This window comes from Schistocerca nitens, chromosome 8, assembly GCF_023898315.1.
Source record: "Schistocerca nitens isolate TAMUIC-IGC-003100 chromosome 8, iqSchNite1.1, whole genome shotgun sequence".
NCBI classification, from domain to species: domain Eukaryota; kingdom Metazoa; phylum Arthropoda; class Insecta; order Orthoptera; family Acrididae; genus Schistocerca; species Schistocerca nitens.
This window is the reverse complement of record NC_064621.1, coordinates 29,907,363-31,060,795: the sequence shown is the minus strand read 5'-3', so window position 1 is coordinate 31,060,795 and position 1,153,433 is coordinate 29,907,363. Positions and strand designations below refer to the sequence as shown.

The 1,153,433-nt window shown below is 44.6% G+C and overlaps 1 protein-coding gene, 1 long non-coding RNA gene and 2 pseudogenes across 2 annotated transcripts; all 4 read left to right on the top strand.

Moving 5' to 3' along the window:
• Positions 1-212,238: 212,238 nt before the first annotated feature.
• LOC126199001 (uncharacterized) lies at positions 212,239-1,081,373 on the top strand. The gene is made up of 3 exons (XR_007540115.1): positions 212,239-212,429; positions 526,075-526,182; positions 1,081,261-1,081,373. It is a non-coding gene; the product is annotated as an uncharacterized LOC126199001 (long non-coding RNA).
• On the top strand, positions 469,811-469,928 carry LOC126199872 (5S ribosomal RNA; annotated as a pseudogene).
• LOC126200088 (5S ribosomal RNA) lies at positions 656,623-656,740 on the top strand (annotated as a pseudogene).
• Positions 1,081,374-1,090,708: 9,335 nt separating the features above from the next.
• LOC126199108 (LIM domain only protein 3-like) lies at positions 1,090,709-1,145,136 on the top strand. Its single transcript, XM_049935861.1, has 5 exons — positions 1,090,709-1,090,741; positions 1,091,322-1,091,446; positions 1,114,865-1,114,990; positions 1,118,066-1,118,207; positions 1,144,945-1,145,136. Exons 1-5 carry the CDS (start codon positions 1,090,709-1,090,711, stop codon positions 1,145,134-1,145,136), a joined length of 618 nt encoding a protein of 205 aa, XP_049791818.1.
• The last annotated feature ends 8,297 nt before the right edge of the window (positions 1,145,137-1,153,433 follow it).

Genomic DNA, 1,153,433 nt, shown 5'->3' with positions numbered 1-1,153,433 from the left:
ACGTACATCATCTGCAAAAAGTTCATACTTGCAAATAATATTGCCTAGCAATTCATTAAAATACACTGTTAACAAGAAGGGTTTCTCAACACCCTTACTTCAGCCACGGCTGTAGTTACTGCCCTATATTGTGTCCACCTTACCAAGGAATCGTCCATGCAGTGACGAATTTCATTTGGTGCTCCATGTGATCTTACTTAAACTAATAACCGTTTGTGTTCTACGCAGTGAAATGCTTTTTCAAAGGCTGCATCTGCCTGATGGCCTTGATCCATGTTTTTCATTATGTCATGTGGGACTTGGGTTGTGCATAACCAGTGTTCCAGTAAATCATGCTCACCGGCATGGAGGAGATCGCTCCGTGCGAAATATCGCATTTGCTTTCGAGGTGAGAGTACCTTCTAATATTGCAGAACGGTGGGACGTCAATGATTCGGTGGATCAGTTCTGCTAGCACGTGGAATGTATGCTTTCTTCACACAGTTTCAGGTCAGTGGATAACCCTGTACACATTAGAATTAGATTCTTCTTTCCATTGAACAGATCCTCAGGTCCTTCTACATTTTCACTCAGGATAACAATGTCAAGAGCGGATCTTATAAGTCTTCCAACCTGAAGAGTAATCCCTCTCTTCAACCTTTTCTTTTATTTCTGTTTACGATATACTACAGTGAGAGTGTCTGTATGTAATCTGATAGGGATAACAGGATATGTGTTGCGACAGCTGGGAATAAGTTCTTTGGTACTGTAGGGAGCTGGAGAGGGTAAACATTGTAGCGGAAGATAAATTGGAATAGATCTACTGTTTCGTACCTACTCGTCAGATATGTGGTGCCTAGGAAACCTGCTTTCTCGGATCGCTAGACAACAACAAGCAAATCGTGTTAATGAAGTTTATTAGCAAAGAAAATGAGTGCAATACTTAACTTTGTGGCATACAGATGTGTCGAGAATAAAGGGTGACACACAAACAAGAAGTCCCTTCAGTATATACAATTCGTAATACAAGAGAAGTAGTACAGTTCCTAAATCGCTGCTACTCAAGTGCCTATTTTTGATGCCGCTGTGAAAGTCGTGGAACTGCTAGTCTTCAAGTGGGCTGCGGCCAGGCGGCTCGGCGCTTATGTCCTGTCCGTGTCGACGGCGCTGCCGTCGGGTTGTCGTCCTGGAGAGCGGTCTGTCAGCGTGCAGTTGGCTGACGTCTTCTTGACAGACCTGTCTCTTCAACTTTCTCGACTTCACGCCGAGACTATATCCAACAAATAACTGAGGACGTAGAGAACAAGTGCTGCTCTGCGTTGAAGAGGTTGGCACACAGGGCGGTGCGTGGCGGGACGCGTCAAGCCAGTGAGAAGACTGATGAATAAAAAGCAAGTAACTAGAGGGAAATATTTCACCAGGCCCTCGAGGCTTACTTCAGCGTTTTTAGCTGTACCCTGACGTCACTGACGGGAATTTGACATACCTGTCGATATCAATAACGTGCCGAAACGTGTAACGTTATTATTTTATAACTCTTAGCGCCACTGACTAGGGATTTTGCCGTTTCTTCTTATTCGACTTGGCTTGGTTCCTTTACTACGCAAGAAACGTGACACGCATCGGTGTACACGTCGGAACAGAGGAGAGCGGCTGAGGAGTGTGTGCGGCCGCGCTCCAGGGCCTCCAGTGGCCAGGTCGGCCCCGCGCCCCCCTAATTACCGGCGTCGTGTCGCGGTAATGCCCGCCACCCGCCACCCGCCACTCGCCACTCGCCCGCGGCGGCAGCCGGCAGCCGGCAGCCACCTCCGTCCCACCAGCCGCCGCACTTGCAGTACCTTCGCCGCCGTTCCAGACTCGTCACAGTGTAAGCGGACAGTGTATGCCGCGCTCATTTATACGTGGTGAACCACCTAAAACTCGCACCGCAAACTTTGAGGAAAATAAAGTGCTACTGATGTGCGGTTTTGGCAGAATGGATTGGTAGTCAGGGGCTCGTATTGTTAGCCGGTAAGTAGATTGTTGTAATACTTAGGAAGCGTATTATTGTGCAAACATACTTTTTTTTAAAATGTAACATTGCCTATTGACATTAACGAAGTAAAAGTAGGATAAATTAGAATGTCATTGGTGTTTCTTCGAGGACTCTAGTGCGAGTCGTTTACGATATACCGTATTTTAAAAAGTTTCCACACCGACAATTGGTTCAAATGGCTCTGAGCACTATGGGACTTAACTGCTCAGGTCATCAGTCCCCTAGAACGTAGAACTACTTAAACCTAACTAACCTGAGGACATCACACACATCCATGCCCGAGGCAGGATTCGAACCTGCGACCGTAGTGGTCGCGCGGTTCCAGACTGTAGCGCCTATAACCACTCGGCCACTTCGGCCGGCTACACCGACAATTGTTTGTGCCATTCAATCTGCGTAGTTGCTAGGTACGATGTTGTCAGGCCTGCTTACAGTTTGCTTCTGTGTTTATTGAGTACACTGCGACTTGCTAGTACGTCACAGTCCAAGCAGAAGGTCTTGAGTATACGATGGTATTTACCAATGCAGAAGAAGCCGACATGCTCATGGTGTGTGGATAGTGTAGGAAGAATGCATTTCTTCTTGTGCGGTAATGCGGCAGGATATGCAAATGGACGTCAACCATGTCGGCAGTTACGAGGGTTGGAACTTAAATAGTGGCGACTATTTATTCACAACCGATACAAAAAAGTTTGCACCTGTTACTGTCCTTCAAAGTAGTCACCAGCGTTGTGTAGAACCCGTTGCCAGCGATATCGGAGCCGTAGTATACCGGATAGCAGAGCGTGTTCTGTTGATGGTGCGAATGGAGCGGCCTACTGCCTGTCGAATCTTTGGAACAGTTCCGGACCGAATGCCACGAAGTGGTTCCTCCATCCTCGGAATCAAATCAAAGTGACCAGGACTTAAGTCCGAGGAGTACGGTGGATGGTACAGTACTTCCCAGTCCCATCGACCGAACAGAGCAGCCACAGCTTGCGCTGTGTGCGCCCGCATATTGTCGTGCAAAATGATGGGTGGGTTGCGCACAAAGCGTCGCCGCTTCTCTCGCAAAGCCGGTCGCAGCTGATGCTCCAAAAACGAACAGGAATACTGTGCGTTGACGGTCTGCCGCGGAGGTACGTAACGCGTTAGGATAACACCATCACAGTCGTACACGGCAATCACCATAACTTTAGACCCCTCCATCCGCACCATCAACAGAACAGGCTCTGCTAACGCTATACTACGCCTTCCACATCACTGGCAGCGCTGGTGACTACTTTCAATGACAGTACAAGGTGCGAAAATGTAACTCTTTTGTATCGGGTGTGAATAAATAGTTACCACTATTTAAGTTCCAACCCTCGTATTTATCGGCCTCTTTAACCAGTTACATGAAAGTGGTAGTGTAACACCTAGACAGCGTAAGAGAAGGAAACAAGTGGCGACAGAAGAGGGAAAATTGATGTTCTTGCTGCTTGCAATTGATCCGCACGTTAGCTCCGTCGCAATAGCACCAGGAAATGGCACGAGTCAGGCAAGTGTCCTACGCTTGCTACAGTGACATAGGTTCCATCTCTACCACAACTCTCTCCATCAAGAACTATTATGAGAATCGTATTAACTTCTGTATATGGGCATTGAGACACGATACGCCAGGTGTTTCATCTATCTTGTTTAGTTATGAAGCCACATTTACCAATCAAGGCAAGGTAAACTGCAGAAGCATGCGCTATTGGTCTGTTGATAATCCTCGTTGGCTTTGTCAGGTGGAACGTTAGCGTCCACGGAGTGTAAACGTGTGGTGCGGCATAGTGAACCATCAACTCATAGCTCGTTTCTCATAGACCGGCGCACAAGTATAGCAGCCTCCTGACAGACCGTGTTCCACGGATGCTGGAAGCCGTTCCTCTGCAGACTAGGATCAAGTTGACGTGCCAGCGTGATGTCTGTCCAGCCCACAGTGCACGAAGTACTGAAGCATGTCTTCACGAATTGTCTCCAAGTTGCCGAACTGGACGCAGTGGTCGGCTTCCACGGTTTTGTCACCTGTAGACAATTTTCTATGGGTAAGTCTGAAAGACGCTGCCTACAGGAACATACCAATTACACCCGATGATATGCAACGACGTATCACAGCAGCCTGCTCGGACATATCCAATGAAATGAAAACTCGTGTGCATTGGTTGTTTCGTGCACAAGAAGCGTGTGTTGCAGCTGCCAGTGGTCATTGTGAACACAACTTGTGATGTCAGTCGTCTCGTTACTGGTCAGGAACAACATAACAAGTGCTTGCGATTGTGCTCTTGTTTAGTGTCTGCCACCACACGTATTTTACAAGTGTCCGTGTGGCAACTTTTCAGAATACGATACCACGTAAACGGCTCGCACTAGAACCCTGCAAAGTCTGTTAATGTCAATAGACATTGTTCCTTTTTAAAAAGTGTATATGCTCACAAAGAATACACTTACTAGGTATTACTACAATCTGTTTACTGCTTAACGACACGAGCCCCTCACTACCAATCCGTTCCGTGAAAACCGCACCTCGGTGGCACTTTCCACTTCCGCAATATCTGCGATGCAAGACTTGGGTGATTCATTCTGTATATTTGAAAAACGTCATGTTACCTCCTTTAGCTGCTGGTAAACCACTTTATTTATACAACTAGTTTTAGTAGTTTGACTATCATCAGGTTCCTATACACCAAATAAAATAATACATAACCAACATTACACCTTCCTCTGCTCCACATGTGAATCAAATGGGAACAGTCCTAATACCTGTTAGTATAGGAAATATCCTCTGTCCTGCACAGCCAGTCCAGCAAGATTCATCATTACCGATTTTGACTTTTGAGACGGAACAGTTAACATTTACTGTGTTCTGATGTTATACATGCAAAATATATCAACAACGTTAAATAGGCAGTATACGGATATGGTTCAAATGGCTCTGAGCACTATGGGAATTAACATCTGAGATCATCAGTCCTCGAGAACTTAGAACTACTTAAACCTAACTAACCTAAGGACATCACACACATCCGTGCCCGAGGCAAACGTAGCAGTCGCGCGGTTCCAGACTGAAGCGCCTAGAACCGCTCGGCCACTCCGGCAGCGTACAAATATGATAATGATGTATATACAGCTCAGAGATTATTAGACCTTTGACATGTAATGGACAAAATTTTCTTCGCTCTCAACTTAAAGACGCTTGTACGGCTGAAACAGCAATAGCGAATTTTTCAAATAAATAACTTTAATAGTGAAAATCAACGGCTATGTATTTTGAAAAATGTTCAGAAAGAGACTGCTGTCAAATACGCAGTGATTTATTTATGGACTTCCATCGCTCTGAATTTGAGGAATATAGACCATCCTAGTAGAACTGATGATTTTTTAATTAAAAGACCAATAATTAAACTGAATCTAAATGGAAACAGTGTACTAAGCCAAGGGACACAACTTTCCTACAACTTTCCCACATATGACTGTACATAATCTCTATCCTTCAGACAAACAGATAACGTTTGACTGAACCATATTTGCTACCAATATCGTTGAAATTCAGAATGAACTCTAATTCCGACAACAAAATTTCTTAAGATACTCAGGAATATTTTCTTAGTATTTTGGTGTCACGGACCCTTGGTCTCTGGTCGTTCGTACAGTACTTGCATAAATTGCATTCCAATCCATTGAATCTAAATGGAAACAGTGTACTAAGCCAAGGGCCACAACTTTCCTACAACTTTCCCACATATGACTGTACATAATCTCTATCCTTCAGACAAACAGATAACGTTTGACTCAACCATATTTGCTACCAATATCGTTGAAATTCAGAATGAACTCTAATTCCGTCAACAAAATTTCGTAAGATACTCAGGAATATTTTCTTAGTATTTTGGTGTCACGGACCCGTGGTCTCTGGTGATTCGTACAGTACTTGCATAAATTGCATTCCAATCCATTGTTTTAGTACTGTAAAAGAGATGTGAAAACTGTATAATGAAACCTCTGCACAAGCTCATCTTTCTCTGGCTAAAAAATACCATTAAATGCTGAATACAGTCTTCTACCGTGACACAGGGAGAGTACTGACGCTTTTGGCGCATCTAGCGTTGTACGATATGCACAGTTTCCGTTGAGCCATCGTAGAAGCCAGCAACTTGAAACGATTGTGTGAAGGAATCAGTCAAAGCTGCCTTGGATGGAGGATTATGGAGGCAAGCAGACAGTAGTAAAGGTCATCCCGACATCTGCTGTTGAAAGACCGAGTTCAATACAGTGATGCTTCGATTTACAAACCACCGAATAATCGTGTTAAGAACTGGCTTGTCGTTTGCTTTGTTTGGTTTTAGGGGAAAGATCATAAACCGTCACTTTCAGTTTGGTAAAGGAAGACCAGCTTTGTTTCTTTTCTTCTATAGTGTTTGAAACAGGTAATACTGGTGTTTGTTATAATTTTGCCGGCCGGAGTGGCCGTGCGGTTCTAGGCGCTACAGTCTGGAGCCGAGTGACCACTACGGTCGCAGGTTCGAATCCTGCCTCGGGCATGGATGTGTGTGATGTCCTTAGGTTAGTTCGGTTTAATTAGTTCTAAGTTCTAGGCGACTGATGATCTCAGAAGTTAAGTCGCATAGTGCTCAGAGCCATTTGAACCATTTTGTTATAATTTTAAAAGCGAGTTTGTAACTTTATAGAACTGACACTCCGATATAACCTTTCCCTTGTTCATACCGAGAGTGTTCTTTCTAACAAACAAATCTTTTCTTCTTTTACCAATCCGGAATTAGACTCCATGGCCTCCTCCAGCCTCGGCATCTCATCCTCGGCTTTCCTACACTCCTTCATCCAATAGAGTTGTATTTCATCGCTTGTCGAGGGATTCTCTTAGGTGACATACGCAATACGTGTCCTTTCCAAATCTGCTATCGTGCGACTACTTTTTCAGTTACATCTACATCTACATGACTACTCTGCAATTCACATTCAAGTGCTTGGCAGAGGGTTCATCGAACCAAAATCATACTATCTCTCTACCAATCCACTCCCGAACAGCGCGCGGGAAAAACGAACACCTAAACCTCTCTGTTCGAGCTCTGATTTCTCTTATTTTGTTTTGATGATCATTCCTACCTATGTAGGTTGGACTCAACAAAATATTTTAGCATTCGGAAGAGAAAGTTGGTGACTGAAATTTCGTAAATAGATCTCGCCGCGACGAGAAACGTCTTTGCTGTAATGACTTCCATCCCAATTCGCGTATCATATCTGCTACACTCTCTCCCCTACTACGTGATAATACAAAACGAACTGCCCTTTTTTGCACCCTTTAGATGTCCTCCGTCAATCCCACCTGGTAAGGATCCCACACCGCGCAGCAATATTCTAACAGAGGACGAACGAGTGTAGTGTAAACTGTCTCTTTAGTGGACTTGTTGCATCTTTTAAGTGTCCTGCCAATGAAACGCAACCTTTGGCTCGCCTTCCCCACAATATTATCTATGTGGTCTTTCCAACTGAAGTTGTTCGTAATTTTAACACCGAGGTATTTAGTTGAATTGACAGCCTTGAGAATTGTACTATTTATCGAGTAATCTAATTCCAACGGATTTCTTTTGGAACTCATCTGGATCACCTCACACTTTTCGTTATTTAGCGTCAACTGCCACCTGCCACTCCATACAGCAATGTTTTCTAAATCGCTCTGCAACTGATACTGGTCTTCGGATGACCTTACTAGACGGTAAATTACAGCATCATCTGCGAACAACCTAAGAGAACTGCTCAGATTGTCACCCAGGTCATATATATAGATCAGGAACAGCAGAGGTCCCAGGACGCTTCCCTGGGGAACATCTGATATCACTTCAGTTTTACTCGATGATTTGCCGTCTATTACTACGAACTGCGACCTTCCTGACAGGAAATCACGAATCCAGTCGCACAACTGAGACGATACCCCATAGGCCCGCAGCTTGACTAGAAGTCGCTTGTGAGGAACGGTGTCAAAAGCTTTCCGGAAATCTAGAAATTCGGAATCAACTTGAGATCCCCCGTCGATAGCGGCCATTACTTCGTGCGAATAAAGAGTTGCACAAGAACGATGTTTTCTGAAACCATGCTGATTACGTATCAATAGATCGTTCCCTTCGAGGTGATTCATAACGTTTGAATACAGTATATGCTCCAAAACCCTACTGCAAACCGACGTCAATGATATAGGTCTGTAGTTACATGGATTACTCCTACTACCCTTCTTAAATTCCAATATCTTCTTATGCCTTCATTTCTTATTCTGTTTTCACTTGTGCAGCCTTCCACTGATCAACGGAATTTAATTTCCGATGTTTCGAGTTGTCTTGGGTCTTCTGATCTTAAATCCCAAGTTTCTGCTCCATATAGAACTTCGGGCGTACGAGTTTATAACATTTCATTTGAGATTCTTTTCTCATTTTGTCTTTTAATGTTCTTCTTATCGTGCCACATTCATGTTGATTGGTATTAATTTTCCTATTTATACCTTTCTCTTCTTCAAATGTTAAGACACATCGTAGATAATGGAAACAGGACAGCCGTTCTATTAGACACGTCAAGAAAAGTTTTGCATCACCCCGGTTCCCAGAACTCCTGAAGATAGACTTTGACTGTGGATATTGTGTCACAGACACATTCCCTTTCCCAGTTCAGAGATCATACACAACCCGCCCAAAGATGTAAACAACCATGCATAAACAGTGCCTATTAGACGGTGGGGTCCGACAGCCGATCAGTTCCAGTCATTCCACCAGGAAGGAGGTACACGGCTCGTGTTGTCTGTAGTTCAACCATGCCTAGACGGTCAATACCGCAGTTCGATCGCGTCCGCATTGTTACTTTGTGCTTGGAACGGCTATCAACAAGGGAACTCTCCAGGCGTCTCGGAGTGAACCAAAGAGATGTTGTTCGGGACATGGAGGAGATACAGAGAGACAGGAACTGTCGATGACATGCCTCGCTCAGGCCGCCCAAAGCTACTACTGCAAAGAATGACAGCAAAACCACCATGTTGAATAATGCTTTTCATGCAGCCACAGGACGTCGTGTTAAGACTCAATCTGTACGCAATAGGTTGCATGATGCGCAACTTCACTACCGACGTCCATGGCGAGGTCCATCTTTGCAACCACGACAAGATGCAACGCGGTACAGATGGGCCCAACAACATGCCGAATGGACCGTTCAGGATTGGCATCGCGTTCTCTTCACCGATGAATGTCGCATACGCCTTCAACCAGACAATCGTCGGAGACACACTGTCCAGCGAGTGCAGCAAGGTGGAGGGTCCCTGCTGTTTTGGGGTATCATCATGTGGGGTCGACGTACGCCGCTGGTGGTCGTAGCGCCATAACTGCTGTGTTGTTGTTGTTGTGGTCTTCAGTCCTGAGACTGGTTTAATGCAGCTCTCCATGCTACTCTATCCTGTGCAAGCTTCTTCATCTCCCAGTACCTACTGCAACCTACATCCTTCTGAATCTGCTTAGTGTATTGATCTCTTGGTCTCCCTCTACGATTTTTATCCTCCACGCTGCCCTCCAATGCTAAAGTTGTGATCCCTTGATGCCTCAAAACATGTCCTACCAACCGATCCCTCCTTTTAGTCAAGTTGTGCCACAAACTTCTCTTCTCCCCAATCCTATTCAATACCTCCTCATTAGTTACGTGATCTACCCACCTTATCTTCAGCATTCTTCTGTAGCACCACATTTCGAAAGCTTCTATTCTCTTCTTGTCCAAACTAGTTATCGTCCATGTCTCACTTCCATACATGGCTACACTCCATACAAATACTTTCAGAAACGACTTCCTGACACCTAAATCTATACTCGATGTTAACAAATTTCTCTTCTTGAGAAACGCTTTCCTTGCCATTGCCAGTCTACATTTTATATCCTCTCTACTTCGACCATCATCGGTTATTTTACTCCCTAAATAGCAAAACTCCTTTACTACTTTAAGTGTCTCATTTCCTAATCTAATTCCCTCAGCATCACCCGACTTAATTTGACTACATTCCATTATCCTCGTTTTGCTTTTGTTGATGTTCATCTTATATCCTCCTTTCAAGACATTGTCCATTCCGTTCAACTGCTCTTCCAAGTCCTTTGCTGTCTCTGACAGAATTACAATGTCATCGGCGAACCTCAAAGTTTTTACTTCTTCTCCATGAATTTTAATACCTACTCCGAACTTTTCTTTTGTTTCCTTTACTGCTTGCTCAATATACAGATTGAATAACATCGGGGAGAGGCTACAACCCTGTCTCACTCCTTTCCCAACCACTGCTTCCCTTTCATGCCCCTCGACTCTTATAACTGCCATCTGGTTTCTGTACAAATTGTAAACAGCCTTTCGCTCCCTGTATTTTACCCCTGCCACCTTCAGAATTTGAAAGAGAGTATTCCATTCAACATTGTCAAAAGCTTTCTCTAAGTCTACAAATGCTAGAAACGTAGGTTTGCCTTTTCTTAATCTTTGTTCCAAGATAAGTCGTAAGGTCAGTATTGCCTCACGTGTTCCAACATTTCTACGGAATCCAAACTGATCTTCCCCGAGGTCGGCTTCTACCAGTTTTTCCATTCGTCTGTAAAGAATTCGCGTTAGTATTTTGCAGCTGTGACTTATTAAACTGATAGTTCGGTAATTTTCACATCTGTCAACACCTGCTTTCTTTGGGATTGGAATTATTATATTCTTCTTGAAGTCTGAGGGTATTTCACCTGTCTCATACATCGTGCTCACTAGATGGTAGAGTTTTGTCATGACTGGCTCTCCCGAGGCCATCAGTAGTTCTAGTGGAATGTTGTCTACTCCCGGGGCCTTGTTTCGACTCAGGTCTTTCAGTGCTCTGTCAAACTCTTCACGCAGTATCTTATCTCCCATTTCGTCTTCATCTACATCCTCTTCCATTTCCATAATATTGTCCTCGAGTACATCTCCCTTGTATAAACCCTCTATATACTCCTTCCACCTTTCTGCCTTCCCTTCTTTGCTTAGAACTGGGTTTCCATCTGAGCTCTTGATATTCATACAAGTGGTTCTCTTCTCTCCAAAGGTCTCTTTAATTTTCCTGTAGGCAGTATCTATCTTACCCCTAGTGAGACAAGCCTCTACATCCTTACATTTGTCCTCTAGCCATCCCTGCTTAGCCATGTTGCACTTCCTGTCGATTTCATTTTTGAGACATTTGTATTCCTTTTTGCCTGCTTCATTTACTGCATTTTTATATTTTCTCCTTTCATCAATTAAATTCAATATTTCTTCTGTTACCCAAGGATTTCTATTAGCCCTCGTCTTTTTACCTACTTGATCGTCTGCTGCCTTCACCACTTCATCCCTCAGAGCTACCCATTCTTCTTCTACTGTATTTCTTTCCCCCATTCCTGTCAATTGTCCCCTTATGCTCTCCCTGAAACTCTCTACAACCTCTGGTTCTTTCAGTTTATCCAGGTCCCATCTCCTTAAATTCCCACCTTTTTGCAGTTTCTTCAGTTTCAATCTGCAGTTCATAACCAATAGATTGTGGTCAGAATCCACATCTGCCCCAGGAAATGTCTTACAATTTAAAACCTGGTTCCTAAATCTCTGTCTTACCATTATATAATCTATCTGAAACCTGTCAGTATCTCCTGGCTTCTTCCATGTATACAGCCTCCTTTCATGATTCTTGAACCAAGTGTTAGCTATGATTAAGTTATGCTCTGTGCAAAATTCTACAAGGCGGCTTCCTCTTTCATTCCTTCCCCCCAATCCATATTCACCTACTATGTTTCCTTCTCTCCCTTTTCCTACTGACGAATTCCAGTCACCCATGACTATTAAATTTTCATCTCCCTTCACTACCTGAATAATTTCTTTTATCTCGTCATACATTTCATCTATTTCTTCATCATCTGCAGAGCTAGTTGGCATATAAACTTGTACTACTGTAGTAGGCATGGGCTTTGTGTCTATCTTGGCCACAATAATGCGTTCACTATGCTGTTTGTAGTAGCTAACCCGCACTCCTATTTTTTTATTCATTATTAAACCTACTCCTGCATTACCCCTATTTGATTTTGTATTTATAACCCTGTAATCACCTGACCAAAAGTCTTGTTCCTCCTGCCACCAAACTTCACTAATTCCCACTATATCTAACTTTAACCTATCCATTTCCCTTTTCAAATTTTCTAACCTACCTGCCCGATTAAGTGATCTGACATTCCACGCTCCGATCCGTAGAACGCCAGTTTTCTTTCTCCTGATAACGACGTCCTCTTGAGTAGTCCCCGCCCGGAGAATCGAATGGGGGACTATTTTACCTCCGGAATATTTTACCCAAGAGGACGCCATCATCATTTAATCATACAGTAGAGCTGCATGTCCTCGGGAAAAATTACGGCTGTAGTTTCCCCTTGCTTTCAGCCGTTCGCAGTACCAGCACAGCAAGGCCGTTTTGGTTAATGTTACAAGGCCAGATCAGTCAATCATCCAGACTGTTGCCCCTGCAACTACTGAAAAGGCTGCTGCCCCTCTTCAGGAACCACATGTTTGTCTGGCCTCTCAACAGATACCCCTCCGTTGTGGTTGCACCTACGGTACGGCCATCTGTATCGCTGAGGCACGCAAGCCTCCCCACCAACGGCAAGGTCCATGGTTCATGGGGGGATAACTGCTGTACCATACGTGAATGCTATCCTCCGACCGATAGTGCAATGATATCGGCTGCGTGTTGGCGAGCCATTCTTCATAGACGACAATTCGCGCCCCCATCGTGCATATCTTGTGAATGACTTCCTTCAGAATAACGACATCGCTTGACTGGCATGTTCTCCAGACATGAACCCTATCGAACATGCCTGGGATAGATTGAAAAGGGCTGTTTATAGACGACGTGACCTACCAACCACTCTGAGGGATCTACGCCGAATCGCCATTCAGGAGTGGGACAATTTGGACAACCAGTGCTTTGATGAACTTGTGGATAAGATGTTACGAGGAATGCATCAGTGCAAGAGACGTGCTACTGGGTGTTAGAGGTACCGGTGTGTACAGCAGTCTGGACCACCACCTCTGAAGGTCTCGCTGTATCGCTGTATGGTGGTACAACATGCAATGTGTGGTTTTCATGAGCAATAAAAAGAGCGGAAATGATGTTTATGTTGATCTCTATTCCTATTTTCTGTACAGCTTCCGGAACTCTCGGAACCGAGGTGATGCAAAACTTTTTTTGATGTATGTATTCTTTTATCTTAGTCCTAAAGGGGTCTTTTCCTAAAAAGGCCATGGTTTTTGCTTTTATTGTCTATACCTTCAGATTATAATTTAGGATTAACATGTTTAATCTATGTGAAACGTCCCCTTTCAACAATTATATACGACTGTGCTTAAACTGACACACAATATTTTGTTAGCGCAACGCAATCTGACTTTCAATAATCCCTACAAAAGAATGGGCCCTGACTAACATTAAACTATACCTTTCACAAATCACTTACCTCACAAAAATCTTCGCTACTCAAGCTACTGCAATACAGCAAGCGCCACTACTGCCAGCTAAATAAAAGATTCAAACTATGGAAGGCACTAACTACTGATAGGGATAGTTAGCAAATGAAAGATATTAATAGAGAACAAACACTGTATTTACCTTAATAGTCATAATATATATAGCAGTTCATGACAAATTAAAAAACTCCGCCATCTCTCTCCCCACATCCACCACTGCTGGCGGCTCACCTCCAACTGCGCAACGCTACGCTCTGTTCACATCCAGCTGCCGCTGCCCAACACTACAATGGCAGACAACAATGCAAACTAGCCACAGACTGCACACAGCACAGCCAGTGATTTTCATACAGAGAGCGCTACGTGGCGGCGGCGTTACCAATATAAGAACCTAAACAGCCTACTTACATATGCATAGCTCTTTCTAATTTGTCTTCGCTGTCCTGTAAGGTTACCTGGTCGACGACAAAATGCATCGTACACCACGGATTCTTTTGTGAGGGATAATTATGATATCTTTGCTGGTGTGTTAGTGTCGGTCTAATACTTTACGTAATGTTAATATGGTAGCTAAAGCTTCGCTATCACATAGTAATGATTAAACCACGAGAACCACAGAATGCAGCAGTACTCTCATTAGTGAAACACTAAAACATTCCCGGCTGGTGTGGCCGTGCGGTTCTAGGCGCTTCAGTCTAGAACCGCGTGACCGCTACGGTCGCAGGTTCGAATCCTGCCTCGGACATGGATGTGTGTCATGTCCTTAGGTTAGTTAGGTTTAAGTAGTTCTAAGTTCTAGGGGACTGATGACCTCAGAAGTTAAGTTCCATGGTGCTCAGAGCCATTTGAACCATTTGCTACCAAAGGTCTGTGTGGAAACTCTGAACTGATTCAGTAATTCAAGTAGTACAGAAAAAGTTGACTAAGTTTTCTAACGAGGAAGTACAGTATGTTTCGTAACGTTATGAGCTAGGGCTTACGTCACAATGTGAGTCTTTGGTAAAGCAGCAATGATGTTCAGTAGCAAATATCGATAACGAAATGGTTAGAGCAGAAAGTAAATAATTGTGGTCTTGAGACTGGCTACCGATTTTAACCATAACAGATTTACTGCTGGAATTCCTAATGGTGAGTCAGGCCGTTCAGAAGAGTCTTTCTCCTGTCTGGCTCAGTTTCAAATACTGCCTCCGCAGTTCTCAGAAACACTACACAGGTAAACAATGGAAATATCAATGTTAATGTGCTTTAGATACGGTCAGATAATTGTCTGTTAGGTTCTTAGGCACTCCTTTTGTTTTAAAGTTGCAAACATACATTTTTCAGGCACGGTTAGTTAATTTAAATATATTACTTAAAGACAGTATTAATTGTGAGTTACGCTTTAATCAGAATTTCTGACAGCAGATAATGCAATCACAATACTTGCGAAATATTTGCTGTCTGATGTTAATGATTTAGTTCAACCTATCGTTCCATTCAATACAACGAACTCTAACTGTGAAATTAACTGTAAAATATCATAGGACAGCGACGACATAAAAACACATCGGCATGTGATATCGCACAAGAAATTCACAATTAATACTGTCTTTAAGTAATATATTTAAATTAACTAACCGTGCCTGAAAAATGTATGCAGCAGGGATATTAAAATAATGGAATTGAAATAACCCCTGGGCCATTGTAAACTGAAACGAAGCTCGCCAACCAGCACTAGAACCAATCTCCTTGACCGAGCCTTCCTGTCTGCCGTTTCCAAATACGTGTTGCGAATGAAGGTTACTACTTGCCTAGTAGATACACGCATTCAGGTCGTTAGAATCTACAGTATAAGAAGGGTCACAACAACGATACGCATAATTATACATTTAGTTCATCAGTCTGTGACAGTATTCTGGAACGTATTTTGTACTCGCGTATGATGACTTTTCTGGATATCGAGCAACTACAATTACATAGGAACGAACATGATTTCTACGAGCACAGTTCATTTGGAATCTAGTTTTTTCTGTTTCAATAGGAGATCGAGAGGACCGTACATATCGAAAGTCAGGTTGATGTTCTTGACTTCTAGAAACTTTCGATACGGTTTAGCACCGTCGCCTAATGTGCAGAATATGGGGGCGTGGAATATCCTAAGAGATATGCGATTGGACTGGAAACTCTAGCGAACAGATCTCAGTACAGGTCACACCCGTCTACAAGAAGGTTATGATAGAGAGAACTACCGTCCTATCTCTTAGACGTCCATCGGTTTTACAATTCTAGAATATTCTAACCACGAACATAATCAATTAAAGCCAACCGGGCTGGATTCCGAAAACATCGATCATATGAAATTTAACTTGCACTTTTCCAGGACTAAACAAATTTCAGTGCCTCTTATTAAGAAGTTCATCTTGCCCGGTACCAAAGTCATTACAGATGGATGTAAATCGTACAACACTTTGAAGGAAGGGGAATTTCACCAGGAGTTTGTAAACCATTCTGTCGAATTCGTGTCTTCTGATTATCTGTCGGTACGCACACACAACATTGAGCGATTACAGAAATCCTTGAAATCATCCATCAAAAGGGAAGGACGACCTGGAGACCGAGATGAACTGTATATTTTTCAATACATGTCACAGTTTGCGCTTACGTGGTATAAAACTTACCTGCGAGACATTGCCAATTTCTTTAAGAGATATGACTAGTATGTACCGTGGCTATGGAAAAAAAGGACCTCTACCGGCAGCATACACATAATTAGAAATTAGATTTAATTTCAGTATTGAGCAATTCTGATGTATTGGTTTCGTCGTTTCCAACGCTATAACCGAAGCCCACATCGTTCGTTTTCTATCGCAGTAGTTCCGATAGCTGTAAACAAAACCAATATCTTGCTTCGCGACAGTCGCGTAACCCGTACAGATTTACTTTCTTTTAACGCTCGGAACGTTTAATCTCGTAAAACTCGTCTGTTTTCCTCTTCTGTAGCCCACCTTAAGTCGTTAGACGTTGTTTCTGCTTATTCAAAGTTTACATCTGAGTTACATCCTTCTTGTTGTTTAGTTGTAACTCAAGTTTAGAACAGTAGGCTGGAAATTTGTCACACACTGAACATGCTTGTTGGTTTGGAGGATTGTTCTCTGAATGTAACAGATGTAACTTTCTAATGAGAGGCGTCCGATACCTTCAATCGTATCACTCTTCCTGCGTATTTCAAATGTAACTTTCTGGTAAATAAAATCGTTTGCTGTCTCCAATGCTATGCTGAGATTTGCTGCCTGTCAGTGGCGGTAGATGTTGATGCACTTTAGATACGGTTTCGCCTTTAAGTTTGTCTAGTCTACTGTCAAGTTTTTCTCTGGTCTTCACATGTCTTTTCCCTGCAGTAGCCAATATCTTTTTAAGAGTAATAAGACGTCTGTTGGTATTGGCGTGCATTGCCAACAATGTTGGTTCACTTACCGGAACGTGCTATATTTGTCCATCTCTGGTGATACTTACCTGATCGAAATAGGAAAAATCGTGACATGCAACTTCATCTGGACTTTTCTTTGCTTTTCTTGGCATCACAGGATTTTCACTGATAAAATCAGTCAGGTGAGTTTTATGTATAATAGCTAGCTATTCCATAGAATTTCTTTATTAATCTATTCCTTCCAATAAACTGAACATTCTGAGAACATCTCAATCCTAAGTAGTTACAATCCTTACCTGAAACGTGTCTCATGTCACGTAATCTTCTTGAAGAATGAGATAAACACCCCAACACTTTTCTATTCCTTGTACTTGCATTCTGCACAGGATTGGAATGTTCACCATCTTTCTCCGACATTTCTCATGCCTTCATTTTACTTAAGAAATAATTTTATGCACAATCTCGGTAACATTAGCACATGAGTGTTTTCTGTTCAACTTACCGAGAAAAACTCCTTTTCCACCCTCCCTTGGATGCAGAATGTAGCACAATTCTGTATCAGTCTTTCCTTTATTGTTAAACATTGCAACAGTTCCAGATTCGTTTAGGATGTGTCTCTGGCAAGTATCGTTGGAAAACCAGTGACATGAAGCTACATCGTTGTAAGATGAAACATGAAAGGAGAAGAAAAAAGTTCGAAGCAGGAAATGGGCCTTGATCGTTCCTGCTCAGCACCGAGCGGATCTTGAACGTTTTTCTTAAGAGCATCAAAACTTGAGCACAGAATTTCGAGCATGTTGATCGTCTTTACAAAGGACAAACCTTGCCACATTATGGTACTTCGATTCCCTGTAATATGGCATTACGAACTAAATTTTAAATTTTTATGGACTTTGTTCGCTATTCCCGCGTAATATACACATAATATTTCTTATTATGCACACACATATTTATGATTGTATTTGCAAGTACATTGTAATAATTTTGATCCGCTGTGTGATGGATGAATGAATAAATAAAAGCAGTAGTTGCACGGAATCCTACTATTATTATTGTTTTGTCACACGTGTAGGGTTATATACTCTGAAAATCTCAAAATGAAATTCAAAAGTAAAATCAAGCAGGTTACTCCTGAAAAACTGACAAGAAGAGGTCCTGGCAAGAAATATTTTGGGAAAAGTAGGAAATAGGCTACTGTTAAAAACATACCATAAATTAGTGTGAAAACTAAGTGTGAAACTATATGCAGTTAATTAAATCTGTATTAAAATATATGTGACCACCTGTACATTTTACAGAGGTTGCATACGTATTAAAGCACAGGATCTATTTTGCAGGGTCTAGGATATTGAGACCAAACCCTTATTCACATTGCGATCTTTGGTACTAACTATAGTTTAAATGCTCGTTAATACTATCAGAACGTAAATTGTGAATTCCTGGAACAAGCTTTAAAAATTAATTTAATGTTTTACGCTATTATTGACCACACACATTTCAAAGTTATAAGGTGTGTAAACTACAATGTCACCGACGCACCGACAAGTTAATAAGCAAGAGCCTCATTTTCTGTCTATCACTTTATTGACATCCACATATCACGATAGTATGTCTTGCTGAAACTTCTTTCCTTATTGTACACATTTATGAGCTAACAAAGAAAACATAGGTAAGTTTTTAGCAAAGGTGAGCGTTAAAATGTCTTCTGCATATAATTTGAAAGTTAAAAATGTGGCAAGTAAGAGTCAACACCAGTAAGCAAACAAGCATTGTTTTCGGAGTTCTAATCTCATCTGATATCGACGAAAATACAAAAAAGAGGATTTAAATGGATTATGAAAGCACCCTTTCCACGTAAAGTATTTTTCTTATAGATTTTTTGAAATTTATAAACAAAAACAAAGTTACATTTACGAGGGTACATGTGTCGCGTTACTGGATCAAATAAGCATTTAAGAGTAGAGAAACGTTTAAATTGCCTTTCTGACACTGTTGTTACCGTAAGCATTGTAATATTTACTATGTCAAATCCCCGTTTTGTGCATAAACCTGTAGCGTCATCTCCTTTTATTTTTAACTCTGCGTTTCACCCGCATTGGTTGCCAATCAGTAACTACATTCAAGGGTGTAGGAAAACGTCCCTGGAGTAATTGAGGGTCACAACGATCTCGTAAATCTAGTCGTGGGGAAGGCAGATGATACAACCAGATTTATTAATAGAAAATGGAGGTAGCCCCGAGGGAAGTCCCTCACAAAACACTCGTTCGACCAATTCTAGAGTACTGGTCGTAGATCTAGGACCCTTACTGAGATTAATTAAGTCAAGTGGTGGAAAGGATTCAAAGAAGACAGCGCGATTCGTCACAAGTCTGGTCAGATGGCGTGAGAGTGTCACGAAAACTCTGTCCGGTGTAAACGATAGGCGGACACGATGTAACTGCATTCGCTTGTTTTCTATCGTGTTTCTCTGAGTCTAGGTCTTTCAGCGAATCATAGAAAGATATTCACGTCCTCTCACCTTCGGTATTAGCAATACAGAAAGTTTTTGTTGTTGTTGACATGAGTTGCGCTAGCGATGGTGGTCCGAAAAATGTTATGTAGCTGATAGAAGGTTATAGATATCACATGCGCTTCTGCGATGCAGAACATCCACAGCATAAGTGGCTAAGGAAAAAAAAATTATAGGCAGAAAACTGCTGAAGCACTTGAAGGTCCCTCTGGGGACGCGCGAAAGATGAAAAATTCATTGGATGCTTGCATCAGGTGAGAATGCAGTGAGTAGTAGAAGATTTGTAATACTTTTTATTAGAAAGAAAAAGCACAGTGAATTTCATTGGAAGTAAACGAGTTCGAATATGTATCTATTGGTTCGAATGGCTCTGAGCACTATGGGACTAAACATATGAGGTCATCAGTCCCCTGGAACTTAATACTACTTAAACCTAACTAACCTAAGCACATCACACACGTCCATGTCCGAGGCAGGATTCGAACCTGCGACTGTAGCGGTCGCGCGGTCCCGGACTTGAGCGCCTAGAACCGCTCGGCCACACCGGCCGGCTAGGTATCTATTACGCTGATTAAAATTAAAAATATGTGAATCACATGATCATTGTTGCGCTTACGTTCATGGTATCTGTGATTACATGGCTGATCTATCAGTGTTATGTTAGAGATTTCTGACGATAAATAAATGTGATTTACGAGCGACCACGCTATCTGTCCTCTAACAAGCGTAGCGGAGCTTATCAAGTTACCTATGTGACAGGTCGTATGTGTATTTATCATTTGATTAATCATATTTCATTGACATTATTTTTCTTGTGCGTAGTTGAATAAAATCCTTGAAGTGCCTGACTCTGTCATTGGAGACATCAGAAACTGTGAGAGATATGGCAGCTAACTAAATGTCTTTGGTTGCTACCCTTTCTTCAGGTTATGTTGGCCGTCGGTGCTGCCTTTAAATCTCCTGCTGAATTATAACGAGGAGCCAGCGAAAAGCTTCAACCGACATACGTGGGAAGTTTTGGAGTAATCCTAAGGGACGTTGGAGCTGCAAGAGGATGTTCAGTGCATTACGTTCTAGCGTTCCACATTCAAGCACAAGTTGGTTCTAATGGCGCTGAGCACTATGGGACTTAACATCTGAGGTCATCAGTCCCCTAGAACTACTTAAACCTAACTAACCTAAGGACATCACACACATCCATGCCCGAGGCAGGATTCGAACCTGCGACCGTAGCACAAATTGAGACACCTATAATATTCCTCCTCTAAATCATATTTCTTACTTTATCAAAAACAGTGTGGTAACCATGCAATATAATCCCCTCTAAATATGAAAATTTCGTGTCGTGGTTCTAACAATAGCGCAAAAGAAAGAAAAAAAACTAATCCTTTGCTTATGTTAGCTTCCATTCGCTTCGGTGTAAATGGCTGTTTACTCATAAGCTTCTAAGGGTCCTCATTTCGTACTGATTTGAAAGTTTGAGTACGAATGTGAGAGAATAGTGTGGTGAGATCAGAGCTGCCTGCAATCGGTGTATGAGCTGTAAAGCACGCAGCCACACACAGTAAGGCCGTTTGCCGTTGTGTTGCAGGAGGAAGGCTCCGCCGTGACGGGGTCCCGGCCGCTGCTGGCGCTGCCGCATGCGTCGCCCGCTCTGGGTGAGTACAGCGACACCAACGTGCTGTATGGCTGGTGTAATATTAGTATCTAGCGTATGTCTGGCTGGTGTAACTAAGATATGGCAGCTGGGCGCCTGTCATGGGCGCCGTTTTGTGGCTGTATTACCATGACAGGTGACAAAACATGAAGAAAGACAAAATAAAAGATCAAGACGGAAGTCGAAACAGGAGGGAGGAGGAGGAAGAGGAGCAGAAGAAGAGGAAGAAAAATAAAAGAAGGGGAAGATCTGGATGACATTAAAATGGGAAGAGAGTGGAGATGTACAAAAGGAAATCATGTGGAGATTCAGGCTGGATGGAGTTAAGCAATACTTGGTTAACACCTATTTCCTTGCTATGTATAAGGGGCGGTCAAAAAGTTTTCGTTCAGAAGCCGTCCAGTCCAGATTTGGTATGCTGGAGAGCAATGAGGCAATGTTTACACTCACACGGCAGGTTGAAGCGACCTATTCGGTAAAACACTGTTTCCTGCTGCGTGAAGAAGTCCGTAACTGCCCGCTGCACATTCACGTCCGAATCATCGACCCTTCATTACTTTTTCTTAAGGGGCCGAAGGTGTGATAATCACATGGAGACAGGTCAGCAGTATAGGGCGGGTGCTCGGGTGTCTCCCGCTCCAATTGGCATAACTGCTGCGTTACAGCATTTGCGATATGTGGGGGAGCGGCATCTTATGTCGAATCTCGACCAGAACGGAACTTCGCTCACTATTCCACAGCGATGATATTCGACAGACACGCTGTCCCATACACATTCTTCATTCTCCAATAGATACTTTCCATTGCTTGACCTTCGGCAATCAAGAAAAGAACAACAGCCCGTTGGCCCTGTTAGAAGCATTTGGTAATAACGTCGCTACAGTTCAGCTTTCCGCATCCACAGCACGCGCATCAGTAGAACACGAATGTCACACGAATCCCTTGCCTTTATATCGGTGCTTGTATACCCGTACAAGAGTCGCGCTATGTTGCTTATACGCTGCAGCTATGACCTAAAACAGAAACTTTTGATCGCCCTTAATAGAACATTGTCTCTTCCTTTGGTTGCTTGATGCTAAGGTATGCAATGCAACTAAAGCACAAGGAGAAACATTTTGCGTCTGTTGTTTTTACGGATTTGCATTGTTCGCCTGTGAAACAGTGAAAAACAAATCATTTACAATCATAAGCAATACAACTCTGGATTGTGCATTTTCTACAGTTTGCATCGTATATTTTACATCGTATCACAAAACAAGTTTCCACAGAACATAACTTAATCATCGCCAGCTTCAGCCAGAATGCTCCTCTTAGCATGATATATTGCACTCCAGAGCTTATGGATACTGAAGACGATGCACAGAATACTTTACTTGGTACCTTATGCCAAAATGTTTGGCACAAAGATACGATCGGGGATATACAATCTTTTGTTAAAAGAAACTGACTTATCTGAGTCTATATATCCTGTAAAGCCTATTTTAGCAATGCTGGAAACAGGAACTGGCAAGCTCGTGTTATTACACGTAGTTATAAAGTATTCTAAACGTTGCAAATAAACAAAATGTCTCGAGGAAAAACGAAATAATGAAGAAAAAGTTGATTTGCCTTGTTATCATCTACAGCAAACACGTAAGTATTTTTTTTCTTTTTGTAAATAACAAACACTTTTTACTTGCTCAAAGTATTTTATTTGTTCCACGCGAGTTTCGTCTTTTAGTTTAGGGCCTCTTCAGTGGTATCTGAATGATACAGTATTGCTCTGATACGAGATATTCGTAGATTATAAAACAGTTCACGTCTTATTTTTTATTTAAATAAGTGATTACTACAGTGATTTGCGTTTTAGGCTCTCATCTATTCATATGCTGGAGATGGCGCAATAACTACACTCACGAAATATAAATGCATTTTCGCGCTACGAACTTTTTCTTCACAATTTTCATGTTCTTTGCGCTAACAGTTGTGAGACACTATTATCCTCTTGCTACTAGCTGTAGATATTTCGTCGAAAACTGTGATTTAAATTCGTAAAAACTGTTGTGCACTATGTCTCCTACTATGTGTTTTGTTTACGTACATGTTCTCAATCTGGCGAAGTAAATGCTGAAAGCTAATGTCTCTTCATTTTTGTTCTCTTTATATCTGCGCGTGATTAGTCAGTTCCAAAAAGATGAATGTAAAAGCTGCTAGACAGTGGTTGAAAGTTTTGGTGTTTAGCTGATCTGAGTTTTGCTTTAAATCTTTCGTGGAGGGGTTCTTGTAATAGTGAGGAGAAAGAGTATCATTATTATACTAATCATATGTTGTAGCGTTATACTACGGTTTTATCTATTGATGTAAAGATGAACCTCTTCGCAAAACATTTAAATGAAAACTTAAGTCAGCTGAACACCAAAACTTTCAACCACTCTATGACATCTATTACATTCACACACACACACACACACACACACACACACACACACACACACACACACACACACACACGGAGCGAGCGAAAGAGAGAGAGTTAATGCAGAAGTTCCAACTTTTAATCACAGTTTTGGGTAAAATATCTACAGATTGTGACAGAAGAATAATAGTACACAACAGAAATTAGCGCAAAGAATATGAAAATTGTTAAGAAAAAGTTCGTAATGTGAAACTGTGCTTATGTTTCGTAAATAAAGTTATAGTGTGATTTCTGCATGTGACCAGATGAAAAGCAGATGCCAGCCTAAGACTCTAATAACTGTAACTAATCACTTATTAACGTAAAAATTAAGGCATGAACTGTTTTATAATCTACAAATATTGCATATCAAGACAAAACTAACCTCATCTTGCCGGGCATTTGCCAAGAAAAAATATAATCGTAATCAGTATGTGGTGACATAAATGTAAATGTAACTGGAAATGGCATATCATTAAACAAGTTCATTCTATAAAGGCTTTGACGTTGGAAATGTGGTGGTTACCTTTTGACTTTCTGGTTCGTAAAGTTTCGATATGTACTACATTGGGATGAGGAATGCTGCGGATTCTACGTGGGCCAGCGTATAAAAGTTCAAATTTACTGCATCCACTCTTTCCTCTATTGGATAAATAATGTGTGCGTACCAATATCTTCTGTCCTATCTGAAATTCACGGTGTTTACAAACCTGTTTTTGCTGTCTTTTGCGGCGATGTCCGGTACGCTTGTCTTGTTAAGCGCAATGTCAATTATTTCATGGTGACGTAGTCGACGTGATGTAGGAAAAGATACCAGTTCATTAATTTTATTGGGTGGTTCGACGTTCTTCAAAATAACAGTAGGAGATGACATAGTGGATTCGTTTGGTATAGAATTAATTACATCTTGGCATGAAAAAATGTGTGTGTCCCAATCAATATGTTTCTTATGGCAGTATATGCTACATAATTTACCAATTTCCTTCATCCAACGTTCAGAAGGATTGAAAGAAGCGTGATATTTGGATATATAAATCGGAGAAATGTTTGTAGCTTGTAACATACGTGATCATGTTCCAGATCGAAATTGTGGTCTGCCGGCCGAGGTGGTCTAGCGGTTCTAGGGGACTGATGACCACAGATGTTAAGTCCCATAGTGCTCAGAGCCATTTGAACCATTTTGAAATTGTGGTCTACTGTCGGAAATTACTTTCGGTACATGACCTACATGACGTAGAAAATGTTTTACGAATGCATTTGAAACAGATTTAGCAGTAGCTTTGCGTAGCGGAGTAAAGGTAACAAATTTAGAAGTGAGTTCAACAGCGACAAAGATGTAAAAAAACCTCTATTAGATCTAGGAACGGACCAAAGATGTCTACAGCGGCCATATGCCTTAGTTTAATGGGTACAAAAGGAGAAAACATTTTCTGGCTCCATAGTAGGCGTTGCTTAAATGTATATTGAAGTAGGAATAAAACTTAACGGAATGAAAATAGATATGTTGCGATATGCAGATGATATCGCCATAATTACAGAAAGGAAAGAAGATTTAGAAGCCGCACTCAATGAAATGGAAAACACCTTAAAAGAACAGTATGGAATGAAAATAAATAAGAAAAAGACTAAAGTGATGGTGAGTGGCGCCCTGAACTACAATGAACCCATACGAATAACAATAAAGGGAGAGAAACTAGGGCAGGTTACAGAATTTAACTACTTAGGTAGCAAAATAACAGCAGATGGAAGGAGCAAAAGTGACATTAAAAACAGAATACAACTTGCCAAAATAGCATTCAATGGAAAAAGAAACTTACTGACGAGTAGAAATGTTAGTTTAGACGTAAGAAAGAGAGTCATGAAAACCTATGTGTGGAGTACAGCCCTTTACGGATGTGAAACTTGGACTAGTGGAAAAGAAGAAAAGAGAAGATTAGAGGCATTCGAAATGTGGTGCTACCGGAGAATGGAAAAAATCAGCTGGCGAGACAAGGCTACAAACGAAGATGTCCTCAGAAGAGTGAAAGAAAACAGATCTCTTTGGCGAAATATACAGAAAAGAAGAATAACCTTCATAGGTCACATTTTACGGCATAACAATTTCATTAAGAGAATATTAGAAGGAATCATTGAAGGAAGAACTCGCCGAGGACGACCTAGATTAAGCTACATTCAACAAGTAATAAATGACATCGGGTGCCAGACCTATGCAGATATGAAGAAGAAAGTTGACAAAAGAACGGAATGGCGTGCTGCTGCCAACCAACCTGTGGGTTGATAACCGAAGAAGAGAAGAGAGAAATGAGTGTACCAAATTAATTTGTTAACAAGCTCTTCAGCAATGCAGAGTAACCAATTGTTGCTGTCAAGGAGACAGCGGTGAAAGAGAACGTTCTTGCATAGAGTATAATAGTTTCTAATGGTAACATTATTCCTATCTTGCCAAAAATATTTAATTTATTTCCATACATTATCTTTGCTCTGTTCTTTCACAGCGTCTCGTAATGAGGACGAAATGAAATTTTCAAATGCAACTTGTTGAATACACATGAGGCTGAAATTTGTTTGGCAGAAGTTGGCTACGACGCCTTGTTGATTGTTGCTGAGAGAACGAGATAGTGCGTCTGCTACAATATTTTTCGCACCGGAAACATGAACTATTGTAAAATAAAACTCCTGTATGTAAAGTTTCCATCTACTCAATCTGTCATGTGCAAATTTGGCGGAAAGTAAAAACCGTATAGCTCTATGGGTTGTGTAAACGGTAGCACGTCTTCCGTAAAGAAAATGCCTAAATCTGGTAAATGCGCATACAACACATTATGTTTCATGCTCTGTAACTGAATAATTCCGTTCAGCAGTTGATAGAATGCGACTTGCAAATGCGATGTTTTTCTATTGCCTTACTACCATCTTCTTCGATTTCCTGAAAGATGTGTACGCCTAGAGTGGTGTTAGAACTGTCTGTAGCAATGGAAAAATTTTTGGTGGGATCTGGGTGTAATAGAAGTGGTGCATTCAGCAAGGCATGTTTCAGATTAATAAATTCAGATTGTGCTTGGTTATCCCACGACCAAATAGTGCTTTTCCTGTCAACTGGCATAATCTAGGGGTGTACAAAGCAAAGTAGTGAATAAATTTACGGAAAAAGTTAATTAATCCTAGAAAACTACGGAGTTGTTTCTTAGTCGTTGGAACAGTAATGTCACGTAAAGCTGAAGTTTTTCTGGGTCAGGTGCAATGCCTTCTGCTAAGATTACATGTCCAATAAATTTTATGGAGGTTTTGCCAAAGTGCGATTTGCTAAGGTTAACTGTGAGTGCTTGTGTACGAAAAGTTTGTAACAGTTGTTGAAGAATGAAATTATGTTGAGACCAGTTAGCTCCTGCTATAAGTGAGTTGTGATTCTATCTTTAACTTCTTTCGGAAGTATTGTGTTCATACCAGGAATAAATGCTGCTGAAGAAATTGTTAAGCCAAACGGTAATTTGCAAAATTGATAACTATCACCAAAATAGAGAAAAGCTGTGTACTTTCTGCAGTTCGGATGGAGCTGAATCTTCCGAAACCCAGATATTAAATCTAAGGTGGAATAGATAGCAGTACCATGAAATTTCTGAAGATGTTCTTCTGGTTTCTGTGGGCGATCTGTTTCATTAGTGATATGTCATTAACGTGGCGAGAATCAAGTACAAGGTGAAGTGAGCCGTCTTTTTTCTTGACAATGTGAAGCGGGTTTATATACGGACAAACTGCCGGTTCGATAATGCCTTGGTCTAGCTTGTAGTTCTTTCTTGACTTGTTCTGTGTGGATATAAGGAATTGGATGTTCTCCTTTAAATGTGTCGTGCCGCTTAACTTGAAACTCAAACATAAAACCGGACATAGTACCAGGGATGATGTTCTCGGAAACTGGGGCTTGCTGTAAAAGAGTATCACGTAGCTGACTACGTTTGTCATCTGTATTTGCGTTGCTCTATTTTACTTTCTCAGAAATCGTTCGTATCACGTCGTAATCAAATTCGGCTGGTGTGTCGTAGTTATGTACATGCGTATCTGTGAAAAAGGTGGAATGCCAGTCTATGTTACTGGATGTAGAAATGACTTCTGTTCGATTAATTGCCTGTTCTTCTGCTGATAATGTGTGCTGAAATTTCAATGCAAGCTGTTCTTTTCCATCTTTTAACATCAAATAAGACTTTTTGAAATCGATAATTGCGTCGTGTACCAAAAAATTCGTGCCTAAAATAACGTCTCTTGTCAGTTAAGGAACAACCCAAAAGTTCGTGTGAAACGTATGACCTGCAATAAAAAATGATAAGTGTGTCTGTAGTTTTACATCTACTCATTTACCGGATACTGCACCTCTTACTTTAGTTTTGCCTAGTGGTAACGTAGGATAATTGTTTACGTTGTTTCATTTGGTGAAAGTCTCTTCATTTATTACCGAAACAGGTTATCCAGAATCGATTACTGCTGAAAATGTGAATGACCCAATTTCTACTTCAATAACAGGGTGGGAAATAGTTTTTTGTATAACTGGTTTTTCATGTAAAAGCGTATCTCGGATATCGTCAAAAGTAATGACATTTTCGTGAACAAAATCTTGTGTATCAAAGATGCTGCTCACGTTGCTGGAAGATGCAACCAGTACTGCATCTAGTCAAATTCTTTCTGGCGTGCTGTTATTTGCGGGAGCATGCTGTGGCATTTCAACTATCTGTACTGTCCTGTTACTTCGTCCTGACGTACAAGGTTGAGGATAATATCGCCTGTCTGATTCATTCATGATAATCTGTGGTTGTAGATGATTCTGTTGCTCACAAAATCTACTGTTATTAAATGTGTGTTGAAAACTGTGCTCGTTGCATTTACGTTTGTCATGATAGTTACTATTATGCAGCACGTTGCGATGAGAGCTGAAATAATGCGATTTTCTGTGAGTATTGTTTTCCTTGTTGCTGAGCGTTACTGCTCGGTGGAGCCGAAGCTACACGTGCAGGCGGCGTAGCATCAAAGTTTGGCTGACTTTGGAAATTACATTGTTGGTTAGGTATGCCAACCGGCTGGTTCTGTTGCTGTTGTGGGGAAAAGCCTCGATTGCTGACAAAATGTGTGAGCAGTTGCTGATAATTTTGTGCATATTGCTGATTAAAATTCTGTCTGTTGTTAAAGTCGTGCTGGTAATTCTTGTCAATTCCGGAACATCTATCTCCCTTGCTACTAAAACAGCGTGGCTGGTCGTAGTTGCCATATACCTGTTGGCCTTGGTTATGTTGCGGAAAATTTTAATTTATGAATGAATAATCTGACTGCTGGGCTTCCAAACGCTGTAATAAATCTCTAAATGCCGAAATGTTTTCTTTCTGTTGGCCATTTAAGAGCGATACTCTTAGTGATCGTGGTAATTTCGAAATACATAGTTGTATTAGTGCTGACTCACTGCATGGTTCGCACAAATACTGGTTTTGCTGTACCATGTGTTCAAAGAATTGCGTGGTCGTGGAGAAATTTGAGTTTTCATAATTCGGTAGGTTGATTAACTGATCCTTGATACCGCGCTGTGTCGTTTTCGACCAAACGCTGACAGGAAAGCATTTTGAAATTCTTCTACTGAGTAACATTGTCTTGCGATCGGTCTGATTCGAGTTGCCGGTACGCCTTCTAAAAAGCTGCAAATTCCACCTTGTGCATTACAGGCCAAGTTGATGGAAATGCAAAAGTAAATTGTTGTAGCCAATGCACGGGGTGAATTCGTGTTCTGTCATTCTTAAATGTCTTAAATTTCCTAGCGGATAAAAAGTGCTTGTAGTCAAAATTATCATCTCTAAATGTTTGAGCAAGATCAGGGTGGTATAAGAATGTGTTTGTCTGCGTCTGTTCGGTATCTAAGTCACGTCTTCTCTGTAATCTACCTAGGTTGTGTTGGCTGTGGGAGTGTGACAAATGTTCAGAATGTGGTGTATGCTGTGAGATGTTATAGACTGAAACATTTTTCATTTCTGTCACTTCATGCTGTAAAGATGACATTTTTCGAAGTAGCATATTATTGGATGTATCTAACTCACTGATTGCTGCACATTTTGAAATTCGGATGTCTGATTGAAAGAAACTGGTGACGTATCGTCTGATTTAATGTCATTATTGTCCTCGATAACGTAAACTCTACCGGCTAATGCACAAAAATTTTCAGTTAGAGCTTTTACCTGACTGTCCATGCTGGCGTTAGAAGCATCAATCTGTTTTTTTTTTTTTTTTTGCTTTTTACACTTGGTCTTGTTTAATTTTTTATCGTCTGCTTTAATGGCATCGGGATCTTGTACTAATTTCAGTTGTTCATGTCTGCTAGTAACTATCTGAAACCCTTCCGTGTATTTGTTTTCTAAGGTTTGAATACTAGTTTGTTTTTGTTTTCAGATCGGTAACTTCATTCTGTAATTCTGTGTTCTATTGTTTGATTGTGTTAATTTCATCCGATGCTGTAGCAACATTGGTGTCAATATAAGTTTTTGCTTTCGCGAACAGCTCACACTTATCTTCCTGTCCGTGTATAGTAATTGTTTGCATGACTTGTTTCTTTACTTTGTTCTGTTCCTGTATGAATTTGCGGTAAAGCGTTTCGCTGTTTTGTAGGTGGTAATTAAAACGTTCGTCAATTTGAGTGTTCTGTTGTTCAAATTTCTCGTCACTGATAATGCTTTAATCTTGTCGTGTAACTGTGTTGTGTTTTCTGAACATTGTTTAGCGACTGCGTTGATTTCATCTCTAAGTAATTTTGTTGTAGCTTTGTGTGTGTTGCGTATCCCTTGTGCAACGGATCTGATTTATTCACTACTATTCCTGGCACAGGCCTTGATTTCCTCACGTAATTGTTGTTTAGCTTCGTTGCATTGCATGGCAGTGGCTGTAATCTGTTCAGTAAGCTGTTCAATAGAGGTGTCAAGTTTTTTATTAATCTGTTTGAAATTTTCATTGGTTTATTTGATCGACCTGTCGTGTTTTTCATTCGAATGTTTGAAATTTTCATTAATTTGCAGCAATACTGCCATAACTTGATCAACGTCAAAATTAGTGACTCTGTTTTTTATGCTGTGTCATAGTGTATCCGCATTTGATACTTGTTCTGTAACCATTTGGTCACTCTCCGATTCATGAAAAGGTCTGCTGATTGGTTGTACACTGTTGGTCACTACATTGGAACCAAATAAATCCGACGTATTTTGTGTCAATTGCTCGTTTTCATTAGCTGCTCACTGTGTACATTCTGCACTTCAGATGTGTGAAACTGCGCAGCGTTCCTCGTAGTGGAATGCGCCGCATCCTCAATTATTGTTACATTTACTGTGGACATTTGAAATGTTACTGGTTGTTGGCATGCACTGATTGTCTGAGGTTGAAGAATTAGAACTGTGAGACTGAATATCTCTAGTATTATCAGTTAAACTACTCAAATCGTCGTTTTCATTCATTGAACTTCGCGATATTCTGTTTGCAGTTTACGTGGTATTTTCATAAGTCAAAGGTGGACACAAAATCAAACAAAGCCAAAAGGGACACAAAGTGGAACAAGTACAATGACAACAAAGAGAAATAAATTGCCGATGATCTGTGAAAAAAATATGACAGATTAGCAAATGCGTTGCGCCAAATTCAAACTACACTTAACAACTTGATAAGTAAGAGCAGATATATAGCTGACTACTACCCAGAAAATTCTCAAAATTTCGATCCTGGCCGGATATCGCCAAGTGTATAACCTTCCCATATAAAAATAAAAATATTTTTTTTGTTAATATCTTAACTGATGAAAACTTATAAATTTTGACGTAAGCAGCGCTACGCCATGGCCCTGTGAAATCAATCTGAATGTGTCCATGAGAAATAAACTGAAAAGTTCTTACCTCATGATGCTGTCGCTGGATGACGCTGTCTATATACCTGCTCATAAATGGCACAGCATAGTGCAATGCTGGCCTGTCTACTAACACTGGACAACATTTGTATGAGATCTGAATTATTAGAGAAACTGACAGCTGGTCGTCTGATTACTACAGAAAACATGACCATGATGTTTCTGAAATATTTAAATTTAAATAAATGACTGGATCGGGGCTGGTAAAATTTTCCCTTCCTTTTTTTGTTGATTGGTAAAAATTATATTCTGAAATTCTTTTACATTATTAACAAAGATCTGCAATCCATTATATGAAAAATTGAATATTACAAATCTGGGTCAACTGTTGCTGACGAATCACAAAAAGATTGAAACAAATTCATATTAACGTCTCAGACAAGTGACTTAACTACGCGCATGCCAATAAAAATAACAAGATTTACCTTACAATACATGGCTATGAACTGCGCTGTACCAGCGACAGACTACAACCGCCCTGTAGCAGCGAGCGACTGCAACTACTCTGTAACAGCGAGCGATTGCAAGAACTACCAAGACTGCTCTGACCTGCGACTCTATTGTAGCAAAGATATTTTCTGTTGCAGGCAGCACGTGAGCAATACATCGAAATTACATTTGCTCCAGCAGGGTGGTGAACCCCTTACAATAGACAGGTCAATGCGTTACGTGTCACTGAACTGCTCATTTCACACGCTATTAAATGCCGTTTAAAGAAGTACATCGATCCACTGTAAAAGAAAAAAAAACTGGCTATAGTTACTTCCACATCTCGACAGATAAAAACGTTTAGCGTACTCTCATGCGATGAAGTACGTGACTCTTTGCAAGCTATCATTTGCAAGAAACCACGTTTCGATATGTTAAACCGTTTACGAGTTTTGGAACTGAACGCGACACGCGCGCGGCCTTTCCTCCGACATGTCATTCAGCAATTCGAAAACCGTGATAGCTGTCGTTCTACTCTCAACTTTAAAAACAATTTTAATATGTTGGCTAAATTTCATACGCAGTGATGTATAACCAAAAACGAACTACACGCAAAGTCTACGAAATGCGATTTTACCTCTACACACTCAATGAAATATCGAGTAATGGTTTACTTCAAAGAGATACAGCAAGTGTCGTTGTTGTTGTTGTGGTCTTCAGGCCGAGGACTGGTTTGATGCAGATCCCCATGTTACTCCATCCGGTGCGAGCTTCTTCATATCTGAATAACGACTGCGACCTACATCTTTCTGAATCTGCTTACAGTATTCATACCTTGCTTTCCCTCTACGATTCCCCGCTCCACCCCCCCCCCCCCCAACACGCTTCCCTCCAGTACTTAGTTGGTGATCCCTTGATGTCTCAGAATGTGTCCTATCAACGGGTTCGTTCTTTTGGTCACGTTGTGCCACAGATTTCTTGTCTCAGCAATTCTGTTTAGTACTTCCTCTCTAGTTACGTGATTGATCCATCCAATCTCAAGCATTCTCCTGCAGCACCACATTTCTAAAGCTTCTATTCTCTTTTGGCCTAAGCCGTTTATCGTGCGTGTTTCACCCCATACATGGGTACACTCCATACAAATACCTTTCGGAAAAGACTTCATAAGAGTTAAATCTATCTTCGATGTTAACATGTTTCTCTTCTTAAGAAATGCTTTTCTTGCCATTGTCAGTCTACATTTTATATCTTCTCTACTTCCACCATCAGCAGTTATTTTGCTGCCCAAATAGCAAAACCCATCTACTACTTTAAGTGTCTCGTTTCCTAATATGATTCCCTTAGCATCACCTGATTTAATTCGACTGCATTCCACTATGCTTGTTTTGCTTTTGATGATGTTCATCTTATATCCTCCTTTCAAAATATAGTCAATTCCGATCAATGGCTCTTCAAAGTCTAGTGCTCTCTCTGACAGAATTACAATGTCATCGGCAAACAAAGTTTTTATTTCTTCTCCCTGAACTTTAATTCCTACCTCCAATTCTTCTTCAGTTTCCTCTACTGCTTGTCCAATACTCAAATTGAATAGCATAGGGTATAGCCTACAACCCTATCTCTCTCCCTTCTCAACCACTGCTTCCCTTTCTTGTCCCTTGACTCTTACTGCTGCCGTCTGGTTTCTTTACAAGTTGTAAACAGCCTGTATTTCGCACTTCGTACCTTGAGAATTTCAAAGAAAGTATTCCAGTCAGCATTGTCAAAAGCTTTCTCTAAGGAGACTTTTCCATGGCAACCACGGTGCTGCCGCTACGCTTTGCAGCGCGGCAGCGCTGCTGGAAAGGGAGCCTTACACATTAAGCACCTGTGATGTGATCCGCCGCGATGGTGTGTCACCAGCAACCGAGAGGTAGCCAGCAGTCATTGTGTCAACACTGTAACAGCAAGTGACAGACGCCAACTATCAAATAAATGTAATCGGAATATAGTAGGGAATGAAGAGGAACAATCACATAGGTTCAGTCGTGGGAAAAGCAAGTAACACACATCAGTATATTTGTAGTATACTAGGGAAATGTAATCAGTCTACAACCCTTTCTAGAATATTGCTCAAGGGTGCGGGACTCGTATCATGTAGGACTGGCACGAGAGACTGAACATATTCAGACAAGGGCAGCACGAATGTTAATGGGACATTTCGTCGTCTGGAGAGGGTCACTGAGATTTTGAAAGTACCAACTGGCAGATTCTTGAATATTGACAGAAACTATACCGAAAAAGTTCACTAAAGGCTTTCAAGAAGCGGCTTCAAACGATGACTCTCGGAATATACCACAACCCATATATATCGCTCCTATAGGGATCGTGAAGATAAGATTGCATTATTTACAGCACACACAGAGGTATTTAAAACGCCATTTTTCCCGCGCTCCATACGTGAATGGAACGGGAAAAAGCTTTAAAAGACGACACATTGTGACGTACACTCTACCACGCATTTTACAGTGGTTCTCAGAGTGTAGATGTAGCTGCAGCTGCAGATATATGTAGCTAAATGGAAGTGGCCTGCTTGCAAGCTATGTATATGAACAGGGGAACAGCTCTAAAACAGAACCAATAACACCAACACGTTGATACTATAATAATCATTTATTAAAATAGTATACATTACAAATTAGATACGCAAGTTTTGCTTTGTTATAAGGCGTGACACTCATGTACCTAATCGAACACAACACAGTAGATGGTTAGTAACTAGGAAAAGTTGGGAGAGTTCAAGTTCAGTCTCCCAGTAGGTACGCACTGTGACTGTCAGTTAAACAATGTTTGATATGTTGTTGTTGTTGCTGTTGTGGTCTTCAGTCCTGAGACTGGTTTGATGCAGCTCTCCATACTACTCTATCCTTGCAAGCTTCTTCATCTCCCAGTACCTACTGCAACCTACATCCTTCTGAATCTGCTTGCTGTATTCATCTCTTGGTCTCGCTCTACGATTTTTACCCTCCACACTGCCCTCCAATACTAAGTTGGTGATCCCTTGATGCTTCAGAACATGACCTACCAACCGATCTCTTCTTCTAGTCAAGTTGTGCCGCAAACTTCTCCCAAATCCTATTCAACACCTCCTCATTAGTTATGTGATCTACCCATCTAATCTTCAGCATTCTCCTGTAGCACCACATTTCGAAAGCTACTATTCTCTTCTTGTCTAAACTACTTATCGTCCATGTTTCACTTCCATACATGGCTACACTCCATACAAATACTTTCAGAAAGGACTTCCTGACATTTAAATCCATACTCGATATTAACAAATTTCGCTTCTTCAGAAACCCTTACCTTGTCATTGCCAGACTACATTTTATATCCTCTCTACTTCGACCATTATCAGTTATTTTGCGCCACAAAGAGCAAAACTCCTTTACTACTTTAAGTGTCTCATTTCCCAATCTAATACCCTCATCATCACCCGACTTAATTCGACTACATTCTATTATCCTCGTTTTGCTTTTGTTGATGTTCATCCTATATACTCCTTTTAAGACACTATCCATTCCATTCAACTGCTCTTCCAAGTCCTTTCCTGTCTCTGACAGAATTACAATGTCATCGGCGAACCTCAAAGTTTTTATTTCTTCTCCATGGATTTTCATACCTACTTCGAATTTTACTTTTGTTTCCTTCACTGCTTGCTCAATATACAGATTGAATAATATCGGGGAGAGGCTACAATCCTGTCTCACTCCTTTCCCAACCACTGCTTCCCTTTCATGCCCCTCAACTCTTACAACTGCCATTTGGTTTCTATACAAATTGTAAATAGCCTTTCGCTCCCTGTATTTTACCCTTGCCACCTTTAGAATTTGGAAGAGAGTATTCCAGTCAACATTGTCAAAAGCTTTCTCTAAGTCTACAAATGCTAGAAACGTGGGTTTGCCTTAATCTAGCATCTAAGATACGTCGTAGGGTCAGTATTGCTTCACGTGTTCCAATTTTTCAACGGAATCCAAACTGATCTTCCACTAGGTCGGCTTCTACTAGTTTTTCCATTCGTCTGTATAGAATTCGCGTTAGAATTTTGCAACCGTGACTTATTAAATTGATATTTCGTAATTTTCACATCTGTCAACACCTGCTTTCTTTGGGATTGGTATTATTATATTCTTTTTGAAGTCTGAGGGTATTTCGCCTGTCTCATACATCTTGCTCACCAGATGGTAGAGTTTTGTCAGGACTGGTTCAAATGGTTCAAATGGCTCTGAGTACTATGGGACTCAACTGCTGAGGTCATTAGTCCCCTAGAACTTAGAACTAGTTAAACCTAACTAACCTAAGGACATCACAAACATCCATGCCCGAGGCAGGATTCGAACCTGCGACCGTAGCGGTCTTGCGGTTCCAGACTGCAGCGCCTTTAACCGCACGGCCACTTCGGCCGGCTGTCAGGACTGGCTCTCCCAAGGCCGTCAGTAGTTCTAATGTACTGTTGTCTACTCCCGGGGCCTTGTTTCGACTCAGGTCTTTCAGTGCTCTGTCAAACTCTTCACGCAGTATTATATCTCCCATTTCATCTTCATCTACATCCTCTTCCATTTCTATAATATTGTCCACAAGTACATCGCACTTGTATATACCCTCTATATACTCCTTCCACCTTTCCATTCTTTGCTTAGAACTGGGTTTCCATCAAAGCTCTTGATATTCATGCAAGTGGTTCTCCTTTCTCCAAAGGTCTCTTTAATTTTCCTGTAGGCAGTACCTATCTTACCCCTAGTGAGACAAGCCTCTACATCCTTACATTTGTCCTCTAGCCATCCCTGCTTAGCCATTTTGCACTTCCTGTCGATCTCAGTTTTGAGACGTTTGTATTCCTTTTTGCCTGCTTCATTTACTGCGTTTTTATATTTTCTCATCAATTAAATTCAATGTTTCTTCTGTTACCCAAGGATTTCTACTTGCCGTCGTCTTTTTACCTACTTGATCCTCTGCTGCCTTCACTACTTCATCCCCCAAAGTTACCCATTCTTGTTCTTCTGTATTTCTTTCCCCCATTCCTGCCATTTGTTCCCTTACGCTCTCCCTGAAACTCTGTACAACCTCTGGCTTAATCAGTTTTTCCAGATCCCATCTCCTTAAATTCCCACCTTTTTGCAGTTTCTTCTGTTTTAATCTACAGTTCATAACCAATAGATTGTGGTCAGAGTCCACATCTGCCCATGGAAATGTCTTACAATTTAAAACCTGGTTCCTAAATCTCTGTCTTACATTATATAATCTATCTGATACCTTTTAGTATCTCCAGGGTTCTTCCATGTATAAAACCTTCTTTCATGATTCTTGAACCAAGTGTTAGCTATGATTAAGTTGAGCTCTGTGCAAAATTCTACCAGGCGGCTTCCTCTTTCATTTCTTAGCCCCAATCCATATTCACCTACTACGTTTCCTTCTCTCCCTTTTCATGCTACCGAATTCCAGTCACCCATGACTATTAAATTTTCGTCTCCCTTCACTATCTGAATAATTTCTTTTATTTCGCCATAGATTTCTTCAATTTCTTCGTCATCTGCAGAGCTAGTTGGCATATAAACTTGTACTATTGTAGTAGGCGTGGGCTTTGTGTCTATAATGGTATTATTATATTCTTATTATATGCGTTCACTATGCTGTTTGTAGTGGCTTACCCGCACTGCTATTTTTTATTCATTATTAAACCTACTCCTGCGTTACCCCTATTTGACTTTGTATTTATAACCCTGTATTCACCTGCCCAAAAGTCTTGTTCCTCCTGCCACCGAACTTCACTACTTCCCACTATATCCATCGCCCAACCAAGTTTGATATTCCGGGTGATTCGTCCAACGACTGGATAACCTGCAGGAGACTGCTGAGGACTGCTGCACTGGCTACTGGCGGCTGCTGGGTGATAACTGCGGCCACTGGCCAAGTGTCAGCACGCGATCCCCAAAGTGGTGCGCTCGCTATACGAACGTCTTTGTGTGAACTCTTCAGCAGGTGTATGAAATAGTTCCCGGCTTCTACGCTCTATATGGTGGCAGACGTGTGACTGGCTGACGCAGGGCCTATTGGAGTACCTCGGAGCGGAGCAGTCCTCGGTATGAGCGCCATTTGTAGGCGTCTGGCCGTACTAATGGTGGCACCACACGGAGGCTGCATGTTGCTGTGGCGTTTTATCAGACTAGAACCATGTACTGTGTCTGGAGTCGAATGGTATATACTCCAACAAAGCTGACGATAATTTGCAAAACAGCATTTTGTACATTGGCTTTTAAGAAAAGTGTTCCATATTCTTGCAGAAGACAGTGAGCCGTGTGTGGCGCGTGTTCCCGCCATCATCTGTTTTACACCTCGTTTTTTTAACGCACTTCCACGTTACTACGTTAATTTGAATTACTGCTGCCGCTGAGTTGCTGCTTTGCCTGACCGTGAGCGGCGTTAGCAGCGCGTATCGATATATCCCCTCTCGTAGTAGTCCGCAGCTCGTCGTCGTGCGGCATCGTTCTCGCTTCCCGCGCCCGGGTTCCCGGGTTCGATTCACGGCGGGGTCAGGGATTTTCTCTGCCTCGTGATGACTGGGTGTTGTGTGATGTCGTTATGTTAGTTAGGTTTAAGTAGTTCTAAGTTCTATGGGACTGATGACCTTAGATGTTAAGTCCCATAGTGCTCAGAGCCATTTGAACCATTTGAACCTCTCCTAGTATCTTTGCTTGACTGCTGTTACTTTCCGGTCGTTGTCTGTCGTAAGGAGTTCGGATAACGAGTTCGGCTCAGGCGTTCGTCGCAAGTTCGGGTCTGCCAGTCTGTTGGAAAGCGTCTGGAGCGCAGTCCGGACCTGCCATTCGGCAAGTTGCAATGCGGCACCAGTGTAGTCGGGTTGGAGCAGCAGTGAGGTCTGCATCGACATGGCTCGCCCGACCATTGCCGCCACGCACCACTTGAGCCGGGCCACGGTCTTGGGGGATCGTCGGTCGGTCGCGTTTTGGCTCGCCAACCGTTCATGAGTCGGCTCTCTCTCTCTCTCTCTGTGTGTGTGTGTGTGTGTGTGTGTGTGTGTGCAAGTGTGTGTGTATCCCTGTTTGATGTTCATTGCTTATTTCTTACTGGTTGTATTTGTTTCAGTGCTTAGTCGACAGCCTATGACGCTTTCGTCCGACGTAGCCCTGAGAACTGTCTCCTATGATGTGGCATCACCCCATTTTCTGCGCCCAGTATGACAGTACCTATTCGTTGGTAGGTTTGGGGGAGTGGACCAAACAGTGAGGTCTTCGGTCCCATCGGGTTAGGGACGGATGGGGAAAGAAGTCGGCCGTCCCCTTTCAAACGTGCGATCCCGGCATTTTCCTGAAGCGGTTTACATGAATCACGGGAAACCTAAATGAGGATGGCCAGACGCAGGTTTGAACCGTCGTCCTCCCGAATGCGAGTCCAGTGTGCCACTTTGCTTCGTGACAGTACCTATCATCAGTGTTCAATGAACAATAGATTGGTGGAGGATATCCACAAGCATGGCCTCCGCATTCGCTTGACCTCAGTACCTTACATTCATGGATGTGAATACATTTAAAAGCATTGGTAAATTCCACAGATACGGACAACGTCCGCAAGTTAAAGTGCGTGTCTAGCTTATATGTGGTCAGTCCGAGGGCAGCCAACGGTGTTCGCACTAGTTGGTGACACTGTGAAGGGAGCTGAAGGACGTGAAAGAATCACACTGAACAGCTCCTGCGGCCCCAAGCGCCAGACGGCTACCAAAAGACGAATGGCCCATACCGCAACACGTATTTCAATCCTGACGTGCGGTTATACGTCATTTTTGTAGGTCCTCTGCACGTCCGCCTCCGTAGCCGAGTGCTTAGTGTGGCTGACTGCCGTGCTGAGGGCCCGGGTTCGATTCCCTGTACCACGAGGGTTTTAACGTAGCGGGAGGACTAGTATGGGATGCACTCAGCCTCATGATGCCATCTGAGGGGCCGCTCCACCGATTAGTAGCGGTTGCGAAGTCAAGAAACCGGACAGCGATGGGAGAGCTGCGTGCTGACCACGAACCCATACACACCGCATCCGATGGCGCCATTGCCAGAGGACAGCACTGGGGTTGGTCGGGCTCGAATGGTCCGCCTAGGGCCAGGACGCGGAACCTATCTCCTATAAGAATATGTAGCCACAGCCTCTATGTAGGGATTGACATTGCTACACTTAAACAAATACTGCGTAATTAACAGACAAGTCGAACTGGGCCTCAACTAGACGTCTACAGGCAGTTTTTCCCGTGGCACATTTTCTTCTACAAGAAATTCAAATGGTTCAAACGCCTCTAAGCACTATGGGACTTAACATCTGAGGTCATCAGTCTCCTAGACTTACAATTACGTAAACCTAATTAATCTAACAACATCACACACATCCATACCAGAGGCAGGATTCGAACCTGCGACCGTAGCAGCCGCATGGTTCCGGACTGAAGCTTCTAGAACCGCTCGACCGCAGCGGCCGGCTTTCTACAAGAGGTATGGAAATAATCAGACTAGTAGGCTTCGTGCCTTGCGATACATACGCCATGTATTTTCTGGACTGCAGATGTGGGTGCAGCAATGAATAATGATGTCGGAAGGGTCGGACACTGAGCAGTTATATACACCTTGACACGCCTAGAATTCACACCGAAAGTAGTAGTCAATGTATAGGCACTAAAATTAATTTTGAAATGGGGCAATTCAGGGGTGTCGGATAAAGTGTCTGTCGGCCAGGCGGAAGAAACACCACTCTCCGAGGGCTCCGCTTCAATTCTGTAACGAATCGCCGCAGTAGAGAGCTTAGCAGGCTATCAGAGTGGGGCAACACGCGCGTTGCAAAAAGCTGGCTGTGCATGCTCCAGCGCTGAGAGACCGCCATAATGCGGGAAAGCGTATATAAGACCATTCCACACGGTGGCAAGCCGACTGCGGCCCTGCGATGCGGAACAGTTAGCCGTGGCGAAGTTTGACGTGACGTGACGTGGCAGCGTCCTTTCTTGAAAACCGCTCACCTGTGCCGTCTGCTTCGTTTGCAGCTTCCCGAAACAAGTGCCGCGTTGGAGGCTTAGGAACCCGAGGTTCTCTCTGACATAATAGGCTTTTTTATGTTAAAAATATGGTTCGCATTGTTGGAGGCTTAGGAACCCGAGGTTCTCTCTGACATAATAGGCTTTTTTATGTTAAAAATATGGTTCGCATTGTTGCATTTCCGGTCAATGTTCTCACAAAATATCTGTTATTTTCATGTATTTGAAGCTTAAAACTCATTCAATTTCAAGATCCCGTCAGATGCTCGAAAATGCTCTGTTATTAGCTAATGCTCTGGTTACTCCACAGGCTAGGAGTAAGACGAAGTTATACGTGTGTTATAGCAGAGTTAGCCCAAGATTCAGGGTTTATACGTACTTCTCCGCCCCTCCCCTCCCCCCCCCCCATGAACCATGGACCTTGCCGTTGGTGGGGAGGTGTTTTGGTTGGCAGGAGAGCCAACACCGTGTTACTAGAACGAGGCCGAAAGGCACGCGTTTTAGCTCACGCAGGCTGGCGTGAGGTCTGGAACAGGACAAGGAAATTAGAATTTAGAAAAACGGACGTAGCTGGTTGAATACTTAACTTTAATCCGTTAATGAAGAACGTCGGTCTTGACGGTACATGAATCAATATTAATAGTAACTCATAATGGCGCCTTGATAGGTCGTAGCAAATGACGTAGCTGAAGGCTATGCTAAACTATCGTCTCGGCAAATGACAGCGTATTTTGTCAGTGAACCATCGCTAGCAAAGTCGGCTGTACAACTGGGCGAGTGCTAGGAAGTCTCTCTAGACCTGCCGTGTGGCGGCGCTCGGTCTGCAATCACTGATGGTGGCGACACGCGGGTCCGACGTATACTAACGGACCGCGGCCGATTTAAAAGGCTACCACCTAGCAAGTGTGGTGTCTGGCGGTGACACCACAGGAGACTTGCGTGCCTCAACGATACAGATAGCCACAACGGAGGGGTATCTGTTGAGAGGCCAGACAAACATATGGTTCCTGAAGATGGGCAGCAGCCTTTTCAGTAGTTGCAGGGGCAACAGTCTGGATGATTGACTGATCTGGCCTTGTAACACCAACCAAAATGGCCTTGCTGTTCTGGTACTGCGAAAGGCTGAAAGCAAGGGGAAACTACAGCCGTTGTTTTTCCCGAGGGCATGCAGCTTTACTGTATGATTAAATGATGATGGCGTCCTCTTGGGTAAAATATTCCGGAGGTAAAATAGTCCCCCATTCGGATCTCCAGGCGGGGACTGCTCAAGAGGACGTCCTTATCAGGAGAAAGAAAACTGGCGTTCTACGGATCGGAGCGTGGAATGTCAGATCCCTTAATCGGGCAGGTAGGTTAGAAAATTTAAAAAGGGAAATGGATAGGTTAAAGTTAGATATAGTGGGAATTAGTGAAGTTCGGTGGCAGGAGGAACAAGACTTTTGGTCAGGTGAATACAGGGTTATAAATACAAAATCAAATAGGGGTAATGCTGGAGTAGGTTTAATAATGAATAAAAAATAGGAGTACGGGTAAGCTACTACAAACAGCATAGTGAACGTATTATTGTGGCCAAGATAGACACGAAGCCCACGCCTACTACAATAGTAAAAGTTTATATGCCAACTAGGTCTGCAGATGAGGAAGAAATTGATGAAATGTATGATGAGTTAAAGAAATTATTCAGGTAGTGAAGGGAGACGAAAATTTAATAGTCATGGGTGACTGGAATTCGAGAGTAGGAAAAGGGAGAGAAGGAAACACAGTAGGTGAATATGGATTGGGGGTAAGAAATGAAAGAAGAAGCCGCCTGGTAGTATTTTGCACAGAGCATAACTTAATCATAGCTAACACTTGGTTGAAGAATAATGAAAGAAGGTTGTATACATAGAAGAACCCTGGAGATACTAAAAGGTATCAGATAGATTATATAATGGTAAGACAGAGATTTAGGAACCAGGTTTTAAATTGTAAGACATTTCCAGGGGCAGATGTGGACTCTGACCACAATCTAATGGTTATGAACTGTAGAGTAAACTGAAGAACTGCAAAAAGGTGGGAATTTAAAGAGATGGGTCGTGGAAAAACCGAAAGAACCAGAGGTTGTACAGAGTTTCAGAGAGAGCATAAGATAGCAATTGACAGGAATGGGAGAAAGAAATACCGTAGAAGAATGGGTAGCTTTGAAGGATGAAATAGTGAAGGCAGCAGAAGATCAAGTAGGTAAAAAGACGAGGGCTAGTAGAAACCCTTGGGTAACAGAACGAATATTGAATTTAATTGATGAAAGGAGAAAATATAAAAATGCAGTAAATGAAGCAGGCAAAAAGGAATACAAACGTCTCAAAAATGATATTGATAGGAAGTGCAAAATGGCTAAGCAGGGATGGCTAGACCTCAAATGTAAGCATGTAGAGGCTTATCTCACTAGGGGTAAGAGAGATACTGCCTACAGGAAAATTAAAGAGACCTTTGGAGAAAAGAGAAGCACTTGCATGAATATCAAGAGCTTTGATGGAAACCCAGTTCTAAGCAAAGAAGGGAAAGCAGAAAGGTGGAAGGAGTATATAGAGGGTCTATACACGGGCGGTGTACTTGAGGACAATATTTTGGAAATGGAAGAGGATGTAGATGAAGATGAAATGGGAGATAAGATACTGCGTGAAGAGTTTGATAGAGCACTGAAAGACCTGAGTCGAAACCCTGGAGATACTGAAAGGTATCAGATAGATTATATAATCGTAAGATAGAGATTTATAAACCAGGTTTTAAATTGTAAGACATTTCCAGGGGCAGATGTGGACTCTGACCACAATCTAATGGATATGCTGCTGTAGCGGCGCATCGAAAGCTAAGTGCTAATTAATTGTTTGTGTATAGTGGTTTATTTAGGAACTTTAGTAGTCTTCAACCGGAATTTTTTGTGTTTTCTGGTGAAATAATTGCAGAAGAACCTTTTGGGAACTGTTTTCAGCTTCGTTACTGTGTCATTAGACGTTTGATTCTCTTTCTGTATAAGTCTTTTGTTATATTCACATTTGTTGTTTATTAATACTGTTAATAATAGTAGTTACTTCCCTTTTAGAGTAAGTTTTTGATTATTGTAGTCAGGTTTTTAACATCTTTTTATTGTAGTAGCGGAACTTAGAAAAAGTAAAATTTTACCATGAGTGAGAAGTGTGGGCTTTGCCGTAGGTTCGTGAGTAGTGGACTGCGGTGTGAGACTAGTTCGAAGTATTTTCACTGGGGGGAATGCAGTGGGGAAGCCAGTGGGCATTCTGGTGAGATCCTCTCCTGGAACTGCAGGTTATGTAGCAAGAGTAAGTTGATAGAGGAGCAGGAGCGTAAGATCTGTGCCCTTCAGGTGCAGTTGAAAAATGCACAGGAGAAGCTAGATAGGATGAGGAGGGAGAAGGGGGTTCGGGAATGGGAGCTGGCTGTTGGCAAGAGATCTGCTAGGAGAAGAAGATTTTCAGATAGTTTTACTATTGGTGTTTACAATAGATATGACCAACTGTCAGAGCCTAGTGGAGAGGAAATTCTAGTAGCTGTAGATGTAGGAAGTATGCAGCAGACCTCAGTAGTTACGGTGGCTAGAACAGTTACAAAGTCGAAGAGGAAGAAGAAGGTTCTGCTGTTAGGTAGTTCTCACGGCAGAGGTGTAGGCCAGCAGCTGCAGGAAGTGCTGGGGAGTGAGTACCAGGTCACCAGCATTGTGGAGCCTAATGCAGGATTGGTTCAGGTGACTGTTAATATAGGGGGGTTATGTAGGGATTTTACTAAAGAGGATCAGGTAGTGATTGTGGGTGGTGCTGGTAATAGTATTGATAGGGATGGGGAGTATGACATAGATGGTGACCTGGAAAAGATAGCCACTCAGACTGGCAACACGAATGTGCATTTCGTGGAACTGTTTCAGCGTCACGATCGGCCTCATCTTCATACAGCCGTCAGGCGTAATAACATGAGACTTGGGGGTGCGCTGATGACAGAAAGCATGGGTCACATTTCAGTGGTGTCGGTGGTCTATCAGCAGGACGGGTTTCACTAGACATGGCCTGTACCTCAACAGGTATGGGAAGGGGAGGTTGGCAAAGCTTATAGGTCACAGCATAGGTGGGGTTGGTGGGATCACTCATGGGAAAATTCCTGCAGTAGTGGGTGTTAGAGATGCACCTTTTTTAGATTGAAGTCAGCTGATAGGTATTCCTGCTTAAGGGAAGTCTCTCTAACAAAGGAACCACTTTGACAAAGCTTAGGTATCCGAGTAATGAGGGAATTGGTATATTTCATCAAAATACACAAGGTATTAGAGATAAAGTTAGTGAACTGCTTATAGATGTGGACTCTGAAATTATTGGTATATCAGAACACATCTTAAATAAGGAGATAATTCAGAGGCTTCCTTTACCAGGATACAGGTTGGCTGGCAGCTTTTCGAGGAGCTCTTTGCGGTGTTGGGGAGTAGCCATGTATGTGAAAAACGGCATCCCATTTGAGTCAATTGATGTTTCAAAGTACTGCACTGAAAAGGTTTTTGAATGTTGTGCAGGTGTGGTTAAATTTAACGGAGCTAAACTTCTAACTGTTGTTATTTATAGATCCCCAGACTCCGATTTCACAACATTTTTGCTAAAGCTAGAGGAGGTTCTTGGTTCACTTTATAGGAAATACAGAAAGTTAGTTATATGTGGTGACTTCAATATTAATTGTATAAGTGATTGTGCAAGGAAGATGATGCTGGTAGACCTCCTTAATTCATGTAATCTTATGCAAACCGTATTCTTTCCAACGAGAGTGCAAGGGAACAGTAGAACAACCATAGACAACGTTTTTGTTCATTCCTCATTACTAGAAGGGCATTCTGTTAGCAAAAAGGTGAATGGCCTTTCAGATCCTGATGCACAAATTTTAACTCTAAAAGATTTTTGTGCTGCAACACGTGTTAAATATAGTCATCAGCTGTTTAGGAAAGCTGATCCAGTTGCTGTAGAGACCTTTGTAAACCTTATCAAGGAACAAGAGTGGCAAGATGTTTATAGCGCTGATACAGTAGACGATAAATATAATGCTTTTCTCAAGACTTTTCTATGCTCTTTGAAAGTTGCTTTCCGTTAGAACGTTCAAAACAGGGTACTAGCACAAACATGCAGCCTGGTTGGCTGACTAGAGGGATAAGAATATCATGTAGAACAAAGTGGCAATTATATCAAAACGTTAGAAACAGTCAAAATCTAAATGCAGCAGCCCATTACAAACAGTATTGTAAGGTGCTTAAAAATGTTATTAGGAAGGCAAAAAGTATGTGGTATGCAGATAGAATAGCTAAGTCTCAGGATAAAATTAAAACCATATGGTCAGTCGTAAAGGAAGTGGCTGGTCTGCAGAGACAGGTCGAGGATATAGAATCAGTGCGTAGTGGGAATGTCCGTGTTACTGATAAGTAGCCTATATGTACAGTATTTAATAATCACTTTCTGAATATAGCAGGTGAACTAAATAGAAACCTAGTCCCAACAGGGAATCATATAGCGCTCTTAGAAAAAAGTGTTCCGAGACTGTTACCTGAAATGTTCCTCCATGATACTGACAAGAGGGAGATTGAGTTAATGATTAAATCACTAAAGACCAAGAACTCTCATGGATATGACGGGGTATCTAGCAGAATACTGAAGTATTGTTCTATGTATGTTAGCCCAGTACTTAGCCATATCTGTAACTTTTCCTTTAGGAGTGGTCGGTTGCCTGCCCGATTAAAGTACTCGGCAGTGAAGCCACTTTATAAAAAGGGAGACATTGATAATGTTGACAATTTTAGACCTATTCCTATGCCATCGGTGTTGTATATACAAGGTTACTGGAGCATTTAACTTCACATAATTTGGAGTCAAATGTTCAGTTTGGTTTTAGAAATGGTTTAACAACTGAAAATGCTATACTCTCTTTTCTTTGTGAGGTTTTGGACGGATTAAATAAAAGGTTGCGAACGCTAGGTGTTTTCTTTGATTTATCGAAGGCTTTTGACTGTGTTAACCACAAAATATTACTGAAGAAGTTGGACCATTATGGAGTAAAGGGAGTAGCTTACAATTAGTTCGCCTCTTACTTTAAGAACAGAAAGCAGAAGGTAATTCTCCGCAATATTGAGAGTGGTAGTGATGTTCAATCCCAATGGGGCACTGTTAAATGGGACGTTCCCCAAGGGTCGGTGCTGGGGCCACTGCTGTTTCTTATTTATATAAATGATATGCCTTCTAGTATTACAGGTGATTCAAAAATATTTCTCTTTGCTGATGACACCAGTTTGATAGTCAAGGATCGTGTGTGTAATATTAAGACTCAGTTTTTACAGTTTCTAACTCACAATTCAACAAGAACCGATATTTTGATCAGACAGAATGGGCATATTATAAGCGATACGGAACAGTTCAAGTTCCTAGGCGTTCGGATAGATAGTAGGCTGTTGTGGAAAGCCCATGTCCAAGATATTGTTCAGAAACTAAATGCTGCTTTATTTAGCATTAGAACAGTATCTGAAATAAGTGACACTTCAACACGAAAAGTAGTCTACTTCGCATATTTTCATACGCTTATGTCGTATGGTATTATTTTTTGGGGTAATTCTTCTGATTCAAAAAGGATATTTTTGGCTCAAAAACGGGCTGTTCGTGCTATATGTGGTGTAAGTTCGAGAACCTCTTGTCGACCCCTATTCAAAAATCTGGGAATTCTGACATTGCCCTCACAGTATATATTTTCCTTAATGGCGTTTGTTTTTAGCAATATTAGCCTATTCCCAAGAGTTAGCAGCTTTCAATCAGTTAATACTAGGTAGAAATCCAATCTGCATGTGGAATGCACTTCCTTGACTCTTGTGCAGAAAGGAGTGCAGTATTCTGCTGCATCAATTTTGAATAAGCTACCACAAGAACTCAAAAATCTTAGCAGTAGCCCAAACCCTTTTAAGTCTAAACTGAAGAGTTTCCTCATGGCTCACTCCTTCTATTCTGTCGAGGAGCTCCTGGAAGAGCTAAAAAATTAAACACATTCCAGTGTTACATTGTTGATTTTCTTTATTTAAACTTACGACTTGTCATCTGAATATGTTTTTCTATATTTCATTTTATCTGTTTCTAATATCGTGTTATAATTTCATGCATTGACTCGTTCCATGACCATGGAGACTTCTCCTTAATTTGGTCCCACGGAACAATAAATAAATAAATAAATAAACAAGGCCCCCGGAGTAGACAACATTCCATTAGAACTACTGATGGCCTTAGGAGAGCTGACAAAACTCTATCATCTGGTGAGCATGATGTATGAGACAGGCGAAATACCGTCAGACTTCTAGAAGAATATAATAATTTCAATCCCAAAGAAAGCAGGTGCTGACAGATGTGAAAATTACCGAACTATCAGTTTGATAATTCACAGCTGAAAAATACTAACGCGAATTCTTTACAGATGAATGGAAAAACTGATAGAAGCCGACCTCGGGGAAGATCAGTTTGGATTCCGTAGAAATGTTGGAACACGTGAGGCAATACTGACCCTACGACTTATCTTAGAAAATAGATTAAGGAAAGGCAAACCTACGTTTCTAGCATTGATAGACTTAGAGAAATTTTTTACAATGTTGATTGAAATACTCTCTTTCAAATTCTGAAGGTGGCAGGTGTAAAATACAGGGAGCGAAAGGCTATTTACAATTTGTACAGAAACCAGCTGGCAGTAATAAGAGTCGAAGGGTATGAAAGGGAAGCAGTGGTTGGGAAGCGAGTTGTAGCCTATCCCCGATGTTATTCAATCTGTATATTGAGCAAGCAGTAAAGGAAACAAAAGAAAAATTCGGAGTAGGTATTAAAATCCATGGAGAAGAAATAAAAACTTAGAGGTTTCTCCGATGACATTGTAATTCTGCCAGAGACAGCAAAGGACTTGGAAGAGTAGCTGAACGGAATGGACAGTGTCTTGAAAGGAAGGTATAAGATGAACATCAACAAAAGCAAAACGAGGATAATGGAATGTAGTCGAATTAAGTCTGGTGATGCTGAGGGAATTAGATTAGGAAATGAGACACTTAAAGTAGTAAAGGAGTTTTGCTATTTGGGGAGCAAAATAACTGATAATGGTCGAAGTAGAGAGGATAAAATGTAGACTGGCAATGGCAAGGAAAGCGTTTCTGAAGAAGAAAAGTTTGTTAACATCGAGTATAGATTTAAGTGTCAGGAAGTCGTTTCTGAAAGTATTTGTATGGAGTGTAGCCATGTATGGAAGTGAAACGTGGACGATAAATAGTTTAGACAAGAAGAGAATAGAAGCTTTCGAAATGTGGTGCTACAGAAGAATGCTGAAGATTAGATGGGTAGATCACATGACTGATGAGGAAGTATTGAATAGAATTTGGGAGAAAAGGAGCTTGTGGCACAACTTGACTAGAAGAAGGGATCAGTTGGTAGGACATGTTCTGAGACATCGAGGGATCACCAATTTAGTATTGGAGGGTAAAAATCGGAGAGGGAGACCAAGAGATGAATACACTAAGCAGATTTAGAATGATGTAGGTTGCAGTAGGTACTGGGAGATGAAGAAGCTTGCACAGGATAGAGTAGCATGGAGAGCTGCATCAAACCAGTCTCAGGACTGAAGACCACAACAACAACAACAACGTACTTTTTTATGCAAACAGTATGGGTATTTGGTGTTGGAAAACACAATTACAACTTTTAAGTAATAGCAGATAGGAATTTTGTGAAGTCTGGTAGTGAAAGCGTTTATGCTCCACTCGTTTAGAGCGCCGATATGTGCAGCGACGGACATTCTTAAGCTCTCTCAGAACTAAGAAACTGTTTAACTTTCGCAAATGGGTCCGTATATTGTAACTAGATTGTCGATTATCAGTCATGTGCTGCGACCCAGAGCACAGTAAAATTATTCTTGACAAAACTTAGTGCTGATTTCTATGTAGAAGAGACTCAGCAGAGAACCTATTTCTATCAGGCGTTCAGTGGGGCGACACATAATGCAACCGAGTGCAGGGCTAGAGGTCACTTGTTTGAATTCCGAGGGGATTTACACGAAATGTGAAAATAGAGTTAGCAACAACTGATTGAAGCAGGTGTTTCGAATGTGGGATGTACTATATATACCTTCACATTACTCTTAGTCTGAGAAAGGGAGAACGGAGGATTTACTTAGCGACAAACAATTCACTGGAAAGCATTGCTAATAGTGAAGGTATGAGCACACACCCACAGTACAACGAGGCTTCGGACGACGAGGCTATACGGAGAGATATAAAACGTGTACAACATGCAGGTGACACAAAGATAAGGGTTGTGATGTTTGTGAGTGTAAACTAATGCCAGTGTTTGGAGCAGACTTACTTCATCTTTGTGTAAGATGATGAAACTGCTACACAATACAAAAATAAAAAGATTGTTTTTCATGAAGTAAGAAGTGTGTTGTCACATTAACTATAAAATATCTTTTTGAACGTGACATGTGTCAACAGCGATTGCAAATGGAAGCTCATGTAAATAGCAAGGGAAATACAATGATATTCTGTCTGGTGGTGAAGTTTTGTAATTGTGATACGGTTTTCATATGAGAGTACTTTCGAGTCGTTTTACAAATAAGTTGAACTGTTCTTTCGGGTTAGATTCGAAAGAGCGATCTATGGGCATAAACTCGTTAAATTCGACGTTCTACCGCTCTAACGACAGAGCTACCGAACGTTTGAGGTGCAGTTGAGTAAAACGACAATTTTCACTAGCAGTTGAATGACGCTTTCCTTCGTTGTAACAGTGAGAAAGCATATCCCGGAGGTAAGTTGACGTTAACTTCGAAGTGCAACACATATTTTGTTAAGTTAATGAACTTGTGCGACGACGTGGTGCAGTTTGCAAATAAAGTGCAACCACATTTTAAGCTACTTCTCATTTTCTGGAATACTCAAAAACAACTTTCCAGTAGTTTTTAAAGAAGTGTTTGTACAGTACGGTACTGCACACAATTTGTAGCCCATTTTCTGAAACTTAAGTTCCAAAACAAGACATCACTGTGAATTAGCATTATGACAATAGGGCCAGCGCTCTAACCAGTGATGCAGAGGCATCATATGACGCGAATGGAGCGTTTTAGCGGGCTTTCAAATTATTTGAATTTCATTTCCGTTTTTATATAAGAGTACTGAAATTCAAGAGGAAAATAATCACACTAGGAACACAAAATGACATAATTAATCATTGAAGACGGTTTTCAGAAAACAGTCAAATACCCTATTGTGTGTAGCGCCTGCCTCAACGTACTACTCAAATCATTTATCAACATTCTGATGAGCAGAAATACTTTATAAACTTCTCAAAGAAAAAAAAAAAGACAGGTTGAGCTTGCAGCCGGCTCTAGCGTGTCCACGATCCAGCGCACAAGCGCTCCTCGGCCGTTGCCAAGTGGTGACTGTCGTTTGGTCACGTGTGTAGCCGCGCTACCGCCTGTGACGTCACTGGTGCCCATGCCAGCGCCATGTAAGTCTTAGATCACAGATACACACAGACCGTGCACTTCCCTCCCCATGTACTGTGTCAGAGTTTAAACCAACATCCAAGTCACGTGGCAGGGAAAAAATATTGATTTTCTGACAATACGGCCTGTGGAAAGTGGAACCGACAGTTACACTTTCCTCATTTATGGGTGAAATAAAGCACTGATTTTAACACTTGAACGACGTGTTCTGTTAGTAGTGCAATCAACTCAATTTCGGCCAAACTCCTGTTATTAGTGAAACGATTATCGCTTATACTTTTGGTCACGAGAAACAGTAACAAAAAGTTTGAAACACTGTACTGACAGTTCTTTCTTTTTGCCAGGAAAACAATTACATTTCTTCAGCGAATTCCATTATTTCTTTCTCTGCGATCGTTTACTTCACTACTTCCGCAGGAATATTTTAGACAAATGAGCGTTTATATTTTACGAGTTTTTCTTGATCCAATACAGATACCGAAACAGTATCTAGAAAAGAAACAAAGTATTGTAAAATGTTGATTATTTAGAAAATTCCTGTAGGAAGTTAGGTATTAACTGTTTGTCGCCTGAAAATTTTTGTCATTCATCGCGATTTATATTTATACGAGATATACAGGGTGTAAAAAACTTCATATGAAGAACGAGTTTTTAGAGAAAATAAAAATAAACACTTTTTTATGTGACAAAAATGTCGCAGGTCCACCATTTCTCCGCTAGATGTCGATGAAGGATGTTGAGAGACGGTGTTCAAACTACCGTCTGATGAATACTGTTTTACTGATGTTACTGGGTTCCCGTGGGTCTCTTTTCGTGGAGGGAGATGCAGTGTTTGGTGTAGGAGTCATCGATGGACACTGCAGAAGAGCTGCTTGCTCGTTTGGCTGAAGCTACAGAGGTTATTCGTGAAACACATGATTGCCTTGATCGTGTTAGACAATCATTAGCATGCAGATGCTAGGTTTCGATTAAAGTAAACGGACGACATTTTTCCATACCATTTCTAAAACAATGTTCGTCACACGGCAGTTTGAACACAGTCTCTAAATATGACTAATCTTAAAATCTTCCTCAATCCCTAGCCGGCAAACTCTACACCTGAAACATTTTTGCTACATAAAAACATGTATCTTTTCATTTCCCCTAAATACTCTGATGGGTCGTATAAGTACTTTTTGCAGCCTGTATAATGATTTTTGTAATTAAATTCCTAATGCTTGGAAACAAATATATTCTCTTAAGGAAGAGGTCATCCACGTCCACTTGGTAACAATAGTACTCCTTATCTTCAGCCTGTAAGTTCAATGACTTCCTCTCGAAAAGTGATTCGAAATTTTTCGTGCTTTTAAAAAGACCTGTTGAACTAAATGTTACTTCCTTTCACGCTTTTTTCGTTGCAACTAAATGCTGCGCAATATTTTACCAATGTAGTGAAGAAACCGTTACTGAAAATAGTAAAGATAACTTGAACAGTAATGGCGCTGGACTAGGCACCAGTGACGTCACTGGCGGTAGCAAGGCTTATAAGGACGGCTGCAGCAACTACACGGCAGTCACCACTTGATAACGGGAGAGCTCGTGGATATTTAGTCACCTGTCACAGCAGGGAGCAGGAGAAAATGTTATTAGTATGCTACAAAACCCGTTTGAAGCATCCTGATAAATCCACAAATTTATTCGGTATCCTCTTTCTCAGTACCCGTTCGACTACAGGAAATCGCTTAGTACAGTCACCTGTGTAATACACGTAAACACGCGTTCTCAATGTACTACACACAATGTCATCAAAAGTATCCCGACACCTATTTGTGGACATTAGCTTGGGCTTTTTCCACCCTTTGACTTTATGGCTACTTGAACTGCATATAATATCTCTTTATGACGACTATTCTTACGTCGTGTTACATTTCTGCGATTGATGCATCATTCCTTGTAGACACAGGGACATTCCACGTTCATACATAAAGAAATTGGGCAAGTGGATTCACGGTACGGTCATGGACACATCCAAAGACGATAACTCATTTCTGCCATTCTGTCATGTCTCCACACCGACCCACCGTACTGTGCAGTCGCGTGGTACATACACGAATCTTCACTGGCATCAGTTACGACATCGGTGGAGCGATACGTGGCTGCCTGCTACCACCGTAAACAGTACTGCAAAGCAACCAGTCTGCTCTTTTATGAGTGGGTGTCCAATACGCAGTTATTCGAAAGTACCTCCGGGATTTCAGAAAAACTGCAAGACATACAGCAGCACGGCACGTATCAGTGGATAGAGTATCTCTCCAGGCTTTGGTTCGTAATACGGGCTGTATCACAGCTACAAAGTACACCACTGTGGACAAGGTATGACAGAGCATGCAGGCAAATCATCCACTCCGTATTGTCACGTCGAATTAACTGACGCCGGCATATAAGCGAACAAATCTGCAAAGCAGTTTGATGCAGTTTCTCCTTTCCAAGCCGCGACAACAGTGACATCAATGAACTGGGCGCCCCGCATTGTCGTCTGCCACGTCACAAACTGTAGTCGTACTGAGCACCTGTGATGTGTGTTACGAACTTGGAGAAATTATCTATTCACTGATGTGCGTCTCTTTTCTGTGTGTCGGGTAGTTTCTGAAACCCCCGGGACGTAGTTATGGATGTCCCTGTATTTTGTCTTGTGAGCCGATGTTATCGTCTTCCACCTCTGCGCAGAGTCCCTGCACATGCTGTGGTATGCACGTTCTGACGTCACAGAGAACGTGCAGACTACCTGTGGTTGGTGACAGCGCCCCCTGCAGCCGCGTGCGCCCGCAGACAGTGGGGCCTCGGCTGTCTTGGCAGCTACCAGCTACCGGCTCCACCCCGCGGCCGCTGCCTCATAACGGCCGGCCGCCAGCTATTGGATGCCCGGGACCAATATTAGCACTCGAACGTTACTCATGCGCCGGGATATTGCGTGTAGCTGAGGGCCCGTCCGCGCCCGCCCGCTGCCAAACGACGCTTATTACTGGCCTCACCTTCTTCCGTCAGCCCGACAACCTGCACCGTTGTCTGCGCTCCTCCGGCGATCTGCGTTTCGATAAAATTTCCTCGAGCGCCCCGTCCCATGGCGATAACGCCTTAATGCAATTCAACCGATATGAACCGAAAACAACACGAGCTTTGTGCTGTGCGTACACCTCATCCGAAACATAACGCGAACAAATCTGGTAATTTTTGTGTGCTATCGGAACCTGGTGTGAGGTCACTGGGCAATTTCATCAGTGATTCCACTAAAGGGTGACATTGGTCACTTTGGAGCGGACACTTTGGAGCGGACATCTCACCCTTCACTGCTGGAGCACGTAGTGGCAGTGAGGTAGTGTGTTTTGGCGCCGGCCGGTGTGACCGAGCGGTTCTAGGCGCTTCAGTCTGGAACCGCGTGACCGCTACGGTCGCAGGTTCGACTCCTGCCTCGGGCATGGATGTGTATAATGTCCTTAGGTTAGTAGTTCTAAGTTCTAGGGGACTGATGACCTCAGATGTTAAGTCCCATAGTGCTCAGAGCCATTTGAACAATTTTTTTTTTTTTTTTTTTTTTTTTTTGTGTTTTGGCGCGGTGTCACGTGCGGAAGTGGTAGTGAAGTAGTGTGTTTTGGGGCGGTGTCACGCACGGAAGTGGTAGTGAAGTAGTGTGTTTTGGCGCGGTGTCATGTGCAGAAGTCGGGTGCCCCCTGTAGCTATCCAGGAGCGCTTGAGGTGAACGTAGCCAACATTCCAGGGACGGAACGGCCTTGAAGTCGATAGCAAAGCATCAGCACAACGTACTACATCGTTAACTTCTTCCTCCCGGAGACAGCAACACTTTGTCTACCATATATGTACTACACAAGCCACAATTCGGGATGCGGTGAAGGGTACTTCTGGCACTACTATCTTCCCCGCTCTCCCTCCTCCTGTTCCAATCGTGGGTAAACGTTGAAATCCTTCTACTACTGTGTACTTCAACCAGCGAGTTTCTAGGAGACTATATCCCGGTTTTTATGCCCTGAAACATTATTGCTCTATGTAAAATATGACTCAGGCAGTCTGACTAACTTTATCTTTTTTTAATTATATATTCGCAAAGTGCAACGGCATAATTAACGTGGGGTTTAACTAGAGTCGATCAAAACAAAACTGAAACTGTAATCCTTAAAACACACTTGTACTGCTACTTACCACACTCGTAGATCCATAAGAATTACATCTTCTACATGTAGTTATTCGTACTACGCAGATGTTTTTGCTCTCTGTCTCCTACAACACCTAGGAAATTTAAAAGACCTGAACTAGCGTGGTGCAGAGAGATCTGAATGTCTCTGTCTTTCTTGTCTCGAAATTTAACAGTATCACAAACTTACCGGTATAGTTGAAAAGGTTATTTAAGAAACTGCCATCTCTGCTTAAGGCAGCTTATTTTTTTTTCTTTACTGTGATTTCATTCCCCTGCCTCATATGGGCAGAGGAGGGCTGTCAGCGGCACAATCCGCCGCTCTTCAGCCGAGTGACATGACAACTTAAAATAAGAATAAAATGTTACATACATGAGGCGATAAAGGGAACTTGAAACAGAATAACGGGAGAAAATGGAGGTAAAAAATATAGACTAACATGGAGACGTTCATGGAGGACAGTTTAAAAAAAAAGCCACCAGAAAGTTAAACACAGTTGGCGATTCTTCAAAACTCAGAGAAGACACTGAGTGGACATGCACACGTTAAAAGTCGGCCACAGCAGTGAAAACACTCCGGAACAACACACTTAGAACCCACTTGGGGCACCCACGACGATGAATAAAACTGCCAGGCGGGACCTGCCGAGGGAAAGGGCAGAGAGGATGGAAAAGGAGGGGAGAGCAAGGGGCAGCAGGGGAAGCGGCGGGATGAAGAGAGGAGGAGAAGGCAGCTTATCTCTTCTCGGCTTTAAATCCGACTGATGTGAATGAAGTACGTTTGAGAGCGTATTTCTTAGGGGAACATATCTGGAGGTGTGCAAGATTAACTTCAATTCTGACAATGAAGTATGAAGATAAGCTCGTAAGTATCAGAAATTACGTTCACACTTCATATAATGTTCGGTAATTGAATAAAAGACATCATATTTTACATACAAATCCAATCCAACGGCCAATGTGTCTTTACATTACCATCCGAATACTGTAAACAAAAGAAGAGTCACCACATATTAGCATGAATGCAAGAAATGTTACTTGATGACTGGAAGAGCAATGATCTAAGCAGCTGGAAATCTGGGATGACAGAAATAAAAATGAATATTGATCCCACGTGCCCTAAAAAGCTGTGTGTCCTAACAAATACCTTTCATTTCCCATACTAAACTCGACTACAAAATGTATAGCGAAAACAAATTTATTGCTGTACAATGTGGAAAACATGCAGCTTATAATCAAGTAAATTCAGCACAAATGTGAGAACCAGGAACCATCTCAGCTTAACCCAGAACGATGTTGGTTGAATATGCTCAGTTCAATATCACAAGACAAAGCGTCTGTAACAAGAGGTGGAATCGGCATTTCGACATTGATGCAGCAAGCGGATGGGAAGAGTGTATTTCTGAGCCCGCCACTGGGCCACGCGAACTGATGATACTGCCAAATTTCCCTATTCGTTGGATCCCATCAAAACTACTTGGTAAGACATAATTTACAGTTTCCAACATGAGTAGTGGACGAAGCAACGTCCCTGTGTCTAGCTTCTGTGTTTTTCTCGTCTTGGTCATTGAGCGAGGCGTGTATGGGAGGAAGAAATACGCCCTCTAAATTTCAGCAGTAAACCCCTGCGCGGCGCACAGCGCCTCTTTTGTAACGTCTGCCACTGCAGCTCCTCTTACACGCGCTTCCTAAACGAAACCAGGGTGAAACGCGCGCCCTTCGCTGGATCTTCTCCATCTGTTATATTAAACCAGCCTGGTTAGGATCTCAGACTAATTAGCAACACTCAGCAAGCGGTCTTACAAGTGTTTTGTAAGACACTTCTCTCGTGAATGAATTACATTTCCTTAAAATTCTCCCAATGTCTCCAAACCTGGCGTCCTCAGTATCTGGTCATTCCACTTATCGCTCCGGGTAGCTATCATAGCCCCCATGGACCATGGACCTTGCCGTTGGTGGGGAGACTTGCGTGCCTCAGCGATACAGATGGCCGTACCGTAGGTGCAACCACAACGGAGGGGTATCTGTTGAGAGGCCAGACAAATGTGCGGTTCCTGAAGAGGGGCAGCAGCCTTTTCAGTAGTTGCAGGGGCAACAGTCTGGATGATCGACTGATCTGGCCTTGTAACACTAACCAAAACGGCCTTGCTGTGTTTGTACTGCGAACGGCTGAAAGCAAGGGGAAACCACAGCCGTAATTTTTTCCGAGGGCATGCAGCTTTACTGTATGGTTAAATGATGATGGCGGCCTCTTGGGTAAAATATTCCGGAGGTATTCCCCCATTCGGATCTCTGGGCGGGGACTATTCAGGAGGAAGTCGTTATCAGGAGAAAGAAAACTGGCGTTCTACGGATCGCAGCGTGGAATGTCCCTTAATCGGGCTGGTAGATTAGAAAATTTAAAAAGGGAAATGGATAGGTTAACGTTAGATATAGTGGGAATTAGTGAAGTTCGGTGGCAGGAGGAACAAGACTTTTCGTCAGGTGAATACAGGGTTATAAATACAAAATCAAATAGGGGTAATGCAGGAGTAGGTTTAATAATAAATTAAAAAATAGAAGAGCGGTTAAGCTACTACAAACAGCATAGTGAACGCAATATTGTGGCAAAGATAAACACGAAGCCCACACCTGCTACAGTAGTACAAGTTTATATACCAACTAGATCTGCAATCGATGAAGAAATTGATGAAATGTATGATGAGACAAAAGAAATTATTCAGGTAGTGAAGGGAGACGAAAATTTAAGTCATGGGTGACTGGAATTCGAGAGTAGGAAAAGGGAGAGAAGGAAACATGATAGGTGAATATGGATTGGGGGTAAGAAATGAAAGAGGCAGCCGTCTGGTGGAATTTTGCACAGTTTATAAATTAATCATAGCTAATATTTGGTTGAAGAATCATGAAAGAAGGTTGTATACATGGAAGAACCCTGGAGATACTAAAATGTATCAGATAGATTTATATAATGGTCAGACAGAGATTTAGGAACGAGGTTTTAAATTGTAAGACATTTCCAGGGGCAGATGTGGACTCTGACCATAATCTATTGGTTATGAACTGTAGATCAAAACTGAAGAAACTGCAAAAAGGTTGGAATTTAAGGAGATGTGGCCTGGATAAACTGAAAGAACCAGAGGTTGTACAGAGTTTCAGGGAGAGCATAAGGAAACAATTGACAGGAATGGGGGGAAGAAATACACTAGAAGAAGAATGGGTAGCTTTGAGGGATGAAATAGTGAAGGCAGCAGGGGATCAAATAGGCTAAAAGACGTGGGTAAGTAGAAACCCTTGGGTAACAGAAGAAATATTGTATTTAATTGATGAAAGGAGAAAATATAAAAATGCAGTAAATGAAGCAGGCAAAAAAGAATACAAACGTCTCAAAAATGAGATTGACAGGAAGTGCAAAATGGCTAAGCAGGGATGGCTAGAAGACAAATGTAAGGATGTAGAGGCTTATCACACTAGGGGTAAGATAGATACTGCCTATAGGAAAATTAGAGAGACCTTTGGAGAAAAGAGGACCACTTGTATGAATATCAAGAGCTCAGATGGAAACCCAGTTCTAAGCAAAGAAGGGAAAGCAGAAAGGTGGAAGGAGTATATAGAGGGTTTATACAAGGGCGATGTACTTGGGGACAATATTATGGAAATGGAAGAGGATGTAGATGAAGATGAAATGGGAGATACAATACTGCGTGAAGAGTTTGACAGAGCACTGAAAGACCTGAGTCGAAACAAGGCCCCGGGAGTAGACAACATTGCATTAGAACTACTGACGGCCTTGGGAGAGCCAGTCCTGACAAAACTCTACCATCTGGTGAGCAAGATGTATGAGACGGGCGAAATACCCTCAGACTTCAAGAAGAATATAATAATTCCAATCCCAAAGGAAGCAGGTGTTGACAGATGTGAAAATTACCGAACTATCAGTTTAATAAGTCACAGCTGCAAAATACTAACGCGAATTCTTTACAGACGAATGGAAAAACTGGTAAAAGCCGACTTCGGGGAAGATCAGTTTGGCTTCCGTAGAAATGTTGGAACACGTGAGGCAATACTGACCTTACGACTTATCTTAGAAGCTAGATTAAGGAAAGGCAAACCTACGTTTCTAGCGTTTATAGACTTAGAGAAAGCTTTTGACAATGTTGACTGGAATACTCTCTTTCAAATTCTGAAGGTGGCAGGGGTAAAATATAGCGAGCGAAAGGTTATTTGCAATTTGTATAGAAACCAAATGGCAGTTGTAAGATTTGAGGGGCATGAAAGGGAAGCAGTGGTTGGGGAGGGAGTGAGACAGGATTGTAGCCTCTCCCCGATGTTATTCAATCTGTATATTGAGCAAGCAGTGAAGAAAACAAAAGAAAAATTCGGAGTAGGTATTAAAATCCATGGAGAAGAAATAAAATCGTTGAGGTTCGCCGATGACATTGTAATCCTGTCAGAGACAGCAAAGGACTTGGAAGAGCAGTTGAACGGAATGGACAGTGTCTTGAAAGGAGGATATAAGATGAACATCAACAAAAGCAAAACGAGGATAATGGAATGTAGTCGAATTAAGTCGGGTGATGCTGAGGGAATAAGATTACGAAATAAGACACTTAAAGTAGTAAAGGAGTTTTGCTATTTGGGGAGCAAAATAACTGATGATGGTCGAAGTAGAGCGGATATAAAATGTAGACTGACGATGGCAAGGGAAGCATTTCTGAAGAAGAGAACTACGTTAACATCGAGTATAGATTTAAGTGTCAGGAAGTCGTTTCTGAAAGTATTTGTATGGAGTGTAGCCATGTATGGATGTGAAAAATGGACGATAAATAGTTTGGACAAGAAGAGAATAGAAGCTTTCGAAATGTGGTGCTACAGAAGAATGGTGAAGATCAGATGGGTAGATCACATAACTAATGAGGAGGTATTGAATAGAATAGGGGAGGAGTTTGTGGCACAACTTGACAAGAAGAAGGGACCTGTTTGTAGGACACGTTCTGAGGCATCAAGGGATCATAAATTTAGCATAGGAGGGCAGTGTGGGGTGTAAAAATCGTAGAGGGAGACCAAGAGATGAATACACTAAGCAGATTCAGGAGGATGTAGGTTGCAGTAAGTACTGGGAGATGAAGAAGCTTACACAGGATAGAGTATCATGGAGAGCTGCATGAAGCCAGTCTCAGGACTGAAGACCACAACAACAACAACAACAGCTATGATAGGTATTTGTATAATTCATGACACACAGCTGTTTAATAGTCTTTTATTATAACTACCGTGGTTCAAAATGGTTCAAATGGCTCTGAGCACTATGGGACTCAACTTCTGAGGTCATTAGTCCCCTAGAACTTAGAACTAGTTAAACCTAACTAACCTAAGGACATCACAAACATCCATGCCCGAGGCAGGATTCGAACCTGCGACCGTAGCGGACTTGCGGTTCCAGACTGCAGCGCCTTTAACCGCACGGCCACTTCGGCCGGCAACTACTGGTCTGGACTTACACCTTATATACGTAGTTACACTGTCCAACAAAAAAAAATCATTTTTGAATGTTTCCTACATTTCATGTCAATCTGGAGGGTTTTTACTTAACACTTGTTTTTTAACCTTTAAATCTAAAAGGGGTGGAATGGCTGACCTGAGCCGTGCGTGGCTCGTGTTCGCGCCATCATGTGTTTTACACCCTGTTTTTAACGTACTTCCACCTCACTACCTTAATTTAATTTACTACTGTCACTGAGTTGCCACTTTGCCTGACCGTGGGCTGCGTTAGCAGCGCGCGTCAATACATCTCCTCTCGTCGTATCTTTGCTCGACTGCTATTAGTTTCCGGTCGCTGTCTGTCGTAAGGCAGTTCAGGTCGCGAGTTCGGGTCTCTCAGTCAGTTGGATCGCGTCTGGAGCGCAGTCCGGACCTGCCATTTGTGGAGTTGCAATGCGGCACTAGTGCAGTCGGGTTGGAGCAGCAGTGAGGTCAGCGTCGACATGGCTCGCCCGACCATTGCCGCCACGCATCACTTGAGCCGGGCCACGGTCTTGGTGGATCGTCGGTCGGTAGCTGAATGGTCAGCGTGACGGATTGTCAATCCTATGAGCCCAGGTTCGATTCTCGGTTGGGTCGGGGAATTTTCTCCGCCCAGGGACGGGGTGTTGTGCTGTCCTCATCATCATCCTATCATCCTCATCGACTGGAGGACGCCGAAGTGGCGTCAAATTGAAAGACCTGACGGGAGGCCCTAGCCATATGATTAAATAAATAAATTAAGAGCAAAAGATATATTTGAATTACATATACTAACAACCTTGAAAGCGTATTTGAGTTTTTATGAACGGTAGTTTCATCAAGCCCAGCTTGATATACAGAGATGTGAGAAGAATCACTTTTGGATCCACGAGAGGCTCGGCAACGACATTTTTCTCGGCACGGCTAAGGTTTGTTGTATGGCAGTCTGCTTTAATATAATGCGTTTTTCGGTCTCTACTGTCCCACATACGTAAGAAGCAGCAATGTTCTGGGTAACCCTGTTGCATCTAAGAGTATGGCAATGACTTTTAGATCATTACAGATTTTCCATTTGTGTTCATGACGTTGGATTCTGTCCAATGGGGTTGTCATATCTGCGTATGTCTCCTTCACGTGAACTGCATGACGAACAGGAATAGAAGAAAGACGATTGCCATTGTCAAGTAATACAGCTGTCAAACTAAGCTGGGAGGAGTCTATGAATAGCGTCCATTCAGTTGGACCATGGTTCAAATTCAAAGATTTCATCAAGCCATCAATACCGCAGCAAAAAACGAGATTATTTTTCTTCTCCAAAAAGGGAAGCAGTTTCATGTGACGGTTTCTCTACTTTGATATCACTTTCGAGAAGATTCCATTGCTGTAGTCGAGACCCAAGAATTTCTGCCTTCTCCTTTGACAGGACAAGGTCTCTAATAAGATCACTCAATTCCGCTTGACTCAGTCTGTGCGGTTTGTCATCTTTTCCCTCGAAATCAGGATCGTGGTGGTTCTTCTTCTTCTTTTCCTACACTATCTTCGTTTTCTGCTTCAAGCACAGAATTTTCGGGTGGAGTAGAAACTGGTAAACTCTCTGAATGCGGAATGGGTCAATTAGCAGATTTAAGATTCGGGTACTGAATTGTTCTTCTTCTCTTCATAGACAATCCTACCGTTATAGCTGGAGTCAAGCAGAAATAGCAATCGTCTGTATGGTTTGTAGGCTTCCGACAAACCATTTATTTTTCAACCATTCTCGCAGTGTAACAAAACGTGTTGCAGCATATTTGTGGAACCCAAGGCTTATCCTGGTACCCTACTTCCATACCGAAATAATGCTGATAGGCAGTCATCCTTGGGGAAAATGTTATTTCACTGCTAATGTAACAAAAATTATTCACCTGATTTACTCATTTTCTTGGTGTTTCTACCAATTTTACACTACAAAAGATACCGAAATAATGCTGATAGGCAGTCATCCGTGGGGAAAATGTTATTTCACTACTAGTGTACCAAAAATTATTGACCTGATTTACTCATTGTCTTGGCGTTTCTACCAATTTTACACTACAAAAGCACTCACAAACAAGGAGCAAAAATTATACGAAATTCACAGCAGCAGTGTATAAGTTTATGACTTACAGACAGCTTAAGAGAATTTGTGTTATATTATTGGACAGGTGTGCCAACTCCGAAAACAACATTTCACCCAAACTGAAAATGTTGACTATAAAAGTGAAATGTCACTTTATCTCCAAATCAATAGCTAATCTGTCATTTTATAGTGATTTTGTAATTCACCAGATGGAAATACGTACGATCTAACTATTTTTTAGCCCGAAACATTTTCATTGTTGACCAGTGTTATATGCCGACGCCGTCGTCGTCAGTTTCTTGTAGAATTATGGATCATGTTTTATGCTCATGAATTGTGCCCTTATTATGCCCTTTCTTCCGAACGAAACTCTCATTTGTAAAAATTACATGAATTCTACAAACAGTGATCTTGCGAAACAACTCACTTCATGAGATGTACAGCGCTCTAGACATCGGGGCTTAGGTTGGTGTATCATCGACGTCAGCAAGGCATTCGGCACCGTCCCGCACTGGCTTTTGGAGAAATAAATACTAGCTTACCGAGTATCGGACCAGTTTTGCTACTGGATTCAAGACCTCCTTGCAAATAGAACTCAAGTCGCTCTTAACGGATCAAAATCGGCAGATGTAATGGTAATTTCGGGGGCATCACGAGGAAAATGGAAATGATTGTATGTCGTCAGTGGGCAGGAAGTCCGGCCGCCAAGTGCACGTCTTATTGAGGGCGTCGACAATGGGGATGATCAGGACAGCACAACACCCAGACCCTGAGGGGAAAAAATCTCCCACCCAGTCGGGAAACGAACCCGGGCCCCCGTGTGTGGCATTCCAATGCGCCGATCGTTTTTATTTTATTTTTAAGCTCATTTTGTTCTGTATTGTTCGTTGCATTTGTTCGGGGCGGACGTCCCATGACACCCGTTCATGTTCGGCCTTGATCCGTTCACTCAGTTTCTTATTACAGAGGGTAGCCAACCCTCTGACCGAACACGCTGAGCTACCGTGCCGGCTTACCGTTCAGCTGTTGGGGCGGACTACCTACCCCGAGGAAATGAGATAGGACCGTCAGTGTTTACATTGTATATAAATGATCTCTCAGAATGTGTCGGAAGCTCGTAAAGACTACTCGCAGATGATGCGGTTGTCTGTAAGAAGACAGCAAGATCAGAAGATAGTAACGATTTGCTGAAGGACCTGCAGAGGATTAATGAATGGTGCAGCTACTGGCGGTTGACACTAAACCTAAAGAAATGTGACATATTGCGTATACATAGGAAAAGTAACCTGCTACTGTACAATTATAGTATTGAAGACAAACGGCAGGAAACAGTATCTGCCATAAAGTATCTAGGAGTAGCTATTCAAAGCGACCTTACGTTGGATGACAACATGACACAAATAGTAGAAAAAGCAAATGCTAGACTGGGTTCATAGGAAGAATCTTAGGGAAATGCAGCTCATAAACTGAAGTACTGTCAAATAAGGCGCTAGTTCGATCGATTAATGAGTATTGTTCATCAATTTGCGACCCTTAGGAGGTATGACTCATAGAAGACTGGCGCGTTTCGTCACAGGATAGTTTACTCGACGCGAGAGCGTTACAGAGATGTTGGACAAACTCCTGTAGCAGACACATCACGGGGAGGTTTACTATTTGTATTTCGAGTCGCTACTTTGTGGTAAGAGTTTCCCTACATGTCACTTCCTCCCATGTATGTCTCGCGAATTGACTACATCGAGACAATTCGAGGAAGCAGAGCTAATACAGAGCCTTACGGACAAGTATTATTCCCACGCACCATTCGCGAATTAAATAGGGAAGGGGGGGGGGGATCAGTTAGTGAAACCAGAAGTACCCACGGCCACACACCGCACGTGGCTTGTGGAGTAATGATGTAGATGTAGATTATCACGTATCTATGAACAATAAACACAGCATGAAACAACTAGAAATGCATAGGGTCTGATGAACACCACGTATGTAGAGCTGACTGGATTTTCTTTTGGTGTCGTTACTAGATATTTGTAAACAGTAAACATCTTATCACACTTCCTAGTGGTAATCCTAAAATCACTTTACATTCGTGAGATTTGTTTCCTTATTAACGATGAGTCGAGTTCCATCTGCAAAGAACTAAAGCCAGTCATAAATCTGGTCCGATACCCGCAGGCTCTTGATTTGTTCAACAAACGACAGTCCCTGAAGTCAAGGAACACGATATCATTCTAAGCGCCATTTCCGCAGCCCTGAAGATCTCGCGGAAGAACAAAGAAGGGTTGAGTTTCGCAGTATGTCTGTTTGCAGAGCCCATCTTAATTTTTGTAGGGCGATTTTTGTTCCGCAAAAACGTCATAATGCGTGAGCATAAAATATGTTCCACAATTCTACAACACATCGATAATAGCAATACAGGTTTATAACATTGCGCATTCGTTAGACGACCCTTGTTAAAAATAAGAATGACTTGCGCTATTGTCCATTCACTACGAATCCTCCTTTGCTCCACCGATCTTCGAAAACTACTGTTAGAAACGGAAAAAGTTCTTTCGCATAATCTCTGTAGAATCTTTCACATATCTCATCTGGTCCACGCGCCTTTCCACTGTTGAGCGATTTCAATCGAGTTTGTATTCCTGAGCCACTAACCTCAATGTTGCCCAATTTGGGCATCTATCCATTGATCAAGGAGGGCTCATCACTCCACACTGTCGGTATTCCATCACGGAACGCCTTTGTGCTAGAACAGTGCCAGACGAAGCCTGAGTAAACGCATTCTCCGCCTTACTGCGTCTTTCTGGTGCTGGCAATCAGAGGAACGCACAATTCACAGTTTCATTGTTCCCCAATTATTGGCAAGGTGGTATGATCTACTCTCGTATTTTAAGATTTTGAAGCTATATATATATAATGATATCGAACTCCTCACAGAATTTTATCGCGCAAGGCTTCAAAAAATCGTCTTTATAGCACTTAAAACCGTAGAAATGTAGACATGACGCAATAACCGACATCTGCGAATGTATAATAGAGACTGATGTCAAATAAAGGATTGTAATAAATATGCAAACACCGTTTTTGGATCACAGCTTTTTAATACCGACTGCCGATTTCAATCTGCAACGAATTTTATCTTCAGGCTTAAGTTAGGAAAAACAGAATAAACATTACAAAGGTGTGATATTAAAAACACAACGCCCAAAGGTTGCACAAAAAGTAACAAAACAATTTGAACCGACTCATACCTGTTTTCGCAAAGCACAGTTTGTCAACATTGGTATAAAACTAATGTAAACTAAAAGGATGCCATGGGAAAAAACTTCATGTGGTCGTTTGCATAAGTCATAGACGAGTACACTAAAACACAGCAAACGAGATTACTTCATCATAAAATAAAATAAAAATAATTAATAAAAATTAACAATTCAGAGACACATTACTGTAATAGATTTCAACATTTAAGATGCGTTATATAATAAACGATAAAAAACAAGTATGATAATCCGGCTCCTAGTATGTTGCACATCGTGCATTTTCGTTCTTCTTTATGGAGTTGGAAAACAGTGCAAAATTAATAAACAAATTTAATTTGAGTAGCTTTTAATCTTATCACTGTAGGTTTGTGATGCTGACAAAATTAATTTTTTTCACTTTAATTATTTATGTATACGTATGAAAGCAAATTTATCGTACCCATTTCCTTTTGTAATCTGCTTCAAGATGTCACTTTCCTTCTCTGTCTCATTCTGTGCAACCACAATTGAACCGCAAAAAAACGGAGAATCATTGATTGCTTCATGGGGATGAACGACTGTAGCAAAGAAAATTCTATCTACGGCACCTCACTTGCAATACTGTCAAGAAAACCATAATGCGGATTAGATCAGCATCTACTGGACATGATGGCATCACTATCCAGATGGTAAAACTTATTATTGATCAACTACTGCCCTCTATAACAGACATTTTCAACGATTCATTAATCACAAGTGTTTTCCTTGAGGCCTGGAAACTGGAACAAATCAAGCCACTGCCTAAAAAGGACATCGCCACAGCACCCTCTGACTGCCGCCACATCTGCCTTCTTCCTGCACTATCAAAAGCTTTAGAATATATAGTCCATGACCAGATCACCAACTACCTAACTACTAACAACCTACTAGACGAATACCAATCAGGTTTCCGTAAACATCGAAGCACAACATTCGCACTGATAAAGGTGACAGATGACCTGAATCTTGCCATGGACAGACAGGAAGCGACTATCATTTGCTTCTTAGATTTCAGCAAAGCATTTGATACTATCGACTTCATCTTACTAGCCAAACTCTGCGGTCTAGGCCGGCCAGAGTGGTCGTGCGGTTCTAGGCGCTACAGTCTGGAGCCGAGCGACCGCTACGGTCGCAGGTTCGAATCCTGCCTCGGGCATGGATGTGTGTGTTGTCCTTAGGTCAGTTAGGTTTAATTCGTTCTAAGTTCTAGGCGACTGATGACCTCAGAAGTTAAGTCGCATAGTGCTCAGAGCTATTTGAACCATTTTTTTTTTTTTTAGCGGTCTAAATTTCTCGCCAAGTGCAGTGCAATGGTTTCGCTCATACATGACGTCTCGTCAGCAACGGGTCCTGTCTGGGAATATAAAATCACAATGGCGGCAGGTAGTGTCAGGCGTTCCCCAAGGCTCAGTACTAGGTCCCATACTCTTCTCTCTGTATGTCAATGATGTCTCATCGGTTCTGACTTATTGCAAATATCATATGTATGCTGATGACCTTCAGTCGTATCTAAGTGCGAAACCAAGCGATATTAAGAAAGCTATTGAAAATTTCAATACTGATCTCGATGCACTATCAATATGGGCTCAGGACATAGGACTAAAACTAATCCCATCTAAAACCCAAGCGGTACTTGTTGGTCACTCTAAGCTCATTAGCCCAAAACATCGGGAATCCGTACCATCTCTTATCCTAAATGGAACAAATACTAACTTCTCTCCCTCAGCAAAGAGTTTAGGAGTAATAATAGATGAAAATCGAAATTGGGCAGAGCATGTAACTGCGTGTGTAAAAAAGCATCAGCATCCCTTCATGTCCTACAAAAATATAAAAAACTCTTCCCTTTCGATCTGAAAAAGAAATTAGTACAAACGCTTATACTCCCAATCATTGACTACAGCGATATTATCCTACAAGGCCTCTCTCAGGAAAACTCGCGACGTCTGGAACTGGTCATGAATGCCTGAGTCCGATATATCTGTGACGGTCGACCTTTTGATCACATTTCACCAGCATATGCAAAATTGTCCTGGCTGCGTGCAGACAAACGCAGAGATTTCCATACACTCTGTCTCATGTACTGCCTTATAAATGTACACTGTCCCTCATATCTCTCCTCGTCCTTAACGCTTATGTCGGAACAACATGACAGAAACACACGTTCACATCGTAATAAAATCCTCTCTGTTTCACTGCAACGCTCAGTCACCTTCTCCAAGTCCATTACAGTAGCGGGAACCAGACTCTGGAATAACCTCCCTCGTTAAGTTAGAGAACTTAAAAACATGTCCGGCTTCAAAAAACAGTTAATGACGTATCAACTTAAGCAACAGTAATGCCTTCCTCTGTACATGAATGCACTTCACCTCATTACTTCCCTCTTTCCCCCTCCTTAAATCTCCCTTCCCCAAAACTCGCTATACTAGTAAACATCTACTTACACACCAAGATATTAATGTACATCTGCACAAATCTTCATTACTATTGCCAATTTTTCTGATGTTTATCATTATTATTTGATTTTTTTACTGTTACTATTATTGCTTTTATCATAATTTGTATGTATAGCACCTGTTGTAAAAATACCGCCAGTACTTACTTTATTAGGTCTTAGTCATTACTCTTTATTCATATTGTGACTAGAGTAATCTAATTTTCTTACTTATTGTCATGACGTAACTCTGATGTGTGAAATGCTGTATGTGTGGAACACTGGTCCGATGTAAGAGAGGGCCTGATGGCCCTAATCTGATCAGGTTAAATAAATAAATAAAAAATAAAATTACCCTAAAAACATTGAGTGAAAACAGGCTTTCTTATACCGTTTAGGGTAGCATATTTTCGCATGGGTAATGATGTCGTGATGATGCTGACTTGTGTTAACCTTTAGCTTTTGAAATGGTTAAATCAAGGTACCTGAAGATATCGTCTTTCTTTATTTCTAAAATAAATTTTATTTTAGGATGCTCGGTACATATTTCTGTAGTTAACTACTTAATTACTTTCTCATTCCCACGAAAAAATGTCATCGGCATACCTCTTACAGTAAAGCCGTAGATTTTTCAACGCCGGATGTTTTCTGAAGTAATTAATTTTCAAATCATTGAGAAAAATATCTGCAGTAGTGCCAGCCAGACTCTTACCCACAGCCAGACCCTAAAGTTGCTGCTCTGTCTCACCATTAAACGTGAAAATACTGCTGCATAGTGTCAGCTCCAGAAAATCTACTTGTTTCGTAATTTCACCTAAACTGGTTTATTTACATTTTAATGAGTTAGTTTTAATTACCGCAATGGTTTATTTAATTGGTACACTTGTGTATAAATTGAAGCATACACACGAAAGCAATTGTTCTATAGCTAAGGTAGGGCTGTAGGGCTAAGGTAACTTCGTAATACAAAGCTTCACTCATCCTGCTGCTGTAGACCTCATTTTCAGAAGTGGCCTCTTCATATTAACTTTCATACATGGGGACAGCTTCGTTGGTCGGTTCGCACGTTTGTTTCCGCATCAGATGAGTAAGTTATCAAGAAGACATAAATCCATTCATCACCTTTACTTTTCTGTGGTCGTTGCGGTTCGGATGAAAATTGACTGTTGATGGACTGGAATCTTGACTGCTTTCAACTACATTCAGGTATTTGGGCAACGAATTCCTTTTCCTTCTATTCTGCTACAGTGTAAAATAGTCCCTGATCGCATATTCATTGGCCATCATTACACTGTACGACATTCTCTGAAACTACAGTGTTGTTCTAATTTTGACCACCACCGTTGACTGTTCACCTGCTGTGTATGATTAGAGATTGCTTCTTTCGTTGGGTTGCAGTTAAATCGTACGTGTTTTACGACTTGTATCGCGGTAAATTCAAAAACCAAGGCCTGAATTCCAGCAACATGCTGAAACTCTATCCTCTATGTCACCTGGTAATGCAAATGCCCTGCCCAGTTTTCGCATTTGTGGATGTTCATTGTCTCTCTTGTTCAACACAAACTTTTTGGTAGTGTTGCAGGGAGACCGCTTAGTTTTGATGTTTTAGATGTAGTTATTTTTTCATATTTCGCACGTCCAGCTACGGCCAAGAGATGCAAAGTTTTTGAACTTCTGTATTCTTCTCACTTTTCACTTTATTCGTTTTTGTAGGTTTTATTTCAAACGCTTTTCCCGTTCATCAGTAGCTTTTTTAATTGGCACCATGATGAACCAAATCCTGAAAAGTTCGAAATGAAAAACAAAAAGTTCAAAATACGTTTTAAGTGACCGCGCAGTTAAAAATTCCTATGATGTAAGGGGAAGTAGTTTAGCAACAAAAAGCTACAGGAAATTGGTGATTGGGAAATAGTCTGAAATTCAAATTTGTTTATGCTTATACGTGTGACATTAGCTCCAGTTGTACAACTAAGAAACGTCAACAGTCGTCTAAGTGAGTGACTCACGTAGAGTCCGATTATCACAACACTTCGTAAGATTGCTGTCTTCACATGTTTCAGAAAATGTGTTATATTATGTACATAATACTATAGGTCTCATGGTGGGGCGAATAAAAGTGACCTGAAGAACAGAATTCCAGAGAACAAAAAAGCACACAAGAGGAAAGGAATTACTGTACTAACCAGACTGTGGCAGATGTTGAAAGTGATCACCATTCGTCTCTTGGGACATCTTAAACCTGTTCAGCAAGTTGCTATAAGTGGATCGAAACTGGACAGCTGGAATTGCTGCAGTCTCATCCGAAACGTTCTGCTGCACTTTTTGATGACGTTGAGGGTTGTTGCGATACCCCTTAGCCTAGAGGGCTCCGCACACAACGTGACCGCACACTGACAGGTCACGTAACTTTCCTCAGGAAACACCGGCTGTTCCACTGTTAGTATTAGCGTCCCCTTTGCACTTCTCCACTCACAGCCCGCACTACGTTGTGAACCGGTGTGGATCAAGCGGCGCGCGTACATGTGGTGCGGGCGTCACCAGTTACTTAAATACGCATCCATTCACGTCCAATCCTATCCATTCGAGGGGGCCGCTTTCATTTGCCCCACCCTGTACATATTGCGTATAAGTAAAATATGTATTATTTACTTCTTGCAGATCTAAAATGCATTACAACAAAACAACCTGGTTCCAGCATGAGATACGTCGCACAACGGTACTCGTTTTATCAGTGCTTTGCACGGATCGAGGGAGAGAGCAGCTGTAGCTCAAGTCGAGAAGACACCGTCATGCCATCTGCTGCCAAATATAGGAAACACTAGACTGTACGGGTTCGTCGCTACAAGTTTATGAAAAGATACTGCGGAATTACCTAGCGTTACCCTACTCCTTGCAAGCATCAGTTGATATCAGACAGCGCATGTTGACAGATGATGTGACAGTATTCTCATCACGCAGCCGACGGATTTGGTAATAAAGACGTGCTTATGACCACCTTTGTGGAATAATATAGCGCTGCCTTCGTCCTGGTACTTGGCTGAACAGCACGGTACCTTGTTGTCTGTCACAATACAGACAGCTCTCCAATCTCAAAAGGATATAGAAGTCGCCTGAGATTGCGTGAAATGTCGTTAATATCAACATTCCTATTCTCATCAAGCAAGCTTAAAGACCCGAGTACACACCAATAGTAGAGTATCAAGTTACCATACTTACGCCAGTTTCCACACGACACACACGTAAATACGACACAATAGGATGTGCCAGTACCACACACAACACACTGTTGCTCTTGAAATCATGAAACCTCGTTCCATAGCTCCAGGGACCGCTGTGAAAGTCGACACCAAATGACATGGCTTCATGGCTTTCACACGGCGAAGGCAGCAGTAGTGGTACCAGTCGATCACAGATATAAGTGGATAGGAAATTGCCTTAGCTTTCACCACAGCTGGTGGGGCGTTTGGCTCGGAAGCCTCCTAGTGCCTCGGCGAAGGAAGGTTGCACCTGCACTTGGGTCAATAGCCCAGTCACGCAAAGATTTTACTTACTTTTTTTTTTTAACTGAGGCCATGCTGTCATGTAGCCAACGGTATTGCCGCACTGGTAACACCGGTTCCCGTCAGATCACCGAAATTAAGAGCTGTTCCCGGGTTCGATTCTCTGCGGGGTCAGGGATTTTCTCTGCCTCGTGATGACTGGGTGTTGTGTGACGTCCTTAGGTTAGTTAGGTTTAAGTAGTTCTAAGTTCTAGGGGAATGATGACCATACATGTTAAGTCCCATAGTGCTCAGAGCCATTTGAACCATTTGAATTAAGAGCTGTCGCGCCGGGCTAGCACTTGTATGGGTGACCATCAGGTCTGCCGAGCGCTGTTGGCAAGCGGGGTCCACTCAGCCCTTGTGAGACAAACTGACGAGCTACCTGCAGCGGCTCCGGCCTCGTAAACTTACGGCCGGGAGAGCGGTGTGCTGACCACATGCCCCTCCATGTCCTGTGGGCTATGGATGACATGGCGGCCGTTCGGTACTGTTGGGCCTTTATGGCCTGTTCGGGTAGAGTTTAGTTTTTACAATCTAATTTAGTTCAAAATCACGAGTAGTAAATGAAGGACTACGCTTATAAGCGAAAACGTTGTGAAAACAATCATAATAGCGTGATGTCCCACCTATTGAACGCAGTACGACTCTCCTTGGTATGGATTCAACAAGTCCTTGGTAGGTTTCTGCAGCTGTGTGGTATCAGATGTCTAAGCACTGGTCACGTAATCCTCGCCGCGCGGAGTGGCCGCGCGTTTTGAGGCGCCATGTCACGCCGGAGGCTCGAGTCCTCCCTCGGGCATGGGCGTGTGTGTTGCTCTTAGTTTAAGTAGTGTGTAAGTATAGGGACTGATGACCTCAGCAGTTTGGTCCCTTAGGAATTTACACACATGTGAACATTTGAACGTAATCCCCATAAACTACGGGGTGGTTGTTAGTGGGAGCAGAATTGGAGCCCAATAGCGTCCAAGGTTCAGTTCAGATGAATTTGGTGGTCGAGGCAGCAACGGAAGTTCACTATCGCGCTCCACAAAACACTATAGCACGACTGTGGCGTTGTGACACGGTCAGTTATCTTTCTGGAAGATCCCAACGCTGTCGGGGAATACATCAATCATGAAGGGATCCATGTGGTCCGAATAATGTTCATGTACCCCACAACAGTCATGGTGCCTTCCATTACTATCACAGGTACCACGGAGACACAATTGAATATCCTCTGTAGTACAACACTGTCCCGGTCGGCCTGCGTCCCTGGGCTTGTACAGGTTTGTAGCGCCCATCGTCATGATGACCGCTTTTCTGAATACGATCATCAACTTCGGGTGGCAAGAAAAGTGATTCATCTGATCAGAGGACCCATTTCCTTTGATCCAGGGTCCAGTCTCGACGATTCCGTGCCCACTGCAGTCTTAGTTGGCGGTTTCGTTGGGTTGGCATGCGGCCACGTAGTGGTCGTCTGCTGCGTTCAACGATGTGCGCTGGAACGGCGTGCTTCGAAACTCTTGTGCCTCCACCTGCGTTGTGAGACCCTACCCTGCCGTCTGGTGTGCCACAGGTCGCAGCCGCCTTTGCTGCTTTACAGGGTGCGTCAAACAGCGTCGTCCAAGTTCTGCGGACGTCAGCCGCGTTGTTGCCTCCTCGTCGTTTCACCGGCTTCCATCCACTTCCCGTAGACGCTCATGACAGTAGCTCATGGGCAGCCCGACAACTTCGCCGTTTCCGAGGTGCACGTTGAAGAGGTCCGAGCCATAATAATGTACCCTTTGTCAGATTCGTTTGTATCACATTGTCTCCCCATTTGCAGCCGTATCGTCGCTAGCATGATTCCTCATTCGTGTCTCATCTGCTTGCACACTTTCCTTACCTCCTCTCATGGCCTTTACGCCACTTCGTGGCATTCTGTCTAGCAGTGGAAGTAGTCTTACTGTTTCGGCTGACTGGTGTACAGTTACGGGTTTGAAACATTAATAAAGTGCTGAGAACCATAAGGACATAAAGCACACTGTTGTGGATGTGGAGACTGAAGAGCCAAAGAAACATGTACACCCGCCTAATATCGTGTAGGGCCCTCGCTAGCACGCAGAAGTGCCGCAATAAGACGTGTCGTGGACACGGCTAATGTCTGAACTAGTGCTGGAGCGAATTGACACCATGAAACCTGCAGGGCTGTCCATAAATCCGTAAGAGTACGAGGTGTGGGGATCTCTTCTGAACAGCACGCTACAAGGCATCCCAGATATCCTCAATAATATTCATTTCTGGAGAGTTGGATGCCCAGTGGAAGTATTTAAACTCAGAAGAATATTCGTGGACCCACTCTGTAGCAATTCTGGACGCGTGGGGTGTCGCATTCTCTTGCTGGAATTGCCCAAGTCCGTCGGAATGCACAAGGGACATGAATGGATGCAGGTGATCAAACAGGATGCTTACGTACGTGTCACCTGTCAGAGTCGTATCTAGACGTATCAGGGATCCGATTTCACTCCATCTGCACACGTCCCACACCATTACAGAGCCTCCACTAGCTTGAACAGTCCCCTGCTGACATGCAGCGTCCATGGATTCATGAGGTACACTTTCATCCGCTCGGTACAATTTCAAACGAGACTCGTCCGACCAGGCAACATGTTTCCAGTCATCAACAGTCCAATGTCGGTATTGACGGACCCAGGCGAGGCGTAAAGCTTATTGTCGTGCAGTCATCAAGGGGCTCCGAAAGTCCATATCGATGATGTTTCGTCGACTGGTTTGCACGCTGACGATGGCCCAGCACTGAAATCTGCTGCAATTTGAGGAAGAGATGCACTTCTATCACGTTGAATGATTCTCTTCAGATGTCGTTGGTACCGTTCTTGCAGGACATTTTTTCCGGCCGCAGTGCTGTCCGAGTTTTGATATTTTGTGTATGTGAAATCTTATGGGACTTAACTGATAAGGTCATCAGTACCTAAGCTTACACACTACTTAACCTAAATTATCCTAAGGACAAACACACACACCCATGCCCGATGGAGGACTCGAACCTCCGCCGGGATCAGCCGCGCAGTCCATGACTGCAGCGCCAAAGACCGCTCGGCTAATCCCGCGCGACTTTTGTGTTTTACCGGATTCCTGATAATCATGGTACACTCGTGAAATGGTCGTACGGGAAAATCGCTACTTCATCGCTACCCCGGATATGCTGTGCCCTATCCCTCGTGAGGCGACTATGACACTCACTTAAATCTTGATAACCTGTCATTGTAGCAGCAGTAACCGATCTAACAACTGCGCCAGGCACTTGTTGTCTTAGGCATTGCCGACAGCAGCGTCGTATTCTGCCTGTTTACATATCACTGTATTTGAATACGCATGCCTATATCAGATACTTTGGCGCCTCAGTGTACTACCAATATGTTGATCTTTCGGCGAACCAGCTTTGTGAGTGCTGTACTCCTACACTCTGTACAGGGTGTCCCAAAAAACAGCGACAAGCCTTAGGGGCAGTTCCTTACACAAAAACGAGAAAAATATGTCTGGTAAATATCGGCTCTAAATTGCATACCGTAGGAGTTATGAGAACTTGTTGATCTTCGCTAGTGTGAAGCATTTCTACTGAACGAGTGTTCATAGCTCTTATGTTACGCATTTTAGAGCCCGTGTTTACTGGATATTTTTTCTGCCTTTGATGTAAGGAACCTGTCCTTAAGGTTTCCAGTATTTTTTGGAACACCCTGTGTATGAAAATTTGCGAAAAACTGTCTCACCGATTTCTGCGGTATTCGCTTCCATAGCTTGACTAGGAGAAGGGATCGGTTGGTAGGACATGTTCTGAGGCACCGAGGGATCATAAATTTAGCATAGGAGGGCAGCGTGGGGTGTAAAAATCGTAGAGGGAGACCAAGAGATGAATACACTAAGCAGATTCAGAAGGATGTAGGTTGCAGTAACTACTGGGAGATGAAGAAGCTTGCACAGGATAGGGTAGCATGGAGAGCTGCATCAAACCAGTCTCAGGACTGAAGACCACAATAACAACAACAACAAATCACCAATTTTCATTGCTGTAGGAACGCTCACTGGTTACACTGACGTCCAATGCTTCATAAAAACTGGAAGCTCTTGAAGGAATGCCCCATCATGATCGCACGTTCCATAGTTTCAGCAGTCCAGTTGTAAAATGGACGCTGAAGATTTCAAAACCTGTAAGAGTGTTACCGACGTCACTACCAAACCAAAAGCTTATGTTCGTGCTAACAATGTACATTCGAGAAATTTTACAAAGATGAATTTTTCAACAAGTTGAATAAATTGTTGTTTAAAGTAACATATTCTTCATTGGAGTCCTGCGAGGCCACCATTTTCTTCAGGTCACTTCGAGGGAAACCACAATTTGCTATTTCCCCATAGTTTGTAGATGACTTGCAAAATCTAGTGCCCAAATGCTTAGGTGGAATCCAAATATGACCCTTGAAACACAGACACTTAACTAATCGACTGCATTAGACTTCAAACATATAGAATTAACAAAACCACTAGATTTCATGTCTAAAATGAACAGTCAGTTTTATATAAACCTCAAGCCAGAGAATATGTCTCATGAAAATGAGGGTAACGAGGACCATCAATAGGTCGCAATTGTGTGTGTGGTGCATTTAGTATTTGTTCTTTATGTTCTGATTCTAGTTTTATCTTTAAATACAAACTACACAACAGTCAAAAAGACATTGTTGCCATTAACCTATGTATGAAAATTTTGGGGATTAATATTGATGATAAAATAATAATAATAATCCGCAATGTTAACTGAAATGTCATAATATAAAACAGGTAGACTTTTTATAGTAAGTATAGGATGTTGACATTTGGTTAAAAAAAGTTAAACCTATGAGACTCTCAGTTTGCCTACAAATTAGGTTTTCAGAAGTATATATTTTTCTCAAAACTTTATTTCTATTCTTTGAGCCCTTATGGTTCTCAGTGTCTTATTTGATTTATCCTTTTTATATCGTGTAATGTTTTTGTTAACAAATAAGGAAACGGAATTAAAACTTTTACTGTAACTTTCCAGTTTCTGAAAATGTTGTCAGTTGCCGTGATTATCGTAACCAGCAGGTCCGAGCTGTGACTTTTGAGTAACACTGTTATGACGTCACAGCCTAACACATGTACAAAAACACCGAACTGGTTAATTCAACATAGAATCCTTCCAATTGCAAGCTGGCTTTCAGACTGATTACCAAGCCATGTTTAATTGACCAATTAACGACAGAAAGTAACTGTCAACTAAATAAATAGTGAAGGAGTTGGCTAATGTGTATTTTTACAACGTCGCTCGTTTACCTCCTTTATTTGACGTTTTAAATGAAGCTAACATCGGTTGGCACAGCGGAAAAAGTAGCTACCGAACGGTAATCAAAGTACCGTGGGGTAGAGTCCCTACGCGGAATTTTTTTATTTTCAGCGCTATAGTGCAAATAAATTGAAATAATGCTCAATATATTGTATTTGTTAATATTTTGATAAACAGCGTGAAAAGCAAAGGCAAAGGAAAACTGGGAATTGGAAATAAATTCCCAGGATGGGATTCTAAGACATGCAGGACAAAGTAGATACTCCCATTAATTTTAAAATTGATAATTTACACGTGCTGCCGTGATATTCATCGTATAAATAACAGAAGAAATAATTTTCACGACATCTTGCACACGTTATACACCTTTTACACTACTTTCAATTTTCTATAAAAAAGCAAACTTTGTTTTCATCCATAAAAGCTTTTCTCTCATCGCACAGTTTGGCAGCAAACCACGCGTAACGCATCATTTCGCCAAATATAGGAGAGTATAAGTGGTGATGTACAATGACGCAATCTTCTCTGGATATGATTTCTGTTTCTCGCCCTATCAGATAACAACAATTTTGAATCTTTTTCACCAATTCTTTACCTGACGATGAGAACAGACACTGGATGGCTGTACTAACGAGTGCAGTTGGGACGACTCCGTTTAATATTGCAACATGGCAATCCTTCGTCTTAAAAATGTCATTGTATAACTATGGATTTATTTCTCTTCACCTCGAGGCAACGGAGTGAGAAACCGTTACCACGCTAGTCATGTTCGCAGCTTCTTACAAATTTACATTAAATACCATCATTTAAACTACACTGCTTTTCTTAAGTGTACATATTGAGTTGAGCACCTCCCCACGCCGGTCACTTTCCAACCCTGTATAACATTCTCACATCTAGACTACGCTAAATATGAATAAAACCATGACACAGTGCCATCATACAGAACTGTTAATATAAGAATACACACAAAAATATTTCTATGTAGATAAGTGTGGTGTATGAAATTAGAACGTATATTACTAGTCGCTTCATGGTGTTCTTCGAGTTTTATTTGAGACCTGTTTCAATTAGACTGAATAATGCTTAATGTGGCATAGAAAAAGCCAATACCAAAGGACATTCCAAAAGAATAGAAGATCTCACTTACAAAACCAATATTTAAAAAAGGGGCCAGATTAATAGGCCGAAAATTATAGAGCATGTCAGTATTAAATACAGAGTATAAAATTTATGCTAGAATAATAACCGAAAGACTAAAACCCATAATGGAGTGCCTGCTGTCGGAAGAACAAAATGGATGCAGAAAGGGGAGAAGCTGTACAGACAACATCTTTATGTTACAGCAAATTATAGAAAAACATAAGGAATTCAATAAAGAAACACACATCCTTTCCGTCGATTATGTAAGGGCTATTGATAAAGTAAATAGACAGCTATTGCTGGAAATTTTAATAAGAAGAGGTATACCAATACACATTGCACTGGTAGTTCAAAAGATCTATGCTAATGCAAGGATCCAAATAATTGTGGATAATTAATAAACAACAAAGGTTATTAATTTATGTGTTCGACAAGGTTGCAGCCTCTCTCCACTGCTTTTTAATATATACATTGACGACATTATACGGAAATGGAGAATGAAACTGAAGAAGTATACATATAACTTCAACCAAAAAGATTACATTATGACTTTGTTACTCGCAGATAACCAAGTGTTAATATCGAATAATGAAGATGGACTGCAGGGAGCTGCCTACGAACTATGCCAAACATGCCACATGTATAATATGCCAATATCAATACAAAAAACAAAAGCCATGGCTTTCTGTGGAAAAATCTAGCAACAACAAAAATAATTATAGTCAACAACATTGTAGAGCAAGTACATAGATTCAAATTTCTAGGAACCATGCTGTCGTACAGGGGAGACCTAGACCAAAAACACAAAACTGAGAAATTTAATTACTTAAATGGCTCTATCAGAAGAGCCCTCCAACGTAAAGTAAGAACAGAAACATATCTAAAATTTTATAAAGTTATGGCAGTACCAACAGTACTATATGGAAGTGAATCTTGGGTAACGAAAAAGAAAAGATTACAAGACAATGAAATGAAATTCCTCTGGTAGAAAGCAAGATACACCAAGCTAGACCACAAAAGAAATACAGATATCAGGAAGGAATTAAATATTTTCGATATAAACAGTAAGGTTGACGAATACCGACAAAAATTGATATCCCATCTGTTACGAATGGACAAATCGAGATTATCACTACATTTTTGGCGATATACTCCGCCAGGTAAAAGATGCATTGGAAGACCTACGAAACGATGGAAGGACCAGGTGTAGCTGCAACACGTTGAGGAAAAGCCTAATGCATAACGGAAGAAGAAGAAGAAGAAGAAGAAGAAGCGTACACATCCAAGCATAAATACTTTTAGGAAGAGGGTAATGGTATAGGTCAGCACAAACTGATACCATGACTCTGTAATTGTAGAGTACATTTAGTCCTGGTTAATTTGATAGAGTGCTTTTTAATCCAAGTGTCGGTACGTCTGAATCAGAAATTATGATCTATTTAAGTTACAAAGATTTGTGTCAGTATGTGTTCACTGTATAGTTCAGTGTCAATAGATGTGAACGGATGGCGAATAGCAGCAATGGACAGAATACAGTGGAGGAGGAAACTTGTAGATGCGTGCGGTCCTCTAGGCCTGATTACGTAGTAGTAGTAGTAGTAGTAGTAGTAGTAGTATTATATTTCAGCTGCTGTTTTACATATAGTTTATGATTGAAGCAGTTCTGATCCTCTGGAAGCGATTTTAAAATGTACCTGTAATAACTGATTAATGCAGTATTGTTGTACGCCGTACAAACTCTAGTTTTTAATAAACACGTGACCTCTAGATGCACAATTTGATGCCCTCATTTATTATGTATGTCCACTGAATTCCATTTTCGTACTTTTCAGTGTAATATACGCTAGTAACATTTTGTCACTGGAAAGAGACATCTTTTGTGAGTCGATCAAGAGGTCGGTCAGCAGAACTCTTCCAGGAGGTCCGCAGCCCTTTTACTCGTGTTACACCAGTTTTGTATTCAGCACGATCCTTTGGTAAAACTTGTAATTATAAGGTATGAATACGACCACAGCTACAGTATGTCTGTGCCGATTTATCGAAATGCATCAGTAAATTAATTTACGTCTAAGACTCTCCACAGTACATTTTGTACCAATTCTGAATGGTCGCCAGCTCCGTAGATTAAGGCATTTCTCTATCAGCTGAAGAAATCTAAGTAAATTGCTTCTACTTAAATAAGTGACTACTCCTGAGTATACTACTTTCTCGAATAGTTTGTAAAAATATCTCGGTGAGGAAATTCGAAGGAAATTATTTAAGTCCTTCTTGTCAACTTCTTACAAATGGATTTAAAGGTAGAATATTTAATCAGTCTGGAAAAGTTCCCTTTGCTAGGGAGGCATTATACACGTCACTAAGACTTATTAAGTTGACCAACTTATCAGAATTGTGTTTGAAATTTTGTCAACACAACATGAGCTTTTGTTTTTTCAGTATTTTTTTGTTTTGTTTTTATTAATTTCAGCGAACGATGTCGGTCTAGTAGCTTAAAGTTTTGTGGAATGACGTTTTCAGTATATTCTTTTAGTTTTTCAACTCAACCATTTAATCCTAATTTTGCTGCTGCATTAAGAAACTGATTGTTAAAAATACTCATATTTTCTGATTTAGTTGTCTAAACATTGTCATGTAGTTTAATTGTTATAGTATCTTCTACACTGATTGAGTGTCCTATCTCCCACTTCAAAGTATCCCATTTAATTTTAATCTAATTATTTGCTTTGTTAATTCTTTCAGGACGTGCGTATTTCTGAAAATTGTAGTGGCTTTCCTTAAAACATTACAATAATTTTTGTAGAATGCAATTAAAGCCAGATCATGACTTGTTTGGCCTGTAGCTATATTTCCCTCTTCCACTCACATGAGACATTAGTTCCTTTAGTTACCCAAGACTTACTTTTTTTAATGGATAACTTTTTAGGAAACATACAGTACACTGACAAAAATTTACGATTCAATAAACTGAATATCGCATTAGCATTTCTTTCTGTATATACCTCATCTCATACCACTCCTTGAAGCTTACTGTTAAAACATAGTACTTTGGTCTCATTAATAAGCCTTAGTGTTCCGAATTAACCTGTCTCGGAGCTGTAAGGTGCTATATTGTTTATTTTCACTAACTGAGCACCATGATCAGATAGCCTATTAACAATAGTGTGTACATTAACTGTTGTAGTCGATGCCTTGTGTGTAAAATTTTTATCAGCCAGGATCCTGTTATCTTACTGCACATGAATTCAAAAATTAACTAACGAAATCAGATTGAAAGAGCCAAATAATAATACCTGTCCATTTTCCCGGTCAGAATCTTTTAAGAAGTCTGCACTGAATCAAAAAAGGTTCAAATGTGTGTGAAATCTTATGGGACTTACGGCAGAGTCATGAGTCCCTAAGCTTACACACTACTTAACCTAAATTATCCTAAGGACAAACACGCACACCCAGGCCCGCCGGGACCGGCCGCACAGTCCATGACTGCAGCGCCTGAGACCGCTAGGCTAAACCCGCGCGGCTCTGCACTGAAATCTCCACAAATTATAAGCAGTTTCTTCTAGTCCGAGAAGTAGCTCAATACTGCATCCAGGTTTCTTATAAGTAACTGAAAGTTTACTGGAGGGGAACTGTAGACTGTTACAATTACGAGAGAAGTATTCTGCATTGACAGGTCAGAAGCGCATGTTTCTAGGTTCTGACGTATAGAAAAACTACTTTTTTCACTATTTCCAACTGTGTGTCCAACTTTGTATGCGTTGCAGCTCCTCTTTTCTGCAAGTTAACTATACATGGAAATAATGATAGTCCATAATCCTTGAAATTTAACTTCCCCATCCCTGTGGTTACATGGTGTTCAGAGAAGCACAGAACATTATTACTCCCGAATTGTCCACAACTTCCAGACAGAAGATCCTCGTCTATATTGTTTCTCAGCCCCATAGTGTTTGGATGAACCAAACCAGTTTTAATTTCCTGGAATGTGTTGCATATATTACGGTCTTGTGACTCACCAGCGCACCAATCTGACAGATAGAATCGAAAAAGCTGAACCACGGAACTTCTATTTGCAGCTAGATGGTGCGCTGCCTCACTCGCACAACTCATACGCGACTGGTTAAACAACGGTGTACCCGACGCTGGATTGGTTACAAGGGGCTAGATGACAGAACTTGTTTTGCATGACGTCCACGTTCACACATGATCTGATACCATGCGGTTTGAACTTTTCAGGGTTCATAAGGGATCATGTGTATGTGCCTCCATTGTCAGTTGATCTGCCCGACTTCAGAAACAGCATTGGTGGAACAGTTACTCCAGACATAACGATAAAGATTTACAAAGAACTCGCCTATCGACTCGATATGTGACAAACGGTGCTTCCATTGACCGCTTGTAAGAAAAAACTGTCCAATTGCTTTTTCATTGGACGTATTATTTGTAATTGTAAGCTGAATGTAATAAATGCTACAAAGCCTTGAAACACGTTTATGCATTTTCAAATACACTGTATATTGCAGAGTCATGGTCCTGAAATAAAGAACCACCAGACAGAAAGGGCAGATTTCAATCTGTACAGTGTGTGCCACGGAGTCATCAGTGGTAAGGATGCTCTAATGAGAGGCCGTAGTCATGAACCAATTAGCAGTTAAGACCTTATACAATGAATATAAGTCCACAGTTGACCTCCTTTTAATTAAACTTCCCTAAATGTACTATATTCAGATAAAACATTTTCTTTGAATCTACGGAAATAAAAAAAAGTCTTCTCGCCTTGAAAGCAGACAGTGAAAGACTTAAAAAATGTAAAATTTAAATTATATTTCAGTGATATTATCATATCTGTCTATGCTGTTAATTTAAAGAAAAAGGAAAATCAAGCCTGTTACTGACTTACTCAAGTTAAGTACTCAGCACCTTCTTACTACATCCGCATTATATAATCCTTTGTCCATATAGTGTATATGATGTATTACTTCTTATAGTCCTTCATAGCAGCGAAGGCAACTTCTAAATTCTTTCTCCTTATTTTTATAGCAATTTTCTTAAGACAGATACTGGTATGAAAGAAAATACAGACTATAGGGAATAATAAGAGTGTAGGATTGTTGCACAGCAAGCGAAATATGAAAAAAAATACAATTGCTGATTCGAGATCTTGCAGGCATCAGCTACGAATTTATAAAGAATGTGAACTCCCTGGTGTTACAGTGCAAATTTTCGGTACAAGGTTTACTTAATACTCTCTTTTCCGCAGCGAATCACCATGGGCTCATTTCAAATTGCTGAACCAGGTACTATTACATTTAGTTCGGACAGCTGTATGCTTATTTCATGCAACTGTCCTTCTGACCTTTAAACTCATTGCACAATGGAGATAATTTTTATAATCTTTTGTTTTAGATCTCTCATAAAAAAAATGGTTCAAATGGCTCTAAGCACGATGGGACTTAACATCTATGGTCATCAGTCCCCTAGAACTTAGAACTACTTAAACCTAACTAACCTAAGGGCAACACACAACACCCAGTCATCACGAGGCAGAGAAAATCCCTGACCCCGCCGGGAATCGAACCCGGGAACCCGGGCGTGGGAAGCGAGAACGCTACCGCACGACCACGAGCTGCGGACTTAGATCTCTCAGTTTCGCGTTGTTTTTCTTTTAACAATTCTGTCTCATTTTCTCCTGACTCAATCGTTTCTGTTCTGTCTATAAACGTTCTTTATGTTTTTTGTACAACTTTACTTTATTGATTATTTCTGTAAAGTCATTTCAAGCTTTGTCAATATTGCCACACAGTTGTTTCTTTAAGTCCTTAGTCATTTACCGATATATTTATTTAGTTGCAATTTTAAATCATTTAACTCCTTATGGAGCTTATTTATACATTGTTCCACAACGGTTTATTCTCTCCAGATTCTCGAATGTGACTTTCGAGATTCTTCCATAAGTTCATTATTAGCTTCTGATACTGGCGGAAGTACAGCTGCGACGAGGGGTTGTGAGTCGCGCTTGGTAGCTTAGTTAGTAGAGCACTTGCCCCGAGTTCGAGTCTTACTCAGAAAATCTTCAGTATATTCGGCAACAATATGGACTAACATTTCAGCATTTCCCTTTGTTTCCCTAATATCAGTCGTTAGTTTTTTCTTAGATCTCCTATCATTACTTCGCTATCAGCCTTTAGTTCTTTTATTATCTCGTTACTATATTTTAGAGCCTCCTGTACCATTTCTTTAAACAAGTGTGTTTCTTACAGCTTCTTGTCTCTGATTCAAAAGTTTGAATTTAAACAGCTTCATTTTGTTTCCGCAACAAGCACAGGGTAAAAATTATTAACTACTATTAACTAAATCCATTTTCTTCCATTCTGAGGCTATACAGCACTTTCGCAATCAACACGAGAGCTATTCGGAAAGTAAGGTCCGATAGATCGCGAAAAGGATACGACGGTGAATCCGATGAAACTTCCCACTGATATGGTGGACAGTGTCTCCAGTATGCCTGTCGTTCGCGTCACGTAGGTCTTTTCAGTTTTGATCACACAGTGAGCACGTGGAGATACTAGAACAATAGTGTCTCCTGCCAAGTGTGGGTGCCCGCTACAAGATTTCGCCTGACTTAACGTAACCCCACGTAAAGTACCTGTCATGTACTTCCTTCTTAATTACAATTCTCAGTCGCACACTGTAGCGGCAATGAGGATGCTCCAGCAACGTTTTCGGTAGCAAGTGTGTGATCACTCACCATAAATTCCGCACTTGGCTCCCTCTGACGTAAATCTCTGCTCACATGAACCACTGGCTGTGTTGGCACGAACAACGAACTCCAGACCACCATGGAGGAGTGGCAGAAAGCGTAAGAGGCTGCTTTTTATGACGAGGGTATTGGGAAATTGGTACAACGCAACGACAAATCTCTAAGTTAGAGCGGCGGCTATGTAGAGAAGTGGGCTGAGAGATGTGGCTAATTCTTGCAAATAAAAGTTTTGATTTTCAATGTGATGTCCATTTTGCGACCAATCGTACCTTATTTTCCTGATAGCCTTTTTATATGTACGTAACTACAAAAACAGTACTGTACACGATCCACCGTTTACAAAATCAGTTGAGTATCCCATTGTTTGTATGGTCCCAGGGGCTACCTTTATAATGGCTCAGCCGAAGTCTCGACTCCGCCTGTTTCAACCCAAGCCCCAGCGTCGCTGCAGTTACCCCCCAGACTGCGCAATACGCTGCTGGTGGCTGTAGAATCGCTCGAACGCTGTCCCAGACCCCAACAGCAATCTCCGTCTGCCGAAATTAATCAAATCATCTTCTTCTCGGGTATGGCTTTGTTGTATATGACGTCGTCCACAAAGGTAAGGAGAGGCTGGCTACAGAGTGCTGTGGCAGCTGTCGTCGTAGGAGAGTTGGGCAGGAGCAGAAATGATTAGAAGCATGTTAACACAACAAACATGGAGATTCTTTTTTGAGTCGTCAGTCTTCTAATTCATGCAACCTGCCACGAATTCCTCTCCTGTGCCAGCCTCTTCATCTCAGAATAGCAGCTGCAACCTATGCCCTCAATTATTTGTTGGATTTATTTCAATCTCTGTCTTCCTCTACAGTTTTTCCCCTCTACAGCTCCCTCCAGTACCGTGGAAGTCATTCCCTCATGTCTTAACAGATGTCCTATCATCCTGTCCCTTCTCCTTCTCGGTGTTTTCCGCATGTTACTTTCCTCTCCGATCCTACGGAGAACCATCTCAATCTTTACCTTATCAGTACACCTAATTTTCAACAGTCGCCTGTAGCACCACATCTCAAATGCTTTGATTCTCTTCTGTTCCGATTTTTCCACAGTCCATGTTTCACCACCATACTACGCTGTGCTCTAAACGAACATTCTCAGAAATTTCTTCCTCAAATTAAGGCCTACGTTTGATACCAGTAGACTTCTCTTGGCCATGAGTGCCCTTTTGCCGATGCTAGTCTGCTTCTGTTGTCCTCCTTGCTCGGTCCGTCATTGGTTATTTTACTGCCGAAGAAGAAAAAGTGCTTAACTTCATCTACTTCGTTGACCACCGATCTCGATGTTAAGTTTCTTGCTATTCTCATTTCTCGTACTTCTCATTAGTTTCGTCTTCCTTCGACTTACTCTCAATCCATAATCTCTTCTCATTAGACTGTTCACTCCATACAACAGATACTATAATTCTTCTTCACTTTCATTTAGGATAGCAATGTCATCAGCAAATCGTATCATTGATATCCTTTTACCTAGAATGTTAATTCTACTCCGGAAACATTCTTTTATTTCCAATTATGCTTCTTCGATGTACAGATAGAACAGTAGGGACGAAAGACGACATCAGTGTCTTAGACCCTTTTTAGTCCGAGCTCTTCGTTCTTAGTCTTTCCGCTCTTATTATTCCCTCTTGGCTCTTGTATTTATTGTATATTACCCGTCCCTTCCTATAGCTTACCCCCATGTTTCGTAGAGTCCCGAACATCTTGCACATTTTACATTATCCAACGCTTTTTCCAGAACGACAGATCATATGATTATTCTTTAGTCTTGCTTCCATTATCAACCGCAACGTCAGAGTTGCCTTTCGGGTTCCTTTACCTTTCCTAAAGCCAAACTAATCGTCATATAACATATCCTCAAATTTATTTTCCGTTCTTCTGTACATTATTCTTGTAAGCAACCTGGATTCATGAGCTGTTAAGCTGATTGTGCTGATAATATTCGCACTTGTGAGCTCTTGCAGTCTTCGGAATTCTGTGGATGATATTTTTCCGAAAGTCAGATGGTATTTCGCCAGAGGCATACATTCTACACACCAACGTGAATAGTCGTTTTGTTGACACTTCCCCAAATGATTTTAAAGATTCAAATGGAATGTTGTCTATCCCTGCTGTCTTGTTTGATCTTAAGTCCTTCAAGGTTCTTCTTCTAAACCGAATCCTGTTTCTTCTTCTATCACATCAGAGAAATCTTCCCCTCATAGAGGCCTTCAATATACTCTTTCCACCTCTTCGCTCTCTGCTTTGTATTTAACAGAAGAATTCCCGTTGCACTCTTAATATTGCCAGCCTTGCTTTTAATTTCACCGAAGATTGTTCTGACTTTCCTATATACTGAGTCAGTTCTTCCGACAATCATTTCATTTTCGAGTTCTTCGCATTTTTCATACACCCATTTCGTCTTAGCTTCCCCGCGCTCCCTATTTATTTCATTTCACAGAAACTTGTTTTTCTGTATTCCTGAATTTTTCTGAACATTTTCGTGCTTCCTTCGTTCATCGATCAACTGAAATATTTCTTCGCAGTTACCTTCTTTGTCGCGGTCTAACGCTCTTCTCTCTGAAAGCGGGAAGGCCTGCCGGCAAAAATCCGCCCGGCGCATTTAGTGTCAAGGTCCGGTGTCCCGGCCAGTCTGTGGATGGTTTTTAAGGCGGTTTTCCACCTACCCCTTATTAAGCCTCACTTACACTTTGTCGGTGATTGCTGCGCAAACTCGGCTTCCACATACACGTACGCCATAATTACTGTACCACGCAAAAATTTGGGGATACACTCATCTGGTATGAGATGTTCCCGGGGGGGAGGGGGGGAGGGAGGGGAGTTTCACTGGGGGCCGAACGGCACAATAGCCCTAGGTTCGGTGTGGCGCGGCGGTGGGGTGGGTGGACTGCTGTGGCCTGTTGTGGGGTTGTGAACCACTGAGGGCTACGGCGGGACGAAACCTCTCCGTCGTTTCTAGGTCCCCGGTTCAGTACATACATACATACATACATACATACATACATACATACATACCTTCTTTGTGCGCATGTTTTTCTATCCAACTTCTCTGGCTGCCCTTTTTAGAGACGTCCATTCCTCTTCAATTGCATTTCCTACTGAACTATTCCTTATTGTTCTATCTAAAGCCATAGAGAACTTCAAGCGTATCTCTTCATGTCGTAGTACTTCGGTATCCTACTTCTTTGCATATTGATTCTCCCTGACTAATTTCTTAAACTTCAGCCTATTCTTCATCACTGCTAATTTGTGATATGAGTCTATATCTGCTCCTGGGTACATCTTACAATACAGACTCTGATTTCGGAATCTCCGTCTGACTATGATGTAATCTAACTCAAATCTTCCCTAATCACCCTCACTTTTTCAAGTAAATCTCGTCCTCCTGTGATTCTTGAACAGATTATTCGCTATTACTAGCTGAAATTTATTACAGAACTCAATTAGTCGTTCTCCTGTCTCATTTCTTGTCCCAAGCCCATATTCTCCTGTAACCTTTCTTCTACTCTTTTCCCTACAATCGCTTTCCATTCCCCCATGACTATTAAATTTTCATCTTTCTTTGCTTATTGTATTAGCATTCAATATCGTCATAGACTTTCTCCATCTTCAGCTTGCGATATCAGCATTTATACCTGTATTTTCGCTGTCGGTTTGCCGTCGATTCTGACAGGAATAACCCTATCACTGAACTGTTCACAGTCACACACTCTCTGCTCTGCCTTCCTATCCATAACGAATCCTACTCCCGTTACACCACTTTCTGCTGCTGTTGAAATAACCCTTTACTCATCTGACCAGAAATCCTTTTCTTGTTTCCATTTCATATGACTGACCCCTTCTGTTGGATTGAGCCTCTGAATTTCCCTTTTCAGATTTTTTAGCTTTTCTGCCACATTCAAGCATCTGACATTCCACACCCCGACCCATAGAACGTTATCCTTTCGTTGATTATTCAATATTTTGAATGAAGATTTATTTAACTTCTGTTTCTCCAAATGTATGAAGACTCATTACAAATGATGCAATAAGAAATAGAGTCCAGCTCATATAATAGCAAAAATGGTGAGGCCAAAGCCGCGACCAGGTGGCGTCTGCGTGGCGTCCCATAGCGAGGCGGCGGCAGAGGGCGCTCTTGATACAGAGCGGCTGGAGGCGTGGCTCAGTGGGCGCGCACCATTGGGTCCTCCACAGCTCGTGCGACCATTGTCAGCATCATTCGGAAACTTGCAGTTCCGCTGCTACGATGCTCGAGTGGTAGTATAAATACGAGGGCTATCCACAAAGTACATTACGTTTTGGAATTAAAATATAATAAAGTATTGGAAATTTTTTTTATTATATACAGATGAAAGCCACACTCAAATACTAGTTTTCTACATAGTTGCCATTTAAATTAAGGCACTTACCGTAGCGATGGACGAGCTTGGAAATTCCTTCGTCGTAAAATTCGGCCGCCTGCGCCTTCAACCACGTGGTTAATCAGTAACCCGGTAGAAATACGATCTTTGTGGATTTCCTGGAAAGAGGCACTACAATAAACTCTCAAATGTATTGCCAAACTCTGCACAACCTCAGAAGAGCAATACAAAACAAGCCCAGGGGAAAGTTGGGCTCAAAGATCTTGCTGATTCACGACAACGCCCGGGCCCACACGGCAAATGCCACTCGTGAAGTTCTCTAATCTTTTAAGTGGGAGTTGTTTCCTCATCCGCTGTACAGTCCCGACCTGGCACCGAGCGACTTCCACTTATTCCCAGCAATGAAGAAGTGTTGGGCTATGCAGCATTTTGATGACGACGCACAGCTTCAAGAAGAGGTAACCACGTGGTTGAAGGCGCAGGCGGCCGAATATTACGACGAAGGAATTTCCAAGCTCGTCCATCGCTACGATAAGTGCCTTAATTTAAATGGCAACTATGTATAAAAGTAGTATTGAAGTGTGGCTTCCATCTGTATATAATAAAAAAAATTTCCAATACTTTATTTATTTTTAATTCCAAAACGTAATGTACTTTGTGGATAGCCCTCGTATAAGATACCACAGGCTTCACCATCATCATCTTCTTCTTCTGCTTCTGGGATATGGCATCTTTTTGTCATGGATTAGATTTCATATTTTATTGTTTATTATTTCTTGTCGTCCAGTTCTGGATACTATCCCAGTGATGTCAAAAATGCTGTGAAATGAGTCGTTTTATGTGACTGTGCTGGTGTAATATGAACATCATATTTCTTTTTTATTTATTTTTAGTTAGTTAGCTATGTACAGTGAGTAACGGGTACAAGTGCATATATTTCTGTTGGTGACTGAACAACATTAGATCAGTATTTACGTCGTTTTCAGACTAATAATTACAGCCATTACAAGTTTTATGTTTTTATGTTGCTTAATACCTCCAAGTACACATGACATGGGCAAACCATTAATGGTTATTTTCCCCAGGACAACAGATCAGATGCTGAAGTGTGGACACGTGTATGCAAAACAGTTAGTCTATGCTCACAGGCATTGTACACTTAGTGGTGCAGTACCATGCAAAAACATCAGGTCGTAAAATTTGTGACGCGTTTTTGAGGAGACTGTTTGACGCAAAGAAAAAACAGCCAACACACTGATTTGTGTACATGTTAAGTTGTCAGACATAAGAATACAAGAGGAAGCTAAAAGGCAAAGGGACTTTTGCAGTTTCTCACAGTAAGGCTTGGTAACACTGGTAGTATCCACGGCTGAAGTTTTGCCCTCAGCAACAGTTCTATACAACGTGTCTCACTAAGTTCCGCGTTAGTCATTGTATTATAGCAGACCATCAAACATGGCAGCTCCATAGTCGATCTACACCAAGGAGGAAATGGGGGTAGTGATTAACTTTTTCGATGTGGAACGTGTTAAACCTCCGGAATTATTCCTCGAATACAAGCACATTATGGCGGCAGACAGACGAATCGCAGTGGACGAAATCTCCAACGCTTTACGTGTCAGTCATGGTATAGCGTATTCCATATTAAACGACAGGCTAAATTTTCGGAAATTGTGTTCCAGGTGGGTGCCGGAAGATCTGTCGGCGCAGCATAAGGCGCAAGGATGGACGTCCCTCGTAAACAAGTGGTCCGTTCTCATCGCGAGGAAGATGGGTTTCAGCAGCAAATCGTTACTGTAGACGAAACATTGGTTCATCATCACGAAACGAAAAGTAAGGATGCGAACATGGTTTGGAAACACCCACCATCACCAGAAGTTAAGAAATTTAAACGTCAACCATCACCCGATAATACACTCCTGGAAATGGAAAAAAGAACACATTGACACCGGTGTGTCAGACCCACCATACTTGCTCCGGACACTGCGAGAGGGCTGTACAAGCAATGATCACACGCACGGCACAGCGGACACTCCAGGAACCGCGGTGTTGGCCGTCGAATGGCGCTAGCTGCGCAGCATTTGTGCACCGCCGCCGTCAGTGTCAGCCAGTTTGCCGTGGCATACGGAGCTCCATCGCAGTCTTTAACACTGGTAGCATGCCGCGACAGCGTGGACGTGAACCGTATGTGCAGTTGACGGACTTTGAGCGAGGGCGTATAGTGGGCATGCGGGAGGCCGGGTGGACGTACCGCCGAATTGCTCAACACGTGGGGCGTGAGGTCTCCACAGTACATCGATGTTGTCGCCAGTGGTCGGCGGAAGGTGCACGTGCCCGTCGACCTGGGACCGGACCGCAGCGACGCACGGATGCACGCCAAGACCGTAGGATCCTACGCAGTGCCGTAGGGGACCGCACCGCCACTTCCCAGCAAATTAGGGACACTGTTGCTCCTGGGGTATCGGCGAGGACCATTCGCAACCGTCTCCATGAAGCTGGGCTACGGTCCCGCACACCGTTAGGCCGTCTTCCGCTCACGCCCCAACATCGTGCAGCCCGCCTCCAGTGGTGTCGCGACAGGCGTGAATGGAGGGACGAATGGAGACGTGTCGTCTTCAGCGATGAGAGTCGCTTCTGCCTTGGTGCCAATGATGGTCGTATGCGTGTTTGGCGCCGTGCAGGTGAGCGCCACAATCAGGACTGCATACGACCGAGGCACACAGGGCCAACACCCGGCATCATGGTGTGGGGAGCGATCTCCTACACTGGCCGTACACCACTGGTGATCGTCGAGGGGACACTGAATAGTGCACGGTACATCCAAACCGTCATCGAACCCCTCGTTCTACCATTCCTAGACCGGCAAGGGAACTTGCTGTTCCAACAGGACAATGCACGTCCGCATGTATCCCGTGCCACCCAACGTGCTCTAGAAGGTGTAAGTCAACTACCCTGGCCAGCAAGATCTCCGGATCTGTCCCCCATTGAGCATGTTTGGGACTGGATGAAGCGTCGTCTCACGCGGTCTGCACGTCCAGCACGAACGCTGGTCCAACTGAGGCGCCAGGTGAAAATGGCATGGCAAGCCGTTCCACAGGACTACATCCAGCATCTCTACGATCGTCTCCATGGGAGAATAGCAGCCTGCATTGCTGCGAAAGGTGGATATACACTGTACTAGTGCCGCCATTGTGCATGCTCTGTTGCCTGTGTCTATGTGCCTGTGGTTCTGTCAGTGCGATCATGTGATGTATCTGACCCCAGGAATGTGTCAATAAAGTTTCCCCTTCCTGGGACAATGAATTCACGGTGTTCTTATTTCAATTTCCAGGAGTGTATCATGCTAACACTATTCTGGGACATGGAAGGTGTGTTAGCCATTCATTTCACACCTAGATGCGAAACTGTAAACAGTGAGAACTATTGTGATATGTCGTAATCTAAACTGAAGCTTGCGATCAGATCTAAACGTCGCGGAAAACTGTGAAAAGGTGTCATTCTGCAGCTCGGCCGCATTCTGGCAAACGGACGGCCGTACCAACAAAGGAAATAGGATTAGAATTACTGGAACACCCATCATACAGTCCAGACCTGCCTCCAAGTCAGTATGTTAGAGAAATTGAAGGAAGCGGCGAGGAGGAGATGATTTGCAGCCGATGCAGAAGTCATTCACGCAGTGCACAATGTGTTACAGGTGCTACCAAAAAGCTTTTTTTCCGGAGGAATCAAAAACTTGTGAGACGTTGGACAAAGTTCATCGAAATGCAGGGATATTATATAGAAAAATAATGTGTTTCTCAGTTTCCTATCATTAGAGTAAATTTTCTCAAAAGTCCCTTTACTTTTTGACTTTTCTCGTATATGCACCCATACCCGCTACACTTTGCAGGTTCTTGCTGGGAATATTTGTTATTAGCATCTACATTGTTTTGCACTTTGGACAACGATGTAAGTTAATGAGCTCAATATGTTGTAAATTACTTGTTGCTATAACTGCCCGTCAAACATTTCTTTGTTCTCTTCACGTTCGTTTCTTGCTTGTCAGCCAGAGATGAGAACAGTACAAAGGATAAAATCATATATATTTTTGATATTTTTCTTTTTCGAGCAACAATAATACTGGTTGCCGAGGAATTGAAACAAAAGGGCTGTGTCTTCTCGCTGTCTCCTAGGGAAGCCGCACTGGTCAGGGAGGTGACGGTCCGCTCCCAGCCAAGTACACGCTACCGTGTAGCTCCAGTCTCCGTTCATTGAACATGATACATAAGAATTAACATTTTATAATTGTTTCCTAAAACAATAATGTAAAAAACTGCTTTCGTTATATTTCAAAAGCACAATCTGTATCTTACATCGCTAAGGTGGCAAACACAGCAATGTTATCCAACATTCTCTCACACTACGTTTCTTAATCCTTCTCTCAAATTGTCTCTATGAACTACTTTGACTCATTATCCACCTAAACAGTAAAACGTTCCAGTGACACTATTCCCCCCTTGTCTCCCAGTTTAAGAATAACAAAGACTCATCGAGAACTGCAGAGAACGATTTTGATGAAGTGGGATCTTATTGGCTGATTCCCCTTTCGATTCTCTATTTTTCATTATACGCTTCGAATCATTGGAAGTCTTGGCGTATTTATTCTTCAGTATACGAACATAGTTTTTATGATTGCCTCGTTATTCATAGGCTGTCAGAACTCTTAAGTCCATAAATCCCACACAATTTGGTAGTTCCTACTCATTGCTCTTTTCTGTATTTTCTTACCTGTCTTGCAAATCGTTCATTGTGCTGCAAACCTCTACAATGGAACCGAACCGTTATCCATGGAGGTAACAATTTTGCTATTCGGCCTGGTGGTTATGCTCAAAGACGACGTGAACGCTGAAGTAGAAATAGAAAATTTTGTCCACGCGCGCTGGCCAAGGATTTCAAGAGCAACGAAAGCTCTCTGTGAATGAGCAGGTGAATTGCGGCCCGAGAGAGGATACCAGAGCGTGGGCGGCAGACACAGACGTTGATCCCATGGGGGTGGGAAGCGTCCTGTGACCTTAAAAAATGCTAGAGCCCACGAGAGGCTGAGCCAACCAATCATAGTCTGGCGTTTAAATTGTGTACGTGTTAGTTAAAATAAACTCCAGATGTACAGACACAGAGAAGGGGACTCAAGCTGTGTCGTCTGAAAAGACTTTTTCAGAGCTGCCTCTAATATAGCGTTACGTTGCAGCTGAAGTATCGTGGAGGGAGCTGCCAGCCTCTGCCCGGCAGGCAGAAACATTCGTTGTGTGAGCTGGTCAGGAGACGATGGCACTCGCTAAAGCAGGTCGTCCTGGGCGCTTGAGAGCGGCGGACAAACAAGGCTTCTTCTTCGGCTGCCACGAGGTGCGGACAGGTTTCACTGTGGTATTGGTGAGATGATGTACATAAATTACCTTGCTCTACTGGCGTTGTTTTTCCCTACCCAGAAACAATCCCTGACCTACCTCTTTCAGTGTAAATGATGGTAGTGCAGGATGTAAACAGTGCCCACTGCAAAGTTAACCAAAATGTTCTGTGACCGCAATGTGACAGTTATGCAATTTTCTTCTTAAAATTCATTCACGAAGTTGGCCATACCCACAGCGTACACAGAAAACAAATGAGGAAGCATAAACGCTGTGGTGAGTGCAGAAGACGCAAAAAGTACGGCACTGTTACTCTTGTAAAGTTTAAAAAGTGACGTGAAGGGAAAAACCACAAATGCAACGTAAGAAAAAGAGGATTCATCAAAGGCGAAAAATTAGCAGAAGTGAATGTGCAACCAGTTTTTCTCCGATTTCAGCCTACGCCAACACCTCACCAAAAAAAAAAGGGACAGTACATCAGAAGACGTAACAAGAGACAAAGAGACAAAAGAAGTATTATATTAATTTCGAATTATGAACATGTAGAGATACTTTACATAGTACCAAATTTCCGGAATGACTACAGAAGGTGCATTAAAAATAAAATCGAAACGCTTGTAGTGAAAACTACTCCTTCACCGCAGTAAGGTTAAGACGGAAAAGTCCGTCTCCGTAGCTGCATGTTCAGCGCGGCTGACTGCCTTGCTGGCGACCCAAGTTCGATTACCGGTACTGCCAGGGACTTTTCCTTGCGGAAAGACTGGTACAAGTTGCACGCAATCTCGTGAGGGGAACTGACCGCTTACTAGCGGATCGAAGGACAAGAAGCCCGGCCGCGATCGGGGGAGGAGTGCGCCGATCACATGCCTCACCATCCCATGTAGAATGAGGATGACATGACGGTCGGTCGGGCGCGATTGGCCCATTAGGGTCGGAACGCGGATCTCTACTTTATGATGTCCGAAAAAGCAATAATAATTGATTATAGAAGATGAAATACTTGAGGTGGAATCATTTTGTGAAAATTTCTTGCGCAGTGTAGTGATCCATTCGTCAGCTGTCAGTGGCACAGCGATACGCGTAATAGCTGTTTTTCTATGCATTAACCGGTAAATCTTTCCAGCTACGTGTATAACTGCGCCTACGCACCAACTTGTCATTGCGCTGCTCTTATCTGCACAGAGACACTCTCGCAAGTTTTATTTCTGCCAGACTAATTGTCTCGCAAAACAAGGAAGTATCGCTGTTTGCGATCTGGCGAGCAGAATTTAGATTTCGCGGGCGACACTGCTCGGCGGCGGGTGTTTTCCGAGCGCCGGCGACTTATCCCGGCGGAACGGCCGCCAGTAAATCACGGCGCCTGTCGCCGAGTATCTTGAATGCGGATCCATCAGCGGGCAATCGCGGCAGCCGCCGCTTTAATCAAAACGGCATTGGCTGGGCGCGCCAGGCAATCGCAGGCCAGAGCTAATTCCGTCCCCACCCCGCCCCGCCCCGGCAGTCCGAGATCTCAATTCTGGCGCGCCCACCCGACGCCCCTCGGACAGCGGCCGCACTTTTTTTTTAGTACCGCCGCGGCGACGTCGTATCAGATGGCGCGTCGCGCTGCGCCGGATAAGGCTCGAGCCCGCCAGCCGGGCCGCCCGCAAGGAGAGCAGCGGCTCGCATACGTCAGCGGCGATACGCGCCAATCTGCGCCCGCCGCGCCGCTATCTATGTAATTGGTTTCCCGAGCCACTGTGCGGTCCGGACCGACCGACCGAGCGGCCGCCTGTGAGCCCGCGGGGTCGGCCGCGCTCGCAGAGGTGCCACGCCCCTCGGAGGACCCGCCCAGGTGAAGTCACAGGTGAAATGACCTCTGCCGAGAGGGCTCTTTCATGTAGCGCAAACAACACAGGATGAACTTACAACATCGTGGAAAGTGGATGATTACCGCTGCAAATGTTACACTTACTGATATGTTTTACTGTAAGGTGACCGTAACCTCTGAAACCTCAAGAGTCACCGCACATTTTTACTAAAGCATAGATGATAAAATTTTGCGAAAGTATTAGCTCCAGTCGAGGACAAATATCGCACCTGTATTTGCCCTAAAATGCCCTAAAATGAGAGATAAGATCAGCATAAGACGTCCTATACGTCATGAACAAGTAGAGATAATGAAAGAAGGCAGATTAACGAAGGACCACCATATACAGGGTGTTACAAAAAGATACGGCCAAACTTTCAGCAAACATTCCTCACACACAAAAAGATGTCATGTGGACATGTGTCCGTAAACGCTTAATTTCCATGTTAGATCTCATTTTAGTTTCATCAGTATGTACTGTACTTCCTCGATTCATCGCCAGTTGGCCCAATTGAAGGAATGTAATGCTGACTTCGGTGCTTGTGTTGACATGCGACTCATTGCTCTACAGTACTAGCATCAAGCACATCAGTACGTAGCGTCAACAGGGTAGTGTTCATCACGAACGTGGTTTTGCAGTCAGTGCAATGTTTACAAATGCGGAGTTCGCCGATGCCCATTTGATGTATGGATTAGCACGGGGCAATAGCTGTGGCGCGGTACGTTTTTATCGAGACAGACTTACAGAACGAAGGTGTCCCGACCAGAAGGCGTTCGAAGCAATTGATCGGCGTCTTAGGGAGCACGGAACATTCCAGCCTATGACTCGCGACTGGGGAAGACCTAGAACGACGAGGACACCTGCAATGGACGAGGCAATTCTTCGTGCAGTTGACGATAGCCCTAATGTCAGCGTCAGAGAAGTTGCTGCTGTACAAGGTAACGTTGACCACGTCACTGTATGGAGAGTGCTACGGGAGAACCAGTTGTTTCCGTACCATGTACAGCGTGTGCAGACACTATCAGCAGCTGATTGGCCTCCACGGGTACACTTCTGCGAATGGTTCATCCAACAATGTGTCAGTCCTCATTTCAGTGCACATGTTCTCTTTACGGATGAGACTTCATTCCAACGTGATCATATTGCAAATTTTCAAAATTAACATGTGTGGGCTGACGAGAATCCGCACGCAATTCTGCAATCACGTCATCAACACAGATTTTCTGTGAACGTTTGGGCAGACATTGTTGGTGATGTCTTGATTGGGCCACATGTTCTTCCACCTACGCTCAATGGAGCACGTTATCATGATTTCATACGGGACACTCTACCTGTGCTGCTAGAACATGTGCCTTTACAAGGACGACGCAACATGTGGTTCATGCACGATGGAGCTCCTGCACATTTCAGTCGAAGTGTTCGTACGCTTCTCAACAACAGATTCGGTGGCCGATGGATTGGTAGAGGCGGACCAATTCCATGGCCTCCACTCTCTCATGACCTCAACCCTCTTGATTTCATTTATGGGGGCATTTGAAAGCTCTTGTCTACGCAACCCCGGTACCAAATGTAGAGACTCTTCGTGGTCGTATTGTGGACGGCTGTGATACAATACGCCATTCTCCAGGGCTGCGTCAGCGCATCAGGGATTCCATGCGACGGAGGGTGGATGCATGTATCCTCGCTAACGGAGGACATTTTGAACATTTCCTGTAACAAAGTGTTCGAAGTCACGCTGGTACGTTCTGTTGCTGTGTGTTTCCATTCCATGATTAATGTGATTTGAAGAGAAGTAATAAAATGAGCTCTAACTTGGAAAGTAAGCATTTCCGGACACATGTCCACATAACATATTTTCTTTCTTTGTGTGTGAGGAATGTTTCCTGAAAGTTTGGCCGTACCTTTTTGTAACACCCTGTATTCTTCCAAAACAGGAAATCAGACAAACAAAATGGGTGGGGAGGCAAGACAAAAACGGACTTAGAAGAAATTCAGATTCCACAGGAGACCTTACTCTAGTGAGAAAAATTGAAACTATAGGGTTTTCGAGAAGATAAAAGAAAGAGAATGGTCACATAGAGGAAAAGACCTCAAATGAGTAAATAAGTTTTGGAGAAGGGTGCACGAAAAGAAAAATAAATTATTATGTTGACGTGGTACTTAGTTAGCCTCACACGAAATAAATAAAAAAAAAATATCTGAATTCGCGTATGAACTCAATGCTCATCTAATGTGGTTGTTTAACATAAAAGCATCGCAAAGTAAAGGAATTGTCCAGAAGAGTATTTCACTTCCCAGACAATCCCGTGGAAGACGCATTTTTTTTTTTCTTTCTGTCGTTGCCAACTCGCGCTATCTGTTCACGTGAGATCAAAGCCTGCGAAAGTCAGTGTGAGTGGGACGAGAGTGACGACGGACGATGTGGCAATGCGTACAAAGCATTAGTGAACTTAAAATTACGAATAGAATGCCCAGAGTACAAGAAAGACGAGTATGTTACAATTCAAATAAGGAAACAAGTAGAGAAGTGACATCAGTGTTCGACGAAATAGATAACGTCGTTAGTCAAGCTAGTGCAATCTCTACTAGTTTTGTATATTAACGTCTGGTACCGAAAAATCGATGTAAACAGTAATAGTTTACAACTCAAACCGACTTCTCACAGAGCGTCACCATGAAAGGAGCGAGGCACTTAAACAGGACTCGCTGCCATGTTCCAAATAAAACAGGGCACGTTATTGGCGTCCTCCGAAAACGATCCCTTATACCGTACAAGACGCAGGGGACACACTTTTTAATACAGACTGCCGGGTTCAGTGCTCGACAATAGATATTGCATGACGGAGATACTCTTATTAACGATTTCTTTTGCGCAATATATAAACATAATCACTGTGCAGATAAAAAGTAAGAAAGACACTGCCAGGCCATAACATTAACAGAGAGAACTTAAAGAACAGAGGAAACATTCGAAAGTGATGCAATATGCGAATTACAATAACAATTCCGCATTGTAGAACTGCAGTCGTGGTATGCTGTTGTGCTGCCCTGTGCATTATTGGTTTGATACACCTCTCGACATTAATGTGTCGTGGGGAAGCCTCGCCACGACTGCATCACTAATGCAGTCCACATCCACTTACTGGAACCTACTTCCTGCACTCAAACATTGGTCTCGCTTCACGATTTTTATAGCCCTCGCCCCTTGGCCGCCGCGCTCCCACTTGATTTCGGTACTAAATTTACAATTCGTTGATACCTCCTACGAACAGATCCTTTTTTTTTAGATAAGTTGTGGTGTCGCCGCCAGACACCACACTTGCTAGGTGGTAGCCTTTAAATCGGCCGCGGTCCGTTAGTATACGTCGGACCCGCGTGTCGCCACTGTCAGTGATGGCAGACCGAGCGCCGCCACACGGCAGGTCTAGTCAAGCGAGACACCCTAGCACTCGCCACAGTTGTACAGCCGAATTTGCTAGCGATGGTTCTCTGTCTACACACGTTCTCATTTTCAGAGACGACAGTTTAGCATAGCCTTCAGCTACGTCATTTGCTACGACCTAGCAAGGCGCCATATTCAGTTACTACGAATGTATTCTGAACAGATAATATTGTGAATCATGTACCGTCAAGAGCGACGTTCATGATTAATAGATTAAAGTTAAGTATCAAACTAATTACGTCCGCTTTCTGAATTCTCATTCCTTGTCATTTCCAGACCTCACGTCAGTCTAGTTCTTCCCTCCTCACGCCAGCCTGTGTGAGCTAAAACGCGTGCATTTCGGCCTCCTCTAGTAACACGGTGTTGGCTCTTCTGCCAACACTACACAAGTTGTGCCATAAATTTCTTTTCTTCCTAATTCTCCAGTATCTCTGATCTCTGAGTTAGTCATTCTATCTATGTAATCTTCACTTTTCTCCCGTAGTATCACATACTCAAAGTTTCTCTTTTGTACTTATCGGAACTGGCTTATCGTCAACAATTCAACTCCTTATGCGCTACACTCCATACAAAAATATTCAAGGAAGACTTCTTTATCTGAAATCTATATTCGCTGGTGCAAAAATCGTCGTTTTCAGAAATGACTTTCTTGGTGTTTCCAGTCTGCGTTTTATATTCTCTCCGGTTCACCATCAATCGTTATTTAACGGGACAAAGAGCACAATTCATTTCCTACTTTTAGTGCCTATGTGAACTGTGGAGGAAGCACATAGAAATCGTGCGTACGTGGCACGCCAGCTGAAGACTGTTAATTTTGCTTGCAGATGTCTGTGTAGGCAAGGACGTTGGGTGTAGTGGTTCGCGATGGATGTTGCTGAGATTTGGATACAGCTAAACAGAAAGACAGTGTGAATCCTGTAGCGATGGACTTACTTAAGGTGCCACATTGTGAAGCTAATTAATACTGATTATAAATTCTAAGATAATAACACTACATTATATCAGTCATTTCAGTAATGTAAGAGGTACGGTGCGCCAAATGCACATTATATCCATGAAATGTTCTGTCTTGGACTGTGGCTAGTAATTTGCAGTTATCTTTTACAAGAAAATTACAAAACAGTTAACATTTTTCCATCGCTGTCATTCAAATAAAAAAACCGTAACATACCCATTAAGTTACTGAAAATCAGTTGGGTCGGTTTTGTTAGGTCTTACTTCTTATTTATTTGAGAGGGTGTTAGACTGGTACACTTGATGACGCGTCGTTTAGCAGGCAAGAGGAACCGGGAAGCCGTCGGGAAGCCGTCGCGACGTGACGCCCACTAGCCGGAGGCGTTCTCCAGCACTTCTCTGGAGGCGGCGGGCAATGGGAAGGAAGGAAGGGAGGACGACATCCGGGTCAGTAGAGAGGAGCACAAGCTTGGATTGTGTCAACGATGGACGAAGGAAATCGGCAGTGCTGTTTCAAAGGAACCGTTCCGGCAATTGTCTGGAGCGTTTTAGGGAACTCGCGGAAAACCTAAATCTCGATGACCGGACGCGAATTTGAACCGTCGTCCTCCCGAATGCAAGTCCATTGTGCTAACCGCTGCGTCACCTCGCTCGGTAAAATGCACTTTGGATATACCCTAGGCGCCAATGAAGATTTGATTTGGACCTGGATGTGTGTTCGGACATTCTAACCGTGCATGCTTGGGAAAAGCGGGAAATCTTGAGTCTGAGTTCCCGTCTGCCTCTAATTAACGTAAGTCGCAATATAGTCACTACATTGCAGGTGCTGTGCTTCTAAAAGATTTTTGACTGATATAATTATACTTAATTCATCTTCGTTGATCCACATACGTCACTGCAGTAAATATAATTCAATTCATTTATGAGGTTTACTCATAAAGTTTTAGTTAGTACTTTCAAAACATGAATTTGCGTAAGAGACTTTCTGTTTGTTTTACAGGTACCTTTCTGTAGCGCCGGTACACACTGCTGACTTTCTGCACCACTGTACCATAGGGTGTCACCGGGGAAGCCACAGGCGGATCAGTTCGCTATTGGAGTGTGGTACAGTGCGGTGATGCGTTTTCTCCAAGTGAAGGGGAACAATGCCGCAGCAACGCACCGTAGTACGACGCAGTGTGGTGGTCGGGCTGCGCAGACGAGTCTGAATGACGAAAAGCGAAATGGCAGACCATCTCCCCGCGAAAAACAGAGTGCCGAAAGACAAGTGACGGCTCTAGTGCTCAAAAACCGGAGTATCGCGAACGAGGCGCTTTTGGAAAAGAGAGAATCAGTTTTCAACACCTTGCACGACGTTGTGAACACGACAGATGTCGCCACACGATGAGCCAGACGGCTGCTCACATCCATTCAAATTGGTCGCAGCTAAAATGTTGTATATGTGCCAGACCAATCCAGATGAACTCTTATCGCGATGTACGAGTCTTGTGCGCAACAAAATCAATGCCGGAGGAAAGAACAAGGCAAGCAGTGGAATCCTGTCGATTCGCCGCCGTCGAAAAAGGTGAATGCCCAACCATTACCGGACACGGTGATATGAAGTGCCATAGTGCGCTGCTAACCCTTCACGCTCGTATGAGGCCGACCGTGGCAGGAGCATACCAGTAAAATCTCCTGACAGTGATACCGGAGGCTGTCAGTATGTGATACCGCAGGACGCTGTCCAAGGTCGTGTTTCTGCTCCAAGACAACGCCTCAACTCAATTCACGAAGAACGTAGTCAGACATGCTGCGTGTTTGGGATATCAAAATTTTGTGATTGTAACGTAATCTATTTACACTTCTGCATTTGGCGCATCTTACCTCTTACATTACTGAAATGATTGTTAATTTGTGCTATTGTCTTACAATTAATAATCAGTATTAATTAGCTTCACAATGTGGCACCTTAAGTAAATGACACCTAGACTCTTCTTCCGATGAAGAAACTAATTTGTGCAGGACGTTTCCAGAGCGTCGACGACATGGTGGAGAACGTGGAACGCTTTTGTGAGCTGCCAAAATGTAGATTTGCAATACCGAAGTCTCTGCTCAGTGATCTATCGGGGCCGGTCTAAGTGGCCGAGTGGTTCTAGGCGCTAATTCTGGAACCACGCGACCGCTACGGTCGCAGGTTCGAATCCTGCCTCGGGCATGGATGTGTGTGATGTCCTTAGGTTAGTTAGGTTTAAATAGTTCTAAGTTCTATGGGACTGATGACCTCAGAAGTTAAGTCCCATAGTGCTCAGAGTCATTTGAACCATTTTTGATCTATCGGGAAACAGGTCACACTGAAGGACGTGTATGTACAGAAATATCAATGTCATCTCTCAGTTTCGAGGTCGTAGCCTAATTTTCTTCAAGCGTTAGAACTATGTCTATCTCTCCTATATCCCGTGTGGCAAACTAAGCTGTTCCCACATACCTGACTAGAGAACCTCTAGTTTGATCTGGAGATCACGTTTTGAACTTGAGTTGCTGTGCAAGTTGCACTCAGTAAACGCGCTAACTGACCGCGCGGTTCGAGGCGCCATGTCACGGATTGCGAAGCCCTTCCCGCCGGAGGTTCAAGTTCTCCCTCGGGCATGGGTTTGTGTGTGTCCTTCTTAGCGTTAGTTAGTTTAAATAACGTGTAAGTCTAGGGACCAATGACCCCAGCAGTTTGGTCCCTTAGGAATTCACACATACACATAAATACTCCCCTGAATAATGAAGGTGTACTCAGATATCGCAATGGTTGAGATGACTGTTCACGAAAAGAACTAAGTTTAGGTTCCAATCCCCATCTGGCACAAATTTTCACCTATCACGACGTGATCATTAGTCACGTGAATCGATTTAGTTTCCTTTGTAGTACTGGACCGTTTCTGGACATGTCCTTATCTGAAACAAAATCCCCTCTACAGCCTCGAGACAAGTTAAAAGCAATCGTGGAAGACGTTTATGGCTCATTGCTCGTAATACGTGTTTTTTGGAAACAGACCGAGTGAACGGTACAGCATATTTCCAATGTTCCACATACCCCACCTAATGTCACTGAAGAAAAAGAGCAAAGACAAGCGGTACACTAGAAGAAGCAATCATTGTGGTACCTGTCAGCTCCCTGTCCTTTCCTTCGAACCGCTACGCATAGACCAGTAAGAAGACACTCGGAGAAACGGGCGAGTGCGAACAGCGGGCCCGACGCCCGGCACGTGTCAGGCTGGAGCGGCGACGTTTCGGCCGCCGCCCGCGCCTTCGTCGTCGGGCTCGTCCCGCGCCGCCTCGTTAGCTGAACAGCACGCAGCGGCGCCTGCCGCCTGCCGCCTACCGCCCGCCGCTCTGTTTATAACGGGCCGTGTCATTACTCGGGCCGCTGCCGCGTGCCACCTAACAAGGTGTCTGCGTGCGGGCCGAACTCGTCACGCCACAACCTGCTCGCTGGTCGCGCTGGCTGCGCAAACACGACACTTAGAGAGTGCTCCTTCCCTGAAACCAAAAAACCTCATCCAAAACGTGGAGGCTAATGCCATTTTTTTTACTGAGAAATGCTCTTTGCCTCTTTCTCGAGAGATTACTGAGTCCGTAGCGGTCACGCGGTTCCAAACTGAAGCGCTTAGAACCGCACGGCCACACCGGCTGGCTATTGTATTACTAACCTACTTGTTACCCATATCAGTTTTGCTAAGACGAATGATGGTAATGTTAGCTGCCCTCGCGTGTCTTCGTGTTCCAGTAAGCACAGCTATACTGTAATGTGCACGTCCACCCCACCTCCGCTCCACTGCCCGAATGCGTGACGCAGCAGCACGCACATCGTCGCCGTCGAGCGGTGCGTGCAGAGGGCCCGGGGCAGGAGTACGTATCTTTGCATCGTGCTACTGAAGTAACTCTGCGTCATACGTAGTGAACATTATGCAACGAATGTAATTATGTTCACTGAGACAAACGATGTTGCATCCCGCACTTCATACTCATAAGCGTTTCTAAATTACCTTAGTCAGCATTCATGCAATCTCCATATCAAGTTTTATCTAAATTGGTTCAGCAGTTTACTCGTGAAAACGTGACGGAGTTAATTTCGCATTTAATAATATTAGTATCGATGCGTGTATTAAACATGTTGAGACTGTATAAACATTGTATACATTACACTGAGTTGTATTATACAGAACGTATCAATCAATAAAATCATTGTCCGGCGCGGTGACCGAGCGGTTCTAGGCGCTACAGTCTGGAACCGCGCGACCGCAACGGTCGCAGGTTCGAATCCTGCCTCGGGCATGGATGTGTGTGATGTCCTTAGGTTAGTTAAGTTTAAGTGGTTCTAGGGGACTGATGACCTCATAAGTTAAGCCCCATAGTGCTCAGAGCCATTCGAACCATTTGAATAAAATCATTTTGACAAATATGATACAATCCAAACGTCAAAGATGAAAGACCTTTTTGAAAGTGTAAATACGTTTCCCTATGTCATGGTACATTTTTCAAACGAGCTAAGACTTTCAGTTTCGATGTATTTCCTTCCGTGGTCCGATTTTGGTTAAATAAAGTATATTGCTCCATCATACGCTCAAGGTACCTCTGAAGATTCTAGTAGTAGTTAAAGACTGGCGTGTGCAGACACTATGGCTTTAGATAAAAATTTTATCACAATATCTTTGTTTTCCGTGGTTCGAATTTGATAAAACAAGGCCTGTGTGTTGCCCCAGGTTATTCTGAAACTAACTTTGAAAACCCCATGAAAAGTCGTCAAGTATTTTTGGAGATTAGTGCGTACAGACTGACGGACACCAGGTTTTACAGTCCTATTATTAGTATAGATGGCTAAAACGGCCATTTGATATTAAAAAAATAAAAAAAAAAGAAAAGTCAAAGTATTTTTATTGCATTATTAGGTACAAAATGTAGCATCTCAACTATTAACAAGCCAATAAGAGGCAATTACCTATGTTCTGCACTCCAAACAGGAAAAAACTCAACCACGTGTACTGCTAGGCGCCCATGTTAAGTGAGAAAACCATGCACAACTTCTGAAGCTTCCTGTACAAGTTTTAATGATTTTCAGCAGTTCTCAACAGCGAAGGCACACATTTATCACCACTAATTAGGTACACTTTTGAGACCTTAGTTTCTCCCACCGTATACAGTGTTCAGATAACTTATCGGAATGCAGCCGCGTGACATCGTCGACATCCGCCGATATTTCGACAGGAGCTCACCCTGCCATTTTCAAGACTAAACTGCAGCATATTAGCTCCGTGCAAGGGAATGTAAAACCACGTTTTGCAGAGCAATTCACACACACACACACACGCACACACACACACACACACACACACACGCGTCAACACCGGCGCCACTACACAACCAAAGATGACCGACGCCAGCAGTTACCGAAAGTGAAAATTACTAAACCGAACGGATGAAGTATTCACTAACTCTGTGTCTGGCTTTTGACAAGCAAGAGAGCAAGATTCCGAGCAGAATTTAACCAAAAACCTGCGTCTCTATTTGGAAGGTTATTTGCTAATTAAATCCAAACTGCTTCCTTAATAAGGCTGTCCTGGTAGCTGAAAGTGCATGTCTTTTAATCTCCATGTTGTTGTATTCCATAGGATGACCGGTACCAAGTCAATGTTGTACAACAGCCGATTTGATCAGCTATTTTAAGCGTGTGTGACGCTTCTGCTCAGTACATCGGTTCTCAACGGTCCTGATCTGATAGTCTGAACAATTTGTGACTACCACAACTGCAAAGAATATGATAGACATCCTTCTTACACAAACTGAGATCATCCATAATGGAACTTAAGACTACCCTAATCTTGTATGGTTTGTCAGCTGAGTTAACCCATCTTGAGCTCACCTTCCATCAAAATGGATTCAGTGAAATACAGATCAGATATGAGCTCTCTGCCAGGCACTTAAATGTAATTTGCCGGGTGTCCAGTAGATGCAGATACGTACATTGTGCTATCGACCAACCGTGTACCTCTTGAGTGATGATAAGAGCGAGTTGGCACTTAGATCTGAGGCCTTTCTGCCTTATACAGGGAGCCTCGCCGACAAGATTGGTCGTATTTTGCGGAAACATGACATACAAAATCGTTTCCGACCTACAATTAAGAATAGGGTCCTTTTAGTTCCGTAAAGGATGATTTTGGTTTGCGTAAAGCTTTGTTCCAATAGGCTTAAACTGCGTAAGAAATGAAATAAACCAGTAATATCCATTATATTCGCAAAATAGATTACTTAAATACTGACATGATTTACACAGACTTCAATTATTCCACATTGTCTCTACTCAACAAACACCTCTCTGGCCACAACAAAAATACGAATATTACTCTCAATACATGCATACACAAATCTGAAAAAATCCCTCCCGTGCGCAAGCAATCAACAACTACGTGCAGCAAAAGGGCAAATTATCAAAAGTCCTCAATTACACTACTGGCCATTAAAATTGCTACATCGCGAAGATGACGTGCTACAGACGCGAAATTTAACCGACGGGAAGAAGATGCTGTAATATGCAAATGATTAGCTTTTCAGAGCATTCACATGAGGTTGGCGCCGGTGGCGACACCTACAACGTGCTGACGTGAGGAAAGTTTCCAACCGATTTCTCATACACAAACAGCGGTTGACCGGCATTGCCTGGTGAAATGTTGTTGTGATGCCTCGTGTAAGGAGGAGAAATGCGCACCATCACGTTTCCGACTTTGATAAATGTCGGATTGTAGCCTATCGCGATTGCGGATTATCGTATTGCGACATTGCTGCTCGCGTTGGTCGAGATCCAATAACTTAGCAGAATATGGAATCGGTGGGTTCAGGAGGGTAATACGGAACGCCGTGCTGGATCCCAACGGCCTGGTATCGCTAGCAGTCGAGATGACAGGCATCTTATCCGCATGGCTGTAACGGATCGTGCAGCCACGTCTCGATCCCTGAGTCAACAGATGGGGACGTTTGCAAGACAACAACCATCTGCACGAACAGTTCGACGACGTTTGCAGCAGCATGACTATCAGCTCGGAGACCGTCGCTGCGGTTACCCTTGACGCTGCATCACAGACAGGAGGCCTGCGATGGTGTACTCAACGACGAACCTGGGTGCACGAATGGCAAAACGTCATCTTTTTGGATGAATGCAGGTTCTGTTTACAGCATCACGATGGTCGCATCCGTGTTTGGCGACATTGCGGTGAACGCACATTGGAATCGTGTATTCGTCATCGCCATACTGGCGTATCACCCGGCGTGATGGTATGGGGTGCCATTGGTTACACGTCTCGGTCACCTCTTGTTCGCACTGACGGCACTTTGGACGTTACATTTCAGATGTGTTACGACCCGTGGCTCTACCCTTCATTCGATCGCTGCGAAACACTACATTTCAGCAGGATAGCACAGCACCGCATGTTGCAGGTCCTGTACGGGCCTTTTTGGATACAGAAAATGTTCGACTGCTGCCCTGGCCAGCGCATTCTCCAGATCTCTCAGCAATTGAAAACGTCTGATCAATGGTGGCCGAGCAACTGGCTCCTCACAATACGCCAGTCACTACTCTTGATGAACTGTGGTATCGTGTTGAAGCTGCATGGGCAGCTGTACCTCTAAGCGACATCCAAGCTCTGTTTGACTAAATGCCCAGGCGTATCAAGGCCGTTATTACGGCCAGATGTGGTTGTTCTGGGTAGTGATTTCTCAGGATCTATGCACCCAAATTGTGTGAAAATGTAATCACATGTCAGTTCTAGTATAATATATTTGTCCAGCGAATACCCGTTTATCATCTACATTTGTTCTTGATGTAGCAATTTTAATGGCCAGTAGTGTAATACCAGAGTCTCGTCCGGCGCTAGTGACACGATCGCGGCGGGCTGCGTGCGACCTCTCACGTCGCGCCGGCTTCTCTCCACCGCGGCCTGCGTCCGACCACTTGCGACTCCTCTCAACAACTGTTCGCTCACTACTACTCTCAGTCTCAGAGTCTGTGTACGCACACCAGCATGACTCATTGCTCAACTTTGCAAAGAAGTGTTGACGTCCAACTTTCAAGATGATACGGGCGCTTAGTAATCGATGTACTTTTCGCCACATATTGCGAAAATAGCCAAATAGGTTACTTTCCATTATACGCTTTTGGTAGCGTAATGCCAACAGGCATGATGGTTACTCCAAATAAGTTTATCTATACTTTAATATGGAATGTATACACAGAGAATTTACGTTGGAATTCTTTCTTTAGCACAATACGTTGTTGTGTAAAGTGTAATATTGTCCCATACGATCTGCATTGTCCTTTTTCAGTTGTGTTCTCACTTTGTGCGAACGTGGATCTGCTTCTTGTAATTGTTTCATGGTTCAAATGGCTCTGAGCACTATGGGACTTACCATCTGAGGTCATCAGTCCCCTAGAACTTAGGACTACTTAAACCTAACTAACCTAAAGACATCACATACATCCATACCCGAGGAAGGATTCGAACCTACGACCGTCGCAGTCGCGTGGTTCCAGACTGAAGCGCCTAGAACCGCTCGGCCACCGCGGCCGTCAATTGTTTCATGTTTCTGCACATGTCAGCATAGTATTGGCGGTAGTATTTGTCCTTCATGAGAAAAATACGGTACTTAGTTGTTTTGGTGTTTCTGCATTTCAGTAAGACCTTAAAGCAGTCTAGACAATGTGTCAGCTAAAGTGTTTTATTTTCCTGTTATGTGAATTAAAGATTCTTGTAAAGACAGTGCTCAATGCGCTATGGGTGGGTATAATAGTCTGAATGGTATCGAAAAACTCAAAGCTTGCTGTTCAGGGTATACCTTTGTTTCTTCCAGAAATGGAGGAACTGGAATTTTTTGAATGCCCGTACAGTTGTTAGTGTTTCTAAGTCGGTTGCTGAACAAGAACGTTCGCATTGAGTAAGCGTTCTACTTGCAGAGCTAATCTATTTACTTCAGATTTATACTGTTCTTGATCAATTTGAAACAGATATGAATCCAAACCTGTGTATGAGGCATCTGTGGCGACACAGATACCTTGCTTCGGATCAGAATGACATAAGATATTCGAAGTAACTAATGCTTCTGTTACTGCATTAAAATCATTGCTGCATTCCTGTCGCTAAAGCCATAAAGCGTTTTTCTTAATAAACCTAGTAATGCTGTGCTACTTAATAATTGGTCGGGAACGAAATACTGGAAGAAAGAACAGAGACCGCAAAATGCTTTGAACTGCAACTTCGTGTTTGGATATGAGAAATTATTGATTTAGCCAATTTTGTTACATTCTGGTAGTATTCATTGTGAGAATATTACATGATGTCTCTTGGAAACTTCGAGTTTTGTAAATTTGCCATTACTCCTCTTATGAAAAATTTTGTAGCTTTCTTTGTTTTGAGAGGCACCCACATGCCTTGCTCATACTGCGGCATCAAGCAGTCAGGCCTGCAAGATGAGTGGTCTGCCAAGCGAGTGGACTGATTCTTATTTATCGAGTAATATGAACTCTAGTACTCACAATTAAGTTACAAGTTATTCTCATGTTTGAATATTACGCAACCGGTACGGAAACGCACATCTGACTATTAGTAATTTACACAACTCTGACTGTTCACTACGCACTGGCTATACCACATTTTCTTTCTTATTTAACGGCTTTGATCAACACGTGGCCATCGCACTGAATATGAATGGCGCACACATTATAAATTCTGGGTATCGTGACAACATACTATTCGAAGGAAAAGGCCACCAATCTTTTTCTTTTCACTATCTTATTTATTCCGATAAATTCTATAACCTAAACACACACATTCTATAACCTACAACAATAACACATGAGAAATTCCGCCCAGTGGGCATAGCTTTACATTGGTGATTCTCTATCTTATGGTCTCGTAATTATTTAACGCTACAGTGCACTTTCTGGATAGGATGGTGGATCGTTTTCTATATCTCACACTTCGACTCTCACACCCATCATTACGAAAATTTCCTTCAGACCGAGCGGTACAACAAGGAACATGCATTACCCACTGCCTCTGAAACTATCTTGTTACTGTCCCATGCCAACCACACATACTTAAATTTCATGAAATACATCACACTGGCAACATACAATACAAAGAATAGTCACAACGTTATAATCACATCACTTTCAGCTTTCCCACTTCAATTAGTATTTATCCCAGTTTCACGCGACACAGCCCCACTTCGTAATTTTTCTTTCCTACTATGAACTCTGGAGGATATATGCACGTCTTCCTGTGCAAAGCAAGCCAGGTGGCGTTTGTGAATAGACGGCTGACTCACCTTGCTTCTTTCTCAGAGTATTATAGTTTGAATCAAGCATCACACGGAAACATAACACGCAAAGTAATATTAAGAACATATTCATCACACACGCTAGTCCTCAACTGATACCATGGACGAGTACTTCTCTTTATCCTTTGTCTCATACACAGATTGAGACTGACACAGTACTCACCACGTGGAAGTACTCGTCTCTAATTTCAAGTCCTGCACACGCCATTTCTTAAATATTTCCAACTTATAGTACACACGCTAGTAATTCAGCTTAACTTAAGCACTCAGAAGTATTTCAACTTATTGCTACACGTGGTTTCATTGTGACCGTTGGTCACTTCCGAAGATTACTACTATCCCCTTAATATTACCTGCCTGACATTTAATTCTCCCCACAAAAGTTCCTGAAATAGAGAAATTATTATTCCAAACTACTCTTAAGTATTTCACATGCGTACCATGTCTCCACTCTTTTGTCCTTATGGAGCACGCCTAAGACAGGTCTTACCAACACTAGATCCAGTGGCAGAGTGCTGAAACATGGCCGTTCTTCAGGTCCTCTCGCACCTCTGCCGAAGTGGGGGAGCACCTTGCTACCGTATTGGTCAGCCACATTTCAGGCACTCAAAGCTCTGGTAAATTTCACCTCTTTGGTTCCACCAAAGGTGGCCAAAGGATCGTCTCAAAGATGATCATATATTCACATTCACTATCTGCGGTTAGCAGACGACCGTACATTCATTCATTTCACAGATCTCACCAAACTGGATGCAGGGATTTATTTTGTGGGAGTGCACATGTGATCAATAAAATAAATAAATTGTCATTCTTTCCAACACTGGTATCCGGCTTCGCTGCATTAATTGAAATTGAGTTATTTTTACAAAAAATATGTTGTTCTGACAAGAATAATGAAGTATGTTGTACCTATTTTCAATGTCGGGTGGTACTGTACCCTTTCAGTTTAATGTTAAGGTATTCTTCCTAAGTATTTGTTGCTATAAAAATTTGTCTGCATACAGCGTCGCACTTCAGTTCTGGACGTAGTACTGTGTCTAAAGCAGTGATGAATACTCAAGAACTAACATTACATCTGAAAGTTAGGACACAAAACTGATAACTTCTATGCGTGAAAAATAAACGCCGCGTATTTTCGATATTCTAGTGTTGGTTTTACCTGCCAATATGATTTTTAAAATCGTTTACCGGCCGATATGGTCTTTCTAAAATCAGTACTTGTAAGGAATTTGACACCATGGAATTTTTGTAATTGCTTATCAAGGTTTTCAGGTCTGGTACACACAGATAAAATTATTTTATTTATAGCTCGTGAGTCTAACATGAGTTTAATACTTCCAGTAGATTTGATTACCTCTAACAATTGACTATAGGGTACAGTTGTGTTCCATTCGTGACGATGAACGTAACGTTAGCGACAGCCACAGACGGCGCACAAGTCCCGCCCAATCACACCCCTCCACACCAATCCATATCCTAAGCTCCGCCCATGGTCTGCCGCATGTTCCAACATCAACGTTGTTCGTATCACAGATATGCCAGTCATAACAAGGGAGAAAATCAGTAGTTAGTACGAAATACAGTATTTCCGGTACCATTGTGAAAAGAATTAGAAATATGTTCATTGAATATGCGAGTTGAAAAATCATCAATAAGAAAGAAAAATAAAAATGGTATCCACACTGGTTTTTTATTTCATGAGCTTTCATCTGCACTATATCAAAAAATCTGATATTTGTTAACTGCAGTGAGTGCAAATTTCCGTCACATCGCGTAGTGTAAGAAATTCTGTTGGGAAATATTAATCGGTAGTATCGGCAAGGATGGTGTCCATTATCTCGATTGTCTAAAGTCAATGTTGTGCATAAACAAGGCAAAGTCGATGTCTCGGTTTGTTTCTGATTACCTCATTAAGACTAAAGAATATAAGAGTGGGATAATGTAGAAATGCGTAATGCAAACAGTCAGATATGTATACAGTGACATTCTTCTTTAATATTAGACTGTGAAATGGGTGAATTTTTACTTGTGAACTCTTATGACTGCTTGCTTATAGCAGACACGAGATTACTTCGAGTTCTTCTTCAGTGTTTGAGAGCTTTAGAGCTGCCTATTGTTAAAGATATGTACATAATTTCGTCAGTGTCATTCCAACACATCTTATAGTACTTTAATGTCTGTTAGATATCAGTTTTGACAGCAGTTGGCCACAACAGTCAAGATTAGGTACCTTGTGTATGATAACTTTATTGAGAGTGCATAAATGTGTTTCATTTTGACAGTATTACACAAGCTGCTAAGAAGTACTAACAGCACAACACTGCTAGATGAACCGCGGTAAAACAAAAAACCACGAACAAAAACACGACAGCGACGAGGACTACCAAAGATCATATTGATGCGCTCTTGATTGGTGTGGCGGGGGGTAGGTGTGGAGGGGAGTAAATGGGCGGGGTTGTTCAAACGTCCGGGGCTGTCGATAACGTTTCCTTGACGATGACGACGTTGGGGAGTGGGGGGAGGGGCGGAGGAGGGAGAAAGGCTGGAATGTTGACGTAGACTAGGAGACAGGGACTGTAGCGCAGCCGATGGCAGCTCGCTATCTGCATCCGACTATCCAACTTGCGAGTGAACTGGAACACAGGCTGAAAAAATGGCCACAGGGTGCACACCCGCATCGAGTGGAGCATACGCTATGGTTGGATACATTGCAAGGGGAACTCCAGGGGCGCTGTGACGGCGGGCTGGAGGCATCGCCTCCACAGACATCAGCGCAGGCTGCTGGGCCGTCAGCGATGGCGACGACGCGACGTCGATCTGCATCTGCAGGACTCCTGACGACGCTGACTGCGATGGGCGGAGAGATGGAGATGAGTGATGCTGCGGACCCCAGTGGCATCCTGGGTCTGTGGACAAACATGCTGCAGCAGAATCAAGAGCGCCGCCGCTGATTCTGGTGACGCCAATGTCGTCCAGAGGAACCTTGAACGACGTACAATGAACATCCCACTACATTTACGATGACACCGTCCTCCCAACACTGTTTCTTGCCAAAAACTTTAAAGACAACCTCATCCTCCAGTTGAAACCTCGTTTGATCTGGCGAAACGAAATGTTTCTGCAGCGACCATTGAAGGTGGACGAGTGTACGGTGATGATGAGGAGGAGGACTGTGTAACAATTCTGCCTGCGACTTCCCGTCACGTGACAAGGAGCAGTAGGAGGAAAGAAAATTATTTATGGCTTTCTCCCATATGTGAAAGGAACGGAGTTACTCCATGCGAATCAACTGCCCAGCTTCACAATTAGACAGAGAGTGAATAGGTGTAGTAGTGACATGGTGTATGCTGTTGTCGGCACAAGACTGTTGAAAACTGGCTGGTGTGAAATGTGGTCTGTTGCCTGAGACAAGGAACTCAGGAAGATCTTCGAGCTGAAAGTGGCGCTGGGTGTCGTGGGGACTACAAAATGAAATTTACTGCACGCGTCTACCATCAACAATTATTTTGTGTTCCAGAATGAATCCATGAAGTCAATACAGTTATGGTCCATACGGAGATGGGCACCGATGAAAGTGGTTGGAATGAGCTACTCCAGCAATACACCGAAAATCAAGCGGAAATAGGTACAAACCGGCAACCAAGGCAACAAATCAGTGTTAGAACTCTCTACAGTGGATCTATTCAACTATTCGTATTGATAATAAGACCACAAGGGATCCCAATGTTGAAATTTTTGAGCTGTCTCCGATGGGGCAGGCTAGGAAGAATTGAACAAAGCCATTAAAAGCCAATGATCTGTAATGAAAAAGAAATTTGGGCCACACAGATATTGGTGGAACATGATAACACCGTAGATAGTGGCGAGTGTCTCTTTCTCAAGTTGACTGAAATTGCACCTCATTTTAAGAATTTTCGAGGTAAAAGCAACAGGTCCATCAGACAAACAAATTCTATGCGAGAACACAGCTCCAATAATGTAAGAAGATGCTTCAACAGCTAACACAACCGTCGTAGCAAGGTCAAAATAAATCATACAATGACAACGTAATAGGATGCCCTCTAACTGCTGAAGTGCGTCATGAGATTCTTAAGACCACGCAATAGGGACACCTTTCTGTGCAGCTGCTTAAGCGGATCATCAATTTGTGCAGCGTTTGCAATAAAAGTAATGTAATGTGTGAGCTTTCCCATGACAGGCTCGTGCTCCTTGATGTTAAGGGGCCGCGCGGAATAGCCGCGCGGTTAGAGGCGCCACGTTACTAATCGTGCGGCCCATCTCGCCGGAGGTTCGAGTCCTCCCTCGGGCATGGGTGTAAGACGTCCTTAGCGTTAAGTTAGTTTAAGTTGTGTGTAAGTCTAGGGATCGATGACCTCATGTAGGGAAGCAGCCTACTCACGCTGTAGTAAATTCACATCAGTTTCCATTGTGTGCCAGCCAGTCTGCTGTAACTAGCTCTGACGTCATAAATGTTGCGCAATACTTTAAAAATCAAGCAAATGACCTAAAACTTTTCTAGCATGTCAGAAATAATACTAAATTAATGTGTGTTAAATATCAGTTCGATAACTTAAGTCATTTCCGAAATTTGGACGTTTTTCTGTAAAAATCATTGGCGCAACAGAAAAGAGCTAGAGACTTCAAAATTTATATTTAGATTCATCTTTCATAATAATTTCATAAAAACAGTACTTTGGATTTCACAAATTAAGATTTTAGTGGAAATTCATGATTTTCTGGTTTTCGTCTCAAAACTGAAGGAAGCAAGATAGATTAAGTAGGCTAAGAAATAAGGCTAGGATGTTTAGATTTAAATAGGTTGGAGGTCCGCTATGACTATGAAGATGTGAAAAGTTTCTTTTGAATACCTATAAAATTATAGCGATAGCGGATCTCAAAAGGGACAGTTCAGAGGTCATTTGCTGCGTGCAGTGCAATTAAATTAATTCTCTCGCCCAAAATATTTAAGTTAGCCACGTCAAAATTTTATTATCAATACTTACCTGTGTGCTGAATGCACATGCAAATTAAGAGCTTATTCGGCCATCAGCAAAAGAAGCTATAATTCATTATGTAACTTGAAGTGGTGCGTTACTAGCCCAGCGGCTAGTCGGGAGAGCCGATTTGATCAGGCGTTCCCTTAGCCGTCCGCACCGCGGCTTTATATATAAGAGCGTTGTGCGAAGAAGGAAGGCCCCAGTTCTCTCCAGACGCTGAATCACTCGCCATCTGTGTCGGGAGCCGCGTTGCGTCGGTATCACTGCGACAAACAGCCTCGGATGCCGTATTCAGTTACTCGAGATGCGCGTAACCATGAAATCATTTCAAGTGAAGTGTTAATTCTGGGTTGACTTTCATTATCTAGCTTCAGTTTGAGTATTGTCGTATTTTCACGTGCCGTCGCGGGACAGACATTCTACCAATTATTTAGCGTGGCGTTTGATGAAATATTTTCATCAAATTATGGCGAGCATTCATTTCAACATTTAATTCGGACATTTATAGTTGCATCAGCGCATTAGACTCTGAACTGCTCTGTTAGTTAGGTTGTAGGGATACTTGTGTTTTTTATTTTTTATTTTTTGTGACTTTGAGAATATACTCAACTACTTTGGAAAATCGTTTTTGATTATAAATCCCGGACAATCTCCTAATTCCTCAGAGCTATAAGCTGCAGCTATAATGGGATTCTCAGATGAAGTGGGCACTAGGAACTCTAATTACAGGCTTCACGTTTTGTTAAATCACTTTCTGGGGGCTAAAAAGTAAATAGAGAGCCGGTGTTGAGAACGGCGAAAGACAGCATTAACAACATTCTAAAAGCCAGAAACTGATTCAACACCAAACATTTATACAGCAATTATGTTTCAACAATTAATTCGCCGCCCCACACTCAGCAGTTCGGTCCCATAGGAATTCACACACATTTGAACATTTTGATGTTAAGGGACGCAGGCAGATCTTTAATCACGAGCAAGTGCAAAGAAATAGGATGAATAACCTGCGCATTAGTGACATGTCCGAACACCCAAGCTCTTCTTGGAAGAAGTAGTACTTTCCTGGGTACGCTTTCAGCCAGTCGCAAGAAGTACTTCAAATAAACATCCTAAATTTTCCAAATGTTCAGCAGGCGCATGATTTGTGACAACAGTATAGTCCAGATAGTTTGATTTTTAATTGTTGGAGGAAATGTTGCAATAATGGAAGCAGATGAACCACTTCCGGACAGTGGTCTTTGAGACTGGGACAATCCTAAGTGAGTGTTGATCACAAAATCTTGCTCGGATTGCTCGTCCAGCAGTTACTGTAAGTAGATCCCACGTAACTCAGTCTTAGAAAAGGATCTGCCCTGTCCTAACCTTTCAGTTAATTCCTCCACTCATGGGAGAGGAAATCGATCCATCGATCCACGACAATTTGTGGATTTACTCTTACTTTGAAATCAGCAAAGAGATATAAAGCTCCTGACGCTTTTTGAGAAAACCTAGGGGAATACCTATTGCCTTGCAGAAACGGGTTGTATCATGCAAATATCTCTTCATCGTTGCACTTCCTGAGCATGCTGCTTCGTATTGTGAAATCGTGGTTCCATATTGTCGTTAACAGTAGTGTGTGCTCCTAAATCTTCAGCCCTTTCTAATCCTGGTCCCGAAATTTCACTGTACTTGTTGCACATGCCAGAAAAATTTGTATCAGATAGTAAAACACTGAGTTTATCACACTGTGGAAATCAAACAAGTGCAACTCAGAAAGTCCACACTGTTTGTAGAACATAGCACATGAAATGAAAAGCCGTTTCTAACGTCATGAAAAGTTGAAGGCAAACTACACACGCCTAGCACTAGTATTTTGCGTTCGTTATAAGCAGACAGAAGTATGCTTTCGTGGCATTGGGCTGCTGATGATTTCATTGATATCCTTATTGATGAGGGAAAAAGAGAAGCACCTGTGTTTTAACGAAATTTGTCTTTTGAGGCGCTCTAATAGGTCAAAAAGTTTGTTTTTCTGTCTGCGGACTGCAGAAGATTTCCACAAGTCAAGCCTTTATTGGTGCCAGCAATAATGTTTGTGCTGACACGACATTCACTTCCTGAAAGCCACGCACAAGCTGAGCTGACAAGCAGTGTCTGCCCTGCCGATCTTGTAAACACACTGTTTGGATATCGCCCCGCTTACTACATCAAAACCGAGCGAGGTGGTGCAGTGGTTATCACACTAGATTCGCACTCGGGAGGACAACGGTCCAAACCCGCGTCCGGGCATCCTATTTTAGTTTTTCTGTGTTTTCCCAAAATCGTTTCAGGCAAATATCGGGATGGTTCCTTTCAAAGGGCACGGCCGACTTTCTTCCCCATCCTTTCCTAATCCAACGGCACCGATGACCTCGCTGTTTTGTCCCCTCCCCCAAACCAACCAATCACACCAAAACCACTTTGCATCACGACAAGCAGAAGCTCTTGTATCATGATTTGAAAAACGCTGAAGACGAGACTTTGTCACCTTATCCTGAAGTACACCTCAAGTATCACGTGAGTGAAACGTTTTACCTGTACTTTTACTGTTATTTTGAGCCCTCCATTTTTTTCAGTTTAATGTTAGCACAAACTTTACACTGAGTGCCTTGTGCACTGTGAGAAAGAGCAATAGACGGAGTCTCGAAATCAATTTGTGTCAATTATACTTTGAGACTCTACAACAGACAATACTGTTTTCAGATCCGGATCTGCTAATTTTAAGATAGCAGCACGGACGCGTGCATCTGATACATTTTTTGTGATTGAATCACGTAACATGACGTATCTATAACTTAATCCACAAGAATACTTGAACCTTCGTTGTCTTGTTAGCTCTCTAAGTCAAACAATCCACTGTTTTAATGACCGTTTAGAGTACTTCTTAAGACAAAAATTTAAATTACGCTGCAGCGACATGAATCTGAGATTCAGAATGTTCGTCTAGTTTACGAACGAGTTCCTCATTAGCAATATCTTCTGGAGACGATTTAAGACATAGTCTGTACACGTAGGTTACGATAGTCAACAGAAAAGAGCAAGGCACGCCATACATGTAATGTTGTATGCTGTGAAGTGTGCTTCTAAATGGGCCCGTTGTTCCTACTAGAGTACTCCTCTTTACTGTTTCGCTGGCGAAACTTGGGAGCTCATTGTTGCGGCAGTAAACTTGTGATTGCTGTACCAGTGAGCAGCAGTCCTATCTGCTGAGTCTGAACGCTAAGAGGATGGATGAGGCAGACGAGAGCGGTGTACTCGTGTGCCCGGGAATAGCTTGCACGCATACTCGTCGCCATTGTAGTGGCCTTGCAGCAGTTCGGGGTTTACTCCTGAAGGATGCCGAGCAGACACTACATCACACGCAAAATATTAGGTCACTTTATTAAAAGTTGAACAAGATATCGTACTTAATTAGGAGAGAATCCCGGTCTGCAGGAATGTCACTGTCTATATGTTACTGTCACTGAACGGTAAAACTTCTCATTTGGTTCGACAAAGAATGATAGTCATTTCTCAATGCACCTGGTGATCAAAAAGTCAGTATAAATTTGAAAACTTAATAAACCACGGAATAATGTAGATAGAGAGGTAAAAATTGACACACATGCTTGGAATGACATGGGGTTTTATTAGAACAAAAAAAAACAAAGTTTACAAAATGTCCGACAGATGGCGCTGGACAGCAAAACGTTAGTGGCTGCGCATGTCAATCGTGTATAAAAGGAGCTGTAATGAGAGAGAGAATCAGATGCGCCAGCAGTCGCAGCATGTTGACGTTACCTGAAAATGCGCTTTTAGTGAAGCTGTATTATCAGAATGGGGAATGTGCTAGTTCAGCGTTACGATCCTAACGCCATAGGAACGGGATTCGAACGGGTAAAGGTCCGTTGACAAATGCAGCTGTGGTGAGAATGATTTCGAAGTTCGAAGTCACGGGTTGTTTAGACGATAGACCCCGCAGTGGCCGACCGAGCACGAGGCGTAATGCTGCTGAGACAGTTCAGGAGGAAATGGAGACTGCAGCGGGTTCGTCTATGCACGGGGAAGTCAGCGCTCGTGCAGTCGCACGTCGCACTGGCATTCCATACAGTACTGTTTGTTTGGCACTGAGGCGTACCCTCCGATGTTATCCGTACAAAATCCATCGGCATCATAAACAGTTACCTGGCGATTTAGTGAAGAGGAGGGCATTTGCGGTGTGGGCGTTTCAAAAGATGGCGGAAGATGACGATTAGTTGAGTAACGCGTTGTGGACCGACGAAGCTCATTTCACGCTCCGAGGGTCTGTCAACGCCCACAACTGCAGAATTTGCGCTACCGAAAATCCTAGAACTGTCTTGGAAACTCCATTGCTCGACGAGAAAGTCACGGTATGGGGTGGATTTACCATCTACCGCTATCGGGCCTTTTTTCTTTCTAGGAAATGCGTGATTCTGGTTTTGTAACTCCTACCGTGACGGGTGAGAGGTACGCCGAAATATTACAGAATCGCATCATCCCCAGCCTGGCGGATGAACACCTGCTGGAACATACGATGTTTATGCAGGATGGTGCTCCACCCCATATTGCCAGACTCGTGAAAGATCTCTTGCGCGCGTCATTTGGTGATGATCGTGTGCTCAGCCGCCACTTTCGTCATGCTCGGCCTCCCAGGTCCCCGGACCTCAGTCCGTACGATTATTGGCTTTGGGGTTACCTGAAGTCGCAAGTGTATCGTGATCGACCGACATCTCTAGGGACGCTGAAAGACAACATCCGGCGCCAATGCCTCACCATAACTCCGGACATGCTTTACAGTGCTGTTCACAACATTATTCCTCGACTGCAGCTATTGTTTAGGAATGATGGTGGACATATTGAGCATTTCCTGTAAAGAACATCATCTTTGCTTTGTCTTACTTTGTTATGCTAATTATTGCTATTCTGATCAGATGAAGCGCCATCTGTCGGACATTTTTTGTACTTTTGTATTTTTTTGGTTCTAATAAAACCCCATGTCATTCCAAGCATGTGTGTCAATTTTTACCTCTCTATCTACATTATTCCGTGATTTATTCTCTCAAATTTATACTGACTTTTTGATCACCCGGTATAACTCATAATAAGCCGTGGCAGACAGCCTGGTTTCCAACACAACTCGCACTGCTGGATTCAAAGAAAGATAGTGCTGTCGCGAGTGGTGTTGACAGCCCTGCGCTTTGACGTAAGCAGTCTCCCAGCAATGGTAGCGTACGGGAACACTTGAGTGCGTGTCGACGCCGGCGTCTCTCATTCGTTGTTGCGTCAGGCAGCGACTGTCCTTACTGGCTTTTCCGTCGTGATCCTGTTCTTCTAACGACACAACAGCATCCTTACTCTGCCGTGTCCACGACCAGTCGGAAAGCACGAACAAAAGAGGTACGAGCTGCCGCGGATTTTGACGTGCAGTAACCTTACGGTTCACTCTCAACGACTATGCTAACATGTTCCTGATGCTCGGCGAATGCCAACACGTTGCCAATGAAGCAGTTATGGGTTACGCCGGGAGAGATACTGGCCACATGGTCGTTTAGAAGACGCATTGAGCTGTGCAGTGAGGAAAGTGGGGAATCGTTTGAATATCTCACTGAAATGAACCTCCCTCTATCAGAACATGCATCTGAACGCAGTCAACTACGTACACACACCCTTAAAACTTTGATCGTTTCTAGCTACCTAACTGAAACAGTCTTAAGATGGCATACAAGCTGCAGTTGCACTTAGTACGAAAAACAAATCGCCTTGTCCAGGTGGTATACGTGCAAAGTTTTACTATGCCTTCCAGGCGCAACTGACGCCTAAATTATTACAGATATGTGACGATTTTACGACACCTGACTTCAAAATCGAAAAAGATTTCTCGGAAGGAATGGTTGTGCTTATCCCGATAAACCCACAAAATGTGTCTCTCGGAAACCTGCTTGAGAATGATTACAAAATAATGGTTCGCATCCTTGCACAAAGGCTCAAGAGGATGATACATGAAGTCACATAAGCCAATGAAACTAACATAGGCAAGGACAGACAAATCCTCGACGTCGTGTATGATTATAGATATAGCTACAGTAGACGTTCTACAACTTCTCTTCTCAGAATCGTGAGTGCTACAATGCCGTTGTTACTATGAGGGAGGTAGATCATGCTCTCAGTTCATCCCGACTCTCCACCCCAGGGCCGGATGCTATCCACATTCAGATGTTGGAGCACCTCTGTCTTGCGGGGAAGCACCAGCTGCTTAACTCGTACAGCCGCATCTGAGCAGAGGGAACATATACCCACACCTAAGCCCGGTAAGGACTAACACCTTCCTTGCAACTACTAACCCATTTCTCTAACCAGCTTTGTGTTCATGTTGAGGAAACGTATGACTCAACCCCGGCTCGTATGGTGGCTCGACTCTCGCAATTTACTAATCACTGCACAATGCGGATTTCGAGCGCTCCATTCTGTAGTTGACCATCTTGTCACTTTGTCAACCCATGTGGTGAAAGGTTTTCTGCGGTAATACCAGAGTGTGGCCGTTTTTTGCAATTTGGAGAAAGGCTATGACACCTGCTGGAGGACTAGATTTTGAAAGTAGATTTTGAAAAGATTTTTGACGTGGTCAGCCATTAGAACACAGTAGAGACAATGATCTAAATGGCCTTTGCACAAGAGTTTCTCAACACGATGCCATCGCTATTGAATCCCTGCTCACCACAGCAAAAGCTTGGAGGACTATACGTACACGGACAGAACATTGTCTGGAACGATGTAGATCTTGTGGTAACAAACGAAAACGACATGCAGTTAGCACTGCAAATTACACTCACACACGCACAGGCGTCAGCTGCACACTGAACAAGACTAGATCAAGTATAACGAACGTAGGACGGGGACTACCCACGCAAATCACAGGGGAAATAAATGTGCTCCCCTATACGCAAATATTAGCCATCGAGTATAGGTGTAACCTAAAGCACACCTTAGCTGCCAAATACAAGAAAATCTCAGTGAGCGCGCGTGCTGCAGTCCAAGCACACGGCGCGAGGGAGCTGGACGAGGTGAAGAGCGTAGGACTTGCAAATACACAAACTGAACGACGTGGCTCATGTGTTACCAGCACATAAGGATGTGGCCACGAGAATAATGTCGGCATTGGCTTAATGGATACTGGCAACACAAGTTAGTAGCAGCAGAAGTGAAGGACATCTGGTAAACGATTAGGTAGAAATTAGCTTGAATATCCAGAATAGCACCAAACAGTATCGCACGAACAGACTTTTTGCTCCCGGATGGAGTTACATATCGCAACACGAAAATAAATGCCGTCAGTTGGCTCAAGGGACATGCGAACCATTACACCCTGAAAAGAGAGATCACGCTTTGCCACGCAGCATCGCAACCTAACCGTGACAAAGATGTACAAGGACACATACGCAATTTTTTTTAAAATACACAATTGTGTAACACGCTAACGAAAACTGTTTAATCACTATTAGCGTTGCATTATGAAAGTGTGTTTTTCCGTTATTCATTTGTTTATTTTTCCTCGTTATTTTCCATCATTACAATGTTCACAAAGAACATAAAGTTAATAATATCAGAATAGAGCTAACTTTTAACACAGGATTAAATAGCCAACCGGTTGCACGTAAACGGTAGGTACATTGACCACGGCGGTCGGTCGGTACCTATGGGCCAACCATAATATTTAAGTTTAGTCAAAAGTCATAGGGGAAAGTCTAATTGGTGATTCAATAGTTTCTGCCCATAGGACGAAGACGTATTCAGGGATTTGACAGGAACGATCATTCGAAGCAAAGAAGTCCAGTAAACAGGTCTCTAAAGGGCATATCTTAAGAGCTATCAGCACTTGTTTAATTTCGCTACTGTGAAACACGCCTCTTCTGCTGAAGGAGTCCTCACAGCTCTTAGGTATGCCCTTCAAAGGCGGTGCTTACTGGAAATTTTTTTCTTCTTTGGTCCGTACAACTACTTCTCAAAATATTGAAAGCAAAGAGCTTGCAGTAGAAGAGACGTGTTTCACAGTATCAACGATGTAGTGCTCATAGCTCGTAAGGTATGCTTTTTAGAGCCCCTGTTTACCAGACGTTTTTGATGTCATATTTCTGAATATTGACCATCCCACTTGGAACATCCGGTATACTGGGCGTCCGCCCTAAGAGTCGTCAGGCTAATTTTCTGTGGCGTTTCCTTTGACACCTGCAGTTTCATTTTCGCTATGCGCACCTGTTCATATGCCATCTACTGCCGGTAGAAAGCGTTGGTTTGTTTCCTTTTCAAACAAAATCATTTTCAAATCGGAATTTTACTTTCCCATTCTATAGAGTTGTTCCAAATTAGTCTAGTACGATGTTTGTTTCGCGGATATGCAGTAACAGCGACATTAAAACAAGAGCAAGAGCTGGAACTGGTTGGGCCCGAACGTTGCCAAGGTTGTCTCGGGTACGCTGCAGAAGTTTCGCTGGGAACCCCTTATATTTCGTATTTTAGGAGCACCGAAGAAAGACATTCGTGGCAGCCGACTTCCTTCGGACGAAGGTGTGCACTCCTGGGCACAGTCGTGCTTCCGTCGGCAACCGCAACATTTTTCCATGACGCCAGTGATCGCCTTGTCTCACAGTGCGATAAATATATTAAGTAATATGGCGATCACTTTTGAAGTAATAAATAGTTTACTTACTTTTTTCGATGTGTCTAGCTTTCATTCGACTGTCTCTTATACAAGTAAATAAATTTGGTGCGAAACAGGTCGCAGATTTAATAAAAATCATTGATACAGCTAGTGCAGAATTTTCTTTGGAAAAAGTTTGGCTGTGGTTGCACGCCCTACAAAACAACGTGTTACAAATAAAGTTGTGTTTACGCCCACACACTTTGAACATATCGAAGTTACAGTGATACGGAGGGAGCCGAAAGATTTTACCCCACTGTCTTTCAAAAACCTTTTGTACCACAATTTGGACAATTCAGCCTGCTTCCAGTATTTTGTGAGATTCTCTTCGCAGCCACTGAATAATTTCGTGTTTCCTTGTTGCCAAATTTGTGTATGGTCATCAACAACAGAATGACATGGGGCATGAACACAACACTGATTGATGACCTTGTCGCATTTTTCATAACAGACGTCTCAGACTACTGCTGAAAAACTGCACTATTCATCTCATGATAACCGCCTGCCTTTTCCGAGCTAAAGTTTAAAAATCCATTTCGCACACAACCGTCAGATATACGGTATTTGCATGACAAACAGTAATTCTCCTTCCTTATCAAACAGGCACTGCCATTTTCACATCGGGGCTTCATCACTCCAACCTCTACATGATTAAAGTCTGCCATTAACCCATGATATCCCCCAGAAATTTTCACCGTCGTGCAAACAGCGCCTGTCTTTTCCAATAATTTTTTCCTCATACAATAACTCAGTAGCTGAATCGTACGTCATTTACCATTGTGTGCAATGAGAATTTGCTGCCTCCAAAAAGATCGTCTCTGTGAAGCGACACGAGCAAATCCGATAGTGTGGGACGTGGCTCCCTCTGACAATAGTCATATGTACGAAGAGAAAGAGAGTCCCACTGGAAAGCTACCAGCGCTGTCACTTGCGTCTTCCTCGGCCGCCTTCTTCCGGGTGTCTGCAACCTCGTTGTGTCGCACTTATCTCAATCTACATTTTACTGTTCATTCCTACAACAGTATTTGTGCTTACTTTCAAAACTGGGGTCAGGGATTTTCTCTGCCTCGTGATGGCTGGGTGTTGTGTGATGTCCTTAGTTAGGTTTAAGTAGTTCTAAGTTCTAGGGGACTGATGACCATAGATGTTAAGTCCCATAGTGCTCAGAGCCATTTGAACCATTTTTCAAAACTGATCCAGCCCCATTTACAACCCTAATTACAGGAAATAAGAGCTCTCCATTTGAGTCTTTAGTTCTCGAAGTAGCCCCTCACCGAACACACGAATTCGTGTATGGCTGTATAGCACACTTTGCTTCCTCCGTTGCAGTTTACGAATTGGTCTTGCACCACTCGTCGCACTGGACACGGTTTGAAATGAGTAATAGCGAGTAAACACTGAAAACACCAGAAACTGAGTAAGCTACGAACTACACGTGTAAAGAAAAAAAGCGAAGCGGCAGCACGAGCTACGCTCAAGAAACTCGCTTTTATGTTTCACACAACGCAACAACATAGCTCGTGTTTGCAGTCAGTCATTTTGATGGATTCAGCCTGCCGCTAGACAACGAAACGACGCTACTCGGCTGTCAATTCCGGTGAGCCGCCTCCTGCACCACAGATGTGAGATTCTGTGTTGGAGCACTCGGTCGGCAGCCGCTATCAGCTGTGGGGGCGTATCCAGCCACACACTGGTGCAGCAGCCGCACCACCCACTATCTGCACCCGGCTCCTGTGTCTCTGCGCTTGTGCCGGTCTAATCTGGTCAACATTATGAAGATTCGAGAGTACGCGAGACTACGTGAGGGTAGCTCGGACTCCCACACGTCCGGTTTGTAAATTTATACTCCAACTCTGCTTCTGTACTGTTGGCCATTGAAACTGCAACACTAGGAAGGAAAGCAAGTAACGAAATTTTAGTTATTCTTTCTACGCGTGCAGTATAGCGAGAAGAATAAAGTATTCGATTTCTAGCTGGTTTGTTGGTATACAAGACGTGAAATTTGGTACACAGAACTGCAACCCCAGGAAGCAACAGTGGTTCCAACACAGCTAGGCATTGAGTCACCTTCATGATGTTGCAATTTTAATGGCCACTAGTCCAGAAGTGTACACGTTCCTCCGACACCACCGTTGAGCAACGGTCATCGAACGACTGTACCAAGGCGGAATTTAAATGAATAACCATTTCTACTACTATGTTATTACTGTTTATAGCAAAATTTCATGCATTAAATTATTATCGTGAATGAATTAACGGACAGAAGGTAAAAAGCATACTCACTAGTCGTGGGTAATCTACCTCGTGCCCGGGTTAAGTGAATTCGAATATAGACAAATTTGAGGTGCTCCTTTGGTGGGTCTTCCACGAACGGGGGAGCCGAAGCGTTTGGTTTTTCCGTATCTAAGATTTACACGCATACGGGGAAAGCGGAAAAATGTCATCCGTTATGTCACAGCCCAGACGAAACTGTGTGTTGGGTGATGGTGACAGACGGTCGTTGCAGCCGATTATGACAAAAAAGAGTTAGAGGACGATAGCTGCAAAAGTCAGTGAAGAACTGAATGTCGGACTGGTGAACCCTGTCAACATGGAGGAAGCTCCGTAAGCAGGGAACTCCAGGGCGACCTGGAACTCCAAAACCGCTCTTCAGTGATGCTGACTCCAGCAACAGGATAACGTGGTGCCGAATGCATAAAACCTGAACTGTGGAGCAAAGGATGAAAGTCATTTGGTCGTATGAGTCTTGTTGCACGCTGTTTCCAATTTCTGGCAGAGTTTATGTCCCGAGAGTCAAACATGGGAAGGGTGTGGTAATGATTTGAGCAGCCATGTAGCGGTATTCAATACGTCGCATAGTTCCTTTCCGAGGTCGCGTTATTCCAAAAGATTATGCAACAGGTCCAGCCCGTGGTACAATATTCGTTCCGCAGTGGCGATGCTTTGTTCCAGCGCGGCCGGCCCCGGCTCACGCAGCCCGTATCGTCCGGGACTGGTTTTGTGAGCATGAGGATGAATTTTTGTATCTGCCCTGGCCACCACAGTCAGCAGATCTCAGTACCACCGAGCTTTTGTAATCTGCTTTGGGGATAAGGATGAGTGGTTGCTGTCCATTTCCATCATCGTTACCTAAACTTGCCCCTACATTGCGGGGTGAATTGCATAAGATTCCCTTGGAAACCATATAAGACTCGTATTTATCCATTCCTAGGCGAGATAAAGCTGTTTGAAATATCAACGGTTCTCCTGCACCGTATTAGGCGTGTTGTGTTTGTGGTGTTTCCATACTTTCGTCCACTCACTTGCATACAACTAAATGGCTAAAATGTTCGCACAATCCTATTCATAGGTTGGCTATCACACAGCTTCCAGGGACAACAATTTTCGTCTCCAGTATTTCATAAAATTGTTGACCGAATTCAAAAGCTTTGAAATGCTGCCATTATCTCCTCTTTGGAAGTTACGAGAGTTAGAACGTTAATAGTGGCAACTACAGGGCGTTTCAAAAAGAAAGAGCAGATTTCAAACATTTATTTCTCAAAAACTACAAATGATAGAAACACAATTCAAACGTTTCTTGTCAGAGAAAGGTTCAAAGTTTTTCAATGGTCCGCGCAGAAGTTCCATGCAAATCCGCAGTGGCGCTGGCGTTTGTTTGTAGGAAAATGGCGACGACACCACAGGAACGATCATTTTGTGTGCTGCAATTTGCAAAGTTAGAGTCCATTGTTGGTGTGCAACGTGCATTCCGCCGTCAATTCAACAAACAGCCGCCTCGTCATAAGCAAATTTATGAGTGGCATCACAGATTCGTAGAAGATGGTTGCATCTGCAAGCGAAAAAGCACGGGTCGTCCACGCACATCGGATGAAAATGTCGAGCGTGTCCGTGCAGCTTACGAAAGGAGCCCTAGAAAATCCACGGCACGGGCAAGTCACGAACTAAACATGTCTAAAACAACGGTATGGCGCGTTCTGAGTAACCGTCTGCACATGAAGCCGTACAAACTGCAGTTATTGCAAGCATTGCGTCCTGACGACCACAACAAAAGGTTCGAATTTTCAACTGCAATTCTACAGGACATGGAAGAGGACAATTTTGCCGAACGATTAATTTTTTCAGATGAATCAACGTTTCACATTTCTGGTAAAGTTAATCGGCATAACGTACGAATTTGGGCGAGTGAAACTCCGAGGGACGTTATTCAACATGAAAGAGACTCACCAAAGGTTAACGTCTTTTGTGCAATTTCGGTAAACAAAGTTTATGGACCTTTCTTTTTCATGGAGAAAACTATCACAGGAACCATTTACCTGGACATGTTAGAAAACTGGCTATTTCCTCAACTTCAGGAAGATTCAAATCACTTCATCTTCATGCAAGATGGCGCCCCACCACACTTCTCTGAACCTGTACGACGGTACCTAAATAACACCATTCCAGGACGGTGGATTGGAAGAGCAGGAGCACAAGATCAATGTCATCGTCTGTGGCCTCCCAGGTCACCAGACCTTACTCCCTGCGATTTTTATTTGTGGGGGTACATAAAGGACTGTGTTTATGTCCCACCTATGCCCGCTACTCTTCAAGAGGTACGACATCGAATTGTTGCGGCCGTGAATTCGGTAACTAAAGACCAGTTGCGTCGTGTGTGGCAAGAAATGAGATACCGGTTTGATATTTGTCGTGTAACAAATGGTGCTCATATTGAGGTACAGTTTTGATATTTGTTGTGTAACATTTGGTACTCATATTGAGTGAAGGACCGTTGGAATTGTGTTTCTATCATTTGTAGTTTTTGAGAAATAAATGTTTGAAATCTGCTCTTTCTTTTTGAAACGCCCTGTATTTATTTGCAGCTCGTACAAAATAGATACGTCTTTCAAAGTTTTACTGACCTTCAGAGTAGTCACCAGCGTTGTGTATAACCCTTTTCCAGCGATGTGGAAGTCGTAGGATACTCTTAGCAGCAGTGCCAGTTGTGTAGACAGTTCCAGCGGCGCGGCCTATTGCCCGACGAATTTGTAGCAGTTCTGAAGCGAATGCCGTAAAGTGTTTCCTTCAGTTTAGAAATCGAGTTGAACTCAAGAATTGAGTGCGGTAGGTGGTATAGCAGTTAGCAGCCCCATCAGTCGAAAAAATCAGTAACAGCTTGCATTGTACGTGCTTGAGCATTGTCCTGCAAAATGATGGTCAATTCCTGCAAAAAGTGTCATCACTTCTGTCTCTAAGCTGGTCGTAGGTTGTGTTCCAAGGATGAACACCATAGAGACAGAAGTGATGACAGCTGGTCGTAGGTTGTGTCCCAAAAATGAACACCATAGAGACACAAGTGATGACACTTTCTGCAGGACCTGACCATCATTTTGCAGGAAAATGCTCAAACACGTATAGTGCAAGCTGTGACTGATTTGTTTGACTGATGGGGGTGCTAAGTGCTATACCACCTACTACACTCCCTGAATTAAGACCTCGTACGTTCAACTCGATTTCTAAACCGAAGGAAACACTTCACGGCATTCGCTTCAGAACTGTTAACAAATTCGTCGGGCATTAGACCGCGCCGCTCGAACTGTCAAGACAACTGGCACTGCTAAGAATATCCTACTACTTCCACATCGCTGGCAACGGGTTATACACAACGCTGGTGACTTCTTTGTAGGTCAGTAAAACTCTGAAAGACCTATCTATTTTGTAAGAGCTGTAAATAAATAGTTGCCACTATTAAAGTTCCAACCCTCGTATAATCTTACGTCAAAGATTTAACACGATAAGGCATTTATTAAAGTAAGGAACAGTGTATAGGTCTTGAGGCAGAGTGACCCCTGACACACAGATTACCAAGCCTACATTCATCCAGTGTAGTGTACACAGAAGCATCGTCCGCGAATGTCTGATGATGATGACATTGTAGGGCGCTCAACATCGTGGTCATCACCGTCCGTACAAGTTACCAATGTTAACATTTCCAGTCTCGCCCCTTTGCGAATGACGATGAGATGTTGAGAACAACACAAACACCCAGTCCGCAGGCGGAGAAAATTCCCGATCCGGTCGGGAATCGAACCCGGGACCCTGTGATCCAGAAGCAGCAGCGCTAGCCACCAGACCAAGAGCTGCGGACGCGAACGTCTGACCGGAGGGAGTTGACGCTACGGGCTTCCTGCATTGTGCAACTCTCACATTTACAAGAAGATCATTCTGTCTGGACACTAACTGAATGATCAACGAGTAGGGGATTAAAATTTATCTGTGTCACATCACTTATGGCCCGACATTAACGCTGGGGGCAGACAGGTTAGACTCACTGCTGAGACAGAACGGAGCCCATTCCTTCGCTTTTTCGTATTTGTTCTCCTGCTAAAACTTCACGCCTACCGCGTGCGCTAATTCGCGCTACTTTGCGTTCTTCGACCCGGTGTTAAGTTGCGTACTCGCAGCATTTATTAGGCACTCGCCTCACCAGTGTGTGCGCATCTGCAGGTGGGAACACAACAGTTAGCTCAGAGCGTAAGTCCGCCTGTTGTGGCCCTAAGTAGTCCGCATATGGCCACCACTATCAGGTGTGTCATCTGCTAGAGCAGCCCTCTCCCCACCCCTGTGGCTAAGCAGCAAGATTTTTTATTGTATTTCTTCGGCCTCTAGCTGCCCAGCTATTTACAATTCAGTTGTTACTTCTGCGCCCTCTGTAGCCCCTATGACGTCCCCAGACACAACAAATAAACGAAAATCAAAGATATATAAGAAACTATCACCCTCGATTGCGGTAGTGAAACCAACCTTTACCTAGGTTTCAGTCCAAGTAATTGAGCCTTCTTCAGAAGATAAACCTGATTCTATAATATGTCTATGAGGGCAGGGTCTAGAAATTTCACGTGAGCTCCCGAGGCCCACCGCACGGCGTCCAAGGAGACGAGGCCCTCACCGGAGCCTAAGTCTTGTTGGTGACTTAGTACCTATGTACCACATTTTTTAAATGTGACTACGCCTATACAGGCTGTTTTAGTTTTGTTTCTAGACCATGTCCTCGTAGACATATTATAGAATCAGGTTTATCTTCTGATGAAGGCTCAATTAGTTGGGCTCATTACCGCAATCGAGGCTGATAGTTTCTTATATATTAGATTATCACGATTGCTGGCTGGGCTGCACTGTTGAAAGTACCAGAAGATCAGAGACAGTGAAACAAAACACACTACATAACGCAATTAAAAGATCGCCTTTCCGAAACCCCGTAGTTACCTCCCAGTGAGACGCTAGTTTGAAATTTGCCTCGAGGATCCGCACAGCTATCCCCTGTAATGGCAAAAACACGTCGTGCCCTGCGACGTCACCCTCGGTCACAACGATGCTCTAAACAGAACAGCAAGCACATGCGAAAAAAAATGAACATAAAAAACATGTATTGTGTGGTAACATGTTTCGGTCAGTTTTTGATCATCTTCAGATCTCATATTGAAATATGAACATAGAATGTATTTAGAGGTATGTCTGAGAATAGTAGTAACACACAAAATGTATCATATATAATAAATTTTAAAAGAACAAATTATAATGATGTTGGTAGGCTGTGGCGATGAATGGAGCTGGTGTTATAACTTCACGAACGTCAGCTCTTAAGGAGAACAATGTAGCTGTTCCTTATACAGGGTGTACATAATGTCCGAGAACACTTTCAATTATTTATTGCACAACAACTAAACATTATACACGTGGCATGCATACTGCATTTTGAAGAGAAACTCTGAAAGTTCTCTTTTACATAACAAAGTTCACAGGATGCACGACGCACTGATTTCTTTGGACTCTCGTACGCCCTCCACTTTTACTTCACTCACACTGGGACATCCGCTTCTCTTTGCCGGGCACAAGCAACCCGTCGTAACGAATTTGTTGTGCCAGTGCTAAATGCCTTCCTTGTTGGTGGTTTCTTACCGTACTTGGTTCTAAACATCCGTTGAACAGCTGTAGTACACTTGTTTTTGTCGAACTCCAACTCACAGAAAGCTCGCTCCGCACCTGAACTCGCCATGTTTGCGACTAGCGCTGACTATCGGCAAATCACCAAACTACGCTGTGGCGGTATACAAGAAAGAAAACTTTCGGGGTTTCTCTTCAAAATGACATATGTATGATACCTGTACAATGTTGGGTTCTTGTGCGATCAATAATTGAAAGCGTTCCGGACTTTATGTACACGGTGTATATGCGGTGCTCCGCCCACTGCGTACCGAATTACATCGGCGGTATCCAGTCAGGCATACAAGACATAAAACAGTTATTACGATAAGGTAAACACCAAATGGTTACACAAAATCTAAAAACACATGAAGAAACAGGTACATTACTTTTGTAGTAACTGCTACAAGCAGCATTTCGTCAGTCTGTGTACGGAATATTTATAGAAGATATAACCAATCATAATCGGCTGTGAGAAAACCTACAGCCATCTGTGGGGTTAGTTGCAGACTCGCAGGCTGTATGGCAGCAGAGATGGTGATTAGGCGACGCTAATGGTTTCCATGGAGACGGCGTGATCATATCGATATGTGCCATCCAGCAGAAGAGGATCTCAGAGCTGAGACTGCGGCTGGATGTTAAATACGCACTGGCAAGCAGGTCGATATGCATAAATGCATACCAGAGAAATTACTACTCGAGTGATGCCGTTATTTACCGTCGAAGCGGCCTGGAGGCGTCGATGTGTACTTTTCAGCAGGAGGCGACTTCAGAGTTGCAGCAGCGACTAGTTGCTACAAAATACTGGCGTGCAAGTAAGACGACCGTCGTAATATGATTTAGACCCACAGCTGACCTTGACTAAGTAACCAACAAATTAACGAGTAAAGTAGGGTACATAATACCCAAAGCACGATAACTCTCAAAAATTGCTGTTGGGCTATTGTTTGATAAGTGAGACTGTACATGTTAAAACTTATTTGATTATATACAACACGTCCTTCTTTCACATTTTTTGGAAACAAATACTCATGATGATATCATACGTATTTTGGAGAGGAAGAGCCCTACCCTCCAATGGACTACAGATACAGAACTTGTTCCTTCTCAGATGGCACAAACGCCAATCCATGTACACACTCTGATGCAACCGTTCCTCTCAGATTAAGTAGAGTTCCTTGTAATGTTATAAAAATTATCTTCTGTCAGTTCTAATAGTCAAACACCTGAAGGATTCCAAGCCACAATATTCAGTGGATTGAAGTGTGCTTAGAGAAATAACAACAGAAGCTTCTGTAGTGGACTGACAAGGCAGCCAGTCCACAGTGACGGGTAGCCGAAAGGGCACACGTACACACACGCCGACTGGCGCGAAGTCTGGAACAGGATACGTGATGAATGTGATAAAGAAAAGAACGTAGCTACTAGAACACTTAACTTTTATATCGTCCTTTGGTATACAGCATTCTTGGTGATACAAGTGAGCCTCTTTAGATTCATGAAGTAACTAATGGCGCCTTGCTAGGTCGTAGCCATGGACTTAGCTGAAGGCTATTCTAACTGTCTCTCGGCAAATGAGAGAAAGGCTTCGTCAGTGTAGTCGCTAGCAAAGTCGTCGTACAACTGGGGCGAGTGCTCGTACGTCTCTCGAGACCTGCCTTGTGGTGGCGCTCGGTCTGCGATCCTGACAGTGGCGACACGCGGGTCCGACATGTACTAATGGACCGCGGCCGATTTAAGCTACCACCTAGCAAGTGGGGTGTCTGGCGGTGACACCACAGGTGCATCTGTTTTTCATGAACTTAACTCACAACCAGTTGCGCCTGAGTAGTAGGCAGCTCGGCGTTATTCAAAGTACAGCTGTGTTCCGTATTTTCTGGAGGCGGTGACACCACATTCCTCCCCCGCAAATCGGCGAACGGTCGTGTGATAAGGCTTCCGCCCGCCGTGGGGAGGACCCCATGTTGACGTATGCGATGGGGTGGGGAGCCTAACAACAGGCGAGGCTGTGCCACCCGCACCCTGCCATTCGGTCCGAGGGGAGCTAGGAAACGCCTGAAAACCTAGTCCAGGGTGCACGTCAACATGCGGTGTATGCGCCCGTAATGAGACAGGAGGGGCCGAAGGGTCGACCTCCATTGCGTCGGGGTATCCGACGCGCGATGACGCCATCTGGTCCGGAGCGGGCAAGAGTTCCATGGCGGAGGACAGCTGGGCACGGGAAGCGATCGGCGGCGCGTGACCCAAGGAGGCGCTTGGCGGCTGCAGCGAAGCGTCCGCTGCGGGCGGCGCCGGCGGCGGCTGCGGCGGCGGCGGCTGCGGCGCAACGCCATGGGGCAAAATGGAAGGCATCGTCGGGAACACCTGGGGATGAGGCGAGCCAGTAGATGGGTCCCCAGGGCGCTGACCGGACGGCACCGTCGCTGAAAGCAGACGGGGAGCGGCAGAACCCAGGCGACGACAGAGGCGCAGCTGATTGAGATGCCGACGCACCTCACCAGAGGCCCCCAAAACCAAATACATCGCGCGGCCGAGGCAGCGAAGAATGCGCCCTGCGAGCCAATGCCGTGAACCTCGATAGTGGCGATAATAGACAACGTCGCCAGGAGCAAAAGCAGGAGTCTGCCGCTGCACAGGAACCTGAGGCGGCGGATGCAGCAAAGACATCAAGGTTCGATGAGGACGACCATGGAGCAACTCAGCCGGCGAGCGACCATCGCGGGGCTGAGAGCGATACGAGGACAAAAAGAGCAATAACGCGTCCTCCCGAGAATGCCACTCTTTCAACTTCAACATCTGTGACTTGAAAGTCCGGACTAAACGTTCAGCGGCACCGTTTGACTGAGGCGAAAACGGCGCGGATGTCAGATGTTGAATACCATTGGCCGTGCAGAATGACTGAAATTCGGCGAACATGAATTGTGGGCCATTGTCGGAAACAATAGTCTGCGGAAGACCTTCAACGCAAAAAATAGCGGATAACGCTTGGATTGTGGCAGAAGACGTCGTGGAAGACATCTGGACAACAAATGGAAAATTACTGAAGGAATCGACAACAACCAACCATCGAGCATTCCAGAAGGGACCAGCAAAATCGATATGTAAGCGTTGCCAAGGGGAAGTGGCTTTTGGCCACGCAAAGAATTTCCGCGGTGGTGCGGATTGTTGTTCGGCACACGCCATGCAAGAAGAGCACATAGTCGTAATCGCAGCATCGATTCCGAACCAAGTACAGTGCTGACGAGCAAATTGTTTCGTACGCACGATACCCCAATGTCCTTGGTGGAGAAGCTTTAAGACAGAGGACTGTAACGAACGTGGGACCACGACTCGGGACTGATCATTAGCAGAACGCAACAACAAAACACCACGTCGTACAAAAAGTCTCTCCTTGTGAGCAAAAAATCGGCGAACCAGCGGATCCTCGATCTGCGACTTTGACAAGGGCCATTGCGTAGCAACAAAACGCAAAACGGTAGCAAGGACAGGGTTAGCAGCTGTGGCTGTAGCTACACGACGAAAATCAACTGGAAACGAGTCGACCACATCATCGGTTTCCGAATCAATGAACGTGCAAGCAAGTTCGGAAGAATCGAATGCTTTATCCGCAGCAACAGGCAAACGGGACAACGCATCAGCGTTGCCGTGCTTAGCAGTGGACCGATACAAGATATCAGAGCGGTTGGCGACCTCATAACACAATGCGTGGGGAACATTGCGCTCTCTGAAAAACTTCGGTTGCGAGTTGACTTTCAGTTCCAAATGTGCTTCATAGTTCTTAGCGCAACCAAGGCCCGGTGCAAAAATGTCTGCAAATTCTTCACATAGACTAGAAACACTGGCTGAAGGCACAGTCTGATTCACGGATAGGACCTGATTGACGATAGACAAGTTAAACAATTGAAATAAATCCAAACCAAACAAGTTCACAGCAGTAGAAGAACGAAGAACGTAAAATGACACAAGTTTTGTTTGTTCCTTGTATGTAGCAAGAAGAGTGCACTGTCCTAACACAGGGATAGCTTGTCCAGAATAACTCTTGAGCTGAACATTTGCGGCACGCAACGGACGTGCGCCCAGTTGTTTGTACGTGGCGTGATTGAGCAATGAAACTGCAGCTCCGGTATCGAGCTGGAACGGTATCACTTGTCCGGCAAAGTCCAAATCTACAAAAAGTTTATTGGCCTCCCGACGACAAGAGCGACTGTTTTGTGCAACTTGAACAGACACTGGAACAGAATCACGCGCGACGTGACGGGACTTCCGTCGACGTCGACGCACACTTTTTGTGGGACGAACACAGTCACTGTTAGCGAAAGGAACACTGGGCGGAGTGGCAGTAACGACATGAATGTCCATGGGCGAAGGTTCCCGAGCCCGAGTGTCCTTGGTTCGATTCCGGCGCGAAGCAAAGGGCCTGGCATGGTTGTGATTGTCTGATCTGAGCTTTTTCTGGCAAACACTTTCAACATGTCCTTTCTTATTACAGAAAAAGCAAATAGCCTGGCGTGACGGGCAATTCTCACGCGAATGTCTAGTTGCACACCGTGGGCATGATTTCACTGCATTTGCTTGCTTTCGCGGGACACGTGGCGGTGCAGACGTGCGCGAGGGCAGGTTAGCGTTCCGTGCAGCGGGCCCGGCAGGCCGGTTAATGTGACACACGGCTGGCGAAGTTGCAAATGATTCCTGAGCAAAGTCAAGTGTGTCTTGCCTATCCAATATGTCTATCACTTGTTGAAGGGAGGGATTAACTAGTTTCAAAATCTGTTCCCGTATGCGAACATCAGAAACGTTCTGTGCTATTGCATCACGCACCACAGTATCTGAATAAGGGAGTCCACAGTCACATTCAAAGGCACACTCCCTAGTAATTCCTTGCAAAGTTGCAACCCACTCCCTATTAGTCTGACCGGCCGTACGTTTTGTACGAAAGAACGCATACCTTTTTGCAACGACATTTACTGTTTCCTTGAAATAGGCATCTAAAGCAGACAAAATATCTTCGTATGGCAGAGTTGCTACGTCGTGTCGGGGAAACAATTTCACTATCACACGGTAGGTGGACACACCTACACACGAAAGCAAAAACGGCTGCCGCTCATTACCTTGAATTCTGTAGGCGGCGAGATGAAATCCAAATTGTCGTGACCATTCCGGCCATGTCTCGTTGGCCGCCTCGTAGGGCCGAAATTGAGGTGCAACAGCATGGTGTGGCTGCGGTAGCGATGAAGCGTCGGCAGCCGCATCGTTTTGCAGCGCACGTTGAACCTGGACGAGCTGTCCAAGGGCATCCAATAACGCCTGCGTCTGCTGATTCTGCAAGCGATAAAATTCGGACAGTACATATGGAGAATGTGGCGAAGCCATGACATAAGCAAATTAATACAATACGAACGCTAAAGTCCCTTTTGAGACTCGTCGCCAATGTAGTGGACCGACAAGGCAGCCAGTCCACAGTGACGGGTAGCCGAAAGGGCACACGTACACACACGCCGACTGGCGCGAAGTCTGGAACAGGATACGTGATGGATGTGATAAAGAAAAGAACGTAGCTACTAGAACACTTAACTTTTATATCGTCCTTTGGTATACAGCATTCTTGGTGATACAAGTGAGCCTCTTTAGATTCATGAAGTAACTAATGGCGCCTTGCTAGGTCGTAGCCATGGACTTAGCTGAAGGCTATTCTAACTGTCTCTCGGCAAATGAGAGAAAGGCTTCGTCAGTGTAGTCGCTAGCAAAGTCGTCGTACAACTGGGGCGAGTGCTCGTACGTCTCTCGAGACCTGCCTTGTGGTGGCGCTCGGTCTGCAATCCTGACAGTGGCGACACGCGGGTCCGACATGTACTAATGGACCGCGGCCGATTTAAGCTACCACCTAGCAAGTGTGGTGTCTGGCGGTGACACCACAGCTTCAATCGAGAATATGGTAGGCTATCACGACACCTTCGTATTCCTAAACAATGCAAACCTATTTGGGAACAGGGAGCCTCTAGAATTTTAAATAAGCCACAGTATCGTGCTGTTACGTGTAAGACATTGCTATGCTGTGAGTTTGCAATTCCTAAATTGCGTGGCGCTGATGAAATAGCCGTCATACACTTGTGCAGTAGAATTAACGTCGTATTTTAATGCACCTCGCTCACTGAGTGGCATGACAAGTAAATTTATAAACTTCTGCAAACCACGGTAACAGAGGTCCAGTAAAGAGTGCCCGGTAAAACTCTAAAAGCTGCACTTGGAGGTCTGCACATTTGTCTATGGCCAGTAATGGAGGGACTTCACTTATCAAACTGCCAAGGGATATAGCTTTAAAAAATGCTGTTACTAAAGTTAAAAAATAATGATTAGTTGTGCTTTGCTTGGTCTCTTCTGGCCTGCGAGAATAATTTTAATAAAAATGCATACCAAGCTGAAAAATACGAAATGTACAATGTTTCTACGCATTAGAAACATCATGGACTAGAGTATCCATTGAAATTTCAGGATGTTGGTAATTTAGAGAAGCAAAATCCGCGTATATCTATGCACGTGTATACCCTCTCCACTTCTCCGAATTCGGTGATCTGAGACATAAACATCAGCATTAATGCAGGATAAAGAGCGTGTCGTACTTGCTTCAGCCCAGTGGTCGTGTGCGGCGTATTTTCCGCAGATGCCGGAACGCGTTTCACACAACTGGTACAGGGTGTTTGAAACGGCAATAAAAACTAAACGAGCAGCGATAGAAATACACCGTTTGTTGCAATATGCTTGGGACAACAGTACATTTTCAGGCAGACAAACTTTCGAAATTACAGTAGTTACAATTTTCAACAACAGATGGCGCTGCGGTCTGGGAAACTCCATGGTACGATATTTTCCACATATCCATCATGCGTAGCAATAATATGGCGTAGTCTCTGAATGAAATTACCCGAAACCTTTGACAACGTGTCTGGCGGAATGGCTTCACATGCAGATGAGATGTACTGCTTCAGCTGTTCAATTTTTTCTGGATTCTGGTGGTACACCTGGTCTTTCAAGTGTCCCCACAGAAAGAAGTCACAGGGGTTCATGTCTGGCGAACGGGGAGGCCAATCCACGCCGCCTCCTGTATATTTCGGATAGCCCAAAGCAATCACACGATCATCGAAATATTCATTCAGGAAATTAAAGACGTCGGCCGTGCGATGTGGCCGGGCACCATCTTGCATAAACCACGAGGTGTTCGCAGTGTCGTCTAAGGCAGTTTGTACCGCCACAAATTCACGAAGAATGTCCAGATAGCGTGATGCAGTAATCGTTTCGGATCTGAAAAATGGGCCAATGATTCCTTTGGAAGAAATGGCGGCCCAGACCAGTACTTTTTGAGGATGCAGGGACGATGGGACTGCAACATAGGGCTTTTCGATTCCCCATATGCGCCAGTTCTGTTTATTGACGAAGCCGTCCAGGTAAAAATAAGCTTCGTCAGTAAACCAAATGCTGCCCACATGCATATCGCCGTCATCAATCCTGTGCACTATATCGTTAGCGCATGTCTCTCGTGCAGCAATGGTAGCGGCGCTGAGGGGTTGCCGCGTTTGAATTTTGTATGGATAGAGGTGTAAACTCTGGCGCATGAGACGATACGTGGACGTTGGCGTCATTTGGACCGCAGCTGCAACACGGCGAACGGAAACCCGAGGCCGCTGTTGGATCACCTGCTGCACTAGCTGCGCGTTGCCCTCTGTGGTTGCCGTACGCGGTCGCCCTACCTTTCCAGCACGTTCATCCGTCACGTTCCCAGTCCGTTGAAACTTTTCAAACAGATCCTTTATTGTATCGCTTTTCGGTCCTTTGGTTACATTAAACCTCCGTTGAAAACTTCGTCTTGTTGCAACAACACTGTGTTCTAGGCGGTGGAATTCCAACACCAGAAAAATCCTCTGTTCTAAGGAATAAACCATGTTGTCTACAGCACACTTGCACGTTGTGAACAGCACACGCTTACAGCAGAAAGACGACGTACAGAATGGCGCACCCACAGACTGCGTTGTCTTCTACGTATATCTTTCACATCACTTGCAGCGCCATCTGTTGTTGAAAATTGTAACTACTGTAATTTCGAAAGTTTGTCCGCCTGAAAATGTACTGTTGTCCCAAGCATATTGCAACAAACGGTGTATTTCTATCGCTGCTCGTTTAGTTTTTATTGCCGTTTCAAATATACCGGTCATTTTTGAAACACCCTGTATATTAACAGAGCGTCAGTAAAACTGTTCTACAAAAGCTCCAGCTTGTCTAGATACACCTACTGAGGATAATAAATCCTAAAATTTAAGAATTTTCTGATCTAGGAACGAGTGATATTTGCTATGTAGGCTTTCTTCTCGCGTGTATGAACTTTTATTGTACTTGTACATGTGCTTACTCAAGGAAAATAAACAGTTGTCTTATGTAAGAATTTACATCTTTCACATATACTGTTACAACAATTTTCTGCCACTATACAGAGAGAGTTAAAAGTATTTTAATTTCGGAATCGTACTGCACCTATATACGCTGAACTTTCAGTATCAACAAGAGTATTTCAGATAGATGTCGGTGTATCCAGAGCGATATCACAAACAAAATCTGCTAGGTATAATAGCAGTCTGAGTCACACTGTTCATATCACGTCACTGTTCCAGTTTTATTACCTGAAGAACTGAAATCATAATTTACAGGAGTTGAAGGAAAATAATAACAGATACTTTATGATGAATTTCTATTCTCTAAATATGTATGATCATTACTCTTGCGTCGTCCATTGCCAAACACTGATCTTTATGACTACTGAAACATATCTCCTGTTTTCTGAGTGACGGGCAGTCGCGAGATTGCATGTTAACTATTTTGATAGTATCTGCACCTAATAGAGATGATTTCTCTCATCACTCAGTACCATAATGTAATCTAAACTTCTGCACAACTCCCACAGCGTGATTCTCGCAGTAACTAGTTGCACTACGTCCATCCTCCACTAGTGATATACTGATAACCAGGTGTCTGTCTTTTGCATCTTCTCTGGAAGACTCGATTACTGCATCCTGTGCTATAGTGAGAGAAACCTAAGCCACAAGATGCTTGCCATCTACGGAAATAGCAATGGTTGTCTTAAGACAAAACTATTTACATCGTTTTAAATGCTTGTAGGGCTATAAATGCCATCTTCATTCTAAAAGAATGACGAAGATAACAGTTAATCTTTTAATATAGTTTTTCTCTCTTACCTGAATAGTGTTTGCGGGTCACGTCTTATTCCACATGTTTACCCAGAACAAAACATTCTGTTAACTTAATGCTAACTGTCAGAGCTAACCCTTATATACATTCAAAGACGTGGAATTTGTTGGGAGTTGGAAGATATTTAAACCTTGCGGCGTATGTTGAAACTGCTTTCGAAAGCTTCCCGCACAAATACTATGCAAACGATAACCTTCGGATGTATTTTCACCCTCTTTCCATTCCCAACATCACCATTTTGTGCTGTCACATTCAGTCACGTAGGTAAGGCAAGACATCTTAAGAGCTTGAAGTGCCACAGACTTAGTTGTGGGAGGAGGCAGATGTGCTTATGTCCGCAACGGAATCATACTTTCATATGATCCTGCAAGGTCACGAAGCACCCTCTTCTAGTTGTGGCTAAGTTGTTATGGTTTGGGGTAAGCTGTTAGAGTTTTGAGGAAATTTTTAACAGTTTTGAGGTATCTAATTAAAATTTTCAGTTGAAGATTATATGGAAACTGTTATAAAATGATTACATATCGGGTAATTTATTACATTACGTTACAAGTTGTCACAGTCAGTATCAGATGGACGTTAGTATATGTTATTCAATGTGAAGATACTGTGAAAAATTATAGAAAGAATACAAACAAATGCATTACGCGAAATGAATCATATACTAAAGTATCGAAAGAAGTAATGGCTGGTTCTTCACTGAGAAAGGTCTCTAATAAATGTGGAACAAATTTCACGAAATAACGGCAAGTTCGACGAAAAATAAAAGCTCTCAATAACGATAATCCAGCCATGCTCAGTGGTGGACATGACAACAGCACCCAAATTCGACATTCGTTATATGAAAATGAAGAATCTATCTATGGAATATAATTATTGCAACTATCCTAACGTGATTGTGAATCATTTATGACTACTGATGGATTCAGCAAGTGTTGGGAAATACATATGAGATCATTCCAATAAATTCAGAGCTACAAGACAAACGTATTATTGGGTAGTGTAGCTTACACTGTTTTGCAGTTTCACTAAGGGCGCAAAAGTGTCCAATCCCGGTATTGTCAGGCAACATCGGCAGGAGTTGTGAAATCTCACGAAGATTACACATGCCATGACTCGATTGGTGGAGCGTGTTCAACAGTTGCTCAGTGCTACATTTTGCACGATACTGCACCGTTGTTTCCGTGCAAATTATCGTGACATAATGTACTAATATGAAAAATGTCTCACAGCCATAACACGTGGATGAAATTACGGATCTTGGAATCACGGAGCAGAATGAAAAATGGTTCAAGTGGTCTGAGCACTATGGGACTTAACTGCTGCGGTCATCAGTCCCCTAGAACTTCGAACTACTTAAACCTAACTAACCTAAGGACATCACACACATCCATGCACGACGCAGGATTCGAACCTGTAGCGGCTCCAGACTGTAGCGCCTAGAACCACTCGGCCACTCCGGCCGGCGGAGCAGAATGAAGCTTGGAGCTCTACGCTAGACGAAGTTGTGAAATTTCGATTAAAATACATGCCTGGGGTTTAACTCAAGACCTCAGGGCTCTGAAGCTTAGAGGATGTGGCACAACTGAAGATAGCTTGTAACGCTCCCGCCCTACTCGGACGTACGTTAGCTGTATAAAGCCTGTACTGTAATAAGTTCACGGGCTTCACCTTATAAACAAGGATTTAGTACATAAATTGACCGCGTGTACCTAATAGAAGCAAGATCGGACTTATACTCAGTCAATAACTACAGTGATGTATCAAGCAAATGTAAAGTATAATTGCTCGTTCGCATGGACAAGAAGTATACACAGTAGATGCTACCTATAATTAATAATTCGGTCGCCAGCCTACTTAGGCAATGAGTGAGTTTTTCCTTGTACAAGTGGGTGCATGTACAAGCATAGTAACACGTAGTAATGATGCGTTATATGGCAAAGTTTGGACCCGGAAAAATCCACTGAACTAAAGCTTTCTCTTTTTGTACTAATTTGGACGAGCTAAATTCACACAACACCACACAGCAATGATTATTACGAACTGCATTTCGTATATTGATCAGACTGAAATCGGGCATAGATTTCCCTAGAGTGCACAGTTTTGAAAACACACATACAATGTCCCTATTGAAATTGGGAAAACAACACTAATACACTTAGGTTCAATAAAGGACTTAAATTTACTGGTCAAATATGATCAGCACATTTCAAGGTTTGAAAGAATGAACAAGAGAAGGGGGGGGGGGGCCTGAAACTGTTATGGTCGTTATACTGAAACTGTTAAGTACTAAAAGGCAAATTAACACTCAAATTTATCAATCAATGGATAACTACTCTTTTGTCTTACTTCTGAATAATTTAACTGTCATTAGTTCTGTCTCAAATTAATTAAATAACATCGCTAACTCAATTCAAAAAACTCTCTTCCAATTTAGTCATACTTTTGTTCTTTACCAACATTTGCAATAACACACAGAACTTTTAAACTTCTTTATAGCATAGGTTTGTCTGCTGATAATTCTTATTAACACTAATTTTTAAACTTTCAGTTCAGGATACTCGGATTGCACAATACGAGGTAAGGATCCTGTCTAGGTCAGTGATCAGGATAAGTCATGGCTAAGGCAATTCTGGTAAAAGTCACGTTATTATTGAACAGTTAGAAACATTTTCGACACTGGTCCACACAGATACACTTCTAAAGTTGAAATAAATGTTTGACCTGTGCAAGTCGGTGCGGCGGTTGGCGGGCAGCGAGATAGCGGGCAGCACGGCACGCATACAAGCACGGCTAAGGCTCACGCTACATAGGCACTTTCCTTCTTCTTAGCGTCGTAATCTTTCCAACTTTGTGCCTCAGAATATAGCCATGCCAAGTAGTCGTCGGAATCGGTTCATCCGAGGCTCAATGGAATCCACTTTTCCTGGGTAGCCGCCTCGGTACAGTACGTGTTCCTCTGACCGATTCACAACTCCGACTGTTCTCGCCTCCGACTGATTACTGAGCCCGTTGTGCCGAACCGCGCCAGTGTGCGTCTTCCCGCGCTCGCCTGCCTCCACCTTTTCCCGCTCCCCTACAGGTAGGGTATTCACCACAGGTTTTCTACTACACATATCCTAATGCATTACCTACGTATGGACCAAGTGTATAAATTACAATTTTCACATCTTACAATAGTTTTAACATTAAATACACTTCCCTTTGATTACCACATTATTTGAAATCCAACATAAATAATAATATTCATTTCAAAAGTTACTCACAGTTTCTTTAACATCACGATACGAACCAAAAAAGAAGTTCAAAACATTGCTTACATTAATTTATCTAAATTCATAAAGAAAAAAATTATTATATGTACAGTTGTCGTTACAAGCTTTATACGTGGGCTTCGATTAAATTACTTACAGTACGTGGCCCATTTGAATATAGCTACATACCTAGACTTCGATTAAATTACTACAGTACGTGACACAATTGGATATAGCTTTATACGTAGGCCTCGATTATACGTGGCGAGGGCTGAGCTCTGGGGCTCCAGAGCTCAATCCTCTAACGGTAAGGTTGGGGTTGGATGCGACCCCAGCGAGTCTGTTTTGTTTATAACTCCCCACTGCATTTTCTGAGAGCGCTGTGGTTCCAGCTACCCTTGCAGCCAGTCGTCCCGAGAACGCCGAGGAGGCCACGTCAGTCTGGTGAGTGACGTGCAGCTACCCTGTCTATCTGAAACCTACATTACCCGCGCTCGGGTTGTATCCGACCCCACCTTACTGTTTACCTCACACTTATTAGTTTCTTTTGTGGGGAGGATTCAACCCCATATAGAGGTTTATATTACATCTAAGTTTTGTTTTCTCTTCTAGTATCTTACTGAAATGGCGCATCAACTACTTAGAACTCCTCAGGAGATATACAACGAGTTTCTCTGACAGAAGGCTGAGTCAGAGGATGGCGACAATATCGATGCAGAAAACTGTTCAGAAACCACGTATTACATTATATGTACAAAGACATTTATTATTGCTAACTTTATATTTCGAAACTGCTGACACTATAATTATTTTCTACAAGTAGTAAGAGATGTTTCTCATTTAGTTCCTATCTTTAGAATTTCTATAGCACTCAAGTTCCTAGTTGGTGACTGAATCTATTGATTTTCTACTATGTTTTCTATAATTTTATAGAGAATATTTCTATAAAGGTATTTTTTTTGTAATCAAGTTCCTGTTTTTTTCCAAAGTACTTTATATTCTTACTTATTGACTATAAAAATAAAAAAAAACTTGTTATAACAGATATATGTGTTTCATTGATAATAAAACTTTAAGACATTATTCATTTTTTATTTCACCCCGAAAAATCTATATTTGGAGGGTGGGGTCTGATCCAACCCCACCTTACCGTTTATGTCAGGCAACTTCACCTTACCGTTAGAGGGTTAAGCGTTGTTATGAAACAGACTTAGGTTGTCGTGGGACGACTGAACTGTTGTCAACCGTAGATTGGGAAATATCTTTTATGACCACGGTTGAAAAGCGCGTTAGTGAAGCCTGGAAGTGGGTGTTTATGCAGCTGTCGGTATCAAATGGCTGGTGATGATGATGTTATTGGTTACGAATTTCCAGTGCAGTGTGTAAGTAATTGTTTGGTAAGTTCTTTCGTAACATCGTTCCTGTGCGTGCGCCCCTCGGACACGCGCTAGACAATCTCTCATGCAGACGTTAGGTGGAAGAGTGTGGATAAGTTTCGTCGCCCAGTTTCTGCCCCGCAGCGCGGAGACGCACTACTTGTGATGCTGCCCCGTGACGTGCCCGCAGCGTTCGCGCCGGCGTTTACTTCCGCCGGCCGGCCGATACCGGCCCGGAAGCGCCGGCCCTGATTTACCGTACCACGGAACGCCCCCAAACTAATCTCTCCCTCTCTCCCCGAGTCGCCACGGAACTCCACCCCGCCTCCCCCCCCCTCTTTCCCCGCCCCGCCCTAGACCCCCGGTCTGTCGTAACACCCACTTCCCTTCGCCATCGCCGTATGCATATGCAACAAATGTGAAATAAATTTTCGCTTCGCAATCTACGCGGATGTCCCTCAACACTTGCAAATTTATGCGCATTCTAAATTACCGCTCGAATAATTAGCCCGGCGTGTACTGGGTCGTAAGATAAAACGGCCCGCGCTCTCGAGCAGGTGTCGCTGGGAGGCGCGCCGTCACCGAGCGTCGTTCGCGGCGGGGGGCGTCGAGTCGCCTGCAGAGCTTCTGGCGGGACAGGTGCGGAGCGGCGCGGCGGCGCACCGGCCTCACGCCTTACGTACAGCGGGTAGCGCCGAGTGGCCAGCAGACTCGATCAGTCTGCGGATCTGCATTTGGAACCACGCGTGACACGTATTTGATTTTCTTATTTTTAATTTTATATTCTCTCTTTGGGCAGAAAAGACCACACAGCCAAAGTACTTACAAAAGTGAGGTGTTAACATAATTGCAATTTTTAGAGATTCTGTCGTTGTGGTCTTCACTCCACAGACTGGTTTAATGCAGCTCTCTATGCTACTCTATCCTGCAAAGCCTCTTCATCTCCGAGTAACTACTGCAACCCACATCCTTCTGAATCTGCTTAATCTATTCATCTCTTGGTCTCCCTCTAAAATTTTTACCCTCCACGCTCCCCTCCAATACTAAATTGGTGATCCCTTGAAGCCTCAGAACGGGTCCTACCAACCGATCCCTTCTTTTAGTCAGGTTGCCTCCGCAATTCCATTCAGTACCTCCTCATTAGTGACGTGCTCTACCATATAATCTTCAGCTTATTTTTTTTTTTTTTTGTTGCATCACATTTCGAAAGCTTCTATTCTCTTCCTGTCTAAACTATTTATCGTCCATGATTCACTTCCATACAAATACTTTCAGAAAAGACTTCCTGACACTTAAATCTATACTCGATATTAACAAATTACTCATCTTCAGAAACGCTTTCCTTCCTATTGGCAGTCTACATTTTATGTCCTCTCTACTTCGGCCATCATCAGTTATTTTGCTCCCCAAATAGAAAAACTCCTTTACTACTTTAAGTGTCTCATTTCCTAATCTAATTCCCTCAGCATCACTCGACTTAATTCGACTACATTCCATTATCCTCGTTTTGCTTTTGTTGATGTTCATCTTATATCCTCCCTTCAAGACATTGTCCATTCCATTCAACTGCTCTTCCAAGTCCTTTGCTGTCTCTGACATAATTACAATGTCATCGGCGAACCTCAAAGTTTTTATTTCTTCTCCATGGATTTTAATACCTACTCCGAATTTTTCTTTTGTTTCCTTTTCTGCTTGCTCAATATACAAATTGAATAACATCGGGGACAGGCTACAGCCCTGTCTCACTCCCTCCCCAACCACTGCTTCCCTTTCATGTCCCTCGACTCTTATAACTGCCATCTGGTTTCTGTACAAATTGTAAATAGCCTTTCGCTCCTGTATTTTACCCCTGCCACCTTCAGAATTTGAGATTATTCCAGTCAACATTGTCAAGAGCTTTCTCTAAGTCTACAAATGCTAGAAACGTAGGTTTGCCTTTCCTTACTCTATTTTCTAAGATAAGTCGCAGAGTCAGTATTGCCTCACGTGTTCCAACATTTCTACGGAATCCAAACTGATCTTCCCCGAGGACGGCTTCTACCAGTTTCTCCATTTGTCTGTAAAGAATTCGTGTTAGTATTTTGCAGGCGTGGCTTGTTAAACTCAAAATTCAGTACTTTTCACAGATGTCGAAACCTGCTTTCTTTGGGATTGGAATTATTATATTCTTCTTGAAGTCTGAGGGTATTTCGCCTGTCTCATACATCTTGCTCACCAGATAGTACAGTTTTATCAGCGCTGGCTCTTCCAAGGCTATCAGCAGTTCTAATGGAATGTTGTCTACTCCCGGGGCCTTGTTTCGACTTAGGTCTATCAGTGCTCTGTCAAATTCTACACGCAGCATCGTATCTCCCATTTCATCTTCATGTACGTCCTCTTCCATTTCCGTAATATTGCCCTCAGGTACATAGCCTTTGTATAGACCCTCTATATACTCCTTCCACTTTTCAGCTTTCCCTTCTTTGCTTAGGACTGTTTTTTTCATCTGAGCTCTTGAGGTGTGTTTAATTTTTCTGTAGGCAGTCTCTCTCTTACCCTCAGTAACACATGCTTCTACATCCTTACATTTGTCCTCTAGCCATCCCTACTTAGCCATTTTCCACTTCTCGATCTCATTTTAGAGTTTTTGTTTTCGCCTCCTTCATTTACTGCATTTTTATGTTTTCCCCTTTCTCCAATTAACTCCAATATCTGTTCTGTTACCCCTGGATTTCTACTAGCCCTCGTATTTTTACCTACTTGATCCTCTGCTGGCTTCACTATTTCATCTCTCAGTGCTACCCATTCTTCTTCTACTCTATCTCTTTTCCTGTTCTTGTCAATCGTCCCTTATCCTCTCTCTGAAACTCTCTACAGTCTCTGGTTCTTTCAGTTTATCTAGATTCCATCTCCTTAAATTCCTACCTTTGCGCAGTTTCTTCACTTTTAAACTACAGTTCATAACCAACAAATTGTGGTCCACATGTGCCCCTCGTAATGCCTTACACTCTAAAACCTGGTTCCAAAGTTTCTGTTTTACCATCATATAATCTATCTGAAATGTTCCAGTCACTCGAGGCCTCTTCCACGTATACAACCTTCTTTGATGATTTTAAACGATTGCGTTTGGTCTGTATAAAATTCTACCAGGTGGCTTCTTCTGCCATTCCTTAACTCCATTCCATATAAACCTACTACTTTTCCTTCTCTTCCTTTCCCTACTATCGAATTCGAGTCCCCATGATTATTAAATTTTCGTCTTCCTTACCTATCTGAATACATTATTTTATTGCATCATACATTTCTCCAATCTCTTCGTCATCTGCGGAGCTAGTTGGTATATAAACTTGTACTACTGTGGTAGGCGTGGGCTTCGTGTCTATGTTTGCTACAATAATGCGTTCACTATGCTGTTCGTAGTAGTTTATCCGCGCCCCTACTTCTTTTATTCACTATTAAACCTACTCCTGCATTACCCCTATTTGATTTTGTAGTTGTAACCCAGTACTTACCTGACCAAAAGTCTTGTTCCTCCTGCCACCGAACTTCACTAATTCCCACTATATCTAAATTTAACCTGTCCATTTCCCTTTTTAAATTTTCTAACCTACCTGCCCAATTAAGGGATATGACATTCCACGCTCTGATCCGTAGAACGCCAGTCTTGTTTCTCCTGATAACGACGTCCTCCTGAGTAGTCCCCGCCCGGAGTTCCGAATGGGGGACTATTTTACCTCCGGAATATTTTACCCAAGAGGACGCCATCATCATTTAACCACACATTAGAGCTGCATGCACTAGTGGAAGATTACGGCTGTAGTTCCCCCTTGCTTTCAGCCGTTCGCAGTACCGGCACAGCAAGGCCGTTCCTGTTGATGTTACAAGGTCATATCAGTCAACCATCCAGACTGTTGCCCCTGCAGCTACTGAAAATGTTGCTACCCTCTTCAGGAACCACACGTTTGTCTGGCCTCTCAACAGATACCCCTCCGTTGTGGTTGCACCTGCGGTACGTGTATCTGCATCCCTGAGGCTCACAAGCCTCCCCACCAACGGCAAGGTTCGCGGTTCATTGGTGGTGGTGGTGGTTGTGGGGGTGGCGGGGGGGTGGGGGAGAGTTACTGTAGTAGAATAAAAATGGTTCGACATAAGTTGTTAATGTAAAACAAAGACACTATAAGACGAACACCATACAGCCCATGGTAGTCACAACAGCGCCCAGTTAACATTAGTGCAATTTTCACAGTTGAACATTGATAAGACTATCAAGTACAAAGATAAGATCGTGATACAAATGAAAAACAAAAAATTACGAACCAAGGTCTCGAACTGGTCTTGTTTCACTGCAGAATGGAATCCACAGCAACTTACCGTTGGAAGCTCGACAACGGCGTCACTTTATAATTTGCCTGTCCGTTCTCGTAACTGCCGAGACCAGGCGGAGCCAATGATGAACGTTCTTCAAACATTTTAGAACATGGTACACACATTTCATTTACCACCTGTACTAGCAAGGAGTTAAAACCATCAGTCAGTCTCGGTTGCAGGTTGTCTATATAACGAGTGCTAGAGGTCGCAACATTCTGATTTTCAGTATTTCATACAATTATTGCCCGAATTTAAAAATTTAAAATTCCGTCATTATGTGATCATTAAGAGATATAACCATACGTTAAAGAGTTAACAGAATAAGTTACGTATTAATGTAAGGAACTGTGTATATTCCTTGAGGTAATGTAACAGACACACGCTCACGCATGCACACACACACACACACACACACACACACACACACACACACGGCACAAATTACCCAGATTGTATTTCAGAGGAATAGCTCTTAGCGACTTCCAGCTTAGTTTACACATAATTTCAAACCTTTTCAAAACTTTTCCTCGCTGGCACCCTCCAAAAAATAATGAAAGGAGGAAAGTTCATCACTTTCTACATTTTCGCTTTCCACATAGTAAGACTTCAGCATCAGGAATGACATTTTAATCTGCGAGGGTGAGTCAAATGAAAACCTTAAATATTTTTTTTTAATATTATTTATTGTGCAGAAGTGGTTCAAAGCTGTATCACTTTTCAACATAATCTCCCCCCACGGTCAATGTAAGTCCTCCAGCGCTTACAAAGTGCACAAATTCCTTCATAAAAATATTCTTTTGGCAGTCCTCGCAACCACTCATGCACCGCGTGGCGTACCTCGTCATCAGAACGGAACTTCTTCCCTCCCATTGCGTCTTTGAGTGGTCCAAACGTATGGAAAACACTTGGGGCAAGGTCTGTTGAGTATGGTGTATGAGGAAGACACTCAAAATGCAGGTCTGTGATTGTTGCAACTGTTGTACGGGCAGTGTGAGGCCTTGCCTTGTCATGTTGCAAAACGACACCTGCTGACAGCTATCCACGTCGCTTTGATTTGATTGCAGGCCGCAGATAATGTTTTAGGAGATCTGTGTATGATGCACTGGTGACAGTGGTCCCTCTAGGCATGTAATGCTCCAAAATGACGCCTTTTTCGTCCCAAAAGAGAGTCAACATAACCTTCCCTGCTAATTTTTCTGCTCGAAACGTCTTTGGTTTTGGTGATGAGGAATGGCGCCATTCCTTGTTCCGGTTGGTTTAAGTGAACCGAGGTTTCGTCCCCAGTAACGATTCTTGCAAGGAAGCCATCACCTTCTCTTTCAAAGCGCCGAAGAGGTTCTTCGCAAGCATCAACACGTCGTTCTCTTATTTCAGGAGTCAGCTGCCGTAGCACCCATCTTGCAGACACTTTGTGAAACTGGAGCACATCATGCACAATGTGGCGTGCTGTCCCATGACTAATCTGTAAACATGCCGCAATGCCATTCAGTGTCGCTCGGCGGTTTTCCTTCACTATGGTTTCAACTTCTGCAATGTTTTGTGGAGTCAGAACTCGTTGTGCCTGACCTGGACGAGGAGCATCTTCCACTGAAGTCACAACATTTGCTAACTTCCTACTCCATTCGTAGACTTGCTGCTGTGACAAACATGCTTCACCGTACTGAATCTTCATTCGTCGATGAATTTCAATAGGTTTCACATCTTCACTACACAAAAACCGAATAACAGAACGCTGTTCTTCCCTGGTGCAAGTCGCAAGTGGGGCGGCCATCTTTATACTGATACTGCGACGGTATGTGTGAATCTGCACTATGCTGCCACTTACAGGCCATTCTGCACGCTGTTTGTAGCACGCTTACCAACTTACAGGATAACGGCGCGAAATTTCGATTTGTTATTACAAATTTAAGATTTTCATTTGACTCACCCTCGTATTACTTATTTACTACTCACTCTAAACGCAACACATTTCCCTCATACTGTATCCACATCGACCACTGAATGTACCAGCAAAATTGTATCATTGTGCGACACATAATTAAGGAGATCTAACGTCATTAGCTTGACATGTGTGAAAAGCTTTGTTCTCTTAAAACGGAGGTGAATAATTCCGAGAAAATACTCATATATTCGCACGAAATTATATTTTTCCCTTGCAATTTGAATACATTGCTTTTGTAACTTAGTTTTGCTATGGTTACGCATGCAATAAACGGTTTGATACAAGCTACAATTTGTCAAAAGGCAACGTGGCAATAATTAAGACTTTGCGAATCAAACCATAAAGGTTTGACATGCTTAACGCCGAATATTTAACACTTCAACTCATTTCTAAGGTAATGAGACTTGTAAAGCTCTTTTATTCATTGGAGTTCGATTCTTTAAAGAATAGGGGGTGGGTTTACTGGTATCCTTAAAATAATAATAAGGCTCCAAGTCCTATAGGTCCCACAGGCCAGGAATATTTTTGGAGTGAGCCCAGTGCACCGTACGCGTAGCCAATATCAAAGCGAGACGGCCACCTATCTTGCATAAAACACTACGTGTTCACCTTTTGAGCTGAGACTGTAACATTAAAACTGACTTATTTGCACCGTTTTCACACATTTACTTACGACTAACAGCACGCTGAATAATTGCTTACCTGCTCGTCTAGCGTAGCGCGCAGCACGCCAGTACACCAGACAGACGGGCGAGTCGGACCCAGATCGAATTCTCAGCGCGGATTAACGACCGTGGGCTGTTACACCTGTCAGCCTCAGCGTGGCTCTTAGGCGGTCTCCCGAGCTTGTTAAGACAAGTGCTGGGCCGGTTCACAAATTTCACGCCAGAGAATATGACACACACAGACACACACGAAATACTCGTACGATCACAAAGTTCGCACGAGTCACAAACAGAAGAGGCGCTCTGCTCTCCTCAATTACATTACTGTGGCAACTGAGGCGCCTGGGAGAACATCGGGCCACAATGTTAAACAATGAAATACAGTTTTCCAAATACTGAAAGAGTGATCCCCGCACTAGTTAGTGTTAAACGTAGGGGAAGGGAGCACGGTGAATAATGGTTGCTGCTGCGGATGCAAACGAAACACGTGAAAGCAGGTAAAGTTAATTGTCATAGATAAGTACTCCAGAATTTCCAATTAATGTTATCGTACTAATAAGTGGCGTTTCATGCGTTGAAAAATATCGTGAGCAATAAAGACTTAAATAAGAATTTTGTTACAGTCGCATAATACGGAACATAGCTTATATTACTTGTACAACTGCGACTGCGACAAAGAGATGTAAAAAAAAAATTCTATAAGTGTTTTATGTTATTGTGGCTGTGCCCTGTTGTGATATTTTGCAGCTTCTGGCTGGATGAGGAGATGGTGGAATGATACGTGGGTGGCCGGTTTCAAAAACAAAAAAAAAAACAAAAAAAAACAAAAAAAAAATGGTTCAAATGGCTCTGAGCGCTATGGGACTTAACACCTTAGGTCATCAGTCCCCTAGAACAGAACTACCTAAACCTAACTAACCTAAGGACATCACACACATCCATGCCCGAGGCAGGATTCGAACCTGCGACCGTAGCGGTCGCTCGGTTCCAGACTGAAGCGCCTAGAACCGCTCGGCCACTCCGGCCGGCCTGGCCGGTTTCATCTCACTACAATACAAAATGCACACGGTGTTAAAATACGCCTTATTACAGGAACCAGGTGAGTACTTAACTTCAGTGATGTCCAGTCTGAAGTTCTAACTTGTAGTATTTCTTGAACATTGTCCGTCACCGTATCATTACATACAATCACTAGCGTTTCCTCACAGCTACCTAAGGTCCGAGGCGACGTCTGTCACAGACCAGAGCACAGTGGGACGTACTGAGGTGCAATGCAAACTGAGTTCCGATGCGACGTACTGAGGTACGCAGATTGAGAGAATGAGCAATAGAGACAGCTCGGTCGTCGGCGGCGGCCCATATGCACGCTGCCCAAGGGGCGTTATCGTCCCGTGGCCTGGGGGCGTGTCTTGGTATTTTCTTGCCATAGGCGCTCCTGGTTCAGCGACTGCTATACAGTGGTTCCTAGTGCCGACCGGTGTGCCGGCGAAGGCGTACGCCAGCATATATATGATAGCACGACTATTTGTGAGGCATGTGCTGAATAATATATAAGCTGCTGCCAGTCAATCCGCTGAATCTATACACATTTCGAGCAAATTTCACCTGCAGGTAAGATTCATGTATGACAGTCTGAATCCTTGCCATCAGGTTACACAGATCTCCTGACCAGTGTGCTTACTTTAAAGCAGCCGGAATAGGAAAGTGGTGCTGGTAGCTATGTTATGAAGAATGGCATACAGTGTGTTTCGAAATTCCCGTTACAGACTTTTAGGACTTGTAGAGGGGAGTGAGTAAATGATATTTTGGATAGGATCCCCTGTCCGGAAACGCTATCGTTTTCGTTCTACGACGGTTTCAATTCAGATGTGTAACGCATCCACGTCTGCCGGAGGAAGGAGAAAAGTGTCAGAACTGCTTGTCCTGGTGTGCACTGTGGTAGACAGGATGACGTGTATTACGCCAGATCACATTACGTCACTTACCTTCTGCTGGGCAGCACGCTCGCTCACCGCCTCACTTCTCACGTGCGCTACGGACGCATCTCAACAGACGGTGTAGTGGAAGATAGGCCGAGGTTGTCCAACCGCGTGGCCACCGCGGTCGCTGTGTTTAACTCCTACGGACTAAATCTTGTGGAATCGTACGCAAAGTTTAACTTACGAGACTTCAGAGAGAGAGAGAGAGAGAGAGACCAAGATTTCTGGCCGCTACACTAGAAACCGAAGAGACACCAATGTGGCATGGAGAGTGTGCACAAGGTCAGGCTTCGTAGGTAGCATTTCTGTGACAACGTCGGTGGTCGCCACATCGAGCCGCCGTTGTAATCCATCGGCACTCTTCCGTACGTACAGTGTGCTGGGTACTTTTTTGTTTTGGAATAACCTAAACACGTAAGGTTTAAGAACTAAACAAAACATGTGCTTAAGTAAGAAATGGATGTTTCGTTATGTTTCCTTTCGAATTGTTACCAAATAATTGTACTGCGTCACGCCTAATTCATTTCCTCAAGCGGAAGTGGATGAATTAAAAATCTGAACTGAAACCGTCGGTCATGGTTTCCTGTTCAAAATATTATGTACTCACTCCCCTCTACAAGTCCAACATGTTTGTAACGGGAATTTCCGACACATCCTGTATACAATTTGTAACTTAGTTCCTGAAAAATGAATGAAGATTAAACACTTGGCTCTGGAAAAGAAAACTGGAAGAATTTCACCCCTAAAAATCGTTCATTCTGTGATAAACTGCTAATTTTCTGCAAGTCGTAGCTCCAAATTCGATGTTTTTCTCAGAAGCCAACAGAAAAAAAGTGACACCAGAGATGTGGCACTTGTTGCAAACGTGTGAAATGCCCTCCCGTTGTTCTATTCAAAACTTTAAGCCAAGATCATTCTAGATGTCAAATGGAAATTGTTAAGACGCAAATGAACCATGCGTACAAATTCCACTTTACTTTTGAACGATGTCTGTCCGTACTAGCGATGTAATTACATTCCAAAATTTGCAGCGAGTCTGCGGGCAAACCATTTTCACCCGACAGCTGGCAGCGATGTGCATTAGCAACAAAAATTTCGAACTGTGCATCTGAATACACGCTTCACATCTGTTCCTATTCTATGCTTAGTCCTAATGATGAGATCGTAACGTATTTCTTCTTTTTAAGAAAAAAAGGAAACCTTTAGTTTCTGGAGCACACTTTGTAGAGTATTAATTGCAACCCTGTTGAGGTTGGGGTCTGTAGTAAATCTCTGATTCGGTTATTAATTAATTCAAGGATTTCATTTCTCTTGAGTCTCGCGTCTTTGAAGGTAGAGACGTACCGGGTGGCCAGCTGACTGGAGCTAGTGCATTGGTTCTTCCATACTTCTTCCATATTCCGCGTAGCGTGCTGTGGTCAGAGCGTAGCATGCCGGGGAAGGGGCTCATAACGGTGGGTTTGTGCCGTCACCCGTGACCTTTTACAAAACAACCTTGCGTTAAGTAACAGCTAATTCCAGCACATTTCAAACAAGTGTTGACAGTGAGAACAGAGGATGAGAAAGGATTCTGCTTCTGAGGCTGACTGACTGGAAGGTGCGAATGTTTAGACGTGGAATGGAGTTATCCTAGAATCGACACGGCTGCTAGCCGTCCTGTGTGTAGGAGAGAAGGCAGCAGTCTCTGGGACGAAGACGGTGTTAAAAAAAAATTACCAAATATGCAGCATCCAGTCGCAAAATCATGTTTTATTTATGGTTTAATAAAACATGATTTTGCGACTGGTTGGTGCATATTTGGTAATTTTAAGGTTTACGGTCGCTGCACGACTTGGGAACCACATGGAGCCCACCATTCACAGATGTTAAAAATGTTCTACATAGTTCAGTTTGGGAATTATTCACCAGCAGAGAAGTTAGAACTGTTAGCAGAGGATGAAGTCTGGAAACTTTGTTTGCACCATCACCATTCGTGGTTTTTCGGCTAAAGCAACTCGCTCTTTCCTTTGCTTTATTTAAGTTTTTGTACTTTAGGTCAGTTACATAAAACATCAAAGAATTGTCTTCATAGAAAATTTTAGTGTGGTTTCACCTGTTTTTTATTCGGTATTGTGTTTGTGTTTTCATTTGTTTATATTATGACTCGGGAGTATTGTCAGCCTTGTGAAAGCATTGTCGTACTCACGTGTCTTTCTGGAACCACGTTTTCCGACTTCAACCTCTGCTAGCAACGACGGAAAAACCAGTCTGCTTCGGAACATGAAAGAAAGAGGAATTATCACAGTAAGTAAACTGATAACCAGATTCATAAGAAAAAAACCGTTTTTAAGTTTCTTGTACAAATACTAATTATAATTATTATTATTATTATTATTATCCCCAGACTCAGGGAATGAGCGTAGAGGGATCGGATGCACGAATCCCTAAACGCCGCTCATGACAAAGCCGTATTGGAGGTGAATTGCTGTTGTCTTCCTCTAACCTGTTGTGAAGTCCTAAGAGAGTGTCTGTGTCGTTTGGACGACTGTGGTGACTGCTCGTGTAGTGTAGCGTTAGGTTTGAGTTATATGGATGAAAGGAAGGGAAGGGAGAGGGTGAAACCCCGCACCGACAGACGGCATCCTCCTCTCGAAAAGCACCGAGGGGGCCGTCGATTTTAACGTCCCTATCCAATGGACGACCAACAGTGTCACCCCATCTCACTTCACGAGGCAGTGCGCTGGGGTTTGGAATTCAACCCAGAACGTTGTCGTAAGCATTAGTTCAAATGGCTCTGAGCACTATGCGACTTAACTTCTGAGGTCATCAGTCGCCTAGAACTTAGAACTACTTAAACCTAACTAACCTAAGGATATCACACACATCCATGCCCAAGGCAGGATTCGAACCTGCGACCGTAGCGGTCGCTCGGCTCCAGACTGTAGCGCCTAGAACCGCACGGCCACTCCGGCCGGCCGTAAAGATTAGTGATCAGAAAGTTTACGCCACCAGATCTACTCCCCTTTCCGGCTAAAGATTTCATCCACCACCCGGTTTCGAACTACTTTACCTCCAAGTCGAGCGCCGCTGTACAGGCGTGCATTAACGGCTTCGGCTGTGGAGGTGGATACCTGTACAAATAGGAGAATAAGAAAACGTACTATGTATACTACGTTTACAGAACGACCACATAATCTTTTCAGTACAACGCGTGTGGTGTGAAACATTCTTCCATTCTTCAACTGCAGTCCCTGAAGACAAAAGATATGTGTAACAGCTACTCTGGTAGAGGGCCGCGCAAACAAACGTAGAAGGTGACGTTGAGTTGACGTTCTGTGAGCATACTTCAATTTAAGAGTAACGTAGACGTCCAGTACGAATCGAGATTTAACGTTGAAGCGAGTGACAGCACAGTTCTGAAGTCATATTTAAGCCCACAGGCAGTCAGTCCGATACCAGGACCTTAGAGGCTCCCACGTCTGAGCCTCAATACGAGAAGAAAAGCGGTAGAGGAGACTGGCGCAGTGGGCCGTGTCACGACGCGAGTCAGACTGCCGCCGTTTTAAACCGCCGCGCCGGTGCTGCCCCCCTTCCACCCTGCGCACCTTGCTGGCAGTGTGGTAGTCCCACGTGGCGACGCCGCCCCCGTATGCCTGCGTCTACGCGAGAGTGGTGCGCACATGTGTGTGTGCGCGTGCGAGCGTGGGTGCGTAGGTGTGCGTGCGGGCGTGCGCGCGACTCCACCCTGGTGCAGCCACCGCCGCCCCCTTAATTATCAGCGGCGCTGCGTGGCAGGGGTGGGAGAGGCGGCGGGTGTCGGATTACTACTGGCGTCTTGCTAATTAGCCAGGCAGCGCCGCTGTCTAGTTATCTATCTATCCGGCCGCCAGCCGCCAGCCGCCAGCCGGCGAGCCTAATTGGGAACGCCACCCCCGGGGCCACTGTAACGAGCGCCGCCCCCGGCTCCTCCGCCCCGCCGCCCCCGTCCGCCAGCGACACTTCCTTCCCCGGGAGCTCGCTTTCACCCCAGAATCCTTTCCACTTCACACGGCCTCCTCGTGTCACCCGCTTACTGCCACCAAACCAGACGTAGTGCCTTTCTCTCCTGCCCCAAAACACAGTCGCCCCGTTCTAGCCCAGACCACTGGCGCGTGGCGTGAAATGTGTATTATCTCACAGTGTTTGCTTCACAATCGGTACGTACCGTTGATGCTAGAATCACATGATGGAGTCAACGTATATTCCTTATGTGGTTTCAGTGAGGGCTGTAACTTGTAATGTTATAATAATGTATTAACGAGTGTATTAATGAATATATTAATTTTAGAATCAGGTTACACTCGGTCCGAAAAGGATCCTGCGTCGTGAGGCAAACTGTTTCACAGGAGCTACTTACTAGTGGACCACCGACAAGTTTTGCGAAGCTTGTCGATATCTGTGGGTAGCAGCGTGACTTTTCCTTTTGCATTTTCCCGTTTCTCTAACAGTGTCGGCATTTCTGTACAAGTTTTGGCAGTCTCAGTGGTGGTCGATGGCCCGATACTCTTCCTGACACCGTCACCTCCACCGGGATGGAATTTGTGTATCCGAACTGTCTACAGTAATCTCGTCTTCGAGTGTTAGAGCGTTTCCCGAAATGTTCACGGAGCTTGTATCTAACGTAGGACGTAGTGACCACTCCAGTATTTATCTAGCCGAATGTGGAAAACCATCTAAAATCCACACCCAAGCTGGCCGGTTCACCACGCTTCGTCGTTATTCGCGGGGCGGATTCGATCCGGAGTGGTCTGCCTCCCCATATCCCAAAAGCGCCGCGATAACCTTCTCGGCTATCCGGGAAAGTTGCTGTTTTGCCTCTGGTTGTAGGTCCCATATCCCTGCAACTGCCACACGGATACTGAGATTATACTTCTGTCAATTTATCTGCTCTTATCGTCAATCGATGATCCACGGAAGTACTCCAACATCTGATCGATTGCTTAAGACAATAGATTCCTTCTTTTACAAACTTTAATGTAAATGAAGTTGGTTCTTATTTTGTGACGTTACTGTCACCTATCGCTGTGTGATATTAATTCAGTTTCTGCGGCTGTTTCACAGTTACTTTAGTGAGCACACTGGAGCAGTATCTTTGGAAAGGCATCTTTGTGTTCACCAAGCTCGTGTATTGTGAGCCAGAAACGTCTCTGTGGCCTCTTTTGTCGTCAGAAGGCAGTCGGTGAATGTCATTACGTCAAGAGGTCTTCCTATGGGGATACGGGCAATTTTGCTCAAATGGTTCAAATGGCTCTGACCACTATGGGACTTAACTTCTGTGGTCATCAGTCCCCTAGAACTTAGAACGACATAAACCTAACTAACCTAAGGACATCACACACATCCATGCCCGAGGCAGGATTCGAACCTGCGACCGCAGCGGTCGCGCGGTCCCGGACTGAAGCGCCTAGAACCGCTCGGCCCCAGCGGCCGGCTGAAGTGACGTGCTCTGTGGCTATTGAAAGCTAGACAGCCAACTGCACTGCTTATGGTCAGTGAATACCGTGGCAACGCACAGTCTGCACACACTAAATGAGGATGATATTTATGCCATTCTCCATGTACTTCAAAGAAAAGACACCATGGCACCCCCTGACTGGTGTGGGAGTGTCAGTTGTGTTCCCTCAAAAAATCTCCTTCAGACAATAATATTGCACCGCTCTGAATAGTGTTTTTGTGACAATCATGTGGTAGACAGGATGACGTGTATTACGCCAGGTCACATTACGTCACTTACCTTCTGCTGGGCAGCACGCTCGCGCACCGCCTCACTTCTCACGTGCGCTACGGACGCATTGCCTTGGGCCGGTACCAACTTCGCATTTAAAAATGTACATCTTTTACGCAAAAGAAGGGAATTTACATGTGCTTTCTCCTGCCTTTTCATAAATGGAGTAACAGTTCTCGCCCATCACATGTTCCATACTTTTTCGTACCTATCCACCGTGTTCGCATCATTTTGTAATCTGATTTGAGTTGTATTGAACTTTGCTCTCTGTCAGTTTCATTGTAATTTCTGTCAGTCATTATAGCAAATAAAATATTGTTATTCTCGGTCATGACTTACGATTTGAAGCTCCCTTAAGTTGTACTACAACTTGTCCTGGTTAGGAGACACATTAAAAGCAATAAACCTGTTGCATACCAAATGGGTTCACTTCAGGGTATGGACGCTCTCTTTGCCTACAATGGCCAGCTATAGCGATAATTTAGTCATTATTTTGTGAAAGCAACGAGAACTGCAATCGCATCAGTATGATTTAGTTTTATTTGTTGTCCTGTGACAACAACGAGCTTTACACTCGCCCCTCTTGCACTACTACAAGTTGGTTCCATTAAACAAAACGGGATAGAACTTTCAGTGTAATACAATAGATACTTCCGCACTTCCAGCAACTCAGTATGAATTGTTGTTGTATTGTTTCCCTTCAAACGAAGAAAACAAAACGCAGCGTAATATTCAGGTGAGTAGAGTATTGCGCCAGTTTATCTTCATTCCTCTCGCGGCATGCTGCAGCACTCTGTTACGGGCATTCCACTGTGGACAGGAGGCATGTACAAACAAACAAGTGATCTACAAAACTGTGAGAATTCAGCCGTAACCAAACAATGTCTACTGCTGTGAACCGTTCAGTCATCTTCAGAGCGAGCCGTTATGTGCTCTGTCCATCTTACATGCCGGTAGGGTGAGCCACTTGTGTCTGCGCAAAAGGAAAATCGCAGCGGAAGAAACAGCACAAAGGCAGCAGAGATACAGGCTACCATGACGGTGTCTGTCAACGTGGCACATTTCTTTGTCGGCAGAGTGGTATTTCTTTAACACTGCACATGTGCGCAGTTTGTTGGCTCTACTGGCGTATAAGGTGGGCCAAATTTCTGGTTAGTTTGATGAATGACAGCTAGCTCTAAATGTAGAAAAATGCAAGTTAGGTGAGTAGGAAGAAGGAACCGGTAACGTTCGGACACAGCATTAGTAGTGTCCCGCTCGACACAGTCACGTCTTTTAATACCTGGATATGACGTCGCAAAGCTATATGAAATGGAACGACCACGTGAGGATTGTGGTAGGGAAGGCGAAGGGTCGAATTCGGTTCATTCGCAGATTTTTGGGAAACTGTGATTCACCTTTAAAGGAGACCGCATATAGGAAGCTAGAGCGATCTCTTCTTGAGTACTACTAGAGTGGGCTCCGAACCGAGTCGGAATAAAGGACATCTAAGCAGCTCTGAGGCGGACGACTGGTTTTGTTACCGGTAGGTTCGAAGTATTAGGGAGATCCTTTGGGAACTCAAATGGGGATCTCTGGAGAAAGAGCGAAGTTCTTTTCGGTGAACTCTGTTGACAAGATTTAGAGAACAGGCATCTGGACGATTCTGCTGCCGCCGACATAAATTTCTCTTAAGGACCGAGAAAATAGGATATGAAAAACTTGGACTCATACGGACGCATATTCGCTTTATTTCTCTGTGCCTTCTGCCAGATGAGACGGTCCCATCCTACGGCGAAACCGCCTCCGAACACTGAAAGCAAACGCAACCATCAGCGGACGAGGCAGCCCGGAGAGAAGTACAGTTGGAATTCGACGCCTTCTGTGGGAATGCTATACGACGAGGTAGAGAGCAGACATGTAGGCGGTGCGACTCCAGTGACGTTCGAGGGCGCGGCGCTGATGTCTTGGGCTGCAACACTCGCCACATCAGTGGCCCGCTGACACGAGCCGTTTCCTGTTCGGCGGCGACTACAACAGCTGCGAGGGGACCGGCAGCAACGGCCTTCCATCTAAGGGCTGCTGTAATCGTGGCCGGGGAGGCGAGAAGACGAGCAAGGAAGGCTGGAACGCCGTCGATACCACCGACGACGTTGTCCAGAGCTGCAGTTGGACGCAGGCTCGCGCATAAAACGACACGACGACCTGGTACAGAAGGTCTTCAGCACGTTCCACCCCCGAACACCCAGAGGACTGCACAAGCCGGACATCGTGGCGGTGAAAGATGGCATTGTCCACATGATCGACGCCTAGGCTGTCGGCGACCACTTGCGCCTCCACTGGTGACGCCGTAAGTACGGCGACGAGGACGTTCGTTATGCTGTCCGCGGTCTGCGCCGCGATATTCGAGAAGTAGGAAGGACTTCGGCGATGCTGAATTGGAGAAGGACAAGGGCACCACAATCTGCCAAGAACCTCCTCAGCCTAGGACTTCCCTGAAGAGATCTCAGTGTTCTGCGAACACTTGTTACCTGGTGCAAACTTGACATCCACATTTATCAGATCACGAGTACTAGAAGTACGAAGAACAGGGTCGACGCGGATTCGCGTGTCGGGTCTGTGCGTGGAGCTGAGGCCCGGCGCGTCTACTCAGGCCAAATACCATCGTTATTCTCTGAGCGGAAGAGGAACGGAAATGACTGGAAGGGGTACTCGGGTAACCTCCACTGCGCATCGTACAGTGGCTTGCGACTACGCAGATGTAGATGTGGGAGTGCAACGATTACATAAAAGAAACAGTAGGAAAAGGTGATGCCAGACTGAAATTAATAGGAAGACTCTTGAGGAAATATAACTCATCCACGAAGGAAGTGGCTTATATGGGGCTTGTTCGACCGATTCTTCAGTATTGTTCGTCAGTCAGGGATCCTTACCACACAGGACAGATGGAAGTGTAGAGAAGATACAATGAAGAGCGGAGCGTTTCGTCAAGGGATCGTTTACTAGGCGCGAGAGAGCTACGGAGACGCTACAAGAGAGGCGTTATGCATCACGGAGAGATTTACAACTGAAATTTCGAATCTGCACTTTCCCAGAAGAGTCGGACAAGATATTACTTCCTCCCAATTACATCGCACCAAATGACCACGAGGAGAAAATCTGAGAAATTAGAGCCAATGCAGAGGCTTACCGACACTTTCCACGCCCCATTAGCGAGTGGAACGGGGAAGAGGGTGGGAGGATGAGTTACTGGTACCAAAAGAAGTCTCCGTCGCACACCGCCAGCTGGTTTGTGGAGTACGATGTAGGTGGAAGAGGCTTAGCGCCAGCTTTGACGGCTCTCTCCCAAGATGAGTGAACGATTTACAGCCGATATATTATCGATAGATAACGTTTGGTTGTGGCTAAATTCGCCATCAGAACACGAAGATTAAAAGCAAGGAAGTATTTGCGGTAATTTTACTTTTTCAAGATAATAATTATGATAGGCTTACCCTCGCATATCCACGGGAGTTGTGTATTTGCGAAACAACTAAAGCGAGATCAGATTATACGCCAGAAACTAAAGCTAGGTAGGGCTCAGCACCACCGGTTGAGCATCGCCACACTTGCGGCGCCTGAGGTGGGCCAAAACGCTCAACCGCGAAAGCGATCGGCTGACAAACGGACTGACTGACAGACCGCACCAAGCAGGGCCGCGCCGAGCGCAGCAAGCGGCGAGTTAAGCCCCTTCCAGGGAATCAGAGGACAGTCAGCCGCGGCAGGTCTCGCCGACTGCGAACTGACCAGCGGGGTATCCGCAGCTTTAGCAAGTGACGCAGACTCAAACAAAACACGCTCGTGGCCCCGTGCATACGTACAGAACGTAGCGGTGAGTGGCCGCCCTTCCGCTTTCCACTTCCCCCTGCCCTCGGCCCGCAACCCCTCCACCCCTCCCCATCGCTACCCCCGGCCACCTTCCCCCGCGGCGTGTAATTGCCGGCGTTTGTAACGCGGCAGTTATTAAAGCCGACTTATTCCGCAATATCGCGCCACTCGCTGCCCTCCTGCAATTAAGTCCGGCAAACTTGGGCACAACCCTCCCCTCCGAACACCCGCCCTCCCCCCTTGTTGGTGCACTCCCGTTCCCTAATTCCGGGTCCGTTCCTGGGGAGCAACTTTCATTCTTCCAGTCCCAGAGCAGAGCAGGTAATTATCCGAAAGCAATAATAATTTTGGCGCCGCTTCCGAAGGGAAATCCAGGACGGTCGTTAACCCATTCAACGGTCACGAGAGGTTTCAAGTTTCACGTTCTGTTGCTATCACGGCCGTCAGATGCAGCAGGTGCGAGTGTCTGTTACCCAAGATTTGAAGTATGACTGATTAGTTATTGAATTAAGCAACTAAGCGCAACGGTAAACTCTAAAACGTGAAGCACGCACCAACCCTGAGGCTGCATCTTAGCGTCAGTCCCTTAGAGAACGAAATATTTATGCATTAGATTCATCTGACAAGGTTCAACTCTCTGATTGCCCCTTATACATACATTACAATATTTATTATAATAAATATCCACTGAGAAATTTTCAGAGTTTGTCGAGGGATTTTTTCTGAGAATTTTCGTATAGGTGACCTGTTGTGGTACCTGGTGGTTCGTTACGGATTTATCGCGTTACTTTTCATATCTTTCGCCCGTTTACCTTTGTATTTGCATTGCGCTGAAATAATTTCAACAAAAATTCAAATGTCCATGCTACGCCCTGTATGCATTATCTGCATATAAAGACAAACAAAGAAACAAGTTTGTTTTCTACAAATAAGCATCTCGAGTAACTCCCTGCGAACAATGACCTCCAGTATAGACAGAATGACGAAAAGGCTATTACGAAACAACGGCGAGGCAAAGAGGAAAGACAGGAACCAAATGGGTTGTTAAACTCAGCAAGCATAGGTCGGAATTGGAGATCAAGGTCGAAATTATAAAAATGTCACTGTCATGTACATAACCAGCAAGTAAAGGAGATGTACTGTGCAAAATACAAACATTTCTTTAAAAACCTTTGCAGCGACAGCTAGTGCGGTAGAGATCTGAAATTTTGTATGTGCAAAGGAAAAAAGCTGCATTTTAATGGAAAAGCGTAGTAACAGATCCAGTATTCCTATTTTGTCACAAATATTAATTTTTAAAATCTATCTGCTCTTGTTTTAAACAACCACAACCGAAATTCTTGTCATGCAACAAGTCTGAACACTACTGTAAAGTCGTAAGAGGGATGAACTACAGTCATTAATTTCCGTTTAAAGTTTTATTATTTAAAAATATTTAGAATTTTGCACAATCGGAATTAATTATTTTTTGCTGGCATATATTTCTAAACCTCAGAATGGTACTGAAGCTTTTATGTTTTCTTAGTTCCAATGCGACAGTTGAAACGTCCCCTTAGAACAATTATACAGGACTGTGCTTAACCTGACACACAATATTTTTAGCGCAACGCAATCAGACTTTCAAAAATCACTACAAAAGAATGGCCCTGACTAACATTAACCTATACCTTTCACAAATCACTTACCTCACCAAAAATCTTCGTTACTCGAACTACTGCAAAACAGCGAGCGCCACTACTGCCAGCTAAATAAAAGATTCAAACTACGGAAGGCACTAACTACTGATAGGCATGGTTAGCAAATGAAATATTTTAATAGGGAACAAACAATGTATTTACCTTAATAATGTTGAAAACTCATAATGTGCATAGCAGTTCATGACATACAGTTTTAAAAATTTCACAACTCCGCCATCTCTCTCCCCACATCCACCACTGCTGGCGGCTCACCTCCAACTGCGCAACGCTACGCGCTGTTCACATCCAGCTGCCGCTGCCCAACACTACAATGGCAGACAACAATGCAAACTAGCCACAGACTGCACACAGCACAGCCAGTGATTTTCATACAGAGCGCTACGTAACGTTGCCAATAAGAAAACATAAACAGCCTACTTACATAGCCCCCATGCTCCCCACAAAAAATTTTACAAATTGTTTTGGGCACTGGCCAATAATGATTTGATAAAATTTTTCATAATTACAATAACAAAGAAATCAAATGCACACACTTATTGATACAATGTTGGTCAAAAGCTAAAATTTTCTTAGTCCATAAAGACAGTCCTGATCGTTCATCACAGTAAAATAGCAGTGTTTTTCTCAAAGTCTGAGCAATAGAAGAAAATGCACATGGAAGTAGTGGATTTCCATGCAGTCTTGAAGAAGTAGTGTTGTCCTTCCAACGAAAAGACAGTGCTGACTCTTGACATGCAGACAGGTAATGGGCCACAACAGAGCAAACCCACCGCAGAGTCAGTCAAAGTTTTGAAGACCATTCGTTGGTAGGTCATCACAGAGTGGACCCACTGTAGTCCTTGTAGAGATTACGGTATTGGTGGGCGATCAAAGATGCAATAGTCCTTGTAGAGATAATGGTATTGGTGGGCCATCAAACGTGCAGACCCACTGTAGTCCTTGTAGAAATAATGGTATGGTGGGCCATCAAAGATGCAGACCCACTGTAGTCCATGTAGAGACGGCCAGCAGTCATCTGTTGCAACTGTGCAGGTGCACAATCACCATCGAAGAGTCTTGCGGACAATATAGCAAGCCCATAAACCACCACTGGTGCACTCACAAAGTTTTTGAAATTGTTCTTAGAACCAGCAATGCTGTTATCCAGTACCTTGCTGAATTATTAACACACGTGCAAACACTAACAGTCCCTACTTCTCACATATTGTCCATATACTATGACCAACAGAAACGTGTGCAGTGAAATGGAACTTACAAGTTAATAATATGATGAACTGGTGTCAATTACAATTTTATAACATAAGAATACAATTACAAATGGAAAAAAAATCATTAAATAACAAAACAATACAGATAACATTTGTAGTACAGGCTTTACAAAAGAATCAAAATAACATATACATCAGTGTCACAGGAATTATGACATGAGTACATACATACAAGATCAGAGTAACTTTCGAAACGTCGACTTCACCCATGAGCATTAAAACAGAACAGAATAAATAATGTCTAAACATCTCTTATAGGCTACCCCCTCTTAAGCTAACTTAAATCTACTGAGCTCAGATGCTAAACTAAGGGACGAGGCAATGCAGCAGCACAAAACAATTAACACAAACAGCAATGACAAAAAAATGGAAATTTGCAAAGCAAGCTACAGTAAATCTAAATTACCAAGCAATGCAACATTACAACTAATATGAGCCAATGTGCAGCAACAAGAAAAATAAATCGGTAGTAAAACTAGCTTAACAGAGTAATACAAAGTGAAATTTAGTATCACTATGCCTGGCAAACAGCAGCAGCAAATGCTGTAGCTTATACCTAAACATGACAAAGCTCAAGCAGAAAAAATAGTACACTAAAGACAACAATGCATATAAGGGAAACGTCTATTCACATCTTAATGTCTATGTAATTAAAGTGGAGCACCATAAAAACTTATTCTATGAAATAAATTACCAAGTATTGTAAAGAAAATTATGTATGCAGTTCCTGTGAAGGGAAATGTCTTTTTGTGCTCCCTCATTTTTTTTTGGAAATATATCACAAAACTATTATTTACTGGATCTGTAGACAGAAAATATTTATATTAGTACATCTATAAAATTTTATTTTAACCAATGCTGCAGTGCAGCTAGAAACTAGATATTAAACAAAATAGGCAAAGCAAGGCGTGAAACGTCATTCATTAGCCATATGGCATTTCATAAGTTAGTAGAAATTCTCTCAATTCTCGTAGAAAGACACTTGTCATAATCAGGTGTGCAGATGAACGAATATTTCCCATCAGTTGATAAGCATTTCAGTAAGTAGCATAAAGTACGAGTAATCTTATGTTTTCAAGTAATGATCGTGTCGTATTTGCGATGCTTTCTCTAAAGGAATGTCAATAGCGAGGATAATGGCCTCTTTTTTTTTTTTCTCCACCTAATGGCTTTCTTTTGTCCGACGACTACCTCTCAGCTGGGTGCCGAAAACGCATTACGTCAAGGTCACTTACCTTTCTTCACGAAATATTTACGACAGCAGTTTGCTACAGTGACAGTCTGATATAAAAATTTCACAGGTCGAGAATTTGCGTTACAAATGTGTAGAAACAAAATCTTATGAATATAACAGTGTCCAAAAAAATTTCGCCGGCATTGTGATACATTCACGCATTTACACACATTTCATAACTCTTAAAGTACGATTCTTGGTTTCCAACATCCTTTTTCACAGGTCAGAATCCCTAACCACTACTCATTATTCCTTACCTTATTATACATATACATATTCATCAACACGTCTTCAATATTTCATCATAATAAATACATAGCATAATCAGATTCCTCATATAGCATCATCTCTTTGTTAATAAACATACCTCAACAACATAATACACATTGTCGTCATAATAACGACATCATAAAACCTCAGTCAAATCTCAAAAACGTCGTAGCTTTCTGCAATAATTTCAAAACCTAAAAGAAATTCTCTGCTCATTTAAATAGTGTCATCCACCTCAAACGTACTTTAAATATCATAACCCATACCAAATACATCATTCAAAGCTCTCATAGTATCACCATGATTCTGAAAAAATATGAAGAGTTCACAAAATACAGACGAAATACAATTTCATAAGTGTGAAGTTACCCAACTGTGTAATTGCTTAAACATGTGTCACTGATGTAGTAAAAAAAAAGTTTATCTCTCAGTTAAATGATCAGATAGCTGTGTAATTTGTGTGTTAGAGAAATATGGTACCGATGTGTAAAGTTGTAAAAGCAAATACCATATTAGCTAGGGCTCCTTGTGTTTGCCACACACATGGTACACAAAGTAAGCGTGTACCCCCCTGAGGATTAATGTAATTATACCCTCAGGTGTTACAGATTACAGCAGTGGAATGAAATGTATCACGGAAAACCTTTGTATCATTGTACTTCAAATATCTTTAAAAATAAATGATTTAAGTGCAAAATTAATCACTCAAATACGTGTCCTGTAGTGCTAAACTGTGCGTCTTGTTGCAACATAATCTCTGTGGAAGTGTCGTAGTTATCATCCTCCGAAAGCTAAGTTCTGCAGAAGTCAATGTACTTACCTCATGATAAACAAAAGTGAAATGCTTTGCGTATAGATATCGTAGTTATTATGCTTATTGGCGTGATGAAGAAAGTACTGTACAGTAACGTATTGTTGTGCCACGAAAAAGGCTGTCTCATTGTTGCTATGCCACAAAAGTTACTACTAAAACATGTTTTACTTTCTTGAATAATGCAGAAAAACTGTGCAGATATAAAACAGAAACACCGCAAAAGCAACATTGTAAATTGTCACTCATTAGTAGCGTCGTGATAAAACCGTGTAGTTGTCACATAAACTAACCACTGTGTCGTCTGGTATCTCACAGAAAGTACTTTAAATCCAGAATGTATTTTCAAGTAAACCAAAATGTTGCATTAAAATTTCATTAGCAGTGCCAATATACTGTATGTTCTAAACATGTAAGCCTTATAGTCATTACGTAATCGTGCAACTAACAAGCAAGAATGTACACACACAATAGCACTGTGACATCTGTTCACAATAACAATGCATTCGTAATTTCTGTTTAAAAATGTTCCCTAGGTTCTAGACTGGATATTTAACTTCAAACATTGTTGCATGTTAACAGTTTCTTAAGTCTGACAAAGCATACTATAAATGTGAAGTGAAAAGTTTTATGGCAAAGACAAAGTTGAAAAGCAGATTATCTTTCAATAAACGGTTTTACATGTGAAATGTGGTGTAAACCTTTACTCTTCCTAGTACGCAGACTTTCAACTGAAAAGCAATTGTCATGTTTTATACGTCAGTAAGGAATGCTAAATCTTTTCTCAAGGTTAGCGTCTGTGTTATTTTTCTCTGAGCCAGCCGGCGCAGGTGGCTGCCTGCGGTGCGAGTCATTGTCTGTCTCTTTGTTGGCGCGCGCCGTTATTGGGATTAGGAGACCGAACTTTTACAAATTCACCTCGCCGAGAAGGTCCTGTCCTGTTTGAAGCTCGCCAGTTCTGATGCAATTCAGCTCTGTCGTTACGATCACATCGTCTGACGTCATGTCGGTAGATTCCATAGTTTCTTTCTTGTCGGTCACGTGGTGGAGAATTTCTCCCTGAATCATAACTGCGCGCTGGACCGTTGCATCTGAAGTTATTCTGTCTCCCTTGATAATAATTATTTTGGTTCCCATATTGTCTGTTTCTCTGATTGTCTCTGTGATAGTCATTACCGCAGAGAGGTGATCTTTCCCTGTAATTATTACTACTCTGCCAACGGTTGTCATACGGGTGGTGTCTGTTTCGGTCACGATTTGTGTTGTGAGAATAGCCTTGTCGCGTCCAGTTATTATTTCTTTCATCGCGGAATTGCGACGGATGTGATCTGTAATTGTTGTGCTCCTGCGTTCCGCGATTGTCAGTGTCAATTTCCAGTTCTTGTAACAGTCCCTGAAAAGCTGCAATCTCGTCTTTGCAACGTCCTGCTAAAATAATATGTCGTAAATGTTCAGGTAATTTGATTAAGCAAATGCGGATGAGTTCTGAGGGGCTGTATGGGTTTGTCAGGTACTGATTCTAGTGCAACATGTCTTCAAAATATTCACAAGACTGGAAAATTCAGATTGTTCGAAATGTTTCATCATTATGATGCTATGTTTTACTCGGTCTTGTGTAGCTTGAGACCAATATGCTGAGAGGAAGGCATGATAAAAATCTCCTTCATTGTGGCAATCGTGAATGACCGATCGCATTCTTACAGCTGGTTCATTCTCCAAGTAGCCACACATAAATTCTAACCTGTGCTCCAACGACCAGTTGGGAGGAAAACAATGAGAGAATTGATGGAGCCACGCTTGTGGATGAATGTCGTTGCCAGAATTCTTAAATGTTTTGAATTTACGTGTAGTAATGAACAGCTTATAGTCAAAATCATCGTGTCGGCGAGTAGCATATCGGACATTGTTACGTAGTGTCGGCGGTTCCATCTCAAAATTCGGTGCACCTTGCCAATTTCTTTCATAATTTCCGAAATGCCCTGTGTTATTATTTTGTTGCTTTTCCGTATTTCTAAGTTCCTCTTCCCGTGTTGGAGCGCGAGTGTCCTCTGAAATATGAAATTTTTGTATTACTTGTGCCAACTGATCTTGTACTTCCCGGAATTCTCTTTTGTATTGCGTATTAATTTGATTCTGATTTTGTTTGAATTTCTTAATTTGTTCATACTCTTCTGTGTCAGTGATGGCTACAGGTCTTGTGTCATTCAGATCATCATCTACCTTTGTAGATAAGTTAGTGAACTGATCCGAAATTTCGGCTACTTTCTCCGATAGTGTACTTATTTCCTCAGTGTGTTTTTCTGAACCAAATTTCGGAGTGTCCATTTGTGTTGAAATCGTATCTACTGTGTCCTTTAAGTTTTCTTGAGTTTTTGCAAGTTGCGTAACCAAATCGGTAGATGCAACTGAGTCAATTTTAGCTTGCAAGGTGTCGTGATTTCCACGAACAATAGTTTGCAGTTCTTTTATGGCTGCTTCGTGATTCTGTAATGCATTTTCATGACGCGAAAAAATAGGTTGGAAATGCTCACAAATTTGTGTTTTTACGTCATTACTGACTTTTTGACATTTCGATTCGATGTTATGTAACTCAGTAGTTAAATCTTCACGTGTTTGTTCAAGCGTGGTGTATAACTTTTGAATATTTTGTTCCACTGTGTCTAACTTTTGAATATTTTGTTCCATTATGTCTAACTTTTGAAGCTTTTGTCCCATTTGTTGCATTAATTGTAATAACAATGCACTGGTGTCTGAAACATGTTCCTCTGTGCTATTCGGCAATGCATTTGAACCGGCAAAATTCGCAGTTTGAAAAGCAGAAAATGTGTCTTGACTTATTTGAGAAAACGGTGAGGACGCAAAACCTGAATCTAAAGTATTTGCGAAATTGTGTCCTGTCATTTCGGATTCCTGAGGCGAGCTGTTGCCGACCGATCGATCCATAATGCTTCCCTGTTCACTAATTGTTTCACTGTCTACACCATTGTTTGCAGCCCGCTCCATTTCCCTATGCACAATTACCAAATTTCTACTTTGAACATCAGTTAATTCATTACTCGGTGGCGCTAACACACTGCTTTCGTTTTCACTGTCATTTCTCAGTTTACTTTGGAGCCTAGTATTACGTTTTTCACACGCCATTATTGTCACAATATTTCACACGATAACACAGAAAAGCGCAATTTGAAGAGCAAAATAAGAGAACACATTAACATAACACTGAAAATAATATCTAGTTAATTGCAGCTGCGAAATACACTCCTGGAAATGGAAAAAAGAACACATTGACACCGGTGTGTCAGACCCACCATACTTGCTCCGGACACTGCGAGAGGGCTGTACAAGCAATGATCACACGCACGGCACAGCGGACACACCAGGAACCGCGGTGTTGGCCGTCGAATGGCGCTAGCTGCGCAGCATTTGTGCACCGCCGCCGTCAGTGTCAGCCAGTTTGCCGTGGCATACGGAGCTCCATCGCAGTCTTTCACACTGGTAGCATGCCGTGGACGTGAACCGTATGTGCAGTTGACGGACTTTGAGCGAGGGCGTATAGTGGGCATGCGGGAGGCCGGGTGGACGTACCGCCGAATTGCTCAACACGTGGGGCGTGAGGTCTCCACAGTACATCGATGTTGTCGTCAGTGGTCGGCGGAAGGTGCACGTGCCCGTTGACCTGGGACCGGACCGCAGCGACGCACGGATGCACGCCAAGACCGTAGGATCCTACGCAGTGCCGTAGGGGACCGCACCGCCACTTCCCAGCAAATTAGGGACACTGTTGCTCCTGGGGTATCGGCGAGGACCATTCGCAACCGTCTCCATGAAGCTGGGCTACGGTCCCGCACACCGTTAGGCCGTCTTCCGCTCACGCCCCAACATCGTGCAGCCCGCCTCCAGTGGTGTCGCGACAGGCGTGAATGGAGGGACGAATGGAGACGTGTCGTCTTCAGCGATGAGAGTCGCTTCTGCCTTGGTGCCAATGATGGTCGTATGCGTGTTTGGCGCCGTGCAGGTGAGCGCCACAATCAGGACTGCATACGACCGAGGCACACAGGGCCAACACCCGGCATCATGGTGTGGGGAGCGATCTCCTACACTGGCCGTACACCACTGGTGATCGTCAAGGGGACACTGAATAGTGCACGGTACATCCAAACCGTCATCTAACCCATCGTTCTACCATTCCTAGACCGGCAAGGGAACTTGCTGTTCCAACAGGACAATGCACGTCCGCATGTATCCCGTGCCACCCAACGTGCTCTAGAAGGTGTAAGTCAACTACCCTGGCCAGTAAGATCTCCGGATCTGTCCCCCATTGAGCATGTTTGGGACTGGATGAAGCGTCGCCTCACGCGGTCTGCACGTCCAGCACGAACGCTGGTCCAACTGAGGCGCCAGGTGAAAATGGCATGGCAAGCCGTTCCACAGGACTACATCCAGCATCTCTACGATCGTCTCCATGGGAGAATAGCAGCCTGCATTGCTGCGAAAGGTGGATATACACTGTACTAGTGCCGACATTGTGCATGATCTGTTGCCTGTGTCTATGTGTCTGTGGTTCTGTCAGTGTGATCATGTGATGTATCTGACCCCAGGAATGTGTCAATAAAGTTTCCCCTTCCTGGGACAATGAATTCACGGTGTTCTTATTTCAATTTCCAGGAGTGTACTTGGTGCAAATCTACATGCATGCCACAATTGTTTTATTGTACAACAATGAAAGACTGCAACTACACAGGAGATTTTCTCTACAATTACGCGCTAGCAATAAACAAAAGCTATACTAATTACACAAACTACAAGAAAAAATCAGAAGATTCCAGTGAGGTATCCTCGGCTAAGGGTCGACATACGAAACGTCCCCTTTGAACAATTATACAGGACTGTGCTTAACCTGACACACAATATTTTTAGCGCAACGCAATCTGACTTTCAAAAATCCCTACAAAAGAATGGCCCTGACTAACATTAACCTATACCTTTCACAAATCACTTACCTCACCAAAAATCTTCGTTACTCGAACTACTGCAAAACAGCGAGCGCCACTACTGCCAGCTAAATAAAAGATTCAAACTACGGAAGGCACTAACTACTGATAGGCATAGTTAGCAAATGAAAGATTTTAATAGAGAACAAACAATGTATTTACCTTAATAATGTTGAAAACTCATAATATGCATAGCAGTTCATGACATACAGTTTTAAAAATTTCACAACTCCGCCATCTCTCTCCCCACATCCACCACTGCTGGCGGCTCACCTCCAACTGCGCAACGCTACGCGCTGTTCACATCCAGCTGCCGCTGCCCAACACTACAATGGCAGACAACAATGCAAACTAGCCACAGACTGCACACAGCACAGCCAGTGATTTTCATACAGAGCGCTACGTAACGTTGCCAATAAGAAAACATAAACAGCCTACTTACACAGTAGCATATTTTCTACACGTGCTTAAGATTTCATAGCATTAGTACATACATTTTTCGAGAAAAAGCTTCTAATAATGTGGAAAACTTATAACTGAGAAAAAGCGGTTTAAAAATTTAGCTCACATATTTCAACATGTAATAGGTTCACACCTCCATTTTAAAATCCTCCATACTGACATTCCCCATCCTCCTTGTTTCTCTTTTCTCTCCTTGCAATCAGTCTGGCCTCCATTTTTAGATCAGACAGTGCTCTGTCAGTTTTGTTGAACCTCCTGTGATCGATGGTGAAAATATTTTTACAGTAAACACGCCTGGGTGTACACCAACTCTCTTCAGCACTTTAATCCTGGCATTATTGTCCTCACTGATACATGAAACTACATCATAGACACCTATTTTCGTTACATCTAGTCCACAAAAAGTTGTTTTTGAGCATCTAATCCAAACTAAACTATTTAAGCTTCAATTCACATTTTGTGTTTTCCCATGAAACACTTCCTCAATAAATCAAAGTTTGCACCAAATCTGACTGTGAGCTTAATTGCATTGATAACAAGCTCTGCTAGTGAATGCGTATGTGAGTAGGTTTCATTTATTGTGTTATAGTTGCATCAGTCGTCTTGCGGGCACAGATTATGCGTCGTTCTGAGGGCAATGGATAGCTTGCGAAAGAACATAGCGCACCCCTGCACGCCACATTTCTACTAAATTGTTTGTATCTGTCCTAATAGCTCTCTTTTAATGTAATTGGAAAGAATTCATTTCTCTAACAGTAATTCTATCTTTCCGTCCTAGTTGTTATCCATCCTCAAGCGTTTCCCATTTCTTTTCCTTTTGCAACCAACAGAGCGTACCAAAAAGCATTATACAGATTTGGCCAACACATTTCAACTTTTTTATTGGAGTATTGTATGGTTCATTATCTACTGCAGCTTTGTAGGAAGAAGGGTATCTATCACCATTTGCCAACGGTTAGAGAAGGTCAGAGTGGCTGCGAGTGCAGAGTTTAACATTTTAATATTTTAACTCATTCATAATGCTAATAGAAAGATAAAATTTACGCACAACGTACACTGTAGATTAAGAAGAAATATATTTTTCAAAAATTTATTTTTTGAAGCCAAACCCACAACATTACCCCTTAAGAAACTGAAGTTTCTGTAAAATGTCTTATTGCTATGGAAAAACTAGGAATTGTCAAGTTCCACCGTCGAAAGGTAATTCACCAATGATACGAAGATGTTGATGTCTACTGTTGCCAGGATCGTTTTCTCACTAGAGGGCCCGCTATGACCTACACTCCCAAAATGCAAGAGTAGGGCGTACACACAAGTACTACATCGGTACAGATGCTTTTTATAACGTCTGGGTCTAAATGTGACGTGTGTCACCTTCACAGAGAACCTGTAGTAACACTGGGAGGTAGACATGTGGCCCACTACGTGACCGTTCCCTAGAGGCGGCCGATATTCATTTTCCCTCCGGATTATTAGTGATGCCTTCCACATTGGCACACGATTACGACCGAGTAACTTCGCCAGTCCTGACTCATTTCCATCAAGGGTTAAACATGTCATCCGTTATGTGGAAGAGGAAGGAGGAGCATTTTCCGAACGTTCCACGCCTCGGTTGACCAAACCCCGAGCATTTCGGGAAGTAGTGCCTGATATTCGCCGCTCTGTTTATCCTCTGTCACAACGCCTGCGGTAACAAGTCTCTGCAAGTCCACCACTGTTTTTCAATCCCCTGCCCTCCCCCCTACCCTCCCCCTACTTTCCCAACTCTTACTGTGGCGTTCCATTAATCACATTTTCTCGCACGATGGTCTTTAGCCGCTTCAGTGTTACACACCACATCTAATACTCCGTCACAACTCATCTGCATTTTGAAACATTACTTTTCTTTTTGCTTTAAATTGAATAAATAAAACATCATGACTGCAGCCCACCACCAGACTGAACACCGCCTTGTGGTGTTGGGGACTCATGACGCTGGAAGGAAAGTAGTTTGATTCAGCTTCCCCTGCCGGTGTCTTTCTACCCAACCCCAAGTGTTGTATGCCTTCGAAAACTACGCGCAAGATTTTCATATTCTATCGCTCGTTATACCCAAACTGTTAGTCCTACAGAAAAAAATGAACAGAACCGTTTTGGACGATATTTAATGTAGTTCAATTTTGTATTGAATACGTTTTCGCTGGACGTCACGGTTTTCGCGTCATTCATGAAAAAGTTCACATGTAGCCATCAAACGCTCCCTCACTGCCACAATCAACCCGCACCGGCCGGTATTTCTAGTATGTTGTTCGTGGCTCCTCTTCCTACCGTCCCCATGCTTAGCAGGTGGTAACGTGCTCGCCTCCCATGCAAGCGGGCTAGGGTTCGGTTGCCGGCCGGATTGGACATTTTCTCCGCTCGGGGACTGGGTGTTGTGTTGTCCTCATCATCATCACTTCATCCTTATCACCGACGTGCAAGTCGCCCAGTGTGGTGTCGACTGAAATAAGACTCGCACTTGGCGGCCGAACTTCCCCCGATGGAGCCTCCCAGCCAACGATGCCATACGCTCATTTCATTTTCTTCCTACCACTGTTCAAAAGTTTCCGGCTACACGAACTATTCCCGCTATTCGATCTTTTCCGGTCTCTGTTGATTGGGCTGTTAGGCCACCAGCATAGTCGGCTATTTCGTTAATATTAATAATTTAAACGCGCTCGAGAGGGCAATGAAAGAAAAACGACTTTTGCAAACGTTACACTAAAAGTAATGACGTTGACATTTCGATCCAAAGTTAACCCTTACAACAGAGTGCTTAGGTAGCGAAAAGGCATGGCGAAGAAAACGATGTAATTGTTTATTTTATGTTGTTAAAATTCACAAACCGGTTAGATAAAATTTAGGCAGACTTTAATTTTACAATTTGCATGTGCTCGACCAAGCTGGTGGCATAATAACGCCAATCAATGAAGAGAGAAAAGGTCCGAATGTGGGAAATAATTGGTGCAATCGGCAATTATTTTACTGTGGTAAGATGTAGTGTCACAAGCAACATACTAGAAATCCTGAGCGGTGGGGGTTGATTGTGGTAGTGAGGGTGCGTTTGAAGGTCATTTTTATGGTTTCTCTCGGATAACTCAAAAACTACGGTCTCTAGCGAAAACATATAGCAATAACAAAGATTCAATCGCATTAAATTTCCTACAAAAACGTCGTATTCATTTTTTTCTGTAGGAGTAATAGTTTGCGTGTAGTGAGCGAGGGAAAATGAAAATATATTTGACATGGCCGGTTTCACAAAACGACATCAGTACGGCAGCTGACTCACTCACCCCCTATAAGCGGAGCATAGACGAATAAGGAATCTAATAATTTTTCATACTGTGGGGCCACAGTCATCATATATTCCTTTAAAGTCAGTATCGCCATTACACTGTTTTTTATTTGCAGTGTTACATTTACACGATCATGATTTCGGCTTCAAAGTGCCATTGTCAAGTGTTTTAAGTGTTATGCAGTGCCTAAGATGGCATACTGTCGTATTTAAAATACACTATTAGACACATTGTCTAAGGGTCGGTATTTCTGGTAAAGCCTACTGCTTTGTTTTATCACTGAGTATACTATCTTGACTGAACAACAGCCAACTGCCATTCAGTCAAGTGATAAAACAAAGCAGTAGGCTTTACCAGAAATATCGACCCTTAGACAATCTGTCTAATAGTGTATTTTAAATACGACAGTATGCCATCTTAGGCACTGCATAACACTTAAAACACTTGACAATGGCACTTCGAAGCCGAAATTATGATCGTGTAAATGTAACACTGCAAATAAGAAACAGTGTAATGGCGGTACTGACTTTGAAGGAGTAAGGAATGATTTCAGCGACGGTACGGGCTGTAGATAGCGGAATCCACTAACGTGAGCGACTTTGATAAAGTGCACATTGTCATATGCCGGCATCCGGGAACTAGCAGGTCGGAGACGGCGAAACTGGACGGCTATCCGCGTGCTGTTGGTCGTGATCGTCCACGAAAGTGTTTGAAGGACGGCGAAGCAACGAGCAGGCGACGAGAAGGTGTCGCTGGGCCACGCCTCATCACAGAAAGGACAGGCGGTGGTGTCGTCTCAAGTATTTCGCAGCACACCGCTCGGCGCATTAGTTCAATATCGGGCGTCGCATTAGAGTGGTACACGTGTGTCCACTGTCAGTTACGATTGCAGTGTGTACAGGATTACTGATACTGGTCCGCGGATCAGTGAAGCGTGTCGCCTGGTCGGATGATCCACTTTTCCTGTTCGGATACGCCGTCATCCTGCTCGAAACGTGCACCGCGCTCAGGGACGCAGGCCGGTGGGACGGTGTTATGCCGTGGGTGCCTTCACCCGGGCTTCCGTAGGATCTGTGGCAGCAATCAAAGGCACCGCGGAAGCAGTGGACTACTTAAGGGGCTCCGGAAAGGCTCAAAATCATGAAAAGTTCAATTTTTTACTTTTTTGCGTTTTCTGAATCTGCAGACTATTACCTTTAAATAGATATATAATTTATTCAATTCCGAAGACTACAACTATTTTTAAATTTTTTTTGAAATGGGTTCTACATGGGCGTGACCCACTGTGGCGCTGTTAAACTGCTGTCAAATGGTGTTATTATTAACGTCCGTGTTCATCAGGTACATTTTAGTGATGTGAGATAAAGTATGTGTTGTGGCTAACCTGTGATGGTTCAATATATATCGCTGGTGTGATTGTCGATTGTTTCATGTTTATTTACTCTGTCGTTATCTCGAAAATATTCGTAATTAATTCTGTTTCTTGAGTCTCTGTTTTGTTGAAGTATAATAATGAGTAAAAGTAAAGATATTAGAAATCCTCTGAAGGCTTTTAAGAAAAGGAGAAATGTTGGAAAGCCAAAGGTATTTAGAAATATGGGAATGAAGATAGGTTCTAACATGGTACGAGCGATGCTTGCTTTAGACAAGGAACGCCTTCGGGCTGCAGACAGGGCTGTAAAGAGTCTAGAAATACAAGCAAGAGTAAACAGGAGGAGGAACAAGAGGAAGCTGGAGGAGGAGTTTGCAGAGGATGAAGATAATCCTTCCTATGGAGCTGGAATGCACTAAAAAGTTAATCCAATCTTTGTCGCTCGATTCCCGAAACTTTTATTTTCTCATACTAATTACATGTTTTCTAAGGATCTTCCAAACATATTTGTTTCAAACTTTCAGTAAATGTTACACAGTACCTTCTGCATAATTTAACACAGCCTTTTTCCAGAAAACTGTATATTTTTGAATATATAAATAAAAAATTGCAAAAAAATGTTGTGAATTTTCATTACAATTGAAAAAAATCATCTTTAATAACTGAACTAAAATTTTGTAAAATCCCTGTGTTAAGTTGTAGCCCATATTCCAATAAATAATCTGTAAAAAGTTCAACTTCCTACCTCAAATACTTTGTGAGGAAAGATGTAATTTATAAGCGTTATTTTAACATTGGAAGTATAGGGCGTTCCGGAGCCCCTTAACACGATTGTCGTCCACGTGCACCACTGCACGCTCGATGGCTGCCCCGACGGCCACGGCGTGCCCCAGTAGGATATCTGCCGAGTCACGCGGGATGAGCCGCGCTACAGTGGTTTGGGGATCGTGACAGTGAACGCATGTCGATGTCTTAGCCACCAACGTTGCCTTATCTCAAACCCATGGAATGCTTCTTGGACGCTATCGGGCAACGCTTTGCGCCCACCAAATACCGAGCGGTGATTGACGGAAACTGCGTGTCCTGTGCGCAGACGATCTGATGCTACATACCCCTAAAACCTACCAAGAACTTGCAGAACGTTGAATCGTTGCTGTGTTACGTTCTGAAAGTGGTTCAATACGCTGTTAACCAAACGGTGATAATGTTTCGGTTCACCTGTGTGTCTGTGTTACATCTGTTACAAACACGTCACGAGCTAAATATTCGGACAGCAATTTTAACTTACTACCGACGATGACAACACAGTTACCGACACACCTGCACAAGTGGCCCTGTTCTTGTAAGTCCCACTCAATACAAATTTCCGTTTCTCTACATCTACATCTACATCTATACTCCGCGAGCCACCTTACGGTGTGTGGCGGAGGGTACTTATTGTACCACTATCTGATCCCCCCTTCCCTGTTCCATTCACGAATTGTGCGTGGGAAGAACGACTGCTTGTAAGTCTCCGTATTTGCTCTAATTTCTCGGATCTTTTCGTTGTGATCATTACGCGAGATATATGTGGGCGGTAGTAATATGTTGCCCATCTCTTCCCGGAATGTGCTCTCTCGTAATTTCGATAATAAACCTCTCCGTATTGCGTAACGCCTTTCTTGAAGTGTCCGCCACTGGAGCTTGTTCAGCATCTCCGTAACGCTCTCGCGCTGACTAAATGTCCCCATGACGAATCGCGCTGCTTTTCGCTGGATCATGTCCATCTCTTCTATTAATCCAACCTGGTAAGGGTCCCATACTGATGAGCAATACTCAAGAATCGGACGAACAAGCGTTTTGTAAGCTACTTCTTTCGTCGATGAGTCACATTTTCTTAGAATTCTTCCTATGAATCTCAACCTGGCGCCTGCTTTTCCCACTATTTGTTTTATGTGATCATTCCACTTCAGATAGCTCCGGATAGTAACTCCTAAGTATTTTACGGTCGTTACCGCTTCCAATGATTTACCACCTATGGCATAATCGTACTGGAATGGATTTCTGCCCCTATGTATGCGCATTATATTACATTTATCTACGTTTAGGGAAAGCTGCCAGCTGTCGCACCATTCATTAATCCTCTGCAGGTCTTCCTGGAGTACGTACGAGTCTTCTGATGTTGCTACTTTCTTGTAGACAACCGTGTCATCTGCAAATAGCCTCACGGAGCTACCGATGTTGTCAACTAAGTCATTTATGTATATTGTAAACAATAAAGGTCCTATCACGCTTCCTTGCGGTACTCCCGAAATTACCTCTACATCTGCAGATTTTGAACCGTTAAGAATGACATGTTGTGTTCTTTCTTCTAGGAAATCCTGAATCCAATCACAAACCTGGTCCGATATTCCGTAAGCTCGTATTTTTTTCACTAAACGTAAGTGCGGAACCGTATCAAATGCCTTCCTGAAGTCCAAGAATACGGCATCAATCTGCTCGCCAGTGTCTACGGCACTGTGAATTTCTTGGACAAATAGGGCGAGCTGAGTTTCACATGATCTCTGTTTGCGGAATCCATGTTGGTTATGATGAAGGAGATCTGTATTATCTAAGAACGTCATAATACGAGAACATAAAACATGTTCCATTATTCTACAACAGATTGACGTAAGCGAAATAGGCCTATAATTATTCGCATCTGATTTATGACCCTTCTTGAAAATGGGAACGACCTGCGCTTTCTTCCAGTCGCTAGGTACTTTACGTTCTTCCAGAGATCTACGATAAATTGCTGATAGAAAGGGGGCAAGTTCTTTAGCATAATCACTGTAGAATCTTACGGGTATCTCGTCTGGTCCGGATGCTTTTCCGCTACTAAGTGATAGCAGTTGTTTTTCAATTCCGATATCGTTTATTTCAATATTTTCCATTTTGGCGTCCGTGCGACGGCTGAAGTCAGGGACCGTGTTACGATTTTCCGCAGTGAAACAGTTTCGGAACACTGAATTCAGTATTTCTGCCTTTCTTCGGTCGTCCTCTGTTTCGGTGCCATCGTGGTCAACGAGTGACTGAATAGGGGATTTAGATCCGCTTACCGATTTTACATATGACCAAAACTTTTTAGGGTTCTTTTTTAGATTGTTTGCTAATGTTTTATGTTCGAATTCGTTGAATGCTTCTCTCATTGCTCTCTTTACGCTCTTTTTCGCTTCGTTCAGCTTTTCCTTATCAGCTATGATTCGACTACTCTTAAACCTATGATGAAGCTTTCTTTGTTTCCGTAGTACCTTTCGTACATGATTGTTATACCACGGTGGATCTTTCCCCTCGCTTTGGACCTTAGTCGGTACGAACTTATCTAAGGCGTACTGGACGATGTTTCTGAATTTTTTCCATTTTTGTTCCACATCCTCTTCCTCAGAAATGAACGTTTGATGGTGGTCACTCAGATATTCTGCGATTTGTGCCCTATCACTCTTGTTAAGCAAATATATTTTCCTTCCTTTCTTGGCATTTCTTATTACACTTGTAGTCATTGATGCAACCACTGACTTGTGATCACTGATACCCTCTTCTACATTCACGGAGTCGAAAAGTTCCGGTCTATTTGTTGCTATGAGGTCTAAAACGTTAGCTTCACGAGTTGGTTCTCTAACTATCTGCTCGAAGTAATTCTCGGACAAGGCAGTCAGGATAATGTCACAAGAGTCTCTGTCCCTGGCTCCAGTTCTGATTGTGTGACTATCCCATTCTATACCTGGTAGATTGAAGTCTCCCCCTATTACAATAGTATGATCACGAAACTTCTTCACGACGTTCTGCAGGTTCTCTCTGAGGCGCTCAACTACTACGGTTGCTGATGCAGGTGGTCTATAGAAGCATCCGACCCACCTTTGATACTTAACTTAACCCAGATTATTTCACATTCGCATTCGCTAATAACTTCACTGGATATTATTGAATTCTTTACTGCTATAAATACTCCTCCACCATTGGCGTTTATCCTATCCTTGCGGTATATATTCCATTCTGTGTCTAGGATTTCGTTACTGTTCACTTCCGGTTTTAACCAACTTTCCGTTCCTAATACTATATGCGCACTATTTCCTTCAATAAGCGATACTAATTCAGGAACCTTGCCCTGGATACTCCTGCAGTTTACCAATATTACGTTAACTTTTCCTGTTTTTGGTCTCTGAGGACGGACGTTCTTTATCAACGATGCTGATGTTCTCTCTGGTAAGCCGTCAGGTATTTTATCGTTTCGCCCAAGGGGGGGTCCCTCTAACCTAAAAAACCCCCGTGTGCACGCCACACGTACTCTGCTACCCTAGTAGCTGCTTCCGGTGTGTAGTGCACGCCTGACCTGTCTAGGGGGGCCCTACAGTTCTCCACCCAATAACGGAGGTCGATGAATTTGCAACCATTATAGTCGCAGAGTCGTCTGAGCCTCTGGTTTAGACCCTCCACACGGCTCCAAACCAGAGGACCGCGATCGACTCTGGGCACTATGCTGCAGATATTAAGCTCAACTTGCACTCCGCGTGCGATGCTGGTTGTCTTCACCAAATCAGCCAGCCGCCGGAAGGAACCAAGGATGGCCTCAGAACCCAAGCGGCATGCGTCATTCGTTCCGACATGTGCTACTATCTGCAGCCGGTCACACCCAGTGCGTTCAATAGCTGCCGGAAGGGCCTCCTCCACATTACGGACGAGACCCCCCGGCAAGCACACCGAGTGCACACTGGCATTCTTCCCCGACCTACCCGCTATTTTCCTGAGGGGCTCCATAACCCGCCTAACGTTGGAGCTCCCTATAACTAATAGGCCCGCCCTCTGTGACTGTCGGGACCTTGCCGGAGAATCGGCCACTGGCCCAACAGGCGAGGCATCCTGTGTTGGCTCGGAAACGATGTCATCACCACTAGGAAGCACCCCGTACCTGTTGGAAAGGGGTAAGGCAGCTGCCACGCGGCCAGATCCCACCTTCGCCTTTCGGCCAGGCACGCGCGAGCCCACCACTGTCCGCCATTCACCCTGGAGTGATGGCTGACCGGTAAGATGCTCACTGCCGGAAGACGCAGCGACATCAGGGGTTCCATGTGATTCCAAGGCCACCGAAGTAGGCATAGGTCTCACCACAGTTGCCCCAACGCCACTACGAGCCGACGCCTGCGCCTCGAGCTCGATGAGCCTAACAGACAAAGCCTCCACCTTCCCCCGAAGAGTGGCCAATTCTCCTTGCGTCCGCTCACAACAACCACAGTCCCTACACATGACTATGTTTACCCTACTCTATACGGTGACAAATTCCCAAGGTAATCTTCTGATGAGCTACTCTGATAATCAAGAAACACTCACTGAAATACGAGACGCGAAAACTACGCTCGGTTTTCCCAGAAAAACTAAGCGCAGCAAATAAGTACAAAATAAATTTCTCTCCTAACGATCAAGAACTGTTAGTTTCTATGCAGAGCAGATTTCTCGTGAGATATTTTCTTGCAAGTAGAAAGGGCTTCAATTACAACTGTCTTTTGCTTAGTTGATGTTCTTGTGCAACAGATAGTATACTTAGAAACATGGGGAGCAGCAACTCTCAGCTAGACCGTGGAGTGTAGCCCTTTAACTGTATCTTAAGCAGGGCAGCCACTCAATGTCATGTTACCTGGTGTCTCGTGGAGAACGGTGCCTGAGATTTTGTGCATCACATAAATGTAGAAAAAATGGTTCAAATGGCTCTGAGCACTGTGGGACTTAACTGCTGAGGTCATCAGTCCCCTAGACTTAGAACTACTTAAACCTGCACGAGGCAGGATTCGAACCTGCGACCGTAGCGGTCACGCGGTTCCAGGCTGTAGCGCCTAGAACCGCTCGGCCACTCTGGCCGGCATAAATGTAGACTACATAAATTTATCTAATAAGACAGTAAACGAAATGTTATCTCACTGAGGTACTTAATGTACGAATTGTCGTATTATTGCAGGATGTCTGGATGTCATTATGAAACTGATCAGCGAGACAAATAGTTTGAAGAACGTTTCATAATATCGCCTTCTGCGACACGAGAACAATCTCGAGGTCAATTTTTTATCCACATCAAATTCTTCCAATTATGATGACATCCATCCCGAAACGTTCCTCTGTACATTCGTACCGCTATACGGGCAGTACGTAATGCCGCACAGTTCATTACATGAGTGGAAATATCAAACGTTCCGCGTCCCTTTTTCCCGCGTACCTTTTTTTTTACGTTTTCTCATTGCTTTTGTGTTATCGGTAGCCTGTTGCATTTCTGTAGACTTGATGTAGACTTGATCAAAGCGCCAAATCGTGGAGAAAATATTTAATATTTGAAACATTCGTTAGTAAATGGCACATGGTCCTTACACAAAGCAGTTGTAGTTCGCATCCGTCAGAGTCTTTGTTCCGCAATATTTACACCGGACTGTTGAGTCAGCAAAAGCTATGAATGCATTCCATGTAATTCCAACGCACGCCAGATCAGAGTGTGTGGTACTCTTTCCTCTCTAACAGCTATTAAAAATTCTTGTACTGAAACATGACAATGGAAAATGTCACCGTATTGAAAAGGACTCCCGCCGGAGGTTCGAGTCCTACATCGGGCATGGGTGTCTGTGTTGCTCTTAGCATAAGAAGTTAGTGTAAGAAGTGTGTAAGTGTAGGAACCGATGACCTCAGCAGTTTGGCCCTTTAGGAATTCACAAACATCTGAACATTTTTTGAAAAGGAGGAGCAGGGGTGATTTATGTCGTCCCGTACGTCATCTGAAAGGACACCAACGTTTATTAGTTCCAAAACCGAGAGACCTGTTGACGGTGTTGCCATTTATTCCTCCACAGCACAGCGAGTTCTACAATAAACTTTGCAACATTTTATTCTAAGAATGCTGCGAGATTTTTCCCTGGCATTTCATTTTATTATTCTCGCGCAAAAAATTTAAAAGATATAAAAAATGCTTTTGTTGACTACAGTTCTACGTCTTGAAACATTACTGCTGTATTTCTGTACTTCTCAGCCACAAAAATCTGCACTTGATAATGACCTAAGACCGAAACTGAAATCGTGAAATAAAGAAAGTGTTACAGTCACTGGCGTAAATATGATATCTTTTATAAAGTTCTACATTAATTAGTCTTCAGCGAGTTTCAAGGCGCGATAATGGCCAAGCGTACACACATCCGACATTAATATCCAGCAATAGGTGTCTGGATACTTTTGATCTGATAGTCTACGTATCGAAAGAAGAGTTTGCCGCTGTTTAGACTTTACGACTGTCTGTTAAAAATGACCCGACGTTGGCTGCAGGGTCTTCTAGACAGCCATTTAATGTAAAGCCAAATGTTTTGTGAGAGTTCCGATCCGGCACACAGTTTTAACCCACCAGGAATTCTGAAAACAGCGTAGACTCCAATGCACTGTGGAACATTCGTTTCGAAGACAAAAGTTTCTAAACTCCAATTTTGTGCTTACGGTTCATTCAGAAGTTGTATGAAATATCTACCTGCGACTATTAGTTCCGTGTCTGAGAGTACTCAGCGTAGGCTCCTGTAGGGCCTGGACTGTGTCGCTGGTGGGCCGCAGGGTGGGAGGACGCGGCCCAGAGACGTTTCCCCAGGCTTCCGCGCCGCCAGGTGGTCTCAGCAGCTCCGGCAGAGGGCAGCCGGGCTATCCGGTTACGGGCCGCCTGCCTCCTCATAATCCGCTTAATCACGAGACAACCGGACCCGCCGTGCCGAGGCGAGGCGAGGCGAGCGCGCCGGCTAAACGCCGCCCGGCAATTAACAAAGGGCGCGGGTTTTTTGTCGCGACACGCCAGCCCGCCAAGAAAGAGCAGCCCGGGCAATAACTCAGCGCGCATTGTGATGCAGATGGCGGGCCCGGCGGCCGTCTTATTAATACCAAAGCACGGCCAGTGGCGCGGCCGCTGCCTGCGCCGTCCCGCTGCCCGGCTGACCCTTTTGTGGCGGCGCGGCGTCTCGGTCGCGCGCTCATCCGCTCCCACCGCCCGCCTCCGGATTAAGACCAGCGGCCGAGGCCGAGGCAGAGGCGCGCAGCACATTCGTTACGCGACCCACCCAGGGTCCTGTCCGGGAAGCCGGCCCACCGCTCCGGCGCAGCACAGCCTGGACACAGCGCCAGAGTACGACGCTTCGTCATCTGGCCGAGCCGCGTTCCACTGCACCTCGGACAGGCCCGAGCATCGAGCTGATCTGAGCTTAAATAAGGCCACGTTCAGAGCTCGCGAGGAGCTGGTCGCACTTGAGCAGATTTCTGCCAGAACTGTGGGCCAGTTCCGCGGATGTTTTCCACAGGGTCGAGCTCAAACAGTCGTTTTCCACTAACGTGCACGCCTTGCCCGTCTGTTCTATTCTCACAGATCTGCCTGGACCCCGCGTCCGTGCGCAGGAAGTGCATGGAGTTGTGGGAGGAAGAATGACTGGCGGTGACGGCCAATAAACTGCGGTTGCTGAAGTCAACAACTCGGCCGTGGCGTTCCTCCTGCCGGTTGCTCAGGCGGGAAGAGGTGGCCCCCACACTGTCCTCTCACACACGGCTTTTTATTCCGGCGGGAAGATTCTCCGTTTTGTGATGCTTGCGGTGTGCACATCTCTGTCCAGCACATTTTAACAGACTGCATTTTATACCGTGGTGCAAGGGCAGAAGCACAAGTTGATGGGGATCTGTCCTGTGTTTTAGCTAATGATGAGACGTGTGTGTCTAGGGTTTTTAAGTTTTGTGATGTGTCTGGACTCTGGTTTAACTTTTAGGCTGGAGGTTTTAGTGTATTGCAGAGTGGCTGACTCCTCCCTTTTTTCCTTGCGTTCAGCCAGCCACTTCCATCTGCTACATTGTTTTAGCTCCCTCTATCACTTTCTTCCTGTGTTGTCCACGTTTTACTGCTGACGCCCTGCTTCATTCCACGCTTCGGTGTGGGTAGGTACATATTTTTCAAAGTTTGTTACCTGTGTTTTATGTTCTGTTTTATTTTACTGTTCTGAGTTTTTTTCGTGACACCCGTCTCACTATGTTAGTGACTGGGCGCTGAAGACCTTTCTGTCGTGCGCCCAAAAAACCCTCTACTACTACTACTACTACTACTACCTTCGTGCGTGTCGTAAACTGTCGGATATTCGTCATCTGTCTGCGGACTCAGGACTGCTGTGAATACTCGAAAATCCAGGCTCCACAGGTGAAGTAGCTGCGGCTGCCTCTTGCCCAAACTACATTGTACACTGCTGCGTTTTAAGCATTATTTTATTATAGTACATTTTTGCGTTTTGAAACTCTTTTATAACCTCCAGAGGAAGCTAGTACGAAGGAGAGTTGCAAGAATTATGCAGCAGCTACCAACAATTTATACGTTAAGTATTCGTATATTTTATGAAGGAAACATTGCGCAAGATGGGTCAAAGAAAAGGATTGCCGGAAGGCAACATTCCAGCCACATGGCTCTGGTTCAGAATCGTGAGAAGTCCTCTGGGAATCGTGAAGTTTCGATATGCTAGCATACATCCGTGGCCCGTCGTTTCCACCCCTTCTGTGTGGCAGCTAGTCGCACTGGCTGACGACAGGTGGCATGCCAGTATCTGGGCAGGCCACAACATGATGTTCTCAGCGGCTGAGACCTCTGGATAACGTAATCACCAGCGCAACAATCCAACACCCTCTGTGTCGAGGTGGGTGGGTTGGGACAGCGCGGGCAACATGCGCTCTCGCCTTGCGCTGTTCAAAGGTAATGCCATGGACACCTCACAAACAGGCCTTAAGACATCAAGAATGTAACACCTCCCAGCCGAATTACAACCTTTTTCAAAAGAGAGGTAATCTTCTTGTGTAATGCGTGGCACCCTGTAGCATCACAACAAATGCTCATCCCACATGATAAGATACGTCCATTCTGATGCTTTGCGTAGGTCTGAACAGATGATGTGTTGCCACTCCGATGTACAGTCGCCGACCGCTGCGACCGAGCGGTTCTAGGCGCTTCAGTCCGGAACCGCGCTGCTGCTACGGTTGCAGGTTCGAATCCTTCCTCGGGCATGGATGTGTGTGATGGCCTTAGGTTAGTTAGGTTTGCGTAGTTCTAAACCTAGGGGACTGATGACCTCAGTTATTAAGTACCATAGTGCTTAGAGCCATTTGGAGCAGTTTTCTGATGTAGTCATCCGAGAAATGATGCTGTCACGACGAGTCTCTTTGCTGCTGTTTCAGGGTAGCCGCAATAATGGTCTCTATCTTGACAGTATCTGGTCCTCCACTCGTAGTCACTATCTCTGCGTGTATACTTTCCTTCCTCCAAGTAAGCCCATTTCCTGACTAACTGTGCACGGCTGCTCTACTAACTGGCACCCCTGAGTGTACAGTCTGTCTCTTCTCAGGCCCTACTCACGTGGGGCGCTGAAATCCTACGTGGCATTCAGTATGGCTCTCCAGCACCCAGTCTTTCCAAACTCGCATGACATTCATGGGATCCAGGCCAGCGCGATCAGCTGTGTCGAGCAACGACAAAGCACAGTCTCGATAGTACACAATCCTGCAGATATCCAGTTGTCAGGTCGTCGATGAGTGACTGCAGGAGGGTACAAGATGACTTGACATTATTTCTATTTCGTGTGAAGTACGGCAGCTTGCTCTATTTGCCAAAAAATGTAAGTTAATGCAGATGAGTAGGGAAAACAATATTGCGACATTCCAATTCAGTATTATTAGTATACTGCTTGGCACAGTAACATCGATTAATTATCTGGCCGTAACGTTGCCGAGCGATATGAAATGGGATGGACGAGTAAGGACGGTAGGAGGGAAGGTGAATGTTCAGCTTCGATTAACTGGAAGAACTCTAGGAAAGTGTAGCTAATCCATAAAGGCGACCTCATATAGGTTGCTAGTGCGACCTGTCTCTCAGTACTGCTTGAGTGTGCGATATACCCGCCCCGCCAGGTCGGATTACAGGAAGACATCAAATCAATTCACAGGCAAACTGCTGGATTTGTTACTCGAACGAGAATCTCTGGAGCGAAGGTGACGTTCTTTTCGCAATTCACTATTGAGAAAATGTGCACAACGGTGATTTGAAACTGACTGCATAACGATTATGCTGCCGCCGACGTATAGTTCGCGGAAAGACCAGGAAGATAACAGCAATTAGGGCTCGTACTGAGGCAGGTGTTTTTTCCAGGAAAGGAAATGGCTGGTAGCCGTACAAGGTACCTACCTTCCGCAACGCACCCTGCAGTGGGTTGCGAAGTATGTAGATCGACGTGGATAACTTGGTAGACGTTTATATACATTGATGAGCCAAAACATTATGAGCACCTGCTTAATAGCTTGTTTGTCCGTCTCTGGAACGAAATACATCACTGATTCTGCATATCAGGAAGCCGACAGATGGTTGGTAGGTTTGTGGAGCTTTGTGGCATTAGATGATTACGCACAGATCATGTATTCGCATAAGTAACAGGCCGCTGATTTGCTTACGCGGTGATGTTGCCCGATAGCGGCCCGTATGGGTTCCATAGGATTTACATCACGCGAAATTCGTTTCCGAGATATCAACGTCAGCTCACTACAATGCTCCTCGAAAACTGTAGCGCGGTTCCGGCTCCGAGACACGGACAATTATACTGCTGAAAGACGGCACAGACATCAAGCACGAATGGATGCAGGTGATTCGCAGCTGTCAGCATGTCTTCGATTAATAGAAGCCGTGCAAGCGCAGGAGACTGTCTCCCATAGCATAATATTGCTTCCACCAGCCTGCGTCCGTGGCGCGCTACATGTTTCGAGACGCCGTTCATCTCTATGACGGTGTTTGTGGAGACGACCATCGACCTAGTGAAGCAAAAGTGCCATTCCCCCGAATAGCCGACACGATTCCATTGATCGACTGTCGAATCCCGAGGTCCCGTGCCCACTGCAATAATAATTCACGATGTCGTTGGATCGACATGTGAACACGTAGGGGTGGTCCGCAGCGGAGCTTCACTTTCAGCAATGCACGATGAAGGGTGTGCTCCTAAACACTTGTGCGTGCATCAGCATTGTGTTCTTTCAGCAAGATGCCGCAGATCACCATCTATCCTACTTTACAGAGCAGACACGCTTTTGGACCACGTGTTCTGCAAAGAGTCATGGACCTACAATCATTTTGTGCCTAGCGCTCATTTCACTGTCCTTTCTCCTCTTTCCGTAGATGCTCACGATAGTAGCACGTCTACATTCGACCGACTTCGCCTTTTTAAGGATACTCGTTTACTGGCTGTGCGTAAAAATAATCTGCTCCTTGTCAAAGTCGCTTTTCTCAGTGGATTTCCCCATTTGTAACCCATACCTTCGCTAGGGTGATCCCCCGCCTGGATCTGCTCCACTTACATACTATTGTTACTGCGTCGGGTGCCCGCAACACCACCAGGGGGCATCAAGCGTCGCGGTGGGCAGTGTTCATAATGTATGGCTGCTCGGCGTACTTATAAATACAGTTCTAGTACACTCTGCCAAGAAGAATAAAGTAAAACCTCGCAGAAAAAGATCTGCACACAAATAGGCAACATTAAAATTCGATTTCTGTATGAAAGACCCGCTGCGATATCTTTCGCTGTATGCAGAACGTAGATGGCGTTACCACTGTGTGGTTTTTACGGTTGCACCGAAATTCTCCACATGTCCAGACACGTGGCACTCTTCATGCCAGCTTCACGGTGTTGCATACCATGGGGGTGTTGCAGTTTTAGTGGCCAACATGTCAAAATTTGTTGCAGTAACTATTACGTTATTTTATAATGATGGATGCACAATGCCCCTCATCTTCAGTTGATTTAAAAATTATTTTTTTACATTGTTAGGATTATTCATCCATCTACTTACTGCTGTAAAAAGACGAGTCTTTGTTACCAACTATCTCGAATAGTACTTGATCGACGTACTTCACATTTTTACACGATACTCTAATAAAGAAATACAGTAGAAGAAGAAAGGGTCGCTTTGAGAGATGAAATGGTGAAGCCAGCAGAGGATCAAGTAGGTAAAAAGATGAGGGCTAGTAGAAATCCTTGGGTTACAAAAGAGATATTGAATTTAATTGTAATCCTTGGGTAACAGAAGAGATATTTCATTTAATTGATGAAAGGAGAAAATATAAAAATCCAGAAACGAAGCAGGAAAAGAGGAATACAAACGTCTCAAAAATGAGATCGACAGGAAGTGGAAAATGGACAAGGAATGATGGATAGAGGAGAAATGTAAGGATGTAGAGGCATATACCACTAGGGGTAAGATAGATACTGCCTATAGGAAAATTAGAGAGACCTTTGGAGAAAGGAGAGCCACCTGTATGAATATCAAGAGCTCAGATGGAAAACCAGTCCTAACCGAAGGGAAAGAAGAAAAGTGGAAGGAGTATATAGAGGGTCTATACAAGGGCAATAATACGGAAATGGAAGAGGACGTACATGAAGATATGGGAGATATAATACTGCGTGAAGAATTTGACAGAGCAGTGAAAGACCTAAGTCGAAACAAGGCCCCGGGACAAGACAACATTCCATTAGAACTACTGATAGTCTTGGGAGAGCCAGCCATGATAAAACTCTACCATCTGGTGAGCAAGATGTATGAGACAGGCGAAATACCCTCAGACTTCAATTCCAATCCCACACACTACGAATTGATGCCTCTGGAAAACAGAGAAGAATTTATTAGTGTAAGAGTTTTTTTGTGTGTATTAAAAAAGTAAGTTCCACATATGAGTCCTCGAGCATATTTGCACCGTTAATTCCACTTTTAATACAGATCGCAGCTTTAACTCATTATTTTCCAATTCCTTTACACGTTCAGGAAGTCAGCTGTCCTGGGGCACCGTAAAGGACGAAATGTGAAGCAAGAAAATATCCACTACTCCCACCGTACAAAAGAAGTAACCACTGTTATGTCCATGTTGTTCCAAGTACGGACAAAATATTCCATAAATGCTAAATATTAGTGTCATTAATGTCATTCAGATGAACTGTTATAGTAATGCATCACTGGAAGTCCGAAAAGTGCCTTGGATCCAAATTAGTGAAGTATCAGATTAACATCTAGGTGCGTTGGAGCATTCTTTACACTTAGAGCGAAGGGGCCGCGGATCTTAGGTTGCCGTCACGACTGGCGTTACGAAGTCAACTGGCGGCAAACAGTCCGCTGTCGACTGGAAGCGAACGCACTTCACTTTTTGTACTCGACGCAGTACCGACGTGAGCTGTATTAACAAGTTGTGTTTAGTAGCGCATTAGACGTTTATGTGCACCTTCAGACTGAAGAGCGGACTTGCAGATACGCTGCCGTGTCAAGTCCAGCGACACGCCATCAATCGAGCGTTTTTTTTTTTTTTTTGTTGTGATTTTGGAGCGCAAAACTTCTATGGTCATTAGCGGCCGATCAATCGAGCGTGACAGACACATTGTACGAGGGTTGCCCAGTAAATAATGCCCCATATTTTTTTTCTCCGAAATAAAAAATATTAGAAATGTGAAACTTTAGGTGCGAGTTATTTGAAGTTTCCCGCGTGTGTACGCAAAGTTTCAATTTCCTCCGACAGAGAGCGGTGGTGTAGGAATGTTCTAAAATGGCGTCTGCAAGTGACATCCGTCAGAAACAACGTGCAGTGATTGAATTTCTCGTAGCAGAGGAAGAAACCGTGGGCAATATTCATAAACGCTTGTGCAACGTCTACGGAACATCTGCAGTCGATAGGAGTACTGTTGGTCGCTGGGCACAGAGGGTGAAAGCATCAGATGGCGGTGCTGCGGAGCTCCGAGATTTGCCGCGGTCGGGAAGGCCTCCCACGGCTGTCACGCCTGACATGTTGCAACGGGCTGATGTTCTCATTCGACGGGATCGACGCATTACGACTCGACAATTGGCACTGGAGTTGTCAGTAAGCAAAGGAAGTGTGGATGTGATTATCAATCAGCTTGGATACTCAAAAGTGTGTGCAAGATGGGTTCCTCGGTGTCTTACTGTCGATCACAAATCCCAAAGAAAAGACATTTCTTTCGATTTGTTGCGACGCTTTCACGTTGACGGGGAGGCCTTTTTGTCACGGATTGTGACAGGTGATGAAACTTGGGTGCATCATTTTGAGCCCGAAACAAAAAGACAATCGATGGAATGGCGTCATGCTTATTCTCCACAGAAGAAAAAATTCAAAACAGGTCCTTGAGCCGGAAAAGTCATGATGACTGTGTTTTGGGATTGCGAGGGCGTAATTCTCATTGATGTGATGCCAAAAGGCAGTACCATTAATTCAGAGGCTTATGTCAAAACATTAGACAAACTTAAGCAGCGCTTCCGGCGCCTTGGGCGTCATGTTAACCCACAGGATGTTTTGATTCAGCATGATAACGCTCGTCCTCACACAAGTTTGAGGACTTGTGAACACATCGCGAAACTGGGTTGGATAGTGTTACCCCATCCACCCTACAGCCCCGATTTGGCTCCTTCAGACTTTCACTTGTTTGGGCCAATGAAGAATTTCATTCGTGGAAGACGTTTTGCCGATGACGAAGAAGTGATTCACGAAGTGACAACCTGGCTCCGTAGGCAGAGTAAAGATTTTTACCGGCAGGGAATACACGCTCTTGTGTCTCGCTGGAAAAAGGCCGTCGAACTTGAAGGAGATTATGTGGAAAAATAAAGCAAGTAGACAAAACATCAGTCTTTCACATATGTAAATTTGATTGTTGTGGAATAAATACTTCTGGAGAAAAAAAATATGGGGCATTATTTACTGGGCAACCCTCGTATCATTGAGAAATATCATAAAACGGTTCCTCCTTTCAATCGTAGAACAGACGCCAAAATAATCAGCGCACTATAAAAAGATCAATGCTGCTGAAAGATCAGAGGAAGGGTGAAGGATTTAATGGGATACTAATACGACCCTACACAGAGTAAACGAAACGGTCTATGGTCGGTCGTTTAAAGGAGTGTACCAACAGATCGGAAAAAAACGGGAACATCATTCCCATTTTCAGCTTAATCTATTGCAGAAAGTGGAACACTACGGCGACAAATCCAATACGCTATACAAGCTTGTAGCTGCAGAATGTGACGTCAGTGTCCAGTGCAACATGCACTCCGCGTAATCATTCCCTTCCCTGTGTTACCACAGACAGCATGTAACTGTCCCTATTTGTACTGGAAATGGACAAGTGAGGTGTAGCCGACCGTAGTGGCCGAGCGGTTCTAGGCGCTTCAGTCTGGAAGCGCGCGACCGCTACGGACGCAGGTTCGAATCCTGCCTCCGGCATGGATGTGTGTGATGTCCTTAGGTTAGTTAGTTTTAAGTAGTTCTGAGTTCTAGGGGACTGATGACCTCAGATGTTAAGTCCCAAAGTGCTCAGAGCCATTTGAACCATTTGAACAAGCCAGGTGCCTGTTCGAGCTCTGCCCCATCAAAGCAAAACATTGAGATTCTATAATTGCCCACCCACCTGATGTCTTCTGCAGATGACCTTTTCCCTTTGCACAAATACCACTCACGTCGCGAATGCGTTGTTCTTGATGTGAGGCTGTGAAATTTGCTGGTGAGTTGGCTGAGGTTCACCACACTAATAATTGAGTATCCAAACTTAAGTCGGATGCCAATGCATTTTTGTTTATTTGTAATGCACTGAACGTCAACATCCATACCCTGCTAATAAGATACTTCACAAACGTATGCGTTCAAAGTCGCTCATAACGCAATTCACGTATGTAACACAATTCTCGTACATAAAATGCATTGTAGAAATTACATTCACATATCAGTACAGACATTCTGTACGCCCTTCTTCCCTGAACTGCCGCAGACTCACGTTTATTGAAGATCGTTCTATACGATGCGCAACTCAGACATTAAATGCGCGGCCTCCTCGACTTCCGGAAGGCGTCCGATACCGTTCCACACTCTCGCACTACGAGCAGAATACGAACTCACAGAAAAGAGGACCAGCACTGTGATTCGATTGAAGAGTTCCTAGCAGACAAGGATAATAGGACTTGGGTGTCAAAATACGTAAATGATTTATTAGATAAGATCACGATGCTATTGGAGGATCATAAAGAGATGGACAAAATATCCACTCGGTGTAATGAGTGGTAGCTGTGGTGTCGCGAGCACAGCACGCACCACCATGCAGCACCACGGGCGACGACAGGTCAACAACCGACTCCAGGGAAGGCGCGCAGCCCAGTCACTGCCGCACCGAGAAGTCGCCGCGGTGGCCACACGCCGCCAGAGAAGCGGCCACTTCCGTGCCTTCTACTTGTGTAGTTCGCGCCGCATGGTCTGTTTCCAGCGAGTCCACATCAGCTTGTCTTCAGGGTACATTCTGGTGGGAGAAGCTCTCTTCACTCTCCAGCCTTAGCTCCTGGAGTAGTCCTGAACTTGAGGATCTGCTGCCTGAGCCGATGCGCACAAAGTTGTATATTCGTCAATAAATGTGTGTCCTCCTTGTTCTCCTCTCAGAATGTTACCCTCATCGCACTTGAGTAGTTGAAGGTGGCGACGAGTAAAATTTTCTGTCGTTTTATCAAAAATCTTTCTTTAAATGTGAGTAAGTGTAACACAATGCCTATAATAAGGAGACAGAAGCTGGTAGTGTGTGACTGTGCTGCTAGTGGTGGGTGAACAAGCTGAGCAGGTCATATCGCACAAGTATTTACAGATAACAAATACTGAGAGGGAGCCGCCCTTACACATCACCATATTTATGGTGTATGCAGCGCTTGGCCAGATATAAAAATGACACAAGCGGGAGCGCCAGATGGCCAAACGTTTAGGGAAAATGGCATTTCTGACGCGGGTGGGACGAGTCATGGTCTGTTTGTGTTAGTGCAGTTTCCAGACGGCCAGAGGCGACACAGAACGGTATTCCGGCGGTCGTGGGGACGCAGCTCTATGACGAAACCTTTTTTATTTACAATTTTTACGCTACTTAAACTGCAAATAAACCGAAATATGAACAAAGTAACGGATTCTTATACAATGTTATATTTACGGAAAATTATTGCCAAGAATGTACCGTATATCGACAATTCAGTTACATTCTGGTACACTCAAAAGACTATTTTGAAACCAATCACTATAGTAATATACAATAGTAAAATATATCTTTTCACAACACTGGCCCACGATCATTTCGTGCTATGATAATGTTGTACATGACATCAACCAGCCTAGTCACATGCATGAAAAAAGGCATAGCAACACCCTGCCTGTCACCTAATGTCATATAATCTGGGGGCACATATTTTCATTTTCTGCAAGATTTTGTTACAACACAACCAGTTAACTGCAGCCGCTGTGGCCGAGCGGTTCTAAGCGCTTCAGTATGGAACCGCGCGACCGCTACGGTCGCAGATTCGAATCCTGCCTCGGGCATGGGTGTGTGTCATGTCCTTAGGTTAGTTAGGTTTAAGTAGTTCTAAGTTCTAGGGGACTGATGAATTCAGATGTTAAGTCCCATAGTGCTCAGAGCCATTTGAACCATTTTGAAGAATGTGCCTATGCCTACAAGAGGGTATGTGTTTTTGACTGAGGATCCAAAGGACCGTGGAAGAGTGCGTGGTAAAATATAGCAATGTCGTCACTACTTCGTCAAAATATCGGAAACTTAGAAACAGCCTTACAGAAAAGACTCGTGTGATGAAACTCTACATGCAAAAAAACAAATGTCTTCTGTTAATCGACTCGTAGGAATACAAATAAATTCACAATTATATGCCAAGGTTTTTAAAGATAAAGGATTCCCATCGTGCAGTGGTTCCCCTCAAATACACTCTGCTACTGCAAACCTGTGAATTCCATTTTTACACTCAGATAAACGACTGGATGAGAAAGTCTTAAAAGTACTCTTACCTCATAGAGAGAAAGAAATCACATCCAGAAAATAATGCACCAAAATACATCCCACTGTGCAAAATCTAAAAATAAAAACTCTTTGCGGTGAGCCAACCGCTGCCTGTAACTACGCTAACATAAATGGCTATTTTCTCTAAACGCTTGTCCATTTGGGAATTGCATTTCTGTCACTTTTAATTTCTGGACAGTACGATGAACTTGGACGAAATAGGTGATGACGAGTATCACTTTGTAAGAAGCGATAAGAAATCTGACGATCCTATAATGTCAATATTAGGGATGACGAAAGAAAGATTTGGATTTGTTGCAACGGTGCTGGGAAAGCTGGCGCCCCCACCTTTAGAGTACTAGAACACAGACTGTGCTGTGGCCGTGCGGTTCTAGGCGCTTCAGTCTGGAACCGCGGGACCGCTACGGTCGCACGTTCGAATCCTGCCTCGGGCATGGATGTGTGTGATGTCAAATGGTTCAAATGGCTCTGATCACTATGGGACTCAACTGCTGTGGTCATTAGTCCCCTAGAACTTAGAACTACTTAAACCTAACTAACCTAAGGACATCACACACATCCATGCCCGAGGCAGGATTCGAACCTGCGACCGTAGCAGTCGCACGGTTCCGGACTGCGCGCCTAGAACCGCGAGACCACCACGGCCGGCAGTGTGATGTCCTTAGGTTAGTTAGGTTTAAGTAGTTCTAAGTTCTAGGGGACTGATGACCACAGATGTAAAGTCCATAGTGCTCAGAGCCATTTGAACACAGACTGTGCAGTATTATTTGATAAAACTAAGACACCCTGTACTGGAAACAGACCATGCGAAAATTTTACTGCTACCGACGTGTATCTCACACAGGGATCGTGAGAGTAACATAAGGGATATTAGGACTCACGGGGTTACACAGACAGTCATTTTTCCGTTGCCCGTTACGCTACGGGAACGGAATAGAAAACCGCTAATATTTGTATTAACTACCCTCCGCGTGCAATTTACAGTGGCTTTCGGAGTGTATACGTAAATATGGAGATAAGTGTAACATAAAATGTCGTTCTTAACGGAGACAAATCTTCAGACGTAAAAGCATCCCGCTAAAGGACCATTACTTTTCACAAGATACACGGTTCTGCAGAACCTAAATATAAGTTACATAAAGTGACATAAGATATGATCTACTCAATGGAAATGAATAAAAGTTCGGCAGCATACTGTCAAAGGTCTTCCAGCCGCGCGCAGGAAGTTGGACGTCGTATGTGTGTGAGATCAGCGTGTCTGTAACGCCGAATTGGGCTGGCCCCACTGGACGAGGCGGCTGAAGGACGGGAAACGGAAGCGTGTGTCCAGGCAGCGAGCATTTGCGATACACTGTGATGGAGTTATTCGTTACAACACGGCTCAGAGACGAAATCTGAATGACTTCAAGCGGGGAAGAATTATCGGGAAACTGGAAGGACGACGAATGGTGACGAGTGTACTCCAGGAGTTTGGAATTGCTCGCAGCATCGCTCCACGTGTGTGGGCATTGCACGCAGCCTCACTCTCCACAATGGGGAGGGATGCTTTCCAATATGACCAGTACACTGTGTTCTGTCGACACCCACACATTAAAGGCACCATTTACTGTGGAGGCAAGAACATAGGGACTGTGTGGGAGCAGGTTCAATCTGAGCAGTGTGTCTGGACGTACGCTTGCCTAGGGGCGGGACATGTAATGCACTCAGGAACATTGTTGAACATTATCGTTTTGGAAGTCCAGATGTTACGATGTGGAGAGGCATAATGTTGCATGGGCGTACTGACTTCCAAATCATTCAACACGGTACACTCACTGCTCAACGTTTTCTGGCGCTGTGCTGCTTCTTCATGGGCAGATTTCAGGGGTGCATTCTGCCGTGCCGTCCGAACAAGGCACAGGCGCGAAGATGCGAGCTGGGGACAGTGCCATAGAGATTTGCCACTTGCGCGAGTGTGGATGAAAATATCGACTTTGCCTCGGCCAATTGCCGGCCGAGTACAGTACGCCAATGACCAGATGACAACGGACGGAAGCCTACTAGGAAGATAAAAGAGCAGCTCTCTCGCGTACTTGGTTACAGATCATCGTCCAGGGCTGTTTTAGACAAGCAACGTCGTTTAGTGAACTCTTAGAAGTGAACAAACAGTTGTTGTAAATTGCATTTGCTGTGTACTGTGACGTTTAGCTAGGCTTATTTGCACTTAGCCATTGATGGCCTCTTTTGTGTTATATTACATGCACTGTTGCGGACGTCATTATTCGGCAAATCATAAATAAATCTTTTTAACTCCTTTGTGTGACTTTGTTACTAATTTGTTGGAGTGTTGTAGAACCTTCGTTCTCCTATCCTGTTACCTGCCCTGGGCCACAACTGTGTAATAGTGGCCGGGAGAAGTTGTCTTAGCGGTGTACTGCACCAGAAGCCGTTTCACGAACTCACAAACTCGGCCTACCTTAACAACAGCGGCAACTCGGCCTCCACACCAGTAGCGACGATGCCTTTACAAAACTGTCGACGAGGGTTTACAAAACATTCGCCTGTGACTTCAAATGTTCAAACGTGTGTGAATTCCCAAGGGACCAAACAGCTTAGGTCATCGGTCCCTAGACTTACACACTACTTAAGGGGCTCCGGAACGCCCTATACTTGCAATGTTAAAATAACGCTTATAAATTACATCTTTCCTCACAAAGTATTTGAGGTAGGAAGTTGAACTTTTTACAGATTATTTATTGGAATATGGGCTACAACTTAACACAGGGATTTTACAAAATTTTAGTTCAGTTATTAAAGATGATTTTTTTTCAATTGTAATGAAAATTCACAACATTTTTTTGCAATTTTTTATTTATATATTCAAAAATATACAGTTTTCTGGAAAAAGGCTGTGTTAAATTACGCAGAAGGTACTGTGTAGCATTTACTGAAAGTTTGAAACAAATATGTTTGGAAGATCCTTAGAAAACATGTAATTAGTATGAGAAAATAAAAGTTTTGGGAATCGAGCGACAAAGATTGGATTAATTTTTTAGTGCATTCCAGGTCCATAGGATGGATTATCTTCATCCTCTGCAAACTCCTCCTCCAGCTTCCTCTTGTTCCTCCTCCTGTTTACTCTTGCTTGTATTTCTAGACTCTTTACAGCCCTGTCTGCAGCCCGAAGGCGTTCCTTGTCTAAAGCAAGCATCGCTCGTACCATGTTAGAACCTATCTTCATTCCCATATTTCTAAATACCTTTGGCTTTCCAACATATCTCCTTTTCTTAAAAGCCTTCAGAGGATTTCTAATAACTTTACTTTTACTCATTATTATACTTCAACAAAACAGAGACTCAAGAAACAGAATTATTTACGAATATTTTCGAGATAACGACAGAGTAAATAAACATGAAACAATCGACAATCACACCAGCGATATATATTGAACCATCACAGGTTAGCCACAACACATACTTTATCTCACATCACTAAAATGTACCGGCCGTGCGGTTAAAGGCGCTGCAGTCTGGAACCGCAAGACCGCTACGGTCGCAGGTTCGAATCCTGCCTCGGGCATGGATGTTTGTGATGTCCTTAGGTTAGTTAGGTTTAACTAGTTCTAAGTTCTAGGGGACTAATGACCTCAGCAGTTGAGTCCCATAGTGCTCAGAGCCATTTTTTGAACTAAAATGTACCTGATGATCATGGACGTTAATAACAACACCATTTGACAGCAGTTTAACAGCGCCACAGTGGGTCACGCCAATGTAGAACACATTTCAAAAAAAAATTTAAAAATAGTTGTAGTCTTCGGAATTGAATAAATTATATATCTATTAAAAGGTAATAGTCTGCAGATTCAGAAAACGCAAAAAAGTAAAAATTGAACTTTTCATGATTTTGAGCCTTTCCGGAGCCCCTTAAAGTAACTAACTTATGCTGAGCACGACACACACACCCATGGCCGAGGGGGGATTCGAACCTCCGGCGAAAGGGGCTGCGCAGTCCGTGACATGACGCCTTGAACCACGCGGCCAATAGGCGCGGCTCTGTCACTTCATTTTTATGGATAACAATGCGCGACTGCACCTAACAACGAAGGTGGAGGATCTCACGGTACGAGAGGATATTCAATCAATGGACTGGACTATCCATTGCCCCGACTTAAATGCCATCAGGCACGTGTGCGAAACGTTGCGGAAACGTACCGAAGTACGCGCACATGCACTACCAAACTTCCAACAGTTGCCAAACGCGCTGGTAGAAGAATGGAACTCGTTAGCACTGCAGCTCCTCAGCAGCTCCGTTGCCAGCTGTGGAGCACATTGCCGTCCGCGGTAATCACGCACGCTGTTGAGAACCACGTCCCGCCTTTCGTAATGTTCAAGATACCATCATAAGTTGGTACGACGTCGGTGTAGCTTTATCTTTGAATAAAAGTATCATTTCTGTTCGTCTCTTTGCGTATTTCTTTCAGCTACCTTCTTTAATGTACTCTAACAGACCTTTCTGTGTGTGGTCCATGTTTTACTAAGCTATGCTACTTGTCAGTGAAACATCATGCGAAAGTTACTATCGTACTTAAGTCTTGACACAATTTAAGTAACTATCGTGATGCGAACGTCGGAAGATCCACTAAGATGTTTGCGGGTCATTGTGTTGCATAAACGCTGCTTATAAAAACAGGAAATAGCACTCGTCAGAACTAGAAGAAACGTTCCTACAGTTATACGTCGGGAAACCAATGCCTGTTGTGTGTGGGCAGTTTTATTCGCGGCAAGTAATCCTGTGGCAGTAGACTTTCTTCACCACAACGTCTCAAAAGCAATAGATCGATCGAGACCTGAATCCGTCGGATTTATGGTTGTTGTTGTTGTGGTCTTCAGTCCAGAGACTGGTTTGATGCAGCTCTCCACGCCACTCTATCCTGTGCAAGCTTCTTCATCTCCCAGTACCTACTGCAACCTATATCCTTCTGAATCTTTTTAGTGTATTCATCTCTTGGTCTCTCTCTACGACTTTTATCCACCGCGCTGCCCTCCAATACAAAATCGGTGATCCCTTGATGCACTGAATAACATCGGGGATAGGCATCAACCTTGTCTCACTCCCTTTCCAACGACTGCTTCCCTTTCATGCCCCTCGACTCTTATAACTGCCATCTGGTTTCTGTACAAATTGTAAATAACGTTTCGCTCCCTATATTTTACCCCTGCCACCCTCAGAATTTGAAAGAGAGTATTCGAGTCACCATTGACAAAAGCTTTCTCTAAGTCTACAAATGCTAGAAACGTAGGTTTGCCTTTCAAATGGCTCTGAGCACTATGGGACTCAACTGCTGAGGTCATTAGTCCCCTAGAACTTAGAACTAGTTAAACCTAACTAACCTAAGGACATCACAAACATCCATGCCCGAGGCAGGATTCGAACCTGCGACCGTAGCGGTCTTGCGGTTCCAGACTGCAGCGCCTTTAACCGCACGGCCACTTCGGCCGGCAGGTTTGCCTTTCATTAATCTATTTTCTAAGGAAGTCAGTATTACCTCACGTGTTCCAACATTTCTACGGAATCAAAACTGATCAACCCCGAGGTCGGCTTCTACCAGTTTTTCCATTCGTCTGTAGAGAATTCGTGTTACTATTTTGGAGCCGTATTTCTGGTTATGGGGACATTTAAAGGCGCAGGTGTGTGACCAGTCCATCGAGAACGTGCAAACGTCACAAGAGCCAGTAACCAATCCATGTGACCCAATCCGGATGGAGCCTGGTGCATCTGACACAGTGCTTGATACATTGCGAAGAAGGGCTGAAGGATGTGTCCGCATGCGTGTTGGCGACATGCAGCACGACCTATAGAACCTACTTCGAGGCAAAGTACAGAGCGAGGTGAGAGGGTGAATCGGCCCAAACTCAACAGGGTCTCGGTTTCGGAATTATCATCATACGGACTTTTCTTCTAGTTTTCATCAGTATTCCCGCCTGTAGGAATAAGTTAGTTATTTATAGTGAAATGGAAGAGGATCTGCAGAGGGTAGACGAGTTATGAGCAATTGATACTAGACCCTGAACATCAACAAACGTAAGGTATTGCGTGCCGTTGACTGACTGACTATAAGATCGCTGCATAATCGCTGGGAACGGTCACATACGCTGAATATTTGTGAGCGATTTAAAGTTGAATGACTGTAAAAGTTAATCGTTAGAAACGCCAATTGTCAAACCCAGATTTATTGGAATAACCCTCAGGAAGCGTATTTAACACTGATTTGAGCAATAATTGAGTTTTAATGTCAAGTGTGGGTCCATGAGAGGTGCGGTTGATAGAAGAAATAGGAAACGTCCATAGAAGAAGCACGCGTTTCTTTTAGTAAGCACGGAAGTGTTTGGGAGATGTTCGCCCAGCTCTAGTAACAGACATTACAAGAGAGGCGTTGAGCATCACGGCTTCATTTACTGTTAAAATTACACGAGCTACGTTCCTAGAAGAATCAACTAACACGTTGATTCCGTTTATACATGTCTCAAAAAATACCTCGGCGGTAAAGTGAGAGATATTCGAACTGATACGGACCTTGGCAGCCGTCGTCCTTGTCATGGACCATACGCGAACGGAGCAGGAAACGGGGAAGTGACCGTTGTATACTAAGTACCCTCCACTACACTCCGTACGGTTGATTGCAGAGTACAGATATAACTGTAGAAGTACACGTGAGCTGCCTGTTGCAACTTGGGTCCCGAACACCGTAGATTTGTAACTAACTGAAGGTCTCCAAGAAAGCGTCCCCCACATACATATCTTGTACGACCTCCCTGAGGTTAGTAAAGCACGTTACGAACACGAGCATCGCAGGCTGACAACAGGATATATGCCGAGAGAACGAAAGCGAAGGCCAGTTGTGTGACGGTAGGAGACAGGCTTGAGTGCGCCTCTGGTAAGGGGAGACAGCGAGACGTGCCACAACACAGGGCACAATGGACAACGCGCAGATGGTCCTTAGCTGTGGATAAACTGGTTGCGCAGGGCGTGCCTCCCAGACTACACCGTTAAGGAGTTCTTCAGAAACGGGACAGCGTCTCACTGACATCCCAGTCAAAATTGCGGTAGCAGTCAGTTTCTCTGCGTGTTTACTGAAGGGAACGTCTGAGCTTGCAACCGTCTGCATATGTTTTGTATCCTCATTTCTTATTTCTAACCTACAGTCTGCAGAAAAACTGAAGCAAGCCGACGTTATTCACTAGAGATAACAGTGTTCTTGCGAAATGGCAATCATGAGGCAGAATATGGGAAAAGTTGGGGGATATGGCCTCCTCCTTACGTGGTGAACCTCTCCTAAGCTGTTCGGTACTTATTCTCGTCGGGAAAGTGTAGGTATTCAGCCTTTTTTTCACTTTCTGGACGAGAAAACAGAGCCATCGCCACAACGGCTGCCTTTAGAGTGTAGCGTCTCTTGTAGCTGTGCTTCCGTCTTTGTGTGTCACATGACCAGTTCCACCGAATCTGGTGTTCCACACTAAGCAGAGAAGTGCGTCTTTCTCTCTATGCACTCCTGTGTCTTGTTATTAGGGAAGCTGTCCAGTTTGAAAAAGGGTAAGCGTGGAGCAACTGCGTCTAGAAAAACGATACCATTCTGTCGCTAAACTTGTGCTTACGGACGCTTCACTTGAAATTCATCTTTCTGTACTTAAATAATATTACATCACGTTACACTGCATCAGCAATGATGAGCAGAGTCGGATCCGTGAGATGTAAAAAGAAGACAAGGACGTGCAATTTGTTCAGGTGGAAGAATATGAAATTATTGAATATAGTAAAACATTAATCACAGAACTAAATTTAATTTCCTAAAAAATTAATTTTAAGAGTGTCTGTTTAGATATTCTTCGATTGAATAGGAGTTTACGAACAGAAAATTCTTGTTTCAGTTTTAAATCTCTCCACTTACACCTTCAGAGATTTAATATGGTACGGTAGGTGTACATTGATGTGACATGTTTCTCTACTGAAATTAAGCCCTTGAGGTCTTCACAGAGCTTGATTTTAGTCGTTGCATTATATTCACGCTATCTTTATTTCCTTAAGAAAAGGAAAATATTGGTGACCACAAACGGTGGTAATGCGTATATGAATGTCCAAACAAATGTCAAAATATTAAGTTTTTACAATAGGTCTCTGCAGGATGTTCTAGGCTTAACGCCAAATATAAGTTATATAACACCTTTCTGTATTCTGGAAATACCATCCTCGTATGTTGAAATTCCTCTTCTAAATCATCCCATATTTCATTAGTGAGTCGAAATAGGCAGAATACTTTTATTTTTTTTTACTTTTAAATCATCCCTACCAGCAATCATGCGTACTGCAAACATAGATGGACTAAGGCGCTCCATTAATTTTAGGTTGTCGTTTTCGAATTAGGAATGTGAGCTACTTGTTGTCCGAGTAGGTAACACTTTGCATTTCTAGTGGTTCATAGTTGGAACAGACTGTTTCTGCAGCCCGTGTAGTTCTATGACAAGTACTGAACTGTACCTACCGAGTCCTTGTCACAACTTAATGATACTGTATTTGCCTTGAATCACGCGTTGATGCTTAAAACTACTTCGCTACCTGCTTTTTATGTAAGAGGACGGTCTACTGATACACAAACAGAAGTTTTTGCAGCATTTTTAATGATGGCAGCTTGTTTCGTACAGGCTTCTGTTTGTGTCAAGTTTATATTCACGGTGTCTCTAAGAGTCGAAAGGCGCATTTTCTCTGGATTTTCGACAAATATCTGCAGTGTGCACCTGGAGTCAGCCCAGACAATACCCGCTCATCGCGTCGATCATGTGACGCCATGTGTCAACAGCAAGCTCCGCTTTGTTTACCACTACAAACAAAATTAGTTTTAAATCGGAATTTTACGTGCCCATTCGAGAGAGGGATCCTAAATTAGTCTAGTCCGACATTCGTTTTATCGACGTGTATTAAAAGGGATTAAAAACACGAAGAATAAACATCATCCAGCAGCGACTTACTAGCGCTGCATGTTTGGCGGTTGCAGTCAACGCGTCCAGAGGCAGTGCTGTCCCTCTTGATACATGTCGATAAAACTAATATCACGTTAAAGTAATTGGGACCGTTATGTCGAACGGGCACGTAAAATTCCGCTTTACGAATCATTTTGTTTGTAATGGGAAACAAAGGGACGCTTTCTGTTGACGGATGAACACTATTTGGGCTGACTCCCAACTATAAAACGCAAAAAAGCACTGAGAACATATGCTGAAACAAAAACAAAACATGCACCTAGCGACTCTTAGAACAGGCATCCCAGATACTGCGTACAGGCTGAATCACCTAAAACTTGCACCGCAAGTATTGCGGAAATGGAAAGTGCTATTGACGTGCGACTTTCACACAATGTATTGGTAGTCAGGGCCTCGTATTGTTAGCCAATACACGGATTGTAGCAATACTTAGAAAGCATACTTTTTGTGAAAACTTACACTTTCTGGAATGGAACAATGCCTGTTGACACCAATAAACTAAAAGTAGGATAAATTAGAATCTTAGCTGTGTTTGTTGCGGGATCCTAGTGTTAGTCGTTTACGTTTTGAAAAGTTCTCACACTAACACTTGTTCAGTACGTGTGGTAGCACACACTAAAGAACAACATAGGCGCACACACTAGTTACATGGATTCTGACCAGTAACGAGTCAATTCACCATTACACGTTGAGTTCAAAATGACCACCGGCAGCTGCAATACATGCTTCCAGTCTGGTATAGCACCACTGCTACCCACGTGCTAGCATTTCAGCGGAGATGTCCGAGCAGGTTGAGTAATATGTCGTTGCATATCATCGGGTGTAGTTGTTACGTCATTGTACAAAGCGCCTTTCAGCTTTCCCCGCAGAAGAAAGTCTACAGCGGCCAAATCCAGGAACTGGCCGGCCAATGTACAGGTCCTCTGCATCAAATCCAACTATTTGGAAACAATTCGTGAAGACATGCCTCAGTACTTCGTGCACTATGGCCTGGAGAGCCATCATGTTGATGCCACAGGTTCCTCCCAGTCTGCAGAGAAAAGTCTTCTACCATCTGTGGAAAGTGGTCTGTTAGGACACTGTGATACGCATTCAGTGTTACGTCTATGAAAAACGGTTGTATGAGCTTCTGGTTCAGTATGCCACACCACACGTTTACATTCGATGGACGCTGACGTTCCACCTAACGAAGCGAACGGAGATTGTCAACAGACCGACAGTGCATGTTTCGGCGGCTTAGGTGACCGTGATTGGTAAATGTGGCTTCGCCACTAAACAAGAGACACGATACATCTGGAATATCCTGCTTTACTGCCCATGTATTGAACAGGATTGTCATCTTTTCCATGCAGCTCTTGAGGGATACAGATACGAGAGGGATAGTTCAAATGGTTCAAATGTCTCTAAGCACTATCGTACTTAACATCTGAGGTCATCAGTCCCCTAGACTTAGAACTACTTAAACCTTACTAACCTAAGGACATCACACACATCCATGCCCGAGGCAGGATTCGAACCTGCGACCGTAGCAGTAGCGCGGTTCCACACTGAAGCGCCTAGAACTGCTCCGCCACCGCCGCCGACTGTAATAGGGATGGAACCTATGTCGATAGACAATGTGTAGGATACTTACCTGACTCATGCCACTTCCTCGTGCGATTGTGCGAGAGCTGACGTGCAGATCAAGTGCAACAGCAGCAAGAACATTAATTTCCTCTTGTTCCATCGGCACTTGTTCCCTTCTGTTACATTTCCTAGGACGTTACACTACCACTTTCACGCAACTAGTTAAAGAGGTTGATAGATAATTGCCGAGATGGCTGATCGCTGTTGGGATATCTTGCCGCATATACCGTACAAGAACAAACTGCATGCTTCCTACATCTCCATACGCCCTGAGCATCTCGGCTTGGGAAATCCCATCGTTGGCTCACGACCCACTGCTTCAACTGTCTCACACTAACTATCAAGTCGCAGTGCACTCAAACGAACACACAAGCCGCTGTAAGCCAACACAACAGCCTCGTACCTAGCGACTAGCTGTCTGAATGGCACAAACAAGTGTCGGTGTGGAAATGTTTCAAAATACGATATCTTGTAAATGATTCGCACTAGTGTCCTGCAGGAAACATCACTGAAATTCTAATTTACCACACTATGAGTCTGTAATTGACAATAGGCACTGTTCCATTTCGAAAAGCGTATGTTTGCTCTCAAAAGACAGTTTGTTTATTTTCGAACATTGCGAGCCCTTTACTAGCAATCCATTCTATGAAAACTCACATTCCCGCAGGAATTGCGGTGCAAGTTTTGGGTGATTCACTATAGATGATATGGTATCCCGTGCTTTCACAATTTGCTCGTCGCGCGACAGAGTGGAACGGTGTCAAATACCTTCCTGTTTGACTTGATCTTAAATACTGTGGTGAGGTCGAGCATGTTTAGCGAGTACGTAGCAGCCATTGTAAAATTTTACGCGAAAGTTACTACTGAAAAGTTTTATCTCTCTTTTTTTTAATCACGGTGATATATTGTCCGAGGAATTATTTAATTGCGTTTTCCAGCGCGGCGCACTTCCTCTCTCGCCCACGTCCGCCGCCGCTCTGCATCTGGTGACCCCCCACGTAATAGCCTGACAACACCCCCCCCCCCCCCAACCCGGTGACTGCGAGCTTCCGCGACGCCCCGCCAGAGGTCTCTGCGGCGCGCGCTGCCGGCGCGGTCTGCGTTGACACGCCAGTTGGCCGCCAGCCGCCGGACAGAGCGGACGTGTGGGTGAGTGGCCCGGCGACTACCGCGTGCGAGTGCTGCAGGGACGTGTCGGCGGCATCCGGCCCGTGGTCCACGCGTCGCTGCCAGATTCCTGCCGGCGGGGAAAGAAGAGGAACGCCTCCCGGTGTCCGTGGACGGCGCCGCCGTCGCTGGCCAGTCTCCAGTAGAGAGGTTAGTCTCTGGGCAGTGAAAGTGAGCTGCTGACACTGCCGTGCGAGTTGAGCGTGGGCGACGAAATTCTGAGTGCGGCCTCTTGTCGTATCTATGCGCGCCTGCCGTATTTAGTTTAGAACTTCCGTGCGTCCACGAAATGGAATTAAGGCAGTACTTTTTTCCGTTAGAAATATTTCACCCTTCTTTCGGTTGCACCCTTTAATTGGAACTCGTAGTGTCGGTACAGTACTTTGCCGATTTCCTAACGCATCCGTACCAATACTATTTCCAGTCGACAAAACGTGGTTTTTTTTTCCTTTTTAAATTTTACTTATAAGAAGTGATGCTAGTCTTTCCTCCTTTTCTGCTCTACGTTGATAAGAACGGCGTCGGGGAAACGAGTTACGGCCAAGTGAGCATCTTCAGTTCACCATTACATCAGATTGCAAGCGTATAATTATCTGTTGCAGTATTTGTCTCTTGTACATGCGTCTATTGTATTATACATTTTTCTGTCGGTAAGTGCACAAATTGACCGGCCATTGCAGTGTGAAATGTGCTGCATCACCAAAACAGTACATTGTCATTTGTTTCAAAGATCAGCTTTTGATTTTAATGTGAGTGGACGTCGCAGCCTTGAGAGATCTGGAAAAAGACATCATTCCATTGGGCTGCGTTTTAAAATTTTACTTTGCTGAAGTTCATGCACGGGATATTTTCAAGTGCATCTGTAAGAGATATTACACAGTCTCGTTATACGAATCTAGCTCGCCATGCGAAACTGTGCGTAGCATCGTCGTGAAAGTGCGTGATGTCGTGATTCATATCCACAAAACACATCTATACACAGCTGTTTATGGTACGGTCACATGTGGGCAAGTGCTACCATTTTGTATTCAGCCAGCAAATTTTTTTCTAACGTGCTCTGTCCCGATCCTGGTCGTTGGAGAGACTTTCTCTCTCAAACTGTAACATCCCGTGAGATTTGAAGTAATTTCTTAGTGCCTTTCTGATCGAATGAAAAGTCTTCGGCAGCCTTCTGTCCCAAAAATCAGCTTCTGCACGCGATTGATTCGCGTTACTGTGTCGTCTGTGTCAATACACTTGTGAAACAAGATCCTCATCGTTGAACCACAAGCGAAAAGCCTATCTTGCGTACACGAAGTCGAGTGCGTTTGCTTCGTATTTATTGTCCAGCCATACTAACAAACTTTCCCTAGCGCGCCTGTGCCCTGACGAACAGGATCAGCTCATTAACTGTAGCACTGTGCCGGTAGACAGCTGTCTGCGCCGCACCTCCCCGCCCCCGCCACATCGTCGTTAAGCACTCGCGGCCGCCAGAAGCCGGCGCGGACCGCTCCGCCGACAATGCGTCGCTGGCGCGGGTCCGCGGCGCGCTCGTTTGCGTGCTAACGAGGGCGACATTCGCCCAAAACAATGGCTTCGTTTCCTGTTTACAAGCGGCGGCGGCGGAGGCGCTGCGCGTGCCCGCCAGCCAGCCCGGCAGCCCGCACGCTGCTAACGACCCTCGCGCTAAGTGACGCCGCGCCCGGAGCACGTCTCGATAGCGGCCCGCCAGTCTCTGCAGCGCCACACAGCTCCGCCGCTCAGCGTGCTAGTGCACCTACTCCGTGCTCTCGCGTAATAGCTCCTACTTGCACGACGTAAAAGTTCTTAAAGAAAAACGAAGGATTCAATGGCTATTGAACGGCAGTTTAAATGCGATTGTATTACGGTTTTATGTTTAAACGGCCACCAATCGGTACACGGACATGTAGGGGGTATCAGTGGTATATTATTTAGTGCCGGCAAAATTTTGGATAGGGCTCACAACTTCCGGAGTCTTTATTTTTACATTTTTTATTACTAGGCCGGCGGGGTGGCCGAGCGGTTCTAGGCGCTACAGTCTGGAACCGCGCGACCGCTACGGTCGCAGGTTCGAATCCTGCCTCGGGCATGGATGTGTGTGATGTCCTTAGGTTAGTTAGGTTTAAGTAGTTCTAAGTTCTAGGGGACTGATGACCATAGATGTTAAGTCCCATAGTGCTCAGAGCCATTTGAACCATTTTTGAACCGTCTGGCGGTGAGAACACGTGTTGATCTTAAAATTTAGTCTATACCGCACCTACACGTATGAGTTTCTTAAACTGCAGAGGGACATAGCTATTACTTTTAGTATGATATTGTTTTTCTGCGTAGTTGGCGCATCTTGATAGTAAAAACATTTAGCGCTCCCTGCATTTTGTACTGCTTAAAAATTTTTCGCTTTTGGCAAGGACCTAACAGACTCGGTGATCTGTAACAACCTCTCTGTAACGCAACTTAACCTGTACGCACACATTACGAGCTTTGCAACAGTGAATGGAGCGGTGTTTCGTTCCATGCTAACGAGTGGAGGTACAGTACAACGAATGAGATGAAATACGTAAAAGCGATTTCCTCGATATAACTGCAAAGCCGTAATATATTTGAGAAACTACCTCATGGCACCAACACAAGCTATTTTTTATATTTTTTGACCGACAAGTACAGAGTGGCCTACATCAAACCGGCCCCTGCGCTGAAAGGAATATGAATGAAGAAAATCAACGTACACCACCGCTTTCTTACATTTTTATCGTACAGTTTCATTATTAACTATGTAATTAACAGTTTGAGTAACAGATTTACTTGTGTTCGTTTAATAAGCATATTTTAGAAAGGAATTTAAAGTCAGTGTTCAAAATGTTCTCCGCCAACATCCAAGCAAAGTTGTAAACGTCGAAGCATGTTAAGAGGAACACTTTTCAGTACTCTTTGAGCAATGTTCGAAATTTCTTCGCATATGTTGTTTTTTTTAATGTGCCAAGTGCTCTGGGATTGTTGCGGTAGACTCTAGCCTTTAGAAATCCCCAGTGGTAAAAGTCACGTGGTGGCAAGTCGGGAGAGCGAGGTGGCCACAAGCCCTTACTAATGGTCCTACCTTCTGTAAAATCAGTATGTATACGAGCTAAGGACAAATCCGACGTAAGAGAACTTGCCCCCTTTTGCAGGAAATATGCGCATTTTTCGTTTGGAGTTAACAGAGCCGAAAATTCATTGTAGAGTTGCAAGTAAACATGTGTGTTGACAGTTTCGTCGAAGAAAAATGGCCCGATAATTCTGTTGCCAGATACAGCATACCATACACAAATTTTTAAATCGTGTAACGCCTTTTGCAGTATTCCAAGGGGATTCTCTATAGCCCAGTGTCTTGTGTTTTGTGAATTAACGTAACCCGACAGATGAAACCAAGCTTCATCCGTCGAAAAAATGAGGAACGAATCAAGATGTCCCCCAGCGACACTTTCTAGCAACCAATTACAGCAATGTGTACGATTACCCCTGTCCGCTTCTTTTATTTGCTGAACAACACTCACACGGTAAGGTTTCATTTTTAAGCAATGAACGACGCGTTGACATGAGCTGCGAGATATTCCACATTGCTCTGATAATCGCCGTGTTGACTTGTAGGGACTTCTTTCAGTGTGTGCCGTCACGTTTCCCTCAACTTCAGGTGTACGTACAGTCGGTGCCTTATTTCCTCTATGAATTAACAACACTGCCTGTCGAACGCCACTTTTTCACTACATCCTGAATCGTTGATTTTGCAGGCATATTACTTTCCTGAAACTTTTCATGAAAAGTGTCACGAACAACTTTAATGGATTCGGACCGCACATATTCTTCAACAATGAACACCCGTTCTTCAATGGAGTAAGGCATGACAATGAAGTACACGGTTTATAACGACTACTTTCCGTATGGAAACGGGAATGAGCGTTCGCCGTCTTTGGCCGCAAGGCCCCTTACGGGGCAGGTCCGACCACCGTGGTGCAGGTCTTATTACATTGGGCGACCTGTGCGCCGGATGAGGATGAAATGATAACAACACAACACCCAGTCCGTGAGCGGAGAAAATCCCCGACCCAGCCGGGAATCGAACCCGGGCCCCTTAGGACGGCAGTCCGTGACGCTGACCATTCAGCTATCGGGGCGGACACTTCCCGTATGAACTACTCACACACTACTGCTGTTGGATGGTGGCAAAGAAACTGACAAGCTAGTAATGCTACTCACGCGCGTTCGCATTCCGGTTCGGGCCGGTTTTGTGTGCGCCACTCTGTAGTTTCACCCGAATAAACATGTAATCTACGGTATATGTCTTCAAATAGCCTAGATTACAAGCAATATCACCGTTCCCGTAGCCGGCCGGAGTGGCCGTGCGGTTCTAGGCGGTACAGTCTGAGGCCGAGCGACCGCTACGGTCGCAGGTTCGAATCCTGCCTCGGGCATGGATGTGTGTGATGTCCTTAGGTTACTTAGGTTTAATTAGTTCTAAGTTCTAGGCGACTGATGACCTCAGAAGTTAAGTCGCATAGTGCTCAGAGCCATTTTTGAACCGTTCCCGTGAGGAAGACAAACATCAGCTGCATAAGTTGTCTGTTTCTGATTAGACTCTGACCAGAGTGATGCATCACACTGTGAGAGACTGTCGAGTTATTCACCGTATCTATTTTACCACGTAATGTTCCTGACACATGTTTATGTCGTTTGAGGATGGCCGTTCGACGGATACTATTTCTGTGTGCACAAAAATATTCATTAAACTTTTGTTAGTTCCATAACGCCATTTTTTAAATATTTTAAAGGTGTGCAGTGGACCTACTGTCTACAGAAAATGTAAAAGACATCACGATGACTTACACCGTGTAAGGCGCTACGTATCTGCTTACTACTCCGTTTTCGCAAGTTCCATACCTCCGGTGTTCTGACGTACCTTACACTTGCATAGTTTCCATAGCTCGTGCGAAGCGAAGCATTGTTGCGAAGCTATATATATTTGTGATAGATACCTGATTACAAATCACCGAGTTTCTTAGGTTTCTTTCTGAATGTGAAAATTTACTAAATCAAACACTGCACGAACAGGCCTTGAAGGCCGCCGTGTCATCCTCAACCCTGAGGCGTCACCGTATGCTGATACGGAGGGTCATGTGGTCAGCACACTGCTCTCCCGTCCGTTGTCAGTTTTCGTGACCGGTGACGCTACTTCTCAATCAAGTAGCTCCTCAATTGTCCTCAGAAGGGCCGAGTGCACCCCGCTTGTCAACAGCACTCGCCAGACGCGGACGGTGACCCAGTCAAGAGCTCTACCCAAGCCCTACAGCGCTTAATTTCGGTGATCTGACGGGAACCGGTCTTACCATTGCGACAAGGTCGTTGAGGTGAAACTTTACGAGACAGTACAGAATATAGTAGGTTTTATCATGTCCGTGGTGCATCAGTTGTGTTGGAAGGTCTCATCATACGAAGAATTAAATCTTTCACTCTGCTTATATGCAAATATACGCGAGACACAGGCAGCCCTTAGGATTACCACCTGCTTTCTCCCTGCTGGACGGTAGTTAATTAATTCCACTTACCCACGATTTCCGCTCAGATTACATAAAGTGATGCAAGTTTATTGGTTAAGTATGCACAGTCCCCCCCCCCCCCCCCTCTCTCTCTCTCTCTCTCTCTCTCTCTCTCTCTCTCTCTCTCCCTCCCTACCTCCCTCCCCCCCGCTTGTGACAAGCTCCCTTTTAAGAACAAAAGCCGTACAGAACGCAGGTTACTATACTACAGTCATGTTTGAACTGGCGTTCAGTCACCATTAAATCTAGTCGAAAATATTATTCTCTGATTCTTGTTCTGCATCTGTTTCTGCAGTCAGACGTAAATAGCTAGAAACTAGTTGAGTACTAGAGTAGCATGACACTCTAGTAACGTTACATCCACCAGTTCCCCTCGTCCTGAATCTTTGTCGTAATTCCTGCAGAAGTCGTTAACGCTACAGAAAAATTGCCCTCTTCGGTGATTTTTATCTCCCATCAGTTAGAGCTCCACTGGGGATAGAAATACTCATACCGAAAACATTATGTATTTGCTGCGACTATTAAACATCATTTTCAGAACGTAGACGCCATTAAACCTCGATTAAAGCGCAAAGCGAACTGGATGCACGGATCTGCACAGTGTTATTCTAAAGGACTTCGCTCTCGTTCGTCCGATTTGCTGCCGTAACTTGTTGAATCAAGACGCCATTCCTCATTTTGGAAAACACTACTTCATGTATCGCGTGAACCTTGATGCCAGGCGTATACAGTAACGAACGGAAATTTTGCAAGAGTTGCATTTATTTTGCCACGAAACGTTACAAATACGTGCTATTAAAGTAGAAACAATATAGAACTTAATCAATTGCGACATGCATAACGATAGACAAAAATGTTCTTCGTTTTTCCTCCAACTTAACGGATTTATGCACACATTCTGGCAACTGGTTAATGTGCTCAGTATGGAGTGCGACCACCTCTGGCACCAATACAGGCCTAACAACCACAGGGCAAGCTGTGAATGATGTCATTAATCTCATGTTGGGGCAACAACGCCCATTCTTCCTAAAGCTGCTCACAAGCCTTAGAGAGCGGAAACACCGTGTCTCCCTAGATTATCCCAGACGTGATTCATGGGATTCAAATCGGGAGAGCTAGCAGGCCACGTCATGCATGCAACATGTTCCGTTTCCAAAAAACATCAACCACCCGTGCTCCATCAGTTCAAGCATTATCGTCCATCAATACGAAGTTCAAAAATGGTTCAAATAGCTCTGAGCACTATGGGACGCAACATCGGAGGTCATCAGTCCCCTAGAACTTAGAACTACTTAAACCCAACTAACCTAAGGACATCACACACATCTATGACCGAGGCAGGATTCGAACCTGCTACCGTGCAGTCGCGCGGTTCCGGACTGAAGCGCCTAGAACCGCTCGGCCACCGCGACCGGCCAATACGAAGTCTTTTCCCACAACACCTTGCAACAACCACGCATTAGATCCCAAGATCTTCTCACGGTACCTGACAGCAGTTGAATCTTTCTGATTCAGCCGTACCGTTTCATGAAGAGGTGTTCGAGTGGTCAACATAATCCCTGTCCACACCGTTACGGATTCTCGTCGATATCGGTCTCTTTTCACGATGTTTGGGTTCTGAAATCGTATTCCACACACCCTCTGGATGCGAATACGTCGAGAATCACTCTCCGAACTGCATCGGAACTCATCTGTGAAAAAAACATGTGGCATGTTAACGGCTCCACTCTAGGCATTCCCTTCTGTGAAGACACGCCAGAGGTAAACAGACAGCAGGTTTCCAGCAAGAAAGGTTGACGCCTTCCGTACACCCTTTGCATCGATACAACTCGTCCAGGGGATGCTGCGAGGTCAGATGTCAATTGCAGTTCGGTGCTAAGGCGGCACCGTCGTGCCCTTATAGCCAAATAACGGTGCAGTCTTTCTGATGTCACACGTGGTCCTCCCTGTCCTAGTCTCTGGGACACAGTTTGGTCTCGATAAACTGTCGCCTCATCCGAGAAACAACGTTTCACATTAAGCTATGGGGCCACATCAGTTTGCGACTGTTCTGCTTCCGCCGGCCGCGGTGGTCTAGCGGTTCTAGGCGCTCAGTCCGGAACCGCGCGACCGCTACGGTCGCAGGTTCGAATCCTGCCTCGGGCATGGATGTTTGTGATGTCCTTAGGTTAGTTAGGTTTAAGTAGTTCTAAGTTCTAGGGGACTGATGACCACAGAAGTTAAGTCCCATAGTGCTCAGAGCCATTTTTTTGTTCTGCTTCCATTCCCTCTTTGGCCCTCCACAGCAAAGAGTCTGCAGGCGTCTTCTCTGTGCCAAACTGCACCGTCTGTGACTGTGTACACAGCGATTGTGCGTGTGGGACTAACCTGCATAAAACTTGATAGGCGCCCTGACGTCTTAGCTGTCGTGGTTGCCCGTTGATCGAAATGCCATCTTCCGTTCAGAACACGATGTTAACGGCATCTGTTGACAATTTGTATGATTATATAGTGAATTAGCCACAGGACGGGGAAATACTAGTTTGTTGCTTTAATTTTGGACACCAGTGTGTAGTGTGTATTTTCGTTCACCGTCCTACGTGCCAAGTTCCCAGTTCTTAGCACAAGTGACTAACAACGGCGCGAAATGGAACAGTGAGAGTCTTACCTGCTTATTGGTAAGACATTTCGTTAAGATCTATGTTATGAGTAAGTTGTAAACATTCCACTGTTTACTTTCAGCAGCGGATGTGAACCGCTGTACATAACTGTGACCAGAAGATTGATCTCGCACTTCGTAATGCTTCACGACGGTTCTAGGAATCCAGAGTCTGAAACTTATTGGCCTGAACACTCAGTTACGAACCCAGCCAGGGATGCAGTGCCACGACATAGGTCTAGATGTCGAAAGGATATCGGTTTAAATCCCCGGTAAGCCATCGAGTTTAAGGTTTTCCTTGGTTGCCCAGAAATGCCTAAGGCAAATTCCGGGATGGCTGCTTTGAAGAAACATACAGTCGATTGGCGTCAGCGTCCTTTCCCAATCAGAGTTTATGCTCCGTCTGTGATGTTCGCGTCGCCTATGTAACGTTACGATGTAGGCTTTCTTCCCGTTAACATGATTACATACCTGTACAAAAAATTTGCATGTCAATCGCCCTGCCCCCACTGTCTTATCACGCTTTCGATATAAAACTGTTCCAACAATCGAGCGAAATGAAAGTGAGCCTGAGAAGTACAACTAGGATGATCGATAAGTTAAGTTTTGTTGCTGTTCCAGTCCTCTGTCAGACTGGCGCCGCGCGGTCTAGGGGCGTCTTGTCACGGTCCGCCCCCCTCCCCCTCCCCCCCCCCCTCCCCCGTCGAAGGGAAGTTCGAATCTTCCCTCGGGCATGGGTGTGTTTGTGTCGTCCTTAGCGTATGTTAGTTTAAGTTAGCTGAAACAGTGTGTAAGCTTAGGGACCGACTACCTCAGCAGTTTGGTCCCATAAGACCTTACCACAAATTTCCAATTTTCCAGATTGGCAGTTTATGTGCCACTCACTCATCTGCATCGAACACTTTCTGTAGTCATCAGTCTTCTAACCAGTTTGATGCGGCCCACCACGATTCCCTATCTTCTGTCAACTTCTTCGGTTCAGAGTAACTCTTGCTCCCTACTTTCTCTGTCATGTAATACACTCCTGGAAATGGAAAAAAGAACACATTGACACCGGTGTGTCAGACCCACCATACTTGCTCCGGACACTGCGAGAGGGCTGTACAAGCAATGATCACACGCACAGCACAGCGGACACACCAGGAACCGCGGTGTTGGCCGTCGAATGGCGCTAGCTGCGCAGCATTTGTGCACCGCCGCCGTCAGTGTCAGCCAGTTTGTCGTGGCATACGGAGCTCCATCGCAGTCTTTAACACTGGTAGCATGCCGCGACAGCGTGGACGTGAACCGTATGTGCAGTTGACGGACTTTGAGCGAGGGCGTATAGTGGGCATGCGGGAGGCCGGGTGGACGTACCGCCGAATCGCTCAACACGTGGGGCGTGAGGTCTCCACAGAACATTGATGTTGTCGCCAGTGGTCGGCGGAAGGTGCACGTGCCCGTCGACCTGGGACCGGACCGCAGCGACGCACGGATGCACGCCAAGACCGTAGGATCCTACGCAGTGCCGGAGGGGACCGCACCGCCACTTCCCAGCAAATTAGGGACACTGTTGCTCCTGGGGTATCGGCGAGGACCATTCGCAACCGTCTCCATGAAGCTGGGCTACGGTCCCGCACACCGTTAGGCCGTCTTCTGCTCACGCCCCAACATCGTGCAGCCCGCCTCCAGTGGTGTCGCGACAGGCGTGAATGGAGGGACGAATGGAGACGTGTCGTCTTCAGCGATGAGAGTCGCTTCTGCCTTGGTGCCAATGATGGTCGTATGCGTGTTTGGCGCCGTGCAGGTGAGCGCCACAATCAGGACTGCATACGACCGAGGCACACAGGGCCAACACCCGGCATCATGGTGTGGGGAGCGATCTCCTACACTGGCCGTACACCACTGGTGATCGTCGAGGGGACACTGAATAGTGCACGGTACATCCAAACCGTCATCGAACCCATCGTTCTACCATTCCTAGACCGGCAAGGGAACTTGCTGTTCCAACAGGACAATGCACGTCCGCATGTATCCCGTGCCACCCAACGTGCTCTAGAAGGTGTAAGTCAACTACCCTGGCCAGCAAGATCTCCGGATCTGTCCCCCATTGAGCATGTTTGGGACTGGATGAAGCGTCGTCTCACACGGTCTGCACGTCCAGCACGAACGCTGGTCCAGCTGAGGCGCCAGGTGGAAATGGCATGGCAAGCCGTTCCACGGGACTACATCCAGCATCTCTACGATCGTCTCCATGGGAGAATAGCAGCCTGCATTGCTGCGAAAGGTGGATATACACTGTACTAGTGCCGACATTGTGCATGCTCTGTTGCCTGTGTGTATGTGCCTGTGGTTCTGTCAGTGTGATCATGTGATGTATCTGACCCCAGGAATGTGTCAATAAAGTTTCCCCTTCTTGGGACAATGAATTCACGGTGTTCTTATTTCAATTTCCAGGAGTGTACATATATTCCAGTCTCTTTCTCCTGTGCTTTTTATCCTGTATAATTCATTCTAGGACCACGGAAGTTACTTCCGGATATTAACTGAACTGAACTCCGACCGCACAGGCCTTGTAAGGTCCAACGGCACCGACCGGCCGCCGTGTCATCCTCAGCCCACAGGCGTCAATGGATGGGGACTCAGACGGTCGTGTAGTCAGCACACCGCTCTCCCGGCCGTATGCCAGTTTACGAGAACGCAGCCACTACTTCTCAATCAAGTAGCTCCTCGGTTGGCCTCACAAGGGCTGAGTGCACCCCGCTTGCCAACAGCGCTCGGCGGACCGGATGGTCATCCATTCAGCTCCTAGTCCAGCCCGACAGCGCTTAACTTCGACCTGACGGGAACCGGTTTTACCATTGCGGCGAGGCCGTTGGCAATGTCTTGACACAAATCTTAACAAGCCGTCCCTTCCTTCTCTCCGTAAACTCCACATGTTCCTTTTCTCACCCATTTTGCGGAGAACCTCCTCATTGAAACTTCCTGCAGATTAAAACTGTGTGCCGGACTGAGTTCGAACTGGGAACCTTTGCCTTTCGCGGGCAAGTGCTGTACCGGGCTGTGGCTTAACAGTGTCTCCGCAATATCCTTTCTCCAGGAGTGCTGGTCTTGCGAGTTTCGTAGGAGAGCTTCTCTGAAGTTTGGAAGGTATGAGACGAGGTACTGGTAAAAGTAAATCTGTGAGGATGGTTAGTGAGTCGTGCTTGGGTAGCTCAGTCGGTAGAGCACTTGCCCGCGAAAAGCAGATGGTCCGAGTTCGAGTCTCAGTCCGGCACACGGGTTTAATCTGCCAAGAAGTTTCGCGCACGCTCCGCAGCAGAGTGAAAAATTTCATTCTGAGCACCTCCTCACTCCTTGCCTTTCTAAATCCTTCTGTAGCGCTACATCTGAAAGGATTCGATTATCTTCTTTTGCGGTTTCCCCGGACTACGTGAATCGCTACCACAAAGTTCTATGCTCCAAACCTACATTCTCAGAAATTTCTTCCTCAAATTGAAACCGATGTTTGATAGTAGCAGACATCAGTTGTCCAGGAATGCCGTCTTCGTCTTTCTCTAGGCTACCCTCAGTCCGTACTCTTTAAGCGTTATACTGTTGATTCCACTTATCATGACCTGTAATTCGTGTTCACTTTGTCAGGATAGCAATGTCGTCCGTGAATCTTATCATTGATATATTTTGACCCTGAATCTTGATCATGCTCCTGGACCTTTCCTTTATTTCCATCCTCGCTTCATATATTTTACAGCAGGGACTAAAGACTGTATCGCTGTCTTACACCCTTTTTAATTCGAGCGCTTCGTCCTTGGTCTTCCATTCCTACCGTACTGAAGTACATACTACAATACAAGACAGGTAACCACGCGTACTCTGGCCTCCTGAGGCTAGTGTTTAGCATTGGTGGCTACTGAGACGGGCGGCCAGGTTCGATTCCGGTTAACCAGCTCGAATTCTTTGTCGGGTGCACAGTGTTGGAAATGGCTGTGAGCCATACTGCATTACTGTCTGTACGCAGGCTGACAGAAGGAAAAAAAAGTAACTAAATTGGTCCTCCGTGCGTTAATCTAATGTAGCTTAATGTTCACAGAGCCAGGCGCGTCACAAATGTAATCAGTTGCTACTTGCAAAAACGTTGTCTTTCTAATGAGCCACGGGGACGAACCCGATTGAAAAAGCATTCAGTGGTTTGAATGAAGCCTTTGTAAGCATTGTCTTGTGGACACTTTGCCTCCCTAAATTTTCGAACTTGGAGTGACTCTCTCGCTTTGTTGTAGAGGCGAATTCCTTAGAAGGGAGGGTTGGGCGGCGTCATTCCTTACGTGGCACTGGTGCCATTTCCTAATGACAGTACAGGCGCCATCTGAGACTCAGCTGTTCATGCACTGCGTGTCTCTAAGGTGGAGAATAAGTTTCTTTGCTCAAAGTGACCTCCACAATTTGACTTGGTCGTTCTTCGGCAAATCATGAAATTGCTAAGAACCAGAGACTGACTGACGAATTTAAAGACTCTGTACACAGACCTTGGCTTTATTTTGGAACTATAAATAGTAAAATACTTTCTCGCTACTCTACTCAATTTTAAAACTCATTCTTTAACCACGACACGTTTCAGAGGCGCTGCTCCAACCCGAGGTAACTTCGGCAGTGTTACTCTCTGGAAAGAATCGAGTTGGAATTTGTAAAGACGATTCACATTTGGTTTTGTGATTACAACAGAATTTGAAGTATTAACAAAGTAACACACTGTTTAAAATTGATACGGACTGCTACAGTTCTTTCATATCTGCGTTGCGAATTTTTCTAGAATGCTCACCCAGCGTCCGAAGTTTAGAATACGTACACTGTTCGCAAATGGCAACAAAAATGCCGTTTATGGCTTGGAAGTGAAAATTGTCTTCCACTATTTTTATCAAATATATCATTGTTTTAGAGGCTGGCTCGTTCCTAGCCTTTTTAGAAAATGTACCTTTACCTACAGTTTCAGATACTCTTTACGCTACAGCTTAAATCTGTACACTTCCCAAATAAAAGGAACCAACTTCCTGTGACCTGCGCGTGTCTATGAATTAGTGACCTAAATGCCTGCAGTCTATAATCTGACGTTTCGCACAGTTTTCTTTGCTAACCAAATCGAATCAGCAGAAACTACCCCCCCCCCCCCCCCCCCCTCAAGGTAGTGGTAGGGTCCGCATGTTTTGCGGATACAGTTTCCGCTTTCATGGCAAGCATAATGGCTGCTGCTTACTCGGCGCCGTTTTTACCGTTCACCTGCAGCGGCAGCTCGCTTTGTTTCACGGAACAGACGGCTGATCAGCAAGTCACTCGTACTAATTGAACGTCACGGTCATTTGAAAAGGATAATTAAGTGCGAGACGGAGCAAATGATGCACGGAAGGCAGAAGAAGTCAATCGGCACTCTCTCTTTTTATGGTCTTCATCAGCAGCACGTCAAAACACTGACAGAGGAGACACGTGTAAGTCTGTTGAGAAAAGTACGCTGCTGTTGTCGTTGTAAGCTGAGTGGGGAATTTTACTTCATTAGTCCTCTTCTTATTGCAGACGAATTTCATTGGCCAGTGGTATTTAGACTTGCGCTCGCAGGTAAGCGAATGGTGAGGATAGGGCGAAGTACGTGCATGCAGCTTTCTTCACAGGCGTGTTGCATATATTCAGATATTCCCACGAATGTGTCCGGTGCTTTTCCTCTACGCCGATGTAGTTCTTACGCGAGGAGGTGAGCGTTTCTCTGCGAGATTGAAACTAGTGGCTTTTGTGTACCGAGAGACTGAGGAACGGATGATTTGTGTATTTAACAACATTCGACTGCGTTTAAAAATAAAAATATACTGATATCACTCTTAAACAGCGAATTAAAAAAAATACCCAAATAAAGCGTTGAAATTTGCTAAATGCGAAATCCAAGTTTCTAAACAGTGTGTGCCGTGCTTTGTACTGATTTGACGATGCACCGTTTCATTGAAAAACACCGCAGTTTTCGTCTCTTGGTACATAAAAATGTTTAGATTGTTCAAATTACAGAAAAATATACACTCTTTTACATAATGTCATCGCCGAAAATATTTCAAGGTCTGTTGAGTGGTGTGATGCGGTGTTTAAAACCCTGCACCGTTTTTGTAATATTGCAGAGACGATTGCAGAGACAGTCATATTCCGTATCGTAAGTTTTGTAACATAATCGAAAGTAAAGTCGGCAGAGGTAAGGAGGGTCCTGTAATGTACAAAAACCTGTCAGTCGTCATAAACAAGACACATTGCCTGTTTAGATATTGATTATTGCCGGCCGTTGTGGCCGAGCGGTTCTAGGCGCTTTGTCTGGAAACGCGCGACCGCTACGGTCTCAGGTTCGAATCCTGCCTCAGCCATGGATGTGTGTGATGTCCTTAGGTTAGTTAGGTTTAAGTAGTTCTAAGTTCTAGGGGACTGATGACCTCAGATGTTAAGTCGCATAGTGCTCAGAGCCATTTTTCATTGATTATTCTGCATCTTTGCCAATGTTGATAACTCTTAAGATCATTAGGTAATGTACAACTGCGTCTACGTTTGTCTCTGAAATTAACCGTTTCGCCACACATGTAAGACGCCGGGTTATCAGTTCTGTTGCTCGCTTAATAAGGTGAATGCCAGCGGTTATAACCGTGAGAAACTGCGGGAACCCAAGTCTTTGCTGAATGCCCCGATTGACTGACACAGCAGTAAATAGTTCGCACGAGGTCGCGACGCTTTTGTGTGTCTGGCTTCAATACAAAGCCGGCCGTTAGTTGGTTATCTCTTAGTTACTTAGTTACATAATCGCCGGCAATCCCAAAGCCTATACAGCCAGCACGAGATAGCGTACAACGGTCCGTACAAAGTACTGCTCCCTCTTTTTTTCGTGCCGTTTTTAAACGACTTTACGTAGAAGCTGTTGTTGGTTCAAATGGCTCTGAGCACTATGGGACTCAACTGCTGAGGTCATTAGTCCCCTAGAACTTAGAACTAGTTAAACCTAACTAACCTAAGGACATCACAAACATCCATGCCCGAGGCAGGATTCGAACCTGCGACCGTAGCGGTCTTGCGGTTCCAGACTGCAGCGCCTTTAACCGCACAGCCACTTCGGCCGGCAGAAGCTGTTATTCATTTACCAGAAAATGCACAATTTTGCTTAAGTCCGCCCTTGAATTTACGGTCATTCACACTTTCCAGTAGTAGTACGTAAGTAATTGTTTCAGTGGGATAATTATCACAGCTGCGTTTCTGTATTGTGCCGTCTTCTTTGTTCCACCCGTCATCGCTCATTGTTTCTTGCGGAATACGTAACAAGAATTGTGTGGAACGTAAGATATGCCTTTCACTTCAGTGTTTTACGCTTTTTCAGATGCCATCTTATGAAATTCGGTCACCTTCGTAAAGTAAGCAATAGCTATATCCAGAATCTGAACACATTGTACACCAACTGCAGTATCAGCTCGCGATTAGATCAGCTCACATGAGCGGCGTCTGAGTCACGTTCATTCATTCTGGTTGAAAACATAATTACAAGAAATAGTCTGTAGAGGGAACGTTTTTCGAACTGAAATAATTCCGCTGTGATTAGTGTAAAATTCTTAATCTGGACTTGTTCACTGGTCGTGCCCATACTGCTTTTTTATATTTGTCTCGAAGTAAGGCATAAGAAAATCCGTGCAACGTTTGTGTTGCAAGACCCCAAAAGCCCCATACCTCTCCTGCAGAGCGGAACAGTACTCCAATAATGCCCCCCTTCAGTTCCTGTAGGTATCTTCGATAGCGGTAGATGTGATTTCCCCAAACTTCTTTCAAGCCTACACAATGCTATTGGAACATGACATACTGTGCAATAGTTCGTCACCACGAAGCACCTTATTCTACTGTTCCGCGATGAAGGATGCAACACAGTGAGCACATTAAGATACGCAACTCATAGAGCGGAGTTGAAAACCTCGTCCGGCCATCTTGACTTCACTACTTTAAATCCTTTGCTGAAGTGTGACGTGATTAAGCCAGCGTAACATAGACACGCTTTGTTTTCGTAACACAGCAACGTTTGCACGAGGCCTTGGTATTTTTCGTACTACTGTTCTTTCACAAGTGAGATCAAATATCTGAAAATGAAAGGATATTTAAGTTTTATAGCACCTGTAAGAAGAAAAGGTCTACACTGTAAACAAATAAGAACGCATATTGTATAAATGTTATTTTAATGAAAGCTCTTCAGTGAAAACGTTACATTTATTTGATGGCAAAAATATTTCTCTTTGCTACTCGGCACTTATAAAGAAAACAGGATACAAATGATAAAATGAAAAGACGCTATTTACTGCCTGTTAATATTGTCTGATACACTCGAAAAAATAATTTATATTATTTTGAAATGTTTGGACTACTCTTTTGCTATCCTTTCAGTACATAGTAGTGTCGAGAGGTTACTACCATACGATCTTTGTCATGGACATCCGTTACGATTTTTATTTGGTTATCAATGTAAATGTCGTGTGACTAGAGCCTCCCGTCGGGTAGACCGTTCGCCGGATGCAAGTCTTTCGATTTGACGTCACTTCGGCGAGTTGCGCGTCGATGGGGATGAAATGATGACGATTAGGACAACACAACACCCAGTCCCTGAGCGGAGAAAATCTCCGACCCAACCGGGAATCGAACCCAGGCCGTTAGGATTGACATCCTGTCGCGCTGACCACTCAGCTACAGGGATTAGTAATATTCCGCCGCTACGGACCGTCGACAAGCAACAAAGAATACCGAGTGACAAAACAAATAGCAAGTAAGTGTGTCAGTTTGACGCAACAATTAAATTATCGGAAACAAAACTAGAATATTTTCATTTCAATTACTTTTCAGAGGAAACAACGGACTGTCTAGAACAAAGTAAAAGTATATTGCTGAAATAGCCCCGTAACGATCTTAAAAACAAATCCATTATAACTACAATAGCTCTGGCGCAAATATATATCTGTCAGTCGAAGACGAACGCAAGTAACGACTCACTCAATAGTTTCGTTGTTTTCTTGTCCTGCGATACAGCGGTGGGTCGTGGTTCTCTAGATACTGTATTCCTCCTACCTCCAAGCTCGGTGCCGGTTCGGACATTCATTGCCTGTTGTATGAAACAGATTTTTCCAAAAATCAATAATAAAAGGATTTTCCCCTCCAAGTCGCCCTTCTCCCAATAGTTAGCAACAAGTGTGTAGCTGGATGATCACTGCGGTGCAGTCGAGAGGCGAAGCGCTGGCGCCTGCTATCGCTGGTGACGCCAGTGAGGCGGAAGTGGCGAGAGGCGCCCACGTAACTCCACGGCGTTACAAACAGAGAGGCACACGGACACGATGTCAGTCGTACTTGAGGCTGCGACGAGAGTTAGAGGGAACCATTTCGACTCATCACGTTACTCTCCAGGTCCTTGCACATGTTTCTGGACTTGGACTTTGAACTGTGCTACAAGAAAGAGTTTACCATGAACTGTGCCACGAGAAAGTGTTTCTCTTGAACAGTGCTTAGAGCAATGTTGCCAACGATAGTCTGTTTCAGCACAAGTGTTACACTGGTTCTATCAGTGTATTTAAGTGTACTTACGCTCTGACCAATAGTCACAGCAAATAAGTTGTGTAATGAAAGACAAGTGTTTCACTATAAATATAATTCTTACATTTTACGCGCCCAATTATCATGTCATTTACCATCTGTTCAGAATCTAATTGATTTGTGACAACCCGTCACAACAATTACGCCTGACCTTACCTAGACGAAACCAAACAGTGCAGCATTTTCTGAGTCGATGGAACCTGCTACCGAGCTGCGGGATGACGCAAATGGATCGCTCCGAAAGAACAGACACCACGCATTCACCCAAGTCCAGTGATTTTTCATGTGGCAAAAAAATGGCTCTGAGCATTATGGGACTTAACATCTGAGGTCATCAGTCCCCTAGACTGAGAACTACTTAAACCTAACTAACCTAAGGACGTGACACACATCCATGCCCGAGGCAGGATTCGAACCTGCGACCGTAGCGGACGCGCGGTTCCAGACTGAAGCGCCTAGAACCGCTCGGCCGGCTCATGTGGCAAAAGATGGCTTAGGCGCAAGTAAGTGCGAGATTGCAGTGGAACAGTAGCATCTATCTGCGGATGTAGGCTCCATCTCTTTGTCTGGGCCACCGCTCTCGAATACGAATCGTCTTAGCACAGAGCATTACTTTATACGAGATACATTAATTACCCGATCACACCGTGTTCTACTCAGGTACAAAGTGAAGATCTCTCTGAGAGGTGTAGCTGCTCTTGCCTAGGCCTGAGGACGGCGCGCCGCTGCTGCCGCGGCGGCAGCTCGCAAACAGCGGCGCCGGCGGCGGTGGGGGGTTCCCCGCGACCGCTAACGATGCGCCGCGAAACGAGGAGCAGCCAGCCGCCAGCCGCCAGCCCCCAGTACTGGTGGCTGGCCTGGCCTGGCCTGCCCTGCCCGGCTCGTTACGCGGCTAACAGCCCCTGCTCCAGCTCCAGCTGCTGGTAGCGCCGCCCGGGCCAGGGCCCCCGCCCCCGCCGCCACCGCGGCCGCCTCTGGACAGCGCTAATGAAGCGCGCCGCACCCCGCCAAGACTTGTCGCGGCTTCTGGCTGCTGCTGCTGCCTGCCTCCCTGTCTACCAGCCACCCGCATGCCCGCTATCGTCGCCAGACGCGTGCGGGCTTCATTAGCCGCATTCTGTGCTGCCGAACAAGGCGCGCGTTGTGTGGCTCCAGACCAAGATGGTACAGGGGCCCAACTGATAAACGCTGCAAAAGCTAAGCATGCTCAGGAAGGATCGAAAGCGGAAATAACAGGTTTTTAAATTTTGTCTCTGTTAAGGCGCTACCTTGCGTCAGTCTGTTCGATACTAATTTTGGTTTGTTTTTGAACTAACTCCCCCATAAGCCAGGGCGTTGAGATTTTGAACACAGCTCAGAACTGGATGAGACTACAACATTAATTCGATTTCTTTCATGTAGCTCTCATACGGATGGTGGTGGGCGTCAGAATCTCGGCTGTCAAAAATGGCTCTGAGCACTATGGGACTTAACATCTATGGTCATCAGTCCCCTAGAAATTAGAGCTACTTAAACCTAACTAACCTAAGGACATCACACAACACCCAGTCATCACGAGGCAGAGAAGATCCCCGACCCCGCCGGGAATCGAACCCGGGAATCTCGGCTGTCCTGCAGGACTGACATGTTGTTCAGGTTGCTTCGGAGTGCGTTCTAGGTGACACAGAAACGGACAAGTATCACTGAGCGCAGAGAGAGGGAGGGAATGAGTTCCGTACAAATTTTGCAATTGATTTCGAACTAACTTCGTGGTGAGGTACAGACATAAGACTTTTAACATAGCTCAGAGCTGTCTGGTAATGCAGTACTAACTCGCTGTCTTGTCTGGTGTGTGGCAGAGGGTACATTGTGTACTGCTGTCGTTTCTCTCTTTTTCTGCTGCAGTGGCAAACTGTTTTTGGGAGGAGCGATTGCTGTTAAGCCTCTGCGGGAACTCTTAATCTCTCTCATTTTTGCCTTCGCGGTCGTTTTGCAAGATATACGTAGGAGGAAGCTATATATTTGTTGAGTGAACTGGAGAAAAACTAAAATAAACCTAAAATTTACTACATGTCTCCATTCTAATCTCATAAAAATGTTTGAAATCCTTCGAAAAATTTCACATGCGCACTGGACTAAAAAGCAGAAAATAATTATTTAAATAAAAATGAATTTTTAATGTTCCACGTTTCCACAACTGTCTAAAAAGTGAAAAATGTTTTATCTTAGCCTCTCAGAGACTCCTAACCCCATACACGTAGTCCTGAAAATTTGTGTCTGTCAATAACAATAATGGCCATGAAAATATTTAGAGCGAAGAATGCAGAGCACGTACAATATGGTTCGACTGCGCATCACCTTACTATTACACCACTTACTAATTTGTGAATCGATATTTCACCTCCTCCACTGCATAAGGCCCACTATTCTGGTTTTAAATCCTTCAAAACTATTAAAAACCCAACATCACACATTTTGAGGACTACTTGCCTACGGTTAAGAAGCTGTATGAAGGACAGCAGAATTTATTTTATAATTTTTACACCGATTTAGGAACGCGGCATGTTAAAAATTCATTTGTATTTAAATAATACACTCCTGGAAATTGAAATAAGAACACCGTGAATTCATTGTCCCAGGAAGGGGAAACTTTATTGACACATTCCTGGGGTCAGATACATCACATGATCACACTGACAGAACCACAGGCACATAGACACAGGCAACAGAGCATGCACAATGTCGGCACTAGTACAGTGTATATCCACCTTTCGCAGCAATGCAGGCTGCTATTCTCCCATGGAGACGATCGTAGAGATGCTGGATGTAGTCCTGTGGAACGGCTTGCCATGCCATTTCCACCTGGCGCCTCAGTTGGACCAGCGTTCGTGCTGGACGTGCAGACCGCGTGAGACGACGCTTCATCCAGTCCCAAACATGCTCAATGGGGGACAGATCCGGAGATCTTGCTGGCCAGGGTAGTTGACTTACACCTTCTAGAGCACGTTGGGTGGCACGGGATACATGCGGACGTGCATTGTCCTGTTGGAACAGCAAGTTCCCTTGCCGGTCTAGGAATGGTAGAACGATGGGTTCGATGACGGTTTGGATGTACCGTGCACTATTCAGTGTCCCCTCGACGATCACCAGTGGTGTACGGCCAGTGTAGGAGATCGCTCCCCACACCATGATGCCGGGTGTTGGCCCTGTGTGCCTCGGTCGTATGCAGTCCTGATTGTGGCGCTCACCTGCACGGCGCCAAACACGCATACGACCATCATTGGCACCAAGGCAGAAGCGACTCTCATCGCTGAAGACGACACGTCTCCATTCGTCCCTCCATTCACGCCTGTCGCGACACCACTGGAGGCGGGCTGCACGATGTTGCGTGAGCGGAAGACGGCCTAACGGTGTGCGGGACCGTAGCCCAGCTTCATGGAGACGGTTGCGAATGGTCCTCGCCGATACCCCAGGAGCAACAGTGTCCCTAATTTGCTGGGAAGTGGCGGTGCGGTCCCCTACGGCACTGCGTAGGATCCTACGGTCTTGGCGTGCATCCGTGCGTCGCTGCGGTCCGGTCCCAGGTCGACGGGCACGTGCACCTTCCGCCGACCACTGGCGACAACATCGATGTACTGTGGAGACCTCACGCCCCACGTGTTGAGCAATTCGGCGGTACGTCCACCCGGCCTCCCGCATGCCCACTATACGCCCTCGCTCAAAGTCCGTCAACTGCACATACGGTTCACGTCCACGCTGTCGCGGCATGCTACCAGTGTTAAAGACTGCGATGGAGCTCCGTATGCCACGGCAAACTGGCTGACACTGACGGCGGCGGTGCACAAATGCTGCGCAACTAGCGGCATTCGACGGCCAACACCGCGGTTCCTGGTGTGTCCGCTGTGGCGTGCGTGTGATCATTGCTTGTACAGCCCTCTCGCAGTGTCCGGAGCAAGTATGGTGGGTCTGACACACCGGTGTCAATGTGTTCTTTTTTCCATTTCCAGGAGTGTATTTATTTAGATGTTTTCGCATCCTCAGGTCGCAGAGCGTAAACACTAGACAAGCGACAGGCGCGTTGTGTGCTCTGCGGTCGGCTTCGAGACATCAGTCTCCGCTGAGCTTTGGTCACATAACCAAGGCCGCCTCGATTGAATCTTCTGCCAACTGCGAACTCTGAACCATTCTTTCTTTACTGCAAGCAGAAGGGATTAGTGCATCAGAAATTTAGGCTACAAGAAAAATGTTTGTGCTCGCTGCGTCCCAAAGACGTTGACTGACAACACAAATTGGCGAACGGTTCCGGATTTGACGTTGCGCCATCGTATCGTCGATAAAGAAGGTTTTTTGAAAATAGTTGTGACAGGAAATGAGACCTGGACTGACCCGCCAGGTTAGCCGAGAGCGCTAATGCGCTGCTTCCTGGACTCGGGTAGGCGCGCCGGCCCCGGATCGAATCCGCCTGGCGGATTAACGACGTAGGCCGGTATGTCGGCCAGCCTGGATGTGGTTTTTAGACGGTTTTCCACATCCCGCTAGGTGAATACCGGGCTGGTCCCCACATCCTGCCTCAGTTACTCGACACGCAGACACTTCCGCTCTATTTCAGGGTTTGCACTAGACGCAGACAGCTGGGGTACACTAATTCCTTCATGGGGGGTATGGGGTGGCGGCTGGAAGGGCATCCGGCCACCCCTTTAAATTAACCTTGCCAAATCCGTTGTAACCACGCCGATCCTGCGCACATTGCGAGACAAAGGCGCAAGTGAAAGAAAGAAAGGAAATGAGACGTGGAGTCGGTGTAACTCACCCGAAACAAAGCAACAATCACAACAATTGATGTACGCAAATTCACCAAACCTTCAAAGAACCGAAAGGTCATGACTGCTACCGTGTTTTGGGACCAGAAAGCCAAGTTTCGTGTGGAGTTCATGCAGCCACGGAATACGATTAAAGCAGCTGTTTATTGTGAAATATTGCGACGCTTGCGAAGAATGGGAGGCACGCCTACTTCTGGAGTGGTTCTGATCCACGACAGAACACGTTCTCACGGTGCTGGCGCTCCGTGAACAATTTCAGTGAGACATTTCCTATCGTCCGCCATCCACTCCCGACCTAACGCCGAGTGACTTCCATCTTTTCCAAGAACTGAAAAAGTGGCTTCCTAATTAACGAGGAGCCTCAAGACAAGGCCAGACTCATTTCATTTCACTGTCGGCAACATTTCATGAAGAAGGTGTGGAAACTTGTCCACAGATAGGCAAAAATGCCTCCGTCATTACTCTTATTCTGTCGAAAAGAAACCATGGGCAAACGTAACTTCAAATAATAAAATAGTTTTACATACACTGGTCTTTCATTTATGGCCTATCGAAGGGTGGAGAAAAAGAAAAGCCCTCGTACGTGATCCGTGAAGTGTAAAATCCTGGCCGTTTTCTACTATACCTAGTACGTCAACGGCTCCTCAGCGCCCATGCATCCCAGTATCTAGCATCAGAGACTGAATACCTGTCATCATAATCCAAACACAAAGCCTCACTTATTTAATATCCCAGCTGTGTCCACAACATCATCACTCGCAAACTCTTTGGCTGTTTCTGCGGTGCGTCTCTGTAACAGGCTACCGTGCACCGGGTGAAAAATTCGGTGCCCTATTGTACTTAAGGAAGAGTCGAAAACAATTCCTTCTGTCAGCCTCGTACCACTTCCACAAAAAATAGCGCATACGGCGTTTTCTGTGCCGAAAACGCTAATTCTACTACCCCCCCCCCCTTTTTCGCAGTTACGCTTCTCTCCCTTTTCATTTCTCAGTCGGTTAAGCCACCATCATCAATAAGTGTTAGTTACCCCATGTCTGGATGATAGCCCAGCTGTTGCTTTCTTAATGAAACACCTCCCCGTTTATTTTTTTTTAGCTTTGTCACACGACCGGTTTCATCCTTTATACACACATCAAAAAAAAGATTTCCATCACCTCGATTCCGAGAGTTCCGGAAAATTGGAATAGAGATCAGCATAATCATAAATTTCGAGCTTTTTTTTAGATCATGAAAACCAAACATTGCATGTTGTACCACCAAACAGCGAGACCTTCAGAGGTGTTAGATACCCAGTAGCACGTCCTCTAGCATTGATTCATGCCTGGATTCGTCGTGGCATACTACCCCACAAGTTCATCAAGGCACTGTTGGTCCATATCGTCCCATTCCTCAACGGCGATTCGGCGTAGATCCCTCAGAGTCATTGATGGGTCACGTCGTCCATTAACAGCCCTTTTCAATCTATCCCAGGCATGTTCGATAGGGTTCATGTCTGGAGAACAATCTGGCCACCCTAGTCGAGCGGCGGTGCCGTTGTCCTGAAGGATGTCATTCACAAGATGTGCACGATGGGGTGCGAACTTTTGCCCATGAAGACGATTGCCTCGCCAACATGCTGCTGATATGTCCACCTTCAGGAAATCTAGGAACAGGGGTGATGCAAAACTTTTTTTCTTTATTGGGTTTTAACATTTGTCAGTTTCAGAACACTTCATAATGGCGTAATACACACATCAAAAAAGGTTTTGCGTCACCCTAGTTCCCAGAACTCCTGAAGATAGACGTTGACTGTGGTTATTGTATCACAGACACATTCCCTTTCCCAGTTCAGAGATCTCACAAAACCCGCCCAAAGACCTAAACAACCATGCATGAACAGCGCTTATTAGACGGAGGGGGCCGACAGCCGATCAGTTCCAGCTATTCCACCAGGAATGAGGTACACGGCTCGTGTTGTCTGCAGTTCAACCATGCCTAGACGATCAGTACCGCGGTTCGATCACGTCCACATTGCTACTTCGTGCCAGGAAGGGCTGTCAACAAGGGAAGTGTCCAGGCATCTCGAACCAAATTGATGTTGTTCGGACATGGAGGAGATAGAGAGAGACAGGAACTGTCGTTGACGTGCCTCGCTCGGGCCGCCCAAGGGCTACTGCTGCAGTGGATGACCGCTAAATACTGATTATGGCTCGGAGGAACCCTGACAGCAGTGCCACCATGATGAATAATGCTTTTCGTGCAGCCACAGGACGTCGCGTTACAACTCAAACTGTGCGCAATAGGCTGCATGATGCGCAACTTCACTCCCGACGTCCAGGGCGAGGTCCATCTTTGGAATCACGACACCATGCAGCGCGGTACAGATGGGCCCAACAACATGCCGAATGGACCGCTCAGGATTGGCATCACCTTCTCTTCACGGATGAGTGTCGCAAATGCCTTGATCCAGACAATCGCCGGAGACGTGTTTGGAGGCAACCCAGTCAGGCTGAACGCTTTAGATACAGTGTCCAGCGAGTTCAGCAAGGTGGAGGATCCCTGCTGTTTTGGGGTGGCATTATGTGGGGCCGACGTACGCCGCTGGTGGCCATGGAAGGCGCCGTAACGGCCGTACGACATGTGTATGCCATCCTCCGACCGATAGTGCAACCATATCGGCAGCATATTGGCGAGGCATTCGTCTCCATGGACGGCCCCCAGCGTGCACATCTTCTGAATGACTTTCTTCAGGATAACGACATCGCTCGACTAGAGTGGCCAGCATGTTCTCCGAACATGAATCCTACCGAACATGCCTGGGATATATTGAAAAGGGCTGTTTATGGACGACGTGACCCACCAACCACCCTGAGGGACTACGCCGAATCGTCGTTGAGGAATGGGACGATATGGACCAACAGTGCCTTGATGAACTTGTGGATAGTATGTCACCACGAATACAGGCATGCATCAATGTAAGAGGACGTGCTACCAGGTATTAGAGGTACCGGTGTGTACAGCAGTCTGGACCAGAACGTCTTAAGGTCTCACTGTTTGGTGGTACAACATGCAGTGTTTGGTTTTCATGAGCAATAAAAGGGCAAGAATGATGTTTATGTTCATTTGTATTCCAATTTTCTGTACAGCTTCCGGAGTTCTCGGAACCGAGGTGATGGCTAACTTTCTTTGATGTGTGTATAGTGGGCATATATATATATTTTTGTTTTTATAATACATCAGCCGGCCGGTGTGGCCGATCGGTTCTAGGCGCTTCAGTCTGGCACCGCGCTACCGCTACGGTCGCAGGTTCGATTCCTGCCTCGGGCATGGATGTGTGTGATGTCCTAAGGTTAGTTAGATTTAAGTAGTCCCATAGTGCTCAGAGCCTTTTGAACCATTTTTTTTGTGTTTATAATAAATAAGAGACAATCCTTATAATTGAACATTCCAAGCGCAGGTATGACACACAACTTACATTTTGCTTTTGAGAAGCAACGCCAAATGCTAATACAGGAGTAGTCGAGAGGATTTAAAGAACTTTCACGCCCAATGACGTCATGAGAATATGGGTGTGTCGTAATTATAAAAATGGTGTAATCAGAAAAAATCTGTTGATTTGCTCTAGGTTAAAACAGTTATATTGTCATGTGTTTCACAATTAACATTTCATATGCTTAAAAATAAAAGCTGAAAGTAATTCTTTATAATTAATAAGTATGTAAAATAAATTGAACAACAGACCTAAAGAACCACTTTTTCGAAACCCGTAATAGTCTCCCATTGCAACGCATAATCCACTTTGCAGGTCAGAACTACGACGCCCAGCACTGAAATCACGCAGTTTTCTTATGGGTGGCCGAGGAAGACATTACCCCCTCTTAGAATCGAAACGAAAAGGCCTTGGGGAGTGGCACAAAACCACTTCTTCCATTGTTGATTCCCACATCTTTCGCAGTCGAAAGCGACAGTTGGCAATGCGCACAGCATCAAGACGAAGTCCTTGTCAGTCTTCGATACTGCTGACATCTCCCAGACACTCCATCCATTTTAAGTGACATTGTGGGGCTGCAACGTCACTGAACCTTATCTCACCCCTTTGGAGTGCAGTGTGACTGCAAGTTTTGCTCTCGTTTACTTGGTGGGACCGCTAGTGACCGTACGGAGCTATTCGTCGTAATAACGTGATCTGGAGCAGCAAAAAGTGTTTGATTTTTCAGCCTTTCTGTTTCACCCCACCCCCCCTGTGGTGTGACCATGGAGGATGTGCGACATTGACCATGCACGAATGAAGTGGCAAAGAGTCCCCAGCAACAACCTCAGTGGCAGCTGCCTAGACTTATTGAGAATTTAAAAAATGTGCCTTATAGAGAGAACGTGAAGTAGACCTAGGGACCTGCAGGCAGGCAACTAGAATTGGAATTATTTCAAGTGGTTGCTTTCCTACAGGCACCTGGGGCTACTCCACAGGTTCTCCCTGTAGAGGCACATTTTGAAAGTCCTCAATAAATGTGGGCAGGTGGTTCCGAGATTATTACCGAAATGAGTGTGTTAGAGGCACCATTTGCCATTTTATTCACGCACATGTCAATGTCGGATTCTCCCCCGGCTTTCACGCCGTAGGAAGATGCAAAACAGGAGGGCTGAAGAAGCATACGCACTCTTTGCTGCTTCGGATCAGATGCGGATTTCGTGGATTAGTTTTGAACAGTCCCTAGTGGTTGCACGCACTACACGAGGGCAAAAATTGCGGCCACGCTGCTGCACTCCAAAAGAGTGCGATCACTTTCAGTGGGGACGCAGCCCCACTATGTCCTTAAAGAAGGGATGGAACGTTTGGCCGTATCAGCAGTATCAGAGGTTTCCAAGAATGTCGTCCTGTTGCTCATTGCACTGAGAACTGTCCTTTTCGACCGCGAATTATTTGGGAATCGACGCCCCGAGGGAACGGGTTGTCGCATGAAAGCCTTTTATGCCACACCCTGAGGCAGTTTCTACTCCAGTATGTCTGAAATGTTTTCCTCGGCTACGCATCAGGAAATGCCACGTGTCGCGGTTCTGAACTCCATCACAGAGGCTTCAAAAGAAACGTTGAAATGTGAATAAGACGGACTGTGGCAACCTTCCCGTCGGGTGACACGTTTACGATGGGGTTGTACACAATTGTGATGAAATTTCATGCCAGTGTGACATCAGTAACCCAACTTACAGCTCGTATCCCCCCATGAACCATGGACCTTGCCGTTGGTGGGGAGGCTTCCGTGCCTCAGCGATACAGATGGCCGTACCGTAGGTGCAACCACAACGGAGGGGTATCTGTTGAGAGGCCAGACAGACGTGTGGTTCCTGAAGAGGGGCAGCAGCCGTATCAGTAGTTGCAGGGGCAACAGTTCGGATGATTGACTGGTCTGCCCTTGTAACACTAACCAAAACGGCCTTCCTCTGCTGGTACTGCGAACGGCTGAAAGCAAGGGGAAACTACAGCACTAATTTTTCCCGAGGAGATGCAGCTTTACTGTATGGTTATTAGGTACTGAATAGAATAGGGGAGGAGTATGTGGCACAACTCGACAAGAAGAAGGGACCGGTTGGTAGGACATGTTCTGAGGCATCAAGGGATCACAAATTTAGTATTGGAAGGCAGCGTGGAGGGTAAAAATCGTAGAGGGAGACGAAGAGATGAATACACTAAGCAGAATCCGAAGGATGTCGGTTGCTGTAAGTACTGGAAGATGAAGAATCTTGCACAGAATAGAGTAGCATGGAGAGCTGCATCAAACCAGTCTCAGGACTGAAGACCACGACAACAACAACATCTCGTATGGATTTCTGAGCTCTGGCCTTTTCTTTAAAAAAAAAAAAAATTTTATGGGACTCAACTGCTAAGGTCATCAGTCCCTAAGCTTACACACTGCTTAACCTAAATTATCCTAAGGACAAAGACGCACACCCATGCCCGAGGGAGGACTCGAACCTCCGCCGGGACCAGCCGCACAGTCCATGACTGCAGCGCCCTAGACCGCTCGGCTAATCCCGCGCGGCAGCCTTTTCTTCACGTGCCTCACACCATGTCGTCTGGAGCATAGTAGAGCCCGAGGGTGACGTCTCACCACGATTTGCACCATTATAGATGAAGGTTAGCCAAATATCAAACTTATTTTTCGCGATGGAAAATAATTATGATGTTTAGAAAAAGTGATCCTTCAATTCTGTGGTGCAATGTAATTGCAATGAACGAGATGTCAAAGTACGACCTCTAACGAGTAAAACTAGAACCATTTGGAACTGTTTAGGGCGTTCGCATAATGAGTAAATTGACTGCATTTTAAATTTTTAAATTAGGTTAATAATTCTATGAACTATTGAAAATCAAATTTTTGTTGCTCCTGCAAGCCGCCAGATACGCATCTTTCGACTGAGTGAGGATAAGCTGCGTACTTAAAGCGCTGCACCTGTCGGGTCCCTTCGCCTGCAGACGGCGTCCACACACAGCAGCGATTCTCCAGGATTTCAGAGAGACCGGTGTAGAATCACAGCTGTGTGGTAGCTTGCAGGTGGTTGTGAGCTGGGAGGGGCCGTGATGACACGTCGTCAACAGCTAGAGACTTCCTGCAGGACGCTAGGTCCCGCAGCGCAGGGACTGCTGCTGAGCGCCACCGCCGGCCGGCGTGGCCGAGCGGTTCTAGGCGCTACAGTCTGGGACCACGCGACCGCTACAGTCGCAGGTTCGAATCCTGCCTCGGGCATGGATGTGTGTGATGTCCTTAGTTAGGTTTAAGTAGTTCTAAGTTCTAGGGGACTGATGACCTCAGGAGTCAAGTCCCATAGTGCTCAGAGCCATTTGAACCACTTTTTAGCGCCACCCACGCGTCCCCTACCGCACTGGGGCGCCCGCGAGCAGCATGCTAGTGAGTGGGGGCATAGCCAGACCAGAACTGCCTCCTGCGGACTACGCCAGTCTACGTACAAGCGGAGCACACCAATGTACATACCTGTACCAATGAGAGGGTAACACGGCCACCATGTCGCACTTGGAGGTGCCTATCTAACGTCTTCCAACGGCAGCAAAAATTTGATTTCCAATATTTCAAACAGCTACTGACGTGATGTAAAAACGTGAAATACTGTAGTAATATACTCGCTAAAAGCTATAGTCTTAACTTGGTTTAGCACAACAAATGACGTATTGCAGTTAGAAACTGTATATATGCTTTTCAAGCAGCTTAACTCAGGGCGCGCAAAATATCCAGACTATATTGTTTGAGAACGAGACCACGTACCGACTTTGAAGAACTTTACACATAATTTCAAAAGTTTTTCAAACTCTTTCTCGATGTCATCCCATACAAAATAATGAAAGGAAAAAATTATCGGTTACCCATTTTTCGCCGTACATGAAGAAAAACTTCAGCATCAACCGGACGTTATAATTTATTACTTCTTTACTGTTAATCCTATTAGCAGTATATTTGCAGACAGCAGTATCCACATATACCACAGAATGTAGCTACAAAATTTTATCATTGTATTAACGTAATTTCACGAGATGTGATGTCATAAACACTGAGACGCGTAAAAAACTAGCTCTTCTTAAAACGGAGATTATACTCATACAGTTCCGATTTTGCCTCTGTCTTTGCTCTGTGAGTGAATAATACGAAACTAAGGAAATCAACATAATTAGGCATTTGCGTCCTCAATTATAAAAGTTTTAACGTCAAATATTTAACATATTAACTCATTCATAAAATAATCAGATAACGGAATCTTTTTTAGACACTTCAGTTCGATTTTTTTATGCAGGGTGATCATTAATGAAACCGACAATATGCAGGAACGGATTCCTGACTGAAAATGTGTCCGGAAATGGACGGTGTGCTTGCAGTGACAACAAATTGTCCCGGAACACCTCTCGCGCCCGTCGGCCGTCGTAATTTAATTTACTGTTTACTACAGAAATTTATTGGTAGCGGTGATTGTTGCCGGCTTACGTGGTGGGCCTTAATCAAAATGGTATTTCAATGGTATTTCATTCAATTTTGATTTAGAATTGAATGCTTTTGTGAAGTTTTTTTTACAGTATTGATCTTCAGTGAAAATTATTTCTTACGTTAATGAACGTTAGACTCGCTGAATTTTAAAACCTGAACATATAAGTTGAACAGTGGTATAAACTTTTCATATTAATTTCCTCGGCTAGTCAGTTCACTTTAAAGCAAAAAATCTTCAGTTATTAATTACAATTGCGGCCCACACACGCGCGAGAGTATTTTTTCTTACCTCCGTTAACCATTGCATTGTAGTCGGAGTCCTGGCTCTGGCTCTCGGCTATGGTGCTGAAAATAACAATCTTACAGCTACGTATTTTCTGCAATGTCGGGCGGCTGTGGGGAAAAAAGAATATTATGTTAATAGCGGGCGAGTTTTTCGCTTCCGCTAATTTTTCATGAGTTAATATCGCCACGTAATGGCGTCGTTGGCTGCATCGGCCGCTGCGATTGTTGAACTGTAAATTACTCGAATGCAGGTTAATTCAAACGAGGGCGGACATGAACTCGGGATCACCTCTTACAAATTAAAAGTGAACAATAATACTGAATCAGCATATTATCTACTTAATTAGTACAAATATGCTTACATTTCCCAGCGCTCGCAAGATGCCCGTCTACACGCAACCAAGACAAGAGAAGAAGTGAAGACGACTAAAACAATTAACAAAAGAGCGATTTTGTCGTCTCTTTAGATAATTTTGTTGTATTTCTTTGCCCTCGAAACTTACACAGAGAAATTATTATAATACGAAAATATGAGAAAAATGTATATTATTCAGTTTTTAAATGTCACTTCTTTATAAATACTGTTTTTTAAGTATTTTCTTATTATTTCACTGGGGACGCTATACACTGTACAGAGCTGCATCGCATCCACGTCACAACAGATGTTCGAAGTGGCCTCCATGGGATTGCAGGTGATGGGGATTGTAGCGGTTGTCGTGCAGGATACACACTCTCCTACTTTGGCTTACTCCATGTTGGCGGGCCACTTGTCTGGAGCTTGTGCTATGGTTCGCCTCAACATCCTGTAGACCCTGGTCCTCCAAATCAGGTGTACGCACAGTCCGCCGCCTCCCTTTACGCTCGTCTGTCTGAAAGGACCCACGGTAACACAGACTCCCAAAAATTGCTTGAAACGTCACTGATGTTGTGGGTGTCTTGAGGGTACTTGTTTTGGTATAGCCGTGCTGCCTCTCGACTGTTTCCATCCGCTTGGCCGTACAGAATCACCGTCTCGGCTTGTTCCCGACCACAACACCGGACCATTCAGCTGCTTACAGTACGCTGCGTCTATCACACAGCCTGCCATACAAAAGGAACGCACGGCACCTGGTCAGACGAACCGTGATTCGTCAGCGCTGTCTACCGTGGCAATGATCCATTTCCGGACAGGACGTTTTTCCTCCACTCCCAGCCAAGAACCCGACCCTGCAGTTTGTCCGTTTTGTTAATGTTCACCCTGTATAATGAGAGATGGTGGTAATTGGTTTATATTATCTCCTGGACAATACGAGAGACCTACTATACAAGTAGGTAACGCTTCATATGCGATCGGAAATTTGCCCGTCGAATTTTAACTCAAATTCTTCAAAGGTTTTCTGTCGGCCTGAGTTGTTTCGGCAGTGAGGCGTCATGTCGTCTTCAGAGGGCTGCTTAGGAACAATGGGCTGGTCTACTGCAACTTATTTTTATAATATTATCGCATGCCCCATTCCCAGACAGACGGTCATTGTCGTCATTTTGCTCCCCCCCCCCCTTCCCCTTCCCCCGTCTCCCAGAAAGGGGGCTTCCGTCCCTCGATAAGACTAAATCTGCAGCCTTTCCTTAACAGGTTCCGCTCAAGCCAGATTCCTACCGCTTCTTTAAGCACACAATCGGAGAGAACCTTTCTTTTTTCACAGTCCAGATGTTTAGCAGAGCTCGGTCGGATTTGGCTCCGCTGTTAGGTTGTGGAGTATGCCGTGCTAGTGGCTGGCTGTTGTTGGTGTGAGACACACGCCGTGCCTCGGAGCGGTCAGCAGATCAGCGGGGGCCGGCCGGGGTGGCCGATCGGTTCTAGGCGCTACTGTCTGGAATCGCGCGACCGCTACGGTCGCAGGTTCGAATCCTGCCTCGGGCATGGATGTGTGTGGCGTCCTTAGGTTAGTTAGGTTTAAGCAGTTCTAAGTTCTAGGGGACTGATGACCTCAGAAGTTAAGCCCCATAGTACTCAGATAGAGAGAGAGAGAGAGAGAGAGAGAGAGAGAGAGAGAGAGAGAGATCAGCGGGGCGACGCGCTCTCCGTGTTCCTCCCCTTCCCGTCGCGGTGTTGCGACACGCACGGCCGGCAGCCGCCGTCGCAAGTGGTTGCGCGGTGCGTGAGGTACGCGATGTAATTACACCCCGCTCTGTGAGGAAAACACTAGCTGCCCGTCCCGGATCAATTTGCCGCGCTCCTGTTGCTGTTAAATAGTTTTGCTAAGAGTCACCAGCACCGCTTTGATCTGAGACACAAGGTGAAGCCGTTGCTCCTCTGGCATCACTAATGAGATAGCTGTAGCAATACCACTGCTCTCACGTGGCCTCTTAGTTCTTGTGGAGGATTGGAAAAAATATAGGGCGAAGAGTCCCTAGTTAACCTCCACAAAGTTCTTGCAACGTCCTCGGATTTTCGAAGACGTTAAGTCTCGATGTAAGAGTCAAGCGCTGATATGAAATCAAGCACTGCACAGCATACAATACACTTGAATGAGATTTTCACTCTGCAGCGGAGTGTGCGCTGATATGAAACTTCCTGGCAGATTAAAAATGTGTGCCGGACCGAGAATCGAACTTAGGACCTTTGCCTTTCGCCATGTCTCCGCATTATCCTTCCTTTCAGGAGTGCTAGTTCTGCAGGGTTTGCAGAAGAGCTTCTGTAAAGTTTGGAAGATAGGAGACGAGGTACTGGCAGAAATTAACCTGTGAGGACGGGGCGTGTGTCGTGCTTGGGTAGCTCAATTGGTAGAGCACTTGCCCGCGAAAGGCAAAGGTCCTGAGTTCGAGTCTCGGTCCGGCACACAGTTTTAATTTGCCAGGAAGTTTCAATACACTTGTTTCCTTCCTGCCTCACACATCGTAGCTTTCAGGTTATAAGCCAATTTTTCCAGTTTTACTGTTTCAGAGATGATGTTCAGGTGTTGGGGTGAACTATGGAACAAACAAATTAATTGGCAATTCGAATATAATCGAGATCTAACAATATACCATAACGAAATCAGGTGGTGATATCAATCAATGCTGTCGTAACATCTTATTTAATCGCTGTACGCTGCTGCAGCTCTACAGAGCCTTGTCCAATCCCGAATTGACTATGGGAGTGTGGTTTATGGTTCGGCAGCACCTTCAGCGTTGCATTTACTCGACCCTGTGCACCACTGTGGGGTTGGATTAGCGACAGGAGCTTGTAGGACGAGTCCGGTGACCAGCGTACTGGTGGAGGCTGGTGTCCCTCCACTGCAGATCAGGCGTGCGCAACTGCTCGCCAGTTACGCAGCACACATTTATAGTTACGATGAGCATCCGAATTACCGTCTCCTTTTTCCGCCCGCGGCATTCCATCTCCCGCATAGGCGGCCCAGATCGAGGCTAACGATTGCGGTTCGCGTGCGGTCCCTTCTCTCCGAACTGGAGTCCTTCCCTTTACCACCTCTACTTGCAGTCCGTTCACGTACGCCTCCATGGTGTACGCCTCGGCCGCAGCGTCGTCTGGACCTTTTGCATGGCCCTAAGGACTCTGTTAACTCCGCCGCTCTCCGCTGTCACTTCCTGTCGATTCTTCGCGTGCTCCGGGGCGCAGTGGCTGATGGTCACGTGGGCACATTTTGAGCAGCACTCCTTGCCAGTTGGCTGCAGTGTTTTCACTGCAGAGCTGGCGGCCATATCTCGTGCTCTTGAGTACATCCGCTCATGCCCTGGCGAGTCATTTCTCCTCTGTACTGACTCATTGAGCAGCCTATAATCTATCGACCAGTCCTACCCTCGCCACCCTCTGGTAACGTCCATTCACGAGTCCGTCTATGCCCTGGAACAGTCCGGCCGTTCCGTGGTGCTTGTGGATGTTTGTATGGACTACAGGACACGTCGGAGTCTCCGGCAACGAATTTGCCGACAGGCTGGCCAAACAGACGGAGCGGAAATTGCTTCTTCAGATAGGCATCTCCGAAGCTGACCTGCGTTCTGTCTTACACCGCAGGGTTTTCCGGCTTTGGGAGACGGGATGGCATAACAGCACGCACAACAAACTGTGTGTCATTAAGGAGACTATGAATGTGTGGAAGTCTTCCATGCAGGCCTCTCGCAGGGAATCAGTTGTCCTCTGCCGGCTCCACATTGGCCACACGTGGCTAAGGCATGGTTACCTACTCCGTCGCGAGGACCCACCTGTGTCGCTGTGGCTCCCAAATGACAGTCGTCCAACTCTTGCTGGACTGCCCACTTCTAGCCGCTCTGCGGCAGACTTTTAACTTTCCCAGCACCCTGCCTTCGGTGTTGGGCGACAATGCCTCCACAGCAGCTTTAGTTTTACGTTTTATCCGTGAGAGTGGGTTTTTTATACCTCTATCTAGGGTTTAGCGCACGTCCTTTGTCTGTGTCCTCCACCCTAGTGCTTTTAGGGTGGAGGTTTTAATGTGTTGCAGAGTGGCTGGCTTTCCCTTTTTATTCTCGTGGTTGGCCAGCCACTGTAATCTGCTTTCATGTTTTACTCTCTCCTGTTTCTAGCGTCTCTCTGTTGTTTTCTTGCCATCTTTTGTTCCTTTTAAAGCTCGTTGCCTTCACTTTCAGTTTTGTGCTATCGGAGTCTGGACTTTTCTGTAAGACAATGGGCAGGAATGACCATATTCAGTTGTAAGGACACATCCTATGGCATGAAAGGGTAGTCATTCAGGCAATGGTGAGAACAGTGGGAGGCTCAACACTGTAGAGGGAGGCCACTGCTTGTATAGAGTAAACAGCTGCAGTTTGAGATTGCAGTAGTCATTCAACAGATTAAAGAGCTTTCTCAAACCCGTTCTAAGGACAGAAGACCAAGATGACGACGACGACGACGACGACGACGACGACGACGACGACAACAACAACAACAACAACAACAACATTATTATTATTTAGTAACAGAAGACGCCGTCCGATTAGCCTATATTGTTGAGTGCTTCAGCCATCAGTGGAAATCTTTAGTCTACTAAGAGCGAAAACGCGAACGTTCTCAGATACTGTTGGCTTTTGTTTCAGGATCTTCGGCCGACGTTTGTTTGATGATTTTTCTGGTCCGCCACCATCAATGGAGTGTGACGATGCCAGCCACTCTTGCTGGCGAAACATCATTAAACAAACGGAGGGAGAGGGTTCCGAGACGAAAGCCAACATGAAATAGGTCAACAGGGGCCACGTGGGCCTCCTCGCTTTTGTATTCTTAGAGCTTTTTGGTCGTGAGAGCGCTTGTGATAACAGCCAAGACTGGCAGCAGTGGCAGGTGAAGCATGATGCGAGCAGCTTTTTGCCTCATATGCAGCCACTGTGTGCACCTGGCAACTAGAATAATCTCACGGTTGTGAGGGCGTTCCGGAGAAACCACGCAATAGACACGCATCGTCTCTCCTCCCTATTAGGCAATCCGCCTCGCTCGGAGCGTAGAATTGTTCCAGGTAGGCCTGCGGAAGAGAGCAACACAGCTTTTGTTTCCAGTCGTCGAGTGGAGTGGTCTTCTGGGAAGAAACAGCATGGCAGCTGACCTCTGCAATGTTCGTTTGGGCCTGTATTCTGCTCGCTCCGAGTCTGCGCGGACGTGTCTAATGCGAGATTCAGCGTACTGCATGCTCTTCTTATGTGCAACTATTTCCCTACTACACTGTAAATTACTAGTGGTTGTGTGTGTGTGTGTGTGTGTGTGTGTGTGTGTGTGTGTGTGTGTGTGTGTGTGGAGGGATTTTTGGGAGTCTATGCTTCGTACTTCTCCCTCTGGAATACATTTTTATTCGCGTAAACTAGTGCTATCGGACTTCTAAATGTAAGCTACCCATTATTATGGCAGGCCAACTAACTTTTATTGAATGCTGCACTGCACTTCAACATTGTCTCCAAGTCTCTGTAAATAATGGTCGCACGTCCTACCAGTTCCTCGATGACAGAAATCCGCTCCTTGGTCAAGGAGCCTTTCGAGAACCGCTGTCCCAACGTACTCATCGTCGGAAAATCTGCGACTGCTTGGAATCAGTTCATCGATTGTCCGAACACTGTTGTCTATGGTCGTGTCGGCGGCCTTCCTGCCCGATCAGCACCAGCCACGTCTGTGCGGTCTCGATCAAACTGGTGCACCCATTTCATTGAGGCTGTACACGACATTTCATTTGGTCCATATACTGCCAGAATTTCGCGGTGCACCTGTGAGCAGTTTACACGCCTTACCCACCTACCTTCTGACAATGCACCGCTCGTGTTGCGCAATCGTAACGTCGGACGACGATGTGGAACATACTTTTTGAAAGACTGTCGTATTTTGTAGTGAATGGGACATGGTTACTGCTGTTACTGAGGCATTTGCGTACGAACTCGTCTGCGATTCTCGGTAGAAGGCACGGCAGCGGCAGTCTGCGCATGGCCAGCGACCACGGGGGGTGGGAGGCGCTCTTCTGTTTCCGTCCGTTACACCCGGTCCTCACGAAGCTTCGCTGGAAGCAATCCAAAGTGGTTGAGTCTTCACTCGTGACCAATTAAATTTCAGGCATCTGCTTAATATTGTGGAGCACTTCTTGCGAACGAAGCAGCGCATTGTAGCATGAACTCCAACAGACACTTGAAATCATCCAGGAACTTTACCTGCTGCGCTACCATCCAGCTGCCACTAACTTAGGGAGATGGATAGGATCTGAGTGCAAAACGCCGCCGCTGTGGCCGAGCGGTTCTAGGCGCTTGAGTCCCGAACCGCGCTGCTGCTAAGGTCGCAGGTTCGAATCCTGCCTCGGGCATGGATGTGTTTGATGTCCTTCGGTTAGTTAGGTTTAAGTAGTTCTAAGTTCTAGGGGACTGATGACCTCAGAAGTTAAGTCCCATAGTGCTTGGAGCCATTTGATTTGAGTGCAAAACTCGCTTAGATGACGTCCCAGACGTTCTCGGTGTGACTGCGGTCAGGTGATGTGTGGGGGCCGCAAAAGGGCCCTCGCGTAGGTGTGAAGTCGGCCTCAAACCATTCTGACGTTTCGTGAGCGATAGGGGCGATGCATTGTTGTGCTGAGGGAGCCTGCCGCCTGCGGATGCGCTGTAAACACTCGAGTGGGTGTTCCCGTTCAGTCGATTTCTGTATCGTTCTCTGTGTGGAAATAAACAAATGGGAAATATTAAACGAAGGGTGGTGAGCCTCAACTAAATCAAATGGAAAAATAAGTGAAATCTCTGATTTATCTGTTACCGCATCACGATCTGCAGATAAAAACTAGCTTACCTAAACGTCTTCTGTCTCCTGACCGTGACAGAATGGGAGATCGCACATGCAGCAAGCGTTTCAGCCGTATGGAGTTCTAGAATTATGGACAAGGAGGAGACCACAAACACGTAACAGAAAAGCAGTAAATAAAGTATGTAAATGTACTGACCACTTTTTGCAAGCAGAATGCGTGGTACCCTGTTATAGTATGGAAAGATGGACAATTCACAATTCCAGATCATTCATCGTATAGCCAGTCCTCGATGGAAAGTAGAGGTTACAAGAGAAAATTAATCAAACAAGAAATAAATGTAATATGTAAGGTCCGCCAGTTATGCAAAACACCCACAATTACACTGTGCTTTGGTGAAGTGCAAAGTGCTTTTACGACCTTATTTGTGGAAATACGTGTTATATTTACGTGTGCATCACACCACCTCACAATGATGCTGAGGATAAAAGGGCTCGCCACACGAAAACATGACAAGCTACCTGTAATAAGTAACACGCAAGTGGTCCTGAAAAATCGTGCACACCAAATGTAAAGATTAAATAAAACCGAAGCCCACTGATGATGGCACAGTGGTGCTGAAACATGTTTGGGAACTTGGAAGAAACCGTTTTTTGCATAACTGGAGGACCTAACATCCTACAATTTTAATTGCAGACATGGTAAAGACAATGAGCTGCAAATCCAAATGATGATGAAATAAATGGCAGTCCAGCCCCTAGAGAGCCCTAACTATTTAAACATGACGAACCGTCTTACGCTGGAGTCTGAAGACGTTGACTAGTTTTGTTGCGCGCCTCTCAATGTGATTCTACACGCGGATGACTCCAAAGTACGGCTCAAGTAAAGCTGGTAGCAACTTCGGCACTAATCCTTTATAACGATTTAACAGTGCCTTCGTGAACGTGCACGTGGATGAGCCACGTGGCCACTGTCAGCCGACGCCGGCAGGCGGCGGCGCCTCGTGGCGTAAACAGGGCAGTCTTTCTTTGCACCTGTCATTCTAACTTTCCCGTTTTGGCTCAGTTTATTTTTAAAAAGGGAGAACGGAGAATTTCGTATTTATTGTCTTATTTCTGATTTGATTTTGATTTGAGAGGGTAAATTATAATCCCGACATTCGTCTTGGAAATGAGGGTAACACCTCTGAAACCTCTTCTGTGATTATCTTGCAGACAGTAGATGGACTTCGATTTTCCCAGTTTGTCTTCTTGGCTTCCTGTTAAGAGATGGTTGGTTCAAATGGCTCTGAGCACAATGAGACTTAACATCTGAGGTCATCAGTCCCCTAGAACTTAGAACTACTTAAACCTAACTAACCTAAGAACATCACACACATCCGTGCCCGAAGCAGGATTCGAACCTGCGACCGTAGAAGTCGCGCGGTTCCAGACTGAAGCGCCTAGAATCGCTCGCCCACACGGCCGGCATAGATGGTTGATATTACTGGCTAGACCTGTTTTCAGTTGTATTTCATTCTCTTCGTCGTCTGTTTTTCTTTATGCTGTGGACTGTTGTACGCGTCGGGTAAGTGTACTGAAATTTTGGAAAACTGAGAAAAATGATTTTTTTTTTTTCCTTGAGTATTTCCCTCGTCAGCTTATCGCTACTTTTTTCAGTCTGATTTTAGCAGCAAATTCGATGAGTTGACATTTTAAAATTTTTATATTGGCTATTTCGTATGTGGTGGTGTTCGGCAAGTGTGTGCTAAGGCTTTTAACTGTGCTTAGGATTCTTCTTTCTGTGTTGGGAATTTTTTTTGTTTGGTTTTGATCAGCCATCCAGATTCAAAACAATGGTCTCATGAAGGTGTCGTATGTATAACTTGGGCAGCAGCGGTTTTCCCCAGTTGTCGTCGTCGTCGTCGTAATAGTAGTAGTTGTAGTTGTAGTTGTAGTAGTAGTAGTAGTAGTAGTAGTAGTAACGGCACACATTTGATACAGCGGCATGTAAAAACCCAGTGCCTCGACACCCACAGCTGGCCACCACGAAATTCGTTGAAATCGTGCCTGGCGCTTCGTGTCATAAAAGCGGAAAAATATCCTGGCGATCACTCGTGCTGTGTGAAACAGCGCCGTTATTTATTTATTTTTTTTGTTCCTCCTGCGTTTACTGTTCACAAAATAAATGAAAAGTTAATCATTTCCAGAGGACTAAAGAACTTCAATACCTGGACATATTGTCTTAGACATACACCATGTAGCTAACTCACCATGGAATTCTGTCTTGTATCAACCAGCGATAAGAGGCAAGGGAAAAAGCTCGTTGCATTATACAGTACCAGCAATTGTGTAAGAACTGAACTACACGGTGCCGACGTGACGCAATGTACAGTCTTGTACTACGTGCAGTTTCAGCTATAACGGGAGAGTTGCCAATGCCTCAAGGAAGAATGTTGTTTACAACGCGGGCGTATTGTGCAGTCTGACACTCTTGTCCTACCGTACCATGGGAGCACACAGAAACTTCCTTCCTCATATCACAATTTTTAGGTTTTTCTGAGGAATATCTGATAAGAAAGAAGATACGTTACGCCGTTTTCGAGTTGATTGGTATTGAAGTTAGCCCATCAGGCCGTTGGGCTCACAAATTCAAGCGGCCTGCCAGAGACGGGGTCGCCAAAGGTGTTCTTTGTTTGCTTTCCTAAATCGGGTGGGGGGGGGGGGGGGGGAGAGAGAGAGAGAGAGAGAGAGAGAGAGAGAGAGAGAGAGAGGATGGAAGCGGAGCAAAAAACTAAGCAGTCTCGTGTGCTGCCTTCTTCTCAGCTAACCCTCCAGCACCCTTACAACCTTTGCTGACTGTTGCTGACCAACCTACGAGTATTTATATATAGTGTGTACAAAAAGTGTCACACAGTCATACAGGAGGTACTATTGACCAAAATTAGACGAAAAGGTCCTGTAATTGTACGTCCACAGGTCGGGAAACTAATAGATGTTGAGATAATGGCCATTGTACTTGTGACGAGCAGTGTGTAGTATTTACAGAAAAAGCTGGAGTCATAAGCGGTGGCATAATAAATTACCACGATACGCACGTGTGGGCTGATGGAAATGCTGAAGCAGTCGCGGAGATGAGCCAGCAGGATCGCCTCAGTATCACTGTACAGGCAGGAATCTCCAGCGACAGACTCATAGGGCCGTACACGTTGCCAAAATGGTGCTGCGTGCTAGTTGTTTCTGTGCGATGTGTTACCACTACTATTGAAAAATGTTACCCATGCAGAAAGACGACGCAATTTGGATCTAGTCAGGTGCATCTCAAGATTGCGTCAGTCAGTGCGAAGAAAGGCTGCAATGGTGTGTCAGGATGCGAGCTAACCACATGCAACATTCCCTATAGCTTCTCTGCTGTGTTGGCAGAAGAGCCAACACCGTGTTGCTAGAGGAGGCCGAAATACACGCGTTCAAAGCTCACGCAGACTGGCGTGAGGTCTGGAACAATTAAAGGAGTTGAGTGTAACAAGAAAAGAACGTACTTCTTGGAATACTTAACTTTAATCCATAATTGGTGTACATCGCTCTTGACGGTACAGGTTTTATAATTTCAATATTAACTGGTAATGGCGCCTTGCTAGGTCGTAGCAAATGACGTAGCTGAAGGCTATGCTAACTATCGTCTCGGCAAATGAGAGCGTAATTGTCAGTGAACCATTCCTAGCAACGTCGGCTGTACAACTGGGGCGAGTGCTAGTAAGTCTCTCTAGACCTGCCGTATGGCGGCGCTCGGTCTGCGATCACTGACAGTGGCGTCACGCGGGTCCGACGTATACTACCGGACCGCGGCCGATTTAAAGGCTACCACCTAGCAAGTGTGGTGTCTGGCGGTGACACCACATTCTCCTTCTACATAAGACATATTGGCCCAATCTCAACAGGTAGTAGTGTCAAGTCATTTTAGGATGTTTTCTTCTAGTTTTGACCAATACTACGAGTATCTCGTGTAGGAATATGTGACACTTTGTTTTTAAGCCCCTATATGACATACGAAGAATGACTGCTAATGAGCATGAGCTTGTGGTAAAATCTCCTTAATTTTACGCCCACGGTCCTAAACTGTGAAAACTTTGACAGCAAATCATACGACACCGCCTCTCTTGTACTGTCTGCCACTGACGTTATATGATAATATCCGTGACGCTTTCACACCTACTAAACAAAACGCGCTACTCTCATTCAAAAATGGTTCAAATGGCTCTGAGCACTATGGGACTTAACATCTGTGGTCATCAGTCCCCCTAGAACTTAGAACTACTTAAACCTAACTAACCTAAGGACATCACACACATCCATGCCCAAGGCAGGATTCGAACCTGCGACCGTAGCGATCTGGCGGTTCCAGACTGAAGCGCCTAGAACCGCTCGGCCAAACAGGCCGGTGCTACTCTCATTTAGAAGAAGATATGAGAGTTAAATTGCCTCAAACGAATTAAGTTTTCTGCAATAAAAATGTTCTATTGATATAAGATATTTATACCGAACTGAGACAGTAGTTCTTGAAAGTGTGAATCTGATGGTACTACTGTATAGAAATAAATGTCGATAGCCGGAAATTACAATAAGGAGAGACTGGAAGCAGTTGAACTGTGTTTCTGTGCAAGAATGTTAAAAATGAAATGGACAGTTGAAGTACGAAATGAAGAAGTGCTAAACAGAAGAGCCGAGGAAAGAAGTGTATGGAAGAGCCTTACGAGAAGAGGGTATAGGCGTCTAGGAACAGTCAAATTCGCGCCAGGAGACGCAGGGGGGAAACTTAGCAGCAGGGGCTACATACTAGAGTATCCAAGACGTATTACTGCCCTATGTTGGGTGCAGTAGTTACATCTTGTTCTTCGGCCTTCGTCCCTTATCGGCGCAGGATCGAACGGTTAAATGAGTATCTGGCGCGCTTAATATAAGAGGTAGCCGGGCCGCATGCCCTTCTTGTCGCCACCGCGTTACTCCCAGGTGTGTACCACAACAGTCTACAGGGAGTCTTCTTCACGTGAAGGTGAGCGAAAGCTTTCTCAGTGTTTGCGAGTCGTGCGACTGAGGCGCGACGTGTCTGCCGGCCCGGTGTTCGCCACATCCAGGCCGGCCGGCAGAGCGACAACTCTCGTCGTTTAAACTGCCGGGCAGATTCGATCCCGGGCCGGAGCACCTCCCTCCCCTTCTCGGAGGCGGCCCTTAGACACTCACCATTATACGGGCGTGTTGGGTGTAGGACTTACATAGAGATGAAAAGCATAACACAGAACTGGGGAAGATGGAGTACAGCAACAAAGCAGTCGTAAGCAGCTTGTAACCTCCCCCTCACTTATCGACCTAAATAAGAGTGAAAAATTAAACCGCGTGTACCTAATGGAAATTTGGGAGAAACAATCGTCACCGAAGTTAATCTATCGGTGAAGAGCGCGGAAAGGGTTACATCTAAATTGAAAGGAAAAATGCAAATGAAACTGGTGGAAATTAATTTTGAAAAGGGGTAAAGTTAATAAAGAAAGTAAATCTGCGGTCGTTACGTTAACAGTTAACTGGCGTTAATTAGATATTTGAGATTTGGGGAAAATTACGGTCGCCAGTCCTACGGACAACTACTGTAATAACTGAAAAAGAAAGGTTATTGCACATATAATTAGCACTAAAAGCGTGGCAACTGAAGGTTGACACGTGTTGCGTGAAAACTGAATGTTTGTCAGAAGTAATAAATTTCGCTACACTCTGACTTAATTTAGCAAAAGAATTAATGGAACCGGAAAACTAAAAGTTAATTTAGTGACTGAAATTAATAGTGAACTTTGTTTCTGAAACACTACGAAATTTCAATAAAATAAGGTTAGTCTTGGGCTACCTCAACAATCATTTCAAAAGCTACTTGAATCTACTCAATTTAGAAATAAGAGATTTAACTTTGAACTTGAATTAAATGATTCTGAACAATTAACAATAGTAAAATTTAGTACGTACCAAGCTGAGCTGCAGTCACAGGTAAGCTAAAATATGGTAACAAAATTCGCACTCTTAATTTGCGCTCATGTAAGCTAAATACTGTAGCCAGCTATGAATACTTTAACTGAACTTTGAAATTAAGGCAGTGAAATTGAATTATATTATTTTAATGCTGGCGTTTGAATTCCAACGACACTCTGGTTCATTTCGGAAAAGGAAGGGACCCTGCTTGGCAATGCAATTGGGACAATGAGCAACAAAGGTTAATGCTAAGTTGCTGTAATTTTGTGATGCAACAATTTTAAAAGCTGAGGTCTGCCATACAGTTCTAAAACTTTACGTGCTTCCAGTCTTCCTTGTTGGTTGATTGAAGGTTTGAAGTCGTCGGTCGAGGAGGTGGCGACAGTCGCTCATTGTCGGCCGTCGCTGTTGCAGAAGCTGGATGATGGCGCGCCTACTTCTCGACACGGTCACCAGGCGATACGGGCTCTTGATGTGCGCCAGCTAATGCTTCCCGTCAGAAACTATCATAGCAAGTCGAGCGCAATTACATGCTGCCAAACCCCGAAAGCGCGGCAACCTCCGGGAGCGTCACAAAACACACCTGCTCCTCCGCCCTACTCCAGCCAGACTCTCCCTGCCCGCGCTTCACGCGGCCGAGTTCCGACTACCAAAGATCCTAAACACTTTGGTTCTCCACACGACCTATCGATGTATTCGTTCGATAGCATAGTTTTCCCTAGGCAGGACCCAGCGTAAAAATACAATTAGTATTTACAAAACGAACCAATTATACATCGATTACAATATATAAAGACACAGAAATGTCATATCATCAGGTAACAACATAAGGAAACAAATTTATAGTGCAATAGATGGAAATAGGAGGATATGCATTTCCGGCGTTACAAGCTGTCGCACCCACCAAATGCGCCTGCTGTCAGACATAACAGGGAGACAGGCAGAGGACACGTTGCCACTGAAAATGGTTGCTGTTATCAGCTGACTTGTTTGCACGCAGCAACTCTGCAGCGTCGTCACAGTGCCAGACAGATTTAGTCAACGCTGGGGCAGGAAAAATGGCAACACGAATTAGAGACAATTTTCAATGATTTATCAACAGCAAATTTATAGCACGTAACTGTAGTCTGAAGATAATACGTGGGAAGACATCGATGTTCACTCGCAACGATCTCTCTCCAAATAAATGCAGTGAACGATAACTACAGTCACCTGGAGAGTATCCTGTGGGTCTTTCTGACAGTGACTGTAGACAGACATGCTCCTGACGCTTTCTACAGACAGGCTGTGGATAGTGTCTGACGGCAGCATTATGTCCACTTACATCCGCGTTTAACGGATCGATGTGCACTTGTGCTTCGTTTGAGTGACTTGGGACAAATGCATAAAATATTCTTTGCCTTCTCACTCCCTCTCTGGACATTGACCAAAAGGGGACACACTCATGAAATTGACCGAAATTGTCAATTTTCAGTTTATTTCTTATTTATTAGCAGAACTCACAGACAATAAGTTCCCAAAGTTTCATTGATGGAATCCCACCCGAAGTGCCTGAAAAATAATTAAACGTGTGACGTGACCTACCTGCCACGCCCACTTTTTGAAGTAACACGTAAACATCAGCTCGATGAACGATGTTCAAACAAACTTGCACGGGATACACCTAGAAGGCTGTGATATATGCTCTTTGATTTTATAGATTACCTGTGACTCTGTTCCCTATCTTACTATCAATAACAAGCCAGATGCTTTGTCTATGAAGAGGCAATTCTGTTTTGCCTTGCGCTATTGACGGAGATTCACGAAAGTGTTCGAGTCTTTCATCGTCAACATTGCCAAAACCTACCCAGTGTCACTGACATGAAAGGTGCTTATGGGCTACTACGTATTACCACATGGTGCCAACAGATTCGTCATATGTGCCACATTACCTCCTGTAAATATCTACGGACGCAGAGGGATAACAATCTCTGACAAGCAGAGCCTTCAATATTATATCATGGATGTTTTCAAGCCAACTTACAGGTTTCTCGCCAAAGTTCTAAAAAAGTGTGTTCATGGCAGAATGCAGAATCCAAATTAGTCTCAATTCACTCATTTGGAAACGATGTCATGGAACGATATTTTCATCTGATACGGTTGCCAGACTTCCAACTTATGATGTAATTTTTGTATTTTTGATGATGGCAACTTGTGGAGCAAGGTATTAGGGAGAATGGGCTTTAACACAGGAAATTTCACTCAAGATATCGTGAGCAAAATTGTTTTACAGCACCTCTCAGCGGCTGAAAAGTCAGTTGAAGACCAGATAAAGGAAAGAAATCAGACAACAGGAAACCAGAAGAGAAGCCTGGGGCCTTCTGAAGAGGTGACAGGACGAAATGTTGCGTTGAACTTTAAATTGTATTTCCTGAAAATCAGATTTTTTTAAAGTTTATGTCTGTTTTTCTCACATTCTGTGAAGGCTATAACTATAAAAATTTGTGTATTTCTTTCTATAAACCCAGTAAATGTTATCTCAAGAGCAAATTTTGCAATTCTGAGTGTAAGCTGAGTGATGGGGGAAAGTGCTTGGATTTCGCATGAATTTTTCACAATTAAAAATTATTGAAATACTCCTATTCGATATACTCAGAAAGCTATTGAGGGAAGTTTACTATATGCAAAGAGATTAAACAGTGGAAATTTTGTTGAAATCTCTTGAATAGTTTCTGATAAAAAGTACATTTATTATTTTTGAAAATAAAATGGTTCAAATGGCTCTAAGCACTATAGGTCATCAGTCCCCTAGACCTACAACTACTTAAACCTAACTAACCTAAGGACATCACACACACATCCATGCCCGAGGCAGGACTCGAACCTGCGACCGTAGCAGCCGCGTGGTTCCGGACTGAAGTGCCTAGATGCACTCGGCCACAGCGGACGGCGAAAATAAAATTTTTAAATTCCACAAAAAGGTTAAATGTGTGTAATCCAAAGAACTTAACAGTAAACGTGTTAATTTTACGTGAAGCACGATACTGAATTACGTGCCGTATCTACAAAATTGTAGATTTGGTGTGTAGTGGACTGACAAGGCAGCCAGTCCACAGAGACGGGTAGCCGAAAGGGCACACGTACACACACGCCGACTGGCGCGAAGTCGATACGTGATGAATGTGATAAAGAAAAGAACGTAGCTACTAGAACACTTAACTTTTGCATCGTCCTTTGGTATACAGCATTCTTGATGGTACAAGTGACTCTTTAGATTCATGAAGTAACTAATGGCGCCTTGCTAGGTCGTAGCCATGGACTTAGCTGAAGGCTATTCTAACTGTCTCTCGGCAAATGAGAGAAAGGCTTCGTCAGTGTAGTCGCTAGCAAAGTCGTCGTACAACTGGGGCGAGTGCTAGTACGTCTCTCGAGACCTGCCTTGTGGTGGCGCTCGGTCTGCGATCCTGACAGTGGCGACACGCGGGTCCGACATGTACTAATGGACCGCGGCCGATTTAAGCTACCACCTAGCAAGTGTGGTGTCTGGCGGTGACACCACAGGTGCATGTGTTTTTCATGAACTTAACTCACAACCAGTTGCGCCTGAGTAGTAGGCAGCTCGGCGTTATTCAAAGTACAGCTGTGTTCCGTATTTTCTGGAGGAGACAGCAGCAGCAGTAAACAAATGAAACCAAATCTGATTTAGAAAATTTAGAAATAATCGCTGATACGGGTTCTCGGACTAAGTCCGGAGTAGGGACGGCACCGTCAGTTTGCTGGCAGAGTAGGCAGCCGCTCACAGTAGCTGGGGGGAGGGTGGGGGGCAGCAACGGAGCTGCGCTGACCTTTCGTTCCGTACCCCTCCCGCGCCGAAGCGAGCTCGCCAAAGGCCACGCGTCGTTAAAATTGCAGCCCGGTTTGTCTACCGCTTGACTGACGCCGACCCCATCAATGAGGGATGGGCAGTCTTCCCGTGCCGTGCCACTCCGGACCCATTACGCGCCCGGCCGGTGCCTCATAACTCACCACTTCTTGACAGACGGGGAACGACCTGGAAACGTCTATCAGCACGAAAGTCATCGCCGAGTATCGGCGGCACAGCTGTCGGGTGAAAGATCAGCGGAAGTGCGTCCCTCTGCCTTTACGACTGCCCCCCCCCCTCCCCCACTGCCCCCGTAATTCTCACCATTCCGTTAACCATCCAGACTCACGTCTTTCTGTTCTCACTACTTAAGACAGTGCCGTTTACATTAGTGAGACGTCACTTTTTCTTTGTCACTTTTGTACTTTGTAACAGATCCCAATGAAGTGCTAAATTTCTTGCGGAGCTTAAATCTTCTTACAGGCATTTCAGTATAGGTTCGGGGTCATTTTTATAAGTCACTGTAGTCAGAAATATTCAAGCGACAAAATGAAACATTATTCCGTCCGCAACTGCGATAGTAGTGTATTTCTCTGCTTCTGAAGACGTACATATCGGCATTACGGTTAGCTCTAAAATATCTTCTTTCTTTCAGAAATTAATCTAAGATAAAAATGCACAAATATTTCCTAATGAAGCTCTGTACCACAAGTAGTGCCTTTACAATAAGACACAGAAGAATATTTCTCGTTGTGTCCTCTTTCGAGGCGGCATGTCTGAATAAAATCATCTCGGTTTTCAAGCCGCGTCAGTTCGAATAAAATTCTGGAGCTTTCGGTGGCTATCGACGTCAGGAGTAAAACCACTGCCTGCGGGGGACTGGTACGGTTCTCCGCTTGTGCAGCCACGGTTGCGGCCGAAACGAAGCGTGGCGCAAGGCTAGTTGGGCAGCGCTCGGCAGGCCCGTCCCGCCGGGGGACCGAGTGACGTCAGGTGGCGAGAGGGGGCGGCGCCACGTTTCAAACTGACGCTCCCGCCTCCCTCAGAGCGTCGAGCACTCGCAGTTGCTTCTTTTAGACAGCCAAAGCCGGCCTCCACGCCCTACTAAGTATGCAACCCTGAACTCTGTTAAAATTTCCTTTACTTTACGTCCACGATCACAAATATTCTGTCATCAGACTACCGGTTTCGGTCTATAATGACCATCTTCAGATCTGTTTTATATAAAAACATGTCCTAATGTACTAGAGCCATAGCGGCATCGTCAAATGTTAAACACAAAATCAGCACCAGCATCGTCACACACACACACACACACACACACACACACACACACATATATATATATATATATATATATATATATATATATATATATATATAGTGGCGGTCAAAATAATAGAGCCACCTGGCAAAGGTTTGGAATAAAGTGCACATTTATTACTAGACATGTTTGAACTATGATGGAAACCATTACAACCGAGTCACATTGTACTATAGTCAGTTATATAGATAACACAACACAAAATAATCAGTAATAATCAATAATATTCAAAAGAATACCAGACCACAGGGTCAAAAAAATAGAGCCAATTGAAACAAATATATTGCACTTGATCTCAGTCTTATGAAACGTACAGGAACAGTCTTTTTTGCATAGGACTGCATTAGTACTTCGTGGGGTAACCCTTATTTTTGAGGATTGCCCTGCACCTCTTACCCATAGAGTCTACTAAACGCCTGCATTCGTCACTACTGATCGCATACCAGGCTCTCTGGATTTCTTCCCACAGTTTTTCTGAAGATGTAGCTTTTGAGCGGTCAATTCTCTTGTCTAAGATCTCCCATAAGTTCTCAATGGGTGATGCGTCAGGGGACTGAGGTGGCCACTCTAATACTTCGATATTGTGCTCTTGAACAAACTGCCTTATGATCCTTGCAGTATGCTTTGGATCGTTATCGTGCTGAAATTTCCATTTCAGCGGCATTTCCTCTTCAGCATAAGGCAGCATCACATTTGCCAAGATGTCTTTGTACATTTCTGCGTTCATTATGCCGTTGATACGGTGTATTGGACCAATGCCGTACCACGAAAAACATCCCCATACCATAACACTTCCGCCACCGTATTTCACAGTTTTTAAAGTGTACTTGGGATTAAATTCCTGGTTTGGTGGGCGGCGCACATAGACTTTTCCGTCTGAGGCAAACCTATTAAACTTGGATTCATCGGACCAAAGGATGTTCCTCCACCAAGTATTAGGTTTTTGTTCATTTCTCCGGGCAAAGGCTAACCTTTTCCGAACATTAGCTTGTGAAACATGTGGCTTCTTTCTTGCAATGCGCCCATTCAATTTTGCAGATCTCAGTCGTCTTTGAATCGTTGAGGTTGATGGTTGAACATCATGTTCGTCGCTAAACAAAATGGCTTTCAGTCGTGGTGTTGACAAAAATGGGTCTTTCTTCACTTCCCTAGTGATGAGTCTGTCTACGCGAGGAGTAGTTACACGAGGTCGCCCCCTGTTCTCCACCTGCGGCTTTGTTTGTTTTGACCGTCTCATGGCGTTCTGGACTCGTTTTCGCGAAACGTGGAAGACATTGGCTATTTTATTCATGGACATCCCACTTTTGAACATCCGGAACATTACTATACGCTCATCTTCACTGGTATGCTTTCCTCTGCCCATCTAGACGAATGTAAACAAAACCACACGTCAATTTACATACAAAACAACTGCATAAAAATCAATTTAAAGGCACATGTGTAAAGCGGCTCTATTATTTTGACCCATAAGATTCTTACCTTTATGCCTCTTTTCACACGTCTAGCTCAAACGCTTCCTTTCGGACGACTAAAGATAGCAGCAACGTCTTCCCTGATGTTGTCTACAAGGGACTGACAACACGGCACTCGTGGCGATTTCGCGAACTAATAGATATCCTAGTTCTTAATCTCGTCAATAGAGGTGGCTCTATTATTTCGACCGCCACTATATATATATAATGTTGTTACGAAAAGGTACGGCCAAAAGTTTCAGGAAACATTCCTCACACACAAAGAAAGAAAATATGTTATGTGGATATGTGTCCGGAAACGCTTACTTTCCATGTTAGAGCTCATTTTATTACTTCTCTTCAAATCAAATTAATCACGGAATGGAAACACACAGCAACAGAACGTAACAGCGTGACTTCAAACACTTTGTTACAGGAGATGTTCAAAATGTCCTCCGTTAGCGAGGATACATGCATCCACCCTCCGTCGCATGGAATCCCTGATGCGCTGATGCAGCCCTGGAGAATGGTGTATTGTATCACAGCCGTCCACAATACGAGCACGAAGAGTCTCTACATTTGGTACCGGAGTTGCGTAGACAATAGCTTTCAAAAGCCCCCATACATGAAATCAAGAGGGTTGAGGTCAGGAGAGCGTGGAGGCCATGGAATTGGTCCGCCTCTACCAATCCATCGGTCACCGAATCTGTTGTTGAGGAGCGTACGAACACTTCGACTGAAATGTGCAGGAGCTCCATCCTGCATGAACCACATGTTGTGTCGTAAAGGCACATGTTCTAGCAGCACAGGTAGAGTACCCCGTATGAAATCATGATAACGTGCTCCATTGAGCGTAGGTGGAAGAACATGGGGCCCAATCAAGACATCACCAACAATGCCTGCCCAAAGGTTCACAGAAAATCTGTGTTGATGACGTGATTGCACAATTGCGTGCGGATTCTCGTCAGCCCACACATGTTGATTGTGAAAATTTACAATTTGATCACGTTGGAATGAAGTCTCATCCGTAAAGAGAACATTTGCACTGAAATGAGAATTGACACATTGTTGTCTGAACCATTCGCAGAAGTGTGCCCGTGGAGGCCAATCAGCTGCTGATAGTGCCTACACACGCTGTACATGGTACGGAAACAACTGGTTCTCCCGTAGCACTCTACACACAGTGACGTGGTCAACGTTACCTTGTACAGCAGCAACTTCTCTGACGCTGACATTAGAGTTATCGTCAACTGCACGAAGAATTGCCTCGTCCATTGCAGGTGTACTCGTCTTTCTAGGTCTTCCCCAGTCGCGAGTCATAGGCTGGAATGTTCCGTGCTCCCTAAGACGCCGATCAATTGCTTCGAACGTCTTCCTGTCGGGGCACCTTCGTTCTGGAAATCTGTCTCGATACAAACGTACCGCGCCACGGCTATTGACCCGTGCTAATCCATACATCAAATGGGCATCTGCCAACTCCGCATTTGTAAACATTGCACTGACTGCAAAACCACGTTCGTGATGAACACTAACCTGTTGATGCTAAGTACTGATGTGCTTGATGCTCTTACTGTAGAGCAATGAGTCGCATGTCAACGCAAGCACCGAAGTCAACATTACCTTCCTTCAATTGGGCCAACTGGCGTTGAATCGAGGAAGTACAGTGCATACCGACGAAACTAAAATGAGCTCTAACATGGAAATTAAGCGTTTCCGGATACATGTCCACATAATATCTTTTCTTTATTTGTGTGTGAGGAATGTTTCCTGAAAGTTTGGCCTTACCTTTTTGTAACACCCTGTATATATATATATAACAGCATATGCGTCTGTTAAATTGTTGCAGTTCATTCTAATCACAGTCGCCCCTCTTTCATAACGGAATCCCAGTGTGTTGACGCATGAACCAAGACTCTCGTGTTTTCAAACCTATTTTGTGTCCATTTTCCAGGCAATGATCAGCTGTGGCCGATTTTCAAGCTACCTCACATTAATATGTCGCTTGTGTTCGATAGAATGCTTTGTAACTGTGCAATTGTTTGAGTTCCATTGACGCCACTGCATTCGCAAGGGACTTCGGGCACACGAAGAGCTGTGTCGTGTTTAGCAGGGCGCGGGATGTCTCGTATCTTACGGGCGGGACGGAACCCTGCTCTCAGTCCATGTCCCCTCAGTATGGCGGGAAAGCAGCCGGCTTATCCTCTTCTGCCGATTCACAAGGCGTCCTTCCGTGGCACCTGAAAGCGTTTGCAGTATCTCTCTTGCTATAACCATTCTCGCTGAACACGTGTATCAGGCGCTGTAATTCAGACTGTAGTCGGTCATTGCCAGAAATAGCTTTTGCACTGTTTATTAACGAGATCAGGACAGTTTTCTTGTGTACAGGTGGTAAAAACCAATGACGTTCGAGTATCGATCAATATACCCCTGAATGACGAAGCCTTCCGCTCCACTAAAACATCCAAGAATGGAAGCTTGCCATCTTTCGCCCTCTCGATGGTAAATTTAATGTTGAGGTGGACACCGTTCATGTGATAAACGAAATTCTTCAGTGTGTTTTTCACCATGAGACTATATGAGTGAGCTGTCATCGACGTGCCTTAGGAAGCAAGACGGACGCAACGCCGCCGAGTTCAGAACCTGGTCCTCAAATACCCCCAGCACTCTTCGGCAACTTCGTGCTTGGCTATCATGAGGCCCCATCCTTGGCAGCAACTTTTCCCTTTCCGTGCTGCATGTCTGTCCTATTCTTTCCCCCACCCTGGAGGATATGTCTAGGATATTTTTGGGAATATGTTTTTATTAGTCTGACATCAGAACAGTCTCTCCAGTGTATTTTCTTTCTTTCTTTGTTCTCAATTCCTATCCTTCCTCCGCCCTGGCGTTTGAGATTCCTCTTTGTTTCCTCTTTCTTCCTGTGAGCTCCTGAAGACAGGCCCACGCGTCTGAATCGTAACAGGTTACTGGGTAATGCGTAATTCCCAGGTAGGGAGGAATGATTGTGCCTCAACTGCCACGTTGCCAAATTGCCAACTGGTCCCGCTGTCACGAGTTTGGGAGGTGAGGTGTGCACAATCCCCTAAGACGCGTGAGCCCCCCCTCTGAGGGATGGCCCCGAATTGGAACAACCGCACAATCGGAGGCGCTAACAATCATGGGCGATTTTCTCGCAATGAGCCGCTCACCATCTCAATCTGCGTCTACTAAATATAAACGAAATAAGGCTAAAGATTCCAAGACTCTTCCAGCTGCACCTCGCCTCTTCGGGTTATCAGTCCTTTGTTTACATAGCGGCACTTTGCTTTTGCAGACCAACTGTGATTTTCAACCCCAACAACTGCTTGCAGCTTCGCTCCTCCACGGTTATCCTGTTAGCGTCGAGGCACGCCGAACGCTAAATTCTTCTCTTGGCTGCTCGATAGCTTGCTTACAGAGGAATTGCGTGGGACAAGTTAAAGCGACCCAGTCATTTGCATCTAAATCTCAAGGACATTTGAAGGTGTGTGTGCCTGAAAGTAAATAGTTTACCAGCATAATTTTCTGCACTTCCACACTTCGTACTTGCTTCTCCATTGCGGTTGCTCGGCAAAACAACTACTTTTGCACCTCCGTATAACCCAGAAGTTCCTCAATTTTTTTTGCCACACTTTTAATATGTGACACGAAGTTTAACTTGCAAGCTAAGTTGTGTACTTGGCCTAGCACCATTCTAGAAATGAGCTTCCTTACCGCCTTTCTAGATATCTAGTGGCAAGTGTCTGCAACTTGTTAGAACTATTTTATTGACTTGTTTCAGGCATGACCCATCTCGGAATGTTAGAGGAAAACTCGTTACGGGGAACAGTGTCAAGCGGTAGTGTAGCACTTCAGTTATCGAGGACTTCCCTTGAATAACAGTATCATTTAACGAACAATAATTAAATGGAGGTTGTCACGTAATTTAAGTATGCTAATTAATTTAGGTTCATTAAAACTTTATGGTGGAATTTTATATGTTTACTATGGATTGACCAAGGAGCGCTATCAATAACATCTCCAGGTATAGGAGACACTGCACCCGAACTTTCAGTTGGATGGCATTAGTTGTTAATTGTTTAATTAAAATTCACTAGTTGGCGGCTAATGAGAAACATCCGTTGCACAGTTTGTATGTGGCTACATTGTTAAAAGCTCCCCTGCACCGCGCACACTGGGTGCCAACCGAATGCAGTTCCAGCTGTTACGCCCGGGTCCAGGGGCCGGCTCAAGGTACTAGCGCCAGAGGGTCGGTAACTTGCAGACTTAGGCAGTGTGCTGTTTTTCAGAAACCGAGCGAATAAAACTATGAACGCACCCCGCATCTCTCTCTCTCTCTCTCTCTCTCTCTCTCTCTCTCTCTGTGCCTGCACTCCGTTCCGATGGGAGACAAGTCATTCTGTATAGGACAAAGGAGTTGGACCGCTACCACGACAGCCGTTAGCGTAGGGCGTCCGTCTGTCTGTTTTCCTATGCAGGCAGATGCACATGTTTAGCAAGTGTTTGCGCATTAAGCACCTTTTAAGGAGCATTGGTTTCACTATCCGCGTCGCGATGTTGTTAGTAAGTCATTGCCGCCGTCGCTGCTGCAACGCCAAATACACCTCGCAAGCTAGCCAGGTAAACAGCTCATGTGGGAGTCAGCTTCCATAAGAGTTTCTCATCATTGTTACTCCTCCGTTTCTGTTTCCAACTACTTATCAGTACCTCGGCCTTGGGGATTAGTCTTACAGTGTGTTAAGAGATTTAAGGCAGTAGTCGCCGAGGGTAAGAAAAGACAGTTCACCAACTTCCGAGGTTTAGCAACAGATCGTATTCCTAATTTTTTTATTATAATTTTTGTTACCGATTCTCAGGAAGTATTAAGATCATTTCCTGTTTTATACAGCGTTTTCCCCTCACTGTAAATCTCATTGTTTGTTGACTAATACAGCCATGTTGTGTCCGCACGGCTGGCTTCGTATTATGTTAGTTTGTTTGCTTTTTGTTTTCCGCTGTGCTTTCACTGCTGCCACAGTCATATTCTGCACGAAAAACACCATGTATGTAGGTACGTGATAGATCCGACTGCCAGTTTCTAGCAGTTTTAGCAAATAACCACAGCTGGCAGATGACATAGCATGTATGCAATAAAATCGTTATTCATTCATGCAGTGGCAGTTCAGTTGTAGCTATCGTATCACTGTGCTTAAGACTCTGTATTAAGGTTTTCTCTGATTTATTGGAAATATGCTTTAAAAAGCGTTAATGAAATTTTTTTAACAAGTGATCTATTGTTCTCAGCGATATCAAGGGGGGTAAGGATGTTCTCAGTTATGCGAGACACAGGTGTAAACAAGCTTTACTGTAAGAGTAATGTTTAGATGTTGACACGTCCGCAGCTCGTGGTCGTGAGGTAGCGTTCTCGCTTCCCACGCCAGGGTTCCCGGGTTCGATTCCCGGCGGGGTCAGGGATTTTCTCTGCCTCGTGATGACTGGGTGTTGTGTGCTGTCCTTAGGTTAGTTAGGTTTAAGTAGTTCTAAGTACTAGGGGACTGATGACCATAGATGTTAAGTCCCATAGTGCTCAGAGCCATTTGATGTTGACACCTGAGCGTTACGAGTATCCAAATGTGGGCCATGACGTCATCCGTGTAACGGTTACAGTACCTGTAACGTCCTCACACTGACTACACAACACCGCAACGAATCCCTCAGCTCCTTTTTCGATACTCTCTTCCTACCATTTATTATTGAGATGGGTTAAACCATCTCAAGCAACACGCGCATACCGGTTTTGTAAAATGTGAATGACCGAGTTCAAGCATTACTTTCAATGCGCCTATCTCACTGATAGTCTGTCTTACACCTCCCTTTTCACACTCAGACTAGCCCTGGATGGATGTCTCGAGACATTTGACAGCTTTGATTTATTCCAGTGATTGTTGGCCTGTGATATTAGACAATCTCGTCAGCTGTCAGTGGTTGCAGCGAAGTCTGTCATCCGCAAGGCTTCCAGCATGAGGCAAGAACTGCCACGTATTGCGACCTTCTTCAGTACGGATGTGTCGCCCATGAACAACCTCATAATATGTCATCTACTAGGTTCATTATAATTTACACGTCCTGAGTAATGACGGGTCCATTACGCTGTAGTGAAACACATCAGATGTTACTTTCTCTGACTGGGAACAAATTACAAAGTTCTGTTATCCATGCAGTCTTGATTGGCATTACTTACTTGGTCCTGTGTTCCGTAAGGAAGGGCTTTGTTTGCACTGACACACACATTTCGATTACTGAATCGTTCAGTATGGAGCGAAGTGTGTGCTGTTTCGAAGTTTTCTGGCAGTTTAAAACTGTGTACGAGGCCGACATTCGAACTCGAAACTTGGCGTTTTCCCAGCGAAGCACTTACCGACTGAGCTGTCAGGCCATGACTCAATAACCGCCCTCACCGCTTCACTACTTTTGAAAAAAAAAAAAGTCGATGGTTGAGGGTGATTGACAACTTACATGTTTCTTTTTAAGACAACTTACATGTTTCTTTTTATTTTAGACATCTATCTATCTATATCTATATCCGAATCCCGCTCCAGCTACTGCCGGGTCTGGGTGCTGACGAGTCCTCTCCATTTGGCTCGGTCCTCCCACCACTTTTCTTCCTCCACTTGCTGCCAGGTCACACCTCTCCTTTCAACAGATATTCTCACTCCCATTTTCCACCGTGTTCTTGGGCGTCCTCTAGGTCTTTTCCCATCCATCTTCATTTCTTCCATAATTTTGGGGAGTCTCCGCCCATGCATCCTCTTAACATGCCCATACCATCTTTCTTTAAATTTCTTCTCTCATACTTTCTTGTTTGAGGTCCTTTCTAATCTCTACATTCCTTAATCTGTCCATTCTTGTTTTTCCCTTAACTGCACTGAGAAATTTTATTTCCCCTGCTTGCAGTCTGCTCCAGTCCCTTTCTGTCATTGTCCATGTTTCTCCACCATAGGTGACAATGGGGATGTAATAAGTCTTATACATAAGGAGTTTTGCTCTGTCTGAAACTTCATTTTTCCAAATCAGATGTTTTATTGTTTGGTAGAAATTGCCTCCCTTCTGTAACCTCCTATTAATTTCGTTAGTTATTCTTCCATCCCTAGATATTTCACTCCCTAAATAAGTGAAACTTTCTACCACTTTGAGAGGTTCTCCATTCAAGGTAATATTTCCGTTGATTCCTTTCTCTCTTCCAAATACCATTACTTCACTCTTATCTTTATTTACTCTTAATCCATACCTTTTCATTATTTCCTTCCACGCATCAAGCTGTAACTGTACATCTACCTCTTTATCACCCCATATTAACATATCATCTGCAAAAATCATCTTTTTGTCTTTTTCTTTTACTATATCTTTAACTGCCCTATTCATTCCCTCCATCACAACATTAAAAAGCGCAGGAGATAGAATACTTCCTTGCTTACGTCCTTGTCTAATTTCGAGGTATTCAGAGTTCCCCAATGGTGTTCTAATTCTACAATTGTGGCCTCTGTACATTGTCTTTATAACATTAATGTATCCATCTTCTGTATTTATCTTCTTCAGTTCTTCCCAGAGTCTTTCCCTGTCAACTGAGTCATATGTCTTTTCTATGTCCATAAGAACCATTATCACCCTTTTGTTATAGGAGGAGGAGGATATTAGTGTTTAACGTCCCGTCGACAACGAGGTCATTAGAGACGGAGCGCAAGCTCGGGTGAGGGAAGAATGGGGAAGGAAATCGGCCGTGCCCTTTCAAAGGAACCATCCCGGCATTTGCCTGAAGCGATTTAGGGAAATCACGGAAAACCTAAATCAGGATGGCCGGAGACGGGATTGAACCGTCGTCCTCCCGAATGCGAGTCCACTGGGCTAACCACCTTTTGTTATACTCCCAACTTTTTTCCATCAGTTGACGGATAGAAAATATCAGGTCGATCGTGCTCCTTCCTTTCCTAAACCCATGCTGTTCGTCACTCAGCTCCTTTTCTATCTTTTCATTTATTCGATTTAGTAAAATTCTTTCAAAAATCTTGGCTGTATGACTCATGAGGGTTATTCCTCTGTAGTTTTTAAAAAAATATTTTATTGCCTTTCTTGAAGATGGAAACAATGTCTCCTGTTCTCCAGTCGTCAGGTATTTTACTATTTCTCCACACGCTTCATAGTACTCTATATAGCCACTGCATTCTCACTGGACCTGCTGCTCTTATCATGTCCACTGATACTTCATCAGATCCTGGGGCTTTCCCCCCATTCATCTTCTTCACAGCTTTTTCCATTTCTTCCCGTGTAATTTGTCCTAATTCTGCTTCCCAGCTTCTCAATTTTTCCATTATTTGTTGTTTCCTCATGTACCTGCTCCTCATCTTTTAACAGCTTCTTAAAATGTTCTTTCCAGAGATCTATTATATTGCCTGGATCTTCAATAATGGTACCGTCCTCTGTTTCTATCTTTACTGGTACTTCAGAAGCCTTCCTTTTATTTTTCATCATTTTATAGAACATTTTCTTATTGCTCTTCACATCTTCTTCAAGTTTTTTTGTAAACTCTTCCCATGCCTTTTTCTTTGCTGTTTCCACTATTTCTTTGCACTTCTTCTTTTCCTCTATATATCTTTTATGGTCTTCGTCATTTTTAGTTTTCCACCATTTTCTCCATGCTCCATTTTTTCTTCTAACTGCTTGGATTGTGGTATCATCCCACCAACTTGTCTGTCTTATTTTTTCCTTTCCAGATGTTCTGCCACATACTTTTTGTGCTGCTTCGACTAAAGTGTCTTTGAATAAACTCCATTCTTTTATTTTAGACATAATATTATGATACGCAGAACCACTTTTGCCAGTATGTTGACCAAATTCAAGTCGTAAATGCCATTTAGTGTGACAGTGTTTTGTTGTGAAATATCGCCTATGACTTGCAAAATCTGAAATTACCATTGTATCGTCCGAGCCGGATATGCTCTAAGTCATTATACTGCTATAAGGCCACTTGATCACGCGTTCCCAGTTCCAAGTTTCCTATCCCACTACGTCCAGGAATATCAAATATTTGATTTTTCAGTGTTTCATGTAAGTGCTATCGGTTCCGAGCCACACATTTCTGAGGTTCAGTGTCCCAGCCTCCTTCGCCTCCCTCCCCTTTCTCCCTCCCTCCCTCTCTCTCTCTCTCTCTCCCTCTCTCTCTCTCTCTCTCTCTCTCACTCTCAGCATCTTTTCCACCTCTTTTTGACTACCTCCCCCTCCACCAGCACCACCACCACCACCACCACCACCACCAACCCCTCCTCTCTCTGTCCATCACCTTCCCCCTCTCTCTTTCTATTTCCTTCTTTCCGCTTTCTGTGTTAATTTCCTCCCACCCTTCTGCCCATATCCTCTTGCCCTCTCTCTCTGACCTTGAGCCATGTTCACTGCCATTGCAAATTCAGATTCGGTAATGGTATTCTAATGATAAGCTGGTAAGCGATAAATACAACTATCCTGTTCGATAACAACGTTTCACCTTATATTTTGTCCGAATGTTCATTAGAGTATTGTGTAAAAATATGAACTAAATCAGTCAAGAACGTTTGGACATTTTTGGTAATAACGTTTCCTCTTCATATATAACAAATTTATTTATAAATTACATTTATTAATAATAGGAATACAAAAACAAGCACATATTGGAACTCAACGTTGTGTCGAATTTCCAAAGCAATCGGTGAACTACTTTCGGTACGATTTTTGAACAAACGAACATTTCCATTTTTATTTATATAGATTGACCGAATTTAAAAATTTAAAATGGTATGATAACGTAGTCACTAGGAGATACAATCTTACGTCACAGTTCATCGCAAACATTCAAGAACTTAACTTAGAAACTGTGTACATGTCTGGAAGCATCGTAAATCACAGCTTCAAACAATCCAGACTATATTCGAGGAAAGACATCTTTTCACCGGTCTGTATTTTAACATACTCTATCCTGCACCGCTAGTTTCGGGCATGGTCCATTTTCAAGTGCCTCTATAAAAGTTGTAGATACATCTTCATCGTCTCTTAATTCAAAAATCGCGTGCCGTGCGTATTTGTGCACAGAAAGGTCGTCAGCGTTCCGTTCACAAACATTTTTGAATGACGGCAGGAGGACAGATGTATCCACATCCGTTACAACTTGCAAATAGGGCCATATCCGAGACTATGAATGCGGGATAGAATACGTTAAAACAGAGCCCATTGGAATGACGTCTTTCCTTGAATTTATCGAGGCTGAGGCGTCCGCCGCCAAGAAAATGATTCAACCACTATTTGAGACTGGGAGCACTTTGTCACTTTGAATAAACTTTACACGTAATTTAAAGTCTTTCTGACATGTGCAGTGCTCCGACTTGATACCGAAAGCACGACGTATTCTCTCCGCCCGTGTAGCGAAGGAGCTTACAATTCTTTTGCTGTTTCTGCAGTAAAATTTCAGCATCAGGCACGAGGTTTCAATTAATTATTTTTTTTTTTACTACTGACTCTATTGGCTTCATCCGTCCACATATAGCACTGAATTTACCTGCAAAATTGTATTATTATACGGTATCTAGTTCAGGGGATATGATGTCAGCGCAAAAACACAGGCTTTCCTTAAGGGGCTCCGGAACGCCCTATACTTGCAATGTTAAAATAACGCTTATAAATTACATCTTTCCTCACAAAGTATTTGAGGTAGGAAGTTGAACTTTTTACAGATTATTTGTTGGAATATGGGCTACAACTTAACACAGGGATTTTACAAAATTTTAGTTCAGGTATTAAAGATGATTTTTTCCAATTGTAATGAAAATTCAAAACATTTTTTTGCACTTTTTTATTTATATATTCAAAAATATACAGTTTTTTGGAAAAAGGCAGAAGGTACTGTGTAACATTTACTGAAAGTTTGAAACAAATATGTTTGGAAGATCCTTAGAAAACATGTAATTAGTATGAGAAAATAAAAGTTTTGGGAATCGAGCGACAAAGATTGGATTAACTTTTTAGTGCATTCCAGGTCCATAGGATGGATTATCTTCATCCTCTGCAAACTCCTCCTCCAGCTTCCTCTTGTTACTCCTCCTGTTTACTCTTGCTTGTATTTCTAGACTGTCTGCAGCCCGAAGGCGTTCCTTGTCTAAAGCAAGCATCGCTCGTACCATGTTAGAACCTATCTTCATTCCCATATTTCTAAATACCTTGCACCTTACAATGTTGCCATCATTGAAAGTCGCAACAGCATCATACACACCAAAGTGAAGTGTTTCTATTCCAACAAATACAGTCTTGGGGATTCTCGACCATATAACACTATTTACACTTTCATTGGGGTTTTGAGTTTTTCCGTGAATACACTTTTTCAACAGTTCAGGTGCTGCTAAGTCTCTCAAAATAGGTTTTGTCACCTCCATTATTGCATGAGGCAGACTATGCTTATGAGTGTACACTTCACCAGTTAGCAATCCTTTGTTATATTTACACAAACTGTCTTCTTCTTTGGGACACAAGCTATGTTGGGGATTTTCATCGTCTTTATTGTTTACAGTAATAACACATACCTTTGGCTTTCCAACATTTCTCCTTTTCTTGAAAGCCTTCAGAGGATTTCTAATAACTTTACTTTTACTCATTATTATACTTCAACAAAACAGAGACTCAAGAAACAGAATTAATTACGAATATTTTAGAGATAACGACAGATTAAATAAACATGAAACAATCGACAATCACATCAGCGATATATATTGAGCCATCACAGGTTAGCCACAACACATACTTTATCTCACATCACTAAAATGTACCTGATGAACACGGACGTTAATAATAACACCATTTGACAGCAGTTTAACAGCGCCACAGTGGGTCACGCCCATGTAGAACACATTTCAAAAAAAATTTAAAAATAGTTGTAGTCTTCGGAATTGAATAAATTATATATCTATTAAAAGGTAATAGTCTGCAGATTCAGAAAATGCAAAAGACTAAAAATTGAACTTTTCATGATTTTGAGCCTTTCCGGAGCCCCTTAAAACTGAGCGCAAATTACACACAGTACACTCATTCATTGTTTGATAATGAGAGCCGTGTTGTATGTGGAAGTTCTACTCTTTAAAGAATCCGGGGAGGTGGTTGTGGTTTATTATGTGATCATTTTCTAAAATGAAAAGAAATTACACTTACCGCAGTATCTCATTCTTACTTTACAAGCTTTAGAGAATCTCCCGGGTTGGATGCTTGGAAAGTGGGAAAGAGGCACTTGCGCAAATAGAGCTGTGATGGTCTGGATACGCCAGTCGATAAGGAAAGCAACTCTGCGGGTACGAGTCACGGTTCCACACACAGTTTTAAACTGCAAGGTTCGTGGATGGTGATATGGCGTTTAATTCATTGAGAAACCGTCGCTTCGTGACACTCGTGTCCGGTTATGGTGTGTCGTTAACAGACAGTTACGTGTGTAGAAGTGTGCTACAACTTCCAAACGAGATGAGGCGTCGAAAATCGAAATGGTTCAAATGGTTCTGAGCACTATGGGACTTAACTTCTGAGGTCATCAGTCCCCTAGAACTTAGAACTACTTAAACCTAACTAACCTAAGGACACCACACACATTTATTTTTATTTATTTATTTATTGCCAAATTATAGACCTGTTACCTGATGTTTAAAACAGGTCGTACATCTTACAATTTTCGTTTTTCATCTTTTTACAGTTTTCTTTCCTTTTGTTTTATCTACAACATTTACAAAGAATGATTCAAAATAACAATAATTTGAGGTTGAAATATAAATAAAATTTTGTTGTTTTTAAGAAGAATATAAAAAGAAGATAGGATCTGAAATTGCGACCGTAGCGGTCGCGCGGTTCCGGACTGAAGCGCGTAGAACCGGTCGGCCACACCGGCCGCCTCGGAAATCGACCACTTCGTATCTGCTGCATTGTTGGACCTATGGTGACGGGGTAGCTTGCTAGAGTCGTGTAATAATGTAATCATAGCAGGAATGTTTGATGGAACGTCTTGGAGCGCGTCGCTTTGACAGCCAGTCGAGGATCGGCCCCGCGCGATTGCGGACATGAATACGTAAAAGCGCGTGAAAGCGCGGACGTGTCTGCAGGGCGGACAGGATACGCTGCCGCGAGCAGGTCTCTGCGATTCCGCGCGTCCGCAGAAGCCACGCCGGGGCCTCCGGTTCTCGCCCCGGAGAAGCCCACACGCGCTTGCAGTCGACATCGCTGGAGAAGGCGGGCTTGGGAAATCAGTTAGAGCAGTGGACAGTCTTCGGCGTGGCATGGGTCTTCGAAAGACCTAAAGCTTCGTATAAATGCAAGAGATCGTAATTGCGAAAAGAACGTTGCTATGTTACCCCTCCTACTCCTGACAGATTTCATAAACGAAGAGATTATATTGGTGGTCAGTGCGTTGTTCTGTGAAGAACAAGTCGAAAATACTAAATTTTTTTAAAAAACTAATGTTATTCAAGAAAATCTTAGGGCATGTAGCACACATGCAAAATCAGGACGCGTACATTTATCTCATTAATAAAAATTTTTCACGATTTGCTTTGATGGATTTTATTTATAAATTGGCAACTGAAAAAAAAATATATTTGTGTGTGTACCATAAAATATTATTTCATCATCATGTGTGAAATTACAATCAGAAACTTTTTCATATTTCTATTTCTTATGGAATTGCAAAACGTTGTTCCTTTTTATTGTGACACAGAGATCTCTGTTTCGTACTTTGCACTTTGTGCACAAATGGGAAAGCCTTACGTTGAGGCCTACATCTCAAAGGACTTTCCTGAGATTTCTTCGTTATCTCAAGTATTTGCACGGTGTAGAACTCCTTTGCTGTCGGTGATGAAACAGTCTTTGGTGTTCTCGGGCGGTTTGCATCATCTTTGTCATCACATTCTCTTCCTTCTTCGCTCTCTTCTTCCTCTTGCATCGTCTCTTGTGAATATGAAAGTATAGGCTGTTGTCGAAAGTGGACTCAGTACTAAGAAAAAAGTCGCTGTAGGTGTTGTGATGGAATAAACAGTCACTTATTCGATATTATACGATATATTACCGTATTGTATTGTACTGTATGGAACTGGGGACCTAGAAACGACGGAGAGGCTTCGTCCCGCCGTAGCCCTCAGTGGTTCACAACCCCACAACAGGCCACAGCAGTCCACCCACCCCACCGCCGCCCCACACCGAACCCAGGGTTATTGTGCGGTTAGGCCCCCAGTGGACCCCCGGGAATGTCTCACACCAGACGAGTGTAACCCCAATGTTTGCGTGGTAGAGTAATTATGGCGTACGCGTATGTGGAGAAAGTGTTTGCGCAGAAATCGCCGACAAGGTAAACCAGCCCATATTCGCCGAGGCAGATGGAAAACCGCCTTAAAAACCATCCACAGACTGGCCGGCACATCGGAACTAGACACTTATCGCCGGGGACCGGCACGCCTTCCCGCCCGGAAAGCAGTGCATTAGACCGCACGGCTACCGGGCAGCCTATATAGGATACTCTATACAGATTCTAGTTCAAGATTACTAAAAGCAGTTACTTTTCTTTCTCGAACCAACGGTGACACTACGATAAACAATGTTCTCCAAACAGGTCCTGCTACCTGTAGGAGCGAGCAGAAACGAAAACAAGTGAGCACAAATTGCTAAAATCGAGTACAGCGAGTTTAGTTTATTCCCTAAGCCATAAAAAGATATTACGTAGGGACTAAGGTGGATAATCGCCGTATGTGGTTTTTGAGGAACTAGGAAAATAATTAATTTTTGAAAAATATGGAAATTCTCTGCTCAGATTTTTCCACAAAAGGCGCTGTTTACGCTGACACGAACGTTTCTGACAAATTAAAATAACTGTGACACAGGAGTTCACACACGAAGGAAACCTTTTCCATTTGAATCATGGTGTTGTGTCCCACATAAACTGTTCAAACGTTCGATATTTCACTGCCTTGGAGCTACCAACTCCACGGACAGTTTCACGCGATAATAAGTGGTTGTCATCCTTTGGACAAACCACTCAGCCTGAAACTGATTCTAATCGGTCGCTTTCAGTCATTGCCCCTGTGCCCAACTATACAGCAGTCTTTGACAACAGTGGATCTATGAAATTACAGTGCGCAACACTCTTAGAGGATCACTATTTCGAAACCCCGTAAGTATCTCCTATTGCGACACATAAGTTTGAAAATTCGGCAAAAGGTGCGTACAGTCTTTCTCTGTTGTGGTACAAAAGCGTTGGTCCTGTGGCTTCACCCTCGGGCTGCTTCAAACACGAAGGAATGACAGACACAGAGGAAGGCCACAGCCCAGAAGTCCGTGTGACCTTTAAGGTGAGTTAATGTCGTCGCATTGGGGCCAAATTTCACCGCAATTTTACCCAACGTGAACTTATCAGACGATAGGAAGGTCTCCACATCGCATCTTATCCACATTTCACCTCTCCTTTTGACGTCTCCGTGATTGGAACCGCTACACCGTGTGTTGAAATCTCGCGGTTTTCTTGTGAGTGACCAAAGAAGACATTTCAAATACACCACCGCTCATAATTGACACGAAAAGGCCTTAGGAGGTGGTATAAAGGGTGTGAATTAAACAACCCCTGTCCTTGCGGCGTTGATTACCACACATTTAGCGGTCGACAGCGGCGTTTTTCAGTGAGATGAGCCGGAGGACTACTTTCGTAACAGCGTTCGACATTGCTGGCGTCCCGTGGGCGTTTCAGTACTACTCTATAATGACACTGTGGTGTTAAAACCCCTCTGAACGTGGTCCGACGCTTTTGGAGTGTAGTGAGACTGCGGTATTTGTTCTGATCTACAGGGTGTGACACACTAAAGGACCACTGAAAACCATTTGACGAAATTTGAAAATGATCCTAATCAGCAGAGGGGGTTATATGCTTTTGCCACAGAGAAGCGGAAGGGAGAGGGTATGTGCAACTCTGACACATATTTGAATCTGTTTCGAGTCCTCCTGTGGCGTGATCATTGGGAATGCAACATTATCATGTGCGTGGTTCAGACGGCAAAGGATTCCTCTAAGACTTCCCATTTCGGCCACACCCTCGGTGCCACGAACGCAACTTTGTTGAGCACTTTAAAAATGTACCTGTTGGAAACTAGGACACCAATTTACTCTCGCGGCTGCTCTAACGCGCTTGACACTCGTTAGGCGCCTTCTGCCTAGAGTCAGGCGCTAAAGCAGCCGCCAGGCTCACATTATGTCGCAGGTTCCGACAGGTGTATTTGTGACTTGGTCAACGAAGTTGCGTGGTTGGCCTCGAGTGTGTCGACGAACTGGGAGATCATAGAGGTATCCTTTGTCATTTGCCCTTTTATTCACGCAGTTCATAAAGTAGCACCCCCCCCCCCCCCGGCCGTGATCGCCACATGTCAGCGCGAATTACAAGCGCCGGAAAAGCATAGAAACTCTTTTCCTGCTTCCAATCACGTTCATATTTCGTCGTATTGTTTTCAACGGACGCTTAGCTGGCCCACCCTGAATATCAGAGCAAAAATCGCGGGCGCGCTACACTCCAGAAGGGTCAGATCACTTTCAGTAAGGTTGTAACCCCACAATGTGTTTAGAGTAGGGTCGAAACACCTTTGGGATGGCATCAGTGTCGAATGTTGTCAAGAACGACGTCCTGTCGCTCATCGCACTACAAACTGCCGTTGTCGATCGCGAAATGTGTGCGAATCAATGCCACAAGGTAAGGGGCGGTTTCATACATGCCGTTTATGCCAACCCTGAGATCTTTTCGTGTCGAGTATGGGCGGCGGTCACTCACAAGAAAACCGCATGATTTCTATTGCAGAGACGCCAGTAGAAGGGGTGAAATGTGGATAAGATGAGCTGTGAAGACCTCCCCATCGTGTGATATGTTCACGGCGTTGTTGGGTAGAATTATGGTGAAATCTGGTGGCAATGTGGCATCGTTAACGCACCTTAAAGGTCACATGAACTTACGAGCTGTAGCCTTTCTGGGTTTCTTTTTTCAGATCTGTCAATGCGTTGCTGTTTGAAGCGTCGTTGTGCCCGAGGGTGACGTCACAGGGACCACGCCTTTGCACTATTACAGAAATTTGTAGGCACTTCCGAAGCAAACAACAAACTCCTACGTCGGAATGGGATTTTCTAGCGCAGTGTATGGCTGTCTAGAGCAGTGGGCGGTTATTAATGCAGACACTGCACTAGCAACTACACAGGTGAAAAGAAAAGGAACAGGGAAGGACATTAGGATTAGACATCCCGTCGACGACGAGGTCACTACGGATGGGGTGCATATTCAGACTGGGGACAAATGAGGAGACATATTCTTTCCAGAGATTTGGGAATATATTTATCTTATTACTGCGGAAATGCATACAGCTGTAGTGAACTAGATGTGTTTTTTTGCTTTTTCCAGAAGCTAGAAGCTTCATCGTAGCGAAAAGGATCTGCTCACAGTTTGAAGCTTCTCTCCACACAATACGGATACTCTCTTTAGAAAGATGGAGCCTGACGAGGTTTCTCGTCCATTCCACACAAACATTATAAATGGCAGAGTTCAGGTTTCACGATTAAACGCTGAATCGGTTTCGACGAAGTTTGGTATGGGCAAATCTTGAACCTCGATGAACGCCTATTCCAGAAAGTGTGTAGAACAAGGTATTTACTGATTTGAAGAGTTGTGCCCGTAGTAGGAAAGTGTTTACTCTTTGACTTGCAAACTTCATGATGTCTGTGAAAATGCTTTTCTTAGTTGATATGTTCTATGTAACAGGATTCAACATAGTGAAAATATTGCTTACAGAATCCTCAACGCGTTTAATCCATACGAACATTATTAAATGCGAAAGTAACTCTGTTACGTTTTTACGACTAAATCGCTAAACCGATTTCGATTATATTTGGTGTGGAGATAACTTGAACTCTGAGGAAACACACAGGCTACTTTAGAAAGTGAAAAAAAAGGAAAAGTTGCCTAAAACGCTGAAGCAGGGAGTAGAGCATCTTTTGTACATCAGTAAAAAGTTATTGCATTTGTTGCTAATGTAAATGTTGTATAATGTGTAGCTACTTCAGTAGCACGATGGCTAGATGCGTGCAGCTGCCCACGCCTCTCCGCACGCACTGCTCGGCAGAGATGCTGCGTGCGCCACGTCTTCGTGCGTTGGGGCAGTTACAAAGAAACGGAGATGGCACGTTGCAGGGTGTGCTCACCCAAAAGGGCTGACATGTGGGCGTGGCTGACGTTAATGCATGTACAGTGGCTTAGTTACTCAGCATCACCCACCGTAAAAAAGCTACTGACATGGTAGTGCAGTTGTGGATAACAGCTAGTCTTCAATAATTTTACGACTCGGCGGATCCTAGGTCATTCAGTAAGGATGGGTGGCTGATTTTCTTATTTCTTAGCCCACAGCTGCCTCTCACCGTCTTCTGGCCTCGTCACTTCTACAACAGTCAGGACAAAACCAAATTCCTTCGGCTTTGTTATATCAAGCACCATATCTCCATATCCCAATCCCAAAGAAAGCAGGTGCTGACAGATGTGAAAATTACCGAACTATCAGTTTAATAAGTCACAGCTGCAGAATACTAACGCGAATTCTTTACAGACGAATGGAAAAACTGGTAGAACCCGACCTCGGGGAAGATCAGTTTGGATTCCGTAGAAATGTTGGAACACGTGAGGGCAATACTGACCCTACGACTTATCTTAGAAGGAAGATTAAGGAAAGGCCAACCTACATTTCTAGCATTTGTAGACTTAGAGAAAGCTTTTGACAATGTTGACTGGAATACTCTCTTTCAAATTCTGGAGGTGGCAGGGGTAAAATACAGGGAACGAAAGGCTGTTTACAATTTGTACAGAAACCAGATGGCAGTTATGAGTCGAGGGGCATGAAAGGGAAGCAGCGGTTGGGAAGGGAGTGAGACAGGGTTGTAGCCTGTCCCCGATGTTATTCAATCTGTATATTGAGCAAGCAGTAAAGGAAACAAAAGAAAAATTCGGAGTAGGTATTAAAATCCATGGGGAAGAAATAAAAACGTTGAGGTTCGCCGATGACATTGTAATTCTGTCAGAGACAGCAAAGGACTTGGAAGAGCAGTTGAGCGGAATGGATAGTGTCTTGAACGGAGGATATAAGATGAACATCAACAAAAGCAAAACGAGGATAATGGAATATAGTCGAATTACATCAGGTGAGGCTGAGGGAATCAGATTAGAAAATGAGACACTTAAAGTAGTAAAGGAGTTTTGCTATTTGGGGAGCAAAATAACTGATGATGCTCGAAGTAGAGAGGATATAAAATGTAGACTGGCAATGGCAAGGAAAGCGTTTCTGAAGAAGAGAAATTTAACATCGAGTATTGATTTCAGTGTCAAGAAGTCATTTCTGAAAGTATTTGTATGGAGTGTAGGCATGTATGGAAGTGAAACGTGGACGATAAATAGTTTGGACAAGAAGAGAATAGAAGCTATCGAAATGTGGTTCTACAGAAGAATGCTGAAGATAAGGTGGGTAGATCACGTAACTAATGAGGAGGTACTGAATAGGATTGGGTAGAAGAGACTTTTGTGGCACAACTTGACTAGAAGAAGGGATCGGTTGGTAGGACATGTCCTGAGGCATGAAGCGATCACCAATTTAGTACTGGAGGGCAGCGTGGAGGGTAAAAATCGTAGAGGGAGGCCAAGAGATGAATACACTACGCAGATTCAGAAGGATGTAGGCTGCAGTAGGTACTGGGACATGAAGAAGCTTGCACAGGATAGAGACCTGCATCAAACCAGTCTGAGGACTGAAGACCACAACAACACAACATCTCCATATCTAGCACGACAACTTCAATGAGCCAAAAAAAGGCAGCCAACGATAGGAACAGCGCGGTGCTGTGATTAGTGATAGAGTGGAAGCCGCCACGAAGTTGGGTGGTCGGCCGATAAATCTGTGCCTATGCGAGACAGTAGCCACTCGCGTATAGCGCGTTTTCGCCGCTGGAGGTAGCAGCCGCAGCGCGCTGCGGCGCCTGAAAGACGCGAGCCGGCAGGCAGCTTGTTGGACTGTGTGGTAGGGCGGGCTGCGATGAGTGAGTGGGTGGGGGGAGGGGGGGACGAGTATCGGCGAGCTGGGTGCAGAGCAGCCGGCAGCCAGCAGGCAGCACGCAGACAATTTCCGCGCTGCGGCCGCATTAGAGTACGGAAGCGCCGCCGGCAGCTCATTTCCCGCGCCGCGCCTCCCGCCGTGGAGCGGCTCGCGACCGAGGCGGGACCGCAGCGGGGCGGGACAGGGGCGCTCCACAGGCGCCACGCCCACACGACTGCTCACCCGGCCGCCTCGCGACGGCCCCTGTCCGTGCCCGGACCCGGCTACGGACGAGTGTCGCGAAGGACCGCGGGAACTGGGTAATTCAGCGTGGGACACAGTCTGAGGGGTGGGCCGCGGTTGCCTCGTGCGGTGCGCTGCTCGCCCGAATAAAGGCCGCCATCAAACACTTGGCGCATTGCACAGCTATTGCCCGGAAAGCTGTCTCGTACTACCCTGTCGCTATTTTGTGCATCCGATGGGGCACTCGGTGTACTGGTCAGCACGAAAAGTACAGCAGAGGATCGCTTAAGCGCCTTAATTCGTAACTCGCTGTACACAACCAGACGTAATCTTGCGAGTAGTATCTGACTTAGTTCCTATACGAAGTGAGTTCAATACTATGACAATCTTTTGAGAAGTCGAGTCTTGTCCTTCGTGGCCACGGCGAACTCCCTCGGAACACTCGCCAACAGTGTGTCGTCAAATGTGGTGTGAGGCATCTTGCCGAGAAGAGCACCTTCTTGCGAAGGGACACTTGGGGTAATTTCTGATGATTGACTGAAGTGTCAGACCTCACGCGGTAGTCAGCAGTACCAGAGTTCTCTTTCGGAATCGGTGATTCCCCTTCGGAGACTGCACGCTGATTACCCATAAAACTGTCTGGTATCACCTTATCCTTTAACTAGAAGGCATTCTCGGACAGTGTGAGATGTACGGTAGAGACAGTGTGTAAGCGTCCTTGACTGCTACTCGTCCGCCGGCCGCGGTGGCCGAGCGGTTGTAGGTGCTACAGTCTGGAACCGCGCGACTGCTACGGTCGCTGGTTCGAATCCTGCCTCGGGCATGGATGTGTGTGATGTCCTTAGGTTAGTTAGGTTTAAGTCGTTCTAAGTTCTAGGTGACTGATGACCTTAGATTTTTTTTTTTCCTTCTACTTGTCCGGCATGGTGAGAGGAATCACACCAGCAAGAATAGCAATGCATTTCTGGGAATGAAGGTTAACAACTGGCGGCTAAATTGCAGTGACTCCGACGGGACATGGGCTACCGACAGTGCGTGTGTCGGATCTGCCACCTTCTATAGGCCGCAGGCCGCAGTTCAGTTCGACGTCGTACTCACTGTAGGGATGTCTGAGGTGAATTCCATCGATGCTATCGAGGATTGTGACTTTGCTCAGTGGTTGCCAACACCACACTCCCTCTTTCTCGCTAGTGTCTGCAAGGACAAGCTTCGTGGTCCGCAGAAAATTGCGCTTCTAAAGTGGCGGAGGGGGGGGGGGGGTCCGGCCCCTGCTTGAGGAGCTGTTCTTCCTAGCACGAGTACCAGCTGGCGGTGAGGAACGCAGGTGGTAGCTGACAGGAGGCACCAACGCCCCAAGTCACCGAGGGCGATCGCTATGTTAGGACTAGAAGGTGCAAGTACCGAGTCTGTGTTAAGACTGACACCCACCCACAAGCCCAGCTTTGCTGTACATGCGTCCTTCTCATCTCTGCGTCATTGTGTGATCGGTGCAATAACTACGGCACGGTAGCTGCTGCGCACGACCTGGTGGCCATTTCCATGGCACTCGGATTTGCAACAGCCAAAATAAAAATAGACAGAGGTAAAAGAAAGATAAGAGATATGTATTCTTCGTTTCGAGATGCTTGCCGCCTTTTTTCGGCTAACAGATGGGGCCAGACACGTCACGTGTAATGAGCTAACGAAACGAAACTGGAAAGACAAATGGTTCAAATGGCTCTGAGCACTATGGGACTTAACATCTGAGGTCATCAGGCCCCTAGAACTTAGAACTACTTAAACCTAACCAACCTAAGGACATCACACAACACCCACGCCCGAGGCAGGATTCGAACCTGCGATCGTAGCAGCAGCGCGGACTGAAGCGCCTAGAACCGCTCGTCCACAGTGGCCGGCCAAGCTATTCGAATTTCGTTCGGTGGCTTACTTGACTGAGGAATAGCACAGTAAGTGTGATCATTAACGGAAAGGGATTCAGTTCACTGTGGAGCTGCCAAATGGAAGTGTAAGAAATTTACTGAATAGTTTCTTTAAAAATGTTTCAAGAAGAGTGCAGAGTGACGCGCTGTCGTTAACACACTGCAGAGGGCTGCCAACCGGCCGCACCGTAACGTAACCGGCTGTACTCTTCGCGCTGCTCCAGGCCGCCTCACACATGCATCGAGCACTCGGGTAACTGGCGACGCGCTTCCTTTCTGTTGTGTGCACTGTGACGCGGTGGAGCCAGCCTCTGCTGCAGCTCGCGGGCACAGGGCGACTCGAGGAAGCGGTGCGGCGTGGCGCCAGCAATTAAAACTTTTTAATGGCTCCACAGCGACAGTCAGCACAGGACGCGGGCGTCGAGACCCCAGGCGGCCGTCGCTAGGAGTTCGCTCGCACGCCTCCACCTGACTTCGCGATATTTTTTTAACAATCGTAGATGGGCCACTAGCTCTCCTTGTGGGTGGATACTCCTGTCACGTAATTGCCTATGGCTCTTATGTACAGACTGGCAGCCCTGCTATTCGCTCGAAGCAACCGAGGCCGCGAATTCATTTCGATTCAGCGTCCACTGTGACGACCACCACAGAACTACGCTGGACGTTGGACGAACTACCTCACCCTGTGCACGAGCGAAGGAGCTTTCGAAGTGTCCCAAGCTAGCTTACTTCGTAGGAGGTAGTTATCGACGGTATAGTATGCGGTTAGTAAGACGTCCTACAGGATCGTTTAGACAAAATAACTGATTGCTAACGCAGCACCTACAGTCAGAATAGAAATAATTGTTCGCATTAGTTCGCCGCGGACGTAGGCTAATTAAGTTCGGTTTATAGTGGAATGTACTGTGTTCTTGGAGTGATACAAGCTGACCAGTCTGATCGGCGAATAAACCGACAAGCATTCGCTTGGCTGCGATTGAATCTCTCGATATTGAACAAGCCAGGGTAATCGAATTTGGTGTGGCGCTTCGTTAACTTCGAAGCACTACAATAACTGTGGCTATCAACGAAAGAATATGTGCGTTACTGCATGTAAGATTTCTAATCCACGTTCTTTGGGATCGCCAACTCACAATCCAAATGTCACCTTCCATCCTAGACTGCATTACAGTTGGTGAAAGGAATCCCTGGCTGCTTTAAACTCTAAAGCGGAAACGGCTTTGGAGGCGGAAAGCGAGAGTCGTCCACAGCACTGCGACAACACTCACGCTTTGCCGTAGAGGATCCTACAGAATAGCGTTTCGTGATTGGCTGAGGTAGCCGCACCAAGCAGCCGCGCCACACCCACTGCATTTCCCCAGGATCTTCTTTTGTCGACACTCTTGCACTGAGTTGTTTACTTTCGAGCGACGTCGGAGGCGCTAGACTTCAGTTGACATTTTTAATTTCCTTGATTCGTGCAGGAGACCGGCGCGACTTAATTCGGCCGATTGCTGCCTACGAAATACAATATTCTTTGCGACAGTTACCTGCTGATGGTGACGACAGGGAAAGCCAGCTAAAAATTTAGTTCTCATTTAAGCCTAAAGCGGCAAGAAAAGAGCATTTGATCCAGAGTCCTTGTGATCGGCATAGATGCACGTTATCAGGGATAGAGAAAATGAGGCGTTGTGTGTGGGGTTGCCAGTGCTGAAACTGTGAAAGCCGGACTCGCACTCGTATTTGGCCGGACATTTGTCCTGAAAGTCGGACTGCCTATTTTTAACAGTTTGTCGAATATTTTCAGTCGTTTATTAATAATCTAATACTGTAAGTATTTGCGACAACTACCTTAAACGCGCTTCATTTTTTTAATGTTGAAACACCCTTATACTTTTCACTTATGATGGAACTAAGTTCTCAGTTTTGCTAATTGTTTAGTCTTCTTCCTAAGACAATCTTATGACAAAATAAACCAAAAGGTTTCCATCAAACAAAATAATTATCTGTTCTTCTGGCACAGAAACGAAAAGCTACTCAGAAACTTTGGTCATCTTGTAAATGTTGCAGCTTCCCTCAGTTCTCTTTTAAAAGAACGAATGTGGTGCAAGGGCTGCTAGAAATTAAGGTAGATGTTATAAATTCACTCTGACGAGCACTTATATTGAGTGAGTGTCTCTCTCTATATGTTTCCCACACCACCTTGTGTTTGTCTTTATGTGTATGAGTGACTGTGTGTGCTCTATTGTGTTAAAAACCCACACATTTGGTTTGATACAGGGCCATGTGTGAAACTGCTTTCACACTACACGCTTCCGTAGTTGTAGCGATCTGCTCCAGCTGCTGCAGACGCTGTATTGAAGCTGAAAGTGTTAATCAAAGTTGCGGAGAAATATTCGTCTGGGCTCTGTTGCATAGCTATCAGATTTTCTTACAGTTCTTAGAAATGTCCGACATTGGTGGATTTGAATCATCCACGAAATTACTCCTTTTCCGAAGAAAGCATCAAACTATTTAACTAGAACTGAACGCTCCCGTCGGAAATGTTCTCGAGCTGGTATTCATTAATAGATCATAAATGAAGTATACGTCAATGTGGAACACGCACCTTCTTGAAATGAGCAATCTTTTATTGACTTTTGTGTCAATGAAATTCTTGTCGTAGCATCTATTCACTGGCATATATATATAGATATACATAATACAATGCAATGGCGTCGATTTCTACTTCACAACAATGAAAACTCTTAATAAATTACTTCTTAACAAGAACAAAGGCTTCCTGCACTAAGAATAATTATCTGAGCGCTAACCGCCACAGAGTAATAAAGAATATCTCTCTCTCTCTCTCTCTCTCTCTCTCTCTCTCTCTAGCAGCGAGATTGGGTTCCCTGGAATGACAGCAATCCGGTGTAAAGGGAAGGGCAGTGTCCTTCCTCCACGAAGAAGCCAAAGTGTGGAATATGAAATAACGGCTCGAACAGCCTTTGTGACTGTTCGCCATATAGCAAATTACTACGAACATCTAAGCCAGGGCTCGGAAAATTGCTGCACCCACCACGAGAGAACAGTCCTCTGCTTAGGCAAGTCTATAGTGATATCTGAATCCCGGGGAAAATTAGTTTGATATTCTTCAATTGACGATTAATTTCATCAACTTTCTGAATATTAATCGGGGCGACCTTCGCTATATATCAAATGGCTCATAAATTTGCGTTTAGTCTGAATCTACCGTCAGAAATGTGGAACGTATTTTATTATGACACTCTCCGTTTGTGAGAAAGGCTCGACATGGTGGCACCGTTTCTGCTGCACACCTTGGGGTAGGCTAGAGAAATGCACCTGCTCTACAATTTCAGTTACACTTTTAAAGAAATTGCTGTGATCTGTATTTAAGTATTAATATTTCTCTTTTAATTATACAAAGAAGGCTTTCACGACCGGATGTTTAAGCTGCTGAGAATTTTTCCGGGTTGTATGGCCGTGATCCATGGAACTCTTCAATCGCTAACGTTTCGTCCAAGGCTATTGTATCAAGGCTACTGTATCAAGAACTTTATTGTTCTTTGAAATTACTTCGTGTAATCTTGACAGGATAATTTGAAATTTGAAATCATCGTTTTTTTTTCTTTGTGATTGTGTCGGTTTGCAAATCATTGCATTTATCTATTGGGCTCTTTGAAAGATAACTGCCTTTCGACGTTGGCATTATGGGCCGAATTTCTAAGTAATCTTCTGCCAGTTTCAGTAATTCCAAATAATGTTCTTCATTATGCTGTGTTTTGCAATAATGTGTCCACCTTCATCTGGCTTTTTAAAACCGAAGTCGGTTTTTTTTCAGCTGTTCAATGTACACTCCTGGAAATTGAAATAAGAACACCGTGAATCCATTGTCCCAGGAAGGGGAAACTTTATTGACACATTCCTGGGGTCAGATACATCACATGATCAGACTGACAGAACCACAGGCACATAGACACAGGCAACAGAGCATGCACAATGTCGGCACTAGTACAGTGTATATCCACCTTTCGCAGCAATGCAGGCTGCTATTCTCCCATGGAGACGATCGTAGAGATGCTGGATGTAGTCCTGTGGAACGGCTTGCCATGCCATTTCCACCTGGCGCCTCAGTTGGACCAGCGTTCGTGCTGGACGTGCAGACCGCGTGAGACGACGCTTCATCCAGTCCCAAACATGCTCAATGGGGGACAGATCCGGAGATCGTGCTGGCCAGGGTAGTTGACTTACACCTTCTAGAGCACGTTGGGTGGCACGGGATGCGTGCGGACGTGCATTGTCCTGTTGGAACAGCAAGTTCCCTTGCCGGTCTAGGAATGGTAGAACGATGGGTTCGATGACGGTTTGGATGTACCGTGCACTATTCAGTGTCCCCTCGACGATCACCAGTGGTGTACGGCCAGTGTAGGAGATCGCTCCCCACACCATGATGCGGGGTGTTGGCCCTGTGTGCCTCGGTCGTATGCAGTCCTGATTGTGGCGCTCACCTGCACGGCGCCAAACACGCATACGACCATCATTGGCACCAAGGCAGAAGCGACTCTCATCGCTGAAGACGACACGTCTCCATTCGTCCCTCCATTCACGCCTGTCGCGACACCACTGGAGGCGGGCTGCACGATGTTGGGGCGTGAGCGGAAGACGGCCTAACGGTGTGCGGGACCGTAGCCCAGCTTCATGGAGACTGTTGCGAATGGTCCTCGCCGATACCCCAGGAGCAACAGTGTCCCTAATTTGCTGGGAAGTGGCGGTGCGGTCCCCTACGGCACTGCGTAGGATCCTACGGTCTTGGCGTGCATCCGTGCGTCGCTGCGGTCCGGTCCCAGGTCGACGGGCACGTGCACCTTCCGCCGACCACTGGCGACAACATCGATGTACTGTGGAGACCTCACGCCCCACGTGTTGAGCAATTCGGCGGTACGTCCACCCGGCCTCCCGCATGCCCACTATACGCCCTCGCTCAAAGTCCGTCAACTGCACATACGGTTCACGTCCACGCTGTCGCGGCATGCTACCAGTGTTAAAGACTGCGATGGAGCTCCGTATGCCACGGCAAACTGGCTGACACTGACGGCGGCGGCGCACAAATGCTGCGCAGCTAGCGCCATTCGACGGCCAACACCGCGGTTCCTGGTGTGTCCGCTGTGCCGTGCGTGTGATCATTGCTTGTACAGCCCTCTCGCAGTGTCCGGAGCAAGTATGGTGGGTCTGACACACCGGTGTCAATGTGTTCTTTTTTCCATTTTCAGGAGTGTATTTACTGTCTTCTAACTTCACGTTTCTTCTGTACAAAATATCTATGGTTTCTGCTGCTTGTTCTGAAGTTGAAGCAACAGGTAATGTCACCCACTCAAATGCTTCCAGTGGATGCCATATTCCCACGTCCAGGTTTTTAAGTAGCCTTTTGTAATTACGTAATTATTATTGTTTGCTCTAAATTCTTCTACCTGAATTGATGTACCTCTGATAACCACCTTAAAATTCGTACAAGCTATAACTGGACTAAACTTTTGGTGCAACCTTTTCAGCTGCGTTATCCACGATTTGTTCGCAGCTGCGTGTCTCAGCACGGATGGTTAGGAGCGACGCTCCATCGCAACGGAGAGGGGCTGGTTGGCACCGTCTCATCAGCACTTCCTGCTTCGCCTCGCTCGCTCTGCGCACGTAGCGTCCTTGTTAAGTTGTGTCAATTTGACTAGGCCTGCGGAAAAAAAAAAAAAAACATGGGACACAGAGATAAGAACAGCATTTTTTGGCATATATCCTTAAATCTCCTTAATCTTCCTCATACTTAGCCTTCGCGCTTACATCATTAGTTTGGAACAGATCTTTGTTGTGGGTTCTCTACTTCATTGCTAAAAAGCCTAACAAAGTGCTGGCACGCCGGACTCGTATATATTTTACCGGACACGACGGTAACAAGTCGAATACCGTCAACGATAGTTGTGTGGCCATGCGGCGTAGTTTAAGACACGAGTAGTATTTTGCGCCTGCAGCTTACGGGGCCCGCTCACCGCCGCAGCTGGGTAGGTAGCGAGAGGCGTAGGTACAGCGCGGGGTGAGCACATCTCGCATTTCTCCTGTTCCTCTGGTAGGCTACCGGGGATGAGGGCAAAGTATAACCTTCCTGATTAAGGAGGCTTGCTTCTGTCGGCGGATGTGCTGTTAAACACAGACTGTCCTAGATCATCAAAATAAAGAAAGGGCAGGATGGGTTCCATAGGTCCGATCAGTGACACAGTGACTGTCGGTATACGTCTGTAATCCACGAGCCACCTTGAGGTGTGTGGCGGAGGAAACTTCTGATATCATTAGCTTCTTAACCCCTTCCCTGTTCGCGAATGTCCCGAGAAGTGAATGATTGTAGGTAGAACACCTAAAGAGTTCTAATTTCTACGATTTTTCGTTGCAGTCGTTTCACGAGTTGTGTGTGAGATTTTACTGCGAGATTCTTCGTGGAACGTACGCTCTCGAAATTTCATCGGTAATGGTTTTCGCGATCCACGACGCCTCTGTTGTGGCGACTGGCACTGGAGCTTGCAGAGCATCTTCGTAACGCTCTCGCGCCCACTATATGATCCCAAGACGAAAAGTTCCGATCTTTGAATTTCTACCTCTTTTGTATTTGACCAATCTGGTACCGTTTCCAGACTGATGGGCAATACTGACAAATGTTTTGTTAGCCATTTTTACGTAACTCAAAGGCCCGTCATTGTCACATTGCAGAAAGCTCAATATGGAGCAGCAGTGACCGACTTATATTAAATATTTATCTGTTCTTTTACACTGCGTTTCGCAAGGCTGTGGACACATATTTGTATTTGTTCACGTAAAAAGTTCTATCAAAGATCAAAATCTGGAACTTCATATCAGACTAAAACTGTGTGCCGGACCGAGACTCGAATTCGGGAACTTTACCTTTCGCAGTCGAGTTGGAAGGTAGGAGACGAGGTACTGGTGGAAGTAAAGCTGTTAGGAAGGGTCGTGGGTCGTGTTTGGGTCGGTAGAGCACTTGGCCGCAAAATACAAAGGTCCTGAGTTCGAATCTCGAAACGGCACAGAGTTTCAACCTGCTAGGTGGTTTCATATTAGCGGACTCTCCGCTGCAGAGTGAAAATTTCATTGCAATCAAATTCTGAGTTACTGATATGGATTTCTACTAAGGCCTCTTGCCTGAGTAATGGCCCAATTCGGCAAGGAAGGCAGTCGAAAAGTTTCTTTAGGTATGTCGTATCCACCCGAGGTCAGTCGTTCATTCATGATCAGTTCCCATACAGCTACCAGTCTGTCTCGATGTGGGTTACTACTTCCCACTCGATCGTTCATGTAGTACCGCGCATGTTCTGTCTGATGACAATCACATGATACGGCCGACCAGTCGACGTGCGACAGGGTGCCCGAGTGTTTGTCAAACCAGCAAAATACCTACCGTGAATAGAGAGAAACTCGAGAACTGGCTTTCTTACATCTCTAACAGATGGTAAATTTTTCATTTCTTGTGTAGCTGTTGCTTTATTTATTACTTGTGGTGTGCCACAACTATCTGGTGTCTTTTTACATCTGATTTGAAATGACTTTCTCGAACTTACAGCGGACATAATTTATGTTATATACATAAATAAAAATGTAATATTTAAATGAAATTAATGTCTTTTACTAGTTTTGCTTTTATTATTATTGCATGATTTAATACAGAGATCATCTAATATGAAAATTGCGTTGAATTCCTGTTACCTTCCGCCATGCCTCTCTATTCATTGAATACATCGCGGTGCCCATTATTTCCTTTGTCTTTACAAGAACGTCGTGCTGTGCCGTATTTACGTGCACCAGATGGTCTTAAATAAAAAAAATTCTTTGATCATCAGTGATATGGCGTTATACATTCCCATCACGCATTAACAAGATCGTATTCATCTCGTACTAGAATCGCTTGATCATCAGTGAAAGTTAACGAGAACTCCTGCACATCATTAACAAAAGTTCTCATTGCTATACAAGCTGATTCAGCTGCCGCTACCAATGGGTTTCATGCAACCCACAACGCCTCCAAGTACCACACGCAAATTTTCATATTCTCCCGCCCGCTATGTGCAAATTATTAGTCCTACGGAAAAAAACTAACAAACCCTTTTGTAGAAAATGTAATGTAGTACTGGGAGACGTTTTCGCTAGACGCTCGAGGCCATAGTTTTCGAATTATTCAAGAACAACGTACAAAATTCACTGTGAAACGCGTTTTTCTTGAATATCTCGAATATCGTGGCCTCCAGCCAAAATGTATCTCAGTACACAGTTAAACCACCTTAAATTTCCTACAAAAAGGTCCTATTGGCTCTGAGTACTATGGGACTTAACTTCTGAGGTCATCAGTCCCCTAGAACTTAGAACTACTTAAACCTAACTAACCCAAGGACATCACACACATCCATGCACGAGGCTGGATTCGAACCTGCGACCGTAGCGGTAGCGATGTTCCAGACTGTAGCGCCTAGAACCGCTCGGCCACCTCGGCTGGCAAAAAGGTCCTATTCATTTGTCTGTAGGACCAATAGTTAGAGCGTAGCGATTGAGAGGATATGAAAATCGGGCGCGTTGTTTTTGAAGACGCTATATAAAACACGTTGGCAAGGGAGCAGAATCACCCCAATACTGTATCTGCTCGACTGCTATGATGTCCTCACTGCGGCTGGAGGATAAGGTCCGAACTTCTCGTCTCGTAGGAATACGGGAAACGATGCGAGGAGATCAGGTAAACTGACATGGACGCCACTTCATAGTGCGCGACGAGTTCAGAATTTGGTTTGGCCGGTAAGCGTGCTCGGATAGCCGAAGGGATTGAGACGACCACTAGCTTAAACTGGGAGGTCCGGCATTAAACCATTTCCACGCCCAGCTGCGGCTGACGGTACCTGCCTCGAAAACTTTCCATTCCTCCACAGTTGTTCTTCCATCATCGGAAAGCCACTTCTTGTATAAACTGAACAAGATGAGTGATTTATTGCAACCTTGTCTCAGCCCTTGTGTCAAATTATTAGACTCTTATAGTAATTTCGACCGTCTTATAATATGTACCTTACTACTCCTCTACATTTAAATAATAACTCGTTTGATCAAGTTCCTCATACAGATTATAAAGCCATGTTGATCTTACACAAATAAACAGCCTTAGGAACGATGAGGATCAATAAAATAGGAAGTGGGATACGTACAGGGGCATTCAGTAAATAATGAGATACATTCATTTTCTAAAGCTGGTTGGTGTTATTCGGCATTCTAATACGCCATATTATTCCCCAGTCTTTTGGCTACAATCTCCGTTCACAATGTGATGGCTTTGAGCCACCCTACTGGGAGGGCCCGTATGCCGGCATCGCTGACTGGTCGACGTCGGAACCAGTGTCTTGCTGCATCAATAACCTCCCCAACATCCACCTACGGCTTCCCACAGAGTGCATCCTCCATCGGGCCAAGCTGACGGAAGTCGTAAGGTGCGAAATCCGGTATGTAGGGCGGATGAGGAGGACTCCAGTGAAGTTTCGTGAGATCGTCTCGTGTGTGCAGACTTGTGTGAGGCCTTGCGTTGTTATGCAGGAGGGACGTTCGTTTGCATTTTTGTAGCGACGTACATGCTGAAGTAATTGCTTCAGTTTCCTAAGGGTACGACAATAAACTTCAAAGTTTGTCATTGCATGGTGAGGGAGGACGTCACAGAGAATCACCTTTACAAATTCCAAGAATACCGTTTACCTGACTTTCCCGGCAGATGGCGTGGCTTTGAACTTTTTCTTCGGACGAGAGCTGGTGTGACGCCACTCCATAGATTGCCGTTTTGTTTGAAAGTGGATAACCCTTGTTTCGTTGCATGTTGTGATGTTGGACAAGAATTGTTACGGTCAGCCTCGTAACGCGCAAGCAGTCCCTCACAGATGGTGCTTCGTTGCTCTTAATTGTTCTCTGTCACGTGGCGACGAACCCAACGGGCACAAAAGAACGACTGTTGGATGAGTATGTTAGCACTACGAACATAGACGTCCAGTTGTGCAGCGAAGTGTTTGTTTGTGATTCGTCAATAACCTCGAACGAGAGTGTCCGCACGTTCGAACACTGCAGGAGTCTTAGCTGCGTGCCGCCGGCCGGCACGCAGGAGATCAGACTCGTCTGCGAGACGACGTTGCCGTGATGACAGACGCCTCGCCCAACGACTCACCGCGCTTTTGTTTACTGTCATATCTCCGTAGACATTTTGCAACACGCTTATAAATACTTGGGATGCTTTGGTTACGCGCCAAGAGAAGCTCGATGACAAAGCCACTGCTTGGAACGTACCTCCATTAAAGACGCTGTTCTGAAGGCTACGTATGGCGTCTCCACCTATGGGAACTTCATGAAACTGTAAGAGCTGAAGCGGACATATTCGATGATAACAGACAGTAAATTGTTCATTTTTTCAACCGAAACTGGCCAAGAAAAAATGTATTTAATTAGAAAGTAAAATTAAAGGAATAGCAGCAAGAAAGAAGGCTTTTGACCTAGGTTTCGGCACTGCTATGAGTGCCTTCATCGGAAGAAAAACCCTCAAACTGGGCTATAACGTAACTACAAAATTACAGGAAAAAAATTTTAAGTGTAAGTGCTGACTAGTAGTACAGAAAAGAAACAGTACTTACATGTCACGTATAAAATAAATATCAAGTCATAAAGCTTTAGTGAAAAAATTTGTTAAATAGAATACATAGAAAGCAAGCCATTATGGGCTGCTGGCACATGTCAAGGTACGGTAGCGCCCGCATTAGCAATTGCAAGCAGGTGAATATTACACCACGTGTGCCGCAAATACAAACAGGCTACTTAACATTCAATACATAGACAGACGAATATTATGAAGAACATTATTTAGTACATGAAGTAAAAGGCAATATTATATCTGACAGCGGCAGACATGGTAGCAATATGTCTACATAAGACCTTTGAAGTACAGTTCAAAGGCTGAAAACGCCATTACAGAATTACAAAGGGAGCTGAATAACTGGGTGAGTAGAAAAACGGTATAACATGAAATATAGGTAATGTAGACCATTTAATGAACGAAAAATTATGAGTCGACCTAGATAGAAAAAATATTTCGGTAGCTGCACGAGGGAACACAAAATCAAATATCAAGTAATGGGTTTATACCGTTGAAAAAGCGTTTACTACGTGACTGTAGCTGCTCATTAAGAATGAGGCTATGATTTCGAAAAAGATGTTTAAAAATTTGCAATTCTTTGAGACGTCCAATCTTCGCCCTTTCTCATTTTATTATTTTCTGATTATTGAATTACCTGTTGGACGCCCTTCGCACGTAGGGTAGAAAGGTGTTTCGCAAAGGCAAAGTTTGCCCTGAGCGCCACTCCTAGTAGATACCGCGGCCTTGTACTGAAAACCGAGACGTCGCAGAACCTGTTGCTAGCTGCCCAGACGCGGCTCTCGCTCGCACCACTAGAGGTCAGCTTCCCGGCAGGTGGATTCTCCAGGAGTGCCGCCAGCCAGCCGGGCGACGGGGCCAGAGGCGCTCTGCCGTCGCCAGATAAGGCCGTCTCCACGGGTACAAATGTGCGCTGCGCGTTTAATTTACTGTCGCGTTTAAGTCGCGTCACCGGATCTAGTTTTTGCTGGTGGGCTTAGCCGCGTCGCCTCTGAATCCCTCCCTCCCACCCGCGTCTGACTAGCCCCCTCACCGCCAGTGCGGGCTGCGGGCGTTTACCCGTAAACACGGCGACCCTACCCCGGCGCAGTAACCCCATGCGCCCCCGTCTCTCACCTACCCCCCCCCCCTCCCTCCCACCGCCCACGCCCGGCAGTGGCCGCCGCTGATAAAACGGCGTCGCCGCCAAAGAGGATTAAAACGCGACAGATATTTTAGCCAAACAGGGCGCGAGCCTCAGGCGCTGTCGCTAGGCGACGCCCGCCAAATCGCGCGTTACGCCCGCTGCGCCCGGCCCGCTAAAATATGACGCCCGTCCCAGCCAAATTATGACGGAGCGGAGAGGGCACTGCCTCGCGCCGCGCCGTGTATCTGTTTCATCATTTCATTAATTTTGACAAATCCCGCGCAGCGCGGCTCTCCTCTGTCCCTGCCCGTCAAACCTGGCAGTTCCACCGCCCACCCTCCTCCCCCCCCCCCTCTCTCTCTCTCTCTCTCTCTCTCTCTCTCTCTCTCTCTCTCTCTCTCTCTTTCTCTCGGCACACAGCGCGGGCCTTTTTCCCCCCTTTCTTTATTTATCTGGCTTCGCATTTTGCTTTAATTTTTATAAATTACATCATGCGTTTATCGGATTAGCGAGAGGAAAGAAATGCGCTGTTATTTCATTAATTCTGAGAGGGAAAATTTCACAGCTTGCAGTAAAATAAGCAGGCGCTGTTTTGTGACAGGCGAAAAGAGAAAAAACGCGTCCATTAGTGTGGCGGCGCGAGTAATTACCAGTCGGGCGCAGTCGCGCGGCAGCTGCGCCGCAATTAACCGACGCCGGCAGGAGGTCCCGGGATCCTCCGTACTGGCTGGCCGCGGCGAGGGCCACCCGAGCGCTGTGGACGGGGATGGAGGGAGGGGAAGGGCAAAACTGAGATTCCGGAAGGCGGGGGGGGGGGAGGGGGGTGAAGAGGGGGTGCTCCTGCTGACCAGCCATCATGTTCGCAGAATCAACACTCACAGCAGAATGGTAGGTGGCACTGTATGTACGCAGATGAACCAAGACATCATGACCACCAGAGTAGTAACAGCGCCGTGGTCAATATGTATAACGCAGTACAGCAGGTTTCCGGGCGTTCCCGTAAATTACAGACCGGTGGATCGAAGGCACGGGACTGGTGCCGATAACGTCCTAAATATGTTCCATTAGAATGAGATTCTCACTCTGCAGCGGAGTATGCGCTGATATGAAACTTCCTGGCAGATTAAAACTGTGTGCCCGACCGAGACTCGAACTCGGGACCTTTGCCTTTCGCGGGCAAGTGCTCTACCATCTGAGCTACCGAAGCACGAGTCACGCCCGGTCCCCACAGCTTTACTTCTGCCAGTATCTCGTCTCCTACCTTCCAAACTTTACAGAAGCTCTTCTGCGAAACTTGCAGAACTAGCACTCCTGAAAGAAGTAAAGCTGTGAGTACCGGGCGTGAGTCGTGCTTCGGTAGCTCAGATGGTAGAGCACTTGCCCGCGAAAGGCAAAGGTCCCGAGTTCAAGTCTCGGTCGGGCACAAAGTTTTAATCTGCCAGGAAGTTTCATGTTCCACTAGTTTCATATTAGGCGAATTCGCTGATTTCATTATCATGCTGATTTCATTATCATGCCTGGTGATCCAAGACACGAGCGAAGCAGATCAGTACGGAACACCGAGGTGGAATGACAGCAGGGCCACAAGACACTTTTCTGCTGCATACCATCAACTGATGCCCGAGGCGTTAGCAGAGTGACAGCGTACACAGAGAGGTATGCCAGAATTCTGATGACCGCACAGAGTGGAGCAAGAAGGTGTAAGTCGGATGGAAGAAAATGTAAAACAGCAAAATCTGTCCAGCACCACGGTGACCAGAGAAACTGATCGGACAAGAAATGTAGGCCAAGTCATGCCATTGCCACCTTACAGTGCAACGTATATCGGCCATGCATTGTAGCGCAACGCCCACAAAAATGGTTCAAATGGCTCTCAGCACTATGGGACTTTTCTGAGGTCATCAGTCCCCTAGAACTTAGTACTACTTAAACCTAAGTAACCTAAGGACATCAGACACATCCATGCCCGAGGCAGGATTCGAACCTGCGACCGTAGCGGCCGCGCGGTGCCAGACTGAAGCGCCTAGAACCGCTCGGCCACATCGGCCGGCCTGCAAAGCCCACATCAATCGCCAGTTCGCATTTTCTAATAATTGGTTTGGGCAGTAACGACAAGCAGCAGCATGGATCTGAACAAATTTTCGGCTCATCGCACTATGCTAACAGAGGTGGCTAACAGATGACCAGTGAAAATGCACTGCTTTGCGTTAAGTGCAAATAATTTGTGCACACAGACTTTCGTGCGATATTTGACTCGGGGAACAGTTGGCGTGAAGCCAGCAGCGCGTTAGCCCGAAGGTCGAATTTCACATCCTGCAGCTCCCCGGCAGGTGCTGGCCTCGCAAGGGCGGTCTCCAGCGGCAGGGCTTTGATGCTGCCCAACAAGCACATGGCATTTCCGGCAGAACAGTGTGAGGCAAGGAGAATGTCTCCTCAAAGTGAATAACGCAGCGAGACGCTGTTTCCCCCTCTGCCGTGTTGCCCTGGGCTCGCAAAAGCATCGCGGGCGACATTGCCAGCAAGGAACGTACCTCCGCGAACTCCTCACTCCATATTTTTTGACAGAGGAGCGGAACGTGTCCGTTTAGACGTTGGCGCCGAGGAAGCGTCTGCGATGTTTTTCGGATGAGCGGCGAGTTTCACAAGTGACGTTACGTTAGCAGTGTTTCCCGCGCAGTCAGGCTGGCGGGAGTAGTGCTCGTTGGTTAAAAATTTGTTAAAATGTAGCGATTGGTCAGCCACAGCAGCGGAGCGGCTCGCCGCACAAGATTGTGATAGAAATAGGACACTCGCGTTTCAGCGTCCGTCCGATAACGACACAGTACTGTACCGGGCGATACGGAGTAATAGTGGAGTAGCTGTGTACTTTATCCAGAACTCCGACCGAGCGAGGTGGCGCAGTGGTTAGCACACTGGACTCGCATTCGGGAGGACGACGGTTCAAACCCGTCTCCGGCCATCTTGATTTAGGTTTTCCGTGATTTCCCTAAATAGTTTCACGCAAATGCCGGGATGGTTCCTTTGAAAGGACACGGCCGATTTCCTTCCAAATCCTTCCCTAATCCGAGCTTGCGCTCAGTCTCTAATGACCTCGTTGTCGACGGGACGTTAAATACTAAGTTCCTCCTCCTCCAGAACTCCGGATAAGTTCGCGGAATTTTGTCGTACACGCACGCCGCCGTGGTTCCAACATCACTCACACCTGATCGGCTCGACAGCACTATGAGAATAGCCGGCTGGGGACCATGTCGTGGAGCAGAATAGCTAACGTACGCAGCTCCGGCCTAGCACGATCAGCCTTCCAGTTCACAGAAGTTAAACAGGTGGCCATTGACCCACTGAGTATGGCAGCACATTCTCGCATTATTTTCGTGATACTGATGGAAAGAATATGACCTTGAACCTTGTGCCCTCATTGAGTTAACGGGAAGTCCCAATCTTCATCGCTTTTAAAGTTCCAGACTCTTGTTATATTCCTTTCTCTTTATTAAGATATAAACATGTCCACACTCGAGACTCATCACCTCATTAATTCAGTTTATTACTATATGTAATAGTCAAATGGAATAAATTTGATTATCATTCCCGATATTTCAGACTACTCGTACATCGACACATCATCAATCCTTTCCTAAAACAGTCACAAATTTTGGTGGGATTAAAGTGATGTCAATAATTTACATGCATAAATACTTTCTATGAGGCAAGCGACCTCACCCAATCCGATTCTGCAACAGATCCTAGGACTGGGTAGTCAGACGACATTATGTGCATAAGAATCGCATTGGAGGAATTTATAATAGAATTCCGAGTTCAGCAAATAGTTCATTTCCCTGACGACAGCAAACGAAACTCGGAGTTCGATTCCCAACAGTAGCAACGCACTTGGGTCATTCTCGTATAAATATTACATATTTTCTTGTAGGTGATGTACACAGTTGGTGACCACCCGGCGTGAGGGTTGGACGTATGTCGGTCTGGTCGTCTAACCACCTACAATCTCCGACGGTGCTTCGAGTCCCACCTAGGGTACACACCCGCCGTGAGCCACATCAGCACCATCCTAGTCGACACTGATCGCGGGTTGTGAGCGCAGTCATCCGGTGGGGCTTCCGGTGGGCCTAACCCGTGAGTCCAGAGAGTAGATCCATCATCCTTCATCGTGGGGTCGTGCAGCTGCCGCCATCCGCCTTCTGTTCCTGCGAGCAGAGTTCGATGCTGCCGTCAGTTCTCACGTTCGCTGGCCACAACGTGACCACACGACTACACGCACACCGTGTGCTGCCTATGGTAGAGCCAGGCTTCCGTCTTCGCCCACTTGTAGTACCTGCCAGCAACCTTGGACGCAGCCATTGACGCCGCCTGCACGACGTCCTCACTGGAACCTGTGACGTTGCCGGAAGTTGAGGCCGCGCTTCCGTTGCTGCCGTGGATCGAGCCTGCATGCCGCAAGCTAATGTCGCCACATTCCAGGTGTGGCGCACACCACTCCATCCCCTGAGAATCAAGACAATTGTGTATCTTCGAGCAATAAATGTTTATTGTGTTAATGATGTTTCACTGTTGCCTACGGCCATCCGACAGGCCGCCCCAAACAGACCCACTGCTCACCACGTCCAGGAGCGCTGAACCAGCTAAACCCTAACCTCGACAACCTACCGTCTCCACCTACCATAGCGATCGACGCCTCAGTACGCTACAGTGCCTTCCCCATTACCAAAGCTCCCATGGAAGTCCTAGTGGGAACGTCGCCCGTAGCATCATACCGCCTACACCAGCCTGCATCCATGGCACAGTGTGTGTTCAAAACAGCTGCTCGCATGGACGACAGTGTGTCCAGACACGACCATCGACGTGGTGTGGCGTTATTCATCCGACCAGAAGACACTTTTCCATTGATCCGAGGTCCATTGTCGATGATCCCATGCCGACTACAATCTTAACTGACGCCGTCATTGAGTCTAGATGGGAATACGACGGGGCCATCTGCTGTGCAGCCTCACGGTCAACAATATGCACTGAACGTTGTGCTTCGAAACACTTGTCCCATCACCTGTGTTGTACCCTGTCGTCAGATCTTCCACAGATAGCCACTTTTGTTGATTCACGAAACGTAAAAGTCTTCGACCTCCACATTCTATGACGACGTACGGAGGTCAGACACCTTGTCGCCTAGCCATGAGTACACCGTCCTTCAACGACTTCCCATAAATACTCATAGCAGTAGCAGGCAAACAGTCTAGCAGCTTTCCCGTTTCGAGATGCCCTTTCCCAGCTGGCCGTCATAAATAATCCGCTCTGTGTCAGAAGCTGCTTACGTTATTGCATTTCCCAACATGTCGCCCGTATCGCCGCTAGAATGATTCCCCAGTCGTTTTTGTGGCGATTACACTTTTTATTTACAGTGTCACGTGCCCGTAACGCCACAGTCACTCACTCGATCTCGTGGCGGCTAGTGGACATAATGTTTTGGATCTTAAGTGTCTACGAGCTGTTAACCTTCTAGATGCAGAATGGAACGAGCCAAGGCCGTTTAAAAAAATTGTCGATAAGACAAGACAAGAATTGCCTTAGTATTATTAGAAAAGCAACAGTGGTAGGGCCTATCCTCATATGGCCGAAAACAGTTAAAGTTGCTAATGTGTTATATGAATGGGTCAAAAATAAACTGCATTGGACATGACTTCTCTTTCCAGAAAAACTTTTCTTGTTATTGCCATTCGACATTTTACATCCCCTTTATTTCTCCATCTACAATTATTTTGCTACGTAAATAAATTAAGCCATGTACAACACTTCAGTCTGTCATTTGCATACGTAATTGCTTTAGGATTCCAGTACATTTCATTACCGTTGTCCGATATGCACTGAAGAGTTGAAGAAACTGGTACGCCTCCCTAACATCGTGTAGGGCCTCCACGAGCACGCAGAAGTGCGGCAACACGACGTAGCATGGACTCGGCTATTGTCTGAAGTAGTGCTGGAGGGAATTGACACCATGAATCCTGCAGCGCTGTCCATAGATCGGTAAGAGTACGAGGGGGTGGAGATCTCTTCTCAACAGCACATTGCAAGGCATATCAGATATGCTCAATGTTCATGTCTGGGGAGTTTGGTGGCCAGCGGAAGTGTTCAAACCCAGAAGTGGATTCCTGGAGCCACTTTGTAGCAATTCCGGACTGTGGCGTGTCGCATTATCCTGCTGGAATTGCCAAAGTCCGTCGGAAAGCACAATGGACATGAATGGATGCAGTTGATCAGACAGGATACTTACGTACGTGTTACCTGTCAGAGACGTATCTAGACGTATCAGGGGTCCCACATAATCAAAACTGCACACGCCCCACACCATTAAAGAGCCTCCACCAACTTTAACAGTTCCCTGCTGACGTGCAGGTCCATGGATTCATGAGGCTGCCTCTATACCCGTACACGCCCATCCGTTCTATACAATCTGAAACGAGACTCGTCCGACCAGGCAACATGTTTCCAGTCATCGGCAGTCCATTGTCGCTGTTGACGGGTCCATGCGAGGCGCAAAGCTTTGCGTCGTGCAGTCATCAAGGGTACACGAGTGGGTCTTCGGCTCCGAAGGCCAATACCGACTATGTTTCCTTGGTTAGAACGCTGTCACTTGCTCATGGCCCAGCATTGAAATCTGCAGCAATTTTCGGAAGGGTTGCACTTCTGTCGCGTTAAACGATTCTCTTCAGTCGTCGTTGGTTCGTTCTTGCAGGATCTTTTTTCCTGCCGCGGCGAGTCGCAGATTTGTTGTTTTATCGGATTCCTGATATTCACGGTACACTCGTGAAATGGTCGTACGGGAAAATCCCCACTTCATCGCTGCCTCGGAGATCTGTGTCCCATCGCTCGTGCGCCGAGTATAACACCACGTTCAGACTCACTTAAATCTTGATCATTGTTGCAACAGGAAGCGATTTAAGAACCGCGCCAGACGCTTCTTGCCTTATATTGGCGTTGCCGACCGCAGCGCCGTATTCTGCCACTTTACGTGTTTGAATACGTATTTGAATACACATGCTTATACCAGTTTATTTAGCGCTACAGTGTAGTTGATGATCAGCTTAGGACATTTTCTCAAGGCACGTAAAATGCGTTCAACTGCTCTTCTATACTGTCTCCCACGGGATTATGTCATAGGTAAACGTTAAAACGTCTTATTTATCGCGCTTAACTGTAATTCCTTTGCACATTTATCCTTTGATTCCTTTCCTGCCTGGTAAATATATAGACTTAATAATATGGGTTATAGGCTGAAAGCCTGCCTAACTTCCGTTTAAACGGCTGCTTCCCTTTCAAGAACCTTACCATCTGTATACTTTTTGACTGAAAGGTTTGAAACCTGGAGTACAGGAAGACTGACGCCGTGGACCGTTCCATTTACCTGTTACTTGCAGAGTTTCCCACGTGTAACAGAAAAAGTTAGTGCAGTAAAGGTGAAGCACGGTATCATCTTTCTGCAGGTCTTGTACGCTTTGCTGTGGAGTAAGGGCGGCCAGCACGCGCATCAAGCTCGCCCGCTACTCGCGACCTTGGCGGCCGCTCGGAGGTAGAGTAACGGAGGCATACTCTCGGATTGAGAACCGGAACTCATGAGGGAGGACTCGAGCATACCCTTAGTGGGAAGGAAATAAGCCAAGTGTGACAGTGAATGGCCTGCAATGGAACTTGCACACTTGGTGGTTACAATTTCTGTGGTCATCTTGTTTCGTAATCATAGTACAAGTATCTTGATCATCGGGTTTTCGTGCTCTCTTGTGTAAAAACTTCGTAGTAACACAAAACTGCCATACTTTTCATTCGTTGACCTTAGGCCTAGAAGAAAATACTTTGTCTGCTGTAATCATACTCAGTTCATCAAGTTTTTTTCATGACTCTCCGCTGGAAGAAACAATATTTTTTAAGAAGCGGCTAACGCTACGTAGCTCTCTCTTTGGAACAGAACGTATTCCACAGGACCACAGGAATCTCTTTTAGCCACAATCTGAAAATAAAAATAGCATTAATAAACATTTTTTCTCTCAGGTACACTTCAAATGTGTGTGAAATCTTGTGGGACTTAACTGCTAAGGTCATCAGTCCCTAAGCTTACACACTACTTAACCCAAATTATCCTAAGGACAAACACACACAGCCATGCCCGAGGGAGGACTCGAACCTCCGCCGGGACCAGCCACACAGTCCACGACTGCAGCGCCCTAGACCGCTCGGGTCAGGTACAGTTCTACGAACCATTTTTTTTTTTTTCGAAAGTAAAGCGCAAGGAGAAAGTATAGAGAAAAATATTATGATGGTTCGTCCCATAATGATCTCAAGCTGTAACCTGGTGGACAGTGCGTTCGTTAAGTATGAATTATTTTTTCGATGAAATCAAAGGAAAGCTGTTTCTTTTCCCATTTTCTGCCTGCTTTTTCTAACTGCGCCATCTGGTGATATTCCCGAACCTTCCGCTCGGAACGTTCCGAAGGAACAGGCACCAAATATACAATCAAGGCGAGACTCGCCAACGATCGCTTTAGTGCAGATGCTGACAAGGCTTGAACTCTTACGGGAATCGGCGAAACGCCGCGGGTAACAATGCGCAGGGGCACCACATCAGTAGTGTGTGCATGCGTTGAGAATGTGCATCTTACGGGAGGCGTGCTACGGTAGTCCTTGCTGCTGCGGTGACCACTATGACCGGATGGCTCGGTGGTCAAAACATCTGCCTACCTAGCAGGAGACTCGGGTTCCAATCCCAGCCCAAATTTTCAAGTTCCCCATGGAGTAAATGAATGCCCACTAGCAACTACACGTCGTAATTACTTCGTCATGAGCTTTTTAGCTGTACGTGGAACCGTTATAAGTCAAATAAAATGATTAGTGAAATAAACGCATCATTTTTTATGATTTTAAAACGCCACTGTTTATAAATGATCTTAGGCCCGTACTACACTGCCTTCGATCGTTCTTTGCCGCCAGGGTCTAACACAAGAACGTTTGGTTTTTCGTTTTCGTCGTCGTTCTGCGCTAATCCGAAGATTTACTGTCACTGCCAAGGCAATAGCTCCAAAAACAAGTGGGTCCTCCATATGCAAAATGTAAATTCAGATACACATGCACCTGGGTAACCAAGAGTTGTAATACAAAATAAGTGTCGAGTCTTTACTACAGAACAGTAGTAACCTACATAAGAGAATAACAAGTCACTTAATAAATAATGATAAGAAATTGTTTTTATAAATAGCAACCTTGCGCTCACATAAATATTTTGAACGAATGACGTTGTTCGCAATTGATGCTGTAATTTACCGTCTAGTAAGGTCATCCGAAGACCAGTATCAGTTGCAAAGCGATTTAGAAAAGATTGCTGTATCGTGTGGCAGGTGGCAGTTGACGCTAAATAACGAAAAGTGTGAGGTGATCCACACGTTCCAAAAGAAATCCGTTGGAATTTAATTACTCGATAAATAGTACAATTCTCAAGGCTATCAATTCAACGAAGTACCTGGATGTTAAAATAACGAACAACTTCAGTTGGAAAGACCACATAGATAATATTGTGGCGAAGGCGAGCCAAAGGTTGCGTTTCATTGGCAGGACACTTAGAAGATGCAACAAGTCCACTAAAGAGACAGCTTACACTACACTCGTTCTGCCTCTGTTAGAATATTGCTGCGCGGTGTGGGATCCTTACCAGGTGGGATTGACGGAGGACATCGAAAGGGTGCAAAAAAGGGCAGCTCGTTTTGTATTATCACGTAATAGGGGAGAGAGAGTGGCAGATATGATATGGGAGTTGGGATGGAAGTCATTAAAGCAAAGACGTTTTTCGTCGCGGCGAGATCTATTTACGAAATTTCAGTCACCAACTTTCTCTTCTGAATGCGAAAATATTTTGTTGAGCCCAACCTACATAGGTAGGAATGATCATCAAAAGAAAATAAGAAAAATCACAGCTCGAACAGAAAGGTTTAGGTGTTCGTTTTTCCCGCGCGCTGTTCAGGAGTGGAATGGTAGAGAGATAGTATGATTGTTGTTCGATGAACCCTCTTCCAAGCACTTAAATGTGAATTGCAGAGTAATCATGTAGATGTATGTAACACGGCGCCCCTTGGGTTTCGCGCGGTAGAACGAACGATTTTACAAGAGATCAGACAGTTCTGTTTGCGTTTGGCAAGTTGTAAATGCCTACTGCGCATTTGCGGCAGGTATATCCCGTGTGGATGGTGTAATAGGTCTACGTGAACCAGCTTGTAGTTACAGATACGCATGCTTGGAGCGCTGGTGCATAGGTGTACTGTTTAAGCACACCTTGTAATAGGGGCTTAAGTCACAGTTTGGTCAGTATTGGGTTATGAGTGAACGAAAACATGTGCGAAGTGACTACCCCGTGCTGGACAGGTGCTTCGCGGCCGCCGCCCGCCGGCGCGGACGGCTGATCCCGAGGTGTCAACAGCTCTGGGCTGCAGCGCGATGAAAAACAGTTTGGCCGGCGGTCGCTATTCAGTGCTGCCGGAAGGAAGCGCCATGCGAATGCGGCCAGGTGGCCGGCTGCCCTCGGCCCTGAAAGGCGCCGGCGACGGCGACGGCGACTAATGAGCGTGTTTACCGCCGCTCCTTAATGACGCGCTCTCATTACGGCGGGCTGTTTACACGGCGCGCACATCGCCGGCGCAGCCACAGGTGCCGTTCGCATTCAGTGCGCGCCGCTGAATGGCTGCAGCCCGCCTTAACCCCCAGTCGCCGCGGTTAGGAATCTCATTAGCGCGCCGGCTGCCCGCCTGACATGTGTCGCTGCAGTACACAGCTTTGTTTGCCACAAAAAAAAAAAAAAAAAAATCCCATTTCTTCGACTCATTCCTCTACATTTCACCCTTTTCAATCACAGTCTCCCTCTCCACCTCTTTTTCTTTCTTTAGTACACTTAAGTCAAAACAAGAGCTTCTACTCAAAGGGCGCAATATTAGATCGTGGCAGAGAGCGGCTCCTGTATCTACATTACTGCATAAGGCTCGCCCAGTTCCAGCTACACGTCGCCTATCTAACAAAGCTTGAATTCCGGTGTTTCATCCAATTATTCACAGAATTTAAAACTTTAAAATGCACTTATAATCTACTCATTGCCAAATATAATTTTAGATAAGGTTTAACACAATAATTTCGAGTGGACTTCAGACTGTCAGTCACACGTTATAATGGCTGGCCCAGTAACTTTTAACGAATGCTGTGCTACACTTCAAAGTGACACACTGCATGGCACAATTTTTCAACATTGCAAGTCTCCGGGAAAAAGGGTCGGAACTTTCTACCTATCATTAAATTCCTCAATGTGTGAGGTGATCCACATGAGTTCCGAAAGAAATCCGTTGGAATTCCATTACTCGATAAATAGTACAATTCTCAAGGCTGTCAAACTAAGTATCTGGGTGTTAAAATTACGAACAACTTCAGTTGGAAAGACCACATAGATAATATTGTGGGGAAGGCGAGCCAAAAATGGTTCAAATGGCTCTGAGCACTACGGGACTTAACGTCGATGGTCATCAGTCCCCTAGAACTTAGAACTACTTAAACCTAACTAACCTAAGGACAGCACACAACACCCAGTCATCACGAGGCAGAGAAAATCCCTGACCCCGCCGGGAATCGAACCCGGGAACCCGGGCGTGGGAAGCGAGAACGCTACCACACGACCACGAGCTGCGGACGGCGAGCCAAAGGTTGCGTTTCATTGGCAGGACACTTAGAAGATGCAACAAGTCCACTAAAGAGACAGCTTACCCTACACTCGTTCGTCCTCTGTTAGAATATTGCTGCGCGGTGTGGGATCCTTACCAGGTGGGATTGATGGAGGACATCGAAAGGGTGCAAAAAAGGGCAGCTCGTTTTGTATTATCACGTAATAGGGGAGAGAGTGTAGCAGATATGATACGCGAGTTGGAATGGAAGTCATTAAAACAAAGACGTTTTTCGTCGCGGCGAGATCTATTTACGAAATTTCAGTCACCAACTTTCTCTTCTGAATGCGAAAATATTTTGTTGAGCCCAACCTACATAGGTAGGAATGATCATCAAAAGAAAATAAGAAAAATCAGAGCTCGAACAGAAAGGTTTAGGTGTTCGTTTTTCCCGCGCGCTGTTCGGGAGTAGAATGGTAGAGAGATAATATGATTGTGGTTCGATGAACCCTCTGCCAAGCACTTAAATGTGAATTGCAGAGTAATCATGTCGATGTAAATGTAGATGTAGAATGACAGAAATCCGTCCATTGGTCCCAGAGCCATTCGAGAACCACTGCGTGAGCGTACACGTCGTCGGAAAATCTGCGACTGCTGCGGGTCGGTCCCTAGACTGCCGTGGTATTGTCGTCTGCGGTCGTACAGGTGGCGTTCTCCCACGTGTTCGCGAATCTAGTCAGTTTTTTTGCTACCAATTCACTACGGCTGGACGTGACGTTGCATTTGGTCGATTACCACCAGAATTTCACGGTGAGTCATGTGCAACTGAGACATTTTGCCCAAAAGAATCGTACTGTCCCGCATATTTCCACTTTTGACTACGTATGCAGTCGCCGTACCATTTCACTCGCATTATGCACTGAAGAGCCAATGAAAATGGTACACCTGCCTAATATCGTGTAGGGACCCCGCTAGCACGCAGAAGTACCGCAACGCGATGAGGCATGGACTCGACTAATGTCTAACGTAGTGCTGGGGGGAATTGACACCATGAATCCTGCTGGGCTGTCCATAAGCCCATAAGAGAACGAGGCGGTGGAGATCTCTTCTCAACAGCACGTTGCAAGGCATCCCAGATGTGCTCAATAGTGTTCATGTCTGGAGAGTTTGGTGGCCAGTGCAAGTGTTTAAACTTAGAAGAGTGTTCCTGGAGCCACTCTGCAGAAATTCTGGACGTATGGGGTGTCGCACTGTTCTACTGGAAATGCTCAAGTGCGTCGGAGTGCAAAAAAAAAAAAAAAAAAAAAAAAAAATGTTCAAATGTGTGTGAAATGTTATGGGACTTGCTGCTAACGTCATCAGTCCCTAAGCTTACACACTGCTTAACCTAAACTATCCTAAGGACAAACACCCACACTCAAGCCCGAGGGAGGACTCGAACCTCCGCCGGGACCAACCGCACAGTCCATGACTGCAGCGCCTCAGACCGATCGGCTAACCCCGCGCGGCGTCGGAGTGCACAATGAATGGATGCAGGTGATCATACAGGATGCTTACGTGCGTGTCACCTGTCAGGCGTATCTAGACGTATCAGGGATCCCATATCACTCCAGCTGCACACGCTGTATACCATTACAGAGCCTCCACCAGCTTGAACAGTCCCCTTGGATTCGTGAGTTGTCTCCAAACTCGTACATGTCCATCTTATCGATACAATTTGAAAGGAGACTCATCCGACCAGGCAACATGTTTCATCAACAGTCCAATATCGGCGTTGGCGGGTCCATGGCAGACGTAGGGGTTTGTGTCCTGCAGTCATCAGGCGTATGCGAGTGGACCTTCGGCTCCGAAAGCCCACACCGATGGTGTTTCGTTGAACGGTTCGCGCGATGACTCTTTCTGATGGCCCAACACTGAAATCTGCAATAATTTGCGGGAGAGATGCACTTCTGTCACATTGAACGATTTTCTTCAGTCGTCGTTGGTCCCGTTCTTGCAGGAGCTTTTTTCGGCCGCAGCGATGTCGGAGATTTGATGTTTCATCGGATTCCTGATATTCACAGTACACTCGTGAAATGGTCCTACGGGAAAATCCCCACTTTATCGCTGCCTCGGAGATCTGTGTCCCATCGCTCGTGCGCCGAGTATAACACTACGTTGAAACCCTCTTACATCTTGATAACCTGCCACTGTAGCAGCAGAAACCGATCTAAGAAATGTGCCAGATACTTGTCTTATAGAGGCGTCGCCGACCGCAGCGCGGTATTCTGCCTGTTTACATCTCTCCGTATTTGAATACCCATGCTTATACCAGTTTCTTTGGCCTTCAGTGTATGAGGACCTGTTATCCAACAGCAAAAGACGTGTGTGTGTGTGTGTGTGTGTGTGTGTGTGTGTGTGGGAAACGCAGAATGCACACACTGTTCTGACACTGACCATTCTTGTTGCACAACGGTCTTACCGTTGCACGTATGAAGTTCCCTCTTATTGAAGTTAGGAACTGTATAATGACTCGAAGCATCGTAGCTTTACATATTTATGTTAGACCTATCTGGCGAACAGTGCGTGGTGTCAAACCGTTAACTGCAGGGTTGATAATAGCAAAAGTAAGTTATAAAAGCAGTGCCATGAAATTGCACTTTAACAATATAATTTCTTGCCGATAATCGTACATTTGAACCTGTTTTATACGAGGGAGTTGGACTCTTTGGAGACTCGGAGTTTCGAGACTTGATAGAGTGGGGGGAGGGAGCTGTCGTTCTCGGACACGCTCTTGACCATAGCAGCAGTGAAGCTGCCGAATTTGTTGCTTAGGAACGCAGATTGTCCGGCGTGTGTACAGCGGAAACTGCACCACTCGCAACGACGTGACAGACAAGGTGCACGAAAAGTGGGCGAAAAAAGAGCATAACCGACAGCAACTTCACACAAGTGCCACGTCTTGTCAGTAATAGTTAAATTCAGTTCTGTTCAAACCCGAGAGAAATATCTCCTGTCACTAAATGCAGGTCCATCAGAACCAGTTCCACTGACATTTCTAATAACGTATTACACAGGTTTTAGCTTCACCTTTTCCTTCATTTTTTTCCCTGCATTTCTCTTAGCAAATATTATCGTTAAGACAGTTATTATAGTATAAACTGGTTATATATTACAAGCATTTTGTTTGTCTCATAAAAATAAACACGGCTGCATTGTGTAAAGTATAGTGTCTGACTCTAAGAGAGGGCGTAAAGGACACGGCAATCATGTGGACAGAGCGGCATTAATACAGAGCGTGCGGGCGTACAAAAGCCACTGTTCCGCAACCACGTTCCCTAAACGACAGACGTGACGCGTGCTGCTGCCGGCTGTTGCGACACAGCCCAGCCGTCACAGACACGCCAGTTGGCGCCGGCTTCTGCGCAGCGCCGGAATTCGTCAGGAAGTGAACGCCGCTTTCGCGCGCCGCCTCCCGGAAAAACGAAGGACTCTGCAGCGCGCAAGAAACGGCGCCCTCCGCGGTTTCTGGGAAAACCGGCGGTGTGTTTTGTGAGCGTGCTGCACGTACCGCTCCACCAGCGCGGCTGAATGTTTGTTTCTTTTTTTATATATAAATTGTATTTATTCGTCTACACGAATTGACACCACCTTCAGAAGTCTCGTTGGATATTGCATACTTGTGTTAGCGCTTTTTCCAATCCACGAAATACTGCGGCAAGTTTGTCTATGGGATACATTTTAGCTCTCTCGGCGATTAGTTTTTAATGTCGACTGTGCTTGTAAAACGATGGCTTTATATTGTTTTATTTATTTTTGAGTGCAGCAGAAAAATCACTTAGTGCCATGTCTGGTGAGTATACAGCATGGGACATAATTATAGTTTTGTTTTTGGCAAAAAAACTACGAAAGAGTAACGAAGTGTGAGCAGGTGCATTACCCTGCTGCAGAAGTCGTGTGGATTATCCCGCCCGAAATCTAGCCGTTATTTTCCACATAGCTTCACGAAAACTGGGTTGAATTTGTAAAATTATCTTCCTTCCTGATCGTTCGATCTTTTGGCAAGCACTTGAGCTACTGTGTGTCCTCAAGATTGAAGAACACAGTAGGTCCTTGTCGAGATTTTTTTTCGGTCTCGGCGATCGAGAATGCCTCTACTGGAACGACTGAGGATGTTGCATCATCTCTCATGATATGCGTCAGTAGTTCTGCGTCTTTATTGGCTTCATCTAGCAACTCCTGAGCAGGGTGCATTTGTCTCGAAGCTGCGTTTGTTCCAAATTCCACAATTTTGGAATAAATTCTGCTGCCACACGTTTCATACTTCCAACATCAGGAAAAATTTCGTTGCATTAGCCAACTGACATGCTACTATCATGAGCAATTTCTCTGACTGATTAGACAATCGTTCATAATCAGTTCTTTCGCTTTTGCGGCAATTTCGTCACTTGATGACGCGTTGGGGCGTCCACGGCGCTTGTCACTTTCAACGTCCTCACTGCCTCTTTCGAAACGTCTATACCGCTCGAAAACTTTAGTATTAATCGTATCTGACTCACCAAAAATAATCTTTAACAATTCTAAAGCCGTAATGAACTTTAATCCGTTTTTACATCAAAATTTAATGCAAATTGTGTGATCCATTCTATACATAAATTATACCATATACTATACTACTACTCGTGTTTTGATAGTATATCAAAACACGAGTAATCTTTTTGACAGCTGACAGCAGACTAAATATCCAATGTGGCCGACACTGTTTTACCACCACAACAAAAATAATCGTGTGACCTCTGCTTCCCATATGTTGGGAGGAGGTCGAGTGCCCCAAAATTAAAAAAAAAAAAAAGAAACTATCTAGTACACATAGGCTAAAGTGCATATCTTGTGAGCGTGTGGGGTTGCTATTCTGTCATTCTGCGCAACGGATTAATCTGAGATGTACCTTCTACCCTGTGGCTCCTGCAAGATGCAATTTCCACCTCCACACTACTACAGAAGTCAGACAGACGCTCCTAATATTCTAAAGAGAAATGCCTGAAAAACTTTTAGCAATAAATATCTTCTGAAGTCGTCCGCTGTAAAGAAATGACACAAAAATTCATAAAATTTCTTACGTAACTAGTGGGATACTTGGGTACTGGAGTAGTGCTAGTTAGTGTAAGAAAAACATGAAACTAACGAAAATTATTATTTATTTTGCAAAAATTCTGAGAAATTACAATGGCACTTTTAGTTATGAACTGAACACGTTATTTCCTGGATCTTTTTGGAATGTGAAGTTACCTTCAAGGATATGAATCGCTAATAAAATTTCTATACAAAGTTTAAGATTGTTATTGACTTGGCAGAATGGCTGAGAGCTGTGCCTACTCAACTTGAATAATTATCCGTTAGAATGTTGCTAGGTACGGTAGAGGCTGTCACATGTGAAATGCAGTGAAGTGTACTGTTGTGGAGGAAATATGGGACTCGCAATAGCTGTAGCGCACAATACCGTAAGCTGCGATGACTACTGTCTGCGCCGCTCGCTCCTGACAAATAAGATAACTCCCGTTCTATCTGGATTGACCTTCGCCAATCAAACTCTCCCTATGCCTTGATGAAGTCAAGGACTCCTATTCGCCCCTAGTCTAACTATTGGCATGGGACACCAGTCAGATAACCAGTCCACCACGATGCCACTCAAAATTCATTCGCAGGCATTTAACTATAACTCTGTCCATTCACACTGCACAATAAGTGTGGCGGCCAACACAGTGAACAACGCTTAATAGCAAGGACTCAATATAGAGTCGCACTCCGATTCACTCTCGACAGAGGTGCTCTCCCAGTGAAGTACTGAGGAGAGACTTGTTCCTCGCTCTGAGTACACGTACGAGCGCGCACGCTCTTGTTACGCGTTCTCGCTCCAAGAGCGACAACGGGACGGTCCCTCTTCATGCCAGACGTGAAGGGGTATATCTTTCGGTCTCTTTCATTACTCCTTTAGCTCAAGGCTTCAGGAATATCGTCTGCCAATCAGCATTGCTCTTCCAAAATGGGAGAATGACGTTTCGTTTAATGTGACCAATCCAGAACCCTGTAATATCGGCGTTTGGCGTTTGCTGTCTCCCTGTGAAAATCTCTGAAACTGCGTGCTATGTGTAAAGAATGCGTAGGCTGGCCACTCCCACAAAATGTAGCAGAATTTGCTTTTAAGCCAAACACGTGGTTGTTCTCCCTTTCACTCGGGCAAATGCTGTCTGCTCTACGGGCGGTCACGAGCCGACGTAGATGGGTTGGGACTGGCCCCCTGGCGTGCGGTTGCCTCTCCCGAACTAAAAGCTCCTGTGACCGTCGTGTCTGGAATGTATGTGTGTACGCCAGCCTCGAGTATTTCAACGACGCACTTGCGATTTATTAGTTATTTGCATATCGTTTACATGAAGTCATACAACATTGACTTTATCTTATCGAGTTTGGGTTCGAATGGAGCGTCTTGATGTGTGGAATATGATTGTGAGGGTGGAATATGCAAGCAATGAAGGTCAGGAGACCACGACGTCTTACAACCTTAAGAGCTATGAGAAGCTGTCCAGTAGAAGAGATGTTTCAGAGTAGTAAAGATAAAGAAGTGTTCATATCTCTTAAGATATGGTATGAGCCGGCCGTGGTGGTCTAGTGGTTCTAGGCACTCAGTCCGGAACCGCGCGACTGCTACAGTCGCAGGTTCGAATCCTGCCTCGGGCATGGATGTGTGTGATGTCCTTAGGTTAGTTAGGTTTAAGTATTTCTAAGTTCTAGGGGACTGATGACCACAGATGTTAAGTCCCATAGTGCTCAGAGCCATTTTTTCCCCCCTTAGGGTATGTACTTTATAACCCATGTTAACACGAAAATTTTTTTTCTTGTTTTGGTCCATATTACCGTCTCTCAAAATATTGAAAGCAAAGAGCGTAGAGCTCAAGAGATTTTTTCACGGTATCGAAGATGAAGTAGAGCTAATGGTTCTGAAGGAATGAATTTCAGAGTCCATGTTTACGAGACACCCTTTATATGAAACAAATCTGTTCAAACCCCTGTATAAATACATTATGTTTGTGACACACACACACACACACACACACACACACACACACACACAAAAAAACCACACGCTTGCGGGTGCAGCAATATGTTCGCAGAGTATATTTTTTTTAATCAGAAAGGGAAATACTCCGCAGAACATAAGTCACCACCACTCCGCACCAAGTGCGTCTCATCTGGGCAGAAAATAATGTCGCCACACGTAGAAAAACTTCCTCTCACCTCTATACTCTCAGGAACTTCCAAACATATTTGCACAGGACGTTACTCATCGTACCCAACCTCTATTAGTGGGACACAACCCAACACTGGCTAAGTATTGATAACACCAGATGGTCAGAACTAACCACGAAGGCTTGTGTGCTTTAGATATGCAAACATCCGTTTGTTTGCCCATGTAAGTGCTTCATATGCCCTGTTAGGTTGGTTACAGCCAGTCAAGTTACCTGACTACCACATGTAATACCTACTTCAGAGGCTCCTCGATGTGAGTGCTGCCCAATACGACACATCAGAGATGAAGTGAGAGTTTGATGGGTGCCACTTGATGTCCTAAACCTTAAACAATGATACCTAACGACCTTTGCTGCGACTTGGCTGTCTGCGATACAGTATCAGAAGGCGGAAGCACAGTAGTTTGCAGCTGACAGTGTTCCCTATTGGCTGCTGTCCACACTATTGGCGGGCCTACACAAAGCGCTGAAGCAAGTGGTGCGGAAGCAGTTAGAGGTCCGGATATGCGAGAACCACTTGCAGGCTGCCGCATGCAACTGAGAGGAGTCAGGGAAGTGTCTGCGCCTGTGTCGTGGCATTTGTTGTGTACTTCTTGCTCGTTACGCAACATTTCGCCCACTCATAAAACAAAAACATTAGCAAACTCCCTGTCTGTTGTTGCCATCCGCCACTAGCGCAATCTTTCTTGCACGGTATGTGCAGTTTAATGCCCTGTTGCTTTTAAGACGATGCTGAATCACTTCCTTGGGTCACCCTCACAATATTTCCCCAAAAATTTGTGTATATGGCCAGGTTTTCCCTCTGTCAAAGAGTAAAGTAAATGCTAACATCTTCTCCCTTTCGCACTTCTTTGATTTCTCATCGAGTCACGTCGCCTTCTGTTCCCCTACTCTAACCTCGTTAACAGTACTCTCTCTCTCTCTATATATATCTCTCTCTCTCTCTCTCTCTCTCTCTCTCTCTCTCTCTCCCTCTCCCTCTCCCCCCTCTTCCCGTCTATCATGACCATTGCTGCTAGATTCCGGAGTTTAAATCTACCTTGTCCAATTGGTCTCTGTTGTTGCACTCACAAACGAATGCAGATTATACTTACGTTTTTCCTCTTTCTGCACTATAGTATCTACTAAATGTTTTATAATGCTGTATGCACAGTGTGTAACCGACAACATCCTTACAGCACGTAACGTAGTGCAGAAGGCGTTGATTGGATAGATGCATCTAACAGAGGGCCTGATTTGTCCCCTGTTGCCAGGTTAAACAAATGAAACATTTTTTATCTGTAATAACCAATATAAGCATGAAATCACAACTTCTAAAAATGAAAAAAGTGTCTAAAACATCGCTAGCTCTTCGTCGTTGATAGCTGTGTAAAATCCTTCTGGGCTTCTTCCAAAGACAGTCTTTACCCACAAATATTTCCGCCTTCTAATGGGCTCAGAGTCGTGATTCTGTGGCCAGACGACGAAAGGTGACACCAAACACTTCACAAAGAAACAGAAACACGCCGAAGACATATTCCACATAGTGAAACAGTCATTCTGTCGAAAGCCACTCGTATAAAACACAGCGTTCTTCGTTCTCAACGAATAAGCTGGTGATCAGGCATATTCGGTCGTTACAGATCTCCAGACAGGCCAACGGCCTCGCCGCAGTTCTAACATCGGTTCCAGTCGGCTCACCAAAGCTAAGCGCAGTCGGGCTTGGCTAGCGCTTGAGCGGGTGACCGCTCAGCTCTGCCGAGCGCTATTGGCAAGCAGGCTGCACTCGGCCCTCGTTAGGCCAATTGAGAAGCTATGACTACATGTCCCACTATGCCTCCCATCCAGTGACGCCTATGGCTGAGGATGACAAGGCGGTCGGTCGGTACCATTGGACCTTCAAAGCCTGTTCGGATAGTGTTTGTCTGCATCTCAATAAGGCGCTCTGTGCTGCTCTACATCGTCGACTAATACCCAAGATCTGCGATCATGTGCAAAACACCTCGTTAGATAGGGAACTGTTTTTATGACCGCTTGGCTAGCAGAATCCAGCACGTTCAGATGAGCAGAGGGTGTTAACCAGAAATGGAAGTTCAAATGGCTCTGAGCGCTATGGGATTTAACTTCTGAGGTCATCAGTCCTCTAGAACTTAGAACTACTTAAACTTAACTAACCTAATGACATCACACACATCCATGCCCGAGGCAGGATTCGAACCTGCGACCGTAGCGGTTGCGCGGTTCCAGACTGAAGCCGCAAAAGGCCGGTTGAACCGCCACATCTCCACATTTTTGAGCTTTTGGAGAGGTGTGCGTGAGCGCCGGCCCCTTCATTACCGTCATCTAAACGCACCACTCTCTGGCGGAAAGAACGATACAGGATTCCATTGAAAACCATACAGGATCTGTGTTTTCCATTCCGAGACGACCGGAGGCTGTCTTGAATGCCAACGGGTGTCGTGCACCACATTAGGCATGTTAATGTGTTATGTTTTTCCTGTTTCGCTATTTTTGTCCACCCCTGTATATCTAGCACAGGGATAAGGCAATGACAGATTAGGGCGCGTACCGAGGCAGAGATACTAATTTTCAGTACTATCAGACAACCGATAGTATTGCTACGGAGTGGTTGGCACACTGGACTCGCATTCGGGAGGACGACGGTTCAATCCCGTCTCCGGCCATCCTGATTTAGGTTTCCCGTGATTTCCCTAAATCGTTTCTGGCAAATGCCGGGATGGTTCCTTTGAAAGGGCACGGCCGATTTCCTTCCCCATCCTTCCCTAACCCGAGCTTGCGTTCCGTCTAATGATCTCGTTGTCGACTGGACGTTAAAAAACACTGACCTATTGCTACGGTGAAACCTCCTTCCTAAACTGTGCAGTGCCTTCCGGAATATTTATGTACGTGTAGTTGTGGATATATTCAGGTCTAGAGGCACAGGTAGTTGTTACTTAGCCTACGACAGCAGTGTATTACAGCGGCCGTGTGCTTCCTGTGTGTGTTGCAGGTGAGTATGCTGGAGCATCCGCCGCCGCCGCTTCCCCGTGTCGCCCTGCCAGGTCAGTGGGCCGAGCTGGAGTCTCCAGGCGAGCGCATCTCTTGTCTGTGTTAAATATTTGACGCTGAGCATGTGGAAATTTTTACGATTCAAAATGCAAAGCAACAATTACGCTGGCTTTATTATTTTTGTATTATTCATTCATAGACTCATGAAAAAGTTTAGAAAAGGTTTGAAATTATGTGCTAAGTTATTTTTTAAATCTTTATTAATAACATCTATAATATTTATACAAAATCAACCCACCACCTTAGTGATTAGTGGGTCGTAATATTACTACAGTGTTATATATTTCAGCAGCTATTATTATTGTTATTACAATGATACAATGTTTATTATTATTATGAGGTACAGGCAGCGTATCAGTACAGGTTAATAGGCAGACTACAGTTATTAATCTACACTACTAGCTAATTGTTAGTTTCCTTCCTACTTGTTAATTCCTAACTGCCTTCAGCGTTACAGGAGTGTCAGCGTAGATATAAACCTACTACTCCAGGCGCTGCTCATCGAGCTAATCCCGATGAGCGTGCCCCTGACACTGGGCAGGCCAAGATTGTTTGTCGCTGCAGGTTCCTAACTTTATATCTAAAGGTACAACTACTGTACTAACCTACGTCAATTCCGGTGCTATTTTAGTCTGAAATGAGTGTACCCCGGTCCCCCTAGTCCTGCACGTGGCGGATTGCAACTGAAAAGTCGACGTGTCCACGCACAGGCGGTACAGGATCAGGGTAATAGGACGCGTTCAGCGTTTGTCTCTAGTCATGAAGTCCCTCAAGTATGCTATCAGTACTTTCCGTGATACCTCGTTTGCCAAACTGGTTAGGGTTTCAAAAGTCTCTTCATGTCTTAATAGGTCATATGTATTGTAATGTGGAAGCTGTTGTCTTACTGTCACTGCTACATCATCGAAAAGGGGCACTCGTAAACCACATGGTCGGGAATGCCCTCCGAAGCGCCACAGTCACACTCGGGTGTAGCCTTTTTCCCAAACCGACATAGGTATGTTGGGTAGGGCCCATGGCCAGTTAGAAAGTGTATTAGACCCCGTGTTGGCTCGAAATACCTCATGCCTAACCTTTCTTTAATATTTGGCAGGAACCCAAAGGTTGTTCTGCCAGATTCATCCGTTTGCCAAGATTCCTGCCATAAGTCCTCACCCCTTCTTCGTATTTCTCCCTTGTCCCTCGCCAGAGCTCCCAGGATATTCTCTATTTTCATGTTGTTCCCCTTCATAACCCAATTCCATGCTGCTTGTTCTCGTGTTTCTATATCTAGAGGACAGAGCCCCATTATTATTTATTGGGCACTTCCTGGGGATGTTCTGTACGTCCCTATAGATCTTAACAGCATGTTTCTTTGTGCTCTTCTCACTGCCATGGCAGGCACCACCCTTGCAAGCCTGTGTGCCCAGACTCCAGATCCGTAACCCACTATTGAAGCCAGTATACTGTTGTGATATAGCTCGATTAGGTGTGGTGGAAGGTGAAATCGTTTGTGCCCTATGGAAATGAGGTTGTTGAGTACTTGTAGTGCTTCTTGGGTTACGGACTCAGTGTGCCTTCCGAAGTTCCACCCTTCATCGATGATGACGCCCAAGTAGCGAGTCTCTTGTCGTCTTATAACTGGTGATCCTCCAATTATAACTGTAGGGTTCCTTACTAGCTGTCCCTTCAGCAATAAGTACGTTGATTTTGTTGGTGAAATGTGCTAAGTTTGTTAGAAATCTTCAAGTGCTCTCATTCTCAAACTCTAGATGAATGTTGTGCCCGTAATTTTCATTCCCTGCGTAACAATGTCTCGCGACATACAGGATGAGCCAGGAGGAAAAGCATATGCCTTGAGCGGTGATAGTGTAACGCTACCGCCCTTAAACGGACGTCCGTTAGCTGTATAAAGCCTGTACTGTAATAAGTTCACGGGCTTCACCTTATAATCAAGGATTTTAGTACATAAATTGACCGCGTGTACCTAATAGAAGCAAGATCGGACTTGTAATCAGTCAATAACTACAGTGATGCATCAAGCAAATGTAAAGCATAATTGCTCGTTCGCATGGACAACAAGTATACACAGTAGATGCTACCTATAATTAATGATTCGGTCGCCAGCCTACTTAGGCAATGAGTGAGCTTTTCCTTGTACAAGTGGGTGCATGTACAAGCATAGTAACACGTAGTAATGATGCGTTATATGGCAAAGTTTGGACCAGGAAAAATCCACTGAACTAAAGCTTTCTCTTTTTGTACTAATTTGGACGAGCTAAATTCACACAACACCACACAGCAATGATTATTACGAACTGCATTTCGTATATTGATCAGACTGAAATCGGGCATAGAATTTCCTAGAGTGCATAGTTTTGAAAACACACATACAATGTCACTATTGAAATTGGGAAAACAACACTAATACACTTAGGTTCAATAAAGGACTTAAATTTACAGGTCAAATATGATCAGCACATTTCAAGGTTTGAAAGAATGAACAAGAGAAGGGGGGGGGGGGGACCCTGAAACTGTTATGGTCGTTATACTGAAGCTGTTAAGTACTAAAAGGCAAATTAACACTCAAATTTATCAATCAATGGATAACTACTCTTTTGTCTTACTTCTGAATAATTTAACTGTCATTAGTTCTGTCTCAAGTTAATTAAATAGCATCGCTAACTCAATTCAAAAAACTCTCTTTCAGTTTAGTCATACTTTTGTCTTTTACCAACATTTGCAATAATTCACAGAACTTTTAAATTTCTTTATAGCAAAAGTTTGACTGCTGATAATTCTCATTTACACTAATTATAAACTTTCAGTTCAGGATACTCGGGTTGCACAATACGAGGTAAGGATCCTGTCTAGGTCAGTGATCAGGATAAGTCATGGCTAAGACAATTCTGGTAAAAGTCACGTTATTATTGAACAGTTAGAAACATTTTCGACACTGGTCCACACAAATACACTTCTAAAGATGAAATAAATGTTTGACCTGTGCAAGTCGGTGCGGCGGTTGGCGGGCAGCGAGGTAGCGGGCAGCACAGCACACATACAAGCGCGGCTAAGGCTCACGCTACATAGGCACTTTCCATCTTCTTAGCGTCGTTATCTTTCCAATTTTGTGCCTCAGAATATAGCCATGCCAAGTAGTCGTCGGAGTCGGTTCATCCGAGGCTCAATGGAATCCACTTTTCCTGGGTAGCCTCCTCGGTACAGTACGTGTTCCTCTGACCCATTCACAACTCCGACTCTTACTGATGCTCGCCTCCGACTGACTACTGAGCCCGTTGTGCCGAACCGCGCCCAGTGTGCGTTTTCCCGCGCTCGCCTGCCTCCACCTTTTCCCGCTCCCCTACAGGTAGGGTATTCACCACAGGTTTTCTACTACACATATCCTAATGCATTACCTACGTATGGACCAAGTGTTTAAATTACAATTTCCACATTTTACAATAGTTTTAACATTAAGTACACTTTCTTTTGATTATCACATCATTTGAAATCTAACATAATTAATAATATTCATTTCAAAAGTTACTCACAGTTTCTTTAACATCACGAAAAGAGCAAGAAATTAAATCAACCATTTTTCACACTAATTTAGAGAAATTCATAAAGAAAAAAATTATTATATGTACAGTTGTCGTTACAATAGTACACTGATAAGCTGATACTGGTGGCGTCTCGGGCACGTGACGCGGTAACAAATGTATGTAAGCGGAGCAGGCATGGACGAGGGATCACTCTAGCGAAGATATGGGCTGCAAACGGGAAAATCCATTGAAGTAAGCGACTTTGACAAAAGGCATATTATTATTATTATTATTATTATTATTATTATTTTTACGCAGGATCCATGAACCAGTATCTCTAAAACGACGAGGCTGGTTGAATTTTCACGTTCTACTGTCATGAGCAGGTACGTAAAGAGGTAGAACGACATTGAAACTACCACTAGGCGCTAAATGGTTGGACGTCCACAACTCTTCACAGAACGTAGGAGTTCGAGGACTTGTCTGCTCTGTAGGATAGATGGTGGTATGTGTCATCTCAGCCGAAAGAAGCACAAAGTTGTTGCACGCACAAGTGTTTCGGAGCATACAGTTCATCGTACATTGTTCAACATGGAGCTCGGCAATAAACTACCCCTACGTGTTGACATGTTGACTCAACGTCATCATAAATTAAGACTGCAGTGGGCGCGGTACTATTGGGATTCGACCGTCCATCAATGGAAACGTGTCGGCTCTTCGGGTGAACCACATTGGTGCTACACTAGGTCGATGGTGGTCTCCACACACGCCGTCATCGAAGTGAACGGTGGCTCGAATCGTGCAGCACGACCCAGACGCTGGCTGGTGGGAGCAGTATTATGCATGCTCCTCCGCTTGCATGGGCTCAGTGGTAGTAATCGAAGGCACGCTGACAGTTGCAACCACCTGCATCCTTTCATGCTTGACGTCTTCCCCGACGGCGACGTCACCTTTCAATAGTATAATTCTCCGTGTCTCGGAGGCAGAACCGTGCTACATTGATAGTGAACTCACGCTGATGCCTTGGCGACCAAATTCGCCTGATGTAAATCCCATTGAACCCGTAGGATCGAACGCTATCACCTCCTACGCAAATCAGCGGCCCCGTTATTTACGCGACGTGACCTGTACGTAGACATCTGTCACAAACCTCCATAAACCTACCAACAAACTGTCGGATTGCCAATACGCAGAATCAGTGATGTATTTCGTTCCAGAAACGGAAACACAACCTATTAAGCACGTGATCATAATGTTTTGGCCCATCAGCGTATTAGTATTCTGAACTGCAAACTTCATATGGACTCGATGCCCTAATCCAAATGGTTCCCAAGGTAGAACAAATTTAATGTACTTCGTTGTTTATTTTCTGTGTTATTCAAACATTGTCATTATTTACAAGGTCCCACAGCAGTGTAGAGGAAGTTGAGACTAACAATTTGATACAGGATACTTGTCGTCTATGAAGTCAGGAAACTGCCTCAAATTGGCGTACAAAAACTATCTGCGCTACAAGCGCATGGGCGTCGCTCGAGATTTCCAATATTCCCGCGCTCTCTTCGCGCAGTTAATCCCAGAGAAAAAAATCAACTGGACTTTTTTTGTAGAGAATTTAATGTAGTTTAATTTTTGTTGTTGGGCAGAGTTCCGCGCCCAGTCAGTTGACATAAGTCTTCTGAGTATCGCACAGCGCCGTAATGTAAAAAACTGTACTGGAGACCGACGTTTCGACTACGGTCCCTGTGGCCTCCTCCTGAGTCTAGTGATGTGCTTTAGCTGTGTGAAGTAGCTCATATTTTGCCATTTCTTCTCACTGAGCATGACGTAACCTCGATGTTTTTAAAAACGTCGTTGTTATGATTGGTCACTTGTGGTGTAAAGAGCTGGAACATTATCATAGCAGGTTGCTGCAGTGGAGGATCTGCTGTTTGTTGTCTACTGGTTCTTGCGTTCTTTGTTGTGACTGATGGTCGTCAGCGACAGTGACAATGTATAAGCGACTCCACACAGCTGAAGCACATCAGTAGACCTAGAAGGAGGCCACTGTGATCGTGGCCGAAACGTTGTCCAGTGCTGTTTTTCATACTATGACGCGGTTGGATACTTAGAAAAGTTTTAGTTTAATTTTGCGCTACAACACGTTTTCGCTTGAGGGTGCGGTTTTCGAGTTATTCAAGAAAAACGTTAAAAAGTGAGCCGGCCGGAGTGGCCGAGCGGTTCTATGCGCTACAGTCTGGAACCGCGCGACCGCTACGGTCGCAGGGTCGAACCCTGCCTCGGGCATGGATGTGTGTGATGTCCTTTGGTTGGTTAGGTTTAAGTAGTTCTAAGTTCTAGGGGACTGATGACCTTAGAAGCTAAGTCCCATAGTGCTCAGAGCCATTTGAACCATTTTTCGTTCAAAAGTGATACTAAATGTGTTCTACGTCGCAAACAATTCAGAATGGGGCATATGTCCGTATGAAGGTTTTTGTTCAGAGTTACTAACACTCTCACACACCAAAGCATTTATCTTTCCTCCTGACTCACGCGGCACACACAATTTTTCGCGTTAATTCTTGTTTTATTGTGTAAAATTTTAATCTACGATTATAGCTCTTAATGAACCGATAGTAACAGCTTTTTGAATTCGACCAATAAATTAATAAAATATAAAACTCCACTTTTTGTTGCCCCTGGAAGCCGTCATATACAGCACCTGAAACTGGGTCAGTGTGACTGTTTTAGCTCCTTGCTAATGTAAATTATGAGTTTCTGTTTTTCAAGGTGCTTGGATATAAAACTGGCGGATTTATGAGTGTGAAGGCTGACAGGATGGGATACGAGTGATGTGCTGTAGAGGTCCACCGAAGGAAACTTTGGTTTCGGCGCGTCATGCTGGTTGACAGGAAAAGGCCGAGGGCGCTTACGTGTTCTTGGACGCGTTAGGAGAGCGTGGAACTGGAGACCTGCTACACAGCCAGTTGAAGCCGTTAGCCGCTAGGTGGTCTCAGTGTAGAGGGCATAGTCGTACAGAAAGAGGTGAAGTTTCGTTTTTCTTTCTTTTTCAAGTTTTTATTCAACATCGTATTCTTAAATCCGTATGCTCAGTTCTACGTATTACAGAGTGTAGAAAAATTTTTACGCTAACAGTCGCAATAAAAGATTATTTATTCGTCAGACGACCGATTTCGGCCTTGTGCCCATCCTGAGGTGTTTATACATTCCTGTACATGTTTATATTGCTGGAGATCACTGTATAAACACAAAGAAAAATATTTGCTGGTGACTAAACAGATACAAGTGGAACAAATTAAAACTTCTATGTGTTTAGTCACCAGCAAATAATTTTGTTTGTGTTTATACGGTGATCTACAGCAATATAAACATGTACAGGAATGTATAAACACCTGAGGATGGGCACAAGGCCGAAACCTGTCGTATTAAGAATAAATAATCTTTTATTGTGACTGGTAGCGGAAAAAAATTCTACACCCTATAAAGGAAAAGTCACAGCGTTCAACAACATCCACTATGGATAAAAGTCTCTCTACATGTTATGTTGTCGAAGTAGGAGAAGCCAGTTGCAAGGGGCGGAACAGATGTATCTCTGCGTTCATTGAGTGCAGCGACTAGGCAAAAGTCGAAACAAAAGCGTCATCAGGGACTGCGGAGATACCACGCAGATACGAGCAGGGAAGTCACTCTGTGGGTTCTCTAAGTAAAGGGGTATAAGTTGGGATTTAACGTCCCGTCGATAATGAGGTCTTTAGTGACGGAGCGTATCATCGGATTGGGGAATAAAGGGTGGGAAGGAAACTGGCTGTGCCCCTTCAAAGGCACCTTCCCACCATTTGCTTTAACTCATTTAGCGATAAACATAAATTCGTGTAGGTTTATAAAATAAACGAATTAAGTTTTTGTTGTATTTGTTTATTTTGAACTGTTGCCGGCTTGTTGGAAAATCTTGTGAAAACAATTCACTAGTATCCACTACAGATACCAGTGTGTAGGAAACCAAACATTAGGAAAATACTATAAATGTACTCCGAATTCTTGTTCGTGACATAAGATGATAAATGTCAAGTCAAGCTCTCAGAACCCACGTCATGCAAGAAGCATGTCAAATTACAATGCTAAATCACAATTTACGAGGTAGATAATATAAAATACAATACAGTACATAACGAAAACATACAATATCTAAATATTACAAGCATGAATGTCACAAAAATTCTAAGGAAAATAAAATAGGCGATATACACTGGTGTGGAAAGGTTAAGGACTAAAGTAATTTTTTCTTGATGTGTCAGTGGCAAGTAACATAGCTCGATGCAAGTTGACCAGAAGCAACTGCGGTAGTATAGTACAAATGTAAGTGAAAGAAATACGCAGTGAGACGAACAGGAATGACACTTACTCAGAGACAATAATTACACTGAAGTCACCACGCTGCGTCATGGTCCCATGAACATTACAAAAGGCGAGACGTGCTTCTTAACGGGACATTTACTATCTTTGGCCAGAGAAAAGCATGTTCTTTGAGAATTTTTTTTCTCGGATGTATTACAGATATCAATGTCAAATTTGGTCAAAATGTTTATTGTTATTTCCTCTGAAAACTGGAAGTTTTCGACCGGAAATGTCGAAGAGCAAAGGCGGAAGTGCCGTCGGAACGAAACAAAATTTCGATGTAGACCTCCACGCGCTGTTTGTCACAGGTCAGCCTGCTCGTCTGAAATCAAAACTGAGGTGACTTTAGCGAATTATATAAGATTCTTTAGGAATTTTACCTCGCTTTAGTTATTTGGACCATAGGTCCGGCCACTTGAAATCGGTGATCGTCCGAATGCTTGGCGAACTGCGTCGAATAGAGTCCCAGGGTGACGTCCATCGTTGTCATGGTCTTCAGAATTGCTAAATACTCTTCGTCGAAGCTGCTCACGGCCAGGAAAGTCGCAATCTCCACAGTCTTCGCACCAGAATGCAAATGCTTGGGGGCTGACTTCTAAACACACGCGTTCAAACTTTCATTTGAATTTTGTGTGTGTCCTCCTAAGCAAGGGTACAATAACTCGTCCTCCGAAAGAAGAAAACTTGTGCGTGAAAAAGGTCGATTTCAGGCAGGTCCATTTTTTTTTTTTTTTGTTCAACCACGTATAACAAACATTTACGTTCCGTATTCGGAAAAACCGTTTCAGGGGTGGATTGTAAACACTTTATGGATCCAAAAATGCAATTTAAAAAAAATCGATTTTTTAAACCAAAAGATAGTAAACCTCTCCTTAATAGGGTGTGTGACCATCAATAATGACAATGCCTATTCTGCGACGAGCTCCCATACTGGCCTTAAAGGTTGCTATGGAGTTCTTATGGTGGGGCGTCCAGTTCCTGTACCAGTGCGGCCGACCTGCTCAATGGGATATAATTGGGCGGGGGGGGGGGGGGGGGGGAGGGAGGAGGCCAGTCCATTCGCTGAACATACCCTCTTTCAGAACACCCGCACGTGCGCTGTTCGACTCGATCGTGCATTGCTGTCCGTAAAAATGATGCCAGACCTGAGTGTACCGCTGAAAAGATCCACATGGAGGAGAAGTGCAGTGTGAAGAAAACGTTGACTGGTGAGTGTACCATATTAAAAGATTTTTTGGTCGGCACACCCATGCAACATAATGGCTGCTTACACTATAACACCTGGACCACTAAAATGATCGTGCCAGGCAATGCTTGTCGTGCCTCTCATATAGCGAGACTTGAGAACACGTAATGCGCCCAGAACTGTGGGCACGGTGCACTCGCTGCTACCCACCATATGTGCGTCTTTCCAGGAGTGCACTCGGTCCTGACATCATTTTTCGGAATGACAATGCCCGGCCGCATCGAACAGTGCGGGTGGCGGAGATCTTAAAAAGGGAGGATGTATGGGAAGGCGGAATGGAGCGCCCTACCGCAACCATTCCTTAACAGTGTTGCGGCCATCAGGAAAGCACGTTGCAGAGCATGCTTTGTGCTGCCCTTTGTGAGAAGGCGGGGCGTGGCTCTTAGTAGGGTGTTTGACCACACACCCTATTAAGAACCACGGCCCGCCTTTTGTAATATCCAGGGGGCCGTCATAAATCACGGTGTCTTCAGTGTAATGATTTTCTTTGAATAAGTGTCACTTCTGTTCGCCTCGCTGCGTATTTCTTTCAGTTATATTTTGTAATGTGCTGTAGCTTTTTTCTTAAGTTTTAGACGTTAGCATATATTGTGGTGCAAGTTCCTGGAGGAGAATGTGGTGTTTAGGATTGACGTCGTCTGTGAATGTGTGGCTGGTTGATTGGCTCGTTTGAAGCTCATGACTGTGGATGTGCTCAGCTGTAACTATCCATCTAGACCCATGTGGGGGGGGGGGGGGAGGGGAGGGGGCGGGGAGTTTCCTGCTAAATGTCTATTCATTTGAAGTATTTCGAGTGGGCCACGTTCCGTCCATCTGTTGATTATATGTGACACTCTTGTGTCGGCTGTGTATACATCACCTTCCTTCACCTCGTGTTTAGCAAAAGTAGAGTTGCATAATCTTCAGCAACGTTGATGCTCAGTCAGTCTAGTTGCGGATGGATGGGCATCTCAAGTGCCCTCGCTGCGAACATTTTCTAGGTAAACTATTTATTTTATGGTTGTTACGTGGAAAATATTTTCGTTCACAGCTTGAAATAAACCTAATCGAAAGTGCACAAAGCTTATTATATCTTAAGCCGTTGATAGTTATGCAATCAATATTTGTTTGAAGGTAGATTAAGCTATACCTTAAAAGTAAGCATATTTCATTAGTGTATCCAAAGTACATCTTTTTATTTTCTAACTATGAGTATAGATGTAGGAAACCTCAGAGAACATGCATTAGATTTGCCGGTGAAACCGTCTTTTTAACACCCTAACACTCAACCAAAGTGGTCCTCGTTTCTCTACTTCAGCACGTTATTGTGTAGCCGTGGCAACTGGACTACGGGGCTCACACATAGCTCTGTTGTTTGATGTCGCGATGGGTTGCACCCCGTTTAGCTTTAGGAGCAGATACTTTTCTTGTGCTGCATTTGGGACCACGGCTACAGTAGCAAATAACCGTGTTCTTCAAATTCCACAACAGTCGCTCTAGCGTTTAAAACTGAATTAATCTTCAGCAGCGATTGATAGGTCAAATGCAAACCTAGTGTTGAGTCTAATATGTGCAGAAGGCGTAGAGTCTGCTCTCCTGTGAACTGGGAACCGGTGTCGGACAGGTCTGCTCTCTACTGTGCTGGGTGTTGGACCTGTCCCTTTGTGTAGCTCATTAAGGGCTGCGTAATGAAGCGACAGGTAGTGTACTCTGTAAAGGTTCACATACTAGAAGACTGCAAAACAACATCGAAATCGCCGCCACGACACGAAAAACGGTATAATTTCAAATGGCTCTGAGCACTATGGGACTTAACATCTATGGTCATCAGTCCCCTAGAACTTAGAACTACTTAAACCTAACTAACCTAAGGACAGCACACAACACCCAGCCATCACGAGGCAGAGAAAATCCCTGACCCCGCCGGGAATCGAACCCGGGAACCCGGGCGTGGGAAGCGAGAACGCTACCGGTATAATTTCTCTGTAACAACCTGACAACCAAATCCCAGTGTCTAGTAAAGCCACAGTGTCAGAATGAGATTTTCACGCTGCAGCGGAGTGTGCGCTGATATGAAACTTCCTAGCAGATTAAAACTGTGTGCCGGACGGAGACTCGAACTCGGGACCTTTGCCTTTCGCGGGCAAGTGCTCTATCACTTGCCCGCGAAAGGCAAAGTTCCCGAGTTCGAGTCTCCGTCCGGCACGCAGTTTTAATCTGCCAGGAAGTTTCAACGCCACAGTGTTTCCCCTTCCAGTCGGAAGTACTAAATCTGCGGTTGAGTAGAGTCAAAGGCAATAATTTGTAGAAATACGTGAGAATTGTGAAATTAATAAACGATTTATCACAAATTCGAGGAGTGGGTAAATGCGCCCCCTTGAACCCCCTATCCCGCTTGGGGTCACGTGCGAGTAGAAGGTACGAGAAAGCTCCCTGTAATCCATTTCCTGTAACGCAGTATAGGGAGTAAAATGGCTCTGACTACTATGGGACTTAACATCTGAGGTCATCAGTCCCCTAGAACTTAGAACTACTTAAACCTAGCTAACCTAAGGACATCACACACATCCATGCCCGAGGCAGGAATCGAACCTGCGACCGTAGCGGTCGCGCGGTTCCTGACTGGAGCGCCTAGAACCGCTCGGCCACATCGGCCGGCAGTATAGGCAGTAGCTGTTGTCTACCGGCCCTTATATTACGTGCCACTATTGGCGGCTGCTATGTCGAGCAGGAGGTCGGGACAAAGCCACGTACAGTGACGAGACCACAAAGCAGAGCCAGCCACTGGAGAGGCGCAACGTAGTTACTGTAGAACGAAACAGAAGACGAACATAACGCAGGCCGTGTTATGCTTCCGTCTAACGCCACGTAAGTATACCGAAACGAAAGGATGAACCTAAGTTTCGCTTGACGTATCACGTCCGAGACCCGAAGCTCGCCGAAGCTTGGACCATACACAGAAAGAAACTGAAAGAAACACAATGAGACGAACAGAAACGACACATTCATTCAAGGATAGTTTTGACACTGAAATCGTTGGAATTTATGATGACCCCCTGGATATTACGTAACGCGGCTCTCGGTTCTTAATTAGTGTGAGTGATCACCGTGGGTGCCTCCCTAGCTGGTTGGAAAGTTGGAACGGAGTTCTTATGACAGGGTGTTCCATTCCATACCTGTACCAGCGCGGTTGGCAAGAGCTTGGATGGTCGCCGGCGCATCTGGACCTGCTGCAGTACGTCTCCTCCACGCATCCAATACGAGCTCGGTGGGATTTAAGTTGGACGAACGGGCAGGCCAGTCGCTTCGGCGAATATCCTCTCGCTCCAAGAGCGCCTGAATCTGCGTTGTTCAACGCTGTCACGCATTGTCATCAAGGGAAAGGAAGGCAGGGCTGAATGGAACGTTCAAAAGATGCACGGGGGGAAATAGTGTAGTGTCAGAACAGCGTTGACGGTGAGTGTACCGTGTTCAAAGATCTGGAGGTCAGAACGCCGGTGCAACGTCATGCCTCCCACACTTCCAACACCTGGACCAGCAAAAGGGTCCTGTTAGACAATGTTCCTGGCTCCATTACGTATTCCTACTTCTTGCCACATGAGGGAGCGTCCAGGATCACTTCTTGGGCTGAGTCTTTTCTCATCCGAGAACAGCACGCGGCTCCCCATCCTCTTTCGTCCAGTCCCTATCCACTCGGCACCATCACAAGCATCACCGCCATGCGCGGGTGTAGGGGAAGGTCTCGAAGTTGAGTGATTGTAGGATACAAAATGTGTTACAAAAAATGTTTATTTCGTCAGATGAAAAAAAAAAGTAGAAAACTGTGAAGTTAATGTCGATGAGAAGGTAAATGAAACCTGTAATGTTCGGATGGCCCATTACTAGCGTCCTGCTTGAAACAGTCATATTGTTTAAATACCTGTGCTGTAAAGCGCTATGAAATAGGATAGTCGTGGTACGGAAAGCGGAAGGTCGAATTCAGCTTATTGGAAGAATTTTGGAAAAGCGTGGTTCATCTGTGAAGGGACGCTAGTGCAACCTATTCTCGAGTACTTTTGAATACATTGTAGGAGCCAACAGTGATCAATTTTATTACTAATATTTACTATTAAAAACAGTCTTGATCACAAATTATTTATTCCGGTGACTGGTTTCGACCACAACTGTGGTCATCTTCAGACCAATGTGCATGAACCTCCATCTGGTGATAAATCACTAGTACTGATTGATCACAAACTATTTATTCCCGTGACCGGTTTCGACCACAACTGTGGTACAACTAGTAGTGATTTACCACCAAAAGGAGGTTCTTGCACATTGGTCTGAAGATGACCACAGTTGTGGTCGAAACCGGTCACCAGAATAAATAATTTGTGATAAAGACTGTTTTTGATAGTAAACTATTCTTGAGTACTGTACCAGGTCTGATTAAAGGGAAAGATCGAAGCAAATTCAGAGCGGGCGTTGCTAGGTTTGTTATCGATAGGTCCGAAAAGATGCGAATGTTAGGGATGCTTCGGGATGCTAATGGGAAGCCGTGGAGGGAAGGTGGTGAAAATTTAAAGAACCGGTATTTGAAGCTGACTGCAGAAAGATTGTACTGCCATCAACGTACATTTTGCGTAAGGACCACGAAGATAAGATAGTAGAAATTAGGGCACACAAGGAGGCATTAAGACAGTCGCTTTTTCCTCGCTTCATTTGCGAGTGGAACAGAAGAGGAACTGACTTCTAGTAGCGGAGGGTACTCTCCGCCACGCACAGCTCGGCGGCTTGTGAAGTAGATAAGTAGATGTTGAAAAGAATATAACGTAGTGGTCGTCAGGCAGAGAGACCACCCCCGTGCAGTCGCCGGGTCACTATGGTGCATGAGATTGCTTTCCTTGCAATGCTGCTAAGTGTAGTTGCATTTGCACCCGGTTATTATACACTTCCCTTCACACGTGTTGCACAGTGTAGCGGTCACCTGCTGCTGTAGTTGATCGTGGTACACTTCCTCTCTTCCGGCCAGAAGGGCCTGTGCTTAGGAGGGCTCTCTATGCACGTGAAATGTTTCTGTGACCAATGCTACCCGTGTGAAATCATCCAAATGTTGCTTCTCGGACGTGCTGAAATTAAGATCATCAGCACTGTGCATCGCAACTGCTCGCTGATCGGACAGGCACTGCCTTTCTTTTCCCCGTTCCTTCAGCTGCCTCGAGTTGGGGTTGTCACTTTATCTAATTCGTGATTAGCTTTTGTAGAGTAGTGTTTATTGTGAAAACTAATGGTCCTGAAGATATGCCTTGGGGATGGTCGTACGTCTGAACATTTCTCCGTTAGGGACAACATGTTGTGTTCTATTTATCTATACATTTACATGTATACTCCGAAAGCCACTGTACATTGCACAGCAGAGGGTACTTCGCACCAATATTTCGGTTTTCTGTGCCGTCAGCGTACACACACACACACACACACACACACACACACACACACACACACACACACACACACACACACACAGTCTTCTTACGTTCCTTGAACTGCCTGTTTTGTGGGGCCCACTTGGTGCTATAGTTACGCTGGATCACGTCATGAGACGTCCAAATTTCTGTGCACGACTGAGAGACGTCTGGTAAGACTTTCCTACACTTTCATTCATCCGCTCCGTGCCTAGATAATGTTCGTAAAATTTTGCAGAGCAGTGTAGTTCTTGTGTGGACATCCATCCGCCGAACACTGATATGAGCTGATACACAGTATACTTTCATTTAGTTTTGCAGTATCAACACCGCACATATGATCCCAATTGGACATTCTAATTGTAACACCCCACCCGTCACTTATCTGATTTTGGTGTGTGTTCACCCCAGGTAATTGACTAACAGATCAACATAGAGTGCAAAACTGCCGCAATGTCGGATAACGCAAAGAAAGTAGTGAGGCCCTGTGACTCCTGATTGAACTGCGGTGGCAGTGTTTACATTAATTGATTCAGAATTGATTCCTTTTAATTGAAAAGGGGTGCACATTGATGTTATATTCAGCTATTGAACACCAGATGCAAATGTTGAACATAAAATTAACTAAGAAAGTGACTTGGGATTTCAAGTACTTGATTGAAAACAGATGCAGTCAATTAGCACAGATTTATTTTAACTCGCGATCTTCAATCATCACGTTACATGACTCTCCTAACAGGCAGTGGTAATAAATTGCGTTTGCGTGGAGTAAAGCGCGATAAATCAAAAGTAATTCCTCTCGACTGACCCAGGCGTAATGCGAAGTGCGAGAAGAATTCTACAATACACAGCCCATGAAACCCCCGTGGAAACTTTGCCGGCGTGATCCAACAAATTACTCAGTGGCAGCTGGAGGCCGCGCCCCATTACCGCTTTCTCAGAGCTTGAGCCGCCCTAAGCTGTCTATAGTGGCTTCCCTTCGCCGCTCCCCAGCTGGCCACGGTCAACTCGAATATTTCCCTGGGATAAACTAGCCTCCAGTAAATCGACGCGTTTCCACAAAGTTTTCATGTCGTATGAATTACTTTAAAACCATAACCCGACATTAATTATTCCAATACGTCCATACTATACCCTCTACAAGATGCATTGTGCCTTGTCAGTCATTTTTGTTTAGCCCTACTGTTCGCTCAACGTGAGTTAGGTGATCTTTAATGACTTCATGTAAGGGGCATAGTTCTTGCCATCTTACATAAGTTTTGCAGTATCAACACCGCCGATATGAGCCCAATTGGACATTCTACTAGTTACCATAGTCGTCATTTACTGATTCAGTACACCAGTGATCAAAGTTAGATGAGTGCAAGTGAGCTGCTAACAACATTGCCACGCATCGTCTTCACACTGAACATAATATATATATATATATATTCGTAACAAATAGTTATAAATTCTTGCTGATTTGTATTGCCTGCAGTTTAGTGTGTAAGACGACTGGCAGGAGCAGCTCGCCACTATCGGAGGGAAGTGGCGACCGCGGAAGCTGGCGTGTGCCGGCCCGGAAGTGACGTACAGGACACGTGACAGGCGCAGAGCAGAGCAGAGCAGAACAGGAGGAAGGACGGCTGCGGGCCGGGGAGGATGTGAGAGGCGAGCAGAGCCGAGCCGCCAGCCGCTGCGCGCGGGGCTCGCCCGTCGATGGCCGCTGTAATCCGCCGTAATTGAGAGGAATGGCGGGCCGAAATTGCTTGTATCTGTTAAACCGGGGACCTCCATTAGGAACCATTAATGGATTGAGTGGCAGCGCCGCCACTGCCGGCACGGGCGACGTGTGCGGTGGCCCGGTAGGGGAGGGGCAGGGGAAGGGTGAGGTGGGGCGGGCGACGAGAGGCGACCGAAGGGGTGGGGAGGGGAGTGGGCCATCGATTATAAAAATCGCGTTAGGCCGGCGCTCTCTGTTGCACACGCACACGGCACGACCGAGGGCCCGTATTGCGAGCGCTTCTGTGCAAAGGCGGACTAGACAGGAAGATCACCACACTGCTGCCGACTAAAACTGCGAGACCCGTAAGGCAAAGGAAATATTAAAATTCTTTGCCTCTTATGTCCTTCATACATGCTCTAACATCATTTTTAGTAATTGCTGATCTGCTGACTTCGACACAATTTTCAGGGAAGCTCTAACCTATAAACTTCTACAAATGATACGCTACAGATCGATGGGGCGGCTTGATAACAGCAATGTAAATGATCAAAGTTCCAAGTAACCATTGCAAACAACATAACGACAGGAACCTCAGCAGCCGATTACCTCAAGGACCAATTCTCTTGTCACAGCCGTTCAGTTTCTAGCTATTTGACCTTCCTGACGCTCCGTCCAGAAAATTCTGCCATGCTGACAACCTGTTTCTTGGCATGAAAGTCTCTTCGGGTTTGCTGTCGGATCCTAAAATCAACTTGACTCGATATTTCGGCGATCCAACTGGTCGCCATCTTCAGGAAAATGCTGCTTCTGCTGATGAGTCCCGCTGAGAACTGACGCCAGGTCGCAAATCGACGTCCTATATAGGCCACCGTTCAGTACACGGCGCATGCGCCGCCCATCATGGTTTCTGCCCTTAGTGAAACACTGCTGGCAACGATATATCGCAATCAAGGCCGCACCGAAGAACGTTCAGTTTTGATGCGAGATAATACAGGATTCCACGTCCTCTTAGCAAGACGTGGAATCCTGTATTATGAATCTGTTGACAGCTGTTTCACCCGAGCGCTAAATAAAAAATAATTGAAATTTTACAAAATTGTTAAGGCTTTCGTGGCCACTTGTTGACAAACTGCCTATTGGCTTCTGTCTCGGGTTCTTCGGCCGACGTTCATCTAATGATTTTTCTGACGTTTCGCCAGCACGAGTGGCTGGCATTGTCAAAGCTTCACTCTCCATTGCCGGTGGTGAACTGGAGCCGAGCTTTTTTTTTAGTGTCACAGTGTTGTTGAACAGGCTTATCGGGTTCGCCGATTTTCCGTGTATTGATGTAGTTGTGTTTAGGTAGTGCTGTTGGGGCACCATTTATTCGCTTTGGGGGTCAGGATTGTGATTTTTGAACTTAAAAGTTCACCAATCCGCCGCCCTTGGTGGGGTACTGCGCCTTGCAAGAAGGCTTGGTTGATTCTCCTTCCTCTCCTCTTGGTCCGTGGTGTTTTTGTTGCGGCTGGGATGCCGCTTTCCTCTTTGTCCATGGTGGTCAGCGTCTGCTTGCCGCTTGATTGTGGTCCAGCGTCTGCATGCCGCTAGATTGTGGTTCAGCGTCTGCTTGCCGCTAGATTGTCTCTCGCAATGCGAACTACTTGGTCTGGTTTAAGGTGGTTGGTGAGATTGAATTTGCTTCTAACTGGGTGTTGGGGTGTATTTCCTGATTTAATCTGTGGGGTCCTCTGTGATGGATCGTGGCACTCTCTGTTTGTGCCAGGTTTTAGGTCTTTGGGTGCCTACGTCTGTCAGGTGTCTGCAGCTATTTCTGATGTTGTCTATCTTTTGAAAAGTTTTTGTAGTCAGTTTCCTAATTGTTTGATCAAGTGTGTCCATCTCCAGCTGTTCATGTAGATGGGATATTCTAGTCCAGTAGGGTGCTCCTAGGATCCACCTGAGCACTTTGTTTTGCACTACCTGCAATTCATATTTTCTTGTTTGGCAAGCCACTGCCCATGATGAGCATCCATATGTCATTGTGGGCAGCACCGTTGTCTTATATAGTGTCCGTTTTGTTTAATTTTTTAGGTTCTTGCTCTTGAAGAGAGGGTAGAGTGCCTTGGCTAGTTTTAGTGCTTTTGTCTTCTTCTCTCTGATGTGGTGGTGGTACAGCAGTTTTCTGTCCAGCGTCACGCCAAGGTACTTGACTTCGTCCCTCCAGGGTAACTCCTGGGCGTTGAGCCGCAGATGGTTTTGTAGGATTGGTCGCTTTCGGGTGAAGTAAATGGCGGTTGTTTTTGCGGCGTTTAGCTGAAGCTTGTTTGTTCTACACCAGTTTTCCACGCGATTGAGTTGTCGTTGTAGTCTGCCAATGGATACATGCTGCCGATGTTCACTGGTGTAGAACGCCGTGTCGTCAGCGAATTGGGCGATGTGGACTCCTGCCTCCAAGGGAATGTCATTGGCGTAGATGTTGAATAGAGTCGGCGAGAGGACAGACCCTTGGGGGATGCCCGCCATCAGCTGGCGACGAGTGGAACGTTTGCCATCCACCTCAACCACGAAATGCCTCTCATTTAAGTAACTGTCAAGTAGCTTGGCGTAGACATCTGGGATTGATGTTTGGTGTAGTATCTTCCAGATTAAGTTGTTATGCCACACCTTGTCGAAGGCTTTTTCCCAGTCAAGGAACACGGCTGCGGTAGATTTTTGCAAGTTCATATTTGCAGCTATGTGTTCGGTGACGCGGAGCACTTGGAGTTCTGCTGACACCTTCTTCTGGAAACCGAATTGCTCGGCTCTTAGTGTCTTATTGTCTGTCAGGGATGGTTGGAGACGTTGTAGTAGGATCCTCTCAAACAGCTTCCCCATGGTCTGTAGTAGGCTGATAGGTCTGTTGTTTGAAGGGATTTTTGGGTCTTTGCCGGCTTTCGGTATGGTGATCAGTTTGGCTATTTTCCAGGAGGAGGGAAAGTACGACAGTTGCAAACATTTATTGAATATCTTGGTTAGGAGGACTATTGGCTTACGTGGGAGATTTTTTAGATGCATATGGGTTATTTTGTCGAGTCCAGGTGCAGAACCCCCCTTTCTCTTTCGTATTTCCTTTCTGATCTCAGTTGGGGTGGTTAGCTGCGGTGTTGTGGAGGGTGGCGTAATCCTCAGTGTTTCGATGGTCTGTTTAATTTTGTCTTCTTGGTCTTGGTCGTCGCGTGTCTGTACGTCGTGGGATGGGAGGGTGTTTTGTTCTTCAAAGGTGTCAGCGAGTAACTCGGCCTTCGACAAGGCGTCGTAGATTGTGCCCTGATTGCCTGTCATGGCTCTTTTCGGTGGTTGGGCGGCTCTTATGTTCCTTACAACCTTCCATTCGTCGGTGGTTTGAAGGTTGAAAGAATCCATTTTGTCCGCCCATACTTCCGCACGCCATTCCGTTAACCGTTTCTGTAGCTCGCGCATTAGTTGGTTGGCGGTGGTACGGTCTCTTGGGTCGCGAGTTTGTTGCCAGCGCCTTTTGGCTTTGTTTTTGATGTAACGGAGATCACGGAGGAGGGGTGGGAGTTCGAATTTATTGCTGGGTTGGTTGGTTATGGTTGTTGACTGGCGTGAAATTGTTTGGATTTGAGTGGTGAGTGATTCTATTGCTGAGTCGATCTCGTCCGTTGTGTTGAGCTGGATGTCTGGGCGGATGGTCGCTGTTAGTGAAGTCCGGTATAAGTCCCAGTCGGTTTTGAATGTTTGGTGCTGTGGTGGCGGTGGTGGCATGAGTCTGTGGAATTTTACCAGTACAGGCTTGTGGTCAGAGGACAGGTCGTCCTGCACATCCAAGTGAATGTTGTCTGCTATTCCCTTGGTCACAACGATGTCCAGGACGTCAGGCCTCTGATGTGGCATTAGCGGGACGTGGGTGGGGTCGTCAGGACCCCAGACTGTGATTTGAAGTGCTTCTTCTAGGCTTACTAGTTTGTTGCCCTTCGGGTTTGCCACTCGGGAGTTCCAGAATGGGTGTTTTGCATTTAGGTCACCCCCAAGTAGCACCCTCGGATGGAGGTCAAATATCTGGCGTAGTTCGTTTTCGCGAAGTTCTCTGTTTGGGGCAAGGTATGCAGTCCCAATCAGCAGAACTCCGAGGGTTGTGTTGATATTTAACAAGGTGGCTTCTATTTCTTCTAGTGCAGGGGTTTCTACTATGTCGTGCGTGATATTGTTTTTGATAAAAATCGCTGTGCCACCGCCTCTCTGGTGTTGTCTGTCGGTTCTGTAAGTGGCCATGTTTCTGAGTCGGAAGGTGTCAGGTGGACGTAGGTGGGTTTCAGTTACGAGCATAATATCGATGTCGTTCTCAGTGATAAATGCTTGTACTTCAGTCTTTTTGCCTTTTATGCCATTGGCATTCCAGATGCATAATGTCATGTTCCGTTTGGGTGTTCTGCGACCTGCCATAACTACTCTATGATGGTAAATACTGCCTCCATCAGTATTAGTGCTTTGGTGGCCTTGTCGTTTGTTTCTCGGAGTTTTTGAGCGGTGAGTTTGACTGTGTTCAGCAGTCGCTGCTTGTCGAAGAGCTTGAGGGTACTGAGTATTTCGCCTATATCTGCTCCCAGTTCAGTTTGAAAGGGAGTTTGGCCTGGTTCTGTGTTTTGAGGTGGTGCTAGTTGTTCGCTATTTGGTGGTGGTGCTGGTTGTATAGTTTCTGGAGCAGATGGCTGATTTGGTACTGTTGTGGTTTTCGCCGGGTGGCTTCCTTGTAGGTGTGTAGCTTCCATTTGTGTTGGCTTTGTTGTTGATGGTGGTACTCGCTCGACTTGGGTGGATTTTGAGCTGTGCCCTGGCTTCGGGATTGGTACACGTTCCCTGGGCTCGGGAGTAGGCGGTGGTTTTGAGGGCCCTTGGATTGGCGTCTTGGTATTATCCCTGCTTTCTACCTGGGTGAGCACTGGTGTCAGCTGCTTCGGAGAGACTGCGTTTGCATATGTGCGGGCTGTTGGTTGATCGAGTTGCTGTTGAGAACTACTGCTTCCTGGTTGTGGTGTTTGGGTGATAAGTTGCCTGGCCTCTTGGGTTCCTGTGGTTTCAGGTATTCTTTGGCGCTGTACTGCATTTTGGAGCTGACTAGCCCGCTTGGGTGTGTGTGTGTGTTGTACGGATCGTGGTGTTGTTGGTAGGAAGGGTTTCAGCTTGCTCTGGTAGACTTCGCAGCCTTTGTAATTTGCGGGGTGCGCTCCATTGCAGTTGGCGCACACTGGGCTGTCTGATTGGGAGCCGAGCTCGCGGGCGCAGACTATATGTACCTGGCGCGCCAACGTCCGAGGGCTTCTCCGCGGTCATTTCCGGTGCGGTTCTCCTCTTGCTACCTGCGACGGTCGTTCGCTGCAGTACGGGAAGCCAGGATCCGTTGACCTTAAGGCTTTCCTCTTTCTTGTTCAAACTGTTCGCGTGTTTTTGTATTTCTACAGCTTCTCTGAACAAGCGCGTGTGATAGTGGTTCTCTACAGCCAGAACTTCCGTGTCGGCGAATTTTATTACGTGTTCGGTCTCATTCAGTGCGTGTTCTGCCACGGCCGATTTCTCCACCTGCCCCAACCTGCAATGTCGCTTATGCTCCTTGATCCTGGTGTTAATAGATCGTCCAGTCATCCCGACATAAACTTTTCCGCATGTGCATGGTATGCGGTATATTCCCGACATTGAAAGTGGGTCTCTTTTCTCCTTCGCCGATCTAAGACACTCTTTGATCTTCCTTGTCGGTTTGAAGATCGTCTTTACGCCATGTTTGCGCAATATACGGCCGATTCTGTCCGTCACTCTGGGAATGTATGGTAGAAAGGCCGTACCCGACATTTCTTTTTCTGGTTCCTTACTTCGCCGAGTGTTTGGCTCAGTTACACTTCTAATATAATTTGTGGAGTACCCATTGCTCCTCAGGACTGTTTCCAGGTGTTGCATTTCTCGTTTGAGGTGTTGCGGCTCACATATTCGTCCTGCTCTCGTTACGAGCGTACTAATCATGCCCCTTTTCTGGCTCGGGTGGTGGTTTGACAGTTTGTGCAGGTATCGGTCCGTGTGAGTCGGTTTTCGATACACGCTGTGTCCCAGGTTTTCGCCGTCCCTTGTGACCAGCACATCTAGAAATGGCAGTTTCTTGTCCTTTTCTACTTCCATGGTAAATGTTATGTTGGCATGGAGGCTGTTCATGTGTCTTAGGAAGTCACCGAGCTGTTCTTCACCATGGCTCCACACCACGAAAGTATCATCGACGTACCTGTACCACACCTTAGGTTTGCAAGTGGCCGAGTCCAGTGCCTGTGCTTCGAATTGTTCCATGAAGAAGTTGGCCACCACTGGACTGAGAGGACTACCCATGGCGACGCCTTCCAGCTGTTCGTAGAAGTCGCCATTCCACGTGAAATAGCTCGTGGTGAGACATGCATGGAAGAGCTTTCTGATTTCTAGCGGGAAAATGGAACCGATGTGCTCCAGAGCGTCACTGAGTGGCACTTTCGTAAATAACGAAACAACATCAAAGCTGACCAGGATGTCGTTTGGTGCAAGTTTCAGTTTCTTCAGCTTCTCAATGAAATGTCCTGAGTCCTTAATGTATGTGTCGGTCTTCCCCACGTGTGGTTGGAGCAGAGAGGCCAAGTGTTTTGCCAGCTTATATGTCGGTGATCCAGGAGCGCTAACGATCGGTCTCAGTGGAACGTTGTTCTTATGGATCTTGGGTAATCCATACAGCTGAGGTGGTAGGGCTTCTGTGTTGCTCAGGTTTCTCTGTATGTCCGCCGGCAGAGAAGACGCCTTGATCAATCGATTCGTATTCCGTGTGATACGTTGCGTCGGATCTGCGCTTAGTTTTCGGTACGTCGTCGGATCTAATAGGTCTCGGATCTTTTGCTCATAATCTTCGGTCTTCATTACGACGGTCGCATTCCCCTAATCGGCAGGCAGTACCAATATACTCTTGTCGGCGTTGAGATTCTTAATGGCTTGTACCTCTTCTTTCTTCAGGTTGCAAGCTGGCGGTTTTGCTCGGCGCAGTATCCTGGCTGTTTCCGTGCGTATTTCCTCTGCCCTTTCACAAGGAAGGGCACGAATGGCTGCTTCGGTGTTGGCAATGATGTCCTCCATAGGTATGGTTCTCGGGATGATAGCGAAATTCCCTCCTTTTTGAAGAACAGACACTTCCGCTTCGGTCAATTGTCGTTCAGTGAGGTTGACCACTGTGTGTGACATGTCGGGAGTCGCCTTGTCGGTCTGCTTCCGGCATCTTTCAAACTTTTTCTTCTGTCGCTCGGTGCAGCGCTCGAGTTCGTTCAGGAACTGATCCGTTCTTGCCAAGGAACTTCTGGACATTTTCTATCAACTAAGTAGCAGAATGCATCGAGACGACTGGGACAAGATCGACAGCATCACTCACAGGAGCATGCAGAACGAAGTCGAGCGCTGCACCGAGCGACAGAAGAAAAAGTTTGAAAGATGCCGGAAGCAGACCGACAAGGCGACTCCCGACATGTCACACACAGTGGTCAACCTCACTGAACGACAATTGACCGAAGCGGAAGTGTCTGTTCTTCAAAAAGGAGGGAATTTCGCTATCATCCCGAGAACCATACCTATGGAGGACATCATTGCCAACACCGAAGCAGCCATTCGTGCCCTTCCTTGTGAAAGGGCAGAGGAAATACGCACGGAAACAGCCAGGATACTGCGCCGAGCAAAACCGCCAGCTTGCAACCTGAAGAAAGAAGAGGTACAAGCCATTAAGAATCTCAACGCCGACAAGAGTATATTGGTACTGCCTGCCGATAAGGGGAATGCGACCGTCGTAATGAAGACCGAAGATTATGAGCAAAAGATCCGAGACCTATTAGATCCGACGACGTACCGAAAACTAAGCGCAGATCCGACGCAACGTATCACACGGAATACGAATCGATTGATCAAGGCGTCTTCTCTGCCGGCGGACATACAGAGAAACCTGAGCAACACAGAAGCCCTACCACCTCGGCTGTATGGATTACCCAAGATTCATAAGAACAACGTTCCACTGAGACCGATCGTTAGCGCTCCTGGATCACCGACATATAAGCTGGCAAAACACTTGGCCTCTCTGCTCCAACCACACGTGGGGAAGACCGACACATACATTAAGGACTCAGGACATTTCATTGAGAAGCTGAAGAAACTGAAACTTGCACCAAACGACATCCTGGTCAGCTTTGATGTTGTTTCGTTATTTACGAAAGTGCCACTCAGTGACGCTCTGGAGCACATCGGTTCCATTTTCCCGCTAGAAATCAGAAAGCTCTTCCATGCATGTCTCACCACGAGCTATTTCACGTGGAATGGCGACTTCTACGAACAGCTGGAAGGCGTCGCCATGGGTAGTCCTCTCAGTCCAGTGGTGGCCAACTTCTTCATGGAACAATTCGAAGCACAGGCACTGGACTCGGCCACTTGCAAACCTAAGGTGTGGTACAGGTACGTCGATGATACTTTCGTGGTGTGGAGCCATGGTGAAGAACAGCTCGGTGACTTCCTAAGACACATGAACAGCCTCCATGCCAACATAACATTTACCATGGAAGTAGAAAAGGACAAGAAACTGCCATTTCTAGATGTGCTGGTCACAAGGGACGGCGAAAACCTGGGACACAGCGTGTATCGAAAACCGACTCACACGGACCGATACCTGCACAAACTGTCAAACCACCACCCGAGCCAGAAAAGGGGCATGATTAGTACGCTCGTAACGAGAGCAGGACGAATATGTGAACCGCAACACCTCAAACGAGAAATGCAACACCTGGAAACAGTCCTGAGGAGCAATGGGTACTCCACAAATTATATTAGAAGTGTAACTGAGCCAAACACTCGGCGAAGTAAGGAACCAGAAAAAGAAATGTCGGGTACGGCCTTTCTACCATACATTCCCAGAGTGACGGACAGAATCGGCCGTATATTGCGCAAACATGGCGTAAAGACGATCTTCAAACCGACAAGGAAGATCAAAGAGTGTCGTAGATCGGCGAAGGAGAAAAGAGACCCACTTTCAATGTCGGGAATATACCGCATACCATGCACATGCGGAAAAGTTTATGTCGGGATGACTGGACGATCTATTAACACCAGGATCAAGGAGCATAAGCGACATTGCAGGTTGGGGCAGGTGGAGAAATCGGCCGTGGCAGAACACGCACTGAATGAGACCGACCACGTAATAAAATTCGCCGACACGGAAGTTCTGGCTGTAGAGAACCACTATCACACGCGCTTGTTCAGAGAAGCTGTAGAAATACAAAAACACGCGAACAGTTTGAACAAGAAAGAGGAAAGCCTTAAGGTCAACGGATCCTGGCCTCCCGTACTGCAGCGAACGACCGTTGCAGGTAGCAAGAGGAGAACCGCACCGGAAATGACCGCGGAGAAGCCCTCGGACGTTAGCGCGCCAGGTACATATAGTCTGCGCCCGCGAGCTCGGCTCCAGTTCACCACCGGCAATGGAGAGTGAAGCTTTGACAATGCCAGCCACTCGTGCTGGCGAAACGTCAGAAAAATCATTAGATGAACGTCGGCCGAAGAACCCGAGACAGAAGCCAATAGGCAGTTTGTCAATTGAAATTTTGCTTATTGTACGTATACAGAATGCATTATTAAGTTAGTGGGTCTGGGAGTATACAGGGTACGAAATACACTACAAAGGGCTGCCACGTCTGGTACCAGCAACGGCTGTAACACAGCTGAGCAGAGAGTCGAACTCGGCACAGGTACAGCTTTGTCATTGCTTGCTGTTTCTATGCTGTCTTTCATCGACTGTAGTAGACAGCGAGTGTAGGCGTTCCCGTATCTCGTCAACCCACGGCCAATGGGTGCGACATATGGAGCATGTGCTGACCAAGATAATAGTTGAAGAGACGAGGTAAGTCAGGACAGTCGCGGTCTTCGTTTTGATGGAAGACAAACGTCACGGAGACCTCGACAATAGGACAAACCTACTGGGCTTAACATGTCAGAAATTAAGCTGCTGCCGTACAAGTTACTGCGTATACGAGCCAGAGGAGATCGTGTCGCGTACCCGGTGGCACCCCATGCCATCACGCCACATGCTGGCACTGTACGTCGACAGCTAGTGCAATCAGGCAACGCTCGCTCTCCTCGGCGCCTCCACATTGCGGTCGCGTCCATCGTGGAGCTGTACGCAGAACAGGTACGCGTCTAAAAAGATGACGTAACGTGATGGCACTGGTGAGGCCAGAGTCGTCGTTTCACTCGCCACTGTCTCTGGCGCCGTGTCAAGGGAGTCGCAAGGATGGTCGTCGTGTTTGGTACTCTGCGTTTGGATGCTCCCAACACATTACAGGTTGATGATGCTACAATCTTTCAGGGAGAAGGGCGAATGTATCAAATTGAGGTGAGGGAGCCTGATCCGGGAGCGACCGAGTCGAAAGTTAGAAGCGAAGAACGTTTAATGCATTAGTGTTCATCAGAGACGTACTACCCTCGTTCCTGAAAAATATACCATTTGTTACTCGCCAACGGATGTGGTTTAAACATGATGGGGCCCATCTCACCTGTGACCGAGGCTTCGTGAACGCGTTAATGGGATATTCCCAGGAAAGTGGTTAGGCAGAGGCGGCTCTGTTTCGTGATCAGTACGTTCTCGTGGTCTCACCCCACTTGACATGTGTGGGAATGTGAAAAGTCTTGTGTACGAGACACCTGTCGAGACTGATGAGTATATCCTAGCAAGAATTCTCGCTGGGCCTGCGACACTGTTCAAACGACATCGGAGTATTAGAACGAGTACGACAGAATTCTGCGCAACGATGCCGTTCCTGCAATGACGCTGGGCTGGGGGGAGCCATTTTGAACAAATGATGTAATTTTAACAGCTTGAGTAACTTGAGCAGGTTAATGGAATTCATTATTACTGTAGATTTTCAGTCTCTCCAAGATCAAGTTATATGCGACGTTATTTGTCCATCAGCAGGGTAAATTATCTGAGGGCATTGGTGTTTTCAGCGGGAATTCTGTATGTCATGATCAGGGTTCCGAAGTTTGGGCTCTTGGTTTGAGCGCTTCGCCAGACTAAGGCGAAACTTGAGTGAGTTTTTGCTTGTATGTTTGAACTGGGTGGTTTATGCTCTAGGTTCCCTTACCTAAATAAATGTATGTATGTATTGAAGTGGGGACCTAGGAACGACGGAGACGCTTCGTCCCCGCCGTGGCCCTCAGTGGTACACAACCCAACAGGCTACAGCAGTCCACTCACCCCACCGCCGCCCCACACCGAACCCAGGGTTACTGTGCGGTTCGGCCACCAGTGGACACCCAGGGAACGTCTCATTCCAGATGAGTGTACCACCAATGTTTGCATGGTAGAGTAATTATGGTGTACGCGTACGTGGAGACTGTTTGCCGACATAGTGTAACTGAGGCGGAATGAGGGGAACCAGCCCGCATTCGCCGAGGCAGATGGAAAACCGCCTTAATAACCGTCCACAGGCTGGCCGGCACACCGGACCTCGACACTAATCCAGTGGGCGGATTCGTGGCGGGGACCGGCACGCCTTCCCGCTCGGGAAGCAGTGCGTTAGACCCTGAACATTTGTAACCCCACGACGCAGGCGCCCTGTATGGGCTGTGATTGTAGAATTTTGCACTGGCGAGTGAACAACACGTTTGTTTCTGCGGGATCTAGTCATGTGGGGCCGTTGAGGTCCCGTATGGTGTTATTTCAGTGCTGTACCTATCCATTGCGTATTGGTATGACAGTTGTGGGACTACGTCTAGCAGATGAGAGAAACAGTGCTTCCCGACAAATATCGCCATACTGGGAGACTTGACAGCCTTGCTGCGTCGCGTGTCGTTGTTTCCATTGCGTTGGTATATGCGCAGGAAGTGCATGGTACACACTGATGTGCAACTTATGTCAATAGTTTATTCGTAGTATAAATTGCGTATGAAGCTACTTTAATGCGTTTTTGTCCCCGAACACGTCGCATCCTATTCACTTAAAAACTTGTCAGTGCAGACGTTCTATGTTCTGTTTGTGGCTTACAAAGGGATATGTTGACTTCTTTTTTGTTTCACACGAATGTTTATCTTTGATACTCGTTTTCTTGTCCCTAATTTCTTTGCATCATTAGGGCCAAAGGTGAAAATTCATGTGAAGCGTGCATGCATACATCACATCCTTATTGTAAGTAAGAGGTGGTGCACTCAACCCCCCCCCCCCAATCCCGCCAACCCCCCCCCCCCCCCCCCCCCACCGCTCCCTTTCCTACTGTCTCTCTACTCACGATGTTACAACTGAATAATATTGTGGTGTGCGTACTGTAAGACATTCGGTACACACACCATCAGATTATTTGACTTGTCGCTCTAACGAAGTAGGCGAGTGTCAGCAATATGTCTCGCGGTCTTATCGTGGCGTGTTTATCTTCTGCCGTTAGGTCAGACGATAGAAATGCCACTTGCACGCTTAGAGTAGCAGATTGACGGTGACCAACTTTAAACAGAACTTTATTAATTTTCACACGCATTTATTAAAATAACAAAAATCATAGATATTACTTAACTTGATTCTGGATGCTGTTTACAATTGACATTCTGAAGTTCCTTTGGTCTTGGTATGTTAATCTTATCACATATCTCTGATACTTGACATTTATCTTCATGGCTATGTACAGGAATATGATAATCTTACTAGGCGCAGACTGAAACTTGACTACGGACTGGTACAGACAAATGCAGACTAATGCAGACTGACTAATCGGAGGTCTGTACACTCTTTATAATACCTCGCGCGTTCATGTATCACTGCGCGAGTGTGATCCGCGAGGAGAAAAGGTTCTACATTAGCAGCAATCTCATTGGCCGCGTTATATATTAATACGCGGATCGGCGGAAGCAGAATTTGGTCCGTCTCTGAGACAGCGCCATCTCGTAGTGCGGAGACGGACGAGCGCTGCGCCTCGCTGTTGTGCTTAGCGGGGCGCGCTCTAGTGGGAAAGTTGTGTACGCGCTGACTACGAGGACCTATGTACACAACAAATATGAAACCTGTATCGTGTAGAAAACACGCGTTCAGCAGTTGGAAAAATTTTTGGTAGGGACTATGGGACCAAACTGCTGAAGTCATCGGTCCCTAGGCTTACGCACTACTTAATCTAACTTAAACTAAGTTATGTTAAGGACAAAACACACACACACAAGCCCGAGGGAGGGCTCGACCTTCCGACGGGGGCAGCTGCGCGAACCGTGACAAGACGCTTCAGACCGCAAGGCTAACCCGCGCGGCCTTCAGCAGTTGCAACAACATTACCAGAGTTAATATAACTTTTACAGGAGTTGCTGACTCCACGGCCACATATAGGAAAATTTCCACTATATTGCTAAGGAAGTATCAGTACGTTGAACATGTTTTGAAATGTAGTGTATTTACATTGTTTTCATGTAAACAGGTCAATCACAGAACGTTGCTCCATATGCATTAGGCGTACATAGTAATGCTTTTAGAGTTTACGGAACCTAGACGTGTATTATTTGCTGTCACAGCAGGGAGTAGTTTAGCCTTCTGTTGAGTGTGCCCCTCTCCCCTGCGACATTTGCTTGGAAGGGACCGGAGCAGCGGAAGACGCTGGTACGGCGCGGAGCGGAGGCATCGGCCGCGGAATAGTTTATGGCTTTGAGCTGTCAGCAGCTACAACGTTCGCCCATTAGAAGCCAAGTCGGCGGGCAGATGCCGCGCCAAGCCGGGGGCGGCGTTCTCCATCTTCGGTCTTCATACACCGCGACGGCTGGAAGCTCTGCCGAACTCACGGACCGTCTCTTGGGGACTGGCTGACCCCAAGGTTGCATTGTGCTGCGTGTCGCCACATTTCGCAACAAATACAAAGATATGTTTTTGTTACTAATATTCTTCGTACAAGGTATTGAGTTAGCGTAGACCTGTCAAATCTTTAGTACCTGTTCACTTTCCGTCGCCGCGAGAAAGGTATCGCAGTTTTCCGCTCATGAATTCCGCAAAATCCGTGTTCTTTACAATGGCATTTTAAACCTCTTTCAGATTAAAGGATTCGTCCATGCCGGCCGGAGTGGCCGTGCGGTTCTAGGCGCTACAGTCTGCAACCGCGCGACCGCTACGGTCGCAGGTTCGAATCCTGCCTCGGGCATGGATGTGTGTGATGTCCTTAGGTTAGTTAGGTTTAATTAGTTCTAAGTTCTAGGCGACTGATGACGTCAGATGTTAAGTCCCATAGTGCTCAGAGCCATTTGAACCATTTTTGATTCGTCCATGTTTTGTCATTATTCGACTTATGAACGATGGCGGTTGATTATAGGCTTGTTCTGCGAAAAGCAATCTTCTGAGCGCTCTGCTGTGAATGTCGTGCGCAGTTCGAACATTAAACGTGATCTAAGCGAGTTATATACCGAATTCTAATCGCTGATTGCGGTAGTAAGTGACATATTTTACATAAGCAAGCGAGAAACACCGTTTCCTAGATACACACTTTCGTCGAGCACAAAGCAAATGTGTGTGCATGCCGCAACTGTCGCTTGGAACCGGCAACAACGCAAACCCCGCCAGTGCTTCGACCTTCGCCAACCGCCATCGTTCGTGAATCGGAGTATAGCTGTCTGGAATGCTGCGCAGCTATGCATAACATCCTCCTGATACCCTCATGAGACCAAATTGTTCAGCATATTGAGACTCCTGTTGTTAATCTATAAATAGTTTCTCCAAGTAGTGCACGGTATGTGGTAACTGCATCTAATTTCATCCCTCGGAATGATGCCATTTTGTTTACGAGCACTTTCTTGCCACAAGAAAACACGTCTAACAAAAAATGGTTAAATGGCTCTGAGCGCTATGGGACTTAACTCCTGAGGTCATCAGTCCCCTAGAACTTAAAACTACTTAAACCCAACTAACCTAAGGACATCACACACATCCATGCCCGAGGCAGGATTCGAACCTGCGACCATAGTGGTCGCTCGGCTCCAGACTGTAGCGCCTAGAACCGCACGGCCATTCCGGCCGGCCACGTCTAACATCTGGGTTGACACCTAGTGGTACAGTTCTCTACAAAAACGATTTTACTGCACTTAACGCAACGAGCTGCCTGTGTATAGTAGTGCTAAAAGTCTTTCGGGTTTTCGATGTGCTTTTTCTGTTCTGTTCCTCCTGCCACTGTGCGTCTTACAGGTAGGGATACAGTTCCGGCCAACCCACCTGCGGGTCCGGGGATTAGAATAGGCCCGAGGTATTCCTGCCTGTCGTAAGAGGCGACTAAAAGGAGTCCCTCCCCCTCAAGGGGGTAGTTAGCGCCTGCGTCCGGAGACGGACGGTTCCACGACCTCTATTTGCGGTCATTTTGCTTTTGCACTTCTCGTTTCTTCCTTCCTTTGGTTGGTTCCTTTCTTTGCTCTTCTCCACCTCACTGTCTTCCTTACACTTTCCCCTGCAAAATCTCCTTGCCCTCTCATTGCCTTCTTCTCCTTGCCTTCTCATTGCCTTCTTCTCCTTGCCTTCTCATTGCCTTCTTCTCCTTGCCTTCTCATTGCCTTCTTCTCCTTGCCTTCTCTGGTCTCCGCCTCGGCGTTTGAGACAGTCTGTCCTCTCTCTCCTTTTTCCTCTTCTTCCTTCCTCCCTGTGCGCGCCTGAAGGCCGACCCACGCTTTCGCACGCGTAGCCGGTGACGGGGTAACGCGTAATTCCCCGCCCTGGGTAGACATGTAAGGCACGCGCGTACCCCCTGGTAAAGGCCAGGCCCGGGGAGGGTTGATTGCCTGATACCTTCTGACCATGCCGATTGGTCCCTCCGTCTGTTTCTCGGGAGGTGTGACCTGAGGTGTAAACATTCACCTAAGGCGGGAGTGCCCTCTGAGAGGGTCCCCACAAGGAAGGAGCGCGCCATCGGAGACGCTGGCAATCATGGGGTATTCCTCCGCAATGGATTCCACTCCATCTCTCTCGACTTCTGCCCAAAAACGGAAACGTGACCAGCTACCAGTGACAAAAGTACTACCGCCTGCCCCACAGTTCCTCGTCGTTTCTCGATCTGAGGACGGAAAGGATTTTTCCTCTGTCAACCCTTTCGTTATCCAGAAGGGCGTAGATGCCATAGCCGGATCTGTTAAATCTTGTACCAGGTTGCGTAACGGTACCTTATTACTCGAAACTGAGAGCGCCTTTCAGGCACAAAAACTGCTTCGGGCCACACTCCTGTACACGTTCCCTGTCCGGGTGGAGGCTCACCGAACTTTGAATTCGTCTCGTGGTGTGGTCTATACTAGATCCCTCGACGGCTTGACTGACGAGGAGATTCAATCTTTCCTCGCTGAGCAGGGCGTGACGGCTGTCCATAGGGTCATGAAAAAGGTCAACAATGACCTTGTACCGACCCGGACACTTTTCTTGACCTTCGATAGTGTTAAGCTGCCATCGCGCATCAAGGCGGGCTACGAGGTTATTTCTGTTCGCCCCTATGTCCCGACACCTACGCGCTGCTACCAGTGTCAGCGTTTCAATCACACTCGACAGTCTTGTTCCAATGCGGCTAAATGTGTCACTTGTGGCAGGGATGCCCATGAGGGTGACTGTCCACCTCCATCTCCTCGTTGTGTGAACTGTCAGGGTGACCATGCCGCATCCTCCCGCGACTGTCCTGTCTATAAGGAAGAACGCTGTATCCAAGAAATTCGGGTCAAAGAGAAAGTGTCTACCTCGGCTGCTCGCAAGCTATTGGCTAGTAGGAAGCCCACGCTGCTCCCAGCGGGGAAATACAGTACTGTCCTCGCCTCTCCTCGGACTACCAGGGAGGTGGCAACCCAGACATGCGATCTGACCTTCAGCACCACGGTCGTCCGTTCGGCCAGTGCTAAGATCGCGCGGTCGACGTCTCCTCTTCCTTCCATCACCCCACAGGCACCAGCCCCTTCATCAGCTTCTGCTAAGACGAAGACCCAGAAGTCAGATGCACGGGCCTTCAAGAAGGAACCGTCCCGTGCAGACTTCCTACGTACCTCGACCTCCCAGCCTTCGACCGGACTTCCACCAAACGACCTTCCAAGAAGGCAAATAGGAAGCACAGTTCTCCTTCTCCGCCACGGCGCATTTCTTCTCCTGCGCCACCCAGCGGTTGCTGCCCCAGGCCGTCATCCGTTTCGCCTGGCCGCACCGCTGGTAGCCGAACATCTGGCCGTTCACCGGCGGAGGAAGCTCCCCCTCCCGGCCATCTTTCCAAGATGGCCGATGAACCTATAGACCCAATGGACGATGACTGTCCGCCTACTGATAGCGGCGGCAGTGCTCGCTCGAAGCCAGGCCCTCAGCGGCCTTCGAGGTGACCCCTTCTTTCATCTTCCTTTTTCTTTTCTTACGATGGCACTTATTCACTGGAATATTCGCAGCATTCGCTCCAACCGAGAGGACTTGAAGTTGCTACTCCGCTTGACCCGTCCGCTCGTCGTCGCCCTCCAGGAAACGAAGCTACGCCCTTGCGATCAAATTGCCTTGGCACACTACACCTCTGTGCGTTTTGACCTACCCCCTGTGGTAGGTATCCCAGCTCATGGAGGGGTTATGTTGCTGGTCCGGGATGATATTTACTACGATCCCATCACGTTGCACACCGGCCTGCAGGCAGTTGCCATCCGCATTACTCTCCCCACTTTTACATTTTCCATTTGTACCGTTTACACTCCATCGTCGTCTGCCGTTACCAGGGCAGACATGATGCAACTTCTTGCTCAGCTACCTGCACCATTTTTGTTAACTGGAGACTTCAATGCCCACCATCCCCTTTGGGGCTCTCCAGCATCCTGCCCGAGGGGCTCCCTGTTAGCAGACCTTTTCAACCAGCTCAATCTTGTCTGCCTCAATACTGGCGCCCCTACTTTTCTTTCGGACACATCTCACACCTATTCCCATTTAGACCTCTCTATATGTACTACCCAACTTGCACGCCGGTTTGAGTGGTATGCACTTTCTGATACATATTCGAGCGACCACTTCCCGTGTGTTATCCATCTCCTGCAGCATACCCCCTTTCCGTGCTCATCTAGTTGGACCATCTCCAAAGCAGACTGGGGGCTCTTCTCTTCCAGGGCGACCTTTCAGGATCAAACATTCACAAGCTGCGATAGTCAGGTCGCACACCTCACGGAAGTCATTCTCACTGCTGCTGAATATTCCATCCCTCACCCTACTTCTTCTCCACGTCGCGTACCGGTCCCCTGGTGGACCGCGGCATGTAGAGACGCTTTACGTGCTCGTCGACGTGCTTTACGCACCTTTAAACGCCAGCCTACAGTGGCGAATTGTATCAATTATAAGCAATTACGTGCACAGTGTCGTATTATTAAAGAAAGCAAAAAAGCCAGCTGGGCTGCTTTCACAAGCACCTTCAACAGTTTTACTCCTTCTTCTGTTGTCTGGGGTAGCCTGCGCCGGCTATCTGGCACTAGGTCCACTCACCAGTTTCTGGCTTGACGGTCGCGAATGACGTTCTTGTGGCCCCTGAGGCTGTCTCCAATGCCTTCGGCCGCTTTTTCGCAGAGGTTTCGAGCTCCGCTCATTACCACCCTGCCTTCCTCCCCCGCAAACAGGCAGAGGAGGCTAGGCCACCTAACTTCCGCTCCTCGAATCGTGAAAGTTACAATGCCCCATTCACCATGCGGGAACTCGAAAACGCACTTGGCCGATCACGGTCCTCCGCTCCAGGGCCTGATTCTATTCATATTCAGATGCTGAAGAACCTTTCTCCTGCGGGTAAAGATTTTCTTCTTCGTACTTACAATCGCATCTGGATTGATGGACATGTTCCCGCATGCTGGCGCGAGTCTATTGTTGTCCCGATTCCTAAGCCGGGGAAGGACAAGCACTTGCCTTCCAGTTATCGACCCATCTCGCTTACCAGCTGTGTCTGTAAAGTGATGGAGCGAATGGTTAACTCTCGATTGGTTTGGCTGCTCGAGTCTCGACGCCTACTTACCAATGTACAATGTGGATTTCGTAGGCGCCGCTCTGCTGTTGACCATCTGGTTACCTTGTCGACCTTCATTCTGAATAACTTCTTGCGGAAGCGCCCGACCGCGGCTGTGTTCTTTGATTTGGAGAAGGCTTACGACACCTGTTGGAGGGCGGGCATTCTCCGCACCATGCATACATGGGGCCTTCGCGGTCGCCTCCCTCTTTTTATTCGTTCCGTTTTAATGGATCGACAGTTCAGGGTACGTGTGGGTTCTGTCCTGTCAGACACCTTTCGCCAGGAGAATGGGGTGCCACAGGGCTCAGTTTTGAGCGTCGCTCTCTTCGCCATAGCGATCAATCCAATAATGGATTGCCTCCCAGCTGATGTATCAGGCTCCCTTTTCGTGGACGATTTTATCATCTATTGCAGCGCGCAGCGGTCTCCTGGAGCGCTGTCTTCAGCGTTCTCTTGACCGTCTTTACTCCTGGAGTGTCGCCAATGGCTTCCGTTTTTCTGCCGAGAAGACGGTCTGTATTAACTTCTGGCGCTACCAAGAGTTTCTCCCACCGTCCTTAAGACTCGGTCCCGTTGCTCTCCCATTCGTGGAGACAACAAAATTTTTAGGTCTTACATTTGACAGGAAACTTAGTTGGTCTCCACATGTGTCTTTTTTGGCTGCCCGTTGTACCCGTTCTCTCAATGTCCTCCGTGTTCTCAGTGGTATGTCGTGGGGAGCGGATCGAACCGTCCTCCTTCGCCTATATCGGTCGATCGTCCGCTCCAAGCTGGATTATGGGATCTTCGTATACTCCTCTGCACGGCCATCCATCTTACGCCGCCTCAACTCCATACAACATCGGGGTTTACGACTTGCGATCGGAGCGTTTTATACTAGTCCCGTCGAGAGTCTTCATGCTGACGCTGGTGAGTTGCCACTCACCTACCGGCGCGATATACTGCTTTGTCGGTATGCCTGTCGGCTACTGGCAATGCCCGACCACTCGTCTTCCTTTTGTGATGACTCTCTTGACAGTCAATACGGGTTGTATGTCTCTGCCCTGCTACCCCCTGGAGTTCGCTTTCGTCTCCTCCTTCAACACCTTAATTTTTCACTCCCTGCAACCTTTCGAGTGGGCGAGAGCCACACGCCACCTTGGCTCCAGGCTCAGGTTCGCGTCCACCTTGACCTCTGCTCGCTCCCGAAGGAGGTTACCCCCGGTTCGGTCTACCACTCCCGTTTTGTCGAACTTCGTTCGAAGTTCATTAATATGACCTTCATTTATACAGATGACTCTAAGACCAATGACGGGGTCGGGTGTTTTTTTATTGTCGGGGCACAAAGTTTCAAATACCGGCTCCATGGCCATTGTTCGGTCTTCACAGCTGAGCTCTTTGCCCTCTACCAGGCTGTTCTTTACATCTGCCGCCACCGACATTCTCCTTATGTCATCTGCTCTGATTCCCTGAGCGCTATCCAGAGCCTCAGTGATCCGTACCCGGTTCACCCTTTCGTGCACCGGATCCAACGCTCTCTTCAGCAGCTGGTGGACGTCGGTTCTCCGGTTAGCTTTATGTGGGTTCCTGGCCATGTCGGTATCCCCGGGAACGAAGCTGCAGATAACGCGGCCAAGGCTGCGGTCCTCCAGCCTCGGACAGCTTCTTGTTGTGTCCCTTCGTCAGACTGTAGCAGGGTAATTTATCGTTGTGGCATGCCGATTGGGCTGCACTTACAGACAACAAGCTTCGGGCCTTAAAACCTCTTCCCGTGTCTTGGACGTCCTCCTCACGCCCTTCTCGGCGGGAGGAGGTAGTTTTGGCCCGGTTACGAATTGGACACTGCCGGTTCAGCCATCGCCATCTGCTGACGGCTGCGCCGGCGCCGTTCTGCCCATGTGGGCAATTGCTGACGGTCCGCCACATTTTAACGTCCTGTCCGGATTTTAACACCCTGCGTCTTGGCCTGCCCTGTACTGTAGAAGCCATTTTAGCGGATGACCCACGAGCAGCTGCTCGCGTTCTTCATTTTATCAATTTGACAACCCTCTCAAAAGACATTTGATTATGCTGTTTTCTTTTTTAATCCTATGCCTGTCAGTCTGTCTTTTATCGTGTTTTCCGTTTCGTTGCTGTTTTAAACTTGTGACTCGCGGTGCATTCCTAACGTAGTCTGGGCGCTAATGACCGTTGAAGTTGTGCGCCCTAAAACCACAAAAAAAAAAAGTTCCGGCCAAGAGCTAGAGCTCTTGGACTAGTTTGACCTAATTCACCCTGTATCCAAGCGGTCTGATTCGTTTGAGCCCACATTCATAAGGCTGGTATAGGCCGACACCCTGGAAACTGGTGTTGCACACTTTCCCACAGGAAAACAAGAGTCCCAACGCGGTTGACCTGAGAACCTGGGGATCTACTCCTCACATAGAACCTTTCAGCTTTCTCAAGGTTTGCTTTTGATGTGGAGTATTCCATTCTTACCCTGCAGTGTATTCTGAAAGATCGGGTGCGACCCAAGCAATTTGCGGGCATTTTGGGATAGTGCTGAATTTGTGATACTCTCCACTCCATATTCAGTTTTTTTATAACCTCTTTGTTTCTGAAGTGCAGATACTTGAATCTTTCATGGATTTGGCTTGAGATGGTTCATATCATGATGTTCTCGCAACCTTTCAGCCATGTTGCTGATTTTGACTTCAACTTTCTCAAAGAGGCTACTTCGGGCTGTGTCACTCGCATAGATCATATCTTTGTGCCTGGATCATCTCGCTGAACTTTCGTATAGTTGTTGCACAGAATCATTGACAACGCACTGCCTTGAGGTAATCCGTTCTTCTGATTTCTATAGCGGCCCTTCTTACCTTGCAGCGCTACGTACAATCTTCTGCTTTGGAGCATACCTCTGATTAAGTTTGTCAGCCTGAAAACTCTTGTTATCTCGTATAGCTTGTGGATAAACCTTTTGAGATTCACCGTGTCCCATACAGCTCTGAGGTCTATAAAAGCTGCACCAATGATTTATTTCTTATAATGGTTAACGTTAAGTACCTGGCGCAAGCATTAATTTGTTGGTCTAAAGCCACCACTTTCTTGTCAGTATTGTCTCAAACACTTCATACGGGTGACTTAAAACCGCGATCGAAGGTTCTTTAGGTACTTTCCCCAGCTTGAGAATAGCTATAGATACGTACTTTTCTCCACAACTTAGGCATATGGTCAGATTCAACCCATTCCTTCATTAATTTAATGAACCACCTAATAGGCGCAGGTCCGAATTTCTTCAGGTGCTCTGTTCTTATATCGTCTGGGCGTGCAACAGTGTTACATTTCATACTTTTAACGTGTTAACAAGAACATTATCCAGGGTGTTATGATCTTTAGAAGTTCTTTAGTTACAGGATTATGATGTCTTATCCTGAGTATCCTAGTGACTATTTCGTTGTAAACGGATGCGGTCGATTCAGTACAGACGCGGGTATTGCGTGGTATGTGTCTTGTCGTCACAGAAATCGCTTCGGTTGACTGATGTTACTCTTTCTTAACCCGGTTACCGCTGCTGATGACTCCATGCTTGACCTCTGACAACATGAGGACGTTGTGCGCTGCACAGAAACAGATAGCGAAAATTAGTAAAGCAAACGGTAATGTGTCAATAGTGTACCTGAAAAATGCAATAACTCTTCTAGTTGTCAACCCCCATGTTTCTGATAAATTGTTCAGCGACGAGCCACGAATTTTCTTAAGAGCTCAAGAACCTCGGGACAGTGCGTGTCCTAGCAACCAGGTCCACTACATGACCGACTGGACTCTCGTAGAGACTGGGCTCTTCATGTGACTCCAGAAGCAGTGTCCTGTGTATGACGTCAGGTGCCCTAGCTCCTCATATAACAACTATGAACAGATGAGGCAATGGGAACTTTTTCTTAATAGGCGCGACACACGTTCCGTATTTCACGCTTTCCAATCTCCTCTTTCATTACTTTATTCGGTGGCATTTAGTGTTTATACACTGCATCCGCCCACCCGCTTAATTGCCCGGTAGATCGTAATACAGCAGTGATTCTGCGTGGCAAGGTTTCCACAGTTCCTCGGTAGGTTTCCGGGGGTAGTGTGTGGCACCAGACGTGTACACACATGTTTCGCAGTTCAGGTGAACTACGGGGTGGCGGTTTGTAAGACATCGACCTTACGCTACTACGATGCTCCTCAAACCTCTGCAGCACCATTGTGACCTTGTGACACGGACGCTAATCTCGCCCCAGGATCCCACCGGCGCCAGGAAACCCTTCAAAGCATACAGCCGGTCCTGAGTAATGTTTACGTTGTCCACGGCTGTCATTACTACCGCAATGTCTCCTATAGCATAACATAACGCGCTGCATGTTTGGGTCAGCCGTTCGGCTGGATGACGGAGTATCCAGACGCGGCCGTCGACCTTGCGTAACAAGTCAGGTGATTACTCCGACCAGGCGACACGTTTGTACAGGTCTTCCGTCCAGTGTCGATCATGCTGTGCCCACTGCAATCGTAGTTGACGATCTCGTTGGGGAAACTTAGGAACACGTAGCGCTCGTATGCTGCGGAGCCCATGTACGACATGTGTCCCGAACGATGTTCTACAAAACACTTGTGCCTACACCAGAATTGTACTCCGTCTTCAGATAAGGTGCTTTACAGAGCACACACACCTCTGATCTCCACGTTCTGTGATAAGGTGTGGAAGTCCAACACCTGCTGGCGGATTCACCGTCCTTGAACCATTCTGCATAGACGATAACGACATGAACAACCGACCATCTTCATGACTGAGACAAATTTCTGGTAATATATATAGACCACATAGTAGCTGGTTCAAATGGCTCTGACCACTATGGGACTTAACATCTATGGTCATCAGTCCCCTAGAACTTAGAACTACTTAAACCTAACTAACCTAAGGACATCACACAACACCCAGCCATCACGAGGCAGAGAAAATCCCTGACCCCGCCGGGAATCGAACCCGGGAACCCGGGCGTGGGAAGCGAGAACGCTACCGCACGACCACGAGATGCGGGCCATAGTAGCTGATACAGGATCGTAGTAGCACAATATGGTAACACACCATCCACATTATTGAGCGAAAAACGGAAAAGACTATCAGAAATGCACAAATTTTACTCAGCTGATACTGCGTCATCATCTTTTGCTTATACGATGAAACCCATAACGTAAGATTAAGGAACAGCAAGATGTGTACCGCCTTATGGACTGTCACAAGATAGTGCTAGTGTGCGGAGTACACTCAATGATATCCGCAGGTCACTTTCTCTTAAGAAGTTAATAATGATTTGGTAAGCTGTCGTATTTCGTGATCGTCAGACGAATAGAATATGTGATTTAAATCACCTTCCAGTGCTGAGTCGCGCGAGCTAGTTGGTAGGTCTGTAACATGTCTTCTGGAAGTAACTGGAGAAGTTTCCCTGACAGGCGCGCTCCCTTAACGATGGACGCTAGTTATCGTTTACTGCGTATCCAAGCGGCGAACGACGACCTGCTGACCGAGGGAACAGGTCTCAGATTACAGAGCTGGTGCGATCGCTGCCGTCCAGTTCCTTTGCTTTATTCTTCCCTCGTGTTGTGTCCTCTCTCTATAGCTGTAGGGGTATCATTGGATACGTTGAAATATGCAAGTGCGTTTCATTCTTTGCGAGGACGTCAACGTACTCGCTGTAGAGTGTTCCTAAGGTCCCGCTGTCATGTGAAAAAATCGAAACTTGGAAACAATTAGAGACACTGAATCGTCCTTTTTATAAAACATTTAGCACTTCTCGTAGTTTTTTCCCTTTGTTTGAGATTTGAATTTGACTATCAGAATGGCGACAGAGCAGGATAAGGTGCAATGCACAATGCAAATCGACGCCATTATGAAAGACCACCACCGGCAGAAACGAACATAATGAGGTGGTACAAAACCTTTAAAGCGACAGGCACTGTCAGAGAACTTCATAGACGTGGACGTACCATTCTATCTCAAACGCGTGTTGACACAGTGCAAGTTGAATTTTAACGCAGTCCCCAGGAGTCAACTGACGACATAAACAAGTTTATGATTTCACAGAAAGCAACGTTACACATTTCTGGACGTGTGAATCGCCGCAATATTAGGGTATCTGTCTTCGAAAACCCACATAACGCACGACAATAGAACCGTGACAGTCCGTAGCTTAATGTATGCTACGATGTGATGCAGGATAGGGTGGTAATCCAGTTTCTCTTCGCGGAAAAAACCATGGCGGGAAAACTTTACCTGGACATCCAGAATGAGATTTTCACTCTGCAGCGGAGTGTGCGCTGATATGAACATGCTTGAACAGTTCCTGCTATCATGTGCTCAAAAAACTGCAGCCGTTTTGTCGCCTTCCAACACGATAGTACATGTCCACACTGGAGCTTCAAGGGGCTTCAAGGGATGGACCTCGATAGCCCCATCGCATGGCCCTTGCACTCTCCCGACTTCACGCCATTACATTCCTTTCTGTGGGATTATATCAAGCACCACGTGTACAATGACATTGCTACCCTGTGTGTAAAAATCAGTAAAGCAGTCAAAAATACTGATGCTGCACCGCCGGCCGCGGATAGAACACGAATATTGCGACGAGTGGGGCATACACTGAAAGCGTGCAATAACAGAAAAACAACTTCGAGAGCTGCTAAACGTTTTATAACAAACCACGATCTCTCTCTCTCTCTCTCTCGATCTCTCTCTCTCTCACACACACACACTTTCCTAGTTACAGTGCTTTGAAGCGCTAGTAGTACTTTGACGCCTGCATATTTTATGTTATCCATTTCAATGAGGTGGGGTATCATTTGTTATATAACTGGTAACAACTGCTTCCAGTTATTACTGTTACCCCGTATGTTGGTTGCCTTAATTTGCTGTAATCCAGAGAAATTCCACTAAAGTCCACGCCGGTGTAACTCGATCACCTTCTGTGTTATGTCAGCAAGACGAACACTGTTGTCTCGGCGTGTTGCTGAGTTTGTATAGAGGCATCAGTGAACTTAACGAGTCAGTGGTCGGCGCCTCCCCCGAACCACACTGCTTGGTGAACGAGGGAGTTTGCGTGATAGCTGCTGCCACTGCAACCAACGACGACGTGCTTTCCTGGAGATCTTAAGATATGTTTGAGCATGAGGTAATTCGGATACCTGACTTCTGCACTTCATCAGCATAGTAATGTTACCTGTGTGAGCACTGTAAACCTTTCTTGCAACGACGCTTCGATACAGTAGCCTACGAATCACAGTAGGAACATGGATGAGTATTTTTCATTTTTATGACTAGTTACGCATTAAATTAAGTGAAATGGAATGCCGCTCGCGAATGACGCCTTACGACTGTTCCTGCTAGCCGACTGCTGCAGTAAGATTGTGTGTGATGGTGACGCATGTAACCAGCATGTCGCCAGTCCCTACAGCCTTCATTGCCAGAGGATGAATGCGGACGATGCCGCAGCCTCTGCCTCATTCGAGCGGCTCCTCACCTCACACCGGCTGAGCGGACCCCGTAGCAGACGTCCCTACATCATGAAGTAAATCTGAAGAGGTAGTGGGAATCGAACCCGGACCGTTTGGCACAGAAGGACCCCGCTTTGTCGGCTCGCGTGTCCATAACCTACCGCAGTAATCTAACCGGAGGGAGGCGACCTGCAGTTTTGCAGTTGTTGGCGAATTTACACAACACTGCGAGGTGAAATATTCCGCAGTCCGACCGGGATTCACGCGAGCTTTCGGCTTTCAGGCACGCACTTTGCCACTGGACCGCCAGACCAGATAATTTGTAAATGAAAGTATTTTTCATTTATTCCACTCCCTTGGGAACCATTTCACTTGAGACAGTGAAAAGTAACACTAGCATATCAACGAGTAAATACACTCCTGTTTAATGTAGATTGATTCTTACAAAGAAAAAGACAGCAACCAGCCAATATTAATACTATTTATTAAGTAAATAGCGCCGTGACCGAAGTTCATCATCAGACGGCTGGTCCCAAGATTTACAAGATACACTTTACGTAATAGTCAGTTTCCGATTTTTATTCTCCAACCGTAGCGAAGTACTCTTGGTGTGTTGGAACCCTACGGTAGAAAACAGTGTTAGAAGCGCCCTGTGTGAACATAACTAACCTCCAATCGATGAAATACAGAGTAAACAAATATGTGAGGTTAAGTGGTTATAGTACTTACATCGAAAATTCCGCGAAATTTTGCTGCGAAGTTGCAGGATTGTATTTTTGAAATATGTTCACATAGGGCGCTTCTAACACTGTTTTCTACCCTAGGGTACCAACACACCAAGAATATTTCGTTACGGTTGGAGAATAAAAATCGAAAACTGACGATTATATAAAGTGTATCTTGTAAATCTTGCGAACAGCCGTCTGAGATGAACTTGTCAGTTCGAAACCGGTTATGGCGCTATTCACTTAAATAAATAGCAGTATTAATTGCGGCTGGTTGCTGTCTTCTTCTTTGTAAGAATCAACCTACATTAACTGTACACAGTCACGGTCTCACCATATCAGTTTTAGACAAAATAGCACTGCCTTTTGTTATAGAATCGAACTACCATGTAGCGATATGCTACAAAACAGCTTCAGATATCCGAATACTTTACACATGGAGTTAATGTGTCGTACAGTGATATAATTTTGCAGTTACATTCAGTGGTACATGTGGATATTGCCTGCAAAATGTGTTGCGAATAGTTAGTAAGTAAAGAAGTAATAAATTGAAACATGCTGCCTCATGCTGACGTTTTAGTGCATATACTAAGTGATAAACTCTTTTTATGTTCAATAATTAATGGAGATATCAGCGAGAAAAGGTGTGTGAAGTTTGTTGAAAGTGGCTAAATGCGTTTATTCCGAAACACTGAATGGATATATTCTGGGCAATTTTTCGCGCTATTGGTTAAGCTGTCTCAGATTATATCTCTTAATGAGTGAATTATGACCGCGTTTGAAATATCTAAATTTTTTCAGCAGTCATATGGAATTAAAATTCTTGTTGCCCCCTGGAAATAGATAGGCAGCCTGAAAATGGAATCGCAAGACCAGGAGGTGATCTTAACTGTTGACTAATACTGATGCTTTCGAAATGTTCGCATTACGTATTTATGATACGTTCCACATGTTCCAAGATCTCATTATATGTCTCGGGAACGAAAAATGTGTATAATCTGACCAGAAGTAAATGGGCTTGTCGATTCAGTATTACCGCCAGAAGCGACCATTTTGGTGCCGAATACGTAATCAGCGAGCAAGTAAGAGAGACTCGATGGATTAAGGTGTGGTAGGCAGGGCAGTGCATGGGAGTCGCAATCCACCCGTGGTGGGCTGACGACCTTCTCCCCATTCACAGCCGCTCATTACCATACATTTGGATGAAGCAAAATGTTTGCAACTTCAATCGCATTCTGTCCTATACTGATTAAATGAGGTAAAATGAGTTCATTATGTGGTCACTGTGTGCTGAAAAAACAGGTCTGCTGCACATTGCAATAATGGTTCGGAAATAATATTCCATTTAGAGTCGTTTGCATTCATCGCGCCGTGTCACGGTCAGTGTAATGTATACGCCGGTCCGCTGTAATTCAGCGCCGGTAAATTGATGCAAACGTTCGCCGGCCTGCCGACTGCGTCATCATTTTATTTTATTTTTTGTTTTGTTTTGTTTTCGGTGCACCCCACTCCCCTCCCTCCCTACCTCCCACAGCCCGTATCATTGCTGGCGCATTAAAATTATAAGCTTATTTCGCTGTTTGGCGGCGCCGCCCGATGTTATCTGGGGCGCGCGCGCGGCTGGCTGTTTGCGCAGCGCGCTGCGTTAACCGCTCCTTGCGCCGCTCCTGACGTGTGGGCCCGCTGCAACGCTGCGTAAACAGGTCGGCGCGCGAGTGCGCCAGCTTTTTGGGACGCACAGAAACGGCACGTGTGTCGGGTATTGTCCACTCAGTGGATGTGTTCGGTGACCAGTTTCCTCTACGAGATCGGTCGCTGTACTTCCGCTCTTATGGCATTAAAGCCCATGTCAGCCCACATTTTATTAGATTTCATCACACAATGTCGAAAGGCTAACGCCGCTGTAGGCCTGCAAGCAGTTAAGATCGGTAGCACTCCCCGGCACACACAACGACAGGTTGCAAGCTCCTAACGACTGGTATTTCGATCGTAAATGTCGTTAATTCTCCCTGTCTGTGGCAGGCTGAGAAGGGAGTTTGCTTAATTTTATCAGCAGGGATTACTTTTATTCATTTTTATGTAAGCCTGCTGTGGAGAAGGATCTTATGCACACTTTTTCTCTCTCGGCAGCGTAAATTCCCTCACCATTCTGCCCGCTTTAGAATTGATGTTTAGGCACATCAAAGTTCAGAATACAAACTTATCGATTGAATTTGAAGTCGCAACGGATAACGCAATTGTAATTTTGGGGATGGTCAGAGAAAACTACATCCTGCACGAATCTAGTCTTGTGCCAATAATTTTTGTAAAGGGGCAGTGTGATTGATATGATTCTCTGTTCTTAGGTATGGTTTAAATGAGCAAGACGAGAACGGAAATTACTTCCAAAAACAAAGTTAATTTTATTTTAACCAACATTAGACAAATTCACGAAGTTGCTTCTTAACAATCTTTTGAATACACATTAACTATGGACAAAGATTATTTAACTATGCACATAGATTATTTCTCCTTTGAATTACAAACCGTGTTGCCTTTGATTTGCATCGTCCTGTGGGGGGAAAGAAAATCTTAGAGAGCAAGTGGTCACTACTACTATGCTGATACATGCACATGCACTAAGTTATCACTGAAATGCAAATATCGTAACTATTTCTCTATGTAGATTTTCTATGTACAGTGGCTGGCATCGAGCAGCACTCGTGGCTGGTATCTCCAGCGCGAAGTGCTTGAATACGAAACGATTCATCTTAGAAAAGCTACCTTCGTCACTAAATTTTCAATAAGTTGTTAAACATCGACACACGCTAGCATAAATGTTCAGCAATCGCAAAAACTGGCTACAACTCCCTCTATTAGCTTTCTCGGCGGTTGCAGTTTGAAACTATGCACCACGTGGCCGGTCGTAACGGAAATCTCGAACGGAGAAGATTATTCTTATATCGGATGAATTGAACAAAAATCAATAAATGGTTCTTAATTAATGAATCGCCAAAAAAGCCTCTGATAGATAAATTGTTAACATTAAACATATTTAAACATTCAAATACCTTTGTCCTGATTTCGACGCAGCGTTCTGAAGGAACGTCTGGTCGCTCACCTGTCTTCCAGAAAACTCCCCGTAACCGTTGCGCGGCTCTTCCTCTCGAGCAGCGTGAGGTGGTGGGCGAGGCCCACGACCAACCTCTGCTAAGAAAACTCTTTTTTTAGACTTTCGCACCTCTGGTCGAACCATCCTGTTCCTGCTCTTTGCCTTCCACTGACTGTGTTAAAGTTGGTAGAAGATTCTGAGACCCACTACATCTCTGGTTTGTCTGCTACCACACTCAAAACATTCACACCTGACCACGTACTTTAAGGAGAGGTGAGGAATGTAAATAGGGTCACAGGACCTGCATATTGTAATGAGAATAAAAGACTTTGATCGATAATTGTTTCTACGTGTATGTAATTTGGGGCTGAGATTATTTCACTGTTCATTAATTATGTAAAGTTATTGAATTTATGCTGATAATGTCCATCAGCTGATAGCAACATAACACTGATTTTAACTGTGTAACGAAACCTATTGTGACGTTACAAGGTGTTCACGGAGCGTGAGAACATAGGTGCGCCTGGGTACAGACAATGCGGCGGTATACACTGCGAGGCTCGGCGGCAAACGCATGACTTTGTTTAAAAAATTGCTCTGAGCACTAAGGGACTTAATTTCTGAGGTCATCAGTGCCCTAGAACTTAGAACTACTTATACCTAAATAACATAAGGACATCACACACATCCATGCCCGAGGCAGGATTCGAACCTGCGACCGTAGCGGTCGCGCGGTTCCAGACTGTTGCGCCTAGAACCGCTCGGCCACCCCGGCCGGCGACTTTGTTTACAAATAATCACTATTTAAATGATTATATACGCCTTCAACTGTTCTCTCGACAGCTTTCTAACCGTGATTTTAGTAACTCCAAAATAAAGCTCAAATATTAATCAGAATTTTAGGGCATGTTGCCGGTCATTGGCCGAGTAAACCGACCAGCCACAAACGTGCCATGTGCACTCAGGCAGGAAACGCTGAAGTCTTGAACTAGTATTCGGACAGCCTAGGACTAACTTCCCACCATATGTTTAGTGGAAGTGAATGTTTTCTATTGTTAGGCTCAAGAAGAAGTGTTGTTTGGTCTCATAAAACGTTTACATGCGACCTAGCGTGTGTGCGATCTCGTATGGAAATTACGAACGTCTGGAAATGTTTGTGAACTTGCAATGGTGTAAGTTGAGGGACGGGGGTTCGGGGTGGGGAGGGGGTAGGTAGGACGTCAAATGGGACGACTTGGAACAGGAGAGGCACCACAGGACATTTTAATTTCCACTGTCTATACTTTTACAAATAAATTCATAAAACTTTGTCAGCATGACCAGGAAGAATTCAGGATTCAGACTCCTATCAATGGAAGTTTAAAAATACAACAAAATAATTTTTTTTACATGTGAAATTTCATCATTTTTTCACTTACTACTGCCTGCATTTGTTGCTATAGGTACACTTTTCTTCATAAGTGACAGGGATTGTTCAATGAATTTTGCACAGCATATAAACCGTACTCACAGGTGTATGGAGCTCTAGAATTGTCGCCGGCCGCGTTGGTCTCGCGGTTCTAGGCGCGCAGTCCGGAACCGTGCGACTGCTACGGTCGCAGGTTCGAATCCTGCCTCGGGCATGGATGTTTGTGATGTCCTTAGGTTAGTTAGGTTTAAGTAGTTCTAAGTTCTAGGGGACTAATGACCACAGCAGTTGAGTACCATAGTGCTCAGAGCCATTTGAACCATCTAGAATTTTCAAAATGGCTCTGAGCACTATGGGACTCAACATCTTAGGTCATAAGTCCCCTAGAACTTAGAACTACTTAAACCTAACTAACCTAAGGACATCACACACACCCATGCCCGAGGCAGGATTCGAACCTGCGACCGTAGCAGCCTCGCGGTTCCGGACTGCAGCGCCAGAACCGCACGGCCACCGCGGCCGGCTAGAATTTTCCAAATCTATTAAAAACTGTGGTAAAATTTAAGATCATTATCTGTAAAGTTTTAGTTTTTTCTGAACATGAAGTTTAAAATGTAACAGCTCATTCATTTTTCCATAAATTAAATAAATTCTAGAGTTTCATACACTTGAAAGTATGGTTTGCATGCTGTACAAAATTCATCGAATAATCTCTCTTGTTTACGAAGAAAAGTTTGCCTATAGCAACAAATGCTGCCAACAGTAAATAAAAAAAAAGTCTATATGCGCTGTACACTGCTCATCCCTTAGTGCAGCGGGTCCATGAAACCTGTCACTTTCTCACTCTTGGTGGAGCCAGTGTCATTTTTCTGGGGGTCCCTGGTCATGTCGGTCTGCCAGGAAACGAGGCTGCTGACGCTGCTGCCAAGGCTGCAGTTCTCATACCTCGTCCCGCGAGTAACCTATATCCCATGCGGTGATCTCTGTGTGGCCGTCTGTCAGGAGGTGGTGTCCCTTCCGCATCGCCAGTGGTCCTCCCTTCACGGGAATAAGCTCCGGCTTATTAAGCCCCTCCCAGCGCCTTGGACGACCTCCCCTCGGCCCTCCCACCGGCAGGAGATTGTTTTATCTCGCCTGCTTATTGGGCACTGCCTTTTCAGCCATCGTCGTTTGATCAGTGGCGCTACCGCAACGGTTTGTACGCATTGCGCCCAAATTTTAACTGCCCACCGCTTCCTGCTGGAATGCCCTTTCTTTCATCATTTATGTTCCAGCTTGGATTTGCCGTCTGATTTATCAGCCGTCTTAGCTAACGACGCGCGGGCTGTGGACCGCGTTTTACTTTTTATCCGCCGAAGCAGTATGGCGAAGGCCATTTAATTTTTAGTTTTGGACCTCCATTTCTTTATGGTGTTTTTTTAGCCCTTTTTCCACGTTCCTGTTTTTAGCTGTCTTCTATTCTGTCCACGTATAGTCATTCAACTCCTCTCTGTGTCCGTGTTATATAGTTTTGACTTGGGTGCGTATGACCACACTTTTTTGCGCCCTAAAACAAAACAAAACTGTTCACAAAGATCAACTTGTGCTGTTGGCATGTTCGACGCAGTAATGTGTAACGGCAGGAACATTCCACATCTCATTCTAATAAGTTAATTAGTTAGGAAAGGATAGGAAACAGTAAAATTTGTTTACTGAGAGCTGCACCTTGTAAAAAAAATGTTCAAATGAGTGTGAAATCTTATGGGACTTAACTGCTAAGGTCATCAGTCCCTAAGCTTACACTCTACTTAACCGAAATCATCCTAAGGACAAACACAAACACCCGTACCCGAGGGAGAACTCGAACCTCCGCCGGGACCATGCACCTTGAAACTTCGGGTACTTACGCGATGGGCTGCAGCAGTGTCGGCAAACATTTGTGGGACTGTGTTTCTCTCAGACTATTGGTTTGAAAAAGAAGGGAATGTTGCGGTCTGAGGAGATTCCATTTTAAAAGTGAGGATCAGTCGGCTTCACTTTGACTGTAACTGGATAGCCTAGAATCGTGACCGCTTTACCTGATCAGAATAACAAAGTGATGGATTGTCGCTATGGTAGCCGTCCTGTAAGCAACTAGTTGTCAATCAGAAAACGTTTGCGCGACGATACTCTTGTGTAACATTTTCTCTGACTTCTCACCACGTGGATTCATGGAAAAACCTCGAGTTTTCGACGATCACCACCACCTTCGTTGTCAGGTGCAACTGGTCGGGGCCAGCGAGATCTACGGGCACTGCGATGAACTCGTGACGTCACTCTAGTAGGCTTGTCCACCACACTTTTCAAACGATCGGCACCGTGCAGGGCCCACAGCAAATCAGTACTCAGATACCCCTAAAAGCCTTAACTCTGTCGTGCGCTGTCGAGAACTGGCATGCATTTGAACACGCAGCCAAGAATTATAAAACGTGTCTGGAACAGTTACTCGCTGCCTTTCAGAGGCGGCTGCTCGCACTCATAAACCTGCAGTGTCATTAGTTGTGACTTACACGTCACGGCCTGTCCTGTCCTGTCTTGGCTGCTATTGTGGTGTTCTGTGGACTGCTTCTCATTTGTGGGCAATTACGTCGCGCCGCCACAAGTTGAATCAATGTTTGCTTTGGTGGCCAGAGGAGGATAAAACGCTTAGTTCGGAGTACCACTTGTCGCGGTTACTGTTGGCTTTTTCTATCAGTTTCGTTTAACAGTTATTTATAATTTTAATCTGTTTGTAATACCGCTTTCCGTAGACGAACATTCAGTTAAATTGGAGCATCCATGAAACGCGAGCTGCTAGATTCCCCACCGTTCACATTTTCCCTAACTCAGACTGGATTAATTTCTCTTCAATGTATTCCTTATGGGCAGGCTTAATATTTTGCAGGCTTCTTGAGGCAGGCTGTGTGACATCACAGCCCATTTTGAAACTTTATAGTTACTAAAATTTTTTCAGTTTTTCGTTGTGGCCTTATAATTAAATCTGCTAAACGTGCCTTGACATATTAAACTTTTTTTATTTGGTTTGGTAGTCGTGCAAGTCGATTCTGGCGCACGGTACCACGCTAACAGGGGTAGGTTAACGGCAGCAGGACGTATGGCGGCACGTGGATCACGTGAAGGGCAATAACCATCCAGTTATTTCTAAACACTGTTGAACCCCTAACGAACGGCAGTTATTTTCGTGGAAGTACGAAAATATTTGTTTCACTCCAATATCCATCGTGTCTAGCAAGCCGTAGCAGATGATGATGTTTACAGAGTCCGGGAGACAGATGTCAACTTTTTGGTTCCCTGTAAAGGTAGCCCGTACCTCCCAGAAATACAGAACTGTGAGCGAAAAGTAACTGCTGCTGAAAAATAACTCACATTTCTACTCACCTACTGATGGCTATTTCCATAGTCGTAAGAGTTCCTCGTGGTCACTCTACGTAGTTAGGTAACACGGAATCGGAGTACACGCTTAAACAGTTGGCATGCAGCTACTTCAATCAGCTGTAGACTGCTTCCTAGAAGGTCAGTCACTCTGCTGTGTGGATTAAGACGTGATAAGATCTCAGATAATGCGAAAGCGTAGTACACACTTTGCTAAACGGATGGCACCATTCACTAGTTATTAAGGTAACAGTTATTACAGTAACTAATACTACTCAATAACCGGCTACTTCTATCAGTTACGTTAGTTTTTGCCATTTCTACTGGTGGGACCATCGCTCCTGTAGGAGTGCAAACAGTGCAGAGAATTTGTGTGGTTCTTTTCTGCATCGAGAGCTCACTTCTACACGCCAGTCATGTTATATCCGCTGTGCCACTCAAATTGTTCTCGCACGTTCTTATTTCTGCCGTCTCTCTAATAACAGAATCCCAGGATGCAGAAGCCTGGGACAAAACTTCTGTTTCTTCGAAAACTATTTTACTTTTATTTGTGAGGCTTGGCTGAGAAACTGCAGATCACTCAATTTCCCAGATTTTTATGTGCCGCTAATGTTCTGCACTTCAGTCGGAAACGCTGTGGATGGAGGGACCGATGTAGTTATATCCGAACTCACGGGGGATACGGTGAGTCGCAAGGACACTTAGGCCAAGACTGTCCCCAATCGGTCGCAGAATTTCCTCTGTCACTTCGTCGGAAAGCAGGTGTCATCGTTCGCCTTCCCAGGGCCCCCTCATTTTGTTAGCTGTAGCTCCGCAGAAAGGAAAGAGCACATTCACTGGCTCTTCACGTGAATGTTCCGTGTGTGAAAAGGACCGTTTTGTGAAATATGAGAGTCTGTTTGCTGGATCCAGCGGTCTGAAGCTTCGTTGTTGTGGTACCTTGTAACATCGGCACCTGTACCGTTTGGAGTTTTAACAGTGTCGTCGAAGCAAGAAGAAACGCTACGTTCACAACCCAGAAATTACCAGTTATCCATCACACATCAATCACAACACTCCGTGAGTATCCAGAAGGTGATTCAGACATATGGGCAACCCTGTATCTGATAGATCGCTACCACCATCGATGTTGTCCATTGCCGAAATACTGTAATCGTTTTCGCGGAGGGCAGAGTCAAAACTCGTCATCAACCATAACGTGATCTTCCGTTTCTGGGAATTGCCGAGGCACTTAGCCTTTCCTTACTCTCCGTCCGCATCTGAAGAGTTTCCCAACTCTAATCTCAAGATGCGATCACAGCATCACTTTAGTTTCCTCCACTTGCGTCGTTGTTTCCTGCCTGCCTTCCTTCCTTCCTTCCTTCCTTCCTTCCTTCCTTCCTTCCTTCCTTCCTTCTTTCTGTCTAGGCTTACATCTGTTCACCTGCTTACTACTGGACCTATGCATACATTTACGTCAAACAACTGGAGTGACATTCGGAAGCAGCAAGGATGCAATCCTCGTACGGCCGTCCATATTGAGGTTTTCATGTCTTCCATGAATTACTCCAGTTTTTCCTTGTATTTCGGCAAATGATACGTGTAAATCCCCTATCGATAGCTGTATATAAGCCAGACACAAAGCTTAAAACAGTGCGCTCTGAATAGTTCGACACCGGGTTGTATTGGATTGTATGCTCGCTTGTGTAAATGAATATCTCTTGCTAAATACCTATGTCCTTGAATAGAGCCTTGTGCAGTTGTACTTAGGGGGATTTTGGTCCTGTTTTCATTGCTAAGGACTCCGCTCTGTATGGCAGTGTTTCCATTGCGGATGACTTGGGCATTCTGATCGCTGATATCGGATGTACTATCCAAGAGATACCAGAGAAAGGCCACTCGCTTCTAAACAGGCCTCACGGCACAAAATGTAACACTAGCAAAGTGGCATGTTAGGAGTACTGTTGATTCATCCGTCTCCAGTGACTTGATCTTCGTGAAAACTACAACTGACTATTTCTTCCCTTCTTTGAAATTCATGGAATGTATCAAAATACACCGTGATGTCCTAACCCCATTGCAGCTCAAAACTACCTTCGCTGTATGGTGATTAGCGTCGCTGAGATCTGACGCCGTAGCCTCTTGTGATCATCTCCGGTGAAAGTCAGGAACGGTGTTCACTCAGTTAGTGTAGCCAAATGAGAAGTTCAGGCAGTAGAAAAGTGGAACGAAAGGCGCAGCAGCGGTGACAAGTCGACAAACTTGCGTCAAGTTGGAAGCTACAAGGCATTAATTTATTTCAGCTCAACTAGAAAAAGTAGTCTCACACCCCACCTTCAAACTGCTAGCAGAGCTGCGAAACTGCTCCTCATGTATGTGGTAAAATAGTGATGTGGTACGTTCAAAATGCGAAAATATCGGCATGGTGTAACAGGAATGCATCGTCATCCGTTGATTGTGGAAATAAAACTGCGTCCATGTCTGATATACATTGAAACCAATAACATTAATCAGAAGCAGAAGGCGCAAACAGTAACACTGAGGATAAATTGTATTAATTACAGGTAGTACACCACGCGAAGCGTATATCTTTTCTTACTGACTTACCCGAAGATGTCTGACAGATAGCCAGTTCAGTTAGCATAAATGAAAGTAAAATGATGGTATGGCATCGTTGGTCAGAAGATCACGTCTGGGAATGTTCAGGTGCTCGGTATAAGTGAATCGTGTGTTTCTGAAACAACACTCCTCCATTCGGTCACATTTTCCAGGTATTGAAAGAAAAACTCTGTAATGGATAGTCTAGTTAGGAGAGCCATGGATTTCTTTGGGGGTTATCTGCTATTGAGTGCAAATATTTTTGCTTTGTTAGATAACATGAGACCAATACAAAACCCCACAGAATTTTTTAAAAAGTGATGGAGAAATGCTGTTTCTGAAATAAACGCTAATAGCTTAGAAAACAAATTGCAGTAAATCGTTTTTAATAGTCTGTAATGAAATTAGAAACTTTTCTTCTTACTACTGAAACTTTTTAATTTGATGACAGGTATAGGACTCATTCTACCTATCTGTGCCAGGAATTCTTAGTAACAAAAAAGTTGATTTTGTTTATGATTCACATATTTCGATACACAATATGTTACTTGAAATAAAAAGAAAATGGTTTTACATTACTGTTACAGGACAAAGATTAGTGTTAGGAATTGAATAAAGAACGAGAAGATGATAAATAACATCTCATATCCACGTATGGAGCTTTATCAATATAATTTATCACCAGCTGTCGCGGAGGCTGTAGTCTAGTATTCATTATAAAAGTCAAATTATTCAGTTGCTGTATAAAGCTGTGCCTTCTTTATGTCACTGGATAAGCAGCAGCACTTGACAACAATAGCAGATTGCAGAGAGCTACAATTTAAAATTATGAACATTCGTTCGATAGATGAAATTAATTCTTCTGATGCACCACTCCTCTCCATATTAAAACTTCGTGGATTAACTTACATAGGATGTTATTTTTTCATCTTCCTTCTTTTTCCCACGAACTTGCCTGAGAGCACTGGTTTGTTCAATTATTTTGGCCACCCATTATTAAAATCAAAAATGTCTGCTGTTCGTACCATTGTAACAGTAAATCGGTTGTTCTTGTTCGAAGCTACTATTAGTTCTACATATTCACTCAATAGATTCTGGCTGGTGTGCGAGTCTTCGTCTTTATAACACCAAAATCACCATCACGTGGCATGGAACAATGCCTACGTACGGCAAAATATTGGTGTACATTTTGTAATCTTCCAGTAGTAGCCGGCCGCGGTGGTCTCGCGGTTAAGGCGCTCAGTCCGGAACCGCGCGACTGCTACGATCGCAGGTTCGAATCCTGCCTCGGGCATGGGTGTGTGTGATGTCCTTAGGTTAGTTAGGTTTAAGTAGTTCTAAGTTCTAGGGGACTGATAACCACAGCTGTTGAGTCCCATAGTGCTCAGAGCCATTTGAACCATTTTTTTTTCCAGTAGTAATGAGGGTTTGCAGAAATCTAACAAGATTATTTTTGTTCTGACCCGGACGCCCATCAGAAAATATGTGTAGGTACTTGATAGAATTTGGTAACTCACTAACATTGCCACCTAAAAAAGCAAACTTAATCCGGACCTTCCTTATCTTCTCCCGCGTGATACACATAAAATTTTGCGGTATTGCACCTCATGTCCTGAATATTAACTACATTAATGGTGAGCTGTCTGTGGTAGAACAATTCCTGTACTGATACAGACACATTTAAAACAGAAACAATACTTCTCCAGAAGAAGTTCCTGCACTAAAATGAAATTTTACATTCTGTCCGTAGGTGAAGGCTTTACAATGGTCGTATTCTTTCTACATAAAACAGTAGATATTGCCTCTATAATTACGAAAATATGAATAAAGCATGTAGTGTCAAAAAGTGGAGAAGTGCTGTATCTGCAATAAACGATTCAAGTGTTTCTATTAATCCCACTTCTACTTCCAAGTCGATAAAGATGAAATGATCAGGACAACTCAAATACCCAGTCCAAGAAATTCTCTGTCCCGGCTGGGAATCGAACCCGGTACCCCACTATCCAAAGAGAGCGATGCTAACGACCAGATCACGAGCTGTAGACGAATTGAAACAAGACACCGATTGACTGCAATCAGGGAGCACCACCGACCTTACGGTATCCCGGGAAAACTGGAAGACGCACATGTTCACACTACTTAGTCGCAAAGTGAGGTGCGTCGGTAGTGACTGTTCCCGTTTGAACGTGTAATCTGCTTTTGAAGCTGCAAGACATAGCGACACCTCACGCCACAATTGCTCTACGGACTTTGGCGTCTCGAGGGAACATGTGTAAGCTCTACACTTGTACGCTGCCTCCATATCAGCCTCCTCAGGTCTCGCTCTCCACACTAACTCTGTCACGTTGCACACACCGCAGCACTCGGTCAAACTTGTCTCGTAATATTGTCGTTCCATCGCCTGAGAGTGTCTCCGTACCGAATTCTGCTCCCCATCGCCGCTTCTTTATAAAGATTTAACGTTGTCAACAGCACTTGTGTTGCCCATATGTTATACGCCGCAGCCTATTTGCGGGTAGTTGTAGTACAAGCGGCGAGTGAGCGATAAAAATGATTAAATCGGCAGAGCGCCACTAAAGGCGCTGACGGGCTCCAGGCCGCGCCCTCACAGGTTCGGATGGAAATAGTGCGGCCGGATTGGTTGCTGCTTTATTAACGTGGCAGGGGAGTAACGGCACTCCGGGACGCTGTGGGCTGCCTACGGGTGCCTGCTTTACGTGGACCGCGGGAGGTGTAAAGCGCGCGCGGGGGCGAGGACTGAGCCGCCCCCGGCGGCGGTCCTGGGGCAGGCAGGCAGGCAGCAGCCGCCGAGTTAACGCCTAACAGCCGTCGGTGAATTCGTAAAGCAATCGCCCCGCCTGTCCTTTTACGGCCGCGGCCCGGGATTGAAGTCTGATGCTGGCCGATGCAAGTTGCACACCGGCACCTATGGCCGACGCCACTGCTCCCGAACCACCACTACAACCGCCGATTGGTTAGCTCCTTACCGCGCGTGTACTTGTAGAGGAATCACATCCGAACAACGCGACAGTATTACTTGTGCGATTTAAACGGCCGAGGCTGCGTGTTCGGCGGGGCGAGCTTTATGCGGTGTGATCTCGTGTAACCCCATTTGCCAAGTTATCACCGTATCAGCAATTATTAGGGCTGGTCCCGGCGGAGGTTCGAATCCTCTCTCGGGGTTGTCCTTAGGATGATTTCGGTTAAGTAGTGTGTAAGCTTAGGGACTGATGACCTTAGCAGTTAAGTCCCATAAGATTTAACACACATTTGAACATTTTAATTATTAGGGCTACCTTTTTCTCAACCTCCGATCGGTCGCGAAATTTAAAACACAGTGAAAATCGGGTGAAGCTTTGTGCAGTCCTTCTACTATAACCATCTATTGCGTCGCAGTTCTCTTGTCAATTCTGAGTGCACAGTGAGGCCGTTAAGATGCCTAGATACAGTGTCACCCGTGAAGTGTGTGTCGAGCAGTTTCGCCTGATTTCATGCAGCCCACATAACTTAACTGTCGTGCGTTTCCTTCTTCGTGACAATGGCGGGCTGGATACTGCAGGTACAACGGAGAGCCACCTCCAATGTTTCTGTGGGAGGTGTCTGATTGCCCACCGTACACCCCTGACTTGACTCCCTCTGGTTATACTCTCTTCGCCGTCATGAACCGCTTGCCATGGGGACAGTATTTTGGCACAGACAACGAGCTGCAGACCAATGTAGGCCATTTGCGGAACTCACAGTGAAGTTGGGACCACGTTATGACAGATGACTAAATCGGAGCAGCAACTACGTAGAGAAGTAGCTGGAAGGCGTAGGTAAATATTGCAAGTAAAACAGTATTTTACTTTTGCTGTGGACGATTGGAGATTAAATAGCCCTTGCAGTTGCCATCTATAAAGTTTTGTTGAGAAAACGTGATCTTGTTGACACCTTGTCTGTTTTTCTAGCGTCTTCTACTCTCTAAATATCCTGATTCGAAGCAAACCATTTTACAGTTATACCACACCAATGCAACTGCATGAAATCAGGTTCAAATGGCTCTAAGCACTATGGGACGTAATATCTGAGTTCATCAGTCCCCTAGACTTAGAACTACTTAAACCTAACTAACATAAGGACATCACACGCATCCATGCTCGAGGCAGGATTCGAACCTGCGACCGTAGCTGCAGCTCATGAAATCAGACGAAACTGCTCAACACACCACTGCAGCTAGCAGCTCCTTTTCTTTAAATTTTTCGATTTTTCCCTCAGATCACTTGCATTTTCTTAATTACCTTGCTTACCTTCAAACAAGTGAAACCTTTTAAGCAGAACTAGACGCGCCCATTTGTATCTTTCTCACTCTTCGCTATGCAAATCTGGACAAAAACCCATTGGGTAATTTGTAGGAAGTCTTGGTTTTGCTCCCGTCAAACATTTGACAAATAACACCACGTACTACTTATGGAGACGACCCAGCACTTAACAGAACTAATCAAAATTACATCAAACTGCTGGAACTATGCCAGCTGCACACCGTGATCGTGAGAGCCATAGCCTTTAGAAAGCTATCTCTAAGAAAAGAAAACGAGGATCTCAGCAAACGCACATCTGTATGAATTTCAGCTCAATCACGTGGCAATAAAACAGAAGTTCCACAAAGAAATACAAAATGAGAAAGTCCTCAGAGGAATTAACCTTTGTAAAATACAACTCAAAATTATCCCCAAAAAGAAAAATCGAATCAGCAAAACCAAACGCAGAAAATAAGACCCAGAAAATGTTTCCCCTAGCAAGTGAAGAGATACGAAACGAAAACTGGGATCAAACAAAAGAAAGTCTATATCTAAAGCCGAAGAAATTTCTCGCATAATCAAAACCAAAAAATTCTCTTCTTTGAATTAAGAAGAGAAGCATGGCAAAGTGGCAAACACAGGAAAACGAAAATAACGCATAAAACATAAGCATAAGAAATTGCCAGAACAGAAATGGAAGGGCTGAACAAGAATAAAATTGATTTTTTAATATTGAGACGTCTGTTCTACCACCCATCGAGGTTATTTATCAGTAGAACTCTGCATGTGTCTATAGTCGATGTCAGTAATTTAACGTATCTAATTGCTGCAACAGACATTTACCACCAGAAGATTCACAAGAGTCATAACTGAGGTATTGTGTTTGGTAAAAAGTTAAAACATCTGCTTGAAGCAAGGTATGTTAACACATGCACTACAGTCATATTTTGTAAACTGGAAGTACGTGTGTTCTCATGCACTCTCCCCATATTTGTCATCGAAGAATAACTACGGTATTTCCGTAAATACACAGTTGTTAAAAGCAGAAACAGCTGCATTGTGGGGAGGGTGGAGGGGGGGGGGGGGGGAGACAACATACTAGACTCTAGACAGCATACAAAAGACGTTAAAGGACTTGTACAAATGTAAATTTCGAGCATTACTTCTAACGTGAGAATGGGGAAAGAATCTTGTTAAGGTTAGTAGAGTCAAACGCAGGCTGTTCTGAGGTGCAACTATGAGAAAAGACGTGTAACCTAAGGTGAAAAAAAGAATACCTGGGTTGCAAACTCTCTCCACAAATTATAAGAATCGAAAGTTTAACAGCCGAAAGAAAAGCATAAAGTACGTACTTTACGAACAATCAGGGTGACCCTTGTTCATAGGAGAAATAAAAAAAGGATAATAAGCTTGGAAATAAATCAGCGTACCTCATTCCATAGGCATCGCTCTTCCTAGACGTCTGAGCGGAAAACAGCCGCCGGCCGGAGTGGCCGAGCGGTTCTAGGCGCTACAGTCTGGAATCGAGCGACAGCTACGGTCGCAGGTTAGAATCATGCCTCGGGCATGGATGTGTGTGATGTCCGTAGCTTAGTTAGGTTTAAGTAGTTCTAAGTTCTAGGCGACTGATGACCTCAGAAGTTAAGTCGCATAGTGCTCAGAGCCATTTGAACCATTTTTGGAAAACAGCCAGAGTACCTTAGTTTCGCACGCTACAGCCACTCCATCACTGGCTATAGTTATTTGCCCGTACTGCAGTACCGCTGCTTCTTGGTGACTAGATGCACGCTGCAGGGGACCCAAATTCATTTGAACCCCACTGGAGACCAAAATACATTTGAATATTACTAGAGACCTGAGTCCATTGGTTTAGTGGATATACCATGGGACATACCTAATGGACTCGATTCAGAATAAATGAGGATAGGATCGACTGCAGTTCAGATATATCGATAACTAATTCGGTCTCGGTCCGCTGCTGTCGTTTCCTTTAATGGAAAGTTAAAACAAGCTGACGTATTTCTAGAGATCATCCTATCGTATAGTAGGAGTACCAATAGATGCAGCGCTGTGTCTCTGTTTCCTCGTAAACGAAATTTAGTTATTTACTGGAATTCGTCCTTATGGAGGTAATATCCGCAGGCCAAACATTATCTGATTACTGGACCCATAAACGGGCACTCGTAAATGTTATTTGGACGCTGTGCGCTGTGGGAACGATATCGTTCCATCGGCGCCGAGTGGGATCCTTCATGGCGCGCCCGCAATTGCCTTGCAGACATAAAATGGAAATCGGCCGCAGATAATATCGTGGCAGCCAGTTTACAGCTGTTGCCCTGCGGTTATCTCCCCATTGTCCAACGAGGTGACGGTCGTCATGCTGCCCCTGGTACTCATCATGCGAGTCATTGGCGGAGAAGAAGAGGGGGGGGGGGATGTTTAGATTTTTACGAAAACGGAACCTGATGCGTCGTTTGGCATTAATAGTTTCCCATTCAAGAAGCGAGGCTTTCGTATTAGGTCTAACCGTGATTGTTTAACACGAAACAACAAAATAAATTACGACAATGATCTGGAACAAAAACACTGCCCAATCGTTGAAAGAAACCACAGGTCACACCTGTCTGCAAGAAGGGTAGCAGAAGTAATCCACAAAACTACCATCCAACACCCGCCGTCACAGCCGTCTGTTGTAAAATCTTAGAACATACTCTGAGCTCAAACATAATGAGGTACCTTGAACGAATCTCAGCCTCCATGCCAACCAGCATGGATTCCGAATACATCGACTTTGGTTTGCCCAGATAGGTGCTTTTCTTATCTGACATCGTGAGAGCCACGAATCAATGTAATCACTTGGCTGCAGTACTTCTTGACTTCTGAAAACCACAAACACTCATTACCACACCTACACTTAGTATCGAAAGCACGACCTTAGGTGGCATCAAGCAAAATTTGTGAAAGGATGGAGGATTTCTTGGGAAGGACGGCGCAGCATGTTATCTTGAATAGAGGGACATCGACAGATGAAGTAAATGCAGGTATGTGCTAGATAAGTGTGTTGGGACCCTTGCTGTTCATGTTATATATTAACGATCTTGAATATTAATAATAAACTCACCTTTTTCGAAAATGTTATCTATAATGAAGTACTGACTGACAAATGTTGTACAAATATTCGTTCGGATAGTGATAAGATTTCAGCTTGGTGCAAAGACTGGTAATTTGCTATAACTGTTGAAAGCTGTAAAATTTTGCCCTTCACGAAACGAATAAACGTTCTACCCCTTGTCTACGGTATCACAGAATCATACAGTTGGAATCGGTCAACTCGTACAAATGCCTGAGTGTAGCAGTTTGTACGGATATGAAAGGAACGATCGCATCGACTGTCGTGTGTAAAGCATGGGTATACTAGGAAAACACAACAGTTTTACAAAAGAGGACAATTAAAACACACTTGCGATGCTTGCTACAATATTACTAAAGTTTGCGAAACCCAGACCAAGTAGGACTAACACAGAATACTGAACAAATACAAAGAAGGGGATCGCAAATGATCAGGTTCGTTCGTCCAGTGGGAGAGAGTGACGCTGGAAAAACTTAAATGGCAACTTAAGTGGCTAAGGGTAGAAGACACAAACTGCCTTCTTGCAACGTTTAAAGAGCCACCTTGTGTGGAATATGCGTAGTACGATCTGCCATGCACTTTGCAGTAGTCTCCAGAGTATAGATGTAGACAAAAGCGTATTCTCCGCAAACATTTCTACAGAGTATTTCGGGTTGCGGGTGCCCATCCTCGCGTGCACATGTTTGTTATGTAATGCACCCTGTTGGATAGCAGCACTGGTCTTTTCTTTTACAAGCACAGTTTATCAACGCAAATTCTTCATGCATTTCCCAGAACTGCGAATTTCTTCTTCTTCTTTCTCATTGGAGTCTTCGATGGGCTGAGGCCCTACCATATATTTATTTATTTATTTATTATATTCTCCTACATTATGGGATCTACAATTTGGTAAGGTCAGCCAAAAGCTTTTCCATCCGTCTTGCTCTCAGCCTACATTTCATTCTGGTGGAATATCTTTTCATCATTATGTTTCTGGGCATCCCGTCATCACAATTTCCCCACCTTATGGCCTAAACAGCGTATTTCTTGACGCTTGATAAATTTTTATCTTTATTTTGTATTAGTTTTTTTATTAAATTCATGATTATTCAGGGTGAGCACAAAGTTTTGCCCTGATTATAAAAATTTATAACAGAGCAACTGTTTCACATGATAAGTTACATTTGATGCCGTTACATAGGTCAGTGTTACTAGTTGTTGTGACCAATAGTTGGCGCTAGTGTTCCACAGCACCGAAGCGGTGTGTTAGGTCACGTTAGTTACTGGCGAAAAGGCGTCGAAGCAGGAGGAAGCGCAATGTGTGCTTTGGTTTCACGAAACGAAATCGCCCATCAGTGTTCAGCGTCAATTTCGGGCTTCTTATGGGCGCAGTCCTCCTGACGTTAAATCAATAAGGCGATGGTATGCAAAGTTTAACTAAACAGGCAGCGTTTAAGATCGTCCTCGAAGCGGCAGGCCTCGTGTGAGTGATGCAACTGTTGATCGTGTTCGGCAATGGTTTCAACGGAATCCTTATAAATCAACTCGTCAAGCATCACATGAACTTCAAATACCGCAAACAAGTGTGGTGAACATTCTTCACGGTAGGCCTAGGTTGCATGCTTACAAAGTGCAAATCGTGCAGGCCTTGCAACCGAATGATCTGCTGAGACGTGCTGAATTTGCAACTGAGATTCTCAACAGGATTGATGGCGCTAACGATTACTTAAATGGCATATGCTTTACCGATGAATCCACCTTTCATGTCAGTGGAATGGTAAGTAGGCATAATGTCCATATATGGAGTTCAGAGTCTCCACATGCTACTGTACAGTTACAGCGAGACAGCGAAAAAGTGAATGTTTGGTGCGGCCTCATGCATAACAAGGGTTTTGGACCGTTTTTCTTCGCGGAAAAATCCATTACCGCTAACATTTGCTTAGACGTTTTGCAACATTTCATTGCCCCACGGTTAGAAGAATATCAGTCATGGATAATTTTCCACCAGGATGGAACAGCCCCCCCCCCCCCTCCCCCACTGGGCATTAATAGTGCGTGATTTCCCGGATGAAACATTTCCGGATCGGTGGATTGGAAGGAATGGTCCAACATCCTACCTGCCCCGCTCTCCAGACATTACTCCCCTCTCCATGCATTACGCCCCTTTACTTTTTTTCTGGGGCTATATCAAGGACAGAGTCTTCGTCACACCAGTTGCTGACGTCGACGAACTGAAGGCTAAGATACAAGCTGCTGTGGGTACGATGACAGAACACATATTACGAAACACCTGGCGGGAACTAGAATACCTCCTCGGCATTCTACGAGCTACCAAGGGAGCACACGTTTTGAAGTTTACTAACGTAAGTGGCGATAAAAAGACTAGTAACACTAACCTATGTAACGGCATCAAACGTAAATTATTATGTCAAACGGTTATTCTGTAATGAATTGTTATAATCAGGGCAAGACTTCGTGCTCACCCTGTATTTCCTTCTGCGACACCTTTCCTAACTCTCTAGGCTTCAGATTTTTCCGCATTATTTTCCGTTCAAATGCTACGAAAGATGCTGGGGTTTTAATAACTCGCTTTTAAAAGAAACCTTCACAAACGTTTTTTGTACTGAAATGTAAGTATTGACGAAAGTACAGCAATATGGCAAGCGAAAATAAAATACGTAAATAAACTGAATACAGTGTTTGTCATTCGAAAAAGAGCATTCTACGGAGAAGTCTGTTGGAGAAGCCACAAACTAAAAGAAAAGAGAAACAGAACATGGCGCATCTGCAGCATTTTTTGGTATGTAGAGAGATTTAATTCGCAGGAAAATACCAACTGAGATGAAAACAGAGATATGAGTCATATTAGATGGGACTTTCTAAAATAGAAAGCAAAGAAAAAAAAGAACGTATAAAAATCTAAAAGCCAGCCGCTGTGGCCGAGCGGTTCTAGGCGCTTCTATCCTGAACCGGGTGGCTGCTACGGTCGCAGGTTCGAATCCTTCCTCGGGCATGGATGTGTGTGATGTCCTTAGGTTAGTTAGGTTTAAGTAGTTCTAAGTTCTAGGGGACTGATGACCTCAGATGTAAATCTTAAACTATATGTGAAGTAAAACACGGAATGAACTAGAATAAACGAGTTGAATGCAGTTTCATATCAGCATTTAAGACGCGATGTCATCAGATACTATTGCTGGGCTGACGGGAAGCAAACGAAAATTTAGAAAAACTTCAAAAGTGATTAGTATTTAGTAAAGCGTTCTATACAAATAAAATGAAGGCAGTAGTAATAAAGAGTGGTTGAAACGAGTATAGAAACCAGTTAAAAGTTCACAGCTGTAACGTCCAGTGTCATTAATAACGAAATCTAAAGACCTCTTTTTTTTGTTTTTTTTTCTTTTTTTTAATTTCTATTAATGTACAGAGATTACGAATGAACTTTTATAAGATCTGCTCAATCGAACAAAACCACAGTGGCAGACGTTCCCAGACCCGTTGACTCGTCCCTTGTTGGCTGTCGTTTTAAGGCTGCAGCCCCACGCCACTGAGCGCGGCGCTGTCGGCGTGTGCTCGTCTGGAATACTGTGCCCGATCCGAGGTTCCCCACGCTCCCTTCTCTGACCTCACTATCAGCGTGTTTTTCCCCGTTATCGCTGTCTGGCCTCGCCTGGCGTCAAACTCAAATACTCCTATATTCTCTTGTCCAGCCTACATCGAAAATGACTCCGCGCCAGCCCTTCCCACCGTCAAACGTCCTATTCCCAAGATCGCTCTCTTCCATCGATTTACATAAGCCTCCAATTACCCGAGTTAATTTGGACCCGAGACGGCACGATTATCCAAAATACCCGTGTTTTCAAAGGAAACTGCTACTTGATATATTTAAAAACCATGCCACGTGTCATATTTGAAAGCCAACTGTTTACTTATGATTTATTCGCCGGAAAGTGAGACAACGCATTTGCGCATCACATTTAAAACACACTGTATTTCGTACCACTTGCTTTCAGTTCACTTTCTGGACGTAATAACCCTTTCTTTCCTTTGTTTGCTTTTCATTCACTTCCTTAGTGAAAATGGTTCTCATTTCCCAGAGAATCAAAGAGACTTTTTGATCAAACTAATTTTGTCCTACTTACTCAGGGTCTCGGTGTGCGTGATGAAGGGGACCTCGATCGCTGCGTCAGCGACCACACTGGTATCACTTTATCTGTGTGGTGTGGTTTCAGTCGCCTGAGACTGCGTCTCTCTCTCTCTCTCTCTCTCTCTCTCTCTCTCTGTGTGTGTGTGTGTGTGTGTGTGTGTGTGTGTGTGTGTGTGTGTGTGTCTATTGTTGACGAAGGCCTTAATGGCCGAATGCTTTAATTGTGAGAGTCTTCTTGTTGTGCCTATCTGCGACTCAGCGTCTCCGCTATATGGTGGATAGCAACTTTCCTTCTCATATTATTATCTATGTCACTTCTACATCTACATGTCCGTAGTTCTTGGTCTAGTGGCTAGCGTCGCTGCCTCTGGATTACGGGGTCCCTGGTTCGATTACGGGGTCCCTGGTTCGATTACAGGCCGGGTTGGGGATTATCTCTGTCCGGGGACTGGGTGTCTGTGTTGTCCTCATCATTTCATCACCATCATCATCATCATTCGTGACAGTTTCTAATCGGACTTTGTCAAAATTGAGACTTTGTACGGGCGCTGATGACCGCGCAGTACAGCGCCACACAAACTAAACATCATCATTATCATCTACATCTACATACATATTCCATAAGCCAGCGTATGGTGAATGGCGGAGTGTACCACCAACAGTCTTTTCCTTTCCTTTTCCTGTCTAGGGAAAAGGACTGTTCATATGCCTCCGTATGAGCCCTAAATTCTCGTATCTTCAGGGTCATTATGTGAAAAGTACGTTGATAGTGGTAGAATCGTTCCGCAGACAGCTTCAAACGTCGGTTCTCTAGGTTTTCTTAATAGTGTTTCGCGAAATGGCTCAAATGGCTCTGAGCACTATGGGACTCTACATTTTAGGTCATCAGTCCCCTAGAACTTAGAACTACTTAAACCTAACTAACCTAAGGACATCACACACATCCATGCCCGAGGCAGGACTCGAACCTGCGACCGTAGCTGTCCCGCGGTTCCGGACTCCAGCGCCTAGAACCGCACGGCCACCGCGGCCGGCATTTCGCGAAAAGAATGTCGCCTTTTCCCTAGAATTGTTTCCCATTTGAGTTCATGAATGATCTCCGTAATATTCGCATGTTGATCAGAACTACCAGTAACAGCAGTCCGCGTCTGAAGTGCTTCGATGTCTTCCTTTAATCCGACCTTGTGGGGATCCCAAAAACTCTAGCGGTACTGAGGAAGAGGTCGCACAAGTGTTTTATACGCGGTCTCCTTATGAGCTAACTTTGCTAAATTTCTCCCAATAAACCGAAGTCGACGATTCGCCTTTCTTACTACAGCCCTATTTTACACCGCTTTGCAACGTTACGCCTTGATACTTGATCGTTGTGGCTGCACATTACCAATGCTGTCGTAAAACATTACTGGATTGTTTTCCGTATCCATCCGCGTAAACGTGTGTTTTCCTACCGTTAGAGAAAGCTGCTGTTCATGACACCACTAGAGAAATAGACGTAAGTCCTCTTGCACCCTCCCACTGACACTCATCGAGAACGCCCTGCTGTGCACCACGGCTTCACCAGCAAACAGCCGCAGACGGCTGCCCACCCTATCCGCCAGATCAGTTACGTACATAGAGAATAAGAGCCGTCCTATCACACTTCCCTCATGTACTCCCTGCTGCTGCTCAAATCCCGACATATGTGCATCGCTTATTAACCACTTTCGGAAGAAAATTCCAAGTCGAAATACTAGTTCTAATTATAACCACAGATAATTAGACAAATCGGATGATCCTCACCACAGCCAGACAATCGGGAACTTGCTGTGTACAAATTTTAAAAACATACCTGCTTGTATAGCGTAACGCCCAGTGCGGTAGTTTTCGAGACAGGAAGTGAGACAGACTCTGAGTGTGGTTTCTAGGCTGTTTCCCACACTCGTTTACACGAACGCTGAGCTGGTCCTCAAATTACGACTCAGAAAATGCGACACACCAGAATTAAAGCACGATCACGCACAGTAGAAAGTTGAAACGATTCTCAGACAGGAAGCGCACACGATTTCACTCTGAGGTAAGTGACGGCTGTAGTAAAAGCGAGGGCACGCGGCCGCGAAGTTCAGTGCAATAAATTTACCAAATCCCAAGTACAGCCGGCCGGTGTGGCCGAGCGGTTCTAGGCACTTCAGTCTGGAACCGCGTGACCGCTACGGTCGCAGGCTCGAATCTTGACTCGGGCATGGCTGTGTGTGATGTCCTTAGGTTAGTTAGCTTTAAGTAGTTCTAAGTTCTAGGGGACTGATGACCTCAGCAGTTAAGTCCCGTAGTGCTCAGAGCCATTTGAACCATTTTGAACCTGAGTACAACGCAGTCGTAAGTAGACGGGCCTAACACTAATGAAAACAAGTATCAGTTAAGAATAAATATTACGGACTGTAGTCCAGACACACACGTGTGTAGAAGTACTTCGAAATTATGTGTTTCTTATATATACATTGACAATATCGAGTGGACTACACTCTTACGAATTCTAAGGGGAGCGAAAGATCATCAGCAACTTTTACAGAAAGCAGACTGTAGCCACAGGACTCGGATGACATGAAACGGAGAAGTTGTGGTTGAGAAGCGATTGCAGCAGGGTTTCAGCCTCTGTCCCTTGTTACTCGTCGTGTATTTGAGACAGGGAGACATTTAGAGAAAGACTGGAATCTCAGGAAGAGGAAATAACATCTTTGAAGTTCGCCGGAGGGATTGTAATGCTTCCTTAGACGGCAAAGGTCATGGAAGAGCAGTGGAATGGATTGTCGAATGTCTTAAAAAAGACATTATAAGGTGAATATCAACAAAAGTAAAATAAGGATAATGGTATGTAGTCGAATTAAATCAGGAAATCGTGAATTAATTAAATTAGGAAATGAGACGTAAAACAACTGCCGGTGCTCGAAGTTCAGATGGAAGTGAGGACTGGGTACAGCAAAGGAAACTCTTCTGAAGAAGATAAACTTATCATCCGAAACAGCGTACAGGAATTAAAGTCCCCCGCCGCGTTTTTCTGTCTGTATGTCTATGTGACGGCTAATCTCAGGATCTACGGTAGAGATTTTGATACGGTATTCACTAACAGATGGAATGACTCACGAGGGAGGTTTGTTTAAGTCAGTGCATGTTACGAAATGTCATCCGGCTGTTCTACCTTTGGGAAGCCTTCTGTGAAGGTGTTTGTGTTTGTACGGAAGTGAATGAGAACGATAAACTGTTCAGACGAGGCGAAAGTACATGCTTTTGAAACATAACGCTACGGGATAATGCTGAAGATTAAATGGGTACGGGTAAATCTGACCGAGGACACCGCAACACGACTAAAAGAAAGGATCGGTCAATAGGACACATCGCGAGGCATGGAAGAGCGTTAATTTGATAACGGAAGGAAGCGTGCAAGGTAAAAATTGTAGAGGCAGACCGCAGCTTCAATAGAGAAAGCAGGTTCCAGTGCGTGTAGATTGCAGAAGCTACACAGAGCTAAAGAGGGTTACACATGACAGACTAGCGAGGTGAAACAAGACCAGAAGAACACAGCAGTATTACAAACAACATTGCTTATGTTTTTTTCAGAATGTCTTAATTCACATACTTCCACTGACAGAAGGAATAAAGTCACTGATAACGCCAGCCTTGGTGCGCGGCTACCACAGTGCCAGATGGCAGATGGCAGATGGCAGGTGGCAGCTGGCTGTGGCGCCCTGTGCAGTCTGCGGCCGGGACCCGCCCGCTGGCCGCTCTTCACGCGCCGCCCACCAATGAGAATGCAATTAGCGCCGCGTGCGGCTGTGTGTAGAGCGCGCGCACTGTGGCACAGTGGCTGTGACGTGGCGTGCCGTGACGTGACGTGACCGCGCATAGGGCAGGCCGCTCAGCACACACGCGGGCCGCCGCGATACCGGCCCTGTCGCCTCGCTGATTACCCGACGGCGCAGACAGCACGTCCAGCTACCTACCAGATTAATCTTATTTGCTGCCTCCAATACCCTGGCTGCACTGGCCACACATCGACGTCTAACGGAGCGCTCAGAGTTAATGCTACAGGGGGGCAAAATGAAGCTGGCCCAGAAAATATTTCATGCACCTTAAGGTAGGCAACCCAACTTACGTCATGTACATCTGCGACAGTTGGGTTGCCTATCTTAAGCTGCGTGAAATATTTTGCGGGCCAGCTTTATTTTTCCCAGCCTGTACTTTATTCTAGGTAACCAGCTGTAGTGTCTGCAAGCGCACGAGAATCTCTACTACTACATCGATACTCCGCGATTCATCTTACGGTGCTTGGCGGAGGGTACCCGTAACACTGCTAATTTCCTGTTTTACTCGCACGACGGAAAAACGTCTGTCTATATGCCTCTGTATGAAGAGTAATTTCTAATGTCTTCGTCTTCTTTATGCGCAATGTATGTTGGAGGGTACAGAATTGTTCTCCAGTCAGGCTGAAATGCCGGTTCCCGAAATTTTCTCAGTGGCGTTCCTCGAAAAGAACATCGCTTTCCCTCCAGAGCTTCTGATTTGACTCTTCCGAAGCATTTCCGCAACACTTGCTTGTTCAACAACTCTAGCATCATGTCTCTGATTTGTGAACCACTGCCGGCCGGTGTGGCCGAGCGGTCCTAGGCGCTTCAGTCTGGAACCGCGCGACCGCTACGGTCGCAGGTTCGAATCATGCCTCGATCATGGATGTGTGTGATGGACTTAGGTTGGTTAGGTTTAAGTAGTTCTAAGTTAGAGAGGACTGATGACTTCAGATGTTAAGTCCCATAGTGCTCAGAGCCATTTGAACCATTTTTTGTGAACCACTCTTTTCTAAAATTCTCCCAATAAACCGAAGTCCTAAACTTAATAAACCGAAGTCGATTTCATATCGCTTTGCAACATTACGCCATAATATTTAAACGACGTGACTCTGTCAAACAGGACACTAATGCTGTATCCGAACATTATGGGTTTGTTTTTCTTACTCACCCGCATTGATCTACATTTTTCTACATTTAGAGTTAGCTGCCATCCACCCCTACAGTCCTTACGGTACACCACGGCGTCATCAACAAACAACCGCAGATTGCCGGCCACCGTGGTCGCCATATATAGAGGGTAATAGCGGTCCTATCACACTTCTCTGTGCCACTACTGACGACACCCTTGTCTCCGATGAACACTCGCCGTCGAGGATAACACATTGGCTTCTGTAACTTAAGAATTCTTCGAGCTACTCACATCATATCTGTGAACCTGTTGCATATGTTCATACCTTCTTTATCAGCCTGATATGGGGCACCGTGTCAAATGCTGTCCATAAATACAGAAATACAGAAATACGGAATATGCGTGTTGTGCTTCATCTCTAGGTCGCAGTATATCATATGAGAGGAGGGTAAGCTGAGTTTCGCACGAGCGATGCTTCCTAAAACCATGCTGATTCTTGGACATGAGCTTCTCAGTCTCACGAAAATTTATAATATTCTAACGTTCAAGGATTCTGCAGCAAACCGATGTTAGTGATACTGGTCAGTAATTTTGCCGGTCCGTTCTTTCGCTCTTCTTATAAACAGGAGTCGCGTGCGCTTTTTTCCAGTCGCTTGGGACTTTGCGCTGGGCGAGATATTCACGATAAATGCAGTTAATGGTGCAACCGTTTTAGTTACTTTCTGTTATCACACTTTAAAAGGTGCAGATAATTTCGTTCACCAACGAAATTCTTCAGACTTGTCGAAGATACAAAGGTTGAGAAGTAGGGAAACGTACTGCGGAGGTATAAGCATCATGCAAAAAAAATCTACCTCATTTGAGAACAGGTATGGTGCAAACTTGGCGTTCGATGCCCTACGAACACGAGGTCATCAAACATGGACCGCAATCTCCCGTTCTGATAGTGTGTGTTCCCGTGGAGCTTCTAAATTGCGGCCGTGTCGGTTGTTACTTTTCATCCACTTTGCGAAATAGTCACAGGCATCTTCTGTAGAATTAATATCGGGTAAATTTTCTCATTTTGACAAGATCGAACGAGCGACCTGCATTACTTGCCAAAACGAATTCAGTAGCATAGATCGCATAAATATTTCTTTATTTAAGACAGCCGGGTTCTACAGACTTCGCTCTCATCTTCAGGTCAAGAAAAGTTTTTGTTATGAAATGTGTTCATTTTACGTTGGACCTCTTGCCAGGTTTTCATGTGGATAAAACTCAGAACATCATAAAATGTTTTTCGTAAGTAAAACATTTAAAAACATAATTAGTTATGATAAACCTTTTATGATGATCTAATTTCTATCCACTTGACAACCTGGCGCAAGGTCCGACGTAAAATGAACACGTATCTAAACAAAGATTTTTTTAATACTTGTAGATGACAGCGAAGTTCGTCGAAATCCGTTGCCTTCAATAAATAAATAATTATCCGATTGAGGCTGTTGAATTTTTTTAGCAAGTAACAACGGCCCAGTAGAGTCGCTGTAGGGTGACACAATGGACGTCAAACCAGGAACGTGACTGCGAACACCCACAAAACTTCATCGACGTGTGTCCAGCGTGACGTCGCTCTGCACTGTTTCATTGGGCTGTCGGTGCATTTAACGCCTCGTTTCATTTGAAAGGAGCGGAACTTGCGACGCGCCTGCAGTCCACTGCTATCCAGTTCCTGTGTCTTTCGACACAATGGGGACGTGCAGCTCCACACGGCCTTTTCCACGGGAGCCGACTCCAAACGTACATTTCATGAAGTTCCCTTCTCAATGTTCGCTTGAAAGCTGGTTGAGACGGATCTGAATTCACTGGCAGCTGCAGTTATTGTCACGTTTGCCGGCCGGAGTGTCCGTGCGGTTCTAGGCGCTACGGTCTGGAAACGAGCGACCGCTACGGTCGCAGGTTCGAATCCTGCCTCGGGCATCGATGTGTGTGATGTCCTTAGGTTAGTTAGGTTTCATTAGTTCTAAGTTCTAGGCGACTGATAACCTCAGAAGTTAAGTCGCATAGTGCTCAGAGCCATTTTTTTTTTTTTTTTTTTTTTTTTTTTTTTTTACGTTTGAAGCAGATTCTCGCTGACAAGGCGTCACACTTGTCCGTGGTCCCCGTCAGTTAGTATTCTTTTACGACCACTGTTTTTAAGCCGTTGTACGTGGTTACGAGTGGTACACGATTAATTTGTTTACGCGCTGAAAAGCCTGCTTCGAAGCACGAACAAATCAGACAACTTCGTACACAGTGTGGTTATCGGGAAGTCCCAACATGGTAGCTCCTTTCTATAATTTTGTAATATTTCTACTTCGACTTACCTTATTGTACTGATTCTATAAATCCGATGTATATTTTGTTAAGTCTGCTCAGTTTATTGTCTGTCGCTCTTCGGTGAAGGAGATGATATGTTCCCTAGGAAGTTAAACTTTTCTTTCCGACAAATTATCGACCAAAATCAGACGAAAGGCACGTGAGTGAATGTCTTCATTTCTCTTATCATTCTTAATTTCGTATTTTAAATAATGCAAAGACCATGATTAAGCCGTCCGGGGTGGCCGAGCGGTTCTAGGCGCTACAGTCTGGAACCGCGCGACCGCTACGGCCGCAGGTTCGAATCCTGCCTCGAGCATGGGTGTGTGTGATGTCAGTAGGTTAGTTAAGTTTAAGTAGTTGTAAGTTCTAGGGGACTGAAGACCTCAGAAGTTAAGTCCCATAGTGCTCAGAGCCATTTGAACCAAGACCATGATTAAGTCGTACACAATTATTGGCATGAAAAGTACACATATGAAAAAAAAGTTTTGCATCACCTCGGTTCCGAGACTTCCGGAAGCTGTACAGGAAATTGGAATAGAGGTCAACATAAACATCATTTCCGCCCATTTTATTGCTCATGAAAACTACACATTGCATGTTGCACCACCATACAGCAAAACATTCAGAGATGGTGGTCCAGATTGCTGTACACACCGGTACCTCTAATACCGAGAAGCACGTCCTCTTGCATTGATGCATGCCTGTATTCGTCGTGGCATACTATCCACAAGTTCATCAACGCACTGTAGGTCCAGATTGTCCCACTCCTCAACGGCGATTCGACGTAGATCCCTCATAGTGGTTGGTGGGTCACGTCGTCCGTAAACAGCCCTTTTCAATCTATCCCAGGCATGTCCGATAGGAGAACATGCTGGCCACTCTAGTCGAGCGATGTCGTTATCCTGAAGAAAGTCATTCACAAGATGTGCACAATGGGGGCGCGAGTTGTCGTCCATGAAGAATGCCTCGCCAATATGCTGCCGATATGGTTGCACTATCGGTCGGAGGATGGCATTCACATATCGTACAGCCGTTAAGGGTAACGGTCATCCACTGCAGTAGTAGGCCTTGGACGGGCTGAAAGTCGTCACACGTAACTACGGTACGACGGTAATGCGACAAATTCAGAATCAACATATTGCTACGGTACTGTGAAACTTTCAACCGCCCTTGTATAATATCTCTCTCACTCTCCCCCGTCCCCCTCCCCCTCCCCCCTCCCCCTCCTCCCTCCCCTATCGTGCCAGCATCATATTTCGTATGTATGTGTGTGTGTGTGTGTGTGTGTGTGTGTGTGTGTGTGTGTGTGTGTGTGTCGCTCGCTTCTTTGCACTGCCTGTGTGCGGCCGGATTCGCCCAGTAGACGTAAAACTCCATATCTTGCATTGCGTCTCGTATCGTGTGCTGCTTTCATCCCACCTCCGCTTTTAAAACTTCTGTTGTTCATCCGAATGGCAAGATAGGGGCTCTATCCTACGGAAGTCTGCCCTGCTGAAAGCGTCCATGGCACCATTATCGGTGGCGGGAAAATTGGAAAACGTATCTCAACCGTTCGCCGTCTCTGCGGAACAGAGAAGTTGCTGATGCAGGCCGCTCTGCTCGCACCGCCGTAAGACGTGAACCTACCTCGCCTGTCCTCAGATTCCCTATACGTTTTGTGACTTCGGAGAAATGCCACTTGTAACTCTGGGAAACGTATAAATCTGTTTATTTGAACGGACACGAACTCCGCAACTCAGAAAAAGTTCAGAAAGTGTCCACTTGTAGAGTCTTAGGAATTCCGCAACTTGCCTTTCAGTTACGAGAGCGCGCACATACACTCGTACATCCTGCATAATGCCGAACTGACTATCGGATGTCGCCAGAGTAGAACCAGCCAGAATAAAACGGTACGCGGAGTTCTGCTTTGTCAGTAGAGGAACAGCGACAGCAGAATGGATTTGTCAGGAGAGCGCGAACGTGGACTAGTCATTCGATTTCACTGGAGTAACATCTACATCTACATAATACTCCACAGTCCACTTCATAGTGTGTGGCGGAGGGTACTTTTGCTACAACTGCCCAATCCCTGCAACCCTATTCGACTCGCGAATAGTGCGTGGGAAGAATGATTGTCGGTAAGCATCTAATTTCTCGAATTTCCTCCTTGTGGTGAATAAGCGAGATGTACGTGCGAGGAAGTAATATGTTGGCCGACTCCTGCTGAAAAATGCAGTCCCACAATTTCAATAGTAACTCTCTCCGTGATGCACAACGCCCCTCTTGTAACGTTTGCGAGTCGAGTGCGTTTAGCATCTCCGTAACGCTCTCTCGCCAGCCAAACAATCCCGTGACGAAACGCGCCGCTCTTCGTTGGATCTTCTCTATCTCCTCTATCAGTCCTACCTGATAGAGATCCCAGATAGAATCGGGCGAACAAGCGCCTTATAAGCCACTTCTTTCGTGGATTAGTTACATTTTCTTAAGATTCTTCCGATGTGTCTGGTGTCTGCTTTTCCCACTATCTGTTCTATATGGTCATTCCACCTAAAGTCGCTCTGGACAGTTACGCCTAGATATTTTACGGCAGACGCTGTCTCCAGCTGTTTTTCATGAATAATGTAGCTGTACAGTAGTGGATTTCTTTTCATAAGTGTGCGCAATATGTTTCATTTATTTACGTTCAGGGCCAACTGCCAGAGCCCGCACCAATAATCATTTCTCTGCAGGTTGCTCTGCAAATTTTTACAATCTTCTGGCATTGATACTTTGGTATAGACAACTGCATCATCTGCGATTAGCCTTAAAGAGCATCGGCCGCTTTGTACTAGATGATTTATATATCCACTCCTGGAAATTGAAATTAGAACACCGTGAATTCATTGTCCCAGGAAGGGGAAACTTTATTGACACATTCCTGGGGTCAGATACATCACATGATCACACTGACAGAACCACAGGCACATAGACACAGGCAACAGAGCATGCACAATGTCGGCACTAGTACAGTGTATATCCACCTTTCGCAGCAATGCAGGCTGCTATTCTCCCATGGAGACGATCGTAGAGATGCTGGATGTTGTCCTGTGGAACGGCTTGCCATGCCATTTCCACCTGGCGCCTCAGTTGGACCAGCGTTCGTGCTGGACGTGCAGACCGCGTGAGACGACGCTTCATCCAGTCCCAAACATGCTCAATGGGGGACAGATCCGGACATCTTGCTGGCCAGGGTAGTTGACTTACACCTTCTAGAGCACGTTGGGTGGCACGGGATACATGCGGACGTGCATTGTCCTGTTGGAACAGCAAGTTCCCTTGCCGGTCTAGGAATGGTAGAACGATGGGTTCGATGACGGTTTGGATGTACCGTGCACTATTCAGTGTCCCCTCGAGGATCACCAGTGGTGTACGGCCAGTGTAGGAGATCGCTCCCCACACCATGATGCCGGGTGTTGGCCCTGTGTGCCTCGGTCGTATGCAGTCCTGATTGTGGCGCTCACCTGCACGGCGCCAAACACACATACGACCATCATTGGCACCAAGGCAGAAGCGACTCTCATCGCTGAAGACGACACGTCTCCATTCGTCCCTCCATTCACGCCTGTCGCGACACCACTGGAGGCGGGCTGCACGATGTTGGGGCGTGAGCGGAAGACGGCCTAACGGTGTGCGGGACCGTAGCCCAGCTTCATGGAACGGTTGCGAATGGTCCTCGCCGATACCCCAGGAGCAACAGTGTCCCTAAGTTTGCTGGGAAGTGGCGGTGCGGTCCCCTACGGCACTGCGTAGGATCCTACGGTCTTGGCGTGCATCCGTGCGTCGCTGCGGTCCGGTCCCAGGTCGAAGGGCACGCACACCTTCCGCCGACCACTGGCGACAACATCGATGTACTGTGGAGACCTCACGCCCCACGTGTTGAGCAATTCGGCGGTACGTCCACCCGGCCTCCCGCATGCCCACTATACGCCCTCGCTCAAAGTCCGTCAACTGCACATACGGTTCACGTCCACGCTGTCGCGGCATGCTACCAGTGTTAAAGACTGCGATGGAGCTCCGTATGCCACGGCAAACTGGCTGACACTGACGGCGGCGGTGCACAAATGCTGCGCAGCTAGCGCCATTCGACGGCCAACACCGCGGTTCCTGGTGTGTCCGCTGTGCCGTGCGTGTGATCATTGCTTGTACAGCCCTCTCGCAGTGTCCGGAGCAAGTATGGTGGGTCTGACACACCGGTGTCAATGTGTTCTTTTTTCCATTTCCAGGAGTGTATATTGTAAACATCAACGGTCCTATCACACTTCCCTGCGGTACTCCGGATATTACCTTTACATCCGTCGATTTTGTTCCGTTAAGAGCGACGTGTTGAGTTCTATCTGCAGGAAAGTCTTGAATTGAATCGCAAGTCTGTTTCGATCGCGTAATTTTTTCATTAAACGGTAATGCGGGTCGGTGTCAGATGCCTTACTGAAATCAAGGAACACTGCTTCAAACTGAGCGCCGTTGTCCACTGCCTTGTGGATCTCACGGAGTAACAGAGCGAGCTGAGTTTCGTAGGATCTCTGTCTGCGGAATCCATGTTGATTTTTGTAACACAATAATCTGGTAGCCAAGATCGCAGGAATTCTTTTTATTCCATGTTTACCGGTTTCGGTGCAACTAAAGTCGACATAATCGGATCTTAGGACACATACAGGTTACAACATCAAGGCAAACAATGATGATATTAATAGTTGCCTATAACACGCAGGCCTTACAAAATTGTCTGGGTAGAACATAGGCGTCCAAGAGAGATGCCATATATGTTAAGTGTTTCCATCACATACAAGCGCACGCTGAGTACCTAGAATAAAAGTGGTTGATACTGAAGTTCGTTATTACATGCTTTCTTTCCTTTAACCACTACTTTGTCTCCATTATGTCACTTAGGGTATTTGAGATAAAATTTACGTTTTTGGAAACGTAATAGTTTAACAGTGCTCCATTGTACAATATGGTAAACTAAATGTTGTGAGCATTGCACGACACCCTGTAGGTGCGGAATCTGGATACTGGCGGTAAGGTAAGGGCAGTTTTGGCGCAGTTGTGGAGTCAGAGTGCTGAGTAGATCAAAGCTGCTCATGTGATGTCAGCCGATTTCTCTGGTGAGACATACAGGTTTGTTTGTCCGACAGGGCTGTACACGAGAAGCTCACCCGGTACACGCTAACAATACTTCACTAGACTCAGATAATTCTCCCTGTAGTAGAATTATCGTGCCGTATTATTTCTATGAAAACTAAAGGATGCTGCAACCTTAACAGTATGGTCCACATCTACCGACGAAGAATCAGAATTTAGGTTGCATCCATCAAAACTATGGTACTACTATTTACCATCGCAACTTTTCCTTTCTGTTTCGACAGCTGCTATATTTGAGAAAGAATTGCGTTGTTGTTTCCAGCTATGACGGAAGATGGACGAAGGAGGCGGCAGCTGCATAGCTACAGGTATGTGAAAATTGCCACGGGTCACTCTTCCCTCCTGACCAGTTTAGATGAAATATCTGGATGGTGAGAAAATTGGGAGTTCACCCTAAATAATGAAAAGTGTGATGTCATCAATGTAAGTACTAACAGGAATCCGTTAAATCAAACGATACATCAATCAAATATGAAGGCCATAAATTCAGCCTAGGAATCACTATTACGAACAACTTAAATTGGAAAGAACACACAGAAAATGACGGGGGGAAGATGAACCAAAGACAGCGTTGTATTTGCAGGAAACTTAGAAGAGGCAACAGACCTACTATAGAGAGAGACTGCCTACAGCACCTGTGGCCGTTATCTTTTGGAGTACTGCTGCGCGGTGTGGGATCCTACCCAGTATGCCGAGAAAGTTCAAAGAAGAGCAACACGTTTTGTGCTATCGGGAAACAGGTGAAACGTCCCCTTAGAAAAATTTATGAATGATTGTGCTGATAAACCCCTTACGTTATTTGATTTTCAAACAGCTGAGCAAAACTGAACGTGCACAGACATTTCTCTCTTTATATACTAAGATGATACCGTCGGTGACCATGCAGCTCGTTAGAATTAAACTACAATGAAACAAATACCCTTAGCTGCTTACAGGCGTTGACATACGTCAACGGGGACAGATGAAAATGTGTGCCCCGACCGGGACTCGAACCCGGGATCTTCTGCTTACATGGCAGACGCTCTATCCATCCTTTTTTTTTTTTTTTTTGTTAAATCTCATTTTGTTCGCTTTTGTTCGTTGCATCTGCTCGGGGCGGACTTCGTAAAACATCCGTTTAAGTTCATTGTTGATCGATTAACTCAGCTTTTTTTATTATTATTATTACAGAGGGCAGCTAACCCTCTGACCGAACACGCTCAGCTACCGTGTCGGCATCCATCTGACCCACCGAGGACACAGAGGATAGCGCGACTGCAGGGATTTCTCTCTGGCACGCCTACCGCGAAACCCACATTCTCAACGTATTGTCCCGCACTACATTCGTAGTGCCCCCAGCTCATTATACTCATTACTCGCGGTGCGTTGCCGATTCCCGTAAGAGTTCGGGCACTGTTTGTGCATTCGCACAGAAGAAGAAGATGGTCAAGTGGCCGGTGAGCCTTAATTATGTACATGTGGGTTTCGCGGGAGGCGTGCCAGAGATAAGTCCCTGCAGTCGCACTATCCTCTGTGTTCTCGGTGGCTCAGATGGATTGCCGGCACGGTAGCTCAGCGTATTCGGTCAGAGGGTTAGCACCCCTCTGTAATAAAAAAACTGAGTTAATAGATCAACAACGAACTGAAAGGGGTGTCTTTCCACGTCCGCCCAGAGCAGATACAACGAACGGAAAAAAAAGAAAAAAGAGATGGATAGAGCGTCTGCCATGTAAGCAGGAGATCTCGGGTTCGAGTCCCGGTCGGGGCACACATTTTCATCTGTCCCCATTGACGTATGTCAACGCCTGTAAGAAGCAAAGGGTGTTAATTTCATTGTAATTTCTCTCTTTACTTATTCATATCATCAATAAACTGACACAGAATATTTTTAGCACAACTCAATCTGACTTTCAATAATCCCTACAAAAGAATGGCCCTGACTAACAATAACCTATACCTTTCATGAATCACTTACCTCACAAAAATCTTCGTTACTCGAACTACTGTAATACAGAGAGCGCCAATACTGCCAACTAAATAAAAGATTCTAACTACCAACTACTGAAGGCACTAACTACTGATAGGCATAGTTAGCAAATGAAAGATTTTGATAGAGAACAAACAATGTATTTACCTTGATAGTGTTCAAAAGTCATAATATATATATATCTCAGTTCATGTTATCCAGTCTTACAAATTTATTGTCTCTAATGGACACACGTCCAGATCATCCCCTCTCAAAACTCCGCCATTTCTCTCTCCACATCCACCACTGCTGGCGGCTCACCTCCAACTGCGCAACGCTACACGCTGTTCACATCCAACACAACAATAGCAAATTTTTCCAAGAATGCAAACCAGCCACAGACTTCACACAGCACAGTCAGTAATTTTCATACAGAGCGCTACGTGGCATTACCAACATAAAAACCTAAACAGCCTACTTACACAGGAGAGAGAGAGAGAGAGAGAGAGAGAGAGAGAGAGAGAGAGAGAGAGACAGAGAGAGACAGAGAGTCACGGACATGATACACAATTTGGGTGGACATCATTAAAACAAAGGCGTTTCTCGTTGCGGCGAGATCTTATCATGAAATGTGAGTCACTAACTTTCTCCTCCGAAGGTGAAAATAATTTGTTGACAATGATCTACATAGGGAGAAACGATCGTCGTAATAGTATAAAGAAAACCAGAGCTCGCACGGAAGCATATAGGTGATAGTTTTCTCCGCGCTCTGATGGGTGATCGTTTTCTCCGCGCGCTGTTCGAGATTGGAATAATAGTGAATAACTGTGAAAGTGATCCGAAGAGCCTTCTGCCAGGCACCTAAGTGTGATTTGCAGAGTAGCCATGTATATGTAGATCTATAGTTACAGGAGTGAGATAAAGTCGCGACAGTGTCCTCGTATTGTACCCCAAGGCCGTGTACGAGAGGAACTCTAAATTTGGCTGCTATTGCTCAAGTTCCGCACGCTGTGAGATTTGCGCCGATCGTGGAGCGACTGACGTGCAGTCGCCGCGCTTGGCACGCCCTCACAGTCACGACTTCTGGGCGGCTCTGCTCGCCTCGCGGCTGCATTTAGCGGAGCAGCGTCCCGCTGTTGGAGTTGGCAGCACTGACGCTTTCTTCGAGGCCGGAAGGCGACGGCGGGAAGAAGGAAGGCCCGAGAGGAGAGGAGAGGAGGGGAGGAGAGATACTGTATTGACTACGGGATAAAACTCATTCGCTCTAAAAGCATTTGAGTGCCTTTCTATCCGGCCGGCGCGCGCTCCCTTACTCACATTGGGAATGAATACGGCTGTCTCTGTCGTACTAAAAGCACGGCTTCGCCCCCAGCTGCGGGGGCTGGAGTGCCGCTGCCGCTGCTGGCTTTTATACGGGGAGAGGGCCCGCAGCCCGCCCACAACAGGTGATCACAGCCGACGCGGCGAGACGGCGGCAGCTCGCCACGGCGCAGCCGCAGCCACTTTCTTTCCTACCAATCCCCCATCCCCCTCCCCACCCTCCCTTTCCTCCTCACTTCATTCGCCACCAGCTCAAACGAGCTGCGGACGCAGTCGTGACGTAATGCGGCTAGTCGGACGCAGCAGACATTCGCTCAGACACTGTGTGTTTGCGCGGCTGCCATTCCGAGATTTCACTGAAACTCACAGCTTTTGCACTAGAAATTATTATACACTGCCTGACAAATAAAAGTTAAGAACCCGTGTAACTTCGCACACGTAAACAACATAGGCTGGTATGTAAAGTGTTGTAGTTCATTGTTATAGCTGGAGCAGCCACCAGAATGCATTAGTATTGTTCGTCTTCAGCGTTGTTAGCAGGCGTGGTAGGGTGTGAAAGAAGCGTTAACAGCGTCAGATCGCTGTGAAGGGCACGGGGATGTCACGTACTCGTATGAGACAGCGTTATCAGCACCTGACATTTGAAAGGTTTTTGTATGTCCATCCTTTTGCCTAGAGGTCTGAGGAACTATGGCCTGCTTCAGTGCACCCCCTTCAGGCCTTAGTTGGTGCTGAAGGGGTTATCATGATCCATGTGTACGTTGCATCAGTGGCCGGCAAATCTGGTTTATGGAAGCTGTCTGTAACTGTGATGTCTCACCAAATATCAACTGTCAACAGACAGCATGGACAGATAGTCTGTCTCTGACTGTGATGTCATCTCCCCAACTGTCAACTGACAGTTGGTGGTCGGAGAGACGACATCACAGTTAGAGATAAGTCTCCATAAATCAGTTATGTTGGCCGCTGATGCCTCGTATATATGGATGATCATAACCCCTTCAGCACCAACTAAGGCCTGAAGATAGTGCACTGGAGCACCGAAACTACTAGCTACACAATAAATAACATCAAAAGAACTGCTTTAGATGTTCCATTTTCTTACAAGAATTTGAAAGGTGTTTCAGTGTGGGTTTCTATTTGGCCGACTAGTCGAATCGTGCAATATCCAAATCTGTAGGGCATTCGGATGTGAGAGTGGCACAATGTTGGACTGCATAGGAACGTGACGGCCGGCACCCTCGCTGCTATGGTTCCGCTAGGCCACGTCCGACCACCACATGGGATGATCGCCGATTTGCGCACCAAACACATCGCTACCCCTTAGCATCCACGCCTTCCATCAGAGAACAAGTAATTGGCCACGGGCAAAGTGCTGTGCCATCCTGCACCACTGGTCGCAGACTAGGCTGCTGGACTAGGGAGTTATCATCCCATCCGTAGACTGTCGTTAACACCACCACAAAAAATCCTGGGTCGAGGTGGTGCCGTGTTGGGGAAGTGTGGACTGCTTATGAACGGGTCGCTTTATGTTCAGCGATGAATCACCATTCTGCGCTATCCGGGATGACTACGGTAGCCGAATACAGCGGCCAAATCTCATTCTCCAATGTTCTGGAGAGACAGGGCGGTTTTACGCGCTGCGTCACGGTATGAGAGACCACTGGCGATTATTTCAGTTCACGGCTGGTCGTTACGGAGGGAACTGTAATGGCATGATGATACGTCACGAACTTCCTGCGTGGCCATATTTCCGACATGCGACAGTATTCTAGTGCCATTTTTAAAAAGGTGAATGGTAGTTCACACGTGGCACGCCTCTCCCTGTACTGTCTGCGTAGCGCTGCGCTCCTCTCATGGCCAGCAACATCCCCAGATTTGTCCGCCATAGAAAATATCAGACCACCACGGGCGTCAACTCCGTTCCAGTGACAGTATACGGGATGTGAAACGCCAGGTACAGCAATTGTTAGCCAGCTTGGGACAGGAGAGCGTACAACGGCGCTATGGTGCCCTTCCCAACCGAATTAGTGAATCTATTAGGCCAGAGAAGGTACAGCGTCATACAGATGAAAGAACTGATAATGCCTAGTTATTTGTAAAACTTGAACTGGTTTTGTAATAACTAAAATAACCCCGCATATTCTTTCAACCTTTGAAGTTTAATTTCGTTTCCTCCTATTCTTCTACGTGCATCTTATATGCAGGCACGTATTTATGACAAACATTTGCGTTTGATATAAAAAAAGGTATTATAGGACGTTCAAAATTCTGTTGGAAGGACCTGATTGTGACAGCACGTGGCATATCCGTAAAGTAAGAGTCGTTTCCTGAAGTGTAAACTGGAACAGCTGAGCAAAGTAGGAGCATTGCAGCGCAGCTGGCCGTAGTGGCCGAGCGGTTCTAGGCACTACAGTCTGGAACCGCACGACCGCTACGGTCGCAGGTTCGAATCCTGCCTCGGGCATGGATGTGTGTAATGTCCTTAGGTTAGTTTGGTTTAAGTAGTTCTAAGTTCTAGGGGACTGATGACCTCATAAGTTAAGTCCCATAGTGCTCAGAGCCATTGCAGCGCCATCTGTTGGTTGCATGCGAAGCCGCAGAAGTCATTGCTTGATTCGGTAATGTTTTAACTCTGAGTTCAAGCAAACGGCAATGGCTTTGAAAAGCGTTCTCCTCGCCAGTTGCGAAGTTCGTGGTGTAATTCAGTTTTTGCGTGCACAAGGATCTCCAGCTGGTCAGTTTGATCATGTTTGATGCGTCATTTGTGGGATTACAGTAATGAGAGAGAGAAAGTATAAGACAGAATACACAGTGGAATCGATACTTTGCAAATCGCCGCACAGATAACTGGTTAAGTCACTTCAAGGTGATAGGGAGGGAAGCATATTCCAGTAGCAACATGGCTAGTGCAACTACCGACCAAAGTGCTGCGCATCCTCCTGTTGTGGAGTCTTAGGACATATTCCGCGTTCTAACGTAATGAGATATCGCGAACTGAATGACTTCCTAGGAGCCTACCAACACGTATTCCAACTGCGTCGTTCGTGTAAAACCCGATTCGTGCTTTCGCAGAAGATATTCCAAAAACGATGGATGAAGGCAATTGGGGAGATGAGTTATTTTTTGACTTTTGAAGAGAATGTGATTCAGTACCACCCTCACGCTTATCATTGTAAATAAAATCGTTGAGGTATCGACCACAATTTGTGATTGGATTATGAATTTATTGGTGGGGAGGACGCATCTTGAATGGAGAAGCATAACAGATGTAAAAGTAATATCAGGCGTGCCACTGTTTGGAACAGTGCTGTTCGTGTTGTATGTTAATGACTTTGCAGACAATATTAATAATAGTCCCATACAGCCCCGTAGCTGGCTGCTCCAATATTCAGGCAGGTCTTGATAAGATTTGAGCCGTGTAAAGGTTGCCATTGTACAGAAATGTGCAGTTAGTCTTCACAAAACGGAAGAAACGTAAAACGTAGCATCATGTGACTACAATATCAGTTGGACACACCTGGAATCACATGAGTCAAACAAATACCTAAGTATAACAGTTTGTAGGGTTACGAAATCGAATGATCACACAGCAGGCGAACGCCTTTATTGCATTGGAGTATACCAGAAAAATGCAGTCAGACTGCAAAGGAAATTGCTTATAAAACCCTAGTACGACCCGTCCTAGAATAATATTCAGTTATATGGAATCCATACCAAACAGTACTGGCAGGGGATAGTGAGCGTGCACCAAGAAGTGCACTACAAATGGTCATAGGTTTGTTTGACCCCTGGGAGAGCTTTAGAAAGACCCTGAAATAACTGAGAGTCTTCAATATTAAAGCAAACTAACCCTTGAAACGGTACTGAGAACGTTATGCACAGGTTTTCGGTGTGATTGTCGTCTTTATTTCCCGTTTTCCCCACGCACTTCACTTCACAGACACTTTATTTCATAAACTTCCGCATTCCCTATTCAGTTCTCCCTTGTCAATCTCATGCTTCAGCTTGTGCTCCAATTTTTTGTCTGCCCCAAACGCAATTTTCATCCCTTCTTATGAAATAAAGTGTCACGATTGTGAAATGAAATAGATGTGGTAAATAGGAAGAAACTTTGAGGTTTAAAGAGCATAATAATAAAGGTAATTGCTCATCGCCGGTAGCGAAGAACCTGAAGAATAATTAGCATTCATTGGCTAACATCGCACACAGGATGAGGGTTTTGCACTTTGAGCATAAACGGTGGTTGTTCTGAAATTTGGATGTAGTGGAAGTTTCTTTGCGCTTTAAGAAAGGAGTGCATCAACATGCTACAAGAGAAGACAGAAGTGTCCAAGGGGCATTTATGGGCTCAGTTTACCAAGGTCCTCCTTGGAAACAACCACCAACTTATTCGATTTAGTGGTGTTAAATTTTCTGTTGGACAGTCTATATGCATGCACACATTGCAACATAGGTGTGGTGTTAGTTTTTAAAATGTACTAGGACTTGACACATAATGTCCATAGTTTTATGATACAGTAGTATCATAGGGGTCTGTGTGATACTTGTTGCAGGAAAGTACTATCTTCGGTACGTGAAAGCAGCTTCCGTTAGTTCACAACTGTGCTTTGAGAGTATGAAATGTCAACGTGAGATGCTCTAGGAATATTTTTGTTTGATAGTGCATGTTTGCTGCAGGTCTTTTTACTTTCGATTGTGAGTAATGACATAGAAGTTTTAAGGTAAGTTGTACGACAGGATGATATAAACAGTTTTATATGGTTGTCAGTACGTGTAGTATTGCAATCTGTTAATTCGTTTTCTTCTTTTATAGTACTTGATAATGGGAGAACATAGCCCGAAAACATGTTGTTGTAAAATATGACACGTTTGACAACTGGTGTATAGCATTAGCAGTAACATTAAATAAGACAGTTGCACAATGGCTTCACAACAGGTATTCCATGAAAACCTACTTACGAAGCTTCAGGAACCAGCTTTGAGAGAGGAATCTAAGAATGCACTACAATCTATTACCACGAAGGTAAGACTGGACCAACTGCACCACTCACAGAAACGTTTAAACAATGATTTTTCCTATGCTCCACATGTGGATGGAACACGGAAAAGCTCTAAATAACTGGGGTAGTGGGAGGTACCCTCCGTTATGCACCACACAGCCCAGAACTTCGCTGTGGTGTCGAAGCCGAGCGCAGGCTAGAGGACAGACAGCTGTGCCTTCTGTGGCGAGGCCGCTTTGTTTGCGCTCGCACGTCTTGCTGGGCTGCCAGTGGTGTCGTGTGTTGTGCCTACCTGCAGGCGGCGCGGCGCGCACAACTGGCCGCTCCGCTGGCGGGCAGTGCGGGCCCAGCTCTGCGTGGCGCCACGGCGACACGCGAAGGCTCTCAGCCGGCGGCGGCCCGCGACGCAAAGCGGATCAGCTGCAGCTGCAGCGGCGACACAGCTCCGTAATTAGCGCCTCTTCCGAGCCATTAGGCGCACCTGCTAGCAAAACGCTGTCCAGCCCGCCGACACTCTGCAGCGCGGCTCAAACCGCGGCCGGACACCTCTCATTCCGCGGTGTTCCGAAATCACTCGCAGTAGTGGCACCTCACCAATCTGTTTCTAGCTGCACGCTCGAACCGCTACAGTTTTAAAAATTTGAAGTTCAGCCGCACACAGTCTGAAAGCACCTACATTGATGGGCATAACTGAGCACCTACTTCATATTGGATTGGTGACGGTATAGCAACGATTCTGTGTGGTATGGTTTCCCCAAGTCTTTCGCATGATTTCAGAGATATGTTTGTTAACGTTCAGGTTACTTGAATCGTCGATCGATAATGCACAAAGCGCTAGCTGTCATGCTACCGCCTTTACCTTCAACAAATTTTCGGTTCTCGAACTTCGTTTTAATTGTGGTACTGACTCATACTCAGTTATACAGGGTGTTACAAAAAGGTACGGCCAAACTTTCAGGAAACATTCCTCACACACAAATAAAGAGTGTCCGGAAACGCTTAAGTTCCATATTAGAGCTCATTTTAGTTTCGTCAGTATGTACTGTACTTCCTCGATTCACCGCCATGATTTCATACGGGATACTCTACCTGTGCTGCTACAACATGTGCCTTTACAAGTACGACACAACATGTGGTTCATGCACGATGGAGCTCCTGCACATTTCAGTCGAAGTGTTCGCACGCTTCTCAACAACAGATTCGGTGACCGATGGATTGGTAGAGGCGGACCAATTCCATGGCCTCCACGCTCTCCTGGCCTCAACCCTCTTGACTTTCATTTATGGAGGCATTTCAAAGCTCTTGTCTACGCAACCCCGGTATCAAATGTAGAGACTCTTCGTGCTCGTATTGTGGACGGCTGTGATACAATACGCCATTCTCCAGGGCTGCATCTGAGCATCAGGGATTCCATGCGACGGATGGTGGATGCATGTATCCTCGCTAACGGAGGACATTTTGAACATTTCCTGTAACAAAGTGTTTGAAGTCACGCTGGTACGTTCTGTTGCTGTGTGTTTCCATTCCATGATTAATGTGATTTGAAGAGAAGTAATAAAATGAGCTCTAACATGGAAAGTAAGCGTTTCCGGACACATGTCCACATAACATATTTTCTTTCTTTGTGTGTGAGGAATGTTTCCTGAAAGTTTGGCCGTACCTTTTTGTAACACCCTGTATAACACCTGAATGATCAAAGCAAAACTTAGTACCAAGAGAAATGCGCGTTCTGTGTTCAGCCAGTACTCTGTGTTAGCGATACACTCAAGTCGTAAACGGTATACAAAAAATTCGTCGGTCACAGTTCAGTGTAGTCGGGAGGTTCACTTATTACTTGTGTCTTCATAGCCCCAATTGATATGAGATGTTGCTCTGATATCGTCCCTTCCAAAATTTTTCGGAAGAAGGTTTGCATTTGGGGCAGAGTCAGTAATTTACAATGAATTATGGAGATGATAAATCATTCGTTCAAATGTCTTTTATGAATGACTCGCTTTGCACGGGTAGCACTAAGTATCTACATCCGAACGACTTGCTTAAACTATAAATAGAAGAGCGAGATAATGCATGAGGCTTAGAGTTACATCACGTCTCGCTTTGGGCAGGAGTCTCGGAAGAGCGAGTTAAGGCAAGTCTCTTCTCTCTATCCTCACTGGATACTTGAGCCCGCAAAATTCTCAATTTTTTAGCCATGCTTGTGTATCGAGAATGACTCGACCGTTCTGTAGGCATTTTATTTCTGAAGAAAATGAAATCAAAATCTAATTGATAGAGAACCAAACTGCAAACGAAACTCAACAAAGTTTTTCGTAGAGAAGAAGCCAAATACAAATAAAACTTGTGGAAAGAAGTAAAGCAGTTTCGTTAACTTTTTAATTTACAAAGCGAAATCAGTAAATCCATCTATCATAGCTAAATAAATTCATCACTTGTTTATATTCGTAAAGATAATTCTTTCCCTGATGTAAACTTCCTACAAATTTTTCTGTCACTGATTGCCAGATTAAAAAGCTGACAGCGCCATCTGTTGGTTCTTTGGTGTACTACACATCGGTCATCGTGTCACTGAGATAAACGCCGGAACTACTAAATTGAGCACTGCTCTAAAACTTTAAATTGACATGTTTTTTGTGCTCTGTTCATCACGAATCAATGCCTGTATGTTGCTCCAAGCTACGCTCGTTGCCTGTGAACTCCCACGAAAAATCGTCTACTGCTTTTTGAGGTTAGTGTGTTCAGACAGACAGGGAAGTTTTTCAGAAATAGTCTTACCATGTTCTGTTACACTTCGTACACCACCCACAATGAGTTTTGGCAAATACTTTCAATATACACACCCAACAGATTTACACTTCGATTCTTAGTATTGATTGAGCTGTGCTGCGGCTTGCGTTGGTGCTGTTGTAGGTTTCTGGCCTGTGTTGGACGCCAGACTGTATCGTTTAGTTGACACGGTTGCGGTTGTTCGTATTCTTCTTCTGTTGACTGGCGCCACTCGGTTTCGCAAGCGTTGCCTGTCTGCTAGTGGCAGCAGCGGCGTTATCGATATGTAGTAACTGTGGCCTTATCTTTGGGGTGACATTGTTGTTCCGGGTCGTGTAAGTGAGCAGCTCAGTTGGGAACTCCGGAAGAGCCAAGAGGGCAGTGTGAGAACACGACGGGACCGCTGGCGGCACGCGTGCACTGCCGGATGGAAGGGCTGTGGCCGCAAGGGTACACGAACTAGTCGTCAACCGGATCCAACAAGTTTTAAGTTGAGTGGATTTTAATCCTAGCAGTGAAGCCTCCACCATTGTGAGATCTCGCGATTCTCCAGTGACTTGGGTTCGTGTTGCTGCTCGTAGGGTCGCAGAGACGAAGAGCAGTGAGTGGAGTGCTTAGGGAAGGTGGATCTAATTAGCTTTTCTCGACTTCTTGTTACTAATTGCTGCATTCTGTGTGTTACTATTTGTTAAGTTCAACCAGTGGTATTCTTCCTGCCTGGTGGCCGCTAACGCCCCAGTGACCTGCCCTTGAGGTTAGTGCATGTAACGGCAGTGTACGTTTCCTCGCCTTGCCGCTGCTGTCTGGTAAGGCGTGCAGTTTTGACAGTTTCCTTGATTTGTAGGTCGGTTGGTGTTTCTCCTACTCTGGTAGTAGCGGTTCCTTTCTCCTTTCGGACGCTCTAAACACAACATTCTGAGGACGTAGTGCTGACCGCCGGTTCCGGCCTCGGCGTGGTGTGTTCCATCGTTGCATTGGTTATCGGACGTTAGATAGCTTCAGCAGATTATCATTAGTCATTCGTTAGACTGCCACTAGTCTGAGTTACCATCTTGTGAAGTGAGTGTAAGTCTTGGGTGCCTTTCCCATCGCTCGCGAAAGTGTTTGTGCCTGACGTCCTCAGAGGTCGATTTCTGGAGGACCGTCTGTGAGTAGCCCTTGTGTTTTATTATTGTGTTATTTTATTATTATATTAACAAGTTACCATTATATGTCTCACATATTTGGTGATCAGTTGCTTGTCCTTTTGGATTAACCTTGTTAGCTGCTGTGTTACTATATATATATATATATATATATATATATATATATATATATATATTAACATAATTGCCATTCTTGACGTTACAGCAACTCTAAATGGCTGTGCTACCAAGGATACTATAATTTTGTCTCACCTGTTTGGTGATCAGTTGCCTGTCTTTTAAATTAAGTTTTGCTATTGCCTTGCTGTTTGACAGTATGATTGTTAAATTTTTTTAATAATTGCCATCCTTGGGGTTAAAGGCGTTCAGCCGTGACTGTCGCTACTTGCTTTAAAATTCTAATGTGGCAATTGTATCTTAGCAGTTAACCTTTAAGACCTTGGTGATTTGTTTTCAATATTTTAATAACTGTAGATCGTGAGTTGCAATAAGTTAAACAATTCTTAATGATTGCCATTAAGGCCGTCAGCCGTGTGCGTCGTTACTTGTCTTAAAATTTTAATTCGGCTATTGTATTTTTGCAGCGAGCTTTAGACCTTGGTCACTTGTCTTTTATATTTTAATAACAGTAATTTTAAGTTGTAGCAAGTTTAATCAATTATTTAATTATTGCCGTTATTTCAATTTGTTGGTGATTTTAAATAAATTGTGTGTGATTGAAAGAAAAGCCAAACAATAGTAACTGGTTACGGCCCCGTCCACAATCGTAACCGAATCCTGCCTTCCTTAACTACCAGGTCTCATTGATGTCTTTTCATAAACATTGTGAGGTGTCAGGTCAGAGGGGTGTTCTGGACACAATTTCGACACAAAGCAGCTCAATAGGCGGTGGAGTGGAAGGGGGTAGGCGTGCAATAGAACAGTGCATCACCATTGACTAGACACATTTATTGAACACACAAGACAGGTATTACCCAAAAGGAACAATCGGTACAAATTTCAAAATAATATTCTTTTCCTTTAAGTCACTCAAACATTTAAACAGGCAAATAGCAATCATTTAACTGAAAGCCTTTTAAGGAAGCAAGATCAGAAAATTTGAATGATGAGATAAATTCATATTTAAATAGGCTCTGACCGAGCACATATTTTAAAACGAAATACTTCCTTTAAGGAACCAGCGATCAGAATTACATGATCCTCAACAATCATACTACATCCAAGACATTTAAGATTAAACAGTAATATATAACATCAGAGAGCTGCAATCCCAAGTTTTAAGCCGCACGTTTCAGATGGACTGCACTGCAACAGTACAATACAAGTCCCTCAGAGGATCTCCCCACACAGGAAGTTATTGCCGCAGTCGACAAAATATCATCATTATTCCAGGTACAGACCTAAAACAAACTAAAAGCTCTCTTAAGTTTGGTACAGTTAATTCCCTTTCAACATAACATACATCACAAGTCTAGCCCTAGGACGTCACCGACACCCCGAAATTTAGCACGCGAAAAACTACAGCGATGCACTTATCACGTGTCCTTACACAATCCAAGAACAGAGAGCCGGCTCCCCAATAGCGGAACATTTAACCACGCGCAACGTGCGGGTTTGCGGGATGCTGATCTCGCCCTTAACCTCAACACCAGTTCAAATACTAGTCAGCCTACAATTTTGAACCACCATAGACATTCCTTCAGTTACTGCACAGAAAGCCAACGTGATAGGCAAACACACCAGTATATGATAAAAGCTTAAGAAATTTTCTAACTAGACAACCCTTATGAATAGTAGCCGTAATTATTATTATTTTTTTAAACGTGATCACACCCACAATCAAAAGACAGACAACGCCAATCATAAGGACAGTAACACATAAGCAAGTAGCAATGGTAACTTCTGCTTAGATTGGCTACAAATCAGCGCGTGATTTAACACACCAGAGAACAGTCTTTACAATATAACCATCAATACAATAGCAATTTACTCACACGTGTACTCCCCCACGATTTCGGCCGGCCGAAGTGGCCGTGCGGTTAAAGGCGCTGCAGTCTGGAACCGCAAGACCGCTACGGTCGCAGGTTCGAATCCTGCCTCGGGCATGGATGTTTGTGATGTCCTTAGGTTAGTTAGGTTTAACTAGTTCTAAGTTCTAGGGGACTAATGACCTCAGAAGTTGAGTCCCATAGTGCTCAGAGCCATTTGAACCATTTGAACCATCCCCCACGATTTCGATTCGCAAAGCCATAGACTAAACGTGGAGAACGTATCACTTAGACCAACATAATGGTGCTCCCTCAGTTACCCAAAAAACTGACTCCATTAGTCGCACAGCAAAGAACCAGACCTAATGAAACCACAGTTTTTGCTTCTAAATTGTGACAGTACAAGTGAGAATCACAAATGTTATTTTACATCAGTTCCTTTATAGTCACTACAAGCGCCTGATTTTCACCTGTTTATAACGGCAGGCAGCAACATCGTATGGAAAAGAGCGTAGTCACGAGCTCTTACCAATTCTCTTCTCCGAAAGCAGCCAGCGCAACTCTCGGGAACCACTGGGACATCCAATGCAAAAATCGTTACTCCTTCACACAAATTACAGGACGCCCGCTTCCCGCTGCTTGCTACGGCGCCTTCCGCTCAGAGCCAACTTGTATATCTCCATGCGATAGGTCCGGTCCCACACTCGCTGCGTCAACCCGACAACCGTCTTCCACCACGTCCCGGAGCACACCCACCACAGGACCTCGCCTCGTTACTCCACGCGTAGGCCCCAGAGGGCGCTGCTTACAGCCCTGGCCGTGGCAGGAAAGATAAACCACCGGAGTGGCACTATCGATATGAGCCTCCACGGCTCACATTGTAGCTTATGTAAATGTAATTCTAAACCATCGCTACATCTTTAAGAGCAGTTAATAAAATGTGCGGACTAGGATTTTACCTGAATCAGCCCATACTTCGGAACGAAGACCCCGGAGCGTCAGCGGACCCGCCTCCCACGCTGCACCGCCTAGCGCAGGCGGGCGCCGCCGCCGACACACTGCCGGCCGCCACTGCCCCGCCGCCCCGAACCTCGCCCGTACTCACTGCCGAGCACCTGCGCCTCGCAGCCTCCCGCTGCTCCTGCCGCACAAAACCCATTGTCGTGTCCCTTTCACCACTCGGTTGCCTTCACTAAAAAGTGCTCGCAGTGATCGTCCTTCACCATACTTTACGTTAAGAATTTAGATCCTGCATGCTTCAGTAATTTAGTAATTACTTTCTTTCTGTAAAAAAAAATAATAATCTTATTTGCTAATAAATATAACAGTACAAGAGTTTAAATAACAATGTAAATTTTCACAATGAATTTTTTACTGCAGTGTAAGAGAGCACTGATACGGAGACTCGAACTCAGAACCTTTGCCATTCGCGGGCAATTGCTCCACCATCTGAGCTACCGGAGCACAACTGTGGAAACATCCCGCAGGCACACCATTTCTTCCACGACTGCTGGTCTTGCAAGTTTCCCAGGAGGACTTGTCTCAAGTTTGAAACGTAGGTCGTGAGGTACTGACGGAATGAAAGCTGTGAGGATGGGCCGTGAGTTTGCTTTCGTGGCTCAGCTGGTAAAGCACTTGTGCGCGCGTGGGGAAAAGTCCCGAGTTCGAGTATCGGTCCGGCACACAGTTTTAATCTGCCAGGAAGTTTCACATCAGCGCACACTCGGCTGCAGAGTGAAAATCTCATTATGGGTCACTGGTTTCAGGGCTCCGATATTTCTCCTGGCGGAAGACGACCGGCCGCGGTGGTCTAGCGGTTCTAGGCGCGCAGTCAGGAACCGCGCGACTGCTACGGTCGCAGGTTCGAATCCTGCCTCGGGCATGGATGTGTGTGATGTCCTTAGGTTAGTTAGGTTTAAGTAGCTCTACGTTCTAGGGGACTGATGACCACAGATGTTAAGTCCCATGTGCTCAGAGCCATTTGAACCATTTTTTTGGCGGAAGACGTCATCGCGATCGCGTAAGAGACCGACAGTGAAGGGGTGCGGCTGGTGAGCAGCTGTCACGGTGCCTTTCTTCACTCCCACTCTCCATAGACGCTCACAAGAGCAGCACGCGCAGAGAGGACCAGCTTTGCCGTTCCCGAGATGTTCGTGGCCAGGCGCCGGTTTATAACAGTTTATCCCCTGCTAAACTCGCTTACGTTCTTGGATTTCGATGCGCGAAGTATACAACTTGCACCGACATAACTTGCCGAAAATTCTAAAAAATTCTGGTTCTACATAAAATCAGTAAGCAAGGCGAAGTTTCATATCCATTCGCCAGTCAGTCTGGTGTGGCAACAAAAGACAGCGAAAGGAGCGCTGAAGTTTTAAATTTCGCTTTCACGAAATCATTCACACAGGAGGATCATATAGAAAGAGCGTCGTTTGACCGTCGCACGCACTGCCGAAATGGAGGAGATAGAAATAGGTATCCCCTGGCGTTGAGAAGCAACAGAAGATTTGATAACGCCAGATCCGTACGAAATCCCTGTTCGGTTTTACAGAGAGTCGGCATTGGCTCCTTACTTAGCTTTCATTTATCGCGACTCCTGCATGTAATAAAGGTAAAAGAAGGGACGCGCAAAATTACAGGGCAATATTCTTAACATCGGTTTGCTGCAGAATTCTTGAACATATTCTGTGTTTGAATATATTGAATATCATTGAGACCCAAGAGCCTCTATGCACAAATCAGAACGGATACAGAAAGCATCGGTCGTGTGAAACTCGGTTTGCCCTTTGCTGTAAACTACGGATGGAGGGAAACAGGTAGTTTCGATGTCCTTAGATTTCCAAAAGCGTTTGACACAGTGCTCCACTGCCGACTGTTAACGGAGATAGGTTAGGTAATGTGTAGCTCACCTATGACACCGTGTATAGAACACTAGTGCGACCCATTTTCGAGGACTGCTCGATTGTTTGGGATCCGCACCAGGTAGGATTAAAGGAAGACGTCGAAGCACTTCAGAGGCGGGCTGCTGGATTTGTTGCCGGTACTTTCGACCAACGCGGAGATGCTGTGTGAACTCAAATGGGAATCCCTAATAGGAAGACGACGTTTGTTTTGGTGAAACCTTCGTGACGAAATTTAGAGACCAGGCACTTACAAGTGACTGTAGAACGCCAACTTAAATGTCACCTAAGAACCGCGAAGAGAAGATCGGAGAAATCGCGGCACGTACGGGGACATGTAGACATTCTTTCTCTTGCTCAATTCGTCTGTGGAACAGGAAAGGAAATGACCGTTAATGGTACCGAGTAAGGTCCGCCATGCGCCATACGGTGGCTTGCGGAGTGTACTGTACGTAGATGTAGATCTCCCCGTTTGCGGCCATTATCGTCATTAGAATGCTCCCGTATCCGCAGCTGCTGCACTTGTATACATTCCTGACTACGTCACCTGCCCACAAAGCCAGCAGGCGGCGCTGAATCCTGCGCTGCTCCCCGGTCACAACGTTGTGGCTCGTCACTGAAGCGTGCTCACTATGAGGGAACCCTCGACCTAGGAATTAGTGAACTGCTAGTGACAGGTACTACGGCAGAACGTCATACGGTTAAAGCAGGTGTGGTGCGATTGTTGTAGAAAATAGGGCGCATCCGGGATGTAGGTACTGCCTGCTCGCCTCTTCTTTGCTGGTTTTACAGCACTCGCGGGCGAGCACAGAGGCTAGGCGAAATGTTTGTGGCGCACAGTTTACGGCTTTTAATAACTTCCGCGGCCCTCTGTTTTACGTGTGGCCGAGTATGCGGTCTCGGCTGTTCCCTGCCGCTCGCTTCGGCACCTTCCCCGCCCCCAACGCTGCATTTCCTGCAGTAGTCGCAGCCGCGGCCGACACTGGGGATATCAAACGTTAAGGCCGCTAGCGCCAGGACGCAGAATGAGCAGCTCGGGACGACTCGTGCTTTACGGCAGACGTCCAGTACAAACCGTAATACCGCAGCGGGCGCCTCACCGCTGCACACTTAGCAGTCGCAGTCGCCTCCAAGCAGAAACTGATTCCGGCCCAGGGCTCATCGCGCACGCCGTGGCGCCTCGCGATCTCGTAGTCCTACCTCAGTAGCTGGCTACTGCCGCACACGTCTTCTCGTGTAGAAGTCGGTACCGTCCCGAATGTCGAGCAGGTCCTCAACTTTACCCCGTACACACGTAAACAAATAAATTTTTACCCACACTAGGTATTCAGTTTTTTGTGAGGGACACATTCTCCCAGAGTAAAAGTAAAAATAGTTCCCTTTTATGATCTCGATTCCGGTGAATGTTTTCGAGTGGTTTCCCTTGCTTTATAAAGCAAATGCCGGAACTGGAGATCCCCTCCCAGATGTTTCTCGTTGGGGTCCCCGCTGCCCCACTAGCGGTCTACTGAGATATTTGCCAGAAAAGAACAAAGAGTTCTATAACATCCAGCACTGATAGCACGAGTAGGAAATGCATAGTGTGGACAGAAGCACACTCGTATTTTAATTTTTGGTCCCAGAAATAAATTATTTTTTAAAATAATACATTTCATAGGGAGCACGTTGTGCTCATGTGGGAACGATCTAGACGTAAGCAGCACTTACGACAATTTTGTACGGACTGCTTGTTATAGGCAATTATTAACATCACCATTGATTGCCTTGGTGTAGTAACCTATATGTGTCCTAAGATCCGATGATGGCGGCTTTACTTTCGCCGAAACCGATGATCATGGAATAAAAAGAATTCCTGCGACCTTGGCTACCAGTTTATTGTTTTGATATATTTCAGCCGCAGATCTCAAAAGTGGTGTCATTATCAGTGTAGTCGTATTAACAAGTCGTCATTAGATGTGTTTGAAAAACAAAAATATCTGATTACTGTTGCAGAAGAGATAGATGGACACTAATCCAAATTAAGTAACATCATACTCGTCTTCGGTACGAAAAGGCCTTCTGTCAAGCCAGTTCTACATTGTGAATACTGTTCCTCATGTACTTTTGTCTTATTGACGTGATATTATTACGCAGACAAGTGGCGCTATCAGCCCCAACAAAGAGAGCGCAGACACCTGTATACGGTGCTCCGACAGTGAGTGCCGGGCATCGTTCCGGCGGCCAGGACGGAGTGCCCACCCTTCACCTCTCCCCCTCAAAGTGCAGCGGCGGGTGCAGCGACGGCACACGACCTGCAGTCCAGCCCGTAGTCAGCTCGAGGGCCTGCGCCAAAAGACTTTTACTGAACACCTTTTCTTTCGTTTTAGACACGCCTGGTCCGTCGCCGCACGAACTTTTCAGGTTTCGCTGTGTTAGCAGGCACCTGCTGAAACTGGAAATACCTCTTCTTCACTTCCAGTTTGCTGGGATATTAGACTGCAAAGATATCGTTATCAGATGTAAGAGGCAAATTGTTGCGAATAGCTAATTCATAGGCTACTTCTCGATGTTTATTTTTTGTTAGTGCACATACACTGTCCAGTCACATTGTGTTCGCCTGTCAAAAGTCTCAACAGCCACCCTTCGTAGCACGGGCCGCTGAGAGATGGGCAGGAAGAGAGTCATTCTGGAGGGATCTACAGTGATGTGGAGCCACGCTGGCGGTAGGTTTCTCGGTTGAGTATCCAGGGCACGAAGAGCCCGATGGAGGTGGTCCCACATATTCTGGATTGTGTTTAAATCCGCGGACTATGGTGGACAGGGCAGTACGGTGAAATCGTCCTGGTGCTGTTTCAGCCACGCACGTACACTGCGAGCTGTGTTGTACGTTGCATTGTTCTACTGGTAGATGCCATCGTGCAGAAGAAAAACAAACTGCATGTATGGGGGGGGGGGCATGGTCCCCATTGATGTGTACTTGTCTTGATCCTTTCTGCCTTCAAGAGTGACGAGATCACCCAGGGAATGCCACGAAAACATACCCCCGACCATAACGCTCCCTCCTCCGGCCTGTATCCTTCAGACATTTGTGAAGGCTGTTTGCTCTCGGACACTTCATGCCGTACACGCCAACGGCCATTTGTCCAGTGGAGCATGAAACTTAATTCACCTGAAAAGGCCGCCAGTCGTCACACAGTGGACGTCCAGCTGCGGTACTGGTGTCCCAATAACAGCCTTCGTCGCCAGTGAACAGCAGGCAGCGTGGGTGTATGGACCAGGCACTTGCTGCAATCCCCGTAAGCAGCACCGTTCCGAGAACGTCGTTGAAGTTGAAGAGGCGCTGCTGGTAGCCCCTGGTTCACCTGCTCAGTTAGTTCCTCAACAGTTGCAAGAACACATCTTCGCAGCCGTCGTTCACCCGTCATGGCCCGTGGTACACCGCAGTTGCCTCGCTGTGCACCGTGTATTTTAAACCACTGCAGCTCGCGAACACTTCACAAAATTAGCCGGTTCGGAAATGCTTCCGCCCTTGACCCGAGAACCAATGATCAGGCCCTTTTGGATGTCACATGAATTTTTATTTTCATCAAATACCCGACTACTTTCTGGATCTTTTTACATAGTAAAGTCATAATTTTAACGACCCTTTACTTTTTTAACGTAATTCTTTCTCACGTTTTTCCTCACTTCGCTCTCTGATATGGTTTGAAGAATGTTAAAATGAGTTGCTGCTTTCTGACACTTGCTTCTTCCAGTAATTACGGCTTCTCCAGCCTCTTGCGTGAACATACATGGATATATTTCACGAATTTTGCCTGTTAGTTTTTTCTTTTTTTTCTTAGACTCGACCAATTCGATAAAGAAAATAAAAAAATCAGAAATAATTAACAAGGGGCACAACGGGGCAGTACTCCATTCTGCCTTGTCTGATTGTGACATAACATCACACTCTCAGATTACGTAACATTCAATGACGACCATGAAACATAATTAATAAATAAATAATATCAACTACGTAGCCACGCGGGGCAGCGGTGTAAGGCGCTTTGTCACGGTCCGTGCGGCTCCCCCCGTCGGAGGTTCGAGTTCTCCCTCGGCATAGGTGTGTGTGTGTGTGTGTGTGTGTGTGTGTGTGTGTGTGTGTGTGTGTGTGTGTTGTCCATAGTGTAAGTTAGTTTAGGTTAGATTGGGTAATGTGTTGGTTTACAGACCGATGACCTCACCAGTTTGATCCCAAATTTCCAGTTTCTTCAGCTAGTAACAATGAAGCTGAGGATACAGTCAAGAGAACTATAACGATGTAGTTTAACTGTAAGTAACATCTGCTTACGAGTACTTCCTTGTGAGATGATAACACATAAATAATGCAAAAGAGTGTAGGAGAAACACATCGACGAGAACGAGCAAGAACACTGCAGATAATTCCGGCCATGCACTGCTAGGTACTTCGCCTCGACCTCTGGACCTAGTTGTAACAATATCCGAGACACAACAGCACACACAAGGCAAAAAGCGCCGTTATCCACTCTGCCTCAACACCGCATTCTGCCACAGGTTCACTAACGCTGGCGTTAGAGATCAGAGCAACATATACAAGTCTTCTCGCACGGTGAAATGGCGCTACGATTTCGGAGATGACGTGATTCATAAAGAAGATCTTATGTCAGTAATGATGTAGCGACTGCTGATAGGATACGACTGTGAAGTCGGCTAATGCACAAATGGGCCTGAAAATTTCCGGTGTTACATATGTTTCCTCGACAACGCTTGTTTGCCTACAAACCCAAAACACAAAATCAGCGTTCAGCAGTACTGCAGACAACTATTCTTACTATTTCGGCTACTTTCGTTCCTGTTGTTCAGTGCCTATACACGATGTGGCGATGGAAATCCTCATTGAACTGAGACAGCTGGGACCATGCGTAACACAGAAGGCGAAAGGCATCAGCTGAAGCGTTCGATACTGCATCGTCGGCTAACAAACTCTCACATTTCATCCAGATCTGCCTATACGCTAGAGATTAGTCTGTCACTTTAACCAACTTCCAAAAAATAATATACACGCAAAAGAAATATAGTCAGTATTCTGTTCTCTTCGTGTTTGAGTACTTTACGTTACGGGTCGAAGTCGACGTCCGGTATCGATAGATTCAGTTGACCTACTGTAGCAGCTCATGGCGCCTTGTTTCGTGTGTCATTTAGAGTTTACCTTGCTTGATTTTCCCATAACTATAGAGAATAGTGCGCTGTGTGCCATCCAGTTTCTCGTTTGGTTACCTTGACGCACTTCCGTAACCAAGAAGTGGATTATTGTGCCTCAGAAAACGCCACTGTGCTGTGGCCTCAACTCCCCCTTCCCCCCCCCTCTCTCTCTCCCTGTCTCTCTCTCTCTCTCTCTCTCTCTCTCTCTCTCTCTCTCTCTCTCTCTCTCTCTCATTCACGTGAAAAGCCAGCCGTGTCGCGTGGGACGTACGTACTTTGGAACGACGTCATAATTAGTTAAATGCGGCGGTACTCCGCGCATTTGAAAAGCGGATAGCGACGTCATTTGGGCAATTACTTTGCGTCCGCGGTACACGTGAAATGCTTTAAAGTGTAATTACAAAAAGTCATTAGGGGGAACGCGAAAAAGTGGCCGCATAATGGTTTTATGGATGCGGCCTCTCTTTTTCAAACTACGTACGACTGCCGGAGGAAGTGTGGCTAGGGACGGGGTGGGGGGGATGGGGGGGTAGGTAGGTGGATGGGTACGGGAAGTAGAGAGATGTAGATCCTCGCGTAAATGGAAGTAATGTTTTTTAAATGTCATTTCGGCGCTGGTTCTAAAAGGATTGTGCCTGTCTGCGGCGAGCTACTTGGCGTGCACAAAAATCCGCACAGAGCTCCTGAAAAGCACGCGCCTCTTGCCGGCATGCTAATGTTAATTAGTGTAATTAGTCCCCCTCATCCTCCGGCCATAATCCTTCAAACTGTCTTTTGGGTTAATTTTAATCCGGGCCCCGCGTAAAAGAATTAACGAGACGTTAAGGCAGGCAGGCGGGCGTTCTGGTGGGCGAATGGCGGAGCTGACAGGGCGCGCTCCGAATCCGACAAAAGCGTGAATGCCGCACTTCCGTCAGAATGTGGGAGAGTGTGCGATAATTACCCGCGAACCGGCCTGGTGGCCATCGCCGCAGCGGTGCCCACACTGTCAACTGCTGCAGGGCAAAACATTTCTTTCATGACGGGGCTTCATTGGCAGTAAGAGTTAATATTAAAGTCTGTAGCTTCATCTCGGCACAGTCGCTTTTAGCGGGGGACGATGAGGTCGGAGTTTAACGCCCTGTCGGCGCTAGGGGACTCAGTATTGTTCAGCGGCAAGGATACAGAGCAATGCTAGCGCTCTCGTGTAACTAGTTTGGATTGTCAGTCCACATCTATGTGGTTTCTCTGCTATTGACACTTAATTTTTAGGTAGACTTTCAGATTCTTTTTTGACCATTTCGCTCTCGAATAGTACCTGTAAAAAATGAACATCTAAATATTTCCATGCGAACTCTGATTCCCCTTAATTTATTATGGTGGTCGTTTCTCATTACGCATAATTTTGGCATTTGGAGGAGAAAGTTACTGATTGAAATTTCATCGCAACCTAAGGGGCTTTGTTTTAATGATAGACAACACATCTCACTTACCATACACGTGGTACACTCTGCCTCATTTCGCGATAACACAAAATGAGCTCTTCTCTTTGACTTTCTTTCGTTGTCCTCCGACAATCCAGACTTCTCATACCACGCAGCAGTACAAGGGAAGAGGACGGACACCGTCTTTGCGAAATTTGTTGCATCTTACAAATGATCAGCCAGTAAAACTTAGCCTTTAGTTCGCCTTTCCCACAACGTTTTGTGCGTCATGGTTTCAATTTGTTACTTGTAATTGTAATCCGTAGATGTGTAGTTGTATCTACAACCCCAAAATTTGTTATTTATCGTGTAACCGAAAGTTAAGTTTTTATTATTACTTTAATTTTTTTGTGATAATGTAGAGGACCTCTCATTTTTCATTTTTCAATGTCAATTGCAACTTTTTACACCATGAAGACATCCTATCTAAATCAGTTTGCAATCCGTTAGGATCTTCTGGTGAGTTATTAGTCGGTAAACGACAGCATCATCTGCAAACAATACAAGAAGGCTGCTCGTATTATCTCATAAATCGTTTATATAGATTTAGGAAAACAGGGGGTCTATAACACTTCGTTTTCAGTAGATTGCTCCCCGTCAGTTACTACGAATGGTGAGCATTCTGACAGTAAATTACAAATATAGTAGCATGACGGAGACTATACTCCATAGACACGCAATTTGATTTGAACTCACTAGTGAGGAACGGTGTCAAAAGCCTTCTGCTAGTCTACAAATATGGAACCAACTTGAGATCCCTGTCAAAAGCACCCGCTACTTCGTTCGAATAAAGATCCGGTTGTGTTTCACAAGAATAATGTCCCGCATTATGATTGTGTATCAAGACCATTTCCTACGATGTGTGTCGTAATGTAGGAACAGAGCATATGTTCCAAAATACTACTACAAATTGATGTCAGTGATGAGTATGCATAATTCAACAAATTTACTTCCATTATTATGTATTTTTGTGACCTGTGCAACTTCCCACTCGTTAGGTACGAATCTCGTTAAGCGATCGGCTGTATGTGCTAAAAATCACCATACTCCGAAATGAAATTTACTGGAATACATTCTGCATCGTCAGTCTTGCTGTCATTAAGTGGCTTAAGTTACTTGGCTACATGGAGTGTATCTGCTTCCAGATTACTCGTGTTGGGGATGCTCTTGATTCGAATTCTTGAATATTTACAGTAAATCTATGTAAATTCAGTCCCGTAAATTCGTCATATCAGACACGCTCAGAAAGCGTTTCTGTTGTATAAAGGAATACGACTCGAGCGCGGTCTAAGACAGAATGGGGCAACATGTATTATAATAGGTCACAGACTGTCTTACATAATACAGCCAAATGTGTCTCACTTGAAGAAAGTAAGAGAAACGAAAGTAGCCGAAATAGTAAGAATAGTTGTCTGCAGTACTGCTGAATATTGGGTTTGTGGGCAAACAACAGCCACGCCTTCTTTGAATAATATTAATCCTACATTAAATAAGTGCATCATAAAGTGAGAACCAAGGAAAACAGCAAGAAATGTTGGGTAACGTACAACAAATTAGACCAACCTTTATCGACGCAACTATATTCTTCAAGCGCACAGTGTTGAGCGTGCTTTAATGTCGTTCAGACTGCAGCCGACGCGCTTCGTAAGCACAAGACGGGTCTCCAGTCACCCGAGACGTCGCTAATTGAATATGCGACGAAGTCGACCAGCAGGCACTACTGTCTATCCCCACTTAGAAACTATTGGCTCTCAGTGAATCCAAAACCTTCTCCAGTTTGTCGTAAATAAGCAGCTGCACTAGTCTTCTTAACGAATAATTCTTATGTGCTGCTCAAACTAGACTTGGATAGTCTTTGCATTACGTGTAATCTGTATACAGGCAGCTCAATGCTTACGATATCGTCGTATGTCCTGAACTATGTCTCTGCCGCACAGTGATATAATTCGGTGGTATATGTTGATACTGTCTGCAAAATGTGTTTCAAGTAGAGTTAGTCAGTAAAGAAGTAATAAACTTCATGCTGATACTGCAGTTTTACTGACTGAACATAAAAAATATAATTAGTGATAAACTTTTTTCCTTTCATTATTCTGTGCGGGTGTCAGCTGAGCCACCTATCGGAAATAGTGTTGTACCAGAGAGCGCATATGGCGCCCTTTCCCAGCGGATATGTGAGAGTTGTACGTGCAGTGTGAGTGTGAGTGAGTGTAATGGAGGCGTGTATTATGTTAGTGTTGTATAGAGATGGGAGAATGGACGAGAAGGTGAACTCCGATGCCGGCACACAGCCTGCAGCAAGGGTGCCGCCTTGGTCAACGTCCCAATTCTGACGGACGGACCACGTGACGCTATCGCTGGAGTAATGTTATCAGTTCATAAGGCACTGCGGAGAGGTTTTAAAATTAATCCAGGCCACTGGCGCAGAGACTGAGTATCACGAGCCTTACGCAGTCACCTCCCCACCCGTCCCGTCCCCTTTCCTTGCCGACCAAATACTAACCGTAAGAATTTCATCCATCACCCGGATTCGAAAGGGCGTACCTCCAAGTTGAGAGCCACCGCACAGGCGTCCGTTAGCGACCTCGCTTTGGAGGCGCGTGACAAGCACTACACCCAATGAATCTAGTCCGGATGCATTCCGCGTCGTTAGTTACACTCCCTCAACACCCGTACATAGCTTCTAACTGTAATGCTCGACTTACTGTGTTAAACGTTTAACTTAATATTATAACTGTTGATGTGTAGATTTAGACACCATTGTAAATTTCTAAATTCAATCTGAAGGAATCTTTCTTCCCTTCCCTTCCCTTCCCTTCCCTTCCCTTCCCTTCCCTTCCCTTCCCTTCCCTTCCCTTCCCTTCCCTTCCCTTCCCTTCCCTTCCCTTCATTTGATCTGTTCGTCCATGCTCAGCAGTTTGTCCATGTGACATGGTAGCCTTTACCATCACTCAGTCATAAAACATTTCTGTTTTATACACTCACATGCTTTTAATATTTGATTGTACTGTAAGATTTATTTGTTCAGTGTCTCTCTAGGTATTACATCATGCTTCTGTTTTCTATCGATATAGTCATAAAATGTCACATCTCTCTGTACAGCTATGAATTCTTGCTGAAGTTGTGCGGGGTATCTGTTCAACATTAAGTTATCTTACTATGGCCTAAAAAGCCGAAAGTCGATTCGTAACAAACTGACAAGTATTATCGCGAAATATTAATTGTATTAAACTTGTTAACGTGAAATTTTAGTTTATTTTGCCAACAGTACTTCCGTATATCACTGAACGTACGTGCAAAATTGTATCGTTGTACGGCACATAGTTCACCGAGATATGATGCCATAAGGACTGAGATGCGTGACGGTTTAATTTATTGATTCCTTAGTACGAACTCTATTCGAAATAAATCTCGCATGCAGTATCCACATATTCCACATACGGCGCTAAACGCAACTACAAAGTTGTATCGTGGTAGCAGACATTGTTCAGGAAAAAACGAATTCATAAAGACTGACGGCCGTGGAAAATAGCCGCATTGTCATTGCATTTAAATATATGACTTCTTAGCTACTCTGTGTATTCGCAACTCATTTCGCAGACAGTTTTCGCATATGCTGCTGAATGAACCTAGAAAAATATATCGTCGTACGACAGATAAATGAAATATGACGTGATAAGGAATGAGACCAGTGAAACACTGCCACATAATGCAGGACTTTTTATTACTCCTTTACTACTGACTCTATTCACAACACGCTTCGCAGACAGTAGTCACATATACCGTAGCATGTACCTGCAAAAGTAGATCACTGAATGACACCTAGTTCAGTAGATACGACGTCGTAAACATTAAGCTGCATGAAAGCGATATTGAAAGACGAAATTCACTGGTGATAAAAGGTGACATTTGCTTAAAAATACGTGTGAAATGTGTTAAAAAGCTCATCCTAAATACTTGGACGGATTTCAACCTAATTTGGTACACGCATTAGTTACGATGTGTGAAGGAGTGCTGTGGGGGTAACAACCACCAGCGTCGTGCTGGCTTAAGCGTGATAACGTGAAGAGAGTAAGGAGGGGGGGTGGAGAGGGAGATGGTGAGGGGAAAAGCAGGAGATGGACACAGGTAGGGGAGAGGAAGAAATGGACAGGGTAGGGGTGAAGGATGAGACGGATAGAGAGAGGAGAACGAGTTGGACTAATGGAAGATTGGAATACCCAGGTAACACCGGGCAGTGGGCTAGTGGCCGAACAGAAACGTGTTAAAATGAGAGCACTTGGCCATTTATTTCCTTGAATATCAGAACGACACCTGAACCATCCCCCGGGAGGTCTCGCAGCCAAGGGCAGCACGCAGAGTCGCGCGGCAGCGACGGACCACCGCGGCGGAGGCTGCGCTACAGCAGCAATGACGCGGCCGTCGCTTCCGCGCGCGGCGCCTGTGCCACTGTGGGCAGACGCTCCCACCCGTCACACAGCTAAACGGGCAGTCCGGCGCTGCCTGCGCGGTGCGGCCTATTGAAAGCCCCGGCTGGCGCCATCACTGGCGGAATGTAATTAACTCCGGCGCAAAGTCCACCCGCGCCGCGCCGAGCTAGCGAGCGAGCGAGCATCGTGTATCAACAAAATATCTCGCACTGACGCTTAATTGGATGTATAATTAATACACTAGGCAAACTTTAAAGCACATACCGGAGGAACGGCGCGAATATTAATTAAACGTCTGCGCAAATACGGAGACTGCAGGCGGCGGCGCGGCAAACAGTCTGCAGAACAAATATTTTGCGCGTCTCGCCATTATTGCCCGCAGAAGCGCGCCGCTCGGGGACCGGCGCTGCAGACGTCGGGGGCGCAGCCGAGACGCGGCCCGGAATTTATTGGCCGCCGGCGCACTGTCTCCGCCGCGGGGAATCTCGCACAATTAGTCTACCCGGCAGGCGCACCTGTGGCGACCGTTCGCTGCCGAGAGCTCAGATCCGCTCTTAAAATGACGCCCAAGTATTTGAGCGCAACAATAAGAGGCCCCAGGGTGAGTAATGGGTGACTGCTCCTTCCGTTCGCCCTCGGATCTTCCGCCCCACTCCTGCTGCTCTCCTAGCGCGGTCGCAATCCACGCGCTCTGAAGTCCATCTCGCGCGAAGCGAGATCCATGCTCCGCCGACTGCTTGCGCTGCTTCGCTGCTTCGCTGCAGGGAGCTTCGCATTTTTCCTGCCCAATAACGCCGGTGCTGTCTCCTTCGCAAGCTTTTCTGAACGATACCGAGCATGCATACGGGCCCTCCTAGGAAGATGGCGTTAGGCAGTCGCGTTGGATGCAGATTATGTTGAAAAATGAGGTTTTGTAGTCAAAAGAGTGGGGAATAATATGGTGTATTGGAATCCTTAATAAAGCGAACCCGTTTTTAGAAAAGAAGTGATCCATTACTTATTGAACGCCCTCTTAAAAAATTGTGTGTTCATAAAATTACGCTGAATTTGCAACAGAAGTGGCAATTTATTTTTCACAGCCTTCATACTCCTTTTTCTTCGTGAGAGAAGCTTCACCAGTGGCCAGTTTTGAGTAACAGCTACATCTCTTCTGTTGCCAACTTAAAATTTGCTTCTTTTTCCAAAACACGGCAGATTTTATAAATATTCACATCAGTGACACTCTAATGTAGTTGAAATTGTGACATAATCTAGAAACACTGTACACAAGAACGTGTTTCATTCGGCTCTCATTGATCCGGAGTTACGGTTTATCTGGATCCATTTTTTGCTTTCATCTCCACGTCTTAAAGCGAAAATGTGCGGTATAGAATTTACAAGGTTCGGTATGCTTGTAGTTATTACGTTCGCAACGGAGGTAGCATAGAGGTAGCCAGTGCCACGCCTCCAGGTGGCGTTACTACGGTCGATTCTGCAGTCACGGAGAAAGTAGGGCCTGCTATTTGAGATTCCACAGCTGATGTTTCTGAAGTTATTAGTAACTCTGACTTCTTTGAAACGTTAGCAAATATTAATGGTTGTTCGTATGTGCAGACTTTAGTAACGTAGATGTCTGGTTTAGAATAATAGTGATACTGGTTACAGCATGACGACCGATGACGAAATTTGTATTGCTGTCTGTTGTCCTACAGAGAAGTGCAATTTTGATCTAGTGGACAAGAAAGTCAAGTTTCAGGGGGAGCAGTAATGGTTCAAATGGAGGCAACACCGTACCTAGAAAACTACTGGTTAACCTAAAAAGTCAACCAGAAACAACTGCAGCCGAACTGATGTTACTGAAACTTTTACGCGATCCTGCTGCTCTCAGACGCCACAGAAGTTTGCAACAAAAGAAACTTAAACAGTATTTCAGTGAATAAATGTCAGTAGCCTACGTTAACTATAGACTTTAAGTTTCTTTTTGCTACCAAAATAAAAGATTAGTATATTGCATTACACAGTAGAATTTTCACATTTAGTAAAATATTCCTGGATTATTCGTACTTTCGGTAATCTTGATTACAGCCGGTCCCACCAAGTCCAGATAAACGAGGTTCTTGTTATTATTAAACAAGCAAGACAGGACAATTGAAATCAGTAATATGGGAAAGATCATTCTCGTTATAAAAATAAAGGCGTAACTGTTGAAAACCAACAGCATTTCTCGTTTCACCAGCTATCCGTGGTCCTAAAAAGTTATATCATCCCAATGAAAAAACTGTGTTTTACGTAGTAGATAAAGCAGTTTCACACATTAAACATACCGCGAAATACTTCCTCTCCTTTGCGTGCTATCATTTGCCACAAACGCGTTTCATTATCTCCAGCCGTTTATCAGATATGTATCCTTTACTTGCTACATTATTTACACGTGCATTCCTCGAGATTGGAGGGAGATAAAGATCACATCCCACATGTACAGAAAAATGCAGTATGCTACCTACATTTCGTACACAGAAATGTGGTACCGCGAAATCAGCAGCAGCTTTGGCTGAGGAGTGCAAGTGACTGGGGGTTATGGGGTGGTATACGTTCCTTAGCAGTACACACAGTTTTATTAGCAACACAGATGCCAAAAACAATTCCAAACAATGCACAAAATTTTCTGGTAACGCTGTACTAATTAATCAACGAAAACGTATCAAGTAACTTGAGAATGAGTAGCGAAAAATCGTTAGTGAGAGAAACCCTGCGTCTGTGATTCGAAGAACAAAACTTAATAGCTGGCACAATAAATTCACATAAAAGGAGTTCAAAGATTTCGTAACGAATTAACAATAAATAAAACACGATCCAGGAATGAAACTCATTACATATAATTCACATAACAGTAATTAAAGTTTTCTTAACGAATAGACAATGAGTAGAACAAAACTTGGTGAGAGAAAAGTTAATACTAACTATACCGGAAACACTAGACTTAAATAACACTTGGAAACTAGACCACACAATTCACAAAATAATTGAACTGTAGTCAGCCTTGCTCGAAGCTCAACAGAAACAAAATTAAACAATTAAATGTTATCAGGTTACCTTCCATTCTGAAATTGGGTGCACTTAGCGACTGTTATGTGGCTTATAACTTACAGAGTGCAGCAATCAGTCGTCGTTTTTTAGATTTTATTACGCAAATCCAGATTTCGGCTAGTGGCACATTCAAAGAAATGTGACTGACGCCCGAGTAACAGGGACTTACATGTGTCGAAAATAGAAAATAGTGCACTGAGAATGGCTAGCCACTAGCCGAAATCTGGATTTGCGTCATAAAATGTAAAAAAGGGCGACTGATTGCTGCACTCTATAAGTTATAAAATTAAATGGTAATTTACATGCCTGTTAGATTAATGTACCCAAAAGAAATTTATGTTGCAGGTGGAACTGCATAATTAAATCAGATATATAGAATTTGCTGCAATCAATACTACTGCAAGGAGTGCACGAAATAATGTAAGCCAGTAGGCTCATAACAAGGCATAAACAGTCACACATAGTCAGTCAAAGGCAGTGTAGGAACATGGTCAACTTTGTGCAGGACCCGTACCCGTGCAAGCGACATAGCGTTAGTGGCTTTTCAGTTTCCTGTAAGAACGCTGGTCAGCCGTATAGCGGGCAGTCTTACAAGTAAACTCGCTCTGGTCCTTGGGGAGTCGTGTGGGCAAGACACACAACACGAAATGGCCGTCGTTGTCCACGCGCTCTGTGAATAGACTTCTCGGACAGCAAGCCAACGCCACACTGCCCGTGCTCCTTACGTTAGGGGCTGCTACCTAGCGTTGTCAGCCCCCTTCCATTGCCCCTCGTCTGCGTGTTGTTACGCTGTACCCCGATGTTGTCCGGTCGCTGCAGCGGCTTGCCCGTTGACTACCGTGGCACTGGTGTAGACTGTAGCACCTTCCCGACAAGGTGAGAAAAGCGCCGGCATCACCAGCTGAGTGGGACTGTATTTTCTCTGTATCATGGAATCACAGCATAAACCTGTGACCTAACATACACCAAATGTGGGTTCATATCGACTCGTACTTTTATAATTCCAATCTATTCGAATTTCCTGCATCGTGTTACTTGTTTACTATGTGTGACAATAACTATGATCATTAACAAAATGGTAGGCAGTACATCACCAAGCTGACAAATGAGGCTATGAGACGCGAGAGACTCAAATAGTTTCACTGAATAGGCTTTTAAAAATCATTAAAAAAAAACAGCAAATCAGCGATCATGCACGCGCTGCCAAGTGGCTCTGAGCGCTATGGGACTTAATATCTGAGGTCATCAGTCCCTTAGAACTTAGAACGACTTAATCCTAATTGACCTGAGGACACCATGCCCGAGGCAGGATTCGAACCTGCGACCGTAGCTGTCGCGCGGTTCCAGACTGAAGCGCCTAGAACCGCTCGGCCACAACGGCCGGCGCATGCGCTGCCGTTCACGCAACATAGCGAGTCTTCCATCTGCCGTACTGAATATTACATCGTGTTACTGCTTCGGCATGCGAGCTGGCCATCTGTCCAGTGCACCACCTAGAAAACTTAACGGCGGACTTTACTTCGTGTGAGATGGGCCTTGGTACTGTGCAGCGTACAAGACAAATTGGATTTACTCCGAAACATTTGTTGGAAGATGCAGGTTAATTCTCTGCACTGGTAGACTGTCAAAAGTAGTCTACATCAGTGTCGCCAGCCCAATTTTTACCCGTGAGACAGGGTTAAAATCGTCACTATAGCAATATCACTGAGGCATTGCGTGTAACGATTCAATATGTTTGAGAAGACTCACAAATCAGCCCACTGGACTGGAAAATTGTGATTAAACCGTCTCCAACTGGTACGTAGCAGCTCCGGCCGATGATGCCTCGTTAACCAAAAAGGGAGAACAGTAAAGTAAAAACGGAGGACACAAATAAAAAGAATAAACATGAAGTTTCGACGGGAGCGCACGGAATTCATATTTGTCTATTAGATATCGGCAAGTCTGCGTAATTCACTTGACACCTTACGGTAAGTAGGGGAGGGTGTGAGCGGATGACTGTGGCTGTGGGTGGAGAGGGGAGGGAGGGGGGATACTAGTTGCTGCGCGTTGCAATTATTCCACACAGAACGAGGATTAATGTAATTTGTCCGTTACACAAGCAATCGGGACTACTTTGCCTACTTGCAGCGGAGGTTCGTGTACTGTAATTTATGTAGCGGTGAATTTCGCATGTACTGTGATTTATCCTTGCTCAGTCTTACTGAACACAAAGTGTCATACATATGAGAGAATTTGTTGGTAGTTCAGCGGCGAGAGGGAATTTGAAATTGGTGAGGCAAAACCATGATCTTTATATTTAAGTTAGCATCCAGCTATGGACAAAGGGGGCGGGAAATTACGCGCACACACACACACACACACACACACACACACACACACACACACACACTGAAAGTTTACCGTCAAACCTCCTTCCCTAGGGACGCCAGATCAAAGTTGATGTGGTCAAGCCCTGAATCAAAATTGCGCAACGGATAACTGGGGAGAGGAGCTTGAGAGCGCTACCTAGGGAGCGTGTCCTGTCTGTAGGATACTAGGCAAGGGGCTGGGGGGCTCACACACTGATGTGTGGGTCCCTGCATTCTATAGCTTTTATTTTAAATAAATTCCTTTAGCTTGACTTCTTTGTGATTTTTAAGGTATGTTAATCATTGATGACAGTTGATTTCCTATTTATTTTAAACATTATCACTCGACTTTACAGCGCTAGCAGCAATTGTTTCAGTTTACAGATATTACAATTTTACAACCTATAGCTCGGGTATATTATCTACTGATCTGCACGCACATTTCTACGTTTCTACGGGTAAGACGGAATTGCGTTGGCCAAATGTATACCTCCAAAGTCTCCCAATATTTTACATAGGACATTCACTATGTGAGGAGGATAACGGGCAAACTGGGGACCAGATAATTTAACACAGGGGGTCAAATTTCCGGAATTAAACGAGCACATTCATTACCTTACACAATCCGAAGCTGGAAATAACAGAATTAGTACAAATATTCAAATACCTCTCTTCCATGCGTGAACATTGAGACAGACACACTGAGGGCACGTCTGCTCACTTACCCGTCTTCTGTAACCCTCCAAGAATATGGCGGGCACCCGGAGGCCTTCCTGGGCCCCGGTGGAGGGGCTGGTCGAACCACTTGGCCGTGACCAACCTCTCCACCCCAAATCTTGTGACACTGGAAAGTCTTTGACTTTTACCTGCCTGTGCTGTCTCTCTGATCCCCTACCCAGGTGTAAGGTTGGCACTACTATACTACAGAACTACTTCCCAACAAAGATTTGGCCACGCTTTACGGAAAGGTGTGAGGAGGATTAGGAAAGTTCATGTGCAGATTCACATTCACGTACAAGAAATGCATAATACACGACACATATAAATATGTATTATGAAGCCTGACACATTTCTTTCCACCCGTCCACATGGGTTCTGTTGCACCCGCGGCCGGCCGCGTCGTGTAATAAAATTGGCTGCGGAGCCGCCTCTGTTTCTATTTCCCGGTCCGGTGCGAGCGAGCAGCGAAACCTGCTGCTTATAGAGCGGAAACTACTGCACCGTTTCAACACACACACACACACACACACACACACACACACACACATACACACACACCTGGAAGGAGCATGCTGCTCTTCTGCAACTTGTCAGCGCAAGAAATAACTTATAAACGATCTAACCGGAATTATGACGACGTGGTACGGTGCGAGGAAACGCAGTGACGAGACGACTCGGCCTCATGGGAGAGCTGGTTATACATGTTCGCGCGGCGTTGTCGATCGAAGAGGGTTGATGGCGACTGCGTAACTCGTCTTTCAACAACGAGACGCTGGCGCCTTTACAAATGTGTCTGTTGAGCGGCTCTCGCACCACCTGGTTTGGCACACCTGGCGGGGGTGATCTGAAGGAAGCAGCTTCTGCTCAAGCTGAGCCGCGGCACCCCACCTCCCGCTGTTGGCAGGGCGCGGCCGCCCAGTGCCAGAAGCAGCAGGCGCTCCTCGAGTGCTGCAGGCTGGAACCATGCTATCCCTCCACTTAACAGACAAAGTTGGCGCCCATTTTACTGCACCGAAGCTTTCGAAGGTGCACAGTTTTGCAACATAACTGTTGAATTAAATAAATGTCGCATCTAATGGAGACAAAACTAAAAGTGATAATAACGTCACTAGCTGTGCATTGAAGTGCAGTTATGTTTAACTGCTCGATTAAGGTTTGGTATTCGAGGGTAAGCCATTTTTACTTGACCCTTTCGGACCTCAATTTTTTCTGGCGGATGGAAGATTTTTCTTTATTTGATAATGCTCTTAGGTGATTTTTTAATTATTCTACATGCAAGATTTATACAAAAATATGTACCCTTTTTCAAAACGTACTTTATATACTAGACTTCATTTCATGGACAAAAATAACTTATTATGAAATATTCTCTATTGTAATAAATAGTAAAATGCTCATTCAATAATTAACATGGAGAAAAGCAATAACAGTATTCAGTTATACAATGGAATACAGCGCACCAACCACATCCGTGAATTCTGCTGCTTCCTGCGACATTGACTAGCTGTTACTTTCATAGTGATGTCCACCAGTTGGCAGCGCTTACGCATGATGAAGAGGCTGAATATTCACAAATGTTTACCTCAGGTTTCTGTCTGGAAAAAATACTTCTGTTGCAGTAAATACACAGTAAAAGTTAATGTAGACAACTGTAGCCAGAGGTTCTGAAAATGTGTAATAATTTAACATGAACGGATATATTGTATACCACTCATTCACTCTTCCAATTGCAGTATCCTGTTAATTTGCATATTTGCGTTATGTCTTTTTAAAGAGAAGCGGGTAGCTGCAGTGTCTCGTACCTGTTTTGGAAACGAAGTGCTAAAACCTCCGGCTAGCTGATGGATGCAAGATCCGCTATGCTGCCTCTTCCTACCGAGTTCTTGTACGACAGCTAAACTACAACACTGAAACATCGGCAGACCACCAACCAGGCCGAATACACTCTCACGCATGGCAACGCGCTAGCGAACTCTTTCATATCTGTCGGGGCTAGCAGAACAACTCCGTTTAGCGCGGAGGACCACCTCTGTCGGCCGGCTTCCGATACGAGAGTCCAAAAACCGGGATGACGATTAGCGCTGAGAAACAACCGGTTTTCGGTTTCCCCGTTTCTTTACCTTTCCAGTTTAACCTGACTGTTAGAACCGCTCAAAATAACAGCTTCCTGAAATCTTTCTGATTTTTATTTCTATTACTTCCAGTAATAAACATAGACTTAGAATAAATATTGAGAAGTTCCAATGAAGATGAAGGAGTTGACGATCGATATGCGGTTGAAACTGTGGCAGAAGTCGGTCTCGTTGTCTCCAGCCAAGATTGCGAAGTTGAAGCAGACGGGTGCGGCGAGAGCCGGGGCGGAAGGTCACAGTCTGCTGACTTCCCCGCACCGTCACTTTTGGGTGTAATGAATTTTCAACCTGAAGCAACCACAGAATTAATGGTTCAGTTATTATCCCAGGTTCATAAAACATCAATAAAATTATAGGTACATTAGTGAAATTTACCCTCTCTCCCAAGAAACATTGTGTATGTATTTTCCTTATATGATGATGCAAGCTTGTTGACTCTCTTCCGGGGCTTCGTGAAATACTGTCAAACTAGGGATCGCACCATTGTGCAGTACAACAGATTCTGACGATACCACCACTTGCTAAGTAGGTTAGAAACCAGATTAATAATGTTGCTCAAGCAGCATATGTTCGCTTTATCGGGCAACAACACAGTTATTGACTGTGGACGGTATCGTCAGAATGGAAATAATGAAGTGACTGTAAAAAAGTCATTAATTTTGGCACTTATCTTGAATGGATTCCCACGTAGATTTCTTCGAAGCTGTTATGGCTCACCTTTTTGATTCTAGGGTGATTCCACTTTGAATGCTAGAAGGTCCAGATCTGTATTTTAGCAGTATTTGAAGACTTAAAATATGCGTTTTTCAGGAAATTCGTAATGATTAAACAATCCCAGATCAGAACAATGGTGTGGTAGAAATAATTTTTGACTTCGTGTTCACGATCCACATTTTTATTAAACTTCTTGTAAACTCACATATACTTCTTCTTAATTGTCACATCATCAAGAAAACAGTTTTGTATCAATCTTCATATATTTAATTTCCACTTTAACAAAACACAAGGTTCAAAAATGGTTCAAATGGCTCTGAGCACTATGGGACTTAACTGCTGAGGTCATCAGTCCCCTAGAACTTAGAACTACTTAAACATAACTAAGGACATCACACACATCCATGCCCGAGGCAGGATCCGAACCTGCGACCGTAGCAGTCGCGCGGTCCCAGACTGTAGCGCCTAGAACCGCTCGGCCACTCCGGCCGGCTCAAAACACAAGACTTGACTGTTCTTTTACAAAGCGAAATAACAACTTAACTTCTGCAATGTGAAACAAAGACTGCTCTGTGCGCATTCGCACCAAAACGGTTACAACTAAGTCAAAGATAATGACAGTCTCACAGAAATGAATATACACATGAACCATATCACTGTAATATATCGATAAATCGGAGTACCTATACATTAATAAAACCAAATATGAATATTGTCACAAAAATGTGTGTTACTTCGCAGAAAAGTAGTACGATATTACTGGTATCGAGAACTGGGGTTGGAGTGCCGTAATGGTCACGTAAATAAAGAACCATTACAAGATGTCCGAGGATGACAGCGAGAAAGTACGGTACAGGCCAGCGTTAAGAGGTAAATCATTGTCTCTGCAGTCCAGAACCGATTCTTATGTGTTCGATGATAGTCTCCAACTGCAGGCGTTTTTATTAAAAAGTCCTCCTCGCTATTCTCAGTATCTATAAAAACCCAATATTTCAAAGCAGTGTAAATTTTACGAATACGTGTTCTTAAAAAAGAAGATTTATTTAAAAAGTAAAAATCGTAGCATTATTGATGAGGCGAATTTATATGGCTGTTTTTTAATCCCGTTTTTAGTAATAAAGGGAAAAATCCTGTTAAAACAAAGACCAAATACCGGTTACCGTGACTAAAATACCGGTATAGTTTTTAACCGGTCGGTTTTTCCCTCTCCATGTCAAAATTGCTCCACGAAACTGTTTTAACATTCAGGTCTCAGTGAAACGCCACAGAAGTATGCAGGCGTTATCGTCGGCCATTTACCGCGGCTGCCAACAGCGCTCTTAAGCAAAGAGCTGTTTCCTGTCAGGATTTCTGAAAGCGTATCACCAACCATCTTGTGGAAATCAGTCACCCATCAGATCAGCATAGTCGGGCCAGACTACCGCCCACTTCTAAGGATTAAACAAAGGCCGGCCTATTGTCCACAGCCAGGATAATAGCTTCGTTCCCCTCGATACGCAATAACCACGGGACGAGAACAGACGCGCGATCAGAAAGTGATATGTTATAAAGCTTCTGAAAGTCTCCTTCCAACCTGACAATGTATAATGGTATGATCAAAAATCCTGTTTTACAGACAATTGCTATTTGAAAAACTGCGTGATCGTGTAGACATGCACGATGAGAATGGCATCGAGAAGCTTGCGTGGCGGCGGGAAGCCTAGAAACAAGGTGTCTGTGGCGAATAGATGTCTGGTGGCACAGTTACCGATAGTTGTCGTTCTCGACCTTCGAGGTTAACGTGATCGCCTCGTAACAATTCATCTCGGGAGCTGTTGCTGTTTTCAACATGATGTTGGATTAGCATGACGTTCATCCAACAGTTTCGCTCATTCGTTCAGTGAATTCAGGACGTTTTCAAAGTAATGCCAAAAAATTAGCACCCGATATTCTGTTGAAGGAGCTCCCACAGCCTCCGTTAGTCTATGAGCCTACAGTTCGCTCTCGACACCTCCCGTGGGCTGTACCATGTCCTGCGATACGAATAGACCTCTTTTGTAACCCCAAGGATGCTGATCCTACCCTTCTCCGACATTTGTTTCGTTCGATCCTCCGCGATTATTCTAATTCGGTATGCATCTCTACGGACGGATCGAATATCAACGACAGGGTCGGTTACGCTTCTGCACATGCAGGGGCACACGAGAAGCACAATCTCCTGAGTGCCTGCAGTGTAGACACTGCAAAGTTAGTTGCCACATCTCAGGGTTTGCAGTATGTCAAATCCCAGGCCACGACGAACTTTCTGATCTACAGCGATTCCACGAGTTGTTTAAAAGGCATAACCTTGTCCTATCCCAAATAGGCATTCTAGGAAATTGATCTTGCCGACAGCCTAGCTAAAGACGCGGCCACAGGAGATCAATTTGACGTAGGGATACCTGACACATACGATTAAAACTTAGACGCAATATTTTGAGGCTCTGGGAATTGGGATGGCCAACTACTACGACCCAAAACAAGTTGAGTGCGATTAAAGGGTCCAATAAGATGTGGCAGGCCTCTCGGAACGATGCCCATTGTCCACACGGGACGGACGAATTGCTTCTGCTTCAGGAGGATGCTGCTCACTGGAGCTGTGGTGGACCACTGACGACGGCGCTCGTTCTTGCTGAGCGCGCCCTGCTGGCCGATCTGCGGCACTCTCTCAGCTTGCCTACCTCACTACCTCAGATGTTTGCGGATGACAAGACAACCACTACCAATGTATTGCATTTTCTGAGGGAGAGCGGATTTTAGATTGAACTATAATACTACTCCACTTCCAGTGTTTTTTCCTTTCTTCTGTCCATGTTGTTCCCGATTTCTTATTTCTTCTGCATTGTTAGCCTTTCTGAATTATTATTTTATTTCAAAAAAAAATTCTGTCTGGTATTTCCGGTTCTTTGATGTTGTTCCTTCCTAGATTCTTTCTTGTTTCTGTAATTCTTCCTGTTGTCGATTTCTCCTTGTATAAATGTAAGAATATTTGTTTCATGAGCTGTCACCATTCATTCGGTCCAAAAAAAGATTGGTCTTCTTTTAGCCATTACTTCAGATATTTTTTCTATATTTTTGTAGATGTCTTCATTGCTTCACATTTTGTATAGCACCCGTTACTTTTCTAACCATCCGTCTTTCAAGTACCTCTATTTCTCCAGACTATAGTTAATATGAACATTCCGATAGTACCACAGAGGTATAGTGTTTCAGTTTTTCTAAATATGCATTTCTTATTGTAAGTACTATTTGCAAACAATATGCTCTCTCTCTCTTTTGTCATCTCTTACATAAGTGAAAATTTTTCCGCTCCGTACACTTGAATAGTTTCTTAAAGATATTTGAATTTACTTACTCGCTCTATTTTACCTGTTTCTGTATCTATGAATTTCGGTGCATTTTTATGTTTGTCGTTTTTTCATCCGAAATCTTGACAATAGTTATATTTGCTAGTTCTCCCAGAAGATTTATTTGAATAACTGTTGAGAGGCACCCACATGCCTTGCTCATACTGCGGCATCAAGCAGTCAGGCCTGCAAGATGAGTGGTCTGCCAAGCGAGTGGATTCATTCTTATTTATCGAGTAACATGAACTCTCGTACTCACAATTTAGCTACAAATTATCCTCCTGTATGAATAATACGCAACGGAAACACGCATCTGACTATCAGTAATTTACAGAACTCTGACTGTTCACTACGCACTACCAATACCATATTTTCTTTCCTTTTTATTTAACGGCTTTTATCAACACATGGCCACCGCACTGAATATGAATGGCGCACACATTATAAATTCGGGACATCATGACAACATACAATTCGAAGGAAAAGTCCACCAATCTTTTTCTTTTCAATAACTTATTTATTCCGATAAATTCTATAACCTAAACACACAAATTCTATAACCTACAACAATAACACATGAGAAATTCCGCCCAGTGGGCATGGCTTAACATTGGTGATTCTCTACCTTATGGTCTCGTAATTATTTAACGCTACAGTGCACTTTCTGGATAGGATGGTGGATCTTTTATTATATCTCACACTTCTACTCTCACAATCATCATCACGAAACTTTCCTCCAGACCGAGCAGTACAAAAGGAACATGCATAACCCACTACCTCTGCAACTACGTAGCTACTCTCCCATGCAAACCACACATACCCAAATTACATGAAATACACCACACTACAACAAGGAATACAACCCAATAAATAGTCACAACACTATCACTTTCAGCTTTCCCACTTCAATTAGTATTTATCCCAGTTTCACACGACACTGCCCCACTTCGTAATTCTTATTTCCTACTATGAACTCTAGAGATATATGCACGTCTTCCTGTGCAATGCAAGCCAAGTGGCGTTGCTGGATAGACGGACGACTCACCTTGCTTCTCTCTCAGAGTTTGAATCTAGCGTCACACGGAAACATATCTCGCAAAGTAATATTAAGAACATATTCATCACACACAGGAGTCCTCAACTGATACCATGGACGAGTACTTCTCTTTATCTTTTGTCTCATAGATTGAGCCTCACACAGTACTCACCACGTGGAATTACTCGCCTCTAATTTCAAGTCCTGCACACGCTATTTCTTAAATATTTCAACTTATAGTACATACGCTATTTCTTAAATATTTCAACTTATTGTACACACGCTAGTAATTCAGCTTAACTTAAGCACACGGAAGTATTTCAACTTATTGCTACACGTGGTTTCATTGTGACCGTTGGTCACTTCCGAAGATTACTACGATCCCATTAATATTACCTGCCTGACATTTAATTCTCCCCACAAAAGTTCCTGAAATAGAGAAATTATTATTTCAAACTACTCTTAAATATTCCACATGCATACCATGTCTCCACTCTTTTGTCATTACGGAGCACACCTAAGACAGGTCTTAACAGCACAAGATCCAGCGGCAGAGTGCTGAAACATGGCCGTTCTTCAGGTTCTCTCGCACCTCTGTCGAAGTGGGGGAGCACCTTGCTACCATATTGGTCAGCCACATTTCAGGCGCTCAAAGCTCAGGTAAATTTCATCTCTTTGGTCCCACCAAAGGTGGCCAAAGGATCGTCTCAAAGATGATCATATATTCACATTCACTATCTGCGGTTAGCAGACGACCATACATTCATTCATTTCACAGATCTCACCAAACTGGATGTAGGGATTTATTTTGTGGGAGTGCACATGTGATCAAATAGATAAATGAATTGTCATTCTTTCCCACACTGGTATCCGGCTTCGCTGTATTAATTGAAATTGAGTTATTTTTACCAAAAAACTGTGTTGTTCTGACAAGAATAATGAAGTATGTTGTACCTATTTTCAATGTCGGGCGGTAATGTACCCTTTCACTGTGTCTGTCAAATTTTCTGAAAGTATTGCTAGAATTTTTGGTCCAGTTTTGTTATTCTATATCTCCAAATTCTAGATCCTCAAAATTTTTTCTACGACGGAATTAAACAGTAAAGGTGATAAACCGTCCCCATATGTAAAAGCAGTTTTTATTTAAAATGGCTGATACACTTCTACCGTATATTAGACTTTAAATATCGTGTTTTTGTAAGAGTTTCACGAATTATTTGTGCTAATTTCTCTAATTCTCTAATGATTTTGTCTGGCGTTTCTCTGTTTACTGACTCAAATGCTTGTTTTGAAGTCAATAAATGATACTGTTATAGGTTTGCTGATTAACATTCTGTGGAGAATTATTGATTTTAAGTTAAAATTCTGTTTCTATACATGACCTTCCGGTTCGAAAACCTCCCTCATATGCTCCCAGCTGTTTGTCTAGAGTTCGTACAACTCTATCCAGGAGATTTTTTGATAATATTTCGTATGCCACTGGCAGAAGTGACACTTTTCTGTGACTATTAACATTTTATCTCCCTTTCTATGTCGCACGTGTTTTAATTATTATATTCTTTATAATAAAATATTTATTATTATTATTATTATTATTATTTACAGTTCTTATTTGTGAAGCTATAGTGAATGAAAATTAATCCGTGGACCTGTTTCAGGCGCGGTACTGTGACCACAGGAACAGAGGTACGAAACGGGAGGTGTGTGTGTGTGTTTGTGTGTGTGTGTGAGAGAGAGAGAGAGAGAGAGAGAGAGAGAGAGAGAGAGAGAGAGAGAGAGAGAGAGGGAGACAGACCCATGAGGAGCTGAAGGTTTAATTTCTAGACAAGGAGTGCAGAGTTCGTGGTTCAAACCTAAATTAAGGGTAAAAAATTCCGCAGTTCTTCGGCGGGCGCGTTATTAAAACCGAGATGAAAAATACGCCAGTTCGGGATCGGACAGCGCGGCGACTGCGGCGGCGAGTGTTGCAGGAGTGGCTCAAGACTTTTAATGGCCCAACTGTTTTAAAACTCTGCCCGGCCTCGCGTGGTCCCCACCTAACACACGCGGCCTGCACTTAATGTCCGTGATAAACTAGCGCCATAACTCAGCCCGCGGGCCATATTGCCGCCAATATTTCTCCCGATTTTATTTAATATGCAATAACGGCTATCGCGCCAAGATGGACGCCGCAATAACTCGGCGTCGCCCTGGCGTGTCATCCCGGCGAGCCCTCGGACCCTCGGCGGGAGGCAGTCACGTGGCGAGCAGCCTTGGAGGGCACGCCCCGCCCCATCTCTGTCGGAGTGTCCACTCTCTGACAGCAGTGGAAAAAACAGGGGAACACCGTGAAGGAGGTGTAAGGAGAGAACACATCCGCAAGTACGGTGATCGTGAAATCACTTTCTAAATGTAGCAGCAAAAAGTTCAATTGAAAAAGCAAGAGGATATATGAGAAATGCAACTCGCCAAAACTTTAAGTAACTTGAAGTAGCAGCAATATACTCCACTAAAAGTAACTGAATTCTGAAAATTCTGAAAAGCAGAAGCTCCATGGTGTTGCTGGAATTTCAAATAGAATTCTGCAAGTTGTTCCAACTTAGTAAGTAATGTCCTTAGTGACATATGCAATGCATCACTGGCACAGAGGTTTGTCCATACAGGTTAAAACAAGCATTGTTAAACTACTTCATAAGAAAGAAAACAAGACAGTCAAACAATTATCGTCCAATTTCCTTACTGCCAGCTTATTCGAAAAAATAATGTGCTCATGAACAGTCCTCAAGAACAGAACAAATGGTTCAAATGGCTCTAAGAACTATGGCACTTAACATCTGAGGTCATCAGTCCCCTAGACTTAGAACTAATTAAACCTAACTAACATAAGGACATCACACACATCCATGCCCGAAGCAGGATTCTAACCTGCGACCGTAGTAGCAGCGCGGTTCCGGACTGAAGCGCCTAGAGCAGAACACACAGCTTGAATTCCAGAAGGGTTGCTCAACTGAGAATGCTATTTACACATTCACTCATCAAACAGAACGAGCATTCAATAATAAAATGTCGTCAGTTGGTACTTTTTCTGATCTTTCCAAGGCTTAAAACTTAGGTTTCATGGAGCTGATTCTTTTTACACAGATGGCTTGAATACTATTTACGAAACAGAATACGAAAGTTTGTGGTGAATAAAGCAAACAATTTGTGTCCAGTCCTACTCCTTATATGATCTTGCACTTAATATTCAACAAGCAGAATTGGTAATTTTTGCAGACAATACTGGTGTTAAGATGAATCCAGTTAAAGAGAAGGAAAAAGAATGGGTTCTAAACGATATTTTCCAACGAATTACAAAGTGGTTGTCAGAAAATGGACTTCCAAATTTTGAATAAAAAACACGCTATAATTCAATTCTCTACAACAAATAGTCCTAGTAACAATTGATGTAGCACAAGAGGCGTCAGTAATAGGGTAGAACGCTTCAAATTTTTGGGTGCACAAATTGAAGATAAACTGTGGAAGAAGCCTATTACTGAGCTTCTCAAACAGTTAAGTTCTCAAACCAATGTGGTCAGCTCCGTATAATTGCTGGTCTTGTAAACAGAGAACCAGCGTATTTCCACTCAATAAAGTCTTATGGAATAATTTTCTGAGATAACTCGCCGCTTACAAAGAAACTATTGATTACACAAAAGCGAACAGTAAGGATTATATGTGGTGTTCACCCACGGACGCCATGTAGGTCAATCTTCAAGGAATTAAACTGCACCCTCACAATACCGATATTCGCTAATAAAATCTGTGATAAATAATCCATCACAAGTTGAAAACAACACTGATGACCATACCTACAACACTAGAGGGAAAAATGACCTTTATTACACATTATTAAAACTGTCAGAAGCTCAGGAAGGGGTGTAAAACTTTTTAATGCTGCATATCAATCGTCTTCTCACTAAAAAAATGACGGGCAGATAGAAAAACAAGTTTTAAATTTAACTAAGAATCATTTCTCGTGGTAATTCCTTCTAATCCATTGACGAAGTTCTATTTAAAAACTAGCAGCCAGTGGCAAAAAAAATAAAATAAAATGAAAGTTGTTTTCAATTGTAGTTGAATGAGTAGGTCAAAAAAATATAGTGTGCATTAATGTTTGCAGAAATCACTCGTTCCACATCATTTCGACAAAACAATTCGCGAAATGCTCTATCAAGCATGTAACTAACTAAGGATGCAACGTATTACTAATACTGGTGCCACAGGGCTACAGATGGGTTAATTCTGTGACTTCTGTTACGAGTTGAAAGTAGTCCACCTGGATCGACACTGCATTTCTCGCGGGTCATGCTTTTCCTGTCACTCTGCCTCCACGCAGTATTACCTTTCATTGGCAGTTCGTTCTAGAAGGCAGCGATGAACAGATAACTTCTGAGTGAGGTATTGCCAGTATTCATCTGATCCGCGTCGTTCCGCTATAAACTCAAAATCCACGCACTCGGACGCCAAAGTGCGATTCCTTACATTCTGAAAGTACAAAAACATCTGCTTTCGTCCCGTTCATGTTTTACCTAAAATATTAATGTAGAAGAAAAGCAATTCAGGAACACTGGCCGACAAAAATCTTTGTCCAGTAAATACAACCAAGCTGCTCAATTCTGGGCCTAGGAGTGTTTTTTTTTCTTTTTTTCAATTTTGATCTGTCCAATAACGCTGTGTATCCTACAAATATATTTCTTAAACATAGCAATTATCCGTCGGTTATCAGGTTCAAATAACTGACCTGTCGTAGCACAGAAATACACTCCTGGAAATTGAAATAAGAACACCGTGAATTCATTGTCCCAGGAAGGGGAAACTTTATTGACACATTCCTGGGGTCAGATACATCACATGATCACACTGACAGAACCACAGGCACATAGACACAGGCAACAGAGCATGCACAATGTCGGCACTAGTACAGTGTATATCCACCTTTCGCAGCAATGCAGGCTGCTATTCTCCCATGGAGACGATCGTAGAGATGCTGGATGTAGTCCTGTGGAACGGCTTGCCATGCCATTTCCACCTGGCGCCTCAGTTGGACCAGCGTTCGTGCTGGACGTGCAGACCGCGTGAGACGACGCTTCATCCAGTCCCAAACATGCTCAATGGGGGACAGATCCGGAGATCTTGCTGGCCAGGGTAGTTGACTTACACCTTCTAGAGCACGTTGGGTGGCACGGGATACGTGCGGACGTGCATTGTCCTGTTGGAACAGCAAGTTCCCTTACCTGTCTAGGAAAGGTAGAACGATGGGTTCGATGACGGTTTGGATGTATCGTGCACTATTCAGTGTCCCCTCGACGATCACCAGTGGTGTACGGCCAGTGTAGGAGATCGCTCCCCACACCATGATGCCGGGTGTTGGCCCTGTGTGCCTCGGTCGTATGCAGTCCTGATTGTGGCGCTCACCTGCACGGCGCCAAACACGCATACGACCATCATTGGCACCAAGGCAGAAGCGACTCTCATCGCTGAAGACGACACGTCTCCATTCGTCCCTCCATTCACGCCTGTCGCGACACCACTGGAGGCGGGCTGCACGATGTTGGGGCGTGAGCGGAAGACGGCCTAACGGTGTGCGGGACCGTAGCCCAGCTTCATGGAGACGGTTGCGAATGGTCCTCGCCGATACCCCAGGAGCAACAGTGTCCCTAATTTGCTGGGAAGTGGCGGTGCGGTCCCCTACGGCACTGCGTAGGATCCTACGGTCTTGGCGTGCATCCGTGCGTCGCTGCGGTCCGGTCCCAGGTCGACGGGCACGTGCACCTTCCGCCGACCACTGGCGACAACATCGATGTACTGTGGAGACCTCACGCCCCACGTGTTGAGCAATTCGGCGGTACGTCCACCCGGCCTCCCGCATGCCCACTATACACCCTCGCTCAAAGTCCGTCAACTGCACATACGGTTCACGTCCACGCTGTCGCGGCATGCTACCAGTGTTAAAGACTGCGATGGAGCTCCGTATGCCACGGCAAACTGGCTGACACTGACGGCGGCGGTGCACAAATGCTGCGCAGCTAGCGCCATTCGACGGCCAACACCGCGGTGCCTGGTGTGTCCGCTGTGCCGTGCGTGTGATCATTGCTTGTACAGCCCTCTCGCAGTGTCCGGAGCAAGTATGGTGGGTCTGACACACCGGTGTCAATGTGTTCTTTCTTCCATTTCCAGGAGTGTAATTAAAAAACATACAAATGTGCAAACAGTAAACGGACTAGCACATTCGGTATTTTAAACACACTAGCATTCACACAGAACATACGTGGTCATCAGGGAAGATACTCAAACCAACCTCCGCGCACCTCCAAACATTTGGGACTCGCTAGGCCATGTTTCTCTGCAGCCTTCTAATGAAAACGACTGTACTCTCATTTGTGTGGCAGTGGTAAGTAATTGCTCGTCTTCTGTTTAATACCTGCTGTGACTGTTGTATAACGATTAAGAAGCGCGTACCATATCACAAAATCAAGAAATTAAAATATTACACTTAGACCCCTAATCGATATTGCAAACTCAGAGTAGTCTAAGCAAAACTCTGCCTGCTGCACTAAATGGCCAGCATAGCTGTACAGCACTGAACAAGATACTTGTGATGGGTACAGTGCTGCCAAATTTTCTTTCTTTGACTTCCATATCCACCGAAAATATGCTGGGGACGAAATTTTGTAACCGCCATTTTTTTACTGTTTACGTCTCAGAAGTCGCGCTGTGACTCCTGAATGCGCATATTTTGGTTGCATAATTTTCTTGCTAGAAATCCATGGAAGACTGAAACTCACGGAGGCATTGCTCCTTCTTCTGTAGTGTGTCTATGTTCGTTTTCACTTTATTTGCTTATTAACAACTGTGCAATAAGAAAACTATTGATTCCGTTTCGTGATTTCCATTTGGAAAAGTACATTTTACTACCTCCATTTGATCAGTTTTAACAAAGCGACAGTGCGTACAAGTTCCCTTGAGTTTTTGGTGCAGCAGTCGATTTATCTCTGAATCTTAGTGAATGTAGATACACATCGAGCGCGGACTCTCAGCAATGAATCTTTTTCACACTATTTGTTTTCGATACATAAATACGTAAATATAGCATCTGTTGTCCCATTGCCCAACGGAATATGGATGTACAGAAATTTGTTCTGTAGTCTTCGAGAGAGACACTTACCGAAAACATCCACACGTCATCCTTCTGTTCCACACTGGTGCACATTAAAAACTCTCTTGATTGCTGCGAAAGATTACGAATTATTCTTCGTGAGTTATTGCTTGATGGGCGAGAGCACTAGTATTCATGCTGTCTAGCACGGTAGAGGACAACTGTTGCCTTTGGCGTTACTACTGCTCAAACAATAGGGATATGATTTTGTTGGTCAGTCTCACTATTCTTACTGTATTCGCTCTATGTGCATAGTTTACTTTTGACACTGAGCATACTGTTCAAATGATTCTAAGCACTATGGGACTTAATATCTGAGGTCATCAGTCCCCTAGACGTAGAACTACTTAAACCTAACTAACCTAAGGACATCGCACACATCCATGCGCGAGGCAGGATTCGAACAGGCTGTAACGGAGGATGTCTTGAGAATGTATTGTGCCCCAGTATCCAGTAAACAGCACCCAGAGAAATTTGTGCAAGAAAAGGTCGAGGAAAGATCCATAAATACCGCTGTACAGATTCCGCAGTCTTGCCCGTCGGACAGAAGAGCCAAACCCTTACTTGGTGCTTTACTTGATAATAACTGGAGATGTTGGTACTACTAAATAACAGGACTGAAAATGCTAGCAGTTAAAATCTTTTGCTTGGTAGGAATGCAAAAACCAGCGGATAAATGTTAGTTTCAGTATTTGAATTTCCAAACTAGGGCCTTCTTTCCTGTTCTCCAATTTAAACTATGGTTCTCTCTCCAAAGTTGTGATCAGTTGAAAGAAAACTGCTACCTTAATTCATAGACACTACCCCTACTTAAAGATCAACTTCTCGTCATAATTGTGGCTCTTTCTGATCTCCATGTGATTTTGCCTGATGGTCCTATTCGGTTCCTTGGTGTTCTAAAATTTCAGTAAGAAAATCATACCGTCCATTTTGCAGGTGGTCGACTCTTCGGAATATCCTCCCAGAGGGATTCCCACTCATCTTTTTTACACGACTAGTTCCCGTAGAACCAAATTGAGGAGCAAATCTCCCAAGGCCATGGAACGTGTCAGTACATGAAATTACAACATAAAAGTAATAACATAAAAGTTTATGGACCCAAAAAAAGACAAGACATAAATTTATATAACGCAATCAACAATATAACACAGGAATCAGCTTAATTTTTCAAGGGACTCATCGACAGAATATAAGGAGTGAACCATGAGGAAACTGTTCCGTTTCGATTTGAAAGCGCGTGGATTACCATTAAGATCTTTGAATGCTTGTTTTAGCTCACTAAAAATGGATGCAGCATTGTACTGCACACCTTTCTGCATAAGAGTGAAGGAAATGCGATCCAAATTCAGATTGGATTTCTGCCCACTATTAACTGAGTGAAAGCTGCTAATTCTTGGGAATATGCTGATATTATTAACAAGAAACGACAGTAAAGAATATACATGTTGAAAGGGAAATGCCAGATCCTGAACGTGGACTTTCCACCTCAGTTTACTACTTCACTAATCATATCCCCATTCTGTGAAATTGAAACGCCGGGTTTTGTTGAACTGTGCGTTAGAAACCAAGAAACTGAGTATTACTGTGATTTAGCGTTAGTTTATTTTCTACAAGCCATGAACTTATGTCTTGAACTGCGCTGTCTGAAACATTGCCAACTTTGCCAACAACATCCTTTACTACCAAGGTAGTGTCTTCAGCAAACAAAAATATTTTAGAAACACCTGCAATACTAAAGGGCATATCATTTACAGAAATAAGGAACAGGAGCGGCCCCAACAATGATCCCCTATTTAACAGTACTCCACTCAGACCCCGAATCATAGCCATTCTCAACACTGTGGAGAAGGACCTTCTGTTGTCTGTTATTAAAGTAAGAGGTGAACCAGTTGTGAGTTACTCCCACTTTTCCGTAATGATCCAACTTCTGGAGCAATATTTTATGATCAATACAATCAAACGCCTTAGTTGAATTAAAAAAGATACCTAACGTTAAAAACCTTTTGTTTAATCTACAGAGAAACGAGGATAAAGCATTTTCAGTTCTTAAAACACTTCTAAATCCGAACTGTACATTTGATAGAAAATTCTGTGAAATGAAATGAACAATTATCCTTACATACACAGCTTCTTCCAAAACGTTAGCAAACACTGATGGCATACAAATAGGGCTAAAATTGTCTACATTGTCTCCCTTTCTCCCCTTTTATAAAGCGGCTTTACTACTCAGTACTTTAATCCTTCAGGAAATTGTCGATTCTTAAAGGAAAAACAGTAAATATGGCTAAGTACAGGGCTAACACGTGCAGCACAGTACCTTAATATTCTGCTAAGCACTCCATCATATCCATGTTTTCAGCACTATAAAATCCTGCTACCCTTGTTCCTTAACGGGATTTAAAAGAGTCTGTTTTGCCGTTGGATTAGCTTTTCTACATAGTTTGTAATTATATATAACATGTGTTGGAGTACAAAAACTTCTTTAGTGTTAGCGTTAAAATTTGTGCATCATGGTCTGAAAGGCCATTCACCCTTTTACCAACAGAGACTTTCTGTGCACATCTAGCCATCCAACATCTGGGTCTGCACCTGACAAACGCCAAGGTTATAAGCAGTCAAATAAAGGCAAACGACCTTCCCCTTCTCCACCTCGGCGTTCAACGTTGCAGCCGGCAGGCACCGCGATGACTGTCCCCTTATTTGACCGATCTCCTGTCTACCCTCGGATATATTTATTCTCCAGTGGAACATTCGTGCCATCAGATCCAGTTGGGTTCATTACAGCTCTTCTTGTTGTTATACTGTCCAGTTGTTTTCTGCCTCCACGATCGCTTTCGCCGTCCACGCTTCACTTCGGTCCGTTTTGACCTTCTCCGTGAGGCAGTTTCACCTTCTCTCTTTGCAACGTCTACTCACCCTCGTCTTCTGCTGTTGCAACTTATTGCTCAACTTAAAAAAATGGTTCAAATAGCTCTGAGTACTATGGGACTTAACATCTGAGGTCATCAGTCCCCTAGAACTACTTAAACCTAATAAGCCTAAGGACATCACATACATCCATGCCCGAGGCAGGATTCGAACCTGCGACCGTAGCGGTCGCGCGATGCTCAACTTCCTCCTCCCTTTTCGCTGTATGGCGATTTCAATGCCCACTATCCCCTATGGGGCTCACCATGCCCCGTCCGAGAGCAGATATCTTCAGTCAGCTCAATCTACCGTACACCCACATTTCTTGCCGCTTCCACACACTCCTTTTCCCACTTGGACCTTTCGAACTGTACTGCTCAGCTTGTTCGTCGTCCCGAGTGGTCCATTTTCTTCAACACACACTTGACTAACCACTTTCCCTGTATCTCTCGTTTGCTAACACCTATCCAATCTGCGCGTCCAACCAACTGGCGTCTTTCCAAAGCCGGCTGGCAGCTCACTGGCCACTTGCGATGATTTCCCCTGCGTTGATGACCAGGTAGAATACCTTAAAAACGCTGTTCTTACTGTCGCGGAATGTTCCATACCTCGCACCTACCTCTTCCGTGCCGCGACTTGTCCCCGTCCGCTGGTGGACAGAGGCATGCCGTGAAGCAATTTGCGCGGAGACGAATTCTCCGCGTTTTTAAACGCCACCCCATTGTTGTGAACTGTATCCGTTACAAACAGCTACGTGCGCAGCGTCGCCGCATTTTCAGGGAGAGCAAAAAAGCTAGTTGTCTTTCTTTCCAAAATTCTGTTAATAGTTTTCCTCCCTCTCTTGTTGTTTGTGATAATCTCCGTCGGCTTCAAGGAACCACACACAGTTCATTCCCCAGTTACTAGTCCCACCATAGTGAATAATGTAGTTGTGGACTCTCTTGATACGTCCAACGCCTTGGGCCGACATTTTGCAGACATTTCGAGTTACACCCACTGTATTCCTGACCTCTCCCTCTGAAACGGGCGGTGGAGGCAAGGGCGCTATCTTTCTCCACCCAGAAACGTGAATGATGCAGTACTGCTTTTACCGTGAGGGAGCTTAAACATGCACTCTCTCCAGAACTGGACGACGTTCAATTCTGATGTTACAACATCTATTACTGAGGGTTCATGCTTTCTCATCCATACATGTAACAGCATTTGAACAGTTGCTAGTGTGAGTCCACTGTCATTATCATACGTAAGCCTCGTAAGGCCTTCCAGCTGCGGCGGCGCGGATCCTTTCAGGTATTTTACCAGCACCTACTTGTGAACTCGTCGCAGCAGATCGCCGGTAGGAAAGCCGAGCAAAAACCCACCGTACTGAGACTCACACCAGGCTGCATACAGTGTAACTCTTCCAAAAATCTGGAAAAGGTATTAATTTTGAATGAAATGTGGAAATACTGGCAAAAATTCGGTATATTCTGAAGTCGAGAATTAAAAGTTCACTGTCAAGCCCTTGCTAATCCTAACTCAGTCATGCACAAACTCTTTCATTTCCGTTAGCATGTTTATGGTAACGTAGTTCCCGAAATCTGAAAAGCTACTAAACATGGATTGTTCTTAAATGAAAATGCCCGCCAATATATTAAGTTTATCGGTGTCTAATGCACTCAAGTTTTTTAACACACATCTGGTCAACATGCAACGCGAAATAACTGTCTTTTCTCATACACAAAATTACTTAAAAATGCGTACTTTCTAAAAGACATTCCCGAATAAATATGCCTTCACTTTAAAGCACTTTTGAGATAAATAGCACAACTAAAATGCAAACTATAACTTCCTTCGGATCTCATACTACACACGACAGTACCATTGAAAGACTGGGCTCCGACTACTTTTAGATTGCTGTAAGCATTCTCTATCTCCAAGAGAAAAGACGCGCGAAGAATACTCCGTCGCGATTGGTCAGTTTCCTTTAAGGCCAATAGAAAAATATAAGTCTCCCGCGTTTGTCCGTACTTTTTATGACTAACCAATCAAGAAGTAACACACTTTCGAACAGTACTTTTTCCCTAAACAATTAATTAACATTCTGATATTTTATTTATAGTTTACGTTATTAACTGTTTTCATTTGCACTCGAATTAACTCTCCTTTTTTCATAACCGTACTTAACATATTATGATACAAAATTCCCGGTCGTTTGCGTTCACACTGTCTTAAAAATTTCTTACACTAGTTCGTACAGCAATTGTCAATATAACAATGATCTACATATTCACTTTAGACCACATTCAAGCATCATTCACACTACGAAAAACATATACAAAACTGTACAAACATAAATAAACAAAAAGCCTTCAAGAAATAAACAGAACAATTCACAAAAACATTCTCTTGGTATGTTTCTTGAATGTGTCTGTCCGCTACTGTACTCTGATGGATGAAAATTAGAACTACATTATCGAGTGACCATCTGTCACTGTGCACGCAGAGTCATTCTCCCGATACACAGGCTCCAGACAGGAGCGATATAAAGGCGCCACGCCTGACAGCTACCCCCCCCCCCCCTAATTTCCTTCGCCAGTAGCGCCTGCACGGTGATGGAACGTACAGTTATTGGTCGGCTGGTGCGGTTGCTCGAGTCTTGGAATCTCGTTACTGGCGCCCAATGTGGATTCCATAGGCACCACCCAGCAGTTGATCATCTCGTCATCTTATCAACTCATACTACGAACAATTTTTTGCGGAAGTGTCAAACTGTGGCCGTGTTTTCTGATTTGGACAAAGCATATGACTAGAGGACCGGGAATCCTATATATTATGCACGAGGGGGCTCCCGGGGTCTCATGTCCTTTATAATCAGGGAATTTTTAAAAGACCGCCTTTTTAAGGTACTTGTGGGCTCGGCTCTATTGGACACTTTTCTTCAGGAGAACGGGGTGCCTTAGGATTCTGTATTCAGCGTCGTCTTAATTGCCACAGCCATTAACACTATTGTGGATTGTCTTCCGCCAAGTATCTCAGGCTCTCTTTCCGTTCATGACTTTAACATCTATTGCAGCTCTCAACGAACCCGTCTACGTGAGAGGCGGCTTCAGCGATGTATTGATCATCTTTACTCGAGGGGCATCAACAGTGGCTTCCGCTGACGTTATTGTCTGTATGAACTTCGGGCGGGTCCGGAAATTTCTTCCCCCGCCCCTATGTCTCGGCCCATTCCTTCCTCCGTTCGTCGACTTGGGACCCACATTTGATAGGAAACTCTGTTGGTCTTCTAATCGTCGTGGGGAGCGCATCCGATCATCCTCCTCCGTTTATGCCAGTCCCGTGTTCCTTCGAAAGTGGACTATGGATGTGTCGTATATTCAACATCACGTCCGTTTCAACACCATCCACCACGGCAGGGTACTTTTAGCCATTGGTACCTTCTATACTAGTCCATTTAAGAGTCTTTCCGCTGAAGCTGTTAGCACCATTGTCCTACCGGCGTGATGTTCTCCTCAGTTGTTACGCGAGCCGCCTGTCTTCTGTGCCTGGTCACCCATCCTGTGCTCCCTTTTTCGACGATTCCCTTCGCCGCACCTATGGGCTGCGCCTGCCTTCTCTGTTGCCTTCCAGCGTTCGCTTTCGTTTGCTACTTCGACAGCTTTGCTTCACGCTGCCCGCCACGTTCCCCGTGGCTGCGAGCTCTTCACCGCGCTGGCTTCGCGGAGAGGTACGCGATCATTTCGGACTCCATTCGCTTCCTAAGGGCACTGCTCCTGGCATGGCGTATAGCAGCGAGATTCTCGCATTTGGCGCGTGGCTTGGAGACAGTGTCCTCGTCTACGCCGACGGTTCGAGTACCGACCGTGGTGTCGGATGACCGTTGTTCATGGCGATGATCCTTTTCAATATCGGCTTCTTGACCAGTGCTCGATATCTTACCGCGGAGCTGTACGCCCTTTATCAGGCCACACTGTACAACGAAATGGGCTTCCAAATTCTGTCATGTACTCAGTTCTCTCCGTATTCTTCACAGCTTTCGCGCAGTGTACTCAGTCCATCATTTAGTACAACGGGTCCAAGACTGCTTCCACTCACTCACTGCGGGGGGAGGGGAGCCAGTGTGCTGTTGCTGTGGGTTCTTTGTTGCGTCTGCGTGCAAGGGAACGAGGCTGCAAAGGCTGCAGCTTCTCTCCTTCAGCCTGCTGGCCATCTTGTTCCCTCGGGTGATCTTTGTGTCGCTGTCTGTTGGCATGTAGTATCACTTTGGAGTGCGCAATGGTCTTCTCCGGGACATCAAATCTCTCCTTCCTCTAGGCCCTCACGTCGCGGGGGTGTCATATAGGGCACTGTCGCTCTAGCTACCGCCATTTATTAAGTGGCGACCCCGCCCCACTCTGTGCCTACTGCTGTCAACCGTTGACGGTGCGCCGTTTCACGATCCGGTGCCCATCTTGCAACTGTTTACGTTTACGTCTATGTTTGGCGTCTACTTTGTCTGATGTTTTAGCAGATGACACGCATTCTGTCGTTGGCGTCTTGTCTTTTATTCGCCGCAGCGGCATAGTAGTAGTAGTATGGTGTTCTGCCTTACGGCAGCTCTTTCATGGGTTAAGCCTCTTCCACTTTATCTGTCCACAGCCAGTCTTTTCATTCCTGAATGTCTCTTTTTATATTGTCCAGCATTTGATATCTTCTTTTTACTCTTCCACTTTTTCCCTCCACCATCCCTTCTATTCCTTCCTTCAATAAACAGTTCTTCCTCAAACCAATGACCAGTCCAGTTCCGTTTCCTCTTTCTGATAACTTTCAGCATGTTTCTTTCTTCTCCAACTCTTCTTAATACTTCTTCATTCCTAACTCGGTCTTCCCAATTCAGACATCTCAAAGATGTTTTGAGAAATTTTTCCTAGGGGCGTCCTTGCGCTTAGCTGCCCCTCTTTTATAGTTGATTGTGTTTTTTTCTATTTTCGCCTCAGGTTTTTGTTTAGTATTTCAAATTTCTCACATTATGATACGGTTGCTTATGACCTTATCAGGTTTGCGCTCTACAGCACCAACCAATCACATTTTCGCAGTATCTCTCTTGCTCTCGTGCCCTCGCCTTCATGTGATTCAGAGACTTACGTGCAAAAAGAGAATAGTCCGGAGCTCGACAATGATGCTCGTTTGAACTAAGCACCTTACAGTCTTCGGTCGTAAGCATTCCTCGGCAATGTGTATTGCTTTCTGTTTTCGACACTTCAAAATCACAGTTCGGTCTACACCGGTTCTCTTTACGATAAACGAGTAAAGTTTACAATTACCTTCGCAGATGGTCCTTGACACATCCTTATCGAATCTATAAGCACACCGACACACAAGGAGCACTAACTGAGAACTACGAAAGTGTCGTACTTAGTTCAAGCGGTCACCAATGGCATGGACTAGGACTTCCGGAGTAGGAAGCGTTTCCGGTGGACGAGGAGTAGTGCTCCTCAAGGGGCACGTAGTTTGCAGCAGACAGATTTGACACATTGTTTGCATGGCCACAGATTTCAATGGGTGCAGATTTCAGTATATCCCTCTCAGCCTCTAGAGTGGGACTGAAGACACACCCTGTAGCTACAGAAAAACTAGCTGGAACAGATTCGAACGAACAGTTAGGAGAGCCTTACAATATGCCGGCTGTAGGGGTTATTATAACAGCTGCCAGGCCGAGTTATTGGCGCTTTATTACTTGTCGCCGTCAGGGCAGCGCAGATGAAAAGCTGTGTGCCGACAGACATGACCGGGCTGAACTGCAAGAGAAGGGCCGCTCGTTAAGGCAGCCACTAATTCGATGGAGGCTCGTCGGCGCCTTTAATGCGGCCGGCAATCTGCCGGCCTAATGTCGTTCTGGGAAGGGAAGGCGAGGGAATAATCTGCGAGACAGCGCGCGCCACCAGTCTGCGGCGTCTGCAATTAGCGCGCGGCAGATAGCGCCGGCCGTGTCCGGTGCCAGATAAGTCCGCCGCCTCCGCTGTGGGTCGCGCCGAACTCGCTCACACCAGACGGCGAGGCAGCATTCACCAGGCCGCAAGTTTGAGAATGTTGTTTGGCATAAAAATAGATTAACCGTATACTGGCGATATCTGTCTCTGTTTGATAATATATCTGGGGCATCCCACATTACAGTGTTTACGTATCGTACTCCCCACGCCTTAACGGAAAGTCAGGGGATGGTACTGCGGTAGTGCTTAATTCGTACCACAGGTGCACACCACTGCATAGTTCCGAAGGTAATATTTAATTAGAACACAGCTTCAATCTGGTCGATCGTTGGGGTTAAGCATTTTATCATTCATAGCAGTTGTAATACAGGAGTTTTGAAAATCGCCTTGTCACGTCTTGTTGATTCTGTTGCTATAACAACTCATAGGCATTAATTTCGCGTGGCCTCGGCGCAGTTTACTATTCTGCTACGTCGGTATTCAGTTACGAAAAAGTACGTAATTTATTCACTGTGCATAAACTCAACTAAGTTGAGCCGGCCGCGGTGGTCTCGCGGTTCTAGGCGCGCAGTCCGGAACCGTGCCACTGCTACGGTCGCAGGTTCGAATCCTGCCTCGGGCATGGATGTGTGTGATGTCCTTAGGTTAGTTAGGTTTAAGTAGTTCTAAGTTCTAGGGGACTAATGACCACAGCAGTTGAGTCCCATAGTGCTCAGAGCCATTTGAACCATTTTTGAACTAAGTTGAAGAATCAGTTTCGAGAAATGCTTGGCCTGTAAGAGACACACATCAAAAAAGTTTTGCATCACTTCGGTTCCGAGGGTTCTGGAAACTGTACAGAAAATTGGAATAAACATCATTTCCACCCTTTTTATTGCTCATGAAAACCACACATTGTATGTTGTACCACCATACAGCGAGACCTTCAGAGGTGGTCGTCCAGATTTCTGTACACACAGGTACCTCTAATACCCAGTAGCCTGTATTCATCGTGGCATATTATCCACAAGTTCATCAAGGCACTGTTGGTCCAGATTGTCCCACTCCACAACGGCGATTCGGCGTAGATCCCTCAGAGTGGTTGGTGGGTCACGTCTTCAATAAACAGCCCTTTTCAATCTATCTCAGACATTTTCGATAGGGCTCATGTCTGGAGAACATGCTGGCCACTCTAGTCGAGCTATGTCGTTATCCTGAAGGAAGTCATTCACAAGATGTGCACGATGGGGGGGGGGGGGGGGGGGGAATTGTCATCCATGAAGACAAATGTCTCGCCAATTTGCTGCCGATATGGCTGCGCTATCGGTCGGAGGACGGAATTCACGTATCGTACAGCCGTTACGGCAACTTCCAAGACCACCAGCAGCGTACGTCTACCTCACATAATGCCATCCCAAAACAGCAGCGAACCTGCACCTTGCTGCACTTGCTGGGCTGTGTGTCTAAGGCGTTCAGCCTGACCGGGTTGCCTCCAAGCACGTCACCGATGACTGACTGGTTGAAGGCATATGCGACACTCATCGGTAAAGAGAACCTGATTCCAATCCTGAGCGGTCCATGACGCATTTTGTTGGGCCCATCTGTACCACGCTGCATGGTGCTGTGGTTGCAAAGAGGGACGTCGCCGTGGACGTCAGGAGTGAAGTTGGGCATCATGCAGCCTATTGCGCACAGTTTGAGTCGTAACACGACGTCCTGTGGGTGATTGTTTACATCTTTGTACGGGTTTAGTGACATCTCTGAATAGTCAAAGGGACTGTGTCTGTGTACAATATCGTCAGTCAACGTCTATCTTCAGTAGTTCTGGGAACCGGGGTGATGTAAAACATTTTTTGATGTGTGTATTACTTACCAAAGTTCCTTCGCGAGCTGACATTCCACATTAAAATCGCATTCATCCTAATTTATAACTTCCGGAGATATTAGTACTGTTACTTGCTGAAGTTTCGCTTCAGTCGCAAAGATTGTCCCTGCTCGGTTATTTACGAAGTGTCACTTCGGTGATTAATTTGCTGTTAACTTTATATTTATCCTTTCCAGAATGAATACCAAGTGCGTTTAGCTTTGAAGAAATCTCCTAAATGTCATTTTAGCTGACACTATTGTGAAATAAGGTGAACAAAATCGTAATGGGGTAATGACAACAGACACGTATCTTTCTATCTCGTATCAGTTCTTGCAATAGGTATAGTAAAAGATACCAAAAGCTCCAAAAACATTTCACTGAACTAAAAGAACTTTTTCCAGCTCAACCGTTCACAAAATTATTCTCTGTGTCGAACTGAAAAATCTTTAAAAATATTTCCGTTCGCTTCTGAAAAGTTCAGTGTGGCAGTATAGATAATACAGCAACGTTTCAGACATTAACGGCGTACGTTAACGGATTCCAACTGATCGTGGCCAAATCTGAACAAAACCTGAGTACGTTTTTTAATCTACACTCCTGGAAATGGAAAAAAGAACACATTGACACCAGTGTGTCAGACCCACCATACTTGCTCCGGACACTGCGAGAGGGCTGTACAAGCAATGATCACACGCACGGCACAGCGGACACACCAGGAACCGCGGCGTTGGCCGTTGAATGGCGCTAGCTGCGCAGCATTCGTGCACCGCCGCCGTCAGTGTCAGCCAGTTTGCCGTGGCATACGGAGCTCCATCGCAGTCTTTAACACTGGTAGCATGCCGCGACAGCGTGGACGTGAACCGCATGGGCAGTTGACGGACTTTGAGCGAGGGCGTATAGTGGGCATGCGGGAGGCCGGGTGGACGTACCGCCGAATTGCTCAACACGTGGGGCGTGAGGTCTCCACAGTACATCGATGTTGTCGCCAGTGGTCGGCGGAAGGTGCACGTGCCCGTCGACCCGGGACCGGACCGCAGCGACGCACGGATGCACGCCAAGACCGTAGGATCCTACGCAGTGCCGTAGGGGACCGCACCGCCACTTCCCAGCAAATTAGGGACACTGTTGCTCCTGGGGTATCGGCGAGGACCATTTGCAACCGTCTCCATGAAGCTGGGCTACGGTCCCGCACACCGTTAGGCCGTCTTCCGCTCACGCCCCAACATCGTGCAGCCCGCCTCCAGTGGTGTCGCGACAGGCGTGAATGGAGGGACGAATGGAGACGTGTCGTCTTCAGCGATGAGAGTCGCTTCTGCCTTGGTGCCAATGATGGTCGTATGCGTGTTTGGCGCCGTGCAGGTGAGCGCCACAATCAGGACTGCATACGACCGAGGCACACAGGGCCAACACCCGGCATCATGGTGTGGGGAGCGATCTCCTACACTGGCCGTACACCACTGGTGATCGTCGAGGGGACACTGAATAGTGCACGGTACATCCAAACCGTCATCGAACCCATCGTTCTACCATTCCTAGACCGGCAAGGGAACTTGCTGTTCCAACAGGACAATGCACGTCCGCATGTATCCCGTGCCACCCAACGTGCTCTAGAAGGTGTAAGTCAACTACCCTGGCCAGCAAGATCTCCGGATCTGTCTCCCATTGAGCATGTTTGGGACTGGATGAAGCGTCGTCTCACGCGGTCTGCACGTCCAGCACGAACGCTGGTCCAACTGAGGCGCCAGGTGGAAATGGCATGGCAAGCCGTTCCACAGGACTACATCCAGCATCTCTACGATCGTCTCCATGGGAGAATAGCAGCCTGCATTGCTGCGAAAGGTGGATATACACTGTACTAGTGCCGACATTGTGCATGCTCTGTTGCCTGTGTCTATGTGCCTGTGGTTCTGTCAGTGTGATCATGTGATGTATGTGACCCCAGGAATGTGTCAATAAAGTTTCCCCTTCCTGGGACAATAAATTCACGGTGTTCTTATTTCAATTTCCAGGAGTGTATTACAATTCAAAGGTACAAATTTTCTTTGCTATAATTACCAAAGTAGAGTCGAGCGAGTCGCTTCAAGATGTTTTCTCAAAAAACGGCCGTCGATTCGACGCCGATGTAGCCCACCGATGATATCTGCGTCACGATAAGAAAACTGCTCCTGCCGCTATTGCCACGTCCAACACTCGTACCATGAAACAAAAGAACGAACACAACTTTTTATAGCATAATATCACAATACAAAACATAGCAAAATCTTCTAGTTTTTAATAACGTTATGAAACTTTCAACCACTTACTATGTATCGTGTACCAGAGGATGATAGATGGTAATGTCTAACAATCACTGTATCGCCACAAAGTTATTGTTGTCGTTACTGTTGTCTTCAGGCGGAAGACTTTCTCGACGCAATTCTCCACTTTCCTACCTTGTGTAGCTTTTCTCATGTCTGCATAGTCACTGAACCTTAGTTTGGGGCTACTTACTGTATCCAAGCCTTGGTCTCCCTCTACAAGTTTCACTGCCCCCATTACCAAATTGATAATTCCTTGCTATCTCAGGATGTGTTCTATCAACCATCGTTTCTTTTATTCATGCTGCGCCATAAATAAATTTTTTTACTGGAAAATGTCTATTCGCTCTTCTGTCAAATATCCTTGCGTGACAAAATACCGCCAGATTTTAATCGGTAATAATTAAGAGACAAATAATGCGTAAACAAATACTGAGTCCACAATGTCTAGACCGTATCTGTATGACATCACAGGCTCTAACTTTGTTTCAGGTGAACGCTTGGCATATAGTATGTAGTTGGAAACGGCCGGCTCTTATGGGGAGAGAAAGAAGTGAATCGCTGAAGGACACGGTCGTGTCTCATTCAGCATAAGTTGTTAGGCCTACTGCAATTACTATAAGCGAACATAAGCGCTAATCAGTAACTGTACAAGTATTGCGCGTGCATTTAGCACTTAGGCCGATGTTCGCATTGTCAACAGTTTAGGGCTGATTGGGATTGTAAAATACACTATCTGAACAAATGCATTCGAAGACCCTTATGAAATGCGGAAGTGACCACTAGATGTCACGACAGGCGGACCCACCAGTACAAAATGAGGCGTCAAGTGTTGTGTTGTCAGTGGGGAAGCAGCCACAGCAGACTGAGTCGGTCAGGAGATGTCAGTAACTTGGTATGTGGACTGCCGTAGTCACTAGGTGTCACGTGAGTAACGATCCAACAGTGACATTTCAGACCTTGTGAAGTTGCCTAAGTAGACTGATGGTGATACGCTGCGAAGTGAAAACGCGAAGGAACAATCGCAGCTACAGCGAGACCAGGCAAATCTCACCTGACCAATTGGACCTCCGAGAATTGCAGTGAGTGGTTGTAGGAAATCACATGAAATCAGAGGAAGGGATCACTCGCGAGGTCCAAAGCGCTACCGGCAGTCCAGCTAGGACAACGACCGTGCCTAAGGAGTTAAAAAGAACTGGGGTTCAGTGGTTGGATGCGGCTGGTCCCGGCGGAGGCTCGAGTCCTCCCTCGGGCATGGGTGTGTGTGTTTGTCCTTAGGATAATTTAGGTTAAGTTACGTTTAAGCTTGGGGACTGATGACCTTAGCAGTTAAGTCCCATAAGATTTCACACACATTTGAACATTTTTTCAGCGGTTGGACAGCTCCTCACGAGCCACACATTACTGTACTCAGTGCTGAGTGACGCTTGAGATGGACAGTAGGTGACTGGAAACGAGTGATTTGGTGTGATGAATTCCGCTGTACCGTGTGGCAATCCAAATGGAAGGGTTTAGGGTTGGCTAGCGCCTGGAGAGTGTTACCTTGATGTTGATGGAAATTTTATATGAATCCAATCGGCAAGGTAGGAAGAGGTTTCCAAAGTGAACAACACCGATGTTTCAGTGGTGGTAGAGTCTTGGACGTGGCCTCGAGCCCCGTATAAAGTCAGGTTTCCACAGGCATGAATTTCTAACGCATGCATCCAACCACCGCCATTCCCCTAACTGACGTGTGGAAATACCCTGCTTGCACACTGTAATGCCCGCCTGCCAGCAAGTTACGGATAATGGGCTTAGTGTTCAGCAAAATAAATAAATACTTTGGAAAGTAGGAGTATATTCGTAAACAGTGTGATAGTAATATCATTGTAGGGTTCAGCAACTCCTTATAGTCACTTGTTTGTAATAGAGTAACACACCATCATTTGAATTGGCGAAATTGATTAAGCAGCAGTGTGTGTGTGAACTTACTGGGGATCATTTTACTGCAGAACAGTTGATGTTATACAGGTATTTTTTATTTCAATATAATGACAATAATTTTTGCTTCAGTGTTTGAATATAAATATTGTGTGAAATGGAAATTTATTTCTGACTTTAAAAACTACTCTTGACCCTCATTAGAATCCGGTGTAAATATAAGTGTGTGTATTAGCGCTGTCGTTGAGTAACGACGGTTCTGCACAGTAGTACACAGTTCAGTAAAAAATTAACTACGAAACCGATAAAACGTATAATTACGGCACATGTGCGCTGTCGGACTGTGACTAAATTTGAAAATAAAAAACAAAGCTGAAATGTTCAGACAGATTCTTACTTTCCAATGTACCTTCAGTGTATCGTAGATAACACAAAAATTTAGAAACAGTGTTGTTCGGAATAATACTTGTTCCAGCGTCTCCAGTTGTCATAAATGTAAATATTATTGTAATTTAATGCGAGCTGGTACAGCATCTTCCATATCATCTTCTATACTCAGCCAGAATTGTGTGTCAAAAAACTCTGAAAATTGATTTTACTCACTCGAAAATATTTTGGAACGGGACGTCGTCCTCGTCAGATACCTAACTTATTAGCGCAGTTGATGTTCCCAAACGATTCCTACGACATCCCCATTTCGATATTCAACATCTGTGGGTCCATCCCCCCCCCCCCCTCCCTTCAACGTCACTGTAAGCTCATTGGCTAAGAGGTGCACAACTTCCGTACGAATAATTTCAGTTGACGTCATCTCGAAAGACGCGTAAGTAGCATTTACAGCTCGGGTGAGTGGAAACGCTAACGTGCATGAGAGGGTAGTGGCGGGCGTATGCACGTGTAAAAAAAAAAACTCATGCCTGTAAAACCCGGCTTCTGACAAAGTGATTCAGTTTCGAACAGCTACGATACCTTCAGAACCAAGCGACGTCTCGTCTGCGAGGATCGGTGTGGTAAACAGTCGCGTTGGCACAGCTGCAACAGCTGATAGCACAGTATCAACACGCCGCCGCGTGGCGACGTCACTGGAACACGGCGGGTGAAGTGGAGGCACGGGCGCCGGGGAAGATTTCATTAGAGCGGCCGGGACTCTCCTCGCACAGCTACCGGCGACCAGCGGCCGGTGGCAGCCCTGCGCGGGGGATCCCACGCCTCCCCTCCACCCGCTCCCCCGCCCCCACCACGCCTACCCAGCCACGCCGCGGCGTTAATTAACGACCCCCCACCCTTCCCTGCCAACCTGCGAGGCAGCCACCGCCCGCGCCGCGCCGCGCTGCCCAAATTGCGGCCCCCGCGCAGGGCAGCTCCCGGCCGCCTCCACCGCTGGCCGCGTGGTCCGTGCCGTGCCCGACTAATTAGCCGGACCGCCGCTTTTTAATCGCCACCTCCCTCAGCGTGGCCAGCGCTGGCCAGCCCTGCACTCCGCCGCACACCCTGCCTTGCAGGGCAGCAGGTAGTCCCACCACAGTCCTATGAGCAGGACCCTCACCGTGGTCTACATTATTCTCTCTCCATTATAGGGCACCAGTACACGGCCAGCTATTGTACCAGTCGGAAACATCTTAACCCTTTAAAAATTTAGAGAAAACATTGGTTTTAATACTTCTTTCCTCGAATTAATGGAGCTGACTCAATGTAATAAGAGCCTGAATTACACAGAGGTGACAAAAGTCATGGGATACCTTTTAATACCGTGTCGAACCCCCTTTTTCACGACGTAGCGGAGCAGCTCGACGTGGTACGGACTCAAAAAGTCGTTGGAAGTTATCTGCAGAAATACTCAACCAAGCTGCCTCCAGAGTCGCCCGTAATTGCGAAAGGTTGCCGGTGCAGGATTTTGTGCGCGAACTGACCTCTTGATTATGTCCCATAAATGTTCGATGGGATCCATGTCGGGCGATCTGTGTGGCCAAATCATTCGTTCGAACTGTCCAGAATATTCTTCAACCAGTCGCGAACAATTGCGGCCTGGTGACATGGCGCATTGTCGTCCATAAAAAATTCCACATTGGGAACTTTCAAGTCCACGAAAGGCTGCATCCTCTGTAAGTAGCCAACCATAACCATTTCCAGTCAGTTAGCCACTCCATTTTATGAAAACACAGCCCACATCATTATGAAGCCACCACCAATATTCACAGTGCCCTGTTGACAACTTGTGTCCATGGATTCGTGGAGTCTACGCCACATTCGAACCCTGTCATCAGCTCTTACCAACTGAAATCGTGACTCATCTCTCCAGGCCACGGTTTTCCAGTCGTCTAGAGTCCATCCGATATGATCACGAGCCCAGGAGAGGCGCTGCAGGCGAAGTTGTGCTCTTAGCAAAGGCACTCGCGTCGGTCATCTATTGTCATAGCCCACTGACGCACAATTTCGTCGCACTGGCCTAACGGATACGTACGTGGTACGTCCAACATTGATTTCTGTGGCTATTTCACGAAGTTTTGCTTGTCTCTTAGCACTAACAACGCTACGCAAATGTCGCTGCTCTCGGTCGTTAAGTGAAGGCCACTACGCTGTCCGTGGTGAGAGGTGACAATATGGATCTCGGAATATTGAATTCCCTAACGATTTCAGGAAAGGAACGTCCCATGCGACTATTTCCAATTACCATTCCACGCTCAAAGTCGCCGTAAACCTTTCCAAATGAATCGCCCGAGTTCAAATGACACTGCCCTTTTATGCCTTGCGGGCGCGATACTACAGCCATCTGTATATGTGTATATCGCTATCCCGTGACGTATGTGACGTCAGTGTAAATACTCCTTGTTGATAAAGAGTGGGCCGTAGTTGTACTACTGCAGCATAGCGGACGACGACATCAGATCGAGACCTGGACAGCAGGTATTTTAGGCTTTCAGATCTGAGCGTAACTTCAGACTGCAGTGAAAAGAACGTACCTGTTTAGTGCCCTGAAGATGTCAGCTTTTGTACCTACAAAACAGCTTTCGCGGAAAGCGTCACTCTTCTGATTCCTTCTCAACAAATCTTCTACTAAAAGTCACTATTTGCTGGTGGAAGCGTACGGATCACATGTTCTGATGCAAATAACATGCAGGCATTAGCTTCGACGATTCTAAGTCAATGTTTTTGGGATGCGTGAAAACATGCGTGCCGATCGGTGTGGTGTTTTATTCATAGCGCTCATTAAAAAAGAAATCTCTTTTTCCTTACAGTATTCCGTTCTTAAGTGCTCAACGTATGTTACTACATGGGACTGAGATTTTATACGCTATAGCGAAAAATTACACTATTTTTAAATTTCTAAAATGTTGTCCTTTCGAAACTGAACATTCACGATAGAAAAATTTTGTATTGAAGAGAAATAATCTAGTTTTTTACTTTGGAATGTACAAAAATAAAAAGGAAATTATTGACTATTAGTAAAGTAAGGATGTATATCGAGACATGATGCTGCACCGAAGCATCAACTACTATCAATCCTTTACAGAGTCTCCTTCTACTACTGACCACTTCTGCAAGTCTTCGTAAATTTGTTTTATCCTCCGAAATGGACACATAAATTTTATTCAGGTTCACCATTTTACGTAATTTGCTTGGAACTCTTCCCAATGAGCACGAGTTTTCAAATGTGTGCTGAATGTCTTGAACAGTCTGCGGTACCATTTGCAACTTTGTCTCAATTAATCTATTAATTATTTCATATCCTGTGATGTACCCTTTCATTTCTCTTTCATCGGGACTTTTTGAGTTCATCCCCTTTGTGACACATTTCGATAGTGATTTTCTTATATCTAATGTTGTCAAAGCAAAATACATGCACTGTGAGTTGTGTATTGTAAGAGACCTCCTGCACAGGTGTTCTAGAAAGGGAAACAGCGTGAACACAGAATACAAAGGCGATGAGTTACTCACCGTTTTCATATCTCGTGTTGTTGTAAAAGTTTATACTTCTCGCATGTGAATCATTAATTCGACTGCTGCAGCACGCTTTACTACGTTCTTGCGACCTGGAGATTTTGAGATAGCATTCAGCGTTTCGAGTGTCCAGCAGGTGTGCTAAGATCTCCCAGAGTTTTAACTGAGCTTCTTGTGGTAGTACCTCCAGCAATAACAATTTCGTGTAGCTGAGAGGCCTAGTTCAAGTCCTACAATTGGACGGCTCTTTGGGGACTTGACTGGTTCTGCATACCCCAGTAAACCCACTGGGGAAAGAGGATCTACAGTTCAACGTGGAAGCTCAACAACGTCTCGTTTCTGGCGAATCTTCACGCGCTTGAGAGGTGAATTCCAAGTTAAATGCAGACTGAAACATTCCGTAGTCCGATTGGGAGTCCCTGGCGGTTTTCAAGCACTCCCTTCAGTACTAGGCCAGCAGACCCGACAGTTGCTTAGATCAAGTACTGGAACGTTATGCGATAATAATGCGACACTCTTACAGGGAAGCAATCGACGAGCTGTCGTATTTTCATCTGAACAATATACGATGTGATGTTGGAACTGTTCGCATGATTTTTATTTCTATAGGTGTATTGCCATCTATCTTCAAATCACGCACTTTCCTTGCACTCGTTTAATGCGTACAGCAAAAGCAGAGAGAAATGCAAAAAAAGCTGAAATATATTATGAACTCTCCACTGAGATAGCAGAGCTACTGATAAACAAGTTGGCGCCATAACAGCTACGAGCGCATTGCTAACTTTCTTTCGTGGCTCGCAACAAATCTCTCTCTTGCGCCAGCCTCTTGATCTCACAGCAGCACATTATTCCCTGACGCCTGTTCCTCCTCCTTATCAATGTTTTCCATTTGGTCTCCCTGCGCCGATTCTGCGGAGAACCTCCTCTGTGTCTTCCCGACATGTAAGGCAGATGTTTGATACCACCAGATTTTTCTTGGCCAGGAATGCCCTCTTCGCGTGTTCTGGTCTGCTTTTTAAGTCCATCTTCCTGGGTCTGTCATGTATTGCTTCCAATGCAGGAGCTTTCGTTCAATTCATCAACTTCTTTGTCCCCATATTTTATCTTCAGTTTATTGCTAAACTCATTTCTCCTAGTCTTCATTACTTTCGACACTCTTCGATTTACTTTCAATCCATATTCTGTATTCATTACATCAGTGCTTTATTTGTGACGCTATGAGGCTACCTCTGACAAAAACGCGTAAGAATAGCGTTTTAAGACGTCTAAATTAAAAAAAAAGAAACAGGATGTCCCAGTACCGGAACAATATACTTTTTTTTTTACAAGTAAAGCACTGCGTTAGATTGTTTATTCTGTCCACATTTCCTGTAGTTATTCTTCACTTTAACTGGCAACAGCATTGTCATCAACGAATCTCATCATTGTTATCCTTTAGCCATGAAATTTAATCCTATTTTACAACTTTCATTTTATTTCCGTCATCGCTGCTTCAGTGGAAGGGCGAAAGACCACATCCCCCTCTTACATCCTTTTTGATACGAACTCTTCGTTCTTGGTCTTGAATTCAAATGGCTCTGAGCACTATGGGACTCAACTGTTGTGGTTATCAGTCCCCTAGAACTTAGAACTACTTAAACCTAACTAACCTAAGGACATCACACACATCCATGCCCGAGGCAGGATTCGAACCTGCGACCGTAGCTGTCCCACTTGGTCTTGAATTGATGCCTTTTGGTTCGTGTACATGTTGTAGAGGGTCTTTCATGGAAGCCGCGTGATTTTCGGACAAGATATACTTAGACAGTTTGCTTCAAAGCATTTTTGTTAATGACAGTGAATAGTGTATGTTAGGAATATCATTGTTTCATTTGTATTTTGGAGATCACGTCGCTCGTACGGTAGTATCCCTTCCTCATCGCCACTGTAGCCTCGTACCATAAGGAAGCAAGGGAGAGAATGTTGTTATAGGTGGCTGGTCTCCTCTTTGTACAACACAAATGCACACGTGGGTTAATACCAGTGTGCGATTTGCAGGGGGGTGGGGGGTGGGGGGGATTTCCCCCCCCCCCCCTCTGCATCAGACCATCCCCTCCTCTGGTTTTAGTTTATGCATCCCAACCTGGGATGTTTAGTTCCCACGCACTGTAGTAAAACTTTACATATAATTTAAATTTGTTGAACCGAACACTGAAAGTTTTTAATAAGTCTTACTATTAATACTATTAATATGTTTCAGTTTTCTATCATCAGAATAAGTACAGCTTTTCACAAATGTGCCTCTACTTTTTGAATTCCCCTTGTATACCTATATGTAGATGATTTTGTAAATAAGCTTTATCTATAATGTACTTTTAAAGCTATAACAAGGGATGGCTTTTCTGATAGTGCATACGCGTGAATAGTGAGTTTCGGCATTAACATCTATTTATAAATAGCTGTTTAACCATGCGTAACGCTACAGTCCAAGCTAGTAACATATATAATTCTACTAACCCCCTAAGACATCCCCCCCACTGGTAAAAGCACAAATCGCACTCTGGTTAATACGGTTCTTTATTTATATGAACAGTTGCTTAATTGAATAGAGTCCATGTATTGTGGTACAAGCTCATCATGTAATAACCAACATGCAGACAATATCGTTAATCTTGCTATAGTCACAGACCTGGTCGCTATGTACTGTTGTAGCCTGTGAGGTGAGCTGGGCCCACTCTGCGAGTGAATGATAGATGCCAAACTGGAATGAGTCAGTGAGTCCCTCCAGTCAACGGCGGCGGCCTAAGTGCATGACCCTTTCAGAGGGAGCTGGCGGCGCGTTGCTTGCAGGTGTGTCTCTGGCCTCTCTCGTAACAGGCGCCTACTTGTCGATCTTCACGCTTCATCTATGCCGGCCGGTGTGCTGCCGACAGCTTACGCCAGCATACATACGTTGACCATTTAATTTATGCATGATTGTAGCTGGTGCCGAAAAATCCGAGCACCATCAATTAACATCTGACATGAAATACAGATTTCCACCTGGTTTGTCGTCTTCACGTCTTCAAGACCGTGTCGTTCATTGCATTTTCTCGGGACTTGAGACATCGCCGCAAGGAGTAGTCACGTAAGCTTAGATCACTGGAGCGAGGAGGCCAGTCAAGATTATTCATCATCGCCTCAAGCATGTTTCACAATAGACACAACGCTGTCCGAAATCATCTTCGCTAAGTTACTGACTCATCTAAATTTTCTATGGTGACAGTGAAGATCTTTGTGCAGAATCCTTTGCACTGTTGACTCAGTGCCTAAGCTCGCAGCATGATCGTTTAGTGCTCTGTGCTAAAGACACCCTAACTCGCTTCAGGTTTCTGTTGAAGGGGCCAGGTGGTTTCTTCTTCATCGCTGAGCGAGTTATGTTGAAGTTTCCAGCCCATGCTAAAACAGTGTTCAGGTGTGCAACAGGTCGGCGGATCGAAATATTAAAACTGGTGCGAAAGCCGCGTTGCGTCACAGACTCATTGTTTACGAAAAGTCGCGAGAGAGCGAACGTACGATGCTCCACGCTCCACGCGAGAACTAAATTTCCTACTCTAACGGACGAAACAAGGCCGCCCTCCACTCTTCAGACCAAGAGTTCGGCCGCAGTGCCAAATACAAAACCGCGCGGTTTCCGTGACGGGTCCTGTATGTTAACCTCCTTCCCGTGCAGCTTGCTCCCATTTTTCTACGAATTTAGAGCATCTTGTACCTTTTCAGGATTCCATACCTCAATTGGTAAAAACAGAACCTTGCCCGTCTGATTGTCTGACTTGGAAACCCTTGTTTCTCAGGAGCGGGTACAGGCATAAAGTTTGAAATCCATGTCAAATACCATGGTTTGCTGTCCTCTGGCGGAGTAAATAATTTAAGCTTCTAATTCAATGAAGTCGAAAGATATGCAATATGCGTCACATATTCTTATGCTCACACATCGTAACCTATAGGTGTACAACCCACATGCTTGTCGCGTCTGCTGGCCTAGAACCGGTACAGTAGCTGTACGTATTCCGTCAGGGGAGATGCCGTCGTCTGGAAGAGAGATAGATAGATAGATAGATAGATAGATAGATAGATAGATAGAGAGAGAGAGAGAGAGAGAGAGAGAGAGAGAGAGAGAGAGAGAATCTCATTGATAGAATCTGAACGGTGTCATGGGGCATACGGATATAACCAATGAAGAGAAAAAAGACGGAGAAACAGATTGAAAACAGGAGATAAAGCGGTAAAGCGAGTGCGTGGAAATCGATAGGTCGCAGGATGGAAGCTCATTCGGACTACGTTAAACTGTAGGTCTCTTTTCCCCGTTGAATAACTGGGGTAGGTTAGGTACATGTAAGTCGCTGAAGTGGCAAGTAGAAAGACTTGCGCCAGGCCATCGAACCACGCGAAATTATTATTGTTGTTATTATTTATAGACATACACTGATAAGCCAAAACATTATGACAACTGCCAACCGCGACGTTGGATGCCGCCTGGTGCGTTGTGGGCAAATGTTGCTGTAACAAAAATATGTAAGCGGAGCAGACACGGACGGGTCAGCCCAGCGAAGATATGGGCTGCAAATGGGGAAATCCATTGAGATGAAAGAGTTTGGGAAAGGACAGGTTATTATTACGCAGAGTCCGTAAACGAGTATCTCGAAAACAGCGAAATTGCTCGAATATTCACGTGCTACTGTCGTGATCATCTACGGAAAGAGGTGGGAGGACAGTGAAACTACCACTGGGCACTAAGTGGTTGGACACATCCACGACTCTTCAGAGAACTTGCGGGTTCGCAGGCATGTCTGTGTAAAGCAGAATAGACGGTGATCTCTGGCTTCTCTGCCGAAAGAGCACAATGCTGGTGCATGCACAAGCGTTTCGGAGCACACTGTTCATCGTGCATTGCCGAACGTGGAGTTCTGGAGCTCGCCACTCCTACGTGTTCACATGTCGAACCACAGACATCGTCAGTTACGATTGCAGTTGGACGGGACCATCGGGATTCCAGCGTCCATCAATGGAAATGTGTCGGCTCCTTGGGAGAATGACATTATGGCTACACTACGTCGATGGTTGTCTCTACAAATGCCATAGAGGTGAACGACGGCTGGGAAAGTACAGCGCGCCACGGACGCAGCTTGTCGGGAGCAGAGATTCTTCTGCGCCTGCTTGGGACCTGTAGTAGTAATCAAAGACACGCTGTCAGCTGTCTGCACTCCTTCAATCTTAGCAGTATAACTGTCGTTGTTTCGGAGCGAGAACAGTGCTGCAGCGGTTTTAGGAGCACTATAGTCAACTCGCAGCCAATGGCCTTGGCGCAGTGGTAACACCAGTTCCCGTCAGACCACCGAAGTTAAGCGCTGTCGGGCTGGGCTAGCAGTTGGATGGGTGACCATCCGGTCTGCCGAGCGCTGTTGGCAAGCGGGGTGCACTCAGCCCTTGTGAGTCAAACTGAGGAGCTACTTTATTGAGAAGTAGCGGCTTCGGCCCCGGAAACAAACAGCCGGGAGAGCGGTGTGCTGACCAAATGCCCCTCCATATCCGCATCCAGTGACGCCTTTGGGCTGCGGATGACACGGCGGCCGGTCGGCACCGTTGGGCCTTCGTGGCCTGTTCGGGAGGAATTTAGTTTTAGTTTATAGTGAACTCACCTTGATGTCTCGGCCACAAAATTCGCCTGATGTAAATCCTATGGAGCCCACCAGGGCTGGCTATCTGACGCCATCACGGCGTACGCAAACAGGCGGCCCGTTATTTACGCGAAATACGTGACATTTGCGTAGATAGCTAATACCACATACCTCCAGAGACCTACCGACAAACTGTCGGATGCCGGATACGCAGATCAGTGATGTATTTCGCTCCAGATACGGACAAACAAGCTATTAAGGAAGTGGTCACAACGTTTTAGCTCCTCGGTGTGATTGACTTGGCAAGGAACCGTCGTGGCTCATTGTCGTACTTGACCTTTTTTTCCCTTCGTCGGTTTTTCGAGGTTCACAGAGCCTCTGAACGTGTCTCGATTGTTATTAAATTTTGCTTCCATGATAAAGCGCAGCATCCAAACTGCCGCTATGGTGCACTTATCTCACCGAAAGCCAGTCTTAACAGGTAGCGAGTTGTGTGATCTGTTCCGCCGTAATCTACAACGATCGAAGTGCGCCCTCTGGAGCAGGCGACGGCGCGCGAGGAGGGCGTGGTCAGACGGGCAGAGACGCCGCCGCAAGTGCCCCGCGCAGCGTGAGCGCCGCGTCCGTGGCGGCCGGCCGCCCCCGCCGGCTATCGACTCCGCCACTTGATCCACACACACACACACAGCAGGCGCACACGCTCCGTGTCACACGGCTGAAACAAAATTGACAATTTTCCGCGCGGTTTATCCCCTAAACTTCTCCGGCGGTCGCCGGCGCCGTAGGGAGAAAGAGGTGGAGGCGGTCTCAGGGAGAACGGAAAGGAAAAGCAGAGAACGGGAGAACGAAGTGCAAAGCGACGGCGGAGGAAAAGTAAAGTAAGGCGGCGCCTGCTGTGACAGCGCTGGCCGCCGCTGACGCCTACGTCACGGCACGGGACGGCGCGCTGCGATCCATCACGGCGCGGCGTGGCGTGCCGCTGCCGCAGCTGCCGTTGCACAGCCTGACAACCAGGCGCGAGGCCGGTTCTCTGCTTGTCGCTCGAAGAGGCCGCAGTCTGCTTGCACGGCCTTGCCCTGTTCCCTTTGGCCCCAGCGCGAAAGCGACGCCATCACCCCGCACGAGCTCTGCGGCTTCGTGTTGCGCCACGAGCTCCCCACTTGCCTTGTACGCTACTTGTCATTGAAATTGCAAATTCGTCAAGGCGACATGCAACAAAAGTCAAACATACATCAGTGTTGTGTACATAGTTCCGCATAGTCAGCGCGTACACAACTTTCCCACTAGAGCGCGCCCCGCTAAGCACAACAGCGCAGGCGCAGCGCTCGTCCGCCTCCGCACTACGAGATGGCGCTGCCATAGAGACGGACCAAATTCTGCTTCCGCCGATCCGCGTATTAATATGTCACGGAGACAATGATATTGCTGCTAACGTAGAACCTTTTCTGCCAGCGGATCACACTCGCGCAGTGATACCTGAACGCTCGGGGTATTATAACGAGTGTACAGACCTCCAATTAGTGAGTCTGCATTTTTCTGCACCAGTCTGCATCAGTCTATAGTCAAGTTTCAGTCTGCGCCTAATAAGATTACCATATTCATGTACATAGCCATGAAGAGAAATGTATAGACACTTTGTCAAGTATCAGACACATGTGAGAATAAGATTAACGTACCAAGACCAAAGGAACTTCAGATTGTCAATTGTAAATAGCATCCAGAATCAAGTTAAGTAATGTTTACGTTTATTATTATTTTAATAAATGGGTGTGAAAATTAATCAAGTTCTGTTTTAAACAGAACTTGGTCACCGTCAATCTGCTACTCTAAGCGTGCAAGTGTCATTTCTATCGTCTTACGGCAGAAGATAAACACGCCACGATAAGACCACGAGACATATTGCTGACACTCGTCTACTTCGCTAGAGCGACAAGTCAAATAATCTGATGGTGTGTGTACCGAAGGTCTTACAGTACGCTCACCACAATCAGGTTACTACGAATTTGGACATTTAATTATTAGTATCCAAGCGCTACCGTCCTTCTCTATGTCATCTTTCCACCTTGTACGAGGTCGGCCCAATGGTCTTGTTGTCTGGAGAGTTCCTTCAAATGCTTTCTTGGTGATTCTGTTGTTTTCCATTCTAGCCACATGTCCAGCCCATTGCAGGCTCCTACTTTTTAATTCCTGGATGACAGTGGGTTGCTTCATTAACTGATAAATTTCAATGTTCTTTCGAGTTCTCCATGCACCATTCTCCAACACAGGTCCCCAGATTTTTCTCATTACTTTTCTTTCGAAAACATTCAGTTTTTCTCTTTCATTCTTTGTAAGCGTCCAGCTTTCTGTACCATACAGTCCTATGCAGCAGATGATAGTGTTGTATATCTTCATCTTTGTAGTGATTGACAAAGCTTTACTTTTGAGTGGGTTGCTTAATGAGTACAGAAATCTTGACCCTGAGCCTATTATTTCATTTATATCAAATGGTTCAAATGGCTCTGAGCACTGTGCGACTTAACATCTGAGCTCATCAGTCCCCTAGAACTAACAACTACTTAAACCTAACTAACCTAAGGACATCAGACACATCCATGCCCGAGGCAGGATTCGAACCTGCGACCGTAGCTGTCGCCCGGTTCCAGATTGAAGCTCCTAGAACTGCTCAGCCACAACGGCCGGCTCATTTATATCCATTGATATGGTATTTTTACTGTTGAAACGTGATCCAAGGTATTTAAACTGGAGAACTTTTCTGAATTTAGAATGCTGGTCAATTTCAAAGTAAGGATTTAGATTTATGACTCGACCTATTTCCATGTATTCGGCTTTCTCTTGGTTAATCAAAAGCCCCATTTTGCTGGCAATGTGCCTGAGAGATCTGTATACGTCTTTCAGTTGTTCTTCAGTTTCACTCAGCAACACTATATCATCTGCATATGCCAGGAGTTTTACTTCACTGTGTTGGAATCAGAGACCATTGTATAGATGTAAATTACTCTCCCGAACCACTTTCTCTGCCGGCCGGGGTGGCCGAGTGGTTCTAGGCGCTACAGTCTGGAACCACGCGACCGCTACGGTCGCAGGTTCGAACCCTGCCTCGGGCATGGATGTGTGTGATGTCCTTAGGTTAGTTAGGTTTAATTAGTTCTAAGTTCTAGGAGACTAATGCCCTCAGAAGTCCCATAGTGCTCAGTCATATGAACCACTTTCTCTAATGCACGGTTGAAGAGGACACACGAAAGAGAATCTCTCTGTCGTAATCCTGTTTTAATTGGAACAGTAATTTCCACAGGCTGCGAGAGATAGAAGGCGGGGGATGCAGATCGTTGATGCAGTGTATGCTCAACAGGGCCTGTGATCTCTGAGAAGAGAGAGAGAGAGAGAGAGAGAGAGAGAGAAGCGCTACCGTACAAACTAAGTAGCAGCGCCCCCATGCGCATTCTCTGTGACGGTGGTTTCGCTAAATGGAAAAAAGCCCTGACAGCGAAAAGAGCTCGCATCGACGTATGGCCGGAAACGCGTTCCGAGGGAAATGCGTGAACTTGTAGATGGAGGTAAAAGATGTTTGATAGTGACCCATTATCAGCACCAGTGCGTACCCCGCCAACACATGAAAACCCCAGAAAGCCCTACGGTCTTGAGAAACGTGGTACACGACAGCTGCCGCTTAACAGTGCGTGCGGGCCTTGTTATCTACGGACTTGCTTCCGCGGCAACGGTTTGCCTCCGTTTCGTTGCACAGGCCACCACGGTGCTGGGATTCCTGTCACAAACCTTTTTTTTTTGTGATGCTGTCACTTGTCCGCTACGGAGAAGCACCATGCAAAGCATCGGCACTGGTTCAGCGGCAGTTTGTGGACGGAAATCAATGGTGACCGCCTCGTAAGTTGAACATTCCCTCACAGACGACGCATATCCGCACTTCCTATCGGTGGCTCTGATTCTCCTGCTGGAAGATGTGCCTTTGGTAGTATGGAAGCTACATGATGTTGCAGCTCACTGCTCCTTTGAGTGTGTAGCTAGAACACTAGTTCAGATAGGACGTGCCCACTTACCTGATGTGTCCTCTGTGTGCTTTCACTCGTTGAAACCTACACTCACTGAGGAATCCCTTGAGTCCGAGGTCACAATTTCAGTCTTAAAAGTGTTGTGTTAACAATTATGACAGGATAAGTACTAGCTGCTAACCACTCACAATGTGCATTTGGAGGACGACAGAAAATGAGTGTCCGGAAGATGCAGACAACCAACTTTCTGTATGAGGTATGTACCACACTTCACAAAACAGACATTCAAGAAATGTTCAAGACAACTCATTAACTTTCAGAGATTCGCAACATCAAGATCGAAGGCAAACAGCCCGCATCTCGTGGTCGTGCGGTAGCGTTCTCGCTTCCCACGCCCGGGTTCCCGGGTTCGATTCCGGGCGGGGTCAGGGATTTTGTCTGCCTCGTGAAGGCTGGGTGTTGTGTGCTGTCCTTAGGTTAGTTAGGTTTAAGTAGTTCTAAGTTCTAGGGGACCTATGACCACAGCAGTTGAGTCCCGTAGTGCTCAGAGCCATTTGAACCATTTGAAGGCAAACTCCTTGGGAGCTACAATCTAAGCAGAACCTTCAGCTGGGTATCCACTCTTTAGGAATACATATAGAATCATATTGGTGTAACGGGGTGATGAGCACTGATGGAATGTGATGGCATGCAACGGGATGCGAAACAGTATGTCGTGGAACTCATCGTGAAACTGGCTATGGTTTAAGGCGTAGCTACAGATAGTGCGATAATACGTTTTCTCAACATGGAAAAAAGTCCAGAGGCTGAATTTGTCCAGTCGTTCCAGGTGGTGCGAATTACAATGTCACACAGTTTTCAGGGGGAATGGTTTGCTCTAAAGAAAATGGCTCTGAGCACTATGGGACTCAACTGCTGTGGTCATCAGTCCCCTAGAACTTAGAACTACTTAAACCTAACTAACCTAAGGACATCACACACACCCATGCCCGAGGCAGGATTCGAACCTGCGACCGTAGCAGCAGCGCGGCTCCGAACTGGAGCGCCTAGAACCGCACGGCCACCGCGGCCGGCTGCTCTAAAGAAGTATGATTTTTATACACAGACCAGGAACCAAGCAAAAACATTTTATTTTCACCAGCTATTAGCCAAAAGTAGTGCTCATACAATAGTTGAGTTTTCTTACGCCCATTTTCCCACTATTTCATGCTTTGACGTAGATATTCCCTATTGCTCTTGCAAGACCACGCACACGAGAAAGAATCGTAGAGGCCAGAGCACCTCCATCTTCTCGCAGCACAGTAAATAACTTTCCAGCCAATTGACCACCCAGATTAACAGTCGTATACGAATGCGCGATGTCAGTTGATATTGATAAAACACCCTTGGTACCTCTAATTTCCAGGGTTCCTTTCGTATGCATTTTCTCCTCAAATCCCATTTGCTCGAAGTAGAAAACAAGTTACTTACTAAACGATGGGATAAGTGTTTTTTCTCGTCTATAAATTTTCAGGCCGATTCCATAGTTTGCTGTGCATCGTCGAGTTGATGCTTCGTTTGAAATTTCGATATCCTACGTCTTTCAATTCTGCAACACTGTTTGAAGTTATGCAACCATCCACTGCTTTCCTTTAAATCACTGTAACCCATGTAGCGCTCAGTTTTATCTGCATAGCGTATTAGCTCAGTATCATACACCTAGTAGGCCACTATCATGCTCATCCTGCAAACTGTACCAAGCGTCCTTGAAACGCGCAAACACCAGTCCTTGTAACAAGTGCGCCTTGGCCTCCTTGAGTGTCCGTAGTTTATGTTGTGCACTGCACGGTCATACTGCTGCACACTTACTCGAAATGATGTTGTTGTTGTTGTTTTACTGTGCTGCGGATGTTCTTCCATGTACTTAATTATGTTTGGTAACAACTCACTGGACAATAATTGTCCTTTATTAGGGAATTTTGGCTCTCCCCGTCTGATAGCGATGATGAACAAGATTGCTCGACACTTTTTTAATGTCACTTTCCCTCGTTAAGCGCGTATCGTCATCATTGAACTCGTCATGTATATTGTGCACACAGCCGTGTGTATACGACGCCACGCATTGTAAGTAGCCTGTTTACATGTTTGTATGTCGGCAGCGCTATAGACTGTAATTGGCTCTGAGCACTATGGGACTTAACATCTATGGTCATCAGTCCCCTAGAACTTAGAACTACTTAAACCTAACTAACCTAAGAACAGCACACAACACCCAGCCATCACGAGGCAGAGAAAATCCCTGACCCCGCCGGGAATCGAACCCGGGAACCCGGGCGTGGGAAGCGAGAACGCTACCGCTCGACCACGAGATGCGGGCTATAGACTGTAATTAACATCGCTGACAGCCGTCTACGCCCTCGGTAAGAGACCGTGTGGTGGGACGGACTAGCAGTTAACAGTTAGCGACCGGACGGCTTGGACGTGTGTCCTTCGTGCAGACTCAATGTTGGTAGGACATGCGTTGTAAAATGAAGATGGATGTAGTTGGTGAAGTTTGGGTAATGGAATTATTGACGACCATATCATTTTTGAAACTGGATGTCATATGAGTAAGGTAAAATCCGCTAAATATATTGCTTCCTCTTCAACAAAATCTTTCCTCTTCTACTACATGCCTCCTAGTAGCTAGAGCCTATTGTAGTTAGAATCTTTTTATTAAGCCGGCTGTAGTTTCTGCTTGCTGCAATTGCTGTAGTTCCTGTTATGAATCCGGTCGGAGTGGCCGAGCGGTTCTAGGCGCTTCAGTCTGGAACCGCATGACCGCTACGGACGCAGGTTCGAATCCTGCCTCGGGCATGGATGTGTGTGATTTCCTTAGGTTAGTTAGGTTCAAGTAGTTCTAGGGGACTGATGACCTCAGCTGTTAAGTCCCATAGTGCTCAGAGCCATTTGAACGTGTTATGAAGATTTTCTGTGAGGTATGTGGCTTATGAAAAAGTGTGTGTTACTGATAGGATTTCTTCCAATTCAGGGCCATTTTTTGTGTTATTTATTTGAAGCCATTTTGTCATTTAACAGTACAGGTAGTCAGATTGCGTCGCGCTTGTATATAGTGGGTAATAAATGAATAGGTTAAGTTTGCGTTGTTTTTGTCAGCAAAAATTCTGTAGGTCAGAGTTGAAATGATGAAAATAAGTAACGAGACATTAGGTTCAGTTTCACTCGGCAGTTTAAGTAAACACAATTAAGTTTCACATGCTCAGTTATTTGAGTAGACTCAAACTAAGAAGTTTCAGCACTCTAGTGACTCACCTTGCAGAAATTTTAATATTTCATCTGCCACCTCTTTCTCACACTGCGAAATTCCTTGGGTTCCATTCTGACGCAGATATAAAGCAATGGTTCCTTTGTTGTATCGTTTCCGTTGCTCTGCTTCGTATCAACACCACCAGCACTGAAGCACTGTTGCGAGTTACTCGCCCAATAAGCAGTTCAACTACATTCCGTAGCCTCACGTTGGATACCTCCAGTCTCGCCCCGTGTTGGAGTTAGCAGCGAATATTGTGGCTGATTCGTAGACACTATATGAGGCTTCGAATGCCTAAAACATCATTGGCCTTCTGTGACCTCGCACTCAAGGGATTCCCTGTAAGATATTATTTATCTCCATCTTGAAGGTTGTGTACCTCGTTTGGAACGCATTTCCGGCTCTATGTCCATGTGACCCTTTTCATTATTTATCCTCTCAAGGAATGTCTCTTGCGTTTTGTCCCCATTTACCAAGATCACGCTGTCTATGGACACAATGCGCAGTGAGTTTGTCATTCAGAAATCGCATTTAAATGTTGTTAGTTTGTGAGGAGATCAGGCTGAGTCTTATGTGAGACCAGTATTTGCCGCAGTTCGACGGCGGCAGGGCCGTGGCCAGTCGAGGCCGCAGTGAATGGTTTGGCAGTGTTCTGCTGCCAACGTTGGCCGCTGCCGCACGACTGTCATGAGGCTACGAAACTTCGCTGAGTTCGCGAGCGCCATGTGGGATGTCTACGGCCCTACGCTACTTGAACCTGAGACGACTGAGACCGTGTTCAGTAGGCCTTGAGGCATTGTGCAGCCACGTCAAGTACCTCGAATCGCTAAATGGCCGTGTCCTTGGGAACGTAAGTATCCACACGAACAGTGAGACGATATCTGTAGCGGCAGCACAGTGTGGTGCGGGCACGTCGTCTTGTCAGGCGAGTCCCGGTTCTGCCCACAGCGTTGAAATGGAAGAATCCGTGTCTGGGGGATCCGAGGAGAACCAAAGCGCTGAGACTGCACTCGCCTTCGTCAAAAGGACCCCACCCATGACAACGTGTGATGGTAACCGCTGTCACTGGGTACACAGCACTATCAACTCTTGTCTCACACAGCCTGTAATTTAGACTGGAAAGTTGCATAGGTCACACCAATATTCAAGAAAGGAAGTAGGAACAATCCACTAAATTACAGACCCATATCGTTTACGTCGATATGCAGCAGGATTATGGAACATACATTGCGTTTGAACATTATGAATTACCTCGAAGAAAACGGTGTATTGACACAGAGTCGCCGGCCGCGGTGGTCTCGCGGTTGTAGGCGCGCAGTCCGGAACCGTGCGACTGCTACGGTCGCAGGTTCGAATCCTGCCTCGGGCATGGATGTGTGTGATGTCCTTAGATTAGTCAGGTTTAAGTAGTTCTAAGTTCTAGGGGACTGATGACCACAGCAGTTGAGTCCCATAGTGCTCAGAGCCATTTGAACCATTTTTTTGACACAGAGTCAACATGGGTTTAGAAAACATCGTTCTTGTGAAACGCAACTAGCTCCTTATTCACATGAAGTGTTGAGTGCTATTGACAAGGGATTTCAGATAGATGACGTATTTCTGGATTTCCAGAAGGCTTTTGACACTGTGCCACACAAGCGGCTTATAGTAAACTTGCGTGCTAATGGAATATCGTCTCAGTTACGACTGGATTTGTGACTTCCTGTCAGAGAAGTCACAGTCGTGGTAATTGACGAAAAGTCATCGAGTAAAACAGAAGTGATTTCTGGCATTCCCCAAGGCCCTTTGCTGTTCCTGCTCCACATAAACGATTTGGGAGACAATCTGAGCAGCCGTCTTAGGTTGTTTGCAAATGACGCTGTCATTTATCGACTAATAAATTCATCAGAAGATAAAAAAAAATTGCAAAAAGATTTAGAAAAGATATCTGAATGGTTCGAAAATTGGCAGTTGACCCTAAACAACGAAGTGTGAAGTCATCCACATGAGTGCTAAAAGGAATCCATTAAACTTCGGTTACACGATATATCAGTCAAATCTAAAGGCCGTAAATTCAACTAAATACCTACGAATTACCATTACGAACAACTTAAATTGGAAGGAACTCACAGAAAATGTTGTAGGGAAGGCTAACCAAAGTCTGCGTTTAATTGGCAGGACACTTAGAAAATGTAACAGACCTACTAAGGAGACTGCCTAAACTACGCTTGTCCGTCCTCTTTTTAGAATACTGCTGCGCTTGAAACGATACAGAATTTGGGCTGGACATGATTAAAAGAAAGGCGTTTTTCGTTGTGACGGAACTTCTCACGAAATTCCAGTCACCTACTTTCTCCTCCAAATCCGAAGATATTTTGTTGACACCGACCTTCATACGGAGAAACGATCGCCACAATAAAATAAGGGAAATCAGAACTCGTACGGAAAGATATAGGTATTCGTTCTTTCAAATGGCTCTGAACACTATGCGACTTAACTTCTGAGGTCATCAGTCGCCTAGAAGTTAGAATTAATTAAACCTAACTAACCTAAGGACATCACACACATCCATGCCCGAGGCAGGATTCGAACCTGCGACCGTAGCGGTCGCTCGGCTCCGGACTGTAGTGCCTAGAACCGCACGGCCACTCCGGCCGGCTGTTCGTTCTTTCCACGCGCTATACGAGATTGGAATAATAGAGTCTTTGACTTTTGACTACTTCTTTATTCAACACCTTCAGCAGGTTGTGTTCCGAACCAAAGAAAGATGGAAGTACTGGTACGTCCCTTCCGCCCTCCGTGGCCCGCAGCTTCCGTACGCCGCACCAGACGCCGCTGGCGGTCGCGGCCGGAGACGCCGCACAGCTGCAGCGCGACGAACTGCTCCGCGGATCTAGTCGGAAACGCTTGCAGGCGGGCCGGAATTAATTTTCAGCTGTGATACACTATCAGTGAGGGTCGTCAGCTTCGGTTCTGACTCGCGAGACAGCGTTCAACTTCTCCTCAGCACTCTAATGTCAAGAACTAAGAACCCTGTAGCAACGCAGCTACCGTGCGTCGGCAAAGTCCTCCGCAGCGGCCAGCCTGCCATGTCTCGGATTGCGAGGCGCGTAAGCCTGGTAGCGCATTCGAGTTTCGCCTGCATGAGTTCCCCGAACCTGCAGGGCAGTGTTAAGTGTGAGTTGCAACTGTTGTCTGTCTTATTGTCTAGTTCCCGTGTAAACCCCAGTGTTGTGAGAATGTGTACTACTGCAAAGAGAACGTTTTTAATGGAAGAGGTTTGCCGTGCAGGAGGAAACTAGGTGTCCACATCGTGACACTGTAGTTGATTCAATTCACAAATTCCAGGCAACAGGATCAGTTAAGGTTGCACCACGAACTGGTAGGTCCACAAATTTGACAACTCGACGACATTTCGGACATCACGTTGCGGAGTCCAACAAAATCGGTGATGAGATTATCAACAGGAGGCTAAAATCTCACGTACGGCAGGACGTAACCAAAGAACTGGGGATGTGTCCGTATAAAATTACTGGTGTGCAACAATGACATTGTATGGACCATGCGAAATGAATAGCATATTTTGAGTGATTTCAGCGATTTGTTAACAGACATGGTGTTAGTGTTCCAGACCGAACCTTTTTCACTGATGACAGTGGTGTGTGGATCAAGCATGTACAGGCCTTGTCGTTTGCTTCGGGGAGCCCAATATGCGCTTCCAGCACATACCGATATGTTCCAGTCTAGTGACGGCGCTGGAAGCGCATATTGGGTTCCCCGAAGCAGGCGACAAGGCCTGTACATGCTTGATCCACACACCACTGTCATCAGTGAAAAAGGTTCGGCCTGGAGCACTAACACCATGTCTGTTACATCTGCCTACATTAATTCCTAAAAATTCACGAGTTTGGTCATCAGAAAATGCACATGACTTACGAGAGACGCCATTGCACATAGAGAAAATCGGAGTCTGGGTTACCATAAAGGGAGGGTGAATCATAGGGCCGAGTGTTTTCGATACTACCGTCACTTCCAATGTCTATTGTTCCGCCGCGCGGGATTAGACGCGCGGTCTAAGGCGCTGCAGTCATGGACTGTGCGGCTGGTCCCGGCGGAGGTTCGAGTCCTCCCTCGGGCATGGGTGTGTGTGTTTGTCCTTAGGATAATTTAGGTTTAGTAGTGAGTAAGCTTACGGACTGATGACCTTAGCAGTTACGTCCCATAAGATTTCACACACATTTGGACATTATCATCTATTGTTCCCAGACAATTTATCCATTTAACACCCTGCGCAATGAAATTGAGATCAATCATTCATTTTTCCAACAAGCCAACGCTACTGCCCATACGGCAGTCCAGTCCCTACGACTTTTAGATGGGATATTTGGAGACAGCGTAATTGCGGAATGTCTCTGGCATCCGCGCTCGACGGATCCATCTCCGCCCGAATATTTCCTTTGGGGTGCGGCTAAAACATTCGTGTATCAAAATGACCCAAAGCTAATAGATCGATTATTTTCATTAGATTGCACGTGAAACATCGGTAAAGCTGTTCGCAAATAAATGTAAATGGGTTGAACTATTCATGCAAGAACATTTGCAGCGCCTACTGTCATATTGATGCGTACAGTCTATTTAATTGCAATTAAAATAATTAATTAATTGCGTTCTTTTAATTGTAATAATCCGCAGAGCTCACCTCCGAGGCCTCTCTCATTACCGCACAAGTGCACGCTCACTAATCCTCGACACTCGCCGAGGAAAACAACAAAATACCCGATCAGGTTTCCAGGCCAAAGTGCGGATACGGACATGGAATTCTGTCAGTCCTCCGCAGGTCAGTCAGTAACTTGGTTGACCACGAAGGACCGGCCATTCCCGACTTCAGAAATACACGACAAAACCACGCGCCTCGCCACCTGCGGGCACACGACTTCCAAAGCCGACGAGGGCTGCAGGCTGACTCCTCGATTCCGCGAGCTCCGAAACCGCTACACGACGTTGTTTAACTTCAGGCTTTTCAGTGAACCATAACGAGGAGTAGGATGTTGCGAATTCTGATTGCTTATTTTCTGGTCCTGCTTGTAACACTTCTGCCGTCTGGCAGAACTTTAAGAACTTTTTCTGCAGCGGATGTTGGAAACTAAAGGGGGGGGGGGGGGGGTAGGACGTCAAACGGGCCGACTTGGAGCAGGAGAGACACCCCAGAACAATTTAATTTCCAGTGCCTATACTTTTATAAATAAATTCATAAAACTTTGTCAGCATGACCAAGAAGGATTCAGAATTCACACTCATAGCAGTGGATGTTCAAAAACGTAATAAAATTATTTTTTTTACATATGAAATTTCATCATTTTTTCATTTACTGTTCGCTGCATTTGTTGCTATAGGTACATTTTTCTTCACAAGTAAGACAGATTCTTTGATGAATTTTGCACAGCATACAAACCATACTTACAGATGTATGAAACTCTAGAATTTTCCAAATCTATTAAAAACTGTGGTAAAAATTGAGATAATTAACTACAAAATTTGATTTTTTTCTAAACATAAAGTTTAAAACGTAATAATTCATTCACTTTTTCATAAATTAAATAGATTCTAGAGTTGCAGACACCTGTAAGTATGGGTTGTATGCTGTGGAAAATTCATCGAAGAATCTCTCTTAATTATGAAGAAAAGTGTACCTACAGCAACAAATGCAGCCAATAGTAAGTGAAAACTGATGAAATTTCACGTGTAAAAGAACTTATTTTTTATGTTTTTGAACTTCCGCTGCTATGAATGTGGACCCTGAATACTTCCTGGTCATGCTGACAAAGTTTTATGAATTTACTTGTAAAAGTATAGACAGTGGAAATTAAAATGTCCAGTGATGCCTCTCCTCCTCCAAGTTGGCCCGTTTGACGTCCTACCCCCCTTAAATACAGTAAAATGCAGCCAGTCACCTTTCTTTAAATCACTGTTTATTCCATAAACCGGTTTCCGAACATTCTGAGGCTCATCATCAAATAGTGCACAGCAGGTTACATGACTAATTTATAGCGTGACGCTATGAAATTGACACGTAACTTCCTGTGATTCAACGTTACGCTACGAAATAGTCATGTAGCCTTCTGTACAGTATCTGAAGATGAGAGACTATTTGCAGTTATCTGTATTTATATTGAAATACGTGTTCTTAAACATCCGTATTGGGTAAGCTTAATCGGAGGTTGGAAACATCGGCTGTCACGGACAAATTACTATCCCTGCAAGCTCGACATGTAAGCTCTGGCCACAACCCATTTAGGAGGATTAGGGAAAGTGTGCCGCGTCGTCTCTGCGTTCAAGAAAAGCCCCCTTCCTCGTGCAGCCTGGTGACTAAAGTTTGCTTGCGGTGGTAGCAAATGATACGTTACGTACAGTATTATGGGCGAACAGAACTGGGGCTAATGACAAAGTGACGTCCAAAATTTGGGAGTATGTAGTAGGTGAAGTGAAGGAATTCTACTACCTTGGAAGCAAAATAACGTGTGATCGACGGAGCAACGAGAATATGAGACGCAGTCTAACACATGCAGAGACAGCATTCGTCGGTAACACAAGTCTACTACTGTCAAGCATAGACCTTGTCTTAACGAAGAAATTAGTGAAAAATGTACCATTGGATAAAACTAAACAATGGACTTAGGGAAAACTGAATGAGAAGAGTCGAAGCCTTAGAGATGTGAGTGAAGATAAGGATGATGAAAATTAAGCAAGCGGATAAGTAATAAGGCCCTCCGTAGAAATGGCGAGGAAAGACATATATGGAGATACTAACTACAAGTTTCGTAAGACATTGTTCATGCAAGGAGAACTACCATGGTATTAGACGGACGCGTAGAGGTCAAAAAATGTAGTGGAAGGCACATATTAGAGTATTTACAAGAAGTAACTGAGAAAGTTTGGTGTAAGTGCTACCGTGACATGAAGAAACTGGTATAGTAGAAGAAGTCATAGCTGCCCGCATTAAGCCAGACAGAAGGCTCAGAGGAACAAACTGTACTGCGCAGCAATATTCTAGAAGAGGACGAACAAGAGTAATGTAAGCGCTTTCTTTACTAGACTTGTCGCATTTCTAAGTGTTGTGTTAGTGTAACACATTTTTGCACATCTAAGTGTTCTGTCGGTATAACACAGTCTTTGGTTCACCTTCCCTATAACATTTTCGATAGCATCATTCCAGTTTAAAAGGTTCCCAATTGTAATCGTTAGATGTTTATTGTAATCGACAAACTCTAAATTGGTGTGATCAGTATTGTGCTTCATACACTGCATTCGGCATAAGTATTGTTTTGAAAATAGGCAGCTATATTCAGTTGATCATATTTATGTCTCTGTGCTAGATTCGGGTTCGTAGTCTCATTTTCAAGCAGCCATAGGTATTCCTATGCAATTTAGTTTGTGTATGGCAAATGCTTTTGCTGAGTCCCACCTTGACGGCTTGTTTGATGGCAACTGTGATTGCTTGAAAACTGAACTACGATCCTGAAATCACTGGAGGGGTTACTGGGGCCTTCATGTTAACCCGGGCTAACACATAAATGGTTGCATCGAATGCACCACTGTTAAAACTGCGACGAATATTCCTCTGCAAACAATTTCTCCTGCGCGTCTATTTCGACGAATATGAGCTACTTGACGAAAAAAATCCGGGAATTAACATTCTACTGTGTGTGTGTGTGTGTGTGTGTGTGTGTGTGTGTGTGTGTGTGTGTGTGTGCGGAAGATAAAAATAAGTAACACCCTTCACGGCTTAAGACATGGAGATGCAGGCATTAAGGCACCAGTTCTCTTCTACCGCACTACAACAGGCCGTATGAAACGTCGACTCTGCAGATTGATGCCAGGACTAGGTTGTTTCAAAAGCATTACCCAACTACCGCCAACTACTTTCTGTCTCACTCATGACGCGTGCATGCAGATAGGTCGAAGTCTAGTGCCGGCGCTGGAAGCGCATATTGGATTCCCCGAAGCAAACGACAAGGCCAGCACAAGCTGGATCCACACTCCACTGTTACGACAGCCGAGCTGTTTGCCATTTCGGAAGCCCTGATATTCGCACTTACGATTACAGCTGACACAGTAATCATCTCTGGTAGTACGTCAGCCTTATATCTGATTACAGACCATCATAATACGAACCCCGCAGTTGCAGCAGTTGTCGACGTTCTGTTAGGGATGCAGAGCGACTGTCGCAACGTCGTGATGGCGTGGACGAAAGGCCACTCTGGGATACCTGTAAATGAACAGTCAGGTGGTGGGGCCACTAAAGACGACACGATAACCGTGCTCAGAAAGCGGTTGTCTTCGGACTGACAAGAGGAAAGGCAGAGGACATCCGAAATCAAAGGCAGTCACTTCGCACTAATTCATCCCACTTTTCCAAGAGTACCACAGAGTAACATCAAAGAGCTTCAAGGCAATTACAGCACGGCTGAAATTTAACCATTGGAAACTCAGCAAACACCTCTATCGGCTCAACATGAACGCCACCCGTCTATGTGTTTGCGAAGAGAAAGAAGATTGAAATCACGGAAAACTATCACATAAACGTACTTGCAGGTAATCATCGGGCTCTTGGTCATCAGTTCTCAAGCAGCTTCCAAACCTTCTTAGGATCCAATGGTATAGCAACGTTAAACTACCATAAGAGTTCCTCAATTGTGCCAATAATTGAAATCAATGGGGAAAATTCCAAATTTGTACTGGACCGGAACTCGTGTGCCCTGCTTATCATACGGATGCTCTGACCACTACACCATCCGGCCACAGTGGTGAACACAACTGCACGGACTATCTTAGCACGCCTCCCGTCAGGCCCAAATTCTCAACTCATCCACGCACTACTGGTGTAGCGCCCCTTGCCCATTATCTTCATTACTCGCTGCATTTCTTCGATTCCCGTAAGAGTTAGTCTGGTGTGCATCTGCACTGAAGAGATCATTGGGCGTCTCGGCTTACACAAGATGTGTGTGTGTGTGTGTGTGTGTGTGTGTGTGTGTGTGTGTGTGTGCGCGCGCGCTATACCGTTGGATCCTAAGAAGGTTTGGAAGCTGCTTGAGAACTGATGACCAAGAGCCCGATGATTACCTGCAAGTACGTTTATGTGATAGTTTTCCGTGATTTCAATCTTCTTTCTCTTCGCAAACACATAGACGGGTGGCGTTCATGTTGAGCCGATAGAGGGTTGTGTGTGTGTGTGTGTGTGTGTGTGTGTGTGTGTGTGTGTGTGTGTGTGTGTAAGGGGGGGGGGGAGTGTCCTCCGTTCTTGTTTACATGTTTGAGTATACTGTCGTTGTAAGACCTTCTGTCGGAACAGGTCCTTTTGTTAAGCCTATGTAACTTCGTACCAGGCGCGACTTAAACTAATCTCTACTTTGCTTTGTCAAAACAGACTGTAATCTGTAACTCAAAATTTCCAGTATTATGATGGCTGTAAGGTTACGTTTCGAAAGGTAGTATTTAAAAAAAAAAAAGCCTGCTAGACAGAGTGAAAGAAAAATAAACATAATAAGCACAGTATAGCTGTCTATTTCCATAAAAAAAATACGTTACGAGCTACAGACCGCCAGCAAAATTCTCCTTGGAAAGTAATGAAGGATATTACGATAGATGTTCGACAAAGGTGGCCATCTGCAGTGCTCCAAGGACAGTGGCTATGGATTTAAAACTTGTGAGCGCACGTATAATATGGACAAAGTTGTTCTATTGAGTTTAGTTAAGGAAGGAAAATTTGGTTTAGGTTCCCGTCGAGACTAGGTCATTTCTGACGAATCACAAGCTTAAACTGGCGAAGCAGGTGGTCCTTTTTGAAAGAACCCTAGGCCTGAATGGGCGGACTGGGATTTGAACCGGCACCCTCTCAAATGCGATTGCAGCGCCTTGCCACTGAGTCGGTGCTTTAATGGTCGAAAAGTTCCATCCACCTTGATAAACTCCGCATTGACGAGAGAGTAAGAGAGATCAGGCCGAATGTGTGCAAATGCTACCCTTTCGAGCCAAAGACAGTGAATACGTTGCGAGCGATCGGAGTTATCCCGTTAGTACTGGGACCATTAGCGGCGCCGTCACAGCCACTTGGAAGTGAACCGGGTGAGAGAGGAGCGCCGGGCACAGATAATTGTTAATGGGCTGAGCCGCTGGAGAGGCAGCGGTCCTGTAAAAAGGCCGCGCTGATACGCCAGCGACTGGAGTGCGGCCCTGGCTACTGCTACCGCCGCGAGACAAAAAGCAACGCTCCCCGGCTAATGGCGCCGGAGCGGGTGGTGTCGAGAGCGGCACCGGTGAACAGGGCGTCCGTGTAGCACGGCGAGAGCTCCCCTCCACACACACGAGGCCTTGTACACCGCCCACAGTTGCCGTCGCTATCCGAGGCAGCCAGTATACTCCTGAAAACTATATAAGTGAGAATTCTCATTTGCAGTGAGCGCTTGTTTGAACGCTGCACGGCAATTTTCATTTGTACACACAGACCCTTTCACCTTTCTAACAAGGTATCATCAGTGGTTGTTCTGGAGTATTACACGAGTTTTCGTTTTCATATATATATATATATATATATATATATATATATATATATATATATATATATATATATATATTAGTTTGCTATTTGGGGAGCAAAATAACCAATGATGGTCGAAGTAGGGAGGATATAAAATGTAGACTGGCAATGGCAAGGAAAGTGTTTCTGAAGAAGAGAAATTTGTTAGCATCGAGTATAGATTTAAGTGTCAGGAAGTCGTTTCTGAAACTATTTGTATGGAGTGTAGCAATGTATGGAAGTGAAACATGCACAATAAATAGTTTGAACAGAAAGAGGATAGAAGCTTTCGAAATGTGGTGCTACAGAAGAATGCTAAAGATTAGATGGGTAGATCACATAACTAATGAGGAGGTATTGAATAGAATTGGGGAGAAGAGGAGCTTGTGGCACAACTTGACTAGAAGAAGGGATCAGTTGGTAGGACATGTTCTGAGACATCGAGGGATCACCAATTCAGTATTGGAGGGCAGCGTGGAGGGTAAAAATCGTAGAGGGAGACCAAGAGATGAATACACTAAGCAGATTCAGAAGGATGTAGGCTGCAGTAGGTACTGGGAGATGAAGAAGCTTGCACAGGATAGAGTAGCATGGAGAGCTGCATTAAACCAGTCTCAGGACTGAAGACCACAACAACAACAACAACAACAACATATTGCGTTCCAGGTGTAAAACGGCTCACGAAAATATTTTATAATACAGTGAAAAGGTACTAGTAATAAAATGTGTAGTGAATCACTCCAGTTTTCTCTCATGTAGAAAGCCTGTCGAAAATAGCACTTCTCGCTTAGTCACTGAAATTTCCGAACATAACAATGATTGAACTGCTACTTTCGGTGGTGTTTTTGTTTCTGCAAGTGCGGCTAACTTGCCCATTTTGTTTAACTTCTTTTCTGTTTCTCTTCCCCAACGTCTGTGTGTGTGTGTGTGTGTGTGTGTGTGTGTGTGTGTGTGTGTGTGTACACATGTAAGAGACGTGTTTTATACACACACACACACACACACACACACACACACACAGACACACAGGAAGATATTTTATATTTATTTCAGCGTACTTTTCTTTATTCCTCTTACACACTGTAATCACAGATGTCTCATCAGATCTCCACATCTACATCCATAGGTGACAAGCCACTGTGAAGAGTACTTCATGGGAATTCCCATTGTACTTACCGCATTGTAGCGACCCTTCCCGTACCAGACGCGTATGGACCGCGGGAAGACCTCTTAAACGCCCCTGCACGGGCTGTACTTACTCTAATCTAATGTTTTTTTTTTTTTCTTTTTCGCTGTATGCACGGCAGTAAGGGTACCGATTGTAGCATATACCTAGATTTCCAACTTGACACTGGGTTCTAAACTTCTTCGCCGGCCGTTGTGGCTGAGCGGTGCTAGGCATTTCAGTAGGCATTTCAGTGCGGAACCGCGCGACTGCTACGGTCGCAGGTTCAAATCCTACCTCGGGCATGGATGTGTGTGATGTCCTTAGGTTAGTTAGGTTTAAGTAGTTCTGAGTTCTAGGGGGACTGATGACCTCAGAAGTTAAGTCCCATAGTGCTCAGAGTCATTTCTAAACTTCGTAAGGTAGTCTTACTCGGGATAATTGGCGCCTCTCTTCAACAATCTGCTAGTTAAGGGGAGGTTTACTATCTTTGGCCCGAAAAAGCATGTTCTTTGAAAAAAATTTTCTCAGGATGTGTTATAGATATCAGTGTTAAATTTCGTCAAAATTTTTGATATTTCCTCTACAAACTGGAATTTTTTAGACTGGAAATGTCGAAGAGCAAAGGCGAAAGTGCCGTCGGAACGAAACAAAATTTCGATGTAAACCTCCACGCGCGGTAAGTCACAGGTCAGCCGGCTCGTCTGAAACCAAATTGAGTTGACGTTAGCGAAGTATATAAGATTCTTTAGGAGTTGTACCTCGCTTAAGTTATTTGGACCATACGAAACAAAATGGCGGCCATTTGAAAAAAAAAATGGTTTTTTCATCGAGTTTTCGACTTCGTCGGCCAAGTAAAAATATTTTTAGTTGATGGATCGGAATAAAAGTGGTGCAACTCTTACACAATTTAATTAGCTTCGTCGGAAACAAAGAATCATGCCAATCGGTTCAGTAGATTTGAAGTTACCATACCGCGCGATTAAAAAAAAAAAAGTCATTTAGACAGAAACGCGTTTGAAGTTTTGACTACATATAAATGCAATATTATGCAACTTACGTTCAATCTGCTACTCCGGGTCCATAAACTAGTGCTTCCTCTTCCTCGTGGAGGGCGTCCTGCTCGATCCGCGCCATTCTGCGCTGCTCCAGAGCAGCTCGTACGGCCGGTGACAAGCGGTTTTCGGCCGCTCGAATCCGGTGGTTGTCCGAATGCTTGGTGAACTGCGTTGAATAGAGTCCCAGGATGACGTCCATCGTTGTCATGGTCTTCAGAATTGCTGAGTACCCTTCGTTGAAGCTGCTCATTGACAGGAAAGTCGCAATCTCCACAGTCTTCGCACCAGAATGCAAATGCTTGGGGGCTAACTTCCAAACACACGCGTTCAAACTTTCATTTGAATTTTGTATGTTTCCTCCCAAGCACCGATACAATAACTCGTCCTCCGAAATGGCCTCGTAGATCGGATGAATCACTTTTTGAACTTCTTTGGAGAGTGGCTGGTCGTGTTGATATTCGTCCAGATGTCCGGTAGCCTCTGCAATGCGCCACTTGCACCAACTAGTTTCCCCAGCCGGACAATTTTGGTGTTGTGGGTGATCATCCGTCGAACACTTGTCGAAATACGTTGTCCAAATTGCTTTCTTCATCTGTCCCACCGAATTGGAATGCCGTCGGATTGCCAAGGCGTTGTACGTCCTAAGCCCCATGATCACTTTATCAGTTTTAGTCATGGGCAAGCATATAGAATAATTTTTCGCGGCTACAAAGTCGAAATTCCCGAAAAGGACTGGTGCGTGAAAAGGCCGATTTCAGGAAGGTGCATTTTTTGTTCAACCGCGAATAACAAACATTTCCGTTCCGTATTTGGAAAAACCGTTTCAGGGGTGGATTCTAAACACTTCTATGGATCCAAAAATGCAATTTTTAAAAATTCTGTATTTTGAACCAAAAGGTAGTAAACTTGCCCTTAAGTTTTTCGGCATCATTGTGGTGCTTCCCTAGAGTCAGACAAACCATTCACCATTCGCGCTGCCTTTCTTTGTATCCGTACGCTGTCACCTCTCGTTTCTGTTTGTTTTCTAGGATGGTTCACTCTAGTGTTGAGTAAGCAATCTCCCTTCTTAGATTGCCTGCACCTTCCCAGTATCCTGCCAGTGAACACAAGTCTTCCACCTGCTGTAGCTACAGCTCAGCTGTGATCGTTGTACATATCCTACATACTTCACATGTCCGGATATTTTTATATCCAGTATGCGTACACTGATTCCAAAACGGACTCAATGGTTTTTAGTCAAAGCAAAACCGCCTTTTTTGCGTTTCGTAAAGTGTGCAATTTTAAATTTATGAACAATCAAAGCAAGTTTCCGCTCTTTGCACTTCTTTTTAATCTTACCGAGATCTGACAGGATATTCAGGTTTTAGAATCGACGTTACACACCCGGACATCCTTACAGTCCTATAATAGTCATCATTCTAACGGAGTAAGTTCAAGCCACGAATGTATCACTGACACTTTATAAAAATTTAAAACGGTTTCTCTACAAATTAGCAGTCATTCGATTTAGATAAAACACAATATGCGGAATTCAGTACTATACCACACTCGACCACACCAATGTAAATAATGCGTTAGATTAAATCAATACGTGGAACAGAATATTCTAAGTTGCTTCTATAGCTAAGCACCCGAACTGGAAATCACGTTTTACTGACCCTCCTGAACGTGTAAGCTCTGCAACCTTTGCCTAACGAAAAGTCAGATCTTGCAAATGAAAATGTAAGAAATTTTACGTAATTTTACTACTTTTTTTCCTGTTTGCATTCACTAAGGTCTTATGGCCTTACTATTCTACGTCAAGTTCTCAGTGAGGAAGACAGTTTTCGTTGCACAGAAACTAGTAATAAGGATGAAGTGTGGTGTCCACTTAAGAACCTCTGCAGAGAGAGAATTCTTTAAGGAGTGTGCCATACTGACACAAACATTACATTCGCTGCCCTGTGAGGTTTGTTGACAACCACAGCCTGAGTAACATTGATAAATATAGTAAGAGAAGTGATTTCGAACACACACACACACACACACACAGAGAGAGAGAGAGAGAGAGAGAGAGAGAGAGAGAGAGAGAGAGAGAGAATAGTTAATTATAAATGTAAACTGAATGTAAAAGAAAGGAAGAATTAATAAATCCTGGAAGTGGTCAGCACGTGCCATATTTTCCACTGAGAAGACGCACATTCGTTGTAAAACTGACTCGGGCCGCGTCATAGCGACGGATCGCAATTATTATCCATGCAAAATGCAAATAACTAGCGATATGTTGTGGTTGTTACTGTGTCGTTGCCCTCAGTCCGAAGACGAGTTTGATGCAGACACTTCACATCTGCTTAACTACATCGAACCAGCTTACTGCAGAGTCAGATAATCAACCACTTCAGTTGTAAATAATTTTATTGGTTAAAAACGGTTTATTATCTGACTCTTACTACAAATCTCAGTGTTGCTGGTGTCCTCCAAACCAAATTAAGCCTTTGTCTCCGTATACAATTTTTGTGCCGCACGCTTCCCTCCATCAGCAAATTTACAATTCGTTGATGCCTCAACTGATGCCCGTCAACTGATCCGTTCTTTTAACCGAATTCGATTCCGTAGTCCCTCATTAGTTACGCGATATACCTTTCTAATCATGAGCATTCTTCTGCAGCAGTAAATGACAGAAACTTCTATTCTGTTCTTGTCTAAAACGCTTATCGTCCACGTTTTACTTTCGTCCATGGCGACACTTCACATAAATACCCTCAGACCGACTTCCGAACAGTTACAGGAATTCGATAACATCGAATATAATTATTTTTCAGAAATGCTTTCCTCGTAATAACGAGACTGTGTATTATATTCTTCGTACTTCCGCTATCGTTAGATGATCTGCTGCGAAAATAGCGAAACTCGTGTTCCGCTTTCATTGACTCATTTCCTAATTAAATTCGTTCAGCATAGCCTGATATAATTCGACTACATGCAAAACCCCTTTTTTTCAGTATTGTTTAAGCTAATGGTATAACCTCATTTGAAGACACGATGTATTCCGTTCAATTGCTCTTCCAAGTAATTTCCTGTACCTTAGAGAATTAAAAAGTCGTCGCCAAATGTGAAAGTTTTCATTTCTGCTCCCCGAAGTTTAATTGCTTCTCCAGATTATTTATTTATTTTTTTTTTGCTTTCCTTTACTGATTGCTCAATATAGAGATTGGAAAAACATTGTGAAGAAGCTAAAAAACTGTTTCACTGCCTTCTCGTTGTTGTTGTCGTCTTCAGTCCTGAGACTGGTTTGATGCAGCTCTCCATGCTAATGTATCCTGTGCAAGCTCCTTCATCTCCCAGTACCTACTGCAACCTACATCCTTCTGAATCTGCTTAGTGTATTGATCTCTTGGTCTCCCTCTACGATTTTTACCCTCCACACTGCCCTCCAATGCTAAATTTGTGATCCCTTGATGCCTCAGGACATGTCCTACCAACCGATCCCTTCTTCTAGTCAAGTTGTGCCACAAACTTCTCTTCTCCCCAATCCTATTCAATACCTCCTCATTAGTTACGCGATTTACCCACCTAATCTTCAACATTCTTCTGTAGCACCACATTTCAAAAGCTTCTATTCTCTTCTTGTCCAAACTATTTATTGTCCATGTTTCACTTCCATACATTGCTACACTCCATACAAATACTTTCAGAAACGACTTCCTGACACTTAAACCTATACTCGATGTTAACAAATTTCTCTCCTTCAGAAACGATTTCCTTGCCATTGCCAGTCTACATTTTATATCCTCTCTACTTCGGACACCATCAGTTATTTTGCTCCCCAAATAGCAAAACTCCTTTACTACTTTAAGTGTCTCATTTCCTAATCTAATTCCCTCAGCATCACCCTACTTAATTCGACTACATTCCAAAAAAAATGGTTCAAATGGCTCTGAGCACTATGGGACTCAACTGCTGTGGTCATAAGTCCCCTAGAACTTAGAACTACTTAAACCTAACTAACCTAAGGACAGCACACAACACCCAGCCATCACGAGGCAGAGAAAATCCCTGACCCCGCCGGGAATCGAACCCGGGAACCCGGGCGTGGGAAGCGAGAACGCTACCGCACGACCACGAGATGCGGGCGACTACATTCCATTTTCCTCGTTTTGCTTTTGTTGATGTTCATCTTATATCCTCCTTTCAAGACACGGTCCATTCCGTTCAATTGCTCTTCCAAGTCGTTTGCTGTCTCTGACAGAATTACAATGTCATCGGCGAACCTCAAAGTTTTTATTTCTTCTCCATGGATTTTAATACCTACTCCAAATTTTTCTTTTGTTTCCTTTACTGCTTGCTCAATATACAGATTGAATAACATCGGGGAGAGGCTATAACCCTGTCTCACTCCCTTTCTAACCACTGCTTCCCTTCCATGCCACTCGAGTCTTATAACTGCCTTCTGGCTTCTGTACAAACTGTAAATAGCCTTTCGCTCCCTGTATTTTACCCCTGCCACCTTCAGAATTTGAAAGAGTGTATTCCAGTGAACACTGTCAAAAGCTTTCTCTAAGTCTACAAATGCTAGAAATGTAGGTTTGCCTTCCCTTAATCTTCCTTCTAAGATAAGTCGTAAGGTCAGTATTGCCTCACGTGTTCCAACATATCGACGGAATCCAAACTGATCTTCCTCGAGGTCGGGTTCTACCAGTTTTTCCATTCGTCTGTAAATAATTCGCGTTAGTATTTTGCAGCTGTGACTTATTAAACTGATAGTTCGGTAATTTTCACATCTGTCAACACCTGCTTTCTTTGGGATTGGAATTATAATATTCTTCTTGAAGTCTGAGGGTATTTCGCCTGTCTCGTACATCTTGCTCACCAGATGGTAGAGTTTTGTCAGGACTGGCTCTCCCAAGGCCGTCAGTAGTTCCAATGGAATTTTGTCTACTCCCGGGGCCTTGTTTCGACTCAGGTCTTTCAGTGCTCTGCCTTCTCATCTGCTGCTTTCCTATCTTGTACTTCTACTCTCACTCTGTAGTCTTGCTTCTGTACAAGCTTCATCTTAAGCACCCATCATCACTGTTACTGTCATAATTTCAAAGGATGTTCTCCAGTCAAAACTGTCAAAAGCTTTCTCCAAGTCTACCAATGCTATAAACGGCGTTCTTCCTTTCTCTACTTCTGTACAAGGCTAAGTCAACTCATCTTCATCGTAACTGCCCGCCAGCAAATTGAGGAGCCTGGACGGGCGGTCGCACAGTAGTGACACTTGGCTGTGGAGCTCAGCGGCCGGCGCCCCCTGGGGGCCAGCAGCGTCCGGCGAACGTCGCGTCAGGCCGGCCACACGTCGCGAGGCTAAGCTGCTTATCCGCGCCCGCCGTGACGTGGCGCCGCTACGTGCCTGTCTGCAGGCTGTCGGGCAGCGTTACGCTGATAGCCGGCCGTCACCGGATCTCCCAGTCGCGGCATGACACTGGCTGCCGACTGCCTGCCACCGAGGCAGGGCAGCGCAAACCGAGAGGCGCCTCTCGTTCTGCTCCAGGTGGCCGTTCCGCGCTACCTCGCCACGGTGGCTGTCGCCAACGCTGTTCTGTCTTTCGGGACGGTTAGTTCTCCCACAACTGGAGTCGAGACCGTGGAAAACCAGCAGCGTGTGCTAAAATTCCATATCGTACTGCTGGCAACTGTCAGACGTAGAATATCATTTAGATTATTGCTCTAGACTTGACATCATCAGTTATTTCGCTGCGTGCCCATCAGTCCTCTTCGTCTACTTTTAGTGTCTCACTTTCTAAACTAATTCCTCCAATAGCGCCTGAATTCGGTCTACTATATAGTCCATTGTCGTTGTTTTAGTTTTGTTGATGTTTACCATATAGCCACGTTCCAAATCGTATACAGTTTCTTTGCCATTGACGTCGTCTATTTTTGTCAGTAATGTTCCGAGGCTTACTTGTAGTCTTGAAAGCATGTTTAATTTTTTACGGAGAGAGAGTGCTGGCCTCCCGTCCAACGTACGCTGTTACCCTCACAGCTTACAGGACTGCTGGCTTTTCTTAAGGGGTGGGCTCCCCTCAGGAGTTGGGTTATAAGTAGGAATAAGAAAATTGGAAAGACGCCCTCGGGCCTCGAAATGGACTTCCATAAGCTCCTTGTTTTTGAGAGAAAAGTGCTTCGGGAGATCTTCGGTCCGGTTCTGGATGCAGATACAGGGGAATGGAGGATCAGATACAAACAAGAGCTTGAGGAACTACACCAGCAGTCCAACATAGCAGGAACTGTCAAAGCCAAACGAATGCAGTGGGCCGGCCATGTGGCCCGGATGGAGGATCAGAGATGGCCTCGGAAGCTTCTGGATTTCACACCTACAGGAAAGAGACCGCCAGGGAGACCCCAGAAGCGTTGGAGGGATGGACTCCATGAAGATTTAAACCAAGTGTCAATAGATGTGGACGAATGGCGGATAGCAGCAATGGACAGAATACAGTGGAGGAGGAAACTTGTAGATGCGTGCGGTCCACTGGGCCTGATCACGTAGTAGTAGTAGTAGTAGTAATAGTAGTAGTTACCATATAACCTTTTTTCTGTTTAAACACTGTCCACTTTATTCAACTAATCTTCCAAGTCTTCTGCAGTACCTAGCAAAATTGCTGCAAATCTCTAAGTTTTGACCTCTCTCAACTTCATTTCTCATTCAGATTTTCTTCTTCGTTTTTGTTGTACTCGTCAAATGTACCTCGAGCCCAACAAATAATTGCGGCAGGAAGAGAACACCGCCTACCGCATAAGGTAGTTGCTGTTATGAGATAGCTCGCTTTCACGCAGCTACGACACAGGGCCAAATAGCGTAATCAAACTGTGACAAAACTGAAGGCGATACATATTAGCAATAATTTACAATAACTCATTAATAGCCGGTCGCTGGTGGCCGAGCGGTTCTAGGCGCTTCAGTCCGGAACCGCGCGACTGCTACGGTCGCAGGTTCGAATCCTGCCTCGGTCATGGATGAGTGTGATGTCCTTAGGTTACTTAGGCTGAAGTAGTTCTAAGTTCTAGGAGACTGATGACCTCAGAAGTTAACTCCCGTAGTGCTCAGAGCCATTTGAACCATTTTGAACTCATTAATAGAAAATAAGCGTTTCGTATCTTGAGCATGAACATGCCTCTAGACTTGCGACCACCGCCTACGTTTATTCAATAGTTTGCTATCGGACTACTGAAGAGGGGTGGCAATTACATCAAGGTACGTAGACGGTAATTGAACCCTATCGTGTACCTGAACCGGCTTCACACTGTTTCCTGTGCTTACAGAGATCTGTAACTAACAGTATTTCTGAACTGATGAAAGGGCACTTACGTAAATACAGTTTATGACTTCTTGACACAAGTAAATGGTTCCTAGTCTCACACGCTCTCACAGCATCTACTACTTATAACCGCCGGCCGCTGGTGGCCGAGCGGTTCTGGCGCTACAGTCTGGAACCGCGCGACCGCTACGGTCGCAGGTTCGAATCCTGCCTCGGGCATGGATGTGTGTGTTGTCCTTAGGTTAGTTAGGTTTAAGTAGTTCTAAGTTCTAGGGGACTTATGACCTCAGAAGTTGAGTCCCATAGTGCTCAGAGCCAGCCAATCATATGCAGAGTATTGAGTAAAGAATGATAAACAGTTTTTGTCACGATTAAGCATATTTTCAAACAAACAGCAATGTTGTAAGTTACGTAACATAGTATAGTTCCCATAAAGTTCTGCTAGTCATTGCCTGTTATTGGTGGTAATTAAGGTAATTAACTTCATTACATCCCAAATTAACGTCTTTTATGTTCATGTCACTAGTGTCTTTTACATCTAAGTTAGCGCATGCGCATTTTGTGCAGTTGCTGCTTTGTCTTCCTGAAACGATACTTACGTGATTTCAAAGTCATTACCGTTTTATTCTCCAATCTCATTAACACTATATTTTGGCATTAAAAATTATGGCCAACTGAAGCGAAACTTTTTTTTTTTTACATTTCGATCGTTGTTGTACACAGTAACGAACACCCGTGCGACAGCGATCGGTTTGTAACTATCTGTGTTCCATCGGGAAGCCTGATGCCTTGTTTGCATTAACAGCGGAATGTCAGGTACACGTGTCATAAGAAAATCTTGCAAATGATTTTGGACGGTTGCTCGATCGAACACGCAAGTCTCCGCCTTACGTCCTTCCCTGCGTCAGGAGACGACAGTGATAGAGACAGGAGTGAGCGATTATGTCACAGCAGTTAGGCTCTGTTCTGCGTTACTTTCACAACCAGCTGCTCACAGCTCGGTGCAGAACAACTAGCACGGCGTTACGCCTGTCGTGGTGGCAGGGTGGACCGCTCGGCCTGGGCTACTGTAGGGTTCTGTCAGGGGAGGGGGAGGGGGTGATAGCGCGCTGCGGCCGGAAGCGTGCGGGGGCCTCCTTCCTGGCCGGGTTGTTAGGCAGGCTTGTTAGGCGCGGACGTCGACGCCCAATTTGGAGGCCCGCCGGCAGGTCCGCCAGGGACTCGCGGCGCACGCCGGGGTCCTCCGGCGCGCCCTGTAAGCCCGAGCGGCCGCACAGTAGCAATATCCGGGTCGACGGAGTCAGCAGACATAGGCATTTTTGTCACCAACGCTAGTGTGCCGGACAAAATATTAATCACCACTGTAACCTCCCCACAGAAATTTTTTCTGCTGTCATTCATTGAAACTCGTCGCATAATTGTGTTGCTTTTTCAGAGCATTGTTTACCAACTGCACTAATTTCGTCTCTAAGTGATTCTGTTGCAGCTGTTTGCATATCCCTTAATTCTTGAGCAACAGATCTAATTTCTTCGTTGCTTTTCCTAGCACAAGCCTCAATTTCCTCGCGTAACTGTTCTTTAGTATCATGACATTGCGCGGCAACGGCTCTAATCTGTTCACTAAGCTGTCTGGAATTGTCTAATTTTTGATTAAGCTGTTGTTTGAGATTTTCGTTATTTTCATTAAGTTGTTGTATGAGATTTTCACTAAGTTGTTTGTGATTGTCGTCTTGTCTTTCATTCTGTTGTTTGGAATTTTCTCTAAATTCTTGTCTGAGATTCTCGTTAAGTTGTATCATTAATGCTATGAATCGATCCATGTCAATACTACTTACTCTATTCTCTGTGCTGTTCGTTGGCGTACCCGCATTTGTCACGTTTTGTGTAACCACTTGGTTATTCTGTGATTCTTGAAAATGTTTGCCAATCGGATGTGCACTGTTAGTCACTACACCGGAATTAAATAAATCGGTCGTACTCTGATTACTCTGTTCATTTTCATTAGAAAAATTTGTCTGTTCGTCACGTAAATCCTGCAAACCGGATGTGTCAAACTGGGCAGAGCTCATTGCAACAGAACGCCCCGCGTCATCAATTGTCGTCAAACTAACAGAGGACACAATTGAGTTCGTCTGTTCATCACTAGGATCAAAATCAACATTAGTGGTCAGTACACACTGAGTGTCAGTAAATGGAGCATTGTCATCGTTACACTGCGTGTCGCAAGTACTATCGCTCATATTATTTGACTCGGCTATTTCACTCATTATACATCGCGATGTACTGTTAACAGTTTTTCGCGGCATTTTTCACTAATCAAAAATTATTCACAAATGAAACAGACAGAATGCAAAAATCAACAAACACAAATACAACAAAGAGCAACGAATTGCCGATGATCTGTGAAAGAAAGTGACAAAATTAGTAAATGCGTTGCGCCATATGCTAATTATATTTAAGTAAATAAGAGCAGATATATGACTACTTCTCAGAAGATTCACAAAGAAATACGATCCTGGTCCGGATGTCGCCAAGTGTAACCTCCCCACAGAAATTTTTTCAATGAAAAATGTAAATGGAGCCAAATATCGTTAAATTTAAATAAAGCCAAGCGTAAACTCCCCACAAAATTAAAGAATAATACTTGATCATAAACCCACAATAATATTAATCAAATAATGAACCATGAACCGAATGTAACATCTCAACATAAATAATAATATCTGGTAAATTTTATAAGGGCAGCAGCGCTGACCTTCAGCCCTGTGAAATAATTAAACCTGATAAATTTTATAAGGACAGCAGCACTGACCTTCGGCCCCGTATTCTGAATAAAAAAGCAAAATTCTTACCTCAATAAAAACTGCATCTATATCTGTTCTTATATATCGACATAGCTTCGTGCAATGCTGGCGTATATTTAATTTTGATTCTTGGAGGAAATGCATAGAAAATATTCTTTAAATTGAAATGAATGCTTTTCTTTAAAAGAGTTACTTTATAGAAAATTATTATTGGGGCATTTTTTGAACAAATTAATTACAATTAACATACATTATTAGATGTGCGCAATGCTGCGTCTTTACCTTCTACAACAATACACATCGTCCCGAATAGTGACCAGAGTCGCAAGAAGAGCACGCCGCCGACGCATGCCGACGTCTGCTACCGTATCCGACTGACTACTCCTACAGACAGAGTACAACTGCTCCTGCCGACTCGCTACATGGTACTACTGTTCCTGCCGACTCGCTACGCGCAACTGGCACTGTCGTCTCGCGCGGTCAAGCGCAGACTAGCAACGATAAATAACTCTCTGGTCAGAGATTCTGTCATGCCTCGCCATCGCTGGTAATGAATACATACGTCTTTCACCACCCAGGAGACATCACGCTTCCACCGTGTAACACCGCCGCTCGATAATAGCATCGGTTCGACGAGCAACAGGGTTCACAAGTTTTTTTCGATTATGCCACTCGTTCATTTTTAGCTCCCATGGAGCTACCAAATTGCTCGCTATTTGATTCTCCCATCTCACCTGCTGTTCCAAGTAGTTTCACTTATTTTCCAGGAGATTAGAATCGGATGGTCTCGCCGGTAAGTAGAGCTGTTGTAGAGTACCCGAATGTTCTGCAAATGTCACGTGTGCATGCAGCCCTGATGAGACACCTCTAGTCGTCTCGCTACCGGCACTATTCGGTCACCGGCAGTGCTGAAGTGTACATCCCGGCCAGTGTTCACAGTCACGTGCGAAATACATCCTCAAATAACTGGGAACCACCTCCGGTCTGAACCACACACCGCCACACACCGCCGGCTGATCACCTCATCCGGCACTCAGTTCACTCGTCACCTCGCGCCACCTGACGAGGGGCACACCACGGCTCGCCTGACTGCACTACATTCTCCCGCTCCGCCGCTGCCCACTTTCTTATCGGCTGTCAGCAAATATGGCTCTGAGCACTATGGGACTTAACTTCTAAGGTCATCAGTCCCCTAGAACTTAGAACTACTTAAACCTAACTAACCTAAGGACATCACACACATCCATGCCCGAGGCAGGATTCGAACCTGCGACCGTAGCGGTCGCGCGGTTCCAGACTGTAGCGCCTTTAACCGCTTGGCCACCACGGCCGGCTGTCAGCAAATATCTTTTTCGAGGTACTCTACTTCAAATGTCCATTTCCTACAGTTCTCTTCACAGTGTTCGCTCAGAAACTCCTTGAAGGGGAATCTCCACTCATCCACAGCAGAAACTGTGAGTTCTGAGGTCGACTGCCGCTGACAAGACGTGCCAATTGTTTCCAGAGCGTGTCACCTTGCACCTTTTTATGACCGCTATGTATCCACCACGTTACATGGCTGCCAGTGGTACAGCACTCCTTATAGACACTGTGCGGTGTTAGATGAGCTGTTTGACCCGTAAGATGACACATATCCGATCCTCGGTGATCGACAGGAAAGAGAACCCCCCCCCCCCCCCCAATAAATCGTGCGATTTTGATAGAAGCAACGTTGCGCAATGGATAACGTCTTATTAAATGAAAATTACTAGGAGTAGCCCAGTTAAGCATGAAAGTACGGCTTCCACACCTCACATGGATATATTAGTGAAGTGATTCATCAAACTACTAAAGAAAATTAGCGATCACTGTAACAATTTTGTGTATTCTCGTAAAACATCAAACAAATCATTTACTCAATGAATCAAGTGTATAAACATTTATTAAGTGGACAAGAGATTGTAAATACGAATTATAGCCTTGCCACAGGTTGGTTAATTTATAAAAGCGCTATGTCCCCAGTACGGCCGCTTATTTGCAAGAAGAGATTAGTGATGTAAAGAAAGATCCCGGAAAACGGAGAACATACACCAACACTTCCGACAAAGCGTATGATGGGTGCAACAAGCTGGCTGTTGTTGTTGTGGTCTTCAGTCCTGAGACTGGTTTGATGCAGCTCTCCATGCTACTCTATCCTGTGCAAGCTTCTTCATCTCCCAGTACCTACTGCAACCTACATCCTTCTGAATCTGCTTAGTGTATTGATCTCTTGGTCTCCCTCTACGATTTTTACCCTCCACGCTGCCCTCCAATGCTAAATTTGTGATCCCTTGATGCCTCAAAACATGTCCTACCAACCGATCCCTTCTTCTAGTCAAGTTGTGCCACAAACTTCTCTTCTCCCCAATCCTATTCAATACCTCCTCATTAGTTACGTGATCTACCCACCTTATCTTCAGCATTCTTCTGTAGCACCACATTTCGAAAGCTTCTATTCTCTTCTTGTCCAAACTGGTTATCGTCCATGTTTCACTTCCATACATGGCTACACTCCATACAAATACTTTCAGAAACGACTTCCTGACACTTAAATCTATACTCGATATTAACAAATTTCTCTTCTTCAGAAACGATTTCCTTGCCATTGCCAGTCTACATTTTATATCCTCTCTACTTCGACCATCATCAGTTATTTTACTCCCTAAATAGCAAAACTCCTTTACTACTTTAAGTGTCTCATTTCCTAATCTAATCCCCTCAGCATCACCCGATTTAATTTGACTACATTCCATTATCCTCCTTTTGCTTTTGTTGATGTTCATCTTATATCCTCCTTTCAAGACACTGTCCATTCCGTTCAACTGCTCTTCCAAGTCCTTTGCTGTCTCTGACAGAATTACAATGTCATCGGCGAACCTCAAAGTTTTTACTCCTTCTCCATGAATTTTAATACCTACTCCGAATTTTTCTTTTGTTTCCTTTACTGCTTGCTCAATATACAGATTGAATAACATCGGGGAGAGGCTACAACCCTGTCTCACTCCTTTCCCAACCACTGCTTCCCTTTCACGCCCCTCGACTCTTATAACTGCCATCTGGTTTCTGTACAAATTGTAAATAGCCTTTCGCTCCCTGTATTTTACCCCTGCCACCTTCAGAATTTGAAAGAGAGTATTCCAGTTAACGTTGTCAAAAGCTTTCTCTAAGTCTACAAATGCTAGAAACGTAGGTTTGCCTTTCCTTAATCTTTCTTCTAAGATAAGTCGTAAGGTTAGTATTGCCTCACGTGTTCCAACATTTCTACGGAATCCAAGCCGGCCGCGGTGGTCTCGCGGTTCTAGGCGCACAGTCCGGAACCGTGCGACTGCTACGGTCGCAGGTTCGAATCCTGCCTCGGGCATGGATGTGTGTGATGTCCTTAGGTTAGTTAGGTTTAAGTAGTTCTAAGTTCTAGGGGACTAATGACCACAGCAGTTGAGTCCCATAGTGCTCAGAGCCATTTGAACGGAATCCAAACTGATCTTCCCCGAGGTCCGCTTCTACCAGTTTTTCCATTCGTCTGTAAAGAATTCGCGTTAGTATTTTGCAGCTGTGACTTATTAAACTGATAGTTCGGTAATTTTCACATCTGTCAACACCTGCTTTCTTTGGGATTGGAATTATTATATTCTTCTTGAAGTCTATGGGTATTTCGCCTGTCTCATACATCTTGCTCACCAGATGGTAGAGTTTTGTCATGACTGGCTCTCCCAAGGCCATCAGTAGTTCTAATGGAATGTTGTCTACTCCCGGGGCCTTGTTTCGACTCAGGTCTTTCAGTGCTCTGTCAAACTCTTCACGCAGTATCTTATCTCCCATTTCATCTTCATCTATATCCTCTTCGATTTCCATAATACTGTCCTCAAGTACATCGCCCTTGTATAAACCCTCTATATACTCCTTCCACCTCTCTGCCTTCCCTTCTTTGCTTAGAACTGGGTTGCCATCTGAGCTCTTGATATTCATACAAGTGGTTCTCTTCTCTCCAAAGGTCTCTTTAATTTTCCTGTAGGCAGTATCTGTCTTACCCCTAGTGAGACAAGCCTCTACATCCTTACATTTGTCCTCTAGCCATCCCTGCTTAGCCATTTTGCACTTCCTGTCGATCTCATCTTTGAGACGTTTGTATTCCTTTTTGCCTGCTTCATTTACTCCTTTCATCAATTAAATTCAATATTTCTTCTGTCACCCAAGGATTTCCACTAGCGCTCGTCTTTTTACCTACTTGAGCCTCTGCAGCCTTCACTACTTCATCCCTCAGAGCTACCCATTCTTCTTCTACTGTATTTCTTTCCCCCATTCTTGTCAATTGTTCCCTTATGCTCTCCCTGAAACTCTCTACAACCTCTGGTTTAGTCAGTTCCCACATTTTTGGAGTTTCTTCAGTTTAAATTTACAGTTCATAACCAATAGATTGTGGTCAGAGTCCACATCTGCCCCTAGAAATGTCTTACAATTTAAAACCTGGTTCCTAAATCACTGTCTTATCTTTATATAATCTATCTGAAACCTGTTAGTATCTCCAGACTTCTTCAATGTGTACATCCTTCTTCTATGATTCTTGAACCATGTGTTAGCTATGATTAAGTTATGCTCTGTGCAAAATTCTACCAGGCGGCTTCCTCTTTCATTTCTTACCCCCAATCCATATTCATCTACTACGTATCCTTTTCTTCCTTTTCCTACTATCGAATTCCAGTCACCCATGACTATTAAATTTTCGTCTCCCTTCACTATCTGAATAATTTCTTTTATCTCATCATACATTTCTTCAATCTCTTCGTCATCTGGAGAGCTAGTTGGCATATAAACTTGTACTACTGTAGTAGGCGTGGGCTTCGTGTCTATCTTGGCCACAATAATGCGTTCACTATACTGTTTGTAGTAGCTTACCCGCACTCCTATGTTTTTATTCATTATTAAACCTACTCCTGCATAACCCCTATTTGATTTTGTATTTATAACCCTGTAATCACCTGACCAAAAGTCTTGTTCCTCCTGCCACCGAACTTCACTAATTCCCACTATATCTAACTTTAACCTATCCATTTCCCTTTTTAAATTTTCTAACCTACCTGCCCGATTAAGGGATCTGACATTCCACGCTCCGATCCGTAGAATGCCAGTTTTCTTTCTCCTGATAACGACGTCCTCTTGAGTAGTCCCCGCCCGGAGATCCGAATGGGGGACTATTTTACCTCCGGAATATTTTACCCAAGAGGACGCCATCATCATTTAATCATACAGTAAAGCTGCATGTCCTCGGGAAAAATTACGGCTGTAGTTTCCCCTTGCTTTCAGCCGTTCGCAGTACCAGCACAGCAAGGCCGTTTTCGTTAATGTTACAAGGCCAGATCAGTCAATCATCCAGACTGTTGCCCCTGCAACTACTGAAAAGGCTGCTGCCCCTCTTCAGGAACCACATGTTTGTCTGGCCTCTCAACAGATACCCCTCCGTTGTGGTTGCACCTACGGTACGGCCATCTGTATCGCTGAGGCACGCAAGCCTCCCCACCAACGGCAAGGTCCATGGTTCATGGGGGAAGCTGGCTGTCAATATAAAATTTTCTCAGCGTTGTGGACTATCGCCGCCGGCCGAGGTGGCCGAGCGGTTCTAGGCGCTACAGTCTGGAACCGCGCGACCGCTACGGGGACTGATGACCTCAGAAGTTATGTCCCATAGTGCTCAGAGCCATTTGAACCATTTTGAACCTTATCGCCAGTGTGTGCGTGTGGAAGCAGCACAGTTTTTGGAGACGTCAGCAGAGGCGGCTGTAAATTCTGAGTCCAACTCGGCCTCTTTACTGCACTCTTAAAGCAGAAACATCCCTCCCTGCAGTTCTCTGCAACGACCTGGAGCAAGAGCCCTCCTCAGTCTTTCTGCAGCTAATGTGTTCTCCACAGCATCCTAAGGTGAAGTCTGTCCGTACTTCACGAAACTTGACCGGTTCTGCCAGTGTCGGGATCTCGCCGGCTAACTACAGCAGACCGGTTGTGGTTCCGACTAATAATCCTTTTATTTTTCTGAAAGATATAACACCAAAGATCAATCACTAACAATTTTACTATCAAGTTTAACAATTTCCTACTCTCGCGGATTTTTTATCGCGGATAACCAATAAGATATGGTGTGGGGGGGGAGGGGGGAGGCAGAAAATCTCTGTCATTAGATTACAGATTGCCAGCCACAGCCAAGGTAAAAACTGGGAAATCACCCCTACTAGCGAAATAATTACTGGAAGCCAATCACAGATCACCTTACTAGGATTTGTAGAAACATTCCTGCATGGCACAGCAGCATTCAATGGCTGGTCCCGTCGTGTGGAGCCTTCTATTTTCACCTGGCCTTCAGATCTTATCTAGCTAAAAAAAAATTTCTTTTAGCTTCTCGCATAGTGCAGTTTTTTGTGGTATGCAACCCGGTTTGTGCAATGCTCGTCCTGTGCAGACACGACAGACTGCCTTTATCCCGTTCTGTACTCGCCCAGTAATAGCGTACAGTACCACTCCTGTTCACCTGAGCTAACTTCCCTGTCACAAGCCAGCAGAAAGGTCCCCAAGGCTGCTGAAGTAACAGGTCCCGCCCACTGTGTTAAGAGGAGAAAGAGATGAAATATTTAGCAGTGCAGCCGTGCTGTCTGCTGTTTTGATGCTGTGTTGAAGATTTGACCGTACTGTCTATTGGTATCAGCATATTCCATTATAAAAATATGTTACATGATTCCAGGAGAGCTTCTGTGGATTTCGGAAGTTAGGGGACGAGGTACTGGCGGAAGTAAAGTTGTGAGGACAGGTCGTGAGTCGTTCTTGCGTAGCTCAGTCGGTAGAGCACTTGCTCGTGAAAGGAAAAGGCCCCGATTTCGAGTCTCGGTCCGGCACACAGCTTTTATCTACCAGGAAGTTTCAGGTCAATCGATATTTTGGGAATAGGCTGCCCACGTAAAAACATGTAGAACAGTCCATCTTCACACCCCAATAAATCTGTGAAGCTTGTAGTGTCTTCATGATCATGTCCAAACATAACTCCTTTCTTCTTTCCGCTGACGCCTATCACATCAAGCCATCGTACTACTTTGATTTCATACAGCCGACTTACATATCGCTTCACTGTCACGGTTAGCGTCAGTACTGGAGGGTCAAGTGACCATCCGGTAGCAGTTCCACACCAACTGCAGTGCTTTAAAGCGACCAGTGACCTGTTTTGCTGCAGATTTCGATGGTAATTACATCGTTAGTATAGACAAATGCCAGTAAAAAGTACCATCGACTTTTTACACACGTTTGGTAGCAATCTTCATAATTTTCATTCAATATCTTGAATGAACTTGCCTTAAAGTTTCCAAGAAACACATGCAGTGGCGTCTCCCTTGTTTGCAACACACGTCGAAGTCCAGATGTCGCTAATTTTCCTGGTACATGAAAAGAAGAGAAAGAAGCGACTATTTTTAGGTTAGGTATTCCATTGTATTGTCGAGTCTCCGTATTAAAAAAAACTGTACAGTGCTGGCATTGGGAACTGGATTCCTAATACACGGATTTGAAGCTATGACGTGGACCAAATTAGTCAAATATCACACACTAAAATAGTTTTAGACAAGAATTTCTTCTGATTTTTACTTTCCAGTGCCTTATACTTTATCTTTGTTAGTCGTTTTTAATTACTCATAATTCTCTACATCGTAGATACATAGTAGCATTAGTGTTTCCTATTGTGACTACATTAAACTGAGCGCAGTGGTTCAAAAACCTGTATAACCCTGAGGTAGTGACACAGACTGCCATGTATAAGTACTATTTGCACGTGAAAACTGCTCGAAATGCGTACACATTCAGTGGATTGACTGGCAGTACACAAACGCAGTACTGAGTTTTTCTAGCAGTTGTTTCATAAACACAGTCACATGAATTAGCTATTGGTCTTCTTTTACACTGTGTATCAATATTTTTCAACATATAAAGTGCCTGTTGCTGGAATAATGACTAAAGATCATTTTGATAGTTACTTACGAAAATGATCTTTCTTTCACTATTTCGATACGCACTTGTAGCAGTAAAAATTACTCGCCATTGTTATTATTGATAAATAAATGAGTATAACATTAATATTCTGACTAGCAAACAGCGTTATACTGAAGTCACGTTACAACTCCAGTTTGACGACATCTGCAGTAGCACATGCTCATTCATCACGTATTTAGTGCCCTTGCCTGTATGCAATTATTATGTCCTGATGCTAATGGCGACATCAGACCTATCGTTATAGTTGCACAACGTCCTCGGCATCAGATTTCGCAGTGCAGCTGTGCCTCCTTCAACTGTTCGGGATTTAAAGGGATGGGAAATTACTCAAAAGGCTACAGACGAGTGTGCAACACCATGTAAAAGAAAAATTGAACTTCGTTGAAGGCGAAGTCTTCCGAAGTAAGAGTGATTTCAGGTGTGCCGCAGCGGAGTGTCATACGACCGTTGCTATTCACAATATACATAAATGACCTTGTGGGCCCGCCGGTGTGGCCGTGCGGTTCTAGGCGCTTCAGTCTGGAACCGCGCGACCGCTACGGTCGCAGGTTCGAATCCTGCCTCGGGCTGGATGTGTGTGATGTCCTTAGGTTAGTTAGGTTTAAGTAGTTCTAAGTTCTAGGGGACATTACCACAGATGTTAAGCCCCATAGTGCTCAGAGCCATTTTTTGAACTTGTGGATGACCTCGGAATTTCACTGAGGCTTTTTGCAGATGATGCTGTGGTGTATCGAGAGGTTTTAACAATGGAAAATTGTACTGAAATGCAGGAGAATCTGCAGCGAATTGACGAATGGTGCAAGGAATGGCAATTGTGAATCTCAATGTAGACAAGTGCAATGTGCTGCGAATACAGAGAAAGATAGATCCCTTATCATTTAGCTACAAAATAGCAGGTCAGTAACTGGAAGCAGTTAATTCCATAAATTATCTGGGAGTACGCATTAGGAGTGATTTAAAATGGAATGATCATATAAAGTTGATCGTCGGTAAAGCAGATGCGAGACTGATATTCTTTGGAAGATCCTAAGGAAATGCAATCCGAAAACAAAGGAAGTAGGTTACAGTACGCTTGTTCGCCCACTGATTGAATACTGCTCAGCAGTGTGGGATCCGTACGAGATAGGGTTGATAGAAGAGATAGAGAAGATACAACGGAGAGCAGCGCGCTTCGTTACAGGATCATTTAGTAATCGCGAAAGCGTTAATTACATACTAGATAAACTCCAGTGGAAGACTCTGCGGGAGAGACACTCAGTAGCTCGGTACGGGCTTTTGTTAAAGTTTCGAGAACATACCATCACCTAAGAGTCAAGCAGTATATTGCTCCCTCTTACGTATATCTCGCGAAGAGACCGTGAGGATAAAATCAGAGAGATTAGAGTCCACACAGAAGCATACCGACAATCCTTCTTTCCACGAACAATACGAGACTGGAATAGAAGGGAGAACCGATAGAGGTACTCAAGGTACCCTCCGCCACACACCGTCAGGTGGCTTGCGGAGTATGGATGTAGATCTTCATTCAAGCTCTGTACCTGGTTTAAATATATGCGAAGTCTCATTAATTCTGTCAGGAATGATCCAAAAAAAGAATTAATTTTCACTTTTCTTTAATTACGAGTAATTCTTTCCTTCGTTACACTGTGGTGCAAAATCGTGCAAGGAATTTTCCGGTAATGTGAAAATGAGACACGTAATGAGGATGCGGACTGTCGGGACGGGACAAACAGCGGCCGCTGGTGCAATACGCACGCCGCCGCTCACTCTTCCGACTTCAAACAGGAGCCTGCGATGACAACGCTCCCGCCCCTAATTAGGCCCGGCGTGTACCAGCGCGGCGGCACGCGTCATTACGGATTCATCATGGCGCCGCAGTGCACTCGTATATAATATTTGTGTGTGTGTCTGTATGTGCCCGCGCAGCGCCAAGCCCCACCCTCCCATTGTAATGACGCACGCGTTATTGTAGAGCGTGGGCGGCTGCCAGGGGTACGAATATAAATGTCGAGAGACGGCGCGGCCATATTTGCCCACTCCAATCAGTGCAATTATATGGGTGGCGGGGGAGGGGGCGGTCGAGGCCGTTGGGGCAGCCGGATAATGAATTGAACTATGGCAGAGTACACATGCAGAACAAATAGCCGTCACAAGAGCTAATTAGCAACCGGAGGATGATTAATGAAATGGCATTACACAAGAGGTTTTGTTGACTTGGTGGGGCGGCGTGGACCGCGTCCGATTATTCGCCAGTCGAGCGCTCGCTGCGAGATATCGCCGCGCCGCGCGATGCTCTTTTGTCCCTCTGCTCGCGAACCGTTATTTCTGCCCACGCGGTCGCCGCGGCATTCCGCGGCAAACACAAACTTCCTTTTTACTTTTTCACTGTTCAGCTCGTTACTAATAGATGCTTCCTTAATTCTCTGTAGGTTCCTCTTTTTGTCCCGCGTATCCGGTTACAGAATTTTAACCGCACGGTATCGTGTTGTTATTTTTTCTCTTTGTTAGCAGTGCTACTCAAATAATCGAGCGATATACAACGCATTATTTCCCATTTTTTCTTTTTTTCTTTAATTCTCATGTCAATGCTTGCTTGTAAAATGTGTCTTCCTCCTTTCGGTTTCAGCGTTTTTGTAAAAATAGTCTTAATAAGAGCTGCTAACCTCGCTTTTACCTGCGGGCCGGGTAGAGGACTATTGATAAATATCTTCAAACTACAATACGAAGATTCCAAGATCCGACCGTTGGACTCGAAAACTTACAGCGCAAATAATCACAACTTACTCGTCGCCACTAGCGTAGAAATCTCCACAAATACAAAACAGGATAACACCCGAAAGCTGCCTTACAAGAGCCACTTCAAAATCTAAGATAAATCTCGCCTTTGCTGTCTCTTCCGACAAGAAAACCCACAGCTAGCTAACACATCCATAACCTAACACCCAATCACACTCGCCTAATCGCAACACTTGTCCGGAAAGAATAAGATAGGTGATAACAACTCCACACTCACGGAGTGTGGCCGAAGTGGCCGCGCGGTTCTAGGCGCTGCAGTCTGGAACCGCGACACCGCTAAGATCGCTGGTTCGAATCCTGCGTCGGGCATGGATGTGTGTGTTGTCCTTAGGTTAGTTAGGTTTAAGTAGTTCTAAGTTCTAGGGGACTAATGACCTGAGAAGTTGAGTCCCATAGTGCTCAGAACCATTTTTTTCCTTCCCGACGGGACTGAAAAGTCCCGTCCATTTTCTGAAGTCGTAGAACAGCGTGGAGTTGAACAGACATTCTGCCTGGACGTTTGTGTACCTGTGCTGTAAAACATGTAACTTCCACAGATGTTAGCAGGATCATCAATGAATTTTATCACTGATTTCCTCCCACCTTGAAGTTTATTCCCACTGCTAAACTTTTCTGTTTCATAGTTTCATGCATTCTGGATGTTGAACTTTGTGGCTGTTATTGAAATAAGTGCTGATAATGGAGAACACAACCAGACACGCAAACTTTCAAAAAAGCTTTAGTTTAGTGTCGTATCCTGTTTCGGGAAATCATGACTATTTCAAATACCTCGACTTGTTTCCGTACTACATTACGCTCGTCGGCAGCATGTCATCCGCTGCTACAATGCGTAAAAGTATTTCAGTGGTTAACGCCATTTTATATGCCGTGTAGGTGACTTAAATAATACAGAAAAATATGCTAATGTGACTGCAATTAATAACACACAAAGTGAACGAATTATTCGCATTTACATCGTCATTTCGTCTACTTTCTACAGTATACATTTCTGAGAGGATGTAGACATAGACCATACAAACAACTGTGGCATACCAACACTACAGTATTATTCACGTCAGATTCGCCTTTACACATGTGTTTTACGCGTAGTTTGTTTGTTTACAGTAAAAAGATTATTCACAAAGCAAAGGTACCACTCGCTTCCCAACAAGCAAAGATCCCAACCATCTAATGTAAGTAAGAGAAGTGCAACAATTTAATAACAGAAAAAAATTCTTTATCTGCAAGAATCCACTTATTGTTTAAAGGCCATAAGACAAATTCTGTCACAGGGGTTTTCTTCTGGAGCAATTGACGGTGGAATTTTCACAAAACACGATAGGGCCATCATTAGTGTGCAGATAAAATGATCAGCTGTATTGTTGAGCCCCTCAGAGGGCGCCCCACTCTTTGGTGAGTTCGTGCTTGGCTGCCACGGGGGCCCAGCCTTTAAAGCACCTTTCCCTTCCGTGCTGCATTTCTGTCCTCCTGGTATTCTTTTTCCCCTTCCTTGGGGAACATGTCAGGGATATCTTTTGGGAATGTGTTCTGCATTTTCAGTAGCCTGTCATCAGAATAGTCCACACGCTGTTTCTTTCTTTCTCCGTTCTCCATCTCCTATCCTTCCTCCGCTTCAGCGTTTGAGTTCTACTTTGCTTTTTCTTCATCGCTCTGCTCATCAGAAGGCCGGCCCACGCCTCTGACGCATAACGGGTGAGTGGTTAATGTGTGATTCCTAGCCCCGTGTCGACAGGCAGGGTTTTCATGCACTCCCTGGTACAGCCCATGCCCAGAGAGGGGTGACTGCCTGAGCTGTTACCTTCATAGCTGGCAATTGGTCTCTCTATCTCAGAAGTTCGGTAGGGGTGACCTCAGTTGTGGAGAATCACCTAAAGCGGGTAAGCACTTCTCTGGGGGTGGGGGGGGGGGGTGCGCAGTTGGGAGGAGCGCGCCATCGGAGACACTGGAAATCATGAGGGATTTACATGCAATGAGCCAATCACCATTTCAGTTTAGGTCTACCAAACGGAGATGGAATGAACCTAAAGACTGAAAGACTCGCCCAGCTGCACTTCCGTTCCTCGTCGTATCACATACTGAAAAAGGTCAGTCCTTTGCTACGGTTAATGCGTTTATAATTCAGAAAGGTGTTGGCCACGTGAAAGCCTGCCGTCGTTTATGCAATGACACTTTTCTTTTGGAGACGAATCTTGATTTTTAAGCCCGAGAACTGCTTACAGCTGCCCTCCTCCACGACTATCCCATTCGTGTTGAGGCCCGTCGAAGGCTGAATTCTTTACCCTAGGCTGCTCGATGGTTTGACAAAGAGAGAAATTCAAACTTGCCTCTCTGGTCAAGCCGGCCGGAGTGGCCGAGCGGTTCTAGGCGCTACAGTCTGGAACCGCGCGACCGGTACGGTCGCAGGTTCGAATCCTGCCTCGGGCATGGTTGTGTGTGACGTCCTTAGGTTAGTTAGGTGTAAGTAGTTCTAAGTTGTAGGAGACTGATGACCTCAGATGTTAAGTCCCATAGTGCTCAGAGCCATTTGAACCATTTTCTCTGGTCAATGCATCACTGCAGTCCATCAGGTAAGGAAAAGGTTGATGCAATCTTAGTACCAACACGCACTCTTTTGCTCATGTTTGCTGGGATAGTGCTTCATCAGAAATCAAAGCAGGCTGTGAAGTCATCACGGTCCAACTGCACATTCCAAACCATATAGTTGCTACCAGTATCAACGTTACAATCACACTCGACTGTCCTATCGAAACACCGCCAAATGTGTTACTTGTGGTAGGGATGGTCATGAGTGCGATTGCCTGCCTCCTCCTCTCCGTATCAATTGCAATGGTGACCATGCAGCCTCATCCCGAGAATGTCCTGTGTATCTCGATGAGTGGGCCATCCAGATCTGATTACGCAGACTTGCAGCCTCAAGCTCAGCACCGCGGTTGTAAAATCTCCTGGTGTCATGGTAGTATCCCCGTCTCCTTCTCGTACAACAAACCACCAGATCGTAGCCTCCTGTGGCGAAATCATCTGCTATACAACAGGCCGGAGGGAAAGGTCAGAAGGATTACTCCGTGAACATATCATACGTCCTCCCAGCCAACAAACATCTTAGTCTTTTCTACCAACCAGAAAGGCTCTAAGAAATCCAAAAAGGGCCAACGGTCTTCTCATTCGCCGACCGGCCTCTGTTTCGCCGCTGTGCACCACCAACCGTTATTCTGCCCTTGAATCTGCAGGCCGACCCATAGAGAATGCTGATGCTTCTGTCAATCTGATGGAACAGGATCCTCCAGAATCTGCGGTCTGTAACAGTGAGTCCACGATGGCCGGCACTCGGCAGCGGCCCAGATGACAACCCTTCATTTTTTCCCTCCTCCCTTTTTCCCGCCATGACTCTCCTTCAGTGGAACGTGTGTGACAGTAGATCTCACAAGGAGGAAATATGGCTGCTCTTGGAATCGCAGCGTCCAATCGTTTTCTGCTTCCAGGAAACAAAATTGCGCCCTTTCGAGTGCTTTGACCTCTCGCATTTCTTTCCAGTCCGCTTTGACCTTTCCCCTGAGGACGGCATTCCATCTCATGAGAGAGTTACGCTTCTCATCCGGAATGACGTTCATAGTCAAACCATCTCATTGAACAACTGGCTGCAAGCTGTTGCAGTCCCCATTTTCCTTCCTCTTTTCACCTTTTCTCTTTGTAACGTCTACATCCCTCTGTCATTTGGTGTCACCAGGGACGACTTCGTCCAGCTTATTGGTCAACTGCTTCACCACTTTTTGCTGCTCAGTGACTTTAATACTCATATCCCATCTGGGGCTTTCAGAATCTGCCTGACAGGTGCCGTTTTGGCTGACCTTCTCAATCAACTTAACCTCATCCGCGTTAACACTGGAGCACCCACTTTCCTTTCAGGCTCCACGTACACCTATTCCCATTTGGACCTCTCATTCTGAACAGCCAAGCTTTTCTGTTGCGTGGAGTGGTCTGTTCTCTCTGACACATACTCGTGTGCTGTCCACTTTTTTTCTTTAAAAAAAAATTCTTTATTCTGTCCAATTGTTTCATACATCAAACCCACCCACCACATTATACATTAGTGGGTCTTAAATCTACATTACATTTTATCATATTAGCAGCATTTTTACTTTTATTTCTAGTTGTTAGTGAGCTTACTTGCTACAGGAAATGATGAGTTAGTTGACTCCTGCCCCACCTACGTGTAAACCCAACTGGCAACTTTCTAAGGCTGACTTGAGGCTTTACTTCTCCCTGGCGACCTTCGCGGAACAACATTTTCTCAGTTGTATGACCAGGTAGAATACTTAGCGCCGAAGAATGTTCCATTCCTCGTACTTCACCTTTACCACGGCACAGCCCACTCCCTTGGTGGACTGAGGCGTGCCGCGGCGCAATTCACGCGCGGAAACGTACTCTCTGCGTTTTTAACCGTCATCCTATGATGACAAACTGTGTTCATTATAAACAGTTGCGTGTGCAGTGTCGTCACATCCTTCGCGACAGCAGAAAAGCCAGCTGTATTTCATTTACTAGTTCATTTAACAGATCCACTCCCTCTTATGTCGTGTGAGCCAACCTCTGGCGGCTCTCTGGGACCAAGGTCCATTCCACAACTTCCAACCTTACTATAGTGGATGATGTCATGGTGGGTTCTGCAGCTGTCTCCAACACCTTAGGCCGCTATTTTGCGGAGGTTTCGAGCTCCACAGACTATCATCCTGCCTTTTTCCATCGGAAACGAGTGGACGAGGCTTGGGTGATACCCTTCTCCTCTCAGAAACGTGAATGCTACAATGTCGCCTTTACCATGGGGCTAGATCCTGTTCTCACTTTATCCCAGTCTACCGCCCCAGGGCTGACACTGTTTACATTCAGACGTTGCAGCACATTTTTCTAATGGGCAAGCTCTTTCTGCTTTATACGTAGAATCGCATCTGGGCAGATGGCACGTTTCCCAGACACTGGCCCGAAGCCCTGCCATACCCATACTTAAGCTCTGTAAGGACAAACACCTTCCTTCTAGCTACCGCCCATTTCACTCACTAGCTGCGTTTGCAAGGTCATTGAACATGTGATTCATGCCCAGCTGATATGGTGGCTCGAATCTCTCAATTTACTAACAGCAGCACGATGTGGATTCTGAGCTCGCTGTCACCTTGTCAAGCCATGTCATGAACGGTTTTCTTCGGAAACACAAGACTGTGGCTGTGTTTCTTGATTTGGCGAAAGCGTAAGACGCATTATGGGAGACTGGTACAGCATCGACACTGGATATCGCTTTTCCACTGATGAAACCGTTTGTGTGAATTTCTGGCGGCGCAATGGGTTTCTTCCTCTGTCTTTACATCTTGGGCCTGTTGATCTTCCATTGGCTAAAACTAGGTAATTCCTCGGGTTCATGCCTGACAAGAAGCTTCCTCGGTCCTCCCATGTGTCTTACCTGACCACCTACTGTACTTGGTCCCTCAGTGTCGTATGTGCCCAAAGCAGTACTTCCCGGGAGCGGATCAGACCACACTCCTCTATTTGTACCAACCCCTTTTCCTTCCGAAAGTAGACTGTGGGTGTTTCATTTACACATCTACATGTCTATCCATGCTACGCTGTCTAAATACAATCCATTATCGTGGAATCTGTTCGGCCACTGGCGTCATTTACAGTAGCCTGGTTGAGACACTCTATGCAGAAGCTGCCGAACTACTGCTGTCATACCAGCGTGGTATGCTATTTGTCTGCCATGCCCGACCAACCATCCAATGTTCCCTTCTTCGATGACTCCTTTGACTGCCACTATGCGGCGCTTCCTATTTTCATTTACTTCCTGTAATTTGCTTTCGACTATTGCTACAGCAGCTTAGATTCACGCTACCTGCCTCTTTCGCGATGGATGTAAACCCTTCAGCACCTTAGCTTCATCCAGCACCGCATGTTCACCAAAGAACTTAATTCCCCTCCTAAGGGAATTAGTCCAGATTCGATCTACCACGACCTTCACACGGAACTTAGCGATAGTACCTTTGTGTACACTGATGCCTCTCGGATGTTCCGTTGTATCGGGTGTGCCTCCGACGTTGGCGCCTACGATTTTCGGTATTGGCTTCTGGAAACTGCTCAGTATTTACACCAGAGCTATTCACCCTGTACTAGGCCACGAAGTACATTCGGTGACATAGGCTTGTGTCATCAGCTCTGGCTCTGTCAGTACTGTTCAGAGCCTGTGTGTGCTGTACATACTCCGTCCCATAGTGCAACAGGTCCAAGAGAGCTTCCACTTGCTCATTCTTGAGGGAGCCTCTGTGATAATCATCTTGTGGTTTGTGGTGTTGCAGTTCTTCTTGTTACGTTCGTGCTTGCCACGAAAATGGGACGAGGAATTCCGCCTTATGCAAGACACGTTTTTTCAGTTTTGTTTCACCTAGACATGTTTCAGCACTGTTTGTGTGACCTTCAGTGGGTCACTTTTATTTTCTGACTGTAAAATTGTTTTTACGTATTAACATTTAGCGAAACTTTTGGTACATAATATTTACAATTGTGAATGAATAATTGTTGTAAAATATTATACATCATTTGTTCATAGTTCATAGCTGAGATATGTATTAACGACCTGATGCACTGTGTGCTGTTTGTAACATTATGTCACTGTTCTATTTATAGCTTAATTGGCAATTGCATCTTTGGCTAGTTCATAGACTGTACTGGACGGCCTAGGACATACATTCGCTATAGCTGCAATCGTGGAATCGAGTGCTTATACTGTGAATGTCATTGATCCTGATGATCAACTCCTGACGAGAGCTGGAGGAGTATTTAACGGGAGCTAGTACGAGACTATGACGCAAGGTTCTGTTCGTAATGACCGAATGTGTCAATTTTATTCTGCTGTATTAACGGGCTGTGAACTGCTGTGTCGGTCGCTCGCTATGTCCTCGTACGAAACTTGCCTCATGAGCTAACTTCAGTTGCTCCACTTCCTTTGGTTTTCTATCGCTGTCTGATTTGTGCTAAATGTGTGTCGTCACTCAGCAAGGAGTGTCATAATGTGTTGTCGACCTGGCCCACTTGTGACATACTGGCTTGCTTCTGTCGCTGGCATGACGCAAATTTGCCCGTAGAAACGTGAATGAGTTTTAATTTTTCTTTCTGTTTTTTTTTTTAATTTGTGCCCCTTTACTATTCTGTTCCGTGACAAAATAAGAAAGTGCCTGTTAAGAGATTTGACTGTCGAGCGTCTGTGCTGTGCTTAACTTGCTCGAATAGCTCGAAAAGAATCTGCAAGAAGTTGTTTGTTAGTATTTCTATTGATAGTTGATAAATGTACGGAGTGAGGGTGCGAATCTTTTATCTGCTTCACTGGTTCTGGTCCGTGCAGGCTCGTAAATGGTACTACGGTTGCTTCTCGATTTACACAAATTAGGATCGATAGTGTGGGAGGGAGCCCCCAGTGCGGCCATGTAGAGTGGAGAGGCGGCGCGTGCTGGAACTGGAAGCTCCCCGACTCCTGGAGAGACGGCATAAATCTCTTGCTGGCCGGCAGGTGATGCGCTTTAATGAGCGCTTGTTATAAATCCGCGGCCCCACATCCATTAAAGCAAATTGACACGTACGCGCGCCATGTTTACACCGCGCTTGTTAGGGCCCGCGTAACGAAGGCCGGGAAGGCGTCGTGGTGGGGGGTGGGGAAGGTAGGAGTGGGTTCTTGGCAGAGGCGGCTGTTGCCTCTCTCCTCTCCTCTCCAGCCGGCTCGCCGCTGCCTGCGGGCGGGGTACTAGTGGTGCAGTCAGTGAGGGGGGGGGGGGGGGCGCCTCGAGCACCGGCCGCTGTATTTAAAGCAGCGCTAGGCCTAAACGACCGCGAAAAAGAAAGACGACAAAATCACTTTCGAAAATTAGAACATTGTCGAGTGCTGTTAAGTGTGACACATTTCTGGAATATTACCGTAGTCACCGGCAGTTGACTGCATAGAGTTAAGTCCTGTGACTGTGAAGTCACTGGTTCTAATCTCGATATAACAACCTTTATTTTACTTTGATTTACATTTCATATTTATTAACGAATAGAAATGTTGAGCCGGCCGAAGTGGCCGTGCGGTTAAAGGCGCTGCAGTCTGGAACCGCAGGACCGCTACGGTCGCAGGTTCGAATCCTGCCTCGGGCATGGATGTTTGTGATGTCCTTAGGTTAGTTAGGTTTAACTAGTTCTAAGTTCTAGGGGACTTATGACCTCAGCAGTTGAGTCCCATAGTGCTCAGAGCCATTTGAACCATAGAAATGTTGATTACCAAATAATGAATCACATCTTTTTATTTTTAATAAGTAATCGTGTGAAAACGTGAGTAGTCGCAAGAAATTAAATTCGATACAAAAGTGAAAATTTTATTTCTAGAGATGAAACGTTATCATTCATGTATATAGCATTTTTGTATTTAAAATACAGCATTTCGCATTTCCTTAGCGAATTTTAATTGATTTTATACTACCAGTAATTAAAAGGATGTTTTTTAATTAAAAAATTAGCTGTAACCCACAACAGCCCTCGCATATAAGTAGTTTCGTTATGATTTGTAATGATGTAGAAGTAAGCTGCTGTGTATGCAATAACATCAGCTCCCCTCACATGTTTTCCTGCTTGGTTAAACGTAACTCGTGATGTGCGCCCTCCCACCCCTTCTCAACTCCCCCCCCTCCCCCCCCCCCCCACACACACACACCATAAAATACTGCACCAAATCACGACGCGGCGTACGCAACATCGCTGCCAAGTGGTGCAGGTAGAGTTGCAGTACGCTATTGAATTAACTATAGTTAAACAACGTATACACATTTAAATTTAATATTTTTTTGACATCTTTCGTGTTCTTTGATGAAAGAAAATATATTCCACTCGCTACTTCACCCTCATAGAGTTAGGAAATTTCATTTTCTGCTGTAGCCTATGTTATTCTTCAGGATTCACGGTCTCTCCATACCAAATTTAATTGAAATAGGTTCAACAGTTCAGTCGTGTAGACGTATCAGTATCAGACAGTCTTACCTTCACATTTATAACATTAGTATGGATATGATTCAGTATCTGTTAAATAACATACCATTTGATAATAAACATATAATTTAAGTAAAAAAAAGTAGTTGCTATAAACGAGAACCGAATCAGTGACTTGCCGGTTACAAGACGTCTAGACGACGCACTCAACAACCACTGACTGTGTTAACGCACTAGAAATGTTTTCTACTTAGTAGCGCTCGGAAATATTCTAATTTTCAAAGGCAGTTTCTTCGAATTTCTTTCTTGAGAACTGTATCGTACTAATTTAGGAAATTTATGTCTACGCACTGATCTTCATATCCTGCAAGTCTGAAAAAATCGAAGAGAGCCATTGCGTAAGGTCCCCTTGTTAGTCACTCAGGGTTGACTGGGAACTTCCGGTTTTAAGACGCACAAATTACGCAAGCTGAATCAAAATCGTAATGATAGGTACACAGGGTACTTCGTAAACAATCAAAATTCTGGTTTTTTTATTATACTCACATCACCTTAATAGACGGGGTAAAGCGAGTAGCAAGAGTTTCCTACTACATACACTACTGGCCATTAAAATTGATACACCACGAAGGTGACGTGCTACAGACGCGAAATTTAACCGACAGGAAGAATATGCTGGGATATTAAAAAGATTAGCTTTTTAGAGCATGACACACAAGGTTGGCGCTGGTGGCGACACCTACAACGTGCTGACATGAGGAAAGTTTCCAACCGATTTCTCATACACTAACAGCAGTTGACCGGCGTTGCCTGGTGAAACTTTGTTGTGATGCCTCGTGTAAGGAGGAGAAATGCGTACCATCACGTTTCCGACTTTGATAAAGGTCGGATTGTAGTCTATCGCGATTGCGGTTTATCGTATCGCGACATCGCTGCTCGCGTTGGTCGAGATCCAATGACTGTTAGCAGAATATGGAATCGGTGGGTTCAGGAAGGTAATACGGAACGCCGTGCTGGATCCCAACGGCCTCGTATCACTAGCAGTCGAGATGACAGGCATCTTATCCGCATGGCTGTAACGGATTGTGCAGCCAGCCACGTCTCGATCCCTGAGTCAACAGATGGGGACGTTTGCAAGACAACAACCATCTGCACGAACAGTTCGACGACGTTTGCAGCAGCATGGACTATCAGCTCGGAGAACATGGCTGCGGTTACCCTTGACGCTGTATCACAGACAGGACCGCCTGCTATGGTGTACTCTACGACGAACCTGGGTGCACGAATGGCAAAACGTCATTTTTTCGGATGAATCCAGGTTCTGTTTACAGCATCATGATGGTCGCATCCGTGTTTGGCGACATCGCGGTGAACGTACATTGGAAGCGTGTATTCGTCATCGCCATACTGGCGTATCACCCTGCGTGATGGTATGGGGTGCCATTGGTTACACGTCTCGGTCACCTCTTGTTCACACTGACGGCACTTTGAACAGTGGACGTTACATTTCAGATGTGTTACGACCCATGGCTCTACCCTTAATTCGATCCCTGCGAAACCCTACATTTCAGCAGGATAATGCACGACCGCATGTTGCAGGTCCTGTACGGGCCTTTCTGGACACAGAAAATGTTCGACTGCTGCCCTGGCCAGCACATTCTCCAGATCTCTCACCAATTGAAAACGCCTGGTCAATGGTGGCCGAGCAACTGGCTCGTCACAATACGCGTCACTACTCTTGATGAACTGTGGTATCGTGTTGAAGCTGCATGGGCAGCTGTACCTGCCTACACGCCATCCAAGCTCTATTTGACTCAATGCTCACAGAAGTGGTTGTTCTGGATACTGATTTCTCAGGATCTATGCACCCAAATTGCATTAAAATGTAATCACATGTCAGTTCTAGTATAATATACTTGTCCAATGAATACCCGTTTATCATCTGCATTTCTTCTTGGTGTAGCAATTTTAATGGCCAGTAGTGTATATTCACCACAAACGGAATTTTTTTCTTCTATGGTGCTCCGACACCATCACTCCTGTTACTATGCGCCTACATTTCTCGTATCATTCTTTCATAAAAGATGGGCCTGTCACAAAATCCACACACGTGTGTGTCCGTATGTGTTCGTTCGACGCTCTCTTCCCCTTCTGCAGCCTTAGGGGAAACGGACAGTTTTTTTTTTTTTCCTCTGGCCTTAATTTTCTGTATTCTTTGAAAATTTGTCAGTATTTCTGCCTTCTCAGTCTTAATTCTACCTCGGCGCTTAGTCGTCTGATCAAAAATATCTTGGAACACTAGTGCACATCTTGCTGCATATGAGTCTTCACTGTTTCCGCCTTCCGCAGTTGGCTGATCAAGTTGCTCACTGAATGTTCCCTACGCTGTTTCCGAAATCAACATTTCTTCTGGAGTTGCTGGCTGATTTAGAGGAGAGGAATGGCAACTGGTCTCCTCCAGGTTGCTTTCCAGAGAACACCATACTGCGTCTTATGATCATCTGGTGTCGGTGAGTGAACGCACGCTGATGGTACAAGTACTTCTAGAAGATGTTCAGTGCTTGAAAACTGCCTTCTCCTAAAGCGGCAGTGGTAATTGCGTGTGGCTGGGGAGACCCAAGTGCAGTCTCATGTTCCGTCCAACACTCTAGAACACCGACCGTGTTTGAATGGGTCATGTGGTCGTCCATTGAAAGCACTCTGGGTGCAGCTGACGTGAAATTCTAAACATGTTTTACCAATGCACAAAATGCTTCTTTGATAGTGTAGAATAATTTCGTCATACAGACAACGGATCGCGTCGGCAATCTGCCATTCTAAGCTTGTTTCCTTTAACGACAATAAAATGAACGGAGGAATGGACATGCCCGCAGCTTTTCAACAGCCCACTACAGCGACTTTGCTCCCCTTTTCTTACACATCACGCTATCCATGCCCTCTTGCCGTTTAGTAGCAACGACTAGAGCAGGAGGATTGTTACTGCGAGAAAGACAAGTCTTGTCAACGCTGAATATTCTTTCGCCTTTGTCCGACAAGGTCAGGTCTAGCAGTAATGATCCCTTCAGGTCGCACGATTCAGTGACTATTGTCAGCCCACAAACTCTGGACCGTGAAATCTACCAGACTGGAAACTAGATGTTAATTTAGGAAAACATTAATTTTTGAATTTTTTGCGTTTCCTGTTGTGTTACTATAGATTTTTCAAATATTAGGACGTGTCTGCCTTCGATTACTGGTTACTTTCTGGAATAAACGGCAGAATGAACCTTGCGAAGTTCAAAAGTGATAAGAAACACCATTTATTGTCTGTGAGCGAATTTAGTATTAAAAAGTTCATAAGGTTAAAGCTAACGTTTGAAAAATTTTGTTTACAGTACTTCATTCCACCTCAAAAAGATTTGTTCCGTTCTAGAAAGTTTATTTTTTGTCATTGATGTATTCAAACATATCTTTTCAGTTTTGCATCAATCTAAAAGATATTTCATGTGAAAGGATGCGGTTTCGATGATCCTGTTTTACATCTTGCCCGATTTTCTTTTTCACTTTGCTGTACGTGAAAACTACGCGTGTTTACTGACTGAAACAAACACAAAACCTTTAATTTAATTGTATGCTAATATAAACTAATAATAATATAATAATTAGTATTAATAATGTGTACCATGTCTCTGTTTTTAGACGGGAAAATTATGAAACAGTAAGTTCATAATTTTGAGTTTGCTGTGACCTGTGAAATTAGTTCGCATGAAGGGAATGAAGAGGTGCGGAGGAACTGAATACGTTAGAGGGGAACTGAGTGAATGTTAGGGAGGAAAGAAATGAGTTTAGTAACATGAGAGTTTTAACTTAAAAAATTGAATATAAAAACTGAGGAAACGAACATGTCGGTGTCTGATTTGACAGGGAATTGCTTTAGAGGGACAATAAGGGGTACTGTAAAAGACAAAAGGTTGTTGTAGTTATGAGTAAGAAACATTACCCGCAGGGCCATCAGTTTCGTAGCTACATTCATTGTTGAAAAGTCAACAAGAGAAACATCTAGATGCGAATGGGTGTGGGCTTATCGTTCAGATTAAACGGGTGTAATATTATAGAACACGTCTTTTTCTCTCGTAACACGACTGTTTTGCATGACCACAACTTTATTCCTTATCTGTCAGTATGGTTTCCGAAAAAAGAGATCTTGTGAAACTCAGTTCGTCCTGTTCATCCATGAGATCCAGACGGGTGAAGACAGCGGAACCCAGAATGAGATTTTCACTCTGCAACGGAGTGTGCTCTGATATAAAACTTCCTGGCAGATTAAAAATGTATTCTGGACCAAGACTTGAACTCGGGACCTTTGCAAAAAAATTGGTTCAAATGGCTCTGAGCACTATGGGACTTCACATTTGAATTCATCAGTCCCCTAGAACGTAGAACTACTTAAACCTAACTAACCTAAGGACATCACACACATCCATGCGCGAGGCAGGATTCGAATCTGCGACCGTAGCAGTCGCACGGTTCCGGAATGAAGTGCCTAGAACCACCTGGATACCACGGCCGGCTGGTACCTTTGCCTTTCGCGGGCAAGTGGTCTACCACACTCGGCTGCAGAGTGAAAATCGCATTCTGGAAACATCCCTCAAGCTGCGGCAAAGCCATGTCTCCGGAATATTCTTTCTTCCAGGAGTTCCGCAAGGTTCGCAGAAGAGCTTCTGTGAAGTTTGGAAGGTAGGAGACGAGGTACTGGCGGAGTTAAAGCTGTGAGGACGGGGCGTGAGTCGGGCTTGGGTAGTTCAGATGGTAGAGCACTTGCCCGCGAAAGGCAAAGTCCCGATTTGGAGTGTCGGTCGGTCACACAGTTTTAACCTGCGTGGGAGTTTCATTGTGGAACCCAGTTTGATACCGTATTCCTTGGTTTTGGAAGGCATTCGATACAGTAGCACATTGTGGCCTAAAAAGGTAAGCTGTCATCGATCCTAAGTTTGGTTTGAAGACCACAGCGCGTGAGTGGGCATGATCGTGTGCTGCTGACTTCCTCAGACCTTTCACCCGGAGAGCCACCTGCTTGCCGTGGGTCCTGTACTGCCTTCCAGGAAGAAGCAGAGCTTTCAGAACGTAGCTGGCTACACGCCGGGGACACTGCCCCGCCGCCACTGCCGTCTGTCAACCTCAAATTATTTATTCGATCTTTAGAGCTGCTATGGAGGCTTAGCACCTCTCGTCCCTCCCACACAAGTAGCGAACGGGACAGAAAGTGGGAGTAGTAGCAATGACACACGAAGCTGTCGCTGTCACACTCAGTAAGGTGATTTGTCAAGTATTGGTGTAGAAGAATCTTCGATCGACTAAACCTGAATATCGATAACAGATAGGACTGATAGAGGAAGTAGGAAGATCCAGAGAAGAGCAGCGCGTTTCGTCGAAGTTTCACATAGTAAGCACGAATGCGTCGCTGATATGCTCTCCAACAGCAGTGGCAGATTCTACAAAAGATGTGTGGTTTAGTGTTAAAGTTCAGAGAACATCCCTTTCTAAAATTCTCAACCAAAACACTACATTCTCGTACTAATATCTCAAGACTATCAAGGTAAAATTATGGAGACTGGAGCTCACAATCTTTTGTGGGCGGACCAGCAACGGGAAAGGGCGAAGGTGACACACACAGTGCCTTTGTCCGCGCACCATCAGATGGCTCGAAGAGTCGGTATAGATGTAGCTGTAGTTCTAGAGTGCAGGACGTTATCCGTAACGGCAGTTTATCGGACTTTGTAAGAAAGAGAGGGTCCAAATGTGTACAATACCAGGTGAACGTGTGACTCAGATGTCACGTGCTCGTTGCGAGTGTCCGCTTACAAAGTGTGGCACATGGAGGTTGCTAGTGTAAGCTTGTTACGGAGGGCGAGGCTTACCCTCTGCCAGTGTTGTGTGTTGTGTGACACCTGTGTCTGAGCAGCCGCCGCGTGTTGTTGCAGCCGAGTCTGATGGCCGCGGCCGGGCGCAGCAGGCAGCGGCAGCTGGCCGCCTCGGCAGACATCCGGCTCCCCCTCTGAGAGACATGCACGCCACCGACAATGGCACAGGTAAGTCCCGTCTGCATCTACAGCCACATGCACGTGTACTTCCACTGCTGTGCACCTCTCTCTCCTACAAGACACAGGCACACCACCCACTTGGTACGGGTAAGCCTAATCTACACGTACCTCTATTATAGTGCGTCCCGGAAGAGCTCGCATCTCGCCTCCGAAATAAATGCAAGCCACTGACAATGGTGTAGCTAAGGCTCATCTGGATCTGAATCTACATCTACAGGTACAGTAAACCTCGACAGACCTCCTGCACCCCTTCTAGGAGACGTGAACGGCAACAGCTTTACAGACGTGACCCAACCTACACGTGCGTCTCCATCTACATCTGCTGCTGTACACTTCAGAAAAGTTCCCAGTCCTCTTCTGAGAGACATGCAAGCCACCGTTCCTGTATCTGCAGCTCAATCTATATCTACATCTAGTGCCGTATGGTTCGGCAGCCCGCACGGTTGGTCGTGCGGTCTAACGCACGGCTTTCCGGAGTGGGAAGCCGGCCGCGGTGGTCTAGCGGTTCTAGGCGCTCAGTCCCGAACCGTGCGACTGCTACAGTCGCAGGTTCGAATCCTGCCTTGGGCATGGATGTGTGTGATGTCCTTAGGTTAGTTAGGTTTAAGTAGTTCTAAGTTCTAGGGGACTGATGACCACAGATGTTAAGTCCCATAGTGCTCACAGCCATTTCAACCATTTGGAGTGGGAAGGAGCGCCTGGTCCCCGACACGAATCCGCCCGGCGTATTTGTGTCGAGGTCCGGTGAACCGGCCAGTCTGTGGATGGTTTTTAGGCGGTTTTCCATCTGCCTCGGCGAATGCGGGCTGGTGTCCCTTATTCCGCCTCAGTTACACTATGTCGGCGATTGCTGCGCAAACAAGTTCTCCCCGTACGCGTACACCACCATTACTCTACCACGCAAACACAGGGGTTACACTCGTCTGGTGTGAGACGTTCCGTGGGGGGTCCACCGGGGGCCGAACCGCACAATAACCCTGGGTACTGTGTGTGGCGGCGGAGGGGTGAAGTGGACTGCGATAGCCTTCGTGGGGTTGTGGACCACTGCGGCTGCGGCGGGGACGGAGCCTCACCGTTGTTTCTAGGTCCCCGGTTAACATACAATACAATAAAATGCATACAATGCTTCGGCAGACGTCCCACATACCCTCTGAGAGAAGCAAGACACTGCATGCACATCTATACCCACATGCACATCTATCACCGAGTGTCTTCACGGACCCCTCACATCCCTCACAGAGAAATGCATGCCACTGACAAAGGCACAAACAAGGCTCGTCGACATACACATCCACCTGTACTTTGCCTCTAACTCTACTTCTGCTTTCATTTCTACCCATACACCTGGTGCTGTACACCTACGCAGACCTCGCACTCCGCCTCTGACAGACGTCCTCCACGTCCTGCGCGGTGCCGCTGCTGCTCATCTTGAGGCCTGCTCTGCACTCCCAGCTGTGCTGTGGAAAATATCGCCGCTGGCTGCAGACACTCTCCCATCGGCCAAACACATACAGTCCATTTAAGACATCATTTAGCAACTTAGAGGGACTGCAGTATTTGACGTCATGGGATCTAAGGGTGTAACTACACGAGAAACCTAATATCCGCTGTTTCCCAGACCAAACAGACATTAATCAGGAGCTATGTACTGGCATATTTATTGCCTTGTTGTAGGTACAGTTCAACTGTGGGAAGATAAAAGCTACTTTATCAGGTTCCTGTATTGTTCACCAGCAAGACCAGTTAGGAACAGCATCCTATGTCAATACTGATCACCTGAGAACTGCTCCACCCCCACCCGATGACTTCCCGTTAGCAACTGGAATGTGTGATCCCGTATTGCTTTCGTCGTGTCCGTACCCAGCCATCGCCTTGTATCAGTGTGTACCGGAACTCGGAACGCCAGGTGATGCTTTACCATGTTCGGAGCGTCCTGTGACGGTCTTCCTGCGTCGTCCTAATCTCTGTGCCATCAGATGCCTATTGAGCGTAGGCACACCCCACAGTAAGCAAATGGTTTTCCTGGATCGTATGTCTGTCCACCACATGTCATCCAGCAGTGTATTAGTAAATTATTTGCATCACTCTGACCGTCCACTAACGGTTGTAATGCTAAACAGCCGTCAGCTACCGCTGTCATTAATACGTTGTTGCCCACAAATGGCTCTGACCACTATGGGACTTAACTGCTGAGGTCATCAGTCCCCTAGAACTTAGAACTACTTAAACGTAACTAACCTAAGGACATCACACAAACATCCATGCCCCAGGCAGGATTCGAACCTGCGACCGTAGCGGTCGCGCGGTTCCAGACTGTAGCGCCTAGAACTGCTCGGCCACTCCGGCCGGCTGTTGCCCACACTAATTGACTCTGGAGGCGGAGTTCTTCCAGAATTGACGTAATCCGGGTACAAGCCTAACATTTGTGAAGGCCTCTATACTTGAATGGCCAAGAACTGTGTGTCCCATTCCTCCTACACACACAAAATTGCCGTGAGGAAGTGCTGAGGCGTGGCAGTTCTCGCCATCCTGCACTCAGCTGTCACACGGAATTGCCATACGACTTGCCGAATTATACTATATGACATGTCGATATGAATACTACATCTCCACAATGGCTACATGGCCACTATACATCGAATTAAATGTTGTTGGCTAGTACACAACGTGCCACTTTCTCGTGTGACCGATAGGAATCCCTCCACAAGGGTTCTACCCCCTCCACCGTATGTAGCCTTCCTTGCCTTAGTAAGGCTGTGCACGCACCTAGAGAACTGGCAAAACAGCGAGCGTGTCGACCTATAGAAAGGCCCACAGTTGGCAGACGCCTAGACCCCACCTCTCTGGTCGCCGAAACGCCAGTCACCAAGTTATTGTAATCAGTGTGCACCTAGTTGACAACTGGCTGTGGGCGGGAACCAATACCTTCGCCACGGTTACGTGTTTTGGCAGGAAACAGCAACCCGCAGGCAGGTGCTTCGAGTGTGTGCAGAACGCGTGCAATAAACCTAAACCTATCTGGCAGGTCGCCTATACAAGATGCGCCTGCCCACGAGCTATTTGAAGGGTGCTGCCCGATGCTCGAGAAAAGTCACTCTGCGATCGTTTCTCCACCCACCACCCTATCTAAGTTGCCCCGCCTGGCAAATGGTGCTGTTGGAACAGTCTTGAGCAGTGGTTCCCAACAGGTGGTCTGCGGACCCCCAGGGGTCCGCGAGCTATGCCAGAGGGGTCCGCAAGATACTATTACAGTAAAATATATATTAAATATATTTCGTATTATAACAAATTTTTAGTTTTGGCCGCTTCCTGCATGAGCAGAGCTTTAGCGAACGGTAACTTCTGCGTCTAGTGTCTTCCTAGAGCAAAACTAGAATTAGATAGATGCAAATAGTTCTCCTGTATGTCGTTAGACTGCGTGCGCTGCCTCTTTGCAGCTGACAACTGACAGTCACTTTACACAGAAACTCGCATTTCAGACGGCAATCGGCAATTGTTAATTATTTCCAGTGCTTTGACAGACCGTATTGTTTACATATTCAATATTCTGTATTATTTGGGGAAGCTACAGTTCGTGTAGTTAAAAATGGACCGTTGGTTAAAAATTGGTTCGTTAAAACGAGAAAGGCTTACGGATGAAGAGAAAGATAATGCATTTGTTATATAAAACACCCAAATTTGAAGACAACGATTTTGAGCAATAATCAAAAATTTAAGAATGACAATGATGGCTAAATTGAAATTGTTTTAAGCTCAATATTTTTTCAATAATAAATATTTCAATGTGTTTTCCAAGTACCAAAAATAGAAAACGTATAAAAAGACTCTTAATTTGGCTTTTTAAGGTACTTGATACTGTGATACGACAAGGTACCAATCATGCTCGACTAGGGGGTCCTCGAGAAAATTTTGCTGGGAACCCCTGGTCTAGAGGATGACACAAATGTGGACTTCTTAAGCTCGCTAGATTGGCAGCTGTCATTGTGACTCTTATACAAACCGATTGTCATCGTTTATAGGCAATATTTTTGATAAATATGGGTGGTATGGCGTTTGGGGGTCTCCAGGACAAGCGCAGGTGCATACTGGGAAGACACTGGAAGCGCAATAGTGAGGTTTGTGGTGCAGATATCCGTATGGCCATCCTGGATAATGTTTTCCATGATTTACCTTATTGGTACAAGGTGAAGTGCCTCTGAAAGGGCCGGCCGGTGTGGCCGTGCGGTTAAAGGCGCTGCAGTCTGGAACCGCAAGACCGCTACGGTCGCAGGTTCGAATCCTGCCTCGGGCATGGATGTTTGTGATGTCCTTAGGTTAGTTAGGTTTAAGTAGTTCTAAGTTCTAGGGACTAATGACCTCAGCAGTTGAGTCCCATAGTGCTCAGAGCCATTTGAACCTTTTCGAACCTCTGAAAGGGCCCGGTTGATTCGTTCCCAGTTCTTGAAACATTCGGCCTCGATGTCGGCGGGACGTCAAACCCTAATCTTCTTCACATCCTACCAATCGTGTACCTGCCAGGATTACAACCATCAGTTAATTGGTTGTAACGTGACGCTGACAGTGCAAATGTTTAGTTCTTGAAACTCAAATTCAAAGAAATGGTCATTTCCTTATATTAAAAAAAGTTGAAATACCGTTGAATTGTACTGATTTTAAATCATGATTTCTGCATTATTTCTTTTATGCATTATAATGATCAATTAAAGCATCTTATCTCCAAATAATCAGTGGACTCTCTTGAAAAGAGATGGTTTTCCTCCAGTTCCTATCCTCTATTTTAATGACGGGACAAAAATGTAGCTCCTCCGACAACATATAAATCCCTCTGAACTGTACTTCGTCAGCTGAAAATGTCTAAATATCGCGAATGGGGGACGATTAATTCATAACTTGCACTTTGTGTGAAGGAAGCTTCGTGAAGTACCAACACACAATGGGTGGCTTACCATTGTGGAGCAGACAAACCGCCACGTTTTTAGTCGATAACTAGTCACAAAAGTGTTTCATGAGTGGACAAAGAACGTGCAACGCGACTATGGTCAAATTGTAGCGGAAAGCTTGCGTTGCAGTGGCGAGTGGCGTTGCCCCAGTGGACGAACAGTCTTAATTTATTGTATTAGTATTTGGTGGCCAGTAAATATTGTAACTGTTGGAGAGTTTCCCGCAGGTCACAGCTCCGCGTTGCTGCTTTACTCTTTGGCCTGGTATCAGCTACTGCAAAGCGTTTTCTATCACATCTAGCCGTTAAAACTATCGAACACGACATACTAAATTTTTTTTTAATTTTTTGTTTTTATTACAGTATGACATACATTGAGACAGAACAATGTGAAAAACAAGTGTTACAAGCATTAATTAAACAAATACAGAGTATTTTCGAATAGTTTCACTGTAAAAAAAAACTTATTTTTGGTCATAAGGTAAAATGCATTTCCTTTCCGCATTTAGGCATAGGGCAGTTGACAGATTTCTGTCTGCTTCTGTGATGTTCCCTCTTGGTTGATGCTTTGCTTCTGTTGCGTGTTTATCAACTGGAATAACAGTTTTACTTTTCTTTTGCTCTCACACTCTGTAATAATGCAAGACATCAGTGATTTTTTTCGTTGGAAAATCGAGGTCATTGTCTTCATCAAACACACTGACTACTGTCAGTCTGAGTCGGCGTCAACAGAAGTCCATTCCAAAAAGCACGCCAGAAATTCGTTTTCCTTTATTCTGCGGCAGTACATCGTCTGAAACTGAAAGTACAACAATGTGTCACAGCTACTCATGTTTCCCTTAGAGCTGCAGTTGTGACTTTTCCGAAATGTCACTAAACCCGCCCAAAGATGTGAACAACCATGCATGAGCAGCGCCTATTAGACGGAGGGGGTCAGACAGCAGATCAGTTCCAGTCATTCCACCAGGAAGGAGGTACACGGCTCGTGTTGTCCGTCAACTATGCGTAGACGGTCAGTACCGCGATTCGAGAGCGTCCGCATTTTTACTTTGGGCCAGGATGGGCTCTCGACAAGGGAAGTGTCCAGTCATCTCGGAGTGAACCAAAGAGATGCTGTTCGGACATGGTGGAGACCAGACAGAGAGGAACTGTCGATGACATGCCTCGCTCAGGGCGCCCAAGGGTTACTACTGCAGTGGATGACCGCTACCTACGGATTACGGCTCGGAGGAACCCTGACAGCAACGCCACCGTGTTGAATAATTCTTTTTGTGCAGCCACAGGACGTCGCGTTACGACTCAAACTGTGCGCAATAGGCTGCATGATGCGCAACTTTACTTCCGACGTCCAGGGCGAAGTCCATCTTGTCAACCACGACACCATACAGCGCGGTACAGATGGGCCCAACAACATGCGTCATGGACCGCTCACGATTGGAGTTACGTTTTCTTCACTGATGCGTGTCGCATATTTCTTCAACTAGACAATCGTCGGAGACGTGTTTGGGAGCAACCCGGTCAGGCTGAACGCCTTAGACACACCGTTCAGCGAGTGCAGCATGGCGGAGGTTCCCTGCTGCTCTGAGGTGGAATTATGCGAGGCCGACGTACGACACAGGTGGTAGTGGAAGGCGCCGTAACGGCTGTACGATACGTGAATGCCATCCTGCGACCGATAGTGCAACCATATCGGCAGCATATTGGCGATGCATTCGTCTGCATGGACGACAATTCGCGCTCCCATCGTGCACATCTTGTGAATGACTTCCTTCAGTATCACGAAATGGCTCGACTAAAGTGGCCAGCATGTTCTCCAGACATGAACCCTATCAAACGTGCCTGGGGATAGATTGAAAAGGGCTCTTTATGGACGACGCAACCTACCAACCACTCTGAGGGATATACGCCGAAACGCTGTTGAGAAGTGGGACAATCTGGACCAAAAGTGCCATGATGAACTTGTGGATAGTATGCCACGACGAATACAAGCATGCATCAATGCAAAGAGGACGTGCTACTGGGTTTAGAAGTGCCGGTGCGTACAGCAGTCTGGACCACCACCTCTGAAGGTCTCGCTGTATGGTGGTTCAACATGCAATTTGTGGTTTGTATGAGCAGCAAAAAGGGCGGAAATTATGTTTGTGTTGATCTCTATTCCAATTTTCTATACAGGTACCGGAACTCTCGGAACAGAGGTGATGCCAAACTTCTGTTGATGTGTGCATTATACGAATACAAAGAGTATAAATCTGAATAGAAAAATTTTCTGTACCTAATCCATGCGCAAAACATTCCGTATAAAGACAAATTGAATCATAATTTGAAACCAAATATTGTGCCTGCACACAAAAACGGCTCCTACGTTTGCTCATCTACCTCCTAAACGTGTTCTTGAAGCTGCGACAGCTACAGGGCAGCATCTGCTGGAGACGTGAAAGATGACCGCAAATGCAGCTAATGCTCCTATGCCACAAAATGAGAAAATCTTACGAGGCTTCGAACAGAACCACATCGTCTGAAACGGTTAACGCAGGACTAATCTTGCCATCTTAATACAGTCACTGTGTCCTCCTTTGCTAGTTGCCACATAACGTTCTGTATCGAATCCAGTTTATGTTCAAAGAATCTAGATTCTTTTTGCGAAGTTTTTGCCCCTCTGTCACCTATTACGATGCGTTCTTGCGACGTCGGTCTCCCCATGTTCACATTCTAACCTGCCTGTTGCTATTAGCACTGTGCGGAAAAATTCCACTTATGATAATGGTTAGCAAAACTGACAAGTTGCCAGAGTGATCTGAATTGCGTGCCATGAGAATTTAATGTAAGAGAGAGAATTCATTAATTTTTTAAGTTAATGTTAGAAGAAATTGTTTTTCTTTTCTTACCTTCTGTTCGATGTCCATTTATTATTCTATTTCGCTGTTTTAGACATAGAACGTACTGCTTGTGAAACACATTTTTGGGGTTCCACTTTTGTTTATATATACATATATCCTTGTTTTTTCACTTTTTACTATAATTTTCGCTGATAATCACAAAGAGCACAGCACAACACGTCATTATGCTCCTCAGACAACTACTTACAAAACGTGTCTCTCTGTAACTAACTTCTTCCGCCAAGGAGCTGAAAACATCAAAAGATATTAATTACATGTCTTAAGTACCCACAATATTGTAAAAAAAAACTCATACGTACTACGCTTGTAACTTACTTTTATTTCAAACAATGGAAAATCCAGGATGGAATGTAACAATATTATGCGAATAAAGTTGTTACTAGCCATATAGCGGAGATGCTGAGTCGCAGATAGGCACAACAAAAAGACTTTCACAACTAAAGCTTTGTAGCAATGGACTTGAACAATAGACACACATACGCACAGACACACACACACACACACACACACACACACACACACACACACACACACACACACACACACACACACACACACACACGACTACAGTCTCCGTGTAGTTTCAGTTGCCTGAGACTGCAGTCGTGTGTGAGAGTTGCGTTTGAATTAGTGTGTCTCTGTGCGTATGTGTGTCTGTTGTTGACGAAGTCCATTGCCAGAAAGATTTAATTGTGAAAGTCTTTTTGTTGTGCCTATCTACGACTCACCATCTTCGCTATATGGTGAGTGAAACGCCCGCTAAACCCGCTGGGCAGAACAGGTAATAGGATTGTGGAAAGGGCCAAGGGTTGAAGTCAGTTTCTGCTTGTAATTGTCATTTATTATAATTTAGCAACTCTTTCACGGCTGAAGGCCGCCAACAAGAAATCTCGACAAGATAAAAATCCAATTAAGATAGTAATAAAGTAATTTAATGAAACAACATATCAAAGGTGCAATACCAATGGCTGAAGGCCCCAATCAGATTTCAAAATTTCAAAAAATATTATCATAATCTTTAAAGGCAGAAGGCCGCAGTGTTTAAGCTTGAAAGATAAATTTAAAAATTAAAAATTTGTAAAATTTTAAGAAACATGCCTAAAATTTAAAATACCTGAAAACAGATAATTAAACACCTGTGGCACTCAGAAGGCCTCCAGGGAGGTCGGTCTGCCCTCGTTCACTTAGGTGAGACAGCTGGTGAGCCCAGCAATAATTGATCCGTCGGAACCCAAGCAGGGGACAGCCACGGACCGACCGACACAACTTGCTTCCCGTCAATCAGTACATGAGAACCCCAACCGGCAATGTTACAAAAGTCATAATCCACAATGGAGTACGTATTAGCTGTCAAAATTACACACCGCGTTGGACAGCGACAACAGGTGAGGAAAGGACGCTGCCTGAAATTACGTTAGTGGCCAGGGCAGGTAACCGGAGCCGGCCGGAGTGGCCAAGCGGTTAAAGGCGCTACAGTCTGGAACCGCGCGACTGCTACGGTCGCAGGTTCGAATCCTGCCTCGGGCATGGATGTGTGTTATGTCCTTAGGTTAGGTAGGTTTAAGTAGTTCTAAGTTCTAGGGGACTAATGACCTTAGAAGTTAAGTCCCATAGTGCTCAGAGCCATTTGAACCATTTTGATGTAACCGGAACACTAATGGCCACTAGGCAGAAAATTCCGCTATTACTCTTGAATTTGAAACACGGTAATAGTTCGCTCAAAAGAACACTGCCTGAATTTACGTCAGAGCCCAGGACAGGTAACGGGAACACCAACTACACACTCAAAAATCAAATGGCTCTGAGCACTATAGGACTCAACTGCTGAGGTCATTAGTCCCCTAGAACTTAGAACTAGTTAAACCTAACTAACCTAAGGACATCACAAACATCCATGCCCGAGGCAGGATTCGAACCTGCGACCGTAGCGATCTTGCGGTTCCAGACTGCAGCGCCTTTAACCGCACGGCCACTTCGGCCGGCCTACACACACAACCTGACAAACACCTGCACGGAGACATGAACGATACCCAACAGTAACCAAGCACACGCGAAGAGAATCGGGAGTCGATGCACACACACACAACCCACTCATGAACGATCGGCGGGCCAAAACACGTCGTCCGGTAGGACGACCGACCGACGATCCACCAAGACCGTGGTCCGGCTCAAGTGATGCGTGGCGGCCATGGTCGGGCGAGCCATGTCGACGCAGGCCTCACTGCTCCTCCAACCCGACTGCACCAGTGACCAGTGCCGCATTGCAACTCCCCGACTGGCAGGTCCGGACTGCGTTCCAGACGCGTTCCAACCGACTGGCAGACCCGAACTTGCGACGAACTCCTGAGCCGAACCCGTTATCCGAACTCCTTACGACAGACAACGACCGGGAAGTAATAGCAGTCGAGCAAAGATACTACGGTCAGGCAAAGCAGCAACTCAGTGACAGAAGTAATTTAAATTAACGTAGTGAGGCGGAAGTACGTTAAAAAAAAGGGGTGTAAAATAGATGATGGCGGGAACACGAGCCACGTACGGCTCAGTGAGTAGCAACTTTCCTTCTCATAATAATATTACTTTTATTTCAGTAGTTAAAGCCAGTATTAACACTGCTAATAATAATAACAATCAATGTTTCTTATTAGTCGACTGCACAAAATATGTATGAAACAATTTTGAAATAACATTACGAGGTTTGTCCGGAAAATACGTATAAAAGTTGAATAATAACTTTATTTTACAATTATTCAGGTATTACAATATGGTCTTCTTCAAAGTACTCGCCCTGAGACGCGATACACTTCTGCCAACGCCGTTTCCACTGTTGATAACATTGCTGAAAGTCTTCAGTTGTGATGATGTTCAGTTGCCGTGTCGTTTCCGCCTTGATGCCTTCCACATCTCCCAAGAGCCGACCCCGAAGCACCATTTTGCATTTCGGGAATATGAAGAAGTCACACGGGGCTAAATCGGGTGAATAAGGTGGGTGGTCTGTCACGGTGATTGAGCTTCGGGCAAAAAACTCGCGCACAACGAGCGACGTGTGGGCGGGCGCATTGTCGTGATGAAGGATCCACCTGCCCCCTTTTGCCAACTCCGGTCGAACTCGGGCCACACGTGCTCTGAGACGTGTCAGAACTTCAACGTAAAAATTTCCGTTCACTCTCTGGGCGGGAGGGACAAATTCCTTGTGAACAATGCCCCTAGAATCAAAGAAAACAATCAACATTGTCTTCACATTGGACCTTGATTTTCGCGACGTTTTTTTTTTTTTTTCTCGGTTCTCCTGCTGGTTTCCGTTCCTTGCTTTGAGATTTGAGCTCCACATCGAATTCGTAAAACCAGGACTCGTCTCCAGTGATGACTCGGTTGAGAAAGTCCCCTCGTTCCTCTGCTTCCAACCAATCCTCACAGCAGTCAACCCTCTTTGCTTTCTGTTCTGGAGTCAAGAGCTTCGGTACGATTTTCGCACACAATTTCTTCATTTCAAGTTTTTGCGTCAGGATTTCGTGAACGATTGTTTTGGGGATTGACAGCTCGTGAGCAATAATTATGACTGTCACTCTACGGTCTTTGAGAACACAAGCCCGAATTGAACGAATTTGCATTGGAACTCGATGTCGACGGGCGTCCTGGGCGAGGGTCATCGTTCACTCGGCCATCCCGGAACCTTTTTAACCACTTGTTCACGGTTGGTTCCTTCAGAGAATTGTCTCCGTAAACCTGTTTCAAACGCTCAAAAGTCTCACGGCCATTCTTGCCTAGCTTTGCAAGAAACTTGATGTTGACGCGCTGTTCCTCAGTCAGAGAGAGCTCCATGCCGACGGCAGGTGAAAAAGGGTGACTGTCAACAAGCTGCCGCACACTCCCACCTTCACGCAGAGTGGTCTGACTCCCACTGAGCGTTTGTGGGATTGATTACAGCAGTAGTACCACCTGGCGGTGACTGTAACTTGTATCATAAAGACGTTATTCAACTTTCATATGTATTTTCCGGACAAACCTCGTATGTGAAGGAAATGGTACATACGTAAATGTTATGTTAGTAACATACTCAAAAAAATGGATGAGAAATTTCATTGGATCGCGATATAAATGAAATGAGTGTATCGTGTTCTTTTCTAAACACCGAAAGTGGATCAGTAACTGGCTCCACTGCAACATGGACAGCTGTACTCAGGAACACGATACGGCGTGAAGTGAAAACAGCGTGGCAGCCTCGAGCGGCCGCAGGGTGAGCGCGCCGTGTGTCCGGCAGGGTCGCCTGGCGGTCGCGAACGCTTCTTGCGGAGGGCGGCGAGTGTCCGGCCGGCCATTTCTCGCGGCGTCAGCGCCAGAGGCCGGCGGCTAATGAGCGCCATCAGCCACGCACCGGCGGCAAGAAGCCGGCAGCGCCGCCACCCTGCTCCCCCTGCTGCGCAGCACATTTTTCCGGCCATCGCTCTGCGTCCGTACCGGCAGTCGGCCGCCTGCCCTGCCCTCTCTGGTGCTCTCCTCTGGCGCAGCTCTCCATCTGGGTCCCCTCCCCTCCCCTCCAGATCGTGTACAGACACACCCACCGAGGCGTCTCTGTCCGCACCAGGAAATGCCATCACCACAGGCCATTTTGCAGCAGCCACCAGCGACCTACTGTATTTGTGAACAGCTGACGCCATATCTTTTCGTCACTTACGCTCTTCGCTTTCGTGAGTGTTGCCCAGCTACACATCTTTTTATATATATTTTTTTAAAGTGCAGTGCATACGCTTCTTAACACACTAAAAAATTCATATTCAGCGCCATACCTCACTACACTATTTCCATCACCTTCAAATACACTGAAGAACCAAATAAACTGGCATCGTGTAGGGGCTGGCCGACCACGCAGAAGTGCCGAAACACGACGTCGCACGGATTCAACTCAAATACCCGAGTGTCATTGATTGAAAAATTTATTTATGAAGGATTAATAGCACATATACTTTGATGTGGATTGAAACAAATATACACTGAAGCACCAAAGAAGGCCGCGCGGCATTAGCCGAGCGGTCTGAGCCGCTGCAGTCATGGACTGTGCGGCTGGTACCGACGGAGGTTAGAGTCCTCCCTCGGGCACGGGAGTGTGTGTGTTTGTCCTTAGAATAATTTAGGTTAAGTAGTGTGTAAGCTTAGGGACTGATGACCTTAGCAATTAAGTCCCATAAGATTTCACACACATTTGAACCAAAGAAGCTGCTACACCTGCGAGCGCGCAGAAGTGTCGCAGCACGACGTGCCTTGCACCCGTCTAATTTGTGAAGTAGTGCTGGAGGGAACTGACACCATGAATCCTGCAGGGCTGTCCATAGACCCGTAAGAGTACGAAGGGTTGGAGATCTCTTCTGAACAGCACGGTGCAAGGCATCCCAGATACGCTCAGCAACGTTCGTGTCTGGGGAGTGTGGTGGCCAACAGAAGTGCTCAAAGTCGGAAGAGTATTCCCTGAGCCACTCTATAGCTATTATGGCCGTACGGGGTGTCCTGCTATAATTGCCCAAGTCCGTCGGAATGCACAACGGACCCGAATGAATGCAGGTGCTCAGACAGGATGGCTATGTACGTGCCACCTGTCAGTGTCGCATCTAGACCTACCAGGGGTACTGCACACGCCCCACACCATTATAAGGTCTCCACTAGCTTGAACAGTGGTGCCCTGCTGAAATGAAGGGTCCATGGATTCATGAGGTTGTCTCCATACCCGTAGACATCCATCCGCCCCATACAATGTGAAACGAGACTCGTCCGACCAGACAACAAGTTTCCAGTCATCAACACTCAAATGTTGGTGTTGACGGGGCCAGGCGATGTGTGTCGTCCAGTGATCAAGGGTACACGAGTGGCCCTTCAATTTCGAAAGCACGTATCGATGATGTTTCGTTGAATGGATCGAACCCTGACACTTGTTGATGGCCCAGCATTGAAATCTGCACAAGGGTTGCACTTCTGTCACGTTGAACGATTTTCAGTCGTCGTCGGACACGTTCTTTTTCCGGCCGCAGCCATGTCTGAGATTTAATGTTTTACTCGCTTCCTGATATTCACGGTACACTCGTGAAGTGGTCGGAATGGAAAACCCCGTTTCATCGCTACGTCGGAGATGCTGTGTCCCACCGCTCGTCCGCCGACTGAAACAGCACGTTCAAACTCATTTCAATCTTGATAACCTGCGTTTGTCGCAGCAGTAACCGATATAACAACACTTGTGGCGTTACACTGCCGTTGCCGACCTCACCGCCGATTTCTGCCTGTTTACATATCTCTGTATTTGAATACGCATGCGTATACCAGTTTCTTTGGCGCTTCAGTGTATATACGGTGAATCAGAACCTCACGGACAAACTTTCAGACTTCGTTCCGGAGTATCTTCTTAGCAATATGGTATGCCCGACCCACAGTCTGTGGCGGCGCCTCATAGAGTTGCTGCATTTCGTTTGTGCGGTATCGGCCACACTTAAAAACACCCGCGCCTCCAGGTACGCCGCCGCATTTCCTATAGCCGCCACCTCGGCACGAGGGTGCTGCCACGAACGAGTACGCCGTTGCCACAGAGATGCAAGTATCCCCCCTTTGGAGCTACTTAAGAGCGAACACTGTTGCACTGTGCCCCTTATAGGGGCTTGCCAGTTGAATGACATTTACAGACTTTCGTAGTGGTCCGATCTCGACATCATCATTGTATTGAAGAGTGAGAGATTTATAATGTTCTGTATCTTTTATACGGGGTGTTTCCGTAAGAGGGTGCAAAAATTCTACAGGACATAGACGATGCTCCACTGAACAATATGAGGTAATGAACCTAGGGTCGGAGAAGCCAGCTTGAGGAGTAATAGGAATAAAATCACATTATAGTGTACTTTTTACTTACGTTAGTTACTGTTAACTGCAAATACAATCACTGGCACAATGGACGTACCGTTTGTACTGTATCTTACAAAATGTGCTGAAACTGACTGCCATGTACCTCAATCCGAGCATGGCATCGGAGAACAAGATTCTGACGTGCCCTGACAAATATCCCCGATCCGTTTCGAATCGCATCTGAGGCAATTACGATTCTGGCAGCTAATTCTATCTCCTTATCCACCGCGGTCTCATACGCAAGTGACTTTAGATATAGCCATGGGAAATAATCTCAAGCGGCCATTCAGACGGCCACGTAGGAGATATTGCCCAGTGAGACTCTCGCCTACAATGGCGGCCCAGATATTCACAGCAAAATGTGCTTGACGCTGTGAGTCTGCAACAGCGTGAAGGTTTTCCACACCGCACACATGGCTGTTCCTGCTGTTCGAAATTCCATCACGATCAAATGAGCTCCCGTCAGTAAACAGCGCGATCTGGAGGAAGTCTAGTCATCAATCCATTATTGGAGCAACCACTCACACAATGCGATCCTAGGTGCAAAGCCAGCCACAAGCATTACATGGACGTTGGGGGTGATATGGGTGCAACTGTTGTTCGTAGAGTACTCGCCACAAGCAGTGCAGTGCCCATTTCACGTGCAGTGCGACGAGTACTTGTAATGGGCTCCGCTTCAACACGTCCCAACACCTCCATTTCAAAATAGGTTGTGCGAGTGGTCGTCATGCTGCCAGGTCCATCGTTTCTTCTTTCTAATGAACCGGTCTCCGGCATTTGTCAACTGAGAGAAATAAACACTAGTGGTTACTGATAATGCCTGTCGGGAAACAGTTCTGTGTACAGCCTTTCAGCAGCGAGAGCATTGCAACGTACTTCCCCAGGCACACGGCCGGCCGCGGTGGTCTCGCGGTTCTAGGCGCGCAGTCCGGAACCGTGCGACTGCTACGGTCGCAGGTTCGAATCCTGCCTCGGGCATGGATGTGTGTGATGTCCTTAGGTTAGTTAGGTTTAAGTAGTTCTAAGTTCTAGGGGACTGATGACCACAGCAGTTGAGTCCCATAGTGCTCAGAGCCATTTGAACCCCATGCACAGGTGCAAGTCAGTGAGTTCTGCGAAACTGCTCCATCGTACTGTACGGTACGTCTCAGAATAGCACTGAGTAATGAATGGGCCAGTCGTTAATCAATAGCACGTTCTGTTAAGGGAAAATGTAAACACGATATGACAGAGTCGCCTTATGGACAACTAAAATAGATGGTTCAAATGGCTCTAAGCTCTATGGGACTTAAGATCTGAGGTCATCAGTCCGCTAGACTTAGAACTAGTTAAACCTAACTAACCTAAGGACATCACACACATCCATACCCGAGGCAGGATTCAAACCTGCGACCGTTGCAGCAGCGCGGTTCCGGATCGAAGCGCCTAGAACCGCTCGGCCACCCCGGCCGGCGGAGAGTACGTCTCGCGTACTGTCTGAAGAGCGACTCTATGTTTTTGGACCTGCACATGGCCACCTACAAGGAATGTGATCCATCCGTGTCAGTCTGCCTACCCCTTCGATGTCTTCTCCCGTGGAAGCTTTCCGCGCTGTCCTGCTGAATATACTTACTGTATTCATCACCCGGTCTCCCTCTACGATTTTTACCTCACACACTTCCCTCCAATACTAGACTGGTGGTCCCTAGATGTCTCAGCATGTCTCCTTCTAACCGATCCCTTCTGCTACTCAAGTTGTCCCACAAATTCCTCTTCTCCCCAATTCTATTCAGCCTAATTAAGGGATCTAACATTCCAAGCTTCGATTTGTAGAACACCAGTTTTGCTTCTCCTGATGATGACGTCGTCCTGAGTAGATCCCGCCGGAGATGCGAGTGGGGACCATTTTACCTTCAGAGGGAGTCGTCATCATTTAACCTTACAGTGGAGCTGCATGTCCTTAGGAAAATTTACGGCTGTAGATTCCTCCTGGTCTTAGCCGTTCGCAGTACCAGCACAGCAAGACCGATTTGATGATGTTATTTGGCTAGGTCAGTCAATTGTCTCTGCAACTAATGGAAAGGCTATTGCCCCGCTTCGGGAACCAAATGTTTGTCTAGCCTCTCAGCAGTCACTCGTCCGTTGTGGTTGCTGCTATGTTACCGCTTCCTGTATCGCTGAGGTACGCAAACCACACCAGCACAGTAAGCTGCATTGTTCATGTCGGGGATGGGCTTTATGCATATTTTACAGCATAAGCATTGAAAATCAGGAGAAGAAAGATGAATGTATGAGGACCAACAGAAATGACAGCGACAGACATCAAAACTGGAGACGAAGAAATAGACAAAGTTAAGGAATTCTGCTAACAACACATGTCGGACAAAGGTAGGAAGACATGACAAGCTGATTAACAGAGACAAAGAGGGCGTTCCTGGCTAAGGGAATTGTACTAGAATAAAACAGAGGCCTTGAAGAAATTTCTGAGAATGTTAGTTTGCAGCAGGGCATTGTACAGGAGTGAATCAAGGACCGTGAGAAAACTTGGAAAGAAGTGAGTCGAAGCGTTTGATGTATGGTGCTACAGAAGAGTGCTGAAGATTAGGTGGACTGCTAAAGAATGCCCGCAGAATCGGCGAATAAAGGAACATACGTAAGACGACAACGAGAACAGGATGACAGAACAGTTGTTAAGACATCAGGGAGCAACGTCCGTGGTACTAGGAGGAGCTGTAGGATCTGAAAACTCCGGGGGAAGACATAGGTTAGAATACGTTAAAAAAATAATTGATTACGTATGGTGCTAGTGCTTCTCGACGTGAAGAGATTGATCCAAGAGAGGAATTCGTGGCGAGCCGCGTCGAACAACTCAGAAAACTGATGACACAAAAAAAATAACAAGGGTTCCATATAAACTTAATTATGTGCTGCGTACCTCTTCGAACACAAAGGTAAGGAGTGTGATACAGAGTGGTGCGGCACCTGTAGTCGTGGGAAAGCTAAACAGGAGCAGAAATGATTAGAGAGCAAATTAACACAGTAAACAGAAGATTTACTTAACTTGTATTTCTCCAAACGAACGAAGACTCGGTAGCGATAATACAGCTGTTACGACAGATGGTGTCGGAGCCGCGACTACCCGGTGTGTGCGTAGCTCCACGCGGAGATGGCGAATAGGCTGGGCCGCTGCCGCCGGCCGTCGTGTATTGCGGCGTCAGAGGGCACAGCCGTGGCTCAGGGGGCGCGCACTGTTGCGTCCGCCAGGTCCCACGCGACCGCTATGGGCGACAAGGGAAAACTTGCTATAACATTGCTGTGGCGCCTGTGCGTGGTACCGATATGAGATACCACATTATGTATGTAGATAGTTCACCCACCATACGAATCGAGGATTCGATGGTTTTTGCCTTTCATTTATTAATTTTGAAGTTATATTAATATTATATGGCAATTGCATAGGCGTCGATTTCATCTGCAATTATTGCTACTGGTAAGATTTGACAGAACTCTCCAGAGGCGAAAACGGCCATAGGGCTGTTATTGTTACGCATTTGTCGAATTGTTCTGTGGAACGCTTCAGTTGATATTTTATTGGATGTCGGAGCGTCATTCCAAATGCCGGAAGTGCAATTCTGCATCAGTTGCCAGTATTACTTTGATGGGAAACGTTGCGGATACTGTACGTCTCGTAGGCATAGACTGTCAGCGCCGTAGTCGGGCGGCCTTCCCGCTAACACCGCTACATGACGTAGGCAACGTTTTCACAGCGGCAAGGGATTTCGTCATAGGTCAGCCAGTTATCACTGAATATTTGAAAATTATGTACCCAGACGTGTCAAGGGTCCCACTCTACCTATTACTGACGTCCAGATCAAAATCCCTGCAGTACTTCCTCATATTTTTGACATATTGCGAATATAATTTAACTTTGTAATGCCGAAAAATATTTTATGTGATACAGTTACAGATTTATTTTCGGATTTCTACCTGTACTGTGAAATCTTCCTTCTGTCCAAATTTCATGATTCTAGGTCAAGTGGAAGTGCCCTACAGGTTTTGATGAATCAGTTTGCGAGTAACAAAAATTGCTGTGTCTTATGATTGCGCTGACTTAAAGCTGTACGTTTTTTACACCACCAAGGGACCGTAGATCTTAGTATAAGATATAAATTTGCACGTAGTTCTTAGTATGTGACATAAATTTGAACGTAGTTCTTAGTATGGGACATAAATTTCAACCTGACAGCTGTACCTTTTCAGGAGAAAAAATGTATCTTAATGGGTGGACAGACAAACGAGGAAGTGATCCTTTAGGCTTTTTGGATTTGCCTTTGACTACTCGTGGTTTGCCAGTTAATGAATGAAGGGACTGATGACCTTGAAGTGGGTGGACAGACAAACGAGGAAGTGATCTTTTAGGCTTTTTGGATTTGCCTTTGACTACTCTTGGTTTGCCAGTTAACGAATGAAGGGACTGATGACCTTGAAGTTTAGTCCCTTTCACTCTAGACCAACCCACCAAAGGGCTCCCTCCTTAGCGATTGAGGTACGGAACGCTAAAAACGCCTCTTCCTAACCATGCAGGACAGGGGGCAAATTTGCAGGAAAACTCGTGGCGAAAATTAGATATACGTTTATAGCTGCGCTGCCCTGGATCGCGAAGGTTTTGGAGTACTTTTATTGGTTGTTTTACTGATCGACTTTGCGAGCAAGTGAATCCATAGAATAAGTGATAGAATGAGAACAGATTGTGTATCGCACAGTGCGGTGCGATAGTACCACAGAAAATACACATTCAGTTATTGACAGCCTTGTAGTAGTTGGCGTAAGCTTATCTCGAAAACTGAAGGAATCGTGCCACGTGGTTCACTGGTCAGAGGAAGTGCGTAACTGTTGAAGGAAATGCAGTACATTCAGTTGTATACACATGTGGTTTGAGGGTATCCTCATTCTCCTACACATAATGTACAGACAGTACAGGTGGATCTGCACTGAGGTGACAAGTCATGGGATAGCGATATGCACATTTACTGATGGCTGTAGTGTCGCGTAAGAGGGCAGTGCATTGGCGGAGCTGTGACTTGTACACAGGTGATTCATGTGAAGACTTTCCCAGATGATTATGGCCGCACGACGCGAATTGACACACACACTTATAACGCGGAACGGTAGCTGGACGAATGGGACACTCTATTTCGGAAATCGTTAGGGAATTCAATATTCCGAGATCCACAGTGTCAAGAGTGTACCAAATTTCAGGCATCACCTCTCACTACGAACAATGCAGTGGCTGACGTTCTTCACTAGTCGACCGAGAGCAGCGGCGTATGCGTAGAGTTGTCAGTGCAACACTTCGTGGAAGAGCCGCAGAAATCAATGTGGGGCGTACTACGTGGATATCCGTTAGGACATGGCGGCGAAATTTGCCCTTGGTGGGCTTTGGCGGCAGACGACCGACTAGAGTGCCTTTGCTAACAGCACGAAATCGCCTGCAGCAGCTCTCTTGGCCTCGTGACCATATCGGTTGGACCCTAGACGACTGGAAATCCGTGGTCTGCTCAGATGAGTCCAGATTTCGGTTAGTAAGAAAAAATGGTTCAAATGGCTCTGAGCACTATGGGACTTAACAGCTATGGTCATCAGTCCCCTAGAACTTAGAACTACTTAAACCTAACTAACCTAAGGACATCACACAACACCCAGCCATCACGAGGCAGAGAAAATCCCTGACCCCGCCGGGAATCGAACCCGGGAACCCGGGCGTGGGAAGCGAGAACGCTACCGCACGACCACGAGATGCGGGCGGTTAGTAAGAGCTAGTGGTAAGGTTAGAGTGTGATGCAGACGATACGAACCCATGGACCGAACTTGTCAACGAGGCACTCTACCAGGTGGTGGTGGCTCCATACTGGTGTGGGCTGTATATATATATATAGCATGGTCTGTGTCCTCTGGTCCAACTGAACCGATCGTTGACTGGAAATGTTTATGTTCAGCTACATGGAGACCGTTTGTAGCCATTTGTGGACATCATGTTCTCAAACAACAATGTGCCATTTCACTGGGCTTAAGTTGCTCGCGATTGGTTTGAAGAACATTCTGGGCATTTCGAGCGAATGATTTGACCACCCAAATTTCCCGACAGGGATCCCATCGAACATTTATGGGGCACAGTTGACAGGTCAGTTCGTGCTCAAAATCCTGCTACAGAAACACTTTTGCAATTACATAAGGAGCAAGCCTCAATATTTCGGCAGGGGAATTCCAGCGACTCTTTCAGTCCATGGCACGTCGAGCTGCTACACCGTGCCGGGAAAAAGGAGCTCCAACACACTATTAGATGGTGCCCCATCGCTTTCGTCCCCTGACTGTATATGGTCATAATCATTCTTCAGCTAGGGCACAGGGTACGCCTCGTTCTTCGTTTAAACAAGTTTTAACAAAGCACGACCGTATTAACATTAAAGAGCAGTGTAATCGCAGTGAAATTGCAAAGTGAAAACCGTGAAGCGTAAACGTGAGCGATACTTGAGGCCCGCTGGTGTTGTATGATTTCGGGTGGCAACGCGCCACCAATTCAACACTGTACGATTCAGGAAGTAGCAACAGATTGAGTCTGGGGAAGCGCGTGGTTAAAAACTGGAAGCGTAACTTAATCGAAAATTTTACATTTCAGATACATTTTATTAACTAGCATCGGATTTTGTAATGAAGTCTGTGGCATCTGGTAACCACACGTATGCAATTAAATCGCAAATGGCTCTTTTGTGGATCGATGTAATTGAATGTTTTCTGCTTGTATTATTGTATAGTTTCACTCATGTCAGTTTTCATCATTAAGTATGATACAATTTGTTAATGAAAAAGTGAAGGTCCTGTAGGCGAATTCGAAATATGTATATCGAACGATAAAAGTCAGAATTACTCGTGGAACACGTCCAACATTTAATGACGAAGACTTGTAACATAGAGATAAAATAATTGAGGCGCTGAGAACGACAAGGGCCTAAAGCACATAGCGTTGATTGTGAAACTGTAGCATATATTCATGCTTCTGATATGTGCTGATCTTATGGCGGGTGAGGTTTATCTGTGCTGTAGGCCCACAGCTTATATATGAAAATTCACGAAAAGCTGTCTGACTGGTTTCTCTGGTATTCACTTAAATGGAAATGTCGTGTGGCTAGGGCCTCCCGTCGGGCAGACCGTTCGCCTGGTGCAGGTCTTTCGATTTGACGCCACTTCGGCGACCTGCGCGTCGATGGGGATGAAATGATGATGATGAGAACAACACAACACCCAGCCCCTGAGCGGAGAAAATCTCCGACCCAGCCGGGAATCGAACCCGGGCCCTTAGGATTGACAGTCCGTCACGCTGACCATTCAGCTACCGGGGGCGGGCATTCACTTAAATGCAGGCTGGTGGCGGTGTGCTTTAGGAAGTTATGGTTCTCAGCGGCTCAGCTGCTGCTCGTTCTTCCTGGTTTCTCCCTGGTCTACAGCCTGTTTCCTTCAGTTCGCCTCAGTCTTCCTTGTGGTTATCATTGTGTTGTGATGATGTTTGGATTCTGGGGCGCTCAACTGCGCGGTCATCAGCGCCAGTACAAATTCTCAACGTTTTCTCAGTCCAATTTTGTCACTTGCATGAATGATGATGAGATGATGAGGACAACACAAACACCCAGTCATCTCGAGGCAGGTGAAAATCCCTGACCCCGCCGGTTATCATTGTGTTCGTGCCATTCATGCTTCCTCTTACGTACCGACTCATAGATCGATTCCAATTTACATTCTTCTGTATTGCTTTCACTTCTCTCTCTCCTCTCTGGGGCTTCTCTGGAATCCTCATTGTCTCAGTTTTCAAAAGTCGAGTTTTTCATATTTCAGGGCTTGTCTCAGCTGTATATGTGAGAACTGTTCTCGCTATTATCTTGCATATTCTTGCCCTAGGATTTTTTCCTAGATGTCTGTTTTTCCAGGTCGTATCATTTAAACACGCTGCCACATTGTTTGTTTATGCTATTTTAACACAAGCTATCACAAAGTAAAAAAAAAAGTGAAGTGGTTGGTTGGTTGGTTGTTTGGAGAAGGAGACCAGACAGCGTGGTCATCGGTCTCAGCGGATAATGGAAGGATGGGGAAGGAAGTCGGCCGTGCTCTTTTAGAGGAACCATCCCAGCATTTGCCTGGAGTGATTTAGGGAAATCACGGAAAACCTAAATCAGGATGGCCGGACCCGGGATTGAACCGTCGTCCTCCCGAATGCGAGTCCAGTGTCTGGTTGCTTACAGAATTTTTGGTTTTGCTGAGGAATATGCTACAGGCACCCCTGTCTTCCAAAATGAAAACATAATGTGTCACAGGATTGCACGCATACCTTCCTGGCTTCACGAACTCTGGAGCATCCTTTTAGAATTCTGGAGTGTCCTGCCGTATTACATCGTAAGTTGTCCATTAAATTTCGGCAGACGAGTGGTTGCTGTTAACTGCTGCTCTGCTAGGATCGGTGTGCTATGTATGCCGGGCCCCCTACCACTCGTGGAACTGCCGCTGCAGCCGCCTGGGTTTGGGGTTCAGTCTACAGCGTGTTACTACTTGAGACAGCGTGGACGAAAAACTTTGTACCTGATGGGTACCCCACTTTACAGAAACGATGTTCAGACAGCGTGCTACAGGATTTGCATTGTTAGTGACGTGACTTACCATTAGTCGCCGGTACTGGTACGACAACGTAGGGTTGAAACACAAGCGTCAGTGTGCATTACAGCTGCAGATAGTCAACACAGGTCTGGAGAAGGTGAGCTGGGTGCTTTATCAAAACAACAGCGAGAGTGCTGCTGTTATCCGTGTAAGTATCGACGCAGTAGAGGAATACGGAGGGGTACTCTTTCCGTACTGGGGTTAAACAACATGATTCAGAAGTTCGAATGAATTGCTGATTTTCGAGTTGGTGCTAGGAGAGGTTGACGGTAGATTAAGCCAGAAATTGTTGAAGAAGTTAATGTTCCACGGGCGAGAATGCTAGACGCTATGTGCGATCATCAAGCAGTAGAGGAGCTATATCCGACAGTTGAACATTCCGTGGTCCGCCATTGTCTTGTGGAGCAATGTAGTAATCTGTAGTGCTGTTCCAGGCTGTCGTGGATGAAGGTGGTCACCACACGGAGCAAAGTTTGTAATCTGGAATGTAAACGTGGTACACATTTGACAAATTGTTACCTTTCCGTACTTAAATTAAAATTTGTTTCTTTCGGTGGTATAATCGTTATTTCCCTTCCACGTGTCGTTACAAATGGTCACATAAAGTTTCACTGTCATACGATAGCTTGTTTTTCATAGGGGCCATGTCAAGAAGCGAAAGTTTATAATAATAATATAATTTGGTCATCCAGGCCTGGTTTGGTACGGCCTGGCATACTACAGAGTGGCCACTGTATTCACGGCTCCTCTCTTGTACCGTACATACAAATTCTTCAAAGTGTGCCTTTCAGCATTGCCAGACTCCTGATATGCGAAGGCCTACACCATGCTTTAATGAACGTAGTAGTGAAAAAGTCGTAGTGGGCGGGCAAAATGCACATTCATCATTGTTTCGCTTCAACGTTCAGCTGATTTTTCTGGAGGTATTGTCGACAAAGTGTGCTAGTGTAGATATTGTACGTAACACAGGTGGATGGCAGGGAATTCTACAAGTTAGAAATACGCCGAAAAAAATCAGATCGCACTCGGAAACACTATCTCACGTCAACTCTGCCGCTAAATCAGCGGAATGCGGTCCTGTGCAAAATGTCCGGGACTGTTTGTAAGATTGGGTATACGTAGCAGTCAGTACGCGCTCAGTCTGCGGCTCGACGGGATCTGGTGTCAGTGGTGGGCGGGTGCAGCCAGCCACTGTTCCCGGAAACCTCTGACAGCAGCGGAAGCCCCTGCAGGGTAGGCCAGCCGCCGCGCGCTGCGCCGCTGCGTTTACGGCGGCTGCTCCGTCCCCCGCCCCCAAGCTGCGCTGGCGACAGAAACCGCCCAGCCGCCACGGCGCATCCGGCCGGCGGCGGGCGACCTGCTGCCTGTGCACCTCTGTCCACTGCTCGCAGTCCTCACCAGCTATACAGAAATTCATTATTACCGCGTCAATGAAGCGTTTCCCGGTACGCTACCGCGTCGGTATATTTCTGTAAAACCGCAATTCTGCAGCTACTGCAACTGGCCTTCGTCAGAGTATTACGTGAATTACTGCACAGCGCCACGTTCAGCTCTTGGTGTACTAACATCGCGCTCGTTTGCCAGGAACATCTTTGAACTCTGCTATGAAGGGACTGAAGTTCTTTCGTCGATCAATGGAAGTATTTCTTCTTTCACCCAAAGCTTCTTCACAGTTAGCTGAAATAAGTAAGAATTTCAGGGGAAGCGAAACCAAATCGAAATGCCTGCAGCAAAAATGTCAAGAAATCGAAAAAGCCAGCCGGGGTGGCCAAGCGGTTAAAGGCGCTACAGTCTGGAACCGCGCGACCGCTACGGTCGCAGGTTCGAATCCTGCCTCGGGCATGGATGTGTGTGATGTCCTTAGGTTAGTTAGGTTTTAGTAGTTCTAGGGGACTGATGACCTTGGAAGTTAAGTCCCATAGTGCTCAGAGCCAAATCTAAAAACAAGTATTAGTTGTGAGGAGTGACTCAGCGTATACAAAAATCAGAACAGCTTATGGTAAAATGAAAAGCAAGGGCTTTAAGATCGCATTGGGAATTCCACTGTTAAGCGCAGAGGGAGAGAGAAGAGAGAAGATAGGTGAAAAGACTGCACTGAAGGTTTCTACTAGTGTAAGGACTTGTTTGATAACGTGATTGAGAGAGTAATGGGATCCAATATGAGGGACATAGGGGTGTAGTATTAGTGAGAGTTAAACAGATTTTTCGAAGACCTGTGGTCATATAATGCAGAAGGGATGGATCACATTCATTCGAAACTTGTAAAATCATTGGGGGAAGTGCTAGAGAAACCACTGTTCAAGTTGGTAGAATGTGTGATCATGGAGCAATACTATCAGACTCCCGGAAAAATAATAACATACACCCCGAAGACAGTAAAGACAGACAAGTGCGGTAACTAACGCCTCATCCATCTTCGTTGCTGACAAGAATAATATACAGAGAAAACTGAGTATCAGGATCATTCAGGCTTTCTGAAAATAAGGGCACTAGAGAGGCGTTTCTCAAGTTGCGAATGACGATGGAAGGAAGAATAAGAAAAGACACGTTCGTGGGATCTGTTGATCTGGGAAAACATTTACAAGGTAAAATGGCGCAAGATATTCTAAATTCTGAGAAAAAGAGAAGTAAGATGTAGTTAATGACGGGTAGTACACAATATGTACAATGACGAAGAATAAGATTGGGAGACAAACTGTTCGGATAGAAAATGTGTAATACAAGGATGTCGCCTTACGCCGTGCTGTTCATTCCCTACACTGAAGAAGCAATGACGGAAATAAAAGAATGGTTCAAGCGTGGGATTAAAATTCAGCGTGCAAGGATATCAGTGATATGATTGGTGATGTTGTGTCGATTCCCTAAGGTCTCGACACAATGAGTGGCTAGGTGCACGCGAAACTAACGCAGACGGGCGTAAATTCTGAAACAGGAGACTGGATGAAAACTATAAAGAAAAGAAGAGAGATTTTAATATACTTAACTTTAATGTAGTCTTGTTCTTGTTGAAATACATCTCTTGCATAGTAGTAAGCAATTAGCAATGATACACATGGCGCCTTGCTAGGTAGTAGCGATGGACTAGCTGAAGGCTATTTAATCTGTCTCTCGGCAAATGAGAGGAATACTTGGTAGGTCTAGTCGCAAGCTATGTCGTCCGTACAACTGGGGCGAGGTCAAGTCCGTGTCTTGTGACCTGCCCTGTGGTGGCGCTAGGATTGCGAGTACACAGTGGCGACACGCGGGTCCGACATGTACTACAGGACCGCGGCCGATTTAAGTTACCACCTAGCAAGTGTGGTGTCTAGCGGTGACACCACATTCCTCCCCCGCAAATCGGCGAACGGTCGTGAGATAAGGCTTCCGCCCGCCGTGGGGAGGACCCCATGTTGACGTATGCGATGAGGTGGGGAGCCTAACAACAGGCGAGGCTGTGCCACCCGCACCCGGCCATTCGGTCCGAGGGGAGCTAGGAAACGCCTGCAAACCTAGTCCAGGGTGCACGTCAACATGAGGTGTAGGCGCACGTAATGAGACAGAAGGGTCGACCTCCATGTGGTCGGAGCACCCGACGGGCGAAGACGACATCTGGTCCGGAGCGGGCAAGAGGTCCATGGCGGAGGACGGCTGGTCACGGGAAGCGAGCGGCGGCGCGTGACCCAGGGAGGCGCGAGGCGGCTGCAGCGAAGCGTCCGCTGCTGGCGGCGCCGGCGGCGGCTGCGGCGGCGCGACGCCATGAGGCAAAATGGAAGGCAGCGTCGGTAACACCTGGGGATGAGGCGAGCCAGTAGATGGGTCCCCAGGGCGCTGACCTGACGGCTCCGTCGCTGAAAGCAGACGGGGAGCGGCAGAACCCAGGCGACGACAGAGGCGCAGCTGATTGAGATGCCGACGCACCTCACCAGAGGCCCCCAAAACCAAATACATCGCGCGGCCGAGGCAGCGAAGAATGCGCCCTGCGAGCCAACGCTGTGAACCGCGATAGTTGCGATAATAGACAACGTCGCCAGGAGCAAAAGCAGGAGTCTGCCGCTGCACAGGAACCTGATGTGGCGGATGCAGCAAAGACATCAGAGTTCGATGAGGACGACCATGGAGCAATTCAGCCGGCGAGCGACCATCGCGGGGCTGAGAGCGATACGAAGACAAAAAGAGCAACAAAGCGTCCTCCCGAGAATGCGACTCTTTCAATTTCAACATCTGGGACTTGAAAGTCCGGACCAATCGTTCCGCGGCACCGTTGGACTGAGGCGAAAACGGCGCGGATGTCAGATGTTGAATACCATTGGCCTTGCAGAACGACTGAAATTCTGCGGACATGAATTGTGGGCCATTGTCGGAAACAATAGTCTGCGGAAGACCTTCAATGCAAAAGATAGCAGACAAGGCTTGGATGGTGGCAGAAGACGTCGTGGAAGACATCCGGACAACAAAAGGAAAATGACTGAAAGCATCGATCACAACCAACCATCGAGCATTCCAGAATGGACCAGCAAAATCGATGTGCAAGCGTTGCCAAGGGGAAGTGGCTTGCGGCCAAGCAAAGAATTTCCGCGGCGGTGCGGATTGTTGTTCGGCACACGCCACGCAAGAGGAGCACATAGTCGTAATCGCAGCATCGAGTCCGAACCAAGGACAGTGCTGACGAGCAAGTTGTTTCGTTCGCACTATACCCCAATGTCCTTGGTGAAGAAGCTTTAAGACAGAGGACTGTAACGAACGTGGGACCACGACTCGGGATTGATCATTATCGGAACGCAACAACAAAACACCACGTCGTACAAAAAGTCTCTCCTTGTGAGCAAAAAAACGGCGAACCAAAGGATCCTCGATCCGTGACTTTGACAAGGGCCATTGCGTAGCAACAAAACGCAAAACAGTAGCAAGGACAGGGTCAGCAGCTGTGGCAGTAGCTACACGACGAAAATCAATCGGAAACGATGCGACCACGTCATCGGCTTCCGAATCAATGAACATGCAAGCAAGTTCGGAAGAATCGAATGCTTTATCCTCAGCAACAGGCAAACGGGACAACGCATCAGCGTTTCCGTGCTTAGCAGTGGACCGATACAAGATATCGTAGCGGTACTGCGAGAGAAAAAGTGACCAGCGAATGAATTTCTGCGCTGTACGTGGAGGTACAGGCTTGTTCGGATGAAAAAGCGATGTCAAAGGTTTGTGGTCCGTGATGATTGTAAAGTGACGACCATACAAGAAGTCATGGAACTTGGTAACACCAAACACGAGAGCTAAAGCTTCTTTCTCAATTTGTGAATAATTTCTTTGCGCAGATGAGAGCAATTTTGACGCAAAGGCAATAGGGCGATCATGCGAACCATCCTTGTGCGCAAGCACAGCACCGATCCCGAAATCCGATGCATCTACCATCAACAAAAGGGGTTTTCGGGGATCGAATGGCGTAAGGCAAGTATTTGAAAGTAACGCCGATTTCACTGGCGAAAGGCGCGTTCGCATTCCGTCGTCCAGACGAACGGAACACCTTTACGGCGTAAGCGATGAAGCGGAGCTGAAATGGAAGAAGCATTGCGCACAAACCGATGATAATAAGTGACCTTACCCAGCACACTCTGTAGCTGTTTTAAGTTCTGCGGTGACGGCAAGTCCTGAATGGCACGAAGGTGCTCTGGACTCGGATGTATACCTTGGGCATTTATGACATGCCCCAGGTACGGTAAGTCACGAGCAAAAAACACACATTTGTCCTTCCTCAAGCGAAGACCATTCTGACGCAAGACCTGAAAGAATGTCCGGAGATTCTGCAAATGTTCGGCTTCTGTCTTTCCTGAGATCACAATATCGTCCAGATAGTTCGCAGCAGTAGGGACCGACGCACAAACAGTTTGTAAATATTGCTGAAATAAAGCAGGGGCGGATGCACACCCGAATGGCAGTCTTTTGAAGCGATACAAGCCAAGATGCGTGTTAACCACTAAGACGCGCTGGGATTTTTCGTCCACAGGTATCTGCAAGTACGCATCTGCTAGGTCCAATTTTGAAAAATATGTTCCCGGGCACAGTTTGTCAAAAAGATCTTCCGGGCGGGGCAAAGGAAAAGTAGCAGTCACAAGTTGTGGATTCACAGTTGCTTTGAAGTCCACACAAAGTCTCAATTTTCCGGAAGGTTGTGGCAAAATTACTAAGGGTGAAGCCCAGAGAGAAGCCTGCACACGTTCAATTACACCTTGAGATTCTAAATCGGCCAATGTCCTTGCGACCTCATCACGCAATGCGTGGGGAACATTGCGCGCTCTGAAAAATTTCGGTTGCGCGTTGGCTTGCAGTTCCAAATGCGCTTCATAGTTCTTAGCGCAACCAAGGCCCGGTGCAAAAATGTCTGCAAATTCTTCACAAAGACTAGAAACACTGGCGGAAGGCACAGTCTGATTCACTGATAGGACCTGATTTACAATAGACATATGAAACAATTGAAACAAATCTAAGCCAAACAAGTTCACCGCACTAGAGGAACGAAGAACGTAAAATGATACAAGTTTCGTGTGTCCCTTGTATGTTGCAATAAGGCTGCACTGTCCTAACACAGGTATGTGCTGTCCTGAGTAACTAGTTAACGTAACATTTGCGGCACGCAATGGCGGGGCGCCCAGTTGTTTGTACGTGTCGTGATTGAGCAAGGAAACTGCAGCTCCGGTATCGAGCTGGAATGGTATCACTTTTCCTGCAAAGTCTAAGTCCACAAAAAGTTTATTGTCTTGTTGACGACAAGAGCGACTGTCTCGTGCAATTTGAACTGATACAGGTCCAGAAGCACGTGCAACTTTACGGGATTTCCAGCGACGTCGACGCACACTTTGGGTGGGACGAACACAGTCACTGTTAGCTAAAGTGTCACTGGACGGGTGGGCATGAACTACATGAATGTCCATGGGCGAAGGTCCACGAGCCTGATTGTCCTGGGTTCGATTCCTGCGCGAAGCAAAGGGCCTGGAATTTGTGTTATTGTCTGATCTTAACTTTTTCTGGCAAACACTTTGTACATGTCCTTTCTTGTGACAGTAAAAGCAAATAGCTTGGCGTGACGGGCAATGTTCACGCGAGTGTCTAGTGGCACACCGCGGGCAAGATTTCACTGCATTTGCTTGCTTACGCGGCGCACGTGGTTGCAAGCTAGGCGGCCGCAGCGAAGTCGGGCGCGAGGGCCGCTTAGCGTCCCGTGCAGCGGGCCCGGCGGGCCGATTAATGTGACACACTGCTGGCGAAGTTTCAAATGATTCCTGAGCAAAGTCAAGCGTGTCTTGCCTGTCCAATATGTCTATCACTTGTTGCAGGGAGGGATTAACGAGTTTCAAAATCTGTTCCCGTATGCGAACATCAGAAACGTTCTGTGCAATTGCATCACGCACCATAGTATCTGAATATGGGAGGCCACATTCACAGGCAAACGCGCAGTCTCTAGTAAGTCCTTGCAAAGTTGCTACCCACTCCCTATTAGTCTGACCGGCGGTACGTTTTGTACGAAAAAACGTATACCGTTTTGCAACAACATTAACTGTTTCTTTGAAATAGGCATCTAAAGCAGACAAAATTTCTTCGTAGGACAGAGTTGCGACGTCGCGTCGGGGAAACAATTTCACTATCACACGGTAGGTAGACACACCGACACAAGAAAGCAAAAACGGCTGCCGCTCTTTACCTTGAATTCCATATGCGGCAAGGTGAAAGCTGAACTGGCTGGCCCACTCAGTCCAGCTTTCAGTTGTGGCCTCAAAGGGCCTAAATGGCGGTGCGACCGCGTTGTGTGGCTGCGGTAGCGATGAAGCGGCGGGTGCCGCATCGGTTTGCAGCGCACGTTGACCCTGGACGAGCTGTCCAAGGGCTTCCAATAACGCCTGCGTCTGCTGATTCTGCAAGCGAAAAAATTCGGACAGTACATCTGGAGAATGCGGCGAAGCCATGACACAAGCAAATTAGAGCAAGTATAACACAAAGACTGCAACGTGGGCGCGGCACCACACCTCGTCGCCAAAATATTGTTGTGTCGATTCCCTAAGGTCTCGACACAATGAGTGGCTAGGTGCACGCGAAACTAACGCAGACGGGCGTAAATTCTGAAACAGGAGACTGGATGAAAACTATAAAGAAAAGAAGAGAGATTTTAATATACTTAACTTTAATGTAGTCTTGTTCTTGTTGAAATACATCTCTTGCATAGTAGTAAGCAATTAGCAATGATACACATGGCGCCTTGCTAGGTAGTAGCGATGGACTAGCTGAAGGCTATTTAATCTGTCTCTCGGCAAATGAGAGGAATACTTGGTAGGTCTAGTCGCAAGCTATGTCGTCCGTACAACTGGGGCGAGGTCAAGTCCGTGTCTTGTGACCTGCCCTGTGGTGGCGCTAGGATTGCGAGTACACAGTGGCGACACGCGGGTCCGACATGTACTACAGGACCGCGGCCGATTTAAGTTACCACCTAGCAAGTGTGGTGTCTAGCGGTGACACCACAGGTGACACTGCTATCCTCAGTGTGTTTGAAAAAGAACTGCGGGACAGTTTGAATGGAATGAACAGTGTGGTGAGTACAGAATACGAATTGAGAGTAAACTGAAGAAAGAGGAAAATAATGAAAAGTAGCAGAAATCAGATCAGCGATAAATGTAGCATAAAATTTGGGGACCACGAAGTAGACGAAGGTACCACGCAAGCAAAGTAGGACATGGCAGACGAAACAAGGACATAAAAAAAGCGGACTAGCACAGGTGAAGACGGCATTCTTGAGCAGAGGCCTTTACAGCTGTCAAATATAAGCCTTAATTTGAGGAAACAGTTTCTGAGAATGTACTTTTGGAGGTCCGAATTATATTGTTGTAAATCACAGACTGTGTAACAACCGGCAATGTAGAGAATCGAAGCGTTTGAGATCGGGTGCTATAGAATGAGGTTAAACATCACGTAAAAATTATTCCATTCCATCTTTGCGTGGTGGTAGAGCAACCTTCTATTACTACTATTAAAAAAAACAGCCGTAGGTTGCACATTATTCTTTATTAACTCAGAAAATAAACAACATTGTGCAACATACGACTGTTCTTTGAGTAAGAATTGAACATCAAATGGTGTAATAAAAACTGACAAGAACGAGGGAGAGAGCTGATAGGACATGTGCGGACACATCGGAGCTGTGGAGGACAAAAGCTGTAAGGGGAGGCAGATTGGAATACTTACAACAAGCAATTGAAGTCGCTGGGTGCAAATGCTACTCTGAGGCGAGGAGGTTGGCAAAGAAGAGAAAGCCGCAGCAAGCTGCATCAAAGCAGCCAGAAAACTGACGAATAAAAGAAAAGAATCTCTGTCTCTCTATTTCTCTCCCAGCGCCAGCTAAAGTGGACACACAGTGTCTCTAGACCAGCAGAAACACTGGCACGACGCTCCTCTTTATTAAAACACATAAAAATAAGCCGGGCGCGCATAAAAGCGCAGGAATCTTTTTTTAAATGCAAACAGCGTCGTTTCCTCGGCCGTATAACGCGCCCCAGAAATATATAATATTTATACATATATATACGTCGACATTTTCAATATTCAATTATAGGAGACAGTAAATCTCCGAGGGACGGCGGGGGATGACGCGACGCGCCGCTGCGAGGCGAGGCGTCCGGAATCGAAGGAGAAGAGGAAGAAGAAGAAGACGGCGGCGACGCCGGAGAGGCCGATATTTATTGTTTGCAGCCGCTAAGGCGGGGCTGATGCCTGTTTCATGGCCGCCGCCGGCGCCGTATCTCATGCCAGGCGCCGCGCGTCTCACCGCCAGATTCCTGACTCGTGCGCCTTCCCACCCACCGACCTCTGCCGGGCACGGAATTGCTGTCTGTTTCCTTTCCCACTCACCTCTCCCCTCTCCCCTCTCCCCTCGCCCCTCTCCCCTGTCCATTCGCCCGGATATCCCAGGCAGAAAGTAAGCGATATGAGATGCCGTCTTAAAGTTGGAAAATCGCTGTTAGACTCCGAACGAATCCTTACTATCATTAAATAAACAAACAAAAAAAAACTCGCACCACGATGGAATTATCAGAGTGTGATGGAAATCGGTAGATGTTATGTACATGTACAGACAAAGGAATGATTACAATTTCAGAAAAATGGAATGATTTGTTCAAGAGAAAGATCTTCCCCAGTCGAACAAGTCACGAGAAGAGTCTCGGCCGTTTTTCTGACCAAGATAGGGTTCCGCAAGGACGAACACAAACAGTTGAAAGTCCAACCGTGTGCGGACGGAAATTTTCTTGCTGAAACGTAAGACGAGGCGTAGCATTATCGTACCGCTGTGTTGTAAGCGTGCCACGGATGACAAGCTATGGATCCTCCTATAAAATGAAGTGGCGCCCCAGACATGATCCTTTGTTGTCGGGACGTATGGCGGGCGCCAGGCAGGTTGGTGTCCCTCTGTTGTCTGGGGTGTCTACAGACAAGCCACACCTTTTCGTTGGTCACCGGGTCCCCATTCAAAGTGGGACTCATCACTGAAGACAGTTCTGCTCCTTTCGGTGAGATTCCAGACCGAATGTGCCAAACAGCACTGCAAAAGTGCTTGTCGGTCTACAGAGAATAGTTACGGGCTCAAGGGGCGCAGTGAACTGAGTCTCCTTTCTGTGAGCCACTATTAATGCTCGTTGTGGTCACTGAACCTGCGCGTCGGATCGGTGATAGGAGCTGTGAGTGCCTCTATGACGATTGCTCGTTCCTCACATCCTGTCATCTTTCTAGGTCGACCTCTGACTTCCTGACGCTGCGGTTCACCCACTCCTGCCAACATCGTTGAGTAGTAGCATCGCTCCCATTCATATGTTGAGCGATTCACCGATTACTGCAACCGGCTTGTCTGATTCCAACTACACGACATCTTTGCAACGCTGACATCTGCTTATATTCCAGAATGAGATTTTCACTTTGTAGCGGAGTGTGCGCTGATATGAAACTTCCTGGCGAATTAAAACTGTGTGCCGGACCGAGACTCGAACTCGGGACCTTTGCCTTTCGCGGGCAAGTGCTCTACCACCTGAACTACCCAAGCATGACTCACGCCCCGTCCTCACAGCTTTACTTCTGCCAGTACCCCGTCTCCTACCTTCCAAACTTTGCAGAAGCTCTCCTGCGAACCGAGGTATTGGCAGAAGTAAAGCTGTGAGGACGGGGCGTGAGTCGTGCTTGGGTAGCTCAGATGGTAGAGCACTTTCCCGCGAAAGGCAAAGGTCCCGTGTTCGAGTCTCGGTCCGGCACACAGTTTTAATCTGCCAGGAAGTTTCATCTGCTTATATTGTTCACGCGCCTGTCCAACTGAGTACGCGATATGAAATTCGCAAAGATGTTACGCCCTGGTACCGACATGTCCCCTAATTGCTATCCCTGTCAGGTGCGCGGTGAAATTTCACTCCACATTCATCCATCGGCCGCCGAAGTTTACAATGTTGCATTTTCCGTCGATATCTGTATCAGTTTGTGATCAATTTGCGCAACTCCTTCGTGCTGCGCCGTCTTATTTTTGCGTTTTGTACAGTAGTATTGGACGTCACACAAACTGACTGGTAAAAATGTCGGCCAGTCCCTTAAGAGAGCGCGCTGCCCGCTGTTGGACACACGCTGCTGGTAGCCAAGAACTGTTACCAGGGGCTCACATGTCCCTTTGCTGCTAAAGTGAGTCTTGTGCCAGTGGGTTGCATGGGATCACCGCCGTGAGATGGGTCGATATGTGGGCTTGACAGAATTAAGAAAAAGAACTGTAGTATACGGATAAAATTGCTCGATTTGTCGGTGCATCGTTACGACAGTTCGACGCGTCTACAAGGAAAAAATGGCTCTGAGCACTAAAAAGGGACTCAACTGCTGTGGTCATTAGTCCCCTAGAACTTAGAACTACTTAAACCTAACTAACCTAAGGACATCACAAACATCCATGCCCGAGTCAGGATTCGAACCTGCGACCGTAGCAGTCGCACGGTTCCGGACTGCGCACCTAGAACCGCGAGACCACCGCGGCTGGCCGTCTACAAGGAATTGTGTACGACGTGCAGCAGTGAAACACGGCTAAGAGCAGTGGTCAGTGGTCGTAAAAAGATCGTAACCTATAGGAAATGGAGACAACTTTCACCCATCGCCAATGTTGCAAACGACACACAAAAATCGGAAGTACGCAGCAGACTGGAAGCGTGTAGTGTGGTTCAACTAGTTATATTTTTGCCTGTTTTTTTTTTTTTTTTTTTTTTTTTTTTTTTTTTTTTTTTTTTTTTTTTTCCAAATCGTACAGGACGTCGCTTGCTTCGATGGCCTAATGAGGAGCTTAACTCGCATTGTATACAGGGTCGGAGGCTGTTAGGTGATCGTTTTCGGCTGTTTGTCCTGACTTGAACCCACACACTCACGTCGTCGTGGCTACCAGTGCATTTACTTCAGCGTTGTGGCCGAGCAAGAGTTGCCCTTTGAGCTACATCTCCATTGTGGGTACTCCGTGGATTCTGCCATCTTGGCAGATGACAACATCTATGTCCACACATCCTGTCACATTATGACTTCTCGACTGACCGCTGAACCAGTAATTTTTAGCCCTATACGGATGTAAAATATGTAAGTATTTTTTGGATGTACAGGTGAAACGTAGGAATCAAGACGCGCAGTTTAGTAGCTCAGAGGCGTGCAGTCATTAGAGACTAACAATATCTGGACTGCGTGTCTCCCGAAAGTGAGAGTCACTTCTTTAACCAATGTGCTTATGTAGCCGCACATATTCTGTGATAGAACATTTTGCGGTCCCTGGTAGTGACATGTAACAACCGAAACTCGTAACGGTAATAAAGTTTTTCATAGAGCCTTTATTAATTTTGTCATCAAAAAAGCCAAATGTACGACCGTTTGTCGTAATTTTGAACGGAACTTTAATTTGTGTATGTCATGTCGCACCTTTACACTTGCGTCAGCTGGTTACATTTCCATTATGCTATACGCCCATTAGCTATGCATAAGAAATAGTTAGCACTACAACCCAACATGCAAATAAATCATTTCTAATCAACTTTTTAGTGGCTTCATATATATATAGTTCGGCCTTAACATAAAACTGTCTGTGGTATTACGTAAGCAGTTGTATTATTTCGAAGCGTATGATAGTTACTAAAATGGCCCTTTTCCTTATCACTTTTAACGTACAGTGCACTTGTTACCTTAGTGATTAAATCAATTAATTTGAGACATTAGTTAAATCACAGTGATTGTATTCAACTTTGTGACGACGAAAAGTACAAGCTTCTCATTTGATTTTTCCTCCTGAAAAAACATACTCTTTGCTGAAGAATACGATCGCTAGTCCTGAAGGAGCAAAATGTGAGTGTGTTTCTGTATATTCACTAAAGACCTTTAACAGGGTTTCTCTTGAAATATAACTGTTTGATTTCAGCGAAAAAATGAAGCAAGCAAGCACAGTTTCTTTTTCTAGTTTTGCAACCAGCGTTACTGAATTCTTCAAAAATAAATGAGAACAGTTGTTAATTTTGCTGATTTTTAGTGGAGCTTGCACGATATTAAAAATACTCGAAAGCAACCCTTCCAGCAAATGAACTATTTTTTCTCAAGGAGTTAAACAACTACTTTTTCTGTGAGCTAACGGAATTCCATTTATACTTGTATTACCACTAGCGCACAAAGACTCACTGTGCCTGTAATTGTTTAAGAATATGACTGGAAAGTGACATGAGAGGAACGAAATTATAAACTTTGAATTAACCCTAAGATATGCTTTTACAAACACGTCACTCTTTAATTGTCGATCAAAAAGTTTCCGTTCGAAGTCTTTGCTGCAGCGCGTAAGGAACCCAGCGCGACTACGATACGTGAATATAAGCGTGCAATTGAGGCGAAACGTGCGGGAAAACTGCGACAACGGATGCTGTTGCTTCATGATAACACACGTCCCCACATCGTAACGCAGAAGTTACGCCAACACATGGGGAGATACTCGATCACACGTCCTGTAGTCCTGGTCACTCCCCCGTGCGATTATCGCGCCTATTGTTCCGTAAAACACGCCTGGCAAGCGTAGACGATTCCTGTCACGCAAGCAGGTGCAGCAGGCGGTTACGGACTTCTTAGCGCAGCAGAACACGACGTATTACCAAACGAGTATCTTCAACATGATGATTCGGTGGGATGATTGCCTCACGACGATTTTGCCTGATTGGAATACCGATTGTGGACTGTACGGCCTTCTAGCGAAAACGTTTTGTCTCTTATATTGTCCAGCAGTGATTATTATCGACTTTTCCTAACATATTATATAACCCCTTTTTCTCAGTTATAATTAGGAAACAAACACTTTTTTGCCTCTTTAAATGAAGATCAGCCGTGTAAGCAGTGAGCAGTTAAGTCCGTATCTGCAAGTTCCATATGAAACACGTACCTGCAGCTCCTCACATAGTATTCCTTGACGACAGTGTTCGCTGGATTTAGGATCCGAGCAATTATGAGAAATATGTAACCTCGAAAGAATCTAGTATTCGAGGCAGTTACATAACTAAGACTACTTACTTCTGCAAATGACATAAATCGACGTGTCCATTCACCATTCTGCTATACTTTAATACAAAAAGAGAGAGAGAAGTGCTCGTTGACTAAAACTGCCTGTCTGTATACGCGTTGCACACCAAGGCTAGAAGAAGGCGCCAAACTAAAAGATGTCGCACATCTCTTACTTTAGTGTTTGGGATTACTTTCATGAATTTGTAAGAAAACATGCCTGGAAAGGATCGATTATGTACAATCGTTAATAATGAAAATAATTTGAAGTCCGTCATACATTAAATAATGCAAATTATTAAGTGCGAATTGCGTAAGTAATAGGCTATAATCCTTGGTTTCAAGGTCAAGATGTACGAAATATAATCGATATTAAATTAAAACAATAATTATGAGATAATAAGCAAAGTGTAGTGTTCTGTTACAAGCTGATAGTATTGCAATGTGATTTTCGAAAATATTAGAAAAGGCAAAGGCAATGAAGTAACTGAATATACGTAGACAGGTGCATGACATCAGAGAGGAAGCAGGGTCAACATGGATGGGTACAGAAGAATACCGCTGCGAAGTCAGAGACTGTACTCCGTCCCGCGATCTGTGACGAGACACCGATTATCCTCTGACAGCGCTCAAGAGTGGAAAGTTAGGGAAATACTACTTCGGACAGCTCTGTCGAGAAGTAGCGAAGGACATACGATGTGCTTGCCCGATTACTGTTAACCGACGCGAAGTTTACTGTACAGAGGATTCGAAGTGGCACAGTCAGTGCGCTCCTAGCATCCACAAACCTCGGAGCTACCAACCTCGACAAAGCTCGCGTCACCACGGAGGAGGCGACAGCAGAGGTTCGGAGCGCGGCCTGTCCGGCGGCCGGTGACGGCTCTTGGCGCGGAGCGGGGCGGCCTCCTCTGGGAAATTCGCGGGAAGTACCGCCGCCAGGGCTGCCACCCTCGCCTCCCGCAAAGTCAGTGCGCGCGCCGGCCCATATTTATTCCGTGCATACGGCGATGCGCGGGCCGCCCGTCACGCGGGCAGCGCAACACGAAGGTGTGTGTGTGTGGGGGGGGGTGGGGGGGGGGGAGCGGCAAGGGGCCGTCGCTCACCCAGACTCCCCACTCGCATCTCCCGATTGCCACTCACGGCTGCACAGCGCCACGCCGTCGCTTCGGATGCTCTCCTTGCCGAGTGGATTTTGAGAACAAGTTGGCGTGTGAAGCGCGAGGCCTTCCTCGCCAGCTGTTTCTTCTCAACCTCTTCTAATTACAGTCGGGGAAGTGGAAACCCTTGCATCATTAACACCTTGAGCGAACGGTAGCAAAGTGCTGCTACTGTATTTCCATGATTCCAGGATAAATTGATAAAAATTTCGACCCCACGCATAGACGTTCACAGCGTGGAGGAGAGATGGGGAGGGAGGTGGGGGGAGGGGGGTAGGGCAACCACTCGTCTCCCCTACAATTTCGACACAGGCTTTTGCTTCATTTTACAATTCTGGAAGCAGTTTCGTGTGATTCTGCTAAATCTCGCATTTAATCAGTTTAGCATCACCGTTAAAAGTCTTTCCTACAGATGAAGAATCGTGTTTTAACAAGATATTTATTGGGCGTGTGTAACTTTGCGAAACTCTTCAAGTGGCGAGAGCAACACAGTATGGCAAGAGGACACGCACGTATGACCATCTTTCGGACTATGAGAAAGTTCGAGTCATTTGAATGAGGAGGGTGGCAGTGTCATCCCGACCAATTGCTCACAGACTTTTCTGTAATGGAATAACTGTCGAACTAGTGGACCTGGGAATGTAGTACGGCAAGAAGAGCGGGCACGGATTCTACCACCAGGACTAGGTACTACGCCTCGAGAGGGTCGGACGATTCTCCGGCTTGCTCTGACGACTAAATGGAGGGGGGCAATCACCGAAATCCAGTGAGGAGTGGCACTTGAAACTTAGCACGTGATGAGTCAGGCATGGCAAAAAATTAACCGACAAAGTTTTCATTCCTTGTCCAGATGCACAGGTCTTAAAAATATTTGTAAGTTTGACGCGGAAGTGGCCCCTGTTAATGAACACGAGAACTCCGCATCGGAACAAATGCTGGAAACCATTCTGCTGCCGTCTTATTTCTTCGCATGAGCATTCGTCGCTTCTTCGTGTCGTTACGTCTGACTATTCGAGAGGGGCAGATGCGTTTAGTGACCAGATGAATGTAACACAAAATGGCGCTCACAATAAAAAAAGGCGCCTGTTCGTTGTCGAGTGTTACGAGAAGAAGAATTCGTATAAAACGTTTGCGTAACTGATTGTGCAAGAACTTCAGACCGGAAGTGTTTTGGAAGCGAAACCTCCAGAAAAGTCTGCAGTGCAAAACTCTTTGGCGAAACGGCGCTCCGTCGACTTCAACGGTGGGCATTTCCAGCTTCTACTGTGATGTTTATTAACAAGGCTCAATTCCGCGTCAGATTTACAAATATTTTCTGGGTCACTTATCTTTCCCATCCTGTTCATAACGCGAAAAACGTGAGTTTCAAAACAGGCCAGGGAATGGAAACTTACGTTCTAGGATATTTTTTTGCGATGCCTCACGTATCGTACGTGCTTCGTTTCAAGTGCCACTCCATACTAGGTATCAGAGGTTGTCTTCCGTCTATTCGTCAGAGCCAGTGGGACTTCCTGCGACCTTTTCGAGGTGTAATCCTACACTGCTATCCGTGGCTACACTTCTCGCCACAGTGTCGCCCCAGGTCCATCTCCTCGCCAGTAGTTCTGCAATCACTCCACTGCAGACAACTCTCTGAGCGACGTGCCGGTATGATGCTCCCGTACCCCCTCATTCCAATGAATCGACATTTCTCAAAGACTGAAAGATGGCCAAAAGCTGCACGGACACTTCTGTTGGACACGCAGTGTCGCGGTCTCCAAGTACAAAGTTCCCGTAACGTTACAAACACGCAATAAACACAGGATTCTTCACGTTCAGGAGTCTGTTGGGGCTGGTGGTCTAGAGTGCTGGGAAACGGAGACAACGTGGGATCGAGTGCTGGTCGGTCCGAGGAAATTTTCCGTCTGCGTTTAACCCCTTGCAGTGCAATTAAGTTCGACGAAATCTGTGTCCAAGAGATAGGAGACTACACGTGGGAAACGGGCCAACGTGGTGAACGAGGCGATCGCAATACAAGCCGACATGTAACTACACATTTATTTGCTTCACGTGATACTGCTCTTGTAGACGTTAACTTATCTGTTGTACCTTTATATATATAATCTCTCAAACAAAACTTAAAAGTATAAATATAAATTTTTGCACATAAACAACAGAATGTATAATCTTCGTGGGCGTCTGCAAGTGTGATTTCTTCAGAAGAAATGTAATAACACCTAAACGTACAGTCTTAGCCAATAAAACTGACCGGCGGCCGGCCGCCACAGAGACTAAGTCCGAGTCATTCACTTAAGGTGGCCAATAAAACTGACCGCCCCTGACAACTCTAAGTCCGGCCATATGCACAATCTGGCAACACTGTAAGATGCGGAAGTGTTAGGAGGAAGTATTGTCTACTTCCGAGACGTTGTCGGACTATGTGAGCCCGTGGTCTAGTGGCAAGCGTCGTGCGTTCTAAGCTTATAGTCGCCTGTTCGCGTCCAACTGTTTTTTTTTTTTTTTTTTTTTCCACAGTCGGTCTAAAGTTATGAGTCGGACTGAACATCAAAGATAATTCGCTTAACATTCTACCCACCAGCAATAACAAGTATTCCAGAAACAATTCCGCAGGACAGCTCGTGGCTGCGTCGCGATCATAACAGCTTACGCTCGAGCGTTTCCTCGCGCTGCAGCGGCTACCGGCCACCGGCCAGGCGCCACCCGCCGCCTGAAATCCGGCACCGCTCAGGTGAACGCGGCGCGACGCTGTCAGTGTATGTATCAACTGTCATTTTCGAATTTTAAGTTCTAGTTATCATCTTGCAGTTAAGCATTGGATTTTGCATACTTGAGAATCATGAACTACAGTTAAGCATTGTAAAATTGAGTCGCAAGTGGAAATAGGTGTAACATCTGCAACATAACGTTTACTTTTGGTATAACAGAGGGGTGAATGCAGAGGAGGCAGCTAGAAAGATTTGAATTGTGTGTGGAGCGAGTGCTTTTGGGAAAAATACGCCAGAAAAAGATATTCTTGTTTCAACAAAGATCGTTCTGGCATCAATGATTTTCCACATTAAGCAAGTCTCGACTACTGATATATGTGATAGATTACCATTTTACCATCACGCGACATTTGCATTCAACAGGCAAAGTTCAGAAGTCTGGTGTACGAGTACTACATGCTCTAATTCAAAACAACAAAAATCAACGGAGTGACTATTATTGAACGTCATCAGGTCGCTCATTGAGCATTCGTATGCAGTACTGTAACTGGTGACGTGTTATGATGCCTTTATCATTAACTTCCTAAGAAGAAATGAAAGGCTGAGCCCCTTCAAAAGACATAAACTCGAGCAAAGAGTAGTGTGAACATAATATTTTACATCTGATAGCTCCAAAAGTGAGTTTTGGGCTACGAATTCTACCAAAACACAGCTGGAATTTGGTGCCAACAACTGAGACACCTTTCGGTCTCAGCGTAAGAAAATCGAGCAACACAACTACATCACATGTTCTACTGCATGATAACGCACTTCTTGATTTGAGAAACAAAACTATCCAGGAAACTGAAATTAAAGTCGTCTCTCAGGCACTTGTATTGATAGAGAAGTCCTCTCTCAAGCACTTGACCCTCTCGTCATATATTCGTTAAGTTTTACCTTTCCCGCTCTTGATCGATCAACCGTCGACGCAATTCATTTCTAGACGAAAATACTCTTAAAACTACTCTGGTATAATTATATCGTTGAAACCAGTAGGTTTCTATTGGCGTAGAATTTGTAAACAACTTTAGCATTGTCAGATCGTTTTAGATATCGTGAAAGAAAATTCTTTTGCTGATTAATTTCTCATTGATGATTACTGTTGCGTTTAGTAAACTATCGGAAAATCCAATTAAAATATTCACTGTACTAATACAAAATAAATTCAGCTTACTACAGAAACATCACGACGGCAGACTATCTTAATAAAGCATTAAGTATCTGTGAGACGATTGAGCGTATTTTAACACGAATTAGTAGGACATTACCGACTTTTGACTTCGAAAAGATCCGTAATTACTTCATTTCCTGTATCATCCGCTATTATTATGAAAAGTGGCATTTCATAGATATAATTATGTATTCACAACAACAAAAAATATGTCGTCATTATGAATTTGGCAGTACCGTAAGGTTTTCGCTCTGACACTAAGGGTTACTGAAAGTAGCAAGGCGCGTTGTCTTACGATTCCCTTATTGCGTTTGTATCTGCCTGCTTGTAGCTCTGCTACAAAAGAATTAAAAATCTGGCTTTCAGCGAGTCTCGAAAGGCGAACGAAAGCAGCTTGCACCTGGTAGCCAAACATGTTTCTTGGGAACAGGCTACTTCCTAAGTGGGAAGACATTCTTTTGTGGTTGAATTGTTGGCAAATGTCAGTCAGACATGTGCTGTTGGTCTAAGCGTTTCGGTGTGTTGAATTTGTACCAATGATTTTTCTACAGGTTTTTTCTGTCCCAAATAGAGAGTTGAAGCCTCCCATTAGTATTTTCACGTCATCTTGGTAAATTTTGCTCATAGTATTTTCGAGTGTGTTCCACAATTTTTCGACATTTTCGGTGTTTCCCTTATTTTCGATGTTGGTGGGGGCATGTGCATTTATGAGTGTATATTTTTTATAGGGGCTCTGAATGAGCATAGTCATAACTCGATTGTTGATGGGTGTGATTTCTTCGACAGAGTTGTTGATAGATCTGTGTTCGAGAAATGCAATGCCGAGGATTGGTGCGAGTTTCGCTACCTTTTGTTGTATTTTGAAGATGCCATGGTTTCCGTAATGCAAGTTTTAATTGTCAATTAATCGTGGTTCTTGAAGAGCAAGGATGAGAATTTTTTGGCGGACGATTTCTTTTGTGAGATTATTTAGGTTTCTTGTTTGGATCAATGTATCGATGTTTAGTTTTCAAATGAATGTTTTCTGCTTGTAGGGAAATTTACGAGGGATCTTCGATATTCTCTGCCGTGCCAACCTGGACTCCCCAGAGTGCGAAAATCCAACTGCCGCCTATCGGTGGCCAGGTTGTGTACCACCTGGGATAAAGTTACCTTTGCTTGCATAGTTCATGTTTTCTTGTGTTTCATTGGTTTGGCCTGGGTGATACCAGGACCGGACAGGACCAGAGGGTGTTGAAGCCTTTGGAAGCAAATATTTTCAGCCAAGCTCATTGAGCTAACAGACGGTGACCAGAGTAGCGGTGATTTTCACTCAGATGTGTCTGGATTTTGGGTTCAACGGATTGAGTAGCCGTTCAGGATTGTGTTAGTATTTGGTTCACCACAAGTATTTGATTTCCACGGTACCATCCATATGGGGGAGGGTTTCCCCTATCGGCCACACGGGATTTTTATTATTATTATTATTGTCATTATGTCATCAGCAAATCCGATATGGTGTATCTTCCCTCCACTGAAATAGATGTGTGTTGTTCGATTCAGTATTTCCATCACATAAACATGGTTTATAATTACGTTATATTGCTGCTAGTAGACATATTTCTCACTTTTTCTTAGACAGTTGCTAGCTGTTACCCCATCATAGGAATTTATGTGCGCAGCATTGTTGCAATACAGACGTTCAAATTATCCGATTTCCGTAATTTCATTTCGATACAAGATCGTCCTAATCGGATTCAGCCAGTCAGTCTTAATGTGGCTATCCGACTACGACGCTCATCATATGATAGACTGGGTGAACCACATTCTTAATCGGACTGTTGAATCCAGATCACTTATCTATGACAGGGAATGAATTCTTAAACACTGTGCTTATTACAAATACGTTATTTAAATATAAATATATGAACTAACGACATAACAATGTATTTACAGGAGCAGAGACCCATCCATCATAGTAGAGCAGTGCGAGATTGGTTTCAGGGCCAAGAGAGGATGAAGCTGTAGCCGTTTGTTCCACGATCACCGAACATCAACCACATAGGGAATATGTGGGCAGAGGTAACAAGGTCATTGCCATGTGTCCCTACAAATGCAAGCGACCTTTGGACGAATATAGAAAACGTATGGTGGGAGGTAAACCATCACGCTACACTGTCGACGACTTAATGAAATCAATTTCCCTACGCCCTCGAGAAATCTTACGTAATGATCGTGGGTGGGTTGGTTACTAAAAGTATACTCGTCCACAAAGCCCATGTGGACAGTTATCTGATAATCGGTCAAGCTTTGCTTTGTCGCAGCCCTTTAGCATACATCAAGTCCATTTACTTTCAGTCCCCTCCTTACAATTCTTGCAGTGCAAGGTAATTGAAAAATCTCATCCACTCGACGCCAACTGAGGAACTGACTGGTGCATGTGTTGTTCAACACACAGTAGTTGTCACCCTCACAGGAATCAATGACTGTTTGTGTTTGTGTGTGTGTGTGTGTGTGTGTGTGTGTGTGTGTGTTTTCGTGTTAACGCACGATGTGAATCAATACTATTAACATTAGAGAGACAACCAACAATAAATATTTCATCAAATATGACTGTAAAGTATTTTAATGCGATGGGAAGCTACAAACTGAATTTTTACCCATCCCACGTCCTGCGTATTCCGTTAAGTAAGATCTATTAACTCCATAGTATCGTTAGCAGAGACAGTGCGCTCTTGTTGTCGAGGCTCGCGACAAGTGCAGCGATTATCAGTGCCCAATGCCGCCGCGATTTGTTTATGTTGGCTGAGCGTGGACACTGCAGCAGACGCTTCGCCCCAAACAGAAAGAAATCACCTTGGCTCTGACTCCAGTGAGCGGATATCACTGCCTGCGTGTTCTTATAGTAACCAACGTGAGACTCTACTCACAGGTGCCATGGAGCAATTGCAACGGGTATCATGTCATTAGTCATCAGAATATTAACCAGTGATGAAATGTCCTCTCTATTTGAATCCCAAGACAATAAGAACCTTGTCACAAAGGAATGTGAGTGATATCAAAACTTATCCAACATACAAAAATTAACTGCAGGGCTTTCATGTTTGCAGTAATAGCACACAAGGAAATATTATGTCTTGGAAGCGTATATTTCATTTCCTCTTCTCATATTAACGCCCTTGTTTTAAAATGAAGTGAGAAAATAAACACGAAAAACTAAAGTTCCTGAGAAGCATATAAGTCATTTCCTCGTCTCATATCACAACTTTTGTTTTAGTATGAAGTAAAAAAATAAACAGTTTAGAGTTCTGAAGCATAATATGACACCAGATTCTTATCGTAGGCGCTATCGGAAACGCCAAAAGCAGGGAGCTGTCCATTCTTTTATTTATTCCTCCCGCTAGGAGATTATTATTTAAGGACTTGTGGGCATCAAGTTCTTCAGCAGAACAAGCCTTATGTTATTGTGCTAATTACCGTATGGAAAAAATGCAACAAAGACGAGTTCCGCTAGAGCAGTGAGGTTATTTGCACATGTGTGTATTCAGCAATGACTGCCAGCTGCCACAACACTTCACAGAATCCTTGCGGCAGGCAACACAACTGTGCGTGCACTTCAGACTTCATTCAGTGAGACGTCAGGAGATGGATGAAAACGTCAAATTAACGTCGCTTTCCGAGTCGTATTCAATCCAGAATGAGGTGTTATTAAGGTAGTTGGGTGATCTAGCAATTCCACTTTTATGATTCCCATATGAGTATTTCGATAGCCAAAAGAACCCGTTAGTGTGAAACTATCGGGAACTGCATTATATCAAACTGCAAGAACTTCAGACAATACGTGGACTCTACTCTTCGCTGGGTGACCTATTACTGTTATTTAGCATTCTCTCCGTCCTAGTCAAATGGTTCAAATGTTCTGAGCACTATTGGACTTAACATCTGTGGTCATCAGTCCCCTAGAACTTAGAACTACTTAAACCTAAGTAACCTAAGGACATCACACACATCCATGCCCGAGTCAGGATTCGAACCTGCGACCGTAGCAGTCGCGCGGTTCCGGACTGAGCGCCTAGAACCGCTAGACCACCGCGGCCGGCCACGTGCTAGTCGTAATGCAAATGGAACTTCAGAGGCGCTTTCCGCTATTCTTGACAAACATCAGTAACCTGTAATCACTGAGAGTCACAACTGCGCTCTAGGCGCTCAGTCAGGAACCGCGCGACTGCTACGGTCGCAGGTTCGAATCCTGCCTCGGGCATGGATGTGTGTGATGTCCTTAGGTTAGTTAGGTTTAAGTAGTTCTAAGTTCTAGGGGACTTATGACCACAGATGTTGAGTCCCATAGTGCTCAGAGCCATTTGAACCATTTGTCACAACTGCGTGATGATAATGGTTCAGGTTGTCAGTAGTTGTGGTGGTGTTACGTTGTCAAACTGCTTACAGTAACGTTAATGGTGGCGCACATACTTTAGCGCTGACTACCTACTTAAGTAAAGATAGTGTTGTGGCGTCGTCGCTTGTCTTTATTTGGCCTCAGCTTGAGTAATCCGATTTAACGAACATGGTACTCCAATCGCGGGCTCCTAATAAAGTATGACTGCAGAGATTATCGTGCGGATATTACATTAATTCTGCAATGAAATGCTTAACAAATCTTACCCTCAGATATGCAGCTGGAATCACTAATTACACAGGTACTCCATGTTGCACTAAGTGATCAGTTTGCTGCAATCCTGCTTGTACTGTTCGTAAATACTCGTATACTTCAGAAATGGTTCTAATGGCTCTGAGCACTATGGGACTTAACTTCTGAGGTTATCAGTCCGCTAGAACTTAGAACTACTTAAACCTAACTAGCCTAAGGACCTCAGACACACCATGTCCGAGACAGGACTCGAACCTGCGACCGTAGCGGTCGCGCTGTTCCAGACTGTAGCGCCCAGAACCGCACGGCCACTCCGGCCGGCTTGCCATATGAACCATTTGAACTATTTAACACAAAATGACATTAAAAATTTAAGTTATTCACGAGCAGCTAGTTGAGAATATGTATGAACATTAAATGACACGACGAACCGTCTTGTTCTGCATATGGATTCAAACCCAGCTCATGCAGACTAAGCAAAGATATCGTGACTGACGGAAACTAACAGTCATTCCTGATTAGGCATACAGAGAGTGATATACCTCGATTTTAGACAGTATCAGTTAGCAAATATCAACTTTAAATTGCATAACGCAAAAATTTTTAACAGACGCGAATTCCTACCCAGCATCTATTGTCCCTGTTAACGAACTACGAGAGATGTTAAATATTGCTTCTTCACAAGTAACTTACTTGAAATGCCGTGAGGTAAAGCTGTGTGTTGGACACGGATTCGAACCCGGAACCTAATCGGATTGCTGTCGAAGCACAGTCAAATGTGACATATCGGAATTTCGCGGCAGTAGCTAGATGTTTTAACTGAAATGACGAGACGAAACATTAATTTTTTCCTTCCCAGGACTCCAACCCGGCACCTATCGCTGTTATATTCTAGAGAAAACGAACGTTAAATATGGGTTTGTTGCACCAGCAGTGACATGTGAGCATGTTTGAACTGAAATAATATGACGAAGAGTTCAGCGCTCACTGGGAATAGAGCCCCACACATATCGTTGTTGACTACACACAAAGAGACGTCAGCTACCGAATTTTTCTCCACCAGCTGCTCAGAATAGCATCTTGAACTTACAGTCATCTCGCAAATAGTTCTGTGTCTCACTGGGAGTTAAAAACGTCAGATATCGTTAGTGTTGACAGCGAATGAAAATACATTAAAAATCGAAATTATTATCCACCAACAGATAGGTGTTCTCATGCTAGAGCTTGATAATACATAATTAAATCTTTAGTGCCGGGCCAGGATTCGATCCCATTCACGCGTAATATGTGAAGGTGTTGAGGAATCAGCAGTTTTGAACAAACAACAAATTGTAGCCGAGCTGTATTGCCACGAAAGGACCAAATTCCGCGTTAAGGGCGGTCTGAGTTGCATTCCCAGTTCAGAACCAATTTTATCGACATACAGAAGCTCAAATAAAAGATGGAATAAGTGTCCTGTGACCATACATAGCGTTTGTGTCGTCACTTGAAATAAATAACTAGTATAAGAAAGGTTACTGGTGATAGAGTTTCTACATGTCGCCACTCCAGACTTTATTGTGGTTCAACCTACTGTCTACTTGGTAAAGAAGGAATATCATCTTTAATGTGAATTTCCAGACCACGCAGCCATTATATCTCCTTCACTTGGTGTAGCCAGGAGAGAATGGAATCTGTCTCTCCCTATCTAAAATCATTGACAGAAGTGGGAATCGAACCCAGACCATAGGTATAACAACCTACCATCCGTCCAACAGACCACGAAATCCTCTTCTCTGCGAGTCATTTTTCTATCGTAACGCAGTTGCGCCACACTGGATGAAAATTCTGACACACAGGCTCCCTGTAGTAATTTGCAGCATGTTCAGTAAATTCATTTACTTGGTTGACCGAATCACCATGAACTAGCTGCCTCGCCTACCCAGTGCATACATTCGACTATTTTGTAATCACAGAAATAAAATCACGTAACTGCCACCTACACACAACTGCCAACAGTGTAGGATGCAGAAGTTTAAATAGGAAGTGTTCCTTTCCACTTGAGCTATTCTATTGCGCTATCTGTTACTAGAAAACGTCGTTCAGTCCAAAAGAAAAGCTGTAACTGTTTGTCTCTCAGAAGTCAAGACCTGGCCATATGCATAATCTCACAGTGCTGTGGAATCCAAAAGTTCTGGAGGAATAGTTGCCGAGCTCTGGAGCTGTTGTAGCTACGTGTCAGCTTGTAGCATAGATAAGATGTCGCGAGTTCGAATACATTCAGTGCTACATTTTTTAAAACGCAATTCTGCTCTCTGCTGAAGTTATAAATCTAATGGAACTTAGAACATAATTCCCTTCACTTCTCAACCCAAAGTAGTCGCATGTGGAAAAAGGACTATTAAACCTGAATAGAGCAAAATGTCACAGTAGTTAGACAGCAGGCAGCAGATGCATCTCGAAGATGTGCAGGGAGAGCGCATCGTGCCATAATATGTCAGAAAAGTATTTTCTACATTAGCCGTCGTGTGGTAGTGATATTTTAGTCTTCTTCAAACTTTGTTTGACAGCTTTAACTCAGAACAAGTTTTCTACATGCATGTAATCAATAAACTGCATGTGCATTGTCAGACTGTCATAGGTAACATCAGAGAATTCGCATATATCGTTGATGATTAATGTCTCTCTCAGGTTTACTATTGTTTTAACAACACTAAAGGAAACCTTACGAAAATTGTGCACTGTATTATAAGAAATGAAATAAAACTAACCATGATAACCTTACGACGAAAGTATCTGTACACAAGCATGCCTCTATCGACACGAATTAGTAAAATACTACTCACTTAGATTTTGATTGGGTCTGTGTTTAATTGGTATGCTGTGTCATACTCAAGAGGGATGCAAATGTGGCATTTCATAAATATTGTTACGTATTCCTAGAAACCCAAAATTCGCTTGTCAGCAGTGGAAAGAGGCGTTACCTGTTGTGCAGCATTGTAAGTTTTTCAACATTGTACTATGAGCTGAAAGCATTTTCTTGCGATTTCCTTATTGATGTTTGATCTGACTGCTTGTAGCTCTTTCACAGAAGGGATAAAAACGTTATCAGTCAGTGAGACTGGAACTGCGAACCGTAAAAGACGCTGTTTCACAGGTCAGCACGTTACCACAGAGCTGGCGAGGAGGTATGGGTCTCAGCTTCCTATTACGAGGGCAATAGTAACTAGAACTCGTAAACCGCTATTTAAAGGTCGAGATTAGTTGCGATTTCCACTTGCAACGACTTTCCTGGGCTGAAAACCGTAAATTTTCAATCTTTTGTTACCCTTCAAGCGATAATAACTCAGATTATTCAATGGAAATGACAGGTAAAATCAAGTGAACTTTGAGGCTTAATTCCGTGCACACCAGGAAGTAACTCGTCGATCACAGAGTTGCCAAACATACGTTGCCTTGTTGCCAAATCTCAGTTACAGTACCAGCAGGAAGAAGACGAACCGATGTGATCCTACAGCGGTCTGGGAAGTGACCATAGCTGGTGTCTCCAAGTCGCGGCTGCTACGGCCTGGAATACGTAATGCGTCTGATTCGCTTTCTGTAACTAGGTTTAGGGACTGGAGCGTAGTTACTAATAATACTCAGAACTGACTGCAAACTGAGCATCATAAATCAGCAACTCTCATTGTTGTTTTTATATTTCTTTCGTAAGTGTACTCAAAACTAAGAAAGTCATTCACAGGCGTTTTCGTGCCTCGCCGATAGTCGAGCACAACATACAAATAAAAATAAAAAAGAATGTGTGTGTGTGTGTGTGAGAGAGAGAGAGAGAGAGAGAGGGAGAGAGAGAGTGAGAAAGAGAGAGAGAGAGAGAGAGAAAGAGAGAGAGAGAAATAAAAAGCAATGAGAGAGAGTGTAAAAAATTGTTGTAAAGAAATTGAATCATGGTATTTAAAGAAATCTTTCATTAAAATGACACGTTCCACATCATTACGAAATGTATTCATGATCTATGGAACAAGAGTTAATCTAATGTAATCTAATGTAATCTTCTCACATCATATTGATGATTAGCCATGAAGAGTCATGAATTACCGAAATTTTTGCCAATACCAGTAACCAAATCTAAACTTGACAATAAAAGACGACAATTTTTGTAATAAACCGTGACTCCTCTCAAGACCCTTTCGTCCCTGTTATCTAACCACGAAAGATGTCTGATATACCTCCATTCTGAAGTAACAAAGTGTGCATGCATTTAAAGATGAAGTGCATGATGTGAAGTTCTGTGACGGAGATACGAACCCAACACGTAATCCGATTGTTAACTAAGAAAAATCAAATGTTACGTATCGGTTTTTCTTACGAGCCGCTAGGTGTCTGAATCTAAAATGAGGATACAAACTTTTGTGCCTAAGCGACAATCGAACTACACACCTACCGTGCATCCACGAATATAGCTTAAGTATCAGTTGCCTACTCATGAACAGTAAGATGTGTGCGTGTTTGACCAGAAATAACGACACCTGTTGCGATTGTTGGCAACACATGAACAGACATTGAAATTGCGCGTTAATTTTCACTAGCAGGTGGGTGTGCACTTGATAAAGCTAGAAATGAAATTATGAATATTTTTGAACTGGATCAGGTTTCAGACCCACATACTTACCTTTGGAGGAGACCTAGAGAAGATTGCAGTCTTGGGAAAAGGAACGAAATGACTGAACTACTGTTCCGAGAGAGTCAGATCCTCGAAAGAGGAGATACGAATTCGAATCACAGTCCAGCACCAAATGTTTAAACGTCTCTAGTTCAATCAAGTACAAGTAAAATAACAGCCCTGTCCCTTTAAATGGCTATCGGTTCATCAAATAAAATAAAATTTTCTAATGTAAGTAAGCTTACTGGCGACTGTATTTCTGGTTACCATGACTTCCGCTGTGTCATTTCCCAACGTAAACCGGCTCTGCCTAGTTGGTAATGAAGGAATGTGATGTTGAATGCGGCTTCTGGATTATAACGTCTTTCTCTTGAGGTTACCAGAGGTAAAATAAATCTGTTTGTGCCTCTTAAAAGTAAATGCCTGAACCCACGCATTGCACCTGTGATAGTTCGTTCCACCAGACCATTGTGGCCACATTACCCAGCCCCAGGAGTGTGCTGTAACGGATGATGTGCTTAGCTTACAAAATTAGTCACCGGTGGAAAAAATGCGAGTCTATTAAATGGTCAAGTAGAAGCAAGCTTCTGACGCAGAGATTATGCTATTCTCATGTCAGCAGGATGTAAAGACTCTTCTAGGCATCATAGGCTGGATGTGAAGCCATTTTGATTTTTCACAAATTCAACAAATTTCTTAGTTCGAGAAAATCCACTGTGAAGCGTGAAGTTGCCGGATAATTCGATTATTACTGTTATTATTAATATCATTTTATTCATACCGCCGCTGGAACACGACCGTAGTCTTGAGGTAAAACGCGAGACCAGCTAATATGACGTCTGGCGACCGAAAGCACATATCGACAAAATTTTTATCGCCGCTTTCCTCTCTGTGCTGAAGCTATGAGTGTAATTCGAGCGAATCTACAATATCATATTAGCTGGTCTCGCGTTTTACCTCAAGACTACGGTCGTAGTCAAGAGTAATGTACTAAGACCGGAGTCAAGACCTCCTCTGGGAAGTGCCGCAGTCTATATGTTGCCAGATCGAGCATATTGCCAGACATAGATTTCTGAGAGGAGCACGACTGTATTGTCCACCTTACGTGAACGACTCGGCGGTCAATTTTTTGGTCTGAGACTGTATCTACAACACATATTGCACACTGAAGACCCAGAAGAATTTAAAAAAAAAGTAGTTTATGAGAGCAACGTTAACCATAGCGTTCGAAGTATCCATAGTATTGTATACGTGTGTGTAAACGCCTTCCAATGACCACTCAAGGAAGACAAGGATACACAGTCTAGCTTCAATATTACAAATACGCCTCAGTTTGTGGATGAACTCAGACTTAGGTTGATAATAATTTTGAAAATTTAGCAGCACTGTACCCATTGGTGTTAAACTCGTTTTCAACCAATGGTTCCCATAGCTACAGGGATACTACTTGTGATACCTCTTAGACAAAATACTTAAGCAGTTTTATCAGACGAAAAGATCAACCTGACACAAACTGTGGGACGTTTGTTTTACAACCTTCGTACCTGGATATTCAGCTTTTTCCTATTTGAGATATCTGTGAACGTTGCTGCTTAAGACGATTTAAGCAGAAACTAAATTCCCTCAGCTTCGACAATGATTAAAGAAATCGTCTTATCGGCACTAAATCGTGGTTTGTGAATTGTTTACCGGCCGTACTCTTCCGTATTTTGCCGGTTGGAAGGCGAAAGCATACTGAAAAATTTCACACAGAAATTACTGTTACAGTGTACTTATGGAGCCAAATGAGTGAATTGCGTATTTTCCGGGGAGAAAGAGCAGTGGCAAACAGTCTTCGCTACATTAGGTTATTTAAACTGGCGTCACTCTGAGCTAGAATTTATGGTCAGCGACTAAGTGTAAGGTCAACGTTTCGGATGCGAGTTTTGCGACTGTGAAATACTTTCCTACATTATAGAAGCGAATATTAAATTTGAACTAATATTGCGAAAATTTTGTACTTGGACAGCTTAGAATGAAAAAACGTCTGTTTATTGCAAAGGGAAACAATAGATTTTCTAAAACACTGTCTGTCATACACAACTTGAAACAGGTCATGTCGACCAAATCATGTGGCAGAACTGACAGCAACGTATATCGGAAGGCAGTAAGATCTCTTGCCTTTTGGTTTGTCAGTACTCGATAGCCATTTCTAGGCGAAAGTAAATGAAGAAAGGCAGTGCGTTTGTGTTACCAAGTAACGTCTTCGTCAATTACTTTAGTTTTATTGTAATCTACGAGTAATTGCTGGTGTTTGATATTAACATGAAAAGGATTCCGTAGACAGGGAAACAACCTGTTCTTGGGAAACTACTTCTATAGTGACCAAAAGGCATTAAATGATGTTCAAGCACTTGTGTTACAGCAGCGGTATGAATAAAATGATATTAATAATAACAGTAATAATCGAATTATCCGGCAACTTCACGCTTCACAGTGGATTTTCTCGAACTAAGAAATTTGTTGAATTTGTGAAAAATCAAAATGGCTTCACATCCAGCCTATGATGCCTAGAAGAGTCTTTACATCCTGCTGACATGAGAATAGCATAATCTCTGCGTCAGAAGCTTGCTTCTACTTGACCATTTAATAGACTCGCATTTTTTCCACCGGTGACTAATTTTGTAAGCTAAGCACATCATCCGTTACAGCACACTCCTGGGGCTGGGTAATGTGGCCACAATGGTCTGGTGGAACGAACTATCACAGGTGCAATGCGTGGGTTCAGGCATTTACTTTTAAGAGGCACAAACAGATTTATTTTACCTCTGGTAACCTCAAGAGAAAGACGTTATAATCCAGAAGCCGCATTAAACATCACGTTCCTTCATTACCAACTAGGCAGAGCCGGTTTACGTTGGGAAATGACACAGCGGAAGTCATGGTAACCAGAAATACAGTCGCCAGTAAGCTTACTTACATTAGAAAATTTTATTTTATTTGATGAACCGATAGCCATTTAAAGGGACAGGGCTGTTATTTTACTTGTACTTGATTGAACTAGAGACGTTTAAACATTTGGTGCTGGACTGTGATTCGAAATCGTATCTCCTCTTCCGAGGATCTGACTCTCTCGGAACAGTAGTTCAGTCATTTCGTTCCTTTTTTCCAAGACTGCAATCTTCTCTAGGTCTCCTCCAAAGGTAAGTATGTGGGTCTGAAACCTGATCCAGTACAAAAATATTCATAATTTCATTTTTAGCTTTATCAAGTGTACACCCACCTGCTAGTGAAAATTAACGCGCAATTTCAATGTCTGTTCATGTGTTGCCAACAATCGCAACAGGTGTCGTTATTTCTGGTCAAACACGCACACATCTTACTGTTCATGAGTAGGCAACTGATACTTAAGCTATATTCGTGGAAGCACGGTAGGTGTGCAGTTCGATTGTCGCTTAGGCACAAAAGTTTGTATCCTTATTTTAGATTCAGACACCTAGCGGCTCGTAAGAAAAACCGATACGTATCATTTGATTTTTCATAGTTAACAATCGGATTACGTGTTGGGTTCGTATCTCCGTCACAGAACTTCACATCATGCACTTCATCTTTAAATGCATGCACACTTTGTTACTTCAGAATGGAGGTATATCAGACATCTTTCGTGGTTAGATAACAGGGATGAAAGGGTCTTGATAGGAGTCACGGTTTATTACAAAAATTGTCGTCTTTTATTGTCAAGTTTAGATTTGGTTACTGGTATTGGCAAAAATTTCGGTAATTCATGACTCTTCATGGCTAATCATCAATATGATGTGAGTAGATTACATTAGATCACATTAGATTAACTCTTGTTCCATAGATCATGAATACATTTCGTAATGATGTGGAACATGTCATTTTAATGAAAGATTTCTTTAAATACCATGATTCAATTTCTTTACAACAATTTTTTACACTCTCTCTCATTGCTTTTTATTTCTCTCTCTCTCTTTCTCTCTCTCTCTCTCTCTTTCTCACTCTCTCTCTCTCCCTCTCTCTCTCTCTCACACACACACACACACACACACACACATTCTTTTTTATTTTTATTTGTACGTTGTGCTCGACTATCGGCGAGGCACGAAAACGCCTGTGAATGACTTTCTTAGTTTTGAGTACACTTACGAAAGAAATATAAAAACAACAATGAGAGTTGCTGATTTATGATGCTCAGTTTGCAGTCAGTTCTGAGTATTATTAGTAACTACGCTCCAGTCCCTAAACCTAGTTACAGAAAGCGAATCAGACGCATTACGTATTCCAGGCCGTAGCAGCCGCGACTTGGAGACACCAGCTATGGTCACTTCCCAGACCGCTGTAGGATCACATCGGTTCGTCTTCTTCCTGCTGGTACTGTAACTGAGATTTGGCAACAAGGCAACGTATGTTTGGCAACTCTGTGATCGACGAGTTACTTCCTGGTGTGCACGGAATTAAGCCTCAAAGTTCACTTGATTTTACCTGTCATTTCCATTGAATAATCTGAGTTATTATCGCTTGAAGGGTAACAAAAGATTGAAAATTTACGGTTTTCAGCCCAGGAAAGTCGTTGCAAGTGGAAATCGCAACTAATCTCGACCTTTAAATAGCGGTTTACGAGTTCTAGTTACTATTGCCCTCGTAATAGGAAGCTGAGACCCATACCTCCTCGCCAGCTCTGTGGTAACGTGCTGACCTGTGAAACAGCGTCTTTTACGGTTCGCAGTTCCAGTCTCACTGACTGATAACGTTTTTAACCCTTCTGTGAAAGAGCTACAAGCAGTCAGATCAAACATCAATAAGGAAATCGCAAGAAAATGCTTTCAGCTCATAGTACAATGTTGAAAAACTTACAATGCTGCACAACAGGTAACGCCTCTTTCCACTGCTGACAAGCGAATTTTGGGTTTCTAGGAATACGTAACAATATTTATGAAATGCCACATTTGCATCCCTCTTGAGTATGACACAGCATACCAATTAAACACAGACCCAATCAAAATCTAAGTGAGTAGTATTTTACTAATTCGTGTCGATAGAGGCATGCTTGTGTACAGATACTTTCGTCGTAAGGTTATCATGGTTAGTTTTATTTCATTTCTTATAATACAGTGCACAATTTTCGTAAGGTTTCCTTTAGTGTTGTTAAAACAATAGTAAACCTGAGAGAGACATTAATCATCAACGATATATGCGAATTCTCTGATGTTACCTATGACAGTCTGACAATGCACATGCAGTTTATTGATTACATGCATGTAGAAAACTTGTTCTGAGTTAAAGCTGTCAAACAAAGTTTGAAGAAGACTAAAATATCACTACCACACGACGGCTAATGTAGAAAATACTTTTCTGACATATTATGGCACGATGCGCTCTCCCTGCACATCTTCGAGATGCATCTGCTGCCTGCTGTCTAACTACTGTGACATTTTGCTCTATTCAGGTTTAATAGTCCTTTTTCCACATGCGACTACTTTGGGTTGAGAAGTGAAGGGAATTATGTTCTAAGTTCCATTAGATTTATAACTTCAGCAGAGAGCAGAATTGCGTTTTAAAAAATGTAGCACTGAATGTATTCGAACTCGCGACATCTTATCTATGCTACAAGCTGACACGTAGCTACAACAGCTCCAGAGCTCGGCAACTATTCCTCCAGAACTTTTGGATTCCACAGCACTGTGAGATTATGCATATGGCCAGGTCTTGACTTCTGAGAGACAAACAGTTACAGCTTTTCTTTTGGACTGAACGAAGTTTTCTAGTAACAGATAGCGCAATAGAATAGCTCAAGTGGAAAGGAACACTTCCTATTTAAACTTCTGCATCCTACACTGTTGGCAGTTGTGTGTAGGTGGCAGTTACGTGATTTTATTTCTGTGATTACAAAATAGTCGAATGTATGCACTGGGTAGGCGAGGCAGCTAGTTCATGGTGATTCGGTCAACCAAGTAAATGAATTTACTGAACATGCTGCAAATTACTACAGGGAGCCTGTGTGTCAGAATTTTCATCCAGTGTGGCGCAACTGCGTTACGATAGAAAAATGACTCGCAGAGAAGAGGATTTCGTGGTCTGTTGGACGGATGGTAGGTTGTTATACCTATGGTCTGGGTTCGATTCCCACTTCTGTCAATGATTTTAGATAGGGAGAGACAGATTCCATTCTCTCCTGGCTACACCAAGTGAAGGAGATATAATGGCTGCGTGGTCTGGAAATTCACATTAAAGATGATATTCCTTCTTTACCAAGTAGACAGTAGGTTGAACCACAATAAAGTCTGGAGTGGCGACATGTAGAAACTCTATCACCAGTAACCTTTCTTATACTAGTTATTTATTTCAAGTGACGACACAAACGCTATGTATGGTCACAGGACACTTATTCCATCTTTTATTTGAGCTTCTGTATGTCGATAAAATTGGTTCTGAACTGGGAATGCAACTCAGACCGCCCTTAACGCGGAATTTGGTCCTTTCGTGGCAATACAGCTCGGCTACAATTTGTTGTTTGTTCAAAACTGCTGATTCCTCAACACCTTCACATATTACGCGTGAATGGGATCGAATCCTGGCCCGGCACTAAAGATTTAATTATGTATTATCAAGCTCTAGCATGAGAACACCTATCTGTTGGTGGATAATAATTTCGATTTTTAATGTATTTTCATTCGCTGTCAACACTAACGATATCTGACGTTTTTAACTCCCAGTGAGACACAGAACTATTTGCGAGATGACTGTAAGTTCAAGATGCTATTCTGAGCAGCTGGTGGAGAAAAATTCGGTAGCTGACGTCTCTTTGTGTGTAGTCAACAACGATATGTGTGGGGCTCTATTCCCAGTGAGCGCTGAACTCTTCGTCATATTATTTCAGTTCAAACATGCTCACATGTCACTGCTGGTGCAACAAACCCATATTTAACGTTCGTTTTCTCTAGAATATAACAGCGATAGGTGCCGGGTTGGAGTCCTGGGAAGGAAAAAATTAATGTTTCGTCTCGTCATTTCAGTTAAAACATCTAGCTACTGCCGCGAAATTCCGATATGTCACATTTGACTGTGCTTCGACAGCAATCCGATTAGGTTCCGGGTTCGAATCCGTGTCCAACACACAGCTTTACCTCACGGCATTTCAAGTAAGTTACTTGTGAAGAAGCAATATTTAACATCTCTCGTAGTTCGTTAACAGGGACAATAGATGCTGGGTAGGAATTCGCGTCTGTTAAAAATTTTTGCGTTATGCAATTTAAAGTTGATATTTGCTAACTGATACTGTCTAAAATCGAGGTATATCACTCTCTGTATGCCTAATCAGGAATGACTGTTAGTTTCCGTCAGTCACGATATCTTTGCTTAGTCTGCATGAGCTGGGTTTGAATCCATATGCAGAACAAGACGGTTCGTCGTGTCATTTAATGTTCATACATATTCTCAACTAGCTGCTCGTGAATAACTTAAATTTTTAATGTCATTTTGTGTTAAATAGTTCAAATGGTTCATATGGCAAGCCGGCCGGAGTGGCCGTGCGGTTCTGGGCGCTACAGTCTGGAACCGCGCGACCGCTACGGTCGCAGGTTCGAGTCCTGTCTCGGACATGGTGTGTCTGAGGTCCTTAGGCTAGTTAGGTTTAAGTAGTTCTAAGTTCTAGCGGACTGATAACCTCAGAAGTTAAGTCCCATAGTGCTCAGAGCCATTAGAACCATTTCTGAAGTATACGAGTATTTACGAACAGTACAAGCAGGATTGCAGCAAACTGATCACTTAGTGCAACATGGAGTACCTGTGTAATTAGTGATTCCAGCTGCATATCTGAGGGTAAGATTTGTTAAGCATTTCATTGCAGAATTAATGTAATATCCGCACGATAATCTCTGCAGTCATACTTTATTAGGAGCCCGCGATTGGAGTACCATGTTCGTTAAATCGGATTACTCAAGCTGAGGCCAAATAAAGACAAGCGACGACGCCACAACACTATCTTTACTTAAGTAGGTAGTCAGCGCTAAAGTATGTGCGCCACCATTAACGTTACTGTAAGCAGTTTGACAACGTAACACCACCACAACTACTGACAACCTGAACCATTATCATCACGCAGTTGTGACAAATGGTTCAAATGGCTCTGAGCACTATGGGACTCAACATCTGTGGTCATAAGTCCCCTAGAACTTAGAACTACTTAAACCTAACTAACCTAAGGACATCACACACATCCATGCCCGAGGCAGGATTCGAACCTGCGACCGTAGCAGTCGCGCGGTTCCTGACTGAGCGCCTAGAGCGCAGTTGTGACTCTCAGTGATTACAGGTTACTGATGTTTGTCAAGAATAGCGGAAAGCGCCTCTGAAGTTCCATTTGCATTACGACTAGCACGTGGCCGGCCGCGGTGGTCTAGCGGTTCTAGGCGCTCAGTCCGGAACCGCGCGACTGCTACGGTCGCAGGTTCGAATCCTGACTCGGGCATGGATGTGTGTGATGTCCTTAGGTTACTTAGGTTTAAGTAGTTCTAAGTTCTAGGGGACTGATGACCACAGATGTTAAGTCCAATAGTGCTCAGAACCATTTGAACCATTTGACTAGGACGGAGAGAATGCTAAATAACAGTAATAGGTCACCCAGCGAAGAGTAGAGTCCACGTATTGTCTGAAGTTCTTGCAGTTTGATATAATGCAGTTCCCGATAGTTTCACACTAACGGGTTCTTTTGGCTATCGAAATACTCATATGGGAATCATAAAAGTGGAATTGCTAGATCACCCAACTACCTTAATAACACCTCATTCTGGATTGAATACGACTCGGAAAGCGACGTTAATTTGACGTTTTCATCCATCTCCTGACGTCTCACTGAATGAAGTCTGAAGTGCACGCACAGTTGTGTTGCCTGCCGCAAGGATTCTGTGAAGTGTTGTGGCAGCTGGCAGTCATTGCTGAATACACACATGTGCAAATAACCTCACTGCTCTAGCGGAACTCGTCTTTGTTGCATTTTTTCCATACGGTAATTAGCACAATAACATAAGGCTTGTTCTGCTGAAGAACTTGATGCCCACAAGTCCTTAAATAATAATCTCCTAGCGGGAGGAATAAATAAAAGAATGGACAGCTCCCTGCTTTTGGCGTTTCCGATAGCGCCTACGATAAGAATCTGGTGTCATATTATGCTTCAGAACTCTAAACTGTTTATTTTTTTACTTCATACTAAAACAAAAGTTGTGATATGAGACGAGGAAATGACTTATATGCTTCTCAGGAACTTTAGTTTTTCGTGTTTATTTTCTCACTTCATTTTAAAACAAGGGCGTTAATATGAGAAGAGGAAATGAAATATACGCTTCCAAGACATAATATTTCCTTGTGTGCTATTACTGCAAACATGAAATCCCTGCAGTTAATTTTCGCATGTTGGATAAGTTTTGATATCACTCACATTCCTTTGTGACAAGGTTCCTATTGTCTTGGGATTCAAATAGAGAGGACATTTCATCACTGGTTAATATTCTGATGACTAATGACATGATACCCGTTGCAATTGCTCCATGGCACCTGTGAGTAGAGTCTCACGTTGGTTACTATAAGAACACGCAGGCAGTGATATCCGCTCACTGGAGTCAGAGCCAAGGTGATTTCTTTCTGTTTAGGGCGAAGCGTCTGCTGCAGTGTCCACGCTCAGCCAACATAAACAAACCGCGGCGGCATTGGGCACTGATAATCGCTGCACTTGTCGCGAGCCTCGACAACAAGAGCGCACTGTCTCTGCTAACGATACTATGGAGTTAATAGATCTTACTTAACGGAATACGCAGGACGTGGGATGGGTAAAAATTCAGTTTGTAGCTTCCCATCGCATTAAAATACTTTACAGTCATATTTGATGAAATATTTATTGTTGGTTGTCTCTCTAATGTTAATAGTATTGATTCACATCGTGCGTTAACACGAAAACACACACACACACACACACACACACACACAAACACAAACGGTCATTGATTCCTGTGAGGGTGACAACTACTGTGTGTTGAACAACACATGCACCAATCAGTTCCTCAGTTGGCGTCGAGTGGATGAGATTTTTCAATTACCTTGCACTGCAAGAATTGTAAGGAGGGGACTGAAAGTAAATGGACTTGATGTATGCTAAAGGGCTGCGACAAAGCAAAGCTTGACCGATTATCAGATAACTGTCCACATGGGCTTTGTGGACGAGTATACTTTTAGTAACCAACCCACCCACGATCATTACGTAAGATTTCTCGAGGGCGTAGGGAAATTGATTTCATTAAGTCGTCGACAGTGTAGCGTGATGGTTTACTTCCCACCATACGTTTTCTATATTCGTCCAAAGGTCGCTTGCATTTGTAGGGACACATGGCAATGACCTTGTTACCTCTGCCCACATATTCTCTATCTGGTTGATGTTCGGTGATCGTGGAACAAACGGCTACAGCTTCATCCTCTCTTGGCCCTGAAACCAATCTCGCACTGCTCTACTATGATGGATGGGTCTCTGCTCCTGTAAATACATTGTTATGTGGTTAGTTCATATATTTATATTTAAATAACGTATTTGTAATAAGCACAGTGTTTAAGAATTCATTCCCTGTCATAGATAAGTGATCTGGATTCAACAGTCCGATTAAGAATGTGGTTCACCCAGTCTATCATATGATGAGCGTCGTAGTCGGATAGCCACATTAAGACTGACTGGCTGAATCCGATTAGGACGATCTTGTATCGAAATGAAATTACAGAAATCGGATAATTTGAACGTCTGTATTGCAACAATGCTGCGCACATAAATTCCTATGATGGGGTAACAGCTAGCAACTGTCTAAGAAAAAGTGAGAAATATGTCTACTAGCAGCAATGTAACGTAATTATAAACCATGTTTATGTGATGGAAATACTGAATCGAACAACACACATCTATTTCAGTGGAGGGAAGATACACCATATCGGATTTGCTGATGACATAATGACAATAATAATAATAATAAAAATCCCGTGTGGCCGATAGGGGAAACCCTCCCCCATATGGATGGTACCGTGGAAATCAAATACTTGTGGTGAACCAAATACTAACACAATCCTGAACGGCTACTCAATCCGTTGAACCCAAAATCCAGACACATCTGAGTGAAAATCACCGCTACTCTGGTCACCGTCTGTTAGCTCAATGAGCTTGGCTGAAAATATTTGCTTCCAAAGGCTTCAACACCCTCTGGTCCTGTCCGGTCCTGGTATCACCCAGGCCAAACCAATGAGACACAAGAAAACATGAACTATGCAAGCAAAGGTAACTTTATCCCAGGTGGTACACAACCTGGCCACCGATAGGCGGCAGTTGGATTTTCGCACTCTGGGGAGTCCAGGTTATCACGGCAGAGAATATCGAATATCTCTGGTAAATTTCCCTACAAGCAGAAAACATTCATTTGAAAACTAAACATCGATACATTGATCCAAACAAGAAACCTAAATAATCTCACAAAAGAAATCGTGGCACCTTCAAAATACAACAAAAGGTAGCGAAACTCGCACCAATCCTCGGCATTGCATTTCTCGAACACAGATCTATCAACAACTCTGTCGAAGAAATCACACCCATCAACAATCGAGTTATGTCTATGCTCATTCAGAGCCCCTATAAAAAATATACACTCATAAATGCACATGCCCCCACCAACATCGAAAATAAGGAAAACACCGAAAATGTCGAAAAATTGTGGAACACACTCGAAAATACTATGAGCAAAATTTACCAAGATGACGTGAAAATACTAATGGGAGGCTTCAACTCTCTATTTGGGACAGAAAAAACCTGTAGAAAAATCATTGGTACAAATTCAACACACCGAAACGCTTAGACCAACAGCACATGTCTGACTGACATTTGCCAACAATTCAACCACAAAAGAATGTCTTCCCACTTAGGAAGTAGCCTGTTCCCAAGAAACATGTTTGGCTACCAGGTGCAAGCTGCTTTCGTTCGCCTTTCGAGACTCGCTGAAAGCCAGATTTTTAATTCTTTTGTAGCAGAGCTACAAGCAGGCAGATACAAACGCAATAAGGGAATCGTAAGACAACGCGCCTTGCTACTTTCAGTAACCCTTAGTGTCAGAGCGAAAACCTTACGGTACTGCCAAATTCATAATGACGACATATTTTTTGTTGTTGTGAATACATAATTATATCTATGAAATGCCACTTTTCATAATAATAGCGGATGATACAGGAAATGAAGTAATTACGGATCTTTTCGAAGTCAAAAGTCGGTAATGTCCTACTAATTCGTGTTAAAATACGCTCAATCGTCTCACAGATACTTAATGCTTTATTAAGATAGTCTGCCGTCGTGATGTTTCTGTAGTAAGCTGAATTTATTTTGTATTAGTACAGTGAATATTTTAATTGGATTTTCCGATAGTTTACTAAACGCAACAGTAATCATCAATGAGAAATTAATCAGCAAAAGAATTTTCTTTCACGATATCTAAAACGATCTGACAATGCTAAAGTTGTTTACAAATTCTACGCCAGTAGAAACCTACTGGTTTCAACGATATAATTATACCAGAGTAGTTTTAAGAGTATTTTCGTCTAGAAATGAATTGCGTCGACGGTTGATCGATCAAGAGCGGGAAAGGTAAAACTTAACGAATATATGACGAGAGGGTCAAGTGCTTGAGAGAGGACTTCTCTATCAATACAAGTGCCTGAGAGACGACTTTAATTTCAGTTTCCTGGATAGTTTTGTTTCTCAAATCAAGAAGTGCGTTATCATGCAGTAGAACATGTGATGTAGTTGTGTTGCTCGATTTTCTTACGCTGAGACCGAAAGGTGTCTCAGTTGTTGGCACCAAATTCCAGCTGTGTTTTGGTAGAATTCGTAGCCCAAAACTCACTTTTGGAGCTATCAGATGTAAAATATTATGTTCACACTACTCTTTGCTCGAGTTTATGTCTTTTGGAGGGGCTCAGCCTTTCATTTCTTCTTAGGAAGTTAATGATAAAGGCATCATAACACGTCACCAGTTACAGTACTGCATACGAATGCTCAATGAGCGACCTGATGACGTTCAATAATAGTCACTCCGTTGATTTTTGTTGTTTTGAATTAGAGCATGTAGTACTCGTACACCAGACTTCTGAACTTTGCCTGTTGAATGCAAATGTCGCGTGATGGTAAAATGGTAATCTATCACATATATCAGTAGTCGAGACTTGCTTAATGTGGAAAATCATTGATGCCAGAACGATCTTTGTTGAAACAAGAATATCTTTTTCTGGCGTATTTTTCCCAAAAGCACTCGCTCCACACACAATTCAAATCTTTCTAGCTGCCTCCTCTGCATTCACCCCTCTGTTATACCAAAAGTAAACGTTATGTTGCAGATGTTACACCTATTTCCACTTGCGACTCAATTTTACAATGCTTAACTGTAGTTCATGATTCTCAAGTATGCAAAATCCAATGCTTAACTGCAAGATGATAACTAGAACTTAAAATTCGAAAATGACAGTTGATACATACACTGACAGCGTCGCGCCGCGTTCACCTGAGCGGTGCCGGATTTCAGGCGGCGGGTGGCGCCTGGCCGGTGGCCGGTAGCCGCTGCAGCGCGAGGAAACGCTCGAGCGTAAGCTGTTATGATCGCGACGCAGCCACGAGCTGTCCTGCGGAATTGTTTCTGGAATACTTGTTATTGCTGGTGGGTAGAATGTTAAGCGAATTATCTTTGATGTTCAGTCCGACTCATAACTTTAGACCGACTGTGGAAAAAAAAAAAAAAAAAAAACAGTTGGACGCGAACAGGCGACTATAAGCTTAGAACGCACGACGCTTGCCACTAGACCACGGGCTCACATAGTCCGACAACGTCTCGGAAGTAGAGAATACTTCCTCCTAACACTTCCGCATCTTACAGTGTTGCCAGATTGTGCATATGGCCGGACTTATAGTTGTCAGGGGCGGTCAGTTTTATTGGCCACCTTAAGTGAATGACTCGGACTTAGTCTCTGTGGCGGCCGACCGGCGGTCAGTTTTATTGTCTAAGACTGTACATAGTGAAGAATGAAAATGTAATTACCTCAAAAAAATTTCTAATGCCAAAACACTTTGAACTCCAAAAATTAGTACTCCTGCATGGCATGATAGATTCGAATACCTTTTAGGTAAATGTAGCGCCACTTTACACTCCACGCATTTGCACATTATTTCGCTTCGTATTTTGTGTTCCATGTAAACTTCTCACATCTGTGCCGGATTTTTTTTAGGCATCGAATCGATATATTTTGGGAAATGAGCCTGTCCAGCGCCTGGAAGAAGTGTTTCCTCTAGTGATGGTTTTCCACGCTTTTCGTAGTCCGGCTATTGGCCAATTTTCACCATTACGTCTGCTACACTTGTTCGGCAATCAGCATCTGTTTCCTTTCTCAGGCACTATATTCTTTTCTGGGTAATATCCATATTAAATAGTGCCCTATCCGACACACAAAAAAAATTCAGCTTAATTTTCGTTCGCACGAGTGTGACTTGTGATGTTTACGTTTGGTCCGCATTTGCTTCCACTAGTCGGGCTCATCAGAGGACAGCAAGAGGTTAACCCAGCCTTCACTCGTCAGCGATATGAGAAACTGTCAGGAAAGGCAAGTGTTTCGGATTCCACGTTAAACTGTAACTGCCGTTTCGCTGGTAGGAAGGATGGGACAGATTAGGGAGACGCTAGTCGTCCAAGTGGCGTCGATTTAAAGACTTGCATCCGGCCACAGTGCGACAGGCAATTATTATTATTTGTATACTTGGTGTCTGTTTTAAACACAATTTTTTGATCCAGCATCCATTATGAATTAAGACAAAAGGGAATTATAGACATTGGCTGAGAGCGGGCATTGATTGAAATCAGTGGGGAAAGCAGAAACTTTGTGATGAACTGTGATTCGATCCGCGGTCTCCTGCTTAAGAGGCAGATGTCCTGACCTGCGTAAATGGTGTAACAATAAACATAAACTGCTTCGTTTAGTAATAAACAACAACAGACCACGTTGTACCTCGTATTGGTGCTAGGTACGTTTTCAAATATGGTGGTGGGTCCTCTCCACTGTCCTGATCTTTTCTTGTTGAGAATAATTATATGCAATAATTAGATTCTCCTACCCGGTACACCCGGACTGGGTTGGGGGATCAAGCAAGGTACTCCCTAAAAAATTAGCGTAATGCGTTCGGTACCTCAGGTTCTGCACAATCAGTTAGTGACGTTCTTTCTACCAAGGCCCAAAAGTCTAGCACAGTCTTACTGCCCTCTCGGAAAAGGTAAAGTACAGTCAGACGCCGAATCCAGATCACTGCATTGGTCTGCGTTCGGGGAAAATATGTCATATCTGGGAGAAGTAGTACCCGTGGTATTACTGTTTGCGGCACCACCCGAAGGAGGAAGGCGATCATTGTTTGGACCAAACACCACGCTGCCTCCGAAGGCCCGCTTATCAGGCGATGTTCCTCTGTAACATTGCACTGTGGACACAGTGGCGTATCCGCCATGTTAACTGAACTGTATGTAACCTGGAGCGAGTTACATGTTTCCCATTTACTAACTGGTACCACAATGCGCGCGTGTCTCCGTATCAAAGTGTACGTGGTGCTCTGTGCACCGTACCACTGACCATGTCGCTGTTGGTTGCCGCGTCTCTATGGCTCTACTCGCCTGTCCTCGAGTCAACATGCGATACACATCACGTGCCGTTGCCGTTCTGGTAGTCGGTACCACTGAGCCACCCCGGACACTGTGGGCATTGTAGCTGCGCGGACTACAATAGCACGCTCCCCGTCAGACCCAGATCCTCAACTTATACCACACTACTAACATAGTGCCCCTTGCGCGTTCTCCTCATTACTCGCGACATTTCGCCGATTCCTGTAAGAGTCCTAGACCGGTGTCCGTCTGCACTGAAGAAGTCATTGGCCGTCTCGCTTTAATATACAGGGTGAACCACTAACTATTGCCACCTAGAATAACTCCGAAGGTATAATAGGAGCTAAAAAGTTTGTAGGGAAAAAGTTGCATGGGACAACGGGGGTCATAGTATGACGGTTTTTTATTGCTAGGAGGAGTCGCTTCAGAGATATGGTCAACTTTGAATTTTGAATGGGATGCTATACTTCGGTACTTATTTTCTCATAGCGGCTATCGAAACGAATCCAATGATGGGTGAAAGTAAGGTCGAAGTGATGACCATTGGTATCAATGCAGAGCTGCAGTCTTCTTATCATCGAATGAGTGGTATTCCTTATCACATCGGCACTTATCGAAGCACATGCTCTGACTATTCTCTCTCGTATGTCGTGCATAAAGTAAATATTCGCCAAATACAGCGTACCCATCTAACGTGCTATTGACATGTAAACACCATTCGACGGTTTAGCAATGCAACGCTAATAGGAACGGTAAGACTAGTATCGTCGAATCAAGCTAATATGAATTATGTATTCCTTCGAAGAATATTTACGGAGAATGCCATCGAAATTCACTTAAACTCTGAAAGATATTCTCAACGTACTCACCCTACACGTCGTACATTTAAATATCTGTATGACAAATTGAGAACTGCATCTTTAACGAATCGGGAACATATCCAGCAAAGGAATGTTACTAACGAGGAAGTGGAAATTGGTTCTTTTGCCATTGTGGTTGGAGATCGTTGTGTTAGTTGGCGACAAATCGCAAGGGAATGTGGCATGAGCCAGAGTAGTGTTGTTCGTGTTCTGCATCGCCATAAATATCACCCTTACCATATCAGTCTCCACCAAGAATTGACTGGTACGGTATTATATCCGTCGAATTGAATTCTGCAGATGGGCTCAACTTCAGATTCAGGGGGATGACACATTTATTAATTTGATTTTATTTACCGAAGAGGCTACATTCACGAACTATGGACATGTTAATTTGCATAACATGCATTATAGGGTGGTGTGGGATTCTAGAGGACAGAATTATAGGCCCCTAATTCATCGAAGAAAATCTTAATGTTAGGAAGTACACCACATTCCTGCAAGAAATATTAGGTCTGTTATTGGAAGAAGTTCCTTTAGGAATACATGGAAAAAATGTGGTATGAAGACGATGGGTGTCCGGCACATTTTTTCGCTGATGGCTAGAATTGAGTTGCAGAGACAATTCCCAAATCGTTGGATTGGACGTGGAGCAGATGTGTCGTGGCCGGCTCGTTCACCAGACTTGATGCCTCTGGATTTTTTGTTGTGGGAATCAGTAAAAGACATTGTTTATAACGTCGTTCCAACTACACCTGAAGATATGCGAGAGAGAACTGTCAGAGCATGTGCTTCGATAAGTGCTGATGTGATAAGGAATACCACTCAGTCCATGATAAGATGATTTCAGCACTGCATTGATACCAACGGTCATCATTTCGAACACCTTCTGTACATGGACGTTCTTGCCTCATTTTTTACCTTCGTTGACCTTCAAAGAGCTTACTGTTAACAAATCATTGGATTCGTCTCGATAGGAGCTATCAGGAAATAAGTACCAAACAATAGCATCCCATTTAAAAAAAAATCAAAGTTGACCTTCATATCCCTGAAGCAACCGCATCTAGCAAGAAAAACCAACGTCATATTATGGCCGCTGTTGTCCCATGCAACTTTTGCCCCACAAACTTTTCAGCTCCTATCATACTTTGAGTTATTCTTGTTAGCGATAGTTATATCATCATCATCATTTATTGTACATAACAGGCCGTAAAGACCCATAACAGAAACCAAAGAAATATTAAAAACCAGAATAACACACTAAACAAACATCAATAACACGATCAGTGACACAGGAAGGAGGTTTGTCCTGACCACAGTTACAGGTATTTCCGGCAGATGTTGTTCCACTTTCTTCTGTCCATTACATCTTCCAGGGATGGTGTTGGTTCTACCTTCTGCAATGTCCTCATCACCCTGTCTTTCCACCTAATCCTTGGACGACCTCTTGTACGTCTTTCAATCAGTTGGGGATAGATTCCACAGCTCTTAAGACATGTCCGAACCACTGGAGTCGCCGTTCTCTGATGGTCCTACCAACGTCATCTCTCCCAAAACGTTGGTACAAGTCCTCCTTTTGCCTCCTTTCCCACCTTCCATTTCCTCTGTTGAATTTAGGGCCACAGATCTTTCTGAGCACTCATTTCAAATGCGCAAATGCGATTTTCAAGTGTTTGTGAATTCGCCCATGTCTCGCAGCCATACAACAGAACCGGTTTTACCAGTGCCATGTAACATTTCATCTTGCTGTTTTGTGAGACCAAGTGTGACTTGAATAAGTTTTTGAAACTAAAGAAGACACGATTAGCATTAATTATTCTCTGTTGAATCTCCTTCTCAACCTCACTTTTATTAGATAGAATCGATCCCAGGTACTTAAATTTCTCTACTCGTTCAAAGTTGTGTCGATTCATATTTATAGTGGTAGGGAAATCCTGTCAGCGTGAGATGATCATACATTTGGTTTTCTCGTTGTTGACAACTAATCCCACTTTGCTTGCCTCTTTCATGAACGTAGTGGTGTTAGACACTATCTGATTAAGTGAGTCTCCCATAATCACCACATCATCGGCAAAGACCAAGATTGTGTCAGTTCCAATCATATCCATCTCCCTGTCATTACCAATTTCACGTCGTACCTTTTCCAATGCAATGTTGAATAGCGTTGTGGGCAAAGGATCTCCTTGTCTCAAACCGTGTTGAACAGTGAAGAGGTCTGACACTTTGTTTGCAAACCATACTGGGCAGCTTGTATCTGTATAACAAGCTTCAATCACTTTGATGTATTTTCTTGTGATGCGCAACTCCTGCATTGTCCTCCATAATACCATACGATTAATGATGTCATAGGCCTGTCGGATTATATATATATATATATATATATATATATATATATATATATATATATATATGTTCTTTCCGAAATGAGGATAACTGGCAAGGGACACTACATAGTAGTGTACTGATAAGCTGAGAATGTGGGTCTGCCAAGGACACGTGCTAGAGTAGTGGTTGCAGCTGTAATGACCACTGTGTCACGATAGCTCAATGGTCAGAGCATCTGCGTAGTAAGCAGGAGACCCGGATTCGAATCCCAGTCTGACACAAAATTTCAACTTTCCCCACAGATTTAGAGCAATGCCCACACGCAGCCAATGTCTGCATTTTGTTTCTTCTTAATTACAGTAGAGCGTCGATTATCCGAAGTAATTGGGGGACATGGGTATTCGGAAAACTGGTTTGTTCGGATAATCGAACTGTACATGTTTATTTGCCAAAAAGAAGTACTGTACAGTAAATTTATTCATAAAACAGGCATCTCTTTTAGTATTTAACATACAAAGGGAACTTCAGTAGGATTTGGTACAGTTTATTAAACAAAAATATATACATATTACATACGCATTTTGCATGAACAATACACAGAGTATACAAAATTAACGTTTAAAAAAATCCTTTATTTTGGTCTGTCTAAGCTAGCCTACACGCTTACGAGCAGCTACGTCACGTACTCTTTTCATTACAGATATCTGAAACTGGCCACTTTCATCTTGGGCTTCAAACCATCGCAAGGCAGTATCTAAACAAGTGAACGCCTCAGAAGCTGTTGGTCTACTTTCATCTTCGCTTTCTGGAGCACTGACTGACGAGAGGCTGGCGGCGTCATCTTTACCAGTGACGACGTTTACAATCTCGCTGTCCTGCATGATTTGGTGTCCTGGATCTGCATCATCGATATTCATCCATTCATGAACGTCTTCTTCATCACATTCGTGGCAATCTATTTCTTTTAAAATACCGAGAATTTCGGACATATCATTCTGTTCGTCATTTTCAATCATACCTTGTGAATTTTCTTCTGTGTCCAAAATTTTATGCCCGGCTTTCTTCAAATTCTCTTCCTTTACACTATTCCATGCTGCGCTGATCATGCTCGTAACAGAGAACAGAAGGTGACTGTTTGCACCGTGGGAAGCTCTTCTTGGGCCGGCCGAAGTGGCCGAGCGCTTCTAGACGCTACAGTCTGGAACCGCGCGTCGCAGGTTCGAATCCTGCCTCGGGCATGGATGTGTGTGATGTCCTTAGGTTAGTTAGGTTTAAGTAGTTCTAAGTTCTAGGGGACTGATGAGCACAGATGTTAAGTCCCATAGTGCTCAGAGCCATTTGAACCATTTGAAGCTCTTCTTGGGGGCGCGCAATCCTTCAAACTGCGCGGAGCGGCACGCCTCAACTCTAAGCTGGCGCAACTGTTGCCGTGAACAGCTTTGATACTGCCGCTACTTTGCTGCCAGTGCGCAGCCGACAGAAGTGTGTTGATTGTTGAAACACAGCGACTGGCGGCTTGGCCGGTCAGCAGCGCCTTGTGAAGGCCCCATCAGAAGCAATGTTCCGCCAGCGGTGGCCCAGTGCGGCGACTACTGTGGGAAACTTGGTTTGGGAGTGAGGGGGATGATGGACGGTAGGGTGGGAGAGTAACAGGTGCGAGGCGAGCGAGTACACCGGTTAAGCGGTCGTTCGGTTGACCGACGTTCGGATAATCGACGCTCTACTGAATTATTATTCTCTGTAGGAATGGCTTGTCTCTGTAGTGCAAGTAACGTCGCATAGCAATGAAATGTTAAGAATCATATCCCACAGGTATGGAAACACGAATATGTTCGGAGGCGTTTGGTCACTGACGTAACCCACCGCCCCCATTTCCTTGACTTCTACTCTGCCCACGCCGTAGAAGTGGTACTATTAAGAAGAAGTGTTCCGTGCTACGCCGTAGCTACGTAGAACATTTATCAGTAACCGAGTGCGAACGCGGAAGCGGGGCGAGACGCCGCAACAAAAAGAAGCTCGTCGCAACTTGGCGGCAATTTGACGTCTCGTCGCCGCGTGGAGTTGGCGGAGTTTGTGGAGCGGCGACGGGCGCCCCGCGGCGGTGTTTACCGGCGGCTGGCCGCGTCCAGGCCGTGGGCTCTGCCGGCTGCGCTTCCATTTGCCTGATGGCGTTCGTTACGCTAATGGAGGACGTCGCCGCCGCCGTCGCCGTAGGGTAAATTTGTTCTTGCCGAGTGGCAGCGGCAGCGGCAGCAGCAGCAGCGGCCGGTGGACGCGCCTCAGCGGCTGCGGGGCTCCTCTGGGGCGGGAGCCGCCTGCCATGCCACGACACTAGCCGCGTGTCCGAGCCACTGACAGCACTCCAGCTGAAGGGCGGACAGTCGAGTAGTGCCGTTCGACCTCTGATGTCTGAAAAGTTAAATATTCTTGGAACGATACTAGAGAACGGTTAGTTAGAAACTGAAGCGTGATGGTAGACTTATACAGAATACAGCTGCAACTGCCTGTTGTTGATAATTCTTCCGGGTTATATGGCCGTGGTCCATGGAATTCTTCTATTCCTAACGTTTCGTCCAATACTGCGTTGGACATCCTCAGAGGTATGGCTGGTCCTGCTGAGTCCTGCCGAGGAAAGTGGGCGTGGTCTAGCTTGCATATAGTAGCAGAGAGAAAACTAGTCAAAGATAAAATGTAGCTATCGATAATAGCCCGTCATAGATAAAAATCACTTGTCGATTCTGTAACGCCACTGTTCATATCTCACTTAATTTCAAGGCCTCTTCTTTTCTATTAAAATTATCTTCATGTTTATAAATTTCAATAGCCTCCCTATACAGTCGTGGATAATAGTTCGTGGTAGCACTTAAAACTGTAGTTTCAGAAAAACTTAACTACATGGTTCTATCTTTAACAGAAGGAAGTACTTGTCCTATTTTTCTGGTAGGTTTGAATACCGGTTTCACTTTGTTTCAGCAAAATTTTGCCGATTCGATCTGTAACCTTACTAATGAAAGGTAAAGACACCGTGTTCTTCCATTGTTGTGTACCATCCTTGTCCTTTCGCCTGCTGTAATTAAGTCTTAAAACTCTATTAATTTCTTTGTTTGAGTACCCATTCTTTTCGAAGGCCTGTTTCAGATGATTCAGTTCCGTATCCAGATGTTCCGGCGTACAAATCCGTTTTACCCTGTCCACTAAACTTTTGATTACACCTCTTTTTTGTTCTGGGTGATGACTTGAGTTCTTATGTAATTATGTATTGGTACTACGAAAAGAAGTGTGAATACGAGGGTTAAGGAGCATAAAAGTCTTTGACGACTGGGAAAAATAGATAAATCGCCCGTTGCGGAACATGCACTTCAGTCAGGTGATCATGTAGTTAAATTTTCTGAAACTACAGTTTTAAGTGCTACCACGAATTATCCACGACTGTATAGGGAGGCTATTGAAATTTATAAACATGAAGGTAATTTTAATAGAAAAGAAGAGTCCTTGAAATTAAATGAGATATGGACAGTGGCGTTACAGAATCGATAAGTGATTTTTATCTATGAGGGACTATTATCGATAGTTACATTTTATCTTTGAGTAGTTTTCTCTCTGCTACTATGTGCAAGCTAGACCACGCCCACTTTCCTCGGTATTTAGGCCGCTCTCCGACGCCCGACTCGTCAGTCGGCACGCCGCACGGTCCAGGTGCTGTCTGTCAAGTGTCGTATATCAGCAGTACGCCTGTAGTATCGTCAACCCTTCGGACAGAGGAGCATCGCACACTTACATACCTCCAAGGCGTAGCCTCCCAGAACTTGGGCCATCAGCGACAGTCATATCGAAACCATTAGACGACGGGGCAAGCGGGCGCCTCCGAAGGGCCTCCTCGCCGATCATCTACGTTCCTCCGAGTCACGTGCGCAGAAATACACTGAGCCAGAACATTATGACCGCCTGCTTAATAGCTTGTTTGTCCGTTTTTGGAACGAAATACATAACTGATTCTGCGTGTCAGGGATCCGATAGTTTATTGGTAATTTTGTGGAAGTATGTGGCATTAGATATATATGCATAGGTGATATAATTCGGGAAAATGACGGGCCGCTGATGTGCGTACTCGATGATGGCGGCGATCGCGCCTCAGACGCGTTCCATAGCATTTACAGCAGGGTGAATGTGGTAGCCGAGACACCGACATGAGTTCACTGTGATGTTCCTCAAAGCACTGGCTCCGAGACGAGGACAGCTGTGCTGCTGAAAGATGACGTAGCCGTAGAGGAAGGCATCAGGCACGAAGCGATGCGGGTGGTTCGCAGCTGTGAGCGTGTCTTCACAGAGGTCCCATGAAGGCACAGGAAAATATCTCTCGTAGCATAATATTGCTTCCAGCAGCCTGCGTCCGTGGCACGCTGCACTTTCCGAGCCACCGTTCACCTCGATGACGGCGGTTGTGGACACGACCATCGACCTAGTGTAGCAGTGGCAAACTTCGTTGGATTAGTCTCTACGTCCCGTCATCTTCATTCACTTTATTTCTGCGACGCATGCCTGATAGAAGACCGTTTTGTATTAATTTTTGTGAGAAGTTTTTGTTTCGTCAGAGTGCTGTTGTTTTATTAATAAACCTTTCTCTTCTTCATCTGGAGCGTGCCGTCTCGTAGGCATCCCATTACGTGAGATATAGCATCGAGTCTAACCGTTCTTCCTCGACACTCGGATGGTGTTACTATTGTGGACATACAGACTTGGCCTGGCTCTCGTACTGTTTATTGATCTGGGTTTTGCTGCTGGAAATCGAGTTAAGTAAAATAAGTTTAGAAATATTAGGTGCTCATCTTACTCTTTTGCTCTCGCCATACTACTAACCAGCCCCTTGGTATCCACCACTGGGACGCCCAAACAGCATCGAGTTCCCTTATAAATAAAACGTCGGACCTGTGATTACTTTATAAATGAGTTAATATGTTAGGTATTTGACGGAAAATGTTAATAGCTAAGACGCAAAACCTTTATTACCGTGGTTTTATTAGTAAATGGTTTTTTAAAGTACTCGCGATATTTATCTAAAGAAGCAGTTATATTTGGCTTTGTTGATAGAACTGGGTGAATTCATCGGCAACTGACCCTGTTTTATCTTTCGAAAAATTCAATGAAAGGCAATTTTTACAGAAAATATTCATTTACCCCATAAAAAATAGGGCGAAATGTATTTGTCATCAGTGCTGACATGCTGATATGTTACTGCACGAACAACGAACATTTAGTAAGCGATGTCCATTTAATTATTTTGTGTAACTGTAAGTGGGAAAAAGTTTAGAAAAGATTTGAAATTATGCTTAAAATTTGTTGAAAAGAGGTAAGTGCTGTCATTGTCAAACACTGGTTGAGTATAGTCTTGGTAATTGGTGCACTGTTTTAAGAAAAGCTAAGTTTTTTATGCATTTCAATGTTTATGACGTCACATCTCGTAAACTGTGTGTCGTACAATGATGTAATTTTGCAGGTACATTCAATCGCATATGTGGATACTGTCTATAAAATACGTTGCGAGTAGAGTAAGTAGTGAAGAAGTAATAAATTGAAATTTAATTCCTGATGGTGAAATTTCACTGCATGAACAGCGAAAGTGTGGTTAACAATAAAATTTTATTTTGTGACGTGTGTCTGCGAGAAAAAGTTTCAAGAAGGTTTGAACCGATGCGTAAAGTTCGTTGAAGGTAGTGACATTCTCAAATACTGGAAGAATATAATCTGGGGATATTGAGGGCTTTGAGGAACAGTGGCTGAAGACATATACACAGTTTATGACTGTAATATTAGAATTACTGCGTTTCGCCTTTTACGTTAAGATGATTGATCAGTTGATTATGACAGCAGTTTAAATCTTCCAGTTCAGTCAGTAGTTATATGAAGTTGGCCCTGGAAGCCGTCAGATAGAACCTGCAACTGAGACTGGGTGACTGTTTCAGTCGTCTGTCAACACAATAAAAATCATCAGCACTGGCGGCCGAATACTTCCGGCATAAAAAGTCGCCCTCATTCTGCCAGCAGCCTTGTCAAGAGAGCGGAGGAGAGGGTACTCTCTTGTCCTAGGGGTGAGAAGCCGGAGGAATCAGCAGTGATCCACGGCATGAGGATGCAGAAGGCAACGGAAACCACCGCAGTGAATATACACAACGTGTATCTACAGGACATGAGGCCCGCAGTAGGGAAAGTGTCATGATGATCTGTTGGCAAAAAATTCCGAAATATTCCACGATTCGGATCTCCGGGAGGGGACTGAAAAGGGGGAGGTGATCATGAGAAAAAGACTGGATAACCAACGAAAGGATAACGTTCTACGATTCGGGGCGTGGAATATCAGAAGTTTGAACGTTGTAGGGAAGCTAGAAAACCTGAAAGGGAAATTCTAAGGCTCAATATACAAATAGTGGGTGTCAGTGAAGTGAAATGGAAAGAAGGCAAGGAGATCTGGTCGGATGAGTGTAGGTCAATATCAATAGCAGCAGAAAATGGTATAACTGGAGTAGAATTCTTTATGAATAGGAAGGTAGACCAGAGAGCGAGTTATTGTGAAGAGTTCAGTGATAGGTTTATTCTCTTCATCATCGACAACAAAGCAACACGTACAGTCACAGTTCAAGTATACATTCCGACGTCGCAGACAGGAAGTATGTGAGGATATTGAAAGGGTAATACAGTACGTAAAGGGGGGTGAAAATGTAATAGTCATTGGTTTGTAAGGGAAGGTGTAGAAGAAAAGGTTACAGGAAAATATGAACTTGGAACAAGGAATGAGAGAGGAGAAACCCAGTTAAGTTCAAAACCAGTTGAGTTCTGTAATAAATTTCACCTAGTAATAGCGAGTACTCTGTTCAAGAATCACAAGAGGAGATGGTATATTGGAAAAGGCCGGGTGGTCCGGGAAGATTTCAGTTAGATTACATCATGGTCAGGCAGAGATTCCGAAATCAGATACTGGATTGTAAGGCGTACCCAGGAGCAGATATAGAGTCATATCACAATTCAGCAGTTTTGAACAGTAGAGTGAAATGTAAGATAGTAGTCAGGAAGAATGAATACACAAAATTATGGGATGCACAAGTACTAAGGGATGGAGAATACGCTTGACGTTCTCTGAGGCAATAGATACTGAGTTAAGGAATAGCTCAGTATGCAGTTCAGTTGAAGAGGAATGGACATATTCAAAAAGATCAATCACGGAAGCTGCGAAGTAAAACATAGTTACAAAAAAAGGTAACTGCGGAGAGACCATTGATAACAGAAGAAATACTTCAGTTGATCGGTGAAAGAAGAAAGCACAAAAATGTTCAGGGAAATTCTGGAATGCAGAAACACAAATAGCTTAGGAATGAAATTAAATAGGAAGTGCAGGGAAGCTAAGGCGAAAGGCCTGCATGAAAAAAATGTGAAGAAATCTTAAAAACAACGATTGTCGGAAGAACTGACTCAGCACATATAAAAGTCAAAACAAGCTTCTGTGAAATTAAAAGCAAGGATGATGACATTGTTACATGCAGAGGGGAGAGCAGATACATAAGTGGAAAGAGTACACTGAAGGCCAGTATGAGGGGAAAGACTTGTCTGATGACGTGATAGATGAAGAAACAGGAGTTGATATAGAAGAGATACAGGATCCGGTATCGGAATCAGAATTTAAAAGAACTTTGGAAGACTTAAGATCAAATAAGGCATAAGAGATAGGTAATATTTGATCAGAGTTACTAATATCATTGGTGGAAATGGCATCGAAACGACTATTCATGTTGATGTGTAGAATGTGAGTCTGGCGATATACCATGTGATTTTCTGAAAAACATCCACACAATGCCGAAGACTGCAAGAGCCGGCAAGTGCGAGAATTTTCGCACAATCTGCTTAACAGCTGAGGCATCCATGTTGCTGACAAGAATAATATACAGACGAATGGAAAAGAAAATTGAGGATCTGTTAGACGACAATGAGTTTGGACTTAGGAAAGGTAAAGACACCAGAGAAGCAATTATAACGCTGTGGTTGATAATAGAAGCACGATTAAAGAGTAATCAGGACACATTCTTAGTCTTTGTCGACCTGGATAAAGCGTTGGACAATGTCAAATGGTGCAACATGTTCGAAATTCTGAGAAAAATAGGGGTAAACTATAGGCAAAGACGTGTAATATACAATACAGGTATGTATAAGAGCCAAGGGGCAAAAATAAGAGTTGATGACCAAAAACGAAGTGCTCGGATCAAAAAGGGTGTAAGATAGGGAAGTACTATTTCGACCTTACTGTTCAACCTATACAACGAAGAAGCAATGACAGAAATAAAAGAAAGGTCTGGAGTGGAGTTAAAATTAAAGGTGAAAGGGTATCAATGATACGATTCGCTGATGGCATTGCCATCTTCAGTTAAAGTCAAGAAAATTACAGGATCTGCCGAATGAGATGAACAATCTAATGGGTACTGAATATGGATTGATAGTAAACCGAAGAAAGACGTAAGTAATGAGAAGTAACAGAAATTAGAAGAGCGAGAAACCTATCATCAGGATTGACGGTTACGAAGTTGATGAAGTTAAGTAATTCTGCTATCTAGGCAGCAAAATAACCAATGATGGACAGAGGAAGGAGGATATCAAAAGCAGACTAGCGATGGCAGAAAGAGCATTCCTGGCCAAGAGAAGTCTACTAGTGTCAGACATTGGCCTTAATTTGAGGAAGAAATTTTTGAGAATGTACGTTTGGGGCACAGCGTTGTATGGTAGAGAAACATGGACTGTGGGGAAAACCGAAACAGAAGGAAATCGAAGTATTTGAGATGTAGTGCTACAGACGACGGTTGAAAATTAGGTGTGCTTATAAGGTAATGAGAGAGGAGGTTCTGCGCAGAATCGGAGAGGAATATGTGGAAAACACTGACAAGAAGGGACAGCATAGTAGGACATCTGTTAAGACGTCACGAAATACGAAATAACTTCCCTGTTACTAGAGGGAGCTGTAGAGGAAGACAGACGTTGGAAAACATCCAGCAAATAATTGAGGACGTAGGTTGCAAGCGCTACTCTGAGATGAACAGGTTGGCGCAGGAGAGGAATTCGTGGCGGGCCAAAGACTGATGACTCGGAAGGAAAACAAAACGAACATAGCTGCGAGTGCGGAATTACGTCAAACACGTGACTGAGAGGCCACAGGGGTAGCGTTGTAAGGACAGTTGTTACAGTAATGTTTTGTTTTCAGGACTTTTCAATGCCGTTTGCTGCTGTCACAACCCGGTAAATCTAGGTGTGCCTTATCTTTGTGTACGCCACCTTCTTTGTCGGATCTGCTCCGAGGAGGCATTTCTCTGGTAACTGAGGTCCGTTGCCACGGTAACTGAAATAAAAGCCGGCGCACGTCAGAGGCAGCGTGGCGACCAGTGCCGGCAGCAAAGCCGCCGCCGTCCGCAGGTGAGGCGCAGAGCAGAGAGCGGCGCCCGCGTGCCTCCCCCCCCCCCCCCCCCGCCGGTCTCCTCTCGTGCCTCCGCCGGCTGAGTGGCTGGTCGGCGCTCGGACCGGGGGAAGCCACAGGGGGCTGGCCGGGGCAAGAAATCGGCTTTGAGGGCCGACCGGCTGCAAAGCTCTTTAGCGGCGGCGAGTAATGGCCCGCGACGCCCAGCGAGCAGATACAATTACTGTCCGCTGTGTGCTCGCTGGCTGTCTGAACATCACCGCCACCACCTCCAACTCACACAATAAGCGCCCACCCCCACTTCACTCTCTTCCCATTGCTATTAGCCCCCCTCTGTCACTGCAGTGTCGGCTGCTCTTCCCACTGCTAGACGTCACAACATAGTGGCGAAGCGATCCGTGTCCCAGGCTACAGCTCATTCTGCTCACTGTGCGTGCCAGTATTGGGCAACCCCGGAACCATCCCATTTGCTTATGGTGTAATAACAGTATGACTCGCCCTAGTATCTCTTCATTTTATTCTCATCATTCACACACGAGATTACGAAGAGTATTTGTAAAGTTTCAGTTACCACTTCAAAAAGTTACATTTCCTTAATCAGTTTTGTTTCGTTTCCTGGTGAAACTTTGGTTTAGGAGCAGCGTTAGGCTGACGTAGGGAAGTGACTGGGGATTCTGGGGCGCCAAAACATTTACCTATGCGCAGATCTCTTCCACTGGATTACAGTTACCAGTATCAAGAAAAACAGCTCCGAAAGTTTCGCATCGAAATGAGCACTGTAATCACAAGAATGTTTCGCGGTTGCCTTGTAATTAAATTCCTCGGCTCATGTGGACACGAGTCTTCTGTGACAGAGCACACACTTCCGTAGGTAACTTAACAGTAGAATTAAAACGCAGTTCCAAGTTACATTACAAAAAGGCCTTGCTACAAGTGAACTCTGGTTTAAACTACTCTAACTCCCAAAAAACAAAAACAAAAATAAAAAACAATCCACAGATAGGGCGGGAAACCAGACTCATGAAATAACATACACAACATTGCCAGGCGGCATATTCAGGTAATTCAGTGTCGAAACAGCAAAAGAGAAGGCTGTCTGTAGGCTACGGTTACCTTAATTTGATACAAAGTCATAAAATTAGGGGCTGTTTTTTGAAGGAAAAAGAATAACCGGTGTAACAAAAAATGTTATGTTAGAGGGTGTAAACTGTTTTAAAGTAGTAACGTATTTAATTCTTTAAAATCACAGATGTAGACTGCAAGAAATGAAATGTCATATTTTTAACTGAAATTCCTAAATATGATGCAGCTCATATAAAATATGATAATAGTCATACTGTTGTGTGCACTAAAGACAGAATGCTGATCTCATTTTTAAGAGAGAAAGAACGCACAAGACGATACATATATATGACTGGCATTTTTCTGTGGGTGACATTTCTAGGACATTTAGGAAATGAGACATACGTCAGAGTGAACTACAGAAATTTCTTTGTTTGTTTTTCCTATTTTTCATTCTATGAAGTCAATCAGCAATGGGCAGGATGTGTTTACCCATATACTTCACATATTGGCACTAATACAAAAGTAAGAACAACTCAAAAGAGACATGAACAATAACAGGACCGTTAAAGACAAAAATTCGTCGGTTGATGTTTCCCACCCCATTAGCAACATGAGGAATTGGATATTTCCCTATCACACCGCTCTTATTAATAAAAGAAACGGCTTTTTCATTTAATTGAAAAACCTGTCCTTGTCCACAGATACAACTGCTAGGTCATTTTTCAGTACATTTGTATGGTGCACACAAAACGGTATGAAGTCCTTTCTTCCTCGGTTTTCAGCCATGATATAATCTCCTGGGTGTGTCATTACAATAGGATCTGGTATGAATTCTCCAAAGGCATCGACATCGTCCATGCTGTTGTCATTCATCAGAGATATGTCGGAATCTGTGTACTTGCCACAGATTTGGTCAGAGGCACAGCTTTCTGACTCTCGTCCTTTTTGCGCATTCTTTTTGTTTGAAGGCTTTTCTTTTTCTTACGTGAGTACTGTTGGAGACGCGGTCTCCCGCGATTGTGTTGCTTAAATTCGGTACGGGCGGCAACCCGTGGTACACTGCTGTGCGCTGGTGATTGGGCAGCAGGCGACTGTGTAACACTATTAGGAGTCAACAGTAATTACATCATTTTGTAATGGAGCGTATCATATTTAAGGATTATAATTATCTCCATAAAATAAATGTGACAATAATGACTAATTCTGCATATAGACCACGATGTTCTGTGTAAGCAAAAACGACTTTGGTTGGTGCCTAGACAATGACTGTGGCAAAAGCTTTAGAGTTGTGCTCTCATTTGTTTTCAGTCTGAAAGTTCTATTTGTCAACTTTTCTTTTACTTCCAAAGTGAAGTTTCTAAAGGAAAAACGAATTATGAAAAACTATACCGAAACAATGTCAGCAAAACTAACTGTAGGGGCATTTAGATAGGTATAGTTTCTTATGAATAGAATACATTTTAACTCATTTAACTAGTAGTGAAGCTTATTACTTTCACCTCACACAACTCCGATGCTTCATACTACACACATAAAAAAAAAAGTTTTGCATCACACCGGTTCCCAGAACTCCTGAAGATAGACGTTGACTGTAAATATTGTATCACAGACACAGTCCCTTTGACTTTTCAGAGATGTCACTAAACCCACCCAAAGATGTAAACAACCATGCATGAGACGGAGGGGGTATAACGGCCGATCACTTCCAGTCATTCCAGCGGGAAGGAGGTACACGGCTCCTGTTGTCTGTAGTTCAACCGTGCCTAGACGGTCAATACCGCGGTTCGATCGCGTCCGCATTGTTACTTTGTGCCAGGAAGGACTCTCAACAAGGGAAGTGTCCAGTCGTCTCGGAATGAACCAAAGAGATGTTGTTCGAACATGGAGGAGATACAGAGCGACAGGAACTGTCGATGACGTGCCTCGCTCAGGCCGCCCAATGCCTACTACTGCAGTGGATGGCCGCTACCTACGGATTATGTCTCGCAGGAACCCCGACAGCAACGCCACCATGTTGAATAATGCTTTTCGTGTAGCCACAGGACGTCGTACTACGACTCGAACTGTGCGCAATAGGCCGCATGATGCGCAACTTCACTCCCGACGCCCATGGCGAGGTCCATCTTTGCAATCACAACGCCATGCAGCCCGGTACAGATGGGCCCAACAACATGCCGAATGTACCGCTCAGGATTGGCATCAAGTTCTCTTCACCATCAACCAGACAATCGTCGGAGACGTGTTTGGAGGCAACCCCGTCAGGCTGAACGCTTTAGATACACTGTCCAGCGAGCGCAGCAAGGTGGAGGTTCCCTGCTGTTTTGGGGTGGCATTACGTGGGGCCGACGTACGCCGCTGGTGGCCATGGAAGGCGCCGTAAAGGCTGTACGATACGTTAATGTCATCCTCCGACCGATGGTGAAACCATATCGGCAGCATATTGGCGATGCATTCGTCTGCATAGACGACAAATCGCTCCTCCACCGGGCACATCCTGTGAATGACTTCCTTCATGATAACGACATCGCTCGAGTAAAGTTGCCAGCATGTTTTCCAGACATGAACCCTATCGAACATTCCTGGGATAGAGTGGTACAATCTGGACCAACAGTGCCTTGATGAACTTGTGGATAGTAAACCACGACGAATACAGGCATGCATCAATGCAAGAGGACGTGCTACTGGTATGTACAGCACTCTGGACCACCACCTCTGAAGGTCTTACTGTATAGTGGTACAACATTCAATGTGTGGTTTTCATGATCAAGAAAAAGGGCGGAAAAGATGCTGATGTTGATCTCTGTTCCAGTTTCCTGCACAGGTTGCGGAACTCTCGGAACCGAGGTGATGCAAAACTTTTTCTTTATGTGTGTATCTCTCAAGACCCATGTTTTTCTTGTGGTTGGAATATTTGCGAGTTACTGATTATATTTGCATTTGATCCATGTAATTCCTGTATTTCGCCTTGTTTTCTAAGTCAGTCGTTTTGTTTTAAAGAGCTGCACAACATGACACAACCCATAGTCCGATACTCAGCGAATGAGCAAAAGGGAGCGTATGCAGGAATCCTGCACCGTCACTCGTGACAAGGTTCTGCTGAAGGTGGTTTGCTGTTGTCTTATGCCGACTTGTTATGAAGAGTGGAGTGTGTGTCAGTGTTGTGTGGATGACTACGGTGAGAGCTTGTTGAGTGTGGTGTTGGGTTAGTGTCGTTGTGGGTGAGAGTGAAACACAGTGCCGGCACATAAGCTGCTGTTCTTGATCAGCGCGGAAGGGGCTGCCGAGCTTAACATTCCCATCCGCTGGACGGATCGTCATCAATTCCACGTTTAAGAAATCTTTCACGCTGGAGAATCGTGTATACGTATCGTCGTTTGACCTTCGCACAGAGTTCCGTATGGAAGACATGGTAGTAAGCATCCCTCGCGTAGAGAAACAATTGAAAGAGTTAAAAAACATATAATTCTCGAGGTCCGGATAGAATCTCAGTTCAGTTTTACAAACAATATGTCATTGTCCCCTTAGTTTGCATTTACCGCGAATTCTCGACCAGCGCAAAGTGCCAAGCGACTGAAAAAAAAAAAAAGCGCAGGTGACTCCTGTATAGTCCGGAACCGTGCGACTGCTACGGTCGCAGGTTCGAATCCTGCCTCGGGCATGGATGTGTGTGATGTCCTTAGGTTAGTTAGGTTTAAGTAGTTCTAAGTTCTAGGGGACTGATGACCACAGCAGTTGAGTCCCATAGTGCTCAGAGCCATTTGAACCAATTCCTGTATATAAGAAGGATAAAAGAACGGACCCGCCAAATTACAAACCCATGTCCTTAAGATCGATTTGCTGCAGAATTCTAGAGCATGTTCTGAGTTAGAATATAAAATATATCGTAAAGACCGAAAAGCTCATGTCCACAAATCAGCGCGGCTTTAGAAAGCATCGCCCGTGCGAAACGCAGCTTGCTCTTTTCTCACACGGTATACTGCAGACTCTGGATGAAGGGCAACAGGCAGATTCCATATTTCTAGATTTCCGAAAAGCATTCGACACGGTATCCCACTGTAGACTGTTAACAAAGGTACGTACACACGGAACAGCTCCCAGATATGTGAGTGGCTCGAAGACTTCATAAGTGATAGAACACGGTATGTTGTCCTCGACGGCGAGTGTTCATCGGAGACAGGTGTAACATTAAGAGTGCCACAGGCAAGTGTGATAGGACAGTTGAAACTTCCTGGCAGATTAAAACGGTGTGCCGGACCGAGACTCGAACTCGGGACCTTTGCCTTTCGCGAGCAAGTGCTCTGCCAACTGAGCAACCCAAGCACGACTCACGCCCCGTCCTCACAGCTTTAATTCCGCCAGCTGTTTTCTATATGCATGAATGATCTGGCAGACAGGGTGGGCAGCAACCTGCGGTTGTTAGCTGATGGTGCTGTGGCGTACAGGCATGTGTCAAAAGTACGTGATTGTAGGTTCATTCAAGACAACTTAGACAAAATTTCTGGTTGGTGTGATTCTTGTTGTAGAAAAATGTAACTTAATGCGGATGGGTAGGAAAAATAAACCCATAATGTTCGGATAGAGCATTTGCAGTGACCTGTTTGACAGTCACTTTGTTTAAACGTCTGGCCGTAACGTTGCGAAGCAATATGAAATGGAACGAGCATATGAGGATTGTGATAGGGAGAATTTTAGGAAAGTGTGGTTCATCTGTAAAGGAGACCGCATATAGGACGCTAGTGCGATCTCTTCTTGAGTACTGCTCGAGTGTTTGGGATCCGTACCAGATCGGACTGAAAGGAGACATCGAAGTAATTCAGAGGCAAATTGCTAGATTTGTTACAGGTAGGTTCGATCGGCATGCAAGTGTTACGGATATACTTCGGGAGCTCAATTAGGAATCCCTGGAGGGAAGTCGACGTTCATTTCGAAGAACACTACTGAGAAAGTTTAGAGAATCGGCCTTTGAAGCTGACTGCAGAATGATCCTTCTGCCGCCAAAATACATTTCCCGTAGGGACCACGAAAACGAGGTACGAGAAATTAGGGCGCATACGGAGTCGTTTGTCCCTCGCTCTGTCTGCGAGTGGTACAGGAATGGAAACGACTAGTTATGGTACAGGACACTATCCTCGACGCACCGAACGATGGCTTGCGGAGTATGTATGTAGATGTAGATGTGGAACAGGTCCAGATGCCCTCACTTGGTGAGACACAGCAGGGCAGGCTTGGAATTTTACCCATGACACTGGCGCAAAGATGGTTTGGGAATTCCGCCACCACCTCAATCCCCCTTGTTGCCCACATACTGGTAGTGAAAATTTCGTCCACCACCAGATTTCAAACTGGCTTACGTCCGAGGCGAGTGCAAAAGTACAATCCTGCGTTAGTGACCTCGGCTATGAAGGCATGTAAAGAACTATATCAGAATATAGAAAAAGTCAAATAATGCGTTGCGATACTATCAATATCGATTCTTTTTTCCGATATTATTGAAGTAACAGCGTCATTTTAGATACTGGTGTCGATGCCAAATATTGTATCGAATATTGTTTTGGAATGTCCGTACTGAAAGACGGCCTGCGTTGTTGCGATAGGAGGAGTGACTCCTGCACCGCTCTGAGTGCCGGCTAGGTTTCTCTCGCATTCAAAATGGAATCAGCTTCGCCTCCATCCTTCTCAACAACTCTGACGCCTTGTGCCTGCTTCATGAAAAGGGACGTATAAAGGGTTTGCAGAATATAGAAGAGGCGAAATTAAATCGCCGAACACATGAAACAGCTTCATTGCTAGGTTTAAAAGCTCTAACAGAAGCGGTGATTGCGACTCAATTATGGAAGTTCAGTTGCGCCTATTCCGCAAAAAAATAATCGTTATTGTTCGCGAAATACGTTTCAATATGTCTCTACATCTTCAGCTCTGCAAAATGCAATTATATTTGATTTGAAGCAATCATTATTGGAAAGAAAATTAACCATAATTTTTTTGTTCTATTGTGCTCATTAGTTCATTCCGTAGAGTGTTAAGCTCTGTAGGATCTTCTTTACGTTGTTGCAAGCTGCAACGAACCTTCAACAAACATAATTTCATTTCAAATGCAAAGCTATATAAAAATATAAAGGAGATTGTACAGAGACTAACATTGTAGAGATTAAGGTAATAATCACAAAAGACATAAAAATATTGCGTTTAATTGCCGGCCGGTTCCAGGCGCTACAGTCTGGAGCCGCGCGACCGCTACGGTCTCGGGTTCGAATCCTGCCTCGGGCATGGATGTGTGTGATGTCCTTAGGTTAGTTAGATTTAAGTAGTTCTAAGTTCTAGGGGACTGATCACCTTAGAAGTTGAGTCCCATAGTGCTCAGAGCCATTTGAACCATTGCGTTTAATTTTACTAGTATAATTGTTACCGATACTCAGAGCATGCTTGCACTTTACAGAACTGAATAAAAATAGCGACTGATGGTGGCACAAATCTATCGGAACGTGTCTGAGTAACAGTAAACATGACTTGTTTGCGTAATAGGCGAACATTAATTCTCATAAATACGTGAAGCATCGTTTAGGAATGCAAACGCTCTTGCGCTACTAACGCTTCCGCACCAGTGATATTCGGTAACGCGCAATGTACAGTAAAGGTAGCCAATTGGAGAAAACGATAGGTTTAATAGCGCCCATCGCCAGAAAACGAGGAGTTCCACTCGCTATGGACCTCCTTCGTATACCCAGTAGCGCTCCGTGAGCATGCGTTTTTGTTACTTCCAGACTGTTCCATTATCAGCTACGTCCTTACAATAACTAAAATTCTCTTTCGGTAATAACGGAGGAGATAATAGAGATGTACGTCGATTGCACATGGTGGAAGGTAAGGCGCCACCACACAACGCAGTAGTCGCGTACAGCCAACACCATGGGTCTCGGGCCGGCCGGTGTGGCCGTGCGGTTCTAAGCGCTTCAGTTTGGAACCGCGTGACCGCTACGGTCGCAGGTTCGAATCCTGCCTCGGGCATGGACGTGTGTGATGTCCTTCGGTTAGTTAGGTTTAAGTAGTTCTAAGTTCTAGGGGACTGATGACCTTAGAAGTTGAGTCCCATAGTGCTCAGAGCCATTTGAACCATGGGTCTCGGCGCAACTAAGCTGTCCATTTTTACAGTTCCATACCTCAGTAGGTAAGAACGGAACCCTTATAGCATCACTTTGTTGTCTGACTGTTTCTCCGGAACGGTTAGAGGCAGCAAGTTGAAATTCATGTCACATACTAAGGTCTACGATCCCCTGGTGTGGTAAAAATTTTACAATCAAAATACGTGAGTTGTTTGTTACTTGCAAAGTCATGCATCAAAACCTTAGGCTACTTCCCGTTGACGTAGAATCATGAAATTAGGGTAGAAGCAATATTTCACAGTAAAAGTATTGGAAAAACGAGAAAATTGCTAATTTGTAATTATATCACATAAAATGTTTCTTGACATTACAAAAGTATATTGCGTTCGTTATCTGTCGAACATCTCAGGGCCTACTGTAGATTCCGATATCCTACAAAATATCAATTGAAGCGTTCCATGGAATAATTCGACGTCTGCGTGACAACCGTAGCACGTGGCCGGCTTCGTGTACCGTTTCCTTCTCTGGAGACTTCAAAAGATGTGTGTGAATTCGTAAGGGACCAAACTGCTGAGGTCATTGGTTCGTAGACTTACACACTACGTAAACTAACTTTAACTTACGCTGAGGACAACACACACACACACACTCATGCCCCAGGGAGGATTCGAGGATGCCGCTCAGTTCGTGGCACGGCGACTCTAGCCGCGCGGCTTTGCAGACTTCCGTCAAATCTGATCAGTAATCGCAACAGGAAGGAGTGCAAACGAACTCAAATCTCCAGTTGCCAGGTAGCATAGCATGTTAATATAACTAATAATATAACTAATAAAAATTGAGAAATTACAATAGCGAATGCGAAATTACGCAAAAAATTTAAACTTAAAACAAGAAATTAACATTGTCGAGTGTCTCGGATTTCCTGGGAGCGATATCTTTCCGGTATCGACATAACAGACAAAGATCGTCGAGGTTCTCAATTCCCGAGATCGATGACCTGTCTACGTACATAATTAAGTTCCTACGGAACCCTCAGTGCGCGATCCCTACTCACACTTACCAGGATTTTCTTGGTGCCAGCCGGCCGCTGTGGCCGAGCGGTTCTTGGCGTTTCAGTCCGGAACCGCGCTGCTGCTATGTTCGCAGGTTCGAATCCTGCCTCGGGCATGGATGTGTGTTATGTCCTTAGGTCAGTTAGGTTTCAGTATTTCTAAGTCTAGGGGACTGATGACCTCAGATGCTGTCCCATAGTGCTTAGAGCCATTTGAACCATTTTGGTGCCACCCGATTTCATGACAGAACATTAATATTCGTAACAGACGTAGTAATTATAATCTCTAGTCCCACAGTTACTCAATTCTACAGCTTTTCCTAAAGGGCAAGTCGCAGTGAAGATGGCGGAAGATATCACATACAAAAGGAAGATAGATGACGAGAATGTGGGGCGCGTGTGCACTGGACTCGTACGCTGCTATTCGATAACAGTGTGCAATCTTTTGTGCGCCACGTCGACGGCCATTGGGTCGTCACACGGGACTACAATGGCTGTCTAATTCCGATGGCCGCGCTACGATCGTTACGTTATGCGAATAGTGCTCGTCACTGGCAGGCGGCAAAGCGCCACCCGCCGCCGGGCGCGCCGTGTGGACCGTGCTGTGCGCCGGGCCGGCCTACCTTGGACGCTTCAGGGGAAGCGTCACTAGCTGTAGTACCCCACTGCTCTAATGCGTCGCGCTTCTCAAAGCTTTACGAACCTGCTGAAAACCACAGGAGAGCGCAACAGCGGTAGCGTCCCAGTCTCGTCATTTTCTTGTGTGTGTCTGTCTAATCTTCCACGAAACAATTTTATCGCTTCAACGAATGTTGTTTTCTTCGGATAGGAACAGTATTAGTAATGATTATCAGTGTGGTGCATTGTTGACGAGGTATAATCTGGACTTAATAAGGAATGACAGTTAGGAAAGCATTTATTTGCTAGCTACACGTGTAAGCTGCACTGTTGTATCTGAACACGGACGGTAGCTGTGCACATTCTTCAATACGTTGCCGTGGCAGTCGTGGGCGAGACGGTGTTCTGTGGAGATGTGAGCGCATTTATGTCCCAGCTAACTGAGTTCAGACATTGGCAACTTGTTGTTGTACGTATGGTGGGTAATTTACTAAGCAAGGGAGACGAAGTGTTTCTTGCTTCAAGAGGCACGGTATCGAAGATTTTTGCTGCATACGGAGAAAGCGGAAAAGCTTCATCCACTAATGCACAACGCAGACGGAAGTGTGCGTTGAGTGATCGTGACGGACGGTCACTGAAGAGAATTTTGACGAAAACTAAGAGACGACAGCTGCAGAAGTCACTGCAGAACAATGTCGCACTCGGGACAGCACCGAACAAATAAGGTGGGATCTGCATGAACAACGAATTGCAAGGCGAGCTGGACTTCCAAAGCCACTCGTCAGTGACACAAATGCCTGTTGCAAGAGAATGTGGGGCCGGAGCTACAAAACTTGGACTGTGTATCAGTGAAAGGAAGTCATTTGGTTAGATGAATCTTGTTTTTCAAAGTTTTCAACTTCTGACCGAGTTTACGTCCGAAGAGTGAAACATGGCGAGAGTGTGGTGATGCTTTGCTGAAGCATATCGTCTTATCCATGGGCCCCATGGGTTGCTCTGCAAGGTCAAATTACTGCCAAGGATTACGTGGCCATTGCTTCTTCCTCATTGGTGAAGCTGTGTTCCAAGACGGCACGGCGGATGTTCACACACCGCGCATCATCCAGAACTGATTTTGTGAGCACCTGGATGGATTTTCGCCTCTGCCTTGGCCGCCACGGTCACCACATCTCAGTATTGTTTAATCTTTATGCTGTACTATGGAGAGAAGGATGTGTAACTGCTATCCACCTCCACCATCAGCAACTGAGTCTGCCACTATTCTGCAGGAAAATTACACAGAACCTGCATTTATGTTTCGAGACTCCTGGATGCTGTTTTGAATTCCAGCTATTTTCCTACATCGCATTAGTCATGCTAATGTGTGATGTTGATGATGTATACATATGTGTGCCCACCCCCTGTATGTCATTCCTTGATCTCCCAGAATAATTCTGCGTTCGTAATGCAATCTGGTATCCTTTATCCGTCTCTCTCTGAGATCACTTAACTAGCCGTAATTTGTGTAGAATTCTTTTCTCATACGGAAACTGTATTTGAGAATCTCGTTTTTTACTGACGTATTCTGAAAATGGTATCGATTTGGAGAAAGAAAATAATATCAGAATGGTTCTCGAACCAGTTTGTGTTGTATTTACGCTGCTTATTTCCTTGGCAGCCAAAGCTCTTTTTATTATTAATTTTTTTTACAGTTCAATTCAGTAACTCCTCATTAGTTAATCAGTCGACTCATCTAATCTACAATCTCTTTATAACAGTTATCTGGTTCCTGTACAAGTCGTAGACATTGTTCGCTGTAGTTAATCCCTGAGACCGTCAGCAAAACGTTATATCGTCACTTTCAACGGTGCGTCTCTTTATTCGTTTGCTTGCTGGACGCCAAGGTAGGAGGCGACGCCACCAGCTGTGTGACGGCGCTGTGGCGGCCGGACCCAGATAAACTTGCGGCGCCGCCCGCCAGCTGCGCGCCTGCGAGGCGACGGCCGCGCGCGCCGCGCCTGCCATTTGGGTTGCATACATGACAGGCGACAGGAAATAACGCCCGGCGGTTTCATTATTGTGAGCCGACTGCGCTACTAGCCGTCTGGCGAGCCGCGACCCGCCGCGGCCGGGCTGCGAGCCTGCCGACGTCTGCGCGATGGCTAGTAGGCGCCGCCTGCTTCTTCTCCTTTAGATCGCTGCGGAAATTGCTTCTCAAAATATTATAGCGGAGGAACGGGCGGCGGGGCCGTGAGGAGGAGGAGGAGTAGGAGGAGGAGGAGGAGGAGGCGGCGGTGGAGGCGCAGGAAATTTCGAGTGGCGGCGGCCGCGGCGGAGGAGGCGGCGGCAGCTTACAGGCGTTACCGTGGCCGGCAGCGGCAGGCGGGCTTCTCAGTTGACAGCTGAGGGCCTGCAGAGTCAGTGGGTGCGGCTATCCGGCAAGTCTGTGACCAGACACCAGGAAAAAATGTATCAGACATTTTCGGTACACTCGCTTTATTTCTCTATAAAAATTAGAGCATTCCACGATAACCACCATTCTGTCCGCAGGAAAGTGACCCACAATGGAGTGACGCAGCGACTCACGTGTAACAGATGTAATAGTGTTCCCTACGACGACAAATTACAATGAAACCTCCCTCGCAGCGTCTTTTGTTTCTATCACGATATTTCGTAACGGATACTCTCGTCTGCAGCAGCGGGACACGACAGGGGTACACTGCACGTAGAGCAAGTCATCGTCTTCTCTCTTTACACAAATTCACTTCACAAACGCTAAGCTTTCACATTTTTTGCTTCTGATATATCGTCCTAGAATGGAAGTCTGAAGGGTACTAAAATGTGGAGGTTCATTCAAGGAACTATACATAATGTTGCTGGTAAAGGAAGGTAGTGCCTCAATCGAGGACAACAGTTGAAGTAATGCTGCTTTATAAGAAAGGTAATGGTAACATAATTGCGAAAACTATCGTTGGATAAGTCTTCTTAAAAGCTGTCATAAACTACACGTACGATTAATCAACAGCCGTCTTAAAAACACATCCATCTCACTAGCAGTGGAACTGGACAGGTTTTCGAAGTGGTCTTGCAGCAACTATAAGTGGTACAGGACGAAACGTACACAAAAAGTAGTAACGGCGTTAAGTATGGAAAAATACTAGTTTTATAGACTACTAGAAAGGTCCCCACCGGTTCAGCCGATATTTTTACTGAAACACAACGATACGCCAAAACTTATTACGTTTTTTGTTTCTTGATATAGATTTTTAATAACACAGATCACGGGAAGACTGAAACACTAGTAGCTAACAGAGACAAGGACGCAGCTGATCACCCACACTGATAGTTACATTGATATTGTTATGCACTGGAAAAACCAAGATCAGCCAAAGCACTGAATTGGAACCAGATAATTAGATAAACACCATTATCTTTGCTAATGACCAAATAATTTTACCTCCACGTAAAGTGGTTATGTTTTAGAACGAGTTTCCCACTCCACCTTCGTAGGTTGTGACGTAATCTTCGAGCGTGCAAATAACATACACAGAAAGTTAAATAAACATTAGAGGATTTATGGTACAATACAATAAATACTTGCCGACAAGATCCGAAAAGAAAAAAAAATACGCCTACACCTGTTTTGACGTGAGGCTTAATGTTGCGAAGTGCACAAAAGCGAGACGAAACGCATATACAGGCCATTGAACTGCGGTCTGAGAGATCATATAAAAATAACGATATAAGAACTGAGTTGAGAATTTATTCGTGTAACGATTTGTTAAAACAAAAAAACAGTAAAATGTGTAGAAAATATCGGTAGGATGCAGGAACATGAAAACATGTACTGAACTGCTAACCACAAAGGATCCCAGAAGACTACAAAGAGGTGGATAGGCTGTAATTGGAATATGCGAGAGGCTGAATCCTTCAAATGCAGAAGAAAAGAAGAAGAAGAAGATGATGATGATGATGATGATGATGATGATGATGATAATTTCCACTATCCGGTTCTGTCGACGTTTTTCGGCAGGTTTCCTTTGGTTGTGAAACAACTGCCGGGACTCCAAAGTGCTGACAAGCTGGCTGTCCCTCCGTCCGGCTGCCTGCTCGCCTGCTGTGTGGCTGAGGCGTTCCTGACTGCCAAGTGTCATGACCAGGACGGCCCATTATACACAGAAAATTAAAAGTTCAAAAAATAGACCTGTCTAGTCTCTCGGTATCATGCGCACGCACCCATGCCTTGCAGAGCGCATAGCCTTTACCTCTATTGAAATTTCTAACTCGTGCTCTTCCTTCCACAGCCTCTTTGGCGGTTTATTTCAGTAGTTTAAAGCGTGGACTAGAATCAGTGCCTGCTCAAAGAAGATTTTATGCTTATTCATGAGGGTGTGTTCGGTAACAACGAATTTGTCCAGATTTCTGTACTTTGTGTCGCGCTGATATTCGGTACGTTATTGGGAAACGGTTCGAGTAGGCTGTCCCGAGTAGCTGTTATCATAGTCACATGAAATATTCTAAGAAAACCTGCGGGACTCAAGGCGGACAGTACTGCACCAAGTACATCTTTCTGATTCCGGTGCTTCTTCAACAGTTTGTTGCCTTTTTCTTACGAGGACAGGGGTGTATATTATAGAAACACGGTTTTTTATAGAGAACTAGCTGCCAACGCGGAATTTCAATGGCATCCATTTTGACAGTTTTTCGGTAGAAACGGAAACAAAAGTTAACTCTGTAGTGTAGCACTGAAAAAAATTTCACTTCGATATACTCGTGAAAATACCACTGAAATTATAAAACAGTTTCTGGAAGCCGGGTGCAGCTGCTTCTCGTGTCTACAACGCGATTTTGTAAACGTCTCGTCATAGCTCTATAAATGGCTATTGTTTTCGCTTACAGCCCTTTACGTTTCCCAGTTGAAACCTGTCAGAATCGCGCCAGGTCTGAGGGATTTCTTCAAGTCGACTCGACTGTAGGAATGTCTTAGTAGTAAAGAATGAATGTATTAAAACTTGATGCAGGATGCGAGATTTTGTTCACGAATCTCGGTGTTTATGTCATAGCTCCTGAACTAGAGTAGATAGATGGTTGTTACCCCCACAGTGACAGTCGTCTGAAAGTAAGAGATGTGTATACCAAGTTTGGTTGAATTCACTGGTTTAGGAGATGTGGGACAGGAAAAAACACACACACACACACACACACACACACACACACATTTTTATAATACGTATGGATTTACACAGTCAGTACACTGAGATCATAGCAATAAATCTGTTGCGAAAGGCTTCGTGGCTATTTATAATGTTGCCTGTAGTCGATTTTTTAGGGACGTACTAATATGAATTTGGTACCAACACTGAAACCTGATACTGTATAGACACTTCGATAATACAAGCATGAAAGTATTGGTACCCTCGTTATCGAAATATATTTTATGATTATGTATTTCTAAGTTTTTGTTTAATACAAAATACGAAATACAGAAATTATACATCACTTTAGTGTATCAACTTGAGTATAAAATCACATGCTAACGTAACCAGTATCTGCAAATACGCCAACTGCATACAAAATATAGCCAGGAACTATTTTGTTTGCTATCCTTAAGTGCAATTTTTACAACTTGTTCCTTCGAGATAAAAGCACTCATTTATAATGTAAGACAAAATATTCGAATTGCACTATATTTGCGTGACCCACCTTGAGCATAAAATGAATACCATAACTTTTTCCAAGTTAACGGATGCATTTATAATATTATTAGTGTACGCTGTTGAAATCTAATAGGTTTATCATAGACTGCATATGCTGTTTGTCATTTAGTAGTGCAATCGTGTTAGAATATAGATCATTAATTCATTTTAATTCTAGTCCAACTAGTAATGAAAGGTAATTAGTTTGTTCAAACCCATTCGACACTTTAGACAGCCATACTCTGATGTTTCTGATGCCAATTATCGAGTAATTGGTAGCCATAGGATAAGAGTACAATAGGTATCGAAACACAAGTATCGATACCTACCGACATCGCAGAAGGTAATAAGTGGTGATCAGAATGTACGCAGCTGTTTTATGATTAGCACAGATTTTATCGTTAAACTCGTACTGCATCAAATTTTCTGCCCGGTATGCCGAACCTTTGCACACAAATTCACAGAGGATGATTCATGTTGTTTTCCATATACTGGTTACGTTAGTATTTGATTACTCTGTAATTTGTTCATCAAGTTAGGGACACAAGTTGGTGAAAACAATTCTAAGACGACAGTATTAGCTACAATGTAAGTAAATAACAAATTCCTTCCTCCCTGAACAAATATCCACGGAATTTTAAGTGGAGCTTCACTTGATAAATTGCGTCCTTCTCGTAAAATTACTTCAGTGTAGGTCTCCGGCTGTAGTTCTTCGAGACAGATCTCCTCCAGGCAACGCTATCCCACTACAGAAGAAGCAGAACACAGTCTTGAAATTACAACCCTGCACTAGTAAGTGGCATTCTGTGCCATGTGCGGTTGTCATAGATGCCAGCCCGCATCTCGTGGTCGTGCGGTAGCGTTCTCGCTTCCCACGCCCGGGTTCCCGGGTTCGATTCCCGGCGGGGTCAGGGATTTTCTCTGCCTCGTGATGGCTGGGTGTTGTGTGATGTCCTTAGGTTAGTTAGGTTTCAGTAGTTCTAAGTTCTAGGGGACTGATGACCATAGATGTTAAGTCCCATAGTGCTCAGAGCCATTTGAACCATTTGAACCATAGATGCCAATAAATCATGTCGCTAACACAGAACACAGACAAATCATTCTCGAGCTGAACAACTTGGATTCCCCAAGTTTCTGAAATTGACTATCTGTCGAACAAATGCATACTTTTGAGCTACTAGCTGCGTCTCGTTTTGCGAAACCGCCGCCACTAAACTAAGGTAAGCACGCTGTAAACCCCAGGAAACGCCATGCTAATACAGCGTCACACTGCCTTAGCCTTAATGATGTAGTCAGTTCGTTGAGGAAGAGTGTACACAATTATTTTTGAGGTATTCCATATCCAGATAAATTCACTCATTCATTAGCGATCCCAAGGATGTTGGCTGCTACAATTCACTCGGTGTTCCAAACAGTCCCAAACATTTTTAATGGGTTGAAGATAGGGTGCTTTGGGGAACAGTTGAGATGGGGTAGGTTGCCCGAGTGTACGTCATACGTATGCCTGCAGCCATATGAAAGCAGCCGTTGTAATTTTTGGGAGACATAAGTGCCCACAGAACTCACCATGAAAGTTCCGATGACCTCGCCATTCAGCGCCCTAAAACACTAATCATCACTACCATCAACGTCATTATTATTATCATCATCATCATCATCATCATTATCATCATTATTATCATCGCACCATGAAAAGATAGAAGGAAGGACATAACTCGATCATTGAGAATGTTGAAATAAATATCCTGGTTGACGTTGATGGTATTCAAAATGATTGGGCCCAAGCCATGGGATGAGGAACACTCCCAAAACATCACAGAACAACCTCCAGCCTAACTCCAGCCTCCACAAATTACGGTCGGACCACAGCACACACCTCCAGGCAGTTACTATGTGGTTTCTGTGTTTATTGCAATGTTTGCTCGGAAACTGGTTGAGACGGGCTTTCGTTCACTCGCAGCAGCAGCAGCAGCAGCAGCTGCTGCTGGCGGGTGCGGAACTGTGTCATATTCACGATGCGCGACATTCGTCTCCAGCTCCGGTGGGTTATGCTCTTTTCAAGAATGCTTTTCATGCTACGGCTGTTGATATTTTTAAAAACATCGGGAATCCGATATCTTGATATTTAAAAATGTGTAGTTATCGGCAACTGATACATCGAAAACACTATCGATATATCGGCGTAAAATTATCGACGTACGTTACTATAAAATTATCGGCTTCATGTTGTAAATATTTTGCCGGTTTTAGAGCTGTTTATTTAAGCACTGATTTATTATTAACTATTCTGGACATCAACAAGCTAGCAGCCTGCCTACGTCCATTAGAGCAATAACTGAAAGGAAAACGGTGCACGTTCATGCTTGGGGATAACCAGTTTGCTGACAATGTTAATTGCATGTAGATGATGTCTGATGGGTATATCGTTCAGTTTCGTCACATATAGGCTTTGTCTGGAACACTTCATGTCGAAATCTTTTTTTTTAATTTCTGCAAACGCCAGCGACCCCCAACAGCTGTAGTGCCAAAATTATTGCGTGGTGAAGCTAAACGTTGCAGTTTTTGTTGGTAGCGCCGAACGCCTATTACATCAGCATTTCCCCTCACACGTCTCTGCCCACTACAACGACCAATTTTGTCATTTCGAGTTTTGTTCATCATTTTCAGAAATTGTTTTCGAAAAATGCCGATATGAAGAAATAGCCAGTAGTTAGGTTAAAAAATTTTTTTGACTCAACTGGTATGCTGTCTCCTCACATCGGAAATCTTATAATTTCATTTACACCGCCACCTCCCAGTGCATCTGCAGTTCTTCTGTTGTGCTACATGTACTTGCTTCATACGCTCAAAGAGGAAGACTAGACGTGATGAAAGCTCAAGAAATAGTAAGACTCCACACAGTGAAAGTAAAATTATGTGCTACTAGAATTTCAAAAGAACAACTTCAAATATTTTCCGAAAATTGTGAAAAATGTAAAATAAATTGAAAAAATCGGCACCGATATTGCCGTTTTAATATCGATATATCGCGTGATAGTGCTGCCGTTAGTTATCAATATTCTTGGAGAAATCATCGATAGATCGATATTTTACCAACAGCTCTAGTTTATCGCTATGTCACATGACATGTATCTCTCCTTCTAGACGTAATGGACAGACCGCGTTGACACATCAACAAATCAGACAAGTCCATTCACGGTGTGGTCATGGTTCAAACAGGACAGGTCGCTGCTCTCACTTTCATGTCTCCATGTCAACCGATCTTACTGAGCTGATTCCATGCTACCGACTACCACACGCAAACCAAAGCTTCCCGAACTACCCTTGATAGGCCAATCGAGCGCGACCGCCAGCCACGACGTTCTCTGTCAACGGCGTCATTGAATGCGGTATGGAGGAGTGTGGGACCAGCACACCGCTCTCCCGGTCGTTGTCGGCCTTCTTAACCTTGGAGCTCCATACTTCTCGTTCAAGTAGCTCCCCAGGTTGCCTCACGAGGTTGAGTGCACCGTGTACTGGTCCTCCCAACAAGGATAAATGCCTGGCAGTACCGAGAATCGAAACCGAGTCCCTCACATAGCAGCCTGGCACGCTGCCGACTGAGCGACGTAGATGGAAGATCACCACACATTCACCGCTTTACTACAGTTACTTAGGTCAGCTGGTACCTGGTACCAGTTGTACTCCTTCAGCAAAGCAACCAGGATTTACTTTTAAGTGCTAACTAAAATTTGGTTCTGACTAATGTTCACAGGAGGGTTGCGCTGTTCCTAAGGCAAATACCGGAATCGGAAACCGCTCCCAAATATTCACAAGTGGGAGGACCCACGCCACACCATAGGGTCGCTCGGCATTTGGCTGAAAAAGTCACTTACTCAAAAATAAGCTACAACTCGATCACCCATCTTTACTTTAGAGGAGAGAGTGGAAGAAGAAAAAGAAGCTACTCCCCTCTTTTTCTTTGTTGTCATACCATTTTAGCCGCACAGGATTAGCCTAGCGGTCTTAGGCGCTGCAGTCATGGACTGTGCGGCTGGTCCCGGCGAAGGTTCGAGTCCTCCCTCGGGCATGCGTGTGTGTGTTTGTCCTTAGGATAATTTAGGTTAAGTAGTGTGTACGCTTAGGGACTGATGACCTTAGCAGTTAAGTCCCATAAGATTTCACACACATTTGAACATTTTTTTGAACATATCTTTTTATCACCCGTCAGAGAGAGCGTGTCTGGCAGCGGTGCACTGCCGCTCGTCAGTCGGGATAATTAATAAATAATATAAACAATATTTCTAAACAGTATGAGTATAACATATGTACACCTTTCTAAAAGTATTTCAAACTGGCGGTTGTGCATTAAATATTTTTAGTAAAACGTTGTATATTTTTAAAATAAAGTCAGTCGAAGAGAGTACTTCATTTTACTAAACTTGCTGTAAAAGAACATAACTGTAGCTCAGTAGGAGTGTTGAAGAGTGTCCCAGTAAGGATGTGTGGTGGAAGGGTTGGGTAGGAGAACCGAGAACCAAGCGTTTGTTCTTTGGTCAGGTGGAGTCAGGAGGTCAAAGTTTGGTACGAACATGATGTGGAAAATGTCTAGGTGTAATGTTGGGGATTTTTTGGTTCTAGTGTGGCAGACTACGGGGGTTAATAGTAAAAGCTAAAATCATAAGGTAGCTGGTACGAAGTTTTCGGAAGGTAAAGGAAGATCAAAAATGTTCAGTACCAGACAGGTTGTTGTTGTTGTTGTTGTTGTTGTTGTTGTTGTCTTCAGTCCTGAGATGGTTTGATGCAGCTCTCCATGCTACTGTATCCTGTGCAAGCTTCATCTCCCAGTACCTACTGCAACCTACATCATTCTGAATCTGCTTAGTGTATTCATCTCTTGGTCTCCCTCTACGATTTTTACTCTCCACGCTGCCCTCCAATGCTAAATTTGTGATCCCTTGATGCCTCAGAACATGTCCTACCAACCGATCCCTTCTTCTTGTCAAGTTGTGCCACAAGCTCCTCTTCTCCCCAATTCCATTCAATACCTCCTCATTAATTATGTGATCTACCCATCTAATCTACAGCATTCTTCTGTAGCACCACGTTTCGAAAGCTTCTATTCTCTTCTTGTCCAAACTATTTATCGTCCATGTTTCACTTCCATACATGGCTACACTCCATACAAATACTTTCAGAAACGACTTCCTGACACTTAAATCTATACTCGATGTTAACAAATTTCTCTTCTTCAGAAACGATTTCCTTGCCATTGCCAGTCTACATTTTATATCCTCTCTACTTCGACCATCATCAGTTATTTTACTCCCTAAATAGCAAAACATTAAGTGATTCATTTCCTAATCTAATTCCCTCAGCATCACCCGATTTAATTTGACTACATTCCATTATCCTTGTTTTACTTTTGTTGATGTTCATCTTATATCCTCCTTTCAAGACACTGTCCATTCCGTTCAACTGCTCTTCCTAGTCCTTTGCTGTCTCTGACAGAATTACAATGTCATTGGCGAACCTCAACGTTTTTATTTCTTCTCCATGGACTTTAATACCTACTCCGAATTTTTCTTTTGTTTCCTTTACTGCTTGCTCAATATACAGATTGAATAACCTCGGGGAGAGGCTATAACCCTGTCTCACTCCCTTCCGAACCACTGCTTCCCTTTCATTCCCCTCGAGTCTTATAACTGCCTTCTGGTTTCTGTACAAATTATAAATAGCCTTTCGCTCTCTGTATTTTACCCCTGCCACCTTCAGAATTTGAGAGAGAGTATTCCAGTCAACATTGTCGAAAGCTTCCTCTACATATGCTAGAAACGTAGGTTTGCCTTCCCTTAATCTTCCTTCTAAGATATGTCGTAAGGTCAGTATTGCCTCACGTGTTCCAACATTTCTGCGGAATCCAAACTGATCTTCGCCGAGGTCGACTTCTACCAGTTTTTCCATTCGTCTGTAAAGAATTCGCCTTAGTATTTTGCAACTGTGACTTATTAAACTGATAGTTCGGTAATTTTCACACCTGTCAGCAACTGTTTTCTTTGGGACTGGAATTATTATGTTCTTCTTGAAGTCTGAGGGTATTTCGCCTGTCTCATACATCTTGCTCACCAGATGGTAGAGTTTTGTCAGGACTGGCTCTTCCAAGGCAGGAGGAGGGTGAAATTGATACAGGATTAGTGAGGGTACAACCGAATGAAAAGAATCGATTCAGTCTGTTGTTGGGAAACAATCGACTCATTCGGTTGTAGTCTTACGTATCGGTTGAACTCTTCATTCTCTCTTTCAATTGAAACAACTCTCCAGGAGGAACTGAATGAAAACAATCGACCCAGCCAGTTGTGGTTCTACATACTGACTGACTTTTTTTTTCGGTCAAACACGGGTGTAGTTTTCCTGCCGGTTGACTGATATAGTCGTTCTTCCAACTGAAATCACTCTTACCGGAATACACCTTCATTCTTCTGAGTAAAAATAGTTGCAGTTTCATTATTTGAACTAAAGCAATGGTGTGCAATTGGGGCACACATACACCTAGGGCGTAGCCGTGCCCTGATAGTAGGTCATGTCGTCTCATGGGATATGGTAAAATTAAAATAAACATTGTACTTATTCATTTAATTTTATACTGAATAGACTAATTCCTCTTTTCGTCATTCAGAACTGATTAGTGTACTGCTGTGGATCAAATGTTCCCAGACACAACTAACATGTAACTAATGAAGCTTATGTATTTTTGGGGCTGCAATGTTGAGCATAAAAGTATCTTTAGGGGTACGTGAAAAAGAAAGTAACATTGCCAAAATTTAGCAACTGTTTGCGCTTCTTTATCTTGGAAAGGCGTGACGATATCCGTTAATAAAACACCATTTGAATGTAGACCTCACTTATTCAGCCATTTTTTTGTGTGGAAGGTAAATATATCGAGCCGAAAATTACGTTACCTGCTTAGATTTTGCAGCCTTTGACAAGTAGGTGGTATATGTAAAAACACAAAAGTTCCTGTGGAGGACACTTTCAAAATGCTGGCGGATCTTTTTCCTCGTGAAACTATGAAGTTGGCCCGACATGTGATGACTACCACGTACTTCTTGTATGGAAATAAATTTTATGAAATGACGGACGGAATGGCGATGGGATCTTCGTTGCCTCCATCACTGGCATACTTTTTTATGGAGAATTCTGAGGAACGTTCATTAGATTCGGCTCCTCTCGGTTCATCTTTACTTTATCGTTATGTTGACGACACATTTATGGCCTGGGCACACGGCACAGAAGCTTTCGAACAATTCATGGAACACATGAACAGCGTACATACGAACATCCGGTTCACTGTCGAGAGGGAGAAGGAAGGCTGGTTGCCATTCCTAGACGTTTTATAACAACGAGAAGCGGACGGGTGACTGGCCACTCTGTGTATCGTAAGCCTACACATACCGATTTATACCTTCATACACAGTTTCTACCACCCTGTTCAGAAAAGAGCCGTTTTGAAGACGTTCGTCTATAGAACAAAAACTTTTTCTGACTAGGATCACTTGAAGTTAGAAATTAACCATCTGAATACGTGTTACGAAAGAATGGCTATGGTGCACGCGATATACAGGCAGAGTTCTCCAAGAAAAGGAAACATGAAAATACTACACAAAAATGGTCAAATGGCTCTGAGCACTATGGGAGTTAACTTCTCAGGTCATCAGTCCCCTAGAACGTAGAACTAATTAAACCTAACTAACCTAAGGACATGACACACATCCATGCCCGAGGCAGCATTCGAACCTGCGACCGTAGCAGTCGCGCGGTACCAGAGTGAAGCGCCTAGAACAGCTCGGCCACCAGCGGCCGGCCAAAATACTACACACTCACAGAATGAAACACCGATTGCGGTTCTTCCTTTTCGTGGCGCTATATCCAACGAAATAGGATGAGTCCTCGGTAGACGGGGTATAAGAGCGATTTTTCGTCCTCCTAAGAAAAATGCGTCCTGTTAAGGACAGTCTCGGCCTCAGAATCCCTGAAATGTGTAATATCCCCTGTTAGTGTGGAAGCAATTATATAGGTCAGACCATCCGTACCGTCTCCGATCGTTGTGCCTATTAAAAATAGAGAATTTCAGAAATCGGCAATTGCGGAGGACAGCCTCAAGAAAAAACTTAACGCCGCGCGGGATTAGCCGAGCAGTCTTAGGCGCTGCAGTCATGGACTGTGCGGCTGGTCCTGGCGGAGGTTCGAGTCCTCCCTCGGCATGGGTGCGTGTGTTTGTCCTTAGGATAATTTAGGTTAAGTAGTGTGTAAGCTTAGGGACTGATGACCTTAGCCGTTAAGTCCCATAAGGTTTCACACACATTCGAACATTTTAACAAACATAACATAAAATACTGTTCGATGAAACAAAAATTTCGTTCCATGCCTCCACATACTGAGGAGGCTGTTGAAATAAGAATGAGCCAGAAGAACTTTAACCGTGATAGCGGATACTACCTGAGCGATGCATGGAAACGAGCTCTCGATGGAGAGAAGCAGCAGAGACATTCCTTCCAAAGTTTACGTTCCAATGGAAGCGGTGGCGCCACCAGCGCACATATTGACACCGTCTGTAACAGCAGTACGCAATCGCCGACCAATCACAAGCCGACCCATCAGGAGCCGTCCACGGGCTAGAAAAGGCCACCACAGCAACAGTGAAGACAGTCCGTTGCTCCTGACGATGACAATGGAGGCTATCGTCGGAAGCTCGAGACTTTATCCCGAATTGACGCGGCAAGAAAACCGAGAATGTTTTACATATAAGTGCTGTCTCGAAAAATTTATTCTCAAGTAGGTGGTATATTATATCAGGAAGTGTAGAAGTACTATTGACATTCGTATATTGTTACCTGTCTTTAGCCATAGTCTGATACATTGCCCACATTAGGACTCGTTTGGGGCGCTGGGAGCGCCGGCCAGGACGGCGGGAGCAGGCAGAGGTGAGGCGCGTCGCCCGCCGGCTGTTCTGCCTGCAGTCATGGCAGCCCAGCAAGCTGGCTGCACCTTCTGCTCGTATGAAGCACCTCTCGGAGCAGTTGTTCCCAACTCGTAAGGTACTGAGAAATGGCCTGCTGAGACTTCATTAATGTGAGACACACTTTTCATCCACTTCTCCTTCAAATAAGATATGTTACTTGTCTCTACAAATGTTGGAAATCCTACTCGTGGTTCATGTAAGCGGTCTAGTCAGACGGATTGGTCCGCTGCCAACGTTTGGAGTCAGCGCCCAATGACCACTCGCGGACGGCAGGTGGCAGCACAAGCAGCGGCAAATATATATACTCAAGCGCCAGAGGAACTGGTACAGCATGCGTATTCAAGTAAGTGGTAGTAAGGTCGTCTAGGGGTAGCGTCTTTTATTCATAATCAAAACGTCTTCGGTCCCGGGTTCGATCCCCGCCACTGCCTAAATTTTGATAAATAATCAGCATTGGCGGCCGAAGACTTCCGGCATAAGAAGTCAGCCTCATTCTGCCAACGGCCTTGTCAAAGAGGGCGGAGGAGCGGATAGAGGTTCAGGGCACTGTCTTGTCCTAGGGGTGGGAAATTGCCCCTAAAGGCGGAAGAATCAGCAATGATCAACGACATGAGGATGCAGAAGGCAATGGAAACCACTGCATTAAAGACACGTAACGTGTATCCACAGGACATGTGGCCTGTAATTGAAGAAGTGTCATGATGATCTCTCCATTGGCAAAAGATTCCGGATTAGTCCCCCATTCGGATCTCCGGGAGGGGACTGCCAAGGGGGAGGTTACCATGAGAAAAAGATTGAATAATCAACGAAAGAATAACGTTCTACGAGTCGGGACGTGGAATGTCAGAAGCTTTAACGTGGTAGGGAAACTAGAAAATCTGAAAATGGAAATGCAAAGGCTCAATCTAGATATAGTAGGGGTCAGTGAAGTGAACTGGAAGGAAGCCAAGGATTTCTGGTCAGATGAGTATCGGGTAATATCAACAGCAGCAGAAAATGGTATAACAGGTGTAGGATTCGTTATGAATAGGAAGGTAGGGCAGAGGGTGTGTTACTGTGAACAGTTCAGTGACCCGGTTGTTCTAATCAGAATCTACAGCAGACCAACACCGACAACGATAGTTCAGGTATACATGCCGACGTCGCAAGCTGAAGATGAACAGATAGAGAAAGTGTATGAGGATATTGAAAGGGTAATGCAGTATGTAAAGGGGGACGAAAATCTAATAGCCATGGGCGACTGGAATGCAGTTGTAGGGGAAGGAGTAGAATTAAAGGTTACAGGAGAATATGGGCTTGGGACAAGGAATGAAAGAGGAGAAAGACTAATTGAGTTCTGTAACAAGTTTCAGCTAGTAATAGCCAATACCCTGTTCAAGAATCACAAGAGGAGGAGGTATACTTGGAAAAGGCCGGGAGATACGAGATGATTTCAATTACATTACATCATGGTCAGACAGAGATTCCGAAATCAGATACTGGACTGTAAGGCGTACCCAGGAGCAGATATACACTCAGATCACAATATAGTAGTGATGAAGAGTAGGCTGAAGTTCAAGACATTAGTCAGGAAGAATCAATACGCAAAGAAGTGGGATACGGAAGTACTAAGGAATGACGAGATACGTTTGAAGTTCTCTAACGCTATAGATACAGGCAGTACAGTTGAAGAGGAATGGACATCTCTAAAAAGGACCATCACAGAAGTTGGGAAGGAAAACATAGGTACAAAGAACGTAGCTGCGAAGAAACCATGGGTAACAGAAGAAATACTTCAGTTGATTGATGAAAGGAGGAAGTACAAACATGTTCCGGGAAAATCAGGAATACAGAAATACAAGTCGCTGAGGAATGAAATAAATAGAAAGTGCAGGGAAGCTAAGACGAAATGGCTGCAGGAAAAATGTGAAGACGTCGAAAAAGATATGATTGTCGGAAGGACAGACTCAGCATACAGGAAAGTCAAAACAACCTTTGGTGACATTAAAAGCAACGGTGGTAATATTAAGAGTGCAACGGGAATTCCACTGTTAAATGCAGAGGAGAGAGCAGATAGGTGGAAAGAATAGATTGAAAGCCTCTATGAGGATGAAGATTTGTCTGATGTGATAGAAGAAGAAACAGGAGTCGATTTAGAAGAGAGAGGGGATCCAGTATTAGAATCGGAATTTAAAAGAGCTTTGTAGGACTTACGGTCAAATAAGGCAGAAGGGATAGATAACATTCCATCAGAATTTCTAAAATCATTGGGGGAAGTGGCAACAAAACGACTATTCACGTTGGTGTGTTGATTATATGAGTCTGGCGACATACCATCTGACTTTCGGAAAAGCGTCGTCCACACAATTCCGAAGACGGCAAGAGCTGACAAGTGCGAGAATTATCGCACAATCAGCTTAACAGCACTTGCAGCGAAGCTGCTTACAAGAATAATATACAGAAGAATGGAAAAGAAAATTGAGAATGCGCTAGGTGACGATCAGTTTGGCTTTAGGAAAAGTAAAGGGACGAGAGAGGCAATTCTGACGTTACGGCTAATAATGGAAGCAAGGCTAAAGAAAAATCAAGACACTTTCATAGGATTTGTCGACCTGGAAAAAGCGTTCACAATATAAAATGGTGCAAGCTGTTCGAGATTCTGAAAAAAGTAGGGGTAAGCTATAGGGAGAGACGGGTCATATACAATATGTACAACAACCAAGAGGGAATAATAAGAGCGGACGATCAAGAACGAAGTGCTCGTATTAAGAAGGGTGTAAGACAAGGCTGTAGCCTTTCGCCCCTACTCTTCAATCTGTACATCGAGGAAGCAATGATGGAAATAAAAGAAAGGTTCAGGAGTGGAATTAAAATACAAGGTGAAAGGATATCAATGATATGATTCGCTGATGACATTGCTATCCTGAGTGAAAGTGAAGAAGAATTAAATGATCTGCTGAACGGAATGAACAGTCTAATGAGTACACAGTATGGTTTGGCTAAATGGCTCTGAGCACTATGGGACTTAACATCTATGGTCATCAGTCCCCTAGATCTTAGAACAGTATGGTTTGAGAGTAAATCGGAGAAAGACGAAGGTAATGAGAAGTAGTAGAAACGAGAACAGCGAGAATCTAACATCAGGATTGAGGGTCACGAAGTCAGTGAAGTTAAGGAATTCTGCTACCTAGGCAGTAAAATAACCAATGACGGTCGGAGCAAGAAGGACATCAAAAGCAGACTCGCAATGGCAAAAAAGGCATTTCTGGCCAAGAGAAGTCTACTAATATCAAATACCGGCCTTAATTTGAGGAAGAAATTTCTGAGGACGTACGTCTGGAGTACAGCATTGTATGGTAGTGAAACATGGACTGTGGGAAAACCGGAACAGAAGAGAATCGAAGCATTTGAGAAGTGGTGCTATAGACGAATGTTGAAAATTAGGTGGACTGATAAGGTAAGGAATGAGGAGGTTCTACGCAGAATCGGAGAGGAAAGGAATATATGGAAAACACTGATAAGGAGAAGGGACAGGATGATAGGACATCTGCTAAGACATGAGGGAATGACTTCCATGGTACTAGAGGGAGCTGTAGAGAGCAAAAACTGTAGAGGAAGACAGAGATTGGAATACGTCAAGCAAATAATTGAGGAATCTCAAGGTAAGGAATGAGGAGGTTCTACGCAGAATCGGAGAGGAAAGGAATATATGGAAAACACTGATAAGGAGAAGGGACAGGATGATAGGACATCTGCTAAGACATGAGGGAATGACTTCCATGGTACTAGAGGGAGCTGTAGAGAGCAAAAACTGTAGAGGAAGACAGAGATTGGAATACGTCAAGCAAATAATTGAGGACCTAGGTTGCAAGTGCTACTCTGACAAGGGAACCTCCCCATCGCACCCCCCTCAGGTTTAGTTATAAATTGACACAGTGGATAGGCCTTGAAAAACTGAACACAGATCAATCGAGAAAACAGGAAGAAGTTGTGTGGAACTATGAAAAAATTAGTAAAATATACAAACTGAGTAGTCCATGTGCAAGATAGGCAACATCAAGGAGAATATAAGCTCAGGAGCGCCGTGGTCCCGTGGTTAGCGTGAGTAGCTGTGGAAGGAGAGGTCCTTGGTTCAAGTCTTCCCTGGAGTGAAAAGTTTAATTTTTTATTTTCAGTTTATGTGACAAACTCTTATGTTTTCATCACTTTTTTGGGAGTGATTATCACATCCACAAGAAAACCTAAATCGAGCAAGGTAGAAGAATCTTTTTACCCATTCGCTAAGTGTACAAGTTAGGTGGGTCGACAACATATTCCTGTCATGTGACGCACATGCCGTCACCAGTGTCGTATAAAATATATATATATCAGATGTGTTTTCCTGTGGAGGAATCGGTTGACCTATGATCTTGCGATCAAATGTTTTCGGTTCACATTGGAGAGGCACGTCCTTTCGTCTACTAATCGCACGGTTTTGCGGTGCGGTCGCAAAACACTGACACTAAACTTGTTGCAGTGAACAGAGACGTCAATGAACGTACGGACAGATCATAACTTTGCGAAAATAAAGAAAGTAAAATTATCAGTCGAGGGAAGACTTGAACCAAGGATCTCTTATTCCGCAGCTACTCACGCTAACCACAGGACCACGGCGATCCTAACCTCTCAGTATCCTTGATGTTGCCTATCTTTCGCATGGACTACTACGTTTGTATATTTTACTAATTTTTTTCATAGTTCCACACAACTTCTTTCTGTTTTCTCCATTGATCTGTGTTGAGTTCTTCAAGGCCTATCCACTGTGCCAACTTATAACTAAATCTGAGGGGGGTGCGATGGGGAGGTTCCCTAGTGAGATGAAGAGGTTAGCACAGGAAAGGAATTCGTGGCGGGCCGCATCAAACCAGTCAGTAGACTGATGACAAAAAAAAAATTCAAGTACAGAGAACACGGGGCTGGCGCAGTTGTTAGATTGGTTACTGCGGCTACAATGGTAGGTTATCAAGATTTAAGTGAGTTTGAAAGTGATGATGTTATAATTGGCGAACGAGCGATGGGGCACAGCATTTCCGAGGTAGCGATGAAGTGGAGATTTGCCCGTACGACCATTCCACGAGTGTGCTGTGTATATCAGGAACATCAAATGTCTGACATCACTGCGGCCGAAAAAAGATTCTGCAAGAACGGGACCAACGAGGACCGAATAGAATCGTCAGCGTGACAGGAGTGCAACCCTTCCGTAACTTGCTGCAGATTTCAATGCTGGGCCACCAACAAGTGTCAGCATGCGAACCAGTCAACGAAACATCATTGATATGGGCTTTCGAAGCCGAAGGCCCACTCGTGTACCCTTGATGACTGTACGACCAAAACTTTACTCCTCGCCTGGGCGCCTCAACACCCACTGTTGATGACGAAAAATTTTGCCTGGTCGGACGAATCTCGTTTCAAATTGTATCGGGCAGATGGATTTGTACGGGTATAGAGACAACCTGATGAATCCATGGACTCTGCACGTCAGCAGGGGACTGTTCAAGCGGGTGGAGGCTCTGTGATGGTGTGGGGAGTGTACGGTTGTATGGGACCCCTGATGCGTACTGACACGACTCTGACAGGTGACACGTACGTAAGCATCCTGTCTGATCACCTGCATCCATTGATGTCCATTGTGCATTCCGACGGACTTGGGCAATTCCGGAAGGACAATACGACACCCGACACGTCCAGAATTGCTACAGAGTGACTCCAGGAACGCTCTTCTGAGCTTGAATAGTTCCGTTGGCCACCAAACTCCCCAGATATGAACATAATTATCATCTCCACCCCCTCGTACTCTCACGGATTTATGGGCAGCCCTGCAGGATTCATGGTGGCAATGCACTGCAGCACTACTTCAGATATTGAAATGATAATTAAATCAAGACCGTAAGCTGTCAACAGGCATTGATATACATCAACGGGGACAGTTTAAAATGTGTGCCCCGACCCCACATACTACATTCGGAGAGCCCCTGCCTATTACACTCGTTACTCGCGGCAGACAAACTCACCGAGTCCCGTGCACCTGCACAGCAGAAGGTCAATGGCTGGGTAGCCTTAACTATATGGAGATGGTATCTGTTCTTTCGGACATGTCCGAAAGAACAGATACCATCTTCATATACTTGAGATATGAGTCGAATCCATGCCGCGTCGTGTACTTCTGCGTCCTCGCGAAGGCCCTACACAATATTAGGCAGGTGTACCAGTATCTTTGGTTCTTCGGTGTAAAACGTGTCAGGGCTACGCGGCACACGGTGCGAGCGTTGTCGTAATGCAGAAATGGAGCGATTTACTGACCTCCAAAAGGGCACCATCATTGGCTGTCGGGCCGAGGGTGGAAGCTGCTAAGTTTATGAACTCTTCGCATGTCACCGTGGTTGAAGTACACCGCGTACGGGAAAATGGTGCCGAGGCAACTGTGGTACACCACAGGCCATAGATGTGAGGGTTGAACGATGGCTGCGGATTTGTGTACAGGCGAACAGACGTACATCTGGTGAGCAACTGACCACCCAGACGAACCAAGAGACTACAAACAGTGAGGCCTCAACGACCGTTCAGCGAACATTGCTGCATATGGGCCTTTGCAGCGGGCACCTGATTCGTGCACACATGCTTATTGCTGTTCATTGGTGACGGAGGCTGAAACCTGCACGACAGTATGGCAGCTGGAAGCCCACTGAGTGGCAACAGGTGGTCTTACGTTCTGTGCTCCATCGGACAGATGGCTATTGGCATATATGGCGTGTAACGTCCGAAACTAAACACCCTACAACTGGAAGGGGGCGTTAAAGCAACACCAGCTCTATAGAAGACCCTGGCGCTACGTCATCAGTCGTTAGTGACGTCACAACGCCTAGGCATGCCACATGGCGTATGGTCGTAGTGTTGGTTGTGCAGTGCCGTCCCTTTTGTGTTACTTCTTATGTGTTTTCGACTACAGCAGTTATAGTGAGAGTTTTCACCATGGTGTACAAGTGTTGTGTTCCTCGCTGTAACGGGAATTGTCGAAATGGACTTAAGGTCCAAGTGTTTTCGTTTCCTAACGACGAAGACCTTCGTCGCAAGTGGATTGCCGCCATTCACAGGGATGCATTTTCACCAACCAAATATTCCAAAGTAAGTAAACCGTAATGTTCCATGTTTTCAGTTTTTATAGTTCTTTATTTATACCTTTTGAAGACCTGTACGATATTGTACCAAGGCACCACTACTGGTTTTGTGTCGTCAGTCTTGCGTAGTAAACGAATTTTGACCGGTCAGTTCAGCAACTAGTATTCACACTTGAATAGGCGAAATCGCGTTTTCTACATTATTTTTTATTTACTCGAAGGAAAGATTTATTTGACCTGCATGTAGCAAAGACTGCTTTTCAGAGTAAAGATCATACAGTTCGCTGTGTTGTGACAAGTCAGGTTTTAGCAGAGATTTCCACTGACAATAATAGTACAATGTGTAAATTCGAAGTTATGAGTTCTAATACAATCGAATTAGTGTTCAACTTCAGTCATTATTTTCGAAATTATTTTCAGGTATGTGAACTACATTTTCCAAAAGAGAATTCAGTAATACAGAACAACGATTTTGATTTTTAGCTTTACGATATTAAGAAAATCTTTCATCTAAATAAAACTACAGAATCCAAAACAATACCAAACATGTTGTCCAAATATAATAGATTTATAGTGATAAGCACGCCCAGGCGTTTCTGCCTGCAACAGACCTGGCGTTCGCCGTGCCTAGCTGACGTGACGTCACGAACGAGCGCCGTGGACTTCCTTTGAGTCGGTGTTGCTTAAAGTCAGGGGAATGGGTGATCTCGTCATTATGGGAGGAACATTGCATCGTCCCAGGTACGCATCTGCCCCTGAGGACCATGTCCACCCCGATGTGCAATTTGTTTTCCCTCGGCATAATGACATCTACCAGCAGGACAGTGCAACGTACAACACAGCTCGCAGTGTACGTGCGTAGCTAGATGAGCACCAGGATGAGTTTACCGTACACCCCCGGCCACCATACTCCCCAGATGTAAACCCAGTCGAGAATCTGTGGGACCACTGTTTGCGCCATGGATCCTCGACCAAAAAACCAGGCATGGCACTGAAGTCGGCATGACTCCACGTTCCAGTCTGTATCTTTCAGATCATCATTGGTGTTCTTCCTGCAAGCCTCGCAGCGCTCAGCACTGCAAAAGGTAGTTATTGTGGCTTTCGACAAGAGATGGCATAAATGTGATGGGACAGTGTATAACAATCGTAAAGGTAGGGAAAGTATGTGCCTGAAGTCGCTGAAACCCAGAGAGCGAGTGAAAAACACTCTTATTCTGTCTTTTATTCGAGTGGGAAAACCAGCTGAACGAAAAGCAGTAGACTGTCCAATCGGTAGTTAAAACCAGATGGCTGTCCCATCAGTGTACAGGAACCTAGTGGAAGTTTGCGGAGTGTGTGTGTGTGTGTGTGTGTGTGTGTGTGTGAGAGAGAGAGAGAGAGAGAGAGAGAGAGAGAGAGAGAGAGAGGAGGGCTGATAAACAGATACGAAGAATGGGGCACATTACACAGTTTGCAAGAATTTGGAGGGTGATGAGCAGAAATACAGGCGAATCGTTATAAGATAGGACTGATGGAATAAAGGCTGTGTAGGTGTGGAGTGTGGCGGAGGACGGCCAGTTAGTCTACCGTGGGCTACTTTTCGGATGGTTCGGAGATGCGTGGCTTTCGACCAATTGCCTGAGGATATCTGCTCCAGACGGGGGCGGCGTCTCGGAAGCATACGCGGGCCGTGACAGCCTCCGCTGTACTAATGAGACAGCGAGTGGAGAGGAGCGGTCGACGGCCGCGGTGACTGCGCTGCAGCACGGAGCGCGGGCGGCGCCCCTCGTGTGTCTGTGCCTCCGACCGGCAGGTGGCGCCGCCGCCGCCGCCGCCGCCGCCGCCGCCGCCCCTTATCTGGTGCCGCGGCGCGCCACGCCCGCCTAAGCCGCCCTCCGCCGCCACAAATCCCCGCCGACCACGCCGGCCAGGCCCCTTCCAGCTCGCGAGCCGGCGAAAAACAGCCCCGTATAAATCTGATTCGATTCTGACCTACCCCCCCCCCCCCTCCTCCTCCCTGCCCGCCGCTAGCGCCGTTATTAAATTTCTTCAATTTTCGACGCCATTGCTCCCGCCGTCGCCCGGTTCGCTCGGCCCAGCGTGCCTGCAGTCGCGCGCCGCACACACAGACCCAGCCGGCGCCGTTCCTCGCGTTAACTGCCCAGCTCAGCTCTGCGCAGCTCGCTGGACCGACCTGCCACTCCAGTGCTCGTGTTCTCACGCTACAGCCAGGTTGCAGTACCCAAGGAAGCAGGCACTCGCCCATCACTGTGAGTGGGTCGACATTCTGCTCATCGCTTTGAGACATGAACAAACTTTCTGTTACCTCTATTTGTGGCACCGCACAGTTAAGAACGCTTACTTACCGCTTCTGCCAGTGCCTTCTTGCTTTCTGTATTGCCGCCCATTACACCGACGTCTCATCGGTGAACACTAATGAGCTCCAACATGGTCAGCACCAGATTAACAGCTTCGTGGTCCATCTTTGGAACGCAATAGTGCTGCCATTCCTCGGGCGTGGATTCCACAAGTTCTCCGTAGGCGTCCGGGTCTATCTGGTACTAGGCCACGTAATTACCAGTAACAGCCGTTCGCCTGGATGACTATATTTCCGAACACAATCGGCGACCTGATATGACAAGAAACCTGATTCATCCGATCAGACGACACGTTTCCACTGGCCCAGGATCCAATGTCGATGACACCGCACCCACTGCAATCTTAACGGATATTCTCGCCAACTGCGACATAATCGCGTGTACAAACAGTGATCCAACACTGTAAAATGCTTTTTTATTCCAGTCGCTGACCACAAATCAATTCATTAGACGATGACCGGTTTCAGTCTGTAATGACCATCTTCAGATCTTTTTTACACCATGTCCTAAAGTGATACGACCATAATGGCATCGTCAAAACATATGCTGATTATACTTATATGTTTTGACGATGCCATTATGGTCGTATCACTTCAGGACTTGGTGTAAAAATGATCTGAAGATGGTCATTACAGACTGAAAGCGGTCATCGTCTAAAGAATTCAGAGACTGGAATAAAAAAGCATTTAACGGGTATTGTTGTGGAATGAACACCAGAATACGCACAGGTCACCTGCTGAGGAGGAGGTCATTGTTCAACAACTTGCACTGAACAGTGTCCCGGAAAACTTGTGCGTGCACCAGCATTGAACTCTGTCGTGAGGTCTGCCACACATCATTGATTATCCTAGCTTAGCAGTGCAGGCAAGTATCTGCCCTCCAAGTTCTTTGATGGGGCATCGACGTCCGACACCCTCTCGCCCGCTTGTGGTTCCACCGTCCTTCGACCTCTTTCCGTTGATACTCGTGACACTAGATACGAACAGCCGTCCAGCTTCGCCGTTCCTCGGAACCGCACCGTAACAATGTACTCTTTGTGAAAGTCACTCACGGTAGTGGATTTCCCCATTCGTCTCTCTTACAGTCCCGTAAATGACTACATAATTTCCACTCTTCAGCCAGGACTCCACATTCGTCTCTTATTTCTTTATACAGGGTGAGTCACGTAAGACGTAACACCCATTTTATTTCGTGAACGTTTCCAGATATTGAACCGAAATTTTTGGTAAGTGACAGTACGCTAAGGGGCACGTACTTTGGTATGTGATAAAGGGTCATAACTTCCGTATCGGTCGAGACATTGACGCAAGTACGATTTTTCAAATGGAACACATTTAACGCCATACGAAACCGCTTCGAAAGACGAGTGCAGTGATGTACAGGGTGATTCACTGACTATAGCCGCCTAGAATAACTCGAAAAGTGTGACAGTAGCTGAAACGTTAGTGAGACAAATGTTGCTTGGGACAAAGGGGACCATAATACGACGTTGGTTTTTTGTTGCTCGGTGGTGTCGCTTCAGATGTATCGTCGACTTTGCTTTTTTAAATCGGCTGTTATAGTTTGGTACTCATTTTCTCATAGCGTCTTTCGTGACCAGTCCAATGATGTGTAACAGTAAGGTCTTTTAACGTGAACGAAGAACACAAAGGTAGCATTAACGTCGATTTACAGAAGGTGTTCGAAGCGATGACCATTGGTATCAGTGCAGTGCTGCAATCTTCTTATGATCGATTGAAAGGTATTCCTTATCACTTAGGCACTTATCGAAGCACATGTTCTGACAGTTCTCCCTCTTATATTGAGCAAATACTAAATATTCACCGAATACGGCGTGCCGGCCGGGGTGGCGGAGCGGTTCTAGGCACTACAATCTGGAACCGCGCGACCGCTACGGTGGCAGGTTCGAATCCTGCCACGGGCATGGATGTGTGTGATGTCCTTTGGTTAGTTAGGTATAGGTAGTTCTAAGTTCTAGGGGACTGATGACCTCAGAATTTAAGTCCCATTTGAACCATTTTGAATACGGCGTATCCATGTAAACAGCATTCGACGGTTTCGCAATACAACACTAATAGAAACGGTAAGACTAGTATCGTCGAATCAAGCGAATGTGAATGATGTATTCCTTCGAAGAACAAGTGGATATGCATTTCATTTACGGTGAATGCCATCGAAATTCAGTGAGAACCAGACTCTTACACGCTGAAACATATCCTCAGCGTACTCACACGTCGTACGTTTAAATGTGTGTAGGATAAATTGAGAACGACTGGATCTTTAACACTTCGGAAACATATCCGGAAAAGGAATGTTCCTAACGAGGAAACGGAAATTGCTACTCTTGCCACTGTGGTTCGAGATCCTTGTGTTAGTTCGTGTCAAATCGCAAGGGAATCTGCCGTGAGCCAGAGTACTGTTGTTCTTGCTCTGCATCGCCATAAATATCATCCTCACCATATCAGGCTCCACCAAGAATTAACTGGTACGGCTTGTATGTGTCGCATTGAATTCTGCCGATGGGCACAACTTTATATTCAGAGGGATGACACATTTATTAATTTTACTTTATTTACTGACGAGCCATGGATATGTTAATTTGTATAACATGCATTACTGGGCAACTCAAAATCCGTGTTGACTGCGCCAAGGTGCACACCAAAATCCGTGGTCGGTGAATGTATGGTGTGAGATTCTGGAGGACAGAATTATAGGCCCCCATATCATCGAAGGAAATCTTAACTGTAGGAAGTTGGTTTAAATGGCTATGAGCACTATGGGACTTAGCATCTGAGGTCATCAGTCCCCTAGAACTTAGAACTACTTAAACCTAACAAACCTAAGGACATCACACACATCCATGCCCGAGGCAGGATTCGAGCCTGCGACCGTAATGGTCACGCGGTTCCAGACTGAATCACCTAGAACCGCTCGGCCACAGCGGCCGGCAATTGTAGGTACACTCCTGCAAGAAAGATTAGGTCTGTTATTGGAAGAAATAGCTTTAGGAACAAGGAACAGAATGTGGTATCAACACGATGGGTGTCCGGCACATTTTTAGCTGATAACTTGCTTCGCTTGTGGCTAAAATGAGTTGCAGAGACTATTCCCAAATCGTTGGATTGGACGCGGAAGAGATGGGTCGTGGCCCGCTCGTACGCCAGACTTCACGCGTCTGGATTTTTTTCTTTTGGGTATTCGTAAAAGACAGTGTATAACGACGTTCCAACTACGCTTGCTTCGATAAGTGCCGAAGGAATACTACGCAATCCATGATAAGAGGATTGCAGCACTGCACTGATACCAATGGTCTTCACTTCGAACACTTTCTGTAAATGGACGTTCAAGCCACCTTTGTAACCTTCGTTGACCTTTAAAGACCTTGCTGTTACACATCATTGTGTACGTCTCGATATCCGCTATCAGAAAATGAATGCAAAACTATAGCATCCCATTTAAAAAAACGAAGCTGTCCTTCATTTCTGTGACGCGACCCCACCTAGCAAAAAGAACCAGCATCATATTATGGCCCCCGTTGTCGAACGCAACTTTCGTCCCACAAAATTTTCGGCTCCTATCATGCTTTCGGAGTTATTCTTGGTGGCAATAGGTAGTGACTCACCCCGCAGTGCTTGTTAATGTTGAGGCTGAAACTCTTGGCAAGAACAGATCCGAGAACTGTATTAAAATTGGAAAGCAACGTTGTCAGAATCAGCTGCTGCGGTGTAAACACTGCCTAGCAGAACTGTCGTGCGAGGCTTCGTTGTTGTATGCAGCAAGACAGGCGCACGCTACTGTGGTGAAACCTCATTTTGTTTAAGACACAGATACAGAGACAGCTATGATTTTTGTATCTGGAACTGCGGAATCTGGCGCATGAAATTGGGCTTAGGAAAACTATTGCAAATGTCCGTACTTTTACAGGTTTTTGCGGGAACAACCATAGGTTCGTCGGGCAGTTTTCCACTTAAACCCTCCCGTAGCCACTTACCTGTCAAAGCCGAAATACAAACGCTCGTCATTCATACTCGATCATGATAAACAGCCCAACCCAAAGGAAAAAGGAAACTACTATATTAACGTTAATAGATTAAAAAGAAAAGAACTACTTTATCTGCTGTTGCTAGAGCCGCTGAATGCTTCTTAAAGGTAAAACATGTGTTGTCGGATAAATGTGTCGATAGATATTACTCGAAATACTCATTAGACGGGACACGCTTTAAATAGACTAAAAGTTTTATTCAGAATGACTGACGACATGTCACCCACTAAACCAATACTCTTCTTAACACAAAGTAGTTTCAGGTGTTACTTAATCATTTGCTCAAATTGTTTACCATTGCAATCAGCGTTCGGGTTAGATGACCAGATGGAAGTACATGGGATGATTTGCTATTGCATGCTGCGGCGATTGCACGTCGCATATCGTCTGGCTTGTACTTGACGAGGACAGCGTGAATTCTGAACTGCCCAGTAGTACATGGTACTTAAATTTACATCACCGTGTTTCCTCAACGCTGCTTTGACGGTAAACAGCACACATAGGAAAAACGTAGTATAGCCTCACAAGCGATCGAGAGGAAACCAACAAAATTCTGTACGATTTCAGAAATCACGTCCTTCGAGTCCCTGATACGGCGACAAATGATGGGTGGAATTTCTGTCGATACCAGATGATACTGTCACTCCCCTGGCTGATCCCACATTCCTGTGCAATACGTGTCGTGCCACCATTCGCCGTATGAAAGTAGCATGTCTAACGTCTCATTGATGTACATGACTGCATGCAGGGAATGTGGATCAGAAATGGCTAGCCTATAGACAACACAGTTCCTGCTAGTTGTCCAGACATATAAATAATCGAAAGTCTTGATACAGCGACCTAGTCTAGCATGACGTGTTTACAACGCAGTAGCCAATTCCGACGAACTTGCGTTTCAATTTTAGAATATTTCTCGGATTCTTTATCGAAGAGTTTCAGCCTCAGCATTATGAAGCATTATGTCATTGTACTCGTCTTTTCAAGCGCTTTCCGATTATCTTAAAAAAGCCTATTTTTAAAAAATCATACTTGCTTTAATATCTTCGTTACACACCAAAGTATAATTGCCGAAAACCTCGTTTTGATATCTGGAAATCCGGCCGTGGTGACATAGCGGTTCTAGCCGGTTCAGTCCGGAACCGCGCGACTGCTACGGTCGCAGGTTCGAATCCTGCCTCGAGCATTTATGTGTGTGATGTCCTTAGGTTGGTTAGGTTTAAGTAGTTGTAAGGTCTAGGGGACTGATGACCTCAGATGTTAAGTCCCATAGTGCTCAGAGCCATTTGAACCATTTTTTTGATATCTGGAAACGATTTTTACCTGACAGTGCATAGTTTCCTTATCGCGTCAAGTGCGCTCTAAACTGCTAATACGCCTGAGGTACCCACACTTCAGAAATCCCAAAGATGTCTTCAACTGCATGTCAACCATTTCGCGTCCTGGTGAAACTAATGAATCCTCAAGATCAACCTTTGCAATACCCAGACAAAAATCAGAAGAGGAATCACTCACTGCTTCCATTCCCACGACACCATTTATGTCCATTTGGTTAACTAACATACTGCGATGCCTCAACTGTAAACTAACTTGGAAACCTTACGCACTAAACACACATGGAAACTCCACAATAGACTAAAATTATTAACTGGCTGACATTGAATATCTTCAACTTTCTTATATTTCCCGCAAACTCTACACCAGTCACCCTATCGTTTCATCCTAGATTATCAGTCTGGCACTCTGCCTCGCATGTTCCAAAACATACGCCCCCCCCCCTTCCCTCCCAACCTCAAACCTACACACTTTCCACATCCTGCTTCACTGAATCTTCAACTCCCTCCCCATACCTGATCCCGACTTCCGCCCGGAAATCTAATCATCCTCTTCCTCCCCATGTCACGACTGCTACTCCCCTCAACCTAATCCTCCCACCCCCTCGCCCCCGCCCCCACCAATTACTCCCTATCTTTCCAATAGCTTGTTTCGGGTCCTCCTCCTCCATCCGACATAGTATCAGGAACACTCTGCTTCCAACAACCCTCCTCTCCTACTGTTCATTTCCTCTGACTCCAGTAATACTCCGGTTTTATAAAGACTATCATCAGTTGACTCTATTCGGCAGAAATGATAGTACGGAACGGATGGCAAGTAACAATAAATTCGAAAGTAACCATGAAAGGCATTTTAATGGCGCCTAAAGCCTTTTTAGAAATGATTTGAGTACAAACAGCCTAATAGCGCCCTCGCGGTAACCAGCGTTAATAACAGTATTATGAGGCAAATAGGTTTCCGTAACACCAGACAGCACGCACCGAAAATGTGTTTTGAGTTACCTTAAAACATCGAATTTCAAATTGTCGAATTTGTTTGTAGTGGATTAGGCAATTACCTACGAGCTTTCATTTTTATTGACAAAGCGGTATTTTTTACTACCAGAGGATAAGAGTATGTTCAAAAATGGTTCAAATGGCTCTGAGCACTATGAGACTTAACTTCTGTGGTCATCAGTCCCCTAGAACTTAGAACTACTTAAACCTAACTAACCTAAGGACATCACACACATCCATGCCCGAGGCAGGATTCGCACCTGCGACCGTAGCCTAGAACCGCTCCGGCCGCTTCGGCCGGCTAAGAGTATGTGGTAAACCATATGAAGCGATACCTGCCCCTTGCAAACAAGGATTCGTTCCTGCCAGACCTCGTGTGTAATAGGCCGAAGTTTACGTGACATACTCTGCTACATCTGCTACTGTCTCTCCCTGGGGAACGGCGAAGAGATCGTTCGTCGGATCAGGTGCTTCCACTTGTTCGATGACAGCGGCCCACAGGCGAACTATAACTGCAGCAAGGCAGTGCATCATTCCATCGCTGAAAAACTGTCAAAATGATGTGGAGAAGACCCGAGGACGTGCGCATACTTCTGTGGCCCCCTACGGGACATGGCCGTAGAACTGTTGAGCCTACAAGGAGCGCCATCGAGCGGAATGGGCGAGCGTTGGACCCAGTTCTTACGAATCACTGTGAAATACGGTTGAGCGCCCATGGGGCAGGATGTTACGATGACTCTTCAACACCTTTAGCTAGGCAATCTAACTCAAATCATTTGCCCAGAGAATGGGTGATGTAAGTTGGGTTGCCTGTTTTAAGATGCCTTAAATATTTTCCGGGCCAGTTTTATTTTGCCGACTACACCTCCTAAGGATTCTTCCAGTGAATCTCTGAATGGCAACTGCCTTTCCTACGATTAGTTTCATGTGGTCGTTACACTACCAGTTGTTCCATTCATATGCACCCCTAGTCTAATGGAGTCCACTGTTTCCAGTGATTGTTCAGGAAATGCGTGCACACTAACGGGCATTTTTGCCAATTTTTCTTATGTTGAGGGTCGACCGTGGAGCAGTGCGCTATGCGGCAGCATCTGCAGATCTCCCTGCACTTTGCTACTGTTTTCTATAGTTGTCACGTCTCTGTGTACAGAAACACTATGGCCAAAAGACGTGCTCGAAAATACCGCTCTATGGGGTGTCCTTTTATCAGCTGAAGTGAGTGGAACTCGGCAGTAGCGAGCCAACCAGACAACTGGTCCCGTGGTATCAGCCCAAAGCTTTTAATCCAGACTTCTGCGATCGTCGATCTGTGGTTCACATTTCATAAACAACGTTAAACTTCAAGAAGATCTTTGGCGGAGTCGTGCCCGTAAAGCCGGCTGCTGTGGCCGAGCGGTTCTAGGCGCTTCAGTCCGGAACAACGCAGCTGCTGCGGTCGCAGGTTCGAATCCTGCCTCGGGCATGGATGTGTGTGATGTCCTTAGGTTAGTTAGGTTTAAGTAGTTCTCAGTTCTAGGGGACTGATGACCTCAGATGTCCCATAGTGCTTAGAGCCATTTGCACCATGCCTTTAAAGAGGACATAGGCGAAAGGGCCGTGTCTTGTCCACTTAAGAGTCATCATTTAGTGTGCAACTCGATACAGCCACTTTTGTATCTGGAGAATGCTCGGATCACTAAACAAACCCACTTTTTTTGTCACTTACTGATTCCGTAGTAATGAATCATTACGAACGGACGGACGGACGATTCTACACGACTTCCAGATCTTCTCGTTATTGGCTCCAAGCTATAGTCACGATGTACGTACTTCGGCAAGCTACATTCAAGACATTAGTGACCAATAGGCTGACGATGTCGATAACGGGCTAGCGCAGGTGACCAAACAGACGCACGCACATCACTATGTACAGCCAAGTCTGTTTTTGACCATGGAAAAGGTACAGAATTTGTTGCGCCTTGAAGAAACCCCAGTTGCCATGCAGTAGAAATATTCACAGAGTAAAATTCACGCTTAAGGCTGAAAATGAAATAGAGCATGCATTACAGAGATTAATTTCTATTATTTTTCTTATCCCTTTCGTTTCTTCGATGAACGCTCTGGTTTCTTTCCAACAACACGGTTTTACATTTTCCGTTATGCAATAATGTTGTCGTTAGAGCCACAGATTCCCCCTCTTCAGTCATACCTCTCCGGAAATTCTTTCTTCTGAGTCCGCCTTACAGAGCCCCTTGAAGTCTTAAGAAACATACATAACGTAAAAAGATATTCCTAAAATTGTCGTTACCAGAGCATGACATTATACGAGTAATTGTGAACAAAGAGGCCATTTTAAATACCACAGAATTACTGAAGTAATACTGTTGCGAATATATTCGATTGTTATAAATTGTTATTATTATGACTACCATTTTCTGGAATTTATCAAATGGACCACAGTATGAAGATTAGAGTACGAAACAGTCTTCTTCTGTATGTCAATCTGGATATCGCAACGTGTGTGGCAGGGATTGGTCGCATGCCCTTGTGAAAGTGCGCCAACATCTATCGCAATAACTCTGGGACATGTAAGTGAGGCGGAATGTGGCCACCAGCCCTGTGTTCGCCTAGCCGTATGTGAGAAACAGCCTGAAAAACGACACCCTGGCTGCACGGCAGCCTGGGCCTCGGAGGTATTTGGCAGGCGCCGGCGCGTCTCCCTGGATCCCGGAAGTGGCGTGCTAACGCGCGTGGCTGTGCGGGTGGGGTCCAGAGAATGAAAAAGCGATCCGGGATGATAGCCCATTTTCTTTAATCGTGTATAATGACGCACATGGATCAGTCTCAGCTGGATTTTGATACTGACCACAAGACACTGTCGATAAATTGCAGTTTTCTCTAGCTCGCCCAGAACTTGTAGTCGCCCCAAACAGAACGCTGGGGATCCACCTATCGCTAGGAAGAAACTGAAACAACATAACTGCCGTTTGGAATCAGCTATTTTATTGTAGTTTATGTACCTGCATACGTCATTTTCAGGTAAAACAGACGAAAACAGTATACTGTAAATTAATAGAGAGCTTTGGTGGAATCCGAGCACCGTTCACGCAATACTTCGAGAAACTGTATCAATGAATGCGATGTTCATCTGCCATTTTTTACTCTTTACAAATTCTTAATGCAGCCACAGACAAGAAACGCCTTAGAGATCAGTCTAGTCGACGGGACGTTTATCACAATATTCCTTCTTCAGAGGTCAATCTAGTGCAGGTAGCTCTATTGGTTCTACTTTGAGGTGATCACAAAACACTGCTGTAGTGAAGCCAGTGGTTGCTGTACGGCGGACAGTTTTGGCGGCGTGAGACATTCCGTGCCGCCCCACCCCCCACCCCCCTCCCCTCTGCCTATCCCCACCGTCGCTGCTACCTCAGGCTGCCCCCTCGTGCCCCTCTGTACCTAGGCTGTCTTAGCTACCACGTCGCACCCCACACCACCACCTCTCATAATGGGATTGTCTTGTATGGATGATTACAACAGGCCATTCAGTGCGATCACTTTAAGAGACGGAGAGCTCCGGCAAAGAGAGGCTGTGGTAACGGAGGGGCGATGGGGAATGGGAAAACGAGGGGGGAAGCGAAGACAGAAGGGACAGGGTCGGGGATGCAGAGGATGAGGCCAGAAGCACACAGCTGCCCTAAAACAGGGCAGAATTCTGCGTTGACGGTAACGGCGTGGTACTGCAACGTTCTATGCGACGTATTATCCAACCCGAAAGCAACCAATCGTGTGAGTGAACAGCTTGCTCGTACATGAACGAGTCTTCAGTATTTCTCAGTTGCCTGATTTCAAAATTTCTATCTGTATAGTCCCTCGCGAAGAAAAAGAAGTCTTTTCCTCTTGCTCATGATGGAAATGATTACGATTACGGTTTTGTCAGGAGAATGAGTTATAAATGTTAAGGAAAAGCAGTTAAGTTCACTGGACAAAACAGCAACTGCTTCTTTAAAAGATCACACGGAATTGGTAGGGTAAGACGGGTCGACTTAGAGGCCTCGCAGAGTGACACGGCTGTATCTGCTTAGTCTGCTCAGCATGCTTCCACTGAGGCCAACGGCCTTGCCGCTGTGGTCACACCGGTTCGCGTCACATCACCGAAGGTAAGCGCTGTCGGCAAGCGGGGTGCACTCAGCCCTTGAGCCAGCTGAGGAGCCACTTGATTCGCAACGGCCTCATAAACTGACATAGGCTCTACGGTCGGGAGAGCGGTGAGCTGACCACATGCCCCTCCGTGTGCGCATCCAGTGACGCCTGTGGGCTGAGGATGACACGGCGGCCTGTCGGTACCGATGGGCCTTCGTGGCCTGTTCGGGCGAGTTTAGTTTGTATTCTTCCATTGGATGCGTCAACTGCTCTTCGTGCAGCTCTGTAGGAATCAAAATGGTTTCCGAAAACAACGACAGTGTGAGACCTAGCTCCGTCTTTACGTCAACGAGAGCCAGAAACCAGCAGATACCGGCGTCCAGGTTGATGATGTGTTTGTTTACTTCTGGAAGGCGTTCGATACAGTTCTGCTGCACTGCTGCTTAATGAACAAAATACAACATGAAATTATTTCAGTTGTATTAGTGGATGTAAGTGCTCCAAGCAAACACAGCACAACAGGTCATCCTCAATGAAGAGAAATCTTCAGTTTTAAATATAACTTCGGGTCTACCCCGTGGGATTGTAACATCACCGATACTTTTCACAATATTTATGAACCGTATACATGACCTGTTGGATAGTGTCGGAAATTCCATGAAGCTTTTCGCGAGTGATGCTGTCGTACACAGAGAAGTCGCAATGTTGGAAAATTGTAGCGAAAGCGATGGGGACATGGAGGGAATCGTACAGTTGGGTAGTTGGTCCTCAACATAAAAGAATGTAATGTTTCGGGTATACATAGGCATAGAGACCTATTGTTATGTGATTACAGAACAATAGCTAGAAGCAGGCACGCCCATAAAATATCTAGGAGTACGCATACGGACGGAAGGCGTGCTGAAATGAATACCTCCAGATTTTTTATGTGGTAACCGTTAAAGCTTTTTAAATAAAACAAATGATATGAATGCTCTACATCTTCATTTTTCATGTATTCATGTTTATTTCTCACCATAGTCAATCTGGAACATTTCTCCCAACGAGAGACTAGTGTTCAAATGGTTCAAATAGCTCTGAGCACTATGGGACTCAACTGCTGAGGTCACAAGTCCCCTAGAACTTAGAACTACTTAAACCTACCTAACCTAAGGACATCACACACATCCATGCCCGAGGCAGGATTCGAACTTGCGACCGTAGCGCTCGCGCGGTTCCAGACTGTAGCGCCTAGAACCGCTCGGCCAAACCGGCCGGCTGAGACTAGTGTGTTGACACGGTCACTGTAGAATGTTTGACTTTGCTGACGGACCCCCTACCTCACTTCTGGTTCCACCACTTCATCACTATCAAAGTGATGTCCTCTAAAGTATTTTTTCTTTTTTTTTTTTAAGTTTCAGAAACAGTTGGAAGTCGGATAGGGACTGTATTGAGGATGATCGATGGCTGTGAACCCAAGGCGTCTGACTGCTGCAGATGCCGCAAAGATCGTTTGTAGTCTGACGTTGTCATGCTGAAGGACAGGGTGCTCCTCGTATGCAGGCAGTCTCCGAATTCGAAACTCGATTATAGCACGCTGTCTCGAACGCACCGACATACTTACGTTACACAACGCATTGGTATACGCTACAACTCGGAGCCGCCTAACGCACAGGGCTGCAAACATGTAGACACGAAGAACAAAGATGTAGAATGATAACAACGATTGTGGTATTTAAAAGAAAAGTTTGCGAATTTTCGAGTAAAAAATTCGGGGGCATTACTTTTCAGCACGCACTCGTGATCACAGTAAGGCTGATACCAGAGTGAGATTCACTGAGAGAATCCTCAGGAAATGTGGTCCATAAACAAAGGAAGTGGCTCACGAAACACTCGTTCGACCAATACTTGAATGTTGCTCGTCAGTCTGGGATCCGTACTAGTCAGGTTTGCTAGAGGAAATACAGAAGAGCTAAAGAAGAGCAGCAAGATTCGCTACAGGTTCATTTAGTAATTGCGAAAGTGTCTCGGGTATGATCAGCCGACTCCAGTGGCACAGGCTGCAATCGGGACGTCCTGGCTCTGAGCACTATGGGACTTAACTTCTGAGGTCATCAGTCCCCTAGAACTTAGAACTATTTAAACCTAACTAAACTAAGGATATCACACACATCCACGCCCGAGGCAGTTTTGGAACCTGCGACCGTAGTGCTCGCGCGGTTCCAGACTGAAGCGCCTAGGACCGCACGGCCACTCCGGCCGGCGGGACGTCCTGCTTCACGGTGTGGTTTATTGTTAAAATTCCGAGAACGTACGTTCGTAGAAGAATCAGCTGACACATCACTTCCTCCTACGCACCTTATCTCTCGCCAAAACACCGTGAAGGTAATGTTAGAGACATTACAGCCTACAAAGAGGGTTACCAGGAATCGTTCTTCCCGCGAACCATTCACGATTGGAACAAGAAAGAGGGTGGAGGGGGGGAGGGGGGAAATGTTAGTGGTACACAGAGTATCCTCTGCCACACACCGTGAGTTGGCTTGTGGAGAACAGATGTAGAACTAGTGTAATGTGGTTCTTCCAATTTAGGACAGTCTGTGTAGAAACTCTTAAGTATTTTGCTGATATTCCCTCTGGCTGATCATCTGTAGTGTAATAGAACTGCAATGGGATTTTTCACCCATTTACGCTCTATACGTTTCATTTATTTCCACTGAGATCAAATGCCTGTCCTTGCTGCTCTGTAGGTTTTTCGTATATTTCGGAACAATTTTGTAGCGTTGCAACTTTCCTATATACAGCACATTATCCGCTAACAGGCTAACAGAGCTTCCGACGTTATGCAGTCGATCATTGATCATGCCCCTACAATTCTCGCTTGGGATTAATACCGAACTTTACGTCTGACGATTTTGCCCCATTGAGAAAGACTCGCTGCTTTTGGGAGATAATTAGCTCAGCTCGTATTTTCTGAACTAAACGATTGTCCCGAACTGTATCGAATATTTTCCACAAGTCGAGGAAGACGGAATCAACAATAAACTGGGAGCTCACGAGAGTTGTTTGGTGTCCACAGGGAGATGAAAAGCAATAATGAGTAACCGGCCGATTGCTCATCACTGGGGCGAGTCGTGTAACTGTCGCCTGACCACAGGAAATGAGGTGCCGAGACCACAAGACCGGATTTACGACTAGAAGACTGTAAACTGAGCAGGATGGCTGGACGCTACCGGGCGGTGGTAACCAGGAGAACGTCCTGGAGGTGAAAAGTTTACTAGCCGAGCGCGAGACACACATTGTCGCGTCTACCTGCCAAGTTCATTCCTTTATACTTGCAAACACGCCGCAACACGCCACGTATTTGCCGGTAATGAATTATTTATGAGCGGGCCCGTCTCATAAAACGGGGCAATTTTCCGTCATTTTTAAACTGTTGAGCTAGGCAGTAATTTATTCATAGTTTATCAAAATTGAAGCGTTATTTAGTTAAATCATAAACATCCGCCTGGGTCCCGACCCTCCCAGGGGTGGTCGGAATCGGGGCTTTTAAAATTCATGTACTCCATTAACTGCACAGGCGACGAGGGTATTTCCCGGATAAACTGCGCTATCGCATCGGCCGCGGGACAATGTAATTTTTTTCAAGACTGTGCCGGTGTCGTAATTTGGAATGTATGACGGCGGAATTTACCATAATGCGGCGGTTTTCACGCTCCGACCGGTCGTTGGCTTGGCCGGCGAAGCTCCACGAAGTTCGTCCCTTTAGGCCGGGATCTGCACGGCTTGCCTCTGTCCAGTGTGTGTTGGTGAACCTTCGGGATCATGTGCGGGCAATTGTTTATAGTTTTACCCCTCTGCTGGGAAGCGAGCTGCAGTCGGGAATACAGCGGTGCTAGTCTTGGCAGGAATAATCTGAGTAGGGATACACGTGCTTGAAATTCTGACGAGACTCAGTGTGCATTTACATCGCCCGGGTGATTCATTTCACCACTTCCAGTTTTAAGTCAAATGGTTCAAATGGCTCTGAGCACTATGGGACTTAACATCTATGGTCATCACTCCCCTAGAACTTAGAACTACTTAAACCTAACTAACCTAAGGACAGCACACAACACCCAGTCATCACGAGGCAGAGAAAATCCCTGACCCCGCTGGGAATCGAACCCGGGAACTCGGGCGTGGGAAGCGAGAAAGCTACCGCACGACCACGAGCTGCGGACCCAGTTTTAAGTTTAAACGCTTCTCAAACCTGCAAACATTTACGGTTTATCGGTAAAATTTACGGAAATTGCAGCATTTTACGACGTCGCGGACAAAAATTTGAAACTTCAACATTCGTTAATCACCCCACTTCTGCATAATCGATTGTTTGCGTGGATCGAAGGCAAGTCTACGATAGTCGATAACTCAGACTTTGATATGATTGGAACTTTTAATCGTGTGCTCTTTGTGTCGTCGTTGAAATTGAATTTAAAACAGTTCTTCCATGTGAATTTTGTGTGTCGACAGGCTCTGTTCCGCAAATTCTTTATCCGAACAGTTCGTTTGTTGTGATTTAACCCCTATTCTTTGACCACGTGTGGTCTAATTACATTCGTTCCACGTGTGTGTTTTTTAACATGTGCATATTCTTTGTTCACGAGGTTGGCGTCGTGTTCATTTAATGTTTGAGACTTTGTGTGCTTTGAGTGTTTCAATGGAGTGAAGTTCAAATGGTTCAAATGGCTCTGAGTACTATGGGACTTAACTGCTGAGGTCATTAGTCCCCTAGAACTTAGAACTAGTTAAACCTAACTAACCTAAGGACATCACAAACATCCATGCCCGAGGCAGGATTCGAACCTGCGACCGTAGCGGTCTTGCGGTTCCAGACTGCAGCGCCTTTAACCGCACGGCCACTTCGGCCGGCTGGAGTGAAGTGTTTGACTGCCTTGAGTGTTTATGTTATAATTTTATGTGACGTTCAGCGATCCAGATTCCTTCCGATGTTTCAATACATATCGAGACATTTGTTCTCGGACATTTACGTACGCTAAATTTCTACTGTAGGATTCGTGAATAAATCCAATAAGAAGCAGTACGTCCAGACATTTAAAGAATCATATTCTGTTGATTTTCCGTGCATACTAAACTCATAAAGGGTTCTTCTTCCTCCTGCGTTGTCTGTATGTTTGACATAAAATATGACTGTCAGTATTGTGAGGCAAATTGGTTATACAACTGAGGATAATTTCGGTGTGGTTCATCTTCGAAAAGTATGAGATGTTTTTAACTAATCAGTTGTACCTTACATCCTTTATGACGGTTAATAACCGAAACCTATAGATGACTAATGGGACAATAAACAGTCATTTAAAATTGATTTTATAGGCAACGGTCTTGCCGCAGTGGATACACCGGTTCCCGTCGGATCACCGAAGTTAAGCGCTGTGGGGCGTGGCCGGCAGTTGGATGGGTGACCATCCGGGTGGCCACGTGCTGTTGCCATTTTTCGGGGTGCACTCAGCCTCTTGATGTCAACTGAGGAGCTAATCGACCGAATAGTAGCGGCTCCAGTCAAAGAAAACCATCAAAACGAACGGGAGTGCGGTGTGCTGACCACACGCGCCCCTCCTATCCGCATCTTCATTGAGGATGACACGGCGGTCGGATGGTCCCGATGGGCCACTTGTGGCCTGAAGACGGAGTGTTTTCTTTTTTTAATTGATTTTATAAAATCAAACTTTTGTTGCCTCATTGATAAACATCAATGTGTGCATCCCCAGTGGCATGTATAATGTGTTGTAGGAATTCCATTTCTCTCCAAGTACAATTCTAGATCTACACGGTGATATGTTAAAATGTATTAAAAATGAGTGCCTTCAAGTCCTGTAGGTCTCTAACCCGCTTTCGGTACACCAGATCCCTTACAAAATCCTACAGCAAGAAATCTAGTGCTGTGGGATCAGGGGATCATGGCGGCCATCGAATTGGATCATCTCGTGCAATCCATCTATCCGCAAACTTTCCATCTATAAATTAACGGACATTGAGAGACTAGTGAGATGGTGTCCCATCCTCGCGGAATATGACGTCAGGCTGCAGTGTTCCAACTGTGTCACAGCAAACTTTTGTAACATTTGCAGGTAAACATCACCGTTGACGGTGGACTCGTTGAAAATGAATGGATCATTGATGCAACTGTGCATCAGTCCGCACCAAACACTGACCCTGGGACTGTGTCTCTTTCCATTACACGTGTAACATGAGGAAGCTGTGAAACCCATATACGAACGTAATGATGATTCAGTCTGCCAGATGCATGAAACGTTGCCTCTTTGGAGAAACAAATCTTTTCCGAAAAGTCATTATTTGCTTCAGTTTTTCCCAACACATCCTTTGCAACCCATTCGCACTGACTTTTGTCGCCGGCCGCTCGTGGCCGAGCAGTTCTAGGCGCTTCAGTCTGGAACCGCGCGACCGCTACGGTCGCAGGTTCGAATCCTGCCTCGGGCATGGATGTGTGTGATGTCCTTAGGTTATTTAGGTTTAAGTAGTTCTAAGTTCTAGGGGACTGATGACCTCACATGTTAAGTCCCATAGTGCTCAGAGCCATTTGAACCATTTTTTGACTTTTGTCCGTAGGTATTAATGCCTGAAGCAGCTGCATCAGGCCGGGATATAGCCCTAACCTCTTATGTTAGACATCGTGCATTGTTGATCGTATCACTTCGAAATCTCTGGCAGCCGTAAGCAGCGGTTTTGTGGCCCACGTTTGCAAAAGCCTGCCGCGCCTTGTCCAAGTAGGTGACTGACACGCACACGGGCGAACTGCCCCCTCTTTATGGACAACACTGCCTGTTTCAATAAATGACGTATGCCGAGCCCGAATAGTTGGTCGGGACGATGGTTGCCTTCCACACCGTGTTCGAAAGTTCTTTTGCACTTGGGTATCGAACGTCATCTGAATGAACCAGACCACACATATTGAACTTTCTCCTGTGTCGTCCACATTTTATCAGGGTTTAAAGTTCGCTTTTGCGTCGAAACTGAGCCGCCTGGAAGGTAAAAGACCTTTATCAGTTATCACATGTTGAAAACCATTTGTTAATATCTGGTATTGTTTTAAAGTCTTAAGCTGAAAATATAATTTTGTGGACACCCTGTCTTATAGGCCTCCCAGCTCCAAAGTGATACCATTTTCTCGAGAGTCTGCAAGCGTTATTCCCCTTGTTGTTAACGTAGGTCACGAGTGCGTGCAGGTATCGGTTGTCACGAACGGAACGCCGAGACCGCCGTGTCCTGGCTTCCTTGCGTGGCTTCTGAAGAGGTAGCAGCTGTGTGTGCCCCGTTCGGCGGGGGACGGACCCGTGAGTAGCAAGAAAGTGTGTTTTTATTACGAGCAGTTACAAAAGCACAACTGCGTGGACGTTACAGAAGTGAATGCTACAGCAGTGTTCCCATCCACTGCGCCTGTTAACCATGACTGCAGCGTATTTTGGATTGCAGTGTTAGGTATACGGGGGAACATGAAAAAGTAAAAGTTACGCATGCCATCCAGTGCTAGGACCATTGCGCAACGGGAGTGCCACATTGCCAGAATGTTGCGGCTTACCTGCTGACACAGTTCGATTGCAGTATGGATAAAAGGGACATCACAGCGTGTGACGCGGCGACTGCAGACTGACTCCAAATCGAAAAATTGACATCGGTGCACAGTGCTGTAAAGAACAAGAGACGTCCAGTATTAAGAAAAAGGCACTGTTTTACTGCACGACGGTACAACAACCCACAGGCGCTCGCAACACGAGCTTTGCTTTTCAGTGGGGGTACCGAAGCATCCGCCATTTTCGGCAAGCTGAAAGGACGTCTGATGGAAAGAGGTTTCCCACCAATAAGGACATTCACACAGTTGTTATCGCATGGATCCGTGACCGAATAGTAGACTCCTGCCGTCGAGGAATACTGAACGACTTCTAGAGCGTTACGACCGTCGTGCACAGAGACTTGATGACGGTGCTGAAAAGCAGTGTTATGTCAGTGACTTTCAACTATAAAGCAGCAATCGATGAAACTTACTTGATCTGCCGTAGTAGTGTGTAATTTAGGTTCTGATGTCTTTGGTTCTAATGGCTCTGAGCACTATGGGACTTAACTTCTGAGGTCATCAGTCCCCTAGAACTTAGAACTACTTAAACCTAACTAACCTAAGGACATCACACACATCCATGCCCGAGGCAGGATTCGAACCTGCGACCATAGCGGTCGCGCGGTCCCAGACTGTAGCACCTAGAACCGCTCGGCCACCCCGGCCGGCTTTTTATGTCTTCTACTATCAGTAATATGAGAGTCGCTTCTCATGATCAGCGTTTCCTTTTGGCCTATGTCGAGATTAACGGTCATTTGCTTATGAGACAAAGGGGTAACAGCCCCATATTTATGTTTCAGATAATATATTTCTCTACGTTAAAATTCGACAGTGATTTTGAGTACAGTGGAGCCAAAGTTCACTTCAGTATTACTGTGCAGCCCTGGATTATCTCTGTAACATCCGTGGCGATTGCCCCAGTCCGTTAGCCACGGTCATGAACTAGACTGCTTCATCTTTTTATTTCACACGATCGGAAAACAAATAGGGAGTTTAGAAGTGTTACCAACGAGAGATGGTGATAACAGAGGTAGTTGTGGAGGACATACGTTGCCATATGTAATTTTATTTATGTTCGCAACAGGCTTATGTCTCTTGACGTTATTTTATTGGTCTTGACGCAGCCGCTGGGCTAAGACATTTTTCATTTGTTAGTGTGTATGACTTCTGAAGAAGGCTATATTATTATAGCAGAAACCATGGTCAAGGTTTAAAATAAACAGAATTTAGTGCAACTGTGGGCTGCTTTTCATTCGAGACAAACGAGGAAAGTGTTTGGCCATGGTTCTTTTGCAGCAATGATAGTCATTAAACGCAGAGAGGCCATCAAGAAAGCTAAAAAAGGAGGTAATGGTTAACAAACTGCTTAAAAACGATTTGAGAGCATGTAGTTAAAGTCTGAAAAAAACAGAACAATTGTGATTATGCTCAAACATGCTATAAACCGCGCGCTGCCTAAATATGCGCCAAGAAAATTAATAAAAGACCCGTTTTGGTTTAGCGGTAAATTTCGGATAATGTTGTGAAATCATGCTACAGTATCGCTATGAAAGAGACGAAAGCGAAACTGATGAAGAAAAGTTAACAGAAAGTATGTGCTTTGCTTGAAGCCTACAGTAATATGGACATTAAATCATGGAATCAGCTCTATCGAAAAATCTTTTGGAGTTCTGGTCTTCTGTGAAATCAATATACCGATCTAAGCCTTCCACCCAAGTCGATCAGTATGGTGTTGAAACTGAAGACAGTAGACGAGATGTGTTTTACAGCACCAAAGAGAAACGAGTGCCCATAACTCTTACGCTACTCACTTTAGAGCCCATATTTACTGGACATTTTTGTCTTGTTTTGACCCTTACTACCTCCTCCTAAAATATGGAAACCAAAGATCTTACAGTAGAATGAGTGCACTTTCAGAGGTACCGGAACGACTTTTGCTTATAACTTTCGACTCGGTCGTTTCCAGACCAGGGTCCGTTACCTGGAATCTACCATTCGCCATCATCCCTGAAAGTTTTTAACGTCACCACGGAATCATTTTGTATAAGAACGCACGCTACTACTTGAAGCTATCGAGGCATCAGGCCCTACAGAATTGCAGTTAAATTTTAAATCGTATGCGCTATCGAATTAGTCCATTCCCTAGAACATATTCATCGAGAATCCCTTGCATACCTAACAGTCCCTCATGAGAAGAGCAGTAAGGGTCACTCCTGTTTGCAAAACGGGTCATAGGTCGGATGCACACAATTACAGCACAGTGTCACAGATATCAGTCTGTTGTGGGATCCTAGAGGATAGCTACAGTATGGAAAACCTCCAAAGCAGTCATTATTAAGAAATCAGCGGACATGGATCCTTCAGCTCCAAAGACTTACAGGACAACGTGCCTAATAAACACCCTAGCAAAGATTCAGGAGAAGCTAGTGTGTAAGCGCCTGCAAACACACAGAGCTCTCTTGGGTATGAGCCATCACCAATTCGGCTTCAGAATTGGCAGATCAATAGATGATGCCATCAACCAGGCCATACACATAGTTAATACTACAAAACAGTATTACGCCATGGCAATAATGATTGACATTGCCGGAGCATTCGATAATCTCTGGTGGCCCGCACTGTTTCAAAGGTTAAGACATCTGGAGGTACCGCAGTCACTGTACAACAGTTTACTAGACTAGAATTACCAAAGGGGTCGATCTGCGGCCCCCACCTTCTGGGACATAATAATCGAACCCCTCCTACAACTTCTGGAGGGGGATGACAGGTCAGACGGAATTGTCGCTTACGCAGATCTATTAGTTGTCACTGCAAATAACAGAGCCCAGTTAGAAGAGAAAGCCAGTGGAATACTACAAACAATTACACAATGGTGTCACAACAACAAGCTCAGGGTAGCCGAAAACAAAACATACGCATTACTGAAAGGATCACTCCAAAGGGATCCTTCGGTTAAAATTGGGGAAACAAATATAACGAGCACGCGTTACGCGCTATCTTGGGATACACATAGATGGAAAAATTGAATTTCCACCAGCACACAGTAACTGGTGTGCCGATAGAGACTATACGTCGTCTTACAAGTTGGCGTTTGGAGCGTTTGAGAATGAAACATATCGATCCCAGCCGCGGTGTGATACTTTTCTTAACCGGACACGGACCTTATCCCACGCACTCAAACTGCGTGAGTCTGAGGCAGACACCTACAGGCACATGCGGGGAAGAAGGTTCCCCAGAAGACACTATCTTTTTCTGCGGGCAAAACGTGAACAATAGACACACACTACACTTAGACTACACAGATACAGACATAGATACATACACAGCAACTAGAGACGAAGAACAATGGGCACAATCAAACGTACCGACAAACAGTATTTCAAAACCAACACATGAAGAGTACATGCGGATACGACATAAAAGACACGCCTATGTGCAATGTAACAACAGTCTCCAGAGGGTGGACAGAGATACCCACAGTGACAGCGAAAACAGTGACAAAGAGGAGGAACAGGAGGAGGAAGCCGAGATGTTACTGTAAGTAAGCATAAGGTGCTGGCGATCTAGCCAAGAAACCACCAAATGCTGTACACGGATGGGCACCTGAAGTTAATACATAGGATTAGTAATAAATAGACTAAGCAATGCTATTTCTCTACACACACACACACACACACACACACACACACACACACACACACACACACACTGTGTGCGTGTGCGTGTGCGTGCGTGCGCGCGCGCGTGTGTGTGTGTGTGTGTGTGTGTGTGTGTGTGTGTGTGTGTGTGTGTGTGTGTGTGTGTGCATGCGCGTGCGTGCGCGCTAGATCGTCTTTCTGTGTGTGTATGACAGGCGGTCAACAGCTAGAAGAAATCATTCCGTGGTATTCATCGTCAGTCACATTCAGTGATTGCCGCGCGCGGGATTAGCCGAGCGGTCTCAGGCGCTGCAGTCGTGGACTGTGCGGCTGGTCCCGACGGAGGTTCGAGTCCTCCTTCGGGCGTTGGTGTGTGTGTTTGTCCTTAGGATAATTTAGGTTAAGTAGTGTGTAAGTTTAGGGACTGATGACCTTAGCAGTTAAGTCCCACAAGATTTCACACACATTTGAACTTCACATTCGGTGATGGTACTAACAAATCACTCCTCTATCCTATCATCTTTTTATATTCTTATCAAAAAATAACAAAATTTATTTATAACTTTAAATTATTGTTATTTTGAAAAGTATTATTCTTTGTAAATGTTGTAGATAAAACAAAAGAAAAGAAAACTGTAAAAAGATGAAAAACGAAAATTGTAAAACGTACGACCTGTTCCGAAGCATCAGGTAACAGGTCTATAATTTGGCAATAAGTAAATAAAAAATCCTAGGGATACTCGCAGCTCGAATATTATGACGTTCTGCGAGGGAAACAAGTTTCTGTGAAAGTATCACGACAGATTCAGGAAAACTCGAATCTTCTAACGAAACTGACCGTGTGAACACCTTGTGTGTGGTAGAATGCATTTGTAATTCGTTTTCCATCCGTTCCCTCTTTTGTCATCTGTTTCGTCTATATCAATAAGTGGTGCTCATTTGGATCGCAGCGTAGTTTAATTTTCGCCTAGTACTTATAATAATATAATCTTATAAATATTTTATAATATAGTCTCATATTTCTTTTGTTACCGTGTTATAATACTTACTACCCCACCACGAGAAGATTGCACTTGACTGCAGTAAACAAGATTGCCGTGACTGCAGTAAACAAGTACAGTGATGGTTCAAATGGTTCAAGTGGCTCTGAGCACTATGGGACTCAACTGCTGTCGTCATCAGTCCCCTAGAACTTAGAACTACTTAAACCTAACTAACCTAAGGACATCACACGCATCCATGCCCGAGGCAGGATTCGAACCTGCGACCGTAGCAGTCGCACGGTTCCGGACTGCGCGCCTAGAACCGCGATACCACCGCGGCCGGCAAGTACAGTGATGACTAAGGAAAAACGCACCTCAGTGTGAATGATTTAAAGAAACTTGTGGATATAGTACCAAGTGTTTCAGCGTGTCCTCATCAAATCCATACAAATTATAGAAACGTTGATGTACGCAACACATTTCATTCTTAATCACTGGACTGATTTCAACTAGGTACAGATGTCACTCATTGTCTCGAAAGACTCATGTGAGGATAAGAACCACCCACCAATCAAAGGGGTTTGGGTGAAAAACCAGTGCCGCCCATGACGCGAGAATACCCATACTTTAGTCGTCCAGTATTTGAGAATAGGAGCACTTAATGACGTGGAACAAACCTTACACATTTCAAAGCTTTACGAAATTTTTCTCGTTGGGAGGAGGAGATGGATTAATAGACGAGTGGAATAAATACAGTATTTCCATCCATCGCCGGTCAACTCCGGTACTCAGCTAATCTTGCGATAAGCCCACCTGAGGGCCTTCATTCTCAGGTGCAATAATATCGAACTAAAATAAATACACAAAACTGCACCTGATTTCTTACTTTCTTAACTTGATGAAATCCTCCAGTACCTCGTATACAGCTTCACAAACGTCTCACGAAAGAGGTGTGTCAGGATCGTTAAACTGTAGCCAGGAGCAAGAAAGCCCGACTGTGTTCCCGGTTCTGTTGTTTGCAGGGATAACTCTTTACTAGGAAGGGAACATTAGGGGGTGGCCACCCTAGAGTTTATCCATACTTACAGAATCTGAAGGGCAGTGCCCCGGTGTCAATATCCTAATGCAGTCGACGCACTTAAGAAAAAAATCCTAGTTCGGCGATGCTGCGTGTTTGGTTTGCAGAGTTCCACTCGCCTGGTGGTCAATTTGTTCTCACACACGCACGCCTCCTTGAAGATACTGGCATACATTTCTCAGCTGTAAAAAGCTGTATAAAAAACAGCTGTACACGATATAACCCTCAAGTCGCACTAAAATTGTTTTGGCGGTGGATGGAAATATTTAAATGGAAGTAGTTGTGTGTGTAATGTTTCACTTTATTACGGTAAGCTTGCATACACCAGTCACTACCAAGCCTTACTCTAAACTGTACATATCCTGAGAAGTTCACACCCACACGTCATTCATAACCGTGGCCAGTTTATGGTAGTTCTCCACCGAAAATATACAAACAGATTGTTTCTTTTAGAATTGCTTGCCCAAACGTTGCAAGTATTAGTCCCGCGGAACAAAATGATAAAGTTCGCGAGTAAGCAGCACATCAAGCGATAATTAATGATTTAAATGTCCCTAAAAGTTCTGAATTTCACCCCGTGCATCAACTCGAATTCTCTTCCACTGTTTACGGCGCTTCTCAAACATTTCAGTACAGATATATCACAAGATTAATGATTTTCAGCGGATCACTATGAGAACCAAGCCCCGACTCTGCTCCTCTCTCTACAGAAAAGAAGTTTCTAGTTGCCAAAATACGCCCAACTATGCTAATTTGTGGTCGCCAAAGAAACATCACAGCCAATCGGAAAGCAGCATCAAGCCCGCTCAATCCAGTTCATATACACAGAACCAATCGAAGTTTGTCACTCGATCAGAATAGTAAATTACCATAAATTTGGAAAACCCACAAATATAAAATTAATGTCCTTTTAACAAAACTATTTTTCCGAAATTATAATCTCATTTCCCCTGTACCATAACTGACGAAATAGTTTGTACCTATTTCCTCGGTACGAATGACTAACACGCACGTCATTCTCGAACATTACTCCTGTGACCCATTATTTGACTGTATAATATAAAAACTTTACGTAAAACAGTATTTCACGTTGATACCTTCATTAATCCTGATAAGTATAGTATAATATTAATTAGTAAACAATTAGAAAATCAAACAAAATCCGAAATGAAGTGAACAGTATTTTGACTACATCTCCAACAGCGTGAGAGAGCTAGTTGCCTCAGTCATAAGGCACAGACGATAACTACACTGGAGCCATCTAGCGCCACCTGTCTTGCGCGTGACTCTTACTACACACCTGTTCACAGATTTCTCGTCTCAATAGGGACGTTATAGAGGCGCTACGCCTCACTAGGAAACAAAAACTACCTTTAAATTTCAGAGCGCTGCGCTGTGCTGTAGAAAGAATAGAGGTCCATGTAGCAAAACGGGCCGCAGCTCAGTACGCTGGATTCTAGTTTTCAAATCACGTGATAGCTTCATTAAATTTAAACCTTAACACCAAATAATGAATAATATTTTTCAACACAAGCATCATTCTTGCAGCAAGCTCCTTATTATACAGGTAGGAGTTATCGCTGCATAGCTAGACGATTTTTTCAGGAAATAGAGAAGCCTGAAGTCTTATGTTAGACTAACAACAAATGTTTTCATTTATGAATATGACTCACGCTTTATCACGCACACCGAGGTACTGAAATCCGTTGACTATTGTTAGAGTACGATGGATAAAATTCGTTTGACTTACACCGATGTTTTGAGTCTCCGGAAAATAAGAAACGTTGTCACACACAAAAATAAATGAAAGAAACAACAGAAATGGCACAATTAATTCCCGAAAGTGAAGTGGGAGTTAGTGATACAAAAATATTGCGTTATGAGGCAATTCTGTAAATGCGTCGTCAATTTTCGACGAGTAATGCGTAACTAATGCTGTCGGCTTTCAAATATGACAGACAGCATGTTTGGTAAGCACAGTAAATGGCACTTTCTGTTAAAAATGTGTTTCGAAAAGTATTATTTTGGGTATTCAAGTGCGTGTTGTATAAGAATATTGGGTGCACGAAGGAAATCTCTTCAAACAATCCATTTTAGCGACCATTCTGGTTTGCTTAAAAATTTCTATCTCCTTCCGCCTCTTCCACGATTAGCTTTACTTGGAAACGCGTGGCATGACCCAGTCTCGCTCTGCACGCCCACACAGAAGTGGACAGTCGACTGCCAGCTACCTCGAAGAAGCGTTAGACAGTGGAAAATGCTGCGAGATGTTCGAAATAGTGAGAAAAATAAGAGTAAAATGGCTCTGATCACTATGGGACTCAACATCTTAGGTCATAAGTCCCCTAGAACTTAGAACTACTTAAACCTAACTAACCTAAGGACATCACACACACCCATGCCCGAGGCGGGATTCGAACCCGCGACCGTAGCAGTCCCGCGGCTCCGGACTGCAGCGCCAGAACCGCTAGACCACCGCGGCCGGCAAAAAAAAAAAAAAAAAAAAAAAAAAATAAGAGTAAGCCATAGGGTAATATATACAACTATATATAGACAAGTCGTTGTTTCGCTTTCTTACCAAAACTCTCGAAACGTACTTCAAATTTTTACACGATATTCTAATAAACATTCGCACGAACATAACCTAAATATATCATAACATGTAAGCTTTCACGGCCGGCGTCTTCATTAATTAAAACTTCCGGGCTGAATTGGCGTGGTCCATATATAAAACTTCTTCTCCTTCCTGACGTTTCGTTGCCTACTGCGGGCAACATCTTCTGAGACATATTGTTCCTCACATATATATTCCTACGCCTTATATATAATTTTTGTTCTCTGCCTTCCCGTCTGTTTTAGGGCTAATCTGGTTATGATTAGAATACTATTGCGGTATCTGAATCGTCCGAAACTTTCTAATCCTACCCACTGGCAGAGTGAAAATATGGGAAAGACTGTCATTGAAGCTACTATCCTCACAGATCGAGCAGTTGGAGAGGTCACTCCTATATACTGTACGCCAATGATCCGAACCGATAAACCCATTCATTTTAAGTGACTTCAATTTCCAAAAAAAGATATCACTTGTAGTAACAATGAACAAGGCTCAGGGTCAGAGAGAGGGGTAAGCAGGAGATAGATAGAGGAATGGGGGAAGAGAGAGAGAGGGGGAGGAGAGAACAAGTATAGGCTGTATATCTAGTCCCGATAAATATTAAGCAATTGCAAAGGATTGCTGTGTTCGATAATATACACTACGAACCTGAACCCACAGGGAACAAAAAGGATTGAAAACGAAGGACGAAGTATCGGATTAAAAGAGAGTGTAAAACAGGAATGTGCTCTTTCGCCATGTTTAGGAGGTAATGTCGGAAATAAAATGAAGGCAGATTAGCACAGGCAGAGAGTGCGTTCCTGGCGGAGAGAAGTGTGCTAATATAAAAAATTGGTCCTAATCTTAGGAAGAAATTTCTGAGAACATACGTGCAGAACATTGTACGGTGATGAGTGGTGGAATGTGGGAACGCTGGAAAAGAAGTGTTGTGTACATAGTTCCGCGTAGTCAGCGCGTTCACAACTTTCCCACTAGAGCGCGCCCCGCTAAGCACAACAGCGCAGGCACAGCGCTCGTCCGTCTCCGCACTACGAGATGGCGCTGCTATAGAGACGGACCAAATTCTGCTTCCGCCGATCCGCCTATTAATATGTAACGCAGCCAATGAGATTGCTGGTAACGTAGAACCTTTTCTCCTCGCGGATCACACTCGCGCAGTGATACATGAACGCGCGAGGTATTATAACTAGTGCACAGACCTCCGATTAGTCAGTCTGCACTAGTCTGTACCAGTCTGCATTTGTCTGTACCAGTCTATAGTCAAGTTTCAGTCTGCGCCTAATAATATTACCATATTCCTGTACATAGCCATGAAGATAAATGAAGACACTTTGTCAAGTAACAGAGATATGTGAGAATAAGATTAACGTACTAAGACCAAAGGGACGTCAGATTGTCAATTGTAAATAGCATCCAGAACCAAGTTAAGTAATTTTATGCTTGTTATTATTTTAATAAATGTGTGTGAAAATTAATCAAGTTCTGTTTAAATTGGTCACCGTCAATCTGCTACTCTAAGCGTGCAAGTGGCATTTATATCGTCTGACCTAACGGCAGAAGATAAACACGCCACGATAAGACCACGAGACATATTGCTGACACTCGCCTACTTCGTTAGAGTGACAAGTCAGATAATCTGATGGTGTGTGTACTGAAGGTCTTACAGTACGCACACCGCAAGAAGAGAATCGAATTATTTCAGATGTGTTGCAGAAGGCTGTTGAAAATTAGGTTAACTTAAAAGACAATGAATGAGGAGTTTCTCTGCAGTACTGACGAATAAAGAAACAAGTGGGAACCACTGACAAGAAGAAGTAACAAGATGGTAGGAAATGTGTAAAAACATGAGGTGATAAAAACTATGGCTAAAGACAGAAATTGTGGTATATCAACCAAATAATTGAGTACTTAGGGCGTGAGTGGTACTGTGAGATGAAGAGGTTCGCACGGGGGAAGAATTCGTGGCGGGCAGCGTCGAACAGGTCAGAAGACTGTTCACTCAACGCAACTGAGGCAGTGGCCGAGTGGGAGAGACGCGGCCAGTGGATGCCCCGGCGTCTGGCAGCGGCCGCAGCGGCAGACCGCTGCTCAATATTGGAGCCAAGTCCGGCTGGCGCGTCGTGTGTTATTGAGAGCGGCTGAGTGGTCTGCGGCCGACTGCCGGCTGCCGGCTGCCGGCACCCCTGGGTCGCGAGGTTGAGGCAGACAGCGTCGGCGCGACCACAGGCCAGGCTGGAGGGGTGCTGGAGCAGCGAGTTACCGTCACACGCCACTGGAGAGGGGCACCAGCTCCAGCTGGCCAAGGCTGGCGGGGGACGAGGAAGCCCGCCGTGAAGAACCCTCGCGTTGCTGTAGGGAAACTGCCGAAAACCTAAAGCTGGTACTACAAGACCTGCCGCAAACGAAACACGTGTGCGGTAGCTGCCGTCAGGGGTAGAGTGGGTGGAACTAACAATAAGACACCGAGTGAGGTGGCGCAGGGGATTGGCGCACTGCACTCGCATTCGGAAGACGACGATTCAAAACCGCGGTCAGCCATCCTGATTTAAGTTTCTGTGATTTCCCTAAATCGCTCTAGGCAAATGCTGGGATGGTTCCTTTGAAAGGGCACGGCCGACTTCCTTCCCCGTCCTTCCCTAATCCGATGAGACCGATGACCTCGCTGTTCGTTCCCCTCCCCCAAATCAACCAAGTAACCAACACTTAACAGACACAGTATTTATTCGGGAGGACGACGGTTCAATCCCGCGTCCGGCCATCCTGTTTTAGGTTTTCCGTGATTTCCCTAAATCGCTCTAGGCAAATGCTGGGATGGTTCCTTTGAAAGGGCACGGCCGACTTCCTTCCCCGTCCTTCCCTAATCCGATGAGACCGATGACCTCGCTGTTTGGTCTCTTCCCCCAAAACAACCCAACCCACAGTATTTATGCGCGGAAATAGACTGCAGTTCTAAATTGCCGTGAATCCAAGCACGTCCAATAGACGTTAAGACGGCGCGCATTCGTAGGTGGTGGTACTCCGAGCGTGCCTTGTACTTGTTACTGTTGTTTCATCTGTGACCAGGAGCTGAACCAGGCTTCAGTACTGGAGGTTTTGCGCATTTTTCTTCGAATAAGCTTTCATAAACGCCCTAACTAGACAACTGCAATATTTTTTCCAGCTCACTTTGATTTGCTGTTGCGAAAACCATTCTTTGTACGGACTGCTTCGTGTTTTAGAAATGGAATGCAACAAATGAGGCTTGAGAAAACCAAACCAGACGTATAACGAGGGAAGGTGTCTGTACGATCGCCACGACCCGCTGTAAGACAGTAAAGCGCCACGGCAGACGTGTATTTATGAGTAAATATGCATAAAACTTTACGTGTGTGGTTTTAGATTTGTGTGAGTGGCGCCTTAATTGTCGAACCTTGGCGCTTCATTTGGTTGCACCTTTCACTTTGCTTGAGCGTGCCAAGAAGGATAAACTGGCAATAATCGGCGACAAAGCAAGCGAATGCTTCAATTCTTACTTCTGACAGAGCGTAATTGCTTCCCACATTACTGCGTGCATAAAGGGAATTACTTCCCAGATTAACAGCAGCTGGTCCAAATTAGCCACGAACATCCTCACGAAATTCCAAAATTCCTGCGGATCTTCAGACCGAAGTTCGATCATTAATAGGGAATATATCTCCATCCTTTCATCCCAACTCCCAAATTAGGGTCTAAACCAACTACGTCTGACGGTTTTCGTCGTGGTCGTCGTTCTCTTAAGGGGCAACGGCCACTCTCAGGGCAATAGCTGCAGGACGAACTGAGTCCTTCATCTCCAGAATGCCGTCTAGAACTACCTTTCAACAATAATATGCTTGTGGAAGCAAGTGTCTTGACATAAATGAACAGTTCAGCCTTTAACACAGTACAGTAATAACATAATTCCATAATGGCTACACACGCCTCAGGAATTTGTACTGTTTCTCGGATGGCACGCACAGACGTCAAGGGGTTACGATGTGCTCGGTGCGCAAATCGACGATCACCTCTTGCGGTGGCCAGCCCGTGGTCAACTGGAACCTTGACAACGAATACGTCTGCCCTCATGTTTCCATGCGTTCGCTGACACATTCGAATGGTTCAGATGATTCACATGGCTCTGAGCACTATGGGAGTTAACATCTGAGTTCATCAGTCCCCTAGAACTTAGAACTGCTTAAACCTGACTAACCTAAGGACGTCACACACATCCATGTCCGAGCTGGAATTCGAAGCTGCGACCGTACCAATCGCGCGGTTCCGGGCTGAAGCGCCTGGAACCGCTGGGCCACCGCGGCTGGCTCACATCCGAATGTCCCACAAATCTGGCTATTGCACGATTCAACCAGCCAGCCACATGGAGTCCCAAAATGAAGCACCTTTCAAACTATCTCAGGTGCTGATAGCGCTGTCTCACACGAGTACGCGGCATCTCCATGTCCTTCACAATGATCACTCAACATCTGACGCTGTTCACATCCCCTTATGTACCCCACCCGGCCTGGTGACAACACTAAACGCGACGACGTTTCGTCACCGCTCAAGCTGACAGAGAGAAATGCGACTCTAGTAATTTTCATACCAATCGATGGTATGTACGTGTTGAAAGTTACAGTGACAGCCGACCTTGTCTTTCTGGGTGCTTCATTTTTTTGGTCAGTCTCTGTAATTTGGGTGAACGGTGTGATTCACACTGCCTCTAGTCATACAAATTTTAATACTTATTTTGTCAAACCTTTAACGTAAGATTGTACCTCTTAGCGGGAAGTTTATGATAGAACTAGAAGTTAAATTCGGTCAATAATTGTATGAAATAATTAAAAAATTTTGTCCCTCAAAGCTGTTAAATAGGCAACCTGAAAGTGGGAATGGCTGACCGTTTTAACTGTTTAGTAACATGCATAAGTTGCACATACTCCATGCAATATCCCAACCGACTTGAGTTTTCGGCTATGAAAACAGTAACTAACACAAGATATTTAGATTCACAATAAGCTCATGAATATGATACACAGAAGGCAGACAATATTTTGTAATAACTTTGTGAGATAGGACTCACGTGAAGAGCAAAGACCTGTTGTTACGAGTAGCGGATCTGGTTGGTGGTCTTGTCTGTGAGCGAGGAGGCGTGGGTGTAGCTAGCGTTGAGAAGCACGGCTCTGTAGGTATCGTCCACCACTAAATTTCCTGAGGACCGGACTGGGGAAGATATCTCATTTCTTGCCCGTTCACGTCATACGTTCTCAAAATTTTTCGATTAGACTCGCACTCTGTTTTTCCACATTCGCACGTCGTACAATATACCTTTCTCCCGAGAATATCCAAGTACACGCAACAATTTAGCGGCGTGGTTACTAGATGAGAAACTTCAGACTAGAAATGAAAAACCATTTCTACTATTATAGCAGCGAAAAATTTTGACTTTTCACAGTGTTCGGATATACATAGGGCATTGAATGGTCAAAATCAATTAATGAATGCGAAAGTATCAGGTTTCGCATTTATTTGTAATTGTAGCCGTCATCTGTCCTTCAATTTGTTGAAAGCTGTCACACGTATCTTCCGGTTATCGATATCCTTGTCTCTGTATTCCAGCTACACACAGCCAGACTTATACGTAGTTCCTCCACGGTTAGGTACAATATCGGGCAGCAAGTGTACTCCAGCGAACCCGATCGGCTGCCAGGTTTCCGGCTTTCTCCCAGTTTACGTCCATGCTTTGCAGATCCTTTGCAAAAGTTAATTTCCAAGTGTTATGAGATCTTCCACTGCTTCATTTGGAGATTATTGGTTTCCTTCATTCCTATGACGTGCGCCACAAGCATTAGTCTCCTTTCAGCTTTGAATTTATGCAGGCTGCGCGATAGCTGATCTTGAGAATTCGCCTACAGCATCGTTGGTGAAAAACGCAGAGTTTTTGCTGACTTTTTCAAGGTCTCACACGCGTGTACGTCCATCTGTAGGACGCTGGAGGACTACAGCCGAACCTTGATGAACACACCTAGAGAATCAAATTACCATGTCAGTCGCAATCGCTGCAACACGACAGGGGTTTTCCCAGCTTCTGCTGGTGTGTGTTCATCTAATACCGATAAGACTGCCGAGGTATGGAAATAGGTAATTACATAGTAGTACCTTCTGTTACACTATAATTTGAGTAGATATATTTCTACTTTTTATGTACATCGTTCGTGTTTATTTTTAGCTCTACAGAACTGCTCATTCCATCCATCAGTAGTCATAAACTTTGCGGTGTTTTTGCCAGAAGTATCCACAGTAATGCGCTAAACATGTCCTGATAGGTGTCACCCCTCTAGAGGTTAAACTGGTCGTTCCCCATTGTCTTGTCTGTCTGTTCTTATGCCAACAGTTTTTGATGGAGCTCCTCTCCGAGTTATTCTGCTTAATTCCGCTTAATTTAGCGCTAGCCCTTTGTAAGACGTTCTCTGTGGCGCCGGCCTCTTTTTTTTTGTGTGTGTGTGTGTGTGTGTGTGTGTGCGCGCGGCACTCGGATGGCTTGCGACTCCCCCCACCCCACTCCACCCCACCCCTTCCTTCCAAACTGCTCCTACACTCCCCCCATCTCCCCCCTCCTTCTCCCCAGCCACCATCTTTCGCGCCGTCGCCGCCGGCACTAGGCTCCAGTCTTGGCCGTGCTCTCAGCCCAAAATGAAAATAAATCCTTTTGCTAATAGACTGGTACATGAATTCGCTATTATTTTCAAGGAAGAATGATATATATGGTAAACAGAATCTGAGAATGCACTCTCCGTGTAGCTTGTCGGCGGGCGGGCGCGCGCCTGAGTAGCGCACAGTGGAGGCAGGGCAGAGTAGAGTAGATGGGCGCTGCGACTCGCCGGACCGCCGCCGCGACACAAAAAGCCACCTTCTAAATTTGATACTCGGGCCCACTTCCCCTCCCCAGGTCTCCCCCCTCCCCCCTCCTCCCCCGATACGGACGGCCTGATGAGGGCGCACGCGGCACCCACTACGCCCCGCCGTAAACGAGGCGGCGTGGCGGCCGTCGCAGGCGCGCCGGAGACAAGCAGACCACATTAGCGCAGGTGCGTCTGTCGCAGCCGAAACGCGTGGGAGGGCAGCGGAGGGAGGGGGGGGGGGGTCGCGACTAGAGATGTGTAGTTCGCGAACGAACGGGTGCAAAGGAACGGTTCACCAAGATGAACGAAAGGACCGAGGAACAAATTACAACGAACGATCGGTTCATAGTTCACTTCGGTCGCGGCGGTCACTTCGGCAGTTCTCGTTCCAGCCTCGGTCGCGTGCTCGTCTCGGTCTCCCTCGGCCGCACTCGTCGTTCTTCGCATGACCACCTGTCTGTTCCACTGCCGACTGCTCCTAGTTACTTCAGTATCCACTTGTTCGTTTCGTTCATTGCGCTCGCCCATTTTACATGTGTTCCAAACTGTTCTTGCACTTGGGTCTGTCTATTCAGCGTCGACGACCGGTAATCAAAAAGTATTTTATAGTTACGTAAATTACATAAAAATTACGTTGTATGTAATAGGTACGTCTTTTCAGGTAACAAAAGGTATATCAGCTCACTTCATTATATCGATGAACAGCAGAAGACATACTTATAACAAGGCAAGTTTTTTTTTGTTATTCATATATTTTTTTGTTTCATCGACTTGATTAAGCAACTAACTTTCAATAATTTGCTTAATTTTTAGTGTAAGAAAATTCATATAAAACGATTTTAGTGTATCTTTCATATACAAAACATTACATTTAGGAAGGCTCTAATTATTTTTAAGTTTGGTTGTTTCCAATTTGCATTACCTGCTAGTTTGGTTCCTTTGATTGGATTGTGGGTCATTTTGGCTCAGTAGGAAAAGCGGTGCCTTTCCATTTGAAAAGACGTAGATTGCCATAAAACCGTATTCACCTATTATCTCAAAAACATTTGTTCAGAAGGAGCTTTTAAACCAAAAACTTTATTACTGCGAAATTAATTATTATTATTATTGCTGCATTAACTTTAATAATGCAAAAATGGTTCAAATGGCTCTGAGCACTATGGGACTCAACTGCTGAGGTCATTAGTCCCCTAGAACTTAGAACTAGTTAAACCTAACTAGCCTAAGGACATCACAAACATCCATGCCCGAGGCAGGATTCGAACCTGCGACCGTAGCGGTCTTGCGGTTCCAGACTTTTAATAATGCAACATAAAACAAATGAATGGTGAACGAGTAAAAATGAATGATTCCCAAAAAAGAACGATCAGCAGTGAATTAGTTCCCAAGGATGAACGAGTTTGCCGATCTCTAGTCGCGACTGCCTTTCCGAACTGCTACCACCTCTACACGGTGGGCGAAACGAAATGCAAGGGGCCCGCAACTCTTTTGTAAAGGTTCGGTCCGTCGCGAAATGGAAACCGCATTGAGAACCCGAGGAAGGTTTGCATAGATGTGTTGGGCACCGTCTCTGGTATCCCCGTAGAAAGCGTCACGTCGCTATTTTAAGTTATCAACGCACAGTAAGCACGGAAGGATGCCTAGAAAATAATGCCTCCCTCCAAGAATGAGTGCCTGCTGAGAGATTTCGCCCGATCTCATGCAACCCACCTAAGGTAACTCTCATGCATTTCCTTCTTCGTGACAATTATAGTCCACGCACTGCAGGGGCATTTCATCTCTGTTCACATAAATCGCTGGCTATGAAGACAACATTTTGGCACTGACAACGAGCTGTGGACCCACATAGAGAAGTGTCGGAAAGCACAGGCGGCTGCCTTCTATGACGAGGGTAGCGCAAGTTGGTACAACGCTACAACAAATGCCTAAATCAGAGAGCGACTATGTAGAAAAGTAGTTAGAAGATGGCCGGCCGGTGTGGCCGTGCGGTTCTAGGCGCTACAGTCTGGAACCGAGCGACCGCTACGGTCGCAGGTTCGAATCCTGCCTCGGGCATGGATGTGTGTGTGAAGTCCTTGGCTTAGTTAGGTTTAATTAGTTCTAGGCGACTGATGACCTCAGAAGTTAAGTCCCATAGTGCTCAGAGCCATTTGAACCATTTTTTCGGCATCGAAGTCGATGTCTCGTGAAGTTTTAGTATCCCACATGGAATTAAAGGTGTGACGCGAAATGTTTTTCTGGCCTAAAGTCCAAACTTCATAAGTTCATGATACTATGCATTTTACTTCCCAACGCAAGCTCCACTAATTTCGTATTGAGAATGTTGCACTTGACGAATTATGACCTACTTACCACAATACGTTTCGAAACGCGTTATCCCATTATCAGGTTGTATATTAAAAAACTAAAAACCCGCCTTGATTGCGAAAAAAGCACCTAGTGTTAAGTGTTAACACAGGTTTCGGCGTAGATAACTACACATTCTTCAGAACAACAATGAAACCCACAAGTGCCTAAAAAAACCTTTGTCAATGATTTTCTTCTTAAGCACTTGTGGGTTTTATTGTTGTTCTGAAGAAGGTGCAGTTATCTACGTAGAAACCTGGGTTAACACTTAACACTAGGTGCTTTTTTCGCAATCCAGGCGGGTTTTTAGTTTTTTAATATATTAACCAACGACTGCTGACGCGCTGCTATGTTGGAAGTTTCTTCACAACAGATATTCCCCACAACAGACAACCTGTACTCTCTGTACATAAAAGTCAATGTTGCGACTGACTGACTCATCATTACTCAGCCCCAACCGCTAAGGATGGAAACTTGACATTTGGAGAAAGTGTTGATTTTTCACTGTACGCGTAGCATAAGAATGGATTTTTCGTAATTCGATCTCTAAGGGAGTGAAACGGAGGATACAATATTTTTTGAAAATATGTCGTTATTAAGGCAATTTTGGAGCCAGACCTACTAAAAATTGGTATCTAGATTCTCAGTTAGAAAGAAACACGTGTTTCAGCTTTTTTCGAAATTTAAGTCTTATGTGAGGCGAATTAGTAGGTAAACTTTGAGAATAAATAATTTTATTAAAGAACTACTAAAATATTTTTAAAGCTACATCTATGAAAACTGGTATTTGACCTCTCGGTTACAAATAAAAATACATGTTTCAGTGTTTTTGCAAATCAACCACTAACGGGGTAAAATAGTGGGTGAAATACTTTATGAAAATATGTCATTGTGAAAGCATTTTTAAACCTAATTCTATGAAAGTTGTTTGGCTTCTTGATTACAAGTGAAAGAAATACATGTTTCATTGTTTTCGTAAATTCAGTCCCTAAGGGGGTGAAACAGCGACAGACTCAGTCACTGCCGAAACCGCTAAGGACAGAAACTAGAAATTTGTAGAGACCTCGGATCGTACACTGTACGTTCTCATTAAGGAAGGGATTGTTCGAAGTTCCACTCCTAAGGGAGGTGACGTAGGAAGTGAAAGGCTTTTTGAAAACATGCCGCTATTTAAGGCAGTTCTGAAGCTAGACCTATGAAAATTGATATTTGATTTCCCGGTCAAAAGTAAAGAAATACATGTTTGACCATTTATGTAAATTCAGGATCAAGGGGATGAAACAGTGAGTAAAAATTTTTTTCGAAGTAATTCATTATTAAAGAACTTCTAAAGTATTTTAAAGCTACATCTATAAAAACCTGTCTTTGACTTTTCGGTTAGAGATAAAAAAGATACGTGTTTCACTGTTTTTGGAAATTCAAACCCTAAGAATGTGAAATAGAGAATCAAAATTTTTAATAAACTATTTCGAGACACCAAAACATTTAAATCTAGATCTATGAAAACTGGTATTTCACTTGTCGGGTAGATATGAAGAAATGTTTGTTAGGGGATGAAAGTTTCTATTGAAATATCACCACAAGAACACAAAAGGCATAATTAAAAAGAAAACTCGGACTCCAGCTACCAGAATCACTTTTTGGTCTGAAGTAAATTCGGAAGTGAACAACACAAAAATTTCTTTCAATAAAAAGAAAAAAATCTGTGCAGACTATACAGACTACGGTCGTTAAGCTAGTAATTTAAAATCAATCTGGAAACCACGTGCAAAGGTGTGTGCACTGTCATTTGTGCTTGGCGGTAGTTCCAGCGATGGTGGAAACCTGGAGCGATGGTTCCGTTCTCTCCGCACTCAGTGGAAGAAAACATAAAAACAGCTTGCCCACTTGGTCTGTTTGCGTTTGTGTGTGTGGCCTAAGTAGGTTGTGGTACAAAAATTGAATTTCAATTTTATGGTATTTCCTTGCTGGGTAGACAGAGGTAATAAATAATCAACTGCGATAGGTAGTTTCAGTGTCTTGACTAATACTGAGTATGTTTCTGAGATGATACTCCAAAACTCAAGGTTGACAGCCTCAATCAGTGCCTATGTTAGTGAAATAAATTTCTACTAAACGTTATTTTCGCATGGTGAGCGGAAGTAAAATAATATGTTAAAGAAAGTATGGTTACGTATCGCTAAATACGAGACCAACAATTTCTCACAGCTGTGAGCCCTTCGCCATCCTAAATCGTCTCTGCATACTATTAATATAATTTTGATTCCAAGATGTTTCGTTATCATTCCTTGTTGTTCCAGATATTCCGTATCGCTGTAACAAGAACAAGGATGCTGATGATGAATATGATGAATTGTAATTTCTGCTAGATGCCGGCGCATTTGATTTAGAGTACCATCGTGCCCTCTCCACATCGGTAGGTCCCCAAGTTTTCCATTGTGGAGAAAATAAATCCGCTGCCCTTCTCTGTTCGTCGACTACTGTCTGAAGCCATGAAATCACTTCGTTAACCACCGATGGAATTTCCCGCTAGGTGTATACCTCAACGCAGCGTCTCAGATGCAGTGACCATTTCTGAAGACAGCGGCCTCTTAGAAACTCAATGCCTAGTTGATTATAATAAGGGAAGTAGGCCAGAATACTTCATGGAATTGCTGGAAGACCTGCAGAAGATGGATTATTGGTGCAGTGACTGGCAGTTGACTGTTGTCGTAAATAAATGTAAAGTATTGCGCGTAAATTGGGGAAGAAATTCACTGTGGTTCTATTATATTATTGACTACATCTACATTTATACTCCGCAAGCCACCCAACGGTGTGTGGCGGAGAGCACTTTACGTGCCACTGTCGCTAACTCCCTTTCCTGTTCCAGTCGCGTATGGTTCGCAGGAAGAACGACTGCCGGAAAGCCTCCGCGCGCTCGAATCTCTCTAATTTTACACTCATGATCTCTTCGGGAGGTATAAGTAGGGGGAAGCAATATATTCGATACCTCATCCCGAAACGCACCCTCGCGAAACTTGGACAGCAAGCTACACCGAGATGCAGAGCGCCTCTCTTGCAGAGTCTGCCACTTGAGTTTGCTAAACATCTCCGTAACGCTATCACGCTTACCAAATAACCCTGTGACGAAACGCGCCGCTCTTCTTTGGATCTTCTCTATCTCCTCCGTCAACCCGATGTGGTACGGATCCCTCACTGACGAACAATACTCAAGTATAGGTCGAACGAGTGTTTTGTAAGCCACCTCCTTTGTTGATGGACTACATTTTCTAAGGACTCTCCCAATGAAACTCAACCTGGCACCCGTCTTACCAACAATTAATTGTATATGATCATTCCACTTCAAATCGTTCCGCACACATACTCCCAGATATTTTACAGAAGTAACTGCTACCAGTGTTTGTTCCACTACCATATAATCATACTATGAAAGATCCTTCTTTATATGTATTCGCAATACATTACATTTGTCTATGTTAAGGGTCAGTTGCCACTCCCTGCACCCTATCCGCTGCAACTTTCTAATGCTGCAACTTCTCTGTATAGTAGAGCATCATCCGCGAAAAGCCGCATGGAACTTCCGACACTATCTACTAGATCATTTATATATGTTGTGAAAAGCAATGGTCCCATAACACTCCCCTGTGGCACGCCAGAGGTTACTTTAACGTCTGTGGACGTCTCTCCATTGAGAAAAACATGCTGTGTTCTGTTTGCTAAAAACTCTTCAATCCAGCCACACAGCTGCTCTGATATTCCGTAGGCTCTTACTTTGTTTATCAGGCGACAGTGGGGAACTGTATCGAACGCCTTCCGGAAGTCAAGGAAAATGGCATCTACCTGGGATCCTCTATCTAATATATTCCGGGTCTCGCGAACAAATAAAGCGAGTTGCGTCTCACACGATCGCTGTTTCCGGATTCCATGTTGATTCATACAGAGTAGATTCTGGGTTTCCAGAAATGACATGATACTCGAGCAAAAAACATATTCTAAAATTCTACAACAGATCGATGTCAGAGATATAGGCCTATAGTTTTGCGCATCTGCTCGACGACCCTTCTTGAAGACTGGAACTACCTGTGCTCTTTTCCAATCATTTGGAACCTTCCGTTCCTCTAGAGACTTGCGGTACACGGCTGTTAGAATGGGGGCAAGTTCTTTCGCGTACTCTGTGTGGAATCGAATTTATATCCCGTCAGGTCCAGCGGCCTTTCCTCTGTTGAGTGACTACAAGCAAATGAAAACAGTAACTGCCTTAAGATACGTAGGAGAGACCTGAAGTAGAATGATAGCATAAAACAAATATTAGGAAAATTAAAAGGTAAGCTGAGATTCGTAGGAAGAACGTTGAGGCAATGTAACTCATTCAAGAAAGAAGTGGCTCGCAAAACACCTGTTCCACCGATTCTTGACTGTTGATAATCAGTCTGTTGCCCTTCCCAAATTACATTAATAGTGCAGATGGAGAAGTTGGATCGAAGAGCTCCGCGTTTCGTCACAGAATCTATTATTCGGCGCGAGAGCGTTACAGAAATGTTGCAGGAACGCAAGTGGTAGATGCTCGAAGAGAGGAGTTGCAAATCACAGAGAGATATGCTATTCAAATTCCAGGAGAGTACTTTTCGGGACGAGTGGAGTAACGTAGTCTCACGAAATGACCACAACGAGAAAGTCGGAGAAATGAGAGCTAATTCTGTGATTTAGCGATAGTCATTGTTCCTACGCGCTGCTCGCGGATGGGGGATAGAAGGGGTGGGCAGACAGTGTTCCTGTAAGTACCCTCCACCAAACACTGTAAAGTGGGGACAAAATAAAACTGTTTCGGAAAATGCAGTATGCAAGACGATTAAAGGATCACGCCTTCGATACCCGTAATTATTTTCCCTTGAGACGTGTAAGTTTGAAACTCGGCTCCGCGGTGTCTACAACCTTCCTCTCTAATGCTACCAAAGCGTGACGCCGTGCGACCTCACCTCTGGACGCTGCGACGCTTCAAACAGCAAGGTACCAACACGTGCGACAAAAGGCCAGATCTCGGAAATTAATGTGAGGTGTAAGCTGGACTAATGCCACATTGGCACTATTCTGCCCAATGTGGCCGTGGGCGTGTCACACGATGGGAAGGTGGGAAGGTCGTCGCAGTCCCTCTTACCCACATTTCACCCCTTCTTTTGACACCTCTGCGATGGAGGTAAGAACCGTGACGCCCAGCAGTGAAATGACTCGGTTTTCGTATGTGCGGCCGAGGAAAACTTTTCAGACACACCGCGAGTCAGCATCGCCACTAAGAGACCTCAGGGAGTAGCGTAAAGAGATTCAATTAAACCCTTTCCCTTGCGGCGTCGATTCGCAGATATTTTTTGGTCGAAAACGCCCGTTCACAGAGCGATGAGCAACAACAGGACGGCGTTGTTGACGTTCTTTGACACTGACTGTTCTGTAAGGGAATCGTGGGCTAACATGATCGCGTACCCTTTTGGAGTGCAGTGCTCTGGTGTACATTGTGTAACCACAAAGGACCGTTCAAAAGCATTCGACGAAATTTGAACGCTATCCGAAGCAGGAAAAGGTGCTTATCCTTTCTCAGTCCTCCTGTGGCGTAATAACAGAGGGGTGTATTTCATACTCCTTAAGATAGGTAACCCAACTTACATCTGCGCCTGGTTTGAATTATGTAAAATATGTCACCTGTCTTGAGGTATTTTCCATGTTGGTTTGCTATTGGCAGCACGGTAAGCGTAGATGTGGGTCGTTTATATGTATCAATGTAGCAAGCGCATGCGGCGCCGTGGCCTGATCGATCCGTGAGCCAAAGAGAAAAATAGCAAATTGAGCTTTTCTAGAGGGTGATTATAATTACACTTTCAAACTGCAGTATAAATAACACCACTGGACAGAATGACGTCAAATTGCAACGGAATATTATCAGTGAAGGGGGAAAACGTATGGCAGAAGAAAAAGTTACAAAATGTAGCAATAGATGGCGCTGTAAGCGTCATAATTTAATAGTGGTCGACTACAAATGACAGTGAATCATACAACAATGCCTAAGATGTACGTGTGACGTTAAACAAACTGTACTACCCAGTGTGTATGGGTGTAGAGGTGTGATACTGTTAGTTACGCAAGCCCATCCACCACGGCAAGGTCATATCACATCGGATCAAAAAGTCGGTTTTTAATTGTTCTGAGGCCAAAAACCGCATGAAAATCAGCAACCAAAATCAAATCGGATTATTTATTTCCGTGTGACTGGCGCAAAACATGGTACTGGTTGATTTGCGTGTGGATTTTCCGTTGCCCATATTCGACAATTGTTTGTATTGACATATCCTATCAGATGGAAGTGGACTTCGTCTGTCTACAAAATCTTCGACGGCCAATCATTGTCCACTTCCATGCGACCAAGAAATTCTAAAGCAAAGGTATCTCTTGCTGGCAGGTCAACAGGAAGCAAGTCCTGCACATGGGTAATTTTGAATGTTTCGTAGGATTTTACCCGCCGTGCACAGGGTTATGTCCAATGTTCGGGCAATTCTCTGTTCACTACACGTTTGCACACCACCATTCGTCTCCTCCTGCACTGCTGTGGCCACTGTTTCCACTGACGTCGAATCAGTTCGTTTCCTCCCTTTACCTGATTGCACAGCAAAAGAACCCGTCTTTTGGAATTTCCAAATCATTTTCCCGAGGGCCATGGCAGTCATCGGACCAACGCATTTTGTTAAAGCCTTCGTGTCCGGAACTTGTGCAGAGTGACGTGTGCACAGTTATCATTCTCGTAATACAGCTTTACAAGTAGAGCGCGATCCTGCATTGAGACAGTCATGGCGAACGTCGCAGACGCGAAAGGAGGAAAACTCGTGTACCCGGCGTGTTTATACCAACTTCAGGGGGTCGTGCGCATGACAGGTGTTTTCATTTACGTATTCTGACATACAGCGCCATCTATTGCTCAATTTCCACACTATTTTTTTTCTGCCATGCGTTTTTTCCTCCTCCGGTAATATTCCGTTGCATATGACGTCATTCTGAGCAGTGGTGTTATTTCTAAAGCGTTTTGAAAGTTTAATTTATAATCACCCTGTGCAATATGTCCCAGAAGTAATGGTCACTGTGATAGGAACGATCATTCGGAGAAAAAAAATTAGAAACATGTGCTTGGAAATGCATTTCTTCATAGCTACGAGCAGTAGAAGAGACGTGTTTGATATTTGCGAAGATGAACAAGTGCCCATAGCTGTGACGGTATGTACTTTAGAGCCCACGTTTATAGGCCCTTTTCGCTTCTAATGATCGCTCCTGTCATGTCCTTGAACAGTGACCACTCCTCCTTGGACATCCCGCGTAATTACCAGCGTGACTGACTGGTGAGGACGAAGGAGGCAGGCGCCAGTGCCGTGTGTGGATTGAGAGGGAGTGCACGGCCGCTGCCGCTGTGCGGTCGCCCTCGGATCGCCACTGCAATTTGGCCACTCGTTTCCGCGGAATCCGGCAGATTAAGACGCGCGCGCACACACACACACACACACACACACACACACACACACACACAGATTAATTGAATGCGGGCCCACCGCATCGCATCGCATCAGATTAATGGCGGGCGGTCGCCTCGGCGGCCGGTAATCACACGGAGTGCTCGTGAAATATTGAGGCGCCCCGAGCCACGCCTCGGCTTCTTACCTCGATTGAATATCGGTCTGCTCGCCGCCAGCCTTACCGCCAGGAAAGAAAAAAAAAAGCAGAGACTCGGCTGAAAAATTCATTTTGTTTTACGAAGCGTCTCCATTTGCAGGAAAGCAGGAACTGGCAGGTCGCGGAGGCAGCGAAGCTCCAGTGTCTGGTGTTTCGTGTATCCGCGGAGCCACACGGCAAAGTAGCGCAGGACGCTCGCCCGTACATTCAGAGCAGACGGAGGTCACTCATAACGCGACAGAGCTGTTGCTCGTTGACTGCAGTGCGCCCGGAATCACAGTATTCGAGATCAGGCTCGCTGTATAAAGTATTCGTATCGTGACTTTGGCCAACGCCTTCAGATTACCGGTAACAAGAGCCCGGACATTCATTTCAATATTCTCCGCCAATGACTGTTGCCCTTCGTGCTGTATATGCTGCAGCTACGCCCGGGTTCACAGGTCTCCACATGTATGTTACTGGTACATGACCTGTCAGGTACCGTACCGTATCGTACTTTGACTGGCCCGGTAAATCATGTGATCGTAGTATCATACATGGGATTCAGAATCAATTTTCTCTTCGCAGCGGAGTGTCCACAGGTTTTAAAACTTTGTCCCATTCAAACTATGTCGGAGTGGGACACGGGCAAGTGCTCTGCCAACTGAGCTACCCAGCAGGACTCAGCGACCCTCAGAGTTTCATATCGGCGTACACTCCGCTGCAGAGCGAGAATTTAAATCTGGAAACATAACCCGGGCTGTGGCTAAGCCAAGTCTCCGCAATATCCTTTCTTCCAGGAGTGCTAGTTGTGCAGGAGTTGTTGTCTGACGTTTTTAGGTAGGAGACGAGGTGTTTGCGAAAGTAAGGCTGTGAGGAGGAGTCGTCAGCCGTGCTAGGGTAGCTCAGTTCATAGAGCACTTGCCCGCGAAAGGGAAAGGTCCTAGCTACGAGTCCCAGTCCAGAACACAGCTTTAACCTGCCTGGATGTTCCACGCCTAGGATTATTTGGAACAGCAGGAGGTGAAATGTATGAAAAACTGGTTGTGAAAGAGCGAGCTACCTCTGTTAGTTGCATCACAGTATAAAAATTTATTGATATAGCATCCTATATTCCAAACATATTCGAAGAGAGATAAACATGTGATGGTGTCCTTAATAATGGTTGCTAGTCGTGCTGTTAAACTTGTTGACAAGCATTCTGTTTTGAGACATTGACGATGTCATGTGTAGTTTTATTTGAATGTTATACTAACTTCTTTTAATGTATTGTACGCTGGCACAATGACAAAACCCTTATACGGGTGGCATTTTTCTCTTTGTACATATGGACTTCACTTCTGATATGGTTGTGACCATGATACCACATCATTACAGTTTTCTGCTTTGATGCAAGTAACAGCCGGCCGAAGTGGCCGTGCGGTTAAAGGCGCTGCAGTCTGGAACCGCAAGACCGCTACGGTGGCAGGTTCGAATCCTGCCTCGGGCATGGATGTTTGTGATGTCCTTAGCTTAGTTAGGTTTAACTAGTTCTAAGTTCTAGGGGACTAATGACCTCAGCAGTTGAGTCCCATAGTGCTCAGAGCCATTTTTTTGCAAGTAACAGAGGTAGCTTGAAAATGTCCAAGGGGGCGAAATTAGCTAGTTTTAGCTAAGTATGAAATAAAGCGATTATTTCAGATAAAAAAGACGCTACGCAGAAAAATTACTTCCCTGAGGAAATTCACAGCGGCTGTGGACTCGTGTATAGCTTTTCTCATCTTGTATGCCGCATACCGGTGCTGAAGATTTTTACCGCCGATAGGATTCGACCCGGCTACCTCCGAAGCGAGCGGCATCTCATTGTGGCTACGGAGGCGGGTCGCTCGGTTTGAAACCTGTCGTCGGTACGTACCTGATGGGGGGTTTCGACGTTCCGCTATCCACTCTCGGTTTTTTATGTTTAGTCATAAACACAAGTAGGTCTTCTGCGTCATCCATCGTTTGGAAATAACGTCGTCGCCGTGCTAAGAATTTTCAACCCGTGCGTTGCGGACGACGTCCAGGGCTGATGACGTAGGAGGTGTGGCTGTGATATGCCGTGCAGACTAATTACGGCGGCTGTCAAAGACGTGGAGAGCGGCGGAGGGTGCTTTTACATAGCGGGCCGTCGAAGGCGCTGCCCGCTGCACAAAGGGCGGCGGCGGTCAGATAGCGGAGACAGCACCGCCGGGGCCATTGTGTCTTTCATTTCCCTGGCGCTAATTAACTCAGGGCGGCCGGCCCCAGAGGCTGATAGCGCTGCCGGACAAGGAGGGCGCGCGCCTCGTGTGTGGCGGGTCTGCCACTGTCTGTGACACACCACTCCACACCACACAGCCGGCGGGGCGCCGGCTGCTGCACGCAGCTCTGGCTCAACGGCCGAGCTGTACGGTCAAGGTGGCTAGTTCTGATCTCTGGAATGAAGGAAACCTTCTGGACTTTACGCTTCATAACGGAAGCAACATACATTACTAGGGTCTCTTTTACACCGAAAATATTTGGATGTAAAGTGATGCAAAATGTTTCAAATACTCACAAATTATTACTTAAATATGAATTAAATTTTAATATACCACATTTTTAAAAGTGTCAGGTACTTTCTCGTATTCCTAATCCCATACCGATAGTCCTGAAAATTTGCGATTCTGAATTTTTAAATACCTTTGAAAATACTTGTAAGATTTGAAATGGAAAACGTGGTTTACGCCCACTAGATAATAGTATGGAGGTGAACTATCCATGAATCAATTATTAAGTAGTGTCACAGCAAGTACAGGGTGGCGCAGGGGAACGGGAAATTTTGAATGTTACAGTTGGGAGCACTGTAGCGCCGGCAGATGTTCGAAACTTTGCACAATTGATGTGAACGCATTGCCATTTAGTAATCATGGAGAATTGGACTGGTGCGGAACGTGCAGTAGCTGTGAGAGCGTTTTACAAAAATGGTGATAGTGCGACTGCCGCGCAGAGAACATTTCGACAGCATTACCAGCTTGGACGTCATGGACGTGTCCCATCTGCGCATGCGATTACAACGTGGGTGCGTAATTTTGAAGAAACAGGATCTGCCTTGAAAAAGAAATCTCCAGGTGGCATTCCAACGGTACGTACCCCAGAGAACATTGCAGCTGCTAGAACTGCAATCGAGACAAGTCCTCGCCGCTCCGTTCGGCAGCATGCATCTTCGCTAGGGATTAAGCGACGAAGCTTACAAAGAATACTGCACGAATTAGACTTCCATGCCTATAAGTTGCAGATTGTGCAACACTTACATGAACGAGACCCAGCGTCACGTATGAAGTTTAGTAGCCAGATATTGGCTAAAATCAACGAGGGCGCGAATTTCCTTGGTAACTTATGGATATCAGACGAAGCCCATTTCCACCTGAACAGATTCGTGAACGAAGAGAATTTTCGTTATTGGGCACAGGACAATCCTTGTGAGTTTCACCAGCGACCACTACATAGCGCCAAGGTCACAATATGGTGTGCTGTATCATGTCATGCTGTTATCGGCCCTTATTTTATTGAACGTGAGGATGGTAGTGCAGTGACAGTAACATCCGCTCGATATGTTGAAATGCTTCAAACATTCTTTACACCGAGACTGTACGGGCTTAATCTTAATGTCGAAAACATGTGGTTTCAGCAGGACGGAGCCGCGTCACACACTGCTTGACAATCGATGGCAGCAGTTCGTCAATTGTCTGGAAGACGCATTATTTCACGTAACGGTGACATTGCATGGCCTGCGAGATCCCCTGATCTTAGTGTGTGCGACTTCTTCCTGTGGGGATATCTTAAAGGCAAGGTGAACTGAAGGAGAACATTGAAAACGAAATCACTGCCATTCCCCAAGATTTGCTACACCGCGCATTCCAGAGTTTTCATAACAGGCTGTTAGAGTGTGAACGCCGAATGGGAGCACATCTTCCCGATGTCATCTTTAAAAAGTAAAGAGACACTTTAGGACATTTTGATTGTAAAGACATACTGAATAATGGCATACTGAATACATTCACTTTCGTTAATAAATTACTAGTTTTATGACTTTATTCATGGAAGTAACGTTATTTCGAAATTTCCCGTTTCCCTGCGCCACCCTGTACTTCCACTGCTGTTAGAGATTTACAATCACAAGGTTTCAGGACTGTCTGCAAGGGATTAGGAATTTGTAAGAGACTAGCAGAAATTGTTTTACATTTTTTACGCCGATTTAAAAACGGACCATATTAAAAGGATATCTATTTAAATAATTATGTTCTGCTTTTTGGTCCTGTGCGTGTGAATTTTTTCAGTCGATTTCAAACATTTTGACAGTTATAACGGGGACATGTGGTACATTTCAGATTTCAGTTCCACTTCATCTGACTCATCCAATATACTGCATGCCCCTTTATGTCGCGAAAAGATCGTGAAGATAAACATTATAGAGACTGGAGGTAACACGAGAGTTTACCAGCAGTAGAACTTGCCGCAAACCATTCGCGACAAGAATGGAAAAATGGGGAAATGAAAATGGTACCAAAAAAAATTTGGTTTAAATGGCTCTGAGCACAATGGGACTTAACATCTGAGGTCATCAGTCCCCTAGAACTTAGAACTACTTAAACCTAACCAACCAAAAGACATCACATCACATCCATGCCCGAGGCAGAATTCGAACCTGCGACTGTAGCGGTGGCGCGGTTCCAAACTGAAGCGCCTAGAATCGCTCGGCCACACCGGCCGGCCTGAAAATGGTACAAAAAGTACCTTCCGCCACACTCCAGACAACAAAATTCGTCAGCCAGTTCTGAGTTACGTTTAAAATTTCAAGGCGCTAGTTCATTGGGAATTTAGTTTAAAATCAACTGTCGAAATCTGTACATGGTGGACAGACAGACAAACGTATGAGAAAGCGACTTAATAAACACGTAGTAATATAGGTACACACTATGGTGAAATACGGGTGCCATACATTAAGTAAAAGAACCAGGACGAAACAACAAAAATTTAAAAACAATACAGAATCGCTTGTATTAAGGAGGACATAAGGCAAAATACAGACTTTCAGGACTAAGAATCACCTGTATACCGAAGGAACAGTTCAGAAAATAAGAAATATTAATGGTGGGATCAGAATTTAGACTGTGAGGATATCAACTATAAAATTTCTTGACAGCATAGCTATCCTCAGTGGAAGTCATGTACAATTACGGAACCTATTGAATGGGATAAATGTTAACTGAGCATAGAACATCAATTTATAGTAAACCAAAGAAGGAATAAGCTCTTGAGCATCAGCAGAAATGACACTGCAGCCGGCCGAAGTGGCCGTGCGGTTAAAGGCGCTGCAGTCTGGAACCGCAAGACCGCTACGGTCGCAGGTTCGAATCCTGCCTCGGGCATGGATGTTTGTGATGTCCTTAGGTTAGTTAGGTTTAAGTAGTTCTAAGTTCTACGGGACTAATGACCTCAGCAGTTGAGTCCCATAGTGCTCAGAGCCATTTGACACTGCAACAAACTTAACATCAAAATTGGGGATCACGTGTTAGCTGGAAGGAAAAAGAGTTTACCATTACCAAACTTTAACATGAGACATCATTCTCGATTACAAGTAATCCATCATTCGAACCATGCTCTTTATGCAAAACCTGGATGCATATTTAACATAACTGCCTCTTCCTTTTTTAATATTATTGGGGTATTTATAAATTGCTGTTGGTTCTGTACAACTATCGATAACCCACCAAGTTCCGACGGCAATAAAGATCAGCATTACAAGCAGTCATTGTTATTTATATATCTACATGGAGTTTCCTTGCCGTCTTCAGAATATCCACTTTGTTACAACTTAATACATGGCCGTTGCTACGTAGCTTGTATCCAGATTGAATTTTCACTCTGCATTGGAGTGTGCGCTGATATGAAACTTTCAGGCGCATTTAAACTGTGCGTCCGGCCGGTACTCGAACCCGGGACTTCTTGCCTTTCGCGAGCAACTGCTCTACTCACTGAGCTACCCAAATTAGACTCACGACCAGTCCTCACAGCTTTACTTCCGCCAAGACCTTACAAGATAGCTTGGTGTCGTGGCAATGTGGGATTATATGTAATTAATTGCTGCATTGTAATTACCCCTGACACAGAAATACTCTTAAGATACACTATCAAAAACCTGTTTGTAGCGGACTGTCTGGACGGGTATTAGTACTACGTGATACCAGTAGTGAACCCAAAGTTGGCAACTGTGATAAAACAATAAATCATATGAAATATCCCACAAACACAGCCACAATAATTAAACGAACAAGGAATCTTCTCCATTGAAATGAGAAATGTTAGTCATCGAAGCAACTGTTTCATTGCAGTAGAAATGACACTACAACAAAGTTAACATCAAAACTGGGGATCACATGATAGAGGAAATAGAGGAATTCTCCTAGCTGGAAAGAGTATAATGTTCCAGCATAATGATACGAACGACACAGATCCCATAACACACCTATAAAGCACAACTGTGTCAATAGAAAATGGTTTGTTGGTGACGTTGAGAGGCTGGAATTCTCTGTGCGACGCATGAGTGTGAACGTTAACGCTGACCGATTCTGCTTTACATGACAGTGATCGTGCGTGGACCACAAAACTAAAGCTGTCTACAAGGATTACTTGAGAAACTGCTGCCACTTGTCGAAATAACCAACCGCTGTGGGTGTAAATGAACACGGAAACTTGCGCGTGTGCTGGAGCTGTAAATGTGCTCAGCACGAACAGCTGTTATAGTGTGTCAACCCGCACTCTGCCCTGTAGAAATTTGCCAGTCTGCAACCAGGTCGCCTGCCCTCAGACTTAAACCATTGAACCCCACCTCAATCTCCACTCCTGGGCGAACCCTGTGATACATACACCGTGCCGTAGTTCAGTAAACTCTCTATTGGCACCACACTCGAACTCCCAAAAAACATTCCAAGTGGAGCACCTTTAGAAAACTATCAGCTGTACGCAGCAGACCTTTCACCACCCCAGTTGCGGAGTAAAAGATCCGTGCACTGTCTACCTCCAGAAGACGGGAAACACCCACCCCCCTCCCCATGCCAATGCTTGCCCCCAAAAGTTACTGACGCCCTCTGTACGTCGTCTTCTCACATCACTGTCTGATTTCAAGTCACGACGCTTATTTACAGCATACATGGAAAATCACTTGCGGTGGGAACCAATACATCTCAGAAATTACGGTGGGTGTGTTGGTGAGAAATTCTCAGGCGCCCAGCATGAAGCCGGCCGGGGTGACCGAGCGGTTCTAGGCGCTACAGCCTGGAACCGCGCGACCGCTACGGTCCCAGGTTCGAATCCTGCCTGGGGCATGGATGTGTGTCATGTCCTTAGGTTAGTTAGGTTTAAGTAGTTCTAGGGGACTGATGACCTCAGAAGTTAAGTCCCATAGTGCTCAGAGCCATTTGAACCATTTGAACCCAGCATGAAGGGACTATCTCTTTGAGGATGCAAGTGGATATGGTTCTCACCCATGTGGCTCACAGGTATCTGCAGATTCCAAAGACGTGTCCTCTCACGATAGGGAACCATTTTGAGGGACCTGGCCCAACATGTGAGAGGGCCTGAAAGTTGTAAGAAGCACTCCGGCTACCACTGGGAACAATACGCCATCCTGTGTTTACCGTACGTCGGAAAATCTCTGGTTAAAAAATGGCAAGTCGCGAGGGCTCGCCCCTGTGACTCTTTTATTACTGTTATTTTATTTCATGAAATGGGTTGACGGTGACTGCATACTGCCAGCCTCAGCATCTGCTTGCCTCAGCCTTTGCGCTAGTCTCACACTGTGAGGAAAAGAGGCCACCAACCCCACACATTCTCTGCCATTCTGTCTGCAGCTGGCCGCTTTCGCCTTCCCAGAACTAAAGGTACCCTGCTGTAACGCTTCGACCAGTGCGTCTTTCTCCACGTACCAGCAGCACAAACATACCACAAAATCTTCGTCAGCAGAAGGAATGACCCATCATCTCTAATTATCTATCGCAAGTAGACGGTTAGGCTTCCAGGAAGCACACAGTCAAACCATTTCATGAAACGTCATAACAGTAATAAAACAGGGGCAAGCCCTCAGGACTTGCCGTCTTTCAACCTGATCTCCTACCTTCCAAATTTCACCGATGTTAAAGTGCAAAAGTTCTGAGTAAGCGTCGTGAGAATTTCTTGGGTAGCTCTGTTGCCAGAGCACTTAACCGCGAACGGGAGAAGTACTGCGTTCAGTCCCAGCGGCACTCATTTTCGATCTGCTAGGAAGTTTCATTCCTTGTTGTTGCTAAAAATAAGGAAAATATGCACATACAGCTGATGATATGCAGATACTAGACCACAGCCGCCTAATGGCCATTTTGTGTCTGTTTTCAAATGGTTCTGTGCACTATGGAACTTAACATCTGAGTTCATCAGTCCCCTAGAAGTTGGAACTACGTAAACCTAACTAACCTAAGGACATCACACACATCCATGCCCGAGGCAGGCTTCGAACCTGCGACCGTAGCGCGCGCGGTTCCAGACTGAAGCGCCTAGAACCGTTCGGTCACAGCGGCCGGTGTGTCTATTTTCAGTGTGGGTTGTTTAATTTGGCAGTTACCACTTCTTTATGCCGTAGATGCTCCGACTTAAGACTACGTATAGCGAAGTCTCCACTCTGATATTTGTTTATATATTGGCGTTAGCAGATGTGATGTTCCATTTTGTGTTCAGTAACTGATGATGGGTGTATGCCACGAAATCCATTGCAGTATTTAATGGGAAACGTTGTAAGAAAGAATCTAGAAAAGTTCTTGCCCAGTTTACTTCAAATTTTTACATGATGGGTGGACGCTGTGTTAGTGTGTGTGTGTGTGTGTGTGTGTGTGTGTGTGTGTGTGTGTGTGTGTGTGTGAAATGAGTAGCAATTGAACCATTTCGGCCCGCGTGTTCAAGGTCAACATAAATATTGCGGTGCAACACCACCTATCGGTAAACTGTGTGTGGATCTCGTTGTCGCTGTAAACGGAAGGTAATGGATCAGTGTGATTTGAGTAGAGATGCAGGATGCCTCACAGATGTATGCGCGAACTGTACCATCAAGTCAGTCAAAGGGCACGTTATTGACATGAGGGAATACGATGAAGCCACCCGGAAAATTGCTGCTCTCGTGGGACAGTGTTTGGGCAGTGCAAACGTATGTTCCAAATGGTTCGAGAAGACCGACACCTCATCCGAATGACAGTGCAGGACAGATCTGCGTCCTCCTCGGCTCTGGCGCAAGAATGGAACACTGTAACACATCGTACAGCAACAGGAGTGACAGTCCGTCGCCGTTTATTACGCCATGTGTTACGTACACGTCCTCCACCTCTGCACCTTCTTGTGACGAACGTGCAGAAACATGGCAGACGACAATGGTGCGTGGAATGACTTCACTGGGGACAGTAACGGCATCAGACAGTGTTTTCGGACGAATCCAGGTTCCGTTTGGTTGAAAAAAAAAAGGCACATTTTGGTTCGCCGCAGACAGGGGAAGCGGCATCACAGTGACTGCATTCGCACAAGATATACGGCGCTGACTCGAGGGCTTATTATGTGGGGTGCTAACGGGTACAACCACAAATCACAGCTGGTGCTTGTCCAGGGCAGTGTGATCAGTGTGGCCTACGTGAATGACATTCTGCGACCTGTAGCCATACCCTTTCTACATAACACCACAAAACCCATTTTTCAGCAAGAGAATGCACGACCACAGGTTGTTGTACAAACACATGCCTTCTTCTCGTCACAGGATATCAGTCTTTTGCGCTGGCCCGCCAAATCACCAGAGTTGTCGAAAATGTGTGGGATATGGTGAAACAACAGGTGCAGTGCTGTGACAAAATACCGACCATCAAAGATGAACTTTGGAAACAAGTGAATGCAGTGTGAATGGCTGTACCACAGCACGCCACTCGCGGCTTACACTCGTCGATGCCATCACACATGGAACACGTTATCAAGGCCCATGGCGGACCGTGTACCTACTAGGCAACAGGACACATGCTGAACTGAGTGACTGAAATGCAAATCATTTCTGCAGAACACACTAAGGTATATGTACTGTGAATATGAACGTCCTGTCTCCTGTCCTGTTTTTTTCTGAAGTACATGTAATACAACTAGGTGCTGTTGCCTTTCTTCCTCGCAATCGGTTGTAACAGAAAACAGGAAAGTTGCATTTACGGCTTATTGGTTTATGGTTGGAATTCTACTACGGATTCTGAATTGTCTGAAACTTTGTACTCTTACCCATACAAAGATTAAAACTATGCGAAATCCTGACATTCAAGCTAGGATAGTTCCTCACAGATCAAAGCAAACAAGCAAGCAAGATTAGGGTTTTAAGTATTGTCGACAATGAGGTAATTAGAGATGGAGCACAAACGTGGAATGTTTCTAGGGTGGGGAAGAAATCGGCGGTGCCCTTTCAAAGGAAGCATCCCGACATTTTCCAGGATCGGTTTAGGTAAATGACGGAAAACCTAAATCAAGATTGTGAGACATGAATTTGAACCATTGTCCTTCCGAATGAGAGTCCAGCGTGCTAACCACTGCGTCACCTCGCTCGGGTTCACAATACAGAAGCAGGAGAGCTCTCTCATACCGCATATACCAATTATCCCCATGCTATTTATTCATGCATTTCAAACATCTTCAATTCCGAATTAATGCTTCGTTCGCAATAACAGTAAACTAATCTCAAGGTGAGGGGGAGAGGGAAAGAACAGATGGACAGGGACGGGTTGGGGAGGAAATGGACATATAGAACGAAAGGAGGAGATTAAGAGAGGGGTGAGGGGGAGGAAGAGGAGGAGATGGATAGAGAGGAGTGAGGTTGTCATGGACCGAGAGGGGGCAAAAGGAGACTTGGACGCGTATCCAATTCCCATACATATTTAGCGATTTCGAACCATTGTCAGGTTCGCGCCCATAATATAATTTAAACAAGTTAAACTGTAGTAGACGAAAACTGCAATAGAGAGAAGACCCACCCATTCCCCGTTGTCCACGTATGTCATTCATCCAGCACACTCCTCCGTTAGCGCTATCAGTAACACATCGCAGCATTGAGACAAAGCCATCTGGGTGAGGACGGGTCCGCAACCACACTAGTCGCTGAGCGTGTAAGGTTGCCTTCCAGCTAGGTGCAAAACTCGTACCGTGAATGCCTTGAACTTACATTCTTCGGCAGTTGGGCTGGATGAACTGACACAAAGTTGGATCTGGCATGTATATGATGTGGACAGATCTATTTATGTTATCACACTTTTGACGTAGATCTGCGTTAGAATAAGTCACAATTGTACATAGTTATAGCTTACTGTAATATGTGACTGTATGAGTATACGATATATACGTCTTAATTATCGTACCTTCAGTATCCAGCATGATCTGATCCACATGACAACGATATTTCAGAAATAATGGAGAATTTATTCTCATTGGAGTTCACTATGTGTCGCGCTGGCTTATTTTTCATTAGTACTATAGTAAAGTTGATCAAAATTTGTCTAGCTTCTTTTTCAAAGATATTTTGGTAGATTTGATTAAACTTTATGTAACTGACCATAACTGCTACGAAAAATAAGCCAGCAAGACACATCATGAATTTGATCAAAATCTGTCGAATTGAAGGTAACACCTACGAAAAATAACACAACATGGCACACAATGAACTGCAACGAGAGCAAATACACTCCTGGAAATTGAAATAAGAACACCGTGATTTCATTGTCCCAGGAAGGGGAAACTTTATTGACACATTCCTGGGGTCAGATACATCACATGATCACACTGACAGAACCACAGGCACATAGACACAGGCAACAGAGCATGCACAATGTCGGCACTAGTACAGTGTATATCCACCTTTCGCAGCAATGCAGGCTGCTATTCTCCCATGGAGACGATCGTAGAGATACTGGATGTAGTCCTGTGGAATGGCTTGCCATGCCATGTCCACCTGGCGCCTCAGTTTGACCAGCGTTCGTGCTGGACGTGCAGACTGCGTGAGACGACGCTTCATCCAGTCCCAAACATGCTCAATGGGGGACAGATCCGGAGATCTTGCTGGCCAGGGTAGTTGACTTACACCTTCTAGAGCACGTTGGGTGGCACGGGATACATGCGGACGTGCATTGTCCTGTTGGAACAGCACGTTCCCTTGCCGGTCTAGGAATGGTAGAACGATGAGTTCGATGACGGTTTGGATGTACCGTGCACTATTCAGTGTCCCCTCGACGATCACCAGTGGTATACGGCCAGTGTAGGAGATCGCTCCCCACACCATGATGCCGGGTGTTGGCCCTGTGTGCCTCGGTCGTATGCAGTCCTGATTGTGGCGCTCACCTGCACGGCGCCAAACACGCATACGACCATCATTGGCACCAAGGCAGAAGCGACTCTCATCGCTGAAGACGACACGTCTCCATTCGTCCCTCCATTCACGCCTGTCGCGACACCACTGGAGGCGGGCTGCGCGATGTTGGGGCGTGAGCGGAAGACGGCCTAACGGTGTGCGGGACCGTAGCCGAGCTTCATGGAGACGGTTGCGAATGGTCCTCGCCGATACCCCAGGAGCAACAGTGTCCCTAATTTGCTGGGAAGTGGCGGTGCGGTCCCCTACGGCACTGCGTAGGATCCTACGGTCTTGGCGTGCATCCGTGCGTCGCTGCGGTCCGGTCCCAGGTCGACGGGCACGTGCACCTTCCGCCGACCACTGGCGACAACATCGATGTACTGTGGAGACCTCACGCCCCACGTGTTGAGCAATTCGGCGGTACGTCCACCCGGCCTCCCGCATGCCCACTATACGCCCTCGCTCAAAGTCCGTCAACTGCACATACGGTTCACGTCCACGCTGTCGCGGCATGCTACACGTGTTAAAGACTGCGATGGAGCTCCGTATGCCACGGCAAACTGGCTGACACTGACGGCGGCGGTGCACAAATGCTGCGCAGCTAGCGCCATTCGACGGCCAACACCGCGGTTCCTGGTGTGTCCGCTGTGCCGTGCGTGTGATCATTGCTTGTACAGCCCTCTCGCAGTGTCCGGAGCAAGTATGGTGGGTCTGACACACCGGTGTCAATGTGTTCTTTTTTCCATTTCCAGGAGTGTATTATATATGAAATATCGATGTCACGTGGTTCAGATTATGCTGGGTAACGAGGATCTGTGCTACGTCTAACGTGTTTTGACATAAATAGAACTGTCCACACCAAGTATATCTGAAGTACAAAATACATGGCTTGTGAAAATGGTCAAACTGATAAGATTAATACGATAAAGTACAGGAAATCCTTCAGAAATTACTGTTCCCGGCGCTATAGCTGTAGGTATCTGAATATTGACACATCTTCCTCATCTGATCTGCCTTTCTGAACGATCTTAATAATTTCGACCGCCTACGAGAACTGATACCAAATAATCTACAATGATATGATCAAAAACGGAAACAAGTACGTATAGCTCAAAAACTACTACTCCGGTTACAAAACGACACTGACATCAATATAATGTCTAGATAGAACCTCATACCGAATTCAGTGTTCGTAACTGTACTCTGGAGTAGAGCTCAGTTTCAAAGAAATACCTATCAAACTAAAACGCATGTGCCATTACTCACAAGGGCACGGAACTTCGGCTCCTGAGATGTCTGTACCATTTCAAGGTAACCTCACAATCAAAGCGATAGGTCGTCATCCCAGAAAGCAATTTCAGTAATAGGAAAATATTTAACAGTAATCTAGTGTCGTGAGTGACGGCTCGCTGGCTCGGATGCGGTGGCCGGACACACGGAACTATAAACAGTGGCCAGATGGACCTCGTATCCCGACGATTGTAACATTGCATCCGAACGCGAGGACAGCACGTGGAACCACTGTACAGTGAACTGTAACGTGCACCGTGCTGCAACAGTATTCTGTTTCGTGTTAAAGTTGGCCGTGAATGAAATGCGAGTTGTGGCCGAGCGGTTCTAGGCGCTACCGTCGGGAACCGCGCGACCGCTACGGTCGCAGGTTAGAATCCTGCCTCGGACATGGATGTGTGTGATGTCCTTAGCTTAGTTAGGTTTAAGTAGTTAAAGTCTAGGGGCTAAGTCCCATAGTGCTCAGAGCCATTTGAACCAATGACATGCTATCACTGTTAGATGGGGGCTTCAGCGAAACGTTTGATTTCAAATGCATTTGCACTAACTAGGAAAACATTTTGTACTGAAGTGCGGCTCGTAAAAACACGTTGGCAATTACGTCGCAAACGGCTATTTTGAGGACCCGTGTTTACTAGAATGTGTTTGCTTCTGTTGTCGTATACTTGAAGCAATTTTCGCGGCTTATTGTGAAAGACCCGGTAGAGGTTTAGCGCGAAAGTCCATGGTGAAGCAGCAAGTGGGACGTCTGCGGTGAGACGTGCCTCTCGGTGCTGGTGAAGCCGTTGCGAGGGCTGCAGCGCAGCAGGCGCCCCACTCCCCCTCCACCCCACCCCGCGCAACGCCGACCCCCACTGCAGCAGCCCTCAACGCCAGCAGTAGCTTACCTGTTGCGCCTGCCGCCCTCACCAGCTCTCGGCTCTGCCACGGCCACACGGGTCGCCCTCCCACCGTCACGACGTCCCACCAAGTGCTGCTACACCACCTTCCCTTCTCTTCTCTCTCTCTCTCTCCTCTCTCTCTCTCCTCTCTCTCTCTTCTCTCTCTCTCTTTCTCTCGCTGCACTCTCATCATCCTAAGTTTCCCAATGCACCACACACGTGCGCCGGATCGCAGCAGTCCGTCGCCGGTTCGCGCGACCTGACCGGTAGATCACTGGCCGGTGGGCGAATCGCACCGACTGATCGCTGCCCGCAAGCAATCAAATAAATCTGATCCGACGAACGGCTGTGCGTGGTGGTATAACTACTCACCACGATTCGTTTGCTGAAATGCAGAGCGTGGTTGTGTAGTTTCCTTCCTTGTCTCTAAGTCCACGTGGAGTAAGCGCTGTATGCGAGAGACGATAAACTACTCTGAAAAGTGAAATGGAATACGCAGTTTCCGCTTGTATTGAGGAATAATCCATACATATTCGAGAATGATATTTTCACTCTGCAGCGGAGTGTGCGCTGATATGAAACTTCCTGGCAGATTAAAACTGTGCGCCAGACCGTGACTCGAACTCGGGACCTTTGCCTTTCGCGGGCAAGTGCTCTACCAACTAAGGTAGCCAAGCACGACTCACGCTTCGTCCTCACAGCAGGAGAACTTGGAAGGTAGGAGACGAGGTACTGTCAGAAGTAAAGCTGTGAGGATGGGGCGTGAGTCGTGCTTGGGTAGCTCTCAGTTGATAGAGCACTTGCCCGCGAAAGGCAAAGGTCCCGAGTTCGAGTCTCGGTCCGGAACACAGTTTTAATATGCCAGGAAGTTTCATCCATACATATTATCGAAATCTCTCTCTCTCTCTCTCTCTCTCTCTCTCTGTGTGTGTGTGTGTGTGTGTGTGTGTGTGTGTGTGTGTGTGTGTGTGTGTGTGTGTGTAAGTAAGTATGGATGTTCCACATCTCCTCCTAAACAACTGTACCGATTTTAACAAAAGTTGGTACACATATACCTTAGTGTCAGGCAAGAGTCGTTTTGGGGGTAAGAATCATCTATCCTTGAAAGGCGTGGAAGCATAATCTGCGACGCGTGAATTCTCAGACTTATCCATCCAGTATTTGTCAATGAGAACACTTATCGAACTGCGACAAACTTCACACGTCATTTCGAACCTGTACGAAATTTTTTCTCGGTGATAACCGCTAGAAAACGATGAAAGGAAAAAGTTTATCGCTTACTGTTTTTCCGCTGTTCATGTAGTAAAAGTACCTCGTGACGCATGATGTTACGATGTACCTCTTTACTACAAACGGCATTCGCGACAAGTCTTACAGACAGTATCCACATGTGCCACTCAATGTAAGTACAAGCTTCTGTCATTGTACGGCTCATACTTCATGAGATATGACGTCATAAACAATGCAATGCGTGAAAAACTTCCGCTCCATGTATCACGCTTATATTTGTTACGTCTTTACTACTAATTCTAATTGTAATAAATTTCGCAGACACTATCCACACATGTCGCTGAGTGTCCCTTCAGTATTGTGTCATCGTACGGCTCATAGGCCAGGCGGTACGCCTTCAGAAACATTACGCACAAGGCCAGACGCTGTGTGGTACAGGCAGGGTCGCACAGCTGTAAATAAATACCCGGCCGAAGCCGGCTCTCTCCACTAGTGCTGCTGTAAAAACATTGTTACTCTCCGATACTGCAGTGAGAAGCGTTACAGTGCTTACATTGCAGAAGTAGAAATTCGTGGGAAGTTCATTATATTAATGACAATATACCGGGGTCCAGGTGATTAATCGTGAAACAACTACATGCATTGTACTCAGTGACGTAGTCTTCGAGTGGAATTTTTGACTTAAACGTTTAAACCATACCTATTCTAGAGATTTTCTCAAAACACTTGTCCTTCAACATTCTACAACTCCGCCACTCACACAATGCAAACAACAATTGTGGAAACCGCCAGTGCTGCCATTCATAACATTTCTATAGGCGCATCGAAACTGTAAAGCCATTGTGTACATATCTGCAGTTAAACTGCAACTCTAATAAATGAATAAAGAATCCCTGTTTCTAAAGGTTATTTGTAAAATACAGACTGCAAACATGTACACAATGTAAAGCATCATGTAACATAGTCTACAATTCCCGCGAAAAGCTTTTCAAGACAAGTTTGATGAAGTGCAACTCATGTTGTATTTACTTACCAGCTGAGATACCCGGCATTTGCCAGATGTTCATTTTGCCAATTTTCCGTTAAAAATTAAACCAAAAATTAACTGTGTTTCTAGTGAAGTATCGAAAAAATTTCGTTTCTATCTATTTGTGAAAATACCACTCAAATCATGAAACAGTCGTACAAAGGAATATGCATAATGTACACAGGTATGATTGCAGTGTCCATATTAAGAAACGTGATCCCGGACACTTTCTCTACGCTGAGCGCAGCTGCCTCGCGTGTCTACAACCCGATCTTGTAAACGTCTGTTTGGGAACATCCCTTCATAGCTTTGAAGACAGCTGTCGTTTTCGCCTACAGTCCTTTGCGATTCGCAATTGAAAGCTGTCAAAAGCGCTGTCAGGTGCTAAGGAAATTCTTAAGTCGACTCACTTTAGTAGTGTCTTTTATTGTACTAAAACTTCATACATGATGCGGCATTTTTCCACTTATCTTAGTGTTTTAGACATTGTACTCCTGAACTATGTACGTTACAATGATCTAATTTTGAATGTGCATTTAGCAACTTATGTAGATACTGTCTGCGAAATGTCCTGCGAATAGAGTTTGTAACACAAAAATAATAAGTGTAAATATCATGGATGATGCGTCAGTTTTTCACGCAGCGCATTGTTTAAAAGTCATATCTTCTTAACTACTGTAGGGAGGTGGTTCTTACGCATCGCATTGTTTATGAACTAAACTACAGTAGGTAGGTGGTTCTCGTTGTTGTCTGTATAGTGTATGTAATATAAAGCATGTTTTGTTTCACATAAGGAGATTAGATACCACCTCTTGTAAGGGTAGCCGTTCATTTCCCATTGTAAAACCTCTCCGCACAATGGTGTTCGAAATACTGATTGAAGCGGCTCGGTATATCGCTTTTGTATTGGTTGAAATTGCCTGGCAAATCGCGTCTGTATGGTGCGACCGAAGAGAGCGACGAGTTGCAGGCGATATGGCCAGCGATGTTCTGGCCAGCACAGGGTACGTGTGTCCATGATATGCCTGCATGTTACTGAGCTACTGTTGTTGCGAGAAAGACCCCCCCAGATCAGTTCCGGACAGGATGTGTGTGGGACCAGCTCTGGTGTCATCTCCGTCCCGTTGCCAATATCCTGGATATGACGGACCAGGTACATGTTGACAATTATTCAACTATATGAAATAAAATCGTCATAACTTCTCAACGGTTTGCGTTAGGATGTCCTAACTGCACGGTTAGCCGTAGGCCGTGATGAGAATTAGTATGGTTTGGTTTAGCGACGAAACCCACTTTCTTTTGAATGGGTTCGTCAATAATCAAAATTGGGGCATTTGGGAGACTGAGAACCTGCATTTGGCTATCGATAAGTCTCTTGCGTGGTGTGTAGTCCAGTCACGGAATAATCGGTGCGATATACCTTGATGGCGCGGTACGTGAAGGTTTTGGAAGATGATTCCATTCCCATTATCCAAAGTGAACCTGAATTCGACAAAATGTGGTCCATGCTAGAAGGAGCTTGACCGCACCGAAGCAGCAGAGAGTTCGATGTCCTGGGATGCCCAGAGGCCACTGACATGTGCCTAACTTGGCCACCATACTCTCCGGATCCGAACACTTGCGGCTCCTATTTGTGGGGCTGTATTAAAGACAAGGTGTACAGCAATAACCCCAAAACCATTGCTGAGCTGAAAACAGCCGTTGAGGAGTTCACTGACAGCATCGATGTTCCGACAGTTCAGCGGGTCGTGCAGAGTTTCGCTATTCGCTTGCGCCGCATCATCGCCAATGATGGCAGGCAAATCGAACATGTCATAACCTAAATCCGAACATATGCAGCGGCGTGTACGTGTTGATTAAAGTCTGTGCACGCCGTAGTTTATACATATACGAGGCGTGTTTTTTTAAGTAAGTACCGTTTTGAAATTAAAAAAAGACGTGCTAAGATATCTCAATAATTCTATTTTTACATGAAAGCCTGTACCTTAATCTACTATTCTACATAATTTCCGTCAATTTTGAGGCACGTGTCATAACGTTGTACCAGTTTTTGAATACCCTCCTCATAGAAGTCTGCCGCCTGACTTGTTAACCACTGCCACACCAATGTTTTGACTTCGTCACGAAGACGCTGACCGCCCAGGTGTTTCTTCAAGTGCGGGAACAGATGGCAGTCACTGGGCGCAAGATCGGGGCTGTTCGGAGGATGATCTAGAGTTTACCATCGAAAAGATGTGATGAGATCTTTGGTCTGATTCGCCACATATGGACGGGCATTGTCTTGCAGCAAAACGATGACCTTGCTCAACTTGCCATGTCTTTTGTTCTGAATTGAACGGCGCAGATTGTACAATGTCTTACAGTAAGCTGCTGCATTGATTGTCTCATTACGAGGCACAAATTCCACCAGCAACACTCCTTTTCTGTCCCAAAATCTGTGCACACGATTTTCCGGGCAGAAATTGTTTTGCTTAAACTTCACTTTTCTGGGTGAATCTGAATGCGGCCATTCCGTGGACTGTTGCTTTGATTCTGGTGTGACGTAGGCCACCACTTTTTCATCTTGAAGAAACACCTGGGCGGTCAGCGTCTTCAAGATGATGAAAAAGTCAAAACAGTGGTGATGCAGTGGTTAATAAGTCGGGCGACAGACTTCTATGAGGAGAGTATTCAAAAACTGGTACAACGTTATGACCAGTGCCTCAATGTTGACGGAAATTATGTAGAAAAGTAGATTAAGGTACAGGCTTTCATGTAAGAATAAAATTATTGAGATAAGTTAGCACTTCTGTTTCTAATTTCGAAACGCTACTTACTTAATTAAACGTCTCGTATATATAGGGTGTTACAAAAAGGTACGGCCAAACTTTCAGGAAACATTCGTCACAAACAAATAAAGAAAAGATGTTATGTGGACATGTGTCCGGAAACGCTTAATTTCCATGTTAGAGCTCATTTTAGTTTCATCAGTATGTACTGTACTTCCTCGATTCACCGCCAGTTGGCCCAATTGAAGGAAGGTAATATTGACTTCGGTGCTTGTGTTGACATGCGACTCATTGCTCTACAGTACTAGCATCAAGCACATCAGTACGTAGCATCAACAGGTTAGTGTTCATCACGAACGTGGTTTTGCAGTCAGTGCAATGTTTACAAACGCGGAGTTGGCAGATGCCCTTTTGATGTATGGATTAGCACGGGGCAATAGCCGTGGCGCGGTACGTTTGTATCGAGACAGATTTCCAGAACGAAGGTGTCCCGACAGGAAGAGGTTCGAAGCAATTGGTCGGCGTCTTAGGGAGCACGGAACATTCCAGCCTATGACTCGCGGCTGGGGAAGACCTAGAACGACGAGGACACCTGCAATGGAAGAGGCAATTCTTCGTGCATTTGACGATAACCCTAATGTCAGCGTCAGAGAAGTTGCTGCTGTACAAGGTAACACTGACCACGTCACTGTATGGAGAGTGTTACGGGAGAACCAGTTGTTTCCGTACCATGTACAGCGTGTGCAGGCACTATCAGCAGCTGATTGGCCTCCACGGGTACACTTCTGCGAATGGTTCATCCAACAATGTTCTCTTTACGGATGAGGCTTCATTCCTACGTGATCAAATTGTAAATTTTCACAGTCAACATGTGTGGGCTGACGAGAATCCGCACGCAATTGTGCAATCACGTCATCAACACAGATTTTCTGTGAACGTTTGGGCAGGCATTGTTGATGATGTCTCGATTGGGCCCCACGTTCTTCCACCTACGCTCAATGGAGCACGTTATCATGATTTCATACGGGATACTCTACCTGTGCTGCTAGAACATGTGCCTTTACAAGTACGACACAACATGTGGTTCATGCACGATGGAGCTCCTGCACATTTCAGTCGAAGTTTTCGTACGCTTCTCAACAACAGATTCGGTGACCGATGGATTGGTAGAGGCGCACCAATTCCATGGCCTCCACGCTCTTCTGACCTCAACCCTCTTAACTTTGATTTATGGTGGATGCATGTATCCTCTCTAACGGAGGACATTTTGAACATTTCCTGTAACAAAGTGTTTGAAGTCACGCTGGTACGTTCTGTTGCTGTGTGTTTCCATTGCATGATTTATGTGATTTGAAGAGAAGTAATAAAATGAGCTCTAACATGGAAAGTAAGCGTTCCCGGACACATGTCCACGTAACATATTTTCTTTCTTTGTGTGTGAGGAATGTTTCCTGAAAGTTTGGCCGTACCTTTATCTAACACCATATATATATATATATATATATATATATATATATATATATATATATATATATATATATATATGTGTGTGTGTGTGTGTGTGTGTGTGTGTGTGTGTGTGTGTGTGTGTGTGTGTGTGTTAGTTCAGTAATTGTCACCGTGTATAAGGGCTGTGCTCTGGGGAGGATACAACTGCTGTGTGATTCCCTTCCCAACCGAATCAGTGCACGCATCCAGGCCAGACGGAGAACGGCGTCATGCTGACAAGTGAACTCACAGTGCCAGGTTCTTTGTAAATTTGACTCGATATTGCAACCACTGAAACAACATCACACACCCTCTGAAGCTGTGAAGTTTCGTTTCCTCCTCCCCTTCTGTGTACTTCAATTTTTTTTTTTCTTAGGCAGTGCGTTTTGTCCGATGCGGTTACACGAAACACTCCCCCAGCAGCGGAAGCCTTCGGGCCGGTTAACCGCGGATGGAAGTCTAGTTGAGTAGCGATTGCGGGTACGGTGGCTGGTGGCGTAGTTAAGACAGAGGAGTGGCTAGGTGCGCGCGATACGCGACACGCGTGCGACGCACTGCTGACGCTGCGGATGCCTGCCCGTGGCGGCGTCGGCTGACGAGCCGACTAGCCAGGGTCGCCTCCCACACAGCGGCCGCCGGGCCAGTGGAGCGTCGCGCTGCAGACATGCTGGCCGTGAACGAGGCGCGCGCACCAGGTACGTCACCTGCCGCCGAGCCACCCGCTCGTGTCAGTCGACTGTCCGTGCACAGCTTGCGTTGCACGGCTAGTCTGCAGACCACACTTATCTTCTGCCTGGCAGAGGGCCCATCGAACCGCCTTCACAGTAACTCTCTGTTACACCTCTCTCGAACAGAGCGCGGAAAAAGCCAACACCTATATTACTTATAAACCGTCTTGATTGCAAAATGTTTCGGTTCCTCTAGAACCATCATGTGACGCAGCATGTGAGGGTTGTTGTGTGTGTACGGGTTACTCCTGTAACCGAAATATCAGATCTGAAGATGGTTCTAGAGCAGGGGTCTCCAAACTACGGCACGCGTAAGCTGGGCCGAACATCCCCGGTATCCGGCCCGCCAAATATTTGAGGTGGTACCTATACTGCCAACATTTACTTTCTTAAACAGCGACTGCTGGGTTTTTAGCTGGCGTTTCAGAGACTCATACATTTCTAATCGTTGGCAACCTGTAAACTTGGAGTAATTCTGAGTGCTTAGTCTCATAATGACGTTTTATAATGTATTCTTTGAAGACTGATGTGCTTCGTTGCAAATAATACACATTGGTGTGTTGCTTGACTCCATCACGAAATATTGACATCCCCACTGCTCTTTAAAAATTCTACATTCACTGTCAACCTTTCGTTTCTTTTCCATATTTGTACAGTTCACAAAAGCTTTTAACCTGAAAATAAAATTGTGCTATTTAATACTAATAAAACTAGGGAGTAGTCTGCCTAAACAAAATGCACTGAATTTATTTTTAAGGTACTTTAATTACTAAATTACTCACAATTACACTGTAGTTCCACTAAAAAATATAATGAAAAAATACTCAAGTCGTGCTATACGTATTTCGATTTTCAGGTTTGCCTTGTCTCTTCGAATTCGAACTTTGAATTGTCTCTCACTTCGTCGTCTCACCTTCTAGTACAGTGCATAAAATACTAAAAAAATCGTGAGACACTCGCAACATAGACACAATCACGCAACAGAACTATCAAATATATGCTCTGGCTCTGCTACTCGCTACAACACTACATAACTAAATTTATTGTTTCGCCGCTTGAAATAACAATGCGTTGACATACTCTACCTCGTTTACATCTTTCAGTAATAGTGTTGCTAACAATGATTTTGAGATTTCGTTAACTTTGCAGGCCGCTTTCGTGAAGAATGTGCAGTGACATACTTTTTCGTCGGTGAAATTCGCCAGAATAAAATACGCCAGAATTTCCGTCAGGTACGTCCACCAATCAAAATTATGTAATTAAATAAAAATCGTAGTTCGTTTCAGTGCTAGCTATTCCCACAACCTTAGATTTTTGCGATTTCATCTTTCCTTTAGCCGTACATTACGGTGATCATGGAGTGCTAGGGTGCTTTAATCCCACTAGGTAGATCTTGGCCCTTATGACTTCGTGGAGGAGTCAATGTGGCCCGCGGACTAAAAAGTTTGGAGACCCCTGTCCTAGAGCGACCCGAAACCGGTCATATGAATAAACATTTTGCAATCAAGACGGATTCTAAGTAACATTGTAAAACCACTGATTGCCGCAATCCCATCAGACATTATGTCTGTTTTTGCAAAAATTAACACCTATATCTTTCCGTGCGAGCTCTGATTTCCCTTATTTTCTTGCGATCTACATCTACATGTATATACATACTCCGCAATCAACCATACGGTGCGTGGCGGAGGGTACCTCCTACCACAACTAACATCTTCTTTCCCTGTTCCACTCCCAAACAGAACGAGGGAAAAATGACTGCCTATATGCCTCTGTACGAGCCCTAATCTCTCTTATCTTTGTGGTCTTTAGCGAAATATAATTTGGCGGCAGTAAAATTGTACTGCAATCAGCCTCAAATGCTGGTTCTCTAAATTTCCTCAGTAGCAATTCACAAAAAGAACGCCTCCTTTCCTCTAGAGACTCCCACCCGACTTCCTGAAGCATTTCCGTAACACTCGTGTGATGATCAAATCTACCAGTAACAAATCTAGCTGCCCGATCGTTTCTCCGTGCGAAGGTCGGCGTCAACAAAGTATTTGCGCTTTGGGACGTGAAATTTCGCGAGAAGATCCCGCCGCAACGAGAAACGCTTTTGTGTTAATGATGCGTGCCCCAGATCCTGTGTCATGTCCGTGACACACTCTCCCCTATTTCGCGATACTACAAAAAGTGCTCCCCTTCTTTGAACTTTCTCGGTGTATTCCGTTAAGCCTATCTCGTAAGAACCACACACCACGCAGCAGTGCTCCGAAAGAGAACGGTCAAGCGTAGTGTAGGCAGTCAATTTAGTAGATCTGTTGCATCTGCTAAGCGTTCTGCCAGTAAAACGCAGTCTTTGATTCGCCTTCTTTGCAACATTTTGTGTGTGTTCTTTCCACTTTTAATTGTTCCTAACTGTAGTTCCTACATATTTCATTGAATTTATGGCCTTTAGATTTGATCGATTTCTCGTGTAACCGAAGTGTAACAGATTCCTTTTTGCACTCACGTGGATGACATAACACTTTTCATTACTTAGGCTTTTCACACCATACGGATACCTTTCTTAAATCGTTTTGCAATTCTTCTGACGACTGTACTAGATGATAAATAATAGCATCATCTGCAAACAACCGAAGACAGCTGTTCAGATTCTCCTAAATCGTTTATATGGATATGAATAGTCAAGGGCCCGTAACACTACCTGGGAACGCCAGAATTCACTTCTGTTTCTCTGACATGAAATCATGAATTCAGTCACGTAACTGAGACGATATTCCATGTGAACGCAATTTGATTACAAGTAGCTTGTGAGCCACAGCGTCAGAAGCCCTCTGGAAATCTAGAAATACTGAATCAGTGTGAAATCCCTTGTCAACAGCACTCAACAATTCGTGTGTGTAAAGAGCTAGCTTTGTTTCACAAAAACGGCATTTTGTAAATCCGTGTTGACTGTGTGTCAATAGGGCCGGCCGGTGTGGCCGTGCGGTTCTAGGCGCTTCAGTCTGGAACCGCGTGACTGCTATGGTCGCAGTTTCGAATCCTGCGTCGGACATGGATGTGTGTGATGTCCTTAGGTTAGTTAGGTTTAAGTAGTTCTAAGTTCTAGGGGACTGATGACCACAGATGTTAAGTCCCACAGTGCTCAGAGCCATTTGAACCATTTTTGTGTGTCAATAGACCGTTCTCTTCGAGGTAATCCATAATGTTTGAACATAATATATCTTCCAAAACCGTGCTGCATATCGACGTTAATGATATGGGCTTCTAATTTAATGTATTACTCCTGTTTCCTTTCTTGAATATTGGTGTGACCTGTGCAGCTTTACAGTCTCTGGGTATGGACCTCTGGACGAGCTAGCGGTTGCACATGATTCTTATGTATGTAGCTATTGCATCAGCATACTCTAAACGAACCTTTTTGGTATACAGTCTGAACCGGAAGACTTGCTTTTATTAAGTGATTTATATTGCTTCGGTACTCCGAGGATATCTACTTCTAAGTTTCTCATGTTGGCAGCTATTCTTGATTCGAATTCTGCAATAATTTCGGAAGATTGTGTGTAGCAAGTGTGCTTTAGCGCCACTGTTATCGATAGCATTTCCATTGCTATTGCACAGAGAAGGTATTGATTGTGTCTTGCCACTATCATACTTTGCATACGACGTAGAATCCGAATATGCAATTAAAATGGAGGGGTTTCTATTTTAAAATGCAAAGTTGACCCTGCCGACGCAGGAGTGCTGGTTAGGAGGTGGCCAGTTGTTGAACATGCGGATGTCCCCTTTACTGATGTTAACTTTTCACCTAGAACCTTTTCTTCGTACGTTGCGTAGTTTTCGAGATTTTTAGTAGCCTGGAGTTAAAACGAACACCCTATACATACATAGTTGCTAATTTTAATCCTTGACTTATTGTGTTCAACCTTTAAGACAAGCTGGCACCTCTTAATGAGTAGAGTACCACAACATTTTAAAATTTCGAATTTATATGACACAGTGAAATTGTTTTACGGTCCCTCTGAGCTTTTAGTCTGGCAAACTGCAAGTGGGACTGGGACTATGTGACCCGGTATTTTGTGGTACAGACAGTGTGGTCTGTTAACGGCCAACGCGTAAACCATAACGGACGTTCTTCACAGATGTCGTCAGGTAAATTCTGCACAAGCTGAGAACCGAGAATTTAAACTATAGTAAAAGTGACCTGCAAACACGCCAGAGCATCGACATTTATTTAATTATATCGAACAATATTTAGAATACACGGGATTCATCTCCTTTTTACTTTATCCTTTGTCTTGTTTTGTTTCTAAAAGCCGAATAAAAACCAAGACTATTTTATTCCTTCAGGGAGCTGATTGTTCATACAAGTTTCATAAGATTTTTTTTAAAAAATCTGTTTACGTTCTTATTTATGCGTCAAGGCGCTGCAGTCATGGACTGTGCGGCTGATCCCAGCGAAGGTTCGAGTCCTCCCTCGGGCATGGGTGTGTGTGTTTGTCCTTAGGATAATTTAGGTTAAGTAGTGTGTGTAAGCTTAGGGACTGATGACCTTAGCAGTTAAGTCCCATAAGATTTCACACACATTTGAACATTTTTTTTATTTATGCGCAGTGTAAGTCTATCATTATCATTGATTGGTTCAAATGGCTCTGAGCACTATGGGACTTAACATCTGAGGTCATCAGTCCCCTAGAACTTACAACTACTTAAACCTAACTAACCTAAGGAGATCACACACATCCATGCCGGAGGCAGGATTCGAACCTGCGACCGTAGCAGTCGCGCGGTCCCAGTAGCTCCTAGAACCGCTCGGCCACCGCGACCGGCTATCATTATCATTGTCTAATTGATATGTAACACTAGCGAGTACCAGCCATGTGTTGCAATTCCACTTAAAGAAAGGAAGTGTTTCTGATTGTATTCTGTTTTTTGAAGTGCTTTTGGATACACGCTTTTTATTTTTGCGTCTAGCACCTTCAAGAATAAATCAGTTTCGCCGAAGTGCGAACCGGTCACATACAGTTCTCCTTGTGAGAAGAATGCATTTTCCAAATTTAGTTCACACGTTTGTAGCGGATGGCACATTCGTCGGAATCACTGTGATTGTGCCAACAGTGTATCTCCTAGTGTAAATTTTTCTATCTGAGTTCTAGCTGCGTTGACATTGTTCATAATCTGAAATCCTGGTAAATGGGTGTCCTAATTCAGAACCCTTCGTGGACGAACGGAGAGCATTTAGTCAAAGTTTCATCCCCAATCGAATGAATGGTATAGGTTCGCATACAGGATAAACAAAGAACCATTCATTTTTACATATGCACATAAATTGATTTTTGCATTTGTACACCTGGTATCTCTCGGGGGTGGGGGGGGGGGGTGGGGGGGGGGGAAATACTTATAGGAACAGTGACATGAAAACAGAGCAGACATTAAAATGAATGGTGAAGTAGGTACAGCAGCACAAAACTCGTTACTGTAATGCGAGTGAGCCCGGCAGCCCCTTCCATTGTTGGCAGACAACGCCAGTGACCCCTGCTCTGCGCGTGTGTAGAATTTTACAACTCTGAACTTGTCGCAGTCGATTGACCGCTGACGTCACTGAACCACGCAAGACGTCATTGGCGGTTGGCTGACACACAGCCATGCTATGGGACCCACCGGGAGTAACCGACTTACGCAAAAAAAGGCTCTCGTGTGAAACTGGTTTTATGTGTGGTTTGTGTTTGGGTGTGCCTCTGACACAGTGTTCTCTGGCTTTGGAAAGCGCTTTTACAACGTCCTCAACCACATCCGACGTTTTGCTGTTTTCTTTATTTGCTATTTTATTCAGGATTCATTTAGCTCCGTCAGACTTCTCTTTCGTCGCACCATAAACTATACGTTTCAAAAACTATTGCTAAATCTCATCAGTTAATCGTACTTGTGGCTAGGTTAGGTACACATTTGGGGAAATAATAGTGATAAATAATAAGAGTAATAATAATTATAGCAGACATCAGCCCAAAAGTACTGGCAATTTTACTGAATTTTCTGTCGGTGCTTGGCAGAACATGATAAAAATGAAATGATCGTATGGCATTGTTTGCCGGAGTGTCCCACTTGGTTCAGCAGCCAAGTGCAAATCTTATTTCATTCGGCGCCACATTGTGCGACTCGCAGCCGGTGATGAGTAAAACACATGCCCAGTCCACGAGCGGAGAAAATATCCGACCCGGCCGGGAATCGAACTCGGGCCGAGTTACCACCCAGCTAAGCAGGCGCACGCAGAACATGATAATACGATCAAACAGGAAGCAATTTCAAATGTTATTCAAGTTTTTCTGAACATTTGGAAGTTTTCTATTTAATATTAATAACGATTAGTTTTATCCATTTGAAATCTCGTTCTATATGATCAGAAACAAGAAGGATAAGTGATCCAGGAGAGGATTGAAATAACAGTGATAATGATTCACATTGTCTCTCTACAGGAATCTGTAGGAACGATAACCGCTTGGCTGCTCTTGTAAAAAGTTCATTTAATGACCGGTTTCGTAGCTTAGAAGCCACATCGTCAGGTTAAATATCGTGAATCATGACATTAAATTTGCGACACGTGCGGGACAGAACATTCCTTTTTTTTATAAATAAATGATGCAATGGGCAGATCGTCAGTTAATCGGAAAGTGTGGGTCCCACCAAGAGGGCCATAAACACAGCAGAGCGGAATGCATGGAGATGCATTTATCGCACTCTTGATGGAATGCTCCCCTACATCTACGGTTAACCGGTTACGTTCGGCGAAGTGATGTCCGTTTCGATTCATGGCATGCCTGAAGAATTGTGAACCAATATTTCCCGCTTATCTGACGATCTGCCAGTTGCTTCATTATACATAGACAAGGAATGTTCAGTCCCACCCATGTTTATATTTTAACATCATGATTCGCCATATTCAACCCGACGATGTGGCTCCTAGGCTACGAAAGTGGTCGTTAAATAAGTTATTTACAGTAGCAGCCGAGCGGTTATTATTCAAGATGTCTAGTTGTGGCTTAGGTTGCCCCTAATTCAAGATGGGTGGATTAATGTACTGTCTTGCGGAGCTGAAAAAACCTGTGTAATTTCTCTGAGAAATTGGGGAAGCTCGTTACTAAGTGGCCTTTCTGATATAGAAAATTATTTTAGGAAGATGGCTGTGCTATGCACTTCTATGCAGAGGGTTTTATTTCGTTGACTAGAAGCATTTCTGCTATATTAGAGACTCATATCGCAATACAACGTGTATCATAATGAATACAGAAAAATGATAATTGTGTACGTTTAAGATAAGAGAATTAAAAATGATCCAGTAAACGTAGGTACCAAAATGAGCGAGTATGTGACATAATTGGAAATGTGTGATAACAAATATGAAATATCAGCGTAATTGGTAGAAATGTATTTGATATGTCTCCATATAAATGGGCTGAAATTTCACCTATGGCCTAAGACATAAAGTACCGTTCAGTACCCTACACGTTGCAGTTTACTCTACACTGGGACCCGTCAAATGACGTGCTCCACATGTCGTCCTCGCATTTGGATACAATACTGCCCTAGTCTCTGCTGTGAGTTAAGACTTCTTTCAGACACCCCCGGGTCATCTCGCAAATCTTGACAAAATTGTGCTACTCCCCAGTTCCTCGACCGTATCGACGGGAGTGCAGTACACTCCGATTTCGAGATGACTAAACACACGAAAATCCATAGGGTTGAGGTCATTTGATCTTGGAGACCAAGCCACAGAACTTTTTTCTCGACCTGATTCACGCGTTAGATACAGTACTAAAACAGCATCGAAGTGTGCCGGTGTCGTGTTATGCATTTACCAGATTCCGCGAGCTTGGGCTCAGTTAGACCTTTCCATGCTCAATGCGTCTGTACAAACCAGGGCCGCGCTGGGTAGCCTGCGCAGTCTCAGGCGTCTTGTCGCGTTCCACGCGGCTTCCCTCGTCGGAGGTTCGAGTCCTCCCTCGGGTATGGGTGTGTGTGTTGTCCATAGCGTAAGTTAGTTTGAGATTAAGTAGTGTGTTAGCTTAGGGACCGATGAATTGTTAAAATGTGTTTGAATTCCTAAGGGACCAAACTGCTGAGGTCATCGGTCGCTAGACTTGCATATCACTTCAACTAACTTATGCTAAGACCAACACACACATCCATGCCCGAGGGAGAACTCGAACCTCCGGCGGGAGGGGCCGCACAATCCGTAACATGACGCCTCAAACCAGGCGGCCACTCCGCGTGGCGGACCAATGACCTAAGCAGTTTTGTCCCATAAGATGTTATTACAAATTTCCAAATTTTTACAAGTAGGACAATATTTCATAGAAAGTTCATGGTGGCTGGCAATCAGACGCTCGCAGTCTTGCAAACAGCTCTAACTGGACGCATGTTTAGGAACATTTTTGCTTCTATAGTCATTTATTTTCAACCGAGTAGGTTTTCCCTATTAATTATGCAACACCGTTTACATCTGGTAGAGGTCACAAGTGCAGGAATGCATAGAAGTTGAAAATATAATATAAGTTTCTGATTTATTGCGTATTTCTGGATTGAAAAGCCGTACTTCCATTGTTTCAATGTTCCTGGTTTGTTGCGTGTCAACTCATTAATGCAAAGAAACACCTGGAACGATGTACATATGAGTATTGAATGGACGAAAGGCTAACATCCAGACATAATTGGTTGCTACTGGTGGTGTCTATGAATTAGCTTTCTTGAAATATTTCAGCGTTCAACCTAAAGCTAAAGTATTTATTACTTTCACAGCGTTGTTTCTTCTATCGCAGTCGTCATCACACAGAAAGGAACTTTCTGATATGGACAGTAGCAGAGATTCATCAGTAGGACTTCCATCAACATAGCCGTTACGTCCTTATTATCTTCTATAGGCACTGATTTCTCTTCGGTGCTCTTGTACATACCGAAAAAAGATAATCACTAGAAAAGGTCCTGATGCTGTGCTCGTACGTTGGTAAAAGTTTTAATGATAAATTAGCGGTACATTATCCAGATACTTTTTGCACAAGTTGGTACCACTTATGTAATGCAACAACTGGCTAATATCGCCGAAAGTTGCTAATTTCCAGCCTCTATTAAAACGACAGATCAGGTTTTAAGAACCGCATGCGTAACACCTTAGAATGGAAACAAGTTCAAGGTGTTCTTGATGACAATGCGAGGGTAATTTTTTTACGCCGTCAAGATTTTGAAAGACCCTGTTCGGGTGTTGGTAAGTAGTTTTACCTGTTCTATGGTTTGTATTTGCAGTAAGAAAAGCAGGTTTTGTTTGAAACTTTCGTCGAGACTGTTTAACGTGCTGCGGACAGAAAGACGAACTTCGGGAAAGGCTATCCTTAATCCAGATTTAAGACTTTAAAGTCATCAGCACAGAGGATAAAGAAAATAAAGACGGAAGAATCAAGGGAAGTTCATTTTCGTGTATTGTTTTATCTGTTTTACTTTTCTTGTTCGTGGAGTTGCGTAAGCGGTGGAATGGTTGCTAATAGAAGAATATAGATGTCACAGATACTTCTGGGATACAAGCGGTCCACAGCACAGGTGCCCAAGGAAAAGAAATATGCCTAGTAGAAAAGTGACCAGGCACTCAAAAAGCATGCTGTTGGCGTGAGGAGGACTATAAATTCATTAGATACTTGCATCAGGTAGGATCGGTGTGAATAAGAACGAGCTTTATAATTTTCTTCAAAAACTCGGTCCCAACAGATCTCTGAAGGCCCGGCAGTACCGACCGACCGCCGTGTCATCCTTATCCGCTAAGTGTCACTGGATGCCGATATGAAGGGGCACGTGGTCAGCACACCGCTCTCCCGTCCGTTGTCAGTTCTCGTGACCGGGGCCGCTACTTCTCAGTGAAGTAGCTCCTCAGTTGGCCTCACAAGGGCTGAGGGCACCCCGCTGGCCAGCACCCCAGACGGTCTCCCATCCACGTGTTAGTCAAGTCCAACGGCCCATAGCTTCGGTGAACCGACGGGAACCGGTGTTAGCGTTTTATTTACTAAAAGGTAAAAAAAAAGTACATTAAATTACCTTGAAAGTAAAAAAGTGCGAATATATATCTACTATGCTAATTAAAATTAGAAATATGCGAAAGACATGATTCTTCTCCTTTCTTACGTTCATGGTATCTCGAATTACGTGGCTGATGGCTCACTGCAATGTTAGATGTTTTCGACGACAAATGAAAATAGTTCACCCCTGATCGCGGTATCTCTTCACTAACACACTGTGGCGGCCGCTGTGGACGAGCGGTTCTAGGCACTTCAGTCCGGAACCGCGCTGCTGCTACGGTCGCAGGTTCGAATCCTGCCTCAAGGATGGATGTGTGTGATGTCCTTAGGTTAGTTAGATTTAAGTAGTAATAAGTCTAGGGGACTGATGACCTCAAATGTTAAGTCCCATAGTGCTCAGAGCCATTTGAAGTAACAAACTGTATATCAGATTTTATCGCATTTATTTCACATTTAACTAGCTGTATTTTATTGATATTAATTTCTGTTGAGGTACTTTAATAAAATCGTTGAAGTTTTTTGCATATATCACTGCAGACGCCAGAAACTGTCTGATATGCACGCGTCCCAAGTGGAATGGTCATTGGAAAATAGAATCTTATGGTTGAAGAAGTTTTATTTACACAGAGAGCATTCAAAACAAAAAAGTCTTGCAAACATAGGATATAAAATCCATAGCTCAAAAATATCTGAGCACTTGGTCAATAGAAGAGATGTGTTTTACAGTAGTGAACATGAATAATTGCTGACAGCTCATGAAGTAGACATTTTAGAGCCATTACTCACCGAACAGATATATATATATATATATATATATATATATATATATATATATATATATATATATATATATATATATATATATTGGTTCATAGTAGCTCCTCGAAAAATATGGAAAGTAAAGAGTTTTCAGTAAAAGAAATTTGTTTCACAGTATCAAAGATGTCGTATTCGTAGCTCTTAAGGTACGCACTTTAGAGCCTGAGCACATCTCGTGGGACATCCTGTGTATTAGCTACTGAAATCCGAAACAATCACTAAATGTCTCCGGTTACTAACAACGAGAGTGTAGATTCTAGCGTTCCCTTAGATTGTGCTGGCCGCCGTTGCATAGTGCTCCCCTTCTAAATTTCCTCCTCAGTTGTAGTGAGAACCCAGCGAAAAGTGTCAACCGAGATGTGTGCAAAGTTCCGGAATAACTTTAAGCAAAGCTGGAGGTGTAGTTCCGAGTTAAGTGAACTATCCCAACGCATTTCACGCTTTCGTACAAACTGGGCGCCTAAATTCTTCCTTTCGTAACTATTTTTGCTTACTTCGTCCAAAACAGTGCAGTCGCCATGCGATATAATCCTCTCTCAATATCAAAGTTTTGCATCGTGGCTAATTCTCTTATACGCTGTATTCTGTGTGCCGATTGTTAACACCAGAAGACAATAACGCAGCGTTTGTCATCTCGTGTTCTCTTCCGTTCCCTCAAATGTAAACGCATGATCATAAATACAGGCGAAAGATAGTCAACACTGGCGAACTGCCTGTGGATGCGCATTCGCTTTTGTTCGCTTAGGGGCTTTCCTAATGCATTGGATCATAATGCGCTCTGCGTTAGGTGAATTCATGTAAAATTACCGTCGTGACCTCACCCCAGATGTAACCTGCATGAAGTAATGTGTTTCCTCACCAATGCTGTGAATTTTGTGCCAGCCAAATAGTGCAGCGGCTAAAACACGACTCGTGTTCTGGACAATGACGGTCCAAATCTCCATCCGATCATGCAGATTCACTTTTTTCCTGGTGACCCTGAATCGCTTATGGCAACTTCCGACATGGTTCCTTTGTAACGGACACTGCCGATTTCCTTCAGCAATACGGGGAACATCTGACTCGACGTGCTTCGTTGTGGCTTTATCTTTGGCTTTATCTTCTTACTACAGTGAAAGTCAGATAAGCTGCTAAACTCAAACGTTTTCAAAAACTCTTAAGATATATAAAAAAAAGCATTTCCTGCGTGTAACATTTCTCGAAAGTATCGATTAATTTGCTTAATGATGTAACCCTTGACTTTCTCATCTCCCTAGAAACTGAAGCTTTTTTCAAAAAAGGTTATAATTATGTAAAATTTGTTAAGATTTCCTCTGTAATTTTTCGCACGTGAGTCGAGCAATATGTTAACTAGAAATATTAATACCACAAACGCAACACAGTTTCACCTGAATACACACATTGATGTTGCATACCTGTACAAAAATTGCACTTGCACTACCTTTATGTTTAGTACAGTTGCCGTCGTTTTACGTAAATTTTGCTGAAAACTTTAAGGAACATGTCCCTACATTGTTTTGCTAAAAATCTTGTCCGTTATAAAATTGCTAGACACCCCGATTTCGATCGTAGTATAGCCTGCAGCCACCTTTACAATCATCTTCACCCCTTAACAGTGTACAGCCCCATTTAGAAATAATAGAAATAATAAAATTACATCTGTATCAATGAAGACAACGTTAGGACCACTTATCACAGCAACACACTGCTCGACCATTTGTGTACCGTTATCAACACCGACATTTCGATTGAAAATAGGCTGATTATACGCACTATCTCTCTCTCTCTCTCTCTCTCTCTCTCTATATATATATATATATATATATATATATATATATATATATATATATATATATATATATATATATATATATATATATATATATAGCGTCAAACGAAAAAACCACAAAGAACGAAACTTGTCTAGCTTGAAGGGTGACATCAGATGGCGCTATAGTTGGCCCGCTAGATGGCGCTGCCATAGGTTAAACGGATATCAACTACGTTTTTTTAAATAGGAACCTCCATTTTTTATTACATATCGTGTAGTACGTAAAGAAATATGAATGTGTCAGTTGGACCACTTTCTTCACTTTGTGATAGATGGCGCTGTAATAGTCACAAAAATATAGCTCACAATTTTAGACGAACAGTTGGTAACAGGTAGGTTTTTTAAATTAAAATACAGAACGTAGGTACGTTTGAACATTTTATTTCGGTTGTTCCAATGTGATACATGTACCTTTGTGAACTGATCATTTCTGAGAACGCATGCTGTTACAGCGTGATTACCTGTAAATACCACATTAATGCAATAAATGCTCAAAATGATGCCCGTCATCCTCAATGCATTTGGCAATACGTGTAACGACATTCCCCTCAACAGCGAGTAGTTCGCCTTCCGTAATGTTCGCACATGCATTGACAATGCGCTGACGCATGTTGTCAAGCGTTGTCGGTGGATCACGATAGCAAATTTACCTCCACTGTCCCCACGGAAAGAAATCCGGGGACATCAGATCTGGTGAACGTGCGGGCCATGATATGGGGCTTCGACGACCAGTCCACCTGTCATGAAATATGCTATTCAATACCGCTTCAACCGCACGCGAGCTATGTGCCGGACATCCATCATGTTGGAAGTACATCGCCATTCTGTCATGCAGTGAAACATCTTGTAGTGACATCGGTAGAACATTACGTAGGAAATCAGCACGCATTGCACCATTTAGATTGCCATATATGGGGGCCAATTATCGTTCCTCCTATAATGCCGCACCATACAATAATCCACCAAGGTCGCTGATATTCCACTTGTCGCAGCCGTTGTGGATTTCCCGTTGCCCAATAGTGCATATTCTGCCGGTTTACGTTACCGCTGTTACTGAATGACGATTCGTCGCTGAATAGAACGCATGAAAAAAATCTGTCATCGTCCTGTAATTTCTCCTGTGCCCAGTGGCAGAACTGTACACGAAATTCAAAGTCTTCCCATGCAATTCCTGGTGCATATATATACAACGGGTGCATTCTCAACACCGACGTTTTTGAGATTCCCGATTCTCACGCAGTTTGTCAGCTACTGATGTGCGGATTAGCCGCGACAGCAGCTAAACCACCTACTTGGGCAATATCATTTGTTGCAGGTCGTGGTTGACGTTTCACGTGTGGCTGAACACTTCCTATTTCCTTAAATATCGTAACTGTCCGGCGAACGGTCCGGACACTTGGATGATGTCCAGGATACCGAGCAGCATACATACCACACGCCCGTTGGGCATTTTGATCACAATAGCCACACATCAACACAATATCGACCTTTTTCGCAATTGGTAAACGCTTCATTTTAACACGGGTAATGTATCACGAAGAAAATACCGTCAGCACTGGCGGAATGTTACGTGATACCACGTACTTATACGTTTGTGACTATTACATCGCCATCTATCACAAACCGGAAAAAGTGGTCCAACTAAAACATTCCTATTTCTTTACGTGCTACACGAATTTGTAATAAAAATTGGGGTTCCTATTTTTTAAAAAAACCCAGTTGATATCCGTTTGACCTATGGCAGCGCCATCTAGCAGGCCAACCATAGCGCCATCTGGTTTCCCCCTTCAAGCTAGACGAGTTTCGTTCTTTGTAGTTTTATCGTTTGATGCTTATTTCGTGAGATATTTGGCCCAGTCACTATCAATGGACCACCCTGTATACCTACTTCCAATTTTGTTTGTGTGGTCCCTAGGTACGGTCAACCCATACTGTTCATACAGATTTCAACTCCAGGTCCATTGCCCACTAGAGGGGAGTTGTTCTACTTCTCACTGTAAACAAAATATTCTCCAAATTCTAATTTTATATGCATAATCCACAGGATGGCTTCAAAGTAGTGCGCTGCAATACTAAGTTGGAGGATGTTTACCGATGCTGGCAGCGTGGTGCGACTGGAGATGACAGCGCAGAAACTTCACAGCTCCTGCTGGAACTACTACTGTCCAAATATTTTGGGACTAAACATAATACCGGGCTTACCGACTTACCCTATCTATTAATCATATGAAATTAGTATTTGACAACATTTTGTTCTTGATGAGAATCAAAACGATGTCGCTGTCAGAGCAGTTGGGGCTGAGTGCACGTGAGCATCACAAAACAAAATTTGAAAATACGTACAGTAGCACCAAAGAAAAAACAATTGAAAATTCTTTGGAATACAACATACCATAAAAACAAAAAAAAAAGTTATTTGAGCCTTCCGATAGATATACAGGGAGGTCAGAAACAGCGTGAAATGTCTGTAAGGGTGTTGCAGGTTAATTTGTGCTGGGAAATAGTTGTTAAGAAAAAATCTGATACGTGCGCCGTTTCCGAGTTAATAAGCATTGAAGTTAGGTAATCAGGTCGTTGCGCGTGCAAATTCAAGCGGCTCGCTGGGTACAGTCACTGTACGGTGTTCTCATAGCATAGATGACAGCGCAAGAAGCTGCTCGACCTTTGGCTCGGGTTCGATCCTTACTACCGTTCCACGTCCAATTGTTGTGTTAGTAACTTGTGGTGGTTTCTTGTGCGAAGACTGTTTTCATGCAGCTCTCCACGCAAGTCCATCCTGTACAGGACTCCTCGTCTCTGTAGCAACCTACATCCATTCCTCTAGTATTTTTACCCCTCCCCCCCTACCCCCTCCCCCTCCCCCCCACACACACTTCCATACATTACAAAACTCTAAAACTCTCGATGCCTTGATACCTCAAAATATATCCTATCAACTGATCTCTTCTAGTAGTGCCATGAATTCCCCCCCCCCCCCGCCCCCCTTTTCGGTTCAGTACCTCCACATTACCTACTCAGTCTATCCATTTAATCTTCAACATTCTTCTGAATCATCTCGTTTCATCAGTTCGTATTCTCTTCGTAACTAAACCGTTTATCAACCACCTTTGTCTTCCGTACAAGGTTACACTCCACACACATAGCTTCCCAATTAATTATCGACCACATTTCACATCTACAAAAGGCTACATTCCAAACAAAAACATTTAAATAATTTTCCTAACGCTTAACTTTATATATTCGATGAACAAATTTCTCTTTCTCAGAAATGTTTTTCTTGCCGTAGCCAGTCTACATTTTATGTCATCTATTTCGCCCTTCATCAGTTATTGCTAACCAAATAGTAAAAATCATGTACTACTTTCAGTATAGCATATCGTAATCTAATTGACCCAGCATCGCCTGATTTAATTCGAGAAACTCCGTTATCTTAGTGGTACTTATATTGATATTCATATTATAATTTTTTTTTTTGTTTCTTCTTCAAGACACTGTACGTTCCTTTGACCAGTTCTTCCAAGTCCTTTGCTGTCTCTGACAGAATTACACTGTCGATGAGAAACCGCGAATTCCTTATTTCTTCTCTCTTAACCTTAATTGCCCTTCCAAGTTCCTCCTCTGTTTCCTTTACTGCTTAATATACGAGGGTGGTTTTTTAAGTAAGGGCCGTTTTTATTTTTAAAAAAAGATACAAATACTTTTGTAAAAAACTTTTATTTTCTGATTCTACACACTTTTACCTATTTTTCTACATAGTTGCCTTGTTTATTTAAGCACTTGTCATACCGTACAACTAAGTTTTTAATTCCCTCTTCAAAGAATTCGGACGCCTGCTCCGCTTTCACTTCATCGTCGTCATTCAAGCGCTGCCCGCCAAGATGGTGTTTCAGGTACCGGAAAAGGTGAAAATCGCTAGGAGCAAGGTCGGGACTGTATGGTGCATGGTCCAAAACTTCACAACCAAAAGAATCAATCAAATCCCGAGGTGTGAGGCCTAGCGTTATCGTGCAGGAGCAAAACTCCTTGTGTCAGCATGCCGCGCCTTTTGTTTTGAATTGCTCTGCGGAGCTTCTCTAGAGTTGCACAGTAGGCATCTGAGTTGATTGTCGTTCCTCGTGGCACACAGTCCACTAGCAAAACACCGCGCCGGTTGCAGAACACAGTTGCCTTAATCTTGCGCTTTGACAGTGTCTGTTTGGCTTTCACCTTGACGGGTGAGGTTGTGTGTCGCCATTCCATCGATTGTCGCTTGCTTTCGGGAGTGATATGGGACACCCATGTTTCATCTCCAGTGACAATTTGACTCAACATGTCATCCCCTTCTTCCTCGTAACGAATCAAAAAGTCCAGTGAAGTGGCAAATCTCTTCCCTTTGTGGTCCTCTGTGAGGAGTCTGGGTACCCACCGAGAACACAGTTTCTTAAAGTTTAGGTTTTCAGACACAATTTTGTACAAAACCGATCTTGAAACTTGTGGAAATTCCAAAGAAAGAGTGGAAATTGTGAATCTTCTGTCCTCACGAATCTTCGTTTCGACTGCAGCCACCAAATCATCAGTGATCACAGAGGGCCGGCCTGGGCGTTCTTCGTCATGGACGTTTTGACGGCCATTTTTAAGCGCTCTAACCCACTGACGCACTTTACCTTCACTCATTGCATTCGAGCCATAAACTTTTGTTAACTGACGATGAATTTCTGCAGCTGATAGGCTTCTCGCGGTCAAAAAACGTATCACTGACCGTATCTCACACGCGGCGGGCGATTCAATAATCGTCAATATTATGAAGTAGCACAGCGATGCGTACACGTCAGCTACAGAGCTGCAACTTGCATCAGTGTGAACGGGAAGGATGCCGGCAAGTGGCGCGGTGGCTTGTTGCGGCGTCCGCGCGAACTACGGGACTATACGCGCGAACGGCCTTTACTTAAAAAACAACTCTCGTACATTTCGAATATTATCGAGGACAGGTTACAAACCTGTCTTCATCCCTGCTGTTCCTCATCCATGTCCTTCAAGTTTTATAATTGCAATCCATGTGTTTTTTGTGTAATAATGACCCAAAAATTTGCAACGCCATGCATTTATATAGTTGCAGCACACGGATATAGAGAGAGTAAGACGGTAGACATTCAGTCTGGGTGCTGACCATATGTCTTCTTCGTCTAATCAACTAGAGCGCTGTATTCTCATGCGAAAGCATCGCACATGTATACTGGCTCGAGCTCAGGCGCTGTGAGCTCTTCGGCCAGCGCCCCGGCCGCCTGGGGCTGGGGCTGGAGCGGCCGAGGCCGTGGGGTCTAGAGCCGGTGCTTGAGCCGGGGGTGGCGCTGGGCATTCTTCACGGATTACTGCCCTCCACCGCCGCCGCCCCCGCACGTCGCGTGACCCGCCGTAATTAAGACCGCCGCATAACTCACGCCACGATGAATGGGTAATGGAGGAAGAGCAGAGGAGCGCGAGGAAATGCGATTTTTGTTGTCCGGGCGTCTGGAGGAGGCGGTAGTTAGCGCCAGAAAAACAGACCTGTAAATCAGCGGCTACCGGCCCCGGCACCGGCCGACGTTTATCTCCGCCATGAATATGGATAGCCGCCCCCGGGGGCGGCATCGAGCGGCGCCGTTTTAAACCGCGGCCGTGGCGTGTCGGCGCCAGATAAGCCGCGAGCAGGCGGGGATAGCACCCTGCTGGCCGCGATCAAGACGTCCTCCGCAGCGAGAGCCGCCGCCAGCTTCCGGGGGCCGCGCCGAGGTCGCTACTGCCAGCTATGGGCGAAAGCGGGGCAGGAGAGCCCCGCGCGTAGCGGCGTCAGCGAGGCGCAGCAGGAGCGAGGAGGCCAGCGCCGAGAGCACCTCGACTCTGGGACAAACGCTGCTACTGTATCTTGTATCTGGTAACGACAGGACCGTCAGACGTACGCTCTAAGAAAAAAAAAAACAGACTCACCACAAGGGAATTATCCGAATAAGACGGAAATCGGTCGACGTGATTTATATGTACAGACAAATAAGTGAGTACAATTTCAGAAAGATTGGATGATTTATTCAAGAGAAGGGGTTCACCAAGTCAGTAACGCGTTGGTACACCTATGGTTCTTATTTTTGTTATTTGTTTTTTATTTATTGCCAAATTATAGACCTGTTACCTGATGTTTAAAACAGGTCGTACCTCTTACAATTTTCGTTTTCCATCTTTTTAGTTTTCTTTCATTTTGTTTTATCTACAACACTTACAAAGGATGATACTTTTCAAAATAACAATAATTTAAGGTTGAAATATAAATAAAATTTTGTTGTCTTTTAAGAAGAATGTAAAAAGAAGATAGGATAGATGAGAGATTTGTTAGTACCATCACCGAATGTGACTGACGGTGAATACCTCGGAATGGTTTCTTCGAGCCGTTGACCGCCAGTCACACACACACACACACCCACACACACACACACACACACACACACACACACACAACTGGTTATTAGTAGAGAAATAATGTTGCTTATCCTATTTGTTACTAATCCTATGTATTAACTACTTTAGGTGCCCATGCATGTACAGCATTTGGTGTTTTCTTGGCTAGATTGCCAGCAATTTGCTTATTTACTGTCACATCTCAGCTTCCTCCTCCTGTTCCTCCTCATTGTACTATTTTCGCTGTCACTGTGGCTATCGCTGTCCATCCTCTGGAGATTTCTGTTACGCTGCACATAGGCATGTCTGTGATGTCGTGTCCGCATATACTCTTCATGTGTTGTTTTTGAAATACTGTTTGTCAGTGCGTTTAATGATGCCCATTGTTCTTCGTCTCTTATTGCTGTGCATATATCTATGTCTGTATCTGTGTAATCTAAGTGTAGTCTATGTCTATTGTTCGCGTATTGCCCGTAGAAAAAGACAGTGTGTCCTGGGGAACCTTCTTCCCCGCATGTGCATGTTGCTGTCTGCCTCAGACTCACGCGGTTTAAGTGCGTGGGATAAGGTCCGTTCCCGGTTAAGAAATGTACCATACCGCGGCTGGGATCGATATGTCTCATTCTCAACCGCTCCCTTATGACAAGGAGGAAGTCGTGCAGTCTACGTCCCTTATCACTTACATCCCACTCACCTTGCCACGTATCCAAGCGCCAACATTTAAGGTGACGTATCGTCTCTATGGGCACACCGGTTATTGTGTGTACCTTATCTAGTCTCCCCACCTTTAACCAGTACCTTGCAGCTCTGTATTTGATCGTGATATCTATGGGGCATATTCCGAGCACCACACACAGTGCATCCGCTGAGGTGGTACCGAAGGCTCCAGATAGCATAAGTAAGACACTTCTCTGCCCTCGTCTGACGGATGCTTTGTTGGTGACCACGTTCAGTCTATGTGCCCACGTGCTAGCTGCAAAGCTGAGTACTGATTCGAAGAGCGCACAGTGGTATGTACGTATGAATGGTAGAGGTAGTCTGTACTGTTTTGAATTTAGCCTCACCAGTTTGTGGAGTATTTTTTCTGCTTTGTCTGTTGTTAGCCTTATGTGTTTTTTGGAAATTCAATTTTTCATCTATGTGTACCCCAAGATAGTGCGTAACGCGTGCTCGTTTGATGTTTGTGTCCCCATTTTGAACCGAAGTGTATGCTGTTTTGTTTTCGGCTATCCTGAGTTTGTTGTTGTGACACCACTGAGTAATTGTTTGTAGTAATCCACTGGCTTTCTCTTCTAACTGGGTCCTTATGCAAGCAGTTGTTGGATGTCGTCCTCAGGGAAACCGTCCAATTGGCTTGTTAGATCGTCAGAATCGTAACACGCCAGAATCCGGAGCTGGTTGGAGGGCCCTGTCCATAATACTCCAAACGTGCTCAATTGAGGAGAGATCCGGCGATCTTGCTGGCCGAGGTAGGGTATGGCAAGCATGAAGACAAGCCGTAGAAACTCATACCGTGTGAGAGTGGGCGTTATCTTGTAGAAATGTAAGCCCAGGATCGCTTGCCATGGAGGACAACAAAACGGGGAGTACAATATCGTAGAAGTACCGCTGTACGGTGCCGCGTATGACCATCAAAGGGGTCCTGTGAAATGAAATGGCACTCCATCATTCCTGGTTGCTGTTTGTCGGGCCGAATGGCGGGCGACAGTTACGATGGTATCCCAGCATTGTCCAGGGCGTCTCCAGACACGTCTTCGGTATGTAATGTAAGTGACTGGAGTAGAATTGTCTTCAATGATGCGTCCCGCTTCGAACTGAGCCCCGATGACGAGCAAAGCTTCTTATCCACTGTGATGGATACAGTAGTTGAGTTGACGTACTGTCGTCATACGCACCACAGTCCTTTTTTTTTTTTTTCAGGCAAATGGGTGCATTTCTTCACTCCTGAAGATGTTGCACAAATCATCAAGTCACTGTCAGCATAAGAGGCCGCAGGCCACGACCGGGTGAACAGATTTACGATATTACAACCAATCCTGGAATTGGCTATCTCCCATCTCGTGGATGTCTTCAACGAAATCACAGGTTCGTGATCAGTGGAAACATGCGCAAGTGGTCGCGATCGCGAAACCAGTACAAATGGCTCTGAGCACTATGGGACTCAACTTCTGAGGTCATTAGTCCCCTAGAACTTAGAACTAGTTAAACCTAACTAACCTAAGGACATCACAAATATCCATGCCCGAGGCAGGATTCGAACCTGCGACCGTAGCGGTCTTGCGGTTCCAGACTGCAGCGCCTTTAACCGCACGGCCACTTCGGCGAAACCAGTACAAGTTGTTGCCGCATTACTCTGGCCAATCACCCTATTGCTTACCCTCAGTAAGCTACACGGGCGCCTCCTTGTGGCAAGCCATAAGCAACTGCAAGAGAGAGAGAGAGAGAGAGAGAGAGAGAGAGAGAGAGAGAGAGGAGGTGAACGAGGAGGGATGGAGTTGGGGAAAGAGGAGACATTTACCCCTCCCGCTGCAAGCTTGAGCACAGATATTTTTTTTACTCATAATATTCACTATAGAATTCCCATACAGTTCTTTTACAGTCTTGCCCCTTCCCTTTCCTTCCATGAAGAAATCTCTGCGGACGCCCATGCTGGTTTATTTTTAGGACCATAAATGTAAGAAGAGAGCAAATTTTGCCGAAATTACAGTTTGGATTTCAGCAGAAGCATTATTCCCTCCAGCAAATCGTGAGGCAGCCATTGCTGGCTGGTCCGTAGCAAGGATCCTCCAGTGAGTTTGGTATACTGGATTACACTACAAAATGTACTTACAAAGCTTGCCCGGAACTCGTGCAAGACTCGATTTTTTTTTATGGACAATTCACCGTGGCGCAAGGTATATCTTGTATCCCGCCTGGAAGGGGGCGCGTGGGTCTGCTCCTGCAATTTAGAGGGCAGGCCGAATGTAGGGAGCTAGGACGATCAGGTGAGGTAGAACTCCCGGCACCGCAATTAAAGTAAAAGTTGTTTTACTATATCTCAACACAGTAATAGCGTGAATACATAACTTTGTACCGAGGAGCACGTAGGTGCGAAGCCGGATGTATCAAAGCTAACAGAAGTTACACAGGCAAATTCTGTAGTGGCTCGCCCACTATGAAAATGAAACAATGTTGATTGGTCGTCTACTCGTGATCAAATGGGCTGAATCTGGAGCGGCGCTCGTAGAGCTGCACAGTGCCGGCTAGAGGGCGCTGTCGTCGGCGAAGATCTTCCACTCTCGTAGAGCCGACCTAAGAACGGACATCTACGCTGTGGCATCGTAGCTATCGATACCACAGCATATATGCGTAATATTTTGTCTCCCATTTCTGGAGACATGATCAGAAGCTGTAAAGACTCAGATAACAGTAGTAAAACAAACCGAAACGGCCAGGTTCTGATAATCACACCACTGCCCATGATCGCGGAGTCGCATCGACATGTGTAATGGAGCTTTTTGTTTTCGTACAAACGGATGCCATCGCTATGGGGAAGCCCACTCAGAGCAGTTGTAGCAAAAACTTGACGAAACAGCCTTTCAGCCTCTTGTTGCTTTCGGTGTATTCTTGACAACCAATAGTATCAACGCGTGCAGTACAACGTAATCGTTTCAAAGATCTAAACTGTGGGTTTCAAATACTCGCCGCTTTCTGATTTCTATGACAGAGGTGTAACGGCTGCGCCTCTGCCCACGATTTTCAATGTGTGCCTTTCCCGTGCAAGGTGGCTGACGCTTACGCATCTGCCTCCTGTCGCAGGTTCCAACGACGTCTCCTCAGACGACGCCTCAGCGCCTCAATTAGTTTCACGTTTTATTCGTGAAGGGGGCTTTTACCTCTCTCTATTAAGGGACGGCCACTTAAGCTTATAGGCCCATTGAGAGGTTGGCAGAACACTCCACTGCCTTTTGTGACCAGACCGGGCTGCGGCTGTCTGGGATTGGTGGCCCACTGCAGCCGGCAGCCTACTTGCCCTTGTACTTCTCGTCCACCCCCTCTCCAGTAATCTGTTCGACTTATTCGTCTTTTGTCTATCTGTGCTTCTCCTGCCCTTTCCGTGTTGCTACTCTCTCCTAGTCTGAGTGGCGTACTTCTGGTAAACGGAGGGCGTTGGGGGGAGGGGGGGGGCATACGCTCCTCATTGCACTCTGCTTTTGTGGGTTTCCGGCTTCTCCCTTGGTGGGGCACCTCGCCTGCCTTTCTTCCTGCGTCCCCCTTTCTTCTTTTTTGTCCCATATGTAGGTTTTGTTGACCATTCGTGGACGTTCGGGATTTCTTAGCCTGGGTTTTGCGCGTTAGGCCTTCTCTATCAAACACTCATGTAGACCTGTCTGTTCGCTGAAAAAAAGGACAGGTTTGGTCCTTGTAATCGACCGACCGACCGACCAACCAACCAACCAACCAACGGTCTCTTGAGAGTCTGCTCTGCAGGTATCATGAGCATCGGCCAGTACTCTGCGACCAGAGGAGCCAAGTTTCTCGTAATAGCTCTTATCTACGGCGACGAGTTTCCTCCTTTTAGGACGATGCCATTTAAAGTTCTCCCTGAATATTCTTTCGGTTTTACAACCACGACAACCTACTGCAACAGACATTAAATACACAATTGAAGCATTCTATAACGAGTAGTATTGCATCTTCTATAAGCAGTCAATGCGAGCCACTGAAGACGATTGTGTAGGCTCATATTTTTATTTGTGCTGAAATGACTGCATTCGTGGTCTTTTGTAGCTTTTTCTCAAGAACAACTTTGGTCTCTTCTCAAGAAGAGTATAAGTTTTGCGAACAGCTACTAATTTTTAAGAAGAAATGTGTTAATTTTTTGAAGAACAACCTAAATTTTTCGTAGAAGAGTTTTAATAATTTTAGGAAGGCTTATTAATTTCTAGCAGAGGATTCATTAGTTTCTCGAACAGGAGTTTGCTGAGTTTGCTTTACGGAGAACAGTTCCTCTGTTTTACGGAGAAAAGTGTTTAAGTTTTCAAAACAGAGGTTTTTTAGTTTTCACCAAGATTTGTTTTCACGAAGAGCACACTTTAAAGAAGAGGTTCTTTTTAGTTTTCAAGGACCGTTGTTCAATGTAAAGTCAGAAATGAAGAATTTAGATTCATCGTGTCCTACTGAAAAATCTGCCTAACCAAAATATTTCAGCGTCGCTCTGTACTAATGCGAAGGCAACAGATTCGATTGCCGATGACCACCACAGATTTTTCTGTGGTGGAATGGGCTGTAACGGGTTCCATTTGACACTCTCGTGAACATAAATGACATACCAATTGATAGGATAAACAATGAAATTGACACGCCAGCCGCAGAGAAGGTGCCAGATCGAAAGCGTTTTATTAGGCTGGTGTAGCCGCACAACAATTCTCTTTACTGCAACGACAAACAGGTTAACATACATACTTACAAATATAGGGTGTTACAAAAAGGTACGGCCAAACTTTCAGGGAACATTCCTCACACACAAAGAAAGAAAATATGTTATGTGGACATGCGTCCGGAAACGCTTAATTTCCATGTTAGAGCTCATTTTATTACTTCTCTTCAAATCACATTAATCATGGAATGGACACACACAGCAACAGAAGGTACCAGCGTGACTTCAAACACTTTGTTACAGGAAATGTTCAAAATGTCCTCCGTTAGCGAGGATACATGCATCCACCCTCCGTCGCATGGAATCCCTGATGCGCTGATGCAGCCCTGGAGAACGGCGTATTGTACACAGCCGTTCACAATACGAGCACGAAGAGTCTCTACATTTGGTACCGGGGTAGCGTAGACAAGAGCTTTCAAATGCCCCCATAAATGAAAGTCAAGAGGGTTGAGGTCAGGAGAGCGTGGAGGCCATGGAATTGGTGCGCCTCTACCAATCCATCGGTCACCGAATCTGTTGTTGAGAAGCGTACGAACACTTCGACTGAAATGTGCAGGAGCTCCATCGTGCATGAACCACATGTTGTGTCGTACTTGTAAAGGCACATGTTCTAGCAGCACAGGTAGAGTATCCCGTATGAAATCATGATAACGTGCTCCATTGAGCGTAGGTGGAAGAACGTGGGGCCCAATCGAGACATCACCAACAATGCCTGCCCAAACGTTCACAGAAAATCTGTGTTGATGACGTGATTGCACAATTGCGTGCGGATTCTCGTCAGCCCACACTTGTTGATTGTGAAAATTTACAATTTGGTCACGTTGGAATGAAGCCTCATCCGTAAAGATAACATTTGCACTGAAATGAGGATTGACACATTGTTGGATGAACCATTCGCAGAAGTGTACCCGTAGAGGCCAATCAGCTGCTGATAGTGCCTGTACACGCTGTACATGGTTCGGAAACAACTGGTTCTCTCGTAGCACTCTCCATACAGTGACGTGGTCAACGTTGCCTTGTACAGCTGCAACTTCTCTGACGCTGACATTAGGGTTATCGTCAACTGCACGAAGAATTGCCTCGTCCATTGCAGGTGTCCTCGTCGTTCTAGGTCTTCCCCAGTCGCAAGTCATAGGCTGGAATGTACCGTGCTCCCTAAGACGCCGATCAATTGCTTCGAACGTCTTCCTGTCGGGACACCTTCGTTCTGGAAATCTGTCTCGATACAAACGTACCGCGCCACGGCTATTGCCCCGTGCTAATCCATACATCAAATGGGCATCTGCCAACTCCGCATTTGTGAACATTGCACTGACTGCAAAACCACGTTCGTGATGAATACTAACCTGTTGATGCTGCGTACTGATGTGCTTGATGCTACTACTGTAGAGCAATGAGTCGCATGTCAACACAAGCATCGAAGTCAATATTACCTTCCTTCAATTGGGCCAACTGGCGGTGAATCGAGGAAGTACAGTAGATACTGACGAAACTAAAATGAGCTCTAACATGGAAATTAAGATTTTCCGGACACATGTCCACATAACACCTTTTCTTTGTTTGTGTGTGAGGAATGTTTCCTGAAAGTTTGGCCGTACCTTTTTGTAACACCCTGTATAAGTCACACATTGTTTCCCTACCCGTACCTTGCATTAATATTTTGTGATGTGAGTAGTTGTTATTTACTCAGCCTGTGACAGGCTCCGTCTCTTGTGAGCCAGCTGTGTAGTACAGCGACCGTGTGTTTTTTCCCGTGTGTTGCAGGTGAGTACGCCGGAGCGCCCGCCACTGCTTTCCGGTGCCGCTTCGCCCTACCAGGTGGGTGTACACTGGGATCATGGGCCGCGCTATCCAGGGCGCCAACGCCGGCCCAGCGCCTCCCCTCAGATAAAAGTCAACCGGTACCTGAAGAGGTACGCGTAAACTGATCGAAACTGCACTAGTTCGTTTTTTTATACACTTTTCTACAGTTCACGTTTTATTTGTGGCGAGGAAAATGTCGTACTACTGTTTAATTGGGTCGCTCGTGACATACTTTGTTGAAGGACGCGGTCTAACCGCCCGAGTTGTATCTCCCATCGGTTTCAGTTTAGTGCTGTGGGTTATGGCCAAAGCGTATATTTTTATTTATTTCGCCACTTACCTTCCCAGTGCCAACGGAATTGCCGGAATGGTAACACCGGTTTCCTGTTAGATCACCGAAGATAAGCGCTGTCGGGCTGGGCTGGCACTTGGATGGGTGACCATCCGGTCTGCCGAGCGCTGTTGGCAAGCGGGGTGCACTCAGCCCTTGTGAGGCCAACTGAGGAGCTACTTGATTGAGAAGTAGCGGCTCCGGTCTCGGAAACTGACATACGGCCGGGCGAGCCGTGTGCTGACCACATGCTCCTCCATATCCGCATCCAGTGACGCCTGTTGGCTGAAGATGACACGGCGGCCGGTCGGTAACGTTGGGCCTCCCAAGGCCTGTTCGGACGGAGTTTACCTTTCCAGCTAGTTAGCCTATTACACTATCATTTAACACGTGAAGTTTCGACACATCTCATCTGACTGATAACTACGCATTATCACTCCAAATAACACAAACATACAGTCTTTCTTATTCTTGCCATTATTGTTTTCTTTTTATGAGATGCACTAGTCTCACGCTACAGTAGTATTTCACTCGTAGTAAGTTCAGTGGGGTTCACCATTCGACATAGATAGCTAACAGGGCTGGATATTAACACTGTGCACAAATAACGAGTTATAAAAATGGCTGCCGGCAGTTACTCGATATAGCATCAGTTGCTGGTGTGCATCTGTGGAGTCAGTAGTCAAGTAATGCGTTCGCTGTTGCTCGGTGTGTACATGTTCAGACTTGAATGTCTTCTCAAAGTATCTTGACATGTGGACACAGATCTTCGACTGTCGGGCGAGGTTTGGGTCGCTTGTGAGTAGTCTAAGGAAATTGCCAGTTTGGCAGGAAGTGATTTGACACAGCAGAAAGAGATTTAGATGTGCTAGTTCTGAGAGATGATCTTCGCTGTTTCGAGAGGTTAAGGCTTTGATTCTGTAGTGATATCCATTATAATGTCCGTCTCCTTTTCGCATTATTATTATTACTGACAATATTATGAAAATTATAGATTGGTACTCAGCTTATAGCGGAGATTCCGAGTTGCAAATAGGCACAACAGAAAGACTGTCAAACATTATTCTATCCAGGATTTTCCTTTGTTTTACTATTATTGATGTTATATGACGCCATGGATGTTCAGCCTGAATACCATGTTCCTTTAGTAATGAATGGTTGAATTCTATCATAATTTTGTCCTCTCGTTATCAGGGATGATTTCCAGAATTGGTACCAATCATCACACGCAACTTTCGTTGCAGTAATTTTAAAGCCTGTGCAAGGTACCCTTGACTAAAAGGTATTCCTTCTGTGATACTACTTCTTGCTAATTCGTTAACTACTGCACTGCGTATTATTCGAGGTTGCGCTTCAGTCCTGAGAAACTGCAGTCTTTTATATTGTTCGATACGCTGATATACGGGATCGTCTACAGCAAAGAGAAAACATTTCTTTTTAAAACTCCAGGATGAACGTCCTGCTTCTTTGATGGCATTTCGCGAATCAGTTATTATCAGAATATCGTTTATATTATACACTGCGTATCTGAGTCCCTCTCTTATTGCTAGAAGCTCAGCCGCCAAGCTGCTCATTTGACGGGGAGGCCCCTCCGTAGCTCCGGTTTCGAAGGCGGGACACAAGTATGCAGATCCTGTTCCTCCGACAAATTTTAAACTGCCAGCGTACGTCTGGATCGTTGTCGAGCACACGGTCACAGTGCTCTCAACTAGACTTACTTCCTCGTGGTGGATATGGAGAAGGGCCGTACCAGAAATAGTACTTGAGTTTCATACTCAAATCTGAACGTCAGAGCGTGCTTTAGAACTTTCGCTATAGTTAGCCTTACTAATTCTACTAGGTGCCTTACAGGCGCAAGGCCAATAAGAAATATTAATTTTTAATGTTTACTTAAAACTAAGATCACGAATCTATTAAGCACTGCTTGAATTAAAAAAATTAGTCTGAAGCCATTATTGTGTCTAGAAACAGTTGGAAAATTTCACCGCTGGAACGCTGAGAACTTTTGCACTTATGCAATAGACCCATCTTCGCTTTTCCTTTCTGGACGTACGAATGTTTCCGAGTTACGTGCAGTGTGTCTTTTCTTCGTATTTAGTTGATGCATCAGTTCAGAGTAGGGAGAGCGTAAACATGGAGACAAAAGAAAGTTCCGTAACCGTGACAGTGTTCGGATCATCATCAACTTTGCCTGCATTAAGACACATCTCGTTAGCTTCGAGTTTAACCCTGGACAGTAGGGAAGCCATAAAGTGCAGATTACAAAGATTTTAGAAGAGCCGTTTTTGTTACAGATTCCTGTGTGTTATGCACAGTAAAATATTTCGTGCCAAACACACAGGTTTTTTGTCGTAACGCTACTCCGGTATAAAGCACTTTTCAGGGATGACGTGAGTGTAGTGTGCATGTGAAGGTTTGGTTTTTAAGATATCGACAATAACGCGCATCTGAAATCATCCGTATGTTTAATGTCATTTAAGAGAAATGAAGGAATCTGTTCTACGTCAGATAGAAATTGCCGACCTTCTCTCTGAACGATGTACGCAGCGAACGTGGAGAGAAGAGGAAGGACATACGTTTGTGGCACTGAATTCCGTAATGAGCCTACTCTGGACACGCGCATCGTCTGCAAGCAGCAAAAACTTCGCAACTCCCAATGACAGCTGTGAAAGTAGTGAACTTCGCGATATTCTCTTTGTTTACTTTTACAGTGAGCAAAAAGAGTGGAAATGGTGGGTAAAGGGAGAGGAGTCAAGAAATATATCTTCTATCTTCTGATGAGTAAAAAGCTCGAACGTCGACTTATCGAGGCAGGCATTGTGTTAATAAGCCAGATTAATGAACAGTAAGTAAATTTTTTTCCGTTGTGGATGCTGATCCTTTTTATGATGTAGAAAATTTACGCTATCAGTCAAAATAAAAGATTATTTATTCATCACACGACCGGTTTCGGGCTTGTGCCCATCCACAGGTGTACATTCATGTACATGTTTATATTGTTGGAGATCACTGTATAAATACGAAGAAATATGCAGACGAATACTAGGCAGCACATCACAGAACTCTACCGATGCTGATCCGCCGTAACTTGCAAGACCATCATGCTGACGGACTACCGACTACTGGGAAAGGATTAGAATAGAACGTGTGCTTCAGAAGTCGTTGTATTTCTGCCGGTTAACTCGTGCCAATGACGTTCTCCAGATGTGGGGATGAGCGAATTTGGCCCAGTTTTCAAAGCTTATCGACGCCTCACACCCTACTGTGGTGTCCGAGCTGTGACTTTCCAGTTCTTCGGCTTGGCCTTCTTCAGAAATTTTACGTTCAATCAGAATTATTTTCTGCGCTTCACCAACGGGAATGTGCACAGGAAACTCGTCACGAAGGTGTAGAAAAAAGGGCGACGCATTATCTCTGATAATGTTGAAACAAACATCCTCATTGATGTGCACAGCAATCTGAATTGTACGAAAAATGCCACAGAACCACTTCCGTTCTGAGCTGCACCCTCCACACACACACACACACACACACACACACACACACACTCACACACTGTGGGTTAAGCCTGTCACTGGTCCGCCGGCGCTGCTGTTCGTAATTTCAAAAGGGCGACTGGCCGCCCTTCACTACAGGCCTCCAGCCAGCGAATGGCCAGCTTACGTGTTATTTATCCCACTGAAGACGAAAGGAAGATTTATGTGCTGCTGTGACCAGTGGCCTTTTCGAGGTAGTCGACTCATAACGTCCTACGCACACAGTTCCCTAAGGGAAACTGGATGAGATGGCATTTTGTGACAAGTTTTGAAACGGTCATCATTGACAGTGGTTGCGCCTCGTCTCCGGTCATTTTATGGTCACTGTTCTTAGGCCGTGTTACGTAGCTGCAAATGGTGAGGCACCGCCCGCAGGCGCACTGAACAGTCCACGCATATACACCAACAAGTGGGCTACTCCACTCGCAGTGTGGTCACGGGCACATTCAAAGACGGTAGCTAATCTTTGCCCCTCTATCACGTTTCCACCTGGATCAACCTTACTTCGGTGATTCCAGACAATCCTTTCACTGGCATGACATACGTCAGCAGTGCAGGATCACAGGACCGCCTGGTACAAGTTCTAAAACATCCACAGTTTTCCAGACCGCTTTTAAGACTCATTACAATTTTTTTGGAGTAAAGGACCTTAATGTATCGTTATTTTAATTAATACCGTTAGTAGAAGTAAAAATATGAAAAAATATTCCCCACCATTTCACTTTCCACTGATATTTTGACGTGGGATCTATATGTCCTAGGATTAATTAATCCTTTCAGACCTGAATTTTTTCTGGAGGAAGAAAAATTTTTCTGTACGCTTTAGTACTCTGAAGTACCTTTTTAATTATTTTAAATGCGTGATTTATGCAAACATATGTACCCGTTTTTAATACATACTTTGAACATTTGCTTTCTCTTTATAGACTAAAATAAATAATTTTGAGATATTCATTGTTGTAATAAGTAAACTGATGATTCAATAGTTACCATGCAAAATAACAATAATAATTTTCAGTTATACAGTGGAGTACACCTAATCAACAACTTCCATGAATTCTGGCGGTCACAAGCTGCTGCGCACTGCTACAATCACTTTCTGATACTTTTACCGCTTGTTGAAAAGACTGAACATTCACAGATATGTACATGAGGTTTCCTTTCAGGAAAAGTAGGCACCAAATACTAAAGTACGCAGTTGTAGGCAATGGGTTTGAAAGGGATAAATGAATGATCATACGTTATTTATGATGCATATTTTCAGGAAAACGTATTTATGATGAAAAATATTGGACATTTCGGTAGATTTTTCCAATTGAAGCATTTCGTCTCATTTGACAGTCACAACGATCCTCCTTCACGCTATATAGTGTGAAACACTTTTTGTACAAAGCAGTTTGAAACGTATGTAAGTAGGCTGTTTAGGTTTTTATGATGGTAACGCCACGTAGCGCTCTGTATGAAAATCACTGATTGTGCTGTGTGCAGTCTGTGGCTGGTTGGTCTCATTGTTGGAATATTCGCTTGTGTAGTGTTGGGCAGTTGGATGTGAACAGCGCGTAGCGTTGCGCAGTTGGAGGTGAGCCGCCAGCAGTGGTGGATGTGGGGAGAGAGATGGCAGAGTTTTGAGAGCGGACGATCTGGACGTGTGTCCGTCAGAAAAAGGAAATTTGTAAAGATGGTCGTCATGAATTAATGGATATATATGACGACTTTTGAACATTATTAAGGTAAATACATTGTTTGTTCTCTATCAAAATATTTCATTTGCTAACTATGCCTATCAGTAGTTAGTGCCTTCAATAGTTAGAATCTTTTATTTAGCTGCCAGTATTGGCGCTCGCTGTATTGCAGTAGTTCGAGTAACGAAGATTTTTGTGAGGTAAGTGATTCAGGAAGGGTGTAGGTTATTGTTAGTCAGGGCCATTCTTTTGTAGGGATTATTGAAAGTCAGATTGGGTTCCGCTAAAAAATATTGTGAGTCTGTTTAGTGATGATCAGAATAAGGAAAGAGAGAACTGTCTGAGTACGTTCAGTTTTGCTCAGCTGTCTTTGTATCAAATAACGTAGAAGTTTACCAGCACAGTCATTCATAATTTTTCTAAGGGGACGTTACACGTGTTTCATGGCAATAAGTTGCAGCAAATTCTTACTGTCTCTCTGATAACCTGTTGTGGGACATACGTGCCCCAATCGCAGTGTCATGTGTCAGTTTAAGCCCAAATTATCATGCAATCTGTTTGATAATGTAATATGCGCGTCCCAATAGTCAGTCAGTCAGTCGATTCTTTTACGCTGCATGAAAACTGCAGACAGTATTTACTACTACCAATAATTGTACCGCAAATTACTTCTTCTCATTGTCTTCCATTACGGCGAGAGTGACCTGTTATTTTATTCAGCCTTGGGAGCTTTCTTTAGCTGGCTCACGACAGGGAAGTTAACTTACGAGGACCAGAGTGTCGGAAACTTGTTTGGCACCGAAAGCTGCACCCAAGCAGGTGTAGGAAAGGGAAGTCACCACACAGCAGATACATAGGAGGAGAGCGTGCGTCCATAAAACTTTCATTGTGAGAGATGCTATAAGGAATCCTTTATGGTGAGACGAAGATCTGGAAGCGAGGTGTAGCACTCAGAACGTGAAACCATGGGATCAGCCATTGTCCGTAGGCACACCACAGTGGAAGGTTCATTTAAATCTGAGTATCAGGAACTGTGACTGGGTCACAATAATTACTTTGATAAAGATGTGTTTTTCTGTACGTGTCTAGATGCATGCATTTTGTTTTGCTTGAGTTAGAAACCTGTCATGCAGTAAGAGACATTGTCTGCCTTCCTCCACATGCCACTCCATTGTTGATTAACCGTGATAAAATCTGTTAGAGTAGAAATTTGTTGGACTTGTTTATAAAAGTATTGTTGGTTAGAACTCACAGGGTCTGCTGCAATTGGTCAGCAAGACTGCTACGCTGGCAGAACTAGCCATGTTTAGTAAAGTCAGAAAGTACTTTGTTCACAGAGACTGGGCAAGGGAATGCAATAGAGAGGCTGAAGAGAACACTTGCAGACAGGGGTGTATCCTACATAGAGCAGAATACAGAGGTCGAGTTGGACCCAGAGTTTCTAGCCACTGGTGCCGCCATCTTCCACACTCTCACCATGGAAGAGTGGTAAGCATGAGATACAAAGCGATCACCGAGTCGAAGGTGACGTCACGGTAGTTAATTTACATCGGGGTTTAAATGTGCAGTTTAAACGTTTGCATGCAGTTAGTTGTACGGTCATGCGCTTGGGCGATTCTGTTGGTGTTTATACTTGATTTTCCAGAGTTCATTCTTTAAATGACTAACCATGTTTGCAGTCATTGGCCATACCCGTGATACAGCTTTCATGTGTCCACCCATCTTTGGTAAGGCTATGATTCATAATTAGAACCCTTTGTCCACAACTTTCAAATAACTTCCGGGAATTCAGCCAGGTAACACTTTCAGCGACCGCCGATATTTCGGCGGGAGAACACTCCGCTATTTTCAAGTTTGCCTTGAAAATGTCGGGGTGTTGTAACAACAACTGTACATATAATAATTTTTTCCTTCTGATTTTCGATAAATTAGAGTAAGCAATATTTTGATTTCATTTCCTTTTCTTTTCATGTCATTATGTTAAAGAAACTGTGAGCAACTTTCGGTGTGAATATTAATATTTATGTCAAATCTCAAGCAATGCTACAACAGAATTGAAGTGTATCCCATGTTGAATCTATTGTAATATGTTTAAAATTGTAATTGTGCGTCTGGTCCATACGTAGGCAATGTATTAGGATATACCTTTGGTGAATACCCTGTCTGTAGGGGAGCGGTAAAAGGTGGATGGCAGGCGAGCGCGGGAAAATGCACACGGGCGCGGCACGGCATAACGGGCTCAGCAATATAGTCGGAGTTGGGCATCGGTCTGAGAAACACGCTCTGGATCGAGGAGGCTCTCTTGGAAAACGTGATTTCATTGAGCCTCGGATGTGCCGTTTCCGACGACTATACAGCATGGCTATATTCTATAGGCACTAAATTGAAAAGGATTGCGACGCTAAGAAGAAGCAAAGTGCCGATACACCAAGAGCCATAGCTGTGATTGTATGTGTGCTGTGCGCCCCGCCATCTCGCCGCCCGCCAACCGCCGCATCGACACGAACAGGTTGAATCTTTAGAATTGTATTCGTGTGGACCAGTGTTAATTTTGTTCCTGACTGTTCAATAACAACTTAACTTTTACCAGAATTGTCCTATCAATTAAATATCCTCATCACTAACCTAGACAGGGTCCTTTCCACATGTTGTGCAATCCGAGTGTCCCGAAATGAAGATTTAAAGTTTATGTTAATAAGAATTACCTGCAGACCTATCTATGCTAGAAAGATGTTTAAGGAGCTTTATTGTTAATGAAAATATAAGCAAAGAACAAAGGTCTGACAAAGTTGGAAGATAATTTTGGAATTGGTTTAGTAATGAAGCTTAATTAATTTGAGACAAAAATAATGGTAGTTAAATGAGGAAGTAATAAGACAAAAAGAGTAGTAACTCATATATTGTAAATCTTGAGTGCTTAATGCTTCCAACAGTTAATAGTTTCAACACAGTGATCATAACAGTTTCAGGGTCCTCTCCCCCCCCCCCCCCTCCCCTCTTTTCTTTTCTATTCATTTAAATTCTGAAGTGTACTGAACTGATTTGACCAGCAAAGTTTAAGTCAATATAAAACCTAAATTTATCAGTGTTTTACTCTTATTAAAATTGACATTGTATGTGTGTTTCAAAAGTTCTATTTCTAGGGTAACCTATGCCCGATTTCAGTCGGATTAATAGACAAAACGCAGTTTGTAGTAATAATTGTAGTCTAATGTTGTGTATTTATAGCTTGTCCAAATTAGTACAGAAAAGGAAAATCTTAGTTCAGTAGATTTTTCTGGTTCTAAAAATTACCATATAATACAGTATTACTACGTGTTGTTATGCTTGTACGTACATCCACTTGTACAAGGAAAAAACTCACTTAATGCCTAATTAGGCTGGCGACCGTATTATTAACAATTGGTAGCATCTGCTGTGTATGTTTCTTGCCCGTCCTAACGTGTAGTTGCACTTTATACTTGCTTGACGTATCATTGTTGTTACTGAGTGGATGTAAGTCTGATTGTGCCTCCATTCAGGTACACGCGGTCAACATATTTACTAAAATCCTTTCTTATAAGGTGAAGCCCGTCAACTTACCATAGTACAGGCTTTAAAGAGTTAACGTACGTCAGAGCGAAGACGTTACAGTGTTCTCCCTCCGAAATATCGGCGGTCGCTGAAAGTGTTACCTGGCTGAATTCCCGGAAGCTATTTGAAAGTTGAATACGCCAGGAGAAACTCAGGTCTCAATTTGTCCACAAGTTAAATGTTGATATGTTTGATTTAGTGGGTAAATCATTGTTTGATGTGTTATGGTAATAAACCAAATTGTTACAGTGATCGTTTATTCCCTTTTATAGTTAGATGAGCCCATCCATTAATATTTCCGTGTGGGGTGTGGCACCCATACATTCACGCTTAACTGGACCACCCCTAGTAGCTTCCACTCAAAAGGACGTTATCCGTTGTGCAACGTTGTTACTCCTAAATTTGCGTAATCTTACGGGGATCTTCCCTTGTCTGTAGGTCACCGGGAATCGGACATGTACCGCCTTCAGAGTACTCTAAACTGCTCAACCCACAACTCACTGTAGTGAAAGGGTTAATGGAGTGACTAATATTTCTTCCAGTGAGATTACTTGCGGATATGGAGCCTGATGCCAGAGGCTGGTTACTAGGAACGGTCTGTGGAAACTTTGGTCCACACACGTTATTTTAAATGGCTCCAGTTCAAGGGTTGAAAGGATTTCAATCAGGACAGGGAGAGGAGCCAGTAGCGATGAGGGTGTAGGGCGAGTCGGTCCTTCCACCTGTTACGAAGCTGCCTCCTCTCGGATACGAAAACGTTCCCTGCGCCTCGGTTTGAGGATCGTGCCGCGCGGGGAACTGCTTCCTGGCGACGCCCCGCCCCGAACCTCTCGCACGTAGCGCAGGAGTAGCTGGAGATTTAAGGCGCAGGCGGAGGCGGAGGCGGCGATAATCCCGATCGCCGAGCGTCCCATTTCGGAAAATTGCTTATAAAAAGTAATACGGCGCTTAATGCCGATAGATATTGGCGCGCGCCGCGCTGCGCCGCCCCTGAGAGGCAGGCGGCGGTAAGCAAATCAACAAATGCGCCGCCGCTCGGGACAGATTAAAGATTTCCATTAGGGATAAGCGCGGCGGCCGCCGCTTCCGGGGCTCGAAGCGAAGGAAAGGAAAGGAAAGGAGGCGAGGGGCGGCGGGGGGTGCCAGACGGAGGCGGCGGCACCGCCCCGCATTAATAAGGAAGCCGCCCTAATTGCGACAGCGGGGGCGGCGGCGGCGGCGGCGGCGGGGGGCGTGGCGGCGCGCCGCGCGATTGGTGGGGCCGCCTCTCGGGAAGAATAATTAGGGCCGCGGCGGGACGCACGCGCGCTCTCACGGGCAGGAAATTAAGAAACAGATTTTCCAGATTGCCACCGGGACACGAGCAGCCGTGGCGCGCCCTCCCACTGCTTCCCGTTTTTTCCGCCACCCACCCCCTACGTCCCTTTTATTTTCTTCGCCCGCCCTTCTGCGTCTTCTTCCGTTCTTTCCGCGGGCAGAAATCCTTGTGCCTCGGCTCGGCCGCTACACGCGAACTCGGCCCGGCCCGGTCGGGACGAAACAATTTAAAGTTTGGTTCGCGCTGCGCCGCGGAGATGCACCGCCCGATTCGGCCGCCGCGCGAAATGTAATTCAGGCGCCGGCGGGCGGCGCGGCAGCGTTCGCGGACCGCCTCCGCTGCTCGCCCGGCCTGGTCCCGCCTTCGAATCTCCGTAAAGTCCCCGTCACTAGCTTCCGAGATCGTGATAACGAGGGATGCAATCCACAAACAGCTTATTTACGCACGATGAGGCAGAACAGTACACGAGACAATCTCCCTGGCGGAGTGGCGGACAAGTGACGTGGTAAAGCAAGTATACAAGAGCAGCAGAGATGAACGGGAATTATTCTATCGACGATCCTGGCCGCAAATGGGGAAATCCGCTGATAGGAGGACTTCAAAAAGTACAAATTTTTAAGGCCCGGCGTCTCAGAAGCAGCGAAGCTCGTTTGTTGTTTGCGTACTGCTGTAGCTAATAACTATGGAAAGTGGCTGAAGAACGATGAGACCACGAAAAGGGGATAAGGTGTTGGTCGCGCATCCCCTATCGCAGCTAGAGTAAGAAGACAGGCAGTAGTCTGTGGCAGATGTGATAGAGTGCAGCTTCGGTGCAGACACGAATGTTTCGGAGAACACGGTTCAGCGCACATTCGTGAACGTGGCGCTCCTCCGCAAACGACCGCTGTGTGTTCCTAAAGGTTACCCAACGACGTCGTCAGTCGCAATTGCAGTCGGCACGGGATCACAAAGATTGTGCTCTGGGCCAGTGCAGCAGCGTCACCTGCTGGGATGAATCCCGTCTCTTCTTACAACAATCTGACGGTTGGGTACGGGTAGGCTGTCATCGAGACGAGCAGATGCTCGAAATGCGCACTGCGCGACGGACACGGGCCGAGGACATTACCATCCTATGAGGGTCATTCGGCAGGCCTTCCGCGAGATCTGTGTAGGTGATCGAAGCCCCATTACAGCTGTGCGCTACGTGGACATTATTGCGGACCAATGCACTCCTTCATCCCTGACGTCTTCCCCGACGGCGATTCCATCTTAAACGATGATAAATGTCCGTGTCACAAGACTGGGTTTGGCGAACGTAATAGTGAGATCACTTCGATATCTTGGCCACAAAACTGGCCTTATGACTAACCAATGGAACGCACCTGGAATTATTTGGCCTGTCCATAGACATCTGGTGCCAGATAGCTCCGGAAACCTAGTAAGTAATTCACACGCAAGATTGCTGGTGTATTGCGTCCAAAGATGGACGATCACGCTGTTAACCACTCGATCATAACGGTTTGACTAATGAGCTCGGGTCCAGTTATCTCCATGACTGTATACTGTGCTGTAACACGCCGGAGACATGTCTCGGTTACTGAATACCTCTACATCCGTTTCTCCGTCCGTACTCGGCACACCACTAAGAAGTGCATAGCAAAGGCTATTTTCAACTGCCTAATGTGTCTAAAAGGGTGGTATACCAGGCAAAGCCGTGTGACACGCTCTAGAAACAGGAGGACCCGCAGGAGCCGGAGACGCCACCCCTTGTCAACGATACTCGCTTAAAACACGACAGGAATCGGTGCTGTCAATGAATTTACGTACACCTCAGTCAGTTTCCTAACGGACCCTACATGCATGCAGTAGACGTGTGAAGTCGAGTATCGTGCAAGCGTTCACAACTTGTACCGATACGTAAAGCTCCACGCCTCCAGTGGGCAAAATAACACAGAAAATGGACAGTAGTGGAACGGACGCGTGTAGCGTTGTCCGACGAGATACGATTTTTCCTCTTTCTGAGGGGCCTGACCTGTCGTGTGTAGTGTGTGCAGTTCAGGTCAGAGGTGAGTCTGTGATGCTTTGGGTGAGTTTTTCGCAGCGTGACTCTAGCATACTCATTCAAGTTACTGTAAACACTAACCAGCATTTTTATATCAACATTCTTGGTGACCAGTGCTTGCCATTTCTTCTACTTCTTCATGATAACTGTGCTGTGTACTGTCGGTCACGCAGGACACAACAGGCGTGTTCACAGGCGTACACGCATAAATGCCTGGTTTGATCACGCACCTTACCGTACCTCGATTGGGCCGCTAAATCATCAGCTATTAGTCTCATATAAAATGTCTGGAACTGTTTGTAGCAACGCGTGAAACTTAGCAGTCGACATCACCGCATGGTGAAGAGATTTTCGGACTCTCTTTTCCGCCCTATTCGGGCCATCATCAAGGCTGGAGGTGGTATGACGTGTTATCGTGACGGGAGGGGGAGACTAATTCCGTATCCTGTGTGTTTGTCAGGAATTGTTCCCTTCCCATATGGAGTGCAGGAAGGGTGACCGCCGAGATGTCTCCCAGCACTCACTAATCAGCCTAATGTTGTCTGCGTGCCTCCTACAGGAACGATACGTCGGGGGCTGAGAAAGATTCCCGAGCTCGTCACGTAATACTGCTTCTAGAAGCTTTTTACGCAGGCTCTCGTGGTGTAGTTTGACGACTCTCTTCAAACAGCTGTTCTTTCTTCTGTAGCACCACATTTCGAAAGCTTCTGTTATCTTCTTGTCTGAAATTCCGTACAAAGCTACACTCAAGACATATTCCTAATTCTTAAATTTATATTCGATATTAACAATTTTTTTTATTTCAGAAATAATTTTCTTCCTATTGCCAGTCTGCATTTTATGTCTCCTCTCTTTCGCCCATCATCAGTTATTTCCTATCCAAACAGCAAAATTTGTCTAACACTTTTACGGTTTCATCTTGTAAACTAGTTCCTTGAGCAACACCTACTTTAGTTCGAATGCATTCTGTTAACCTTATGTCACACTCGTTGATGTTCATTTAATGACCTCGTTTCAAGATACTATTCACTCTGATCAACTGCTCTTCCAAGTCCTTTGCCGTCTCTGAGAGGAACACAACTTCATTAGTAAATCTCAAGGTTTTAACTACTTCTCCGTGAATTTTACATCTCCTTCCAAATTTCTCGTTGGTTTTCACTCCTTATTCGGTGTACAAATCGAATAACATTGTGGATAGGCTACAACCATGTCTCCCTCAACTACTCGTTCCCTTTCCAAGTCCTTCGACTGTTACAATACTAATCTGGTTTCTGTAAAAGTTTTAAATAACCTTTAGCTCCATCCGTTCCATCACCAGACTCTGAGTTAAATCCGGTCGACGTTAAAAGTCAGTTATCTGCTACAATCCAAACTGATCTTCCCCGAGGTAGGACTTTACCAGTTTTTCCATTCCTATATAAATAATGGTGCCATTATTTACAACCATGACTTATTAAACTAGTAGTTCAGTAATAGTCACTCGTGACAGCTCTTACCGGGAACTGGAATTATTATATTCTTGAAGTCTGAGAGTATTTCGCTTGCCTCTTTATCGCACATAAGATCTCAGTAATTGTGAGTGTAAATCCTGTGCTCGAGATACCTTGTTTTGACATAGGTCTTTCAGTGCTCTGTCAGATTCTTCTCGCACTATCATATATCCTCTCTCATCTTCACCAACTTCCCTTATATGACCGTCTATATATTCCTGCCACTTTTTACCTTTCTCTTCGTTACTTAGTACTGGTTTGGCGTAGGATCTCTTGATCTTCATACATTTGCTCCTCTTTTCTCCAAAGATCTCTTTAATTTTCCTGTAGGCAGCATCTATCTTTCCCATAACCACTGAAGCCTTCCATTTCTCCTCTAACCATTCTTGCTTCCCAGTTTTGCAGTTTCTGTCACTCATTTTTTAAAACTGTGATCCCTTTGCCCTGCTCCATTTTTTGTTTCTTTTTTTGCATTTTTGTATCGTAGATAATAGAATGTGGTAGTCGTGATCCAGCGGATAGAGCGCTAAACTAGAGGTACGGAGGTCTGGGCTTCTATGCCGGACGAGGACGGGGATTTTTCCTCGTTCCAGTCCTCCATTATGGCTCCACGTCCACTTAGTGCGGTATCAAACGAGTACGGGGGATCGTTCCCGGGGACAAATGGCGACCAGGGCGTTGGGCTCGCCACACGCATCCTCTTAGTTCCGCTGCGAAGGAATGCTGTACTCCATCCAAGGTCGTGCAAGTAGCCGCGACACACGCCTGCACCACAGACCTCCCCTTTGCCTCACGTAACAGAATAATAAAACTTGTACCTAGTACTGAAATCGCGGTGATCTCAGTAATGGAACGAACATTCCAACAGTGCGGGGGGTGGGGGGTTGGGGGAGAGGGGGGGGGGGTGCACGAAGTCAATTTCATTCTTGTCGCCAGTTACACCAGTGCTCCTATTCAAAAGTGAATCAGGATATGTATTTCGTTGTGATCACACTCATTTTTTTCCTATATGCGAACTCCTCTACACTATTTCTTGTCATTCCCTCGACCAGCGGACTACTTCTACAGATACTTACTATTCATTCTATACTGATGCTGTACGTTTCTGACAGAATATCATTGCTCCGATTTGATAGCAAAGCTATGCTACGATAAATTTATTTAACACACTGTTAATAAGACTAACATTACTGTGGTATTTGCTTTCATTGCCGTATCTTATTTATTATTATAGTTATTTGTTATTATAAAGTACAGCTCGCTTACTAAGCACATGCAGTGGAGATATGATAAGACATTGTGCGTACTTCGAAATGACCAGCCATTAATTCTGCGGTTCGTGCTCCTCGACGCTGTCTTGGCGTATTTAAAATATTTATAATCCAGCACGATGATCAAACTGACGAACCACACTTTCGGTAACACCAGTTTGTTCTAATTTCAGTTTTTCCGCGTTCCACTCGTGTTTCGTAATGGTTCACACGATGGGGCTTCGAGTGTCGCCTCCACTGGTTCCTGTCAGTCCTGGTTGCAGATAGTTTTTTCATTAATGTAACGCGTTTAGTGATTTTAGAGTTCTGTTTTCTGTTAATGCTGTACAGGAAATTGACACGTTATGAGCTTCCGGCTGTTGACACTTTGGAAGACGAGGGGGCGTGCGCTGGGATACACGGAGAGCAGGAGTTGACAATTGATTGCAATTAATCGTAATTTTTGTGGTAACCGATTGTGAATATAACGATATTTCTTTCACGTCAATTCATTTTACAAATCGATTATTCTTACGATTAACTATTTCAATTTTTCCTGCTTTGTGTTAGAGCCCGTTGAGTGTAGGCATGCTGACTACAGCTTCATTGCGGAAAGAACTTCGGCTGTCCGCTAGTACATTTCAAGTTGACTGTTTTGTGTCTAAGTTATCTGCCAATGTCAGCGATCTAACAGTAGTGGTTACCAAGCAGCAAAGCGTTGAGTGTGTGTGTGTGGGGGGGGGGGGGGGCGGGGGGAGGGGGGGGGCAGTTGAGAAGCGAATGGCTTAACAATTATACTTCAACATGAATGTCTCTGTGATGTACTTTCACCACACCTTGCTACTTTTCTTGTACTTTCACGAGGTACGAGGCGTGCAAAGTGTAGTAAAAATTGCCCCTTTCGCGTCCCTCACGGCGGCAGTGTCATTCTTCTCTTCCCCTGCTCTCCGCCCGTGTATGAGTCAGCAGGGTTGCCGTCTGTAATGAAGCATAATTCTTGTGTGCACTTTCCAAGTTATCGTATGTCGACTCGCGCTCAGATAAAATCATGGCAAGACAAAAATCAAATGTAGTATTGAAATGTTTTGAGAAAGGTGGCAAAAGTTTATGTGAATGTAAGCCCTGTTTCAAAACCATGAAATGTTTGGAAAGGCGACAGATCAAATGAATCAATGAAAAAGTAACTAAGCGTCTCTAAAACACAATCACTTAAATACTCCGGTAGCCTATTTATAATTATTAAAAACTGAAATACATGATACAGACATTCGAGCGTAGTATTTGTTTCCTAGTTCGTTATGAACTGGCATTCGGCTTTCTAGGCCGTTCTCAGTTTTCCTAGTATGGACTAGAAAGCCGTAAGCCAATTCACAAGGAACTAGAAAACAGATACTACCCTCGAATGTCAGTAACGTGTATTTCAGTTTTTAATATGTCTGTGTTCTTCCAAATAGTGTCATAATATTCTATGAAAGTTATTTCGCATTAAGTTGTAAATTATAATGGTAACTCTGGAAAGACAACGGAACATTATATTGCGTTGTGTACAGTGTAGCTCGTAAATAGCGGCCTGACCTGTTCCCTATGAAAGACTGTTTCCTAAGGCAGGCGACACAGCAACAGGCTCAGTGGAGAAAGATTAAGTAAATTACTGTTCCTCAGATCTCTTCCTATAACGTATTAGTAGTTGTAATCGTATCCACTACAGTATATGCGTTAAGAACAACGATGTTAGTAAGCTTTACAAGTAAACAGGTATAAAATTCTGTAGAAAATTTAAAAAATGGTAACTATTTATTTCAGAAGGGCCAACGGCCTTGCCGCAATGTTAACACCACAGATCAACGAAGTTAAGCGCTGTCGAGCTGGGCTAGCACTTGCATGGCTGACCGTCCGATCGGCCGAGCGCTGTTGGCAAGCGGGCTGCACTCGGCTCTTGTGAGGCAAACTGAGGAGCTGCTTGACTGAGGAGTGCCGCACTCCGCCGGGAGTGCCGTGTGCTGACCACATGCCCCTCCATATCTGCATCCAGTGAGGCTTGTCAGCTGAGGATGACACGGCAGCCGGTCCGTACCGTGGGCCTCCATGGCCTGTTCGGGCGGAATTGAGGTTAGTTTTATTTGTTTCATAAAACTGAGCAACTGTGAGTGTACGTGAACATCAGACCAACAAACGAAGTGATCATTGCCTCGTGTTAGGTGTGCCCCCTCTTTCTGCGTAGGACGGCCAAAGCACATGCCGAGACTGTGCGGCTTAACTTTAATATCTGTATTCACTTTTGTTGCACGTTTCTGTATAGGCATTGTTGCCTGAAGATCTGGGTTATACCTCGAAACATGTCATTTTATTAAAAAGTTTAAGTAAGTCGTCAAATTTTGTGACTGATAGCGGTCTCCATAAACCCTTCTCATGAGCAACTGTTGTTAGTTACAGTAAGAGAAAGAAAGAGTGCATAGCATCGCTTTATCTTCTGTTCAATAAACCTTTTTTACCGTAAAAACAAAATTTTAGGTGAACGCATTACAGACCTAAAAATAAAGACATGACAATCAGTAGTAGACTATTAGAATACAATAATCGGTATGTTTGATTGATTGGTTTAAATAACCTCAAAGACCAGTGAATCGACTCATACACTACCGGCCATTAAAATTGCTACACCAAGGAGAAATTCAGATGATAAACGGGTATACATTGGACAAATATATTATACTAGAACTGACATGTGATGATATTTTCACGCAATTTGGGTGCATAGATCCTGGGAAATCAGTACCCAGAACCACCACCTCTGGCCGTAATAACGGCCTTGATACGCCTGGGCATTGAGTCAAACAGAGCTTGGATGGCGTGTACAGGTACAGCTGCACATGCAGCTTCAACACGATACCACAGTTCGTCATGACTAGTGACTGGCGTATTGTGACGAGCCGGTTGCTCGGCCAACATTGACCAGACGTTTTCAGTTGGTGAGAGATCTGGAGAATGTGCTGGCCAGGATAGCAGTCGAACATTTTCTGTATCCAGAAAGGCCCGTACAGGACCTGGAACATGCGGTCTTGCATTATCCTGCTGAAATGTAGGGTTTCGCAGGGATCGAATGAAGGGTAGAGCCACGGATCGTAATTCATCTGAAATGTAACGTCCACCGTTCAACGTGCCGTAAATGTGAACAAGAGGTGTCCGAGACGTGTAACCAATGGCACCTCATACCATCACGCCGAGTGATACGCCAGTATGGCGATGACGAATACACGCTTCCAATGTGCGTTCACCGTGATGTCGCCAAACACTTATGCGACCACCATGATGCTGTAAACAGAACCTGGATTCGTCCTAAAAAATGACGTTTTGCTATTCGTGCACCCAGGTTCGTTGTTGAGTACACCATCGCAGGCGCTCCTGTCTGTGATGCAGCGTCAGTGGTAACCGCAGCCACGGTCTCCGAGCTGATAGTCCATGCTGCTGCAAACGTCGTCGAACTGTTCGTGCAGATGGTTGTTGTCTTGCAAACGTCCCCATCTGTTCACTCAGGGATCGAGACGTGGCTGATTGATCCGTTACAGCCATGCGGATAAGATGCCTGTCATTCGACTGCTAGACAGCACGGCGTTTCTTATTACTCTCCTGAGCCCACCGATTCCATATTCTGCTAAGACTCATTGGTTCTCGACCAACGCGAGCAGTAATGTCGCGATACGATAAACCGCAATCGCGATAGGTTACAATCTGACCTTTATAAAAGTCGGAAACATGGTGGTACTCATTTCTCCTCCTTACAAGTGGCATCACAATGTTTCACCAGGCAACGCCGGTCAACTGCTGCTTGTGTATGAGAAATCGGTTGGAAACTTTCCTCACGTCAGCACGTTGTAGGTGTCGCCACCGGCGCCAACCTTGTGTGAATGTTCTGAAAAGCTAAATATTTGGATATCACAGCATCTTCTTCCTGTCGGTTAAATTTCGCGTCCGTAACACGCCATCTTCGTTGTGTAGCAATTTTATTTATTTACATATTTAACCTGATCAGATTAGGGCCATCAGGCCCTCTCTTACATCAGACCAGTGTTTCACACATGCAGCATTTCACACATGCAGCATTTCACACATCAGAATTACATCATGACAATACTTTAAATAAGAAAATTAGATTACTCTAGTCACAATATGAATAAAGAGTAATGACTAAGACCTAATAAAGTAAGCACTGGCAGTATTTTTACAACAGGTGCTATCCATACAAATTATGATCAAAGCAATAATAGAAACAGTAAAAAAATCAAATAATAATGATAAACATGAGAAAAATTGGCAATAGTAATGAAGATTTGTGCAGATGTACATTAATATCTTGGTGTGTAAAGTAGATGTTTACTAGTATAGCGAGTTTTGGGGGAGGGAGATTTAAGGAGGGGGAAAGAGGGAAGTAATGAGGTGAAGTGCATTCATGTACAGAGGAAGGCATTACTGTTGCTTAAGTAGATACGTGATTAACTGTTTTTTGAAGCCGGACATGTTTTTAAGTTCTCTAACATAACGAGGGAGGTTATTCCAGAGTCGGGTTCCCGCTAGTGTAAAGGACTTGGAGAAGGTGACTGAGCGATGCAGTGAAACAGAGAGGATTTTATTATGATGGGAACGTGTGTTTCTGTCATGTTGTTCCGACATAAGCGTTAAGGACGAGGAGAGATATGAGGGACAGTGTACATTTATAAGGCAGTACATGAGACAGTATGGAAATCTCTGTGTTTGTCTGCACGCAGCCAGGACAATTTTGCATATGCTGGTGAAATGTGATCAAAAAGTCGAACGTCACAGATATATCGGACGCAGGAATTCATGACCAGTTCCAGACGTCGCGAGTTTTCCTGAGAGAGGCCTTGTAGGATAATATCGCTGTAGTCAATGATTGGGAGTATAAGCGTTTGTACTAATTTCTTTTTCAGAGCGAAAGGGAAGAGTTTTTTTGTATTTTTGTAGGACATGAAGGGATGCTGATGCTTTTTGCACACTGCAGTTACGTGCTCTGTCCAATTTAGATTTGCATCTGTTATTACTCCCAAACTCTTTGCTGAGGGAGAGAAGTTAGTATTTGTTCCTTTTACAATAAGAGATGGTACGGATTCCCGATGTTTTGGGCTAATGAGCATAGAGTGACCAACAAGTACCGCTTGGGTTTTAGATGGGTTTAGTTTTAGTCCTATGTCCTGTGCCCATTTTGATAGTGCATCGAGATCAGTATTGAAATTTTCAAAAGCTTTCTTAAGTTTGCTTGGTTTCGCACTTAGATACAACTGAAGGTCATCAGCATACATATGATATTTGCAATAAGTCAGAACCGATGACACATCATTTACATTCAGAGAGAAGAGTGTGGGACCTAGTACTGAGCCTTGGGGAACGCCTGACACTGGCCACTAGTGTAGTTACAAGCGCCCACCGCTGGCGGAGAGCAGACGGGCCTGTATGGTGGGAGCCGGCCCTGCTCGGCGCCTTGGGTGCTCGTAGCGCGGCCCGAGAACACGGCGGCGCCAGTCCCACTGAGAGGCCAGGCCGCCACTGTCCAGCTGCCGTGTGTCCGGTGTGCCGCCTGGACCTCCCTGCCCCGCTGCCTCGCTCTTGGCTCGTACCGCCTGCCTTCAAAGGCCGCTGCTGCCGTGCTGCGGGACCGTCTCCACTACCTCGGTACACCACGTAATGCCGAGGTGCGCCGGAAGCCGCGCCCGACGCACAAGGCGGCCGTCGTTACGCTCGCCCCTAAGGAGAGCGTTATTTTTATTATTCACTCTGATGTTCGAGGACCTGATGACAGCGAATATAGGACGTGAACGCATTGGACACAGTCTTGAAAGGAGGTGTACGCAACACGATGTTGCACGGACTCGAATAATGTCTGAAGTAATGCTGAAGGGAACAGACACCGTGAATCCTGCAGTTTGGTGGCCAGCGGAACTGTTGTAACTCAGAAGAGTCTTCCTGGAGAAACTCTGCAGCAATTCTGGACATGTCGCACTGTCCTGCTCGAAGTGCCCTTGTCCGTCGGAACGCACAATGGACATGAATGGATGCTTACGTATGTGTCACCTGAAAAGTATCCAGACGTATAAGGGGTCCCACATCACTCCAACTGCAGACGCTCCACACCATTACACAGCCTCCATCAGCTTGGACTGAACCCTGCTGACATGCAGGGTACACGGAATCATGAGGTTGTCTCCATATCCGTACATATAAGCTGGATACAATTCGAAACGAGACTCGTTCGACCAGGAAATATGTTTCCAGTCATCAATGTCGGTTTAACGGGTCTAGGTGAGGCGTAAAGCTTTGTGTCGTGCAGTCATCAAGGGTACACGAATGGGCCTTTGGCTCTGAAAGCCCGTATAAATAGTGTCTCTTTGAATGATTCTCACGCTGACACTTTTTGATGGCCTAGCATTGAAATCTGCAGCTATTTGCGGAAGGGTTGCACTTCTCTGTCACGTTGAACAATTTTCTTCATTCATCGTTGGTCCCGTTCTTGCAGGACTTTTTCCGGTCGCAGTGATGTCGGGGATTTGATGTTTTACCAGATTCCTGATATTCACGGTACCTTCGTGAAATGGCTGTACGGGAAAATCCACACTTCATCGCTGCCTCGGAGATGCTGCGTACCATCGCTCGTACTCTGACTATAACACCACGTTCAAACTCACTTCAATCTTGATAATCTGCCATTGTAGCAGCAGTAACCCGTCTAACAACTGCGCCAGACACTTGTTGTCATATATAGGCGTTGCCGACCGCAGCGCCGTATTTTGCCTGTTTACATCTCTCTGTATTTGAGTACACATGCCTATACCAGTTTCTTTGGCGCTTCAGAGGTAATTGGGCTAGCAAGTGACACTCTAAAAGCAGTCGATGGACTTTGCTATTTCGAAAACCAAGTATTCGACAATGAAGGAATTAGAGCGTATATAAAACGCAGACTGGCAATAACAAAAAAAGCATTTCGGGTGAAAAGACCAATCCGTTAATATGTAACATCAATTAAAGTGTTAGGAAGTCTCTTCTGGAGGTATTTCTCTGGAGTGTACACATGTACAGAAGCGATATGTGGATGGAAAACAGTTCATACAAGAAAAGACCGGACGCTTTAGAAACGTCGCGGTGCAGAAGAATGATGAAGATTATATGGGTAAATAGAATAACTAATGAGGAGCTACTGAGTCGAATTGGAGGAAAAGGAATTTATGGTGCAACTTGAACAAAAGAAGGGAGCGGTTGATACGTAAGAACTTCAGAAAGCGTGTTACAGCACTGCACAACAAGAGCGTTGCATTGTGAGCAGCGAGTACACGTTCCGCATAGAGACAGTTCTACTGCGGTTCAGGTAACAGCTGCAACACAGCGTGCGATTGAAATGGCGCGACAACTGAAAACGTACTCGAAACTTGAAGCGCGCGAGACAGTACGCATCTTGTGGACATAATGTCTAAATTGCAGACAGATTCACCGTAAGATTCGGACAGTATACGGACGAACTGTCAAAACTTTAACCGAGGGGACACAGTCGTGAGTGATGCCGATCGGGATCGAAGGCCAGCGACATCGTCCACAGAAGACAATGTCCGGGCAATCTTTACAGCAAGCTGAGAATTTCCAGCTATGAGGACGTTCGCACAGCACTGTAGGAGCGGCTCCGTTATTAAGGAGTGGATTTATATAGTCAAGGGACGGAACCGTTGGTGGAACATTCCGATCATTGTTCGCCGAGACTTGATAAGTACATTGAAAAATAATGTCATGTGTCTGTGTTAGTTTGAAGACAGTGTAATGTAGCATTCACTAGAAGTCACTTGGCCTGCCATAAAAATGTGTAACTTATTTTTCGAAGCCCCCTCTTAGTATACATTCTGAGGAAACACCGAACAGTCACTTCAGTAACGGAGGGAAATGTGAAATTAAACCTGTGCACAGAGATCAAGGCTTCAATACAGAAAGCAATTTCCGATAGATGTGAGTTGCGGTAGTCAGGTAGAGAAGAAAAGGCTCGCACAGAATAGAGTAGCGTGGACAGTTGCATGAAACCAGTGATCGGATTCCAGACAACGGCGAGTATGAGACGACGTTATCATTTAAGAAAGTCGTCACACTTTCATAGGATTTCTGGACCTAAAAATATCTTTCAACTATGTGAAGTGATGAAATTTACTTGTTTTGTAAAACCCTCGTCGCCAGTTTTGTAAAGGGCTAGTCGCTACTGCTATCGAGGCCGGGTTGCCACTTTTATTACGGTAGGCCGAGTTTGTGAGTTCATGAAGTGGCTTCTGCTGCAGTACACCGCTAAGACAATTTCTCTCTGCCACTGTTACACAGCTATGCCCCAGTGTCAGCTAACAGTATGGAAGAACGAAGGTTTTACACCACTCCAACAAATTAGTAACAAAGTCATACAAATGAGTTAAACATTTACTTGTCTTTGTGACTAGTTGAAAACTGAAGTCTGCAACACTGCTTGTAACATAACACAAAAAGGGCCCTCAATGGCTAAGTGCAAATAATCATAGGTAAACTTCACAGTACATACCAAATGCAATTACAATAACTATCTATTCAATTTTAAGAGCTCAGTAAAGGACGTTCCGTTTCTAAGTCAGTCCTGGACGATGATCTATAACCAACTGGCGAGAGCTGTTCTTCTGTCTTCCGAGTAGGCTTCTGCCCGTTGTCGTCCGGCAACTGGTCGAGGCGAAGTCGATATCTTCATTCTCAGCGCCGCCAGTGGCGCAGGTGGAACTCGAGCAAGTGGCGACTCTATGGCACTGGCATTAGCTCGCATCTTTGCGCCTCTCGTGCTTTCGCCATGGCTGCGTCTTGTTCGGACGACACAGGAATTTGGAACAACAGGAAACCACGTATAAGCTGTAGTGAGCGTCCAGCGACGTAATATATATGCGAGAGGGTGCAATAAGAGTAGAAGCCCAAGAGAGAAGTGCTCCGATTAAAACGGACGTAACATAAGAATGTGGTGTTTGCCCTCTGATGTTCAGCCAGTATATCGCAGAAACAATGAAAGAAATAAGCGATGCTTTCAGAAATGGGATTAAAATTCACGGTCGAAAAATAACATCAGTATCACAGAATCTGTTGCATGGGGTGAACAGTCTGTTGAGTATAGAATGTGGATTGAGAGTATATCAAAGAAAGACTAAAATGTTAAGAAATAGCAGAAACGAGATTATCGAGAATCTTAGCATGAAAATTGGGAATCATATTGTAAGGAGGCGAAGGAATTCTCTTGTCATGGAAACAAAACGTTTGACGGTCGTAGCAAGAATAATTTAAGACACAGAGGCAGACGAAGTATGCCTCACTATAAGGAGTCCACTAGCATCAAACATAGGCTGTAATTTGAGGAACAAATTTCTGAGAAAATGCATCTCGACGGTAGCATTGATGGAGGTGAATCATCGACTGTGGGAAAACCCGAAATGAGAATCGACGTGTTTGATATGTCACAGAAGAATGTTGAAAATTAAGTAGGCTGATAAGAAACGAGGAGGGCCTTCGTAGAATGGGTGAGGAAAAGGAATATGTCGTAAACACTGACTAGAAGAATGGCTAGGTCAGTAATAATAATAATAATAATAATAATAATAATGGCGTGTGACGAGGGCCTCCCGTCGGGTAGACGGCTCGCCTGGTGCAACTCTTTCGATTTGACGCCACTTCGGCGACTTGCGCGTCGATTTGGATGAAATGATGATGATTAGGACGACATAACACCCAGTCCCTGTACGGAGAAAATCTCCGACCCAGCCGGGAATCGAACCCGGACCCTTTGCATTGACAGTCTGTCACGCTGACCACTTTTTTTTTGCCTAATGCTCTACCGACCTTTTTTTAACATTTATTTATTGACATTTATTTATTGACATTCTATTTGGATACAAAATTAGGCAGTTCACAAACACTACATGAAATGCATCCTCTGCAAAAAAAAACAAAAAAAAAAAACAACAAATCACAAATTTAAAGGAACAGGGATCAGGATGTTGTTTTTTTTATTTGTTTGTTTATTTTCAATAAAGATCACTCTGTTAAAAGGAACATGTAGATCATTTCATCGTATAGTATGTGCATTACATATTGAGTGCTGAGAGAAGCGTGAGGTTCATTATCAGCTGTCAAATGTGCACACCGACTGCACCCGGCACATCCCACTAACCTAACCTCAACTACCGGGGGCGGACGGCTAGGTCAGTACGACTCGGGTTAAGACATTGTGTAATAACTTTCATGGTACTACGGGGAGACGTAGAGGACAAAAATTGTGGACAAAGGTAAGGATTAGAATTTACAGAACATATAATTGAGGATGATGGGTGTGATTGCTACTGCGAAATGAAGCGATTAGCAGGAGATTGAAATACGTAACACGGTATGCATTAGACCAGACGATTGATGACCCACCTCCCCAACGTTGTCGTTTTATTCTGAATAGCAGATGAGCACCAAGGAATCAGCTACGTCGATTTCAAGAAGTAGTGTCGTCAAATATAGTAAATTGGAGAGAAATGCTGTATGACTATTAATTTCATCCAAGGGCTTCATTAGGTCGCATTCGCGCGTCATTTCTATCGTTGGTGCTGTGCTGACAATGCCATAGTAGCTACAAGGATGCTCGTTTCACAGAAGCAATAAACCTGTTACCTCTTGTTACAGTCTGATTTTTCGATATAGTACTTAAAAGTTGTCTTATATGTTAAGGTAATTGGGTTCAATGTCAGTTTCATGTATGTGGCAAAGAAATACATTTACCGCCAAAAAGGACTATCATCATCTTCCTATCTTACTCTTTCTCTCATTGGCTAAGTTTTTAAATTAAAACAGTTTAAATAACCGAAGAAATCGCGGGATGAAGTTTGATAAAACGCCTAGATAGGGATTAGGACTGATTCTAAATAAGCAGGCACACTCGAAATCTAAAATAGAGTGTTAGATAAACAATCAGTAGGGCCTAACTCAACCTGCACTCCTGATTTTTTTAAGGAATCAAACTCTCATGTATAAAATACCTTCAAACATCTGATTAATTTGCAAATAAGTTAGTGTGCTTTCTTCAGCAGACACTGGGTGAGTAAAGTCTCTGTAATTTGCGTTCCATTTTCAGAAAAAGCAGCCCTTCACTCGTCTCAGTGGCTATATCGTCGTATCCCCTCAACGTGTGACGTACAATGATATAATTTTGCAGGTACATTCAGTGATATACGTGGATACTGCGTGCAAAACGTGTTTCGAATATATTTAGCAGTAAAGAAGAAGTAAATTAAAACGTCATACCAGAAGCTAAAGTTTTCTGCATGAACAGCGAAAATATTGGGCGGAACGGGTGTATGTGCAGATACATGTGGTACTTTAATATGTACACAGATCATTGTGTTGGCTGTTTTTTCTCTGTGTCGAACTCTCTTCCAACGAACACATCAAAATCTTTACGAGCTGACTTTTTCTGCATGGTCGTAGCTGCGCCACTAAATGGACTACACGTGTCAGTACAGACAATCCTTTTTGAGTCAATCCGTCCACACTTCAACACCTGACCTGCTGCCCAGGAGAAAATAAGCATTAATGGGTTGCTTGTGCCACATGTACTTGGAGGTACTAACTAACCTAAAAACATATGTCTTGTAAGAGCTATAATTCTTAGGCTGTGAATGACGTATGACGTAAGTACTAATATAATGTTGACCAGTACAACGTCCTCAGTGACGAACAGAAATACCTGCGCTTATACCGGTACAGCCTGTGTGGTAAACAAACATTTTTCATTTCTTTATTATGTGAGAGATGTCGGCGAGAAAAGGTTACGGAAAGGTTTTAAATTATTTGTAAAGTTCTATCATTGTCAAATACTGACGTGCTGTGAGTCGAACTGCCTCAAGTTGCATCGTACATAGTCTTCTTATTTTAAAACTGTGACGTAAGGTTATACCTTTTAATGAGTGGATTATGACAGCATTTTAGTCTTTTAATTTCCGTCAATAATATTATGAAGTACTGAGAATCAAATTTTTGTTGTCTCTGGAAGCTGTTAGATAAGCAACCTGCAACTGGAACCATGTGACTGAATGACCATTTTTGCCATTTGGTAATGCAGATGCTGGCGTGAACCTGAAAGATGTAAAAAAGATCGATGTACATTACTGGGCATGGTCGTATTGGAGATGCTAAGCCCACACCTTACGAAATAAGTTATCTGGCCAGTTACAGCGGCTTTTTTTATTTTTTTTTATTTTATCTTTTTTGTAAGGGTCAATTACAAGGTATTCCAAAACATAACCAGTTCAGTAACCAGGAAAACAAAATCAATTTCACACATAAATTTACATGCTTGAAAAGAAACATTCTAGCTTTCGAAGAAGGAAAACGTCGTCTTCTGTTTCAGGAGAAAACACAGACAGTGGATGTTGACTTAAAGTTCATGCGATGTCAGTCCCAAAGTAAAAAAATAAATAAATGAATTTTTGCGAAGTTGCGTGAAACTAAATCACTTGATCCAAGCTCTGCACGTCACACTCTGTAAACGTAACTGCTTTTTGAAATTTTAAAAATTGAAACAGCGACCCAGGCAGTTCCTGTCGTTCCATAGCGAGCTGCGAAAAACTTTCTGCTTGCAAACGCGTCACTCTCCAATTAATGACAACTCTTTAATTAGCTGACATTTACCCCTGATAATTAGTTCTGCTGCACAGCGTAACTATTCATTACCTTCTGTAGCGCAGATAATTCCACTCCTGCGACCATTTTATGTAGTCTTCAAACAACAAAATGAGTTCACTGACGTGGAAAATTTTCGCTGGTAGTTTCAAAGTTCTATAATAATTTGTAATTTAAAAAACATTTCAGCGTACCCTGTGACAGTGCAGAGGTTCCACACTTCAAGCTTCCTCTGAGTTAAACAGACTTTTTATTGTCCTTCTTAATGGTTTTAATTTTTTTTAAATTACCGGGTTCTTTGCAACTTGAATTATGCGTAGATCTGATTGTATTAGTTCCAAGAGTAACCTGCCCAATTTATCAGCAAAATTTATGTGCTACGTCACAGAAACAGTAAAAAAAAAGTCCTGTGACGTATCACGTGAATATCGTTCCCAAGGTAGATGGGTTATTCTTGTAACCGTATAATCGGATATGAGGATGTTCGTGTTGAACCGAAACTAGCCCTTTTAAGCAATCGAAGCAATCAAGACGGACAAAAAAATCTCTTTTAGAGCTACTGACTAGATCTTCTCAGAGGACACTATGTCAGTTATTACATACCATGATAATGAGAAGCAAGATAACATTTAGTTTTATAAAATGAGCGTGTTTATTAATTTGTGGGACGAACGTTACATGAGTCAGTTTGACGCTTTAGAGTAGTTGGTTGATCACAATGAAAATTTTTGCCCGATTTACAGTACTTGTTGTGCGTATACACTGCAGTCGAAGGGCTCCATACGAATTATAAAAATAGGTGTGTGTGTGTGTGTTTTCCACATGTCCTCCTAAACCATTGGGCCGATTTCAACCACACTTAGTACACATATCTCTTACTGTCAGACAACAGTCGCTGTTGGGGTAAGAACCACCTACTTATCACAGTTCAGGAGGTATGACGTGATAAAAAGTAGGTGCACGAAAAACTGCCACATCATGCACGACGTCTAAATTTATTATTACTTCTGTGCTACTACCTCTGTACGCAATAAATTTCTCAGAAAGAATACACATATGCTGCTGAATGAGCCTACACAACTATATCATTGTACGACCCATAGTTCAAGAGATATGACGTCATAAACGCTTAGATGGGTGAAAAAAATACCGCATCATGCGTGAAGTTTTAACATATTTATCTTTACTGCTAAGACACTCCTACAGTGGAGTCTGCTTAAGGGAATACATTACAGGTGTAATGTATTTCCTTAAGCAGACTCCACTGTAGGAGTGTCTTAGCAGTAAAGAATAAATATGTTAAAACAGTCGCTTTTGGGGTAAGAACCACCTACTTTTCACAGTTCAGGAGGTATGACGTGATAAAAAGTAGGTGCACGAAAAACTGCCACATCATGCACGACGTCTAAATTTATTATTACTTCTGTGCTACTACTCAGCGCTTTTGACAGCTTCCAACTGCAAGATGCAAACGGTTGCAGGCGAAAACAATAGCCGTCTGTAGAGCTATGAAGAGGCGTTGCCATAGAGATGTTTACAAAATCGCGTAGTGGACACGCGAAGCAGCTTGTAACTGTAACACCGACCACGTTAAACGACAATCAGTGCTAAAGTTAATCTTCGGTGAGTAATTTTTGAGAAATTTGTGACCATGAGGTAATCTATGACCGACAGTAAACAGGTGGGTCAGGAACACACGTTCTTCCAGCACAAAAGTAAGTTGTAATATTACGTATTAATATCGGTCGCCAGCCTAATTAGGCATTCTTGTGTCAAGCAATGTAACAAAGCAGAAGACAGTCCTAAGGCTAACCTGACCTTCCGTGACACACACATTAAACTCTTTCTTTATATCCGTTCACGCTACAACACAGTAACATCTACATCTACATCTACATCCATACTACACAAGCCACCTGACGGTGTGTGGCGGAGGGTACCCTGAGTACCTCTATCGGTTCTCCCTTCTATTCCAGTCTCGTCTTGTTCGTGGAAAGAAGGATTGTCGGTATGCTTCTGTCTGGCCTCTAATCTCTCTGATTTTATCCTCATGGTCTCTTCGCGAGATATACGTAGGAGGGAGCAATATACTGCTTGACTCTTCGGTGAAGGTATGTTCTCGAAACTTCAACAAAAGCCCATACCACTGGAGTTTATCTATCATCTCCGTAACGCTTTCGCGATTACTAAATGATCCTGTAACGAAGCGCGCTGCTCTCCGTTGGATGTTCTCTATCTCTTCTATCAACCCTATCTGGTACGGATCCCAAACTGCTGAGCAGTTTTCAAGCAGTGGGCGAACAAGCGTACTGTAACCTACTTCCTTTGTTTTCGGATTGCATTTCCTTAGGATTCTTCCAATGAATCTCAGTCTGGCATCTGCTTTACCGACGATCAACTTTATATGATCATTCCATTTTAAATCACTCCTAATGCGTACTCCAAGATAATTTATGGAATTAACTGCTTCCGGTTTCTGACCTGCTATTTTGTAGCTAAATGATAAGGGAACTATCTTTCTATGTATTCGCAGCACATTACACTTGTCCACATTGAGATTCAATTTCCATTCCCTGCACCATGCGTCAATTCGCTGCAGATCCTCTTGCATTTCAGTACAATTTTCCATTGTTACAACCTCTCGATACTCCACAGCATCATCTGCAAAAAGCCTCAGTGAACTTCCGATGTCATCCACAAGGTCATTTATGTATATTGTAAATAGCAACGGTCCTATGACACTCCCCTGCGGCACACCTGAAATCACTCTTACTTCGGAAGACTTCTCTCCATTGAGAATGACATGCTGCGTTCTGTTATCTAGGAACTCTTCAATCCAATCACACAATTGTTCTGATAGTCCATATGCTCTTACTTTGTTCACTAAACGACTGTGGGGAACTGTATCGAACGCCTTGAGGAAGTCAAGAAACACAGCATCTACCTGGGAACCCGTGTCTATGGCCCTCTGAGTCTCGTGGACGAATAGCGCGAGCTGGGTTTCACACGACCGTCTTTTTCGAAACCCTTGCTGATTCCTACAGAGTAGATTTCTAGTCTCCAGAAAAGTCATTATACTCGAACATAATACGTGTTCCAAAATTCTACAACTGATCGACGTTAGAGATATAGGTCTATAGTTCTGCACATCTGTTCGACGTCCCTTCTTGAAAACGGGGATGACCTGTGCCCTTTTCCAATCCTTTGGAACGCTACGCTCTTCTAGACACCTACGGTACACCGCTGCAAGAAGGGGGGCAAGTTCCTTCGCGTACTCTGTGTAAAATCGAACTGGTATCCCATCAGGTCCAGCGGCCTTTCCTCTTTTGAGCGATTTTAATTGTTTCTCTATCCCTCTGTCGTCTATTTCGATATCTACCATTTTGTCATCTGTGCGACAATCTAGAGAGGGAACTACAGTGCACTCTTCCTCTGTGAAACAGCTTTGGAAAAAGATATTTAGTATTTCGGCCTTTAGTGTGTCAGCCTCTGTTTCAGTACCATTTTGGCCACAGAGTTTCTGGACATTTTGTTTTGATCCACCTACCGCTTTGGCATAAGACCAAAATTTCTTAGGATTTTCTGCCAAGTCAGTACATAGAACTTTACTTTCGAATTCATTGAACGCCTCTCGCATAGCCCTCCTCACACTACATTTCGCTTCGCGTAATTTTTGTTTGTCTGCAAGGCTTTGGCTATTTTTATGTTTGCTGTGAAGTTCCAATTGCTTCCGCATCAGTTTTCTAACTCGGTTGTTGTACCACGGTGGCTCTTCTCCATCTCTCACGATCTTGCTTGGCACATACTCATCTAACGCATATTGTACAATGGTTATGAAGTTTGTCCACTGATCCTCAAGACTATCCGTCAGGTACTTTGTAATCTGCTTTTTGTCACTTTTCCTAAACAGAAAAATTTTCCTACCCTTTTTAATATTTCTATTTACGGCTGAAATCATCGATGCAGTTACCGCTTTATGATCGCTGATTCCCTGTTCTGCGTTAACTGTTTCAAATAGTTCGGGTCTGCTTGTCACCAGAAGGTCTAATATGTTATCGCCACGAGTCGGTTCTCTGTTTAACTGCTCAAGGTAGTTTTCAGATAAAGCACTTAAAAAAATTTCATTGGATTCTTTTTCCCTGCCACCCGTTATGAACGTTTGCGTCTCCCAGTCTATATCCGGCAAATTAAAATCTCCACCCAGAACTATAACGTGGTGGGGAAATCTACTCGTAATATTTTCCAAATTATCCTTCAGGTGCTCATCCACAACAGCTGCTGAGCCAGGGGGCCTATAGAGACATCCAATTACCATGTCTGAGCCTGCTTTAACCGTGACCTTCACCCAAATTATTTCACATTTCGGTTCTTATCGCTATAAACACGCCTCCCCCTTCACTGTCCAGCCTGTCTCTGCGGTATACACTCCAATCTGAGTTTAGGATTTCATTACTGTTTACGTCTGGTTTCAGCCAACTTTCTGTCCCTAGTACTATATGGGCGTTGTGACCGTTTATTAATGAGAGCAGTTCTGGGACCTTTCTATAGACGCTCCTGCAGTTTACTATTAGCTCATTAATATTGTTATTCCCTGTTGCATTTTGCCTATTCCTCCCTTGCCGCGTCTCAGGAGGCGTCTTGTCGGGCCTAGGGAGGGAATTCTCTAACCTAAAAAACCCACATGTGCAATCCACACGTACTCCGCTAACCTTTTAGCCGCTTTCGGCGTGTAGTGCCTTGCAGATAATGTACTACTAACTTGGAAGTCAGACAAAGAAATGGCCAATGAGGTAGCAAGCAGTGAGGTATGCCTCTCAACAATACGTACTTTAAATGAACTAGGTCCAGCAGTTTATAGAACCAATCACCAACACACATGAAACTAATAGCAGTACTAAACAGGGAAGAGCATGAAATGAATTAAATCAGGGGGTGTATTAATGATCATACTCTATAACATCATAGCTTAGTACAGGGTCTCTATGCCTGTGCATTAACCGACTTGCAGTAGAATAGCTAACACAATAAATATTCTTTCTTAAGCTCAGTTAGAATTTATTAAACAGAACGCAAATCTAACTGCAGTGATTCTGAAGGACCCTTTACTTTGCTTCATTAACTAACTAGCCTAGCGCATGAAGTCCCTTAAACTTCCATGGTTTGAAGAACCATGCTCATTAACAAAATTACACAAGTATGTATGAGAAATGGTAAGTATTCTCATCAACAATTATTAATTAAGTAAAGCACAATGAACTCTAACTCTTTAAATAACAAATGTCCTTTTTTAAGCAGTCTTCTAACGTACTCGAAATATAGGTGGCTGTGCAAATGCCAACCCAACATTAAATTCAACTTCAAACAATTTCTCATGAAATGAACACTGCTAAAACTTTGTAATTCTGATCAAAGTACATAACTGCAACAATTAATAATCTTTTTCACTTAAGATTAATATTATTGTTCTGTTAACTAACAACTTCACTATTTTTAGGCAGCTTTTCAAGTAAGGTAAATTATTTAAGAAAATGACTGCAGATTGATTTAAAAATGCACTGGAAGTGGAGTATTTCTCAAACTACAAAACTGGACTTTAAACACTGTAACTCCACACATTAGAAAGCAATCGCAATCATTTTTACAGCTGCCGAATAAGTTTTTCCATACTAAACTAGGACACTCAGAATTAAATTCACTAGAAAAGGATTCGTGTTCAGGTTTGTGATTTGGGATAACCACAGGTGTAAGAGAGTGTTTAACAACATCACGATTATTATTAAAATCAACCAAATATCACAAATACCTGGTCCATTTACAGAGTGCCAAATACAAACAGTTTAGTGGAAGCCTGGTGGCACCGGTGGGGCAGTTTGCAGTGGCTGTTAATCTGGCGGCAAAGTACTGTTGACCTCGCTCTGTTGCAGATATTCTTGGCGTCGGAATAATGTTTCTACAGGGCCAAAAACATGCAGCATCCGAGGCCAATAAACACTGCTCTTAAGTTCCTCTGGCCTCAAAACTCCAAGAATATGAGCCACAATGATCCGCTACTGTTAGCGAGGTGTTAACCACAGCACCGCTCAGCCCAAACTCCTTACCCGTCACAAAGGTCGAGTTGCCAATTACACGCCAACCACACCTTCTCCACTCCGCCAGGCTACTTCCGTAGCTGTGAGGCTTCCTCACATCTTTTACATTCAACGCTACTTTCCCTAACTATCGGCAAAGTCATTTACAGTAAATTATATAAGAACCATTCCAGCTGTTACTTAAATCCACAAGCATAGTTTAAACAACACCGTTCAAAAGTTCACATAACTGAAATATGAATACATAGCCAGAGAATTTCCATAAAACATGCAACACTCTACATAAGCAACCCTACAAACGGACACAGATATGGATACAGGTACAAAATATGTCGAAAATAGGTGCTACAAGCTGTATTAATACACACATCAAAAAAAGTTTAGCATCATTACGGTATCGAGAGTTCCGCAACCTGTACAGAAAACTGGAATAGAGATAAACACAAACATCATTTGCACCCTTTTTATTGCACATGAAAACCACACATTGCATGTTGAACCATGATACAGTGAGACCTTCAGAGGTGGTTTTCCAGACTGCTGTACACGCTGGTACCTCCAATACCCGGTAGCACGTCCTCTTGCACTGATGCATGCCTGTACTCGCCGTGGCATACTATCCACATCAAGGCACTGTTGGTCTAGATTGTCCCACTCCTCAACGGCGATTCGGCGTAGATCCCTCAGAGTTGTTGGTGGGTCACGTCGTCCATAAACATCCCTTTACAATCTATCCCAGCCATGCTCGATAGGGGTTTATGTCTGGAGAACATGCTGGTCACTCTAGTCGAGCGATGTCGTTATCCTGAAGGAAGTCATTCACAAGATGTGCACGATGGGGGAACAAATTGTCGTCCATGAAGACGAATGCCTCGCCAATATGCTGCCGATATGGTTGCACTGTCGGTCGGAGGATGGCATTCGCTTATCGTACAGCCGTTACGGCGCCTTCCATGACCACCAGTGGCTTACGTCGTCCCCACGTAATGCCACCCCAAAACAGCAGGGAACTTCCACGTTGCTGCACTCGCTGGACTGTGTGTCTATGGCGCTCGGCCTGACCGGGTTTCCTCCAAACACTTCTCCGACGATTGTCTTGTTGAAGGCATAGGCGACACTGATCGCTGAAGAGAACGTGATACAAATCCTGAGCGGTCCATTCGGCATGTTGTTGGGCCCATCTGTACCGCGCTGCGTGGTGTCGTGGTCGTAAAGATGGACCTCGTCATGGACGTCGGGAGTGAAGTTGCGCATCATGCAGCCTATTGCACACGGTTTGAGTCGTAACACGACGTCCTGTGGCTGCACGAAAAGCATTATTCAACATGGTGGCGTTGCTGTCAGGGTTTCTCCGAGCCATAATCCGTAGGTAGCCGTCATCCACTGCAGTAGTAGCCCTTGGGCGGCCTGAGTGAGGCATGTCATCGACAGTTCGTGTCTCTCTGAACCTCCTCCATGTCCGAACAACATCGCTTTGGTTCACTACGAGACGCCTAGACACTTCCCTTGCTGAGAGCCCTTCCTGACACAAAGTAACAATGCGGACGGGATCGAACCGCGGTATTGACCGTCTAGGCGTGGTTGAACTACAAACAACACGAGCCGGGTTTCTCCTTCCTGGTGAAATGACGGGAACTGATCGGCTGTCGGACGCCCTCCGTCTAACAGGCGCTGCTCATGCATGGTTGTTTACATCTTTGGGCGGGTTTTGTGACATCTCTGAACAGTCAAAGGGACTGTGTCTGTGATGCAACATCCACAGTCAACGTCTATCTTCAGGAGTTCTGGGAAGTGGGATGCTGCAAACCTTTTTTTGATGTGTGTACAATTTTATAATATACATATTTCTTTGTACGACTGTTTCATAATGTTAAAGGTGTTTTCATAACTACATGGAAATGAATTTTTTTTCAATATTATACTACAAACACACTTCATTTTCTGTTTCTGTTTGTAGTAGAAAATTGGCACAATGAACACCGGTGCAATGTGGGGTTTGTGAGCTAGCATATAACTAAATTTGTACGTGAATTTGGAGAATGCAGGATGCGGTTCTTATTACAAACGGCCGGCCGGTGTAGCCGAGCGGTTCTAGGCGCTTCAGTCTGGAACCGCGGGGCCGCTACGGTCGCAGGTTCGAATCCTGCCTCGGGCATGGATGTGTGTGATGTCCTTAGGTTTAAGTAGTTATTTCTACGGGACTGATGACCTCATATGTTAAATCCCCTAGTGCTCAGAGCCACTTGAACCATATTACACACGGCTGCGATGTTGGTAGAAGACAGTGACCCTTACAAGGCTGTGCATCAGTCAGAACCAAGCTTGTGCGATGAACACAGGTGTAGGGTGACTCAAAATAAAGAAATATTTTGGAACGTATTATATCAGCGCTGCAAGATAGGTGGCACCGAATGACGTAAAATGCTCCTAGTACTGTCTTGCCATTTAGTAAACCGTAAACATTCAGCGTGCCTTTGTGGTAAAAGCGTATTACAAGAATGGAACTGTGGGAGGCTGCGCAACGAGAATTTCGGCTTGATTTCAAAATCGTGTTTCCTCAGAGCACACGATTAACAGCTGGCCCCGCAATTTTGAAGAAACGGGTTCTGCACTGAAGAAGCAATCTGATTTGTGAAGATCCTTCGTAAGAGGCCCACAGGGCGCCGTTCGACGTCACGCAGTCTCTCTGCAGTTGCATCGTCAGAGTTCAACGAATACTGAAAGTGGATTTAGAGTCCCGTCCGTACAAGCTGCAGGTCGTTCAGCTACTTCAACCTAACGATGTGCTGCTGCCAGTACAGTATGCTGAACGCATGTTAGCAGAAGTGCATAACGTCTAAGCTTTCATTAACAACCCGTGGATGTCGGACGAAGCTCGCTTTCGCATCAGTGGCTTTGTCAATAGACAGAATCTCCGCAGATGGTCTCAGCAAAATCCACTTCACCTACACAAGCTCGCACAGTACAGCAGAATGGTGCGCCATGTCGTTGAGTGGCGTTATACGCCCGTACTTTTTTGAAGATGATTGGTACGCAACAACTGTAACGTCTTTTCCGGGTAAAATTGTCAAAGAGAGAAGTTAATTTACCAGGCAAGCAGTTTCGGCATCACAATAATGCCATCTTCAGGCCGCATTTGCACTCATGTATATGGGGCCTGAAGACTGCACTGATGCTGTAACTGGTTGTCTACATAAAATAACTTCTCAAAACGTGGCGATTTTCTTTGGTAAATATTTGACCAGCCGCTGTCCTGTATCCGCAATGGAGCAACAGCGGGTGTAGCGTCTGTACGATATGTTGGCATGATGGAAAGTTGTATTGCACATGAACTGCCGCATTTTGCTGCCAACAATTGGTTTCAAGATAAAGCAATGGCACGTAAGGCGCGGATATCGATAAGAGCTGTGCTGCGATTGTTTGGTAACCGTGTCATTTCAAGACAAGGCGACATTGCGTGTCCACCGAGACCTCCTGATCCGACGGCGTGGGACTTTTTTTTTTTTTTTTTTTTTTTGTGGGGGGGGGGGCGGAGGGATGGACGTAGTTTACCGTACTCGACCTGCTACCACCGGAGAATTTAAATCAAGAACACGACAGGAAATCTCCGGATTTCCAGTATTGGGTTGAGCCATGGAGAACGTTCCTATAAAGCCGCAGGAATGTGTCCACCAAAGGGGAGCTCATTTATGGGATGTGATATTCAAGAAATTAAAATGTTTCTGACATTCAATAATGGCATAACCTGTACTATAGAGTGACATAAATAAATATGTCTAAAGTAGTTGTGGTCATCCATTAATCTCTATTCCAGAATTTCCCTTTCTTTTGAATAACCCATACTTGATTCCACGTTGCCTCAGTTCTGTGCCAGAGGTCGGCAACTCCACGAGTTGCGGTGTGCTGGTCTCTTGGCAACGTGTGACCAGGAACTTTCATTGGGCGAGAGATCTGGTGAACTAACCGGTCAGAGAAACGCTCCAACACCCTGTGTATTGAAGCAGAGCAGGTCAGGTCAGCACAGACTAGATGTCGTCTCGCGTTAACTTATGCAGAGATAACGTCAGGGAGGCCTCCAATATAATATAGAACCTCCGGGGTCAGCACGTTGCAAAAGTAACGCCTACCTCCCGAATTTCTGGCTACGTCAACCAGAAGTGATCGTGTCGCGTACTTAATGGAAAACCAATTTGTGACGATGGCGAATGCAATCTGGCAACGGTCGTGCGCCTCAGAGCCTCAGCACACAAATGCGGTCATTGTCAGCCTCTGCACAAAGCCGAAACTCGTCATGGAGAGCGGACGAGCTGGAGCTGGAGCTCCCGTGTCCAGTTCTGCTCCCTCTGCTGCTACGCGGAGGGAAGCAGGAGCAACAGGCACCGTGCTGACACTACGTGCTTCTCCACGCTGCTGCTCCACCATTTCCTAAATGAAAGTACCCGACGTGGCTACAGGAGCCAGTCTGGCCGACCGAACAATGTGTTGTGTGTCCTCTCAGGCGCTAGTCTACTGGCCGTTATGTCCTGCATGGCGCTCACTATGACCGTCCTGTACTCATCGATCCCATATTCCCACGGCAGTCGTTGGACCCCGCCGAACGGCACCAACAACGTCGCGGACAATGGACCTCAGTCCCCATAGATAATTATCTTGGCGTTGTCGAGTTCCAAATGAGCTGGTACAGGTTTCTGCGCCTATTCGAGACGTAATACGATCTTCTCACAGATATCCCGTATTCATATGGGATTTATGAATACGAAATTGGCTGTGTAATCTTTCCTTATATACGGAATGCAAGTGCCATTACGCTCGCCGACTTGGTGTGGCTCTGTCGGAATGGTAAACATTTGCATATCCAGAATGGAACACTAGCTGCCAGTTTACATCTGCATCTACTACTCCTCAAGTCACCTTGCAGTGTTTAGTGGAGGGTTCTTATCGTACCAGTATTCCACTCACTCTGTTCCCTATTCTATTCGCGAATGGCTCGTGGCAGGAATGGTTGTTGGTAACCACGTTAGCTTTGATTTCTCATACTTTCTCGTTATCCTCATTCAACGAGACGTGTGTGGGAGAAAGTAATACTTGATCCAGTCCTGTTGGTGTCATAACTGCCTATGTTCAACAACAACGTACAACAACCACTCACAGACGGCAGAGGGTAGCATTAACAGTGGAGGGTGTATAAAGCATGTTGGGGGGGGGGGGGGGGCACAGAAAAAAGTGCAGTCGTTGTCGCAATGCGGAAACGGAGCGATTTATCTGCCGTTCAAAACGCAATCGTTGGCTTTCGGACCAGGGATGGATGTCTAAGTTTGTAAACTATTCGCCCGAAGAATGAGATTTTCACTCTGCAGCGGAGTGTACGCTGATATGAAACTTCCTAGCAGATTAAAACTGTGTGCCGGACCGAGAATCGAATTCGGGATCTTTGCCTTTCGCGGGCAAGTGCTCTACAAACTGAGGTACCCAAGCACGACTCACGCCCCGTCCTCACAGCTTTACTTCCGCCAGTACCTCTTCTCCTATCTTCCAAACTTTAGAGTAGCTCTCCTGCTAACCATGCAGGACTAGCACTCCTTAAAGAAAGGATATTGCGGAGACATGGCTTAGCCACAGCCTAGCGGATGTTTCCAGAATGAGATTTTCACTCTGCAGCGGAGTGTGCGCTGATATGAAACTTCCTGGCAGATTAAAACTGTGTGCCGGACCGGGACTAGAACTCCGAACCTTTACCTTTCACGGGCAAGTGCTCTACCAACTACAAGGTTCGCAGAAGAGCTTCTGTAAAGTTTGGAAGGTAGGAGACGAGGTACGGGCGGAAGTAAAGCTGTGCGGACGGGGCGTGAGTCGTGCTTGGGTAGCTCAGTTGGTACAGCACTTGCCCGCGAAAGGCAAAGGTCCCTAGTTCGCGTCTCGGTCCGGCACACAGTTTTTCTCTGCCAGGAAAGTTTCAAGTTTCAGGAGTTACCGTATTTGACTCTTGTAACACAAAGTTTATTTTAGTCATTTCAGATTCAAATACTGTTTTAACAATATGCTACATACAATTTATAAAAAAGCAAACGTTTTCTAAAACATCTCTCTCTTTGTTTTCCGAAACACGGAATTTTTGTGTTCTGGATGTATGTTAGGCATAACAGAGGATGTATTAAACCAGACGAAGACTGATCCTAAATCGCATATTCCAGACCGTGTCTTCTTGTTATGAATGTCAGTCACATGAGAGGTTCTCTGAGACCAGAGTAACTGCATGTATGCATTACAGTCACTGCTGAAAGATGATGTACACAAAGTGTTCGTCCGTCATAATCAGGGATTATTTCGCTTCCGGATGTAACTGCTGAATATTAACACTTCGATGTTATTCCAAAGTTATCATACACATTATCGATCATTATTATATACCACACCCATTTGTTCTAACAATATAATACGTGGCGGTGGGTTGTAACAGACACACACACACACACACACACACACACACACACACAGTGAGAGAGAGAGAGAGAGAGAGAGAACGTGCTAGGATTCAGAATGAGATTTTCACTCTGCAGCGGAGTGTGCGCTGATATGAAACTTCCTGGCAGATTAAAACTGTGTGCCCGACCGAGTCTCGGTCGGGCACACAGTTTTAATCTGCCAGGAAGTTTCGTGCTAGGATTGTTGGACGAGGGTGGGGAGGGATGTCAAATGAACCATCGTAGCACTTGAATGAGGTTCAACCTACAAGGTAGGTGACTGAACGAGGGAAGATTAAGTGGCACGGAGCGTATTTTCACTGCTTCCCGTTGAATTTGCAACACCATGAGGACGGCGACCAACAAACTTCAATTTTCTGAACAAAGATCTTGCAAAAATAAAACTCGCTCTGTTCGTCCGTGCGACATAGAGCACAGTAGGCAGGCGCGCCCTCACTGACGCCGTGCGGCCTCTCTTCCGGGAGGCCCTCAATAAAGTTCCCCCACTGTCGTTTAGAGAACAAACTAAGAAGCTTGCCGACTGTCGGACGATATTTGTCAATAGAGTTAGGGCTTCCTTGCAGACAGAACTCAATATGTCGCACGTGACTGAACAAGATGGCCACATGTAAAGCTAATTTCAGTACTACCACCATGAAGTGTGGTAGGACTGCTAATGTTCACACTGTATAAAGAGTGATTTTTCTAATTGGGTGAAAAACTGCAGGAAACTATCCTGAGAGGAGAAGGAACATAACACGTCATACGGAAATGTGGCCAGAAATGCATCCAGGGTAGGTTCACCAACTTTAACGTGGAGACAAAACGTCTTTGACAGTGTGGTTTCAGCGATTGTGCCTGAGTTTTAGTGGTGTGGTGGTGACGAACCATAGACATCAATTTCATCTCATGTGTGGTGTGGGTAGATGCTGTTGAGATGTCTCCAGACCGACACGTGAAGGTACGTTGGAGCACCACCGTGTAGTAGCCACGTTATCCTTTGTACCACAAAGAGCACGTCTTCCAGGAAGGAGGGCACGCGCAGGAAGTGCAGATGTTCCTCGCCTGTTAGGCGTTGTGCAAAGATAACTGGTCCCACGAGGAGATCACCAGTAATCGCCACCAATACACTGAAGCTGAACGGGTGATGATGTTTTCCTTCCAGCACACCATACAATACTAGTACAGAAGGAACAGTCTCACCCATCTGATGTGTTTTCATTCGTGCTTTCAATCACTGAAACCTACAATGTTAGAGATCCATATCTCCACCAAGTATGTCCACCTCTAAAAATGGTTCAAATGGCTCTGAGCACTATGGGACTCAACTGCTGTGGTCATTAGTCCCCTAGAACTTAGAACTACTTAAACCTAACTAACCTAAGGACATCACACACATCCATGCCCGAGGCAGCATTCGAACCTGCGACCGTAGCAGTCGCACGGTTCCGGACTGCGCGCCTAGAACCGCGAGACCACCGCGGCCGGCCTGTCCACCTCTTTTGGAACACATTTCCAGCGATACATCCATAATAACTTTTTCGTTTCTCATCCCCTAACGTATTGTTTATCACAGTTTTCCCCATTGAGCGAAACCACGCTGTGTAAATGATTTAGAGGATAATATCGGAAAGTCCACGAGGCTGCTTACAGATGGTGCATTTGTCTACAGGAAGGTAATAAAACCAGAAGACTGTGTCGCTTTTTGGGTATTACCCGTGAATGTGGGACCCTCACCAGATTAAATTAATAAAAAAGATAGATAACGTTCTACCAACTGAGCTACCCAAGCACGACTCACGCCCCGTCCTCACAGCTTTACTTCCGCCAGTACCTCGTCTCCTACGTTCCAAATTTTACAGAAGCTCTCCTGCGAACCATGCAGGACTAACACTCCTGAAAGAAAGGATATTGCGGAGACATGGCTTAGCCACAACCTAGGAGATTTTTCCGGAATGAGATCAATACTTAATAATTTATTCAAAACAAGCTTTTATAAAACAATTAGATGGAATCAACACGTGGCCGTTCTTAAGGCAATATAAAATGTACTATTACAGCAACTTACCATAGATTTCGATACTTAAGAAACAAATTCCAATCTGAAGGTGATTTTTAAAAGGTGCCAAATATAATGTTCCCCTTTTTTCTTAAGGTAATAATCAGTAATATGAAATTGGTTTACAAGTCTCACCAGTTCGTTACGAACCCAAATAACACAAGACGCACAGCAAGTTAATTAATGAAATTGATTCCCAAGCAATTAAAAACCCTTTTTTTACGTTAATATAAAATACGTTTAATAACTACCAAATGGGGAGTGACGCCTGACTGCCCTGGGCAGAAGGTGGCTTAACTTAAAATGCCGGAAGCACAACACCTCGCAGAAAGCATTGGACACAAACAGACCGCAGACAACACGCCAAACACCAAGCAAACATCAATTAATATAAGTTAAGAACCAATAACTAATAATATTATTTTTAAAAACCCAATAAGTGCTCTCAAAAACGCCTTAATTTTAGCAGCAATACAATGCTGCAAACACTTAAACTAAGATATGTTGTAAAGTAGTATCAGACTTTAAGGCCGACAATGTGTACAAAGATGAAATTGAAATAATTTCAAGATAATATTACGTTACTCAAATGCACATCTCCAGAAACTAGGGTTGGTACACTTTAATTTCCTTGCATAGGTCTGCAGCATAACTGCCAATTGTGTAAGCTTGATATGCAGAAAATTACAACTAGACTATGACCTAGTATCTTCAGTACCTTATAGTTACTAGATCTTTTGGGGGCGTTGAGTACCTTAAAGTAAGTAATGACTGCTGGTCTCCATACGATCACACACCTTGGCGGCTGCTCTTACTTCAACAACACATACATTAGGGCAAATAACCAACCAACAAGTGACAGTCGCTACAACGCAAATGGTTCCACGAAATGAAGGGACCGAAACCACTTACACCTCCGATGGAGAGCGTTGTTCGAGATGGTCTCTAGGAATGGGTCTGTCCGAGAAAACAGGCACCAAAGCAAGGCGGCGAGCAGCGCCCGGAGCTGACATCAGGCAGCTGCACCACAAACTCGCGACCGTCCTGCAAGGTAGGCCGGCCGCGCCGCTGCTGGCCGAGCCCGCGTGTTCTGCTCATTCGTCCCCTCATCCACGTCCTAGCGCCTCGTAGCCAGTCCGACGACCAACTCCCCGACCGCAGATCTCGCCGCGAGATCACAACAGGGGCAAAGATCGCAGTACAGCCGGGTAATCGATAGTCGTGCCAAAGAGCTGGTGTGCCAGAAAAGGCGCACCGCGGCTCAGGAATATACCGTATACCATGCACATGTCGGAATGACTGGACGATCAGTCAACACCAGGATCAAAGAACATGAGCGACATGTGCAGGTTGGGGCAGGTGGAGAAATCGGCCGTGGTACAGCACGCACTGAGTGAGACGGACCACGTAATAAAATTCGCCAACACGGAAGTTCTGGCTGTAGAGAAGCACTATCACACCAGCCTGTTCAGAGAAGCTGTACAAATACAGTACAAAAACACGGGAATAGCTTCAACAAGAAAGAAAAAAAAGGCTTAAGGTAAATGGATCCTGGCTTCCTGTGCTGCAGCGAACGACCGTCGCAGGTAGCAAGAGGAGAATCGCATCGGAAATTACCTCGGAGAAACCCTCGGACGTTGACGCGCCAGACACATATAGTCTGCGGCCGCGAGTTCGGCTCCATTTCCCTGCCGGCAATGGAGGGTGAAGCTTTGAGAATGCCACCTACTCGTGCTGGCGAAACGTCAGTAAAATCGCCTGACGAACGTCGGCCGAAGAACTCAAGACAGAAGCCAATAGGCAGTTTTTCACTCAACACAGAAACATAGAATTGTATGCTCCTGAATATCCGTGAAGTTGACAAAATACTATCGAAGCCCTTATCAAGTTGGAGTATCATATGGGTTCCGAGTGCCAAAGCGCTCAGCCTCGCTTTACATTCTCTCACCGCCACGACGCACTGTCTGAGCACGAGAATGGGAAAGAGAGGTTCAAATGGCTCTGAGCACTATGGGACTCAACTACTGTGGTCATTAGTCCCCTAGAACTTAGAACTACTTAAACCTAACTAACCTAAGGACATCACACACAGCCATGCCCGAGGCAGCATTCGAACCTGCGACCGTAGCAGTCGCACGGTTCCGGACTGTGCGCCTAGAACCGCGAGACCACCGCGGCCGGCGGAAAGAGAGAACAGCGAACGCGCAGCATCTAAATGGCAGTTCAATCGCACTGCATGTGACTTGTTGTTATATTTCACATTTCTCAACAACATACCAAGTTTATAATAGTAATTAATTACTTTTGGCGCACTGAATACATTAACATATTTTTTTTAATGCAAACTATCGGCAGGCAATTTGACAGAACTTTGCACTCAAGTTGTTACGTAATTGTGACTTATTTAGCATCATAATCCAGAAAACGTCACACAAATATGTCGATCGAAATATTGTAGCACTCCCGCACCTGAGGAAAGCAATGTAGATGTCATGGACAGTTTTAATGTAAAAAGATTTGAGCCGCGGGCGGCTCGCGTTGATGCTGTTTCTCCTTTGGCATTTTATCACATTCTAGTGGCATCTTATTGCTCCCTGAGTTATTACCATAACGAGTTGCTGACTTGCCTCCGTCAGTGGCAGCAGCAGCAGCAGCAGATGCTGTACCATCTTTGGTGTGACCACTATATTTCCCTGTGGTGGTGTGTGTGTGTGTGTGAGGCAGTCGGTCGGCCGCGACACAGCAGTGAGGAAGTCTCCGCGGCGCGAAGGTCGGGCCGGGCCGGGGCCGCTGCCACCGCGCACGCACGGTCGGATCTGTGTGGCGCAAGCTGTGACAGCTGCAAGGTTCGTGGGCCACCGAACCTGCATACTGCACTCGAGTAACCAGTTAACCTGTTATGAAACCTCAACTGCTGTCACATCTCTTCTTTCATTGCCGGTTATTGCTTCCGGGCCGTCCCCGCAGGCAGCAACATATGGTGTGCTGGAGTCAGCAAAATTTTGCCGCCATCTCCCTGTATGATGTTTAGCTGTTGAATTGATTGTAATTTATTAGTGATGTGCACCAGCGGTATCTTCTGCCTTGTGGCCGTTAACGTTCCAGTCACCTGCCCTGGTCGTTAGCGTAGTTCTCCGGCAGTGTGTTTTCCTCGCCGTGTTCACGCTGTCCAGCATGCTGTGTAGTTCGACAGCCTCGGTTGGACAGTGTTGTTCATACCTTTTTGAATGGTTATTGTGCCTTGACTGTATTTAGACGCCAATTATCGACGCGTAGATACTGCTGGTATCTTCGTCCTCGCTGATATTTTCGGTTGTCGTGCCTTTTGATTGATTGATTATGTTGTTGGTTGGTCCTTCAGCCGTCCCTAGGACGTGTTGCCATCCGATTATTTAGTATTACGCTTGGCTGCCTGTCTCACCTAACCTGTTGTTGGAGTTTCCTCCCCAGGCCGAGCCTTTGAACACTTCTGAGCACCACTGTTCAGTTGTTTTGGATTGTGATTTTCTTTTACTCTCTAGTACAGTACGAGGCCTTCACCCGGTATTAATGTAGTTTGTTTTAGTGTTCAGTGTGTGGCCTTCAGCCGAACTTCTAAGTTAAATATTCTAAGATAAAGCCCTCAGCCATCTTAAATTAAAATTTCTAAAACTTCTTTTCTGAAATTCCAGTTATCCTGGCCTTAAGCCTTCACTTCTTAAATTTTGTAACTAAGGCCTTCAGCCATGTGTATTGGTTCAAATGGCTCTGAGCACTATGGGACTCAACTGCTGTGATCATAAGTCCCCTAGAACTTAGAACTACTTAAACCTAACTAACCTAAGGACATCACACACTTCCATGCCCGAGGCAGGATTCGAACCTGCAACCGTAGCAGTCGCACGGTTCCGGACTGCGCGCCTAGAACCGCGAGACCCATGTGTATTATTTAAGGCAATTTTGATAACTTGTGTTCGGGCCTTCAGGCGTATTGTTTCTGAATTCTTTTAACGGCATGTGTGATTAAGTGATTTAGCAAAATAAACTTTGTGTATTTGTGCAACTAACAGCAACAGATTTGGGCCCCTTTCCACAACCTGATCCGCTCTGTCCTGCGAAACCAGATTTCAAGATTTTTCATTGAAACTGGATTTACCTTGCAGTTCATTCAGTTACATCTACACATGCACAGCACACTTTCAGCTGAAACGGCAGACGGTCTCCAAAGCATCTCAAAACGAGAAGCAAGCCTGACTGAGCGCTCAAAACATTTATCATACTATCCTTTTAATTCTTGCAAGGCCACCACGAATTCTTCAAACCTCGCGCTTTATTTAACACCAGTGAGCTTAGGGAACTGGACTGTCTTTATTAAAATGTGTCTCTTCTGCAACGCTATTTTCTCTTTAAATGCATCGCTATCAAATCAGAAAGAAGTTGCCTTGCAATGTTTTACTGTGCGCAGTGCCAAGTCCACTTAAAATGTGAAGTCTGCAGTCCATTCAGGATATTCTAATTTTCGTTCTTGCACTCGTTATTCTTTCATAAATTCAACGATAGCGAGTTTAAAACTGAAAAATCGTTTCAGGCATGCCCCTTGACTTCACCCACGTACTTTGCAGTAATACATGAACTCCTCACACTCTTCGTTCATTTATACTGAAAACTGTTGCATCTGACACTGGAACAATGGACGCGACTTTAAGAATTTTACTATTCGTACCACCAATGTCTTCAAGCGTTCCATGCCTGCAAATTTTGCGCAAAGTACTTCTTGATATACAGAAAAATTGACCCCGTCTACAGAACAATGAATCCTACCTGTCGATCGACGTAATTTTTTCCTGTTTCATTGTCATCAAAACTTTTAAATTCTCTCTGTGTGGTACAGTAATCTCGTTTCACAGCAAATAACCAGTCTCCATCGCTTATGTGAGCTAAGAATTCTCATCCATCTCTTCTGTCATTCCCATCCAGTTTTAAAGGATTGTGACGATAGGTCAGTAAACTGCCTCTTTTTGTACAAACAGCCACTGTACATGTGAATATCCTTTATGGCACGAGCAAATAGCTAAGGGTAAAAGCGCTGACAACACGATTCTGACGAAATTGGAGTCTTGTGCAGAACGAAAAATGCCGCACCACAGTGAAAACTAAATCAAATGTCGCGCTGTTCCTGGTACTTCCGAGGAGGACCGAGAAAACCCGAGTGGTACGCCAGGTTCTGGCCCGCCTGTGGCCCGCACTCGTTGCACGCGTCACGTCTGCAACGCCGTGGCCGGCCTCGACTTAAGGTTTATGTCAAGGACAGCTCGAATGACACAACCTTTATTACACATGTGAAGAAATATATCATTGTACCAAAAATACACCACTGTTAAAGAACATATGTAAAAAAAAAAACATGTACACCAATCTTCAGTCTCTTTTCCAGACGCGTATGTGCATTTATATCATAAACACACGGCTGGTTTGCGGAAAGAAATTCTACAGTTGTGTAGCTTACAAAACCGTAGAGCAGGTCTCTAGCTTCCAGACCAACTGCAGAATGACCGTACAAAACATAGCGGCTAATACACTGAAGCGCCAAAGAAACTGGTATAGGGATGTGTATTCAAATACAGAGATATGTAAACAGACAGAATACGGTGCTACGGTCGGCAGCTGCTATATAAGACAAGTGCCTGGGGCAGTTGTTAGATCGGTTACTGCTGCCACAAAGACAGGTTATCAAGATTTAGTTGCGTTTGAACGTGGTGTTATAGTCGGCGCACGAGCTATGGGTCGCAGCATGAAGTGGCGATTTTCCCGTACGACCATTTCACGAGTGTACCACGAATATCTGGAATCCGGTAAAACGTCAAATCTCTGACATCGCTGTGCCTGGAAAAAGATCCTGCAAGAAAGGGACCAACGACAACTGAACAGCATAGTTCAACATGACAGAAGTGGAACCCTTCCGCAAATTTCTGTAGATTTCAATGCTGCCCCATCAACAATTGTCAGTGTGCAAACCATTCAACGAAATGTCATCGATATGGGCTTTCGGAGCCGAAGGCCCATTCCTGTTCCCTTGATGACTGCACAACACAAAGCTCTTCCCTCGCCCGGGCCTATCAACACTGACTCTGGACTGTTGGTGACTGGAAACATACTGCCTTGTCGTACTAGTCTCGTTTCAAATTGTATCGAACAGATGGACGTGTAAGATCATTGAGACAACCTCATGAATCCCTGGTGCCTGCATGTCAGCAGGTGACTGTTCAAGCTGGTGGAGGCTGTGTTACGATATGGGGCGTGTGTAGATGACGTGATATCGAACCACGTATACCTTTAGGTACGACTCTGAAAGGTGACACATACGTAAGCGTCCTGTCTGATCACCTGCATACATTCACATCCATTGTGCATTCCGACGAACCTGAGCAATTCCAGCAGGACAATGCGACACCCCACACGTCCAGAATTGCTACAGAGTGGCTCCAGGAAAACTCTTCTGAGTTTAAACACTACCGCTGGCCGCCAGACTCCCCAGACATTAATATTATTGAGCATGTCTCGGATGCCTTGCAACGAGCTATTCAGAAGAGATCTCCATCCCCTCGTACTCTTACGAATTCATGGACAGCCCTACAGGATTCATGGTGTCAGTTCCCTCTAGCACTACTTCAGATATTAGTCGAATCAATGCCAAGTCGTTTTGCGGCACTTCAGCGTGCTCTCAGGGGTCCTACACGACATTAGGTAGGTGTACCAGGTTCTTGGCTCTTTAGTGTAATATGTGCGGCGAGTGACCGCAGGGAGCGCGGAATACTGCGCCGCAGCCTCTGCCTCGATGTACAGGGTTAGCCAGTGAAACGGGAAGATTTAAATAAGTAATTCTTTAAGAAATTTTTTTTAATTTAATGGTTATAAATATAAAGTACAAAGGTAGCCATTTATTGTACAATAAGTGAAAAAATTATTTTTTGAATATAACAAACGTCAAATGTCCTACATTGGAATCTATACACATCTGCAGCCGGACCTGGAAGTTTCCCATATTTTGCAGCATATTGACTGGCATTCCTTCAGTTTCGTCCCGAATTCGTTGTTTTAGGGCTGGGATAGTTCTGGGTGGATAGTTCTGAAAAACTCTTGTTTTTAAGTAATCCCGTAGAAAAAAGTCGCAGCTTGTCAAATCGAGAGCGAGGGGGCCAAGGCATATCCCCGCTTCAGGAAATGCCGCCGCCTGGAAACAAAGCATTCACAGCATTCGCGGCAACTCTTGCAATGTGGCTTGTTGCCCCATCTTGTTGGAACGTTGTGTGTTCATTCACTGGAAAACGGGCGAGTTCTGGCGTAAGAAAGTTCTGGATCATTGCAACGTAACGCACAAACAGTCACAGCACTTCCACTGATATCCTCGAAGAAAAATGGGCCTATGATTCCTCTTGCCGACATTGCGCACCAAACCGTCACTTTTTGAGCGTGAAGAGGCGTTTCATGAAGTGCGCCAGGGCTTTCATCCGACCAGTATCTGAAGTTTTGTTTATCAACAAAACCAGACAGGTGGAAATTCGCAACAAGTGCTTTACTTTATTTTCTTCAAGTCTTCTGGCCATTTCCTCACAAAATTGTGATCGTTTCTGATAGTCACTTGGTTTGAGAGATTGCACAATCTGTATTTTGTATAGGTGGAAATGTAAATCTTGACGAAGAATCCTTCTCACCGAAGCATTACTTATTCCAAGACATAGAGTATGTTGTTTGGCGGATCGGCGTGGACTTCTGAGCATTGCCTGTTGAACAGCAGCGATGTTTTGAGGAGTTCGAACGATTTTGCACTCCCACCTCGTATTTTAGACGTCGATCCAGTTCGTTCAAGGTTGTTTATCCACGAACGAATTGCGTTATCCGAGGGAACAGGCCTGCTGCGCGGTATGTTGAAATGGCGTCGAAAAGCACGTCGCATTGTCACCAAACTGTCACCATTCGTATAATATGCTTTAACCGCGTAGCCGCTATCTTCCCCCGTCCAACGATCCCTCGCAACTAAATGGCGGGACATGCAGGTAGAACGGAGCCGGCCACCATTACTCCCACCACTCACATTCCAGCTGTCAAGGCCATCTCCAACCTGCGCGTTTCACTGGCTAACCCTCTACTGTGTGTGTGTGTGTGTGTGTGTGTGTGTGTGTGTGTGTGTCGCTGCGCCCCCTCGCTGGCCGGCGGTGGTGGACGCGCCGCGCGCCCTCTCACACAGCGGCGCCAGGTGGTGTGTGGCTGGCGGGTGCCTTTGGTGCGGTGGATGCGGCGGGGCGGATCACGCTGGCTGCTCCCACGCCACTGTGCACAGTAGAGCCGCGGCTGGGGGTCGCCGCCTACCTAGCGGGCAGAGGGCAGCTGTCGCGTTGCGCCGCGTCGTCCAGCGGGTCCTCTGGTGACAGCACGCGCGGCGCTGCTCTCTGACGCGGCTCCCCAGTGTGTGGCTGCCGAATCAGCCGCGGCGCGTCCGACCGTGACGGGGGCGCACAGGGTTTCTGGCGCACAGGGCGCCCGTTCCAGCTGTCTACAGGCTGGAGGGCGGGCAGCCGAGACAGCACTCTCCCTGTCCACGCACGTCACAAGCAGCACCCCACTCTGTTCAACAAGGTTATCCGGCCCTTCCGCTAGGCAGTTCCCACAACAGAGGCGTCACATACGTAGACAAGACTCGGGGGCGGGGAGAAAGGGGGATTGGTGGGGGGGGGGGGGGCGTAATTACCTGTATTATTAAATGGCTAAAACGGCGACTCGCTTGTTGCAGGTTGCCTACTTAGCGACAGTCAGGGATAACAAAAACATGATTTTCAGTATTTCTCGCTATTATTACCCGAAGTTAAAAATGTGAAATTTTGTCATAATCTACTCATTAAAAGGTATAATCTTACATTAAATATTTCAAACAGAAAGTCAAATATTAAATTAGAGACTTACATAAATATATACGCTGAGGCAGCGTAACTCAAGGGGGCGCAAATTACACAGACCTTACTCATCAAACGTTTGATAATGAGGGTACGTAGCCCCTTCCGCCAAATTTTCAAATGGCTCTGAGCACTATGCGACTTAACTTGTCATCAGTCGCCTAGAACTTAGAACTAATTAAACCTAACTAACCTAAGGACATCACACACATCCATGTCCGAGGCAGGATTCGAACCTGCGACCGTAGCAGTCGCTCGGCTCCAGACTGTAGCGCCTAGAACCGCACGGTCACTCCGGCCGGCCATTTGTAAAACAATAAGACTTTTGAAGCTATTTTGTTCATGGAAGATAGTCATTAAGGTGACGTGGCTTTTTCACTAAATGCGTTAAAAATATATGCAGTCAATTTCGTAGCGGAACGAAGTGTGTAACGGGATGTAGCGGGAGGCCATAGATGGACATCTAGGGATGAATGGAGGAGTAAACAGCTTCAAATGGATGTATTCAGAGACGGAGAGACTTGCACAGTATAGACTAGCGTGGAGGCCAGAATTGGGATTGAAGATCACAACAACAATGTACTAACTACAGCTAAAAGAAACTGCCTGGCGATAGATCTTTCTAGCTCCTACGAAAAGATAACAGTGAAAATCGATTAATGATATGACAGTATGTTCAGCTTGAAACACAGATAGATGGTCGGATGGTGGGATGGTGACAGCTACGCGAATCCTCTGCAATTTACAATTAAGTACCTGACAGAGGGTTCATCGAACCACCTATCATTCCACTCTAGAAGAACGCATGGGAGAAACGAACACTTAAATCTTTCCGTGTGAGGTTTTATTTCTCTTATTTATCACGAAGAGCATTTCTCGCTATGTGGATGAGCGCCAACAAAATATTTTCACATTCTAGGGTGAGTGAAATTTCATAAGAAGATCCCGCTGCAACGAAAAACTCCTTTGTTTTAACGACTGCCACTCCAATTCGCTTATCACATCCGTGGCATTCTCTCCCCTGTTCCGCGGTGGTACAAAACTAGTTGTCCTACCTGAAGTTTTTCAGTGTCCTCCGTCAATCCTATCTGACATGGATACCACACCGCACAGTAACACGGCAGAAGAGGACGGACAAGCATATTGTAAGCACTCTCTTTGCTAGACCTGTTGCATTTCCTAAGTGTTCCACCAATAAATCGCAGTGTTTGGGTTGCTTTCTGCAGAACATTATCTATGTTATCGTTCCAGTTTAACTTATTAGTAACTGTAATCTTTGAGTATATATTTGAATTTACAGCGTTCAGATTTCTGTCACTTATCGTGTAACCGAAATTTAGCGGATTTCTTTTATTACTCATGTTGATGATCCTATACTTTTCATTATTTACAGTCAGTTGTTACTTTTTGCATCATACCGATATCTTGCATAAATGGTTTTGCAGCTTGTTTTCCTCTTCTGATGAATTAATAAGATGGGAAATGACAGCATTTGCAAACTATCTTAAGAGCACGGTTGAGATTGTCACCTAAATCGTGATGTAGAGTGAGAAAGTCTGAGGCGGCCATTGCATAGTGACGCCTGATGACGAATGTAAACAGCTGACATTCAGTGTACAACGCTACCCTCGTTAATCGACGCTTAGCTTCTGCCCACTTTATTAGCCTGTCATTCGACAGTTGATTTAATATGAGGAATTATTTAAAAAATTAAATACTGGGAAAGAAAATGATTTTATTCAGTGCGCAGTTCAGTGACCAGACATCGAATATTTGTACCAAGGAAGAGGAACACCACAAACACCGCGAGAAGCCGCCACCATGCGCTCGCCTGCCGCCACTCAGCTCCGTGCAGCAGCCGCCTGGTGGAGCTCACAAACACGGACCTCTTCCTGCTCCTGCGGCTTTGCCTCCTGCGCGTCGCGTACATCTGCCGATAGTGTGGACACCCAATAGGGAACGCTGGCACCTACACACTACTGTGCTTCCGCATTGTACTGGCGGACACGGAAATTGTTCCTCTCGCAGGCACCAAACACGACTTGCCGCAATCACGGTTACCAACCACAGCAGCTTGATAGTCCATTTCACTGCCTTCAGCCCGCTCAGTACAGTATTCTGAAAAGTACCTTCCAGTCACTGTTTACGGGGAACGAGAACCAATACAGCCTAGCTGAAAACACTAGTTTCAGTGATACAATATCGTATATTGCCAAGAGACAGCAAGGTTAGTTACACAGCGGTATTTAGATTGTAACACGCCATTTGTCAAACTTGTGATGTTTTTGCCGTAACAGCAGGTTAAGGGACTACGTTAGACCATTATCAAGTGCTTAAAACTTTATTGCCACTAGGAAATAGAAGCTTTAAGCACTAGATAACAGGATGACGTAGCCCCAGAACATGTCGTGGTAAAAGTACCACATGTTTGACAACAACTGATGCATATTCTAAATACTTATCCATGAGACAGAAGTAGTATGGTTGCTTCACAACACATTGTTAGTTAGATTTCATTGCATTAGGCTTAGGACATGAAGTGCCATGCACCAAACTGTATCAAAGTTGTAACCATGTAACATCTACATCTACATGGTTACTCTGCAATTCACACTCAAGTGCCTGGCAGAGGGTTCATCGAACCATTTTCATACTACTTCTCTACCATTGCACTCTCGAATGACACTTGGGAAAAAGGAACACCTGAATCTTTTCGTTCGAGTTCTGATTTCTCTTATTTTATTATGGTGATCATTTCTCCCGACATAGGTGGGTGTCAACAAAATATTTACGCATTCGGAAGAGAAAGTTGGTGATTGAAATTTCGTAAATAGATCTCGCCGCGAGAATCATATCAGTGTCACTCTCACCCCTATTGCGCCATAACACGAAACGTGCTGTCCTTATTTGCACTTTTTCGATGTCCTCCGTCAATCCTACCTGGTAAGGACCCCATACCGCGCAGCAATATTCCAGCAGAGGACGGACAAGTGTAATGTAGGCTGTCTCTTTAGTGGGTTTGTCGCATCTTCTAAGTGTTCTGCCAACAAAGCGCAGTCATTGTTTCGCCTTCCCCACAATATTATCTAGGTGGCCTTTCCAATTCATAGGTATTTAGTCGAATTGACAGCCCTTACATTTGTGCGATTTATGGTATACCCAAAATTTATCGCCGGCCGAAGTGGCCGTGCGGTTAAAGGCGCTGCAGTCTGGAACCGCAAGACCGCTACGGTCGCAGGTTCGAATCCTGCCTCGGGCATGGATGTTTGTGATGTCCTTAGGTTAGTTAGGTTTAACTAGTTCTAAGTTCTAGGGGACTAATAACCTCAGCAGTTGAGTCCCATAGTGCTCAGAGCCATTTGAACCATTTGAACCAAAATTTATCGGATTTCTTTTAGTACCCATGTGGATGACCTCGCACTTGTTTAGTGCCAGTTGCCACTTTTCGCACTATACAAAAACTCTCTCTAGGTTATTTAGTAATTGGAATTGATCGTCTGATGAATTTACTAGACGCAGTTAGTCCACGAACCCACGCGAATTGTAAATGGTTGCGAAAACACACTTGACCTCTTAGCCACAAACAATCCAGAGCTGATAGAGAGCATCATGGCCGATACATGGATTAGTGATCACAAGGTCGTTGTAGCTAGGCTCAATACCGTTTCTTCCAAATCCACCAGAAACAAACTCAAAATAATTTTAGTTAAAAAAGCGGATGAAGTGTCACTAGAAGCCTTCCTAAGAGACAATCTCCATTCCTTCCGAACTGACTATGCAAATGTAGACGAAATGTGGCTCACATTCAAAGATAATAGTAGCAACAGCAATTGAGAGATTCATACCTCATAAATTGGTAAGAGATGGAACTGATCCCCCATGGTAAACAAAACAGGTCCGAACGCTGTTGCAACGGAAAAAGCATGCAAAGTTCAGAAGAACGCGAAATCCCGAAGATTGGCTAAAATTTACAGACGCGTGAAATTTACGAAACATTGTCTCGAAATTTGGTAGAAAATCCGAAGAAATTCTGGTCGTATGTAAAGTACACAAGCGGCAAGACGCAGTCAATACCTTCGCTGCGCAGTGCCGATGGTACTGTTACCGACGACTGTGCCGCTAAAGCGGAGTTATTGAACGCAGTTTTCCGACATTCCTTCACCAGGGAAAACGAATGGAATATTCCAGAATTTGAAACACGAAAGGCTGCTAGCATGAGTTTCTTAGAAGTAGATGCCTTAGGGGTTGCGAAGCAACTCAAATCGCTTGATACGGGCAAGTCTTCAGGTCCAGATTGTATACCGATTAGGTTCCTTTCAGATTACGCTGATACAATAGCTCCCCACTTAGCAATCATATAAAACCGTTCGCTCACCGATAATCTGTACCTACAGATTGGAAAATTGCGCAGGTCGCACCAGTGTTTAAGAAGGGTAGTAGGAGTAATCCATCTAACTACAGACCTATATCATTGACGTAGGTTTGCAGTAGGGTTTTGGAGCATATACTGTATTCAAACATTATGAATCACCTCGAAGGGAACGATCTATTGATACGTAATCAGCATGTTTTCAGAAAACGTCTTTCTTGTGCAACGCAGCTAGCTCTTTATTCGCACGAAGTAATGGCCGCTATCGACAGGGGATCTCAAGTTAATTCCGTATTTCTAGATTTCCGGAAAGCTTTTGACACCGTTCCTCACAAGCGACTTCTAATCAAGCTTCGGGCCTATGGGGTATCGTCTCAGTTGTGCACTGGATTCGTGATTTCCTGTCAGGAAGGTCGCAGTTCGTAGTAATAGACGGCAAATCATCGAGTAAAACTGAAGTGATATCAGGTGTTCCCCAGGGAAGCGTCCTGGGACCTCTGCTGTTCCTGAACAGTTCTCTTAGGTTGTTCGCAGATGATGCTGTAATTTACCGTCTACTAAGGTCATCCGAAGACCAGTATTAGTTGCAAAGCGATTTAGAAAAGATTGCTGTATGGTGTGGCAGGTGGCAGTTGACGCTAAATATCGAAAAGTGTGAGGTGATCCACGTGAGTTCCAAAAGAAATCCGTTGGAATTCGATAACTCGATAAATAGTACAATTCTCAAGGCTGTCAATTCAACTAAGTACCTGGGTGTTAAAATTACGAACAACTTCAGTTGGAAAGACCACATAGATAATATTGTGGGAAGGCGTTTCATTGGCAGCACACTTAGAAGATGCAACAAGTCTACTAAAGAGACAGCTTACACTACACTGGTTCGTCCTCTGTTAGAATATTGCTGCGCTGTGTGGGATCCTTACCAGGTGGGATTGACGGAGGACATCGAAAGGGTGCAAAAAAGGACAGCTCGTTTTGTATTATCTTGTAATAGGGGAGAGAGTGTGGCAGATATGATACGCGAGTTGGGATGGAAGTCATTAAAGCAAAGACGTTTTTCGTCGCGGCGAGATCTATTTACGAAATTTCAGTCACCAACTGTCTGTTCCGAATGCGAAAATATTTTGTTGAGGCCAACCTACATAGGTAGGAATGATTATCAAAATAAAATAAGCGAAATCAGAGCTCTAACAGAGAGGTTTAGGTGTTCGTTTTTCCCGCGCGCTGTTCGGGAGTGGAATGGTAGAGAGACAGTATGATTGTGGTTCGATGAACCCTCTGCCAAGCACTTAAATGTGAATTTCAGAGTAGTCATGTAGATGTAGATGTAGATGTAGAAATTACAGCCTCATCTGAAAACAGTCGCCAGCCGGTGTGACCGAGTGGTTCTAGGCCTTCACACTGGAATCACGCGACCGCTACGGTCGCAGGTTCGAATCCTGCCTCGGCCATGGATGTGTGTGGTGTCCTTAGGTCAGTTATGATTAAGTGGTTCTACGTTCTAGGCGACTCATGACCTCAGATGTTAAGTCTCATAGTGCTCAGAGCCATTTGAACCATTTCTTTCAAACTGAGACGGAGTTACGGTGTCTGCCTGTGGAACGAGTTTGGTTCGGATGACTTTTTTTTTTTTTTTTTTTTTTTTTTTGTCTCTGAGCTAAATTAGCTGTTAGCGACATAACCCGACTTGAGCTTGTAACGGCCATTTCCTGTTTTGGGATAATGACCTGGGTTTAGTTCTGTAATAATACTGAGTCACTGCGATCTACTAAAATAACGGGGCGTAATTGCTTATCACAACAGCATGCTGTTGCTCTGCTTGGCTTCAAAGATCATTTCTCCACTCCGGGATCTGTCAGATGTATCATAAATACTGTCCACCGTGTCATCGTTTTACGACTAGCAGCTTGAAACGAAGTATGTTTCAAAATTGTGGCACTTTTTGTAAACTGCAAATGAGCGTTCGCAAGCATATACTGCTTGCCAGTAGGTTTTTTTCCCCGTCGTGTCTGCGCTGCTGGCGGCAGCAAAAATTCGGTGGTCCGTCGAGCGCGCGCGCGCTTTGCAGGAGGCAAATATATTCAATTATTAAAATACGTCGGCTTTCGGTGCGCATTTTTAAGTGACGGTAACTGGAGCTGAACAGATTAAATAATCTGTCATGTAAAATAAATGCGCTTAAAAATAATTACCGGCTGGGGATTATTTGGAGAATTAAATCCGTAAAACGTGTTAAAGCGTTCGTAAGCCGAATCACGCGCTCCATTAAAAATGACTGCTCGCCGGCCGGCCAAACAGTGTCGCAGTAATTTCGGAGAAAAATGGCGCAGTGTCGCCCCGTGCGGGCATATGTGTGTCCGATGTGGGCGCGCGTGGGTCACAGCGCCATCTTTACCACTTCGAACTCTACTTTGCTCTCTGCTAGCCTGTCGCAACGATGCATGCCGAGGCGAAACGTCATCAGCTATATCAAGGGTAAATACGTCGTGTGTCAGGTGACTAATAACTAGGACGGCGCCTTCGATCCCCGTTAACACTCTGGCCCGCTTACTCGGACTTGGCAGGAGGCGTATCGGTTTTAGTCGAAAGCCGAAAGAGAGAGAAATGCAGACACGGAGAAGGTAACTGCGAAGAAACCTTGGCTATCATCAGAAACACCCCAGATGACCGATGACAGAAGGAGATACAAAAACGTTCATGGGAAGGTCGGAATATAACAGTGTAAATCACTTACGGATGAAATAAATAATAAATGCAGTGAAGCCGAGGCAAAATGGTTGCTGTAAAAAGGGAAGGAATCGAAAAATAAATGGTCGTTGGAAGAACTGATTAAGCGAATACAAAAGTCAAAACGATCTTCGGTAATATTTAAAAAAAGCAGCAACATTAAGAGTGCAACAGGAATTTGGCAAACAGCAGAGGAGAGAGCGGAAAGTGAAAAAGAGGGCATTGGAAGCCTCTGCGAAGAGGAGTATATGTCTTACGGTGTGAAAGAAGGAGAAAGGGAGGAGTACGTGAAGAAGAAGAAGAAGGAGAAGAAGAAAATTAGAGCCAGTGTGGAAGGCATAATATTGAAGTCAGAGTTTAACAGAACTTTGAAAGACTTGTGTCCGTGTAAGGCAGGAGGGATAAAGAACAATCATTTGGAATTCCTAAAATCATTGGCGGAAGCGGCAACCAAACGTCTATTGGCGTCGGTGTGTAGAATCTGTGAGACTCGAGACATACCTACCATCCACACAATCCCGAAAATAGCAAGGCAGATAAGTGCGACAACCTTCGCACAATCTGCTTAACAGCGCTTGCATCCAAGTTGCTGACAGGACTAATATACAAAAGAATAGAAGAGAAACTTGAGGACCTCTTAGTTGGCGATCAGTTTGAATTTTGTAAAGGTAAGGGTACCAGAGAAGCGGTGCTGACGATGCGCTTGATACTGGAAGCATGAGCTAAGACAAATCAATATACCTCCATAGGAGTCGTTGACCCGTCAAAATTGTTCGACAATGTGAAGTGGTGCAAAATTTTCGGAATTCTGAGACAAATAGAAATAATTTATAAGAAAACACGGATAAAATAAAATATGTAGAAGAACCAAGAGGGAACAAGGGTAATGGAAAACGAAGGACGAAATGCTCGGATTAAAGAGGATCTAAGGTAGGGATGTAGTCTTTCGACCTTAATTTTCAGTTTATACATCGAAGGGCTTGGAAGAGCAGTTGAACGGAATGGACAGTGTCTTGAAAGGACGATATAAGATGAACATCAACAAAAGCAAAACGAGGATAATGGAATGTAGTCAAATTAAATCGGATGATGCTGAGGGAATTAGATTAGGAAATAAGGCACTTAAAGTAGTAAAGGAGTTTTGCTATTTAGGGAGTAAAATAACTGATGATGGTCGAAGTAGAGAGGATATAAAATGTAGACTGGCAATGGCAAGGAAATCGTTTCTGAAGAAGAGAAATTTGTTAACATCGAGTATAGATTTAAGTCTCAGGAAGTCGTTTCTGAAAGTATTTGTATGGAGTGTAGCCATATATGGAAGTGAAACATGGACGATAACTAGTTTGGACAAGAAGAGAATAGAAGCTTTCGAAATGTGGTGCTACAGAAGAATGCTGAAGATAAGGTGGGTAGATCACGTAACTAATGAGGAGGTATTGAATAGGATTGGGGAGAACAGAAGTTTGTGGCACAACTTGACTAGAAGAAGGGATCGGTTGGTGGGACATGTTTCGAGGCATCAAGGGATCACAAATTTAGCATTGGAGGGCAGCGTGGAGGGTAAAAATCGTAGAGGGAGACCAAGAGATGAATACACTAAGCAGATTCAGAAGGATGTAGGTTGCAGTAGGTACTGGGAGATGAAGGAGCTTGCACAGGATAGAGTAGCATGGAGAGCTGCATCAAACCAGTCCCAGGACTGAAGACCACAACAACAACAACAACAACAACAACATCGAAGAAACAATGACGGGAGTAAAACAAAATTTCAAGTGTTGGAAACTTCAGAGTGAATGGATACAATTGAGAGATCCAATGATGAGGTTGCTATCAGGAGTGAAAATTAGGAAGAATGACAGGACCACATAGCCAAACACCTCCAAAAGTTAGTTACAAAACACTATAAAGTAAAAAACAACGGAACAGTGATAAACACAGGTAACCTAATAGAAAACATACAGAACATACAGATACCACATACAGCATCACTGATTTCATTCGATATAGAAAATATGTATACCTACATCCCTATCACGGAAACAATAGAAATCATAGAACAAAATCTCTTATCCCACAGCAACCTCACCACAGACGCAATAAAAGAAATAACAGATATGATCAGACTAACAACTGAACAAAACTACTTTCAGTTTGAGAATGAATATTGTCTACAAAGTGATGGACTGCCCATGGGATCCCGAATATCAGGAACACTAGCAAACATTTTCATCAGTCACCTAGAAAATCGGATATTTGAAAAGATGAAAGTTTCAAAATCATATATTGGAACAGATACGTGGATGACATTATTTGTCTGGTACATGAGCCAAGTGAAAAAATAGATGAACTCCATTCAGAAATAAAGAAAGCTCATCAGAACATAAAATTAATACTTGAAAAAGAAAATCAAATAAATTTTCTTGACATTACAATAAGAAAAGAAAATGGCAAACATACATTTAACATCTTTAGAAAACCAACAGCCACAGACACAATAATACATTCCACATCCAACCACCCCCACAGCCAGAAACTTGCAGCACTAAGACACATGTTACATAGATTAAACAGAATTCCACTCAGCAAGAGAAACTATGAACAAGAAATGAGTACAATCATACAAATAGCTAGGAACAACGGGTATGACACACATGTGGTACACAGGCTCAATCAAAAAATAAAAACACAAACTCAAAACAAACACAACATTTCCAGAATACAAAAGAACTCACAAGCTGAAAACTTACAAACACACTCAACAAACACACACAATGACACCACCACACAGAAAAGAACCAGATGGTACACCATGACCTACACACATAAACTAACACACAGAGTTGCAAACATCCTAAAGAGACAGGGCTTCAAAATAGCATATAAGCCTGGGGAAACACTCCAATCACACCTAAGCCAGCCAGCTACCAAGAGGGACAAATTCCAACAATAAGGAATATATAAACTTGAATGTCAAAGTTGTGATGCAGTGTACATAGGCATGACATGAAGGAATTTTGAAACAAGATATAAAGAACATATCAGATGTTGGAAGTATGAAACAGACCATTCCACATTTGCAGAGCATTTAAAGCACCATAACCATCATCCTACAAACATGGAAGACGAAATGAAAATAATGAGAATAAGCAACCATGACAAACATACAAACACAAGAAAACTTCCACATCCAGAAAGCCATAAAATAAAAAACTCTTCCCCACACCATCTGGACACACACACACACACACACACACACACACACACACACACACACAAATGCATACACGAACAGATCACAGATACTTCAATAATTACACTGGAAAGTTTGGCAATAACATTCGATCTTTGGCAAAAACATTTGACAGTCGGCAACAGAAACCAAAACATTGCATTGAAGCAAGCGTTCAGTTCATAATCTGTGGAGTGTGGGGAAAAAAACCGCAAATTGGCATTCATAAGAAGAAGAATAACACCAAAAATGCAACAGGAGCGTAATACGTAAGAAATTGTCCATGCAACCTGTAAATACAGTTCAAAACATTACTACTTAATAGGAAATACCAACCACCAGAATTGTTTATAACCTATAGGCACTGTGACAAAAATGTAAATTAAATAGCTAACATACGTACATATTCCAGTCCACTTATGATGCCTTGCAGAAAATAAAGGCGAAACGCATATGGCACTAAAATTGTGCAGTTACTGTCAGACGGTCCATAAGTAAAAATTATCAATATACCGTAATAATAAGCTCTTACTCTCTTCTTGTCTAAACACTTTATGGTCCACGTTTCGCTTCCATACGTGGCTACACTCCAGACAAATACCTTCAGAAAAAGAAATCCTAATAAATCTACATTCGATGTTAACAAATTTGTCTTCTTCAGAAGCGCTTTCCTTCCCGTTGCCAGTCCACATTTTGTATCCTCTCTACTACGGCCTTCATCAGTTTTGCTGCCCAAATAACAAAAGCCATCTACCAGTTTAAGTATCTCATTTGCTAATCTAATCCCTCAGCATCACCTTATTTTACTCAGTTAAAAGGCACTGCCAATTCCGTTTAACTGCTCTTCCAAGTCCTTTGCTGTCTCTGATAGAATTACAATGTCATCGGCAAACCTCAAATGTCTTCTCCCTGAATTTTATTCCTACTCCAAATTTTTCTTTGATTTCCCTTACTACTTGCTCAGAGTACAGTTTGAATAACATCGGAGGTAGAATACAACCCTGTCTACTTCCATCTTCAATCACTGCTTCCCCTTTATGCCCCTCAGCTATTGTAACTGCCGTCTGGTTTCTGTACAAGTTGTAAATAGTATTTCGCTACCTGTATTTTAATCTACCTACATTCAGAAGTTCAAGGAGAGTATTCCAGTCGACACTGTCTATAAATGCTATAAATGTAGGGTCGCTTTTCCTTAACCTATCATCTAAAATAAGTCGTAGCGTCAGTATTATTTCGTGTGTTTCTGCATTTTTCCGAAATCCAAACTGCTCTTCCCCGAGGTGGTCTTCTACCAGTTTTTTTCCATTTTTCTGTAAAGAATTCGTGTTAGTATGTTGCAACCATGACTGATTAAACCGATACTTCTGTAATTTTCGCACCTGTCAGCAACTATCAGCTAATCCCTGCTTTTAGTCAAGTTGTGCCACAAATTTCTTGTCTCTTCAGTTCTATTCAGTACTTCCTCATTAGTTACTTAATTTACCCATCTAATCTTCAGCTACCTTCTGTAGCACTACATTTGAAAAGCCTCCATTCTCTTCTTGTCTAAACTGTTTATCGTCTGTATTTCACTTCCGTATGCGTAAACCCCAGACAAATACCTTCAGGAAAAACTTCTTAACACTCATATCTATGTTAGATGTTAATCAATTTCTCTTTCTCAGAAACGCCTTTGTTGTCATTGCCAGTCTACATTTTATATCTTCTCTACCTCTTCCATCAGTTATGTTGTTGGCCAAATGGCAGAACTCGTCTCCTGGTTTAAGTATCTCGTTTCCTAATCTAATTCCTCAAGTATCACATGATTAACTTCGACTACATTCCATTATCCTTATTTTGCTTTTTTACGCTCATCTTATATTCTCCTTTGAAGACTTTGTCCATTCTGTTCAACTGCTCTTAGCCCTTTGCTGTCTCTGGTAGATAATTACAATGGCATCGACAACAGATTTTATTTATTCTCCCTGAACTTTAATTCCTTCTCCAAATTTTTCTTTGGCTTCCTTTACTGCTTGCTCAGTTTACAGATTGAATAATGTCGGCGGCGGGCTACAAACCTCTCACTCCAAACTCTACCACAGCTTTCCTTTGATGCCCCTCGATTCTCATAAATGCCATGAGGTTTCTGTACGATTTGTAATTAGCCTTAGTCCCCTGCATTTCACCCCTCCTAACGTCAGAATTTCGAAGAGAGTATTCCAGCCAATCTTGTCAGACTCTTTTTCCAAGTCTACAAATGTTGTAAACGTAGGTTTGCCTTTCCTTAACCTATATTCTAAGAGGTGTCATAGGGTCAGTATTGCCTCGCGTGTTCCTGCATTTCTCCGGAATCCAAACTCGTCTTTCCCGAAGTCGGCTTCTACCAGTAAATAAACAAACCCTTTTAGTATTGCCTACACTACGAGTAATGGAATTTTTCCAGTTCTTGCTGATAGCTCGGTAATATTCACACGTGTCAGCACCTACTTCCTTTGGAATTCGAATTATTACGTTCTTCATGAAGAGGGTATTTCGCCTGTCTCATACACCTTGCACATTATATGGAATAATTTTGTCATGGATGGCTCTTTCAAGGCTATCAGTAGTTCTGATGGAATGTCGTCTACTCCCAGGGCCTTGTTTCGACAGGTCTTTCAGTGCTCTGTCAAATTCTTCTCACAGTATAGGATTTCCCATCTCATCCTGATCTAGGTCTTCGTCCCTTTCTTCTGCTTTCAAGTCCATCTCCCTTTTCCAAACCGTGTGCGTACTCCTACCACCTTTCAGCTTTCCCTTATTTGCTTAGGAGAGTTTTTCCATCTGAACTCTTGGTACTCAGACAGCTGCTTCTCTTTTCTCCAGAGACCTTTTTAATTTTCTTGTAGGCGGTATGTAGCTTTCTCCTAGCGAAATTGGCTTCTAAATACTTACATTTGTCCCCTAACCATTCCTGCTTAGCCATTTTTCGTTTCCTATCAATCTCATTTTTAGGCGTTTGTATTCACTTTCACTTCCTTCATTTGTTACATTTTTAAATTTTCTCCAGCCATCAATTAAATTCAATATCTCCTGTATTGTCCAGGGATTTCTACGAGGCCTGGTCTTTTTACCTATTTGATCATGTGCTATTTCACCTCTCAAAGCTACCCATTCTTCTTCTACTGTATTCCCATCTCATGTTCTTGTCAATCGTTCCCTAATGCTCCCTCTGAAACGGTATAAGGAAGTTTCAAGCAAAAGCGTTCTTATGTCTATGTTAGTTGCCATGGTACCAGTAAATAAACAAACCCTTTTAGTATTGACTACACTACGAGTAATGGAATTTTTTCCAGTTCTTGCTGGGCTAGTGTTGAGTATGTACTGAATATTCTCCCCCCACCAGGAATCGAATCGGCTGTTTCCGAGAGGGTCGCCATCGAACAAGCGTCTGATAGCGACATCAGCTTCTCTGCCTTACTTTTATTGGGCTAGTGTGTCCTGTATATTTCTGCCTGAAATGTATTCTAATCAGCAGATGGCGGTTATGTACCTAATGCATGCACTTACGAACTGCAGTGCGTTTGAAGCTAGACGTTCGTATGCTGAAAGATTTATGGTGGACATTTTAAGAACAATACTCCCTTTCAAAGACGAACGTCTTGCGGCGACACATTTTTTGACAAAAGGTCATTTCATTGTGGGCGACCAAATAGCTCTGGAACACCCGATTTAGAATATTGAGCACTTCATTATATCAGAATAATAAGGGCAGTAGTACCTGAGAAATAGCAGAAACTGAGAATGTGAGTCCTGTGACTGCGTGGAAAGCGTTAAGAGAGCAATTGCTTTATCCATACCATCTCAGAGTGTGGAAGGTCTTACTGAAACAGATTTTCAATGCAGAAAAGCTTTTTGTACTTGATTTCTGGAGATGCCTGCTCATGGCCTACAGGTTCTGTCTCCCATTGACCAGTTAAAGTTTAACAAGAATGGAGTGCAGAATTTTCGCAGCACTCATGCATGGACGGATAAAAATCCTCTCGCAGTGTCGAAAACCAGACAGCAAAAAGAGCTTATCATTAATGTGTGGGTTGTCATATTTGGAGAGAGATTAATTGGCCATTTCAGTTTCCATTGAACACCGACTGTAGTATCATTTATTGAATTAAAGTTAAAGCAATTACAGCACTCGGTCGCAAAAATTAAGTCTTTTGAGCTGGTTTAGGCACTTCTATGAGTGCCTTCATCAGAAATTAAACATTCAAATTGGCATGTCACGTATAAAATAAATATCAAGCGATAAAGCTTTACAGTCCGGAACCGCGCGACTGCTACGGTCGCAGGTTCGAATCCTGCCTCGGGCATGGATGTGTGTGATGTCCTTAGGTTAGTTAGGTTTAAGTAGTTCTAAGTTCTAGGGGACTGATGACCACAGATGTTAAGTCCCATAGTGCTCAGAGCCATTTGAACCATAAAGCTTTAGTTCCAAAATTTTTTAAGTCGAATGTGTGGAAAGTGAGCCACCGAGGGCTGTAATCGCTTTAACTTTAATTTGCAAACGGTCGCTGACCACGCAGCCATGTTTAAAACTTTATCATATATTGAGTTTGTAATGGAACATTTAAACATTTTGCTGGAAGACGTTCCACCATTCTTTCGTCAGAACATGTGGTTCATGCTTTGGCACACCATCTGCTTTTGCTCTGCAAGTAAGAACAATTTTAAACCAGCGTCTCCCAAGTAAATGTATAGACGTGTGTGTGTGTGTGTGAGAGAGTGAGAGAGAGAGAGAGAGAGGAAGCGGGTGGGGAGCAATATCGTGGAATGCTCCATCTCCTGATTTCAATTCATTTGAGGGCATTTTAGCGACATTTAAAGACCTGCTTTATTCAACATCTATTACGAATGTTGACATTCTTCGCCAACGTGTTCAAAAAGGATTTGCGTAGATACAGCAGAACTACGAATGTGGGTGGGAGTGAGACAATCAACGGCGCAGTGTTTATGTACTTACGTTGGAGCCATCGGTACTCATTCTATTTTATTTAGTCATCAGAAAACATTTGCAAAGAAAAAATTTAGTGTTGAACGAAGCTAGAAATTTGAATACACGGTCAGAAACTAAACAAGTGTGTAACAACAAAGAAAAGTCCGCAACTAAGAAAATAAAAATTTAACCTTTGTAGATATGAAATTTTGTACTTCTTTTGTAAGCCCTCTATCCGTTTGACGGGGTCTTCCACATTAGTTAAAATCCTGTATATTATCCAGTCAGTGGAGTACGAATACAGGAGTAGTACTGACGGAACATAATCTCAGTATCATTTTCTTGTAACGCAGCAGTGGTGCCGGGACGTCCCTTGTCTGCTGGTGTGCTGTCGCCCTGCCCTCGTTGCTCACGCAGCCGAATGCTAGTTACTACAACCTCACACAGCACATCCGCATACTGCGTGGTCCGTTACAGTATAAAGTTTCTGCAATATACTGTCACAAATATTAGCACATTACTCTTCCTCCACTTGCAGTTTCGCTTGGTCGCCCGGCAATATTAATCGAAAGCTTCCTGTCATTTTAATGTAGACGAAGATGAAAATTTCGTACTGAATTTCGTCATATGAGATCCGTCACACAGTGATAAATTGTGAGCCTATTGCACTTCCATTGTTTTACGAGTTTTCTTAATTCCACTAAAATTTGTTTCCCGTACTCTGATTTTGTATAAGTGAAAAAAATGGTTCAAATGGCTCGGAGCACTATGGGACTTAACATCTGTGGTCATCAGTCCCCTAGAACTTAGAACTATTTAAACCTAACTAACCTAAGGACGTCCCACACATCTATGCCTGAGGCAGGATTCGAACCTGCGACCGTAGCGGTCACGCGGTTCCAGATTGAATCGCCTAGAACTACACAGCCACACTGGCCGGCCTGTACAAGTGAAAAATACAGCTTTAATCTTTCAACTTATCTGAGTTCCGATCGTCGTTTAAAGCAGTTTTTTAAGTTCCAGTCTACTCTGTCAAATGTCCTCGCTGTTGCGATAAGCCTTGCATGTAGCTTTTTTCCCTTTAAAATCGATCGGGGTCGCTAATCTAAATGTTGGCTGCAGTGTGTCATACAGCGGGGCTGGCCACAAAAGGCACTCGCTCTGTCTGTCGGCGAGAGGCCGGAGAGGGAGAGAGGGGGGAGGGAGGGGGAGAGGGGAGTGAGAGAGAGAGAGAGAGAGAGAGAGAGAGAGATGGAGCTGAGGGTGAGAGAAGGGCTGGACGAAGCTGAGAAATCGTTTTAAGTGGTCTCCTTTTCAGGTTAAAAGCAGTCGGCGGCGGCGCGCACTCAACACGAATGCTTTTCCAAGTAAAGTGTATTGCCAGTCCTGCTGCCGCCGCCGCTGCTGCGGCCCAGCCGATCCGGGGGATCCCCGCCCCCCTCCTGCCCCTCCCCTCTTTCCGTCCTCCCCCTCCCCCTGCGCGGCGCCGCCCACCCTGTTTTGCTTGCTCTCTTCTCCGAGTCGGACAGAAGTGCGGAGTGGAGGGCTGCCGCGCCGAGGCGACTTGCCATTTCTGAGTGCCGCCGCTCCTCTAAGTGGCCCAGCAGTTAAAATGATAATCGGCTCTTAAACTCCGACAGCGGCGCGCACGCCGGTGGCCGCGTCGACGCGCCCTCTCAGGCGAACAGCGGACACTCGGAACGGAAAAGTTAAGAACCTAATCACAAATTCGCAACCGACACATCGATAGAGAGCTACCCCACGCTCGCCTCCGTGAGGAGAAGCAGCGATTCTGTCCACAACCATCCTGCTTAACCACTCGGACCACAGATCACTTTTATTGCGTTGTTGGGGTTGAAGTTCCTAGCGAATACCATAACACGGAACCGAATAAATGTTTACTCCACTTCTTCGCTGCTTTCCATTCTAAGGCCCCCACATGAGGGATCGTGATTTGATGCGCAGTTTATTTCCGAAATGTCATTTCACTGTCGACGCTCTAAAGTTCGATGGCTTTCGCGAGATGAGAGGCGATATATCTACAGTTCCAACGGGAACTGCTAACTGGAACAGACAACTGCGTTATCTGCGAATACTCCCCCATTTCATTAATGCATTATCGGTAGTGTTCTTCTAAATATCAACATAGTGCCAACACTCGATGTTCATTTGACGTGAGTTCAGTTGATGAGTTACTCCCCTGCAACATTAAGCATTGGACACAATTGGGGGCTACGACGAAAAAACTCATAGAAATGACGGATATAAAGGGTTTGTCAGTTAGTGAGCTGATGAAACGTGTTGAACCTGTCCCAAGCTGCCGACTGCTTTAGTTACCTAAACTTGAGCGAGTATCAATTTGGAACAAATGAAGACCGGAATGAATGCTTTCAATGGGAAGAGGAACCTAAAACGGAGACGGATGAGCTATCCTAGCTGCTCTGAGAGTTACTGAGACTGTACAGTTTCTGCACCGCTGTTTACAGTTCTTCACCGGTAGTCGAAGATCGAACATTACTCGTTACAAAAAATAAAGAATGTATACATGCTGCGGGATATGTACAATCCGTGCAAAAAGTTTCGATACTGCGTTTATTCCTGGCACATAAGCGACGCCAACGCAGTAACTGCGGTGTCAGCTTGAACAAACAACCGCCGTGCGGTCATGGGCGCCATGTGACGGTTCACGCGGCTTCCCCGGTCGGAGGTTCGAGTCCACCGTCGGGCACGTGTGTGGGTGTTGTCCTTAGTGTAAGTTAAAGTTAGGTTAACTAGTGTGTAAGCTTAGGGACCGATGACCTCAGTAGTTTGGTCCCATAGGATCTTACCACAAATTTCCAAATGAACTAACAACTGTAAACAGCGGACGTGCATTCGACCAGTCAGTTGTGAGCGGGCAGTGACAAGTGGTGGACGTGTGAGCGTAGCGTGTGAACTTTCTTGTACCGCAGGGGGGACTGGAGCAGTGAACTGAAAATGTCTACATGAAGTGTATGAGACATTCACCAGAATGTTATGAAGGAAAAAAAACCTTGTGCAAAGTTTTTCCAGCATATGTCGACTCCCGAACAAAAAACAACAACACGCGGAGACCTGTCGCGATTTTACTGAAATGCAAAACGCGGACGGCTCTCTTCCGGAAAACCGCAACAGGTGACGATACTTAGTGTCATCAATACGAACCTAATTCAGTACTATAAAGTGCTGTATGAGTCTCTGATGGTCCATCAAGACCGAAAAAGGTGCGAATGTGACAACATGCCAAGTTTCGTACGGTGGTATGAACGTCCCGTGCGTTGTACTCAAGTGGGGAGACACTATGCATATAGCATCTGAAGCACTAACACCACCATCTTAATTTTTTCTCTACTTACTTAGTAATCCAGTCCAGAAACTTCCCGACAGATGCCATGTAGTCTGGGAGGGCGGGCCACTGCTCAGAGAACAATTTATAAACTGTAGTCACCTTAATTGGCAGCAAATGTTAGCCGTGCATAGAAACTTGGGTGATGTAACCTGTGGGAGAAAATTCAGTGATAAAGTGCGCACTTTTAATAGTTCACTGTGAAGAATGTTGTGCGGATAAGATTCCAGTAGCACTCGTGTTTGTGGGCGTAGAAGTGCCAAAGTTATCAAATGTAAGCAGAACTCTGAAACTGTTATAGCAAAGATTGTACTTTCGTAGTTATTTACTGTATTATACATTGGTGTGCAATGCTTACGGACGGAAGTAACATTTGCGTACGTGTCACTGAAAAGTAACATCGCGGGGTGAAACTTGGAAGTTACGTAGAAAGAACTCCTGCAATACAGCACAGGTACAGTACGGTACAGTACACTACAGAAGGTAACTGAAACAAATACGCAGTGAAGCGAACAGAAATGACACTTATTCAAAGACAGTAATCACATTGAAGTCACTACGATTCACGATGGTCCCCCGGACATTACAAAAGACAGGAAATGGTTCTAAATAGTGTGTGTGGCCGTTAAAATCGGCAGTGCACGCTCTTTAGTGTGCTTCCATGCTGGAGACGAGGCTGGTAAGGAACTCTTGTGGTAGAGTGCTCCATTCCTCTCCCAGCGCGGTTGACAATTACTGGATGCTAGTTGCTGCGTCTGGACGGACTGCATTATGTCTCCCCAATGCATCGCACACGTGCTTGATGGGATTTAAGTTGGAAGAACGGACAGGCCAGTCCATTCACACAATATTCTCCCGTTCTAAGAAGTTCTTCACCTGCGCTGTTTGATGCGGTCGCTCTTTGCCATCCATAAAAAATGAAGTCAGGGTCGAATGCTGCACCGAAAAAACGCACGAAGGTAAGGAGTACAGTATCACAATGTTGACTGGTGAATGTACCGTGTTCAAAGATTTGGAAGCCAATACGCCCACGCTGCATTACGGTTCCGCTCACCATAACAGTCTGACGACCAAAAGCATCATGTTCGACGATGTTTCTGGGTGCATTACATGCTCCCACCTCTCGCTATGTGAGGGTGCATCCAGAATCACCACTCAGACTGTGTCTTCTCTCATTCGAGAAGAGAACTCGACCGCACTCCTCGGTGGTCCACTATCTACGCTCTTGCTACAATCGCAGACCGTGCCGTCAATGTGCGGGTGTTAGTGGAATACAACGTGATCGGACGAAGAGACGATCCTATGCAGTCGCCGTGCCACTGTGGAGTGTGAGATTGCGTTCCATGCAGACCTGTTAAAAGAGCCTACAATCGCTCTTGCTATTTCAAATGGGTCCTAATATGTCTGCTGGTGAAAGATTGTAACTCTAATTTGCTTTGCTGAATAGCGTAAGATTGTGACTTGAATTTGGTATGCTGAAATCGGGTGCTAATTAGACCATGAAAGCGGTTTAAAACTGTGAGCTGTCTTGGGAGGTTAACCGTGAGTTTACTGGGCCACTGTTTCAGCAGGTAACTAGTCTAGGTTTACCACCTTACCAATCAGACTAACATTGATTATAATCTTTTACACTCATACAACAACCGGTAATATATCTATATAAAAGGAGAATTTAAATAAAAAGAAAGAAATCAGTTTATATTTGCAAATTTATTTTAAAGATTGTTCTTTGAAATTTCAGCATATTATACGTGAGTTATAACTGAGCTGGTGCCTTATTTACGATTGTGAAACTGTGAGATTGGAATATTACGGAACACATAAAATATGGAGTCAAGATTGGGAGACTGGATACAACACTGCATTCATAAAACAACACACAAAGAACATTGAAACGCATGCAAGAGAAAGTTAATCACTACAAACAGATTCAAATTTTTAGTTAAGGAATTTACTTTCGTAGCACAATCCTGTCCGTCTTGTAATTACCCTTCACGTGGTCAACTTGGTTTACAGAAAGCGTATAACTCCGCAATAATTTAGATAATAAAAATAAATTAGATCAAAAAGCAAATTACAAAACAAAAACCTCGAACTGGTTACTAACGTCTTACTACTAACCTGATGGGTCAAACAGTTATATAAGCACGTGGTACTGGTCTCACAAAGTACACGCCACGTGGGTTGAACATAAAGAAAAGTTGGTATATTCAAAATCTTTTCAAGACGATACGTTATAATCACACAAGCATTTGCCTTTAAGATTGATCTTACTTAGAGTTACTGACCAACACGTGGTTCCACTTTCCTCACAAAGTAATAACAAAGCAACTACCGCCAATTAATCTGAACTGGACACGAGAATTACACTCCGCTGCAATTAAAGATAACCTTAGCTATTTTAAAGCTAACCCGAAATAAAATGATTAAATTCTCAGTTAACCTGAACTTAACAAATCCATTGTCCTATGGACTTAACAGACACGCGCTTGGCCGGAGATCTTACCACTTCAGACGCTCGCACCGCCAGACTGCAACTGCTGGACTGCCCTGCGCTACCACTGGACTCCAACTGCCTACTGCTCGGCTGCAACTCTCCAACTGCCAGACTCCCACTGAACTACCCAGCGTGCTCCTGAGAGTCGCTCACAAAGACAAACGGAAGGCGCCAGAGGGGCAGCTTCCTATACCAACATGACAGGGGACGGACCGGACCATACTAAGAATGGAAACCTCTCTGCTTTTAGGAAGCGTAGCTACCTGTTTCAACGTTGGTCCTACTGTTCTCTAGCAGACAGCCTTGTCTGCTACCCTCAAGCATGCAGCTACAAACACATTTGATCATTCATCCTCTCACACAGAAGGGAAGGGGGATGACAGTATCTTATCATATACAGTATATAACAGAAAGCGGATGTAGGTTCCGTATGAGACTGTGTGACATGAATTACATATAAGAATTACATATAAACTGTGCTTTAAAGTGTAGTAGTGTGAGAGATCGTTCTTGTTTACGTGTAAAAGTAACACGTTCCACTACTCAGTCTCCTCCCAGATAGTCAGAAACGCCACAGTAAATTTAGAAGAGGAATTTATTCCTTAAAAGACAACAAATTTGAGAAATTAAACATGAAAGGAATCCAACAGAGACCTTTCATAACCCCAACGCTCCGGGAAAAGACTGTGCAGGGAATTTTCTGGCCATGCTAGGACATTCCCAAGCAGGCTTCTCACACCCTACTTAAACCAAAAGTGTAAAGAAAAAGGCAAAAGGTCACCAGCTACTTGCTAAAACACAATAATTTCAAACATCTTTACAATCTACCAATTTCAAAGAGAGAAAAAAAAACACACAATCTGTGACACCTATTTAAAAAGGTCGTGTAGACCTAAATCGGTCAGCAAGTAAAAACAATGGTTCCTGTGTCATTGATATGAAAACAATTTCTGGTTGTTACCCTTATGGAGTTCACCAGTATTTGCTCATTGCAAGAGCCAACTGATCACAGGCAAATTTATGACTGTTTATTAACAGGCAAAATTTATGAAAATAGCAAAGGTGCCACAGCAATTAAAAAAAGAACATCAAATAACATCAGTATCATAAAGTAGAACATTACAATGCACAATTCGCAAAAGCAAAAAAATCGACAAAAAAAAACATGTTTTACTAAGTGGTTATCGCAAAAAAAATTTCTATACCTTATAAAACTAATAATCTGTAGGATTAACCTAACTATGTGGCACTAATTTAATCACTCTACAATATTTCAGTTAGTTAGCAAACAATGAGCACTGTGTCATTTTACTGAAAGTACAATAATTGTGTGATTGTTACCCTTAAGGGGTTCCTCACAATAAATATGCCCCATGCAAAGGCTAATCGATCACAGTCCAATGAGAATGAATAGCTATCTGACTCATAAAGGAAGCAGTGCCACAGCAATGAATTTTCGAAACAAAATATCACAGATCTAATACCTAACACAAGAACAAACATTGATCAATAAAACAGTACAATAGTCAACATCTAAAACAAAACACCAATAAATAAAACACCTGCAAAATACAAGAGTCAAAGTTTCAAAACAAAACAAAAATATAGAACACCTGCAAAATACAAGAGTCAGAGTTTAATAAACATCAATAAATCGAGTCCCTGCAAAACACACGAGTCAAAGTTTCTGTGACAGAAACACACGTATATGCATTGAACTAAGAACCGTATAATCACTGTTCACTGATACACTCACTAGTTCCACTGTTCCGTGGCACAATATAAGGGGAGGGGGAGGGGGTTCGTCGCCGCAGCTGTCAGTAGGGATTTTTGTCCATCTGTTGCGTGCGATCCCGCCGTCTCTGCCCTCTCATGAAGTTTCTCTTGTGTCACGAACATCTCGATTTTGTTCCATGTTTGTATTGTCAAATTCGTGCAGTATCCTCGATTGACATGCCAGGTTGATATTCCTGGGCAAGGATGACACTTCAATGGCTCTTCTTCGTGTCACCCTTAGCGACCAGAGAACATCTAACCATGAATTACTGTCGCTTGACAGTAGGCATCCGTCAGGAAATGTCGATAGGCGTCGTTGACGTCTGCAAGTTTCTTTGGACAGTACCTGTCAAAAGGTTCCACGCCCCTTGTGTTGTTACACCGCGGCCGTCTCGTCACGGTCGCGTGCGTTGCCAGGAGATGGATTTCCGCGCGGTGGACCGCTCGCCCATCTCAGGTCATCGCCTCGAGGAAAGGGTCGCCCGGGGCGGCCGCCCATTAGCTACAGGTGCAAGGGAAAGTGTTTCCCGCGTCCTTTTGTTGTCGGCCGCGCTCCCGAAGTGGCCTGGCTGACAGCGTGTCCCGCTGGGAAACCCGCCAGTTTACAACTAGCTGGCTGCTCCCGCTGTCTCTTAAGAGTTTTGCCAGTTCGCTTTCACGTTCTCAACTGCATTCACAGAAATTTTTCATCATCCTTATGTGATTACACAATATCATACATAATACCACTTAGTATTGTCTTTCACAATTTTTAAGAACAAAGATATATGACTTGACAATATAAAATTAAAAGTTAAATGACTTGACAATATAAAAAAATAAAAGTGAAATGACTTTACAATGTAAAAATAAAAATTAAATGAACTGACAATACAACATTTAAATCCACATCACTAATGTGGTTCACTTGTGTTTTAATAAATCAAATGCCACTTATTAATTCACTAAAATGAATAGGGTTATGCCTTGCGCAAGTATAGGTTAGGAGAGCATGGGGTTCACATGTTATTTACACACACACATGCACACCTGTTGTCTATTCTACAAACTAACTACCCGTAAACATGCATTACTCTAAATTCTACTTCTATCCACTACTAATTAATCCCACAAGCCACTTCAATGCTACTTCAACGAAGTGTTTACACCACTACCACATTGTTCTATTTCGTCCTCTTCTTGACGCTCGCCGCATATGTCTTGTCATATAATGAATATGGAGACTTTCCTTAAACATACACATTAAAAAGAACAATGGTTATTTACACGCAAAAACATTTATACCCGTTCGCACACCTGAAAAGAGACTCACAATTATACATTTATCATACTCATACATTCACACATGAAACAGTAAGAAAATTTCATCTAAAATTATGTTATGACAAGAATTAATCACACAGATGGCTCTGAGAAGGTTAAATTATTTGCATTATACAGGTTATATTACATTTTCTTACCCATTTTGCTTCGATTTCGTTCCTTCTTTACGTTACCTTTCGCTTTCAAATCAGTTATTTCGCCTGTGGTGGTTATTCTGGATTCATTTCTCATGAATGGCAAAATTGTGGTCTCCTCTATTCTGTAAAACAGTTTCATCTTTACATATTTGAACTTACAACAGACACAAAAGATCCGAATCCTCCTGTAGTTTAAATGACAAATGTTTTGCTTCATCCTTATTACCTTAAACCAAGCTTTCCTTCGTTCCCATAATCAAAATTATTTAATCCTCCTCTACCTTCAAGAGGGAAATTTCCTCAGTACAAACCATATAAGCTGCAGTGCATCCCGCACCAGCGAAAACAGTAGGCTGTAATGCTCACAGCATCAGCAAAACACATAAACGTCGCTTTTCTAGGACAAGTATTAACGCAGAATAATTTTTCAGGCTTTGGCTCAACATCAGTGAAGACTACAAAAAGGATCCACATTTCCGTTCCATTCTCCATTTGCTGAAAAACTGCTCGTATTTGACTACCACAATAATATTTCAGAACCACGTAAATTACACAAACCACAATTCTTCTTTCACCTAGAAGGGAATCAATATACTTACGAAATCCACAGACAGCACTTTACGTACTCAGCTATAAAGAACAAAAAAAAAACATATATCATCAATATTGACCTATCATTGCACATTGGGAAGCCAATGGTTAAACAATCGTATTATCGCATCCTGTTTTCAAGATTCCAAACTTACTCATTCCTTTCTCAGAGTTCTCCTATCTTAAAATATTCATACAGCACGCATACTATAGTAAGAGATCCTCATTTATACCGACAGATATAGAATAGTAATAGATAGATAGTAGCACTGAAAGCAGAAAATCGGAAACAAGGCTACTAACAGCTGGGGACCTGGGTTTGCCAGACCCATAATATCCACAGATCGGATATTCCCCTGAGTTTTTGCAATTTCAGCAACGATCTTGCTTCTCTCAGGAGCGACTCTTTTCAATTGACACAAAAAAAAGCATTTCACTTGTTCACAAGGAAACCTTTTATCTTTACGTTTGAATCAAACTAAATCCTAATTGCACAAGGAAAGAAAACAAATTAACAACATCACTTCAATCAATCACATAAAAATATCTTTATCATTATTTTTACTAACATATTATTCAAAATTCATACGCCACAAATTTAAACTAATCAATTCATTCTCCTCTCTATAAATCCTATGTACTCATTTGCCATGTCGCTCATTTGTTCCGATTGGCGCCTTCTGGGCTGATCATTTGTCATTGCCGGTTTCGTTCATTCCCATTTGTTGGATTATGTCTGGGGTTGGCCGGCCGAATTTCGACATCATGTGGGGCTCCGCCTACAATTCTACTCCCACCGTGTTCATCGTAGTAACGATGCTGGTTGCCGTACCTGTTGCGTTCACGATCTTGTCCCCATCCTCTATCATTTCTGTTGCTCCATCTGTGTTCGCGACTGTTACCCCAGTTTCTATACGGCCTGTCTCGATTATTGTTTCGTTCGCGTCGCGACGACCAGTCACGCCGTTGATTAGTAATATGGCCACGACTGCGATCGCGCTGCTGAGCCCCGTAATAACTTTGTGCCTGATTAGGCGGGCATTCTGGTGTATTGTATTCCAACTCTTGGAGAAGCGTTTTAAACGTTTCCACGTCCTCTTTGCATCGTCCCGCAAGAATGACGTGCCGCAAGTGCATCGGCAATTTGGTGATGCATATCCTAATTAGTTCCGCAGGTCCGTATGGGTCGTATAAAAATTGATTTGCCTGCAGCATGTGGTCGAATAGGCGTGCAGGGCTGCCGAAACCAGACTGGTTCAAATTTGGCAGCATAATTATGCCATGTTTGACCCTATCTTGTGCCGCTTCCGACCAATAGGCGGACAGAAAGGCTTGTCGAAACTCCCGAGTGGAGTTGCAGAGACGCGCTGCCGACCTCATACGACTCGCCGGTTCGCCTTCCAAATAGCCACACATATACTCTATTTTATGTGAACTTGCCCAGTCGGGAGGAAGACAGAACTCAAATTGCTCGAGCCATGCTCGTGGATGTATGCCTTTTTGAGAATTTCGGAATATCTCAAATTTTCTTACCGTAAGGAAATGTTTGAAATCAAATCCCCGCATTTCCTCCTGGCGAGGCCCTTGAATGTTTCTATTTGTCTCATGTCTGCCCCTTAAATTACATTCTTCCCTGTCGTCACAATCTCCCTCGTGGCCGGAGTCCCTCTCTGCACTGTTCGTACGGCTATTTTTATTGCTATTGGCGAGTTCGGAATCACACGCCATGCGGTTTTCCAGATGCGCCACGCGTTCTTGTAAATCGCCTGTTACAGCTTTGTGCTGTCTGTTTACTTCAAACTGTCCCTTCTGGAATTTAAGAAGCGAACGCACTTCTTCGGTCTCTGCGGCCGCTACCTGTGTGGTATTGTTCTCGCTTTCCGTCAGCTTCATCGTGCCTACAATGTCCGCTAATGCCGCGATCTTCTCATCTATTTGTCTCTTGTCCTCCGCCCCAGTCTGTTTCAATTGTTCGACCTGCTGTTCCAACGCGTGGATCGCTAAACTGTTGTCCGCTATTGTGTTGCTAACGGCCGTGGGACAATGCGTTTCAGCCTCTTGGACCCTCGAGAGTACCTGCTGACGATCTCTTTGGCATTGTTCTCTCAGCTCTTGGAAATTCCTAAGTAGCCGTTCTTCGCTTTCTTTAGATTCGGCCTCGCCACTGCGCTTGCTCTGTTCTAGGACTTGCAGACGGTCATCGATTTGTTCAAATGTACGGCCTAATTCTTTCATAATGTCACTTTTTATTTCACTTGCCAGATTGTTTATTCTTTGTGAGATATCATCGGACACTCTCTGCATCGACTTGTCAACTTTATTTGTCTGCTGGATTAATTTTTCGTCTATTTGTTCGCCTAGCTCGCGGATCGATTTTTCGGATTCTTTTTGTTCTCGGAACAATTTTTCTGATAATTCTTTTTGTTCTCGGAACGATTTTTCTGATGCTTCTTTTTGTTCTCGGAACGATTTTTCTGATGCTTCCTTTTGTTCTCGGAACGATTTTTCTGATGCTTCTTTTTGTTCTCGGAACGATTCTTTATTTTGTTGTAATAAGGCTTTCACGAGTTCTGCCAAATCAATTTGGTTAGTTGGAGGCACATTAATTTGTGGCTCTGATGTGAGGCCGTTCGTGCTGTTTTGCATTTCGTCTGAAGTATTCCCCATTGCATTTTCGGAACCGCCCGACGCGTTAATATTGGAAATCAAATTATCCCCTTGGTCCATGTTGCTTAAGTTGTCGGACCGCTTACTTTTAGCTTGGTTACGTGTCAGCATTAGTGCAATTCACACCCAGTACGCAACACACTAATCACAATAAATGTGTCCCCCAAAAATTACGACAGTCACACGAAAGATACCCAACCTAGTACGCACTTTTTCATACGCAAAACAAATTTTTATCTTTGTTCGAAACAGTGGAATTTACAAGCGAGAAAAAAAAACACACATATATAGAACAAACAAATATAGAAAACAAAACAAGACAAACAACACAACGCCGCTCAACAACGCCGTGGATCTTTTGAACGTCTGCTCAGAAACAACGCAAAAGTTGTTTGAGCGCTGTAGGGAAAAAAAATTAAGATTATACAACGCTTGCAATCTAACGTCTCAGAGATTCCAGAGTCTAGCGGAATCACAGAACAGGGTCGCCATGTGAAAGATTGTAACTCTAATTTGCTTTGCTGAATAGCGTAAGATTGTGACTTGAATTTGGTATGCTGAAATCGGGTGCTAATTAGACCATGAAAGCGGTTTAAAACTGTGAGCTGTCTTGGGAGGTTAACCGTGAGTTTACTGGGCCACTGTTTCAGCAGGTAACTAGTCTAGGTTTACCACCTTACCAATCAGACTAACATTGATTATAATCTTTTACACTCATACAACAACCGGTAATATATCTATATAAAAGGAGAATTTAAATAAAAAGAAAGAAATCAGTTTATATTTGCAAATTTATTTTAAAGATTGTTCTTTGAAATTTCAGCATATTATACGTGAGTTATAACTGAGCTGGTGCCTTATTTACGATTGTGAAACTGTGAGATTGGAATATTACGGAACACATAAAATATGGAGTCAAGATTGGGAGACTGGATACAACACTGCATTCATAAAACAACACACAAAGAACATTGAAACGCATGCAAGAGAAAGTTAATCACTACAAACAGATTCAAATTTTTAGTTAAGGAATTTACTTTCGTAGCACAATCCTGTCCGTCTTGTAATTACCCTTCACGTGGTCAACTTGGTTTACAGAAAGCGTATAACTCCGCAATAATTTAGATAATAAAAATAAATTAGATCAAAAAGCAAATTACAAAACAAAAACCTCGAACTGGTTACTAACGTCTTACTACTAACCTGATGGGTCAAACAGTTATATAAGCACGTGGTACTGGTCTCACAAAGTACACGCCACGTGTGTTGAACATAAAGAAAAGTTGGTATATTCAAAATCTTTTCAAGACGATACGTTATAATCACACAAGCATTTGCCTTTAAGATTGATCTTACTTAAAGTTACTGACCAACACGTGGTTCCACTTTCCTCACAAAGTAATAACAAAGCAACTACCGCCAATTAATCTGAACTGGACACGAGAATTACACTCCGCTGCAATTAAAGATAACCTTAGCTATTTTAAAGCTAACCCGAAATAAAATGATTAAATTCTCAGTTAACCTGAACTTAACAAATCCATTGTCCTATGGACTTAACAGACACGCGCTTGGCCGGAGATCTTACCACTTCAGACGCTCGCACCGCCAGACTGCAACTGCTGGACTGCCCTGCGCTACCACTGGACTCCAACTGCCTACTGCTCGGCTGCAACTCTCCAACTGCCAGACTCCCACTGAACTACCCAGCGTGCTCCTGAGAGTCGCTCACAAAGACAAACGGAAGGCGCCAGAGGGGCAGCTTCCTATACCAACATGACAGGGGACGGACCGGACCATACTAAGAATGGAAACCTCTCTGCTTTTAGGAAGCGTAGCTACCTGTTTCAACGTTGGTCCTACTGTTCTCTAGCAGACAGCCTTGTCTGCTACACTCAAGCATGCAGCTACAAACACATTTGATCATTCATCCTCTCACACAGAAGGGAAGGGGGATGACAGTATCTTATCATATACAGTATATAACAGAAAGCGGATGTAGGTTCCGTATGAGACTGTGTGACATGAATTACATATAAGAATTACATATAAACTGTGCTTTAAAGTGTAGTAGTGTGAGAGATCGTTCTTGTTTACGTGTAAAAGTAACACGTTCCACTACTCAGTCTCCTCCCAGATAGTCAGAAACGCCACAGTAAATTTAGAAGAGGAATTTATTCCTTAAAAGACAACAAATTTGAGAAATTAAACATGAAAGGAATCCAACAGAGACCTTTCACTGGAAGCGGCACAAAAAATACCCAGGTACCAGTGACTGAAAAATTTATTTATGAAGGGTTAATGGCACATCTACTTTGATGTGGATTGAAACATACACTGAAGCGCCTAAGAAACTGCTACACCTGCGTAATATCGTGTAGCGGCCCTGAGAGCGCGCAGAAGTGTCGCAACACGACGTGTCATGGACCCGCTTAATGTCTGAAGTAGTGCTGGAGGGAACTCACACCACGAATCCTGCAGGCCTGTTCATAAATCCGTAAGACTACGAAGGGGTGGAGATCTCTTCTGAACAGCATGTTACAAGGCACCCCAGATATGGTCAATAATGTTCATGTCCGGGGAGTTCGTTGGCCAGTGGAAGTGTTTAAAATCAGAAGAGTGTTCCTGGAGCCACTCTGTAGCAATTCTGAACGGGTGGGATGTCACATTGTCCTGCTGGAATTACCCAAGTCTGTCGGATTGCCCCGTGGATATGAATGGATGCAGGTGATCAGACATGCTTACGTACGTGACACCTGTCACTGTGTACTCATTAGACTGTTCATTCCGTTCAGCAGATCATTTAATTCTTCTTCACTTTCACTCAGGATAGCAATGTCATCAGCGAATCGTATCATTGATATCCTTTCACCTTGTATTTTAATTCCACTCCTGAACCTTTCTTTTATTTCCATCATTGCTTCCTCTATGTGCAGATTGAAGAGTAGGGGCGAAAGGCTACAGCCTTGCCTTACACCCTTCTTAATACGAGCACTTCGTTCTTGATCGTCCTCTCTTATTATTCCCTCTTGGTTGTTGTACATATTGTATACTACCCGTCTCTCCCTATAGCTTACCCCTACTTTTTTCAGAATCTCGAACAGCTTGCACCATTTTATATTGTCGAACGCTTTTTCCAGGTCGACAAATCCTATGAAAGTGTCTTGATTTTTCTTTAGCCTTGCTTCCATTATTAGCCATAACGTCAGAATTGCCTCTCTCGTACCTGTACTTTTCCTAAAGCCAAACTGATCGTCACCTAGCGCATTCTCAATTTTCTTGTCCATTCTTCTGTATATTATTCTTGTAAGCAGCTTCGATGCATGAGCTGTTAAGCTGATTGTGCGATAATTCTCGCACTTGTCAGCTCTTGCCGTCTTCGGAATTGTGTGGATGATGCTTTTCCGAAAGTCAGATGGTATGTCGCCAGACTCATATATTCTACACACCAACGTGAATAGTCGTTTTGTTGCCACTTCCCCCAATGATTTTAGAAATTCTGATGGAATGTTATCTATCCCTTCTGCCTTATTTGACCGTAAGTTCTCCAAAGCTCTTTTAAATTCCGATTCTAATACTGGATCTCCTATCTCTTCTAAATCGACTCCTGTTTCTTCTTCTATCACATCAGACAAATCTTCACCCTCATAGAGGCTTTCAGTGTATTCTTTCCCCCTATCTGCTCTCTCCTCTGCATTTAACAGTGGAATTCCCGTTGCACTCTTAATGTTACCACCGTTGCTTTTAATGTCACCAAAGGTTGTTTTGACTTTCCTGTATGCTGAGTCTGTCCTTCCGACAATCATATCGTTTTCGATGTCTTCACATTTTTCCTGCAGCCATTTCGTCTTAGCTTCCCTGCATTTCCTATTTATTTCATTCCTCAGCGACTTGTATTTCTGTATTCCTGATTTTCCCGGAACATGTTTGTACTTCCTCCTTTCATCAATCAACTGATTTCTTCTGTTACCCATGGTTTCTTCGCAGCTACCTTCTTTGTACCTATGTTTTCCTTCCCAACTTCCGTGATGGCCCTTTTTAGAGATGTCCATTCCTCTTCAACTGTACTGCCTACTGCGCTATTCCTTATTGCTGTATCTATAGCGTTAGAGAACTTCAAACGTATCTCATCATTCCTTAGTACTTCCGTATCCCACTTCTTTGAGTATTGATTCTTCCTAATGTCTTGAACTTCAGCCTACTCTTCATCACTGCTATATTGTGATCTGAGTCTATATCTGCTCCTGGTTACGCCTTACAGTCCAGTATCTGATTTCGGAATCTCTGTCTGACCATGATGTAATCTAATTGAAATCTTCCCGTATCTCCGGGCTTTTTCCAAGTATACCTCCTCCTCTTGTGATTCTTGAACAGGGTGTTCGCTATTATTAGCTGAAACTTGTTACAGAACTCAATTAGTCTTTCTCCTCTTTCATTCCTTGTCCCAAGCCCATATTCTCCTATAACCTTTTCTTCTACTCCTTCCCCTACAACTGCATTCCAGTCGCCCATGACTATTAGATTTTCGTCCCCCTTTACATACTGCATTACCCTTTCAATATCCTCATACACTTTCTCTATCTGTTCATCTTCAGCTTGCGACGTCGGCATGTATAGCTGAACTATCGTTGTCGGTGTTGGTCTGCTGTCGATTCTGATTAGAACAACCCGGTCACTGAACTGTTCACAGTAACACACCCTCTGCCCTACCTTCCTATTCATAACGAATCCTACACCTGTTATACCATTTTCTGCTGCTGTTGATATTACACGATACTCATCTGACCAGAAATCCTTGTCTTCCTTCCACTTCACTTCACTGGCCCCTACTATATCTAGATTGAGTTTTTGCATTTCCCTTTTCAGATTTTCTAGTTTCCCTACCACGTTCAAGCTTCTGACATTCCACGCCCCGACTCGTAGAACGTTATCCTTTCGTTGATTATTCAATCTTTTTCTCATGGTAACCTCCCCCTTGGCAGTCCCCTCAAGGAGATCCGAATGGGAGACTATTCCGGAATCTTTTGCCAATGGGGAGATCATCATGACACTTCTTCAATTACAGGCCACATGTCCTGTGGATATACGTTGCGTGTCTGTAATGCAGTGGTTTCCATTGCCTTCTGCATCCTCATGTCGTTGATCATTGCTGATTCTTCCGCCTTTAGGGGCAATTTCCCACCCCTAGGACAAGAGAGTGCCCTGAACCCCTATCCGCTCCTCCGCCCTCTTTGACAAGGCCGTTGGCAGAATGAGGCTGACTTCTTATGCCGGAAGTCTTCGGCCGCCAATGCTGATGATTTATCAAAATTTAAGCAGTGGTGGGGATCGAACCCTGGACCGAAGACGTTTTGATTATGAATCAAAGACGCTACCTCGTTCTTACAGGATCTTTTTCCGGCCGCAGCGATGTCGGAGATTTGATGTTGTACCGGATTCCTGATATTCACGGTACAATCGTGAAATGGTCGTACGGGAAAATCCCCACTTTATCACTACCTGGGAGATGCAGTGCCCCATCGCTCGTGCGCCGACCATAACATCACGTTCAAACTCACTTAAATCTTGATAACGTGCAGCAGTAACCGATGTAACAACTGCGCCAGGCACTTGTTGCCTTAGATAGCCGTTGCCGACCGCAGCGCCGTATTCTGCCTGTTTACATATACCTGTATTTGAATATGCATATTTATACGAGCGTCTTTGGCGCTTCAGCGAAAAATAAGTACTTTCTTGAAATACATACTTCTGACGCGCGAAGACCAGTGAGATTGTCACTACATCTAAGACGATGAAACACAAATTTTACGTCCCATAGGGAAAAAAATTGCTTAAGTCTGGCGCGTACTCGTTTGTAAGTGGAAACAGGAATAAATTTACGAGTTCAGATGTCTGCCATGACGACAGATGATGATGATGATTGGTTTATGGGGCGCTCAACTGCGCGGTTATCATCTACATCTACATCCATATTCCGCAAGCCACCTGACAGTGTGTGGCGGAGGGTACCTTGAGTACCTCTATCAGTTCTCCCTTCTATTCCAGTCTCGTATTGTTCGTGGAAAGGAGGATTGTCGGAATGCCTCTGTGTGGGCTCTAATCTCTCTGATTTTATCCTCATGGTCTCTTCGCGAGATATACGTAGGAGGGAGCAATATACTGCTTGACTCCTCGGTGATGATATGTTCTCGAAACTTCAACAAAAGCCCATACCACTGGAGTTTATCTATCATCTCCGTAACGCTTTCGCGATTACCAAATGATCCTGTAACGAAGCGCGCTGCTCTCCATTGGATCTTCTCTCTCTCTTCTATCAACCCTATCTGGTACGGATCCCACACTGGTGAGCAGAATTCAAGCAGTTGGCGATCAAGTGTACTGTAACCTACTTCCTTTGATTTTGGATTGCATTTCCTTAGGATTCTTCCAATGAATTTCAGTCTGGCATCTACTTTACCGACGATCAAATTTATATGATCATTCCATTTTAAATCACTCCTAATGCGTACTCCCAGATAATTTATGGAATTAACTGCTTCCAGTTGCTGACCTGCTATATTGTACCTAAATGATATGGGATCTTTCTATGTATGCGCAGCACATTACAATTGTCTACATTGAAATTCAAATGCCATTCCCTGCACATGCGTCAATTCGCTGCAGATCCTCCTGCATTTCAGTACAATTTTCCATTGTTACAACCTCTCGATATACCACAGCATCATCCGCAAAAAGCGTCAGTGAACTTCCGATGTCATCCACAAGGTCATTTATGTATATTGTGAATAGCAACGGTCCTACGACACTCCCCTGCGGCACACCTGAAATCACTCTTACTTCGGAAGACTTCTCTCCATTGAGAATGACATGCTGCGTTCCGTTATCCAGGAACTCTTCAATCCGATCACACGATTGGTCTGATAGTCCATATGCTCTTCCTTTGTTCATTAAACGACTGTGGGGAACTGTATCGAACGCCTTGCGGAAGTCAAGAAACACGACATCTACCTGTCTATGGCCCTCTGAGTCTCGTGGACGAATAGCGCGAGCTGGGTTTCACACGATCATCTTTTTCTAAACCCATGCTGATTCCTACAGAGTAGATATCTAGTCTCCAGAAAAGTCATTATACTCGAACATAATACGCGTTCCAAAATTCTACAACTGATCAACGTTAGAGATATAGGTCAATAGTTCTGCACATCTGTTCGACGTCCCTTCTTGAAAACGGGGATGACCTGTGCCCTTTTCCAATCCTTTGGAACGCTACGCTCTTCTAGAGATCTACGGTACACCGCTGCAAGAAGGGGGGCAAGTTCCTTCGCGTACTCTGTGTAAAATAGAACTGGTATCCCATCAGGTCCAGCGGCCTTCCATTTTTTGAGCGATTTTAATTGTTTCTCTATCGTCTATTTCGACATCTACCATTTTGTCATCTGTGCGACAATATAGAGAAGGAACTACAGTGCAGTCTTCCTCTGTGAAACAGCTTTGGAAAAAGACATTTAGTATTTCGGCCTTTAGTGTGTCTTCTGTGGTGTCACCGCTAGACACCACACTTGCTAGGTGGTAACTTAAATCGGCCGCGGTCCTGTAGTACATGTCGGACCCGCGTGTCGCCACTGTGTAATCGCAACCTAGCGCCACCACATGGCAGGTCACAAGACACGGACTAGACCTCGCCCCAGTTGTACGGACGACATTGCTTGCGACTAGACCTACCAAGTCTTCCTCTCATTTGCCGAGAGACAGATAGACTAGCCTTCAGCTTAGTCCATAGCTACTACCTAGCAAGGCGCCATTTGTATCAGTGCTTATAGCGTACTAATATTCAAGAGAGATGTATTCCAACAAGAGAATAAAGTTAAGTATTATAAAACTACGTACTTTTCTTTAGTGCATTAATAAGTCTCCTGTTCCAGTACTTCAAGCCCGTCTGCGTTAGTTTAGCGTGCACCTAGCTACCTCATTGTGTCTATGCTGTATGAACTAGACACAACATCTTCCTCTGTTTCAGTACCATTTTGGTCACAGAGTGTCTGGACATTGTGTTTTGATCCACCTACCGCTTTGACATAAGTCCAAAATTTCTTAGGATTTTCTGCCAAGTCAGTACATAGAACTTTACTTTCGAATTCATTGAATGCCTCTCGCATAGCCCTCCTCACACTACATTTCACTTCGCGTAATTTTTGTTTGTGTGCAAGGCTTTGGCTATATTTATGTTTGCTGTGAAGTTCCCTTTGCTTCCGCAGCAGTTTTCTAACTCGGTTGTTGTACCACGGTGGCTCTTTTCCATCTGCTACGATCTTGCTTGGAACATACTCATCTAATGCATATTGTACGATGGTTTTGAAGTTTGTCCACTGATCCTCAACGCTTTGTGTGCTTGAGACAAAATTTTTGTCGTCAAGTACTCTGAAATCTGATTTTTGTCACTTTTGCTAAACAGAAAAATCTTCCTACCTTTTTTAATATTTCTATTTACGGCTGAAATCATCGATGCAGTAACCGCTTTATGATCGCTGATTCCCTGTTCTGCGTTAACTGTTTCAAATAGTTCGGGTCTGTTAGTCACCAGAAGGTCTAATATGTTATCGCCACGAGTCGGTTCCCTAACCAGCGCCCGTACAAATTCCCAACCTGTGCTCTGTCAAATCTCTGCAATTTCATGAATGAGGATGAAATGATGAGGACTACACAAACAAGCAGTCATCTCGAGGCAGGTGAAAATCCTTAACCCTGCCGGGAATGGAACCCGGGACCCCGTGCTCGGGAAGCGAGAACGCGACACCGAGACCAGAAGCTGCGGACATGACGACATAGCTCCTGTCGTCTCTGACAAGGAGGCCACGAACACTCATAGGTCGTCAGCCGTCAGCAAGGGATGTTGTGGAGGTGGCTCTCGAGTGAGAATCTTGATTTATGCGATTCTTGTGGAATCGACGCCTGTTACAGAGAGAGAACTTGTTTGATCTAGTCTCGTCTGAATCGAACACTGCACAAAATACCATTTGGTGTTAGGATACAGCTGAGCGTATTTTAGATCCCTGTCTTGTGGAAGAGAATAGGACTGTGCAGCCCATGGCCTATAGCGGCAGTCTCGTGTGGCCCCTGGTAGATGGCTGGATGACAGTCACATGTTTTCCGGTTTTTCGTCCCCTGCACGATAGGCATCTTCGAAGCACGTGTGTGATGTAAGTTGCCGACACTGCAGGCGATAAGTCTCAGTACTGCAGTTCCATTCGTGCTTGTACAATGTAGAGGTCAACTGCTGCTGTAGTTGACCGTGGTCCACCACCTCTTCTTCTTCTTCTTCTTCCTCGGAACGCTCCCAGTACACGTGAAAACATTGCTATGATCCACGTCAAACTTCTTGGCCACAATTCGCCCTTCTTCCAGTTTCCTGAAGATTCTTTCGTATGTTTTCTCCAGGCTATGTTGTAATAAACATTTTCACAGACGGTCTGTGATACACACACACACACACACACACACACACACACACACACACACACAGAGTCGTTTTACGTTTGTTCAACTGCCTGTGGTAACATGCTCCCGCACTTTCATCGACTTCCACGAAGTTGTCAACATGTTATCTAGTCCTTAAGTTTTGCAGAACAGTGCACTTGAAAAAAGACGTACGTAAATTAAGCACCTCTGTACAGTATTGATGGAGTCGGTGTTAATTAAGAAACAGAGTTTATTAAGTATTTGGAGACGGTTGTTTTCCACCAGACGTGAAACAGTGCCGTATGGAAGGGAACACCTACTGTACTTGGTGGTGCCGGGACAGGAAGCTGCTCCGCCGGCCGCCCTACTGTGAGGAGACGTCGCCTCCGGTTACTGGCCGCTGCCTGCCCGCGGCGCAGTATATATCCCGCGCCCCATTGACTCCGGCGCGCCTCAATGGAGCGCTGGCAGCGCCCCGCCGGCCCGCCCACCAAAGTTGGCCTTTTTACCCGCGGTCCCGCGGCGGCGCTGTGGCGGCGGGACATCCTGTTTTCCAGCCCTGGAAGCGCTCCAGGCCGGCGCTTTCTCGCCGCCGCCGTCGACGCGAAGAATGGGCCGGTCACGCCGAGTCACCTCTGCTGGCACCCTCGCGACCTCCCTCTCACCTCGAACGACTTTTTACACGGTGGCCGGCTTACAAGTAGCTAGCCTCCAACGCACACGTTCGTCGTCATGTGAGTGATGTCTTTGCGCAAGCCAGACGCTCTCTCAGAAAAACACGATATGATTGAAAAATAAAGGAAAAAAAACAATGTACTGGCCAAAATAAAAAAAGTGCTACGAACATATGAACGAAAACAGATACGTGTTGTGATATAACAGCTCGCTGTTCGTCAGTGACGGACTCTCCATTACAGCATAGATCATATGGAGCGCTTATGACGTCATTATATTAAAACCGTTGTTGTTGTTGTTGTGGTCTTCAGTCCTGAGACTGGTTTGATGCAGCTCTCCATGCTACTCTATCCTGTGTAAGCTTCTTCATCTCCCAGTACTTACTGCAACTTACATCCTTCCGAATCTGCTTAGTGTATTCATCTCTTGGTCTCCCTCTACGATTTTTACCCTCCACGCTTCCCTTCCAATGCTAAATTTGTCTTCCCTTGATGCCTCAGAACATGTCCTACCAACCGGTCCCTTCTTCTTGTCAAGTTGTGCCACAAACTAACCTAAGGACATCACACACACCCATGCCCGAGGCAGGATTCGAACCTGCGACCGTAGCGGTCGCTCGGTTCCAGACTGTAGCGCCTAGAACCGCAAGGCCACTCCGGCCGGCGATACCGATTTAAGACTAGCCGTTTCTTAATTTCATTTGTCGTAATCGATCTTTTTGGAAAGCTTGCAACTGTGTCATTGACGGTATAAAGAATGAAACTGCACTGTTTAGATCTTTATTTATGCTTCATATGACACGTTTCGAGTGTTTATTCTCGTTATCAAGACGAGATATTGTCGTAGGCATTTTATGTGGTGTTTGTATGTTTGTTGTCCTGTCTCTCCTGCACTTCATTGCAGGCCGGAGTGGGCGAGCGGTTCTAGGCGCTACAGTCTGGAGCTGCGCGACCGCTGAAGTGGCAGCTCCGAATCCTGCCTCGGGCATGGATATGTGTGATGTCCTTAGGTTAGTTAGGTTTAACTAGTTCTAGGGGACTGATGACCTCAGAAGTTAAGTCCCATAGTGCTCAGAGCCATTTGAACCGTTTTGCACTTCCTTTGCGTCTTATAGTTTACTGCAGTCTGACAGATTTCTTTTGTCCGATTTTCCGAATCATCGCAAACAATATGTATGTCAACATTTGTACCTGATCATGAGAATAAATTCTCGCGAAGCATCGTGCAGATCGTGGAAAATACGTAACTGGTGCAGTATTTCATTATGATCACGAATGCTGTTTCTGATAAAGATGGTTTCATGGGTGGGTTAAGACTGTTAGCAACAGGCAAAAGCTGTTTTATGAATTATTCAGAAACAGTCTTAATCGCATTTATTATAATTATACCTCCAACCGGTTTCAACCCGACGTAGAGGTCATAGTTTCCTGTCGTTATGTAAACAGGAGTGACACCACCAGCAGTCGACCAATGTTCTAAACGCCCAGAAGTTGACCCCTAAGTCGGGTTGAAACCGGTTGACGGTATAATTATAATAAATGCGTTTAAGACTGTTTTTGAATAATTGATTAATCAACAACCATGTTGTCCAAAAAGCTTGTCTAGCTTGCAGTACAGTCGTAGCCCCCGAATCCCGCAGTGTACCGTTTTACGTATTATTCCAGAAACATGTGAACCAATATATAAAGCACTTAAGGAGGGATTCATCAGGGTTCAGTTGGGTTGTTTAGACTACAAATCACTAATTTTTTTTAACTTATGTACACTTTGAACACACTTGGCTTTCCACATCTCCAATCAAATGGCTCTGAGCACTATGCGACTTTACTGCTGAGGTCATCAGTCGCCTAGAACTCAGAACTAATTAAACCTAACTAACCTCAGGACATCACAAACATCCATGCCCAAGGCAGGATTCGAACCTGCGACCGTAGCGGTCGCGTGGTTCCAGACTGTAGCGCCTAGAACCGCACGGCCACTCCGGCCGGCCCATCTCCAATCCTTTCACATCTTTCCTTTTTATGCGTCAGCTTTTTTTTATTTTTATTTATTTATTTTTTTTTTTTCATCAGTCTACTGACTGGTTTGATGCGGCCCGCCACGAATTCCTTTCCTGTGCTAACCTCTTCATCTCAGAGTAGCACTTGCAACCTACGTCCTCAATTATTTGCTTGACGTATTCCAATCTCTGTCTTTCTCTACAGTTTTGCCCTCTACAGCTCCCTCTAGTACCAGGAAGTCATTCCCTCATGTCTTAGCAGATGTCCTATCATCCTGTCCCTTCTCCTTATCAGTGTTTTCCATATATTCCTTTCCTCTCCGATTCTGCGTAGAACCTCCTCATTCCTTACCTTATCAGTCCACCTAATTTTCAACATTCGTCTATAGCACCACATCTCAAATGCTTCGATTCTCTTCTGTTCCGGTTTTCCCACAGTCCATGTTTCACTACCATACAATGCTGTACTCCAGACGTACATCCTCAGAAATTTCTTCCTCAAATTAAGGCCGGTATTTGATATTAGTAGACTTCTCTTGGCCAGAAATGCCTTTTTTTGCCATAGCGAGTCTGCTTTTGATGTCCTCCTTGCTCCGTCCGTCATTGGTTATTTTACTGCCTAGGTAGCAGAATTCCTTAACTTCATTGACTTCGTGACCATCAATCCTGATGTTAAGTTTCTTGCTGTTCTCATTTCTACTACTTCCCATTACCTTCGTCTTTCTCCGATTTACTCTCCAACCATACTGTGTACTCATTAGACTGTTCATTCCGTTCAGCAGATCATTTAATTCTTCTTCACTTACACTCAGGATAGCAATGTCATCAGCGAATCGTATCATTGATATCCTTTCACCTTGTATTTTAATTCCACTCCTGAACCTTTCTTTTATTTCCATCATTGCTTCTTCGATGTACAGATTGAAGAGTAGGGGCGAAAGGCTACAGCCTTGCCTTACACCCTTCTTAATACGAGCACTTCGTTCTTGATCGTCCTCTCTTATTATTCCCTCTTGGTTGTTGTACATATTGTATACTACCCGTCTCTCCCTATAGCTTACCCCTACTTTTTTCAGAATCTCGAACAGCTTGCACCATTTTATATCGTCGAACGCTTTTTCCAGGTCGACAAATCCTATGAAAGTGTCTTGATTTTTCTTTAGCCTTGCTTCCATTATTAGCCGTAACGTCAGAATTGCCTCTCTCGTCCCTTTACTTTTCCTAAAGCCAAACTGATCGTCACCTAGCGCATTCTCAATTTTCTTTTCCATTCTTCTGTATATTATTCTTGTAAGCAGCTTCGATGCATGAGCTGTTAAGCTGATTGTGCGATAATTCTCGCACTTGTCAGCTCTTGCCGTCTTCGGAATTGTGTGGATGACGCTTTTCCGAAAGTCAGATGGTATGTCGCCAGACTCATATATATTCTACACACCAACGTGAATAGTCGTTTTGTTGCCACTTCCCCCAATGATTTTAGAAATTCTGATGGAATGTTATCTATCCCTTCTGCCTTATTTGACCGTAAGTTCTCCAAAGCTCTTTTAAATTCCGATTCTAATACTGGATCCCCTATCTCTTCTAAATCGACTCCTGTTTCTTCTTCTATCACATCAGACAAATCTTCATCCTCATAGAGCAGGGCTTCACAACATACGTGCTCGCGGAGCAAGCTGTGAGCAGCAAGGAGCGAGCACTGAGCAGCGCGAGCACGCTACCCCCACTACCGGACCAGAGCGGAGAGTGGGGAGAGTCACGTGGGGTACATAACAGCTGCCGCCAGTCGATGTAAATCCGCGGCCACCTGCAGGGATATCACTCACGAATTATTACTGAGACAAATGAAACAAATAAAGGAGAATGTCCACGTGCCACATAATTTTATTAGCTTAGTGTATGCCTCTACCATCTGTAGATATTGGAACTAAGAATTCCACGACAATCCTATATTTTCAACACTTTCTTCAACACTACCTAAAATATCACCTCAGGTTGTAGTGTTCTTCATGGCTACTACATCGAGGAGCTCCTCCTTCACCTGAAGATCTCTATTAACACCTCTAATAAATATGGCAAGTTTCGCTGTTCCAGTGATATCAACACTTTCGTCCAGAGCTAGAGAATACGCCATAAAATCTTTACAGATATTTGCAAGCTGGCTCTGGACGTCGTCTGCCATGTCCTGTATGCGACGCATAATGGTCATGTTAGATAATGGCACAATCCGAAACTGTTCAACTTGAGATGGACACAAATGTTCCGCTGCAACTACCAAACATTTCTTTATTAAATCGCCATCAGTTAAGGGGCGCAGGGATTTTGCTAAAAGCAAAGCAATTTTGTAACCCACTCTGAGAGCTGCCTCAGTTGATTTTTCTTCGTCGTCCAGATCTTCTTCGGATAGCTTCCTTTTAAGTTTAATAACTTCCTGTGCACGATCTGGTCAATCACATTTTCCACGTCCGTAGTTTTTCGCGTGGTACGACATATAATGTCGCTGCAAATTAAATTTCGTAAAAGAATTCAGCGTTTTGTGACATACTAAACATTTTGCAACACCATCTTTTTCTGTAAACAGATACAATTCCCCCCAATGGGGGTTGAACTGCGAAAGCATGGTTGGGGTTACACAACGGCGACTTCACATGATTCTTAACCAGCGAAGTGACTGTTAAGAGCTGATCGTAGTACTTTAAACGTTACACAGTCAGCACGAAATCAATAGGCACGCTGCGGCCCTATTCAAACGTGCGCGCGCATTTCCCCTCCCTCGCCGCCCTTCCTACTCCACGACCTTGCAGCTGCTCGCGAGCACGTCCCTGAGCAGACGCGAGTACTCGCGCTCAAAACCGGCCAGTTGTTAAGCCCTGTCATAGAGGCTTTCAATGTATTCTTTCCACCTATCTGCTGTCTCCTCTGCATTTAAAGGTGGAATTCCCGTTGCACTCTTAACGTTACCACCGTTGCTTTTAATGTCACCAAAGGTTGTTTTGACTTTCCTGTATGCTGAGTCTGTCCTTCCGACAATCGTATCTTTCTCGATGTCTTCACATTTTTCCTGCAGCCATTTCGTCTTAGCTTCCCTGCACTTCCTATTTATTTCATTCCTCAGCGACTTGTATTTCTGTATTCCTGATTTTCCCGGAACATGTTTGTACTTCCTCCTTTCATCAATCAACTGAAGTATTTCTTCTGTTACCCATGGTTTCTTCGCAGCTACGTTCTTTGTGCTTATGTTTTCCTTCCCAACTTCTGTGATGGCCCTTTTTAGAGATGTCCATTCCTCTTCAACTGTACTGCCTACTGCGCTATTCCTTATTGCTGTATCTATAGCGTTAGAGAACTTCAAACGTATCTCGTCATTCCTTAGTACTTCCGTATCCCACTTATTTGCGTATTGATTCTTCCTGACTAATGTCTTGAACTTCAGCCTACTCTTCATCACTACTGTATTGTGATCTGAGTCTATTTATGCTCCTGGGTACGCCTTACAATCCAGTATCTGATTTCGGAATCTCTGTCTGACCATGATGTAATCTAATTGAAATCTTCCCGTATCTCCCGGCCTTTTCCAAGTATACCTCCTCCTCTTGTGATTCTTGAACAGGGTATTCGCTATTACTAGCTGAAACTTGTTACAGAACTCAATTAGTCTTTCTCCTCTTTCATTCCTTGTCCCAAGCCCATATTCTCCTGTAACCTTTTCTTCTACTCCTTCCCCTACAACTGCATTCCAGTCGCCCATGACTGTTAGATTTTCACCCCCTTTACATACTGCATTACCCTTTCAATATCCTCATACACTTTCTCTATCTGTTCATCTTCAGCTTGCGACGTCGGCATGTATACCTGAACTATCGTTGTCGGTGTTGGTCTGCTGTCGATTCTGATTAGAACAACCCGGTCACTGAACTGTTCACAGTAACACACCCTCTGCCCTACCTTCCTATTCATAACGAATCCTACACCTGTTATACCTTTTTCTGCTGCTGTTGATATTACCCGATAATCTGGCCAGAAATCCTTGTCTTCCTTCCACTTCACTTCACTGACCCCTACTATATCTAGATTGAGCCTTTGCATTTCCCTTTTCAGATTATCTAGTTTCCCTACCACGTTCAAGCTTCTGACATTCCACTCCCCGACTCGTAGAACGTCATCCTTTCGTTGATTATTCAATCTTTTTCTCATGGTAACCTCCCCCTTGGCAGTCCCCTCCCGGAGATCTGAATGGGGGGACTATTCCGGAATCTTTTGCCAATGGAGAGATCATCATGACACCTCTTCAATTACAGGCCACATGTCCTGTTAGCTTAACATCATCCAAAGTGCAGTTACTTCGAATACAGCTGACTGCTGCAGCTTTTCCAACCGCTTATTACAGTTTTTGTAAACATCGTTCTTTGTGTTATGAGGAAATTTGTATTCTCCACTACTGTGGTGGTAGCCACGCCGCAAATGTACTTCATTTTATAACTTAAATGCACTAAAAGGAGAGAAACGACATGTATACACTGGAAAACCAGGTTAGGCTCCCGCTTTAACTTTTATCAAAGACCTTGGCTGAAAGCTTACCTGCTAGTACAAGATTTGATAAGTATTAATCGTTGGCCACGAACAGTACACAGGTGACGTCACACAGACGTGTGCGTAGACCTGTATTTATCGTAGGACACGATTGAAACTAACTTTTCGGTCAGCTGCCTAGGGGCGGCAACCATTTGCAGGCCACTTCTGGAATACAGACCACTTCTGGAGCGCTATTTAATTTGTCTTAACCTAATATTTTTAGTAAAGGTTTCTTAATTACAGTGGTGAAACCTTGTGCAGCGTTTCGTTGCAGCGAAAGATATGTGAAAGGAGGTAATAATTTTTTCCACGTGTAAAGTTGTTTCAAAAACACAAAAATTTACGAACACCTTTTTCAAGAGTAAGTGAATTTACAGGCTGAAGCCAAGACGTAATATCGTTACCAAGTAGACTTCTATAACCTTCTATTTCAGAGTATACAGGGTGTTACAAAAAGGTATGGCCAAACTTTCAGGAAACATTCCTCACACACAAATAAAGGAAAGATGTTATGTGGACATGTGTCCGGAAACGCTTAATTTCTATGTTAGAGCTCATTTTAGTTTCGTGAGTATGTACTGTACTTCCTCGATTCACCTCCAGTTGGCCCAATTGAAGGAAGGTACGTTTGTATCGAGACAGATTTCCAGAACGAAGGTGTCCCGACAGGAAGACGTTCGAAGCAATTGATCGGCGTCTTAGGGAGCACGGAACATTCCAGCCCATGACTCGCGAATGGGGAAGACCTAGAACGACGAGGACACCTGCAATGGACGAGGCAATTCTTCGTGCAGTTGACGATAACCCTAATGTCAGCGTCAGAGAAGTTACTGCTGCACAAGGTAACGCAGACCACGTCACTGTATGGAGAGTGTTACGGAGGACATTTTGAATATTTACTGTAACAAAGTGTTTGAAGTCACTCTGGTACGTTCTGTTGCTGTGTGTTTCCATTCCATGATTAATGTGATTTGAAGAGAAGTAATAAAATGAGGTCTAACATGGAAAGTAAGCGTTTCCGGACACATGTCCTCATAACATATTTTCTTTCGTTGTGTGTGAGGAATTTTTCCCTGAAAGTTTGGCGGTACCTTTTTGTAATACCCTGTATATTTGTGTGTAAGTATTATGAACTGAGTGATAAGTATAATTGTGCATGACGTCCCAGGTTCAATGCTCAATATCTAGGTATGGGACGAAAATGATCTTTCAAAGCAGAAAAGCATAGTAAGCATGGGCTGTAAACTGCGTACCTTAAGAGCGATGAGCAGTTGTGTAGTACAAGAGATGTCTCTCACAGAAACACGTATGGACATGTGCTCGTAGCTATTAAGGTATGGACTTCAGTGTTTCGGCGTAACATAAAGCGCCGGCACGTCGGCCTGGAACGCAACAGCCGAGAAGGCCGTGAGACGACGTCAGCCAATAGGACGCTGACTGGGACGACACCACGGCAGGAGCGGCCCCTATACGGAGAGAGTACAAGAGACGCCCGGCGTAGCCTCGGGGCCACTAGAAGACGAGCCCTAAGCCAAACTTTCTCTCCCTGACAACCTCCAGAAAATAGTGAAAGGAAAAAAGTTTATCGCTTATTATATTTTTCTGTTCATGCAGTAAAATTCCTGCATGCAGCCTGATGTTTTAATTTATTACTTTTTTACTATTAACTGTATTCGTGACATATTTTTCACAGAGTATTGAAACATACCGCTGATTGTAGGGATACTAGAAAAATTATATCATTCTACGGCAAAGGATTCAGGACATATGACATCATAAACATTGGATGCGTAAAAAAACTACTGAGTAATTGGTGACATTTTAACCTTTACTACTAACTCTGTTCACAAGACATTTCGCAGTCAGTAGACACATACACCACTGGGTGTGCCTGAAAAATTGTGTCTTTGTGCAGCACATAGTTCATGAGTGCGACTTCACAAATACTGAACTGCTTGGAAACGAAACTGCTAGGCGAAATTGGCTATAGATGCGGGTGAAAAAGTGTGTTCAAATGGATGTGAAATATGATACATTTACAAGGTGAACATTAATAAAACCGACAGATTCCTGACTGGAAATGGGGAAAAAGGTCCTACGAACACGTGTCTTGAAATGGACAGTAAGCGTATAACGATAACTAATTGTCCTCCTATAGAGCTGCATAGCATCTACGTCACAACAGATGTTCAAAGTGGCCTTCATGGAATGCAGTGCAGGCGTTCACACGTCGCATTGTGGACTGCCGCACTCTTTCACACGTTTCGGCCTCTCTCGGAAAAACGTCACAAGCGTCGTGAACACGCTGTGAAACACGTATGTTGTGTGGCGGCTATGGCGAGGCATTGCAGAGTCTCTGACCAGAGAGCTGTTTGTCGTTCCTAGTCTGCGCTTGACCGCGCGAGAGTTCAGTTCAGTTCAGTTGCGGTTCAGTTGCGAGTTGTAGTCGGTCGCAGTTGCATGTAGGCAGTCGGTAGTTGCAGTTTTGTGTGAGGAGTCGGCGGGCGTCGACATGGCCCTCTGGTCGAGATTCAGGACAAGGTATATTTTTAAATAAGGTAATGAAGCAGCATTGCGCTCATTTGATAATGTAATGTAAATTAACTGTAACTAATTTGTTCAAGAATTGCCCCAATAATAATTTTGTTTTCAAACAATAATATACCTTGTCCTGAATCTCGACCAGAGGGCCATGTCGACGCCCGCCGACTCCTCACACAAAACTGCAACTACCGACTGCCTACATGCAACTGCGACCGACTACAACTCGCAACTGAACCGCAACTGAACTGAACTCTCGCGCGGTCAAGCGCAGACTAGGAACGACAAACAGCTCTCTGGTCAGAGACTCTGCAATGCCTCGCCATCGCCGCCACACAACATACGTGTTTCAGCTGTTGAAGGGTCTGCACATCAGGAACTGGCTCAACATATGCAGCGTTCTTTAGATGCCCCCAGAGGTAAAAATCCAGGGGGTTTAAGTCCGGTGATGTAGCAGGACTCTGTGTCCTATCCAATGTTCGGGGAAGATGTTGAGGTCTCGGTGAACTGTAATGCCGAAGTGTGTGTGTGTGTGTGTGTGTGTGTGTGTGTGTGTGTGTGTGTGTGTGTGTGAGGGGGAGGGGGAGGGGGTAATGTGTTGCGTCATGCAGAAACCACATAACCTGTCGTGTTGCCAAAGGCACATTGTCAGCAGTCCAGGCGGAGTATTCTGCATGTAGACCAGGTTCGTTCCTCTGTCGAGGCATTATGGAATTATAACCGATCCACATATGTGGTCGCCAAGAATCCCTGCGCACACACTAATGCTGAATCAATACTAACGAGGCACCTCAACCATACCCTAAGGGTTGTAGCCCACAGATGACAAATATGCAGACTGATGATGCCAGTTCTGGTAAGGATTGGCTCGGCAGTAAAGAGGACTGATGCCAGAAATTCCATAATTGTGAAGGTCTGGTGCAAAAACCATTCTCAAAATCCTTCCCGTAGAAGGGAACCAGCTACTGATAATCCTTGCACTCTTTCCGTGTGATTGGGATAATAGCGGTTGCGGTGACGGATACACATAATCGTACAGCAGGTTGGCGGACCACGTGCTTGATGTTTGTGGTAGGTTTAGTATCCTGTGGAACCCGGTCTTCCAAATGTGCTGTACGCAGAGTGCGGCCCCCTCACTGCACGTTCGTCTGCCTCAAAGTATCCATAATTACACAAACGCCCAAAGAGGGCATGATATACTGTGTGTTGTGCTTTGTGTCTGTCATGTTGCCTAACGAACGTCTCCACCTGCTTGGCGCTTCATGTGGTCAGAGGAGCTTCCATTCGTCAGCGCTATCTACCGTGGCAACGATGCGTTTCCGGAAACAACGATGCGTTTCCAGTCAGGAATCCGTTCCTGCAGTTTGTCGGTTTTGTTAGTGTTCACCCTGTACATGAGAAATATATTTGGCATCTGCCTATGCGGACAAAGCCACGAGTAAAAAACTCATCCTAAGCCCCCTGATACATTTCAACCAAATTTGGGATACATATTAATTACGATTTGGAAAGAAATACTCTGGAGGGGGGGGGGGGCGGGAGTAGAAACCACCAGTGTCCTATTGCGATGACCGTGATAGCGTGAAGAGAGAAGGGGGAGGTTGATATCATCGACAAACGAAGAGGGTGGCGGGGGAGGAGATAAAGGAAAGAGGAAGAGAGGGACGCAAACGCGGCCGGGAAGAAATGGAGGGGGGGGGGGGAAGGTGGACACCCTCCGCATGGCAGCCAGACGCGCTTGTTATTGACGCATAAACCATCTTACTTTGGTTGAGAATGGTCAGTAGTCGGTGAGTTAGGTTGCCTTCCTGTTGACGTTCATTACTCATTTCTTTTCGGTCGTGCTCTCTGTCCATACCTGCTTCCTTGAGTGTCAGACACAGCACTTACATCATCCATTCCGTGAGTAGCCTTTTGATGTTGTATTAGAATCAGAATAAGATTAGTGATCGCTCTGCAGGAAAACGACGTAACCACTGAAAGGGGTTCCTGTTAATTCCCTTGGAAGCAGGCAGACATTGTAATCTGCTATGGCGTAGTCAACTGCGTTAATTTACAAACATGTTTCATGGCCACCGAACGACAACTTCACCATTAATTTACCGGGAGAGTGGTGACTGGCTGTATTTTGCCTGTATCATACTTCTTGTAAACTAGGTGGATTAGTTTTTCCGTGGCTGACTCTTTCAAGGATTTCAATAATTTTGAGGGAATGTCGCCTACTCCAGAGGTCTTCTTTCCCTTTCTGTCGTCCAGTACTTTCTTAAATTATTCTCATAATATTATATCTCACATCCTATCTGCATCTACTACTTCTTGCCTTTTATAATACTGCCTTCATTTCCCTTACAGAGCCCCTCTGTATATTCCTTTCAGCTTCCCCTTCTATGCTTAGTGAAGGCTTGCCCTTGAGTCCTTGATATTCGTAGATTTGCTTCTCTTTTCTCGAAAGGTATATTTTATCTTCCTATAGGCTGTATCTATAGTTATACATCCTTATGCAGCCTTGCGTTTGTCTAGCCATTCCTGCTTACCCGTTTCGCACTTTCTGCCAACCTCGTTTTTAGACGTTTCTATTCCAAATTTCTTTCTTCATTTTTTGCGTTTTTCCTATTCATTATCTTCTGTGCTACGCAAGCATTTCTACTAGACCTTGCATTTTTCCATACTTCATCATCTGCTACCCTCTTTACTTCAATTCTCAAAGCTAACGATTCATCTGCATCCGCTTCCCATCTTACAATGTAATGTTCCATAATGCTCCCTCTGAAATTCTCAACGATTTTCGGTTCTTTCAACTTATCCAGATCCCATCTCTTTAGTTTCCTACTTTTCTAAAATTTCTGCAGTTCGCAACCAATAAACTGAGGTCAGAGACCACTTACGCCCGCTGGAGGTGTCTTATAGTTCAAAATCTGGTTTCGAAACATTTGCCTTACGGTTATACACTCAGTCTGAAACCGTCCAGTGTCCCTGGGTCTCCAACAAGTATACAGCTTTCTTACATGATTCTCGAAAAATATGTTAACATTGATTAAATTACTCCATCTCCAATATTCTACCAGTCGGAGTACTTACATCATTTCTTTGCCCTAGTCCCTATTTTCCAACTATTTTTCTTCCCTCCCCTTTCCTACCATGGGTTCAAGTCTACCAATATAATTAAGTTTTGCCCTCCCTTATCTAACGTTTTTTTTTTTTTTTTTTTTTTTTTTTTTTTTTTTTTTTTTTTTTTTTTTGCCTCATCATGCATTCTTTCAATCTCTTCATCATCTGCAGAGCTGGTTGGCATTAAACTCGTCCTAGTGTGGTGATTTGGCTTACCGTCTATTTCGGCTACAATAATGCTTTCACCATACTATTCGCTGTAGCCTACCCATGCCTATTTTATTATTCACTAGCGGAGTACCTGGCGTTGCTGGGGTACGTATTTATTCCAATCTTCCATCAGCCCATCTCCTCCTTGTCCACCTCCTGCTACCCACTCTGCCTGTCCACCTCTTCCTTCCCCTTTCTCTGTTCATCTCCTACTCCTCCCTCTCTCCCCCTCCATCTCCATCTCCTCCTCCCCCACCCCCTTCACTCTCCACCTAATCACTCCCACCCCAGTGAAAAGTTGCTGGTTCTTGCACCCACGAGGTTTCTTTCCACATAGTAAGTAATACGTTTATTAAATTTGGTTGAAATCGATCCAGGGATTTAGAAGGAGCTTTTCAGCCGCGGCTTAGCCCGCTTCGCACATGTATTTCACATGCATCTGTATCTATATTCGCCGTGCAGTTTCGTTTCACGCTGCTGAATGTTTATTACGTCATATGTCCTGAACTTTGTGCCGTACATTCATGTAATTTTGAAGGTACATCCCTTGGTATACGTGAATATTGTCTGTAGCAGGTTTTCACGCATTTCAGTGTTGATGAGCTCACATCTCCTTAACTATGTGTCGCACAATGTTATAATTTTGCTGGCGCACTCAGTGGTAGGTATGGGCGTTGCCTGCAAAATGTGTTCCGAGCACAGTTATTAGTAAAGAAGTAACAAATTAAACGGCGTGGCTGATGCAACAGCTTTATAACAAGAACAGGTAAAAGCAGTAAACTATAAACTTTTTCTTTCCTTTCATCAGTTTTTGGGGGTTGTCAGAGAGAAAAATTTCGTAAAGGTTCCAAGTCACTGTGCTCTCATTCTCAAATACTGGAAGACTAAATCTGGCTGTTCACCCGTCGTGGGCTACACTGCTTTTTCAGCCCCATTCCCACTCGTTGATAGGTAGACTGTTTTTACCCCCACAGCGATGATTTGGAGGCAGTAAGTGATATGTGTAGCAAGTTTGGTTGAAATGGGTCGAGTGGTTTAGAAGGAGATACATATATACGTATAAAAGTACATACATATGTACATCCATATGGATTATTAAAACTACTACTACAATATCACCACTCGATGTTTACTGTCCTGTACTCACCTGACCAGAAATCCAGTTCTCCCTGCCACGCACTTCACTAATGCCCACTATGTCTATCTGGAACCAATCCATTTTCCTATTTAAATTATCTAACCTACCTACCCACTTAATTGATATAACATTCCACCTTCCGACCTGTTCAGTGCCTTTTTTCTTTTTCCTGGTGACAGCATCTTCCTCAGCAGTTCCCACCCGGAGATCAAAATATGGAATTACTTTGCCTCCAGAAGATACCAGTATTATATAACAATACAGTAGCGCTGTACGCCCTCGAGAAAAATAACGGCAGTATTTTGCCCTTACTTTCAGCCATTCATCGTTCCAGCACAGAAAGGCAACATTGGTTGATTTACAAGATCGTACAATCACCCCTACAACTACTGGAAACGCTGATGCCCCTCTTTTTTCAATGACCACAGGTTTGTCTGGCCTCTCCTTACACACCCTTCATCGTGGTTGCATCTACGGCCTATCAGTATGGATAAGGTCCTCAAACCACCTCACACCACCTCGGCTAGGTCCGTGGGGATAGGTAGGGGGATGGGGTGGGGAGGGGCGGGGGTTAGATTGCTAAAGGGTTTGAAGTACTGATACTGGAATAGTGAGAAGCATAGTACTGTCTCGCGGGTTAAAACGAAGCTGTTGACCCGTACTTCAGCTGACTGGACTTGTGTGGCAGAGCATCCGCGATTGAATCCACATAACAGCACGTCTCGCGCGCTGTACGTCGGCAAGAGGGCGTGGCTTCTGGCCACTCCGGGCCACGTATGGAAGGAGCGTTTCTCTGGTTCACACTGTCATTAGCGTTTAAGAGCCAGCCATCTGAAGACAAGTCTTCAGTGACTCGAAAGAATATCTTTTGAGAGAGTATAAAGACACCTATAGGAGAAACTGAATGTTTTGAGATGTTTCATGCACTAAAGAAGACACCATTCCACCCATTCCGTTTTATCTCGTCTTACGGAAGATGGATGTAGAACTTACTAAAACTAATCCATAAAGCATCCAGTTGCAGGGGATAAGCGTTACTAGACTTCCCTACGCAGATGTTGCAGCATTAGTAAGTAGCTACAAAACAGAATTAATCAGAATTATGCAAAACTATTACAAAATCATCTAGCGAGAAAAGGATTATGTGTGAATGAAGGGAGCTCATACTATCTGGTAATAAGGAAGAAAATCCGAAATGATTGACCTTTCAAGACACTTCACCACTTCAAGTACTTTCAAGTGCTTAGGAAGTCTGTCTAGTAGCAAAAAAATAGAACGAATATAGAAACAGATGCCCGTCTAGCAGCGGCGAATAGAACACCTTTTAGTTGTATCAATATCTTACTTGTTGCTGACCTCGCTGTTTAGCGCCATAACCCATTGATCGCATCACAGCATATCAATATCTTAAGGAAAAGACCACATGCGTTTGTAAAAACTTCAAAAGTGGCTTTGTACTGGTAACTTTACACGAAAGTAAATCATTAATATTTATAAAAACAGATGAAGAAAAACTATTATTAGAAAGGAAGGTAGTAAGGGAAATCTTTGGACCGTAGTGGATGAAAACGTCATGGTATAGAGGATAAGAGAAAATGAACAACAGCCGTATAATCATCGTAACATCGTCGAAGTACTAAATAAGAGAATGAAGGAGAATAGAATAGCGTCCTGCAGGACAGTAAATGGAACAAGAGGAATAGGAACTCCCAGAATTAGGTGGCCAGGTAACGTGAGGGAGGACACATCTAAAGGGAAGTAAAGTGAGACACATTTTCAAGGTTTCCACTCAGGATTTTGTTGACAAGTATTCCCTGACAAGTATTGACTCTAATAAGGGGGCAACCCCCTCTGAACACATGAAAAACAGGGGTTTTTCGTGTGAAATTAAAAGTAATCCTAAATATGATGATATAGTTTTATTCTTTACACTTTTGCCGTTAAGAAATAATTTATATGTCCACATCGGTTACTCCTTGTAACTGCTGTATCACGTGCAAGCAACTACTGTAGCCAGAACACTGGTCATCGGCGGATATTTGCGAAGCCCTTCTATTGGATCTGTAAGAAAATAATTTTGTGTAAGCCATTTTCAAGATATTTTTGTCCTCATACGTAGCATAACTAAAAAATATGAAATACTGACAAAATGGTTAAGTGTTCAAACAAGTGTCATTTTCTTCTCGAAAAATCGAGACAAAAGCGTGCACCCAAAATGGACTTTTGTGGATATCGCAAAACGGCTACGTACGGTGATAGCGATTCCGTTTAAAATCTCGGCATCAAATTTCGATCAAAATCGTACGCATCGTTCTCAGGTTGTGTTCCCTGACGATTGGAAAGGCTATAATGCTTCAATTTTGAGTCTTACATGTTATGTGCTCGCTCTCGGATCTGCTATGCCCGCCGTTCATTAATCGGATAATAATAAATTACATTGACACCTACTGTGCTTCAAAGTGGTCTGTAAAGCCGAAATTGGCCAATCGTGCGAGCTTAAGTGAAGTCAACAACAGCCGGGGTGGAACTCTTGAAAATGTCTTTTAACAAATGTACGGTTGTGGTAACCCACATGAAGAAACTAATTGAAAGCCAGTGGCCGCAGTACAACACGAAAGTTGTCCGTCGCAGCGTTCCGTAGTACGCCGACTCAGTAAAGAACAGGTGAGTTGTCCTCGTGCAGCTGCCCTTTCGAATGAGCCAGCAGTGTGTGTGTGTAAGACACGGCAGGCGCCGCTGAGACACTTGCTACGGGCGAGGACTTCCCTTTGGCGGCGGCCAGAGTGGCGCAGAGTGGTGGAGTGGAGTGCCGGGTCGCCCACCCCACCCCCGCGGAGCAGAAAGTAAGTGGCAGTGGGCCGCCCCCCCCCCTCCCCCTTGCAGATGCCGCCGTAATGGCAGCTCGCCACAGCCGCCAGCTAATGGACGCGCGATTGGGCGCGGGTGGCGGGCGAGCGAGTGGCACGCCACACACCGTGCCAGCAGAGGCGAGCAGCGGCGCTCACGCGTCGGGCAGAGTCAAGTGCAGCGGTGACGGCGAGGACTGCTCGCGTGCACGTCTGTAGCCGGGCGAGAGGCGACAGGGGGCTGTAAACACACCAGGAAAAATCTCTCGCTGATCCTAAAGCGGCTGCGTGCACTGCAACACCTCATTAATCAGACCACTAGCTATAAGTGGTCATTAATATGAGGAGTGTCCACTCTTCGCCTTCATAACGGTTTGAAATCTTCTGGGGTATGTTTTTGGAGGCACGGTAGCCCACTGTTCCTAAAGAGCCGAAACCTGAGGTGATAGTGAGACAGGACGCTCGGGTCTGGACCGGCGTCGACCTTCTCACCCGTATCGTAGCGCTAAGGCCGAGACTTTGGGCAGGCCAGTCTATTTGAACGATCCAGTGCCTGCCAGATGCTGCTTTATGACACCTCTGGTTTCGGGCCGCGCGGAAGTTGAGTGCCTGCCGGAACAAATGAATCCCGGTGACCAACAGAGGACAGTGTCGAAGCAGCACTGCATTCGCTTAGTGAGTGTGCCACCGTCTCGCCACGTGAATACACCGGCCAATAGTGGCCGCCGCATCTCGACCATTCAGTTGAATTTCCACCGTCGGAGAGCGATACGGGACATCAAGTGGCACCGCTATACCTTCACGTGCACTCCAATGACGTCATTTTAGGGTAGAACAAGTTTACCCGTACACAAAGACAGTAAGATAAGACAGTTAGACCCAGATCCACCGCTGACGCTGTTCCTCAACCCACCACAAATAAAGAACCTCTGTCAGTCGTGTACTTCGTCTGATAAGACTTCGTTACTATCTCGAGCATGCTACTCACTACTCGCCGACGACTTCGCTTTGATATTCGTTTTTTTCTCTGTATTTGGTTTGACGGTCGTACTTTATTGACAGTCTTGTGTCGTAAGTTCGTTGCACTCCATTGTAGCCTAGACTGCAATTGCCTTTCTCTTGTTGTGTAGGGTCCGCCAGTCATCTGCCCTGTTGCTCGACACGGGCGGGGGTTTGGAGTCCCGATAGCAGTTGGTGTTCCCGCCTTACGTCGTCATCGCGTCTCGCCTGTTCTCTGACGTATGAACCAGTGTCCGGCGACTCGCGGATGCCGCGCGGGATTAGCCGAGCGGTCAAAGGCGCTGCAGTCACGGACTGTGCGGCTGGTCCCGGCGGAGGTTCGAGTCCTCCCTCGGGCATGGGTGTGTGTGTGTTTGTCCTTAGGGTAATTTTTTTTTAAAAAATCTTTATTCATCAAAACCAATATTATACAACATAACCCACCACCTAAAATCATTAGTGGATCGAAATTACCTACAATGTTACATTTCAGCAGCATTTACCAAAACTCTATTTTCTATTATTAGTATCGGCTACAGGAAGTTAGTTCTATGGGTATCTAAATGATCTACTGTTAGTCTACCATGCTATCTACTCGAACCTACTCTACTAACAATTACATCCTGCAGCGTTACAGGTGTGCCAGTAAAAGGATGTAAACCTACTATCTCTTGGCCGTGTCCACCGATCTAATCCCAGTGGGCGTGCCCCTGGCACTGAGCTGGCCTTAACGCAAATCGCTGCAGGTCTTAAAAAAGTATCCTGCTATCTATTTCCTACAGGTAATTCTATTTACTGGGTCGTAATTAGTGTGCTTTAGTCTCTAGTCGGTGTGGTCGCACCCTCCCCCTAGTCCTGGATGCGTCGGATCCCGATCGCTACGGCGGTCGGCCAGTACGCAGCCCGGTGGGATGGGATGGTGCCTGGTGTCACATATTGGTTCTCTAACTACTCAATCTCCCTACGGTATTCTCTTAGGACCTTGGCGGATACCTCGCTGGCCAGTTTATCAATGATAGTGAAGGTGATTGGGTGCCTAATAAGGTGAAAGGTGTCTCTGTTTGGTAATGAATTTCTTAAGTCAGCAGCAGCGTCGTCGAAAAGGGGACACTCATAGACCAAGTGATCCGGTGTGCCCGTTTCGGCACCACAGTCACACGATGGTGTCGCTCTTTTCCCGAAACGGCAAAGATATGCCGGGTACGGGCCATGGCCAGTGAGGAAGTGCAGCAGTCCCTTGCTTGGCTGAAAATGCTTCATTCTCAGTCTTTCGTGAACGTTTGGTAAGAGTTGGTAAGTTCTTCTTCCTGTCTCATCCCAATCCCAGATTTCTTGCCAGAATTCCATTCCCCTTCTTTTAATTGATATTTTGTCTCCCACTCTGACCCCCATAATATCCCTAGTTTTTGCAATTTGCTCCTTTTTTTACCCAATACCATTTTTTTAAAATCTTTATTCAATTCATTGCATTATACATATTAACCCACTACCTGAGTACATTAGTGGGTCCTAATGATACCAATACCATTTAGGTTAAGTAGTGTGTAAGCTTAGGGACTGATGATCTTAGCAGTTAAGTGCCGTCAGATTTCACACACATTTGAACTTTGACTCGCGGATATAGCAACAACGTGCATTGTAGTGCTGGTACAAACAGTTACTGTCTCTGAACTCTACCGTACAAAGTGCACAACGCAGTAAAATTTGTTCGTATCCTTCAGCATTTAGCGTGCTTTTTGCAATAAGGGCATCACACCCCAGCCAAAAAAACACTGTCATACAGTACCTCTGCCCTCATCGCACTTCATCAGTGGCGCTAAACACGGTGGCAGATAACTTTCTCCAGATACTCGCCAAAACCCAAAACTGCCCATCGGATTGCCACTGTGTGAGCACTCCAGATCATTCGTTTTCAGTATTCTCCATCCAGTGGCGTCATTCTTTACACCACCTTAGCGTCACTTTTCATTGGCTACAGAAAAGCGATGTTTATGAGGAACCCATTCGTTCTAAGTCGCTACGCACAGCCATTGTGCTAACTGTATTGCTGATAGCAAGAGTGATTCCCTCCGCGTATTTTTTACAACCATGCATCGCAATGTGACTCTCCTCAACGTACTTTTTATTCAATGACGAATTCTTTGAACAAACAGACGGCGTCGCCATGGGGAGCCCTTTGTCCCCTGTGGTAGCTAATCTCTTTATGGAGGACTTTGAGGAGAAAGCACTTGAGTCTGCTGTTTTAAAACCTACGGTCTTCTGGCGGTACGTAGATGATTTTTGCTGTATGGTCTCATGGCAGATAGGAACTGGAGAAATTCATTCATCACTTAAACTCATTACATGAGAATATAAAATTCACAATGGAGATTGAAGAAGATGGCACTTTACCATTTCTAGACGTGCTAGCACGCCGTAAAAACGATCGGTCATTAGGACATTCTGTGTACAGGAAACCGACTCACACAGATCTGTATCTCCAGGCGTCAAGCTGCCACCACCCAGCACAAACAGCCGGTGTTCTCAGTACCTTAATACATGGAGCGCATGTAATATCAGATGATGAAAACCTCCATGCAGAATTAGAACACTTGTAGAAGGTTTTTAAAGAGAATGGCTACACTTCACGCCAAATAAGGAAGGCCATGCGCAACTGTCATAACAAGAAGCAACGTACTGAGGACGCTGATGACGACTTTAAATCAACTGCGTTCCTCCCATACGCCGGGAATGTGTCGTCGAAAATATGCAGATTACTGAAGAAAAATAAAGGTTATCTTCCGTCCACCAGCAAAGAACCGGGCCCTGGTTGGATCCGTTAAAGACGATTTAAACCTGAAGAAAGCAGGCGTCTACAAAATTTCCTGTGAATGTGGCTCTGCACATACTGGCCAGACGACAAGAACTGTCCATGAACGATGTACAGAACATGAGAGATACACCCGTCTGCGGCAACCGTCAAAATCGGCAGTAGCAGAACACTGTATTTCTTTGGGACATTCAGTGGAATACAATGGAACAAAAATTTTAGCTCCGGTTTCCGGATTTTGGGATTCCTTAATCAAAGAATCAATGGAAATACGTCTTGCCGATAATCTTATAAATCGTGACAACGGCTTTCAGCTGGTTAAAAATTGGAATCCTGTTACTAAATTATACAATCACAGCGGAATCGACGGCGTCATTCGATACTCAATGACTAGATGATGTTTTACTTTCACCACCGAGGGCAGCACGTACAACTCGGCTATGCCGCGCATGTCAACACCTGACGCATGCGCAATAGGATGACAGTACATTTCGCATGCGCGAGATTTGGCATAAATACCGCGACTTCACCTGGGCTCTTCAGTAGTTGTGTACTCACCTGATGATGGCCGGACGTCTCTGGGCCGAAATATCGTGGCAGAATGTCGACGGGATCCGACTGCATAACCGGAAATTATTAGAAGACGCATCGCAATATTCGACGGTCCCTGTCCGATATTACGTGAGGACCGCCTGGTCCTCTGCATTTGAACTTCGCCGTGACATCACCAAATGTGGACTTGGGTAGCTTCGAACGATTGAAATGTCCGTGGTGGACGTGTGACTCAGGCGACATCCAGTGAGTGGCCCACGTTACAAGTCTCTGAGGTCTCCCGATGGACTCCTTCTCTGCTGACAACACAACACAGTACTCCTCGCCTCCTTTCATACTGGCGTATCCGCCTCTCACCACATCTAGTAGTCAGTTCCGCACGACGTAGGGAGATGCGGATACCGACGACCACGTAGTGTACTTCACGCTGTGTTGACGGGCGAAGAGGCAAGTGACCACAGGTGACGTAGCGTGCCTGGTGGCAGCACTGTGTCACTGTGACAGGACCAGCCTGTGCACAGCACTGACCAGCTGCACCGACTGCCACAGACTGAGCCATCCAATCCACACAGTACCTACCAGGCTAGCACACCGCCACTGCAAAATAATTAAGTACGGAAAAATACTCTTTCTTTGAATGAAATGCCTGGTCGAAAAGAATGTTAAGATATATTAGGCAGGTCAATAAATTCCCACTGCGAACGCCCGGAATCGAACTCTGCAATTGTGAAAAGAGTCCACTGGTACCGCCACCCAAGTTCCGCAAGTTGGTCTTCAGTCAGAAGAGGACGTACGCACACTGATGAGTCGAAACATAGTGTCCACCTGATTAATAGCGTGTTGGTCCTGTCTTGGAACGCAGTCCAGCAGCGATTTTGCGTGACATGGATCTGCAAGTCGTTGGCAGTTTACAGACATACGTAAATGTCTGCGAACATACCACACAACTTCCGTAAGTTATGGGACCCTGGTTCGTAGGCGCGCAACTGACGCCCGATAGCGCCCCAAATACGTCCCAAATACGCCCCATTGGGTTTAGACCAGGTAAATTTGCTGAGCACGACATGGACGTGAGTTCCCAGTCAACATCCTCAGACCACTGTAGCGCGGTTCTGATCTTCTACCACCGACATTTATCCTTATGGAGGACACCATCGCCGTCGGGGAGGACGTCTTTCCTGAAGCGCAGCAGATGTATAACAGGACTGGCGGGAATCTGTGTCACATCTGCAACAGCTTCGCTGTTTCCGAGATAGTCGTTCCCAGGTGCCGGGCCATAGTCTGCGCTTATGTCAGCGGATTTGACCGTTTGCGATTCTCCATTCGTCTCTCTTCCGCTTACGCACTACACTTTCCGCGTCACGTTCCCACGGGGACCCCAGGACAAAGTGAGTCTCGCCGCGAGCAGTGGCCACAATCTCTTCGCCAATCAGTCTGTATTTATATACAGACGAAACACCTGCGCTCCGGAGAACGACAAATGTGCGAGAGTTTCCATTGCCGTTAAAACCCGATTTCCATCGGGTATCCTAATATGTACATTTTTGTGAGTAATTTTGTTGACTGAGAGAAGCTGTCGATGATTGCAGCAGGTTGGCACTTTGCGTATACATCAGTAATTTTTATTTTTGGGTCATCACTCTTCTGACTGGTGCGATGCGCCACACCGCGAATTCCTCTCCTCTGCCGACCTCTTCATCTCAGTGTAGCCCTTGTACCCAACGTGCTCAGTCGTTTGTTCGATGTATTGCACTCTCCGTCTCATTCCCCGATGTCTTAACAGTCGTCCTGTCATCCTGCCCCGTGTTCTTCTCAATGTTTTCCACATCTTCCCCGCCTCAACGATTCTGCGGAGAACCTTCTGACTCCTTATCACTTCACCAAGCTTCAACATCCTCCTGTACCACCACATTCCAAACCCTACTGTCCTCTTCTTCTCCGTTCCCTTACATTCCACGATTCACTTCCGTACAATGCTGTGCTCCAAAACGTAAGTTTTCAGAAATTTCTTTCGCATATTACCTTCAATATTTGCAACTAGTAGGAATACATTCTTTGCCTGTCCTAGTCTGCTTTTTATGTCCACCTTGCTTCATCCATCATGCGTCAATTTGCTCCCAAAGTAGCAGAATTCCTTCACATTGTCCGTTATTTTGACATTATCACTGATCTTACCGCCGGTAATATTCATCGCTTTTGTCTTCCTTTTGACTGGATATTAGTACAATTGTCAGCTGGACAACACTTTATCACAGATTACCGTATGATCTGCAGAAGACCGGAAGTTAGAACAAACACATGTCATTGGATCACTGACGTAAAATCTGAAGAGTAATTGTCGCACAACACTTTTTTGTGCCTGGGCCACAAAAATCTTTGGTCATTTGCCAAATAGCATTAACAGTCTGACAGAAAGCCAACCAACATTTAAAGACAAATTTAAAGAATCTGAATGACAACTACTCCTACTTAATAGATGAATTATATTGTGTAAAGAAAACTTATGTTAAACTGACACGTTCCACGTCATTACGAAACGCCGTACTCATAACTATGCAACAAATGTTAATGTAATGTGAGCCACACTCTAACCAGGACAAGGTGCTGAGCTCTGCGTTTCAAGAATGTTCTAATCCAGTTGCTTATGTGGTTTGATTACGCCGTGGCGTTGGTTTGGCACAGAATGAAAAACTTCTAAAATTTACAGGACCAGCGAAATTATTACCTCAGATGGACAAAACCTAACAAAACTGTAAGCACAGGGTAGCTGTCATCGATTCTACTAATGTCTGCCAAGTAACCATAGGTTCGAAAGGAAAAGCTTTTGATGGATCGGACGTGGTTCCTGTGTGGAGTATTAGCGACGACGCTGTTCTGCTCGTCCTCTCCAGACACATTTCTCAGTAATTAGTGTGTTCATTCTGTTTATTGATTCAGTCGAATAGCGATTTAAGTGTTCCTTCAGTAACGCATTATGATATGAACCACAAAGGTCACAATTGATAATAATTAATGGCGAATCACACTTGTTTATTATTGCGATTGTTCTTTCTCCAAATAAATTCAAGTTACAGTATGATTTAGAAAAATCCCGTACGTCGCAAGATGACAATGAGTTTCTTTGCAAATGATTAAACTGGACATAATCACCACCAAGCAACGAGCCGAAACACATATCTCAAGAGCGCTAGCGAGCAAACTGTGTGATCCAAATTTTACCCCAGTGCATGCATGTCATGAATAACAACGATAACTCATTAAACACTGTTAGCAGAGAAAAATTATTTTTACACCTGGATGCACTGTTAATCAGCTGTTGCTGTATGACTGTCCATATTTCTGGGCTAAGTACGAAACATTACTGCTCTACTATTTAAAAATGATTTAAAATGTCAAAAATAGTAAATAATATGACGTCTGAGGGTGCAGTAGCCTCGTAAAATGGACGGAATCGGGGAGAAAAAATGCTATGGCAGAAGTTGACTAAAAGAAGAAATTAGTTAGTAGGATATATCCAGAGGCATGAAGGAATCGTCAGCTGGGTAGGTGAGCCCAGCGTGCAAAGGGAGACGATGGGTTTGCTACGGTATGCGACTTCAGGTGGATGTAGGTTGCCATAAAAGAGACTTTCAGCCGTTACGCTAGCACCAGTAACACGCCACCTCCGATTCTTTAAGCAGACCTCCCACGTGTAAATGAGCTTCTAACATCTGATTTTACAAATTAGGAAGGTTTTGAATATTTATTATGAGATGAAGTGGTTTCCTTTAAATATTTTTGTGGGCCTGTAAGCGGTAAAAAGTTTGGCTAATGAAAGGTTTGACATTATCTTAAAACTTTTTTGGAAGTCGCAATGAGCCCTCAATATCAAAAACTGAATGCGTATACTTTCGGTAATTCGGTATCTGTTTTGAGAAATGCTAGCTTTTGACGCATCTCAATGTTTAGTACATCAAGTGTCCTCCACAAGGCCACTGGGTTGCACAATGATACAAATTGTGTAGTATATGTGAATACTGTCCCCAAACGTTTTTGCATGTGCATCTTTCGGATTGATGATGGTCTCCTGGACATTACAAGAGGCGCGACATGATTCGTAATCGGGTGTGTCCATCACCACGGACGCTAATTCATGCTCTGCAACGAGCAAACGTGTCTATTCCGAAGAAGGTTTGAAATTACTGTAATGTTTATTGGCAGTCGCTAAGTGCTCTCATTCTCAAATACTTGATGAATATAGTCTGTGTAATTTGAGCGCAGATTATACCTCCTACTTAGTAGATGCAGCTACGCAAACCATTAGTGACACAGTCAGATCTATACGTACATTTTGGCTACCAGTACCGTCCCGACTCATCTCTTCGAAAGGCGGCTCTCTACAATCTTTCCCAGCAAATTTCTGAAAGTGAATCAGTCCTCTTAATATGTTCCTCTTCACAAATATTTAATTTCGATGCCTTGCAAACGCCGCAAATACACAAGGCCACCGAATGGGAAAGGAGTCCAAATGCTCTCCGCCGGATAACGTGAGTCGCAACATGCTAGGGACGTTTGGATGCACCTCGTAAATTCCGGCCTACAGAAGGAGTGTGGAAATAAAACAAGCGCAAGTGGAGCCTTTGCTCTGACAATACTGTGACGTGACTGTAGTGAAAGGCAATAAGTCATAGTGTCAATGAGTGCCCTAACAGACGTTTCCCTGGTGGTGTCAAAAGTCGACATGAAGCATCCGACGAGGCGCTTCGCTTGATTGAGTCATCCGACACTGGTGTGTAATGTCAGCCATTTAGCGCTTATACACTGGTGTGCAAAACTTAAGGCCGGAAGTAACTTTGCCATGATGTGCCACTGTCATGGGACATTGCTCGATGGAACTTGGAACATACGTAGAAAGAACTTCCGCAGTGTAGTGCAGACGGCAACCGAGAGAAATAAGCAACGAGAAGAACAGGAATGACACTTTAATCCAAAGACAACAATTATACTGGTCACCGCAACTGATGATGGTCCTCGTGACATTACAAGAGGCGCGACATTATTCTCAGTAGGGTGTGTGAAGACCATGCTGTGCAACGTACTTACATGCTCTGGTAAGGAGTTCGTCCACCAGCGCGATTCACAACTTCCGGTCGTAACAGAGCAGGCCAGCCCATTCGCCAAATAGCCGCTCGCTCCACCTCCGCTGCGGTGCGCCCGCGGAATGTCACCCATAAACATGGAGTCGTGGCCGAATGCGCCCCTGAAGTCCTGCACGTGGGGAAGTAGTAAAGTGTCAAAATAACATTGACCGGGGAGCCTAGAATCTCTACTCAGACAAAATCTGTTCTCATCCGAAAAGAGCACGCGAATCCACTCCTTATCGATGCAGTTCCCATGCTCTTGACTGCGTGCCTTGCAGCCCTGTTAATTGTGGTTAAAACGTTTGACGCCGGTACCTTATTGTCTGTCGCACAGTGTAGCGTTCACCTGCTGGTGTAGGTGACCATAGTCGAACTGCCCACAGTCTCTCTCTCTCTCTCTCTCTCTCTCTCTCTCTCTTTCCTTCAACTGCCTCACTGCGTCATGTCTCCAGGGCCAGCACCACTTCGCTCTGTAAGGTCGCTGACCTTACGCCATGTGACGTCCAGCTTTCTGTGTACGACCGCGAGATTTCCGATAACATGCTCCCGCACTTCCCTACATATTCTAACATTCTGCGTGATTTCTGTTTGTTCTAAGTCATGTCTCCCTACCACTTTCGCGCAACGACGCTCTGAGCGTGTATTTTAGGGAATTCACTAGTTTGAACCTGGGACCTGTTCCTGGTAAGGAGACGCCAGACCACACATGACATGTAGAGTTCAGAAGAGTTCAGTGAGACTAGCGATGATATAATCAAATACTTAATGATTTCAGCGTCATCTCCACTGCACTCCCTGTAAAAGAATCTTAATACTAACTAAATTTAGTGGAAGGGGTTCAAGTCTTTCCTATTTTTAGTTAGCTGGTAAAATAACGTCGAAAAAGCAGTTAAGTTTACCATTGGAATTTTTATTCTACTTACAAAACTTTCTTTATAAATTGCACTATTGATAAAAGGAAATATTTTAATACAGGATGATAAAAACCAACTGCGTTCAACAAAAATGTGAACGAATATTCTCTGAATGGGTTTCCAAGTTCTATAATGGATCGAAGGATGACCTATGCCATATCATATCTATAATCTAGGTTTAAGCTAAGTTTCATAAAAGAGAAAACTATCAAAACGGTCTACAGTGACCCTCAATTATCTTTAATTACTTATTATCTTGTCGTAAATTACAGTGGCTGATGTGGCTTCTCAATAATTATATAACAGAAAAATCATCGCGTTTCAGATTTTAACTTCCAGTAGCAAATGTGAATACCACGAAGTTTAATTGCCCATCGATGCGAGTACTACGTAAAAGGGGATGTAACAGATGAGACTTCTGCAGTTCTGAGTGAAGCCTTATGTTCTCTTATGTGGCATCGCGTGCGTTCATTACCTTGTCGCTGGTTAGTCAGCGTCAGGGGGCTGCGGGCGACGCAGCTCCACACACTTCGCCGTCTCGGAAGCAACTGTCTCTAACTTCTCTTTACTACAATTTACCGAAGCTGGTTTAAGAAAAAGGTATCTGGCTGTTTTTTCAACTGACCAATCAGAGTCTCAATGTTAACCTTAAGCTCCGCCTGCAAAAATTCTGTCTATACAATGAGAAACGTTATACTTTTCGTGGTGGGGCAATGTTTTTAATGTTTGCTACGTAACAGAGACGCGTATAGTCTCACGCTAAAACTTGCAGCTGGCGTGGCCCTTTTAGTGTTATTGTAAGATCTATACTGTTCTTCTGGAGGGCACTATCTTTTAATGTGGGCTGGGGGCTGCTCTTGGCGATGTGGGTGTCCATCCCTTATCGTAGGGCCTTCTAACTTACACGACTCTGCTCTCGGCTTCTGTTCTCGTTTCTCCCCTCGGAACTGCGTCTGTTTCACGGTGGGAAGATATGACATACATTTAGGCATTCTTGTGTTAGTCTGTGGTATTTCATTTGCTCACTCGTTACTCGTATTACTTTGGTTAATTTAATGTCAGGATTTATTCGGAGCTATGTGACATACTGCCGGATTTGCTATCATGTCAGGGTTTTCATGGAAGGTGTTGGATTTGCCTGACAGCCTACAATATGCACCGAGTTTTTGAATGATATCTATCTCATCCTTCAGTTTTTCAGAGCGCTGTATAATGTAAATAGTTGCACATACGCACTTTATATTATAAAACAATGTCTTGTTGTTATAACAGACTTATAGTATGATAATAGTGAGTAGAATGTGACTGCATATTTTTTTTTTTTTTAATTCGGACAGTAATTCTTTGGACCACAGGAATTACCGAGTACTGCTGTGAGTGCTGTCGGTTTGCCATTTCGCGCGTCCTGCCGGGGTTCGGTGGGCCGTGTCTCTGAGGCCGGACGCGGCGGGCAGGTGCCTGCCGCGTCGGCCGAGGCTGATGCATCGCGCGGAGCTCTCCGGGATATTATGGGCCGCCTCCCCCCGGGCTGCGACCGCCGCGGCGGGGGAGCCATACGTCATACGTCATACGTCGCGCATGCGTGGCTCATCCTTCAGCATTAACAAGTTGCGCGGCTACTCCCCTAACCAGGTTTGTCCGGCCTCCGGGAAAATGTCGGGCCCACTTCCGCTGGGGCCGCGAGACGCGGACGCGGTCACTGCTGGAGTGGGGTCGGCAGCTCCGGACAGCCCCCGTGTGGTGTGGGACGCGGACTTTTCCCTCGCACCCTTCCAGTCCGCAACTGGCGATGATCGGAGGTAATGCCCGCCCGAAAAGTATTGACCTATGCTGTCTTTTCGAAAGTAGAAATTATGAGTGATATGCAAAGGACTTTTAAATTACCGCTACCAGTCACAAACTTTGTTAACTATTGTATTATTTATTTATTTTGCTACATGTTTCGAGGGAATACCTCATCTTCAGGGTAAATGAAAGTACAAAAACAATTTCACGATAAAATTATACTGATGTTGCATAGTCTTTTCATAAATGCTGTGGTTATGCTATGGAAGAAGAGGAAACTTTTGCAGGACGCGATGACACTTTGTAAGGTGAACTGTTATTTGCACGAAAATGTTTTGTAACGGTCACTCACTTTGTTCTTCTGGCGTAGCAGTCTCGTTGTGATGAGCTGAGGTGTTTCCATTTCCGTCATCTCTCGGCTTTCTTGATGACTGTTCACAAATTTTCAATAACGTAACAGTAACTTTGAAACACGATCACAAGAACAAATCTGTAGTGCAGTGGACAAGATGACGGTCAAAGTACAGATGGTTTCGATTTGACTATCGATTTGTCGATCTATGTGGTGTCAGATGTTTACATGTCTTCTGCACGCCTTGTTATCCTATTACAGATGTAGGTTGACAAAAGACTTGGCAAACCGAATAAATCAACTATAGCGAACCATATAACTGAAACATAACACAGTGTTACAATACACAACGATCTCAAAGTACTACATAATTTAAAAAAGAGCTGAAAGAGGGACATCTTTGAAGAAATCGAAATATTCATCCATGGCCACATGGGTAATAACGAGATCCTCAATAAAATGACAGTCTTCAAAAATTCACATTTCTTTTCCAATTTCTCTACATTGCTCTTAGAATAAAAGATACATACAGTGACAGTCGTTTGACTCTATCCCAACAATAGGTTAGAAATATGGAAAATAAATAGTTTATATCATGGTTTGTACAATAATATTGTAACAGGTGCTCAATTTGCAAAATATTTTGTCAACCTACATCTGTAATACGATAACAAGACGTGCAGAAGACACGTAAACATCTGACACCTCATAGATCGATAGTCAAATGGAAACCAGCTGTATTATAACCGCCATCTCGTCCACTGCACTACACATTTGTTCTTGTGATCGTGTTTCCAAGTTACTGTTACGTTAGTGAAAATTTGTGAACAGTCATCAAGAAATCCAAGAGAGCCGCGGATATGGAAACACGACACAGCTCATCACAACGAGACTGCCAGACCAGAAGAACTGAGTGAGTGACTTTTACAAAACATTTCCATGCAAACATCAGTCCAGCTTCCAAAGTGACATCGCCTCTTACAAAGTTTCCTCTTCTTCCACAGGATAACCACTGCATTTATGAAAAGACTATGTAACATCAGTATAATCTTATCGTGAAATTGTTTTTGTAATTTCATTTACCCTGAAGATGAGGTATTCCCTCGAAACATGTAGCAAAATAAATAAATAATACAATAGTTAACAAAGTTTGTGACTGGTAGCGGTAATTTAAAAAACCTTTACATATTTCTTGAGACAGTCATGGTCGGAAAATTATGAGTGAAGTGGCTGTAGTAGAATTAGAGGAGGTGGACAAAAATATGGAAACAGTACGAGACTTGCATGCTTGAACATAAGCGCAGGTGCTAGCCAAACTGCAGGTATTGCTGCTGTATTTGACCACGAACGGCTCCTGTGCATCGTCCTCAACGCTGGAAGTGTCTGTCGCGATCGGAGCGGTGCTCTGTGCACTTGTCAGTGCATTGTGTCGGAGCTAAGTGAAATCAATTGTTGGTGCTCGTGTGGTGCGTGCTTTCGGTAATCACGGTAGCCGAATGTTTGCTGTTTGTGGAGGCACCGTACTCAAGATTTCTACAGCGTATAAGGAAATCGAAAAGTCATTATGCGCTGTTCATCATGCAGACGAAAGTGTTGTCGAGTGATGATGGAAGATGGTCATTGAACAGGGGCCACTGCACAACTGAATGTCACACCGACGGACCTTGTCAGCGCCTAAGCAACACCAACGGACCTCCGTAAGCAGGAAATTGCAGGAAGAGCTGCAAATCCAAAAAGAGTCATCAGTGATGCAAGTCCCAGCAACAGGGAAACGTGGTGCTAAAGCAATAAAACATGTACTATGGAGCAATAGAAGATTGTCATTTGGTCGGGTGAGTCCTGTTTCACATTGTTCTCATCTCCGTATGAGTTTACGTCCAAAGAGTGAAGCAGGTTCGAGCTGACTGAAGAGATGGCCAGCCATGTCGATTCTCTGTAAGGTCGCATTACTGTCAAGGATTGTGTTACTATTTTGGCTGATCAGGTCCATCCCAACGTACATCGTTTACCCCTGCAGCTCTCATAGTCAAGGACTGGTTTTGCGAGCGCGAGGATGTACCGTCGCGTATCGCCTGTCCACCACAGTCACAAGATCTCAACATTATGGAGCCTTTGTGGTCTACTTTGGAAAGAAGGGTGAGTGATCGCTATCCATCTGCATCATCGTTCCCTGGACTTGCGACTATTTTGCAGGAAGGCTGGGATGGGATTCCCTTGAAAAAACATTGCAACGCCTGTATTTATCCATTCCGAGACTACTGGAAGGTGTTGTGAATGCCAAAGCATTTCTGCACTTTATATGGCATCGTGATGTATTGTGTTGGTGGTGATTCCATATTTTTCGTCCGCCTTAAGTATAAGGATTATAACTTAAATACAGCAGCTAGAGACAAGAACAGAAAAAAGTATATGCTTTTTTTAATACTGAGCCTTCAACTTTTTCTGATGGGGCCTGCTACCCTCTTCGTGTGGGAGCAGTGCTTGCAGCGTAAGTCCTCAATTATTTGTTGGAAATAGTCAAATGTCTGTCTTCCTCTACAGTCCCCTCAAGTACCATGGTAGTAGTTCCCTGGTGTCATAACACCTGATCTATCGTCCTGCCCCCCTCTTCTTGTCAGTGTTTCCCATACGTTCCTTCCTTCGCCGACTCAAGGGAAAACCACTTCCTTTCTTACCTTAATAGTCGACCTAATTTTCAACGTCTTTGTACAGTAGCACATCTCAAACGCGTATATTTTCTTTTTTCTCGGTTCCCCACAGTTCATGATTACTCCGTACAGATATGAAAGGTATATTTTCAGAAGTTTCTTCCTCAGCTTAAGGCTGATTTTTGAGACGCCTAAACTCTTTCCGGCCAGCAGTGCCTTCTCTTTCCCGTGCCGGTCTAGTTTCTATGTCCTCCTTGTTTCGTTCGTCGTGTGTTGTTTTGCTTCAGAGGCAACAGAATCTCTTCACTTCGTCTATTTAGTAAATTTCGAACAGTTCTTGTAATTCTTCCTCACTTTGAATGTCATCAGCGAATCCTATCATCGATATCGTTTCATCTGGATTTTAATCCCATTCCGATTCTTTTATCTCTGTCCTTGCTTCTTCGATGTAAAGACTGAAGATTAGAGGAAAACGACTGTATTCCTGTCTTATGCCCTTTTAAAGAGCGCGAAACAATTAACCAGGACAAAGAAAGGCCGCAATATACAAGGTCGCAAGCTTGATTTTTAAAAATTCGAAAGTGTTAATTGTTAAATGTGAATAATAATATTTGGGACTGGCTGCTGCATATAAGTTACAGTCTTTATACGTACCGCCCTACTTATAGACATGGCAGCCTTATTGTGCCGTGTTTCGTTGTTGTGAATCTATTAGCATATGCACGAACGGGCAGTTTAAAACGCAGACTAATTCATACGAATGCTTTATTCACAGTACAGACAGTACCGGGTGATTAGTACTAGCTGGAAACAGTAGCGTCCGTATAAGACTGGCTTCCGGCAATCTCGATATTTTTGGATTCGTCGATTTTGTTCCGTTAAGAATGACGTATCGAGTTTTGTCTGCAGGCTACTCCTGACTGCAGTCACGAGTCTCGGCAAGCTGATACTTTGTCCAGTAGACAACAGAGCGGGACGGAGTGCTCTTGAGAACTGAAGGAACACTGCAGTAAGCGGGCCGCCCTCGCCTACGGCGCTCTGAATCTCGCGGACGAACAAAGCGGCATCAGCGTTGAATTTCATGGGGGAGATTTTCGCTCTCCGAAAACGTCATAATGCGTGGCCGTAGTGTGTGTTCCGTAATTCTACAAAAGGGACGTGAACAAGTCAGATACCGAGTGATACCTGTGAAGGACACGTAGCTGGCCAGGCACTAAAGTGACGCAGCGATATTAGCGCCTAACAGTTTAAGAGGGTCTCGTTATGGGTCTCCTCTTGGCCCGGTGGTCGAATCGTGCAATGTACAGATTTGTGGAGCTTTCGGGTGTGACAGTGGGAATGTGAGGGCAGGTACACTCATGTTCAAGGTTCTGGTCGCCGCTGTCTGGCCGCAACAGCTGAGGGAAACAACTGAGGCAACCACAAGGGGAGGAGGAGAGGCTATGAGGTGTTATTCCTGTGGCGGCTACAAAGTCGAGTGACTCATATTTCGGTAACAGACACGACGTCGCATGCCGTCTGGCGTGGGCGCGCGTACTGATTCAGTTAGGAAGGGCCAGAAAGCCATCGTACCCTTCCCTGAGTCGAGCTGGCGCAGACCTCTTGTAACAGGGCCTTGATATCCTGGATCTGTGCTCTGGGACGGAGCTCACATGCAAGCTGTGGCCTGGAGTCGTTCCAGACGGTTCCCCACACCGTGACGCGAGGACTATCACCGCTGTGCCTCTCCAAAACACTGGAAGAGCGGTACTTCTGCCCAGGTCATCGCCATACTCGCCGACGATGGTCGTCCAAGGTAGTGCAGGACTGCGACTAACCGCGACCCCATTCGTCAGCAACACCTGCAACCCGGTGACGACGGCCCTCCGAACGCAGCTGTTTGTGTCGCGTTGTTAACGGCGGCCTCGCTAGTGTGGCTGCTGCTAGTCTCGAAAGGTGCGGGACGACACATTGGGTTTCAGGGAGTCTGTTACCTGTTCTCGGATGGCAGATGTCAAGAGGGGTTAACATGTGACTGGTGGACAGCACCGTGATCCTCTTCTGTCGTGGTCCGACGAGGTCGACAGGAATCTTGGCTACGAGTACGCCTGCCCTCACATTCCCACGAAGCCCATCATCGAGCCGGTGTCACATCCTGATGCACCACAAATCTTGAATATTGTACAACTCGAGCAACGGAGCAAATGGACAGTCACAGAGAGGGCCCTTTGAAGCTCTGCCAGCTGCTGATAACGCTGCTTCAGACGACTACGCGACATCTCCGCATCCTTTGCAGTTCACACTCTGACGCTGTCAGCGCCAGTTACATACCCTACCAGGTCTCGTAACAACACGAAAGGCGAACAACACTAACGCATTCTGGTGGCTGTTGTACCTGTCACAGAAAATTGCAACTCTAGTCATTTACAACTGTACTGTGGAACCTGTTCAGTTTGATCTTCTGTTACTTTCACTTTTGTGTCTTGTCGTGTACTGTCATGACCTTATTTTTTGTGTTGATTTCCATTTCGTGTCCTTGGAGTCAGTCTGCAACTCTGGAGATGGTTTTTTGCGTATTTTTTATCTGCAAGCAGTACTATATCATACCCAAATCTGTTTCATTTAGTCTTCCGAAGTCCTATGCTTACTTCATCTTTCCCTGCTTCTAGTGTCTTCATTATCAAGTCTTCGATACATACAGGCTGTATCGAAAAGAATCATCCGATTTTAAAAAGTCGTAACTATTATATTAGTTAAGATACGTGCGTGAACAACGTACTGTTGGAAAGAGAAAACTCTCGAGTTTTACATGGTTCCCGATAGGTAGCAGCAGTATGCGCCCACTTCGGTTCTAGTAAAAATGGTGTCGGAATAACAGAAAGCGTTTTGTGTTCTGAGTTTTGCGCAGGGTGGGTACGTAATAACTGTTCACCGTGACTTTCGTACTAGGTATGGTGTGGATCCTCCTACAGCACAGAGCATTAGACGATGGCTTGAACAATTCCGAGAAACAGGTTGTTTGTGTGAAGGCAAATCACCGGAACGTCGCCGAGTGTCTGACACAGACGTCGACCGCATCCCGCATAGTTTCACAAGGAGTCCGCAGAAATCCGTTCGCGGTGCAGGTCGTCAGCTCAATATGCCACCGATGTCCGTCTGGCGTGTGTTGCGTCCACGTTTACACACGAAACCATACAAACTTCAGCTTCTGCAAGGTCTTTGTGAAGTTGGCAAGATGAAGGACGACAGTTTTCTTCCACGTTTAGTGTTTAGTGACGAGGCAACACTCCATTTGAATGGAAAAGTCAACCGTCATAATGTGAGAATATGGGGTATGGAACAACAACATGAAGTTGTACAATATCAGAAGGACTCTCCCAAATTTTGTGTTTTGTGCAGTTTCACAGGGAAAGGTGTATGGTCCATTTTCCTTTGCCGAGAACACTGTTACAGGAAGCACATATTTCGGCATTTTCCTTTTTACACAGTTGGAGGATAGTTCGAACGACTTCTTTTACCAATAGGATGCGGCACCGCCACACTGGCATCTGGAAGTGCGGGAATTTTTAAATCGAAAGATTACTGAGCAATGAATCGGTTACTCTGGATCAAATGATTCAGCCTTACATTACTGGCGTCCAAGGTCACCGGACCTGACTGTACGCGATTATTTCTTGTGGAAGTTTATAAAAGACTGTGTTTATGTGCCTTCGTTACCAACAACTATTAATGAACGGAGACATTGCATAACAGCAGCTGTAGAAGCTGTAACTCAAGACATGCTCGCTGGAAGTGGGAACAATTTGAATTCTGCATTGAGAAATGCCGTGCATCTCAAGGGGGACGTACTGAATATCTTTGAAGAAGTATGAAAAGAACTTTTTATGTTTCCCGTTCATCAGAAAACAAAATTCATTGTATATGTGTATTCGTTTCAGAATTATAGACGTGGCACAGTGTGTCGTAACATTTCTCAGCTTCGTGATGCGAACACACGACGAGGTATGTTTCCCAACCGCGTACTCAGAGACACTTACAAGAAACACGGTTTGAAACTCTTTGCGAACAGCACAGGAAACTTGTCTGCAACTTAACCGTGTTTCCAGTGATAGTGTGGACTCGGCTTACATGGCCACTACTATAGAAGGAGAACAAGTTTTCTGGCACAATACCTGTACAGCATGACAGGTACCTGACCCGGCCCAGCTGCTGTATCCCAGCCCAGCCCGCGGCTCCCCCGGCAGAGCGCGGGGCAGTGAGACCGGCGCAGCCAGAGCCAGAGCCAGGGCCGGCGCGGTGTGGGCCGTACATCAGCGGCCAGCCGGGCGGCGCCGCCTGCAGCACCGGCCGCGAGGCTTTCAGCGGCGCACAATCCGCGGCGGGCAGAGCGGGTCGATGCGCGACACAAGTACTGTTCCAAGTGCGGACGCATTCAGGAGGCCCGCCGCCGTAATGGACGGCCGGCACCGCCTACCGCCTCCCCAAGCCGCCTGCCTGCCTTATGAAAGCAGCATATCGACTCTTGTCGCTGATCGATAGCCGCGGCCACGTGGCCGGCCATGTGCCCGCCTCTGGTCTCGCGACACCACCTGTCCCACTGACTGGGTCCAGCTGAGAGAACTCTCTCTCTTGTATTGGGTATGTATTTATTCCAATCCTCCTCCCTCTCTCTATGTCGTCCTACCCCCACCCCACTCCACTTGCTCCTGCCTCTGTCCATCTCCTCGTGCCTTTCTCTCTGTCCATCTGCTCCTCCCCCCTCTATCTCCTCCTCACTCCCTCTCTCTCTCTCTCTCTCTCTGTCAATCTCATCACCCCTCTCTCATTTACTTTTTTCTCTCTCCACTATCTGCGTCCATCTCGCCCCCTCTGTCCACCTTCTCTCACCACCGCCAAGCTATCACCCCCCCCCCACCACCACCACCACCACCACCACCACCACAATACGAGGTTTGTTATTCTTAGCCCCAAAATATTTCTTTCCAGGATGTAAATAACATGTGTACCAAGTTTGGTTAAAATAGATCCAGAGTCTTTGTCCCAGCGACTTTGCCAAAGTACGCCCATGTCACACATATTTCACGTATATCTAATATTTGTGGCGTATATTTGTAGATAATTTCGCCTGTATCTGTAGCTTATTCACCCTGCAGTTTCGTCTTCGCACAGCTTACTGTTGATGACTTCATATCGCCTGAACAATGTGCCTCACAATGATGCAATTTCACAGGTACATTCAGTGGCATGTGTGAATACTGTATGCAAAATGTGTGAAGAATAAATTTAGAAGTAAAGAATTATTGGATTAAAACTTCATGCTTGATTGAGCAGGTTTGAAATTGTGTGTTAAATTTGTTGCATCTTACTTCGTGCTCTTATTTTCAAGTACTTGATGAATAAAGTCTGGCAGTTCACTCGTCGTCAGCTACACTTGTCTTTCATCGACATCCCTTTGATACGTATGTGGTCCTTACCCCCACAACCACTCGGCCCGGACAGTAAGTGATAAATGCGCGACGTTTGGTTCAAATGGATCCAGGAGTTCCGTAGGAGATATGAAATACACATATGTACATACAAACCTACGTACTCGATCATACAAATAGACACACTATGTGATCAAAAGTTCGTGGCGCCCTCCATCGGTAATGCTGGATTTCAATATGGTGTTGGCCCAACCTTAGCCTTTATGACAGCGTCCAGTCTCGCAGGCATACGTTCAATCAGGTGCTGGAAGGTTTCTTGGAGAATAGCAGCCCATTCTTCACGGAGCGCTGCACTGAGGAGAGGTATCGATGCCATTCGGTGAGGCCTGGCACGAAGTCGCATTTCCAAAACGTTCCAAAGGTGTTGTACAGGATTCAGCTTAGGGAATTCACTGTCGTGTAACCACTCCACCACAGACCGTGCATTATGTACAGGTACTCGATCCTGTTGAAAGATGCAATCGCCATCGGTGAATTGCCCTTCAACAGTGGGAAGCAAGAAGGTGCTTAAAACATGAATGTAGGCCTGTGCAGTGATAGTTCCACGCAAAACAACAAGGGGTGCAAGCCCCTCCATGAAAAACACGACCACACCATAACACCACCGCCTCAGAGTTTTACTGTTGGCACTACGCACGCCCTGCAAATCACTTTCACCGGGCATTCGCCATACCCACATCCTGCCATCGGATCGCCACATTGTGTGCCGTGATTCATCACTCCACACAACGTTTTTCCACTGTTCAATCGTCCAATGTTAACGCTCCTTACATAAAGCGAGCCGTCGTTTGGCATTTACAGGCTTATAAGCAACCGCTCGACCATGAAATCAAAGTTTTCTCACCTCCCGCCTAACTCTCATAGTACTTGCAGTGGATCCTGATGCAGTTTGGGATTCCTGTGTGATAATCTGGATACATGTCTGCCTGTTACACATTACGACCCTCTTCAACTGTCGCCGGTCTCTGTCAGCCAACAGACGAGGTCGGCCTGTACGCTTTTGTGCTGTACGTGTCCCTTCTCGTTTCCACTTCACTATCGCATCGGAAACAGTGGACCTAGGGATGTTTAGGAGTGTGGAAATCTCGCGTACAGACGTATGACACAAGTGACACCCAATCACCTGGCAACGTTCGAAGTCCGTGACACCCGCGGAGCGCCCCATTCTACTCTCTCACGATGTCTAATGGCTACTGAGGTCGCCGATATGGAGTGCATGGCAGTAGGTGGCAGCACAATGCACCTAATATGAAAAGCGTATGTTTTTGGGGGTGTCTGGATACTTTTGATCACATAGTGTACACACAAGTGTTTTTATAACATCTATGGACACAAGAATGAAACATCCTGTGAGGATTAAAAGTGTGTGTCAGAATGGGACTCAAACCTGGTACCTTGCCTTTCATCGGCAAGTGCCCTGCCACTTGAGCTACTCGAGAACGGCATGTCCTCACAGCTTTACATCTTCCAGTATCTCATCTCTTACGTTCCAAACTTCACATAAGTTATCCTGCTTAACTAGTGGCATTAGCACTCCTGGAAGAGAGAATAATGCAGAGACATGGCTTAGCCACCGCCTAGGGGGATGTTTTCAGAATGAATTTTCGCGCTGCAGCTACGTGTGCACGGATACGAAACTGTTGTGTCGGTTTGTGAGTCGTGTTCTTGTTATTCAACTGGTAGAGCATTTGCCCGCGAAAGGCAAAAGTACCGGTTTCCAAATCCAGTCCGGCACACAGTTTTAATCTGCCATTAAGTTTCCTATCACAGCATACTCCGCTGCAGAGTGAAAATTTATTCTGGGAAGACTCATCTATTGCTGTTGTCTGCTCCCATTGCAAAGACTGCTGCGATGCAGTTCCCGTCGTTAGTTTATACAGGGTGTTACAAAAAGGTACGGCCAAACTTTCAGGAAACATTCCTCACACACAAATAAAGAAAAGATGTTATGTGGACATGTGTCCGGAAACGCTTAATTTCCATGTTAGAGCTCATTTTAGTTTCGTCAGTATGTACTGTACTTCCTCGATTCACCGCCAGTTGGTCCAATTGAAGGAAGGTAATGTTGACTTCGGTGCTTGTGTTGACATGCGACTCATTGTTTGGGCAGGTATTGTTGGTGATGTCTTGATTGGGCCCCATGTTCTTCCACCTACGCTCAGTGGAGCACGTTATCATGATTTCATACGGGATACTCTACCTGTGCTGCTAGAACATGTGCCTTTACAAGTACGACACAACATGTGGTTCATGCACGATGGAGCTCCTGCACATATCAGTCGACGTGTTCGTACGCTTCTCAACAACAGAGTCGGTGACCGATGGATTGGTAGAGGCGGAACAATTCCATGGCCTCCACGCTCTCCTGACCTCAATCCTCTTGACTTTCATTTATGGGGGCATTTGAAAGCTCTTGTCTACGAAACCCCGGTACCAAATGTAGAGACTCTTCGTGCTCGTATTGTGGACGGCTGTGATACAATACGCCATTCTCCAGGGCTGCATCAGCGCATCAGAGATTCCATGCGACGGAGGTTGGATGCATGTGTCCTCGCTAACGGAGGACATTTTGAACATTTCCTGTAGCAAAGTGTTTGAAGTCACGCTGGTACGTTCTGTTAGTTTCCATTCCATGATTAATGTGATTTGAAGAGTAATAATACAATGAGCTCTAACATGGAAAGTAAGCGTTTCCGGACACATGTCCACATAACATATTTTCTTTCTTTGTGCGTGAGGAATGTTTCCTGAAAGTTTGGCCGTACCTTTTTGTAAGACCCTGTATTAGCATTGATGCCCGTTGAAATAGTCAGTGTTACACTCTCGTTACGTAGCAGAGAACATGATATACGCATTTAAATTCACTTCGCGATGCAATACAATTTGTCACAGGTATCTTTTTTTTTACAATAGCGATATTAATGTAACATTAACATACGTGCTAATAGGTTCAAATGGCTCTGAGCACTATGGGACTCAACTGCTGTGGTCATAAGTCCCCTAGAACTTAGAACTACCTAAACCTAACTAACCTAAGGACATCACACACATCCATGCCCGAGGCAGGATTCGAACCTGCGACCGTAGTGGTCGTGCGGTTCCAGACTGTAGCGCCTTTAACCGCTCGGCCACTCCGGCCGGCATACGTGCTAATACAAAGTGCACATAATAAAATAGTCATTTTCATGCAAATAATGTATTTTTAACAATGTCTCATATATTTTATACATTCGTATAACCGGAAGTATCATCATCATCATCACATATCATCATTACTAATATTAATCCGCCCAAATAGCCGACCGTGCTAAAACGCCGCTTGTAGCACTCGGGGAGACGAGCCAGCACCGGATCTAGGGCTGAGCGGGCCAGCCTAGCTTTGGTTTCTAAGCTCTTTACCACACACTCGAAAACACGACGCACAAACGTTTCGAAAACTTTCTCACACTTGGTCATGACATTTATTCAGGGCGCAGACGAACGGGATACACAGATTCCGTCGCGGGGGAAGGTCATCCAGTTACTAACAATGCCACAACCCATACAGCAATGCCGAGCCCGCATAGAAACGAGAAACAGCGAAAGCAGAAGAAGAGAGAAAGATTATAGTCACCATTGCTATTAGTAATGGTTTCTGAAAATTGAAATGAAATTGGAACTGGAATGTGCACAAAGTTGTCTTTGTATGCGATGTAATAGATACGTGCAGCATGTAATATCTTTGGACGTTTATGGCCCCTTGGCTGGAATTTACTACTTGCGTTCAGGAATGATTTGAAACTAATTACGTGTGGAGGATAATGACGTGTTGCGATGATAATCAGAGCTAATCAGCGAAGATTATAATAAAATGTGGAGAAAAGAAGGAAACGGTCTGCTACATTTCAGTTAATACAAAACAAAATAGGATTCAGTTCATTCAAAACAAAATTCCAACCCTAAAATCTAGTCCACAAGAAGGAATTTACTGTTAGACAGCATCTTAGCCTTAGTGAAAATGGACATCGAAGAGAAGTGAAAGAAAACTTTTTTGTTTTTTTTACGTTGTGTTAAATATATTAATTACAGAAGTAATGCTATCTCTTCTGTGTGCTTCTCGAGGCACCGAGAAGTAATGGCGCAAACAGATGACTGTGGCAGTTAGCGAGGTTTGCTTAGTAATTACCTTTACTTGGATTTTTTTTTCTTTTGCGAGGAGCGAATACCATGAGAGGGGCTAGACCGAATGTCAGTCCCAGTCTTGACTTTCTTTTATTTTCTTCCTTGCTTCTTCGGTCTGCATGTTGAACAACAGGGCAAGACGGCTACGTCCCTGTCTTTCGCGGTTTTCAATCCGAGGTACTCTTTGTTAGTGTTCCAGTATCATTGCGCTTTCTCAGTAGTAGTGTTCTTATGCAGTCTTGCCACACATCTTGAATTTTCTACTTATATTGGGGTTACCAGTTTCATGTGATTCTGCTTACACCATTACCAGACTGATTTTTTTATCATGACTCAGGATATCTCGTCACAACCTATCCCTTCTTCTGATCGGGTTTATCCACAAATTTCTTTTCTCCCCAGTTACACTCGGTACCTCCTCATTAGTTACATGATCTGCCCATCTACTCTTCAGCATTCGTCTGTAACAGCACATTTTAAAACCTTCAATTCTTGTCTAAGCTGTAATCGTCCACGTATCACTTCCATACATGGCAACGCTGCACACAAATCTATTCAGAAACGACATCTTAGCACTTAACGTTATTTCGATGTTATCGAGAACTCCCTTTTTCAGAAATGTATTACTATTTATCGAGAACTCTCTTTTTCAGAAATTTATTACTATTTCCATTCTTCATTTTATATTCCCTCTAATTCGGCCGTCATCAGTGATTTGGCTCGCCAAAAAAGCAAAACTCATCTACTGCTTTTATTATCTCGTTTCCTAATTAATTTCCTCGCCATCATATTTTTTTTTAATTCGACAAGATTCCATCACCCTTGTTTTACTTTACGTGACGTTCATCTTGTAACTCTTGTCCGAAACATCCATTCCATTCAACTGCTCCTTGGCTGCGTCTGCCAGAATCACAGCGTCGTCAGCAAAACGTAATTTTTTTTAGTCTTCCTGGACTTTAATTCCCTTCCAGAATTTCTATTTGGTTTCTTTTATTGCTTCCTCAATATACAGAGTGAGTAACGCTGCCCGATTTGACCAACCTCACCTCACTCCATGCTGAACCGTTGCATCTCTTTCATGTAATTCGACTCGTAACTGTCGTCTGGCTTGTCTGCAAGTTGTAGATAGCCTTTTTCTCTGTATTTCATGCTTTCTGTCTTCAGAGTCTCAAAGAGTGATATAAAAATGCGTATTTGTCTTGCAAGCACTAATTGACCAGTGATTTCGCAACTAACTACGCTGAGGGAAGAAAACTGCAACGCTAAGGGGCAGTTGTGCGAGATAAACGAAAGTAGGTAGGCGTGTTTCTATATCTGAAAGATTACGTCTATTCAAACGTCTCTTCAGATTGGCACTTGTAGCACTACTATGAGGATGTCAATGAGATTTATTTTAAACACACACTGTAACGGTCGTGAGAGTCAGTTACGTTTGGGATTGGACGTAGTTAACTGATGTTAGTCTAAGTGCCTGCAAGACTATGAAGGTGCCATTATCAACAGCTCACAGAGTTCTAACGAGGTCGTGTAGTGAGGCTACAAAAGCCGGATCTTCCTTCAGCGGTAATGCAGAAAGACTTGGCAGGAGTGAAGCCACTGTACATGACTGCTGGCAGTGGTGGCCACGAGAGTGCATGACCGCAAGAAGACTGCCATCCGGATGGCCACGTGGCACTACCGAGAGATGAAACGGCCGTGTTCGGCCTGTGGCTGTGGCGCATCGCACTGCACCTGCCGCGGTAATTTCAGCAGCAGTTGGCACCACAGTAACAAAGAGCTCTTAAAAATCGGTTACTTCGAGGACAGCCAGACGCCCTGTAGAGTGCATTTCAGTGACCCGAACCACCGCCATTCGCGACTTCAGTGGTGTCAAGCTATATCTTAATGGAGGGCAGGGTGGGGGTCAGTTGTGTTTTCTGGTGAAAGCTGATTCTGGCTCAGTGCCAGTGACGGCCGTGTGTCGCTTAGGGGGAGACCAGCTGAGCGCCTGCAACCAGCCTGTCGGCGGTCTAGAAACACTGGACGTACACCTGGCGTGCGACTTCGCATGACCACAGCGGCATTCTCGTGGTAAACCCATGGACCCTTACTGTAGTGGGCTGACAAGGAAGCCAGTCCACAGAGACGGGTAGCCGAAAGGGCACACGTACACACACGCCAACTGGCGCGAAGTCTGGAACAGGATTCGTAATGAATGTGATAAAGAAAAGAACGTAGCTTCTAGAACACTTAACTTTTATATCGTCCTTTGGTATACAGCATTCTTGATGATACAAGTGAGACTATCTTGAGATACATGCAATGGTACAATTGGCGCCTTGCTAGGTCGTAGCCATTAACTTAGCTGAAGGCTATTCGAACTGTCTCTCGGCAAATGAGAGAAAGGCTTCGATCAGTGTAGTCGCTAGCAACGTCGTCGTACAACTGGGGCGAGTGCTAGTCAGTCTCTCGAGACCTGCCGTGTGGTGGCGCTCGATCTGCGATCCTGACAGTGGCGACACGTAGGTCCGACATGTACTAATGGACCGCGGCCGATTTAAGCTACCACCTAGCAAGTGTGGTGTCTGGCGGTGACACCACACTTACAGTCTGTTGCCGGCCGGTGTGGCCGAGCGGATCTAGGCCAGTTTGGAACCGCGAGACCCCTACGGTGACAGGGTCCAATCCTGCCTCGGGCATGGATGTGTGTGATGTCCTTAGGTTAGTTAGGTTTGAGCAGTTCTAAGTTCTAAGGGACTGATGACCTCAGATGTTAAGTCCCATAGTGCTCAGAGCCAGAGCCTTACAGTCTGTTGATTCGACCTGTTGTGCTACCACTTATGAACAGCATTGCAGTAGGTGATTTCCAGCAGGATAACACTAGCCCACACACCGCTGTTTTAACCCAACACGCTTTACAGAGTGTCTGCACTATAGCCGGCTCGATCAGCAGATCTCTCTCCAATCAAGGACATATGGGACATCATCGGACGAAAATTCCAGCGTCATTCACAAACAGCATTAACCGTCCCTGCATTGCCTGATGAAGTGCAACAGCCATGAGACTCCATCCCACAAACTGACATCCCGCACCTGTGCGACATAGTGCACGCCTATTTTCATGCTTGCATTCAACATTTTGGCGGTTAGATAGGTTTTTAATGTATCTGCATTTCACATTTGCGATCGCTTTCCTCGCACTTAGATTAACCTGTGATGATGCAACGTTTATCACTTAAATATGTTGCTTAGACATATGTTTTCCCGAAAATTCGATACTATACGTTAGTTATCTCCTCTTGTTGTGATAATTTTTTCGTCAGCGAAAAATTGGAAATTTGTGTTAGTGTCTTATGGAACCAAACTGCTGAGGTCATCGGTCACTAAGCATACACACTACTTATTCTAACTTAAACTAACGACAACACATACACCCATGGCCGAGGAAGGACTCGAACCTCCGACGGGGCCAGCCGCGCCGACCGTGACAAGGCGCCTCAGACCACTCGGCTACCCCGCGCGGCGTCAGTGTATCCGATCTGCTGGTGAAGGCGCTAAGCTCGATTTCGGGAGGTGAGAAGTTGGAACGCGTATTCAGCCGCTCACAGTCCTGTACTTCAACGTTGAAAACGTGTGTATCTTGTGGTAAATATGTAAGTGCGTTCTCGCTTCCCACGCTCGGGTTCCCGGGTTCGATTCCCGGCGGGGTCAGGGATTTTCTCTGCCTCGTGATGACTGGGTGTTGTGTGACGTCCTTAGGTCAGTTAGGTTTAAGTAGTTCTAAGTTCTATGGGTCTGATGACCATAGATGTTAAGTCCCATAGTGCTCAGAGCCGAGCCAAATATGTAAGTGAAGTTATGTGAGAGTAACTCCAGTTGCGTCTCATGTGAATTCATCATATTAATGGCGTGATTTCGGATGTTCTGCCGATTTCCGGATCGTGCCCTGTCGAGACTGCTGTTTAACGTTTGGCGATATTGTTGCGCTCGTTGGTCGGTGTCCCGTACCTGTCGTGCAGAAACGGGACCTACGGGTTCTGGACAGTCATACTCAACGGCATGCAGAATTTCAACGGTCCCACGCGACTAGCAGCTGAGGAGTCAAATAGTGTTCCCTCGTCCACTCAGGATCACCGCGCGATGGCATAGTATGCCTTTAGAAACGCAACACGATGACTTCTGGTTCGCATGGCCATTAATTTGGACAGCAAGCCTTAGATTTCTAAGCCGTTAATACGAGTGGCTGTGCCCTATCTTCATGGCGTTAACTTTGAGCAAATTAACGCCAGACCACATGTGGCCCTCGCTATTCTGACCAACCTCGATACCGGGGGTGTTTGCCTATTGCTGGGTCCAACACAGTCTGGAGGCCTGTACCGTGAACTCCGACATAAAGCTGAAACATCGTGGAAATTCATTCTCATACCAGTGTGTAAGGTGACCACATCCTGAGACATCTCACATATTTAGGAACGCACAGATGACTGAAATACTGTATATTATGCAAGTGAATATCTCAATTTGCCCTTAAACTCAGTGGTCCTTTGCGGTAGCTGTCTGATTCTAAACATGCCGCAAAAAAAAAACAAAAAAAACAAAAGAAATTGTCGATAAGAGCATTAGACGTCTCCCTCTCGCGATCACACGAAAGGTGCGTCTTGTGTTCATTTGGTGATGTCAACCCGTGCGGGCTGTTCACGTGATTATTGCGTGAAAGACAGCCGAAAGAAACGACGAGAACAAGATGTCGGATCGGATGAAACCGGTGGAGGGGTAGCCCACGGATGACGTAGATGTGTGCGCAAAAAGAAGACCATTGGGGATGGGATATCGAAGGTGCAAGATATACACGAGTACTAGATGTAAAATAATGAAACACTTGCACTTTCCGAAGTGCCTGACACGACTAACCAAAGTGATAGAATCGATGCTAGTTTTATATAAGAGTTGACGCCGACAAACAAAGCCGACAAAGATAATTCATAACTCAAAACGAATAATTGTGTATCTCTTCTTTGACTTAATCGTTTTGCCACAGTACGTCACCACGCAAGGCTCAATCAGGTTCTCTTCACTGTCTTGAAGGTAAAACAGAGCACATTTGTGACGTGCCCAGGGAAGAAGGCAGATCACGGTACACTTTTCACATAGGGAGTGGGACAGTCAGTGCTCAGCTACAAAGATGTCACGTGCTGGATTTTTTTACTAACATTTGCTCTTGCAATCAGATTAATTTATATAAAAAGTAAAACCCTTGCGGAAATAAAAGTAAAAATTGACATTTACAGGATTGTAAACATGAACAGACAGTTCTTATAAACATAAAAAACGTTAATAATTGGTGGAGTTAAACAAATGTATTGCGGCCGTCAGTTGACTATGCAAGGTACACAAGTCTCACCGTCCTAAATACGTAACTATACAGCAGTTTTGTTACGTGTCACTCTATGCCCAGCTGGGTTGAAACGATCGATTGTGACCGCCAGCCTGGCCGCGGTGGCGGAGTGGTTCTACACGCTTCAGTCCGGAACCGCTAACTGTTACGGTCGCAGGTTGGAATCCTGCCTCGGGCATGGATGTGTGTGAAGTCCTTAGGTTAGTTGGGTTTAAGTAGTTCTAAGTTCTAGGGGACTGATGACCTCAGATGTTAAGTCCCACAGTGCTCAGAGCCATGTGAACCATTTTTTGTGTCCGCTAGAGTGCTTCTTTTATATAGACAAGTCACACTCTGTTTACCCCAAACCACGTACAAATCGAATTCTGTATTCTTCGTATGGTGCAGTGTACGCATAAAAAGTAAAATTTCGCTATTTCCTGTCCTTTCTGGTGTTTAGTTTCTGTTGCAGCAGTGTAGTGAAGCTTTTTTATAATTTTGTGTGGAAGCTGACGCTAATTACTTGTATCTTTAATGTAAGACACGGCAAGGGAAATTAAAAGAAAAAATAGCCAGGTGCGAGTAGGACTTGCGTTCTGAAGGTTCCGTACAGGCTTATCTGTGTAAGCAGGCAGTTCATCCATTCCGGGAACCGAGAATCTTGACGATTCATACTGCCGAGATATCAAGCGCAGGAATTCCAATACAAACGTCAAAAGACGGCGAATTAAAAATTCTCCGATTTTTGCCTTTGCTTTTACTGCGAAACATTCCTTCTCGCCAAACATCATGATTCTAGGTCAACGGGAATTGAGTCGGGGGAGTGAATTTGCGAGTATCAAAATGTGTGACAGGAATGACCGAATCTTTTGATTCCATTGACTGAGAAGCTTACGTGTACTACATCGCCAAAGCACTGTAGACTGTGGTAGCAAACCCTAAAAAAAAAAAAAAAAAAAAAAAAAAAATAAATTATTCGTAGACGTTACGTAAGAGAGAGAGAGAGATGTACTGCTACCAGACGTATTTGTAATCAAGCACTGTGTCCCCACCAAACAAATGCGTACAGTGTGGGTGTACAGGAACTTTCCAGATCACAGCTTGGCGAGATTTCGGGCGACGCCGCCGCCAGCGCGAGCTCTCCGCCGAAGACACACGGCCCCTGTGGCGGGCGGCGGATTTGATCGGCAGGGCGCGCCGCACCGCGTCCCCCGGCAGGCGCGGCCCCCGGGGGGCCAGAGCTCTGCGAAAAATGCCCGCCGCCGAGCGGGGCCGGTGCTCATTGAAATATACGGGCGGGCTTATGAGGCGGCGATGGCGGCCCTGCCTCCGGCTCTCCCCGAGGGACTCTGACGGACGCACGCGGCCTAGCGCCTGTCACGCGGCAGACCCGCCGCACACGCTACTGCACGCGTCCGCCGTACGTCTCGGCACGAGGAGATACTGCACTCCACTGGCCGGGGCTCCGCCGCTGATCCCGCGCCACACACAGTACGGCCGGCGCCTGCCGTTCCTTCTGCCGCTGCTGGCGCCTTGCTGTCCTCACCAACGTTCACTTAATGCAATAAAGTGTGCTAAATAAGTGCAGTTAACCCCTCCAATTATACAAATTTAGATCGCTACTGTAAATTCGGCTATATTTTTCATCTGTTGTTCAATGTAACCCTATCGACGTAAAAAAAACTTTATTTTTCATTTTTAGTTAAACATAGTCAGTTGCACCAATAACGTAATTACAGGAAAAGTACTTGCTCTAACTATAGTCGTACATGTATTTTGCCTATTGGCTGCCAAGTACGGCACCAAATACCATCATAAACCCACCCTAAGATCAAAAAAATTTTATCACGTATACAAAATAATACCTTAAGCACATTTACATAATGTTTTTTATCTGTGATAGCATACGCATGGTGCAGAAGACCACCGTTAATCATAGGCAGCCCTCACCACTCGCCTCAAGTCACCGAGCTCGATTCCCGTGTATATGACACATATACCAAAGCTAACGGTCGATGCTATGCTTTAAGTGGATGCAAACTGCGGCTAGGAGTGATATGAGTGTCCTCTATGTATGCAGTTCCTTTTTTCTTCCTAAAAAAGAGCACAGTCTAAAACATTTGTAAAGAATTAAAATAGAATAAGAAAACGGAAGGAGATTTATATATTATTTACCGTATAGCAATACACACGAGACAGAATTAAATCACATAAATAAATAAACGTTTGTTGTCTTGCTCTTGCAAGCACTGATGGAAAATGTATTTAATTACATATTTAAGGTTATATGCCTACACACACACACAATAAAGCTTATTACTTGTAGAACATTAACACTGTTAACATACACAGTGTCTTCTTTAAGAATGCCGCGTGGGATTAGCCGAGCGGTCTAGGACACTGCAGTCATGGGCAGTGCGGCTGGTCCCGGCGGAGGTTCACGTCCTCCCTCGGGCATGGTTATGTGTGTTTGTCCTTAGGATCATTTCAGTAGTGTGTAAACTTAGGGACTGATGACCTTAGCAGTTAAGTCCCATAAGATTTCACACACATTTGAACATTTTTTTTCTTTAAGAATCATGTTGTGGTAGTATGGTATGTCTGACAGGTGCAAGTCTGCTTGTATCGTAAGCAAATATAGAACAGGAGTAGCACAGTAATTCCGTTCCGATAGCAACGTGTGTATTGAGGATGGCAATAGACAATGTGATTTCACCAGGTCTCGCAGCGAAGCACTGATCAAGACAAAACGGTGTGAGCAGCTGAAAGATGAAGTCATTGTCTTCTTCTCCGCGAGTACACAGGGAAGTAGTAGGCAAACCAATACCGTGGAGGCGGTTCTAGAATTGTAGTAACGATGGGTGAAGCTGATCCTTGCAGCAGCTGCTCTAGACCCTTGTCAGCACGTCGAATGATCATACCAGTGACGAGGCAGTAGCGACAGGTATACTGCTGCACACATACACTCGTCCTTAACTGCAGTATTGAACAGCTGTTACATGCATAGTTAGACGAATTGTACAGCGTTACATCGTGCGAAAACTGATCTTATTGATGAAATTTATAACAGTTGATATACAAGTGGAGTAACGTGCAATGACTGAGTTTTTCATACCTCTCTTACTTCAGTCTAGTGTTGCAGTTCTGTCGGCCGGAGTGGCCGAGCGGCTCTAGGCGCTACAGTCTGGAACCCCGCGACCGCTACGTCGCAGGTTCGCATCCTACCTTGGGCATGGATGTGTGTGATATCCGTAGGTTAGTTAGGTTTAAGTAGTTCTAAGTTCTAGGGGACTGATGACCTCAGAAGTCTCATAGTGCTCAAAGCCATTTGAACCATTTTTTTTTGTTGCAGTTCTTTCTACAGCGAATGCAGGAATCTTCCACTAATCCTTACAAATGTTTCAAGAATTCCCCTGGTGTTGTAGGGACGTAATGTGCGAACAACAGTACAAGTTGCCTACACTGTCCTCGTCAGAATGACAGGGAAACAATTCGCCTTCGATTGCTGCTGGAGCGCTCCAGGCATTTCGAATATTTCAGTCAGAGGTACCCGTTAAGACTCCTTGTTAACTGTCAAATTGCTTCATCCACTCACTGACATTCGGCGGAAGTTGCTTCGACTGATATACCTGTTAAGACAATTTGTAAGATTCGCAGTTTTCTCTGCCTCGAAAGGCCATAGTGGTCCGTGATAATTTCGAACCAAGCTTGCAGCATCAGGTAGGAGTGAAGTCGCTTAAAAAGAACGTTCGAATGTAAAGTGAACACACCATTCCGGAACATTATGGAGGGCGCTAGTGGTTAGATGCGTGTCTTTCGTTTGTGCCTCTGTGGACTCCCCACGACGCGTCTTCGATTCGACGGGTCTATCCGGTGAGCCCGTGAGCTGGCCGCAGAGTCCGCATTCTCGGCGAGAGCCCGGCTATCGCGGGATTCAGAATTCAATATCCGTTCCCGCCCGTCTGCGGCGCGTACGTTTCGCCGGGACGACTCTTTCAGGAAATAACCTGTTATTTGCGGCAATAAGGCCCCCGGGGCAGAGAACCCAATTAGCGCTTCGGCCGGACGCGGGCGAGGCCCAAGGCAAGGAAAGCAAATTGGAAAGGCCGCGTGTGGCGTGGCGTGGCGGCAACCGCGGTAAGGGCGCGGCTTCCCTGCTCCTCCCACGCGGCCGTCGGCGAACCGCTGGCCCGGCTGCGTCCCACCGCGGGGTCTATAGCGGCGACACGCAACTCGCCGCTGTACTTGCGCGCAGGAGCAGATGAGTCGTACACACTGATCACTAGGCAAAGCGAAATAGTCAGCCGGCCGCATCGACGTCTTACTTCGTCTCGTGCACAGATACAGTTACGTTCCAGTTCGGAGCAGAGCACGTTGTTACCTCGCAGTGCGAGCGTCATACATGATCTCGGAAAGCACCTTCGCGGGAAGTCGTGACAAGTTTCTGTTAACGTAATTAATTTTACTGGCAACGAGAACGAGAGCGATGTGACAATAGCGACAGACAAAGCGACGGAAGTTGCAAGCAAATGTTCAAAAGCGAAAGAATGTGTCAGAATGAACGAGTCATTACGTCCGGACGAGAGAACGCACTTCAAAAACAGATTACGACATTAGATTTTTTACGAAAAAAGGGACAACAGAATTAAAGCGGCCAGTGGTTCATATACACGAACCGTGGATTCACACACACTACTGAAAAAGTCTTGGTAAATGAGAGTATGGGAAGAGTATTATTAAACAGCTGCGGCAGGCAACGTTTCATTGATGTGAAAACAAAGTTTCGTTTCGTCTTCATGTCTGCTTGTGAGTATAACACGAATACTTCACACTATCATGGAGAAATACACGGAACAAAATCAAAAATAGGTAGGAACAAGGTCGAACTTTTACCATTAATTAAAACACTAAATCTTCTCCTATTTATCGCAATGACAAAATTTTGCAAGAAAATGATTCCTTTCGTTCAAAATGGTTCACATGGCTCTGAGCAGTATCGGACTTAACATCTGTCGTCATCATTCCCCTAGAACTTAGAACTACTTAAACCTAACTAACCTAAAGACATGACACACATCCATGCCCTAGGCAGGATTGTAACCTGCGACCGTAGCGGTCACGCGGTTCCAGACTGAAGCGCCTAGAACCGCACGGCCACACCGTCTGGCGATTCCTTTCGTGCTTTCGTAAGACCTGCTAGTGCAAATTCCTATGGACATTGTCTGCGGTCTTATAAAGAATACGGTTTGTAGTCGTATTATGTGAAGGATCTCGCTCCCCGGCCCTAAAAAATAACTGCTGATGCTTTTGCTGTTAATGAATAAACGTCCAGTGTCATCTAACCTGGTAGCAGCCTTACGACGCAACGATTTAGGCGACTTGCGCGTCAGTTTCGCTGCTTTTAAATTCGAGCAGCTTTCCAGTTGGCTCTGTAAGGCTCAGTCGAACTACGTCGAGACCTTCCAACCGGAGAAAAATCTTAAGTGGTCACCGAAAATCAGATCTTGTACTTTGGCGTTACTAGCCAAAAACTGACTACTAGAACAGACGGCCACTTTGCTTCTACTGGCGTGACATTAGCATGTGCTGTTGTGACTTTAAAAGAAGTCACTCGTACACACACACACACTATGGAAAACGAAACTCGAGTGATTTTGATGGCCAACTTGCAGTGTACGCGCATATGGAGGGGAAGTTGATGGTCAGTTTTAATGTCTCTGCAGAGAAGAAGGCTACTTTCGTTACTTAGAAGAGAGGCCGGTGGCTAACACTGCTATTTGCACGTGGCGGACAGCGGGTGGCGGTGCAGTGGGAAGGAAGGTGAGCGGGCGCGCGCCCCCGCCGACTTAACGGCTGTGCTGCCTCACGCAGGGGCCGACGTAATCCAGAGGCGGCGCTGCGCAGACTGATGGTCGGGATTGTGCGGACCCCGGCCGGACGCTGGGGATGAAAACAAAAGCCGCGCTAACGATGCGAGATGCGCGCCGGACACTCGGCCATCCGTCCGGCTCGAGACGGCAGGCAGCGGCGTCGCCGTCCAAGTTTCCTCAGCAGGGAGCTATTCACCGCAGGCCGCAGCAGGCCCGGCACTGTTGCGCCACTGGTATGAACAGCACTCTGATGATCGTGATAATGATTACCATGATGCCGGTAACAACATCGGACAAAAAACTAGTCACACCCGATGAGACATCGCTGTAATACCGCGCACGACCGCCTCTGGCCACGATAATTTGCCTCAGTTCGGCAACAAAGTGTGTCCACCGTATTCTTCTGCCGCAGGCACCCATCGATGGCGACTAGGTCCCATAGGACTACCAAATTGCGTGCTTGTTGATCACTGTTTCATCCGCTATTCCAATACGTCCTTGACGTGCTTTGTGGTGTCAAAAATGGCTCTGAGCACTATGGGACTTAACTACTGAGGTCATCAGTGCGGTGCTATTCGAAGGGTAAGTAGAGGTTCAATACGGTGCCTGGGGTTCATGAAACAAGGAACTTACCCACGCAGCTCTCTAAAGACGTCTCGGATGACGGGGGTGCCAACAGCATATCCGTCATGAAGACACAGAAAAAAGAGCAACTGTTGGTCACAGAGAACATCGTAGTTCATGTCCATGCTACCCTTGTAAGAAGGTAACGAGATGGCAACAGTTTACAAGAGAATTTCAGTCTTGGTCTGTTCTGTGAACGGAAGAAAACGGGCAGGGATTGGCGCAAGGAAGGGGGAGGGGGGGGGGGCAGGGATGACGAGATATTTTGAATGAACAGAGAGGCATGGTGCGAAATAACGAATCCTAATTTACAAATTTTAGAATAGTGAGTGACCTAAAGGAATGAAAAGTTTCAAAAATAACAATATACCAATTGAAACAAACTCTTCAATTATTTTGTTGTTAAACACTGACCAACAGAATTTTCCCTGACAAAGACGACTCAAACTTAACCTATTCGTTTATTATCCACAACATACAAGCCGAATGCAATCTGACTGCAATACATTGACAACATGACTTCCAATAACTAACACAAAAGAATACCTCTGAATTGCAAGAAATCCTAACAGTAACACAAATTCAACAACTAAAGAAATATGAAGCTACCTCTAGCTCTGTTAATTGGCTAAACTCATTTTACTCACGAATCCCAATAGTGGAAACCATATTCTTTTACATAAGTCGCCGGCCGAAGTGTCGAGCGGTTCTAGGCGCTACAGTCGGGAACCGCGCGACCGCTACGGTCGCAGGTTCCAATTCTACCTCGGGCATGGATGTGTGTGATGTCCTTAGGTTAGTTAGGTTTAAGTAGTTCTAAGTTCTAGGGGACTGATGACCACAGCAGTTAAGTCCCATAGTGCTCAGAGCCATTTGAACCTTTTTTTTTTTTCATATGTCATTTACCTCACAGAAAATCTTCATAACACGAACTACAGCATTTACAGCAAGTAGCAACAACAGCCAGCCAAATAAAAGATTCCAACTACTATAGACTCTAACTACTAGGAGGCATATGGTTAGCAGCATGGAGGGTAAAAATCGTAGAGGGAGACCAAGAGATGAATACACTGATTCAGAAGGATGTAGGTTGCAGTAGGTACTGGGAGATGAAGAAGCTTGCACAGGATAGAGTAGCATGGAGAGCTGCATCAAACCAGTCTCAGGACTGAAGACCACAACAACATGGTTAGCAAAAGAAAGATTTTGTTGAAGAGCAAACAATGTATTTACAAAATTTTATCCTCTTCATGTGACATCCAGTTCCAAAAAGAATATAGCTGTCAATAATTCCAGTAGAATGAAATTTTCACTCTAAGCGGAGTGTGCGCTGATATGAAACTACCTGGCAGATTAAAAATCTGTTCCGGACCGAGACTCGAACTCGGGACATTGCCTTTCGCTGGCAAGTGCTCTACCAACTGACATACCCAAGCACGACTCCCGCCCCGTCCTCACAGCTTTAACTCCGCCAGTACCTCCTCTCCCACAGCTTTAACTCCGCCAGTACCTCCTCTCCCACCTTCCAAACTTCACAGAAGCTCCTCTACGAATCTTGCAGAACTAGCACTCCTGGAGGAAAGGATATTGCGGAGACATGGTTTAGCTACAGCATGGGGGATGTTTCTAGAATGAAATTTTCACTCTACAGCGGAGTGTGCGCTGATATGGAACTTCCCGGCAGACTAAAACTGTGTGCCGGACCCAGACTCGAACTCGGGACCTTTGCCTTTCGCGGGCAAGTGCTCTACCAACTGAGCTACCCAAGCACGACTCACGCCCCGTCCTCACAGCTTTAATTCCGCCAGTACCTCGTCTCCCACCTCCTGCTCCTTGAGCACTTGCCCGCGAAAGGCAAATGTCCCGAGTTCGAGTCTCGTTCCGGCACACAGTTTTAATCTGCCAGGAAGTTTCAATAATTCCACTAGCCAAACGTTATCAACCATACATCCATTATCACACCTTACCTTGCATCTTTTCTTATAAGAAACTTCATCTCACTTTACATTGCGTTGCCTACCAACACAGAGTCTCCACTAACAAAAACATGTCCGTACACTTCTCTATCCACAGAATCTCTTGCCGAGGGTGCAGAACTCTGTCAGCGATATTAACACAGTCTATAGCGCTGACAACATGCAAACAGGCTACTTACACTATTAAAGGGAGAGAGATATTTTATGAACGTTGCGTAAGTCAGTATTTGCAGCAAGGAGAGGTGCTCTTACTTTTGAGGGGTAATCTGGCGATTCAAATTCGTGCAGTTAAGTGCGAGGCGGATGACAGCGTTGTAAAGCCGTTGCACAGTACCTCACTCCTGGCTTCAGTAGATAGGACCTTCCCCAGGTGCTCCACAGCTGTGGCGGAGTAAAAGTTCAATGGTAGTGACGTAGCACACGTGCTCTGGGATTATCTGCGTACGCAGTTTGCTGCTGTTGATTTATTTATTTGTTGTACTATTTCTAAGACTTTTTTGTCATGACTCGATATGAAATTTATTTATATTAAACGTATGTGAATGTTTACGAAAGTGTAGTCGTGACATGTAACTTCCGCCAGTTGATAACATATGATCAGTAAAATTGTATTGAGAAGAACCCTACGAAAACCGGCGTAACCTCAAAGCCTGAAAGAGGGTGGACAACTCACGGTAGGAAAACCAATGCCAAACCATCACAGAACCACGTCCGATATGCCCTCCACACACTCCGGGTTAAACTTCAGCGCACCGTACGCCTCCTCGCATCACCTGAAGAAGCAAAAATCACGATTCGTCGCCTCCGAGCAGCTGCTCTTCATTTTCAGCATTGTTTGGCCCCTAGAAAGTGTGCTGATGTGAGCGGTGGCCTCTTACGAGGTACTCGAATGCCAATTTCCGTTACAGTCAGTTTCTTTCGCAACTTCTACTCGGGAACTGTTTGACATGGACCTGGATTCATTCACATGTCGAACCCTAATGTTTCTCCCTGTTCCTTTCACAATCCCTTGAGGCCATGATCTAGTACGAGTGAAAGTAGGGCCATTGCTTCCTACAACAAATTTCTCTTCTAAAGATTTTTTTTTTAAAATCATCAGTCTTCTGACTGATTTGATGCGGCCCGCCACGAATTCCTTTCCTGTGCCAACCTCTTCATTTCAGAGCAGCATTTGCTGGATGTATTCCAAACTCTGTCTTCCTCTATAAATTGTGCCGGCTACAGCTCCCTCTAGTACCGTGGAAGTCACTCCATATCTTCCTCTCATCCTGTCCCTTCTATTTGTCAGTGTTTTCCACATATTCCTTTCCTCTCCAATTCTGCGCGGAACCTCCTCGTTCCTTACCTTATCAGTCTACCTAATTTTCTACATTCGTCTGTAGCACCACATCTCAAATTCTTAGAGTCTTTTTGTTCCTGTTTTCCAACAGTCAGTGTTTTACTACCATACAATACTTTGCTCAAAACGTACATTCTCAGACATTTCTTCCTCAAATTAAGGTCTACGTTTGATACTAATAGATTTCTCTCGGCTAGGAATGCCCTTTTGACCAGTTCTAGTCCACATTTTGTGTCTTCCTTGCTCCGTCCGCGACTGGTTATTTTGCTGCCTAGGTAGTAGAATTCTTTAACTTCATCTACTTACTGACCATCAATCCTGATGCTCAGTTTCTCGCTGTTCTCATTTTTGCTGCTACTCATTACTTTTCGTCTTCCTTCGATTTGCGCTCAATCCATATTCCGCACTCATTAGACTGTTCATTCCATTCAGCAGATCACATAGTTGTTCTTCACTTTCACTAAGGATAACAATGTCATCGGCGAATCGTATCATTGATATTCTTTCATCTTGAATTTTAATTCCACCCCGAAATCTTTCTTTTATTTCCATCATTGCTTCTTCGATGTACAGATCGAACAGTAGGGGCGAAATACTACATCCCTGTCTTACCCTCTCTGTAAACTAAGCACCTCTTTCTTGGTCTTCCACTCTTATTATTCCCTCTTGACTCCTGTACATATTGCATACTACCTGTCTCTCCATATAGCTTACCCCTATTTTTCTCAAAATTTCGAACATCTTGCACCATTTTACTCTGTCGAACGCTTTTTCCATGTCGACAAATTCTATGAAAGTGCCTTGATTTTTCTTTAGTCTTGCTTCCGTTATCAAACGCAACGTCAGAGTTGCCTCTCTGGTACCTTTATTTTTACTCAAGCCAAACTGATCGTCGCCAATCACATCCTCAATTTTCTTACAAAAAAATGTTCAAATGTGTGTGAAATCTTATGGGACTTAACAGCGAAGGTCATCAGTCCCTAAGCTTACACACTACATAACCTAAATTATCCTAAGGTCAAACACACACACACTTCCCCGAGGGAGGACTCGAACCTCCGCCGGGACTAGCCGCACAGTCCATGACTGCAGTGCCTAGGACCGCTCGGCTAATCCCTCGCGGCCTCAATTTTCTTTTCCATTCTTCTTTATGCTATTCTTGCCAGCGGTTTGGATTCATGAACTGTTAAGCTGACTGTGCGATAATTCTCGCACTTACCATCTTAGGTATTGTAGTTGTTGTTGTGGTCTTCAGTCCTGAGACTGGTTTGATGCAGCTCTCAATGCTACTCTATCCTGTGCAAGCTTCTTCATCTCCCAGTACCTACTGCAACCTACATCCTTCGGAATCTGCTTAGTGTATTCATTTCTTGGTCTCCCTCTACGATTTTTACCCTCCACGCTGCCCTCCAATGCTAAATTTGTGATCCCTTGATGCCTCAAAACATGTCCTACGAACCGATCCCTTTTACTTCTCAAGTTGTGCCACAAACGTCTCTTCTCCCCAATCCTATTCAATACCTCCTCATTAGTTACGTGATCTACCCATCTTATCTTCAGCATTCTTCTGTAGCACCACATTTCGAAAGCTTCTATTCTCTTCTTGTTCACACTAGTTATCGTCCATGTTTCACTTCCATACATGGCTCCACTCCATACAAATACTTTCAGAAACGGCTTCCTGACACTTAAATCTATACTCGATGTTAACAAATTTCTCTTCTTCAGAAATGTTTTCCTTGCCATTGCCAGTCTACATTTTATATCCTGTCTACTTCGACCATCATCAGTTATTTTACTCCCTAAATAGCAAAACTCCTTTACTACTTTGTCTCATTTCCTAATCTAATTCCCTCAGCATCACCCGATTTAATTTGACTACATTCCATTATCCTCGTTTTGCTTTTGTTGATGTTCATCTTATATCCTCCTTTCAAGACACTGTCCATACCGTTCAACTGCTCTTCCAAGTCTTTTGCTGTCTCTGACAGAATTGCAATGTCATCGGCGAACCTCAAAGTTTTTACTTCTTCTCCATGAATTTTAATACCTACTCCGAATTTTTCTTTCGTTTCCTTTACTGCTTGCTCAATATACAGATTGAATAACATCGGGGAGAGGCTACAACCCTGTCTCACTCATTTCCCAACCACTGCTTCCATTTCATGCCCCTCGACTCTTAAAACTGACATCTGGTTTCTGTACAAATTGTAAATAGCATTTCGCTCCCTGTATTTTACCCCTGCCACCTTCAGAATTTCAAAGAGAGTATTCCAGTTAACATTGTCAAAAGCTTTCTCTAAGTCTACAAATGCTAGAAACGTAGGTTTGCCTTTTCTTAATCTTTCTTCTAAGATAAGTCGTAAGGTTAGTATTGCCTCACGTGTTCCAACATTTCTACGGAATCCAAACTGATCTTCCCCGAGGTCCGCTTCTACCAGTTTTTCCATTCGTCTGTAAAGAATTCGCGTTAGTATTTTGCAGCTGTGACTTATTAAACTGATAGTTCGGTAATTTTCACATCTGTCAACACCTGCTTTCTTTGGGATTGGAATTATTATATTCTTCTTGAAGTCTGAGGGTATTTCGCCTGTCTCATACATCTTGCTCACCAGATGGTAGAGTTTTGTCATGACTGGCTCTCCCAAGGCCATCAGTAGTTCTAATGGAATGTTGTCTACTCCCGGAGCCTTGTTTCGGCTCAGGTATTTCAGTGCTCTGTCAAACTCTTCACGCAGTATCTAATCTCCCATTTCGTCTTCATCTACATCCTCTTCCATTTCCATAATATTGTCCTCAAGCACTTCGCCCTTGTATAAACCCTCTATATACTCCTTCCACCTTTCTGCCTTCCCTTCTTTGCTTAGAACTGGGTTGCCATCTGAGCTCTTGATATTCATACAAGTGGTTCTCTTCTCTCCAAAGGTCTCTCTAATTTTCCTGTAGGCAGTATCTATCTTACCCCTAGTGAGACAAGCCTCTACATCCTTACATTTGTCCTCTAACCATCCCTGCTTAGCCATTTTGCACTTCCTGTTGATCTCATTTTTGAGACGTTTGTATTCCTTTTTGCCTGATTCATTTACTGCATTTTTATATTTTCTCCTTTCATCAATAAAATTCAATATTTCTTCTGTTACCCAAGGATTTCTATTAGCCCTCGTCTTTTTACCTACTTGATCCTCTGCTGTCTACACTACTTCATCCCTCAGAGCTACCCATTCTTCTTCTACTGTATTTCTTTCCCCCATTCCTGTCAATTGTTCCCTTATGCTCTCCCTGAAACTCTCTACAACCTCTGGTTCTTTCAGTTTATCCAGGTCCCATCTCCTTAAATTCCCACCTTTTTGCAGTTTCTTCAGTTTCAATCTGCAGATCATAACCAATAGATTGTGGTCAGAATCCACATCTGCCCCTGGAAATGTCTTACAATTTAAAACCTGGTTCCTAAATCTCTGTCTTACCATTATATAATCTATCTGATACCTATTAGTATCTCCAGGATTCTTCCAGGTATACAACCTTCTTTTATGATTCTTGAACCAAGTGTTAGCTATGATTAAGTTATGCTCTGTGCAAAATTCTACAAGGCGGCTTCCTCTTTCATTTCTTCCCCCCAATCCATATTCACCTATCATGTTTCCTTCTCTCCCTTTTCCTACTGACGAATTCCAGTCACCCATGACTATTAAATTTTCGTCTCCCTTCACAACCTGAATAATTTCTTTTATCTCGTCATACATTTCATCAATTTCTTCATCATCTGTAGAGCTAGTTGGCATATAAACTTGTACTACTGTAGTAGGAATGGGCTTTGTGTCTATCTTGGCCACAATAATGCGTTCACTATGCTGTTTGTAGTAGCTAACCCGCACTCCTATTTTTTTAATCATTATTAAACCTACTCCTGCATTACCCCTATTTGATTATGTATTTAAAACCCTGTATTCACCTGTCCAAAAGTCTTGTTCCTCCTGCCACCGAACTTCACTAATTCCCACTATATCTAACTTTAACCTATCCATTTCCCTTTTTAAATTTTCTAACCTACCTGCCCGATTAAGGGATCTGACATTCCACGCTCCGATCCGTAGAACGCCAGTTTTCTTTCTCCTGATAACGACGTCCTCTTGAGTAGTCCCCGCCCGGAGATCCGAATGGGGGACTATTTTACCTCCGGAATATTTTACCCAAGAGGACGCCATCATCATTTAATCATACAGTAAAGCTGCATGTCCTCGGGAAAAATTACGGCTGTAGTTTCCCCTTGCTTTCAGCCGTTCGCAGTACCAGCACAGCAAGGCGGTTTTGGTTAATGTTACAAGGCCAGATCAGTCAATCATCCAGACTGTTGCCCCTGCAACTACTGAAAAGGCTGCTGTCCCTCTTCGGGAACCACATGCTTGTCTGGCCTCTCAACAGATACCCCTCTGTTGTGGTTGCACCTACGGTACGGCCATCTGTATCGCTGAGGCACGCAAGCCTCCCCACCAACGGCAAGGTCCATGGTTCATGAGGGGGGGGGGGGGGGTGTTAAGCTGATTGTGCGATAATTCTCGCACTTACCATCTGTTGCAATCTTAGGTATAGTGTGGGTGAAATTTTTCCGAAAGTCAGTTGTTATGTCGCCAGACTCATACATCCTACACACCGACGTGAATAGTTCTTTTGTTGCCACTTCCCCCAACGATTTTAGAAATTCTGATGGAATGTTATCTATCCCTTCTGCCTTATTTGATCTTAAGACCTCCAAAGCTCTCTTAAATTCTGATTCTAATACTGGATCCTCTATCTCTTCTAAATAGAATCCTGTTTCTTCTTCTATCACATCAGACAAATCTTCCCCCTCATAGAGGCCTGCAAAGTAGTTCTTCCACTAATCCGCTCTCTCCTCTGCATTTAACAGAGGAATTCCCGTTGCACTGTCACTGTTATCACCCTTGCTTTTAATTTCATTGAATGTTGTTTTGACTTTGCTATATGCTGAGTCAGTGTTTCTGACAATCATTTCTTCATTTCTTTCTCGATTTCTTCACATTTTTCATGCAGCCATTTCGTCTTAGCTTCTCTGCACTTCCAAGTTATTTCATTCCTCAGCGACTTGTATTTCTGTATTCCTGAATTGCCCTGAACATTTCTGCAGTTCCTCCTTTCATCGATCAACTGAAGTATCTCTTCTGTTACCCATGGTTTCTTCGCAGTTACCTTAAATAGCGCATAAGATGGCATTCGCCGTCCATCCACAAATTGCTGAGACTGAGTTTATTTGTGGCGTGCAAGCGATGTCAGCGCAGTAATTATGGTGGCAACTTGAACTAACAAGTGTAAACCTCTGATTTGCATTTGACCATTCTGTTGTGAGCAGACAGTATTAGGTAGTGCACGTGCGGGCGCAAATGTGGCGTCGCAATCGCAGTGGCACAGCATCTATGAATTAGTTCTTCAAGTCATGTTACAGAACGTTTTGAAGAAGAGAAAATTGTGGGAATTTATGGTAAGGTCTTATGGGACCGAAGTGCTGAGGTCATAGGTCCCTAAGCTTACACTACTTAATGTAACTTAAACTAACTTACGCTATGGACGACACACACACACACACACACACACCCATGTCCGAGGGAGGACTCGAACCTCCGACGTGGGGAGCCGCGCGAATCGTGATAAGGCGCCTCAGACCGCGTGGCTACCCCTCGCGGCTTTGAAGAAGAGAAAGTGTGTGCGAAGTTTTCGCTGCAATCCTTGATTAAAAGAAACAAGAGCTACATACTGACACCTGCCGCGACCTGACTGAAAAGCAAAACGTGGACAATTCTTTTCCAGGAAACGTCATCACTGGTGACGAGACTTGGTGTCATCAATACCGACCTATCACAAAACGACGAAGTGCAGAAATTCACGTCAAAGGTCAACGCTTTGATGAGAGTATCGTTATTGAAGCCAATGCTACACGTCAGTCGAAGATCATTCCAAAAAATGGCAGTTTCATATAATTGCATACACTGCGAGCTAACCTCTCCATTATCTAGCATAAATGTTCTACGGGATGCATGTCGAGCGATCCGGGTGGCCAAATCATTCGCTGGAATTGTCCAGAATGTTTTTCAAACCAATCGCAAAGAATTGTGGTCAGGTGACATAGCGCATTGTCACGGGAACTTGAAGTCCACGAATGGCTGCAAATGGTGTCGAAGCAGCCGAAAATAACCATTTCCAGTCGAAGATCGGTTCAGGTGGACCAGGGAACCCAATGCATTCTATGTAAATACAGCCCACACCATAATGAAGCCACCACCAGCTTGCACAGTGCCTTATTCACAGCTTGGCTCTATGGCTTCCAGGGAATCTGTGCCGCACTAGAACCGTACCAACTGAAATCGGGACTCATCTGACGAGGCCACGGGTTTCCCGTCGTGTACCATCCAACAGATACGTTCGTGAGCCCGGGAGAGGCGCTGCAGGCGATGTTGTGCTGTCGGCAAAGGCACTCGCGGCGCTCGTCTGCTGCCGTAACTCATCAACGCCACATTTCGCCGCACCGTCGTAACGGATACGTCCGTCGTACGTCCCACGTCCCACATTGGTTTCTGCAGTTACGTAACGCAGTGTTGGTTGTCTGCTAGCACTGACGCAAATGCCGCTGCTCTCGGTCGTTAAGTGAAGGTCGTCGGCCACTGCCTTATGCATGGTGAGAGGTAATGCCTGAAATTTGGTATTCTCTGGAGATACTTGACACCGTGGATCTCGGAATATTGAATTGCCTAACGATTTCCGAAATGGAATGCCACTCCGACTGTTACTGCCCGCTCAAAGTCTGTTAACTCCAGCCGTGCGGCCATAATCGGGTCGGAAACGTTTTGCTTGATTCACCTGAGTACGTATGACACCCCCCCCCCCTAATGAAATGTCCTTTTATACCTTGTATACGCAATACTACTGGCATCTGTATATGTGCTGCATCGCTATCGCTATCGCATGACTTGTGTGAGCTCAGAGTAAACGTTGTGTGCAATGTACTCCAGGGGGAGGAGATCGTGTAGAGGACCTGAAGGATTACAACCACTGTATGAACTTTACTTTTATTTATTTATTTATTTACACGTCAAGTTCCGTAGGACCAAATTGAGGAGCAAATCTCCAAGGTCATGGAACGTGTCAGTACATGAACTTACAACATAAAAGTAATAAACAGATAAAAATAAATATTCATGAACCAGATAAAAAGTCAGTCCATAAGTTTAAGTAAACGCTACCAGCAATACAATAAGAATCAGCTCAATTTTTCAAGGAACTCCTCGACAGAATAGGAGGAGTGACCCATGAGGAAACTCTTCAGTTTCGATTTGAAAGCGCGTGGATTATTGCTAAGATTTTTGAATTCGAGTGGCAGCTTATTGAAAATGGATGCAGCAGTATACTGCACACCTTTTTGCACAAGAGTTAAGGAAGTCCGATCCAAATGGTGGTTTGATTTCTGCCGAGTATTAACCGAGTGAAAGCTGCTTATTCTTGGGAATAAGCTCATATTCGTAACAAGAAACGACAATAAGGAATATAAATATTGAGAGGCCAAAATCAAAAACACCCAGACTCGTGAACGGAGGTCGACAGGAGGTTCGTGAACTCACACCACTCATTGCCCGAACCGCTCGTTTCTGAGCCAAAAATATCCTTCTAGAATGGGAAGAGTTACCCCAAAACATAATACCATACGACATAAGTCAATGAAAATAAGCAAAGTAGATTAATTCACGTGTCGAAGTATCACTCACTTTTGATACCGTTCGAATAGTAAAAATGGCAGTATTAAGTCTTTGAACAAGATCCTGAACGTGGGCTTTCCACGACAGCTTACTATCTATCTGAACACCGAGAAATTTCAACTGTTCAGTTTCACTAATCATATGCCCGTTCTATGACATTAAAACGTCAGGTTTTGTTGAATTGTGTGTTAGAAACTGTAAAAACTGAGTCTTACTGTGATTTAACGTTAGTTTAGTTCCTAAAAGCCATGAAATGAGATCATGTACTGCACTATTTGAAACCGAGTCAATGTTGCACACAACATCCTTTACTACCAAGCTAGTGTCATCAGCAAACAGAAATATTTTAGAGTTACCCATAATACTAGAGGGCATATCATTTATATAAATAAGGAACAGGAGTGGCCCCAACACTGATCCCTGGGGCACCCCCCACTTGACAGTACCCCACTCAGATCCCACATCACAGCCGTTATCAACATTGTGAATAAAATGACCTTTTGCTGCCTGTTGCTAACGTAAGAGGTGAACCAGTTGTGAGCTACTCCCCTTATTCCGTAATGGTCCAAGTTCTGGAGCAATATTTTGTGATCAACACAGTCAAATGCCTTAGTTTAATCAAAAAATACGCCAAGCGAACGAAACTTTTTGTTTAGCCCATCCAGTACCTCACAGAGGAAAGAGAATATAGCGCATTTTCAGTTGTTAAACGACTTCTAAAGCCGAACTGTACATTTGAAAGCAAATTGTGTGATATAAAATGATGAATTAACCTTACATACAGAGCCTTTTCGATAACTTTTGCAAACACTAGTGGCATAGAAATAGGTCTAAAATTATCTACATTATCCCTTTCTATAAAGCGGCTTTACTACTGAGTACTTTAATCGCTCAGGAAACTGACCATTCCTAAAGGAGAAATTACAAATATGGCTAAATACAGGGCTAACATGTGCAGCACAGTACTTTAATATTCTGCTAGACACTCCATCATAACCATGAGAGTCCTTAGTCTTCAGTGGTTTAATTATTGACTCAATCTCCCTCTTGTATGTATCACAGAGGAGTATTTCGGACATCAATCTAAGAAAGGCATTTGCTAAGAAATTTATATGATTTCCTGTAGAAACTAAATTTTTATTTAATTCACCAGCAATGCTCAGAAAATGATTGTTAAATACTGTACATATATCTGATTTATCAGTAACAGAAATATTATTACTGCGAACTGACTTTATATCATCGACCTTGTGCTGCTGACCAGACACTTGCTTCACAACTGACTATATGGCTGTAATTTTATCCTGTGAATTAGCTATTCTATTTGCATACCACATACTCTTTGCCTTGGTAATAACATTTTTAAGCACCTTACAGTACTGTCTGTAATGGGCTACTGTAGCTTGAGTGTGACTATTTCTAACATTTTGATGTAATTCTCACTTTGTTCTACATGATATCCTTATCCCACTAGTCAGCCACCCGGGCTGTCCATTACTGCTAGTAACCCGTTGAGAATGTTGTCTGTCTGTTATTAATCCAGTCTCGAAACTTACTGGGATGGCGTGGTAAATACGCTTTCCTTAAAAGGTATGAAGACTGAATACTTTGAATAGCTGTAAAAGAAAGACGGGCACTATGGCTAGACAAATGAATAATGGTGGAGAACCATTTCGTGTTGAGGTGTCTGAAATCTGGCGGGGGCCGGCCGCTCTCGCAAATTGAATTCGGATGTCCGCACTGACAGCCGGCGCGCGCCGAGGCGAAGTGGCGTCCCGTGGTCGCCAGTCCACGGGGTCCCGCAGGGTGTCGGCTTGTGTTTGGACGCGCATGCGCACACGGCCCGCCGGTACAGAGGCCCGCACTCGGGCTGCGACAAGACGCAGCACTTAGGAAGTCTGCCGTGGCGCCGAGCGGAGCAGGCCCACTCAGCGGACTGCCGCCCCCGCCTCCACCCCCACCCCGCCTCCACCTCCTGCCACCTGCCCGGCTCCGGCCAGGCCGCGAGCCCGCCACGGCGGCGGCTGCGACGACGACGACGACGACGACGACGACGACCTCCACTCCATCCGCACAGATTCCCAGATTGTATTCCATTAATTAAACTTTGGCAAATAAACTCCGACCGGCCTCCTCCTCTTTTCCTGGCCTTAATTAAAGAGAAAAGCAATTCATGCAGAGTTTTATGACCGGGCTAAATTACTCATTACACAATCCACTTCAATTCCATTAATGTCTGCGAGGAGGAGGCGGAGGAGGAGGAGGAGGAGGGAAGGAGGGAAGGAGCGGCGGGACGAGGAGGGGAAAACATGTTTATTCATGGTATGGCGGTGCTTTACGTCTGGCGACGCCGACGACGCTTAATGAGTTCCCCCCTAGCGCCGTGGCGGGCCTCTCTGGCCGCGCACTGAACCCTCTCGCCTCGCCTCGAGTCGCCTCCGCTCCTGCACAGACCAGCTACCCGCGAAGCAGGCGCAGCATTGGCCGGTAGTGGTGGTGGTGGTGGTGGTGGTGGTGGTTGTGGTCGTGGTTGTGGTCGTGCTGTGGCAGCTGCGGTCGCCACCACCTGCCACGTTAAAGAGGAGTCGGTACCATCATATCAAGTCGATGTGGTTGTCAATACGTGATGATTGATCATAACAGAAGTATTTGGCCATATGGAGTCTAGGTATTTGGCACCCGCACTAAAGTCTGGAGAGAGGAAAGTGGTTAAAATAACTCACAACGTTAAAAAATTATAGAACGAAATATATCCTACAGTCTGATAATAATTACTTGATGGCTGACACTGCACACCGTGGAACTGGTTTCCTCCTATCAGAGTGCTCACACCCGAGACGTTCGCCGCTGCCAAAGTGCCACAGCGACTGGAATTCCTTGTCTGGCATTCTTCCTTGATCTGCTTGGATCCTGAATCATGAGTCTGGCGCTTTTATTTAGTTTTCTATCACACATGATAACCACACCAAAAACAGCGGATATATACATCCATGTTATTGAAATACACAGCGCTATCCAAGCACTACTGGCTACTTAGTAACAAGACGCGATTCTGCGTCGCATGTGCAGGTACCATAATCACAAAGATCTGCTTAAATTAGACAAGCTTCGCAGGGCATTGTGTGAAGCCCAATTTCTGAAGGCTGTAATTCATCACAGCGACTGGGTCACCAGAGTCACAAATATAACTAATTAGCCCAGTGTTGTAGCGTAGCGCAGTGCTCAGCGTATAAACCTGACGTGCAGGAGGTCCAAAAAAATCCCATCAAATGTAGCGCGTCTTTTATTTCTAAACCTAGTCAAAAGAGTTTGATTATTATTCTCATTCAATTACATCATTTTTATTTCTAATCCTTTGACACGTCATTTTCAACGCCGTGGTGACATTTTTATTTGCTCTATTTTTCTTCGCCTGCGATAAGAGTGTGTCGCGTAAAATCTGCAACTGAATGCCAGCGAGGACTGCTCACGGTAGCGCGACAGCTGACGTAGCCAGCGGCACGATAGTTTCAGGTAACCAATGAAATTATAGCATGGAATTACAATTTGATTTTAGCGCTGTAACTGATTTTTTTCTGCATTTAGTTTCCTCGTTCGATTTAATGGCCGTCAACAAAGTCACCGTCGTTTTAGTTCTTCCTTAGATTGTTGACTGCCGTTTTCTCGAATACGAGGCATGTTTTTTAAGTAAGTACCGTTTTGAAATTTAAAAAAAGACGTACTAAGATATCTCAATAATTTTATTTTTACATGAAAGCCTGTACCTTAATCTAATTTTCTACATAATTTCCGTCAATATTGAGGCACTTATAACGTTGTACCAGTTTTTGAATACCCTCCTCATAGAAGTCTGCCGCCTGACTTGTTAACCACTGCATCACCACTGTTTTGACTTCGTCATCGTCTTGAAGACGCTGGCCGCCCAGGTGTTTCTTCAAGTGTAGGAACAGATGGTAGTCACTGGGCGCAAGATCGGGGCTGTACGGAGGATGATGTAGATTTTCCCATCGAAAAGATGTGATGAGATCTTTGGTCTGATTCGCCACATGCGGACGGGCATTGTCTTGCAGCAAACGATGCCCTTGCTCAACTTCCAAGGACTGTTGCTTTGACGTAGGCCACCCATGTTTCATAGCCCGTAACAGTTTGGCTTAAGAAATCATCACCGTCGTTGTGGTACCGCTCAAGTAAGGTCAATGCACTGTCTAAACGTTCGGTTTTGTGCAAATCCGTCAACATTTTCGGTACACAACGTGCGCACAATTTTCGGTAATTCAAGTGCTCGGTCACAATGCCATACAAAACACTACGAGAAACATTAGGAAAGTCATCCCGCAAGGAGGAAATTGTAAAGCGTCTGTTTTCTCTCACCTTATTGTCCACTTCCTGCACCAAACTTTCATTAACGACCGAAGGACGCCCACTCCGTTGTTCATCATGCACATTTGTGCGGCCATCTTTAAATGCTCTCACCCACTTTCTTACCATTCCATCACTTATAATGTTTTCTCCGTAAACTGTCGATCAACTTTAGGCCTTTAGCACTAAGAAATCTTATAACAGCTCGTACTTCACAGTCGGCGAGATTCACGATTATCGGAGACATCTTAAACACTCAGTACACAACGTAAACAAGGAAGAATCAGACTGTAATGGCGTCAGTGCGTAGATTAAGGTAAAAATTCATGTAAAAATAAAATTATTATCTTAGCGCGTCTTTTTTTAATTTCAAAACGGTACTTACTTTAAAAAAAAACGCCTCGTACGTTGCACATCACGAGGATGTGGTTAGTTTAGGACGTGAGTTTAAATTCATTGCTGCAAAACACGTCTGCCGTAGTTCAGTCACTGATCACGTAGAATCACCTGTCAACAGACCATCTCGCATTTCTGTCATACCTCGCGGCGGCCACTTCCAACATTGTTCCGCGTTACACACTAACAGCATCTGTGAAGTGACCCGCCGTGTTCGTGTATTGTTGTGGCGCAATAGGGAGTGGTAAAGCTGTGATTCATCGTAATTTTTTAACTTCGATTTAAAAACATATTAAAGAATTAATAATAATCTTGAAAACTAAGCAGCACTGTGTTAAAACCCAATACGAAAAAACAAGAAATATTCAATAACAGATTGATACCCTCGAGCTGAGGGTAAGTTACAGAAACCATTACAATAAATCGTTTAAAATTCAAAATCAGATAACAGGCCGCAAGGATATGGAGCGTAATACTAAAACAAATAGCGTAATAATATTACACTGGGGCAAACCACGAAATAACTACAATTTGAAAATGCATTCTGTATTCGAAAAACCAGGTCACAACTTGTTCTGAATAATGCTGCACACTATCTTGTAAATAGCACATTGGGAAGAAATCAGAACTATAACAAGACGTAACGAATACAGTGCCAATTCAAAGTTATAACAAGATTAGAAGAATTTTTCACATACTTCACGAAATAGGTTCACGCCGTGTACTCAAAAGCGAGGTTGTTGCTACAACATTAACAAGAAAATGCAAAAGGAACCACAGCGATAATTGCAAGAACACTAAATCAAACTCATCCAACATATGACAAGGGTTTACTCTAGTTAGATGAACTTGCACATCCAGGCAACAAGTGCAATAACATAATTAAGTGGTTCAGTGAGTTCTGATGCACAACAATTACATACTCAGAATCAACAGTAGATTATAACAAAATGCTTAAAAACCACGCAGTTGTGGTCACTGAAGTACGGAGCAAAATCTCGTGTACACAGCGGCGACACTGCATGTGCCCTCCTACAAGCACAGTACCGATCGTATAGCGAACGAAGATAGTTAACAACAAATTGCACCAGAAAACAGCAAGCCACGCGAGGATGCGATCAAATCCATCCTGCTTGCTGGTACTGTGGGGTTCTCTCACCTCGCGAGGCATACGGTCAAATCCATCTTGCTTGCTACTACTGCCGGGTTCCCTCTGATGTACCACTGTGCGGAAACTTACTGACAGCGATCAGTTCGAACACAACAAACTTTCTTGAGACTGTCCACGAATCAGCACGGTTTTAGAAAGCATCGTACATGCGAAACTCAGCCCGCCCGTATCTTACATGATGTACTGAGAACTATGGATAAAGAGCAACAGGCAGATTCCATATTTCTAGATTTCCGAAAAGCATTAGACACTGTAGCCCACTGCGGATTGTTAACGAAGGTACATGCATGCAGATATGTGAGTGGCTCGAAGACTTCTTAACTAATGGAATCCAGTATGTTGCCCTCGACGGCGAGGATTTATCAGAGACAAGACTATCGTCAGGAGTGCCCCAGGGAAGTGTGATAGGGCCGCTGCTGTTCTCCATAAACGTACATAAATGATTTGGCGAACAGGGTGCGCAGCAAAAAAATGGAAATGAGCGTATGGCATTGGTGGCCGTGGGGTCCCATCCGGGGACGTTCGGCCGCCAAGTGGAAGTTATATTTCAGTCGACGCTACATTGGGCGACTTGCGCGCCGGTGACGAGGATGAAATGATGATGAGGAGAACACAACACTCAGTCCCGAGCGGAGAAAATCTCCAACCCGGCCGGGAATCGAACCCGGTTTCGCTTGCATGGGAGGCGAGCACGTTTCCACCCAGCTAAGCAGGGTAACAGGGTGGGCAGGAGTCTGCGGTTATTTTCTGCTGATGCCGTGTTGGAGATAAGGTGCCGAAGTTGAATGACTGTAGAAAGATACAAGACCACTTGAAAAAAAATTCCAGTCAGTGTGATGAATGGCAGCTAGCTGTAACTGTGGAAAGCCCGCATCTCGTGGTCGTGCGGTAGCGTTCTCGCTTCCCACGCCCGGGTTCCCGGGTTCGATTCCCGGCGGGGTCAGGGATTTTCTCTGCCTCGTGATGGCTGGGTGTTGTGTGCTGTCCTTAGGTTAGTTAGGTTTAAGTAGTTCTAAGTTCTAAGTGACTTATGACCACAGCAGTTGAGTCCCATAGTGCTCAGAGCCATTTGAACCAACTGTGGAAAAATGTAAGTTAACGCGGGTTAGTAGGAATATCAAACCTGTAATGTAATGCAGTATTACTAGGCGTACTAGACGTACAGTATTACTGGGCGTAACCAGTGGCGGATACAGAAAAACCTCGAGGAGGGGGCGCTGAAGATACCTTCAGCTACCATTACTTTCACCGTTATAAAAAATAATCAAGTCACATGCAAAGTTTAAGAAAGTTTTATTTAAACTGACTGTACCCATATACAAGACAATGCCATCTTATAACATAAAAAGTTACAGTTGTGGTTCTCTTTCTTAAATGATGAATTCTATGCGCTTGTTCTTCCTGGCAAATTGGTTAATTACGTCGTCAATAGGACAATCAACGTCAGGGTCAGTGTTCGACAGAGCTAAGCCATTAAGTCGCTCCTCCTCCATTGTCGACCTCAGCGACGTCTTTGTATGCCGCAGTGTTGAATGAATCTTACGACCTATAATATAAGGGCGAGTTGCCAATGATGACGTCATCCGGCAATTTGTGTGTGTGGAACTTTTGTTGTCCATTCCGTTCCTTTCTAGTGCACTCGATAGAGGGCCAGTATACTAACAAAGCGTTTTTAGGAATCTTCTCGAAAAACACTATTACCGGAGATACACTATGTTGTCAAAAGTATGCGGACATCTGGCTGAAAGTAAACTAAAAAGTTCGTGGCGCCCTCCATTGGTAATGCTGGAACTCAGTGTGGTGTTGGCCCACCCCCAGCCTTTATGACAGCTTCCATTCTCGCAGGCATGTTCAATAAGGTACTGGAAGGTTTTTTGGGAAATGGTAGCCCATTCTTCACGGAGTACTGCACTAAGGAGAGGTATCGATGTCGGTCGGTCAGGCCTAACACGAAAATGTGCCAAAGGTGTTCTGTAGGATTCAAGTCAGGACTCTGTGCAGGCCAGTCCATTACAGGAATGTTATTGTCGAGTAACCACTCCGCCACAGGACGTGCATTATGAACAGGTGCTCGATCGTGTTGAAATATGCAGTCGCCATCCCCGAAATGCTCTTCAACAGTGGGAAGCAAGAAGGTGCTTAAAATATCTATGTAGGCCTGTGCTGTGATAGCGCCACACAAAACAAGTCGCGCATGCCCCCTCCATGAGAAACAGGACCACACCTTAACACCATCGCCTCCAAAATTTACTGTTGGCAGTACAGACGCTGGGAGATGACGTTTACCGGACATTCGCCATACCCACACCCTGCCATCGGATCGCCACATTGTGTACCGTGATTCATCACTCTACACAACCTTTTTCCACTGTTTAATCGTCCAATGTTTACGCTCCTTACACGAGGTGAGGCGTCGTTTTGCATTTACCGTCGTGATGTGTAGCTTATTAGGAGCCTCTCGACCATGAAATCAAAGTTTTCTCACCTCCCGGCAACTGTAATTGTACTTGCAGTGGATCCTGATGCAGTTTGCAATTCCTGTGTGATGGTCTGGACACATGTCTGCCTATTACAAAATACGACCCTCTTCAACTGTCGACGGTCTCTGTCACTCAACAGACGAGGTCGACCTGTAAGCTTTTGTGCTGTACGTGTCCCTTCACGTTTCAACTTCACTATCACATCGGAAACAGTGGACCTAGGGATGTTTAGGAGTGTGGAAATCTCGCATACAGACTTATGACACAAGTGACACCCAATCACCTGACCACGTTCGAAGTCCGTGACATCCGCGGAGCGCCCCATTCTGCTCTCTCAGGATGTCTAATGACTACTGAGATCGCTGATATGGAGTAGCTGGCAGGTGGTGGCAGCACAATGCACCTAATTTTAAAAACGTATGTTTTTTGATCACATGGTGTATACGCATTAATATTTTCCCATGCTTAACTCGTATTACGAGTTAGGTATGGGAAACTATTTTTACGTTATTAGCAAAAATATTGTTAGGGGTCTCGTAACATTATTTTTGCTGAGTAATTACTATGAATTCCTATTATTAATACTTCTCAATCACTCTCACTCTTGTCTAGTCTTCACACTTGCACTTACTACAACTTTTTACTTATTCATTCATCACTCTTAATATTTCTGCTCCCGAATGTAAACTAGCTCCCTATTCGGCGAATAGTCCGTATTTAAAACGCTACGTATTGAAGGTTCTCTGTAAAAGAAAACAATAGAATATTCGCGACTTTTCTCGAACAGATGGCAGACAGAATAACTTATCGAAATCACTAGAATGGCGACGACTTTTCTTGTAGGTATGTGTTAGCTATCTGCGTGTCAGATAGAAACGTATAAAATTTCTGAAGCTTCGTAATGAACTAACGTCGATGTCTGGGCCACAAAACTCGCCTGACCTGAAGCCGGTGCAGCAGACGGGAGACGCTGTCGGGCGCCAGTTCCGGGCCCGTAACTGCCACCCTGTGGTGTACGGGGATTCCGTGGCCCGTGCGTACACATCCAGAGTCCCGCACCTCCGGAAACTATCAACCACTTGTCGAAACCGTGTCAAGCATAATCGCTGCGGTATTGCGTTTCAAAAGTGAACCAGCACACTTTTAAGCATGAGTTCAAAAAATGGTTCAAATGGCTCTGAGTACCATGGGACTTAACATATGAGGTCATCAGTCCCCTAGAACTTAGAACTGCTTAAACCTAACTAACCTAAGGACATCACACACATCCATGCCCGAGACAGGATTCTAACCTGCGATCGTAGCGGTCGCGTGGTTCCAGACTGTAGCGCCTAAGCATGAGTTAATAACCTTCGGGCTCATCAATATACAGGTGGCTCGTTGATCGCTAAACTTATATATGTATTTCTGCAACACACTATAATCTCCAGCATTGCAGTTAAAGTTGAAGTCTGGACAATTCACAAAATTTATAATGCGCACCATGGCTGTTTCGTCAAAATAGCGGCAGGTCCTCCTCTTAAATTTACCGCTGCCCGTATTACGAACAAAAAACACACAATTATAAATGTGATGTATCGAAATACACAGTTCACAAGCTCCAAAAACTTGTGGGTCCTCTTGCTGTAGCAAGAAGCCATGGTTCACAGGACTGCAATATGGAGTGTGTGTAACATTCTAGTATTAATGTTGGCTTGTATTCTGCAGCTAAGCTAATATAAGGAATTAATTGCTAAATAAAACCCTTTCGTGAATGCTGCGACTATTCTTGAAAGTGTGTAAGAGTAAACTCGAATTTTGACTGTGATCGTGCAACTTGGATTTTTTAAAGAATCGGAATTCATGGAAACAATTTTGAAATTGAACCCAAAACTCAAATAGCCGAATTACAAATTAGTAGTAGGAGTTAGTAATAGTCAAGTGGGGGAGTGCAACATTTTCTTCTTTTTTTTTTTCGACTTCGACCTAATGTGAACAAAGGAAAACAATTGCTTTGCAGGTTAGTCTTCTCCTCTCCTCCGAGAATCATTCCATACGTTCGCTGGGGTTCCTCTTCCTTCCTTCTGTCAAGATGATCTTCGTCCTTATACTTTGCTGTTGCTGGAACCCCTTCTACCTGTCAGCCCGAAATACCTCTTCGTACCAGGTATCTTTCTGTTTCATCCCAACTTCTCCATTTCCTTTCTTATTTCCTCAATCCATTTTGTGCTCGCCTTTAGTTCCGAGATGTAGTTGAAGATTTCCTTTGTCAGTCTGCATTCGCTCATTCTAAACAGGTTCCCACTAAAAACTTCAGCTTTCTCTTGCGAATAGGATGTGCGACCTCCTCAACCTGGTAACACAAATCTTCATTTTTCGTCCTCATCCATGTTCCATCGTTTCCCTTTTTGCTGCCCGAATATAGTTTTTCTTTCCTACTTCTCCCATTTCTCGTTTCTCATTCGGTATCAGACATTTTCAATAGGAAACTGCTGCTGACATATCAACCGTACTGCATTTTCCAATGTTAGCATGGGAGGAGATTGTTCCTTTATTACATCCATTCTGTACTGGCCTGTATGCCAGTTCTCTTATTCTGGCTGTTCCTTGGTTTGCTTCTTTATCAGGCAACAAATTAAGGCAAGTAAATTTACAGCCGGCCGTCCAAGACGGACACATAGTATTTTAAACCATAAGAATACTGCTTAAATGCAAACTTTGAATAAACTATTTATTTTTCGATTTCTAATTAACTCTCACATAACATTTCCAGTTACAAAAGATCTTGGTATAATGATCAGGTATTTGTCTTTGTTTTAACAATAAAAATAAACTTGATGTATCATCAACTCATAACAGATACTATCTGAATCGAAATTTAATTGTGGAATAGTTGCTTTAATTACTTAAGTAAAATTTTGAAACGATTCATAACTAATAGTTAACAATAAGACATTGAACTTCAATGAATTATTCTGAAAAGAAACATATTCCACGTAATATCCATTACACAGTTCACTGTACAACATTTTAGCCAACAAAAGATACCGAAGCTAAGAAGCACATTTAAATGCCATCATATATTACAATACTAGCTGTAGATCAGTATTCTCTCTTGGAGATGATGACGTGAAGAGATGGTTCATCGTTGTACCACACACTTAGTTCCAGTACCGGAACAGCGAACACACACGGCTCTTCTTGATCTTCAGAGTATGCCGGGGAGCTTACGTTGCTTTTCTGTCTCCCAGACCCGGAAGCACTCTTTAAGAGAGGCCTTTCCCCATAACTTTTAGCACTTACGACAAACTGTCGGAGGTGGTGGTATGGACCAAAACAAGAATAAAACTCCAATAAACACGGGCTCATCTGCCAATTCATCGGTCACAAAACGAAGCAGTGTGTTCACTGTTGCGCGATCCGTAGAAAATGGGGTGATGACTCGTCGTGCATGAACCGAAGTCATTGCCTTTCCGCAAGGGTAGCGTTCTCCCGGAGCGTTGAAAATTCAAAGCGCAAAAATCGGCGATACACAAGGCCTGTTATTCTGTTTGATAAAGTGTATGGCCCTATGAGTATGTGGCAGACATTCCTGCCGCAAACTGATACCGAAATGATCGCGATGCCTCATCTCCATGATAGCTTTAGGATTTGCGTCTGCGCAGACGTGTGAACTGTGGAAATTTACTGTGCCATCTCTTGTCAATCCTGCTTATCTACACGTCAAATGTACACTGTCACAAGTAAAACAGGCCCAGATCTCAACAGATACTGGTTTCTGGACATATACTGTAATTACAGGAACTTTTCTTAGAGGTTTGACCAATACTACTTACGTAGGAGTATGTGACACATTTTTTAAATAACCTCTATTATCCACAAAACGATGACGCGTATCAATCATACTACATCAGTTACGGCGAGAAAATCCATAGCAGATACATGATATCGGTTGGACTCTAAACGACAGCAGAACAGTGACCTGGTCGGATGAGTCCCGATTCAGTTGTTAAGAGCTAATGGTAGGATTTGAGTGTGACGCCGACCTGACGAAGCCATGGACCCAGGTTATCCACAAGACATTGTGCAAGCTACTGGTGGGTCCGTAACGGTTTGGGCTGTGTTTACATGGAATGCACTGCGTCCTCGGTTGTGCTCGGCTACTTGGAGACCATTTGCAGCCATTCATGGGCTTCATGTTTCCAAACAACTATCTGATTTCTATGGATGACACCATTGTCCGCGATTGGTTTGAAGAATATTCTGGACAGAATGAGATTTTCACTCTGCAGCGGAGTGTGCGCTGATATGAAACTTCCTGGCAGATTAAAACTGTGTGCCCGACCGAGACTCGAACTCGGGACCTTTGCCTTTCGCGGGCAAGTGCTCTACCAACTGAGCTACCGAATCACGACTCACGCCCGGTACTCACAGCTTTACTTTCTGCCAGTACCTCGTCTCCTACCTTCCAAACTTTACAGAAGCTCTCCTGCGAACCTTGCAGAACTAGCACTCCTGAAAGAAAGGATATTACGAAGGCATGGCTTAGCCACAGCCTGGGGGATGTTTCCAGAATGAGATTTTCACTCGGCAGCGGAGTGTGCGCTGATATGAAACTTCCTGGCAGATTAAAACTGCCAGGAAGTTTAATATTCTGGACAGTTCGGCCGAATGAGCGGTTAGTTCGTGTGCAAAATCATGCACCTGCCACCCTTTCGCAGTTACAGACGGCTGTAGAGGCAGCTTGGCTAAATATTTCTTCAGGGGACTTCCAACGACTTGTTAAGTCGATGCGTCGAGTTACTGCACTGCGCTGGGCAAAAGGTGGTCCCACACGATACAGAGGTGGAAATCAAATACACCGGTCCACATTTTCGCTTTTGTCTTCCAAAACTGTAATATTTATAACTTTGCTATATGCTATGAACATTCTACTAAAAATAATACTAAAAAGCTTGATACAGTCGCACATACCCCAACTGGGAACAACTTCGGGAGAATGTTTTCGTTTTTCTGAATATGTTCAAATGGCTCTGAGCACTCTGGGACTTAACTGCAGTGGTCATCAGTCCCCTAGAACTTAGAACTACTTAAACCTAGCTAACCTAAGGACATCACACACATCCATGCCCGAGGCAGGATTCGAACCTGCGACTGTAGCGGTCGCGCGGCTCCAGACTGTAGCGCCTAGAACCGCTCGGCCACTCCGGCCGGCTCTGAATATGTGTCTCTATCCATAGATTCCTTTTAACACTTCCTCTTTGTCGTTTTTCTGTGCAGCTCTGTCGAATTGTCCTTCTTTACAAACATGTCTGCAAAGTCTCCAGATGTGGTTGTCGTTCGGTCTTCATTGCGAACACTGGTTTGATTCAGCTCCCCAAGCCATTTTGTTCTAAGTCTCATCCTCTGTGCATAATTATTCCAGCCTAAATCGATTTGAACCTGCACGCTTTATTCATGCCCTGGTCGCAGCCTACGGATCTTACCCTTCGTACTACCCTGCATTACCGAACGGACGACTCCCTAATGCCTCAAGATGTGTTCTGTCATTTAGTCAAATTGTGGACTATATTACTTCCGTCCCCAGATGAATCAGTATCAGCTCATCAGTTATGCGTTGTATGCATCTAATCTAGAGAATTCTTTCGTAGCACCGCAGTTCAGAAGCTCTCTTCTCGTCGTAAGTGTTTATTATCCGCGCGTCACTTTCTTACCACGTAACATTCCAGACAAATTGTTTCACAAAAGACTTCCTTACAAACCATTTTATGTTCTATGTTCAGAAACGTTTGTTAGTGCTAGTAGGTCTTTTATACACTATCTCTTACCACAATGGCGAGTTACTTTTATTTTCATGAATATCAGTAGTGGTCCATTTCTCTTAGTTCATTTTCCAGTATTAAAAATGTAACAAACAATAAATCCATCTTACATTACATGGTACTGACACCGTTCCTATTTTCTGACAATTCATTTATTATACCTATGTCTTCTTTTCATTCTCACTTACAATTACGATGTCACAAAATGTCCAGCTGCTATCATTAATTAAATAATTAGTGTTTCAAGCTTCTTTTTCTGTTTACATAGATAGAATAAATCGGTTATAAAGTGCCACCATTAAAACATAAATAGCTTAGTAACATTCTTTCGGACGTAGATTTTGCTGTGGAACTTGTGGATTATGTTACGTCGCCCTCACACGGGAAACTCCCCATCGCAGCCCCCTCAGATTTAGTCGTAAGATGGCCCATTGTACAGCCCGTCAAAAACTGAAAACAGATCAAGCATGAAAGCAGGAAGAAGGCGTACTGGAATTTGAAAAAAAAATCAAAATAGAAACAGTGAACGGACGAAGTTTAATATGTGCAACATCCAGCAGATTGAAAGCGTTGCGTCGTTGTCGTCACGGTGTTCGACTACGAAGTGGGAGATCTGGGTTAAAATCTCGTTGGAGCGGTTTTTTTTTCCGCAAACTCATGAACTGTCCGTTCTGTCATTGATGTGTCTGTTCTTAATCTTGGCAATTGTCATACTGTACATTGGTTAAAGACTATGAGTCGTGTGGTAAGAAAATATTACCGACGCAAGTAATTGTGAGAGGAGGAGAAATGCTACGTAGGCCTCTCGCGGTAAGGAAAACAAACGTGAATGCACTACGTTACAACAAAAGAACTCAAGAATCGGAACTACAGATCTGTCTAGAAATGCGTTTTGGTAGAATACAGCGAAAATTGTGTGATTGTGAAACTGTTGCGTTCATTTGTTGCAGCTTAAATGACAAACTATTATATTTTCAACATGTCTTTGAGCACATTCACGTTCATAGGAACATCTAAACTGGGCAAGGAGGCACGTCTCACTCACTCGACGGGCGTACGAGTTAGGTGCGTCGATAAGAGACTCCTATCACATACCACACCAGTATCGTATGTCACATCAGACGTGTTTTCCGGTGGAGGATTCAGTTGAGCTATCGCGTTGTCATCAAACGTTTGCAGTTCCAGTTGGAGAGCCACTGCCAGGCGGCTCCTAATAGAGTTTTTGTACGAAATCACCTTTCATTATAGGTACCTTCCTTAGACCTCGCAGTTGCAAGCTGACGTTACACCACGCCATAAGCACACAAATTCCAATACAGCGAACAGATACGTCAATGACCGGAAGGCAGTTCATAATTTTGTGAATAAAAAAATTAGTCTCGCTGGGGATTTGATCTCACACATTGCAATCCAACACCGTGACCACATAACCACAATGCCAGATCTTTTCTATTTTGCTCGATGTTGCACATATTGAGCTTGGACCTTTCACTGTTTGTATTTTGCATCTTTTCGCGGTTCAGTACACCTCCTTCCTGTTTTCGTGCTCGATGAGCGTTCAGTTTTTGACGGGATATCCAATGTAATGTGCCATCTCACCACTAAATTAAATCTGGGAGGGGGGGGGGGCGCCTCGAAGGGGAGTGAGTTTCCCTTGTCAATACTATGGAGAGAAAAACAACTCCCAACTTCGCTGATATATGCACTCTTCTTTAAGCTTTATCTCGCCGTAAGCAAGAAGAGGCGCCTGGTCGTTTCATTTCGCCGTGCGCCATTAGAAATACGTGTGCCCGCTCTTAAAAAGCTGCCAGCACTCGTTCACCCGGCCGCCGAAGCACTTCGCACCTGCCTCTCGCTGCCGACAAGTATACGGCAGTCGGCGAAGGCGCGCCCGCGGCGCCAAACTTTGGGCATTACGAGTAGATCAAGTTTCACGCCGCCTAAATTACGTCCTCACAAATAAAGTCAGCTAACTGAATTTCATATTTCACGAGACCAATGGGGAGCCGGCAGCAGTGTGAGAGAGAGGGAGGGAGGGAGAGAGGTGGAGGGGGGTATCAGCGTCACGGTGGGCAGCTGCGCGAATTTTTAAATTAAAACTCCCCGGCTAATGAAACGCTGTTGCTGGGCGCGCAACTTTGCGGCGAGCGCCCCGTCCCGCGCTGACCATATAAGGTAAGTCTGGACACAAGTGTTAATAAAGTTTAGCTTAAGTTAAATTGGACTAAAACAACTAAAGTTAAAGCTCCTTGGCGCGGCTGTTTCATTACGGGTGGCTTGTAGAGAGGCGGTGGCGGCGGCAGTGGAGGTGGGGGGTGTACTACCCCTCTGCCCTCCCTCGTCCTCCCCCTCCCCCGCCGCCCGCGCGTCGTGTCTTCTTCTCGCGCCGCGCACTCCTCGCCCGCCGTTCGCTCCGGCACGCGCACTCTCTCCGGCCTCACTCTCGAGATTTACTCCTTTAATTTTCTTCCTGCTCGCTGCGTTATTGAAAAAGTGCTTTTGTTTGGTTGGTTCGCGTGTCGCGGCGTCCACCGCCGCACCGGGCACGCACGCGCGCGCACTGTGTCTGCACGCGCCATGCTTAGCATCTGCCCTACCGCGAACCGAGCCACTGTGCTCAAGCGGCCTCGCTGCAGCGTCCACCGTGGGACGTACCTCCTTGTTGTCGTGGTGGTCTGCAGTCCCGAAAAGCTTTTTACTCCCTACACTTCCCTCCACCACCAAATTATAGGATCTTCGAGGCATGAGGATATGTGCTACGAACATTCTTTTAGTCAGATTGTGCAGTAATCGTCTTTTTTTTCTGCAGTTCCATTCAGTACCCCCTCATCATTTAGGGGATATACCCATCTGATTATCAACATTTTTGTGTGGCTACACATTTCAAAATATTCTATTTTCATCTACATCTACAGCCAAACTCCGCAAGCCACCTGACGGTGTGTGGTGGAGGGTACCTTGAGTACCCCTATCGGTTCTCCCTTCTATTCCAGTCTCGTATTGTTCGTGGAGAGGATTGTCGGTAGGCCTCTGTGTGGGCTCGAATCTCTCTGATTTTATCCTCATGGTCTCTTCGCGAGATATACGTAGGAGGGAGCAATATACTGCTTCACTCCTCGGTGAAGGTATGTTCTCGAAACTTCAACAAAAGCCCGTACCGAGCTACTGAGCGTCTCTCCTGCAGAGTCTTCCACTGGAGTTTATCTGTCATCTCCGTAACGCTTTCGCGATTACCAAATGATCCTGTAACGAAGCTCGCTGCTCTCCGCTGGATGTTCCCTATCCTTAGGATTCTTCCAATGAATCTCAGTCTGGCATCTGCTTTACCGACGATCAACTTTATATTATCATTCCATTTTAAATCACTCCTAATGCGTACTCCCAGATAATTTATGGAATTAACTACTTCTAGTTGCTGACCTGCTATATTGTAGCTAAATGATATGGGATCTTTCTTTCTATGTATGCGCAGCACATTACACTTGTCTACATTGACATTCAATTGCCATTCCCTGCACCATGCGTCAATTCGGTGCAGATTCTCCTGCATTTCAGTACAATTTTCCATTGTTACAGCCTCTCGATATACCACAGCATCATCCGCAAAAAGCGTCAGTGAACTTCCGATGTCATCCAAAAGGTCATTTATGTATATTGTGAATAGCAACGGTCCTACGACACTCCCCTGCGGCACACCTGAAATCACTCTTACTTCGGAAGACTTCTCTCCATTGAGAATGACGTGCTGCGTTCTGTTATCTAGGAACTCTTCAATCCAATCACACAATTGGCCTGATAGTTCATATGCTCTTCCTTTACTCATTAAACGACTATGGGGAACTGTATCGAACGCCTTGAAGAAGTCAAGAAACACGGCATCTACCTGTCTATGGCCCTCTGAGTCTCGTGGACGAATAGCGCGAGCTGGGTTTCACACTTGCATTAAGAAGGTTTCAGTTCTCATGGGTTTCGCTCTGAAATTTAAAGTTACTGTGCTCTTGACTGACTAGGGGTCCGCCATGGTTTTTCGACTGAAGAAGGGGTCCGCCAGCTGAGAAGGTTGGGAAGCCCTGCCTTAAACTAAAAAATTTTAACAACTCACACAAGCACATAAACTATGCACCCCGTAGAAGGGATGGAAATGGTACAAAAACACTAACATTAAAAGATTAACTTGCCACCGAAGGTGCAACTTGATTTTTTAAAGAAAGTCTTACGGTGGAAGGGTGGCAACTTTATATACTAAAATGACAATTTAAATAAAAACCCATGAAATGCAGTCTTACATAAAATATACAAGGTTGGCAAAACGTGCTCTACATTACACATAGCCCGCCTCTCAAGATGATAGGCAAGATAAAATCATATTTCAGAAATTCGGCCGTTACACTCCAAGCAATAAATTCCGACAAACATGACAGAGGCAGCTATTAACGTAAGGCAGACAGACAGACAGACAGACACGAACTGCCTAACCAATGCGGACGGGAGACTGACGAGCAGGCTGGGGCGAGAGACTGACCAAGGAAACAAGTAGAATTTAACAAGTAAATGAAACAACATGTCACGAATCAATTAAGTTCTAAAAAAACTGCGATGTCTGGCGAAGACCTGGCGCAGCACCGCCGAAACGCTCTTCCGAACCGTCCGCTGCCAGCCTCTTCAACGGACGCAGGAAGGCGCGCCGGTCTCCCGTCTCACAGCGTCGCAGCTCGCACCGGCCAGACCGATGTTGTGGGTTGACTCCTGTTGCTCTCGTGTCGGCCGCGAAGCCACTACCCCTCGCTATACGGCGCGCGCCACTGGACTGACGTGGCGACCTCACATGCGCCGACGCTCAAGACGGACAAGCCATCTTGTGTCCCAGTGCGCGACCGACCAACCGATCGATCCAACCGCCAAGGACCATTGCCTGAACAAACTCGAGCAGACTGGCGGCCTAACACATACTGGCACTCCGGACGACAGACAGACACCGACTGCCCCACACTGACCCGGCTGACCAACTGACCGACTGGCAAGTTTTTTTTTTCTTTATTGTTATTTTAAACCTGTACAACAGGCAGGCTGTCAGCAGCATTCTACGCCGCTCTTCAGCCAGAGGATACACAAAGAGAAGAAACACTGAGAAGACACATAAGTTACAGAATGGTGGGCAATAAAACAGTAGACACATAAAGACAAACATGGAGCCGTTCATACTCGACGATAATCCACACTGCAAACTGTTGATACGACGCACAAACACTGAAGAAGACGATGGCACTGGTGAACGATGGAGTGTGACGGTGAACACTGAACACTAAACATGACGGCACACACGAAACACTGATGGCGGTGATCTCCGGCGCGCGAATGTCTACTTAGCGTGTGCGAGTCCGGGGACCTGCCAAGAGGGGAACATGGGTGAGGTGGGGGAGAGGGGAGAACAAGGATGCCAACGGCTGAGGAGACGGGGGCAGGAGGAGAGGGACAGGGGAGGGGAAGCCCGGGACAGGAGGGGGGAGAAAGGGAGGAGGGAGGGAAAAGGGAGAGAAGGGAGGGAGAGAAGGGAGGGAGGGTGCCCAGAGGAGCAAGCACAGGAGGAGGGCGGGAGGATCAAAGTTGGTAGGAGGGGTAGATGGAGGGGAGGAGGGCATCATCAGGGAGAGGGAGCTGGCGGAAGCCACCTTGGGAGAGGGTAAGGAGGGTGGAGAGATGGAGACCGGGTGGGACGTGCGAATACAGGCGCGGCAGCGGGCGGGGGTGGGAGAGGATCGGGGAGACGAGCGGGTGAGGAGGATCGAGTTTGCGGGAGGTGTACAGGATCCGTATCCTTTCAAGGAAAAGGAGGAGGTGGGGGAAGGGGATGAGATCGTACAGGATCCGCGTGGGGAGGGGAGACGGATGCGATAGGCGAGGCGGAGAGCATGACGTTCAAGGATTTGGAGGGATTTATAAAAGGTAGGGGGGGCGGAGATCCAAGCCGGATGGGCATAACAAAGAATAGGGCGGATGAGGGATTTATAGGTGTGGAGGATGGTGGAGGGGTCCAGACCCCACGTACGGCCGGAGAGGAGCTTGAGGAGACTGAGTCGGGAGCGTGCCTTGGCTTGGATTGTCCGGAGGTGGGGAGTCCAGGAGAGGCGACGGTCGAGGGTGACGCCAAGGTACTTAAGGGTGGGAGTGAGGGCGATAGGACGGCCATAGATGGTGAGATAGAAATCAAGGAGGCGGAAGGAAGGGGTGGTTGGACCGACTGGTAAGCTCATAGCGACGCTTAACAGTCAACCTTTCCCCTTTCCCACCAGAGGGAGACACCAAAGCTGCGATTGCCACAGCGGCGCCACCGCCAGAAACGGAGGGCGACTGCTTCACACTACGCGTTGCGAGCGCTCTTCAAAACAGCAATTTTTACCACGGCTCAAGTATCTCGAAGACGGCCAAGCTGGTCGAATTTTCACGTTCTACTGTCGCTATCGTCTGCGGAAAGAGTTAGAACGACAATGAAACTACGACTAGGCGCTAAATGGTTCCACGTCCGTCACTCTTCACCATAATAAAGGCTCTATGAACTAGGATAGATGTTGATGTGTGGCATCTCTGCCGAAAGGGCACAATGTTAGTGCACGCACTGTCCATCGTCATGTTGACCCAGAGACATCTACAGTTACGATTGCAGTGAGCACAGGGCCATCAGCACTGGAGCGTCGATCAATGGAAACGTTTCGGCTATTCGGGTGAATCACGTTTATGTTACACTAGGTCTCCACAGACGGCGGCTCCAAACGTGCAGCGCGCCACCCATGCAGGCTGGTAGGAGCAGTTTTATGGTATGGGTGACATTCTCCCGTGCTTGCATGGGACCTGTGGTAGCAGTCGATGACATGGTGACAGCTGAGAAGCACCTGCATCGCTTCATGCTTGATGCCTCCCCCGACGGCGGTCTCATCTTTCAGCAGTATAGTTATCCGTGTCTGAGTCAGAACCGGGCTACAGTGGTTTGGGGAGCACTATAATGAACTTATGTTGATGCCTCGGCGAATTCGCCTGATGTTTATGCTAAACAAGCTATCTGGTTTGCTGTCGGGCGCAGGCACCACGTACGAAAATCAGCGGCCCGTTATTTATGCAAATTACATGATCTGTGCGTAGACACCTAATGTCACATAAACCTACTAACAAACTATCTGATTTCTCATAAGCAGAATCCGTGATGTATTTCGCTCCCAAGACGGACAAACAAGCTGTTAAGCAAGTGATCATAATGTTTTGGCTCATCAGTGTATAATCTTACATTACAGGTTTAACACAATAAGGCAAGTATTAAAGTTAGAAAATCTCAAGGCAGCGTACCTCACCGCTCGCAAGTTACCCAAACCAGTATTTGACAGTGAGAGAACTCTACGCATAATTTTTCTAGGTGTCACACCCACAAAATAATGAAGGCCCATACTACATTTTCGCTGTCCATTTAGTAAACTTCCTGATGTTTTAATCAGTTATTTCTTTACTACTAACGTTATTACCAAACAATCTCCGCGTATCCACTGAATGTACGTTCAAAATTATATCTTTGTACGACGCACATTTCATTAAATACGTCATAAACATTGATATGCGTTGGAAACTAGCTTTTCTTAAGACGAGGAGCAAATTAACCGGACTACACTCATCCAGTGGGTGATCTGAAACTAATAAAATAAAAAACAGGGTCTTGCGTCTTCAGCCATAAGTGTTTTACATCCTTACCATCATATATTTAACTTACTAACTCATTTGTGAAGTAATCGGGCGCGTGCAGCTGTTTTGCACGTGCGAGTCCCATGCTTTTAAAGAGTCGACGATAATGGTGCTATCTAACAATACTAAAGAAACAGTTAGGCAACGTCCTGAACGGCTGACTCGTCTTCGCCCAGTTCATACCGCTAAGGATAGAAACTTGAAATTTGTAGAGGGTATTGATCTTATAGTGTAGGCGTCGCTTAAGAAGGGATTTTTGGAAATTCCAACAATAAGGGTGTGAATTAAGGGATGACATTATTTTTGAAAATATGTCCCTCTTAACTCAATTTTGAGGGTAGAACTACGAAAAATGGTATTTGCCTTCTCGGCTAGGAATAAAGAAATACGTGTTTGTGTGTTTTGGGAATGTAATCCATGTGGCGGTGAAAATTGGACGAAAGTTTTTTGAAAATAAATAATTATCAAAAAATTACTAAAGTATATTTAAAACTGCATCAATGGAAACTGATATTTGATTCCTCAGGTAGATATAAACAAATGTGTGTCAGGAGATGAAAGTTTCTACGGAAGTACCACCATAAGAACGCAAAAGGCATTACTGACAAAAACCTTGGACTCCAGCTACCAGAATCGCTTTTTGGTCAGAACACCACTCGGAAAAGACCATGCTTCTACGGCTTTAATTAGCGTGAAAAGTTTAGAAGGTGTTGCATTTTGTGAACTATGCAAAAATTCTATTAATGGAAAACAAATAAGATCTGTGCAGACCATACGGTTTACGCGACCCAAGCAGGAGGCGCTAAGCTAGTAAATTATGTACACAGACGCTGTGAATGATTCCATTAGTGGGAACCATATAAAACTCTCTACACTAGTTCCTGAGATTAGCATTCACATATAGACGGAATAAGGCGGCGAGGATCAGTAATTTATTATAAGTATAGTTTAAGATATTTCTCTTTTTCAGAAATGGTTTTGTTGCTGTTGGCGGTTGGCATATTATATTCTTTCTTCTTCGTCCGTGATCAGTTATTTTGGTACCCAGATAGCAAAACTCGGCTAAGACTTTCAATGTCTCATTTCCTAATCTCATTCTCTCAGTTTCACCTGATTTAATTCGACTACGTTCCGTTCCCCTTATTTTATGTTCGTTAAATGTTCATCTTAATCCTGTTTTCAAGCCGCTGTCCGTTCGTTAAACTGCTCTTCCAAAGTTTTTTCTGTGTCTGACAGCAAACCTCAAAGTCCTTATTTCTTCTTTCTCAGCTTTCATTACCGTCCAAATTTTCCTTTGGTTTTCTTTATTGCTTGCTCATGGAACGGACTGAACATCATGAATATGCTACATCGCTCCCTCACTGTCTTCTCTGTATAACGATGATAGTACGTAAGGATTCCCGAGAAGTGAACCGAATGCTGTGTTTCATAATATGGTGAACGCATGCTGTTCTTATTCAAAATGCGTGCTGGTGTAATGAAATTTATAAATTTCTTATCCACAAATTGTAGAGAGTACTGCTATCTTTTATGTGACGAGATAATTTTATGATGCTCCTTACTTCTCGCTGGCTCCTTTAATTTTTCGAGCTGGGCGGGCTTTTCTCCGGCGGGGGCAATTGTCTTGCTGCTAAACGTCAGCAGTGGGAGTACGCCTGCTTAGCTGGATGGAAACGTGCTCCCCTCCCATGCAAGCGGGCCCGGGTTCGATTCTCGGCCGGGTTAAAGATTTTCTCCGCTCAGGGACTGAGTGTTGTGTTGTCCTCATCATCGTTTCAGCCTCATCACCGGCGCGCAAGTCGCCCAGTGTGGCGTCCACTGAAATAAGACTCTCACTCGGCGGCCGAACTTCGCCGGGTGGCATAAATAGTGCGAAGAATTTGCTACAACGTATATTAAGATTTGAAAGTGTTAGGTCGTATCGTAGAGCAAAAGAGATTTACAATTCGGTTTATTCGCTGAAAAAGCGCGCAGGATTATTTATATTAATTGGAGTGGACTGTGTATTGAGGATGTAAGATGAACATAAACAATAGGAATACAACGATAATGGAATATCGTCGAATTAAACCACGAATGCTGAGGGAATTAGACACTGACAGTAATAAATTAGTTCTACTATTTGGGCAGTAAAAGACGGAAGTAGAGAAGATATAAAATGTAACTGGCTATAACAAGAAAATCGTTGTAGAAGAACGGTTAACATCCAACCCAGATTTAAGTGCTAGCAATTCCTTTCTGAAAGTATTTGTCTGTAGTGTAGCCATGTAAGGAAGAGAAATGTGCACGATACAAAATTATGACAGGAACAAAACAGACGCTTCCGAAATGTGGTGCTACAGAAGAGTGCTACATATTTGATGGGTAGATCATGTAACTAATGAGGTGGTATTGAACAGAATTTGTGGCACAGCTCGACTAAAAGAAGGGATCGGCTGATAGGACACGCTCTGACACATCAAGAGATCAGCAGTGTAGTACTGGACCAAGAAATGAATACAGTAAACAGTCTGAAATGGATGTTTGTCGCAGGAGTTATTCGGAAATGAAGAGGCTTGCGCTGGACAGAGTATCGTGGCGAGCTGCATGAGACCAGGCTCTCGACTGAAGACCACAACAACAACGACCACACCATCTACGTTGACAGTGAGTGGTATTGTCCTCAGCTTCAAACATAAACCACGGGGAGAGACGAGAATGTTCCTATTATCGAAAATTTTCAATGTCTGTAAAAGGTAGACAAAGCAATACAATATTGTTTAAAATTGCCAGCGCCTTTTTAAATACATTATGATCAGGTTTTACTCACAGACAACGAGAGTTATCAACAACTCATCAGACAGTAACTCTTGAATTCTGTTTCAGATCATGTCGTAGGGATAAATTCAAATAGATCTAAAGTAAGCACAGAAAGGATTGTGTCCAATCTGTTCAAAGATAGTAACTGACAGTAACGTGGTATAGCAGGAAGCGAATTTAAATATTGTCGTTAACATCGTATTGTAAAGTCGAAAATCTGAGGAAAACATTAACTATAGTCAACGTGATGTGTGGCACTATCAAACAGAATGATTACCAACAAAACAGGAAAGTAGCAAAGGACACACAGTGAGACTTTGTAAAGCAGTGGCAGTTCATATCCTTTTGTATGGTTACGAGCACAGGGCTCTGCACAGTAAGAGCAAACGCGCTAGTGTAAATGCGGAGGTTAAATTCATAACAAGAACGGCGAGAAAAATGCTAAGGGATGAAGTAAGAAACGAAAATTTCGGACTGGAATAAAAGGTAAATGGAAAAACTGAGATTAACGTTATCCATTTTTCGAATGCAAATTAGGGGTTGTTGCATTTTATCAGCAGTAGCTGGTAACTTCCAATTCTGTCAATCGTGCTACACACTGGTACCTCGGGCGTGGCATCTTATCGACTTCAATGGACACTGGGGCACCAGCAGAAGCGTCAAGCCGGCCGGTGTGGCCGACCGATTCTAGGCGCTTCAGTCCGGAATTGCGCTGCTGCTACGGTCGCAGGTTCGAATCCTGCCTCGGGCATGGATGTGTGTGATGTCCTTAGGTTAGTTAGGTTTAAGTAGTTCTAAGTCTAGCGGACTGATGACCTCATAGTGCTCAGAGCCATTTCGAGAAGAATCCACTGGACCCGTTGACGCCTGCAGCTGATACTGAGGCTCAGTGTGAAGGGGACTCATAAACGCCGCAAATTTGTTGTTAGAGTTTTAGTGCTGCGTTTTTATAACCCCATGATGAAGCCAATGTCCCTCGAAATGCGTTGTTGCACTGTGTCAAGTACGATTGAACTGGTTGGAAGCTATCAAATATTGCAAAAGAAAACTGTGCAGTATTGCTCTAATGTAATCCTCGTACCACTGAAAAGAATAATGAAATACATATTAGTGCCAGGGGCGTTGAGAAACGGGTGAAATCGTTAGAATTGAACAAATGGTCACATGGAATCTCTATCAGATTCTATACCGAATTTGCGGCTGAGTTAGCCTCTCTTTTAACTGTAATCTATTGTAGATCCCTCGAACAAAAAACTGTGCGCAGTAGTTGGAAGAAAACGCATCTCATTCCCGTCTACGAGGAGGACAGAGCAAGTGATTTACAAAACTATCGTCCAATGTCCTTGACATCAATTTTTTGTAGAATCTTAGAAAATATCCTGAGCTCAAACACGATGAGACATCTCGAACAAAATTACTTCCTCCAACCAGTATGGATTCCGAAAACATCGACCATGTGAAACCCAACTCTCCCTTTTCTCACATGACATACTGAAAACCTTGGATCAAGGCAGTCGAATAGCTGGAGTATTTCTAGATTTCCAAAATTTCGTTTGGCTAAGTAGCATATCTACGCTTACTATGAAAAGTGCGATTGTGCGGTATATCAAGCGAAATTTGTGGGTAGATGGAGGATTTCTTGATAATGAGGCCGCAGCATGTTATCTAGGATGGAGAGTCATCCAGAATGTGGGGGTAACTTCAGGTGTGCTCCAGATGAGTGTATGATGGAGTTACCTACATATCATTGATTACTATCGGAAACAAACTGCATAAATATTCAATCAGATCTTGATAAGGTTTCAAAAAGGCGCAAAAATTTCCAACTTGCTCTAAATGTTCTGAAATGTAAAATTGCACTCTTCACAAAACGAAAAGAACGTAGGATCTTATAATATCAATGAGTCACAGTTGGATTCGACCAACTCATATAAATACCTGGGAGAGGCAATTCTTAGGAATGTGAAATTAAATGATCACCCAGGCTCAATCGAGGGTTTGGTTACCTGCATGGGACCAGTGCCAAATAGGATTAACAGGGGATATCGATGGTACACAGAGGACGCCAGAACAAATGACCTCAGGTTTGTTCGATCCACAAGAGAGTGTCACAGAGATGCTGCAGAAAGTGAATTGGCAACGAGCGAGCTGGTGGAATGGTAGCATTCAGAAGAGCGGCGGCTAAAGTCCCCGTCTGGCCATTCTGGTCTGGGTTTTTCGCGGTTTCTCGAAAAGGCTTAAGGCAACTTCCAGGGTGGTCCCTTTGAAAAGAAGACGCCCGATGTCCTCCTCTATCTGTAACTATCTTCACGTCGACGAGACGTTAAAGACTGAAGTCATCCTCACAGGAGGCTTGAAAGTGTCCGAGGACGTGTACAGGTATATGGTCAAACTTGTGACATTAGAAAGGGGGATGTCACGTTAAATAGCATTCCGAAGAGTGAAAGACTGAATCAGACACATCATGGAGAGGGACGTGGCTAGTGATATGAAAGGTCACTCTCTACGCCTCAAGTAAAAATTAGGACATATCACATTGGATTACATCATTTACAGTAGAAAACCGTGTTTATTGACTTTTACAACTTACGTAGTATGACTATTTCCTGTTTCAAAGCAGCAGCACTTACGATCCCTCGAAAACGTGTCGTTTTTGGTACGACTTCCGTAATAAAATAACTGGAGGCCATATACTTGTGTTTAAAGTATTTTCATTTGTATTTGTTTTCGTACTACAGTTTGCGTATTATGAAAGTATGCCGTTTCAGGGCAACGTCACAATGGAGATTCGTAAAAAACGATGTATTTGTGTTACAATTTCGTATGATTAAATGACATACCTGCACTAAATACTCTAAGACAAGGTAATATCAAAGACATAAAGTTCTGTAACACCTTTTCAATGTAGAAGCGCAAAGTTGACACTGAAACATTCTTAGTTCGCGTCCTAGTATCTGTACGTACTTTTTGTCGCTCTCCTCGTTTTTAAAAGGTTCTGAGAGTTTATAATTAATTTGATAGAGGTGTGTTGTGTAATATTCGATGTTATGTAAATTTAATAGCGCTGTCTGTTCAGGCGCAGAAGTGACTTTGTAGGACTGATTCTGTAATTATTCAGCACTTGTTTGTTTATTTATCAAAGAAATGTTGTATATTTTGAGAAAAAAATCCCTTTATAAATGTTGTTTGTGACTCTGTGCGTAATCTCTCTCTCTCTCTCTCTCTCTCTCTCTCTCTCTCTCTCTCTCTCTCTCTCGCACACACACACACACACACACACACACACACACACAAAAGCGCGCCCGCGCGCGCTTAAAGTACAAACAATTTAACACTGATAATGCACACTAAATAAATAGAGAGTTTGCATTGCTTGCAGTAGGTCAGTTAGCATTTCGTAGTTTCAAGTGCTGAACAGAAGCTACTAATGAGAATCATCTTAAGGTTTTACTAGAAACTGAGAATGAAGAAATAGCTTTTGCCTACTGCAAATTCCTGTCGCACTATTTGTGGTGGAGGTTTTACAAATGGTAGAAGTTTTAAAGACTGGTGTCCTTACTGACTAGACATAGAGCTTTTCCTTTTGTCTTTTATAATTCTCATGGGTATTGACGCGTTTACTTATGTATATTACAAGTAGAATAATATGGTCAGCATATGGACAAAGGAGGAAATGTGCGTTTAATAGCAGTTTCCGTTTAAAAACTGTGTCCTTTGCGCTCCACATACAGCGGCAACTAACGGTGGACAGCACTGCAGTAGCGAATGAGGATGAGAAGCAAATTTTGTTCCGTGTGGTGAAGCAGCCTCTTCTTCAGTTTGTACCAACTACGATGAATTATATATATAAAAGAGAGAGAGAGAGAGAGAGAGAGAAAGAGAGAGAGGAAGATATACGTGAACAAAGATGACAGGACAACAGGACAGTGAATCAATCTACCATTGTAATAGTATGGATAGTAACACTGATATTTGGCTTGCTTTGTGCTTAAAGCTCTGTCAGTGCTATATAAAGAGAGAATGATGTTAACATACCATCAAATGGGGTGATTTCGGGTAGTTTTGAGGTTATTTTCACCATAACTTGCGTAGGTTATTTTAGATTGCATTGTTTATTACAGAAGTGATGGGATATATATAGTTACATAATGACTAAAATAGCCTAAAAGCAGAAACTCTGCATGTTGGTATACTTGCCTGAGACATCCAAATGGAGTGTCCAGAATGAACCCATGGATTGAGGTGATTCTGGATACATGTGTTTTTAAATCTTTATTTGAAATTACAAAGTATATGGGTGGAATTCGGACATGACTTTTTTTTAATTTCACATTCTTCCTATTTGATTTTAGTGACTTTTAACACATTTTAAGAATGACGGTCATTACAAATAAATGATAAGAATTGAGGCAGTGAAATTTATGTATTAAATGTCAAAGATAAAATCAGTTTTCTTCCTCAACTTTCAAAATAAGTTGCAAACACTTTAAACACTGGCCGTAATGTTACACGCCCCATGTGAAAACGACTTCCTTTCTATCTCAGCTCCGCGGCCTGGAGTCACAGATTCTGCAAAATACTTTTGACACTCCAATTTCCACGATAATTTCGCTCGTATCTGTGAATACTACAGTTTTTGAGCTTGTAAAATTCTCCATTTGTTCTCGCAGTTAAAAGCGTTCTCTTTCGTTCGCAGTGCCAAAGTAGATATGGAAACGAATATCTACAGGCGCAGTGTCCCAACTGCAGAGCTGCCGGGAAATTGCCTCAAATTCGGCCATATCGCGCCGGAGAAACAAACGTGAGCTGGCGAGATCGGCAGAGCGCGTCAGGGGGCGGTAAGCGTGTAGGCGACGTGTCCAGGGAGCAGCAATTTGGCGGGAAAACCTCGTTTCCGTTAGCAAAAACGCGCTCGCGCTCGCCAAGTGCAGCGGGTAACTGCGTCAGGAGGGCGGTGGGGGAGGGGGGTATTTTTGCCTTGCCGAGCGCGTCCGCGAGGCGGGCACAAGTGGATTTGGCGCGCGCGGAATGCTGTTTGCCCGTCGTAGCGGCGGAGTTTGCCGGAATCGGCCGTTGGCACGTAACGCCCCATTTGCGACGGATTACGCCGGCCGGTGTGGCCGGGCGCCGATGCCGCGCAGTGTCGCCAGCGGGGAGGCGAAAAGATAAATAATAAATTCGCCGAAAACAGTCTGTCCGTTACGGGGGCTGAAAGGGTAATGGAGGAGGTGGAGGAAGAGGCGGCAGCGGTGCGCTGCATTCGATTACCGCTCGCCAATCGGCGGGCCGCGCTCCTGCAGCAGACGGCCTGCGCGGGGAGTCCCCGACAAATGGAAAAACGAGAGAGCGTCGGGAATCCGGCGGCGCGCGAGTAATCGCTTTTAAATTCCGCGCCTTATCCGCGTGAATTATTGCGAGCGCGCGCCTGTATCGGCACAGAGTAGGCGTTCATAATAAATGCAACTAGCGCCCGGCTGGCGGCCGGCGTCGCGTGAATAAATGTATCGGCTCGTACCGCCAACTCGCGAGCGCGCGCGGCCGCGACGCCGGTCCGGCAGTGTGAATAAAAAACTAAGCAAACAAAAATTAAAAAACACGCCGGCGCGGCGCCCGCGTCGGCTGCCGGGCGCACTATTGTTGCCGCCGCAGCCAGAATTAAATCCGGGTCCGCCCCCCGGAGCGGCGCGGCGCTGCGCGGCGCGGAGCGGGTCCGTCAGGCGGCTCCTGTAATTGCGGGGGGCGTCCCATTCCTTCTCATTCATTTGGCAATTAAAATGAAATTTAATTATCGGTTTTAATGAATCGCTGCTGCCGCGGCAAGTCTGAGGGAGGGACGGGCCCCGGTCGGTCCCGTAGGAAGCAGGAGGCGCCGCACCGTCCGCCTCCCGGAATTCGCGCGAAATTGGCCCGCGGAAGCGACTCCTGGTGGGGATGGAGCGATACGTGGGGCCGGCACGCATCTGGACCGTTACGAGCCCTCCCCCAGCACGAGGAAAGTGTCGCCGCTGCGGACCTGTCAAGTGTGAGGCGGGGACACGATAGAATCGATAAACCGCATTGTGCGCCTATAAGACTGCCTGGAAGAAGAAGTGAATGAAGCCTGAGAGGACCTCTTCGGGTTTGGTACCGTACAGAAGAGGCATGAACAGCGTCACATGTTGAGTGGTCACTGTAAAAGAGGCGGGGGCGCCACGTACTCCTGGGAGACAGCGTTATGAGCACATTGCAGAGTTCAAAAGGAGCCTCTCTGTGGGGGTCCATTTGATCGGCTGGTCGAATCGCGCAGGATCCAGATTTGTAAGACATCCAGTTGCGACACTGCCCCCATCTTAGACTGTATGGGAATGTAAGGGTAGGCACACTCGACGGTCTACCGCGTCGGCCACAGAAAGGGAGGGTGCCAGCACATCGTGACCCCTTCACATAGGCACTTACCATCCGAAAACAAGTAATCAACCTTTCTTCTTCTCTCTTTTTTTTTCCAATTTTCATGCTACATTTGACTACTAGGGCCCACCACCTGCTGGCCGTAGTGCTCCACTCCGAATCGGTGGATGGAAAAAGTGTGCGAAAACACAGTGTCACTGTCTATTTCCTCCATACCATCTACTCTGAGATTCCAGCAGGAGGTCGGATGTACTCGTGCATCTTTTATGCCAGACAAGGCTTTACTGCTGTAGTGTTCCTTTGCGTGCCACTCGGCGAGCATATTTCTTTTGCTTTCGTAATGCTGCTAACGGTAACCACAACTCGTGCAATTTAAAATTGTTTAATGCATCCTTTAACCCAAAACCTTTTAGAATTGTCTTTCCTGCCGGCCCCTGTTTACTCCTCCATTCATCCCTACGTGTCCATCTATTGTTGCCTCCCCCTACATCCCCTTACACACTTATTTCCACTACGAAATTGACTCCGTATATTTTTAACGCATTTAGTGAAAAAGCCACGTCTCCTTAAAGACTATCTTCCATGAACAAAATAGTTTCAAAGGTCTTATTGCTTTACAAATGGCCGGCCGTGGTGGCCGCGCGGTCCTAGACGCTTCAGTCTGGAACCGCGCGACTGCTACGGTCGCAGGTTCGAATGCTGCCGCGGGAATGGATGTGTGTGATGTCCTTACGTTAGTTAGGTTTCAGTAGTTCTAAGTTCTAGGGGACTGATGACCTCAGAAGTTAAGTCCCATAGCGCTCAGAGCCATTTGAACCATTTGGTCTTGTTTGGGGAGGCATGATGTCGCACGGGCGTTCTGAACTCCAAATCTTTGAACACTCATCGCTTAACGTTATTGTGCGTCATTTTAGGAGTTCGTTCGACACTTCATTTTTATGGAGCGAAATGTGCGACCGCGCCGCGGAGGAGGAACAGAAGGAAATTAGTGTTTAATGTCCGTCGACAAGGAGGTCATTATAGACGGGGCACAAGTTCGCATTAGGGATGGATGGAGAAGTAAAGCGGCCGTGTCCGTTCTAAGGAACCATCCCGGCATTTGCCTTAAGTGATTTAGGGAAATCACGGAAAACCTAAAAAAAAAAAGTGGCCGGACGCTCATGTGAACCGTCGTCCTCCCGAATGCGAGTCAATTGCGGTAATACGCTACCCCGCTCGGTGCGACCGCATCGAACAGTGCAGGTGGAAGAGCTCTCGGAACGAGAGGATATCCGGGGAATGGACTGGCTTGATCGTTCTCCCGGCTTATCCCATCGAGCACGTGACACATTCATCGGGCACGCACGTCCACATAAACCGACGATCATCCACCAGTTGTAAGTCGTGTTAGTGGAGAAATGGAACGCCTTATGACGAGGACTCCTTACCGACATCGTGGCCAGCGTGGGAGCACGCCTCAGAGGGCGCATTGACGTCTATGGTGATCTCACGCTCGTTTAATGTCCATGGGGCCGTCACGAATCGCGGTGACTGTCCATGTATGGTGCCGGTTTCATCCAGCTGTGTTACTTGGCAGTGACACATCGGGCGGCAGTTACTTCGGTGTACTTTCGCTGGTCTGCTGTCACGGCAGCCGCTGTCCCTCGCTGCCGTGACGCGGGCCGCCGGCCAGCCTGAGCTCGCCCCACCCCGGCGGCCGGCGCAGCCCCGCACAGTAGCGGCAGCGGGCGCGCGCGGCGCGTGGCGCGTGTTGCCGGTTTGCCTGCTCGCCAGGCGCCGCCGCCGCGCGGCGCGTGTTGCCGGTTTGCCTGCTCGCCAGGCGCCGCCGCCGCGCGGTCCGACGTAATTTGGTGCCGGCTCGTTTAATCACATCCCCCGCCGCCGCCGCCGCCACCGCCGCCCCTGCAGAAGACAATTACCTCGCCCTCGGTGGCTGCAGCGCGAATCCTTGCAATTAATCACACTCTCCCAGCTCCTGACATTTCATTAGCTTTTTTTTTCCTCTCCTTCCTCCTTTACCTCCTCCTCGCCCTGGTTTCCCCTTTCCGCGGGCCCAATTTAATTAACATGGCAGTATTCGAGAGTTTAAATTTTTAATAATCAAATTACACTTTATAGCGAACTATGATTAAGGAAATTATGATTCTTTCCTTTCTTATTTTTCATTCTCTTCAACCGCGTCGCCTCCTTAACCTTCTCGCTCAGTAGCCCTTCCCGCGAAGTTGCTTCTATCACTCTTCCTCTTCTTCCACCGGAGTTTGGGGTGATATTCTCCCCTCGCTATGGAAAGATGTGTTCGTGTAGCGACATTTATTTTCTCTTAAGAAAAGAGGGAATACAGCCGCGTAGTACGACCATCACCGTTGTCTCCTGACCAGTCATAATGCCACTAAGAATAATCACTTGTCCGCAACTCGTGGTCGTGCGGTAGCGTTCTCGCTTCCCGCGCCCGGGTTCCCGGGTTGGATTCCCGCCGGGGTCAGGGATTTTCTCTGTCTCGTGATGACTGGGTGTTGTGTGATGTCATTAGGTTAGTTAGGTTTAAGTAGTTCTGGGGGACTGATGACCATAGACGTTAAGTCCCATAGTGCTCAGAGCCAGCCAAATAATCACTTATTTCTCTGTTTGTAGCGTGTAATTACGGCTGCAAACTGTATAACAGTTGTTGTTTGCCCTGTAGGCAACATCGACCACACAGCCAAGAACAGTTACAACCGTATTCAGTTAAAGTAACCTACAGAATAAGCTCAGCACTGTGAAAAGTTACTGTATACTAAGGAGGTAAAGCTATATGCACCATTACGTTACGTACAAGTTAATTCTTAGAATGGCTTCGTATCGACTATCAGAGTATATCTATAATTTTCATAAACAAATATACTTTCTTAATACAAAACAGTACAGAAAGATAGAATTCATTATTCCAAACATCAACCGTAATCAATAAGATTACTTGAACGAAGTGAACTTCTAGTACAAAGTTTAATCTGTATATCCTGCTCTTTCAAGTATTCCGCTAATACTGGACTTATTTACATTGAACGTGTAGATGAAGTAGGTAGTACTACTATGTGGAGGTAAAATCTCTTGTAACCACTCCCAAACAGTGCTTGTCGCTGGTTCCAGATCTTTTCACAAACTTCTGTGATGTATATACAGTATACAGACGGAAGCAATGGATGGTAATACGTATCGAGAACGGGATTAGCACCTGGGTCTAATGCTCACTAAGCAAATGAACTAACCACTACGCCACCGTGCCACAGTGGTTTTGCACAACTGCCCAACTAGCACGCCACCTCCTCAATCCAAATTCCCTTTCACGCCTACACTTGGGTTTCAGGCAGCCTCCCCCATTTAGTTTGCTGCTGAGGAGCTATTCCAACACAGCTGCAGAGCCTCTGCAAGTTCGACTTTACCTAGAATACCAACTGGGCTGAGGCGTGAATGAGAATTTGGATTGAGGAGGGAGGCGTGCCAGGGTAGTCCGTACACTTGCGCAAAGCCACTGTGGCAGGGTCGTGTAGTGGTTAGCGCATCTGCCTCGTGGTACGAATTTTCATTCGTGGCCTCAGTCTCTGTACAGTACCTATTGTGTTTCCTTGTACTTCTGCTTGCTACCATCAAATGATCCAGACTCGTGAGTTCGATCGTGACCACAGCTTCCAGAAACTGGAAGTATTGTTTAACGTAAACGTTTAATTATCTTCACACAGTTGGACCGCCGTCGTGGAGAGTAGCCCGGTTGTACAGACGTCATGTCTCCGCCCTTACGTTGGTAACGTACACGCCATCGAAGGTTCCTGTGTTGGTAACCAGCTTTCTGGACCGTAGGTTTGAACTCAGCATGACTGGTTGGTCTTAGACGAAACTGTCCTTCTCTAATGCTCCTCTTTAATAGGAGGTCCAGTATTTCGTTATGGAAAATCCATCATGTCTGTAGAAAATGCATTTTAAAAAGATAAGTCTTCTCTCTGCAGCCACAGCCTCCTCTCTTTATCGGTCCTTTTTCGTAGCAGAATCTCATGTCCAGTTAAGTGTCGAACGAATATCCCTACGCGTTGTCTCATAACTCTAATTCTTTCTTCTCTCCTATTTCTCGTGGAACCGTCACATTCGTTTTTCTGTCAGTCCAATTCTCCTCCAGAACCACATATCCACAGCTTCGAGGCGAGCTTTCTCCTGCTTTGTAACGTCCTGGATTTACATCCGTATGTCAAGATACTCCACACACACGTCCTTGCAAATCTTTTCTTAGCGTGGAACTGTTGGGTCAGAGCCGTCCTGTAGTGCCATTCGGATAAGGCGGAGGGGGCGCAGGGTGGTGCGACATGATCCATTCCGTCGTGCTCCACGGTCTTCCGCTAACCATTCGGCACTCACTTTGCACTGCCGCAACACTTCATCCCAGACGAGCAGCATTTTCCTGAATGGATGGATCACATTCTCTCATGGCAATAATGCGCTCTCTTTCAAACTGACGGTACGGTTCGTGCTTACGTACGCCAGGCATCCTGCACGCCTGATCAAGTCACACTGACCCTTTACCTTCGGTTTATAGCGACGACGAGAGCCGCAGGCACATTTTACCGGTAGCTGGTGTTGCGCTGTGATATCGATGTTGATCTTGAATCCGCGGACCCACGTGGTTCAAATGCTAATCATTTCTGCGGAACATACTAACGTACATGTCCTCTGAATATGAATGTCCTATCTCTATTCTTTCAAGGTGTTCTGTTTTTTTATGAATATGAGTGTACCTTTCCTAACTCTTCCGAAACACACACACAGACTCTTTCTCTCTCTCTCTCTCTCTTTCTCCCTCCCTCCCTCCCTCCCTCCCTCCCTCCCTCCCTCCTTCAACTTGTTCAATCTTACGTGCACGAAGCGTCTGGATAACATTAATTCGAACAGGCATTGCCTCTAAGAACTGTACAAAATGCACATGAGCATCCTGCAAGCTTGCACAGACGCAAACATGCTAACAGTCATCGCCCAAACGCGATTTGTTTGGAGGAAAGCGAGCGGCAATATATTGGGTGGGGAGGATGACGTTGGACAGAACAGAGACATTCTAGGATGAAATTCGAAGTTAGCATTCCATTTCCAGTATTTGCCAGCAAAAATTGGCGCACATCGTAGCACTCATATAGAGGAAAGGTGCCCAATATGAGACACACTTTTGTAAACCCATTTGAAAGACCTAAAGGTAAATGCAATTGAATTTTTTATGATGGTAATAAGGTCTTGCATTATTTATCATACAATTATCATATTTGCAATAATAAACAATCTTTCAGAGTAGTTATTAAATCTTCACACACAAGGCATTTCGTAGAAATGAGATGGTTTCCTAATATGAGACAGTAATAATGTTTTGCTGTAATTATTTTATTACATAATAAGGACAAAAGAAAATAAAATTTTTACATGTTCATTCATTTCTGTTATCCTTCACTCACTTCACACTACTTAGGTTTATAAGCCGGCCGAAGTGGCCGTGCGGTTAAAGGCGTTGCAGTCTGGAACCGCAAGACCGCTACGGTCGCAGGTTCGAATCCTGCCTCGGGCATGGATGTTTATGATGTCGTTAGGTTAGTTAGGTTTAACTAGTTCTAAGTTCAAGGGGATTAATGACCTTAGCAGTTGAGTCCCATAGTGCTCAGAGCCACTTAGGTTTATATTTACGGCATCCGTGGCAAACAAAATTGTCTTCTGCGACACCGCAATCTTCGTGAGCCCAGCGATAACATTTCGTGCACTGTGCCCATTTCTCCCCGTGTTTGCCTTCGGAAAAGCGCCCAGTACAGAACAGACACACTGCGTCATCACTGCTGTCTGAATCCCCACTGTCATCAAGATGGACATCGGATGCCGGGACACTAGACGATTCTTCTCCTTTAGGTCTACGATTGGAAGATTTTCCACTCTTCTCCCCAAATAACTTTCTCGCTGCTTTCTAAGCTTCAGCCTCTGATTTCTTCTGTTTACATTCTTGCAATTGCTTCACATAAGGAGTTAGTAACGCAGCAGAGCACGAACGCGATGTTTTACGTATTTGACTAACTCCAGGTGGTTTTGCGATGTGTGGGAGAGGTCTGATGTCTGATGTCTGCCGGGCTGACAGCTTGACCATCACCGTCAGTAGTTTCATTTTCGTTTTTGACATCTCTTTCTTGAAGAGCGTTAGCATGGCGATGAATTGAAAATTCATGTTCCCTAAAGATGTTTCTGTTGCATGGGATGAGACCTGTTTTTCTTAAGGCATTCACAGATTCTTCCATTGTTCCTGCTCGGTTGTAAGCTGCCCCAAATAACTTGGCTATTAATAATGGGGTGATAACACGACCTGGGTTACTTGCCAACCACGTTTCTATTTCTTGGGCATAGTAGGTTTCCAAAGGCCCCATAAATCCGACGTCAAGTGGCTGCATTTTATGCATTGAGTGAGGTTGAAAACATACAACATGAACATTTTTTCACGTGCTTTATCTAACACATCGAGATTCTTTGTGTGGGAATAATGCCCATCAAGAATCAAAATGACAGGGTCATTTGAAGATGGCTTTACATGACTCACAAAATGATCAAACCACTGAGTAAAAATGTGAGTTTGTATCCAGCCACTTGGATGACAAGCTGATATTGATCCTGCAGATGGACCATCCATCAAGTTCCAGAAAACATTCCAATTTCCGATCATAAGACTAGTCAAAGTAATCCCTGTTTATCACAATTTAATCGAATTAAAATAAACGCAGTTGCCAAAATTTTACTACAATAAATGAGGAAATATTGTTATCTCATGATAGTGTTGCGTAAATTACATATAAAAAAGCGTGAGAGAAAGAGTTCCCCCAATATGCGATACGTATCGTAATATGCGACACTGTCGCGTATTTGGATCCCCATACTATGGAACATTAGGAATTTCGCCATCTTACCCAAAGAATCACGTACTTGCTAACAACGTTCGTTGGAAAATGAACCTAATTGTCAATAATTATAGGTAATACCGTTACAAATAACAACAATAAAAGATTGCAGTCATATCCACTCACCTCTGAGCTGAAATATTGTCTCAACACCGATGTCGCAAAAACTCCAAACACAAGAAATTCTGTATCAACCTCTACATACTTTGTCCGGCTCAACTATGGCTTCCTGCTCGCTGTGTCATCGTCTGGCACACAGTTGACGTGTTTAAGAAACTCTCCACCAGAGTGCAACCCCTAACATGAGCACAGTTGGGGTGTCTCATACACTCCTGGAAATTGAAATAAGAACACCGTGAATTCATTGTCCCAGGAAGGGGAAACTTTATTGACACATTACTGGGGTCAGATACATCACATGATCACACTGACAGAACCACAGGCACATAGACACAGGCAACAGAGCATGCACAATCTCGGCACTAGTACAGTGTATATCCACCTTTCGCAGCAATGCAGGCTGCTATTCTCCCATGGAGACGATCGTAGAGATGCTGGACGTAGTCCTGTGGAACGGCTTGCCATGCCATTTCCACCTGGCGCCTCAGTTGGACCAGCGTTCGTGCTGGACGTGCAGACCGCGTGAGACGACGCTTCATCCAGTCCCAAACATGCTCAATGGGGGACAGATCCGGAGATCTTGCTGGCCAGGGTAGTTGACTTACACCTTCTAGAGCACGTTGGTTGGCACGGGATACATGCGGACGTGCATTGTCCTGTTGGAACAGCAAGTTCCCTTGCCGGTCTAGGAATGGTAGAACGATGGGTTCGATGACGGTTTGGATGTACCGTGCACTATTCAGTGTCCCCTCGACGATCACCAGTGGTGTACGGCCAGTGTAGGAGATCGCTCCCCACACCATGATGCCGGGTGTTGGCCCTGTGTGCCTCGGTCGTATGCAGTCCTGATTGTGGCGCTCACCTGCACGGCGCCAAACACGCATACGACCATCATTGGCACCAAGGCAGAAGCGACTCTCATCGCTGAAGACGACACGTCTCCATTCGTCCCTCCATTCACGCCTGTCGCGACACCACTGGAGGCGGGCTGCACGATGTTGGGGCGTGAGCGGAAGACGGCCTAACGGTGTGCGGGACCGTAGCCCAGCTTCATGGAGACGGTTGCGAATGGTCCTCGCCGATACCCCAGGAGCAACAGTGTCCCTAATTTGCTGGGAAGTGGCGGTGCGGTCCCCTACGGCACTGCGTAGGATCCTACGGTCTTGGCGTGCATCCGTGCGTCGCTGCGGTCCGGTCCCAGGTCGACGGGCACGTGCACCTTCCGCCGACCACTGGCGACAACATCGATGTACTGTGGAGACCTCACGCCCCACGTGTTGAGCAATTCGGCGGTACGTCCACCCGGCCTCCCGCATGCCCACTATACGCCCTCGCTCAAAGTCCGTCAACTGCACATACGGTTCACGTCCACGCTGTCGCGGCATGCTACCAGTGTTAAAGACTGCGATGGAGCTCCGTATGCCACGGCAAACTGGCTGACACTGACGGCGGCGGTGCACAAATGCTGCGCAGCTAGCGCCATTCGACGGCCAACACCGCGGTTCCTGGTGTGTCCGCTGTGCCGTGCGTGTGATCATTGCTTGTACAGCCCTCTCGCAGTGTCCGGAGCAAGTATGGTGGGTCTGACACACCGGTGTCAATGTGTTCTTTTTTCCATTTCCAGGAGTGTATTAGGGAACCATCGCATAATACGCACCTTTCCTCTATGTTCCGCATACAGGGTGTCTCTCCTGAGAGTTTTCAGGCGAACTTTCTCTGGTGTTTCGGCAGATATCTGCAATTTAGTTCTTGCAATATGTAGAGGTAGCCAGCCCAAACAAATATAGCTACTCACGTCTTTTATACGGCGCCTAGAGTCGAGAGAAAGCGTCGGTTTCTTCCCGTTACAAACGAAATGATTTTCAAACCGGAATTTTACGTGCTATTCCCATAGAATGGTGCCAGATTACTCTAGTGCTGTATCTGTGTCGTCGTTACGCACTAACAGGGCCAGTGAAACAGGAAGGCCAGCCAGCGCCCCAGGATCGACTGAGCAGTGGCGCCGCAGCGTGGCGGCAGCACAGAGCGTGGGCCGAGGCGGCGCTCTACACTAATCTGGGACCATTCTATGAGAAGAGCGCGTAAAATTCCGGTTTGAAAATCATTTTGTTTCTAACGGGAAGAAACCGACGCTTTCCATCGACTCTAGGCGCCGTATAAAAGACGTGAGTAGCTATATTTGTTTGGGCTGGCTACCTCTATACATTGCAAGAACTAAATTGCAGATATCTGCCGAAACACCAGAGAAAATGTGCCTGACAACTGTGAGCACAGATACGCTGTACATAAAGTCCTTGTAAGATATCGTCTAAGGACGATATAATGATGTATCGTCTTTATAGATCTTGCGAGAATTCCAAACATTCTCAGTACATTCTCTGATTTGTCCCACAACGCTGTGTGAGTTGCCTAATTGATTCACATCAGATTACTTGTGATCCATTACAGAAAATATTGTAAACTGTTTCCAGCTAGACGAACGGCGACCAGGGAGGGACAACAATGCACTATTACAACTTCATTAACATCCGTGATACAGGCATCAACTTAGTTTTTGCAATGAAACTGTGCTATTATTTGCCACCACAATAGCGGATCGTGACGAGACGGATTCAGTGACGAAACAGCGCCCGTTCATTGTTTAGATTAACGCGAAGCATAATGCGAGGAAAACGTGTGCCCAGCTGTTCGCGTTAGAGTTTAAGGCTCGAAAAGTCTTGGCAAAAACCTCTAGCAAAGTCTGCAGTTCAAAAGTTAGTGCCAAAATGGCGGGAAACATGGTCTCTAGCGAATAAAAACCGTAGTAGACATTAACAAGGGACAAAACCGCATCAGTCTCATTTTCAGTATTGTCCGCCCCACCTTGCATAACATCAACCGTCCTACTGCATTCCCGAAAGGCACACCACACACGTACTTCATAATCTGTAAACGGCGCTCCATCCAGGATAAGATGCTTTGTTCACGCTAATGAGACTGACACTTTCTTTTTTTAATTTCTACTTTGTTTACTATGAGAAAAAGATTGAATAATCTACGAAAGGATAACGTTCTATGAGTCAAGGCGTGGAATGTCAGAAGCTTAAACGTGGTAGGGAAACTAGAAAATCTGAAGAGGTAAATGCAAAGGCTCAATCTAGATATAGTAGGGGTCAGTGAAGTGAAGTGGAAGGAAGACAAGGATTTCTGGTCAGATGAGTATCGGGTAATATCAACAGCAGCAGAAAATGGTATAACAGGTGTAGGATTCGTTATGAATAGGAAGGTAGGGCAGAGGGTGTGTTACTGTGAACAGTTCAGTGACCGGGTTGTTCTAATCAGAATCGACAGCAGACCAACACCGACAACGATAGTTCAGGTATACATGCCGACGTCGCAAACTGAAGATGAACAGATAGAGAAAGTGTATGAGGATATTGAAAGGGTAATGCAGTATGTAAAGGGGGACGAAAATCTCATAGCCATGGGCGACTGGAATGCAGTTGTAGGGGAAGGAGTAGAAGAAAAGGTTACAGGAGAATATGGGCTTGGGACAAGGAAGGAAAGAGGAGAAAGACTTATTGAGTTCTGTAACAAGTTTCTGCTAATAATAGCGAACACCCTGTTCAAGAAACACAAGAGGAGGAGGTATACTTGGAAAAGGCCGCGATGATACGGGAAGATTTCAATTAGATTACATCTTGCCAGACAGAGGTTCCGAAATCAGATACTGGATTCTAAGGTGTACCCAGGAGCAGATATAGACTCAGATCACAATATAGTAGTGATGAAGAGTAGGCTGAAGTTCAAGACATTAGTCAGGACGAATCAATACGCAAAGAAGTGGGATACGGAAGTAGAGCTTTGGAGGACTTACGCACACTGGACTCGCATTCGGGAGGACGACGGTTCAATCCCGTCTCTGGCCATCCTGATTTAGGTTTTCCGTGATTTCCCTAAATCATTTCAGGCAAATGCCGGGATGGTTCCTTTGAAAGGGCACGGCCGATTTCCTTCCCTAACCCGAGCTTCCGCTCCGTCTCTAATGACCTCGTTGTCGACGGGACGTTAAACACTAACCACCACCACCTGGAGGACTTACGGTCAAATAAGGCTGAAGGAATAGATAACATTCCATCAGAATTTCTAAAATCATTGGGAGAAGTGGCAACAAAACGACTATTCACGTTGGTGTGTAGAATATACGAGTCTGGCGATATACCATCTGACTTTCGGAAAAGCATCATCCACAAAATTCAGAAGACGGCAAGAGCTGACAAGTGCGAGAATTATCGCACAATCAGCTTAACAGCTCATGCATCGAAGCTGCTTACAAGAATAATATACAGAAGAATGGAAAAGAAAATTGAGAATGAGCTAGGTGACGATCAGTTTGGCTTTAGGAAAAGTAAAGGGACGAGAGAGGCAATTCTGACGTTACGGCTAATAATGGAAGCAAGGCTAAAGAAAAATCAAGACACTTTCATAGGATTTGTCGACCTGGAAAAAGCGTTCGACAATATAAAATGGTGCAAGGTGTTCGAGATTCTGAAAAACGTTGGGGTAAACTATAGGGAGAGACGGGTCATATACAATATGTACAACAACCAAGAGGGAATAATAAGAGTGGACGATCAAGAACGAAGTACTCGTATTAAGAAGGGTGTAAGACAAGGCTGTAGCCTTTCGCCCTTACTATTCAATCTATACATCGAGAAAGCAATGATGGAAATAAAAGAAATGTTCAGGAGTGGAATTAAAATACAAGGTGAAAGGATATCAATGATACGATTCGCTGATGACATTGCTATGCTGAGTGAAAGTGAAGAAGAATTAAATGATCTGCTGAACGGAATGAACAGTCTAATGAGTACACAGTATGGTTTGAGAGTAAATCGGAGAAAGACGAAGGTAATGAGAAGAAGTAGAAATGAGAACAGCGAGAAACTTAAAATCAGGATTGATGGTCACGAAGTCAATGAAGTTAAGGAATTCTGCTACCTAGGCAGTAAAATAACCAATGACGGACGGAGCAAGGAGGACATCAAAAGCAGACTCGCTATGGCAAAAAAGGCATTTCTGGCCAAGAGAAGTCTACTAATATCAAATACCGGCCTTAATTTGAGGAAGAAATTTCTGAGGATGTACGTCTGGAGTGCAACATTGTATGGTAGTGAAACATGGACTGTGGGAATACCGGAACAGAAGAGAATCGAAGCATTTGAGATGTGGTGCTATAGACGAATGTTGAAAATTAGGTGGACTGATAAGGTAAGGAATGAGGAGGTTCTACGCAGAATCGGAGAGGAAAGGAATATATGGAAAACACTGATAAGGAGAAGGGACAGGATGATAGGACATCTGCTAAGACATGAGGGAATGACTTCCATGGTACTGGAGGGAGCTGTAGAGGGCAAAAACTGTAGAGGAAGACAGAGATTGGAATACGTCAAGCAAATAATTGAGGACGTAGGTTGCAAGTGCTACTCTGAGATGAAGAGGTTAGCACAGGAAAGGAATTCGTGGCGGGCCGCATCAAACCAGTCAGTAGACTGATGAAAAAAAGAAAAAAAAACTTCGTTTGAAGGCGTTTCAGTGGTTCAGTTTGGCGTAGCAGCCATTTCTGGTTCACAAGGGGGCGGCGGCACTGCTTTTCCGGCTCACTGCTGGCGTATTGTTCCACACGTTCTGCGACTTTGCCCTAATTTGTCTCATTCTTTCTGACTTGCGAGTTTGAAAACTCAAAAAAATTCAAATGGCTCTGAGCACTATGGGACTCAACTGCTGAGGTCATTAGTCTCCTAGAACTTAGAACTAGTTAAACCTAACTAACCTAAGGACATCACAAACAGCCATGCCCGAGGCAGGATTCGAACTTGCGACCGTAGCGGTCTTGCGGCTCCAGACTGCAGCGCCTTTAACCGCACGGCCACTTAGGCCGGCTTGAAAACTCAGCCTATATGTGTATATCACCACTTACATAATCAGAAGCAGAAACAGAAGCAGAATAAACCTTTCTTCTGCACTGAATAGTGCGCTGTTTTCAAACTCAGACAGATTAAAAACTGTGCACCTGATCGGGATTCGAACCTGATCCTGGCCCTTGAGGGAGAGCACTCTTACTGAATGAGCTTCCTGGCCACAAATCACGACCTGAGCTCACGGCCATTGAAAGGGAATGTCGTGTATTCGAGCCCCGGACAGGCACACAGTTTTAATCTGGCAGAAGTAGTGCTGTTTCAGGTTGCTTTCTCGCAAAACTAAAACCGTCGATGTACCTTCTCCGCAGCCGACGACCCATACACGTGCCGATGTTAACATCACGACGTCGACAACGACGTCTGAAATGGGCACGTGACCACCCGCACTGGTCTTTGTGGCAGTGGCAGAGCGTTGCATGATCTGATGAACCTCGATATCTTCTTCATCGTGCTGATGGGAGGGCTCGAACCGTCGTCTTCCAGGGGAACAGCTTCTTGGCACCTGTGCTCCGTGACGGAGACAAGTTGGCGGTGGCTCCATTATGCCATGGGGAACATTCACGTGGACATCCGCGGGTCCAGTAGAGTTCGTGCAGTTCACCATAGCGGCCAAAGAATATAGTACAGTGGTAACAGACCAAGTGCAGCACTTCATGACGATCATCTTTCCCGACGGCAGTGACATTTTTCAACAAGTTAATGCGCCATGTCACTAGGCTGCAAGTGTGATGAAATGGTTCCAGGAACACAGTGGCGAGTTACAATTCCCCCCCCCCCTCCCGCCAAACCCAGGGATTTACGGGTATTATATGAAGATTGGTGATCTCGCAGCTCTCAACGAATGAAATTGCAATAAATCCAGACCATTAGGTGCTTACAGGCGTCGATAAACATCAACGGGGACAGCTGAAAATGTATGCCCCGATCGGGACTCGAACCCGGGATTTTCCGCTTACACGGCAGACACTTTATCCGACTGAGCCACTGAGGACACAGCGGATAGTGCGACTGCAGAGACTTATCTCTGGCATGCTCCCCGTGAGACCCACGGTTCCAGCTTAGTGTCCACACACTACATTCGTAGTGCACCTGCCCATTACACTCATTACTTCGCGGCAGACAATCTTACCGAGTCCCGTAAGAGTTTGAGCAATGTGAGTGCATCCGCACTGAAGATCATTGGCCAGCAAGTTCTAGTCCTGGTCGGGGCACACATTTTCAGCTGTCCCCATTGATATTTATCAATGCCTATGAGGAGCTAATGGTCTGGATTTCATTGCAATTTCATTTACGGAAATTAGGTGACATGTGTGTGCAAATGTGGTGCCAAATCCCTACAGAGACCCACAAAGAGCTCATTGATTTCGTGTCACGACGCGTCGCCGCTGTTATCAAATAGTTCAAATGGCTCTGAGCACTATGGGACTTAACATCTAGAACTTAGAACTACTTAAACCGAACTAACCTAAGGACACCATACACATCCATGCCCGAGGCAGGATTCGAACCTGCAACCGTAGCAGTCGCGCGGTTCCAGACTGTAGGGCCTAGAACCGCTCGGCCACCGTGGCCGGCCGCTGTTATCCGTGCCGCCGGCAGCAGTGACCGAGCGGCTCTAGGCCCTACAGTCTGGAATCGCGCGACCGCTACGGTTGCAGGTTCGAATCCTGCCTCGGGCATGGATGTGTGTGATGTCCTTAGGTTAGTTAGGTTTAAGTAGTTCTAAGTTCTAGGGGACGGATGACCTTAGAAGTTAAGTCGCATGGTGCTCAGAGCCATTTTAACCATTCTTATCCCTCCCAAAGGTGGACATATGGGCTGTAAGGTACGTGGACATAATGCCGCGCCTGTATAGTCCGGGTAATTTGCACGTCATGAGTTACACTGACTCAACAGAAGCACATAGTTTTGTAACCGTAATGCTTGTCTTATTGTGTCAAAATTTCGACATGAGATTGTACGTCTTAATGAGCAGTTTTTGAAAGCATTTTAAATTGGGTCAATAATTACGTGAAATGTTGAAAAGCAAGTTTTTGTTAACCGTTGAAGCCTTTAGATAGGCAACCTACAACTGAGTCTGTGTTCTAGAAGAGCACTTTCGACATACAGGTAACTGGATGTATGATTTCGTGTCAGAATGATGACAGCTGGCGAAGTTTACGGTGTATCATCGCACAAAACGAAAGGTTTATCTGCGGTTCCCCAAGCAAGCGTTTTAGTTCCTCTGCTGTTGTTAATTTATATAAACGATTTAGGAAACTATCTGAGTAGCCCTCTTAGATTGTCTGCAGATAATAGTATCGTTTACCGTCTGGTATTGTCAATAGATCAAAAAGAATTACAAAATTATTTGGATAATGTATTTTCTTAGTAGCTACTGACCGAGAATAATAAAAGGTGAGAGGCCCTCCACATGAGTACTAAATAAATTCCGCTAAATTTCTTTTTCATGAAAAATATATGAACTTAATGTTGTCAAGTCAACTAAATAGGTATGGATTACAATTGCGAGCGACATAAACTGGAATCATAACAAAGAAAATGTTTTTGGGAAGGCGAACCAACGCTGCCTTTTCTTGGCAGAACACTTAGAAGATTATACAAATCGATAAAAGAAACTCCATATACTACACCTGTCTGTTCTGTTCTGGAGTACTGCAGCACCATGTCTGGTCCTTGCCAGACAGAATGGTTCAAATGGCTCTGAGCACTATAGGACTTAACTTCTGAGGTCATCAGTCCCCTAGAACTTAGATCTACTTAAACCTAACTAACCTACAGACATGACACACATCCATGCCCGAGGCAGGATTCGAACCTGCGACCGTAGCGCCTTACCAGATAGGATTGGTGGTGGTCGTCGAAAGTGTTCGAAGAAGGGGCGCTCGTTTTGTATTATCACGAAGTAGGGGAGACGGTGACACGGATGTGGAAGCGAGTTGGTGCAGCAGTTATTAAAACAAAGGCATTTTTCGCTGCGGCGAGATCATTTTTAGAAATTTCAATCACCAGCATTTTGTTCCCAATGTCGAAATATTTTCAATACTCCCATCCACATAAAAGAAATCAGTGCCCGCAAGGAAAGATCTGGTTGTTCATTTTTTCCAGGTGCGATTCGAGAGTGAAACTAGAAAAATATTCTCAAAGTGCTGCCATGAATCCTCTGCTAGACAGGTGTGAATTGCGGAGTCGTCATATAAATGTAGAATAACGTTGTACTCTCTTCTTGCGGCTAATTGAATTTCTATGAAATGTGTCTTCCTACACCCTCGAAATTCAATAATACTGTTTTAACTGGTGCCGACGCCATGCTTACGCGTAATTTTATTCATATGTTTTAGTTTCCAGCCGCAAGAGTTACTTGAGGTCAAGGGATTAAGTTTTCGAAATTCTCCCTATAAAGGCAGGAAAGGAGAGGGGGGCAAAACTGCAGTCAATGATAGTTTTCATTTCTGGCCAGACGAGAAGGTTGTAGTTAACAAATGTTTCAAATTTTGAGCCGTGTGCAGCTCGCGTTGGTGCCGTTGGTAGGTCGGCATCGTGTTATAGGGGTAGTGGTGTCTCGGTTTCTTCTTCTGTGTACTGGCGCCACTACGTTTGATAGCGTTGTCTGTCCGCGAGTGGCAGCAGCAGCGTTCATCGATATCTGGTACCCACACTGCTGGAAGGACGTGAAGTGCTTTCTGGGGCGGGTGTGTCTGTAGTTCGCCAGGGACGGAGCAGCAGTGAGGTCATGCTGCGCCACGACGTGCCGGGGCCGCTGGCAGCACGCAGGCACTGCCAGATCGAGGGGCTGTAGTTTCGAGGGCCACAACCTCGTTGTCCACCCGACCCAGCGCGTTGAGTTGAGTGAACATTAAGGCAGTAGTTAAACCTCCAGTATTTTGTGATCACGCCGTTTGTTCGTGCGTTGCTGCTCGAGGGTCGCCGTGAGACGAACAGCAGCAAGTGGAGCGTGTCGAGTTGGCGGAATCTATTAGCCGTCTTCTACTGTCTGTTACTAGTTTTTGAATTTTGTGTTATTATTTGGTGAAGTGCAACCAGCGGTATCTTACTGCCTAGTGGCCACTGACGTCCCAGTTACCTGCCCTATTTTTGCGGCAGTGTCCTTTTCCTCGCCTTGCCGATGCTGTCCGGCATGACGTGTAGTTCGACAGCCTCCTCGATTGCGGTGTGGATTGTGGTTTCTTTTGTATACTTTCGTTGTAGTGGTTCCTTCTGCCTTTCGATATTTTAAACACCGGATTCTGAAGACGCAGTGCTGTCTGCCACTTCGCCCTCGCTTGAATGATTCCATCGTTGAGCTGGTTATCACACGTGAGGTGAATTTGGTAAGACAGATCGGCATTTAAACTGTCCCTAGTTTGAGTTGCCATCCTGTTCGGTGAGCATAACTCTTGGCTGCCTGTGTCACCGCTTACACAGCTGTAGCGTTTTTTTCTCAGGTCGATCCTTGGAGCACTGTCTGTTTATTTTGGTATTTTTAACGTGTAATTGTCTTTCTCATTTGTGATTCAGGCCTTGAGCCATTAATTGTTCTGAAGTATTGCTTGTCGCCTTCAGCCGACAAATAATTTTGAATTCTCTCTTAATAAGGCCTTCAGTTGCCTTTTGTTGCAGTCAGTTTCTCATTTTTTTTTAATGATTGCTTTAAAAAAATTATTTCCTTAAATAAAGTGTATGTGTTTACTGTGCAACCAACGGTAACTGATTAGGCCCCGTCCACACCTGTTCCTGCTTCCCCTAAGTCCCACGTCTCAAATTTGACTCGATGTTACTGCGAAACGTTTTCATAGCGTCTGATACAAGCTTCACGCGGGCGCTCACATTTCTTCGGTTCGCGTTACGCGCGGAAAAGAAGGAATTGTCCGAGTTGCAGCGGAAGGCCGATGGCCGGCGCGGCGCTGGAGACGCCAGACACGGGGATCAATGTTGTACTTTGCCGGCATCCAATTAAAGGTATTGGAACTCGACGGCGTGAGGGCGGAGGAAGGGGGAGGAGCTAATTAGCCGCGGCCGTGGATGAAAGGGGGGAGGGGTAGAGGGAGGGTTAGGACGGCGGCAGGGGGGGTGGGGTGGTGAGGGGAGGGAAGAGCAGAGCAGCGGAACGCAGCTGCGGCCCCCTGCTGCACCTAGCCGCGACGGTGCGGCCGCGTCTGCAGAGGCCGGCGGCCCGGCGGCCCGGCACGTCCTGAAGCCGGCAGGGCGTCTCCGTACACCGTGGTAAACACCTGCATTGGTCTGCAGAGACGCACACCTACTGCCGCTTGTTTTCTTGTCTGGCACGCTGGCGTGGATCCAGAGAGGCGAGAGGGGGAGGGAGCGCTATTTCGTACCGCCATCCCGCCTCCCCTCGTTTACATAACATCATTGGCTGAGGATGACATGGTGGTCGGTCGCGATCAGAACGGCACTACTTTCCTCTTTTAACCCACCCTTTTCCTCTGCAAGACGTGAGGAGTCGTTCGGATTCCATATTAAACTGTAGGTCCCCTTTGCCCGGTTGGATAACTGCGGCAGACTAGGGACACGAAAGTCGGTGAAGACTTGCCCCGGGCCATTCAGCAACATTCCTGTCTTGGTTTTAATTGTAATAATATCAATAATATGTCTTAATACGATAGATAGTACTTTGCGTAGGGTGTATCAAAAAGAATCAACCGATTTAAAAAAATCATAACTATCATACTATCTGAGATAGTCGCAGTCGCGCGGTTCCGGACTGCGCGCCTAGAACCGCGAGACCACCGCGGCCGGCAGAACACTGTTACAGGAAGCACATATCTCGTTATGCTTGAGAACTTTCTTTTCCCACAGTTGGAGACTGATAAGAGCAACTTCATTTACCAACAGGATGGGGCACCGCTACACCGGCACGTGCGGGAATCTTTAAGTCAAAGGATTACTGAGCGATGGATCGATCGCACTGGACCAAATGAGTCAGCGTTACATTACCGGCCTGCAAGGTCACCGTACCTGACTGTATGTCGTTATTTATTGTGGGGATTCATGAAAGACTCTTTTTACGTGCCTCCATTACCAACAACAATGAATGAACTGAGACATCGCATAACATCAGGTGTGGAAGCTGTAGCTCAAGAGATGCTCGCAGCAAGTTGGAACAATTTCAAGAACGCATTGACATATGCCGTGCATACAAAGGGGGCTTATTGAACACCTATGAAAAGGTACGAAAAAAATCTTTCTGAATTCCCCGTTCATCAAAAAACAAAATTCATTGTATGTGTTTATTAGGTTCAGAAATATAGACGTGCCAAATCAGATGGTTCTTTTTGATACAACTTGTATTACGAAAGAACCCACTTACTTTTATCAGTGTTTCATTGGTTCAAAAATGGTTCTAATGGCTCTGAGCACTATGGGACTTAACAGCTGTGGTCATCAGTCCCCTAGAACTTAGAACTGCTTAAACCTAACTAACCTAAGGACATCACACACATCCATGCCCGAGGCAGGATTCGAACCTGCGACCGTAGCAGTCGCGCGGTTCCGGACTGCGCGCCTAGAACCGCGAGACCACCGCGGCCGGCAGTGTTTCACCTCGCATTACGTTTGTGTCATAGATCTGTAGCCCGTGGCTATGTGAGCGTGTGAATGAGGGGAATGTTGTTTGATTCTCTGAGTCCTTTCTGGCCCACTGTTCGGGAAAGTCAGTGTTTCCGTTTGTTTTTATTTCTCCTTATGTAAGGCCTTTCCTCATTTCGTTTGCCTCGCTCAGCTTCCAGTGGTTTTCCAGTTCCACCTGTTGACTCAAAACTTGTGTCCCATTTTTTGTCTACTTAATTCTGCAAGATGTGCAATTAGGCTCTGTGTTTGTATGCATGATTCTGTTCCCCTTCAACAGTGCCATAGGCTCTGGAACGGGTGCAGCAGGTACCGTCAGCCCGTGAATGTGCACCTCTTTTTGGCCGCAAATGCTCTCTGCACCGGTGAGTCCGCAAGCCCATCCATATAGGCAACACTCAAATAAGCAATCGAAAATTGTTAAACATATCTTGCAACTAGATAGAATTCCTTATCATTTTTATTTCCCGAAAATTACGTAAGAATCTTGGAAACTTACGTACACCACTGTGCAAACGCTTTTACTAAATGTTCGCCGGAGGATGAGAGAGAGAGAGAGAGAGAGGGGGGGGGGGGGGGGAAAGGGGTCATGACATCCCGCTTCTTGAATCCCTCCTTCTGTTAGTACCCTCTGTGTGTAGCATTCTTCTCAATTCTTCGCAGTAGCTTAGCACATGGATGGCGCATAGCTTAACGTCTCGATATGGCATTATCCTAGTATATCATGCAGTAGACGTAAGATGCCCCAACGGCATAGTGGTTGAAGGGGTAGGACACTGCAAGGTTTGTGAAGCAGGAGGGTCGTTTGATAAGTCTGATAAAAAAGTAAGGAAAAATGTTTGTTCCGTAAACACCTTACTTCTCGACATAGTCTGATTGGAAGGATACACACTTGGTCCAGCGATTCTCAAACTTTTGCATCCCTTCGGAAAAATCTGGTCTGTCAAATTCTACAAAATACTAGTTGAAATTTCCTCCCAGCAAGCCAAAGTTTCAAGCTAGGGAGCAGTATGAGGTCACATGAGGAACAGTCTGGTGAATAGTGTGGATGACGAACCAAATCAATTCAAACCCCAGTTCATACACTTTCGCCATTGTTATCGCTGATGTGTGAGATGGCGCATTATCCTAGTGAAAGAGCACTTTTTTGCGTGCCAACCTTGGTCTTTTTTCAGTAAACGCAAGTTTCAGACGCGCCAACAATGAAGCATAATAAGTTCCATTTATGGTTTTACCTTTTTCCAAGTAATTTATGAGGATTATTCTTAGGAATCCCATAAACAATGGCCATCACTTTGTTAACTGACAAAACGGTATTTGCTTCCTTCGGTGCACTTTCACGAGCCAGTGTCCATTGTCTTGACGGGCGTTTTGATTCTGGTGTGTTGATAGATCCACGTTTCATTAAAATTCACGAATCGGCGCAAAAAATCTTTCGGTTGCGAATAAACATCATCAGGAATTGGTTCAAAATGGCTCTGAGCACTATGGGACTTAACATCTATGGTCATCAGTCCCCTAGAACTTAGAACTACTTAAACCTAACTAACCTAAGGACAGCACACAACACCCAGCCATCACGAGGCAGAGAAAATCCCTGACCCCGCCGGGAATCGAACCCGGGAACCCGGGCGTGGGAAGCGAGAACGCTACCGCACGACCACGAGATGCGGGCTCATCAGGAATTGCGCTGAAATGTTGTACCAGATGTGCTGTCGGTCGACTGTGAGCTGCTGCGGCATACACCTCGCGCATAGCTTCTTGAAAGCCAATTGTCGATGCACGACATTACGAACTCCCTCAGTCGAAATGGTTACAGTCTCAGCAGTGTCACGAACATTTATTGGGCGGTCTTGCGTTACTATATCATGGATTTTGTCAATAGTTTCCTCTGTGGTGATCTTAATTGGAGGGCCGGAACGCGTTTCGTCTTCGATGCATGCTCAACCACGTTCAAATTCATTAACCCGAAAATAAATGGTCTTCAGTTGTGGTGCAGTCCCCGGGAACGTCATCCAGTTCTGTTCTGATTTGTATGACAGTCTAACCCTTCAAATGAAAATGTGTATTAATAGCACGAAATTCGGATTTTTCCATTTTGAATCGCGGTCGACACACTGACCGACTCAAGCGGCTGTCAACAATGAACTATACACTGTGCATTGTTGAAATTCTTTATACGGTCTCTACGAATGTGTGACACAATGTTCCATTCTTTCCTGAAAATTTACCAGACTTTTAAAAACAGCCTCGTAACAGTGAAAACATTGTAGATAGGCATCAGCTAAACAACTGTCGCCTTGTCACATGGCAACGGGAATGGGAGCGGCCGACAGAGGCCGGCGCGTTCTCTCCTTTTCCCCCAATGTACGGGAACAACTGAAGTTACCCGTGGATCCATGCTGTGGCATGGCTCACTTTATGACCGGCCGCGGACCGTACCCAGTACACCTGGACCGCGTGGACCTCAGCAAGAAAGCTACGCATACATGTGGGTGTCCTAAATACGCGACATAACATTGCAACACCCTCGCACACGTAATATCTGTAACAGAATACGATATCAAAAAATATGAAGAGAATCAGACAAATGATGTCCTCTAGGCAGCATCAAAAATGGTTCAAATGGCTCTGAGCACTTTGGAACTTAACTTCTGAGGTCATCAATCCCCTAGAACTTAGAACTACATAAACCTAACTAACCTAAGGACATCACACACATCCATGCCCGAGGTAGGGTTCGAACCAGCGACCGTAGCGGTCGCGCGGTTCCAGACTGTAGCACCTAGAACCGCTCGGCTAGGCAGCATCGCTCATGATGTATCAAGAACACTGCATGATGTCTATGTGCAAGAAAATCCATACGAATACAACACGGCAACAGGATCTTTGGAAGGACACACACTGAGACACAGATACACATGTAGAAGCACACACAGAAAATGACACAAACACGTCAACAAGACCGAACACACACACACACACACACACACACACACACACACACACACACACCACATAACATATGGAGCACAACACCTGAAATAGATGAATACTACAGTTCTAAGAAAAGGAAACGTAGCACGTGATCGATCAGTATATGTGTAAACAGCACTAATGACTAACGTAAACAATCAGAAAATCATCACGTCTAAGAAATACGGCATTCTGGGAGGCGAGGCTCGAAGTTTAAATAACGAAATTGCCCTTCTGCCTATGGAGTTGGTGAAAGGGAGCAGCACTACGCACACAAATATACGACGTAACTGAACACTGCTAAACTAAATCTAGATATAGCAACACAGATAGTGCGACAGGTATGCCCTACGTAAACACATTTAAAAAATGTAGTAAGTAGTACTAGTTCTTAGATCGTAGAAAGAAACAAATACACTCAGTCACTGGTGATGCATTTCACTCTGTAATAAAAGAAGACATAATTTCGTATGCTACTTCATGTGATACAGGCCTGATATTCTGCTAAGGCCCTGCAGTAGCAACAACACGAAACATGATTTATATGTTACACTTCGTTTAGACAGTAAAAGGAAAGCTACACATCTTTCTTTCCTGTCCTATTTATTTCTTCTAAATTAATAATATTTATTAAATCACACCCTTCGTCTCCTGCAACTAATTTAATGTTCTTCATAATATGGAGCAACGTATATTGTTATATTTAAAACTCTAAAATGTACGAACTGTTTTTATAATATTAGGTTCAAATGGCTCCAAGCACTATGGGACTGAGGTCATCAGTCTCCTAGACTTAGAGGACATCACACACATCCATCCCCGAGGATTCGAACCTTTGACCGTAGCAGCAGCGCGGTTGCGGACTGAAGCGCCTAGAACCGCTCGGCCACAGCTGCCGGCTAATATTAGGCAGCAGGTTCTTAAATAAGCATAGATGAAATAGACATTTGTTGCACATACCAACTTACATCAAACTCTTTTCAGTCAGTGTACACAGATAAAACACGCAGATATTTTAAAACAAGACATTCGGAACACCTCAAAGTTCGAAAGAGTATATTTTCTGACCGACGACCATCACACAACAAAAATAGAGACAGATTTAAAAGGACTAAAATTTATCCATAGTCTGTACCAAAAACTTACTATGCAATAAAGGTTCCTTGTACAGAATGAAATGTGCAGAAGAAAAACAGATTGCAGATGAGTACACTACAACCGCAACGGGGCACTACTGAACACATTAACGGAACTCTGCAACAAGATAACACTACACGAAGAGAGAAAAAAACATACACATACCATAGACAACTCCACATTCAACACTATACACTTTTCAGTGTTACAGTATTTTGCAAGTCCTACAATTCAGCGGTGTTACTGGTCACGATCATTCTGGACGTATGACAAGAGTTGACTCAGAACTCTGGAGATAAATATAGGAAAACTATATGAGTGCTTCAGTACAGTATTTGATGATAACGTTTGTCCACGATTGCAGGACGACGACAAACCTCCCCGCCACAGCACCATATCGTGTGTTTTTCGCAAGCCAGTTTAACGGCATAAAAGTATTCCATTCCATAATGAAGGCATGACCATCGAAAGGCATAGTGGAGGTAAAAAATAAATTACAAAAGGTGACTGAAGCAGTGATCTATAATTTGTTGTGTAACAGTGATTGTGCACTGCCTAGTTTTACAAGGTAGTGTCATCAAAGTTGTAGCCAATTGTTTCTTACTAATGATAATCGGTTTCCGAAGACGTACGTCACACGTACTGTTGATTTCAGATATCGCACCGTCTTAAACAGTCGCCGGTGGAGTACTGGCTTCGCTTCTGAAAAGACTCTGATCAGGAAATTGTACCACCTGCTCTAATGTAAAAGTGTGGCATAGAATAGGGAAGTTCCGGTTTACATAGGTGCCCGAAGTTTATTCATCAGGAACGACTAAGTAGATTAATGTAATATAATGCCATGAACATATGGAGAGAAAAAAGTGTTGTAACTGTTCCCAGATAGTAGTGACTATATTGAGCTCGTCGCATTCTTATAAGTGTTCGGGGTAGTGCAACAAAGCGGAATGAAAATGCAAATGAAAGACTTAGATTTGTCAAACTGGTTTTGGGGAAGTACGCTATGTCTGTAAGGAATGCCTCATACATAACGCAAGTGCGACAAATTACAGCTTTGATTTTGAATTCGGAGACCCGCTGACAGATCAGAACAGCCCGAGCGAAACTGAAACAAATGCTCGGTGATCTTAAGTACGCATCTTTGGAAGAAGGCTGACGTTGTTCCCGCGAAGCTCTATTGGGTGGACTTAGAGAAAGTGTATTCGAAGAAGACTGTACGTCCATTACAATGCCGCTATGGTAGCGGGGCCCCTATGGATGAGAAAATGAAGAGACAGATTAGGAAGCGTAACGAGGCATACAGACAGTGATTTTTCCCTCTCCCAGTGCAGGAATAGAATACTAAACAGAAGTGACAACACTGCTACCATGAACGCTGTGCCATACACAGTACAGTGGCTTGCTATTTATGTAGATGTGGATGTTTATTTATTTATTTATTTTATTTACTTATTGCCAAATTATAGACCTGGTACCTGATGTTTAAAACAGGTCGTACATCTTACAATTTTCGTTTTTCATCTTTTTACAGTTTTCTTTCCTTTTGTTTTATCTACAACGTTTACAAAGAATGATACTTTTCAAAATAACAATAATTTAAGGTTGAAATATAAATAAAATTTTGTTGTTCTTTAAGAAGAATATAAAAAGAAGATAGGATAGATGAGAGATTTGTTAGTACCATCACTGAATGTGACTGACGGTGAATACCTCGGAATGGTTTCTTCGAGCCGTTGACCGTCAGTCACACACACACACACACACACACACACACACACACACACACAACTGGTTATTAGTAGAGAAATAATGTTGCTTTTCCTATTTATTACTAATCCTATGTATTAACAACTTTAGGTGCCCATTCATGTACCACATTTGGTGTTTTCTTGGCTAGATTGCCAGCACTTTTGCTTATTTACTATCACATCTCAGCTTCCTCCTCCTGTTCCTTCTCATTGTCACTATTTTCGTTGTCACTGTGGGTATCGCTGTCCATCCTCTGGAGATTACTGTTACGCTGCACATAGGCATGTCTGTAATGTCGTTTCTGCATATATTCTTCATGTGTTGTTTCTGAAATACTGTTTGTCAGTGCGTTTAATTGTGCCCATTGTTCTTCGTCTCTTATTGCTGTGTATATATCTATGTCTGTATCTGTGTAATCTAAGTGTGGTGTTATTGTTCGCGTATTGCCCGCAGAAAAAGACAGTGTGTTCAGGGGAACCTTCTTCCCCGCATGTGCATGTAGGTGTCTGCCTCAGACTCACGCGGTTTAAGTGCGTGTGATAAGGTCCGTGCCCGGTTAAGAAATGTACCATACCGCGGCTGGGATCGATATGTCTCATTCTCAACCGCTCCCTTATGTCAGGGAGGAAGTCGTGCAGTCACCTTGCTATGTATCCTAACGCCAACTTTTAAGGTGACGTATCGTCTCTATGGGCACACCGCTTATGTGTGTACCTTATCTAGTCTCCCCACCTTTAACCAGTACCTTGCAGCTCTGTATTTGATCGTGATATCTATGGGGCATATTCTCAGCGCCACACACAGTGCATCCGCTGAGGTGGTACCGAAGGCTCCAGATAGCCTAAGTAGGACACTTCTATGCTCTTGTCTGACGGATGCTTTATCGGTGACCACGTTCAGTCTATGTGCCCACGTGCTAGCTGCGAAGCTGAGTACTGATTCGAAGAGCGCACAGTGGTATGTACGTATGACTGGTAGAGGTAGTCTGTACTGTTTTGAATTTAGCCTCACCAGTTTTTGTAGTATTTTTTCTGCTTTGTCTGTTGTTAGCCTTATGTGTTCGTGGAAATCCAATTTTTCATATATGTGTACCCCAAGATAGCGCGTAATGCGTGCTCGTTTGATGTTTGTGTCCCCAATTTTAACCGAAGGATTCCTTTGGAGTGATCCTTTCAGTAAGGTGTATGTTGTTTTGTTTTCGGCTATCCTGAGTTTGTTGTTGTGACACCACTGAGTAATTGTTTGTAGTATTCAACTGGCTTTCTTTTCTAACTGGGCTCTGTTGTTTGCAGTGGCTACAACTAATAGGTCATCTGCGTAGGCGACAATTCCGTCTGACCTGTCATCCCCATCCAGAAGCTGTAGGAGGGGTTCGGTTGCTATGTCCCAGAAGATGGGACCGCAGATCGACCCTTGAGGACAGCCTTCGGTAATTCTTTTAATTACTTTCCGGCTGTCCATCTGCCATTCGACTACTCGGTCTTTACAGTAGTCTAGAAAACTGTTGTACAGTGGTTGCGGTACCTCCAGATGTCTTAGCCTCTGAAACAGTGCTGGCCACCCAAGATTATCAAATGCTCCGGCAATGTCAATCATTATTTCCATGGCGTATTTCTGTTTTGTGGTGTTAACTATGTGCAGGGCCTGATTGATGGCATCATCTATTGATCTGCCAGATCTGAAGCCGAACTGGTGTTGGCTCATACCCCTGAGAGCTCTGTGTGTTTGCAGGCGCTTACACAGTAGTTTCTCCTGAATCTTTGCTAGGGTGTTTATTAGGCATATTGGCCTGTAAGTCTTTGGATCTGAAGGATCCCTGTCCGCTGATTTCTTAATAATGACTGCTTTGGAGGTTTTCCATACTGTAGGTACCCTGCCCAGCCGTAAGGCATCGTTCAGTAACGTTGTTAGGAACGGGTGATCTGCGGTGCTAGTTTTTTCAGTGTGGATACCATCTGGTCCATGTGCTTTTTTTGTTTTTGAGCTCTGAGATTGCTAGCGCAACCTCTTCTTGCGCAAAAGGACAGGTGACAGTTGCAGTGTTGTATGGTGTGTGTAGGTTTTCTCTGTTGCATGATATTGTGTGTCTGTATCGATAACGTCGTCAGGGAGCAGTTTACACAGCAGAAACTCCGCTGTATTCCTCCATCACCTCGTCATCGTGCCGTCATCCTGCCTTAGCGTTCCCAGAACTAGTGGGGATTTTTATCTTCTCTGTCAGTATTTTGTATGGTTCCCCCCATATATTTTGCTCTGTTTGTATTGTTACAAATAGCTCCCATTGTTGTCTACGCGTGCTGTATAAGGTCTGTCTATATAAGTATTGTGCATGCCTATATGCTTCAAGTCTTATTCGTCTGACCCTATCTGCTATCGCCCTTTGATATAATTTTCGTTTGCGTCTTGCGTCTTGTTTGAGTCTCGTGAGTTCGTTGGTCCATGGTACTGGTGAGCAATTTGTGTTCTTTGCTGTCGGTATTGAAGTGTTTTGTGCATGTTGTATTACCTGTGTTAACTTGTGTGCTCTATGATCCATACTTCCATTGATGTTTTCTAGATCGTGTCGTTGGATAATTTCCGTTAATTTGTTCCAGTCTGCTTTGTGCAACAGCAAGTGTCTGGTGTGTGATTCGGTCATTGTGTTCTGATGTGGATGTGTTTAAGTCTAGAAATACGGATTACTGTTAGTCAGCCTATGACAGGCTTCCCCTCGTGAGACGACTAGTACAGCTAGTACAGCGGCCGTGTGTTTTCTCTGTGTGTTGCAGGTGAGTGCGTCGCTGCTTCCCCGTGCTGCTTCGCCCTACGAGCTGAGCTCAGGGGCTGCGCCGCCCCATCGCCCAGGGCTACCTGCACCTGACCGCTTTCCTCAGATAAACAGCAGCCGGTACCTGAAACCTGTTGTATCTTGCTGGTTGCTTAGTGGGCTGTTCAGAAACTGAAGGCAGCCCCTGTAGACACACTATAGCTCTACTTCATTTTCTACGCGCAACACTTTAGCAAGAAAAATGTCACATCAGCATTTAATCAGTATAGTATCTAACTCCCTTGTTTAAAACAACTTCAAACGTTTGATTACTTTCCACGTGAGTTAGTGTGATAAATATTTGGCGTTAAGTACGTCAAACCTTTATGATTCGAGACGCAAAACCCTAATTATGTCGGTTTTATTAGTGTAAGACAATTGGCGCATATACTAATGAAAATCAAATAATAGATTAAAACGTTATGCTAGATGGTGAAGTTTTACCGCATGAACAATCATCATTAAGTAAGCTATATATTCCTTTCCGTTCATTATTTTCTTGGACTGTAAACAAGAAAAATTTTAGAAAATGTTTCAAATTGTGGCTAAAGTTTGTTGGTAGTCTCTTACGGATGAGTATATACTGGGTAATTTGTGCTCCGTTTTAAGAGAAGCTAGTTTTCGAGGTATCTCAATGATTATAGCTTGTTATCTCCTGATGACTGGGTGTTGTATGATGTCCTTAGGTTAGTTAGGTTTAAGTAGTTCTGAGTTCTAGGGGACTGATGACCTAAGATGTTAAGTCCCATTGTGCTCAGAGCCATTTTTTTGCTATCTCCTGAAGTCTTTGTCGTTCAGTGATATACTACTGAATATACCTGCAAAATTATATTTGGATTTTGTGTTAGGAACGAAAATGATATGGTGGTAAAGAACTAATAAATTAAAACGTCATACCAAATGAGATTTTCACTCTACAGCGGAGTGTGCGCTGATATGAAACTTCCGGGCAGATTAAAACTGTGTGCCGGACCGAGACTCGGACTCAGGACCGAGTTCGAGTCTCGGTCCGGCACATAGTTTTAATCTGCCAGGACGTTTCATCATACCAAATGCTGCAGATTTACTGCTTAATCAGCGAAAAAGAGGTAATCCATAAACATTTTTTCCTTGCATTATTTTGTATAGTGTGTGAGCGAGAAACTGTTTCGTAAAGGTTTGAAATTATATTAAAGTCTGTTGGAAGTGACGAGTGCTGTAATTCTCAAATAGTGGTTTAATATAATGTGGGTAACTTCTACGTCCTGAGTTACCTCGGCTCAAGTACCGAGTTTCTATCGGTAATACTTGACTTACTGTGTTAAACCTTCAACGTAAAATTACGTTAAGTTGTGACAGCATCTTAAAGTTTTGAGTTCGGTCAATAATTATGTGAAATACTGAGGATAAAATTTTTGTTACCCCTGGAAGGGATTAGATAGGCAAGCTGCAGCTGAGGTGACGATACCTCAGGCTAGCCGTTTTGTAAGAGACGGGGATGGAGTCGGTCGTGAAAGGCGCGCTGCACCTGGCTCAGTGGTAAGTCCCGGTGGCTGCGCTCTTTTGCTGAGCAGTAGCAATACTGCACAGAAAGTGCTTAGCATTCTAAAGAGGACGTACCAGAAACGCGTGCTAGGAGATTACAAGAAGTGAGGAGAGATCGGGCCTCGCGCGAACTTCTGGAGCCGGCTGCAGCCGTCGCTCGCGTCCCGTTCGCCTCTTCCTCGGCTCCAGTCCAGCGGTTAGCGTGTCGGCCTGACACGCCTGCTGGAGATGCCGCTAAAGAGAACGCAGCCTCTACCGAACGGGACTGCCGCAGCTTCTGGGGCAGCGAGAGCCAAACTGAAACAGCGCGAAACTCGTCCTCCACCGTGTCTCTCAGTGTGTCGGCAGATTATACGCCTCATACCCCTGCTATACATCACGTCAGTCACGTTTCTAAGTGGGTTTGAACGTGGTGTTGTAGTCGGCGCACGAGCGATGAGACTCAGCATCTCCGAGGTAGCAATAAAGCGAGGATTTTCCCGTACAATCATTTCATGAGTGTACCGAGAATATCAGGAATCTGGTAAAACATCAAATCTCCGACATCTCTAAGGCCGAAAAAAGATCCTTTAAGAACGGGACCAACGACGACTGGAGAGAATCGTTCGACGTGACAGAAGTGCAACCCTTCTGCAAATTGCTGCAGATTTCAGTGCCGGGCCATCAACAAGTGTCAGCGTGCAAAGCATTCAACGAAACATCATCGATATTGGCTCTCGGAGCCGAAGGCCCACTCATGTATCCTTGATAACAGCGTGACACAAAGCTTTACGCCTCGCCTGGGCCCGTCAACACTGACACTGGACTGCTGATGACTGGACACATGTTGCCTGATCGGACGAGTCTCGTACAAATTGTATCGAGCGGATGGACGCGTACGGGTATGGAGAAAACCTCATGAACCATGGACCCTGCATGTCAGCACGGCACTCTTTAAGTTGGTGGACGTTCTGTAATGGTGTGGAGCGTGTGCAGTTGGAGTATTTGGGGCCCCTGATACGTCTAGATACGATTCTCACAGGTGACACGTACGTAAGCATCCTCTCTGATCAACTGCATCCATTCATGTCCATTGTGCATTCCGAGGGACTTGGGTAATTCCAGCAGGATAATGCGACACGCCATGTGTCCAGAATTGCTACAGAGTGGTTTCAGAAACACTCTTCTGAGTTTAAAGACTTCCGCTGGCCACCAAACTCGCCAGACATGAACATCGTTGACCTTATCTGGGACGCCTTGCGACGTGCTGTTCAGAAGAGCTCTCCACCCCTTCGTACTCGTACGGATTTATGGGCAGCCCTGCAAGATTCGTGGCGTCAGTTTCTTCCAGCACAGCTTCAGACATTATTCGAGTCCATGTCACGTCGTGTTGCGGCACTTCCGCTTGCTCGCGCTGGCATTACACAATATTAGGCAGGTGCACCAGTTTCTTTGGAGTTCAGTGTATGTTAACAGTTATGAGGATTGCTTCTGAAATAATAAATAAATTACTTACTTTCTTGCCACCAATCTCGTTTTCAGCTGACTGCCACTTATATATCGCTGTTGTGAAATGTAATTACCGTGCAGTAAAATAGTTTGTTTTTCGTCTTCTGTTGTCAGACATATCCACAGCTTGTTCAGGAAAGCCGGCCGCGGTGGTCTAGCGGTTCTAGGCGCTCAGTCTGGAACCGCGCGACTGCTACGGTCGCAGGTTCGAATCCTGCCTCGGGCATGGATGTGTGTGATGTCCTTAGGTTAGTTAGGTTTAAGTAGTTCTAAGTTCTAGGGGACTGATGACCACAGATGTTAAGTCCCATAGTGCTCAGAGCCATTTGAACCATTTTTTGTTCAGTAAAATCGTGTGCAAACTCTGCAATCCAGTGAACAGTGCATCGGGGAGGGTACATTGTAGCAGTATTATCGGTTTCCTTTGCTGTTCAACACGCGTATTGAGAGAGGCAAAAACTGACTCAGATGCTTCCATAGTCCGCCGCATTAGTTCAGAGGTCAGAGCGTCTGGCTGCTATGCAGAGATTCCAGGTATCGCCAGGGATTTTTCCTCAGTGGGAGAACTGGAACAAAGGGCTCTCGGCCTCGTAAAGCCAACTGAGAAGCGATAGTGACTCCAAGGGCTGGGAAGTGGACGAGGCCGTTCGGCGTTGTGATAGCCCCAGCCCCTCTCTGCCTCATCTCGACGACTCCATTGGCAGAGGACGACGCGACGGTCGGTCGGTCTGCCGCTACCGAGTGGACAGTGAGAACCGGAAAGCGGAGCTTTGCTTTTCCTCCACCGTAAAGGGTCGGGTCCCTCTCGTCTTATTCTTATCGTCCCCACCCGAGAAATGCGATGGTGGCGTCATAACGGTCGCTCGGTCCTCTTCCAACGGAGGTTCTCTAAATTTAGCCACGGGGTTTCGTCAGAACTGCGTCGTCTTTTTCCAAGGATTCTCGTTGAACTCTACGTTTCGTTTATTTAAAATAATACTACCTAATGAATGAGATGTAGTCATCCAAAAATCATTGTACAAAAAACAATAAGAATCCGGTCACAGTGTTTGTATATTTGTAACGTCATAGTCTTTTATTCGTGTAGAATCGTTCGCAGATGTATATGTTGATGTGCCATGTTTTGAGAAATGTCACCTTTCTCGTTACTTGTAACATCTTTCTTTATCTCCCTGTTGAGTGTGCGACTTCACACGCTGAAGTATCTAGCATATTTTGTTTCAATAGCTAACTTATTTATACCTACACACCTTTTAATTTTTAACTGGTATTGCTACATAGTTTTTCACGCAGAGAGAGAATCTATCTATTATTCACACTTACAACTGTTGCAGTGAATTTTATACAGCATCCTTTTTTTGTGGGCTCCACTTCCTCGGTAGTCTTTTTTAAACGCAGTAACAGCTAGCGATAAAATGGCGTTTCCTGTCGTACACCGAACGGCAGGATCGCTGCTATCCGTGTCTCGTGCTTGCTGTAAGCAACTGCGTGGAGGATTTCTAGTTTTTGACAAATGGTTCAAATGGCTCTGAGCACTATGGGACTCAACTGCTGAGGTCATTAGTCCCCTAGAACTTAGAACTAGTTAAACCTAACTAACCTAAGGACATCACAAACATCCATGCCCGAGGCAGGATTCGAACCTGCGACCGTAGCGGTCTTGCGGTTCCAGACTGCAGCGCCTTTAACCGCACGGCCACTTCGGCCGGCAGTTTTTGACATTTTGGTAATATTACTCACTAGAAAAAACATCTAAGGGAACGGAACTTTGGTGGCCGTGCGGTTCTAGGCGCTTCAGTCTGGAACCGCGTGACCGCTACGGTCGCAGGTTCGAGTCCTGCCTCGGGCATGGATGTGTGTGATGTCCTTAGGACAGTTAGGTTTAGGTAGTTCTAAGTTCTAGGGGACTGATGACCACAGCAGTTAAGTCCCATAGTGCTCAGAGCCATTTGAACCATTTTTGAACGGAACTTTGCAAAAGTATGCACAGTTTTTCTTCATTCCGACTGTGGTCGATACTGGTTTTGAAAGCCAGTGTCAGTTCCCGACTAAACGATAAGTGAAAGACAGGGTCAAAAATTTTATTCCCACGTCGTTATCTGATACCTCGCTGTCTGACATTCGGGCTACGGATGTAGAATTGCTGCGATGTTGTTGAATTCGGAATTTTTCGACCTGAGGTTGCGTTTATATTCTTCATACACACTACAAAACCTGTCTCTCATTCCACAGCCGTATATAGTGCGAGACTAATGTCTGTTTAAATGCCTCTGTGTCTGCCGTAATGAGTGTGATTCTGTCTTGGCTGTCCCTGGGGTGGCAATACGTTGGGGGCTGCAGTACTGGTTCTTGAAATTTCGTCAGTACGATGTAGCGGAACAGTTGGTGGTTGTGTTGGAGTTTGTAACCGATCGCGTTTCGCAGCATTATCGGGACTGGCTCCCGTCTGTTAGACAATTCTGTGCTCTTTCGTCGTGCCCTTGCCTGTATACGCTCAACATCACCTGTTAGATATATCTGGTGCAGATCCCACACACGTGAGCAATATCCTAGCGTGAGTTGAAGGAGAATTTCTTAAGTAGTATCCATTGCATACTGACTGCTGTTTCTCAGTATCCTGCCACCCGCTTCGCTTGCTATTGAGTCTATGTGATGGGTCTTCTTCATAGCTCCCCCCTTCACCTCCCCACCCCCCCCCCCCCCCCAAGAAAGAAATGTTACCCCCAGATACCTACACGAGTTGACTGATTTCAAATATGACTCATTGATATTTTAGTTGCCTATCTCAAACATTCATAGATATCTCGAATACTAATATATTCTCTGCTAAAGGTAATACGGAATAATCGTTTGTTTTGTCATAATCCGACGTGCCAGTTTCCAGTCTTCACGTTGCTTTCTGGTCCTACCCCTATATCATTTCTTCATCCTCTCACTATGTTTTTGTCCTCTCCTCGATCCAGTTTCAGCACTTTTGTCTTCCTTTATGCCTTGGAACCCTTCCATGCAAAATATTAATTTTTGTACAAAAACCTCTCTTGATCTCTTATCATATTTTTCCAGAGCTATTTAGATATCTGTGTAGTTAACTTCTTTCCTTCCGTTGTATACCTGTGTCCTCCCCCTGACCGTGTCTCGTTATGGTGTGTTTCAACTTCTCACCGAGCAGGTGCTGGACTGACAGTCGAGAGAATGCCGGTTCGGTTCCCCCTCTGCCCATCCAGATTCTGGTTTTCCGTGGTTTCCGTAAACCGCTTAATTCTGATGCTTGGATGGATGTTTCTAAAAAGAAGTTGCCGATTTCTTTGTTCCATCCTTCCCCAGTCTCAGCAGGTTTTTCGTCCCTATGTTATTACAAATACGCTATGCATTCACCAACAAACACACGGTCAACATATAGACACAGCTGATAGTATCGCGGGCCGCAAACCCGTCACTGTGACAGCATAAGAGCCACAAAAATAAGCAAATAGTCCTTTTACACTTTGACTCTTTCAAGACGTAAAAAAATAATAAATAAAATACATTCTGTACAGAGGATACTCTTATGACTGCCGGCTGCAGTTAACATCTTTTCAAAGCTCAGCATTAACTTTTTATTTTAGTACTTGACGTACCTACTTTAGATGAAACCATGACGACGGCGTGAGAGGGGTGAAATGCTGCCTATTCGTCTTAAGGTTCACTTTATACCGTACGTTTACTGTCATAAATTGCTCTTGCACTACTGTTTCAAATACATAACCGAAGTTTTTGATTATAGCATTGCCTGAGGATGGTACTGTGTACACGGAATAAATAAATGGCTACTGTAGATACAAACACTTTCTTTTTCAGTACTGTACTGGTCGCTGTTCCACCGGCAGTATGTCGGGAATATGAAATAAATTGAAGTTCCCAAGATTTGGCTCAATTACTGTCGCAGAGGGTCGCAAAATTGACCCTAAATTGTCGTTCGTGAAACTTAACTCAAAAGGACTTAGGTTTTAGAAGAGCTCGAATGTCCGTTGTGGAGGAAAGGAAAGACGAGAAAAAAATTAGAGTTATAAACATTCAGCCGGGGGGCCAACATGAGATCAAACGCGGGCCGTCACGATATCAAGAACGGGCTGCTTACGGTCTGTGCACCCCTCGTCTAGACGAGAGCTAAATTATTGTCGTGTACCTGATGTAAGGTTCCTTTGACGGATACAATGTGAGAGAAGTGGTGCAGCGGTAAAACACTGGCCCTCCACTCCGGACTTCGGGTTTGCCTGAGTTCCCTAAAACGCTTGAGACGAATTGATGGGGGGAGGGGAGGTGGAGGTGATTGCTTTGAAAGAGAACGATTTCCTTCCACATCGACCTCTTATCTAAGCTTGTAGTTCAACGATCTCATCGTCGACGACACGTTCAACGCCGATCTCACTTCCTTTTCTCCATCGACGCAAGTGATTGTTGTTGCTGTTCCGTTTCTGAGCTGATTTCTGTAACGAGATTCGCGTGTACACAAGAGAACAAGTTGAACGGGGAGGCCCAGAATGTCTGGCAGAGTCTCGAGGATCCGCGAGTCCCATCCACGGTCGAAGCAGTGAGCCACTAAGAAATTGTTACGTTTCTGTGCCAGTGCTGTGGGGCTGCAGTATATTAGCTGCCGGGAGCCGCCGAAAAATCTGAGCTGACCACACAAAATGTAAGTTGCGTCCTTAAAAGAGCTCACTGGTCGCTTTACAGCGCTGTGCATGATACAGGATTGGTGCGAGGCGATCGTGTGACAATTTTGCGCTGACGTAATGCATGTCAATGAAGTGGTGTGTATGGACCACGCGGCTGGGCGCAGTCAATGTAGTGACTTGAAGTGCAAACGTGACAAAATGGCAGAAAAAGCTGTTGTGTTTGGATGTGTCCACATCTAAACCGTGAGTAAAGTGGCCTGACTTGTTGGTGTGTGCCGGTCGGAGTGGCCGAGCGGTTCTAGGCGCTACAGTCTGGAACCGCGAAACCGCTACGGTCGCAGGTTCGAATCCTGCCTCGGGCATGGATGTGTGTGATGTCCTTAGATTAGTTAGGTTTAAGTAGTTCTAAGTTCTAGGGGACTTACGACCACAGCAGTTGAGTCCCATAGTGCTCAGAGCCATTTGAACCATTTTCTGTTGGTGTGTCAACGTGGACTGTCTAAAGTGTCTACAAACTACCATTATCATTCGCGGACGTTAGAAGAGTGGTCGTAAAAGATCCTAGTCGACAGGAACCAGAGACGAGTGTCACACCATGTCAACAACAGTCGGTTTCGAACCTGACAGGAGTTGATGCCGTTAACCGTTGTAGGAACGTCAAATCAGTTCCAGAGCGAACAATTCCACGGCAACAGCAGGCTGTGGATCTTTGGAGTCAGGTACGACTCAAAAGGCCATAAAAGTGCACATCATCTGGTATATAGCAGCCCAACGAAAATATATTAGATGCACCATTAAATTATTGTAAACAAAGTATGTGACACAGATAATGTAATTGACTCTGTCGTAAGGCAATCAGTAAATCCTAAGAAACAAACATGGGTCTTTCTGAAGTGATTGCTCAACAACAAGAATTACTTCAGAGTTCCACAAGGTTAAAGTTCATAAGCTTGACCAAATTAAAGTTCGAATTGTAATGTAAAGTTTCCCAATTATTCCAATAAAGTTAAGTTTCGAAATAGAAACGGAAGTTAAAGACAGAAGTCTTAAGACGACTTTAAAGTGCAACAGCTTTAACGGAATCACTTGGAATTTCTTGGGCACGTACTTCACTGAACAAGTCCCGACGAGAGCACCAAAGAAATAGTCTAAATACTATCAGCGCTAAGACCGACACTGCTGAAGCTGCGAAGAGGTAGGGAAGCGTAGTGTACCGATCACTCGCGACACTTCAGCGGACCGTTGACGACGTCCGGTCGCTGGGTGACGCGCAGAGTGGAGACGCGTCCGCGTTGTAGAGTGTGATGTCCTGGCGAAGTCTTTCCGGGGCAGCTCACTGCGCTGCGACTGACTTCTGCAGCCGGAGTGCGGAGCTAAATAATTGTCTCGTGGAGTTGATACCCCATGTGTGATTGGGCTCAGTCGATTTCCGCGGAGGTAGGAAATAGTACGGCCTGCACCCTCGTCTCGTTGAGCCGACCGTCGCCATTTGTCGGCATGGCGGCGCTGCTCAGTGGTTCGAGTTGCCGCGCCCTCTGCTACTGCAACCACGCCGTGACAGGCACAGCGAAACAAAATTAAAGGACCACTTTCTCCAAACCCCGTAATTGTCTCCCACTCCGACGCATAACTTTGAAATCAGTTTCAAAGGTGCCTCCAACCTTCTTTTCTAATGGTGCAAAAGCGTGCCGCCCTGCGACATCACCAGGGTTGCCAAGTATACCGCTTTAAAAGGAACTGTCCTGAATTTCCAGTTGAAAACCCTACTCCGGATCAAACCTTGTCGGGGTACGTAAAAGTTCCATCATACAGAAATGGTTCTGTTTAGATACACTGAAGAGCCAGAGAAACTGGTACACCTGCCTGCTGTCGTGTAGGGCCGCAACACGACGTGGCGTGGACTCGACTAATGTCTGAAGTAGTGCTGGAGGGAATTGATACCATGAATCCTGCAGGGCTGTCCATAAATCCATAAGAGTACGAGGGAAGGGAGGTCTCTTCTGAACAACACGTTCCAAGGCGTCCCAGATATGCTCAGTAACGTTCATGTATGGTCAGTTTGGTGGACAGCGGAAATGTATAAACTCAGAACAGCGTTCATGGAGCCACTCTGTAGCAATTGTGGACGTATTGAGTGTAGCATTGTCCTACTGGCCGGCCGGAGTAGCCGTGCGGTTCTAGGCGCTACAGTCTGGAGCCGAGCGACCGCTACGGTCGCAGGTTCGAATACTGCCTCGGGCATGGATGTGTGTGATGTCCTTAGGTTAGTTAGGTTTAATTAGTTCTAAGTTCTAAGCGACTGATGACCTCAGATGTTAAGTCGCATAGTGCTCAGAGCCATTTGAACATTTTTTTTTTTTCCCTGCTGGAATTGTCCAAATCCGTCGGAATGCACAGTGGACATGAACGGATGCAGGTGATCAGACAGGATGCTTACGTACGTGTCACCTGTCAGAGTCGTATCTAGACGTATCAGAGGTCCTATATCACTCCAACTGCATACGCCCCTGTCCGCAGCTCGTGGTCGTGCGGTAGCGCTCTCGCTTCCCGCGCCCTGGTTCCCGGGTTCCCGGGTTCCCGGGTTCCCGGGTTTGATTTCCGGCGGGGTCAGGGATTTTCCCTGCCTCGCGATGACTGGGTGGTGTGTGATGTCCTTAGGTTACCTAGTTACTTAGTTCTAAGTTCTAGGAGACTGATTACCATAGATGTTAAGTCCCATAGTGCACAGAGCCATTTGAACCATTTTTTGCATACGCCCCACACCACTACAGAGCCCACAACGGCTTGAACAGTCCCGTGGTGACTTGCAAAGTCCATAATGTTGTCTACATAAGCATAGAAGACCATCCGCTCGATACAATTTGAAACGAGACTCGTCCGACCAGGCAACATGTTCCCATTCATCAACAGCCCAATGTCGGTGTTGACCGGTCCAGGCGAGACGTACAGCTTTGTGTCGTGCAGTCATCAAGGGTACACGAGTGGGCCTTCGGCTCCGAAAGCCCATAGTTTCGTTGAATAGTTCGCACGCTGACACTTGTTGATGGCCCAACATTGAAATCTGCAGCAGTTTGCGGAATGGTTGCATTTCTGTCACGTTGAAAGAATCTCTTCAGTCGTCGTTGGGCCCGTTCTTGCAGGATCGTTTTCGGGCGGCAGCGATGTCGGAGATTTGATGTTTTACCGGATTCCTGATATTAACGGTACACTCGTGAAATGGTCTTACGGCACAGTCCCCACTTCATCGCTACCTCAGAGATGCTGTGTCCCATCGCTTGTGCGCCGTCTATAACAGCACGTTCAAACTCACTTAAATCTTGGTAACCTGCCATTGTAGCAGCAGTAACCGACCTAACAACTGCACCAGACACTTGTTCTATTATAAAGGCGTTGTCGACCGTTTCTGCCTGTTTACATATTTGAATAGGTATACGAATACGCATGGCTACACCAGTTTCTTTGGCGCTCAGTGTATAAAAGACAATGTCCGGAATGACTGACTCACTCACTGACTCATCATTGCCCAGCCCAAGACGCTAAGGACAGAAACTTGAAATTTGGAGGAGGTGTTGATCTGTAAGCGTCGTTTAAGAACGGATTTTTTTCGAAATACCACCCCTAATGTTGTGAAATAGGGGATGAAAGGTTTATTGAAAATATGTCGGTATTAAGGAAAGTTTGAAGCCAGACCTACGAAACTTGTTATTCTGTTTCTCGGTCAGAAATAAATAAATAAATATGTGTTTGAGCATTTTTGGAAATTTAACCCCTATGACGGTGAAATAGTGAAATTTTTTTGCAAAGAAATCATTCTCAAAGAACTGCTGCAGTATTTTTAAAGCTAGATATATGAAAATTGGTATTTGACTTATCGGTTACAAATAAAAAAATACGTATTGCCGTGTTTTTGGAAATTCCACATCCCCTAAGGGAGTGAAATAGGAGATAAAAATTTTCACGTGATTATTCATTATGAAAAAATTTTCAAAGCTTTTGTATTCGGCTTCTCTGTGAAATGGGGAGTAAAAATCATTAAGAAACAGTTTAGTTCTATTAAAACATTTTGAAAGCTAAATCTATGAAAATTGGTATTTCACTTCCCGGTTACATATAAGGAAACGTGTTAGGGGTCTAAAGGTCCTGTGGAAATATCACCACAAGAACACAAAAGGCGCGATTAACAAAAACCTCAGACTGCAGCTTCCAGAATCGCTTTCCGGTCAGAAGTACATTCGGAAAAGACCATGCTTCGATGGCCTTAATTAGCGTCAAAGGTTTAGAAGGTGTTTCAGTCTGTTAACAGTTCAAAAATTTGATTAAAGGAAAACGAAACAAATCTGTGCAGATCATACAGAGTACACGAGCGAAGCAGTGGGCGCTAACCTAGAACGTAATGTATCTGGAACTGTGGTTCGTGATACCAAACACATGGTGTTACGCAGATTAACCCGAACGTTGAGTGGACTTTTTCAGTTTCATAGCAAAAAAAAAAAAAACGTTCGCACACATACGCTGCTCACAGAGACTTCACCGACTTTTCTGTGCAGTCGAGCATATGGCTCGTGGAGTAACGTTTTATAAGATTCTCGTAACTTCCTGGATTGGACTGACAGGTCTTTGGGCCCGGTGCTACACTGTATGTCTGTCAGCCCAAGTCGGGGGTAATGGGGAGGTACAGCACCAGCCACAAGCGAGAACGGTCTTACAGATAAATTGAAATGAATCTTCAACGTGCAAACTCTTGAAATCTCTTTCAAAACTCATTACAAAATTTTTCGATTACTGAAACGAAAGTAGTCACGTCTGGCCGAGAAATGACTGCCTTGAGTTATGAGGAATGTTCCATGTCATGGATCTGAAGCTAATTTTTCCATAAGATGACAGCATCAATTTCGTCCGCCATATCTGGCAGCAAATCACGACCATGAAATATTGTGCCGCTTTGTTTTCGCTTAACTCAGCTTTTTCCCTAATCATGTCTCCTTTGTGCCTGGTGTTGTTACGATTTTCCAGTGAATGTTTATCCAGTCCATAATACTGCGATGGTGTATTAAGCACTTTGCTTGACGTACAAAAAAATAATTCCCGTTCAGCATTGAATGATGTGACTCTTCGGCTACCTCTACGTTGAACAAGTGCGTAGACGCCAGGGTGTTCCTAGTTCAGAACGTAAATCTGATCTGACACAGTTGGTACTGCTGGCAAACTGCGACAGGCCGATCGCACGACTCTAGCGGCGTCCGGCTGCGGCCCTGCTTTCCTTTTCCCCTGCTGCTCCCTCCTCACCCCTCAGCCACACTCAGCGTGGCGCTCAGAGCGCTGGATAGCAGCGCGGTCAGTAGTACTTTAAATACTGCCAACTCACTTTTTTAAAAATACGCAGAATTCAGTCAGTCAGTCTTTCTTCAGTTTAGTGCGAAAATTAGTTCTTAAACTGATGTTAACATTTTATTTGTTTTACAAAGAATAATGAAGAACATATGAGAAAGGTACTCAACAAAATTTTAAACATGGGCTGTAAACAAGATTTTTCCAACACCAAACACTGACTGGAACTATCTTGCCCTGTTGTCTGATACGCTGGCAGAAATTGTTCCGCCAGTGGACGCGTACCTATTTGGTAAAACAATCACACCCTCGCCTTCATTCGACTCATCGCCTGTCTCGGGCGCGTCTTGCACCTATCCTAGAGCCAGGAGGCGTGTCTCACAAGGCGACGGCACGACCTTGGGGTCGGGGATTTGTTCGCAATTTCGTGTGGTGTTACGGGTCCTCTGAAAAAAATCAGCAATTTTTCTGCTAATAGTACTTTTGTTAATCTTCTTCACGCCTAGCTACACATAGAAAATACAAACATGATTCAAGCGGCTGTCATCTACTGAATAACGCGGCAAACAAGAAGCAAATGCACTTCGAATTGTTGTAGAAGCCCTTGTTACTGAGATATGAAGAGCGTTCAGTATGTAATGCAATACTTTTTTTTTTTTTTTTTGAGGAAGCAGGTTGCTTTTATTCTGGATTGCAATACACCGTATCATTCCACACTCATTTGGTGCCAAAAACCTTTTTCAACAAAATCTCCATTCAATAAGCCTGACACCACCTTCCTGAGAGGGCCTATGTGCCCGCACAGTACCACTCTATTGGTCGACGGCTGAGTGAATATCGTGCTGCATCAGTAACCCCCCCCCCCCCCCCCCTCATCCATGTACTGCTTCCTGCATCCTTCATTGGGCTAAAGTTATGGAAGTCAGAAGGTGTGAGATCCGGGCTGTATGGTGATTGAGGAAGAACAGTCTAGTGAAGTTTCGTGAGCCTGGAACAACAGAGACGTCTAGTCGAGCAGCGGGGTGTTTGATGATGATCTGTCGATCACCTCGAATGAGAGTGTTTGCACGTTACAACATTGGATGTGTCACAGCCGTGTGCGGCCTTACGGAACGTGAGAGATCGTACATGTTTACCCGACCTTGTTGCAATGATGACAGACATCTTGCGCAACGACTCACTGTTATTTTATTCACTGCCAGTCATCCGTAGACGTTCTTTGCGCCTATGAATATCTGCGATGTTCTGGTTTTCCGCCAAAAGAAACTCAATAACAGCCCTCTGCTCGGAACGCACCTCTACTACAGCCGCCATTTTGGAGGCTAAGTATAGCGACGCTACCTATAAGAACTTCATGAACATAACAACTGAAGCGGCAACATTTCTTGATGTCCCACAACCAATTCTGCCTTTTTCCAAGCGAAATTTGCCGAAAAAATGTGTTGCATTACTTATTGAACGCCCCTCGTATATTATGAGCTCCATCGCTCTACTAAAAGAGTTAGTGAACTAAAGTATTGTTTTCCTCGGTGCATTGAATGGCGGGAGATTTTAAAATACATACCAACACGCTGGCTCTCGCTCATACTGGTCGTAGTGCGAGTACTAAAAATCTTAGAACCAAATCGAGTCGTACTTCCTCTCGCAGCAGTACACACCAATGATATTCGGAGACTTTTTCAAAGATGAATTACCTTTGGTATATATGGGATTGAGAATGAACATTGATGTCTATTTTGCATCGTTGAATGGAAAACTTCAATCTGATGACGCGCTTGTAACAGACTTACTTGATCTTGTAAACTATTTTAGAACCTCCCTGAAACAAAGAAAGCAAGATTGAGTTTTAAACGACTCTGTGGGAACCTGTATCATTTTCAAGTCAGTAAATGATCATCGTGTCGAAACATGCAAAAGAGAAGCGGCGAGTTGCAGCATGGTTTATACCATCTTGACAAACCATCTGACTCTGAAGAGAAACTGTACAAATTTTTCAAACCATTTTCATTAACAAGAGACCAGAGCTCAGTTTCAGAATTCATAGAAATGACTTTTCGATATGAACTTCGTGTAATGAGGATTTCATGTTCGAGGAATTTGTGCAATAAACACCTTTCTCAAGGAAGAGGAGATGAAATTTTTTAGTCGCTATGAAAACTGTGAAAATCGGTTCAAAGTTGTCAGTTACGTGTTTTCTATACCTCATCCAAAAGCTCCCCCAGAAAGAATTTTCAGCCTCATAAGCAACACTTATGGAGCTGAAAGAAACCGTTTGTCAGTGTTTACATAAGAAGCTGAATTAATGATGAATTAATCTACGTGCATGCAATTTCGTCGTTTTCTCGACCAAGAAGAAGGGAAGATGCCCACTAAGGAGGTTGAAAAACCAGCAGGAATATCGAGGCGTACTATGCACCTTTGATCAACGCTTTAAAAATGTGCCTGTCGGAAACTTTGAGACATATTCAGCTTCGTGGGCACTGTAGAGCCTGAGAGTTAGGCAACGCTTCCATACACCTTTGGTGCCGTTTGCCTACCTTCAGGCGCTAGAGCAGCTGCGAGACTAAACTAGTGTCGAAATTTCCAACAGGTACATTTTTAAATTGCTCTAAAAACAAGCGTGGGTTTCACCGAATGTGTTGCCGAATCGAGGGTGTCAAAAGGACTCTTTGCTATTTTATTCAATTAATGACTATGTTGCACCCGCGCTCTCCCCTCTCCTGTAATTACGCCGCAGGAGGGCGAGAAATAGAGGTGGTGAAAAAGTATCAGCACGCTTTGCTGTTTCGGATCACGTTCAGCCCTCGTCGCATGGTTTTGAGTGGTTCCTGGTGGTTCTACTCTGTATACCAGAGCAGAAATTACGGTCGCAGTGCAGCCCAAAGTGATCAGCGTGGTTGCAACCTTACAATGTTCTTAAAATGGGAGTGAAACACCCAGGCAGTGGCAGCAGCGCCGAACGTTGTCAAGAACGTTGTCCTGTTATTCATTGCACTGTCCATTGCAGAGGCGGCAAAATAAGGGGTTAAATGTAGGCAAGGCGACCTTCTCATCGCGTGACACATGCACAGTGGTGTTGGACAGAATTTTGGTGAAATTTAGTGCCAATGTGACCTCATTCTCTCTTTCCAAACATTAATCCCGACTCGCGTGGTCTGCTGTTATGGTTAACCGGATTTGGCGTGTTAAGTTTAAGGGGTGGCCGGATGCCCTTCCTGTCGCCACCCCGTACTCCTGGGACAGAATTTGTGCACCCCCAACAGTTTGTGTCTAGTGTAAACTATGGAGTAGAGTGAATGTATGTTAAATGTCTGCGAGTCGTGTAACTGAGGCGAAACGTGCCGACTAGCCCGGTATTCACCTAGCGAGATGTTGAAAACCGCCTAAAAATCACATCCAGGCTGGCCAGCACACCGGCCCTCGTCGTTAGTCCGCCGCACGGATTCGATGTGGGGCCGGCGCGCCTACCCGAGTCCAGGAAACGGCGCTCTTGGCTACCCTGGCGGGTCCCAGTCTGACATCATTAACCAACTTTAAAGGTCAAATGAATTTCTGAACTGCGGCCTCTTTGCACATGTGTCGACATCTTGCTGTTTGAAGCGTCGCTGAGCCCGAGGGTGATATCGCAGCGCACAACGGTTTTGCGCGATTACAGACGAGGGTTGTGGGCATCTTTGAGCGAAAATTCAAATTTACGCATCCGTATAGGAGACAATTAAGTGGTTTGGAAAAGTGATCCTTTAATTTTGTAGCGGATTGTGTTGCGCAGATAGTGTTGGCGCTTGCTGTTTGTGTCAAAAAATGGCTCTGAGCACTATAGGACTTAACTTCTGAGGTCATCAGTCCCCTATAACTTAGAACTACTTAAACCTAACTAACCTAAGGACATCACACACATCCATGCCCGAGGCAGGATTCGAACCTGCGACCGTAGCTGTCGCGCGGTTCCACACTGTAGCGCCTAGAACCGCTCGGCCACCCCGGCCGGCATAAATCTGTCGTCTTCCACTTATATCCAGTGAGGAAAGGTCAAAGCGGACCGGAAAGAAATGCGAGAGGTCTTAACGGCTGCGATTACAAGAGCAGCTGTAATTCCTCCTCATTTGGCTCTGATGCTGTGAACGTTCCGTTGGAGGAAAAACGTGACGTGAAAAGGGGAAGAGGGGGAAAAAATCAAGAGTTGTCACCCTGGAGGCTGCCGAACGCCACACACTGGATTCTCATTCGGGAGGACGACGATTCAAACTTGCGTCCGGCCATCCTGTTTTAGGTTTTCCGTGATTTTCCTACATTGCTTCAGGCAAATGCTAGGATTGTCCCTTGGGAGGGCGCGGCCGACTTCCTTCCCCCTCATTCCCGTCCGATGACCTCTCCGTTTGGTCCCGTCCCCCCCAAAGCAACCAATCGATCTTCCACGTATTCCAAGAGAACACTGGGGTCGTCAACAGGTTTCCTTTTATCATCCACACGGACAGCTGGCACTGAAGGGCGCTGCTTGTGCGGCAAGAAGACTTTCGCGGGGCTCCGCTGAAAGGCTTGCCAAATGGTCTCTTCTAGAATCCGTCATGAGAAGTGCAAGGTAGACGTGCACTCTTACATGTGTACAGTTGAGCCTGGAAGTCTAGTGGAATAGCGTGTGCTTGAAAACCGAATGGTCGCGGGATCGAATACCGGTCGTATCACGGAATATTTCATTCTGCGTTTAACATAACCATCACCTCTCAGTGATGTGAATAGTCGTTAGGAATGACACGTGGTTCGGATGCCAAGTTAAGCAATATATCCACTTTCCCCGGTAACATTGCTAGGGAAGGGTAGAGACTCAGGTTGCTGAAGTGGCGTCCAGTTGGAGGACTGATGCCAGGCAGTTGACTCACAGAGGATTATTATAATACCTTTGCACAGACGTCTTATCTCTTAAAATGGCGATACAGGCATAAGAATGCCAAAGCGCCGATGAAATGCACACTGCATCGCAGTCAGAGATCTACACTTCTTCGGCTGCAAGACGCAACAGGCCTCATCGCGCATCACACTGAGCCTATAAAAACGATCGACGCATGAGCCTACATCTAACTCGAGGCCAGGCCCCTTCTATCACACAAATTTCCTTTCCGGAATTCCACTTTTATCGTAATTCAGAAAGTTTGTAATCTGAAATTTCCTGGCAGATTAAAACTGTGTGCCTGACCGAGACTCGAACTCTGGACCTTTGCCTTTCGCGGGCAAGTGCTCTACCAACTGAGCTACCCATGCACGACTCACGCCCCGTCCTCACAGCTTTACTTCTGCCAGTACCTCGTCTCCTACCTTCCAAACTTTACAGAAGCTCTCCTGCGAACCTTACAGAACCAGCACTCCTGAAAGAAAGGTATTCCAGAGACATGGCTTAGCCACAGCCTGGGGGATGTTTCTAGAATGAAATTTTCGCTCTACAGCGGAGTGTGCGCTGATATGAAACTTCCTGGCAGATTAAAACTGTGTGGTCCCGAGTTCGAGTCTCGGTCCGACACACAGTTTTAATCTGCCAGGAAATTTCATATCAGCGCACACTCCGTTGTAGAGTGAAAATTTCATTTTAGTTTGTAATCTGATTATAGAGCAGTTGTTTGTAATATCATCACAACTTAGAAGACAGACATAAAAAAAAGAAAAAAAAGCAACCTTCTAAGATTTTGCAGTTTGTCCGTGTTGTGTAGCAAATGTTCATCAGTAAATGTAAATTATTAAAGACTGGACGTCTCTGAAAAATATCTTGTATTGTCAGTAGCCTGCTGAAGAAGTGGAGAGTTACTTTCTGCTAGCGACGATGCCAGTTAACACGGTAAATGTCGTCGATACGCGAATGCTATCTACCAGTGTGGGCGCATTAATTTGTCTCGGAGAATCGACTGCAGAAAATAGAACTGGAAAGCGTTTTTTTTTTTTTTCCTGTATGGAGGGAGAGGGGGAGAGGTCAGCCGATGCGACTGCTGCGGGGGGAGGGACGGGGCGTGGCGGTTAGATTAATAACGCCCCCGGAGGCTCGGCGGAAGCGGTCGCGACAAAAACGGCAATTAAAAATCTCGAATGTAATTATGCAGATAACAATACGAGCGAAGTTTAGATAACAAAAATCTTGTGCATGATTAAAAAAAGGCTCTGGCTGGCAGAAGACAATGGCGCATCTCGAGTACAATCTAACAATAACAATTAAAGTAATAAAACCACTAGTACCGACAACAACAACAACAACAACAACAACAACGTGTGGCGTAGGAAGTGGGGACCGGGTCGGGACGAGATGAGGGCAGATAGAGGGGCGCGCGCGGCCAGTGTGCGCGAGTTATTAGGTTTATCGCGTGTCGCGCTATAATGCGTGCAGTCAAGCCAGCACCGCAACTCGAATTAAGATATCGCTCCCGGGGCTCGCGTAAAGTAACTATAGGGGCGGTTTTAGGCGCCCCACGAAAACCACTTGGGCGAAATTGCTGCCCGCAGATGTCATGACTGGCTAATGAGTGCGCGCTGGCGCTGCACCCACCCCCTACCTCCTACTTCTGCCGCAGTCACCCCTTCCCTCCACCCCGCCTCCCTCCCTCCCTTTAATTTGCTCCTTTCACCCTACCCTGGCCGACTCCACCGCCCATTAAATCTCCGGACTTAGCTTAATACAAAATGCATTGTTGTTCTTCCATTATGTAAATGAAAACTGAAACCAACAATCCGCGTACAGCCACGAGCACGTCAGTCCTCTTTTTTGCCGCCCCCCTCCCCAGACCCCGCACTTGCCGTTCCACCCTCGGATTTCAGCGTCGGCTCTCCGGAAAAGGCGGCGCATTCTCTGCGAGTCTCACAACTCCTGCTGCCATCTCATCCGCCGCCGTCGCTGTCGACCGCATGAAGCAGACCGCTCGTCTCACAGCTAACGTTCACGTCAAATTCGTGCTTTAAAAAAATTGTATACCGATGTTTTTCTTGTTGTGGTCTTCAGCCCAAAGATCGGTCTAATGCAGCTCTCCCAGCAAGCATCTCCATTTCCGAATAACTACTGCAACATACAACCTTTGGAATCTGCCTACTCATTTCTTGCTCTTCTTCTACGGTTTTTACCCCCACACTTCCCTCCCTGATTATCCCTTGATGTCTCAGAATGTGTCCAATCAACCGACACCTTCTCCTAGTCAGGTTGTGTCACAAATTTTTCTCCCCATTTCCGTTTAGTACCTCCTCGTTAGTTACATGTTCACCCATCTTCAGCATTCTCCTGCAGCATATTTCGAAAACTTCTATTCTCTTCCTGTCTAAGCTGTTTATCGTCCATGATTCACTTCCGTACATGGCTACAGTCCGTAAAAATACATTCAGACAGGACTTCCTCAAATTTAAATGTATAAACTATGTAACAAACTTCTCTTCTTCAGAAACGCTTTTCTTGCCATTGCCTGTCTACATTTTATATCCTCTCAACTCTACATCATTACTTATTTTATTGCCAAAATAGCAAAACTCAACTACAACGTTCAGTGATCCATTTCCTAATCTAATCCCTCAGCAGCACCTGATTTTATTCAACTACGTTCCATTATCCTAATCTTTTTTTGTTGATGTTCATCTTATATTTTCCTTCCAAGACACTCTCCATTCCATTAAACTGCTCTTCGCCGGCCGGAGTGGCCGTGCTGTTCTAGGCGCTACAGTCTGGAACCGAGGGACCGCTACGGTCGCAGGTTCGAATCCTGCCTCGGGCTTGGATGTGTGTGATGTCCTTAGGTTAGTTAGGTTTAATTAGTTCTAAGTTCTAGGCGACTGATGACCTCAGAAGTTAAGTCGCATAGTGCTCAGAGCCATTTTAGCCAAAGTACTCTTCCAACAGAATTACAATGTCATTGGCAACCCTCAGAGTTTTTATTTATTCTGCCTGGTCTTTAATTCCTACTCCAAATTTTACTATGGTTTTCTTTATTGCTCGGTCAATGTACAAATTGAATAACGTCCGAGTAGGCTATAACCCCGTCTCACTCCCTTCTCAACCACTGCCTCTATTTCATGACCCTCGATGTTTCTAACTGCCGTCTGGTTTGTGTACAGGTTGCAAAATAGCCTTTCGCTGCCTGCATTTTAGCCCTGCGTCGGCGGAAAAAATTCTTAACTATGACTGTACCGGAAAAATTCACCAAATTCAGAGAGTAATCTCACCGTCACCGTCACTCGCGTAAGCTGCTGTCAATCCTATTTCAAGAACGCTTTTAATGAACTCAAGTCCAAATCACAACAGCGTACTTAGTAGCTCTTCAGCAGAAGCACTAGTCCACGCCCAAACTACTAAACATTTCAATTAAAATGGAAAATCAACATAGCTATATTTCCTTGTAGTGAATACAAAACGCTCCACTTAAAATCCCTAACTAGTTCTCATGTCAGTATAATGTTGAAGGAGAAACTCACAATCCCAGCTTGACAGTGTGTAGATTATACAGGACCAAGCCCAACATATCACAGCACTGTTTTTTTTCTTTTTTTTAATATTTTGTGTAAGTTCAGCCTTCGGCCCTCACCGCTGTGTGATCTTTGATGTTTGCTGTCGGCTGTCCGTTATCCACTATCGGTGGCCAGTTGCTCGGTGATACACACCGTGCTTGCTGCAACTATTTTTTGCAGTAGTTAAGCGCAGAGTTCCTCGATTTCGGACCCTCAGCTCTTTCTTCATCAATCAACATCTCCTAGCGAGCAGATCGCGGAATTAGCTCTCCGTGCGGTAGCGTTCTCGCTTCCCACGCCCGGGTTCCCGGGTTCGATTCCCGGCGGGGTCAGGGATTTTCTCTGCCTCGTGATGACTGGGTGTTGTGTGCTGTCATTAGGTTAGATAGGTTTAAGTAGTTCTAGGGGACTGATGACCATAGATGTTAAGTCCCATAGTGCTCAGAGCCAATTAGCTCTCAAAGTAAATTACCACGGTCGCGATGATCGTTCCCTACACACTCTCACAACTGGCAGTAAAAAATATTTATAAAAAAGAACACTGAACCGTATATACACTCTTATGGCACAGAAGTGATAATATAACTGAATACTAATTTCCAAAAAATTCAAATTAAAGATCGTTATGACAATTTATAGTAACAAACTTACTATGGTCAGCAGTTTCTTTAAAAATAAATCCTCGACGCAAAAAGCCGTAGAAATATGCATGACCACTACAGATCAATTAGCTTGGTCACAGTGAACTTTTGACAGCAGCTTTACTCTTTTTGGCGCACTAAACTGTACACAGTTAAATGATGGCGTGATGGCAACCTTAGATCAATAGCTCTCACATACTTTAAACCGTGTGTTACACAATCTCAGCGATACCTGCGCAGTAAAAATTTAAAAGCAGTTCACAGTGGCAAGCTTCATAAATTAAACTCTCAATAAAACATCGCAGTCCTTTAAGTCCCTTCAAAGACACGCGGTTACAGACATCTGTAAGCGAGAGTCAAACGATACTTAGCACTAATTTTAAAACAAGGGGCGAACGAGAATGGATCGTAGCACTCAGAACAAGTCCTTCACTTATGCTAGAGACCAGTGTACTAACATAGACGGTTTAACAAGGGCACAAGTTCACACGAGGCGGCAGCATTAACGCAACGCAACAAATGACACAAGCATGACAGAAGAGACCCAAATGTAACAACATCGCCGTAACGAACACAATGACAGCGCAATCATAAGTCGCTCATTCCCATACTCATGATCAGCCACAATGTATGCCGAACGATGTAACTCAAATGCTGATCGATAATCATGCCAGACAAACAAAATCAGTCAAACACTGAGGGGCAGTTGCTTCGCTTCACCGTCCAACAACAGTGAAGAGAAGATGTAAGCATGTCTGAATGAATAGGCACTGCGTCGTGTTCAGCCGTTATGAAATACGTGAAATGTATTCGCAGCTGCGAATACGGACAACCCCTGTACGAGAATATACATAATGAATGCACGAGTGCAGCTTTGAGACACATGGTTGACGATATGTGTAAGTTGAGTCTGGCAGTGAGACATGCTCGGATAGCCTAATCGTAAGGCGACCGCTCGCGATAACCGGGAAATCCGGGTTCGAGTACCGGTCCGGCACAGATATTCATTGTGGTCATTCCTTTGTACAGCTGACCATTTATCGTATCCGAATCTGTGAATACATTTCGTGTAATCGCGTAACTTCCGCATCTGTCCTTATCGGAACGTGACGGGCGTAACGTCCACAGGGGCGCCGCACTCTGCCGATACGCTCCAGCAAGTGGTCTGTCCACCTCCTCGTCCCCGGGCAGACGCTTGCTGAGACGCCACACTAGCCGAAGCTGCTTCACTTGCTCCTCGGTCGCGGATAACCCCAGCCAAACAGCACTCGCAGTAAGTCTTCTCTGATATAGATAGATTGAGATGTTTCTGGAGCTGCACAGAAGGGAATTATTTAAAACAAAAGCTCGTACTAGTACGTGGGAGTCTCTCTGTCTCACACCAGGTGGAAGGTGTGTTCAAGGTGTACGGAATAAAATAAAGAAATCAAAGGACTTAACTTAGGAGCAGGTTCGAGTATTATGGAAAGACAGTATCTCCAAAACAACAATGAAGAGACTGTACAAGAATTGACTGGAAATCACTGTGTTGTATGGGTCAGAAGAGTGGATGCTGACAAAGGAAATTAAAGAAAGCCTGCATGCAATTGAAATGATACTGTGAGTAATAATGGATAGGGTAAGAAATAGAAGCATTAATTAAATTACGATTATGAAATGAAGGTAGAAGGGAAACAACTGGAGTACATGTTTAGACATTAATAATCTTAAAAATCCTCCAGGCACAAAGAGATAGTTCTAGGATGCAGGAATTGCAGAGGCCAGGTAGACTGGGTTGCAGTAGGCGGCTTTCTGCGCTATATAACAACTGCTGCAGTATATAGATATCTTTCGTTCCTAATTTAAATGCCGGCCCCTTATGGCTGAGTGGTTCTAGGCGCCTCAGTCCAGAACCACGCTGCTGGTACGGTCGCAGGTTCGAATCCTGCCTCAGGCATGGAAGTATGTGATGTCCTTAGGTTAGTTAGCTTTAATTAGTTCTAACTCTAGGAGACTGATGACCTCAGACGTTGTCCCATAGTGCTTAGAGCCAATTGAACCATTTGAACTAATTTAAATACGATTGGGAAAAGCAGTCTTGGACTACTGGGACACTCTGTGTAAAGGCTCACCTAGAAAACCCAAACTATAAACTAGTCGTGCCTTCTTTTTCAACTGTAGACCGTCTGCGGAGTGGCAGTGTGCGAGCAACAGCTGAAAACCAGGCGCAGGGGATCGCGGCAGGAAACGCTGGCAGTGTTGAAAGTTATTCCGCGAGGTGGGTGGGCGCTGCGGCCAAGGAATTGCACGCAATGGAGAAATTCAATTAGCAAACGCGGAGCGGCTTCTAAATATTAGAACGTCACCGTTAAATGTTACACGCTTTTATCAGCGTAATTCCGCACCATTTACGTGTCGGAAGTCTGGTTATAGTCACTTCGGCCGTCGGGAGGAGTGGGGGAGAAGGGGATGAGGAGAGTGGGAGGGAGGGAGGGAAGGGAGTATCGGAGGGGCGAAGGCCCCTTAATTCCGGCCCGGTCCGTATGAAGCAGCAGCACTTTGCGTGTTAATCCGGCCACCCGCAGAGGCGTGCGAGCGCTGAGCAGCCAGGTGGGGTGAGCGGTGAGGGGAGGGGGGATGTTGCGGCAGGGGTGAGGTAGGGGAGGGACGTGGAGAGGGCGCGGAGGGGAAACTAAAAGCTACGTATTCACTATTCAACTACTCTAATGGCACTCGGGAGTGCCGGCGGGTGAGTCGTGTTCCCGGCTAAATTGGGGGGGAAACGCGCTCTGTGCGGGGGTTGGCAGCCCTGCTGCCGCGCCTCCAGGAGTGAGGCTGTACGTCATACGCGGCCCGCCGGCCAAAACACACACACACACACACACACACACACACACCTCCGAGTTTCTTCGTATAATAGCCCTCGCGGCGCGGACGACCAAATGAAACCACTTTAATGTCCTTGTTAAAATCCTGCGCTGCCGAGCGAAAGCAGTGAAACACGATACCATTCGGCGAGAATAAGAACTGTAACCAACTGCAATTGAAACTCTTGAACTAGAGAGGCTCACAAACGGGGCTCAGTTTTCGCCCGAGGAAGTGTTGCTTGTGACTGGGAATTTCTTCATTGACAGGAGGCGCACATCTGCATGTGTACACAGCAAACCATCTTAAGGTGTATGGCGGGGCAAGGGGGGTACTTGATGTGCCAAAGGAAGCCAACGATAAGGTCTTCTCGCATCTCGTAACCATTTTTCTACCGTTGCGCCTTGTCTCTATGCAACATAATCACATCTGAACATTTAGTTATTTGCTTCTGTAATTATTTATTTAATCTGGAGTATACACTGTCACTAATATTCTACAACGGGCCGTATTTACCTTCCACGATTTTGTTTCTACATTCACTTTAAATAAAATGATGATTCTACAGTTAAAAACATAGCAAAAAATTATCTCTCTATACATATTACAAACTAAGGTCCCCCGCCGGGTTCTCTCTCTCTCTCTCTCTCTCTCTCTCTCTCTGTGTGTGTGTGTGTGTGTGTGTGTGTGTGTGTGTGTGTGTGTGCAGGCTAGTTTCACGACCTGCTGTAGGCGTTTTTATACCGGTTTCACTGACAGATAGACTGATTCATGAGAAAAGTTTGTATACATAGTTTATAAATATTTCGAGCCAACTGCTGGCCTATGATGTCGATTATGTCGTTCCTCGTGACAATTTTCATGGCGTACACTGCTTAAATCGTTAAACTATACAAAAATGTATACTTAATATTCAGTTACATAACGTTGTTCTCTGAATTTTAATCAATGGGCCGCAAATAAAATTACCTTCACGCAGGAGAAGTCGTATAATCATAGGTATTTAATTTTATCCGTGCGAAGGCTGGGTAGCTCGCTAGTTATTACTATTAAACTCCGTCCGAACAAGCCTAGGGATACCAACCGGTACCGACCGGCCGCCGTGTCATCTCAGCGTATAGGCGTCGTTAGATGCGGATATGGGGGGGGGGGGGGCGGCATGTGCTCAGCACACCGCTCTCTCGGCCGTTGTCAGCTACTCTGACCAGAACTACCGCTATTACTACTGTTAAAACTACCTCCATCACCATACAAATCTTGATTCACTATTAATGTCTCTGCTGCTATTTAATATGGACGTACAGATCACTGCATGCCTGTCTAATAATTTTTGCATCGTAGGTGCCTCACAGTGGCAGCCCAGTCCGTAGGTTCGCTGCCGGCTCCGTGGGCGTCGCAGAGAACGTCGAGAGGGAACCTGAAGTCTGCGTCCACTTCAGTTTAGAATGCAGTCTTTTGTCTGCACACTTTTCTCCCGCGCTCCCTGCCTGCAAGGGAAATCCATCTGTTCCCAGAGCGCACTGTCACGTTCAGTGCTCATCTTCGCTGCGTGAAGACCGACGTCACCCCGGTATCCAGGATTCTTCGTATGCCCAGATGTGCAGATCAGTACTCCATCGACGCTGCTAATCCAAGAGTGGAGAAAGAGCGTCCAGGCTGATGCGCCCCCCACGCCTTTTAAGGCTCTGCGTCAATAGCCCTCTAGTCTGTTTAACAGATTAATTCGTGGTGTAGGGTCCCCAGAACATCTGGGACAGCTGTAGCCGCTCCGCAAACAGAGGTCGTTCCCAGTTGTTGCTGTCTGGAGGACCTCCTCCTCTGCAGCCACATTCCTTCTCGCTGAGTACGTGCACGTGGACTGTGGGCCGTCAGTGAGTGAGACGCCTTGAGGTACTCCACCGGCATTAACCCAGCATATGCTCGATGGCTTCCTCTGTAGGCGCCATTCCTACCAAAGGCGACCGATCCTTTTCTGTCTGCGACTTGCATTACACTGAGACTCTCAACTTCGTGGCAGTCGTCCCCTTCCAATCAATACGCAGCCGCTCCCTTTCATATTCTAGGTCAGGTGGATATATACCGAATGTTACTTGAACTGGCTTCAAAGATACAGCGCAGAAAGCTCCTCAAAGCAAGAGAAGTAATCCTCGATGTGCTTCGTTTAACACCTGCGCACACCTGCACGGACTTTAGTGAAGTTAATAAGCACATTTACGAAAATAGCGCCTCTAACCGCACATTTTAGCCGCTAAGTGCTCCATTTCCCAAATATTTTGTGAATATACTTTGGGTGATTTGATCACTATGAGTCACGCTGCCCCAAAACATATGCCAGTTTTTTTAATTTTAATCCTTGACTTTTTGTGCTAAACTTTTAACTATTTATACCTCTTAATAAGTAGATTATGACAACATTCTAAGTTCGGTCAGTAATTATTTGAAACTAGTTGAGTACCCAGCATTCCCTGGGTATGTATTTAATCCAACTCCCCCCACCACCACCACCACCACCACCACCACCCCTACTGTCTCTGTTCATCTCCTCCTGCCCTTACCTCCGTCAGTCTGCTCCTCCCCCCTCTGTCCATCATCTACACCACCATCTGTTCCCTCCCCTCTGTTCATCTGCTACTTCCCCCTCTAATTCCTCCTCCTCCTCCTCCTCGCCTCGCCTCGCCTCGCCTCGCCTCTCTTCCTCCCCCTCTCGCTGCTCATATCCACCCCTTTCCTTCCTGTGTCCATCCCCTCCTCTCCCTTCGTCTCTGTGTCCACTTCCCTGCCCCTATCTCTGTCCATTTCCTCCTCCTCCAATATGTCCCAATCTCATCCTCACTCCTCGCTCTCTGTCCATCTCGTCATCCTCCCTTCTCTCTCCATTTTATCACACTGACCCCAGAAGGAATCTGGTGATTCTTTCCCCTATAGCATTCCTTCCAGGTTGTAACTAGTATGTCTCCCAGATTTGGCTTCAATTGTTCATTGGGTTTAGGATGAGCTTTTTACCCGTGTCTTTGCTCGCATCTGCACATGTCAAATACATTTCACTCATATTTAACACGTTTTACACATATTTGTACACACATTTCACCCATATTTCTAGTGCTGTTTCATTTACGCGCAGCTTCATATTTATGACGACGTCTTTCATGAACAATGTGCTGTACAGTGCTCTAATTTTGCGAATACATCCAGTCGTATATGTGTTCCAGTGGTATAAGTGTCTGTTTTCTGCGAAATGTGTCCTTATTAGATTTGGTAGTAAAGAAGTAATAAATTAAAGCGTCATGCATGATGCGGCAGTTTTTCACGTATCCCTTTATTTAACGTCATATCTCCTGAGCTATGAGTCGCACAGTCAAGTAATTTTGTGGGTACATTCATCGGTGTACGTCAGTACTTTCTGCAAAGTCTGTCGCGAATACAGTCAGTAGTAAAGAAGAGATAAATTAAGCCGTTGTGCTTCATGCAACAGTTGTACTGCACGAATAGCGAAAATGTAGCAAGCGAGTCTCTTTTCTTTTCATCGTGTTTTGGAATATGTCAGCGGCAAAAAGTGTCGAAAACATTTGAAATCATTTGTAAAGTTTGTTACAAGTCTCTAAGCGCTGTCATTTTCAAACACTGGACGAGTACACTATTGGACTACAAAGCTTTTGCACCTCCACCCCGGTCCCTTTCACAGGCGGGTGTTTCCTATTCCCACAGCGATTCCTTCCAGACACTATGTCATATGTCGAACAAGTTTGGCTGAAATCGTTCCAGTGGTTTAGGAGGGGATGTCGAACATACGTACATACCTACATACACCTTTATAATATGTGTAGATCGCGAAAATGGATATTTTTGTCGCCCCTGGAGGAGCACGGACAGGCGTACTCGACCGCAAGCCTTGTAGCTGGCGCGGCTGACCCTCGGGGCTTCGACACGCGGACGGCTCGTTCGGGCGTCGGCAGCTCGGCTGGTTTTTAACATTTGTCGCTCGGTGCCATTACTCATTCGCACAGTGGCGGCGCCGGCGCCGGCGCCGGCTCCTGACCTCGGGAACATATTAAAGCGGGCGCGAGCAGCGGCCAGCCACCCTTAATAAAGCCCGCCCTAATGAAAGCCGAATCAAACGGCCCTTATTTATGGGGGGAACCCACCACGCACTGGCCGCGTCCTCCGCACGGAGGGCAGCAGGCGGTGCCCTGCGGTCCACGGAAACTCCACATCGCACCCCCCTCAGATTTAGTGGTACAATCGCCAGTGGATAGACAAAAAACTGAACACAGATCAAACATGCAAACATGAAGAAGGTGTACTGAACTGTGAAAAAAGAAGCAGAATACGAACAGTGAACGGTACAAGCCCAAGATGTGCGACGTCTACCGAATTTCAGTAGTTAGACCGTTTTCTTTGTGTGGTCACGGTGGTAGAGTGCGAAGGGGGAGATTCGTGTTCAGATCTCCTCAAGCGGCAGTTTCTTTTCTTTTTTTCACAGAATTAAGAAATGTCCGTCCGTTCATTGCAGTGTCTGCTCTCCTTCTGTACTCTTCGCAATTCTCATACTATACATCGGTTACAGAACATGAGTCATACGTAATGAATATACACAGGAGAGCCAAAGAAACTGATACGTCTGCCTAATGTTGTATAGGCCCCCTGCGAGCACGCAGAAGGGCCGCGACAAGACGTGGCACGGTCTTGACTAATGTCTGAAGTAGCACAGGAGGGAACTGACACCAAGAGTCCTGCAGAGCTGTTCATAAATACGTAACAAAACGAGGGAGTGGAGATCTCTTCTGAACAGCGCGTTACAAGGCAACCCAGATACGCCCAATAATGTTAATGTCAGAGGAGTTTGGTCGCCAGCGGAAGTGTTTCAAATCAGAAGAGTGCTTCTCAAACCACTCTGTAGCAATTCTGAACGTGTGGGGTGTCGCATTGTCTTGCTGGAATTGTCAAAGTCCGTTGGAATACACAATGGACATGAGTGCATGCAAGTGATCAAACACCTTACCTGTCAGTCGTATCTAGACGTATCACGGGCCCCATATCAGTCCAACTGCACACACTCTACAGGGCATCCACCAGCTTGAACAGTTCCCTGCTGACATACAGGGTCCATGGGTTCATGAGGTTGTCTCCACACCCGTACACGTCCATCCGCTCGATACAAGTTGAAACGAAACTCGTCCGACCAGGGAACATTTTCCAGTCATCAACGGTCAATGTCGGTGCTGACGGGCCCAGGCGAGGCGTAAAGCTTTGCCTCGTGCTGTCATCAAGGGTAGACGAGTGGGCCTTCGGCCCCGAGAGCCCATATCGATGATGTTTCGTTGAATTGCCCAGCATTGGAATCTCGGAAGGCTTGCACTTCTGTCACGTTGAAAGATTCTCTTCAGTCGTCGCTGGTCCCTTTCTTCCAGGATCTTTTTCCGGCCGCAGCAATGTCGGAAATTTAATGTTTTACCAGATTCCTGATATTCACGGTACACTCGTGAAATGGCCGTACGGGAAAATCTCCACTTCATCGCTACTTCGCAGATGCTGTGTACCATCTGCCGTGCGCCGACTATAACACCACGTTCCAACTCACTTAAATCTTTGTAACCTGCCATTGTAGCGACAGTAACCGATCAAACAACTGCGCCAGAAACTTGTTGCATTATATAGGCGTTACCGACCGCAGCGCCGTATTCTGCCTGTTTACATATCCCTGTATTTGAATATGCGTGCGTATACCAGTTTCTTTGGCGCTTCAGTGTATTTCCTTCGCAAGCAGGCCTCATGAATAGAGGGAGCAGGCGAGATGCCGCATAGACCTCTCGCAGAAATGAGGAGAACAAATAAGCGGTTTGAAGTATGTTACAACAAAGCAATTCAAGAGTCAAAACTTGGAAAACGGAACGCAACAGGATGGTATTTGTGTAGAACAAATAGAAGGTACGTACGTCTGGAGGTCCCTTCCTTACACTGCGCTGTTACAAACGAACGGTAAACCACGACACAGACACAAATTTGAATACAGCGACCAGAGACATCAGTGAACGGACAGACAGTTCGTAATTATGTGAAAAAAAATTGAGGCACGAGGGAGATTTGAACATATATCTCCCCCTTTGCAGTTTAACACCGTGACCACACAACCACGACTCCATGACTACACGTACCCACTGGATATTGCACATCTTGAAGAACGTTAAGCATTCACTGTTTATATTTTGATTCCTTTTTTCACAATTCGGTACAGTATCTTCCTGTTTTCATGCCCGATCTGTGTTCAGGTTTTAACGGTCTGTCCACTGGGCTATCTTACCACTGAATTTGAGGGGGATGCGATGAGGAGTTTCTGTTGTCAGAGGGCGCTGAACTGGCAAGTCACGCATCGCACCGCACCGCACCGCCGCCAACAGGCAGTGTTCAGAAAGCCTAAGGGAGGAGTCCATCGTGGCGCGTCGAGGAACTGTTGTACTCCCCATGAGCACCTGTCGTCAGACACATAAGTGTGCCAGAAAAAGAACCCGCTACTACAGAGCAGCCGCTGTTTCTGGGGCGGCTCGCTTGCGCGCAGCAACTATACAGCTCTGTCAAGGGGGCCAAATACGCCTAGACAACAGCTGTGCCGAAAACCGGACAATTGCAAGAAGGACTCGCGCTCTGGGGGACCGTACAAAGTTACCTGTATATAGGATTTGATGAGTAAGTTTGCGAGAGTCAAAATAAGTGACGTAAATGGACATATGTCCTGACTGCACTGACGTCGAAGCTTAAATGTTTTACGTCGCCAACAGACCATAGAACTTAGTATTTGACATAAATTTCTACTTGACAGCTCTACCAGTTCCTGGGGAAAAGGGGTCGTCACAGAGTGACAGACAGACAGGTGACACAGTGGTCCTGTAAGGGTTTCGTCTTTGCCGACTGAGGTACAGAACCCTAAAAGGAGGCTGATTACCAACAATTTACAATGATCTCTTGATAGAAGTTTTACAATACTTACCTGTAGTATAAAGTAGTTATATGTCTGGCGTCTCTTCTTGTGGAAATGACCACACCTGCAGTATGAAGCTCTTATATGTCTGGTGTCTCTTCTTCCGGAAATGTCCACACATTCTTGATTTCGCGACCATGTATATAGATGACGCAATAGAAGTACCGACATTAGTAATTGGAATAATTCAATAGTGACCAAACTTGTGCAAGACAGGGGCTGGAACCCAAATTCCCCACTTCACGCGAGCGGTCCCCTTAATCGCTATCAGAGTACGCTTCCTTTCCAACCCAAATTCACAACTCGTCGCACACCACTTCTGTAGCGACCCCTTGGGCTTCATCCTTTGTCTGAAAGAACAGACATAACACATGGTCCAGTCACATTTGACTACCTGTCAGAAAAACACCTGAACAACCACTTTTTGCAGCGCGCACCACTGCGAGACGTCCAGTGAAAGACTGAGTGAAGTTCTAGAAGGTACCAACAGCGACGTGGAGCCACTCGGACTCCAGCGCCGTGGCCAGCTGCGCTAGGTTTCTCGGTTGAGGATCCGTGGTGAGAACAGCCCGATCGAGTTTAGATTCTTCATTGGCTTTAAATATCAAGAGTCTGGTGGCCAGGGGAGTACGGCAAACTCATCGTGGTGCCGCCGGCCGAGGTGGCCGAGCGGTTCTAGGCGCTACAGTCTGGAACCGCGCGACCGCTACGGTCGCAGGTTCGAATCCTGCCTCGGGCATGGATGTGTGTGATGTCCTTAGGTTATTGGGTTTAATTGGTTCTAAGTTCTAGGGGACTGATGACCTTAGAAGTTGAGTCCCATAGTGCTCAGAGCCATTTGAACCAAGCCATCGTGGTGCTCTCCTGACCACACATACACACTGTGAGTTGTGTGACACATTTCGTTGTCCTGCTGGTAGATGCCATCAAACGAACTACATGTAGGGGTAGACACGGACCTCAAGCATACATGGATACATGTGTTGGTCCACTGCGCAATCCAGAATCACGAGATCATTCACGGAATGCCCTCTGACATTGGGCTGTGGCCCCTTTTGTTGATTGTTGCAGAGTGTTTGCTTTCAGGTGTTTCACACAGTACGTGATAGGGGCCATCTGCCTGATGGAGCATCAAAAGTGATTCATCTGGAAAAGCCAATTATCGCCACTCAGTAGACATTCACCTGAGGTACTGGTGTGCAGATTCCAGCCTTCGTCGCCGTTGAGCAACAGTCAGCATGGGCGCACGAACCAGGCGCCTGCTGTGGAGGCCCATTTGCAGCAACTGTTGTTGAGGAGACATTGTTGGTGTCCCATAGGTTCATTTGGTGATCAGTTGCTCAACAGTTGGCACGTATAATCGCTCGCACGCATCTCCACAGCTTTAGTTCACCCCAGTCATCCGTGGCTCGTGGTACATCACAGTGGTCTTGGAGCTGGTTTAGGATAACGCCATTTTGACTTCCACTGTATACTTTAACCATAGAGACACGTGAACAGTTGCCCAACTTAGCCGTTTCGGAAATTCTTCCATACTTGTCCTAAAAGCCAATGATTCCGCTCTTTCGGACGTCACATAAATCGCTCCGTTTCAGCGTTACAACAACTGTCTTGTTTTTTGCGTCCCTCAACACGCTTTATATATCGTCCACTGCTAGTGCTGCAACCTGTCTTCTGTAAGTCGCTGCTGAACGTTGACGTCGAAAATAGGTGTTGGTCACATTAATTTGACTGGTCTGTGTAGTAACATATACACGCCTTGACGGTATTTCACGCTAATCTTCAGTGTGGGTGCACCCTGGGTCTGACTTCTTGTGGGAATCGTGCTAAATGACGCGGTGGACAGTGGGGCGCTACAGAAGAGTCGTGCGACAAGCTGGGATTCAGGTTTGGACAGGAAGCGTGCTCTGATAGCCGAAACGATTATTACGACCGCTCGCGTAAAGTGGGGAATCCGGGTTCGAGTCCCCGTCCTGCATAAACTTTCACTTGTCGCCACTGAATTACTTCAGTGCCCTCACGTGGCTGACGTTAGTATTTCTCCTACATCAGGTACTACGAAGAATGTGTGTGGCAAGGTAGGTGAATGGTCGCTTCCACTGATACGTCTGTAAACATCGGTATAGCCCTAGATAAAATGAACGATGACTGACAGCATTTGTATAATGTTCAGTTTAGGCCTTCTTCGTGGCTACTATCGGTAATTCATGAAACACTCGCTAAGACACAGTCCTACGTACTAACTAATGAACCGTCTAGCTGCTGAGTAGAGCCTTTTATCTGGTTATATCCACATTTGTCGAATAAATGTCCTCTTAGGAACTGTTTTTGTGACGTCAAGCGGAATTGTAACGTAGTCCTTGTCGAATACGTCCTCTTTCAAGCGTCACCTAAAATATGCTGCGCCTTAATCGTAGGCACCTCGGCAATCTTCTATGAAGGCTGCTCCCCGTACCTTGTCGACAACACAGCAAGAACCGTACCCATTTTTTAATGACACAGGTGTCTGAGCGAGAGCGCTCTCAGACAGAGGGTCACCACGAAGCGTGATGAACAGATTACTGGGAACTGGATTGAGATATGGAGCTGCCATGCGCTGTTTACCGCTGACATAGACAACAGGGACTTGCATAGTGCAGAAGCAGAGTCAGCTGCGACCTTAAGTGGAATTCTGTGGTGTTCAGTGATGATGAGTCTCACATCCATGTTTGGTGATCCGATCGGCGATAATGGAAATCCACACGTCTTCTTGTCAGCGACCATGTTTAAACACTTAAACACAAAATGTTTCTGTCGTGGTCCCACAGTATTACTTGTGGTGACGCGTTCCAGCACTTGACCACCAGATCAAAAACCGTAAAAATCAATTCGCAACATATTCCGTCAAACGGTACGTGATGGGACCAAGTACAAGCGCGTTCCCGACGTCAACGTGTCAGCAGACGACGCGGTGAGGGGTCACATGAAGTGGCCCTCCTTGAGACCAGTGTCTCTCCGACTCGTGGAATTCCGCTGTGGGGAGCTATTGGATACGACAGCAGGACTGATTTGGTAATTGTTGAAGTGAGGCTGAGTGTTTGGCAGTGGTGGCCCAGATGGTAAACTCTTGTGGCATACCTTATATGACCATGATACTAATTGACATATTCTAGACGGATAATGCACAACTGTCTGCTAGAGCATGTCTGGAATGCGACGATAAGACACATTGGCTTCCCGAGGGCAAATTTCGTGAATTGGAACAGCCTCTGTTTCATTCAAAGATAAGAAGTTCCTGAATGATATTGCAGACTGTTTGCTTCCACGCCACAGTGATAACTCGTGTATTCGTGCCTGTGGGGATCACACCTCATGCTTATGTTGATAATTGACATTGGATCGGAATCGAATTTATTATTGGTTTTGTGATAATTATCGGATTGGTACTTCATGGTGTGACATTTTCCATGTCAATGTACGATTAGCGTAAATTAAGGTAATTCCGTTTGGAGATTCGTTTTAAACTCATTGAGTAACTATACTCTTCCATAGTCAATCTATCCATCAAAACAAGCATTTCATTGATCTCTTTAATTTGGTGTATGGTGTTTGGCTGTACGACTGAGCAAGGTTAGCACGCTGGACTCGCATTCGGGAGGACGACAGTAGAAACGCACGTCCGACCATCCTGATTTAGGTTTTCCGTGACTTTCCTAGATCGCTTCAGGCAAATGTTGGGATTGTTCCTTTGAAAGGGCACGGCCGACGTCCTTTCAATTCCAGCCTTAATCCAACGCGACTGATGACCTCGCTGTTTGGTCTCCTACCCAGAATCACCCAACCTTGGCTCCACGTTTAGCGATTTACATTCGATGTGCTCAAATGTGTACCATAACGAACATCCGGATGGTGGCAAATCTGATAGAAGAACGTGAGTGCTGCCGCTGCTTCCACGCCCCCCCCCTCGCTCCCCACCCCCTCGCTCCCCCCCCCCCACTCCCCCCTCGTTCTGCCACCTGCAGTGGTCAAACGTCACAGCGGCACACAGACGGCCGGTCGCGCACTCGAAGCAAAACAGGCCGCCTCGGCACTCGTTTCCGTATGTAGTTTCACACTGTGTAGCCGTTATCGATCGTCCAGTTTCACGGAAATTCGCCTCCACGCTGTGGGTAAATGTTTGATGTGCGTGGGTGGCGTTGGTAGAAATTCTCTGGCATAGTTCGGGTGTTCTTCTCTCTGGGTCGTCTCAGTGTGTTCGGCTTGTCTTAACTGCAACAGTATTCTCACACCCTGTAAGGGTGTAATCAGTCATATCTCGGTAAGGAAGAAACATTATTCCTAACTCGCAAAGGAGTAAAGCTATATTGAAATGAGACAGACCATTGTTTTTCTGTATGTCTGACACGTCACACAAGCCAGATTTCCATGTGAAAATCACGAGTTGCTTCCACACTGACAGCCATGTTGGTGACGTCGCCTCACAGGCGACAGTACTACTCGACTTTAAATTTCTGTTTATCCACCAATTCTCAGGGTTCCATATCTCAGTTGCTAAAAACCCTTATAGCACCAATTTGTTACCCACCCATCTGTCTGGCCGTCCAAGTGTTAAGACCCCTTTGTCTCATGTCCGTGTAGGGATGCCAAGTTCAAATTTGTCACGTACTATAGTCTACGGTCTCTTGGTAGTGAGAAAAATTTAAGCCTCTAAGTTAATTCAGTCAAAAAATACTGCTATTTGTCACACACTTCGATACTCACAAACTCACTCATCACAACCCACAAAGGAAGCGTCTCTGTACAAGTCAGCCTTGATGGTCCACCAGTAAAGCGAGTAAATGGCAACCGAGAGGTTGCGGGATCGAATATCCGTCGGATTATGGATTTTTCGGTCTTCGTTTTAGGCTAGCCTTCATCTGAACGGTGGGAGGAGCCACGAGAATCGACACGTGGTTCAGATTCTTGTAGATCCCCTTCCCGCGGTTGGATAACTGGGGTAGGGTATGGGACAAAGTGGCGTCAAAGAGAGGGACTCGCACCAACGCACTGAGCCCCACAAAATTACTATTATTAAAATTTCTTCCCTTCCATCGTTGATGCTGATACAGCAACCGCGTACGATTTGAGATAAAAATACAGTCATTCTTTCTGAGGTTTTTAGTTTGAAATTTCAGTGAAGAGCTTATCTTGTGGTAGGCATCTTCAGATTATCTACAATACAAAAAAGTTCTCTTACTTTTGGGGCTGTCATTTTAGAAATCGTTTACATTTCGATTCATAAGGCTATTTCGTGTTCTGTGTATGAATATGGTCCTGTACAATTGGTAAAGTATAGACTGTCCGACGCCATCTGTCTGATCCTACTGCACAGTTTGCACTCAAGACCCGATTACCACACTTTTCCGGATTCTGTGTTTGTCAATGGGGCTACTAATATATATTGTGCTCCCACTCCATGAAGCTCTGCTGTGCATCTGTTCCTAACCTGTACGGCGTCCTTCGGATTTTTCGGTATTTATTTTCAAGGTCTACTTAGCCACCCTTTTCGAATCTAATTAACTTCCGTTTATCAGAACTGAAAATTATTTCACTCCAATATTTCATCGTTTTGGTTCTTGTCAGGAATCACTTGATAGGTAGTAGGTATTTTCAACTTTTTCATATCCTTATCGCATTTTGCCGACGTATTCGCATCGTGTAGTGATTTTTATGGATGGCATGTGCCGTGACCATTTTCTGTAAGACTGCATAAAAAAAATTTCCCGTACAATATTATCCTCCACAAGATTGTATCAGGAAGTATCCTAATACCTATTTTTGTAATGTTTTGTATCTGAAGGTGCCTACCACAGGCGAAAGACGTCATTGAAATTTAAAAATAAAAACGTCCGCAACCAAGTCTGTATTTTTATCTCACATTATTATTGTTGTCTATGTACGTAATTAAACAATGTTACTTATAATATGTCTTGAATGCAAAATTATAATTCATTTGGCCGGTTTCGGTTCATGCAGAACCATCTTCACATCTGATATTTCGGTTACAGGAGTAACCCGTCCAAATCCAGCAACTTTCACATGGCCGGCCGGAGTGGCCGTGCGGTTCTAGGCCCTACAGTCTGGAGCCGAGCGACCGCTACGGTCGCCGGTTCGAATCCTGTCTCGGGCATGGATGTGTGTGATGTCCTTAGGTTAGTTAGGTTTAATTAGTTCTGAGTTCTAGGCGACTGATGACCTCGGAAGTTAAGTCGCATAGTGCTCAGAGCCAACTTTCACATGCTGTGTAATCACTGATTGCTGCTATCCCATCAGACATTATGTCTGTTTATGCAAAATACATAATTAAGTTCGTACGGAACACCCGGAACGCGACTCTTGCTCGTACTTGTCCGTTTTTTATAAATATACAGGGTGTAACAGGTACAGATGTAGCTCATTGCATTAGTATTTACTTCATTTGCATGTTAATCATTGTAGCCATAACGCACTAGCACTTCGTCTTCAAGCCACAAGTGACCCATCGTGACCATCCGACAGCAGTGTCATCCTAAGCTGAGGAAGCGCACCGGTCTCCCTGCCGTTATGATGGTTTTATTTGACCGGAGCCGCTACTATTCGGTCGACGAGCTCCTCAATTACCGTCACGAGACTGAGTGCACCACGAGAAATGGCAACAGTGCATGGCGGCCCGGATGGTCACCTATTCAAGTGCCGGCCACGCCCGACAGCGCTTAAGTTCGATGATATGAGGGGGAAACAGGGTATCCACTGCGGCAAGACCGTTGCCTAGCCATAAGGAGAAGTACGTTTTTAGGTTGGTAGGTACCTACAAGTACATGTGACAGGAGCATATTTTTCCCCGGGCAGCGGTTCAGGTCTTGAAGAGTGGACATTTGGACACAAAACGGTTAGTGTACACTCACAGGTCTAGTGCATTTAGTGGTGCACGGGGTTGACGCAGGTTTTGGAAATCAGGGAATTTCAAACACGTCGGAGAAAACTGAAAAAAAGCACTAGAAATATCTCGTTTTTGTCTCAGTAGGTGAAATTGTTTGTTTACTGAGGCGTCATGCATCGTCCCTGGCGCTTGCGCTGTTTACCTGTTCCGTCGTTCCTACCGCTTCTCTCCTTCCTACCACTCCCCTCAGCTTGCAGCCAGTGCTGCCACCACTTCTTACCGCAAGCCTAAAAGCTGCTGACGAGAGGTGGGGAGGCGTGAGGATTGTGGGAATGTGTGAGTGCTCTTGTTTTCTGACAAAAGCTATGGCTGAAACTTTGGATGTGAGAGTGTGATTGTCTTTTCTACATGCCTGTCTGCGGCTCAGCAATCATCTTTACAGTGAATTGCTACCATTATTACTGCCGGCCGGAGTGGCCGTGCGGTTCTAGGCGCTACAGTCTGGAACCGAGCGACCGCTACGGTCGCAGGTTCGAATCCTGCCTCGGGCATGGATGTGTGGTCTCATTTCGTCAACATGCTGTCTATGGCTCGTGAATAGCTGCCCACACGAGTGGATTTCAGTGACGGGCCAAAACAGCAGGGCCGCGCGGGGTAGCCGTGCGGTCTGTGGCGTCCTGTCACTGTTTGCGTGGCTCCCCCCCCCCCCCCTCGGAGGTTCGAGTCCTCCCTCGGGCATGGGTGTGTGTGTTGTCCTTTGCGTAAGTTAGTTTAAGTAGTGTGTAAGCCTAGGGACCGATGACCTCAGCAGTTTGGTCTCATAAGACCTTACCACAAATTTCCAATTTTCAAAACGGCCGGATGTTTCGGTGGGTACTTACAATGGATCGGGCCTCCGATCTGAAGCCATTCGGTGTCCACTGACGTGCAGGCCATGCCAGTCCGATCTAGCCTCACCGACCTCCCCGCAGGCCGGGTCTGTCTGTGTGTGGCGTAACGCAGCAGATTTTCGTAGTTTATTCACGGACTCACGGCTGCGGTGCTCCTCAGCAGGCGAGAGACCATGGGCGAGGGATTTCAGGAATTGCGGCTGTCTCACCGGAAGTACGTTGTACAGTGTGTCGTTTTATAGACATTTTATTTGTTCTAGTACATTTTGGCACGTCAAAAAATATGGACGATAACGAGAAGAAAATTGTATCAATCGCTGGTGGTTTGCACGCTACGCATTCATATATTTCTCGAAAGAAAAATCATAAAATTCGTGTAAAATAATAGATATACCACAGTGGGTAATAACCGACAATAACATTTTATTGGCGGTCACCTACAGTGTTGGTTTACATAATTCTTCCCACCCTTATACACTTCTATCAAAAGGCTTATTTTTTCTGAGGTTATCTCCGAAATCAGTGAAGGTATTTTAAATCTGTCTTGCGACTCCAAGGAAATGCGTATTTTTCCACCAAATTTGTCTTGTTTTGTTGAAATAAAATAACATCAGAGGTCTTAATGAAACAGACATACCATTTGGCTTTCTTTCTCCATTTAAAAACAGTTCATTACAAAAGACGTTGTTGTAAGTACTGAAGATTTTTGCTTACATCAGGAAACGCCATCTGCTGGCAAGTTTTTTAAAATTATTTCCTTGTTTGCACTATTGTTTCTTGTACCGTAGCTGCAAAGACAGATTGTCAACTTACGTCTTAACACTCTTGAGATCTCAAAATTTGTCGGGGAAAAATGGTAAAACTCGTCTGGAAATCAGGGAATTTCACTTGGGAAAACTTGTGGCAACCCCCGGTGCAGTTACGACTGTGCAGAAAACATCAGTTAGTAAATTATGTGACCCGTTTGTGGGAAGATTGTGCGACGTAGAGAAAAGGCAACCAACACACTGGTGTGTTTACTTAGTGCGCAGGTCGCACCAGTGTTTAAGAAGGGTAGTAGGAGTAATCCATCGAACTACAGAGCTATATCATTGACGTCGGTTTGCAATAGGGTTTTGGAGCATATACTGTATTCAAACATTATGAATCACCTCGAAGGGGACGATCTATTGATACGCAGTCAGCATGGTTTCAGAAAACATCGTTCTTGTGCAACGCAGCTAGCTCTTTATTCGCACAAAGTAATAGCCGCTATCGGCAGGGGATCTCAAGTTGATTCTGTATTTCTAGATTTCCGGAAAGCTTTTGACATCGTTCCTCACAAGCGACTTCTAATCAAGCTACGGGCCTATTTGGTATCGTCTCAGTTGTGCGACTAGATTCGTGATTTCTTGTCAGGAAGGTCGCAGTTCGTAGTAATAGACGGCAAATCATCCAGTAAAACTGAAGTGATATCAGGTGTTCCCCAGGGAAGCGTCTTGGGACCTCTGCTGTTCCTGATCTATGTATATGACCTGGGTGACAATCTGAGCAGTTCTCTTAGGTTGTTCGCAGATGATGCTGTAATTTACCGTCTAGTAAGGTCATCCGAAAACCAGTATCAGTTGCAAAGCGAATTAGAAAAGATTGCTGTATGGTGTGGCAGGTAGCAGTTGACGCTAAATAAAGAAAAGTGTGAGGTGATCCACATGTGTTCCAAAAGAAATCCGTTGGAATTCGATTACTCGATAAATAGTACAATTGTCAAGGCTGTCAATTCAACTAAGTACCTGGGTGTTAAAATTACGAACAACTTCAGTTGGAAAGACCACATATATAATATTGTGGGGAAGGCGAGCCAAAGGTTGCGTTTCATTGGCAGGACACTTAGAAGATGCAACAAGTCCACTAAAGAGACAGCTTACACTACACTCGTTCGTCCTCTGTTAGACTATTGCTGAGCGGTGTGGGATCCTTACCAGGTGGGATTGACGGAGGACATGGAAAGGGTGCAAAAAAGGTCAGCTTGTTTTGTATTGTCACGTAATAGGGGAGAGAGTGTGGCAGATATGATACGCGAGTTGGGATGGAAGTCATTAAAGCAAAGACGTTTTTCGTCGCAGCGAGATCTATTTACGAAATTTCAGTCACCAACTATCTCTTCCGAATGCGAAAATATTTTATTGAGCCCAACCTACATAGGTAGGAATGGTCATCAAAATAAAATAAGAGAAATCAGAGCTCGAGCAGAAAGGTTTGGGTGTTCGTTTTTCCCGCGCGCTGTTCGGGAGTGGAATGGTAGAGAGATAGTATGATTGTGGTTCGATGAACCCTCTGCCAAGCACTTAAATGTGAATTGCAGAGTAGTCATGTAGATGTAGATGTAGATGTACCACAAGTATCTGCACTTATACCCGTTATCCCCTGTGTATGCGACGACGGTTCCTCGTCTTTGGACCACCGTGCGCCTTCGTGCAGGCCGCTGCCCCGCGACGGGCGTGTGAGGTGGGGAACAAATCCCCGGGTTTCAGTTAGCCGGCCCGTTAAGCGCGGCCCCTCGGCCGGCTGGCTGCCGCCCGTTCGCCAGTTCCGCATAAGCCCGGACGCCGGTCCCCTGCCGCCCTGAGAACGCACCACGTTCCAGAGTAATACGAGGTCAGCCGTGACACGGCGCGACGCGGCGCCGCAGGTTCGCCGGCAATCCAATCTCGGCGGCGTTATTTAGAGATGGCTATCGGCGTTATTTATCGGCGCTTCAAACAGCTTACTGCGCGCGCGCCCGCTCAAAAGAGAATGGCGGCCAATGCCTTGCCGAATAGCCCGCCGGGACGGAGAGGGGGCGGCCCGGAATCGCTCGCGCACACACACACTCACACACACACACACACACACACACACACACGCCGAGCGCTCGTTTATTGACCGAACGAACGCGAGCTAGCAGAGGCCCACGGCCTCCGGATAATTCCCTCGTCGGACATTTCTCGTTCTGCAGTATGACCGTAATGACGTCTCCCTTGATCCCTTCTATTCTCGAAACAATGGGTCCACAACATCTTGTCCGGCTTCTGCACGAACTGAGGAGATTGTTTTGACGTCTCCGCCGGTTGGTTTGCCGTTTGACATTTCGTTGCCATCCGGTTTATCGCAGACGAGTATCAGAGATTGAACGACTCCGGGGGACCAGTCTGTCGCGAGCATTCGGCTCCTCTGCCCTTAGCACTGCAGAAACTTTGAGACCGGCCACTGCGTGCTAGCTCGCTGGCGGAAATATCACCTTAGCGTCACTCTCTGGTGTGCGTTTTATCGTGCCGTTTGTGTCAGAGATCAAACCTTGAATGTCACTTGACCTACACTACGTTTTACCAGCGATTGACAGTTGTGGAGCTAAACTGGAGGGAAGCCTTAAAGTGGTCCTCTGGGTGATACGGGACCCAGCCCACGTAGAAGAGCGCCAAGCTGCCTACCACTCAGGCGCAATATACGAGGGCAATTCCCCCCCCCCCCTTTCCCCCCTTACAAGGTCCAATTTGTCGAGAAATGGGAACCACAGCAAAAATAAAAAATGTTTTATTTGCAACATTTAGCTACTTCTGTAAGAAGTCGCCGCTCCGAATTAGACATTTTTCGTAGCGTAAAGCCAACTTTACAGTACCCCTGTGAGGTTAGGGAACCGCCTGTGCTTTCCGCCGGTTCTGTACGCTGATCTACATCTCTTTGTTTGTGACAGAGTACAAGAGACCAGTCTGAGAGGGAGCAAAGTGTGGGGTGTTTGGTTGCTGATCAAACGCTTACCACCGAAAACGCTGCAGCTGCAGTGTGCCGACGAGCATTCTCATAAAGAAGGACAAAGCCTGGTGGCGACATCCCTGTTCGATTCTTCTGAATTGTCCTTCGTAAACTGTTTTCTCGGATGGACTGATCATCAGTTGACGCTCGCTTCCTTCCCTGACCACCTGCATGGTGAACATCTCTACGTACTGCTTCACAGTTTCTGGACCGTTGCCACACTTTGCTGTCACTCATGACAGTTACGCCATGTAGGCTGCATACAAATCAGGCGGAATCCCTCAGCATTCATAAATCGAATGGCAGAAAGCACTTCATACTTGGTGGCAGACAGCTCACTGTGTGTTCATAACTGAAAAGTGCGACGTGACGCAATCGACCGGCGTACTAGAGACACTGCATAACATGTCTGCGCTAAGTTTCATCGGATTTTGAGAGCGGTTTTAATTTCGTGACCGATTAAAAATGGTTCAAATGGCTCTACGTACTATGGGACTTAGCATCTGAGGTCATGGACTTAGAACTACTTAAACCTAACTAACCCAAGGACATCACACACATCCATGCCCGAGGCAGCATTCGAACCTGCGACCTTAGCAGCAGCGCGGTTCCGGACTGAAGCGGCTAGAACCGCTCGGCCTCAGCGGCCGGCCGTGACCGATTAGACCTCGAAAAAAGTAGGCCTCATGGTTATGTTTAGGCTCAAGAGACGGCGCACAAAAAGAAAACGTCCCGCCTCTGCCTTACGTGACACAAATAGCAAATCGAGATCCATCCACCGAATGTGGATATAAGCAGACACAGAGTTCCACATCGTCATTAGCGAATCAGTTTCTCCTGTATACACAAAAACATAGGATATTTTAGAGGGTACCAGAAGAAAAATAAACAGCAAATGAAAACCCGTCTCTGAAACCGTCGTACATCGACGCAACACGGCGTGGCATACACAGGAGATAAGCCCTGTCCACGCAGCACCTGGCTCCATCTTGTTCAGTGGCAGTAATGGCAACCTGCCGCGATCTCTGAATAACAAACAACATTGCGAGACGTTCCGCGTACGTTCAGTCAGCGCAGAAAGTGACATTTGCTGCCGAGGGCTGCCTAGTGGCGAGATCCGGCGACCACAAATTGGATGCTCTGTTGCGTCGTTAGTTGACTTTTTCCGGTCACGGGTTCCTGTTCTCGATTTGTTCCTCAAGACACCCTCTACAACCCCTCGAAGTTTGCCGCAACATTTCTGGGACACCCTGTGTAATGGATGTAGTTTCGCTTTGGTTCCAGCCGTTCTACAACACAGAAAGGCCATGGTGTTCAACGTTATAAGGCCAGATCCGTAGACCACCCAGGCTCTCGCCCCAGCGACTACTGAAAAGGCTGCTGCGCCTCTTCAGGAACCACAGAACTGTCTGGCCTCTGCACAGATACCCTTGCAACATAGTTGCAAATGCATTTGGTTGGTGGAAGCCAGCCCGGCTAGCCATGCGATCTAACGAACTGCTTTCCGGGCGGGAAGGCGTGCCGGGTCCCCGGCACGAGTCCGCCCGGCGGATTAGTGTCGAGGTCCGGTGTGGCGGCCAGCCTGTGGATGGTTTTTAAGGCGGTTTTGCATCTGCCTCGGCGAATGCGGACTGGTTCCCCTTATTCCGACTCAGTTACACTATGTGGGCGATTGCTGCGCAAACACTGTCTCCACGTACGCGTACACCATAATTACTCTACCACGCGAACATTGGGGTTCCACTCGTCTGGTATGAGACGTTCCTGGAGGCTGGGAGGATGGGAGGGGGGGTGGGGGCGTCGACTGGGGACCGAACCGCACAATAACCCTGGGTTCGGTGTGCGGCGGCGGTGGGGTGAGTGGACTGCTGTAGCCTGTTGTGGGGTTGTGTACCACTGAGGGCTACGGGAGGGACAAAGCCTCTACCTCATTTCTAGGGCCCCAGTTCAATACACACATAGTGCAGGATATCCACATGAGTAGTACTGCTGTCAATAAATCATTTTCCCGTTTCGCTATCCAGTTTTGGGTTATGGGTAATTTTCACTTTCGTTTAAGGCGAATGTCGGTAATGTTCCTCTCAAAAGGGCACAACCTTCCGCTTTAGCCCTTCTCGTATGATCTCGTCGTCGATAAATTATAACCTTCGTGGCTTCCTTAAGTTTTTGTGTAAATCAGACGAGTCCGTATGACAGTGCGTTGACACAGAATCACTTTCGTCCCGAAGCAAACTCACCCCGTCCCGCGTAGGAAACCCTGCTGAAGTCATCTTCGACCTCAGCGATTCTAGGCGGTCGGCGGAGCACTGGGTAACGTCGTCAGAACAAACCTGCGAGGGCCGTCCACAGCGAGCGGGTGAGCAACCGCGGAGTTTCGAGCAGGCAGGCACAGCAACAGGTGTTCGACGAGCGAGCGCGCCGCAGGTAGCGAGCGCGGAAGCAGGCCGCCGCCCCTGCCTTGTACAGGGGCAGGAGCCAGCGCGCCTAGGAAGGGCTGACCGGCTGGCTGTCGCCAGGGGCTTCACGGCGCGTCTGCTCGCAAACAAGAGGACAGGCGCGTCTGAGTCCCTCTGGGAAGGACGATGCCAGGTGCTTACGGAATACTGTGTGGATCTATCTACACATTCCACAAACCTCTGTGCAGCTCGGGCCGTGAGTAATTCGTACCAATGTCTGGGAGGGAGATATGAGTTTCTTTGCGCCTGGGTATGTGTCCTAATCTCTCTCAACTTTGCTTCGTCATTCTTACGCGAAATACAGGAGAACGACAAAATATAGAAACACCACAAACTCAGCACGTTACCATCCCCATCAAGGAGTAAGAAACTCGTCAGAATTCAAAACAACTTCAGAGTCCTCTCGGAATGGATAAATACATGACCTGTATGGGTTTCCAGGGTATCTCGTAGTACTGTTCCTGGAAAATAGTGGCAAGTTCAGGGATCGATGGTGGAGGTGTATAGCGACCCCGCGCACCCTTCTCTCCATCTCTCCAAAGTAGACCACAAAGCCTCAGTAGCCCTCCCAAGGAGCTCACAAGTATTTGGTGAGTTCGTGCTTGGGCTTCCACAGGGGCCCAGCCTTGGCAGCACCTTATCCCTTCCGTGCTGCATGTCTGTCCTCCTGCTATTCTTTTTCCCCTCCCTTGGGGAACAGGTCTGGAATATTTTTGGGAATATGTCCTGAAGTTTTAGCAAGCTGACATCAGAACAGTCCTTCCACTGATTTTTCTTTCTTTTTTCCTTCGTTTTCCATTTCCTATCCTTCCTCCGCTTCGTGGTCTGATGTTCCTCTTTGTTTCTTCTTCCACCCTGTGCAGTCTTGAAGGCCGGCCCACGCGTTTAACGATAACAGGTGACTGGATAACGAGTAATTCCCAGCCCCAGGTCAACAGGTAGGGTTCACATGTACCCACTGGTCCAGGCCAGGCCCAGGGAGGGGCGATTGCATGTGCTGTTATCTTCGCAAATTCATGCATTTGCCGCCCCTGTGAAATCCTGCTCTCGTTTATTAATGACACTTCACTTTTGCAGACCAATTACGATTCTCAAACCCAAGAACTACTCCCAGTTTTGCTTATCCTTGGCTCTCCTGTTCATTTTGAGGCCTATTGAATGCTGAATTCCTCACATGGCTTTATTTACACCACTGTGCTACATGATCTGACCAAGGGAGGAATCCAAACATACCTTTCAGATCAGGGTGTCACTGCAGTCCAGTGGGCAATGAAAATGGTTGATGAAACCTTAGTGCCTACATGCACTCTTTTCCTCACCTTTGATGAGTAGTGCTTCCATTCAAAGATCAAAGCAGGCTACATTCCAAGTCCAATGTGTCGCTACCAGTGTGAGCGTTACAACCACACTCAACTCGCATTTCCTGTCGAAACGCGGCCAAATGTGTTACTTGTGGTAGGGATGCTCTTGAGGGCAATTGCCCGGCTCCTTCTACCCGCTGTATCAATTACAATAGCGACCACGTCGCCTCATCCCGAGCATGTCCCGTGTATCGATGAGTGGGCCCTCCAGGAGATCTGGGCGAACGAAAAAGTTCCGTACCCTGTCGCTCACAAGTTGACTAGTCGAAAGCCCCCCCATTTTACCATCTGGCACTTACAATACTGTTCTTGCTACGCCTTGCTCCACAGTGGACACAGCCACGCAAACTTGCGACCTCAAATTCAACACCTCTGTTGCACAGTCGCACAGTATCGTGGTAGCACCCTGACTCCTCCTCAAGCTGTGCAACAAGCCACCACATCTTCGCCTCCAGCGGCGAAATCACCTGCTACACAAACCGCAGGCTGGACAGGCTCGAAGGAACACACCTGCGAAGACTTTTTTATCCCTCCAGTCAACAAACATTTGAGTCTTCAACCGCAAAGGCAACCAAGAAATCAAGCAAAGGCAAACGGTCTTCTCCTTCGCCGGCTCGGAGATCCTCTTCAATGGTGTGGCCACATGATACCCTCACCTGGCCGACCTTTGTTTCCCTGGTGCACAACGCGAACTTCTTTTCTGCGCCAGAATGCGCAGGCCGACCCAGTGAGAATCCTGACGCCTCTCTAGATTTCATGAAACAGTATGCTCCAGCCTCTGCTCACTGTGGTAGCGAGTCTTCAAAGACTGGCACTCGGCAGCCACCAAAGTGACAACCATTCACTTTTCCTCTCCTCCCCTTTTCATGTCATGACTCTCTTCCAATGGAACGTTCTTAGCATTAGATGCAACAACGAGGAAATAACAGCTGCTCTTGCAGTCGCAGCATCCACTTGTTTTCTGGCGTTTTGACCTCTCGATTTTCTTTCCAGTCCACTTTTACCATCCCACCGAGGACAACATACCATCTAATGCTAATGGGGACGTCGTGTTGCTCATCCAGGATGACATTCATAGCCAAACCATCTCACTAAACACCTGGCTGCAGTCCACATTTTCCTTCCTCGCTTCACCTTTGTATCATCTACATCAATCTGTCATTCAGTCTCACCAGACTAGACTTCCTCTAGCTTATTGGGCTATTCCCTCCCCCTTTCTTTGCTGCTCAGTGACTTCCAGAACCTCTCCGAGAGGTACTCTTTTGGCTGACTGTCTCAGTCAACTCAACCTCATCTGCCTTAACACTGGAGGAGCCACGTTCCTGTCAGGCTCCACGCACACCTCTTTCCATCTGGTCCTCTCGTCCTGCAAGGCGCGGCTTGCCCATCGTCTCGAGTTGTCCATGCTCTCTGACACACACTCGAGAGATCATTTCCCATATGCTATCCGTTTGCTGACTCCTACCCCACCTATAGTGGAGGCTTTGCTTCTTCCTGGCAACCTTCAACGAACAACATTTTCTAGTGATGACCAGGTAGAATACCTCACAAAGCTATTCTTACCGCTGCACTTCACCTTCACGGCGCCGTTTCCCAGTCCCTTGGTGGACTGAGGCGTGCCGTGACACAATTCGGAGGAGTGCTCTCCGTGTTTTTATGCGTCATCCTACGACGGCGGACTGTATTCGCTATAAACAGCTGCGTGCAGTGTCGTTGCATTCTTCTGCATAACAAAAAAGCTTGCTGGATTTCATTTATTAGTTCTTTTAAGAGTTTCACTCCCTCTTCCGACGTGTGAGCTAACCTCCGACGGCTCTCAAGGGCCAAGGTCCATTCCCCAGTTTCCGACCTGATCGTAGCAGATTACGTCATATGGACCCCATTGCTATCTCCAACACCTTAGGCCGCTACTTTGCGGAGATTTCAAGCTTCACCGATCATCACCCTGCCTTCGTGTATCGGAAAGGAGGCGGCTCGGGTGATACCTTGCTGCTCTCAGAATCGTGAATGCTACAATGCCGCCGTTACTATAAGGGAGCTAGTTATGCTCTCTATTCATCCCGACCTTCCGCTCGAAGGTCGGACGATGTTCAGATTCAGATGTTGCAGCACTTTTCTCTCGCATGCAAGCACTGTCTCCTTCATATGTACAATTGCATTTGGACAGACGACACGTTTCCCAGACGCTAGCGTGAAGCCACTAACATACCCATACCTAAGCATGACAAGGAGAAATGCCATCCTTTTAGCTGCCGCCTCATTTCTCTCACAAGCTGTGTTTGCAAGGTGATGGAACGTATGAGTCATCCCCGCCTGGTGTGGTGGCTCGAGTCTCGCAGTTTACTAACCAGTGCACAGCGTGGGTTTAGAGCGCGCCGTTCTGGAGCTGACCATATCGTCACTTTATCAACGCATGTCATGAACCGTTTTCTGCGGAAATACCAGATGTGGCCGTGGTTTTTTTTTAATTTGGAGAAAGCCTATGACAGTGGGGAGGACTGGTATCCTCCACACTCTCGTGGGACTTCCGGGGCCGCCTGCCCCGTTTCCTCAGGAATTTTTGAAAGACAGAATTTCCAAGGCACGTGTGGGTTTTGCCTTGTCGGACACCTTTTCTAGAAAAACGGGGTGGCTCAGGGCTTCATCATGAGCGTTGTCCTCTTTTCTATAGCAACCAGCCCTATTATGGCCTGTCTCCCACCGGTCATCTCCGGCTCGTTTTTCGTTCACGATTTTGTGATCTCTACGGACCTGTCTCCTTGAGCGGCGTCTCGACCGTTTTTTCTCGTGGAGCACTGATATTGGATCTCGTTTTTCCACTGACAAAACCGTGTGTATGAATTTTTGCCGGGACCATGGTTTTCTTCCGCTATCTTTACATCATGGGCCTGTTCCTCTTCCGTTAGCTGAAACCACCAGATTCCTGGGGCTCACGATTTATAGAAAACTCTCTTGGTCCTCCCACGTGTCTTCCCTGGGCTGCCGCTGTACCCGGTCCCTCAGTGTTCTAAGCAGTACTTCCTGGGGAGCGGATCGGACCATCCTCCTTCGTTTGAAGCGATCACTTGTTCTAGACTACGCGTCTGCACGTCGGTCCATCTTACGCTGTCCGTATACTATGCACCATCGTGGAATCCGTTTGGCCACTGGCGCCTTTTACACTAGCCCTGTTGAGAGTCTCTATGCAGAAGCTGCTGACCTACCGTTGTCGTAACAGCATGATGTTCTCGTCAGCGGATACACATGCTGTTTGTCTGCCGTGCCTGGCCACCCATCTTGTGCCTCCTCCTTCGATGACACCATTGACCGCCAGTGTGGGTCACGTCCCTTTTCACTGTCACCTCTTAAGAGTTCGGTTTCGGCCTTTGCTCCGGCAGCTTAACTTCACGCTAAGTGCCACTTTCCCGGTGGGTGTTAACTCACCACCACCTTGGTTTCGTGCGGCTGGCCGTGTTTACTTTGGACTTCATTCGCTTCCTAAGGAAACTACTCCACATTCGACCTGTCACAGTAAGTTTCTCGACCTTCGCACGGAACTTAGCACCTTCGTGGACACTGATGTCTCTCGGACTGACCATGGTGTCAAGTGCGCCTTCGTCGTTGGCACAGACCATTTTCGGTATCAGCTTCTGAAACACTTCTCAGTATTTACAGCAGCGCTCATTGCCCTGTATCAGGCCACGCATCTGCTCCGATTCTCTCAGTGCCCCTCAGAGCCCCTGCGTCCTGTACACAGTACGTGCCTTGGTGTAACGTGTCCAAGAAGGCTTGCACTTGCTCACTCTTGAGGGAGCCACTGTGAGGTTTATGTGGGTCCCTGGTGTGACGGGAAACAAGGCTGCTGAAGATGAGGCCGCGGCTGCAGTCCTAATACCTGAGCCTGCTGTCTCTTCCATTCCTTCCGATGAGCTCCGTGTTCCTGTCTTCTGGTCTTACCTTTATGGAAACAGACGCCGGGGAATTGAACCTCTCCCGGCGGCTTGGCCGACCTCTTCTCGGCTCTCTCAAGGCGAGGATATGATTTTAACCGGCTTTTGTTCCGGGCACTGTCGCTTTACCCATCTCCGTTTGTTAGAAGGTGATCCCCTACCATCTTGTGCTCATTGTCATTAACCTTTGACCGTTCTCCATTTCCTGACTGAATGTCCCTTTTTTCAGCCACTTACGTTGTAATGTATATTTGCCGTCTGAGTTATCGGCCGTTTTAGCGAACGACGCCCAAGCTATCGACCGCCTTTTACATTTTATCCGAAATAGCAAAATGGTGAAGGACATCTAATCTTGAGTTCAGGACCTCCATTGTCTCTACGGCGTATTCTGTGGACCTTTCTCGTAGACGTTGTTCTTAGCTCTCTTTCCTTCCATCGATTGGGCTTAACGTGTAGTCGTAGAATGAAGGCTTTCACGACCGGGTAACATGGCTGTTGATATACTTTCCGGGATGTGAGGTCGTGGTCCAAGAACTTTTCTGCTCCTTACGTTTCGTCCAGGACTGCGCTGGACTTCCTCAGAGGCGCTGCTCCGCTGAGTCTTGCCGACTGACTGGTCGAGTGTCTGAGAGCGACTTATACATTGTGAGAAGGGGGGGCGTGGTTCAGGTGACACGTGATGAGCAGTGATAATCCATAGCAAAGATAAGGTTGACTATCGATTACCACCTTGTCAAAGATAAAAATTGTTAGCAATTTTGTAGAGCCACTGTCCATATATCGCTAAGTTTCATAGCCTCTTCTTTCTTATTAAAATTATCGTGATGTTTATAAATTTCAGTAGCCTCTCTATATAGCAGTGGACAGTAATTTAACGTTGTAGATAAAACTTCGGTATCCGAAAACTTCACTTGGTAGTTGCCTGGTTGAAGAGCATGTTCCGCTACAGCTGATTTTTCTATTTTTCCAAGTCGACAAAGACTTTTATGCTCTTTCAGTCGCGTGTTTACGCTTCTTTTGGTAGTACCAATATAAACTTTACCACAGGTACATGGAATTTAGACACACCACATGTGACAGGGGAGGACGTTTATCCTTCACAGATCGTAGTACTTGACTTATTTTCTTTGTTGGTTTAAAGACAGGTTTTATGTCATGTTTTCGTAAAATCTTACCGATCCGATCTGTTACTTTTTTAATAAAAGGGAGAACTACTGTATTTTTCTGTCGTTGTGGTTCATTCTTATCTTTTGGTCTTCTATTCCTTGGACGCAAAATTCTATTTATCTCTTTTCTTGAGTAGCCGTTTTTTTCAAAAGCCTGCTTCAGATGTTTCACTTCAGTATCCAAATGTTCAGGTGTACATATCCGTTCCGCTCGATCGACAAGACTTTTTATGACACCCCTTTTTTGTTGAGGATGATTAGAATTTTTATGTAAATATCTGTCCGTATGTGTTACCTTCTGAAAAACTTTATATTCCAAGCTTCTATCGGACCGTCTCATAACTAAGACATCCAAGAAAGATATTCTGTTATCCTGTTCTATTTCCGACCAGTCAGTCGGCAAGACTCAGCGGAGCAACGCCTCTGAGGAAGTCCAGCGCAGTCCTGGACGAAACGTAAGGAGCAGAAAAGTTCTTGGACCACGACCTCACATCCCGGAAAGTATATCAACAGCCACTTAACGTGTAGTCGTTTTTAACTTCTGTTTCGTCTTAGTGTTGTAAGGTTCTGACACTGGCGCGTTGGTCTTAGTTGTTTTTGTGCTCCGAAACAAAACGAACAAACAAACAAAGCCTGGTGACTGTGGCGGCCACGGGGGGATGTGACAACTTATACTCGTGGGCATGAACTAGTTCTGGACAACGCGAGCTGTGTTAACTGGGGTCCCGTCGCCTCGGAAGGCAGCATCACCATTGGGGAACAAACACTGTACCATGGAATGGACCTGATCAGCTACATGGTCATATAATCCTTGGAAATAATGCGAATTGTCAGGGCAACCACGAAGCCGATGGAATACCACGATACGGGTGCCCAGATCATCACCGAAATCCCGTCATGTTTCACTCTCTGGAAGTTAGAAGTAGTGTGAAACAAAATTCATCCGACCAACTGACTTCCTTCCATTGCTCCATAGCCCAGGTTTTATGACTTCGGCACCGCTTTTTCTCGTTACGGGCATTTGCATCACTGATGAGTGGTTTTGGAATTCCAGCTGGACCTGTAATTTCCAGCTTAAGGAACTCCGTTCCTGTTGTTTTGGTCTTGACGTGTTCCACGAGAGCGACATTCACTTCTGCAGTGACGTTTGCAACTGTAATCTTATTTCTCGTCACAATCGTCTTGAATAACCGTCCGCCACGATCGTTAAACAAACACCTTCGCCCCTGTTATGACCTAGTGGATGTGATGATCCTGTTTCCCTGTAAGCGGTATAAATCTTCGATACTGTTCTTCTCGAAACAGCAAACACTTCAGCTAGCTTGATTCGGATGCACCCACGACACGAGCATCAACAACTTGCCCTCGTTCTAATCCTCTTAGATCCGGCGCAATACATACACAACTGCACACACAACTGTTTTGCCGGCCGAAGTGGCCGTGCGGTTAAAGGCGCTGCAGTCTGGAACCGCAAGACCGCTACGGTCGCAGGTTCGAATCCTGCCTCGGGCATGGATGTTTGTGATGTCCTTAGGTTAGTTAGGTTTAACTAGTTCTAAGTTCTAGGGGACTAATGACCTCAGCAGTTGAGTCCCATAGTGCTCAGAGCCATTTGAACAACTGTTTTGACCACGACAGACACTTGCAACGTATTGAGGTCACGGCGCAGACGGCGTTCGTAGTCAAACAGAACAGCGCCACGTGCAGGTTCGGGTAACCTGTGCATTTAGTTTCAAGCATGCTTTCCTCGCGGTGTTTCCATACTTTTGTGCAACTCCTGTATGTGACTGTTGCAGCAGAATGGTCGCACAATCATCCACGAATATGGTTTCTCTGTAATTATCCAACAGTTTTTTGCGAACTATGCCGCATTTCTTTCAAAATCTGAAATTTAAGTTCCCCGAACATCTCTGTCACACTTTGATACGGGCTGAACCGACCTGTTACGATGTTAGCAACGCGTCGCAGTATTCGTTCATTGTCTGTCATTGTGCCTGTTTCATAAGAACTCCAATCGCCGGAAAAATAATCCACAGTTTCTCGAACTTGCGTCTTATAACTAAATGCGATTTCCTTTATAGCTGAGCTGAACTTTTCCACCACCTTTGCAAAAATTTGAAGTCTTTCTTTCCTCTTCGCTCCTACATATTTCACGTGTTTTTCTCATTTCATATGATTTCCTAGTATTACACCTATATATAGGGTGGCTGTAATAAAATGGCTCTGAGCACTATGGGACTTAACATCTGAGGTCATCAGTCCCCTAGAACTTAGATCGACTTAAACCTAACTAACCTAAGGACATCACACAGATCTTTTCCCGAGGCAGGATTCGAACCTGCGACCGTAGAGATCGCGCGGTTCCAGACTGAAGCGCCTAGAACCGCTCGGCTACAACGGCCGGCTGTAATGAAACTTTTGCTACTAGAGAGGGCCCCATGAAAAACGTGTGATCGTAGGACAATGAAACTTTGTGGAAACATTTGTAAGGACATACAGAAGAAAAATAACGAATGCACCGTTGAAAGAAACACAATTTGCACACAGGAGGGTTCAGATCTGGATGATGTTGCTGCTTACGCAGTTCTCAACGATCGGCCAGTGACTCGGTGTTGTGCGCACGTGTTACGGAGTAACGTCACAAGCAGTGTGTGTTGCAGCTGTATTGTGTATCAACACAGTTAAGTCCGAAGAACTTCTCTGCTGTAGAGCACGCATAACATGTCGGCGAAGCAGACCTAAGTAACGTGTGCCGTTTACCCTTGGTGCTTGGGGTCCGAGTTGCTCCTCATGGCCAAAACCTCGAAAAATGAATTTTCGATTCTGGGGTTTGGAGGAGTGGCTTGGGTAGGGGAAGGATCGGTGCATCTCACCCCAAAAAGGATAGGTGCCTACCTTCGATACCTGTCGAATTACGTCACTTACAAGGCGATTTTCTTCGAGAGCACACGGGTCGCTTGACAACTAGGCAAACTTACTCTCCGTCAGTGAATGGACATTTACGTAGTGAAGTGAAGAAATTCAATTTTACAAGATGGAAACGATTAGCTACCGGTATGTAGAACAAATTCGTACACTAATGCAGTCTAAATCTCGTGGTTATTCTACTTACATCTCTTTCGATGCTTACACAAAACGAGCATGATTTGCTGAACTTGCATTTTAAACGGGAGCAAAAGCAGCATGTACAGCGGAATTACAACTCCCAGATTATAGTCTGATCAATTACGTGATGGAAGTGACAAGCTGCCTAAATCTGCCTGTTCTCCTGTATAATGAATGTCTCCTCGGACCCGTGCGTCCCACCTATCGTGTCACAGCGTGGCGCCCGCCGCGGTCTCTGTAGCGCACCGGCGCGGCAGCCTACCTCACAGCTGTGTTTGCCGTACAAAAAGCTTACGATATTGGACTGCTTGTCTCTACTTAATTTGTTGATAATGCTAGTGTAATATTTTTCGCACAGGTTCGGATGAATAATAGGTGGAATTCACTCGGCAAAAAATATTCAACATCGTTAAACACTGGTTAAACGATCTCCTATCTGCATTAATCCCTTATCTTGAGCAACAACTTCCCGAGAAAATTGGTCGATCTTTGCAGGTACTGGAGGATTTGAAAGTATCTCTCCCCTCATCGTTTGGTAAATTGAGAATAAGGTGGCAAAAGGCTAACAAGACAGAAGGCCCCTTTTGAAACAAAACAAAGAATGCCTTAGTGCACCCGTTTCATTTCCGGCACCTATTGTTAGTGGCAAATATCAAACTTTTGGAAAAAAACGACATTTTGTCAATGGAGTGCGTGATTGATTATTTCGTAATTTTTTTTTTGTTTATTTATAGACGCAATCACATTCTTATCACACAGTCGTAACCGGTTTCGGCCACACGCTTTGACAATACATGAACCTGTGTTCAGTCTATGCCGCCTTTAGAATCTGAAGATGGTCGTTGTATGGCCGAAACCGTTTATGACTGTGTCATAAGGATGCGATTGCGTCTATAAATAAATAAAAAATGTTTACAAAATATCAAGCTGACTCTGATCTGCCGTCGACTAGTAAATGCAGTGGCTGTCCTTCTCGGGAGTTTGCGTCATTGAGCAAGCAGAAGAACCCAGTTCGTGAAACTTTGACACCAAAAGAGTTGGCTTATGCTACTCAAATAAGCCTGCACTCAGCAGGTCAGTTCCCCCCAGCGGGCTCGCTACTTGCTGACGGGTTCGTGCTTCGCTACCACGGGGCCCCAGCCTTTGCAGCATTTTTCCCTTCCGTGCTGCATGACTATCCCCTTGCTATTCTTTTTCCCCTCCCTTAGGGGAACATATCTGGTGTATTATTGGAAATGTACTGCATTCTGTCGCTGACGTGCGCTCACCTTTGTTTTTCGCTCCCTTTTCCTTTCTTTGTTTCCCTTCTCCTCTCGTTCCTCCAAAAATGGTTCAAATGGCTCTGAGCACTATGGGACTCAACTGCTGTGGTCATAAGTCCCCTAGAACTTAGAACTACTTAAACCTAACTAACCTAAGGACAGCACACAACACCCAGCCATCACGAGGCAGAGAAAATCCCTGACCCCGCCGGGAATCGAACCCGGGAACCCGGGCGTGGGAAGCGAGAACGCTACCGCACGACCACGAGATGCGGGCCTCGTTCCTCCGCTTCGACGTTTGAGGATCCTCTTTTTTCTCCCTGTGCGCTCCCGAAGGTCGGTCTATGCGTCTGACGCGTAACAGGTGACTGGGTAACGCGTAATTACCAGCCCTGTGTCGACAGGTAGTGTTGGCACGTACCCCCTGGTACAGGCCAGGCCCAGGGAAGGGTGATTGCCTGACTTGTAACCTTCCCAAATTGCCGATTGGTCCCTGTGTCAGGTGTTCGGGAGGTGTGACCTGAAGTGTGAACAATCACTTAAGGCGGTTGCGCCCCCTTGTGAAGGGGGTCCACAGTTGGAAGGAGCGCGCCATTGGAGATGCTGGCAATCATGGGGGATTTTTCTCACAGTGAGCCGATCGTCTTCACAATCAACGTCTACAAAACGTAAACTTAACGGGGCTATTGATTCGTAGACCCTTCCCGCTGCCCCACGGTTCCTTGTGGTCTCACGTACTGAAGACAGTCAGTCCTTTGCCATGGTCAATCCGTTTATTATTCAGAGAGGTGCTGATGCAATTGCTGGTCCTGTGAAATCCTGCTCTCGTTTACGGAATGGCGCTTTGCTGGTGGAGACTGCTTCTGATTCTCAAAAACAATAACTCCTTGCTGCCTCGCTTCTCCAACGCTACCCTGTTCGTGTCGAGGCCCACACAACTTTGAATTCTTCCCGTGGTGTAATTTACACCAGGCTGCTTGACTGTCTCACCTCTCTGATCACGGTGCCATTGCCGTACATCGTGTAATGAAAAAGGTAGATTCTTCCTTAGTTCCCACCCGCACACTCCCTCACCCTTGTTAGAGTGGTGCTTCTGTCCAAGCTCAAAGCAGGCTATGAAATTATCACAGTCTGGCTGTACGTTCCGGACCAAATGCGCTGCTATCACTGTCATCGTTTTAACCACACTAGAACATCTTGTTGGCACCCAGCCAGATGTGTAACCTGTGGCAGGGATGCACACGAGGGCGATTGTCCACCTCCTCCTCCCCGCTGTATCAATTGCAATGGCGGCCATGCCGCCTCCTCTCGGGATTGTCCCGTGATCTCACACTGGGCTCGCATTCGGGAGGACGACGGTTCAATCCCGTCTCCAGGCATCCTGATTTAGGTTTTCCGTGATTTCCCTAAATCGTTTCAGGCAAATGCCGGGATGGTTCCTTTCAAAAGGGCACGGCCGATTTCCTTCCCCATCCTTCCCTAACCCGAGCTTGCGCTCCGTATCTAATGACCTCGTTGTCGACGGGACGTTAAAAAACACTAACCTAACCTACCCTGTCCCGTGTATCTGGATGAGTGGGCTGGTCAAGAGATTCGGGTGAAGGAAAAAGTGCTTTACCCAGTAGCTCGCAAGTTTCTGGCTAGTCACAAACCCTGTGGTACCTACAAAAAACAAAAATGGCTCTGAGCACTATGTGACTTAACTTCTGAGGTCATCAGTCCCCTAGAACTTGGAATTACTTAAACCTAACTAACCTAAGGACATCACACACATCCATGCCCGAGGCAGGATTTGAACCTGCGCCTAGAACCGCTCGGCCACTCCGGCCGGCCTGGCACCTACAGTTCTGTTCTTGTTTCCGCTCGCTCCTTGAAGGACATGGCTACGGTCGCAGGTTCGAATCCTGCGTCGGGCATGGATGTTTGTGATGTCCTTAGGTTAGTTAGGTTTAACTAGTTCTAAGTTCTAGGGGACTAATGACCTCAGCAGTTGAGTCCCATAGTGCTTAGAGCCATTTGTAACACTCCTCAGTGTTTACAGCCGAGCTTTTCGCCTTGTATCAGGACACGGAGTACATCGGGCGACACAGCCTTTCCAATTGTGTCCTCCGCTCAGACTCACTCAGCGCCCTGCAGTCTGAGCACTGTGCACTGCTCATCCCTTAGTGCAGCGAGTCCAGGAAAACTGTCACTTGCTCACCGTTGGTGAAGCCAGTGTCATGTTTCTGTGGGTCCCTGGTCATGTCGGTCTGCCAGGAAACGAGGCTGCTGATGCTGCTGCCAAGGCTGCAGTCCTCATACCTCATCCTGCGGGTACCTATATTCCCTCCGGTGATCTCTGCGTTGCCCTCTGCCAGGAGGTGGTGTCCCTTTGGCATCGCCAATGGTCCTCGCTTCAAGAGAATAAGCTTCGGCTTATTAAACCTCTCCCAGCGCCTTCGACGACCTGCTCTCGGCCCTCCCGCTGGGAGCGGATTATTTTAACTCGGTTGCGTATTGGGCACTGCCTTTTTAGCCATCATCATTTGCTAAGTGGCGCTACCGCGCCGCTTTCTACACATTGCGCCCAAATTCTAACTGTCCGCCACTTCCTGCTGAAATGCCCTTTTCTAACAATTTACTTTCCAGCTTGGGTTTTCCGTCTGATTTATCATCCGTTTTAGCGAATGACGAGCGGGCTGTCAACCGCGTTTTACTTTTTATCCGCAGTAGCAATACAGCGAAGGCGATTTAATTTTTAGATTAGGACCTCCATTTCTGTATGGTGTTTTTATAGCCCTCTTTCCACGTGCCTGGTTTTAGCTGTCTCCTATTCTGTCCACTGGGACTGACGCACAGTCGTTTAAGTCCTCTTTGTGTTCGTGTTCTATAGTTTTGACTTTGGCGCGTATGACCCCAGTTTTTTTCGCGCCCTAAAGCAAAACAAAGCAAACAAATCTGGTCAGTTGGATGTTGCAATGGCTGTTTATGATACAACAGTGAGAAGTCCATCGAGAGCGTCCAAGTATAGACAGGCCTTTTAATCGACCGCGAGAAGCGAGGAAACTTTGTCCGCCAGAGCCGCACTTTCACTATACGTTGAATACAAATTCACAAAGAGTCAGTATCAGAGACAGACAGCGACAAGTTAAGAGAATAACTGTAATCTGATCCTTCCTACAACTGGCGAAAGCACAAAAACGTTGCTATCCACTTAATACCGCTATCACCATCGCAGAAAACATGGCTTAAGTCCAGCTACAAGCTTTATTGGATCATACAACCGACCGTATTTCATTATGCCAAGAGGATTTCATTCTTAGTGTGGCTAAACCGTATGTCAACCACATGCAGTTAATTTGCAAATGGGGTTGTGACGTAAGTTCTGGACAAAGTGAATATGAACAAGCATTTGAGGATGAGAGCTTATCAGATGTGAATGTATTTTTTTTTTTTTTACATCGGTGGTACCCTTACGAAGTATGGAACGTTTTTACTTAACAGCTGTTTTGTTTAACCTTTAAATCTAAAAGGGGTGGAAGAGCTGACCCAATAAAGTGAACATTTCAATTCCAATGGGTTTATTAATCAACCAAAACAATCTCACTTAACATTTGACAAGCGCCACTCGGGCAAGATTATTTAAGAGACATTCATTACATAAATCATGAGCAAGTTATTTATTAACTTTCACAAACAGCTCTAGTTAAGACAGATTATTTAAGACCTTTTCAGTTAACATTAAAGTAAAATAACACTTGACACCCAGCCTCAACCTTAATACGAAAGCTTAAAACGTATTTATTAAACTTAAGTAAGATGGACTTTTAGGGCCTAGAGAGTTACAACCCCGCACAATGATAAATGTGTAATAACAGAAGCAAGGTCCAAGCTCGTAAGGCCGAAGTTTAACCATGAACGGTGGAACCGACTAAGAGAAGTAATACTTAACTTCGAACCAAGACGTGGCTCCGTTTGAAACCCCACGTCGAGTAGACCACCAAAATGTGAACCAGGCAAACGCTACCGAAGCTGAACACCCGAGCTCAGGCGAAGTCCACCGCCCGTAAGCCAAACTTGCAAGCTAAAGGGAAGCTCTGCGCTTCGATCGCCCGCTGCCTCAGCTCACTGAAACACAGAGCACACCCGGCAACAGAAGGCAGAAAAACCTTTCTTAACCTTAACATTTAAAATTGATCAGTAAATTAAGTCTATAATATCAAGGTTAAACAAGAACTAATTTCATTAGGAAGTGCTTCCGTAAGTGAAACGGTACTTGATAAGTAAACACTAAGAGTTGGCATTTGATCTGGCTCACGAGAACCGGCACTCAGTAGAACTTAAGGACACACATCTGCAAATACATCAATATTATGCGGGAGCAGAGCACACGCTTAGTAGGAGGCCTCAAATGAAATCTAACAAGCATCACATCACACGTCGTGCAACGCCTTACTGTACGAGGAGCGATCACAATCACGGTTAACTAAGCGCTCTTAGTAAATAGCATACTCAACTGGGTGTCTTGATGCTGGGGCGATTTTGCGAAGATGCGAGACCGTCACTTCGCAAGACCATAACAGCGTGTCCCTCCAAGGAAGCGGGCACATCCACAGCTCACGAGGTTGCCGGAGAATGCACAGCGCCGGTCAACTCCTGCCGACTCCAGCGCAACCACGTGACAACCGCCTCCCGGCCTCAGGCACGCCGTCTTCGCTTCTGCCCGCCCGCCAATCGCCGACTCGCGCACCGCCGCCTTCGGTTCTCACAGCCCTGTGTCCTCTCCCGCTACTCTCGAGCCGGCCCAAGCCCAAAGACAAACCCCTGCACTAGGGAATCGATCGTCCTCATGTCAGAGATACTACTGGCGCCAGTCCCGCCACGGCTCAAAGTACTTCTGTGGATCCACAGTCGGTGGCAGCAGTAGTGATTTGGAAGAACCATAGGTCTTCCTCTCCTCGATTTTGTAGACCATTGAGACTATCTCGATATGGGCTTTCGGAGCCGATGGCCCACTCGTCTACCCTTGACGACACAAAGCTTTACGTCTCGCCTGGACCCGACAACACCGACATTGGACTGTTGATGACTGGAAACAGGTTGCCTGGTCGGACGTGTCTCGTTTCAAATTGTATGGAGCGAATGGACATATACGGGTACGGACACATCCTCGTGAATCTATGGACCTGCATGTCAGCAGGGAACTGTTCAATCTGATGAATGCTCTTGTGGCGCGGCACGTTACTTTTTACCGCCCTGCCAATGTCCAGCAATGTTCATTTGTCTAGGTAAAAGCTGTAGTAGAAAATACTAGACCACTACTGTCTATTGCAGGTCGCAACATACATAGAATTGTCCGGTAAACGGGATGTGGCTAGTACTGAAATAAAAGTTTTAACTTGGCAATGTACATTTTCAGGTGTATTTTTACGATAAAGATCACAGTTAATACTGCCAAGTCCGTACTAATTGGTTACACATTGTAAAGTTCCCACGCACACCACAATCACACACGTAGCCAGTTTATGGTAATTACACCCGTTACCGAAGTTAATAGATTTCACTCGATCGTTTAGTTATGAAAATGCTAGCTCAAATGTTGTGCACTCTGCTCTACACGTAATACCTGTTCCAGTCTTAGACCGCACAACACGCCACGCGGTTTTAACTAACGGTCAAAAGCAATGATTTTGATATTCCGTCCGAAATTCCACAAGACTTCCACTGTACCGTTCACTTAAATACACTTTGTACTACTTCGCGAACTCGTAATTAGCATTTTTCCGCGATTTTACAGTACTTTCGTCGGAGCTGCTTTCAATCAGATGTTACTAGTTCGAACCCTCAGCACCGACTAACTTAGATCACACCAAAGGCTTTGTTCGCAGCATAGATTGGCGCGAGCCTGCATTTTTCTGATTGGCTGATATCACAAACAGCAAATCAGGTTGCAGTATTATCCCGCGCTAACCCGCGAATTACTTCAATGACCAATCATAGTAAAACATTTCTTTCTATGGCAATTGCTAAATAAATAAATTTAGAATAGTATCAAATATAAAATTACTCCTTCTGAAATTACCGATTAATTTGTGTTCTACTCACGATTTATTAGTACCATAAACTGACTGCACATTTAATTATAGTAAATCCCCTGTATAGTGTAACTGGTACTTCGTGAATAAACAAAACAATTTTCATCTTGGGTTGTCGGGTGTTCTGCCGGATATCAGCGTCGTACTTGCACGATATTTCGGTCACGTAGCTCGTGGCCTTCATCAGGTGCGACCTGAGACTACTCCTCCAGTGGACCTGGTCCAGTATTTATGCCTATGGCCTTCCCCTATGGAGGGCTACGTGACCGAAATATCGTGCAAGTACGACGCTGATATCCGGCAGAACACGCGACAACCCAAGATGTCATTAGATCGCCGGGAAAGCCTGAAGAGTTACAAAACAATTTTCATTTACTTCTGTTCTTCTTCACTCATACAACACTCATACTGCTAACTACTACACATATAAAACAATTATAATTATGCAAATACATTAAATATTAGTCAAACATAGCGTTACTACATTGTTTTGACTACGACTGCTAACACTGTCCGTCAACTGCTGACCTCTGCCGTCTACTAGTACAACTACGTGCAGCTCTGTAACTCAGGTCCATGTCAGCTGGTGACATCTGTCGATGACTCATGCCTATAACGACATCGTCCTAACAAGTGACAGGAGCGATGCGAAGGCGCTACGCCTCACTCTGTAATGGTGTGGGCATGAGCAGTTGGAGTAACATGGGATCCCCGATGCATCTGGATACGACTATGACAGGTGACATGCACGTAAGCATCCTGTCCGGTCACCTACGTCCATCCCTGTACACTGCGCATTCCCATGGACTTGGGTAATTCTAGCAGGACAATGCGACATCCCACACGTCCAGAATTGCTACAGAGTGGCTCCAGGAACACTCTTCTGAGGTTAAATACTTCCGCTGGCCGCCAAACTCCGCACACATGAACATTATTGAGCGTATATGGGAAGCCTTGCAACGTGCTCGTACTCTTACGGATCTATGGACAGCCCTCCAGGATTCATGGTGTCAGTTCCCTCCAGCACTACTTCAGGCTTTAGTCGAGTCCATGCCACGTTGTGTTGCGCCACTTCTGCGTGTTCGCGGGCGCCCTACACGATATTAGGCAGATGTTGCAGTTCCTTTGGTTCTTCAGTGTATTGTTGCATGACAATTTTTGTGGTATCGATAAAGTGTTATTCTCCAATACATTTTCGACGAATGTTCTGTTGTTTGGTTTAATAAAGAGATCACGTTGTCACTGTGTTCACCTGTTGTAATTATTGATCTGCAAACCCTCTATATACACTATTATTAATACGTAATGACGGATTTTCGTGCGTGTCTTTGCTATATTGGATCCGCCATCTTGTTAGGAAATTTTTAACTGAAAATCCGTAATCAGCGACCACAAAAAACGCCTTATGATGCGTTTTGCCGTAATTAAACTTCTCCTTGGGGTTTCGGCTACTTTTTCGGGTTTCGGCCCCACTGTGCGACGTCTGCTGCTACAGGTGGAAGCGAACGGAAGGAGTCGCCACAGTGCTGTTGGTGTTCCCACGTACGAGGGGCGTTCGTTCTCAATAAGTAATGCAACACTTTTTTCTCGGCCGTTTTCGGTTTAAAAAAGGCGGAATTTGTTGTGGACATCGTGAAATATTCCGCCTTCGGTCCCTATAGTTTCATGAATCTCCGACAGGTGGCGGCGCTGCACGTAACCTTGAATATGGGGTTTGTAACGGTGCTTTCCAACTGGGGGCTATTGAGTTCCTTTTGGCAGAAAACCAGAGCATTGCAGATACTCATAGGTGCTTGCAGGATATCTACGGAGACCTGGCATTGAACAAAATCACGGTGAGTCGTCGGGCGAGGCATCTTTCATCATGGCAACAAGGTCAGGAAACCTGGCCGATCTCCTTCGTGTCCCAGGCAGCAAGCACACCGCTCTGCTACCCTCAGGAAATTGAAGAAGCAATTTCAGCGTGCTCGTCGCCATAAAAGTACAAACGACTTCTCCTTCTCTGTGCACCCGAGAACAGCTCACAAAACATCATTGGACTGTTGTTCCTCATCCGTCCTAGCCCCCTGATGTCGCATCTTCCGACTTCCATCTCTTTGGTCGAATGAACGATGCACCCTGTGGGAAGCAGTGAGTGGATGATGGGGAGGTTATTGACGCGGCAGGACGATGGCTCCGACGTCGACCAGTGGAGTGTTACCAAGCGGGCTAACAGGACCTCCAGTATGGTGGCGTAAGGCCGTCACACTGAACGGAGATTATGTCGGAAAATTGAGTTTTGTAGCCAAAAGAGTGGGCAGTAATGTGGTGTACTGTAAAGCTGAATAAATCAAACTTGCTTTCAGAAAAAAGTGTTTTATTAGTTACTGAACGTCACTCGTAAAATGGTTATTGACAACGTATTAAGCTTCCTTGAGGACATCCGGTGTTACTTTCGTCTATGTTGAAACTCGCAGTCCACTGTATCATAGCGGGTTCTATTAGCAAATAATCGTCTTTGTTTTCCAAATAATAAAAAAATATTAATACTAACCATACAATTATTCGTCATGATACAGACAGCGTCTCGTAATTATACGGTAGATTATAAATGTTCTATCGGTAATGAGACGTACAGTAAATACAAGCAGACAGCTACAAAAATGTAACACATCAGTAAGTTTATTTACGCTATGTACACTTAATAATTGAGTTATACGTAAGTTTGGACGGTACGGGTTCTTGTGTGGTCCGAGTTATATACAATTAGAAAAACGCTCCTGATACCACAAAATAGTTGCACTTATCGTGACCAGAGCAGCTACTTCTCGATCAAGTAGCTTCTCAAGTGCAGCCCGCTTGCCAACAGCGCTCGGCAGACCAGACGGTCACCCATCCAAGTGTTAGCCAAGCCAAGCCCTGACGGAAACCGGTGCCACTACTGTGGCAAGGCCGTTGGCGTCCACCTAGTTGCAGTGTTCCTCTCTGCAGTCTTCCACACTGATGTTCATAAATCTGCACTTTATCTGCGGGAATTCTGGATTGCAAAAGGTTCAAATGGCTCTGAGCACTATGGGACTTAACTTCTGAGGTCATCAGTCCCCTAGAACTGAGAACTACTTAAACCTAACTAACCTAAGGACATCACACACATCCATGCCCGAGGCAGGATTCGAACCCGCGACCGTAGCGGTCACGCGGTTCCAGACTGTAGCGCCTAGAACCGCACGGCCACCCCGGCCGGCTTCTGGTTTGCAGCTGCTTAAAAACATGCACCAGCCAATCAGTGACGAGCAGTGAGGTCACGTGGATCCACTGGCTCTGGCGGCGTGTCTGCATGCGTGCCGCTCAGTTCGTGAGCTGAGCACGGCGCACTGTGTGCGGTCGACGGAGATGCTATCGATACTGTAATAAAAGTTGATGTTTTTTATCATAGTCGTTAGCAATTCTTTCTTTTAATGGCTAGTTCTACTACACCTCACTGCCAGCAGTTCGATAGTCTCCTTCTTCTTGTTGTTGTTCATTATTTATACCATATTACGAGAGCTATTTGTACATTTGGTTCTTGATTTTCCAGTGTTAGTTTTCAAGGTGGTGCAAGCTGCCGTGCGATGTATTAAACAGGTTGCAAAATGCACAAGCATCCAGACTGTTCTTTGATCTTGGGTATCTGTGTCTTTCTGTTCGTATCAATTCAGTTATGTCTACTATGGCAGGGAGTGTCCCATCGATCATCCCCTCTCTGATGGAGGAAATACAACGTATCACTCGCGCGTCCACCAGTAAACCTGCGAATCAATATATACTTGTTCTTCCACCAGCACTGTACTCTGCCGTCACATCTGTCACAGATGTCCGCCTGTCCTGCTTAACACTGTGGGCAGGCGCGTTTTATGGACGTCCCACACCTTGCTCGCCGCCTGCTCGTGTCCCCGCAGTTCTTCAGCTACGTACCGTAGATCCTCCCAGCAGAGGCGAGCGCATGGCCGACCGGTTTCGCCTTTTCCGAGCCATTCGTTCCTAGGCGTCCAGCCCATAAGAATGTGTGCTTTATCGCAGTCGCTTTCAGCAGATGGTTTCCCCATTTGCGACCCGTATTGCCGCTACCTTTACTTTCTGGTGTCCGGAAACTTTCTTAGACCTAATATCGGGCCACGTCCGATATTTATTTCTTGTCAAGCCATACCTCGTCAAGGATACAACTCGTTGAGTGATTGGGATATTATACTAGTTGTTTCATTTTCTGTCTCCCTCGTCTTTAAGACCCTATGTAATTGACTGGTGCTACACCCGTTCTGATGCGTTCTCCTAATCTTCCAGCTTGATGTACTGCCACTGGGAATGTCCTGTGAGGCAGCATAATCCTTTGGAGTCTCATTTAGCTCGGTACTAAGGAATCTCTTGCGCGATTGAAGTCCACCAGTTCCGCATTAAACACCGTGTGGAAGGTATCGCTCACCAAAAATCTATTTAAATTTTCTTGTATGCTCGTGTGAAATTCTTCGGGATTACGGATCTGAGAATCCGCCCGACTTATGTAGCTTTCCATGTGGTGCGGGTTTCATGCATTCTGCAGCTAGCTGGCACGTGCCATTTCGTCTTTTATTGAGTTTTTTGGCATATGCGGATTGGTCTATGCGGGGGAATGCACATTCCGCTGTGGAAAAGCAAAGAGCTTGCACAGTCGTTCGCCGGCCGCAGTGGCCGATCGGTTTTAGGCGCTTCAGTCTGGAACCGCGCCGCTGCTACGGTCGCAGGTTCGAATCGTACCTCGGGCATGGGTGCGTGTGATATTCTTAGGTTAGTTAGGTTTAAGTAGTTCTAAGTTCTATGGGACTGATGACCTCAGATGTTAAGTCCCGTAGTGCTCAGAGCCATTTGAACCATTTTGAACGACAGTCGTTCTTAATATAGTAGGTCTGGCTTCCCATTTGCTGTTCGCTAGATTCTTCAATATGTCGTTCCTAAGGCAATGATAATTGCATGTCAGTGTTGTGTGCAACACGACACCCAGATATGTTGATATGTCTGTGTGTTCCAAGTGACATTCAGCTTCCTAGTTTCCTGTTGTATCTTCGAGGGGTTTGGTTCGAGGGAGTTCTCTTGGTAGCATTCAGTCACGATGTTTAGGGGGTTTTCCCGTTTCCCTTCTAAGTTGTCAAAGCTCTTTCCTTGTGCGATAATAGCCAGATCACCGGCATGAATGAAATTAGTATTATGGCCTGCTACTGATTGATCATTTGTGTATCGATTAACTTAAAGGAGGGCCAGGACACTGCCCTGAGCGAGACCCTTCTTTTCTCGACACCACCGACTTTTCCCACCCTCCAGCAGTACAAAGTTTTGCAATAGAGATTCAATAACTTCTGTCAGCTGATGGTCCTCAGATGCGTTGCATAAGCTTTTCTTTTCGTGACAGTTGTATGCAGAACTTAAGTCTACCAGAGCTGCAACTGCTATTTGTTTCTTTTCGAATCCTTCCTCTGTGTGTTGTGTAGGAGACAGGTTTGACTTGTGCACGATTTTCGTGGTCTGAATTAGCCCTGTTGGAGAATGAGCTTTTGTTCTGCGGTATGTGCTACACGATTTAAAATGGTTTGTTCGTACAGCGTATGCAAATGGGACTAGAATGCTATTGGCCGGTGGTTCTTCGATTGGCTGCTTCATAAGCTTCATTACCAATGTGCCTTTGATTTTCTTCACAAATTTGGCACGTTTCACGCTTTTAGATAGCGGTTAATGAGCTTTAAAGTCCGTCATTCGCCATTAGGAGCCGCGCGGGGTAGCCGTGCGGTCTGGGGCGCCTTGCCACGGTTCGCGCGGCTCCTCTCGCTGGAGGTTCGAGTCCTTCCTCGGGTGGGGGTGTGTCTTGTCCTTAGCGTAGGTTAGTTTAAGTTATATTAAGTAGTGTGTAAGCTTAGGGACCGATGACCTCAGCAGTTTGGTCCCATAGGAACTTACCACAAATTTCCAAAAAAATTTCGGCATTAAGACTAGGGCGTTTGACACGTATCGTGCGTACATCGTCGACTCCAGCTGCTTTCCCATTTTTAATTGAACTGTGTCTAAGAATGATTCCCTATCCGGCTCTGTACCGTTTGTATGTTTTCCTTACCGCATCACGTGGCGGCAACGGTACCAGGTCGCCTACAGTCACGCGGTGTGCAGTGGTGACGATGTTTCGGCTCATCAGCCTCTCTCTCTCTCTCTCTCTCTCTCTCTCTCTCTTTGTTTCTTTTAAATAGTCGGAGCCTCAGCCTGGTGGCTCTGGTGGTGTAACCGCGGCCCCCGCGCTCAATTCCTCGAGTTGGTCCACCTGTGGCGACTCGCTGCCGCCAGACAATGCGGCGCCGCCCGCGGTGCGTCATAAAGACAGCCGGGGAGCGCCTGCCGGCGACAGTACAGTGGAGGCTGCGCTCATTGGCCGCCGCTAATGGCGACCCGCTATTCCGACTCTTCCTGCCGCGGCCCTGAATGCCTGTCACCGGCAACGCCGGCGCAGACGCAAAACACGAAAAGATTACCGAAAAATCTCCCGCGGTGACGCAGCGCCTGCCGCCTGCGGCGTCTGACCTTTCCACGTCGCTGTAGTAAGCCGCTTACTCGTCTACCCTAGAAATGCCAGGCACGAGACTAGCCGCTCACGTGCGTACGCTGTAGAAAAAGCAGGAGGAACGGCGTGTGCCGTCCCGTCGGTGACGAGCTCGGAGAACAATTCGAGAGTGGGAGTGGGAAACTTGCCGAGTGCTGGTGTGTTCTCGGTAACCTGTTGCATACCTCTAGAGTCGACCCAGGTTGAAACATATGCTACTAGATGAATCGTGGCATTTGTGCTACTGTATTCCTCTCAGGAGTTCCACAACTTCAAAGATATGAGAAGTGGTTTTTGCTGACATTTCAACTAGTTAAGTACCTAACACTGTATTTCTGTACTCGTATTATCACAAATAAAATGTAGTGCCTCAGTATTAACGAAACAATAACTTTCTCCCTGCTATTTCGTCGAAAACTGACATTTTCCAGACCATGGCTGTATACAAAATAAAAGTCGAACGTTACAGAGAAGAAAACATCAACACGCCACTGTTCATAGTACTGTTTATTCACACAAACAGCGCCGTTACCGGTTCCGCTCGACAGGTTTATCTTCAGATGGCTGTTCACGTTCGCCTCTTGTTCCTTATATTAGTTGTTGGAAAAAAAAACAGCCAACAACTGACGTAAACAACTTCACATGTAATATAAACGTGAAGAGTTCTCTGAAGGTAAATCCATCGGTTCCAAACCGGTAATGGTGCTATTTGTGTAAATAAATATCACTGTTAAATGCCTTTATTGAAAAAAAAAAAGCCAACAACTAATGTAAGAAACACCACATGTAATATAAACGTGAAGAGTGCTTTGAAGATGAACCCGTCAGTTCTAATCCGGTAATGACGCTATTTGTGTAACTAAATACCTCTATTAACAGTGCCAGGTTACTGTTTTCTTCTCTCCTAGCATCAAGTTGGAAAAATTTCCTTGTTGGCACTTAGAATCAGTTTCCTGGCAGGGCGCTTAGACTGTTCTCAATTAAGTATTTATTTTCGAATTTGTCTCATAATTTTTTAGGCAGATGCGGTGAGCATCATAATTCCTTTATGAATTTTTGGGATACAAATCAGTTATATACAGACAGGGGTATATTGTCTCTGCATTCCCCTTAGTCATTTCCACTCTCCAAGTAGCGGAAGGGTGGGCATAATTTGACGGTTCGCACATTGCTGCGTTCGTACGAAAAGTGCATGAAGGTGTCGCCCAAGACACGTTAAGTTACGCATACTCCTTTGAAGGAGCCACGGTATCGCGTTGTCTCGCAATCATGTTTTGTACGGTTTTGAGATCCTCCGAGATAAGGCGAGTTCGAATAAGTATTAAAAGTCTACGTAATAAGTTAGGTTTTCTAACATAGCAGCGCAGAAAAAGGGGTTACTCAGCGACAAATTACCAAATTGCCAACTAAAAACAACTTTTATAGAATCACCCTCGAGTATGGTGTGTGTGTGTGTGTGTGTGTGTGTGTGTGTGTGTGTGTGTGTGTGTTGTCCTTAGCGTAAATTAGTTTAAGTAGTGTGTAAGTCAAGTGACCGATGACCTCAGCAGTTTGGTCCTATAGGAACTTGCCACAAATTTCCACAAACTACGGAATGCAGTTAAGTCGGGCACACTAGCCAGTATGCCCACCCTTACTCAAAACTTTTTTTCTTCCACTTTTATTGTTCTCTATGTGAATAAATATCGAAAACTGACAGAGAAAGGTTTTCGAAGGATTTCGGTCATTTTTACCTCAAAACACCAAAAGGAAATTTATGACCACATCCAGTTGTTGGAGACAAGATTTGTCGGCATGAAAGATAGCGATCTTCGGTGCGAAACATTTGAACTGTCAGAGAGCAATAATAAGCTTAATTTTAGTAGATACACTAGAACAACTGCAGAGGGATGTGGGTTGCTAGTTTCTGGAGAAGATTTCCAACATTGACGTTGTTGCCAGGTATACATCCAATGTGCGCCCACGAACACTATGCAGCTATTGTTAAGGACATAATGACTGCTTGTGCGAAAACTGAGCATAAAATTTTTTGATTCACTTTACGTATACTAGGTAGTAATTATGAATTTTCCTTGAAAAAGTAAATAATAGTTATATAGTCAGTTTTTGCCTCTCAACATATAATTTCTACTGTAAACAAGTTTTTTTCCTCTCAGTATACATTTCCAAAGTTAAAGCTGGTTTTCTCAATCTATTTAACCCATTTTAGCTATGAAGTCATTATGCCCTACCCCGAGAGGCACAACGGCCACTCGGCTATTTTTCAAACTATTTAGCAGCTGGAGTACCCGGCTTCGCTCAGGGTGTGTAGTAGTTGAATAAAAGCATAAACTTTAAATATAACAGATAAAAATTTTATTAAAACGTATTTTACTTACAATACTTGTTTATATACAATATTTTTCATTTTGTTGCGCGGTGTATATATGTACAAATTTTTGAATTTCCTACACGTAGAAGATTCTTCAATCCGTTCATTTTGCTGTTCTCCAGTTTCTCTGCTGCTCACGGTGCTCACCCTCGTTCGTTGGGTACTCAAACGTCCTTCGCGCTCTTCGTCTGTTCGTTTATTCGCTATTCTTCTTGTTTTCGTCGTTTTGCTTCAGAACTAGCAAAATCTCCTCCTCTTTTACGACTGGGCGTTGTCTAAAATATAAATCAAATCAACTTTTTATTAACAAATACATTAAGTACACTTTACACACTTTTCACACTTTATTTTCGATCTATATTCAGTCACTGTATCACTTTGACTACACTCACTTCACTGTTAGTTTCTATTCAGTCTCTGCACTACTTTTCCTCCCTTCGTCAATGATAAGAAACTGACGTTCGATCGCACATTGGATCTTGCTTTATGTACCTCTACCAATGGGTAGCGCCACAAGTGGCCAATTTCAGAACATACCAAAAAGGCTTCGAATGGTCTACAATGTTCCAGAACATTCCACAACATTCGAGAGTGTTCTGTAATGTTCCACGATGATCTGGGATGTTTCGAACGTTCTGGAATCTTACCGAATGTTCCAGACTACTCCCGAATATTCCAGATAGTTGTGAAACATTCCGGAACATTCTGTAGTATTGTGGAATGCTCTCGAATACATTCGAATGTTCTCGAATACTTTCGAGTGTCCTGGAATGTTCTAGAAATTTCTAGAGGGTGAAACGTCGGAGTCCTTATGTCTTCCAAAGCATGCCCTTCGTGAAAATCGTGGACCTTCGTGAATGGGAGACACAGGGCTACCACACCACATAACTCCCTCGCTCGTACCGGTACTCTTTTCTGAGTTTTATCGGCACGCATGTTCGTTATGTAGGCGCTTTCCCTTTCTCCGACGAGAATGAAAAAAGTCAGGCAGTTTGGAGGATAGCATCACTATACATCCTGCGACTTTTCAGTTCCTAGATCAACTACAAGACAGCTATGAAAATAACAAAACAGTATTTGAAGAAGTGAGAGGTTACTTTCAGAATCAAAAAGATCGCTTCTCCGTTAAAAAGTACTCTTTCCGAGAATAAAATGAAAACTATCCGCAATTGAAGAATTTGCATCTACGTCGGCATGGATACTCTGCAAATCGCATTTAAGTGCCTGGCAGAGGGTTCATCGACCCACCTTCACAATTTTCTAGTGTTCCAATCTCGTATAGCGCGCGGAAAGAACGAACACCTACATCTTTCCGTACGAGCTCTGATTTTCCTTATTTTATCATGGTGATCGTTTCTCCCTATAAGAAATAAGAAAAATTGTTGAGCAGCCGATTGAAAATAAATGGTACTCCCTGACCACGAACTCTAATGAGGTAGCAGTTATGTAGGTAAAACTGTCAACAATACGAAGATCGTCGTGACCACCACAGAACTTCACTAGACGCGGTCATGTTGGCTGTGCCTTCATCTGACATCTGAACTGGCTTTCCAAACTGCTGATCGAAGGTCAGACCTTTGGATTCCTAGTTTGACACTCAACACTTTTTTTCTTATCCGTCTTGAATTCATCCTCCCCTTATAACCTCTCCATCTGCTCTTCATCTTTTTGTCTTCTCGACAAGACTTCTTTTCCAGTTGTTCTGTCTGTTAAGGTACTTACCTAACATGTCGATAGTAAATAACTTTCATCTGGTAAAACAAAATTAGGGTTCCTCTTCTTTCTTTTCCCTCTGCCTGTAGCCCTTTCTCTAAGGGGTCGGCATTGTTATACATCGGTCTTGGCACTGTTGGTGACATTTGATGCCGGGATGGCCTTCCTGACGGGACCACTCCCCCCCCTCCCCCCATCCCCCCTACCACCCTCCTCCCCCTCCCCCCCTCCCCCCTCCCCCCCCTCCCCCCTCCCCCCTCCCCCCTACCCCCCTCCCACCCGGGAAGGAATCTGTGTACGCCATCTGTCTGCTTGTAGTGTAAACCTCATGTGCAAGTGTGAACGTATTCTAATGTCTGAGTTACGTGTATTTGAGGCGGGACTTCGGTACCACCGCGGCATTTACTTATTGGATGTGAGAAACCAGCTAAAGTCCACATTCAGGTTGTTCGCTTTACCACGAGGTGGATTCCATCCGGGGCAGGGGCTCACCTCCCCGTGTCCTGCACGCGGGCGCGTCAGTTTAGTATAATGGAAGAAAATTGTCTTTGCTTCATAGCAGCACTTTTCGCAGCACTAATTATGAGAGTTGCCCAGAAAGTAATGAACCGCATTTTTTTTTCAACAGTTCTTTAATGAACATAATGAGAATTACACAACGAAATATTGGTGTTTTATCTGCACACCCTTTCTTTCGACTTAATGTCTATCCCGTTGTATGGCCCTCCTGCAGCGCGAAACAAGGGAGTGTATGCCCTGTCGGTACCGATCCTTGTCCTGGTGGCGAAGCAGTGCTTCACTGTGTGAATCACGTCCTCCTCATCGTCCTCAAAATGTCTTCCACGAATGGCATCCTTTGATGGCCCAAATAAGTGGAAGTCCGAGGGGACTAGGTCAGGTGTGACAGCCGTGGATGGTCTCCCCGACTACTGCGTATCGTGGACCTCCGCCGAACCGGCTTCTGATGACCTCACCCTCCGTGCCCAGAGACGAACTGTACTTGTGTCGACAGCAGATGCTCCATAGACTTTGCACAAGCATTTGAGAATATTCCCCACAGTTTCTTTCTCCGCAATGACGGCATGTTGCTTGTAACGTACATCACCTACAGACGCTATTTTGAGACGGTCCTGCAACTACGCTGTGCGTCGGAAGTGACGGAAACTTTGCGCGCTCACTCAGCAGACTTAAAATAATGCGTACGTAACGTTGCGCGTTCGTACCATTGTTTTCGGCTGAGAAAAAAATGCGGTGCATTACTTTTCTGGGCAACCGTCGTAATATAAAATACGAAATAAACGTAAATAAGTTCCTTCTTCTTAATACCTAATCATCTTCATTGGTGCAATCTTCTTTCGTCACTTTCGCTACCGTCTTTATCCCGCATTGTACGCAGGGTCGGCAGGGTTAAGTACGGATTTGGCATGGTTACTTGTAAGGGGTGGCCGGATGCCCTTGCTGCCGCCACATCACAACCCCCCACCCCCCACCCCCACCCCCACCCCCACCCAGGGACGGAATTAGTGTACCCCCAGCTGTCTGCGTCCAGTGTAAATCGTGAAATAGTGCGAATGTGTTTCAAATGTCTGCGAGTCGTGTAACTGAGGCGGGACGTGGAGACCAGCCCGGTAGTCATCTAGTAGGGTGTGGAAAACCGCCTAAAAAACACATCCAGGCTGGCCGGCACACCGGCCGTCGTCGTTAATCCGCCGGGCGGATTCGATCCGAGGCCGGCGCGCCCACCCGAGTCCAGGAAGCAGTGCGTTAGCGCTCTCGGCTACCTTCGCGGGTAATCTTCTTTCGTCACTATATGGAGGAAAACAAATTAGTATGATAGCTCGTAGTTCAAATGGTTCAAATGGCTCTGAGCACTATGCGACTTAACTTCTGAGGTCATCAGTCGCCTAGAACTTAGAACTAATTAAACCTAACTAACCTAAGGACATGACACACATCCATGTCCGAGGCAGGATTCGAACCTGCGACAGGAGCGGTCGATCGGCTCCAGACTGTAGCGCCTAGAACCGCACGGCCACTCCGGCCGGCAGCTCGTAGTTGATACTTCCTTTAACATTAAAATAATTTCTTCTTGCATTATCTTACATTTTTTTCTTTCGAATTTACCTTATTCGTATTTCACTGAATTACGATGGTGAAGTTACTCGTAAAGAACAAAAAAATGGTTCAAATGGCTCTGAGCACTATGGGACTCAACATCTTAAGTCATAAGTCCCACGTAAAGAACACTGAACTACTCTATGAGTTGTTAGGACTCTAGATTATACATACCATAACATATCCTGACTCAGTGTGTGCCACTAGATAACGTGAGTGTGAAGTACACACCGTAGGTGAAAACTGTAAGAGTACTGGATTGAAGTATCGTGGTTTCAGCCGGTTGTGTGACAGAGCAGCATTAATTCCCAGTGCACTAGGACTGTCACGTTCTTAGTGCTGCCCACGTAGGGATCGGAAAGAATATGTTACACTAAATACAGCGCCTGTTACACTAAATACAGCGCCTGACAGAAAAAGTGATCTGTCCAGGGGGGAGGAGGAAACGAAATGGAAGTTCACAGGTTGAGAGGGTGTGTGATGTTATCTCAGCAGGTACAAAACAGAGTCAAATTTACTGTGAAGACGGCCCTGTGAGGCCGCTTACCTATATGGCACTGCAACCCGTCTGGCCTGGATCCGTGCACCGATGCGGCTGGGAAGGATGCCGTGAAGCCGCTGCATCTTCCCCTGAGGCAAGCTGGTCCACAACTACTTCAAAAGATCCTCAATATCTGTTTATTAATTAATTAAGTAAAGAGCTGCTGCCTGTTGTTATATAGCAAGTAGTACATTTTGTGATTAGCTATGATGTGGCATTTCTTCCCTTTATACCTTCTGCGTATATGGTTACGTCTCTTAAAATGTGTTGTCTTGACAGTGGTGATACTCAATTTAATGAATTGATTAGTTATGTTATAGTGTGTTATCGAAGGTAACAGTGGAGATTGGGAGTTGATTTAAGATGTCGTAGTCAGCTGCATAAGGTGCGAGAGCTCTGTAAAACTTCGAGCCAGTCAAACCTGATGCAGCGAAAGAAGAAGAAATGTCACATCTTCAGATAGCGTTACTTGCCATGAAATGGTATAACAAACAGCTACGCAGACAGCTTTTTTTTCCTGATTAATTCGCCGTAGCGTTGTAGAACCTTCGCTTACTTTTGCAATGTTTGTATCTTTGTCTCGTCTTCACTTCCTGCGTGCGATGTAGCATCCGATTCCGTATCTGTGCTCGAGTCTGTGTCGTTTGATGTGTACCGCTGATCTCTCCGACGTGAGGCCTGTCAAGTTCTAGCGTATGGTCTCTCCCACTTGTATGCCGCATATAGTGCTCGCGATACTTGGTCTGCGATATTGTTTCTAGAATTCCAGTCGTCTTGTCTGCGTATCAGTTGTCCTATGTCGTGGTTTCCTAAACTCGGTCTTATGTGTCCTAGAGCATCGCAGATGAGCACTGTGTGTTCAGGTGTACCATTCTCACCACAGGCATAAGTGTGTGTTTTAGGCCAAACTTGTGGGCATGCACAGGATACGGGCTGTAGTGGCCCCACCGTTTAAGGTAGGAAAAAGATTCGGTGCAGTATTTCTGAGCACACAAGTTACAGCCAGGCGCGGGCTCGTTCAGAGTAAGTTACGCTTACCAGCAATTGCGAAGCAGAATGGAAGCCACAGTGCTGTAGAACCGCTGGAAAGAGTAAATGCAGCAGTTTGCATGGCGCAGGTTACAGGAAGAAGGGGCCCACTGGCGTTCCTAGGTGTTATCAGAACATGACTTGGAGTGGTGCATTAGCAAAACAGAGGCGAACAGCCGCGTATAAATAGGTGCCGGTTTTCTAACGAGATCATTCAAATGTGGCAGCTCTCCTGGATGGCGGGGCATGTCACACCACTGGCCACACGCAGCAGCAGATGGGACGAAAGCGTTCCAGTCCACAGCGGGTGGCTGGTTCGACCCTCTGAGCCCAACACGGTCCGTAGCCAGCCAGCGGCGGGCCAGTCGATGGCTCGCTACCGCGGGCACTCGTGTTGGCTCCCAACACACCCCGAAGGTATCCCACGGCGAAGGCCACTGAGTCGGCTGCTGGCGCATCGTGACGTCGTCAAAACACCACGGCTGTACACGGCCGACACGCCGCAGTACGTTGCATGGGTCGCTGAGGTAGCCTTCCACGCCAAGCTGTTTTGCAGACAGCGGAAGTGGCGTCCTCAGCATCGCGGGACCCTGTGACACAGACAGAGAGGAATGCGGCACTGTAGCTGGGAATAATAAAACACATGAAGATCACGGCCGAGTATTAATCAGGCGCATCATGACAGTTTCCATCCCCATCCAACATTCCTCCACCACACGCCAACATTCACATCTGGCAGTGACAGCTACAGGGCCAAAGCCCCTGAGACAATGCACCATCCCACGTGATGGATTCATGTGCTTCAGATTCATCTGCTCTCGTATACTGGTGAATATAATATCCTGGATTCTCTCACTGGGATGGAGGTGACGTCCAGGGCTGGTCCCTGACATGTTCTGTTTGGGACATGCCTGGGGATTTTGCTGGCCACGCGACAACAACAATATCTAGCAGGCATAATTGCGTAGGCTTCTGCAGCCAGAGTCAGTCGACATAAAAGTTTTCTGGGTATGGTACCATGTCATACATTATGACATGGTACCATACCCAGAAGACTTTTTTCTCGATCAAGCTGACAGTTCATAGAGACACGTGCTGTCTAAAAATGCACCAGGATCCTGTTGTGTGAGATGTTATACACGAGGGAGCTGTCAAGAGTTCCCTCAGCGGCTACCGCCAGTGACCTCATGTGACGCGGCGGCTGCGCACACAGTGACACCGCCGTGCCCCTCTAAAACACTGAATGAGTGTGACCTCTGCCCAGGTCGCCCCCTTACCTGGCGACGATCGGTCGACCGGAGTAGTTCAGAGCTGCGATTCATCGCTGAAGACACAATGCGACCCCATTCACCAGACCAGCGGTTTGTGCTTCGTGGTCAGGTGATGACTTCTAACGCCGCCGGTTGTGTTTTGATGCTAACGGCATTCCCTGGTCCACCTGCTACCAGTCTCCGACCAGTGGTGCTGGACGACACAGGAAGTTCGGGGTAGTCCGTTACTTGCTCTCTGATGGTAAACTCAGACACGTACTTGGCTCACGACGTGGCGACCCTTTCTTGTGACGGTCAGTTGTGCTGGACCGGCTCCTTGACGACGAGTATGGCTGGCCTAAAATTCCCATGCACTCCAACTTCGGGTCGCTGTCTCTCTCTCATCCCACGAATTTTAGTACTGCACGATTCGGCCAACCTCATAAATGGTGATCCGCAGTAAGGCCGCTTTCAAACTGTCTCTGCCGCTGATAACGCTCTCTCACTGCAGTATATGCTATCTCCGTGCCCTTCAGTGATCTGGCACTGTTTAAGCCTCTTCTATACCACACCTAACCTGGTGACAAAACTCTGGTGGCTGTAGTGCCCGTAACAGAGAACTGCAGCTCGAATTGTTTATGTACCCGCCGATGGTGAGCATGTTACAGTCACATCTGACTATATTGTCTTGGCGCTTCACTTTTTGTTTTTTATAAGGAAGCGTGTATTAGCAGTCATTCTTCCCTCACTCTAATAGCAAATGGAACGAACGAGATGGAACTGTACTATGTAGTACAATGGAAAGTACCCTCTACCGTGCACTTCAGTCTTTTGATGTGCGTGTGTAGTTAGGAGAGGAAGTCAGCCGTGCTCTTTAAAAGCAACCATCCCGCCCGTTTCCCATAAGCGATTGAAGGAATTCGCGGAAAACGTAACACTGGAAGCATATCAGTCCAGTTGCTCTCCAGTGCGACACCGAGCTAGGTTGAAACCTATGGACATTCATCTACGTTGTGCGTTGTAAAGTTAACGAGTTGTGCTTGCGTTCTGACGGCACTGAAAGAAGCGAATCTCTAGTACCGTCTCCTTCCACTAAATAAGACGTGTGGGTCGCAGTTTCTTTACAGGTGCGTTTAAACGTGTGCAAATTTTGCTGCGTTCTAGGTGTACGCGGCCGCCTCACCAAGATGCGAACGGAAGCGCACAGTGATTCAAAATAACGCATGCGTCTCGTTTGTGAGTACGGACCACCGCTACAAGTGTCTCCACTCTATTCGCGGAGAGACGCGCAACTCACGTTTCCGCTTCTCCACAGCATTTACTGGTTTTTATGACGGCTGCCGATTATTGAAAGACTCAGGTTTTGCACTTGTTCGCATTAGCTCCGTGGCCGAGTGGTCTAACAAAAAACTAATAGAATTTGTGGAGGATTATCGTACATTTTCTTGTTTGTAATTCCGCCTGCAACAGAGTGATATGACGGTGTACAATTTCTCAAAATAGGAACAACGTGGATATAATGGCATACATCCGTGTCCACTGGAAGTGGCCTTTACGTTAAATAGTTCTGATAACAAAAGGCTGCAGTGACTTTCAGAATTTTTAGAAGAGGTATATCGAATAACGTAATAGAGGTACAGCAACATCAGGAGGAAGTTAATTATAGGGGCAATATTGTTTCACTTAAACACACTTACTTCTTCTCAGCGGAAAAAACAGACAACTCAACACAATACTACAGCGAGTAGGAATAAAGCTGCGTAAATGTCTCTTTCCAGGCGACGCGTCCGTCGTAAGACGTAAAGTAAGTCACAAAGTTTTCTCAGCTAACTCTTGCATCGGATCTGACATTCCGAAGATTCATTCGAAGAACAATCTTTGAAGAACAGTCCCAAGTTACTCCCAACATCTGCTCTCTATTTTCTTGATATTATTCATCCCTTTACTGCGTTTTAACTGTATGTATACCCAGAATGAAGTTATACTTCTACGAAGGACGTTGTTTAAGGGAACAAATATAAGAATAATGAGCTCACCTGCTTCAGCTTCCATGTTCATTGGCTTCCAGAAAATTCTCCATACAGTAGTTAAAATCTGAAACGCGTTCGCAACTACACGTCGTGTCGTTAAAAGCCTGTAACTGTACAAATGCCTCGCGGATCCTGTGTGCCTTTCACCAGGAAATGGTTTCATTTCTAGGTTGATAACAGAAAGTCTTCATGTGTGATGAAGCCATATGGTTCGGGGGTTAATACTTCCTGGATGAGGCTCTTCCTGAATGATATTTACCTTCCCGTTTTCAGCAGCCACCCCCTCCCCCCCTTTCCCCTCCCCTCTCGCCACGCCACCAGCCATGAGAAGTCCTTCTGGAATACCTTCGATCTTCGTTTACGTACCGAAATACGAGTAAATAGTTTGCGTCGAACAGAGCAAATAAAACAACACTAAAATTTTGCTTGTAATTAAAATAGCTGTCTCCGCTGCTGTGTGGTCACTGCAGAACCACATGTTTGCCGTCCAAAGCTCCCAAAACAACGTTTGAAATTTCTTCGCTATCAGTGGTTCAAGAACATGAAAGATTAGCTCAGCTACGATTACCACAAAGTCACCCGCTGTCATACAAGTAACGTTTCTAAACAGCCTTCGGCCTGCCACCTTTATCTCTTCCACCCTCCTCACACATGCATTTATGGAGTTCTGGCGTTTATTTCTCCTATCTCATCTTACTCTCATAATAATACGTCTGAGACGGTAGCCACTGCTAGCAAAGCGGGTTCTTGAACACTGGAGTAGCCCGTCTGCTGCATTGCGCTTGTGAACAGAATGGCGCACGCGCACATGTTGAGAGTGCAGCAGGCCCTCTGTCAAGCGCAGGTGTAGGGCGTCCAGGCCTAAGGCGCTCAGCTGTAAACGCAGTTTTAGCGCTTCTTCTATTCCTACTGTCGGGCTCCGGTGACTTACTGCGAGTAAACAAGGACTGTAAAAAAGTTCTGGTCTACCGAGTGCATCAGATGAGGTAGAAAAGTTGTTCCTTGAGGAGGAGGTCGCCTCGCAGATGATGCTGCCTGGATTCACGCAGACTGCAGTCTTCATTCCGAATTAGGTGGCTCAGTGGTAAAACGCTGCAGTCGGTGGCGGTTCAAAAAACCGTCTGGCCGTCCAGACAGGTATTTTTTTGGTTTCGCTAAGATCTTAAGGCAAATGCCGGGTATAGTTCCTTTGAATCGGCACAGCCCTATTATCTTCCCCATACTTCCTAACCCGGGCTTGTGCTCCGTCTCTATCGACCTCATAATAAATTGTGGCGTAAAGCAAATTACCAAACATAAATTAAATTTAGACAGTTGCACGTAGCTGTAAATTCAAAAGTCGAGAACATAGCGGTTGCAAACACCTTGAGAGAGACAAACTCTACGCGTTGGATCAAAGTTGTATGTCGCCTGGATAATGTTCGTAATTGTTCAAATGGCTCTGAGCACTATGGGACTCAACTGTTGAGGTCATTAGTCCCCTAGAACTTAGAACTAGTTAAACCTAACTAACCTAAGGACATCACAAACATCCATGCCCGAGGCAGGATTCGAACCTGCGACCGTAGCGGTCTTGCGGTTCCAGGCTGCAGCGCCTTTAACCGCACGGCCACTTCGGCCGGCCAATGTCCGTAATTGTGGTTGCTTTATTTTGGATAATGTCAGTAAATGACATCATTACAATGATATATTCCTGTTTTTCTTTTTTTTTTTATTGTGTAGTTAAAGAGGTGTTTTCTAATATTTCAAATGGGTCGTACATTTACAATTTTCAACCTGTAAAAAATGGCTCTGAGCACTATGGGACTTAACAATCGGTTGGTTCAATTGGCTCTGAGCACTATGGGACTTAACTGCTGTGGTCATCAGTCCCCTAGAACTTAGAACTACTTAAACCTAACTAACCTAAGGACAGCACACACATCCATGCCCGAGGCAGGATTCGAACCTGCGACCGTAGCAGTCGCGCGGTTCCTGACTGAGCGCCTAGAACCGCTAGACCACCGCGGCCGGCTGGGACTTAACATCTGAGGTCATCAGTCCCCTAGAACTTAGAACTACTTAAACCTAACCAACCTAAGAACATCACACACATCCATGCCCGAGGCCGGATTCGAACCTGCGGCCGTAGCAGTCGCGCGGTTCCGGACTGAAGCGCCTAGAACCTCTCGGCTACCGAAGCCGGCTCTCAACCTGCAATTGTCCCACATCAGACATATACTGCGTTTAACAAAAGATTTATATACATATTATACAAATAAACGAAATAATAATGAATTACGAGGAAACTTGAGCAAATTATAAAAATGGTTGAAGAAAATGAATATTTCTGGACGTAAATAACAAAAGGCTACAATAGTATAGGAGGAATGCGGATAATCCCTCTAGCACTGCCATCCTGGAATGGAACATCTTCGGTTGGCAGCCCCTTACTGTAACTTGGTGATCCTACGCGACAATGGTGTTTTTCCAGACAGTCAGAATTCTCATGCATCCTTAAAAGAATCTGCAGAGTTAGTTACAGCTAGTTAGTGTCAGTCAGTTTTTTGTGTATTTGCGATCTTATGTTACTATTAGTCTCTACTACTTACACTTTTTGCCCGTCTGTGTGGTTGCAATAACTAGTCACAATTTACATTTACAATTTTTACCGTGACGTAGCGGCAACAGTAGTCGCTCACGATTTACTGTATGTACGTCTGCTGAGTAAGCGCTGAAGTTTGCTTTTTGGTGTGCCTATGTTTCCAAACGTTTACTCGGTAAACGTAAACGCCGGTCACGGATTAGGCGTTAGACCCGTTCCCACTGGCCGGCTGCTGCCTACGAGACAGAGAGAAGGGCGGTCTGCGATGTTGCGGCACGTCATCAGCGTGTCGCCAGTCGCTGCAGCCGTTATTGCCAGTGGTTGAATCCCGATGATGCCGCTGCCTTTTTATTCGCGAAGCTTCTCGTTTCGCCCCACGTGGTGATGTGGGCCCAGTTCCAGATCTCCCTACCGCAGAAGAATCTGAGGAGGTAACGGGAATCGAACGCAAGTTGTTCTGCACCGAAGGGAGCGATGCTAACCTTTCGACTGCCGAGGCGTGTAATATTTCTGCCCTTACAGCCATCATATTCATGTACAAGAAGGTCTTCCTAGAGCAGTTGGGAAGGCAGCAGTTGCAAGATGACGTCATGTGGTGTGAGGTACCGATGACAGATGGTTTACTCGGTACGGGTACCGTGAGGAAGTCCGCCTAAATTGTGGTCCTTCTTCGCGATTGACTGCTGCATTCTGAAGTTGCACGCCAAAATGATAATCTTCTGTTATTGATATTATACAAATTAAAAAGAGTATTTACTTAAATTTCAGATTAAAGCATATCTCAATAGCGTGCTATCATTCCATTATTTTACAAGTATTAATAACCAGCAGAGTAGTAAACAACTGCTAAACGAAAAGACAGACGAAGCACTTCGGTGATTTTCGGATCGCGCCTAACTTGGATGGTGGGCGAAGTGGTTCGGCTGTGAGATCAGTGCTGGTTCGGCAGTCTCGGAGGAAAGACATGTTGTCCGCCGTGGTATCAGTTAAGACTTAATTTGCAATTGTAGTTTGTAAATGAGAGAACTGTAATTACGGAAATAAACAATTCATTAATTTGTAAAAGAACTGAAATTATTTGTGACTCTAAAGTGGAACATAATTGTGCAGTTTCTCGTGCTCTGCTAATAAACAGCGAGTGGCATCCCTACAACCAATACAGTTGAAAATTTAATTACTCACCTCATATCAGTTCCTCGCTAAGAGGTTCTTACAGCCTCAAGATTACAGATTCACGACCTACGTGCCGATTTCTGCGCAGGGGACAACTACTATAGAAAACCGCAGGTTGGCGAACATTTATTGGAACTCATGCATTCCACTCAGGGTGGTGGGAGCAAATAGGAACCTCGAGTGTACTGCAGTCTTAGTATAAATGAGATCAGTGACACATCATCTGTGGTAACACAGAGGAGGTATGAGGAAGAGAAATTTTCGAAGGAACAGGTTTATCATACGCAAATGTCCCTCTCCCTCCCTCCCTGCCTGTCTCTTTTTTCAACTTGCCCCGCATCATCTTGCCACTGCTGCCTTCCCAACTCCTCTAAAAAAATGTTCAAATGAGTGTGAAATCTTATGGGACTCAACTGCTAAGGTCATCAGTCCCTACGTTTACACACTACTTAATCTAAATTATCCTAAGGACAAACATGCCCGAGGGAGGACTCGAACCTCCGCCGGGACCAGCCGCACAGCCCATGACTGTAGCGGCTAAGACCGCTCGGCTAGTCCCGCGCGGCAACTCCTCTAAAAAGAGCTTGTCGTACTTGAATATGATGGCGAACTAAGTTTGCGTGGTGTAATCGGAATCATTGTTTAAGGATATGATAGTGTGTCGGTTTGAGCGCACAACAAGGTCTTTATCGTCTGTATTAAAATTTTATAAACCAGCTGTCGATAGAAGTCGTAAAGTAATAAAACTTCAACAAGAATTACAATTTAACTCCCTACACGTACGGGCGGGCGAGCGCGCGCGCGCGCGCGCGCGCACACACACACACACACACACACACACACACATACGTGGTTGGATGATCGTTGGAATAAAAAGAATGCGCCAGCCACCATGCAACACACTAACATTTCCTCTCCTGCCCAAAAGCTTAGGTTCTTGTGCAGACACTACACCAAAGGGTTATAGCTTTACCATACACTTCTCGTCGTCATCATCTAAAGTAGAGACCATAGCCCCACACAAATTTAGTTCTGTCCTCCAACACAGTGTAGGATGCACTCAGTTAAGGTGTGGCGTTCAGTTATTTCCACACCACAGGCATCACAGTATGGGGGATCCTCTCCCTGGAAGACAGCGCCGTATTCGGAGGCGGGTCGGAGCCACTTCAGCTCGCTGGAGTGACTGGAACGAGGAACGCCACGGCTTGTTGTCCCCCACTGCCAATCCTTCTCAACAGTGTTGTTCTGTACGGACGTGTTCGCCTCTAGTCCTCTTGTAACGCGGTCGATAGTTTATCAGCGAGTGCCTTGATATCAGTCCATTTGTTTTGACTTTCGTACTTGATACCGCGGCGAGCCACGCGCGCTGCTGGGAAGTTGTCCCGCCCCGCGGCTCATTGTCCCCGCCAGCTCTGCAGCACCCACCCCCCTCCGCCGCTGTCCACAGCGCCCCCAGTCCTCTCCTGTCCTCGTCCTCGCCTGGCCGCCGTCTCTCTCCGCAGACAGGGAGGCGTGCCACGGTGTGGCCTGGTTCGCCGGCTTTTCACTCGGGCCGAGGCGCCCGCGGCAAGATTTGTGTGGCTAAATTACCGACCCGTTTAATTAAAATAGTTTGCGCCTCTCGCAGAACCGAGATGGCTGCTCCGCGCCCGTAGCGGCCGGGCGGCGCGCCGCTTCCGGAAAACTCGACAACACACCGCGCCTCGCAAGTGTCTGTCAAAAGTTGGCGCCGCAAACCGTGCACTCGTCTGTGGACACGGGCGCTGCTCACCTCCGCCACATGACAGCTGCCAGTTTCTGTGAAGTAAGGGCGCGCACTTCACTAATACTCTGAAGTTATGTCCACACGATAGCTCATTCTCCGTGCGTAAGTGCAACCTGACGGAAACAGAGCGCATGCGCAAATAATTAGTGCGTACTGCTGGTATGCGAGCTCCCATAAACACAGGTTCTCTCATTGTTCAAGCAGGCACCTCAGCATCCACTTCTTCGCTCTGGAGTTTGTGCTGCGTTTATTGTGATGAAATGCGACAGAAAGAGAAAACACGAAGGTACGCATGAGTAACATGTTATCTAAATAACAGAGGTGCTATGTACGAAAAACACAAAGTGACGGCGCCATTTGTTTGCAGATTTCAGAAGAACGTCGTAGTAAGATTTCGGCTTTCGACGTTGTAAACTTCAACTCGTTATCTCTATGCATGGTACTGTTAGGTGTAACGCAATTTCCGCGCTATAAGGTTGGTAATATCACTCCGTTATCTGGCAACCGGTGACTCATATAACCATTCGGAGCAGTTTATTCCGCGGATCGCTCGAGTGATTTTCTTAGTTCAAATGGTTCAAATGGCTCTGAGCACTATGGGACTTAACATCTATGGTCATCAGTCCCCTAGAACTTAGAACTACTTAAACCTAACTAACCTAAGGACAGCACACAGCACCCAGCCATCACGAGGCAGAGAAAATCCCTGACCCCGCCGGGAATCGAACCCGGGAACCCGGGCGTGGGAAGCGAGAACGCTACCGCACGACCACGAGATGCGGGCTTTTCTTAGTTGCAATGCGAGTGCTAGTTGCTTTTCATTACGTAAATTATACATTTTTAAAAAAAGATTCTATCAACATCCTTGGATTCGACATATTCAGAAATCTCATAGGCGAGCTACGTACCGGTTTGCAGCGTCAGGTGAAACACAAAATTCTTCAGCTGCAGATTACGACACACTGAAGAAATCCAAAACGAGGCTCTCAGTCGAAAAATTGCGGTGTACGTGAACAAAAATCTAGCTATTCTTTCTACCTACAAACGAACAAACCAGACCTAAAAGTTATTACAGATGGAGAACCGTGGAAAAATTACGTCAAATATCGACGCCTCTTCACAGGTTCTAAATTAGCATTCAAAAAGCACATCGAATATACCCACAATAAAGGAATCGACTCTTTTGTCAAATATATCCCCTGATCAAATGAGATTCAGGAGATTCAAACGACACAAGAACTGTCGGCCGGAGTGGCCGAGCGGTTCTAGGCGCTACAGTCTGGAATCGCGCGACCGCTACGGTCGCAGGTTCGAATCCTGCCTCGGGCATGGATGTGTGTGATGTCCTTAGGTTAGTTAGGTTTAAGTAGTTCTAAGTTCTAGGGGACTAATGACCAAAGAAGTTAAGTCCCATAGTGCTTAGAGCCCGACACAAGAACTGAACTGAAAATTTTCAAAATGTTTCTTCTACCTACGCTCACTTATGGCACTGAAATTTTGTCATTAGCCACCAATTAATAACTTCAAGAACGTTCAAGTTGTACTAAGCAAATTTCTATGCATAGCAATAGATGCGCCTTGTTAGCTGCCAAACTCAATCATTCACACAGACCTGCAGATTCCAAAAATTCGAGTAACAAGCTCAAAACTCCTACACAAAAATGGAATATTTGCCACCTCAACTTGTGCATTCCATAGCACCAATACCTCCACTCCCCCACCTAGAAATAAACTCCCTAGATTTATTCTTCGTCTCAACAATTCAGTTTCTAAATTACTAAAAATCTTGGAACGCACAAAAAGGCAATACTCGTGATTAGTTAAAAAACATAGTTTTCGTAACCTTTAGGCTCACGTGAGAAATAAGTACGAGCCTTTGCTGTCCCCATCTGTACACTTAATGAATCCTGAATCCCTTCGAATTGCTCTTTATCGAAGTCACAACGGCTGGTTCTCGAACATAGCTACGAACTAGCTTTTTGTGAACCGATATGTTGATTCGCAAATCTTTTATCTCCTCTGTTGTTGTGTAAGACGATTATAGTTTTTGTCTATGAGTACTGATTTATGCTCGCGTTACGTGTAGTTGTAACGATCTCTGTTTACTGCGTTTAGGCTATTGAGTTAGCATCGACTCGGCTTTCACAAACTACGTGACCTGCGTTCTTTAGTATGAGGCTGCGTATCTGTCACAGTCGGAAGCAGCAGACAGTTCCATCTTAGAGAACGTAGTCGAATACTGGTTGTGGGGAGATGTGGAGTAGCAAAACACCATCGCACTCACTTATTTTGGTACTCATTTATTTACGAAGAGCAGATGGTGAGTCCGCACGGGGACAAGGTTTCGTCGTTGCCGTTTGCCAGAAGAGAGCAGCGAAAGCATTTTGTATAGAATGCGGGAGTGACAGAGACGGAAGACGAGCTGTTGCCTCTCCACCTATCTACACAGCGTGCATTACTCGGTAGTCTTCTTGGATGGAGCGCCGCTGCAAGCGTCACAGTTGATTTCTACCTCTATACTCCCTAGTATCTGGTGGAGGGTACTTCGGGTGGCAACGTCGCTTCCTCTTTTTCTTTTCCCAACGTGTATTGTTCGCGGTAAGAACGATGCCTGGTAAGACCGTGTGTGAGCTCGAGTGTCTCTAAATATTACCTTCACGGACTTTTCGCGAGACACACTCGGGAGGAAGCAATATATCTTATATCGGTCAAATCTTGTAGGAACGTACCCTCTCTGAAGTTTAACAGTAAAGCAGAGACCACGCAGAACACCTGTCTTGCAGCCTCTCCTGAGGACTCTTGCAGTGAATCTGTCTGCCGTTTGTCTCAGCCGGGATTTGGTTTATGAAGTCGTTCCACTTTAAATCTGACCGTACGGATACTCCTAGATATTTATGGGTGTGATTGCTTCCAGTGATTACTCTGCAATTGTATAATCATACAATAATGCGTGTTGCTGCCAGGTTATGTTCAACACGTAACATGTGTATATGTTGAAAGTCAATTGCCAATCCCTGCACCAGGCGCCTATAATGTGCACGTCTTCTTGCATTTCCGCAAATTCTTTGCACATAACAGCATCAGCCGCAAAAAACCTCATGGAACTTCAGACATTATCCACTACGTCATTTACATATTTTGTGAAAAGTAATGATCCTATAACGCACGCTCGGGGTACGCCGGATGTTGCATTTACGTCTGCAGAGTCCTCTCCGTTGAGAATGACATGCGACGTTCTGTTTGCTAGAAAGTCTCCGTCAAATTACACAGCTGGCCTGGTACTCATTACGCTCTGTTCATTAAGCGACGCTGCTGAAGTGCTTCGAACGCCTTCCGGGGTTTAAGAAGCATCGCATCGACCTAGGTGCCGGTATCTACTGCTTTCTAGCTACCTCTCGCGGACGAACAAGGAGCGACCGTTGTTTTCGGAACGCATGTCTACTCCTACAGACGAAATTTTCTGTGCCTGCAAAAGTCATCATACGCGTTGACAGAAGACGTTCCAAAACTCTACAACAGACCGATATCAAAGTTAAAAGGCTACGGTCTTTTGCGTTCGTTTAACTATCGGTCTTGACAATGGGGCTGACCTGCGCTATTTCGTTCAGTCATCACGAACACTTCCCTCCTCCTGCGACCTACGGCACATTGCTGGGAGGAGAGGGACAAGTTCTTTCGCATCGTCTGTTGTGAAATCGTATTGATATCCCGTCAGGTCCAGTGACTTTTCATCTGAGCGATTTCAATTGCTTTTTTTAAAAAATCCCATGCTCACTTATTTGAGTATCTGTCATTGTCTCGTTTGGGCGACGCTTTATGGGAGGAACTACAGTTCCCAAAGTACTCATCGTATTTCGAAATCTGAGAATGGCCTCACCGTGCTGCCGGCTGCGCCGTACGGAACAGTTGAAGAACACCACGACGGCCGGCCTCATCCCCCCCCACCCCCCACCCCCACCCCCACCCCCCTCGCGGTCATACGCAATTCCTCCGCAGTAACAGAATTATTAATTTCACGGCATGGCGAGTACGATTCAAAAAGTTTCCTTCCTCCAGAGTGACGCGAATGTTTCCTAATTTAACATCCGTGCTCATTACGTTTCAGGGAAGATTGGGGGGAAAGCGAAATTCATAACGAAGATTAATCACCCGTGACGGCAATTCGCCCAAAAATCGGAAGTTGGTATTAAACGGGACGGGCGGGCTGCCCTCGGCTGGCCTCCCCTCGCCTCCCCTCTCCTCACGCCCATCCCCACCCACCCCCCACCTACTGTTTTCTCCGGGGCAGCCCCACTCCCCCTCCCCCGCGCCAACCTCTGCCAGACTTCTTCACACACACACACACACACACACACAGGGGAGCTACCCATCCTACCACACGCTGGCTCGCTAGCGCGCGCGCAACTTTTTTAACGAGCAAATTGTGCTGGCGCGTTTTATTAATTAAAAAGTCTTTCCTAGGCTGCTCCTCTTTTTTTTCCTGCGGAGTTGGGACTTTCTGAAAGACAAATGAATGGTGCTCATTAGACGGCAGGGAAACAAGGGGCGGCGATATTGCGTTAAAAGCGGCCGGCTAAAGATGGCGATGGCGTGCCGGCGGGGCCCGAGGTGACGCAGCGCGCGGCCGGTAATGAAGACGAATGCGCCCAAATTCCGCGCGCCTACAAAATAAATCCATTACCCCGCGGGCGCGCCAGCCGGCGATCCGCGGCCCCCGCAGCGCAGGTGCCTGCCGGCGTCGGCGCTCTCCTGAAGCGCGCCGGTCGTTGTCCGGGAGTGAGTGGACTGCAGCGGGCATGGCCGAGGATTCGGCCCGCGGGCCGCGCCGTGGCACTGAGCCCGGCACGCTGTCTGAGCGTGACGAGTGGGAAACTGCAACGCGCCGCGTTTAAATGGCAATACAGTCGCAATGCGTATGGTCCCGTTTTGTATTTCACACTTCTCAAGGACATAGATAAAAAACAAAAGAAATAATCAGTATTATTTAATTATTTTTGGAACGCTGAAGAGATAATTGCGTCTGGTACAAACTGTCAGCATACGGACAGACGAAGACAATTTCATAGATTTCCGCATTCGGGTTGCCACGTAATCGTGGGTTATGTAGTATTATAATCGAAATTTTGCAGCATTTTTGAAACCTAATAATGCAGACGTGAAAATACCTGAGAAATGTATAAGGGGCGTTCAAAAAGAAACGAGCCGCAGGCATAATTAGAGATACCAGTAACTGTATGTTAGAAGTATTGACCCTGGCTGTTGAGACACTTGTCCCACCGTGACAGAAGGCGGTGAATGGCTGTCTCATAAAATTCCCGCCAGCCGCAGTGGCCGAGCGGTTCTAGGCGCTACAGTCTGGAAACGCGCGACCGCTACGGTCGCAGGTTCGAATCCTGCCTCGGGCATGGTTGTGTGTGCTGTCCTTAGGTTACTTAGGTTCAAGTAGTTCTAACAGGGGACCCTTACCAACGCACCCCCCACAGATTTAGTTATAAGTTGGCACCGTGGATAGGCCTTGAAAAACTGAACACAGATCAATCGAAAAAACAGGAAGAAGTTGTGTGGAACTATGAAAAAAATAAGCAAAATATAGAAACTGAGTAGTCCATGAGCAAGATATGCAACATCAAGGAAAGTGTGAGCTCAGGAGCGCCGTGGTCCCGTGGTTAGCGTGAGCAGTTGTGGAACGAGAGGTCCTTGGTTCAAGTCTTCCCTCGAGTGAGCCGGCACGGTAACTCAGCGCGTTCGGTCAGAGGGTTAGCTGCCCTCTGTAATAAAAAAACTGAGTTAATGGAACAACGACGAACTGAAATAGGTGTCTTGCGACGTCCGCCCCTAGCAGATACAACGAACAAAATGAGATTAAAAGAAAAAAGTGAAAAATTTAATTTTTTATTTTCAGGCAATCGGTCCGTCCAATGTGAGGTTTTCGGCAAGTGAAATACTTTGTGAGAATATTCTATGATTTTACGAAGCTGCACAGGTACACAGAGCAGTATTGTTTACGTGATCGTGTGTCAATTATCAAATTTCAGGCACTCACACACACTCAACTTCGTTCTCTAAAATTCCAGGACATGTTCAGATTTGCTTGGACATATGCAGGATTTGCCGATCTACACACGGAAAAATTTGAAAACGTTAAAAACATTTGTTTTGACAGAGCACAGGGAAAACTGTGCGACTGTGCAACTGTTGCATTCATTTGTTGCAGTTCATGTGACAAACTCTTATGTTTTCATCACTTTTTCGGGAGTGATTATCACTTCCACAAGAAAACCTAAATCAGGCAAGGTAGAAGAATTTTTTTACCCATTCGCCAAGTGTACAAGTTAGGTGGGTCGACAACATATTCCTATCATGTGACGCACATGCCGTCACCAGTTTCGTATAGAATATATCGGACGTGTTTTCCTGAGGAGGCATCAGTTGACCTATGACCTTGCGATCAAATGTTATCGGTTCCCATTGGAGAGGCACGTCCTTTCGTCTACTAATCGCACGGGTTTGCGTTGCGGTCGCTAAACACAGACACTAAACTTATTACAGTGAACAGAGACGTCAATAAACGAACGGAGAGATCATAACTTTGCGAAAATAAAGAAAGTAAACTTTTCACTCGAGGGAAGACTTGAACCAAGGACCTCTCGTTCCGCAACTACTCACGCTAACCATGGGACCACGGCGCTCCTGGGCTCACACTTTTCTTGATGTTGCCTATCTTGCGCATGGACTACACAGTTTGTATATTTTGCTAATTTTTTTCATAGTTCCACACAACTTCTTCCTGTTTTCTCGATTGATCTGTGTTCAGTTTTTCAAGGCCTGTCCATTGTGGCAACTTATAACTAAATCTGAGGAGAGGTGCGATGGGGAGGTTCCCTTGTAAGTTCTAGGCGACTGATGACCTCAGATGTTCTATAGTGCTCAGAGCCATTTGAACCATTTTTGAACCATAAAATTCCCGGGGCTGCGATGTTAATCAGTTCCGCACGTACGGCTGGACGTCGTAGTCCGAAGTGAATCGTTTGCCCCTCAGAGCCTTTTTAAGAGGACCAGAAGTGGCGTAATCACAGGTAGAGAGGTCCGGACTGCGTGGAGGGTGGCCGAGAACCTCCCATCTGAATTTCTGCAGGAGTGCCACAACTGTGTTGGCCACATGAGATTTTGCATTGTCGTGGAGCAGAATGACCCCACAGGTGAGATTGCTTGGTCGTTTTGATTTGATCGCTTGGCGAAGGATGGTCAAGGTTTGTGAGTAGCGCTGGGCATTCACTGTTGTCCCTGTGATTACACCATTTTTGGGTCCCTTAAAAAGACTCTGAGGGACAAGCGAGTCACCTCTGACGACGACGTCCAGCTGCACGTGCGGAACTGGTTAACATCTCAGCCCCGGGCATTGTATGAAACAGCCATTCACCGCCTTGTGTCACAGTGGGACAAGTGTCTCAACAGCCAGGGTCAATACTTCTAACGTACAGGTACTGGTTCCTGTAATTATGCCTCCGGCTCGTTTCTTTTTGAAAGGTATAATATAGACGTGTTGGATAGTTTTAACGTTAAAAGGATGTTCTTTAAAACGAGAAATACGTTGCAGGTCAAACAGTTACATCTGAACATGTAAGCGGGAGCTTTCAACTGAAATGGCAAACGCTCTCGGAAACAGATTTAAGATTGGCAGTGTCCTCAAAATGTTTCCTTGTGGTTATTTCAAAGCCACAATGAATTATGGAAATCTTACGTTTCCTATAACTCAAGTATTAGAATGTGTTCCTTCTACAACATCGTTTTCTTTTCATCCCCACCAAATCAGGAAGAAGTTGAAACTTGCTGACAGATTAAAACTGTGTGCCGCACTAAGACTTGATCTCGGGACCTTTGCCTGTCGCAGGAGAGCTTCTGTGAAGTTTGGAACGTAGGAGATGAGGTACTGGCAGATTTAAAGCAGTACTGAAAGGGTCGTGAGTCGTGCTTGGGTAGCTCAGATGGTAGAACAGTAGCCCGCGAAAGGCAAAGGTTCTGAGTTCGAGTCTTAGTGCGGCACACAGTTTTAATCTGCCAGGAAGTTTGACATCGGCAAGACCTGCGCTGGAGAACGAAAATTTCATTCTGCATTAAGAACTTGTATCTCATCTTCCATTATCTTACTGTGGGCTGCATGCAGTCACGTACACATAAAATACAAGGTCTGTATTGATTCCACTTGCTCTAATTTTCGTTTCTCCACTCCTTTTTCTGTTTAGTTCACTTCCATCGAAAACTATTGAAACTGACATCCTGCGTCCAACTTCAAAAATTTTGTCCACGTGCTCCATTCCTGAAAATGTAGCACAAAGTGCTTTTTGGTGTACAGACCAATGAATTCCGTCTGTCGATCTTCGTAATTTATCGCACTTTCATTGCCAGTTAAATCTTTAAATTCTCTTTGCGTGGTGCTGAAGTGTCATTTCATAGCAAATTTGCAGTAATTGCTGTTTATGCTACTGCATAATATATATCAAGAGCTCTTGTCCCCCTATTCTGTCATTCCTATTTGTTTTTGAAGGCTCGTGGAGATACATCGCTAGACTGCCTGTTTTTGCCTCTTTCTCTGCAAATATCGATTGGGCCTGTGAACGTCCTTCATACCGCGAACTAATAGTGAAGGGTAAACAGTGCAAACACCACGGTGTTGCCGAACTGAAGAGAGTTGTGCCGACCGAAAAATGCCACACCGCAGTACTAAGCGAAATGTCTCTCTGTACCGGGTACTTCCGGGAAGGAGCTGCCAAAGCTGGGACAGCTCGCACCCTGGCCCGCTTATAACACAACTTTCCGCTACTGTTATACCATAACCTTAAAGTTGGAGGCACATCGTGAAATAAAACTGTCTTGATAAAGCAATTATGGTATAAAGCAACAAAGAGGAATTTTGTTATGTTCACAGTGTTGTACCTAACGGAGGCGGCTTATCGGAAGTGAAAATCAGGATTACGTAAATATTTAAACAGTAACAAACAATATTTTACCTAACTACACTGTTCAAAGAATAAGGAAAACGGTCGCCAGCTTAATTAGGCAAGAGAATGATTGACATTCTTGTTCAAGAATGTATGTATGAGTAACTTTAATGGACAAACACAACCTATACAGGGTGAAAAGTATTTAAACCGACAAACTCTGGGAGGTTGTAGGGGACATCAAAACAAATATTTTTCCTATGAGGATTATTTAAACCGGTGGAGGCCGTATTACGATCTTCTGTTGTTAGAGGGCGTATTACGCTCTTCAGTTGTAGGCAACTGCTGTCCACCAGTGCACTAGTGCATTGTCTCTGTTTACTAATGGAGCGATACACCTGGAGTGAGTACACTGATACGGTTGGTGCGTACTACGTAGCGCACCACAACGGAAGAGCTGCACAGCGGGTTTATCAACAACAATATCCTAATCGGCGTATCCCGCATCATACGACCCTTGCTGCTGTGTACCAACGTCTGCCTGAGACCGGGTCATTTAGCAGATTACCTGGACAGGGACATCGTCGCACGGTAAGAACGCTGCAAGTTGAGGAAGCTGTCTTGCAACATGTGGAGCGGGATCCTTCAGTCAACACTCGTGAAATTGCACGTAACGTGGGGACGAATCAGACGAATGTAAGAAAAGTCCTTCGAGAGCAATTGTTACGTCCATTTCACTTACAGCGTGTCCACAACCTGGAACCAGTTGATTATCCACCCAGAGCACAGTTTTCGCAGTGGTACCTGGAACTGTGTGAAATGCATCCTACATTTCCATCCTCTGTGCTGTTTACCGATGAAGCAACGTTCGGGCGTGATGGAGTCTTCAACATGCACAATTCTCATGTTTGGAGTGAGGATAAACGACATGCCACAGTTACTAGCGCTCATCGCCGGCCGCGGTGGTCTAGCGGTTCTGGCGCTGCAGTCCGGAACCGCGGGACTGCTACGGTCGCAGGTTCGACTCCTGCCTCGGGCATGGGTGTGTGTGATGTCCTTAGGTTAGTTAGGTTTAAGTAGTTGTAGGTTCTAGGGGACGTATGACCTAAGATGTTGAGTCCCATAGTGCTCAGAGCCATTTGAACCATTTGAACTAGCGCTCATCAAGTGCGGTTCTTCGTTAATGTGTGGGTCGGTGTTGTTGGGGACCGTTTAATTGGGCCGTGTCTGCTACCTAGTTGTTGTGTCTTGATCATAAAAAAATGGAAAAGTGTTTGTTGGTTTAATTAATTTGCCGCCAGAGAAATCTTCCTCTACCGGTTTAAATACTCCTCATAGGAAAAAATGACTTTAGGGAAAAATATTTGTTTTGATGTCCCCTACAACCTCCCAGACTTTGTCGGTTTAAATACTTTTCACCCTGTACTTTGCCACACGCGAGTGCAATGAACTCTGACACCTGCATATGTTCACGGTAAGATTGAAAGCTGGCAGAGCAGAACAGACTATTTGCATAAATGTAACAGATAACAATACACACTATTACTTTCAGGGCTTATTCAAACAGAATGGTCTTTATAACATTACTATTAGTATTCACTGTAGAATCATAAATTGGACATAGGTTCAGTATTACTTTTCAAACATTTTCCTAGCTGACATAACATTGTTAATGTAGTTCACTGCAAAATTATGAACTGATCACAGGTTAAGTCTCTTTCAACTAAATACTTTTCTATTTAGAATGAAAGTTAAATGGAATTCACTAACAGGTTACTTCTCACGGTCTTTTGAATAAAGAAATTATTGTTTTCATAGATATTGGTCTTTCTATTAATCGTTATCTAGCATGAGCACAATAGACTATCTGTTGATCCTGTTACACCATTAATATGCACTTTTAATACACAAGGGGAGTCCAATATTGTACAGAAGTTCACTTGAATAGGAAGAGTAATTGAAACTTGCTATAATTAAGTAGTGCATTTGGACTACTTTCAGTGGAGGGGGCCCCTTAATCTTGACCACTGTAGCAGAGCATACTAAACACACTTTCAATACACTAAAGAAACAAGTATTAGTTCTCAACTCTTACTGCAGTAGAACACAACTTGACATATATGTAAGAAACTGACTCACCTTTTGCGATTTGCAACAAGCAGAAATGTGATCATTTACCAAGTAAAACTTTACCATCCTCACTTTTATGAACTTTTAATTTTGAAATTGGCAACAATATATTAATAAGCAGTTTTAATTGAAAAATTATTTTCAGCAAGCATCATGTACTTTAGCTCACTCTCTTGCCACATTAACTTTAACTTTCTTTCAATAAGGGACACTCAGTAAGCACTTTAGCGTGGGAGGGGCCCTAAGTGGATATGTGTCTGAGGATAAATCACGATAGGTACAAAAGTTCAGTTAAAAATTACCTTGTACACTAAACATCCAATGAGCTGATCCTTCACTGTACATTACTATAGTGTTCCATTACAGTGACTGCGCAATGTGGTGGCGATTGCATGTTAGTAGGTGGATTTGCAGGTAGAATTGCCGGACTCTCTCATTTCTTGGTGGCGATGATAGACATCAATTCCAGAATAGCTCCAGCTCTTTATCCAATCATCCAATCATCCGAGGCATTGGAAAGCCCCAGGAAAAGCCTCTCTCAGAACCAACACAATACACAACTTTTACATGAGCAGTTGACAGTTTGGTAGCTCGTCCCCGACTGACTCTTTGTTCCACCTTTTTATCTAGGGCAGCCACAATTTGCGCGCGCTACACAGTTCCATTCCCGAGAGGAACCACAACACCTTTTACATACAGAATAACTGATAACCCTAAGTGAAGGTCAGCAGTTTACATAACAGCAAACAAACATCTTAAATAAAACAGAACCTCTGCACATATTGACATTTCTATAAAAAAAATTATTTAGATAAAATTATTCAACCTTAAAGATAACCAAAGAGATTAAGTGAGAAAGACAAAACATATCATTTGCTCATATTGCACATATCACAGAGATTACTCTTCATTACAGTATCGAATTAATTGTACATTAATTACATAAGTTCAACTATGGGATGTTGAACAAAACAGAAAGCTAAATGAATCAACAAAAGGTATGTAGTGTGTAAGCTTTGGTGTTTGACGCTCACCCTGCACGCGGGGACTTTGGCGCGCCGTGGCTGCCCCTGGAGTATAGCATGTCAGCGATATTCGACACTGGCGAGTCACTGCTGTACGTTACGACTGTCTGTTGGCTAGTCGCTAAGAGGTTTCTCCGCGCATTGATCTGTTTAAGAACTTCGTATCCCACGAATTCCTCAGATTCGGATGTAATTTCAGTTCAGTTTTACAGAAAGTACTCATGGACATTGGCTCTTTACTTAGCTCGCGCGTATAGCGACTCTCTCGCCCAACGCAGAGCGTCAAGCGTCTGGAAAAACGCGCTAGTGGCTACTGTGTAGCAGAAGAATAAAAGAACGGACCCGCAAAATTACAGGCCAATATCCTCAACATCGGTGCGCTGCAGAAGTCTAGAGCACATTCTAATTTCGAATACAATACACCTCATTCAGAAAATGTCGCCCGAGCGAAACTCGTGTGGCTGTTTCTCTCAAGATTCTGCGAGGAATGGATGAAGAGCAAGAGGCGGATTCCATACTCCTGGATTTCCTGGAAGCGCTTCACACAGCCCTGTCCTGAAGACTGTTAACAAAGGTTCGAGGATACGGAACAGTTTCTCTGATATGTGAGTGGTTGGAAGACTTCCCTTGTAACAGAGCCCAGTGCGTTGCCCTCGGCGGCGAGAGTTCACCACAGACAAGGTCATCGTCGTGAGGGCCCCACGGAAATGTGACAGGACCGCTCTTATTCTATGCACAAACGATGCGAGCGGTAGAGTAGCAGTCTATGGCCGTTTGCTGATGACGCTACAGTGTGAGGGAAAATGTCATCATTATTGACCTTAGAAGGATACAGATAATGACTTAAAATTCTTGGTTGGTGCGATGAATGGCAGCTTGCTCTAACTATAAAAAAATCTACTGCAAATGAGTACGACAAACAGTTGTGTACTGATCGAATACAGTCACTTCAATTAAATATGTAGGCGTAAGGTTACAGAGCGATGTGAAATGGAACAAGCACGTTTAAGACGATAGTAGGGAAGACCAGTGGTCGACTTTGGTTTATTGAGACAATTTTAAGAAAGTGTAGCACATCTACGAAGGAGACCGCGTCTGGAGCACTAGTGCGACCCATTCTTGAGTACTCCTTTAGTCTTTGGGATGCACGTCAGACGGATTAAAGGAAGGTATCGCAGCAGTTCAAAGGCGCGCTGCTGGATTTGTCGCCGACAAGATCGATCAATACGCGACTATTATGAAGCTGCTTTATGAATTCCCATTCTCAAATGGGACTCCTTGGAGAGAAGACGATGTGTTCTTTTTGCGAAGCACTAAAAATTTGTAGACTGTAGAACGGGCCTCCTGCCGCCAACGTACATTTTTACTTAAGGAGCACGAAGATAAGATAAAAGAAATAAGACCTCGTACGAAGGCATACAGACATTCCTTTTCTCCTTGCTCCAAGGAACAGGAAAGAATGGCGTAGTTGTAGATGGTACCGTCAGACACGCACTAGATATGGTAGCTTGAGGCGTATGTATCTAGATGCAGATTCACATGTACGACCGTCTGTTGGATAGTTGCTATGAGATTTGTCTGCTCATTGATCTCTTTCAGAATTTCGTTGAATTTTATTTCTGTATAGCAGGTCTTGTCATCACCCCAAAAGAAACAACCCCATCGCTTCTGAGGTCTTTCTGTCTTCAACAGTGTCCACCTTTCGCATCAGTATAGGGGCACACTCAGGATGAATGTCTTGACAATTTTTTTTTTCTTTTTGCTATGCAAATATTATATAACACTCCATCTAAAATATATCTCGAGCGTGTTCACACACACACACACACACACACACACACACACACACACACACACACACACACACACACACACATTCGTGGTCAAGTAATAAATAATGTTGTTGCTGTTGTTTTTTGTTGTCTTCAGTCTGGCCTCTGGTTTGATGCAGCTGTCCTCGCTACTCTATCCTGTGCAAGCTTCTTCATCTCCGAATACCTACTGCAACCTACATCCATCTGAAGCTTCTTCCTGTATTCCTCCTTTTGTCTCCCACTACAGTTTTTGATCCCCACACTTCCTTTTGTTACTAACTGGCGATTCTACTACTAACCAAACACTTATTTTAGTCAAGTCGCGCAATAAAATTCTTTTCTCCCCGTCAGATTCAGTGCCTCCTCATTAGTTATTCCGGCAATCCATCTAACCTTCACTATTGTCCTGTAGCACTACATTTTAAAAGCTCCTATTCTCTACTTGTCTGAACTTTCGTACACGTCATTCCATACGGGGCTACACCCCAGACAAACTGGCTCAGAAAAGAATTTCTAACATTTAAATCTATATTCGATGTTAAAAAAAATTGGAGCTGGGGCTCCGGTATTTAAGGAGCTCTCCGTAGTTTTGTGACGTGCGGTTTACTATGCATGACCGCTTGTGGCCTCGTTATTCTGCTACCCTTGCTTTACTTCTCTCTTAGCAGCTAGTTAAATTGGACGATGAGTGTTTTCTCTAGCCATGTCTATTGCTTCTTGCGGCATCCCGCCGCGCGAACGAACGTGCGTCTTATTTTGCTGTCCTCCTCTGTTTTCCCACTGCGTGTGCTCGGTCTCATTCAGCTACTGCAGAGTTGCAGACTGCGCTGCCCGTCTGTCTTGAATCACCGTGCTTCTTGGTCCGCTGTTAATGGTGGCGTAACCGGCGTATCTTCCCTCAAAGTGGTTGAACTCCGTTAAAAATTTTATAACTTGGAACCCGTATTGCTCTGTGCCGTAACTACACTTTTATTAATAACACGGAAAAAGATCACTATTCTGGTATGAAGGTTAAAAAGTAAAGTAATCTGTGAGCTTCTGGTGGGCCCCCTAGAGTCTCACCTGTACACAGAGGGAAGCCTGTGGTGCTGTTATCCGAGTACACAGCGGGACATGTTGCTGTTGTGGCCTGGCGTGTATAGACCGCGGTGTGTGCGACCAGTCCGTGTGTCCCTGGCTTCGGTAGGGGACGCCTACCAGCGTGGCAACCCGCTAGCCGCAGATGTGTTCCACGGTGGTATGCGGACAGGCAAGTGCCCGGACACCCGATTAACAAATTCATCAGGGGTAATTCAAACGTTCTAAAACCGCCCAAGTCGACTGTTGGTCATGTCGTAGTGAAGAAGAAACACGAACGGTCAACTGCAGCCCGACTGAGACCAGGCAGATCTCACGCGCTGCTGGAGAGGGAGCGTGGAGTATTGCGAAGTGTGTTTGTAAAAAGAAAAGCACATAAAATCAGCCGAACGAATCACTCGTGAGTTGCAAAGTGAACGGTGCTCACTCCCAACTAAGCGTTTTCGTGAACTTCGCTGCCTAGCTGTGTTTGGTTTCCCGCCCTTGTTGCGGTTACGTCGTGGTTCTTCTTCCTTCTATGTGTGGCAGCAGTGATGTGTATCGATATTTGCGCCGTGTACCATCTTTGGTTTGGTGAATATAGTTTCCGACTAGGGGATCTGGGGGCAGTCGGTCGGTTGTTGCGGACGAGGGAAGTTATCTCCACGCGGTGCAGTCGGCTGGGGCCGCTGGCAGCCCCTGCGCAGTGTCGGAGCGTGTGTGCAGCTGTCCGATCGCTACGAGCTTCGTGGTTCATCGACTCAGGACGTCACAGTTGAGTAGTGGTTTCAACTACCCAAGCCACGTCCATTTATGTTGTGTGGTTCGTTTCAGTGGTTCGCTGTTGGAGAGGTTTTCCTGTGAGCAACACCGAGTGTTTGTAATGCTGAAATTTAGCCGCCATGCAGTGGAATTAAGTATATTGGTTGACTACAATTCACGTGCACCAGCGGAATTTTGTGCCTTGTGGCCGTTAGCGTCCTGGTTATCTGCCCTGGCGACTAACGTAATTTCAGGCAGCGTCCTTTCCTCACCTGTTGTCGCTGTCCAACATGGTGTGTAATTTTGACAGCTAATACATACTCCATTGTGGATTATCACGTTTGTAACCTTTCCGGTTTGAGTTCTCATGTACTGATTGACGGGAAACAAGTCGTCGTGTCGGTCGGTCTGTGGCTGTCCCCTGGTTGGGTTCCGACGGATCACGTGTAGTTGGGCTCACCACCTGTCTGGCCTAAGTGAACGAGGGCAGACCGACCTCCCTGGAGGCTTCTGAGTGCCACCGGTGTTTAATTATCTGTTATCAGCTACTTTAGAGGCTTATGGCTATTTTTTTATATCCTTAAAAATTTTGCAAAATAAAGTTTTAAATTTATCTTTCAAGCTTAAACATTGCGGCCTTCTGCCTTTATGGTAATATGATTTAAAATTTTGAAACTTAATTGTGGCCTTCAGCTATCTGTATTGGACCTTGCATATGTATGTTGTATCTGCTTAGCCTTAAGGCTTTCCACGTAGCCGTGATACGTTTCTTTATTTATTTGATTTGTCTCTTTAATTGCATTTTAATCTTGTTGATTTTTAAGATTTCTTGTTGTTAAACATTCTGGCCTTCTGCCTTTAAAAGTCTATGGTAATATATTCTAAAATTTTGAAATTGAATTGAAGCCCTCAGCCATTTGTATTGCACTTTGCATATGTTTGCTAGTTTTTTTAATTAGTTTATTGCTATTTTAACTGGATTTTTATCTTGTCGATTTGTTAAGATTTCTTGTTTGGAGGCCTTCAGCCGTGAAAGTGTTGCAATCGGTAAAGGTCCGGCTATGTGCCGCTTTGGTTGTAAAGGTTATTAAATGACAATTAGAAGGAGAAACTGACCTCAAACTTTGGCGCTTTCCAGAATCCTATTACCTGTTCTGCCCAGCGGGCTTAGCGGGCGTATCACAAAGGGTTATCAACAATGCAACTGGCACAGTGACTGTGCACAGAACGTTAAAAGGAATGCATTAAAATGGCCGAGCAGCGCCTCATAAGCGACACATTTCGGCAGTTGTCAACCGCGCTGGTTGAGGAACTGTACGTCCTATTACAAGGATTCCTTACCAACCTAGTGAGCAGCGTGGGACCACGTGGCAGAGCACGCGTTGCCGTGCGTGGTCATCACACACCCTACTAACAAGGGAATCTCCCCATCGCACCCCCCTCAGATTTAGTTATAAGTTGGCACAGTGGATAGGCCTCGGAAAGCTGAACACAGATCAATCGAGAAAACAGGAAGAAGTTGTGTGGAACTATGAAAAAAATAAGCAAAATATTCAAACTGAGAAGTCCATGCGCAAGATAGGCAACATATAGGATACGTTGAATTCAGGAGCGCCGTGGTCCCGTAGTTAGCGTGAGCAGCTGCGGAACGAGAGATCCTTTGTTCAAGTCTTACCTCGAGTGAAGAGTTTAATTTTTTATATAATCAACTTCGCACTCCGAAATTCCAGGAGAGGCACCTCCTTTCGTCAACTAATCGCACGGTTTTGCGGTGCGGTCGCAAAACACAGACACTAAACTTATTACAGTGAACAAAGACGTTGATGAACGAACGGACAGATCATAACTTTGCGAAAATAAAGAAAATAAACTTTTCACTCGAGGGAAGACTTGAACCAAGGACCTCTCGTTCCGCAACTGCTCACGCTAACCACGGGACCACGGCGCTCCTGAATTCAACGTATCCTATATGTTGCCTATCTTGCGCATGGACTACTCAGTATTTTGCTTATTTTTTTTATAGTTCCACACAACTTCTTCCTGTTTTCTCGATTGATCTGTTTTCAGCTGTTCAAGGCCTATCCACTGTGCCAACTTATAACTAAATCTGAGGCGGGTGCGATGGGGAGGTCCCTTGTAAGCAGCACATCCCAGCTGCTTTAATGTCCAGGGGAACATCACCAATTCCCGTAACTTCATCGTAATTACTGGATTTGTTATTTCTGTTCGTCTCATAGAATCTTTCAGTTACCTTCTGTACAATATTATAGCAGTTCCTCCTATGTATTGTCCAAGTTTCATCGAGCTATTTTACTTGGGAGTGACACATCAAACGAAAGTTACTTTCGCTTTAAAGTTTCGCTCACCAGTATAGTAAACTTTGGATCTGACAGGTTGCGCATTTTCTAAATGCAATAAATAGCAGTTTCCTGTAAGAAAATATGTATTTTTGTTTTATTGTGTTTTTTTCCGTTTTGTCAAGGGTACGCGTTAAATAATGAAGAGCTGAACTGGTGGACACCTCTTGACTAATGCCTGAAATGGATCAGAATTAACCAAAAACTGGCGATCTGTCAGAGTGGTGCTAGCGGAAAGCGCCGTAAAGTAGCGCACGTGGGGAAACTCGGAGCGCGGCCGGAGAGGCAGCCCTGCACACGGGAGGCGACGCGGCGTAGCGGCGCCTTAATCACGTGTTTTACACGTGCCCCGTGGCCCGGCGCGCAGGTAATCTGGTTGGGCGGCGCGCCCTTACCTCAATGGCTAGAGTAATCACCGGCGCGCTGAATATTCAGCACTTGTTAACGAGCGGCGCCGAGTCCGCCGGGGAGCGCGCTGCGCATGCGCGCCGCGGTGCGCCCGCGCGCCACACGGCGCCTTATTGAAAGGTTATTTCTGTGGCGACGCCGGCGCCGGGGCCGCCAAATGAGCGGCTTGCAGCTTTCATCGCCGCGTCATCAGCGAACGGACAACAAAATAGGACGCCGCCGGCTTTTAATGACTTCTTTTGAAAACGCACCGTGCAGATCACTTCTTTATCCTTTTCTATTTTCCGCTCTGCGAGAGAGAGAGAGAGAGCGAGCGGGAAGCTGCAATTACATCGAGAAATGTCTTAACGCGGACAGCGCCCGGCGAGATACGTGCGTGTCCCCGGCTGCCGTGTTTATTACGCGCGGAGCCATTATCCGTGCGTGTGTCGGCTAAACTGCGGGTCGCAAATGAGGCGCGGCTGCCGGCCATTCAACAGTTGGCGGACGCTCCGCGCTCAAAAGGCGAGCGCACACAAGGGAAACAGAAAGGCGAGGCTGAGTGGGAGGGAGCCGCAGTGCTACGCGCTACAGCTCGCTTAACTACGTCCCGCGCACCGCCGCGTTCCGAATTTTAGCAATTTGTCCGCGTGGCGAGTCCACTGTAAATAAATGGTAAGAGGTCAACGGGAAAACAGTTTCGCGAAGAAAGTAAAGGCGTGGCACTACCATACAGTAGGAATATGCACTGATGGGAAAAAAAATGTCAACACCAAGAAGGAGTCGTGCGACGTGAAGGAAAGTTGGTGGGCCGCTTCTACATCTTAAAGCGTCGCGCTAGTAGCGTCAACATGAGGATGCCAATCAGGTTCGCTTTAAATACGCGCTTCAACGGTGTAAGCGATGTTACTCGAGAATGCTATTAAGGCGACAGATACGCCATTATCAACATCTCACTAAGTATGATCGAGGGCTACAAGAAGCAGAATGTTGAAACCTGGTGGTCAAGGGAAGGCAGAATTCGGTTACAATTGCGGACGGGGTCGTAATTAGTTACTATTGCTTGCCTTTTACAATTACGCACATTTATTTTTAAAACAATAATTCCAGACTCAGCAATAAATAAAAAAATAACACACGTTATTAATGAAGGAATAAACAACTGTGTAAATAATAGTGTTTTCAGTGTGTTACAATTTAGCAAATCACCATAAAATACAGATACAGATAATGTTAAAAAAAAAAAAACAAGCCACTGTGATCACGGCTGACGGCCTTACACGCCAAGAATGGCAATAAATTAAGAATGTTTAACAACTCGCTGGAATTACAACTTACAGGTATTGAAATATAAAAAGGTAAGTGGCCACAAACACAGCAAAAGGTATCAGACGCCGGGAATGACAGTAAATAAGGTTTTAAGGCTTACTGCTAAAATACAAATATCGAATTATTTTTTCAAAGCAAATGACCACAATCAGAGCTGAAGGCCTTACACGCCAGGAACGGCAATTGTGTAAAAAGTTTAGAAACCTGCTGTAAAACAGCAAATACAAGCAAAGGTTAATTAAAAGAAGCAAGCAATTGACCACAAAACGGGTGAAATGAGATGATGGTAACCTTGTAACATAACCCTTACGCTGCTAGACTTGTTCCAGAAGGCGACCGGAACTATGAACTAGACATACATAACCTTTATTGTAGGCATTATAAGGTTGGTAATAAATAATACAATAATAAAACACAAGGACCAGTCACAAACAGTGCTCCAGAAATCGATCTCTGAGAAGATGCGGCAACAAACACTTTCGCGAGCGATGAGATAGGCAGCCAAGAGTTGCAGTCACTTCATAAGATGGTAAGTGAGACTAGTAGCAGTCTAACGAATGACTAATGATAATCTTGCTGAAGCTACCTGACGTCCAGTAAACCAAATGCAAGAATGGAACACCACGCCAAAGCCAGAACCGGCGTACTGCACTACACACCCAGAATACTGTGCTTAGAGCACCCAGGACGAGAAAGGAATCACTACCACCAGAGTAGAAGAATCACAAACGCCCTACAATCAAGAAAGCTGTCAAAACTACACGCCTTACCGGACAGCAGCGGCGAGGAAACGTACACTGCCATTACATACACTAACCCCCAGGGCAGGTAATTGGGGCGCTGGCGGCCACTAGGCAGGAAAAATACCGCTTGTTGAACTTGCCGAATTGTTACAAGGTGAACGCAGTAAATAGTAATAAGGAGTGGAGGAAAGCTAATCAAATCCGCTTTCCCCAAGCACTTCACTCCCTACTCTTCGCCTCAGCGACACTACGAGCAGCAACACGAACCCAAAAATAGTTCAAATCGCTCTGAGCACTATGGGACTTAACTTCTGAGGTCATCAGTCCCCTAGAACTTGGAACTACTTAAACCTAACTAACCTAAGGACATCACACACATCCATGCCCGAGGCAGGATTCGAACCTGCGACCGTAGCGGTCGAGCGGTTCCAGACTGAAGCGCCTAGAACCGCTCGGCCACACCGGCCGGCAACACGAAGTCACTGGAGAATCGCGAGATGTCACGGTGGTGGAGGTTGTTGTTGTTGTGGTCTTCAGTCCTGAGACTGGTTTGATGCAGCTCTCCATGCTACTCTATCCTGTGCAAGCTTCTTCATCTCCCAGTATGTACTGCATCCTACATCCTTCTGAATCTGCTTAGTGTATTCATCTCTCGATCTCCCTCTACGATTTTTACACTCCACGCTGCCCTCCAATACTAAATTGGTGATCCCTTGATGCCTCAGAACATGCCCTACCAACCGATCCCTTCTTCTAGTCAAGTTGTGCCACAAACTCCTCTTCTCCCCCAACCCTGTTCAGTACCTCCTCATTAGTTATGTGATCTACCCATCTAATCCTCAGCATTCTTCTGTAGCACCACATTCCAAAAGCTTCTACTCTCTTCCTGTCTAAACTATTTATCGTCCATGTTTCACTTCCATACATGGCTACACTCCATACAAATACTTTCAGAAACGACTTCCTGACACTTAAATCTATAATTGATGTTAACAAATTTCTCTTCTTCCGAAACGATTTCCTTGCCATTGCCAGTCTACATTTTATATCCTCTCTACTTCGACCATCATCAGTTATTTTGCTCCCCAAATAGCAAAACTCCTTTACTACTTTAAGTGTCTCATTTCCTAATCTAATTCCCTCAGCATCACCCGTGGAGGGGTCTCTAGTAAATTTAAATACACTCATCTTAAAGCCTGCAGGATCTGGTTTACGACGAGGTCGTGCACCCTCGTGACCACAGCCCTTCCATGCGCGCCGACAGCGGCCCCGGCGTGTTCTCGCACTGCTCGCAACTGGCTCCTCGAGAGTTCCTCAACGGACTGCCACACTCACACGACACGGGAAAACAACGACGTCGCCCCAAAGATAGGGCAACAGTACTACATATCGATAACCGCCGCTGCTGCCACTAGCGGATAGGCAACGCTTGCGAAACCGAGTGGCGCCAGTCAGCACGAGAAGAAGACAAACAAGCGGAACCATGCCAACTAAACGATACCGACTGGCGGAAACCTACAAACAGCACCAACGCGAGCCGCAGCACGGCTCAAATGCTCCTTCTGTGATACTGCAGAAACAGTTGGCAGGGATGGAGCCGCAGCACACGAATGCCTGCAGCAGTGGTCATGAGAAGACTAGGCTCCTGATGAACACGTGGCGCTACCGAGAGAGAAGACCGTAGTGTTCGGCGTGTGGCCCTGGCGCATCGTACTGCATCTGCAGCAACCATTTGAGCAGCAGCTGGCATCACTGTGACACAGCGAACTGTTAAAATATTGCTCACATCAAGGACATCTCCGAGTCAGACGCCCTGTTTCATGCATTCCACTACCGCCATTTGCAACTTCAGTCAAGCGAGAGCTCATTGGAGGGCGGGGTGGAGGTCCATTGCGTTTTCTGATGAAAGCCGGTTCTGCCGTGGTACCAATGATGGCGTTCTGTTGGTCAGGAGGAGGTCAGTTTAGGGCCTCAAACCAACCTGTTTGCTGCCTAGACACACTGGAGCTACGCTTGGAGTTACGGTCTGGGGCACGATTTCGTATGACAACAGGAGCACTCTCGGGGGCATCCGATGAACCCCGCCCGCAAATTTGTACGTCGGCGTGGTGATCCGACCTGACGTGCTGCCATTCTTGAACAGCATCCCACGGGGTGTTTTCCAAACAGCTTACTTTCCCCCACATACCGCTGTTGTAGCCCAAAATGCTCTACAGCGTGTCGATATGTTGCCTCGGTCCGCTCGATAACCAGATCGGCCTCCAGTCGAGCACACATGGACAACATCGGGCGACAACTTCAGCGCCTTCCACAAACAGCATTAACCGCCGCAGCGTTGATCGACCAAGTGCAATAGGCTTGCAATTCCATCCAACAAACTGACATCCGACGCCCGTACAACACAGTACATGCACGTCTGCGCGCTTGCATTCAACATACGAGCGGTTACACCAGTTATTAATGTACCACGATTTCACATTTGCAATGGCTTATCTCGCGTTTATTTTAACCTGTAATGTTAATGTATTCTCGAATGACGAATGCATTCTCGAAATTTCATTACTCTACATTAATTAGTTTTTCGTGTTGCGATTTTGTCCGTCAGTGTATATGGACCTGCAGAGCATGGCGCTTTGCGCATGTGACGAACATAAAACGGAAACAGTCACGTGGCGCTGGTTCAAAATGGTTCAAATGGCTCTGAGCACTATGGGACTTAACTTCGAAGGTCATCAGTCCCCTAGAACTTAGAACTACTTAAACCTAACTAACCTAAGGACATCACACACATCCATGCCCGAGGCAGGATTCGAACCTGCGACCGTAGCGGTCGCGCGGTTCCACACTGTTGCGCCTTTAACCGCTTGGCCACCCCGGCCGGCCGTGGCGCTGGTATGACACTGATGATTACGTTTGGCACTAAGACATAAATTTTAACATTGCAAATATTTACTCTGCTTCCTGATCTACATCTCTACGTCCACGTGATTATTCTGCAGTTCACAATAAAGTGCCTGAGAGAGGGTCAACGAACCACCTTCAAGCTGTCTCTCTACCGTTCCACTCTCGAACGTCGAGCACTTAAAACTTTTGTGAGCGATCTCTGATTTCTCTTATTTTTTCGTGGTAATCATTTATCGCTCTGCAGGTGGGTACCAACACAACGTTTTCAGTGACTGAAATTTCATGAGAAAATCCCGTCGCAACGAACGATTGTCACTCCAATTCACATTTCATGTATATAACACTATCTCCCCTATTTCGCGATAATACAAAACGAGTTACTCGTCTTTGAAATTCTTCGATGTCATTCGTCAGTCACACCTGATGCGCCGGCCTGAGTGGCCGAGCGGTTCTAGGCGCTTCAGTCCGGAACCGCGCGACCGCTATGGTCGCAGGTTCGAATGCTCCCTCGGGCATGGATGTGTGTGATGTCCTTAGGTTAGTTAGGTTTAAGTAGTTCTAAGTCTACGGGACTGATGACCCCAGATGTTAAGTTCCATAGTGCTCAGAGTCATTTGAACCATTTTGAACACCTGATGCGGATCCCACCCCGCACAGCAATACTCGAGGTTAGGGCGGACAAGCGTGGTGCAAGCAGTCTCTTTAGTAGACCTGTTGCTTCTTTCTAAGCGTTCTGTCAATGAATCGCAATGTTCGGTTTACACTATCCACAAAATTATCCATGTGATCGTTCCAATTTAGCTTATTTGTAATTGTAATCCTGTGCATTTAGTTGAATTTACAGCCTTCAGATTTGTGTGACTTATCGCGTAATCCAAATTTAGCGAATTTCTTTTACTGCTCATGTGAATAACTTCACACTTTTCTTTATTGCGGGTCAATTGCCACTTTTTGCACCATTGAAATATCTTATCTAAATCATTTTGTAATTCGTTTTGGTCATCTGATGACTGTACAAGCCGGTAAATGATAGCATCATCAAACAATCTAAGAGGGCTACTCAGATAGTCTCCTATATCGTTAATGTAGATCAGGAACAATAAAGGGCCTATAACACTTCTTTCGAAAACGCCGGATAATACTTCTCTTTTACTCGATGACTTTCCGTGTATTACTACGGACTGTGACCTTTCTGACAGGAAATCACGAATCCAGTTGCACAACAGAGGTGGTATTCTATAGGCACGCAGTTTGGTTAGAAGACGCTAAATATTCATTTATTAAACAAAATGTTGCTGCTACGGATGCAATTCGGAATTCGTCAAAGGAGGGAACTACTTTTTGCTCGTTCTTAAAATTACTACTAGTGTTGTTAACATTTCCGTTATTACGTGCTTGCTCCTCATTGGCAGCCACACGCTCTACACGTTCCAAATATTCAGTGAAACGATCCAGATTGTCTCTAGGGGCAGATATAATTCTAGTTTGCCAATACCATGGCAGTTTGGCTTCAAGACGTAGTATTATCATTTCAGGTTTTATCTTTTCGGCCAAATGTGACAAACGAGAGATCCATGACCTAGCAAACTCTTTAATAGATTCCTTGCCTGCATTGAAGCGTTTTCCACTCCAAAATTCTCTCAACACTTCATTTTGCTTATTGCTAGACCAGTACTCATTAATGAAAGCTGTTTTAAATTCCGCTAATGTTTTACACTTCAACATAACATCAGCTGACCAACGCATGGCGTCATCTGCTAAATGGCTTCTAATAAATGAGATTTTCTCTCGTTCATACCAAGTTGGTGGAATCACATCTTCAAAATCGTTCCAGAAATCTAGCGGGTGGATATTTTTATCTGGATCGAACCGCAAGAACTGCCGACACCCGATAAAAGCGGCGTTTGCAGCTACCACTTGTTGTATACTACCATTACCAGAAGTTACTGAAGCTACTTTATTCTCAATGTTAGCAATGTTAGTACTGATATTTTCTACTTTCATTTCAACATTATCTACTCTTTGCACAATATGAGTAGTGTCAGTTTTGATTGCATCTATGTCTGCTTGACATATGTTTACCTTTATATTAACATCTTTAAATCTATCTGAGCACAGTTCAGATTCCGCCTCGATCTTTTCTGTTAACTTGTGCTCCAGCTTCGCATCCTCCATTTGGAAGTCTTTGCGAACCTCAGCAACTTCGGATTTAACTGTTTTATACATTTCAGAAAATTGTTGAGCAACCTTTTCCTTAATATCCTCATGATTGTAATCAATTTTATAATTCAAACTGTCCAGATCCTCTTTCAACTTATTTCAACCAGCCTTGAAGGTATTGTCCATTACCTCCAATCGCTTATTAAAATTGGTTTGGCTGCCACAATCTCATACTTTAATTCAGCATTTCTGCTTTTGACCTCAGTTATTTCAGACTTTAATTCAGCTGTCATTTTAGCATTACTGGTAGCTGTTGCTTGTAATATATTTAAATCAATAGCCCCAGTATCTTTGGGTTGCTCACTAGCTGGTTTTTTATCACACTCAGGTGACGAAAAACTAGCTCCAATACCAGAATCATCAAAACGAAATGAAACATCAGATTGATCAGTCATATGTAACTTATCCTTTTTAAACTCTACCACCTCTGATGACTGTTTCGTTTTTAACTCATCAGATAAACTATCATCCAATAAATTAACAATTTCTGATTTCTGCTTTACTACAGGGGTCTCTATTATTGAATCATTGCCCCTTTTCACACTACTGTCAGGAGACAATACTTCATATTTCACTTTAACATTACTATTTTCATGCATATGTACACTTGAACCGTTGTCTGGATTTACAGTTCCTTCAACAGACACAGGTCCTGATTTAGGTTGAACTTCTGTTTCTTTTTGCGTTTCTATCGCCGCCAGTCTTTTAGTGCAGGTTAGTAAAAGTTTTAACAGCTTTTCACTTAACTTAGTACCTTCTGCACGACGTATGGCGTTGCCGGCGCGGCGTACCAGGATTACTGATGTGACGAGGCGCGTTGAACTGCAGACGGCACTTCGACGGCTGCTGTCTTGTGGGCGTAGCCCGCAACTGCAGACGCGGCTCCGGTCGCTCCGACGGATGACTGCGGTGTGGCGAGACTGCCTTCTCGCGATGCCGGCAGTGCAGCTAGACTCAGCGCCAGCTCCGTCAATCCAGATGCGTCGTCCACATGCACACGTAACACTGTCTATCACTGTTCCATTGCTCAGTTGCGTGTCGCATTTCACTTCCGAATCCGAATATTTAAAAATTACTTTCACATTTACTCAGTGTGGTTCCCGGCCAATTAGCAACATATGTGGGCCGGCGGGTGGAATAATACACTCCTGGAAATTGAAATAAGAGCACCGTGAATTCATTGTCCCAGGAAGGGGAAACTTTATTGACACATTCCTGGGGTCAGATACATCACATGATCACACTGACAGAACCACAGGCACATAGACACAGGCAACAGAGCATGCACAATGTCGGCACTAGTACAGTGTATATCCACCTTTCGCAGCAATGCAGGCTGCTATTCTCCCATGGAGACGATCGTAGAGATGCTGGATGTAGTCCTGTGGAACGGCTTGCCATGCCATTTCCACCTGGCGCCTCAGTTGGACCAGCGTTCGTGCTGGACGTGCAGACCGCGTGAGACGACGCTTCATCCAGTCCCAAACATGCTCAATGGGGGACAGATCCGGAGATCTTGCTGGCCAGGGTAGTTGACTTACACCTTCTAGAGCACGTTGGGTGGCACGGGATACATGCGGACGTGCATTGTCCTGTTGGAACAGCAAGTTCCCTTGCCGGTCTAGGAATGGTAGAACGATGGGTTCGATGACGGTTTGGATGTACCGTGCACTATTCAGTGTCCCCTCGACGATCACCAGTGGTGTACGGCCAGTGTACGAGATCGCTCCCCACACCATGATGCCGGGTGTTGGCCCTGTGTGCCTCGGTCGTATGCAGTCCTGATTGTGGCGCTCACCTGCACGGCGCCAAACACGCATACGACCATCATTGGCACCAAGGCAGAAGCGACTCTCATCGCTGAAGACGACACGTCTCCATTCGTCCCTCCATTCACGTCTGTCGCGACACCACTGGAGGCGGGCTGCACGATGTTGGGGCGTGAGCGGAAGACGGCCTAACGGTGTGCGGGACCGTAGCCCAGCTTCATGGAGACGGTTGCAAATGGTCCTCGCCGATACCCCAGGAGCAACAGTGTCCCTAATTTGCTGGGAAGTGGCGGTGCGGTCCCCTACGGCACTGCGTAGGATCCTACGGTCTTGGCGTGCATCCGTGCGTCGCTGCGGTCCGGTCCCAGGTCGACGGGCACGTGCACCTTCCGCCGACCACTGGCGACAACATCGATGTACTGTGGAGACCTCACGCCCCACGTGTTGAGCAATTCGGCGGAACGTCCACCCGGCCTCCCGCATGCCCACTATACGCCCTCGCTCAAAGTCCGTCAACTGCACATCCGGTTCACGTCCACGCTGTCGCGGCATGCTACCAGTGTTAAAGACTGCGATGGAGCTCCGTATGCCACGGCAAACTGGCTGACACTGACGGCGGCGGTGCACAAATGCTGCGCAGCTAGCGCCATTCGACGGCCAACACCGCGGTTCCTGGTGTGTCCGCTGTGCCGTGCGTGTGATCATTGCTTGTATAGCCCTCTCGCAGTGTCCGGAGCAAGTATGGTGGGTCTGACACACCAGTGCAATGTGTTCTTTTTTCCATTTCCAGGAGTGTAGAATAATTGTTTTGTATTTATGCTGTTTGCCGTTCTCAACACTGGCTCTCTAACTACAATATGGGCAACCAGAAAGTGATTAGCCAAACGTGAAGCCTGTAATTAGAATTCCTAGTGCCCACTTCATCTGAGAAATACATTTATAGCTACAGCTTATAGCTCTGAGGAATTAGGAGATTGTCTGGGATTCGTAATCAAAAGCCATTCTCTCTGAAATGTTCACTATATTCTGAAAGTCACAGACCAAAAAGGATCCACACAATCCAACTACCAGAGCAATTCAGAGTCTAATGCGCTGATGCCACTATAACTGTTCAAATTAAATGTTTAAGTGAATGCTCGCCACAATTTGATGATAATATTCATCAAACGCCACGCTAATAATGGTAGAATGTCTGTCCTGCGGCGGCACGTGAAAATACGACATACGCAAACTAAAGATAGATCATTAACGTCATCCCAAAATTAACAAACACTTCACTTGAAAACGATTTCATGGTTACGCGCATCCCGAGTAACTTATTACTGCATCTGAGGCTGTTTATACCGACGCGACGCGACGCGACTCCCGGCACAAGTGGTGCGCTAATCAGCGTCTGGAGAGAACTTTTTTTTTTTTCCAGCGCTCTTAGATATAAAGCCGCGGTGCAGACGACTAAGGGAACGCCTGATGCAAATCTGCTCTCCCGACTAGCCGCTGGGCTAGTAACGCACCACTTTAAGTTATCGAATAAATCATTGCTTCCTTTGCTGATGGCCGATGAAGCTCTCAATTTAATTGTGCAATCAGCACACAAGTAAGTTATCATAATAAAAGTCTGACGTGGCTAAGTCACATATTTTGGGCGAGAGAATTAATTTAATTACACTACACGCAGTAGACGAGCTCTGAACTTGCTCTTTGGAGATACGCTGTAGCTATAGTTTTATAGTTATTCTGTTGAAATTTCTCGCATTATTATGATTATAGCGGATCTCCCTTCTACTTAAATTTAAACATCCTAGCTTTATTTATTCGCCTACTTAATTTATCTTGCTTCCTTAATTTCTAAGACAAAAACCAGAAAATCATGAATTTCAACTAAAATTTTAATTTGTGAGATCCAGGATACTGTTTCTACTAAATTATTATGCAAAAGGAATCTAAATATAAATTTTTAAGTTTCTAGCTCTTTTCTGTTGTGCCAATGATTTTTACAGAAAAACATCCAAATTTCGAAAATGGTTAAAGTTATTGAACTGATATCCAACACATATCGATTTTGTATTACTCCTGACATGCTAGGAACGTTTCAGGTTATTTACTTCATTTTAAAGTATTGCGCAACATTTATGACGTCAGAGCTAGTTACAGCGGACTAGGCTGGCACACAATGGAAAGACTGATGTGAATTTTATAAGGCGTGAGTATGCTGCTTCCCTACAGTATGTCAAAGATCAGATTATAGTTATCTTAAGAATAAGAGGTACCTAATGTATCGATTTATATGGAAAAGACAGCGCGGTGAAGGCATCAAAATTCAGGCTCCTTTTTTTTCGTCGGTCTACTGACTGGTTTGATGCGGCCCACCACAAATTCCTTTCCTGTACTAACTTCTTCATCTCAGAGTAGCACTTGCAACCTACGTCCTCAATTATTTGCTTGACGTATTCCAATCTCTGTCTTCCTCTACAGTTTTTGCCCTCTACAGCTCCCTCTAGTGCCATGGAAGTCATTCCCTCATGTCTTAGCAGATGTCCTATCATCCTGTCCCTTCTCCTTATCAGTGTTTTCCACATATTCCTTTCCTCTCCGATTCTGCGTAGAACCTCCTCATTCCTTACCTTATCAGTCCACCTAATTTTCAACATTCGTCTATAGCACCACATCTCAAATGCTTCGATTCTCTTCTGTTCTGGTTTTCCCACAGTCCAGTACAATGCTGTACTACAGACGTACATCCTCAGAAATTTCTTCCTCAAATTAAGGCCGGTATTTGATATTAGTAGACCTCTCTTGGCCAGAAATGCCTTTTTCGCCATAGCGAGTCTGCTTTTGATGTCCTTCTTGCTCCGTCCGTCATTGGTTATTTTACTGCCTACAACAGATTGACGTCAACGACATAGGCCTATAACTGTGTGCATCTGGCCTACGGCCCTTCCTGAAAAAGGGAAACACCTGCGCTTTTTTCGAATCGGTACGTACCCTTTATTGCTCCAACTGCTGCTTGAAGGGGAGCACGTTCTTTCAGATAATCTTTGTAGAATCGTACAGGTATCTCATGTGGTCCTGATACCTTTCCTCACTCGACACATACACCTACTCCGGCGACACTACGGCACTGTGGGAGCAGGCAACCTGTAGTTCTGACCAAACTGAGTATGGGGTGAAATTCGCGGATATGCGCACCAGAGGCGAAAATATAAGGCACTGTTAATGTTCGACTTCGGTCGGAATGTAAGTAGAAGAATCGTTTGCGTCCTTTCGAGGGGAAAAGATACGAGAAAGTAAGATTTTTGTCTGAATGTCAGTAACGGAGTTTATATTTGCTGCCGGAGTTCCTCACTGCAGCCATATATTAGGGTGTAATTCCTATTTTGTATTATTTTTTTATGTTTGTGTCAGAACGACTTCAAAAGGTAAGACAAAGAAAGCGAGTAAGACAGCAGTGCTGCTACATACAGAAAAGCATGGCACATTAGTGGCAGCTTAATAATGAACAGCAGACTTAGAGCCACAGCCGTATGCCTGTTCGACACAACTGACTAGTGTGTTTTTTAATTATTATTTCATTTTGTACAATCAATACATAAACAATATTATAAGTACCTTAACATCACAATAACGGGGCAAAGTATTTGCCATGAAGGCAATAAAAGCCCCACAACATGACAAGTTACATATGTGTAAACTTTTTGTGTTGCAATCAATAATTCATAACTAAATTGTAAACTATGTTATATTACTCTTTACAAGTTTACAATTTACAATGGTACAAACGACTGTTTACAATGATATTTGACCTGTAACGTAGATGACTATGTGATCACGATGGTTATGGAGCTGTACGCTTTGTCAGCCTCGGTTTGCATTAGCCACGTGATAACAGGAGCTCCTGTCCACCTGACCCGTGGGTCTGCCCCTTCCAGATTTAGGCGACAATCTTCAAGTGTCTGCCCGTTCAGGGTTTTCAGCATTTCCGTCATGCTGTCTGATAAATCGATCTACCTTGTCGCCTTTTGTGCTACGGCACTTCCCTAGTATTCAACCGATGAACCGAAGTCTGCCACCTGCTTCACCTACGACTGAGCCTGTGTGATAGCTTCCTTATATGACCTGAGCGATTCCAACTTTCACTTATTCATATTCTAGTCATAGGATACGATTTTTTGTGAAGTGCACAATTTCACATTTCTGAACACATAAAGGAAGTTCCCTTTATTTGCACCACTTTGAAATCTCCTGAAGATCTGCCTGAATACTTGAATGGATCGCATCACTGTAGATACTTGCATCATCTGAGTTTACTATTGACATTGCCCGCAAGGTCTTTAACATACATTAACATCGAGGGTATCAACATATTTCCGTGCGACACAGTGGAAATTACTTCAACACCTGTCGATGATCGTGCATCCAGAATACTATACAGCCCCCATCTCTTGATATACCACAAATTATCGTGATTTCAAACGCTCAAAACTGCACAAAAATGTGGTTAGAATACAAATCGCTCATCCTGAAAACAGTGGTACGAACCATTCGCATGCAAAACTGCGCCTCTTAACCAAGACATACATTTGAAGGATCACCTAATCAAGGACTATGAGAGGAACTTTGGTAAAGCAAAGTAACAAAATATAGATATAATAGGACCAAAATCACGCTGCAGACAAAAAGATGTTAACTTCGTGATGGGTGGTTCTGTGCACAATATAAGCTCTACGTGACAAGGACTATTGATGTTGACTAGAATGTGAAAAACCGCAAGTAATGTAACATGATCGTGATTTTATCACCAGCCTTCACTCTGAGGTATAAGATAAACTCTCTGCACCGAAGTGAATGCCTGTGTTACAATATGCTTTGTAAAAGGCTGGTTATGTCACTGACATAGCAACATAAGCTATCTAAAATGCAATTATTGAAACGTTTAATATTGAACTTAAATGCAGAAGTGATGTTGAATGTGAAACAATAGCTTTAGTCACATGTGAATTTCTTTCTGTTCCACTTTGCTTTTACCAATTCATTGAAATCCTACATCTGCAGTTTAAGGACTGAACAGCTATACAACGCTATAAGGTGAACAAAAAAGTTTGTTTTTCAGATAGCGTAATGATTTTAAGCAGAGGGAAATATAGCAACAAGTCACTACATTGAAATATGTGTATCATTTGTCCTGTTATATCGAGATTTTGTTTCTTCTCAATCCCCAGGTTCCTTTCTTAGACCGTGAAGAGGTGGTTAATGTTCTCGTGGTAAGAAACGCTGCTCGGCATGCGAATGGGTCATGCCATTATAACAATGCAGCCTCGCGCGGTAACATTCAATAAAATGTTCTTGGGTTTCCAGTAGCGTCAAATGATGAAAATTACACGAGATTTCGCCCAAGTTGTCCTTACCCATTGTCAAGTGATACAACTGCCAGTGGGCTGCTGGTAGGTCACTAGCTGCCGGCTCTGACGTCATTGGTGGTCACGACACCGCGACCGAGCGAGGTGGCGCAGTGGTTAGCACACTGGACTCGCGTTCGAGAGGACGACGGTTCAATCACGTCTCCAGCCATCCTGATTTAGGTTTTCCGTGATTTCCCTAAATCGTTTCAGGCGAATGCCGGGATGGTTCCTTTGAAAGGGCACGGCCGATTTCCTTCCCCATCCTTCCCTAACCCGAGCTTGCGCTCCGTCTCTAATGACCTCGTTGTCGACGGGACGTTAAACAACACTAACCTAACGACACCGCGAAATACGGGCATACATTGACTCGGCGTTCGATGCGCCCATTTCAACCGCGCGATCGCTGGATCCAACGCCGTGCCGAGCTGGAGGTCACCGTCTCTAATTAGAGTGTTATCGATGGTTTTTCTTTCAATAGCTTCTTTAATTATACAGTCCCAGAAGGCGTTAGTGGGAACAACGACAGAGGTTTCGTCAAATTTTATGCGATGAGAGTTTTCTAAACCATGGTCAGCCAAAGTAGATTTGTCGGGGTAGCGCAGGCGATAAAACGTGTCACGCTCCTACCTGCTTTGTTGCACAGTGCGTACTGTAAGTCCGGCGTAAAACTGGCCACACTGGCAACGTATCTTGTAGACAGCAAGTGTTGGTAGACCTGTTGCGACTTTAAGAAGTCTCATTAATTGACGGATTTTTGTCGGACACGTGAAGATCGATTTAAGCCTGTGTCTTTTCAGTAGGCGGCTTATCTTGCTCGACTTTGAGCTTTCTTGTCTTTCTATAGCTCCGAGTCGAGCAAGATAAGCTGCCAGCTGAACAGACACAAGATTATATCTATCTTCAGGTCTTCGACAAAAATCCAGTAATTGCTGACACCAGGTAAAGATACAGCAGGTCTTAGAACGTCGGGCATACAGTACGTACTGTGTGCACCAACGCAAGTAGGAGAGTGAAAGGTTTTATCGCCTAAGGTGCCCCGACAAATCCTGTTTGGCTCAGCATGCTTTAGAAACCGGTCACTGGATCAAATGTGACGAAAGCGATGTCGTGCCTCGATCTAACGACTGTTGTGACTGTGTAACAAAAGAAGCCGTGAAAATAAAAATCGCAGATAACAGCCTCGATAGAGACGGTGGCCTGCAACTCGGCGCGGCTTGTGATCCAGCCATCGCGGACGCATCGAACGCCGAGTCAGTATTTGGCGGTGCGGCGAGCACCAGTGACGTCACAGCCGGCAGCTAGCGTATGGAAGGGCGTATGATCAGCCCGCTGGTAGTCGCACCAATGAGTGTTTAGTCGAAAGCTCGTGGAATTTTAAGCATTTGCTATCTTTTTTATTCGGCTCGTATCATTGGTTTTGGGATGAGCGATTATATTCTAAGCACATATCCTTGTGGTTTTGGGCGTTCTGCACGACGCGCTCGGACTGTGAGGACGTGTCGTAAGTTGAAGACCAGTGCGCAGGGGGAGCGCAGAGGCGCCTGTGCGCCCGCCTGCAGGCCGGCTGTTGACGCGACGTGTGGGCACGTCGCCACGTCGCCGCCGGCTGCAGCCGGCTAATCACGGCCCGCGCTTCTAAGGAGCGAGCAAGACGCGGGCGCGTCTTTGTCCGCCGCCGCGCCTCCTAATTACTGGCGGCCGGCGCTGCGCGGGACGCGCCGTCACAGCCGCCGTGGCGTCTCGCCTCACCGCTGGGCGGGACCCACCGGCTGCGCTGCCGAGCTCGTGAGGCCGGGGGGGATTTCTCTCTCAGCAACATGTGGGCAGGGTGGGTTCTTCCTTGGCTCGGGTATGAGGTAGAATGAAACAGCATTTTTACATAAGATAACTTTTATTGCAAGTTTCGTACAACTGTTTCCTTACTCGATGTCCTGGCTCGGAGAACGGCAGCTGTGTCGTTTGCGGAGCCTTCTGCTGCTGCGGCGGCGGCGGCGGCGTCTGATTACGCGTGGCAGTGTGTATCTCGCGTCGCCGTCTCGCCCAGCTGACTGGAGACGCGCAGCGCGAGGTGGCCCGTTTAATTATTGCGAGCGAAGTCGTGCATCGGATGGTGATATCTTGGATGTGGCGTCCCAGTGTTTCTCTTCTCTAAGCGGCCGCGTGTGTTGTGCGTCGGCCAGCGGAGCGGCACGGCGGGGGAAGGCCAGTGTCCCGGACTCGAACAACGGACTCCCGCTTGCCAGTCTTCGGCTGTCAGATCTTCATCCCAGTTCACAGGTGACTGCTGATGTGAGGCCGTCTCCTTCCCGTCCTCACGAGTCACCCGGGTACGTAAAAATCAGACTTCAAATACCTTCTAACTTCTGTCTTCTGGCGCCGACGCTGCTGCTTGCTATTCCATTACAGCGGCGGACTTGGTGCGTCTGTGTATGATGTAGTCTCTTCTTGCATGACGGTCTTCAGCACCGAAACTGACTGAAAACTACTGCTACTCTCTTCTCTTTTCTTCGTCTGTCGGGCGCACTGCGTCTCGCGTATTTATTCACTTCAGTTTACTGGAGGTGAAAGAATTCACGGTCATTGCCTCTTCTGTCACGTTGAAAAGCTTCTCGAAGAATCTTCTTAACATCGGTCATTGGCTCTTGGAATGTAGGCGAGGGCCTTTGATCACATGTGACGACTGAGAAACACGTGAGCCGGTCATTGCCTCTTCTGTCACGTTGAAAAGCTTCTCGAAGAATCTTCTTAACGACGGTCATTGGCTCTTGGAATGTAGGCGAGGGCCTTTGCTCACATGTGACAACTGAGGAACACGTGAGCCGGTCGGGCGATGCCCTGACGGCTGAATCGACAGCGTCCGCTTATGTGGAACTTGCTGACTTCATGGTCATTGTCTCTTCTACTCTGCTGTTCTGCCCGCTGTTTGCCAGTGTGTAATTCTTCTAAACTAAACTAAGTTTTTCATTTATATTCTAATTTCTACTTCACTTTGATTTCACTAATTTATTTACTTAAGTACCACTCAACAATATGTAACTGCCCAATGTTTCGCCTTCCAGTGCTGGAGACCTCATCAGAGGCTGTAACACTCAAATAGGAGTTACAGTGTCAAGCAAGTTCATCTAGCCGAACTGTATCCACGTAACGCTCGAGCCGTTACGACATCAGGCCACTGCCTAAGGTCGTGAAGTCCCACCGACGAGTATTATGCAGTTTGCAGTGGGGACGAACTGGCGCTGTTTGCTTGATCTATCCCTAATGGCCGCAGCTATTCTGTTTTCAATGCTTCTTCTTTTCTGTTAGGTATTTTTGTGCAAACTGATGGAGCGTCTAAGGGAAACGCTGTTAAGTGTCGTTGCATCCAGTTTTTGTGTGGAAAAAGTTGAGGAAATACATCTTCAGACGGTCAAGAACAAACTCTCTTGCTGGTTTCGGTACGTTGATGATGCTTTCATTATAACGAGTAATGCAGAGGAATATCTCTCAAACTTTTCAAGTTTTCTGCTTGCAATTAATCTCTACACCTTAATACACGTGATGAACCATTTTAATCTTTAATGGGAAATAACTGGGGATAGAGATGATACACAGTAAAATGTTTTATATAAAAGTTGCTGGTGGGAAAGAGTGTCACGCATTGCTACTAACGGCCGTGGCCTTGAACGTAATTTTCAAACTGATTTCGAGGCTAAAGTGGTTTTTTAAATGGGAACCTTGACGTCTGATTTAAGATTTGGAAAGACCGGCAAGTTTTACCTTTAAAGTGATTCATTATTCGAGATCATCACGACTCTCAATGAAGATAAGGAAATATGTTTTTAGTTCTAGCAGAGAAAAACTCGAAATAGAGAGAGGACGGATACAGCAAAATACAATGTTAGACACAATTTGGAAGGGCCGTCCCGAGGGCGAGGGGACTCACCCGACGACTTGCAAATCAAAGATCTATGTTTTGTTTGTTTTTTCTGTCTTGCAAATGTCAAAATAACATTGATACGTTGTGATGTATTCGTTTCTGGTAATAAACACGTTAACTAAAACTCTTCGCTATTTCCAAATCCGACATCACAAATAAGGGTTTCCATGAAATAAAACGCAATCTTGGAATTACCTTCGACAGTCAACTTTTAAGACCATGGTTATTGGTAATGATACGTGACCCCTTATACCCCTTCCAATTTGCATCTATCATTGTATTTTGCTGTATCCCTCATCTATTCCGATTTAATACCTACTAGAACCAAAAACATATTTGCTTTCTTGACCTTCACTGATGACCTTGAATAATGTATCACTTTATACGTAAAATTTGGCATTCTTTTCAAAGTATTAGTGTTTCCATTTTTAAAAAATCGCTTAAACCTCCAAATCACCTTGAAAACGACGTTCAAGGACACAGCCATTTGTAGCAATGCGGGAACCTCTACGCCACCAACAACTTTTATTCAAAACCTTTTGCTGTATGCAGCAAAACGTCTGCATCAAAAATCCCCAGATAGATTAAAATGGCAATACCTGTATATAAATTGAAGTACCGTGCTGCAGTTTCTTTCTATGTGTTCAGGCTAATTCCAGCAACTGCTGTGGGGATTTTGATCCAGTTCTGACTAACAGGTAGACTGATTCATGGGGGAGGTTTGTGTATATAATTTGTAATATTCCTTTCAAACTGTCTGATCTGTGCTAAGTCTCTCGCCTCTATGAGAACGATGCCGTTTCCTCCTAGTTGAACAGCCTCCGCAACTCGAGACAGCAGCAGCAACTCGAGAAAGCGCCGAAGCGTCGCCAAAATCCACGCCGGCTCTGGTAGTCTATCGATGAAGAGCGTGCCTGCAAACTGAAAGGTTGCGGTATCGAATCCCTACTTTTTCGTTCTGCCTTTTAACCTAGCCTTCACCTCTCTATGATGTACAAATTCGCCAGAAGCGAAATGTGGTTGGGATCCCACGTTACACTGGAGGTGCCGTTTGTATGACCGGTCTCGGACACGCAAGTCGCCAAAGTGACGTACAATTCAGTGCAATCGTTCCAGATCAAATGCATAGCGAATAAACTTGCCTATATAAAAGCTGACCTTTTCAATTTGTTAGCCAAAAAGTGAATCGTTTTCCTCAAAACCTTTTCAACAACTTTCCTTGGTTTACATAAAGAAACTTTTTCAGCAGCGCAAGACACGACTCAGCTTGGAACTTTCTGCTTTCTTTCAAACAAATCTAGATGCGAACACGATTCTTCGCGGGATAGGGCGAAAACGTTTGCCAGAAAGGGTCCGCGACAAAGAACTGCAGAAATGAGGCTGAACAATGAATCAATGTGTGCTTTACCTTACAAGAGGAGTGTTGTCACAGGCTACATGACTATATCAGGCGCGTTTTATTTATTTATTCGAATAACACTTTCTCAGGATACGATAAATCAACTTCACTTTTGCTTCATTTTCGTTGCTCCCACACTTCCTTGATCCTTCGAGAGTGTCGGTTCATTTCTTGCTGAGTCCACTTTCTTCCTTTTTCAGATCTCTTTATTTCCTGAGATCCCGCCTTTTGTGTTATTTCGCTTAAAAGGTATTCTGTTATCTATTATGTCCATTGGAATTCCTGTGTTTTTCATATCTTTTTCAATTTCGGTGAACCATGAGGGTTTGGAACTGTAGCTGTTTAGTAAGTTGACGATCTTTTTGGTTAGTCTGTTACTATCCACTCGGTGTAGGCGACCATAAAACTGTTGTCTTTTCCTCAATACATCACCTAGTTTTTCCATTTTCAGTTAGAGCTCTCTGTTTGATCTTAACTTGTATTTATTGTTAGTATTGCTTCTAGGTCCCTTTAATTTCCTTAGGATTCTTCTTTCAACCCTTCCAATTTTTCAAAACCATCAAATCTTGTTATTTAAGTATTTCTACTGCATATACATTGTGAGGCCTTACCACTGTTTAACAGTGTCTTTTTTTGTGTTTCAGGACAAAGTCTTTTATTATACCTTGTCATTTCGAATGAGCTTTCCATTTTGTGTACTCTATTTCCTACGGCTATCTTTTCTTTTGTGTTGGTTCTTATCCATTCTCCTATGTATTTATAACAGTTTGTTTTAGATGTGCTGTTGTTTCACTTTCTTTGTGTCCTTCGGGCATGATCCATCCAGCCTGCCTCCGAGACATGATATGCTACAAATTACAATACATATCGAATCACACATGATTCGCACAGAATATTTACGTTAGTAGTGAACACGTTAATTACATCTACATCTACATCTACATCTACATCTATACTCCGCGAGCCACCTTACGGTGTGTGGCGGAGGGTACTTATTGTACCACTATCTGATCCCCCCTTCCCTGTTCCATTCACGAATTGTGCGTGGGAAGAACGACTGCTTGTAAGTCTCCGTATTTGCTCTAATTTCTCGGATCTTTTCGTTGTGATCATTACGCGAGATATATGTGGGCGGTAGTAATATGTTGCCCATCTCTTCCCGGAATGTGCTCTCTCGTAATTTCGATAATAAACCTCTCCGTATTGCGTAACGCCTTTCTTGAAGTGTCCGCCACTGGAGCTTGTTCAGCATCTCCGTAACGCTCTCGCGCTGACTAAATGTCCCCATGACGAATCGCGCTGCTTTTCGCTGGATCATGTCTATCTCTTCTATTAATCCAACCTGGTAAGGGTCCCATACTGATGAGCAATACTCAAGAATCGGACGAACAAGCGTTTTGTAAGCTACTTCTTTCGTCGATGAGTCACATTTTCTTAGAATTCTTCCTATGAATCTCAACCTGGCGCCTGCTTTTCCCACTATTTGTTTTATGTGATCATTCCACTTCAGATCGCTCCGGATAGTAACTCCTAAGTATTTTACGGTCGTTACCGCTTCCAATGATTTACCACCTATGGCATAATCGTACTGGAATGGATTTCTGCCCCTATGTATGCGCATTATATTACATTTATCTACGTTTAGGGAAAGCTGCCAGCTGTCGCACCATTCATTAATCCTCTGCAGGTCTTCCTGGAGTACGTACGAGTCTTCTGATGTTGCTACTTTCTTGTAGACAACCGTGTCATCTGCAAATAGCCTCACGGAGCTACCGATGTTGTCAACTAAGTCATTTATGTATATTGTAAACAATAAAGGTCCTATCACGCTTCCTTGCGGTACTCCCGAAATTACCTCTACATCTGCAGATTTTGAACCGTTAAGAATGACATGTTGTGTTCTTTCTTCTAGGAAATCCTGAATCCAATCACAAACCTGGTCCGATATTCCGTAAGCTCGTATTTTTTTCACTAAACGTAAGTGCGGAACCGTATCAAATGCCTTCCTGAAGTCCAGGAATACGGCATCAATCTGCTCGCCAGTGTCTACGGCACTGTGAATTTCTTGGGCAAATAGGGCGAGCTGAGTTTCACATGATCTCTGCGGAATCCATGTTGGTTATGATGAAGGAGATTTGTATTATCTAAGAACGTCATAATACGAGAACACAAAACATGTTCCATTATTCTACAACAGATTGACGTAAGCGAAATAGGCCTATAATTATTCGCATCTGATTTATGACCCTTCTTGAAAATGGGAACGACCTGCGCTTTCTTCCAGTCGCTAGGTACTTTACGTTCTTCCAGAGATCTACGATAAATTGCTGATAGAAAGGGGGCAAGTTCTTTAGCATAATCACTGTAGAATCTTACGGGTATCTCGTCTGGTCCGGATGCTTTTCCGCTACTAAGTGATAGCAGTTGTTTTTCAATTCCGATATCGTTTATTTCAATATTTTCCATTTTGGCGTCCGTGCGATGGCTGAAGTCAGGGACCGTGTTACGATTTTCCGCAGTGAAACAGTTTCGGAACACTGAATTCAGTATTTCTGCCTTTCTTCGGTCGTCCTCTGTTTCGGTGCCATCGTGGTCAACGAGTGACTGAATAGGGGATTTAGATCCGCTTACCGATTTTACATATGACCAAAACTTTTTAGGGTTCTTGTTTAGATTGTTTGCCAATGTTTTATGTTCGAATTCGTTGAATGCTTCTCTCATTGCTCTCTTTACGCTCTTTTTTGCTTCGTTCAGCTTTTCCTTATCAGCTATGATTCGACTACTCTTAAACCTATGATGAAGCTTTCTTTGTTTCCGTAGTACCTTTCGTACATGATTGTTATACCACGGTGGATCTTTCCCCTCGCTTTGGACCTTAGTCGGTACGAACTTATCTAAGGCGTACTGGACGATGTTTCTGAATTTTTTCCATTTTTGTTCCACATCCTCTTCCTCAGAAATGAACGTTTGATGGTGGTCACTCAGATATTCTGCGATTTGTGCCCTATCACTCTTGTTAAGCAAATATATTTTCCTTCCTTTCTTGGCATTTCTTATTGCACTTGTAGTCATTGATGCAACCACTGACTTATGATCACTGATACCCTCTTCTACATTCACGGAGTCGAAAAGTTCCGGTCTATTTGTTGCTATGAGGTCTAAAACGTTAGCTTCACGAGTTGGTTCTCTAACTATCTGCTCGAAGTAATTCTCGGACAAGGCAGTCAGGATAATGTCACAAGAGTCCCTGGCTCCAGTTCTGATTGTGTGACTATCCCATTCTATACCTGGTAGATTGAAGTCTCCCCCTATTACAATAGTATGATCACGAAACTTGTTCACGACGTTCTGCAGGTTCTCTCTGAGGCGCTCAACTACTACGTTTGCTGATGCAGGTGGTCTATAGAAGCATCCGACTATCATATCTGACCCACCTTTGATACTTAACCCAGATTATTTCACATTCGCATTCGCTAATAACTTCACTGGATATTATTGAATTCTTTACTGCTATAAATACTCCTCCACCATTGGCGTTTATCCTATCCTTGCGGTATATATTCCATTCTGTGTCTAGGATTTCGTTACTGTTCACTTCCGGTTTTAACCAACTTTCCGTTCCTAATACTATATGCGCACTATTTCCTTCAATAAGAGATACTAATTCAGGAACCTTGCCCTGGATACTCCTGCAGTTTACCAATATTACGTTAACTTTTCCTGTTTTTGGTCTCTGAGGACGGACGTTCTTTATCAACGATGATAATGTTCTCTCTGGTAAGCCGTCAGGTATTTTATCGTTTCGCCCAAGGGGGGGGGGGGGTCCCTCTAACCTAAAAAACCCCCGTGTGCACGCCACACGTACTCTGCTACCCTAGTAGCTGCTTCCGGTGTGTAGTGCACGCCTGACCTGTCTAGGGGGGCCCTACAGTTCTCCACCCAATAACGGAGGTCGATGAATTTGCAACCATTATAGTCGCAGAGTCGTCTGAGCCTCTGGTTTAGACCCTCCACACGGCTCCAAACCAGAGGACCGCGATCGACTCTGGGCACTATGCTGCAGATATTAAGCTCAGCTTGCACTCCGCGTGCGATGCTGGTTGTCTTCACCAAATCAGCCAGCCGCCGGAAGGAACCAAGGATGGCCTCAGAACCCAAGCGGCAGGCGTCATTCGTTCCGACATGTGCTACTATCTGCAGCCGGTCACACCCAGTGCGTTCAATAGCTGCCGGAAGGGCCTCCTCCACATTACGGACGAGACCCCCCGGCAGGCACACCGAGTGCACACTGGCATTCTTCCCCGACCTACCCGCTATTTTCCTGAGGGGCTCCATAACCCGCCTAACGTTGGAGCTCCCTATAACTAATAGGCCCGCCCTCTGTGACTGTCGGGACCTTGCCGGAGAATCGGCCACTGGCCCAACAGGCGAGGCATCCTGTGGTGGCTCGGAAACGATGTCATCACCACTAGGAAGCACCCCGTACCTGTTGGAAAGGGGTAAGGCAGCTGCCACGCGGCCAGATCCCACCTTCGCCTTTCGGCCAGGCACGCGCGAGCCCACCACTGTCCGCCATTCACCCTGGAGTGATGGCTGACCGGTAAGATGCTCACTGCCGGAAGACGCAGCGACATCAGGGGTTCCATGTGATTCCAAGGCCACCGAAGTAGGCATAGGTCTCACCACAGTTGCCCCAACGCCACTACGAGCCGACGCCTGCGCCTCGAGCTCGATGAGCCTAACAGACAAAGCCTCCACCTGCCCCCGAAGAGTGGCCAATTCTCCTTGCGTCCGCTCACAACAACCACAGTCCCTACACATGACTATGTTTACCCTACTCTATACGGTGACAAATTCCCAAGATAATCTTCTGATGAGCTACTCTGATAATCAAGAAACACTCACTGAAATACGAGACGCGAAAACTACGCTAGGTTTTCCCAGAAAAACTATTTAAAGGCTAAGCGCAGCAAATAAGTACAAAAACGCTTTATACAAACAGTACTCGCTGCTGCTGGTGCTCTCGCTCTGGCTGTCACAAGACAATTACATCATGATGGGCTCCCATCATTGCCATGATACGTCACTACAAACGCTAATTAAATATGGGACCGATAGCACTCATACGTCTGCGCTGCTTAAATCGTCAAATTTGTGTGAAAGTGATGATAGTCAGCTACCCACAGTTGTTCTATGACTTTTATGTATATCTCTGCTAAGCCGCCGCTAAACAAGTTTACTGCTACGCCGGGCAAGTCTCCCAGCCTTAAGTAGTTTGTGCTATCCGTGCAAAGTCCTGGCGGATCGCTAGTTCTCGTATAAAATTCATTATGAGAAAGAGGAAGGAGGTCAAATATTAATTTTTGATGCAGACGTTTTAGCAAAACCTGATAGAACATCAGCGCTCAGATGGAACAGAAAACCCCCTTCCGTGCACAGATTCCTTCACAGAAACTCTTAATTCCAATCTCAAACACAAAAGAGGACTGAATAAAACATTGATGCACCGGGCTAAAAGAATCTTGGAACCAAAGTATTTAGAGGGCGAGCTCGATCATTTAAGAACTACCTTCACAAGAAACGACTAGTCTGACACAGATAGAGTGCTACACCGTAAATTTTTTTTAGAGAAAATAACCGGCGAGAGGGAAGGTTTTCCTTCCATTCTTAAAAACCGTCACAGATCGCATCAGCAGAGTACTCAATACATGGTTTATATACAGGATTTAAACAAACAAGAAAGGTGCGCGAATATTTGAACCCTGCAATGCACATACGGCAGCCGCTTGCCACAGCAAGAAGACATCAAGTGTCTTGCAAATGCGGCCAGGTGTACACAGGAACCTGAGGCACAACGCTGCCACCTGCCGTAAGGAAAAAAAAACAGCAGTTGTCGTCTGGACAACACGGATAATGCCGACAGTAGCAGATCATGCACTAGGACCAGAAAACCAACCATTTTTCTATTCCCATACTAGCCTATGGTTTTATCAAAATCCAATCATCACAGCCTTGCAATGTACAGAGAGAGTATAGAAATTCAAAAACAATAACGACTTTAAGAAAAGGAAGAGGGATTGAAATTAGACGAGTTGTATCTCTCATTATCACGTAAAACAAACAGTGCCAACTCATCCTTGTTAGGAGCTCCACAGCGGACGCCGGCGCGACTCCACGATCCCAGGCAGTTGTTTCGTGGCGTCACAAACCGACCGTTGCCTGGGTACCTATGAACAGTTTGGCTTGTTCGAGACTGTAACTCCTTTCTGAGTCTTTGTCGCCTCATATGATGTCTCCAGCAATGAAAGACATGTTAGGCGAAGAATACCTCTGACTGAAGGCCTAATGGCCATAAAACAAAAATCAGCAAGGACGTAATCTTCATTTGTCTGAAGGTACAAATCTGCAGTCCTGCGAAAACCCTGCGCTAGAGGACCCAAAACAAAAACTGCGTAGCGCAATGATAAAGAAGAGTAACTTCGGTAATCTGTTTTTCTACCTAAAGCGAGTAGGCGAGAGCGTACGACAAGAATGCAACACGATATGATACAGCGGTTAAATGTTGTAGTCCCTTCCATTGTGTTCAAAGAAGTTAAACAAGGTTCATTAGGAACATGCATTTTCAGAACTAACTATTTACGTTTCACCGTTGGTAGCGGTAATCCGTTGCAAAGAAATGAAACAGTCAATATAGAAGGCAAATGTACAGATGTTGCACATTTTCTCGATGTTTGGCACCGACGTAATTGCTCACAGATCGGTTTTAACCCGCTTCATCATTAGATGACGTCCGCCCCGGTAGCTGAGTGGTCGGCGTGATAGACTGTCAACCCTAAGGGCCCGGGTTCGATTCCCGGCTGGGTCGGAAATTTTCTCCACTGAGGGACTGGGTGTTGTGTTGTCCTAATCATCATCATTTCATCCCCATCGACGCGCAGGTCGCCGAAGTGGCGTCAAATCGAAAGACCTGCACCAGGCGAACGGTCTACCCGACGGGAGGCCATAGCCACACGACATTTCCATTTCCATTAGATGACAAATGACTATTACAATTGCAGGCCAAATAAGATTAGAACAGACATGTATGATATTAAATTAAAGACAGACGATCCGTATCCATTAATCTCGAAACACTGGGGCCGTACAGTTGACATCGATCGTACTGTTTCTGATTGTTATACTTCTTTTCCACAGCGGATAATTATTTATTCTGCGGTCAGAGAACATCCGCTGCTCATCATCTTCTGGAATGTTACATCCGGAATTTCCTGCCAATCAGCGTGAGTTAAATCAAACTATGACTATGAAGAGAGCCATGGATCTGCAAGCCTGTAGCCCAGCAGGAGAATGGTTACAAGCGTTCCTGCTGCTCCTAGTACTTTCTGTTCTGATTATGCTGACACGCTGATCCTGATTTAAAAGACTCATCGCAATGGAATTATAACGAAAAAGTTTATATACGAGAGGTACTTACAAAGTTTCAATTATCGCCTCCAAAAAGCGAAGCAGTGCCGGTACAATTTGAAATCCCCGGACCGCAGAACCGTAGGTCGCCGCAAGAGGTTGCAAAGGAAAATGGTGGAACCCACTTATAAAGTGGAGCACCGTCCGGTAATTAGTTTTCCGCATTTTAAGGGGAACGACGCTGCTATAATCCGTGCCGAGGTGGTGGAAGTTCCAGAAGACGACTGCGCGAAAACTAAAAGCACAATAGCGCATGTCGGTGGATAGTGTATCCCTCCAAGTTCTGAACACACGATGATGGTGTTCAGTAATGGCAGGCGTCAGTACGTGCACGCAATACAATGAAGTTGCTGACACGAATTGCCCGGGAAGGCGCCAGAGCGGCCCGATGGTCACTGGACTGCCTATCTGCAGCCGCTAGCTAACTCGATGCGACAACTTAGGGGATGATTTGCCTACATGTTCTGATGCACCTCCCCCTTACAGCAGCTATCCACGGCGCGTATTACGAACGTAAAATTGGAGAGATGCCTCTATCCACTGACATGCTGTACTTTTCGTGCAGACGTCTTCCAGAACCACCGAGCTACTTACGAATAACTCTCTACAGTTCGGAAACTGATCGTTCCCAAGAGACGGCGCAAATAAGCAAAACAAACAGTATTCCAACCATTTACACATTCCCCTACCAGTATTCTGCAGATCTGTCTTCAAAATAACAGAGCTACGTGAAAAACTGATAAGGCCGTGTATATTTTTTTATGTTGCTAAATGTTTCGATTGATTACAATGTAATGAAACAGTCTCGCAAGGACGTTGGGACTGTTTGTGTTACGCACCCCTGTTTGACGCGCATCTCGTCGTGCCCGTCGGCGAGGTTGATATGGAACCTGCGCTGATGTGGTACTGCGGGTTCTGCCCCGTGTGTCGCTGCGGTCTTGGTTACACACAAATGCACACGCACGCACTCACGCATGTCCCGTGAGGCGGCACTCGAATTCACATCTTCCCCAGCAGTAGATCCACTCGTAGCATTTCGTTATTATAATTGGCGCTCCTATCCTGATTATGTGCAGGATGGGCGGGACGGGGGACTGTAATTACCGTACCCTTACAAATTCATGTTTTTCATGCAGAGAAATGGTGCTAGCAGCACTATTATTGTCCACCATTCGTTGTTTCTTAATGGACGTGGCCCGTGTCTCGTTAGGTAACGTACCACAACCTGACTGGAGTTTACACTGCCAAGCAAGAGCTGGTCGACTCTTAGACTGTCGTCCCAGTCGTTCTGCCACGTGCCCACTTTCCAGTTCAAGAATTGAACCACTGGTACTAACCCTTTCATCTGAGATTTATTGGACTTTCTTTACCTTCCCTTTATGTGATTAGCAACATCCTGGATGATTTTTCACCATTGTGTCTACTGGGTAGATTCCGAGGATCAGCAGTAAAGCATCGGTTGCGTTGTGCCAAACGCCCCTGTGAGAGTAAGGAGAACACCCGTCTCTGTTAGAGGATTAGCCTGTTCCGTACGCACCAATGTCTGAGCTCCCAAAGACTTGGTTCGTAGCCTGTCATGGACGTGAAAATGGCATCTTGATAGGTTCTCACTGCATACAGCAAGGGCTTGTATTTTGCTGCTAAGGTACGGGCAATTTTGTGCATCATGTTACTTCCTAGTTTAAGATTGTCTGGATGTGTTGCGTAAAATTACGCTTTACGTTCAGTTGGACTCCAGTTTTGTAAATTATGATATCGTCAGTATTGTGAGAATGATCATCACATCATCATCGTCATCATATTCATAATTCTCATCTTGTACAGTTTCCCGCCACTGGTAGGATCTGCTTGCAACATAGGTCGCGCCATCTTCTCCAGCGCTGCCCACACCTCCCTGTCGCTGCTCGGATGCAATCTTCTCCATTCTTCCAAATGCTTTCTTCAACTCCCTTGAGCAACTTACCCCTTGACCTTTTCCCAGGTCCTCCACATCGTGCATCTTCCTAGGCGTCGTCTTCCTCTTATCCAGTCCTTCTGCGTGATCATACCAATAAAATCCTTCTTCCTTAATCTACTCTTGTATGAGTTCTTAATGTGTTATCTCCGTTCCCTATAAGATTTTAATGTCTCATCTTCATCATTTTTGTTTCTCCTACCTCACTTCCCAAAAACTTCGTTTCACTTGTTCTCACCTTACTCTACTCACTTTATCCAAGAACCAGGTTTTTGCAGAGTACAACGAAACTGGTATATAAAACGATTGATATGTCACATTCTTACTTATCTCGAGGTTTTCTTTGCTCCATATCCTTTATCTCCCAGTTTTCATAAAGTTATCACCCTGCCCTGCACGTTCACTTCTCTGAATTTACCATTACTTTCAATTTACATTCATCAGGTACCTGAAATTTTCCTGGGCTCATTCTTTTCCAAATCGTGTCAGTTATCTTCTACACGTGCTTACGTAGTTAGTGGTTGTGAGGCTTCTCACTATGACTCAGGATTTCCTCAAAATCTTTCTTTAGCCTCAAACTCCCCAGCAGACCTGTCTTGTTCCTTGTAAGAGAGATTGTCCCTTACATAGTCTCAGGTGTCATATTTCTTTTCTATATTTCTTTTCTGCTTGTGACCACCAGTCGCAATTCTTTGCATTAAATTTTAGGTCATATTCCAGCGCAACTTCTTCTCAAACATCTAACTGCTTCTGTACTTCCTCCTCATTGTCACGTACATCATCAAATCGTCGGCAAACAACAGTCGTATCTTCTTGTATTTTGTTCCTCTTGCCACTTGTGTCATTAAATGATTCATCACCACTGTGGAAAGTAATGGGAATAGTGCACTTCCCTGCTACAGACAGTTTCTTTCTGACAGCCATCCTGTTCTGCCCTCTCACTTTCACACAAATCACAATTCCCTGTTACAACAATTCCTTTATCGTCGGCACAGTCTATTTCTGTACCCATTTCTTGCGTAGTGCCTCCCAAACTTTACATTCGGATACAATGTAGTACGCATTCATTAAATCCAGCAAGATCATCAGTAGACCTCTCCCACGCTCATAGTGCTATTCCTGTAGCTGTTTCACTGCAAATATGAGACCTGCTGAGGAGCTTCCTGTACTGAAGCCATGATGTTCTTCCGTCTATTGCGTTTCCAATATTCTCCAGATTCGTCTCTCTAAAAGTTCATTTTTGTTTTCTCGCTGGCACTTTAGGTTAATGCTACTACAGCTTTATTTTCCAAATCCTTTGTCTTCTTTTCTTGAAGACAAGAAGGATTATCCCCATCTTAGCCTTCTGGACTACTCATTTGCTTCGTTACAGCTTTCATATACTGGTATAATCTTATACAGCCACTGAGTCCCACCTCTTCTGCTCCTTTGATTATTTCGACACATAGTTCAGCCAAACCAAGAGCTTTTCCTCTTTCCGTGTTCTTCAATGCCTCATCCATTTCGGTCCACAATTTATATGATTTTCTATTTCCAGGCCACGCTCTTGTCTTTTACACCTCTGTCTTCCTCTACTGCTCGGTCTGGATTTAGCAAGTCATCAAAATATGTCCTCCAGAGCTCTTTGAGATCGTACTTCTTGTCTACCTCTTTTTCATCTGTATCAACCATTTTTACGTTCCCTCTCATTCCTTGTCTCCCTTTTCTGATCATTCCAACAGTATTTTCTTATTTCGTATGCTATCCTGTTCCATCACTGTGATCCATTTGCTATGCACTTCCAAGTTTCCTCTAAAACCGCATTATGCGCTTCCCTCTTCTCACTTTGTATTCTTCTTTTGTTTCTGCTCTGGTTTGTGGAGACTTTACTATTCTCTAAACGCCTTATTATTCATCAGAACTGCTTCTTTAAATTCAGAATTCTGCCAGATGTCTCCCGCTATCTCCTGCTATTTCCGGTTCTCGCACGGACCACCTCTTATGGCTCTACTAGAGTGCTGTAAAATCTCGTCCAGTCTACTTACAACAATTTGCAGCTATCCCAGCGGGGTTTTACTTGTCTTTCTCACCTATTGTTGCTTCAGCTGAGCTGCTTTTAGCTTCAGCTTCCGTGCTCTTATTTGGTTTTCTGCTCCTTTTCTCTCCTTAGTTTCTCTGATGTTCATTACTAATTCGTTGCTATTAAAGTTCTTAAATTACATGTGTGACACGTGTACTTCTCTTTTCAACAAAACGCATTTCAAATAATGTATGTATTTGAGCTACATTTTATTGTATAAGCCGTGTTAAAGCGATGTAGTAAGCACTAATGTAAACTAATAATTATTATTATTTTAAAACCTGTTATGTATTTTATTGTTATTATTATTGAATTCATTCGCATTTGTGGCACACTAAAACTCTGAGTAGTGCAGAATTATATTTTATGGTGAGGCGTTAGCTATAGACATTGATAAAGTAGCTTACATACAGAACAACAACAACACCAAAAATATCATATGGAGGGGGTGTAGGTGTGACTCTCGTCCCTTTCTTTCCCTTCCAAACAACATATTTTAAGAATAATTCTAGATCACGAAAATTCTGTCACCTCTCTCATCGAAACAGAACGCTGTGTCGACGTACTGGACAGCAATGCTTTGCTGGTTTTCATCTGAAACTGATAACGACGGTGTTGTTTACGTTGTAAAAAAACCATTCAACCGCCAAGATAGCATGAACTATATAGTTATTTGTTGTTTTCGCCTCGTTGCAGAGCCCGGGGCGCTGGAGCAGCAACAGCAGCAGCAGCAGGCGGCGGCCGGGGGTGGAACGGGAGCGGCGGGTGCAGTGGCCGGCGTGGCAGTTGGCGTGGGGACGGCTGGCCGGCCGGTGGCGGCGACGGGGGCGGCGGGGGCGGCGGTGGCCAGCGCGGGGGCCGGCGCGCCGCCCAGGGAGTGCGCCGGCTGCGGGAAGCGCATCACCGAGCGCTACCTGCTCAAGGTAGGCCTACACACACACACACAGACGTCACTGAAAGAAGCGGCAGGCGACGTCACCGTCAGGTGGTGGTGTGTTCGCTCCAGACGGAACGCCAACACGTCACGACGCTTAGTCCAGTACCAAACGGTGTTGGTGATGTTACAGGGTACCATTGGTGACACAAAAAGCTGGAGTATAGTATCAGAACGAAGCAACTGCCAACGATGTTTATTAATGGAAAAAGCTAACTTCATTACGATGGCCTTCATAAAGCTCTTATGGTATTCTGCTGAGAAATGAAAAGATAGGAAAAGTGTAGTCCAGTTATTTCAGAACGTCAACAGGTATTTCCTAGCGAAAATATACACATGCAAATACATCACACAATATTTATATGGGGCGACATAAAGAGCCTTTTAACCGTGTTCACTGCGGCTATTTAACGTTCTGTGTACCAAAAACCTAAAACAAAGCAATTATACGAGGATAGTCTGAAACGTTTTCGGAATGGAATAGAAAGAAACGACTTACCTTAGCGGAAAACTTTTAGTTTTCAGTGTAGTCTCCTTGTGCACTAACGCACTTGGTCCAGCGATGATCCAATTCATTGATTCCAGCTCGAAGATTATATTCTTCCAGGCCTGCAAAATACCCGTCAACTTCTGTACTTGCACCTACATCTACATACACAGATACATACATACATACATACATACATACATAAATATTCAAGTCACCGTATATTGCAGGCGTAGGGTACCTTGTACCACTACTTGTCATTTCCTTTCCCGGCAGTGGTTCGTTTGAAGAGAATCCCTGTCCAACGAGAAAAATTTTGAAGTTGGGGAAAAACTGGAAGTCTGACAGAGCCAAATCAGGCGAATAAAGCCAGTGTGGCAAAAATTCGTATCTTACATTATGATTTTGGCTGCAGCAACAACTTTTGTGTGGCGGAATGCATTGTCTTAATGAGAGATTACTTTCTTTCTTGCCATATCTGCCTATTATCGCGCCACGCAGGGTAGCCGCGTGGTCTTGGGCGCCTTGCACGGTTCGCGCGGTTTCCCCCGTCGAAGATTCAAGTCTTCCCTCGGGCATGGGCGTGTGTGTTGTTTTTATTATAAAATAGTTTAAGTTAGATTAAGTAGTGTGTAAGCCTAGGGACCGATGACCTCAGCAGTTTGGTCCCATAGGAACTTACCACCATCGCCTATTATCATGTATCTTTTACTGCAATTGGTCCATGACGTTAGCATAGTATTGTCCCGTAATTGTTTCACAAGTGGAAAGGTAATATATCAGCGTAATCCTTTCCCCAGCCCAGAAAACTATGCTTTGAAAATCGGCATGGATTTCCTTTGCTTTCGTACCTTTCTTTACAAAGTGCTTCATCATTGCTCGAATCTCGACTTTATCTCATCTTCACAAATCACTACACGGAAACAACAAAGAGTCGTCTGCACCGCCGGGCGGGACTAGCCGAGCGGTCTGGGGCGCTGCAGTCATGGACTGTCTGGCTGGTCCCGGCGGAGGTTCGAGTTCTCCCTCGGACATGGGTGTGTGTGTTTGTCATTGGCATCATTTAGGTTAAGTAGTGTGTAAGCTTAGGGACTGATGACCTTAGCAATTAAGTCCCATAAGATTTCACACAGATTTGAACATTTGAACACGTCTGCACCACAGATCTCAGAGCACTGACGCGTCACCTGTTGACTGATAAAGCATGACCCATTATTGCGTGGTAAACTCGTTACGCTAGCAGTGACATCTGGCGGTGATTCCACGAACATTTCAAACCACCCCGTATTTTTTACCATCAAAGAGCTGACTTATTCGTTGTTAAAAAGACGTTATTTAATAAAAAGTTTTCATCTATTGAAGTTCTTATTCGTCGTTGTCACGGAAGGCCTTGCAATATGTCACGAAAACAAAGCAAAGTTACACTCGGTAAATAAAGAACAAGAATGCGGAATAGCACGAAATCCACTACTGTAACATTAGTGACCTTGGGAAATACACGTAGGTTAACTTCCCATGTTAGCAGGCGACGACATCGTCCACCCCACCAACGTCGATGTCAAACTTTCTTGCCGACATACTTCCACGTTGATTTCCCGTCCCGTTGACGGCCTCTCTGAATGTCGCCATTTGAAATGCATTGTGCAGTGTTCTGACATTCCGTTTTTTGACGCCTAGTGTGGATCAGCTTTCGATTAAGTGACTTTCCTGCCTCGATCAGCTACTCGTGGCTTACTGCAACGCCTCTGCTGTATTATTTTCGGTACTGAAACTCGGTTACCACCAGTGATCGTTTTTGTTTACATGTTGGCGCCGAAACTGAGTGTGTTCTGAGCGCTGTCTGCTGCCAAGTTTGATACCGAAAGGAATTCCTTACCTAAGTCGTAATACAGTATCAGAATTAAGGAACTACTGACTACTAATGTCCGAAGCAAAATTCATCGTTGACGTTCCTCACACAGGTTGCGTGATAAATTCTTCGTATTGCTGAGACCCGAAGATACAGGAAAAGTGTCATCCACGCATTTCAGAACATCAGTATTTCTTTGCTCCAGAAAATATATGGTTGCAAACACGTCAAACAATATTTATAAGGCTATACAGAGCGGCTTTTTGCTTTGTGCTTCGTGCGTTGTTTTATTTCTAAGCCGGCCGAAGTGGCCGCGCGGTTCTGGCGCTGCAGTCTGGAACCGCGAGACCGCTACGGTCGCAGGTTCGAATCCTGCCTCGGGCATGGATGTGTGTGATGTCCTTAGGTTAGTTAGGTTTAACTAGTTCTAAGTTCTAGGGGACTAATGACCTCAGCAGTTGAGTCCCATAGTGCTCAGAGCCATTTGAACCATTTTATTTCTAAGTGCCAAATAACATCCAGAACTATTTTTCTCCTTCGACAGATCTGGCTATTTCATTTTTGAAGCATCATCAGTTAATGAAAAAGCCAAAGTAACGAAAATAACGATCGATACCACTTCCCATTAACTTATGAAGAGAGAGATACGCGATGGAAGAAAATCCATTTCCACTGGCTTCTAACCATAACGCGAGCGTTTTCTACGCATCATGCCGTCGTCCTAGACTGGACGTAGAAGACTCTGAGAACTATGGGACTTAACTGCTGTGGTCATCAGTCCCCTAGAACTTAGAACTACTTAAACCTAACTAACCTAAGGACATCACACACATCCATGCCCGAGGCAGGATTCGAGCCTACGACCGTAGCGGTCGCGTGGTACCAGACTGTAGCGCCTAGAACCGCTCGGCCACTCTGGCCGGCACGTAGAACACTCGCGTCCCTTCTGGCATAAAACAATACATCGAATCCTTATCGTCACGCAGTACTTCTTGCGCTTATTTAAGCATTTTTTCTTCGGTTTACCTTATCCGCTGAAATTAAAAAAAAAATAATATTATTATTGATAAACATGTAAGCGGCCGAAGTACGTTTCAACAAAATTCTTTCGGGAGACTGGCGTGTCCTAATATGATAAGAATACTACACACCCTAACACAGGGATAAGCTAGATTTACTTGAAGCTAACTGGCAAGTGAATACCGACGTAGATAGCCGATGAATGCGGACAGTATCTTTTATATTGACTTGTTACATGGTTTGTACAAAATGGGTCGCTTATAGCGCAACAATGTAGAAATAAGAAAAAACAGGCACCTAATGTGCCATTTTATGGGTTTCCTGAGGACCATAAGAGAAATGAAACGGCACATTAAATGACTGCTTAATTACGATATACTAGAAACATTTACCGAGGAGTAACGTTTCTTTTTTAAGAACAACGAGCAGATAGTAAACAGCAGGAGACACACAGAAAGATATCATATACCTACACAACAACGTGAAGTTCTGTTCCCTACACTTCCGAACAAACCAGTTTATGCGTTCTTTGAGTAGAAAATTGATGTGAAACGCAGTCCCTACATTATTTAACGTACCATATAAGCTACTGTTACTGTCGCTTAATAAAGAAATACCCCATAAGCGTGATGATAAAATGACAAAAACAATAAAACTGTTTCCTGATTCAGAAGAAAATAGTTCCTCAACTATTGCTACGCTGGAGCCACAAACCGCCAAAATTCTTCTTCAAAACACGACTGAAGAAGAATTAGTTATATTAAACAAGTATCTGTCAGTTAGAAAGTCGAATGATATGCAACAATGATCAAAACTTTACATTTTGTGCAAAACTTTTGCGTGTCAAACAAAGTGCCAATCTTAAGAAGAGTCAGCAACATAAAAATACATCGCTCCTATGGACAGCATACACATTCTGCCCATATGTCATAATAGTCTGCGTCATTACTCACTTGTAGAACATTTTTGGCTTATACAGTTACATAGTTTTAATATTTGAATATACTGTATTACATTTGTTCAATCTCTCTTTAGCTTGTGTTTTGCATCGACGTAGTCATAAAATGTCACATATCTTTGTTTAGTAATATTTGTATAGCTATAAATTCTCTTTGAAGTTGTGTAGACTAGTATTAAGTTATCTGACGATGGCCTAAGAAGCCGAAAGTCGGTTCACAACGAACTAATAAATATTACTGTGGAACATTAATGCTTTGTATAAGTTATTAATATAACATACTGTGTTTGCATTTACTTTCAGTGGGATAAAATGCAAATGCGAGAGAGTTTTTTTCCAGTGGACGTTATCCCCCCATGGAGCTCACCACCCTTTGGTGAGTTCATGCTTGGCTACCACGGGCCCCAGCCTTTGCAGCACCTCTTCCCTTTCCGTTCTGCACGTCTGTCCTGCTACTCTTTTTCCCTACCGTGGGGAACATGGAAATGCGTTCCAAACTTTCGATAGCCCGGCATCGGAAGAGTATCTCATCTTTCTTCGTTCTCCATCTCCTCCCCTTCCTCTACTTCGGCGTTTGAACGTTCTCTTTGTTTCTTCATCCTCCCTGTGCGCTCGTGAGGAACGGCCCACGCGTTTGACGTATAACAGGTGACTGGGTAACGCCTAATTCCCATCCCCGAGTCAACAAGTAGGATTCGCACATACTCCCTGGTACAGGCCAGGCCCAGGGAGGGGTGACTGCCCGAGTTGTTACCTTCCAAAATGCCAACTCGTCCCTCTTGCCAGGAGTTCGGAAGGTGAGGCCTGAGGTGTGAACAATCACCTAAGGTGGGTGACCCCCCTCTGAGGTTGCCACCAGTTGGAAGGAGCTCGTCATCGTGGATGCTGGCAACCATGGGGGATTTTTTCGCAATGAGAAAGTCACCATCTTATTCTACATCTACTAAAAATAAACGGTATGAGGCTAAAGATTCAAATACTCTCCCAGCTGCACTTGGGTTCCTCATGGTATCACGTACCAAAGGAGGTCAGTCGTTTGCTACAGTTAATCCGTTTATTATTCAGAAAGATGTTGATGCAGTTGCAGGACATGTGAAATCCTACTCTCGCTTACATAATGGCAGTTTGCTGTTGGAGACCAATTGTGATTTTCAAGCCTAACAATTGCTTACAGCTTCGCTCCTGGCTATCCTGTTCGTATCGAGGCCCATCGTATCCTGAATTCATCGAGTGGTGTTATTTATACTCGGCTGCTTGATGGTCTGACCAAGGAAGAAATCCAAACTTAAAACTCTCATCAGGATGACACTGCGGTCCATCAGGTAACGAAAAAAGTTGCTGCGGACTTAGTGTCTACAAGCACTCTTTTTCTCACATTTGACCGATTAGTGCTTCCATCAAAGATTAAGGCAGGCTATGAAGTCATTGTCTGACCGTCCATTCCAAACCCGTTGCCTCGCTACCAGTGTCACTGTTATAATCACACTCGCGTGTCCTGCCAAAACATGGCCAAGTGTGTTACATGTGGTAGAGATGCTCGCCTTCTTCCCGCGCGCGTCAACTGTAATGGCAACCATGCTGCCTCATCCCGTGAATGTCCCGTGTATCTCGATAAGCGGGTCGCCCAGGAGATCCGGGTGAAGGAAAAACTACCCTACCCTGTCGCTCGCAAGTTGTTGGCTAGTCAAAAGCCCAGCAGTTTACCATCTGGCGTTTGTAGCACCATTTTTACTACGCCTCGCTCTGTGAAGGACATGGCCACACAGACTTGCGACTTCCAATTCAGTACTGCAGTTGTGAAAACGCCTAGTATCACTGTAGCATCCCCGTCTCCTTTTCCTACAGCTGCGCAACAAGTCACCAAATCTTCGCGCCCGGCGGCTAAATCTCCTGCTACACAACCGCAAGGCCGGAAAGGACAAAAGAAAGAATTTTTGCCTCCCTCCGGCCAACAAATGTCTGAGTCTTCGTCTGCCAACCATAAAGGCTCCAAGAGATGAAACCAATGCAAACGGTCTTCTCCTTCCCGACTCTTGAGATCTTCTTCAATGGTGACCATTTCGCCTGTGCACACTGCCTTCCATTTTCTGTCCTGGAATTCGCAGGTTGACCCAGGGAAAACGCCGACGCATCTTTAGATTTGATGGAATAGAAGCCACTGAGGTGACTACCCTTCCTTTGCTCCTTCCTCCCTGCTCCTCGTTATGACTCTTCTCCATTGGAACGTTCGTGACATTAGATCCAACAAGGAGGAATTACTGCTGTTCTTAGAACCACAGCGTCCAGGTTTTTCCTACCTTCAACAAATAAAACTGCGTCCTCTTGAGTTTTATTCCTGTCTGTTTTGACCTTTCCCCCAAGGACAGCATTCCATGTCATGGGGGAGTTACGCAGCTCATCTGGAATGACATCCATAGCCAAACCATCTCACAACACCTGGCAACAAGTTGCTTCAGTCCATATTTTCCTTCCTTGATTCATATTTTCGCTTTGAAATGTCTACATCCCTCCACCATTCGCTGTCACCAGGGCAGACTTCTTCCAGCTTATTGGTCAACTCCCTCACCCTTTTTCTCTGCTTTGCAACTGTATCGCCCACCATCCCCTTTGGGGCTCTTCAAGAATCTGTCCGAGAGGTTTCCTTTGGGCTGAACTTCTCAGTCAACTCAGTCCCGTCTGTCTTAAAACTGGAGAAACCATGTTCGTTTGAGACTCCACATGCACCTATTCCCATTTGGACCCCTCATTCTGCTCTGCCCAACCTACCCATCATCCCAAATGGTTCTTTCTCTCCGACACATACTTGAGTTACCATTTCCCGTGCGCTATCTGTTTGCTGACTCATACCACACCTGCATATAAATCCAACTGGCAGCTTCCTAAGGCCGACTGGAGGCATTACTTCTCCCTTCGACGAACAACATTTTCCCAGTTGTGATGACCAAGTAGAGCACCTTGCAAACGTTATGCTTACCGCCAGAGAACGTTCCATACCTTGGATTTTGTCTTTACTGTGTCGTGTCCCAGTCCCTTGATGGACTGAAGCATGCCGCAACGAGATTTGCGCACGGAGACGTGCTCTACGCGTTTGTAACCATCATCCTATCATGGCGAACTGCATTCGCTAGAAAGAGTTGTGTGCACAGTGTTGTCGCATTCTTCGGGATAGCAAAAAAAAGCTAATTGGATTTCATTTATTAGAGCTTTTAACAGTTTCACTCCCATCGTGTGGGGCAACCTCCGTCGGCAAAGGTCTATTTCCTGATTTCCAGAGTGACCATAGAAGATGGTGTCATTTGGACCCTGCTGCTATCTCCAACAACTAAGGCGGCTATTTTGCGGAGCTTTCGAGCTCCACCCATTGTCACCCCACCTTCTTCCGTCGGAAACGAGTGGAGGAGACTTGAGTGATATCCTCCACTCAAAATCTACAATGTCGCCTTCACTACGAGGGATCTAGACCATGCCCTCACTTCATCCCGATGTTCCGCCCCAAGGCCGGCCAGTGATCAGTTCCGATGTTGCAGCACCTTCCTCTTGCAGGCAAGCACTTTCTCCTTCGTACTTAGACAGATGGCACGTTTCCCAGAGGATGGTCTCGAGCCGCTATCATATTCGTACCTAAGGTCCGTAAGGACGGACACCTTCCTTCTAGCTGCTGCCCCCATTTCTCTCGCCAGCTGTGTTTGTAAGGTGCTGGAATGTATGATTCATGGCCAGCTGATGTAGTGGCTTAAGTTTGACAATCTACTAACCACTACACAACGTGGATTTGAGCGCTCCGTTCTGCAGTTGACCACCTCGTCATTATGTCAACACATGCCATGAACTGTTGTCTGCGGAACAGACTGTGGTCGTGTTGTTTGAACTGGAGAAAGTGTACAATACCTGCTGTGGGGTTTCTGAAGCCGCCCACTCCCTTTCAAGTTCTGTGTGGGTTCAGCCTTGGCGGACACCTTTATCCGTGAGAATGGGGCGCCTCACAGCTCTGTCCTGAGCGACGACCTCTTTGCTATCGCCGTTAACCCTATTATGGCCTGTCTCCCACAAGCCATCTTCGGCTCCCTTTACGTCGACGAACTTGCAGTTCTGCACGAACTTGTCTCCCTGAGCAGTGTCTTCAGCGATGTCTCGACCGTCTGTACTCGTGGAGCATCGACAGTGGCTTTCGCTTTTCCTCTGACAAAACCTTTATATGAATTTCTGGCGGCGCACAGGGTTTATTGCACCATCTTTGCATCTTGGGCTTGTTGGTCTTTCGTTCGCTGAAATACGAAATTTCTAAGGCTCATGCTTGACAGGAAACTTTATTGGCCTTCTCACGTGTCTTACTTGGCTGCACGCTCTACCTGGTCCCTGAGTGTCCTAAGTGCCGTAAGTAGTCTTTCCTGAAGAGCTGATTGGACCACCCTTCCCCGTTGGTCCATTCAAAACTAGACTATGGTTGTTTCGTTTATTCATCTTAACATAATACACCATTGTGGAATACGTTCGGCTAACCCGGTTGAGAGTCTCTACCCACAGACTGCCGAACTACCACTGTCATCCAGCGTGAGATCCTCCTCAGTGGATACGCATGCTGTTTGTCAGCCATGTCCAGCCACCCATCCTAGGGCCTCTTTTTCGATGACTGGCTTGAGCGCCAGTATGGGGCGCGCCCTTCTTCTCTGTTACCTCCCAGAGTTGGCTTTCAGCTACTGCTACTGCAGCTCCACTTCACGCTACCTGCCACATTCCCAATGGGTGTGAACCGTTCACCACCTAGACTTCGTGTGGCGGCCAGTGTTCATCTCAGACTTCATTCACTTCCTAAGGCCAGTACTCTGGATTCGGTCTATCGCTATCAGTTTCTCCACCTTCGGACGCAACTTAGCGATAGCACCTTCGTGTACACTGATGGCTGGTCTTCGCCTTCTATCAGGCCACCCAGTACACCCAGCAACACATTTTTAATTGTTTCGTATGCTATGATTCTCTCAGTGCCCTCCAGAGCCTCTGTGTGCTATGCGCAGTCCAGTCCTTAGTACAACAGGTTCAAGAAAGCTTCCACTTGTTCGCTCTCCAGGGACCCACTGTGATGTTCATGTGGGTTTCTGGTGACGTCAGTCTGACGTGAAATGAGGCTACTAACGCTGCTGCCAAGGCTTCCTACCTCGGCCTGCTAGCTCTTCGATTCCATCGTATGATCTCCGTGTTGCTGTCTGTCGCCACTGGTCTTCTCTTCATGGGAACAAGCACCGCGGGTATTAAACCTCTCCCAGCGGCTTTGTCGACTTCCACTCGGTCCTCTCGTCGCAAGGAGATCATTTTAGCTAGGTTGCGTATTGGGCACTTTCTTTTAGACATCGCCTTTTGTTAAATAGTGATCATCCACCACTTTCACAGGAGTCGGTGTCACGACTGTATATGTTAAGACTGTGGTAATTACTTACGATTTACAGCCTTTCGAAACATACGTGAATGAGGAGCCAGCGGCCGTCCAGTACAGTGACGCGTGTTTTGTCGGCAGGCCCTGGACCTGTTCTGGCACGAGGACTGCCTCAAGTGCGGCTGCTGCGACTGCAGGCTGGGTGAGGTGGGCTCCACGCTCTACACCAAGGCCAACCTCATCCTCTGCAAGAGGGACTACCTGAGGTGAGTCCCTCTCAGCCTGTCCGTGGAAGGACGTCCCAGTTTCAGTGGTACACTATAATTGTTCAATTTAATTTATAACGAATCTGTCCAAATGAAGGTAAATACATCTAATTTCTCTTATAAACGTTCTATATGTGCACCTTGAATTAGTCGGCACGCATCCAACGTAAAATACAATTCTTGCAACAATATAGTTAAAGGTCCAGAGTAATGGAAACAATAGCATCTTCAATTCTGTATCTTAACTCTGACATATCATTAGGTAATGGCTGAATGTAGACAGGATCTTTTATAAAGCGCCAAAGAAAAAAATCGCATGCCATGATGTCAGGTAAACTTGGGAGCCCAACAGGAAAGAGCTCTGTCGTGTTTACTATTACGACCAACCACTGTCGTACAAAGAGATGCCAATGGGGGCGAGTTCTATCTTGCTGCCAATTAATATTTTCAGGTTCCCCTCCTAATTGGGACAGAGGAGCTCACAAAAATTCATTGGATTGTTCTTCCTCATCCATCCTACAGCCCTGCTCTCGCACTTTCCGACTTCCATCTGTTTGGCGCAATGAAACATGCACTCCGCAGGGCGCAGTAAGTGGATGAGGGAGGTGATAGATGCACCAAGACATTGGCTCCGACGTCGACCAGTAGAGTGGTAGTATGCGGACATACAGGCCCTATCAGTAAGGTGGCGTAATGCTGTCGCATTGAACGGAGATTAGAAGATTAGGGAGTAACATAGTATATTAGAATCCAGAATAAAACCAACCTGCTTTCTGAAAAAAAGTGCGTTGTATTACTTACTGAACGTCTCTCGCATAATCACTGTCGTTGCGTGTCCATTAATTTCACATGCGTAGCAACATCTCCCCGAAACACTGTCCTCCCTCTCCCACACAGCACCAGACAAACGCCTCCTCCATAAATAAAAAGTACATGAATACTCGTTGCTCTGTGCTGGAAAGACGATAGCGCTGTGACTTAACAGTACCTCCCCTTTCTACAGTTACAACCTTTAGTCATCGGGAATAATATAAAATATGAAGGTGGCATTTATTTCCATTCTCGCTGAATGGAGGTGGACACTTTTTGTAGGTTTTCTCAGCTGATTGATTGATCTCGCCAGCGAGGTCCAGCTCATGACGTAGAGCATACCATCCAACAGTTCCATCCGCCTTTATAAGTACTCTGCTTTTTCTTTTATTCTCTGTCTTGAAACGTGGAGCGCGCTTGTTATAGGGGAAAGTGCCTATTATCGGGTTCTCTTTTGAAATTTAAAATTATCGGTAAATTAGAAGTTATGCAAAGTGTCTTACACTAGTACTCAGGAATATTTAAATACTGCCCTTGCAAAATATGTGCCAAATCTTTTCTCGTTCTTTAACAGCAGAACAAAGAATTGAAACTTGTAGTTTTTACCTTCGGAGAGTATGGTTCCTAATTTCTGGTTTTTGGATTTCCTAATTACCCGTGAGTAAGATGAGTAAGCAAATCTCCTTTATAGGCTGACTGTATTTTACCTACACCCTGTCAATGAGCCGAAGGCTGCCGTTTCCTTCCGTACCACTGGGCCTTTGTGATCATCCCGTTTCATATGCGTGCGAATAGCTACACCCTACATAGAAGTAGAACGATTGCAACTGTGACCCATAGGAATTCACGCTTAAATCTTATCAAGATCTGACAATATTTGAACTTCCCCAAAACCGTGGTCGCAACCAAGGGTTTGAAGTCAATTTTATTTTGATTATAGGGTGTTGCGTCCCATACAACAATATCAAGGCAGTGTGTGTGTGTGTGTGTGTGTGTGTGTGTGTGTGTGTGTGTGTGTGTGTGTGTGTGTGTGTGTGTGTAAAAGAGAGAGAGAGAGAGAGAGAGAGAGAGAACCAAGTGTGTGGTTTACTCTACTTCTGGTACCAGTTCACTGGCATGCTGAGAGAAGCTCACTATTCTGTATACTGTTTTACGAACGAGACAATCGAAGCAATTGATGGACGAAGTGGACCTGCACAAAGAAAGCCAAAGTCAACTGCAGCTGCCGGAAAGGTGAAGCCCTTGATTTCTGAGTTACGAGAGTGATTGTCGTTCTTGTTTACTTTGCAAGGAGTAAAACAATAACTGTCGAAAACTATGCAAGTATTTTTCGCCAGATATATGTGAGACAGTGTGTGAAAAGAGACTTGAGGTACAAAAAAAAATTATCTTTCATTAAGACCATGAAAATCGTTTCGGCGATGGAAAATGTAAATTATATGAAGTACAGAACGTTGCAACGTTCATACTGTTTTGATACTATTCACCAGATTTTGCGCCTGTCTGACTTTCAGGTGCTCTCACATCATCACATCGAAACTTTTCTCTAAAACGTCACTAAAGGTCTGGAGGAAGAAATAAAAACTTTGAGGTTTGCCGATGACATTGTAATTTTGACGTAGAAAGCAAAAGGCTTTAAATTGGGACGGAACGGATATAATCATGAAAATAGGTTTCGTGATGAATATCCATAAAAGAAAAAAAATAATGGGATGTTTTCGAATTGAATCAAACGATGCTGAGGGAATTAGATAGGTAATGAAACGCTAAAAGTAGTTGGTGAATTTTGGAAGTGGGCAGCAAAATAATTGAAGATGGCCGAAGCTGAGAGGATATAAAATTCGGATTGGCAACAGCACGAAGGGCATTTCTAAAAGGGTAAATTGTTAACATCGAATATAAGTATGTCAGTAAATTATTGCGAAAGTATTTGTATGGAGTTTGGGCTAGTGCGGAAGCGAAACGTGGACAATAAACAGTTCAGACAACGAGCGAATAGAAGCTTTTGAAATGTAGTGCTAAAATGCTGAAGATGAGATAGGTTGATAGACTAATTAATGAGGCGGTACTGAATCGAATTGGGGGAAAAAGAATGTTATGGCACAACTTTAAAAAACGAAGGGACCAGTTGATAGGAGACAGTCTGAGATATGCAGAATTCGTGAGATTGGTATTAGAGGGAAGTGCGAGGGGTAGAGAACAGGGAGACCAAATCTTGAATACACAGAAGGTTCGAGTGGATGTAGGTTGGATTAGTTCAGCCGAGAAGAATGGGCTTCGAGAGCTGAGACGAAGCAGTCTTGGGACAGAAGACAGCAACACAAGAAGCATAAGGGAAGCCAGGATTTGATTGTTGGGCTAGTGGGGTGGGTTCAACAAATGCGCGTGGTAATAAACTGGACTTGTAATAGAACGCAAAACGGCACTATACACATGTTAATATATAAAATTTAAGTTATTGTGGATACCGGGTAGAAATCAATCAGTAAAATTCTTTTGTCAGTGGTATCTCTAAAGAGAAATTTTTCTATATGGCAGTGAAGTAAACGTCGTTTAGAGATGGCAGTAAACATTTGTGCATGCATGTCGGGAATCCACGTCTTTCCAGCAAGTGGTGTAGTATTAAACAGTAATGAGTTAGTGAACGGGGGAAGCAGTACAGTGAAAGTCATGAAGAGAGGAGAAGTACGTGGAAAAGAACTTCCATCTTGTTCAGTGCTGACTATACAGTATAGTAAAAGTAAGAGAGTCAGTGTAGTGTTTTCTGTCTCGACGACAGCGAAAGTCATTAGACACAGATCTTTGCTCGCGTTTTTTTTTTTTTTTTTTATTGCAACGGAAGGAAGGGCGCGTCCTTTTGAAGGACATGTCCGAAAGAACAGATACCATCTTCATATAGATAAGGCTTACCAGCCAATGATCTTCTTCAATGCGGATGCACTCACATTGCCCGAACTCTTACGGGAATCAGTATACTAATTGCCGCTAGTAATGAGTATAGTGGGTAGGGGCACTACAAATGCCATACAGTGTTATAGCCCCTTTGCTGTTCCTTATCTATATAAAAGATTTGAGAGACAATCTCAGCAGCTGTCTTAGGCTGTTTGCAGATGACGCTGTCGTTTATCGACTAATAAAGTCATCAGAAGATCAAAACAAACTGCAAAACGACTTAGAAAATATATCTGAATGGTGCGAAAATTGGAAGTTGACCCTAAATAACGAAAAGGGTGAGGTCATCCACATGAGTGCTAAGAGGAATTCGTTAAACTTCGGTTACACAATAAATCAGTCTAATCTAAAAGCCGTAAATTCAGCTAAATACGTAGGTATTACAATTACGAACAACTTAAACTGGAAGGAACACAGAAAAAGTTGTGCCAAGGCTAACCAAAGACTACCTTTTATTGGCAGGACACGTAGAACATTTAACAGATCTACTATGGAGACTGCCTACACTACGCTTGACCGTCCTCTCTTAGAATACTGCTGTGCAGTATGGGATACTTACCAGATAGGACTGACGGAGAACATCGAAAAAGTTCAAAGAAGGGCAGCACGTTTTGTATTATGGCGAAATATGGGAGAGAGCGTCACAGAAATGATACAGGATTTGGGCTGGACATCATTAAAAGAAAGGCGTTTTTCGTTGCGACGGAATCTTCTCACGAAATTCCAATCACCAACTTTCTCCTCCGAATGCGAAAATGTTTTGTTGACGCCGACCTACATAGGGAGAAACGATCACCACGATAAAATAAGGGAAATCAGAGCTCGTACGGAAAGATATTGGTGTTCGTTCTTTCCGCGCGCTGTACGAGATTGGAATAATAGAGAATTGTGAAGGTGGTTCGATGAACCCTCTGCCAGACACTTAAATGTGCTTTGCAGAGTATCCATGTAGATGCAAGTGTAGAAATGTGCACCTTTTTTAGGATAGGTAAGACAGAAAGATGTCAAGTTCTACGAGAGGTCAGGATTGAAACAAATCTTCAGTTTAGGAAAGAAATTAAACAGCACAATTCTAGCACATTGGATCACCAATCACAGCTATCAATTATAAATTTTCACCAATCACCAGAAATTTTATCTCCACCAAGTTGTATCTCAGTCCTAGGTAATTGCATTGATGAATTAAAGTCACCCAACCCAGTTGACATAATCTGCCTCTCTGAACACCGTGTGACCACTGGTATAGGAACTAGGCCTAAGCACAATGAGAAACTCAGACAGGAGAGTAGTGCAAATGTTAGAATAAGGAAAGGTTCTCATAAAAGTATAATTAAAAATAATGTAAGTATATTTCATCAAAATATTGGGAGTTTAAAGAATAAAGTAGATGAGCTTCTGGTTTGTTTAGAAGATTTAGAAGCTGAGAATGAAATAGATATACTATGCCTGTCTGAGCATCACATTGTTACTGATATGGATAAGGTAAATGTAAGTGGATATAAGCTCTCTGCACATGTAATGAGAGAAAATATGGAGAAAGGAGGAGTTGCCATATATGTCAAAAGTTATCATTGTGCAAAAAGTATAGAAACAAAAAAGTTTTGTGTAGAGAAACATATAGAAGCATGTGCCTGTGAGCTTAAATTAAATAAAGGCACATTTATAATTGTAACTGTATATAGGTCCCCATCAGGAAATTTTCATCTATTTCTGAAAAATTTGGACTCCTTGTTGTGCAATCTGTCAGACAGGGGGAAGCAAATTATTATTTGTGGGGACTTCAATGTAGATTCTCTGAAAGAGGGTAATAGGAAAAATGACCTTGAAGTATTACTCGGTTCTTTCAATTTGACACCCGCTATTGATTTTCCTACTCGGGTGGTAAAGGATAGCAGCTCACTGATAGATAACTTCTTTATAGACCAAGATAAGTTTAACCAGATAAATGCTCAGCCTGTTGAGAATGGTCTTTCTGATCATGGTGCACAGCTAGTTACAATATATGACATAGCTCCATTCAGCAATACTAAACAGTCCTCCAAAGTAGTACGTTCAGTCAACGATTTAACAATTGCAAATTTCAGGGAAAGCCTACAGCAGTTAGACTGGGATGAGGTGTACCGTGAACCTGATGCCAATTTAAAATATAATTTATTTCATGACATTTTTGTAAATGCATTTGAAAACTGCTTCCCCAAGAAAATAGTTAAATATACTCGTAAGAAACCTTGTAACAAACCATGGCTTACTAAGGGTATAAAAATATCTTGTAACCGGAAAAGGGAAATGTATCTGACAGCAAGAAAGAGTAGTGACCCAGAAACTATCAAAAATTATAAAAACTACTGTGTTATATTAAGAAAAGTTATTAAAAAATCCAGGAGTATGTGTATCATGTCTGAAATCAGCAACTCTGATAATAAAATTAAAACAATTTGGAATATTATTAAAAGAGAAGCAGGTCAACCAAGAGCAGAGGAAGACAGTATTACCATCAAATTGAATGAAAACTTTACGAACAAAAAGTCAGAAGTTGAAAATATTTTTAATAATCATTTTCTAAATGTTGTGGATATAGTAGGATCCAGGTGTTCATTAGAAGATGCTAGGCTATTAATGGAAGAGGCCATACCTATGCAATTTGATACAATTGAAATCTCACCCACTTCTCCCTCTGAAATTAGGAAAATAATAAACTTGCTTAAAAGCAAAAACTCACATGGAATTGATGGCATTTCCAGCAAAATACTAAAAGCTTGTTCTCAACAGATAAGTAAGATTCTCAGCCACCTGTGTAATAGCTCTCTGGAACAGGGCATTTTCCCTGATAGACTGAAATATGCTATTGTTATACCTTTGCATAAAAAGGGGGATAGATCTGATGTCAACAATTACCGTCCAATCTCCCTTCTAACAGCTTTATCCAAAATTTTTGAGAAAGTAATGTATTCAAGAGTAGCTTCACATATCTGTAAAAATGAAGTACTAACAAAATGTCAGTTTGGTTTCCAGAAAGGTTTTTCAACAGAAAATGCCATATATGCTTTCACCAGTCAAATTTTGAATGATCTGAATAACCGAACACCACCCATTGGGATTTTTTGTGATCTCTCAAAGGCTTTTGATTGTGTAAATCATGAAATTCTGCTAGACAAGCTCAAGTATTGTGGCATGAGTGGGACAGTGCACAAATGGTTTAATTCGTACCTAACTGGAAGAGTGCAGAAAGTAGAAATAAGTAGTTCTCGTAACATGCAAAGATCAGCACATGCCTCAAACTGGGGAACTATCAAGAATGGGGTTCCACAAGGGTCAGTCTTGGATCCTTTGTTGTTCTTATTATATATTAATGACTTGCCATTCTATATTCATGAAGAGGCAAAGTTAGTTCTCTTTGCTGATGATACAAGTATAGTAATCACACCTGACAAACAAGAATTAACTGATGAAATTGTCAATACTGTCTTTCAGAAAATTACTAAGTGGTTCCTTGTAAACGGACTCTCACTGAATTTTGATAAGACACAGTACATACAGTTCCGTACAGTGAATGGTATGACGCCATTAATAAATATAGACCTTAATCAGAAGCATATAGCTAAGGTAGAATATTGCAAATTTTTAGGTGTGTCCATTGATGAGAGATTAAATTGGAAGAAACACATTGATGATCTGCTGAAACGTTTGAGTTCAGCTACTTATGCAATAAGGGTCATTGCAAATTTTGGTGATAAACATCTTAGTAAATTAGCTTACTACGCCTATTTTCACTCATTGCTTTCATATGGCATCATATTTTGGGGTAATTCATCACTGAGGAATAAAGTATTTATTGCACAAAAGCGTGTAATCAGAATAATAGCTGGAGTCCACCCAAGATCATCCTGCAGACATTTATTTAAGGATCTAGGGATATTCACAGTAGCTTCTCAGTATATATACTCTCTTATGAAATTTGTTATTAACAACCAAACCCAATTCAAAAGTAATAGCAGTGTGCATAACTACAATACTAGGAGAAAGGATGATCTTCACTATTCAAGATTAAATCTAACTTTGGCACAGAAAGGGGTGAATTATACTGGCACTAAAGTCTTTGGTCACATACCAAATAGTATCAAAAGTCTGACAGATAACCAACAAGTATTTAAGAAGAAATTAAAAGAATTTCTGAATGACAACTCCTTCTACTCCATAGAGGAATTTTTAGATATAAATTAAGGAAAAAAAATATTTAAAAAAAATTTAAAAAATAAAAATAAAAAATAAAGAAAAACAAAAAACACAATAAAATAAAGTTGTTACATTAACTTAAGTATGTTGTTAAATTGACCTAATTATGTCATGTATTGGAAAATTCGACTCGTTCCACATCATTACGAAATATCGTATTCATGATCCATGGAACTAGTATTAATCTAATCTAATCTTTGTGGACAATAAGTTGAAAGTGTGGGTCGCACGGGGAGCGTGCCAGAGATAAGGCCCTGCAGCAGTCACCTTATCCTGTGTGTCCTCGATGGCTCAGTCGGATAGAGCGTCTGCCATGTAAGTGGGAGATCCCGGGTTCGAGTCCCGGTCGGCGCACACATTTTCGACTGCCCCGTTGATATATATCAACGCCTGTAAGCAGCTAAAGGTCTGGATTTCATTGTAATTTCATTCTACGAGAGCTGCAAGATCACCAATGGTCCGAAAGAACAGATTCCATCTTCATAGCCATATAAAAATTATAAGATTCCGTTACTATGCAGAAGAGGAAAGCTTATGTTCGAATGTAGTATCTACTTATTAATAATAATGAATATGAAATTAAATTAACAACTTTATATGGGTAAGGCTGGCTATATTCGGCTACTGCAAAGAGTTTAACGACTTCTGCCGACACAAAGACCTATTGATTTCGACTATAGATTGTAAAAATTTTCTAGGCACATTCATCCCCGTTTTCTGTTCTGTATTTCTCGGTAAAGTCGGAAGTCATAGTTACGCTTGTGTTCTGTTTGACGTCCCTGCGAACGTTAGTAATCAACTGATTAACTGGAAGTGTTAGAATAGGATTAATGGAATTTCACACTCGCTAATATAAATAAGTATCGCAGTTGAATGTGAACGTATCTATAACGCGCTCACGCGGCACACTGGTACTTCCACGCCTTGCAGGCTATATCACGGGACGCAAGCTTTTCAGATTTCGATATACACTTGTTTGATCGCCGTAAAACTTGCAGTATCTGAGTACTGGCTAGTTAGAAGATAAAATCTGAAGGCGAATATTCGTAGCGCACATGAATGTTTCCAAAAAGGCTAAGGAGGTGTCGACAAACCTAGTTGGTTTAGTAAATATTTCCATTTATCAGTTTTATGGGAATCCCAGTGAATGACCGTCAGTTCTTTTTTTTCCATTCAGTTGTTTTTGCCAGTATTCGCCCTTATTGCTCCATTTATTTATCTATGCAATCATTCACTGTATTTTGTGGTCTGCTGCTGAAAGCATTGCTTTCTGTCGGATCTTTTACTGACCACTGTTAAACCTGGCAGTGAAAGAGGCATCAGTCGTCAGCTGACCGTTCTTTAGTTACGCCCATCAGTGGAAGCCGGAGCAATGTCTGAACGCTTTGTTTGTGATGAAAGAGTTATTGACGGGGTAGACCTAACACAGTGAAGGAAAAAGGCGTACAGACGTTTATTGAGAGGATTAAAACGAGAAAGGATGGATGTCTTGGTGAACTGAATCACTTTTGTTGCTGAAACGTGAAGAAAATCTTGTTAGAAAGATCATTGTGCTAGGATGGGTACAGTGAAAATGAGTCTCACGTTTATTGATCGCCAGTTCAAAAATTTTACCTTAAAACAAACTGTTTATTTTGTGGGGAATAAACATCACATGATGAGATGAAAAAACCTTTTTGCCTAAAAGTGTTATTCGTGAAGTTACAAAGACTTTTCAAAATCGATAATGGAAATGGTGACAAAACAGAATAATGACTGGGGAACTCTAAAAAAATTTCGAGTAGGGCGTATTGAAGATCATCTCGTTGTTGGAGGTCAATACTATGGTAATTGTGCCAAAATGGTTTTCAGATCTTATGCTCCATTTCACGGTAGCGCTGGACGACCATAAGATGTTGAGGTATCTGCCTAGGTGAATTTCATTTACTAGTATTTAGAAGTAAATGAAGATAAACATTAGTTTGCACACCAAGACTTTCTGAAGAATTATCATGAATACTTCCCAGAGATCTAGACTATACAAAAAGAGCTGTTTTTATTGGTTTTAAAAATAAGTCAGCACAAGGAAACTAATCTATTCTCTCGAAAAAAGGGCTACTCAGCCTTACCGGACATGCGGTATGAGGTCAGAAGCATTGACCAGCAACAGGAACGTACCTGAATTGTTGACACTGCTGCTGTAATCCCGGAAGGGTGGGGGCGGGGGTTCAACCCCCAAAACCTGCTCTCTACGCCCATGGCAACAAGTAGATAAATCAGTACAATATACGAGGATCGGAAAGTAACGCAAAATAATTTTCTTCTCCCCTGGTATTGCAGCTAGAATGTTGAAATTTCACGACGATATAGTCCGAAGTTTGCGCTACAATGGTTATTTTGCTTTGATGTGCAGCTGTAGCGAGAGGAGCCTGAACTACGAAGCAGACATGGCGCACACGTTACTGTCGTCAACTTGTCAAGACCTGCGGAGCGTAGTTCGATATTTGTGGGCCTAAGGACATATACTGAGTTAAATTCGCAGCGATATGCGTGGCGAGTGTGGGGACGACTGTATGGACCGTATCAATGTCTGCAGGTGATGTGCAGTCTTGCAAGAGGGCCGTCTGAACATTAGTGATTCGCCACGCTCCGGGCGGACGATAACAGCTGCAACACAACAGAATGTCGGGGCCATTGAGGCAGCAAATTTGAACGACCGACGTGTGGAATTGCGGAACTTATCGCAGCAGTTTACCATTTCCTATGGTACAGTGTACGATATTGTTCATTACACGTTGAAATTTCGTAAGGTTTGTGCGCTCTAGGTGCTTAAGAACGTGACAACCGCAAGGACCAGCGAATGATGACAAGCTTGGGTCACTTAACGTGTTACGCCGCAGAAGGGCATGACTTTCTGAAAAGAATAGTCACTGGTGATGAGTCGTGAGCATACCACAACTTGTCCAATACCAAGCAGGCCTCAAATGAGTGGAAAAATGCCGGTTCCCCACTGCAAAAAATGTTCGAAGGAAGTTGCTCGTGACATGGATACGCATGGTGTGTTGTTGTTGGACTTTGCTGAACATGGGAGCACTGTGAATGCTGCAGCCGACATCAAAACTTTGGTTAAGTTGCGTCGCGCCCTTCGTGGCAAACGTCACAACAGTAATGCTGGCGGTGTCGTACTTCTTCATGACAGTGCTCCTCTCCCCCCCCCCCCCCCCGTCCCCTCTGTTGCTGCTCCTGTTCGTGAGGAAATCGCCAAATTTTGGTGGGAGACCTCCACCATACAATCTAGACTTGGCACAGTTGGATTTTCATCTGTTCGGCGCCATAACAAAATTCGTAGGCGGCCAAAGCTTTGCGACAGATGCGGAAATAGCAGTACGCAGGTGGCTATACTCCACCCGAACGAACTTCTACGAACAGGACATCTTGAAACGGGTACAATGATGGGAGAAATGTGTTGAGAACATTGGTGACTATGTGGAAAAGTAGGTAAAAGCTGTAAGTTCACTTTTGCGGTTTTTTTTTTTTTTTTTTTTTTTTGCTCTGTTACCTATTGAATATTTTGGTAAGAAAATTATTGTACGTTACGTTCCGATTTTCCTTGGTATTTTTACATAAAAGACACCGATTTTCAATGCCAGAGAGAGAAATTTACTCCTTTCTCTGATACGTGAGCAAAGTTTCGGAGATTTATGATGATTGCTTCCTCAGCGTGGCGAGTAGCACGAGATACAGGGAGAGGGAACGGCAGAACGAGGCGTAGGAGGGAGCGGGAAGTAGCGGCCGGAGGGGGAAATGGCAGCGTCCCCTGGGGCCCGGGAAACGAACCCGCGGCCCGCCAGTGTGGCCCGGCGCGCGCTATCCGCAGAGTTAATTAGTTTAGCCGCATTTGAGGCATTGTCCCGTTTAATTTCCTCCGATTGTTATCTGCGCCGGCGAAACGGGGGAGCCCGTCCGCTGGCGAGCCTCTTCCGGCACGCGGCGCGGCCGTTTTATCTGAAAATGAAATCTTGGCAATCATCGAGCGAGCCGGAGATGCGGGATTGCGGCATTTGCTCCAGCTGCTGCCTGCTCATGTAAACTGCCGCCGGGCGCAGCCTCGCTCCAGACGCTACGCCACGACTAAATTTTATACTCTATGTAATCGGTATTGTCGAGGCACTTACCCGTTACACAGAATTTGTTACTGGACGTCATTACAGACGAGTATAACGCGTTTAAAACATGCGGTTACCGCTGGGCAATGAGCACGCTGTTTCGTTGACAAATTAATGGCGCGTCAGTTATCGGAGCGGGAATCGCAGACAGATATGGACCAAAACCTCGGCGGAATTGTACCACTTTTCTCAGAAATTTTACACTGTTGACTAGGAGGCGAGTGAAGTGGTTGTAGAAAACTGTAGCAGACGTGACAGGTACGATGGAAACAAATTGGAAAAAAACTATCATACGTGATTATTGTACTACACGCTGAGAAAATATACAAAATTTCCGTTAATATGAACTTAGAAAACTAGAATAACGAGTCGTTGTAAAATATTAGTGACAACTCCACTATCATCACAACTGAACTTTATAATAGAAGTGAACTGTTTGCAAAACCGCGGGTGAGTCAAACTAACAAAATAGGTGGTAATGGAGACATTACATTTTCGCACAATTAACTCACGCCATTATTGGACGCGCGAAATGTATCTGGTAATAAGGAACTGGAGGATTACCGAGGACCTATAATATATACCTTCTCGAGGATTACGAATATTGTCGACTCCACCCACGTCGGATACGAATTACAGTACATGCGGGGAAGAAACATGACGGCTGATACAACATATTCGGTACTCCCTGTATTTCGCTGAGATTAAGAAACCGGAGGAATACGAAAATTACGAAGTAACTGCATGTTTCCGTTAGGTACTTGGAGTCCACTCAGGATAACGAACTGAAGCAAGTACCAATTATTCGGTATTTTTCCCGTTCTATTTACGTAAGGAACGAGGCAAAAATGATTGTTGACATGCCTCTGTGTGTGCTGTAATTAATTTAATCTTACCCTCACAAAGCTATGGGAGCTGTATGAAGCGGATCGTAGTGTATTGCTAGAGTCGTCATTTAAAGCCGGTCCTTGTAAGGAGGCTTTCTACTGATAGAATTCGCCTATCTTTACGAATTAATTGTACCAAATCGAAATGTTCCCCAGGTCTTTTCTCATTTCCTTTTGATCTGCCAACAACTATACTTTCCAGCACCACCAGCGAATGATTTTATGGTGCTACAGACGCTAATGATAAATCAGTTATATACACTGACAACGTTAGCTTTCTTGGGACACTCCCCATATTACTTCATTTCCTATCGAACATTCACCGAACTAGGTTCTACTTGTCTAATATGCAAGGTCAATCAGATCTGGAAACAAAATTTTCAGAGACTGACGTGGATATTCATTCTGTCCAATTGATCTTCAAAAGTTTGTTGGTTCAGTTCTTTCAACGTCACAGTGACACTTCCGCGGATCAAAAGACTCCGTTACCGTTCGTGCTGGCTTTCTCTATATACATTCAATATCCCCTGCTAGTCTTATTTGGTGCAGGTCCCGCATACTTGAGCAATATTCTAGGATGGGTCGCACGACTGATTTGTAAGCAATCTCCTTTGCAGACTGGTTGCATTTCCCTTGTATTCTATTAATAAACCTAAAACTCCTACCTGCTTTACCGACGACAGATCCTACGTGATCGTTCCACTTCATGTCCCTACGAAGTGTTACATCCAATTATTTGTATGAGACACCAGATGTGACTCACTAATATTATTTTCATAGGATACTATGCTTGCTTTCTTTTTGTGAAGTGTACAGTTTTAGATTTTTGAACATCTAAAACAAGCTGCCAACCATTGCACCACTTTGGAATTTTATCAGGGTCTGACTGAATATTTGTACAATTTCGTTCATGTTGTACTTAATTGTAGATAACTGCATCATCTCAGCTTGCTATTAATATTGTCCGCAAGATCATTAATATACAACATGAACAGCAGTGGACCCAACACACTTCCCTGGGTACACACCAAGTTATTTCTAAATCTCTCGATGTCTCTCCATCCATAACAACGTGCTGCGTTCTCTCTATCAAGAACTCCTCAGTCCAGCACATATTTCGTCCGATACTCCATATGGTAAGCGAAGGGGTATTGAGTCAAATGCTTCCCATAAATAAAAAAAAAACCTTGGGCATCTACGTAACTGCCTTGATCCATGGCTTTCACGATGCCATGTGACAAAGTGTGAGTTGGGTTTCACATTATCTATGTTTTCGAAATCCGTTGTGTTTGACCTCAGAACGTGTTCAAAGATTCTACAACAATTTGACGTCAAAGATATTATAGGTAGTTTGTGGATCACCTCTGATACCCTTCTTACGGACAGGTGTGACCTGTGCTTTCTTCCAACTACTGGGTGCACGTTTTTGTTCGAGGGTTCGATAGATTATATTTAATAGAAAGGCTGCGATTTGGGTATAGAACATGATAGGGATTTCATCGGGTCCTGCAGCTTTATTCAGTTTTAACGATTTCAGCTGTTCTCAACTCCACCGACAATAATGTCAAATTCACTCATCTTTTCAGTGGTAGGGGAATCCAGTTAGAGCAATGCTCTCGGATTTTGCTTTTTAAAGGAACATTTGAAAACAGAGTTAAGGATTTCTGCTTTTGCTTTGCCACCCTCAACTTCAGTTACAACCTCGCCCATGAGTGATTGGACACTTAACTTTGGTGCCACTATCAGCCTTTAAATGTGACCAGATTTTCTTTTTGGGGGGGTGGAGGGGGGGTTGGGGGGAGAGGGGCAGGGGGATGTGAAAGATAATTTGACAGTATTCTGCTATGGTAGTCACTGAAAGTTTCACATACTGTTCTCTGTCTAGTTTGCTGAACATATGAATCTTTCTGCTTGTTTTAGCAGTCTTCCAAATGCGCCCTTTGTGTTTTGGTATTCATTATTGCTATAATTGCGTTATGGTCACCGATACCACCTTAAATATGGTCTTCCTCAAAGAGGTCAGGTCTGTTTGTTGCCATTAGATTTAATGTATTTGCATCACGAGAAGGGTTCTGAACGATGTGTTACAGGTAGTTTTCAAAGAAGGAATTTAGTAACGTATCACAGGATGTGGCTCAAATGGCTCTGAGCACTATGGGACTTAACTTCTGAGGTCATCAGTCCCCTAGAACTGAGAACTACTTAAACCTAACTAAGCTAAGGACATCACACACATCCATGCCCGAGGCAGGATTCGAACCTGCGACCGTAGCGGTCTCGGGGTTCCAGATTGTAGCGACTAGAACCGCGCGGCCAATTCGGCCAGCTTCACAGGATGTCTTTTCATGCCCACCACTGATAAAACTATAATTTTCCCAATCGATTGTTGGATGATTAAAATTTCCTCCAATGATTACATTATTATTGGGGAACTTACGTATAAGCAACTGAGATTTTCTCTAAAGTTTTCAGTTATATTAGGAGGAGAATCTGATGATCGATACAGAGAACCTATTATAATTTTTTGTTCGCCCTTTATACGGAGTCTTGCCCAAACAATTTCACATGCAGTTTGTTTCTATCTTGGGAAATTTGAGTTTCTTGTCTACTGCGACAAATACACCATATCCATTTCCCATTTCCTTATCGTTTCGGTATAAATTTGACCCAAAGATCTCACTAATGTAATCTTCAGGTTTTAACCGGATTTCTATGCCTATTAATATGTGAACCTCAGTGTTTTTTAGAAGCGCTCAGAACTTTGTTGTGGATGCTTCGGCAAGATTCTGATACTCTCCTCAGATGTAGGCATTTCTTGGAATCTTAAACTGATACTTCTGAGTTTTCCACAGCTGTCGTTATCTGGATTGGAGGGAAAGTTGCCTAATCTGAAAGAACTCTTGCGTGTATCCCCCACACAGTCAGCTACTTGAGTAGCTACATCTGGTGTGTAGTGCACACCTGATTCATTTAGAACCCAGCAACTCTCAACCCTATGGCTCACGTCTAGGAAGTGCCAGCCTAGCTTGTCATAGAACCCTGGGAGTTCTGGGTCAAGCATTCCAGTCGACTCAGAAGCAGGGGCCACGATTTGTTGTGGACACAATGCTGCAGATTGTGAGCTTCGTTGAAACTCTGTGAGCAAGGCTTGTATTCTCAGCTCTCTCTGCTAGTTGCAAGAGTGGTCCAAGTATGACCTCAGAGCCCAGACGATTGACATCTGTTCCAAAGTGCATGGTTGCACCCTGTTCCCTCAGTGGCTGCCGGAATAGTTATCACGGTGAATGAGGCCCCCAGGCGTACTAACTTAGTGTACCTGGTGTATTTCTTTGCATCCCTTGCTGCCATTTCCCTAAGAAGTACCATTACTCGCCGTATGTTGAACTGTCAATGTTTAATTGACTCCTACCCTTTTGTGCTTGCCTCCTTTTGACATGGGACATAGGTTTTCCCGAAACAGGTGAAGTAGTCCTACTTGCTCAGTTTCAGTGAATGAAAGCACCACGAACTGGTTTGTTAGAAGGATCGGTGTAACACCCTGAGTCCTCGTTGTTCCCTGTCTACCCTGTGCAGAACAGCTAGACCTAGTATTTACATGCTACTCAAAGTTGACAGGTACTGATGGGACTTGTATTTCCTGCAGGAGAAACAGTGTCCACAAGAGAGGAGAGTACCAGAAGTATCTTTGGTAAGCTACTACAAACAGCATAGTGAACACATTATTGCGGCCAAGATAGATACGAAGCCCACACCTACTACAGTAGTACAAGTTTATATGCCAACTAGCTCTGCAGATGACGAAGAAATTGAAGAAATGTATGATCATTTAAAAGAAATTATTCAGATAGTGAAGGGAGACGAAAATTTAATAGTCATGGGTGACTGGAATTCGAGTGTAGGAAAAGGGAGAGAAGGAAACGTAGTAGGTGAATATGGACTGGGCCTAAGAGATGCAAGAGGAAGCCGCCTGGTAGAATTTTGCACAGAGTAGAAGTGCAAAATGGCTAAGCAGGGATGGCTAGAGGACAAATGTAAGGATGTAGAGGTTTATCTCACTAGGGGTAAGATATATACTGCCTACAGGAAAATTAAAGAGACCTTTGGAGATAAGAGAACCACTTGTATGAATATCAAGAGCTCGGATGGAAACCCAGTTCTAAGCAAAGAAGGGAAAGCAGAAAGGTGGAAGGATTATATAGAGGGTCTATACAAGGGCGATGTACTTGAGGACAATATTATGGAAATGGAAGAGGATGTAGAGGAAGATGAAATGGGAGATATGATACTGCGTGAAGAGTTTGACAGAGCACTGAAAGACCTGAGTCGAAACAAGGCCCCGGAGTAGACAACATTCCATTGGAACTACTGACGGCCTTGGGAGAGCCAGTCCTGACAAAACTCTACCATCTGGTGAGCAAGATGTATGAAACAGGCGAAATACCCTCAGACTTCAAGATGAATATAATAATTCCAATCCCAAAGAAAGCAGGTGTTGACAGATGTGAAAATTACTGAACAATCAGTTTAATAAGCCACAACTGCAAAATACTAACATGAATTCTTTACAGACGAATGGAAAAACTAGTAGAAGCTGACCTCGGGGAAGATCAGTTTGGATTCCGTAGAAACACTAGAACACGTGAGGCAATACTGACCTTACGACTTATCTTAGAACAAAGATTAAGGAAAGGCAAACCTACGTTTCTAGCATTTGTAGACTTAGAGAAAGGTTTTGACAATGATAACTGGAATACTCTCTTTCAAATTCTAAAGGTGGCAGGGGTAAAATATAGGGAGCGAAAGGCTATTTACAATTTGTACAGAAACCAGATGGCAGTTATAAGAGTCGAGGGACATGAAAGGGAAGCAGTGGTTGGGGAGGGAGTGAGACAGGGTTGTAGCCTCTCCCCGATGTTATTCAATTTGTATATTGAGCAAGCAGTAAAGGAAACAAAAGAAAAATTCGGGGTAGGTATTAAAATCCATGGAGAAGAAATAAAAACCTTAAGGTACGCCGATGACATTGTAATTCTGTCAGAGACAGCAAAGGACTTGGAAGAGCAGTTGAATGGAATGGACAGTGTCTTGAAAGGAGGATATAAGATGAACATCAACAAAAGCAAAACGAGGATAATGGAATGTAGTCGAATTAAGTCGGGTGATGCTGAGGGAATTAGATTAGGAAATGAGACACTTAAAGTAGTAAAGGAGTTTTGCTATTTGGGGAGCAAAATAACGATGGTCGAAGTAGAGAGGATATAAAATGTAGACTGGCAATGGCAAGGAAACCGTTTCTGAAGAAGAGAAACATCGAGTATGGATTTAAGTGTCAGGAAGTCATTTCTGAAAGTATTTGTATGGAGTGTAGCCATGTATGGAAGTGAAACATGTACGATAAATAGTTTGGACAAGAAGAGAATAGAAGCTTTCAAAATGTGGTGCTACAGAAGAATGCTGAAGATTAGATGGGTAGATCACATAACTAATGAGGAAGTATTGAATAGGATTGGGGAGAAGTTTGTGGCACAACTTGACCAGAAGAAGGGATCGGTTGGTAGGACATGTTCTGGGGCATCAATGGATCACCAATTTAGTATTGGAGGGCAGCGTGGAGGGTAAAAATCGTAGAGAGAGACCAAGAGCTGAATACACTAAGCAGATTCAGAAGGATGTAGGTTGCAGTAGGTACTGGGAGATGAAGAGGCTTGCACAGGATAGAGTAGCATGGAGAGCTGCATCAAACCAGTCTCAGGACTGAAGACCACAACAACAACAAACCTAAATAACCTAAGGACATCACACACATCCTTGCCCGAGGCAGGATTCGAACCTGCGACCGTATCGGTCGCGCGGTTCCAGACTGAAGCGCCTAGCACCGCTTGGTCACACCGGCTGGCTCTATCTTTCAGTTGCAGACTACTCAGGTATATCCTCAAGTCTTACCTATGGAATTTTTTCTGGGTCACAAATAAACAAAATACACTCCTGGAAATGGAAAAAAGAACACATTGACACCGGTGTGTCAGAACCACCATACTTGCTCTGGACACTGCGAGAGGGCTGTACAAGCAATGATCACATGCACGGCACAGCGGATACACCAGGAACTGCGGTGTTGGCCGTCGAATGGCGCTAGCTGCACAGCATTTGTGCACCGCCGCCGTCAGTGTCAGCCAGTTTGCCGTGGCATACGGAGCTCCATCGCAGTCTTTAACACTGGTAGCATGCCGCGACAGTGTGGACGTGAACCGTATGTGCAGTTGACGGACTTTGAGCGAGGGCGTATAGTGGACATGCGGGAGGCCGGGTGGACGTACCGCCGAATTGCTCAACACATGGGTCGTGAGGTCTCCACAGTACATCGATGTTGTTGCCAGTGGTCGGCGGAAGGTGCACGTGCCCGTCGACCTGGGACCGGACCGCAGCGACGCACGGATGCACGCCAAGACCGTAGGATCCTACGCAGTGCCGTAGGGGACCGCACCGCCACTTCCCAGCAAATTAGGGACACTGTTGCTCCTGGGGTATCGGCGAGGACCATTCGCAACCGTCTCCATGAAGCTGGGCTACGGTCCCGCACACCGTTAGGCCGTCTTCCGCTCACGCCCCAACATCGTGCAGCCCGCCTCCAGTGGTGTCGCGACAGGCGTGAATGGAGGGACGAATGGAGACGTGTCGTCTTCAGCGATGAGAGTCGCTTCTGCCTTGGTGCCAATGATGGTCGTATGCGTGTTTGGCGCCGTGCAGGTGAGCACCACAATCAGGACTGCATACGACCGAGGCACACACGGCCAACACCCGGCATCATGGTGTGGGGAGCGATCTCCTACACTGGCCGTACACCACTGGTGATCGTCGAGGGGACACTGAATAGTGCACGGTACATCCAAACCGTCATCAAACCCATCGTTCTACCATTCCTAGACCGGCAAGGGAACTTGCTGTTCCAACAGGACAATGCACGTCCGCATGTATCCCGTGCCACCCAACGTGCTCTAGAAGGTGTAAGTCAACTACCCTGGCCAGCAAGATCTCCGGATCTGTCCCCCATTGAGCATGTTTGGGACTGGATGAAGCGTCGTCTCACGCGGTCTGCACGTCCAGCACGAACGCTGGTCCAACTGAGGCGCCAGGTGGAAATGGCATGGCAAGCCGTTCCACAGGACTACATCCAGCATCTCTATGATCGTCTCCATGGGAGAATAGCAGCCTGCATTGCTGCGAAAGGTGGATATACACTGTACTAGTGCCGACATTGTGCATGCTCTGTTGCCTGTGTCTATGTGCCTGTGGTTCTGTCAGTGTGATCATGTGATGTATCTGACCCCAGGAATGTGTCAATAAGGTTTCCCCTTCCTGGGACAATGAATTCACGGTGTTCTTATTTCAATTTCCAGGAGTGTATCAGCAAACAACAGAAAAGAGCTATCAGAGTAATAACCAAAAACAGTAGCTGTGCTCATTGTAAAGATATGTTTAAAGTAGAGGGTACACTTTTATAGTTACTGCACAAACAGTTTTGTCTGTGACCATGGCACAGGTTCTAGACTGAACCTGCATTTATGAAAAAAGAATAAACATAAACCAAAACTAATGGAGCGACGCTGACACATCTTTTCAATCAAGCTACTGGGAAGGTGTAGAACACAAAACGAAAACCAAACATTCGCGTTGTGGTCCTGGTGTCAGCTGATAATGTGTTTGTAATGTTTGCAGTGATTACTATTCAGAAACATATAAACTATATAGTACCGGTACTAACTTTGTACATTACATGTGAAATAACTTACTTATAACAATGTATTAACAAAACAGTACTCTACACTAGGTATAGACTGACGGTGATTGCACACTTTCAAACAGGCCGGCCTTGTCTTCGGCAATCCTGATTTAGGTTTTCCATGCTCTCCATAAAGGCCTAAATCACTTCAAGCAAATAACGGTATGATCATTGCTGGAATACCACCGTAGACTACCTCTTCCGTCGTCCTTGTCAAACCAGACCTGTTGTTAAGTATGGAAGTGCCTGTATAGATGAATTATGGTTTTGGTTCTTAAAGTTTTATACCATGTAAAGGTGATCCACATAGTACACAACACGAATATGACAAAAATCGCAACGAATTTGACAAAAAGTAGCACTGAATTGGATACAGAAGCACCAGAATTGGCTACAAATAAAACCGAAATTGCTTAAAAATAACACGGAATTTGGCCATAAAATAGAACGACTTTTCCTGTCCCCAGTTATTATGGCTTCTTCCCATTACATTTCCATATGGCGCAGAAGAATGGTTGCTTAAACGCATATGCGCGCATTGTAATTAACCCAGTCTTGCCCTACAGGAGCGATACATAGGAAGTTGTAGTCTTTTCTCTGATTCCTCATTCTTGAATATTTGTGAGTAGGCTTCCATGGGATGGTTTGCATTTATCTTCGAGCATCTGGTAGTTCTCATTCTGTGTTGCTCTTCCATGGATCAAACGAATGTGTATCATTTGTGCTGCCTTTCTTTGCATGCATTCAATATTCCTTGTTAATCCTATTTGATGTAGTTCTCACACTCTAGGATGGGTTGCATGAATCAGTAGTAAACAAACTCCTTTGCAAACTTAATTTTCCTAGTGTTCTACTAATGAAACAAAGTATGGCTCATAATTAACCTAGACTGAGCTTATGTGATCATTACAGCCAGGTATCTGTATTAGTTTAGTGATTACCACTGTGACTACTTTATGTTGTAGGCCTAGTTCAGAAAGCTACGTTTCTGCATTCTGAGTAGTTTACAGTTTTATATTTCCGAACATTTAAAGCAAGTTGCTAATCCTCTCACCACTTTTAAGCCCTATCAAGATCCGAATGAATATTTATCACGCTTTTTTTTTTTTTTTTTCAAAAAACTCTTCATTACAGACAACTGCATCAAGCTCAAAGTACTTATCTACATTAAGATATGGCAAATGATAATTAATGTGTTTTTCCATTTGTAGTTGTATAGTGTTGTTGTTGTTGTTGTTGTTGATGATGATGATGATGATGATGATGATGATGATCTCCCTCTATAGTATCCCCCCCCCCCCACACACACACACACAAACACATACACTTCCCTCCATTACCAAACTGACTATTGCTCAATGCCTCAGAGTATGTCCTATTGACCAGTCTCTTCTTTTAGTCAAATTGTGTCATAAATTTATTTTTTCCCCATTTAGATTAAGTACCTTCTCATTTATTACATGATCTACCCATCTGATCTTCAGCATTCTTCTGTAGCAGCACATTTAAGAAGCTTGTATTCTCAGCTGAAATGCTTATCACACACACTTCATCTCCATACAGTGTTCCTCTGTAGCACTACACTCCAAAAGCTTCTACTCTCTTTTTGTCTAAACTTTATATTGTCCATATCTACTCCAGACACATACCTTCAGAAAAGAGTTCCTAACATTAAAATTTATTTCTATGTTACAAATTCCTGTTTTTCTGAAATTCTTTTCTTGCTGTAGCCAGTCTGCATTCTGTATCCTCTCTTCTTTGGCTATCACCAGTTACCTTACTGCTCAAATAACAAACTCATCTGCTACTTTTAGTGTCTCGTTTCTTAATCTAATTCTCTCAGCATCACCTGATTTAATTCAGCCACATTCCATTAATCTTGTTTTACTTTTGTTGATGTTCATCTTACACTCTCTTTTCAAGACACGGTCCATTCCATTCAATTGCTCTTCCAAGTTCTTTGCCGTCTGTGAGAAAATTATAATTTCATTAGCTTGTTTGAGGATGTAAGTGCCTTTTGAGTCATTAAAGTCTCTGACAACGTCTCCCGCATTGGCAGACAAAATGTTTGGTGGAGCCTTGTTGTGGACCATGGCCTTACCCCTCCCCCCCCCCCCCCCCACACACACACACACCAAAAAAAAAAAAAAAACTTACCTTAGGGGGAAAAAAGGACAGGTATACACTCGCACACACACACATATCCATCCACACATTACAGACACAAGCAGACATATTTAAAGTTTGGGCAGAGATCTCTGTGTGTGTGCGCGCGAGTGTATACCTGTCCTTTTTTCCCCCTAAGGTAAGTCTTTCCTCTCCCGGGATTGGAATGACTCCTTACCCTCTCCCTTAAAACCCACATCCTTTCGTCTTTCCCCCCACATAGCTGCAATCTCTAAGCTTATTTGTGACAGTCTTTTTGTTGTGCCTATTTCCACTATATGTAGAGTGGCAACTTTCTTTTTCATAATATTTTTAATTCCATCCTGGATTTTCCATTGTTTGGTAAACAGTTCTGTGTGTTATGAATAAACTAGAGACATTTCATATGGAAATTAACTAATAAATGGTACAAACATATCAACAGAACTATTATTAAATGTTTCAGGCTGTTTGGCACGACGGGGTCGTGCGCTGCCTGCAACAAGGTGATTCCAGCCTTTGAGATGGTGATGCGTGCTCGCAGCAATGTCTACCACCTGGAGTGCTTTGCCTGCCAGCAGTGCAACCACAGGTGAGGCAACATCGCTGAGCAAACGGTTGAATATGTTCCAGATGTATTGCTCTGCTCCACTTGCCTTTTTTTCCCTGCAGTAATCAACTGGGACATCCCTAATACATCTCAACCACCAGAACAGCTTGTAGGGATAACATTGAGGCTACAAAATGTGGTGCAAAATGTATAGAATGGAAAATGGGGTCTCAGTGTCGATAAAATGAAGAAAGTTGATGCGTTAAATTACTTTAACAAAGAGTGGCTTGTGTGGCCTGGAGGCTTAGTACCAGTATGACCCAATGGTGATAATCAACAGATGCTAACGTGCTCAAACTGAGTATCCTTGGTTTCCAGTGGTAACTGACTGATGTCTTATTGATTTCCAAAACTCTTGTACCCTCTATAGACTTCTTTACTACAAATATGTATTTCCTTTACAAAATTCTGCATTTGTCTTGGTATGGATACCAAAAAATTATGTTAAGGCCAGAATCAAATAAACACTTTTATTGTTAATCATGCATTCAACAGAGATAAGAGAACTGATTTTTTGTGCATTTTGAATTGTTAATTGTGTATCAACAGTACTGTTGTATGGAAGGAGCTAAGCACATAGACATATCCTTCAGTCCATAAATGAACAGAGATCACAATGCCTGCTCTATTCCAGTGTCATTCAGCAACAATTTTTCACCAGGAAACAATGTCTGTGCCGCAAGATTCTAAAAAGTTTACATTGTTGCTGGCAGCAATCCCATCTATTATGGCTTATAAAAAAAACAATTTTGTTACCATGCAGAATACTGCAACTCAAACTACCATAGATTCCCCCTCATGCTATACAATAAGAATAAAGCAGTCTGGAAATTCTTTAGACTTGGGGTTTTCTCCAAACCTAAATATACTCTGTAGCAGTATACTGTGTGCCAGTATGTATTTCACAGTTGTGCACCTATCACAGCAACTCTCTTCAACATTAAATAATTTCTCTCTGTTATGGTTAATTTTTGAACACTATTTCTGAGAGCTGGTTGCATCTATAACTGATTTATGTAAGAATTATAATCTTATGCATAGGAATCATTGTTAACACTAAATAAAATTATACAGGCTTTGTAACAGCTACTTTTGTTGTGAGTGTACCTCAGTCTGCCCTTTTTTTAAGTCTGCCACTCTAACTATTGTAGATCTTGGCCCAAGATGCATAATGTGCAAATAGCATACATGAGAACTTCATGAGGCTGAAATAACTCTAGTGAAAGTGTGTGTTTCCATTACTTTTCTCATCCTATATGAGATTTGATTACAGGAAATCACTCAAAAGTCAAGGAAAGTAGTGACATGGAAGAGGTTGCAGAGACTGAGAAGCAGACTGAAGATGAGATCATGGCAACTGCAAGAACATTGGAAACATGATATTAAATAAAACCCTCATGGTACTGGAACCAAGCATACCTTAATCAGCCTAAGCAATCATGTGCATATCTTGCCTGTACTGAATTAACATATGCAGGAGACACATGCAAAGGTTGTCGGATCATATACCCATTACTGCAGTATCCTCCAATGTTCCTTTTTCTACATTCATGACTTACATGAAAACAAACTACTTTCTTTCTTGCAGGTTGCATCTAACTTTTTATTTAAAAACATCTCAATCCTCCATCTCTTTATCAATAAACTATGTGTTACTTCAACAATTGCTAAACATGTATTTGGGTAGAGTGGGGAGAGAGAGAGAGGGGGGTGGGGGTGGGGGGCAGAGAGGATAATGAGCTATATTCCACATAATTCTTGTCATTGATGTATAGTGTATCTTTGATGGTAAGGGTAGTAATGGAGTACTATCGTGTAATATCTGGGAAAAGGAATCAGAGGAAAAGGATAATGAAGCACCAGCTAGAAATTTTAATATGTGACATTATACCTCATTGAAGAGAAAATAAACAAATGTGTAAAGCACAAAGGAGCTGCATTGAAGGCATTAATTTATTGACAAAAATTTACATGTACCATCATGCGAAAAGTAACTATTTCATTTTTGCTATTTCATGCCTTCTTGTGTAGTTTATACATTTGATGGTTAAGGACACCACCATTCTTATTCAAGGCATTCTGCTCACATGACAGAGTTATAATTAAAGTTGATTATTTTTCTTTTGCATACAAGTCGGCATTTATGAGACCTATGACATCTTTCCTTGAGATTTAGATGATGATTTTCATGTATTTAATGGTAGTTAACTGTTTCTGAATGCTGTGTGTTTTTGTTTCCTATATTCAGTGGAATGGTAAAAAGCCTGTAGTTCAGAAACACAATTTTTGTTTTATTTTGTCTTCACTGGATTGTCATCATTGCACCACCATGGAAACATATTAATAAGATAAGCACACATAATTCTCTGATGGGCTCAGTATATTTCAGGAAATGGCAGATGCAAGTTACGTGTGATGTATTATTCACACACTCCTTTGTGACACTCAGTGTGATGGATGGTGGGCACTAGCTGAAATGGTTTAAATAAAAAATACCCAAGCAGCAATGACTTCTTCCCTCCACTGCCAACCTTCCCTGAATGCATAAGAACTGAGGCTAGATTCCATCTGCTTTTGTATATGGATGCAGACACTACACACAGAGTTAAAGACACAAGAAACAAAATGCATCACTGCAAAGAGAATACAGAATAGTGGCAACAGTACTAATATACACAAATTGTGTGCTGGGCTAAGGTTGGCAACAACCCAAACTAAGTAAATATCAGTCCAAAGTCATACACTGTCTTGCGATTGTTGATGATTCTGCTGCCCCATCAGCCACCACACTGAATTCTTTTCAGAGTGTACAATTTGTATTAAAACATTATCAATAGTATAAACCTCTGCACATCTTGAAAAACATCCTAGCCTTAGAGAAATTGGTGTTTTAGGGTAGTCTTCAGTATATCTATAACAACTGACAGTAATTTCTAAAACATTTTTAAAAACATTGAATTATGTATATACATATCCATTGTGAAAACTTTGATGTTAAAAGTATTTCCTATTCTGTGAGGATGTTCGGAAGCTATTAAATTTTCATCTATGATTCAGGTTTTGTGTTGGAGACCGTTTCTACCTGTGTGATAACAAGATCCTGTGTGAGTACGACTACGAGGAACGCCTCGTGTTTGCAAACATGGTGTACAACCCCAGCAGTCTGGCGCACATACGAAGGCAAGTCAGTAATTTGCAGGTATGCCCCACACGTACATGTACATGTTCGTGACTCATTCTCCTTGTATGACTTTTCCTCTTGTAGAGTCTACGAACATTCTAGAAAAAACACAAACATTCCAGTAATGCTCTACATTTAAAGAAATGTAAGTCCTCGATGTTCATTATAGTTATATAATAATGGAATGCCACTTTTTTGTGAAAATACTGTCATTTTGAGCTTTATTTCTTATATGTTCTAAACAGTTACATTCACTAAACAACCATTTATTGTAAACCATGTTCAAACAACCATATCAGATTAAATTTATCAGAAACATTAAAGGACCTATTGTTGCTAAGGAAACAAATAATGACAGTAAAAGTTACAGATCAACAGAGAAAAAAGCAAAATTCTCTTAAGAAAACTATAAAATTATGAGACAGCCTTACTGCCCAAAACTTAATGTCTCGAAGAAACATTAGCACTGCTGATGAACACATATAAAAGTACAGTGTACTCCTGATTATTCAGTTGTAGATTATCTGGTTTGCAGATTATTCATGCATCTAACCAAAAAATGCACTATTTCTCTCTAGAAAAAGAGCAATAAACAAACCACTAACAATAAGTGTCATTTCCGTTATTTAAACAACTACCGTGTGACAACACAGAATATGTGCTGGCACTAAAACAAAAATTAGAATTAATTAAAAGATTTGAGAACAGAGGAAACTGCTGCAAAACTAAGTGTTGATTATGGAACTGGAATGCACACTATTCAGGACGTTGAAAAGAATAAGCATAAAATATATGATTTTGTCAGAAAATAAAAGTCTGTTTCTGGACACCTGCATGAAAAAGCATGAAGAGATTTACATTTGATGAATTAGATGCCTCTCTTTTGCAATTGTTTAGCCAAAAATGAGCAGGAGGTGTCATTGGTTCAGGTGTACTAAAATGCTGATGAAAGTACTCTGTATTGGAAATGTCTACCAACCAGAACACTTGCTTTTAAGAGTGAAGTTCATCCTCCTGGATATAAGTTGTCTAAGGAACACATTACAATTTTGTTCAGTGGTAATGCTTCTGGAAACCACAAAGTGAAACTACTACTGATTGGAAAATCAAAATAATCCCGAGCATTCAAGGATGTTGCACTATGGCTCTCCCTGTGCATTATTATGACCAAAAAGGAGTGTGGATGGATAGCGAAATTTTCAGAAAATCATTCCACTCAGATTTTGTACCACAACTTCAGCAGTCTCTATAAGAGAAAGGATTGTCACAGAAGGCTGTTCTATTGCTTAATAATGCCTCTTCGATCCCGATGAGAGGGTTCTCTTATCTACTGATTGTCTCACTGTAATTATGTTTTTACTTCCCAATGTGACTGCCATTGGACCAGTTGCATCTGTAAAACAGCATTACTGGTTGGTATACTGAGAATGCAAGTTGATGAGGATGATTTGGTGGAATTCTGGAAGAAGTTGACAGTCCTAGATGCCACAAGCAGGATTTTTTACGCCCAGTAGGAAATCAAGCCACATACACTAATTCGATCATGGAGGAAAATTCTTCCAGATATAGAAGAAAGTGATTTTCAAGGTTTTGGTTATGAAGAAATAATAACTGCACAAATAATGTATCTGGCAACCAGTTTAAATGGTTTTGAAGATGTTGAAGAAAATTTGAATGATTGGCTAAATATTGATGCATGTGAACCCAACTTCTGGTACAGAGCGATGCCAAAACTGTGGCCACTGCTTCACAACAAAACAAATGAGAGGACAATGAATGTGAAAGTAGGGATGAAGACAGTGACCTTGTCAGTCATTGTGCCACATTGCAATGTGTTGTACTCTTCCAGATTATATGGGCCAGAAGAGGGTCTTGATACAATGAAATTTGAAGTACCGTGCAATTCCTGTCAGAAGCAGATCAAATCACAGACTGTTTCAAGAAATAAACAGACCTACAGTACCTATGCACAGAACTTGTAGAAATGTTTGAATGAAGAATGCGTGTTTGAAAATATCTTGCCTTTTTTTTATTATTCGTGCATCTTCTCCCCTATATTACCCAAAAAAAAATCAGGAGTACACTTATATCCAAAATCCTAGCTTTAGGGACAAATAGTGCCATCCCCAGAGAGAGGGAGAGGGAGAGAGGGGGGAGAGAGGGAGAGAGAGAGAGAGAGAGAGAGAGAGAGAGAGAGAGAGAGAGAGAGAGAGAGAGAGAGAGAGAGATGGGTATAGGCCCCAAAGGAAGGGCAGGTCACTAAGACACCAGGGTGAGGGGGGTTGTTCTGAGGCAAAGATCTTTATAACCATCCCTAATAAGTTCCTTGCTTCTCCCTCAAGAGGGAACTGTCAGTTCTGGAGGCTAGGATAGTGTATGTCCTTTTGTGTGTACTGACATCTCTCCTGAAGGTGTGTAGTGGCCAGAAATTCTGTCTCACAATTTTACGGAGAAAGAAGCAGATCTATTATATTAAGAGAAACAAGCTAAAATCAGAGCAAATATATTACTCAGTCTGAAAGTGTGAATGCACCTAGTCATTCGGATGTATAATGTTGCATTTGAACACAAATGTACTTCAGAAGTGAAACAGGTCAATGAGCCACTCAGCCAGTAATGAGATGATATGCTTCAGTAAAATGATACACTAATTCTTTACAATGTTAGAGACAGAAGGGAAGCATCTATGTATCAGTTATTGAAACTTGGAACTAAGGTAGAGCTGAAAGGCAAATTAAAATCTTATGAGATCTCTTTGAATGCTTTTGAATAGTTCCTTTGACAGGAAAAAGAAAACTATATAAAAATACAACATGAAACAAAAATTCTCTGGACATCCTAAGCCTCTGTGACAACAGGTTCCAAACAGAGAGAGATACAGGTCCAGTCACAATCCCACAACATTATGGACATATTTCCTGACAGAATGAGTCAGTGGAAAAAATGAATGAGCTCAAGCAAGACGTGGAAGAAGCAAAAAGATTGTATGTTCTCACTTCAGGGGCAAAATGGAGCTTCAAGCAAGCATCTTTTTGTTAGACCTAAAGAATTAACTAATAGAGATTGCCCATCTTGTTACTTCTGCAGCTGTTTCTGTCAACAATCATAGAAGACTTCCATTGTGGATCTGCCCCAGAGGCCAGTGACAGAATTCATTTACATGCAACAGAACCTGATTGTTACTGTTATTCTGCTACCCAGACAGGGCTGCTTTGAGAACATTTTTCCACACGAGTGACTTATCTTCCCCAGCCCTTTTTCTCTTGTACACTTTCACCCATGTCAGTTTTCATGACTAATTTTGAAATGTACAAATCATGCAGTTTGGATATCCTTTCTCCTAGGCACCCCAAGTTGCTGCTACTAATTGTGACACATCCTGCATAAAAAACTTGCAGCTCAGAACTGACTGTTCTAGAAGACCAATGTCTGATACGGTGGTGGAGACAACTCCATTGTTGCTATGTGGATGGTTTCATATAACAGTGAGACACACAGTGTGGTGTGGCATGCAGGTGGCCATTTGGAAACTTATTGAAACTGCACTTTTGTTATTGAAATCAGTGGCAGTAGCACAACTGTGAAATATCTGGTGAACCATTTCTGTGTAAGAACATTGTGGCAGCAGTGAAATTTGGATATTGTTTTGATGATGGTTCAAGAGTTTTTGTCCTGATTCATGCACTGATCATTATTTTTTGTCAGTGGTAACACAACATTTTAGATAATACACTAATGTTAGTGTAATCTGCAACTGACAGAAAGAATGCCCCACATGAATCCAGACTCAGAAGATGTGGTAATGGCACACCAGCAATAGATAATTAACTACACATGGAGATGGTATACACTTAAGCCAAGTGGCAGCCTCTCTTGTTTACCCATATAATTCAGCCTTACAAGGAGCTTGCCACTGAAGTGTTATGAACTAAAGTGGAAATCTGAAACCAAGCGCTGATGTGAAAAAAAAAAAAAAAAAAAAAAAATCGAACTATGCGAACTCCTGGAGAGAATAATGACAATATTATGAAAAGGATAGGCTGCTACTCACCATATATGGGAGATGTTAAATCACAGACAGGCACAATAAAAAGACTGCTAAACATTTAAGCTTTTGGCCAAAGGGCTTTCTTCCAACGTAGACAACACACAGATGCTAGTGGAGGAGGCTGGGGTGGGGAGGAAGAGGGACAGCAGAGTAGGGGTGGGGGACAGTAAAGTGCTGCTTGTGGGAGGTTGCAGGGACGTGGCAAGGGTAGGGTAGGGTAGGGCAGCTAGGTGCACTTGAGAGGTTAGGTGAGGGGAGGGAGGGGAATGGAGATAGAAAACAAGAGAAGTAAGAGGGGAAAAAGACTGTGGGTGCATTGGTGGATGGTGGAATAGAAGGCTGTGTAGTGCTGGAGTGGGTTTACAAAACGGTGTAGGTGGGTGAAGGACAGGGAGTATGAGGACAGTCAGTTTACAGGAAGGTATAATATATTGCAGAGAGAGTTCCCACCTGTGCGGTTCAGAAAAGTTAGTGTTGGTGTTGGTAGGAAGAAGCTAGATGGTGCAGGCTGTGAAGTACTCATTGATTCCAAACCTACAACCTCCTTCCTGGGCACCATGATCAACTCACCCACAATTACTTCACATTTGAAGGCATCACGTACAAAGAAAACCATGTTACGGCAGGCATCATCTCATGCCAGCCTATTCATTGACCATCTAGAGGAATCCTGCCTAGCAACCCAGTATCACAAACCTCTCACCTGGTTCAGATTCACTGGTTACATATTTGTGATCTGGGCCAAGGGCGAGGACATCCTATTCACATTCCTCTTGGACCACAACACTTGCACCCTCATTCACTTCATCTGATCCTCCTCAATCCAACAAGCCACCTTCCTTGATGTTGACCTCCACCTCAAAGATGGCTGCATAAGTGCCTCTGTCTATATCAAACCTACTAACGACCAGCAATACCTCCACTTCAGCAGCTGCCACTCATCCCAAACCAAGAAGTCCCTTTGATACTGCCTAGCCACTCATGGCCATCACGTCTGCAGTGATGAGCTGTCCCTCTCCAAATATACCAAGGGTCTCACTGAGGCCTTCACAGACTGAAATTATTCTCCCACCCTTTTACTGAAAGAGATCTCCCACGCTTTATCTCTTTAGTTGCCCACCCCTCACATTGCCCTATCATCTGACCACAAAGGAGCATTCCCCTTGTGACTGGAGCAACTGAATCACATTTTCTGCCAGGGTTTTAGCTAACTCTTGTTGTGCTCTGAAATGAGGAATATTGAATGCACTCTCATTTCTGCCCCCCACAACACTGGTATTCTGCTGGCCACTGAACCTATGCAATATCCTCATCCATCTGCACTCCACCCATACTCCCAACATCTTTCTTCATGGCTCATATCACTGCAATAGATCTAGATGCAAAACCTGTCCCATACATCCTCCCACCATCGCCCACTCCAGTCGTCACAAGCATTACCTATCCCATCAAAGGTGGGACTACATGTGAAACTAGACATGTGATCTACAAACTAAGCTGCAACCATTGTGTTGGATTCTATGTGGACATGAAAACCATGAAAACCAACAAGCTGTCTCTCCGCATGACAGGCCACTGTCAAACTATGGCCAAGAGAGAGCTGGAACACCAAGTTACTGAGCATGCTGCCCACCACAATGTTATTCACTTCAATGACTGCTTCATAGCATGCACCATCTGGATCCTTCCTACAAACACCAGATTTTTTGAATTGCACAGGTGGAAACTCTCCCTGCATATATTCCACATTCCCATAATCTCCCTGGCCTCAACCATCATTAGTTTATGCCTTCACCCACCTATTGCCATCCCTGCCCCCACTCCAGCAATGAACAGCCTTCTATTCCACCATACACCAACACATGTGCAGTCTTTTTTCCTCTCATACTTTTCTCTTTTTCTGCTCCCTTTCCCCCTCCCCCTCATTTAACCTCCTGACAGTGTCTAGCTGCCCTACCCTGTCCCCACCATGCCCCTACACGCTTTCAAAAGCAGCACTGTACCATCCCCCACCCCTACCCTGGTATCCCTCCCCATCCCCACCTCAGTCTCCTTATTCCCACCACCCAGATATACTAACTTCTAAAGCCAGATAACATTTCAGTTGTTTACCTTGATCATTTTTGTATTGTCAGGAACCTATTATGTGGTATAAAATATATCTTAGTATTCTTACCATATCAGTTAGGATCTGCCCTTTTCTGTACCAGTGTGGTAATGTAGTAAAAGTCCTGTTCACAAAGCAACAGGTTTTGTAGCAGGGTTAAAATAAAACTGTTCTGATGATGACAAATGAATTGTCACAAATGTGAATGACTGGTGGCCAGTGCTAAATAGAAACATACAAGTCTGTTCTTTGTATATACAGCACGTTTGTCAGTGAAGTCGATAAGGAGATGGGTGAATGGTCTGGGTTGCAATTACTAAAATGCATTTAAAAAGAAGCAAAAATAACATGCTAGTACACAGAGAGATGTTAGTGGTCATATACTAAATGAAACAGTATGGGGTCTAGCTGGATAACAATTTAAAACGGGCAACACAGACAAATAAGTTAATCACGAACATCAGCTCAGCATATTTTGCACTTGCAAATGCTTCTAATAATTGTATTAACTAGGCTTATTTTGCATACATTCAAACTCTACTGCCTTACAGATTTTTCTTCTGAGGCAGTGTAGCTATAGCACAAAATGTGTTTGTTCAGCAAAATCAAACAATAAGAATAATTCAGGTAACTAAGAGAAGGCTATCCAAAGATCATAGGATCATTAAAATTACTTTCAAGTGCACTGCTCTATGTTTCTATAATAAAAAATCATTTTCTGTTTAATTATGTTACATAACATCAACACAAAACAGAACAATAATTCTCATGTAGACTTTGCCTCTCAGTGGATTTCAAAATGGGTTTCTGTGTCTTGTTCACACAGTTCAGGCATGCTACTATCTGACATAAAGCATTAAGAATTCCTATCAGTTCAAAACAATTAAAACCATGTTACAAAACTGTGGTGACAACGATTACAAAAACGCAAAGGACAACTAAAAGAAGTAGAAAGATATATATCTTTTCAGTAAACTACATAAAAAAAGGAGTCATGTCATACCTCAATGAGGAACTTGAACTTTTAGCTCTGGACAGAAGCATGTAGAGGAGCTATGGCTCAAGTTTATAAGAATAGTTGACACTGCAATGCATAGATATGTACCCAGCAGAAGAGTTCATAACAGAAGGGACCATCCATGGTATACAATCATGGTAAAGAATCTTCTGAAGACACAGAGACTACTGCATTATAAGTATAAAACAAAGCAAATGGCTATAGATAGAGACACAGTAAATGACGTGCACTTGGCTATCAAGAGAGTAATGCATGGCTACCAATGCAGAATTTGATCAAATGACCTTTCATAAAACCCAAAGAAATTCTGGTCACATGTAAAGGCTGTTAGTGGCACCAAAGTTAATGTCCATACATTCCATTTCCATTTTATTGATCATCTGTTTTGTCATATAAAATGATACAGAACTTGTTACACATTGATACAAAGAAAACTTAACCAAATGTGTCTGTATACAAATCATACTCATAATTAAATACGTAAACAGAAACAAAGCATACAGATATAGATACAAAGCTCACAAACAACCAAATACATAAATGAAACAAATTCTAAGTTTACATTATGCCCAACATATGCAGTGATCATGTATTCAAATTTGTAAAATTCATGTACTCATCAACACTGTAAATTCTTTCACTTATAAGCACCTTCTTAAGCTCATTTTTAAAAATGTGCAGCTTTGATATCCTTTTAATTCGTAAGGGAAGGGCATTCAAAAGAATTTTGGGGTGATATATTACACTTTTATGATACTGGGATTTCTTATGTACTTCTCTATGAAAGTCAGTTCTGTGCCTAGTTTCGTAGTCATTGTAATCGCTGATCAAAGAAAAGAACTGGGGGAATATGATTTCAAAATGCTCATTTTTGAATAGTAAAGGACTGTTTTGCTAGACTTGAAATACCCCAAAATAAGTCACAATATTGCAGTAGACTGTGCATGAGTGCATAAAAGGCACTCATACTCTTTCTTCACTGTAGGAATTTTTGAGCATTCAAAATATGTAACAGCATGTACTTAATTTTTTATTGAGCCATTCTGTATATTTATTCCATTCATGATGCTCATGTAACCAAATTCCTAAAAATTTAGTATATGAAGTTTGTAGTATTTTCTGTTCATCTAACTTCGCTGTTATATTAGGGTTTACTTTATTTGATGTATGTCTGAAATTCATCCATTACATTTTCTTCTGATTAACAAATAGAGTGTTATCTCTAACCCATTTAACTGCTTCTTCAGCTATTATTTCTAATTTTTTTAAGTCAGTCACATTCTGAATTTTAACAAAGAACTAGTATTATCATCAGACATAGAATCAGCTTGTGTTAAATAACTTGGTAAGTCATTTAGGTATGAATATCAAGAACAGGGGTTCCAACACTGATCTGTGGAATACACTGTGAGTAACTTTCACATATCCAGGAAATTAGGATTTAGAACTATTTATGCTTTCTGTTACAATTTAAACCACGGACTCCACAGCACTATAGTTTGTCAAGCAATACTTTATGATCAACTAGCTTAGCACCGGCTGCTTTGCTCACATAGACTGTATGGCCTGCAGAGATTTTTTTTCTTTTAATTCTGTTTTTACTCAATCAAATTTTTATGTTGTACACAAATTGCAACACCTTCTAAGCTTTTCACTCTTATGAAGGCCAAATAAGCATGGTCTTTTCCAGATGAACTTCTGACCAAACAGTTATTCTGGTAGCTGGAGTCCAAAGTTTTTGTTAATCATGTCTTTTGCATTCTTGTGGAGATATTTCCATAATAACTATCATACCCTAACAAATATTTCTTTATATCTAACCAAGATGCAAAATACCAGTTTTCACAAATTTTGCTTTAAAATTTTTATAATGCACTGAAATATTTCCTTAAAAATTTGCATGCTCTATTACACATCCTTAGGGGGCTGAATTTCCAGAAACACTGAAACTCATATCTTTTTTATTTCTAATAAGAAGTTAAATACCAATTGGCACAGATGTAGCCTTAAAAATCCTTTAGTAGTTCTTTCGTAATTATTTATTTTCAAAAAACTTTCACCCATTATTTTGCCCCCTTAGTGGTTGAATTTTCAAAAATTTTGAAACAAGTATCATATACCAGTTGTCATAGCTCTGTCTTCAAAATCTCCTTAATAGTTACATACTTTCAAAAAGCCTTTCATTGCCTGTTTCACCCCCTTAAGAATGTAGTTTCGGACAATCCTTTCTTAAATGATGCCTACAGTATAAGATCCATACCCTCTCCAGACTTCAAGTTTATATTCTTAGCAGTTTGGGCTGGATAATTATGAGTCACTCTGAGCCTATTTCACCCCCCTTATGGGTTGAATTTCCAAAAACAGTGGCATGTGTATGTTTGATTTCTAACAGAGAAGCCAAATACAAATTTTCATATTTAGCTTCAGAAATGCTTGTGCAATGAAACATTTCCATAAATACTTTGATCCCCCATTTCGCCACCATAAGGGCTGAATTTCACAAAAACAGTGAAACACATCTTTTCTTATTTGTAACTGAGAAGACAAATTTAAATTTTCATGGATTTAGCTTTAAAAATGCTTTCATAATAAAATATTTTCATTAAAAATCTCAACCCCTATTTCACCACGTTAGAGATTCAGTTTCCAAAAACACTGTCACAAGTATTTTTTTAATCGTACAAGAGAAGTCAAGTACCAGTGTTCGTAGATATAGCTTAAAAATACTTTAGTAGTTCTTTAATAATGATATTTGACAAAAAAACCTTTCACCCACTGTTTCATTCCCATAGAGTTAAATTTCCAAAAAATTATGGAACAAGTATATCTTTATTTCTGACCGAGAAACCAAATACCAATTTTCATAGGTCTAGCTTGGTAGCGACATTTAAAAAAAAAAAAAAAAAAAAAAAAAAAAAAAACATTCCTCCCATATTTCACCAACTTAGGGTTGGAATTTCACAAAATTCATTCTTAAATGACACCTACAGTATAAGATCCACATCTTCTCCAAATTTCATGTTTCTATCCTTAACGGTTTCGGTTGGGCAATGATGGGCCAGTCAGTCAGTCAGTCAGCCAGGACATTGCCTTTTATGTATAGAAATAACTTCAAATGCCTTAGATAATCTAAAAATAGCCACAGTTTATTCATAGTGTGTAGGGTTTCATGACCAGCGTCTTCGTCAGTTAAAACTTCTGGGCTGAGAGGCCATGGTCGATATGTAAAACTTCTTATTCCTGATGTTTTGTTGCCAACTGGGGGAAACATCATTCGAGGTCATTCAATGACTCTGGCCTCTCAGCACAGAAGTTTTAACTAATGAATCCACAGTTTACTTCATTACGATCAGTGGAATTTAGAACAAGTCTTAGAAGATAATATAAAGGGTGAGTCACTAACTATTGCCACAAATAATAACTCCGAAAGTATGATAGGAGCAGAAAAGTTTGTGGGACAAAAGTTGCAAGGGACAACAGGGGCCATAATGTGACATTGGTTTTTTGTTGCTAGGTAGGGTCACTTCAGAGATATGAAGGTCAACTTTGTTTTTTTTTAAATGTGATGTTATAGTTTGGTACTTATTTTCTGATAGCGGCTATCAAGACAAATCCAGTGTTATGTAACAGTAAGGTCTTTGAAGATCAACGAAGGTCACAAAGGTGGCATGAATGTCCATTTACAGAAGGTGTTCGAAGTGTTTACCATTGGTATCAGTGCAGTGCTGCAGTCTTCTTACCATGGATTGAGTGGTATTCTTTACCATTTTGGCACTTATCAAAGCACATACTCTGACAATTCTCTCTCGCATATCTTCAGGTGTAGTTGGAACTTCTTTATAAACAATGTCTTTTATGAATCCCCACAAGAAAAAATCCAGAGGTGTCAAGTCTGGCAAATGAGCTGTCCATGACAAATTTCCTTCCCGTCCAGTCTAACGATTTGGGAATTTTCTCTGCAACTCATTTCTAGGCATCAGCGAAAAATGTGCCAGACACCCATCATGTTGATACAACATTCTGTTCTTTGTTACTAAAGACCTAATGTTTCTTGCAGGAATGTGGTGTACTTCCTACCATTAAGATTTCCTTTGATGAAATAGGAGCCTATAATTCTGTCCTCCATAATCCCACACCATACATTCACAGATCACAGTTTTTTGTGTGCAACTTTCCTCAACCAACTTGGATTTTCAGTTGCTTAATAATTTATATCATGAAAATTAACATTTCCATGGTTCATCCATTCCAGTCTCATCAGTAAATAAAATCAAATTAATAAATTAGTCATCATTCTGAGTAAGAAGTTGAGCCCATCGGCAGAATTAAATGTGACGCATAAAATCCTTACCGGGTAATTCTTGGTGGAGACAGATGTGGTAAGGATAATATTTATGGCAATGTAGAACACCAACAACATTACTCTGGCTCATGCCAGATCGATTTGACACTAACTAACACAAGGATCTCGAACCACAGTGGCAAGAGTACCAATTTCCATTTCCTCATTAGTAACTTTCTTTGGCCGGATATGTTTCCGATGCATTAAAGATCCAGTTGTTCTAAATTTAACATACACATATTTAAATGTACAACATGTACATATAAGTCTCTATCTCTCACTGAACTTGTTGGCATTCTCCGTAAATGAGAGGCATATCAACTTCATTGAAGGAATACATCATTCACATTTGCTTGATTCAACGATACTAGTCGTACCATTCCTATTAGTGTTGTATTGCGAAACCATCAAATGGTGTTTACATGTCAATGGCACGTTAGAGGGATACATGATACTCGGCTAATATGTACTATTTGCACGATGTATGAACTGTAAGGCATGTGCTTTGATAAGTACCGAAGTGATAAGGAATACCACTCAATCCATTGATACCAGTGGTCATCACTTCAAACACCTCCTATAAATGGACACTCATGCCACCTTTGTGACCTTTGTTGACCTTCAGAGACCTTACTGTTACACATCATTGGATTCATCTTGATAGCTGCTATCAGAAAATAAGTACCAAACTATAGCATCACATTAAAAAAAAAAAAAAGACCCCGCCTAGTAACAAAAAATCAATGTCATATACGGCCTCCATTGTCACAAGCAACATTTGCCCCACAAACGTTTCCGCTACTGTCATACATTCAGAGTTATTCTAGGTGGCAATAGCTAGTGACTCGCCCTGTATAGCAGTTTGTCAATCTATTTTTTTTCAAACCAATTTGTTCAGTGGCAAATATTCCACTTTTGTTCAAAACAACAGAGAGTGTTTTGTGCACTATTCTTTCAAAAAGTTTTGAGAGACAACTTTGATAAAGGTCTGTATTTTTTTACATCATTAGGATCACTGTTTTTATATAATGATTTTTTTAGTGATAGCTCAAGTTCTCTAGGGAAAGTAATAGTGCTGAAAGAATCATTAATTATATCAACAAGCAGAGAAACAATATATTTGCTGTGTTTAATGACTTTATCTAAAATTCCATCTGTAACACAGGACAATTTATTTTTTAGTTCGCTGATTTTATTCTCTGCCTCTTGCACTGTTACAGGATACAAAAACATAGTTTTGGGGTTTACAGAGATGTTATGATTAGCCTTTATGTGACCTTGGTTTTTTTATAAGTTTTTGTACCATACTTGTACAGTGACTAATGAATGTAGTGCCAATATGTAAAGGATCATTTATATTTTTACTCTGCTTTTGATAACAATGTTGATTTTACTTGTTTTGTTTCTGTTGATATAGGACTCATTGCTTAATTTTTTTTCTCCTGTAATGACTTTCTTGTACGCTTTTCTGTAACAGTTTACATACGTTTCAGAGATGTATTTTGCCTACCTGATTTAATTAGCTTTCTGAGTTGCTCTAAAGATTTTCTTATCCCCTGTGTTATCCAATTGTTGGTTCTGGTTTTTACTTTACTTTGCTTAAGAGGCAATGCAATTTCTTAGTTATATTTGTAACAAGCTAAAAATGACTCAAACTTCATATCTACATTGTCATATTTTTCCAAATGCCAGTTTGAATTTTTTTAACAAAGACTTAAAAATCCTAATGTTGTCCTTATTTATACATTTTCTGTACAAATATTTCTCACTTTTCCTAGGATGTGTGCTGAGTACATTTACACTAAATTTTATTGCCCCCATGATCTGACAATCCAAGTGTTTCCAAGTCAATTGTAGTTTTAGAAGTCTTTCCAACTCTAGTGTATCTACAGACAGTTGTGAATATAACAAGTTATTCAGTTTAGAAGCATTTTAACCGGTTATTTTAAAGTTTACATTGAAATCTCCAGCTACAATAATGTTTTCTTTCAAATTATTTAATTCACTAAAGAGTCTTTCTGCACTGCCCAAAAATGACATAAAGTTGCCTGATGGGTAACGGTATATGCACACAGTGATTATTTTGGGTTCTTTAAGTTTGCAAGCATAATATTCCAATTTTCAATGTTATTTATGATACTGGACTTAATCTCTTTGCATTCAATTCCTTGCTTAACATATAAGCATATTTCTCCATCTATAAAAGTCTCTACAGAAGCTACTAACAATTTTAAATCCTTTCATTCTAGCAGTAAAGGCTTGGTTTTCCTTTAACCAATGTTCACTCCCACACAAAACTGAAGTATCCTTTAGCTGATCAAATAAAAGTACTTGTAATTCAGCAATCTTGCTAGTTATATGCTGGATATTCTGATAAAAAAATACTATTGATTTATTACCCTTGAGAACTGTCACACTGCTCACCTCAATGTTTGGTTGCTACTTGTCTTCAATAAAAAATCCTCATAGTCTGGTGGTGACACACTTCTTTTGCTTGATGGGCAGGTGGTTTTTACTGCTTTGGGTGGTTTAGTTGATACTGTTGTTGTTGGTAGCAGTGGTGTAAGCTATCCTGTTGCTTCTTAAGATGATGACTACTGTGCAGTAAAGCATGCTGTTGACTGGGAAGTAGGATGTAGGAGAATGCCTACTGAGTTTATGGTGTCTCAAATTTCATGGCATAGTGGTGTCTTTCCCTTAATATCTGGATGTGGACCATGTTGTGTAAAGTGTTCCCTCTCAGAGGAATCCACAGGTAAGAAATGTGGGTTCCAGAATACTTTGCAAATCTTTTCAAACTGCCTCTTGGTCTTAATGATTCCCTCATTCACAACTTAAGTGTTTACAAGGTCACCTCTGTGAGGAATCCCAACGATAATTACTGGTGTTCTCCTAGTAGAGTTAAGAATTTCTTTCAAATTCTCTGTGGCTTTGAATAATTCATACCTGTACTCATCATTAGTGCCCCCAATAATTACTGCATATTGTAAGAAACTGGAGAGATTTTCAACGTTAATGTTTCTTGTGATTTCTACCAAAGGTGCCCCAAGGCCATGTCGTGGTTATCAGAGTACATCATTACATCAGCTCTGGAAATTTGCAGATGTTTGTTTGTAAAGTTTGCTGTGCCTGAATGTAGTTATGTCTTCCGTACAGTCTGTGTATTGAAGCATTTTTAAGAGTATGACTGTAGGTAGGCGTACTGTGTTTACTACGTATTTCAGATTTCCCTGCACTCATTTCTGCCTCAATTGCATGATTGTTTAATGCTGAATGACATGTTTTCACATTGTTTCCAAAGAACTAGCTTCATTGACCTAACATGTTCACAGCTGTTACCATCTAAATTGTTATGAAGGCTTTGTGTAATTTTTTAAGCATTTCAGAATACTCTTCACACATTTCCACATCACACTGTAGAGAAGTCAATTCCTTTTCCATTAGTCCACTGGCAAAAATTTCAGTTGCAGACTAACAACCTTCACACATAAACATGCTACACTCATAATTTGAGTAAGTTAATATCACCAAAACACTCTGTATGGTACCATTTTCGTAATGTAGAACAAATTCAGATTCCTTTATGAACAATTTTGAGACATAATAAACACTCTACAGAGTCCAAGACATTAGGTTTCTCTGAATGATTTATACACAGTTCAATATTGGACACAATCTTGATGACAATGATTCATGGACAAGACAGGAACTGAAATTGGGGTAGCAAAGCAGAAATCCTTAACTTTGTTTTCAAATGTTCCATTACAGAGGAAAACTCCGGAGAACTGCCACAATTTAATTTTTGTACCTCTGAAAAGATGACTGAAATAGATATTAGTGTCAGTGGCATTGAGAAACAGCTGAAATTGTTAAAACTGAACAAAGCTACAGGGTTCAATGGAATCCCTATCAGAGTCTATACTGAATTTGTGGTCGAGTTAGGCTTTCTTTTAACAATGGTTTATCATTGACCCGTCAAACAAAAAACCATATCTAGAAGTACAAAGAAAGTGGAGGCCACACCCATTTGGTGGTGAAAGTGATCCACGAAACTACTGTCCAATATCCTTGACATCAATTTGTTGTAGAGTCTTAGAACATATTTGGAGCTCAAACATAATGAGATATCTCCAACAGCATGATCTCCTCAGTGCCAACCAACATGGATTTCATAAACATCAATCTTGTGAAACCTAACTCACACTTTTCTTACAAGATATATTGCAAGCTTTGGATCAAGGCAGAAAGGTAGATGCAATATTTCTTGATTTCTGAAAAATCATTTGATTCAGTACCACATCTACACTTATTATTGAAATCAAACAAAATCTGTGACTGGATTGAGGATTTCTTGTTAGGGACAACACAGCAAGGTATCTTGGATGAAGAGTAATCAATAGATGTTGAAGTAGTGACAGGTGTGACCCAGAGAAGTGTGTTGTGGCCCTTTCTGTTCATAGTGTATATTAATGACCATGCAGATGATATTAATAATAAAGTAAGGCTTTTTGTAGATGATGCAGTCATCTATAACAAAGTACTGTCTGAGAAAAGCTGCACAAATATTCAGTCAGGCAACTCACTTTCAATGTTTATAAATGTAAAATAGTGCACTTCACAAAAAGAAAAAAACATGACAGTCTGTGATTACATTATCAATGAGTCACAGATGGAATGTGTTGACTCATACAAATTCTTAGGTGTGACAGTTTGTAGGGATACGAAACGGAACAACCACATAGTGTCAATTGTAAATAAAGTTTATGTTTCTTTGGTAGAAAACCTGAAAAATGCAATCCATCTCTGAAGGAGACTGTGTGCAAAATACTCCTGTGACCCATCCTAGAATATAGCTCAAGTATGTGGGACCTATATCAGATAGGACTAACAGGGGTAATTGAATGTATACAGAGAAGGGCTGTGTGAATGTTCACAGGTTTGTTCAGTCCATGGGAGAGTGTCACAGATATTATGAAAAAACTAAACTAGCAAGCTGTTGAAGATAAATGGTAACTTTCCTGAGTAAACCTACTTACAGAGTTTCAAGAACCAGCTGTAAATGATTACTGTAGGAATACACTACAACCCCCTACGTATTGATCCTATAGGGATCATGAGGACAAGATTAGATTAATTACAGCTCCCACTGAGGCATTTAAACAATCATTTTTCCTGTGTTCCATACATGAATGGAATGGGAAAAAGCCCTAATAACGGGTACAGTGGTATATATTCTCTGTCATGCACTTCAGAGTAGTTTGCTGACTGTAGATGTAGATTTTGTATTATCCATACACCAATTCATCTAGATTCAAGGACTGAAGATGCCTCACAGTTGCATGATAAGTAGCAGTGCTCTTTGTAAACAGGCTTCTGCTCCTAAGGAAGATAGATAACTATTTTATGTGATACATACCAATGTGGTCCTGTAAATATTTTGCTATAAATATGAGAAAAACAAGAGACATTTAATATGTTTTAGAATCAGTAGCTTTTTCCTCCAAATTAGCGCCCACCTCCTTAATTTTTCTATTTTAAATTTAGCCTGATAAACAAAACTAATTTATTGAAGTTTAATTGTAATTAAATATTAATGCAGTTTCTAACAGCTGTTTCACTATGATAATATGTTTTAATTCAACAACACTGAAGGAGCTCATCTATAATTGGACTAATGGATAATGATGAAGGTAAAGCAATGTAAAAATGAAATACCTAAAATTAACTTTCTACATGTCTTTACAACTCTAATTTGCAATCTGTGATACAGATATTTTGTTTGTTAGGAAAAGGAAAGAAGGAAGGAAGGAAGATTAGGATTTAAAATTCCTACAACGGATAGGTAATTACAGATGGAGTGCAAGTTCCACTGGGGGAAGGAAGTGTGGCCATTCTTTGTAAACAGCCTGTCCCAGTGTTTGCTTTGCATCTGCATTTCTGTCAGTCCATGACTTCCTTGTTAAAGCTTTTGTATATGCTGCCATCCAATACATCATTCATGACTTGCTATTTTTTTTTTTTTTTTTTTTTAACACACACATGTCCTTTTGAATATATTTTTATAAACTACTCCTTTCTTCATATATGTTCCATCCAGTTCCTTTTCCTTTTATATTATTATTAAATTAAGTAATGGTGTCTACTCCTCCACTTCTCACCGATCTTTTTTCATTTTATCTATCCAAGTTTCTTTTTTCATCCTCTGCCACATATGCATTGCAAAAACCGCTAGTCTTGCTGTATCCTCCTTCCTCATTGTTCACATTTAAGCACCATAGAGGTGGACATTTTGCAGCAGAAAACTCTTCCTGCAGAATGTCTCTTATGTCATTACTATCCTGGTTTTAAATCCTGTGCTGCACATTGTCACTAACTGTTCTGCTTCCTAGTCATTTAAAGCTTTGCACATGTTCTAGTTTTTCTCCACTTAAAATTATCTTTACATTTCTATCTCCTGTTAGTGCTATTATATTTTTGTATTGTTTTGATTCCATAGCTATTTCCTTTAACTCCAATGATGCCTTTTGTTATTCACTGCCAGAAAGAACCACGTCATATACAGACATCACTGACCATATCCTTCTCTCTCCAAATTTATAAGACTCCTGCTTTTCCAGTCCACTCACTTTTTACTTATAAATGTAACCTTATCCCAAGCCACATTATCAAAACATGATGAATGCATAAAGTACAGAAAAATGAGTGAAAAGAAAAAACAAGTAATATTTATGTGAGGATTTCTATTATAACACGCGGTTCTATACCACTCTGCTAAATTTCATACTTCTTTTGGCGTTTCCATAGAAAACCGTAGAAAAGCCTAAATCTGGTCATCTATGTAGGGATTTGAGGCACTGTCTATCTTAATGTGAAGCTAGTGTTACACACTGCCTTGTTCAGTATTTGTTCACTACATTTACAAAAATTGTGTCAGTTATACAAAACCCTCTTAGAATAAAAGTGAAAATAAGAAAATGTATTTTTGATTTGATACAATTTTCACGTAAAGTTCCTTATATGATTTCATTATTTATTGTAACAGTGTTCTTCAGTGGTATCCATAATGTCCATTATATGAGGTCTGTTGGAAAAATTCTGGAACATTCATAATTTCACACAAATGATGTGCTGGAGCAAAATGTGGTTGGCTCCCTGCACATGCCTGTGTTTAATGTGTAACTGCCAGAAGTTTTATTGTTGTATATCTGTTAGTTACTGTTTGGTGCTGTATTCAGTTGAATGGTGTGTCACACAGTTTGCGGTTTTTGAGATGGCAGAATTAGAGGAGCAACATATCTGCATTAACTTTTGTGTGAAACTCAATAAAGCCTTTACAGAGGCACACCAAATAATGAAGGAAGCCTACAGTGATGAGTATTTAAGCTGCACCCAGTGCTATGAATGGTTCACACGGTTTAAAAATGGTCAGATGGAAGTTAAAGATGATCCTGATTCAGGATACCTTTTACATCTACCATTTCAGTTGGATCATGTCATGAAATCCTGGCACAGCATATTGAAATGCATTGTGTTGCCACCAAGTTGGTCCCACGACTCGTGAGTCCAAACCAGAAATCTATGAAGAGCTTTTAGATTGCAGAACTGAGAACAAGATGTACCTTAAGAGAATCGTAAGTGGTGATGAGATGTAGGTCTATAGTTATTATTTGAGGACCAAGGTTCAATCTTCACAACGGGTCAGGAAAGTTTCTCCAAGAGTAAAGAAAGCTCACCAGGTGAGGTCAAATGTCAAAGATGTATTGATAGTTTTCTTTGACTTTGAAGGATTAGTTCACCAGGAATTTGTGCCACAGGGACAAACTGTTAATCAATCATACTATCAGGACATGTTGTGATGTCTGCAAAAAAATGTGAGAGGGAAAGACAAGTCATGGCTCTAGCATCGCGATAAGACCCCTGCACATTCATCACTGCTGGTGCATGATTATTGCACAAAGAATGAAATTACTTTGCTGGTTCATGCTCTGTACAATCCAGACCAGGCTCTAGTGGTCTTTTTCTTATTTCCAAATCACACTATTGAAAGGAGGAAAAGTTGCAACAATAGACAAGGTAAAAGAAAATTCGCAGACGGTACTTCGTATGATCCAGCAAGAAGCATACTAAGACTGCTTCTGGAAGTAAAAATGGCGTTGGGTGTGGTGTATCAATTGTGGAGGAGTGTATTTCAAAGGAGATCAAGCACAATAAGTAAGTCCACGGCTGGCGCACTGCCAAGCTGACGTAGCACCGCCTTATCAGCGGGGTCAAAGGTCAAGCGCTCAGAGAGCTGACGTAACATGCAGTTGCATCCTCTATGCTGACAGATTCTAGATGTACATTCCCCGGTTTTAAGCTACGCTACAGCTCATTTTATTTATGAAAATATAATGTACAATCTCCAACAAATTTAACATATTCACAGGTACCTTTACCTTTACACCAAACAAATACAGTTTCATTTACAGAAATCTTACGTCTACTACGTGTAGAAAGGAAGAAGGGTGAGGGTGACATGTATGTTGATTTTCCAAAGTCTTTATTTGCATTTTCTGTAATATGGTAAGTCTTATAGGCGATGATGTCTCTGTCCACGAAACTTTCCAGTCCAGATACATTTGGAACACCTGTTCCACCTCGTACAATGGCCACTGTCAGCCATCCATTGCCATGCATAAAAGTATCGTTGATGTCAATGCTGAAGTTCAGTTTACATCCACAGAATACTGCAGGTCCATCTAGAAGGGTGTGTGCAGCGACAGATTTAATTGTGTTCTTCTTCTTGTCGGCGACAGAAGTTGTCATTTCGACGTCTTCTATAGTTTTGTATATTGTCTGTCTTGCGCGTCGCCGTTGTCGTCGGTAGCGCATCTTAGCAGCGTTCAATGCAGTTGCCTGTGCGACAGCAGCAGCGCGAATGACCCGCTATGCGCGGGCATCGCTCGCTTTTATACCACAAGGCGGTGCTACGTCAGCTTGGAAGCGCGCCAGCCGCGGACTTACGCTCGAAGGCGACGGGCGCACCTAATAGGACTAGTGCGCCCGTCCGGCATAAAGTGCGGCTGGCACTGTGAAATCTTCTAAGTCCCTATCAAGGTCATGCGCTCTGCCGCGGGTATAAAAGCGAGCGATGCCCGCGCATAGCGGGTCATTCGCGCTGCTGCTGTCGCACAGGCAACTGCATTGAACGCTGCCAAGATGCGCTACCGACGACAACGGCGACATGCAAGACAGACAATATACAAAACTATAGAAGATAAACCTCATATCTAAATTGTAAAATGCGATGAACATATAGAAATAAATTCCCATACAATATCATTTTCATCCTAAGAATATGCCTTTGCAATAGGTTCTTGAAGCCAATGAATTCCAAAATCATATAATTTTTGTTGTGGGTGGGCACAGTGATGGATTGTTGTTGTTGTTGTTGTTGTTGTTGTCTCCAGTCCTGAGACTGGTTTGATGCAGCTCTCCATGCTACTCTATCCTGTGCAAGCTTCTTCATCTCCCAGTACCTACTGCAACCTACATCCTTCTGAATCTGCTTAGTGTATTCATCTCTTGGTCTCCCTCTATGATTTTTACCCTCCACGCTACCCTCCAATACTAAATTTGTGATCCCTTGATGCCTCAGAAGATGTCCTACCAACCGATCCCTTCTTCTGGTCAAGTTGTGCCACAAACTTCTCTTCTCCCCAATCCTATTCAATACTTCCTCATAAGTTATGTGATCTACCCATCTAATTTTCAGCATTCTTCTGTAGCACCACATTTCGAAAGCTTCTATTCTCTTCTTGTCCAAACTATTTATCGTACATGTTTCACTTCCGTACATGGCTACACTCCATACAAATACTTTCAGAAATGACTTCCTGACGCTTAAATCTATACTCGATGTTAACAAATTTCTCTTCTTCATAAACGCTTTCCTTGCCATTGCCAGTCTGTATTTTATATCCTCTCTACTTCGACCATCATCAGTTATTTTGCTCCCCAAATAGCAAAACTCCTTTACTACTTTAAGTGTCTCATTTCCTAATCTAATTCCCTCAGCATCACCCGACTTAATTCGACTACATTCCATTATCCTTGTTTTGCTTTTGTTGATGTTCATCTTATATCCTCCTTTCAAGACACTGTCCATTCCATTCAACTGCTCTTCCAAGTCCTTTGCTGTCTCTGACAGAATTACAATGTCATCGGCGAACCTCAAAGTTTTTATTTCTTCTCCATGGATTTTAATACCTACTCCGAATTTTTCTTTTGTTTCCTTTACTGCTTGCTCAATATACAGATTGAATAACATCGGGGAGAGGCTACAAACCTGTCTTACTCCCTTCCCAACCACTGCTTCCCTTTCATGTCCCTCGACTCATAACTGCCATCTGGTTTCTTTACAAATTGTAAATAGCCTTTCGCTCCCTGTATTTTACCCCTGCCACCTTTAGAATTTGAAAGAGAGTATTCCAGTCAACATTGTCAAAAGCTTTCTCTAAGTCTACAAATGCTAGAAATGTAGGTTTGCCTTTCCTTAATCTTTCTTCTAAGATAAGTCGTAAGGTCAGTATTGCCTCACGTGTTCCAGTATTTCTACGGAATCCAAACTGATCATCCCCGAGGTTGGCTTCTACTAGTTTTTCCATTCGTCTGTAAAGAATTCGTGTTAGTATTTTGCAGCTGTGGCTTATTAAACTGACTGTTCGGTAATTTTCACATCTGTCAACACCTGCTTTCTTTGGGATTGGAATTATTATATTCTTCTTGAAGTCTGAGGGTATTTTGCCTGTTTCATACATCTTGCTCACCAGATGGTAGAGTTTTGTCAGGACTGGCTCTCCCAAGGCCGTCAGTAGTTCCAATGGAATGTTGTCTACTCCGGGGGCCTTGTTTCGACTCAGGTGCTCTGTCAAACTCTTCACGCAGTATCGTATCTCCCATTTCATCTTCATCTACATCCTCTTCCATTTCAAGTACATTCAGTCCTCAAGTACATTGCCCTTGTATAGACCCTCTATATACTCCTTCCACCTTTCTGCTTTCCCTTCTTTGCTTAGAACTGGGTTTCCATCTGAGCTCTTGATGTTCATACAAGTGGTTCTCTTATCTCCAAAGGTCTCTTTAATTCTCCTGTAGGCAGTATCTATCTTACCCCTAGTGAGATAAACCTCTACATCCTTACATTTGTCCTCTAGCAATCCCTGCTTAGCCATTTTGCACTTCCTGTTGATCTCATTTTTGAGACGTTTGTATTCCTTTTTGCCTGCTTCATTTACTGCATTTTTATATTTTCTCCTTTCATCAATTAAATTCAATATTTCTTCTGTTACCCAAGGATTTCTACTAGCCCTCGTCTTTTTACCTACTTGATCCTCTGCTGTCTTCACTACTTCATCCCTCAAAGCTACCTATTCTTCTTCTACTGTATTTCTTTCCCCCATTCCTGTCAATTGTTCCCTTATGCTCTCCCTGAAACTCTCTACAACCTCTGGTTTAGTCAGTTTATCCAGGTCCCATCTCCTTAAATTCCCACCTTTTTGCAGTTTCTTCAGTTTTAATCTACAGGTCATAACCAATAGATTATGGTCAGAGTCCACATCTGACCCTGGAAATGTCTTACAATTTAAAACCTGGTTCCTAAATCTCTGTCTTACCATTATATAATCTATCTGATACCTTTTAGTATCTCCAGGGTTCTTCCATGTATACAACCTTCTTTCATGATTCTTAAACCAACTGTTAGTTATGATTAAGTTGTGCTCTGTGCAAAATTCTACCAGGCGGCTTCCTCTTTAATTTCTTAGCCCCAATCCATATTCACCGACTACGTTTCCTTCTCTCCCTTTTCCTACACTCGAATTCCAGTCACCCATGACTATTAAATTTTCGTCTCCCTTCACTATCTGAATAATTTCTTTTATTTCATCATACATTTCTTCAATTTCTTAGTCATCTGCAGAGCTAGTTGGCATATAAACTTGTACTACTGTAGTAGGTGTGAGCTTCATATCTATCTTGGCCACAATAATGCGTTCACTATGCTTTTTGTAGTAGCTTACCCGCATTCCTATTTTCCTATTCATTATTAAACCTACTCCTGCATTACCCCTATTTAATTTTGTGTTTATAACCCTGTAGTCACCTGACCAGAAGTCTTGTTCCTCCTACCACCGAACTTCACTAATTCCCACTATATCTAACTTCAACCTATCCATTTCCCTTTTTAAATTTTCTAACCTACCTGCCCGATTAAGGGATCTGACATTCCACGCTCTGATCCGTAGAACGCCAGTTTTCTTTCTCCTGATAACGACATCCTCTTGAGTAGTCCCCACCTGGAGATCCAAATGGGGGACTATTTTACCTCCGGAATATTTTACCCAAGAGGACGCCATCATCATTTAATCTTACAGTAAAGCTGCATGCCCTCGGGAAAAATTACGGCTGTAGTTTCCCCTTGCTTTCAGCCATTCACAGTACCAACACAGCAAGGCTGTTTTGGTTATTGTTACAAGGCCAGATCAGTCAATCATCCAGACTGTTGCCCTTGCAACTGCTGAAAAGGCTGCTGCCCCTCTTCAGGAACCACATGTTTGTCTGGCTTCTCAACAGATACCCCTCCGTTGTGGTTGTACCTAAGGTACGGCTATCTGTATCGCTGAGGCACGCAAGCCTCCTCACCAACGGCAAAGTCCATGGTCCATGGTTCATGGGGTGGGGGGGAGCGATGGATATGAGCTAATAAAAATTTATTTGACAATGCCCTGTTCAGTTATGAATCAACTATCACAAATTGTGAATAAACTAACATACACATCTAGCATTACAGGGAAGAAGAAAATATAAAATGATTGTGACAGCTTGCTCACATACACCTCTTATGATGCAACTCTTTGGCTGGGTCTTTGGAAAAATTAATATTCTCGATAGAAAGTTGAATAGTCCCAAATATGCCAGCTTTGTCAGTTATACATTACCAGAATTGCTAGAAAACATTCTTCATTGTACAAAGCACATAGGATGTGCTAAAAACATGATGATTGTCCCTCATGATCTGCATTTACAGCATGCGATGTTCTGAACAGAAAGTTCCCAAACAAATAGATTGGCTGAGTAATATGCATCACTTGGCTGGTTCATTCCGTATATTTTTTCTTTGGGTAATAGTCTAGGAACTTGTCCACCAGTCTCTACAGTCAATGTGCAAAAACAAATGAGAGCATATTAGTATGAGATCATCACATCAGAAATGCTTGAATGAGCAAACCTCTTTTCTCTTCTTCTCCTCTTCCTCCTCTGTCTTCTTCTTCTTCTTCTTCTTCTTCTTCTCTACAATGCTTGATGGGCCTTGACCTGCTCTAGGACATAGTTCCATTTGTCTCCCTCCAGTGTCTTGCATGTCAATCCTTTGTCAATAATAATTATTAGGTCATCTTGTATGTCATCCATGTTTTGGTCTTCCCTTGCTTCTTCATTCCATTGTTGCATCACTATTTTTTGGGGGTATTCTCATGATTCATACAAAAACCATAGCAGACCCATTTCAGGTAGTTTATTTTAATGAACTTTATGAATTCAAGATCTTTATATAATCTGTAAAGCTCAAAACTAAATCATTTATACTATACTCCACCTTCACTAGTCACCCATTGATTTTGCGCAATGCTTCCATTCGAAACATCCTAATATATTTTCATACTAATGTGTCAATGTCTAGGTTTCTGAGCTGTATGTTTATGTGGGGCATATTAAAGTTTTAGACAGTTGACACTTTGTTTTTCTGGACTTAAGTTGTTTGGCCAGACCATAACAGCGTTTGTTAGCTGAATGGATGCTTCACTTTATTTTCACATTAATGTCATTTTGTGATATGAACAGTGTTCCCAGGTAGACAACTCCACTAACGGATTCTGTTCACACCTATCAAATTCCAGCACCTTATTTAGTCTCATTTCTGTTGCTGCTGCCCCCAGTGCCTTATATGTTTCTTTTGCAGCTAGTTCTGCTTTTGCAGTAATATTCACATCATCTGCATAAATCAGAACTTGCAATGTTCTGTTGAATATTGTGCCTCATATATTGATTTGAACTGAACCTATTACTATCTCTAGTGCTATGTTAAATACCACATATGAGAGTGCATCCTTTTGGCTCAATCAACAGTTTGTCTCAAAGTCATATGTGCAGTACATGATTTTCTGAACAGAAAGTTACCAGACAAAGGACTGGCTTAGCAGTGTGCATCAGTTGGCTAGCTCATTCAAAAAAATTTTTTGTGGGTAATAGTCAAGTAAATTGTCTTCCATGATCTACAATCAGAGTAAGAAAACATGCGAGAGCACATAATGTGTATCAGAAATGCTTGAATGAACTAATCAGTCAATGATAAAACAATTTCAAAATTTTTTAAATGATATGAATTTTACTTTTTAGCTGTAACTGTTTTATTGCACTGTTGCAACTCAGCTTTTATGCCTTTTAAAGTATATGATTTGATGTTATATCACAGAAATACATTAAAAATAGTGTTCTGGCAGGGTTGTACCACTCCTGATGGTAATATGCTTGAAAATGGCACAAAAGTGCAATAGCACAATAAAACAGATACAGCTAAGAGGCAACATGACATTATTTAAAAATCTTAGAAAAGCAGTGATTCCTTATGACAAGAAGTAAATTTCAGAAATGTGTCAGCTATGCAGATCATTGCTTTAAGCATTAAATAAAATGAAGTAAGACAAGAATTGGATCTAGTGTCGTATTTTAGATACTCAAAGAGGATAGGTACTAAGAAATGCCATGGGCATTAAAAAAAAAGCTGTTTTCCAAGTTCAGTTTCATTTAATCACAATACATCATTCAAGTGATTTTTGATAGCAGAACACATAGGGTTTTTGGAACCAAATAATCTGTTTGATTCATTTACTTGTCACATCAAAAATTGCATACTTATTGTAGAGATAGTTGCAATACAACAAACAGCAGTTTTTTGTCATAATTTAATAGTCTCTACCACATTTTTAAAATCCTGGTTTTTGGGTTTCATTTTATGCTACATAATTTCTCCAGTTAATAAGAGCATTGAGGCATTTTGTACCAGATAAAGACAATTTTAAAGTTTTTGTTCAAGGTAATGTTTTAGTCGAGTTGTGAGCAATTCTTATATGTATTACTTTTTTCTTGTATGTTATGTTTGACAAAGAAAAAAGATCACAAACTAACTATATAACTTTTTTTCAGCCAGCAGGAGACAATTTAACCATCAACTACGAGAACCATGTTGTACACCTCCATCATGCACAACCAACAGGACAGCCACACTCGTACAGTGATAAAGTGTCCATCCCCAATACCAACCAACATGGTCGTGATGATGGCTCTAGTGGTTATGGCAGCCCAGACTCTGAAACATTTGACACCCAGTGCAACTGATTTGGACCTATTTGTTCAACTACATCAAGGTAGTAGCAGTCTATGTGACTCATTGTAAACAAACACTGGAAGACTGCTTATTTAATTTTTTGAAGGGTAAAGCAGAATATGGAAGTGAATGCCCAAAGTGCAGTGAAATGCCATATAAGTAACAGTTTATAACAGAGGAATGACTTTTGTATACTGTGGACTCAAACTGTTGCAACCAGTGAGTGACAAAGTGTGTGATATTATCAGATGTGAAATGTATTTAGCTTTTCTTAGAATTACAAAATTTACCAATATATAAACTCGAGAAGAATCTGAAAAGATTTCAAGCCTCACCTTGTTATACTCAAACATTTTCCTGTAAAATAAGTTACTAGAAAGAAATCATTTGCAAAATATAATTGTAAATGACAAAAATGCAATATACATCAGAAACTGTAATACATAAAGCTAAAGAGACTGTAAAGATATTTTTACACATAGTTTGTGAATCTGTGCTAGTCGATTCGCCAAATATGAAACTTTGTTTCACGTATCCTTATTAATGAAGTATACGAAATTAAGAAAGAATATAATGGAGATCAGTATCCTCATGTATACCATGTAGTGGCCAGTGACAAAATAATGAAAAATTTACTCAGACGTGTACAGTATAATTCAGAGACATAATAAAATATTTCAATCAACTGTGTAATTAAATACAATGTGCTCAAGGAATCTGTGCAAAATTTGGAAGTATTGTCACTCTGTACTTTTTAAATGTCAATGTTCCAGTAGGAGAAAGCTTAAACAAGTGAACTACAGTGATATTATATTACACTTAATGAAATATAAGGTCATGACTTCACTATTGCCCTAATTATGCTCCAACATGGCATGTTTAGTCCAAGAGACTCCAATGACTGGGCAAGAATCTTTTGTTATTGTTAAAAATCTGGGGAAAATTATAAAACTTTTCAGTTGTGAGTGAGGGTTGACAGGAATATAAATGGTTTAATATATGAAGAAATAATTGTGAAAACCAATAAAATATTTTCTTCGGGCTTTTCTCATTTTGTTTACTTGCATTAATATGGAGTAGAAAAGCTGTCAGAGGATGTTTGCAAATAGGAAGCTAAGATGAAGTCTTTGCATTCAATGAATTTTATCAGAATCTTGAACTAAAACAAGTGTAAATGTAATAAACAGGCATCTTGTAACATTCATTAAGAGTATGGAAAATACAACGGTAATAATAAGTCCCAGAATGATAAGGGACTTTCCTATAAGAACTACAGCAGCAGTAAAAATGGAATCACAGAGAAAACTGATTCACCCTAGGTTCAAAACAAAAGTTCACAAATAATACAACTGACAGCAAAGCCAGTCTAAAATACCTATTGAAAATTTAACACTATGGCTTTCTGATTGTCAAACCAGAGACTATAATATGATCTTTGTCCTTTAAAATTTTGTTTTTAGAAGTTTCCCATAACCTTGTCCCCTACCCCAACAATCCCCACTCCTCCACACTGACTCAAGGCTTAATGAACAAGTAAGTAAGATAAAAGGAAGGTAGAGTTTAGAATCTTGAAATAAAATTGCAATTATAGCACCAGACAAATAACAAACTAATTCTGAATAGTTCTCCTCAGAAGAGCCATAAGGATCACACTTTCCTGTGGAAGTGGGATTGTTCATGTAAAGGTGAGGTTGGAATTTAATCAGAAGCAGATTTATGGGCGCTAAGCCAGCCATTGCAAACCTAAGAACCATAGTAATCTACTCACAAGTATTGTGGCAAGTAAGACTCATGCCTTCAGTGCTAACCAATGTGTATTTCAACAGACCATGGTTCCTAATTAGTAATCACTGGTGTTGCCACTGGGCATAAACAGTCAGTAATAACGTGCATGGTTATAGAAATGGGTGAAAAATTATGTTCTGACTAGTGGATGCAAATTAATTGCTGTATGCTTTGTGAATGATAGATCTAACATAATATGTTTGTTTTTCTGTAACTGTCTGTGGTTACAAACTGGATACAGTAGGCACATTATTCTAAAGTGGTTTATGCAAAAGGATGCTTTCAGGAATTACATGCATAAATAAGTAATGTGTGATACCTATGCTTTTTCATGAGGATGTGGTTTTGAAGAAGTGTGCATTTCAGAACAAGTTGGATGACGTTCATCTTCTGGCTGCACTGTTTCTATACACTGTGGACTAAATTAGCACAAGGTTACAGTTTATCACTGTCAAGCCTACTGGGCCATGAATATTTACAATAATAACCATTTACTGTTTCATAGAGGCATCTATATAGCTTTAATATACCTTGCAACATGGTTCTGAATTTTTATATTCACTTAGGTCTGTTATTTCTGAGCGCTGGTAGGTGACATCAAAAGGCCAACTTGGCAATGAATCCCTTTTTTTTTGTTTTCCAGAAATGTTTTGAAAGGATTGGGTACAAAATAGAGCAACCTGTCGTCTGCAAGACAGAGCTCACCAATAAACCAGTGGTTCATCAATATGCTTGTTAGCAGAGTCTCTTCTGTCCACAGAGAAGATATGTTTGTCTGTTTTTATTTTCATGCAATCTTAAAGAATAGATAACTCCATTGAATTTTAAATATTAAGAAAATAATCTCAGACTTTCATGCCTGGTTTCAGATGGAAAATTTCTAGTTATGTATGAGTGTACTATGTCTTTCTTTTCTTCTTCATTAATTTCCTAGGATATGACCTTGCTTCAAAACAACAAAATAATGATCCTATCTGCTTATTGTGGTGGGTATAATATAAGTGGAAATTAAGATAATGATCCAAATCTACTTACTGTGATGGGTATGAAACAAGAGGAAATTGCTTGTGAATTGAATGTATAATCATTCAGTTATGCCTCTTCAACAAATGTAACAGAATTCATATGATTATGGTCTAACTTCTACTGTCAACTTACAGCTTCAAGGGAGCATAGCCTTTACAATAGTTAATTTTCTTTGGAACTACAATGAATCACATTTTTTTCTCTCATTAACATGTGGAATATAGTGACACTCACTTGCTAGTTCCTCGAAAAGAAGAAATGTTTCACAACTTACATAATTTGATTGAATTATTTTCTTGTCATGTCTTTTTTAATGAACTGAGGAAGATATCTTCCTGATTACTAAAACAAATATTTGCGTGGATGTAAAACAGTTTGTGAAAATTAATTTTGTTGACAACTGGAATTTATGTATGCAAAAGGAGATGCCAAAGAGCTTTAGGCCTTCTTTCAGTACTTAAACTGGAACTTACATCAACTGGAAAAAGCAGAGTTTGATGTGAAACTGACTACATGTACAAAAATTTTATACTGTGTAAATTTCAAAGCTGTAAGACCCCTAATCTTGAAGTGTCAGTGTGTTGTAAACATTGTATTTATTAATATCAATTTTGCATTTTAATTGAACATTTATTAAGGGAGGAAACCTCTCGGTCAGTTTCAGTGACTGCTGCTTTTTTTATCCTCACTTTCTGTGATTGTATAGCTTAAGTCTGTTATACTTTTCACAAAATTTAAATATGTTTATACAATAAAGTGGAGCTAAGTGCACTTTCCTTTCTTCCATTTATTTTGGGAAAACACACTCTGTAAGTTTTTCTGAAAATTAAATGTAAATATGTTACCATGAACAAAGATGAAATAAATGTTGTCTTTTGTTACACAAATGTTTCCACACAACTTAATGTTTTTATTTCTGAATCATATTCATTTTTTATGCCAGGAAGTTTTCACATAACATTGTTGGGATGAACACATTATTACATGGAAATGAGCGTCTGGTGTCATTGGCCGGGAGGCCCCTTGCAGGGCAGGTCCGGCCGCCCTGGTGCAGTTCTTATTACATTCAACGCCACATTGGGCAACCTGCATGCTGGATGGGGATGAAATGATGATGAAGACAACACAACACCCAGTCCCTGAGCGGAGAAAATGTCTGACCCAGCTGGGAATCGAACCCGGGCCCATAGGATGGCATCTGCCACGCTGACCACTCAGCTATAGGGCCATACACGTTATTACATTATTAAGTGTAAAGCACTACAAAATTGTTACAAATGCATGTTCCATTTTTCACAATACGTGAGCTGTGTGGTTGTTTTAAAACAAATATCCAGTGCTTAATCTATACTGCATGAGTCATGAATCAGTGACAAATTTGGTGAAAAGGAAATCAGTCATTCTCTTATTGTTGCAGCCTGCAACATATAAAAATAAATAATAATCATGTTTTCTTCTAGTATTATTCATTTTCAAATTGCTATATTTTCCAGAGTATTACATGTACAAATTTGACTGAACCCTCTGACAAGTCAAACAACTCTTTGAACATTTGTGTCAGACTTATTTCAATATATTTAATTCTCCTGTTAGTACTGTTTGGTATAGGGCCCACACACTTGAGCTATATTCTAAGATGTGATGGCCAAGTAAGCAGGTTTCTTTGTAGAGCGACTGCATTTTCCTAGTGTATTACCAATGAACTGAAGTCTGCCATGTACTAAACCTGCAGTTGATCCTGGGTGACCATTCCACATCATATACCCACAAATTGTAACGCACAGGTATTTACACAAGTTGTGACTCATTGGTATTGAAATCATAGGATACTACGTTTCTGCATTTTTTGAAGTGCACAATTTTATATTTCTGTACATTTAAAGCAAGTTGCCAATTTTTGTGTCTCTTTGACATCTTATTGAGATCTGACCTGATGTTTCTGAAGCTTTTATCAGACAATGCTTCATTAAAGATAACTGAATTCTTCACAAAAAGTCAAAAACTACTATTAATATTTTCAGAAAGATCAATAATATGTAGCAGAAACAGCAGGGCTCCCAGTACATTTACCTTGTGGTATGCCTGAAATCATTGCCATGTCTGTTGATGACTCTGCACTCAAGACAACATACTGAGATCTTCCTATCGTAGGCCTTCCATCCATTCACAAACTTTTTTCAATACCCTATACAATCGCACCTCTGTTAATAAATGTGTGTCTGGTATTGAGCAAAAAGATTTTGGAAGTCAAGACATCCTGTATCCATTTGTTTGCCTTGATCCATGGCTTTCAGGATGTCATGTACAAGGTGTGATCAAAAGGTAATGCAGTTGTATCTATACAACCAAATATATTGATCCAAATCATACAATCTATTAAGATTCATCAAAGTACTTGCTTTGAGCAGTGATTCCACCATGACTGGTATTCTTTCTGGAAGGTGGTGTCTGGAATTTTCTTTAGAGCATGTGTTATTACCTTTTAGATGTCCTCAGTGGTATAAAATGGCACCCTTTCATCTTTGTTTTGATGTGCGGAAACAGGAAGAACTCTGACGGTGCCATGTTGGAACTGTATGGTGGCTGCAGCAGCATTGCCAATTTGCACTTCGCTAGGAACTCCTGAATCAACAGACCCGTATGGCACAGTGTGTTGTCATGATGCAGCACCCACATTGAAGTGGGCATGTGCCTTGTGTAGGTAATGTGATCTGATAGTCTTTCTAATATTCTGAAGTAACAGGCTGTTCAGTCATTCCTTGGTGCAAACTCTGAATGGATCAAGCCTTTCATATTGAAGAAGGTGAGAACATGGTTTTTGTTTTTTATTTGTTCATTCTTGCTTTCTTGGGTTTGGAATATGTGGGAGTATGCCTCTCTGAACTTTGGTGTTTCATTTCTGAGTCATACCCAAAAACCCATCTCTCACAGCCGGCGATGACATTGTCTAAAAAGCCTGGGTCTTTTTCCAGCTGTTCCATAAGTTCTGTCATGACCTCCAAATAGTTGAGCTTCTGTTTGTCACTCAACACCGTTGGAACCAATTTGGCACACATTTTGTGCATGTTCAAAACATCGGTAATGATGTTAAACATAGCCCCATATGACATGTTTAGCTCATCCGCTAGCCACCAAAGCCTTGTACATTTGTTGGTATTCAGAAAAACAAAAAAAAAAAAACACACACACACACACACACAGGTTACATTATCAGGCGTTGAACTTGTTGACTGTCATCCAGAGCCGGCTTTATCAATAACCTCTTCCCAGCCCTCGTTAAATTGTTTTAGCCACCTGGAAACTTGTGAGTAAGACATCGCAGACCCTGCAGGCCTCTTGAATCATTTTGTAAGTTTGAGCCAGAGGGTTTTTGAGTTTTGAACAAAACTTGATTCAATAGCATTACTCCAAAGTTGACTGTGTCTTGAACAACAACACAAGCAGTGAACAAGGGTTTACGCTAACAATGATGCTGACAGTTCCACAGTTTGAAGCAGACTGTGGAAGGAAGTGCTGGAAATCTGATGCCCCCCCCACTCCACCATTCCTTGCCATCAGGGTAGTGCTCTGGCCAATAGGAGCATGAGGAAACGATCAGTTGCACTACATTTTGATCACACCTTGTAAGAGGATTCTGTATGATCCATATTTATGGACGCCATACTGGTTACCATGGATATCATTCAGTTCAAGATACCACATTACGTTTGAACTCAGCATATGTTCCAAGAGTTTACAATAGATTGATATCAATGCTATTGAACAGTAGTTTTGTGCATCAGTTATGCCTATCCTTCCTGCAGACAGGGTGTGACTTGTGCCTTCTTCCAGCCATTAGGCATAGTTTTCTGTTTGGAGGACTGATGGTATATTACAGTTACAATATGAGCTATCTCGGCTGCATATTTTGAATAGGATCTGATAGGGATTCCATCAGGCCCTTAAGCCTTGTTTAATTTTTGTGGTTTCATCTTATCCTCCATGCTATGTCACTCATGTTCACAGTGGAATGAGAATTATACTGGGGCTGTACTTATATGCCTTCCTTAGTAAAGGAACACTTGAGAAAAGAATTCAGAATTGCTACTTTTGCTTTGCTGCCCTTAATTTCTGTTCCTGCGCTATCCATGAGGGTCTAGAAAATAACTGTGTTGCAACAGATAGCAGTAACATATGATTAAAGTCTTCTTGGTTTTATTAGGTACATATGTATCCAGTCCTTGGTCAACTGTTCCCTTAAACTTCAGCCACAGTTCTCTTTGTGGCTTTCAGATGTGACATAACTGCCTCTTTATATTTTACTGAATATGTAAATTTTTTTACTTGTTTCAGCTGCCATTTCTGTACACTTTTTATTTTAATGTTCTTTGTTCATAATCAAACCAATCTTGTGACATAGAACACATTCTGTATATGGCACAGTTGGGGTTTTTATGTAGGTGGATGGCTAAAGAATCATGTTCAGTAGCTGAGTGGCATATGGCTATTGATTCTCTTCTTGGTCCATCGCTTACTACTATGTTGTCCATTAGGTTTTTCCCTCACATGAAATTTTATTGAATCATTTTAATTTTTCTTGATATGTGTTGTTAATGGTGCATTTTACTGCGAAATATGGCATTTTAATTTTTCAAACTGTTTAATTTTTGTGCCCTTTTTGACTAGAAAATCTGCTGTTTCATTACCATTAATACCAGTGATAAGGTATCCACTGAATTCCAGTTTTATTTTTCTTCTTTTGTAGAGATTTAATTGGCCTTCTTTAGTCTGAATAGTTTTTATATCTTGCATGTTGATAAGTGTTAATATTGTTGCTCTAACATCACAAAATATGTCTGCTTTGTTGAATGTGTGTAAAAAGTTGTTTAACTGACTTATTGCAATTCTGATAGCTTCAGCTCCACCTTCAATATTTGAGTGGTGTGGTTCTAAGGTCTGGCAGAAAGAGAGAATTTTTCTGTATATTCCTACACCAATGTTTTCTTCTTTTTCCATTGATGAGCCATGTGAGTAGAAGGGGAACCACTGCTCTTCGGTGTATCTCAGATTTATTGTTTCCAGTACCATAGTTTTCACTATCAATTTGTGTGTTTCACTTTTTTTTATAGTTACTCATTAAGTATTTTAATTGAGGAAGTTTAAATGTAGAGAGTGAGAAAATAAATTCTTCAGCATCAATTTCTGGCAGCTTATGTTGTGATTTTATGTCTTGTAGTTTTTGGATGATGCCAATCGATGTTTTAACTGTCTTCTATTATTATTATTATTATTATTATTATTATTATTTCTTTCCTTTCTCAGATGTTATGTCTGGTTAAAAATGGAAAGTGATGCGGACCTTGATCAAGCGTAACTTCCTTTTAACTGTACGGTATATGTTACATTGCATTTAGGAACTTTCGGGTAATTAACATGTATCAATAATTACAGATTTCTGTAGTTGTATATATACCTATGGATGTAGCTGTATTGCATTGATGTACTGGCGGATATTGTG

What these genes read in the sequence shown, in the direction of transcription:
- LOC126199108 (XM_049935861.1), top strand. Translation starts at nt 1,090,709, where the DNA reads ATGGCTGGTCTTCGCCTTCTATCAGGCCACCCA. An exon ending in GCCTTCTATCAGGCCACCCA is followed by an intron (nt 1,090,742 to 1,091,321) that starts GTACACCCAGCA and finishes TTTTGTCGGCAG; the next exon opens with GCCCTGGACCTGTTCTGGCA. An exon ending in GGCAAGTCAGTAATTTGCAG is followed by an intron (nt 1,118,208 to 1,144,944) that starts GTATGCCCCACA and finishes ACTTTTTTTCAG; the next exon opens with CCAGCAGGAGACAATTTAAC.